General features: G+C 41.5%; 4 protein-coding genes, 4 long non-coding RNA genes and 4 pseudogenes across 49 annotated transcripts; 7 read left to right on the top strand and 5 right to left on the bottom strand.

Moving 5' to 3' along the window:
* The first annotated feature begins 30,792 nt into the window (after positions 1-30,792).
* LOC123608086 lies at positions 30,793-52,473 on the top strand. The gene is made up of 5 exons (XR_006717082.1): positions 30,793-30,911; positions 39,251-39,941; positions 41,966-42,088; positions 45,731-47,268; positions 51,981-52,473. It is a non-coding gene; the product is annotated as an uncharacterized LOC123608086 (long non-coding RNA).
* On the bottom strand, positions 37,868-46,602 carry RPP40 (ribonuclease P/MRP subunit p40). 2 transcript variants are annotated; one of them, XM_045497544.1, is made up of 8 exons: positions 46,480-46,602; positions 44,742-44,886; positions 43,360-43,428; positions 42,449-42,544; positions 41,647-41,772; positions 39,718-39,916; positions 39,445-39,579; positions 37,868-38,087 (listed from the first exon to the last, which is right to left on the bottom strand). In XM_045497544.1, the coding sequence occupies exons 1-8, from the start codon at positions 46,600-46,602 to the stop codon at positions 37,889-37,891; spliced, it is 1,092 nt and encodes a 363-aa protein (XP_045353500.1). In that variant the 3' UTR covers positions 37,868-37,888. The 2 variants fall into 2 exon arrangements, with proteins under 2 accessions (XP_045353500.1, XP_045353499.1); XM_045497543.1 differs by having other exon boundaries at positions 39,445-39,916.
* Positions 52,474-137,225: 84,752 nt separating the features above from the next.
* Positions 137,226-138,919, top strand: PPP1R3G (protein phosphatase 1 regulatory subunit 3G). Its single transcript, XM_045497542.1, has one exon. The coding sequence runs from the start codon at positions 137,278-137,280 to the stop codon at positions 138,307-138,309; it is 1,032 nt and encodes a 343-aa protein (XP_045353498.1). The 5' UTR covers positions 137,226-137,277; the 3' UTR covers positions 138,310-138,919.
* A 17,351-nt stretch (positions 138,920-156,270) lies between these two features.
* LYRM4 (LYR motif containing 4) lies at positions 156,271-328,974 on the bottom strand. Of its 6 annotated transcripts, none has more exons than XM_045497539.1 (5): positions 328,625-328,717; positions 284,670-284,826; positions 282,507-282,627; positions 260,665-260,708; positions 156,271-156,724 (listed from the first exon to the last, which is right to left on the bottom strand). In XM_045497539.1, the coding sequence occupies exons 2-5, from the start codon at positions 284,702-284,704 to the stop codon at positions 156,541-156,543; spliced, it is 384 nt and encodes a 127-aa protein (XP_045353495.1). In that variant the 5' UTR covers positions 284,705-284,826; positions 328,625-328,717; the 3' UTR covers positions 156,271-156,540. The 6 variants fall into 6 exon arrangements, 4 of the variants coding, with proteins under 4 accessions (XP_045353495.1, XP_045353494.1, XP_045353493.1 ...); XR_006717078.1 differs by lacking the exons at positions 260,665-260,708; positions 284,670-284,826 and adding exons at positions 209,252-209,383; positions 220,590-220,697 and having other exon boundaries at positions 156,677-156,724; positions 328,625-328,974; XM_045497538.1 differs by lacking the exons at positions 260,665-260,708; positions 284,670-284,826 and adding an exon at positions 220,590-220,697 and having other exon boundaries at positions 328,625-328,968.
* LOC123609350 lies at positions 266,178-274,358 on the top strand (annotated as a pseudogene).
* Positions 274,370-276,058, top strand: LOC123608080 (annotated as a pseudogene).
* Positions 328,975-329,082: 108 nt separating the features above from the next.
* FARS2 (phenylalanyl-tRNA synthetase 2, mitochondrial) lies at positions 329,083-952,662 on the top strand. Of its 36 annotated transcripts, none has more exons than XM_045497508.1 (12): positions 329,470-329,616; positions 383,950-384,037; positions 414,353-414,409; positions 424,223-424,257; positions 460,872-461,067; positions 468,552-469,186; positions 511,039-511,198; positions 534,868-534,999; positions 661,248-661,408; positions 716,347-716,498; positions 741,785-741,852; positions 871,419-871,712. In XM_045497508.1, exons 6-12 carry the CDS (start codon positions 468,575-468,577, stop codon positions 871,634-871,636), a joined length of 1,503 nt encoding a protein of 500 aa, XP_045353464.1. In that variant the 5' UTR covers positions 329,470-329,616; positions 383,950-384,037; positions 414,353-414,409; positions 424,223-424,257; positions 460,872-461,067; positions 468,552-468,574; the 3' UTR covers positions 871,637-871,712. The 36 variants fall into 36 exon arrangements, 35 of the variants coding, with proteins under 35 accessions (XP_045353470.1, XP_045353460.1, XP_045353478.1 ...); XM_045497509.1 differs by lacking the exon at positions 414,353-414,409 and adding an exon at positions 401,669-401,797; XM_045497514.1 differs by lacking the exons at positions 329,470-329,616; positions 460,872-461,067 and adding an exon at positions 329,083-329,325.
* LOC123608083 lies at positions 767,937-770,606 on the bottom strand. Its single transcript, XR_006717081.1, has 3 exons — positions 770,472-770,606; positions 770,146-770,276; positions 767,937-769,486 (listed from the first exon to the last, which is right to left on the bottom strand). It is a non-coding gene; the product is annotated as an uncharacterized LOC123608083 (long non-coding RNA).
* On the bottom strand, positions 918,324-920,451 carry LOC123608082. Its single transcript, XR_006717080.1, has 2 exons — positions 920,232-920,451; positions 918,324-918,983 (listed from the first exon to the last, which is right to left on the bottom strand). It is a non-coding gene; the product is annotated as an uncharacterized LOC123608082 (long non-coding RNA).
* A 16,212-nt stretch (positions 952,663-968,874) lies between the features above and the next one.
* On the top strand, positions 968,875-969,762 carry LOC123609707 (annotated as a pseudogene).
* A 26,609-nt stretch (positions 969,763-996,371) lies between these two features.
* LOC123609706 lies at positions 996,372-997,689 on the top strand. Its single transcript, XR_006717915.1, has 2 exons — positions 996,372-996,669; positions 997,181-997,689. It is a non-coding gene; the product is annotated as an uncharacterized LOC123609706 (long non-coding RNA).
* Positions 997,690-998,388: 699 nt separating this feature from the next.
* LOC123609871 lies at positions 998,389-1,004,031 on the bottom strand (annotated as a pseudogene).
* Positions 1,004,032-1,027,143: the final 23,112 nt, after the last annotated feature.

Raw genomic sequence — 1,027,143 nt, 5'->3', positions numbered from 1 at the left:
TGTTCAGCCTCTGGCAAGTGAAGGTGGAGAGCTGGACAGAGACAGGCATTCCCATGCATTTAGGCCCCTGACCAGGGCCATCCCCTTCTTGGGCTTGTTTTCCTCAGCCGTAGTAATGGTGAAACAGCACATAGCCTGCAGTATGCACCGGGCACTGTTGCAAACACTTCTGTGTATTAGGTCATGGGCTTTTTGAGGGAACTCCCAATTTCCAGAGAATATTTATTAACATAGTATATATTAATATATAATCACTATAAAATGAGAGCTCTCAAAAAAATCTTGTGGTAGGCTGACTTCGTTTCTGGCCACTCTGGCAAGAAGACCAAAGAAATCAAAAGAGGCCTGAACTTTGAGGATCTTTGAAGGAAATCATGCCCATGATGTAAGAAGAGGTGTGCCCGGAGAGCTGCTGGCTAGGCTGCTCCTACCACCCTTTGGCCTCATTGCTTGGTCAGGAAGTAAATGAGGGGTAACCCAAGTATCTGGGCAAAGCAGGAGCCCAGCGAGCCAGAGACCAGCCTCCATGACCAACTGTCTCCTTCAGCCACAGCAGAGAAGCTGTAACCCACTCCTACATTACTTAGTCGCTTACACTGATATGAACAAATGTTATTCTCGAAAGGGAGGAAAATGTGTATGTTGCAGAATTGGCACTTCCCAAATAAAAACACACATCTTAGGGATAGCCCAGGGATGTGGGGCTCTGTCAACTGAGTCTGTCCCTGCTCAAAGTTCAGTCTGCTTTCCCCAAATCCAACGAGACCATCTGGTGGCCTTTCTGCTACTGACCTTTCTATCCTTCCATAACCAACTTTCCCCAGTCCATGCCTTTCCTGCCCTAGAGTGCACTCTAGTGACCTGCAGAACATGCCAGGGGGAGTCCTGGCCTTCACAGGAAGAGACTCAGGGCAGGTGAAAGTCCAAGGAACCTTAGCCCTGGAGTAAATCCCAGAACTGGAGAGTGGGAGAGGATCTGTGATGTTGCATGCAACTGTTTCTACATGAGGAAACAGAACTAGAGAAGTCAAGGGACCTTCCCATCATCATACTGCCTGTAAGAGGCCTGGCATCCAGGAGTAGCTAGTGCTCTTCACAAAACCCCACTGCCATCTGTGCCTGCTTTCCCAGCACCTTGCCAATATCAGATTGAGGTGAACACTGGCCACAGGGAGTGTAGAGTGGTGGTTATCAAACTTCATTGCACATTAGAATGATCTAGAAAGCATTAAAAATTCTTAATGCTTTGGCCATACATGAAAATAAATCACAATCTCTGAGCTGGGATCCATGCATCTGGAGTATTTGACCCAGGTAGCTTGACTTGTCTGTGCCTGGGGGTGGCAATGAGTAGGAGAGTGGCCTGGAGAATTCAGTGCATCCTGACATCTCATGGGCCTAGGGCTCTGTGGGTGGAAGTGGGGCAGTGGGGCAGAGTGGGTGGTTTGAACAGCTTGGCAGCTTGGGATTTAGGGCTTTTTCAAGTGGAGGCTGGCCTTACCTAGAGAGTTTTGATGGTCTACAAACTATTTCTACATCTGGAGGAGCTGGACCACTCCATAAAACCCTCAATACTAGCATCTAGAAATAAATATCTCACTGCTTAGCAACAGAGGAAAGACTATATCCCAGGAAACTCCTCCCTGTTCTCTAGAGGACATTCCTGACAGTGTCTCTGAAGACACTCTGAAAATGGCATTGGATGTTAGAACATTGCTTTGAAAGTTACTTTTTTGGTGAGGTAGAAAACTTCAGTTAAAAGCCAACTTTAGGGGCGCCTGGGTGGCGCAGTCGGTTGAGCGTCCGACTTCAGCTCAGGTCAGGATCTCGCGGTCCGTGAGTTCGAGCCCCGCGTCGGGCTCTGGGCTGATGGCTCAGAGCCTGGAGCCTGTTTCCGATTCTGTGTCTCCCTCTCTCTCTGCCCCTCCCCCGTTCATGCTCTGTCTCTCTCTGTCCCAAAAATAAATAAATGTTGGGAAAAAAAAAAAAGCCAACTTTATGACCTTAGAACCATATTATGCCCTTCGATGACTAATAAGTTGTTTAAAGCAAGCATTTTTAAAAATAAAAGCTAAGGTCTAATGAGTTTTAACATTAATTCTTATTTTCATAATTTTAGATTGTATTCTAAAATGGGAGGATATAAATTTTTATCAACATCCATACAGACTATATATGTAATCACCCACGTGAAACACCCTGGATAAAACAGCAAGACATAATATTACAAGGAAATAGAACACTTGAACAACATTACAAACCATAGAGGTAATTAGACTCATTATGGGGATCATTTCATAGTGTATAAAAATATTGAACCACTATGATGTACACCTGAAAATAATAGGATATTGCATGTAAATTGTACTTCAACTTAAAAATGTAGACCTAATACACACACATCTGTAGAAACCTCCACCCAAGCAGAATACATATTCTTCTACAAGGGCACATGGAACATTTTCCAGAATAGACCATAAGTTAGGCAATAAAACAAGTCTCAATGAATTTAAAAGGATTCAAATCATGCAAAGTGTGTCCTTAACAGAAAGGAGATATCAGTAACAAAGAAATTTAGGAAATTGAAAAATATGTGGAAATTAAACCTCTTATAACCTTTACAAGAGAAATTAGAAAAGATCTGGAGATGGATGAAACTGAAAACACAATGTAACAAAACATAATAAATTATTCATAACAAGGGCACCTGGGTGGCTCAGTCAGTTCATGCGGTTCATGAGTTCAAGCCCCGTGTCAGGCTCTGTGCTGACAGCTCAGAGCCTGGAACCTGCTTTGGATTCTGTGTCTCCCTCTCTCTCTGCCCCTTCCCCACTCACGCCGCCTCTCTCTCTCTCTTTGTCTTTCTCAAAAATAAACATTAAGAAAATTAAAAAAATTATTCATAACAAAATACCTATATTTAAAAAATAGAAAAGTAAATAGATGCCAAGTCAATAACCTAAACTTCTACCTTAAGAAACTGGAAAAAGAAGAGCAAACTAAACACACAGCAAACAGAATGAAGGAAATAAAAATTATTAGGGCAGATATAAATAAAATGGAAAATATAAAAGCAATAGAAAAAAAATCAAGGAAAGGTCTTTGAAAAGGTTAATGAGACTGACCAAGAAAAAAAGAACACTTAAATTACTAAAACCAGGAGTGAAGAGGGGACAGTACGACCAACCCTATAGAAATAAAAAGAATTATAAGGGAATGTTACAAACAATTGTATGCCCACAAATTAGGTAAGCTACATGAGATCAACTAATTCCTAGAAAGATGAAAACTACTGAAACTGACTTCAGAAGATACAGAAAATCTGAATACACACCTATAACAAGTAAAGAGATTAATTTAGTAATCAAAAAGCTTCCCACCAAGAAAAGCACAGAAACAGATGGCTTCATTCATTGATTGTATCAAGTGTTTAAAAAGTAATCATTATCAATCTTTCACAAATGTTTGCAAAAAATAGAATAGGGAGGAATACTTTCTAACTTATTCTATGAGGTCAGTCTTAATACCAAAATCACACAAAGACATGACAAGATAACTATAGATCAATATCCCTTAATATAGATGCAAAAATTCTCAGCAAATAATCTGGCACAATATAAAAATTATATGCCATGACCAAGTGGGATTTGGTGCCAGCAAATAATCTGGCACAATATAAAAATTATATGCCATGACCAAGTGGGATTTATCCCAGAAATGCAAGGTTGGTTTGACATGTAAAAATCAATCAAAGTAATATATTGATAAAATAAAGGATAAAATTACATAAACATCTAAGTAAATGCAGGAAAGCATTTGAAAAATCCAACAACCATTACAATAAAAACAAGCTAGACAGAATGGAATTTCCTCTACTTGATAAAGGGCATCTATAAAAAAAACCCACAGTTAGCATCATATTTAATGATGCAATTGAAAGCTTTTACCCTAAAATCAGGAACAAGACAAAGATGTTTGCCTTTGCCACTTATATTCAACATTGTACTGAAAGTTCTAGCCAGAGCAATTAGATAAGAAAAAGAAATAAAAGACATCCAGATGGTAGAGAAATAAGTAAAACCATCCATTTGCAAATAACATGATCTCATATGTAGAAAATACTAAGGAATCCAAACACACACAAAAAAACCTATTAGAATATACACTCAGTAATGTTGCAGGATATGAGATAAATATACAAAAATCAGTTGTATTTCTATACAGCTGATAAATCTGAAAATAAAATTAAGAAAATAATTTCAGGGCACCTGGGTGGCTCAGTTGGTTAAGTGACTCTTGATTTCGGCTCAACTCATGATCTCACAGTTGTGAGATCAAGGCTGGTGTCAGGCTCCACACCCTACTTGAGATTCTCTTGAAAGAGAGAAAGAAGGAAGGAAGGAAGGAAGGAAGGAAAGAAAGAGAGAGAGAGAGAGAAAGAAAACAAAAGAATTTTATTTACAATAGAATAAAAAACAATAAAATACTTAGAAATAAAAATAAAAACTACAATGAAATACAACTTTACAACACTAGGATAGCTCTAAAGGAAAATGACAAATATTGGTGAAAATATGGAAAAATTGGAATCCTCCTACACTGCTAGTTGGAATGTAAATTGGTACAGCCACAATGCAGAACAGGTTGGCTGTCCCGAAAAAAGTTAAACTTAGAGTTACTATGTAGCTTTGCAATTAAATCTACTCCTAGTTATATACCCAAAAGAACTGAAAACAAGTTCTCAACTAAATAGTGTACACAAATGTTCATAGCATCATTCATAATAGTCAATCAGTGGAAACAACCCAAATGTTCATCAACTGATGAAAGAATAAACAAAATATGGTATATCCAAATAATGAACTGTTATTTGGCAATAAAAAGGAATGAAGTATAGGTACATACTACAATGTGATTGAGCCTTGAAAACATTATGCTAAGTGGAATAAAAAATCCAGAAACAAAAGGCTACATATTGTATGATTCCATTTATATGGAATGTCCAGAATAGAAAAATCCACAGAAACAGAAAGTAGATTAGTGGTTGCCAGGGAATGGAAGGGGGGAGGAGAGACGGAATGGGAAGTGACTGCTAACAAGTACAGGGTTTTCTTTGGGGTTGATGAAAATGTTCTGGAATTAGTGGTGATGTTTGCACAACTTCAGGAATCTACTAAAAACCATTGATTAGCATACTTTAAACTGGTTAATTTTAAGATATTTGAATTATATCTCAATTTTTTAAGAGTGTGTATCCTCTAAATTAACACACGGAGAAAATGGAAAAATACTTAATTGATCCAAAATAAGCAAGAGAGGAATGAAAAAGGATGAATAATAAACAGAGTTGACATGATGGATTTTGCTCAAAATATTAATAAAAAGATTAAATGAAAATGGACTAAATGTGTGAAAAGATCTATATACACACATATGCTGGTCACACACACAAAAAAAAACCAACACATCTAAAACTGCAAAGCTCAAAATAAAGATGTAGAAAATATATACTGTGCAAATACCAAACAAAACCCTGCCATAACAATATTATCAAAATACTATTAAAGCAAAAAGCATGTCAGAAAAAGTATTCATAATGACAGCAGACTGAGTTCTACTGAAAGATAAAACAATTCCAAATTTGTGTGCCCTACTTATCCTCAAAATATATAAAGCAAAAATTGACAGCTCTACGACAAAAAAAAAAAAATAGACAAGCACAAAACCATTATGGGAGATTTTGGCACTCCCCAGTAACTGATAGAATCTGACCCTCTTACACCTTCAATGGAGATGTGGGATTTAATAATCATGTACCTGATTTTGACTGATTCTATTTTGACAAGTTCCTGAGTGTGAATGTGGTAGGTGGCTTCTAAATTGGCTCCCAATGATCCCCAGTTCCCAGTATGCACACTCTTGTATAATCCCCTCCTCTTCTGTGTGGGATGGACCAAGTGCCTTGTTTTTAACAGAGTATGGCAAATGTGATGGGGGTGTCACTTCTGAAATATGGCTATGAAGGATTGTGACTTCCATCTTGCACACACTTGTTCTCTTTCTGCCTCAAATTGTTCACTCTGGGGAAGCCAACTGCCATGTTGTGAGGTGCTGTGAGGCCCATGAGCCAAGAAACTGAGGGGGATTCCCACCAGCCAGTGAGGATCTGAGGCACTTGGGCTAACAACCCAAGAGGAGCAAATCCTTCCAGTGCTCATATGACTGAGCTTGGAAGAAATCCTGCCCCAGTCCAGCCATGAGGTTGGCCCCATAACCTGGCCAACATGTTAACTGTAGCCAGAGACCTCTAGTCAGAGGCCCAAGCTAAGCCATACCTGGATTTATGTTCCAGAAACTACGAGATGATAAATTTTGGTATTTTAAGCCACTAAGTTTTGGAGTAATTTATTATGCAACAGAAGATAATTAGTATACTCAAGATGATCAGTCCCACAGCTTACTTTAGTATTTGATAAATATATAGATAACAAATATATATCTACATTTAAATATAGAGATAGATAGGATAGAGTGTTAGAAAAAAATTTCATTTTAACATCTTGTTTATTCTCTGCATTTAAATATCCCTTTATGAGGGATTGGGTGCGTACATGTTTTTATGCTCATCCAATGGAATTCTCTGCAACTCTGATACTGCTGCTGATGATGATGTAGTAGTAGTTGTAGTAGTAAATATTTATATGATGATAAATATTTACTAATCTCTTAGGGTAGTAATTATTAATTATATTAATAATCTCTAATTGTATTAGAATTATAACCTATTACATTTTTCAGACGAGAATACTGAGTTTTAGAAACGTTATATAATTTCCCTAAGGTCATCCCATAGTAAATGTTGGTCAGGTGTTTGACAACCAAACTTCACCCAAGAACAGGTTTCTCAGGGTGCCTGACTGGCTCAGTTGGTGAAACATGCTACTCTTGATCTCAGGGCTATGGGTTCAAGCCCCACATTGGGTGTAGAGTTTACTTAAAAACATAAAATCCTTGGGAGGGAGGGGAGGATGGGTGATGGGTATTGAGGAGGGCACCTGTTGGGATGAGCACTGGGTGTTGTATGGAAACCAATTTGACAATAAATTTCATATTTAAAAAAAAAAAGAGGACACTTCTGGGACAAGGATAAAAGATTGGAAGCAAGGAAACTACTAGTTCATTTATTAAACAAATATTTATTTAAAACCTAAAAAGAAAAAAAAAACATAAAATCTTGGGACACCTGGGTGGCTCAGTTAAGCATCTGACTTCGGCTCAGGTCATGATCTCACAGTCCGTGAGTTCAAGCCTCACGTCGGGCTCTGTGCTGATAGCTCAGAGCCTGGAGCCTGCTTCAGATTCTGTGTCTCCCTCTCTCTGATCCTCCCCTGTTCATGCTCTTTCTCTGTCTCAAAAATAAATAAATATTTAAAAAAAATTTTAAACATAAAATCTTTTTAAAAAATTAAAAAAAAAAAAAAACAGCTTTACCTCCCTCGTTGTCCCCCTGAGCTCTGTAGACACTTGAGTCCTGGTATACATAACCCAAGAAAGGGGAAGGGAGCCATGAGCACTTGGACTTGCTCATTCTCTCATTTCTCATGAGCAACTAAGAACCAAAACTTGATTTTATCTAGAAATAGAAGTGAATGTGACATTTATGGCCTCTTGAATTTTAGAAGCAATCTGTATACTTGTTACATGTATACCATTATAGATATCTTCGTTATCCAAACTTTTGCTATCAAGCTTAAGAGTCAAAGTCATATGATTTTTTTTTTTACATCTGAATTTTATGGTTCAGTTTTTTAAAGTAATATCTACCCCCAACATGGGGCTCCAACTCATGACCCTGAGATCAAGAGTTGCATACTCTACTGACTGAGCCACCCGGGCTCCCCAAATAAAGTCAGATAACTCTAAAAAGTTAGATAAACCCTTTGTTATATAAACTCTTGCTATTGACTGTCTTCAACTCAAGAACCAAATTCATTTGGAATATGTGCTATCTCTCCTGACTCAAGCTTCGTATTTGACTTTCATTATCCAAATCAGGAAGCGAGTAGATTTGGATGGTGAGAGACAGTTTCACATGCACAGAAAATACACAAAATTTTGGTTTGGCTCTCGCTGGTTATCTCTATTGCTAATTTACTTTTCAAATAAATTGGTGTAATGTTTTTATTTTTACAAGCATGTTTACATAACTCATTTTTATAAAATACACCAGTTTGTGAAAAGGCCCTTGTCTCTATCACGGGAACCATAACCCAGATTCCCCAAGGCAGCCTTCCCCAAATATTTGGAAACTGATGCCCTCAGAGAGAGGAGCAATAGCCCTGTCCCTCTGTTTCCACTTACAGATCTAGGCTCCAGTAAGTCTTTCCTTAGCGTCACCTCTAGTTAGCTGGGCTAGATGCCTCTGAGTTGAAGAGGCAACCACTCACATACACTTTGAACTTTTTAGATTTTACTCTGAAGCCAACAATTCACTCCTCAGGCCCTTGGTGACCCAGGCTCCATTGCTGGGTGTTTTGGGAGGGGCGTGGAGGGCCTCTCCAACATATTGCTTTGGGGCTCAGCGCTACTGGTTCTTTTTCCTTTAACTCTGGAGCTAGTGCTCAGATGGTTAGAACACTGTGCTAATGAGGCACTGGTCCTGCCGTGGGGACTCGTTTGCCAGCCTCTGATCCCTTGCCAAAGACCTTGGCTGGCTGCCTGGCAGCAACTGTTGATCACCAGAGAGACCAAGAGAGCAGCTGGAATGGACCGGGGCCACTTCAGGGCTCTTGGAGAAGGCTGTACACCCCTGCAGGTAGCAGGCCAACATGTCCATGACCCTCCAAAGCACCTCTTCCAAGGCCAGAGACACCATTTTAATAAAAGGAAAAACAATCTGTTGGTTTTTACACTTTGCTGTAAATTTTTGCTCATAGCAATCTGTTTGTTGTGACAGTTACCACTGGGATTTTTCTCCCCTCTATTACTAGAAAGCTTTATTATCTGGAGCTTTAAAGCCTCCTGCAGTGAAAAACTATTGCATCAACACACAGTTTGGAGAGAAGAGAATGACCTATAATTCTTGTTCTCTAAAGACGGGCGATCGTCACCACAGCACCAGCCCTCAGGCATGGGGACTCAGCTTGGCCTCATTCCCTGGCTGTTCTAATACCACCCCTCACCCCTGCCCCAATTTTCAATTTCCAGTTTTCCCAGGAAGGAGAGAAGGATATCCCATCAGCTATGAGGAGAAGGGGGACTCCCGTTGTAGGCCTGCAGATTCTGAAGTTCAAGTCACCAGCTCCAGTAACTGTGTGTTGTGTGATAGTTGTGGGGACAAGGTAGACATGGGATTAAGAGCTTTTCCCATTCTGTACTGCTGGCAAGTTCTCTCATCAGCTTGGACCTTCACGGAATCCTGGAATGTTCGAAGGGGTGGCCAGGACACTTAGAAGAATCATAGCTCCTGCCAAGCAAGCAAGTTTGGAGACAGAAATGTTCGTAGTTGAGTGATTAAAGTGTAACTTGAGGTGCGCATAGGTGGCTCAGTCAGTTAAGCATCTAACTCTTGATTTTGGCTCAGGTCATCAACTAATGATATTTTGAGAGATCAAACCCTGCATCGGGCTCTGCACTGACAGTGTGGAGCCTGCTTGGGATTCTGTCACTCCTTCACTCTCTGCCTCTCTTTCTCTCTCTCAAAAATAAATAAATAAATAAATAAATAAATAAATAAATAAATAAATAAACTTTAAAGTATAACTTGAAATACTTCATTGCAAACCATGTGTGTTGCATGTATGCAAATGTATGTGTGTTTGTGTTGGGAGGATGCTTTTCTAACAGCTTCATTGAGGGATAATTGAAATACAATAAACTTTACATATTAAAAGTGCCTAACTTGAGGGAGGGGCCAAGATGGCAGAACAGCATGGAAGTTTTTTTGCATCTCTCATCCACGATATACACCCATATCAACACTAAACCATCTTGCACACCTAGAAAACTGATTTGAGGATTAACACAACAATCTGCACAACCTGAACCACAGAACTCAGCAGGTATGTGTCACAGAAGTGAACTGGGGGAAAGAGAAGCCACGGAGGGCAGGGAGCTGTTTTTACTTGTGGAGAGAGGAAGGAGATGGGGGGAGAGTATGGGAAAAGCATCCTCCCCCCAAAAGCAGCTGAAGAGAAAGTGGAAAAGTGGAAACAGCCACAGGGACTGAACAAAAAAAGGAAGAAAGGAGAAGGGAGAAAGGAGAGGGTTTAAATTTCATTAATACTCTATAAACAGGGGGATACCTGCAGATAACTGTGCAGATACCTCCACAGCTTGATAACTGGTGGTGCTCTGGTGGGAAGGGTGAATCACTAGCAGAGAGTGAGGTCCAAGGGGTCCAAGGGCCATATGGGGAGATGCAGTTCCCCTGCTGGCAGGACATTTGGTAGAGGCTGTGCGGCCACTCCACAGGCAAAGGTCCCAGCAGACCCTGGAGAACAACCACATTCACTGGTGCTGGAACAAGGTCATTAAGTGTGAAGCCTCGTGCCAGATGAGTGTTGTGATTCTCCATAATTCCTGAAATGCTGCTACATGATCACGTGAACTTTTTGGGGGTGGGCTTGCACCCAGCTGCAGTCTCTGGGCATCAGCAGCACCATGGTCTCGTGAATGTTCCTGGGGTCCAGTGGGCACCTGGCCATCCTTTGGTGAAACTCTCACTCAGAGGGTCAGAACAGGTCAAAACTGTAGTCCCTCAGAAGTGAGGGGTTGGGAAACATGGCCACATCTGAAATAAAACTCAGGAGGGAGGTGCCACCTGGCAACCTGACTGCTTGGTCACGGACTATAAGAGTGGGGAGTCGACAGAAGCCAGAGACAAAGGGCGGGGTGCACGAATGCTGGTTGGGGAGAACAGAGTTCTGATAGTAGAGACAAAGGGCAGGGTGCACGAATGCTGGTTGGGGAGAACAGAGTTCTGATAGTAGAGACTGGGTAGCTGGGTGACACCATTTTCACCCCTCCTGTTCATGTGCATACACGCCTACAAGCGCCACAACAATCCACCCCAGTAAGCTAAGCAGTGTCATCTAGTGGAGAATGGAGCCTTTACACTAAGCCCCGCCCAACTGGGCCAACCTCGCTCTTCAGGAGCACCACAAGTCTTTCCAACTGCTTAGTTTATGGATTATAAAGTCCTTCATAGTTTGACTTCTAGGGGAAACTGATGTAATTTCAAATGCATTTCAGTCTGTTCGCTGTCCATGTATTCAAATTTTTTTCTTTTCTTATTCTCAAATACAGAAAGAGAAAAAATGTATTTTTATTTTCAATTTTTATTAAAAATAATTTTTAAAATTTTTTCTACTATATTTTTTACTTTTTTGTAAATTTTTCAAATTCTATCTTTACTTTCATCATTTCATTTTATTCTATTTCATTGTATTCATTTTTTTCAAATTTTCAAGCGTTTTTCCTTTTTTTCTTTTTTTTTTTCTTTTTTTTTTCTTTGATTACCTTTCCCTTTTTTCTCTATCAAGCTCCTGTCAATAACCAGACCAAAACACACCTAGGATCTAGCATCATTTACTTGATTTTTTGTGTTGTTTTTCATTTTTTAATTTTAATTTTTTAAATTTTATTGATTCCTTTTCTTCCTTTAAAATGATGAAACTAAGGAATTCACTCCAAAAGAAAGAGTAGGAAGAAATGACATCCAGGGACTTAACAGAGATACAAGCAATATGTCTGAACCAGAATTTAGAATCATCCCAGCTGGGATCAAGAATAGATTAGAATCCCTCTCTGTGGAGATAAAAGAAGTGAAAACTAGTCAGGATAAAATAAAAAATGCTAAAACTGAGCTGCAATCTCCAATGGATGCCACAGCAGCAAGGATGGATGAGGCAGAGCAACGAATCAGCGATATAGAGGACAAACTTCTGGAGGATAATAAAGCAGAAAAAAGGAGGGAGACTAAGGCAAAAGAACATGATTTAAGAATTAGAGAAATCACTGACTCATTAAAAAGGAACATCAGAATCATAGGGGTCTCATAAGATGAAGAGAGAGAAAAAGGGGTAAAAGGCTTATGTGAGGAAATCATAGCAGAAAACTTTCCTAACTGGGGAAAGACACAGACATCAAAATCCAGGAAGCACAGAAGACTCCCAACAGATTCAACAAAAACCAGCCATCAACAAGGCATATCATAGTCAAATTCACAAAATGCTCAGGCAAGGAGAGAATCGTGAAAGCAGCAAGGGGGTGGGGGGAAAGTCCTTAACCTACAAGGGAAGACAGATCAGGTTTGCCACAAATCTATCCACAGAAACTTGGCAGGCCAGAAAGGAGTGGCAGGATATATTCAATGTGCTGAATTGGAAAAATATGCAGCCAAGATTTTTTTATCCAGCAAGGCTGTCATTCAAAATAGAAGGGAAGATTAAAAATTTCCCAGACAAACAGAAATTAAAGGAGTTCATGACCATTAAACCATCCCTGCAAGAAATTTTAAGAGGGACTCTCTGAGGGGAGAAAAGACAAAACAAACAAACAACAACAAAGAAGACCAAAAGCAACAAAGACTAGAAAGGAGTGGAGAACACCACCAGAAACTCCAACTCTACCGGCAACATAATGGAAATAAATTCATATCTTTCAGTACTCACTCTAAACGTCAATGGACTAAATGCTCCAATCAAAAGACATAGGGTAACAGAATAGACAAGAAAACAAGATCCATCTATATGCTGTTTACAAGAGACCCACTTTAGACCTAAAGACACCTTCAGATTGAAAGTAAGGGGATGGAGAACCATCTAACATGCTAATGGTTGACAAAAGAAAGCCAGAGTAGCCGTCCTTAGATAATCTAGACTTGAAAATAAAGACTGTAACAAGAGATGAAGAAGGGCATTATATCATAATTAAAGGGCCTATACACCAAGAAGACCTAACAATTGTAAACATTTATGCTCCAAAGGTGGAACACCAAAAAATATAAATGAATTAATCATAAGCATAAAGAAACTCATTGATAATAATACCATAATCATAGGGTATTTCAACACCCCACTTACAACAATGGACAGATCATCTAAACAGAAAATCAACAAGGAAACAATGGCTTCGAAAGACACACTGACCAGATGGACTTAACAGATATAGTCAGAACATTTCATCCTAAAGCAGTGGAATACACATTCTTCTCCAGTGCACATGGAATGTTCTCCAGAATACATCACATACTGGGACACAAATCAGCCCTCAACAAGTACAAAAAGATCAAGATCATACCGTGCATATTTTCAGACCACAACACTATGAAACTTGAAATCAACCACAAGAAAAAATGTGGAAAGATAAAAAAATACTTGGAGACTAAAGTCCATCCTACTAAAGAATAAATGGGCTAACCAAAAAATTAAAGAGGAAATTAAAAAGTGCATGGAAGCCAATAAAAATGATAACACCATAACCTCAAACCTCTGGGACATAGCAAAAGCGGTCATAAGAGGGAAGTATATAGAAATCCAGGCCTTACTAAAGAAGGAAGAAATGTCTCAGATACACAACCTAACCTTACACCCTAAAGATCTGGGAAAAGAACAGAATAAAACCCCAAAACAGCAGAATATGGGAAATAATAAAGATTAGAGCAGAAATCAATGCTATCAAAAACAAAACAAAACAAAACAAAACAAAACAAAACAAAACAGAAAAACATTAGAACAGATCAATGAAACCAGAAGCTGGTTCTTTGAAAGAATTAACAAAATTGGCAAATCCTTAGCCAGTTTGATCAAAAAGAAAAAGGAAAGGACCCAAGTAAATAAAATCAAGAATGAAAGAGGAGAGATCACAATGAACACAGCAGAAATGCAAACAATAACAAGAGAATATTACAAGCAATTATATGCCAATAACATGGGCAATCTGGAAGAAATGGACAAATTCCTAGAAACATATAAACTACCAAAACTGAAACAGGAAGAAATAGAAAATTTGAACAGACCCATAACCAGTAAAGAAATTGAATTAATAATCAAAACCCTCCCAAAAAACAAGAGTCCAGGGCCAGATAACTTTCCAGGGGAATTCTACCAATCATTTAAAGAAGAGTTAACACCTAATCTTTCGAAGCTGTTCCAAAAAATAGAAATGGAAGGAAAACTTCCAAACTCTTCCTATGAAACCAGCATTACCTTGATTCCAAAACCAGACAAAGACCCCACTAAAAAGGAGAACTATAGACCAATTTCCCTGATGAATATGAATGCAAAAATCCTCAACAAGATATCAGTCAACTGGATCCAACCACGACCAAGTGGGATTTATACCTGGGATGCAGGGCTGGTTCAATATCCACAAAATAATCACTGTGATTCATCACATCAATAAAAGAAAGGACAAGAACCACGTGATCCTCTCAATAGATGCAGATAAATCATTTGATGAAATGTAGCATCCTTTCTTGATAAAAACCCTCAAGAAAGTAGAGATAGAAGGATCATACCTCAAGATCATAAAAGCCATATATGAAAGACCAAATGCTAATATCCTCAGTGGGGAAAAACTGAGAGCTTCCCCCCTAAGGTCAGGAACAAGACAGGGATGTCCACTCTCACCACTGTTATTCAGAATAGTATTGGAAGTCTTAGCCTCAGCAATCAGACAACACAAAGAAAAGGCATCCAAATTGGCCAGGAGGAGGTCAAATTTTCACTCTTCATAAATGACATGATACTCTATATGGAAAACCCAAAAGATTCCACCAAAAGGCTGCTAGAACTGTTTCATGAATTCAGCTAAGTCGCAGGATAAAAAATCAATGCCACAGATATCAGTTGCATTCCTATACACCAAAAATGAAGCAACAGAAAGAGAAATCAAGGAATCGATCCCATTTACAATTGCACAAAAAACCATAAAATACCCAGGGATAAATCTAACCAAAGAGGTGAAAAATCTATACACTGAAAACTATAGAAAGCTTATGAATGAAATTGAAGATGACATAGAAAAATGGAAAAATATTCCATGCTCCTGAATAGGAAGAACAAATATTGTTAAAATGTCAATACTACCCAAAGCAATCTACATATTCAATTCAATCCCTATCAAAGTAACACCAGCATTCTTCACAGAGCTAGAACAAATAATCCTAAAATTTGTATGGAACCAGAAAAGACCCCGAATAGCCAAAGCAATCTTGAAAAAGAAAACCAAAGCTGGAAGCATCACAATCCCGGACTTCAAGCTGTATTACAAAGCTGTAATCATCAAGACAGTATGGTACTGGCACAAAAACAGACACTCAGATCAATGGAATAAAATAGAGAACCCAGAAATGGGCCCACAAACGTATGGCCAACTACTCTTTGACAAAGTAGAAGAGAATATCCAATGGAATAAAAAACAGTCTCTTCAGCAAATGGTGTTGGGAAAACTGGACAGCGACATGCAGAAGAATAAACCTTCTTATACCACTTTCTTACACCATGCACAAAAATAAACTCACGGATGAAAGACCTAACCATAAGACAGGAAGCCATCAAAATGCTAGAGGAGAAGGCAGGCAAAAACCTCTTTGACCTCCCAGCAGCTTCTTACTCAACATGTCTCTGGAGGCAAAGGACACAAAAGCCAAAATGAACTATTGGGACCTCACTGAGATAAAGCCTTCTGCACAGCAAAGGAAACAATCAGAAAAACCAAAAGGCAACTGACAGAATGGGAGAAGATATTTGCAAATGATAAAGCTGATAAATTAGTATCCAAAATCTATAAAGAACCTACCAAACTCAACACCCAAAAACCAAATAATCCAGTGAAGAAATGGGCAGAGGCCATAAATCGACACTTTTTCAAAGAAGACATCCAGATGGCTAACAGATACATGAAAAATGCTCAACATCACTCATCATCAGGAAAATACAAATTAAAACCACAATGAGATACAACTTCACACCCATCAAAATGGCTAATATTAACAACTCAGGCAACAACCAATGTTGGCAAGGATGGGGAGAAAGGGGAACCCTTTTGCACTGCTGGTGTGAATGTAAACTGGTGCAGCCACTCTGGAAAACAGTATGGAGTTTCCTTAAAAAGTTAAAAATAGAACTACCCTACCCAGCAATTGCACTACTAGGTATTTATCCAAAGGATACAAAAATGCTGATTCAAAGGGCCCATGCATCCCAATGTTTATAGCAGCACTATCAACAATAAGAGCCAAAGTATGGAAAGAGCCTGTATGTCCATTGACTGATGAATGGATAAAGAAGATGTGGTGTATATATACAGTGGAGTATTACTCGGCAATCAAAAAGAATGAAATCTTGCCATTTGCAACAATGTGGATGGAGTGTATTATTCTAAGTGAAATTAGACAAAGACAAATATCATATGATTTCACTCATATGTGGAATTTGAGATACAAAACAGACGAACATAAGGGAAGGAAGCAAAAATAATATAAAAGACTCTTAAATACTCCATAAAACACTCTTAAATACAGATAACAAACTGAGGGTTGTTGGCAGGTGTTGGGTAGGGGTAAGGGCTAAAGGGGTGGGGGCATTAAGGAGGACACTTGTTGGGATGAGCACTGGGTGTTATATGTAAATGATGAATCACTAACTTCTAGTCCTGAAATTATTATTACACTATATGTTAACTAACTTGGATTTAAATTCAAAAATAAATAATAAAATAATAATAATAATAATAATAATAATAAATAATAAAAAATTTTAATAATAAAAAATAACAAAAAGTGAAATTATTATTACGCTATATGTTAACTAACTTGGATTTAAATTCAAAAATAAATACTAAAAAAATTTTTAAGAAAGCAAAAAAAAAGAAAAGAAAAGAAATGGATGGTGGTCATAGCTGTACAACACTGTCAATATACTGATACCATAGGATTGTATGCTTTAAAATGGTAAATTTTGGGGCGCCTGGGTGGCTCAGTTGGTTGGGCGTCCGACTTCAGCTCAGGTCATGATCTCGCAGTCCATGAGTTCAAGCCTTGCGTCAGGCTCTGTGCTGACAGCTCAGAGCCTGAAGCCTGCTTCAGATTCTGTCTCCCTCTCTCTCTGCCCCTCCCTTGCTCATGCTCTGCCTCTCTCTGTCTCAAAAATAAATAAAAACATTAAAAAAATTTTTTTAATGGTAAATTTCATGTTATGTATACATCACCATAAATAAAAGGCAGTATAATTGGTTGATTGATTAAAGAAATGAACAGATGCTTCACCAAAAGAAGGAAGGAAGAAGGACATCCAAATGTCCAAAAAGTATATGGGAACCTGGGTGGCTCAATCAATTGAGCATCCAGCTCTTGATTTTGGTTCAGGTCATGGGATCTAGCCCCACATAGTACTCCATGCTCAGCATGGAGCCTGCTTGAGACTCTCTCTCTCCCTCTGCCCCCTTCCCAACTCATGTGTGCACATTCCCTCTCTCTATAAATATAATAAAAATAAAAAATAAAAACAATAAAAACAAAAAGCGTATAAAAAATAACCTCATGAGCTCTCTGACAAACAGCCCACTGGTTAAGAAACCAGTATACACCTACCAGAGTGGTTAACATGGAAAAGACTGTTAATACCAAGTGTTGGGTAGAATATGAAGTAACTGAAGCATCTACTCATCCCCACTCATTCCACAGTGAGAATATAAAATAGCAGAACCACCTTGGGAAACTCTGGGAGTATCCACTAACGCTGAGTATACCCGTTATCCAGAAATTCCACTCCCAGGCATAGACTCCAAAGAAATGTACATATATTGCTGCCAGTGATGTGTGCTAGAATGTTCATAGCAGTAATATTCATAATAGCACCAAATGTGCATCAACAGGAGAATGGGTAAACATACCTTAATATATCTACAAAAGGAATTCTTATAGAAGTGAAAATGGATTAACAGGTGGATTGCTATTCATAGTTGATAAACCCCACCGACATAATGTTGAGCAAAAGAAGCTATATGCAAAATAATGTATACTACGTGATTCCATTCATCGGAAGTTCAAAAGCAGGGAAAACTAACCCATGGCATTAGAAGTCAGTATAGCAATTATCTTAGTGCTTGGAGAAGGGTTCTTTGGCAGGGAAGGTGATTCTGGTAATAATCTGTCTCTCTCTCTCTCTCTCTCTTTTTTTTTTTTAATGGTTTTTAAAAATATTTTTCAAATTTTATTTTATTTTAGAGAGAATGAGAGAGAGAGAGAGCACATGAGCAGGGAAGAGGGGCAGAGGGGGGTGAGAGAGAATCCTAAGCAGGCTCCATGCTCAGCACACAGCCCATCATGATCCCATGACCCTGGGATCATGACCTGAGCCAAAAATCAAGAGTTGGATGCTCAACCAACTAAGCCACCCAGGTGCCCCAGGTAATATTCTGTCTCTTGATCTAGGGGCTAGTGATACAGTTATGTTCATTTTGTAATAATTCACCAGGCTATATTCTTAGGATTGGTGGCTTTTTATGTATATTATATGTATATCATACATGTATACATACATATATAATATGTATATTGTACTTCCATTTTTTAATTTTATTTAAAAAATTGTTTTAATGTTTATTTATTTATTTATTTATTTATTTTTGAGAGACAGAGAGACAGACAGAGAGAGAGAACAAGCAGGGGAGGGGCAGAGAGAGGAGACACAGAATCCAAAGGAGGCTCCAGGCTCTGAGCTGTCAGCACAGAGCCCAACATGGGGTTCGAATTCATGAACTGCGAGATCATGATCTAAGATGAAGTGTGACGCTTAACTGACTGAGCCACCCAGGCGCCACTATACTTCCATTTTTTTAAGTTTATTTTAAAAAGCTCCTACTCATAAAGAAGCATTATATTTTCTTTAAACAAATTCTTCTAATTATCATTTGCACTTGGTCTTCATGCCCCATATAAAATAATAAAAAGCTGGAAAGCTTTTATTAGACCGGTTGCCATGTAATAACTATATTTATGCATAAATTCTTTGTGACAATAAAAAAAAAGAGCACTATGGATTCTGGAATTAATGGATAAAGGGGAAGGGTTAATCTCTAAATTAACAAACTGAACAATGGGTAAAATTGGAAAATGCCAAACAGAAAAGTGGACTGGCTGTATTTTCTTTGGAATCTTTACTTATACTTATGGAATGAAGGTCTTCATTCAGTTAAAGAGATTAGACGCTTGGTAGAGAAGATAGGAAAGATACTTTTTAGGGTGGGAGAGTTTCTTTCTTAGAGCCAGAACTGATCCCTATGGACCCACATACTGAGCACACCCTAAAGCCAGCCTCAGGTAGGGCAGGGGCTGAATTCAAGCCAGGCACCTCGAGGCATCTTGCCTTTGCTGGGCCAGATGACGTAGTAAGATGTTCTGTTCTTTTTTCCTCAGTTCCATGTAGCAACTACTCCTTATCAGAAGTTATGCTAAGCCTTAGGGATTCAAAAATAGATATGGCTCTTATTCTCAAGAGCAAGAAGCTATATAAGCAGATTGCAATTCAAGGTGATGATATGAATGTTATGAATGATACCATCCATAGATTATGACCCCGAACAAGTTGCTTAACCTCTCTGTTCCTCAGTTTCCTCATCTGTGAACTGGGGGATAAAGATAGTACCCACCTCACAGGGTTGTTGTAAGGATGAAGTGAGATCATGCAGGTAGAGCAGTTAGCCAGGTGCCCAACACACAGTAATTTGACTTTGCTCCATGACTGTGATGATGACGACTAGGCCGTGGTTATATTGATGATGAGGGAACCCAGGATGTGATGGAAGCATCAAGACCCAGACTAGAAATTCAGGGATGCCTTCCTAAAGCACGAAGAGTTTGAGAGGGGAAGGGAAGAGAGAATTGCAGATGGATGGAATGGCCTAGAAAGTCTCAGAGCCATGAGACGGTGTGGTGATTGCGGCAGCCTGTGGTGTTGAGGAGGGGCTGGAGTGAGGCGCACTCAGTGGAAGAGAAGGGTCTGGAACGGGGTCTGGGAGGGCCCAAACTAGTGAGATAGCATTTCATCCTGTGACAGGAAACCACAGGAAGGGATTTGAAAAATACCTTCCAAATAAAATAGCAGGACTTGGTGTGTGATTGGTTAGGTTTGAGGGAAAGAAGAGTTTCTGGTTTGCAAAAGGGGAATGGATGCCCCCAGGAATGGAGAACTTCGGGGAGAAACCAGTAAGGGGTGGGGGGAACGTGCATTCCATTTCTAACAGGTGGAGTTTGAGGTGCCCACGGAACATCTGTAGCAGGTGCCAGAGCGCCCATCTGGGGCTCAGGGACACTGGACAGGTGTGAGTGCGTGCGGCCAGTGCCAGGACAGCAGGACATCCCGGAGAGGTCCCAGGAATATGATGGGGGACGGTCACTCAGAGCAGCAGCACCTCAGGGTGAGCAGAGGAAGAGGAACCACCTGGGGGCTTTGGGAGGACACATGCACACTGGGGACCCACAGCAGGTGGAGTCCAGGGGAGGGCAGACAAGGTTAGGACCATAGAGAGCCTGGCATCCATCAGCTCCAGTGGCCATAACAAGTACCACAGCCTTGATACTTAAATAACAGGCACTGACTTCTCACAGTTTTGGAGGCTGGAAGTCTGAGATCAAGGTGATAGCAGCATTGGCGTCTCCTGCGGCCTCTCTCCTTGGTTTGCAGATGCCGCCTCTCTCTGTGTCCTCACGCGATCTTCCCTCTGTGTGTATCTGTATCCTGATCTCCTCTTCTTTTTTTAATTAAAAAAAAATTTTTTTTAATGTTTATTTATTTTTGAGACAGAGACAGAGCATGAATGGGGAAGGGTCAGAGAGAGGGAGACACAGAATCTGAAACAGGCTCCAGGCTCTGAGCTGTCAGCACAGCGCCCGACGCGGGGCTCAAACTCATGGACCGTGAAATCATGACCTGAGCCGAAGCCGGCCGCTTAACCGACTGAGACACCCAGGCGCCCCTTCTTTTTTTAATTTTTTTAACATTTATTTATTTTCAAGAGAGAGAGACAGACAGAACGCAAGCAAGGGAAGGGCAGAGAGAGAGAGGGAGACACAGAATCCGAAGGATGCTCCAGGCTCTGAACTGTCAGCACAGAGCCAGACACGGGGCTCAAACTCACAAACTGTGACCTCATGACCTGAGCCAAAGTTGGATGCTTAACCAACTGAGCTGCCCAGGCACCCCTTTTGTTGTTGTTTTTCTGTGTAGAAGCTTTTTAGTTGTAAAATTAAAAAAAAACTTTTTCATCAGCACACCTGGGTGGCTCAGTCGATTTAGTAGTGTCCAACTCTTGATCCCAGCTCAGGTTATGATAACTCTTTGTGACTTTGAGCCCCACCTTGGACTCTGTGGTGACATTCCAGCGCGGAGCCTACTTGGGATTCTGTCTCTCCTTCTCTCCACCCCGCCCTCACACGTGCATGTGTGTGTTCTCTCTCTCTCCCAAAATAAATTTTAAAAAACTTTAAAAAGTTTTTCATCAGTAAGAGAGTGAAAAAGTCACCAGGCGCCCCTGGTCTCCTCTTCTTATAAGGACACCAGCATCCTGGACCAGGGCCCACCCCTACCACTGCATTTTATCTTGACAACCTCTTCACCTCTGTGTCTCTGAACAGTGCTGATCTGAGGGACTCAGGGTTAGGACTCCAGCAGATGAACTTTGAGGGACACAGCTCAGCCCATAGCAGACTTATTGTGTTGGCGAGAGGGACATGGTAGATGAGCTCACAAGAGCCCTGGAAGGCAGGGGAAGTCAAGCCGCAGAGACTGGATGCAGTGAAGTGAGAGGCAGGGGATGGGGCAGCCTGGGGCTGGAGGGGCAGGAGTGGGAGGGGCCACCAGGGTGGACACTCAGGAGATACTTGAGCATGACAAAGGCTAAATAGAAGCATCCACAGTGGGTGGGAGGCACTGAAAGGTCAGGATCACAGTGTCCCTCAGTGGGTGTGGAGCGGTGGGAGCACTCCAGCTGTGGAACACCTCAGGCAGGGCTGGCCCACAGTGAGCACCCTGAGTCACAGCCCCCTGAGAGGAGGGCATGGGGCCCACTCAGACCTTCACACCCTGATTCGTCCTGACTCCGGCCCGCTCAGGAATGGTGACCTGCCCCAGAGGACCAAAAGAAAAGCTGGTCACCTGGGGAGAGCCCCAGGAGACTGTCCAGTGATTTAACAGGACAGAAATTTTTTGATTTTGTGAATGAGAAGATTATTTTCTCCTTAGACTCAAGATATTTTCTAAGTTAAAAAAATTTTCTTGTGCACTTATCCTGATGAGCACTGAGTAATGTATAGAATTGTTGAATCACTAGATTGTACACCTGACACCAATATAACACTGTATGTTAACTATGATGGAATTAAAATTAGAAACAAAAAAAATTTTTTTAATATATGAAATTTATTGTCAAATTGGTTTCCATACAACACCCAGTGCTCATCCCAAAAGATGCCCTTTTCGATACCCATCACCCACCCTTCCCTCCCTCCCACCCCCCATCAACCCTCAGTTTGTTCTCAGTTTTTAAGAGTCTCTTATGCTTTGGCTCTCTCCCACTCTAACCTCTTTTTCAAAATAAAATTTTTTAATTTTCTTCTTGGGGGCACCTGGGTGTCTGAGTCAGTTAAGCGTCAGACTCTTGGTTTTGGCTCAGGTCATGATCTTGCTGTTTGTGAGTTCAAGCCCCGAGCTGGGTTCTACGCCAACAGCGAGGAGACTACCTGGGGTTCTCTCACTCCTTTTCTCTCTGCCCCTCCCCCGGTTGCACTCATGCTCGCTCTCTCTCTCTCTCAAAATAATAATAATAACTTAAAAAAAGATTTAAAAATTTTTCTTTCCACTTACATGAGATTGCTGGAGTCATCAGAATCACAGAGACAGAAAGTAGAATGGGGGCTGCCAGGCACTGGGGGAGGGGAGAATGAGGAGTCAGTGTTCAATGGGTACAGGAGTTTCAGCTCAGGAAGATGGCAAAGTTCTAGAAATGGATGGTGGTGGTGTTGGCACAGCAGTGTGAATGCCCTTAATCCTACTCAACTGTATACTCAAAAATGGCTAAGATGGTAAGTTTTTTCTTTTAAGTCCAAGTTGTTAACATATAGTGTAATAATGATTTCAGGAATAGAATTTAGTGGTTCATCACTTACATGTAACACCCAATGCTTATCCCAACAAGTGCCCTCCTTAATGCCCATCAACCATTTTCCAAACCCCCGCCCCATCCACCCCCATCAACCCTCAGTGTGTTCTCTGCATTTAAGTCTTATGGTTTGCCTCCCTCCCTGTTTTTACAGATGGTATGTGTATTTTACCACAATTTAAATAAATAGGATTTTTAAAACATTTTCTATACAGTTTTTTTCCTCCTTGATGTGGATATTTAAATATTGGAGGCAAAATGTCTCTAATGCTCTTGATTAGCAAAAGGTTGTTTTTTCTTTTTTTTTTTTTTTTTAATTTTTTTTTCAACGTTTTTATTTATTTTTGGGACAGAGAGAGACAGAGCATGAACGGGGGAGGGGCAGAGAGAGAGGGAGACACAGAATCGGAAACAGGCTCCAGGCTCTGAGCCATCAGCCCAGAGCCCGACGCGGGGCTCGAACTCACGGACCGCGAGATCGTGACCTGGCTGAAGTCGGACGCTTAACCGACTGCGCCACCCAGGCGCCCCAAAGGTTGTTTTTTCTATAGCATCAGGCAGGAGACTTGCTGGGCACTGAGTCTACCAGGAACAAGTACCAGCCTTTCCAATACATGAAAGGAGAGTTAAAGAGTTTGTACATCAGCAAACCCTCCTTTTCACCAAGCAGTTCAAGGCAACCACCACTCATTGGGCACCAATTATGTGTTTGTATGATTTGCATCTTTTTGTGCTTTGCTTTTCCACGAATGGCATCTTGTGTATAGAACAGACAGCTGGGTGTCAGGGAGTGACACAACTTGGGTGCCACCCTGCCCTCTGAGGCACAGGCCCCTTCCCCTGAAGAAGCTGGAAAGGCTCTCCCTGTGGCTTACTGTGTCTGGGGTCTCTTTCCAGTCTGGGAAGCAGATCCGAGTTCCTCCCATGTCCCCGCTGCAGAGAGCCAAGTGCCTTGCACGTCTGAAGACAAAAAAAAAAAAAAAAAAACCCCAAAAAACAAAAAACCTGCTGTGGCTGGCCACTGGAATTCCAGAAAATTCTGAATGAAAACAGCAGTTGCAAAATGGAATGGGTTTACAAATTGCAGCTGATTATTCACTGGCTGTCTTGGGTTTTGGCAGGAGCACGGGAAAATCTGCTGCTCAAGGACCCGAAGGCAGCAGAGGAGCAGTGGGGAGGCGCCGGGGCGGGCGGCTGGCTCCCAGCCCATCCCCCACACAACCTCGGGCCCCATTTTGGCTGAGACTGAGGACAGTCAGGCCCCGAAGGCACAGCATGAAGCAGCGGCTGAGGGCAGCCCGGTGTCTGCTGGTTTTGAATCCACGTTATCCTGGGACTCGGGTAAGCTGTCCCATACTCTGAGCCGGAGGTCCTGGGGAGCTCAGGCTGTTTTACAGGCACACCAGAAACGTCTGCGTTATTTCTCAAACAGGTCAGCAGACGGCTGCGGGTGCCAGATCTTTGATGGAATGAATTTTGGATGCAAATCAAATATTTAAATTGATGTTTTCCCTCTCTGGCAGGACCATTCCAACTGGTCCCTTCGTCTTGTTTTTACATAAAATTCAGTCTTCATAAATATGCATTTTTCTTCTGGAAGATGCCTGAGGCAGGACAGTGGCTGCATTTGAAAGCCCAGAGGCTACTGGTTTCCCTAGAGAAGGGGAGCAGGTCCCCTCAGCTAATCCCCCTGCTTGGCTGAAAATGTTCTTGTCAGAAAACCGATTCTTTCGCCTGTTGGTTCCACGTGGTTATATATTGTTTAATCACAGAGGCCTTGGGTTTATCAAGCAGCCACTTGCTGTCTGCTATCTTTCAGGAAAGAAGAAGGAAGACAAATTCATTCACTTCTGTCTCTTTTTCAGTTTCCTGGGCTGCACGAAAGCAAACGGTGTTTATGAACATCCCAAAGTGATGTAAAATATCCATCTTGGTGAAAATATCATGCTTCCTTTTGAAAAACATCTTTCTGAAGAAAGAAAAAATGAAAAACAGCATTTTGTGAAAGGAATCTTTACCCATAAATCTACCTCAGATAATTCTAGATATTTCAAGTGGCTCCCCTTCCTGCCTCCACTACATTACGTATATAGAGAGAGAGACTCAAGAAATGTGAAGGTGCTTTCTCCAAAACTTGCTCTGGGAGCTAGGATCTGGGTCTGGACCCTGAGTCTCCACATTGGCCAGTTAAAGTGGACAACGAGGGGCGCCTGGGTGGCTCAGTCGGTTAAGCATCCGACTTCGACTCAGGTCACGATCTCGTGGTCCGTGAGTTCGAGCCCCGCGTCGGGCTCTGGGCTGATGGCTCAGAGCCTGGAGCCTGCTTCCGATTCTGTGTCTCCCTCTCTCTCTGCCCCTCCCCCGTTCATGCTCTGTCTCTCTCTGTCTCAAAAATAAATAAAAACTTAAAAAAAAAATTTAAAGTGGACAACGAGGGCACAGTGGCTGATGGAAGAGAGGCGTGGGTAACCTTGCTCCCAAGGAATCCAAGGAACCCCAGGGCCAGAACCTGTGGCAGCTCTTGGAAAGAGTGGGTGGGTATTTTCCTTCAGCGATGGGATCCAGGAGGGGGCGAGTGCCCCCCCACCACCACCCAGGATGCTCCTCTATTGCCCTGCTGGAGGGCTGGAGCCTTTCCCAAGTAGGACCCAGCCTGCCAGCCCCTCGAGGGACCCTAATCCAAGGCTCTGACCCCCAACACCTTCCTTTATCCTTCCATCTTCCCACCCATTTTGCAGTCTGGAAGAGTCGAAATTTCCTACTGCCTGCTTTGTTTTTCTTTGCTTCATTCATCCAATGTAGAAGAATACACAAGCCCGGGGTCCCCTTGATGCACGCTCTGCCATTGGAACATCAGTTGCTAAGTGTGCACACTTACTATCAGCTAAAGACCAAGCCCTGCTTATGTCCAGAGTGAAGGCTCTGTCTCAGCACAGCCCATCCACATTTCACACACTGAGTCAGGCTCCTCAGAGCACAGTGCACAAAGTGCACCCACCATCCCAGGAAAGAAAAATGATGGAAACCTGTGGCCATGAGAATAAAAGTTAAGAGAAGCTCAATGCACAGACTTGCTGATAAGGGATATAGAGCCACTGGGAGAATCAAGGGGGTACAATGCCCACAGGTGCTCAGCACCGCCTGTCACAAGGTTTATTGTTATTTTAATCTCCTTGTCCTTTAGGCACTGGTCAGAATTCAGTGCTTAGGCATCACACGTGGATCTGCACAAGGTACTGATGAAAAACTCCAAGAAGATGTGTCGCCTGGGTGAATTCTCAGGTCACCAGTTTCTCCCTTTGAAATCTGAGAAGGAGGGGAAACTGAAAACTAATTGTTCAATGGGTCTAGGGTTTCAGTTTTGCAAGAAGAAAAAGTTCTGGAGATCCATTGCACAACAATGGGAACGTAGTTAACTGCATGGTTCACCTAAAAGTGGTTAAGGTGGTATATTTTATGTTACAGGCAGACCTCGTTTTACTGCACTTCATGGGATTGTGCTTTGCAGATATTGTTCTTTTTTTTTCTTTTTTTTTTTTAATTGAAGGTTTGTCAAGCAAGTCTACTGGCACCATTTTTTCTCAACAGCATTTGCTCGCTTCTTGTCTCTGGGTCACATTTTGGTAATTCTCACAATAATTCAAACTTATCCGTGATTACTATATTTTTTATGGTACTCTGTGACCTGTGATCTTTGATATTACTACTGTGATTATTTGGGGTCGCCACAAATTGAGTCCACATAACAAGCAAATTTAATAAACGTTGGATGTGTTCTGTTCTGCCAACCAGGTGTTCTAGTCTCTCTCCCTCTCCTTGGGCTTCCCTATTCTCTGTGACACAGCAGTATTGAAATCAGGCCAATTAATCACCCTACAACAGCCCCTACATTTTCAAGTGAAAGGAAGAGTCACACGTCTCTCACTTTAAATCAAAAGATTGGGGTGCTTGGGTGGCTCAAGCAGTTGAGCCTTTGACTCTTTTTTTTTTTAATGTTTATTTTTGAGAGAGAGAGAGAGAGAGAGCCAGAGAGCAAGGGAGGGGCAGAGAAGGAGGGAGACACAGAATCCGAAGCAGGTTCCAGGCTCCAAGCTGTCAGCACAGAGCCCGATGCAGCGCTGGAACTCAGGAACTGAGATCATGACCTGAGCCAAAGTCAGACACTTAACGGACTGAGCCACCCAGGCGCCCCAAGCCTCTGACTCGATTTCAGCTTAGGTCATGATCTCACGGTTCCTGATCAGTATGGACACTGACAGCATGGAGCCTACTTGGGATTCTCTGTCTCAGACTCTGCCCCTCCCCTGACCTCGTGCGCGAGCACATTCTCTCAAAAATAAACTTATATGTATATATATGTGTGTGTGTGAGTGTGTGAGTGAGTGTGTGTGTGTGTGTGTGTGTGCTATAGATGAAGAAAGGTTAAGACCAGGCCCACTAGTTTAACACATCAGCACAATATGAAACAAAGCCTCCAGACTTTTCCTCCTGTGAGCTTCCTCTTCTACTTGATTGCAATTGCTTTTAAAAAATCTTCACCCCGGACACCTGGCTGGCTCAGTAGGTAGAGCATGTAACTCAATCTCAGGATCATGAGTTCAAGCCCTGTGTTGGACATGGAGCTTACTTTTAAAAAAAAAGAAAAAAAGAAAGAAAAAGAAACAGCACCCTTCCTTACAAACGTTTAAGTGTCCTGTGTTGCTTACTCCTCAGCTCCCCAGATTTGCATTCAGCACCAGAGGTGGATTGGAGAAGAGGAAGGAACATGGCTTTGGAGTCCAGCAGTGCCTCAAAACTAGATCTGCTGAGAATCGGGCATGTGACCCAGGCCAAGTTACTTCCACTTCTCATCTGTAAAGTAGAGATCATAAAATAATTGGGGTTTTGTGAATATCAAACAAGGTAATGACTGTGTTAACAAGCTAACTCTCCTTGAAAGCAGACAATATTGGGGCACCTGGGTGGCTCAGTCAGTTAAGCATCCAGCTTTAGCTCAGGTCACAATCTCACGGCTTGTGGGTTCAAGTCCCGCATCAGGCTCTGTGAGCCTGGAGCCTGCTTCAGATTCTGTCTCTCTCTCTCTCTCTCTCTCTCTGCCCCTCCCCTGTTTGCACTCCATCTCTTTCTCTCTCAAAAATAAAACATTAAAAAAGATTTTTTTTAAAAAAGAGAATATTAAACTAGTAAATGAACTTACAATTATTGATTCATTTAACAGCCTGAATACCACCATTACCACCATTCAAAATTTCAAAATTTATATGTAAATGGATATATATGTAATTTGAAACCCTAATGGGTGAACTTTGGTATTATTAGCCTGAGAGGAAGAGAATAATGCTTCTCAAGTAAATAAAATATTATCACCTAATGTCTGTTACCATTATTTTGGTGGCCCTCAGTGAACCACACCTTCTTAAATTCATGATCTTGTATAGTTTCCCACATTGACTCAGGGTTTGGCCATGAGCCTAACTTTGGCCAATGGGCCATTGGCAAGGATACTAAAAGTGGAACCTTGATAAGCACTTTCACAGGGGTTTGTCTTCTTAGAATGTTCCTTCTTAGAGCACAGTCACCATGCTGTGAGGAAACCCAAGCAGCCACACAGAAGGGCCCTTGTAGGAGACAACTGAGGCCTCTGGCCAACAGCCCCAGTTGATATCTAAGTCAGTAACCACATAACTGCCAGCCATGGGAGTAAGGCCATTTTGGACTGTCCAGCCAACCCACCATCAGGTAAAACAGAAGACCTTCTAGTCAACTGGCAGTGTCATGAGAAATAATAGATTGTTGTTATTTTAAGCCATTAAATTGTAAGGCTGATTTGTTACCTAACAATGGATAGCTGAAACAATTCCTTTTCATCTTCCCAATCTCATTTTTGTAATCACAGAGAAATAAGGAAATTTGTGAGAAGTAGCATGTCTTAATGTTTGAAACCTACAGCTATGCAATCAAGCTTAATTTGTACTCTTGGTTTCGCTGCTTACTTAGCCACGTTGCCTTGGGAAGATTACTTAATTTCTCTAACCTTATCTGCAAAATGGTGAGTAACACCTGCTTCAAGTGTCCTTAGTGGGCATTCACCGAAGGAATGTATATAAAATGCTTAGCTTGCCTGAAACACACAGTAAGTGGTCAGTAAATGTCAGCTATTATCATGAAATCAAATACACTGGCTTGTACTTTTATTATGAAAACTTTAGAATGAATCCAAAATGAAACAGGGGCAAAGTTTACCAGTTGAGAAACAGACAAGCATTGGAAGTTCAGAAGGCATTATCTGCCCACAACTTTCCCTCAGGAACAAAGATATTGAGACATGTTAGAGGCCTATGAGAAACATCATAAATTCTGTCTGCTTATAGACCCAAGAGACTGCCCTACATTCTCAAGCCCTCCAAATCTTATCTGGGTCTCTCACCCAGAAGAGTATCAGGCAGCCTGGCCGAAAAGCCAAGAGACTTACTAAGATTTACAGAATGCACTGCCTTGAAGCTGCCAATTGTTATCTGAAATAAGAACCAGATGTGAGTTCTTCATAAATGAAAGGGCTCCAACTTACCTCATTAGTTGAGGGAAACAACGGAAGTCTGCAGGAATATACTTTTTTGTGTGTGCCTGTTTTTCCCTCAGAAAGAGCTCACAGATGCTAATAGAATGATAGCCCCGATTTCCAGTCCCTGAATTTCTTTACATTTCCACCTTTCTCACTGAGGATTTCCCTGCTAATGGTGCTCAAGTGATTGTGATGGATTGCGGCAGCAACTTCCTACACTGACACCCCTAATATGGATGTTAAAAGAGAAAATAAAAAAATCAATCCTACCCCAAGCCCAATTGTCTTTTCCAGGAGTTTTTCCTGTCCTAAAACAAGGGTAGTCACTCTGTAGAAGCAATGTATGAACAGCTATCCCATGAAAGGGGCACCAGGCTGTATTTAAGAAAATGGTTTTTTTTATAAAGTAATGCATTCTCCTGATGTGGCTCCTACCAACCTCTAGCCAAAGAAAGCTGGTGTCCTTTTGAGCGATATCTTCCCAAACTGGCAAGTTAGGGCCCAGGGGGTGAAGGGGTAGGGCTAGAAGAGAGTAGCTCCAAGACCAGGGAGTTCCCAAGTGGATTTCCTCCCCAGGGGAAGAGTCCTAGCTGACCTGAAACTTCATCCCTTCCAGAATGTTGATTCAGCTCCTTCAGTGGTAATAGTCCACCATGTTAGCTTGAGTCAAGAGCTAATGAGGTCAAGGTAGAGACAACACTCCTCCTGAATAGCTTTTCTTCAAAAGGAGAAGGAAGGCACACCAACAATTTGACTAACACTACAACAGACTAAAGTAATTCATGAAGGAGTGTGATGGTTAATTTTGTGTCAACTTGACTAGACCATTGCAGTATCTAGATATTTGGCTATTTTTTCTGGGTGTGTCTGGGAGGAAGGTGTCTAAATGAGAGTAGTATTTGAATCAGTGGACTCTGTAAAGCAGATTGCCCTTCTCAATGTGGGTGGTCCTCATCCAATCCCTTGAGAGCCTGAATTGAACAACAAGGCTGAGAAAGGGAGAATTTGCACTCTCTCTGCCTGACTGCTGGGCGAGGACACCTGTCTTTTTCCCCTGGTCTGGGACTTACACCATTGTCTCTCCTAGTCCTCAGGCATTTGAGCTGGAGTGAACCATGTCTTCAGCTCTCCTAGGTTTCCAGCTTGCAGATAGCAGATATGGTGGGACTACTCAGCCTCCATAATTGTAAGTAAATTCATCATAATAAATATTTGTAATATATAACAATGTATTTATTTTATAAATATAAATATATATATTCCATTGGTTTCATGTCTCCAAAGAAGCCAGGGAGCTTTGTGGTCAAAATGGCACATGAGTTTAGAGGCAACATGCCAGAAGAAGGAGGAAAATCCCAACTTTGGGCAATAGGAAAACAAGGCAAATATTTCTTCAATTACAAGAGATGAAAATAATCATCTTCAACCTCTGGTCATTTCCTCAGAAATGGGTGGGTCACACTTGGCTTTCTGCCAAATAATTTAATTTTATTTATTAAGATGAATACAGCAGTAACTTTGCATCCAAAGGGTAACCTTTTCCCCTGATCTGGATTCCTAGGAATATGCTTGCAATAGTCCCTCTGGTCCCCAAGTCCCAGCAAATGACACTAAAAGAATTTGAATATGATCTTAGCTCCTTAAAAGGGATGCTTCTGGCATAGGTTTTTTGGTCGGTTGCTGTGTTACCATGTCCCTTCTCTAAATTTAAGAAAACTGCCTTGGTAATCTGTAGGTCTTTCTTTCCTCCTCTCTCTCTCTCTCTCTCTCTCTCTCTCTCTCTTCCTTTCTTACAGAAACCTCTTGACACTTGTTCCTTGGAGATCTACAAGTCTATTTTCCTATGCATATAAATTCATCAACTCAGTCTTTAGAAAATCCTTTTATATCAGATTCATTTTAATCTTATATGGAAAGTAGATGATAATGGTATCAACTGGCAGGCACAGTTTGAAAACACTAATCAACCCCAGATTATTCCAAAGAATTAACAGCAATAAATCTTATTTCCAACTTCAATTGACACTTCCTAAATTAACTTCCTTATTACAACACTTCCTCTCAGTTGGCATGCACTCTTACAGATAATAAGAGGGACATACTGAAACAAAAACACCTTCTGACTTCCTGCTTGGGCTGAGGTTTTACATCATGTGGGGGCAGAGAATGGAGCAGCTGGAAACTTTTGGTGATAATATTGTCAAGTTCTAAAGCAGCCCTGGAGGCTATTCTAAGTCCACTGCAGTAGTACAGAGATTTTAGAATCTGCTAGTCAATTTATATATATACACACCCAAAATAGCCTGCTGGGATTTGGATTGGGATTGGGATTATACTGAGTTATACTGAATCTGTATTTTGGAAATATGATATTTTAACAATACGGAATCTCCTAATCTACAGACAAGGTATATATTATTATTTATTTACGTCTTATTATAGCAATATTTTGTAGTTTTCAATGTACAGGTCTATCACATATTTTGTCACATTTATCCCTAAATACATTTTTAAGCTGTTGTAAATGTGGGTTTTTAATTTCAATTTCTAATTGTTTGTTGCTACATACACAAACATGATTTAAAAAAAATTTTTTTTAACATTTATTTTTGAGAGAAAGAGACAGAGCACAAGGGGGAGAGGGACAGAGAGAGAGGGAGACACAGAATTGGAAGCAGGCTCCAGGCTCTGAGCTGTCAGCACAGAGCCCGATGCGGGGCTCAAACTCACAAACTGTGAGATCACGACCTGAGCTGAAGTCAGATGCTCGACCGACTGAGCCACCCAGGCACCCCAAACATGATTTTTGTACACTTACAACCTTGATGAAGTCACTTATTAGTTCTAATGCATAGTTTGTGGACTCCATTGTGCATTCTCTACATGACTGAAAATCATGTCCTCTTTTATGTTTTCCAATCTGGATGCCCTTTGTTTCTTGCCCAGTTGTATAGTCTAGAAACTCCTGTATAATGTTGGATAGAGACATCCCAAATTTGTTCCTGATGTTAGGGGGAAATTATTCAGTCTTTCACAATCAAATATGATGTTAGCTCTACGGTTTCTGTAGATGCCCTTTATCAAATGGGTTAAGTGCCCTTTATTCCTAGTTTGCCTGAGTTTTTCTCAGAAATAGATGATGGTATTTTGTCAGGTGCTTTTTCTGTACTGATTGAGAGGATTGTGTGAACGCTGTATCAGCCCTGCATTCTTAGGATAAATCCTATGAACATTATATATTATCTTTTTATTATAGAAGATTCAATTCACTAAACTTTTCCTTAGAACTTTTGAATTTATGCTTATGTGGAATATCACTTTGTAGCTTTTCTTGTAGTATTTCTTGTAGCTTTGTCTGGCTAGGGTACCAGGATAATTTTGGTACTAGAGTTATGTTCGTCTCATAGAATGAGTTGGGAAGCATTCTGTCCTTGATTTTTTGGAAGTTTGTGCAGATTTAGTATTATTTCTTCCCTAAGTGTTTGGTAAAACCCATCACTAAAGCCACCTGGACCTGGATTTTTGTTACAGGAAGGTCTTAAAACTGTAATTTTAATTTCTTCTGTAGGGCTGTTCAGGTTATCTGCTCCTTTTTTGGTGAGGTCTGTGAATTTGTGTCTTTCAAGGGATTTGTTGGTTTCATCTAGGATTTTGAATTTATTGGCATAAAGGTGCTCCTAATATTCCTTTTAATATCTGTAGAATCTGTAGGGATGTTACTTCTCTCTTTCCTTATATTGGTAATTTCTCTTTCTTTTTCCCCTCACCAATCTGGCTGGATTTTTTATTGGTCTTTTTTTCCCAAAGAAGAAGCTTTTAGATTCACTGTTCTCTATTGTTCTTTTTGTTTTTTAATGTTTACTTATTTTTGAGAGAGACAGAGTGTAAGCGGGGAAGGGGCAGAGAGAGGGGGAGACACAGAATCTGAAGCAGGCTCCAGGCTCTGGGCTGTCAGCACAGACCCTGACTGGGGGGCCTGAACTCACAAACCACGAGATCATGACCTGAGCCAAGGTTGCTGGATGCCCAACCGATTGAGCCACCCAGGTACCCCATGATTGTTCTATTGTTTTTGTCTTTTATTTCATTGATTTCCACTTTGATCTTTATTATTCCTCTTCTGCTTACTTTGTATTGAATTTGCTCTTATTTTTTTGTTTCTTAAAGTGGAAATTCAGGTCACTGATTTGAGACCTAATACAGGTATATACTACTACAAGTTTCCCTATTAAGTACTGCTTTAGTGGCAACCTACAATTTTTTTCATTCACTTCAAGTTACTAATTTCCCTTTAGATTTCTTTGACTTGTGAGTTATTTAATTTCCAAATATTTGAGAATTTTCAAGGATCTCTTTTTGATTTTTTTCCTTTTAGTGATTTCTAACATAACTCCTCTATGACCAAATAACATAATTTGTTATGATGAATACTTCCAAATTTATGATTTTTTAATGGGCTACAATGTGGTCTATCTTCATAAATATTCTATGTGCACTTTTGTATTCTGCAGTGTTAGTGTGGAATGTTCTACAAATATCAACTAGGTCTAATAGGCTGATATTGTCATCCAAGTCTGCTATATTTTTATTCTGCCAACTTGTTCTATCAGTTTTAGAAAGGGGTAATAAAATCTTTGATAATTGTGTAATTATCCATTTTTCCTTAGTCTGATTAGCTTTTGTTTCATGTCTTGAAGCTTTGTTACTAGGTGCAAAAACATTTAGGATTGCTGTCAGTTACATTCATTAACTGACCCCATTATCATAATGAAATAATCCTTAATCCCTGTTAAAATTCTTTGTTCTACAGTCCATTTTGTTATTAATATACCCATTCTAGCTTTCTTTTGACTACTGTTAGCATGGTGTATCTTTTTCTACCCTCTTATTTTTAACCTATTTTTTATAAAGTACATTTCTTGAAGACATAATATAGGTTTTATTTTTGTGTTTGAGAGAGACAGAGGCAGTATGAGTGGGGGAAGGGCAGAGAAAGAGGGAGAGAGAGAAAATCCCAAGCAGGCATCACACTACCAGCGCAGAGTCTAATATGGGGCTTGAACTCACGAAAACTGTGACATCATGACCTGAGCCGAAACCAAGAGTCAGATGCTTAACCAACTGAGCTACCCAGATGCCCCTAATGTAGTTTTTAAAAATTCAATCTGACAATCTGACAATCTCTGCCTTTTAATTGGGGAATTTAGACTTTACATTTAATGTGAATATTGGTATGGTTAGGTTGGAGTCTATCACCTTGCTATTTATTCTTCATATATATAAGAATATATATATAAGAATAATATATATTCTTCATATTTATATATATATATATTTTTGAGACATATATATTTATATATATATATTTATATATATATATATATATGTTTTTTTTGAGACATATATATATATATATATATTTTTTTTTTTTTTTTTGAGACAGAGAGCACAAGCATGGGAGGGGAAGACAGGAGAGAAAGAATCCCAAGTAGGTTCCACAATGAGCATGGGACCCCAACATGGGGCACAAATCCACAAACCGTGAAATCATGACCTGAGCCAAAATCAAGTCAGGCACTTAACCAACTAAACCACCTGGGCACCCCCCTTGCTATTTATTTTCTATTTATCCCATTTGTTCTCTACTCTTTTACCTCTTTTCTTTTTTTTTTTTTTTTTTTTTGGATTAATCTATTATTTTTTTATTGCATTTCATCTGTTGTTAGTTTCACAGCTATAATCTTTTGGCTATTTTGGTGGTAGCTTTAGGGTTTATAGTATATATCTTTAACTTATCACAGCCTACATTTGAATTATAGTTCTCTCATTTTACATCTAATATAAGACCCTTATAAGTATGCTTATAGTATACTTCCCCCCCTTGTTTAGCCCTTCTTGTCATCATTTTGCTTTTACATATATTATAAAGTCCATGCTACTTTTCTATAATTGTTTATAATTACCTCTTAAAGAAGCTTTAAAAATAATAAATCATACATTTACTCATACTATTTCCTCTGCTCTTCATCCCTTTGTGACGATCTATATTTCCATCTGGGATTATTTTCCTTCTGTCTGAAGGACACCCTTTCATCTTTCTTGTAGTGAGTATCTGCTGGTGATACAGTCTTTTGCAAGTCCAAAATATCCTTATTTCTTCCTATTATTTTCTCAGTGGTACCTAGTTTGTTGTCATGTTAGTCAATCCACTTAACTTTTAATTATGGTGTTCCTCATTCCTAGATTTCCATTTGGTCCTTTTCCCATCTGCTCTCATGCTCTTTAATCTCTCTTATTTCTTTAAATATAAAACATACTCTTATATTATGTCTGGTTAAGTCTTTTCTTTTGTAAGACAAAGTGCATGCGCATGCACAAGTGGGGGACAGGCAGAGGGAGAGGGAGAGAATCTCAAGCAGGCTCCACGCTCAGCACAGAGCCCAATGCGGGGCTTGATCTCCCAATCTAGAGATCATGACCCGAGCTGAAATCAAGATTTGGATGCTTAACCGACTGAGCCACCCAGTCACCCCATGTCTGGTAAGTCTTAATAGCTTAAGTCTGTAGGCCTGCTTCTTTTGTCCATTGTTTCTGCTGGCTCTTGTCTCTCTTACATGTTTGTGATTTTTGGTTGTGAAATTGCATTCCTTGAAACTATTTCTGAGTTCCCCCAAAGACAATGGTTTGCTTCTGTCACCTGGAAGGCACTAAAAACCTGATTATCACTTTAAATTTCCAGCATGACACTTTTTTAGACTACCCAGGCTGTGCAAACAAATCAGTTTGGGGGCTGAATGTGGCTATATATTTACATATACATATATACATATATACATATATGTATACATATATATATATATATATACACACACACACATATATATACATATCCTCAGGGGAGATGGGTTTTCAGGATAAGCAATCTTCCTCGCTATCTGGGGGGTGGGGGGGAGTGAGGGAGGACAAGGGGAGATTGGAGAGGGAGGAAACAGACAGATTTGTTCACCCTTACACTAGTCTGTCTTTTTTGGGGTCTCAGCTTTGTGAGGTCTCCTATCAGTCCCCCTACCATGGGCAGGACCTAAGTTTTGTCAGTTGTGCTACTGCCCCTTCCCCACCTCAGGTGCTGAAAAACAAAGTTCAATTTGATATTTGGCAAATTTCATAAGGGTGAAAAGTGGCACCAGTATCCTAATTACCTCTTTATGTTTCTACCTCCATTTAAAATTTTTTGAGAATTCTTGGGGCGCCTGGGTGGCTGTTGGTTGAGCGTCTGACCTTGGCTCAGGTCATGATCTCACGGTTTATGAGTTCAAGCCCTGCATTGAGCCCTCCAGCTTAGAGCCTGGAGCCTGCTTTGGATTCTGTGTTTCCCTCTGTCTCTCTGCCCCTCCCCCACTCACACTCTCTCTCTCAAAAATAAACATTAAAAAAAAAAGAATATTTAAATTTTTTTGAGAATTCTTAAATTCTTTTGCAGCTCGCCAATCCATTTTTAAAAATCGTTCTTGATATGTATTCCAGAAGTTTTAGTTGTTTTCAGCTGGTCCTTATCAGCCACAGCTGGAAAAAAAAATTCTTTTGACTTGTGCTTTACAATATACAGTATCGAAGCATTCCTCCTTGATCCAGAGGCAAGAGTGGAACACACACTTAGGAACCAGCTAACCTGAGGTCAAGTCTCAGATCCACAGCCAGCGTGATCTTGCTCACTTGTTTATACTCTGTGCCACTATTTCCTCCTGGGGTTCATGTGAGAAATAAATGAGGTGATACACAATCAGCACTTACAACAGGGACTGGCCCTGAGAAGTATAATCTAAGGGCTTCTTTTTATTATTATGTGAAAAACCTGTAATCATACGCCTGAGTAATGGCACACATCTTACCCAATGGTCCAACAGTGCCTGTTCCCTGGCCATCCTAGTCTGCTCTACCATGTAGTGACCCACACCTCTGTGCTTATACTGACGCTGACCAGGGGTAGTCAACTATGAGCTCTGTACTGGATGTCAGGCCCAGCTGCACTCACAGGATGGGCCCTAAGTCAAGAGTAGAAATGCCATCATCATACAAGCCTGGGTGAACACACAGCCCTTTACCATTAAGAAATCTGAAACCAAACAGAAACATACACAAACGTGATTTAAAGTTTTGTAGTTTTTATGGTGGACAGTCATCGTTCGCCCCAACAGCCATCTGAAGCCAATAGTCTTGATTATTAAAAATCACGAAGTTGTATAAATGTTCTCCTCCTTTTCGAAAACCATGTTCATTTTCTCTCCACGAAACAGGACTGTCTGCAAAGCCTTGAACTGACAATGTAACCCAAGGAGCTAACTTTGGCTCATCAAAGTAGCGACTGAAAAAGAAAGAGAAATCTTAACAAACGGGAGGGCTAGGAACGTTCACATTTATATTTTTACTTATTCAGAATGAGTGGTATTTCTGATGTTCCAATGAAGCTCAGACCTTAGCTTCTATTGATAAAAAATTAAGAGATACAAATTACATTCAAATTACTATGTGGTGAACTCAATAAATGTTAACCAATACAGAATGCACAAAACCAACTTCAGCAGTTCCTACGCTTACTATGGAACAACATGTAAGATGCAAAGAAAAAAAAAACCCACAGAAGTGTATAAAAATAGTTTCCCTCCATTTAACAGTGTTGTTCACTCAACAGTCTGTGTTCACGGCAACACTGCAGAATAATTTACTGGATTTAAATAAAAATGTACTGGATTTAAATAAAATCCAAGCTTCTTTTTATTATTATTTTTTTTAATGTTTATTCATTTTTGAGAATGAGAGAGAGAGAGAGAGAGAGAGACAGAGCATGAGCAAGGGAGGGGGAGAGAGAGGGAGACACAGAATCCAAAGCAGGCTCCAGGCTCTGAGCTGTCAGCACAGAGCCTGACCCCGGCCCAAACTCATGAACCCCAAGATCATGACTTGAGCTGAAGTCAGCCACTCAACCGACTGAGCCACCCAGGTGCCCCTAAAATCCAACCTTCTTATTGAGGAAAATCAAACTACTAAACTAGTAAGTGAAAAGGGGTATTAGACTTAGAAAACCCTCAAGACTTAAATCTTAGACATTTGAAAAGTGAAGACTGCAAAGGCATTATGTTTACTTCATAGTCTTTTTAATACGGGAATGGAATTTCCTGACATTAGATACAATGTGGTGTTTTTTCTGGAGAGTACCTTTCCGGACCCCAATCACACACCCCATCCTGGTGTCCAGTCCCTGGCATGTGAACCCTGCCCTGGGCAGATGTTAAGAGCGGGAACAGATGTTAGACATGATTTGGTTTCAAAGATGGTCAACTTGCTTTCTCACCCCATTTCAAAAAAAAGCCTTTGCAGAACTCTAACATTTAAAACAGACCATAACGTGTTCCATAGAGTATCACCATTTTCCTAAGTGGTATTATAACTTTTGGGGCACGACGTGAAAAATGAACAGCTTGTTTTCAAGAAGCCTAATTAAACTCTGCTCTTTGTCTTTTTGTTAAGTACAAACAGAATTTTCCTCTCACCAAGGACAGTCACATCATTTAAGATGATAATGTTACCACACTGTGCACCCAAGTGAGGAAAAAAGAGAAGACGTGTGCACGAGAGCCCTGAGATCTGGAACAGTAGCCCTGCCCCAGACATGTCACGCTGGCATGAACAAGCAAGACCTAAAAGGCAAAAAAAGTTCTCACCACAGCTGTTCCAACAGGAGACGTATCTTCTCTGGAACTATGAACCCAGTGATTGTACACAAATAAGCTTTTGCCACCACCGTGCTCGGCTGAGGACAACAATAGGTTGATACGAAATTATTCGGCTCATTATTTCTGTAGCACACACACACACACACAAAAGAGAAAGAAAGAAACACCTCTGTTATCTCCCACCCGATCATTTTCAAAGTATAAACCCCCACGAAGAACGCGGCGCTGGCCACGCCCCAGCCCGGGCCCCCCCGGACGCACAGTTGGGCGTTACTGAAGACGGCGCCCAGCCAGTCCAGGAGCTCAGGGGCGCTGCAAGCCGCCCCCGGGGCTCCCCCCAGCTCGCCGCTCCGCAGCACCGGGCACTGCAGCTCGCTCGCCGTGCTCAGGGCTACTCGCGGCTGCCGCTCCTGAATTCCGTAACTGGAAAAGTACGACATCATCCTTGATTCTTCTGCACCTTAGAACACACCATAAAAGGCCATGTGAGTACTGGAAACAAGTTCGGCGAATCCCTGGAACCACCCCATTCCCTCCCGACAGTTCCGGGGAGCAGGCGGGATGAAGTAAAGCAGAAGGAGGGTGTGCAAAGCTGTATTCAAATTAAAATCATTTAAGTTGCTTTGGGCTCCTTGGTGCCAAAGTTCTGTAAACATTCGCTTTCTTTCACTTTTCCTGGAAACGCGTAACCCTTTCACGTCCAACCCATAGTAGTATCATAGGTGACCTAATCTGAGAATTTTGACTAAATAAAAAAGCACCACTCGTGTATAAATAAAATTAGTGAACTCTACAGAGAGGAGCTTATTTGCATAATCTCTCTAAAGGAAGCATAAGACGAACTGAACGATGACAGCATCTCATCTGAGCTTGTCTTTAAAAACCCAGTAAAATCAATGTATCTTCACGGATTTTCCAACAGCCTTGGGAGACAGCAGTAGTGGCCCCCTTAGTGCGGGGAGCAACAGGCAGGCTTTCTTACTGTCCAGGGCAATAGAAATAATCTGCTCTCCATCTCAACCCCACATACCCCCATCCCCCACCACCAGGAGCAAAGGTCAGCAGTATAAGACTGCTTACTGGCCAGTATAAGACTGGAGTTCCGGATTCCTCTTCTGTAATGCAGCCCACTCCATGCGCGGGTGTCACCTGGCCCACTGTGTATCACCCTGTAGGTACTGGGACTTGGTGCACTACTGTATATGCTCATAGTCCAGCCACTGACACTATGAATAATTAAACCCTTTGCCTCTGACCTGAGTCTCGTACCTTCTGCCAGCATCCATGAGACTGTGCAGGCTAACTTCTTAGCTTACAAGTGGGGAAAATCTCAGACCTTCCCCAGTTCCTGATAAGCCCTTAGAATAATATGGAGTCTTAGGAACACAGAACTCTCCAGAACCCAATATACAGAAGGTACTCAATGAACACTTCGAGCAACTGAAATGTCAGTCAGTGTCTCTGCCCTCTTGTATCTCTACTGTAAGTAGGAGAAGCACTGAAGCATTCCAGACCCATGCAAGCAACCTACAGCACCCAGTGACCAGAAACTTCCGAGGAAGAGCAGATGGATAGGCGTGATCTCCAAAATGGATCTATGTGTCTCCCTATTCTCCAAAACAGAGTACCACACCATCATAACTGATGATCTGACCCATGACAATCTTGTGATGGACCAAAGATACACTCTAAAAGGACCAAGGCACATGGCAGTTGTAAGCAAATCAACATTGTCTGGGGACCCCTGAACTAAATTTAACGTTCAATCAATTTCAAGTTATGACAAATTTAACCTGACCATGAATGGTCTGCCTGATTATTATCTTGCCATAATCAACAGTTTGTATTTAGAATGTGTGTTATTTAAAAATGTGCAGCCAAGGCTATCTGAGGTAAGCTGCAGGAAGGAAGAGGAGAAACAGATAAGAGTTAGCTGCTCTGAAGCCATGATCTCTGGATCCAAACATACCCCACGGTGATGGAGGCAGATGCCTGTGGGCCTAGATCATCTTGAAGTATAGCTCTTGGGGAGGGCAGAGGGCTGCAAGCAGCTTCCTGAATAATGTTTATGCATATATGTATACAATATCCTAGACCATAAGGATGAATCACCTGTTTGAATTCTCTATTACCCCCCTTTAATCAATAATTGGATTTCCAAGTCATTGTATTGTTACATATTTTTCATACCTGTGTGATGCCAAGCCAAGAGAAAATCAAATTTCAAGGGCTTCTTTTCTTTGAAGGACCAAGAAACTCTTTCATACTTCTTAGAATCCAGGTTAAGGGATAAATCCATCAAATCAATGGAAACAACTTAAAAAATGGAAAGAGGAATACATTGTTCATTCACATATACTACAGCCTACACTGTGGCAAAAGTGTTGTATTAAAAAGCATCAGAATTTTTGGAATTTTGTGAATAGTAAAAATTATTTTGTTCTTCTTGCACTCCTTTGGTTTACCAAATCAAAACTCTGCCTTGTTTTAAATTCATACTTTTTCCTAGGTCAAAGACCAAGAGCAGTGGTCCTTGGGAAGTCAATCCTAAATCTACCTATGGATGTGGCAGCCTCACCTATTCACGTTCAAGCCGGACACTATCAGTAGAACCATCTCTTTTCACTCACAGGTGAATCTCTACTAGTAATCCCCAAAATTTGGGAAAAGGAAATTCTTCATTAAGAACAAGTTGTAGACTCTTATGTTGGGTTCATTACTTTGAATTTTTGGCCCAAAACATATATTTAATGGACCATTCCAACTCTGTGATCTGTATAAGATTCAGCCTACAGCTGCAGAGAAATAGATACAACAGCAATCTTATTCTCTCCAAAGCTCAACCTAGAGCCCCTTGAGTCAGAAGTTTTAAAGACAAGAAAAAGCCATAGTTCTTCTGAACAAAAAGAACAGCAGCAATTCAAACATTTAAACTTCAATAGCTACAGGACGATTACTGACTTGTTGGAAACTGATGGAGCATAATACTTACTAAACTTCATGATTTTTCTGCCAGAATACTGAGATGGACGACCTTGAAGTCCAGTTTCTTCATAAGTATCTTTATCCAGTGATAAAATTAATTTCCCTAAAAATCAAATAATTCCCCCCAAAAAGATGCTAAAATATGACATGTTCTCTGACTGAACAGAGAACACAGCAAATTCAACAGTTAGATATGAGGGTAATAAACTACATACAAGGATCTTCCTTGTGATACAAAGATAGTATTTATACATACATCTTACTTGTGTAGAAGGATATTTTAATGTATTATACATACACTGATATTACTTATGATAGTGAAAACAGAAATATGTACGTTTTTATTAAAGAAATAATAGTTAAATCATGGTATATCTATTCACTGGAATACCTTCAAAATATGAAAAATAGTAAGTCAGAACTATATGCCCTGATATGGAAAGATGTCTATGATATATTGGGGAAAAAAGCAAACTGAGAAACAATGTAATACAATGCAATTTATGTTAAAAAAAAAAAAAAGAACAAACTTTATGTCTGTTTATAAATTTATAGAAAATGTCAAGAGAAGGGAGCCTGGGTGGCTCAGTCAGTTGGGAGTCCACCTTCAGCTCAGGTCATGATTTCATGGTTCATGAGCTTAAGCCCCATATCAGGCTCTCTGCTGTCAGTACAGAGCCCGCTTCAGATCCTCTCTTTTGCCCCTCCACTGTTCGCTCGCTCACTCGCTCTCTCTCTGTCTCTCAAAAATAAAATAAAACATTAAAAAAAATAAAATGTCAGGAAGAATAAACACCAATAATTCCTAATTGTTAACAATAATTCCTTCTAAGAAGGGGAATGAATCTGGAGTTTTGACTTTTTTTTTTTTTTAACAGTATTTCTTCTAAAATCAAAGAAAAGATTGAGTGTTGTTACCATTTGGCAGGAGGGCAACTGTATTATCTTCATCAATATTTGTATGGTATGTTAGTGCATAGCACGAACCTATAAGAGAAAGAGCCCAGACCAGAAATTAAGGAAAAAAAAAATCACACCTACAAAAATTTAGCAGATTATCTTTACACTGTAACAAATCTTCCAGGTGATTAAAGGTCAGTATCCACCACTGCTCCAGCTCACTCAATCAACCTCAAACGTGCCAAGGGTGAGCTGGAGGACACAGAGGCCACACTCTAGCTAGTTCATGCCCCCCCTCCCCCCAGGGCCTATTTGTGCCAGGTGACTGCCATCAAGCAGAAAATGGACTCAGGGTGGAGTGCGTACCCCCGGGGATGCTGGCAGAGGCACAAAGTAGAACACTAGGGAAATGTATACACTTGAGAGGAAGGATTCCAGGTAAAGTTTCAAAATGTGCCAGGAACTTGTGTGAGGTTAGGAAAGCCACGCAGCCTCTCTGAACCTCAGTTTCCTCACCTGTAAAATGGGGATCATAGCCCTAATTTGTAGAGCTGTTGCAAGAGTTCAGATAGGTAAAAGTACTTGTTGCAGCCAGTGTCCACATTATTAACAAATTAGTACCGAATTTCAGAGCAGATGAAAGGAATAAAGTTGATGGGGCCAGGGACAACATGTCCAGTTTCTCAAGCAGTGCCAGCAGCACCTGAAGGAGAGGAACTGCAAGGAACTGGATTCTTCATAGCTCCATGCAGAGGACAGACACAGGGCCGGCAACAAGATAAGGGGCTTACTCACAGTGATTCATGTAGTGAGGGTGCATTCCCTAAAGACACTGAAATACAGTTTCAAACAAGTGGCCCCTACAAAACAACTACAACAGAGAAATCAACCCAGCAGACACGAATGGAAATGGGGTGAGCAGAAGAGGGTCAGAGCCACAAAATCTAAGCAGAAGGCACTGAACCATAAACGGGCACACCGCCTGGTGAACAGCCGCTGTGGCTGCATCAGGAGATGAACCCTTTGAGACTGCGGAGTGGGGACTGAGTGGGAACATAGTGGTCTCTGCAGCCACACACCCAATAGCAGTGTATCTGAACACACAGGTCCCAAGACCTTCCTCTCCCTGAATCCTTGTTTTAAGATGAGAGATACCTTCATCTTACAACATCCCCATGCCACACTTGTGAACAAGTGTAATCAGAAACCACCACCTAAAGAGAGCGCCAGAAAGTGTAGGGTGAGAACACTGAGGGCAGGGGGGCGATGCACGCCCTTGACCCCACAGACCATCTCCAGAGGCCCTGTTTAAGACAAGGGAAGACCCCTAGTATTGTGATGTGATCTAACTATCCTTCCTCAGCTTGCCACGTTCATAGATATGATCAGGTTTTCCTCACCTTTCTTCACAAAGGTGTTGATGAATTCACGTGTAATTAACTCATGAAGAGGTAAGTTCTTCACAAAGTAATAGGGTCCGGTTTCCATGACCAGGTTTTTCAGTTCTTTTGATAGTATCCCACATTCAGGAATCAGAAATGAAACCTATTGGAATGTGTAATATAAATAAACCTTATTTTCATGTAGATTAACCCCCAGCTTTTTAGGGATGCTATAACATATGAAGGCTGCTAACTATTCCCCCACAGGTTTCTACAAAACTCTTAAATTAATTTACCAGTCTCAGGAAAAAAGAAATTTGACAATTCATGTTATTTCTGTATTCAAACATTATAGGAAAGCTCAATGAGAAAAAAAAATTAATAGAAAGCTCTTGCTTGCGTTTCATCTTTTGCAAATAAGCAATATCTTTTATATCCTGTCCACTACTCTAATTTTTAGGGCAATCTAGTACAATGGAATATCCCTAGATTTGTTTATCCTGGTACCAGCTGGAATCAAAGGGACTGTCCTTTAGGGCTTACAGAAATTAGGGACATCAATCATTAACAGGCTCCACGAAAGCATAAATGCTCCTGGTTATTTCCATTTTCGAGACAGAAGAATTCTACAGATCAGCCCAGGCGGGAAAAGGCACACACCCTGACTGCTGCTGGTGAGGAGCTGGAAAGCTTAGATGGAAATCTAAGGCAGAGATGTTAAGCCTAACCAGTTTCAAATGTGGCCCAAATGCTCCACACCTTGAAAAGTGCTCTCCCAAAGCTCAAACACCAGTCTATTCCTGAGGGACCAAGGTCACCATTTGTGTCTCTGAGAAACTGCCAGTCAGACCTGGGTGGAGATTAGGCTGATCAATTTCAAGTAAAAGCAAAAGGCTTAAACCGGTTTAAGTCGAGTTTTTGGAGGCCTCACCACTTAAATGGGTTGGTGAGAACGGACCATTAGACCCTTGACTGACATTTGGATTATTCTCCTCTTCTCTTGCCAGATGCCGGATAAACCAATAATTAACCTCACTGATGCCTCAACTTCCACATCTGCGGAAAGGCGCCCCATGCGGCTGACATTTTTACGAAACAAAAGCCAAAGTTACCCCCCCCCCCCCGAAGCTCTTAAATTGTGCTTGCAAACAGGGACACCACGACTCATTTCACTCTAAACCTGACAACCTCCTAGCGCGCTCCAGCTGGAGACCACAGAAGGTAACAGGCAAAGTGGAAACTTTTCTCAGAGATAAAACTAGTTCCTCTAAACAGTTTAGAAAAGCATGTGCTTCCTGGGTCTGGACTCAGCAAGATGCTCCCATGAGGTGGGTGAAAGAATCAAGAGGTGGGGAGGGGCGCGAGGCCCCAATTTGTAGCCAGTCCGCGGCTCCACGTGGCATACGTCACAGCCTCTCAACTCCAGAGGCCCGTGCCTGACTTTTGCCTCCGAACGGGGGCGGGGCCAAAGTAGCCAGCGACGCTTTGGAATCGGCCCGGAGCAAATCGCCCAGCCCCTCCTTGCGAGGACAGGACACTGCCCCTACTCCCGGCGCATCCTGGGAGTTGTAGTCCTGCAGCTCTGCAAGCTACCAGCTCGGAGTAGTATAGAGACTACAGCTCCCAAAGTGCCTAGCGCGGGGCCCCGCCCCTCTTGCGCTGAGGGCGGGCTCCTCACTGAACGCGACTTTCCCCACATCTCTCCAGCTCCCGGAGACTGGGTGCTTCCTGAGTGGCCCACGACGGCCAGACTCACCCTGTAATTATGGTAGTGCGTCTCCACAAGATGCCGGTGGCGCGACTTGTCATGGCCGAAGTTGGATTTCTCGCAGACCAGCAAGTGTCGGGGAACCTCTCGCAGCCTCCGCAGTGTGGCCATGCTTTCTCCGGCACAAGCCCTGAGCGAGGTCGGGAAGCCCAGTCCCTCTGCTTCGCTCCGCCCCTCCGCCTGGCCCCGCGGGCATGCGCATTGCAGCTGCGCAGTGCCCGTTGAAGCTGCTCGGGCTTGGTGACCGGTTAGGGTTGAGGGCGGGCCTGGGTTTCTTCGGAACCTTAGGTTCCTGAACCTTGGGTACCTGAAACCGCAAATTCATTGCCTACAGGGGAAATACCTGGTACCTGGAAACCTGGAACTTGCTTTTTCAAACCCACCTTTCTCGCCAAGACCTCCGTCCCTCCCTGCTGCTGTCTTGCCGTATATCCTCCCTCTGTTCCTTCACAAATGGTTTAGGAGTTTTGTGCAGGAAGATAATACACAATTTCTGTTTTCGGCCCTGCAATACGACTCCGTCGGAACCACTTTAAGATCCCTTTTTAAAAATCCCACCTGAACGGCTTTAAAAATTTTGTTACTATTGTTACAATGTGAGAATTCGTTTTTCCATAATTTTTCTGATCAAGTACTATACGTTTCTCAAGCTGGAGTATGCACAGCCCCAATTCTGTGCTGAGAGGATGCAAAACAGCAGACTATCTGTGGTACAACTGTCTGGAGCATCAATTTTACTGTAAGATTTGGAACAACCGAAGTTACGTAATTTACAAGGTAAGTATTTAAAAATTTTAAACAGACCGGGCCAGTAACGTGTGCCCAAAATGTCAGACTATCTCTGAGAAAACTAAGAAAAACATATTAACCATTATTTTAAACAGGAAAAATTATAAGGAATAGCAGGTTAATTGAAAAATTCTACCAATTTTCTGAATCACAACATGGCACCTAGCGGTGTTACAAATGTCATATTAGGATATAAAATGCTTAAAACATTACCTCTTAGTCACGTCACAATTAAGTAGCAGTGGCCTCTCTTAGACCACCATCAGACGTGTACACACACCTTTGCTGATAATACAAAATTTGCAAAGTGCTGTAATTTTATGGTCTACCAATTGTATTTGGAGCCAATGTGAAGGTTTTCTTGCAAGCCATTTAGTTTAAAATATGTTATTAAGTTTTGAAAATTCAATATAAATTATATCAGCTGAAGATTGATAAACAGCCACTATGCCATTCTGGTATTCATAACTCAGTGTTCTTCCAGGGAAATCGTACTTGCAGATATGTTTTATGGGGGTGTGCCTGTATTATGAAATAGAAGGCAAAAATCTCATTTATTTTAAATGTTTATTTATTTTTGAGAGCGAGAGAGCACAAGCAGGAGAGGGGCAGAGAGACGGAGACACAGAATCTGAAGCAGGCCCCAGGCTCTGAGCTGTCTGCACAGAGCCGGACGCGGGGCTCAAACCTGCAAACCGTGAGATCATGATCTGAGCCAAAGTCAAATGCTCAGACGACTGAGTCATCCAGGTGCTTCTAAAACTCTCATTTATTTTAAAGACTAAAGCTGTGGGGGTGCCTGGGTGGCTCAGTCGGTTAAGTGTCCAACTTCAGCTCGGGTCATGATCTCTCGGCCTGTGAGTTCAAGCCCTGCGTCTGGCTCTGTGCTGACAGCCTGGAGCCTGCTTCAGATTCTGTGTCTCCCTCTCTCTCTGCCCCTCCCCCACTCATGCACTGTCTGTCTCTCTCTGTCAAAAATAAAGAAACACTAAAAAAAAAAAAAAAGACCAAAGCTATAACTTCAAGTAAGTTTGGAACTGCAGAATCCTTTCAGCCTCCCTCCACAGTGTTCTGGAGTTCTGTCTGTAATGACTCATTCATTTCTCCCTGCCTGCTGGGTCATTTCTATCAGTATACAAATGTGCTTAATGTTGTGCATTAAGTGAAGGCACTTCCTTTGACCCTGAATTCCTCTGCATTCTCACCATTCTGTTTCTCTGCTCCATAAAAGCCACTTCTCTGCACATTCTCTCCTGAACCCAATATATTTTAGCTTTCCTCCATACTACTTCACTGACCTGGCTTTCATCAAGGTCTTTCCATTTGCCAAATTTAAAGTCAAGTTTCTGTTCTTATCTCAGTCTTTTAGCTGCACTCAACACAGATGATACAATTGAACACTTCTTCCTTGTATTAACTATATTTTCTAATCTTCTTTTTAAAAATTTCTCTGATGCTCTGGATCTGGGGCCTCACTGACTAGGGTGGGACTGCCCCTTCCAGGTTTAGATAACTCCTAAAGATAGCAAATAATTTGTGCAGGGAGCATGTCTTTCATTTGCTTACACCCTGTCACCTCTTCTGGAAACTGTTAGGCTCGCTCCAGGCTAATGTTCCCCTGCCCTAATAACCCCAGGGCCAGGTCCTAGATAACTGGGGACAGTCCTGATACTCCAGAGCCCACTGAAACTGTTCAGACTAGCCACTCCTAAGCCTACATAGTCTGTCTACCCTGCCTCAGTCATTCCTTCCCATAATAAAAGGTCTGACTGATGCTCTCCCCTCACTTCCCCTGCCTCCTGACCAACCTAGAAGCTTCCTGTTGTGGCTCCGGATTCTAGGGAGCTGTGAGTAAAAACTTGCTTTATGACAGTCATTTCTGTGCATGCTTGCCATCCCTGTCAGAACAAATCTCTGGGTACATTTGAAAACTCCCCTGTGGATTTTTGAGAACCTTTCTTCTGGACCCCCCGCTTACCTTACTCTACTTTCTCCTGCCCGTCCTCCTCCACTAGATCTCTAGTGATCCATACCTTCCCCGCTTCTCTTTCCTGCCCTCTCTTCTCAGAGTGATCCCTCGTGATCTCAGCTTTCAGAACCATCTATCTGTACCACCAGGCCTGGGTCCTCATCCCTCGGGTGGGGGTGAGGGACACCCAGGCATCATTCTTGACTCTTCTACACTTCTCACCCCATATCTGTGGCTTGTTGGCTCTGCCTGCAGCATGCATCCTGGTGGCGGCCTCTTCTCACTCACTCCCTCTGTTTCTACAACCAGTTTCAGCCACCTTCCCCTCTCTCAGTTGACTGCCAGACACAGGCTTCTAACCACCTCCCTGCTTCCTGTCTTCTCCTGCGGTCTCTTCTCCCCTCAGTATCCAAACCGATCTCAAAAATGTGAAAAATGTCATACAGACATACCTCATTTTATTGCATTTTACTTTACTATGCTCTGCAGATACTGTTTTTTTAAAAAAAATTTTAATGTCTATTCATTTTTTGAGAGAGAGAGACAGCATGAGTGGGAGAGGGGCAGAGAGAGAGGAAGACACAGAATCTGAAGCAGGCTCCAGGCTCCGACCTGTCAGCACAGAGCCTGACGTGGGGATTGAACCCACGAACTGTGAGATCATGACCTGAGCCACAGGTGGACGCTTAACCGAGCCACCCAGGGGCTTTGCATATACTGTGTTTTTAACAAACTGAAGGTTTGTAGCAACCCTGTGTTGAGCAAGTCTATTGGTGCCATTTTTACAAAGGCATCTGCTTGCTTTGTGTAACTGTCATATTTTGGTAATTCTTACACTACGAACTGTTTCATTATTATTTGTTACTGTGATCTGTGATCAGTAATTACAACTCTGAAAGCTCAGGTGATGGTTAGCATTTTTTTGGCAATAAACAATTTTTTAATCAAGGTATGTATATTTTTTTAAATGTTTATTTATTTTTGAGAGACCGCGCACAAGCAGGGGAGGGGCAGAGAGAGAAGGAGATACAGAATCAGAAGCAGGCTCCAGGCTCTAAGCTGTCAGCACAGAGCCTGACTCAGGGCTCGAACTCACAAGCTGTGAGATCATGACATAAGCTGAAGTTGGACGCTTAACCACCTGAGCCACCTAGGTGCCCCGGTATATACATTTTTTAAGACAAAATGCTATTGCACACTTAATAGATTACAGTATAGTGTAAGCATAACTTTTATATGCACTGGGGAACCAGGAAATTTATTTGACTCGCTTCACTGCATATTCACTTTATTGTGGTTGGCTGGAACCAAACTGCAGTTTATCTGAGGCAGGCCTGTATATGCTACCCACCCCCCACTTAAACCCTGCCTGGCTTTAACCTGGCTTTTCATTGTAGTAGTATAAAAGCTTAGATAACCTGGCCCCTGCCTACCTCTGCAGCCTCATCTGCTACCCTTGCTTGTTCATACTATTATTTGTCTGAATTTCTGGTATCTAGAGCTGAAAGCAATCTTTTTATTTTATTTTTTAATGTTTATTCATTTTTGAGAGAGAGCAAGTGAGCATGCGCCGAGGAGGGGCAGAGAGGGAGACAGAATCTGAAGCAGGCTCTAGGCTCTGAACTGTCAGCACAGTGCCCAATGCGGGGCTCAAACACATGGACCGTGAGATCATGACCTGAGACAAAGTCAGACACTTAACTGACTGAGCCAGCCAGGTGCCCCGAACTGAAAGCAATCTTAATTGACAAATGGGTATTAGATCACAGATTCGGGAGCATAGCAAAAGTCTGAGGATGAAGGGCCAGGAATGGCTTTAAAAAAAAAAAAAGAAAGAAGAAGAAGAAAGAACTAAGAAGCAAAACATAACTGATTTGTATGTGTATATCCAAAAGAATATAGTAGCAAATACGAATTTTTAAATGACCACACCAACAGACTTGCAAAAAAAATTACCTTTGATTGTATTCTAAAAACACAAAAATATACTTAGTAAATATAAAAGGATAACAGTTTTACACATCACATTTTGGGACTACGATACAATAAAATTACAAGTACAAAAATAATTTAAATATGCTCAACTCAGGGCGCTGGGGTGCCTCTGTCAGTTAAGTGTCCAATTTAATTTCTGCTCAGATCATGATCTCTCAGTTCATGAGACTGAGCTCGGGCTCTGCACTGACAGCACAGAGCCTGCTTGGGATTCTCTTTCTCTGTTTCTCTGCATCTCACCCATGCACACAAATGCACACGTTCTCTCTCTCTCTCTCTCAAAATGAATAAACATTTAAAAATAGATAAATATGCTCAACTCCGTGAAAACACTAAAATATTATTCTACATAAATTAATGCCTGCATCAGTGTGCGAATTCAAGGCACAAATACATTGCCTATAAATATACAGCTGACCCTTGAACAACACTGAAGTTAGGATGCACCCAAAAATCATAATAAATTACCACCTATTTTATATATGTATTATATACTATATTCTTAAAGGAAATGAGAAAAATTGTTAAAATGAAGGAAAATACATTTATAATACTGTAGTGTAAAAAATCCACATATAAGTAGACCTGCAAACTTCAAACCCGTGTTATTCAATTGTACATGCAAGTGTATTGTATTCATACTGGTAAAAGGAGAGAGCTTTCCATCTCTGAAGCTCCTGGGTATGTTCATCAGTAGGCAGCCAACCTAAAATCTGTTAACATCATCCCATTACAGGTGGGAGCAGCAGGGAAGGTGGTGCTGGGAACTGTAACTATTGAAGACACCAGTAATAAATCAGAGGACTCCATCCTGCCAAGCCTAAACTTGACCTCACAGTCTTTATCAGCACAGGGCTCCAGGCAGCTGCCACGAATGGACAGGTTTTGGGGTACAAGATCAAAACTACCCTATGATGGCAGGCAGCCTGGGAACTGGATCCAGCAGGTACAGTGGAAAAAATCAGCGGCCCCCAAGAATATATGATGCACTCCAAGTGAGGACTTGAATCCCTGGAGTTTTGGGAAGGGCTCAGAGCCAGACTGCTTCATGTCCTCTCCCTCTGACTGGTTGGGAATCGATGGAACATGCAAACATATTAACACTGGCAGCTGTGTGGACTGTGTCAACACATGGAAGTGCACAAATGGAGTATTTTAAAACAGAACACAATGTTATATGTCAATTGTATCTCAAATCTGGGGGAGAAAAGCAGAACCCAAAACAGTCACACCGTCTGACTAAAACTCTGTCACATATGTTCATTACAATTTTGGAAGAGGATTTTGAAATGGTTGACATTTTTTATAAAGCTCATTCTTTTGTTTAAAGTGAAAAACATATGTTTAGAAGTAAATTGGTACATAAAAAATTTAAATCTTAGCTATCCAGGGACTTCAGATATCTAGGATGAGGCATTTCTGTTTATCTTGGATTTTACTATAATGTGAAAACTATTAATCCACAATGCAGTTAATGAAATAGTATACATTAACAGAGAAAAGGGCAATCACCATAATTTTATATATAATTATCAATAACTGTATAATAATATATAACATTACATATTCAGTATTGAACACCTATAATGAATCAGGCACTAACTACCGCAAGCACTTTATATTAATTATCTCATAAGAATCCTTTCTGAGGTAGGTTTTAGTACCTTCAACTTAGAGGCTAATTAATAACGCATAGAATAGAATAAGAAACTTTAAAATGTGAAAGGCTCTCAGGGTGCCTGGGTGGCTCAATCAGTTTAAGCGGCTGACTTTGGCTCAGGTCATGGTCTCGCAGCTTGTGAGTTTGAGTCCTGCACTGGGAGTAATATTCAGTAATAATCATATCTTTTTTTGTTTTTAATGTTTATTTTTGAGAGGAGCAGAGGAGGGGCAGAGAGAGAGGATGACACAGAATCGGGCACAGGCTCCAGGCTCTGAACTGTCAGCACAGAGCCTGATGCGGGGCTCGAACCCACAGACTGAGATCATGACCACAGCCGAAGTCAGCCACTTAATCAACTGAGCCACCAGGCACCCCTATACCACATCTTAATGCATTCATCAGCTGATGGACATTTGGGCTCTTTCCATAATGTGGCTATTGTTGATAGTGTTGCTATAAACATTGGGGTGCATGTGCTCCTTCAAATCAACATTTTTGTGTACTTTGGATAAATACCTAGTAGTGCAATTGCTGGGTCATAGGGTAGTTCTATTTTTAATTTTTTGAGGAACCTCCAGACTATTGTCCAGAGTGGCTCCACCAGTTTGCTTTCCCACCAACAATGCAAAAGGCTTTCTCTTTCTCCATATCCTCACCAACATCTGTTGTTTCTTGAACTATAAATTTTAGCCATTCTGACAGGTGTGAGGTAGTAACTCATTGTGGTTTTGATTTATATTTCCCTGATGATGAGTGATGTTGAGCATCTTTTCATGTGTCTGTTTGTCATCTGGATGTCTTCTTTGGAAAACTGTCTATTCATGTCCTCTGCCCCATTTCTTCACTGGATTGTTTTGTGGGTGTTGAGTTTGGTAAGTTCTTTGTAGATGTTGGATCCTAACCCTTCATCCAGTATCATTTGCAAATATCTTCTCCCATTCTGTTGGTTGCCTTTTAGTTTTGTTGATTGTTTCCTTCGCTGTGCAGAAGCTTTTTATCTTGAGGTCCCAGTAGTTCATTTTTGCTTTTGTTTCCCTTGCCTCTGGAGACATGTCTAATAAGTTACTGTGGCTGAGGTCACAGAGGTTGCTACCTGTTTTGTAGGATTTTTATGGTTTCCTGTCTTACATTTAGATCTTTCATCATTTTAAATTTATTTTTGTGTATGGTGTAAGAAAGTGGTCCAGGTTCATTCTTCTGCTTGTTGCTGTTCAGTTTTCCAACACCATTTGCTGAAGAGACTTTTTTCCATTGGATATGCTTTCCTGCTTTGTCAAAGATTAGTTGGCCATACATATGTAGGTCCATTTCTGGGTTCTGTATTCCATTGATCTATGTGTTTGTTTTTGTGCTGGTACCATACTGTATTGATGATTACAGCTTTGTAATACAGCTTGAAGTCTGGAATTGTGATGCCACAAGGTTTGGTTTTCTTTTTCAACATTATTTAGGTTACTGAGGGTCTTTCCTGGTTCCATACAAATTATGGAATTCTTTGTTCTAGCTCTGTGAATAATGCTGCTGTTATTTTGAGAGGGATTGCATTGAATGTGTAGATTGCTTTGGTTGTATTGACATTTTAACAATATTTTTTCTTCCAATCCATGAGTAAGAAATTGTCTTCTTCAATTTCTTTCATAAGTGTTCTATAGTTTTCAGCAAACAGATCTTTTATCTCTTCAGTTAAGTTTATTCCTAGGTATCTTATGGTTTTCGGTGCAATTGTAAACAGGATCAATTCTCTTTCTCCTGCTTCATTATTAGTATATAGAAATGCAACAGATTTCTGTACCTTGATTTTATATCCTGTGACTTTGCTGAATTCATGTATCAGTTCTAGCAAATTTTGGTGAATCAGGTTTTCCACATAGAATATCATGTCATCTGCGAAGAGTGAAAGTTTGACTTCTTTTTTGCCAATTTGTTTTTTTTGTTTTTTTTTAAATGTTTTTATTTTTGAGAGAGAGAGAGAGAGAGAGAGAGAGAGAGAGAGAGAGAGCATGAGTGGGGGAGGGGCAGACACAGAGTCTGAAGCAGGCTCCAGGCTCTGAGCTGTCTGCACAGAGCCCAACACGGGGCTCGAACTCACGAGCTGTGAGATCATGACCTGAGCCGAAGTCAGATACTTAACTGACTGAGCCACCCAGGCACCCCTTTTCTTGCCAATTTGTATAACTTTTATTTCTTTTTGTTGTCTGATTGCTGAGGCTAGGACTTCCAGTCCTATGTTGAACAACAGTACAGTGGTGAGAGTGGATATCCCCTGTCATGTTCCTGACCTTAGGGGGAGGCTCTCGGCTTTTCTCCACTGAGGATGATATTAGCTGTGCATTTTTTGTATGTGGCCTTTATGATGTTGAGGTACGTTCCTTCTACCCCTATTTTTTTGAGGGTTTTTATCAAGAAAGTTTGCTATATTTGGTCAAATGCTTTTTTCTGCACCTATTGGGAGGATCATATGGTTCTTATCCTTTCTTTTATTAATGTGGTGTATCATGTTGATTGATTTACAAATATTGAACCCATCCTGATGCCCAGGAATAAATTCATGGTGAATAATTCTTTTAATACACTGTTGGATTTAATTTGCTAGGATCTTGTTGAGAATTTTTGCATCCAGTTTCATCAGGGATAGTGGTTTGTAGTTCTCCTTTTTAGTGGGGTACTTTGACTTTGGAATCAAGGTAATGCTGGCTTCATAAAATGAGTTTGGAAGCTTTCCTTCCAGTTATATTTTTTGGGAACAGTTTGAGAAGAATAGGTATTAACTCTTTAAATGTCTGGTAGAATTCCCCTGGAAAGCCATCTGGCCCAGTACTCTTATTTTTTGGGAGATTTTTGATTACTGACTCAATTTCTTTGCTGGTTATGGGCCTATTCAAATTTTCTATTTCTTTGAGTTTCAGTTTTGGTAGTTTGTATGTTTCTAGGAATTTGTCTGTTTCTTCCAGATTGCCCTGTTTGTTGGCATATAATTTTTCATGGTATTTTCTTAGAGTTGTTTGTATTTCTGTGGTGTTGGTTGTGATCTTTTCCCTTTTGTTTGTGTTTTATCTATTTGGGTCCTTTCTCTTTTCTTTTTGATAAATCTGGCTAAGTTTTTATCAATTTTGTTAATTCTTTCAAAGAGCTGGCTCTCTCATTGATCTGTTCTGGGTTTTTTTTGTTTGTTTCTATATCATTTATTTCTGCTCTAGTTTTTATTATTTCCCTTCTATTGCTGGCTTTACACCATATTTGCTGTTCCTTTCCTAGCTTCTTTAGGTGTAAGGTTAGATGGTGTATTGGGGATCTTTCTTGCTTCTTGAGATAGGCCTGTATTACAATATGCTTCACTCTTAGGAATGACTTTGCTGCATCAGAAGGGGTTTGGACTGGCATGTTTTCATTTTCATTGGCTTCCATGTATTTTTTTATTTCTTCTTTAATTTCCTGGTTAACTCATTCATTCTTTAGTAGGATGTTCTGTAATCTCCTTGTATTTGAAGGCTTTCCAAATGCTTTCTTGTGGTTGACTTCAAGTTTCATAGCATTGTGATCTGAAAATATGCATGGTATAATCTTTTTGTACCTGTTGAGGACTGATTTGTGGCCAGCTGTGTGATCTGTTCTGGGGAATGTTCCACGTGCATTCAAGAAGATGTGTATCCTGCTGTTTTAGGGTGAAATGTTCTGAATGTATCTGTTAAGTCCATCTGGCCCAGTGTCTCATTCAAAGCCATTGTTTCCTGTTGATTTTCTGCTTAGATAATTTGTCCATTGTTGTAAGTGGAGTATTAAAGTCCCCTACTATTATTATTATCAATGGGTTTCTTCATGTTTGTAATTAATTGATTTATGTCTTTGGGTGCTCTCAGGTTGGTGGCATAAATATTTACAATTGTTAGATTTTCTTGACAGATAGACCCCTTAATTATGATATAATGCCCTTCTTCATCTCTTGTTACAGTCTTTGTTTTAGAATCTAGTTTGTCTGGGATGCCTGGGTGATTCACTTGGTTAAGCACCTGACTTCAGCTCAGGTCATGATCTCACAGTTTGTGAGTTTGTGCCCTGCATCAGGCTCTCTGCACAGAGCCTGCTTCAGATCCTCTGTCCCCTCTCTTTGCCCCTCCCCCACTAACACACTCTCTCTTTTCCGCTCAAAAATAAATGTATTTTTTAAAAAATAAATTCCAGTTTGAGGGCGCCTGGGTGACTCAGTCAGTTGAGCGTTCCACTTCAGCTCAGGTCATGATCTCACAGTTCATGAGTTCAAGCACCGCGCCAGGCTCTGTGTGGACAGCTCAGAGCCTGGAGCCTGCTTTGGATTCTGTGTCTCCCTCTCTCTCTCTGCCCCTCCCCAGCTTGCACTCTGTCTCTCCCTCTCTCAAAAATAAATAAACATTAAAAAATTTTTTTTTAAATAAATTCTAGTTTGTCTGATATAAGCATGGCTATCCTGTCTTTCTTTTGACATCCATTAGCCTGATAGATGGTTCTCCATCCCCTCACTTTCAATCTGCAAGTGTCTTTAGGTCTAATGAATCTCATGTAGGCAGCACATAGATGGATCTTTTTTTATCCATTCTGATACCCTGTGTCTTTTGATTGGTGCATTTAGTCCATTTACATTCAGAGTGATTCTTGAAAGATAGGAATTTAGTGCCATTGTGTTACCTGTAGAGTTGGTGTTTCTGGTGATGTTCTTTGGTCCTTTGTAGTTTTTGTTGTTTTGGTCTCCTCTCCTCCTCCTTCTTCTCCTTCTTCTCCTCCTTCTCTTTCTCCTCATCCTCCTCCTCTCCACCCAGAGTCCCCCTTAAAATTTCTTGCAGGACTTGTTTAGTGGTTACTAACTCTTTTAGTTTTTGTCTGGGAAACTCTTTATCTCTCCTATTCTGAATGATAACCTTACTGGATAAAGTATTCTTGGCTGCATATTTTTCCCACTTAGCACGTTGAATATTTCCTGCCACTCCCTTCTGGCGTGTCAAGTTTCAGTGGACAGGTCTGCTGCTAACCTAATGTGTCTACCCTTGTAGGTTAAGAGCCTTTTGTCCCTCACTGCTTTCAGAATTCTCTCTTTATCTTTGTATTTTGCAAGTTTCACTATGATATGTTGTGGCGTTGGCCTGTTTTTCTTGATTTTTTTTTTTTAATTTTTTTTTTTTTTCAACGTTTATTTATTTTTGGGACAGAGAGAGACAGAGCATGAACGGGGGAGGGGCAGAGAGAGAGGGAGACACAGAATCGGAAACAGGCTCCAGGCTCTGAGCCATCAGCCCAGAGCCTGATGCGGGGCTCGGACTCACGGACCGCGAGATCGTGACCTGGCTGAAGTCGGACGCTTAACCGACTGCGCCACCCAGGCGCCCCATGTTTTTCTTGATTTTTGAGGGGACTTCTCTGTGCCTCTTGGACTTGAATGTCTGTTTCCTTCCCCAGATGGGAAAGCTCTCAGCTATAATTTGTTCAAATAATCCTTTTCCTGCTCTTCTTCTGGGACACCAATGAAACAGATATTGTTTCATTTTATGGAATCACTAAGTAGCCTAAGTCTCCCTTTGTGCTCTAATAGTTCCCTTTCCCTCTTCTTTTCAGCTTCATTATTTTCTATTATTTTATCTTCTTTGTCACCTATTCTCCCTTCTGCTTCTTCATCCTCATTGTGACTGTATCCAGTCAGTTTTACACCTCAGTTATAGCATTTTTTATTTCAGTCTGACTAGTTTTTAAGTCTTTGATCTGCAGCAAGGGTTTCTGTGGTGTCTTCTATGCTTTTTTTCGAGCCTAGCTAGTAGTTTTATGACTGTTCTAAGTTCTTGTTCAAATATAGTGCTTAGATCTGTTTTGAGCAAGTCCCTGGCTGTGATTTCTTCTTGACCTTTCTTTTGGGGAGAATTCCTCCATTCTGTCATTTTAGCTAAAGTTTCTGTCTTGTGTGTGTTCTAGAAACCTGTTAATGTTTCCTGCACCTGAGAGTAATGCTATATTAAAAAGGGGTCATACACAGTTGAGGGCCTGGCACTCCAGGAAGTATTTCTGGTGTATGTTGTGTGTACTCTGCTGTTGTGTTTTGGCTGCTCTTTCCCCCAGGTCAGTCCTCTGCAGAACTCCTCCTGCTTGCGGTGGGGAGTGTTTGGACCTTTCACTAAGTGTGTTTTGATTTGTTTGTTAGAATAAGCCAGGGGCGCCTGGGTAGCTCAGTTAATTGACTGTTGATCTTGGCTCAGGTCATGATCTCATGGTTTCCTGAGTTAGAGCTCCACATCAGGCTTTGTGCTGATGGTGCACAGAAACTGCTTGGGATTCTCTCTCTCCCTTTCTCTCTGTCCTCCCATGCGTGCGTGCTCTCTCTCTCTCTCTCTCTCTGTCTCTCTCTCTCCCTCTCAAACTTAAAAAAAAAAAAAGAATAAGCCTCATACCTGCTACACTCTCTCTCTTCAACCTTGGAGATCCTTCTGCCACTCTGCAGATTGATTTTCTGGGTGTTCCAAGTGACCTGGCCTTAATACACATGCGTTTGAGGGACAAGGAAAGCCCTGTTTCTCCACCATCCTAACTCCTCCCCAACAATATACTATTTAGAGATACAGATGTGGCAAAGCTATAATGAAAGTCAAAGGAATAATAATTTTTTTAAACTTCAGATGAATGATTCTCTAGGAGGGGAGGCAAAGCATTGTATTTGGGAAGAACCATGCAGATGGCTTCAAAGGTGGTGGTAAAATTTTATTAAGCAGGTGACACGTACAGAATGTTTATTTGTCTTTATGCTATATATTTTTTGTACATGTAAAATGGTTCATAATTTATAAACATTTTAAATCATTGAGATGCAATTCATGTACTGTACAATTCACTCATTTAAAGCGCATAATTTAGGGGCTCCTGGGTGACTCAGTCGGTTAAGTGTCAACTTCAGCTCAGGGCATGGTCTCACGGTTCATGAGTTCAAGCCCCACATTGGGCTCCATGCGGACAGCTCAGAGCCTGGAGCCTGCTTCAGATTCTGTGTCTCCCTGCCCTGTGTCTTTCTCTGCCCTCCATGCTTCACATTCTGTCTCTCTCTCAAAAATAAACATTAAAAAAAAATTTTTTTAAAGCTAAGTGTATAACGGTTTTTAGTCCATGCAGAGATAGGTACAACTAACACGAGTCAATTTTAGATCATTCTCATCACCTCAAAAGGAAACTCCCTTTAGTTGTCAGCCTCCTACATTCCCACCCACCTTCCCTGACCCTATGCATCCATTAATCTACTTTCTATCCCATATATTTGTCTTTTCTGGACAGTTCATATAAATGGAATCATGTAATATTTAGACTTCTGTGACTGGCTTCTTTCACTCAGCATAATGTTCTCAAGGTTCGTCCAAGTTGTAGCATGGGTCAGTACTTCATCCCTTTTTATGGCTGGCACAATAGGTAAAAATTGGTTTGTCTAAGGCCCGCCTGAGTGGCTCAGTTGGTTAAGCATCCAACTTCGGCTCAGGTCGTGATCTCACAGTTTGTGAGTTCGAGCCCCATGTCGGGCTCTGCTGACAGCTCGGAGACTGGAGCCTGCTTCGGATTCTGTCTCTCCCTCTCTCTCTCTCTGCCCCTCCCTCACTCACACTTTGTCTCTCTCTCTCTCTCTCTCTCTCTCTCTCTCTCTCTCTCTTTCTCTCAAGAATAAACAAGCATTAAAAAATTTGTTTTTAAAAATTGGCTTGTCTTTAATGCTGGTGCTTGGAGTAAAATAGCTTAATTAGAGGGAAATGAGAAAGATGAAGATTTCTCTGCAGATTCTAAAGGATCTTAAACTACTTCTAGGATCTCTAGAGGTGGATGGCACTGGTTCTCATTCCAGAACATGACTTCCTTTTTTCCAAATTTGTGGAATACAAAGCTGTGGGGCAAATGTTTGATTCCCAAGCAAATGTGAATGGGGAGAGTGCAGAAGAGTTATTTCATGAGGAAAAGCAGACAAGATCTGATGGAAGAGACGGGAGGGGTGAGGAGGGAGGCGGAGAGCTATCTGCAGTAGAAGGAACAGAGCTACAAGAATAAGAGGTGGAAGGACAGCTTGGACAGACTAAAGGGAAGGGAGATGGTGATGAGGTGAGGACATTGGATAAGAGAAATCCCTGAATTCTCCCATAGCTGGTGGCATCACCCTGGAGCTGGGGAGCAGGGCATGGCTGAGTCTTACGAAGGGGTGGGTATACAGGTGGCATCAGTGTGCTTCTGGACTTCCAAAGCACCACATGTGGAACGTATCTGTATTTGGCCTCTATGTGCATTGGAAGTATTCACTTATTCAATCAACAAGCTCTTAATTAAGCTCCTGCCAGGTGCCAAACACCATGCTAAGCCCCAGAGAGACTATCTGTCTGCCCCAGCCTGTGGGGGACTTGCCATCTCACGGGAACAATATTTGCTATTTCTTTTCCACCTTCGCACAGTTCCTAGAAGTGTATCTTCATAGAATGGGCAAATTGCAACTATTATTAGTAATTGAAGAAAGGAAGCTTTTTACATTCAGAGTTTTTACAAAAATGCAATATGTAAGATGTTCAACTATATATCTTTGGCTTTGAAGCATACAAACAAAATTTAAAAAGTGAAAAACTAATTGTATAGTATTAAAGGTTCACATTGATTTCAGTGGGAATTTTTCTTCTCATAAAGAGTATACTTAGGAACTTGAAAAGTTTACAAAAGGAGGAGCAGGAAAAAACACATAATAAGTGACACATGCTTTTATCATTTTCCTGCATTTCACATTGCTGTGATGATTATACATGGATTTATGGATCTGAAAGTTTTTCAATGACTCATCTGTTTACAATTAAAATGTGGATTTCATCTCCTTTATCCCTCTTTAATTCAGTCATATCCCCAAGCACCCATCAATGCACTGCTGTGTGGAAACTAGGCTTCTCTCCTTGAAGATACTGTTTATTGGAAAAGTAAAAGAAAAAAGTTGCCTTGCATCAGCTAACGTTGGCCATTATGCTTGCTTTCACTAAAGAGTGTTATTATTTAGTGTTTTTGTGAAGATTTGCTCTCTTCAAGCATCCCAGCCCTGTCTGGATTCAGTGCACAATCCCATTTCAATACCAGCAATGGCAGTGGGAACTGTCACAGTCGAATGCTCCGTATGGACTGAGTCCTGGGAACTTACTGGAATTGTTGAAAGTTAGGTCTCTTTTTCACATGTCTGAAACTTAGCTTCAGCTCCATTCATTATGTTCTTTTCCCCAGCTGTGGCCTGCAATTAGTATTTCTTTCTTCCTTTTTTTAAAATAAAGACTCTGACTCCGTTTTTGTAACGTTTATTTATTTTTGAGAGAGAGAGTGCCAGCGGGGGAGGGACAGAAACACACACACACACACACACACACACACACACACACACAGAATCTAAAGCAGGGTCCAGGCTCTGAGCTGTCAGCACAGAGCCCGACTCATGAACAGCAAGATCATGACCTGAGCCGAGGTCAGACGCTTAACTAACTGAGCCATCCAGGCACCTCACAATTAGTATTTCTGATAGTAGAAACTAAAAATGCTGGTAAGCCACAGAAACAAAAATCCTTTGGTTTGTGAGAGCTTCAAATTTCATTTCAGTCTCATTCCTTAATCACCCTAGAGGAAGAATATCTATGAAAAATGGAAATACCAGGCCCTAAGCCAATCCATGAAAAGCTGTCTAAGTAGTAAAGGTCTGGAGCCAAGGACAACCTCTTCACAGTGCTTCTGCAACCCCCATGCAAAACAACCCCAAGCACAATGTTGAAATGAATGCATTTTATTTTGAATATTAAATCTTAAATTTAAAGCCTTATTAAATCCTTCATTCACAAATGGAAATAGTAAAATGCCAAATTCTTTTAAAATTTTAGATTTCCTAACCTTCCTGGCCTCTGGTCCTTTGAGGAGGCAGCCTGGGTTTTGAAAAGGAGGCAGTCCTCTAAGGCAGCAATGTCTAGTAGAAATAGGACGTGAGCCACGTCTACAGTTTTAAGTTTTCTAATCACAGAGAAAATTAGAAAAAAAAAAAAAGGGTGAAATTGATGGTAATACTATTAATTTATTTAACCTAAATACATCTCAAATAGTATTTTAATGTGTAATCAATATAAAATTATTAATGAAATTTTTACCTTTTTTGGTACTAAATCTTTGAAGTTCACTCTATTTTACACTTTCAGTACATCATAACTTAAACTGGCCACATTCCAGGTGCTGAGTACTCACATGTGTTGAGAGGCAGGCACATTGAGTGCAACAGTGAGGGCTCTGACTCCCCTTGACCTCCAGGAAGTGAAGTGTCACACCCCTCCCTCTCCTCCACCACCAAAGGGGAGAAAAGCACCCTGAGAGGAAGCAGAGGGGCACAAGCAGGAAGTTTCCCCAAATGGAGCACTGCTTCCCAGCTGCTTCTCGGCAGGGGCCCATTCCTCCTTCTCAGATATCAGACAGCAATGAAAGGAAGATGGGGCCTCAGGAGGAGGGAACTCCATGTCTTCAGACCTGTCCACAGCCTTGACGTCCAGAGTTTAGATTTGGAGGGACTAGATTAAAGGCAAATTTGTTATTTTGCAATTTGGGCTTGAGTCCTATGGTCAGACTCTGGTCGCCTATTTCCTCTTGCAGTGTGGGGCACTATGTGAGCTTAAGCACCAATCACATACATACATGTCCACATGTATTTCTGTTTCACTCAGGAGATCCAACATTAAATAAGGGAAGAAGTTGGGACACCTGGGTGGCTCAGTCGGCTAAGCAATCGACTTTGGCTCAGGTCATGATCTCACAGCTTGTGGGTTCAAGGCCCCATCAGGCTCTGTGCCTCTGTGCCGACAGCTCAGAGCCTGGAGTCTGCTTCGGATTCTAGGTCTCCCTTTCTCTCTGCCCCTCCCCCACTCATGCTCTCTCGCTCTCTCTCAACTAAAAAATTTTTTTAAATGAGGGAAGAAGGAAATCAGCATCTATAGTATGCCTACTATTTGCTAAGTAACTTATAATTAATATATCATTGAATCTTGACATCCTGTGTGCAATTGGTGTATTATTAGCCATTGTATAAGAAACCATCCCAATACTTTAGCTCATGATTGAGTTGGTCAGCAGTTTAGCCTGGGCTCATCAGGACCAGTCTGGTCTCTGCTGGGCTCCTTCATGCACGTGTGGTTAGCAGCTGGTTGACCAGGGGACTCTACTTCTGGGGATGAGCTGGCTGTCAACTGGGCACCTTGGTTCTCTTCCTCATGGTACTTCATCCTCCAGCCAGCTAACATGGGCTTGGAGACAGCTCTATTCTGAAAGAAAAAGCAGAAGCATCTAAGACCTTTTGAGCCCATGCCCCAAACTGGCACACTGCTGTCATACCCACTGCTTTCTATTGACCAGAGTAAGTAAGACCATGTCTGATGCAAGGTTTGGAGGAAGAGTCTGCCTGTCAGTACAGGCAGCTATAAAATCACGTTGCAAAGGCTGTGGACCACAAGGAGGAATGAAAAGTCACTGCTGTTTTTACAATCAGTATCCTTACGCTTTTTCTTGCAAATGAGGTTTATGTAACTGTTCCAAGTCAAGAAATTTGTCCAAAGCCCCACAGCTACTAAGTGGCTGGGCTGGGACCCCATATCATCTCCTGACTGCAGAGCCCTCCTGCCTCCACTAGATCACACTGCATGCAGCTTCCCTATCACCCGAGGTTCTGGAAAGTGAGGCTTCTGCAATAGAAAGAGAATTCCTTTGAGATCTGCATCCATCTTGTACTCTTCATGTTGGGAATAGTCCAGAGAATACTGAGTGAATTGGAAAGATTTGGAATAATTTAGGGAAATGGCTGAGGGCTGAGTTTAGGAAATCAAGTCTTCAGCAGTAGAGTTTTAGTTTCTAATCATAGGAGAAATTTGAAAACATGTATAATGCACTCCACGTGTTTGCAAATTCTTTTCATCCCTTTTTGGTATCTGTAGGCTATTAATGATTTTCAACACAGACTAAATCAAACTGCTGTGCCCGAAGCAACCTCTTATTCTGAAAGCAAGTGACATAAAGATAGATCTGCTAAGAAGACATTTCCTCCTGTTACAGTTTAGACAAAGAGCTGAGTAATCTGAAGTAGTCCTTTGATTTTAACAGGGCAGAGCTGTTTTCTAAGACTCCAGAGCACACATGGAAATCACTTACAGCATATGCATCCCTGGCCCTGAATCTGTGGCCCTCACCCCGGCTGCACATTAAATCACCTGGGGGCTTTTGAAATTCACGGAACCCAAATCACAACAGATCAGTTAAATCTGAATCCCTGGAGTGGAACCTGGGCATCAGCGTTTTTTTAATTAGCTTTTCAGGTGATCATAGTGGGTGGCAAGGCTGAAACCAACATTGGTTGGGTGAACTAGCTGCAAATAGTTTACCAAGCAAAGTGTAAAAACATTCACTGCCAAGTGTAGCCTTTCAGTCTTACCTGCCATCACCTGCTCACTATCCTGTGCATGAACAGACCTCTGCTACTAGCTTTGTTCCTGTCAACACAGTTCCATGAGTATGTGTATACAAAATGCAAGGTGCTGTGCTAGGTGTCCTGGTGTCAGTACACATCTTTGGAAGGGAGGACTTTCCTGGAAAAAAATTGCATCACAAAAAATCAAAGCCATATGACCTACCAAATTGAAGCAAAAATAGAAAGACCCGGTGCACCTGGGTGGCTCAGTCGGTTGAATGTCCGACTTCGGCTCAGGTCATGATCTCACAGCTCGTGAGTTCCAGCCCTGCATCAGGCTCTGTGCTGACAGCTCAGAGCCTGGAGCCTGCTTCAGATTCTGTGTCTCCCTCTCTCTCTGCCCCTCCTCTGCTCATGCTCTATCTCCTTCTCTCTAAAAAAAAAAAAAAAAAATAGAAAGACCCGGGCAGTCACCCAAGGTTTAGGACATTCATACTTTGTAATATTAAAATCCATCTGATATGCCACAAGCAAACATGTTTACTTTAAAACAAAACCCAACCAAATGCTGCTGTTTATTCTGAGATATTGAGGATTTTTATGCAAATATGTATTTAAATTTTAATTGACATAAACATGCATACAGGAATATATGCAGAAACCATTCATGTAAAGCTCAGTGAATTATTACAGGTTGAATACACTTGTGTAACTGAGCGCTAGAACCAGCTTCTCTCAGGCCCCCTGACAATCCTTCTCTTCCTCCCTCCTTCACAAAGGTAACTGATGTCTTAAATGGCTAACACTGTAGATCACTCCAAAAAGTCTCTCATGCTGCCCTGTGGCAGTCAGCTCCTCCCCTCCCCTTATCCCTTGGCAACTACTGATCATTTTTCATCCCTATATTTTTTTCTTTTCTAGAATATCATGTAAGAGGAATCATGTAATATATAGCTTTTTGAGTCTGACTTCCCTCACTTAGAGAAAAACACTTAAGATACATCCTTGTCATTGTGTGAATCAGCTGTCTGTTCCTTTTGTTGCCAAGCAGTATCCTATTGTATGGATGTATCTGGGTTATTCATTCACTCACCTGGTGAAGGACACCTGGTTTATTTCCAGGTTTTGGAAATTATGGCTAAAGTGGCTATACATAATCACGCACAAGTTTTTAACATTAGTTTTCAATTCACTTCACTAAATACCTAGGAGTGGAATATCTGGATCATCTAATGTTTAACTTTAAAAAAACTGTTAAATTATTTTCTTTTTTTTTTTTATGTTTGGTAAACTTTTTATTTTATTTTATTTTATTTTATTTTTTTTTTTTTAATATATGAAATTTATTGTCAAATTGGTTTCCATACAACACCCAGTGCTCATCCCAAAAGGTGCCCTCCTCAATACCCATTACCCACCCTCTCCTCCCTCCCACCCCCCATCAACCCTCAGTTTGTTCTCAGTTTTTAACAGTCTCTTATGCTTTGGCTCTCTCCCACTCTAACCTCTTTTTTTTTTTTTTTCTTTTTTCCTCCCCCTCCCCCATGGGTTCCTGTGAAGTTTCTCAGGCTCCACATAAGAGTGAAACCATTTGGTATCTGTCTTTCTCTGTATGGCTTATTTCACTTAGCATCACACTCTCCAGTTCCATCCACGTTGCTACAAAAGGCCATATTTCATTTTTTCTCATTGCCACGTAGTATTCCATTGTGTATATAAACCACAATTTCTTTATCCATTCATCTGTTTATGGACATTTAGGCTCTTTCCATAATTTGGCTATTGTTGAGAGTGCTGCTATGAACATTGGGGTACAAGTGCCCCTATGCATCAGTACTCCTGTATCCCTTGGATAAATTCCTAGCAGTGCTATTGCTGGGTCATAGGGTAGGTCTATTTTTAATTTTCTGAGGAACCTCCACACTGCTTTCCAGAGCGGCTGCACCAATTTGCATTCCCACCAACAGTGCAAGAGGGTTCCCGTTTCTCCACATCCTCTCCAGCATCTATAGTCTCCTGATTTGTTCATTTTGGCCACTCTGACTGGCGTGAGGTGATACCTGAGTGTGGTTTTGATTTGTATTTCCCTGATAAGGAGCGACGCTGAACATCTTTTCATGTGCCTGTTGGCCATCTGGATGTCTTCTTTAGAGAAGTGTCTATTCATGTTTTCTGCCCATTTCTTCACTGGGTTATTTGTTTTTCGGGTGTGGAGTTTGGTGAGCTCTTTATAGATTTTGGATACTAACCCTTTGTCTGATATGTCATTTGCAAATATCTTTTCCCATTCCGTTGGTTGCCTTTTAGTTTTGTTGGTTGTTTCCTTTGCTGTGCAGAAGCTTTTTATCTTCATAAGGTCCCAGTAATTCACGTTTGCTTTTAATTCCCTTGCCTTTGGGGATGTGTCGAGTAAGAGATTGCTACGGCTGAGGTCAGAGAGGTCTTTTCCTGCTTTCTCCTCTAAGGTTTTGATGGTTTCCTGTCTCACATTCAGGTCCTTTATCCATTTTGAGTTTATTTTTGTGCATGGTGTCAGAAAGTGGTCTAGTTTCAACCTTCTGCATGTTGCTGTCCAGTTCTCCCAGCACCATTTGTTAAAGAGGCTGTCTTTTTTCCATTGGATGTTCTTTCCTGCTTTGTCGAAGATGAGTTGGCCATACGTTTGTGGGTCTAGTTCTGGGGTTTCTATTCTATTCCATTGGTCTATGTGTCTGTTTTTGTGCCAATACCATGCTGTCTTGATGATGACAGCTTTGTAGTAGAGGCTAAAGTCTGGGATTGTGATGCCTCCTGCTTTGGTCTTCTTCTTCAAAATTCCTTTGGCTATTCGGGGCCTTTTGTGGTTCCATATGAATTTTAGGATTGCTTGTTCTAGTTTCGAGAAGAATGCTGGTGCAATTTTGATTGGGATTGCATTGAATGTGTAGATAGCTTTGGGTAGTATTGACATTTTAACAATATTTATTTTTCCAATCCATGAGCAGGGAATGTCTTTCCATTTCTTTAAATCTTCTTCAATTTCCTTCATAAGCTTTCTATAGTTTTCAGCATACAGATCCTTTACATCTTTGGTTAGACTTATTCCTAGGTATTTTATGCTTCTTGGTGCAATTGTGAATGGGATCAGTTTCTTTATTTGTCTTTCTGTTGCTTCATTGTTAGTGTATAAGAATGCAACTGATTTCTGTACATTGATTTTGTATCCTGCAACTTTGCTGAATTCATGTATCAACTCTAGCAGACTTTTGGTGGAGTCTATCAGATTTTCCATGTATAATATCATGTCATCTGCAAAAAGCGAAAGCTTGACTTCATCTTTGCCAATTTTGATGCCTTTGATTTCCTTTTGTTGTCTGATTGCTGATGCTAGAACTTCCAGCACTATGTTAAACAACAGCGGTGAGAGTGGGCATCCCTGTCGTGTTCCTGATCTCAGGGAAAAAGCTCTCAGTTTTTCCCCGTTGAGGATGATGTTAGCTGTGGGCTTTTCATAAATGGCTTTGATGATCTTTAAGTATGTTCCTTCTATCCCGACTCTCTCAAGGGTTTTTATTAAGAAAGGGTGCTGGATTTTGTCAAAGGCCTTTTCTGCATCGACTGACAGGATCATATGGTTCTTCTCTTTTTTTTTGTTAATGTGATGTATCACGTTGATTGATTTGCGAATGTTGAACCAGCCCTGCATCCCAGGAATGAATCCCACTTGATCATGGTGGATAATTCTTTTTATATGCCGTTGAATTCGATTTGCTAGTATCTTATTGAGAATTTTTGCATCCATATTCATCAGGGATATTGGCCGGTAGTTCTCTTTTTTTACTGGGTCTTTGTCTGGTTTAGGAATCAAAGTAATACTGGCTTCATAGAATGAGTCTGGAAGTTTTCCTTCCCTTTCTATTTCTTGGAATAGCTTGAGAAGGATAGGTATTATCTCTGCTTTAAACGTCTGGTAGAACTCCCCTGGGAAGCCATCTGGTCCTGGACTCTTATTTGTTGGGAGATTTTTGATAACCGATTCAATTTCTTCGCTGGTTATGGGTCTGTTCAAGCTTTCTATTTCCTCCTGATTGAGTTTTGGAAGAGTGTGGGTGTTCAGGAATTTGTCCATTTCTTCCAGGTTGTCCAATTTGTTGGCATATAATTTTTCATAGTATTCCCTGATAATTGTTTGTATCTCTGAGGGATTGGTTGTAATCATTCCATTTTCATTCATGATTTTATCTATTTGGGTCATCTCCCTTTTCTTTTTGAGAAGCCTAGCTAGAGGTTTGTCAATTTTGTTTATTTTTTCAAAAAACCAACTCTTGGTTTCGTTGATCTGCTCTACAGTTTTTTTAGACTCTATATTGTTTATTTCTGCTCTGATCTTTATTATTTCTCTTCTTCTGCTGGGTTTAGGCTGCCTTTGCTGTTCTGCTTCCATTTCCTTTAGGTGTGCTGTTAGATTTTGTATTTGGGATTTTTCTTGTTTCTTGAGATAGGCCTGGATTGCAATGTATTTTCCTCTTAGGACTGCCTTCGCTGCGTCCCAAAGCGTTTGGATTGTTGTATTTTCATTTTCGTTTGTTTCCATATATTTTTTAATTTCTTCTCTAATTGCCTGGTTGACCCACTCATTCGTTAGTAGGGTGTTCTTTAACCTCCATGCTTTTGGAGGTTTTCCAGACTTTTTTCTGTGGTTGATTTCAAGCTTCATAGCATTGTGGTCTGAAAGTATGCATGGTATAATTTCAATTCTGGTAAACTTATGAAGGGCTGTTTTGTGACCCAATATATGATCTATCTTGGAGAATGTTCCATGTGCACTCGAGAAGAAAGTATATTCTGTGGCTTTGGGATGCAGAGTTCTAAATATATCTGTCAAGTCCATCTGATCCAATGTCTCATTCAGGGCCCTTGTTTCTTTATTGATCGTGTGTCTAGATGATCTATCCATTTCTGTAAGTGGGGTGTTAAAGTCCCCTGCAATTACCACATTCTTATCAATAAGGTTGCTTATGTTTATGAGTAGTTGTTTTATATATTTGGGGGCTCCGGTATTCGGCGCATAGACATTTATAATTGTTAGCTCTTCCTGATGGATAGACCCTGTAACTATTATATAATGTCCTTCTTCATCTCTTGTTACAGCCTTTAATTTAAAGTCTAGTTTGTCTGATATAAGTATGGCTACTCCAGCTTTCTTTTGGCTTCCAGTAGCATGATAAATAGTTCTCCATCCCCTCACTCTCAATCTAAAGGTGTCCTCAGGTCTAAAATGAGTCTCTTGTAGACAGCAAATAGATGGGTCTTGTTTTTTTATCCAGTCTGATACCCTATGTCTTTTGGTTGGCGCATTTAATCCATTTACATTCAGTGTTATTATAGAAAGATACGGGTTTAGAGTCATTGTGATGTCTGTATGTTTTATGCTTGTAGTGATGTCTCTGGTACTTTGTCTCACAGGGTCCCCCTTAAGATCTCTTGTAGGGCTGGTTTAGTGGTGACAAATTCCTTCAGTTTTTGTTTGTTTGGGAAGACCTTTATCTCTCCTTCTATTCTAAATGACAGACTTGCTGGATAAAGGATTCTCGGCTGCATATTCTTTCTGTCTAGCACACTGAAAATCTCGTGCCAATTCTTTCTGGCCTGCCAAGTTTCAAAAGAGAGATCAGTCACGAGTCTTATAGGTCTCCCTTTATATGTGAGGGCACGTTTACCCCTTGCTGCTTTCAGAATTTTCTCTTTATCCTTGTATTTTGCCAGTTTCACTATGATATGTCGTGCAGAAGATCGATTCAAGTTACGTCTGAAGGGAGTTCTCTGTGCCTCTTGGATTTCAATGCCTTTTTCTTTCCCCAGTTCAGGGAAGTTCTCAGCTATTATTTCTTCAAGTACCCCTTCAGCACCTTTCCCTCTCTCTTCCTCCTCTGGGATACCAATTATGCGTATATTATTTCTTTTTAGTGTATCACTTAGTTCTCTAATTTTCCCCTCATACTCCTGGATTTTTTTATCTCTCTTTTTCTCAGCTTCCTCTTTTTCCATAACTTTATCTTCTAGTTCACCTATTCTCTCCTCTGCCTCTTCGATCCGAGCCGTGGTGGTTTCCATTTTGTTTTGCATTTCATTTAAAGCGTTTTTCAGCTCCTCGTGACTGTTCCTTAGTCCCTTGATCTCTGTAGCAAGAGATTCTCTGCTGTCCTCTATACTGTTTTCAAGCCCGGCGATTAATTTTATGACTATTATTCTAAATTCACTTTCTGTTATATTATTTAAATCCTTTTTGATCAGCTCATTAGCTGTTGTTATTTCCTGGAGATTTTTCTGAGGGGAATTCTTCCGCTTGGTCATTTTGGATAGTCCCTGGTGTGGTGAGGACCTGCAGGGCACTTCCCCTGTGCTGTGGTGTATAACTGGAGTTGGTGGGCAGGGCTGCACTCCGACCTGATGTCTGCCCCCAGCCCACCGCTGGGGCCACAGTCAGACTGGTGTGTGCCTTCTCTTCCCCTCTCCTAGGGGCGGGATTCACTGTGGGGTGGCGTGGCCCGTCTGGGCTACTTGCACACTGCCAGGCTTGTGATGCTGGGGATCTGGCGTATTAGCTGGGGTGGGTAGGCAAGGTGCACAGGGGCAGGAGGGGCAGGGTTAGCTCGCTTCTCCTTAGGTGATCCACTTCAGGAGGGGCCCTGTGGCAGCGGGAGGTTGTCAGATCCGCTGCCGGCGGTTTGGCTCCGCAGAAGCACAGAGTTGGGTGTTTGCGCGGAGCGAGCAAGTTCCCTGGCAGGAACTGGTTCCCTTTGGGATTTTGGCTGGGGGATGGGCGGGGGGAGATGGCGCTGGCGAGCGCCTTTGTTCCCCACCAAGCTGAGCTCTGTCGTCCGGGGGCTCAGCAGCTCTCCCTCCCTTTGTCCTCCAGCCTTCCCGCTTTCCAAGCAGAGCCGTTAACTTATGACCTCCCAGACGCTAAGTCGCGCTTGCTGTCGGAACACAGTCCGTCAGGCCCCTCCGCTTTTGCAGGCCAGACTCCGGGGCTCTGCTTGGCCGGCGAGCCGCCCCTCCGCCCCGGCTCCCTCCCGCCAGTCCGTGGAGCGCGCACCGCCTCGCCGCCCTTCCTACCCTCTTCCGTGGGCCTCTCGTCTGCGCTTGGCTCCGGCGACTCCGTTCTGCTAATCCTCTGGCGGTTTTCTGGGTTATTTAGGCAGGTGTAGGTGGAATCTAAGTGATCAGCAGGACGCGCGGTGAGCCCAGCGTCCTCCTACGCCGCCATCTTCCCTCCGGTCTCTCCTGTTAAATTATTTTCTAAAGTCACCACCATTTTGCATTTCCAGTTCTAGTCATTCCAGATGCTCAAAAGCACTTGCTATTTGCAATTTATTTTTAGACATTTAAAATTTTTTTCTTAATGTTTATTTTTGAGAGAGAGAGAGAGAGAGAGAGAGAGAGAGAATGAATGGGGGAGGAGCAGAGAGAGAGACACACACAGAATCTGAAGCAGGCTCCAGAGCCTGACATGGGGCTTGAACCCACTAACTGTGAGATCATGACCTGAGCTGAAGTTGGACCCTTAACCGATGGAGCCACCCAGGTACCCCTAAACTTTCTAATAGGTATGTTGCATCTCATTGTGGCTTCTGCTTCATTTTGAAGGAGAGTTTTGCTGAGTGAATGTGGAATCCTTTGTTGACATTGACTTTTCCCCCTGCACTTTAAAGATATCATTTCATTGTCGATTTGTCTCTTATTCTTGATGATGTATCATTTGTCATTCATATTATTATCCCTTGTATGTAATGTGGTGTCCTTCCCTGCCTGCTTTCAAGATTTTCTTATCATCTTTGGATTTTTGCAGTTTGACTATGATGTGTTAGGTTTAGTTTGATTTGTATTTTTTTTTAACCTTCTTGGATCTAAAAATTTAGGTATTCTACCAAATTTTAGGCTTTTAATTTTTGACAAGCTCAAAAGTAAATTCCTTTTCCTTTTATCATCTTTCTACTTTTTATAATTTCCATTTTTCTGCTGAGTTTCCACATCATTTCATTAATTATGAGAACATTTTTCTTTACCCCCAGGAACATATTTATAGTAGCTGATTTTAATTTTTTTATTTTATTTTATTTTTTTTTTGAGAGAGAGAGAGAGTGAGCAGGGGAGAGGCAGAGAGAGAGGGAGACACAGAATCCAAAGCAGGGCCCAGGCTGTCAGCACAGAACCCAGCGCAGGGTTCAAACTTATAAAGATCATGACCTGAGCCAAAGTCAGATGGTTAACTGACTGAGCCCCATAGTACTGATTTTAAATCCTTGTCTGCTAACTGCAACATCTTGGATATCTGAGGGATAGTTTCCGCTGCCTGCTTTTTGTTTTGTATACAGAATACATTTTCCTGTTTCTTCACACATCTCATGATTTTTAAAAATTGCATACTAGACATTATCAGTGATAGTTATAGAAGACTCTGGATTCTGTTTTATTCCTTTGAAGAGTGTTAATTTCCTAGTACAGAGTTAACTTGGCTAGGCTCAAAACTCACTACAGTAGGCACAGCTGAAATCCTCTTTCAGGCTGGGCCCCTTAAAAGATGTTCTGCACATATGTAGTTTAAAGATCTATCCCCTATTTAGGGGAAACCTACATATATATTTTGGAATTTACCCCTTTGTGGCTCCCTCCCTTCCAGGATTTCTCCCCTAACTTTCCAGCAACTCTGCTAGCCCTAAAAATGTCATTTCTGACACCACAAGACTGTGGTTTTCTGCCTACATGGGTCATGCACAGATTGTGAAGTACATTGAGGCAAAAAGACTCAAGCTTGCAAATATCTCCTGTCACAATTCCCATCATTCAAGGGTAGATTCCCTTTCTCTTCTGCTTACTTTCTGGAAATATATACACACATATAGCTTATGTGTATTATATATAGGTACATATTTCTCTTTAACTATATGTGATATTTTATCCAGATTTTATTACTGTTATCTGTGAGAGTATTAGTTCACAGGCTACATAACCATTACTGGAAGCCAGAACCTCAGTTTTCCAATTGTTTTTTTTTTTAATATTTATTTATTTTTGAGAGACAGAGAGACAGAGTATGAGCAGAGGATGGGCAGAGAGAGAGGGAGACACAGAATCCAAAGCAGGCTCCAGGATCTGAGCTGTCCGCACAGAGCCCAATGCAGGGCTTGAACCCACAAACTGCGAGATCATGGCCTGAGCGGAAGTTAGATGCTTAACCAACTGAGCCACCCAGGTGCCCGTGTTTTTTTTTTTTTTTTTAATATATATAAATGGAATTATACAGTTTATATATTTTTGTGTCTGGTTTCTTTGCTGCAAATTATGATAGTGGTATTTATCCATGCATTGTATGCAGCCACAATCGTCCATTTTTAAATACATCATTTATTTTTAAATATTGTGGTGAAATATACACAACATAAAATTTACCACATTAAGCATTTAAGCGTACAGTTCAGTAGCATTACGTACATTCACGTTTTTATGCAACCATCACCTCCATCCATGCACAGATTTTTTTTTATCTTATAAAGCTAAAACTCGTACCCATTGAACAATCACTTCCCATTCCCACCTCCCTTCAGCCCTGGCAACCACAATTCTACTTTCTGTCTCTGTGAACTTGACTACTCTAGGAACCTCATATGAGTAGAATCATACAGTATTTGTTTTTTTTCTATTTATTGTAGCATGTGTCCAAATTTCCTCTCTTTTTAAGGCTGAATAATATTCCATTGTATGTATTACCACATTTTATCAATTCATCCATTGATGGACACTTGGGTTTATTCCACCTTTTGGATATTGGCAATAATGCTGCTATAACCATATGTGTACATATATATCAGTGTCCCTCATTTCAGTTCTATTGGGTTAATACCCAGAAGTGGAATTATTGGATCATATGATAATCCTATTTTTAATATTTTGAGGAATCACTGTACATTTTCTATCTATAGCCAGGTTTTGGTTTCACTGATTTTCTATTCTCTATTTTATTTATCTCTACTCCAGTCTTTATTTCCTTCCCTCTACTAGATTTAACATGTTCTTCTTTTTCTAATCTTTTAAATTGTAATGTTAGGGTATTGATTTGAGATCTCCCTTTGTAATATAAAAATTTATAGATATTAATTTCTCCCATAGCACTGGTTTTGCTGGGCCCATAAGTTTTGGTATATGGTGTTTTTTGTTTTCATGCATCTCTAAGTATTTTCTAATTTCCCTTATGATTTCTTCTTTGACCCATTGATTAAGAGTGTGTTAATTTCCACAAATTTGTGAATTTTCTAGTTTTTCTTCTGTATTAATTTCTAACTTTATTTTATTGTGGTCAGAGAAGATACTATATATGACAGTTATCTTTTAAAATATATTGAGATTTATCAGTGGCTTAACATTTGTGGCTCATCCTGGAGAATGTCCCACATGTACTTGAGAAGAATGTATATTCTGTTATTGTTGGGTAGAATGTTCCATATATGTCTGTTACACCTAGTTGGCTTATCACTTGTTTGGATCCCGTATTTTCTTACTTATCTTCTGTCTGGTTATTCTATCCATTATTGAGAGTGAGGTATTAAAGTCTTCAATTATCATTGTAGAACTCTATTTCTCCTTTCAATTCTATCAATTTTTGCTTCAAATATTTCATTAGTTTGTTGTTATGTACATAAATGTTTGTAATTGTTATGCTGTCTTGCTGTATTGAATCTTTTATTAGTATTTTCCCTACTGATACTCTATTTCAATTGCATTGATTTCTTCTCTAATTTTATTATTTCTTTTTTCCCGTTTACTTTGGATTTAGCTTGCTCTTCTTTTTCTAGTTTCCTAAAATGGAAGTTTACATTATTGATTTTAGATCTTCTTTTCTAATATTTACACATTCAATGATATGAATTTCCCTTAATACTTACACTTTTGATAAGTTGTATTTTCATTTTCATTTAGTTCAATTATTTTTAAATTTCCCTTGATGCTTCTTTGACCCATGTGTTATTTAGAAACATGCTATTTAATCTCCAAGTATTTCGGGATTTTTCCAGCTATCTTTCTGTTGTTTATTTCCACTTTAATTCCACTGTGGCCTGAGAGCATACTTTGTGTGATTTCTATTCTTTAAAATTTGTTAAGGTGTGTTTAATGGCACAGAATGTGGCATATGTTGTTGAATATTTTACATGAGCTTGAGAAGGATGTATAGTATAAGATCTGCTTTACCTTAAGTAGTCAATTAGAGCTAGTTGATTGATTATGCTGTTCCATAAGTCCTTACTGATTTGTCAATTACTGATTGTTGTTGACGTCTCTAACTACAATCGTGAATTCATCTATTTTTCCTTGCAGTTCTATCAGTTCCTACCTTGCATATTTTTATGCTTTATTATTAGGATTAAGGATTGTTATGTCTTCTTGCAGAACTCATCACTGTGCTATCACCTATGACCCGGCTTGAGAAACATGGCCTCTTACTTGGACACAAAACACTGAGCTAAATGGTGCTGCCAGTGTATAAGCAGCATAACATCTCCTGACCTTATGGAAATGAATATTCTGGGATATGAAACTGGAAAAAATCTATAGGGCAAGGTGGTGCTTAATCAAGTAGGTCCTAGAGATGTTCAAAGAAGGGAAAAACACAGAAGGAGGAAACTGAGATCTTAATGGATGGATAAGATTTAGTAGAGAAAATAATGGCACCTTAACCAAGGCAGGGCAGTGAACATAGTCAATTCAGAGATATTGGTGAATTCATTCAGTTTTACTTTACAAATTCATAATTTTGTACCACAACTCTGATGTTAGGAGAAATTGAACTCAGGTAAGTCATATGATTTATTTTAAAAACTGGTATGCTACGACAACTTAAAAATATTTCACAAGGCTTTCCACCCATATTACAATAGAATTACCTTCTATCAACTTGTTTGAGTTGGTTAGCCATACTTTTTTTTAATAGAAACAATGTACAGCAGAGTGTTTAGAAATCAGTCAGGCCACATAAGCAGATAAGGCCACAGTAACTAAAATACAGCACTCTAATATCCCTGACTTTATGCACCACATAGAAGAGGACCATTCAGAAATGTATGTTCTGACATCACAGCCCTGATGGCAGCACTAGAGACTTTCCCTCTTGCTAACTTCTCAGCCAGGGCACTTCCTCTGTTCAAAGCCAATGGTAGTGGATTTCACCATGGCTGCCCTCCCCAGCAAAAATTGGCTGCTAAAGGTTTATAAGGTAATATCTGTAGGGAAAGAAGAGCTCTTTAAGCATAAAACAGGCCATCTGCAGTAAGTAAACTTCCCCCTTGTTGTTAGATCCACAGAGCAATGTTCTAGGCCTCAAAGCTGCAGTGGAAAAGATGTTCACCAGGAGAATAGTTTAGAAGTCATTCTTACTATAAAAGGATTCCTAATTCAATATATACCATATCTTAAAAGGCAATGTGCGGCGGGTGGGGGGGGGGGGGTGGCTAGCACCAGGACACCATAAATATGCTGGCATCAGTTATACTTCAAAACTATAAATCTGAACACAGGTATGAAGGACCAGAAGGATCAGCTTAGGAAATTGAGGCAATGGTTGCCCATTGTCACATGGGAGCTCTTAGGACAGAGCACAGCCAGACCTGGATCTCCTGAGTCTCAAGTTGTTAATCTTTCCTGACATGACATTGCCAAAGAGCCTGAGTCAAGGCCCTTCATGTTAGAGAAGAAAGAAAAATGGGGGCCTCCTTCCTTCATATTACTGATGTTCAAAACAGCAATAGGACCGCTCTGCAAAATCACACCCTTCTTCTCTAACCATGTTCTCAAATAACTATGCTCACCATGGATTGGGGAGAAGGGTTGAGAGGGAGAGAGAATGAGCAATCTTCTGCTAAAATTAAAATATTTTCCTGTATCCTTCAACAAAAAGAAAGAAAGAAAATAAAGCTAAAATGTAAACTCTTCCCAATTTATTCTCCTATTATTTGGGGGGAGAAGGGTACTTATTAATGCTGGCCTATCTTGAACTCTAGTGTAAATGGATGTCTGACTTAATAAAAATAAATATAAAAGGTATAAATTTAGTTATTTAAGGATCTGTTAAGATCATGCAATATAATTTATGAAACACATATGTTTGGTCATATTTTTCAGATATATTTGGTTTTTTCCACAGTTCCTGAAAATGTTTCAGAGCCACAAATGGGTGTCTTGTTATTAAAGAAGGTGACTTTTTAACCCCACCCAAAGGCAGGGGCCTGGCTGCCAGGAGGACCAACCTTGTGATTAAAGGGTTGGAATTTTTAGTCCCACCTCTGGGGAGGAGAGAAGAGCTACAGATTGAATCAGCCAATGCCTAATGACTTAATCATGTCTATGCAATGACACCTCCATAAAAACCCAAGAGAACAGCTTTTGGGGCCTTTTTGTCTTTTAAAGAACTTCCCCACTTGGGAAACCAGAATGCTTCCATATGTCACCATTCTGGGCCCCAAACTCCACGAGGACAGAAGCTTCTTTGTTCAGGACCTTGCCCTATGGGTCTCTGCATCTGGCTATTGGCTTATATCCTTTATCATATCCCTTAATAAAATGGTAAATGTCAGTGTTTCCCTGAGTTTTGTGAGCCACTCTAGCAAATTAATTGAACCAGAGGAGGGGTCACAGGACCCTCCAATCTGTAGCGGTTGGTGAGAAGCACTGGGAACAGTCTGCGGCTCACGACTGGCATTTGAAGTTAGGGGTGGGAGGCAGTCTTGTACAACTGAATGAACCCTTAACCTATGGAATCTGATGCTATCTTCCGGTAGATAGTGTCAGAATTGCATTGAATTCTCAATGAATTGCTGGAGAATTATTTGGTGGTATGCATGGGGGACGCACCCACATATTGGAATTGGATCTGGGAACCCTAAAAGAAATCAGGATTTTAAGAGGACCTGCAAAGAGTAGCATGAATTTCAAGGATCTTTCATCTTCTTTCCTGCCTAATTTCCCAAAATGGCGTAAAACTGGGTGTGTAAAATTTCCCTAAATGCTATTAAAAATCGTCTATACAGGGGCGCCTGGGTGGCGCAGTCGGTTAAGCGTCCGACTTCAGCCAGGTCACGATCTCGCGGTCCGTGAGTTCGAGCCCCGCATCGGGCTCTGGGCTGATGGCTCAGAGCCTGGAGCCTGTTTCTGATTCTGTGTCTCCCTCTTTCTCTGCCCCTCCCCCGTTCATGCTCTGTCTCTCTCTGTCCCAAAAATAAATAAACGTTGAAAAAAAAAAATCGTCTATACAAACCAGGAGCCAGAATGTTATTTCAGTAAAGCCCAGAATAATGTCAAAGCCCATTGGAACCCACAAAGTGGGAATCAACACAGGCAAGGGGCGGTGCAGCTGTCCCCTGCCCATCCCCCCAATTTTCTATTCTCAAGTGAGCAGACTACAGGCTGACGCCAGAATGAAAAATAAGAAAGGAGAAAAGGAGGAAAAGGTCAACTCAGAGCTGAATGGCATGCAGGGATGCAGGCTGCACACTGCAAACCCCACGGGCAATCTTCACCATCCACAACGTGACCTTTTCTGTGTTCTTCTCTTCACCAACCAGCTTCACAAACTATGGAGATTTCATAACAAATAACGGAAAAACTGTGAAATAATAACTGGCACCATCAGCACAGTGCTGATTAAACAAAGATAGTAAAAAACTGTTAAGTTTTTTTCCTTCCTTGTTTTTCCAGGGTGGGGGTTAACTCAGCTGAGCACTAGAAAGCCATGATCTCCCTTGAGAGTGTTACAAATTTTTAAATGTTTATTATTTACTTTTGAGAGAGACAGAGTGAGAGCGGGGGAGGGGCAGAGAGAGACAGAGACCCAGAATCTGAAGCAGGCTCCAGGCTCTGACCTGTCAGCACAGAACCTGATGCGGGGCTCGAACTCAAGAACCGTGAGATCATGACCTGAGCCAAAGTCAGACGCTTGACCAACTGAGCCATCCAGGTGCCCCTCCCTCAGGAGTGTTAAATGTGCTATCACCCAGCATAAGGAACCAGGCCAAAGAGCAGGTGCATCTGTGAGGGCCCTGGGCTGATTTACCATTCTCACGATTCTGTTTTCACAATCTTGTTTTTTTTTTTTTTTTTTTTTAACGCTCATTTATTTTTGAGACAGGGAGAGACAGCATGAACAGGGGAGGGTCAGAGAGAGAGGGAGACACAGAATCAGAAACAGGCTCCAGGCTCTGAGCTGTCAGCACAGAGCCCGATGCGGGGCTCGAACTCACGGACCGCGAGATCGTGACCTGAGCCGAAGTCGGACGCCTAACCGACTGAGCCACCCAGGCACCCCACAATCTTGTATTTGAAAGCAGTGGTCAGCTGCACTAACTAGTTGAATCCATAAAAGATGGATAGGGTTGATGACATGTAAATTAACACAAAAGGTCTATCAATAGGTCACTGAAACCAAAATGCTGCCTCTTGGGAAAGAACAGTCCACACCCCAACTGCATGCTCCCCAACTCTGAGCATCCGATGGCACTTGCAGGTGGAGACGCAGTGATGCTCAGAGCAAACACTGTGCTGTGTGGCTCACTTGGGGTCTCCCATGTGGCTGATATGCTCTGGGCCCAACTTTCTAGAGAGAAAAGAGTGACAAGGCCATTGACTCCAGAACACAAAGCCTTAACAAAGGTGGCAGAAAAGGAGTAAGAAAAGGGAGGAGCCTGGCAATTTGCTCAGCAGCCCCAGGCCTGGCCAATCTCTAGTCCCTGTTGGTGCCAGTTAGGAGAGGGGGGAAACCTGACCTGTCCTTGATAAGGACCTCCAGGAGGATCTCAAAGCAGCCATTGGAGCCCTGGGGTCAGCAGCCATGCGGGCAAGGCTTCCTCTGAAGACTCACCAGGATGGTCCTGTGCCAAATGCTAACAATTGAGGGAAATGAAAAGTGTTCCTCCTGAGGACATGTCAGGGCCCCTGCTCTAGAATCTGTGATCATTCTGCCCAGAGCAAAAGAGATGCCCTTTCAGTGACCAGCACAGCAACGCGGGCTTCCACTGGGACCAAGCATGATTCCTGAGTCCAGTGACTTATACATCAGGCAGAACAGGGGGGCAGAGTAAGCTCTCCACTGATGGTCACATGAAATAAAAATTGCTGTGCTGAACAATCCTGGATGAAGGTAGCCTCCATGTCAAAACCCGTGTGCGCATCTTCTAAATTGCATCATGCATTGGCAGACACCCTTATAAAAACATAGTACCTGTGAACATGCCCACTGATAGCAGGTGAGAAAGCACATTTCCTGCTTTTCTACTCTCTGTCGATGAGTATTTTGGGTTTTTTTTTCATCGCTACCATTCTGATGCTTAAAAACTTATGCTTTTTTAAAAAAATTATTTATTATGAGAAAGAGAGAGTGAGGGAGAGGCAGAGAGAGAGGGAGAAAGAGAAAGTCCCAAGCAGGTTCCATGCTGTCAGCACGGAGCCCCACATGACCTGAGCCAAAATGAAGAGTTGGCCGCTCAACCAACTGAGCCACCCAGGTGCCCCCAAAATGTATGCTTTTATATTCATTTCTTATTAGTGATGTTTAAAATCTTTTCATATTTCTGGGGCGCCTGGGTGGCTCAGTCAGGTGAGTGAATGATTCTTGATTTTGGCTCTGGTCATCATCTCATGGTCAGGATATTGTGGTTATGAAATCAAGTCCCAGGTCGGGCCCCATGCTGAGTGTGGGCCTGACATACTGCATGTGCTCCCCCACTTGCTCTCTCTCTCTCTCTCTCTCAAATAAGTAAATAAATAAAATATTTTCATATTTTTATTAGATTTTTTTTCCTTTTTAAAAACTGCCTATTCTCAACACTTTACTACTAGGGCATGGATTGTTTTTTTACTACTTTGTCGGTCACATATACTGCACACATTGGAAGTATCTGGTCATTTGCTTTCATTTTGTTTAAAATTAAGTAATCATTTACAAAATTTTATCCCTAAGCATAAATCACGGCATCTTTCTAAACGAATAATTTTTTTATGGCTAGACTGAAAATACACACAAAATATTTCTGACACTTGTTTTTAGGAACCTGTTGCTTAAACTGTAGAAAGATACACCCTACAATAAACCACCAGAAATGCTTGTGGCCCCTGCTTTTCAGCGAGTGATCCTTTGTACTCGATGTTTGGAGGAGGCTGGACACAGATGAAATCGGCCCCTGCACAGGGAGGCAGGCAAAGCAGGTGGGATCATGCCAGTCCCTGATGCTGCTGGATGGCACAGGTGGCAGCACTCAGCTACCCATTGAGTGCACCTAGCATCAAGGAGGCAAAAATAACGCACCACTCTGGCAAGTTCCTTAGCTGCGATATTCAAGTTAGAAATAGATTGGGTTATGGAGCTGCTGGGTAGCTCAGTCGGTTGAGCCTCTGACTTCAGCTCAGGTCATGATCTCATGGTTTGTGAGTTTGAGCCCTGCATTGGGCTCTCTGCTGTCAGTACAGAACCTGCTTCAGATCCTCTGTCCTCCTTTCTCTCTGCCCCTCCCCTCCTGGTTCTCTCTCTCAAAATAAATCAATACACTTAAAAATGAAATAGGTTTGGGGCGCCTGGGTGGCTTGGTCGGTTGGGCGTCCAACTTCGGCTCAGGTCATGATCTCACAGTCCGTGGGTTCGAGCCCCGCGTCGGGCTCTGTGCTGACAGCTCAGAGCCTGGAGCCTGCTTCCGATTCTGTGTCTCCCTCTCTCTCTGCTCCTCCCCAGTTCATGCTCTGTCTCTCTCTGTCTCAAAAATAAATAAACGTTAAAAAAAAGAAAAAATTAAAAAAAAAAAAAAAAGAAATAGGTTTGCTTCAAGTGCCCTGGCACACAGTATGCCAGCAATTCCTCCCCCTTTTTATTGAGAGAAATAAACCATATTTTAAAACATCTATTAGGTGGGGCACCTGGGTGGCTCAGTCGGTTAAGTGGCCAACTTTGGCTCAGGTCATGATCTCGCAGTCCGTGAGTTCGAGCCCCGCGTCGGGTTCTGTGCTGACAGCTCGGAGCCTGAAGCCTGTTTCCGATTCTGTCTCCTTCTCTCTGATCCTCCCCCATTCATGCTCTGTCTCAAAAATAAATAAACATTAAAAAAAGACTTTTTTTTTAAAAATAAAAAAAATAAAATATCTATTCGAGCTGCCAGCTTACAAGGGGAAGAGATATGCAAAGGAACTGATATGCCATGTATCTAGGGAACAGACAAGCAACATAGAAACATTCCTTTTTTAACCTAAAATGACTAACCAAACTGAAATGGAATATTATGGAAGGTGAAAGCCATATGTAAACAATGCTCAGATTTCTCGGGATCTGCACCTGTGAGGTGCATGGGAGGTATAAGGAACCAGATGTTTGCAGGGGCTTGCTAACAAATACCTTCCTGCAGCAGAATGGCATGTCTCTCCACATGACAGTCTGAGGAGGCAGGGAAGTGACACAGGAAATCTTTCTGTGGTCCATTCTCGGGGGAAAGTCAGTCTGACTCCCTGTCAATGGCACGTGGCAATCTGAGCACCCGTCCTCCCAGAAGCAGGACTGACTGCATCTCAGGGGCCGCGAGCCAAGCCCAGAGAGACAGAGGAAAGGTAGATTCCATCATTCGTCACGCTGACTTGTTAGAGAAACAGCTAGGTTTCCTCTAGCACTGTTTGCACGCAGTGTATCATATACCTATGTTTGGGGTCCCTGAGCGTGCCCTCCTCATACACTGGTCAATGGAAATTCGCTCCACCAAAATGGCTCAACTGCTCTTTCACCAGTATGTTCACAAAATGTGCGAGTAGCAGCCCAAGAACTAAGAACGGGAAGGGATGATGTCTGTCTGAGAGGTGAGAGGGCCCGCGTGTTCATACAACAGTGGAGGGAGCTGTAACACACACCTTGGTAGAAAATCCTAGTCTCTTCCCCGCGGTTACCACTAAAAAGAGCAGTGACTGGCAGGTAAGGGAAGAGAAAGTAGAACAGATTATAAATTATTGGCATAGAGAGCAAATCCCAGAAGGAAGTTGCCTATTAGTTTCAAGCAGGTAAAATGTATATGCATCGTCCCCACTCTTTTCTGAATAATTTCACAACCCGGTACAATAGGAGCTGCTGTCGCTGCAGAACCAGAGTCAGCCATGCAAAGTCCTCGGTGAGGAGCTTCTTGCCTGCTCCTAAGGCCCAGCAGTAACGAGACCTTCCCCAGCCTGGTCATTCTGCTCTGTCCTATGGATGACTGGCAGGAAATCCCAGCAAGACTGTGGATGACTGCTGCTCTCCATCCTAGATGTTTATATTTCAATAGAGACTCATGATGAAAAGTCTGTAAGACTTAAGAGCCAAACTCAATTCTTGTGTAACTTGGGGTATACAGAAAGCAGTAGGAGGGAGGTCTTTTGAGCATCTCTTAAATCGTAACAGAAAAATAGTCCCATCCTTATGAGGCCGAACCTTGGCACCTCTATTGTACAAAACAGTGTAAGTCCAAGATGGCATGGAAGGTTGTAGAAACATTATCCTGTCCATCAGAACTCCATCACTTTAAGGGTGCCTGGCTGGCTCAGTCAGCAGAGTGATCTCCAGGTTGTGAGTTCAAGCCCCATGTTGGGCATAGAGATTACTTAATTAAAAAAAAAAAAAAAAAAAGATCTATGGCACTTAATTTTTTTTTTTAATTTTTTTTTTCAACGTTTATTTATTTTTGGGACAGAGAGAGACAGAGCATGAACGGGGGAGGGGCAGAGAGAGAGGGAGACACAGAATCGGAAACAGGCTCCAGGCTCTGAGCCATCAGCCCAGAGCCGGACGCGGGGCTCAAACTCACAGACCGTGAGATCGTGACCTGGCTGAAGTCGGACGCTTAACCCACTGCGCCACCCAGGCGCCCCCGATCTATGGCACTTTAAATGACACAGTGGGTGTTTAAAATAAATAATAGAACATAAAGAAAAAAAAACTTTCCTTAAAGGGAAAATGCTACAAATCAGAGGAAAAATTCTAGAATTTTCACACCATATAATAAATTAAATGCCCTATTCTATCCTTATAGGTATACCACGAGTACTTTCATAATACTTTTCATTTTCAGCTCAAAAACACACAAATGTTTTTAAAAACCAAAAACCAAGACTTCAGAAACACAGAACTATTGGGTTTTTTTAAGCTGATAGAAGTAATAACACACTGTTGACTTCCAAGGGGAAAGTTCTCAAACAAAACAATCGTGTTGGTGGGGATGGTAGAAGATGGGAGCTATCCCTGTGAATGATGGAACTAATCCAGGACAACTCAAATACTGATTAATAACAAAACAATTTAATCAAATGCCCAGGAATACTTACTTGGAAATCAAACTCCCACCATCATCCTTGGAAGCATTTCTGGAGCTTTCCCTCTGGACGCAAGTTTTTATCTTGCAAAACCCAAAGGAAAGCAAGACCCACAGCAGACCGTGGAAGGTGAGCCCTGCAGGGGCAGCACTGAGAAGGACTAGGCGCCCGGACCTCACACCTCCAGGGGCCACACTGGATGACAGTTTCCACAAGAACCATTCTTGCCCCACTCAGCAGGAGTCTTCAGTGACATTTAGCTAACTTCCCCCCTCACCATCAAAACCAAACCAAGGCAACCTAGAAAGAATATCAGTTAAGGCTTTAGTTTCTCACTTAAAGCATGTAAAGCATCTAATTGTAAATTCAAACAATGGAAAAACAAATCTACTCGCTTCCTGGCAACAACAAAAAATGGTACTCGTTAATGAGAACATGTTCCAACGCTTCACAAACTCACCAGCAGGGATAACCTCTGTTCACTGTGCCGTGTGTCCATCAGTGGTGAATGGATAGAGAAGATGTGGAATATATACACAATGGAGTATTTTTCAGCCATAAAAAACGAATGAAATCTTGCCATTTGCAATGACATGGATGGATCTAGAGTGTGATGCTATATGTCTTTCCCTGACTGGCCTCCTGGTGGCAGCACTGCACAGCGGACACCATCTGGTGGACTTGGCTACAAGCTGCTTTCTCTTTCATGAGGCTCTGAAGCAGTGGGCAACCATCTCTCCTTCACTAGCATATTCCATGGCCAGGTACTGTTTCCTGGGTCTCAATAACATCAAGTACCTTCAGGATATTGGATGGCTCCAGGCCTTCGTGCTTTGACCTTTGAGGAATAGTCTCTGGAGGCTGGAGGAGCTGATCTTGTTAAATGACCTTCATGACTACCTGTCCCAGCCAGGATGTGCCAGACCAACATCACCTCAGCAAAGCTGATCTGGCTGATGGTCTAAGGGAGCGGGTAATTGTCAATATGGGTTTCCTTGTCAGCAGAAAACAGCCCTGCAGCATGGTGACCTGCTAGCTGTATGAAGGATACCAACAACCTTAACTGACAACACTAACAATAGTAAGAAACAATACTAACAATGCTAACAAACTAAATTAAAAAAAATGGGGAAAATGTTAAAAATGAGAAAAAGGAAAAAAATTTTAAAAATTTTGTTTTAATGTTTAATCATTTTTAAGAGACAGACCACGAGCAGGGGAAGGAGCAGAGAGAGAAAGGGAGACACAGAATCTGAGGCAGGCTCCAGGGTCTGAGCTGTCAGCACAGAGCTCGATGAGGGACTCGAACTCACTGACCAAAAGATCATGACCTGAGCTGAAGTCAGAAGCTTAACCGACTGAGCCACCCAGGCACCCCAAAAGGAAAAATTTTTAAATGAGACAAAGAGTAATAAAAAGGTTGGAAAATTAAGGAATCAAAGAATAAAAATGCAAACTAAGAAAATGAGATAGTAAAAATGAAAGAATAAAGAAACTAAGACTAGAACAAAGAAAAATGAGGGAATTAAAAAGAAAGAAAAAACCAAAAACTTAAAAAAAAAAGAGTAAGAAAAAAGAGAGAAAAAGAGAGCAGGAAAAAATAAAAACAAAGAGGAAAAAAGCTGTGGTCAACATCCTTCAGGTCACTAAAAATCAGCTTCCTGGATAAAAGGACCAAGACCCCTAGGCTCAACTACGGACTTGTGCGGGCACGTGCAGTTGCCTAACAATGGTTCCCTATGAGGTCATAGCAAGAAATGTACCATTCACGACCAGGGATAATTCCTAGTGCTTTTCTCACTTGCTGGCCTCAAGAATACTTTACTCTTAAAAGACAAAGGTGGGGGGGCACCCCAAAGGGCTTCTTGTTTATGTGGTGGATAGCAATCAATATTTACCTTATTAAAAATTAAAACCTATAGGATGCTTCAGTGGCTTTTTCATTTCTACTTGGAAAAGCTGTAATAATCTTTGGCTTTTAAAAAAGCTCATGTTTACATTTAGTATATTCAATTCTTTTTTCTTTAGGCTCTGAGTGATTGTATCAAAATGATGCCATGACACTTAACTGGCAGGGTGATATTAGAATAATATGTTCTGTTGCAAAAGACACAAAAAGGTGCATTATCAACATCTATAAAGCAGAGGAGAAGATGGTTTTCATATTTTCAGTTCTTATTTTGTTTTTCCCAGAGTCTTTGGAGGAGACTACTCTCTTCCATGAGCTAGAAACCTCGCTATGTGCATTTTAGTAATCTGTAAGTGTAGAGGCTGTAGCAATGGGTTGAGAAAGTTACTCTCTTTCTTTAAGCCAAAAAGCCACAAAACTCCATGTCCATATTATTTAGCACAGGTGTGGGCATGGGTGCTGGGTGCCCAGGTATGGCACTGATGCCTCAGGGGAGGGAAGCGAGAAATCCTTGACTTATTCCTTCTCTAGCACTCCTTTCTTTATGTAGATCCAAGTTTCTGACCTGTATCATTTCCCTTTTCTCTAAAGAGCTTCCTTTTACATTTTTGTACCAGGCAGATCTACTGGCAACAAATTCCCTCAATTTTTGTTTGTCTGAGAAAGTCTGTTTCTCCTTTACTTTTGAAGGATAATTTTCCTGGATTCAGAATTCTAGGTTGGTGGGGTTTTCTTGCTAGCATGATTTGCAAGAAGTTTGATGGATCCTTGTCCCTCTATAGGTAAGGCATCTATTTCCTCTGGTTCTTTTCAAGATTTTCTCTTTGTCTTTGATTTTTCTGCACTTTGGTTGTTTTTTTTTATTTTTATTTTTGTTTTGTTTTGTTTAGAGAGAGAGAGAGGGTGCAAATGAGCAAGGGGCAGAGAGAGAGAGAGAATCCCAGGAGGGGCAGAGGGAGAGAAAGAGAGAGAGAAGTGGGGCTCACCCAAAGCAGAGCACGAATTCACCCTATGTGGGACTTGAACTCACTAGCCATGAGATCATGACCTGAGCCAAAGTCAGATGCTGAACGACTCAGCCACCCAGACGCCTTGATTTTTCTGCACTTTGAATATGATACATTTCAGTGTAGTTTTTTGGTATCTTCCCACATGGTGTTCTCTGAACTTCCTGGATCTGTGGTTTGGTGTTTATCATAAATTTTGAAAAATTCACAGCTCTTCTTACTTCAAATATTTTTTCTATGCCTTTCTCTGTCTCTTTCTTCTCTTTTTTGAGAAGAAAGGTGCATTATGCCTTTTTAAATTGTCCTGCAATTGTTGGATGTTCTATTCTGTTCTTTTTTCTTTTTTCTTTTTCTTTCTTTCTTTCTTTTTTCTTTTTTTTTTTTTTTTTTTAATTCTTGGTTGTCTTTGCTTTCTAGTCTGGGAAGTTTCTATTGATGTATATCCTCAAGTTCATTGGCTTTTTTCTTGGCATGTCCAGGCCACGGATGAGCCCATCAAAGGCATTCTTCATTTCCAGTAGAGTGTTTTTGATTCCAGCATTTCCTTTTGATTCTTTCTTAGTTTCCATCTCTCTGCTTACATTACCCATCTGTTCTTGCATGTTGTCCACTTTTTCTACTACAGCCCTTAGCATATGAACCATAGTTATTTTAAATTCTTGGTCTGATAATTCCAAAAATTCTGCCATATCTGAGTCTGGTTCTAATGCTTGCTCTTCAAGCTGTGTTTTTTCCTTTTAGCATGCTTTGAAATTTACTTGAAAGCTAGACACGATGTACTTGATAAGAAGATCTGAGGTAAATATGCCTTTTGTGTGAGGTTTTATGTTTATCTGGTCAGGGGTTAAGCTGTGTTTACTCTTTGCTGTAGCTGTAGGTGTGTTAGAGGCTGAAATTTCCCTGTGTACCTGGTCTTTCTCCTCTGTTGTCTCTGGGTTTTCTTAAGGACTTGTTCAATATGATCTGAGGCTTGTAGTTCTTTCAATGTAATCTGTTACAGAAACCTCGTATAGGAACCTTGCCACTATGGTGAGGAGGTGTGGAGGGAGGGGGAATGTTCTTAGACCTAGTCTATTAGACCTCTGTTCTTAATGAGCCTGTGCCCTAGGCTATGACCTTCACAAAGAGTTTGTCAGGCAACCACCACACTCCCCTGCCCTAAGTTAAGACAGGAGAGCTTTGGGGGGCTGGAGTTGGGTATTTGCCATGCCTCAGGTCTGTTAGATTCTGGTAAGTCCCAAGATGGTTAGGCTCTAGCAAAATCGTGTCCCTTGAGGGCAGGCTTTTGTTAAGAACAGAATGCTCTGGGCATATTTTAAAATGGCTACTTCTCTCCTCCCCTGTGGAAGACAGAAGGGAGTTTTTCCTCTGATTTTCACTCTGAAAACCCGGTAGTGTTCCCACCTCCTTGACGTAGGTTCACAAAAGACAGGACTCCTCTTAATTTCTAATTCCCAAGTTGGTCCACCTCTTGGTGGACCTCCAGCAATTTTTCAATTAAAGTTTTAAGTTTTTCTTTCCCAGTACTGGCTCCACTGGTAGGTTTTGTTCCTACTAAGCAAAGAGTTTCAATAGTTATCTGTCTCTCCAATTTGGAGATAGCAGTTTGCCCTGGACTTCACTTCTCTGATGAATCTAAGAAAAATTGCTGATTTTTCAATTTGTTCAGTTTTTATCCTGTTGTAAGGACCAGAGTGACAATTCAAGCTGCAAACCAGAAGTCTCTTTTGATTTCTTTTTCGTTTGTTTTTCCTATTGCAAAGAATGATGCTATACACATTCTTATACGTGTTATTTGATGCACATGTGCGTGCATTTCTGTTACCCCAGGAGTGAAATACCTGGGGTTCACGATGTGCTAATTTTTAGGTCTACTCTACAATGTACTCCCTCTGGCTATAAATGAGACTTACTGGTCCATATCCTTACCAACACTTGGTGTTGTTAGTCTTTCTAATTTTAGCTATTCTGGAGGATGTGTGTAAAATATCATTGTGATTTTACTTGAATTTATATAATTATTAAGGAAGTTGAAGACCATTTGGATGTCTTCTTTTGTAAATTATGTATTTAGGTCTTTAACCCAGTTTTATATTAAACTTTGTCTTTTACCGATTGATTTATAAGAGTTCATTTTCTATGTGCACATGAGCCCATTGTTAGTTACACATATCTACTCCCACTCTGTGAATCTTTCCTTCATTATCTTAATGATATCTTTTACTAAACAGAAATTCTGAATTTGAATTATTTGAATAATAAACAGAAATTCTGGTCATTTGATCTAGATTAGTGGGTCGATGTGGTATTTCATCGGAATCTCAAAATCCTAGGAGAGACAAATGGAGCTCTTGATTGTTTCTACAGAAATAGGGTTCTCAAACTCCCATGGGTCTATGGACATATTATTCATGAGCTAAGATTTCTCAAAAATATTTTTAAATGTCTTATTTTAGATGGTAATCTTAGGAAGTTGACATAAAAATATTCTGGATATTCTAGATGACCTTTATTTTCATAATCAAGTTGTGTAATTTCTATGGCCAAAACGATAATAAAGAAAGCCAGAGAGTGATATGTAAATTTCTTCCCCTATCAAGTGTCACAGATTCACCAAAACCTATAAGCCTCACTTCACATGGTTTACATGAAATAACTACTGGATGAGGGAGGGCTTTAAGTTGCCCAGTGTTTTATACATCAGTCTGGTGTAGAGTAACTCAGCAGACTAATAATAATTGATATTATTAGTTTTTTTTTTTTAATATGAGGATAGATTACAACAATAATAGTGAACATGCCTTCAGGGGAATCTATTCCAGTGTTACAAATTTACTAGTGTGATAAATATTTTCATCTCATTCATGACAAATGTGCTGTCCTGAGACTGACTCTAACAACCCGCCTACCCAAGCAGGCATGAAGCTGCCCAGACACTTCAATGTGCTTGTGAGTCAGTCAGTGTGTCCAAGGTTGAACTCTCCAGCAGACAACTGGATGTAAGAGTGGATTCCAGGTGAATCTGACTGCTGGTTCATTTCCAGAGGCAAGGGGTCAGACACATCTTTCTCCCAGTGAAACTGCCCTGTGGTTCAATATCCTGGGGTGCTTACTTTGCTGTTTATGTACTACAGAAATGGTCCAGGGGTCAAGGGCAGGGAGAGCCTTTGGTTGAAGAAGCAGAGTATACAAACTGTCAAATACAGAAGCACAGTTGGGTGCTTCTTTAGCTCAAACGTGTAAATCTGTGTCTCATTTTATTTTATTTTTTAAACTTTTTTAGTGTTGATTTTTGAGAGAGAGAGAGACAGAGCATGAGCGGGGGAGGGGCAGAGAGAGAGGGAGACACAGAATCTGAAGCAGGCTCCAGGCTCTGAGTGGTCAGTACAGAGCCCGATGCGGGGCTGGAACTCATGAACTGTGAGATCATGACCTGAGCCAAAGTCGGATGCTTAACCTACTAAGCCACACAGGTACCCCTCCATGTCCCATTAGAAATAAAGTGATATGAAAGCATGTGGAAAATGTTCAGGCACACACCAAGGTTTTACTTTTGGGCTCAGTATCCTTTGTCTTGGGGAATGATGAGGCCATCATCTGTTGGCCCTGACCCGGGGCTCGATGCTCTGGGTAACAGGGTGCCCCTGCAGGAATGTAGTAGGGCTTTATCAGTTCTAAGGGTGAGCAGTAGATGTCAAGTGATATTTGACATGCTTCCGAGAAGTCTGCTGCCGAGCCTCCACAGCCAGTAGTGTGCCCTCCTTGGTGCTGAGAAAAACAACAGGGAAGTGCCCCATTCACAAGCCTGAGCTTTGGGGGTTCTAATGGAACTGTTTTAAGGGAACTGCTTTGTGAGCAATGATGAATCTGCTTCAGAAAAAAGTAAATCAGCATTGGAAGTAGGACAGGGTCTTCCACACTGGCCTGGGGCTGATTAACTCAGATGGACACCAGAGGAGCCAGTAATAAGTCTTTTGTGATGGAAACTGGTGACTGCTCAGGGCCTTAGGGCCTGAGTCTCATCATACATCACTGGGTTTATGGAAGTTTATAACCAATCCAATAATTAACATGTCTACTGTTAATTATTTATTAAGGGTTGTTTCTATTAAGAGGAAATGAGAGGGGGGAAGGAGGAAAAGGAAGAAAGCCCAGTGGGCAACAAGCCCTCTGATGATTAACAATATCATTGTGGCATTATTCTGACTCACAGCTTGCTTCAGGTTGGAGTTTAATTGCCATTTCAAAGTTAAAATTGCTAATTTGGTTGCTTAAGTTCTTTCATAAATGCTTTAATTAGACAACTGTGGTGCAGGACTTCTGGACTTACTTTTGACCTTCCCTCCACCCTTTGCCCTACTCTTCATCATTCTAAAAAAATGGAAAACCAGTTTGGTTGAATATATACTATTTAAGTTCCATGAGAGCAGGGAATACGTCTGTCGTGTTCAATGCTGTATTCCCAGGGCTTAGTATGATGTCTGGCCCACAGTTGGTTCTCAATAAATATCAATTAACTAAATACTAGTTTCCATACTACCTGGCTTCATACTTCTATAACAATACTAATAGGGGCACCTGAGTGGCTCAGTCAGTTGAGCGTCCCCCTTCAACTCAGGTCGTGATCTCACAGTTCATGAGTTCAAGCCCCTTGTCGGGCTCTGCACTGACAGCTCAGAGCCTGGAGCCTGCTTCGGATTCTGTGTCTCCCTCTCTCTGCCCCTCCCCCGCTCACATTCTGTTTATCTCTCTCTCAAAAATAAACATTAAAAAAATTTGAAAATAAAATAAAACAATACTAATAGCTTCCAAGTAACAGCAACTTCTGTGGAGAACAAAGGCAAAAGAAATGTAGAAAAAAATTAAACTTCCTCACAACTTACAGTTCATTGATAAGTACTTGAAATGGGCAGAGTGACCTTCTTCCAGGAACTCAACTACCTCAAGGTTAATACTTTGCTAAGGGCAAAAGACAACCTAAGCTTGACATTAGTCTGACCTCCAGGATCCTGCAAGTCTTCCTTAACATATGAAAATCCCTTTGGAAACTTCCTTTATCTCTACCCCCCAGGATATATGTTAGCAATCATCCTCCAAGCATATAGCCCACTGCTATGAATCCCAAGAGTCTCATGGCTGAGGGTTTACTAGACAGTAGTAAATGGACTTATCCTAACAACAGCTAGTCCCTCAAGGTCCTGGAAACCTTGTTTCCAAAATTCTTTACGAATTTACACTATCCCTAATCCTGCTATCCCTAATCTGCTCCCAACATGAAAGTATATAATTGGCCACTCCTCACAACCCCAGTGCAGCTCTTTCTGCCCACTGGTCCTGTCCCCGTGCTTTGATAAAACCATCTTTTTTGCACAGAAGACATCTCAAGAATTCTTTATTAACTGTTCACACCCAGACCCCAACATTTCACATCAGTAAGTTTCATACCAGTTTCCCTTGCAGTGTTATTAATTTATTTTCTTTTAATGTTTATTTATTTTTCAGAGAGAGAGAGAGAGGGAGAGAGAGAGAGAGCATGAACAGGGAAGAGGCAGAGAGAGAGAGAGAGAGGGAGAGAGAGAAAATCCCAAGCAGACTCCATGCAGTCAGCGCACAGCTCAATGGGGAGCTCGATCTGAGCCCAAATCAAGAGTCAGATGCTTAACTGACTGAGCCACCTGGGCGCCCCTACATTTATTTTTAAGGCAATAACTCCTTTATTTAGACTAAGGAAACAAATGAAAAGAATCAATATGCTGTAGGCCCACTTACTCATGTTCAGTCATATCAGACATCCCTCATTTTCAGCCAGAAGTAATTCTGATAAAAGGTCCACTGGCAGTATGTTTAGACAATCCATAAATGAGATGTATGTTAACCAGCTTCACAGGCTTAACCCAAACATTTAGAGTAAGTCAAAAGAAATGAGCCATACAGGCAAGTCTTCTCAAAATTTGGGGAATGACATCCTTCAGAGACCTAGACCACAGTGGACTTCGAAAGGCCCCTCTTTAGAATGACCCACCTAACTTTCCAGGCTTCGGTGTCTGCCTCTGTTGATTCAGAGAGGAGTTCCTGAAAGAGAACTTCAGCCACCTGCATTCTGACATCAGTCTGTACTTTCTGATGAGGGAGCATAAGGCAGGTTGTAGGCAAAACACAAGCTAGCACACTGCCCCCGCCTCCCCCCCCCCCCCGCCGTGGGACATGTACAATATTCCTTGGATACTCCCAGTGACCCAAGAGCAGGAAAGTACAAACAAATGGTTAAACAGGTAAGAGTCTCCACCAGTTTACAAGAAAAAGACAACCCCATCAATAGTCTAAGGTCCAGGAACTTGCTACTATCTTAATGTTAATGCTTTGCTAGAAGGAAAAACAACATTAGCTCGACCACAGCTAGGCCTCCAGTAGTCTGTGAGCATATGAAAATCCCTTTAGGAACTCCCTCTTGACTTTATCTCTGCCAGCTCCATAAAATGGTCCCCCCCCCGCCACACTTATAGTGCAGCTCTTTCTGCCCACAGGTCCTGTCCCCGTGCTTTAATAAAATCACCTTTTTGCACCAAAGATGTCTTAAGAAGTCTTTCTTGGCCATCAGCTCTGAACCCCACCATCACCCCCAAACCTCATCACTTTCTAACTAAGTTCTTTCCAGCTTCTTTCTGAACTCAGATGGGAGACCCTGAGTCCCCTGTGGAAGCCAAAACTACCACCTCAAGCATCAAGGGCTGCTGGAGCCAGCAAGATCCCTGTGACTAACCCCATGGCCACAATGACTTGACCTTCACGGCCCACCTACACATACCCACCCACCTCTGTCCCACATCCTCCTGACTTAAACCTGGAAGGGTAGTCAGCACTTTGGAGACAGTCTTTGAGACACTAGTCCACGTCCTCCCGGTGTTGGCCTCATGAAAACAAAATCCTTTCTTGTTTTGCGACCCCTCGTCTCTCTGCCTGTGGATTTTGCCAGCAGTGAGTGGCCGAACCTGGTCTGTTTGGGACCCCCAGAGCCAGGAGCAGTCCTGGTTGTGTAAGTGGAGTGCAGTCCATACCCACAGGCCTTCTGAGAAAGCTGTGCTTCTCACCATCCTGGTTCAAGGAGGAAGTGCTGGCCCCAAGGGCAGATAATTTATGGGTGGCCTCTGATGAGGGAGTATAAGGCAAGCTGAGGGCAAAGTACAAGCTAGCACCATCCCACACACAAGGTGGGATGTGTGTAATATTCCTCAGGCAATCCTGGCTGCCCAAGAACAAAGGAAAGGACAGAAAACAGATGGTTAAACTGTTAAGAGTCTCCATCAGTTTACAAATATCTTAGTACAATTACAAAAACAGGGCAATCTTATCAATAGCCTAAAGTCCAGAATTCCTTACTGTCTTAAGGTTGATGTTTTGCTAGAGGGAAAAACAACCTTAGCTTGACAATTGCTAGGCTTCCAGTATCCTGTGAGTCTTTAGCATATGAAAGTCTCTTTGGAAACTTCCCTTTTGACTTTACCTCCCCCAAGTCCATGGTATATAACCAGTCTTTATTCATGACCCCAGTGCAGCTCTTTCCGCCCATGGGTCCTGTCCCAATGCTTTAAGAAAATCACCTTTTTGCACCAAAGATGTCTTCAAGAACTCTTTCTTGGCTGTCGGCTCCAAACCCCACCATCACCCCAAAACCTCATCAGCCTCCATCTTAGGAGGTAGACTGCAATGAGATCTCTGCCCAGCAGGAAGGAGAATAACTATCTTAAGCATTCAGATCCTTTTTAGGTGAGGATTTGAATTGAGACTCTTTAGAAACTGGCAGCACTTGCTAGTCAGGGTAGAAGCATAAGACAAGCAAGGAGAATAGCAGCAGAAGTAACGAGTCAGGACAAGCCATGACCAAGCATTGTCTGCAGTAGCCCAGGCTTCAGAACAGCAGCCCCTGCTCCAGAAGGAGCAAATGTCCAATATCCAAAAGACAGCTGCTGTGGACTCACACAGCTGCTGTCAGATGGCTGGAGCAGAGCTGCCCACAAATGACCTTCTTTCCAGGCCCCACAGCCCCATATGAAGGGCTGTCTATGGTCTTTCCCCTCCTGTCTCCTTAGTTAACCTGGAAGAGCCTTTTTTTTTTTTTTTTTTTTTTTTTTGAGAGAGACAGAGAGAGGGTGCAAGTGAGTGAGGGGCAGAAAGAGAGAGAGAGAGAGAGAGGGAGAAGCGGGGCTCACCCAGGGCTCGTGTTTTACCCAAAGCAGAGTATGAGCTCACCAACTGTGAGATCGTGACCTGAGCCAATATCAGATGCTTAATGACTGAGCCACCCAGGAGCACTGCAGGAGCCTAATTAACCCATGTATAAATGAGATCTCTCTGGTTCTAAAATTCTAGAATTCTACTGAGCATAGTAAAAACTCATTAATGCAGACCACTTTTTCCAAGTTTCTAATTACTCCACTTGGGCTAATCTTATTTGTTCAGCAAAATTTTTTAATTGTTTTTTTTTAAGTTTATTTATTTTTGAGAGAAAGAGAGAGAGCATGAGCATGAGCAGGGGAGGGGCAGAGAGAGAGAGGGAGAGAAAGAATCCCAACAGGCTCTGAACTATCAGCATGGAGCCCAATGTGGGGCTTGAACTCACAAACTGTGAGATCGTGACCCGAGCTGAAATCCAGAGTCCAAACAACCAACTGAGCCACCCAGGCCCCCTGGTCAGCAAAATATTCTTATATATAGCTCAAGTTAAAGAGAGGGTGGAGGAATTATTTAAAATATTTCAAAGAACAGGCTATTAGTTTAATATGTTAATTTAAAACTATTTTATTTATTTCAACTATATGGCCCAAGGAACTTCAATTAGGTAAAATGAATAAATATTGTTAACCTTTATGCTTTTTTTTTTTCAACGACTATTTACTGATCCTCTCTTTGGGCCAGGCTCTGTGCTAAGCATCAGAACACAGAAACATAAAATCAAATATGGTATAGTGCTGTATGTTAACTTTTAAAATAAAATAAAGGGTGCCTGGGTGGCTCACACTGGGTGTGGAGCCTGCTTAAGATTCTCTCTCTGCGTCTGTCCTTCCCCTGTTGAGTGGCATGGGGGCATGCTCTCTCCCTCTAAGCAACAACAACAACAGCAAAACCATTGCAAAATAAAATAAAAGTGCAATGTAAGAAATATATCAGAGTGTTGGTTTTTGCTACCCACAAAATATGTATCTATATGTATACACATATCAATAACATATACACACACACACACGTTGTGTGTGTATAGATGGAGGAAGGAAAGAAGGAAGGAAGGAAGGAAGGAAGGGAGGGAGGGAGGAAGGAAGGAAGGGAGAACCTTGCCCTCAAGCAGCTTAGAGACTATTGGGGAGATACATGTACGAAAGACTGCATTGCTGAGATAGAGGTATATGCACAGTATGTTAACAAGCTTAGAAGAGGAGTATCTCAGTCACCCTGGGCTGGGGTCCAGAAACACTTCCTGGGGAAACTGGAAAGAGGCTTAAGGATGAATCTCAATGACCAGCTGGAGAGAAAAAAGAGGGCACCCAGACAACTACAAATAGCGGAGCCCACACGACAGGAATAGTGGGAAGTGGTCAGTTCTCATTACTAACGGTAATCAGGTTCTGTGAACTTAGTGCAGATACCAAACTAGGGAATACAGAACACTGCTCCTAGGGAAATACAGGGTTAGGTTCCTGGGAGCCTTGGTCACAGTTCTGTCAATCGAAACCACATTTGTCTTATACAGGTTCATTTGCCAACGTCCCTGCAAAAGAAGCCTGCTTCATCAGCACTGAAAACCTGCCCTTCCACATAACACCTCTCCTGTATAATGCTTGCAGGTGCTTTTGAAATTCTTCCAGAGCCTCCTGATCTGCCTCACCCGCAAGTTTAACACTTTTCACACCATGTCACCTTTGAAACATGCAAGTGCCTAGATTAGGGGCGCCTGGGTGGCTCAGTTGCTTAAACGTCCAACTTCAGCTTAGGTCATGTCTCACAGTTCATGAGTTCAAGTCTCGCATCGGGCTCTGTGCTGACAGCTCAGAGCCTGGAGCCTGCTTCGGATTCTGTGTCTCCCTCTCTCTCTGTCTCTCCCCTGCTTGCACTCTGTCTCTGTCTCTCAAAAATGAATAAACATTAAAAAAAAACAAACATGCAAGAACCTAGAACCAGCCCTTTCTGAGAAAAGTTTAACCTTTCCCTGACCACAAATTTCTTTGGCTTTCCTCATAACACTGCTCATTATGCTTTTTTTTTTTTTAACCACCTCATGAATCCACAAGTTTCGCTACTTTTCCATCTTTTTCATAACTTCATCACCCACTATCAATGTTCCTTAGCACTTTCTGGAATGGCCTCATGTACACATTGGTGATTTCTTTTTTCTTTTTATGGAGGTACCGTACCATTGATTCAGTAACAATGAACTCATGGCTGATGGCCCTGTAGCTCATGCTGAATGGAGCTCATCTAACACTTTCCCCTGAAGGCACGTCACAGCCTTCTTGCACTTCAGAACCCCTGACATCACTTCAGCTTATGCTTGGGGGCCATTTTAAAGAGAAATCACTAACAAAAGGCACAAAAGTATGAAAAATGTGGCGCTAGACAGGCCATGGAAAGGACACTTATTTACAGTCTGAGCTGTAATGAAAAGCAGAGAGTGTCAGGTCAACCTCAGCTAGGAATGTGCACCCTGAATGAGTTGGGTTTTCCCCCTCCCTGCACATCTGCAAATAACTGCCAACGTGCCAGGAATATCGACTTTGGAATTACAGATACATCATAGAGAGCAAGCAAACTGGCAAATATGGAATCTGTAAATAATGAAGATGGACCGCAATGCGAGCAGAGTAGAGAGGCCTGCTGTAAGTGAAAAAGCTTGCTCGTGCGAATGCTGTGTGTTTCAAGCAAGAGAGTGACAAGATATCTGCTGTGAAAAAAAAAAACACTTTTTCTTTCTTTTTTTTTTTTTTTAATTTTTTTTTTCCAACGTTTATTTATTTTTGGGACAGAGAGACACAGAGCATGAACAGCGGAGGGGCAGAGAGAGAGGGAGACACAGAATCGGAAACAGGCTCCAGGCTCTGAGCCATCAGCCCAGAGCCTGACGCGGGGCTCGAACTCACGGACCGCGAGATCGTGACCTGGCTGAAGTCGGACGCTTAACCGACTGCGCCACCCAGGCGCCCCAAAAAACACTTTTTCTAAGTGTAATATGTGGTTTGAGGGTTAGACTGGAGACAGCGGGGGATGGCCATATCCAGGTGAGGGAGAGGGTGAATGAACTCAGCCATGGTAGAGGTTTGAGGAGCTGATCTGAGAGCCATCTGAGTCCAGGTGCCAGCACTGGGCTGGGCATGAGTGGTGAAGGAGGAACTGGGGACAACCCCCAGGCTCCTGGCTTGGGCTGATGAATGGTGTAGGGCCATGGGTGAGAGCTCCAGTCTCCGACTCAGAGATGCTTGAGTTTCCACCAACTCACTAGCTGTGTAGCCATCTTCACCTCTCCAGGCTTCAGTGTTTTCTTCTCCAGTGTGCAGAGTCTATATAATGGGAAAATAACACCTCAGAGTGATTTTGAGATTTAAATAAGTACTGGTGCTTTTACTTAAATAAAGAAAATAGGGAAAGCAGCAGCTTGTGGGGCTAGGGCAGGAGAGGAGTCCGTTGGACACGTAAGTTGGACGTGCCTGTGAACATCTATGTTCAGGACCTAGTGGCTGACTAATTTGTTCCCAGGAGGCCAGAGCAGGGGAGCTGGGGGGGAGACATAACAACTTGGAAGTTATGAGCAGGCAGGTGGTTGCAACAGCCACAAAAAGTGAGTTCCCCAAAGATGAAACCTGAGGAATTCCATAACAGAAGAAGAAGCTGGAAAGGAGATCAAGAAAGAGCAGGAGGAGGAGGAGGAAATGGGATGAGTGCGTGGAGAGCTCTCTCATCCCAGGGGAGTGTGGGATGATGGAGGGCAGAGAAGGAGAATTCCCAGCAGGAAGTGAGCGCAGTTACTGTTCTGAAAGCACAAACTGAAAGTCATAGAATTTTTGGCCCAGAAGGACCCAAGAGATCTTTTAATATAATCCTGTTATCTCTTCTGATAAGGAAATTGAGATTCAAAGATGTGAAGTGAGTTGCTTGAGGTCACACTATGATTTCATAGCAGGATCCCGGATGCCTAAGGAGTAATAATACACTTTTTCTACAAATATTCTAAAATTCAAAGCTGTTTCTATTCAGTCACACTGGCCTTTTTTCCAATGTGATAAATTAGTGACATTTTGTTGATGTATCAGAACAACTGTTAACTTTCCCGTGTACCAGGATGCTGTATAGTCAACCAAACTGTGCTGCTTATAGTGTTCATTGAATAAATGATGCTCTAATGAATTTAAAAAACTTAAGAATATACAGTCAATTCAGCAATATGCAAAAGAATGAAACTGGACCACTTTCTTTTTTTTTTTAATTTTTTTTTTCAACGTTTATTTATTTTTGGGACAGAGAGAGACAGAGCATGAACGGGGGAGGGGCAGAGAGAGAGGGAGACACAGAATCAGAAACAGGCTCCAGGCTCTGAGCCATCAGCCCAGAGCCTGACGCGGGGCTCGAACTCACGGACCGCGAGATCGTGGAAACTGGACCACTTTCTTACACTATACCCCAAAATAAACTCAAAATGCATAAAGACCTAAATTTGAGACCTGAAATCATAAAAATACTAGAAGAGAACACAGGAAGAGAACACAGAAGAAAATAACTTCTTTGACATCAGCCATAGTAACTTCTTTTCAGATATATCTCCTGAGACAAGGGAAACAAAAGCAAAAATAAACTTTGGCACCACATCAAAATAAAAAGCTTCTGCATAGCAAAGGAAACAATCAACAAAACTAAAAGGCAACCTACTTCATGAGAGACAATGATTGCGAATGACATATCTGATAAAGGGTTAGTATCCAGAATATATAAAGAACTGATATAAGTCAACAACCCAAAAAGAATAATCCAATTAAAAAATGGGCAGAAGACATACATAGACATTTTTCCAAAGACACATGAAACAATGCTCAATGTCACTTGTCAGGGAAATACAAATCCAAAGTACAATGAGATATCACCTCATACCTGTCAGAATGGCTAAAATCAATTACACAAGAAACAACAGGTGTTGGTGAGGATGTTGTTGGTGAGGATATGGAGAAAGGAGAACCCCCTTGCACTACTGGAGGGAATGCAAACTGGTGCAGCCACTGTGGAAAACAGTATAGAAGTTCCTCAAAAAATTAAAAATAGGACTATGCTACAATCCAGTAATTGTGCTACTAAGTATTTACCCAAAGAATACAAAAACACTACTTCAAAGGGATAAATGTACCCAATGTTTATAGCAGCATTATTTACAATAGCCAAATTATGGAAACAACCCAAGTGTCTATAGATTGATGAATGGATAAAGAAGATATGGTATCTATATATTATTGCATATATGTGTATATATATACAATGGGATATTACTCAGTTATAAAAAAAGAATGAAATCTTCCATTTGCAATGACATGGATGGAGCTAGAGAGTATTATGCTAAGTGAAATACGTCAATCAGATGATTTTCACTCATATATGGAATTTAAGTAACAAAACAAATGAGCAAAGGGGAAAAAGAGAGAGAGGAAAACCAAGAAACAGACTCTCAATTATAGAGAACAAATTAATGGTTACCAGAGGGAGGGAGGGGGATGGGTGAAATAGGTGATGGGGATTAAGGAGGGCACTTGTCATGATGAGCACCGGGTGATGTACCAAAGTACTGAATCACTATATTGCACACCTGAAACTAACATTAAACTGTGCATTAACTAGCTGCAATTTAAATAAAAGCTTTAAAAAAAAAGAATATACAGTCAACTAATATTCAACAAGGCAGTCAGGAATGCTCAATGGAGAAAAGACAATCTCTTTAATAAATGGTGCTAGGCTGTTGGGATGAGCACTGGGTGTTGTATGGAGACCAATTTGACAATAAATTTCATATTAAAAAATAAAATAATAAATAAATAAATGGTGCTAAGATAATTGGATGTTCAATTGTAAAAGAATAAAACTGGACCAGTATCTTAAACAACTGACAAAAATTAACTGGAAATGGGTTAAAGACTTAAATGTAAGACCTGAAACCATGAAACTCCTAGAAGAAAATATAGGACCAAACTCCTTGACATGGGTCTCGGTAATAATTTTTCGGATGTGGCACTTAAAGCATAAGCAACAAAATAAAAAATAAAGAAGTGAGATGCATTAAACAGAAAGGCTTCTGCACAGCAAAAGAATTCAACAAAGTGAAAAGACAACCTACAGAACGGGAAAAAATATTTGCAAACCATATATCTGATAAGGGGTTAATACCCAAAACATAAACAACTCATACAATTCAACAGCAAAAAATTAAACAAACAAATAAATAGTAAAGGACCTGAATAGATATTTCTCCAAAGATATACAAAAGGCCAATAGACCCTTGAAAAGATGCTCAACATCACGAATCATTAGAGAAATGCAAATTAAAACCACAATGAGGGGAGCTTGGCTGGCTCAGTCAGTGGCACATGAGACTGTTGATTTCAGGGTTGTGAGTTCGAGCCACATGTTGAGTGTAGAGATTACTTAAAAATAAAATCTCAAAAAAGACACCCACAATGAGATATCACTTCATGCCTGTTAAAATGGCTATCATCAAAAGATAAGAGATATCAAATGCCAGTGAGGATGTGGATAAAAGGGAACCCTATGCACAATTGGTGAGAGCGTAAATTGGTACAACCACTATGGAAAATAGGGGTGTTCCTCAACAAATTAAAAATAGAACTACCATATGATCCGGCAATTCTACTTCTGGGAATACGTCCAAAAGTAGTGAAAACACTAACTTGAAAAGATACTTGCATCCCCATTTTCACAGCAGCATTAATTACAATAGCTTAGACATGGAAATAATCTAAGTGTCCACTGATGGATGAATGGATAAAGCAATGGCTATGGTATATGTACATATATGCAATTAGACATGAAAAAAAAAACAACAAATCCTAAAGAAATCCTCACTGTCAGCACTGTCAGCACAGAGCCCAACGCGGGACTCAAACTCATAAACCGTGAAATCGTGACCTGAGCCAAAGTCAGATGCTTAACCGACTGAGCCACCTAGGCACCCCTGAATAAGTTTTTAAACACTCATCAAACAGTACATTTTAGTTTTAATATATATAAATTATACCTAAATAAAATTTGGTTTGAAAACAGAGAAAATAAAAAAGAAGTTTAAAGTAAAAAGTAATTATTTTCTAAGTTATTTTGTATACAAGGACCTACGGGATAAAAGTATTTAAATATTTGGATATTTGGATCAAATACATGATCCTTTTTATGGCTTTGAGGAAACAACTTGTTCCTTATTCTTTGTTTCCCTCATTATAAAACAGGAATGATATCATTTTGCAAGATGGCTCATAGTTTATTAATACATGTGAAATTTTTGAAAAAATATTAAATACTTGATAGATATTACCTGGTAAATATTATTTAACTACATATATAAATCATAGCATTTACAGCCAAGTTAGAATTATAAGTTATAGCCCATTTGAAAATATATACAAATATATGCATATATATACCAGTAGGAAAAGAAAGGTACAATTATTAATGAACAATGAGAGAAAATATCTCTCATGTAAGATTATTTTGATCAATATAATAAAAATATCTTGTGACTGATCTTTTTTCACTTAATTGTTTAATGTAATTTGGGCTCTGCCTAACTCATATGAAATCGAATACAGCTGGAAACTATAACAGTTTCTGGTCTTTTTTCCTGGTTAATGACGAGAAGCCAAACGATGACATTACCCTGAAGATAAGCCATTTTATTTATTCAACATTTGCCTCTGCTTTAGGAATCCAGGACTATACAATAATAAAGCTTTGCATTTCCAGATGGAATGTTGCTACAAATCAGAGTTTCTCAATATTAGCACTATTGAGATTTGGGGCAGCTGGATAATTCTTCATTGTGTGTATGTGTGTGTGGGGGGGGCTCTTCTGTGTATTATAGGATGTTTAGTAGTATCCCTGGCCTCTACCCACTAGATGCCAATAGCATTCCCACCCAAGTGTGTCACAACCAAAACTGTCTCTAGACATTGCCAAATGTCCGTGGGGGACAAAACTGCCCCACCACAAACCATTCCTACCATAGTCTTTCTGTACACAAGTGGGCCCCCTTTTACACACTGAAGACACAGGTCCACAGGTGGCAGTAGGTCTGTTGTGTGTTCTAAACTGGCATTTCCCTCTAGTTGGGCAGATATGGCAGTCTCCAGATGCATTGACACCCCCAGTTCCCACCCCCAGGCAGGAGAGGCATAATAGGGGCTGTCTGTATAGCACATTGGAGGAGTTGGGGTTACGGGCAAGTCTTGTCTGCTCATGGCACTGCCCAAGTCCTCCCAGGACTCATGACTCATCCTTACACTGCAGCTAGGGTATCCTTTTGTCTTTTTTTCTCAGTTCTCCAAAATACTTACCTAAAAAGTTTCCTTTATCACTAATTATATTACAAATGTGTTGACATTTTGTTCAAACAAAAATATCTTTGAGTTTTCTATTGTCATACATTAGAACTTGAAAACAAGGCTAGAGGAAAGAATGTGTAGAAACACATAAAAGAAGTGTTATATTAGGGGCGCCTGGGTGGCTCAGTCAGTTGGGCAACCAACTGTTGATTTTGGCTCAGGTCATGATCCCAGGGTCATGTGTTTAAGCCCTGTGTCAGGTTCTGCGCTGAGCACATAGTCTGCTTAAGATTTTTTTTCTCTCTCCCTTTCTCCCACTTGTACACACTCTCTCTCTAAAATAATTTTTTTTTAAAAAAAGATTTGTAAAAAAAAGAAAATGATATCTTAAAGCTGTGAGGGGTTTTAGAGCTGAGCTCCCAACAGTCAAACTGACATTTCAAGGTCTCAGCTGCCAGGTGGCTAACGGCTGCCATATTGGACAGCACAGCCACAGCACATTTCTGTCACCACCCAAGTTCTATCTGACAGCACTCTCTCAGATAATACCTAGGCCTTATTTTATAGATGAGTAAGTCCTAAAAGTTGTATAAAATAATCCAGCTAAGAAGGGTGCCTGGCTGGCTCAGTCAGAAGTGCTTGCAACCTTAATCTCCAGGTAATGAGTTAGAGCCCCAGGTTGGGTATAGATTACCAAAAATAAAAAATCAAATCAAATCAAATAAAGAATAAAGAATAATCCAGCTAAGAGAAATAAGAGCTTGCAGCAAAACCAAAACTGAGAACCCAACCAGTACTTCCACACCTGTGCTTTCTCCCACACACCACCTCCTGGTAGGTCCAAGCTTGGAATGCCACAGGGAGTTCTGGCCATTTTAGCTTTAAAACCGGTGTCAGAGGTGGAAAAACAAACTCCAAATAATTAAGATGATGGACCAACTCTACATAAAATTTTAATCCAGTCCAATAACCATGCGTTGTATGCCTGCCACTGCCAGGAACTTGTCTCCACACAGAAGTCTTGTCCTCGTCTGGATACAGACTGAAAACCTTCAATACCATGTAGTCAGAGCAAAGATAAAGGGGAGTCCAGAGTAAAGAAGGTGGGAACAGTGCTCAGCGTGCCTAAAACACACAGGAGGAAACAGAATGGAGGCCTGGGCAATTTCCGGGACAATCTGGGCTCAGTTTGCTCACCTGTTAGCAGCAGGGAAATCCCCATCTCAGAGCCGACTGTGTGTGGCCTCCGTCCTCTCCACCCCCGCAAGGAAGTCCAGCCTCAAGGCAGCACATCCGGGCTTTTCCAGCTCACACATCTCTTCCAGGCGACGACTCCCACTCTATCAGTGCCCATCCTCTGTACCTGCCCTGCTCTGTGGCAGGCCTGTCCGCAGGCAGAACGCTTCTGGGTGCCTGAGAGCCAGCCTCCTCTTTCTCTTTCTCTTTCTCTTTTACACACCCTCTCTCTCCCTTTCAATCTCTCTCTTTCTCTTTCTCTCTCTCACTTTCCCTTTCCCTTTCTTTCCCTTTCTATCTCTCTTTCTCTTTCTCTCTCTCCCTTTTCCTTTCTCTTTCCCTTGCCCTTTCTCTTTCTCTCTCCCTCCCTCTTTCTCTTTCTCTCTCATACCCCATGCCCAACCTCTCACCAAATTCTATTCCTTTTCTTGAAAAGTTCTAGAACCTGGGTCACCTAGGTGGCTCAGTCGGTTGAGCGTCTGACCCTTGATTTCTGCTCAGGTCAGGATCCCAGGGTCATGGGATGGAGCCCTGTGTCGGTGTCTGCACTGAGCATGGATCCTGCTTAAGAATCTCTCTCTCTCCCTCTGCTTTTCTCCCCTGCTTGTGCTTTCTCTCTATATAAGATACAATACAATACAATACAATACAACAAAACAAAATAAAATAAAACAAAATAAAATAAAATAAAACAAAACAAAATAAAATAAAACAAAATAAAATTCTAGAACATACTCCATCCCCATTACCACTTTTGTTCCAGTTCCCACCATTTCTTTTTAAAAATTTATTTTAACTTAATGTAATTTAAATTTAAATTTAATTATTTTTAAGTGTACAATTCACTAGTTTTTAGTTTATTCACAAAGTCGTGCAACCATCACCATTGTCTAATTCTGGAACATGTCACCTCCCCAGAAAGAAGTCCTGCACCCTCAGCAGTGACTCCCCATCCCCCTGCTGGCCTCTCTGGACACCCGCGACTCTACTTCCTGTCTCTATAGATTTGCCTGTAGCAGACACTTCATATAAATGGAATCACACATCACGTGTTCTTGTATGACTGGCTTCTTTAACTCAACATAATGTTTTCAAGTTCCATCCTTCCTGTAGCACCTGTCAGCATCAGTACCTTATTTCTTTTTGTGGCCAAATAATATCCCACTGTATAGATATCTCATGTTTTGTTTTCCCATTCATTGGTTGGTGGACTTCAGGGTTGTTTGCATTTTAAGGTGATTATGAATAGTACTGCAGTGACCGTTGCCATACATGTTTCTGTGTGGACACAGGTTTCAATCCTCTTAGGTAATCCCATCATCTGTCAATAACACTAGTGAAAAAACCTTGTGGTTTTCCCTGCCTCCAGGCTTATCTTCTCACCCCCCCTCTCCAAACCAACATTAGACTCTTTCAAACATATATCTTCTAAGTGTGTAAAATTAGATCATGCTGAGCCTGTATTTAAAATTTTTCAATAACTTTCCACTGTACTAAAGGAAAAAAAAAAGCAAAAACCCCAATGTGGCCTACCTCTTCAATCCCGTCTCCAGGGCAATGATGGGCCAGGGCAGTTGGCCACTCTGTTTTCCCCCAACTCACTTGTAGGTCAATTGGAGCTACAGGAAGGGACACCACAGCATAAGCTATTGTCATTGGTGGTAGTACTGTTTGCTTCTTTCTTGTCCTTTAGTCCTCTGCCCCATGGGGAGAAAAGGCTGTGGCACTGCAGAGTCCCTTTCCTCCCCTCAGGCCATTCCTGAAAATCTCAGTCTTTGAATCCCAGACTGCTAGCACTTAAGCTTCCAGTCTGGTGATTTGTGGACTGTTCTCTGGGAGTCCCAGGGGCTGCAGGGACAGGTGTGAGAGCGGGGGGAATGGAGGGCATGAGACCAAGTGGGCAGGCCTCCATAGGATGTGGTTTTGTTTGAATAAAATTTCAATCAGCTGAAAGTAAAAGGAGATTTGAGAACAAATTTATTTTTTTAATCCATTGTGATTGGTTGATATATCTCTTATACCTCACTTATAGGTTAACCCTTCATCTCTTTTTTTTCCCCCATGTATATTTTGGGCCATTTGCCTTGTGGAGATTCCCTTAGCCTCAATTTTGTATCTTACTTTATTTTAATTTTTTTAAGTTTTATTTATTTATTTTGAGAGAGAGAGGGAGAGAGAGACCATGAGCAGGGAAGGGGCAGACAGAGGGAGAGAGAGAATCTCAACCTGTCAGCATGGAGCCTGATGTGGGGCTCAAACTCATGAATGTGAGATCATGACCCGAGCCAAAATCAAGAGTCTGACGCTTAACTGACTTAGCCACCCAGGTGCCCCAGTTGTTTGTTTGTTTGTTTTAACATGTTTCTCCTTCCTGCTTGATTCCTGTAAATTCTTCATTAGATCTAGAGGTTTGACAAGATTCAGGTTTGGTTTTGTTTTTGTGGTGGGGCTGGGGGAGGGACAGAGCAACTTCACAGATGGTGGTGTTTCCTTCTACCAGGAAGATCTGAAGTCTGCTGGTCTTGTGATATTAGCAGCCATTAATGTTCACTGCTACCTCTGTGACACATTAGGATTTGCAAATTGAGGATGTTCTAGGTCTATTACTCCTTTTCCATGTATTAGCTGAAATACTTCTGTAACCCTCTTCATTTACAGGCAAGGAAACCGAGGCTGTAGCAAGCACAGCTCTTATTTCTGCAAGCCAGAGTTTCTCCCACCCTTGTGAGTGTCCTGCTTCCCCAAGATGCCTGGAGAGGCAGGCGGGTGGTCAGAGTACTTGTGGCACACTGAAGCAGGAAAGGGTTCAGTTAAAGAACAGAAGGATAAGGGGCGCCTGGCTGGCTCAGTCGGTTAAGTGTCTGATTCCTGACTTCAGCTCAGGTCATGATCTCACTGTTCATGAGTTTGAGCCCCACATCAGGCTCTGCACTGACAGTGCGGAGCCTGCTTGGGATTCTGTCTCCTTCTCTCTCCCCCTCCCCTACTTGCTCTCTCTGTCTCTCAATAAATAAAAATAAACTTAAAAAAAAAACCCAAAAGAATAAATGCTGGAGGAAAAACCAGAGATGGGCTTTAACTCAAAGGTAATAACAGAAGCAGGCTGCCAGTTGGGGCCTGAGGCAGAGGTACAGGAAGAGGAATCCTCTCATTAATGACTTACCAGCCAGCAAGCACAGACAGGAAGTGCCTCCAGAAGTGTCATCACAGATGAGAAGAGGTCTTATCATAAGACAGTTTGGGGGAGAGGTCCCAGAAACACACTTCAGGGAAGGAAGAGAAGGGTGACGGCAGGAAAGTAAGTGGAGGGGCTTTGCAAGGCAGGAGGCCATGCTGTCATCCTCCGTCTGTCCCTCTGGGCTCCTGACCCAGCCTGAGAGCAGTGGCTGTCGAGATCCAGCTGCAATTTTTCAAACCAATTAAGGACAAGCACTGAGGCCCCAGGAGGGCCTGCTGTCTGCCTCTCCTGAGTCAGCAGGCTCAAACCAGGACCTTAGGGGATGACATCTGAAGGCTCTAATTGATCCTCTCAGAGTTAAAAATAAAAAGTAGTAAGCAGCTAGTCTTTTGACTTTAAACTGCTGTGGGGTGGGGGTGGGGTCTCTTTTTCAACAGAGGTTTTCCATCAGAGATGCCAGAGAGTGGCTTCCCCACTGGCTTAGTACATAGGCTCCGCGCATTTTCTTTTTCATTTGCACTGTCTCCTTCAGGAGGCCTGCTGTCCTGAATTTATCAATTAGCCATCCCATTTGCCAGAAGTAAGTTCCATTTGGCATAACAATATTGCCATTCAAAACAAGCACGACTCTCTCAGCTGAGAAAAGTCACAAAGACTTTGTGTTCCGTCTTAAACCTGAAACAGTCACTCTTAAGACAACTGAGTGAAAAGAGAGCAGTGGAATATAACAGAGACAGTGGGCCAAACCATCCTTTTTGGTCATTTTACAATCCGTGGACCAAACGGGCTGTTAAGGTTTTACTTTTCCTTCAATTTGTCTGGCATTGTGTAGATGTTTCCTCAGAAAAAAAGGTCCTGTTCACCTCCAAGCTTGAGATCAGAATAGAAAGGTCTAGGCTTGCATAGTTGGGAGGGGAAATGAAATCAGAGCACTCGCCATCCTTAGGGGTGATACCCAGACTTCTCTTTTTCCCAAAACACAAAAGCCAAAAATGCTTTTTCTGATTTTCTATAAAATTTGACAGCAGCAAAATCATCTCAGACTACAGTTTATGAAAACACAGCTCAGTACAATATAATCCATATAAACATGGGATCCCAATATGGCCCAGTCCTGGCACAGTGTTCCCTTCCAAGAAATAACAGCCTGACATAAAAGTAGGGTTGAGAGGAGTCCAAATCTGTATTTCGTCTCTAGAGGGAACTTGAAAGAGGAAACAATTTTTAGACACAGCACAACATCTACAAAAGGTTCTATTTCTTCATCTTTCTATCCCCTCGTGCCCACACCTTCTGTCAGAGCTTCCCATGGACTCCGCCTCTGACGCCTAGCCCACCTGGCCCCTCCTCCTCCCCTTATCCTCCCTCTCTGCCCATCTCTTCATTGTATCCATCCACTGAGCCTTTCTGTGTTCTATCATTTTCTTATTTTCTTAGCACCTGGATTCTGTACAAAATAGACCCAAAGAACCAGGAACTGATCTAATAAGAGTGTGGGAGGTGGCAGGAGGAGAGAAGGAGGGAAGGTTGTATATATGCAATTTTGTGCTCTTCCTTTGTTGGGTCTTAGTGAGTCTCTGGCAGGAAGACAGTGTATCTCCCAGAAGGGCTTTGCCTCAGCGCTAATCCCATTGCTGTCTTTTCTCCTTCCAGTTGATCAGGATTCCTGCCCAGAACTTCTAAAGTTTATTATTTTTGAGAGAAAGAGACCGAACATGAGCAGAAGAGGGGCAGAGTGAGAGGGAGACACAGAATCCAAAGCAGGCTCCAGGCTCAGAGCTGTCAGTGCAGAACCCAATACGGGGCTTGAACCCACGAACCGTGAGATCATGACCTGGGCCAAAGTCGGATGCACAACCAACTGAGCCACTCAGGCACCCAGTGCCCAGGACTTCTGAAGACACTCTCTGGGCATTTCCAACATTTCTCTTTGCAGACCAGGGAGCAAAGATACTGGTTTAAGGGCTTAATCCCTCCCACCTCCAGGATCCCTGTGTCTAGCAAGATTAGGGAAAGTTGTGTTCATTTCCAGTGGCCTTTGGCCACTAAATGACCAATGCTGCCACACCTAGAGCACACAGGGAGACAGTTCCAACCCCTGAAAGTCTGAGAAGGCTGGAGGTGTCCCTGGATTGGTAACACCATCCTGGGGCCTAGCTCACACATTCCTTCCCATGGAAACCACAACAAAGACTCTTGCCCACAGCTCCCGCTCTCCATCTGCCTCCAGATCAACACTGGTGCTTCCCTTCATGGTGTGTCATGCCCCCTCCTCCTCGGAAGTGTGAGTAGTAAACCATCTTTTCAAAGGCCATTGTCTTCTAATCTGGTGGCTTTAATATACCTCAAATTTTCTATTAATACATTATTGTTTTAAACACCTAGGAAACGTCTTATCCCCACTACCATGTCAGGGGTCCAACTTCAAGAGGGTGAGGCTTACCTGCTTCATTTCAGGATTTCCACATGCACCCTGGTGCCTGGGTCTGACCTCTGTATGTTGGACTTGTTCCAGGACGATGGTCATGGCTCCTTCCCTTCCCTTTCCTTCCCTTCCCTTTCCTTTCCTTTCCTTTCCTTTCCTTTCCTTTCCTTTCCTTTCCTTTCCTTTCCTTTCCTTTCATCTTCCTCAGCCCTGATTAACTTTGACAAACGTGGGAACTTAGCCCATTTGGTTTGTGATGAAATCCAGGACTGATTCACAATTCTCAGTTCTCAATTCTGGACTGACCTGACCCAGTCACTTCTGATTTTCTAAGCCCAGCTCTCGTATCATCTGGTGGAGCCTGATTTAGCATCTGTCCAATCTGAATACAAACATGAAGCAGTCTTTCCTGTTTATTTTATCCAACTTCCTTTGCCATTCTAGAACATTTTCTTTATTTCTTGTAAAATCATATGCCCTGTGAGATTATATTAAAAGTCAACTATTAGCTGCTAATATCATAAAGGCATCTTTTAGATTGGTGGCCAACTCATGTTTGTGAGTATGCTCTGTATTTATTATTATTATTTTTTTGTATGCTCTGTATTTCTATCATCAGTGCATTTTCCTGGATCTCTTCTGGTTTTAGCACTGAAAAGTCCTTACACATCCTCAATTTCATGAACTTATATAATGCTAAGAGCTGACTTTCCCAAACCCAAAGCTTGGGTTTGCCTTAAAATTTTGATTCCCACTCTGGTGAAGTCTCCGCATATTCCCTGTTTTTCTGGTGGTTGTTCCAACCCGTAATGGTTTGTATCTGATCCACTTGTGTCTGGAGCACTATAAATCCAATAATATGGCAGTGAAGATGCATTCTTGGATTGGACTTGCAGTGATTATTTTAATCCAAGATATAGCTGAGCACTGTATCTTAGATCCAAAGTCTCATCTGGTAAGCCTCAAAAAATGTAACCCATATAAACCCAAAAGTTCACATGACCCATTGTTGGTAAAGGTGTCAAATTCAAAAGGCAATTCAAGTTTTACGTGTGTTCTGAACACTAACATATTGTTCGTTTTTTCCTTGTTATAATAGCATCAAGCGTCCCAAAGTGGAAAGAGTTATGGATAGCCTGGAGTCCTGCTGAGTGTTTCTGTGCCCTGGTGAGGGTAGTGAAGTTCTCTCCAACCTGAGGTCTCTGTTAGAGTCTGAAGATTCCTTAAAAATCAGTCAGCACTGCTCTCCTTCAATAGTTTTCTACAATGTATATGCTTAATAAATTCTGATTAATGAATGCCCTTGTTAAACTCAATCTCACTTAGTTTCAACATCAACTAACACATTTCATTTCCCATTAGAGTTATGAGCATCTGTGTCTTAGGATTTGTATAGAATATTGATGATAGACTGAAATTTTAGTGACAAATCTTGATGATTCTGTAGGAACTTTTCCATATGATGGCTCTCTTTTTCATGACAATCTAGGCTCAGCAGAATGGCAACATTACATTTAAAGACAGGCTCTATTTGACAATGTGTTTCCATGAGGGCATTCTGGGCTTTCCATCATGGACCCCTACTTCATCTTGTGATTTTTGTACTGCAGAGCCCCACATGGACAGTGATTCCAGGAGGAGGAAAGCAGCCCAAGGCGGAGGTTGGGTGGGTGTAGCTGAGTAGTGTGTGTCTCAAGGGATGAGAGCAGTAGTTAAAAGAAGGTAAGTAATGGCCTGAAAGGGATAATAAGAAGAGACAGAAAGCTGATAGTCCCTCTGAGCTCATGAAATTGGGGAACAAGTATGGAAGAATTAGCAGAACTTGCTCCAGAGGGCCGCAAGGGAAGAAATTCCCTCAGGGAGAGCAAGGAGATAGTGCTCCCTTTGGGGAGGCAGTTGTGCAGAGAGCTGAGGACAGTGGGAGTTTCAGTTGCAGAGTGAGGGAAATGTGAGAGGGCTCACTGAAAAGGAAGGTTGAAAGAAGAGCCAGCATTGAAAGGAAGAGCAGTGAGGCAATGAAGATCTCATGGGCATCACCACTGTGAGACAGGCCTGATGTTTGTCAGGATAACCAGACTTTCACCGCCATCTCTGGCCCCAGAGGACTCTTGTGTTCCTGAAGGGGGAGCCTGCATTCTCTCCTCTCCACAGACAACAAGGAGCTCCTGCTGAGCATCTGAGGATAGGCTCTTCTTTCAGGTCCAAAGGCATTGGCAAGTAGGGAGACTGACCTCAGAAAGCGCAATCCATAGGGGCCCAAGCTTCCCACCTAAGTTAGCTAATAATGTACACTATTTGCTGTGACTGAGATTGTCTTGTATCCTGCTACACCCACAGAACTATCCCCTGTCCAAAGAACACAGCAGCTGAGATCATCAGTTTTAGACTGTGTGGTGCCTCCCACCGAACAGCTGTAGAACCTTCAACAGGAAAGGTATTGGCCATTCTAACTCTCAGTTTCCTCATCTGTAACATGGGAATAATGACTCATTATAATAATACATGGCCTCTCGGATTGAGAACCTAATTTTGATCTCTTTTTCAAAAGAAAATTTTTGTCAGAAAAGTTTGGAATCTCTTTAAAAAAAAATTGGACGTCAGGAAGATGGTGAAGTAGGAAGCATCCTGAGACCCTCTCCCACGTACAGAACAATTGCAGTGGCAGAGCTATTTTAGAACCAGATAGTCTACTGAAGGCTTGCAACATCTAGAGGAAGGCTTAAAGGTAAGTTGTAGTTAATTTTGGTCAACTTCAACTCCTAGCACAGTAGCATCCCCCACCCACCAGGCCCCTGTCAGGCAGCCTGAAACAGCTTGCACAGCACTTACAAGAGCTACAGTGGGTGATAAGGACCCTGCCCTCTGAATAACAGGGATCTGTCTCTGATCACTGATTGATGTTTATGACTGCAGATGTGCAGACACAGAGATGGCGACATTGTTGTAGTCTTCATTGCCATTTTTACAAACCTCACCTCCTCCAGCCAAAGCAGTTTCAGGGGGATTTAAACAGCTGGCACCTGTTTAGGGAGACTTTTTCCCCTTCATGTTTTCCTTTTTTTTTTTTTTTTTTTTTCATTTTGGGAGCTAGACATTTAAGGACTGGGACATTCAAAAGCAACCATATACACATTTAACATTTTTTTTTGATGTTTATTTATTTTTAAGAGAGAGAGAAAGAATGCAAGCAGAGGAGGGGCAGAGACAGGAGATACAGAATCCCAAGTTGGCTCCAGGCTCTGAGCCATCTGCACAGAGCCTGACTCAGGGCTTGAACTCACAAACCATGAGATCATGACTTGAGTCAAAGTTGGGTGCTCAACCACTTAACCAACTAAACCACCCAGGTGCCCCAACCACATACACATTTAAAAATATGAATACATATACACTTACACATATGAATTTAAAAGTTACAGCACAGGGGCGCCTGGGTGGCTCAATCAGTTAAGCGTCCAACTTTGGCTCAGGTCACGATCTTGTGGTTCGTGGGTTCGAGTCCTGTGTCAGGCTCTGTGCTGACAGCTCAGAGTCTGGAGCCTGCTTCAGATTCTGTGTGTCTCCCTCTCTCTCTACCCCTTTCCCACTTGTACTCTGTCTCTGTCTCTCTCTCTCTCTCTCTCTCTCAAAAATAAATAAACATTTAAAAACAATAAAAAGAAAGTTACAGCACATACCCAGGGAAAGACGCAGGCTCAGAAAAGGCCTGAGAAGACCTTAGGTTTACATTTCAGGCTGATCTCCATAAAAACAAACCCAAAAACCAGCAAGGGGAGAATCTGAACTCCACAGTTAACACATGATAAGATTCAAATGTTCAGTTTTCAACAAAAAGAATCACAAGGCATATATATATATATATAAAGAAACAGGAAAGTATGACACATTCAAAGGAAAAAAAAATGAATAGACACCATTCCTGGGAAAGACCAGATGGCAAGTTTACTAGACAAAGACCTTAAAACAATTGTCTTGAAGCTGGTCAAAGAGCTAAAAGAAGATTTAGGCACAATCAGGAAAAATGATGTATGAACAAGGTATAAATATCAACAAAGAGATAGAAAATATAAAAATCAATCCACAAGCTGAAAACTACAATAACTGAAATGAAAAATGTGTGAAAGAGAATCAGAACAGCTTTGAGCAGGTGGAAGAAGCAATGAACTTGAAGACAGCATCATTGACATTCTCAAGCCTGAGGAATAAAAAGAAAAAGACTAAAGAAAAATGAACTGAGACTACAGGACATGTGGGATGCAGTCAAATGGACCATCATTCATGTTGTGGGAGTCCCAGAAGGAGGAGAGAGAGACAAGGGCAAAGTGATTATTTGAAGAAATAATGGTTGAAAACGTCCTTGATTTGATTAAAGACATGAAAATAAACATCCAAGAAACTCAATGAAACCCAAGTAGGATAAACTCAAAAAGACCCACACCAAGAGACGTTATAATCAAACTATCAAAAGACAAAGAATCCTGAGAGCTCGCTTCAGCAGCACATATACTGAAACAGGAACAATGTGGATGGTATTACCATGGCCCCTGTGTAAGGATGAGAGAATCTTGAAAGCAGCAGGGAGAAAGGAATCACCACCTACAAGGAATCAATAGTTGCAGAAAAAAAAGGTGATGGAGAACCCAGTTTCCCCATCATCCCACGAGATCGGTGATTGGACGGCTATGCACAAACCAAAACAGTTCTGGGAGACCTCTAAGGTCCATTTAGGAAGTTCAGCAACACAGTGTAACAAAAATAACTGAGAATAATTGGGAATTTTATTTGCTTGTATCATCCCATTCCCCAAGCTGGCACTGTGCATCAAGAAGGAACTTGCCAGCTAGAAGGACTTCCTCTCATCTGGGAAGAGAGCAGGGTGAGTGGCAAATTTTTCCAGCCTCTTGGGGCGTTGTGTAAGTGACTTGCTTCAGTGCCACCCCAACTAGACCGGCAAACCCGAAACTATAGAGCTGGCTAGGAACAAGGAGGAAGAGCAGTGGCTTGATTAGCAGACACACAGTGAGATCAAATGCAGTTTAGAGACCCAATCTGCAGACAAATTCCGCAAACTTCGCCATTGCAAAGCCAATGGTCAGCACAGCTGCCTCTGACCCCCTGTAGATTTTGCCAGCTTTTACCCCACAAGTAATCACATTTGTTCCCTGACACTAGCTGCTTAATTCCCTCCTCATTCCCTCCCCACTCTGCCCCTGCCAGAGACAGGAACCACAATGACAGCCATCCGAGGTCTCCATGGCTACAGCTGTGCAAGTGTAAGACACCAGTCACCCGAATCCCTCCTCATCTCTGCCAGAGCCCTGGGGCCATGCCTGCAACCAGCTTGGGCCTCTGCATGAGTACAAGACACTAGCCTAGAATCCTCTCTCTGCTAACAATTTCCTCTGCTAACTGTGCCCATACTGAGGGCTAGCCCTGCCAGATATGCATCTATATGATACCAAGCTGATGCCTATCACCTTCCCTTATGACAGTGTGCATGCTCTGGGGATGGGGATGGAGATGGGGGAAGAATGTGAAGCCACAGGTGAGCATATAAATAGAGACCGCCCCGTTGCTTGCAGGCCTTCCATCACTGGCCAACAACACTGTGCCTGCTCTTCAGCTGTGTACCTGGATGTCCCCTGCTTGATTCCTGCCACTGGCCTCCACTGCAGTGTGCCTGCTTGGGCGGGGGTGGGGGGGGCATATGCAGTTGAAGGACAGCATTCTGATAATCAGAGTCCCCACAGTTTCTGGTGGGCTCATAGCTGGCCCCAGCCCTTAGTATCTGCTCTGGCCCCCATCATTACGTGTGTGGTCTGTGATGCCCCTACCACTACATAGGCACGTGCAGCTGACCCCCACCGCTGAGTGTGTGCACACTTATGGTTCTGGCCACCACCACTGCCCGCTGAGGTCCCTGGTAGCTAGAAGTGCTGCTGAAGACACGAACAGCTCTTGCAGCCACTGTAGACTCCCTGAAGTTCTCACCCAAGACCATAGAGTTGTTAATGTTGGGAATCCCAGTGGCCTGAACCAAAGAGACATCATGCCCCCTCAGACCCAGTGCTGCCATGTACCCCCAAACTTGGCACCATACACCATTAGACCCAGGGTCATAGCACAATCCAGCATGCCCCCATCCACAGGTGAAAGCTTCCCTTACTGCAATCAGTCTATAAAGTCTAGAAGAAATGACTGCTTCAGACACCTACACAAAGCTACAGGGATCGTGAAAAATCAAGGAACATGTCTCCACCAAAGGAATATAGTAAACTTGCAGTAACTGTCACCAAAGAAGCAGAGATGTAGGAATTGCTGAACAAAAAATTCAAAATAATTGTTCTACAGGGGTTCAGACAACTACAAGAAAGCAGATAAATGATTTAACAATATCAGGAAAACAAAACAAGAACAAAATAAGAAGTTCAACAAAGAAACATTAAAAAGAACCAAATTTTGGTTGTCTGCCCAAACCACTTCCCCAACAACCTGTCCAAGCCCATTGTCTCCATGGGAACAGGATGCTCTAAGGGCACGGTTTTTAATTTACACCCTATACTCAACCATCGTTCTCCAAACCACAGCACCAGTGCTAGAGAGAGTGGCCTGGAGGAGCTTCCCTGTCACACACTGGTCCTACCCTCAAGCCTGGACTCCCTCTGTCCTTAATGCCTTTTTCTGCTTCTGGACTTTGCCTGGATGCTGTGCAGTTGGCTCAGCTTCAGGTATCCTTGGAGAGGACCTGTTTCCAGCCTATAGACAGCAAAGAGGACTCAGCTTTGCCTCCAGCAGTTATCTTTTCCCTTCCTTTCTTAGTTCCCTGTTATTTTTCCTGTTTTATCAATATCATATTTGGTCTTACAGCTCTGTATCACCACACTCTTTGAGTATATCAAGTTGCTTCAATGTCTGTTGTTTGCTTTCCATTTTTATCTTTCTACTTTAATTTCCTTTATTTTTAAGGTAAAAATTTCCCGCTTCCAACTTGTTTTCCTTGATTTTTTATTAACTGTCTTTAATTGGAAAAGTAATAAAAGCACATGATGAAAATGGATAAAAGAGTATATATATAATGAAAATCAAGCAAGACTTCTGGTCTGCTAATCCCTGTCTCCAGAGAAAACAGTGTTACCAGCATCTCATGTTTCCTTCCAGAAATGGTCTATGCATATAATAAACATACTCTCCCCCTCTATTGACCCAATAGAAGCTTGCTTTTCACAAAGCTCTGGACCTTTTGTTTTCTTTTTAACCTCATATCTTGGAGATTGTTTTATATCAGCATGCAAAGAATTACCCCAATATTTGTAAGGGCTGCACCAATAACACAGATTATAGATGTACATAATATATTAGTAATATAAAAATATATTAATATGTTTGAATCTGTCCCCTTTTTATAGAACACGTGGGTTGTTTCTGATCTTTTCTTGTTGCAAATAGTTCTTTGGTAAAATATGTACATACACATGAGAGTATAGGAAAAGTTCTAAAAGTACAGTTCTTAGGTCAAAACTATTTGCTTTGAAAATGTTGATAGAGTTTAAGAGTCTCTTATGGTTTGCCTCCTTCCCTCTCTGTACATTTTTTTTTTACCCCATCCCCTCCCCCATGGTCTTCTGCTAAGTTTCTCAGGATCCACATATGAGTGAAAACATATGGTATCTGTCTTTCTCTGCCTGACTTATTTCACTTAGCATAATACTCTCCAGTCCCATCCATGCTGCTACAAATGGCCAGATTTCATTCTTTCTCATTGCCAAGTAGTATTCCATTGTATATATAAACCACATCTTCTTTATCCACTTGTCAGTTGATGGACATTTAGAGACTCTTAAATACTGAGAACAGGGGTGCCTGGGTGGCCCAGTCGGTTAAGCATCCGACTTCGGCTCAGGTCATGATATCGCGGTTTGCGGGTTCGAGCCCCGCATCAGGCTCTGCACTAACAGCTCAGAGCCTGGAGCCTGTTTCGGATTCTGTGTCTCCTCCTCTCTCTGCCCCTCCCCTGCTCATGCTCTGTCTCTCTCTGTCTCTCAATAATAAATAAACGTTTAAAAAAATTAAAAAAAAAATACTAAGAACAAAGTTCTTAGAACAAAATACTAAGAAACAATACTAAGAACAAAGGGTTCATCCGAGTTGTAGCATGTGTCAGAACTTTCTATGGCCTAATAATATTCCACCGTGCGTATATACCACACTTTATTTGTCCATTTATTTATTACTGTATTATCACTTATTCACTTTATTAACCTGTTCATGGACACTTGGGTTTCACCAACGTGGCAGATGAGAATGAGGCCTAGGGTTCCTCTCCTGCTACAAATCCCTGGGTTAATCCTGGATAAAATACACTCATTTCCCTGTCAAATTATGTTTCATACTCATTAAGTTGATTGCTTTAAGTTGGAGGAAAAAAAAATAATTCTTTCTTTTTATTACATAACCAAGTTTGAGTGAATGGAATGTAAACTCTTGGTATCAGAAAAACAGAGATGGGGGGGGGGGCGCCTGGGTGGCGCAGTCGGTTAAGCGTCCGACTTCAGCCAGGTCACGATCTCGCGGTCTGTGAGTTCGAGCCCTGCGTCAGGCTCTGGGCTGATGGCTCAGAGCCTGGAGCCTGTTTCTGATTCTGTGTCTCCCTCTCTCTCTGCCCCTCCCCCGTTCATGCTCTGTCTCTCTCTGTCCCAAAAATAAATAAACGTTGAAAAAAAAATTAAAAAAAAAAAAAAAGAAAAAAGAAAAACAGAGATGGGGCATCTGGGTGGCTCAGTCAGTTAAGTACCTGACTCTTGATTTTGGCTCAGGTCATGATCTCATGGTTTGTGGGTTTGAGCCCTATATTGGGCTCTGTGCCGGCCGTGTGCAACCGGCTTGGGATTTTGTCTCCCTCGCTCTCTGCCCCTTCCCTGTTCACTCTTTCCCTCTCTCTCAAAATAAACATTTAAAAAAAAATTTTTTTAAAGTATAGAGAGAAAAGAACTCAAGCGGTAAGAAGTAGTTGATACAAGAGTTTGGGCTGGATCCCAGCATGAGGCACTGAGGGCTACAGCTAACACCCATGATCTGTGAGATGTGGTGCTCGGAGCATCAGCCAGAAGTGCTGAGAAAGTGTCCTCTCTCCTAAGCTTCACTGGCAGGGAAAGAAGAACGACAGGTCTGGGCCATATGTGGGGGTGAGGTGGACAGGGTCTGCACCCAATACCTGCATGGCACAAGAATTGAATCCTGAGAAATTAATACAAAATCAGGCCCGTGACCAGTGAAAGCCCAGAGGTGCTGGTGGAAGGAAACCTCATACTCTTCTGTATTACCACCGAGGGCTCACAGAACTCCCCCAGAAACCCAAGAAAATGAGTTTGCACACAAAGTACCGCAAACCTTTGGGAGACTTGAGTGTGAAGCAGAGCTGCGGCACCCAGAACCTCCATAACTGAGGACGTTGGAATTCTGGTAATTCTCTGGAAATGAAGGCCTTTTATACGTGCGTATGGCTCAACTTTTGTATAACTAACTCTAGCACTTTCATATAAAAGTAAGATTTTAGTACTGATATTTTGAGCACAAATTTTGTCTCCCTTCGCTTGGATTAAAATACAATTATTCTAATTTCTTGATAATACTTGGTTTTTCTCAATCTCATGACCTGTTTTTCTTCTCCCTTCACAATTTTATTTAATTTATGATCTCTTTTTTAGAAAGGGCTGAGGTAAGTAGGGCCAGAGGTATGGAGCTAACACAAAAAGAAGTTATTCTGTTTATTCTGAGCTGCCCCTGAGCTGCCTGTAGCTTATTCTCTTCCATTGAAAGTTCATCCACTTTAAGGATGGTTCTTCAAAAACAAAGCAAAACAGGGGTGCTGTTTTGGGTGGCTCAGTTGGATAAGCGTCCGACTTTGGCTCAGGTCATGATATCTTGGTCTCTGGGTTCAAGCCCCACGTCAGGCTCTGTGCTGACATCTCGGAGCCTGGAGCCTGCTTCAGATTCTGTGTCTCCCTCTCTTTCTGCCCCTTCCCTGCTCATGCTCTGTCTCTCTCTGTCTCAAAAATAAATAAAAACATTAAAAAAATAAACAAATGTTAAAAAAATTTTTTAAACAAAGCAAAACAAAACAAACAAATAAAACCTTCACTCACCACCTCCTTAGTCCCGGGTGACTCTCAGGACAAAACTTACCTCTCTGTGCAAATGAACATGAGTTCCCAGCTCTGTCAGTGGATTTCTGATGTTGTGTCCTTATGGAGACACTGCATAATTTAGAATCTGTGGTTCCTCATGAGTGTGTGACTACTGGATTGGGGGCACACCAAAGCCCTCCACAGCCAGGAGGGGAAGGGAAAGTGGAAGTCACACGGGAAGGGACCTGGTAGGACCCATGTGGCACCGATGTCCCTGTGGTCAAGGGCACCATGGAGGAGGGTGGTGTGGCCAGCCCACCACCAGGCCTCTGAAACTGTTTGCTTACAAACCAGCCCTCCAACAAACGCATTTCCATCTCTCTGCACCCCTTCTCGAGAGGCACAGGAAGAATCTCTGTGGGCATTTCCTCTTCTATACGAAGCTGTCCTGAGTAGCATTCTTGAAATGGAGTAAGGTGGGCAGCACGCTTAGACTTTTTTTTAGGATGGCACAATCTACAGAGACAGGGAGGTCCATTTCATCTATCAAAGCCTTGGTCCCGTGATGCAACAGTGCAGGGGGAGATGGCCAAGGCTGGGCTTTACCGGTCTGCTGCACTCCCAGGGAGAGCCAGGTGTTATTCTGGGGAGATTGGAGCCCCTTCTCTGCAACTACATTAACCAACTTTCCATTTCCAGGTCCCATGTCTTCCCTGATCCCCTTGTATCCATCATGGCACCTTCCACTCATTCTATCCTCCCTCCCCCTCCCCCTTACTTTGTTTTCCTCATAGTGAGTATCATCATTCACCATGTAAACATGATCTGAGCCCCCCTAGAATAAATTCTCCAACAGCCCCGGGAATTTGGGCTCGCTCATCTCTGTATCCCAGCACCAGCACCGTGCTATTTGTGCAGTAAATGAGCAAGAATACTCCTGAAAGTGTGCCATTACCTCCCACCAGATCTCATGTCAGGAACCACTGTGGACCGTGATGGGGGAGCCATCTCCAGAGACTAGATCAATCCTTTTAATGATTGCCCAGCCTCTCTTGGCAACACATTCCCTGGTATACTTCCAACAATAGGAAAGCTGTGCCCTCCCGCTGCCCCATTTTCCCCAGACCTTGAGCAATTCTCTTCATCTCTGTTCACACCAGCACGTTAGTAACCTGACCCAGGTACTGTTCTGCTTCCCAGGAATTGGCTGGCCACACATTGCCTCCAAGAAAAAGGACTGTGGCCTGCCTAGATGGAGCAGTGGTCCAATGGGAGCTGTCTAGTAGCTTGAAGCTCTGCAGAGAGACCTATAAGTCACATTCCTTCAGATCTGGTGGACTCTCCCTGGCCCAGAATCTCCTGGAACATTACAGGAGTCCATTCTCAATCTACTTTTTAGCTTTGGGGGGCAAGTTTTAACAATACATGCCTATAAGGGATCCAGGTTTTGGACTATTCTCCATAAAGTTTTTGAACTTTTATCTGCTGGCTGGAAAAAACAAAACAAACAAACAAACAAAAACAAAAAAAACAAACCATTGATAGAAACAAGAGTGACAGGTGAGTCAATCTTCCCACCTTGCTCACGGAAGTTGCTATTCCAGCTGGCTCTGATTGGTGTCTGGCAAACTGGATGTGAGATCTGTGTTGGTATACTTGTTTTTCTTCATCTTTTAAAATTTATAGTGTTTTTTAAATAATTAACGGACTTTATATTTTAGAGCAGTTGTAGGTTTACAGAAACATTGAGTGGAAAGTGGAATTAGTTCCCATATATCTGCAGCCCCTCACCCCACTGTTTCCCATATTATTACCATCTGGCACTAATGTAGCATGTTTGTTACAATTGACAAGCCAACATTAATACATTATTATTAACTAAGGGCCATAGTTGACATTAAGGTTCACTCTTGGTGTTGTCATTGTATGGGTTGGACAAATGCATAATGACCTGTAGCTGCTGCTATAGTATCATACAGAATAGTTTCACTGCCCTAAAAATCTGCTGTACACTGCCTTATTCATCCCTCCCCCAAACCCTCAAAACCACTGATCTTACTGTCTCTGTAGTTTTGCCACTTCCATAATGTCATATAGTTGGAATCATACAGTATGTAGCCTTTTCAGATTGGCTTATTTCACTCAGCATTTAAGTTTCCTTCATGCCCTTTTGTGGCTTTCAAATTACTGGATAATATTGCATTGTACAGATACACCACAGTTTCACATTCAGCTACTGAAGGACATCTTGATTGCTTTAAAGTTTTGGCTTTAAATTTATTTTTCTACTTATATAACTGAAACATACATATATTCATCTGAAGAAAAAATTAAAGCAACGCAGATAAACATTAATTTCTTTGTTACCACTCCACCTCCTCCAAGTTTAACATGTTGCCATGTGCATCTTTCTAGATGTTTCTTCTGCATTTATAGACACTTATGCACACAGACTACATTATCTATGCTGTGTAACAAAATTACTTCCAATTTAGTATCATAAAACAACAATAAACATTTATTGTTTTACAGATTTCATGCTAGGAGCTTGGGAATGGCTTAGTTGGGTTGTTCTCAGTTTCTCAGGAGGCTGCACTGAAGGTATGAGCCAAGGCTACAGTCATCTGAAGGCTTAGATCCACTTCCAAGGAGGCTTGCCCAGAAGACCAGCAAATTGATGTTGATTGTTCCACGGGGCTGCCTGAATGTTCTCACCACTTGGTGGCTGGCTTCCCTAAAGCAAGTGATTCAGGAGAGCAAGGGGAATCCTCAGTGTGTTTTATAACCTAGCAGGGAAGTCATGCATAGTCACTTCCACAATCTGCTGGGTACCACAGTTAAGGATGGGGAGGTGGGGTGGGATTAAATACCACGAGGCAAGAATCACTCAGGACTATTTTGGAGGCTGACGATCATATCGTGCAATTCATGGATTTGTTTTGTAACTCTTGTGGAAAACTTTATATTTGGCGAAAGGAAAAATTACAAATTGTAATCAATTAAGCTTTACCCATATAAAGTAAGCAGTATTAGAACAAATCCAATGCCAGTTTGGGGCAATTTGTGTTGAGGAATTTTAACCATCATAATAATGGAATAATAAAAGTATGAATGCCTAGTATGAAGATATAAAATTTGTGTGCACATTAGTTAATGCTTGGCTATGGGAATATGGTAGTAATAAATTGACTTCCATATATTTAAAATCCTCTTACAAGAACACCCTACATTGATCCAGTGTTGGATATGCTCTAAGTTTAATTTTTTCCCTTAAAAATAAAATCTGTTCCTCCCACTCTGATTTATTGTAGGCTTGGGCTCATACATTTAATCTTTGCTTATTTACAAAAATGTTTGTCTCCCAATGGTGTTGTCTATTTGCCCACTCATTTTGTGAGGTCCCAGTTGAGGCTCTAGTCTTGAATGGTAACAGCAAATGGCTTGGGGAAGGAGGGGAGAAAAGGCCAACACCCTGAAAGGTTCCTGTAGCAGCAGGCAGGGCGAGAAATTTCCAGGACAGGAGCCACAACTTGGTGACAAAAGGGTCAAACAGCTCCCAGCCAGCACCTCCCACATCCTCACCCCACACAGGGGCCAGAGCTGCTGTTTACTGTCCTGACTTTCACAGAGCAGTAACTATCGATCACAACCGAGTGCAAATTAAGAGTAGTACAACAGTGTGCTCATCTGGAAGAAAACCCACGTCAAAACACCTATTGGTGTCTCCCGATGGCAGAGGTACAAATGTTGTATGACCTCTGGCTTGGTTTTTCCACGCTGCAGCCCTGACCAGTCATCTACCTGGGATCCATTGCCGGTCTACACTGCAGGTCTGGAGAGTTTAAACCCTATGTGCATTATTTAATCCCATGGGAAAGCAGAACTTGGGACAGAAAGTGAGGGAGAATAGGCTAGGGAATAGTAAGTGACTCAACAAATACATAATATGAGTACCTATGTGTAAAGCTTTATATTTTCCAAAGCACCTATCATGATCAGATATGCTGTAAATTTTGTATATTGTCTCCACTCCCAGCCAGATGGTAGAATTTGTGACTGTTTTGTTGACTGTTTTGTCCCCAGACCTAGAAGAGTGTCTGGCACATAATCACATGCAATAAATGTGTGCTGAATTAATGAATGCACTGTGCTAATGATATAGGTCATGTTAGAAAATAATTGCTGAAAGCAATTCATATGGATTTTCTTCTTCTTTCCTTCTTTTTTTTTTAGATACTTGTTTATTTTTGAGAGAGAGACAGACAGAACATGAGCAGGGGAGGGGCAGAAAGAGAGGGAGACACGAATCTGAAGGAGGGTCCAGGCTCTGAGCTGTCAGCACAGAGCCACACCACCCAATGGGGGGCTCAAACTCCAGAACCACGGGATCATGACCTGAGTCGAAGTCAGAAGATTAACTGTCCAAGCCACCCAGGTTCCCTGGACTTCTTCTTTCTTTTTAAGTAGGCTTCATGCCCAGTGTGGAGCCCAACACTGGGCTTGAACTCAACACCCTTGAGATCAAGACCTGAGCTGAGATCAAGAGTCGGATGCTTAACTGACTGAGCCACCCAGGCGCCCTTGGATTCTCTTAAGTTAGGCACTAACATTATTCCATTTTACAGCTGAGGAAACAGCTCACGGAGATTACATAATTTGCTGACATGGTCTCCCAGGTCCTTATTCAGACCAAACCTCCTATTCCACACTCCAGGAAAATCACAAAGACCAATGAGACACAATCCCTGTTCTCCAAGCAGAGATGCACTCATTGAAGAAAAGATTTGGAAACAAGTCAGACCCAACTGGGATATAAATGTTAAGAAGCACGCCAGAGAAGCAGGCAATAAACTCTGGGTCTGAGGGAGGGGAAAGGGTCAGATTGAAAAAGATAAACACTAAGATACTAACAGGGTTATTGCTGGATGACATTATGTATATTTATACTTTCTGTTTCCTACTTTACCTATACTTTCTAAGTTTTCCCTAGTGAGTAAGTATTGCTTTTGTATTAAGGGAAAAAATACATTTATCTTAGGAAATGTTCCTTTAAAAATTAAAAAACACATGGGGGGCCTGGGTGGCGCAGTCGGTTAAGCGTCCGACTTCAGCCAGGTCACGATCTCGCGGTCCGTGAGTTCGAGCCCCGCGTCAGGCTCTGGGCGGATGGCTCAGAGCCTGGAGCCTGTTTCCGATTCTGTGTCTCCCTCTCTCTCTGACCCTCCCCCGTTCATGTTCTGTCTCTCTCTGTCCCAAAAATAAATAAACGTTGAAAAAAAAATTAAAAAAAAAAAAAAATTAAAAAACACATTTTCTAAGGCAAGTTTCCCCCTGTCACTTGCCTTCTCCTGTAGCATGCTCTATTAATGGTTTTTGGGATAACTTCTCAATGATACTCTGTGTATGCAGATATGTGACAATATATATATGGTTAAGGTTTAATTTAATATGGTTTTGAAGAAAATTTTAACATACATGTATTTATACATTATATACAAATATAAAAACATACTATGTAAGAATATATATTAAACATTTTTTTTCAAAACCATATTAAATTAAACCTTAACCCAAGGAGTCAAGAAGTACCACTAAGGAAGGAAATGTGTCTTGGGTTACTTTTCAACCACCTCCAATAAGCAGAGTCAGGACCCTGGTGAAGTAAAACAGGCACTGGTTTGGGGCACAAAATTTAAGGGGAGACCAAAAAAAAACCCTCAGCAATCAAGATAAATAATGTTTTAATTCAATATTTTAAGAATCAAAATTATGCAAGAAATTCCTGAAAAACAAAACATCAACATTTTAAATTAAAGAAAAAAACAGTTAAAAAAAAAAAGGTTGGAGGACAGATCCCAGTGATATGGGGCTGCAACTTACATAATTTCAGGGTGGTGGAGAGGGAAAACTTTGGAAACCCCCCATCAAGTGTCTTTGACACAGCAGCTGTAAAAAATGTGTTATAGGTTTGTGGCTACCAATGCAGGAAGCTAATAAATTCTATTCCACGTAATTACTATAAAAGAAAAACCCTCCTTTCCACATGAGCTTCTTCCTTCAAGACATCTCTCAACGTGGCATCTGGCTTTTTCAGAACATCAGTAAGAGAGAGAGCCAGAGAGTGTCAGCAGAAGACCTAACATGAAAGTGACATCCTGTCCCTATTCAGGAGGAAGAAGGCCCTAGGCTCTACCCACACTCAAGGAAAGGAGATTACACCAGACACTGGAGAGCATCAGAATATGACACCCCAAATATGCCACTTTGGCATGAGGATTATTTTGAACTGAAAAAAATTAAGAAACAGCAGACAAAGAAAAAAAGCTCTCTGCCCTCCCCCTATCTGGCCAGAAGCACAACATAAATTTCCATTTGTAAAGGTGTTTCCCTCTTCTTACCAGGAGATGACTCTAGATTCTTAACCGCTCAGACAGCACTGGAAGAATCTATGTAATAAACCTTATTAAAACAGCACTAATCTGCTATGTTTTCCCTATATATTTGTCTTCCCAGGTTAGCCACTTCTAAAAGGATTTATCCCTTTTCCCTTGTCTTGTCGCTTCTCTACAAGTTTATTGTTCTTTGTTATGATGATGTTTAAGCCCAAGTTCAAACCACTACCCCTCACCCTGAGTTCCTCATCACACGCACCCTTGTGAATGCGTGCTGCACATGTAAGTAAACTGTTTTCTTTTGTCCTGTCAATCTATCTTTTGTCAGCTTAATTTGCAGGAACTCAGGGGCGAACCCAGTAGTTTAGAAGAAAAGTTTTCTTCTCCTTATAGCCTGAACATCAGGAGGCAGGATCCCTGGGAGCTGTGTGGCTGCTGCTTGCCACAGCACCTGAAGGTGGTGCTGTGGATGCTGGCCCTGTACCTTCCCATCACACCACTGGCTGAGTGGACAGAGTGGGCCACAGTAACATCCTGGAAGCCATTCTGACACCAGACATCTAATAGTACCTTAAAGAGACATTGTGAACCGTCTAAACATACTCCATTAAACTGAAAGATGTGTCCCCAACTCATAAGTCCCTCATCTGGATCCCAAAATGCTACTGGATGCTCCAACACCACCTCACACAAGTGGTCTTAACTAATTGTGGTTAAAATGCATTACTCCTGAAATTATATGAAAGCATGACTGTGAATACATCAGAGGGGTCAAATAACACTTAAGCTTCAGTAGTTTCTCTGCAAATCTGCCTTGGGGCAAAAGTCACCATTATTGAGTGGGTTGATCCAAAACAAGGTCATAAAGGAAGTAAAATTTGGAAATTGCCTTAAAGACCAAGTCATTTCAAAAAGTGGAGATAGGGGTAGGATGTTCCAGGTAATGAGAAGAGCACAAGCACTTTTAAGGGAAGAAATTTTGGAAAAATTTTCTCTAGAGCAAATTATGGTTTTAAAATATGATGGGAATGATAGTGATGATGATGATGCTGGTGATGGTAATAATGATGGTCATGGTGATGGTGATGATAATGATGTTGAAGATGGTGACGGTAATAATGAGATGATGATAATGATGATAAGGGTGGTGGTGATGGTCATGGTGAAGGTGATGACAGTGATGATGATGGTGATGATGACAGTGATGATGTTGAAGATGGTAATAGTAATAATGATGGTGATAATGATGATACTGATGATAATGATGATAAGGGTGGTGGTGATGGTCATGGTGATGGTGATGACAGTGATGATGATGGTGATGATGGTGATGACAGTGATGATGATAGTGATGATGGTGAAGATGGTAATGGTAATAATGATGGTGATAATGATGATGATGATGATAATGATGATAAGGGTGGTGGTGATGGTCATGGTGATGGTGATGACAGTGATGATGATGGTAATGATGGTGAAGCTAGTGATAGTAATAATGATGGTGATAATGATGATGACGGTGATGATGATAGTGATGATGGTGAAGATGGTAATGGTAATGATGGTGATAATGATGATGATGATGGTGATGATGGTGATGATGGTGATATTGTTTTGCTGTGGAGTTCTTTGCTGAAACATCATGTTGGGGAATCCCAATATGTAAAATAGGTAAAAGAACAGTTTCTTAGCTAGATGTGGAGCAGAGGGCCTAGGGCTCTGCTGCCTCATCTTATATCAGCCCAGGGGACTCCTAGAAGATTTTTGCAGAAAACGACTTCTTAAGATGAATAGAGAGGAGAGGATGGAAAAGTGGTTGGAGGGGCATCTGGGTGGCTTAGTCACTTAAGTGTCCAACTTTGCCTCAGGTCATCATCTCCTGGTTCATGAGTTCTAGCCCTACATTGGACTCTGGGCTGACAGCTCAGAGCCTGGAGCCTGCTTCAGATTCTGTGTTTCCCTGTCTCTCTGCCCCTTCCCCACTTGCACTCTGTCTCTCTCTCTCAAAAACAATAAACATTTTAAAAAAAAAGTGGTTGGAGTCAGATTATTTCTGGGTAAGGAGTTTGGACCATAGTTGGGAGATGTAAATAGATGGTGTCAAAGCAGGGGTCAGGTAAGATTCCTTCACCAGGGCTGCACCAAAGGACTGGAGGAGGTCATGCTAGGTGAATAACAATAGTGATACGGAAAAAGAAAGGATGGCTCCACTATAACAAAAGGAAGAATGGGCAGAGGAATAAGACCAAGCAGCCAAATGTAGCCAGTGAGAGGGAAGAGTCAGGTGAATCCAATTCTTAAATGCTGAATGCTATGAATGCTTTTTTTAAATATTTTTAAGATTATGGCAAACATACGTTAACACAAAATTTATTGACAAGTGCTTTAAAGTTTTTAATGTTTAATACAATGAAAAGATACTTTCAAAAGACAAAGAATTCAAACAGTCCAAAAGGATCTACAATGAGAGTAAGTTTTCCTCACACCTCATAGCCCCAGTTCTTGAGCACCAGTCCCCAGAGGCAAACCCTGTGACAGAGTCTTCCCAGAAATATGCCACACATAAATAAACAGATATATGTTTTGTATTTATTGATTTTTTTCCACATAAAACTTCCGTCCTTTGTTTCTTTGTTGTGTGAATTTTTCCACTGAACAAACTAACCAGGTTTGTTCTTTTGGAGGAAATTGACAGGAAGGAGAAATTCAGAATAGTGAAGTTCAGAGTAACTTCTATGTGACTGGAGAGGAAGCAGATAGGGAGGAAGTAGCTAAGCTTTGAAGTCAGATCTGGAGCCACGTGCTGGTTCTGCCACAGCTGGTGGATATCCTTGGGCACATTCCTTGACCTCTTTGAGGCTCAATTTATTCATTCTTCCAAAATTATTATAATAATGCCTTCCTGGGGTGCCTGTCTGGCTCAGTCAGAAGAACATGCGACTCTTGATCTTGGGGTCATGAGTTCAAGCCCCATGATGAATGTGCAGATTACTTAAATAAATAAAAAAAATTTTTAAATGCCTTCCTGTTAGGAGACCCTGGGCTGCAACCAGGAGAAAGCTCAATTAAACTGGCTTAAATCAAAAGGCTGTCTTAAAAAAAAAAAAAAGTTTATTTATTCTGAGAGAGAGAGAGTGTGTGCATGCGAGCAGAGGAGGAGCAGGGGGAGGAGCAGGGGGAGGAGGAGAGAGAGAATCCTAAGCAGGCTCCTTGCTGTTAGTGCAGAGCCCCACATAGGGCTCGAACTCATGAACTGTGAGATCATGATCTGAGCCGAAACCAAGAATTGGGCACCCAACCAACTGAGCCACCCGGGTGCCCCAAAAGGTTGTATTTTTTTTTTTTTTTTTTTTTTTCACATGGTAAGAGGTCCAAAGACAGAGTGTCATGGTTCTCATTTGGAAACAAAAGGATGGATGTTTTTGGTTGTCTCATTCCTGGGGCTGCTAGAGGCATTTTGAGGGCAGGGCTCATGGATGTTAAAGATCTTAAACTGTTTGTTGGGGCGCCTGGGTGGCGCAGTCGGTTGGGCGTCCGACTTCAGCCAGGTCACGATCTCGCGGTCCGTGAGTTCGAGCCCCGCGTCGGGCTCTGGGCTGATGGCTCAGAGCCTGGAGCCTATTTCAGATTCTGTGTCTCCCTCTCTCTCTGCCCCTCCCCCGTTCATGCTCTGTCTCTCTCTGTCCCAAAAATAAATAAACGTTGGAAAAAAAAAAAAAAAAAAAAAAAAAAAAAAAAAAAAAAGATCTTAAACTGTTTGCTATAAATGGTCACAGCAAAGACTTGCCAGTTCAAAAAGCGAAAGAGACTTCCCATCGAGAAACATCAACTTAGCAGCTCAGTCACAAAATCACAAAATGGCTGTTCCATTTCCCATGCTCAGTAAGCACCTCACCTCAAGGTAGTTGCAACTGCTGTGAGTCCAGGGGATCAAACGAGAATGCATCATCTCTGGCTCTCTCTTGGGAAAAAGGAAATGCCCCTCAGATGCTTCCTCTCAGACTTCCCCCTCACATCTTACTGGCTGGGTCACTTGCTCATTCCTGAACCAGTCATGGGCAGGATGGGTGTTCCTCCGAGATCAGACAGATGCTATTCTGGAGGGGAGTACGGGAGAAGTGTGTGTAGGATACCTGCTAGAACAGAGGCAGAGGGGTGTGTGTGGGGCTGGCCAGCCACATGCCCACTACACTCGCTCATAGGCTGTCACAGACCCTATTAGGAGACCAAGTCTCTGTCATTTTATGAGACAGCAAGACATAGGGGTCCTTCCCTGCTCCCTTCAAAGAAAGATGTCAAATCCAGTAGTTTCCCTAACCTTTCAGTTCTGTCTCACACAGAGGAAAAGAAGCAGGGAGGCTCTGGACAAGAAGGTTGAGAGGACTAATGAAGGGCCTCCTCCCAGAAGCTGACAGAGACTCTGGGGAGCCAGGCAGAAGTAATAGATTGATATTAGTCCTGCACTCCCAGAGTTTCGCATGCTCATTAGAATTGTGTCACATATACCAAGAACTGAAGTGTTCACACATTTGTTTATGCTTCTTATCATGATTTGTATTTACAGTCATCCAAAGTCAAATGAGAAAAGTCACTAAATGTAAGTGAAATGACTTACACATTGCAGAAAATTGATATGAGGATAAAAAGTTAACATACTAAAACTTGAAGTGTTGATAGGAGGTTAACTTGATACTAGTGGGCTCTTTAACATGTAATGTTTAAATGACTCTGTTAATTTCAGAAAAAAAAATTGGTTGGGTATTAGGCCAATCAAGCTCTGGGAAACTTACAAATTACACTTAGAATATATTATGCAAATCATGTTAAAACCTGGATGATCAGAAACATGAGTAAAACTCATTGAAATAGAGAAGCCAAAGAAATTTAGAATAAAAATAGAGAACTCCATCCTTAAGGCTTTCTTATTAACTCCTCATTCCTCTGTTGTGGGAAGCAAGGCCCCTTCTGACTTGGTGACTTTTTTTTTTTTTTTTTTTTTTTAAGCCAAAAGCAACATGACTTACCTCCAGCAGGCTCCCAGAGAGGGCTGCAGCGGGGTTCAGACAGTAGGTTGTGTGAGTCCAAATCCTGGCCCAGCAAATTCTATCCTGGGTAACCAGAGCAATTCAGTGAATTGTTGTAGGCCTCCAGGTTGCCATACTTGTGGTAACATAACCATCCCATCAGGCTGTGTGAGGTTGTATGATGCTGTGAGCAGTATTTTAGCACACGATGATTCGCAAGCCCTGGCTATACTAGATATCAATCTGGCGCTCCCTTCTCTGGGTGGCTGACTGGCTTTGGTTAAGCAGATCATTTGAATCTCACTTGGCTTTATTTTTCCACTTTTGAAGCAAGTCAGTTGTACTCAGACCTCTTAGATTCTGCTAGAAGGCACACATAAGAAAGAAAAATGAACCAGGCAAGCAGGGTAATGCTTTTTTCAAGTTTATTGCAAGTTCATCCCATTGCCATATTTCAGTTGTGCTGAAAAATGCAGTCTAAGGCACTACAGAATTTGATCCTTTTAGATTAGAAGGCATTTTTCTAGGAAGTTTCCATGGTTGCATTTAAGCCCCTGAAAACTCACTGTGACTTTATCTTAATCAACTCAATCCCCTTCAAAAAGCTGAAGAAGAGTTAGGGGACACGTTTCTAAAATGTTTCTGCTCTTTTAAAATACTTTAAAAATTAAGTATTTTTGTAACACTTTAACATATTATATATGGTGTCTCTATCCTCTTAAATTCTGTGTTTGGGCCTAAGAATTAAACTGACAAAAGACAGATTTACAAGAGAGAAACATAAAAAGTTTATTTCTTGTTGGTAGTTTTATGTGTACGTGGAGGCTTTCATATTCAGTGTAAGAAATGAAGACCCAAAGAAACGGATAGGCCTGGGAGCTTATGTACCATTTTAACAATGATGGATAAGTCAGGGGACGTGGCAAGACGAAGGAAAAAAGGGTCTGGGCTAAAAGGGTAAAATGTGGGAAAGTGACCCAGAAGTACATGGGGAAACTAGTGGAAGCTAAGGTCTATTTTAGTAGGTTTGTTTGTCCAGATTCAAATTGGTGTCAACTCTGTCTTGATGATAAGAATGTTCTCCTTTTCCTGGTACAAGAAATCTATGCCGTGATTTTGGGTAGAAAGGAGAGCCCTTCCTGTATCTGCTGTTTCTCAATTGTCTTCACCTCAAAACAATCAATGTGTCTGCTGTAGTGTACATGTTTGTGTCCCCTCAAAGTTCCTATGTTGAAATCTAACCCCCAATGTGAAGGTTTTAGGAGATTGGGCTTTGGAGGGTAATTGGGTCATGAGGGTGGGGCCCTCATGGATGGGATTAGTGCTCTTATGCAAGAGACTCAAGAAAGACCCCTTGCCTCCTCCGCCATGTGAACCCCTTCCACCCACATTCCCCACATTTCCACCCACATGGGGCCCATACAACTATGGGCTGAAATGTTACCTGCAGGCCTATCTGTTCACTCCCACTCACCTTCCTCCCGGAGGCCTCCCTGGCTAGGTTGCATCCTTCTTAGCATCTGCTAGTGTGGCCAAGCCTGTATTTGCTTTTTGATTAATGTTGGTCTCCTCCAATATACTGAGAGCTCCCTGAGGCTGAGGTGTTCTAACACTTTCACTAAAAAGAAAAGAGAGTTGCTGGGCCTAGGGCCCTGCATAACCCTGAGACTGACGCCTCCTTGAGTCCTACTCCTTAGGCACCTCACCTCCTGAAGTCCCTTGTCCTGCAGTGGGCACATGGCCTTGATGAGGGCAGTAGCCCAAAGGGTCACCACAACCTCAAAATCTCTTTGAAATCCTATTTTAATCTTCCAAATAATTTTCAAATTTTGTGTTTAACTCCATAATATGTAAATATTTACCTAAATGTAAAAATAATGTCTTCTTCCCCAAATCTTGGAGTTGTTCAGGGAGACACACAGAGTATCACGTGCCTCTTGTAAGCTTCCAAGTTGACATGCAATCATGGAATTCTATATTGGGCACCCCAGGACCTACCACCCTAACAGGAGGATGGCAGAGACTCTTCCTCAGGAGCATCACACCCCCAGCCCTGGCTTCCTAGTGATGGGAGAACTCTTCCCTCTTCATTGCCCAGGGTTCAAATCCCACCACACCTAGCTGTGAGGCCTGGGCAATGAAAAATCCTTCTACACCTCTATGTCCCACTTGTAGAGTAGGGATGATGCTCTGAGAATAAGATCAGGCAAGGAGGATCAGTTCAAACCAACATTTGCTGATGGCTGGGTGCTCAGTCAATATTAGTGATTAATATGACCCTTACTCCCTACTCTCCATCTTATGCCTGCCGCCTCACCAAAATGCCTAAGGTGCTGGCCCCTTTAAATTCTGCCAGACCATAAGGTATTTTAGTTACCATGCCTCAGTTAAATGACCCGGGTAGGTTGGCTTTTCTTTTTTTTTTTTTTTTTTCTTTTCTTTTTTTCCCCTGAAATACTGTATCTATGTTTCTAGAATCCCTAGCTTTTTACACAAGTAACTCCACACGTCCACACAGGTTTATACGCAGGTCCCCAAAATGCGGTCCCTGGAGCCCAGCATCGGCATGACCTTGTTGGAAATACTTTCAGCGACACTGAATCAGAAACTCCAGGGTGGCGCAGGAATGTTTTCACAACCCCTCCAGGTGACGCCGACGCGCGCTGATGTTTGCGAGACACTGACTTTGATCAAGGTAAAGTTAGCCTTAAAAACAGACAAAACCAACAACAAAAACTCACTACCGAAGGTCTCCTCAGTGCCCAGGTTCCACGTTCCACCGGTGGAGCCGCAGGTCAGCCGCCTCGCAGCCCTAGCGCACGCCAAGGCCCCTCGGAGCCTCGGGGAGAGGCAGTGCGCGCGGCGACGGTCCCGCGGGGCCCCGGTCCTCGGGGCCCCGGAGCGCGGCGGGCGGGACAGGGGGAGGAGCGGGGACGTGCTCCCGGGCCCCGAGCTAATGGCCTCCCGGCAGCTCTCGGCGCAGAGCCGCGTCCCCGCCCCGGACTCGGCCCCAGTCCCCGGGCGCCGCCACTGCGGGAGCGCCGAGGCCAGCGCGCCGGTCCCGGGCCGGCGGGAGAGCTGGACTGGAGCCCGGGAGCCCCGAAGTTTGGGAAGGAAGGAAAAGAAAGCGAGGGAGGCGCTCGGCGCTCTCGGTCCGCTTGCCCGCAGGCAAGCTTCCCTAATTGCGCGCCTGCCCCCGGGGACTTCCCCGGCCGCCGCGACACCCGGGAGGAGACGGCTTTGCGACCCGCCAGAGGGCGGACCGGTCCAGACCTGGGGCAACTTGACGCGCCGGAGGAAGGCAGTTCGCGCCCGAGTCCACAAAAGCTGAGCGCCAGTTCACCCGAGGAGCTCCGGAGGCAGGACCGACGCGGGCCCCGCCGGGGTGGGCGGGAGGGAAAAGGGAGCCCCCAACTTCCAGAGAGCCGTCTCCACCTTCTGCCTCAGCCTTCGGGAAGCTCGCCCGCTAGCTCTGGCCCGCGCCGCCCAGGTTCCCGGTGTTCCCACGGCCTGCGCCTCCCCGCCCTGGGCCCTCCCCCGCCGCTGGCAGTTCAATCCCCAGAGCCGGCCCCACGCTGGCATCCTCCTCCCACTTCGCGCCGGGTCGCCGCCGCTAAAACCCGGGGCTACGCAGTGGGACTGTCTTCTCTTCTCCAGCCAGGGGCGGGCTCTGCGCGCCCTTGCAACGACCCAAGGTGTTAAGTCTCCAGGGAGAAGCGATACAGACAGTCCCGGGGCCAGACAGCGTCATGGAGCCCCAGGGGGCGCTAAGTTTGGAGAAACAGGGACCTGCGCTCTTTGGAGAGCCCCCGCCAGCCGAGGGGCTGCCCACTCCGGGGGGCGACGGCGGCGGCGCGTCGGAAGCCCCGAGCCCCGACGCTGACCCCTTGTCCTCGGAGGAAGAGGCCGCCTCCCAGGAGCCGGAGGAGCTGCTGGAGTGCCGCCGCCGTCTCCCGCGTTCCTTTTCCCTGCCCGCGGACCCGATCTTGCAGGCGGCCAAGCTGCTGCGCCAGCGCCAGCAGCTTGGCCTGGGGCTCGGCCCGGAGGGCGGCGAGCGGACCGAGGGCTTGCCGCACGGTCCCGGCAGCTGCTGCGCCAAGTGCAAGAAGAGAGTGCAGTTCGCGGACGCGCTGGGGCTAAGCCTGGCCAGCGTGAAGCACTTCAGCGAGGCGGAGGAGCCGCAGGTGCCGCCCGCCGTGCTCTCCCGCCTGCGCAGCTTCCCCATGCGCACCCAAGACCTGGAGCAGCTCCCCGGCCTGCTGGCCGCGGCGGCCGCGACCGCGGCCCTCTCTGCCCCGCCTCCCCGGCTTCGGCCTCTTTTCGAGCTTCCCGGGCCCAGCGCCGCCGCCGAGAGACTGCGGCGGCAGCGCGTGTGCTTGGAGCGCGTGCAGTGCTCGGCGCCCTCGGGAGCGGAGGTGACGGGCTCCGGCCGGGTGCTGGGCTGCCCCGGGCCGAGAACCGTGGCGGTGCGCTACACCTTCACCGAGTGGCGCTCCTTCCTAGACGTGCCGGCCGAGCTGCAGCCCGAGCCGCCGGCGGAGCCACCTGAGGCGCCGTCGGGGGGGCCCGGGGACGCCGAGGAGGAGCCAGGCGCCGAGCGCTTCCACTTCTCGCTGTGCCTGCCCCCCGGCCTGCAGCCCCAGGAGGGGGAAGACGCGGACGAAACGGGCGCCGCGGTCCACTTCGCCGTGTGCTACCGCTGTGCCCAGGGCGAGTACTGGGACAATAACTCGGGGGCCAACTACACGCTGCGCTATGTGCGCCCTTCCGACGCGCTCTGACCCCAAGGCCGGGCTCCAGGCCGGGCGCCGCCCCAGAGCAACCGGGTGACCTGCGGGGACGATTTGCTGAGCCCTGTACCTCGGGGAAGGAAAGGAGGGAGCCGTTCAACGGCAGACTTTCACCAGGAGAGATCCGGCGAGTGAGCCTTGTGAGCACCGAAACTCCTCGCCCGTTGTCTCCTCGCTTAGGCCTTCCTCCGCTGCTTCTGGGATTCTCGCTCTGCGTCAGAATGGGAAGAAATTCTCAAGACTCTGAGCCCTGGCTTTCTCCAAGAAAAAGTCTCCTGACCCTTGCGCCTAATTGTAAGACCTTGGGATTTGTTTAAAACTATAGACAAAGTGTTTTCGCCGTTGCTGCTTGTTGGAGATGCCTGAGTCTCAGGGAAAGGACAGGCATCCTGCCACATCATGCCAGGAGAATGCACTGGACCGTGGGCGTGAAGGGGAGCCTTCTCAGAGGGGCCTGTTTCTCTGAGAAAACCGGGTGGGGCCTGGGCTGGGCCGTCCTTTTCTCTTAACTGGGATCTGGGAGATGTTTGCACAGACTGGACATTACTTGGGCCTATGTGTACACATGTCCTTTAAAAAAGTAAAGGCAACTTGCACACTCTTTTACGCTGTACTTTATATTTCAGCTCCTGGGGAGTTTGGGAGGTCTTGACAGGTGATCTTCCTCAAATAGTTAACAGTATTTTCAAGTTTCTTTCCTCCAAACCTTGCTCTCTGATGTGGAAAGGCCCAGATTTCCTATTCTGGGCAAAAATGTTCTTTGAAATGTTTTGTAGGAGGGTTCTGTCCCCTGCCAAAATGAGGTGGTTGGTCAATTGATACATTAGAGTAATCCCGTAGACCTGTGTAAGCTGCAGTCACCAGCCCTCAACCCCCTTGTATAGGCGGACCACATAATAGCTGCTAGACTTCTCTGGGCCTTTAGCAGCCAGAGAAGCTGGACTTTCCAGCCAGTGGTTGGGTGATTGGAGGGTGTGTGTGTGTGTGTGTGTGCGTGTGTGTGTGTGTGTGTGTGTGTGGAATGGACAGGTGTCTTTCTGTCTTTAGTCAGAGCCACAATGGGTAGTGATGACCTGATAGGAGATGAAGCATGCCCAACAGGTACATGTTGTCAGAACCAGATGGGTGCTGTGCACACTGGCCTTTGTCACTCAGCTGCTGATGCTGTGGATGCCAAGATAAAGTGGCTATGTATGAGCAGGGCAGGTAAGTATCCTGGCTGAGGACCTGATTTTTAACCACACCTTGGTTACCCCTTGGTAATTTGTCTTTCTTTCGTTTTCATTATTTTCCAGCACATGGTGAGTACAGTCAATTCATTTTGTAATGGTAATCTTTAAGAAGGATGGTTTCTACCATTGCTGTATAGGAACCAGGGTAGGCATACCACAGCCCATGGGCCTAATTCAGCCTGAAGCCCGTTCTCGTAGGGCCTGAGAGCTGAGAATGCTTTTACATTTGTAAACAATTGGAAAAACTCAAAAGAAGAATACTGTTTTGTGACACATGAGCATTATATGAAATTTACATTCAGTTTCCATAAATGAGGTTTTACTGGAACACAGCCATGCACATTCATTTACATATAATCTGTGACTGCTTTCCTGCTAAGTAAAGTTGAGTAGATACAACAAAGGCTATATGGCAAAAGGTAAAATATTTACTAACTGGTCTTTTATCTGGCTCTAGAAAAGTAGTATTTTTTCACAGTAGATGCTGAGAGTTACACTTAATAAAGTAGCTAAACTTTCAGTAAGGTTTGCCACTTGAAATGAACCTCTTGTGGGTAGAGGTAAAACTGTTTACATTATTTTCAGTAATCTTGGTTACAATAAACACTAAGACACCAAATGTACAATTATTACTGTGCAAGGGGGGAGAATCTACTTGTCCTCTTTCATCTAAGAAATAATAATAAATCAGTACGACTGAAATATAACATCTATCTGAACTGACATCAAGCTACAGAAACTGCCAGATACTTCCATGCCTCAAAATGAGATGTCTTAAGCCATAGAAATATTTAGTTTAACCTCTGTTTTGGAGACATTCCTTTTGACTATAGCAGTGGTTGCCAAAGGTAATTGATCATGGGGAAAAGTTTCAAATAATTATTAGTGGAAAGCCATCCGAAGTTCATTATAATTTATGCTTGGAGTAAAGCAGACTAAAAAATAGTCATGTCTATGAAACAATGAATACTTAATTCACATACACTTATAAAAAGTTTTATAACCATAGAAATAAGCAGTTTTAACAATTGCATTTTTACAATTTTTTACAATTTTAACAATTGCATCATTTTTCTGTTACTAAATACAAAAATTATCAAGCTTTTTCATGCAACGCCCCATACTGAGTTCTGTATGCCACTTCTTTTTAAAAATGCATTATTACATAAGAACACTTAGATAAATATATTTTATATTTTTCTTTTGTGTTTATGAGTACATTTTAGTTGAAACATATTGCTAGTGTATATGGCCTATAGCACAGTTTGAAATGCCAATTCATATGATAATTATGCATTATTTTTGGGTTGTTTGGGATTATTTAAAATTAAACAAGGATGAAATTAGAAGCCCAATAACATGATCAAAATAGAGATCCCCTTGTCTGGTATTCTTCAAAAGGGTAACCCTTCAAATATGGAATAAAGTAAGAAATGGATTTTAAAGAGGTATGAAGAGCAAATTTTTTATTTAAAAAAATTATTGACTTTCAAAAGTATATTTTGGAATTCAAGCAATGAATCTTAAAAGTACTTATTTCATAATATAATGAAAGTTAAACCTGGCTTTCAGGTGAGGAAATCTAGCTTTGCTGTCTCACAAATCCTGGAGAATAGTTTTTCTAAGGTTCAGAATTTTATAAAAGATTTGGAACAGCCCAGTCTTTCTGCACATGGTTATGGCCCTTCATACATTAAGTATTAAGCAATCTTCTAAATGTCAATTTTATAAAGTGCCAACTTTTAATTATAGACTGATAACAAACATTTTGTAAAGAAACATAAGGAAGTTAAATAGGTTTTGTTTTTGAAGAGGTAGTTTCAAAAGAAGGGGCGATACTGGCCAGACCAAGGAAGTGTTTGAGAGTATATTTCCAGAGTGGAATGAAAACTCACATGTTCATCCCCCAAAGCAAAATTCCAACAATTCACTTGTGGGTTTTTTTTCAGGAATATTTACCTTGAGTAAGGGAGTGAGGGGGGAGGCTGTCATTCTAGTTGAAATGCTGAAATGTAATAGCTGAAGTATCTATTAGCTCTAATGATCAAAACTCAGTTCTGCTCAGCTCACTTAATGATGCTGAATTTTACCAGAGAGATTCCAGCATCTTCTTTATGGGCAAGTGGGTCCATGGATCACTGGTTCAGGAAATGTTGAATGAAGTGTGTGTCCTTATCTGAGGTCTCAGAAGCAGTGGCTGGAAAATGTAGCAGTCTGTATGGAACAGAGTTTCCCCTTACAATCCCCAGGTTTATGAAGCAGGGTGATCAGGACGTTCCAAGACTTCCCTCAGGGAGACAAGGATCCTGCTTCAGTGAAGTACTGGATTAGGATCCGGGAAACCCAGCAAGCTCTGGGGGACGCTGACATGCCTCTCTTCATAGGCAGCAGGGCCACAGCTCCAGCAGCCTTCCTATAGCACGTGGGGGTGGAGCAGTTGTCATCCACCAACCTTAGCTGCAGGGCCAGGGGAACTTTGTCCAGTTGGGTGCTCAGTGGGCTTTCCACCTGACCATGCCCTCACCTGCTGTGCCTTTCCTCCCTGACCCCGGCTGAGGGCTTCCCTGGTGATGCTGTGGTTCGTGAGTCTGCTCACTCGCAGCAAAGCTGAGCCTTCTGCTCATTTCATTTTTGGAGTTGTAGTGTTGGACTATACATTGTTTCGCGAGTTCCCCATCTTGCTGCTATCTAGCACAGCAGGTGCGCATATTTGAGTATGCCAAGTTTTTTCATTTCCTGACTCAGTCGTGTTTCTTAAGAGCGTGTGGCTTGGAGCCACTTGGAGTATTGTGATTTGTGTCGCATGTGCTTTGTCAGGACTGCAAAGAACAGCCTTCGAGAGGAAATGGGATGCTTTCCTTTTTTGTGGCATCATGGAACTGAATCAAATGTGTATTTTTGATTTAGGCAGTGGAGCACAGGTTTGTGGGTTAAAGACAGCACTATGACGTGTGGCAACTTAATAAGCAAATCCTGACAAACAGGGAGCTGTTTGCAGTCCAGCCTTTGCGCAGCCAATTCCCACAATGCCGGGGCAGGGATGGTCTTCCAGAGATCGGGGATGTGCTCGTGGTAGCCACACAAGGGCAAAGGGCTTGGACCAGGGTGGATCCTGACAGCCTGGGCTCAGCCTGGTGAACCCTGCTTTCCTTCTCCAGAGCAGTCCTGGCCCATCCTGCAGATCAGCAGGTGAGTGCCCGAGGAGGGGCTGACCCAGCTCTCTCTTCCCGACTCCGTAATAGACACATTCCACTAGGTGACCTGCTGTGTTTTCATGTTCCTCTCTGGACTCCCTGTAGCGGATCAGGGAGACTACTGGAAAGCAACCCTAAATGGTCCTTTAATCCTCCAATGGCTGGTTGTTGTTGTGTTAAATATTTTAACTTTAGACTCATTAGGATTTAAACTTTTTTGAATCTTTTGGGTAGGCTTTGTATTTGCGTTTTGTGGAGTCTAGTTCTTTGACCTTGGCCGCCTCTGAGGGGACAAATATTGGCAAGGAGAGAACAGAGTCACATTTCAGCTGAATATCAATTGTTGAGTTGGCGAAGATCAAGGGTTTACGTTTAAGATGCGCTGGTGAGATTTGCCAATGAGTCTAATAGAAGAGTAAAAAAATAGACTTGAGTTCAGAGCCAGTTCAACCGGGAAATGTACGTATCTATAAACATCTCTGGCAAAGCAAAGATATTTTAGACTAACTTACATTTAGACCAGTCTAATTTCTCCATGATTGTATTTACTCATCATCCCGTTCTTATAGTTGGCAGTGTTCAGGTCCTTTGAAACTTGTTTCCTGAGGTCATTTCCCAAGGAGAGTCAACAGCATCCTAATGCATCCTGAAATGGGAAATTCTGTCTGAAAATCTGAATTGAATGAAGATGGAAAACAGGTAGATTTTTGTGAACTAAGCCTGAAATATTTAATCTACAAGTTGAAAAATTCATGAGCACATCGTGCAGATGGCTTTTCTGCAAATAGCTATGCACGTGTTATGTTGAGGAAGCATCCACTCCAGCAGATGAGAAATTGATGGTCACGGGAAATGAATAGCCTTTAGTGGGGACACCTCGCAGTGCTCTCTAGAGGACGTATTGCTACAGCTCCTCCCTCGAAGTCTTCGGGTAAAACACCCTTGCTTTTAGGACGCTGTTCTGGGGTAGTGAAAGAGGTTACAATTTCTTGGAGAGGATAAGGGTTTTTTTTTTTTTTTTCTAATTTTACATTATTTAAAAAGAAAGGTGAGTTTGTGTTCAGAACTCCTTTAAATAGTCCATTTGCATACTCCTGTCTGGTTAAGGGGCCTCTGGTTAAGGAGCAATTGTGTTTTTATGTCCAAATTTCAGGCATGTTGCTTGTGATGTTATGTTTTGCAGTCAGAAAACCCCAAAGCCATTGTGTAACCCATTTCACAAATAAGTGCAGACACCAAGATTAGTGAGGTCTATTGTTTTAGGATCATAAATCTATACATTGAATTGAGTTTTGAAGGTCCCTGCGATATCTATAAAATGGATAATTGTGGAAATAAATGGGAAACAAGTGTTTAACAATGAAATACATAACATGTTCTTTTGCAAATAAAAGAAAGTAACTTAGTAACCCCTTCATTCCCCATTTCCCCAAATCTGAACTAGAGGTCGCTTCTGTCTTTAGATCCTGCATTATTTTGGACTTTGCTATTCACCATAAAGTCATTAAAAATGAGTGCTCTGAAAGGTTAGTTGTTCTGGCGGAGGAAACAACACCTTCAAATGGGTTGTAAAGGAAGCACCGGGTGGCTCATCCGGTTGAGCGTCCAGCTTCAGCTCAGGTCAAGATCTGGTGGTTAGTGAGTTCAGGCCCTGCATCAGGCTCGCAGCTGTCAGCATGGAGTCTTCTGTCCCCCTCTCACTGCCCCTCCCCCACTTGCAAGCGCACGGTATCTCGAAAATAAATAAACATTAAAAAAATGGGTTGTAAAGGCATTGAGTTCTGAAGCTAAGGGGTAAGGGCTGCCCCTGTGCTACCTACCTATCACTGTGTAAAGCCGTGAGAAGGTGGAAGGGGGATGAAACTCCTGTTTTGGGCCTCAGGCCTGGGCCGTGGCTTGTCTGGTCCCATCCCCCGCAGGCTCTAGCCTGAGCAGAAGTGTGCTGATGGCTGCTGAAGGTGGAAGGCGTAGCTTTTTGAGCCTTTGCTGTTGATTCTGCTACCTGCTACATCCAGTTGGTTCACTATCCAGATAAACATGTTATATAGCCAAGGTTTCCAGAATGATTCAGCAACACTCTCTGTAGGCATAAGCATAAGAAGCAATGGCAGGTTCTGACACCCAAGTCATTTTTCCAGAGTCTAAAATGCAACATAGCTTCACTAGGTGTGTGTCTGGAATCCCTGAGCTTTCTAGGAATACTACGTGTGGAGGGCTCTGACTTGCCCAAGGAAGTTGGTGAGGTTCCCAACCCTGTCTGAGAGTAGGGGGTGGTTTTCAGAGCTGGAGCAGAAATGACCATCAACTTTCATCAGCACAGTGTCTGCCCTCCTCAGCTGAAACAAGATGGGGCCAAATGCTCCTTTATCAGCCAGCCAGCAGCTGCAAGAATGGGTCACTATTTCAGACAGTAGATTTTTATGTGATCACATTAGAATGTTTTAACAGTTCTCTCTAATAATGTGAGAGAAAATAACCTTATCAATCTGTGTTTTACGATTTGCTTGAGAAATGTGCCCAGGAATGTTTGGGATGAGTAACAGATTTCTGTGAATGTGATTTTTGTTAGTGTTTATTTAAACAGAGAACTACTGTAATCAAAATGTGGCCTTCCTACTTCTCCTTGATTTTTTAAAGGATAATTATATTTTTGTGGTTTGAAAATGTCTTTTAAATCCCAAGGATTAAAAACAAAAACAAAAACTTTGTTTGTTGTGGTTATTTTTCTACATGTGTTATGTCTGAGAGATGCTGAACCCGAAGTTGTATTTTGAATAAAGAATATAAAGCAATTTGGAACTTTATCTTTTTATTTTTTAGAGAGAGACTCTCAAGCAGGCACTATGCTCAGTGTCAGGCCCAACGTGGGGCTCAATCTCATTACCCGAGCCAAAATCAAGAGCCTGACACTAAACCGGCTGAACCACGCAGGCATCCCAGCAATTTGGTACTTTAAAAGCTATTTCTGCATCCGGAAATATTTTTGGTGGTCACAACTGGGGAGGGAGGTGCAAATGGCCAGGGGTGCTGCAAACATCCTACAAAGCACAGGACAGCGTTCGGCCACAAGTAATTGTCTGGCCTAAGTCCTCAGTGAGGATTCATTGAAAAACCCTGATAATAAATAGTCTTGTACCAACATTGACTTCCTGGTTTTGACCAGGTACTATAGTTATGGATGATATTATCGTCAGGGAAAGGTGTGTGAAAGACACACAAGAATTCTCTCTGCTATTCCTGCAATTTCTTGCGAGTTTTAAACCATTTCCAAATAAAAATTCATAATAATAATAATAAAATTAAATTAAGAAAAAATCCCTTCCATTGAGAAATGTATAAAGTGTTGTCGGGTGCTGTGCTGGTGAAATACACTTAGCTGCCAGGATTAGAGGCGTGACGTGGGGAAGACACTTGGGCTCCAGGTGAGCCAGGCCTGCTGTTGACCCCAGCTCAGCCCTGGCTATCTGTGTGCTTTCAAACAGGACCCTTAACCTGAGTGTGAGTTTTCACACTTGCACAATGGGAGCAGTCATTCCCGCCTAATTAGATTGTTATGAGCACAAAGGGAAATTACTTATAAAGTACCAAGCAGACAGTTGGTTCTAAACATCTTTCTGTTTTCCTTCTGGTCTCTGCAAGGTGGTTTCTACTGATTTCGTTCTGAGAATAAATGTTGTCTATCTTCCTCTGAGTGTAGGAAGAATAAATGAAACTTCCAACTTGGGGGACAAATTATGGTGGCCGCCAATGTGCTAACCAAACTGTTCTTGTTACGTGGGCAGAAAACATGCCATTTGTTTCCTCTTGTTCACATAATGGTGGTATATTGTGTATACATGTTGTTATAACATAATATATACACGTACACACATTCATCTGACTTCTGTCTTCTGAATTCCTTGCAATAGCTTCTTCAAAGATTGTCCGCCCTATCTTAAGAAGCTACTTTTGAGGGGCTTCCTGTTTGTTGACTACTGTGTGATATTGTTGAAAACCCATTCTTTGGGACATGTTTTGATTTTGTGACTGCCTTCTTCTGATTCATCCCCTTTCCCTCCCGGCTGTACCTTGTCAGTTCCTACTGGGAGGGATTCTCCTTCTGTCTGCCACACAGTCCTCCAGGAATCCACTTTTAACTCTTTGTTCTCTTTTAAAGATGTTGCAGATTCCACAAGTGGAAGACTGTGTCTAATTCTTTTTTTCTTTTTTAAAGTGGATTCCACACCCAATGTGGGGCTTGAACTCACAACCCTGAGATTGCATGCTGTAGGGCGCCTGGGTGGCTTAGTTGGTTAAGCTTCTGACTTCAGCTCAGGTCACGATCTCATGGTTTGTGAATTTAAGCCCCACATCCAGGCTCTGTGCTGACAGTTTGGAGCCTGCTTGGGATTCTCGCTGTCTCCCCTGTTCTCTCTCTCAAAATAAATAAATAAATAAATAAATAAATAAATAAATAAATAAATAACTTTAAAAAAAATCTATAAAAAAGAGTCACATGCTCTGCCCACTGAGCCAGCCAGGTGCCCCGTGTCTAATTCTTTTTATACCCTCTGTTGTGGACCCTTCCCTCAGTCAGCTCATCAGAAATCTATTCATTCTTTCAGCACGGGTCAATGGAGCTCTTCCCAGGTAGGGGCACAGTCATGGCATTGGGATACGTGGGGATGAAGACATACAGGGGATGCAACTTTCAGGGAGCTTGGATTCAGGACACTTGGGCCATTATGTGGACTGGCACATCTGTGCACTCACACTCCCATCGACCTTTCTTTTACAAACCCCAGCCAGCTCCACACACATGAGAAAATGTTATTCTCAAAAAATCTGGCCCTCAGAATCCCCAGTGTTGGTAGTGTGAGAATCTCTGGTAGTGGGGTGGCTGGTAGACCTTGTGTCTCTGCCTCTGTTCCCCTTAGGCCAGCCTTCCTCATGGCAGAGCGTGGGGGGCTTTGGACGAAGGCTGTTGCCTCCCACAGCAGAGAGCTGCTTCTCAGCCCCTTTCCATTCCCCCTGTTCTCACACTCATATATGTCTAGACATCCCAGAAATGGGAGTGTCACATTGTAAACCTGTTTGGCAGCATCTGCTAGAGCTGAACACATACATACGTCCCCGGCTAGAAATTCCACAGAGGTACTAAAGTATATGCACATGGGCACCAAGAGCGTGCACAAGATTTTATAGCCACATTGCTGGTAGCAGTAACACCTAGAAACTATACATATTGAAGTCCTGGCCAGCACACAGAGATCTTCACGTCCTGTCTGAAGCAGGGTGAGCAGAACACATGAGAGAGTCACAGATGTACACAACCCATCCCACATCTCCCCGACACATGCATCCATCGAAAGCAGCTGTGGGCAGAAGTTGTCAGTGGTGTCCTAACTTGTCAGTTCTGTCTCTTCTTGCTGAAGATAATAGCTGATTTTGATTGGGTTAGATACCCATGGGATGGGATGCCACTTGCCAGGATTATTTCACTCAATCCTGACAACTATCAGTGGGGGGCTGAGGTGGGGAAACACCATTTCTCCACTCCTGGCCACTGAGAGGGTTTTCTCCCTCACCAGTGGGCTCTCGCCCTGCTCCTCCCTGCTGCCCACAGGGACTTGCTGGGTAGGCTGCAGCCATTGGTTCACATTTTGAGCTCCTGTCCCAGATTGAGGGTGAGTCTTCTCTCACACCAGGGGAGGCCACAACCTGGGTGGTGCCACAACTCAGTAGACTCACGCTTCCCTGGCGTGAAGAGTCTCCTTGGGAATATGGACTGATTTTGACTCACACACTTAGCGGTGTTGTTCACTGTAGCCTGCACCAACGATAAAGAAGTCATTCTGTTTCCACCAACCTTCATTTTTCGTATTTCGTAAGTGTACAAAACTTGGGCTGGGAAGAAGGGTGCCCACCAGGCCCCCTTAGTGACTCCAACATGACTCTGTGAGAGACATATTGCCCCCATTTTATAGCTAAAGAAACTGAGTCTCAGAGAGGTTGAGCAATGTGCCAGTGAGTAAGAGCCTGAGCTTGGATTTGAATCCAGGACAGTGTGGCCCAGATCCATTGCTCTTACCCATATATGGTTTCAATAAATACAGAGAAGAAAACATATCTGGAGTTCATCCATAGGAAAGAAAGGAGTTTTTTCTTGGGTTCCTTCTTTACTATGGTTGCAGTGTAAGACATCTAGACCTCTTAATATTGGGACAAGAGGTCAACGTCCCTCTTCTTCCTACTTCCTACTTCTTCTGGGGGAGTGTAATGGGGACTAGGTCTCCTTTTCATTGGGGACGTCATCTGTTGAAAAATGTAAACTTCGTGTAGCCCTCAACATGGCCCCATATGTCAGTAGAACACAGTGTTAGTCAAGGTTCCAAACTGCAGGTTACAGAAACTAACTCAAGCCAGCTTGAGCAAACAGGGGAGTTGGTTTGATGGATACGGGGCTACCATGTGGAATCCAAAGTCAGCCAGGCCTCTGAGGGGTCTGGAGCTACCAGACTCAGGAGGGACTCTCTCTGCTTCAGCTCTGCTCCTTCCTGTTCCATTCATCTTTCCTGCAGACTAGATATCCCATCTTCCGTCTGCATGACAGATGGAAGGTGTACCTCCCAAGCCTGTTCCTCATGAGCTCCAGCAAATAGCCCAGAAAGAAATAGAACTCTCACTCCTGGTGGGGTAAGATTATGATGCAAAATGGTTGTCAAGAGCTCCTGACTCCTGTTGGGGTCTCAGGAGATGGGAAGATAGCCTGAAGTGTCTCTACTGCGAATAAAACACCCAGCAATGTGAACTGTGGACAGACAGCAGTGCAGTGAGGTATATGTATAAGGACGTGTGTTTGCCTTCAGGGAGATGTATCGTTGCCCTGTATTTTATTTCAGTGAGAGGCAACCCTGCCTTACCAGTTTTTCAGGAGCAAGCATTCAAGTTATCTCTGCATCACTCCCGTTCTTTATTTTACACATCCAGTCTCTCACCAAATCTGTCATTTGCAAATACCTTCTGGATTCGTTCTTGCCTCTACATCCAATCCACACCACTGCCAACCCCAGCCCGGCTTTAGAAATGCTTGCATCTAAGTTACTGCAACAATTTCCTGGCTGTCTCCCCTCAGGGGCATCCTCTGTGTCACTGTCACTATGAAGTTAATCTGCTGTTTACCACCATTCTCCTGCTTAAGGGCCTCCTTTCCCAACAAATAAAACTCAGACTCCTTAGCCTAGAATTTACAGTTCAGGCAGAAATAATCTCTCCCTCTTTTTGTATCTTACCTCCCTCCTCGCTTGTAGCCCTACTTTACCTGGACCCTCTCAGGTAACTTATCATCTTAGACTTTGTAAAGCTATTTACCTGTCTTGAGTACAGTGCTAAATTTGCTGTCGTTAAGGATAGTAAAGGGAAGAATCCACATCTGGTTCATTTCTGCATCTCCTAATGTGTCTGATACAGTTTCTAAATGAATGATAAAGCACCTTACAGTTATTGCTTGCTTATTCTAGATCAAATACGGTAGGAGAATTTTATGTGCAGGATACATTTACAATCCTTACAGTAACCCTACCCTGTAAGGTAGGTAGGCAGTTAGACCCATTTCATAGACAGGGAATCAAGTTTAGAGAAGCTACTTACCTGGGATCTCACTGCCAGGAAGAGGCAGAGCTGGAAGAGGGAAGAATGAGGAGCTTTCTGGTTGGTCTACAGGTTGGGGTGACCTTGTGGGCCTGCCTTTATCATTCCTAAGCCCGTAAGGAACCAGGATTTGCTCCCTTATCCAGTGTGGACTCAGTGTGCCTGCCTTGTGCAGTGCTCCCGTGAGAATGCCCCACCTCTTCCCTGTCCTGACACTGCACTCCCACTCTGAGGCATATTCAAGCCCTGGGACCCTGGAGTTCCCTCTGGTCCATGCTGTTCTCTTGCTCTCATAGCCAGTCTCAGCATTCCGTCATTTTCTAGTTGTTCTACATGTGTTTAGTGGGGGTCCTCAAACAATTTTCAGGGGCAGGAACCCCTGGCTCATGTTGGCCCACAACCTGCCTCTACCCCAAAGTGCTCATTCTTGCTTGAGTACATTCAGAGCTTTGGTTTTTAACCACATGCCTGTTGGGAAAACATGCAAAGCAAAAGTTATTGCTGGGTAAGCAAGAGAAGGATGGCCTCTTTCTTTTTCAGCTGTGTCCAATTTTCCTTTAGCAATCTCAAAAGCCAGAAGCCAGGGAGAAAAGGTATGTATGTATGTATGTATGTATGTATGTATGTATGTATTAAAGTAGGCTCTGAGCCAGTTGGGCATCCTCAAGAAAGTTTTCATTTCAGAAAAAAGCTGGAAACCCACTTGTTTGGTCAGACACTGGACTGGAGGCCGGGTTGGATTCTGAGGGGCCAGGACTGCCTCCAGGACTTCTCCGCGCCTTTGCAGAGAGCCCAACTGGCTTCACTGCCCAGTTTAACCCCAAATTCACATTCTCATGGGCCACAGGCTGGGCTAAAAACTATGGCCCACCCAAATAGCACCAAACCTCCATCCACCTTGGAGGACTAGTCGAAGATATCCTGCTAATTATTTCAAAAGTGAACATTCAGAGGGTCTCTAGGATGGTTTATTTCCTTCCTTTAAATTTAACTGGAATTGCAAGCTTTTACAGCTAAAAGTGTTGTTAGGGGTCCTGGGATCTGACTATCCCACATTGCCCAGAAGGAGCCAAGGCCCAAGTTGAGGGGACTTAGGCAACATTGCAAAGTCAGTTAGCGGCCCAGTTGGAGGCACAGCCCTCCGTACGGGTGGCATCCTTGGCACTCAGACTGTCTGGCCCCCATGGCTGGTTTGTTTCCACCATCCTCATTCCTCCTATCACTCAGTTTTCCTGTCTTCCAATGCTTTTTTTTTTTTTTTTTTTTTTTTTTTTGTTGTTTATTTTTGTGAAAGAGAGAAAGTGCATACTGGGGAGAGGCAGAGAGAGAGAGAGGGGGACAGAGAATCCGAAGCAGGCTCTGTGCTGACAATAGAGAGCCTGATGAGGGGTTCGAACTGACGAACCATGAGATCATGACCTGAGCTGAAGTCAGATGCTTAACTGACTGAGCCATCCAGGTGCCCCTGTCTTCCAATTTTTTTTTTTTAAGAATGCTTTTATTTTTTTACAGTCTGAGTTACTGATATATCATTTCCCCCCTTTGAACAAGCTTCTATTTACAGAGTTCCACAAAGATGTGCTTTTATTAAAAAAATTTTTTTTAAATTGAAAAGCATTTTTAAAAGGGTCATCTGGGTGGCTCAGTTGGTTCAGCATCCAACTTCAGTTCAGGTAATGATCTTGCAGTTGGTGAGTTCAAGCCCCAAGTCAGGCTCTGTGTTGACACCTCATAGCCTGGACCCTACTTTGGATTGTGTGTGTGTGTGTGTGTGTGTGTGTGTGTGTGTGTGTGAGAGTGTGTGTGTCTGCCCCTCTCCTGCTCATGCTCTGTCTCTCTCTCTCTCTCAAAAATAAATAAACATTAACAACTTTTTTTTTAAATTTTAAAGTATTTTTAAATTAGAGAGACAGAATGCAAGCAAAGGAGAGGAGCAGTGAGAGAGAGAGAGAATCTTAAGCAGTCTCCATGCTCAGTGCAGAACCCAATGCAGGACTCAATCCCATGATTCTGGGATTATGACCTGAGCTGAAATCAAGAGTTGGATGCTCAACCCATCGAACCACCCAGGCACCCCAAGATGTGCTTTTAAACTGAAAATACATGCTAAAATTTGGCAAATTAGTAGTCCTAAATATGTTACATGTTTGAAGCATGAGTAGGAGAGTAAACATGGCAAATCTTAACAAGACACGTGGCATTAACGTTGTATTCCTTGATCCTAAATCCTATGTGTGCTGTGTATTTCACATAGATGTACCTAGGTTAAATATTCCTTTAAAAACAAAAACCAATTATATTGTTATTAAACTGTCTCTGTGTTCAAGACAGATGAAGTCACATGAAGTCACTTGGTAACTGATGGGAAGTTCTATCAGAATGTTTTAGTGATATTTAATTGACAGCCATTTCAGTGATACTCTCAGACAAAGTAAATAAAGTAACTTTGGGGATGATGAAAAAAAAGGGTTTAGTACCATTGAACATTCTAAGAACAGTTATCACTGGAGTAGGAAGCTGTCTTCCTGCTGGGCCTCCTGATCCCTAGAAACTTAACTTCTCTGGGAGAAGCAACCAGAATGTTTAATGATCGACATGGCCACAATGGTCAGCACAGGTGTGTTGAGTCTGAGACCAATCGGTTCAGAAAGACACCAACAAGTGCAATTCCAGCTTTACTGGTGTCAATGATTGTGTGGTCAAATGTCAAGACGGCTGAGTCATGTCAATGCATAGCAGGTTGCAGAACAAGAAGGACATGATTGAGGCCCTATGTAAGGCCAGGTTCAAGTTCCCTGGCTGCCAGAAGATCCACATTTCCAAGAAGTGGGGCTTTACTAAGTTTAATGTGGATGAATTTGAAGAAATGGTGGCTGAAAAGTGGCTCATCCCAGATAGGGATCATCAAACACATCCCTAATTATGGCCCCTTGGACAAATGGTGGGCTCTGCACTCATGAGAACCTTGGCACCGCCCATCCCTTTCCATGCCCACCAATAAATCCTACTTCCTGCTCAAAAACACAAATACAAATATCATCCTGCTGAAAAACTTCAGTAGCTTCTTAAAGCCTCAGGCCAAGGCTCCCACAGCCTTCAGCAGAGCGGTTCCTGCCTTTTGACTCATCTTTGCCTGTCAGCCATCCTGGGCTTCCTTTGGTTCCTTGCATAGCACTTTCCTGCCTTGATTCAGGGCTTTGCATATGCTGTTCCTCCCGCCTAGAGAGCTCCTCTCCACATCCTTTGTCCAGCCAACTCCTCATTTAATCTTAAATTTAAATCCCCCTGACCTCAGGGAGGGCTTTCCAGATACACCCCATCAGCTCTTAGAGTACCTCTATGTCACCCTTTGTAACATTCCTCAGACTGGTCCTTTCTCATTCAATTTGCCCCCTGGATTGCAAGCTCTGTGAGGTCAGGGGCCGTGTCTAGTTCACTGGTCTCCCCCTGGCACCTGCACCACCAGCTCGCAGGCAGTGCTGAATGAACGAAAAGATCAGCAAAAGGGGTGGGTGGGAAAGGTCTGCCAATGAGCCGGGATGATCGAGATCTTGTTTTTCACACCTGCAGATTTGGGGGTCGGACCAGGTAGGCTCTACCGCCAGCCAACTGTGACACTTTATCTTCTCTGTAGACTCACCCTAGCCTGTTCCCTTTGCTCCTGAATGCCGGATTGCACTACTGGTTGTATTTGGGGCTGGACATGGTGGGTGAGGCTATGTACGAAGGGAGTTAAAAAGGTAACTGCTGTTGGTGGCAGGGCAGAGTAGAAGGTGAAGTCAGCTACGTCAAATCCATGATCTCCTTTTAGTTTCACAGTCCAGAGAATAACAGCCATCAGAACAACATAGCCATGCACTTGGTCATACGAGGTTTCCTGGATATTAAAGCATGATAGCCAGACCAGCCAAGTGTTCTCTCTGAAGGTCTAGAAAATAGCCGTGTTTGGCCAATGGTTTCACCTCAGGAGAAGTTAACTCATAGTGGCAATTCCCATTTGCTAAATGCAGACACTGGAAAGTGATCTCCAGACCCCAGCCTGAATTCCTCCTTCAGAACAGCTGAGCACACTAGAGGTCCGTGAGGCTGAGTGTAATGTGGGACCCAGTCAAGCATGTGGAACGCTGAACTCTTTCAGAGATCACAACCATGGGCATGTCCCTTTAGTCAAAGCTCTAGAGTCAACCCTGGGTCCTCTGATTTGGGGACTGACTAGTGTAAGGCTCTGCCTGCCTTACCTGTACCTGAAGTACAGGTTCAAGACCCGTCTGTGGATTGTGTGTGACACAATTCTTTCAAGTCTTTCCATATATTCCTAATGCATAGTTAGTATTATCTGAGTTACAAAAATTAGCCCTATTTTTAAGGCTTGGCATGTTCAAAGGCATTCATGAGCTTTAATTAACACAAAAGGGACCTGCTGTTAAGGCCTGTAGAACAAAGTTAAGTTTGCTTGGTCCACTGTGTCTGTGACTAAAATCTGGGGGGAAGTCTCCTATGGAGCTGATACCCTACTGGTAACTTGACACTTCTAGAGGAGAGGTTCAACTCTAGACTTAGGATTCCAAGTAGCAGCTGCTTTAATTAATTAAGTATAAATCAGAGGTGACATCCATTAGCTACCCCCATTGTTGGGTGCAATTGATGCTGAATGACTATATTTTCTACTGATGCAGAGTGGAAAAACTGATCCACAGCTGCACATCCCAGGGCTGGGGGACTCTGCTCGAGGACAGTCAGCTGAAGGGGGAAAGGACATTACCCACATCACCTACATTCACCCTCGGCTCCATGCTGCAGCCCTAACACTGCTGGGCCGGTGACAGATCCCAGACCCACCAAGGTGCAGGTGTACAAGACTATCCATGGGAAAAAGCTTTCTGAAGTCACAAGATGTACTGTCCATCAGAACGAGCACACTGTGAATCTATTTTGAATCCACTGTTACCACAAAATCTGCAATCTGTGGGTGAGAAGGGCAGACATGATCTTTTCCCATGCAAGAGGATGTGGATCTAGACTGTTCCTGTTTGACTCACATGACTGTAAGAATTAAAGTGATGGGGCAGTGGGTCAGTGGCAGGGTCAGTGACACCGTCACAGCGATTCTGTGATCCATAAATATTTATGAGTCTATTCCAAACCGAAACACCTAAGTAATGAATTCACTTCGTGTTGTTTACAAAGGTGAAAAATCACTTGGATAGTATCTGGGTCCCCCATAAAATCCCTGGAAATCAAGAAAGTTACTTAATACCTTCCTTTTATGTTTGAACTGATGTGTTTCCAGGGATAAATGCACACAATTATCTCCATTACCTGCAACATACTCAAAAGGCAGAGTTTCCCCAAACTGGCTAAGAAATGTTAAAAACACTAGGGGATCTTTAAAAATGCAGATATAAATGATCGTGCCTCACCTCTCACTAAGAATCCGAGGGGAAGGGAGAGGCAGAGAAATTTTCTGGATGCTTCTGCAAGCCAGCTTTCAGGAGCGGTGCTGCGAGTGGCCCTTCCTCAGCCTCCCTGTGCGCTGGAGGAATCCAGATGTGCTAGATTGAAGATTCTGATTCGGAAGACTTGGGATGGGGCTGGAGATTCTGCATTTGAAACAAGTTCGCAGGTGGGGCTGATGGTGTCTTGTTTGCACGTGTGTGGCCACCTGTGGGCCACCTTTGCTGTTGCATCAGGCCCAGGTATAAACCGCAGGATGTGCCCTCCACCCCTTTGACCCTGTCCTACTCTCTGCTGCCCCCCCCCAAATCTTGGGTGCTGAGACTTCGACCTTCACTAAGGGAAGGCTCAGCTCAGGTTGGGACCCTCCCTCTGGGTCCCCAACGCCCTCTGCAGGACCCGCCTTGGCAGGAAGAAATGCATTCATCGTGAGGAGTGTATGATGGTGTCAGGTGACTTAGGCAGACAATTCTGTTTATTGTCAACCAAGAAACATAGTGTGGAGGTGCTCTATACAAGCGGGGATGAGATACAAAAAGGGGTGGGCAGAGGAGACACAATAATACACAGCAGTATTGGGAGCGAACTCCAGCTCTTCATTTGAACACTTGAACCAAGGAGACAGCCATCCTTTTTCACTAAAGGCTAAAGAAGAATGGAAACCAGACTCAGTTTATCAGCTTCTTACAGGGCGGGCAGAGCAAGAGGCTATTTTAAGCTGATGTAAGAAAGAGGCCACTTGTGGTCTGTTGGGAGCCCGCATCCCAAGCACAGAATGGATGCTGAAGGTGGGGTCCACAGCTGCCAGTGGTGGCTGGTCCTGGCTCCCTAGGTCCTGGGTTTCTCTTGATTTTCAATAATAAGCTTGTCAGTTGAATACAGTTGGCCAATGTGGACCTGAAGGCAAAGAAAGACTCCGTTAGCTGTGAAAAGTCAGAAAGAGCATTTCTAACCTTTTAAATGCCAACGTCTGCCACCAAAGGGCTGTTGCTTGTGGGACAAACTGTCCCACAAAGGGCTGTTGCATCGCGGGGCAAACTGTAGTCACTAGGTTGGCCTTCGCTAATTCCCTGCGCCCTCTGATTCCCACGTCCCTCACTGTGAGAACAAGTTAGAGATCCAGTCATTCGTTCTCACTTTAGAAATGGCACCAGCAGCCGTGGTCTCTGTTTCTCAGGCTGTCCTGAGCTGGCTGAGACCATCCACCAGGTTCCCTGGCTGGTAGCCAGAGGGAGAGCCACCCAGATGTGTGCACAGCAGCTCCTCACTGAACAGGACCCCCTTCCTTTAGAAGTGGTTCTTCCATAAGGAAAGGCTTTCAGCAGAACACAGAAATGTGTCTTGTCTTTGTTGGACTAGAATAGGCGTTGCGTTAAGAGCACTGCCAGCAATGTGGCCGCCTGTCCCAGACGGGGCTGAGGACCATGGTCTGTGTTCTTTCACCTCTTGTCTCTTGTCTTTCCTGCCCTTTCTAAGTGTCCTCTTAAAGTGAGTGTTTCTGTTAATGCCCAGGTGTTCCCACTGTCCCAGGTAGATGCTGCAGCCATAACTGGGGGCCACAGCAGATAACTAGTCCTTCCTTTGGAACAAAGGGTTTTCACGAGTTTTCTCCAAAAGCATTTCCTAAGTGATACTTTCTTAGAAAACGGAGAATTGGTGCAGAAGGGATTTTAGAGTGATTGGCCACTATCTATGGGTAATTTGGGGTCTTTACTCTCTGAGAAAATGAGGGAAACTCTCAATGGCTATAGCAGACACCTATAGCAGCCAGGGGTCACACAGAAGCTAGACCCTCATGTGGTTTTTTTCATCTTGCTTTAATATTCTATTTTATTTTATTTTTTTGAGTACAGTTGACACACAATCTTGCAGTTTCAAGTGTGCAACATAGTGGTTCAACTTCTCTATATCTTATGCTGTGACCACCACAAGTGTAGCTACCATCTGTTACCATCCAACATTATTACAACAACACTGATTATATTTCCTACGCTGTGCCTCTTATGCCCATGACTTATTCACTCTGTAATGGGAAGCCCGTATCTCACACTGTCCTTCACACATTCTTCCCATACCCTCCCCGACCAGCAACCATCTGTTTGTTCTCTGTATTTATAGGTCTAATTATGCTTTTTGTTGGTTTATTCATTTGTTTTGTTGTTGAGGCTCCACATAGGAGTGACATCAGTTGGTATTTGTCCTCCTCAGTCTGACTTATCCAACTCAGCATTATACCTTCTAGGTCCACCCATATTGTTGTGAATGGCAAGATGTCCTCCTTATTTATGGTTAAATACTGTATTGTCATTACTAAGGTACAGTGGTGGTTTCTCATCAATGACACCCCAACAGACCATCTGAATTTTCACATGCCATTGGTTATGTCTTGCAGAGAGATATCCTGATGGCCTTGGGAGCACCAGTAGCTCACAAGCATTGTGGTGCTAGAGGGAAGTGAAGGAAGATGTCAGAGCAGCCAAATTATTTAAAGAGAAAGCCAAAATATAAGAGTGGAGATTTCAGGGATGAGGATGATTGTGTAGATATTTTAACTGCAAATGAATTCCTTCAACTGAAAAAAGGGAAAGAGGGGGTGGTGGTGGTGGGGAATGAGTGCTCTGCACAGTTCCTAACAAAAGTCAGTGATGAGCTTTGCTCCTGTGTCTTCAGTCTCCCTTCCTCTTGTCCATATAAAGAACACATATAGCTTCTGATGCAAGAGGAAAGGGTGGGCCTGGGATTCTGTGGACCACACTCTGAATGACGCAGTCAATAAACCATCTTGAGGGGTGAGATTAGCTGGATCGGATTTCATGACGAATGGAGCACAGAGGCTGGTCTGGCCTCTCTTCTTGATGACCTGAGATAGCTGTGGGGTGAGTGGAAGCCATATTTACCCTACTCCAGATGGGAGGTAGAGAGGCATTCTCCACTTTGGCTGCTATATGGTTTTATTTTCATTTGCTAACCTCAACAGACAAATGGGCCACTATCAATGCTTTTTATTTTTATTTTTAAAGTTTATTTTTATTTATTTTGAGAGAGAGAGAACAAGCAGGGAAGGGCCTGAGAGAGAGAGGGAGATAGAATCCTAAGCAGGCTTCTTGCTCTCAGCACAGAGCCTGACGGAGGGCCTGAACTCACAAACCATGAGATCATGACTTGAGCAAGCAAGGACCTTGACCAAAGTCAAGATTTAGATGGTTAACCAAATGAGCCAGCCAGGTGCCCCTCAATGCTTTTCAGAAGAAAGGCTAATATACCAATTACTCAAAAAGGAAAAACAAAACAAAACAAAACAAAACATTTTTGGGGAATGTCTAATAAAAATAATTTTATGTAACTGCTCAAATGATTCAGTTACCTGGGAACTTGTTTTATATTTAATTGATCTTGGGAGGGTTTACCAGGAACCCCTCTTAGAGAAGTGTCTACAATACCATGTTCCATGAGTGCTTGGCTGAGTTTATCAGCGTTTTTTTCAGGGCTCTAGTGAAAGGCAGAAGTTATGATATGGCATAAGGAAGAATTCTTTCACAGAGCTGTCAGAAAATGGAATTGGCTGCCTTGGGAAGTGGTCAATTCTGTATAAGGAGGAGGTGAGGATGGAGAAGGATTTATATGCTGGACAGAGGTGGAACCAGATGGGTTTCTTCCACCTCTCAGCCTCTGTGACTGCCATGCTTGTCTGGGTCTCCAGGACCCATCTCAGAGCAGCTGGATGGCTCCTGAGGGGCCCAGTGTCCAGCTATGTGTTCTGGTAACCTGGAAGAAAAGGTGATCTTCTTGGTGGAGACTGAAGATCCAGGAGGACACTTATCATGCCATAGAATAAACACGTCTTCTCTCACACAACTCACTTTGTGGACACTGTGCTAACAGCCACCTTCTTGATGGATAGGCTATAACATCTGTTGTGTGGCCTTTCTCCTGTGTTCCTAACTAAGCCTCCAGGGACACAGTTAACATAGTATTGGTTCTCCTCGCCCCCCAATCTAAAGGATGGCACCTTTGGGGGACAGGTGTTCTCTTGAAAGAAATGCAGCTGTGGTATGGGGTGGCCTAGTTGTAATCAACTCCACATAAAAGGCTCCAAAGAAAACTGCAGAATGAAGAGTGAGGGGTGATCCAAAGAGCTCAGGTTTTAGGGAACTTGAATCAAAGCAAACCTTCAAATATGTCCCATGTGAAAGAAGTATGAATTAGATTTGAAAAACTCCATCCATGGGAATGCAAGCTGGTGCAGTCACTCTGGAAAGCAGTATGGAGATTCCTCAAAAAACTAAAAATAGAACTACCCTATGACCCAGCAATTGCACTACTAGGCATTTATCCATGGGATACAGGTGTGCTGTTTCGAAGGGGCACATGCACCCCCATGTTTACAGCAGCACTATCAACAATAGCCAAAGTATGGAAAGAGCCCAAATGTTCATCAATGGATGAATGGATAAAGAAGATGTGCTATATATATACAATGGAGTATTACTCAGCAATCAAAAAGAATGAAATCTTGCCATTTGCAACTACGTGGATGGAACTGGAGGGTATTATGCTAAGCGGAATTAGTCAGAGAAAGACAAAAATCATATGACTTCACTCCTATGAGGCCTTTAAGAGACAAAACAGATGAACATAAGGGAAGGGAAACAAAAATAATATAAAAACAGGGAGGGGGACAAAACAGAAGACTCATAAATATGGAGAACAAACTGAAGGTTACTGGAGGGGTTGTGGGGGGGGGGTGGGCTAAATGGGTAAGGAGCGCTAAGGAATCTACTCCTGAAATCACTGTTGCACTATATGCTAACTAATTTGGAAGTAAATTAAAAAACATAAAAAAATAAAAAAAAAAACTCCATCCAGATACAACACTTTCATGGCTTTTGCGGGGGGTGGAAGAAAGAAATCAGATCTTATCGTCAATGACGTTAAGAAACCATAACAATTAGTATCTTTTCATCTGTCCAGGCTCCCTTGGTCTGAGAGTCACAGTCGTCTGGTATCTGCCCACCTTCCTACGTACCACTGAGCCTCTCATGGACTGCCATGACACTTTGGGTTTTCCAAATCACTTTGGGTCTTTGCTCAGACTCCTCCACCAACAAAGGTTTGTTCCATGTCCACCATACAAAAGCCTACCCCCCACCCCCCCCACCCTTGCCACCCACACACACACACACACACACACACACACACACACACTTTGTGCAAATGGTTGAAGCTTTCCTGGGTCCCCTCTGCAGAGGGGACCTCACTCTCTCTCCTGGGAACATTCACTACATGTATCTGTATACCTGTATCAGTTCCTCTGCATGAACATCAATGACTGATGGGGAGAAAGGAGGGGTTCACGTTCTACTTGTTCTGACTTAGCTGCCTTCACAGCATAGTTTAGGACAGTGTGAAGCATGTAGGAAGTGCTCGGTAAGTACTCAGCAACTAAACATACCAATGTCTAGTATCCCTGGTTATAACCAAAGCTCTGCGTCCACCAGTTCTGAAACCCAGATCTGTAAGTAATTATTGCAGTGCTTTGGTGGCGAGCTACCCATGGAATTATGGAACTGATAAAGGCAAGTCAATAAAAATCGCAATAGGATCATTTTATTGTAACAAGAATGCTCTACTCACTGTTAAGCAAAATCAAATGATTTAAATTTGGCCCAGTAGAAACTTTAAAGCTATAATCCAGGGCTATAAGGGATTAACCCAGAGCAATTACAGAAGATGTAAGAGAAATATTCAGTTCACACAGGGAGGAAATATTAAAAAGTTATCTCAATGAGAGCTATAGAGGGGAGGCAATAAATGTTTGTGTAACAGTTCTGTTGTATTTATTTGGGCTACAAAATGTGTTAGCATACATGTGGGGCCAGCCCCCCATGGGATGGATGCTGTGGTGCTAATGACAGAGCATGTCGCTTCTGAGCTGCAGGTGAGAGGAACCGGTCAATGAAGTGAGGAAGTGCAGTTACCAGCTTCAATTTACAGCCCTTCCAGAAGCCCCGATGGGCTCAGCCAGCCACATATGACTATTACCATGCATAAATTGGTCATTAAAGCTGATCACACTTCTATTCTATAAACTTCAGGAGTTGGCATTAGAGTCCATTAGAAAAATACACAGATTACTCAACTGCAAGTAGATGGGATGGCTGGATGGCCTAGAAACACTTATGAGCTCTGAGACTCATTAGGCAAATAACCTGCTGGGGAGGAAGAAGGAGGATCCAAGAAAAGAAAATTGAGTACAGCGTTTCAGGTCTTCATTGCTTACTCATCTGAAGCAATGCACTGTCTCCCGTGCAACACATCTCAATCTGATTTAGACTCAGAGGAGCTGGGCTCAATCGCCAGGGGTGGGGGCGGTGGGGAGGCTGAAATGGGGCCTCTGCTACTTCCTGCCTGTTTCACACAGTTGTTATGAGAATCAAATGGGATACAAGACTTGAAGGAAATGTACCAGTTGTCCCAGATACTTCCTAGGGCCTCAATTATATTAACTGTCTTCATGTTGTTGAGAGAATTAAATAAGAACAGTACCAGGCATGTAGTAAGGGCTTGTAAATGTCACTTATGTGCATGGCCTGTCTGCTGTCGAGAGGAATACCACAGGGTGTCAGATTCTGACCTCAAAGATGTTTTCTCAGAGCCTCCTCACCCTCTGGGTGTAAAAGTCTATGACTCTGTAGTTGTTAAACCCACCCACACTGTGGAGAGGGTGTCAGTGATGTCTGACACCACCTCCTGCTTTTGAACTTGAGCTTCTTGGGCTGGACCTGAGGACTCATTGGTTTTCCTCATCTCTGCTCTGGGGCACAGCTTCCTGACCAGTAGGACCATGATGCTTCCAGCTGGTCAGGGCAGTCTGGAGTGAGAAGGAGGTGCCCTGGGCACTGAAAAGTTTTGGGAGAGATGGTGACACCTGGCTTTGCTGGAGAAGCCAAGGGGTGGGCTGTCCCTGCTCTCTTCCCTTTCTGAGGATGGTAAAACCACCCAGGCAGGGATGGTTCCCTGTACAGTGGGGGGTGGGGAACAGGGACAAATCTTACCTCTGGCATTGTAGTGACTACACTATTACTACTATTATTATCATCATTTTTAAAATTATTAGTTTTTTTAAATGTTTGTTTATTTTTGAGACAGAGAGAGTTCTACTGAGTGTTGAGTGGGGAAGGGTCAGAGAGAGAGGGAGACACAGAATCCGAAACAGGCTCTAGGCTGCAAGCTGTCAGCACAGAGCCCGACATGGGGCTTGAACTCACGAACCATGAGATCATGACCTGAGCTGAAGGTGGATGCCCAACCGACTGAGCCACCCAGGCGCCCCTACTACACTATTAGTATTAATGATGATAATGCTATTACTACTAAAAAATAAAAATGATAATGATGATGAGATGTAACAGTCATAATTTAATGAGCATTTACTGTGTGCCATGCACTGTTCTAAGCATTCAATTAATTAAATCAATTAGGAATTCTTCCTCTCACAACAACTTTATGAGGAAGATGCCATTATTATCATCAACTTACAGGCTTTTTATAGGCAAATGCCATCTTTGGTATTTAATTTCCACATTTGGAAGGAGTATAATTGCTTAGATGGGCACGTCCTTCCATTTCCCATATAAAAAGCCAGAATATGATGAGAAAAGACAGCAACAACAGTCACAACAACAAAAATAACACATCTAGACATAACCTTAAAAATAAATGTGTAAGGCTTTAAGAAAGAAAACTATAAAACTTACAAATAGAAAATGAGTTTGAATAAAATAAGATCTATACCATGTTCATGCAAAGACTGAATCATATAAAAATGTCAATCTTTTGCCAAATTAATTAATGTGTAACATGATAATGAAAATCCCAATGGGGTTTTTTGAGATACCTGAGGAAATGACTTTAGTGTTTACTTGAATGAATACATGTCAAGAATAAGAAAGAACATGAGGAAGATATTAAAGCATTTCTGAGAAACAACTGAAACTATTGGTACTAGCCCAAGGAGAGAGAAATGAACAGAATAAGAGTTAGAAGCAGGTCCTATCAAATGGAAGTAGTTACTAAATAAAATCATACTCATGGGGTTTTGGGGCTTAGCTTGAAGAGGATGTGGCAACTAAATATTTCTTTTAAGTCCCTTATTGATCTTCATGTAAATGGTGTGTACTCCTCCATAATGTATTTATGCTCATTTTATAAAAATGTTTTCCCAAGTTGTCAAATAATGCTGGCCCTCTGAGAAAATGCACTTAACTAACCTTGTGCCTTTGAGTGCCTCCTGACACACCCAGTTGAGAGGCATATTTTTAAGGTATTGCAATTTCCTAAGATAGTTGGAAGGTCCCCCCAAACCTCTGAGCCACCAATATAAATGAATCTTTGGTAGGAGAATTTCAGCTTCTGGTCTGTCAGACCATATGTTCTGCTGACTGTTGCCTGCTTGCCCTGTGGAAGGCGGACAGAACATTTGCACCCCTCCTCTGACCTTTGATGATGTCAGACAGCTTTCCATGCTGCCTAAAACTTGTTCAGCAAATCTCTCTAGTGAGCATGGAGAGTAGCTGCCACAGCTTTGCCACAGTCAAGGCAACTGTGATAACAACCATTTTTCAAATAGACCATTTTTATCATACTAGTTTCCTAATAACTTCTTAATGAAGCAAAGTGAAATAGGGATACATGAAATTATAATTTTTTCAGTTTTTTCTGTTTAGCAGTAAGAGGCATTATGAAATCCAAACTTACGAATATAGGTCACATGGTCTTCCTCTAAAAACAGCTCTTTATGCATATGCTTTTTCTTTCTAGAATTCAGCAGCCTAAGATGTTTTTCAAAATGGTTACGTGTAGTATCCTAATATTATTGCTTTTGAATTTGCTATCATTTTTATGAAATGGAAGAATGCCTGAAGAATTCAAACTAGATCTCTGTAAATTCAGTCCACAACTGCATGTACAACAGAGAAAGAAGATTAGTCCAAAAAATACACAGATGGATCTTCTTGTGTTCCCTCTCTCTCCACCCATGCTCCATCTCCATTCAACTCTGTGAGCCTTGAATTTTAGATACTGGTTATTCCTAATGTGGAGGGTGGTGGTGAGGAACTGACCTTTTATCTTCTCTAATATTCCCGGCAGAGTGGTGAACAAATTCATATCTCTTCTCTAAACGCCATGTCACAGTTAATGTGTTTCATCCTCGCTTCTGGGGACAAGAGACACCCCAGATGCAGGAGTGTGTCTGCTCATCAGCATGACCAGATGCCCGGCTTACGTGATTGTCCCAGCGTGATTATTAATAGAGCCTTCTTTCACTCTCAAGGGTCTCCATTTGTGATGATGAATTATATGGTCGTCCTATGTCTTATCTATTGTCAGAATTCTAGGCCATCCCATTGTTTTTCTGCATGTCTGATGTTCAGTTAAAAATTTTTTAAAAAGCCCACCAAGGGACAGCCTCTTTCTTTTGTATCCCAGGCCATCAGAATAAAAGAAATCAAACTATTGTAATGGGGCTCAGAAAACTCTGGTCTCAAAGAGCCTGAAGTCATGGGCAGCCAGCAGGGGTTCCCAACTCGACAAGCATGCTGTCCCCTCTGCAGGAGTGAGTCCTTTTTTTGAACAAATATACATGTAAGGCAGTGATTGCTAACAAGACTGGGCCTCAGATCTACAGGGCTAGCTTTCAAGGATATACATGGCTGGGTCCCACTCAAGGAGGTTCTCATTAGGGAGGTGGGGGAGGGGTCTGTGTATGGCACTGTTCTCTTGCTTCTGATTGGCACCCCTGAGTGAAGAAGAAGCACACATATAAGAGGATTTATTATTAATATTTTTAAATTATCAGTTTTTTTTCCCCCTAGTGGGTGAATACTTTTCCAAAAAACAAACAAAAAACCCTGATTGATATTTACCCACCAGGTGCTCTTTGGGCATAGCCTTTCTAGAAGGTACAGCCATGGACTACAAGACCAGGTTAGGGCAGGGAGGGGTCTTTGTACTTCAGTATCATTCTAGAATGCCACACTTTTTTTAAAAAATAATTTTTTAATGTTTATTTTTTTTTTTAAAAATTTTTTTTTTTCAACGTTTATTTATTTTTGGGACAGAGAGAGACAGAGCATGAACGGGGGAGGGGCAGAGAGAGAGGGAGACACAGAATCGGAAACAGGCTCCAGGCTCTGAGCCATCAGCCCAGAGTCCGACGCGGGGCTCGAACTCACGGACCGCGAGATCGTGACCTGGCTGAAGTCGGACGCTTAACCGACTGCGCCACCCAGGCGCCCCTAATGTTTATTTTTCAGAGAGAGAGAGAGAGAGAGAGAGAGAGAGAGAGAGAGAGAGAGACACAGCGCAAGTGGGGGAGGGGCAGAGAAATAGGGAGACACAGAATCAGAAGCAGGCTCCAGGCTCTGAGCTGTCAGCACAGAGCCCAATGTGGGGCTTGAACCCACCAACCGCAAGATTGTGACCTGAGCTGAAGTGGGACCCTCAACCTACTGAGTCATCCAGGTGCCCCTGTTTTTTTTTTTTTTAATTTTTAAAAAAATGTTTGTTTATTTTTGACAGAGAGAGAGAGAAAAAGCACATGCGAGCGGGTAAGGGGCAGAGAGAGGGAGACACAGAATCTGGAGCAGGCTCCAGGCTCTGGGCTGTCAGCAGCAAATCTGATGCAGGGACCGAACTCATGAACAGTGAGATCATGACCTGAGCTGAAGTTGAACACTTAACCGACTGAGCCACCCAGGCGCCCCTAGGATATCACACTGTTAATGAAGGCCAGGGAATCCTTCTACATCTGTTCTTTAGAGGTACTGGGTGTTTGAGGATGATTCCTACCTGCTAGTCTGGACCATTGCATGGGGTGAGCAGATGGTTACAAAACAAGAGACAGGCCTATCATATCCAGATATTCACCTGCACCTGCCCCTGCAGCAGAGCTGACCACGTGGGGACACTGGATACAAATGCTCTGCTAGCCGCTGAGGAGTGTTCCGGAGGCGGCGGTGAAGCATTGCACATCTGTGAGATGAAAGCACCCACATGGCAAGCACACCATGTTGCACGTCAGCACCCTGGCAGCCAGTCACCGAGCCCTTCTTGGAACTGGGCAGAACTCAGGACCCAAACATCACGTCAGAGTGAAACCTGGCACTTCCCTGGGATGGTGACAGAGCCCAGGCAAACTGCCAGAGGTGCTGGTCTTCCTGCGTTGAGCTCAGCTGCACCTCAGCCCCCTGAACTCAGTGCTTCAGGTCACCAAAACCATAGCAGCAAGGCCAGTATCCCAGCACCACTTTAAGTAGTGACAAGGTGATGCAAGTGACTAGGCTCACAATTCCCGGGACGGTGCTGGGACCAGCAAGTTCTTGACGGTGTGCTTATCACTTGTTTGAGGACTATCCTTGATGCTTTGTGGGGGTGATCAGGTGCTATTTTATCCCTTCGGGGACACCCTTTGTCAGGGGCAGCTTGATTCAATTCTGATTTTACATTTTCTTTAAGCAAATATAACTGAAAAGTTAAGGGTGGCCAAAAAAACAAAAAACAAAAAAAAAGAGAAAAACACAAATACAGAGTTAGATGATTACCCACCACTTCGGACAATTATTTCTAGAGACTTGTGGATTGACTGTATTTCACCTGGTTTGGCTCTGTCTCGCTCATCGGATGGCTGACGGCATCATACTTGGTCAGCGGTACAGAGCAGGGTCACTCACACAACTTGGTTTGATTTTACAAGTTCTTCACTTTGTGAGCTTCCAGGTTTGGGGGACAGCATTATTTGAGGCACCCGTCACTGTAAACAGATTCACGATTTCCAGGGCAATGAACACAGCAGATCCAAAGTCGAGGTCATAAAGAAAAAGGCACTCAATGCTGAAGTTTCCAGAGTATGAGCCAGAAGGTGCACTTGTTCTTTTTTTAAAATTCAGGCTTGTGAAATGTGTTGATTTACCGGCTTCTTCTTTTTAAAAAAATTTTTTTTTTTTTTAACGTTTATTTATTTTTGAGACAGAGAGAGACAGAGCATGAACAGGGGAGGGGCAGAGAGAGAGGGAGACACAGAATCTGAAACAGGCTCCAGGCTCTGAGCTGTCAGCACAGAGACCGACGCGGGGCTCGAACTCATGGACCGTGAGATCGTGACCTGAGCCGAAGTCGGACGCTTACCTGACCAAGCAACCCAGGCGCCCCTACCGGCTTCTTTTAAACACAGGGTAAGTCTGGGGCACCTGGGTGGCTCAGCTGGTTGAGTGTCCAACTTCAGCTCAGGTTGTGATCTCACGGTTGGTAAGTTCTAGCGCCCACATCGGACTTGCTGCTGTCAATGCAGAGCTGGCTTCAGATCTTCTGCCCTCTCTCTCTGCCCCTCCCCGACTTGTGCGTATGTGTGCTCTCTCTCTCAAAAATAAATAAAACTTAAAAACAAAACAAAAAAAAAACCAGGATAAGTTTGATGCCTTTTGGTGTTAAGAAGTCAGGAATGATCAAGTGTCCCCACTGAGACAATGTGCATTCCCTCCCCTGCTGTGCTCATATCTCTCACGGACCCAGGTTTGCCAGAACAGTTTCTCTTCAACAATGCCACCAGCAGCTTCTGATGGAATGCCATGGCAGTTACCTTACCTCCACCTCATCAACTGAAGCCCGGCTCACACAAGAAATGGTGGGAAACAACAGATACAAACATGAAGTCAAAGTCCACACTTTTTTCTACAACTTGCCTTTTTTCAAGCTTGGCATCATTCCATGTCAGGACACAGATCTACTTCTTTCTTTCAAACAGCTGCTTTGCATTCCTTTGCGTCCATCCCTGTGGGGACGTGCCACGTCAGATCCAGGGACATTAGAACACATGGTCAATAGCATCTTACTTTCCCAGGGTTTAGGGACCTTCTGGGAATGATATTAAACCTTAAGCAACACTGGGGTCAGACATATATTGATACATTTGCTTAGCTGGCTCTCTTCTGTCTTTTCCCCATCCAGAAGTCAGGTTGAAAAGTGCACCATAACGGACATGAGAGAAAAACACCAGCGTGAACTAAACACCTCCGAGGCAGTGTTGGGTCCAGATGCTCTAAGAAGCTGTGCTTGCCTGGCTTCTAACCCAGCACTCACTCGCTTCCCCATCCACCCCAGCTTCTCCTGAAGCCCAATAGCTGTGCTCCTGGAAGCCCCCTGAAAGCTGGTTGAGGAAAGCTGGGGGTGGGAGGAACTGGGACAAAGGGCATCAGCAGTGATGGGTAGTAAGGGATGGGCAGTCAGTGAATGGCACCTCTCTGCTTAATATGGCTCACGTCTACAGATCCTAATCCTGAACTCACAGTTACCAGCTTCCACAGGACCCCCAAATTGGTAGGGTTCAGGAGACACTTACATATACGTCAGGACTCTTGGGCGTTCTCAATAGTGTCTGGGGGAGGGGGACTGCTAGGAAACAGAGTCTCTGTTGGCCAGGGGACAGGGCAAAGCTGATAGCCAGTATATACCAGACTGGTTAAAATGTTGAATGACTTCTGCACTGTTGGTAAATGACTGCTCTCAGGGACTCTCCCTCCTCCATGATGTCTGGACCTCACACTTAGAGTCCTCCTTCCCTCCCTCCTCCTACCTCCAGGATGGAATGCTTGGACCTCACACTCAGGGTCCTTGTCTGGCTTGGTGCATTGCTGCCCTGCTCTGGCTTGGGCCAGCTTTCATTCTGACAGGTCAAGGCCTATGCCATACTGGCGGTTAAACACTGAATATCACCTATAGGGTAGGGACTTTGGAGAGTAATTTGGGCCATTACTGAAAAGGTATGCATAGTAAGCACAGGCCACTTCTGATCATAAGAATCACATTTTCTTGTTTCTTCTTAGCATTCTGCAAGGGAGGAGTGTATTTTCCTCCAGGAAGTTATTCTGGGTGAGGGAGAAAGGGAAGGCCAGAAGCTAGAGCCTGAAATGACATCATGAGACAGGAGGCTAGAGCTTCTCTTTTGGTGTCAGGCCAGTGTGGTGGCTCCTTGGTATTCCTCAGCACTCACAGGGTCAAGGAGAGGACAGGAGGGCTGTGTGTCTTACCAAGCCCAGCCCACCTCCCTGATCTTTGGGGCTCTAGAAGGACACAGGGGATTTGTCCTCTGCTTACACAGCCTCTGTGCTGTTCCTGAAGCCCAGTTACTGACTGTACCTTCCAATGAAAAACGCAGGAAGCCAAGAATTGACACCAGAAGGGCTCTACTGAGCCTCAAACAGAAGCACCAATGCCAACATGAGCACATCTTTTCTTTGATCCTGTGGCTGTGCCCACTACTGCTCTCTACCATGTGGCTGACAGTCTAGATTTCTGAGGCTTGCCACAGATGGATGTGCCCTGGTGGAGGAAACAACCAGTCCCTAGATAACCTGTTGAGGGAATCAGCATCAAGAAATCCACTGCAGTTTGTCTCCCCAACAGGGGGAAAGAATCAGGCCTCTGAATCACAAGCTGCAGACACCCTGCCAGCATTCAGTGGTGGCCAGGACACGTGACTGTCCTGCTCCAGAGCAGGGCAGCTGCAGTGGCCAGATTTCCTGGGTTTTGGGGAGCCGCAGCAAGGCCACCCTCTGCCTGCCCCATCTCTGTGCCCTCCTGGCTTCCCTGAGAAAGAGACAACCCAGAGGATCTCCCTGTAGCCTCCTTCTGCCTACCCTGAGCAAATGGCTGCAGTGGGAGGTTCTGCATGCAAATAGTGGTTTTTCCCTTTCACGATATGGACTTCCTTTAAATGTGCTCATTGTCCGGACTTCAAGCTGTATTACAAACCTGTAATCATCAAGACAGTATGGTACTGGCACAAGAACAGACACTCAGATCAATGGAACAGAATAGAGAACCCAGAAATGAACCCATAAACATATGGCCAACTAATCTTTGACAAAGCAGGAAAGAATATCTGAAGGAATAAAGACAGTCTCTTCAGGAAGTGGTGCCGGGAAAACTGGACAGTGACATGTGGAAAAATGAACTTGGACCACTTTCTTATACCATACGCAAAAATGAACTCAAAATGGATGAAAGACCTAAAGGTAAGACAGGAAGCCATCAAATCCTCGAGGAGAAAGCAGGCAAAAATCTCTTTGATCTTGCCCGCAGCAACTTCTTACTCAACATGCCTCTGGAGGAAAGGGAAACAAAAGCAAAAATGAACTACTGGGACCTCATCAAAATAAAAAGCTTCTGCATAGTGAAGGAAACAATCAGCAAAACTAAAAGGCAACTGATAGAATGGGAGAAGATATTTGCAAATGACATATCAGATAAAGGGTGAGTATCCAAAGTGTATAGAGAACTTATCAAACTCAACACCCAAAAAACAAATAATCCAGTGAAGAAATGGGCAAAAGACATGAATAGACACTTCTCCAAAGAAGACATCTGGATGGCCAACCGACACATGAAAAAATGCTCAACATCACTCATCATGAGGGAAATACAAATCAAAACCACAATGAGATACCACCTCACATCTGTCAGAATGGCTAACATTAACAACTCAGGCAACAACAGATGTTGGCGAGGACGCGGAGAAAGAGGATCACTTTTGCACTGCTGGTGGGAATGCAAACTGGTGCAGCCACTCTGGAAAACAGTATGGAGGTTCCTCAAAAAATTAAAAATAGAACTACCCTACGACCCAGCAATTGCACTACTAGGTATTTATCCAAGGGTTACAGGTGTACTGCTTCGAAGGGGTATATGCACCCCCATGTTTATAGCAGCACTATAAACAACAGCCAAAGTATGGAAAGAGCCCAAATGTTCATCAATGGATGAATGGATAAAGAAGATGTGGTATATATATACAATGGAGTATTACTTGGCAGTCAAATAACAAAATCTTTCCATTCACAACTACATGGATGGAACCAGAGGGGGGTATTATGCTTAGTGAAATTAGTCAGAGAAAGACAAATATCACATGACTTCACTCATATGAGGCCTTTAAGAGACAAAACAGATGAACATAAGGGAAGGGAAACAAAAATAATATAAAAACAGGAAGGGGGACAAAAACATAAGAGACTCAAATATGGAGAACAAACAGAGGGTTACTGGAGGGGTTGTGGGAGGAGGATGGGCTAAATGGGTAAGAGGCATTAAGGAATCTACTCCTGAAATCACTATTGCATTATATGCTAACTTAGATGTAAATTAAAAAAAAATAAATTAAATAAAACTTTAAAAAAATGTGCTCATTGTCAACTGCTAGGGGGAAAGTGCAGGGAAATTGATCTTCCTGCCCCAACTTTCTGCCAGAGCTAATTTGAAAAAGGGCCCGTGACCATTTTCTTTTGTGAGGGCAACTGTGACCCAGTCTTTTCTTCATTTTCACTTTGCTTCAATGAAATCGTACTACGCCGTTTCATGAAGACTGGGACAACCTCAGGGGTGCCTGGGTGGCTCAGGCCAGTTGAGCTGACTCAGGTCATGATCTCATGGTTTCATGAGCTCGAGCCCCTCATTGGACTCTGTCCTGATGGTGTGGAGCCTGCTTGGGATTCTCAATCACTCTCTCTCCCTCCCCCACTCACTCTGTCTCTCTCAAAATAAACTAAAACAAAAAAAAATATTGAAAAAAAAATGAGACAGCCTCAGACGCTGCATGTAATAATTATGGTGACAGCTAATATCTGTCTAGTACTTTACAGTTTGCAAGGTATCTGTACACTTCATTGGCTCGTCTGATCCTCATATATAAAGCAGATGTCATTGTCTCTGTTTTAAAGAGATCCAGGGTTGAAAGGGTAAATCTAATTTACTCAACATCACAGGGTTAATTCTTATTACTCTGAGTTTTCCCAAAGCTCTACATTCTAATCCTTTAAATCTCAGTGTATTCCGTGAGTACAGTGTTTTTTTAACAGTATTAAATTAAAAAAATCAACCATAATCCCACCACCCCAAAATCACCTTTATTTTTATTTCTGCATACCCCTTTTGTCATGTTTATATGTGAAAAACTAAAAGTCACTGTTTCCACACTGTTACGGGAGTATACTCTTTGGAGTTACTACTCCAGAATCCGGACAGCAGACACTTGCCCCTGTGTTTCTACATTGTCTTCACAACTGTGCTTTGTAAACAGTGCATTTCAGCACATCTTGTGTTAGCCTCACTTTCAGTAGCTCAGCTGAAAACATGATCAATTCTAGGATAAAGGTCTTTAACTTCCCCCTACCTCCTTTTTAAACTTTTTGGAGAAACGACTTTTTTCCTAGAAAATGTATTATTGCTTTTATGAGTCTTGGGTCTTTTGCCTCTTTTTTGTTCCTACTCTTTCCTCCCCCGACCTGCATCTGATTGGGCTAAAAATAAGACTTTAAGAAACGTTCAGAAACGTGTGTCCCTCATGGATGGGATCCCTGAGAGAATTCTCTCAGTTCAGGTAAATGGGGATGCACTTTAAATCACTACCATGACTCCTGAAGACAGTTATTTAGTGAAGAATACACTTTGCCTGGAGGTTGGGATCCCTGTGCCCCCGTGCTCCTCCCTGTCTGCCCCCTCCCCCCGTCCCTGTCCTAGCCCAGCTCCCCCCAACAAGACACGGCCTCCTGTGCTGGCAATGCTTCTCAAACTTGAGTGTGTGTGAGTTTACCAGAGGGCTCTTTGCCAGCCCCCAGAGATTATGAGTGAGCAGATCTGGGATGAGGCTCGGACCATGTTTGGAAAAGTGTTCTGTGGACTCAGGGCCTTCTGTTCTGTCGCAGCACCAGTTACGCTGCACTGCCTTTGTATTTTGTATAGTTTATGTGTTGTTTGTCTCTGACGCAGGGCTGTGTCTGTTTCATGTCCCCTGCACCCGGCACTGCTGTGTTACCTTCCTTCCCACCCCCCCAAGGGAGCTATGTTCTCATAAGAGCCTGGAAGCTAGACCTGATCACATGAGGCCTGTGGGATACCTTCCGTGTCCCTGCTGATATGGTTGGCAGAGACACGGAAGAAGTAAGGCTGGGACCCTTATCCCACCTCAGTCCACCCCATACAGCTGCTAAAATCATCTCTCTCTGATATGAAGGCTTGGCATGGAAACCTCTGTGGTTTCTTTACTCACTCCTGTTGAATCCTCACCCCCTGGCTCAGCTCTAGGACCTCTACCAACTCCTCTCCCTTCAGAGCAACTGAGAGTACCCAATCACTTGCTTTTGTTGCCTGAACATGGAACCTTGGGTCTCTGCATGTGGGGTCTGAGCCCACGAACCAGTCTGGGTGTCGGCATCCTCATTAGCCATACCCAGTGCTTAGCAATCTCTATTGAATGAATGAATCCCAGAAGGAGGCGCCTGTCCAAGGTCTCAGGCAAGCCCTGCAGAAGAGAAGAAACTAGTACTAAGTGTGGTCACCAGCAAAAGCCAAGTTTGGCAGAGGAAGCCTTCTTCCTTAGGCAGCCCCTCTTGGGAGCATGTGGTTTATGAATAAGATGTTTTAGTTATATTCATCTCGACTAGAGAAACTTCACCATCTGAGGTAGTCAGTTGTTATTTTAGAAAGAGTATAACTTGAAGGCTTTGGTGATGGTCCAGTGATAAATGCTGTGCTCTGGATTTTCATTTTACCCTTGAGTCCCAAACATAACCTGCTAGAAGTATCTTTTCCTTTGGATTGATTTCTGATTTGCGTTTTGGTTCAAGCACGGTGGATGATGCATTTCTGTCATCAAGATAAAAGGGATCCTGGGGCGCCTGGGTGGCTCAGTCAGTTAAGTGTCTGACTCCTGATTCCAGCTCAGGTCATGGTCTCAAGGTTCATGAGATCGAGCCCCACATCAGTCTCTGAGCTGACAGAGCAGAGCCTGCTTGGGATTCTCTCTCCCTATCTGCCCCTCCCCTGCTTGCATGCTTGTTCTTTCAAAATAAATAAACATGAAATAAAATAAAAGAGCTAACGTTAAGAAAAAAAAGATGGAGGGACCCTGACACTAGATTCAACCCTGATGACATGGCCCAGCCAGTGGGACAAGCCTCTCTTTTTGAGTAGTTTGCATGAAGACCTCACCTTTCTTCTTTCCTTTCCACCCAGTGTCTTAGAGTGATGTGTCCCTGTCATTTAGCTTAGGGAATCTGTTATAGAAAACTGGAGACTTTATCACAAATTTGACCTTTTCAGATTTCCTTTATTTTTTGATAGAAATACCCCACACTCCTGTAACGAACAATGAAAGAAAACTGAGGGCTGTGAGAACACAAGGAAGAAAGTGATAAAAGCTGACTATGTCCTTAGCCATTTGGTAGTGAACTCGATATAGCCGGGCCACTAGCACTAACTCATTATAATGTTCAGGGGAAATGGAGACAAATCCTCTGAGACCACGGGGAGATTAGCAGTGTAGCTTCTATAAATGCTCAGCTATTTGAAGAATGTAAACAGGCAGATATGGCCAAGGGAAATGTATAAAAAATTAAAGCACAGTGCAGAATGATTTTGTGCAGCAATTCCACTCCTGGGCATATGTGTAAGAAAAATGAGAACATATGTCTACACGAAAAGGTGTACAAGAATGTGTATAGCAGCAGTATTCACAATTGCAAAAAGATGGAGACAACCTATCAACCGATGAACAGATAAACAAAATGTCGTGTATCCAAACAATGGACCTGTGTAATGGGATATTATCTGCCCATAAAAAGGACTAAAGCATTGATACAAGCTGCAACATGGAGGACTCGTGAAAAGATGACACTAAACGAAAGTAGTCAGATACATAAAGCCACATATTCTATGATTCCATATATATGAAACGTCCAGAAGAGGGAAATCCATAGAGACAGAAAGTAGATTAGTGGTTGTCAAGGGCTGGGGGTGAGTGGGTGAACAGGAGAGAATGTAGAGTGACACCCTGTGGGTATGGGGTTTCTTTTTGGGGTGCTGAAATGTTCTAAATGGGATCATGGTGATGGATGCTTATGTAACTCTTAATATACAAAAACCACTGAATTGTATAGATGAATTCAAATAGGTGAATCACATGGTAAATGAATCTCAATAAATATGTTAAGAGATGTTGAAAAAGACATTAACGATTTTGTGTTTATAACCTCAATACTGTCTATACTTGGCCGTGTGGCTATTTAGCACTTGAACTATGGCTACTCCAAATTGAGATGTTCTGTAAGTATGAAACACACACTGTGTTTCAAAGACTTAATAAGGAAAAAAGAACACAAAATATCTTATTAATATTTTTTTATTACATGGTGAAAGGACAATATTCTAGACACACCAAGTTAAAGAAAAATATATTATTAGAATTAATTTTGCCAGGTTATTTTTAGTTTTGTTAACGTGGCTACTAGAAAATTTAAAATTATACATGTGGCTTAAATTTATAGCTTGTATTACATTTCTATAGAGTAGTGGTGGTCTATATCATCCTTTAAAAAAAGTTCTACTTGTTTGTTTTTTTTTTTTTCAACATTTATTTATTTTTGGGACAGAGAGAGACAGAGCATGAACGGGGGAGGGGCAGAGAGAGAGGGAGACACAGAATCAGAAACAGGCTCCAGGCTCTGAGCCATCAGCCCAGAGCCCAACGCGGGGCTCGAACTCACGGACCGCGAGATCGTGACCTGGCTGAAGTCGGACGCTTAACCGACTGCGCCACCCAGGCGCCCCTTACTTGTTTGTTTTTTTTTTTTTTTTTTTTTTTTAATTTTTTTTTTTTCAACGTTTATTTATTTTTGGGACAGAGAGAGACAGAGCATGAACGGGGGAGGGGCAGAGAGAGAGGGAGACACAGAATCGGAAACAGGCTCCAGGCTCTGAGCCATCAGCCCAGAGCCCGACGCGGGGCTCGAACTCGCGGACCGCGAGATCGTGACCTGGCTGAAGTCGGACGCTTAACCGACTGCGCCACCCAGGCGCCCCTACTTGTTTGTTTTTTAGTGGGCTTAAAAATCATGGTAAAATATATACTATGCTGTGTTAAAATGTATCACTTTAATCTTTTTTATTTTGAATTTTTTAAAATGATTTTTTAATGCTTATTTACTTATTATTGAGAGACAGAGAACACAAGATGGGGAGAGGTAGAGAGAGAGAGAGAGAGAGGGAGACACAGAATCCAAAGCAGGCTCCAGGCTCTGAGCTGTCAGCACAGAGCCCGACGTGGGGTTCAAACCCACAGACTGTGAGATCATGACCTGGACCAAAGTCAGACACTTAACTGACTGAGCCACCCAGGTGCCCCAAACCCTTTTCATTTTGAAATAAATATATATTCACAGGAAGTTGCAAAAAGAGGGGTGCCTGGGTGACTCAGCTGGTTAAATGTCGGACTGTTAATATCAGCTCAGGTCATGATCTCACAGTTTGTGAGATGGAGCCCCACGTGGAGCCCCACGTCTGACAGTGCAGAGCCTGTCTGGGATTGTCTCTCTCCACCCCCCTCCCCAAGATAAATACATAAACATTAAAAAGTGAATGTAGTACAGAGAGGTGCTGTGTACTCTTCATTCTATTTCTCCCAAAGGTAGCATTTTGCTGAACTTCAGCGTAAAACTAAAACCAGGAAACTGACTATGACACCTTCCATTTAAATTTTTTTGGTGTAAGACTAAATAACTTGGTGAGGTACACATGCAACAGGAAATGGTATCTTAAAGTTGCTGAGCATCTATAAAATACGCATTACTCCTATTGGAATAAAAAAAAAACAAGTGGAAATTTAAATTTAGGTTTCTTGCTGTCTGCACAGAAATATTTTATAGAACCTGTCGGTGTGAAGAGAGCCACAGTGATTACATTCATATTCTGGGAACGGGGTGCCGATTGCCATGCTTCCCCTGGTCCTGGTTGACAGTGGGGGTGGCCAACTGCACAGTCACTGAACTTGTTGCAAAATAAGGGCACCTTGTGGCCTTGTCGGTACAAGTTGCTTCTCAACCTCACCAATCACAAGGGGCTAAATTAAGCTGTTGGGCTTGATTGTGGTTGAGCACAGTTCCTTGGGGAAGGTCAAAGTTACCAAGCTGCCTGGCTGACTGACAGCAGATAAAAAGGAGTCACCCTTACCTTTTTCCCTTTTCAGGAAAAAAAATCATACCTGAAGATTTCAGAGGCCGCTTTTCACAAACTGACTGTCACAATAAATATATTTGGAGATTATGCCCCCTCCAATTTCTCCCAATTGTTTTGTGACTTCGTCTTATGGGCCCTCTGTTTTTTTGTTTTCCTCTCTCTATCCACACTTGATGTTCTTACATAGCTTTGGATGTAAAATACTATGTGGGGGGATGACCAAGTTCATCCATCTTGCTTCTTTTTACTTACATGTCTGAGGGAGGCCTCATCTCTCCTGTGTGACAAGGTTTATTTTATTTTTTAATTTTTTTAAAGATTTTAAAATTTTTAATTTTTTTTAACGTTTGATTTTAATTTTTTTTTAACGTTTATTTATTTTGGGGGGAGACAGAGAGAGAGAGAGGGAGAGAGACACTGACTGTGAGTGGGGGAGGGGCAGAGAGAGAAGGAGACACAGAATCTGAAGCAGGCTTCAGGCTCTGAGCTGTCAGCACAGAGCCTGATGTGGGGCTCGAACCCACAGACCGTGAGATCATGACCTGAACTGAAATCAAGAGTTGGACACTTAACCCACTGAGCCACCCAGGTGCCCCTCAAATAATATATTTTAACAAAACTTGACCACAAAATATTTACAAATATTACTGTTTTATAAACATTTATCAAGGACTTGGCCAAAGAAAAAATCTTTAAAAAAGCTTTCCATTTCTCAGGTGAAATTACTTTTCATTAGATTTTCAAATTAGCTGCCATAGAGTTGGTCACTGCTTTTTCTTATGGCATATCCTTAATATGTAATCATTAAAAGTGACAATATACAAGAATATACAAGACCTGGAAAATACATGTGAAAGGGAAAAAAAAAGATATAAATCATAATTGAAAGGCAATCATTGTATGTCTTGGCCTCATAATTTTATCCCTAACTTACACCTTTATTTCAAGTAATTATGGATCCCCAACTGATAGATCAGGATGTACCTAAATTGTAACCTGGTTTAACCCTAAGCAAGCTTCCATGATTGTATCCAACTCTTGTGACTTTCGGGACACTCCCACAGTAAAAACAGAAGGCATTTCTGCATCTTGTGCCCTAACCCTCCTGCCTCTCAGGGATTAAAGTTTGACCATCACTTGCTTTACCTACTTAGAAATACATATTTAGGAAAGTAACATTTACTGGGCAGATGCCAGGCTTAGACGCTTTACTTAGTTTCTCACTTAATTTTTACAAATACCCTATACGATACATAATGCCCACATAAATCTTATAGATGAGTACACAGAATCAGAGAAATTCATTAACGAGTCTACATTTTCACAACTGGTAAATGAATTCTAGAGAGCTGCCATATTCCATTCCAGGTCTTCTAACTCAAAATCTATGACCTTCTTTTCTTTTTTTTTTTTTTTTTTTTGGAATATTCACAACTAAGCTTTATTACTTTATTAGAGCTGAACGAGCAAATGAAAGGTCAAGGCATGGAAGGGAAGAAGTAGGGTTGGCTTCTGGGCTGACAAATCTTGAAAGGTTGCTGGTGAGGGGAATTTGGTCCCAAGCCAAATCTATGACCTTTTACAATACATGTCCTCGGAATGAGTGTCTTCTATTCTTTCCAATTAACATCTTAAATGGAAACCCCATGTTGTTCAAACAGAAGAGTCCTTTGGTCACAGGCCGGGCTACAAAAGGTTGAGAAAGATGGAGATTTCATTTCCCAGTTTAATTTGTAGTTTTCCTTCAGGGGCACATCTCAGCCACATCGTTTTCAGAAATGAGAGTTTAGGATGTTAACAGAGTAACGCTGAGCAAAGGAAATCACAAGCCATCCATCTCTTGGATCTCTTAAAGAACTTAGCTTTGTGAAGCTCCATGGGGAGCAACAAGCCATTTGCCTAGGGTTGTTGAGTTTATTCAGATTTTGCCAGAAAAGGAAGCTGGCTGAAGCAGAGGACAACTAGAACTCCCGGTCTACATTTAGCCTATTTGCAACTCTGCCAAAGCCGCAGAACAGGCAGCAGCTGTGGCCTGATACGAGCTCACGGGAAGCTGAGGAAATGGCATTTTCCTTTCCGAGGTAGGGAAGCAGGCACTGCTGAGATTCGATAGGACTGAGGGCAGCACGAGCCATCCCCGGATTAGAAGGGTGACAAGAGAAAGTTCACTTCCCTTCCCGATGCATCAGCGGGGGTTATTTGGCCTCTTGCCCCTCGGTTTTCTCAAGAAGTGGCCAGGACAGCACCCGTTTTGGCAGGGTGTGTGCTGGGAGACTGAAGGGCCACCTTATGGGCCATGCTGAGGTTTCACGGCAGTTACAAATGCAGGGCCTTTTTCCCTCTTATTAAAAAAACAAGGTCGTGGGGTGCCTGGGTGGCTCAATCAGTTAAGCATCTGACTCTTGATTTCAGCTCAGGTCATCATCTCATGGCTTGTGAGTTCGAGCCCCGTGTTGGACTCTGCACTGACAGTGTGGAGCCTGCTTGGGATTCTCCCTCTGCTCACCCCCTCCTCCAATCTGCCCCTCCCCTGCTCACGCTTTCTCTCAAAATAAATAAATAAACATTAAAAAACAAAAACAAGATTGAATCACTCTTTTGTATACCTGAAACTAATATAACATTGTATGTCAACTATGCTTCAATAATAAAAGTTAAAACGAAAACCAAAACCCAACTAGGTCAATGCAAGATGATCTTTTTCTTCTCTGGTTTTCCAAAATTTATTTTCTAAAAAAAGAGACAACATTTTGCGTGACTCTAGGCAGCAATTTCTGACAGCATCTGCTGACTACAGGAGCCGAAAAGACATAGCTATTCCCAAGAACAAGTGAGCAGACTGGCACAAACTTAAATATATCACACCTCCACTACCACCTACAAAGAAAGCTTGAAATCCAGCTCCTATCAATGATTCCAAACCTTGGCTGTGCACTGGCATCCCTTGGAGAGCGTCAGAATATTCTATTTTTTTTTTAAGTCGGTTTCCTGTCCAGTGTGCAGCCCAGTGCAAAGCCTGAACTCACGACCCTGAGATGAAGACCTGAGCTGAGATCAAGAGTCAGATGCTTTTGTTGGTGGGAATGCAAGCTGGTGCAGCCACTCTGGAAAACAGTATGGAGGTTCCTCAAAAAATTAAAAATAGAATTACCCTATGACCCAGCAATTGCACTACTAGGCATTTATCCACGGGATATAAGTGTGCTCTTTCAAAGGGACACATGCACCCCCATGTTTATAGCAGCACTATCAACAATAGCCAAAGTATGGCAAGAGCCCAAATGTCCATCGATGGATGAATGGATAAAGAAGACGTGGTATATATACACAATGGAGTATTACTCGGCAATCAAAAAGAATGAAATCTTGCCATTTGCAACTATGTGGATGGAACTGGAGGGTATTATGCTAAGCGGAATTAGTCAGAGAAAGACAAAAATCATATGACTTCACTCCTATGAGGCCTTTAAGAGACAGATGAACATAAGGGAAGGGAAACAAAAATAATATAAAAACAGGGAGGGGGACAAGACAGAAGAGACTCATAAATATGGAGAACAAACTGAGGGTTACTGGAGGGGTTGTGGGAGGGCGGATGGGCTAAATGGGTAAGGGGCACTAAGGAATCTACTCCTGAAATCATTGTTGCACTATATGCTAACTAATTTGGATGTAAATTTTAAAAAATTAAAAAAAAAAAAGAGTCCGATGCTTAACTGACTGAGCCATCCAGGCACCCCAAGCATTAGAATATTCTGATGTTTGGGTCACACTTAGAGTGATTATAATTTACTTGGCCTGGGGTGTGGCTTACATATCAGAATATAAAAAAATTGTGGTCAAATACATAACATAAAACTCACAATTTAAGCCACTCTGAAGCATACATTAATGACATATACAGTGTTGTACAACCATGACCACTATCTTGCCCCAGAACTTTTTCATTGCCCCATACCCATTAAGTAGCCACTCACCATTTCCCCTCCCTTCAGTCCCTGGCAACCGCTAACCTATTTGATGTCTCTATGGATTTCCCTATTCTGGATATTTCATATACATGGAACCATAAGGTATATGGCCCTTGTGTCAGACTTCTTTCATTTAACATGTTTTCAACGCTTATCCAGGTTGAAGCATGTATCAGTATTTCATTAATTTTCCATTAATGGAATGGATTCCATTGTATGGATATACCATATTTTGTCTATCCATTCTTCAGTTGAAGACAGCTGGGCTGTTTCCACCTTTTGGCTGTTATGAATAATGGTGCTTTGAACATTTGTGTAAAAGTTTTTGTTTGAACACCTGTTTCAATAATTTTGCTGGATCATATGGGAATTTTATGTTTAACTTATTTAGGAACTGCCAAACTATTTCCACACATGTCAGGATTTTTAAAAGCTCCGCAGGTGAGTCTAATATCTAGCCAAGGTGAAGAACCTAGTTGGTTAAGATCCAACTACCAATTTTTATATGAGATAAGTGACAAATCTAGACTTAAGAACCTGCTTCTTTGGCAAATGAATTACAAGGAAAACAAAGGTGAGGAAAACAAGGATATGGACAGAACCTATACATTAAAGGAAATTTAAGAGATATATCATCCGGGGGTGCCTGGGTGGCTCAGTTGGTTAAGCATCTGCCTTCAGCTTGGGTCATGTTCTTGCAGTTCGTGGGTTTGAGACCCGGATGGGGCTCTTTGCCAACAACATAGAGCCTGCTTCAGATCCTCTGTCCCCTCTCTCTCTGCCCCTCTTGTGCTCTCTCTCTGTTTCTCAAAAATAAATAAACTTAAAAAAAAAAAAAGATATATCATTCAGAGGTGGATATGGATCCTAATTCAAACGCACAAGGGTTAAAAGATTATATATATGAGACTGTTCACCATTTAGATACTGTATATTTGATGATATTTAGGAATTGTTAATTTGTTAGGTATGATAATAGTATTATGATTATGTTAAAAAATCTTTTTTGGATTTTTACTAAAATAGTTTCATATGAAATATAAATTTTCTCAAAATAATATGGGAGGGCCTGGGTGGGCATACAGATAAAATACCATTGGCCATGAGTATAAGATTATTAAAGGTGGGTGAACAGTACATGGAGCTCATTACACTATGTTGTATATTTTTTTATATGTTTATATTTTTCCATAATAAAAATTTGAAAACAAATTTGTATAACCATTATAACCAAAATATTAAAAATAGAAGTACCATATCATCCAGCAATCCCAACTGGGTCTATATCCAAAGGAAATAAAAATCATTATCCCAAAGAGAGATCTGTATGCCTATGTTCAATGCAGCATTATTTGACTAGGCAAGACATGGAAACAACCCAAGTGTCCATGAACAGGTAAAGGGATAAAGAACACACACACACACACACACACACACACACACACACACACACACGCAATGGAGCCATTAAAAGAAGAAAATTCTGCCATTTGCATTTGCAAAAACATGGATGAATCTGGATGACTTTATGCTAAGTGAAACAAACCAGACAAAGAAAGACAAATACTGCATGATCCCACTAAAAGAAGTCAAATTCATAGTAACAGAGAGAATGGTAGTAACCAAAGGCTGGAGGGGTGGAGAAAATGGGGGGTTGGGGGGGGGAAGATATTGCTCAAAGGGTACAAAATTTGAGTTATAAGATGTACACATTTTGGACACCTAATGTACAGTGTGGTGACAAATAGTTAATAATAAAATGTGCTAAAGAGAGTGATCTCAAGCATTCTCCCGACACACACACACACACACACACACACACACACACACACACAAGGGTAACTGTACGATGATGGATATTTTAATTCGTTTGACTGTGGTAATCATGTCCCAATTTATATGTATATCAAAAAATCATGGTATACACTTAATTGCATGCAATTTTAATTTGTCCATAAAAGCATAATAAAGCTCGGGGAGAGGGGCTAGTTAAGAAACAAACAGAAAGTCCCAACCATTGCAAACTAATATACAGGAAAGAATGTAACCAAATGTCTATTTGTTTTAAAAAAACCTCATCTTTACTTATTCTCCTCTCTAGGTAACTACAATGCTTGGGACTGTGAATAGACTGTTCAGTCACCACAGGTATGACTTTTAGGGTAATGGGATTAGCTCCCTAGGTGGGGTTTACTCTGGATGCCTTAGACCTGGTCTCCTTATAAGACAAGGCTTGTCTTTTAAATTTTCCAGTTGAGGTGGCCTAGTCTGTTAAGCATCTGACTTCAGCTCAGGTCATGATCTCTGTGCTGACAGCATGGAGCGTGCTTGGGATTCTCTCTCATTCTCTCTCCTTCCCTCCCTCAAAAACAAAAACAAAAACACCATTAAAATTTCCAGTTGAATCTACTCAAAAAAGCTCTCCTGTTCTAGAATTTGAAGCAAACCTGATACTGTACCGTTTTTCAATTGTGGCAAAATATACACAACATAAAATTTGCCGTTTTGACCAGTGTACACGTTAGTGGCATTAAGTATATTCACAATGTTGTACGAACACGGCCATCATCTATCTTAACTTTTTCATCTCCCCAAACTGAAATTCTGTACCCATTAAACACGAACTCTCCATTCCCCCTTACCCTGGCAACCACCGTTCTACTTTCTGTAAGGATTTCGCATAAATGGAATCATATGATATTTGTCCTTTTTTGCCTGGGTTACTTCACGGAGCATAATGTTCAAGGTTCATCCATGTTGTAGCCTCCGTCAGAATTTCTTTCCTTAATTTAATTTTTATTTAAATTCAAGTTAGTTAACATATGGTGTAATAATGGTTTCAGCAGAACCCAGTGATTCATCACGTCCATATAACACCCAGTGCTCATCCCAACAAATGCCCTCTTTAATTCCCATCACACATTTGGCCCATCCCCCCACCCACCTCCCCGCCAACAGCCCTCAGTTTGTTCTCTGTATTTAAGACTCTCATATGGTTTGCCTCCCTCTCTGGAATTTTCTTCCTTCCTAAGGTGGAAAAACATTCCACTGTATGCAAAGACCATTTCGTTTATCCGTTCATTTTTTAAAAATATATAATTTATTGTCAAGTTAGCTAACATATACAGTGTATAAAATGTACTCTTGGCTTTGGGAGTAGATTCCCGTGATTTATGACTTACATATAACACCCAGTGCTCATCCCCTCAATGCTCAACCCCATCAACTTTTAGTTTGTTCTCTGTATTTAAGAGTCTCTTATGGTTTGCCTCCCTCCTTCTCTGTTTGAAACTATTTTTTTTCCCTATCCCTTCCCCCACGGTCTTGTGTTAAGTTTCTCAAGTTCCACATATGAGTGAAAACATATATCTGTCTTTCTCTGACTTATTTCACTTAGCGTAATACCCGCCAGTTCCATCCACGTTGTTGTAAATGGCAAGATTTCATTCTTTCTCATTGCCAAGTAGTACTCCCCTGTATATAGAAACCAGATCTTCTTTATCCATTCATCACTTGATGGACATTTGAGCTCTTTCCATAATTTGGTTATTGTTAACAGTGCTGCTATAAACCTCGGGGTGCATGTGCCCCTATGAATCAGCACTACTGTATCCTTCAGATAAATTCCTAGTAGTGCTATTGCTGGGTTGTAGGGTAATTCTATTTTTAATTTTTAGAGGAACCTCAACAATGTTTTCCAGAGTGGCTGCACCAGTTTGCATTCCCATCAACAGGGTTAAGAGGGTTCCCATTTCTCCACATCCTTGAAAACATCTGTTGTCTCCTGAGTTGTTAATTTTAACCACTCTGACCGGTATGAGGTGGTATCTCAATGTGGGGTTTTGATTTGTATTTCCCTGATGATGAGTGATGTTGAGCATTTTTTCATGTGTCTATCAGCCGTCGTATCCACTCATTTGTTGATGGACATTTGGGTGTGTCCACTTTTTGGTGATTATGAATAATGCTGTGAACACTGCTGGACAAATAATCTGTTTGAATCCATGCTCTCAATTTTTTGGGCATATACCCAGAAGCGGAGTTGCAAGATCATTTGGTAATTCTATTCAATACTTTTAAAACCAAGTCATTGTTCTTCTAAATAATAACTTGTCCACAATTTCCTGCTGTCTATTAGAATGAACTGGGATGGGGCTGGAGAGGTGGGAAGGTAGGATAATCACTGTTGAAGGTCCTGGACTTTGTGCTAAAACAAACTTAAGTTTCCATCTTTGCTCTGCCAATCACTGGCTCTGAAACCTTGGTTATATTACTTAATCTTGGAGCCTCAGTTTCCTCACTTACAGAATAAGATAATACCAACCTTACGTCATTAGTAGTTATACTGTTTTAGCACAATGCTCAACACATAGCATTCAATGATCCCAGGTGTTGGCTATGCAAATGGCACCTACAACAAGGTGAGTCCCATAGGCTCTAGTCACAGCTCCTTCTGATGGCTTGCTAAAGTGTTCTGATGTAATGACACCTGTAGGAAGACTGGTCCCACTTTTTTTTCCTTCTTGTTGTATAGGTCTATGTACAGAAAGAACTGGTCTCTTCCTGGAACCTTTTCTTCTTAACAGTTTTATGGAGACATAATTCACATACTGTAGAAGATTTCAAAGTGTACCATTCAGTGGTTTTTAGTATATTGACAGTTGTATACCTATCAGCACGATCAATTTTCATTACCCACAGAAGAAACTATACCTGAGTTGTTACTCCTCAAACCTCCCATCTTCCCCAGCTTCTGGCAACTGCTTATCTCCTGTCTCTATCGATTTGCCTGTTCTGGCTATTTCATAAAAATGAAATCATGTAATATATGTCCTTTCATATATTGGTGTATATCAGTACTTCATTACTTTTTATGGCTGAATATATTCCATTGTATGGATATACCATGTTTTGTTTATCCATTCATCAGCTGATGAGCACTGGGTTGTTTCCATTTTTTGGCTATTGTGAAGAGTGCTGCTGTGAACATTCTGGGTATAACTTTTTTGAGTGGACATATGTTCTCATTTCTCTGGGGTACCTGCCTGCGGGCAGATTGCTGGATCATAGTGTTTCTTTATACGTACAATGTAGAACTGTTGCTTCCCGGATCTGTCAGGAGGGCACCAGACCAGCAGAAACCAAACTCCTGGGGATAGCTCCACTAAGTGACAGTTTTGAAAAGCTGTTCCAGTTTGTACTTTGTAATCTTGATGTGCTGATATATTTTCTTTGCGTAATATTCCATTGTATAGATACACCACATCTTCTCTATCGATGAATAGATTGCTTCCGTATCTTGGCTATTTTAAATAATGCTGCAATAAATATAAGGGTGCATATATTTTTTCTAATTAGTGTTTTTCCCCCCTTTGGGTAAATACCCAGTAGTGCAATTACCTGATCACATGGTAGTTCTATTTTTAATTCTTTTGAGGACCCTGTCTATTGTTTTCTATAGTGGCTGTACTAATTTGCATTCCCACCAACACTGCACGAGGGTTTTTTTCTCCACATCCTTCCCAATACCTGATATTTCTCGTCTCTTTGATACTAGCCATTCCCTCAAAACATAATTTTGAAGGAAGATACAGAACATTCCTCCTGCAGTTTTGCAAATTCTAACTTCTATTCTGCATCATCTTATATGAGAGGTTCTAATTCATATTAGCTGCATATTAGTCATGTCTTCTGTCCAATATCTGCCCTCTCTCAACCGTGTTACTCACACATTTGAGGTGGTGTTGCCTATGGTCAAAATCTATTGGGTATGGTAGTGGCTCCACAGGTTACAGAGAGGAAAAACAAGTTTGCTGTCTTCCAGGAGTTGAAAAAGGATTCTAAAAAAGATTAATAGTAGATAAGGGGTTCTGAGAAGGTATCACAAGAGTACATTTCATGAAGACAAAAGAAAAATGTCTGCTGAAGTTTTATTTATAGAAAAAACGATGTTAAATACTTTCCCTCAGAGAATTTTGAATCAGTAGCCAGTAAGAATGAATGTTCTTTTTAAAAAAAGTTTATTTATTTTTGATGTTTATTTATTTTTAAATGTTTAATTTTTTGTGTGCGTGCACACACAAGTGGGGGAGGGGCAGAGAGACGGGGACAGAGGATCCCAAGCATACTCTGTGCTGATGGCAGAGAGCTTGACGTGGGGCTCGAGCTCATGAACCGTGAGATCATAACCTGAGATGAAGTTGGGTGTTTAACCGATTGAGCCACCCAAGTGCCCTAAGAATAAGTGTTCTTATGAGTGTTTTCCAGACTATGTCACAAAAAAGCTTATATATATAGACGTTTGTATACTACACACATCCTAAACTCAAAACTCAGGAAAACAAGCAAGATGCAACAGAAAACAAACCTGGTGACAGATGTGATTTTGGACTGGGGTAAAATAAAAGGAAGTAAGAGAAAGGTAAGAACTAGAGTTAAGAGAAAGGAACAGTTTTTTGGGATTTTAAATAGAAGCAAATGTTAGAGGTATTTAAGAAAAGTTGAGTGCTAAAAAGGAGATTAATCCTTCAGACACAGAAATGTTGCTCTCCATAATCATGCTAATAATCTAAATAAAGTCTGAAAGAAAGTCTTTTGGCAGTCAAAGAAGGACTCCAAAGTGGTTGCTATGGATAAAGCCTGAGAGAGTTTAATCCCAAAAGAAGAATATTAATGTTCTTTGAGTACCTACTAAGTTCCAGGCACTTACGCAGGGTGTTTTATGGAACTGAATGTCATCCTTGTTATTAAATTCCTAGGAAACAGGCATTAGCATCTTTGTTGTAGGGACAGAAGACAGAGGCCTGGAAAGGGTGAGTAGCCTGTTCTATGAGACAAGAGTTGGGAACTAAAGAGCGGCAGTAAGCCAGGTGGCTACCTGATGACCATGGAGAAACAGGGTCAAATTTCAAACCATCGCATCCCTGTGGCTCTATAAACATGGCAAAGCCATTATAATGAGAACTTTGATCCACAATATACTCCGAAGTTAGGCAACAGATTATCAAGTTCAATTCATGACATAGGTCCCACTCTGTTTACAAAAAATATAAACAGGAGTAGGAGATTCAAGAGTGTTACGTAAAAGTAAATGTTTGGTTTTAAAACAGGAGTGGTTTGCTGGTTTTTGACACTTTTGATATAACTGTGTTTGATATTACGTAAGATATTTTTAAAACATAAAATGTAACTAAAACTTGCCAAAATTCTAAAAATGTTTGGAGGAAGGAGGATTTATTAAGGATATGATGAGAATACGCAAACGACATAGGGCTTTTGCATTCAAAAAGCTCAACAGGTAGGTTTAGACAACTATTATGGGCTGTAAGCATTTTACAATGCAAAAGTTCTCCTGTAAGATTTTACAGGTATTTGCAATTTGTGGCTGGGGACCTTCTCTATGAAGCGTGGAGCTGGGTCTGGAAAAGTTACTTTGGGCTTCAGCTTGATTTGTACTTGTGAACAGGTAAGGCCTAACAATTCCTCACTTATCATTTCTTGGGTTCTTTATCACTCAGTGAGAGCCTGTTAAAAATGTAACACATGTATTTAAAAATGGTTAAGGTGATAAACTTTATTATGTGTAGTAAGATACTACAATTAAAAAAACCCCAAACACCTGGGTTTGGCTCAGTCAAACCTGGGTGACTCAGTCAGTTGAGGGTCCAACTTTGGCTCAGGTCATGACCCCCACGATTCGTGAGTTTGAGCCCCACATCGGGCTCTCTGCTGTCAGCACAGAGCCCACTTTGGATCTTCTGTCTCCCCCTTTCTCTGCCCCCTCCCCACTTGTGCTCTCTCTCAAAAATAAATAAATCATAAAAAAACAAAAACAAAAACCCAAATTTAAACCAGAATATGGCCCCTTTCCTTTTTCCTACACTGTGAGGTACCAGTATGGTTTTCCGTATGCCACCTACCACCTCCTAAATAATTAATTTAGTAGATTAAAAAGCCTGTCAGCTTGTATTTAAAATACCTAGTTCTACATGTATCCAAACACTGTTGGTCCCCACAGACATCATACCAAGAACCTCCATGCGTGCTCATGACTGCCTCTGGTTAAAATGATTTTGGATTTTTCAGTTTTTTGATGTGGAGTTTTCATGTTTAAAAAATCTGTACCTTTATAAAAAGTAATTGAACATTTGTCACATTTGAGGAACTAAAAAAAAAGATGGCACTGTCACCCAGGGTCCACACAACATTTACATATTTTCAATTAACAGGACGATGTCACACAAACAGAAAGGTACAGTATACTGCCTGGGGTAGTAGGATGTTACCCTACTACCTCTTGGAATTGCCTCTAACCCTGCCCTTTGTGATAGTTAATTTTAGTGTTAATTTGAATGGGCCAAGGGATGTCCAGATTAAACACTATTTCTGGGTGTGTGTGATGTTTTTTCCAGATGAGATTAACACTTGAGTTGGTGGACTCAGCAATTAGATCGCCCTCCCAGGAATCAGGTTTGTCCTCCCAAGGAAGAATTCACACCTTTTCCCCGACTGAGCTGGGGATGGGATCTTATTTTGGCTTCTGCTGTTTTTAGGCCTTCAGACTCAAGACTGAATCACACCGCCAGCTTTCAGGGTCTCTTGCTTGCCGATTGAGGGACTTAGCTTCCTCTTCATAAATCTCCTTTTATATCCAGTTGGTTTGCTCCTCTGTAGAGCCCTAATATACCCTCTGACCTTGGGCACATCACTTGGCCTCTGTGTGCCTCAGTTTTCTCCACTGTAAAATGGAGAGTTTGACAATTTCCAAATCCAAATCACAAAGCCAGTCTGCGATTCTATTATTCCACACAAAGGAAAACATTGTAAATGGCTTAGGTAGGAACTTATAAACACTGGACTCTTACAGACTCAAGTGTCCATATAGTAAAGCAGAATTAGTGTGGATAAAGGAATCTTAGTTCAAAATAAACACTAAAATCACGCATCTGAAAGCTGACAAAGTCTGAATGATAATTTAACCATCCATTTGTTTTACAGAGCAGGAAACTAAGACCCAAAGAAGCCAGGCAATGGGTCCAAGGCTTCAATGCTCATGATCAGAGGTGGGAGAAATTTTAGAGATCATTTAACTCAGGATTCTCAAGGTGGGGAGGGGAATAAGGGCTTTTAAGGGAGGGGAGGGGGCTTTTCCAAACTTTTATCATCACCCTTTCACTCCGAATTACTTTTGTAGCAAACTTCACTACCATTGAAGCATGTCTATCAGCCTGCTAAAAAAGGGAAATAATTACTGATTCAGAGGTCAGTGTTTTTGTTCTCTAGAAGAGGATACTGAGATGCAGAGACACTAATACCAGGTCAAACTGCAAGTTGGAGAAAGAACGAGAACTAAAGCCAACCCAATGACCCACCCATTTATCCACTGCATAGGTATGTCTCATGTTACCTGAGGGCCCACAACATGCCACACGCTGCTGCTGTGCCCGTGTAAAGAATGGAGTTACAAGGAATGAGACAGATGTGGCTGAGGTATTTCCCAAATACGTGACCTGACAGTCACTGAGAGGGGTTCAAGTTCTCTCCCCTCTGATCTGGGCAGGTTGTCTGACTATCTTGACCAATACACCTTTGACAGTGAAAGTCACAGGGCATGGCTTCTGAGGCTAGATCATAAAGGCACCATATCCCCTGCCTGGCTCTCTCTTTTGGGACTCTTGCCTTGGAACCCAGCCACCATGTTGTGAGGAAGCCCAGTCTACATGGTGAGGCTGTGTGAGCACGTTCTGGTGACAACTCTTGCCAGGGCCCTGGCTGGCAGGCAGTGTCAACCACCAGACACGTAAGTGAGTAAGATGATTCCAGGCCCCTCCTTCTGAGTCTTCTGGCTAGGCCTGGTCACCGTGGAACATTCTCATGAAGACAGGCTCAGTCTGAATCCCTGATGCACCTAAGCTGGGAGTGATAATAAATGAACACTGTTGTCCTAAGGCACTCAATTTTGGAGGTGGTTTATTATGCAGAAACAGATAAGCAATATGTCAAGTTCTTGAGTTTATTGCCTTTGTTAGATTTCTACTACTCTCCCATCCCACATTCCCTTCCATAGTTTATAGCGAAAGTGAAAAGCCATCTGCTTTTGAATTCTCCCCCTAAACTTAAAACACGATTTTCCAACCGTTAACTTAGCCTTTGTATTAGGAGATAATGTTACCTGACAACATCTTTTTTGGGCTATACCCATGCCCAGATTTGAAGAGCTCAGTATCCTTTAGCAACTCTGCCTCTTAAGCGCAGTTTCTAGAACACCTTTGCCTAAAAAGAGCACTGTCATTTCCAGGCATGGCCCCTCAGCCTGCTTGTCTGCCACAGATGTCTCACAGAACGTCTGCATCACAGATGCATTGCAGGCATGGCATCCCATGGTTCAGTCAGCACTCTTGTACTCTTGCCCTTCCCTGAATCACCATGTGGCTGCACTTGGGATATTCTCCCTCCAGCCTTTCATGATGCTTCCAGAGCTGAGATGCCAGTGTACTGTTTCTGAGCTGGTAAGACCTCAACGATGCCACTTCTAGTTCAGAAGGGCTCGTGGCCGCAACTCAGCCATATAATGCTGATAACTCACTTTGCGAATGCTCAGGTGACATCTGTGAGTGCTCCAGGACCCACGGCTACATTGGAGATCTTGTTTGGATTAGAGTTGATGTTAGGTTGACACACCACTGTCATTTAGGATACGACGGCCATTTTGAACTGATGTCAAAAGTCACACAATCATTATTCAACTATGTCTTGCACAGGTGACCAAATTTACTTTCTGGCTCTGGTGTCTCATGGCAACTTCTGGGGTAAGGTTTCTTTTTTTTGGGGGGGGGGGGCGTTAAGGTTTCTGTACTGGGAATCTTGTGAACTCATGCTGATTTGTAGGCATGTTACATTGCTAACATTAATAATTCCTATTCCTTTGGTGTAATATACTGGTGACTGTGATAGAAAGACACTGAGAGGTAGACAGCTATGATAATAGGGCCCAATCTAAAGATAAATTGAGTACTGAGTTCTTGCCCTTGAGATGTAGGCTGGCAGGGGGCCTGAATTCAGGGGGCCTTCCCACAGATGCTAAGGTTTCTGTCCATCCTATTCTCTCTGCTGCCAGAGTTTGAAAGAATACTATGGTTCTCATTTGCAATCCTCAAAAGCATAAGGCATTTCAGTTTTGGTGGGGGAAAATTTTACCCTGGAAAAACCTGAGTGCCAAGGACTATTATAAAGAGGCTGAAGGGAACTGAAAATACCCAGAGGAAGATTTAACAGTGTAATAAAACATTCAGCCAGCAGGTGGCAATAGAGGACTTTGTAAGCGATTCTGGCAGCTGAGTTCGGACGTGCTGGAAGGTAGCTTTTAACAGCTATTGTACAAGTGATTTATGTATTTGGATTCTGCTCAATGTTATATATGCATTACTGAATAAAACATTCACAGTGTATTTCCATAAAGCAGCTGAGCTCCAGGTCCAAGCTTCTGAGTCCTAATTCCCAAGGCTCAAAGGAGCCCCTGACATCAAATTGCTTTCCTTCCAGAATAGCTGCTCCATAACCCAGAAAAAGAAATGCTTAGGGAGAGCCGAGAGAGAGAGAGATCTGATGTGACCACATTATCAGAATGGCTTACCAAGCAGGTGTTAGGAAAAGCAAATGTCTGTCAGATGGTTTCCTCAAGGCAAAGCTGTCCAGGGCTTCCCCGCACTCCCACTGCTGTTCCCTGGATTCCCTCCACCTTGCTCTGCCTTGCTCAGCACCACTGAGCCGACAGGGTAGAAGGGGAGTAGCCTTAGCATGGACAAAGTAAAGGAATGGCCTATTTGTCAGAAATATGTCAAATATATATAAAAAAGTGAAATTCTCATAGGGGGTTATTAAGTCACGGGGTTTTTCTTCCTGTCTTTTCCAGAGATCCCCAGCTACCCACAGCTATGGGAGTTGGGAAATGTCTTCAGTATCCCAAACAACACTGAGCTAGAACCATCTGGAAATGGAACATCCTCAGGTGTGGGCAGCTTGTTCTGAAGGCTGCTGGGCCATTCCTGGCCAAACCTCTGCAATCCCTTCCCACGTGGTTTTCCGGCCAGGGCTGTGCCACAGGACTTCTAATGCCTTTGAGGTCTGATGTGCTGTGACATTTTGATGCACCATCATAAGTGGGAATGAGCCACGGAACTGCCAGCATAAAGCCAACGTGTCATTTGCCTTGATGGCACAGGCCCCTGGGAAGGAAGTACTTCTCACTGGGAATGTGCCTGAGAGGCAGAAAGGCAGCCTCTATCACTGCACTTAGAGCTGGGACACGGTTCCACAGAAAGCACAGTGCGATAGGCCAGTCCCCGTGGTACATGCCAACCTACCATTTCTTTCTTTTTTTACCCCCTTAAAGTTTATTTTGAGAGCGAGAGACAGAATGAGCAGGGGAGGGGCAGAGGAGCAGGGAATAGAGAATCCAAAGCAGGCTCTGTGCCGACAGCAGAGAGCCTGATGCAGGGCTCGAACTCATGAACTGTGCAATCGTGACCTGAGCGGAAGTTGGATGCTTAACCGACTGAGCCACCCAGGCGCCGCCCCCCCTCCCCCGCCCCAAGTACACACCAACACGTGGGCATTCTGGCTTTCAGTCACTAATACATCATATTAAAGTCTGAAGCAAGCTCTTTCTGCTCCTTCTCATATTTGCCTCTTGTCTCTGTATTTGAACAAAGGAAAGCAAATGCGGTTATGATAAGCGGAGATAATATTCTCGTTTTCCAGGAGAGGAAAATGAGGTTTATAAAGATTAAGAAAATGTGCTCCATTTCACACAACTAATGTGGTGGGCAGCCAGGACTGAAACGAAGCCAGAACTGAAACCCAGAGCTCGTCTGACAATAAAGTCAACGCACCTCATTGCTGTGATGGTGAGGGCTGTGGGTGCGACGTTTCTTTGCCAGAGCTAAGGCCCTCCTGCCCACCGAGTTAAAAAAAAAAAAAAAATCCATCTAAAGGGAAAGCAATATGATTCTAGTCATCAGGAGGGAAAAAAATATCACAGGAGAGATGCTGCCAAGGAGGAGAAAAGAACATTTCATTTCTTCATTGCTCATGCATATTGATAGGAAACGGTATAAAACATCAGCAAGGCCACCAATATGTCTTTAATAAATACGACGGTGCCCTCATTTATACCCATGGCTCCATTATCAATGTTCTGAGAGTGCTGACTGTTAAATCTATGTTGCTAGACCAGACTATCTCCTGAGCCCCCAACCCAGTATATTCAATCTTGAAATTACCTCTCGAGTTCATCTATCCTTTTCCATTCCAACCTGCCACTCCCTTCCCTCAGCTCTAAATGATCTCTTGCTTAGAGATTAGTTCTACCTGGACACTCTGCCTCCATTATCCACACTCTACAATTAATTTTCTTCATTACTGCAATGCCTCCAGCACATTAATTTGATACTATCACTTCACCGCTTAAAGCACTCTAATACGCTCTCACTGTATATGGTGCTCACGCGCTGTACTCACCCCTCCTGCCTCTCATCACGCTGTACTCACCCCTGCCTGCCTCCTTACACTGGGAGGTGCTGGAACACTCATTCACTCATGTGCTGTTCCCGTCAGCCTGAATGAACCAATGTCTGTGAGGTAAATGAACTGTGCAAAGCACCAATGGGCCCCTTATTAACACCTTGTCCTTAAAGAGCTTAGACCTAATCAATTGGGAATGAAGGGCGGGACTGTGCATTCACCTTACTTTTCCTGTCATCTTCTTTTTTTTTTTTTTCCTGTCATCTTCTGAGGGAGACATCGTTGTTATTAGTGGGAAAACTGCGATGCAGATGTGAGACATGCTGATTTATCTAAGGTAATGGAGCTGGTAAAGGGAGAGCAGGGGTCAAACTGAAGTGCTTGTCCAGTTGCTACTACTGGGCAATACCTGGAGTACTTGTTAAATGCAGGTTTCCTGGGCCCCATGTGTTAAACCTACTGTGGCTGAGACCATTGGCTACCCATCCACAGCTGCCCCTTCTTTGCCTCCTTCCTTCCCAACAAGGCCCCAAACTGTCCAGCCCCCTGTGAGCCTTAGAGAAGGCTGGTCTCTCTCTAGCCCCAAGGTGTCCACCTTGATTGATCTAAGGCAGTCACTGTGGTCTCAATCTATCTGACCAATGAATGGCTGGAGCACAACCATATAACACACTTCTGGTCAATGTGACTAGAAGGGAGGATGGTTGAGGCCTTGTGGAAAAGGTGTCCCTGCTCTTAAGACAAGGAGACAGGGACTTTCTATTTTTTACTGTTGGACATTGTCAAGCTGGAGCCAGGTCTATGGGCCATTGAATTAACCGATCCAGGACTTGTTGTTATAATACGAAACAGTCCTATCATATTCTCGGGTCAGAGATTTGGGGAGAGAGAGAGAGAGAGAGAGAGAGAGAGAGAGAGAGAGAGAGAGAGACACTACTAGAGGGTCATTTTTGACTTTCACTGGAAAATGGAACAGCGTGTGAGAAGATTGCACAGAGACGGTGCAATAATCTTGCCAACATTTCTCCTTGCAGAGCAGGAGATGAACCCTTATAGCCTATAAGAAGCCATGACCAGGTACTGTGTAGGCTGGAGATTTCTACTTTTAATGATGTTCCTAGTTGGGTGACAGGTAAGCTTTGCTGTGATGCTTGTGTTTGAGCCAAACATTTTTTGTTTTAGCAATTTATGTTTAATTTATGTTCTATGTGAATTCCTTTTATTACCTTAACAGAACAAGGATATGTGGGATTTTCTTTTCTTTAACCAGGAAGCAAACATTTGTAGTCATAATCTACCTGATGTCCTCACATTTTAAGCTGGATCTGGGGATGGGTGTTAAACTGACTGGTTAGGCTACCAATGAACAATTCCTTCAGGTTTCACCAAAAATGTCAGTGACCATGGGGCGCCTGGGTGGCTTGGTTGATTGGGAGTCCTTGATTTTGGCTCAGGTCACGATCTCATCCTTAGTGGGTTTTAGCCCAGTGTCAGGCTCCATGCTGACAGCACGGAGCCTGCATGGAATTCTCTCTCTGCCCCTCCCCCATTCATACATGAGCTCTCTCTCAAAATAAATAAATAAACATTAAAAAAAAAAAAAGAGTGACCAGAAGTAGGTAAGTGTCCCTTTCCCTGAGAATTAAGGTTCATGATGAGATTATAATTTAAATTGTGGGTTATCAGTGTCTAGAAAATATACTGTCCCCGATTAAGTAAAAAAAGCCCTTGGGGGCACCTGGGTGGCTCAATTGGTTGGGTGTTTGACTTTGGCTCAGGTCATGATCTCATGGCTTGTGGGTTCAAGCCCCGCGTTGGGCTCTGTGCTGACAGCTCAGAGCCTGGAGCCTGCTTTGGATTCTCTGTCCCTCTCTCTCTATGCCCCTCCCTCGCTTGTGCTCTCTCTCTCTCTCTCTCTCTCTCTCTCTCTCTAAGAATAAAAACATTAAAAAAAAAGTCCTTGGATTTGCTTAACCAAATTTTATATATGCTCATATGACCAAAAATATTTGTTATATTAATATGCATAACAGTAAATAAATATATTTGGCTATCTGTTTTATAAATGGGTCCCTTTTAATCTTTGTTTGAAAAAAAATTTTTAAAAAGGGGTGCCTGGGTGGCTCAGCTGGTTAAGTGTCCGACTTCAGCTCAGGTCATGATCTCAATGTTTGTGAGTTTGGGCCCCTCATCAGATTTGCTGCTGATAGCTCAGAGCCTGGAGACTGCTTTGGATTCTGTGTCTCCCTCTCTCTCTGCCTCTCCCCTGCTCATGCTCTCTCTCTTTCTCAAAAATAAACATTAGAAAAAATTAAAAAAGGTTAATCTTCGTTCAAAGGAAGACAGTAAACACAGATACAAAATTTCACAATCCTAAAAAAAATTCTATGCAGAGAAATATGGATTATTGACCTTCCATCCCCACTGCTTGGATTGCTTGTGTTAGCAAGCCAAGTTAGGTAGGAGTGAACCGGGGGACAAATTATGTCCTGTTTTGCCTCTTGCTTCTCTTGGGGTGCTGCTGACGTGAGTTCTCCTGTAAGCTCTGAAGCTCCAGGTCTCATAAATGAGTGGCGCTGATAGGAGATGGCGGCTGAGGTGGTGGAGACACTCTCTCTTGTGGACAGAGCGGCTTGGAGTGGGGAAGCCAGGGCAAGGGGCTCTTCCTCCACTTCCTGGAATATGCCGTGCTCTGCAGCACTGAGGGTCTCTGCATGGTCTGTCCCCACCTGCAGGACGCCTGCCCTTCTCCACCCTCCCTTCACGCACCTCTGCTTATCGCCAGGGCCCAGACCAAGTGTCACTCGGTCTCAAGACATCCTTGACTGGTGTCCCTGGGCATCCTGTCATGTGCCCTCCTTGTCAGCACTTAGTTTGGCTTGTGATAGAGTCACCCGTGTGCTTGTCTGTTTAATGTCTGTTCTCTCAGACTGCCAGCTCCTGAGAGCAGGGGCCGTGTCTGCTCCTTCATGCCTTGCACTGCACTGAGGAGGTGTTTATTGAAAACAGGAGAAGTGAAGGCCTTGACAAGCCCGAGGCTCTTGGATACTTGCAGTATAAGCAGGGGAGGACTGCACAATGTGGGCTGGGACAGTCAGGCTCTGAATCTGAGTCTTGATCAGTGTGTCCATTTGAACTGTGCCTTCTAAATGTTCTCAAGTGCAAAACACAGATGAAAAAGTGTGAAAACCGATTAGTCTTGGAAAATGTTTTTTCAGTGAAAGAAAAATTTTCAGGTTAGTTAGTGGGTAATAACATTTACTTGGTGAAGAGATGAACACACACACACACACATACACTTTACAGCAATCAACTCTTCTAAAAGTTTTTTTTAAATTTATTTTTGAGAGAGAGAGAGAGAGCGAGAGAGAGAGAGAGAGAGAGAGAGCATGAGTGACAGAGGAAGGGCAGAGAAAGGGAGAGAGAGAGAATCCCAAACTGAATCCCAAGCTGTAAGGTCACGACCCGAGCTGAAATCGAGAGTTGGACGGTTAACCGACCAAGCTAGGTCGGTCATGATCTCAGACCTTAGAAGTAAACTCTTCTAAAACCATGCCAGAAACACTTACTGAAAATGACAGCCTCTGCTTTGGAATCATTTTCCATTTATATGAAAGATATATAAATGAAATAACTGCTCATTAAACCTATAAATATACATAGGGAGATTACTTTGTCATTTCTGACACACTTCTAACTGTAAAATTCAATAGAAGTTTTGGATTTCTTTCAGAACTCTAGTTTCATTTCTTATCTACAGCAGCTCCTTTAACAAAGTTTCATTTATGTGACGTGCTACTTGTTTGATATTACAAAACTGTACTTTAAGCTTAAAATTTCGTATTACTTACTATTACTATTTTTTAGGATTGTAGGATGATACTTATGTTTCAGATAAATGATTGGGAAAGTAAAATTTAGCCAATTTAGCATTGGACATACAGTCCTGAGTGATCATTAGTAATCCACTGAAACTTCATTACGGTGTGTGATATTTTCAGGTTTTTCAAAACTGTAAGTGGAACAGGTTCACTGCAGTGATATCGAATACTCTCACAGGTACGGATGAAATGAGGATAATGAGAGGATGAGGGCCTGAAGGAAGCATGCTATGTGGGAAAAGCCTGCCGGTGGAGAAGCAGTGCAACAGGAGGCTGTTCCTCTGAGAGGTCCTTCAATCCAAGTCTCTTTTAGGTTTTTTTTGGCATTAGCTCATTAATTCACCCACATCTCGAGGACAGAGGCATCAAGGATGGTGTCTGGCTCATTATCTTAGACTCTAGAGTGGGGGCTGGGATGGCAGTGGATGGTTTAATCAAGATTACATAGCATGTCACAGAGCCGGGATCCAAGCCTTCCTAGAAAGTCACAGCTCAAACCGCTGGTTGGTCCTTACTGCTTCTCTGGACAGTCTCCAAGTGTTCTTTGTGGATGGACAGGGTGGAAAGAGCCAGAAACTGCAAAGTAACCCTCAGCAGTCAGATTTACCTAATCCATCTGGCTATTAAATATCTCAGGATAACACGATATATCCTAAGGTTGGTGGGAAAAGCAGACTAAAAATCTTGGTATGTCTTATGGAAGAAAAAAAAATGTATCCCTGAAGTCTTTCATTGCTGTGGAGATCAGAACATCAGAGGGTTTGTTATATCTTAAATTTAGGTGAGTGGTCAGAGCTTCAAATAAGCCTTCCCTGCTGAGCCATGATTGAAATAGTAATACTATGAGAAAAATGGAAAATTTTGAGCCAGTGTCCCCCTAAAATAAAATATATTTGCAAATGTAACCATCAGATCTACAATTCCATTTACAATCATATGTGTGCGTGCATGCATGCACATGCATACACACGCACACATACACATGGTGTAGAAGCCATTCGAGGATAAGCCATCTTACTGGCTCATCACAGTATTAAGATAGTTACTATTGCAAGTAAAACATTCATCGCTTAAAAATACTGTAGGGTGAATGTAAAGAAGGGCAAAGGTTACATGTCAGACCTTCATGCACAGAAGCAGATGAGCACAGCAGTGTGTCTCTGGCCTCCCTGCATCCTTGCTGACTTTCAGACATTCACCCTTCTTTCAGGCTACAGTAATATGGGGCAGTGAGAGGCACATAATGTGCCACAGTCCATCTGTTCTATTGCGAGTAGGGAAAATTCTAGTACATCAGTTAAGAGCTCAATATGCAAGCTTTCTGGGAGGCAGGTGAATGTTAATGGTGGTGAACCAGCACCTGTCATGCAAAGTCACTCCAGCCCCGACCTTTACTTTCCAAGGATTTAGTGGCCAACTGATAAACAGGAATCAGCTGTCTCCGGTTTTCTTTTTTTGGAGTCTGACTTTCCCCCATCACAGCATCTCTTTTCCTTCTCTCTGTTTAACCAAGTCGGTGGACTTAATGGCCATCAGACCTGTGCCCCAACCCCGGCTTTTTCATTTACTAGTTGGTTTATTTACTTCCCCTTGTCTTAGCTCCTAGCTATGAAAAATGACCCCCGCCTCACAGGGACATGCACAGGGACTGAGGTATGCACAACGCTGAGCACAGTGCCTGGTACAAGCAGGCAGTTAATAATTGTTAGCCATTAGCACCGCTATTCTTTCTCTGTGGTCTCTCTTCAGCCACTGCAAATAGCACAGGAGGTACCAACTGTGCTTAGTCAACAGTAGAGTGCCAGCTTACTACTTCACCTTGACTCCCTTCCCCCTACAAAAGCGTGACGCCCACGTACTCTGGCTCTGACCACTCTCTGGAGTCCTAGAACTGCTGCTGAAGAAATCGTGTGCATCTCCAGTCTGCCCCTGCTCTTGGGTGTGGTTCCCTGATGACAGGACCTTCATGAGAAGGCCACAGAATGCTCCGCTGTCTCCATTCCCCATGTCTGACCTTTGATCTCGGTCTGGCAGCTCAGTCCTGCATCTTTGCACCCCAGCCAGTCCAGTGGACTCAGATCTCATCTCTCCACACACAAGTACTCATAAGACAGAGCCAGATATGACCTCTCACCCAAATCTGGCGTAGCACTGAGATGCCTTTGCAGTAACTGTAGGATCTGCCCCTGCAACCTGCCTCAGCCCTTCCCTGCTCCGTGACCACACTTTCACAAGTGTTGCTCACGTGGCAGAGAGTACATGCAGGCAGGGGTTCCTACCAGCCCACTGCTTTTTCCCTCCAGTGTCCTTGCTGAAATATATATACTCTCCAGCTAACATACGCCACTTCTACCATATTTAAGCCCTTGAGCAAATGCTCCTCTACCAGAAAGTGCTTATCATGCCCCGCCAAAACTATCTGAGTATCAATTCTCCTAGAATTTTAACTGGAGGCGACATGATGTAATAGAAAAAGTCTGAGTTTGGAATCAGAAAGGCTTGTTTCTGAGTTGTGGCTCAATATACTAGCTGTACAACTAGGGGCAGATTACTTATTCTCTGAATGTTTGCTCCCTCATCTATAACATGGGATAATAATACCTACCCCACAGGATTATCATGATAATTACATTAAATGTATATAAAATATCCAGTAGAGTCCCTAGGGCACACAGAGAGGCTCAAAAACTATAAGTTTATTTTTCCACATCTTTCTCAACTGATTATTTTTCATTTCACTTTCTGGGAGAACTTTCTGGACATACTTTGATCTCCCAGGCTGGATGGGAGGCTCCAGAAGGGCAGGTCTTGTGGGACTCATTGCTGCATTCCCCACAGCATCTAGCATAACCCCCTAGACAGAGAAGGTGACACACACATATTTATTTATTAAAAATTAAAAATTTAGTAAAAAAACTAAAGATTAATTTTAAACATTTATTTTGGAAGAGAGAGAGAGGGAGGGAGAAAGAGAGAGAGAGATAGACGCAAAAGGAGAGAGAGAGGGAGACACAGAATCCCAAGCGGGTTCCGCACTGTCAACACAGAGCCTGATGTGGGGATTGATCCCACAAACTGCGAGATCATGGCCTGAGCCGAGATCAAGAGTCGGCCGCTTAACCAACTGAGCCACCCAGGCGCCCTGATACACACATATGTAATGAATGAATTACAGTATGATTATAATATTCTTGCCAACATGAGTCACTGGAATCATGGAGTATGGGAATTGGAAATAAATCACTAACTCAATTTCATTTTATTGCCTCTGGGTAGCAGCATGCAAACACTGGCTGCCTCTCAGCTCTGTGCTTCCGCTCCACCATGCTGCTTCCCTGATCAGTGAGATGTTGCTGGCAGGTATGTGATGCCAAGAGCATTTCTTAGGAAAATGTTAGCACCCATATAACTTATGCCACTTGGGGAAACATCCATCGGAGATAAACAACTTGTAATCTGACAACACATCTGTAGTAAGTAGTTCAGTGCCTGGCATGACATAGTAGATTAGACAAGGAAGCAGAGCTGGCTGTTAGTAACCTTTCATCCTTCTGATCTAAAAAAAAAGTCTACTTCACTGTATCTTTTTTGGTAAAAACGTGCAATCAGAACGCATGGATGGTGGAGGTAAATGGGCAGGTGGAGGCAAGTCCAGCTACCTCCCTCTGGCTTATACCGTGATTCTGCCTGTCCTTCTGGCTGTCCACCTCCTGCAGGCATCCTTCCTCCTACAGTCCCACCCATCAAAAGGCCATTTCCTCACTGCCTGAGTTGACTACTAGCTAATCTCAACACCCAGTTAAAATGAACATGCTAATGGGAACTGTTCTCAGATAATGAGATATTAACTGTGTCCTTCTGAAGAAAGCCCTCCTCTTTGGGTCTGCTCTGTTAATGACTGGGTAGGGTTTTCAGGTTGGGCCAGAAGGCAAATGTAATTGTGCAGCTGGGCTGACGTTTTACCCCCTTGCCCTCTAATGGTGAACCTGCTGGTGGGTGGAGAATGCTATAAAGGGCTGACTACACAGTAAGAGTACTTACTATTTTATTTACCTACAGATCATATATGTAACAGCCAGTGGTACATCCTTGACACGATACTTAAGGCCGCTGGGCTTTCAGGCCCTTAAACGAGAAGAGTATTCACCTAACTCTGCTTCTCTGTGGTTCCATGATTGTCACAATATACTGTGTTTTTCAGGTTTGTTTCTCCTGAAGCTTTGATAATCTGAAACATGGCTAAGACTTCAGGTTATAACACAGTGGGTCGGTGCAGAAGTTGGACATTGGGGAAAAAAAGCAGATGAAGTGTTACTTTCGGCAGCTCACTTAACCCGAGCCTCAATTGCCTTCTCTGTGAAAGGGGTGGGGGATCATCACTAAGGCTTCTTGTATCTTTCTCATGATGAGTGAAAGTGACAGAAAACCATGTGAATTATAATCTGACACTTTTGGTAAACCTGTGGTTTTCAATAGGGATGCTCACCAAAATCATCTGTGTGATCTTAAAAAAAAATATGTTGAATGGTTAGCCAGAATTGGGAACCACTGTTACATGGCATTCAACAAACATAAAGAACTATGGATCTCTCTAGAATCATTCATGGACACTTGAATGAAATGACCACATATTCTGTGAATACTGAAAGATAACAAAAGAAAGATTCCAATAATTCTGAAAGAGAGAACTGCTTGTCCCTTAGACCATCCCACATAAAAATGCGAAATTGCAGGAATAAAGCCTGAGAACACCCTATATAGGGATGTACAGAATGCTCTGATTCTAAATTACTGGTTCTTCCCTAAATCCAGTAAAGAAAATGACCTGCTACATGTCATTGTAAATGCCGGGGCTACATTTTAGATATTCTAAATCTTCAAGCCAATAATTTTAATCAATATTAGTCTGCGAGTTTTAAATGACTTTCTACTCAACCTTCCCACCCCCGTCAAGTAATTATCAGAGATATTGATTTCATTCCATACATTCAATCTTACAAGTTCAAAAAATATTAGCCTATTAACATGAAAAATGTAATTCAGTGGAATTAAGCAGCAGAGGGAATTTCATATAATACCTGGAAATTGGGCCTAAGGAAGATTTTTAATACATCAGTGATACTACCCTTCCCAGTCTCCAGGCTCTGGAGTGGGTGGGTAAGGAGGTTACAAAGAGGATACTATAGTAGACGATGGTGTGTCGGACCTAAGTCCATGCTGCACATGGATGAAACATCAGAAAACAAAATCCCAACACCTCATTTTACAGATTAAAAAACAAAAATCAGATTTATAGGGAGCCTGGGTAGCTCAGTCAGTTAAGCATCTCACTCTTGATTTCAGCTCAGGTCACGATCTTATGGTTCCTGAGTTCAAGCCCTGCGTTGAGGCTCTGTGCTGAACATGGAGTCTGCTTGGGATTTCTCTCTCTCTCTCTCTCCCCCCGCCCCCCACCCGCCCCGAGCTTGCACTCTTTCGCTCTCTTTCTCTCAAAATAAATAAATAAACTTAAAAAAAATCAGATTCACAAATGTACAGTGACTTAATCCAAATTACATCCTAAGCATGTATCAGAATTCAGGTCCCTTTATCCCAGGTCTGGGACTTTTTCCAAACGATGTCACTCTAACAGGATGGCTGGTTGAATGGATGGATGTTAGGAAGACGAGTGATTTGGAAACACTGATTCTTTTCTGTACAGAATCACTGACTTTCCCACACTGCCTACCGTTAGACTGACTGCTAACAATACTGAAGACATAGGACAGGTTTTCAGACTCCATCTTTACTAGGCTAATCATTAATTTCTCAGCCGCCAATACCATATACAGAATGGAAAAATTATCGATGCTGGTAAATTCTATCAGTTTTCAATAAATGAGTCTCAACAGGTGTGTGTATGTGTGCCTGGCAGGGTGGGGTGGGGGGAAGCCGTGCATGCACACATCATTCAGTGATCGTACACTTTTGTGGCAAGACGTTGTGGAACGTATCAGAAAACTGGGATTGTAATAATGGTTCTGTGTGTAGTGTTAGGTCTGTTTTCTCAGCAGCAAAAGGTGGAGATTAGCCTCTCCTAGTTACTTGGAAGATTAAAGTGATAAAGGATGGGAGAGCATTTAGGAAAGTTTAAAGCATTAAACAAAGCAAAGCAAAGATCTCTGGTGGGGTACAGCCTGTATTCACACTATATATACACTCTCGTATGTTACACTTTGTGTGTGTTCCAAAGTATCATACATGTTCCCTGCAAAATAAGTAACAGTTGATGTATATGGCTAAGAAAAAAAGAGCAGAGAGAAAAGTCTTGAGATACCTGTGGAGGCAGGTGGGACAAACCAGACATTCTCATTTCACCTAGAGTTCTCCAGAGGTAACCACACAGATTTATAATCTTGGTCATCCAATAGTGAATTCTTCAATAGGACTCTATCATCTGTCTTCTAGAGTGTTTGCCAAAACAGGAGGCAAAGGTATGAAATGAATACTCCTGTATCGAATCCAAGACAACGAGGCCACATTGCTAGCTCTGAAGAGGAAGACCGTGTCCCAGAGACGCAGCCTAAATGCAAGATGAACCAAGCTGAGGCTCATGGAGCCTTCTCTGTCGAGTGGCAGAGGTGCACGGACCACAGGTACCTGGCCAGACCACAAGAACTCTGCCCATGGAGGGTGGGTGTGCTCCAAACGGAGGAAATTGAAGCAACTGCTTGAAACAGAGTCAGCCAGCCCACCAGCAGCAGAAAGAATAAGCAGCAGGGGTGGGGGTGGGGAAGCAAAGATGCAGCAGCAAAGCAGCAGGAAAGGAAAAGGTGAACTTTGGGAGCTGCCGTTCCATCTCGAAGGACCTGTCTATGGTGAGGTAAGACAGGTAAATGGCTGGCAATCTTTGCTAAGCTGCCCCATTTCTCCAGGTGTCATTAGAATAAAGCCCCATCTCAGATCTGTTCCAAGCCAACCCACACTTCTGAATCTATTATCTGTTTTGTGCAAACAGAAATAGCCTAACGCAAGGGGATATTCTGGGTCCCCTCAGGGAGAGGAATCTTGACTGCTGTAAGGCTCCCCAGAAGCAGCCTGGTAGCTGCCTGCAAATCTTCAAGGGTTTCAAATTACAATAAACGTCATGGTGAGGTCACAAGACCCTGACCTTCCACTCCAGCTGAGTTCTGAAGATGAAACACCCTCTCAGCATTTTGAACTTTGCCTTGTGAAGCAATGCCCCTAATTTGGCTATTGTTGATAGCGCTGCTATAAACACTGGGGTGCATGTGCCCCTTTGAATCAGCATTTTTGTGTCCTTTGGATAAACAGAGCGCCACTGATGGATTGTAGGGTAGTTCTACTTTTAGTTTCCTGAGGACCCTTCATACTGTTTTTTCCAGTGTGGCCGCACCAGTTTACATTCCCACCAGCAGTACAAAAGGGTTCCCCTTTCTCCACACCCTCACCAACATCTATTGTTTCCTGAGTTGTTAATTTTAGCCATTCTGACAGGTGTGAAGTAGAGCCCAAACGTCCATCAACTGATGAATGGATAACAAAGATACATACACAAGGGAATATTACTTGGTGATCAAAATAATGAAGTCTTGCCATTTGCAACAACGTGGATGGAACTAGAGTGCTAAGCAAAATTAGTCAGCCAGAGAAAGACTGCTATGTTTTCACTCACGGAATTTGAGAAATTTAACAGAAGACCATGGGGGAAGGGAAGGGGAAAAAATAGTTTCAAACAGACAGGGAGGCAACCATAAGAGAGTCTTAAATACAGAGAACAAACTGAGGGTTGTTGGCGGGGAGGTGGGTGGGGGGATGGGCCAAATGTGTGATGGGCATTAAAGAGGGCATTTGTTGGGATGAGCACTGGGTGTTATATGGACATGATGAATCACTGGGTTCTACTCCTGAAACCATTATTACACCATATGTTAACTAACTTGAATTTAAATAATAATAATAAAAAAGCAATGCTCAGTCAGTCTTTCTTCCAGAAATTTCCCCTTAAACTCAGATAAACAGTACAGGATGACAAGTTCAGAGTGTGTAACTAAGAAAACAGAGAAAAGTATTCTTCCATTCTCTTAAAATCATATTTGCTCATTTATTTTTTTAATGTTTATTTATTTTGAGAGAGAAAGAGACAGAGCACGAGCAGGAGAGGGGCAGAGAGAGGCAAACACAGAATCTGAAGCAGGCTCCATGCTCTGAGCTGTCAGCATAGTGCCTGATGCGGGGTTCGAATTCACGAACCGTGAGACTGTGACTGGAGCTGAAGTTGGACGCTTAACCAACTGAGCCACCTAGGCGCCCCCCCATCTTTGCTCATTTATAAACAGATACTGAGTGAAAGCACACGACATGGAAAAGTGTTTTACCCTAAATCACCAAGAATAATTTAGCATGACAAAAGTCAGCATTTCATGCCTATGCTTTATTTTATGACTGATAATTTCACTTAAAAACAAACATTTAAGTGAATAAAGGCTTAGGTGTCTGCTAAGGACTATGATGCAGCACTCTGATAATTAGTACCTTATTACCAGGCTCAGGCTGCAATTTCTCCAACACGTGAAGGTAGATATACAGCAACTGTTTCTCATGTGATTAGATATTCACATCCGCTTAACATTATAAAATGTTCCTGGTATGAGCTCTGCAAACAGGAAGCAACTAAATGGTGTCTAAAGTTAAAAAAAGAAAGGAATACTGAAATTTTATATTTACAACATTATGCTTTAACTAAAGAAGAAATCCTGCAGTTTGGTTTAAAATAGAAACAACACTGCAGAATTCCCAGGGTGGCATTTAGCAGTAAGATTTGGTTTTCATTTCACCTGGCTTCATAATGAAAACATGAAGGATGGCTCCCGATTTCTCCCAGATCAACATATTAATCCATTTAAAGAAATGCCACAGGAGGCTGGGCCTACTTTTCCTTAGAAGGCAGATTTAGTTTGTTCTTGCTTAAAATTGAATATATCTCTCAGTTCTAACAATGCCTGAGCCTGAGCGCTATAACGTGAGCTGGATTTCAATCAAGACCGTGGGCAGAGACTGTGGTGAGAGCACCCGGGACTTCCGTGCAGTCCACAGCCCCTACTGCCAGCCAAGGTGGCTGAGGAAAAGAGAATACAGGACTTTGAAAAAGAGTGTCAGCACTAAACTCCAAGGCAACGCCATCACAAAGTATACCCCACTCTGTTGACTTTGGGACAGACTCAGAAGGAAGGGGAAAAAAGAAAAAAGAAAAATGGTCCCCATTCCCCAACAGTTTTATATACATATGTGTATTGGGGCACGTGTGTGAATGTGAATGTGCCTATGTATATATATATGTATGCACACATATGCATGTTTTGTATGTATATATGTGCGTGCATGCACAGATGTATTTATATAGAATACATATACATTCACATTTATATAGAATAGGAGTAATTTATCAGTATTTCTAGCATAAGCAAATACGAGCAGATAAACCTTTGGCAGGTACTCTTGGCAATGAAGACTGACCCTGAACATAATGTCACAAGCCAGCTTTAATAATATTCTTTTCCAAAGCACCTGCCTCAGAGAGAGATAAATTTGTGCTATGGAGGGTTCTTTCCTCTGGTCTACAGCTCTTGAGGTTATGCCTGTGGAGCAGAAATCTAAATAATCACTGCCATTGCCTTTGCTGGGTTGGAAGAGGGTCAACTCTGGAAGAAACAAAGATTTCTAGAGGCATCATGCCCATCTGTTTGAGTGGGAATTTTTTAAAGGTCCATAATTATAGGGGAATGTGGGTGAGGAGAAGGCCTTGGTACACTCGTTGTGTAGGTGGGTTCAGAATGTTGACACTCAGCTGGGCCACACTGGGAAATGGGCAAATGCCACCTCATGGAGAGTCACAGGAGAGTTTTCAACAAGGAGGGTCAGGACCAGATCTATGTCTGGGCAAGAGCTGGGTTGGACAGGGCAAGGTTGACAGCAGGTGCCGTACTCACCCCGGGTGAAACGTCAAGGAGGAAGGCAGATCAGGGTGTAGTCTGGAGAGAAGTGTGGGCTGGAAACATATATTTAGGTGTCACTGCCACTCAGGTCATTTCTGAAGAGGATGAAGATGAGTAGGGCAGACTCTGGTAATGCGGGGAGACAAGGAGATGGGTGAACAAAGGAACCCACAAAGGGGACTAAATAATGGTAAAAGAGAAGCCAGGACAGTGGGGGTATTTCAAAAACCAGGAGAGACATAGGTCAACACATGGTTAAAAGTTAAGAGATTATGTAAGATAAAAGGATGAAAATTATTTTTTGTTTTTATTATATTTTATCCATTGTATTTACAATAAAGAGGTTGATGAGGGCAGCATTTGAACTAAAACACTTTCAATGGTTCTGCACTGCCTCCTAACCCACCGCAAAGTCTCTCTTAAAGCAAAGCTGTCCTCTCATCTATACCTGGCAATCATACCTTAGGTCTTAGTGTTCCCATCTTGACATTTTGTTCAAGAATTTTCCTTAAAATTCATACCTATCTTTATATCCACCTCAAATCACGCTCTGCTGTGAAGCTTTATGGGATCAGTTCAGTTCAAAAATTCTTGATGCTTCCTTTAACCTAGCAGCACTTATCTTAGCATTTGGAATTGGGCATATATTAAACTAGCCATGCTCATTCAGCATATACGCAAGGTCTTCAAATCTGCTTTTCCTGTTGCTCATCTATTCCCTACATCCTCATTTCCCCCATCTCTTTGGCTTTCTCCTTCTAAGCTATCATCTTTCCTTGGAATGTTTTCCTTCCTTCCTTCCTCCCATCCGTCCGTCCATCCATCATCCATCCATCCATCCATCCATCCATCCATCCATCCATCCATCTTGTTTATTTTGCCTACCGAAATCTATCTATCTATCTATCTATCTATCTATCTATCTATCTATCTAATCTTGGCCTGCCCAAATCTCCTTTCTTAGACTTTAGCCATGGTGAATCTTCTCAGTGAAAAAGGAGTTCTGCTGACCATCCATTCAGAAGTGATCTTTTGTTTCTCTGGAACCCTTTAACTTGGTGACTACTCTTTCTGCAACTTCCAGAACAGTAAATGATACTTTAATTTCAGGTGTGTCCATGTGTGTGTGTAATTTCCCCTCCCTCCTAACTGGATGCTGAATTCCTGGAGAAGTAGCAAATAAGGAATTTCAGCACCTGACAGACCTGGGTCTCACTCTTTTGGGACTGGTTAGTAGACTCCCTGAGTCTCCATTTCCTCAACTGAAAATTGGAGGCCAAAGTGCTGGCTTCTCAGGGGTGTGATTCTCAACCAAGTCGAGGTCTGAGTGGCATCCTTCTCAGTGTTTGAATTCAGTGGCTATCACTGACTAGTAGATATATTCCTTCCCTTCCTCTGCCTCCGAACTGACTGGGCCCTAAATTAACAGAGATGAAAATGCTTCCCAAACAAACGGAGCAAAGGATTTAGATCAGAAAAATGGAATTCTAGTAATAGTTGAATCCTGTATTTATAATAGAGAAAGTCACAGTCTAACTTCTCTGGACTTCATTAGACAAATGAAGAATATAATACTACCTACTGGTCCTGTCCAACCTACTGAAAAAGTTGAGCCTCTGCATGGGGTAATATATATGATGTATGCAAAACTAGAAGAAATTGTTAAATTACTGAGTAACCAAAATGTTCCAAATTAAGGTTAATGGTGTACAAATTTAGGTCCTTTATTAAATAACAATATTCTGATCTAGTGAATGAAAAACGTGTTAAGAATAAGAATCAGATTAAGGGTTGGAGATTAAAATTTATCTCCTGTTTGCTCTTTGGTTGGCAGAGGACATGGGTAAAGAATGGAAAAAACTTAAGATATGAAAAAACCTATTAGCTACATAGTAGACTAGTAGGTTTTATCTTTAAAAGTTTTCCTTTATTTGCCTTATTTAGACTTTTCTATTGCATGGTCTTCAAACTGTTGTATATAATCTATGTTCCCCCAACATATTACAACCTTAAATCGATTATTAGATGAGTATAAAATAACCTTTGCGGTCAGCATTTGGAATAACTTATGAAATCAATTAAAGCAGTACAAATACAAAATATTAAAATGTAGTACATCAATTATTTTTGGTTACTGAAGGGGAAAGTAAATAAGATATTAATCATGGAAGAAACCAGTTACAAAAGGCTGTATGAATTATGTAAAAATTTTAGTGATTTATTTTCATTACAGTATATCTATATTCACAATGGCATTTAAAAAGTAAAAATTTTAACAGCCACTACCACCATGTTTCTCTTTGGAAGGAACTGCCAGGACTCTGTGCTTTCACGGTATTGAAATACTTGAGTTACAATCATGAATTCTTAATCAGTGTGGTGGGGCTGAGAAGGAAGGAGGGAGGATGGCCGGATGTACTAGAAATCTAGATCCTTCTTGTTTGCAGTAGCCTTCTTTGCTGAACTAGCACTGTGTACACACTATCTGCAGTGAGGTGCTCCTGGGGTAACTAGGAAGGTAGGGGACCCTGTGTAGAACATGTGAGCATATTCCTGAAAAGACAGTTTTACCACTTTCTGTTAGTCATTCCCAGGACTCAGGTCCCTGGAGAAGTACTCTAAAAGGAACAAATATCCCTCCTCCCCAGTCAAACCAAAACACAAATGAGGTAGTCTAACAGGGTGGCTCTTTGGAGCAATCAACGTAGGATTTCAGTTTTAACTGCACCCTGACTTAAGCACCCGCAGGGGTCACAACCTTACCAGCACATCAGAATCACCCACAGAGCTTTTAAAACTCCAGGGTCCAGGGGCGCATGGGTGGCTCAGTTGGTTAAGCATCTGACTCTTGGTTTCAGCTCAGGTTATGGTCTTGAGGTTCATGAGTTCAAGCCTTCCATCGAGCTCTGCACTGATGTGTGTGTGGAGCCTACTTGGGATTCTCTTTCTTTCCCTCTCTATTTACCTCTCCCCTGCTTGTGCTCTCTCTCTCTCAAAATAAATAAACTTAAAAAATTAAAAAACAAAACAAAACAAAACCTCCCAGGTTCCAGATTGCACCCAGGATCCCAGGTATCAGCATGTTTTCAGAACCCTACAGATGATTCTAATTAATAAGTATGTATTAGAGCAGAATGTTTTAACTTGGTCAAGTTTACACCTATTTCATTTCCCTAAAAAAATATTAAATCTTCAGCTTTAAAAAATTTCCAAGCAGAGAACACCACAGGCTTCTGCACTTCATCTATTCCTGCCACTTATGTGTCCTTTCGTTATTTCCATAAAGATGACACTAGTGACCAGCAATAGTGAGCCTGATGTGGCTCTGGGTCAGGGATGAGATATCCATAGCTCAAAGACTGAACTGTGTGTGTGTGTGTGTGTGTGTGTGTGTGAGAGAGAGAGAGAGAGAGAGAGAGAGAGAGAGAGAGAGAAAGGGGTGGAGGGGAGGAGAGAGAGAAGGGAGGGGGAGAGGGAAAAGGAGAGAAGCAGGAGGCAGAGGAGATCTGTTTGCTCACATTTCACGGTAATGGAAAAGCTAATTTTTTTTTTAGGGTTATAAGTATGTGCGAAACCATCTGGTGTTTCCTGCTGTTGCATGCTTTAGATTCTGCATGTTTATATGTTCATGGCATCAAAACAACATGAACCTAAAACAGTAATATTGAAAGGACATCATGTTTTCATGTAATTATATATATTATTGATGTTTTCTAGGCATACTCTTTTAGAATGGCAGTAGTAAAGAGTAGCTGAATATGTACACGACATACATATTCTCTTATTAAAAGTAAGGAGAAAATGAAAAAACATGGCCATCTGGTTATCACCTTTTGTGAATGTTCAAAATTTTCACCCATTTTTATTTAAAAATTTTTTAATGTTTATTTTTGAGAGAGAGAGAGAGAGAGAGAGAGAGAGACAAAGTGTGAGTGGGGGAGGGGCAGAGAGAGCGGGGGAGACACAGAATCTGAAGCAGGTTCCAGGCTCTGAGCTGTCAGCACAGAGCCTAACGCAGGGCTTGAACTCACAAACTGTGAGATCATGACCTGAGCCGCAGCTGGCTGCTCAACCAACTGAGCCACCAAGGCGCCCCTAAATTAATTTTTTTAAGTTGGCTCCATGCCTAACATGGGGCTTGAACCAGGACCCTGAGGTCAAGAATCACATGCTCTAACCACCGAACTGACCAGGGGTCCCCTGACATCACAATTTTAACATGGCCCAATATATTAATTTTTTATGGTTCATACTTTTTGTGTCCTATTTAAGAAATCTTTGTCTACTCCCAGGTAGTAAGGTTGTTTTCTTTGGTCTCCCTTTAAAAGTACACATATATATTTATTTATTTTTCCCATTTAAATCTACAGTCCACTTTTTGCATGAAATGAGGAAGAGGTCAAGATTCTTTTATCTCCAAATAGTTATCCAAATAGCTGAACACCATTTATTGAAAAGGCTATCCCTTTCCCACTGCAATGCAGTGTCATCTCTGCCATAGATCAGATGACAGTATAGAAGTGGGCCCATTTCTGGACTGTAGTCTGTTCCATTGATCTGTTAGCCTTGCCCTGCACCAGTAACACTGTCTTAGTTACCAAAGCATTAGAAACCTTTCTATGCAATAGTACAAGTATTCTTGCTTTCTCCATTTTCTGTAAGAATTCTTTGGCTATCCTTGGTCCTTTGAATACCCATGTGAATTTTTAAATGAGCTTCTCAGTTTCTGCAAAAATAAAATTGCTAGTAATTTGACTGGGATTGTATTATGTCTATACATCAGCTTGAACAACACTGACAACTTTCTAATGGGTATTCCAATCTCTAAACATGAAATATCCCTCTATGTACAAATACATGAAAAGGGGCTCATCTTTGTGAGTTATTAGAAAAATTAAAATTAAAACCACCATATCCCCTAGAGTGGTTACAATGAAAAAGGACAGAAAATACAAAGTATTAGAAAGGATGTGGAACAACTAGAATATAAATTGCATGCATCCATGGGGATGCAATTTGGTGCATCTATTTTGGAAAACCGCTTGGCTGAATCTTCTAGAGCTGAATACATGCAAAGTCTATGACCAGGCAGTTCCAGTCCTAGAATGACCATCCACTAAAAGATAGGTACCAATATATATATGTAGGCATTATTCAGCCCTAAACTCGAAACTACCCAAATGCCCATCAGTAGTAAAAAAGGACAGATAAGTTTTGTGGTGTATTAACACAATGAAAAAATATACAGCCCTGAGGACAAACCATCCACACCAGCACAGAATAATATGGACGAATCTCAAATAATATTGGGCAAGAGTAGCCAGATTCCATTTGTGGAAAGTATAAAAACAGGAAAACCAATGTATGTGATAAATCAGGACAGTGGTTATCCTTGGTGGGGTCCTGGGACAAGGAACTACAAGGGGCTTGTGGAGTGCTGATAACGTTCACTTGATTGATTTGGGTCCTGAGTACATGATGTCTTCATTTTACAAAAATACGTTGAGCTGTGCTGTTACAATATTGCACTGTTTACATATTTTAACAAAATGTGTTTTTAAAGAAATTCATTTTTGAGTTTTTTATTTAAAAGCCAATTCACTTTCTATTTTTATTTTCCAGAGAGAGATTGTGAGTGGGGGGGGGGATGGGGGGAGGGAGAGAGAGAGAATCTCAAGCAGGCTCCATGCTGAGTGCAAAGCCTGACTCGGGGCTTGATCCCATGATCCTGGGATCATGACCTGTGCCAAAATCAAGTCAGAATGAGCCACCTAGGTGCCCCCCCCCCAAAACCCAATTCACTTTTAAACAATTTTCTCTCCCCATTTGCTCCACCCCCTTCCCAGGGCATTTTTATATGACTAGTAATCTAAAGGGAATTCTCCCTCCCCCCCCCCCCTTTTTTGGTGTGTGTGTGGGTAATTCTTAAAAACAAAACAAACAAGAAACTAGAACAAAAAAGGGGAAACTATGCTCTGCAGAAGCTTCCCCAGCTGGAACTTAGTTTAAGAGTTTGAATGTAGTGCTTTTGGGTATCCTATCATCCAGTCAAGCATGCTGAACTCGTTGTAAGCATCTAATTAGAAGTATTTTCTTTACTTTCTTTTAGATGAGAAAATGGAGAAATAAAAGGATAGAAGACACTGCTAGTTTCAGTGAATTTGTCTTACTTCCTCATTCAAATCATCACTTATTATTCCTGCCCGTGAGTGATTTAGTAGTAGTTTTAGTGTGGAGACAAGTGTATGTCTGTGTTTATTTTTCAGTGAGCAGACTCTTTAATGATCCCTTTAGCCATCTTTTTGTAGCTCTGCTATGCTAACATCCAATTGTCCTGATTTGTTTTTCTCCAGTTTTGTGTTGATACTACACGACTCAGTGACTATAATTACAGAATCCTAGAAATTCATTTTTAGATATGACACAACATAATTTTCCCAAAATTTGCAACAAATGCTAGCTTTTTTCCTTTTAGTCTATTTCTAGAAAACAGGTTACAGAGATTGAGACTTACATGTCCATAATCTGCTAAAAGGAAGTGTCGAATGAAACTGAGAATCATGGACAAAGCTGAGACTTACAAAATCAGTAAAGTGAAAGGCTAGGAGGGCAATCTTAGTTTTTTAAAAACATCATAAAATAAGTACAATTCAAGTTTTACTAAAAGCAACAAAAATGCATATAGTGGGGAAAAACATCTCATTCACTAGAATAGCAAGTGCTATGAAAGAGCCATTTGAGAATATTTTGTTCTGTGTTGGTATTTACTCCAGAGTTGGTAGTATGTACAAAAAAAAAAAAAAAAAAATAGAATTTTTAAGGGATACACTACAATAATCACCACCGTACAGACAGAGATTTGTGGTAGTGTTGAAAGCTGCCTGTGGAAAACCTTTTTTTAACCACATTAAATATTAAAAGGTTTCGCTTAAAAAGCTCAGAAGCTACCCAACATCATCGTGTAAACAGTGTTGACCTAAGGAAGTGAGAGTTGTTTTAAAAAGCCACACCATGTGATCTTCTGGCCCAGTTTTTATGCTGAATATACTGTGTGGAGGTGCTTCATTTTTTTTTTTTTCAAGGTGTTCTTGCTGCCTTCGTTGATTTTAGGGGGCGAGATAAGAAGTGGAGTAGAGAGTGATGTTTTACCTAAGCCACTTCCCACTTGTTAGTTTCAGCCTGTCAGAGAGTAGAGGGGAGTAAAACAAGTCCTTTGACCTCATAAGTAATCCACATCGGGATGAACAACCCATCACCACCACTGGATGAGACTTCAGCACAGGTGAAACAAAACACTGATCTGAGCTTCATATGCTTATTTTTGGACTTAGGAGAAAAGAAATAAGTGGCTTAGAATAAAGAGGAATAAAATACTAGTTTTTAAAAGCCTCCTTGGCTGAATGAATTATTGAAAACTGGGACCATCTGTACTTGAGTAAATACAAATTGAATTTATTTTGACAGTTTGAGAATTTTCCTTGGATTTAATTTGTTATATTCAATGGAGGCAAAAAACAAACAAACAAAAACAACAACAACAAAAACACCATCTCTAACCACCACCCTCCCCCCGCCCAAACATCCAAACCAAAGCAAACCGAGCACAAAAACCCTATAGTTGTCAACAGTTGGCTTTGCAGGGAGAAAGGGAAGGGTCATCCATTTACAGAGTGTGTCATACATGCAGGTTCCCCTCCATTCTTCCCTGCGCATGACTCATCACAGTGAAGTGTGAGGTATACGTGGAATCCACAGTTGAAAGCAGCCCAGTATGTAAGTATAAAACTGATTAAACCACAAAAATCATTTTACTGTGGCATCCTGTCTCCAAAAGCTGTATCATTAGAATTTGACTAGATACATGATCACTGGCATTTAAACCTTTGTGGTAATTAAAAACAAAAACAAAAACAAAAAAAAGGTTGTGGCAAAGCCACAGAAGTCAGTTTTTGAGGAGTGCAATTTCAGAAATCGTAGATCAAAACAAATTGTCCAAAGAATCCATAAATACATCCAGGTATGCCTCAATTTATTCAAAAGACATATCCCAATGATTTCACTTTCAAAAATATAAATCAAAGTGTGTTTTAAATAAACTAGATGCAATTAAACTTGATTTTAACTACCACATAGTGACTCTCTTCTGAATAAAGGCAAATAAGCCTTTGGTGTATGTGCAAATTACTTTTTTGCTACATTAGTTCCCCCAAGGCATGCCTACTTTTGTCACAACCTTTCAGTAGTCCCCCATTGTCTGAAAGATCAATTATAACTTTGCTCCCACTACCCAGCCCAACCCATGGCTGGACTTCAAGTTTTTTATTCAGTTGGTATAGACTCCTCTTCCTATTAGGTCACTCATTCTTAATAAGCAAGATCTTAAATCTGTCTCTGTTACTGTAAGAGTAATATATGCACACAAGGACATATAACAAAAAGGCTGCTGCCTTATGTCTTGTTGCTCTGGTCCCCTTCCCCAAAGATAATCACTGCTAACAGCTTCATATGTCAGAAAAAGTCTCGTTTCATGCCTACACAAACCAGAAACACAACCATTGACTCAAAGTTCACTTTTGCTCTGAGCTCCTTCACAAGTTCTCGCACATTCTGCTCCATGCTATCTCTTCCCCTATTAATTCCTATAACATTAATAAGTACGCTGTCATGTATTGACCCATTTCTATTTTTCAACTAGCTTTATCTCCTTTTGCCTCTTTAACAATATATCCTTATAGATCTTTAATGGCCTTTAGCATGGTGCTGGGCACACAATGTAAATTATAAAAACACCTGTCCGATGAATGATTTAAACATTCTGAATTGTCAGTACAACTCACTTTCCTTTTTCTGCTGTCATGGAAGAGGCTTTTCACACACAAACAATGCCGAGTCAGATATTTCTTAATGGCCTACTACTCTTTGCTGAGAGGAAGCGACTTTATGTGTGTTATTAGTAGCTGGGCTCTGATCCAGAAATCTGTTTCTGGAGAAATACAGTGTATTTTATTTTTAGCTATGAATGGGGTATACATTTTGTTTGCTTCTTTAAAATAGTAGGCTGCTCTGATAAAATATAGTTATGGGTAGAAAACATAATACAATTGTTTCTTTTAACATATTATTGGGAAGAAACAAAGAAAAAAACCCACTTTGTGTCAGAAAACAAGGAGGTGCTCAAAGATGAACTCGGCCATATTAAAGGGGCACAGGAACTGGTTAGAAAAAGTTCCCACTGGCAAATGTGGGACAATGCGAGCATCAAAGAAACAATGATGGTAATGGATTACACTCTGAACCAACAATAAATCTCTAGTGATAAAAAAAAATTGGGTGAGAAGGCTAAGAGAGGAAAAGAGCTCTTTTGGATAGAATGTAAACTATTTGGAAAATCACCTTTTGCAACCACTCCATGTAATAATTAATTCAGGCAAGGGTCACTGCCAATGAATGCTAAAACATGGATGAAAAGTTGCTGAAGAACAGGATTTTCACTAGGCCTCAAATATCACTTACTAATTATAGGGAGAAAAGGAGATATCGAGCAAATGATCAAACTGAGTATCCCCAATACTGGGGTGCCTCCTGATGTGACAAGATGAGAAGGTACATTACTCATGTAGTATTCTTGCCAGAAATGTTTTACCTGAATCTAAGGGTAATGGGCTAAGTCCAAATGGCAGGACATTATCCATGACAAGGCCTGGACTCTTCAAAACTGAAATCTCACAAAAGACACAAAAAAGGGCGAGGAGAGGGGTGGTCCAGATTTAAGGAGACAGAAGAAACATGGCGGCCAGTGGCTGGACCCTGTATTGGATCCTGGTGGGAGGCGGGAGAGGGAGGAGTATGTTGGGGGAGTGTGGAGAAATGTGTGTTGGATTGTATTTTATGCTAACGGATAATACTATTGCATCATTGACAACTGTCCTGGATGTGATGTTGGTATCGTGGCCATGTAGGAGAATGTGCTTGTTCTTAGAGGAGACACCTGCTGAAACATTTAGGAGTAAAGTGTCATGTGTGCAACTTACTTTCAAATGGTTCTGGAAAACATACAGAGGATGACCGTGATGGTGACAGAGAAAGAGGGAAGAGAGCAAGAAGATGGGCAAATAAGTAAGAGCAAGCAAACGTGGCAAAGGCTAACATCCGGTCAATAAGGGCAAAGGGTATATGGGTTATTACTGTATTATTGAAAAAAAATTTTTTTCTTGTATTTTTGAAAAATTTCAAAATAAATTGCTAGGAAAAAAACCCAGACTGATATATTTTTGGCTCTTTCTTGCTTGAACAACAAATCTCATCATTAGATGGCAGCAGTTAGATCTGACCAATTAGGGAATCAAAACAGAAATAAAACTAGTCAGTTTTTATTTTATTTTTAAAAAATATTTATTTATTTTGAGAGAGAGAGAGAGAACACGCAAGCGGGGGAGGGAAGTGAGAGGGAGAGAGAGAGAGAGAGAGAGAATACCAACCAGGCTCTGCACTGTTAGTAATGAGCCTGATATGGGGCTTGATCTCATGTATGGTGAGATCATGACCTGAGCTGAAATCAAGAGTTGGATGCTTCATTGACTGAGCCACCCAGGTGCCCCTAAACAGGACAGTTTTCATTGAGAACACAAGGAGTCAAATGACACCACAAAAGGCATGAGCAAAACTTGTCAGGGCACACGAGAGCATCTTTAAGCAGGCATCTGGGTGGCTCAGTCGGTTAAGTGTCTAGCTTATGAGATCAAGCCTCGCATCAGGCTCGTTGACAGTGAGGAGCCTGCTTGGGATTCTGTCTCCCTCTGTCTGCCCCTTCCCCATTCACACTTTTTCTCTCTCTCTCTCAAAAATAAACTTAAAAAAAAAAAACGAAACAGAGAATTACAGTGGCACTGTTAATGGCGTGGCCAACAGTAAGATAACCACTGGCGAAGGTGCCATGGGTATCAAGTGTGTGAATGCACAAATATGGACTCTGCAAATAATGAGAATCAACTGTATATGAAACATATTCCTATTTTCATTCCTGTATACCACACACATTCTTCCTGTAAGTTAAAACCTTTTTTCAACCCTGAAAGTGTTTCCTGTCTAGGGTTGTGATGTTGATTTATCTTGCCTTTTCCCAACTGTTTCTCTCAGTATTCTGTAAGCCCCATAGGAAAAAACCCACTTCTACTTTATCCTGTCACCTTGCACTCTTCATTTGTTATGTGTCTTCTACTAGGTTTGCAGGAAGAAGAGATGACCTGTGTGATGCTTCTGGATGGTATTATCATTTAAATAGGTAGACTGAGTGCTGGAGGAGGTAATCAAGAGGACGTGACTGCCAGTTTACCTGTGAGCTGGACCCTGGCAAGTAGAGGTTCCTCAATGCTGCCCCTGTCCTTGGAATGTGTGTTCTGCCCACCATTCCCACAGCAGGCGTTGATTTCAAGGACATAACCTTGAAAGAAGAAAGTGTTGTTAAGACCATCTAGATGGTATGTGACTGAACCCAGTTCAGGTCTCTATACAGACTTAAGATTTTGGTGGGCAGGTGCAAAGATCTACTTCTCTTGTGGCCACTCCAGATAAGCCTTGTAAGGAAGTTCCCTTGCTTGTTAAACCTGCCAACTACCAATCTGGGATGATCTGCCTCTTTTTTTGGTCTCTCCCTGCCCTCCATGTTATGGTGGCCAGTTTACTTCCAACACTGAGTAAAGTAGACCGCCTTCCATAATGTGGGTGGGCCTTACCCAATCAGTTGAAGGACTGCGAGGAATAAAAAAGCTGACCCTCTCCTAAGAAAAAGAATTCTTCCTGCCTGATGGTCTTAAAAGGAGTATCAGCTTTTATCCTGCCTTTGGACTCAAAATGACATAAAGGATCTTCCTATGTCTTAAGCCTACTGATCTTTGGACCAGAACTAAACGGTCAGCTCTTCTGGGTCTCTAGCAGACTCACCCTGGAGATCTTGAGACTTGCCAGCCTCCATAATTGTGAGCCAATTCCTCATAACAAATCTCTCTCCCTTTCTCCCTCACCCTCTCTATACACATATCTATCCTCTTGGTTCTGTTTCTGTGGGGATCCCTGATTAATACATTGGGCAAGGAAAGCTCAAGTTGAGTCTAAAATTCCACCCATGAGTAACTGGAAGAAGAGCAGTGTGATTAACAGACATTTGGATACAATAAGGCAGACATGTTGGGAAAGAAATGATGAGTCTGGCTTTGGTCATGCCAAATGGTACTGTGAGACAATCAACTGGGTAAATCCTACAAGCAGGAAAAATGCATGAACAGATGGGGTAAAGTGAAGCATGTGATCATCACATTCTGTATGTTTAGAATGGTCTCACCCAAATGGTTCAAACACATCTTTGGTAACCCTTTGCAATATGTAAGTCTAGAGTAGTAGGGGCAGTCTGTCTTTCTGCAGAAATGGTTTCATTCTTGGTTTCAACACTATTTTATAACAGTCCACTGTAAAACAGACTATACATGGAAGAGCATAAAATATTTATTAGACTAGAGCAGAAACAATAAATTAACTTCATTCTTAACTGGTGTGAAAGTGACAATAATTACAAATAAAAAAACTAAGAAGAACCTAGAAGTCAAAGACTGAACTGGAGTCCATGGATTAGGTTCGGGAGCAGATGAACCCTTGGCATTGTATATATACATACATCCATTTTTCTAGGGGAGCATTCACAACGGTTTCTAGTCAGATTCACAACGGTTCTGTGACCCAAGAAGCAATTAGATGTGAAACAGCTTTTCTTACTTTATTCCTTTAAATATGGCTATACAAATGACAAGATTTTATCTAATCTCACAGCATAGGAAGAGCACAGTAGAATAGTAAAAACAAACACACACCCTCTCTCCCAAATCGGGCATGTAGTAAATCTCCTTAAACTGGGTGTACTTTTTTTTTTTTAATGTTTATTTATCTTTGAGAGAGAGAGAGAGAGAGAGAGAGAGAGAGAGAGGGAGGGAGAGAGAGAGAGGGAGGGAGTGGGAGTGAGTGGGGTAGATGCAGAAAGAGGGAGACACAGAACCTGAAGCAGACTCCAGGCTGAGCTGTCAGCACAGAGCCCGATGCAGGGCTCGAACCCACAAACTGTGAGATTATGACCTGAGCCAAATCTATTTCCAGTAATCTACCCGAAATGAAGAGCTAGATAAGTGAACAAAGATATCTTACTCACAAGGATGTTCATCATGGCATTGTTTAAAGTCGCACACACCTTCAGCTCTAACAATAAAGGATTAGCAAAACAAATGAAGCAGTGCATTCAGTGGTGCCCTATGTGTCCATTTAAAAATGACGATGCTTGCGTGCTTTTACTGACTTGAAAGCTGTTAATTATAATTAGGAAGTCACAAAGTTATGAAGGATTAGAATTCCATTTATTGAAAAATACACATTCTTATGTATCTGCAGAAGTAACATTCTGGAAGGATATACACGAAAATAATAGTGTTTCATGAGTAGAACTATGAATAATTTTTCTCCCCTCAAATATTATTACAGTAACTATAGATTATTCATGTAATAAAAAATGCAATACTTCCCTTGAACCAACCTTCCCAGTGGCAACAAAACCACTGATCATTCATCAACGTCATATCTGTCTCCAGCTCCTCCCCTCTCTCCTTGTTGGGGAAAACAGGAGAACACTGCTTTTGAGAGCCCTCTACCCCTTCAAGTCCCACATTTACAAGAATAAATCACTGGTGCACAGCTGCATCTAGCACCTGGAGGGCTTACTCCAGTTCACGGCTGACACCTCTCACCTGAGGAAGATACACCAGTGTCACACAGAAATGAACAATGTGTGGGGTGGCGGGGGCCAACGAATGCACAAAGAGAGCCAAGACTTACTTTATAATCAGGAATAAATCTGCAAGTTTAGGCTTTCCACAGCCATAATACAGGGATCAATATCGGTTGTTATCATTTTGCTGATGTTTGTTAACCAACCATATAAACATTTTAACTGTTCAGGAAGGAGGGCAGGGAGAGGGGCAGGAGAGGGGAAAAAAAAAAACCCCCAAAAACACCCAACATTTTAAGAGTCCAAAGTGATGACAAAGCACCTCTTTCTGTGGTGGAAACTCTGCCAGAGCCAAATGCAGGGATTTTACACCACTGTCACTGGAGGTGATGAGATTTCTCCCCCTCGCTTTTCATCAAACCTGGCAGATTTATATAGGATGTTTAAATGGTTTATTGTTATTATTTTTAGGTTGACAGGATAAGGAAATGGCTACGAGATGGGGGAAACCTACTCAGAGGCAATCGGTTTGTAGAAGAGAACACTGTAAATCAGTGCTCCATTGGGATAAAATCCACAAACCTAACTGTGATGCCCACACGATGTGACGCCCACACAGTCGTGTGGGGACAGCAACAGAACCGCTGTCTCTGTTTGTAGCTCCAGGTCGTGTGCTTCAGGAAAAGCATCATGAGCGTAGCCAGCTGCCTTAAGAACTCTAGCCCATGTCCAAAAGGGGCTCCGGAGACACACAAACTATGTAATTACAGGCCTGCCTGGAAGCCAAAGGTTGGCAGCTGATCTAAAAGGTAGCAAGTGAAAACGTGCTACAAGCCCATGCATTCTACCACGCTGGGAAAGCATGCAGAAACACGAGCTGCCTCTGCGTGCAAGAGTTGCTCTCAGGAGCAGCAGTTTCAGAAAGCCCAGAAAGAGAAAGAGCTGGGGAAAGAGTATTTCTGAACAATCTGAGTGAGAGAAAGCCCAAGAACAATGACCACAGGTTCCTGAACACCTCCATCCCTCTGGCTTCCCAGCTAGATTCACACAATTGCCTTAATCCTGTTTTGCACCTTGAGATGTCCTAAGGAAAGCCGCTGTCCCTAAGCACTGACAACCTCCTGATTCTGGCATTCTGGACCTGCAGGGCGGAAAGTTCCACTCCACATGGAGGAGACCATGACAAGCCACTGCACCTGGCCTAAAGCACCTCCATCAGTTCACAGATATTATGCTGTCACACAGACATAAAACGTCCACTGAAATTAGGGCGCATGGTAGGCTCAGTCAGAAGAGCATGTAACTCTTTAAAAACAATTTTTTAAAATATTTATTTTTGAAAGAGAGAGAGAGAGAGAGAGAGAGTGCAAGTGGGGGAGGGGCAGAGAGAGAGGGAGACACAGAATCTGAAGCAGATTCCAGGCTCTGAGCTGTCAGCACAGAGGCTGATGCAGGGCTCGAACTCACGAACCATGAGATCATGACCTGAGCCAAAGTTGTATGCCTAATCTACTGAGCCATCCAGGTTCCCTACGAGCATGTAACTCTTGATCTCAGGGTTGTGAGTTCGAGCCCCACACCAGGTACAGAGATGAGTTAAAAAAAAGAAAAATAATAATAATTAAAAAAATAAATAAAGAAATAAATTTAAAAACATCCACGGAAATCATTCTCATGCTCACAAAGTCCAAACACTGATTTTCGTATTAATTCTACAAGAATATGTTAAAGAACCTGGGGGATTAAAATCACTCATTCATAATTTACAAACTGGTTATTTGTGGCTTTTTAAAAATGGGCTTTTGGTGATTTTCAGAAGTAATAACTTTACCCCTTCCCCATCTCCCGAGATTATACCAATGAAACAATATGGTATTATTTCAGGGACCTATGAGGCTAGCATGTGGTTGGCGTTCTACTTCTCAATGTAAGAAGATAAGAACAACTTCCTAAGTGATGTGGAACAGCTTCTTTACTGTCGATAAATCTATTCTCTAATTACATACAAAGACATGTTTGTCTTTGACCCTGATTACATTAAAAATACCAGAAGTATCATTGCTTTAATGTGCATTACAGAAACACGACTCCCTAAGTGAATCTGATCCATTAATAACATCTCTTTAGCTACTAATGATTTTTGCAGACATGGAATAGAACATTTTATGGCCGTTTTCAACCATCTGTCCTTCTTTCTCACTATGAATTTGCCAGAGATGTAGTGAAATTTCCTGTGCTTTGTGCCATTACACATTTGTTAATACCAACGTACCAATTAGACATAATAACCCTGCCACATGCTGTATGTAAGCTATGCCCTGGCACTGCTCTAGGGACTGGAATCTTCTGTTTGCAAGATTCCTTTAGGCTACTCCTTGAGCCAGGTGGGGGTCTAACCTACTGTGTAGCAGCACATATGGACCCAAGATGTGTACAGCTAATGAATCATGAGCTAATCTGTCATAGAATAAGAACATCCAGCTGCATTAAAGATGCCACACTTTAAAGAGTTGAATATGAGAGTTAAAATTGCAATCCTTTTCTCATTAATGAATGATAACCTATATTAACATATTTGAAATTCCACTAAATTATAATATTGAAGAGAGCACTTAATGAGTATGAGTGATTAGTAACTCATCATGTCATATTTTAAGGTTTTTTTTTTTTTGTTTACAGACCTACTATTTACTGAGTGCTTATTTTGGGCTGGACACCTCTGGTGGTGGTCCATTCTCCTGAGCATAGGTAGGGCTCACGTATGCAAAAGAGAAGTTCATTTTACAAAGAAGTAAGGTCTTAGGGAAAGGAACTGGCTTACAAATTACAGTATCCTGTTGGGAGAGTTGCGTTCACTAGCAAGTTGTCCTAGAGATAAGGTCCGATTCCTGCAGTACCTGGTGTTGGGGACCCAGGAGTCTGTGCATCGATTATGGAAGGTACAGACTGAAGAGCCTACCCCAAGGCCTTGGGGTAAAGGTCCTGGGGACCATTACTGTCACTTCTGGTCCTGAGCTCCAGAGTTCTGCGAGAAGAGAACTGTGGCCCAGTATGCAGACTGGAGAAAACCACCTTCTGTATAGTCAGACCTGATGCTTCCTGTAGTCCATGCTCTGGAAATATCCCCAGCTGCTGCTGCTGCTTTTTTTTTTTTTTTTTTTTTTTTGTCCTTCATGTTAGGGTAAAGGAGGAATAAAGAGTTTCCTACAAGCAGCTGCCTGTGTTTAGATCTAACAATGCATTTTACAAAGAGCAGTGAATGTTCTAGAGAATATGGAAAAATCATTAAAATTTTCACCTTCATAACGCGGCACCTGGGTGGTTCATTCGGTTAAGTATTGGACTTCAGCTCAGGTCATGATTGGGGCTCAGGAGTTCGAGCCCCGTGTCAGGCTCTGTGCTGACAGCTCAGAGCCTGGAATCTGCTTTAGATTCTGTGTCTCCTTCTCTCTCTGCCTCTCCCCCACTTACGCTCTGTGTGTCTCACTCTCTCTCAAAAATAAATAAACATTAAAATTTCATCTTCACCAAGAAAACAACAACTAATTTCACCCTTTCAGGGCATCAGCCATGTTCCTAAGGATAGCATCACTTCTCAAATCAATTATTATGGTTAAAACGAGGAATTTATCCATTATCCCAACTTGTGGTTTCATCCAGAGGTGATAATGAATAGAACCTGAGGCATGTATATTGCACAGGGACATTTTCACAAAGACTCAGTTATAAAAAGGAAAATACAGATCATTTGGTGTGCTTGTCCTGTTTGGTGTTGCTATATTTCTTCTCAGAGGAGGGGGTTATTTGTAAACTCAGTTAATGATTAGCACAAGGAGGGCAGGAAGAAAAATAAAGCTTTAGCTTTAGATTTCTTAAATCTCTTCCTGGCCTATTTTACTATACTTCTTTTTGTCTTTACATTTATAATTGGTAATTGTTAAGTCCAGAATATTAAACTGAGGTACATGTATAAATATATATTTTCCCTTTTAAACAGATTATCAACCTTGGAAAGTTTAAATTCTAACAAATATTGAGACGAGTTGAGGATATAAAATATAAGCCAGTCCTTCTTTGATTTTATACAGCTAGTCATTAAAGATCTGTTCCTTAGCTAATTGGGCTTAAAGACATCACACATAAAATTAATGCACTAAAATGTTGCCATTCCTATACTAATTACAGATGGGGGAAGAATGCCTTCCATTTAGTGAGACCCTAGATTCTTTTTTTTTTTTTTTTAATTTTTATTCATTTTTGAAAGGGAGAGAGACAGAGAGAGAGAGAGAGAGAGAGAGAGAGAGAGAGAGAGAGGCAGAGAGAGAAGGAGACACAGAATCTGAATCAGGCTCCAGGCTCTGAGCTGTCAGCACAGAGCCTGATGTGGGGCTAGAACTCATGAACTGCAAGATCATTGCCTGAGCTGAAGGTGGACGCTTAACTGACTGAGCCACCCAGGCATCGCAGACCCTAGATTCTTGAACAGAGACTCTACAAATAGTATTTAAAGTAAGCAGTATTGAGGGGCACCTGGGTGGCTCAGTTGGTTAAGTGTCCGACTTCAGTTCAGGTCATGATCTCACAGTCTGTGAATTCCAGCCCTGCGTCAGGCTCTGTGCTGACAGCTCAGAGCCTGGAGCCTGCTTCAGATTCTGTGTCTCCCTCTCTCTCTGACCTTCCCTCACTCACACTCTGTCTCTGTCTGTCTCTCTCTCTCAAGAATATATAAACATTAAAAAAAAAGTTTTAAGTAAGCAGTATTGAAATGAGGGGCATTCTAGACCCCAGTGCATAGATTTTTGTGAATAGATGTAAATGTGCAATCTTTAGTATTGCTTTGTATTAAGAGTTTTGGACCTTTCTAAGAGGGGTTCAGAACCTGTGTATAGAAACTAGACAAAACTTTATGTTGCTTCCATATCATGGCTATTGTAAATAATGCTGCAATAAACATAGGGGTGCATATATCTTTCCAAATTAGTGTTTTATTTTCCCTTTGGGTAAATAGCCAGCAGTGAAAGTACTGGATCTAGATTTGTCTCTGAAAATGAAGCTTTCATCTTTGAAATCAAGGATAATGTCAGCTGACTGATTACCTATTTCACAGTCTTTCAAGTTTTAGTGAATATGAACCTCAGATTTCTAAAAGTGAGAGAATATCATTTTATCTCCATCGGCATGGAGACAGAGATATTACTTCCAAAACTTCTTGTATGTTTTCCCAAGTTTCTCATCACACAATTACATATAAACATTGTTGTGTTTAGGAATATTCTTGTTTAATGCTCTAAATGACATATTTCATTTTGTTTAGGGCTGTTGGTTCTTTGTAATACCTCCAAAATCCTGTTTCAATGTCATAAATGTGTGTAAAACTTGAGAATGGAAGTATGAAGGAAAAATATGGAAGTGTGTGAATGCAGGGACATCACCAATAACTGAGGGAGGGCTACTGAAGTCTCCCACTTCTCTGTATTTAGGGGAGCTGTGCTCTTGACAGCTGTGACCATTGCTGAAATGTGAGTTTTGGCACAAAAACTTACAGAGGATTTTAGAAATTTCTCAACCTTATATTTTATTGCTAGTTAGTACAGCTTCTGAAGGCCTTCCTTAAATGTCATAGCTGATGTATTCTTAAGGATCTCAGAAACAAGTTTTCCTGGTAATGCAATGACAGTCAGGAATAATCACATCCTTGCTTGAAATGAAATCTCCTGACCAGAAAACCCTACCCCTGTTCACCAGGATGACTGCTTTTGAAGCACCAACTGCCTCTTTAAGAGCACAATTCAGTGATACACAAGCTCTCTGGTGCCAACACAATTATCATCCAAGTGAAGGATGCTTGTTTAATTTATCTCTAGAGCCAGACTCCCATGTTGTCTTGTTTTGACATGCTGTTTCTGTCCTACTGCTCTGGCTTGAGGGATATTTTACTGAAGCGTTTTCTTCAATCATTTTAGCTATCCTTATCAAATATATCCTTATAGTGCCAGGTTCTTTCAATGACTTACAAAAATATAACATCCAACGAGAGTCATAAGATGCTCCAACTTATCTTCTTTGAATAGTTTTAGGGGCCAAAGGGCAACACTATAGTGTTCTGTTTTCTATTATTCTAACAAATCAGGTCAAATGCATTGATTATTTATTATTATTTACTACAATTATTAGAAAATGAAGATAGTCTTCAAGAAACATACTAGATTCTGCACCTTCCTTGAGACTGTCATTTTGAGAGATGATAATGTATTCCAAGGATGGTGTCTTTATTCAAAACATTTCTGAAAGCCACTCCTCGCCTTGGGCTCCTGCTATACCCCCATATGCCACCAGTTTTCACTATGGATTTAATTGTTTGAGAATGTCTGTCTTCCCCTAAGACTGTCAGCAGCTGAGGAGTAAGGACTGAAATTGTCTATTCATCTTACATGCCTGTCCTCCCATAGAACACTTGGCAACATAGTAGGTATTCAATATTTATTGAATGAATAACTCAGACATTCTTTTGCATATTGTCTGTGTTGTCAAAGTTTCATCCTGTGAGGGTAGATTTACTTTTCTGAAAGAGTCAAAAGTGATTCAGAGTCAAGTATGAAGAAAGAGGCCATGCTACAACTCAATTTTCTTATGTGCACTGGAAACTAAAACGGATGGCAATTTTGAAAAGGAAGTTTATTGAAGTAAACAGGCAGGCCCTCAAGGCAAATAATTTAAAGAGTAACACTTGGATGGAGAAATTCCCATGTGATTCTTAAAAAATCTTTGTTCAGGTTTTTTTTTTTTTTTTTTTAAGTCTATTTATTTTGAGATAGAGTGTGTGAGGGGGAGGGACAGAGAGACAGAGGGAGAGAGACAATCTGAGACTCTCAAGCAGGCTTTGCGATGTCAGCACAGAGCCCGATGCGGAGCTCAAACTCAGGAACTGTGAGATCATGACTTGAGCCGAAATCAAGAGCTGGACACTTAACCGACTGAGATACCCAGGTGCCCCAGAATCATTGTTCAGGATTCTTAAGTATTAAAAAACAAAACAAACAAAGAAAAAAACCCCAAAGCTTCCGAAAGGGAACTCCTTATTTTCTATAGAAGTGTGTATGTGTAAATGAAACATACAAAATCATCTGTATCCGCTTTTCTTAAATGGACATGTAAGCATGGATAGACCTCATATTCTAGCAATCTGTGAGGGTGTAAAAGGGGCCCAAAATACATTTAGCCTTTCCATCTTGGCTTCCTGTTCCCATTTCCTTCCCATTTCTCTACATCTCAGCCTGAAGCAAGGCTCTGGTATAGGCAGAGCTGGAAAGAGATAACCTTGTGCTTTCTCTGGCTCCCATCTTTCTTGGCAGTGATTGTGTACTCGTGTAAATGATCTTTCCCCTAATGCCTTGGGTGGGCAGAACTTTGGAGAGATGCAAAAATGGGGACGGAGTTAAAAGACAACCCACTTCAACTCAGAAATAAGCAATGTCAACATAAGGTTGGGAGTGAGCTATGTATGTTGAGGGTGGGAGCATCGCTGTGAGTTGGCTAGAAACAGGCAGCCTTGGCCTGATAACATACCGTTAACTTTGATTCAGGGCTGAGGCTTACCCTCCTTCTACAACCATAGTTCTTTATTCAATTGCTACAAATGCCAACTTTTTTTTTCAATATATAAGCCTCCTTCTACAACCATAGTTCTTTATTCAATTGCTACAAATGCCAACTTTTTTTTTCAATATATGAAATATATTGTCAAATTGGTTTCCATACAACGCCCAGTGCTCATCCCAAAAGGTGCCCTCCTCAATACCTGTCACCCACCCTTCTCTCCCTCCCACCCCCCATCAACCCTCAGTTTGTTCTCAGTTTTTAAGAGTCTCTTATGCTTTGGCTCTCTCCCACTCTAACCTCCTTTTTTTTTTTTTTTTTTTTCCTTCCCCTCCCCCATGGGTTTCTGTTAAGTTTCTCAGGATCCACATAAGAATGAAAACATATAATATCTGTCTTTCTCTGTATGGCTTATTTCACTTAGCATAACACTCTCCAGTTCCATCCATGTTGCTACAAAGGGCCATATTTCATTCTTTCTCATTGCCACGTAGTACTCCATTGTGCATATAAACCACAATTTCTTTATCCATTCATCAGTTGATGGACATTTAGGCTCTTTCCATAATTTGGCTATTGTTGAGAGTGCTGCTATAAACATTGGGGTACAAGTGCCCCTATTACAAATGCCAACTTTTAATCCAAACGGATGTATTGCAAAGCTGATCTACCTAGAATTTCTTCTTAAAAAAAAACAAAAACAAAAACAAAAAACAACAATCCGACATATAACTTCTATATAGTAAAGCAGTTACATCATTATTGAATCAAACTGTCTTTGTTATGACTGCAAGTAATTCCTTTTTCTGGCAACTTCTAAAAGGGAAAAGTGAATGTATTCACTTTTAGCATTAATATTAATCACTTCAAGAATGATGAAAAAAAAAAAACTAAACAAATTTAAACCCCAGCATCATTTTAAAGACTGTCCAAAGAAGGTGAGAATCAGAAAAAAAAAATTGTGTTTTTTTTTAAACAAAGGATTATGTAGAAAAGAGATTTTATGTATTTCCTGTGAAATGACAGGCCAGAGGAATCAACACTGAGCACTGCAAAGCCGGCTGCATTCTATGTTTAGCAAACATGGTCCTGAAAGTGTGCTTCACAGCCCACTTGGTCACCTAGTCCGCCTCTGCCTCTTAACTGTCATGGTCACTGTTTTGGTCCACTCGGGCTGCTTTAACACAACACCATCCACTGGGTGGCTTCGGAAACAACAGGCATGTACTTCTCATGGTTCTGGAGGCTGGGAGTCTGAGATCAGGTGTGAGCATGGTCGGGTTCTAGTGAGGGCCCTTTACTGGGTTGCAGGCTGCTGATTTCTCCTTGTGTCTCATACTGCAGAGCAGAGAAAGGAAGCAAAGTCCATCAGGACTCTTATCAGGGCACTAATCCCATCCACAAGGGCTCCCTCCTTAAGACGTCATCAAATCCTAATAAACTCCCAAAGACCCTAGTTTCTAATGTCATCACATTGGGGGTATAGGGCTTCTACATATGATTTTGGGGGGTCACAATCATTTAGTCCCTGACAGACATAGAGAACCATTTTGCAACTATCATGAAGACGGTCAGTGATCCAGGCCCGTGTCTCACAGCACCAAAGTGGCTACAGGTCTTTGTATGCATGCTCAGCTAATTCTACTTAAACTGTCTGCTGGAGCCACCTTTTCACCATTTTACCTTTTAGGGCTCTGCCAGTCTAATGCTTCCTGAACACTTGTATTTCTCTGTCCTGCTTCACAGGCTCCTGCTGCTGATGCTTATGTAAACACCCCCAAAACACAGAGCCACCAGAACAGCCTCAGATGGGACATGTGTATATACACATGAAGCTTTGTCCTTTTGTCTACACTGGCTCTGTGCTCCTGAAAGCAGAACTGGCAGGTCATTCTTCCCTAACACACACGCACTTCCCAACACTTCCTCCAAACATTCCCCCAACAAGAGCTCAATTAAGAATTTATGAGATCAGGGCACCTGGGTGGCTCAGTTGGTTAAGTGTCTGATTTTGGCTCAGGTAGTGATTTCACGGTTCATGAGTTCAAGCCCCGCATCAGGCTGTCTGCTCCACAGAGCCCACTTCAGATCCTCTCTCCCCGTCTCTCTGTCCCTCCTGTGGTCATGTGCTGTCTCTCTCAAAAATAAGTAAACATTAAGAAAATATTTTTTTAAAAAATACATGAAACTGGAAAAAGAGACAAGATTGTCAGAGTGATTAAGAGGTGCAATTTCCAGTGAAGACTTCCTTTTCAAAGGTTTCCTCCAAATAGACAGAGTGAGGCAGCTGCCTCCCCCCCAATCCTGCTTTGCCTGTCTGGAGGGGCATCATACCTTGATCCCAGTGGGCAGGCTGAAAGGTGTGCTACCACCATTTTCATGTCTTACATTTACAGAATGTCATGGTTTTGAAAGATGACTTTCTTATACCTGTATTACCTTTTCTGACCCAGAGAGAAATAGGAGCAGAAATGAATAAAATGGGTGGATTGTTAAGAGTTTTCTCTGGTTATACTCCCCTGCTACAGAAGATTAAAATAAAGCGAGTTCTTTTTAAGGAAGAGGGTTTCCTGGCAGTTCAAATTTGCTGTTTCTAAGCTGAGTATAGCATGGATTTGCAGGTGCACACACACACTTGTGTGTACATGGCCACCTACACTTGTAAGATTAGAAAATGATTTATTTTCATCATTGAGAGCATGCTCTTACTGATTTCTTCTCACTGAGAAGTAAATGCACAATTGGAAAAAAAGGAGGAGTAAACACCCCTCAATAATTCCAAATCTGGAATTGGTATTTTTTTTGAGTTGTGGTACAACACATAAAACATTAAGATTTATCATTTAAACCATTTATTTATAAAAATGTATTCATATATTTTTATAAAATTGTGGTTAATTATACATAAAACTTATCATTTAAACCATTTTTAAGTATACAGTTCTATGGCATGAAACACATTCACACTGTCATGCACCATTACCACCATCTGTCTCTAGAATGTTTTCGACTTCCCAGACTGAAACTCTGAACCCAATAAACAGTAACTCTCCATTCCCCTGGCAACCATCATTCTCCTTTTTCGTGTCTATGAATTTAGATATACTAAATACCTCATATAAGTGGAATCATATGAAATGTGTCCTTTTGTGACTGCCTCATTTCACTTCGCATAACATTTTCAAGGTTCATCCATGTTGTGGCCATGTGCCTGTGCTTCATTCCTTTTTCAGGCTGAATAATATTCCATCGTACATGTAAACCACATTTTGTTTATCCATTTATCCATCAATGGACATTTGGGTTGTTTCTACCTCGTGGCTATTGCAAATCATGCTGCCATGAACACGGGTGTGCAAATATCTCTTTGAGACTCTGCTTTCAATTTTTTTGGGGATATACCCAGAAGTGGAATTGCTAGATCATATGGCAACTCTATGATTTTTTTTTTTTGAGAAACAGACATAATATTTTGTAACTATATGTTTTGTATGTTTCATACAAAACAGAGTTTTGTAATATCTTGCCCCATCATGCTTATAATACACTTTTGGCTGTGACTCTGCTTACCATTAATTCCTTACTGTGCTTAATCACAGGAGATGTGACTACGTCAGACAGAATCTTATTATGCCAGCCACACAATTTCCTTCACTTCTAGCCACACATCACAGTTTCTTAGAAACCAACAAGCTAAGTCTCATTACAAAACCGCAAATGGTGATTCCGCTATGTAAGTAGATTTGTTTACTGGGCTAACCTGAGAATGAAAGCATCTTGCAGGAGATGGTTACTGATGAAATCCGGAGAGCCTATAATCCTAGAGGCCCCTGTAGAGCCTCTGGATTATTCTGAAGTTTGTATCACCTGCTTACTCCACTTTCTCTGAGGCTACCGTGTAAGGTGGTGTGGGTGTACCTGCACTTGTTGCCGTCCTGACCCTCTTCCCAAACTTGTAGCTATTATCTGCTCATGTCCTTTCTCTGATAACTTCAGTACATAGCTCAGTTTTCCTATCCACTCAGTCCTCTGCCAGCATTTTTAGGTCTCTCAGCATCTACGCTAATGACCTTCCAAACACCCTGCCTTATGCCTACAATCCTCAAGTCCAATGATGTTCAGTGCCTTCCTAATGTCACCTACCCTTAGGTATGGACCTCACTGACATAAGCCAAGCCCCAGACCTTGATTCAATCTCCCATCCTTCTCCTTCTGCTCTTCTCACGTGGTCACCCTGAGCTTGCTCTTCCTCAGTATGGCCTCTAGTTGATTGGTCTCTTCCATTCTCATAGCTCACCTGCCCCTTCCAGCCCCACAGCTGTGCTCTTGGGCATGGTGACTGGTCACTGCAGTGACGCTAGCGTGGGTGCCCTTGCTTTGTCTGACTTCTACTGCTGCATTCTCCTTGCCAGTCTCAGCCTGGCAGATGGCACTAACCTCTCTCCCTATCTGCTCCCAAATGTTGCAAACAGGGCTGATTGATCTTGCTGCTAAAGTGCGCGTTTGACTTTATCTCTGTCATCTCGTTGCACAATTATCCTTGTAAGCATTGTTAATGCCCCCCCCCCCAGCTTTCTTTACATCTATTCTAACAACCCTTTTCACATTTCTTTGCAAGCAATGCATCTCAACCCCACAACCTAAATTTTATGCAGTTTTGCTCTCTAAATTTTTTCAAAGAATTGAGGCCATGTAAGATGAGTGAATTTTAGTGCCAAGAGAAACAAAAGTATAAAAGAAACTGTTGATGCATATATATATATATACATATACATATACATATGCATATATCACACACATACATGATATATATGTATATATCTACGTATATATATGTGTATATATGTGTATATATATGTATATATATCATCTATGTGTATATATAATGTTTATTTTTGAGAGAGAGAGAGAGAGCACGAGAGCGAGCATTCAAGGGAGGGGTAGAGAAAGAGGGAGACAGAAGATCTGAAGCAGGCTCTGCATTGAGAGTGCAGAGCCCAATACGGGGCTGGAACTCACGAAATGTGAGATCATGACCTAACCCAAAGTTAGACGCTTAACTGACTGAGCCAGACAGGTGCCCTGAAACTGTTGATATATTTAATTACGTATTTGAAGTCTTTTTAATAGTCCCAAACACAAACCAGCTTGAAAGATGAATGACAAAGTAGGAAAAAGAAAATGTAAGCTTCTTCATTTGACTCAGAATTGTCTTACATGTCTTTTTGTCAATTCTATTCTTCTCTTGTCTAATGGTATTTGAGACTTCTTTAGGAAAACCACTTTCCCTTGGTTGCTCTGGGACCTTTCTCCATTAATTTTTTCCTACTCTTTATTGTGCCTTTAATGATTTCTTTTGCATTAGCTCCTTTCTCTTAGTCAAACAATAAAATCTTTGCACCCTTAAAAAAAAAAATCACCTCCCCCTCACACAAATCCCAGATGGACCCATCTACCTATTCCCCTAATTCTCAAACAGTTCTCTGTTCTCTCCTGCTCTTCTCTACCAAGCTGCTCTTCCAAGGCTGGTGCCTCTGCCTCTGGGCCACCAGCTTTGCCCTGCTGATTCTGTTCTCTTCCATTAAGCTGCTCTCAGAAATACAAATGGCTTTCGAACTGCCTCTTCCAGACAGCCTCCTGATGAGCTCTCTATAAGTAATGGACACAGGCAAATATTATGCTTGGAAACTCTGTTCTGAAAGCTCTTCTCGGCCTCTTCTTTCTCTGTCTGCTCCCTCTAGGCAACACAGCTCAGTCTCAGGGGTTCGCATCCTATCAGATGACTTCCAAACTTAGGTCTCCTGCTTTAAGTGGCTTCCGAGTGCTAGGTCTGCATTTTTGCGGTTTGCTGGACATACCTAGAAGTTATAATGCCGGCATCTTTGACTCAGTATGACTTAAGGAGAACATTTCCTTCCTTCCCATGGGTCCACTGTTCTTGACTGCTAATAGTAGTCCCATTGAACAAAGAAACAAAGCATGTACAGACACACACAGTTGCACTGATCTAACAAATGGACTTTAGCAATAAAAAGGTAGCTCAGATTGGTGATCAGTGCCCTGACAGGAATCAGGTGGTATCTACTTCAGGTACTGAAACCTCAGGTATTCTTTTCCTTTTGTTATTAACATGGAGACAGGTATTAATTAACGTGACATTTCTGAAACCCTGGGATGTTGTGTAGAAATAACAAAAATTTGAATTAAACCAGTAGTGTTAATATTCTGGAATAGGTTTAGGAGTAAGTATAGTAACTGGTTTTGTAATGACTACTTTTGTGTTGTTATAGCTCATCTTTAAGATATTTGGAGTTTGAAAGCAGCAGCTAGATTAGATTAGTAACTGCTTTTTAAATTGGTTAAGAAAATAAAATTTAGCTTTTAATCAATGGATAAATGTTTAGCAAAGATCCACTTTAATGTTTCAATTATTGGATATGTAACATTAATAAATTGATCATCGAGAATAAACGTATCCATGGCCATAAGCTCCCTGGATATTAAATGGTAATCGATACTTTAGAGGTATATCATATGTGTCTCTTTTTGTCTTAAAATGTTTTAGAGCCAGGGTGCCTGGGTTGCTCAGTCAGTTTAAGTGTCTGACTTGGTTTGGGCTCAGGTCATGATCTCACAGTTTTGTGAGTTTGAGCCCCAAGTCAGGCTCTGTGCTGTCAGCGCAGAGTCTGCTTGGGATTTTCTCTCTCCCTGCCTCTCTCTCTGCCCCTCACCTGCTCATGCTGTCTCTTTCTCAAAATAAATACATAAAAACTTTAAAAAAATGATTTAGAGCCATGGCTTTATCTAGGACAGTCGAGGTGCTCAGAACTGCAAGCTTGGGCATGTGTATTTAAAAAAATTCTTTTTCTTTTTCTTTTTTTTCTCTCTTTTCTCTTCCTTCCTTCCTTCCTTCCTTCCTTCCTTCCTTCCTTCCTCCCTCCCTCCCTCCCTCCCTTCCTCCCTCCCTCCCTCTTTCTTTCTCCTTCCTTCCTTCCTTCCTTCCTTCCTTCGAGAAAAAGCACAAGCAGGGGAGTGGCAGAGGCAGAGCAAGAGAGAGAATCCCAAGCAAGCTCCATGCCCAGTATGGAGGCTGATATGGGGCTTGATCTCACAACTGTGAGATCATGACTGGAGCTTAAATCAAGAGTTGGGCACTTAACCAACTGAGCCACCCAGGCACACCAGGAATGTCTATTTTAAAGAGGTGGTTCCGAGATGCAATCACTATTTAGTTCTTCCTTTACCTAGCATAGTAGGTAGAGTACAGTCACCAGTTAAATTACTAGTCACTTAAATTACAAGTCAAATCACATTTTATTTGACATAGATGGACCTCTGATACTCTTTAGCTGAGATGCATTAATTTTCAAAGATGCCACAGCCTAAGAGTGGGGAACATATGTTATAGAGACTTTTTTTTTTTATTACAGAAAGATTTAGTTTGCCTGTGTATTTTATTTTTATAATCTAGTGTTTGCCACATGAAGTTGTAGAAATTACAATAAAAGCATAAATCTTTGATTTCTGGCACACACATACTATTTCGTTACTAAAGGCTGTTCTTCCTCTCTGCCTTCCCTCCTCTTATATAGTTTCCATGTGGAGAAACCTTACCCCACAGCCAATGTGCATTTATTTAGAAAGGCATTTGGGAACGGGGTTGCTCGCTGGCTAATCCGCAGCTTATGGGCCAATGGCTACAGGAAAGAGAGAATATAAAATATGCTGCTTTGTCATTTCTGCCCTTTCTTGTGATGTATAAATGAAAGGCCCCTTATGCTTTCTATCCCTGCACAGCATTCACCATCTGCTTTGGGGCAGTAGTTTTAAATACTGAAAGGTGGGATTTTGCAGCTTTGAGTGGCATGCATTGTTCCTGTTTACCTTCAGTGAAAATATGTTAGTGTCTGGCATATAAGAAACAAAATGAATAGTGGCCACTATTGTATTATTACGATGATTATTATAATCATTATTATATTTGGAACTATTATTTAGTGAAGTAAAGGTTTTCCATCCAAAAGGGATGAACATTCACCAGTACAGTAGTTCTGTGAGATCCTGGTTGTTAGAAAATGTCTGGAGAACGAGCCTACCACGGTGTCAAACTCTGCTAAGCGTATACAATCTCCTACGTACGTTTCACATCGGACCTCATTTCTCTTTATCCCACACCCTACTTTCCCCTCTTCAGATCCACTAAATCAAGTGTATGGTACAAAAGGGGTCATTTCTCATCATTTGACTACATGACTAGAAATAAACAAAATATGCAGGAAAAAGAATTTAACAATGAAATATGAATGCCTGGATCTTATTTAAAGCTCTGCTTGAATTGCTAAGAATAATAAAAATCAAGCCTTATATTCTCTCCTCGTGTATCAAAACCTTTTATGGAAGGGAGTAAGGAGGAAATCTAGTCCATTTTCTTCAGACTCGTCTTCACTAACGACAAATGATTTTTCATACACACATTATAGGGTCTGTCTATTAGAATAAACAAATTCCAAAACTCTAAAGCAAGATACAAATGGCAAGTGGTGTGTAATTTCACAATAAAGCGGTTCAAAATTATAACTGGGAGTCTCCCTTCCTTCCTCAAAAGAGCTGTCTCTTTAAATGAAAAAAAAAAAAAAAAAAAAAAAAAGAAAAAGTTGTACTTTTTTCCCCCTTTAGAAGGCAATAGATATTAAACAACCTAGTGTTCACACTTCTATTAAGGCTTGATTTTACTCTGAGGAGATGTTAAAACCCTACAAAAACAAAAAGGACTTGCTTATATTTTATAAAGATCGGCCATATTAACATTTTAATAAACTAATTTAAGCCATCTGGTGTTTAGAAAATAGGTCTGGTTCTCCAAAGAAAATAAACAAGATATAAATAACTCCTGAGTTCATGCTTTTTTAAAAAAAAAAAAAAAAAAAAAAAAAAGGAAAAGGAGACTCTTGATCATCTACCCTGCCAACATTCCCTTATTCCCCCACCAACCCTGTGGAGCACCTACTGTGGTTCAGGCACTATTCTAGGCTGTCATGTTAAAGAAACAGTCTGCTTTTAAGGCACTTCCAAAGGGCAATCCATAAACAGATGATCCGTGCAGATACCAGGAGAACAACAGGGAGCCGTGTGGAAGCACGAAAGAGCAATATGATCGTGCTGCACCTCCAAGTAAAACTTGCAGGGCCCTCCCTCCAGATAAAGCCCAGGCATGGGGGGCAAGGTCTGACGGGTCTCCAGCTCTTGTTTATCTCTGCAGCTTTCATAACCCTTGCCTTCCCCTGGCTTACTCCTACTTGCTGCTCGGAAGCCTCACCTCAAACTGCCCCCTTGCTCCCCACCTCCCACCCTGTGTGTTCTGTGGCCTCATTACAACAGATCCTACTCTAGTGCCTCCAGGGCTGAGTCTGTGTCATCACCACTGAACTCATAAAGCCCAGGTGAGTCTTGGCATGAAGGACTGATATTTGTTCAATCAATGAGTGGGTGAACAAATGAATGAGACAAGTTGTGTCTGTTGGTGACTAAAGGGTGACTGAATGCCGGTTCCATGCTCGGGGCCATGGGGACAGACGGCTGGCTGAGCCAGGGGGATAGCATGGTGGAGGGAAAGAGCACAGACACTGGAAATGGCTGTAACAGGGACTTTCTTACGAGAACATAGCTTATCTTTCTGAAAGAGTCTAAGCTTCTGGAGAAAGACTAATGATAATGGGATAGCTAATGGGAAGAGATGGGTTTTGGTTGAGATACAATATTGAAATACAATATTTGAAGTGAATACAAACACACACCTACTTTGTCAAAGATGAGTTGTATAAAGCCCCCAGTTCAGTATCTGACACAGAGCAGGCCCTCAGTACAGAAAAGCAAATCTTGTATAAGATACAATACAAAACAATACCATCGAGTCTCTGTCCATATGAAACCTAGCGTCCAGTAGGAGAGACAGACCCACTTGGAGGCTGAGAGACAGAAAGTGGCTCCTTAACATCACACGGCTGGTAAGTGGCGGGGCAGAGGCCTCCAGAAGGCTTGTCTGGTTGCAATGTCTGTGCTTGGGGGAGAGGGGATGACTGGAGAGGGACTTGAGAGTTGTCCTCAAGGGGGACAGATGTGTCATAGTGGTGGGCGTGATCACAGGGAAAGGGAGGGCCAGCAAAGGAGACTGGGACAGGCTTGGTGGTGTGGGAGGCGGGAGTGAGGACACCAGCCATTCAGAGGGGTCAGAACGGTCAGGCATGAATAGGATGTCTACTTGGACGAGGGTACACGCACTGCTTGTGGTCATTAGGAACCGGGTTACATGTACAGGAGCTGGCATATGGTTGGGATGACAGGGGTTGAGGTGTGAAAGCAAGGCCAGGAAGTGGTACTTGCTGAGCCCAAGTGGCCCTTTAGAAGCAAAAGGAAACAAGCTGGGCAGGGTCACTTGAAATGGGAGCAAAGAAGCCAAAGTGTATCTGTGCACCTGGGAAACGGAGATGTGCTTTAGGGAGGGAGCCGTGGAGCCAGTAGGGAGAGAGGAAAGGTTTTAGGAGAGTGGGCAGCTGAAGAGGATGAGCAGACTTTCAGAGGTGGAGGTGGTGGGAACTGAGAGGACCGCTGAGGTGGGTAAAATTAGGGTATTCTTCGTGAGGTAAACTGGAGGGAACAGAGGATTTTGTGGCCTGGTAAGTTTGATTAGAACAAAAATGTCTACTTAGTTGATAAATGGACAAGGGGATATGATTTTGGATGAAGTTAACTGTACCCCTACCTCCGTTCTTATACTAAAATAAATTCTATACTCATCAAAAATTGGACATAAAAAAGTACCCCTAAAAGCACCAGAAGGAAATGCAAGAGAATTCTGGAATCTTGGAATGGGAATTTGGCATGATGCTACATTTAAAGGCAATAAAGTAAAAAGTTAACTGCATAAAAATTAAAATCTCCTGTATACAAACATGTAGTAAGCAAGGCCAAACAATAAATGACAAATGGGGGAAATATATTTGTGATATGTATGACATGAAATAAAACAGTGAATAAATTAACACAGGAAAGAGACAGAGATAGTAGTATACATAAACTACCCTTAACTTGACCTGTAACTAAAGAGATACCACCTTTTAGAAATTGGATTGGTATAGACGAAGATGTTTGATATTCTGCAGTGTGTGAAGACAGGGTTTTGCTGGATGGTAGCAAGCTGGGCAATGTGGGAATGCTGGTCTCTGTTTTCAATGCCCACATCCTCGACTTAGCTCTTCCTCCTCTAGGCCTTTATTCAATATGAAGACAGGTACCAGAATGTCCACTGCCGTACTGCTCATGATGGCACAGAGCTGAGATCGGTGCAATGTCCATCAGTAACGGGCCAGTTAGTTAAATTACAACAGATCATACTGAGGAATACTATTCAGCCACTAAAAAGGTTGTATGTTCTGATATGGGAGAATATATTATATTTAGTGGGGGGAAAAAGAGACCGTGAAAGAGTATTTTTAGTGTACTGTCCTCTGGTTTAAACAGAAAAGAGTGCACACATATGCACACACACACTACCTTTAAATGCACAGGAAATTTCTGGAAAGCTACATAAGACCCCTTACTATGGGAAAGTGAGATTTACCTTTAGGAGAAAGATTGAGAGCAAATTTCTTCTTTTAAGGTTTTTTATATTGAAAATATAATATTTTGACTAAAAAATGATAAGTAAAGAGATGTAAATGTCTGAAAGATCAAGTTGCCCAACTTGCAAGTCACAGGGCATTATTGGTTGTGTTCTGTTCCCATTCATTCTGATATTTGGTAGTGATCACCACATTAAGTGGAGCTTGATCCACTTGATCCACATCCTCAGGAGCTAGGGCTCACAGCCTAAGTGTGAATCCTGGGTCCCTTACTTATTAGTGAGCCAACAGTGGGTACCTAAATAACTGCTTTAAACTTCAGTTTCCTCATCTCATAGTACTGGTTGAAGGACTAAATGAAGACAGTACATGTAAATCATTTAGCATACGAAGTGTCCGATAAATGTGATCTAGTATCATTATTAATAAAGCTCCTTCATCTTACAGTTTGCTATTACCTTATTACATATAATTCTTACTTGACTTATGCTTTGCAGATTCTAAAACATTATTATCCTATCTTAGTTTTCACAGCAGCCAAAGTTTTACTGAGTTTCAGAGAAATTAAGTGGTTAGCCTAAGATCACAATCTAGGATTTAAAAGCATCTCTTTTGACTTCAAGGGTTTTTTTCTCGCCTGATCTTAGCTGTCTGAAGACCAAAAAGCCCACAAGACCCTATATTTTGACATGCATTAATGTTGATTGTGAAATCCTAGGCATTAGTAACCATGGAGCTCTACATTACTTCATATGATACTTTGGACAGAGGAAACCAAAGTGCTGTTTAGAATGCCATTCTGTTGATGCTTATAACTTTCCTTAACAAGATTTAAGTACATCTCTACATGGTTAGTGGTGATAGCACAAGAAGTTAAAAAAAGCACAGAAAAGAAAAAAAAAAAACAAAAAAAACAAAGATGGCTAAATCACCTGTCCAAAAAAATCAATACATGCTTCATTTGCTCTATGAATCGGATCTCTGTTGTCTGAAATCTAGGCATTTTTGTTTGAGTACTACTGTGTTCAATAATTCTTTATATAACAGAAGTTGATCTGACCCAAAGAATTTTTTTCCTGAACTAGAAAAGTAGGCTGCTATTGGCATCTTCATTTAGTAGACAAGACAAAGAGAATTTATGCAATTTTCTCAAGGTCCTTCAGTGAGTTAAGGGCAGAAACATTTGAGTTCAGCTGCTTGCTTTCAAATTTGCCTCAAATACCACACACCAAGATCACACTCTTCCTTGCTTTAATTTTTTTCATAGGACTTTCCCAGAATCAGTTCTGAATTTATTTTGGAAGAATAAAGTATTACACTGAGCACACGAAGTAGACAGTACTTGAGTCTCAGTAAATTCTTTTTTTTTTTTTTTTTAAATTTTTTTCAACGTTTATTTATTTTTTTGGGGACAGAGAGAGACAGAGCATGAACGGGGGAGGGGCAGAGAGAGAGGGAGACACAGAATCGGAAACAGGATCCAGGCTCTGAGCCATCAGCCCAGAGCCCGACGCGGGGCTCGAACTCACGGACCGCGAGATCGTGACCTGGCTGAAGTCGGACGCTTAACCGACTGCGCCACCCAGGCGCCCCAGTAAATTCTTTAATAGACTCAAAATAATTGATTTCCTTGAGTTTTTTTTTTTTTTTAAACAGTTTGGCTCAAACTGAGAATGTACATTTTTTTTTTTTTTAATTTTTTTTTTTTTTTCCAACGTTTATTTATTTTTGGGACAGAGAGAGACAGAGCATGAACGGGGGAGGGGCAGAGAGAGAGGGAGACACAGAATCGGAAACAGGCTCCAGGCTCTGAGCCATCAGCCCAGAGCCCGACGCGGGGCTCGAACTCACGGACCACGAGATCGTGACCTGGCTGAAGTCAGATGCTTAACCGACTGCGCCACCCAGGCGCCCCAAGAATGTACATTTTTTAAGTAGCTGTGACTTCTAAGTGCTCTCCTTATGTATAAATGTATTTTAGCACAATGTTTAAGCACAATGCTTAGGAAAAATCCACTTAGAAGAAAGTTCATTTGGTATTCTATAGTAGCACCATCTCTGTTCTGAATTATACTAATAAGGAATCAATTAAATATGATGGCTCTAATAAGCTGTACATTGAAAATTAATTTAATGTTATTTATTTATTTGAAATCACCACCCCCCAAACACATACACACATGTATGCACAGTATATAATTAACCACTTCTGATGTGACTGAAAACTCAAATCCAGAAAACATCATTTAAATCTGTCATCTTCCTCTGACATCTTTGGAAACATTTTGGGTCAGACTCTTTCTGGGAACATAATGCAATTAGAAATCTCTGTGCCATATCTCAACTGCCCAAAAATGAGTACTTAGAGGGAAAGAAGCAGACAGCGTAAGTTAAAATTCCTGTGTTTTTAATGGTGATGTGGAAGGACAGCTATTGATGTAAGTGACCTCAAAATCCCAATCTTTTCCCCAGTAAAGGCTGCTGAGAATTCACTGGCGTGTCCCATCCTAACTGAAAGAAAGATGAAAACATACCCAGACTGCAATTCCCACTGTGGGATGTTCCTGGTTTAGAGTCCCAAAGGTCAAAATCGAGGGTCTTTTATCATGGTATATTCTAAGATTTTAAGTGGAAAAGATATATCAGAGCTGTGGACTGGTCAGTCTAGGTTCTCGAATTAGTCTTCCATAGTGTTAATACATTAAGTTACAACAACTGAATTGATGTAACTGATCAGGGAAATTCAAACCCAAGTGCCATTCCCCAAACTGGCATAACTAGAGTTACTAGTGTTTTAGCTACGGAGAACAAATGTGAGTTATTGATTATGAGAGGTTAAGTGTTCACCGTGTAAGGGGGATTACAAGAGAAGCTGCAGGAACTAATTACGAATATAAAATACCCCAACTTTACTCTTGAGAAGTGAGAATCTGAGATGTGATCATACATATTTTTTATCAGCAAATAATGGAAAAGCTCCTAACAGTCTCACAACTACTTATCAGAATTAAAGCCAGTGTCTAGAATCACGAAATGGTGTAATCAGAATAGGCCTGAGAGAGCTTCTTGGAGAATGTGGTCTTGGATAATTTCATACCTTAATTTTGCAAACTGGTTTCTGAACCTGAGCCCATAGCTTCAAGAAAACCAGATAGCTTATGCAATACTTTGTCTGTGTATGTATATGTGTACATATTTCTGGGGAAAGGGTAAAGAGCTTTTATCACATATAAGGCATTGTGTTTAAAACCAGCCTCGATACCAGACCGTTGGGAAGATGGTGGAGTAGGAGGGTCCTAAGCTCACCTCCTCCCAGGGATATAACTAGATAACACATCAGCGTAAATAACCCAGAAGATGACCTGAAGACTGGCAGAGAAAACTCCACAACTAAACGTAGAGAAGAGGTTGAAGAGGGTAGGTAGAGCACAGATGTGGTGGGGAGCTAAATGCACCTGCTGGGCTCTCTGTGGGAGAAAGGGACTCCAGGCGCAAAGAGGAGAGAGAAACAGACCCCCACACTGGGAAGGTGAATCCCTATAACATTTGGCTTTGAAAACCAGAAGGGCTGAATATCACAAGTTCTTACAACCAGTGGAAACTTAAAAACATTCAATTTTAAAAATCAGCTGGCTCAGCTCTGGGACAGCTGGGAAGGGAAATGAATCCCTGCCCTTAAAGAGACAGCACAACAAAAAGCCCACAGATATACTGTATAGAAGCAGCAGTTTGAAAACTGCCTGAGGCTTATAGAAGGGAGAGCTGTCCTGGAGGGAAAGAAATCCTTGGGGGACTCCTCTGGGAACAAAGGAACTAGCAGGTGCCATTTCCCTCCCCTGCTCCACAGCAAAAAACACAGGCACCTGCAGGAACCAGGTACCTAACCTGCTAACACTGCTTCTCCCCCCACCACTGTACTTTAGTGGATCTACTCCCTCCAGCCAGGCTTGTCTCAGTCCCTGCGCTGCAGGTCTGCTCCTCCAGTGGACCTGTGCGCAAACCTTGCACACACTGCTCACCCAGCCTACGCATGTTGCAGGTCCACTCCCTCCAATAGCTCTTGGCCAGAGCCCATCCAATGTGGTGCCACATACCTGGCAGTATGCATGCAGCCCCAACAGGGGTCAGCACCAGTCCAAAGACACTCCTGCCCCTGAGAGAGGGAATGAGAACTACACACACCTGTCAGACTGTGGCCCCAGGGGTGGGGTGTGGGCAGACACTATTCTGACTGCAGGCCTACCCATGAATGAAAGTTTCTCAGGGGACAACACAGGGAAAGCCCCCTGCAGTTCGGTGCTACAACATTTTGCACATACCTGGTCTGACTCAACTCAAGCCCAAGACAGCCCCAGACTGGCCCACTAATACCAATGGAACCAAACACGCCCACAACAGGTAAAGATAACCACTGAAGATGACTGGACTGAAGGAAAAAGCACAGCCAAAACAGGAGGGTGCACAAAACACACACATGAGGCACCCATAAAATGCCAAGTTCCAGTGAAGAGGCGACACTTCAGTGCAGGGCACCACAGGATCTCTTCTCCATCAGGTTACTACTATCAAGAGCAAGAGATGTAGCTGAATTTCCTAACACAGAAACAGAGACAGACAAAATAAGGGGACAGAAGAATATGTGCCAAATGAAAGAACAGAACAGAATCATGGTGAGAGACCTAAGCAAAACAGAGATAAGTCATATGCCTGGTAGGGAATTTAAAATGATGATCATAAAGACTCACTGGATTTGAGAAAAGAGTGGAGAACATTAGTGAGACCCTTAACAAAGAGATAAAAAAGAACCAATCAGAGATGAACGCAATAAATGAAATTAAAAATATACTAGATGGAATAAATAGTAGACTAGAGGAAGGAGAACGACTCAGTGACCTGGAGGACAAAGTAATGAAAAGTAATCAAGATGAGCAGGTGAGAGAAAAAAACTGTAAAAAATGAGAACAGATTTAGGGAACGCAGCGACATCATCAAGTATAATAATATACACATTATAGGGATCCCAGAAGGAGAAGAGAGAGACAAGGGGGCAGAAAATTTATTTGAATAAATAATAGCTGAAAACTTTTTGAATCTGGAGAAGGAATAGAAATCCATATCCAAGAGGCACAGGTATCTCCCAAGAAAATCAAGCCAAGCAGATTCACACCAAGACACATAGTAATTAAAATGGCAAAAAGTAGTAATAGAAAATTTTAAAAGTAGCAAGAGAAAATATAATAGTTATATATAAGGAAAACTCTATAATGCTATCAGCGGATTTTTCAGCAGAAACTTTGCAGGCCAGAAGGGAGTGGCATGATATATTGAAGGTGCTGAAAGGAAAACTTCTGCAGCCAAGAAAACTCTATCCTGCAAGTCTATCATTCAGAATAGAAGAAAAGTAAAAGAGTTTCCTGGACAAACAAAAGTTAAAGGAATTCATGACCACTAAGTCAGCCCTACAAGAAATGTTAAAGGAGATTCTTTGAGTGGAAAGAAAAGATCATTAAGTAAGAGTAAGAAAGTAGGAATCACAAAAGCAGTGAAAATAAATATAGCTATAAAAATCGGTCAATGGACTCACAAAATAAAAGGATGTAGAGTATGACACTATAAATCTAAAATGTGGAGGGGAGAGGAGTAAAGAATGAGTTCAAACTTAAGTGACCAACAACTAAACAGAGAGTGCTAGCTATATGTGAAAGATGTTATATGCAAACCTAATGGTAACCACAAATGGTCATAGGTATGCAAAATATAAAGAGAAAGGAATCCAGGTAGATCACTTAAAAAAAGCGAACTTATGGGGAGAGCAAGGGAAGAAAGGAACAGAGAAGATCCACAAAAACAAACACAAACCAATTAAAAAAATCCCAAGAAAACAAGAACCATCTGTATGCTGCCCACAAGAGACTCATTTCACACCTAAAGACATATGCAGACTAAAAAGGGGATGGAGAAACATCTATCATGCAAATTGATATGAAAGAAAGTTGAGGTAGCAATACTTATATCAGACAAATGGACTTTGAAACAAAGACTGTAACAAGAGACAAAGAAGAACACTATATGATAATAATGGGGACAATACAACAAGAAAATATAACAATTGCAAATATTTATGCAGCAACATGGGAATACCCAAATGTATAAAGCAGTTAATAACAACCATAAAGGAAGCAATCAATAGTAATGCAAGAATAGTAGGGTACTTAACACCCACTTACATCAAAAGGGACACATTATCTAAACAGAAAATCAACAAAAAAATAGTGGCTTTGAATGACACCCTGGACCAGATGAATTTAACAGATATATTCAGAACATTCCATCCTAGAACAGCAGAATACACATTCTTTTCAAGTGCATTTGGAACATTCTCCAGAATAGATCACATATTAGGCCACAAAACTAGTCTCAACAAATTCAAAAAGACTGAGGTCATACTATGTATCCTTTCTGACCACAATGCTATAAAAACTAGAAATCAATCACAAGAAAAAACCTGCAAAGACTGCAAATAAATGGAGATTAATGACACGTTACTAAAAAATGAATGGGCCAAAAAAGAAATCAAAGAGGAAATCAGAAAATACATGGAGACACGGGTGCCTGGGTGGCTCAATTGGTTAGGTGTCTTGACTCTTGATCTTAGCTCAAGTCTTGATCTCAGGGTCATGAGTTCAAGCCTGGTGCTGGACTCCATGCTGGGCATGAAGTGTACTTAGAAAAACAAAACAGAACATGGAGACAAATATCAATGAAAACACGATGGTCCAAAATCTTTGGGATGAAGCAAAAAATGTTCTAAGAGGGAAGTTATAGCAATACGGTTCTACCTCAAGAAGCAAGAAAAATCTCAAATAAAACAACCTAACCTTACACCTACATGAGCTATAAAAAGAATAAACAAAACCCCAAACCAGTAGAAAGAAGGAAATAATAAAGATTAGAGATAAATGAAATAGAAAACTGAAAAAACAATGGAACAGATCAATAAAACCAGGAGCTGGCTTTGAAAAGATCAACAAAATTGATAAATGTTTAGCCAGATTCACCAAAAAACAAAAATAAAAAGAAAACACACAAAAAAGAGAGGGGACTCAAAATCAGAAATGAAAGAGTAGAAATAACAACTGGCATCACAGAAATACAAAGGATTGTAAGAATATTATGAAAAATTATATGCCAATAATTTAGACAACCTAGAAGAAATGGATAATTTCCCAGAAGTGTATTACCTACCAAAACTGAAGCAGGAAGAAATAGAAAATTTGAACAGACTGATTATCAGCAGGAAGATTGAATCAGTAATAAAAAAAACTCCCAACAAACAAAAACCCAGGACCAGATAACTTTACAGGTGAATTCTACCAAACATTTTTATTTTTTACTAAAAAAATTTTTTTTAATGTTTTCATTTATTTTTAAGATAGAGAGAGACAGAGCATGAACATGGGAGGGGCAGAGAGAGAGGGAGACACAGAATCCGAAGCAGGCTCCAGGCTCTGAGCTGTCAGCACAGAGCCTGATGCAGGGCTCAAACTCACAGACTGTGAGATCATGATCTGAGCTGAAGTCGGACGCTTAACCGACTGAGCCATCCAGGTGCCCCGAATTCTACCAAACATTTAAAGAATAGTCCATACTTATTCTTCTCAAATTATTTCAAGAAATAGAAGAGGAAGGAAAACTTCCAAATTTATTCTGAGGCCAAAATTACCCCCATACCAAAGCCAGATAAAGACACTACAAAAAAAAGAGAACTACAGGCCAATATCTCTGATAAACATAGATATAAATATTCTCAACAAAATATTAGCAAACGGAATCAACAATACATTAAAAAAACCATTTACCACAATCAACTGGGGCTTACTCCTGGGATGCAAGGATGGCTCAGTATTTGCAAATCAATCAATGTGATATGTCCCATCAACAAGGAATAAAAACTGTATGATCATTTCAAGAGATGCAGAAAAAGCATTTGACAAAGTACAACATTCGTTCTTGATAAAAATGTTCAACAAAGTAGGTTTTAGAGGGAATATACTTCAACATATTAAAGGCCATATATGAAAAACTCATAGCTACTATCATATTCAATGTTGAAAACTGACAGCTTTTCCCTAGGGTTAAGAGCAAGACAAGAATGTCTACTCTTATCAATTTTATTCAATACAGTACTGGAAGTCCTAGGCACAGCAATCAGACAAGAAAAGGAATAAAAGGCATCCAAACTGGTAAGTAAGAAGTAAAACTTTCACTATTTGCCGATGACATGATACTATATATAGGAAACTCCCAATGACTCCAACAAAAACTGCTAGAACTGATAAAGGTTGCAGGACGCAAAATGAATATACAGAAATCCATTGCATTTATGTACCACTAATAATGAAGCAGCAGAAAGATAAATTAATCCCATTTATAATCACACCAAAGAAAATAAAATACATAGGAATAAACTTCACCAAGGAGGTGAAAGACCTATACTCTGAAAACTATAAACCACAGATGAAAGAAATTAAAGATGAAACAAATGGGAAGATATTCCATGCTCAAGGACTGGAAGAACAATATTGTTAAAATGTTCATACTACCTGGGGCGCCTGGGTGGCGCAGTCGGTTAAGCGTCCGACTTCAGCCAGGTCACGATCTCGCGGTCCGTGAGTTCGAGCCCCGCGTCGGGCTCTGGGCTGATGGCTCAGAGCCTGGAGCCTGTTTCCGATTCTGTGTCTCCCTCTCTCTCTGCCCCTCCCCCGTTCATGCTCTGTCTCTCTCTGTCCCAAAAATAAAATAAACGTTGAAAAAAAAAAAAAATGTTCATACTACCCAAAGCAATCTACAGATTTAATGCAATCCCTATCAAAATAGTAACAGCACTTTTCACAGAACTAGAACAGTTCTAAAATTTGTAATGAACCACAAAAGTCCCCGAATAGCCAAAGTAATCTGGAAAAAGAAAGGCAAAGCTGGAAGTATCACAATTCCAGATTTCAAATTATATTACAAAGCTGTTGTAATCAAAACAGTATTGTACTGGCACAAAAAGAGACATACAGATCAATGAAATGGAACAGAAAGCCCAGAAATAAACCCATGATTATATGATTAATTAATCTTGCAGGAATATGTAATGGGAAAAAGAGAGTCTCTTCAAAAAAAAGGTGCTGGGAAAACTGGCCAACTACAAGAAAAGTATGAAACTGGACCACTTTCTTATCCACACACAAAAATAAAGTGAAAATGGATTAAGGATCTAAATGTGAGACCTGAAACCATAAAAATCCTAGAAAAGAACACAGGCAGCAATTTCTCTGACATTGGCCATAGCAACATCTTTCTAGATATGTCTCCTGAGCGAAGGGAAACAAAAACAAAAATAAATTATTGGAGCTATTTCAAAACAAAAAGCTTCTGCACAGCAGAGGAAACAATCAATGAAACCAGAAGACAACTTACTGAATGGGAGAAGACATTTGCAAATGACCTATCTGGTAAAGGTTTAGTATCCAAAATATATAAATTCTTTATATGATTCAGCAACCAAGTAACAAATAATCCAATTAAAAATGGGCAGAAGACATGAACAGACATTTCTCCAAAGAAGACATACAGATGGCCAACAGATACATGAAAAGATGCTCAACATCACTCATTAGGGCAATGCAAATCAAAACTACAATGAGGTATTCACCTCACACCTGTCAGAATGGCTAAAATCAACAATGCAAAAAACAACAAATGAATGGTGAGGATGTTGAGAAAAGGAACCCTCATGCACTGCTGTTAGGAATATAAACTGGTGCAGCCCCTGTAGAAAACAGTATGGGGGGGTTCTTCAAAAAATTAAAAATAGAACTACCCTATGATCTAGTGAGTGCACTAGTGGGTATTTACCCAAAGAATACGAAAACACTACTTTGAAAGGATATATGCAGCATTATTTACAATAGTCAAATTATGCAAGCAGCTCAAGTGTCCATCGATAGATGAATGGATAAAGAAGATGTGGCATATTTATGCAATGGAATATTATTCAGCCATAAAAGAATGAAATCTTGCCATTTCCAACAACATGGATGGACCTAGAGTATAATGCCAAGTGAAATAAATTAGTCAGAAAAAGACAAGTACCATATGATTTCACTCATGTGGAATTTAAGGAACAAAACAAACAAAGGAAAAAAAAAGAAGACAAAAACTCCTAACTATAGAGAACAAACTGAAAGTTACCAGAGGGGATGTGGGTGGGGGGAGGGTGAAATAGGTAATGGGATTAAGAGCACACTTTTCATGATGAGCACTGAATACTGAATGGTACAACCAGCATTAGGGGCCTCCTGACATGATGCAAAGGGAGAATATCATGGTACTAAAGGAGTGTTCCTACCAAAGTGATTATTCTGAGTGTAATAATGGAGAAAGAATCTCACACATTCATATTAGGGAACATTCTAGACTATGTCAATATCATGAAATTTGCCAAAAAAAGAAAGAGGAACTCTTCTCTGTTAGCATGAATACAAAATGCAATGCTTGATCCTCAAATGGATTCCAGATTAGGACAAAAAAGTTAAAAAAAGGTATTATAGAACAATTGGAAAAATTTGAAAATGGGCTATATATTTGAAGTATGGATTGATGCTCAATTTTGAGGTGTGAAAACAGTACTGTGATAATGCAGAAGAATGCCCTTGTTCTAAGAAGATATATATTGAAGTATATACAGGTAGTATTATGCCTGCAACCTATTTTCAAACAGTTCAATGAAGAAAAAAAAAAAGAAAGGCAAATAGGAGATAAAGCAAATGTGGCAAAAAAAAATTGCCAACATTGGTGGAATTCAGTAAAGGGGACAATATTCATTCTTTTACATAAACTGTTTAAGTCCAAGTAAAATAGTAATTTTTTTTTTAAAGAAGAAAACTAATATAGAGAACAATATGCTACTTTTCATTCCAAAGAAACATGCCTGAGATGCTAGTTTAGTAGTCAGCCCATAACTATCCTGGGTTCCTACTATAGGCACTGGGGCAATGCGTATGGAGTAGAGCACACATTGGGAAGGGTCAATCATAAGCCTCTTCCAAGTTAAATCTGCAAACCTATATACATGTTATCCGTAAATATCACAGGCATTATAAAATGAAGATGAGGGACACCTGGGTGGCTCAGTTGGTTAAGCATCAGATTTCAACTCAGATCATGATCTCATGGTTCGTGAGTATGAGCCCTGTGTCAGGCTCTGTGCTGACAGCTCAGAGCCTGGACCCTGCTTCATGAAGATTCTGTGTCTCCCTCTCTCTCTGCCCCTCCCCAGCTTGTACTTGGTCTCTCTCTCCTTCACAAATAAATGAACATTAAAAAAAAAAATAAAATGAAGATGAGAATTTTAACTTACAACAAAATACTGATGCTCACCCCCCATTAATAAGCTAAGAAATAACTTCCAGTCAAAATGCAGAGCTAATGAAAGCCTGAGATTTATAAAAGGCAATGAATGAGTCTATAACCCACGTCTTCAGAGACACAGTCCATTTCCTTGCTGAGTAGTATACTCCCCATAGGACCTTGTGAATGACTTTTAGTGTGTGTCACTTCTGAATGAAGATGATGAGGGGTGGGGGGTGTGGTGGTGGGGGTTGGGTGGAGAGAACTGCTGTGACCAAGGAAGGAGGGATCCAAGAGCAGTGTCTGGCCCTGTCATACAATGACATCTCCACCAGGTGAGCAGGATTAGAAACGTACAGACTAAGCACACTTTGTCCTCACCTCCCTGAATGTATCCTAGATGTTCTGAAAAAATACTCCTCCTCACACTCTCCCAAATATGACATGTAGGGAGGATCTATTAGAAAAAAAGTTAAGGCAAACGTTAAAACAAAAGTTCTGAGGTCCTAACAATTATTATACTGTTGGGACAATTAGACCTCTGCGCTTCACAGTTTCCTCTTGTTAGAGAAAAGCACACTGCTTGTGAGGGGCTTATCCTGGCTTGAGTGGGAATGTGCTTCTGTGGAAAGGGCACTGCTCCTCTGTTCTGTGATCACATCAACTCTTCTCAATTGGTGTGGAGTTAAAAGACAACAAACCCACAACAAGCTATACTTACAATAAGCTATACTCATAATGTATCCAAAGTGTGTTTGGGCATAAAAGCTTAATCCCCATTTGTAGTTTGGTAGATATAATAATAAAAAGCATAGAGTCCTATAGGCAAAAATATAACATGCAAGATCCTTGACCAAGAAAATGAAAGGGCTGATATTATAGAAGAACCTGGAGTGACAGTACACCTTCTCCTGTTGAGCAATAAGCTCTATTTCAGCATCTCCATATACTACGTGTGATTATTTCCCCATAAAAATACATTTAAAGAATGTCTTGATAGCTTTATTAAAAGCAGTATTTGTGAAGACTATGAAGTTGTAGGTCATTAGCTGCTCCAACTGAAGAAACATGTGATGGAAGGGCAGGGCTCTTGGACTCTTTCTAAAGCAGGTAATTTTTACAGAGAGAGTAGAGAAAAATGGCCAGTAAGAGATAAGATAATGTTAGAGGACAGATTCTGTATGTAGCACCTCCGTTCTTCCCATTTTGGTCTTTGAAAAAGAGGCAGCAGGGAATCTTAGAGAAGAGAAACTGTGGAGGGGGAAATAGAGTTTCCCAGCTAGTCAGATGTGCTAAAAATGGCAAATTGAAGTTGTTCTCTAATTATCTAACAATCTAACTAACAAGAGACCTCTGTGTATGGCTGACACAGACAGAAGCAGACAAGGAAAGAAGACCAGAGACCTGACAACCTCCCTAGGCTGAAACTGGGAGTCAATTGGTAAAGGCCCTTAGAAAGTCAGATAATAGGATTATAGGTCCCTTAAAAGGAGCCTACTAATCAAAGTCTGCATATATGGTTTGGTTGACAAAAGTAAGGAAACTAGGAAAATGGACACACAGCATTGAGGTACCTGCAAATTATATCTAAACAAAAACAATAATTGAAATTAATGGCTTAGGTTTGATTTCAGGGGCTTTAACAGAAAAATCATCTAATAGTTTAAAAGTACGTTAGGCAGGGCATGAAAACCAACAGAATATGTCTATGTCTATGTGTATGTCTATGTGTATATAGTACATGTATATCCATAGCGGGGAGGGAGGGAGGTGGGGGAGGAGGGAGAGAGAAAAAGAGAGAGAGAGACAGAGACAGAGACAGAGAGATAGATGGGTTTATTTTAAGGAACTGGCTCACCTGATTGTGGAGGCTTAGCAAGTAGGGGGCAGTCCACCAGACTGGACACTCACACAGAAGAGTTGCAATTGGAGTCCAAAGGCCATCTGCTAGCAGAACTCCTTCTTGCTCAGTTAGGGTAGGGTGTGGGGAGGTATCAGCTTTTTGTTCTACTCAGACCTTTGAGTGACTGGATGAGGGCCACTCAAATCATAGACAGTAATCTGCTTTACTCAAAGTCCACCCACTTAAATGTTAATCTTATCCAAAAAATATCTTTACAGAAATGCCTAGAATAATGTTTGACCAAATATCTGGGCACCTTGGCCCAGCCAAATCAACCATCACAAAACCCTATCTTCAGGGCCTGAAAAGTAGTAGTTCTGTCACTTAGGGGTAATAAATCAGATCCAAAGGAATGCTTCTAAGGAAGGAAACAACAAACAAACAAACTAGTTACAAGGGCTAAGATAATAAATCTGAAGTTATGAAATAAAATAAAAACTGTCAGTAAAGTAGGAATAGAGGGGAACTTCCTCAACTTGATAAAGAATATCTACAAGAAATCCAGCGCTAACATCATACTTAACAGTGAAAAACTAGAAGCTTTCCCAGTGAGATCAGGAACAAGGCAAGGATGCCCCCCTCACCACTCTTTTCACCATCATACTGGAAGTCATAGTTAATGGTATAAGACAAGAAAAAGAAATAAAATACAAACAGATCAAGAAGTTGTGAAGTAAGCACTAGATGTGGTTTTCACTCATACCCTTGATCTTTACCAAAAACCAATGAACACAAAAAAATCCTAAGATATGAGATATCTGTAATTTAGTAGGATCACTGATTCTATGTAATAATGGAATAACTAACATTCATAAAGTAATCTTATATTCACAAAGTGTTTTCACATTTATCATCTCATTTGATGATAAACTTTGTATGGTAGATAGGGCTGGTAAGTTCATGATTAGTGGTGCCAGAGTTCAAATTCAAATCCCTTAACTCCAACTCTTGTGCTTTTTACACTATTCTATGTGAATTTCTAGAGTATGTTCTTCTCTCCCAACAAATAATTAGGTATTAAAATACGAACATGGGGTACCTAGGTGGTTTAGTTGGTTAAGTGTCAGACTCCTAATCTTGGCTCAGGTCATGATTTCATGGTTCGGGGGATTGAGCCCCGCATAGGGCTCTGTGCTGACAACAGGAAGTCTGTTTGGGATTTTTTCTCTCTCTCTCTCTCTGCCCCTCCCCTGTGTGCATGTGTTTTCTCTCAAAATAAGTAAAAAAAAAAAAGTTAAAAAAAATATGAGTGCAATTCTTTACTAATGTGAAGTTCTGACTTTTATCTTTTCTACCTTCCAAGCCTATACCTCATAAGTAAACCTACAGAATCCAGAAAATCATAGAATGCTCTAGAACTGTGCTGTCCAATATGGTAGCCACTTGCTACAAGCAGCAATTTAAATTTAAATTTAAATGAATTAAAAGTGAAACTTCAGTTAGTCACAATAGCCACATTTCAAGTGCTGAATCAATAGCCACGTGTGGGTAGTGGCTACTGTGTTAGGCAGAACAGACATACAACATTTTCATCAGCAGAGAAAGTTCACAAGAAGACTCAGGCTAAATCATTCAGTCATCCATTTCAGAGTAGAAAGTACCAAGATCTAGAAGTTATATAACCTATTCAAGATCACACAGCTCAGTAGTGGAAAATATAGGTCTCTGAACTCCAATTCACTGTTTTTCATGCTATACAATAATTTTACTAGATGAAAGCCAACAGATCTACATAAATCTTTATCAACCCATAGTTGGCAGAAAACTAGTTTCTATGTATTTAGAACATACTTCCCAACTTTCCTTTTCAAGCTTCTAAACTCTCTCTGTTCCCTTTCCCCTAAGAATCTTATCCATGAATGGAAGGAACACAGACAGAAATTCACTGTTTATTAATTCAACACATATTTAACTATCTACTTTGTGATGAAATTAGCCAGAGTTGTTTTCTGTTGACTACAACTACGGATCCCGATTGCTGATACACGGGGATGAGGAAGGAGAAAACACAGAGACTATCTCCCAAACTGACATTTGCCTTTAAATAACAGTCAACTTCAAGCTACCAATTTGGGGATTAGGAAATAAATGTTACCTCCTCTTGTACACTGAAAGCTCCTTGAAGACCTTTTCATTGCACATTCCTAATAAATCTTGTGGAAGGATACATATTTGATAGGGTTTTGCCTTTTGGGTAAGAGCAGAAGATGGCAGCAGTAAAAAATAGCCACAGTCCTTCTAGCAACACGGGAGACTGGACAGTTTCATCTTGACCCATGCTAACAGGTACTCCCCCGGTATACTGCTAATAATGAGCATCAGCTTTATAGTCCTTAATTTTAAAATTTCTCTTCCCTGGCAAAATGATGAGGTGCCAAGAGTTCTGGGTATAACCTCTAAAATGCTCTGTTCCCTCATCTGCAAAGTGGGTGTAAGACCTATCTCATGGATAGGTCCTATCCTAATCCTCAAAGGATTAAAAGCAATGAAACCATTAACTCCTATAAAAGCATCAAGTATTATCATGATTGTTTTTTTTTAAACTCTTCAGTAGAGGTGAAAGTATGTCTTAATTTTCCATTCACGTAGAAAGCTACTATCTTTATAGTTGAAAATTATCCGTAATGACCACATCAGAAATAAGGAAAATATATGTTTACCCATGCAACTTTAATGTGTGTTTACATTGTATTTATATTTACTTGGAAGTTATCTACATGTGCTCCTGTGCTATGAAATTATGCACATTATAAAATATATACAAGAATATACATTTAAAAATGATAAAAATTATGAGAAGTCCTATATTTTCTTCTTGTACCTCACAGGATTGTCCTGCATAATCCCCCCACCTCACCTTGACGATCCAGAGGATGACAGTTTTAAAGTAAAGCAATGTCTGAATTGATGTTTTAATCACTGGTTGCATTAAATTAACCTTACTTTGCAGAGAGATGTTAATAAAATCCAACAGTGGCAAGTGCCTCTCAAAATGACCTCAGGCAGCCTGTGCCTGGATATCTTTAGGGATAATAGTGAAAGGGCTGGTGTCACAATGCCAGAAATGGTTCATTCCAGTGCTGAATGGCTGCTTTATTGATTCACATAGTAATTCCCTTTCTCCCTAATACAGATTGTAAGCAGTAGGAGGACAGGGGCAGGGACTAAATCTGTCTTATCTATTGCTGTGTCCCAGTGTCTAGAACAGTGTCTAGTACATAAAGATTTGCAGAATTAATGTATAAATGGTGAGGGGTTTTTTAGAGAACTCTTCCTCCCATCTAGTTCTGGCTTTATAATGTAAAAACACTAACAGTGGCACATACCACACTTACTATGAGCCAAGCACCATCAAAAGCACTTTCCACGTATTAACTTACTGAGTCCTCATGACAACCTTAAAAAGTAAGTACTGTCAAAAGTCCTATCTTAGCTGAGGAAAGTGGGACACAAAGTGGTCAACTGACTTGTCCAAGGACAGGGGCTGGGTGAGTGGCTGAGCTGGGATTTGCTGGGGCCCATGTGACTCCTGGGTCCACATCTGTAACTGCCCCACAACATCGCCTCTCACCAGGTCAGAGGGCTGGCCCCACTTCTGCTGTCTGCGTGCACGGAAGACAGTGTCTCATCTCCTTGGGAAGGATCTTCAGGCACAGCAGGACAGAGCACCTGAGCTTTTCACTCATTTTTTTATGAGCCAAACATTCTAGTGTCTTCAATTGCCTAAGAGATGATGTGGATTCAGTTCTTTGACAACCTGTGGGTCTCCCTCTCCTTTGGGTTTTGTCAAGTTTGTCCCTGAAAGGTAAAAAGTCCACCTGTGGACCCTGAGAGCCCTGGGTTTGAGTCCTGGCCTTGCAAAGTCACTATTTGACTCTCAGCAAATAACCTTAGCTCACGAAGCCTCAGTTTCTGCTACTGAAAAATGAGTTGATAAAGAGTTTCTTCTTTGCATGAGTGCTAACTGTCCTTATGTTCAAATTCCTCTCCCAGGAAGAGGATTGGCACAGCACATCACTTGCAGGGGAGACGCATTAACATTCATTTGGACAATAATGCTGAACTTTATGGGAATGTATTGTACTGGCTTGGGAAACAGCTTTCTTCTCTTTTCACTGGAATGATTTGGCCCTTTAACTTAATTTTATATGGTGACACTGACTCAATTCTGTCTCCTGCTACACAGTTCTTCCTTTCTCATAGGAAAAAAATCCTCATAAAGACAATTTATAATACATCAAAATATTGACAGAAACTTTAAATCTTAATGTCTGAAGATATCTGTGGGCATGATTTATTGCAGAAGTTCTACCGTTATAACTTGGCAATTAGGAAATATTGATAAATGCAAACACATTATTGATGCCAATTAAAAAAAGCACAAGATTGATGAGCTTCCCAAAGTGCTTTGACACAGCAGTTAGAGAGTAATGCCCATCAATACATATCCAACCACTATAAATGCCAAGGGAAATTAGGCTGCAAGGAAATAAGGGGTGCTTTCACATTAAAGGTGGGATTTTTCAAACAGATGAGCATCTAGTCAACAGGAATACCTAACAGAACCTCAAGTAAAGTCCTACAGAAAAAAAACCACAATGTTTATTTGTGATTCATGATAAGGTAGGTAAGGAAAGTATTCAAAGAATGTGACACGTTGATTTAACTAAAGGGTGGGCCAAGTGCCTGAGTTGGTTAGACTAGATTATATAAATGGTTAGCATACACCAAGCCAGAAGCTAAAGAAAAAGGTAGCTTTTAGGGTAGTATCTCAGAACATACTCTAATATTCCAGGTACCCTATTTTAGAGGACCTGAAGAGAGTCTCAGATTTATTTTAAATGAATGACATAAACACTCATGGGCTCCATTCTCTGTGTATAGAGAAGAGGAAGGATTTGAGCCTGGGTTACCAAGACAATGGAAGTACTGGGAATTTGCAAAGGAAAATTAGTTTAAGGGGAAGGTAAGATAAGTCATTAAGTTTTGGTCATGACAGTTTCAAGTCCTGATAAAACACTCAAGTGCAAATATCTACTATACTGAAGCCACCAATTTGCATGAAAGAGAAGTTTCAAGGAATAAACTATTAGATACATAAAGAATAAGGATATAAAAAAGATTGACTGACTTAGCAGTACGGAGGTCTATGCTTCTGAGACAGCAACTGAATTTCTGTGAGGAAGATGGTAGAATTAAAAAAACATCAACCAACACCTACTGTGTGGAAGAACTCTGAGGGACTATGAAAGACAAAGCACATTACCCTGGTCCATCTGGGAAGTTCATTCTCTTCAAACCAAACTCAGGGAGGGCCACATGGGATGGTGAAAGACAGGATTCTCATCCAGAGCTTTAGATCATCTGAATCAACCCCTGGCTACCCAATGCACACTGCCAACCCATACCCAACTCTTATACAAACTGTAAAACCAATGGGGGCTTAAACTGGTTCTCACAGAGAAGCAGGGTTTAGATATACAGAAAGACTGGCCCAAGGTTCGTGTGGACAAAATAAATATATAAAAATTAAACACAATCTTAACCTTCCCTTGAATGTTCCACGAGCAACTGTGTTAATATTAGTTTTTCAACCTTAATCTGAGTGTTTTATGTACAAAAGGTATACACTTCTTACCCACTGGGATGGCTATAAGCAAAGGACAGATAATCACAAGTGTTTGCAAGAATGTGGCAAAATTAACCCTTATACACTGCTGATGGTAATGTGCAATGGAGCACTTACTTTGGAAAACAGGCTGGAATTCCTCAGAAAATTAAACACAGAGTTACCACATGACCCAGCAATTCCACTTCTAGGTATATACCCAAGAGAAATGAAAATGTATGTCTACACCAAACTTTGCACACAAGTGCTCATACAGCATCACTGATAATAGCAAAAAAGTGGAAATGGCCCAAATGTTCATCAATTGATGAATGGATAGATAAAATGTGGTACAATCATACAATGCTATTAAAAAGAATACATACTATGAATGGATGAAATGTGAAAACATGAAGCTAAATGAAAGAAGCCAGTCACAAAAAGAAATTCCATTTATGTAAATGTCTAGAATAGGTAAATCCATAGAGATATAAAGCAGATTAGTGGTTTCCAAGTGCTGGGGTTTCCAAGATATAAAGCAGATTAGTGGGTTGGGGAGAAATGGGGTCACTGATGATGTGTATGGCATTTCTTTAAGGGGTGATGATAACGTTCTGAAAATGATTGTGGTGATCGTCACACAACTCAATATACCAAAAACCACTGGATCGTATAGTTTAAATGGTTGAATTTTATGGTATGTGAATTACGTGTCAATAAAGGCATAGCTGAATATTCTAGCGAGCTAAGAAACATGCGATCTAATGAAATCAACATAGTACTGGGCTTCAGTAGAGAAGGACAGATTGAATTGCCAGATTTCATCAGAGAGTTCCATCAATGGGCTGAATCTTGATTGGTTCTGGAGTTGAGAAAAATCAGGACAGGAAATTTCCAGACAACTTCCTAAGAAAAATTCAGTGCGCTGAAGGGCCAACCCACCCCAATATAAGCCCTGATATCCAGTTCCTTTGAGTGCTAGAACATTTGGCCCAGTGCATTAGCATTTGTCACCGGGCTGGTTCCCAAAAGCTACTGCCCTGTTATGCTTCCACTGGTCTCCTTGCTGTCCCCATGGTGATCTATCTGAGAGTAGATGCTGAGGACAAGTAGCACAGCTGAGGGCTTGCAGACAGCTTCAAAACAGACCAAAGCAGGAAGCACACTCCTATCAATGATCTTGAAAGGCTGAACAAATTTTACAAGTATCTTTCTTGGCACATAGCTCTATTAATCTTCTTTTCTTCCCATATATTCCTCCTTGAAAGGAGAGAAGATGCATGATTTCCTGAGTAATTTCACCTGCACTTGGAACCTGACTTGGGAATGCACCTGCTGTGAAGGTCCAAGACTCTGCAGATATTCTTATTGCCAAGGTTTATGGGACAAGCAGAAATGCAGGATGGATGAGCTACAATTTACAAGAGTAGTAAACCCACCGTTGCACTAAAAATACCCCCCAAAGAACAATAAATAACTTCTCCCTGAGATGAGGGCTGTGTTCCTGAGAAGATGTCTGTGCCATTCTTTTGACATCAAGCCTTGGTATTCTACTTGGTTGTTAAGAATATTGTCTTGTGTGGTGCCTGGTGGCTCAGTCGGTTAAGTGTCAGACTTCGGCTTAGCTCAGGATCTCAGTTTGTGAATCTGAGCCCTGCATTGGACTGTCTGCTTTCAGCATGGAGCCCACTTCAGATCCTCTGTCTCCCCACTACTCTCTCTCTGCCCCTCCCCTTTTTCTCTTTCTCTCTCAAAAATAAGCATTCAAAGAAAAAAAAAAATATTGTCTGGCAATAGCAGCCCAAAGAACTTCATCAGGATGTGCACTCTTTCTTAATAGGAACACATGAGATTTTCAGTTGTAATAAGAGAGAGTTTCATTGTTTAATATATAAGAGAGCTTGAAGTCTGAATCTCCATGAAAGTACAAGAGAATAAAAATTATCCCTGGGCCAAAGGTTAATTTAGAGATATCCAGAGATCAGTAATACAAATATCAAAGACTCTGCCTTCTGGAGAACATGCACTCTGTGCAGGGTGACAGGTTGGAGGTAGCCGTTCAGGGTTATATAAACTGGTTCTCAACCTTTGTTGCATACTGAAATCACCTGGGGAGTTTTAACACTGCTGATGCCTGAGTCCCACCCCCAGAGTCTCTAATTCCGCTGGCTTGGAGGGGCCTGGTCACAGAGATTTGTAAAGGCACTCAGGTGGTTCCACAGTACAATCAAGGCTGCCCCATTAGCAGAAGGTGCAAAGTCCTGCCTTTGAAGATCCTACTAGAGGCCAGGCAGGCTTAGGTTCCCCTAGTAATACAGTTTAAAATATAAAGCGGAGTTGAACTAAATTCCATGTATACTACAACATATAAGCACAAAACGTGTTAAAATTAAAACTTTTCTTTTTCTTGGAGAAACGTATCATGGTTGTTTTGAGGTTATAGTTTTTCTCTTCAAACATTAAAAAGTGCTTAGATAGTAAAAAGCTTCACTTGTGTATGGTTTAAAGTATTTGAGGTGTGTGAGTAACATGTATATTTGATATAGAATGTGCTAGTCTTCATTTACTTTCCTTTTACTACCAGCAAACCTTGGTACTGTAAGCCTAAAAGGTTCCTCCTATGTGCACAAGTGCATGCACAGGCACATACCCTCCTCCCCTCCTTGACTGGCCAAAAAGTTTGATCCTTGGCCTTGATACCAAAGCCTCAAATGGCCATCAACCAGAGGCCGGGGTTGTGGAGCAGGAAGTTTGATTTGCTCATGCCACAAACTATCCCTTTTCTTTGAGTAAGTCATTTCACTGGCCAGACTTAATTCCCTTTTCAGCCTTCCGCTCAGCTCTGGGTCAGGCCTCTGGCTTACCCCTGAGATCATGTTTGCTACCTCCGGAGGGAACAATCTTTCAGATCCCGCCATCAGTAAATCTTGAAGAGCTCTGAGGGCTTGGGATTGCTGCACCTTATTCTCTCGCGAGAATCAGGACCTGAGGACAAGGGATTCAGGAGTCACAGTCCTGTGGGCACCTTTCCTGGAGACCCACTCCCTGATGTTGAGCACCCACTGGCTTTTAGTTGAAAGGGGTTTCCAAGGCTACAGAGTATATCTAAATCAAATTTTTATAGAATTCATTTATTAAAATACAATGAAAGATCCTACTGTCAGGCACATGGGATGGCGGTAAGAGACCTCAGCTCAAACCCTGCCTTCAACCACTACCGGCTAATGAATCTCCCTCTCTGTAACCCCTCTCCCTGTGCCTTGGTTTCCTCACCTGTAAAATAAGGACAGGCTGCAGAGTAGTTGTAAACAAAATGATCCGTGCCTGCAGCATGTAGCATGCAGTAGGAGATAATGAAATGTTAACCCCTGTAGTCTCCACAGTCAGCGAGTAACTATAACCAGAATTAGTTTTTATAAGTGTTCCATCAACCTCTAATTACACTTTCTTGGTACTCTGAATTTTCATAATGGATTTGTCTAAACAAAGAATCCTGGCAAGAACATGACTGCTTTTGACCTTCCTACATTTTTGGGCATGTCTGAATTCACATAAAAAGAGTTCTCCCAAAGGCTAAAGGTGCATAAGTCATAATGTATTTGTCTATAATATCTGTGTTCCAGAAAGCTCTGGAGAACTGACCAGAGAGGCAAGGGGAGCCCAGCTCACGATGTAGTACTTGGTTCTTATATTTGATTCCCCACCTAGCACAGACAGGCTGATTTCCTCACATATAAAATGGAAGGGATTACAAACCTTATGTCAGCCCAAGAGGCTACCAAAGGAAGATGTAGGAGTGTGCAGACCAACTCAGCACAGTCTTTTTCACTCAGATGTTTGGACAAGAATGAATTGCTGTGAAAGGCCTCTCCAAAGAAGCTTTGGTTCCCACCCCCACTCTCTTTATGTCTCCCCAATTCTCCCAAGAAAATATGAATAGACTGTCATAAGGCTGTATGTATGTCAGGACCACTATCTGCCTCAAAGAGAGCGCTATTATAATCGGTAATGGTTCTAATTACTGCTCCATGTTATGGATTAAAATTTTGTTAGCTCAGGTAAGCCTTTTTGCTTTGCTGATAAAGGTTATTCCATAAATAGAGTGAATGACACTGAGCCACTACTAAGATATTCAAGCATATATAATTCAGTCCTTTAGAATTAAAGCATATAACTCATTCAGCGATATTTTCTAAGCACTATCAGTGTGTAAGGCACTGTGGTTAAGTGTGGGGATAGATAGTCTCTGCTCTTAAGGAGACAAGGATAAAAACCCCTATTAAACCAATAAGACTCTCATGACTTGTGTACCTCTACGAAGGCATGTGTTCAAACATGTACGCATGAAGTCTGTCAATCAACTGTCATCAGAAGACAAGTTTCTCAAATACTGATCTCTGCCCCTACTTTGGTAATTCATTCCAGCAGACACTTAATACTGCTTATGGATAAATACAGATGGTCTGAGATGAATATTGCAGCAACGTAAGGAAAACTTCACCCACCTGTTAAGACATACCTTGTTGATCAGGCACTGTTTTATGTGTATGAGCGTGGATGAGAAGACCATTGTGAAGCCAAATCTTTCTATCTGTATTGTCTGCTCTGCTTGCCAGGCCCATTAAGGGCTCCTGGTTCTGTCTTCCCGTATTCTGAATTTGAGGATACCTTTATTTATTCAAATGAAGGCACCCCCATTTTTCACTTCTAAAAACCAACTGGCCCTTCCCTGCCACTTTTATTTTCCTATAGCCTTTCTTTCATTTCATTGCCCAGCAGTCTGCAATGTGATGGAAACATTTAAAATAAGAAAGTAAGATTATGTGGACTGAATTTCCCTTTTGCCCTCCCAGTTCCATTTGGTGGATATGCTTTTATCAGCATGTGATAAATATTTCATATAGAAACTGTCACTTGGAATTTAATCTTCGCAGTTTCACTGAAACCACTGAAAAGCATTTGGGAAAATCAGACCTACATTACAACAAGTACCATATGCCAAGAGCCTGCAGATTAGCAAAGCCTCAGGAGTCAGCATGGAGGAGACCAGAGAACAGAACTGCCTGGAAGAGGGGCCAGTGGCTGCTCCCTCGCTGCACATGTAGAGATCTGAAACCAAACTGTACCACATCTCCATCATTTCAGCACTTGAGATTTTAAAAGATGTATGGAAAAAAAAAAAAAAAATAACAAGCCGGAACGTGGATGCAGCTACATTCATTGAACATTGACCATGGGCCGGGCACCATGCTGCATGCTTCACACACACATTTCTTTGTCTTCTCGCATCCCAACAAGGAGGTAACCAGAGAAATGAGTGCCACAGGAAGTCATTTCCCTAAGTTCATAAAGCTAGGGAGCGACAACCAGGATCTGAAACCACTCCTGACTCCCTGGTCCCATGCCCTCATGTCTCTTTGTGGAGTAAGGAAATGTGAACACACAGTTTAACAGCCTTGTTTCGTACAGTTGGAATTCACCTTATCGGACCAGCTTTTGTTTTCAGCTTAGTCTTGCAGAGCTAATAAATGCGCTAATTTCCAGAAGGAGTTCCTGGCTTCCTTTCTGGTAAAGGAGGTGGCCATGTCCTCAGCCAGAGCAGGATCTTTGAGGGCCCGAGTGCTGGTTACTGAATGGGAACTTGAGCGGCCTTGCTGATTTTCAGAGGGTGTTGGCACGTGTCATCTCCCTTTGTATTCAGAAACGTGCTAACAATTATCAGAAGACTTCTAGTCAGAGGGGCCAAGGCTGCTTGGGCCAGGAGTAAGAGGCACAGCCTGGGCTAGCACTGGTCCTCCTGAGTTTCAGGCTAAAATCATCCTCTGTGTCTTCCTATCAAGCTATCTTGACACTATGAAGCATTAATGGAGTGCGTACTGTATCTATAAAGGCCCTGGGAGTATCACAGTGAACAAGAAAACAACCTCGTCTCTTGGGGCGCCTAGGTGGCTCAGTTGGTTGAGCGACCGATTTTGGCTCAGGTAATGATCTGTCGGTTCATGAGTTCAAGCCCCGTGTCAGGCCCTGTGCTGATAGCTCGGAGCCTGGAGCGTGCTTCGGATTCTGTGCCCCCCTCTGTCTCCACCCACCCCTACTTGTGCTCTGTCTCTGTCTTTCAAAAATGAAAAAACATAAAAAAAAAAAAAAAGAAAAAAAGAAAACAACCCCGTCTCCCTGGAAGGTCAGAGGCTAAGGGCAGACAAGACTCACTAACATGCCATTGCAATGCCATGTCAATGCTGTGGAGTCACACTTCAGTGCTCTGGTGGCTCAGAGGACAAGATTTGGGCAGGGAAGAAAGAAGGAGGAAGGGTATTCAAGGCCTTCCCGTGGGGAGCTGGTGAATGCAGAAAGGTGTTCACTGGGTGTGTGCTGTGTGCCTGTGCAGTGCTGGTTCAACAGCACCCCACCCCCGCAAGGATCCTGCAATTTGGCTTCAGAGAGACTGAGCTGCACAGGCAGGATATAAAGTAGGACTGTCCATGGGACAGGCTCTGGAGGCACAGAAACAGGTAGGAGCAAGCAGTTTTCCTAACAGATCCAGAAACTGCCCAGAATAGAGAAGAGTGGTCAGTGTCTGGTAGGGAAACATGCACTCAGTTTTAAAACACATTTCCAGTAAGGATACTTCAGTGTTATAAAAAACATGGATAGCTATGCAGACAACTGCACACCTTAAACAGCAGCTGAGAGCGGAAAAACAAAGCAAAACACTGAGCTTGGCAATGCTCAGAACCTAGTTCAAAGCAAGGGGAACATTCCCTTTTTCCTTTTCTCCGGGTGTCCCCTTTCCCATCCCACTCTGGCTTGGAGGACCGTTGGGTCCCAGTGAAGAAAACCTCATTAGTAAGTGAGTTACGTACAGTCTGTGAATGTACAGAACAGAGGGCTCTGTGCACAGTTCACAGGCCTCCTGACGTCACCATGACCCAGGTAACGTTCCTGCCATCACTGGGTATTAAAAGCTTTCACAAAGTACAGCCAAAGGGTTTTCTCGAATCGGCTCCACTGCTGAGGCTGACAACGAAGCACGAACATTACATAACCCAGCATTACGTAACCTAGCTACGCCCCCACACTCAACAAAACATGCTGTCTGTGAGCTCAGGGCAGTTCGGGTTTCTTTTTAAAGTCAATTCAGTAAACAGAGGAGGTCAGTGACATAACTCACCTTTGGTCAAAATCCAACATTCCCAGGGATGTTTCTGGGACCTACCAATCATTACCAATTAGTTTCAGGATCAGGGAATGTCCGGTGTGAGAGAGGCCTCAGAGGGTCATGGAGCACCTCCCTCCTCACTCACAGGGGGAGCTGCCTGCCCACTGACGGTGGGTGGGAGCAGACCCCAGGTCTGCTGGCTCCTGGGCCACCCAGCATTCAGTGACTGAGTTTTCACTGAGCTCCAGAGGCATGTCCAATTGCTCTGTGTAGGCAATTCTGGAATGTACTCACTTATTAGTGAGATGCAATAATCTGCTGAAAGAAACCCCAAGTCCAATCTCGACAAGGCAGTTAAACTTAGGATTCATAAACAAATTCTTATGCTGCTAGAGATCTTGGAAACCAATGTACCCAATTCCTTACTTTTTTACAGATGAGGCCTAAAGGGTCATGGACTTCCTGGTGATGCTACTGCTAATTTCTGAGACTGAGGAGAATCTTTGTGGCCTCTGGTTGGTGCTATTTTCACTGCATTAAGAAGACGAGATGGGTGGGGAGAAGTATTTCTTAGGCTGTATGAAGGGGAAATGTTCGAGGAAAAGAAAAAGACTTAAACTACTGATTTAACTGTGCACTACCATTACTGAATAAAACTAAGATTATTACAGTGCCACATCTTAGAGAATAGAGTCTTTTGATTATTTACCACGGACCAATTCATGATACGACAGCCTTCATTACCAGACTGGGGAAGAGAGAAAATTTCTGACGTGTTTGGCTTTGGTATTTTAAAAGCAAAGCAAGTACAAAATTAACATTAACTTCAGAATGGTATTCCTTTGCCTTTAGTAGAAAAATTGAATGATGGTAATATTTTAAGAGAAATTAAATAACATGACCAAGGCCAGAGGGCTAGTGAGTAAGTGTTAGGATTTCACTTTAGGTGTATGTTACTCAAAACCTCTTCTCTTGGCTACCATTCCTATTACATCTCTGCATAAAACAACAATAGTTTTTAACACTGAGAGATGTATAATGAGGAGGTATCTTTCCAACAGCACCAATGAATCTAGCCTTCATGTATATATACCAGTGAAACACATCAAATTTATAAAAATCCAACTGCAGATATCAAGTGCTCAGAAAGGAGTGCATTTTCTTATCCATACGCTGGGCGTGGGAGCACACTGGCTTCCTGCCACCAGAGAGGATGTGGTATAGAAACACAAACATAAATGGGGTGAATCCCTCGGATCCCCCCTTCCTAGAAGGTGTGAAACTGTTCCTTAGTCATCTTGGGACAAGATCTTCTGCATAAGCATGGCTGAAATTAACTGATTACTTGAAAGGACAACCCCAGCAGCGAAGCATCAAAAGGTTTCCAGTGAAGGGCACTCGAGTGTTACTGCTTGTCAGGAAAAGCACATTTGGAGCTGCAACCTTCAGATCTACGGGGAAATTCTGAGCAAACACTTCTTAAATAAGGTGGCTGAACTTTAACATTTTCAGACTGTGGTTTCTGTATTTTTCTTTCTTTTTTTTCTTTTGAAGGCAGAGAGAGAGAGAGAGAGAGAGAGAGAGAGAGGGAGATAGAGGTTTTTGAGAAATGATAAAGGAGATCAGCTCAGAGGGAAAAACTATTCATGAGTCTACAGAAGAGAGACTGTTACCTTCTAATACAAATTCTAAATGAGCAATAAGAAAAGGAAACCTACATCTCGCCTTGTTTTCCCATCTCCCATGTCTTATTTGCTTCTGTAAAGATCGGACCACTCACAGTTTGATCTCTCTTCTAAGAACTGGCCAAAAAAAGTGAGAAGACATGTGGGCCCACCATTCTCCTAATTGTGTGTTCTCGGGGAGTTATTCAAACACACTCAGTCTGAATTTCCTCATCTAACACATGAGGAAAACAGTATCTTTCTCACAAGGCCACCGTGAGAAACTGAAACATGTTCTAAGGGCTTAGTACGTAGTCTCAGTGCCTGAAGAGGACACAATGAACCACACTGACAACAAGCACACCTCATCACCACCACCACCACCACCACCACCACCCGCATCACCTTCATCAATATTCATAAATAAAATCATCTTTTTACACATATGGTAAATTAGGCACATAAACAGCTACCCCAAGGTCCCATAGTAAGCTCCTCTCAGAGCTTAGATTGACAACTTCCACTTCTTGCCTAGAACATCAATGTACTTTCTGCTTCAGAGTTGATGGTGTCTACTTCCACTTTAGATACTTTAGCAACAAAAATAGTTCTTTAGGGAATTCAAGAGTGAACAGCTCTCGTAGGCTCAACGGGAGAAGGATAATAAAGGTTCCCAAATGAAACCCGCGGAAAGCTTTCTATAAATAGCGTTACTGCTGCGTTCTTCAGGAGCTCTTCTGCACACGCAAATATGAAAAAGAAAAATTGCTGTATATGAAAAAATGCAGAGGTGGGATCGGCTTCTTCTAGAAAGAACATGGAATCTTGTTTTATGCATGTCAGCCTTGGAAGACTCAAGCAAATTTGCTGGGCAATCTCCATCAGAGAGGCATTTCTTCCACAGGAATGCTAACTGTGGGAATACTATCGTCCCAGACTCAAGGATGTACTGGAATTTCCAGAAAATGCAGAGAAATTGGTTTCAATCCTTGTATGAAGAAGTCTTTTTTTTTTTATAGCTGTAGACGAACTATATATTGAACAGGCTGAAAAAAAATGTCACATGTAGGCCAAGCTATAAAAGTAATCATCCCTTCTCATCTGACAGGGGGTTGGGGAATCTTTCATTCACATTGAAAGAATTCAGATATCCAAAAGATACAGGGTTCACTCAGGGGGCAATTGAGTCATTGTATATAAATTCATGTTGATTTCCTGAGGATTTTTATTGAAGTCCAAGATAGAGTACTTAAATCTCCTTTGCTTCTGACTGTTTTATTAGTTTTTAAATATGTAGATAGATCTTTTGATCTAATCTTAGTTGATCTATATAGACACAGGGGAAAGTATTGCTGGGGTACCCTATCAGAGTCCATATATTTCTGTTCTATTAAATGAACAAATAGGTATGATCTGGATTGAAGAGAAAAGGTTTGTTTCCCAAGAATCAAACTGAGAAAGAACTTCTACAAGGTTCTGATGGACTTCAAAATTCCATTCCCAACTCTGCCTCCAAAAAGCTCATAAAGTCAATTCATAATTACATGGCATAGAGTGGGTGCTTGATAAATATCTAGGGAAAGAAACTGTGGGCACGGAATTACAAAATATACAGTGTCATTTGATTTATCTCACAGATTGCTTTTCATGCAGCTGAGAAGCCACCCAGGGAGCAGGGAAAAGTCCAATCAAGAAGAAACTAGTATCAACATTAAGGTGGGGCTTGAGGAAAGCATTTTAATCCTTTTCTTGCCTATCAAGTTATCATATTATTGCTCTTGAATTGCTACTTAATTTTCTTTGAAAGAAAATGTTTTGTTCAGAGATATGCTCTAGTACTGGTGATGTATATTCTATCAGAAAGGAAGGCTAAGAGCAGAGGTGCTAGCGACATTAATAAAATAATTCAATTTTCTGACTTTCCTTGTGGCAGAGAGGTTAGACCAAGAGAAGTTTTTGAAATTTATGATGGTATAAATACATAGCTGGCTTACAACTTTGCTTATCTATAGCCTAAACTCTAGTGAGTTAAGATCTTAGCAAAGATTGGTCAAGGAATGCAAAGCATAGAGTAGTTTACTAAAAAAAAATATATCAGTAAGTTTCTGCAAATAAAGAAGGGGACAGATATTTATGTGAAATGTTAGACCATGGAATTTTAGAACTGGAAGTAGGCTTAGAAATCGGACTATAATCTTCCGATTTTACAGATAAGAAACTGAAGGCTCACAGTTAAATCCACTTGTTCAAGCTTCAGACGACTTAAGCCTCCTATGCTTAAATACCAATGTCTGAAGCATTTAATTTTATTTTTCCCAGTTAAGAAAAAAAAAAAAATGGATGACTAGCTATAATTCTTTTGTTGGGGGTCGGGGGGTGGGGAGATATTTTTTATTATTTATGGTGAAAAAAAGCACCATAAAATTAACAATCCTGAACTTTATTTATTTACTTATTTATTTAGTAGGCTTCATGCCTAGCACAGAGCCCAATGCAGGGCTTGAGCTCATGACCCTGAGATCAAGACCTGAGCTGAGATCAAGAGTTAGACGCTCAATAGACTGAGCCACTCAGATGCCCCGAGATATCACTTCTAAGTTAAGTTTTAACTACTACATGGGGCACTAAAAGGGATGTTGCAGTGACTGGTGGTGAAAGAAGACAGACATCGTTCATGAACTTCTCATTTCATGACATGCACACTAAAAATGTTATTGGTGGACATTTCTCTAGAACGGTCATGTAAAGACTAAACCATAAAATAGTAAACAAAAGTAAAAAAAAATTTGGTTTCAGAGACTCTCATCTATCACCACCCAAACGCCAATAAACTGGGCAAATTGCTTTTAGTGACTGACAAAGTAATTAGGTGCAAGCTAAGAAATGGTGAAAATGCTTCCTCTCACATAGAAATGCTGGCTACCAGTAAGATCAACCTCTTTCCTACTATTTCTAATGGCTGTATGGAGTCTGTTCTTAACTGCTTACCACTGAGATTTACTCTTTATGTTTTGAGGAGGGGGGCATGTGAGCGGGAGGAAGGGGCAGAGGGAGAGGGACAGAGAGAGGGAAAATCCTAAGCAGGCTCCATGCCCAGTGCAGAGCCCCATTCTGGGATCATGACCTGGTCTGAAATCAAGAGTTGGATGCTCAACCAAGCCACCCAGGCGCCCCTATAACTGCAGTTTCATACATTCATTACTTGAACCATTTTATTATAAAAAGCCCTAGCTTGGTGGGGCGCTGCTCCCCTGCTGGTCAGCTGCATCCCTGTTGCCAGCAGGGTCCAGCTTAGGATGGTGCTGGAGGTATCGTGGGTGCTGGTGGGAGGGGTGCTCTGGTGGCAGCACCCACAGTTGGCAGATTTTGAGTTCAGGAGAGGTGTACCATTTCACTTTCCTACCAGCAACGTATGCAGTGATCTAGTTTCTCTGCATCCTCACCTGCCTCTGGTGTTCTCACTGTTTTTCATTTTAGCCAATCTGAATACGGTTCTAGTTTTAGGGGATCTGAACTACACTTGTTATTAGGCTTTCCTGGACAGCATAAAGTGGACACAAGCATGGTCTCCTGATACTCGTTTCATTTACAGAAGAGTGGCTGTAGTCTTGTGGCTCAGACTAAAATCCAAAAATTATAGAGATGTGGATACCCACTGTCTCTTGAAGCACTTTCTGGTTTATCTGTAATCAAGCCATTGGTTTCAATATGGATGACAGCTCATCCTGTAGAACCTGACTTGACCATAGCTGGAATCCACTGGTTGCCTTCCACCTCTATGATACCACACCCACGATACCTCTCCTGTTGGTTCCGTGCTGCTTCAAAATACTAAGCTCATGTTTGAGATGCAGCCATCTCCCCTAATTCTTCCTGTCCATCCTGATGTGCATTTAAAAAAAACTGCCCTTTTATGATGTTCCTGATGTTCTCATCAAGCCCATGAGTTTAGCTCAAAGCAGTATTCAACGATTTCAAGAGAAGTTTTTATTTTGTTCTGACACAAGTTAGAGAGAAATGCATATTCAGGGATTTTTTTTTTTTTTTTTTTTTTTTTTTTTTGCCAGATAATAGGAGAGATTACAAAGTACAAGTTTAGCTGGGATTCTGCCTGGTAGAGAGAAGTTGCTTTCAAGAACAAAATCACCTCAATGGTCTATGTATAAAAGTGAATGGGAAGCCATTTCCTTTGCCTGGCTATGCATGACCACCTAAAAATAGGATTGAACACAAATACATCTTTAGTTGGGTTGTCTTCAGCTGTGCCAAATCAGATTTCCATTCTTGGGCATCAGAAATTGGAAAGAATTGGGGCACCTGGTTGGCTCAGTTAAGCAAGTGTCTGACTTCAGCTCAGGTCATGATCTCATGGTTTGTGAGTTCTGAGCCCCATGTCAGGCTCTGTGCTGACAGCTTGGGGCCTGGAACCTGCTTTGGATTCTGTGTCTCCCTCTCTCTCTGACCCTCCCTCAAGATAAATAAGTATTAAAAAAAAAGATATTGGAAAGAACTACTCCATGTCTGCATATCTTGTATTACAGCTCACATCGACCATGTCATTACAGAGACTAAAGATGAAAGATACTAGAAACCCTGATCATTTCAGAAAACTAATTAAAGAAAAACTTAACTGCAGCTCCTGATAGTGAAATTCCTTCAGGTATCCTTGAGGTGCCCTTTAAGGAAAATGAGGCCGACAATCCCATGCCACGCAGTGACTGGTACACATCTATAGTGTTTTGATGGTGCCCTTTATCTGCAAATGAATGAGAAGCCCGCTTGGATTTGTCCTGTGTGTGACAAAAAAGCTGCCCATGAAAGTCTAATTTTAGATGGGCTTTTTATGGGAATTCTCAATGACTGTTCTGATGTGGATGAGATCGGATTCCAAGAAGATGGTTCTTGGTGTCCAATGAGACAGAAGAAAAGAAGTGACGAAAGTATCCAGCAAGCATGTATAAAAATAAAAATTCCAAGTGTCTTCATAAGCCTTGTTCAGTGACTGTAGTCAGTGAGGTAAGCAGGAAGAAGGGGGATGTTACTGACCTAACACTAGAAAGCTTTCCCCAGGAAGAGGAAGCCCCTCTTGCCAACACAAAGGCATCCTGATGTCAGAAGCACAAAGCAGCCCCAGCGAAGGGGTTCTCATGTCCCAGCCATCTTTTGTACGGGTGCCTAGTGTGACATTGGTTGACGCTGCTGTTATTTCGCCTGCACTAACAGACTGCTCAGTGCTATTTCACCATGTGCCAATATAAAGCATGTCATCAGATCTGCCAGGTCTGGATTTTTCTCCTCATATTCCACTTGATCCCTAGTATTGTCCTCTTATCTTTTTGGAGAGTCTCACCTCACCTTTAACAGCAAGAGCACATCTGTCACCACCACCAGCCCCCATGAAAGCAATATTCATGTTAGTTCAACCAGCAGCTGACTGACACAGGGGTCATCACCAGCAGTGGAAGGAACATTCCTGACACCATCTCCTCACTGGACTAAAGGAAGACTCAGCCAATTCCAGGAGCCATTCATTGAAACTGCTCTTTCTTGGGTGGAAGGTTCTGTGGAATGTGGGAAGCTTTTTTTTTTTTTTTTGAAAACAATTAACTTTGATATTTACTGAAACGTCAAATGGATTCTTTTGCTTTTGGAGAGATGAACACAGATGAATGAAGGATTTTTTCTTATTCATGCTATACTCTAAGCATCAAATACATTCAGCCATAACTGCAACTTCTTGAGAAATGGATTTCAATTTCATAAGTTACTGGATGGATTCTATGAATCAGTTCAAAACTTTTTTGTTGTAAAAACAGCAATGAAGTTATATAAATATTCAGGTAAAGACTTTTTTCTAATGAAAAAAAGACATAATCAATGTTTCTAAACTGAAAGCAACTTTGTTTAACTGGATGTGAAGGAAAAATATATGTAAAAAAGTTGTTTGTCAAAAACCAAACCAACGCAAACCAAGCCCCTCCCGCAAAGCCGTCACTGGCTTAAGAATGACTAATGTGGTATAAAATTGTTATCACTGGGGCGTTTGGGTGGCTCAGTTGGATGAACATAGAACTTGATTTTAGCTCACGTCATGATCTTGGGGTCATGGGATTGAGCCCTGCACTGGGAGAGGGAGAGCTCCACACTCAGCACAGATTCTTTCTATTTTTCTCTTTCTCTCCCTCCGCCCCTCTCTCCTGCTTAAGCTCTCTCTAAAATGAAAAAAAAAAAAAAAAAAAAAAAAAAAAAAATCCTTCCTTCAGGAAAGTATTAGAAAAAAAATTGTTGTCACTGAAAAGCTGCTGGCAAGGCTGGTATGACTCCAGAACCTTGTTGTCACCCAGCACGTAAAATTACCTACCACAGCAACAAATACTTCATTGAAATGCTGAAGTTACACTTGAACCTCCTTTTGTGGGATGCGTTCCTTATCAGCGCATGTACAACTATCCCTGGTAGGGGAAGCAAACATTTGGATGTAAATTTAGTGCTAAATCTGCTAGCCTAGTTAAGGTGGTGGTTGGGAACCTCTCAATAGGGAATAGTTGTTCCTTTCCTAGATGTTGTGGTTTTACTTGGTTAACTGTGTAAGAAAAGAGTCAATCACAAACGCATGTGCACAAACACACACACACACATACACACCCCTTCTGTTATGTAGGTGTGTTGCTACCTGAGAACCTAGAGTCTGGTCTTCATGGTATGCATCATGGCATGAACTCTGATGAACAGTGAGAATGTCACGTAGCTGGAAACAAACCCAAACTCTGCACAGATATATTAGTCTTCACCAGGTTTCCAGAAAAAGTTGCTACACATTTAGGCTGTAGCTAAGAATTCCTAAAGTCACAACCTTAATTTGCATATCCAAGGAAATTTTGTCAATGTATACAAAGATTGGTCTGGCCTCCTTGCTGTAGTTATAGTTTCCCACCCTCAGCTGTTTCTTCCATGTCTCCTCTCACAGACATGTGGCTATTTAGCTGGGTATATAACAAAGGCGATAACTCTATTTCAGAATGTTTGGAAAATACTTTCACTATGACGACCACAAATCTCTATTAACTACACAGGGGAAGAGGGCCCCTGGGTGGTAGCAATGCTGCGGGTCTGGAGAGGGGTGACCTCAAGTAGCAAAGGTGTAGAGCATGGAAGCAGTGATACAAAATAAGGCTCTGGTTGTTCAAAATCCAAAGGGGCATGACAAACTATAATGAGTGGGAATGATTAACTGAGGGCTAATTCTAATCAGTGCCTTATCAAAAGGAATACCGTCAGAACAGCAAAATGGAAAAAAAGAACCAAGATGACCTTCTTGTTCTTATTTCTGATATGCAACATCTAAGGGGCCTTTTGTAACCTCTGAGGTAGAAAGTCCTTAGGTACTTCTTTGCTGTCCAGATTGTGTGAGACCTTTTTGCCCAACCCTACACATATATAGTCCATCTTTTGGGCATCCTTTTTGGCACCATCTGGCACATACACAGAAGGCCTCCCCAACTTTTTGATCCTGCTTGGGAAGCAGACAGGGAAGCTAGAGTTAGTGGGGGCTAGTCCAGAACCTGCTTTCAGCAGAGAGGAAATACTCATACAAGCTGCCAGGATCAATCTGTCTTTACAGGACCATTTTATATGGAAATAATGGGAATTTAAGAAAGGTAAAAGGATGCCTCTACTAGTTATGGGATATGAGATGATGCTTGTCTCTGGAAAGAGACTGGGGACTGATAGACTAGATTATAATTTTCAGGGGACAGTTGGTCCAAGAATGTCAAAGAAAGAACAAGTGTACATCAGGTTTCTATTCAGTGGGCCATAATTATGGAGAGGGAGCAAAAGGAGTCTGACTTGGTCATAATGGAGGAAAAACAATCTGCCATGCCACTTCTTGAAATGAGAGTAATCCTCAGGAGTGGTGTGCAGGACTAATGAGAAATACTGATGCCAACTAGCACACTCCAGGGTTGCCACAATGAGACGGGATCTCTGAGCGTTAAGGATACGAAAGAAGAAAGACCTCTGAGGAGATGCTAAGCTGGGTTGATGCCTTAAATATCTGGGGAACAAAACTGGGGAATGACTTAATCTTTATCCTTCAGTTTCTACTGACTTAGGAGTTCATGTCCTTCAACTTCTGAGTCTGCTCTAAGCTCTAAGGCATCCAGCCTGCACCTTGGTTCTCTATCCAAAAAAGCCAGAAGAAAATCTTTGCTCAGAGACTTCTTTAAAACTTCACAATCGTATCATGTGTACAGATGTATTGTTAGCATCACAGCTGACTGGAGGGAATGAAGAAGCATTGGCAGAAAGCAAGATTCACTGTAAAGACTGACTGGAAAGCAGGAAGAGGTAAACAGTGTCGAGAGAGGAGAGAAGTTGGATGGAGGGTTCCGCTTTGAGCACTGCCTTTAAGGATGTGTGTATGTAGCAGCTGGGAAGGTGGCCAGGGGCTTTCTTATCCATGGAAAAATGATGCTTAGATGGATATGCATCTTGGTGGATGGTCTTTGGGTCCAAGGATGCAAATGGAAGAGGGACCTGATAGAAGCATATTACAGCTCGTATCAGTTATGTCTCATTAGATTAGAGGTTAAGGGCCTCATTAGGTTTCCACCTTCCCTTTATGGTTCATTCTCTTTGAAGAAAGGTTCTGGGTAGCCAGCAAGACACCATGATTTTGGTGGCATAGACCCCTTGGCTGAGATGTGTGATCCCAGGGGCCAAACTCTTCACATATTCCTTTAGTCCACATAGGATTATTTTTTTATCTTATTTTTTTAAAGTTTATTTATTTTGAGAGAGTATACGAACAGGGGAAGGAGAGAGAGAGAGAGAGAGAGACAGAGAGAGAGAGAAAGAGAGAGAGAGACAGAGACAGACAGAGAGACAGAGAGAGAGAGGATCCCAAGCAGGCTCTGCACTGACAGTGCCGGGCTTGAGCCCATGAACCGTGAAACCATGACCTGAGTTGAAATCGAGAGTTGGATGCTTAACTGACTGAGCCACCCAGGCACCCTCCACAGAGGATTATTAAGAGTTTTTCTAGATACTCCCGATAACAATAGTACAATATCAAGTATATACTATGTGCCAGTATGTTCCCAAGGGCTTCACATATATTATTTGATGCTCACCATACCCATGAAGTTGAGCCTGTTCTCATCTGAATTTTACATTAGGCACCAAGAGGTTAAATATGTGGTTCAAGATCACATAGTTAGTAGCCTGAGTCAGGACTTGAACACAGGCAGGCTGGACCCAGAGCCTGTGTTCTTGCAATTAGGCATTGGTGACCATGACAGGGAAGATCCCTACCCTCACAGAAGAGGAGAAAACAGACAAGGCAATAAGGAATGTTATTTTCAGGACTGATAGATGCCATAAGGAAAACGAAAGCAGGATAAGGGACAGAATGACAGAAGGAAGGTTATTTCAGACAGTGTGGTCAGGACAGGCTTCTGTGAGAAGGTGAAATTGGAGTAAAAATCTGAGTGAAAAGGGGAATCGAGCAGTGGGAAGGTCTGGGGAGAGAGTATTCCAGGCAGAAGGGACAAAGCCTCTGCAACGGGAACAAGCCGGGGGTGTTTTGGGGACATCAAGATGGTATCTGAAATAGTGTGAGGGAGACGTAGGCAATGGAGGGCCTTTGAGGACTTCTTAAGCACTTCAGATTTTATTGCCATGGTGCTATGAAGCCTCTGGAGGGTTTTGAGCAGGGGTATAACCTGCTCTAATTTTCCTTTTAAAAAAAGATCACTCTGGCAGTGTGTGGAGAATAGATCATTCAGGCGAGGGAAATCAGGGAGGCAAGCTAGACGGCTATTATAGCAGCTGGTGTGAAGAAAATACAGACACTGCTTTATTTTGGGCCTTTAGGCCAAGGTCAACTCATATCAGCTTTCAGTGAAGTAGCTAGAGGAGTCAGTAAACATCTCATAAGCTAACCATGGTAAATTCCTGGATTCAGGAATACTCTTGACAAGACAGGGAAGTGAACAGAAACGTTGTTGACTTATAAATGGCTAATGAGTTCTCTAATGGAATAGGAATGCTTTCATTTGTCAGAACCATTCTGAGCATGAGCAGAGTCTTCAGGGATAACATAATTTTAGGCAGCACAAGTCCCCCAAGGTCAAGGAAGGTGCACTTGCCAGGCTGTTCTAGGGAGGGCGCCCTGGCCCCAGCACATGTCCCATGACTGCAGAGTTGGAGTCTGTTTTGAGCATGGATTTACTGGGGATGTGTGATGAGAGCTAGTCTAGTCTTTTTGTTCTTGAAAGGTGGTTTTAGCATTTCAAAACAGGAGAAGACACAGACAATTACATAACAGAAGAAATAGTGGCACAGAGTACTTACAGGCACCTTTTCTAAGCAGTTTCTACTCTGTGCAACTTTACACAGAAAGATGAAGCCAGCCTGTTTGGGAGACGCTTGCCAACTTCCACATAAGAAAGTGCCAAAGAATTGAATCTCTCTGAGTTTATGTGAAATAAGGACTCAGGCTGCTTGCTTTTCCAAGTTCCAGTGCTAAAGGATCCCATAAAATTCAGCCACTGATGTCTAGGAAATGCCATTGTCCTAGAGTTTTCAAAATGACAACTCTTTTACCTGCCACTATCAGAGTGCATGCAAATGTGCAGATCAGTTTCTTTTTCTGACTCCTATTATCTTTTCATGCCCTTCCTTAAAGATCATTTCCTAGGCTTGTCCAGATGTGCCCAACTCAAGAAGGGTTATCAGAATCTGAAAGGTTATTCTAGAAGGGACTGTCTCATCAGATTGCAAGACTTTCAAATGTGACATAAAAAGAAAACTACAGTGCATACTATAGCTTCTTCTTTTTTTTTCTTTTTTGAATTCTGTTTAGAGTCAAGCATGAAGAAGGGTTAGGGATGTGTATATGTATGTCATATATTGTGGTATGACATGCTGTCAGCCAAGCTGGTATCTCCTGATGATGCTAAACAAGTCCTTTCCAACAGAATAGAGGTTCCTCAAAAAATTAAAAACAGGACTACCCTATAACCCAGCAATTGCACTACTAGGTATTTATCCAAAGGATACAAAAATACTGATTTGTAGGGGCACATGCACCCCAGTGTTTATAGCAACACTATTGACAACAGCCACCATTATGGAAAGAGCCCAAATCTCCACTGACTGATGAATGGATAAAGAAAATGTGGTACACGTACACACACACACACACACACACACACACACACACACACACTGGAATACCATTTGGCAATGAAATAGAATGAAATCTTGCCATTTCCAACAATGTGGATAGAACTGGAGGGTATTATGCTATGCAAAATTAGTCAGAGAAAGACAAATATCATTTCACTCATATGTGGAATTTAAGAAACAAAACAGATGAACATGGGGGAGGGGAAGGAAAAGTAAGATAAAAAGAGAGGGGGAGACAAACCACCAGAGACTCTTAAATACAGAAAACAGAGGGTTGCTGGTGGGGTGCTGAGTGGGGGATGGGCTAAATGGGCAATGGGCATGAAGGAAGGCACTTGTTGGGATGAGCACTGGGTGTTACATGTTAGTGATGGATCACTAAATTCTACTTCTGAAATCATTATTACACTACATGTTAACTAACTTGGATTTAAATAAACAAAACAAAATAAAACAAAACAAGCCCTTTCCATAACACTATGCAGAACCTAGGGAAATGATAAGGGGTTTCCCTTCCATACTTTATAAACAAATTTACTGCAGGTAAGACAGATGAACAGAAGCAGAAATGGAGCTTATGGTGTGATTATTGTTAAATCAAAGAAAAATAGTGAAAAGGATGATTTTTTTAGAGAGTGAGAAAACCAACTGATAGCAGGCTGCTTGGCCTTTAGCTCTTTAATTAATTTTGCAGAAAGAGGGACAAATGACACTACCCAGGAGACCATGCTGCTACAGATGCCCCACTCCACCTCATGAGAAGGAGAAAAGCAAGCACAAATCAGTGTGATCCCTGGCACCTCTACACGATGAAGACAAAAACACCTTCCAGGGTCTGTTATGGGCTCACTAGCTAAGCAGCTGTGCTTTACACCATTTGCACCTGCAGATACACCTTCCATGTGGCAACGACTCACCAGGATGGTGTCTTCAAGAAAAGGGCAACATCACCTTGAATTAAGATTTTAAAATACAAGGAAAAGCAGAATATATTTATGTTCTTTGACATATGTCAACGCATAAATGTGTAAATATATCTTACAAAGAGACAAAATTTTTAAAACGTTTCCCATGTTTAAAGGATCAACCTTGAGTGAACTATGAGAACGCAGCTTCCCAGAAGGATGCGTCCCCTGGAAATTCTGGAAAGCTGATATTTTCCTTTAGGTTCTTCTTGAGTTCAGTAATGTGATAGGTCATTTTTCTGTGTCTATATGAGTAAAAAGAACAGAGTTTCATGGCCCTGTGGTATAAATCATAAACACCGAAAGCAGTGATGTCTAATTAGGAAGGAGATGTCAAAGCTTACAGCGCTTAATGAAAGACAGGACATCATTGAACCATCTTACCTGTCGACGAATTATCTCAAGGTCTCTTTTGGCTTTATTCACTAAGGTTTGAATTTCTACAGGATCCTTTACATTCTTATTTTCTCTGAAGGCATCTCTTATCCTCCTGACAGCGTAAGTTCTAAATGAATTCAGGGGGAAAAAAAAAGAAAAGGTGTCAGCGGTCTGAAGCTATGCTTTCAAATAAAATCAAAAGCTCTTCCTGATGAATTAACTGTCTGTATTCCCCTGTGGATAATCCACTTATATCTTTGCTCTTGGGACAGACCCATCTATTACTATTCTGGGATGACTAAGCAAACAGATTAGGGAAATAAATCTAGCGCAAACAAATCACATATAAATGGCAAACTGCTACGGAACTGCTCCTTAGATTACCGGGTCTTTAGTTATTCATGTCTGCATTCTCTCCGTTAACGTGGATAATTGAAACTTTAATGCACAGAGACAAACCAAGAATTAAAAGAGGTGAAATGATGCACTACACATTCATGCACCGAGACAGTTATGACCTATGCTTAACTTGGTTGGGTCAGCTTTCTAATCTTGTCCCCTGTTTTAGCTGTTTGTTCCTTTCATGGAACATAACATATAAGGATCCACACTGGGACCCTACCACAGTTGAGGGTGGAGAGGACACCAAAATGCTTTCCTCCATCTTTAAAGTGCATAGATATGCATATACACGCACACACAAACACCCTCTCCCCTTCAATATAAATTACATGCAGCACAGGACGGCAGTTCAAAAGCACGGCTTTCAAATCACACAAGCTTAACATAAGCCTGTGTTTCCTCATCTGTCAAATGGGCATAGTACCACCTATTTCTCAGGGCTGCTGGGAGGATTCAGCTTAAATAATTTATGTCTGGAATTTGGCACAGAGATGGGTACATAGGAAGACCCAAAAACTGAAAGCTCTTCTTTTTTTTAAAAGTTTATTTATTTATTTAGCACAGGGGGAGGGACAGAGAGAGAGGGAGAGAGAGAAAATCCCAAGTGGGCTCCCCAGTGTCACCATGGAGACTGATGTGGGGGATCGATCCTACGACCTTGGGATCATGACCTGAGCTGAAATGAAGAGTTGGATGGTTAACTGACTGAGCCACCCAGGCACCCCGAAAATTCTTCTTAATACCTTAATGCATTAGTCTTCTGCTCTCCTCACGTCACAAGCTCACTTTCATCCTGCATCCTCAGAGTCATACCAAGGTGTGTGTACAGAAGGCAGAATGGTCTGGATAATCAAGAGTCCTTAACCTGATGTACCCCACATGCAGATAGTAACGGCCTTAACCCATGTCTGTCTCATCTACAACAGCCTGAAGACAAGAGACTAAGGAGAAAGAGTCCAAGTCAGGCACATCAGATACCATTTTCTCTAGCCTTTTTTTTTTTTTTTTTTTTTTTTAATTTTTTTTTTTCAAAGTTTATTTATTTTTGGGACAGAGAGAGACAGAGCATGAATGGGGGAGGGGCAGAGAGAGAGGGAGACACAGAATCGGAAACAGGCTCCAGGCTCTGAGCCATCAGCCCAGAGCCTGACGCGGGGCTCGAACTCACGGACGGCGAGATCGTGACCTGGCTGAAGTCGGACGCTTAACCGACTGCGCCACCCAGGCGCCCCTTCTCTAGCCTTTTAATGGTATCAGATGGCTTTGCTTTTAATTTAAACACCAGCTGAAGAATCCATGTGAAACTATTAGTAACATCTGCACATAGAGGCAAAGAAATGAGAGAAGGGAAATATTTCTTAGTGCTTTGGGAGATGGATATAATTTACTGGGAAAACTTGTTTTAGAGAAGACTAATTTGGTTTTAGATCAACTTTTCTAAAATAAAAAGACATTTTAAATTAAGAATGCAAATATCGGGTTTTAAAAACAAAAGTAAAATGAAATCTTGTAATGTTAAGAATCGTAAAGGCAAGGGGCACCTGCATGGCTCAGTTGATTGAGCATCTGACTCTTGATTTTGGCTCAGGTCATGATCCTAGGATTGTGATATCAAGCCCTGCGTTGGGCTTTGAGCTGACAGTGCAGAGCCTGCTAGGTATTCTCTCTCTCCCTCTGTCTCTGCCCTTCCTCCCCTCAAAATAAATAAACTTAAAAAAAAAAAAAAAAGAATTGTAAAGGCAAAAAGCAGACAGTTTAGGAACTTACATTTTTAGGAGGTAAGCCACTGGGGAGACTTTCATCTGAGCCCTTTGCAGACCAGCTGGAATATTTGCAGAGACCCTCCTGGGTGCTCAGGATCCATCTTGGGGCAACAATGGAAATGGAATCCCTGAACTAGCAGACACTACGTAATGAAGGGCTTCTTCACTTGCAAAGGCACAGGAAAGGATTTTTACTAATAGACTATGTTAGATATTCTCCTCCTGTGTAGCTGCTAATCTAACAAAATTTTAGATAGTACGGAGGTAAGCTAAAAGCAATTTCTCGCGCATTGTCTTGCACAGCATGATGGTTATTAACACAACACAACATCACTGATCATCCTCACACCCATACACTCTTCAAAACAGTTTCCTTGTTGTGGTGATGGGACCCGAGTGGACACCACAATTTAATTCTAATATTCTGTTCTATATGTAGAACTGGTTTTAGAACAGGAATTTACCCCAGGGAGTCATCCATTGTTTTAATTCTTCACTCAGGATGCTTCATGGGCTTTTCGGAAAAAATGTAATGGGCAAGAGTAGTCATTACTAAATTCATTTTTCTAAAAGCTAGTGACTAGCCCAGAATAGCTAGCAAAAAAGGAGTATGGCCTGGAATGGAAAGTCTGAAGTTCTTCTTAAGTTTAAAGAAATCAGAAAATAACTTATGGCACTCTACAATTGTATCAATTGGGCTCATGATCTGGTCTTCTACATATTCTGCTGTGCATTCTTGTTGTCTCCCCAAATCCCCAGAGTCCACACTTAATGGAATAAAGTCCTAGAGTTTGAATTAAATGTGTCTAAAGCAATCAAAAGTTGTTCAAAATCTGAATGCACCTTTACCATATACATGGTTCCCTCTTCTTTCCTGTTCTTCCTCTTCCTCCACTGTCTTCCTCTGCCCTAACAGAAGACATTGCACAGGCTTGGAACCATGCAAGTAACATGACTATTACTTCATGAGCAATTTTTCAGTTTTATGAATTATTTCCAATGATCACAACTTTTTGAAGGTAATCACAAATCTGCCTGAATCTTCAAATTTCATAGGAGAGGGCTAACCAACCATCAATTATTTCATTTCTGTCCCTGCCTGGTTTTTATCCTTTGCATTTTTTTCTACCACTATTAAGGTAAACCATTTATCCTTGAACACGTTCTGGCTATTGGCCTCTCAATCACATCACTGAGCAAGAACATTTCAAAGAAAGATGTGCAGACGCTGCTGTGAAAATGGCAGCCAGCTGCTACACAATGCCTTGCCTTAGGATCATCCTAATGGGAGTCAGATGCTGTTTGAAATAAGGCATGAAAAATTAACACATAAAAGGCAACAGAACAGCAAGAGCTATCAACCATGAGAAGGCAGACCACATCCGCGGAAACAGTAAGGCTTTGCTGCTCATATAGTCACCACTCTACCTCTACCCTCCTGAAGCTTGGCAGAGTTCCTTAGGGCTTCTTTGTGAAGGAGATTTCCATTTGGCTTTCCTTTTCTACCCCAGCCTTTGCTCTTTGGTTTCCCAGCAGCCCTTCAAGCTCTCCATCGCAAGGATCAAACTCCTTTGTGAGGGTCTTCCATGCACTGTAATTTTCCAGTCACAAAATAAACAGCCGGCAGTAATGAAAGTTCTGTATGTAGTTCCCAAGGTTTCGGTTTACTTTCTCCCCTTCCAGAACTACTGTCAGCTAAATGCAGGCCATAATAATCATGGCACCTGGAGGCTCACACTGGTTGTAGCATCCAAAATGTGTGATTGGGAAATAAGCTGATAGAATATCCCTCATTTGCACCATCCTTCATAACCCACCCCCGCCAAGCCCCCCATGCTGGTTTCTCTGCTTATCCATCCTGTAAAAACATCAGCTGCTTTTTCCTTCTTTCCCCAACCCCAAGTCAAGTATCCCAGTAACAAAACAACTTGACCCTTCTTGTAGCCTCTCTGGGGCAAACTCCTTCAACTGCTTGGAGGGACATGTCCTCCATCAACTGGCCTTAACTCAAATGTGCCTTGCCCCCTGAAGATCTTCCTTTACAGCCATTAGGAGAAAGCTGCTTAAATTTTGCCATGCCTCCAGATTCCATGGGACTGAGAGGAAAGTGCCAGTGTGTTCTTGGATCCTATTGCTGCTTACGGGTCATTGGTTCACCCCTGACACAGTTTTGAGGCCAAGTTACCTAATGTTAACATTAGGTACCTACGTTAAGGTACCTAGTGTTAAGCTACCTAACAGAGGCATGTTGTATGCCTCCATGACACTGTTATCTGCTGACTTCTTGATATCAAGTCTCAACATTCATCAAGACTTAATATCTAAATGGCACTCAGTGTACACATAGGCCTCCAGTTTTAGGTGACTTACAAAATGATCATAATTTTTAACAAAAATAAAATCGTTTAAAGTCGATGATTTTTATAATGAGATAGATGACAGCGTTTGCAATCTTTTACTGAGTTATCTACATTTGCTTTACTGATGGAAAGTTCCACAGCTGGTTGGTTTCTTGTCTTGCTCTCTAGATCTACTAGTTATTTCTTCTGAGGCTCCTTTGTGAGCTCATCTTATTCGGCTGCCTCTTCTATGTTACATTCTCTAGGGCACGTATTGGACCTCTTTTCTTTTTCTTTTTTAAAATGCTATTTATTTATTTTTAAATGTTTATTTGAGAGAGACAGGGGCAGTGAGGGTGGGGGGAGAGGGGCAGAGGGAGAGGAGGGAGAAAAGGGAGAGAGACAGAATCCCAAGCAGGCTCCATGCTCAGCGCGGAGCCCGATGTGGGTCTCAATCTCATGACCCTGAGATCATGACCTGAGCCAAAATCAAGAGATGCTTAATCAAATGAGCCACACAGGTGGCCCTGGACCTCTTTTATTATGATAAAATCTCCTCCAATAATTGAATGTGTTGCCTAAGGTCTCATGATCACATTCATACCATTGGCTACCAGGTCTTTTGCTCACCCATGCCTCCTTTCTGAGTCCCAAATCCATATAAACCAATTGCCTTTGGATTTACCATCAAAAGATACCCACTATACCTACTACAGCTTTTTCCACTGAGCACTTTCAATACTGAAGTCACCTCCCTCTTTCTTTCCTGACCCCAGTGGCCAGTATTTCCTTTGTAGGCAGGTGCATCTTTATATAGCTAACTACCTCAGCCAGATATTTGGAGATTCATCCTAAATTCCCTCCTTTTCCTTAATTCCTTATATTCAAGCAAACACACCTTTTACATCTCTTCTGAATCACCTTCCACTTCTCCAAACCCTCAGACCTCATCTTAGTTCAGGCTCTTATCTCTCACACTAATGCAGTAGACTTGGGATAACTATAGCACATGTGTTGATCAATAAAATGGATACTACCACCAACAGAGAGAAAGCTCAAGGGTCATTTGAAGGTCATAAGTACTCAGGGTGGATAACAGGGTGAGGGACAGATCAAAAAGCTTGCTTCTTAGGAGTCCAAGTTCCTACTAGAATATAAGCCCCACACAATAGGGTGTTTTGTCTTTTTTTGTTTACCACTGGATCTAAAGTGCTTGGCTCAGAAATTGTACTCAATAAATATTTAGAGAATAAATAAACTTCTCAAAACATCATAGGCAACATTACAAAGATCTTGTGGGGTGCTAGGTGGCTCAGCTGGTAAAGCATCTGGCTTTTGATTTTGGCTCAGGTCATGATCACACAGTTCATGAGTTCGAGCCTCATCTCAGGTTCTTTGCTGACAGGGCATAGCCTGCTTGGGATTCTCTCTCTCTCTCTGCCCTTCTAACGGTCTTTGGGAAAAAGACCAGTAATCAATAAGGAAAACATAACAGAGAATAGGAAACTGAAAAGGAAACAGAATGAGAGGGTTTGCAGCATAAAGATGAGAGGCAGTGGTTACAAAATCTGCACTGAGAGTTCACTGAAGAAATTATGTACTGAACGCCTATTATGTAAGTGCTCTATGAGGTGCTGGGGCTACAGGGGAGATCAACATGGTTTTGGAGTCAGAGACTATATAGGAAATCTATTAGAATGAGATGAAAGAGGAACTGGAATTCTTGGAAAGTGAACACAGAGGGCTAAGGAGAGTTTTGGAGGGCAATGGAATAGTTCTTATCTTGATTGGAGTGCTGTTTTCATAAGACCATCCATTTGTCAAAACATTGAAATTGTACACTTAAAATAGATGCATTTTATTGTAGGTAAATTATTTCTCACTAGGTTGACTTTAAAGAAAATTGAAAAGATAAATAGTATAGGAGTTATATCACATGTGCCCAATTTTAAGAGAAACAAAAGCAAAAAGATACCACCAACAAAAGACTGCAATATTAGAGGATGATTATATACATGGGTGAAGTAGAAATTAACGCTGTATTATAGAAACCAGGGTGGAGGACAAATTGGAAAATCAAATCTAAAGTAGAAAAATTATGAAAAATGAGAAATACGTATGAAAAAATTAAGCTTTGGAACAGGGCAAAGGTATTAACCTATGAATAATAAGCGTGAACAAACTGAACTGGGTAGATAATTAAAGTTATAATGGAAGAAAATGTGCAAGGAGTGATTATGAAAAATTGAGGAGACTCATTGAGATTTAACAACCAGAGTACAATGCTAAGATGTTTACTTATAAAACCGTGAACTCCAAGGTCAGAGAAAAAATAGTTTAAGAAAGGATAAAGAGGGGCGTGGCAGGGCTCAGTTGGTTGAATGTCAGACTCTTGATTTCAGCTCAGGTCATGATCTCATGGTCATGGGATTGAGCCCTGTGTTGGGGTCTGCACTGGGTGTGGAGCCTACTTGGGCTCTCTCTTGCTCTCTCTCTCTCTCTCTCTCTCTCTCCCTCTCTCTGCCCCTCTGCTAGCTTGCTGGTGCATGCACATGGTCTCTCTCTCTCAAAAACAAAAGAAGGATAAAGAAAAAACTTTATAGTTTTTATAGTAGTTGTATAGTAGGAGAATGGAACATAGGTAAGTATATCCTCAGATTTCTGTTTTCAAAACCACAAAGAAAAAGGCTGTTTCCACAGTCATTTGTTGTTTTGAGGGCCCAAAGGGAGAACAAAATATTATCTGTGCTTGATGGCACCAAGTACCATGTACAGGGCACTATGCTAAGTACTAGATATACATGATCTCATGTAATCTTCACAAAGCACGGCTCAGAGAGATTCAGAACATTTAGGCCACGATGACATGTCCAGTAAGTGGCAGACTTGGGTTCTGAACCCAGTTGACTACAGTCTGTGATTTTCAACTCCAGGCCATGCCTCCTCCAGAGGTTGATAAACTCCACCCAAATTGTGATAAGCACTTGGTATAAGCCAAGGTGTTATTCATTGGAAAAGGCATTAAAAAAATTGTCTCTGGCATCACAAAGCTTAAAAAGATCATCTGATCTCTCAATGCTGCTTCAGGTGGTCCTACAAATAGTTCAAGTGCCAAGCATGTCTTATGAAAAGACAAGGAGCTGAGAACATTATGAGGAAAAGAGCTATTGATACAAGCAGAAAGAATATGTGAAATAATTGAGATTAGTTGTTTTCAAAAGGAGGACAGTGACCAATAAGAAGGGTTGTGGAGAGAGGAGGTGAAGTTACTATTAGAAAACTACTTTGGAGACCAAAGCTTCTTAGTTTTTGGGCAGCTGTAAACAAAACCTACTATATACTTCCCTGTTAAAAATCCCCTAATGGCATTTCATGATCTTCAGGATAAGGGTCAAACGCAGGGACAGTATAGCCCTGCTCATCTCTCACGTTCCATCAAGCACCATTTCCAGCATGGACCACCAATCCTAGCCTGGCATTTCTCTGTACAAGGAGTGTCCTCCTCCAGCCTGATTTCTTGGCTAACTCCTACTCGTCCTTAAAGAGCTAACCCAGTTAGAAACAAATATGACAAAAGATTAATATCCTTAGCACATAAATAGCACATATAAATTGAGTGGAAAGACATTAGGACCACAGTAAATAAATAAGAGGCCAGAAACAATAATTCACAAGAGAGCACAAAGAGTGACTAAATTTAGAGAGATAAATGGACAGAGATACATGAATGTTCCACCTCAGTCATAATCAGAAAAATGCAAATTTAAACAAGGTGGGATTTTCTGCTATCACATCAGCAGTTTTATTTTTTATAAATAAAAAACAAAGGGCCTTTGCATCCTGCTGGTAGGTGTAGGAACTGCACTTCCTCTGGGGGAAAATAGCATAATAATGTGTAAGAATGTTCATAATTGTTTATCCAGGAATTCTTTTGGCAATTCTGCAGAAATAACCTGAAACATGCACAAAGATGCATATTGAACGATGTTCATTATAGAACTATTTGTAAGCATTAAAAATAAAAACAACCCTAAACATTCAATAATGGAGAAAGGGGTACATACACTATGAAATTATGCAGCTTTTAAAACTTTTTAAAAATTTTTACTTGAGAGCAGGAGAGAGAGAGAGAGAGAGAGAGAGAGAGGGAGAATCTTTTTTTAATTTTTTTTTTTCAACGTTTATTTATTTTTTGGGACAGAGAGAGACAGAGCATGAACGGGGGAGGGGCAGAGAGAGAGGGAGACACAGAATCGGAAACAGGCTCCAGGCTCTGAGCCATCAGCCCAGAGCCTGACACGGGGCTCGAACTCACGGACCGCGAGATCGTGACCTGGCTGAAGTCGGACGCTTAACCGACTGCGCCACCCAGGTGCCCCGAGAGAGAGAGAATCTTAAGCAGGTTCCATGCTCAGCATGGAGCCTGACATGGGACTCGATCCCACAACCCTGGGATCATGACCTGAGCGGAAATCAAGAGCTGGATGCTCAACCAAATGGGCCACCCAGACACCTCAAAATTATGCAGCTTATAAAACAGCTCAGGTCATAACTCAGGTCACAACTCATGGTTCGTGTATTCAAACCCCATGTTGGGCTCCTCGCTGACAGTAGCAGAGCCTGCTTGGGATTCTCTGTCTCTGTCTCTCTTTCTCTCAGCCCCTCCCCTGCTCACTCTCTATCTCTCTCAAAATAAACATTAAAAAAAAACAACAACCTTGAAGTCACAGGTGCAAAAGTCATAGCTTTTAAAAAACATCAGAAAAAAGATCAGTTTCCCTCCCAGTTCTCTCTGGATGCAATTCACAGCTGTTTCTTACTAGCCTCCGAGAGATAGTAGATTCATGTTAAAACCTCTGTACTCAACATTCTGTGTAACTTAAAAACTTTAGTTAAAATGTATCAGGGAGCATTTCATATCAATATAAATGGAGTTGACTCAAGTCATAAACAGTTGTGTCCTATTCCACTGTATGGATGAATTAGGATTCACTTAGCCAGGTTGTTTGAAATCTTGCTATTACAAACAATGCTGTAATTAATCAATATCCTTGTTTACAGTAGCATCATGTATGTGTGTGTCTGTGGGATCAATTCCAAGAAATGGAATATGTAGGGTGAAGCATGTGAATTTACAGCTTTGATAAAATATTGTCCAAATTCTGCATACAGGTTCCAGCAGCAGTGTAGAAGTATGACTATTTCCCAACACCTTTGCCAAAACAATGTGTCATTGAAGTTTCTGATCTTTGCTAATCTAACTGGTGAAAACAGTATCTCATTTTATTACATTTTTTTGTTGAGATATAATTAACACATAACATTGTATTGGTTTCAGGTGAAAAACATAATTTGATATCTGTATACACAGTGAAACGATCACCACAGTAAGTCTAGTGAACATCTGTCACCATACAAAGTGAACTTAAGGACCTACTCTCTTGGCAACTTTCAACTGTGCTCTAGAATATTAGGGACTGTAGTCGGCATGCTGCACATGTTACATCCCCATGACTTCTTTATGACTGGAAGTTTGTGTCTCTTCACCCTCTTCATCCGTTTTGCCTACTTCCTATTTGGCAATCACCATTCTGTTCTCTGTATCTATGATTTTGGTTTTGTTTGTTCATATGTCATTTTAGATTCCACATGTAAGTGAAATCACACGATATTTGTATAATATTTCCTTTAGCACAATTTCCTCAAGATTGGTCCATGTTATTGCAAATGGTACATTTTTTAAAATTAAAAATTTTTTTAATGTTTATTTATTTTTGAGAGAGACAGAGCATGAGCAGGGGAGGGGCAGAGAGAGAGGGAGACACAGAATCTGAAGCAGGCTCCAGGCTCTGGGCTGTTAACACAGAGCCTGATGTGGGGATCAAACTCACAAACTGTGAGATCATGACCTGAGCCGAAGTGAGATGCTCAGCCGATGAGCCACCCAGGTGCCCCGCAAATGGTAAGATTTTATTCTTTTTTACAGCTAATATTCCAGTGTGTGTGTGTATGTGTGTACATAAGCACATCTTCTTTATCCATTCATCCACTGATGGACACTTAGGTTGTTTCCATACCCTGGTCATTATAATTCTACAGTGAACATAGGTGGGTACATATCTTTTTGAATTAGCGTCTTCATTTTTTCAGATATATTCTCAGAAGTAAATTTTCTGGATCATATAGCAGTTTTATTTTTAATTTTTTGAGGAACCTCCATACTGTTTTCCACAGTGGTTGCACCAATTCACATTTCCACCAACAGTGCATGATGGTCCCTCTTTCTCCACATCCTCACCAACACTTGTTATTGTTTTCTTTTTGATACTAGCCATTCTAACAGGTGTGAGGAGGTCTTTTATTGTGGTTTTGGTTTGCCATTTCCCTGATAATTAGTAACGCTGAGCATCTTTTCATGTGTCTGTTGGGCATCTATATGTCTTCTGTGGAAAATGTCTATTAAGATTCTCTACCTATTTTTGAGGAATGAAACTTTCACAAGTTTAAGGCACTTATATTTCTGTTTATATCCTTTACCTTTTCTTAACTGAATGGTTTTTCTTTTTGATTCATTGGTGACATCTATTGTAAGGAGTTGCAATGTTCTTCTTGGTTTCTCATTTGGCTTTAAGATGTTTGTGTGTTTTTGTCATAGAGATGTTTAATTCTCATGTAGTCAAATGTATCAAGTTTTATGTTATAGCTTCAGGGTTAATTATCATATATTCAAAAAGCCTTCTCTATTGCAAAATCACAAGAAAACACTGATCTATGTATTCTTTTTTTTTCTAATTTTTTTTTTAACGTTTATTCATTTTTGAGAGAGAGAGCATGAGCGGGGAAGGGACAGAGAGAGGGAGACACAGAATCTGAAACAGGCTCCAGGCTCTGAGGTGTCAGCACAGAGCCCGACGCGGGGCTTGAACCCACAGACTATGAGATCATGACCTGAGATGAAGTCGGATGCTCAACCGACTGAGCCACCCAGGCACCCCTGATCCATGTATTCTTGAGAACTTTTACGGATTAATTTTTTGTTTCACTCTTTCTGGAATTTATTTTGGTGGAAGGTGTTGAATATGAATCTTAACTTTACACCATTCACTAAGAGTACGTTTAAAAATTTTTTTCTGGGGCGCCTGGGTGGCGCAGTCGGTTAAGCTTCCGACTTCAGCCAGGTCACGATCTCGCGGTCCATGAGTTCGAGCCCCGTGTCGGGCTCTGGGCTGATGGCTCAGAGCCCGGAGCCTGTTTCCGATTCTGTGTCTCCCTCTCTCTCTGCCCCTCCCCCGTTCATGCTCTGTCTCTCTCTGTCCCAAAAATAAATAAACGTTGAAAAAAAAAATTAAAAAAAAAAATTTTTTTTTCTAAGTTTATTTATCTTGCGAGAGACAGCATGAGTTGGGGAGGAGCACAGAGAGAGGGAGAGAGGGAGAGAAGGAGAGAGGGAGAGAGGGAGAGAGGGAGAGAGGGAGAGAGGGAGAGAGGGAGGGAGAGAGAGAGAGAGAGAGAGAGAGAGAGAGAGAGAATCTCAAGCAGGCTCTGCGCTGTAAGCACACAGCACAATGAGGGGCTCAAACCCATAACACCGTGAGATCATGACCTAAGCCAAAACCGAGGGTCAGATGCTTAAGTGATGGAGCCACTCAGGTGCCCTGAGTACGTTTTTAAAAACAAGGATGTAACTGTATACTCAGAATGACCTAAATTCTGGAATATGTAGCCATAGAAAATTAGAAGAAAATATAATGGCATATTAACAATAATTGCTTTGGGTATTGGAGTTTATGCTTTCTAAATTATTACAATCAGAATTATTTCCTCATAAGTTCCTAGTGACAACATAAAATCAGTAATACACTACAATAAAGAAGAATCTGCATTAGAGAAGGCTCAATTTGTGGGAGAAGAGATTGGGTTTTGGATCTCTGGTGAGAAGGTCCAGGCTGGCAATGAACTTGAAAGTCCTTGATGAAGAAGAGTGAGGCACAACCATTGGGGGTAGATGTGATTGCTGAGAGGAAAGCAGTAGGATAGGAAGAGAAGACGGCCCTGGATAGAGCCCTGGAGACACAGTAAATATTTAAGGGCAGGCACAGGGTATCAGAGTAGAGGCAGGAAAGACAGACAGCAAGAAGACATACTTAACAAGTGGAGAGTAAAGAAGACTGTCACAGGTCCTACAAAGGGTAAGACAAAGGCTGAAAAGAGCCCCAATGAATTTACCAGTTAGGATGTTATTAGCAACTTTAGCAAGAACAACATCAGCATATACTTACTGGACAAAAATTAGTAAATGTATAGAGGAAAAAACCTAAATTCTTGGAAACACACTCATAAATAATAATTGAGCCTAGAAAAAATTCATGACATAATAAGAATATTTTAAAAATAATGACAAAGATTATGCATAGAATTTTTGGAATGTAGTTAAAACTGTTCTTAGATGAAAATTAATGGCTTACATAGCCCTATTAGTAATAAAGTAAAAGCAGAGTTTAATAAATTAACAATGTTTGTTAACATTTTAGAAAGGAAAAACAGTATCACATAAGAAAATAGAGGAGGAAACAAGGTATTTTTAAAACATGTCAAACAAATTAAAAATGAAAAAAAATCAGTGGGATTAGTTAAGACAACTGATTTTATTCTTTTATGTGATACCTTCTGGGGTATACATCAGAAAACAAAATTATGAGAAAAAAAAGAGTGAGGAGGATTGGAAGTTTGAGGAGAGGGGCTTAAAAGAATCCTTTCAGAAATTGAGAGCATTCACAGACTCCAGAAATTGCCAAACAATGTGAAGGGGCCAGCTGAGGTTGGAAATATCCAGAATGCTGGTACCAATTTGCCAAACATCTAGTCCAGGTCTAGTTATGGAAAAGACAGACGTTTGAGGAAATCCATACTTGCAGGTTTGACAGATGAGACTAACAGAAGGGCGAGACAGAGAGCACACAAGTGAAAAACTTTCCATGGATTAAAGGAGTTGGTGCCCAGAATTTCTTCCCCCATGGGATGAACTTCTGAAAATCCCCAGTTCTTAGAACTTAGGCTATCACCCCACTCAGCCCCCTTTGTGGGATTCATCCTAATCTAAATGTCCAATAATAAACAAAGAAATTATGGTAAACTAATGGACAATATCTATTAAAATAATAAACATGAAAATTCTGCACAAATGAGTAAAAATATATGTAAAAAATCACTTAAAAACATATTCATTTAACTGTAGATTTTAGGTAACTCTCCATAGAGAATTTTTTTTTGAAGTTTTACTTATTTATGTAATCTCCACTCCCCACGTGGGACTTACACTCACAACCCCAAGATCAAGAGCCCCATGCTCCTTTTGTTTTTTTAAATGTTTACTTATTTTTGAGAGAGAGAGAGAAAGAGAGCGCACGTGCGTGTGCACGTGCGGGGAAGGGGCAGAAAGAGAGGGAGACAGAGCATCCAGCTGGCTCTGTGCTGACAGCAGAGAGCCCCATGTGGGGCTTGAACTCATGAACCATGAGATCATGACCTGAGCCGAAAAGTCTGATGCTTAACCCGCTGAGCCACCCAGGTGCCCCACGAGCGCATGCTCTACTGACTGAGCTAGCCAGGTGCCTCTATGGAGAAATTTTTAAATAGTCTCTTTAAAAAAACACCTAATAAAATAACAGAAGGAAAGAAAGGCAGCACCATCCTGTAGCAGATGTTCTCCTTAGGCCCTAGAGAAAAACTTTAGAATCGTTCTGTCTAGGTTTCCTTTTTGGTGCTTAAAAACATTTAGTATCTTTAACCTATAATTCATCAAAATTGAACTTGTAATTATCACTTGGATCCTTCCTCACAGCCACTGACATTTTGTTGCAAACAAGATTTTTCAAAACGTAAACCAATTTATCAAAATAAAGGCCACCTATACAAGTGTGGTCCAGCTTTCTGCAGTAAGGCATGCAGATCAAGTAATGGGGAGGTCCTGGCTTCTCTTTTATTTCATTTTAGACACGGCTGTTTAGAAAGTGCAGTCCCCTGCAAGCTAAATCCAAGAGCTGGCAGCTGAGGCTCAGATCCATGGTCCATTCCTCACATACTCGTGGACTGAAAGATGAACAGGTCCTGCAACTACTCTTATTAGGAGAAAAACAAGATAATACTCAAGTATTCATTGTCCTCATATCCACAAATCCTCTTCTTATGGAACTGGCCATATTTCTTTTAAAAGTATCACTGTGACATAAAGGCTCCGTGTGCAAGGATAGGATTTTCTGGCTCTGTTTCTCCCTGCAACTACCAGAAATGAGCTTGACCTAATACCAAAAAAGCAAGTTCAAGTTTTCATTATGTAATAAGGGATAATAAAAGTCAGGCTCAGAATACAATTAAAAAAATTATTTTAAGTTATAGTGTGAACCAGCCAGTGTGAGACATGATTTCTTTTTTTTTTTCGCAGAGAATGTTTATTTTTTATTTTATTATTATTTTTTTTAATATATGAAATTTATTGTCAAATTGGTTTCCATACAACACCCAGTGCTCATCCCAAAAGATGCCCTCTTCAATACCCATCAATCCTCAGTTTGTTCTCAGTTTTTAAGAAGGACATGACCTTTAGATGACTTAAAATTTATGGAGAATAATTATCCACAATAGAATATTCAATTAATTAATTCTGGATTTTCCATTTTTGGTGGGGAGGAGGGTAAGCAGGAAAAATGGACAAGCCTTGGTCATTAAACTCAAATGTCTTCATTAAAATTTCCTATCAGTGCTGCTAAAAAAAAAAGCGCCAAATAAAATGTCTTTTGTTTTATTCTTTCCTCCTGCCATCAGTCACCAGCAACAATAAATGAGCAAAGAAGGAAAGACAAGAGGGAACACAGATAAGTCACATAGCTTGTGCTCAGTGTATTATTAAGGATAATTCACAGGCAAAAAACAGAATGATTCTCCCTCCCCCTTCCTACAATGTAGGAAATAGAATATTTGCTGAGTTATTCGGAAGAAAAATCGACATAAACATATATCAGGTATATAGTACCCATACCCATCCACAAGAAAACTAGAAACCAGGAGATAAACTAAAAAGGTGTCAGGGCCTGGAATCATGGCTGCAAAGTACAGTCAAAGTCCTCGTGAGCTTCCCCTGAGTATCTTGGCTTTGGAAAGGATAGGAAGGGACAAGCTGGGTCTCAGTTCCCTCAATCCCTGAATACCGGATTGAATCCGGGGCAAGGGAGCCCATTAGCTTAAGTTTACTTTGCTTACTTAGAGTTAAAGAGTTCTGAATGTTATATGTAAATTTATGCAAATGAAAACATTAATCATAGCCCTAGAATTACTGACAAAATCTAGTAGCCCTTTCTCCCTTTGGAGAGCTTTAATTTTGCTTTTCATAGAGAAGAGGCATCTCTAAAGTCTTGTCTAGTCTAAAATTCTATGAATTTAAAAATGCAATTAACCTCTATGTCTCCTGGGATGTCATAAGCAGCAGGAGGCATGGAATACGAGCACCGTAATAAAGCGATGGCTATTTTGGTCTAGGTACTGTATCGCTTTGAAATAAAGTTTGTTTGCTTGGCCATCTATAATACAAATAACTTGTTATTGTAGCTTTCTTCCAAGTAGGTCAAAATATCTCCATGCATTACATAATTTATTTCCATAACATCTCTGTGAATCATCTAGTAGGTGTTTGTGTTAGGATTTAATTTTATTTTAAAGAACTTGAAGACTGAAGAAAATCGAGTAAACATTTGCATTTCCAAATTTGGTAGCTGTTTTTATTATACTACTTGTTCGTATTAATACTAAGTAACATTAGAACGACACGGCATTTATCGGCCAAAACAACAATGAAAACTAAAATACATGGTAGGTCAAACCACAAATGTAGTCTCAGAATAAATTCTGATGATTCATATAAACCTAATTCTCCTCATTCTGCCGTAGGACTGGCGACAGGCATCTTTAGTTGTGGGCAGACTTCATCTCTTCCTTCAGGGCGTGCTGTGGCTAAAGGAACCTGGCCGCAGGCTGTCCCCGGAACCTTCCATGTCTTGGTCACTACCTATAGCTCCTGTCGAAGGTCAAGTCTTGGGCAATTCGCAAAGGTAGTGACACTTTCTGGACAGTAGTCCACGGTTAAGTACGTGGTTAAGAAGGCATGATATTCTAAGGACAGGCAACTAAATGCCAACACATGGACAGGAGCCAGGACACTTTACAGAAGCGTAAAGAAGTGCAGGAGAGGAATGTTCTACCTTGCTAATAAGGCCCTTCACTATATGTCACCGGGCATTTTCTTTTGAAATTTGATCTTCTTCTATCTGCTTAGGTCCAAGGTCCTAGCAACTGCTGCTGTGGAAGGATGACCACAACTGTGTAGATACCAGGCCTAACTGGTAAAATATGAAGGGCTTTTCTCCCCACCACTTATATATTTTAGCACTGAGAACTCAGGGACCAGAAATCTGCAACACACTTTGATTTTGAGTTGCATGAAACTTTTATTACTTGGCCTAAATCGAAGGCTGACTTTTCAATATACATAAATGCTCAGAGCATGAAGGTATTTGGCCTCAGTATTGTTTGCAATTCCACAATCTAATCAACAAACGGCACGTTCACAGTGGGTATCAAGCAATCACTTTAATGTAGGGCACACAAACTTAAATGAGTTCTGTGTTCTTTAACTATCTACTAAAATTTTTAAACTGTCCACCTTGCATTAAAAGCCACACAAGTGTGATAAACTATATTTACAGAGAACGAGCATCAGTGGATGAATAGAACAAGAGAGGTCTCATCCTCTGAGCCTCTGTTTAATACACTGAAGTTCAGTCAGCAAGCTTGCCTCACTGCAACTTTTTTTTTTTTTTTTGCAAAACATGTTCCCTAGAAATAAGGAGCTCTCATGTACATGATCAACCATAGCAGGCCCAGAAAATGGGTGATCTGACAGATTTGAGGAGGACCTTCCAATTGCCTAGGTGTGCTTTCAAGAGCCTACGGCAGGTGAAAATCAGATCTGACAGCATTTCCCAGCATGTGTTATGTGAAAAATACCAGTACCCCCTTGAAAAGAGTTACAATGAATATCTGCACATTAAAGCAGTACAGAAATCTGGAAACATAGGAAGACAGAGTCAGGCACCTGGATTCATTCACAATACCTCTTCCCACTCCCAATAATATCCAGGACATTTTGGGAAATGCTGATCTGCACAAAACTTCTACTGAGGCTGCTCCTTTAAGGTTCAAGAGCTGGAGACTGAATGGGCTGGTCCCAGACCCTGTGACAACAGTTACTCTGTGCAAGTCCTGCTCAGTCATTAAAGGCTACTTACAGAGCATCATGACCAACCTCAAACCCTTCTCTCACAGCAGCTAACTGGGCCAGCACACTGACTACACTCCAGGCACAGCCCTGTTACTTGTATCTCCTTTAACCACCTAGCCACACTGCCTAAGAAGGGCATCAGCTGACTTTGGGTATGTCAAGTCCATTAGTCGCAGCAGGGATCTTCAACAGAGACTCCCAACCCCTTCTCCCTAGAAGTCCCCTGCCACACACACCTCATGCCAGTCCACAGTTAGATCACAGTAATAAAAGGGGTCAGAACATTCTGCCCCCAAATATGCCACTTTGGCATTTGGTTATTTTGAGCGGCAGGCAATTGAGAAAGAACAGCAGATGCAGGAAGGGTTCTGTCCCTTTCTGCCTAAAAAGCAGGGCATACATTTCCCATGAGAAAGATGTCCTCCCAGTACCAGGAGAAAGAGAACATTCTTAACACTGGAGACAAGAGTCTACACCACGATGAGTCTGCACAAACCATACTAAAACCACCTTTATATTCCATCAGTTTCCCCCATGTATTTCCTAGCCATTTTCCTCCAATATACTACCCTTAAAAAACCCCAATCCTTTTCTTTGCCTGGTCACTTCTCCACAGTTTTATCACCCTTTGTAAAAAAGGCAGAGGAGCCCCAGGTCTAATTGCTTTTTGGGGGGGGCTTCATTTTTCTATGTAGCCCTCCACATGCCCTATAAAAATATCAATAGGAAATAAAATTTGTGTGCTTTGCCTCCTGTTAATGTTCTCACAGTTTAACTTGCATGTTCCAAGCACAGGATGTAAGAGTACTTGTGTTCTTCCTCTGCTACAGTGGTCTGGGGGATGGCTCAGGACCGTGAGCAGTTCTGGCTGGAGATGATGCTGATTCATCTGTGGATGTGGAGCCTGGTCTTGCCTGAGCATCTCTGATCAGGTTGCGATTCTACAGCTCTTTCCCCAGCTTGTCCCTTTACTTCTCCGCTATAACTAACAACGCTGCTTTGCTTAAAAAGAGGTGGTAAGGGGCGCCTGGGTGGCTCAGTCGGTTAAGCGGCCGACTTCGGCTCAGGTCATGATCTCGCGGTCCGTGAGTTCGAGCCCCGTGTCGGGCTCTGGGCTGACAGCTCAGAGCCTGGAGCCTGTTTCAGATTCTGTGTCTCCCTCTCTCTGACCCTCCCCATTCATGCTCTGTCTCTCTCTGTCTCAAAAATAAATAAAAGTTAAAAAAAATTAAAAAAAAAAAAAAAAAGAGGTGGTAAAAACTCTCACCGCTGTTGTTTAACATAGTGTTGGAAGTGCTAGCTAGTATCAGTAATCAGACAACAAAAGGAAATCAAAGGCATCAAAATTGGCAATGATGATGTCAAGCTTTCACTTTTTGCAGGTGACATGATATTATACATGCAAAACCTGATAGACTCCACCAAAAGTCTGCTAGAACTGATACATGAATTCAGTAAAGTCGCAGGATACAAAATCAACATACAGAAATCAGCTGCATTCTTATACACTAATAATGAAGCAACAGAAAGACAAATAAAGAAACTGATCCCATTCACAACTGCATCAAGAAGCATTAAATACCTAGGAATAAACCTAACCAAAGATATAAAAGATCTGTATGCTGAAAACTATAGAAAGCTTATGAAGGAAATTGAAGAAGACATAAAGAAATGGAAAAACATTCTGTGCTCATGGATTGGAAGAATAAATATTGTCAAAATGTCAATACTACCCAAAGCTATCTACACATTCAATGCAATCCCAATCAAAATTGCACCAGCATTCTTCTCGAAGCTAGAACAAGCAATCCTAAAATTTGTATGGAACCACAAAAGATCCCGAATAGCCAAAGTAATTTTGAAGAAGACCAAAGCAGGAGGCATCACAATCCCAGATTTTAGCCTCTACTACAAAGTTGTAATCATCAAGACAGCATGGTATTGGCACAAAAACAGACACATAGACCAATGGAAAAGAATAGAAACCCCAGAATTAGACCCACAAAAGTATGGCCAACTAATCTTTGACAAAGCAGGAAAGAATATCCAATGGAAAAAAGACAGTCTCTTTAACCAATGGTGCTGGGAGAATTGGACAGCAACATGCAGAAGAATGAAACCAGACCACTTTCTTACACCATTCACAAAAATAAACTCAAAATGGATAAAGGACCTGAATGTGAGACAGGAAACCATCAAAATCTTAGAGGAGAAAGCAGGAAAAAACCTCTCTGACCTCAGCCACAGCAATTACTTATGTGACACATCCCCAAAGGCAAGGGAATTAAAAGCAAAAATGAACTACTGGGACCTCATCAAGATGAAAAGCTTCTGCACTGCCAAGGAAACAATCAACAAAACTAAAAGGCAGCCAATGGAATGGGAAAAGATATTTGCAAATGACATATCGGACAAAGGGCTAGTATCCAAAATCTATAAAAAGCTCACCAAACTCCACACCCAAAAAACAAATAATCCAGTGAAGAAATGGGCAGAAAACATGAAGAGACACTTCTCTAAAGAAGACATCCAGATGGCCAACAGGCACATGAAAAGATGCTCAACGTCGCTCCTCATCAGGGAAATACAAATCAAAACCACACTCAGATACTACCTCACGCCAGTCAGAGTGGCTAAAATGAACAAATCAGGAGACTACAGATGCTGGCGAGGATGTGGAGAAACAGGAACCCTCTTGCACTGTTGGTGGGAATGTAAACTGGTACAGCCGCTCTGGAAAACAGTGCGGAGGTTACTTAAAAAATTAAAAATAGACCTACCGTATGACCCAGCAATAGCACTGCTAGGAATTTTCCCAAGGGATATAGGAGTGCTGATGCATAGGGGCACTTGTACCCCAATGTTTATAGCAGCACTTTCAACAATAGCCAAATTATGGAAAGAGCCTAAATGTCCATCAACTGACAAATGGATAAAGAAGTTGTGGTTTACATACACAATGGAATACTACGTGGCAATGAGAATGAAATCTGGCCTTTTGTAGCAACGTGGATGGAACTAGAGAGTGTTATGCTAAGTGAAATAAGACAGAGAGAGAAAGACAGATACCATATGTTTTCACTCTTATGTGGATCCTGAGAAACTTAACAGAAGACCATGGGGGAAGGGAAGGAAAAAAAAAAAGGTTAGAGAGGGAGGGAGCCAAAACATAAGAGACTCTTAAAAACTGAGAACTGAGGGTTGATGGGGGGTGAGAAGGAGGGGAGGGTGGGTGATGGGTATTGAGGAGGGCACCTGTGGGAATGAGCACTGGGTGTTGTATGGAAACCAATTTGACAATAAATTTAATATTAAAAAAAATAAAAACAAAAAAAAAAGAGGTGGTAAAAAAAATCGGGACTCCAATTTCAAGCCTTACTTCTTAAAACTGCCTATACTATATTATCTATCATGATGTTAAAAAAAAAAAAGAACAAAGTAAAAGCTCTCATGGTTATTTAAGATGACTAAATTTAGCACTGCCTTTATATGTGAAGTATCAATTTTTAGGGAATCTTCACCATCATTTAAAAATATTTATTTTGTTTGTAACCAATATCCCTGAGATACAGAGAACAGTACCTTGTGAGATGTATTTACTAGTCAAAAGGAATTTGTTTTGTTCACTCACACACTCATCCATTTAGGCAGCTGGTAGTGTCAGGTACTAAAGGTTCAAATGGAAATAGGCCAAGGCTTTACAAGGTTCACGGTATCAGGGACACACTGTAAATTACTATAATAAGAATACATGTATGCTCTGAGAAGAGAGAGGAAGGAGGGAGTAACTTGGTCTAGGGGTTTGGGACGTCTGTCTGAGGAGGCTGAAGGATGAACAGAATTTCATCAAAGTGGACCAGCCATACCACAAAGGGAGGCCAATGATAAATTTAGAATTCAAAATTCTGTACTTCTATATGACTGGGAAAAAGTATGGAAAAGGAAAGAGGAAAATATGGAAGAAGGAATAGAGAAGTTTTGGAGGGAGAAGAGAGGGAAAAAGACTACTTTTTTAAAGCACGAGTCTCTGAACAGGAGATGGAATTCTCTGGTAAGATTTAGCTGCTAGATTAAGGGAGAAGGAAAGTACTTTAGCAGTGAAGTTGTAGTTTTAGTATTACAAAGCTCGCAAATGAAATTTAGTTTCCACTAGTGAGTACATCCAACCCCCGTGCCCCACTGCTTCATGGCTGTTCCACTCCCAGGTTCCCTCTCGGCCTCTAACACTTTGTTTCTAGTCCATCTGGGTCCCCCCATTACACTGCCTTGTTCCCTCAGCTTTACGGAGAGTATGTCCACCCCACCAGGTTCTTCATCTTTTCAACACAGGGGCCCTGACCCTATTCATCTTTACTTCCCCACAGGCCACACTATGCTTTGCTTATGGTAGCCACTCTATAACTATTGTTGAATTGGACATTTTTATTTAATTAGAAAACAAAAAACAAAACTTGCCCAAAAACCTGTGACCCAATGGTAAATGTAAGATTTCTAAACCAATAGGAATAAGAATTCAATTGTATTTAGCCATAATTATATACAGAATAGACTAAACTAATATTATTTTATTTACTTTTGAGAGAGAGAGTGCAAGCGGGGGAGGTGCAGAGAGGGAGACATGACATAGAATCTGAAGCAGGCTCCAGGCTCTGAGGTGTCAGCACAGAGCCTGACGCGGGGCTTGAACCCACGAACTGTGAGATCATGACCTAAGCCAAAGTTAGACGCTTAACCAACTAAGCCACCCAGGCACCCCATATTTTTTTAACCTAACAAACAATTTTAGATATTATTTTTTATTTCACCTATTAACTACATGTTTATATCTTTTCCTCACTATTATTTAATAATTATTATTGCACATTATCAGTGCTAGATAGTTCTGGAAATAACTCGCATATATCTCCAATTACTGCACACTACACTTTTAACATTTCCTAAATAAAGTGTAATTTGAACACATCATCACAATTCTCTTCCTGCAACAACATCAAATATGTGTAGTTAAGTTACTTTAGAATACTTTAGACAGAGAAATAATCTGGTTGTGTTAATCTTCAGTGCATGGCTTAAGGCCTGTTCTTTTATTTGTGTGTCCAAGCTTTACTTGGTTACAAAGTAGTTTCATCAGAAAAAAAAAAAAAAATGTGTTTACTGATTGACTGCCACTGAAAAAATTTGAAAATGTAAAATGTTCTCACTTGTTTAGAGATTAAGAATAGGCAGATTAGTATATTTGGCTTACAGTAAGAAAAAAATATTATCACCATGGTCAATGCTAAACTCTACTCTTCTGAGGGAAACTCTAGGTCAACAAAACCACAACCACTCGAAAAGAATAACGTATGGTGTTCTTTTATCTGCCCCTTATCTGTGGTTTTGCTTTCTGCGTTTTCAGTCACATTTGGTCAACCACAGTCCTGAAGGTGATCCTCCTGATGTATCTTTAGAAGGTCAATAGTAGCTTAACACTACCTCATAAGCCTACGCCATTCACTTCACTTTATCTCCTCATGTAACAATTTATCATCTCACATCATCACAAGAGAAAGGGGGAGTACAGTATTTTGAGAGAGATACCACATTCACATACCTTTTGTTATGGCATATGGTCATAATTGTTCTATTTTATTATTAGTTGTTGTTGTTAATCTCTTGCTGTGCCTAATGTATAGGTAAAGCTTTATCAAAGGTATGTATGTATAGGAAAAAACTTAATATATATTGACTATAGGGTTCTGCACTGTCTGTGGCTTCAGGCATCCACTGGGGGGTACTGACATATGTTGCCCCACCACAGATAAGGGGGGGACTAAAATATCTCTCTCCCTGAGCATGAAGTCATACCTGAATGCAAATAGAGAGGTTTTTTTTTTTTTTTTTTACATTTATTTATTTGGAGAGAGAGAGACAGAGAGAGAGCGAGCGAGCAAGTGGGGAAGAAGCAGAGAGAGATGGGGAGAGAGAGAATCCCAAGCAGGTTCTGTGCTGTCAGTGCAGGGCTGGATGCGAGGCTCGATCCCACCAACTGTGAAATCATGACCTGAGCTGAGAGGAAATCAAGAGTCAAAACGCTTAACCGACTGAACCATCCAGGCGCCCCTAGATAGAGAGGTTTTAACACACATGGAGAGTGGTCTTAAGAGACAACGGCTTTGAGCTCAAATATTATTTAAAAAAAAACAGACTTAGATAAAATTTTCTGAAAACAATGTCTTAATTTTTGGTACATGTTAAGTGGCTTATAAAGCTCAAAATAACCGTACAGAATAAACCAATTTAGTTATATAGGGGTTCACTGTATCATGAATTTATTTGCATGTCTCATCTGAAAGTTACTTTGTTTAAAAAAGATGGTCCATCATAAGGTACAGAACTGGAATGGATCCAAAGTTCTTAGAAAAAGTCTTTGGTTTTGTCCATGGCTATTCCCTCAAGATAAAGGTAAAGCTTTCACTTTCTACTTAGTTTAGATTTTGGGTGGGAGTATAATTGTACTCACTGCTGTTCAAAACACATCAAGGCTCCGACTGAAATAAGTACTATTTATGTAGGATTGACTAAAAGGCAAGCCCTCTATTCCTCTGGATACTATCTGTGGGTTGTGCCAGGGACCTCAATCTTGGGTCTCTTGCAGATCTGCTGGTCTGGTGCTGTTAGTCCACATTATAAGATGCCAGAAGAGACTGCCCTTTGAAACTGGTTGTATTTCTGCTAAGGACGTTGCCCTTCAGGAGAGCAATCTCTTGAGATTTCGTGTCAGGAGAGTGTATTTCTAAGCAGCTGGCTGCTTATATATCTCAGAACACTGATTGATTCAAGTAACCATTCATGGTCTTCTCTTTGCATAGGTTGCTGGGAAGCTCAGAGCCAGACCTGAGGCTGTGCTCCTGGCTGCCAAATGTCCTGTCTTCTCAGCATGCATTTTGCTTGTTAATAACCTCATTGCAGGTCTCATTTTGGTTTTCCTGTTATTTTCCCCAATTTTCTCACTTAAGACACACATACAATCCTGATTCACTGGTAAAAAAAAATATTGGAATGAATTAAGACTAAAATTAAGTGCAGCTTGTTTTCAGTTTATTTGAGAAAAGATGAGGTTGCAAAATTTTTTATTTATCGAGAATTTGGAATAACAATGCTAAAAGATGGTAAAGTTGCCAGGCCAGCCCAAGGAAATTTCATTTAATCACAATACAGCAATATGTAGTAGTATCAAGAGAAGCTACTGTCATTTAAGACGAGTGCTGCAGGGTAACTATATACCCATGTGAAAAAAGAAATTTTTGTTATTAGAAAATTTGAGTGTAAAGACACATCATTCATTGATTAACCAAACTCATATTGGCACAAGGTACATAAGTTAAGTCAGCTAAGAAATTCATAAGCATTTAAATAAGAGAAAGTCCAAGAGCTTGTAAATAATCCATATTTTATTCAGTCAGGTTGACTTGTTCTTTTTTCCTTATATAAACAAATAACTAAAGGTAATTTAATTCAGTGAGAGTAGTGAAGTGAATACAGATCTTTGAAGAACAATAAAATGTTAATTTTATGATCCTATTTATTTTGCTAAAGCTTCTTCATGATAGGACACAAATGCAAATTTTTGACTGAGGGTCAGTTCTTAATTTTCCAGCAGCAGAAAACGAATCTATTTGAATACCTTAATTTTACAAGCAAATTAGACATATTTCATATAGATAAACATAATAATGTCTTGGACATAGTTATTCATAGTCCTAGACTATGGCTTATATTTACTGGGCTCTCATTCAGAATTTATTCATTGGAAGTCTACCTAGTCAAATTTTCTTGACAAATCTCGGCTCCTAAGGGAAGAATTCTGCTTCTACTAACTTGGTACTACTTTTAAATGCATGACTTCAGAGAGTGGCACAATCAGATTTGGATTTATAAAACTATTCTGGTGAGGGGCACCTCAGTGGCTCAGTCAGTTGAGTGTCTGACTTTTGATTTTGGCAAGTCATGATCTCATGGTTTGTGGGATTGAGCCCCATGTTGGGTTCTGTGATGACAGCACAGAATCTGCTTGGGATTCTCTTTCTCTCTCTGCCCCTCCTACGCTTGTGCTCTGTCTCTCTCTCTCTCTCAAAATAAATAAATAAACATTAGAAAAAACCACTCACACACACACTCTGGTGACAATATGAAGGATGCCTGGTAGCACTTAGACCTGGAGGTGCAGAGATCAGTAGAAGGCTTTCATAAAATTCACACAAAAAATGTTGAGGACTAACAAAGGAAATCACTGTGGAGGCACAAAATTTCTGCTAGTAAGAGAAATGTGCAATCCACTTGGCAAGAAGACTGACTATGGGTAAAATAAGGAGAAAAAGTGAGTGATTTCTAGCTTGAAAGCTGAACATCTAGACAATGAGAGGGAATGCAGGAGGGACACATTTGCTGGAAGGGCATGCAGAATTTTGTGTAGACACACTCAATTTGGTAGCATACCCAGAAGATGAAGGAAGGCCTTGGAAAGGATTTGCAGGCTAGGGGAAAGGATAAACCAAACGTGAATCATCAGGATTGAAGCCACAACTGATGAGCACATCTAGGGAGGGTGTGAGAAGGTCAAGATGTGATATAAGGGACCTCTCATACTGAAGGAAGAGAGGTAGAGGAGGACAAGTGTGACAACTGGGGAGGAGACCAGGAGACCGTGGTGATGGTGTCCTGTATGCTGGGGAGGGAGGAAAGTCAATGATCATGGTGAATGGGCCAAAGACAAAAAAGTAACAGGAAGAATTTGCCAAGCCAGGCTGCAATGGAATGAGGAAGAAAGCATGTGTAGACCATTTCTACCATGAGCAGGCTACCAGAGGATTATCTGTACCCCTAACAGCACAAACCACACTGGTCTTTGTTCTACAGGGTTGGCTACTGGCTCTTTTAAAGTAATAACGTCTTCCTGTAGAAGCTGGCTGTCTGTTCTAGAAGGTCCTTTGACATAGGCCCACAGCCACCATTTTGGTTGTCCCCAAAAAGCAACGGATGTAGACGCGGCATAAGACAAGAGCATGAGCAGGCAGAAACATGGAAGGGAAGGCGATGATGGCAGGGGGATGCTCACACTCTACAGCTTGGGTTCTGCACCAACCCTGCTCACACTCTACAGCTTGAGTTCTGCACCAATCAGGAGGGAAGCGGGGCCTGTGGTCCAGAACTGTTTCCTTCCGTTATGGTAAGTGGGGCCATGTGGCCTTGTGCCAAATGAGACTCACAGCACCATAGATCTTTCTTTCTTTAAAAAAAAAAAAAAAAAATTTTTTTTTAAAAAATTAAAAAAAAAATTATTTTGAGAGAGAGAGCAGGGGAGGGGCAGAAAGAGACAGAGAGAGAGACAGAGAGAGAAAATCTTATGTAGGCTCCGCACTGCCAACACAGAGCCTGAATGGGGCTCAAACCACAAACAGTGAGATCATGACCTGAGCCAAAACCAAGAGTTGGATGCTTAACCGACTGAGCCACCCAGGCAGCCCCACCACAGATCTTTCTTGGAAAGATCCCTTTAGGTAGTACATCCAGCTCTGCCAAAGCTAGCCTGTCCTGCATTCTACTGCTTAGGGCACAGTGACCTTGCCCACTCTTTCTGCTCATCTTGAGTATTGTTTCTTTCCAATAAAATCCTGCCTCCTATCTTCCTTCTCTTTTTTTTTCTCTCCCAACTACTTGGCAGAAATATTATTTCTCATTACTACTGTTCCTGCCCCTCCACTGATATTTTTAGAATATGGCACGGAACCAAGTGAATTTATTTTCAGTTTATAACACTGTACCTTTTGTGGTAATATTGCCTTAGGGTATACACACACATTATGAATTATTCACTTAAGAACCTAAAACAAATATCAGTTGGGGAGCAACATCTATTAAAACATCAACTGTGAAATGACAATTTTAAGCATCTGTTTTATCTTCTGTCTTAAAAGGAGCACACAAAGGTCACCAACCTGGGGCTGGAGGGAAGTTCCAAAGTCAAGATATTCTTGGGGGATTCTCACAGACAGGACTGTAAACCCTCAGGAGTAGTATTCAGTGTGGGTTTTAGCTTGTGAGCAAGGCCAACAGAAAAAAAGGATTGCTAAGAAAATGAAAATAATTATATAGGGAATTAAAATTACTGATCTGTGCTTTGAAGTCAAGGGGCAGAAAGATATCTGATATACAGATATACAGAAAGATATCTTCTGTGATGTTGGCAATGGTCCCCAGGAGGGGTTTTCATGAACACCTTACATGCATCTATTTGGCAGGACACCAGAATCCACTGTTGGCTGGCTTAGTTGGTTAAGTGTCTGACTTAGGCTCAGGTCATGATCTCATGGCTAGTGGGTTTGAGCCCCACGTTGGGCTCTGTGCTGACAGCTCAGAGCCTAGAGCCTGCTCTGGATTCTGTGTTTCCCTCTCTCTCTGACCCTACCCTGCTCACGCTTTGTCTCTCTCTCTCATTCAAAAATAAATATAACATTAAAAAAAAAAAAAGAAGCCCACTCAAAGATAAAGGTCTGCATCTTCCTGTGGAGACAGGTGGAGGTAGAGAAGGCTTCCTAACCTGAGTCCACATGGAACACGGGGAAAAGTGTTGGTGTTAAAGGACTCAGGTGTTACCTTCACTCCCTATCAGCTGTAACATTTTAGGTATACTACTTTCTGCTTTAAGCTGCAGCTTCCTCACCTGCAAACTGGGGGAAATTAAAAATCCGCTTCATGGAGTTTCCATGATGGTTAAATGAGATAATCCAAGGAAGAGACTAACATGCATCTGGCCCACAAGAAATGTTTAAGTAAAAAAAAGCTATTTTTATGATTGTAGTTGTAAAATAGAATAACAATGCCTATTTCACAGTGATTCTATGTTGAACAAGAAAATGCATATTAAAATATGTAATCTCAGGCATGTGATCAATCAATGTTAATTCACTTTGGAGCCCCCCTTTTTTTCTCTTTCCCCCTAAACACTAGGGGATCTGTGTGAATATGGAACAGATATCCCTGAGGCAGTAAACAGCCTCAGTGGCAAGGACTGATTTTATTAATATTATTTTAATCAGAATTTGAATAAAATCAATTCTCCCAATGCTACTGACCCCTGGAATGCAACTAAGCCTCAGCAGAGTGCAGACTTTGGTACAACAGACATGTGTGAGACTATTCTCTCCCTTGGATGTAGTTATCAAAGGGCTGGAAGTCTTCTGTTAAAACACCATCTAACCAGAATGAAAACTCTATGAATGCAGGATTCTGAGTTTTATTCTCTGCTGTATCTCCGGCTCCCAGCAGAACTCTTGGTGTATACTGGAAATTCAATAAATACTTGCTCACTGAATGAACATGGCTCGTAAGGATATGTCATATGCCAATGTCTTTGCCAAAAAGTTACTGTCCACAAGGATAAAGGAGGCATGGGAGGCCTGGAGGCAGCTACGGTCTTGGTGGTGGACACGTGACATACTCTAAAATAATGACACATAGCACTGGCCTGACTCAGGAATACTGAGCATCCTAACAGAGCCCTTCATCCATAGCAAGGTCATAAAAGAAGATTATTCAATGTAAGTAAGACAAACTCAAACACTCTTAACCATATTACCACCACCTTAATTTGAAAGTGCTTCACAGATTAGGAAGCCTCCACATGTAAATTCCCATTTAATAATTTGCTGGCCTGCTTGTGTTTTTTATAAGAATCTTCATTATAGGCAAAGCTGTGGAAGGGGAGGTTAAAAAACAAACAAACATGAATATAGCAAGATTTCCATTCTTCAAGGACTCAAAATATAGTAGGAACCAGCAAACCCTTCAAGGGCAAATTCTGTTAACTTCATCTGTCTGCTCCACCCACACTTGAATCAGGTTTTCTGCCTCCACCCCAAGCTTTCTTTCATTCACACTGCTCCATCACGAGTCAGAGACTCAGGACTCCAGAGATATTATGACCCTGGGTGCACAGAATGCTGGTGTTTAACCCTGCTGTCCCTAGCTCCCATTCTCTTGCACAGTGAAAGACTTAGAGAATAGAAATGAACGAGATTCTCTTTTCTCACGTTCCAGTATTCTGAACACATTTGTCTTCAGGTTGGCAAATAAAAATATAAAGGAATTGTAAAATGAAAACAGGCTGTGTTGAAAGGTAATAACTTTTTGCTCCATCCTTAAAGAAGAAAAAAAATGGAAGATACACTAAAAATAAACACTGGATTTCCTCTTACTCCCTAGGGTTAGAATGATGCCAGGGAAATAATCTTCTGTGATAATAATTATACGCCTGAAATATATGAAGTTTTCCAACTGACTGTGGATTAAAATTAATTATGGTGGAAATAATATTATCTCCAGTAGAAGACTATCTAGGTTAGAAGTAGAGGTTATGAAACTAGAAGTAGTTTTTTGCATTTGGTTATTTTTAATTAATTAAAACAAAGAGGCTTATTTTTCTCTTATTATCTTATACTGGTTCTTCTGACCTTTAAAAATTCTTCCCAGTGAAACAGATGAAGGCATCTTAAGAAAACACGTCCACAATCACTACCAGTGACAGATTATTTCTGACATGGTCTTTTCTTCCTCTCATACCAATTTTTGTTCATCACCTGAGATGTCTCAATATTTTGGATACTTTTTCCTTGTGTTTTTATGTTTTTAGAAAGAAAAGGAAGTGGCTTTTAAGAAAATATACGTCCAACACATCTTGCTTCCTGAATTGAGTCTACTTCTTAACTTTGCTACTGACATGAAATCACTATAATAGAGCCCCTTCCCCCCTCTCTGTTCGTCCTTTAGGGGACAGACCAAGTCTGAAGGTCCCAGGGCACGGAGAGATGCAAGAGCAGGAGTGTTGGGAAAGAAGAAAGAATCCTGTCTGACTTAGCTCATGAGTTCAGCCAGAAGGTAGAAAGAAATGGTACCAAACCCAAGATCCTCACCCTGTGGTGAGAAGCACTTCTGCCCTAGCTTGGGATAGAAGTTGGGACCTGCTCTCTGTATGTTCACCCAGCTTGAGGTTTTGAGAGGCCTCAGCAGTGGTGGCCACGTGGATGTGGATAGGCAGGCCGGCAGTGATAGCACACACACGCGAGCATTCAAAACCCAAACATAGACAGCGAGGCTGTGCTGCCAGCGGGCTGGGGTGGGGAGGCTGACAAGGCCGTCCTCTGGGCTGGGCTCCTGCTGCGGTTGTCACACCGCCTGGTGGTCTTCCCCAGGCTTGGTGAGGCGGCTTGGAAAACAACTGTCCTAGTACTGTGTGATTACTTATTAATAGCTGGCTTGCCTACACATACCTTACGGTGATCCCAAAGAAAACGAAATCAAGCTTCCTTCATTTGCAGGAAGACCTTTTTAAATATAATAGGTGAATTTCTGGGAAAAGAAAAAGGATATATACATAAATCTGGTTGGGGAAAACCAAGTCTTCTCTTAAAATTCTCTGAGATTTCTCTGTATTTAGATATGTCACGAAGTTAGGAAGGAAAAGAAAATTATGTGGCTGTCTGGGCCCTAAACATGGCCACCGTGTTAGTTAATCAAAATCTTTTCACTTACACTTGTTAGTAAGCAGTTACCCATAGACACAGCACTCACTCTCACATTTCTCTTGCTTTTATAGTATGTTACCACTGAGGAAGCAAAGTTGATTCAGAGTCCCTATGTCCTGGGATGACAGTTTAGTAAAAAAAGGGACAAGAGTGATAAGGGAATTAACATGGAAGGATTTTGCACAAGCTGTCTGGAAGACAAGGGAGGAGCCATCATAAATATGACCCACACATTTGCCACATACTGATGCACTGGTCCATGCACTGGTGCCACATACTGATGCACCATGCACTGGTGCCTGGCTTGGATGCTGCAGTAATAGTGGTGAGATGCACACAGTCCTTGATGTCCTACAGCCTGTGGTCAGACTGGTCGAGGAGACATTACTAAGGCAATCACAAAGTCCATGTAAAATTACACCTGGGGTAAGTGTCATGATGGAGAAATCACAGGGTTGTGAGAGCTTACAGGACTGGGGAGTGCCTTTGTTGGGGTCCAGGTGGGTGAGCAGGGAGGGGTGACCTAAAGGAACAGAGAAAGAAGACCTTTGTGACAGAGGAGGGGTATGGGTTTGAGGCAGCAGAGGATATAAGGAAGTCAATAAAAGGACAGTAGGAGGAGAGTACCCCCCAAATGGGGAGGTGATAATATATAAGGCTAAAAAGGCAGGGAAACCGATCCCGTGGCAAACGTAGGCCATGGTAAGGATTTTGGATTTTATCAAGAGCAATGCGAAACAACTAAAATTTTCTTAAAAAAAAAATTGTACAGTAAGGAAACAGAATGGGGTTGGGTGGTGCCCGAGAGCTTACCAAGAGTCAGCCAAATAGCTGAATTTTGAAGGATGATTAGGTATTTGCTGTATAAAGGGAGGAGGTGTGTTTCAAACCTAGGAATCAGTGTGTGACCTGCAAAGGCCCCAAGCCACTTGGCACCATTAGGAAAATGGGAGAAGTCTGATGTGGCTGAAGTGAAGAGAGACACAAAGAGGACGCAGAACACAAAGACGGGCATGTGAAGCTAGGAAGAAAGGCTTGTCAAACCTCTGGTGCGTTTTAAGCAGGGGGAGGTGGTTGGCTGGGTGGGAGCACACATATCATGGAGCCAAAGTTTTGGGTTCAAATATTGACTCTGTCTCTTACAGGGTCCTTCAGCTGGATAAACCATGGTACTCCTTCCTGGCAGAAATCATCTGCCTACCATGCTTAGCCTGGTGCCCAGCACCCGCTCAGTTTGCTACCTGCATTTAGGAAGCTCGCAGTGAAGAGAGCAGGGTGCAGAGGGGACTGACGGTAGAATATGGGCACAGCCATCCAGGTGAGGAGTAAGGATGGGCTGGGCTAAGCAAGTGGGGATGAAAGGGAGGAGATAGGCCTGAGTGGCGTGCAGGCAGAATGTGGAAGAACAGGGAGCATTCTTGGATGAACATCCAGTTTCCAGCTGAGCCTAAGCAGGTTTGGAGGTGGTGTGAGCTGCCTATGGCATCCAGTGCTTGGGGAAGGGGCTTGGGCGGGAAATAGACAGACCTGGGTGGCTAATGAAACCATGGATTATGATAAAATTATTGGAAAGGTACGAAGAGGGAAAAGAGGAAGGACCAAGCACAGGAACCTGGGAATGAACAGACCTTTAGGTATATCAGGGTCTCAAGGGAATTAAGTCCTTCACCGTGGGGAAGGAGAGGTGCCTAAACTGGGTGCGGAGAACGAAGGCCATAGTCAGGACTGGGGCCTACAGGGGGGCAGAGCCTGTAAGCAACACCCCTCCCAGGAGGCTGCCCAGCAGAGTCTGCCCAAATTTACCAAACACCTTCCGGGATTTCCTTCCTTTAGAGTTTCAAATTCGGGGATAAAGCATTAAGTTGCCACTAAACGCTGTGCTTATTATTTCATGTCTCCACAAGTTTAGAGGGCCACTATAACTAAAATCTGTTCATTCTGGGTTCGAGAAGGAAAGAAACAGAGCACTGAACTTGAATACATTGCGAGTGCTCGATACACATGTGTTAAATGAGTAAGAGACAACGGGATCAGGTTAGAGGATCAAAGGTTTGTTCTGGCTCCAGTCTGGCTACAAGGAACTACTTTCTCAATTAATTTAGCATTTTCCTTAGTAAAGGGCAATGGTGATTCTAGATAAGAGATGCCTCTGCCTACAGAAATGATTTGTGGTTAAAACAACATCACTGTTAGGGATCAGATGCTGGGGAGCGATAATCATATAGGGAAGATAATTTGTATTTATTCTCAGACTGTGGATATGCAAAAAGAAATGGTATGAGGGCATTAAATGAATAATTATGGTTTAAAACAATATACATTTTTAAAGATTTATTTATTTATTTATTTTGAGAGAGAGACAGACAGACAGACAGACAGATGTAGGAGGAACAGAGAGGGAGAGAGAATCCCAAGCAGGCTCTAAGCCATCAGTGCAGAGCCTGATGCAGGGCTAGAACTCACAAACCATGAGATCATGACCTGAGCTAAAATCAAGAGTTGGTTGCTTAATTGACTGAGCCACCCAGGAGCCTTGGTATAGAATATTTATAATTGTAATGAATTGATTACATAAATCACTTCAAACTAGGTGAAAGGGGGATGTCTAAATCCACCCAAAAATTACCCTAGAAACAAAAGAATATAGGGGTAATAGATGCATTAATGACATCTAATGAGGCATCTATTAAAAAAAATAAATAATTACTCTGAGAACAGATACAATGAACTAATAGAACATCGATGAACAATAACTGGCAAATTAAGTAAATTAATATATGAAAGACACATTAATTGGAGAAAGAAAAGTGAGATAAGTGTATATACAGTGTTGCACATTAAGTTAGCATGTAGGGCCAAAGAGGTGCTTTCAAAGCATGCCTGAAATGTCCAGAAACTCTCCTGAAGCTATACCACTGCACACAAAGGCACCTATAGAAAATGTCCTTGTACCAAGGAGGCAGTGCCTCTGAAATGTGAGGCTTCATCTGGAATGGTCTTTCTCCTTACGATTACATTCTGCTAACTGAAACTCAAGTCCTTCTCTCTAATCCAACATATTCAACCAATCACGAGGAACAGCTAATTCTATTTCTCAATACATCTCAAAACCAGTTTCTTCTTTCCATTAAGCACCATTGCTCAGTTTGGCCTTTAACATCATCTGACTAAACTAAACTAATGCCATTACCTCCTCACTGGCAACTGTATATTGTCTCCTTCATGTTTAGGGTGATCCAGCTAAAGGTGTACCTGGAGTCTGGTTGAAATACCTAAGGGCTTTCTGCTGTCTAGTAACATACCCCAGCAGGCTGGCATGCAGGGTTCTGTCATCTGTGGTCCCACCTCTATGATCTGTCTATTCTTACCCTCGCCTGCTGTCATCAGTGGCATCAGACTGCTGGCAGTTTCTCACACCTGGCACCAATTACACTCTTTTTGTTTTTTGTCTTTCCCACCCATGTCCCCTCTGCTTCTGCTTCCCCTTCACCAGCAAATCCCTACTGAATCCTCACAGCTCAGACCAACTACCATTGCTTTCTAAACCTCACTCCCCTTTCTGGACAGGCTATGTTGCACCATCTGTCTGCTTCCACGATGTGCTGCTCAGTTCTCTATCAGCACACTGCCACCACAGTGTTGTAAAATCCTCAGTGAGTGCATTACTGTATGCACTGAACCGTGAAGCTCCTCTCAGGTAAAGATCATGTTCTGTTTATCTCTGTACCGCCAGCAGGGGCAAAAGGTCTGGCACACGGCAGGTATCCAAAGAATGTTAGCTGAATGAAGGCTCAAACCATCATACCAAAACTATGTATTACCAAATGGGACTCCACAGTTTAACTGAAATGGTTACATGACTGTTGGCTACTACAAATCCCAAAGATTTGGCAGTTGGATAGTCAGTATAAAAGATCACTATGTAGTAGCTAATTAACTTGTATCTGCTGAAACACAGAAGTGATTTTTGGAGTACCTGCTGTATGCCAAACATTCTGCTAGAAAGTTTTGCAATGTCAGCATTCTCAATTTACAGACACTGTACTGGGGAGTAAATAACAATCACAGAGCTAGTAGCTAGTTGACTTCAAATGTGAATACAAGTTTGCTTTTTTTTTTTTTTTTAAAGTAATCTCCATATGCAACATGGGGCTCAAACTCATTCATGACCCCAAGAGCAAGTGTGGTATGCTCTACCAACTAAGCCAGCCAAGGTATCCCCGAAATAAGTTTCTTGATTCAAAGGCCAGGAATCTTTCTCTCTTATATATATATTTTTTAAGTTTTATTTCTTTATTTTGAGAGAGAGAGACAGCAGACAGAGTGAGTGGGGGAGGGTCAGAAAGAGAGGGAGAGAGAGAATCCTAAGCAGGCTCTACGCTGCCTAAGCAGAGTCCAATATGGGGCTTGAACTCATGAAACTTTGAGATCATGACTTGAGCTGAAGCCAAGAGTCAGAAGCTTAACCGATTGAGCCACCCAGGCGCGCTGCCCAGGAATCTAAGTCAAGACTGCCTTGCTCATGATTCTCATTCATAATAGTGAAAACAACATTTAAAGCAAATTAGTTCAGGAATGATAACATTAGGGAAAGAAATAAGGGGTAAAAGAAAATAAAGGAGAAGACCTAGCATCAAGTCATTGCAACTTTTGTTTCTCTTTTGTCATGAAAGACATTTCTATGAGCTATTTTTTTTTTTTTTTGTTTAAATCTCAAAGTATCTGAGTGAAAAAAAACTACTATACTTTCAAAGACAATTCCAATAAGTGGTGATGAAGCCACACAGATAATCAAGATATCACAGTGATATACATTAATTGTGACTTTGGAAATTCTAAATCTGATTCTCAAAATTGGAGGGGAGAGATCAACTGAAAGAACCCTATTGAAGGCATGCCTATTGCTAATATAAACAAAAGCCAGGAGGACCCATCTTAATTTAGCTGATTCTTGCTAAATCCAGATATTCAGTTTGATCCATGTAACTGATCTAGTTGTATTACTTAATTTGGTTTCTGAAGGATTTTCCTAAATTGGCTAGGAACCACTTAATTGAAAACATAAATGCTAAGACATATATAAAAGTCTATGATCTGATGAAATGGGATTCAGTGTCAGCAAAGGGGTCATAGAAGACAAGAAACAGGAGATGAAGTACCTTCACCCAAGGCAAAGTAGTCATAAGGTTACTGATGCAAGTCATTAAGAGGCAGGCAATTTTCTATGGTGCTCATTACAGCAGTTTTCAAACAAAATGTTTTTAAGTACACTTGCATTAAAAAAAAAGCATACCCTAGTACAACACAATAATTTAAAGATACTTTATGGAAGTCCTATTGACTTATAATTGTATTTTGTGTTCTAACTTTACTTTCTTACATATTCTCTACCTTTATTTTCTCTTTGCCCTGCTTTTCTCATTTATTATTTTTTAATTATAACAATTATTTCATTTTATTGTGTTTTATTATATGTATTCTTCCAAGTTTTAAAATGCTTTAGGGGCTAAGAGGAAGTATAAATAGAGTAAGTGCAATTTGGAAATTCTTATAAACTGCACTCAGTAAGTCAACAATGACACATAGATCTAATAAGTTTTTAACACTTCTCTCTACTGTTAAGGGTAAAAAATAATACATTATCTCCCTCCGCCATTCAGGCAGGTGAATATCTTAAATATTTTCTTCTCTGAGTTATCTATACAATTTTTACTTATTTTTCAAAATCATGATGACTCAACATGGCAGAACTTAGCAACCATGAAAGAAAAAAAAATTAAAAAAAAATGTTTTTTTAACATTTATTTACTTTTGAGACAGAGAGAGACAGAGCATGAACCGGGGAGGGGCAGAGAGAGAGGGAGACACAGAATCCAAAGCAGGATCCAGGCTCTGAGCTGGCAGCACAGAGCCCAACGCGGGGCTCGAACTTGTGGACCGCGAGATCATGACCTGAGCTGAAGTCGGATGCTTAACTGACTGAGCCACCCAGGCTCCCCGAAAAAAAATTTTTGTGGGGGATTTCAAGCGTATTCAACAATAATGAATAATCCTTCTTTGAAGAGTCTAAGAAGCTATTATTCTTTAGCACAAATGAACTGTCTCTAGTTGTTGAGTTGTTGTGGAGCTTTATAGAGAGAAGGGGTCAGGTAAGAACACTTCTAATAAAGTGCTACGAGCTGACTTAGGAGTTCAAATTTAAGACTGAATTTGGGAAGAACTTAGAAAATTTAATAGTTGTCTTTTTCTTTTTTATTGCTCTCCTCCTCTGTAACTTTCATAGCCTGTAATATAATTCACAGAGAGGTATGATTTGTTCAACATTTCTGAGCAAAACTGTCATCTAGCTGTTTATTACAGAATTCTGTGGTTATACATGGTTATACATGCATTTCAAGACACAAGAGGCAAAACTTTTTACGGAGGGATGGGGGGAATCCCAACAATCTTGCTAAAAATAGCAAAAAGCAAAATGCAACACTTAATGCTCGCCAACCTGAGGGCTGTCCCAGGTGGCATGAATGCATGGCTCTAAACTGAGTGAGGGAAGAAGAGGTGCAAAATAACAAGAATTCCTGGGTAATTTCCCACACATCAGAAACTTCTGGTTAAAGGCAGGTTTTACTTTTTTTTTTTTTTCAATATATGAAATTTATTGTCAAATTGGTTTCCATACAACACCCAGTGCTCATCCTAAAAGGTGCCCTCCTCAATACCCATCACCCACCCTCCCCTCCCTCCCACCCCCCATCAACCCTCAGTTTGTTCTCAGTTTTTAAGAGTCTCTTATGCTTTGGCTCTCTCCCACTCTAACCTCTTTTTTTTTTTTCCTTCCCCTCCCCATGGGTTTCTGTTAAGTTTCTCAGGATCCACATAAGAGTGAAAACATATGGTATCTGTCTTTCTCTGTATGGCTTATTTCACTTAGCATCACACTCTCCAGAAAGGCAGGTTTTACTTTGAGAACAAAGTAAAGAATGTTTCAGTGGGGAGGCTAAAGTTATCTTTATAAAAATGAAAAACATATTTAAGGATTTAAAGTTTCTACATGAGAACAGATGTACGAAGCTACAGCTGAAGTCAACGGTAGGGCCAGAGAACTGACACAATCACTGTAGCATTATTTTCACAATATCTGTATGATATAGGAGTCTGGCAAAACATCCATCTGTGTGACAAGTGTCTCATTCAAAGCCACTACGTTTAGCAAATCTCCAGTGTTTGGTCACTGTTTCAATTTGCATTTGTTTCTTCTGTTGAGTTTCTTGAGCTGTCCTATGTGTACATTTCTTAGGCCCAACCATACTATGATCTTATAACTGCAAGGCCATCTTATATAAGTTATATAGTTATAACTTATAACTAGCCCGAGGCTCTAGTGCAATAACATATATTCTATGAAAGGCCAGGAACTGTTAGAAACAAACTGATTTGTCCAAAGAATATTTGGCAGTAAGGTCTTTAGTAGAGCTTTCCTATCTTAGAAAGGTGTGTTAGAAAGAAAGGTGTTTTAGAAAGGTGCTTAGTGTTAACACTATTCACGTCAGTTAGTATTATTCACCTTACATTCTTGATCAATCAGTAGCACATGGGGCAGAAAAGGTTGTTAATGTGAAAAGATCTGCAACAATGAGTATAGAAACCTGTGAAGTAAACCTTCTACTTGGTTCCTGCTGTGTCCAGAAGCTCCAGGTTCCATGTCCTCAGCTTCTAGTTCAAAGAGAACAGATTACTAAATAGGAATCATTATTTAGTCCATTTGTTAAGACTGCAATCAGGCACTTCAATAATGTTGCCTTCAATTGTGTAGCAGGTAGTACTGGAGACCTGACATTTATCAACAGTTAGCAGTTTATCAGTCACGAAACTAAAGAGTCTATTTAGCTACTTCAGCTGTAAAAGAAACCATGAAAATAAATATCTTTGGATTGATGTTTCTAAAACTTCTGAAGGTCAAGTCAAGGATGCATGGGGTTGTAGGAATTTTCCATGGAAAAGCGTGGAGTCATAGAAATAGCAGTGCACTGGGGGCTGGGAAGCTTTTTAGCTCCTATTCTGTCAGTTACCAGCTGTGAGACCTTAGTCAAGCTGTTTATCCTTTCTGTCTTTACTTTTCTTTTAGACCCATTTTATCACTTGCTGGCTATTTTGCTGAGCACTTAAAGTCATCTATGATGGAACTCCAGTCTAATGCTTCAGCCAGTTATCTACCTCTGGTTCTGATGTGCCCTTGTGTTTTACTTCCCCAGTACCTCATCGTCTGTGCCTGGTGTGCTCCTCCACCCATGTCTACATGCCCCCAGCTATGGAAGACACCAAGTGTTGGCTGGCCCAGCAGTCATTCCCAACTCTTTTCTCTTGCTGCCTTCCACTGCAGAGCCTGGAATAGCTATATCCTCATTTTCCAGCCTCGTGCTCAGCAAGCGATAAAACTGTAACAGAGTCCTGGTCAGTGCTGTAACCAGAAGTTCACAAGAAAGGTTGCAGGCAAGTTTACCCTTTCCTTGTGAAAAGAAAACTTACTCTTTCCTGTTTGGGATATCCTTCTTTCTTCTTCTTGCCTTGCATAAAGATATGATATTTGGAACCTTGACAGCCATTTCCAAACATCAGGCATATGCATGAGAGGAAAATGAACACTCAGACATGTTATCATCTAGCGGCTAAATCAGTTCAAAGAGCTACATACCTCCAGATCTTCTCTATGTGAGAATAAACCCTTTACTTGAGTACTGTGTAAAGGTTTTCTATTACTTATAGTCAAAAGCATTCTTAATGATATCTATTTTTAAGGTGGTGTTTATGGGGTCAGCCTTTCCTCCTTTGTACTTTACTGATAAACTCCTGGTGATACTATGAAAATTAGTGAAGGGAAATCTTATTTAAAATGCAGGTGAGAAGTCCCGTAGGGGGACTGCTCACCCATGAACTTTTGGTCTAGTTCACTTTGCTACTCCAGCGGAAGGAAGGAAGGAAGGAAGGTTTTCTCCTTGCCCAGCAACAGCCCTGCCAAGGAGAAACTGCCACGACTCAGCCAATAAGAAGCCATCGCCACCCTCCAATAGTCTTTTGTTCCAAGCAGCCTCTACCAACCTCTTCCTTTTTCTCTGTAATGTTCCTCTCCTGAGTTCTCCAGACTGGCTGGCCTATAGTTTGTCACAGCTTGCAAGTCCTGAATCACAATTCCTCCGCTATTCCAAAAGGAACTCATTATGCTGGTAAAATAAAGGGGCTCTTTTGTTTTTTAAGGTCAACAGTACTTACCATTGTCGTACCATTAATGGGAGGCTAATTTTGATTTGCAGCTCCTACCACAGTGCTTAGTGTTACAGGAACTACATAATACTCAAAAATTTACCAAAAAAGAAGTTCTGACACTCAGTTTGGTAAGCACATGGGCATTATTTTTGCTTTGTCTCACATTTTAAAATATTTTTTTAACATTTAAAAAATTTTTGAGAGAGAGAGAGAGAGAGAGAAAAGCGTGAGTGGGGGAGGGGCAAAGAGAGGGAGATAGAGGATCCAAAGCAGGCTCCACTCTGTGAGCACAGAGCCCGGATGTGGGGCTTGAACTCACAAACCGTGAGATCACAACCTGAGCTGAAATCTAGGGTCGGACGTGTGAGCAACTGAGCCACCCAGGTGCCCCACATTTTACAATATTTTTAATGTGTAATAGCAAAATGGCTGATAAAAATTACCTCTGAATACAATTTCCTCTTGCTTTTCAACAAATATTCGTAAGTATATACTAGGCAGTTATTGTGTTAAGCACTAGAGATACAGACATAAGATAGGAACGGAATACAGGCATTCAAGGAACAAATGGTTGAGACAAGTACACCTACAACTACAATAGTATTTGATATGTATAACAATAAATCTGACAACACAGTGCTTCCTCAACATCCACTTACTTTCCAGTTTATCCAGACACTGGCAATCAGGCATGGCACGAATCATGTGAACTTCCCAACCTTCCCACATGGTCACTTCTGTCACCCTAACTGATGAGAAAGTGTTCCCCCTCAAGTCCCAGGACCAACCATGCTGTCAGATACTCTGCCTCTCACCTTTTGTGCGGCCCCACTCTCGAAGTTATCCAAACTCCCATATCACGTTAACCAGATTTCCTGCAGTGGCGGGTTGGTCTACACTCACTGTGGCTGTTTACTTCCTTCTGATTCACTTCTCAAGCCCCACAATCTGGGTTCTGCCTTAGCCACTGGCACTGCTCTGGTAAAGGTCCCTAGAGATCTCCATACTGCCCAAAACAGGGACCACATTTCCATCTTTATTTATTAGACCTTGCTAAAGCAAGTGACCCTGACCACAACCACTTTCCCCAAACATGTGACTATTTTGACTTCTGTGACACTACTCTCTCTACTTGTTCTCTTCTCCCTTTTAGACATTAGAGTACTTATTCAAGTGTGGCTCAGGGGCCACTGGGGGTCTCTGAGACCTTTCAGCAGCTTCATCAGGAAAAGTATTTTCACAATATCAAGAAGATATTTGCTTGTTTCTTCCTCACTCTCTTACGAGTGTATGGTGAAATTTCCCAGAGGCTAAATGACATGCGATACAGCAAGAGGCTGAAGGCAGAAACAAATAGAAGAATGTACTCTTCTTTTATTAAGACGAACGTTAAAGAGATTTGCAAAACTGTTGAATAATGTCACTCTTGCCACTAATTTTTAATTTGGAAGAAAAAGTTATTTTTCATAAAAATGTTATTTATGTTTGTGTGTAATGGGTTTATTATTTCGTTTAAAGATAGGTGTTTTAAAATGTTTTAGTTTTAATTTTTAATACGATTTTGATAACTATGCTGCACACAAAAAAGCTCTTGGGGTCCTCAGTTATATATAAGAATGTAAAAGGATCCTGAGACCATTAAATTTGAGGATCATATCCTTAGACTATGTCTTCTTGGTCTCCTTAAGTGGCTCTTCTTTGTCCTTAAGTGGCTCTTCATTGTCTAATTCCTTAAATTTTGATGTTCTCTAGAACAGCATCCTTAGCCCACTAATTTTCTCATCATATACCAAGATTTCTCAGTCTTAGCATGTTTGACATGTTGGAACAGATAATTTGTTTTTGAAGTTTATTTATTTATTTTTGAGAGAGACAGAATCCCAAGCAAGCTCCATGCTATCAGCCCAGAGCCTGATGTGGGGCTTGATCTCACAAACCCTGAGATCGTGACCTAGCTAAGATCAACTGGACACTCAACTGACTGAGTCGCCCAGGTGGCCCCAGGTAATTCTTTATTATGGGGGGTTTTCTTGTGTTTAGCAGCACCCCTGGCCTCTAGCTATTAGATGCTAGCAGCATCCTCCCACCCAAGCTGTGACAACAAAAATATATCCAGACATTGTCAAATAAAATTGCCCCCGGTTGAGAGCTACTGCCCTAAATACTCTTCCTGGAAATTTCACCTAATACCAAGATTTTAATTCCTCTTAAGATAATAATTCCACTTACTGGGTACTTACTCTGTGCCAGGCATAATTGTAAGCACTTGACATGTATTAACTCATTTAAACCTCTATCACTGTATGAGAAATAAATCATTATCTCTGTGTTATAGATTAAGAAACTGCAAAACAGAGACGTGAGATGACTTCCCCAGGGTCACACAGCAAATAAGTGATGATAGTAACTCTGGCCCTGTTTGCTCCCCTGAGCTGTAGATGCTTGTGCATAACTGCCTTTGCTGCACATCAGATGACATTTACTCAAGATGTCCTAAGATGTATTTAGGAGTCTTCTTGTCATAAGACCAGCTATTTCTGTAAGTCAGTTAATGGCAGAACTTTACACTTAATCTTTCTGTGCCTCCTCTTAACTAGTAGCCTGGTTGTGATTCTAGACTCTGCTTGGATTCTCTTCCTTCTTCCTGAATCCAACCATTCATAGCATTCTAACACTTTTATCCTATATTAAAATGCTTTTTTTTTTCTCTATCATCCACTATTCCTGCCTTCATTAAGACCCTAATCTCTCCTCAGCACCGCTGTAATGAACTTCCATTTGGTGTCCTTGTATCTAGCTCTCAAAATTATCTTCTACACTACTGCCAGTGATCTCCCTAAAACGTAAATCTGGCCATGTCTCTCTCTGGTTTAAAATGCTTTATTGATTGCCCGTTAGCTAAGAATAAAGTCCATGTCCAAGGCATGGTGCCTAGGTCCTTGAATACGTATGTGGCCCTTTCTACCCTTAGTCTCATCCTCTGTCACCTCATGAATCACACTTAACTCTTCAGAAATTAAACAGTCTTCTGCTGTTTGTTGTTATCTGAACATACTATGCTGCTTTGTGCCTTTGATCCAATATATTCTTGATTCTATCCCCTGTGCATGCCCATCACAGCACTTAACACAGTTTGCAAAAATGGTTTCTATAACTGTGTCCCACAAAGGTCTGTTAAAAAAGCCACTGATGGGCCTTGCTGAGCCCAAAGCTCTCATCTTTCTGTATCTAGGTTTTGGTATGGCAGAGGCAAAGTTTTTGGAAACACTGAAGTAAAATGACACTTAGGAAAAGGACCTGTTTAGATGGAGGTGGGGTTGTGGATGAGGGAAATTAGGAAAACCTCTGTCCTGAGAAGGTCATGATTGAGCTGAATCTCAAAAGAGGATGAACTCAAGACAAGACTGTTTAAAGAATGTTTAAAGACAATAGAAAGAACTTTACAAGGGGGAAGGGGATGTCTTTGAAATTCACAAGACATAGCCTTAATATACAAGAAGAACATTATTTTGTAAAAAGTACATTTGTTATCTTAGACATACTGGTAGGAATCTCAGGTTTTAGGCCCATGATTTCAAGAAAGTGTAAAATGATTACCAGATCCCTACAGTTAATATATTTACATGTATTTAATAAATTTGGTTCAAAAGCATTACTCAAAGTATAATTTGAACAACTACTTTCTAAATGTCTATTACTTTACAGTGGCTCATACAGAAACTCATTTCCAATTTTCTGCCTATGAGCTTTGAATGACTTTCCTGCAGTTTACTCCTGTTGACTTGGCATTTATTCACTGGATAAAACTTTGCCTCAAGTGTAGATTTCACCACCTGGCTCATAAATCATTTCCGAATGGATTTTTAGAAATGTTAAGAGTCCTTAGAGATTACCTAGTCCAACAGGCTAATTTTACAAACAAGAAAATTGAAATACTAAGGTTGAGCGACTTGTTGAAGGTTATATATTCTCTGAGGGCTCGTACTTGACTTTTCCACAATGTGCTTTCTCATCTACGCTATCCCTGCTGCTGTCTCTTCAGTGTGTGACCTGTGTGCCTATTCCTAATTCTTGCTTATGCTCAGTAAACTTAAATGACAAAATATCTTCTTCCAGAATGTAATGTAAATAACTGGTTACCATTTATTCACTTGCATATTTTGTGGGTTTCTTCAATAGACTTGGTGAAGTCTTGGTGCTAAGTACTAGGTTAATTTTTTGTTAAAAATTCTACCAGTATTCCTGATATTTATAAACCTTACCTTCCAAAGGCAAAGTCATTAAGTAAAACCATGGTCTCTCATGAAATGTTTCTTTCAGCCATTTAACTGGGTAAATTTGGTCTCACTGGTATGGTCCAGATGTTCTCAAATTTATAGGATAAATACCTTTACCATGCAGGTATCTAAAAATTAGCCACTGCTTGAGAGGTTTAGTGTTCCCATAACCTACATTGTACTGGGTCTACTTATAGGGCCTCACAGCTCATATACTCACTGGGAGGGTGGCGCCTATCTAACCAGATCTTTCCACGGGTAGGCTCTCTCCTAGGACACTTGGCCTGGCCAATCACCCAAAGTCAGATCTCGCCTAAATATGTCTCATACTCAGACAGGATCAGGTAGTTGGTAGGAAACACCAAATCTGATAGGACGCAGAGACAGAATCCATACAGTAACGATGGGTCAGAAGTTATAAGGAAGCAAAAAAGGAAGCAGAGGCTGGGAGGTAGACCAAAAAAATATATGACGAGTATAAGGAACTCAAGAGCATATATGAGGAAGGGGCAGGCACGGAGAAAGTCGTGCAACACATTGAGGGATGTAAGTTTAGACTCTCATCCTTCTGCTACTAAGATTTTTAAGGCTGTATCCCCATTTTATGAGGCCAAGGGAAACGTTTCAGCTCCTGGAAGATTGTGAGATTTTCGTTCCTTTACCGCTACTTGAATTTCCTTTACAAACCCTGCCCTCGCCCGACCCCCTCCGCAAAGCCAGTGCCCTAAGTAGAAGTGATTTGATTCTGATTCTTGCAACCAAGAAAGCTAGTTAAGACACGTAGGCTATTATTAAAAAAGTGGCTAGAGCGAGTCTTCAGCTTGCGGACATGTGCTACTGACTGCTTACTTCCACTATCAACTCTTCCAATCCTGAAGCTCTACACATGCGACAAACGGGTCCTAGCTTGAACCCTTGCAGTTTCCACGTCCACAGAAACACACTAGTAACCACACTCCCAGAGAACCACGGTATTCGATTTGGGGGAAAACTTCACAGTATTTGAACCTATTCTTTAATACAATAAAGGGTAAGCCCCCTGCTCTTCCCTGAAGGTTTCAGAGAGCTACGCTGGTCGACAGGGGCACGTTTTTCGGCGGCGGAGCCTTTGCATCCCCATTCCAAAGCCTCCGGCGCGGGACAGGAGCTCCCCGCACCCCGGACCTCCCGGCCCTCGCCGCCCACTGGGTCACCTGTAATTGTAGGCGCTGAAATGCTTGCTTTCTCTCAGCATCGCCCGGTACAGATCTAACACTTGTGCGCGGCTGGAGGCTGCCATTTTGAAAGAAAAAAAAAAAAAAAAAAAAAAAAGGGTCCTTTTTGAGGAGGTCCCGAGTTTACCTAACCCACAAAACTTCAGTCTGTGCAAAAGCTCGAGTGAAATGAAATAAAAGAAAATGCAGTGGGGCTCGGTCTCGCTGGCGGGCCGCACCTCGACCTAGGAGAACACCGGCCCGCACCTCGGGGCGCTGGGCGTCGCGCGCCGCTGGGGAGGCGGGCGCAGGCGGGCTTCGGGCAGCTTAAGGGGGAGGTGCCGACAGGGAGGCGTTGCGGTTCTCTGCCCGCGCCTGGGAGGAGGCGTGCAGCAGCTGAGGGGGAAGAAGGGGGACGGCCACAGGGGAAGGTCTGAGCCTGGGGAGGGACGCAGGGCAGAGGCTCTAGCATTGAGTGCGCATTGCCCGTCAAGGAGCGCCTTCGAGAACTGCCTAGGTCGTGGCGGGTACATTTAGTCTCATATTGCAGCTCCCAGTGCTATCTCTGCAAGGCCCAAGGCCTCGTTGCCACGGTTACCAGGAGCGCGGTGGGTCGACGCTCCGCCTCCGGCCGCAGATGACCCGCCCCTTGCGTTGGGGCCGCCCTCCGCGCTGCCTGAGAGGCCGAGCGGGCTTTCCAGGTTGCCTTTACTTTACGGCTCTCTGTCTGTGGACACCCTGTACAGGGAACTTTCTGAGCATAGGGATGGGTTGTAGGGGGCGCTGAGGCGACAGGTGAGGGACTCCCTGGTTCTTAGGCTCTGCTCAGGACGACCGGCTAAGGGCCTTGATAGCAAGGCCCCCTTTCTTGTCAAAATGGCAGCGCCCAGCATGCTGGGGAGGTAACTCTAAGGTGGGGAGGGGGTGCGGCGGGTAAGAGACCTCCCAGGAGAGTAAGCAGCGTACCGCACTTCAGATTTTGAAACACCCAGGTTTGTGTCTCCTGGGCGAGCGGTGGGTGAGTGTTTGCCTCGCTGCAGCGTGATGTGCGACATGGGCGGTCGGTGGTGGCGGGGAGAGTTATTGGCCGTGGAATTTCCCCCCTTTCCGGGTGTTCTTTGAGCTTTCGAGGTTTTGCTTTTGAGAGTCCCGGGGACTTTTGTCATGTAATGTGTACGAAAGGTGGGGTGGCGTGAGTGGTTAATTGGGAAAACTTAAAGGATTTAAGAACTCTCTTGGGATAATTTCAGACCCAAAACTAGAAGCTGAGCAAGTTTTCTCACGAAGTTCTTCATGGCTAAGTTTTCTCTCTTGGTCTTTCCCTGAAGACATCAGCACTTCAGAATCACTTTGCTACCGTGGTGGATAAATTTAGTTGTTCTGGTTCTTGAACGTAGGACCGGGCGTAGAGAAGCCTGAGCTAGTTCTAGTTAAAACTAGGTGTGTTTGTAAAGCACCTGTCTTATTTTGGGAGTGTTTCTGTCTATATAGACAACGTTAGAAGAGTCACAGTTTTCTTGCTCACATCACAGGTAGGAGTAAGTTTAGACGTAAAAAACAAGTTTCCCTCAACATCCATCTTAATTCAGCCACTGAGTTGTGGTTGTATTTCATCTCTTTAAGTTTATCTGGTTTTAAAATGACACTTGCTTTATATCAAAACCTCGTATTTTCAGAAACTGTAAGAGATGGAAACACTTTTCTGATCTCGATGCACTTTAGTGTACTTGCAGCCTGGTGTCCTTGCACCCAGATATTCTTGTTAATATTACTTGTTATAATGCAATGGCATTTTAAAAAAAGGCATGGAAGAGAACATACTTCTATTAAAATCTTTTTAAGTTTCCTGTTTGATTTTTTTTTAAAGGTGTCCCACATCTATGAGTATCAAAATAAGGTTTTTTACAGAGTAGTCAAGCTTCTGTCACTCTTCCAGGTTGATCAGGCCATTGGGCAAGTCTTGCCTCAGAATTACTGAAAGGATTTTAATATTTTGAGTTTATCCTTGGCATTACTGAAAGGATTCAAGACCAAGGTAATTGATTATTACAGAGTAAGATCTAGAGCCATTTTCTCATAATATGGTACACGAGTGCTAATGACATAAAATGGGGCACCTGGGAAAACTACAACGTTCCTGCAAGTTAAAAATTGAGAAAGCTATCAAGGTAAAAGAAAAAAAAAAAACCAGAAAAGTTATTTAGGCTTGTTTAAAAATATTGGGAATTGTAGTGTTGCCTGGCTGGTTCAATCAGTGGATCATGTGGCTCTTGATCTCGGGGTTGTGAGTTGGAGGAAGGCCAGTGTAAAGTGTAGAGATTACTTAAATGAATAAACTTTAAAAAATAGTTGGGATTGCATTATATTTTGCTTCCATCTATAAAATAAGGTTGGAATAATTATTACTGTATACAGTTGTTTATGTCTAATTATCAGGTGATTTAATCATTTATACAATTAATGTAGTCAAGGACTTTAACTTTGTCGTAATCAAAGAAAGCTTTCCAAATAAATATTTAAAGTTTAGTTTGGGTAGCTAGTCATCTGTTAGTACAAAGAATAGTTGAGGTTAGGTCGGTGATAGCTTCCCAGTAGATTCCAAGCCAAGTCCTCACAAAAATATTTTTATTGTATTTGAAATAATTTACCAGCATCTTGGATATTGTTGTCTTGAACAACTAATAAAAAAAAATTGCATTCCAAAGCTAAATCTCTATTTTTGTACATCTTTATTGCAGAGATGACTATTTTGAATAGTAGCTCTGTTTGAGGTTGAAAGGAATTAGGCCAGTACGTGAGGGTTACTTACTCGTATGTTCTTTAATCATTCTATTCTGGGCTGAGTATTCTCTTAGGTAATGACTATTAGCTAGTGGTACCCATCTACTACCACTTAAGCCTCAAAATGTAAAAATTTACAGTTCTTTAACTACCGATGTAAAATGATGTATGGGACATCTGGGTGGCTCAGTCTGTTAAGCGTCCGACTTCAGCTCAGGTCACAGTCTCAGGGTTTGTGAGTTTGAGCCCTGCTTCCGACTCTGTGCGGACAGCTCCGAGCCTGGAGCCTAGTTCGGATTCTGTTTCTCTCTTTTTGCCCTCTCCTGCTTATGATATGTCTCTCTTTCTCTCTCAAAAATAAATAAACATGAAAAAAAAAGTTTTAATGATGTATTACTTCATATTAAAATTAGGGTTGCTGGATTGCTAATGAACGCTTAATCCTTTTTGAAGAGAAATTTCTCTAAAATAGTAACGTAACAGCAATTTATTGTCTTAAGCTTAAATACTAAGTTATTAATTTATTTATGAGGGGGTGAGGGGGACAAAGGGTCTAAAGTGGGCTCTGCACTGACAACAGAGAGCGCGATGCAGGGCTTGAACTCACAAACTGTGAGATCATGACCTGAGCCGAAGGCAGGTGCTTAACAGACTGAGCCACCCAGGTTCCCCAGGCTTAAAATGATGTGCAAAGAAAATCTTATATAAATGAGTGACTTGTGATATTATGATTTAGAAATTATTCCACTCCAAACATGGATCTAAGTCTTTATTATATGTAATTTTTACTTTTTTTTTTTATTGATCCTTCCTTGTAATAGAATGTGAAGCTGGAAGAGACCTTGGATATCAACTCCTTTTTACAGATGAACAAACTGAAGGCCTTTTTGATTTCATTTATTGAACATTGATTGAATGCTTCCTAAGTGCCATACATTATCTAAGATGATGGAGTTACTGTGAACAGAGCCTTTTTGTCCTCCCAGAACTGGACAGGGAACTAGAGAAGCAAAGTATTAATTTGTTTTGTCAGGTGCTATGTTACCAAGTGTCTGGAGTGTACAGAAGAGGGCCATTCAACTAGGATTTTGACCTAAGGGGAGGCTTTCCATCATAGAAGGTGTTTCCCCAATTAGTTAGTAACCCAGATGAAGAATGTGGTAAGACGTTGTAGCGTATATTCAAAGAATTGAAGCATGAGGGAGCATGACCCATTCAGGGAACTCTGGGAGATGGATGGGAAGGACCATCTGTGAAACCAGACGTGATTAGTCCTGTGCCTGCTTTGTTTTAATGATGTTTCTTCTGTTTTAGGGATAAGTTATTTCTTATACATTGGCTAGTTCACATAAGTAGACTTTAACATCTGTTGAAATATAGGTTAGTTTTTTAGGTGTTGTTAGGTTTTTGTTTTAAACCATACTTTTGAATCCTATATTTTAGGAGTACTGAAATTCTGTTTACCTCTGTGTTTCACATCTAGTTGACCAGCCTGTTAGTTCAAGCCACAGTTCCTGTGGATATTTGAGGGCTATCAATCAAATACTGATCTAGGTTTCCAAGAGTTTATAGTTTAAGTACAATTTGTATGTAATTAAAGTATAAAGTGCTTGAGGAGAAGCATGGAATCTCAGCATGAGAGGTCACTTCCATGGGTAGTGAGTGCCTGGGCCACACCTCAGACTGACAAAGTCAGCATGGCCCAGGTTCCAGGAGGATTTTGTTTTTAATTTTTTTTGTTTTTTTATTCCCCAGGTGATTGGATGCAGCCTGGTAGAGAAGCATTAATCTGTGGGAATTAGGGGGCTTTTGTAGGAGGTAGTGTTCATTTGGGCTTGAGAGAATTTATGTTTGAATTTATGTTTGAGCTGGGTCTTGAAAGGAATCCCAGGATTTGGTGTGTGGCTGCGATGGTTACTGCAGGATAAAGCTTAACTCTTGGAAAGGGTAGAAGAGAGAGAGTGAGTGAGGTCTGGGGAAAGATGATCAAGGCCTACAGACTTGTGAGGGGGGAGTTGGAGGGTACTTGAGGGGGAGTGCAGGAGATGCAGCTGGGAAGCCTGGCACAGCAGCTTTCCTGGATGATGGACACCTGCTCCGTACTTGTATGATCTCAGTTGATTGGAGACCTGATGGGAAAGAAAGCTGTTAACTTCATTTAAGGACAGGGAAGCTGAGAGGTTGGGTTATTGAGTCGGAATGTTCCACAGCTAGGAAGCAGTGAGGGTAGGCATTGGCCAAGGACCTGATCTGTCTAGCCATGATGCTACACTGCTTCACAGACAGTCTTCAGTGGAAGCTTCAGGAGTTTGAAGTGTATTAATTTTTCTTGGATAACATGGGTAAATTTCAACCATATCTGAACTTTAATTTAGTTGGATTCCACTTATTTATAAAGCTAACTGGTTAGCTCCTAACAAATATTCAGAAAATCTCAAATATTGATTTTTTTATACTTAACCTTGTAAGAGAAAAAAAAATTTTTTTCCTATTAACGTGTCTTAGAAAAGACCTCAATCGAATGCCCTTTTTAGGTTGTCTGTTCATGTGTGCAACCGACATTACTTCTTGGGGGATTTCTGAGACTCTCCTTTCTGGAGAATCTTACCTAAGAAAATCTGTTCTCTAAGAAAGTTAGAAAGCAGCTAGATAGTCTAGCTTCATTGATTGGAGGCTAAAGGTTCCCTTACTTTTGGACAACAACAATAAAACTGACAATTGATTTTGTATAAAGTAGATCAAATGTTACTTCTAGAGCATATTTTTTTTTGAAACAAATTCTTTGCCTTCTGAAGGAAAGAAACCATCTTTTCCTACTACAAACTCTTACCAACATGGGAATTCAATGTGGTTTATGGTAATGTTTGTTTGTTTGTTTAAGAGAGAGAGCACATGGAATTGAGGAGAGGGGCAGAGGTGGAGGAGGGAGAGAGGGAGAGAGGGGGAGAGGGAGAGGGAGAGAGAGAGAGAGAGAGAGAGAGAGAGAGAGAGAGAATCCCAAGCAGGATCCATGCTCAGCACCAAGCCCAAAGTGGAGCTCAATCCAATGACCTGGGATTATGACCTGAGCTGAAATCAAGACTTGGACGTTGAATCGACTGAGCTACCCAGGCTCCCTTGACTTTTTTTTTTTTTTTTAATAGTAATACTCTGCTATAGATCACCTGCATTCTTTTTCATACTAGTTATGAGGGGTGAATTAGAGCAATTATATTTTCTTATTGTTTGTATATTTCAGAATGAATTGTTCATCAACTAGCTCTATGTGATGATAATGCCTAAAGTTTATATTCTTTTCCAAAAGCTTTGCCAGGCAGTTTGCAAACATCTCATTTCAGTAATTCTTATAAAGACAGGAGCACCTGGGTGGCCCAGCAAGTTAAGTGTCTGACTTTGGCTTAGGTCATGATCTTGCAGTCTGTGGGTTTGAGCCCTGTGTCAGGCTCTGTGCTGACAGCTCGGAGCCTGGAACCTACTTTGGATTCTGTGTCCTCTCTCTCTCTGCCCCTCCCTGACTTGTGCTTTGTTCCTCTCTCTCAAAAATAATCATAAAAAATTTTTAAAAGATTCTTATAAAGACAGATTTGAAGCCCTGATTGACTTCTTTGAGTGGGGAGTAATAACCACCATCTGTTTGTTCAGATCAGTGGTTGTGTACAGAAAACACTTAGGATTTGCAGCACTTAGGATTGACTCTGTTTAGGAAAAAAAAACACAGCAGCCTGCGTTTGCCTAGTCACTGACGAAATACTAGGTCAATGTCTCATACAGAAACGGAGTTCTGTGATATTAACTGATATCTTGGAAGGACGGTATATCTTTGTAAAGAAAAATCCTGCAGTTCTTCCCTACTGTGTGTTTCTTTCCTGTGCGTCTCCTTAGCTGTTCAAACAGAACACTTCATTTCTGGCCACCTGATGTGTGGGGATTTTTACCGACACCAAAGCAGTTCTCTGCGACACCAGCTGGATATCCTACAGTTCAACTCAATCCTGACACTGCTTGAAGATAGCATCAGATTCCACAGGGTAAAGCTCATTCCCCTAAGACTGCCCTCCCTACCCTCCTATTTCAGATGCCAATTGCAAGTAGTGGATCCCCAGGTTGCCCATGCCATCTGTCGGATTTGGCTGCAAATTGGAGGTTCCCGTGACTCTCTGCTCAGGTTTGAGTAATTTACTGGAGAGTCTCACAAACCTCAAGGAAACATTTACACTCACCAGTTTATTAAAGGCTGTGATGAAGAGCACAGATGAACAGCCAGATGAAGAGATACATTGGGTGAGGTCTGGGAGGGCCCTGAGTGCAGGAGCTCCTGTCCCTGTGGAGTTGGGGTGAACTGCCCCACCTGTGTGGATGTGTTCACCCACCTGGAATCTTTGCAAACCCCATACTATTGGGATTTTATGGAAGCTTCCTCATGTAGCCATGATCAATTAGCAGCATTTTCAACCCCTCTGTTCACTAGAGAAGTGGGATGGGCGGGGGGATGGGGCTGAAAATCCCAAGCATCTAATCCTGGCTTGGTCTTTCTGGTGACCAGTCCCTTCAGGAGCCTTACAGGAGCCCACCCAAGGTCACTTCCTTAGAAATAACAATGCTCTTAGTGCTCTTATCACTTAGGAATTTTCAAGGGTTTTGTGATCCCTGTGTTGATGGGGTCAAAGACCAAATATTAGAACAAGAGATGCTTCTAGGATTCTTATTGGTTAGAAAATTATAAGGGTTCTAGGAGCCAGGAACTGGGGGCAGAGACCAATATACAGATTTTCTATTTCACAATCTTTTTTTTTTTTTTAATGTAATTTATTGTCAAATTGGCTAACATACAGTGTATATAGTGTGTTCTTGGTTGTGAGAATAGATTCCTGTGACTCATGGCTTACATATAACATCCAGTTACCCTCCTCAGTGCTCATACCCACTTTCCCCACTCCCCCACCTCCCATCAACCCTCAGTTTGTTCTCTGTATTTAAGAGTCTCTTTAAAAAAATTTTTTTTAATGTTTTATTTTATTTTTGAGAGACAGAGACAGCATGAGTGGGAGAGGAACAGAGAGAGAGGGAGACACAGAATCTGAAGCAGGCTCCAGGCTCTCAGCTGTCAGCACAGAGCCCAACACGGGGCTTGAACCCACAAACTGTGAGATCATGACCTGAGCCGAAGTTGGACGCCTAACAGACTGAGCCACCCAGGCGCCCCTGTATTTAAGAGTCTCTTACGGTTTGCCTCCCTCCCTCTCTGTTTGTAACTATTTTTTCCCCTTCCCTCCCCCCATGGTCTTTTGTTAAGTTTCTCAAGATCCACAGATGAGTGAAAACATACGATATCTGTCTATCTCTGACTGACTTATTTCACTTAGCATAATACCTTCCAGTTCCATCCACATTGCTGCAAATAGCATGATTTCATTCTTTCTCATTGCCAAGTAGTATTCCATTGTATATATAAACCACATCTTCTTTATCCATTCATCACTTGATGGACATTTAGCTCTTTGCATCATTTGGCTATTGTTGAAAGTGCTGCTATAAACATTGGGATATATGTGCCTCTATGAATCAGAACTCCTGTATCCTTTGGATAAATTTCTAGCAGTGCTATTGCTGGGTCGTAGGGTAGTTCTATTTTTAATTTTTTTGAGGAACCTCCACACTGTTTTCCGGAGTGGCTGCACCAGTTTGCATTCCCACCAACAATGCAAGAGGGTTCCTATTTCTCCACGTCGGTGTTTCCTGAGTTGTTCATTTTAGCCACTCTGACTGGTGTGAGATTGTATCTCAGTGTGGTTTTGATTTGTATTTCCCTGATGATGAGTGACATTGAGCATCTTTTCATGTGTCTGTTGGCCATCTGGATGACTTCTTTGGAAAAGTGTGTATTCATGTCTTCTGCCCATTTCTTCACTGGATTATTTGTTTTTCGGGTATTGGGTTTGGTAAGTTCTTTGTAGATTTTGGATACTAACCCTTTATCTGATATGTCATTTGCAAATATCTTTTCCCATTCCTTCAGTTGCCTTTTAGTTTTGTTGATTGTTTCCTTTGCAGTGCAGAATTTATCTTGATGAGGTCCTAGTAGTTCATTTTTGCTTTTGTTTCCCTTGCCTTTGGAGATGTGTTGAGCAAGAAATTGCTGCGGCTGAGGTCAAAGAGGTTGTTGCCTGTTTTCTCCTCTAGGGTTTTGATGGTTTCCTGTCTCACATTTAGGTCTTTTATCCATTTTGAGTTTATTTTTGTGTATGGTGTAAGAAAGTGGTCTCGTTTCATTCTTCTGCATGTTGCTGTCCAGTTCTCCCAGCACCATTTGCTAAAGAGACTGTCTTTTTTCCATTGGATATTCTTTCCTGCTTTGTCAAAGATTAGTTGCCTATACATTTGTGGGTCCATTTCTGGGTTTTCTATTCCATTGGTCTGTGTGTCTTTTTTGTGCCAATACTATACTGTCTTGATGATTACAGCTTTGTAGTAGAGGCTAAAGTCTGGGATTGTGATGCCTCCTGCTTTGGTTTTCTTTTTCAATATAACTTTGGCTATTCAGGGTCTTTTGTGATTCCATACAAATTTTAGGATTGTTTGTTTTAGCTTTGAGAAGAATGCCGGTGCACTTTTGATTGGGATTGCATTGAATGTGTAGATTGCTTTGGGTAGTATTAACATTTTAACAATATTTGTTATTCTCATCCATAAGCATGGAATCTTTTTCCATTTCTTTGTGTCTTCCTCAATTTCCTTCATAAGTTTCCTATAGTTTTCAGCATACAGACATTTTACATCTTTGGTCAGGTTTATTCTTAGGTATTTTATGGTTCTTGGTGCAGTTGTAAATGCGATCGATTTCTTGATTTCACTTTCTGTTGCTTCATTATTGGTGTATAGAAATGCAACTGATTTCTGTACATTGATTATGTATCCTGTGACTTTGCTAAATTCTTGTATCAGTTCTAGCAGTCTTTTGGTGGAGTCTGTCAGGTTTTCTATGTAGAGTATCATATTGTCTGTGAAAAGTGTAAGTTTGACTTCTTCTTTGACAATTTTGATGCCTTTTATTTCATTTGTTGTCTGATTGCTGATGCTAGGACTTCCAACACTATGTTGAGCAACAGTGGTGAGAGTGGACATCCCTGTTGTATTCTTGGTCTCAGGGGGAAAGTTCTCAGTTTTTCCCCATTGAGGATGATAATAGTTGTGGGCTTTTCATATATGGCTTTTATGATGTTTAGGTATGTTCCTTCTATTCCGACGTTCTTGAGGGTTTTTATTAAGAAAGGATTCTGTATTTTGTCAAATGCTTTTTCTGCATTTATTGACAAGATCAAATGGTTCTTATCCTTTCTTTTATTAATGTGACGTATCACATTGCTTGATTTGCGAGTATTGAATCAGCCCTGTAGCCCAGGAATGAATCCCACTTGATCTTGATGAATAATTCTTTTTATATGCTGTTGAATTTAATTTGCTAGTATCTTGTTGAGAATGTTTTGCATTCGTGTTCATCAGGGATATTGGCCTGTAATTCTCCTTTTCTGTGGGGTCTCTATCTGGTTTGGGAATTAAGGTTATCCTGGCTTCATAGAATGAGTCCAGAAACTTTCCTTCCATTTCTATATTTTGGAACAGCTTGAGAAGGATAGGTATTAACTCTGCTCTAAATGTTTGGTAGAATTCCCCTGGGAATCAGTCTGGCCCAGGACTCTTATTTGTTGAGAGATTTTTGATAACTGATTCAGTTTCTTCACTAGTTATGGGTCTGTTCAAATTTTCTATTTCTTTGTCTTTGCATTTTGGTAGTGTGTGGGTGTCTAGGAATTTGTCTGTTTCTTCCAGGTTGTCCAGTTTGTTGTAATATAATTTTTCATAGTATTCTCCAATAATTTATTTCTGAGGGCTTGGTCGTGATAAGTCCAATTTAATTCATGATTTTATCTATTTGGGTCCTCTTTTTTCTTTTTGAGAAGTCTTGGGTAGGGATTTATCAGTTTTGTTTATTTTTTCAAAAACCAACTCTTAGTTGTTTTTTTTGGATTCTATATGTTTGTTTCTGCTCTAATCTTTATTATTTTTCTTCTTGTGCTGGCCTTGAAGTTTCTTTGCTGTTCTGCTTCTAGTTCCTTTAGATGTTCTGTTAGATTTTGTATTTTGGATTTTTCTTGTTTCTTGAGATAGGCCTGGATTGCAGTGTATTTTCTTCTTTGGACTGCCCTTTCTGCATCCAAAACTGTTTGGACTGTTGTGTTTTCATTTTTTGTTGTTGTTGTTTCTTTAAATATTTTTTAATTTCTTCTTTAATTGCCTGGTTTACCCATTCATTATTTAGTTGGATGTTCTTTAACTCCATGCATTTTGAGGTTTTTCCAAACTTTTCCTGTGGTTGATTTCAAGTTTCATAGCATTCTGATCTGAAAATGTGCATGGTATGATCTTAATTCTTTTACATTTATTGAGGGCTGTTTTGTGACCCAGTGTGTGATCTATCTTGGAGAATGTTCCATGTGCACTCGAGAAGAATGTGTACTCTGTTACTTTTGGATGGAAAGATCTGAATTTATCTGTCAAGGCCATCTGGTCCAGTGTATCATTCAGGGCCATTGTTTATTGATTTTCTGCCTAGATGATCTGTCCATTGTTATAGGTGGAATAATCAAGTCTCCTGCAATTAGCATATTTTTATCAATAAGATTGCTTATGTTTGTGATTCATTGTTTTAAATATTTGGGGCTCCCATATGCGGCACATAAACATTTATAATTATTAGCTCTTCTTGATGGATAGATCCTGTAATTATGATATAATTCCCTTCTCTTGTTACAGGCTTTAGTTTAAAATGTAGTTTGTCTGATATAAGTATGGCTACTCCAGCTTTCTTTTGACTTACAGTAGCATGATAGATGGTTCTTCATCCCCTCACTTTCAATCTGAAGGTGTCCTCTGGTCCAAAATGGGTCTCTTGTAGACAGCAAATAGATGGATCATCCATTCTGATACCCTGTGTCTTTTGACTGGATCATTTAGTCCATTTACATTCAGTGTTATTATTGAAAGATAGGGATTTAGTGTCATTGTGTTATCTGTAGTTTTCATGCTTGTAGTGATGTCTCTGGTCCTTTGTGGTCTTTGCAACATCCCACTCACAGAGTCCCCGATAGGATTTCTTGTAGGGCTGGTTTAGTGGTGATGAACTCCTTCAGTTTTTGTTTGTCTGGGATAACCTTTATCTTTCCTTCTATTCTGAATGACAAGCTTGCTAGATAAAGAATTTTTGGCTGCATATTTTTCCTATTCAGCACATTGAAATTTTCCTGCCACTCCTTTCTGGCCTGCCAAGTTTCAGTAAATTGGTCTCTTACTACCCTTATGTATCTACCCTTGTAGGTTAAGGCCCATTTATCCCTAGCTGCTTCCCGAATTCTCTCTTTATCTTTGTATTTTGCTAGTTTCAGTATGATTTGTTGTGCAGAAGTTCGATTCCTGTTACGTCTGAAAGGAGTTCTCTGTGCCTCCTGGATTTCAATGTCTGCTTCCTTCCCCACATTAGGGAAGTTCTCAGCTATGATTTGTTCAAGTACACTTTCAGCCCCTTTCTCTCTCTTTTCTTCTTCTGGAACTCCTATGATACAGATATTATTATGTTTCATTGAATCACTTAGTTCTCTGATTCTCCCCTTGTGGTCTAGAATTTACTCTCTTTTTCTCAGCTTCATCTTTTTCCACAATTTTATCTTCTATTTCACTTATTCTCCCCTCTGCCTCTTTAATCTTCTCTGTCACAGCCTCTAGTTTATTTTACACCTCATTTACAACATTTTTTTTTTTAATTTTTTAATTTTTTTTCAACATTTATTTATTTTTTGGGACAGAGAGAGACAGAGCATGAACAGGGGAGGGGCAGAGAGAGAGGGAGACACAGAATCGGAAACAGGCTCCAGGCTCTGAGCCATCAGCCCAGAGCCTGACGCAGGGCTCGAACTCACGGACCGTGAGATCGTGACCTGGCTGAAGTCGGATGCTTAACCGACTGCGCCACCCAGGCGCCCCAATTTACAACATTTTTTAATTCTTCAGGACTATTTTTTAGTTTCTTGATCTCTTCAGCAATAGATTCTTCTGTCTTGTATGCTTTTTTTCAAACCCAGCTATTAATCTTATGACTATTATTCTAAATTCTTGTTCAGTTATATTGTTTATATCTATTTTGATTAATTCTTTAGCTGTCATTTCTTCCTAGAATTTCTTTTAAGAAGAATTCTTCAATTTCATCATTTGGCTAGTTTTCTGTCCCATATGTGTTTTAAAAGCTTGTCATGTGCCCTGCACTTGCGAGCACTACTATATTAAAGAGGGGTCATACACTGTCCAGGGCCTGACCCTTCAGGAGGTGTTTTTTGGAGTGTTACTTGCTTTCTGTTATTGTGACTTTGGTTGCTTTATCTCCCTACTTGTAGTGATGTTTTGGACCCTTCACCAGGTGTGCTTTGAGTTCACTGAAGTAGCCCTGAAAAAAACAACAACCCTTGCACCCCCAAAAAACCCCCAAAGAACCCAAAAAACAAAAGAACACACACACACACAAAACAACAAATAACAAAAAACAGCAACAACAAAACCCAATGGGGCGGGGAGGTGTTGGTGGAAGAGGCCTTATGCCATACAGAGAAATGACAGGGGCAGGGAAAAAGAAAAGAAAAGAAAATTGACCAGGCAGGGAAACTATACTGCTTAATCCAGATAGAGAGAGAGGGGAAAATAAAGAAGGAGGTATAGAACAGGTATAAAGAGAATAGATTAAATATGTCTGCTTAAACAAACCAAGAACCAGAATAACCAGACTAGAGAAGGGAAGAAATAAGGAAAAAAGGAAGAAAAAAAAAAAAACATATGTAATAAGAATTGTCCCAGAATTACGTCTGTAAATACAAAACTATGGGTGCCTTCGAACTGGTGGCAGCACTGGTCTGGAGGAAGGGCTGTCTGGTTCCTCAGTGTCAATTCCGCTCCAGTAGATACGCAGTTACCAGGTGCCAGAAGGGCATGGTTTGGTGTAGGCGGTCCGCCTCCACTGTCTGGGCCCCTGTCTGTTCCCTGAAGCTACACCTTGATGGTGATGGGGAGAAAAATGTCAACACCCCAGTCTCTCCTCCCTGTATCGGGTGTCCCAAACCACTCTGTTCAGGCTGACCTCATAGTGCCACAGTTGCGAATGAGGCGGTTTGTCCCACTCTGCTGACTCCCACACCTCCCTGGCACTTGGCTGGGATTTAAACCCCGATGTCTTAATGGGCCTGCTCCATGTGCCCTGGTTCAGGGGAAGTGCCTCTCCACCACATCGATAAATGGCCCCTGGCTGGTGGGTGCAGGAAGGGACCTTTGTCCTTTGAATGGCTATATACCATCTTCCCACTGCACTCCAGGGAAGGGATTGCTTTCTCCCACTGTGGACTGTGCCTCTGAAGTAGTTACTGAGCTCGGGGCTGGCTCCCCTCCTCCCCAGGTGTGCAAACTGGGCAGCTGGCCCCAGTCTAGAGAAATATCTTAGAATCTTGGATACTTATTTTAGTCTGTTTGGGCTACTATAACAAAATACCATAAACTGGGGAGCTTATAAACAACAGAAATTTATTCCTAACAGTTCTGGAGGCAAGGAAGTTTAAGATCAAGGCACTGGCAGAATAAATGTCTGGTGAGAGCTTCCTGGTTCATAGATGGCTTCTGTTTTGCTGTGTTCTCGCATGGATGGGGCAAGGGATGTCTCTGGGGCCTCTGTTACAAAGGCATTGATCCCATTCCTTAGGAATCTTCATGACCTAATCACCCGCAAAGACCCTATCTCCTTATACCATCACCTGGGTTTTTAACTTAAGATTTTAATATGAATTTTGGGACGTATACATAGATCGACTGCAATACTATCGTGGAGAATGTTATTATCAGTGGAAGCTAAATAGAGAATTCATGACTTTTTGCTATTGTAGTGAATACTTTTATATGATTTAATATTTCATAGCTTTTTAATTTAAAAATTTATTTGCTGAATACAACTAAGGCAATTCACCTTGGCAAACCTGTGTCCTGTATATTGTGTAATGGTGAGCTTGAGTTAACTAATAATATTTAAGAGTAATAAAAGCCTGGCTGTGTGAAATGGATTGCAGTAATATTGGCAGACAGTGATACAGAGTTAGCTTTAGTTAATAAGAATTCATTCATTGGTAGAATTATCTTTATAATATATATATTCTGGAATGCAGGGGAAAGTGAAAATGGCTAAGTCATTAAATACAGGAAAGCTTATCAGGCATACTTTCCTCTCTCCTTCTTGACATTTTAAGGTATGGACAGTGTTATCTAGTTCAAGTCTTTGAGCACTTTGAAGTAAGTGCATGTGCCTGAGCAATTTATGTTAAGCTCTGTTAGAAATCTCATTCATGCCTTGGCTTCCGGGTGCAGTGAGAGCACCTCCAGCCTCCTGAGACCTGGCTGTAATGATAGTTATGGTGCTGCTTTTATTTGTAGACACCTGGTCTTCCAAGAATTGCCTATACCCCCTACTTTTTAAAGCCTCTGGGTAAACCATCCTGGATTAATACATTTCATCACAATAAGGTCAGTTTCACCACAGTGTCCAAGCTGAGTTGGAATGTCCCTCTGTTAAAGATTTTGTAGAGGAGATTCCATGGGTGCCAAGTTACACTGTTTTCTGAAAATCCTTTTCTATGGTCTTGAAAGCTATTTTACCATAAAATGTTCAGTATAGATTAATATGACAGTGATTTATGCTGATCTTCCTTCCCCTCCCTCCCCAAACTCCCTGCATCATTTTTAGAATAAAGTCTAAAAAAGTGTGTAAACTCTCTAACACAGCCAATATGACCCTGAAGTTCTTTGCAAATGCTGATCCAACAGCCTGGAATGGTTTTTCCGCCTTTCCTAATTTGTCCAGTATTAGTGTAAGGGATACTTAACTCAAAGATACCTTCTCAGAGTTTAAGCAGAGCTTCCTCTTTTAAGCCCTCTTAATGTTGTGAGTGTATTTTTTGCTGAGAGTGACTGCAGTTGCAAGTAACAAAACGCAGGTCAAATAAATTTGAACCAACATAATGGCCTTACTGTGTCATGTATCTTGAAAGTTCAGAAGTCAGATAAGCTTTAGGAGTGGTTTATTTGAGTGCTGTTGTTAAAGACCTGGCTTTGTCCTGTTTTCACACTGTCCTGTACAATGGCAGCTTTATCCTCAGGCTGGCATCCTCTCTTAGTTGTGGAAGGCCAACAACAATTCTGGGGTACTTGTTTCCAGAACATCAGAAGAGTGAGTTTGCAGACCAGGAGCGCCCAATAATCCTATCTGTTCAACTCTTGGGTGAGTTGTGTGCTCATCTGTCTTTGAACCAATCACTGTAGTTAGGGCATAGGATTACAATTAGTTTAGGTTTGAGTCACCTGCGTATATCCTAGAGGCAAGAATGGGTCCAGCTGTCCCCAAGATATATAGGCTCTGAAAGTTGGGAATGGGTAGGTAAGCATGTCGGGTACATACAATGACATTGAAGTAGTTACCAAGAGAACAGGGACTGATTTTTTTTGTAAAAGGCAACAAGTCATTACAGCAGTCTTGCTTGAGTTCTACATCTCTTTGTGTGATTATTTGATTAATCTTTTTCTCTGTTATCAGGCTGTGTATTCCATGAGGACAGAGACTATGTCTATTTTTTATTACAGTTGTTTGCTTAACACTTTGCATATACTAGATGATTAATAAAATGCTTAAATATGATTAGAGTGAATGATCATTACTTTGCATACCGTATGTATTCAGTGAATATTGGCTACTTGTTCTTTCGTTTTGTGTTTTGCTAGACTCTCTCTGAACCTGTTCTTTTCAACTGCATTTTTTCTCCCTCTTAGAAATGCTATTCTACAGGTTCTGCAAGTTTAGGATTAGGGATATGAATTTTTAAAGATTCATGGTCCTGTCAGTTAAATCACTTAGAACAGTGATTTCCAGTCCATGTGCTAGTCAACTGTGGAACCACAGAAAGAAAAGGCTTAGGAATCCCTATGCTTTTTATTTTTTTAATTAAAAAAAAAATTTTTTTTTTAAATTTTAGAGAGAGAGAGAGGGAGAGAGCACATGAGTGGAGGAGAGGGGCAGAGGGAGAGAGAATCCCTAGCAGGTTCCACGCTCAGTGCAGTTCATGACTGGGATCATGACCCGAGCCGAAATTAAGAGTTGGACATTCAACTGACTGAGTCACCTCGGTGCCCCATGAATCCCTTTATTTCTAACATGCTTGTCCACTCATTTTTCAAACATATGCACATAGTATAGTGACTGGAAAAATATGCAGTGATAAAAAGCTACTGTGATTATCAATGGTTTTAAATAATTTTGAATTATACAATGGGCATTAAAATGTTGCTAAGAGAGTAGATCTTGAAAGTTCTCATCAAAAGAAAAAAAAATCGTGATTATGGTGGTGGATTTTAACTAACTATACTTACTGTGGTCATCGGTTTGCAATATCGAATCATTATGTTGTATACCTGAAATTAATATAACAATATATGTCACTTATATCTCAATGAAAAAATAAAAGTACTTCTGTCCCAGGCTGTTGTTATAATGAAAGAAATTAATACATACAAAGCACTTAAAATAGTGCTGGATTTGTAGAAAGTACTGTAGGAAGGTTAGCTATTATTATTACTGATCTTTGGGTTGAGAGCCTGGTTTGATTATGTACTCTGAAGTATAGATTTTCCTTAGGAACTATAACCATCCTTTATCATTGGATAGCCATTCATTCATTAAACATCAATCTTTATATATATATATATATATATATATATATATATATATATATATATATTTCAGCCAATATATAAAATCATCCAATATATAAAGCCAATATATAAAATCATATTTACAAAATCATCCAATCTCCACAAGATGAAACATATATATATGTATATATGTGCATATATGTATATATATATATGTGTGTATGTGTGTATATATATATAAATACATATATATATATATATATATATATATATATATATATATATATATGTTTGATCTTGTGGAGATTGGATGATTTTTCCAAGTTAAAATTTATTTTAAGGCTGAAATAGGTTGGGAGCCCCTGGTTAGGCTGTAATAATGCCAGGATGTTTCTACTGTGCTAACCATTATGTTTCCGTCTCTTCCATGGCTGCAGAGCACATTCTGAAGCCCTGCACGTGACAGAAACATGTCCTCTTATCGCTCAGTGGACATTCGCTGTCCTAACTCAGGTCATCCTTGCCTTCCACCCCTCTTTGTAAATACAAGCAATCACTCAGTTCTACCTATTTTACCTCTAATTGGCTTCTAAGTTAGATTGTACTTCGCTTAGGATTCAATAAATATTTGCCAATTGAGGTCAGTAATTCAGTGGAGTTTTTTACTAGTGCTGTAGTTTCATGGTGTACTAATTAATGTCCTTGGTTTTCTTCTTTCCCCTCAAAGTTTTTTTTTTTTCCTTGCTGTAGGATTCTTGTATTTGAAGTTAAATTATATGAATTTTAAACTGGATGGCTCTATTCTGATAGCTCGAGTTTCCACCCTCACACTGCTGGTTCCTGGTTCACAGCTCATCAGCTCCCAAGGGCACGGAAGGGACTAATTACTCTTTGAGTGCTTATTGTTGGGCTGGCTGTTTTATGGGTTACCTTATCTAATACTCATCACAATCGCGTAGAACGAGGACACATAAATAGTTAAGTGGCCAGCTGGGATTCGTAGTTAAACACATTTTATTGACTGAACTGCCTCCATATTCTCCATTTTAAGCGTTTCTCTAACTCTGCTGTTCCCACCTTTCAGCTACCCTTTACTACCATGGAAGCACAATTCTTTCTCCCTAATTGGACTTCGAATCTACTCGGCTTTGCACTTTTTTACTGTTCCAGATCTATCTCATATACCTACTTTTCTCCTTACCTAGTCTAGATTTTTGTTGACTGCTTTTTAATATCTTCTAATTGGTCTGCTTCAGACTAGTATGAATTTCCCTACTCTGCTTTGTTGATGTGCTTTCGTTAGTGGATTTGACTTACTGCCTGTGGTTTAGGGATACTTCATATATAACAATATGTTGTACTAGCATGACCTATGGGATGTAGGTCAAACACATTTTTTCCAACTAATACTTCTTTAACATTGTGTTCAGTGAGCTAATCTTCCCCTGCCTCTGGATGAAAACTTACTTCTTCCCTTATCCATTCCTTATGCAAAGGACACTGTGATGGGAAAAGACGGTGCTGTGTATATATGGCTTTTTATTTTTATTTTCTAAAAGTTTATTTATTTAAATTCAAGTTAGTTAACCTACAGTGTGATAACTGTTTCAGGGGTAGAACTCAATGCTTCATCAGTTACATATAACACCCAGTGCTCATCCCAACAAGCCACCTCCTTAATGCCCATCACCCATTTAGCCTATGCCCCCTCCCTCACTTCCCCTCAAGCAACCCTCAATTTGTTCTCTGTATTTAAGAGTCTTTTATGGTTTGTGTCCCTCTCTGTTTTTATCTTATTTTTCTTTCCCTTCCCCTATGTTCATCTATTTTGTTTCTTAAATTCCACGTACGAAAATAAGTAAAAACATTAAATAAAATTTGCCATCAAGATCACTGGTGTGCTGGTCGATGTTTAATAAACAGTATTTATGGAGGCGCCTGGGTGACTCAGTCGGTTAAATATCTGACTCTTGATTTCGACTCAGGTCGCAATCTCATAGTTTGTGAGAATGAACCCTGCGTCGGCTCTGCATAGGCAGTGCAGAGCCTGCTGGAGATTCTCTCTTTCCCTCTCTCTCTGCCCTTCCCCTGCTCGTGCATGCACACACATGCTCTCTCTCTCAAAATACATAAATAAACTAAAAACAAAATGTTTGTGGAAGCAGTGCCTGATTGTGTTTGGCTGTAGTCAGTGTATTTACACCCAATTTCAGGCCATTGTCAAAAAGCCGCCAAATGCAGAATTGAGAAGAGATGTGCAGTCTCTGATGGTGTTAGCCGTCAACCCCTGGAAATTAACTCTTTGTGAAATCTTTTCTGCTCTTCTTCCATGTAGAGTTAGTCACTTCTTCCATTGCCCTCCATAAGCACATAGTCTGGAATTTTAGTTGGGATCCTATATATCTCTCACTCTGGTTTTCTGGCAGTCTGTGAGTTCCTTGAGGGGTGTGACCAATTTCTTAGTTATAATGCTAAATATACAGCAAGACTTGTAGTCAAATCAGTGTATCAGTGATCTTGGTTGTTATGTTTCAGATGGGAGCCTTAGAAGGATCTTTGTAGATCTGTTGTCTCTAATGAAAAAAAGTCATTGATGATTGTAATGTCATTTTCTTACATACCTCTATTTCATATACTTTTTATTTTGGTCATGATAATAATTGCACAAATTGATCTATTAGTTGCTAGATTTAACATGTATATAAATCAAATGGAAAACAGATTATTTTGCTGTTAATTGTAATTATTTTTAAATTTATTAAAAACATTTTTTTGTTTTTTGTTATTGTAAAGAGTGAGAGCGAGAGTGATGGAGAGGGGCAGAGGAAGAGAAAGAGAGAATCTTAATCAGGCTCCATGCTCAGCACGGAGCCTGATGTGGGGCTCGATCCCATGACCCTGGGATCATGACCTGAGCTGAAATGAAGAGCTGGAAGCTCAACCAACTGAGCCACCTAGGCGCCCCTCTAAATTGATGTTTATATATTATTTTCTTACACACTTCCTTTTCTCATACTTCTTGTTTTAGTCATGATAATAATTATACAAAACTGTCTAGAAGTTCCTGGATTTAATAGGTATATAAATCAAGTGGAAAGTTAGCTGAGTTTTTTTTTTTTTCCTGTCAGTCAGTTACAATTATTTGTAAATTGATTATACATCTCAGCTTTCCTATCATTTAGGTGTAAAATGTTTGATACAGATTTCCTGTATTAATATTCTAATTTAACACAATTTGTTTGTGCTTAGTAATCAATCATTGAGTCCCCTTTGAGACCTGGTCAGATGATGGTGACCCCAAGATTTTAAATTTTTTTTTTTTTCAACGTTTTTATTTATTTTTGGGACAGAGAGAGACAGAGCGAGACAGAGCATGAACGGGGGAGGGGCAGAGAGAGAGGGAGACACAGAATCGGAAACAGGCTCCAGGCTCTGAGCCATCAGCCCAGAGCCTGACGTGGGGCTCGAACTCACGGACCGCGAGATCGTGACCTGGCTGAAGTCGGACGCTCAACCGACTGCGCCACCCAGGCGCCCCGGTGACCCCAAGATTTTAAAGAATAAGAAATAAGCCTATGCTTTTATCATGCTTAGTTACTCTTTTTCCTCAATATATTTCCATTAGTTTTGAGGTTTAGACATTGGGAATGTTGCGTAGGATATGAAGTGAGTATTCAGAAATATTCTGTGTCTCTTCGTCTCTGTCTAGTTTCCCCATTCCCCAAAGGGAACCCACTGTCCAAAAGATACCTTTCTAGTGATTTTTGAATGGTTTGTGAATTTTTGCACTTTAGGTTTGAGAGTTGTTTGATTCATGAGGAGGCAATATTTCAGAGGCATAATTTATCAGAAATTTCATGACCAGAGATCAAAATATAGATAGGGCAAGGGAAATAAAACCTGATTTACTGAACATCCACTTTGTGCTCTGCCCTTTACCTCATTTGCACTTTAGTTTTTATGAGAATTCTGGCTCCGATGGCACTCTTCCCATCTAATTGATGAATAAATTAAAGCTAACAGAGTGTGTGATTTACTGCAATGTTGAAGCTGAAATTTGAACTCAAGGCCATAGGACTCTGGAGCCATACGGGTATGTTTGTTCTAGGGTTTGGGTTCCTTCTTTGCCCCTCAGCTAAGTATCCCGTTCTTCCCTGGGAGCCGTGCTGAGGTAGTTGAACTGCTCTTTCCTGTTTCAGATCCATCAGTTATGTCTTTGTTATGATTCAGCATCACTGGCAGTTTTGTTTAACAAGTAAGCTATGATCTTCTCCACAAGTTCGCCATGAGAGATCTTTGTCACTGGCTTCAAGAAAGTATGGAGTACAAAATATTGTACTACGGCTGTGAAACTTTGAGAAATGAGGTATTGAATGTGTCTTATGTGTGAAGAGATGAGCTACGGGATGCCTCTCTTTATTGCCAAAGGCTCATTTGGATTGCTCAGAGGTTGACACAGCTCTCATTTTTGAATACCCGCTGTACCACTTATTTTACATCAAATTCATGTTAGTCTAGGTAGAACCCTGATGAGATGCAATGGGTGCCAGTTTACATCTGGGAAAACAGGCTGAAAGAATCTTCTCAGTGGACAGGGGCTATACAGCTAGTGAATGGTGGAATGGGAATTTGAACCCTTGCCTGCCTATCTGTAAGCTCAAGCTCTTTCCTCTCACACGAGCCACCTCCCCCTCCTCCTTCTGTCTAGGAGAGAGGCCGGGATTGAGTAGTCTAAACAAGCTCAGAGGTCAGATCTGTCTTTATCTGAACTTGTTCCCCTTAGTTGTTCCAGATCACATTAGCTGACAGATGGATAACCTTTTGGTTTCATTAACCCACTGGTTCCCTGGCCTTCTGTTTCACATCTGAGAACCTTTAAAAACTACCAGTATTCTAGTTCCACTCACATCAAGTCAATTATAAATGCTGGGCATGGGGCCCAGTAATAATGTATTTAAAAAGTGTCAGGGGCTTCTAATGTGCCACCAGGGTGGAGGACCATGGTCATCAGGCCCAAGTCAGACAGCTGTCTGAAAGAGCAGATGGTACCCATCCATGTTCATTGCATCCACGCAGGTGTGCTATTGCCATTTCTTACTGGCATTGCTGTGGGGAAGCCCTGAGTTTAGTAGGATGATGCATATATACCCTCCTATCCCCGTGCTCCAGGACCAGGTCACATGACTGTGGGCTAGGTGTATTCAAAGTTTCCTTATGTAAGCCCCTTTTGCAAGAGGAAGAACCTGGTTTTAAGAGAAAATAAATTCTGTGCTTGAGTTTTTCCTCCCTTAAGCAGTTTTTAGAATTGATCCTGTCCATAATCTTGAAATACGTGACAGTTAACATTACACCAAGACTTCTTGCTACCCCCATTTAACCAGTCTTCTTGTGACATATGCGCCTCATTCTTTCAAAACCTAACAGCAAATCAATAAAGCAAAATCTAGTTTTGCATATACAAAGGCCTGAAGTTATATCATACCAGCCTGTTGTTGAACTCGTCTTAGCAAAACTTCCTGTAGAAGATGTGAAAGATGTGAAGATAATTTCAGAAGTCTTCTGAAAATGGCCAGCATTGCTTCTTACTTTTTGGAAAAATAGCATTTTTATTAAATATCATTTTGACTGTTCTCAGTAATTACTTAAAAATGAAATTTTCAGGGGTGCCTGGGTGGCTTAGTCAGTTAAGCCTCCAACTCTTGATTTCAGTTCAGGTCATGATTTAACAGTTCATGAGATCGAGCCCCACCTCTGGCTCCACACTGTCAACTTGGGATTCTTTCTCTCTCTCTCTCTGCCCCTCCCCTGCTTGCACACATACTCTCTCTCTCTCTCTCAAAAAAAATAAACATTAAAAAAAATTTTTTGTGTGAAGAAATATTTGTAACAAAAATTATTTCATGGGGAAATCTAGATAATTTTAAAATGGTTATCTAAAGGTGCCTATACCCTTCTCAGGACTACTGGCCAGGTGAAGTTCAGATGACACAAATCATCTTTTATAACCTAAAACAAACAAAAAAAGGAACTCTATGGGTAGAATGCTAGGTATTTCATGAAACCTAAGGCTGAGTTAAACAACCCTTGACAATTTGAGAACCAGTCTTATATCTGTTGGATTTAGCAGCTGTAGGGTTTGTGAACTGTCTATCTGGAGCAGTGGCTCTTGGTCCTGGCTGTACATTATAGTCACAGGAGCTTATGAAACGACGAATGTCATGGCTTCTCCCATAGCAGTCAAATACAAATCTCATGAGGGTGCCTTGACACATCTTTCTTAGTAGCTTTCCAGGTAATTCTAATGTTCAGTCAAGACTGAAAACCACTGGCCCCTAGTGCTGCCACTAGTATGTGTGACTGATGAAGGCACAGTCATTGTCCATCAATGATGTTGGAATTTTGCAAGACTGGCGTTCTGAAATGTTTGAGGGTAGACACTTTCTTATTCTGTTTCCTAGCACTTCTTCCAAGGGCACAGTAAATATTTGCAAATTAGTTTTATTTCTTTTAAAGTGTTCCATATTTCAAGCTATTCTCTAGGTCAAACTGATTTTTGTTTCCTCTAGAGAAACACAGCCCTATATGCACAAATATTAAAAATGAAGACACCCACTCCCCCTCCAAAAACAAAACAAAACAAAACAAAACAAAACAAAACCAAAAAACCTCACACACACACAGAAACAACAAAATCCAAAAAAAACCCAGGAGATTTTAGGAGATTTAAAGCAGGGACGTCATGAAGGCCTAATGTAGTGGGATTGACTGGCTGGTGGAACAGGAATTATTCCTTCCTCATCAGGAGATGACTGTGTCCATCTGTCCAGAAACTCTTCATGGCATTGGGAAGAACCTTGAAGGATCTCTTGGATCTATCTATTCCTGTCTCTGTAACAGGCAGCACAGGAACAAATACATGTTGTTGTAGTATTTTCAAATAAAATCTGTACTTCTCAAATGCAGGGCTCAGTATACTCCTGAGTCACCTTTAGAATACTGTGGAGGAATGAGAAATCATTTATCCTCTTGTGATGTGTAAGCCTAATACATACGGAAGCTACTCTGTAATTAACTTTACCTTTTTGTTATTCATTGATCAGATGGTGGCTGCAAAGCAGGATAAATGCACAGGTGGTGGATTTGGTTTAATGTTACTCAGAGCTTTTTGCATGTGTACAGGAGCTGGTTCACAGTGTTTTCTTTAGATTAATTGGTATCTGTCACATGCAGGTGTTTGATTTTTTTTTTCAACGTTTATTTATTTTTGGGACAGAGAGAGACAGAGCATGAACGGGGGAGGGGCAGAGAGAGAGGGAGACACAGAATCGGAAACAGGCTCCAGGCTCTGAGCCATCAGCCCAGAGCCTGACGCGGGGCTCGAACTCACGGACCGCGAGATCGTGACCTGGCTGAAGTCGGACGCTTAACCGACTGCGCCACCCAGGCGCCCCACAGGTGTTTGATTTTTTTTGAAAGACTTAAAACATTAAATAAAGTTGCACTTAGAATTGCACAGTGGTTTGCTTTTAAAACAAGTGGAATTGACCCATGAGGTTTTAGAATGACTGTACTTTTCAAGTACATTTTTCTTTCTTTCTTTTTTTAATGTTTATTTATTTTGGGAGAGAGAGAGAAAACATGCACAAGTGGGGGAGGGGAAGAGAGAGAATCCCAAGCAGGCCCCATGCTATCACACAGAGCCTGATGTGCCGCTCGATCCTATGAACCATGAGATCACGACCTGAGCTGAAAGCAGAGCCACCCAGGTGCCCCTCAGGTACATCTTTCTGGTGTTTTAAAATTTTTTTACTTATTTATTTTTGAAGTATAATTGGCATACAGTGTTATGCTAGTTTCAGATATACAACATAATAATATAACAATTCAATACATTACTCAGTTGCTCATCAGTTACATTTTTGAGGAGAAGGAAATATATACCCATTCCAAATGGGTGGTTATGGATATAGTAAAATCTTGGTTTGTGAGCATAATTCTTTCCAGAAGCATGCCTGTAATCCAAAACACTCATTTATCAAAGTGAATTTCCCCATAAGAGATAATGGAAATTCAGATGATTTATTCCACAACTCAAAAATATTCATATAAAAATGATTACAATACTGTAATATAATACAAAATAAAGAAAATACAAAATATAAAGAAATAAACAAATTAACTTGCGCTTACCTTTGAAAACCTTCGTGGCTGGTGTGAGGGAGACAAGAGAGAGGAGGGTTTTTGTGTAGGACAACTTTCACTGTCACTAACGGAATCACTGCTATCGGCTCAATGGAATCTCTTTCTATATGGGGTCCACTGTATACGCTCACACAGATGTTGACTGTAGTACAGTATTAATACATTCTTGTCATATACTGTATTTAGTGTAACCAGGAATAATGCAGCAGAGGAAAGGGTCTATATCTGCAGGCAGCCTGACCTAGAATGAAGCAAAGCATTCCTAAGCTTCTACAAACTTGTATGGAAAAGCAAAGGTCTGTCCATAGGTGCTTTGAAGTGACTAAATTCACTAACACATTAGTGCCAGTTGTGGGCATCTTCCAATGTTCTGAAAAATCGCTCATTTCTGCCAAACAATGTGGTCTGAGACTGAGCATCTGAGCACGGGAGATGATCACCCACAATACCGCAACGAGAGAGAGAGAGAGAGAGAGAGCGCCGCTGGCTCAGTTGTGATCATGTGATATTTGGCGTCACGTACTACTCGTATCACGAGCTCATTTATCGAGTTAAAATTTATTAGAAATGTTTGCTTGTCTTGTGGAACACTCACAGAACAAGTTACTCACAATCCAAGGTTTTAAAGTACTTTTTTTTTTAATAACAAAATTCCTTTATTTATCAGAAAGCTGCAAACTGGAAAGAAAATGTGATATAACTTTAACTGTTAAAGTTAAGGAATACTGATTTCCAAATGTCTTATACATTTGTACTTAAAGTTAGATTACTTCCCAAGTAATCTCTGTAGAGTATAAAAGTTGCTGGCCCTATATTGAAGCTAAAATTTGTTTTTAGGTGGTAGTATATTAGAAATACGATGATTAGAAGAGAATGTATTTAAAATATGAAAGATATGGATGGACTTTTTTTTATAGAATCTATGTATCGTAATTTATTCACAATATGGAAGAACACTGGTGTTTTTTCCTTGCTCAGCATTATTTCAGTATTTCTGTCAATAAAATCCCAGCCTCACATTTTAGTTTTTACCCCTAGACCCTCATTTTAAGGAATATCCTTGTGTTCACCCTATTTTGATTATGTCCATATAATAAATGAGGGAAGTTTTGAAGAGAGTAGGTTCTTGTGCGTTGGTATCTTATATCCTGCTTGTTTGGACTAGAACCCTAATCTTTTAAAGTATTTTCTTCTTAAAGTTACACTTCATTTGTAATTAATCTAAATTATAGTTTTAAATAAAGCAGACATCAATTGCTGACAGTTTTCAGCTCTTACAGTATGATCGTGACGGGGATGAGGTACTGAACAGAGCACTGACAGATCAGAGTTCAGCCGCGCTTTGCCCCAGCTTGTGTGATCTGTGTTCGGGTTACCTTTTTCTGTTTATCTCTCTTCAGTCCAAAATCGAACTGAAATAATCTGTTCTCTCCCTACCCCTAGGGGCATTGTGAAGATTAAGAACGTATTCTCATTACTCTGTGCTATAAACTGAAAGTTTGCGCCCCCTCTCCCCAATTCACATGTTGAAATCACATGAGGTGGAGCCTTTGGGAGGTGATTGGGTCATGAGGGTAGAGCCCTCTTGATTGGCATTAGTGTCTCATAAAAGGTTTCCCAGAGAGTTCTGGCCCTTCTATCATGTGTGGACAACACAGCGAAAAGGTGGCTGTTTGAACCAGGAAGTGGGTTCTCATGTGGTACCAAACCTGCCAGCACCTTGACCTTGGACTTCCTAGCCTCCAAAACTGTTGTTTGTAAGCCACCAGGTCTGTAGTATTTTGTTATAGCAGCTCGAACTAAGACATTCTGCTTTGGTTTTCTGTAAAAAAAAAAAAAAGAGGGTGTGGGGGGAGGGCCTTCATCTTACTGCCATGAGTGAACTAGATCTGGCAGTAGCACAGGCTTTAGTTTTTTTTTTTCTTGTTCTTTTTTTTGGATATACTCACATGGTATTGTAACATCTGAAGCTTATGCTGTCTTCAAAATATAGTAAAATGAAGTGTTTTTACTAGGTCTCTTACTAAAAATGATAATGGCATACTTTATTTGAAAGAACTTTAATTTTAATTACTGAAATGTGTTTCGGCAGAAATGTCGCTGTGCAATGAATATTATAACGTGTGGATTTAAAAGATATTCCTTAGCCTGATCTTCTAGAATTATGCAATTTCCCTGGGTTTTTCAGTTTAGTTAGCATTGGGTTTTTCTTCATTAAGGCTAAGAAATCAAAAGCTGATGTCGGAAGCAGAATTTCCATATTTGACTCTTAATTAATTTGGTATGAAAATGCAGGCTTCTTCTTCCCCCACCCCCAATACCAAGTACTTCAGTTCTTACCAGCAACATAGGTTGTATTTTTCCCCTCTCTGAAAGAAATGGGATAGGAAAAAAAAAATTGCCTCGATGGTTTGGCTTCCATTAAGTAGAGAGGAAGATAGATGGTGTCTTTCAGCCACCCTTAGGAGGTCTTGTGTGCACAGTGGACAACACACACAGGACAGTGGCTTCAGCGCTCGTTCACGAACTTCCTGCCTCCATTCTGCTCAGAGGTCTTGGGGGTGCTCCCTACAGCTGCTTTGTGTAGCTCCTTGAAGGGGACCTTGGGCATTATCAAACGCAGCCCAAGACCTGGTAGTAAAGAGCCATTTGGGGTGGAAAGGTGATGAAAAAGTTTGAAAAGACAGTAGGATGACAAGGTGTGTATAAATGGGGTGAATGAGTTGCTAGGCAGAGGTGTTCCAAGCACCCACACTTACAGAGGCCCTGGGGGTTTGCTGTTTGGAGTGCCCCTCAGTCCTGGCTTTGGAAAGCTGCCCCACATGGGAGCTGTCAGTGGACAGTGACAGTGCTGTGGGGCTCACTGCATGGCAGTCAACTGCGTCTCCCAGGAAGAGGACCATGCCCCCAGTTAGCTGTCAGACCAGCGGCCAGATGCTGCTGCTCCAAGTCTGTGTGGGTTGTTTGCCCTTGGCAGAGATCACGACAGCTACCCTCAAGTGGAAGCTGCTGCACTTGTGATGGCAGAGTCTTGCTTACCATGTAAGCAGTGGCTTGGGAGAACACAGCTAGTTAAAATTCACCATAATTCAGAAACCCCACTTAAGCCCATTTTTCCTCTGCTAAGAAGTAACAAAATTAATTGCTCTTTCTGTTCCTGCCCCCTCAGAAGTTGGTACTTCAAGAAATGAAATGACAAAAAAGCAGGTGATTTAGAGGGAGAAGGAGAGCTGCCTCGGATAATATATGGACTGTTGTCTAACTTCCCCATTGGAATAGATTTGGTGTCAGTGAAATGCTTTGCTTGGTGTTTGAGTTTAATGAGGCAGCTGCAAAATGCACTGAAATCAGTTTCTAGAGCATGCTAAGCCCTTCCTTCCTGAACACTTTGGTTCTTCAGTTCCCTCTGGAAACTGTTTCTTTTTGAATGGCTAATCTTTCTAATCTTGGCCTGAATATTACTTCCTCAGGCAGAACTTCCTTGACTGCTCTTTGTCTAAACGTGTGGTCTCTACTCATATTTTTTAGGTTTCTATGTATGCCCTACCTAAATTATTAGTTTTACTCATGGCCATGCGTGATAATCAGCACAGTGCCAGTCCTGTAGCAGGAGCTCAGCAGCAAACACATGTTGAGTGAACGAATGAAAGAAAATGCTGTGGTTGCTTCAGAAAAAGGCGCTTAGTATCCAGAGGAGATCTGTTCAGTAGACTTTCTGTGGTGATGGAAGTGTTTTCCATCTGTGCTGTGGAGTATGGCAGTCACCACCTGTATGTGGCTCTTGAGCACTTGAGATGTGGCTAGTGCAACCGAGCAACTACATTTTTTTAAAGTTTATTTATTTATATGTATAGAGAGAGAGAGGGGGAGGGTCAGAGAGAGAGAAGGGGAGAGAGAGAACACCAAGCAGGCTTCACGCTGTCACCACAGAGCCTGACGTGGAGCTTGATTTCCTGAATGTTGAGATCATGACCTGAGCTGAAATCCAGAGTCAGATGCTTAACCAACTGAGCCACCAGGCACCCCCTGAAGAACTACATTTTTCACTTTATTTACTTAATTTAAATTTAGGTAGCCACATGTGATTATTGGAGGGTGTATTAGCACAGTTCTAGACGTGCTTTTATCTGCCTTTGACATTAAGAAAATATATATATTAAAAAAGTTTTTTTCATGTTTATTTATTTTTGAGAGAGAGAGAGACAAAGCACGAGCAGGGGAGGGGCAGAGAGAGAGGGAGACACAGAATCTGAATTAGGCTCCAGGCTCTGAGTTGTCAGCACAGAGCCTGATGCAGGGCTTGAACTCACAAACCATGAGAGCATGACCTGAGCCGAAGTCACATGCTCAATCGACTGAGCACCCAGGTGCTCCTACATTTAAAAATATTAATATTGAATACTATCCCCATAACCATAGGTAATTGCTGAAGCTGAAAAGGCCTCCTAAAAGCAGTACCATGTGCACAGTTCATTTTACAAAACTTAGTGTGTTTTATGGTTTACTTGAGATGTAGAAGATCTTATGTCCTCAGTGACATTCTGTGATTTGGTATTAATATTACATTTTCTTCTGTTCTTTATTTCTTATTTTTTATTATTTTAATTGCACTGTATCAATTGACTGGAGCCTCCTGGGCTTTAGTTTGGGAGAGGACTCATCAAGGAATAAGGGTTGGGTTTCTTTGCATTCAAGCCTTCTGCAGCCTCCTTTGCCTGGCTGTCCACTGTCAGCAGCTATATGTAACAGTTGTCTTATGACTACATAGCATGGATCTGTCTTGGAGGTTAAAGTGAAGAGTAGGATTAAAAAGAGGAAGAATAAGAATTAGCAGAGTAAACTTAAGTAATAACATTAGTACTTTCCAAATGGAGGTAGGATTTAAAAAAAGAATTATCAGGATAAGCTTTATGATTAATATATTTGAAGCATCAAATTTAATCTGATTAAGCAGTAAGCTGCTATGTTTTGTTTATATTGTCTTTTTTATTGAAGTACAATGGACATACAATATTAGTTTCAGGTGTGTAGCATAGTGATTCAGCAGTATGTGCATTATGAATTGATCACCACAACAAATCTATCTACCGTCTGTCACCATACAAAGATTTTACCCATTATTAACAATATCCCCCATGCGGTACATTATATCCTCGTGCCTTATTTATTTCATAACTAGAAGTTTGTACCTTTTAATCCCCTTCCCTTACTTTGCCCATTCCCCCATCCACCTCCCCTGTGGCAACCACCACATTGTTCTCTTTTCTGAGTCTGTTTCTGTTTAGTTTTGTTCTTTTGTTTTCTAGATTCCATGTGTAAGTGGAATTGTGTGGTATTTGTCTTTCTTTGTCCTACTTATTTCACTTAGCATAATACCCTCTAGGTTCATCCGTGTTGTTGCAAATGGCAAGATTTCGTTCTTTTTTATGGCTAATATTCCATTATATATTTATTCTAAATCTTCTTTATCCATCTATCAATGGACCTTATCCATTCATCTATTGATGTACCCTTGTTTCTGTAACTTGGCTATTGTAAATAGTGCTGCAGTGAACATAGGGGTGGATATATCTTTTTGAATTAGTGTATTGTTTTTCTTTTTCTTTTCTCTTTTTTTTTGGTAAATACCCAGAAGTGGAATTCCTGGATTGTATTGTAGTTCTACTTTTAATTTTTTGGAGAACCTCCATACTGTTTTCCATAGTGACTGTATCATTTTGCTTTCCTACCAGCAGTGCATGAGAGGTATTTTTCTCTATACCTTCATCAACACTTGGTATTTCGTATCTTTTTGATAATTGCCATTCTGACAGGCATGAGGTGATATCTCGTAGTTTTGATGGCATTTCCCTGATGATTAGTGACATTGAACATCTTTTTATGTGTGTTGGCCATCTTGTATGTCTTCTTTGGAGAAATGTCTGTTCAGGCCCTCTGTCCATTTTTTAATTGGATTTGTTGTTGTTGTTGTTGTTGTTGTTACTGTGTTGTGTGTGTTGTTTAAACATTTTGGATATTAATCCCTCATCAGAATATCATTTGTAGTTACCTTCTATTCAGTAGGTTGCTTTTTCATTTTGTTGATGGTTTCTTTCACTATGTGAAGCTTTTTAGTGTGATGTAGTTCAGTAATTATTGTTTGTGTTGCCCTTGACTGAGGGGTCAGATCTAAAAAATATTGCTCATACAATATTTTTTGTTCAGTGAGTTCAGGAGCTTACTGCCTATCTTTTCTTCTAGGCATTTTATGGTTTATGGTCTTACATTTAAGTCTTTAACTAATTTTGAGTTTATTTTTGAGTATGGTATAAGAAAGTGGTCCAATATCATTTTTTTTGCATGCAGTTGTCCTGTTTTTCAATCACTATTTATTGATGAGATCCTCTTTTCCCTATTGTATGTTTCCACCTCCTTTGTCATAGATTGATTAGACCATAAAAGCATGGGTTTATTTCTGGATTCTGTTTTGTTCTATTGGTCCTTATATTTCCTTTTTTTGTGCCATACCATACTGTTTTGATTATTAGAGTTTTGTGGTATAGTTTAAAATCAAGGAGTGTGAAACCTTTAGCTTTGCTCTTTCTCAGGATTGCTTTGGTTTTGGCGGTCTTTTGTGGTTTCATGGAAATTTTAGGATTCTTTGTCCTAGTTCTGTGAAAAATGCTGTTGGTATTTTGATAGGGATTGTATTGAATCTGTAGATTGCTTTGGGTAGTATAGATATTTTAACAAAATTAATTCTTCTAATTCATGAGCATGACATATGTTTAAAGGTCATGTTTCATGAAAGATTTCTAAAAATTGTAGTTATGTGTATGTATATACATACATACAATAAAATTTATCATTTTAATGATTTTATGTATACAGTTAAGGGGCATTAGTACATTTTTATTGTTGTATAACCATCACGACTGTGCATTCTTTAGAACTTTTTCATCTCCCAAACACTATCCCCATTTAACAATAACTCCCCATTCTCCCTCTCTCTAGCCTCTGGTAACTATTATTCTACTTTCTGTCTATATAAATTTGATGATGAGTTTTTAAATTCTTGCTCAAAGTCATTGTCCAAACCAATATATAATACTGATACCTATGTGTCTATAGGGACACATTTTATTTTTTTAAGTATTTATTTATTTAGAGAGAGTGCAGGAGGGGAAGAAGAGAGAGAGGGGATCCCAAGGAGGCTCTATACTGTCAGCATGGAGCCTGATGTGGGGCTCAAAATCACAAACCGTGAGATCATGACCTGAGGTGAAACCAAGAGCCAGATTCCTAACAGACTGAGCCGCCCAGGCACTCTGGGATCACCCCTTTTAAAATGACCTTGACCGGGGTGCTTGGGTGGTATAGACAGTTAAGTGTCTAACTTCAGCTCAGGTCATGATCTCGGATTTGTGGGTTCGAGTGCTGCATCAGGCTCTGTGCTGACAGCTCGGAGCCTGGAGCCTGCTTCAGATTTGTGTCCCCCTCTCTCTCTGCTCCTCCCCCACCCACATTCTCTCTCTCTCTCTCTCTCTCTCTCTCAAAAATAAACATTAAAAAGTTAAAAAAATAAAATCATCATGACCTAACTAAATGCATTAATTGCCATATATTGGGATGTGGTAGGCACTTCTTGCTAAGGATCTGAATCCATCCAATTTAGCTACTGCTCCTAGCCATCACTAACCTTACTTGCTTGTCCTGGAAAGATCATTTTTTCTCATTTAAAAAACAATAACTCTAGAAAATTACTTTTAAGTGACAAGCAGTAAAATTAACTTCTTTGCATATGTGTTGTCATGTGCTTGGTACTCCAGACTTTTTATCAGTCTCCTTTGAGAAAGGCAAAAAGAAGCAGGGGACAGTTATTTAATGTTTGTAATAGCTACTAACTGAGTATGATACCATTGCGAACACTGGGCAACTGTGTAGAATAAGCACATCCAAACATAGGGATTCAAGATGGCTTTTTAGTCTTTTAATGAGCAATAGGAGTTTGGAGAATTTGAAGGGAAGTGTTGCCTTCACCAAGTGACTTGCTCTTTATTGCTGTGGGCACATCACCATATTCAGAAGACTAAGGAACAAAGCAGAAGATGCAGCTCCAAGGGAGAGGTTTACCACTGGCACAGGTGCTTAGAAAAAAATCAGCAGAATGGACATAAAGGACCACCTAAAAGGAACACACAGTTCTGTTGTCACATCCTGAATGTACTTTAGGAAACATTTCCTGAGACTGGTGGCCTTTGCAGTGGGTGCTGAAGGCCACAAACCATCTTAGCTTGCGCATGTAAGGAGGAGAGATGTGCATGAAATGGGGTGTTCCTGGTGGAGGAGATCACTAGAATTTAGGGAGGGATGGGAAAAAGCAGCAGTAGTTCTGGTCCTTGAGAGCAGTTTTGTTCAACTGGAGTGTAAGGTACAGTCCCTGGGAGGGAAAGGGCTTGGGCCTGTGGAGAGTACTGTGATAGGCCAACTGGAATCCAGGTCTTTTGAAGCTTAATAAAGTTGTGCTTTAGAAGGGTAGGTCCAGGCACAGTGCATAAAGTATATCAGAGAAGGTAATCATTTCAGGAGGGAGGTGGTTAAAGGCTGTTTAATTATTTTGGAGGAAGATAACAAGGGTCTCTAAATTATGTTAGTTCTGGCGGTGGTGGATAGGAGGGCCAAACTGGCAGAAATGTGAAGATAGAATTCACAGTCCTTACCGATGGACTTACTGTGGGGAATTAAGCTGAGTAGGAAGGTCGAGAGTAATCATAGAGTCCCTGGATTGTAATGTATTTCATATAAAATTCAAAAGTGTAAATGCATATATTATGAAAAGTAAGCCTCTCTCCTGTGTTTGTCCCTAAGCTCTTACTCCTATATACTTTCTTATATATGTGTGTATTTACATAAGCTATGTTTATATTCCTGTTAAAAATGTTAGCTACCCTGCACGTAATCAATGTCTTGCTTTTGTCATTCAACAACATATCTTGGAGATATCTTATGGCAATACAGGTAGAGCTGCCTTATTCCTAATTTACTTTGTCCCCAGTTAATACAATGTATTTCCTGTCTTTGGCTCTTACAAATTGTTTAGGGAATATCTTTGTTCATGCATTATTTTGCACACATGCCAACAAATATATCTGTAGATTTAAATTACCGCAAGTGGGATTGCTAAATGAAAGGATATGTGTGTTTTAAATGTTGATTATATTGCCAATTGTCTTCCACAGAGTTTTTATCAGCATGCTTGTTTCTTAGACCTTCATAATAGTATGCTATCAAACAATATAAAATTTCCCAATCTGTAGATTAAAAAATATCTAATTGTCATTTTAATTTACATTTCTTTCTGAGTGAGATTGAGCATCTTTTCATAACTTTCAGATGCATTTGTAATTCCTTTTTGGGGAACTTTCTGTCACTTCCTGATTCCCATTTCTCTATTCAGAAGTTGGGCTTTCATGGAATGCTTATAATGGTTTTTCAAAAATCATAATTCTGGAGTTTTGGTGTATTTATTGGCATGATATTAAGGCAATAGTTATCCCCTTTTTAAGAGTTTGTTTTAATGAAGATTGTCACATGCCATTTGAGTATCTGTGGGGCTGATTATATGATTTTTCTCCTGTGATCATAGGGTAAATTAGAGGACTAGATTTTCTATTTTGATTTATCCTTGAGTCCTGTGCATAACAGGCACCCACCACCCCTTTTGGAATAGTATTTTAGTGGTTTCTGGGTTCTGTTTGTTCATGTTTCATTTGGGGTTTTTGCATATATTCCGTACGTATCTTATTCATCAAGAAACAGCTTTGCTGAGATCACTGATAACCTCTTAGTGGTTAAATTACCTCTCACCTCATGTACAGTCTTGAATCATCTTCACTTTAGTGGTGGCATTTCATACCCTTACCAGTGTTTTCACCTTACCTTCTTAAAATGCTTTCCTTTCCTAGCTTCTGTGATAGTAGGAACTAAGGTCTCCACTCCCTGATGGATTCTCCTCATAGGAGAATCTGCCCAGAGCCTTCCTCTTTGACCTTCTTTCAAGCGTGACATCAGCACTAATGTGGACTGACCTCTCATATATCACTTAACATGCCCATCTGCACATTTTGCCATCACTACACGCACAGTGTGTCTAACAGAAACTCATTCTTCACCCTCACCCCAAATCAGCTTCTCCACTTGATACACTTTCTTCTGTTTATTGTAACATCTAACATTTTCATTTTTTAAAGTTTATTTATTTTGAGAGAGAGAGAGAGAGAGTGAGCGCACAAGCAGGGGAGGGGCAGAAAGAAAGGGAGGGGAGAGAAGAATCCCAGGCAGGCTCTGCACTGTCAGCACGGAGCCTGACACGGGCTCAAACTCGTGAACCACGAGATCATGACCTGAGCCGAAACCAAGAGTTGGACACTTAAATGACTGAGCCACACAAGCATCCCACAACTAACATTTTCATAATGATCCTGGCTCTGGCATATATTGAGCACTGCTGTATGCCAGGCCCTGAGACAGGGAAAGTGGGAACAGGGAGGGCAGGCTCTCATGTAGATTTCTTTTTCTAGAAACTTGGTATAATAGAGAAAAAGACATTGTTTGTAAACGTGAAGGGGTAAAGACGTTGAGGGAAACCTGGTTTGTTTGAAGTGAGGAAGCAGTCAAGGTGGGAAGCATCAGATGCAAGTATCAAAGAGGTTAATGGGAGCATTGCTTGGGAGGTAGCCGATGGAATCAGTAGCCAGAAGGAGAAGAGAAGGAAAGGAAGAGCCATAGAGACTCTGAGAGGAGATACGTTGGGTACAAGAACATGAGGTCTGTGTTAATGGAAAAGATGGCATTTTGTTCTTGAAGAGAATATTTTTAAGTTCTCTGAAAATTTTTCTTAATGTGTCTATCTGTATTAGCAAAATCCTGCTTTCAGCTACTTTTGATAGACTCTTGAACTCTGTAGAGGGCATGAAGGACCATCCAGGGCTAATCTTAGCATGTCGTAGATGCTCACAGTTATTCCTTGAATTTAAGGCTCCATCTGCAAGTACATTTTTGTTGTTGTTCAGGGAAGCCTGCTTTTTTTTGTTCTTTTAGCAGTTCGGTTATCTGGAGCTCTGGGGCAGGTAGGGAAGGAACTAATGTCTCTCCCAATGCCACTCATAGCATTTAGGCCGTGTTTGAATATCTTTCTTAGCAATGGTATCTGTGTGTGGGGAGCAGTAAGCCACCATGCACTCCCGTGAGCAGTCCCCCAGCCTCCTGATGGAGGCTGTCCTCCCCCAGAATTCCTGATGGGCTCAGAGTGCTGCCCCTTTTCCCTTCAGTTGTTTGCCCTGATTAAGAAAGTTCACATATGGGGAATATGGTTCTTACATTTTTCTCTCTTTTCTGTTCCTACTCTCATTCACCTGCTTAGACCACATCCATTCCTCCTCTTGCATGATAGCATTTCAAGTACTATGAAATTATGTATAAAGCATATATGCTCTGTGTGTGTATGTGTGTGTGTGTGTGCGCGCGCGCGCGCGCGTGGGAGAGAGAGAGAGTGCACGAGAGAGGGAATAGTTTCTACATGTTAAATAATTGCCAATTTAATTCTGGTACTGCTTGAGAATCTTCCAGAGAGTAATAGACCCCTTCTGGGTACTGTTACACCTGTGAGCCCTGATTAGGGAAAGCGGTGCTTGTGGGTCTGAGTCTGACTCTCTGGGTCCACCTGGTAAGCTCTGGCAAGGAGGTGTCTTTATGTAAAGAAACTAACAAATTCCGTCCCTGAAATTAGCCTGGCCTGGGCCTGGTGTAAGCTAACGGATGGGGACATTCAGTTTTCTGTTTCTCTGTGCATTTTCATCTCCTATATATACTTCTTCCAAAAGAATTTTCTAGAGTTGACCTATATTCTGGCAATGCCATTTTCTTCTTTGGCGGACCTTTATAGTATGCCACAAATTCTATTATCAGAAATAGCTCTGTTTATATGAACCTTCAGATGGAAACCTCTTCCAGAAGAAACACTGTTAGTACAGATGGCTAATTCTTCAAGACAAGGAGCTTACCCCAGCCTCATGTAGTTCCAGTCCCCTTTCTCGGTAGGTGTTTTATGATGACACTTTTGGAAATTGTGCAGGTATTCACTCTTCTGAGGGCAGGAGGCAGGGATGAGTAGCAATGTGTTCACAGAGCCCTCCATTTATTAGAATATGTGACCCAATTGTGGGTATCTGTTTGGTTCTCCTATAATATTTTCTTTCTATTCTTTTCTTGTTTTCTTTCTTCCTCCTGCACAGCCTTATTCTCAGAGCTCTCCTTGTATTTATCAGGGAGTGTCACCACATCCAACATGTTCTTTCTCCTTGCTTGTTGGCAATGTCATAGTTTTGACTGGGTGACAAAGATTTTCTCCTCTGAGTTTTGCTTTTCCATCTGTGCTGAGCCAGTGATTGTCATATCTTGTCCAACCATCTGTCCTGAGTTTTTGCTATCTTCTTTTGATGTTTCTAGTCAACAGTTTGGAGGAACATATTATGGTGCCTTATTATTGGCCTATTGAGGGCCAGCCTGACTTTGTCTATTGTGCTCTGAACTCTTCTCACCAATTACATGTGCTGATACTATAGAATTTGATGACAGCCATCCTAAGACACAGCCATGACCTGTGTTTTTTTTTTTTCCAATATATGAAATTTATTGTCAAATTGGTTTCCATACAACACCCAGTGCTCATCCCAAAAGATGCCCTCCTCAATACCCATCACCCACCCTCCCCTCCCTCCCACCCCCCATCAACCCTCAGTTTGTTCTCGGTTTTTAAGAGTCTCTTATGCTTTGGCTCTCTCCCACTCTAACCTCTTTTTTTTTTTTTTTCCTTCCCCTCCCCCATGGGTTTCTGTTAAGTTTCTCAGGATCCACATAAGAGTGAAAACATATGGTATCTGTCTTTCTCTGTATGGCTTATTTCACTTAGCATCACACTCTCCAGTTCCATCCACGTTGCTACAAAGGGCCATATTTTGTTCTTTCTCATTGCCATGTAGTACTCCATTGTGTATATAAACCACAATTTCTTTATCCATTCATCAGTTGATGGACATTTAGGCTTTTTCCACAATTTGGCTATTGTTGAGAGTGCTGCTATAAACATTGGGGTACAAGTGCCCCTATGCATCAGTACTCCTGTATCCCTTGGGTAAATTCCTAGCAGTGCTATTGCTGGGTCATAGGGTAGGTCTATTTTTAATTTTCTGAGGAACCTCCACACTGTTTTCCAGAGTGGCTGCACCAGTTTGCATTCCCACCAACAGTGCAAGAGGGTTCCCATTTCTCCACATCCTCTCCAGCATTTATAGTCTCCTGATTTGTTCATTTTGGCCACTCTGACTGGCGTGAGGTGGTACCTGAGTGTGGTTTTGATTTATATTTCCCTGATGAGGAGCGACGTTGAGCATCTTTTCATGTGCCTGTTGGCCATCTGGATGTCTTCTTTAGAGAAGTGTCTATTCATGTTTTCTGCCCATTTCTTCACTGGGTTATTTGTTTTTCGGGTGTGGAGTTTGGTGAGCTCTTTATAGATTTTGGATACTAGCCCTTTGTCTGATATGTCATTTGCAAATATCTTTTCCCATTCCGTTGGTTGCCTTTTAGTTTTGTTGGTTGTTTCCTTTGCTGTGCAGAAGCTTTTTATCTTCATAAGGTCCCAGTAATTCATTTTTGCTTTTAATTCCCTTGCCTTTGGGGATGTGTCGAGTAAGAGATTGCTACGGCTGAGGTCAGAGAGGTCTTTTCCTGCTTTCTCCTCTAGGGTTTTGATGGTTTCCTGTCTCACATTCAGGTCCTTTATCCATTTTGAGTTTATTTTTGTGAATGGTGTCAGAAAGTGGTCTAGTTTCAACCTTCTGCATGTTGCTGTCCAGTTCTCCCGGGACCATTTGTTAAAGAGACTGTCTTTTTTCCATTGGATGTTCTTTCCTGCTTTGTCAAAGATTAGTTGGCCATATGTTTGTGGGTCTAGTTCTGGGGTTTCTATTCTATTCCATTGGTCTATGTGTCTGTTTTTGTGCCAATACCATGCTGTCTTGATGATGACAGCTTTGTAGTAGAGGCTAAAGTCTGGGATTGTGATGCCTCCTGCTTTGGTCTTCTTCTTCAAAATTCCTTTGGCTATTCGGGGCCTTTTGTGGTTCCATATCAATTTTAGAATTGCTTGTTCTAGCTTCGAGAAGAATGCTGGTGCAATTTTGATTGGGATTGCATTGAATGTGTAGATAGCTTTGGGTAGTATTGACATTTTGACAATATTTATTCTTCCAATCCATGAGCAGGGAATGTCTTTCCATTTGTTTATATCTTCTTCAATTACCTTCATAAGCTTTCTATAGTTTTCAGCATACAGATCTTTTACATCTTTGGTTAGATTTATTCCTAGGTATTTTATGCTTCTTGGTGCAATTGTGAATGGGATCAGTTTCTTTATTTGTCTTTCTGTTGCTTCAGTGTTAGTGTATAAGAATGCAACTGATTTCTGTACATTGATTTTGTATCCTGCAACTTTGCTGAGTTCATGTATCAGTTCTAGCAGACTTTTGGTGGAGTCTATCGGATTTTCCATGTATAATATCATGTCATCTGCAAAAAGCGAAAGCTTGACTTCATCTTTGCCAATTTTGATGCCTTTGATTTCCTTTTGTTGTCTGATTGCTGATGCTAGAACTTCCAACACTATGTTAAACAACACCGGTGAGAGTGGGCATCCCTGTCGTGTTCCTGATCTCAGGGAAAAAGCTCTCAGTTTTTCCCCATTGAGGATGATGTTAGCTGTGGGCTTTTCATAAATGGCTTTTATGATGTTTAAGTATGTTCCTTCTATCCCAACTTTCTCAAGGGTTTTTATTAAGAAAGGGTGCTGGATTTTGTCAAAGGCCTTTTCTGCATCGATTGACAGGATCATATGGTTCTTATCTTCTCTTTTATTAATGTGATGTATCACGTTGATTGATTTGCGAATGTTGAACCAGCCCTGCATCCCAGGAATGAATCCCACTTGGTCATGGTGAATAATTCTTTTTATATGCTGTTGAATTCGATTTGCTAGTATCTTCTTGAGAATTTTTGCATCCATATTCATCAGGGATATTGGCTTGTAGTTCTCTTTTTTTACTGGGTCTCTGTCTGGTTTAGGAATCAAAGTAATACTGGCTTCATAGAATGAGTCTGGAAGTTTTCCTTCCCTTTCTATTTCTTGGAATAGGTTGAGAAGGATAGGTATTCTCTCTGCTTTAAATGTCTGGTAGAACTCCCCTGGGAAGCCATCTGGTCCTGGACTCTTATTTGTTGGGAGATTTTTGATAACCGATTCAATTTCTTCGCTGGTTATGGGTCTGTTCAAGCTTTCTATTTCCTCCTGATTGAGTTTTGGAAGAGTGTGGGTGTTTAGGAATTTGTCCATTTCTTCCAGGTTGTCCAATTCGTTGGCATATAATTTTTCATAGTATTCCCTCCTGTGGTTTTGAATATAAGTAGCCTGATTCTCCCATTTGTGCTGTTGGGGGGCACTGTTGACGGTGCTGGCCATATGTGGGTGTGGGGGTGGGGTGGACAAAAGTCCCTGCTCTCCTACAACTTACATTCTCCTCTATGAAGTTTTTAGAACATACTCTTAAAAGACAGAGGAAGAAAAATGGCAGTCTGTTGGATTTTAATACACAGATGAGAGAAAATAGCTACTGGTCAGTCTGTGCTACTGATTTTAAGCAACACAGTTATTGAGTCTGTTTACTCTTTTATCAAAATGGTGCTGATTTTAGGCAAGTTGTGAGACTAATATATACTTAGCAATTCTTTGAGCTACTTGTAGAAAGCGTTCAAATGAATTAAAGGTTACTGTTATTGTAGCTGTAAATAAACCTCCATATGATATGCATATTTGTTCTATTCCACAGTAGATAAAACTATTGAGTAAAGTTGTACAATTTTACTTATCTCTCTCTATATATGGCATCTATGTGGAATAATAGTTCTTGTTTCCCTCTCCATTATAATAAATAACTTTTACTAATGGATCTAGGCATTGCACTTACATTTATATATACAAGAGAGATTTTGACAGTGTATGTAATATATAGCCTAAAATAAATAACTGACAGTCACAAGAATATCATCATGTTTAAGTCCCATGAAGGTAGCAAAAGCATCCAAGCCATGTATTCTAAGTTGAAAGTTCTAAGATGTTTAACTCTCGATATTGTGGAGTAGATTTACCCCATTTGTGATGTGTCCTTCACAATTGACATGCGCTTAGATGTGAAGAATATTGATGGTTCATTTTAACAGCAATAACTGAGTTATTAAAAATGTAATAAAATTTGAATAAAATATTTTGATGACACATTTAACATATTACACAAACCAAATTCCAGATTTAAGTCAAAGGAGAAGGGATTATGTTTGATTTTAATCCTTAAAAGTTTATTCCCTAGTTTTTACCATTGCTGTACAGACTGGGAATGATAGACTGCTTGTGTAGTTACCAAATTAGGCACTAGTTTGAATTCTTACATTGGAGAAAATCCAGAGGAGCCAGAATGCTATTCTTTTGTGCTTGGGTCCTTTTTAAAAGCTAGTCAGAAAGTGTAAAGTTTTCAAGGTCATTATTAAATACAGTTGACCCTTGAATAACATAGATTTGAACTCTACAAGTCCACTTCTTCATGGATTTCGTACAGTAGTGTAATGTATTTTCTCTTTCTTACGATTGTCTTAACATTTGTGTCTCTAACTTGCTTTATTGTAAGAATACAGTATATGATAACATAGAACACACAAAATGTGTTAATCTACTATGTTATTGGTAAGGTTTCTGGTCAACGACAGACTATTAGTAAAGTTTTGGGGATATCAAAACTCTTACATGGATTTTCTACTTTGTGGAGGTGGGGGGGGGTGGTTGGTGCCACTACATCTCGTGTTGTTCAAGGGGTTAACTAATGGTGTTTTTAATTAATTAAAGTACTTACATATGTATGTATTTATTTATAGGTAACATTTTTTTTTTTAATTTACATCCAAGTTAGTTTGCATATAGTGGAATAATGATTTCAGGAATAGATTCTAGTGATTCATCCCCTATGTATAAAACCCAGTGCTCATCCTAACAGGTGTCTTCTTTAATGCCCATTGCCCATTCAGCCCATCCCCCCCCCCCACACAACCCCTCCAGCAATCTCAGTTTATTCTCTATATTTGTTCACTATATTATGTTTTGTCCCCCTCTCTGTTTTTATATTATTTTTGTTTCTCTTCCCTTATGTTCACCTATTTTGTATCTTAAATTCCAGATATGAGTGAAGTCATATGGTATTTGTCTTTCTCTGACTAATTTCTCTTAGCATAATACCCTCTATTTCCCTCCATGTTGTTGCAAATGGCAAGATTTCATTCTTTTTGAATGCAAAGTAATACTGCCTTGTATATATATACCACATCTTCTTTTTTTAATTTTTTTTTTTTCAACGTTTATTTATTTTTGGGACAGAGAGAGACAGAGCATGAACGGGGGAGGGGCAGAGAGAGAGGGAGACACAGAATCGGAAACAGGCTCCAGGCTCTGAGCCATCAGCCCAGAGCCCGACGCGGGGCTCGAACTCCCGGACCGCGAGATCGTGACCTGGCTGAAGTCGGACGCCTAACCGACTGCGCCACCCAGGCGCCCCTACCACATCTTCTTTATTCGTTCATCCATCAATGGACATTTGGGCTCTTTCCATACTTTGGCTACTGTCAGTAGTGCTGCTATAAACATTGGGGTGCATATGCCCCTTTGAAACAGCACACCTGTATCCTTGGATAAATACCTAATAGTGCAATTGCTGTGTCGTAGGGTAGTTCTATTTTTAACTTTTTGAGGAACATCCATACTGTTTTCCAGAGTGGCTACACCAGTTTGCATTCACACCAGCAGTGCAAAAGAGGTCCATCCTCTTTCTCTTCATCTGTTGTTGCCTGAGTTGTTAATTTTAGCCGTTCTGACAGGTGTGAGGTGGTATCTCATTGTGGTTTTGATTTTTATTTCCCTGATGATGAGTTCCGTTGAGCATTTTTTCATGTGTCTGTTAGCCATCTGGATGTGTTCTTTGGAGAAGTGTCTATTCATGTCTTTTGCCCATTTCTTCACTGGATTATTTATTTTTTGGGTGTTGAGTTTGATAACTTCTTTATAGATTTTGGATACTAACCCTTTATGTGATATGTCGTTTGCAGATACCTTCTCCCATTCCGTCGGTTGCCTTTCTGTTTTGCTGATTGTTTGCTTTGCTGTGCAGAAGCTTTTTATCTTGATGAGGTCCCATTAATTCATTTTTGCTTTTGTTTCCCTTGTCTCTGGAGCCGTGTTGAGTAAGAAGTTGCTGTGGCTGAGGTCAAAAGAGGTTTTGAGGTCCTCCTCTAGGATTTTGATGGCTTCCTCTCTTATATTCAGGTCTTTCATCCAATTTATTTTTGTGTATGGTGTAAGAAAGTGGTCCAGGTTCATTTTTCTGCAACTCACTGTCCAGTTTGACCAACACCATATGCTGAAGAGACTGTCTTTTTCCATCGGATATTCTTTTCTGCTTTGTCAAAGATTAGTTGGCCATACATTTGTGGGCCCATTTCTCGGTTCTCTATTCTGTTCCATTGATCTGAGTATCTGGTTTTGTGCCAGTACCATACTGTCTTGATCATGACAGCTTTGTAATACAGCTTGATGTCTGTGATTGTGATGCCTCCAGCTTTTTTTTTTTCCCCCAGGATTGCTTTGAGTATTCAGGGTCTTATCTGGTTCCAAATATGTATGGAAATTTGTATGGTTCCAAATTTGTATGGTTACAAATTTTAGGATTGTTCTAGTTGTGTGAAGAATGCTGGTGTTATTTTAATAGGGATTGCGTTGAATATGTAGATGATTTTGGGTAGTATCGACATTTTAACAATATTTGGTCTTTGAATCCAGGAGCATGGAATATTTTTCCATGATTTTGTGTCTTCTTCAATTTCTTTCATAAGTTTTCTATAGTTTTCATTGTATAGATTTTTCACCTGTTTGGTTAGATTTATTCCTAGACACTTTATGGGTTTTGGTGCAATTGTAAATGGGATCAATTCATTGACTTCTCTTTCTGTTGCTTCATTATTGGTGTATAGAAATGAATTGATTGTATATTCTGCTACTTCGCTGAATTCATGGGTCAGTTCTAGCAGTTTTTGGTGGAATCTTTTGGGTTTTCCATAGAGTATCATGTCATCTGCGAAGAGTGAAAGTTGACTTTGTCCTTGCCAATTTGGATGCCTTTTATTCCTTTGTGTTGTCTGATTGCTGAGGCTAAGACTTCCAGGACTATTCTGAATAACAGTGGTGAGAGTGGATATCCCTGTTGTGTTCCTGATCTTAGGGGGAAAGGTTTCAGTTTTTCCCCACTGAGGATGATATTAGCAGAGGGTCTTTCATGTATGGCTTTTATGATCTCAAGGTATCATCCTTCTATTCTTACTTTCTTGAGGGTTTTAATCAAGAAAGGATGCTGTATTTTGTCAAATGCTTTCTGTGCCCCTGTTGAGAGGATCATGTGGTTCTTGTCCTTTTTTTTCTTGATGTGATGTATCACATTGATTATTTTGTGGATATTGAACCAGGTATAGATCCCACTTGGTTGTGGTGAATAATTCTTTTAATGTTTTGTTGGATCTGATTGGCTAGTATCTTAAGAATTTTTGCATCCGTGTTCATCAGGGAAACTGGTCTGTTGTTCTCCTTTTTAGTGGGGTCTTTGGTTTTGGAATCAAGGTAATGCTGACTTCATAGAATGAGTTTAGAAGTTTGCCTCCCATTTATGTTTTTTGGAACAGCTTCAAGAGAATAGGTATTAATTCTTCTTTATATGTTTGGTAGAATTTCTCTGGAAAACCATCTGGTCCTGGACTCTTGTTTTTTGGGAGATTTTTGATTACTGATTTTATTTCTTTACTGTTTATGGGTCTGTTCAAATTTTCTATTTCTTCCTGTTTCAGTTTTGGTAGTCTATATGTTTATAGGAATTTGTCCATTTTTTCCAGATTGCCCAAGTTATTGGCAAATAATTGCTCATAATATTTTCTTATCATTGTTTGTATTTCTGCAGTGTTAGTTGTGAGCTTTCCTCTTTCATTCTTGATTTTATTTATTTGGGTCCTTTCGTTTTTCATTTTTATCAAACTGGTAGGGGTTTGTCAGTTTTGTTAATTCTTTCAAAGAAGCAGCTCCTGGTTTCATTGATTTATTCTACTCATGGTTTGTTGTTGTTTTTGTTTTGATTGCTTTGATTTCTGCTCTGATCTTTATTATTTCCCGTCTTCTGCTCATTTGGGGTTTTATTTGCTATTATTTTTCCAGCTCTTTTAAGGTGTAAGGTTAGGTTCTGTATCTGAAACCTTTCTTCCTTCCTTAGGAAAGGTGGATTGCTATATACTTCCCTCTTATGACCGCTCTTGCTGTGTCCTAGAGGTTTTGGGTTGTGGTGTTAATGATTTTCATTGGTTTCCATGTGTTTTTAAATTTTTTCTTTAACTTCTTAATTAACCCATTCATTCTTTAGTAGGATGTTCTTTAGTCTCCAAGTATGTGTTGTCTTTCCAAATTATTTCTTGTGGTTTATTTTGAGTTACATTGTGTTGAGGTCTGAAAATATGCATGATATGATCTTGATCTTTTTGTACTTGTTGAGGGCTGATTTGTGTCCCAGTGTATGATCTTTTCTGGAGAATGTTCCATGTGCGCTCAAGAAGAATGTGTATTCTGCTGCTTTAGGATGAAATGTTCTGAATCTATGTGTTAAGTCCATCCGGTCCAGTGAGTTATTCAAAGCCATTGTTTCCTTATTGATTTTCTGCTTAGATGATCTGTCCATTGTTGTAAGTGGGGTGTGAGGTCCCCTACTATTATGGTATTATTGTCAATGAGTTTCTTCATGTTTTTGATTAATTGATTTATATAGGTGTGTGCCCTCACATTGGGGGCATAAATGTTTACAATTGCTAGATCTTCTTGGTGTATAGTCCCCTTCATTATGATATAATGCCTTTCGTTATCTCTTGTTACTGTCTTTATTTTAAAATCTAGATTGTTTGATATAAGTATGGCTACCCCAGCTTTTTGTGGCCGCTAACATGATAGTTGCTTCTCCATCTCCTTACTTTCAATCTGAAGGTGTCTTTAGGTCTAAACTTGGTCTCTTGTAAACAGCATATAGATGGATCTTGTTTTTTAATCCCTCTATCGTGTCTTTTGATTGCAGTGTTTATTCTGTTGACATTTAGAGTGAGATCTGAAAGATATGAATTTATTGTCATTGTGTTGCCTGTACAGTTGGAGTTTTTGGTGGTGTTCTCTGGTCCTTTCTAGTCTTTGTTGCCTTTGGTCTTTTCTTTCTTTTTGTCTCCCCTCAGAGAGTCCCCCATAAAATTTCTTGCAGGGCTGGTTTAGTGGTCACAAACTCCTTTAATTTTTGTTTGGGAAACTCTTTATCTCTCTTTCTTATTACAAATGGTAGCCTTGCTGTATAAAGAATTCTTGGCTGCATAGTTTACTGATTCAGCACATTGAATATATTCTGCCACTCCTTTCTGGCTTGCCAAGTTTCTATGGATAAGTCTGCCATGAATCTGATCTGTCTTCCCTTGTAGGTTAGGGACTTTTTTTCCCTTGTTGCTTTCATGATTCTTTCCTTGCCTTTGTGAATTTGACTATGATATGCCTTGTTGATGGTCGGTTTTTGTTGAATCTAATGGGAGTTCTCTGTGCTTCCTGGATTTTGATGTCTGTGTCTTTCCTCAGGTTAGGAAAGTTTTCCACTATGATTTGCTCACATAAACCTCCTATGCCTTTATCTCTCTCCATCTTCTGGGACCCCTATTTTTTGGATGTTATTCCTTTTTAATGAATCACTGAGTTCTCTAATTCTTATATCGTGCTCTTTTGTCTTAGTTTCCCTCTTTTTTTCTGCTTCATTATTCTCCGTAAGTTTGTCCTCTATATCGCTGATTTGCTGCTCTGCTTCATCCATTGTTGCCACTGTGGCATCCATTGATATTGCATCTCAGTTGTAGCATTTTTAATTTTGTCCTGACTAGATTTTACTTCGTTTATCTCTGCAGATAGGGATTCTATGCTTTTTTCAACCATAGCTTGTATTATTATTATTATTGTGATTCTAAATTCTGGTTCACACATCTTGCTTGTATCTGTGTTGATTAAGTCCCTGGCTGTCATTTCTTCCTGTTCTTTCTTTTGGGGTGTGAATTCCTTCACTTTTGTCATTTTGAAGGAAGAAAAGGAATTAATAATAAAAAAATTAAAAATTAAAAACAACACAAAAATAAAATAAAGGATGTGATATCTTAGGTTTGTTTTGGTTTGGTTGTTGCAAGAAGGTTCGTAGAAGAGAGAAAAAGGGAAAGAAAACTTAAAAGTAAAAAAAGTAGGAAAACATTTGAAAATTTACAAAAATGAATACTATAAAATATAATAAAATTTAAATGATTAAAGTAAGAAAAAATTATTAAAAAATAAAAATATAGTAGAAAAAAATTTAAAGAAAAATGTTTTTTATAAAACGGAAAATAAAAATAGATTTTTCTCTTTCTGTATTCAAAATAAGAAATGAGAAGAAAAAGGAAAAAAATTGAATAGAAGGACCAGTAAACAGAATGAAATATGATTGAAATTACATCCAGTTTCCCCTAGAAGTCAAACTATGAACCACCTTATAGTGTGCAAACTAAACAGGCCTAGAGACTTGTGGTGTTTCTTTATATCATGGTTGGTGCATTTGGACGTGGCTTGGTGTAATGGCACCTTTCTCCCCTAGATGGCATTGTTTAGTTTACTGGTGTGGATTGTTGTGGTTTCTTTATGCGTCTACGCACATGTGTCGGAGAGGTGAAAATGGCGCCACCCATCTACCTAGTCTCTAGCATCAGAACTATATGTTCTCCCCGATTGGCAATCAAGCATCACTCTTTGTCTCTGGCTTGTGTCCACTCCCTGCTTCTGCACTGTCTGCAACTAAGTTGTCAGCCTTCCAAGTGGCACCTCCCTCCTGAGTTTTATCTCAGATGGGGCTGTGTTTCCAAACCCCTCACTTTTGAAGGCCCTGTGGCTTTGACCCACGCAAACCCACTTGACCCTCTTGCCGATCAGTGGTTGGGTGCTGGCTCATCCCTAGGAACATTCATATGACTGCAGTGTTGCAGATACCCAGTGATTGTGGCTGGTTGCCCGCCCCAGAAAAAGTTTGCCCTGTAGTGTAGCAGTAGTGTTTCAGGGATTATGGTAAATCACAATACATATCTGGCACGCAGCTTCACTGCCCCTCCCCCCCCATTGTCCTTGTTACAACGACAGCAAACGTGGCTGTTCTCTGGGGTCCACTGGGACCTCTCCCTGTGGGGAGGCCGCACAGCTTCTACCAATTGTTCTCTCAGCAGGGGAATCGCCTCTTTCCCTGGGCCCAAGGACCGCTTGGACCTTGCTCTCTGCTCCTGGGGTTTCACCCTTTCCAGCAGATCCATCAGATATCGAGCTGTGGAGTTTCAGACTCTGTGCCCCCCCCCCACCCCCCCCCGTTTATAGTGCCCTGATGGTATTTAAACCCTCTCCTTTCCTCTCCTTTCTCCTTTTCTTTTTTGGTACTTTATGGGTGTTTCCACTCTTTCTCTCCAGCTGCTTTTGGGGGGAGTGTTTTTCCTGTACTCTTCGTCCTGTCTCCGTACTCTCTCCGGAAGCAAAAACAGCTCCCTACTCTCTATGGCTTCTGTCTTCTCCATTTCTCCTCTCCACACCACGTACCTGCTGAGTTCTGTGGCTCAAGTTATGCAGATTGTTGTGTTAATCTTCACATCGATTTTCTAGGTGTGCAAGTTGGTTTGTTGTTGATCTAGCTGTATTTCAGGTAGGAGAGAAGCAGAAAACTACCATGCTGCTCCACCATATTGGACCCTCCCCTATAATGGTGTTTATAATGTATGATACTGTTTTGAAAAAAAATTAGAAATAGCTTGCTAAATGTTACATTTCTTAAAGATACAGGAAAATTGAATTTGGATATATCTATGTCATACTTAGAAATCTGGAACTGTTCAAATCTTTTAACACTGTTTTATCTACTTTTCACCAAATTATGGCAAATGACTTTGTGCAGGACAGACAGGGGCAGTAATAGTCCATAAGTTATGCTTTCTCGTATATAGGTTTCTGTAGTCAACTGGACTTTCTATACAAAGTTGGCACGTTCTGTGGACATAAGATGTGGTATGTCACTGATTGCTATTAAGTTATCACTGGGATTGCAAGTTCCATTGGAGAAAAGAGCATCAAAGTCATTTGGATGTCTTTTATTGACAACTGAAAACGCACATGCAGTGTATTTATTTGCAAACATTTAAAGTTTGAAATCAAGGTAGCCTAGATGAAATAAAACAGTTTTTCTTTTTTTTCTTTTCCCTTAAGTTTATTTTATTTTGAGGGAGACAGAGGACATAAGTGGGGGAGGGGCAGAGGGAGAGGGAGAGAGAGAATCCCAAGCAGGCTCCATGCTCTTAGTGCAGAGTCCAATGTGGAGCTCAAAGTCACGAACCAGAAGTTCATGATCTGACCCGAAATCTAGAGTCAGATACTTAATTGAGTGAGCCACCTAGGTGCTCTGAAATAGGAGTTTTTCAAGCAGAATGTTGCTCATGTTGAATGTAGTTCAGTCTTTTCTACTTGGATGACAAAAACTTTAGGCTGACATGTTTTGGTGACCTGTAATTGGTTAATGAGATCCAACTTAGTTGGTGATATCCCCTTTCATCCCCTGGGGGTCGATTAAAGAAATTCTGGGATGGAAGCACTGTGCTAGTCTTACATGGAACATTTCTTTCCACATGGCTCCTCAAGAGCATATGCAATATGGAAGAATCTGTATCCTTCTTGATTTTTACATTCCAGAAACAGGTGTAGAAATCTTCGTGGTGTGGTGTGTGTTCACCATTGGGAAAAGAGCTTGATAAGTATTTCCCTGCCAGGTGCCTAGTTATTTTCATAAGTTCATTCTTGTTGATATGATCTGATATAAGGAACTTGGTTTTATCTGGAATAAGAAACTGCTGCTTAACCTTGATTCTTTCTTTTATCTTTGGAATTTTAGTAGTATGTTGCTTTTGAACAAATTGACCATCTTCTAATCTTTGTTTCAAAAGCCAGTGCTGCATAAAGTGCTTCTCTGAAGGCAGTGTGCCGTAGGGCTGGGCGGGAGGTCAGTGATAGTGGTTAGTGGTGCTTCCAGCTCCCCAAACCATTCCATTTGGGGGGAAGAAACCCTTGGACTTTTATAGTTTGTAAGAAAATGAAGTACAAGGTCTCTCATAAAAAATGTCATTTCTTCTGTTGTTCTTAGTGTGCGATTTGCCTTTTATTGTTGGAATCAAATTTTGAAAAATTTATTTGGTGAAAAATAAGCCTAATGAATGAATATTCATTGATTAATTTTGCAAATATGCAGTAGCTGAACATACAGATTTAGTAAGATGCATTTCCTTCTTTCAAAGAGTGCTTAGTTTATTGGGAGAGATAAAGTCAACATCTCCAACAAAAACCAGTGATCTATAGGTACATGGTGCTGTGGCTGCAGAATGGAGGGTTACTTAACCTGGAAAAGTCGAGTCAGAGAATCTTTTCACCAGGAAGTTCTCAGAATGCGCAAGAGTTTATCAGGCAGAGAGTGGAAGGGCTTCCCTTGGGTGAGAGAGCTGTGTTTGCATGGATGAGTACTTCTGTCTGGCTGATGCTCTGGGAGAGGTAGTTGATGGCAACACATGGGGTAGGTCAGATATTCAGGAAATAAATTATGAAGATAAAAGATGTCAGATTGTTTGGAAAAGTTTTAGAAGAGTGACCTTATGAGATTTGTATTTTAGATCATTTTGACAGTAGCCTGGAGAGCTGGTCAGAGCCACATGTGTTGATTGGAGACAGAGAACTGCACTTGTGTATTTTGGTAATGAGAGATGATTTATGTGAGAAATGACAGGAAGACCTGGACTAGCAGTAGTGGAAGAGATTGAAGGGGAGACACAAATCCTAGAGATTGGAGTTTAGAAGCCCAGTGACTGCTTGCATATCAGGAATAAAGGACAAGGACTAAAGGATGCCTTCCATTTTTCTGGATTGAATAATCAGGTGGTGGTTGGTAGCATTCACCCATGTAGGAAGAGCATGAGCTTATATTAGATTTTGGATGTGTTGAGTTTAAGGTGCCTTGGCAACACCCAGGCGGAGAAGTCCTGCATGTGTAAACTGGAGCTCATGAGGGAGACCAGAGATGGAAATACGGAGATCTGACAGAACTTGACACATAATTGGTAACTGAAGTCAGTGGTATTCAAAAGGGACCAAGAATGGTATGTAGTAGATATAGAAGAGAACAGGGCTGAAGATGGGGTCATTGACTAATAGGGATGATTGGAGGATATGAGTCCTTGAAGGAGATTGAGTAGGAGTGTTCAAAGAGGTAGGAGGAAGGTCAGGAGAAAGCCAAAAAAACTGAGGGAAGGCATGCTTTGGAAGAGGATGTGACCAGTAATGTCAAATGCTACAGAGACCTCAAGTGAGATAAGCACTGAAAAGTAACTGGATTGAATAACTGGAAGGCCATTGGAGACACTACTGAAGATATTTCTATTGCAGTGGGACATAGAACCTATAGTTCATTGGATTGAGGAAATGAAGATAGTATGGACTTAATGTTTAAGCCTCAGTGCCTTCTTAAGAAATAGGGGGACAGACAATGCCAGAGGGGACTTGTAGCTGGATGGGTTTGTGTGGGTGCTTGTTGTTGTCATGGAAGAAACTTGAGCATTTTTGTATGTTGAAATTAATAAGCCATAATGCTTTGGCCTATGCAAGAAGAAAGATCCTTTTTCCATTGAAATAGGATACAAGCAAGAAAGATGGATGCCAATGAGGTGAAGATTGAGTGTGTGCTAGGAGAAGAGAAGGTGAGAACTGGAAAGATTATTACTTGGTCATTCTGTACCTCCCCATAAAGAAAGATAAGTTATTTAAAACCAAAAGAAAGCCATGTGGTTTTTATGATGAAGAAACTAGTTTCACTGCATAGAAACTTGGGTGATTTATAAGTCTTTAAACCCCAGTGGAGGAAAAGTTATTACTTAATAATATCATAGACATTCACTTTTATTTAAAGAATCCTGGTAGAAGACAAACTGGAAACTCCATGTGCTGTTTTTTTCTTCTACCAGAGGGTTTACTCAAATTATATTCCTGTCATTGGCATTTTGGAGCTTGAGGACAGTAGCACTGTTACAACATGAATTTTTAGAGCCAATTTTGACCACAGTGAAGTGACTTTAAAGGCTGAAGGTCAAGAGTATGATTGATTGGGTGATTACAGTTCCTTTTAAAACAAATTAGAGGTGGCAGGTTTGCCATGGGCGAAAAGTACTGCAAGGAAATGAATCTCATCAGCATTTAAAACTTCTTAGATCATCAAAAAAGAGTTTAACGTTTAAAATATAGACACACACACACACACACACACACACACACACACACACACACGGGAATGACTTGCATTAGTAAGTCTAGCCTGATTTTTCTGTTAAATAACATATAGGCACAAATTGGGTATGTTTTTTATTTTTAATTTAGGGACTGGTACCCTAAATGTTGAATGCATTTATCAGTTCAATTTATTTACCTTCTTTGTCTTTATATTTGGGGTCTTCTCAGTGATTGGATTTGTGGTTAGTCATTTGTGTTTGGAGTTCCTGGTTTAGAAGGAGGCAGGGGTACAAGAAGGAATAGGACTAGCGTTAGGAAACACTTCCTTCCCCAAAGAAGGGACAAAGCATGGAGAAGGATATGTGGGGGTGTCTCTCATCATGGAGCAAGATGAGATGGTGGTTTTGGAGAACGAGTATTTCTCAGGGAACCAATATGTGTTAGACACCAAGCTATGCACTTTCACGTATGCTACATTCTTACAATTATCTTGGCAAGGTAGATACTGAAATTATTTGTAGTTTCAAAGGAAAAAATAAAAGGAGGTGAGAAGATGCCAGAAAAGAACTTTTAAAAGTAACAAAAAGTAGTGATGATGATGATGATGATGATGACAGTGATTGTTACAGATGAATATTGCTTCAGTGTAGCCAATTGTGGTGCTTTTATTCTGATATTTTAGAGAGAGAATGTAGAGTCTTTGGCAGAGTGAAAAAGGTTAATATTGGTTATTAAGCTGGTTATATGAGGGCTAGTTGAACTCTCTACTTTTGTATACTTGGAAGTTTTCATACTGATAGTTTTTTTAAATGATCGAGCAAAGAAGTAAAATAGTCTTGGTTTTGATAGAAAGTGGGAGAACATTTATGAATAGCAGGGAGACTTTCCTTCTTTTTTCTATCAGACATAAGTGACAGCATTAGCCTTTGAACATTTTTTGAGGCAGAATTACTGACAATCCATTTAGGAAATGAAGACACTAAAATCAGGTTTTTGTTTGTTTGTTTGTTTTTGTTTTATTTAAATGTGGTCATCTTAGCTTTATGTGTGAAGACTGTGAAGTTAGGTGGTTTCTTCATCTTTATCTGATTGTGTGAAAGTTTTGTCCCAGGGAAGCAGCATTTCTATTACAAGGAAGGCCTGGACTGGAACTGTCTCATTGCAGAAGGTATACAGCTCCAAGGGGGGAGGGGATCAGAATGTAATCAGTGAGCATCTATTTCTGTAGTACACAGTAGTGGGGACTGGAAGGAGCAACAAAAGCAGGAAAATAAGATAGTAGCTAATATTTATGGAGGGTTTATTCTGTGCTGGGCACTCTCTATACGCTTTACTTATATTTAATCTTTACAATGTCTCTAGAAAGTAGGGACTATTTATTCTTTCTTATTTTCGTTTATTTTTTTATTGTGGCAAAATGTACAAGACATAAAAATGACTGTCTTAACTATTCTTCAGTGTACAGCTAAGTGGCATTAAGTACATTCACATTGTTGTGTAAACCATCACCCCATCCCTCTCAGAACTTTTTTGTCTTCCTCAGACTGAAACTCTGTACCCATTAAATACTAACTCCTAATTCCTACCTCTGGACCCTCCCCGCCCTGCCTCCCCTTCCCTCCTCTGCCAAGCCCCTGGCTACCACCATTCTGCTTTCTGTCTCTATCAATTTGACTATTCTAGGGACCTCACATAAGTGGAATCATACAATATGTGTCAATTTGTGACTGGCATATTTCAGCATAACATCCTCAGGGTTCATCCATGTTATAGCCTGTGTCAGTTTCCTTCTTTGTTAAGGCTGAGCTGTATTCCATTGTACGCATGTGCCACATTTTGTGCAATTATATGTCCATGTCCTCTTGGATTGCTTCTACCTTTTGGCCCATGTGAATATGCTGCTATGAACATGGGTGTAGAAATATGTTTGAAATCTTGCTTTCAGTTCTTTTGGGCATATAGCCAGAGGTAGAATTGCTGGCTCATATGATAATTCTATGTTTAATATTTTTAGGGACCGCCATACTACTTTCTACAGTGGCCTCACCAGTTTGCATTTCCGTCAGTGGTGTGCCAGGCTTCCTATTTTTTCCAGATCGCAGGTAGGTATTATTCTTATTTTAGTATTACAGAGGAGGAAGAGAAGTGCAAAGGTTGAATGGGCTCACACAGCTAACATGTGCAGATCTGAATTGAACCCTGTAGTCCAACTCAGAACCTTTGTTATCCAGGTAAGATGGGGCCCAGAGAGGCTTAGAGACATGATTAAGGGCACTATGCCTAATAGAGTATCCAAGTCTGGATTCAGACCCAGGCAGTTAAGCACTCTTAGATTTAGTGGTTGGTTTTTCTTTTTCTTTTTCCTTGTTTTGTTAAAAATGGTCTTTAAAAAAATTTCACATTTTGTAGAACGATACTAATTTTTGAATATCTCTAAATAGTTTTTTTCTGCCATTCTAAATTTATACTTTAAACTGTTATTTAAAATACTATCTTAAGAGATGTATGTGGTATGTTCTGTTTTCTTTTTATTCGGATTTCTTGGGCAATGTTTTGCCTTTAAATGTTTTGAATAAATATGAAATGATTTTGGTAGAATTTTTTATACATCTTCACTCTGCCTCCTCCTGCCAGAAAGTTTGCCTTCAAATAAAACCAAGCAAAATTATCTCAAGCCAGATTTAAATTGGGGGAAATGTCGAGGGTATGACAGTGAAATTTCCAGCTTTCTCACCAGAGGAGCTAGGAAGTGTACTTATTTTTTTAATCCCCCTGTGTGTTTTGCTAAGAGGTGTGCATTCTCCCTCAGAGAGTAGTCATCTAGGGGGGTGTTGTGGCATTCTGAAAATAGTGCCCTTCCTTGGTAATGCTGGCTCAGGGTGGCCTATCTCCAGAACCTCTCCTGCCACTGCCAGGGAGGCCTCCTGTGAAAACAACAGATCTAGGGGCCTCTTTGACCCTGTTCATCTAGGCAGGCCATCTGGGTGGGTGACTTCTGTGCTTCATTTTAAGACTGGGTGGCTGGGTGTGCATGGCCTTAAGTGCCCTCCCAGGTTTGGGGGTAATGGATTGTATAGTATAGCATTATACCGGGTGTTGGCTTTAGATAGAGACTCCTGGTCCCCTTGTATCAAGGGTTCACCATCGGCGAAGATGAACAGTCTGATCTGGAAGGTATCTTTAGAATAGTCACTAATTCAGTGGTTCCTAACCTTGGTTGTACACTGCACTCCACCTGGGGAGCTTGAAAAAATGATGATGCCTTAAAAAAAAAAAAAAAAAAAAGGAAAAAAAAGAAGAAAAAATGAGGCCTGAGGCCCACTTCAGAGATTCTGATCTAATTCGTCTGGTGGGTGCCCTGGCCATTGGGATTTGTAAAAACGCTCTACGGATAATTCTAATGTATGGTTAAAGTATAGGATTGTTGTTCTGATTTCTCTTGAGTACCTGTTTCTTTGGGCTCTAATTAAGATTTCTACCACCACAGAAGATACAGAAGGTCTTTTCTCTGGTTGTCCTTATTAGCAAGGTTTGCTGGAATATATTTCTTATAGATAAAGGGACTCTCTTCTGTTTTGTTTTTCTGTGGTTGAAATTTATTTTCATATCCTAATGGAGTATGTATGTCTTCATATTCACACAGTGTTGTGCTGTTTGCTGTGGAGGACAGATCTTATTCTGCAGAGGCTTGAGTTTAGGAATAGAGAGGAAAGACAGCAATCTGTTTTCCAAGATTTCAACGCAAGCTCCAGGTCGCTGAGTTCTAATGGCAGTTTCATTTTGTAAACTGAAGACTGTTGTGACATTGGAGCTGATGTTTCTGCACTTCTGGAAGTCTTCTCATTTAGACCCTTAGTACCTGTAGTGCCTGCCGGCCTGTGCATTTAGACACTCAGCCGTATCATTACTTTGGGAAATCTGGCTGTATCTGAGTAAACTGCACAGTCAGTCTGGTTTAGAGGAATGTTTTGTCTGAGCCTCTCCTGGGCCGTTTTGAGTTTATTTAAAAAGGCAGTGAAGGATCTGGCACCCTCTTCCCTGTGTTGTACTGTGGCTTTAAGATTATTTGGTTGAAACTTCATCAAAGTCCAGAGATGAGATTTGGGGTTTGGGGAACCAAGTATTCTCCTTGCTTTGATTTTGTTTTAAAAATGAGTATTTAGATGTAAAATTTTTCTAACTTCGTCATTGTTTGTATTCTGTGTGTTTATGAGAGCTCTGTCAGCGGTTGAAGCAGAAAGGATATATGACCTGTGGTGCTTTTCCTGCTGTGTATCAGAGACCTCACTTAAGGGTAGAAAATGTTTGTGTTACTCCAGTAGTGGAGGACAAGGACTTCCTGACCCACTCCGAAACCTTGCAGATACGGGCAGAGCAGAGAAATCTGTACAGGTATATGTGTATGCACTTAGGTATATATGTAGTATAAGCATACATGTTGTTATGTTTATTTGTATTCATACATAGCTGCTAATTCAGAGTGATGCAGGAAATTCTCGTAGGGACATCTGTTATTCATCCTCCTTGGTTTTTTCAAAGAGAGGCACATTTGGGTTTGATCTAGCATTCACATTTAGGTAATTTCATAATGGTTGTGGGGGCTGGAGTGGGGAGGTGGCTGTCTTCTCCCATTTGTGTGGATTTCTCCTCTTAAGTTCATTACCTTGGTGACAGGTTTGTGTGGAGGGGTGGAGTGAAGGCCTGATGGGTGAGGGGGACTCATTGCTCTGATCAAAGGCAAGGGCGTCTGTTCATTTCTGATGTCTTAGAAAATGAAGGCTGTGCTCCCCTGCAAGGACCTGAAGGGGACCTTGGATCAGTTGGAATTATTTTTTTCTGCTCTGTACTCTCATTTGATTCTCCATCACCTTCCCTCTAATTATTCCCTGGTTGTTGACCTCCAGGGGCTAATTAGTTACACATGTTACTAAGAAAAGGTCAAGGGTTGTAACAATGGGGAACTTAATTTTCTGTCACCTTAACTTAGTTTTTAACATGCCAGATGTTTGAAATGAAAAGGCAGCAAATTCTCTTTAACAACATGTGGAGAAGGATGTTCTTCCGGCCCCTTCTCCTAGTCCCAGTGCCCCCTCAGGGGCTTTAAAGCCAGGACCATTTCTAAGGGGAACAGTTCAGAAATGGTTCCCTTCCCTCAATGATAGTTTGTGGCATCTTCATATAGGAAGTGTAGAATCAAATTTTATATTACGGTAGGATGGGAGGGGCCACAAATATAACAGTAAAACCATGGTGTTTTTTTTTGTAAAACTAACAAACGTTCCAATCTTATTGAAAATGGGGATTATTAAACAAAAGTAAAGCTAGTGTCGGATGCTCACAGTGAGCCATTCACTTCCTCTATGTCAGTCAGTCTCTGTTAAAAAACCAAGATGAGTAAGACATGGTCCCTCCCCTCTAAGAACTTAGTGAGAAGCTCCTTGTGCCATTTATCTTCTTAGCTGTACACTCTTCCATCGTTACCAATCATGCCCATCTCCCTCCTTGTCCACTTATAAATGCCAAGATGACAGTTTTGTCACATCTTGGTGCCCTTTCTTTTTGGAATGCAGGGCGCTCTTTTCATTGTGGCACCTGCTACTCCAATGTGTGGTCCTAACATAGTGGTTTCAGGTACCTCTCCCCACCTAGATCTGTGTTATCACAAGAACCCGAGGTGACTTGGGCATACAAAATGGTTCTGCTTCAGTTGGGCTAAATGGGTCCCGAGAATCTGTGTTTCTAAGGAACGCTCACGTGATGCCAATGCTTGTCTGTGCACCACACTGGGGATAGCAAGCCTTTACCCTAGAAAGCCTACTTAATCTACGCCAGTGCCAGAGAGAAGCAAACATGTTTGACTTGTCTGCTAATATGGGATAGCATACATAGCTAACCAAATACCTCTACCTAAATACTCTCATGGGGAGTCAAAGTTAAAAAATGTACCTGTTTCCTAGGTGCTAGATAGAGCTCTCAGAATTTTGTTAATATACTTGATACAACAGTTTTATATCTGTTTTATAGATGGGAAAATTGAGGCGCAGAGGGATTAAGTAGCTTGACCAAAGTCACATTAACTAACAGGTGAAAGAACAGGGCTTTGAACGCAGGCAGTATGACCTCACCATCCCAGCTTTGAAAGGATTGCTGTGTGCTTCCTCTTTGTCTAAGGTGTTATATCTGTGGGAAAGTGGAGTCAGATCATGGCTCAGAAATGAGTGTCTCAGTTTGGATGGTAGGGTTCCAGAGGGCAAGCTGTTTCCAGGTGTGTGGTTGGTATAAGGTATAACCAATAGAGAGTGGGCCATGCTATTCACGTTTAATGGGCAGGAGTAGTGGAGGAAGGGAGACAGGCCAGATGCTAGTAGTTGAGGAACAAGAGGGCATGTGTAGCAAACTTTTATTTTAGCATTACGATGCATCTGATACTATGGTTTACATTCGTTATTTCTTTTGAAACTGATAATGATCTTATGGTATAGGTACAGATTTTAAAGATAAAGGAACTGAGGTTTGGACATATTAAGTAATTTTCCCAAGGTCTACAGAGAGGAAGGTAATGTAATTTTAAATTTGAAGTCAGTTGCTCTGTGGTCTTCCAGGGCAGGGCCTTAGAGTAGAAATTAAAATATAGAGGAGAGGTTAGAACTTGGTTGTTGACACTGCATTGTAAATGAGGTGCTTGGCCAACAGATAAGTGCAAGAACACAAGAGCTGCAAAGCAGAGAATCTACAAGACTCACTCAGTGTTGGCCCTTTAAAACTGGCCTGGATTCCCCCAAGACCAGCCAGGGCTGGTCCCCAGGCTGGACACAGGGCTGAAGCTGCATGTAGGGTTGAATGGCTCCAAGTTTAAATCCGTTTCCATCTGGTTAGGATTAAATACTCTTCCTGACTTCCTGCTTCCTTCATCCCTAAGTCAGCCCAGGAGAGGCCAGTCCTGCTCTTACTTTGACTCCTGTCCCTGGGACACACACCCTCTGCTGCCACACTCTGCTTCCCTACAAGTGACAGATGTTTCTGCTTTCTTCCCCCCATCTTTCTGATTATTACATTTCTTGCCACAGACATTCCTCATTGCTCCAAATGTGAAAATCTGAGCTTATTTCCTTTAAATGAATTATTGTACAGCCTCATATGACCCCATATAAATCTCTTTAACAGAGAACTAAGCTGACAGCATGTGTGGTGCGCTTGGGGAATTCTCTGCCTCAGGATGCTCATAATGGAGGGAGTTGAATGGGGTTAGCTGGTGGGCACTGCTCATTTTTTTGGTAATCGTTGACAATATGGGACACCTCCAGAAGGTTCTCCATGAAGCTGCTCTGTGCATATGAATTCCAGACCCTCATGCAGTGTGAAATGCCTCTGGTCCCCTTCCTCTCTGGGTAAGAGAGCAGGCTTTACTCTCTGATGTGGCCCCTTTCCTCTTTATTCTTAAGATTAAAAGCCTGCTTTCCATTTTTTTCAAAAGGATTCTCTCTCTCTCTATTTTGTAAATGTTTATTTTGAGAGATGACAGGGATAGAGAAAATCCCAAGCAGACTCCATGCTATCAGTGTAGAGCCCAATGTGAGGCTTGATCTCACGAATCATGAGATGATGACTGAGCTGAAATCGAGTCAGTCACTTAAGGGCACCTGAGGGGCGCGTAGGTGACTCCGTTGGTTAAGTGTCCGACTCTTGATTTTGGCTCAGGTCAAAATGATCTCTCTCTCCCTCTCTGTCCCTCCTCCGCCTGCCTGTCTGTCTCTCAAAATAAATAACATGGAAAAAAGAGTCTGTTGCTTAACTGACTGAGCCACCCAAGCACCCCTAAAAGAATACTATATGACAAAAAGATAAGAAATAAAAAGGGAAAAAACACCTCCATTTACCATCCTAAAACAGTGATTATCAGTTTTTAAACTTTTCTGCAATGATTTTTACATATTTGTGCCTGTTGTTTTCTGTCTGCATTCCCCTTTATTGCTACATAATCTACATCATTACCATTTTAATGGTTGCATAATATTCTGTTGTGGTACTGTACCATTAATTATTTAGCTCTGTTGTTGACAAGTACATTGCTCCCACCTTTTCACAATTATTAATAACACCATAAGGTATATCTTTGTGCGTGTAAGTATTTCCATATTTTGAATTAGATTCTTATGAGAGAGTCCCAGGTGTGGCATTACTAGGTCAAAGAGTATGAAGAATTTTATGGCTTCTAAAACATATTGCCAGATTGCTTTCCAGAGGAGTGGAACCAATTTACAATGCCATCACAAAGTCATTTGTTTCCCAGATGGCTAGCCAGGGTTAGGGATGTGGCCTCTCAGAGTAGGAGAGGAGAAGGGTGTGTGTGTGTGTGGGTGTGTGCGCGCGTATGCACGTGTGCACGCAAAACTCATGGATTCCTGTGTGTGTTGATTTAAGCCTCAATGACATTATGCATTATTCTTGTTAATAGGAATATATTAGGTGTCTAATGCCAGTGTAGTAATTGTCCAGTTCAGTGTTTAGTATTGCAGTGTGTTAGACAAGGAATAAAGCAACTTATGTGTATTTCCTGTTTCTCTGGAATTTTGAAAATTTTTAAAATTGGCAAAGGTTAGTTAACAACCTTTAGCCACTGTGATGAGGTTCTTAGTGGCCCTCTCCTTTCTGAGAATACCTAATGATTTGGAAGTGAAGGTGGAATTTGAAGGAGTCCTAGGACAGGTAGGGGTGGTATCTGGGCATATGCTCAGGAGCAGGCCTACCTGGGCAGCAAAACTTCCCTCACCTGATAACTACAGTCTATCAGTTCCCTCACCTGATAACTACAGTCTTTCATAATGGAATGCTTGTGTTGAGGATTTTGAGGTCTTATCTAGGCCTCAGCTGGAAAGGTACTTTGCTTCATTAGTAATTTGTTCTAGATCTGTGCCATTACAGTTTCCTCTAATTCTTTGTTTCCCATTGGACTGTAAACATTAAATGCCTTAAAGAGGGACTGTACTTTTTAAAATCGTTACTTTTTATACCTGTCCCCTGGATTGTCTAGCATATTATTTTGTATGTTATGTATGTAGTGGTGGCTTTGTGTCATCTGACTGACTGACTGACTGACTGACTGAATGAATGAATGGGGGAAATGAAGGCTGCATCCTCGTGGTCCCAGGAGTTCTACCAAAGCCTTGCAGTGACCTGACAGGACTGCACTGGTCCTGGGTTCTCATGTAAAACCTGCAGCAGATCTCCCAGGGGTAAAGGAGGAGGACGCTTTGGTGGAGAAATTACCTGACAAAGGTAATGCTGGAAAAGACCTCTCACTTGTGTGTTTTACTTCCCACATCATCTCACAGGATCTCCTTGTTCAACAGATGAAGAAACCCAGCCTGGTAAGGCCAAGTGTCTTCCTCAAGATCATACAGATAGTGGATGACGACTGGGAACTCAGACCTGGTCCTTTGGTTCCTGCTCTGGTGTCCCTTCCACTACATGGTGTTGACAGAACTTAGGTCACTTGTTTTGCTACTCCTATCCCCCCATACCCTCACCAGATCTATGTTTGGAGTTTACTCTGCCATATGCCCACATTTCCCCTCTCTTGTAGCTGCACAGATGTGTTAAAGAGATTGTGACCTTGATGCAATAGTCAGATAGGGTCCAGAGCCATAGAGGTCAAGGGATAGCGCGGGATTCAAATTCAGTTTCATACAAAATTACAGCTTTGCGTTATCTCTGGATTTGAATATAAACTTTTTATTTCAGAGGAAGAATGCTCAGTGTTAGTTGTGGTACATGATTTGAGTGTGTATTTGCTGCAATTGTGACCCTAATAAAACTCTGATTATGATTCATACGTGCGGAGTAGAGATTTAAGGTTGTCAAGGGAGCATTAACTTTGAGTTTCTTGATTTCTCTTGTGTGACTGAAATCTAAACCTCAGTGTTGCATCGTCTGTGTGGTGTTTTTTCTTCCTTCCTCTTTGTAACCTCTCATCCTGAATGTGACAAGCACATTTGTTTGCACAGTTGAAGTTCTAAAGCTAAAGGCTTTAATAGTGAGGGAAGTGCCCGTGGTGAATGCCAAATGGCACCACTGAGGAGACAAAGCAGGAGGGAGAATGAACAGTCTCCGGGTCCTTCTAACAGCCATGTGATGTCTGCCCTGGGATTTGAATGATTTGTGGATGACTACAGCCTGCTCAGTCTGCAATGGCTTGAGGCCTCTCGAAATTGATGTTAACCACATAAGCTGTCAGTAGTTATAGCTACTGGGTAATCGGGTTTGAAATTTATGAGTATTTACATTTCAGAGGGCTTTTACTGTGTTTCTATAACTTTGGGGTAGAAATGTTTGTCCTTGGTATGACTGAATAGCTTACTTTATGCATGGTGCCACTGTTTAAAACTGTCTCAGAGTGTAAACCACTTTTTTCCTGGGAGAGCACAAAGATAGTCTTGTTAATCCTATTTGTCGACTAGTGGACAGGATGGTTTCTAGCTCCATACTGCTTTCTGTGCAATAACCAGTAATATGGTTATACAGTAAAAGAAGCTAGAAGATTCTTAACACTGTGGATAAACATTTTGTTACAACTTGCTGAGGTAGGCACTTTTTTACTTTGGTCTCAAAGGGACTAATTTTTTTTTTGTTTGTTTGTGATAGGAACTATAAGCTTGTTCTCAAAAATTTAGAAAATGAGGAAAAACTGAAAGAAGAGAGAAAATTAACCCAAGTTCCTTCTAGTTGAATGCAAGCCACTTACAATGTTTCAAAATTGTCTGCCATTCCTTTCCTATATGTAATTTTTATGTGCTTGTAATCAGTCTATTTATGCAAGTGTTTTTTCTTTCTACTTAATGCATGTTTTTCCTTGTTATGTAATTTCCTTTACAGATACCTGAATTTTTCATCAGGAGGCAGTTACTAAAATATTTGCTTATTCTGGCAGTGTCTGGACCACAGGCTCAGCCCTTTTTCATCAGTGGGGTTTTGCACTGCCCCTCAGTCATGGAGACAGACCTGGGTGCAATGTCTGTTCAGTCAGTAGTGATGGGCTCCCTCTTTCTTCTGAGAGAAATTGATTGGCACAGCTCCAGTATTTTCCCAATTACAAATTATCCTCTAGTGAGCTTTTTATGCATGAAGCTTGGTATGTATTTAGGATTAGTTCTTTAGGGTGTTTTCTCAGAGTTGAATTGCTGGTCAAAAAAGATAAAACATTTTGATGTTACAGACACACACACACAAAACATATACACAGGGTTTTATGTTGTATAATATTGTATATATTGTTTTCCATAAGTTGATACTACGAATGCCAAACATTGGAAACTAACCACACACTGCACATTAATGTTGGTTATTATTGCTGTTTAAGCTTTGTTAACTTGATAAACAAAATAATAGCATTGAGTTTTTAATTTTTTGTTTGGTTGCCAGTGAGTTTGAACATTCTGGCATATATTTGTTAATTATTTGATTTCCTGTTTTATGAATTACCTCAGCTCAGCTTACAGTTGTGGGTGGTGGTTAGGAAAGGGTGGTGCGTGTGGGAATCTTAAAGGGCGGGTGGTTAGAACACAGAGCTGCCCTGCACACTTGGTTTTGGGAGGACAGGATCCCACATTGTGCTTTATCTTCTGCCTTACCTACACCCTACTCACATTGCTTCAAGATATGAGAATCTTTTAAGACTGAAGTAAAGGAAGGGGTGCCTGGCTGGCTCATTCAGTAGAGTGCGTGACTCTTGGTCTTAGGGTTGTGGGTTCAAGCCCCACACGGGGTATAGAAGTTACTTAAAAATAAATCTTTAAAAAAAAAAAGTCTAAAAGGGAGAGTGTGAGGTTTTTATTTTTATCAAAAAAATGGGGCATGGATGTGAGAATTTTTTAACTTTTTGAATGTAGCCTGCTATAAAATTATTCTTCTTCCATTAATTCTTTTCTCAGTTTATTGAGTATCTACTGGGCCAGGTATTCCTAGCTGAGGGAGCGTGCCATATAATGGCCTCAAGGCAGAAAGACAGTGGTATGTCCTGGGAAGGCAGACAGAGCCTGGCACCCAGATGATAACAAAACAGATAATGGGTGAGGTCACAGAAGCGGGAAGGAGCCCAGTGATGTGGAGATTTGTAGGTTCTGGTGAATGCTGAGGGTGAGCACTGAAGGATTTGAGCTGCACGGCTGTGGTTCTGTGTTACTCTCTAGAAGGATCACTGTAGAAATGGATTGGAGGTAGGCAAGAGAGGAAGCAGTGAGTCTCATTGGATGCCTACCAGTATAGTCTAGGCATGAGATACTGGTGGCTTACATGCCCCTGCTTCTTAAACCATCTGTGGCAAAAGATCATAATTTTTTATTTCTATTCTGTTGTTGATTTTTGTAAATTTTGAGAAACGTGAATTATTGGAAGAATGTGGCAGCCTAATTGTTCCAAAAGGATTTTTGTACCTACTTTTTTGTCCTTACCTACCATAGGTTGGCACTAGGCACCTGCAGACCCCCCTTTGTATAGCCCCCATTGTGACTACTGTTCTAACATGCAGTACTACATCAGGCACTTTGTATGCATGGGGCAGTGGTGCACTATTAACATTCTGTGCCAGTCAGTGTGCTGTGTACAGGATAAACAGACATGAAGTCAGCGGGGTCTCTGCCTTCTCTGATTCTGTAGTCTAGCTGAATTAGGGAAGAAGTAGATGAACCTGGGGTAGATGCATTAGGACTTACTGGTGGATTAGACATGGAAGATTTAAGGAGAAGTAGGAATCCAGGCTGACTGGCAGGAGCGAGGGTTATCGTTAAGACCTGGAGTGCGTGAGATTCATTTTAGCCTCAAGCTTTTCTGTTTAAAGAGATGACATACTAATTTCTTAACAGCAAAATGATTTACATCTGATGCAGATTTGAAATGATTTCCAGGGAAGAAATCTAGATGGCTGGGGGGTAGGGGTGGGAGGGAGCTTTACCTTTTAATTTATATCCCTTTGTATCTTTTTAATTTTGTAGTGTTTCTGTATATTACCTATCCAACAAAATATGTTTAAAACTAGGTTTTTTACAACAGCTGTGGATAAACTTGGAATAGGAAATGTGGAAGAGTTATATGATGAAAACTTTAAAATCAAAGGGCTATGATAGGAGGGTTGAAGAAATGGAAAAAGGAAGAGTTTAGAAAGGAAGGCTCAATATTGAAAGGGGTCAGTTCTCTAGAAATTTGTAAAATCGGTGCTTTCCTAATTCAAAAGAGTTTTGTTGTTTACGGAGGGAGTTGGCAAATGATACAGAATTCATCTGCAAAAATAAAAATGGGAGAAAAACCTGGGAAATTCTGGAAAATGAAGAAGGAGCAGCACCTGGACTTACTGTATGTTAAGATACGTTATGAAGCTATCATTACTTAAACGCTGGAACTGGGTAACTTCAACTTCTTGCTACAAAAGAAGCAATAGGCAGACAGATCAACAGAACAAAATAGTATCCAGAAGTAAACCTGAAATGGACCTGAAATTGGATTATGATAATGATGGTTTTCAAACCACTGTAGAAAATAGATTTTCCAATAATTTAAATGTTCAGGGAAACAAGATTAAACAAAATGCATTTTTTTCTCTTTCATTCTTTACACCAAGGTGAATTCCATATAGATCAAAGATTAAAGCATGAAAATGCAAAGAAGTAAAAATGTAAGAAAACATGGATGGACTTATTTATAATTTTGGAATGGTGAAGACCTTTCTCTAAGCCATATATTTGTAACACACGTGGCTAAGAAAGAGTTGCCAGTAACTATCTTAATTTTAAACAATTCTTAATTTTAAAAGAATTCATAATGAAAAATGAAATAATGAAAAACTATTAATCCAATAGTGTGTGTGTGTGTGTGTGTGTGTGTGTGTGTGTGTGAAAGAGAGAGAGAGAGAGAATTGGTAGTTTAAGAAAAAATATACAATATACAAAATATACAGATATGTCAATGAAGTATTATTTTTGACCAGTTAGGCAAAAAAAAAAAAAAAATAATAATAATAATAAAATTCTAAGCGCTCATGAGAATTTCAGCAAACAGAAACTCTCACCACAAAAACATAAGATCTACAGACAGTATCAAAGTAGATTGCATATGCTTTTTTCCCTAGGAATCCCACCTTTAAAAAATCACCTTCCTTCTGTACTTACACAGTGATGTGCTAAGTTATGTGGGCAAGGATGCTTATTCCAGCATCATTTGCTATAGCAAAAACCTGGGAGACCAGAGCATCTCAGTGTGGCACTGGTTAAATAAATCCTGGCACCCCCAAATGGTAGTATGATCTGTAGCTGTCCAAAGAGTGAGGAGTACGTATAATGTGCTGACAGAGGAAAAAATGCCAGTGCATGTTGTTCTTAAATGAAAAGCAAGATGTGGCCTATGACCCTGCTTATAGAAATACTTGAAGAGAATGTTTTATAGATAGATTAAATAAATCCCCCACTCTTTCCAAAATAGGAAACATTAACTGTTGTAAGAAAGGTGACAAAGTAACTGAGGTAGAGATTGAGGGGGGGTACTGTTGGAATTGTGTGTGTGTGTGTGTGTGTGTGTGCGCGCGTGCTTATAGTCTGTTCAATTATTTTTAACTCAACAGGGGTTATCTGAGTATGAGTTTATAGAGTTTTCTTTCTCTGTATTAGAACATTTATATACCTACACTCCTTAACAAATGTTATGTAGAAAAAATTCTGTAAAACTTTCTTTTAGATTGTGGTATGAGACTCAGATCAACTTAATTTGTTCATCCTGTCCTCTTTAGATATATGAAGTCCTGTTAAGATTGAGACCTTTTCAATTTTTGATCTTGGTGGTTTATCTAACTAAGAAGAGGGCCATCAGCCTCTTTTTAAGCTTAAACATGGTGGGAGGGGGTTGGTGAGAATCTGAAGGTTTTTATTTTTTAATTAAAAAAAAATTTTTTTAATGTTTTATTTTTGAGACAGAGAGAGACAGAGCATGAGCAGGGGAGGGGCAGAGAGAGAGAGGGAGACACAGAATCTGAGGCAGGCTCCAGGCTCTGAGCTGTCAGCACAGAGCCCGATGTGGGGCTTGAACCATGAACTGTGAGATCATGACCTGAGCTGAAGTTGGATGCTTAACTGACTGAGCCACCCAGGTGCCCCGAGAACCTGAAGGTTTGTAAGTGATGGAACTAGAGGCTCATGATTGGATCTCGCTGTCAGAATGAGAGACAAAAAGCCACTCACAGACTGCCTTCTTGCATAACTGTAATGCATTTCTGATCCATAGTGGTATAACATCTCCATTGTGGCCCCGTGTGAATTTACCCACTGTAGATTTCTTTGGGGGTAAAAGTTAGTTTAAATAATTTTCCATGCATCATAGGGTCTTCTGAATGTTAATGGGTTTTATGCAATAAACATATTCATCCACAAACCAAATTTAGGTACATAAAGCTCTTTGACTTCTAATGAGCTTTTTAGATGTGTGCAATGTCTGAAACTGGTAGATAATTTAGAAAAAAGCACATGATTTGGGACCATCTTCTGGAAGCAATTCAGATTATGAATGAAGCTGCAATCCTTGTGAATGTGCCTTTAATTCAAAAGTGATGCAGTTTCATTCATGGCATTCATTTATCCCCAGAAATTAAAGTATAAAAATTTCAATAAGAATTTCTTTTGGGTTTTGCTTGCTATTAATCCATAAGTCTCATAACTTACATTTGTATAGTATTTTCTTGTGTTCCAGAAGACTTTTTATTTTATTTTTTAACATTCTCACTTATTCTTCCTAACAGCCCTGGGAATAGTCTTTATTATTTGAGGACTTATTGTTTGACATTGGAGCGCAATATCACCAACCTGGAAAAGACGTTAACAATGGTACAGAGTATTATAGTAAGACAGGAGAAAGAACTGGGAATATCAAAACTTAAAGATTGGGTTCATTTCTGTAGCTGCTGGGAATGTCCTCTTTGAAGAGGGTTTTGAAAAGTAGGATAATTTCCAGGATGTGCTAGAAATTATGAGGCACTTTATTCCTGCCTCCTATTCCGGCTGTTCTTTCTTAAAGATCCATCTCTCAAAATTTCAAGACCCCAGTGGCAAGTATTGATTTATCGTTTTTAAGGGATCCAACCTGGACTTGAATAAACAATGGAGTGCCTAGTATGTGCCAGTGCTGGATGTGCTGGAGACAGCTGTTCAACGGCGAGGGGGCAGTCCCTTTCCTTAGGAGCTTCCATCTGATGCTTCCTTTTGGGGATGTGTGGTTACCAAGGAGGATTTGCCCCTGGCTTCCAGAGAACTTGGTGTTCAGTGGGGTTGCTGTCTGATCAATAGGAAGACCCAACACTGTGTATTCAGTGGTATAATAGGGGAAGCACAAGTTGCCAGAGAACCTATAGGCATGGCCTTTAACTGAGATTTGAGAAGAGAGGGAGAGAGACAGAGAGATACAGAGAGAGATTTTGCATGTGTGTGTGTGTGTGTGTGTGTGTGTGTGTGTGTGTGTGTGTACGTGTGTATATTTGGAAGGTGGTAGGAGTGCAGAGCAAGCTTACCAGCAAAATACAAACAACCAATACCCTAAAAACAAATCTCAATGTTATTTAAACAGATAATGGTTAACTAGAGAATCATCTGAATCCCACGTTTGGAGATTCTTGTCTGTGAGGGATATGCCAGACAAATCCCAGGCTAGAATATGCCACAAAATCCTTACCTAGGTCCCAGGTTGTGCACACCCAGAGAGACTGTTGTCAGCTAGTTCTGGTTATGCAGTCACTTATACTTTACTGCTAGTTTTATACTTTCCTTTTTCTTTCTTTCTTTCTTTCTTTCTTTCTTTCTTTCTTTCTTTCTTTCTTTCTTTCTTTCTTTCTTTCTTTCTTTCAGCAAAGTATAAAAATTTATTGGATAAAAGCCAAGTGGTTTAGGGCCATACTTTATCGTCTTAGCTGATTCCCAACTGCATTTACCACTTACACATCACAACTTTCACAGCACAGATCTGTATGTATAGCTGTTTAATATGTGCTTTCCTTGTCAGTGACTTGATTGGGTATTTCCAGAAGATAATTCATTCTTTCCTTTTGTAAATTTTAATTCCAGTATAGTTAAGATGCCAAATGTTATATTAGTTTTAGGTGTATATAGTGATTCAACAATTCTATACATTACTCAGTGCTCATCATGATAGTGTACTCTTAATCCCCTTCACCAATTCCCTCTCTCCTGTACCCCCACACCTGGTAACCATCAGTTTGTTCTCTGCAGATAAGAGTCTGTTTCTTGTTGTTTTCTTTTTTCCCTTGTTCATTTATTTTGTTTCTTTATTTTACATATGAGTGAAATCATATAGTATTTGTTTTTTTCTGACTGACTTATTTCACTTGGCAGTGTACTGTAGCTCCATCCATTGGATTCAGTGGTTGTTGGAGATGGTAAGATTTCATTCTTTTTTATGGCTGAATAATATTCCTGTGTGTGTGTGTGTACCATATACCACATCTTTATCCATTCATCTGTTGATGGATACTTGGGATGCACCTATAATTTGGCTATTGTAAATAATGCTGTAGTAAACATAGGGGTGCATGTATCCCTTTGAATTGTGTTTTTGTATGTTTCGGGTAAATATCCAGTAGTGCGATTCCCAGATCATATGGTATTTGTATTTTAAATTATTTGAGGAACCTCCGTACCATTTACCACAACGGCTGCACCAGTTTGCATTTTCACCAACAGTGCATGAGGGTTCCTTTTTCTCCACATCCTTGCCAATACTTGCTGTTTCTTGTGTTTTTTATTTATTTTAGCCATTCTGATGGGTGTGAGGTGATATCTCATGGTAGTTTTGCTTGCATTTTCCTGATGATGAGTGATATTGAGTGTCTTTTCATGGGTCTGTTGGCCATCTGTATATCATCTTTGGAGAAATGTCTGTTCGTGTTTTCTATCCTTTTTTAATTGGATTAATTTTTGGGTATTGAGTTTTATTAGTTCTTTGTATTTTTCAGGTACTGACCCTTTATTGGATATGTCATTTGCAAATATCTTCTCCTATTCAGTAGGTTGCCTTTTAGTTTTGTTGATTGTTTCCCCAGAAAGTAATTTCTGATAGAGAATTTTTTAAGGACTCTGCTAAAATGTACTGGGAGCTCTTTTAGGACATTGATTTGTACAAGTCTTAACTGAGGGAAGAGTGTTCACAGGGAATAGCCTCAGCAAAGCCTTGGATTATTGAAAAACAGAAAATGGGTCAGGTAGGCTAGTTTGTGGCTTGGAGTCAGAGAGTTGTAGGAGGTGAATCTCTAGAGGGAAGCATTGTTTCCCAAAGCTTTGTTGACTTTGGAGTCACTTGGAAATGAAAAAATACTGATACTTGGCTCCTGCCTGCAGGCATTGTGACTTAGTTGGGATGGGGTATGCCAAGATATTGGAAGTTGCAAAGCTTCCCAGATTTTCATGTGTAGCAAAATTTGGGAACATCCAAGCCAATTTATGGAGGTCTGTATAATTATGCTGAGGCATAAGGATTTTATCCACAGAGACATTTTTTGGTATGGAAGAGCCACTAAATGATTTTTCTAGTAGAATGACTTAAAAAAAATTTTTTTTAAATGTTTATTTACTTTTGAGAGAGAGAGTGTGAGTGGGGGAGGAGCAGAGAGAGAGGGAGACACAGAATCTGAAGCAGGTTCCGGCTCTGAGCTGTCAGCACAGAGCCCTACGTGGGGCTCGAACTCATGAGCCATGAGATGATCACCTGAGCTGAAGTTGGTCACTTAACCAACTGAGCTATCCAGGTGCATCACCAGTAGAGTGACTTGATCAGACCTGTAGTTTGGAAGATATTGCTGGTTGTTTGGGGGAAAATAGATTGAGAAAGCTGAGACTGGACTAAGGGAATGTAGTCAAGGGTCCCTTAGATAAATAAAGGTGGCCTGATGGAGGCAATGACAGTAGGGATGGAAAGAGGAAGATGGATCCCTGAGGTATTGAAGAGATGGATTCAGTAGAACTTGTGGTGGGCGGGATGGGGTGTGTGGGGCAGAGCGGAGTTATCACTTGATTGAGGCCGTGGGAGCAGGGAGAGCAGGGATGATGTGGGGGAAGGGGTAGGTCGTTTCTGTGTTTCGGCAGGGATCACCAGCACTGCTGGATTCTCCTTCCAAGGAATAGCTGAGGAAGTCTCTTGGGTCTCTACTAAGCACTGACCTTATGTGGTGAACTTCTTCTAGTCTGATTTCTCCTCAGTTAGAGCTTATATCTTGTCTGCTGTTTGAATGGATGTTTTTTCTCTAATGATTAATGATCTTGAATATCTTATATGCATTAAGCCATCGAGTAAGGGGATTCTCCCCATATTTGTGATCCATGGAAGGCCTGTTGGCCCTGTGGGTCAGTGGCATCTAAAAAGCTTATATTTCAGTTTGGGAAATATAAGTTTCATTACTCTTTCATATAATTGAATTGAGAATTTATATTACTTTTATCTGAAAAGATTCTTGAGAATTTTTGAGGCAACTTTTATATAGCAATCTGGATTTCTTTGAGAAAGAAATACAATCTGTGTAACAAAAGTTCAGTTGTGCTCTATTTCAGGAAAATCTAATATACAAAAATCTGAAATGATAAAGCTGGCAAATTGTGGGTGGAGATAATTGGTGGTTGATGATCTTGCTGATGGATTCTTGGTTTTGAAGAGGTTTAGGAATCTTTCATAACATAAGGTTTAAATTATTTGGATTTTAGGAGTAATCTTTTGGGATAAGTAACAGTCTGTCTGAATATTATATAAACAACTAATATTGCTATGAGAATCTTGGACAAACGTTAATAAGGGTTAAGACCTCCACATAATGATGGACAATGTCAGACAAGGTGAGTATTCCTTTATATGTATGTGTTATCTGACCTTTCCCCATTATCATAGCTTTGTGGATAGTTGTCTCATCTCTTTACATGTTTGCGACTCCTGCAGAACCCCATAGTAAAATCAAACACCGTGTGACATTTTGGTCTATTGATGTGAATGTGATTCTAAAGTCATAAATTACATGTAATGAATTTCACTGTAGATTTACTGAGGTAAATAAGTTTTGAAGCCAGAAGTTACAGTTAGAAGGGAAATTCATTTAATGGTAAGACGAAGGAGCTAAGATAAGTTATGAAAATATAATCTGGAAAAAAAAACATTCCACAGTTTGAGAAATAGTAAGAGTAAGTTCTTAAGTTTTTGCGGTGAAGTGATAGCTCTCCCCATCTTCCAAAGAAAGAATGATATACTAGCAACAAAACATGTATTTCCCAAAGCATCAAGATACACCATTGGCAGCATATTATTTTGAAAAGAATGTTTTGTTTCTAAAGAGTAAGATGATTTTTGGAGAAAGGGGGAATAGAGGGCACCCAAACACCTAACACACTTATGATGGGCTGGTTATACATGCATGTTCAGAGGTAAATGACCATGATAAACAACCATATAGGAACCTGCTTCATATGAAATGAAATCATTTGCCTCCTGCCGCCTTGCATGGCATCAACAAATGAGTTGTACATTAGAAATAAAGCGGCATATTCTGCTGGTGCTCACTCTGTCATCTGCAAGGGCTTCATTATGGAGAGGCATGCTGGTGGCTATCCAGATGCTTAACTGGCAGCCTTCACTGACTAATGGAGCCATATTTGTGTTGGCTGACATCTGGTTTTAGAAGTTATTTATAAAGAAAAGATCGTTGTAATCCAAACAGAGAGATTTTTAAATGTCAGATGTACTGTGCAAGATACATCTAGGTTGAGTGGCACTGTAGGAAGGATTAGCTGCTTTTCTAAACACTCATGTGTGCTGAGTGTTTTTTCTGTATGCAAGTAGTATTTCCATATAGCATGTTATAAACAAAATACTTGAAATAAACAGATTTTTGTAGTTTTGAGCATTGTAAATAGGACTATAATATCACCAAAATGACACATTACTAAACCAAACAGTTTCATGGGACAACATGTGAAGACCTTACAAGTCCACTGTCCTGTCCTCATAGTGAGAAAATAAGATCAACAAACTGAAAATCAACGATTCTTCTCAGATCCATGAGAGAATCGAGGTCACAGAGTAAATTGCTGGCCCAAGAAATGGAAAGAGGAGTGCATAGCAAGAATCACGGTTTACCAGAAGTAGAAGTCCAAGAGTAGAGCCCTCCCATGCCCAGCCCTTGCTCCCCTCCCCCCTGCCCTTCCCTCACCAGGACTGTTAGGAACAGTTAAACTGTAACAGGTGAATTTCTAGAGGCTTGTGGGTGAGAGTTAAAAACTACCAGGGCCTTGTATTGGGGAGAAGGGCTCTGCGCTTTCATGAATTTTACTTCCAGAAGCCCCACCAGAGTCTCAGAAAAGTCCTCTCCTGTTTCTGGCAGTAAGAGGGGAAAAGAAACCATTTTGAAATATATCCAGAGCATTCTGTTCTCCTTAACAAAAGCCTGCCGTAAAAGATGCTATTTTACTAAAGCCTAACAGACCTGGGTTTTACCTAACAGAACCTAACTGACTTGGGGAATGGGAAATACCCAATTCCAGCCCATTCTAGACTTTTGGTTTCACCTTAGGGGGAAGAAGAAAGCTGAGTAACACCTGTGAAAGTCACAGTCCAGGGGCACAGGCTCCCTAAAAGGCTGAGACCTAATTATAGCACTATGTACCTTACTACCATATCAGTCATGGTCCTGGATAATAACATGGGATTATCAACAGCAAGGCTCAAACCCTTGTAAGAGAAAGCCTAAGGCATCAGGAAAGACAAAAAAAGCGACACTAGAGGGATTTTTAGCCTCTTGCCACCTAAAACCAACAGTAAACGCAGCTTACCTCCTAGCCAGATATACATACAACCTCACACTAAAGGCCTTAGTTCCTTTTACACAATGCATCATGTCTGGCTTTCAACAAAAGATTACAAGGCACACTAAAAGGCAAAACACAGTTTGAAGAGACAAATGAAGCATCAGAAGAACCATAGTCAGATACAGAAGAGATTATTGAATGATCAGACTGAGCATTTAAAATATGTATAATTAATATGCTAAGGGTTCTAATGGAAAAAGTGGGCAAAATTCAAGAACAGATAGATATAAGCAGAGAGGTGGAAACTCTGGAAAGAATCAGAATTAATGCTAGAAATGAAACACTGTAAGAGAAATGAAGAATGCCTTTTGGGTCCCCAGTAGACTGGACTGGGGCCAAGGAAACAGTCAATGAGTTTGCAGATTCGTCAAGAGAAACTTGCCCAACTGAAAAGCAAAGGGAAAAAAAGAAAAAAAAAATTACCAGAACAGAATGCTTAAGAACTATAGGACAATTAAAAGCTATAAAATATGTGTATTGGGAATACCAAAAGAATAAAGAGGAAAAGAAGAAATATTTGAAGTAATAATGGCTGAGACATTTCCCCAAATTGATGACAGTCATCAAACCACAAATCTAGGAAGCACAGAGAACGCTATGCAGGCAAATTTCAAAAAAATCTGTGCTTAGACATAGCATATTAAAACTGCAGAAAAAGACAAAAGAGAAAATCTTGAGTAAATCCAGAAGAGATAAATACCTTACCTGTATAAGGCTCAAGGGTAAGAATTACACTAGATTTCTATTCAGAAACCACATAAGCAAATCAGAAAAAACAGTTAACCTTGAAGTCTGTACAGGCGTATCTTGTTTTACTGTCCTTTGCTTTACTGAATTTTGCACATTCTGTGTTTTTTGCAAATTGAAGGTTTGTGGCAATCCTGCATCAAACAAGTATGTTGGTGCCATTTTTCCAACAACAATTTCTCACTTCATGTTTCTGTGTCATATTTTGATAACCCTCACAATATTTTAAACTTTTCCATGATTATTATATTTGGTTTGGTGCTCTGTGACCAGTGATCTTTAATGTTCCTCTTGTAATTGTTTTGAGGTGCCACAAGTGTGCCAGGATAAGATGGTGAACTGAATTAATAAATATTGTCTGTATTCTGACTGCTCCACTGACCAGCTGTTTCCCCATTTCTTGGGCCTCCCTATTTCCTGAGACATAGGAATACTGAAATTAAGCCAGTTACCCTATCATGGCTTCTAACTGTTCAAGTGAAAGGAAGAGTTGTACATCTCTCACTTTAAATTGAAAGCTAGAAATGACGAAGCTTAGTGAGGAAATCATGTCAAATGCCGAGACAGGCCAGAAGGTAGGCCACTTGCACCAAAAAGCTAGCCAAGTTGTGAATGCAAAGGAAAAGTTCTTGAAGAAAATTAAAAGTGCTGCTCCAGGGATCACACAATGATGAGAAAGCAAAGTAGCTTGTTTACTGATATGTAGAAAGTTTCAGCGGCTTGGATAGAAGATCAAACCAGCTACAACATTCCCTTAGACCAAATGCTAATCCAGACCAAGGCCCTAACTCTCTTCAATTCTGTGAAGGGGAGAGAGATGTGGAAGCTGCTAAAGAAAAGTTTGAAGCTGGAAGGGGTTCACGAAGTTTAAGGGAAGAATCCATATTTGTAATATCAAAGTGCAAGGTAAAGCAGCAGGGCTAATGTAGAAACTGTAGCTGGTTATCTAGAAGATATAGCTAGCTAAGATAATTCATGAAGGTGGCTGCATTAAACAGCAGGTGTTCAACGTAGACCAAACAGCCTTCTATTGGAAGATGTCATCTAGGACTTTCATAGTAGGAGAGGAGAAGTCAGTGCCTGACCTCAAAGCTTTAAAGGACAGACTGACTCTCCTGTCAGGGTATAAAGCAGCTGGTGACTTCAAGTTGAAGTCAGTGCTCATTCGCCATTCCAAAATCCTAGGGCCCTTAAGAATTATGTTAAACTATTCTGCCTGTGCCCTGTAAACGGAACAAAAAAGCCTGGATGGTAGCACATCTGTTTACAACATGATTTAACTGAATATTTTAAGCCCACTGTTGAGACCTACTGCTCAGAAAAAAGAAAAACAAACAAACAAAAGATTCCCCTTAAAATATTCCTGCTTGTTGACAGTGCACCTGGTCAGCCAAGACATCAGTTGGAGATGTACAACATGATGTTGTTTTCATGCCTGCTGACACAGCATCCATTCTCCAGCCCATGGATCAAGGAGTAACTTCAACTTTCAAGTTTTATTATTTAACAAATACATATTATAAGGCTAGAACTGCCATAAAGAGTGATTCCTCTGATGGTTCTAAGCAAAGTCAATTGAAAACCTTCAGGAACAGATTCACCATTTTCCATGCCATTAAGAAAATTGGTGACTGATGGGAAGAGGTCAAGATACCAACATGAATAGGAGTTTGGAAGAAGTTGATTCTCATCCTCGTGGATGACTTTGAGGCGTTCAGGACTTTATTGGGGCAAGTGACTACAGTTGGGGTGGAAACAGCCAGAGAACTAGAATTAGAAGTGGAGCCTGAGGATGTGACTGCACTGCTGCCATCTTGTGATCAAAGTTGAACGGATGAGGAGCTGCTTGTTACAGATGAGCAAAGAAAGTGGGTTCCCGGTGACGATGCCGTGAAGGCTGTTGGAATGCAACAGAAGATTTAGAATATTACATAACTTAGTTGATAAATGCAGTGCCAGGGTTTGAAAGGATGGTCTCCAATTTGAAAGAAGTTCTATTGTGGGTAAAATGCTACCAAACAGCGTTACAAGCCACAGAGAAATTGTTCCTGAGAGGAGGACTCAGTAGGTGTGGCTGACTTCATTGTTGTATTATTTAAGAAATTGCCATAGGGGCGCTTCGGTGGCTCAGTAGGTTAAGTGTCAGACTTCGTTCTAGGTCATGATCTCGTGGTTAAGGGGTTCAAGCCCCATGTCGGGAACTGTGCTGACAGTTCAGAGCCTGGAGCCTGCTTCAGATTCTGTGTCTCCCTCTCTCTCTCTCTGCCCCTCCCCCGCTCATGCTCTCTCGCTCTGTCTCTGTCTCTCTCTCAAAAATTAAAAATAAAAAAAAGAATTGTCGTAGCCACCCCATCCTTCAGCAACAACCACCCTGATCAGTCAGCAGCCAGCAACATGGAGGCAAGATCCTCCACCAGTAAAGAGATTACAACTTGATGAAAGGTCAGATGATGGTCAACGCTTTTTAGTAATAAACGTGTTTTTTAAATAGTTATGCACATTGGTTTTCAGGCATGATGCTATTGCATACCTAATAGATGCCAGTAAATATAGCTTTTATATGCACTAGGAAAAATTAATTTGACTCATTTTATTACGATATTCACTTCATTGTGATGGTCTGGAACTGAACTCACAATATCTTTGAAACAATGCTATAATCTAGTAAAATTATCCTGCAGAAGTGACGGAGAAAAAGAGTTTCTCAAAAATTGAAGGAACTTTTCACTAGTAAATCTGTCTGGCAGGAAGTGTTAAAAAAAAGTTCTTCAGAGAGAAGGGGAATGATACAGGTCAGAAACTTGGATCTACATAAAGAAAGGAGGAGTGTCAGAGAAGGAATAAGTCCAGGGGCTTCTTGCTTCCCTCTCCTGAGGCACTGGTGCCATGCCTGGCACCCAGTATCCATGCCCACACCCATGCTGAATAATACAGACATGGAATTTTATGACTTGTTAGTTTTAAAAAGGGTGAATTTCTCAACTTGCAGCTTCAGTCTCTATGCTTAAAAATTACTGAAATGGACATAGCAGGATCTCTGGCTCATGGAAGAGTAGAACCTCCAAAGACTCTGGGCAAAAGTGCAAAGAACAAATAAATACCAAATAAATACCAAAAGTCTTGTTCCCTTCAGCTCTGTGTATGTTAATCATGCACCTTATTGTCTCTTATGTAACAGAAATTTTTGTTATATAGTATCACTCTGCCAGTGGTATCATTTTGAGGTGAATCTCTCAGACCTTAAAGGAAAAGGAATTGAATATACTAAGTGTAGACATACGAGCTCTTTAAAAGACAAATGTTATTGTAGCTTTCCAAACTAGAAATGAAAAGGCCACTGAAGCATCTTATATGTTTTAAATTTTCGTAAGTTACTATTGATGGCTATCAACCACATAAAAAAAAATCTCTTGGGGTAATCCCCCTCTCTTTCTTAAAAAAACTTTGTCTTGAGACAAATGTGAGAAAGCACTGTGGATTATTCCCGGTAGTGAATGGTGCATTTCTTGCTATGACCTCATAAGGAACCATTGTTAGGGAACTTCATGCACCTGTAGGAGTCCGTGGTTGGCCCTAAGGTTTTTGGTTCTTTTACCCAGGAAGCTGAGTTTTGGTGACCTGAGGGATGTTGACCACAGTTAGCTTTTTTCCTGTTTGGCTTTTTGTCTTTTTTTGTTTGTTCTTTTTACTTATTTTCTTTTAAATTATTTCCTTTTTTTAAAAAAAAATTATTTTACTTTCATTTGTCCTCATTCCTTTTTCTTTATTTTTCTTTTATTTTTCAAGTCTCTTATTTTTTTCTTTCTTATGTTTTTCTATGTTTTTCTTTTTTATTGATTTAAAATTTTTTAGTATTGTTGTTAGTATTATTAGTGTAGTTAGCAAGTTACCATGCTGCGGGGTTTTGCACCATCTGTACTGATGAAGACATTCGTATTGACAGCAGCTTCTTACGACTATTGGCCAGGCAGCTTCACCAAGGTCATGTTGACTCAGCATATTATGGGACAAAGGTGGCTGTGAATATCATTAATAGATTCCAGCAGAGATTTTCTAGCCTCCAGAGACTATTCCTTGAAGTCTGAAACATGAAGGTCTCGAATTATCCTAATAATGTGAAACTGTTTGACATGATCTTGATCCAGGACCATTCTACCTGGTCAGGGTGTCTACTAGTGGAGGAGAGATATTTGATTACTTGGTGGACCATGGCTACATGAGAAAGAGGCTTGTAGCACATTTTCTAGACAGTGTCCATGTACAGTGCTACCACCAGAAGAGTGTTGTCCACAGGGACTTAGAGCCAGAGAACTTGCTTTTTGTTGTTGACCTTAATGTCGAGGTTGTGGACTTTGGCTTTGGTAATGTGTTCACCATCGTGAATGCATAAGCTGAATACCTCTTGTGGCAGACCTCCTTATTCTCTGGAATTTTTTTGGAGTCATAATTATGATGCCCCCTAGGTGGATATTTGGAGCATTGGAATCATCCTTTTTTTATTATGGTCACCAGTTTCATACATTTTGAGGGATTGGAATTCAAAGACCGTGGGCTTAGGTATTGGATGGAGTATATGACTTTTCTTTCATCATGTCCATAGAGAGTGAAAGCCTGCTTAAGAAATTCCTGATCTACAACCACAGTGACAGAGATATTTTAGAGGAAATTATGAGGGATTCATGGATAGACATGGGCCCTGAAGAGGAACTGAGGCCTTCCATTGAGCCACTCCCTGAACCCAAGGATCCCTGGCAGCCTGAGTCGATGCTGTCCATGGGCTACAAGTGGGAAGAGATCCACGACTCAATGATAGGCCTGAGGCATGAAGAATTAAAGACCATCTGCTGGCTTTGGACTACTAAGACACCCCGGTTGGAGGGCACTCTGTCACTGTGAAGTCCCTGCCTACGGCTGATCCCAAGAACACTGTTGTCTTTCCCCATCCCATGTGGTGGAGACAAGTGTCTCTGTCAACCTAAGCAGCAGAGTGCTGTCATTCCCACCTTTACTTTGTTCTCTAAGACAGAAAATCAGTGGCATGAGGACCAGGAGCCTGTGTGGAAGGCCAGCAGAACAGCCAAGGTGACTGTAAGTCCCAACCTGGTCAGGAGATGAAGACTACCATTTGAACAAAACTCTCCCACATTGTCCCTGTCGTCTTCTCATTCCCCCTACAATGCCAGCAATGGTGGTGGAGCCCTAGGTGGCTCCAACTTTCTCCAGCTGTATGCATGTGGCCTGGCCACCTCAGGGGACTTTGTCCAGTGGGGGATGGAAGTGTGCCAAGTGCTGTGGGGTCTGTCTGTTGGGTTCGAGCTATCTGGCATTTTTAAGGCATTCAAAACCATTGTGGCAAAAATAACTGTGATGCTGCAATTTATGGGATTTCCAGGGGCCCCGTGTGGAGTGGAGAGGCCAGTCTCTCTACTCACACCTGGTGAAACTTCAGAGACTAGACTGTACCTGGAACCTTCCTCCTTTCTCCTTCTCCTCTCCCTCCATTCTTCTGTGTTTGTGGGGAGGGGAGATGGTTTTGTAAAATAAACACTTAAATATTAACGGGTAAGCATTTAATATCTTCCTGATTTGCTTTTGATGATGGACTATGGGAGGTGATTACTGATTTGAATGGATCTCATGTGTGTTTGTCTTAGTGTAGCATTGTCACTGCCTTGAGCGGATTGTATAATGGTATTAACACTAACAAGTGACAGTAGCATTTATTGTTTTCAAAGACTTTCTCTGCCTTTCTAATTCATTTTAGCTACAGATCCCCATTTAGCTAATTGGCAAGTGAATGCTGAGGGAGGGTAAGCAGCTTGATGATAACACGGAGCAGGTGAGGGCAGAGATCTTGTCCTGAGCTAGTGTTCTCTTCTAGGTGCTCTGTGGCTCCCATGGGCCAGATGTGGGGTCAGGAAACTCCCAGGTTTTGACATCCTTTTGAGTTTTGATATACTTATCTCTTAAATGAATAATTCAGTCATATGAGGGATGAGACAACCAGCCATTTTGTGTAGCACTTTTCAGAGCTTCTTGTGAATTAATTTGTCTGCAGTCCTTGAAGCAGGACATGGTCCTGAGTACAAATTCTTCCTTGAAAATGTGAAAGAAAAATGAAACTGTCCAGAGTGCTAGAAACACTAAGGGGTGTATAGAACCCTATTTATAGGAGGGATGGTGCCTTGTAGGCCCTTTGGCATGAAGTTGGCCACCTTGGTGTGACGGCTTTTGGAGGGGCCTCATCCAGATCTTCTTCTCTTCTCCTGCCTCACATTAAATCCTTACGAGCTAGAGAGCAAACGTGGACTGATGACTTCAGGCTGAATATCTGTTGTATATTTTAAGTTCACTTGTTGAGTTGGAAGAGCCTCTCTCCCTAGCCCAATCCTTTTCTATTAATGTACTAAGTAATGTATGCAAATACTTAATGTTTTGACTCCTGAGGGGATGTTAGAAGCCATAATAATATTATCAATAATATTTGTCAAACAAATGTATATATTGGGCAGCTACCATGTGCCCCAATAGTACAGGAGGTAGAGAGGTGAGCTCACATCTCCATGCCCAGGGTTCAGCCACAGTGGCAGACCGTCTGAGCTGCAGTGTGCTTCTGTCCTCTCAGACCATCCCCAGGCATTTAGGATGGGACCTGAGCTGCTTCTGGTCAGACTGCTTAGTGAGGCCACTGAAGAATTAAGGAAAGTCCCTGGATTGAAAATTTAGTGGTAGGTTTTTGGCGTGTCCTTTTCCTAAGGTGCAATCTTTTTTGGCATGGACCTTCTTGAATATGACTGGCATGGTGCCTGGCACATAACAGCATTCACCAAATAACGTTTTTCTCTTTTCTCTGCCATGTAGATACAAAAAAAAAAAAAGTCCAGGGTATTTCAGAAGAGAGCTAGAGCACTGTGTATAGCTGAGATGTATCAGGAATGTTTTCCGGATGAGGCTGATATGAGGCAAGAGTTAAAGCATAGGGTGATTCATTTATTCACCTGATGCTATAGTCTACCTAGCATGTTTCAAGTGTTGCTGTGAAATGAGAATATAACAGTCACAAATTACAAACACAGGTGTTTGCAATCTGGTGAGTCAGACAAATGTTCATTAAGTAATCATGTAAATAAACATAAATTTACATGGGAAGCAACCTAAATATCCCATGGGAAAATGATGAAATAATTGTAATTTGTTTTTTTGACTTAATATAACGTAGCCATTGATATTGTTTCAACAACTTGTAAAATGGTTGCAATAACTTACGTTGGGTATTTAAAAAGGGAGATATAAGATAGTCCCTACTTTTTTTTTAAATGTTTATTTTTGACAGAGAGAGAGAGAGAGAGCGAGAGAGAGAGGGAGACAGAGCATGAGTGGGGGAGGGGCAGAGAGAGAGGGAGACACAGAATCTGAAGCAGGCTCTAGGCTCTGAGCTGTCAGCACAGAGCCCGACGCAGGACTCGAACTCACAGACCGCGAGATCATGACCTGAGCCTAAGTCAGAGGCTCCACCGACTGAGCCACCCAGTCACCCCAGTATAGTCCCTACTTTGTAAAAACAATACATGTTTGCCTATGCATAGGAAAGCTGATTATACAACACATTGAACAGTAGGTATTCCTAGTGATACCATTGTGGAGCATAGAGCATGTTCTCATTAAAAAGGACCTTTGTTGCCAGAAAGTGAGCAGATTGGTTTTTCCATTGTTTGAATTCACAATTAGATGATTTGCATGCTTTAAATGAGGAACTAAAGCTTTAACTGGTATTCTTTCTTGGTTGTTTTGGTTTGGTTTTGACGGTGAGGGGGGAAGTAAGCTAAAATGTCACTGAGGACTCCTGCTGAGTGGGTTCTGGTGGAAACTGTCTTCTAGTGCTTTCCCTGGAGATGTGAGGTCCAGGAACGGAGTCTCTCTCAGTGCTACCCCTGCAGGACTCACCTTCCTTGGTCTGCTGTGGGTCTTGCTTTGCTTTGGGTTTTGTCTCTATTGGAAGATAAAAAAAATTTGTATCCAGAGGGCAAGTCCCAGAAATGCTTCCAGAGATGATGATGGGAGTTTGATTTCCTTTGTTATTAGTCAGTATTTGGGTTGTTTTGGGTTAGTTCCATTATTTTATAAGCGAAAGCTTCCATCTTCTCTAATCCCTATCAGAAATTATTTTGTTGGAAAGTTGGGGTGTTACTACTTTTATTGGCTTAAGACGACGATAATTCTGGGTTTCTAAATGGGTCTTTTGTTTTGCTTTGTTTTGTTTTTTAAAGCATCTGTGTGTTTTTTAGTTGAAAATTAAAAGTATGATAGAGGTACTGATGATATACTCACAGGATTAGATTATGGCATATAATTTAATTATCATAAGATGTGAAAATTCTAGAAAGTTTTCCTCTGATTTGTAATGTTTTCCTTGTAAAGAAAATTTTTCTTTATGTTCTATTACTTATTTCAAACATCTCCTGAGTCATTAAAGTGATGTAGTTCTGATGGATAGAATAGCATTTCTGCAACCTTCCGTGCCATCTTGGATTTGCCCTGCTCTGCACAATAGAGGTACCAAGGCTTGGCCTTATGAGGGTAGAGTTCTTTTTCTATAATGGTTTAAGAGATGGTCAAAAGACCTCCTGCTGCTTTCCTTATACGCAAAATTACATAAGTAGCAAGTTATACTTTTAAGTCTTACAGACTTTTCATCATGAGTCTCTGTTGAAATATGAACATCTAGGATGGAGAGCAGTGGTCATCCAGAGTCTTGCCGGGATTTCCTGTCAGTTACCCGGAGGACAGAGCGGAATGACCAGGCTGGGGAAGGTCTCGTTACTGCTGGGCCTTAGGGAGGAGCAAGCAAGAAGCTCCTCACCGAGGACTTTGCACGGCTGACTCTGGTTCTGCAGTGACGGCAGCTCCTATTGTACCGGGCTGTGAAATTATTCAGAAAAGAGTAGGGATAATGCATACATTTTACTTGCTTGAAACTAATAGGCGACTTCCTTCTGGGATTTGCTCTCTATGCCAATTAATTTATAATCTGTTCTACTTTCTCTTCCCTTACCTGCCAATCACTGCTCTTTTTAGTGGTAACCGCAGGGAAGAGACTAGGATTTTCTACCAAGGTGGGTGTTACAGCTCCTTCCACTGTTGTGTGTACACGCGGGCCCTCTCACCTCTCAGACATCATCCCTTCCCGTTCTTAGTTCTTGGGCTGCTACTCACACGTTTTGTGAACATACTGGTGAAGGAGCAGTTGAGCCATTTTGGTGGAGCGAATTTCCATTTACCAGCGTATGAGGAGGGCACGCTCAGGGACCCCAAACATAGGTATATGATACACTGCGTGCAAACAGTGCTAGAGGAAACCTAGCTGTTTCTCTAACAAGTCAGCGTGACGAATGATGGAATCTACCTTTCCTCTGTCTCTCTGGGCTTGGCTCGCGGCCCCCGAGGTGCAGCCCTGCTTCTGGGAGGACGGGCGCTAAGGTTGCTGCGTGCAGTTGACAGGGAATCAGACTGACTTTCCACCGAGAATGGACCACAGATTTCCTGTGTCACTTCCCTGCCTCCTCAGACTGTCATGTGGAGAGACATGCCATTCTGCTGCAGGAAGGCGTTTGTTAGCAAGCCCCTGCAAACATCTGGTTCCTTGTACCTCCCATGCATCCCGCAGGCGCAGATTGCGAGAAATCTGAGCATTGTTCAAAAATGGCTTTTACTTTTAAAATGTTTCTTTTAATTTTGTCAAGTCTTTTTATATTAAAAAGAGTGTTTCTCTGTTGCTTTTCTGTTCCCTAGATATATGGCATATCAGTTCCTCTGGCTATTTCATCCCCCTGTAAGCTGGCAGCTCTGGTGGGTATTTTAAAGTCTGTAGGTTTTTTTTTTTTTTTTTCCTTTTGACAAAGGGGAGAGGAATTGCTGGCATACTGCGTGCCAGAGCGCTGAAGCAAATCTATTTCCAGCTTGAATATAGCAGCTAAAGAAATTTCCAGAGTGGTGCATTATTTATTTTTCTTCCCTGATGCTAAGTCTCATAATGGGGATGCTGAGTGTGGTCCTCTTTGTCATTCAGCAGCAGTCAGGGATTGGAATGATTGCACCTGCTTTTTTCTGCCTCCCTGTGCGGGCACCTGTTTCAGCGGTGTCCAGCCTCCAAACTTCAGGAGCAAGGGATCTCTAAGTTGCTGAAGAATAGGAGCCACAAGCATTTCTGGTGGTTTATCAGATGCAGCATAATTTTCCAGCTCAAACAACAGGTTCTTAAAACCAAGTATCAGAAATATTTTGCATGTACTTGCAGTCTAGCCATGAAAAAATTTCCCACTTGTTTAGGAAGGCCGTATGATTTTTACTCAGTGATCAAATTTTTCAAATGTTTTTTTTAATCACCATAAAAAAGAATGATTTGTAAATGACTATGTCCAATGCATGCAATGTATGTGATGGACAAATTAGTTACAAAATCATTACTGTAGTATTAAAAATGGCAAGCATTGTCAGTTTAAAAACACAGTAGTTTAATAAAAATACGGGAACCTTTTAAACGCCACTAAAAATAAATGAGTGTAAAAGGATACATTTTGAAGCATTAATTGGAAAATTTGAAAATACCATTTCTAATACCTAATGTTAGGGAGGAAGTGTTGAGGTGCATTCACAGGTACAGTGTTTTTATTAGGCTGTGTGTCTATATGGTTTTACAACGTAGAATATGCATACACATTATTTGCTCTGAAAATTACCTATCTTACCCTTATATGACTGGAGCAACTCCAAAGGTGGTTGGTCAGGCTCCTTTAGTTCGGCATTATTTCAAGTGACCATCAGTGGAGCGTTTACTCTGCCGTGTAACTCCCTGTAATCAGGACTTAAGCTGAGCCTCAGGGCAAGCCCAAGTCACTGTAGGGATATTTATTCTAGACAGAGTGATCACAGATTCTAGGGCAGGGCCCTGACATGTTCTCAGGAGGAACACTTTTCATTTCCCTCAATTGTTAGCATTTGGCACAGGACCATCCTGGTGAGTCTTCAGAGGAAACCTTGCCCGCATGGCTGCTGACCCCAGGGCTCCAATGGCTGCTTTGAGATCCTCCTGGAGGTCCTTATCAAGGACAGGTCAGGTTTCTCTCCACTCCTAACTGGCACCAACAGGGACTAGAGATTGGCCAGGTCTGGGGCTGCTGAGAGCAGATTTCCGGGTTCCTCCCTTTTCACTCCTTTTCTACCACCTTTGTTAAGGCTTTGTGTTCTGGGGTCAATGGCCTTGTCACTCTTCTCTCTCTAGAAACTTGGGTAGAGAACATAGCCACATGGGAGACCCCAAGTGAGCCACGCGGCACAGTGTTTGCTCTGAGCATCACTGCATCTCCACCTGCAAGTGCCATCGGATGCTCAGAGTTGGGGAGCATGCAGTTGGGGTGTGGACTGTTCTTTCCCAAGAGGCAGTATTTTGTTATCAGTGACTTATTGATAGACCTTTTATGTTAATTTACATGTCAGCCTCATAACTATCTGTAGATACTCTTCTATGAATTTAACTAGTTAGTGCAGCTGGCTACTATGGTAGCCAGACCTGGTATTAAGGGCATTACACACAGGAAATACTGACAAGACTGAAAACAGAGTCATGAAAATGGTAAATCAGCCCAGGCCCCTCACAGATGCACCTGCTCCTTAGCCTGGTTCCTTATGCTGGGGTGATAGCGCATTTAACACTCCCGGGCGAGGGGCACCTGGACGGCTCAGTTGGTCAAGTGTCTGACTTTGGCTCAGGTCATGATCTCACGGTTCTGGAGTTTGAGCCCCGCATCAGGCTCTGTGCTGACAGCTCAGAGCCTGGAGCCTACTTCAGATTCTGGGTCTCTGTCTCTCTCTGCCCCTCCCCTGCTCTCACTCTGTCTCTCTCAAAAGTAAATAATAAACATTTAAAAATTTGTAACACTGTCAAGGGAGATTGTGGCTTTCTAGTGTTCAGCTGAGTTAACCCCCACCCTGGAAAAACAAGGAAGGAAAAAAAATTTTTTTTTACTTTCTTTCTTTTAATCAGCACTCTGCTAATGGTGCCAGTTATTATTTCACAGTTTTTCCATTATTTGATATGAAATCTCCATAGTTTGTGAAGCTGGTTGGTGAAGAGAAGAACACAGAAAAGGTCACGTTGTGGATGGTGAAGATCACCCGTAGGGTTTGCAGTGTGCAGCCTGCATCCCTGCATGCTGTTTAGCTCTGAGTTGACCTTTTCCTCCTTTTCTCCTTTCTTACTTTTCATTCTGGCATCAGCCTGCAGTCTGCTCACTTGAGAATAGAAAACTGGGAGGATGGGCAGGGGACAGCTACACCTGCACCGCCCCTTGCCTTGTGTTGATTCTCACTTTATGGGCATTGATACTATTCTGGGCTTTACTGAAACATACTGACTCCTGGTTTGTACATCTGATTTTTAGTAGCAGACTGGGAAATTTTATCCCCTTCAGAGATCAGGCAGGGTATAGAACGGATTTGTTCTTAAATGGTAAAAAGAGTCTTTCAGATTCATGCTGGTCTTTGCAAATCACCTAAAAATAGTGATCTTAGTATTGTTAGATCTTAAAATAACTAAACGTGTAACTTTTATTTTTGTTGCTGGTAAATGAGACTTCCATTTTTACTACATTTCAGGATAGGCCAGAATTAAATATCCCCTTCGCCTCAAGTTATAAGAAAATAAATTGGGAAGAGTCTACCTATCATTATGTAGGAAATTACTTTAATTATAGCAGGAGGCTGCTTAGTCTTTCTTACTTACATCCTTTACCGTCCATCCACTGTGAGCTTAGATATTTGAGAAATTGGTCTAGAGAATAATAGTGTGGTTTTGCAGTGGTCCTTTTGCTCTGTTAGTTTTGAGCATGAATGATGTGAAGGTAGGATGCCCCCCTCTTTATCATTAGGATCCCGTGTTAGCCTCTTCATTGGCAATACCATGTTATGAAACATTAACATCTTAAGATTCAGGAGACCCAGGTTCTGACTGAGCTGTGTTCTGAAGAACTCCCATAGGACTGTGGGGGAATGTCTGCCTCGATTTCCTAAGCCAGGCACTCTGGTCTGTCACACCTCTGTCTACAGGTGTTGATTCCTCTTACTTTGTCATTTTGAAGTGTAAATGATGGTAGAATATTTTAGGTGTCTTGGTGCCTTCTATTTTATTCCTTTTGGCTTTTAAGATACGACATGCATTTTGTTAGGAATTATCTTGTAATAAGAACAACTCAGTAAGTTCTTAGTTGTTGTAAAAACAGCTTCTGAGCCATTTCAGTTGTGAACACCTTACACTGCAGCTCCGAGGCCTAGAATGATGAGCCCAGTTCTGTGTTTTAAACAGCTCTTCTTTCCCCACTACTGTTTCTTTTGTAAACCTTACCAAGCCATCTCTTGTGGTGGAGGGCAGCCATGGTCAAATTCACCATTCCTGGCCTTGAACTGAGGGAGTGTCTTGTCAGAGAAGTTAGAGGGAGGGAACACCTCTGGTGCTACTTCCTTCAGGGCTGCAAGATCAGAGCACACCTTTGCAAAATGGTCCTGCTTTATGTGTGCGAAGATTTTGGGGTGATAGAATGCCATGTTTCAGCTACACCATAGCCTCATGGATTTTCACCCACTCTCGTAAACCCTGTTGCTTTAAAACATGTGGGGCTGCCATCCAACTTGTAATGAAGTTGATAGAATGTATTTTTTTTGTAAATTGAAGTCCACCACCTGGTGCAGTATTTTTAAAATTTGATAGCCTATTGATTTCCACAATCATTCATGTGTGTTACGTTATTCAGTTTCTCCACACATTAGAATGATGGTTCAAAATCAAGAATGTGAGTGAACAACAACAAAAAGCAAAAAGAATGTGAGTGAAATCTAGAATGAACTCACCGTTGTCTCTTGACTGTAATTTTTGTCCTTCCATGTTTGATGTGCCTGTGAGCTGACTTTACTCATAAAATTTTGATACCAAATGTGTCCTTTGCTTGTTCCTCCCCCACCCCCCATATTAAACACTTTTCCAGCTCTTCAGATACTGACTGTATCCTACAATTAAATTTGGTTCTGTACTAGCTACCCAGATTTAGCTCAGTCCCCACAGGGAGAGGACTCAATCCCACCAGACCCCCACCTCCCCCAACCCCTGTAGATGCTGGTCACCTTTCCAGGTTGCTACCCATGCTTCTCACCAACCAGCTTGAATCTTAGGTTCCCATTAACCCCCTCCTCAGATTCAATAATTTGCTAGATTGGCTCACAGAACCCAGGAAATCACCTTACTTACTATTACTGCCTTATTATAAAGGATACAACTGAGGAACAGCTAAATGGAAGAGAAGCATAGTAGAGTGGATGGCGACAGTAGAGTGTTGGGCAGCACATTTCAGAGCATGCCATCTTCCAACACCTAAGTGTATTCACTAACTTTGAATGTTTTCTGAACCCCACTGTTGGGGATTAAAAAATATTTTTTAATGTTTGTTTATTTTTCATATATATATATATATATGTGTGTGTGTGTGTGTGTGTGTGTGTGTGTGTGTGTATGTGTATGTGTAGAGAGAGAGAGACAGAGACAGAGAGACAGTACAAGTGGGGGAAGGGCAGGGAGACAGGGAGACACAGAATCTGAAGCAGGCTCCAGGCTCTGAGCTGTCAGCACAGACCCTGATGCAGGGCTTGAACCCATGATCCATGAAATCATGACCTGAGCCGAAGTCAGAAGCTTAACCAGTTGAGCCATCTAGGCACCCCTTTTTTAATTTTAATGTTTATTTATTTTTGAGAGTGTGAGAGAGGGATTTTTTTAATGGGTGTTTTATTATGTAAGTATAATTACAACAAATATAGGGATATTATGTATTAGGAAAAAAATCAGAAATGTGGCATCAAAGAAATTTCATGTTCATTAACAGACCATTTTGGATTATGCCTCCAGTCTCCCCTAGAGATATAGTCATTGCTTCTATTTTCTTGGGTAGATTTGGCTGTTTGCTACCAGTATTTATGCAAGTATTTATTTGAACATACCTTGTAACTTCTAGAAGACCTTGCAAATGTTTGCATTATTGTAGTAGACATTTGGTCAATATTTGTTGATTTATAATCTTATCCCAAATATTTTTTAGACTTACATCTTAAGAACTCTGAAGTTTCCAGGCTTTATACTTAGTCTTCAGATAAAAGATTTCATTATCTCTCTTACTTTGCTTGTCTGAATTCACCATGGTCTTTCTCACTTATGTTTATAGACTTATGAATTTTAGTTTTAAAATGCTTTGTATTTAGATACTCATAATGAGAGATTCAGCAGATCCCTGTTTCACATCTTCTAGGAGCTTTGAAATGTCACTGCTTCCCCCATGTCCAACCTGCTTGTTATACTTGTTATACCTCTTGGGATTCTATGGCCACACGGAAGGGCTCAAAAAATAGTGTTCTGGTGGCTGGGATTTCCTCTTATCTGACCCCAAAGCTTATTCATCTCTATTTCTCTTTGGAATGTTAGGACCAGTAATGGAATATTAAGGGTTAGATACAAGGAAGGAGATAGATATAAAGAGGATTAGGGATTAGTCGGTCTAGGATGCACAGTATGGTTGTTAATGGGTCATGGTAGGGTTGAGTCTAAAGGAACCGTGAGATCAAAATTTACAGAACTGGACCATGAAACCAGATGTGGGAAATATTCTAAAATGATCAAGGCAAATTTCACAGAATGCTGCTTCTTAGGGTCTAGTACCCATCTGTCTATAATCATTGGTCTTAAGGGAGGTATTACTCTGAATCCATAGTCTGACATTACCTGTGTAATTTATGACCTCAGAGAGGATTTGTGCGAGGAGTATGTATGATTTAGTGAAACTAATCTACAATTTTTCTAGCCCTTATGTACGAGCTACTCCGAAATGACTTTAAATACATTACTTCATTTAGTTTTCACAGAAACTCTATGAAATGGATTTCTTCATTCCCATTTTTTATAAAAGACACTAGAACCCTGGGAGGTCACATGATTTGCTCACATTCCAGGTTAGATTTGGAGAGTCCTGGAGCCAGGATTGAAACCCAGGACTGTGTCACTCTGGCGATTTGTGATGGATACTGATCACCTAGTATGTAGCAGGCCCTGGGCCAGGTACTGGAAATACAAAGACAAATTCAACTGTGCTCACTTCAAGGAAGACAACATATCATCTTCATCAGAATGCTAAGGAGATTCCAAAATGAGGAGATTCCAAAATGACTTAATTAAAAGCACTGCATAAATGCATGTCATTCTATTAGCTTGGCAATGGTTTCCTGCCAATATGAGTGCTGAGAATCAATAGGAAGAAGTATATGGTTATAAAAAAATGAGCAGAGCTATAGAAAGGCTAATTGAAAGCATGGAATGTTAAGAAACTCACAGATTTATTTATGTGAAGTTTGGAAGATGCTATTCTAGCAGTTTCTGGCTAGTTTTGATGATTGATGATATCCCTAAAGTAGCTGAGCTACTCAGATTAACTTAAGTGGCTTTATTTAAAACCCTGCTTTCTCAGAGATCCTTACTTTTAATGCACCCAGAGGTATATACCTGTGTTATGTAGGGTATAAGCTATTTTCGAATCAGAGGAAATGGAGAAAACAAGGTCAATATCACATGGTTTCAACACTGTTCGTCAGTATATTACCCATGATATTGTGCCAGTGCAGTTATGAGACTATGGGAAGGGCAAGTGGGGTGAATGCTCATGTGGGAAGATGATTAGACTTAGACAATGGATGAATTACATTAAAAACATATTGGTTCAGTATTAAGGACTATAAAAAAACAGATACTAGGAATTTGCTTTTATTTAGCAAAATGAATAATTCTTAGGTTTATAGATCAAATCAAGAATGTTATGCTAATACTGACTTTTTTATATGACCTTGGATTTATTCAGAATGCTTTCTTTTTGTATTGGTAATTTCTAAAATGTACCATTCTTCTTTTTGAATTATCTGGATATTCTTTATCACCATTACTTTTTTTTTACTGCTTTCATGGAATTATGTCAGTGAAATTAGAGGAAACTAAAAGATGTGCTTAGGAGCAGTCAGTATTTAAGTGGTTCTATATATTTTGGTTTTACTTGAAATAGGCAAGAAGATAAGAAAAAGAAACGCGTGTAAAGCTCACTCATTGTGTGTGAGACACCCAGCTAGATTCTATGTGTAGATTCTGTGTGTGTGTGTTTGTGTGTGTGTATGTTTAAATATCATCTATACCCATACAGATATATAGATCTCATTTCATAGCATTGATTACCATTTTTCAGATGAGGTTTTGTGATATTATAAATGACTTGCTAGTTAAGGTGGGTGTAGATTTGAACCCAGGACTTTTACTTTCAAAACCCCTGTTTTTGCTGGAGTTTGCTGCTGATTTGAAATGACTGAATTGTAGTTATCAGCAAGACTATAAAACACAGAGTGATGAAGTTATAGCATCAGGTTTGATTTACTTTTTTTATTTTTGATCAACATGATCATATTAAGATATTTTCAAGAGAGTCCTATAGTGAAATCTATAAAATGTGTAAGGAAAGTCCTGCCTCACTAGGTTTTGAACCTTGTTTAAAGGATATAATCACCTGGAACCTTTCTTAATTGCTGGTCTCCATTTATTGTTGAATTTTAGAAGTTGTTTTCGGCCAATGTTACTTGTATAACTGCTGTTTGGCTTTTGCTTGGCTTCCCGTGTCTGACTGGCCTGTTGGTATTTCGAGCAATCCCTAGCCAGATATTAGACCAGTAGCATACAACATTAAGTATTTGTTGTAACTTTGAACTCTGATTTGACTTTTCTTGTATGTATACCATCTGCTGCCTTTTCTCTATACGTTTTTGGCTGTCTGAACTTATTATGGAATAACCAGTCGGAGTCTCACCTCTTCCATGAATGCATTACCAGGCATTGTCTGCATTTGCTGTTCCTCGTCATGTACATCTGCAGGACCTGATGGCTCTTCTCCTGTTAATCATGTGTTCTTTTATAAGCGTATTTCTGTGTTTCACTGTGAATACTGTGATGTTCCAGCTTCATATATTTTAAACTCTTTGATTTCATGGATGGTGATTTTTTATTTTATTATTTATTTATTTATATTTATTTATTTTTTATATAATTTATTATCAAATTGGTTTCCATACAACACTCAGTGCTCATCCCTGCAGGTGCCCTCCTCAATGCTCATCACCCACTTTCCCCTCTCCACCCCCATCAACCCTCAGTTTGTTCTCTGTATTTAAGAGTCTCTTATGGTTTGCCTCCTTTCTTCTCTGTAACTTTTTTCTTTTCCCCCCTTCCATGGTCTTCTGTTAAGCCATGCTTATCCTGTGGTAATATGGAACCCTTGTCCTTTGCCATCTATCTGTATATTAGGATTAGGGTCTGATATTGCTCTTTTATGATTTTTATGATGATGTAATGATTTCTCTGAAGTCGATGGACCTAAATTTGGTTTCTAAGTCATGTGACCATTTGTTGCCATTTGACCTGTGAGGACAGTGGTTCCCTGGCATATGGGACTGTACTCTAGTAAGACGTATTTGTCCAAAATTGCTACTTCCAAATCAGTGTCCTCACTTCATGGGTTTTTGCTGCTTTAAGTGACTCATACGTTTATAAGTTCCATTTCCATTTCAATTCTGCCCCCATCTTATCCTTTGTTATAACCTAGGCCAGAAAGGGAAACAAGTACTCTCCTAGAAACTGTATAGAGGGCAAGTAGGAATGACAAATCAACAGATGCCAGAGAAAGATCCATAGTTAACCAGCAGGATAATCATGTGCAGGTGTTTTGTGTTGACATTTCTTCTTAAGAGTGTTGAAGCTTTCTGGTTTGCTAGACTCTATTTATAAATGTGTTTTTTTTTTTCTTTGTGTCTTACATACTGATGTTATTTTTTGACCAGTATTGAAATTTAGAATTAATTTAATTAAATGCACAGATATCATTCAGATAAAAGATTTCAAACTGTTTCTTCCGAGCAAATATTCTTAGGTAAAACTAAACATGTTATGAACAATTAGTGATTATAATGTAAATCCTTTTTAAAAATACTTTAGCAATGGAGAAAAAAATTACTTTACCAATGCTATTAGGTGAAATAAAATTACATCATGTGATTCATTGTGTAGAAATATCATGAATGAGTTTTTCACTATTACTTCTACAGGTTAAGTTTGGGAGAAATTGTATGTAATTAGAGAACGTAATATTTATCAAAGTAGAAAGTAAAACAAATTAACATTTGATATGCAAACAATAACCTTGTTTTTATTTAGTTGTACTGTCAAATAGTAAGCATTAGTGCTTATGTGTACAACAAGCCTAGTAGATAGTGGATATTTGTGCATTCAAGTCCATTCTTTTTATAGCCTTGGGGCAGGCATTTTACGTTTTACAGAGACAAGAGGGACGAGATTTTATTGTTCACACTATGCTGTACCTCAGAGGTGCTACCCCCCACTAGTGCAAACTTGGAGAAACACTGCACCTATTTCTTCTGCACAGAGCTCTGGTATGACTTAATATGAAAAGTTACAGAGGCTTGAATGTATTTGAACCATTAATTTTCAACTGTTTTTTCCGATTGTGTTTTATTTTTATTTTTCAGATACTGTCTCCTTTGGGATTAAAACAGACTAAAAGGTAAGGTTGCTTTTTGTAAGAAAGCTCAGAGTGGAGGAAAAAAATCTTAGTTCTAAATATATCATTCTAGAGTTTTAAAATAAGACAGTTTTTTCTCTGGAAGAACAAAGACATGGAAGGCTGATGGTTTTTTAAAAGTCTCAGAGACTTTACTTCATACCAGTGTAACTGAAAGCTGAGTCTTTTCAAGCTCTTCCTAGGATCAAAGATATTTCTTCACATATGTGGGAACTCATAACTCTATGGGCAAATAAGCTATTTTCAAAAGCCCAGATTTGTTTTTGAAATAAAATGTATGCTTTTGTTTTCCAGATCTATATTTAAAATAATGTAAACAACTATTTATATGGCATAGAATGTTGAAAAGACCATCAGCATTTCAAAGAGCTGACATTCTGTCCCAGAGCCCTAGTAAATAGTGGCTGGCTGTGTCATTCACTGCAGAGATTTTCCCCATTTTCTTTTTTAAACTTTCAAATTTTCTGATGGTTACAAACATCAGCAGTCTTAAATTTTCATATGGTCAAACTTATGTGTCTTCCATTCATTTATTTCATTTACTTCTTTTGTATAACAGTCATTCTTAACCCCAGATCAGTTAAAAAATTACCAATATTTCTTCTGTTTTTGTTTGTTTTCTTTTGTTTCTATGTTTAAAAACAAAGTCTGTCTTGGCATATGATGTGAAGATGAGTTCATTTTTCTCCCAAATAGTCCGTTTCTTAACACTATGTCTTATGGAATTTGTTTCTACATTGATTTGTGAGGATCTATATTAAATTTTAAAATTCCTCAGAATCTGTTTGCTATGTCAGGTCTTTTGCCATTTAAAAAAAAAATGTTTATTTATTTTGAGAGAGAGCATGAGCAGGGGAGGGGCAGAGAGAGAGAATCCCAAGCAGGCTCTGTGCTGCCAGCACAGAGCCCAGTGTGGGGCTCAATCCCATGAACCACAAGATCATGACCTGAGCCGAAATCAAGAGTCAGATGCTCAGCTGACTGAGCCACTCAGGTGCCCCTCTTGCGAGTTTTCATTGTTCCTTTTTTCTTACTTATTTTTCAAAAAATTGCTAGCTTCTGTCACTTGTTTAATTTTTCAAATGAACTTAGGTGGTGTTTCAAGACCTCTTTTTAAATTTTTTTTTTTTTAATGTTAATTCATTTTTGAGAGACAGAGAGAGACTGAGCATGAGCTGGGAAGGGGCAGAGAGAGGGAAACACGGAATCCGAAGCAGGCTTCAGGCTCTGAGCTGTCAGCACAGAGCCGGATGCGGGGCTCAAACCCACGAACTGTGTGAGATCATGACCTGAGCTGAAGTCGGACACCCAACCGACTAAGCTACCCGGGTGCCCCTCAAGTCCTCTTAACTTTCCCCTCACACCCCGGAGAAATTGCCGTTAGAAATTACATCAAAATAATTTGGATAGAGCTGGCATTTTTGTATTATTCAATCTTCCCATTCAACATATATCTCTTTCTATTTATTCTGATTTTCTTTCATGGCTTTTGGTAAATTTTTGTATTTTGCTTCATATAGGCCTTTTTTTTTTTTAATTTTTTTTTTTCAACGTTTATTTATTTTTGGGACAGAGAGAGACAGAGCATGAACGGGGGAGGGGCAGAGAGAGAGGGAGACACAGAATCGGAAACAGGCTCCAGGCTCTGAGCCATCAGCCCAGAGCCCGAAGCGGGGCTCGAACTCCCGGACCGCGAGATCGTGACCTGGCTGAAGTCGGACGCTTAACCGACTGCGCCACCCAGGCGCCCCTCATATAGGCCTTTTTATATGCAGTAGTTCCTCCCCTAGTTCTGGGGAATTTGGTCTAAGACCCCTAGCAGGCACCTGAAACCATAGAATGTATTGAACTCTATGTATCCTGTGTTTTTCCTATATATACATACCTATGATAAAGTTTACAAATTAGACACAGGGAGAGATTAACAATGATAATAAAATAGAACAATTATAACATTATGCTGTAATAAAAGTTATGTGAATGTGGTATCTCTCTCTCAGAATTTCTTACTGTCCTGTAGTTACTCTTCTTGTGATGATGTGAGGTGATAAAATGCTTGTGTGAAGAGATGAAGAAAGGTGAATGATGTATGCTTGTGATGTTGTGTTCGGCTACTACTGACCTTCTGAAAATATGTCAGAAGGAGGATCATCTCCTGGGCCATGGTTGACTGAGGGTAACCAGAACCGTGGAAAATGAAACTGTTTATAAGGCGGGGGGGGCTACTTAGTTATTATAAAATATTTTGTTTTCATTATAACTGTATTTCTTGTTGGTTATTGTTGGGATTGAAAAATACTATTGCTTTTTAGGAATTTTACATTTATTCCCTTGAGCATCCTGTTATTTGTTCTAATAGTTTGTCAATTCATTTGAGATTTCTAGAGAGACAGTTATGTGTGGCCAATAATACTTTGGTTTCTTCCTTCCGGAAGTTATGTTCCATTACCTTCTGGTTTATGTTCTCACATTGGCTAAAGTCCTAAAATGAAAAAAAAAATGATTGGTTGTAAAGTATTTACCCTGTTATAAATGATTTTATAACTTACCTAGAGACTGTAGGGTGCTTTCCACCAAGAAGAAAGGTTTTTGGAAAGTTGTCACATTTCCTTGGTAATTAATCAATGAAATCTGTTCATATTTTCAGAGGAACAGTTATAATTTTATTTTATTTCTTTATTTTTTTAAAGTTTATTTATTTATTCTGAGGGAGAGAAAGAGAGAGGTCTGGGGAGGGTTGGAGAGAGGCAGAGAGAGAGAGAGAATCCCAAGCATGCTCTGCCTTGTCAGTGTGAAGCCCTATGCTGGGCTCAAACTTACAAACCATGAGATCATGACCTGAGCTGAAACTAAGAGCCAGATGCATAACCAACTGGGCCATCCAAGCACTCCAAGAATTATAATTTTAGACAAAATTTATTTAAAAATTGCTTTGAAAATTTATTTAAAGCAGATATTTAAATAAATTATTGTATATTTTTATTCTTTTTATGTGTCTAGGTGGGAACTTGATGATATTGGGAAGGAAAAATTCAGAGTCTGAAAGTAATATGACCTCATTGGTTCCAAAGGAAAATCCAACTTTTATGGATAATTGTTTTCATAACTTTTATGGATAATTGTTTTCTATATTGATTGTATAGAAAAAATAAAAGTTTCAATGTTTTCATTAGAGACTCAGCAGAATTATCTTTCCTTTTTTTTTTTTTTTTTTGTAGTATGCAAACAACTTTTTTACTAATTAACTTATTTTCACGTTGTGCTGTTTTCTATCTCATGAATTGTCTCCATTCCCAGGAAGCTAAAGCTACTTGCTAGATTTGCTTTGGTGTGTTTACAGTCTACCTGGTGTACCTTTAAAATGTGTCTTTCTTTTCTCGTCAGCTGTCTTTTGCATAGCTTGTCACTTGTCCCAAGGTTCTGCATAGAATCCACACAGAACTGGTGGGTACTGTTCCCTGGATGTTTCTGCAGCAGTGACTTGCCTTTCCCAGTGTTCAAGATGTTGCATTCCATTACACAGGTCCTAATCCTGTCCAGATGGCAGGAATTCTCAGAAGTTTACATCTTTGAGTGGGCTTTTTCTTTTTTTTTTTTAATTTTTTTTTTTTCGATGTTTATTTATTTTTGGGACAGAGAGAGACAGAGCATGAACAGGGGAGGGGCAGAGAGAGAGGGAGACACAGAATCGGAAACAGGCTCCAGGCTCCGAGCCATCAGCCCAGAGCCCGACGCGGGGCTCGAACCCACGGACGGCGAGATCGTGACCTGGCTGAAGTCGGACGCCTAACCGACTGCGCCACCCAGGTGCCCCAAAGTGGGCTTTTTCTGATCATCTCTGCCAATAGTTACTGGAGTCCCAGGGCACTGTATGGTAATGTTTATGGTATTTAGCACTCTAGCCCGCTTTCTCTGCATTTGTCTATAGTTTGCCACAGTGCTTCATGGCTAGGTCACATTTCCCAGAAATCCCCAGTGCTTGGCACTGCCCCTGTTTGTTGAAGAATGAGTGGGAGCTGTCTATATTTTCATGCTCAGTGCTCTGGAACATGCTTCTTGTAAATTTCCTACATACTTCCCAGATTTGCTAGCCTTTTCTATATATTCTGTTTTTCTCAAAAATACTCTATTAATAATGATCATGATACCTGCTTGTTTACTGTTCTTTCCTGAATATATATATTTTCTCAAACATACTATTTTAACAATGTTCATGGCATGTAAGTTATAATACATAAATTCTTTCTTGGGCTTCATATGTTGCTATTATAAAAATGAATGGAAACTAAAGATTTTTTTTTAAGATTATTTATTTTGCAAGAGAGAGCATGAGCAGGGGAGAGTCAGAGAGAGAGAGAGAGAGAGAGAGAATCCCAAGCAGGCCCCGCAATGTCAGTGAAGAGCCTGATGTGGAGCTCAAACTCAGGAACTGTGACCCGAAATCAAGAGTCAGATGCTCAACCAACTGAGCCACCCAGGCACCTTTTTTTTTTTTTTCCACATTTAATCATTACAGTAACCAAATGCCTATGTTGAATCAGTTTTGCTATTTATTGATGAGACCTCACTCTGTGATAAACTATCTTGCCCTTGTAAAACTAGTCACCTATGAGATGTCTTTTCATATGACCTTGCTTCTATCAGATGCCCAGGAAAAAGGGCATCTGATAGATGTTTGATGTGGAACAGTGGCATATGTCCCAGGAGAATGACTGCATATCCTAGAAATATTCCAAACTCATTGATTATATTTTATTAGATCAAAGAGCAAATACTAAGGTCTGCTTTGGGTAAAAAGTTAATCCTACCAGCAATGTGGGTGGTTTTTTGTTTTTGTTTTTTGTATTATTTTATTTTATTTTATTCCTAAGTCTTCAGAATGCTTCACAGGAATTCTCCCTTTTCTCCTCTGATCCCCATAATTTTATTTTTAAGTAATCTCTATACCCAACATGGGACTTGAATTTACAATCCCCAATTCAAGAGTCACATGCTTCACTGACTGAGCCAACCAGACACCCCTAATCCTCATGATTCTTATGTTAATAAACGAATCCATTTAATTTTAAGCTATTTTCCTTGAAAGTCAAAGTCAGGAATTTGGTGTTTCACAAATCATGTTTCACGTACATTTCCTAATATTAGAAATTACTAGGGAAGCAATAGTACCATATCCTTAACAGAAAGATGATAGTGGGTCTTGGGAATGGCTACGTGAAACCTCCCTTGTCGGGGGTATTGGGGTCTTTCCTGGGAAGCTGCGTGTCATTTCAGGTCAAGGCTGTGCCATCTTCTGTCTTTCCTGTCTGGAGGCTGTCAATGGTGTGGATTAATTGTATGTCGGTAGAGGAGGAATTACCTGCATGGTGGCTGAGGAGAAAAAGAGGAGACAAAATGGAGACAGAAATGTTTTTTGGAGTGAATTTCCTGTGGGCATGTCATTCCAATTTTGTTTGCCTGCTCTCTGGCTGTACATACAGATTGCATGTCCTGTGATTGTATATCCTGGGAGAGAAGTTTTGAGGGAAGCTGTGAGAACTTTCCAGGGAGCTCGTGGGTGGAGTTTGGCTCTCTTCCAGCGTGGTGTTCCCACAACCCATGGGATTGCGATGGTATCCCTTTTTATTTTCCGATTCCTGCCTTGAGTGTCTTCTATACTGACATCCAGAAATTCATTTTTATTTTTTGGTGGACTTTATTTCTGTCTTCAAACATTTAACCTGTGTCCAGAATTGTATTTTAGGTACCCCAAAGTAAAAGAATTATTTGAACAAAGGCAAACTAAATATTTAGAAAATTCTAAAAATACATTAGGGAAGTTTTCCCCTGTTATTTAGCCATCACATCACATCTGGCAAAATTATCTGTGCTGATACTTCTTTTTTAATCAATTCTCATAGCATTTGTGATGCAGTTGTTTATTTAGAACATTAAGAATACAATAGGAAAGTAAAATGAAAAAGCCCTAATTCTTTTTTTTTTTTTTTTTTAATTTTTTTTTTCAACGTTTATTTATTTTGGGGACAGAGAGAGACAGAGCATGAACGGGGGAGGGGCAGAGAGAGAGGGAGACACAGAATCGGAAACAGGCTCCAGGCTCTGAGCCATCAGCCCAGAGCCCGACGCGGGGCTCGAACTCACGGACCGCGAGATCGTGACCTGGCTGAAGTCGGACGCTTAACCGACTGCGCCACCCAGGCGCCCCACTAATTCTTTTTTTTAATTTTCTTTTGGAATTTGATTTTTACCATCATATACTATTTGATTGAAATGATTGTGCCTCTTTTTTGCCGCCTTATTTTTTTAGGATATCAAATCCTGTGAATTGGTGATAAAGTAGCCTTTAGTCAGATTATTAGGAATTTCACTTGTATTAGGAAGCTTGATATGTGTGGCTTTTATTAATTCAAAGCATATAAATGAATGAGAAATGATTTGTTCAACAGTGTTTATTGAATATATACCTTCTTGGTACATAGTATTTAACACAAACTTAGTGGCTTAAATCAGCACCCATTTATTATCTCAGTTTCTGTAGGTAAGAAAGTCTAGCCACAGCTCAGGTGGGTTTTTTCTTCATGGTCTTTCCAGGCTGAAATCAATATGTTAGTTGAGTTGCATTCTCATCTGGAACTTGGGGTCTTCATCCACACTGATATGGTTTCTGGCAGAATTCACATTATGGTGACCCTTAGCTTCTAGAGGTCTCCCACAGTAAGTACCCTGCCACCAAGCTCCCTCCATAGATAATTCACATTATAGCTCTTTTTTATTTTTTTATTAAAAAAAATTTTTTTTAATGTTTTTATTTATTTTTGAGACAGAGTCAGAGCATGAGCAGGGGAGGGGCAGAGAGAGAGGGAGACACAGAATCCGAAGCAGGCTCCAGGCTGCGAGCTGTCAGCACAGAGCCTGATGCAGGGCTCGAACTCAAGGACTGTGAGAGCCTAAGTTGGACGCTTAACCGACTGAGCCACCCAGGCGCCCCTGTAGCTCTTTATTTTTTAAGGCCAGTAGGAAGATCTTTAATGCTTCCAGTCTCTGTGCCTCTGTGATACCTAAGCCCTTTTGGAAAGGAATCCCTTGATTGGGCTGGACCCACTTAGAATAGTCACCCCTGTGATAAACTCAAAGTCAACTCATTAGGAGTCATAACTGTGTCTGCAAAACCCTTTCACATTTGACATGTAAACACAACAGTGTCATGGAACTGATAGCCTTCATATATGCAAGTTCTTCTCATAGTCAAAGGGAGAGGATTATATAAGGATATGGGTGATTCGGGTCATCTTATGTTGGGCAGAGATTTTGGAGCTGAGGATACGGAAAAATTTTAAAGGATTACTCTTTCAACTGTGTGAAAAGTAGGCTGTAGAGGAGTAAGGATGGAAACCGGAAACAAGTGTCAAATTTCAAGTGAGAGTTCTTGGTGGCTTAGTTTGGGGTGGTAACAGTGGAGATAAGTAAGAAAGTTGGAATCAACATATGTTTTAAAGGTAGAGCTAACAAAATTTGTTTATGGATTCAATATGAAGCATGACAAACAGAAATCACAGGTGACTCCAGAGTTTCTGACTTGATCCGCTAGGAGGATGATGTGAAGAAGAGCAAATTAGAGGGGGGAGTGCAAAATCAGAAGCTTAGCGTTGGTTGTAATAGGTTGGAAATGGCTATTGGACATCCATGTAGAGATTCTGAGTAGGCAGTAGGTTAGTAGGTTTGGAGTTTAGGGGAGGAGGATTTAGCTAGAGAAGTTTCAGTTTACAGGTGACATTTAAAATTGTGAGATGGACCACGTCACCTAGGAAGTGAGTGTAGTGCAAGAGGCGTGACTTGAGGACTGAGCCCTGGGGCTCATCAGTGTTCCCAGTTGGGTGAGGAGCAGGAATAAGCACATGACCAGTAAGGAAGAGCTAGTGAGAGAAGAGAAGGCCAGGTGGTGAGCTGAACCCTAAGATGAGAATGTTTTAAGAAAAAGAAGGGAGCAAGTTTGTCAAATGCTGCTGATTGTTCAAGAAGGATGCACACCAAGCACCAGCTGTTGGGGTTACTAATGCGGGGGTCACTGATGGCCTGGACAGCAGCAATTATGGTGGTGGAATAAACGCCTCCTTGGGCTGAGTCTAGAGCATGGAGCAGAGGAATTAGAGGACATTGGTATATAACACTTTGGAGGTGTTTTGTGGTAAAAGAGTGGAGGTTAATGAGATAGTAGCTGGAGAGGAAGATAGGGTCAAGAGAAGGACTTTTTTTTTTTTTTTAATTTCAGAGAGAGAGCCAGAGTGCATGTGCATGAGTGGGAGAGGGACAGAGGGAGGGAGAGAGAGAAAATTAAGCAGGTTCCACATTCAGCATGGAGCCCAGTGGAGTGTGGAGCCTGATGGGGGACTTGATCCCATGACCCTGGGATCATGACCTGAGCTGAAACAGAGTCAGACATTCAACTGACTGAGCTCCCCAGGTGCCCCGAGAGGGACTTTTTAAATGATAGAAAATATAGAAATTTGAAGAACTATGTGAATAAAGGCCTAAATAGCTCATTAGAAGAAAATAGTAGAAAAGTCTACCTTCTAGGCACTGAAACTTTTTACTTTTACTTTCTACTGTTAGCCTTGTTATCACTCTCTATGATATTACTGTTTTTACTTTATTTATTTAACCAAATCATTACACATGAGTGGAAATCTAGATAGTCATTCTCTGGCTATCTTGCAATCCTGGTAATCCTGAGTGCCTTTTCCTGGAGGAACAATTGCATCTTCCTACTTCTTTGCCTTCTGTCTTGTAGCTAGGGGCAGGCTTGCTTGCTTGCTTATTTATTTATTTATTTATTTATTTATTTATTTATTTATTTATTTTTTAAGGTTTATTTATTTTGACAGAGAGAGAGAGTGCAAGTGGGAGAGGGGCAGAGAGAGAGAGACAGAGAGAGAGAGAATGAATGAATCCATCTCAGGCAGGCTCCACACTGTCAGTGCAGAGAGTCCAATGAGAGGCTCGAACTCACAAACCATGAGATCATGACCTGAGCCAAAGTTAGACACTTAACCAACTGAGCCACCCAGGTGCCCCACAGCTAGGAGCTTGTATGCAAGGCAGAGAGTTGGAGTGGTTTTTGTGGTTTTATTCATTTCCTTCTCTAGCCCCTGAATTTTTGCTTATGATCTAGTACTAATTTCCTTGGATGTACTTTATTTAAAAAAAGAACTGAAAGTAAATGTGAATTGCCTTTGACCACATTTTTTCATGGGTTAAGAATAGAGTGGAAGAACATCCACTTGGTAGGTTCTTTGTTTATCTCTATCCTGCAGATCTTGGAATTCTCTGCCAATAACCATGAACAATAAACAAGAGTTTGTGCATAGCCAGAGAAGATGTCACAAAGCCAGTGCAATCTAGTCATGGGAGAGAAGCCTAGCAAAAGAAATGTAAAAGACATACTCTTCAAGAGACTGGGTTCTAGTGTTTTCTCTGCCACTACGGGCTGCCATCCACTTTACTTCACAATGTACTCCTCAAAAAGTTTTTAAAACTTTCGTGTGTAGAAGTTGAACATGTAGTTTTATGTTCTCAGAGAAGTAAAAGATAAATGTGTGTTTTTATGCCAACTCTTATTACAATGTACATGTATTTCTAGAGCATTAAACGTGTAGTAAGCTGAAATATTGACAGTTTTACAAACTGCAATTTTGTAGCTCAGATTTTGCTTCTGTCAGTAATAGTACTGTCCATATCAGTGAAATACACTGTTAGTACTAATAGAGGTAAGGACTATATCACTGGTGGTTTTGTAAGGGGTAGAACAGAAACCCGTGATGTTGACTTTAATGCTATCTTGTCCTTTTATCTTTTAAAAAAAATTTTTTTTTAATGTTTGTTTATTTTTGAGAGGGAGAGACAGTACACGTGGGGGAGGGGCAGAGAGAATGGGAGATTCGGAATCAGAACAGACACAGACACAGAAAGACCAGGATTTCCCAACCTCTGCAGCATGACATTTTGGAACAGATAGTTCTTTGTTGTGGAAGCTGTCCTGTGCTCTGTGGGATGTTTAGTGGCATCCTTTGCTCTTACTCACTAGATGCCAGTAGCCCTTCCTCCTGTGCTGTGATAACCAAAAATTTGAGGGACAAGAGGGTCAAAATCCTCCCCCTGCCAGCCGCTCAGTTAAGAATCACTGACTTAGATATAATATATGCAGAAATTTTCTTTTATGTATCCCAGAGTTATAGACCTGTTCCTATACATAGTTTGGCCTCAGGATTGGCTTCTCTTTAAATTTATCTCTAATGAGGTATATTGTGAGCTAATTTTTTATTACTATTTCTTTCTCATAGAAAGAGACAAAATTATTATACCTAAATACTTCTGGTACACAGTTGTTGTGGCTTATTAATAAACTTTCTCTTCATTTTTTTTTTTTTTAATGTCTGTTTTTGAGAGAGAAAGAGAGAGACAGAGCATGAATGGGGCAGGTGCAGGGAGAGAGGGAGACAGAATCTGATACAGGCTCCAGGTTCTGAGCTGTCAGCACAAGGCCTGATGCGGGCCTTGAACTCATGAACTGTGAGATCATGATCTGAGCTGAAGTCAGACGCTGAACTGACTGAGCCACCCAGGCTCCCCAGTGTCCTTTTTTCTTTTTAATAAGGAACTGGTTACCCTGATTGTGTAGTAAGGTGTATACCTGGTAAACAGACATTTGAACTCCCCTGTTCTGTATTTGAGTTACTGGAATGTTCTTTTGATGCTAGTTTTCATTTAAGATTTTTGTCATCTTTTAAAAATTTTCTATCACTTGCTCTCATCGCTAGGACTCTATTTAGACATTGTGGTCTTGGTATTGGGGATGTCTATACTTTGCTCCCTGTTACCTTTGCATGCTGAATGGAACAACTTATGTCCTTTAACTGGTCAGTGGATGGCGAGCCGTCAATTTCATACCCTTAATTATGTCCATCTTTGTTTCACTTGTATTGTTAGTATCAGCACTTATATTTTTCCATTTCCACTCATTTTCAGAAAATAAGTAAATGTTACACGATCTTTAATTGCACAAGTAAACGTTGCTTGGCAAAGTGTAACTGCTGTAGTGGCATGTGTGTGTCTGTCAGCTAATACATGGCTCGAGAGACATGGTTTGAATATGTCCTCTTTCAACATTTGAAAGCGTCGGTTGCATGCACATCATGCTGTAAAGTTGTGGCATGCCTACAAATAACATTGCAACCTTCGTTAGGTTGAGTGTCTCCTGGGGCGTTTTCTCTTCTGCAAGATGACCAAGTTAGTCTTTATGATCTTTAAGATTGTTTCCAATGTGGTTAATGTGATTCTGCTTAAACTAATTCAGATCCTTACACAGAAACTGAGCATTCTTATTTAGATATAATTTGAACAACTTTATCTTCTTTTCTTCAGCCCTGTATGGAGAAGAAAGTAAGAATTACTGTGATTTATTTCTTACCTTTCTCTTAAATAATTGAAGGCCACTTACAAGCAGGATATAAACTTATGATATGGTATAAAAATAAAGAGGACCACGTAAGGAAATGGAGACAAAAGTGGAAAAGAAGAACCACAGAGAAGCTGGGTGTTAGGACCTACGATGCACAGGGCTGTTGGCAGGCTCCTGACAGGGAAGGGGTGAAATGGGCTACCCGGTATTATCGACCCTGCTGGGGGATATCTGAGAGCTGGGAAAGGACCTTTGTCTCTTCAGTCATCCAACCTACAGACTCTCCTTCCTGTCCTCTTAAGACTGTGGTATCAGTTTTACCCTTTCAGAGTTTCCAAATTTAAAGTGAGCTCTCCTGTCCCTTTAAAGGAGAGAAATTGTTTATTAGCTCTCAAACTAAAATGTCACAGTGGTCCGTGTGTATGATGATGGCTAAGAACGAGTGTTGCCCTGTTCTGAAGCACCCTCAGCCTTCTTTGCTGCCACCAAGGGCCAGCTCTGCCCTTCGTGCCTCCTTTTAGAGCTCTCACTGGTTGTTTCTGGGTACGTGGTCACCAAAATGGATCTTAGCCTAGATTTCGGCTCATCAAACTTCACAAAAGCCACTGCGTTGTTGTTTTCTTGTGCGAACTTGGAGGTGGGTGGCCTCCAGGTCCAGTTTATCTGTGTCTGGAATCATTATTCAGAAAGGCCACTGTGGCTGCTTCCTTTGGAGAGACTGGCTGTGGCTGTGGCCTTGTTCCCTGTGGGGAGCATTTGCTTCCAGTCCCATCCCTGCACAGGAGAGGGGACGTGGAGATGATGCAGTAAGCCTCACAGGAGACTCCCAGAGATTTGTAACAGATCCAGCTACCTTGAAGGGGGGCCCTGGGGTACATAGCAAATCTCCTTATTACATGCAGGGCAGCCGTGACCCTTCTCTTTATGTCTTGTGCAACCTGTGGTGTCCTCCTGATATACTCTGCCTCCCTCTTCTGCTCCACCGAAAGGCCACATATTGACAGTTGAGCTGGTGGTTTAGGGAGGAGGTAGCACATTAGAGGAGTGAGTGGTCACGGAGGCAGTGCATCTTCTGGAAACCCTTATCTGGGTTAGAGGATGTGTTGCACCAGATGCTAAATTCTGCTCATTGCCCTGGGTGCAGTGTGATGGGAGTGAGGGGTCTTGATGAGGATAACTAAAGTTTTTCCATCCTCCAACTTGATAGAAAAACTGGGCTTTACGGTTATACCTGGGTTTCTGATTCTTCCCAGTACCCTTTCTGTGTGTGTAACTGGATCCTCATTTTCCTTTTCTACAAAATAATATAAATCTTGGATTGTGATGGTGACTATGTGAGATAATGCATGTGAAGTGCCCAGTTAGTGACTCAAGAGAGAATCATAATGCCATTGTTATTATCCTTCTGCTCTCCTACCAGAACTTTGACAAGAGGGCTAGTAAAAAGATAAGTAGCTTTGAGAGATAGCCTTCTTTGATTCTGCTACAAAGGTGAAAAATCTTAAAGGCAAGCTGTTATTTTGATGTTTGAAAAATATCAGGAAGACCCAGGGCTGCATGGATTATAAAATTGGTAGCTTACCAGGGTATGTTTGACATGTGTTATCAGCTCACCCTCAGTTAAATTAAATTGAGGGGCCTCTTGACTATACTGAAAGATGAACTCCAGGCCTCCGTTAAATAGCAGTTTACCCACAAGCTTCTCAGACACATGTATAAAAGAGGTCCACACGCTCTTTGTGCAGAACAGGTAATAGAGATTTAGAGAGGAGAGTAATTTTAGCTTAATGTTTGAATTTTGTGTTTGAGAATAGCAGACAATTAAATGCTGTAAAGTGGCACAGAAAAGTGGCTTGAACTTTAAGAACGTTCTTTTTCCTCCATTCTCCCACTTCACTTGGAGATATTCACATTTATATTAATTATCTCCATAGCTTATATTAGGTTATACAATAGAATCTGAATTTCAAATAAATGTCAAAATCAGAAAATAAGCCTATAATCTTTCACAAGCTGCTCTGAAGAAAATGGACTTTCTGCTTTTGAAGCATTTTGTCTTATGAAGCACAGACCTTATTTTTCAAATACCTTGTCTCCAGAATAACTAGAAAATCTCATTAAAGACTCCTCAGGGGTGCTGGGGATCATGGCAGGATGTGGTGTTACAGAAGAGTGAGCAGGAAGGGGACTGGTGACACCTTATGAGCCTGGACCTGGTTCACCCCACACTATGGGGTGACCTGTCACCTGGAAGTTTCTTTCCTTATCGGACCCAGGTTTCTCATCTGGAAAGTCAAGATAGTAAACCAGTGATCTTCAGTGTTTTTTAAGTATTCCATTTCTATGAGGATATGTATGAGGCACCACTTTGCATATTTTACACAGCCATTCCTGGAAAAGACAGGTGTTTTGTCACTCATGGAGGCCCATGATACTTGTGTGGCGAAAGTTGTCATCAACTTCAGCAGTGATTTCCTGTGTGTGTGTGTGTGTGTGTGTGTGTGTGTGTGTGTGTGTTTCTTTGCATCACTGGAACCTTTCAAACTATTTGCATGAAATGCTGCTTTATAAAGTGTATACAAGTAGAGCTGCTCTAGTGTCTTTAGGGCCAGAGTCCTTCCTGTCTAATTTTCACCCCCTGAGCCATTTCCTTAGAGCCCTAGGGTTTGAAAAGTAGACATTACAGGGGGAGATCCATACTCTTGAGTGTACCATTGTGTGCTTGATCTAATCCCGAATTTACTTTTTCCCATTTTTTCATTTTATTACTGAAGTTTCAAGCATACAGTACATTTTCAAAGAAGTTTTACACTGAACCTCTGTAAAGCCATCCCTGGATTCTTTTAGTTCATACATTAGTATGCTCATTTTACCACACATCCATCTGTCTTTCCTTCTGTCCATCCACCAGTACAATCCATCTTTTTTTTTTAAATAAATTTCAAAGTAATTTGAAGACTTTCTCCAAATACATATGAAAATATAATTTTGTTTTTGAAGGCAAAATTTACATACAGTGAAATGCACAGATTGAGTTCTGACAAATGTATATAAGTGTGTAATTCAAACCCCCATCAAGATACAAAACATTACTTAAGTTATATATCCCAACAAGTCTCCTCATGTCCCTTTTGAACATTAATCTCCTCCCCCACCCTCCAAAGGAAGGCATTGTTTTAATTCTCTTTCCACTATAATTTAGTTTGATTTGTTATATTACCTAACATAAAGGGAATCATATAGTATGTACTCTTCTGTGACTGGTTTCTTTTTTATTCATCATAATGTTTTTGAGGTTCATCTGTGTTATTGTGCCTTTAGTAATCTGTGTGTATGTATGTAATGGCATTCCATTGTATGATACCGTTATTTGTTTATCCCTTCTTCTATTGAGGAACATCTGTGCTTTTTCTGTTTTGGGGCTGTTATGAATAAAGTTACCATGAATGTTCTTGTGCAGGTCTTTTTGTAGACATTTTCTCTTGGTTAAATATCTAGGATTAGAATTGTTGGATATAGGAAAGGTGTATGTTTACTTTTATAAACGTTGCTCTAAAGAGGTTATATCATTTTACACTGTCCCTAACTAGTATATGTGAGTTTTGATTGCTCCACATCTCCAACATTTCGTGTTGTCAGTCTTATAATTTTAGTTATTCTACTGCTATAACAATAATTGATAATAGTGGCAATAAATAATAGTAGTATATCACTGGTTTTATTTGCATTTTCTTGCTGACTATTGATGTCAGACACTTTTATATGTGCTTATCAGACCTTTGTATATCTTTTTGAAATGTGTTGAAACATTTGGTCATTTGTTTTTAACTGGGTTGTTTGTCTTTTTACTATTGAATTATAGGGATTCTTTATACATCATAGCTGCCATATTCATGCTTTGCAAATATTTTCTCCCAGTCCTTGGCTTCCCTATTCAGTTTCTTGAAGATGTCATTTGAAGAACAGAGAATTTTAATTTTCAATTCTATCAATACTTTCTTATCAATACTTTCTTTTGTGATTATTGCTTTCTACTTTCTAAGAAGCTTTTGTCTACTCCAGGTTATGCAAATATTTTCATATATTGACTTCTAAAAGCTTCACATTTAGGTCATTATGTTGTATGTTTAGGTTTTTGATGTATCTTGAGTTAATTTATGTATATGCTCTGCCTTTCAGCCACTCCTCAACATAATCTCTGGCTTCTGTACTCTGGTCATTTTTCTAATGTATATACACTCGTGGCTGTGTACTTGAGCATTCTACTCTTTCTTCTCTCTCTTCCACAAGTGTTTATTGAGTGTTTATAGCATGCTAGGTACTGGGTTTAGGATTGGGTATGCACTGTTGAATAAAACATAAATAATCCACTATTGAGCTGGTAGTCTAGTAATGATAAATACACATTAAGCAAATAAACACAAATGCATTTATATTTATGTCTGGTAAAGTCTTCTTTATCCTTTAAAATTCATCTTAATCGAGTATTTGAAAACTAGTCATTATAATCTACCATATCAGCAGACTAAAGAAAATCATGTGATCGTATCAGTTGATATAGAAAAAACATTTGAGAAAACCCAATACTCATTCAAGATAAAAACTCTCAGCAGACTAGGAATAGAGGGGAACTTCCTCAATTTGATAAAAATCTATAAAAATCCTCCAGTTAATATCATATTTAATACTAATACACTCAATGCTTTTTCTCTAAGTTTGGGGACAAAGCAAGGATGTCTTCTCTTAACGTCTATTCAACATTGTATTGGAAGTGTTAGCCACTGCAGTAAAGTAAGAACAAGAAGTCAAAGGCATTCAGATTGGAAAAGAAGAAATAAAACTATTCCTATTTACAGATGATCTGATTATCTGTACAGAATATCCCAAAGAATCTATCAAAACCAAACCCAACCCAAAGGACACAGAGTGCCCTCCTAACTAAAACTAATAAGTGAATTTTGCAAGGTCACAGGATGTAATATGAACAAATAGAATCCATTTTATTCTATACAATGAACATTTAGGAACCCAAATTACAGACACATAATTAATTATAGTCACTCTTCAGAAAATGAAATACTTAGGAATATATTTAATGAATTCCATCTTGGATCTATATGCTGAAGTTTATAAAATACTGATGAAAGAAGTCAAAGACCTAGATAAATGCAGAGAGATAACTGTGTTCAAGATCAGGAGACTCAACCTTGTGAGGATGTCAGTTCTCCCTAAATTGTTCAATGCAATTATTATGAAAACCCCAACAATGCTTTTTTGTTGTTGTTGTTTTGTTTTGTTTTCATTTAAAGATGGCCTTGATGAAGTGGTAATTATTATTATTTATACTAAATTTTAATCTTTGAACACTTGTCTTTTTAGAAACATATATAAAAGTTTTTATTTTAGAACAGTTTTAGATTTACAGAAAAATTGGTAAGATAAAGCAAAAAGTTGTCATGTATCCAATACCCAGTTTCCCCAGTTGTTAACATCTTGCATTGGTCTGGTACATTTGTCCAATTAACGAACCAATATTGATGCATTATTATTAACTAAAGTCCATACTTTATTCAGATTTTCTTATTTTTTTTACATGACATTCCATTTGTTTTCCAGAATCTCATCCAGGTTGCCACATTATATGTAGTCATCTTTGTCTTGAGCTGGACAGTTTGTTAGACTTTCCTTGATTTTGATGATCTTGACAGTTTCAAGGAGTATCTGTGGGATATTTTTAGATGGTCTTTCAGTTGGGATTTATGTGCTGTTTTTCTCATGATGAGACTAGGGTTATGTGTTTTGCGGGAAAACAACCACAATGGTAATGGCCATTTTCATCACATCATATCATGGGTTCATATGATCAGTGTAACTAATCACTGTCAACGTTGACCTTGATCACCTGGCTGAAGTGGTGTTTGTCAGGCTTCTCCTCTGTAAGGTGAAACACTCATCCCCTCTCTACTGTACTCTTCAGAACCAGCAAGATTTTTACACACTAGCTTCTTTTAAAATTTATGGGCAAAAGCACAAGTCCTAGAATACTTAAAAAATCTTCCTGAAAAAGAATGAAGTCAGTGGAATCACACTACTTATTATTAAAACATAATATAGCTAAGGTAAAGTAAAGCTTATGGTGTTGATAGAGGAATAGACCCAGAATAGAAAATCTAGAAAAAAGCAATTTAATGGAAGAAGGATAACTTAAAAAAAAAAAAAAAATGGTGCTGGAACAATTGGACATTCATTGGCAAAACAATACACCATGGCTTAACCCTCACACCTTATTAACTCAGAATGGGTCATGAATTTAATTTAAAATGTAAGACAATAAATAAATATTTTAGAAAAAAACCAGGAGAATCTTGGGGTCTAGGGCTTAAAAGCCCTAGACTTGACATGCCAAACCATGATTCATAAGAAAAAGATTGATGAACTGGATCTCATCAAAATTGGGCTCTCACTCTGGTAAAGATCCTGTTAAGAGGATGAAAAAACAAGTTACAAGACTAGAAGAAAATATTTGGAAACTACATATTTGATAAAGGACCAGCATACAACATATATAAAACTTTTAAAATTTAACAGTAAAAGAAGCAAAATATGCAATTAGAAAATGGACAAAAACCATGAATAGACATTTTACCAAAGAAGATCTACAGATGACAAATAAGCACACAAAAAGATGTTCCCCGTCATTACCCATTAGTGAAATATAAATTTAAACCACAATGAGCTATCACTACATACCTAGCAGAATGGCTAAAATAAAAAGTAGTGACAACCCCAAATGGTTGGCAAGGATGTGAAGAAACGGTATCACTCATACATTGTTGGGCAGGAAGTAAAAGATATAGCAACTCTGGAAAACGGGTTGGCAGTTTCTTATAAAACTGAACACACAACTCCCATGTGACCCAGCAGTTGCACTCTTGGGCATTTATCCCAGAGATATGAAAACGTATGTTCATATCAAAATCTGTACATGAATGTTCATAGTAGCTTTTTTTGGGGGGGGGGGGGTAATAGCCAAAACAGAAACAATCCAGACATCCTTCAAAGGGTGACTCATTAGACTCTAGTAAAGCAAACTGGTGTAAAGCAAAAAGTCTCTGTTTTTTTTTTTTTTTTCTTTCCTGCATATTTCCTCATCCTCTTTGCCTGTCTTGTTTGCCTTTACAGAGAATGCTTCTCTTCTGACACTTCTGGTCACTGAACATTCAGAGATTTTTCTCCACATCAGTAAGCAGTTCTCAGACATAAGCTAGGTGTCCCACTATTTAATTCAGTTCTAACAGTGTCTACCCAGAGATAATGTCAGGTGCCATAGCTTAAGGGCTCAGTCCCAAAACACACACCTACACACCTCAGATGCCCATCGCGAGTATCACCCGAGCTTCCGAGCAACTGCTCAGAAATTAGAGGTTCACTCAGCCCCCTCCTCAGTTTCCCCATTAATTTGCTGGAGTGGCTCACAGAATTCAGGAAAACCCTTAATTTATGTTTACCAGTCTCTTACAGGATATGGTAAAGGGTACAGATGAACAGCTAGATAGGAGATTACATAGGGTGAGCTCTGATGGGGGCTTCTGAGTGCAAGAACTTCCATCTCTGTGGAGTTGGAGTGCACCACCCCTCCTAATGTGGATGTGTTCAACCTGGAAGTTCTCCAAACCTTGTGCTATTAGGATTTTTGGAGGCTGCCTCATGTAAGCATGATGAATTATTAATTCCATTTCTAGCCCCTCTCCCCTCCTTGGGGGATGGGAGGTAAGACTGGATATTCCAAGCTTCTACTCAGGGCTTGGTCTTTCTGGTGACCAGCCTCCATCCAGGAGCCCACCTAGAGTTCCCTCATTAGAACAAAAGTTGCCTCCAGTGCTCTTACCGTGTAGGAATTCACAAGGGTTTGAAAAGCTTTGTGTCAGGGTTGGAGTCAAAGACCAAATACTAGAACAAGAGATGCTCCTACTGTTCTTATTGCTTAGGAATTTGTAACAGCTTTATCAGCTCTTTGCCAGAAGGCAGGGACAGAGACCCAATATATTTATTTCTATATATTTTCTGTGATCTCACACATGGGTACTAGTCAATAAAATGGAAGAAAGTCTTGATACAACAGCCTGGATGGCTCCAAGGAATTAAGCCGAATGAAAATACGCAACCCTAAGCGGGCCTGTATTATATGTGCCATTTATATAACATTCTTGTAATTCTAAAAGCATGGAAGTGGAGCACAGACTTACTGGTTACTGTGGGTGATGGACATGGTAGGGGAGAGAGGTGAGCCTGGCTGTGAAAGGGCAGCTCAGGGGCTCCTTTTGGTGTTGGAAATGTTCTGTGTTGAATGTTATCGGTGTCAGCATCCTGGTTTTGATTTTGGTACCATAGTTTTGCATATGTTATCATTGGGGGAAACTGGACCTTGGTTTCTCTCTGTGTTATTTATTCTAACTGTAGGTATGCAAATCAAGAATTAACTCAAGATTAAAAGTTTAATTTAAAAAATCATCATAAAAATAAATTCCTTTGGAGGGCTGGGTTGTCTTCCAGCCTTTTGTATCTTTGACAGTCCTTTATTCATTTGGTAAGTTCCTTCTTTTTGCCAATTCACTGGTTAGGTTCTGAAAATACAGAGTGAAGACAAGTGTGGTTGTAAATATTTGCAATCTAGAAGCATCTAAGTGAGGGGATACTATCCAGGGAGGGGATTGTAGCTTCAGGGAGCATCAGGACCATATTTATTTCACTCTGTTATACTGGATTTCAGACTGTGAGGTTGAAGAGAAGGCTATCATTTATTCATCTTTATATTCCAAGTACTTGCCTTTGTAGCTGGGATATTTTAGACACTAATGCAAATATGCTGGAAGCTTTATTTGACTACATGAATGCAATGGGGTTCAAGATATGCTCACCCCAAAATAAGGCACCTTGGCGTATTGAAGATCTTAAACTGACGAATTTGAAAAAAATGACAGAAGAAGGTCACTGCTTCTCCCCACTGTCTTCTTTGTAGACGGAAATAAATCTCCCATATGAAAGGCACCCTCTCTGTACAAGGAGGAAAGAATGCATTGTTATCACCAGAGATAGGAATTTGGGGCCAAGAAATCTGTCCAAACAAACCTTGTTAGGCTAATCCCTACTTTCTTAGTTACTTTATTATTTACTGCCCTCACCCTTCACAAATTGATTGTTTCTTTGTCTGTAAGCTATAAACGCTTCCTGTCTTTGGGCCCTCATTCTCTTGTGAAGGCTCCCACGTACATGTAAACATTTAATAAAATTTGCGTGTTTTTCTCCTGTTAGAGTAATAGGATTAGCTGTCTTTGTCAGTTTAATTTTCAACTCTGTCATAAACTATAAGAGGGTTGAGGAAAACTTTTCCTTTCCTTACAAGTGCTGTAGTTTTTATGAAGGAAAGGAAATAAGCTTTATGACCAAACAAAAGAACTCGATAGGGAGATGCGAAATTAATTTTTTTTAGATTGTGGGAACATACCTTTTCACAGTACGATGAACAGCAACTGGTTGGTGGACTTGAAGTTTAGCAAACCCATAAAAATCTATATCTCCAGAAAACACATTCCTGATATATTCCTCATAATAGCTCATGGAGGATTTTCAGGAGTACTTTGACAGAATATTGACAGAGATGAACTGATCCTCCACAAGAAACTACATTACAAAAGCTCAGTGCATAAAAGCAGGGTGGGGGAAATCAGAGGCAGTTAATTTCTTTCTATGTTCATATGGTAGTTTTTCTAGGTTAAGACCTACACACATATGTAAAAAATACGTTATCATGTATAATTTTTTAGCTGCTTTATCTGTTTTGTGATCCTTGACCAATGTCAAAAAATATTTTCAATTAATGTTTTCTCCCACATCATTTGAACTGTTAAAAGATAATCTGATGCATATTAAACATTTTAAGAGTTTGAGCAAATATTGATTTGAATTGGGCAGTGCCAAACCAAAAATGGATAGGAGCACTCCATGGACAGGAGTGTGGGGAGAGGCTTTTATAGAGAAACGGTGGAAGTGAAGTAAGGAAATTATTGATTGGCAATAGCTTAAAGTCTAGTTGGCTGTTTGTGATCAGTTGTCCTTAAGTTTTGATTTTGTAACCTTGAGATTTTTGCGGGTGTAGATTTTGAATTGCTTAGGTAGGCTGCCATAGCCTTAGAGCAACCTCTGTCTAATGACCTCTTTTTAAAATTAGTTTAACAGTGCCAGTACTTTATTTCACCAGCCCCTTAGAGTTGGACACTTAAGCTTTTTCCAAATGTGAATACTCAGTTTCTGGTTTTGTCCTATTCAGTCACTTAGAGGCGGTACACTTTTGCAATCACCATAAAAAGACAAGGACACTGTCTAACATACTAAATCTCTGGCAGTAAAAATTTGAAAACCACTTTCGTTTTTTCCTATTTCTAAGGTAGGTCATCTATTGGCATGATGTTTTTTTGACAGAAACTTTGATTTCTGGGAGGAAGCCTTAAAAAAAATGCCCCTCTTTCAAGAAGATTAGCATTGATGTTTCTTTAATTTTTAGTTTTAATTCCAATATAGTTAACATACACTGTTATAATAGTTTTAAATGTATGATATAGTGATTCAACAATTGTATACATTACTCAGTGCTCAGAAGTGTCTTCTTAATCCCCTTGACCTATTTCACCCATCTCCCCTGCCCACTTCCCTTCTGGTAACTATCAGTTTGTTCTGTATAGTTAACAGTCTGTTTCTTGGTTTGCCTCTCTCTCTCCTCTCTTTTTCCTTTGTTCCTTTGTTCCTTTGTATTGTTTCTTAAATTCCACATGTGAGTAAAATCATATGGTCTTTCTCTGACTGACTTATTTCACTCACCATTATACTGTAGTTCCATCCATATTCTTGCAGATGGCAAGTTTTCATTTTTTTATGGCTGATTAATATTCCATTATACACACACACACACACACACACACACACTCCACATCTTCTTTATCCATTCATCTATCGATGGACACTTGAGCTGCTTCCACAGATTGTCTATTATAAATAATGCTGCAATAAACATAGGGGTGCATGTATCCTTTTGATTTAGTGTTCTTGTATTCTTTGGGTAAATACCCTGTAATGCGATTACTAGACTGTAGGGTACTTTTATTTTTAACTTTTTGAGAAACTTCCATACTGTTTTCTACAGTGGTACACCACTGTGTTTTGCATTCCTAGCAAAAGTGCATGACGGTTCTTTTTTCTCTACATCCTTGGCAACACTTGTTTCTTGTGTTTTTGATTTTAGCCATTCCGACAAGTGTAAGGTGATGCCTCATTGCAGTTTTAATTTGCATTTCCCTGATGATGAGTGATGTTGAGCATCTTTTAACGTGTCTGTTGGCCATCTGTATGTCATTTTTGGAGAAATGTCTGTTCATGTCTTCTGCCCATTTTTGAATTGGATTGTTTGTTTTTTGGATGTTGAGTTGTATCAGTTCTTTGTATATTTTGGGTACTAACCCTTTATCATTTTTCATTTGCAATTATCTTCTCCCATTCAGTAGGCTGTCTTTTACTTTTGTTGATTGTTTCCTTTACTGTGCAGAGGCTTTTTATTTTGCTGTAGTCCCAATAGTTTATTTTTGCTTCTATTTTCCTTGCCTCAGGAGATATCTAGAAAGATATTGCTATGGCTCCTGTCAGAGAAATTACTGCGTGTGCTGTCTTCTAGGTTTTTTATATTTTCAGGTCTCACATTTAGGTCTTTCATCCATTTTGAGATTATTTTTGTGTCTAATATAAAGAAGTGGTCCATTTTCATTCTTCTGCATGTAGCTCTCCAGTTTTCCCAGCACCATTTGTTGAAGAGACTGTCTTTTTCTCATTGAATATTCTTGCCAGCTTTGTTGAAGATGAATTGACCACACAATCATGGATTTGTTTCTGGGTTTTCTATCCTGTTCTATTGATTTTTGTGTATATTTTTGTGCCAGTGCCATACTGTTTTGATTACTACAGCTTTGTAGTATAAGTTGAAATCTGGAATTGTGATACTTCCATCTCTGTTTTTCTTCTTCAAGATTGTTTTGGCTATTCTAAAATCTAAAATAATTTAAGTATGTAATGCCCATGCTGCTCAAGTGTTTGCTTACCACTCTGTGGGTGCTTGTGCTTTATTTGTGTGGAGGAAAATACTGGTGGGACCATGGAAAGAATACTAGGTGACAAGTAAAGGAGAATAGAAGGCCTGGTCTCTGCAGGGAAGGTGTCTTTGGGCCTCAGTTTTCACATCTGTTAAATGCCATACTGGGTCTATCTCATCTTTAAGTTCCCCCTGGCTTTAAAATTTTAAGTTTCTCTTCAATATAAATACTTGCTTAACTAGCCACATGAGAGAACCATCTTTTCTAATGTTGGAAAGGCTGTGGAAGAATGAAGCCCAAGGTAGAACTGGAAACCAGGCTTCTAGAACTCTTTGCAACTGTGTACTTTTTGAAGTGAATTCTTATAACAGTAGTCACAGACATATATTTTAGTCTAAGTGAAAAATATTTCCAAATCTTAATATGGTAACATCTCCATCATCTCTAGAGATTAATATTCTACCCATGTCATTCTTTGGGTGCACAGCCACGTGTGGGAATTAAAAGCCTTATAGGAATAAAAAACTTGACACTTCAATCTTCTTACACTAACACCAGGCACTTTATACTTTAGGACTGCACCCAGTCTTATGGATACATAGCATTTAATTCTAATTAGCTTAATTGTTTTGCTTCCCTGATAGTTTACAACAGAGTGAAAGCCTCAAACTCTGAGAGCATCGCAGAGCTATTAGTACTATTATAATTGTGGTAGAGGTTCTGCTGACCAACTGAAATTGAAAGAGGCAAAAAAGAACTAAACACTAAAAAAACTGCAGAAATAGCAATAGCTTTTCCTAAAGGGTGACCGTTGACATTGAGAAAAGTTTAAATTTTGTTTATAGCCTTTGTTAAATAGTATAGTAACATTTCAAAGTGTTTCTCTACCAGTGGTTCTCCAAGTTTTGCTGACATAGAATCATCCAGAAGCCTTGTTAAGTTACAGACTGCTGGCCCTGCTCCAGAGTCTCTATTTCTTGGGTCTGGGGTAGGGCCTGAGAATCTATTACTCACAGTTTCTTTTTTCTTTTTTCTTTTTCTTTTTCTTTTTTTAATGTTTATTTTTGAGAGAGAGGGAGGGAGGGAGGGAGAGAGCGTGTGGGAGAGGGGGATGGGTAGAGAGAGAGGGAGACACAGAATCTGAAGCAGGGTACAGGCTCTGAGCTGTCAGCACAGAGCCTGACGTGGGGCTTGAGCTCACGGACTGCAAGATCATGGCCTGAGCCAAAGTCGGCCGCTTAACCCACTGAGCCACCTGGGTGCCCCTCACAGTTTCTTTTTTGATGTTGATGTTGCTGTTCCTGGGACCATACTTTGAGAACCACTGTCTTATGCAAAAGCATTTTAAATATTGTTTAAATTAATAATACTTGGAAAAATTAAATTATGTGTAAAGCTCATACTTTACTATATAATTATTTCTAAAAATATCTTCATTTTGTATCATACCTCCTGTAGCCCCCTCCTTGTGTGGGAATTGAGAGCTTAAAAAATCATGGGATTTTTTTTTTCTTCCCTCTGTGCTGTTCTCTTAATGAGAGTGTGTTGTCATTTCCAAGCAGAGAAACTCCAAATATTTGTGATTTTCTGTTTTTGAATTTATTTGTTTCTACTTTCATTCTTCCTTATTCCTAATTTTATTTGGTTGTCTTTTTACTATTAGAACCCCAAACTTACTTTTATATTTTTTATATCATTAGTATGTTTCATGCTATTTTCTCTGAGCACAGGTCATAAAATTCTCTTTCTCTGTTTCTCTCTGTCTCTGTCTCTCTTTGTCTCTGTCTCTGTCTCTCTCTCACACACACTTGCGCGCGCACACACACACACACACAGAAAAATGCAAGATGTTCTAACACTTTGGTACAAAAGTAAGCCTCCCTGCCCCCCATCTCCCAGCCATCTAGGTTCACTTCCGTGGAGGCATCTGTTATTGTCAATATCTTGACATTCATGCAGTCCTTATTATTCCTGGATTATTCATGGATTCTGTATTTGTGAATTTGCTTAGTTGCTAACATTTGTTTGTAACCTCAAAATCAATACTTGTAGAGTTTTCATGGTCATCTGAGGATATGTAAAGAGCATCAAAACTTTGATTCACCCATGTTTCCACCTGAGGTCCAATAACACAATGCTCTACCTTCTTGTTTCAGCTCTTTCTATAAATGTGTGCACTTTTTGCCAGCTATTTAGTGCCATGTTTTTCACATTTTTGTGTTGTTGATGATTTTGCTGTTTATAATGGCCCCCAAGAGTAGTGCTCAAGTGCTGTCTTGTGCTCCCAAGCTCAAGAAGGCTGTGATATGCCTTATTGAGAAAATACCTGTGTTAGATAGCTTCATTCAGGCCCTGAGTTATAGCGCCGTTGGTTGTGAATTCGACTTTAGTGAATCTACAGTATATATTAAGTAGAGTATCTTTTAACAGAAACACACATAAAACAAGGTTATGTATTGATTAGTTGACAAAAATGTGAACAGAGGCTCACAGGAAACTAACTCTGTATTTCCCCTAGGAGCAGTGGTTCAGTATTCACTAATCTAGTGTTCTTAGAGATGTTATAGATCATAACTACCGTGAATAATGAGAATGGACTGTGTGTATATTATTTTCATCATTTTTGTTTCATATATACTTTGCAATTTCAATGAACTGATTTCATGCACTAGCTAATCCTTTAGAAGTTACATAGTGTACAGAGAAATGCAGAACTTTTTTACAGGGGATTTTATTTATTTATTTATTTTATTTTATTTTTGAGAGAGAGAGAGAGAGAGAGAGAGAGAGAGAGAGAGACTGCGAGTGGGGGAGGGGCAGAGAGACAGGCAGAATCTGAAGCACATTCCAGGCTCCGAGCTGTCAGCACAGAGCCCAATGCGAGGCTCGAACCCATGAACCTTGATATCATGACCTGAGCCAAAGTTGGCTGCTTAACTGACTGAGCCACCTAGGCACTGCTAGTTTTTATTTATTTTGAGAGAGAGAATGCACACATGTGCATGCACAAGCAGGGGAGGGGCAGAGAGAGAGGGAGAGAGAGAGAATCCCAAGCAGGCTCTGTGCTGTCAGTGCAGAGCCTGGCAAGGCTCGATCTCCTGAACTGTGAGATCATGACCTGAGCCAAAATAAGAGTCTGATGCTTAACTGACTGAGCCACCCAGTGCCCCTTTACAGGGGAATTTTAACAGAGAGCATAATATGATCTGGACTGATTGAGGCTGATGGAACCTTCATAAGTGGGCCTAAATTTCACTGTTCTGCCCTCCTGTCACTATATTCAGAATATGGTTTAGTGTGCACATAACAACCTTCTCTGAAGCAAGAATTAAAGAATGTTGTTTGATTTCCACATTTTCAAATGGCTTTCTAAATGACCTTCACTGCTGTACTTTGCTTGTCGTCACTTTATAATTACATGTGCTGTGGGGAGAGGGTGGTCCCGTGGAAATGTCACCGTGAGTTCATGAATAGTGTCTTTTCTCAGCAGAACAGTAATACAGAAAGATATAACATGGATATTCTTAGTGGAGTTCACTCCTTTTGGCTTGGGAAAACATTCCTTTTACGGACAAAAACATTGTCCCTGTCCTCCAGTAGCTTAAGCTCTAACAGATGGATTTGCAGCTGCCGGGTGAGCTCAGTGAGTGTCTTATGTGCACATGGGGAAGAGAGAAGAGAGGGCACAGCTGTGTTTGAGGAAAGTAGGAAGGATAAGACATAGTTTAACAGAGATAAAACATCTCTGCAATTACAAAACATTTCAAAGGGAAGGTGTGTTTTCATTTGAAAAGAAAACTGACAAGGAGCTTATCAGGACTGTCCATTGGAAAAAGTGAGGACAGCAGGTATTTATCAGGAGAGGGCTGATGATGGCAGTGGCAGGACAGACCAGGATCTGGCAAGAGTCAGAAGGCCTGGGCTTGATTCCAGATGCTCCATTCAGGGCTTTCAGTTCTCAGTTGACTTTGGACAAATCCGTTTATGTTTTATGTTGTGTTGTTGTGAGAACTGAATGAAAAAAATAATATAAAGAAGAAAGGAAACACTTTTGAGAGGAGGTGATTTTATTTTACCATTTGTTGGTAGACACATATTTCAGGCTGATAGCATCTACTTAATAATTGTGGAACTGAGGACTGGCCAAGCCTTTGTGTGCTGTGATTTATTCCTTCTACCACTACAGCCCAGACTCCAGGATTTTATATGCAGCAACTTTATTTGGAGAATCTTAGCTAAAATTAATTTATTTAGAATATTTAGGAGAAAATAATTTTTAACCTGGAGGCTATTTTTCTATGTAACAGTAATATTTCTAATTGCCTAAAATAGTTTTTAATAGGCAGTTTATTGAATTGATTTAAAACAAGTTTTAATTTTATTTGCCATAGCCATTCTGCTTGCTAAATTATTTCTGGGTGAAAACTATTCTTTTTCATTAGCTGAGTACTTTTTTAAAATTTTAAGCCTGTTATGTACATGCACTTTAGTAAGATTATTATACAGTTATCTTACATGTGGAATTTAGTGGATAATTATTCTGTCATTCTGCAAATGTGGATGGAGAACCACAGTATAGGCCTTTCATTAGAAACAAAATAAGTGAGGGGTGCCTGGGTGGCGCAGTCGGTTAAGCGTCCGACTTCAGCCAGGTCACGATCTCACGGTCCGTGAGTTCGAGCCCCGCGTCAGGCTCTGGGCTGATGGCTCGGAGCCTGGAGCCTGTTTCCGATTCTGTGTCTCCCTCTCTCTCTGCCCCTCCCCTGTTCATGCTCTGTCTCTCTCTGTCCCAAAAATAAATAAACGTTGGAAAAAAAAATTAAAAAAAAAAAAAAAAAAGAAACAAAATAAGTGATAACTAGTACTTGATTCACGTTAAGAGTAACTAGCAGTTTTGATATTTCATTCATACTAATGGATACTGGTGACATGATCTTAATTTTAACTGATGATACTTTTCTTAACTGAAAAATAGTGCAAGAGTGATTGGGAATCTCTCTGCAGTTCCAAATATGGCGATATCTTTGAGATATTTATTAACCAATCTTCAAATTCATTTTGCAGCATCTTTGGTCTGCAGTCATTCCCTTGTGCATTTGTTTAATTACAGATTTTAACCTTTTGACTTAGGGCAACAGAACTGATTTCTCTTGGAACCAAGTGCAGTATTTTTCCATTTGTTTTTATGTCCATCACTAGATAACTTTTCTCTGGAGTACCCTATTCTTGAACAATTAAGAAACTTCCCGTGTGACAGAACATTTTCAAAACTTTCATTCTTGAAAATATGGCATTTATTAGCAAAGAATGATATTGGTAGTCATTTCTCAACTGAATTTATAGTGATGAAAAGACACTTCTTCTGAATGGGAGCATTGTATATTCAGATAATGAGTATTTTAAAATTGCTTTTCCAGCTCCTTTCTTCCCCCTTAAGACTTCATTTTAATAAAAGGCATTGTCTACACAAAAGGTAACTCTTACCAAAGAAGACTGAACTGCCAGGGGATTTCTCAGGCTCTCTGATCCGTGTGCTCTGGCACCATTTCTCATCAGGCTTGCCCTCTATGAGCAGCTGCCAAGTTTTCTTGCATAATTGTCTTGACAAATGGTATACTCATTAATATTGCAACTGGACCTTTGCCAATCTGTGGAAGCCATGTGCCCCAGGCGTCAAGTCTGGTGCCAATTTCTTGCTGGTGGCTTTAAGCCATGCCTTAAATATGTTGTTGAAACCAATGATGGATAAATAAATAGTCACTTAAGGTAAGAAGTACTTTCATTTATCCATGCAAGAAGAGAGCATTTTTGAAAGGGAAGGGACTGCTGGTGTTTCCGAGCTGTAGACCCTCTTGTGTGCTGGCACTACAGCTTCCTGCCTTGCAGGCTTCCCTTTTGTCACTTACATGCTCCAGAATCAATCAGAAAAACATATCTCGGTGAATCCTTAGAGAAAAGAGTTTATTCACTTTATTCTCTTCAGTGCTGTTAAAGTGCCCCAGGTAGAAAAGCCAGGTTGTTGCTATTGGTGCCTACAGTAATTTCCAGGAATTAAGCACAGCGTGCAAAAGGATAATTGTGTCTAAATGGACAAAAGTCAAGGAAAGAATAAGGGATGCTCTCGGTACAACTGTGTGTTAAAAGGTTTCTCCTAGGCATTTCATGTTATTGTAAATCAATGATTTCAAAAACACAGTGTCCGTTTGAGCCTGTATTGGTTGTTTTCTAGTGGGAGAGATATACATGTCCACAGATAGTTACTACTAGATGCATTTGGCATTCAAAGTGTGAATATTTATATTTTAAACATCCAGGTTATTTATATTGATTTCAACTCAACCAGCAGGAGATAAATTTTTGTGGTGCCCTGTTATTTCCAGAATTTGCAAAAACCATATCTTCTGATCTTCTGCACAGCCAAGCTGGACTCTTGGTGATTTTATTCTTTGTGTATTGAACAGAACCACTCCCAGAATAACTTTCCTACTTATTCTCCAAGGTACAGCTATCTAGATAATGTGTGGTCTTGTCTCTGATGACTGACTTCATTGGCATATGGTCCTTTTCATGATAGTCTCAGTCTCAGGAGGAAAAACTCTGGCTATGGTGACCAGGACCTGGGTGTATGTAGTTTAATTTGTAAGACCTTTGTCCTATTTGACCAAGTTTCAACTGTGTGTTCTTGGCTTCTCTAACAATTTTGAAGGGGGGGGCATTCACATAACGTTTATTAGAGCATACTATTATAATTGTTCTATTTTATTGTTATTAATCTTCTACTGGGTCTCACAAATTAAATTTTATCACAGGTATGCATAGCAAAAAAGGATTTATAGGGTTCATTACTATCTTTAGTTTTAGGCATCCACTGGGGGGGGGTCTTGGGAGCATATTCCCCATGAATTAGGGGGGATGAGTATACATGCATTTTAGTTAGAAATTATTATTTACATAAGACAGCAGAGCTAACCAGAGAAGTATTTTCTGAACAGTTTATACTCCTTTGAATCAGCAGTACAAACTGACTAATGATAAGCTGGACTGGAAGAAAAAAGGAATTTTGTTGTTCCTAGATAATTGGTTTACACAGCCTTACTTTTCAATTTATTGTGAAAAGTAATGTTTTTGACGTCTACCTAACCCAACAATAGGACATCTTTAACGGACACATTTAATAGAGCCTGGTGACCAAAGAATTTTATGCCCCTGATAACTCTAAAAGTAAAAACTGGGGCGCCTGGGTGGCACAGTCGGTTAAGCGTCCGACTTCAGCCAGGTCACGATCTCGCGGTCCGTGAGTTCGAGCCCCGCGTCGGGCTCTGGGCTGATGGCTCAGAGCCTGGAGCCTGTTTCTGATTCTGTGTCTCCCTCTCTCTCTGCCCCTCCCCCGTTCATGCTCTGTCTCTCTCTGTCCCAAAAAAATAAATAAACGTTGAAAAAAAAAATAAAAGTAAAAACTGCCAGTTATTTTAGCAGCAAAAGATGGGTTTATTTGAGGATAAAAGAGAATTGCAATCCCAGGACAAATGAACTGAGGCAAAACCTCAGGCAAGTCTGGGGAACAAATGAGAGGCAAGCTTTTTCAAGGAGAAAATGAGTAAGTTGGGAAGGCAGTTATGAACTAAAAGTTCCTTGGAGTAAACTCAGAGTTCCAAGTATGGTGGCTTCTCATCGGCTGAGCTGTTACCTGGGGATGAGGAAAGCATCTCTTCCTTCAGCTTCCTTCCATGTGTAAGGTCAAGTCCCAGTAAGGTCAAGTCAGGCTTTTCTTGTTGGGTCTGCAGTTGATATTGATAAAGAGTGGAAGGGCATAGAGCTTCCCATCCTGAGACTTCCCGATTTTGTTTTAAGTGAGGTTTCCTGTTAGTAAACACGTTAAAAAAATAAAGGTAATCTGCATGCTTGCTGTAGTTAATAGATTCCTTGGGTTTTACAACTTTCAGTACAAGAATTCAACCTTAAAAATGCTATTGATGCAGTTGCTGGTGCTTGAAATGAGGTTGATCAATCAACACAACAAATGCTTGGTCCTGACTTGGGACTACAATGAGGTTTGAAATTAAACCTGCAAAGGAGACATTGAAGGAAACCATGGCACTAATGAAAAGATTATGTCACACTCTCTTCTTATGCCAGAAGTTGATCATCCAGACTATTAAATAAATTGAATAGATGCTAAATTTGATAATGTTGTGCCTCTTGTACATTCCTTGAATGATGAGGAAATTGCTGGAATTCAGGCCAGCATGAGGAGAGTAGTGCTGATGATGGTGACATTATGAATGCAGATGTGCTAATGAGATTTAAATTAAGAAATACATACTTGGTTTAGTCCATGTTCCTAGCATATAGCTCCGAAAACCCTTGTAATTTCTTTCTTTTTAAAAAAAAAATTTTATTTTTGAGAGTGTGCAAGTGCACGCAAGTTGGGGAGAGGCAGAGAGAAAGGGGTACAGAAGATCTGAAGCCTGAAGCAGGCTCTGTGCTGATAGCAGAGAGCCCAATGTGGGGCTTGAACCCACGAAATACAAGATCATGACCTGAGCTGAAGTCGGAAGCTCAACCAACTGAGCCTACCCAGGTGCCCCAGCCCTTGTAATTTCTAATTGTAATTGTAACCCATAGTCACATTTTTTGTTATAATATTTAGTTTTGTTCCCACTACCAGAAAAAGCTCCAGGGACATAAAGGTAAAATGGGTGTCTTTTGTTACTCATATAACAAACCCTTCCTAGCACAGCTGAGTTTATATTAATGAAGTGACTTTTGGCAAGCCCCTAGGTTACCTGAGGATGGGGGCTGATTGCCAAGAGAACCAACAAGACCTTTGAGGAGGGGCAGAGGGGCTGGAAATTGAGCCCAGCCACCATGACAACTGATTTAATTAGTCAGATCTATGTAATGAATCCTCCATAAAACCCCAGAAGGATGCAGTGAGAGAGCTTCAGGGTTGCTGGTCATGTGGATGGTGGTGTGCCCAGAGAGTATGGAAGCTCCATCCTCCTTCCCACAAACTTTGCCCTATGTGTCTCTTCTATCTGGATGTTCCTGAGTTATATCTTTTTATAATAAGCCAGTAATATAGTATGTAAACTATTCTCCTGAGTTCCACTCTAGTAAATTGATAAAACCTGAGGAGGGGGAACCTCTGACTTATAGCTGGTCATCATCTGGACTAGTGATTGGCATCTAAAGTGGGGCAAGGGGGCAGTCTTGTGGGACTGAGTTCTTAACCTGCGCTATCTAATGCTATCTCTAGGTAGATAATGTCAGAATTCAGTAAATTGTAGGGCACCCAACTGGTATCTGCAGAGAACTGGAGACGTGCTTGGTGGTGTTGAAAAACACACATCACAGCAGATGTAAAACCCCATAACTGCTGTAGTGAAAAATGTGTCATGAGTTAATTCTTGGCCCTTGAACAGTGAGTGTGCAGTAATAACAGTAAACAAGGGGGAACTGAATTGAGGAGAGCCTGCTAGGCCAGAAACCCATGATAAAGAGATAGACTGGAACAAGCCTTCTTAACTTCCATGTATCAGGGCTGGCCCATCATTAGATGGCCAGATTGAGGCTAATGATTACCATGATGGTAGTAATACTGCCATACTTTTCTGAGATCCTCTGGCAGTCCCATACAATGAGTTGCATATAAAGCATAGGTAGTAGCTTAGTTTGAACTAAGTTTTAGTGAGAATTTTCCTTTAGAAAGAAATATTTGTTTAACCAAAATACAATGTAACATTTTAGCTTTAACATGCATTAAAGACTTCATTAATGGGTATAATTGAGAATCATTTATTTGGTATAGGATCTGGCATTAATTTCCTAGAAAATCTGAATATCTTAGGGAAATAACATTGAGTGATTGGCATGGTGATTGTGACAGTTGATTTATAGCTAGGGAGAGGAAATTGGAAAGGCACAGAAGTTTATACATGCCAAGCATTCTACCTGCATTGTTCTAAAAAAAATAATTGCTTAGCGGGTCATTGAACACAATTAATTAAACTATCTATGGCCATGTTACATTTATACTGGTGGCATTTATTCTTGATGTAGTTATAAGTGGGTTTAGTATAGGCAATTAAGATGGCTAGAGCTCAACTCAACAGATATTTTAAAACAACTTCTTATAATCAAAATTCAATATTTCATAATAAAGAAGTTTAATTAAAAATTTAGTATCTGTTTAGAAAGTTTAGAAATATAAAAGTACAAAACAGAAAATAAGGACTGGGATTATAACTATTAAATCTTGCTTAGTTCCTAAATATAATATGTGTATATTTATAGGTATAGATATATATTTACATAGTTAAGATCATATCATACATACAACTTTATATCCTATTTATCACTTTATAAGTATATGGTTGTATCATTAAAACTCTTTGAAACCATTTTACTTTATGAGTGCATAATATTTTGTTGTATGGTTCTATAATTTACTTAATCACTCCCTTGTTGGGGGATGTTTATGTTGTTTCTAATATTTTTGTATTATAAATCATGCTATGATGAAACTTCTTTGTGTTTAACTTTTGTCTTCATTTACATTATTTCCTTGTGATAAATTCCTAGAAAGGTAATTACCCTGTCAAAGGGTATGAACAGTTTTAAATCTCTTGGTAGTACTGAATTCCCTTCTAGAAAGGTTGCACCAATAACACTCTCACTAATAATATAGCTGCCTTTTTAGAGACTTTTTTTTTTTTCTTTTTGGTATTCATACTACTCAGCAGGAGCATAAACGTACTCTTGCTTTGCCCTTTTATGAGTAAAAGTTAACGGAAGTTGGCCATTTCCCCACCATTATTTTAGTGGGGTAAAATGTATAAACTGTGTTGACTGAGCCACGCTTCATATTTCTTGGTAGAAACTGGAGGTTAATGGAATGTGCCTGATCTCTTTTTTTTCTTTTTTTTTGGTATGGTTATGACCATATGTGGGTCATGTTTGCTAAGTGTGCTTTGAAGAAATTACCAGTCAGGCAGACTTAATGCGCTGCCTGGTTTTATTTACATACAAGACCTAGAGAGAAATTGAAAGGACCGACTGTTTAAATCGTTACAAAATTCATTCATTCTAACAACAAACATTTGCTTGATGTTTTGCTAGTTCTAGTCACTTGTGCTAGACATATAGTGGTAAAGACAGTTTACGGCGTTCTCATGTGGCCTATTGAACAACCAAAAGCATCCAAGTATAATTTGTGACTATGTAACAAGATGCCTCAGATACCTTTTTATTTTTCTATATTTATTAAATTCAATTAATTTACTTTTTTAAATAAAAATTGTGTATATTTAAGGTATATAATATAATTTTTTGATACACATATATGAAATGGTTTCTACAATCCAACTAATTCACAATCATTTCCTCACATAGTTACCATTTTTCTATGTTCAGTGAGAGTATCTTAAATCTGTTCTCTGTGAATTTCCAGTATTCAATACAGTATTATAAACTATAGTTGATGTCATGCTGCATCTTTGTACCTTTTGACCAACATCTTTTCATTTCCCCCTCCACTCCACCCCTACCTTTCTACTCTTTATGCTTCTGTGTACTTGCTTTTTTAGATTCTACATTATAGGTGAGATCTTGACTTAAGTTGAAGTAGAAGGAACATTTACCTGGGAATTAGGCCACTACGTTCTCACCTCTGACTGACTCATTGGCTGCACATCCTTGGGGATATAGCTAATCTTTGACTTGGTATCTACAAAATATGACTGTTGGACTTCATGATCTCTGTGATCCTTTCTAGTTTTCTGATTTTTTAAATTCTTCCGAAGATTGAATAGCTCTCCCTATTTATAAGCTGAAATCCATATACTATTTCGGAAGCTAGTTTATATACTAAAAACACAATCTTGGAAATCAGTTTTGATCGTTTTGGTTATAGAGTCCTCATTTTTCTTATATGGGGGTCTAGATCTGCCCTAATATACCTACTAGTCACATGTGGCCAATTTCAATTAAAATTAAGTAAAATAAAATTAAAAATGAAATCCCTCAGTTGCACTGGCCACATCTCAAATACTCAATAACCAGATGTGGCTGGTGTCTACCATATTTGACAGTGTGGATATAGGACAGTCCTGTCATTGCAGAAAGTTCTGTTGGATGGCATGGACCGTTGGTTTTTGGTCAGAATGAGCTCTGTCTTGTAAGTAACAACACCATTTGTCAAAAAGGGCTGGAAAAAAGTGATCCAGTGTCTGTTTAAGGTGTACTGCTTATGGTATGCTAGGACTTCTTTTTTCCCTCATTTGGTTCCAGTGTCAATTTTTTAAGAAGCATTTTCTGTCCAAGTTGGAACATAGAACTAACTACATTGCTTTTGACACTTGCAGAAGATGAACTTTAGCCTCACTTCCCTTAAGGATTTTACAGTGTTAAAACTCTTAAATGTCACTATATAATTTTTCTTTAAAAATAATTGTTTGGGGGCACCTGGGTGGCTCAGTTGGTTGAGCACCTGAGTCTTGATTTTAGCTTGGGTCATGATCTCACAGTTTGTGAGTTCCAGCCCTGCACTGCACTGATAGCACAGAGCCTACTTGGGATTCTCTGTCTCCCCTTCTCTCCGCCCCTCCCCTTCTCTCTCTCTCTCTCTCTCTCTCAAAGTAAATAAATAAACATTAAAAAAAAATTGTTTTTACCGGAGCTTCAGTTTGGGATGATAAAAACAGTCCAGGAATAGATGGTGGTGATGTTGCACAACATTGTCAATGTACTAAATGCCACGGAACTGTACACCTAAATTTTATGTGTATTTTAAGTGCAGAGAAAACAATTTACTCTGATTACAAGGAAAATGAGTGTCAGGGTAGCATCAAAATAACGCTCAATATATTGTCTTTCTGCTTTAGGAGAAAGAGTAGAGGGTTTAATTCTGTTAAATGTGTCCCAGACTGGGTTTCCCAGGAAGCAAACTCTGAGGTGAAGTTTAGCATGCAGGACACTGATTAATTATGTGGTATTGCTCTTGGCAGCAACACCTATGGGGGACTGAGAAGAAGCTGGATTGGGTGGAGGGAGAAGTTGCGCTTCTGCACAGTCCCAACGAAAATCTCAGCCACCTGCATGGGGGCCTGTCAGCCAGCCTTTCCTGAAACAAACCACCCACCATAATGGATGCAGACTGCTCCTGGAAGGTTGTATGACCCTGGGCAAGGCAGTTTTCTTGAGGTGAGGCTATCTTTAAAAAAGGCTGAAACCTGAGGGGCATCTGGGTGGATGAGTCCTTCTCTCTTGAGGGCGGATTTGGGTAGTGCAGCACAGTTACTCATGGTAGTAATGACATCAAGTCAGAAGTTTGTTTTCTAATAATCCACAGTTTTGGACTATGTAAATAGAGGACCAGAAAGTAAGAGAAGAAGGACTCTTGTGGTGTTAGGTAATTTCTACAACTATCAATACCCAAGAATAAAGAAAAGGCAGGTTCCAGTCAGATTTTTCATTTATTTTCTGGTTTGAATTTATTATTTGTAATTATTTATTTTTTTCTTATAAACACAAAGTTATGTAGTAGCTATAAGTGAATGTCATTTTGAGTACCATAATATTTTTTTTTATGTCCTGTGATTTGTAATTAGTCAAAGTAGCTTAAAATACTGTATGTTTGCAGAACTTGGAATGACCAAAGAAGGAAGGAAAATATGATGGAATGAATTAGTCCATCCTGTACACTGGAAGAGATGACCCCTTATCTTCATTGTTCCCATCATCAACAAACAACAGCCGTGAGCACTTTTTATAGGGCTCTGAGGCACTCACTCTAAAGCCAGCAGAGTGATTTTGCCTTCTGATGTTTATGGGAAAATGTATCAAAAGAAAGTCAGTATGAACTTACCTGAATAGCCTTTTAAAAAGAGTTTTGGCCCATTGCAGACATCTCAGAATGTCCTTGTAAGTAATAAAGTAATAAATGTCCTTGTAAGTAAAATGTCACTGCATTTTTTAGTAGTAGTGACTACCTATAGCATATTTTTTTCAAGTCATGGTAGAGTGAGAAGTACACAGAGTTCCTTATGTAGTCAATGTATGACATTTTTATATTTATTTTATTGCACTAAAACTTTTACCACTGACTAAAGAAACTATTATTTATACCTTTGTTTTTGTTCCTCTTTTGTCTCCATCTTATTTTTCTTCTTCAGTGGCTTAGAGTATATTGGAAAGGTCATGGGATTTTAAAGTTAGAAGACAAGGATTCGAGGCCCCAATTTTCTACTTTTATCCATGGGAATTGAGTTATGTCACTTATGAACTGGTATTTCTTTTTCTGTGAATTGTGATGAATAATTATGTGTACTGCAGGAGGTCTTATTGGAATCAATAATAATAAAATGCATGTGAAACTATTTTATAAAATGTAAACATTCTTGTTATTAATGCGTATTTTTTCAAAAGCGATACTGCCTTCTTGATAAGGAGCTGTGCTGTATTCCTATAGGATATTCCTGTAGGATATTCTGACTTACAATGATTGGTTGATCGAAAAGTAGGCCTAACATTCAGTTAAGAAAGCTCTGGGGACCCAAGAGATTGGAGTGAAATGGGTTAAAATTAAGGGTGTGCCAGGAAGATAGGTTATCTGGTAGTAAGTAATATTCAGATCAATATCCACCAGCCTCCAGAAAACTTGGTTGGTGACTTTCTTGGATTTGTACAGAATGTATAATAAATATTTATTTATTTATGAAAAATCAGTAATCTTTGGGTCTGTCTAGAAAAATATTCTAGTGATTGCTCTCTGCTGTTAGGTTTTTCCTGGATGACAGGTCATGAATTAACAGGTATTTCTTTTTGGCCAACTCCTGACTTCCTAGTAACCACATCAATCATCCTTGTTTCTCTAGTATTTTCCTACACATTCTGGGCTTATACTTTCTCTAAATCAGTTTCCTTTTACTTTTTCAAATTTTTCATGTTTCTCCTAATTTTTATTTTCTACAAATAACTCTTAAATGGATTCCCCTTAATTTCATGCACAGTGCCCTCCTCTGACCCTGTTATCTAATATTTATAACTTTTCACTCTAAATTACAGCATTTGTCTTTGAAAAAAATCACATTTATTTGGTGAATTTGAGATCATACACAGTATTTTTATTTATAAATCTACAGCTTTCCTTGAGAGATTAGGACCATCTATTAAAAGTTCTTTCAGCTTCCCTTCCTTGAGCCTCAGAAGTTTTAAATATTTTCATTTATTCTCTCATTGGTATCCTCCTTCATTTTTACATCTTCTGTTCATTTCTTAACCCATTATTGTCACAGACTCTCGGTCTAAATTTCTGTCTTGTCTAGCAAGACAGTGGGACGCAGGATGAAAAGTGAGATATGGCTAATGTCCGGGAAAAGACAAGAGCCCTGAATAAGGGTCATCGCCCTGTTTTTATTAGGATCAGAAGGCTTACAAACATGGAGATGGATGTGCACAAAGAAACAATGAATCTGTGAATATTACCTTGTGGATGTGAGGGAAAGGGGGTCTTGAAGATATCTGGGGTTAGGGGTTTGGGTTAATACAAAGCAAAATCCTAATGCTGGGCAGTTGGGCGGAAGGTTGTTTACAGCAGACATGAGGCAACACTTCTGTTTATCTTAGCTAGCCTAGGGGATGAGTCAGATAAGGGAAATAATCTCAGAGTTAACAAAGCACCTTTCTTTTTGTTGATCATCTCCACTCTGGGCTGTTACACCTGCAGTGCAGTGGTCTGTAGCCCAATTTACCTATTTACCTAACTTGGTCCTTTCCTCCTGTGAAAGCAGCTTTTTGCTATAGTACTAAATTGGGGGTGCTTCCCCCAATTTAATCTGAATATCTAATCTTGTTTATTTCATATACCTATGTATTGGGCACCTTTGTACCCTTATTTCTGGGCCTTTGCCCCTCCCTTTCTATTCTGGGGACTCTGTACCTCCTCTCTATTCTGGGATGCCTTTGCACCTCCCTATTCTTGGTTGCCTTGTCTTGTTTGCCCAAACGCAGGTGTGAGCATCCTATGGCTTTGTATTTCTTTATGCCTTGCTAACCCATTGGTGTAAGCCTGGGGGATTCTTAAGCTTATCCCCCACCCATTATAATCTGATTTCTGTCCTCACTCAGCCATTGAAATATTGAAATTGCCCTGTTGATGATTATCTTGTCAAATAATTCTTTACTTTGCTCCTTGCCTAACCTCTTTGTTATGCTTTATCCTTTGACCAGTTTTCTTTCCATCCTTTTCTGTTTTTCTTCTTTTACTTCTTCCCTCCTTTTTTATCCAGTATCAGGGGTAGTGCTAGAGTCTGGGTATACAAAGATTTACATGAGAGAGAGAGAGAGTTAGTTAGTTCTACTCTCAAGAACCACATAGTCTAACAAGAAGACAAATAGTAATAATATAGCATGCTAAGGATTGCACATTCAGTAGTATTAAGGTTCGGAAAACACCTTGGTTTCCATCTAAAACTTCATTGTGCTTAGCTTCTGTGATACTGTACTCTTTGGTTCTCTTCTGGCTTATTCTTTATATACCCTTCCCTTGGAAATATGATAATCTCTAAGAGTTCAGTCTTTTGCTGATTTTTATTTTTGTTCTCACTTGCCCATGGATTCTCATATACCCTTATGATGTTACCTCTTACCTCTATACACATAACTTTCAAGGTCTACATTTCTAGCACTAATCTCTCACTTCATTTTCAAACCCATACTACAGACTGATTCCTAGAAATTACTAACATGACTGTCTTAACCCATTCTTAACTTCAACCTATCCAAAGCTATTTCCTTCTCCAACCACAAATACACATATGAAAATCACTTGAACAGACAAACAAAATTCATCCTGTGTTTCTTCAGTGAATAACTTTATTGTTTTCTCTGTTATCTGGTCTCTAGAAGTCTCTGGGTCATTTCCAACTCTTGATTCAACTCATCTCTTACATATTGGGCATTGGGTTAAGTATATTATGAACAAGATCTAGTTTAATTCTTTTACTATGAGGTTGGTATTGTTTTCTAAATTTTTATACATGAGAAACTTGAGAGTGAAAGATCAGGCGATGTGTCTGAGGATAATACGCAGTGCCTGACTGGCCAACTTAGGGTCGCACCCACGTGGGTGTCTCTGCAAAGTGTGGTCTTTTGCCCATTGTATTGTATTGACTCTTCTCATGGTTGGTCTCATGGTCTCTTCTCTACCAATGTTAGCACATTTAACATCCACATTTGTACTTTTGTTACTTTTTGTGGCTCTATAATCTGCATATATTTGTGACTAGGAAGAGATTCTTAATAGTGTGGAAGAACTTTTCAGTGAATTAAGCTAAAACAGGGCTCAGCAGACTTTTCTGTAAAGAACAAGATAGTAAGTATTTTAGGTCTTTGCCGCTAAAGACCTAGTCTCTGGCAGCTATTCAGCTCTGTCTTCAGAGTAGAGAAGCCACCACAGACAAACTATAAATGAATGGGCATTGCTGCAGTCCAAGAAAGCTATTTACAAAAACAGAACATGGGCAGGTTTGGTCCTATGGTTCTAGGTTAAATAGTATTTCACTTCCACTATCTAAACTAATGGGTTTTATTTGATGTATTAATTTATTCATTCCTGTATTCATTTGTGCACTTAAAATGCAATTATGTGTAATCATGTTCACATAAGAAAGAAGTTAAGAGAGGTAATTAAAGATGTGTAATTTGAATTTAACAGTCTGGGTCTATTGATTGAGAAGTACTTGAGTTGCTCAGAGTTCTGAACTTTGTTCTTGGGAAGATGTAAGAGTTTCTGCAAGTTGCATGATCTGTTTAAGCCTTAGTTTCTTTGTAAAGTGGTAGGAGTAGTACTTACCTCACAGTGTTGTTGAAAGCATGAGATAAAAGACCCGCCATATCAATAGAAGTCTGACTGCCATTGGTGGTATTTTCCCATGGCTCCTGTGTTTTCCACATGAACGTTTTTTTTTTTAATGTTTATTTGTTTTGACACACACATACACACCCACAGCCACAGCCACAGCCACAGCCACAGCCACAGCCACAGCCACACACGAGTGAGGGAGGATAGAGAGAGAGGAAGGGAGAGAATCCCAAGCAGGCTCCGTGTTCTTAGCACAGAGCTCCAGGCTGGGCTCTATCTCAAGAACCATGAGATCATGACCTGAGGCAAAATCAGGAGTCCAGTGCTTAACCAACTGAGTCACCAGGTGCCCCTTGAACTCTTATAGGAAATTTGACAGAGACAAAAGGAAAGGAATCTTGCTGGATGGAACTGGGAATGTTATCATAATCATTATTCTCTCCCTGTAAGAGATGATAATAGAAGAAAAAAACCCAAGTAATTGTTTTGGGTGAGGAGAATACACAGTGGGGAACATAATGCCAGGGCTGAGCAGATTATATAAAAAGCCTGGAAAAGAAGACAAGATAATTAAACTTTCCTAAGTAAGGTAGAGGTGGGGTGAGGAGAACAAAGAAGGGGCATGAGGATAGGGTACAGATGTGGGAACAGAACCTAGAAGTGCATGTGTGAAGGGCTGGGAATTGAGAAGGAAAAGACAGTCAGCAACCCTTGATTAACTGCACCAATAGCACCTTCCCCAGAAGAATTCTGAGCTTTGTGTAACAGCATATGCCTTTGGAGGGAAGAAATGCTTTCTTATGTCTTGCCAAGGGTGCTGAGCTAGGTAGCTAATAACCTAACAGCCTGAGTTTGTGCCAAGATGTATAAGGTGGCACATGCATATTTAAAATTCCTATCTCTTGCATTGACAAGCCCCTGAACACTGTAGATAGGAAGACAGATTCCCCCTGAAGCTCACCCAAAAACACTTTTAGAAACAACTGACAAAATAGTGCCGTATTCGAATAAATCCAGGGAGTTCCCGGGTATCTTGTGTCATGACAGTAGTCTCTGGCAAAGGTATAATGCACAGGCTTCTAACAAGCAATCACACACACCCATAATAACTTAACTTGTAGCTAGATATTTTCAATTGCACTTTTGAACCAGTTACACTCTGCTGCCTGGGTACATGCTCAGTATGCTTTTGATGGTCACGTGGGACAATAGAATTCCCTTCTAATGCAGCTTACTATGACGAAGGTATGTACTTTCTTAGTATGATTATAGGGCTATTAAAGTAAAATAACCACTTGGTTGTATGCTTTAAAGTAGCTCAATAGATGAAAACAATTCTAAAAGTTTGAAGGTGATTTCGGTGATTTAATTCATGGTAAATTTTTTTATGAACATAGGGAAATGACATCTAAAGATTTTCATTACTGAGATCCCTGAGTCAGTTTAACATTTGCTTCTATGACCATACATTAGTGGCCCAGACTCTTCCTCTGTTGTCTTAACTCTTCAGTGCCCTAAAGTTCAGTCAGCTATACCTGGGTCTTTGTCACCTTTTTGTTTGTTTGTTTGTTTGTTTGTTTTGGGAGAGAGAGCACGTGTGCACATGCACGTGTGCAAGCGGGGGAGGGGCAGAGAGAGAGAGGGAGAGAGAGAATCTCAGGCTCCATGCTCTCAGTGCACGATTCATGAACTGTGAGATCATGACTTGAGCCGACATCAAGAGTCAGCCACTTAGCCATCTCAGCCACCTCATCTTTGACGTTGAATGGCCTGTGCCAGGTGACTTCTGAAGTGACTTTCCACTGTGAAATTTGATGATGCTTGTCTTTAATTAATTAATTTGGTCTCTTCTTAGATTAAATTCTAGGCATTTTTTGTTTTTTAAAGATTTAGTCAGTACTTTGTTTTCTGACTGCTCTGTATCCCTAGCCATGTAAGTGTAGCCCTTCTCCTGGTTTATTGTGGGTGTATAGTAGAAACTTGCTCTTTTGCAAAACAAAAATACAATGGTAGGATGCTGCAGTGGTATGACACACATTTAAATGACACGACCAAATGTGAGTACAGAAAAGATTTACATTTATAAAAATAACTTCAGCTGTCCATTGGTATAGTCTATCACTTTGTATAATATTTCCTGAAGTTGTTTGTTTTTGTTTTTATAAAAGTGAAAACTAAAATAACCACCACCTGAAGTGGTGTATTTTATTTGAAACATCAAAAAAATTTTAATGTGATAACAATTTTGTAACATGACGTAACAACATTTTGTAATATATGGGATAATCCAGAAGTCATGTCTGTCACAGGTAAGCAGAACTTGGTAGTTAGGAGGATAAACAGAAATGTGCAGGATGGCTGTTTCAAATATCATCTGTTTGTTCTGCTGTATGTAATCATGTGTTTCCTTTAATTAATGAGACTTTGCTAGGGTCAGCCAAGCCTCCCTGTCTTTTAGATGATCCCTCTAAACTTTTTGGTTCTTGAATAGTCCAAATACAAGGAAATTGTCACATTTAAAGTTTTATTCAACATAAGGGATTCAGGACATGACATGATGTGATAAAGGAAGATTTCTTCAAACTCAAGGACAAGGGAAGGACAACTTGAGAGTAGGTGTCTAAAAGTGACGTCCAAGGTTCTTTTGACTTAGAGCGGTGACTATTAAGCCTCTGGCAGCAGATTTCCTTAATTTGATCTGTGTGGAGGAGGTCGTGGGGAGACAGATGTCAGGACAGTGAGGGGTTGGGAGGAGACACAAAGGACATGTTTACTTTTTACAGTGTGAAGCCTGACCTGTGCTTTGCACGTGTGCTTTTTCCAGACTCTGTGAAATAAGTTTCTACAATGATTTGTTCGACACTCAGGAGAGTTGGCCACGTGCATATCTACCTGGTGAGGAAGGCCAGCGGTGTCTCCAAAGGCCATCATCAACAGACTGTGGGCTCAAGACCTGATGCTTCAGAGTTTGCTGCCCGAGGAGCTTCGGGCAACGTGCTGGAGCTGCTGGGCAAATCCTACCCTCAGGACAACTACAGCAACCTCTCCCGGAAAGTTCTCTCCAGGGTTGGCAGGAATCTGCACAATCAGCAGTATCACCCTCTTTGGCTGATCAAGGAGAGGGTGAAGGAACACTTCTACCAGCAGTATGTGGGCCGCTTTGGGACTCCGCTGTTCTCAGTTTATGACGACCTTTCTCCAGTGGTCACCACCTGGCAGAACTTTGACAGCCTGCTCATCCCAGCCGACCACCCCAGCCGGAAGAAGGGAGACAACTATTACGTGAATGGGACTCACATGCTGCGAGCTCACACGTCCGCACACCAGTGGGACCTGCTGCATGCTGGGCTGGATGCCTTCCTGGTGGTGGGTGATGTCTACCGGCGCGACCAGATAGACTCCCAGCACTACCCAGTGTTCCACCAGCTGGAGGGCGTCCGACTCTTCTCGAAGCATGAGGTGAGTCTTGAGACATTTCTTATCCTTGACAGAAGGCCTGGATGTTCTTGTTGAAGTCCCTAAAGTTTATCTCAATGAAACCACGTGTCCTTGATCTCATTTTGCATTTGTGTATTATACATCCTTGATGATTTCATTTGTACAGGCCAAGCCTCAATATTTTTGATTGATTTGTTGTGTTGGTACCTACAGAAATTAGTGGGCTTTTGTTTTTGCCTGTCTGACCTTATTCTTTCAATATTGACCTGCTTTTTTCAGAATTTCTTCATATGAATGAATAGTCAGTGGTTCAAATCTATCCTCAATCCAAAAGGAGGAACATACAGTGCTGAAATCTGTGGTCAGATTATTCCAGTTCTCAGTTTGTAAGAGTTAATTATGTGTTCATGCTATTAGAGGTTAATGAATTTCTTATACAGTATAGGGGACTGGCAATTTATTGGCTGAGATTGGAAACTGTTCTTACCCCAAGCTCTTCCCTTACCCTTCCCTGCTTTACATTTGTAGGTGCTTTACATTTTTTTCTTTGTGAGGTGTCTTAGTTGTTACTGTTCCTGAAGTGTATGTGTGGATACTTAGCGCTTTTTGATTGGGAAATCTGATATTCTAGTTATTCTTTTTTTTTTCTTTTTTTTTTTTTTAATTTTTTTTTCAACGTTTATTTATTTTTGGGACAGAGAGAGACAGAGCATGAACGGCGGAGGGGCAGAGAGAGAAGGAGACACAGAATCGGAAACAGGCTCCAGGCTCTGAGCCATCAGCCCAGAGCCCGACGCGGGGCTCGAACTCCCAGACCGCGAGATCGTGACCTGGCTGAAGTCGGACGCTTAACCGACTGCGCCACCCAGGCGCCCCTCTAGTTATTCTTAAAAGCACCCAGCACCTTGCATTTGTTAGTTGATATCATAACATATTGATTTCCTAATTTTTTTTTTGGCAAGTTATGAAAATCACTAAAAGCTTGAGTCTGTTTCCTAAAAACCTGCATTAGCACTAGTCTTTCATTTATTTTTAAGTCTCTATTTTTTTTTAAGTTTATTTATTTTGAGAGAGAGAGAGAGAGTATGAGTAGGGGCGGGGCAGAGAGAGAATCCCAAGCAGGCTCTGTGCTGTCAGTGCGGAGCCCAATACAGGGCTTGAATTCACGAGCCAGGAGTTCCTGACCTGATCTGAAACCAAGAGTCGGACGCTTAACCAGTTGAGCCACCCAGGTGCCCCTCTCTGTTTTTTATGTAAGAAACAAATGGAATTAAATGAAGCACAGCAAGTATTTTACTTTTACTCCTTTAGCACTTCTTCCAAATGTGTTCATTGAAATAGGAGGGATGATTATCATCACAAAACTCCCTCCTGTGAACATAAGCTAAATGGGTTGTTAGACATGGAAAGGAATAGTATATGATCCCTAGGCTAATAAGTGACCATTGTTTTCTTGTATTAAATGAGTCATGTCATACAAGACAACTGTTTGCCTCAGGATGTGCTGTTTTCCTGTGAGTCTGTGATAATACAGCAGTAGGTTAGCTTTACACAAAAAGGCCACCCAAACTTGATTGCAGAGCTGCTTAAATGAGCACTCTTACTGGTCGGAATAGCTGTCTATTTTCTAAGTCAGACTTAGTAGTATTAATAAGGATATGGGTTTATTGGGCAATGAAAAGGAAGTGAACAAAGACAAGTGAAAGTCAAGGAAATAAGACCAAGTGGTAGAATGTCACCTACAGTTAATGTCCTGGAGGAGACGTATGCTAGTAATATGATGTCCAGGTCACAGCAGTGGGCAGGTGCTCAGCCCAGCTTACCTCATTAAAACACCGAGAAAGGAAAGCGCTCACTAATTTGTAAGCCTAAATGCCTTGAAAGTGGCAGGGAAAGCTTCGAGACTTACGCTAGCATTTTAATGGAGGAAAAATCCTTGGAAGGTGGAAAATAGGAAGAGGGGTAGGAAACTAATCTTCATCTTGTTTTCTTATTTGGGGTCCAGTCCAATTTAGTGGGTAGCAAACATGACTAATCTGGACTGATAATGTTACTGTATTTTCTGCTGTATAGTTTAAAAAATTATACACAATACCTACACATATAAAATTAATGATATAGTTTGATAAGAGTTCCTGTTTATTGTTTCGTTCACTCCTCTTGAAAACTTCATGAGATCAATTGTTTACATTTGAACCATGAGGAATCTGAAGTCCCCAAACGTTGCCCCAGGTTACCCACCCAGTTGGTGGTAGGGCTAAAACTTGAATTCAGGTATTTGTAGTTCATTGCCCATTCTTCTGTATTCTGTTGCTTTCCAGGGGGCTGCTTTGTAATTGGAACCTGTTTATGACCCAAGTAAAATGTTAGTTTCAAGAATGGTGTTGGGGAGAGAGAGGGTTTTTTTTGTTTTTGTTTTTGTTTTTTAATTCTTGGCCTCAACTAAAGTGTTGGTACTAAGTCTGACCTAATCTTAACCCTAAAAAAAAAGTTTTTTCCTTCTTTTAGTTTATTCCCCTAGGAATAGGACTTTTAAGTAACTTTAATCATGTTACTTATGTAATATGTAATTAACAATTATATTATTATCTTTTAATAATACAGAAGTCCGGTTTTTAACAATCTTTGTAATTATTATTTTAATCACTATAAGGTATATGTCAACAAGAAGAAAAGTAAATACAGAGGTATGGGTAAAAGAAATAATGATAAGCCTAGAAATGGCTGAATTATGACTCTCTCTCTCTGTCTATATATATATATATATATATATATATATATATATATATATATACACACACACACATATATACACATACATATATATTTTTTAACTATCAATTGTTAAGAAAACCCTTTTTATTTAGAAAAAAGGTTAAACATATCAGTACTCACAAATCTAAATGGGTTAAATTTACCAATTGAAGACATACATTATCAGGGGTGCCTGGGTGACTCAGTTAGTTAAGTGTCCGACTTTGGCTCAGGTCATGATCTTGCAGTTCAGGAGTTCGAGCCCCACACCGAGCTCTTTGCTTACAGCTTGGAGCCTTGGAGTCTGCTTTGGATTCTCTGTCTCTCTCTCTCGCTCTCTTTACCCCTTCCCCACTTGCTCTCTGTCTGTCTGTCTGTCTCTCTCAAAAATAAACAGAAAAAAAAAGACATACATTATCATAATGGATGTTTTTCAATTAGAGAGGTCCAAAACAAAACGATACTAGAGGCTGAAAATAAAGGGCAGGAAAAAGATATATCAAAAAAAAAATTACCAAAAGAAAGCTGGTACAGCAATATTAATATTAGACAAAATAGAATTTATGGGAACAATGATAAGTATGAATAAAGAATACATCAACCATGATGCTTTATGAATCAGAAATTTTAATGTGTCCAACATCATAGCCGTAATACATAAACCAAAACTGAAGAAATAAAAGTTAAATTTGATAAATTTATAACCATAGTAGAATTTAAATGACTTGAATCAAAAATCAATGGATTAAGAAGTCAAAATGAGTAAATATGCAGACAACCTGAAAACATGATTAACAGGCTTGATTTATGTTTATGTTTAAAATTTTGTAACTAAACTAAAATCCTGTAACTATACACACACACCAATTCTATCCCCAGAGTCAAAGGCATACAGTGTGGGCTACTTACAATAACTTGTCCATAGACTAGCGGACAGCTGAAGTCTAAACAATTGTCAAAGAATCAATAACATAGAACTATGCTTGACTGCAATGTAGTTTAGGTAGAAAGCAGGAAGAAAAGAAAATAAAAACTTTTCACATCCTGAGACGTTTAAAAATTCACAGCTATAGTATTCATGGGTTAAAGAGACATATTACAGTAAATTACAAATCACTTATCACTAACCAGCAATGAAAACACTCTCTTTAGACTGCTCAGATGTGGGGGAAAATAGTCACTTTATTTTGTAGAAACATAAAACAAAATGGGTTGGATATGGCTAAAAAGGTACTTGTAGTACATTTAATTTAAAATATACTTAGGAAAAAATTATTTTTTAAGTTTCTTTGAAAAAAATTGTTTTTTAATGTGGGGCGTCTGGGTGGCTCAGGCGGTTGGGTGTCCACCTTTGGCTCGGGTCATGATCTGAGTCTGTGAGTTCGAGCCCTGCGTCAGGCTCTGTGCTGACAGCTCGGAGCCTGGAGCCTGCTTTGGATTCTGTGTCTCCCTCTCTCTGACCCTCCCCTGCTCATGCTCTGTCTTTCTCTGTCTCAAAAATAAATAAACATTAAAAAAAATTAAAAACATTTTTTTAATGTTTATTTATTCTTGAGGGAGAGAGAGACAGAGCATGAGCAGGGGAGGGGCAGAATCTGAAGCAGGCTCCAGGCTCTGAGCTGTCAGCACAGAGCCTGATGCGGGGTTGAACTCACAAACCGTGTGATCGTGACCCAAGGCGAAGTTGGACGCTTAACCGACTGAGCCACCCAGGTGCCCCAGGAAAAATTTTATACCCTGAAAAATATCTATCAACTAAGTTCAGTTTAAGATGCCAAAGCAAACAGCATTGTTTTTAAAAAATGGAAGATAGGCGGGTTGAATAGTTTTTAATAGTCCCAAATCTTACAAAACAGCAACTGGAATAGCAAAGCCCATCTCCAACACAGCTGGGTGACAAGTTCTCCCTCAGATCTTCACAAATGCTGGGAACTCACAACTGACAGCTGGATGATCTGCATTGTGTCAGCAACTGAGGCCATGGAGGGAACCAGTGGTGGCTCAGGAGATCTGAGTCTCTCAGAGAACAAACTTTGGAGAACCAAATTTACTAGCAGGCCTTTGACATTTAGTACTAGTTAATAACATTGTTCACCAATGACCACCAACATCCCAAAAAGAAGGGTCAGGGCCAGCCTTTTGGGTCTCCTGATGGAAGAATACAATGCCAACTCTAAAGTCTTGCCAAAAAATTTGGACCTGAATCTGATCAAATCTCTAGATCCAGCTCCAAATTTATAGAAAGTACAGAGTACAGAGAAACATGTTAAACAACACCATGGAGAATTAATAAGCAAAATCCAGCCTGTGGGAAATGTGACAGCAATGCTACTCAAGATGTTACCTGCATAATGAATAAATAGAAGAATCAATAGGAAGACCTTAGAAATGTTTAAGGAGCAGTGTTTAGAAATGTTTTAGCCATCATATTCAATTTGTTGAATAGCATATAATAAATTGCTTCTGGTGTTCTTAGATGATCTTGGCGAGTTGCACGTGTTCAGAGTGTTTAGTAGTTGTGCACAGTGGGATCGGGTCTTAGTATAAGACCAACTGGAAATCTAAAACCATCCTTTCAACACAGATAGTTTGAGAAGTCTGCTCTACAGGATAAATGATTCAGTTTTGTCAAATAAATGGCAAGAACATTAAAGATGAGAAGAAAGATCAAGTAATCACAATGTGTAGATCCTATCAAGAGAAAACATCTTTAAGGGAAGAAATCATTTGAGACCACTGGGAATTTGAGTACTAACTGAATATTTAAATTTAATGAGTTCTTTTATTTTTATTTTTAAAGGTATGATCATTGTATTATATTTTTATAAAGTCATTTTCTTTTAGATATATATATTGAAATACTGTGGGTGAAATGATCAGATGTCTGTGGTTTTCTTCAGAATAATATGGGGATAGGCATTTGGGGATGAATGGAAGAGGATTGGTCATGAATTGTTAATTATCTAAGCTGGGTGTTGGATATGTGAGGATTCATTATCCTTTCTACTTTTGCACATATTTGAAATTTTTCTGATAAAAGTTTAAAGAAAAAGACTGAAGGAAAAACACTGGGGTCAGTCAGTCATTTAATTAGAAAAACATTTGGTGAACACAAACTGGGGTCCAGATCTTTAAGAAGGTTTCAGACAATCATGAGATGCTCCGTGATTTCATGTGGGAAACAATTATTATTATTTCTTTAATGTTTATTTATTTTTGAGAGGATGGGGGGCAGGAGAGACAGACAGATGGATAGACACACACAGGATCTGAAGCAGGCTCAGTGCTGACAGCAGAGTGACAGTGAGATCATGACCTGAGCCAAAGTTGAACACTTAACTGACTGAGCCACCCAGGTGCCCTGGGAGACATTTATTAAGATTAAAAACAAAGAGGAAGCAGGAGATATTATTATAAGAGAATACATTGCTTTCCATAGAAGACTGAAGCCAATTAAATCTAGGATCATTAGCCTCTCTTCCATCATCCTGAGATGACTGTACATGTTTTTACGAAGTCTGAAAGGCTTGTACATTGTTTCAGAGAATAGAAAGAGAGACCTATCAAGCTCATTTCATGTGGTTAGACATGTTAATATACAAACTAGATGAAAAAGAAAATTTTAGAATTTTCATCTTTATGAACATAGATGATTCTCTAATTTTTTATTTATTTTTTTATATGCTGAATTTTATTTATTTATTTATTTATTTATTTATTTATTTATTTATTTAAAATATGAAATTTATTGTCAAATTCGTTTCCATACAACACCCAGTGCTCATCCCAACAGGTGCCCTCCTCAATACCCATTACCCACCCCCGTCAACCCTCAGTTTCTTCTCAGTTTTTAAGAGTCTCTTATGTTTTGGCTCCCTCCCTCTCTAACGACGATTCTCTATTTAAAAAATTTTTTTAATATTTTTAATTTTTTTGAGAGGGAGAGAGAGCAGGTGAGCATGAGTGGGGGAAGGGCGGAGAGAGGGAGACACAGAATCCCAAGAAGGCTCCAGGCTCTGAGCCGGCAGCACAGAGCCTGACGTGGGGCTCAAACTCATGAACCATGAGATTATGACCTAAGCCGAAGTCGGACGCTCAACCAACTGAGCCACCCGGGTGCCCCAGATGATTCTCTATTTTAATGAATAGATACAGAATTTTTATGTGAAATATTTGCAGATTTAATTCACTGATGTATTGTGTTCTACCACATTATTATTATAAATTTATTCCATTCTATTAACTAAGGAGAAAAAGCATGTGATCGCCTCAAAAGAGGTAGAAAAATAATTTGATGGCATTTAATGTTTTATGACATTAAAGAAGCATTGGATGACATTAATGACTTATACAAACTTCTGGTTAGGAATAGAAGGGAACTTTCTTAACTGACATGATATTTGTCAAGCAGTCACAGCAAACATCATAATTAGTGGTGACTCATTATAAACATTTCTATCAAAATTAGCAATAATTTGGGATTATTGCCATTACTGGTGCTATTCATCATTGTGTAGAAGTTCTACTTTATGTAGTAAGCCAGAAAGAGAAATGGAAGGTATAAGCATTGGAAAACATGAGATAAAGCTGCTTCATTTGTAAATGATATGATTGTTTGCCTCAAAAATTGAATAGAATATTCAGGTCAGTTATTAGAACTAATGAGAGAGTTCAGTAGAGTTGAGGTATAAAGACTATAATATAGAGAAAATACATTTCTTATTCATAAGTAATAGCCAATTAGAAAATATAAAGGAATAAAGGTTTCATTCATCGTATCAACTAACACTTTGAAGTGCCCAGTTACAGTTGTTTCAGAAGATGGTCAAGATATTTATGGATAAAATTACCAGATATTATTAAAAGATGTAAAAGAAGAAGAGAAAAAGGAGAGAGATGTCATGATCACAGATTCGTAGTTAGGAAACAATATCATGACAATAGCAGTTCTTCCAAAATCAATCTATAAATTTGGCACAAATCTAATCAAAATATCCACTGGGTATTTTAGAGAAGTTGAAGGACTGATCTTCAGATTCATAGGAAGAGCAAGTTTATGAATAGCCAGAATAATTTTTATAACACAGGTATAAGGTGCATGCCTTACCAGCTGTCAAGACTTCTAATGCTCTAGTTATTAAGATGGTTTATTATTGGCACAAGTTTAGTCAAATAGAGAATTTTGAAATAGCTCTACTCATATTTGTGATTTTATTATCTTACTATAAAATGGAGATGATGTTAAATAAGTGGAAAGATGATGGATTCTACATGAATTGCTCGGAGACAATTATCTGTGTAGGGAAAAAGAATTGATCTTTATCTCACACCTAATTCAAAATGCAATTCTGGATGGATTGACAATTCATTTGTGAAGAGGTCTTTAAAACTTAAGACGATATGAGAGATTATTATTATTATCACTTTGAAGGTAGATTATAATATTGTAAACTGAGACTCTCTAAACAAGAAAAATCCTAAATAGAAAACATTGTTAAAGAGTCACTACATTAAGGTAAAATTTCTGTCTAATAAAAGCCTTCATAAATGAAGTTGAAAGACAAGTAACAGGCAGGGTGGAGGTATTTGCTGTGTGTATAGCTAAGAGATTAATGTTATCAAATAAAAAGGTCTTAGTTTGAAAAAAAGAATCCAGTAGGGAAGGTCTGACAATACCAAGTGTTGGCCAATACGTGGAGCCATGGCAATGCTCTGGGGGAGTATGAAATCAGAACACCTGAAATTTCATGCCCACGTATATACTTAGATATGTTCTAAGATTGAGTGCTTATATTAGCAGATAGATGAGAATGTTCATAGTGCTATTAGTATTAACCCAAACTTGGAACAACCCATGTTTCTACCAAGAGTAGAACAGATAAGTAAATTATGGTATATTTATACAGTGGTATGTGAGTGAAAATAAGTGAAATCTGGGAAATATCTGTGAAAATGAGTAAGTCACAAGGATATACATCAATATGACTGAATATAGAAAGTAGTATTAGGCAAGGAAAGAAAGTTAACAGAAACTTACATTGTATAATTGTATTTATGTAGGGTTTAAAAAATGGGAAAAATTAATATATAGGGGTTCGTGCATATGTGGAAAAATTAAAGAAAGCAAGGGAATAATGAAAAAATTTCGTTGTTACCTCTGTTAGGAGCGGCAAGGGGATTGTGGTCAGGTAGGGGCTTGAAAGGGGCTGCAAAGTTTTTGGTATTGTTTTCTGAAAATGGATATAGGTGGCGAGCACACGTGTATGTGCTTTTATTCTTTAATCATGATACACTATACACTATATGAATGATTTATTGTGTAAATTTTTAAAAATTATTCATCTCATCAGCATTAATAGTCTATCAGCTAGTAAACAAGTACTGGTTTTATCCGCAAATAACAAAATGCAAAGTACTAGAACCAAATATTGTTCCAAATCCATTAGATTGGCAAAAATTAATAACCCTGGCCAGTAGCAAGAATCTAGAGGAACCACAAATCTTGTACCTTTCTTTTGGGAGTGTATATAGTTGTCTCCACTTTGTAGAGTTATTTGCTAGTTTTTTTTTTTCTTTTTTAATTATATGCTCTAATGTGGCATTTTTTTCTTTAAGTATAAAGAAAGTATTGGCTATTTGTACACTGAATATTTTAGTTAACATAAATAGAGTACGTATGTCAACAAGGATGAGGTTTTAATACAGGGTTGAGAGAAACAAATAAGTTATGAGTGATACCAAACTGTGATGTCTTTTTTAATAGATATTTTAGAATATGCCCAATAATAAGTGTTCTCATTGTATACTTGCTTATGCTTTCTTTGTTTTCACTTGTTGTAGCTCTCTTTCCTTCTCTCTCCCCCCATCACACATACTGTGTTTTTTTGGTTAGATAAATACGTAGGTAGGTGTGAGAAAAATATATGGGAGTGATAAACATCAGAATCAAGACACTGATTACCTGGCAGGCGAAGGGAGTGTGAGTGGTGGCAAGCATCATTATTCTTTGCTAATAATGCCACAAATTATGATTTTTTTTGAGCATAGAAGGATTTTTGAGATTAAAAAGTTTGAGCATCACTGTTCAATTCCTTCAAAACTGAATTTTTACTAAACATGTGAGGCATTTATTTTGCAAAGAGTAGAAAATCTCATGTGTTTGACAGACCCACCAGAGGGAGCCCATACAAATCCTGTATCTATTTAATCTGATGTAAAAAAAAAAAATTAATAAGTACATACCTGGACCTGTTCAAAGAAGCTATATTTTCCTTTTGTCCCTGGAGATGTCTTGTCCTGTTCCACCAGCTGTGTCCTGTGTACGATTCCTGTGAATGCACTCAGTACAGGAATGCATCGAGGGGCTGTGGAAGAGGTAGGATGCTCTGCAATTTATTCTTCACTGCAGAGTCTTTGTTTCCTCAGAGTGTCTTCATTGTCTTCATTCCCCTTAAATGACTTCCTCTGGGTCAGTTTTATCCAGAGTCTTTCTCTTACATACACACCTATGCAAGCTGTACTTCTGTCTGACTTTAAGATTGTTCATGATGAGCCTTCCTTTCTTCCTATTTCTGTCTTTATTATTATTAAAAAAAGTCTAAATGCTGCTTCTTTTTAATTTTAAGAATGTGTGTATCTATCTTGTTTTTGTCTTCTTGGCTAGTAATTCTCAAACTTGAGTGTAGTAACAAGTCCTCATTCATTCACCTAGTTTTTGTTGATCTTCCAGGAAAATTATAAATATAAGAGCAATGTAGCAGGTTTTATAAATATATATTTGTTCACTTTAAAGGACTCTTCCTTGTCCTGAGATTATTTCCTTGCTACTTTCATAACTATCCAAATATTCCTTTATGAAGTGGTGGTGATAGAATTTTAAAAATATGCCTGTACTTGGCAAAATAAAGCATTGCCAACCTTATCTTCCTTCCTAGAATTTTTTGAAATTTTTACCGGCCTACAGAATACAAAGTAAAGTCTTATATTTCTAAGTAAACACAAGTATGGTGTGATAAATGGAGACATAGTTATATTATGGAGAAGTTGTAAATATTTTATAATTAATATCTAATTTATGAATATCTACATGGAAACAAAGGGAATGTTTTTATAGAAGAGATGAGTACTAAAGGTATGTAGGGAAGTAAATTTTGACTTAATTTGGACCACAACACATTACTTCATCAAGAGGTCGAAGTTCATATCCCATCCCATCTCAACTGCTTACTCTTTAAAAATAATCACTGTCATTCCCCATTTCTTCTTGCCGGAGTGTGGTTAAGGGGTTCCTTCCATGGCTTGTGCTCCTTCCTGTAATACTCAATCCTACTGGAGTGGATATCCTTCATTTAGAACAACCCTTTTGACATCCTTTGTGGCTCATCCATGTTAGAAAACCACTCTCATTTATCATCAGCAAATTTCATTTTTGCTCCCTTTGATAATCTCTCCCACCTTCCAGATGGTTCATTAGAACCCTCCTGTTCTTGGGCTTCTTTTTCTGAGCTTCCCCACTGTTACTCTTGTGGTGAGCCAAAGGTAGTCTCTTTATTCCTGCTTTCTACCCTGAATCACTTTTCTATCATTTAGTGAATGACAGGGTTTTATTCTCTACCATGTGGTTATTGGGTTTCCTTAATAGCCTCATGTGGAGGGGCTTTATTGAAGGCATTTTTGTTTGGCTTTGATAGATTATAGTCACCATGTTTCCCTAATCTCTTCTTTAAAATCTTTTAGGAAGGACTCCCTCTGCCAAAGACACAGTTAAATTGAAATGGCTTTTCTGATTTTAAATTCTATTTTTCGAGCCGAGTGTTTACTTAGGTATATCGCTTGACAGTGAAGCAAAAGACAACTGGTCACAGCCAGGAGTCCACAATATATTGGATTTGAGTAATAACCCATTATTGGAGGACAAAGTGGGGGTTGGAGAAGCATTTAAAGAGAGACCAGTCTCTGTTTTCTGTGGCACAGGCTTTTGCAGATAATTTGTTCTTGCTATGACAAAATAGAAACTACTAGTGTCTTAGCCTCCTGAGAACCTGTCACTGACCCTTAGTGTTATTGCCCATGACCCTCACTGAGCTTTCAGTACTTCCTGCCTTGAACTTTTAGTGTGTGTATGTCTGGTATCTCCAACTGGTTGATCACTTCCTTAACAGTGTCTCTAACTCAGGCTCCTGCACAGAGTAGCAGTTGGTAAATGTGGCACTTGCATGTCTCCCTTATTCTTGTCTGCCAGCTTCTACTCTGCAAAGGATGGCAACTAATATAATTCAGTGTATGGCAGCTCACCAGTCCACCCTTCTGGCCAGGCATTCTCAGAGCTGACTCTCATGCTCCAGCCTTCCAGAGGAGCAGGTCTGTCACTCAGGCCTGGATTGCAGGACAGAAACCACATAGTAATGGGCCAAGGAAAGGTTGATATAAAGAATTATTCACTATAACATAGAAAACTGGGGTAATGATGGACTGGCTAGTAAGATGTAAAGAGAACTAGCAGATAAATCAGCAGGTGATACCCCTAGGATTGACACTGAGTTCTTAAGGAAGAGCCCTCTCTCCCATGCCCCCAGCTGTGGTTCACTAATGGCACAGAGGTGGTAGTGGTTTCATGCCGGTGAAATTGCTGGATGTCCACCTTCTGGAATTTGCTGGAAATCTGCTTTTTGAGGTGCCAGGGAAAGCTATGTTGGAGGTGGTGTCTTGTAGGAAGCACTCTGCTATAAAATTGCCTAAAAAGGGTAGTGGAGGAAGCAGCTGACCACTGTGGTGAGCTGAGTGCTGGGTTTACACTGCAGGGCACGTGGGATCCAGCAGGAATCCCTTTGCAATGAATATCTTTTCAGAGACCTCTACTGACAGAGTTTAACATTGTGCCAGCTGGCAAAGGAAAAACATTTGAAGGGCCCAACTCAGTTTTCACAGAGCGGTCAATGGAGGATTGATTTGTGGGTGAGAGGCAATACATTGGTAACTGGCACAGCCAGCTTGCTCATTTTCCTGAGTATCTAGAAGTCTTTAGGGAGATAGGCTGTTATTCACCCAATAAATGGGTTGCTAGAGAAAGTCATATTTAGGGAGGCACAAACATTTGTCCGTGATTCTAATTTAAAATTTCTGAATGTAATTTAGGTTGTGGACAAGCTCTCTAGTTATTGCTTCTTAGTACATGGGATGTATAAAGGACAGAGGATGTTCTGAAGGGTAAACTTGTACTCCTGAACCAAGATAGCTTCCAGAGAAAAACAGATGAATATCCTCTACATCTCATCCCTTGAAGATCTCAGGAAAATCATTATCATTTACATTCTGCCTTTGTTATTGGAGGCCAAGAGGGCCTCGTTAGGTTTTTACTTAATCCACATAATTACAATAGGAGTATTTTTTGTACTAGCTGAAGTGATGCGTGAAAGTAGCAAAAATATTTTCACAGTGATATATGCTCTTTTGCAGTAGACTTTACACCTTGCTGGAGACCACATTTCTTTGTGTGGTGCACATTACGGAAACCTACTTGTATGGAAGGGATGGTGTAATTTCACATTTCGACTTGGTAGGTACAGGTGGGAAAGGTAAGGAGAGAGAGTTTTCTTTACCAGCCAGTCTCAGATCCAGCAACTAACCTGTGATAAACGTATCTTGTTGAATTGTTGGGTCAGATACCCGAGTCTTCTCTTAGATTTAAAAGATGATGCTCCTGCTGTTTGACTTGTGTCTGCTTTCTGAAGCTTTGTCCTTGAATCTTCTGTCTAATGTCATCCCCCAGACTCATCTGGGGGTAGGTCTCTGAAATTGTAAACTGGTTAATATGAATGAATTTGAAAGATTAAAACAGTTTTATTAAACCAGATGCATCATTTAAAGACAGTGTTATTTTTCACCAGTATGGAGACTTTAATGTTATATATATGATTGATAGCATTTCATCATAGCAATGATTTCTACTCTTTTTCTTTTACCATTTGGGAATCTGCTGAGAGATTTGGATACTAAACACACACACACACACACACACACACACACACACACACACAGGATTTTGTATATAGCTTAAGCAGTATGATATGTTCCTGGATTAGGTTGTGAAATTAGAAGTCACTGTCGAGGAGATAGTTCAGTCTCCAGGTCAGTAATTCCCAGCCCAAGTCTATAGTAAATTGGAAAAGCTGTTGTTCTTTATTCCCTTAGTAATTCTCTCTTCCCACTTCTGCTGTTTCTTTATAATACCTCTCTTGGATCACATTGAGATCCAAACTGGGACTATGTTTGGTGGTGGATTACATGAATAACAGCAGAAGTTAGGGTTAAGTTAGCTATAGGAAGACATAGAACCACTGCCTAATTTGGGAATGACCAGATGTCAGCTGTTGGGGTGATTGGAGGATCAAGACTGAAGTCAAGTTAAGAGTCAGAGGCTAAGAATAGGAGGGTGACTTAAATGTTTTTGGGGAAGCCAAGGGGACAATTTTTGCCTGAGTTCTTATGTCGTGGCCATTCTAGATCCAAGAAATGGAAATAGTTGTTCTAGGTTTAGAAGCTTGTAAGGTAGAGAGCTACCTTGAGATCAGACTCAGGTACAGAGTTGGGTGGCATGGGTCTTGTGGGGAGCAGATCTTAGTACAAATCCACTAAAGGTGACTCTTGGAGGCCTGGTATGTATTGGGGTTTAGATAATTCATTGTAGGTATCATTTAGGTTTATGACCTAGGCTCAAATCAAAACAGAGTAGGGTTTACATTAGACAAGTGGAAAGAATAACTTTCTTACTGTACAGAATTATCAGTGAAAGGCTGTTTTTAAGGGATTTTTGGGTCACCTTATCATTCCAGGTAATGTTTCTCCATATTTTAAGGAGATGGACTCTTAGAAGGTTAAAGACCCTCAGTTCATTTGTCCCAACTCTTTCACCTTTTCAGTGCAGAAACTTCTGATAGCAATGATGTGTCATTTCTTGGGGAATTTGGTGGTGGGACCATGTAGAATATGTATGTTTCTACTTTGGCAATCGTGGTGTAAATGATTCTTCTTTGAACGAAATTGTCAAGTTTAATTTGAAAATCTTTTTAGATGTTGATTCCATCATGCATCGATATATATGATACCATTTATCAAGTAACCCACAACAAACATGTCCATAGTGGTAGGACTAACCATGGTTTATTGTTAAAAAGCTCCTCCAGCATTCGAAATCTACATCTGCAGCCAACCTTGGATACTATTGAAGATTAACTGATAGTCTCCTTCTAATGAATTGTGGAGATTCCAACTTTTCCAATGTGGTCCAGGGCTATAGGAGTTTTTTGGTGTTGTCTTTTTGTGTTAGAATTCTCTGGAAACAGAACACTAGTGTGTGTGTGTGTGTGTGTGTGTGTGTGTGTGTGTGTGTGTGTGTGATTTATATAAAGCGATTTATTATAAGGAAGTGGCTTACATGATTATGGAGGCTGAGAAGTCAGACCACGGATAGCCAGTAGTATAGTTCCAGTCTGAGTCCAAAGGCTTGAGAAGCAGGAAAGCCAATGGTATAAGTTCCAGTCCAAATCCACAAGTCCAATGGCAAGAGAAGTCTGACATTCTACCTCAAAGACAGCCACGCACAGAGAAAATATTTATTGTTACTCAGCCTTTTATTTTATTCAGGCCTTCAACAGATTAGATAAGGCCCAATCACATTGGAGACTGTAATCTGCTTTACTCAGCCTACATATTCTGATATTAAACTCATCTATAAACACTCTCCTAGACATATCCAGAAATAATGTTTAACCAAATATCTGGCCATTCTGTGACCCAGTCAAGTGGACACATAAAATGTGAACCATCACACTCTTCTTGAGCAGCCAGAGTTTGTAGTGGAATGCCGAAAGTCCCTGGTCAATTGTAGTAAGTCCTTAATTTTGTTCTGTGGATGGCACATTTTAGTAACTCCTAGTAAACAACATAGTTAATTACTAGTAAGTAGCTTTTATTTGTGCATAGAAGTGTGAAAGTATGAAATTTTGTATTTTTCACCCTTTAGGATTGAATAAGGAACTTTTGGGTTGTTTGAGCCCATCTGTGGGTCTTGGCATCATAGATGGAAAATGTTTCTGGTAGCGGTGCTTGTTATTCTGCAAATAACACCTGCTTTTGAGCTGGTGTGAGGGGAGTCAAATCCTGGCTCTGCATCTTACTCTCTGGTGACCTTAAATAAATTACTTAACCACTTCAAGCCTCAGGTTCCTTAATTAAAAGAAGTACAACTCTTGAGTTGTGGTTAAAGAATTTAGCATGATTCCTGACAAGTGGGAGCTGCCCAGCAAATGTTTGCTCCCTCCCCATCCCCTTATATTATCTTAAAAATAGATGTCTGCCCTTCTTGTGTTAGTTAAGTGTAGATACAGCTGTGTATTATCAGTATATTATCCACATGAATTGGATACCTTTTGTGTCCTGCTTTTTAGATCTGATCTTTTTCTTTTCTTTATCTTCCTTCCTTCCTTTGTTCCTTCCTTCCTTCCTTCCTTCCTTCCTTCCTTCCTTCCTTCCTTCCTTCCTTCCTTCTTTCCAAGCCACTGCTGTCTTTTCTGTTGACTGATTAGTAATATGCCTCCTGTCATTTTTCTTAGAGTAGGTGATAGAATTTAGATGGGGCCTTGGTCCTGTTATATTTCACCCACTGACATTGTGAATGAGCTGGTCAACCACCTGAAGAAGAAAATGGAATCTCTTTCTGTTTTATCTGTCATTATAACCTAGGAATAGGGTGATAAGAGATCACCATTTTAAAGGTGACAGCAGAATGGATGAAGTTTTCTTCTCCTTTAAATGGGGGTTGTCATGAGAACCAGTTCTCACCAGGGTGGGGTGTTTTTTTTTTTATTATTATTGCCATCGTTACTTTTTGCCTCCACATATCCAGATATTTAATCTCTCATGTAGTTTGTGTATAGATTCACGTAACTTCCTTACTTTGATGGATTGAAGTTCCTGATGTTGTGTTTTTTTTTTTTTATTCTGTAGGCTAGAGCTTGGTAGAATATCAATCTACTTCCTTTACCCATTGGTACCCTTAGGAGAACCCCTGAGAGAGGAAAAGTGCTAAGAAATAAACTTGTCATGATATGCTAGAGTTAATAAAAGCAGGCAAACAAAACAAAACAAAAACTGACCAGATTTCCAGAATAGCCAGAAGCCTTTGACAATATCTCCAGGGAGAAGAAGGAGGCAGGAGTCACTGTTGATGCCCCACTGACAGTGCTGCAGAGCACAGCCTCTGTGTAAGCCAGGAAAACAACTGTGTGGCATCATGTGGGCGCCAACTTGCTCTTTTGAGGATTCCCTGTTCCTGGCTTCTTGAGAAGATGCATTTTGTCACTAAGCAAGGAAATGAATAGTCTCTATGATGCACTTAACTTGAGTTTTCTCTCATGGAGGCTTCACCTTGTGGAGATTTGGAAGGATTGTGTTGTCCAATGGGGGCCTATTAGAGTTTGCAAATGAAGGTCCAGTGTTGGGGGGGAGTCCCTGAGAAAGCACAGGAACCTGTCCATTTGAAAGTTGGAACTTCTTGTTTCATAGAGCACCCTTGACAGCCAGTATTTTGTTCAGCTGCCTGGCAGAAGTTTCTTTTCAACTACTAGTGATTTTTGTAGCATCTTTTGCCACAAACACTGACTGCTTCAAATCTCTTCCCATTACTCCACTGGCACAAAGTTCTATATAGCAAGAAGAGGAAATGAGACAAGCAGGAGGGAGAGAAAATAAAGTCTACTTTTGCAGTGCAGACCTTTAATGCATTCCCTCCCCTGTGCTAATCTCTGTAACTTGATTAATTGGCATGTGGTGCATTACAAAAAATCCAGGGAATGACAAAACTGATTCAATATCAATTAGCTAAAACAGGAATGGACTTCCCACAGAGACCCCAGGACGGAGTTGTGTTTAACTGGGCCCTTTCAACCACAAGTCTTCCCAAATGATGAGCAGTAGAAGATCTCACTTAGGGCCCAGTTGTTTAAAGAAATTAAAAACTGTGGAAATTAGCGGCTGAAATCCTCTTGGATGAGTCTGCTATCCCTTTAATATGTCTGTCTATTCATCTCACTAAGACATCCCAATCCTTCCTCCAAAGTGATTTGAATACTTAATATTTGCTGAAATGCTTTAGTTGGATTTGAATAACGTAATTGAATTTGCTTGCTGCATTCTGGGGGAATGAAGGCTTGGGAGTTCCTGTGGTAAGATATGTGGACGTGCTTCTTTTTAGAAGTGATTCTTACTTCTTTCTCTGTCTGTGCACCAAGAATTAATAAGCAGTGGGCCTGCCAAATGTATGAGGCTGTATTCATCGGAATTATAGGCTTTATCTGTCAGTCTCTAGGTGACTGACTTGTCCCTGGGGATCAGAGGCGATCTGCCTGGTGACAGGTTTTGGTTGAGCTGAGTTAGATATAGATTGCCTTTGTGTTTGGATGCTGTGTGTTCTTAGCAACACCTCAAAACAGGATTGTTGTAAAATAAGATCCTGACTAAGTGCACTTCCTTTTGTTTATAGCCAAGGAAGGAGATAGATAAGTAAACTGGAAGCTCAACCCAACACAGTTAGCTCAGTGAAAGAGACATGATGAAGGCACAGAAGAAGGAGATGTTTATACCTGGGGTAATAATAGAAGGCTTAGTAGAGAATCTTAAAGAGACATTTGAAGTTATCCTGGCAGGGAAGGGGTGTTCTGTTCAGGTTGTGGTAGTAGTATATTTGAAGGCAAGAGAAAACAAGAGAGTGATGAATCCCTAGAACATGTATTGTGGGGTGGCTGGAGCATGGGGAAGTCATAGGAGACGAAGTTAGTGAGAGAGGTATAAACTGCTTCGTGAAGGGCCTTCTATGTAACTTTTTGGAATTTGACCTTTAAAAATACTAAGAAAAAAAAGTATCAGGAAGTCTTTAATAATTCTTAAGTAGAAGAGTGAGGCAATCAGATTGGCATTTTAGAGAAAGAATTCTGCAAGAATAGCCCATGGGATGGAGCAGTGTAGGCAAGGTTGGACATGAGGAGACTGTTAGAAGATTATTTATAATCTGAAAACCAGTTAAGGCCAAGCCGAAGAAACAATAAGGATTACAGATATGGAAGAATGGACTTGAGAGATGTTAAGGAGGTAGAATTTACTGGATTTGGTGGCTATACATGGGGGAGTGAGGGAAAGGGGAAAGTATTTGAAAATAACTGTTGGTCAGTTTTCTTGGTCCCATTCCCAGAGTTGGAGATGACAGGAGGAGAAGTAGGTTTTGGGGTTGCGATCAGGGGAGCTAGTTGAGTTTGGGATGTGTCTGGGTGGAGGATTTGCAGATGGCAGTGTTCATGTTCATGCAGGTGCAGGTATGTGTCTGGGCCCTGGCACAATTGTCGAGGACAGAGGTGGATATTTATGATCTCTGAGCACAGTTGTGGCTAGGAGTTTAGCTGCAGTCATCTATGGGAGCAGAAGTGGAGTCACGAGTGTACAAAGCTGAAAACGAGGGCTAAATACAAATATTTAGTGTCAGGAAATGAAGGAAAAGGCAACTTAAGATCAAGAAAGAGTGACCAACTTACTTGGGAAGAGGAGAGTGGGTTGTAGTAGCATGAATGAGAGGGAGCTTTGTGTCTTTTGTAGGCTATTGGTTAAAGGGAAGAGTTGAATATTTTTACTGAGGACAAAGAGCCAGAAAAGGGAATAAAGGAGGAGGAGACATGGGATGATTTCTAAGTAAGAACTTTGGGGAGACAGAAAGTGGTGGGTTTAAAGTATATTCAAGTCACTGGGAGAAGTGTTGGTAGGGTCTAGAGCCCCATCAGAGGGAGTCTCCCTCCCTCCCTCCCTTCCTTTCTTCCTTCCTTTTTTTTTTTTTTTTTTTTTTTTTTTTTAATGTTTACTTATTTTTGAGACAGAGAGAGACAGAGCATGAACGGGGGAGGGGCAGAGAGAGAGGGAGACACAGAATCCGAAGCAGGCTCCAGGCTCTGAGCTGTCAGCACAGAGCCCCATGTGGGGCTCGAACCCACAGACTGTGAGATCATGACCTGAGCTGAAGTCGGACGCTTAACCGACTGAGCCACCCAGGCGCCCCTCTTTCTTCCTTTTTTAAACAAAGGTGGGCGCAAAGGACTGAAGGATGACTGCAAAGGCATACACATTTATAAGTGGAAGCGGGAAGCTAGAATTTGGGGAGTTTCCTGATGACTTTTATTTTTCACTATGAAGGAAAAGCCAATTTTTTAGTTTCCTGGCAAAATAGTGTAGCTGAGACAGACATCTTTAAGGAGTAACATACCTGGTTAGTCTCTGAAGTTGACTAGAGAGATCAGCTAATACTTTCTCCAGATTTGGTTGTTGACTCAGCACATGCCTTATAGAGGCAATTCTAAATTAATCAGGTAGTTAAGAAGGCATGCATTAGCATCTGTTCTGTTCAAGGCATTGTGATGGTGCCTTTATTCATTCATTCATTCATTCATTCATTCATCCATCCATCCATCCTTGAGGCCAGGTCTGTCACATGGACCACAGTTGGTTTTCCTGTTGCTTCTCAGCTGGTTACAAATCGTGGTCGCCTGTCTTCTCTCACATTAAGAGTTTGGTATGTTGCTCTTTGGGCTTTAGTTTCTCTTTATCATGCTGACCTCACTCAGAGGAGCATGTAGTCCCTATATTCAATTTTGTAGTCAGCTTTATTTTAGAATGTTCTAGATTTTACAGAAAAATTGCAGAGGCAGCACACAGTTCTGTGTACCCCACACCTAGTTTCCTTTTACATCTTATATTGGTATGGTGTATTTGTCACCATAATTGAACTAATTTTTATATATTATGACCTAAATTTATTTTTATTTATTTCCAATCCTTCTTGCTGTGGCCTTTTTAATTACCTTTGGCAGTGGGAGGAATACTTGTCTAGTGATAATTCAGAATCTTTGAGTTGAATAAGTAGTTTTGTGTCTTTGGGACTGCCTTATCTTAAACCCTACTTCTTATCTCTTTAAAAAGTCATACAATTGAGGGGAAAATGTTTATAAAGAAAAATAAATAGCAACTGGTGTCAATTTATGTCTCTTATTTATTTTTTAAGTTTATTTATTTTGAGAGAGAGAGAGAGGGAATGAATATGAGCACGAGCAGAGGGAGGGGCAGAGAGAGAGCAGAGACAAAATCCCGCAGGCTCCGCACTGTCAGTGTGAGCCCATTGTGGGGCTTGATCTCACGAATTGTGAGATCATGACCTGAGCTGACATCAAGAGTTGGACACATAACTAATTGAGCCACCCAGGTGCCCATAAGTGTCTCTAATTTAAAAAGTATTATTATCTAGTAAGTGCAATTTGCTAGACAAAAATCTTTTAAAAAATGGGTCCATGGGGGATAACGAAAAGAGTGGGTTTTTTGTTGAAGAGATTGTGCACCATCGCCATTGATAACAGTTCCATATCTTCTTTGCCTCTAGATGGCACTGGTTTTATACTGGCCTTTGTTTTTAAGCTATACAATTTGAAATAAAAAAGTTTCTCTGGTTAATGTTATGTCTATGTTCATTCTGTTTTCACCTCCTGCTCAGCAGAACACAGAACTAGGAACCTCTTTTAGTTCCTATAAAAGGCCAGTGATAACAAAGTCATTTTGAGCGATGAGGGATTTGCCGATAATTTCGTGAGTAAAAAGAATTTGTGTCATGTAATCTGCAGTGCAGTCATTCTGAAAAATTTCTGAATGAGCCTAACTCTTCTCCCCAAGTCCCTTTTTCTGTTGTCAGTGGGGAGTTGTTCTGAATTGTTCCTCTTTGTAGAACTTAGTTCTCTGGCACCCATTTCCCAGCTCTGGGACATTTCAAAATCTATCAAAAAGAAATCCTCTTGATCATGCAGAGCTACGTAACAACTATATTGTATTCCGTGAGCACCTTTGAGTTTTTACTTCCCACCTTTCTTATTGTCCCCCACAACCTACCCCTGTCCCCTGCCAGTGCTCCCAACTGCCAAAGAATTCTCTTGTTACTCAAAGACTATTGTTTTTAATTTTTTTCCCATCTAATAAAGCTGGTAATCTTTTGAATCACATCATTTCTAATAGAGTTATACAGCTAAATGAAACATTAAAAAAAAGTGTCAGCTTGCAGAAATCTTTTTTGACTGTAGGCAAAGGATCATTCTAAAACAGAGCACATCAGTAGACTAAAATGTCACTTGGACACTATTGTTGAGATTTGAAAGCTCCTCCCCCTCTTCTCTTCCTTGTCTTTCATCTCTTTCTCCTCTTTTTCTTTCCCCTTCTCCTTTCACTTCCTCCCTTTTCCTTTATTAAAATGCTAGTTTGCTTAACCTGAATTCATAGTTATCACCTCATTTCTTTCTTGTACTCAACATTTCTGCTTAAACTATTTTATTTGGCTGTATCACTCGGCAATATTTTCCCATTAATACGATCTCGGATTATAGCTTTACCACTCATGTTTCTTGTGCCTGCATTTGATATTGTGCAGAGCAAGCATGCTGTCCCACAAGGCGTTAGACTTCTGCTCTGTTACCTCAGACCAAGATTGGCTTTAGGAACCCAGACTTAACAGAGTTGGTGACATAGTCGTGGCCTGATTGGTGTGCCAGCTGGTTAAAATTTCATATGCTGTTGAAGTGACCTTACCATACTTGTTTTAATTTTATAATGCAGACATGCTTTGCAACTTGCAAACATTCTATCTGTTTCAAATGTATTTTTCTAAATGCCATCTGGACACCGCTAATACTGTTTCTTGTTCCAGTACTTCCTTAGCTTGTTTAGGTTTTTCAGAAAGCAAGCCTAATTTTGTCTTTCACCATGATCAGGCTAGGCTTCATACTTCAGGCAGGAAAGGTGGAATTAGCAGCATTAACATGAAGTTAAAATACAGTGAACACGTGCTGTTCATTGCACATGCATAACGTATCCTTGCTGGATGCCTCTGAGGGACCTTGCCTTTGCGAGACCCCGTCACCTCAGGGTCTGTTTGAACTAAGGTTTTATTTTGATTATTTCCTATGCTATTTCAACCTCCAGGGATTTATATGAGCAGCAGTGTCATAAATCTGTGTCTTTTCTGGAGGGTTTCTTCTGAACCACTTTTGGATTTGAGCACATTTCTTCTGCTTTCTCACCTTTATGAAGATTATTTATTTGCTCAACTCTGCATGAGGATCATTTATTTACTTCAGTTCCACATTTCTACCGCTCTTTTCCTTTGGTTCTGCTCCTTCCTTTAGTGCAGAAGGAAAGGGTTGAGGTAACCTGCATCAAGCACTGGTGTCGTAATAGGTGCCACAGGAATGTCAGCCTCTGGGAGCTCAATATTGCCTCTTGAAGTACACGTGGCCTCTGCCACATGCTGCCCTCCTGTCGATGAGACAGAACATTATGCAGCTCCCATTTTATTTCAGAGCAGTCTTCCTCCAATAACTGTCCACATTGATGCACTTACACATTATTAATACATTTGAAAGGCAAACCTTAATTATATTTTGAGAGATTTAGTGGACCTCGTACAATAACAGTGATTTAATTAAGGTAAACTGCCACTATTTCATATAAGGTGCCTAAAGCAGTATCGTTGTGTGAAAAATTGTGGCAGCTCATCTCTGTTCATGTTTTGTATTCAGTTCCTAGTCCTGTCCATCCGGCTCTGTAAATCCTTGCTACACCGAAGACAAAGAGATGATAATATACACGTTGTCGTGGAAATGGCCATAGGAAACTGGAGGATGAGTCCGTGAGTCATATTTTGGTTTGAATTCAGACTCCACCACTTACTGTGTAAGTGGTAAGTTGTTTAACTTTTCTAAGCCTCAGGTTTCTTATCTGAGATATAGGAAAATACTAAGGATTGTGAGGATTAAGTGGAGGCATAGAGTAAGTGAGATAAGCACTCAATAAGGAGCAAATACAGTAAATGATCCAGAACTGTTAGCCAGTGGTAGTGCAAGCAACAGCAGTGGCAAAATTTGTTACAGGGTCATGTGTCTTTCACAGGAACCCAGAGGCATGGTGTGTCTTTAGCATGACTATTAAAGGCAGACTGTATAGATTAAACCAGTGACCAATGGGTATCTTTAAATGGCTGAAGAGAAAAACTGCTTTAGCAACCACAGACCAGTCCTAAATAACTCTGTCCTGCTATCATCTAAGCCACTTTTACACTTGGCCACTCATGATTTTGCATAGATATGTATTATTCTTCTGATCATTTGCTTTTTTATTTGCTTTTTAAGTGTGTGTTTAAAAATCTGGGGCATTTTGAAAAATCCCTTTGACTTTCTAAATTTTAAATTTAATTGGCTTTTGTAATCCACTTTTAGTTTTACACCCGATTAGAATTAATTTCTCACATTCATTCTTTTCTCATTTGTGAACCACTTGCCCTGGCTTTTGTAAGCAATTTCAGTAGGGGTGGAATTTGTGTTATTGGTCATTGGGGTTTGTGCAAGGACACTTAAGAAAATGTCAGAGAAATAGAAGAAATCTTGGTTAGAAAAACAAATGACATAGCCTATTGTGTGCAGTTAATGGAAATCAAGTTTAATTTCATCAATGGTGGATGTCTCTCAGACATAAAGCTCAGAAGCAGCCACTTTAAAGGTCCCTGGAATCAGGGGTGAGCTGAGTATTTTAGTCCCAGTGTGATGGCTAATTGGCTCAGTAGTCTTAGCCTTTGTGGATCTTCCCCTCTCTGGATTTCATTTCCTTATTTGGAGTTGATATTGTTGATCTGTGAAGTCCCTTCCAGTTCCAGTATTATACTTGCTCTCGGAATAATAGCTGATTTGTTCACATGGTCTTATTCTTTGTGTTGTAGTGTGCACATGGCCTTACAAATTACTGCTTTTCTTCCTATGAGAGTTTTTCAATCTTGAGTCTTTAGTGTATATTACAAGTAATTTTTGGTTATTCCTCTATATTGCATATACTATTAGATGCTTATAATTTTTGAAAAATAGTCTTAAACTGACTGAATTCTCTTACTTAGCTCTGTCCTAAGCTCTACAATCTCTGAAATTATGGGTCTCATATGGGTGTGACATGTTTATTTAGTATACAATTAAATTAATACATAACTATTAAAATAATGTATTTACCTGTATACCTTCCTAAATCTTAATAGAATGTGTGCTGCTTTTGGGGAAACATTGGTGGTTTTGGGTTTATTACATCATCCATCCCCATCATACTCCTCCAGAAGTTTTGTTATGTTTTCTGCATCTGCACAGACGTGGCAGTGCTTCTGATTGATCTATAAAAACTAGATTGGCCACAATGAATAATTGAAGCATGTAGTGCACAAATGGACTCCCTGAGTTATGCTGAGAAAGGTTGGGCAAGACACGCACTCTGAGAGACTTATATTCCACCTGTGTAAAGTACTCATAGTAAGAGTGGGAGGGTTTGAGGGTAATGGTGGGGAGGTTCTATGACAGACGGAAAGAAATAATGTATCAAGAAAGTACTCTTTGAAAAATAATAATACACCTTACAAATATGAGATATGATTAGTATTTTCAGCAAGAACATAACAGTTGGAGAAGGGCATTCTCTTCCTTTGTGAGCACACATGCTAGGGCTATCATCTTGTGTAAGACTAGAGAACCATCATGGTGCTTGTCTTTCACCTGTTGTGTGTTTAGTGTGGGTTATGGAAGGAGCATGATTGATGAGACATCCTTAACCTTTGTGCTCTGGTATTTGTTTAGTTTTCATTTCTCTCAGTTTTGACCCATGAAAATCAGGAGAATCACCACATTGGACTAAATGTCTGATTTTAGGACCTGAATTCCTAAATGTTCAAGTATCTCTCATTTGTTTGAGTGGAAATTTGAGAGAGGATTCCATTTTTTTCCTGGTAACAATGACATTGGTGTCAAAAAGACTATTTAAGCCCCAGAATGAGTGGAACATAAAGCCAATTTAATCCATATATACCTATTTACATAATGTTACAACAAAATCATATGGATATTATTGTTCACACACGATTTTAGAACCTTAGTATCCAATTAGGAAATATCTAACTGGATGGCATTTGATGAGAAATATGCTGTTTTTCTGTACTTTTTGTAAGTGATATGGAGCAAGGGCCATTTGTTTTTACCTCCAAGTGTTACTTTGAAATACCCATATTGATCATACAAAAATCAGTTTAAAAAAAATTATGCACTCAGTGTCCTTAAGTAACAGCAGTATAAACGTATTCTTTCTTTTAGTGTTCAGTAACTTTTTACATGACACTCAGTTGGGCATTTGGAGTGGTACAGGAACAAGATTACATCTTCTGAAAAGGGTCATCTTCATCTGGTGCCCTGGTTTTTATGGCTGCCACCCAGAGAACACATCATTTGATACCTGGCTCTTGTGGCCAGGAGGACTTGTGTTCATGAAAGAAATAATTCTTAATTGGCTGTCTTCCTGTCTCCCAGTTGTCCCTTGAAAGTATATTTGCATACTTTGAAAGCTGCTGCCTTACAGTCTGGCTTCTAATCAGCATATATCTAGGTGCTGACTAGGATCCTCTCCTTTGAGACAGTGACAGGGCTTGCAACACCCTCACCTACTGGGAGTCACTAAGAACAAAGGACAATCACAGAGATTTTAGAAGCAAGCAAGAGCTGGGGCAGGGTTGAATGGTAAGATTCACTTCCTTCACAAGCTATTCCATGAGCAGTGGGAAAGGGGCATATTTTATCAAATGCACAGAAGCCAACATGGAGAGTTAAGGAAAATGATAAAACAGAGGAATATGTTCTAAATGAAAAAACAAGATGAAACCTTAGAAAAAGACCTTAATGAAACAGAGATAAATGATTTACTTGATAAAGAGTTTAAAATAATGACCATAAAGATGCTCACAAAGTTAGGAGAACAATGCATAAATAAAGTGAAAATTTTAACAAAGAGATAGAAAATATAAGAAAGTACTAAAAAGAAATAGCAGAGTTGAAGAATATAACTGCACACAAAAATTCAGTAAAGGGTTCAACAGCAGACTAGATGAAGCAGAAGAAAGGATTAGGGAACATGAACACAGGGCAATGGAATTCATCCAGTAGGAGGAGCAAAAAGGAAAAAAGAGTGAGAGTAAAGATAACTTGAAATACTTATGAGACACCATCAAGACGAATATTTGTATTATAGGGGTCCCAGAAGAAGACAGAGAGAAAAGGGCTTATTTGAAGAAGTAATGACTGAAGACTTCCCTAATCTGAGAAAAGAAATAGCCATCTAGATCTCAGAAGCGCAAGGAGTTCAAAATAAGATGAATACTAAGACACTTTATAATTAATTGCCAGAAGTTAAAAGTAAGGAGAGAATCTTCATTTTTTTAAATTTTTTTATTTTTTCAATATGTGAAGTTTATTGTCAAATTGGTTTCCATACAACAGCCAGTGCTCATCCCAAAAGGTGCCCTCCTCAATACCCATCACCCACCCTCCTCTCCCTCCCACCCCACCATCAACCCTCAGTTTGTTCTCAGTTTTTAAGAGTCTCTTATGCTTTGGCTCTTTTCCACTCTAACCTCTTTTTTTTTTTTTTTTTTTTTCCTTCCCCTCCCCCATGGGTTTCTGTTAAGTTTCTCAGGATCCACATAAGAGTGAAACCATATGGTATCTGTCTTTCTCTGTATGGCTTATTTCACTTAGCATCACACTCTCCAGTTCCATCCATGTTTCTACAAAGGGCCATATGTCATTCTTTCTCATTGCCACGTAGTACTCCATTGTGTATATAAACCACAATTTCTTTATCCATTTATCAGTTGATGGACATTTAGGCTCTTTCTATAATTTGGCTATTGTTGAGAGTGCTGCTATAAACATTGGGGTACAAGTGCCCCTATGCATCAGTACTCCTGTATCCCTTGGGTAAATTCCTAGCAGTGCTATTGCTGGGTCATAGGGTAGGTCTATTTTTAATTTTTTGAGGAACCTCCACACTGTTTTCCAGAGTGGCTGCACCAATCTGCATTCCCACCAACAGTACAAGAGGGTTACTGTTTCTCCACATCCAAGGAGAGAATCTTTATAAAATTTTTTTTTTCACCCAGGAAGTAGAAACTTTTTATTTTAAATCATTAACAATCTATAGCAAACCTTGTACAAACTACAGTTTGAGGACCACCACACTAGAGCAAATACAGGAAAAAAAATCAAAGTCTGTATGCAAACGTGGGCATTATCAAATAATCCGTCTTTCAGATAACTCAATTTCCAGAGGTAGAAGAGGAATGAACAAAAATGCTGACGTTCCTCCTTATTGCCATTTGCTGTATTCTATTTTAATATTAATATTCAATTATCAGAATACATATTATAGATCTGTTTGTTACAAGGAGTAATTTAAGTATTGGGTTTGTTTCCAATAATGGGGATCTAGTGTACATGCTGTTCTAAGACTGTTTAAAAATGAAATGTCTTTAACTGAGAGAGACCAGGCTCAGAGGGGAAGGGGCTTCCAAAAGATCATATAGTGGTCACGGAGAGCCCTTATCCTCCAACCTCCAGGCCGGCTGTCCTGCTAAAGCAGGTCTGTTCCATAACTGTGAATCACTAAGCTGACAGGTTATAAACTTTAATGGAATTGTTTGCTATACAATTGACTGGGAGCATCACTGGTCATAGTTATTACACATTTGTAAAAAAATTTTTTTAAATTTTAATTTAAGTATAATTATATTGTGTTATATTAGTTTTAAGTATACAATATAATGATTCAACAATTCTATGCATTACTCAGTGCTCATAAATGATAAGTATACTCCTATTCACCTATTTCACCTGTCCCCCCTACCCACCTGCCTTCTGGCATCCGTCAGTTGTTCTCTGTATTTAGGAGTCTATATTTTTGTTTGTCTTTGTTTCGTTTCTTTTTTTTTTAATGTTTATTTTTATTTTTGAAGGAGAGAGACAGAGTGTGAGTGGGGGCGGGGCAGAGAGAGAGAGGGAGACAGATCTGAAGCAGGCTCCAGGCTCTGAGCTGTCAGCAAAGAACCTGACACAGAGCTCGAACTCATGAACTGTGAGGTTATGACTTAAGCTGAAGTCTGACACTTACCTGACTGAGCCTCTGAGGCATCCCTGTTTGTTTTGTTTCTTAAGTTCCAGACATGAGTGTATCTTAAAAGCAACAACAGCAACAAAAAAAACCTTGTTATGTGCAAGAGAACTCCCACACACCCTCCCACCCCTTGAGACTATTAGCAAAAATTGCAAGAGTGGCATGATATATCCATAGTGCCAAAAGAAAAAGCTGCTCAACCAAGAATACTGTACTTAGCAAAGCTGTCCTTCAGAATTAAAGAAAAGGTAGAGTTTAACAGGCAAGAAACATCTGAAGGAGTTCATCTAGAGTGGTCTTAATTGTTAAAGGGATTTCCTTAAGCCGAAATAAAAGGGTGCTAATTAGTAACAGGAAAACATAAAGTATAAATCTCAAGGATAGAGTTAGTTATGTAGTTAAAGTCAGAATAACCTAATGTTTAGTGCTGGTGGGTTAATCACTTATAACTCTATTATGCAGGTTAAAAGACAAAAGTATTAGAAAATAACTATAACTATAATAATTTAATGGATGCATGAGATAAAAAGATGTAAATCGTGACATTAGAAATGTAAATGGAGGGTATAAAATGTAGAACTTTAGAGTGTGTTCAAACTTAAGATGTTATCAACTTAAAATAAATTGTTACAACCCAACTGTATTTTATATAAACCTCATGGTAACCACACAACAAAAACCTGTAGTAGATACACAAAAGAGAAAGAGAAAGGAACCTAAGTATACCACTTCAGAAAATCATCAAATCACAAAGGAAGAGAGCAAGAAAAAAAAGGAATGAAGAAATTACAAAACCACTAGAAAACAGCTAACAAAATGTTAATTAGTACATACCTATCAATAATTATGTTAAATGTAAATGGAAGTCTTCCAATCAAAAGACATAAAGTGGCTAAATGGATTTAAAAAACAACACTCAACTATATGTTACTTATAAGAGACTGATAAATAAACTCATTGCAGAGTAAAGGACACAAATAGACCAAAAGTGAAGGAATGGAAAAAGATATTGCATGCACATAGAAATCCAGTAAAAGCTGGGATATCATACTTATATAAGACAAAATAGACTTTAAGAAAAGACTAATAAGAGACAAAGAAGATCATTAAGTAATGGTAAAGGGGGTCGATCCAACAAGAGGATATTTAAAATTTATAAATGTTTATACACCCTACATAAAAGCACCTAAATATATGAGGCAAAGATTAACCCACCTAAAGGGAGAAATAGACAACTATACAGTAATAGTAGGGGACTTCAGTATCCTACTCTCATTAATAGATAGATCATGCAGACAGAAAAAAAATAAGGAAACATAGGACTTAAAACTCTATGTTAGACCAGATGTACTTACCAGACATTTATAGAACATTCCATCCAAATAGAAGCACAATACTCATTCTTCTTGAACACTGATGAACTTTCCCCAGGACAGGCCATGTCTATGTTAGGCCCCAGAAGAAATCTTAATAAAGTAATATGAAACATCTTTTCTGGTCACAATGGTATAAAACTAGAAATAAATAAAAGATGAAAGCTAGAAAATTCATAAATATTGGAGATTAAACAACATGCTACTTAACAGCCAGTAAGTCAAAGAAGAAATCAAAAGAGAAATTAAAAAATGTCACGAGACAAATTAAAATGGAAATACAATGTAGTAAAACTTATGGGATGCAGCAAAAGCAGTTCTAACAGGGAAGTTCATAGTGATAAACATCTAAAATTAAGGATGAAAAAATATTTCCTATCAACAGCCTAAGTTTACAACTCAAGGAACCAGAAAAAGAAAAATAAACGAAGCCCAAAGCTAGTAGAAGAAAGGAAGTAACAACGATAGAGTGGAAATAATCAAGATAGAGGCTGAAAAGACAAATAGAAAAAAAAAACAATGAAATTAAGAGTTGTATTTTTGGAAAGGTTAACAAAATAGATAAAACCTTAGCTAGAGTTAGCAAGAAAAAAAAAGCAAGAAGCCTCAATATAAATAAAATCAGAAATAAAAGATGAGACATTACAACTGATACTACAGAAATATAAATGATAAGACTACCATAAACAATTGCATGTGAACAAATTGGACAGCTTGGAAGTGGATAAATTCCTGGAAACATAATCTACCAACATTGAATTATGAAGAAATAGAAAATCTGAACTGACCAATAATGAATAAGGAGATAGAAACAGTAATCAAGAACTTCCTTATAAACAAAAGCACAGGACCAGATTGCTTCACTACTGAATTCCTCCAAACGTTTAAAGAAGAATTGATACCAATCCTTCTCAAACTTTTCCAAAAAACAGAAGAGGAGGGAGCACTTTTAAACTTATTTTACCCTGTTGCCCTGTTTGCAGACAAAGACAATATAATGAAGGAAATTACAGGCATTCTTTGGAGATATTTCAAGTTCAGTTCCAGGCCACCACAATAAAGTGAATATCTTGGTAAAATGAGTCTAATGAATTTTTTGGATTCCCAGTGCATATAAAATTTATGTTTACACTATACTGTAGTCTATTAAGTATGCAATAACATTATGTCTAAAAAACAATGTACATACCCTAATTAAAAATTCTTTATTGCTAAAAAATGCTAACCATTTTCTGAGCTTTTAATGAGTTGTAATCTTTTTGCTGATGGAGGGTCTTGTCTTAACGTTGATGGCTGCTGATTGATCAGGCTGGTGGTTGCTGAAGGTTGGAGTGGCTGTGGCATTTTCTTAAGACAACGATGAAGTTTGCAGCATCAGTTGACTCTTCCTTTCACAGTTGATTTCTCTGTGACATGCTATGCTGTTTGATAGCATTTTATCCACAGTAGAACAGCTTTCAGAATTGGAGTACATCTTCTCAAACCTGCTGCTTTACCAACTAAATTTATGTAATATAAATCCTGTTATCACTTCAGTAGTCATCACAGAATCGTCACCAGAGTAGATGCCATCTCCAGAAACTGCTTTCTTTGCTCATCCATAAGAAGCAACTCCACATCTGTTAAAGTTTTATCATAAGATGGCAGCAGTTCAGTCACATCCTCAGGTTCCACTTCTTTTTTTATTAATGTTTATTTTTGAGAGAGAGAGAGTGTGCGTGCATGCACGTGCAAATGGGGGAGGGGCAGAGAGAGAGGAGAGGGGGACAGAGGATCCAAAGTGGGCTCTGTGCTGACAGCAGTGAGCCTGATGTTGGGCTTGAACCTACAATTGGAAGATCATGGCCTGAGCCAAAGGTGGATGTTCAACTGACTGAGCCACCCAGGTGCCCCACCAATTCTAATTCTTATTCTCTTGCTATTTTCACCACACGTTACTTCCTGCAATGAAGTTTTGAATCTTTAATTTGTAAACAATGCAATTTCTGTGATGTGCAAGAAAGTGAACACAATAACATGAGGTATGACTATAGTAGAGGCCAATACCCCGATGATCATAGACACAAAAATTCCCAACTAGTATTAACACAGGTATTAGCAAACTGAATTCAACAGTACATTCAAAAGTTCATACCATGTCCAAGTGAAATTTATTGCAGGAATTCAGGGATGCTTCAGTGTCTGCAAATCAATGTGAGATACCATATCACTGTAATGAAGGATAAAAATCATATCCCAATGGATGCAGAAAAAGCATTTGACAGAGATCAATATCCATTTATGGTAAAAACTCAACAAAATGTGTACAGAGGGAATCCACCTCAACATAATAAAGGCCATATATGACAAGCCCACACCTAAAATCATACTCAGTGAGAAAAACTGAAAGGTTTTTTTTTTTCCCCCAAGACCAGGAACTAGACAAGTATGCCACTTCTTGTCACTTTTATTCAGCATAGTACTGGAAGTCCTATCCAAAGCAATAAGGCCCCAAAAAAAGAATCCACATTGGGAAGCAAGCAGTAAAACTATCTTTATTTGCAGATGACATAATATTATATGTAGTAAACCATAAAGAACCAACCAAAAAACTGCTAGAACTAATTCAGTGAAGTTGCCAGTTGAAAGATCAATATACAAAAGTCTGTTTTGTTTCTAAACACTAATAACGCACTATCAGAAAGAGAAATATTAATTTGGGTTTTGTAACCAAAATATATAAAGAACCAATAAGAGTCAATAAACAATTTCAATTAAAAATGGGAAGAGGAACTGAATAGAAAATTTCCCAAAGAAGATACACAAATGGCCAACAGACACATTAATCAACATGATTAATCATGATATGTTAATCAACATCACTTCTCATCAGGGAATTACAAACCAAAGCCACAATGAGATATCCCCTCATACCTGTTAGAATGGTTTTTATCAAAAAGACAAGAAGTAACAAGTGTTGGCGAGGATGTGGAAAAAAGTGATTCCTTGTGCACTCTTGGTGGGAATACAAATTTGTGCAGCCAGTATGGAAAACAGCGTGGAGGTTCCTCAAAAAAATTAGAAATAGAACTTCCACATGATCCAGCAATCCCACTTCCGGGTATTGTACCAAAGGAAAGGAAATCACTATCTTGAAATATATCTGCACCCCCATGTTCATTGCAGCATTATTTATAATAGCCAAGATACGGAATCAACCTAAGTGTCTATTGATGATGAATGCATAAAGAAAATGTGGTACACACACATACACACACACACACACACAAATATTTTTCAGTCACAAAAATGAAGGAAATTGTGCTATTTCTTACAACATGTATGGACCTTGAAGGTTTTCGATGCTTAGTGGAATGTCAGAAAAAGGCAAATATGTATGATCTCACTTATATGTGAAATCTAAAATCCCCTGAACTCATAGAGAAAAAGTTCTTGGTTGCCAGAGGCAGCGGGTTAGGAGGTAGGCAAAATGGGTGAAGGTGGTCAAAAGTTACAACTTCCAGTTATGAGATAACTAAGTCCTGGTGATGTAATATACAGCCTGGTGGCAGTAGACTATAATACTGTATTGTATATTTGAAACTTGCTAAGAGAGTAGATCTTAAAATTTCTCATCATTAAAACAAGAATTTGTAACTGTGTGTGATGATAAATGTTAACAAAAGTTATTTTGGTTATCATTTCACAGTGTATACATACCTGAAGTCATAATGTTGTCTACAAATCATATAATGTTCTGTGTCATTTTTATCTCATTAAGTAAATAAAAATAAAAAGGCTAATCTTCATCTTTTGGAGTGGACACAGAGCAGGGCTGTCACCCTGTGGGCCCTTTTTTCATGTATTTTGTTAGTTACGCCAGAGTTCCTCTGCAAGACCCAGCTCCAGTTTCCTTCTCCAGTTGAATAACTTGGCATTGTTAGCACAGTGTATTTTTTTAATGTATGATTGTGAGTAAATGTTTCTTTTTTATTATCCAGCTAGATCCTGTAATAGGATTTTTACTTTTAATGGATTATAAAAGGTATCTTTTGGAACCTGGGGCTTTTACGGTTCTGGTCAGTTATTTATTTGGGGGGGGGGGTAATAACACCTTATACCTGGATATGCATTTTGACTAAGAGCACCTCATTCTTTTTTTCTCTGTACCATTACTAATGAAATATTTTCTTCCATTTCATCTTACTAGTTCAGCTCTCCTCCTTTTTTCTGATTAATGTATCCTTGGAGTAGTTCTTATTCCTAGGAAAAAATGCTTTATTTTTATCCGTAGGAATACTTGACACTCCTTGCTGATTTTTTGTGTAATTATTTTGGGGACAGTAACTGTATTTACATAATATTATATATATGTACTATTATATACATATTATGTAATATTATATGCATTATATATATTATAAGTTATTTGTGCTCTTATAATACTATATGTGTAATATTATATATATTATACATATTATAAGTTATTTGTGCCCTTATTTGTGTATTAAATTAAAAGGCACATGGTGTCATTATGTATAATTTTTAATTTTGATCACTTGGTAAATATGGCATCTATTAGATTTCTGCACAATAAAGTAATTATCCTTCCCTTTGCAATTAATAAGTTTCTTGTGGGAGAATACTTTGAAGCTATATATAAATATCCTCTTTTTCAATATATTTATCCCCACTAACTTTAGAATTCATTGAGAATTATTGCCTGAAATGATTACTACTTTGGTGTTTGCCAAATGGTCATTTTTTTTTTAATCCATCATTTCTTCTAAAGTTATTGTTTAGAATTTTATTAGAAAGGCCAGCCTTTACCTTCTTTCATATGTATTTATTCACCTATTTATATCAGTATGATTTTGTGGATATTTATTTATTTTGTGGGTTATAGTTCCTTACTAGAATGATTTATTTGGCTTTTCCGTTGACCCCAATTTGACCACTGGGAGCCCCTTCAAATAGTCTCCTATTTCTTTTGACACGTTTTCATCCTTCCTTGGCTCCACATTGTATCTCAGGTTCATAGTGTGTTCTCTCTGCCTCAGCCCTGGAATCATTCATTTCTTTAAGGAGCCCTGCTTTTTCATTAAAAAATGGTGTTTAGAAACCCAGGCTTGAGTGCCATTTTTGCTAGTGGAAGGTCATTGTTTCTAGGTCCCCTCAATGGACAATACATACATGTAAGTGTATGTACATGTACTTTTTGTTTTGTTTTTTCCCTGAGAGAGACCTTGAGCAGGGGAGGGGTAGAGGGAAAGGGAGAGAGAGGGAGAATCCCCAGCAGGCTCTGTGCCTAGTGAGGTGCTTGATGAGGGGCACGGGGCTTGATTTCATGGCTGTGGGATTATGACCTGAACTGAAATCAAGAGTTGGACACTTAACTGAGCCACCCAGGTGCCCCTACATGTGCTTTTATTTAATTTTCTTTTTTTTTATCTCTATATGTGTAAAAAATATGAATTCATATTGATACCTCCAATTCCAGTCATTATCACATGAGTCTTTCTAGTCTTCCTCCTCATTTTTTTTTTTTTGACAGTTAGTTAATTGCCTGGTTCTCCTTACCCACAATGTATTTGCTTACTTGATCAGTTCTAGAATGAACATCAGATAGTTTCAGAAACGTTGGCACATACAATATTTGCTATAATAATTTTGTGTCTAACAAAATAGTTAAAATATAATTTTTCACATTTACTTTGGTTGGTTCTTTTCTACCCTCTTCAGTGTGGTAGTGTCCTTTAGTAAGAATAGAATTAGTGCTGTTATTATTTCAGTTTGAGTTCTCACCACATCTGGGTGGGTTTTAATTATTATGTTAAAGTTTTTGAGTAGACAAAATATTACCGTGATTCTAAATGTCGGAACTATACAAAAAAGTTTACTTAAGAAAGTCTTACTTCTGTCTCATCCCCTGACTCCTACTACCTCCTTCTCTTGACTCCATTTCCACTCACTGATTCTTCCCAGTCTGTAGTGTTACCGCCTCCTTTCCTTTATGAAATTCATCTCTTTAGTTTTCAATTCATCTTTTCGATGCTGTTTGCTCAATTTTATTTTATACAAATGAACAGATTTGTGTATATTTTTTTATTATTTTCCTTTTTTTTTACATGAAAAGCCACAAAATCGATTTTTTTTAAAGTAGCATATGATAAATGCTTTTTTGGTCCTTTGCTTTTTCACTTAACAGTGTATCTTGGTAATCATTGTGTATTAGTTCAGAGATTTTCATTCTTTGTTGTATCTACAAAGTACTCCATTGTATGGATAGACCATAGTTTATTTAACTTTTTTCTTATGTATGGACATTTCTTTGTTTCTAGTGCTCTGTAGTTACAAATAATGTTACAACAAAAACAATGAACATAAGTATTGGTTCCGGAGGTTTATCTTCAGGGTAAATAGAAGTAGAATGATTGGGTCAGGAGGTGAACACGAATGTAATTTTTGTTAGATATTGCCAAATTTGCCTTCAAATGGGTTCTTCCAGTTTCTGTTTCTATCAACAGTCTGTGTGAATACAAGTTTTCCCAAGCCTCACGAGAAGAATATGTTTTGCTTTTTCATTTCCACCGGTGTCATAGATTAGAAATAATATGTCAGTGTTTTAATTGGCATTTCTCTTTTGAATAGGTTTCATATGTTAAGGGTCATTTTCATTTCTTTTTTTTTTTTCTTTCTTTCTTTTTTTTTTTTTTTTTTTTTTTTTTTAGTGAATTGTATATTCCTATATTTTTTCCCATTTTTCTAGTGATGTTTTAGCCCTTTGTCAACTTCTAAAAAGTTTCTTATGTATTTGGATATTGTCCCTTTGTCCCATTTTTGCCTGAAAGATTTTTTTCCTTTTCTTTTCTTTCAATTTCCATGTAGAAGGGCCTGTGTGTTCTCTTCGTTTTTTGGTGATGACTTTTAGCTTATAGTATTATAGTGAGAATGGAGCTTATTATTTCTTATAATAATTCTTATTTCTTCTTTATGGAGAGTACTTATGTGTTGCCGAGTCTTTAAGAAGAAAATGTATTTTATATTGTCAGGGGAGATATGTATATATGGCTATCAATTTTCCTTTATTAGTTATGTTGTTTAGCTCTTCTATCTTCTTAAGTTGATTTTGTTTACTTGATTTTATCATAAGAATGGTATATTAAATTCTTATATTATTAGTGTTTCTAAGTGTCCTTTTCATCTACTATGGATTTTAGTTTTTTTCCCTTCCTTCCTCTCCTCCCCACCCCCCTCTCCCCCCCGCCGGCTGCTTAGAGTTTATTTTCCATGTGGTGCAGCGCACATGATTATAGTGTGTCAGGAAGGCTTGTGTGTGTCTTGGATAGTAAAGAGTGGGGTTCTCTCAACTTCCTTTTAAATGTTTTGCTGTTTTGATATGAAAGAACCCAATTGCTTCTGCTTGCTGCGTCCTGCCTGGTCTACAGGGAGGGTAATGGTGGGACTCTGATGAACCTAGCACCTCCTGAAGACTGGTGGTGACCACTCAAGATCGGGGTCTGGTGTGCCTTTGCCAGGCTGACCACTAGACTGCTTGCTCATAATAGCTTCCAGAGCCATGTCAAAGATGATCATGCTGCTGGAGGCCCGGGGAGACTCCAAAGATTCTAGGGACTCCCAACACGGTAGCCATGAACTGGAAAATGGACTTCTTCTATGGATTTTTTCTGAATAAGTGTGATTTCTGTCTTATTTGATTTGTAAACATTGGTTAGTACTGTGTATTCATAATGACTTGCAAACTTGATAATTAATATGTCTTTTCCATGTTTAGTGGGTTTTTTTTTTTTTTGGTTGAATTTTACCTTTTCTAATTTCGTAATTACTGTGCTTAATTTTTTGTTTCTGCCTGTTATACTCTACTTTGTTCCTTTATTTTTAACATTATTTAAGGTGTGTTTCTTGTAAACAGCATGTAGTTAGTTGGGTCCTACTTTGTGATCATATTTAATGTTTTTGTTCTTTTTTTCTTTTAAGAGGTGAATCAAATCCATTCACGTGTATTGATAATGCCTGATATGTTTGGTCTCAACTCCACAATTGTATTTTGTAGTTATGGTTATTTTATATTCAGCTTATTTCTTTGTCCACCAGATATATTTTGTTTTATTGTGTTTTTCCTTTTGAATTAATTTTTTGCCTTTTAGAAAGATTCATATTTTTGTTTTAATAGTAACTTTTATTTTTACATCTTTTTAAATGTTCTTATTTCACTGTTTTCTTATTTAACTTACTAGTTTGTTTTAAAGTGTTCTTTAACTATTACTTATCATGTATACAGTAACCAATGTGTATATGTTCCACTTGCCACTTCTACTCCCTCTCCTTCCATTTCTTGTTCTGTTATTTCTACTTTAGTGTCAAATCTACAATTTTATATATTAATGTGTTATTCATCATTAATGTGGTAGTTTTTCTTTTTTAGTTGAATATTTCCCAATTATGCTGTGCTTGAATAAAGTTTATTCTTTGCTGAATTCTTCAAAATACTCATTAATGTGAAATCCCCTGTGTTCTTGTATGTTTACAACTTTTTCTGTAGACCTGATGCTCAAAGGCCAGTGTTGCTGGATATAAAATTCTTGGTCCATACTTAAAAAAAATTTTTTTTTATTATTGAGTTGTCTGAAAATGTGGCTGTATTGTTGCCCTGTTTTGTATGTTGTTTTCAAGAGTCTGATTTGAGTCTAATTGCTTTGCCCTTCTAACTTATTTGGTCATTTTGCCTGGAGGCCTAAGAGATTTTTCCTCTTTATCTTTGAAGTCTGGTAGAGTTTTTCCCAGGATATGTCTTGTGTTTTGTCCTCCTAGGTGCATTTTCTCCGATGCTTATTTTATCTGGTGCCCATTAGTCCTGTTCCAGTGTTTTGTTTCTCTTTTAAGGACTTCCAATTATATATATGTTATTCCTTCTTTGCATGGCTTCTATTTCCACCACTTTCTGTCAGACTTTTCTTTCTTCACCTCATTGTTCTTATCTTGGTTGTCTTCCTGCTTTTATTTAATGCCCCTTATTAAATCCTCATTGAGGCTGTTACCTCCTGCATACTTTGCAATTTAGACTTCCATTCTGAGATAGTTTTCTTCTATTTCCTTCCTGAGTTCAGTCAACTCTCTTTTCATTTCTCCCTGCTTTTCATACAGTTTTGTTCTTAATTTTTGAGTTTCTGACTCAAGCAATTATTTGTACTCCAAATGCTTGGTTTAGTGTATTAAATTTGCTTTTCAAGTAGTATGTTACCTTCTTCTTTTTCTTCTGCTTCTGCTTCTTGACTTTTTTTTGGGAGGGGGGAAAGGATTAGATTTTCATCTATTGATCTGTTTTGAATGGTTTTCTGATTTTCTGGGGTAGGGGGTAGTAATAATTCTCTGTAGCTTTATTTCATTTTCTTCTGTTACTTTTTGTGGGTTTTGGTTGTTTAGAGGAAATTATAGTTGTCTGGTGCCCTCTTCTGTTAGTGTGGCGAAGTGTAGTCTTTAGTGGAATTTTTTGTTTTGGATTTTTTGTTTTTTGGTAAGGTGGGTTGGGAATAGTTTTATAAATCCTCTTAAGTTTTTAGATTTGCTTTATTTTATGGAGTCCTAAGTTTTCTCTTTTGCCTCTTTTACTCTTCCCCCCTCAGTTGTCAAAGGATGTCTTTCATTGTTTTCACCTTTTTCTCTTCCATTGTAACCATGCCTTTGGAAGAGTGTCACTTTGACCTGGGCTTGCTTTTCAGTCCTTTTCTTGTGGTCCCTAGTCACATCCCCTAGAATAGTCATAGCAGTTTCACACTTAAGGTCACTTCCTCTTTCTGGTGGCTATTTTAGATCAAACTTAGTACCTCACTACTTCCCCTGTTCTCTCTTTCCCTCAATTTTTCTCCCCCTTACCTTTTTAACTTACAATCATTTTGAAAGTTGGGCATTGTCTGTTTTGTGATGAAAGCATGGTGTTTAATAGTTTTATTCTTTTTGTTGTTCTAAGTTACTGTTAAAGTAAGTGTTGAAAGACATAGACTTTGGCAGCTGCACTGTCTTCAGCTCTCATAGGACTAATTTGAGTTATAGGATAGTAGAATCTTTTTCTGAGATTTTCATTTGATTTTGCTGGCACTTAGAGGAGTTACCAGTCTGTAATTGCCTTAGTCCATTTTCACAGCCTGAGGTTCTCTGTCTTGCCCAGGTAAATGTGAGCCTTGACTATAAGTTTGACAAGAACTGGTTTACTATTGTATTCATCCTTATCATGAGGGAAGTGCTTTAGGGCTGTTTATTTGCTAACCCAACTTGGTCAGATACTGTGGGCTTTTCACTTTAACCTTACTTGTCATGGTAAGCTGTCATGACCAATGTTCACCTTTTCAGTTGATACTTGGAGATGCAGATATTCTCAGTGTTTCTCTCTGGCTTATGCTGGGTTTTGTTTTCTGGTTTTGTGCTTTCTTGTAGAATTTTAAGTAATTCCTCTCTATTGTGTTACTTCTATACTTTTAAGAATTTTTGTATGTTTTAGTAGAAATAGGAGGTTTGGTTCTAATTATTCACCCCAATGTTACTAGAAACAGCAGTTGACTCAGTTTTTTAAATTAAAACATTAAAAAAATTATTTCATGGGACATTAGGTGGAAAGAATAATAGATTCATTTGCTCAGTTCTCCATCTTTAGTCCTCTCCTAGCAGGTGAAGATCTATTTTGTTAAAGATGGGGACACTTTATTTTGTGGTAAAGCAGCTTATGACTAATAATAGCTGTGATTAATAATGATGATTGTCTCGTATGGTTTGCCTCCCTTCTTCTCTGTAACTTTATTTTTTTCCTTGGGTCCTGAGAACAAACTGAGGGTTGATAGGGAGTGGGGGAGAGGGGAAAGTGGGTGATGGGCATTGAGGAGGGCTTTTGTTGGGATGAGCACTGGGTGTTGTATGGAAACCAATTTGTCAATAAATTATAATAAAAAATAATGAAGATTGTGATGATAATCACATTTTTTTTTTAGGCATCACAATGTGCCAGGTACTCTATGCTTTTCATGTATTATTTTAATTATCACAAAGTATCTTAATTTAGTATTATTATTTCTACTTCACAAATCATTACCCAAGATTTCTTTACCATAACACTTGCCTGTGTTTACCTGGATAGTAAATGGCAAAATTATGTCCTGGGTTTTGGTGATAACAAGGTTAAGCAAAGCCCGGCATACTTCCTGACTTCATGAACATTACAGAATTTAATTTTTGGATTATACTTTCTTACCTAGTCTCAGGTCACACTGTAAGGACACTGTAGGATGTAGGGATATAATTTTAGAGTCTGAAAACCTGATTCAGTGGTATTTGTATTAGCACTGAGGATAATGTCTGTTTTGAGGAAATGACTATAAATTAAGCCAAACTGAAATGAAGAGATGAGAAAAGATCATAACAGTGTTTTTTAATTCCCTAAAGACTCTCCCTAACATGTGGCATAGTGCTTTGTTCAGAGTTGGTACCAAATGAATGTTAATTCCAGTATGTTGATTGGCTAGAAGACTTAATGGGTTTTATTCTCATATTATGTTTTTTTCATGTAGACTGACCAGGATACTGTTTTTTATTTATTTATTTATTTATTTATTTATTTATTTATTTATTTATTTATTTTACTTTATTTATCTTATTCCTCTTGATTTGCAGTTATTTACTAGCATAAAGGATGGAGAAAGCCTGCAGCTCTTTGAACAGAGTTCTCGTTCTGCCTATAAACAGGAGACACATACCATGGAGGCCACAAAACTCGTTGAATTTGACCTTAAGCAAACGCTTACCAGGCTTGTGACACATCTTTTTGGAGATGGTAGGTACTCATCTGCCTTTGTCTTCTGGGAGCTTAAATATTTAACAATTACCATCTTTCTGAAATCATTAAGGCTAGTTGTGTTAGGGTGCCTGGCCAGCTTCGTCTGTAGAGCATGTGAGTCTTAATTTCAGGGTCATAAGTTTAAGATCCACGTTGGACATGAAGTCTGCTTTAAAAAAAAAAAAAAAGGCTAGTTGTGTTTAGATTTTTTGGTCTAAGTTGTGGCTTAGTGGTTCTGGTCCTCAGTGAAGTAGAACTTACAGATTTGCTGGTTCATTTCACTTGTGGAGCCAGAGGACATGAAAATGGAATTAGCTTGAGAAGGAAAAATGATTACAACCTTTGATAAGAATGAGAATGGATTAAGATCAGTGCAGAGAGAGTGTATAGGTTGATTAGTGTTATTCTTTTACCATACTATCATTAGGTCAGACTTGGATTGATGGGGCAAGATTCTCAACTATGTGAGTGGGCCCAGTGGAAAATTTTGTATGTTAACATACAGATTACTACTATCAATAGCAAACAGGTTAACAGTGAATTTCCTGGAGGAAGAACAGTCTTTTTAAGACCTGGATTCTCACTTCAGTCCTGGCTCTCTGTTATATCTCCAGGATAACCTTTTGTCTGTGATGCCCCCAATCCCTCTCACTATTTCTAATTTACTTGAGATATTATTTTGCTTATTTTTAGAAAGATGTAAAAAGAAGGTTAGGGGAATTTAAAAATTTTTGACCTGTATTTGAAAAGATGTTTAGAAGACAGAAGCCTAGCATGGTTAGGATTCTGTTTTATTCTCCTACTATTCTTTTTTTAAATTTATTTTTATTTTTTTATTTTTTAAAATTTACATCCAAATTAGTTAGCATGTAGTGAAACAATGATTTCAGGAGTACATTCCTTAATGCCCCTTACCCATTTAGCCCATCCCCCCCTCCCATAACCCTTCCAGCAACCCTCAGTTCTCCATATTTATGAGTCTCTTCTGTTTTGTCCCCCTCCCTGTTTTTTTTATATTATTTTTGTTTCCCTTCCCTTATGTTCATCTGTTTTGTCTCTTAAAGGCCTCATAGGAGTGAAGTCATATGATTTTTGTCTTTCTCTGGCTGACTAATTTCACTTAGCATAATACCCTCCAGGTTTATCCACGTAGTTGCAAATGGCAAGATTTCATTCTTTTTGATTGCCGAGTAATACTCCATTGTGTATATACCACATTTTCTTTATCCATCCATTCATCCATTGATGGACATTTGGACTCTTTCCATACTTTGGCTATTGTTGATAGTGCTGCTATAACCATGGGGGTGCATGTGTCCCTTCGAAACAGCACACCTGTATCCTGTGAATAAATGCCTAGTAGTGCAATTGCTGGGTCGTAGGGTTGTTCTATTTTTAGTTTTTTGAGGAACCTCCATACTTTTTTCCAGAGTGGCTGCACCAGCTTGTATTGCCACCAACAATGCAAAAGTGATCCTCTTTCTCCACATCCTCGCTAACGTCTGTTGTTGCCTGAGTTGTGAATGTTAGCCATTCTGACAGGTGTGAGGTGGTATCTCATTGTGGTTTTGATTTGTATTTCCCTCATGATGAGTGACGTTGAGTATTTTTTCATGTGTCGGTTGGCCATCCGGATGTCTTCCTTGGAGAAGTGTCTATTCATGTCTTTTGCCCATTTCTTCACTGGATTATTTGATTTTTGGGTGTTTAGTTTGATAAGTTCTTTATAGATTTTGGCTACTCACCGTTTATCTGATATGTTATTTGCAAATATCTTCTCCCATTCTGTCGGTTGCCTTTTAGTTTTGCTGATTGTTTCCTTTGCTGTGTGGAAGCTTTTTATTTTGATGAGGTCCCAGTAGTTCATTTTTGCTTTTGTTTCTCTTGCCTCCGGAAACGTGTTGAGTAAGAAGTTGCTGCGGGCAAGATCAAAGAGGTTTTTGCCTGATTTCTCCTCGAGGATTTTGATGGCTTCCTGTCTTACATTGAGGTCTTTCATCCATTTTGAGTTTATTTTTGTGTATGGTGTAAGAAAGTGGTCCAGGGTCATTCTTCTGCATGTCGCTGTCCAGTTTTCCCAGCACCACTTGCTGAAGAGACTGTCTTTATTCCATTGGATATTCTTTCCTGCTTTGTCAAAGATTAGTTGGCCATATGTTTGTGGGTCCATTTCTGGGTTCTCTATTCTGTTCCATTGATCTGAGTGTCTGTTCTTGTGCCAGTACCATACTGTCTTGATGATTATAGCTTTGTAGTATAGCTTGAAGTCTGGGATTGTGATGTCTTCTGCTTTGGTTTTCTTTTTCAAGATTGCTTTGGCTATTTGGGGTCTTTTCTGATTCCATACAAATTTTAGGATTATTTGTTCTAGCTCTGTGAAGGATGCTGGTATTACTTTGATAGGGATTGCACTGAATATGTAGATTGCTTTGGGTAGTATTGACATTTTAACAATATTTGTTCTTTCTATCCAGGAGCATGGAATCTTTTTCCATTTTTTTGTGTCTTCTTCAATTTCTTTCATAAGCTTTCTATAGTTTTCAGTGTATAGATTTTTCACCTCTTTGGTTAGGATTATTCCTAGGTGTTTTATGGTTTTTTGTGCAACTGTAAATGGGATCGATTCCTTGATTTCTCTTTCTGTTGCTTCATTCTTGGTGAATAAGAATGCAACGGATTTCTGTGCATTGATTTTATATCCTGCAACTTTGCTGAATTCATGAATCAGTTCTAGGAGTTTTTTGGTGGAATCTTTTGGGTTTTCCATATAGAGTATCATGTCATCTGTGAAGAGTGAAGGTTTGACCTCCTCCTGGCCAGTTTAGATGCCTTTTATTTCTTTGTGTTGTCTGATTGCAGAGGCTAAGACTTCCAATACTATGTTGAATAACAGTGGCGAGAGTGGACATCCCTGTCTTGTTCCTGACCTTAGGGGGCTCAGTTTTTTCCCACTGAGGATGATATTAGCATTATTCTCCTACTATTCCTACAAAATTTTAAGGGACAGCTTTATTGAGTTATAATTGATATAAAATAAACTATACATGTTTAAAGTATACAGGCTAAGTTGACATACAGTAAAGTAAACATATTTACACACTCTCATCAATTTTGACGTATGTATATACTCATGAAATCACCATCACAGTCGAGGTAATGAACATGTTCATCACTCCCAAATTTTCCTTCTGTACCTTGGTAATCTCTCCTTCTTGCCCTTCCTTACATTTCCTCACCCTAGGTAATCATTTTTCTACTTTCTGTCACTATTGATTAATTTATACCTTCTAGATTTTTATAAATGGAATGCTATGATGTGTACCCTGTTTTTTTCCCCCTCTTTTTGGCCTGGCTTGTTTCAGTTACCATAATTATTTTAAGATCATCCATGGTGGAGTGTATATTAATAGTTCATTTTTTTTAATGTAGCAGTATTCCATTCAATAGTTTATTTATTCATCTACCCATTGATTGAGATTTGTATCATTTCCAATGTTTTGCCATTATAGGTAAAGCTCTATGCACAAGCTTTGTATATTCATGTACAAGTCTTTGTAAGGATGTATGCTTTTATTTTGCTTTGGTAAAAGCAGTGGAATGGCTACACCATGTGGTAGTTGTCTTCTAACTTTCTAGGAAGCCACTAAACTATTCTCTGATGTGGTTGTACCATTTTATATTCCTTCCAATAGTGTATGAAACTTCCAGTTGCTCTGTGTCTTCAATGATAGTTGATGTGGTCAATCGTTTTAATTTTAGACATTATAATAAGAGTACAGTGGCATGTCAAGTAAGCATTCAGCATATATAAGGAGGTCCTCCAAATAAATAAGCAAAAGTCAACCTAAGGGAGAAATGGGTGAACATTTCGTGAAGGTGACAAATGGTGTAGCTAGAATGACAAATGAACACATGAAAAGACGTTCACCCTTATTAGTACCAAAGAAAAGCAAATGAAAGCCACCAGTTGTTTATTGTCATTTTTCATGTGTAAAACCTAAAAGTCTAACATTTGTAAGTGTTTGCAATGACATAGAAAAACAGATTGTAATACAAAGTGCACGCCTTATGTGGGAGTCTTAGTTACCATTCCCCCAGCTGGAACTTGAGTGCTCCCTTACGACTTTTAATTGACCTCTATGTTTTTGCACCTCCAGATTTCCCTACCTATGTGCGAGTTCAAATTATATTTATAGAGATTCTTGTTATAATTCATTAAGCCTCTGCTGCCCTATTTTAGCAAGGTTTGTTAGAATATCTCAACTGCTGGGTGCCTAGTTCATGTAATATTTAAGAAACCACTAAATAATCCTATATATTCTTCATATATATATGTATTTTTAAAAAGAGAACATCAACTTCATGCTAATGTCTTTTTCTAGGAGGTGAAAAATCATATAGGGAGGAGGTACAAACCAGGCTTCCAAGTGTGTTCATAATGTTTCATTAAAATTAAAAAGATACGAAGTTAAATATGACAAAATGTTTTGATTTCATAAAACTGAATGGTGGGTACATGGATATTTGCTATTTTCTATTTCTGTTGCTGGCTATGCAATATTTTGTATTTAAATGAAATAATGTAGTAGTGAAACAAGTTTCAGAGTGAGATTGTTGATAGGAAAATCCTATTATAGCCAGCTTCTCTTTATTTCCATGATAAAATAAAGGACTTGTGACATTTTTAGCAGTAATATTATCTCTTTAACACTGGAACACAGGAGAGATGGACTGTGTTGTTTAGGCCATTTTCAAGGCAAGTTAGGGTAGAAGGGATTGTAGTATTTGAGGGAGATCATAATCCTTCTCTAGTCACTTTACAAAAAGGTTCATGATCATCTGACTTTTCCCATTGTCAAACTATGGAAAGAATCGTTTTTAGAACCCTCTTTATTTGTGCCTTGTGACACATTTATCTCATCAAAGGATTTGCTGTTGGTGAGGTTCAGAAACTGCCTCCTGGTTAGATAACTGAGTGGTTCTAAACAGGCAGGTAGCCTCCTTTCTTAAATGCCAGTATTTGTGTTTCTCCTACTTTGTTATTTTTTATTCTTGTCTTCCCCCCTCACCTTGTTTAGGCCTCCCAGCCCCTTCACCCTTCAACTGGATAATTCTTATTTATCCTCTAGTGTCTACTCATGTGGCCTCCGACCAGGAAGCTTTCTGGTGCACAGGCTGAGTCCCGAAGCAGACGCTCTTCTGTGTGCTCATCTAAACTCTCTTTGGGGCTGGGTTTTTATTTTTCTGAGCAGGGTGGACTCTTGGATTTCCAGCACATTTCAGGCATCACAGTTCTAAATAAGTTAGACATGATCTCTGCTTCATGGAGCCATGAATCTTGACCCCTCTCACAGGGAAATGCAAAGTGTCATGAGAGCACATAGGAGAGGGACCTCCCCTGAGATTGAGCATGTGCTCCAGGAGAGCTTCCTGGTTGGAGGACATCAGGGCTGACTCTAGTCATTGAGAGTAAGCAGATAGCGGTTATGGCACTAAGGCATGAAAAATGCACAAGAAAGGAAGAAAAATGGTTAACCGAGAAATCTCATGTCCACTGAGAAATGGTAGTGTGCAGAAAAATTAAACTTAAGTTCTCTTTCATCCACTTTAAAATCTTAAACAGGTCATTTAGTGCTTTAGGCCCCAGTCTTCTAATTCTTTTTTTTTTTTTTTTTTTTTCAACGTTTATTTATTTTTTTGGGGACAGAGAGAGACAGAGCATGAACGGGGGAGGGGCAGAGAGAGAGGGAGACACAGAATCGGAAACAGGCTCCAGGCTCTGAGCCATCAGCCCAGAGCCTGACGCGGGGCTCGAACTCACGGACCGCGAGATCGTGACCTGGCTGAAGTCGGACGCTTAACCGACTGCGCCACCCAGGCGCCCCCCAGTCTTCTAATTCTTAAAAGCCAACATAATAATACTTGTTTCCCATGAGAATAAAATAAAATAACATATGTGAAAGGTGCCTTGTAAGAAGAAAATGTTAAATAAATGTGTAAATATGAAAAATAATGAAGGACTAGGAAAGGGAGAAAAATTAAAACAAGGCAGTAAAAACAGGGATTTTTATGAGGAAATATTATACAATCAAAGAACAGTAGTTATGGTTGATTTGTCTTTATTTTGTCTAATGAAATGAGATGTGATTTTATACCAGACTGACATAACAGTCGTATTGGGGTTGATGGAAGCCTTAATGTCCTCTCTGAACACCAGCAAATATTTTAAAAAGAAAAAAATGTTCTAGACCCTCTGTAGATTATAAAACCTTCCCAGGGACCTTGGAACTTTGCATCCAGTGCCGGATTTCCTTTATGTTTTTATTTTTAATATTTGTATTTGAATGCCACTCAAAATTGTGCTTTGAGGCAAAAGTTTCCAGGTAGCAATTTTCCTCATAAAAAACCACTTCTGAAGTGTATGACTTTTCTGAATATTAGAATAAGAATGTTAACTTTTGAAACAGCAGTGAAGTTGTTACTTCTCTATTTCAGGCAAACATTTTCTTTATTTTTAAAAACCTATTGGCCTTGACTTTTAGGTTTTAGATTTCATTACAGATCAGAGGTACTGTTTTATAAATCTTCAAATTTACTTTTTGTTTATAAGACTGAGTTCGCAGAATTGTGGAATGGCATTGAAGTAAAAAATCCACCTGCTTGGAGAATATATGTTGTTTAGTGCACTAAAGTCTATCTGATAAAAGCCTTTTATTTTTTCTTTCCTTCCAGCTATGAGATCATTTTTAACCCCATTCACCCAGTAGCCAAATACCCTGAAAATCCTTAAAGATGCATCTTACCTAGCCCCGGTGTATCTTTGCCATGCGTATTGCCAAGGGAGCCGTCTCTGGGAGTGAGCTTGTCCCCAGGTGTGTTGGTATGACTATAACATCTGCTAAGATTCTTCTCAGGGTAGATGTTAAGCAGGGTGGGAAGGTGAGCCAAATCCAGACCCATTTTATGAACTACAAAGGCGAGGGGGTATGTATAAGAGAAAACAGGTGCTGTGTGCTCTCCTGGTGTTCACACTGAATCTTAACTACTCCCTCAAGACTCTTGGCTGTTTCTTCTGCACTCTGAACAGAAGTGCCATGTTATTACACTGGGCATTTCACAGGGTCATTTAATTTTTTGGGGGGAGGTCTGCTAGTTTCTGAAAAATACCTTGGTAAACCATACAGGTACAAACAACCTGGGTGTCATTTAGATTACTAATAGTTTTAATTATGATAAGTGACAGTGATAGAGATAATAATTAACAGTGTCAAATGCTGCACAAGGGTCTTTTTGTTTTGACCCACATCTATGATTATAATCTCTGTTCTTTTTAGACAAGGGAACCTAGACACAGAGAAATGCAGTACCATGAAGTTCACATAGTTGGAAATGTTTTGAGCCTGGGTTTTAGCCTAATCAGCCTGACTTCCAAGCCCATGTTAGAGGTAGGCTCTTTTGAAAAGATAGTATTTCTGAGATTGTGAATATTTCTGAGCCTTACTCTGGCTCTTATTGCTAGCTCAGGGTAGAGCCCTATTTGCCACATCAGATCAGTTCCATTATAGACACCAAAGATCATTTAAAAACTTCAAATTCCATCTTTCTTTAATTAGTTAATGAGTAGTTACTACCTTGGCGCCCCTCAGAATTATTTAGTGACTTTTTATGTTTATGCTTATGGTCTAAGCTTGCGTTCCCCCTTTTTTGATGTTGTTATTAATATCATATTCCTTTGTTCTTGAAAAGCAAAATTAAAAATTAGAACATACTATTTCCTTGTGGCAATTTGTTGTTATTACAGCTACTTTAGTTCAGGTTTTTTTCCCCCTGCCTCTCCAAAGCAGTTTATTATTTTCTGTTAACATTTCAATTGTGCCAGCATCCTAAGGCTAAGAGAGGTTTCCAGTTTAGAATTAGAAAGGAATAAAATAACCCTTTAGATTATTTTCATGCTTGTGGCATTTGCTGTCATTTTAAACATTTCTAAATTGTTTCTCCAATATTTTGTATCCTATTTGGCCAATCATTTCTTTCAGAGCAGCTAAGGTGGGGGTTTAGGATAACTAACGTTTTAGTTTCACCCTCTGTTCCATAGGATTTACAGGCCTTCTTTGGTACAGTCTTGCTAAACATTGGATTTTCCCTTTAGAAACCATTGGACTGTAGCACAAGTTAGATTAACTAGTCTGAAGAAGAAACAGATTGTGTCCTTTGCTGTTGACTAGATATGTTGCCATGGGCAAGTAATTTCTCTTATCTTTTGTTTAAGATAAAAAAGACCTGTGATGGTCATTGAGATACATGTCTTAGGATCCCCTCCAAGGATCCTCCTGATGAGAGTGCAGATGGCCTCCAGCTGTCAGCTCCTTTGGGGACTGCCTCAGCTTATAGGCAGACTCGTTGCCCCAGGAGATGCCTTTCCCAGGGCTGCCCACATCCAAAGGCTGGTTGTGGCAGAAATAAAAAGGCCCAGCATTTTGACCCACTACCCCACTATCCCACTATAGGGCAGTCTTGATGGGCTAAGCACCAGAGCTATGTAAGGCTTTGTTGGGCCTGACTGCAGCTCATTGACTTCTGTTCCAACCTGTTGCCACCTTCTTCTTCCATAGGTATTGATATCCCCAAAATAACCTGCTTGTCAACCCAACGTACATGTTGTCCCATCCAACCAAAATATCCTAGGGCTCTGTATCGTGTATGTTGACTTAGTCAAGAGTGAAGTCACTTGTAATGGTAATGAGGATCCCATATCTTTCATATCTTTTCACATTTTTCTGTATCCATGAATCCCTGTTAATATAACTGAAGTGAAAGCGATTGAGAATAGTAATTAGGTTTATAGTGGTTAGTTCTACTTTGTTCCTAAAATTGAATCAAATTAAAAAATTAAAAAAAAATTAATGTTTATTTATTCTTGAGAGAGAGAGAGAGACAGAGCACGAGTGGGGGAGGGGCAGAGAGAGAGGGAGACACAGAATCCAAAGCGGGCTCTAGGCTCTGAGCTGTCAGCACAGAGCCCAATGTGGGGCTTGAAATCACAGGCTGTGAGATCATGACCTTTTTCACTGAGCATAATTATTTTGAGATACTTCCATGTTTCAGCATGTATTAATGCTTTATTCTTTTTTACTGCTGAATTGTGTTATATTGTACAGACAGCTCACAATATGTTTATCCATCTAGGTGGATGGACATTTGGGTTGTTTCTAGGTTTTGACTGTTACAAATAAAGCTGCTATAAATATTTGTGTTTAGCTCTTTGTTCTTCTTCTTTTTTAAATTTTTTTTTTTCAACGTTTATTTATTTTTGGGACAGAGAGAGACAGAGCATGAATGGGGGAGGGGCAGAGAGAGAGGGAGACACAGAATCGGAAACAGGCTCCAGGCTCTGAGCCATCAGCCCAGAGCCCGACGCGGGGCTCGAACTCACGGACCGCGAGATCGTGACCTGGCTGAAGTCGGACGCTTAACCGACTGCGCCACCCAGGCGCCCCTGTTCTTCTTCTTTTTTAAAATGTTTATTTATTTATTTTGAGTGGGAGAGGGGCAGAGAAAGAGAGGGAGAGAGAGAATCCCAAGCAGACTCCACGCTGTTAGCAAAGAGCCCAGTGCGGGGCTCGATCTCATGATGTGAGATCATGACCCATGCTGAAATTAATAGTTGGCTGTTTAACTGACTGAGCCACCCAGGTTTAGGTCTTTGTATGGGCATATATTTTTATTTCTCCTGTGTAAATATGTAGGAATGGAATGGCTGAATAGGAGGTGTACATTTAACTCTAGAAGAGCCTGCCAAACTGTTTTTCAAAGTGGTTGAACCATTTTTTATTTCTGTTAGTAGTATATGATAGAAGTTGCTCCCCATCTTTGGCAATACTAGGTATGGTCAGTCATTTTAATTTTAGCCATTCTAATAGGTATATAGTCATACCTGATTGTGATTTTAATTTGCATTTTCTTAATGACTACTGGTGCTGAGCATCATGTGTTTATTTGCTATCCATTTATGTATTCTTGGGTGAAGTTTCCAAACCTTTTCCCATTAAAATTTTTTAAATTGATTTTCAAAGCTTCTTTATGTATTCTGCAGACAAGTCTTTTATCAGATATGTGATTTGAAGATACCCGCCCCCCCCCAATTCTGTGCTTGTCTTTTCATTCTCTTAACAGTGACCCTCAAAGAGCAGAGGTTCTTAATTTTAATGAAATTTAATTATTTTTTTTCTTTTATGGAATATGTTTTTCATGTAGTTTCTGAGAAAACTAACCCAAGGTCATAAAGATTTTTCTACTCTGTTTTCTTCTAGAAGTTTTATACTTTTTGGTTTTGTTTTTAGGCTTATCATTATTTTGAAAAATTTTACATATGGTATGAGCTATGGATTATATATTTTTTGCATATGGATATCCAGCACCATTTGTTGAAGTAACCATGCCTTCCTACCTTTGTCTAAAATCAATTGACTGTATATGTTTGGATCTATTTCTGGTTTCTATATTCTGTTCCATTCATCTGTGATTGTCTATCTTGATTCAATGTTACACTTTTTTCATTATAGTAGCTTCATCACAAGCCTTGAATTTAACCTTCCAACTTTGTTCTTCTTGTTCAAAGTTGTTTTTTCTTTTTTAATGTTATTTATTTATTTTTGAGAGACAGACAGAGTGCAAGCAGAGGAGGGGCAGAGAGAGAGGGAGATGCAGAATCTGAAGCAGTCCCCAGGCTTTGAGCTGTCAGCACAGAGCCTGTTGCGGGGTTCGAACTCATGAACTGCAAGATCATGCCCTGAGCTGAAGTTGGACACTTAATGAATCACTCAGGCACCCCTCAAAGTTGTTTTAATGAGATTATTTGCATCAATGTGATTATCTGTGTGGTTGAGTTTAAATGATCATTTTGCTATTTGTTTTCTATTTGTCACATTTGTTCTTGGTTCTTTATTTTTTTCAGCTTTGCTTTCTTTGGATTAATTGTAGAGTTTTTACTATTTCATTTTATCTGTTTTGTTTGACTTAGTAGCTATAACTACTATTGTGTTATTCTAGCAATTACTTTATGGTTGATAATATATACCTTTAAGTTTGCATAGTCTATCTTCAAGTGATATTATACTACTCATGTATAGTATAAAACCCTTGCAACAGTAGACTTTCATTTCTCCCTTTCTGGACTTTGTGCTATTATTGTTGTTAATGTATTTTACTTATATTGGTGTTATCAACTGCTAAATACATTGTGGTTATTTTTGTTTAAACAGTTGATTAGCTTTTAAGGATATTTAAAGAAAAAAAGAAAAAAAAAGTCTTATATTAACCCAACTAGTTACAGTGTGCATTGCTCCTTCTCTAGTTTCTACCTGGTATCATTTTCCTTCAGCTTGAAGGACTGTCATTAATATATTTCATAGTCTTGATCTGCTAGCAGTGAATTCCTTCAGCTTTTGTCTGTCTGAAAAAGTGTCTACCTTGTCTTTGTTTTTGAGATATTGTCATTGAGTAAAGGATTCTAGATTGACAGTTTTTTTGTTTTAGTTCTTTAAAAATATTGTTTCTCTCTCTTATGTGTGTTTCTTGTAAGAGATCTGCTGTGATTTTTGCTTTTGCCTTTGTTCTTCTATATATAATGTGTCTTCTCTTTGTTTTTGAAATTTTTTCTTTGTCATTAGATTTAAGCAATGTGGTTATGATTTGCATAGCTGTAGTTTTCTTTAAATTTTTTTGTGTTTGAGTTGGTTGAGCTGGGATTGATGGGTTTATATTTTTCGTCCACTTTGAGAAATGTTGGTAAATTTTATTCTTCGTATTTTCTCTATCACTTTCTTCCTTTGTGGACTCCAATAACATCTATATTTGGCCACTTTAAACTTTTTCAGAATTCATTGGTGTTCTTTTCACTTTTCTTTCTATTTTGTTCCTTTTTTTCTCCTTCTGTGTTTCCTTTTGGATACTTTCCATTGCTTTATCTTCAAGTTCACCAATTATTTTTTTCTGCAATATCTAATCTGCTGTGAATTCCAGCCAGTGTTCCTTTCTTATTCACCCCATTCATTTGTTTCAGTGAGTGCCTTCTTTTGTATTTTCTTTGTCTCTACTTAACATTTTCAGGCTTTCCTGGAACTTATTGAATATATTGAATACTACTATCATACATACTTCAATATTTTTTTTCTGCTACTTCTATAGTCTGTGTCATTTGTTGATGAATTGCTATTTATTTTTTCCTACTGTTTTCTTTTTTGCATAATAATTTTCTAGAAAATGCCAGGCATTGTTAATTTTACCTTGTAATGCTTTCAGTATTTTTGTATTCCTCATAGTATTCCTGAAGTTTGTTCTGAGATTACTTACAAATACCTTAATCCTTTTTGTTCTTCCTATTAAATCTTGTTACACAGGGTCCAGGTTAGTTTTTTTCCCACAACCAACATAAGACCCTTCTTAGTACTGTAACTGATAACCCATTGATTATTGTTTTCCACTTGGCTGTTGGGAATTGGCAGTATTCTTGGTACTTGTGAGTTCCCAGCATTATTCCCTCTAATGTTTTTGTGTTATTTGTTCCCTGGCCTTGTGTATATTTAAGTACTGATAGTATTCAATTTAATACTAAAATTGTGGGGTTTTTTTCAGATCTTTAGAGTTCTGTATGCAGCCCTCTTCTCTCCACTCTGTTCAATGAATTCTACTTAACCCTGACTTGTACAGATTCCCACTCTGTGTCCTTAGCTTGGGAAGTCTTCTGGGCTCTTTCTGTGTTCTTCTCTCCAAGGACAGTATTAGTGCTCCCCTCTCACTGATCAGTGTCCTTGGTTACCTGATGTCCAATGTTTTATGTGGCATTGTTTTTTGCTTTTAGTTTTTCATGTGGAAAGGTAAAACTGATTTATCATTATTCCACCTTGTCCAGACATGGAGATCATTCTTTTTCATTTGACACTTTGGCTTCTCCTTTTAGATAAATATATTCTTTGACTTATGATGGGTTTACATCCTGATAAGATAGCGCATTGTTAGTTGAAAATATCCTAAGTAGAATATGCATTTAATTCACCTACCCTGCCAAACATCATAGCGTAGCCTCACCTACTTTAAATGTGTTCAGAACACTTACATTAGCCTACAGTTGGGCAAAATCAGCTAGCACAAAGCCTATCTGATAAAAAACGTCTTGAGTATCTCATGTAGTTTGTTGAATACTGTACTGAAGGTGAAACACTGAACGGTATACATGTACAGAATGGTTGGAAGTGTATGGGCTGTTACCCTTGTGATCACATGGCTGACTGGGAGCTGCGGCTTGTTGCTGCCACTGCCCAGTAGCACCAGAGCCTGGGAAAAGATCGAACTTCAAAATGCAAAGTACAGTGTCTAGTGAAAGCATGTCGTTTTCAGTCTGTCGTAAAGTCAAAAAATCATAAGTCAAGGGCTGTCTGTACTTTCTTCTCCATTTTTTCTTTTACACCTCACTGTCTTCATCTTTCTTTTTTTTTAATTTTTCTTATTCCTCACTCATCACTTAATCTGTTTTTCTTTGGCTTCTTTTCTGTTGCTGCTTACTGTTTGTGACAGGAATTCTTTGAAATCAGGACTGGTGTTTTGCTTCTCAAAGCAAAATTTGATAGGGAGATAGATAAAATCTTACAGTTGCATTGTTTAGATCTGGTTTACAAAAAGATTGCCTTATGATTTTTTTTAGAACAAATCTGTAAATTGTGCTTTATTGTATTCCTTGGGATATCTGAAACATACTTGCTTTAATTTTTTTTTAATGTTTATTTATTTTTGAGAGAGAGACAGAGAGAGCTTGAGCAGGAGAGGGGCAGAGAGAGAAGGAGACACAGAACCTGAAGCAGTCTCCAGGTTCTGAGCTGTCAGCACAGAGGCCAACACAGGGCTTGAACTAAAAATAGAACTACCCTACAACCCACCAATTGCACTACTAGGCATTTATCCACGGGATACAGGTGTGCTGTTTCGAAGGGACACTTGCACCCCCATGTTTATAGCAGCACTATCAACAATAGCCAAATGTCCATCGATGGATGAATGGATAAAGAAAATGTGGTGTGTGTGTGTGTGTGTGTGTGTGTGTGTGTGTGTGTGTATATATATATATATATATATATATATATATATAATGGAGTATTACTCAACAATCAAAAAGAATGAAATCTTGCCATTTGCAACTACATGGATGGAACTGGAGGGTATTATGCTAAGTGAAATTAGTCAGTCGGAGAAAGACAAAAATCATATGACTTCACTCCTATGAGGCCTTTAAGAGACAAAACCGATGAACATAAGGGAAGGGAAACAAAAATAATATAAAAACAGGGAGGGGGACAAAACAGAAGAGACTCATAAATATGGAGAACAAACAGAGGGTTACTGGAGGGGTTGTGGGAGGGGGGATGGGCTAATGGGTAAGGGGCACTAAGGAATGTACTCCTGAAAATCATTGTTTCACTGTATGCTAACTAATTTGGATGTAAATTTTAAAAATTAAAAAATAAAATAAAAATAAAAATAAGATTTTAGGTTGCTTTAGAAAATTAATTTCATCTGGAGTGAATTCTTGTTTGATGGTTGGTTTTGTTAGCCGGCTTACTTAGCATTAGATTTATTCATGTACTTTGGAATTTTGGTTTACAGGTTCATATTCAGTGGAGCATTTTTGTTTTCATTTTTTTTTCCTTTTCTCTCTTTTCCTCCCTCCTGTTCTTTCCTGCTTTGTTTGTTTCTCCCCTATGTGTCTTTGCAGTTGGTTCCACCTAGCTGTCTAGGCTTAAAATCCAGAACAGACTGATAGGGATCTGTTCGATTTACTGTCCAGCTCTGATTTAAGGGATATGGAAGCTCCAAGGCCTATGGCTAGGATCTCTCAGGCTACAGCTCTTTAGAGCTCTTGCCCCAGGCTGGATTCGGTGAGTTTTTGTCACCCTTCTTTTATGAGCTTGGAGCGTATTCCATTCTTGCCACTGACTTTAAGCTTTTAGCTTCCCTCAGATCCTGAACCAGTAGTACATCATCCTGCTGACGCGAAGTCTTGGCACCTCTTCCTGAGTATGGACCCTGAGCCCAGAAGCACTGTGCTTTTTCCTCTCTCACTGTGTTCCATTTCTGTTCTGTTTCTAGCCTATGGAGGTATTTCTCTTATCTTTGAATGTAGACTATACCTTTTTGGTTTTCTCTTTGTTGTCATACCTGTCATAATGTGTTAGAAAAACAAGGAGTCTCTGATGTCATCTTGGTCTTATAAAGCCACTTTGCGTGGAAAGCCAAGTTAGTGTAGTTTTTCGTTATCTGTTCCAGTGGAGGGCAGCATAGGGCTTTATTGTCTGGCACCTGGTTTTGAATTCTGATCGTGACATTTACTGTGTAAACTGAGATAAGATATGTAAGCTGTTGTAACCATAGTTCCTTCATCTATAAGATGTGGACAGTAGGAGTCATTGAGCAGTGTTTGTATCAGTGCAAAGATTAAAGAGGGCATGCAAAGTGTTTAGCACAGCGCCACATTAAATGAATAGCAAATGTTGATTACCTTAAGAATGCAACTTGGAAAATTTTTTTTTCATGTTTTTATAAGAAGATGAAAGGTATTTTATATTATGGTCGGAATTTCAATGACATTCAATTCAAAAATCACTCATTTGGTATTTAGGTTCTTTACATACTTTTTCTTACTGAATTGTTACCAGAACTCTGTGAGGTAAGTATTCTTATTTTAAACAAAATTGAGGCAGTGAGAGGGTAAGGAACTTGCTAAATGGTGGAACTGGGATTTGATCCTAGATCTATGATTGCTCTTTCCATACATTATGACTGGCCTACCTACTTCTTCTTTGATCAGATTTGTTGGGGTGGAGTGTTAGGCTTCTGTCTATAAGGTTTGTGTGCCATCCTGTGGGAATGGTTGGCAAGGAAGATTGAGGACCAGCCTGTTGCTGTGGCTCACCCCAGGTCAGGTTGTTGTTACACTGTCTCCTTTGCTCCCTACATAGCCCAAGAGCAGTCAGTTATCCTAGTGACTCTGACCTCATGGCCAGGTTTGGAATGAGGTGCCATTAATTTGTGCTGTACTCCATTTCTCACCCCATTGTGAGGTAGAGAGATGATAGTATCATTTTAAGATCCAAGCCCTAATCAAAAGGATTCCTGTGTATAGCAGTTTATGGCAAGAGCCTGAAACAACACTTACCACCCCAGTCTTTCCACCAGGCAGAAGACTGTGATAAAGAGAAGACTGTGATAATAGATATGTGATCAGTTACACTATCACCGTTGGTGGTAGAAAATGCTAGCCTTTTCTTTTTCCCCTATTACTTTGTATACGTCTTAGTAGAGGGCATCATTGTGGCTGAAATAGTGCTGATAGCTTCTGCTATGTGCTATGGAGGTTCCACACGAGAGTATTTTATTATCCTCTTTCCCTCTCCAAGAGGGAAAAGGTAGTCTTTAATGTTAACTTTGTAGTTGGAATGATTTTATTCCTCTTAGCTGTCTGCAGTCCTGGATTCAAGAGTATGTGGCTGTGTGGACATAATAGGATATATATAGCGTGCTAAAGAGTCACATTGATGGCATTGCCAGGTTTGTAAGGTCCTAGGTGGGGAATTAATGGTAAGTTGTGAATGACTTTGTTCTACTTGTGGGATGGATTTTGGAAATGGAATCAATTTCTTATTCCCACATGGGTGCTTCAAGCCTTACCTGTGCTTCCTCTTCCTCATTACTGCCAGCCATGTGGTTATTTGGTCCAGAGCATACTCTTTTCCTTTGCTAGGGTGAGACAGGATATGCAAACAGACAACAAGGGCAAGGAACTCAGTAGGAACCTGGGAATCTTGTCCATGGTGTCCAGCTTCTGCACTGGCTACATGAGAGCTGCTCAGGGGGGTCAACCTGGGTGGTCTTGTCTCAGTACACCCAGCAGATACCCTGAATGTTCTGGACAGGAGTTCAGAACATTCTGAACTCCTGGACAGGAGTTCCAGTTTGACTCTTGTACTAATTAGTTGTGTGGCCTTGGTGCCCTTGATGGTGACCTTGAGCTGATGGGAGTGCAAAATTGTTACAACTCTTGTAGAGGGCAATATTAAAACTATAAAACCATTTACTCTTTGTCCAACAGAGTAGGTTGGTGTAGCACTATTGTTCATAGCAGAATAATGGATATAGTTCAAGTATAGGGGTCTTCTTACATAAATGTAGCATAGCTACTTGCTGGAACACTGTGAAGGAGCAGGGAAAGGAATGAGGAGGTTGGTGCCTCCAGAACATATCATTAAGTGATAAAAGCATGGTGTAGAATAATGTGCAAGAATGCTGTCTTTTATATAAAAAAGGAAGGAAAATAGAGGTACATGTCCATATTTGCTTACATCTGGTGATGAAAAGGAAACCCTAGTAGTTCACCCATAAGGATTCAGGAGGAGGGGATAGGACAGGGACAAGGATGCACTGAGACTTTGATGACATATTTTTCCCCAGGTTTATTGACATATAATTGATATACAGTGTTGTATTAGTATAAGGTATACAACATAATGACTTGATGTGTGTATATATTGTGAAGTGATTACCACAATAAATTAGCTAACATCAGTCACCTCAGATAATTAGAAAACTTTTGTTCCTTGTGATGTTGCTGATGCTTTGTTACATAGTAAAATATATCCTCTTACAGTATATTGATTTTGAACCCTGTGAACATATTACCTATTAAAATGACTTTTTAAGAAAGCTATTAGAATAGAGCAATATTGAGAAACCTGGAAAAATGCCTGTATGCCACTTGCTGTATATTCAGTTTAAAGGGCTGTGGGTCTTCAATTAAATGGAAACAGAAAAAGATGGAATTGTCAGGTACCTTTGACATGGCATCCAGATAATTTCCCTAGTTAGATGGTAATCATCTAAGATGATCATAGTTTTTCTAAGAATTTATTTTTAGCCTTTCACCCTTTTTCTGCCTACCTCACTTTCCTTCCTGATGCCTGCTATATCCTGTGCAGAAAGTGTGAATAGCCACCCTGGTATCAGAGCACTGCATTCTCTTTCCCTGCTACCAGCCGAGGGAAAACCTGTTGAAAAATTAATGCCCAGTAGCAGTTATTAATTGCATATTTGTGTAGTCAATTTAAACAATTATCTGCTTCAGTGGAGGGTAGCCATGGTAGGATATATAAAATCACTGGTACATGCTCTAGTTTGGGCCATCAACCTTTTAAAATCTAGATTCTCACACCTCTGGGAGGTGGTTCTGATAGCAAAGTCTCATCTTTAAATATACAGGGTATGGATGAGAAACAGAGGAAGAATCCCTCAGTGAGCCAATAAGTCAGGGCAATTAAACATGTTGTAGGAGATCTGTGGTGAAGGTGGGTTGGGGGGTGAGGTGGAATGACACCTCTTTAATATTTACAACATGTCACCGTGGTTAGGCACTGCAACACTGCATAGGAGACAGGGCTTGGTGGGAGGAGACCCTCACACTGGCCCCCTTCATTGTATCCCTGATCGGTTTTCCAAGGGTCCAGCAGTCGCGAAGCTGGTACACAGAGCAGATGACATGCAGTGCTGCCTTTCCATGTCCCTGGTTCCCCGTGGGAGGTAGGGGCAGGTCATATCTCACCAGAGTTGGGAGAATTACATTTCTAGCTACATGCATTTGGGCTCACGTCACTATGCCAAAGGAATTTTCACTAATCATTTCTGCGGTCCCATTTGAGGGGATGCTTTTAGACTTTGGGCGGTCTTCATTCTTGAACAAAGCCGGCATCGTCATTTAGGAGAAAAGGCAGAGTGAGTGCCCAGATCTCCAAAAGGGATCTCTCTGTCTTTGAGAAAACCTGGGCTCCTACATATAAGTTCTTTACTCATGACCACTGTTGAAATAGATGTCGTTACACACAATGGGGAGAAGAGGCATCTGAGGCTCAGAGAGATTAATTAACCTGCCCACTGTTTCACAGAAATAGGTAGAAATCTGAGACTCAAATCATATTTTGTTTATTCTAAGGTATTCTTTCTTTTATTTGACTCTCAGCTAAAAAGTATGGTATGTAATTTTTGACAGTTGCTCTAGTCTCACAGAGTTCTAAGGCAATTTTTTTTTAAATTTTTTTTAATGTTTATTTATTTTTGAGACAGAGAGAGACAGAGCATGAACGGGGGAGGGGCAGAGAGAGAGGGAGACACAGAATCGGAAACAGGCTCCAGGCTCTGAGCCATCAGCCCAGAGCCCGACGCGGGGCTCGAACTCACGGATCGCGAGATCGTGACCTGAGCTGAAGTCGGACGCTTAACCGACTGCGCCACCCAGGCGCCCCATAAGGCAATTTTTAAAAAGCTCTGAGCTTCATTTATAAATATGGTTTAGTGAATTGTGGTCCAAACCAAGCAACCAACCAACTAAGCAAAAAAAAAAAAAAAAAAAAAAAAAAAAAAAGAAAAAAAAAACAAAGGTAAGAAAAATATTTGCAGTTATTTTCCATTAGATATATAATACATGTGTGCATAATTTCTTCTGTCATCCCAAGAAGAGATTGGTCTAATGCATAATTAATCCATATGATTTGGACATGTTTACAAAACGTTTTTCTCCATTAATATGTAACACAATATATATAGGTTTTCATGGATTTTTTTTTTTTCTGACTCCTGATACTTGGGCATGTGAAATAAGCCATACTCTGTAAGTTTTTAGCCAGTTATTCAGTACCACATCTTTTAATATAAGCTGTATTTCCAGATGCTTTTTCAACCCAATATTATAATCCTGACTATAATTTTTCTTTTTTAATGTTTATTTATTTTGAGAAGGATAGTGTGTGGGACAGGCAGAGAGAAAGAGAGGGAAAGGGAGAGAATCCCTAGTGCAGAGTCTGATGTGGGGCTCAAACTCATGAATTGCGAGATCATGACCTGAGCCAAAACCACAAGTTGGATGCTTGACCGACTGAGCCATGTAGGCACCCCAACCTTACTATAATTTTGAGGTTATGGGGAGAAAACAAGAAGGTGTATTTTTAAATGATTCCACTATGAGTGGTTGAAAAACAAAAACGTACTGTTAATGTGTCAATATAATTGGAATTTAAATTGTTAGAATATATAAAAGGGAGCGCCTGGGTGACTCAGTCAGTTAAGCTTCCGACTTTGGCTCGGGTTATGATCTCACAGTTTGTGAAATTTGAGCCCCACATTGGGCTTTGTGCTGCCAGCTCAGAGCCTGCTTTGGATCTTCTGTCTCCCTCTCTCTCTGCTCCCCCTTTAGAAATAAACGTTTAAAAATATATATGTATATAAAAGAATATGGTGTTTTGGCAAAAATTACACATTAACTAATAGAATTTACTTTCAAATAAGGACCATTTTTGTTTGAAGCAGAGATGCAGGTTTCTCAAAACTGGGGTTTCATAGATTTTGGCTTTTGCCTGTTGATGTGAAAGAAGTAGAATTTAAACTGAAGTCTTTAAAGTAATGGAACAAAGGGGGTAAATGGTTTATGGATTTGGCATTCTTTGCATGATCATACAGATTCAGAAAGGAAACTTTTAACAGGATCTGAGGAGTTGAAAAGGATTAAAAATGCTCTAGGTCCATTGGACATAACTTTTGCCAATCTATGTTTTATGTCTTAGTTTCTGTGATACTGTTATCAATGGATTCTGCTCCACAAATGATTAATATTAATCATCTTCATGTACTCTGAAGAACTTTGGCCAGCTTCCCTGCCTTTTCTGCTTTGCCGGGTATGGTTTTCAGAGTGGAGCGATTACTGTGGTTGCTCCTGACAGACACCTGTAGGATGACTGAGCAAGAAGAAACCCAGAGCCAGGGTGACTGAAGTCATCAACAAAAAAAGAGCAAGGGTTGATACAACCAACATGTGGACATTTTATCTTAAGAATTTATTCAACACTAAAAAAAATTCAATCCGTAGTTGTAATTTTTTTTACTTCTAGAAATGGCCAAAGCCCTTCAGTAACAGCAGGTTCCTAGACAAGGGGTGAGATCCTTACATCACTTTTCAGTTCAGTCTTTGTGCTCTTTTGACACCACTCATACCAACAGCTCAGAGGGTGTGTGTAGAGTCCTGTCTATGCAGGCTGAGCTTCCCATAGACATTATGCAGTAGGGATTTAGTCTGGGCTTCATAAAAATTGATAGTAGAATTACTTGAATCAACATTTGTGATTGTTTTCAGGGCTCAGTAATGTCTTATATATTCTTTCTCTCTGACTGGGGGGTGGGGAATGTGAGGTTTTATAGGTGTGAGCTATAAAGCTATATAAACTAAATTCTATGCATTTAGCTTGTCCAAAGGAATAAAGTAAGGACACACAAGAAAAATTAATTTGTGTAGACCTCACCTAACTTTGCTCCAGGTGATGTTTAAGTGTGTAATGGTAGAATCATGTTAACCCTGAGTACTCATCTTGCTTTTGGTAAAATGTAAACAAAATTTGTTTTTCTAAGTTGTTTTCACTAGGTGATTTGTGCTTATCTGTCAGGAGTTACAAAAAAAGAATGATAAAAATTGTTTCTCTGCTCGTCTGTCTGCACTCGGTTATATGTCCCAGTGCTTCACACGTCTCTGTTTGCCAGTGGGACTGCGTCTGCAGCTTTTCAGTAAAAGTGTGGTAGGGGATTGTTGGTTCCAAAGCTGGACAAACACACAGGTATACCGATACCTTCTTCTGAGAACATAGTGGCGAATAAACACCTGCTCTGCATGTAGGAGCTTCCATCCAGAGAAGTCTGAACTACTCAGGGGACCTGAGGACACTTCTCCAGTGGCCTGCAACAGGATCAGCTTTTTTTCCTGGTTAGAAAAACTGTTGGTGAAATCTATTCAGTGATAAGAAGGAAGGAACTGTTGATAGGTACAACATGGGTGAATCTTAAAATCATTCTTCTGAGTGCAAGAAGCCATATGAAAAAAAAAAAGTACATGATATATGATTCCATTGTTATAAAATTCTAGGAAAGGCAAACTATTTTGTAGGGACAGAAAGGAGATCTTCAGTTGCCTGGGGACATGTGGGGTGAAGACAAGAGGTAAGGGGCAACAGGCAGAGGGGTAGGATTACAAAAGGGCACTAGGAAACTTTTGGGGGTGATGCACATGTTCATTATATTGATCGTGGTGACAGTTTCATAGATGTAGACATTGGCAACATATGTCAAATAGTGCACTATATATATGTGCAGTCTAACACTTGTCTATTATACTATGTGTATAGCAAGAGTGAGGAATACTGTGTTACTGGTGTAACAGAAATCATTTGTCACTTGCCGTAGACATCAGGTAGATAGGAAAATAAAGGCAACTAAAACAAAACATAAAAGAAAAGCCTACTTTGCCCTTTGTTGTCTGGGACATAGGGAAGGTCCCCATGTTTCATAATTCTGTTCCCATCTGCTTTTTGATTCTTGAAATGTCTTTTATTGATGGGCAGGGAATTATATTTTAATTGTCAAGAGCGGGAGTTTTGGAGTTGGGAAGGCCTAGATTTGGCCTAGTCATCTGCTAGCTGTGTGCCTTTGGGCAGACACTTGACCTTTCCGATAGTTTGTTTTCCCTACATGTGAAGCGGGATGACAGAGGCATAGTAAGTCCTCAGTAAATGGAAGCAGTTTTTGTTATTGCTTTTATTCATTTCACATTCTGATTTCCACAAGGTTTAAAATACAGATAGTCTTGAGTGAGAAGAGACAGTGTTTTCAGTTCATAGGAGGTCATGTTACTGTGGAGAAATGGAATCAGAAACATTGCTTAGAGAAGAGAAAGATCATTACACGAAGGGAAGGGAGCCTAGGCAGGAGACCATAGATGATTTGCACGATGCCCACTTTTCTGTTTTCCTCATGGTGGCCATTTAGCTACCAGATGACCTTCTCATCTGGTTTTTCTGGTGTAGTGACTTCTGCTCTTTGCAGGGTTTGTTTTTAATTCTTTAGTCTTTTCTTTTGTTAATTAATAATGTCATTGTTTATGAGTGCCATGTTCATGATTGCTTATTGAAAAATTTATTCTGGCATTTAGCCTGTACTTGTTTGTTTAGATGTATGAATATTTGTACTCCTCTGTAGGAATAAATGTTTTGACTTTCTAAGATGTTTTGCTTAAATTTAGCTGAGAGATCTTATTTAACTTTTTATTAGTTCTTATAAACTTAATTAAAAAAATTAAAATATATATACTTATGGAAATAAAAGTTGATTAGTTTATCCAAAATTGGTCATACTGTTGATAAGTAAGTTTTCAGGATATATAGTAAAACGTTTTTTTCTTTACCTCTGAAAATATATCATTTTCACTTATAGAACTAGACGAATTACCTGCTTTCCCCTGATCTTGACCTAATTTTTTTCCCTCTGCCAGGTGTTTGCAGGGATTTGACAAGTGATTGATTTGGTTTTAGAGGGTCCTGGAACTGCACAAAGTGTTTTTCATATTGGAAAAGACATGCCCAGTTTTTCACAAGTTTTAAGATTTATTGCCTCCCCCTAACATGCTGCAAATGAGTTTGTTTCCTATTTATTTTACTCAGAATGTAGTAATTGTTGTCATTAGCTGAAGGGCAGCCTTGATCATAAGGAAGGATAGACTGCCTTTTAACACTATCTGTTTTTATTTGGCATCTTTGCAGGACTGGACATTAGGTGGGTAGACTGCTACTTCCCTTTTACTCATCCTTCCTTCGAGATGGAGATCAACTTCCACGGAGAATGGCTAGAAGTTCTTGGCTGTGGGGTGATGGAACAGCAACTAGTAAATTCAGGTAGAAAAGAATCCAACATTTTTTTGTAGGCTCTCTTGAAAAAGACTCTCTCTCCTTTCACTTCATTTGCATACTTATTTTCATATGCATTTATATGCCCCTGTAGGGGTAGACTCACAATCTCTGTCTCCTCCTGTTGCCCCCGTACTTGTCCCTTAACTCTCCATACTTAACTCTGGAAGAACTTCATTTCTCACATTTTGCACAGACTTTTTGTTTCCGGAGATCTTCCTTGTTAGCACTTAAGTATTGGATTTGTACTTCATAATTTCGTATTTGTTGATATGTTGCTTTGCAGTTGCCTCTAGGCATTTGATGCATACCACATGAGTCCAGTTTGCCTTCCAAACTGTTTAAGAACAAGGCCAATATATAATACTTTTTTGTTCTTATTTCATTTATAAGTAAGTTATATCTGTGGATACAGCTCTTCTCTGCAGGACCATTGCTTAATAAAAATGATTATTTCTAAACTTAATTTCAGAGCTGTTTTTTTTAAATCACTATATGAACGTAATTAAAAAATATTTTTTCAGAGTATAAATCCTCCATGAGAAGTCGGTGGGATTGGGCATTTGAGCAGGAACTCTGTGTAAGCAGTTAAGTGGAGGGGAACTGATGAAGATTGCACTCTGCCCCTCTCCCCTTCCCGTAGTAGGGCATTTACTCTGTGGCCTTGGAGGGCAGTGGCTCTGGTTCAGGTTTGGTCACAGGGCCTCGGGCAGCAGAATGGAGAAGAGCAGGCCCTCTTGGTGGCTAAGAAATGTAGAGAGACCACGGGTAAGGTCATGGGGTTAGAGAATAAGGATGGTGTGAGACAGAAGAGATGAGGTGGCAGTCAAGTGCAAGATTTGTGGTAATCCGGCTTGGGAGACTGGAGGCCTAGCCTTCCCTTCTTACTCCCAGGTAACCTTTGTCTGCAGGGGCCTGGACTCAGCTCACAGATTCCTCTCCTTTCTGCCAAGGAAGGCTTGGGGGAAAGCCCAGAACGGTGCCAAATGCTTCTTGGATAGTTTTCAATAATTTGAAGAGCTGACCTAGAGAAGGACAGAGAGGTCGCATGTTAAGGGCTGTGTGTAAAAGTTGTGAGGCTTGGGCCTGGGTGTCTGTCTGTCTTAGGTTTTCTGTCAGTTGATAGCTGTGTGTCTTCAGGCAAGTTGCTTAAACCCCTGTGAGTCTTAGTTTTCTCATAATTAAAATGGGCACAATGGTACCTTGCTCAAAGTTTCATTATGAGCATTCATCAAGATGATGTATGTAACATGCTTATTAGCACTGGGTCTGGCATGCTGACTAAAATTAATTGCTGATTTTGTTTTTAAATTGTTTTTCAAATGGTTAGAGCCATTTATCAACAGAGCCCCCTTAAAAAGGAAATATTTGAACAGAGGCTGTCCTGTACATCACAGAAATGATTTCTCATTAATTAGAATTAGATTACCTCTTTGATCTTAGTCACTTCAGTATCCATGATTCTAGTCTGAGTGATTTTAGAGGCAAAAAGACAATTAACCAATAGTAAGAGACACCGGAAAATCAGCCTGATACGTATATATCCATCTTAGTAGAAAACACAAAAAATTGGAAGCAAATATGTAAGATTTAATCTCTTCTTGAGTAGGAGCTAACTTCAAATACTTCTGGGACGTTTTTGTTTTTTTTCTTAGAAGATTTGAAGGAATCCCAGGCTTCATCCCAGAAACATGTGTTATCAAGGGCCAGGACTGAGAAAGCCAGTCAGGGGATGGTCAGCTTAACATGTCAGTTGTTGCTGGGAATAGTGCTTCCTTGTATCTTTTCCAGTGTCCTTGATGGGTTTTTATGAGGTTTATTCACACAGTAATTGGCCAAATACAGTTATCTGAAACAGGTTTCCAAGTCATTATTGCACATTAATGGGACTGCTGTTCCACAATTAGATCAGCCATGTCAAGTGTTCTTGAGGGAAGTGGCAAAGTGAAAGAAAAGAAAAAAACAAAACAAAACAGAACATATGAGATGCAGATATATTTGAGAGGTTCACAGTTGTGGTAAGATGTGGTTTTAGTTGGTGGAAAATTGTGCAGATAAATTTTAAATGAAATATCTTGCGAGGGAGACTACTGAAAAGAAAGAAGAGATGATTTTGTAAAAGAAATTCTGTGTAGGCTGTGCTATTTGAACTTTAAGTTATTGTGACAAAGTTCTGCTCTGTGTTCTCAGACTGGGATGTGTTTTGACATCTGTAGTTAAAATCTTTAAACTGTGTGCCTGGCAATCATCAACCGCAGGCTTTATTTGTAAGAACAGCTAATTTTCTGTCTGCTGAGCTCCGTGGTCTAGAGAAAGGCTGACTGTGCATGCTCCAGCCCTCTAGTTCCATTTTGCCGTTCCTTCCATCTTCTCTCCTACATTTCCTTCCCTCCCTTCCACTCCCCTGCCTTTTAAAATAGAACTTCCAAGAAACACTAACAAGTGGCTGTAGATCTCCTTCTTTAAGGGTCTCATAGCAGCACAGGTAAGTGCTAAAGTAACTGGACACCAAAGAAGCCGGAACTAGATGGTGAAATTAGCAGCCACACTTAAGCCCTTCCTGTGGGCCAGGATCTCACCTCATCTCACCAATGCTTCTGAGCCTTTCTTTCATTTAGCCTTGATAACAAGGCTCTCATGTAGATGCTGATATGATCCCATTGACAGAGCCTGAGGAAGGTACCATGCTGCACTATCCAGATAGTAAATTGCATGATTATGAAGTGGCTAGAAATCCATTGCAAATAAATTATTCTGTCTCACCTAGAATGAAGAACAGAAACCAAATGAAACAAACAACAGCAAACAGAGCTCTCTTTGGCTGGTGGTTATTTGTTACCCCTAAAGAAGGGCTAGGCCATCATGTATGTTGTCTCCTATGATAGAGTGCATTTAATTAAAAGCGGGGAATTAGATTCTTAATATGAACAGTTTGTGAAAACGCTATTACACATTTAAGTTGACTATGGCATATATGTGGATTTTTTTCCCCTGGAGTAAGATAAGGCTCTTCCACATAGCTTATAGAATTTTACTTTATTCTTTAATTTATAATGTTTTTGCCATTGCTTTCAAATTTCTTAGATTTACTAATCATGGTGTGGGTGATGACAGTTGTTATGATGATTTTATTGGTTTTTCCTTGAGGAGATGTTTTGAGGACAGTACTGAGTCATGTCCCCGAATACCACACCCTCACTTCCCATTGGGCTGACTCAGGTTGCTAATGTCTTTTCAAGTAATATATGGAGCACAAACATCTAAAATCATCACCAGGGTGACTGTAGGCTGTGATTGTACCAGAAAGGAATTTACCATTTATTTGAGCCCCTTGAAATTTAGAAGATTGTAATGGAAAAAGCTCTATGGTGGAATATAACATTTAAAAGATGAAATCTCTTTCTTTACCTCTTTGTCAAAATTTAAAAGTGTGATCTTTTGGGAAAACCTTGTAAATATATACATGAACAGTTTCCAGTTTGTTTTTTTTTTTAAGTTTATTTTTGACAGTGAGAGAGAGAGGGTGCGCATGAACGGGAGAGGGTGAGAGAGAGAGGGAGAGAGAGAATCCCAAGCAGGCTCTGCACTGTCAGCTCAGAGCCCAATGTAGGGCTGGAACTCATGAACAGTGAGATCATCTGAACTGATAACAAGAGTTGGATGCTTAACCGACTGAGCCACCCAGGCACCCAGTTTCCATTGTTAACAATCATTCTTTGTTCTTGTTCATTTGTCAGTTTCTCTTGAATTCCTTTTAAGGCTGTAGAAAAGTGAAATAAGCATTGTTCTTGCCTTTGGGAATAGCATAGCATACACAGACATACAAATGATTACAATACCATGTGATAAGTATTTGTAACAGAGGTATCGTGGGCAGAATGGGGAGGAAGAAGAGATTGAAGAAGATTGTGCCAAGACCTTGTCCTGATTACATTCAGGATGGAATGCTAGAAGTATGGGTATTTGAAATGTATGTCCCAGAATAAGTTAGGTTTCTGTTTGCAAGGAGTTGTGTACTTTATGAACTTTGGTTGGATGGCCAGGTAGGATACCCAGTGCTTCTTTTCCTATGTGAATAAATATCTATTTCCAGTCTATTACTGTCTTTAGTAGCCAGTCTCTGCAGCCTCTACACACACTTGTGACATTCAGTGTTATTAATCTCAGCTGGGGAACTTCTAGAGGCAACAATCAAGATATGTGCCTATACTGGGCATAGTATTATATACAGGCAGACCTACCATTAATCTACTTAGCATCTTTTGTGTGTAAGGCACTGTGCTAGCCAAAGAGGAGGACACGGACACCATAAGATGTGACCTCTCCCTGTAAAATTTACCATGTAGTAGGGAAGATGAGATTATATAATTAGAGCATGGTAACATAAGTGCCACTCATGACATGGAGCTTTGGGAGGTGTGAAGAGGGGGCTATGTTCATCAGTTAGATTAGTGGAAGCATCAGAGAGGAGGTGGTATTTGAATTGGTCCTGGGTTTAACCAGTGGTTAAGTGTGTGCCTGGTAACTGCCTGGAGAGCCTGGTAATCACCTGGAGAGCCTATGTAAAATGTTCATATCAGGGTATGTAGGTCTGGGATGAGGACTGAGATGTGCATTTAAAAATTTTTTTTAATGTTTATTTTTGAGAGAGAGAGAGAGAGAGAGAGAGACAGCACAAGCAAGGGAGGGCAGGGAGAGAAGGAGACACAGAATCTGAAGCAGGATCCAGGCTCTGAGCTATCAGCACAGAGCCTGACGCGGGGCTCAAACTCATGAACTGTGAGATCATGGCCTGAGCTGAAGTCGGACTCTCAATCGACTGAGCCACCCAGTCACCCCTGAGATGTGCATTTTAAATAAATAGCCTAGATAATTCTTATGAATGACCCACATTCAGACCATGCTTTGAAAATCCTACTTTTAGGTTGAATATTTTCCCCAGTTTTATTGGTGTATAATTGAAAGATGATGAACTATGGATATTGAAACTGTACAGTTTGATCTATTTTTGACATATGTGTATACCCATGAAACTATCACCACTGTCAAGATAATAAACATTTTCATCACCAGCCAAAGTTGCCTTGTGCCCTTTTGGTAATCTGTCCCTCCTGCCACCCTGTCACTAGGCAACCACTGATCTACCTCTGTCATTATGGATGAGTTTGGATTTTCTAGAGGTTTATATAAGTGGAATCATACAGTATATTCTTTATGTTTTGCTTCTCTCCCTCAGCATAATGATTTTGAAATTAATCCGTGTTGTGTATATTGATCAATGTTGTATATGTCATTCATTCCTTATTGTTTTAAGTATTGTTTCATTGTATAGACATACCCAATTAGATTATCCATGCACTTTTTGATGGACATTTAGTTTGTTCCCAGTTTTGGCTATTAGAAATAAAGCTGCTGTAGATATTTGTATAAAATCCTTTGTGTGCCTGTATGTTTCCATTTCCCTTGAGAAAAAACCTAGGCGTGGAATGTTCTGTAAATGTTAAATAGATCAATGTAATTGAATAGTGTTCAGCTCTTTTATGTTTACTGATTTTTTTTTTTTTTTTTTGGTCTTAGTATCCTATCAGTTTCCCAGAAAAGATTATTAAAATTTTCTACTATGATTATGGGCTTCTCTATCTGCTCTTTTATCCTATTAATTTTTCTTCATGTTTTTTTTAAAGCTATATTATTAGATATATATGCTTTTATAACTCTTATGTCTTCTTCATGAGTTGCCCCTTTTTTCATTATGAAATATCATCTTTATCTCTGGTACTTCTCTTTTTCTTGAAGTCTGTTTTATTTATATTAAAATAGCATTCTAGCCTTACCCCTGTTCTCAGTTACTTTTATGTTGTTATAGTTACATGTGTTGTGTCTACATACATTGAAAACCTCACCACTCAGTGTTAAACTTTTTTGCTTTACAAAGTCATATGCATTTTAAAGAACTTAAGAGACCATAGTTTTCTATTTACCTAGCTCTTACAATTCTCTTGCTCTTCTTTTATTCCCGAAGATGCTTGTTTCCCTCTGGTATTTTTTCCCTTTGGTATGGAAAACTTCCCTTACCATGTCTGTTGGTGATGAATTTCTTAGTGCTCCTTTATCTGAGAATGTCTTTATTTACCCCTTATCATGAAGAATATTTTTACTGAGAATAGAATTCTGAATTCATCTTTTTTCTTAACAATTTAAAGATGTTGTTCCATTGTCTTCTGCCTCTATAGTTTCTGTAAAGAACCACAGAATCATTTCAGTCATTATTGACCCAAAAGTAATATGTTGTCTTTCTTTAGCTACTTTCAAGATTGTTTTCTTTACCTTTGGTTTTCATCAGTGTGATTTTGATGCATCGAGGTGTGGTTTTCTTGGACTCTGTTTTGAGATTCACTGAGCTTGAGTCCATGAATTTATGTTTTTCACATATTTTGAGAATTTTCTGGTCATTATTTCTTCAGATAATTTTTTCTATCTCAGTCTCTTCCTCCTCCCCTTCTAGAGCTCAAATTGTACTCATGTTAGATCTTTCGATTTTATCTCAGAAGATCCCAATACTTTGCTCACTTTTGTCTATCTTTTGCTGTTTTTCATACTAATTTCTGTTCCATGTTCATGTTCCTGTATCACCTTCACAGAACTGCCTTGATCATCAAATATATTTTTTTATTTCAGATTTTTTTTTAGTTTTAAATTTTGTATGTGTTTTTTGAATTTATTTATTGGTTCCTATTTCTCTTCTGAGAATTCCTATATTTTCATTCCTATCAGTTGTGTTTTTCTTTACCTCATGGAACATAGTTACAGTAATTGCTTTAAAATATCTGTCTGATAGTTCCAACATCTGGGTCGCATCAAGAATGAATTCTGTTTAGAATTCATCATATTTTCTTGGTTCTTTGTCAAATAACTTTGTGTGTTGGAAGTTGTGAACGGTGAGTTGTGTGCACTCTGTCCTATTTTAAATTTGTGTTAACTGTTGATATTTTAGTAGATGGTCACTCGGTGAAGTTTAAACCTTGGTTCTGACTTCTTTCCCATGGGCAGTCATTCAGATCTCAGTATAAGTCTTAGTGATGCTGATCTCTGTCCTTCCCGCACATATGTACTTGAGGGGTTAGTCAGAAACTCGTGTGAATGGTTCACATCTCAGTTCAGTTTTCTCAGCTTTTGCTATGCTAGCTTGAGTCTGTGGTGTGCATGTGTAGTCATGGGTTAGGCTGATGCTTATGCAGGTAGAATTAGGGCATCTCCTCTGGGCTCTTCTCCACTCCAACTCACAGAGCCATTTCCCTGAATATAGAAGGAGAGATTTCTCTTGGAGTCTTAGCTGCCATTGATGCTGTGCAGCTCTGCAGCTGGAGCCCACCTTCAGGGCAAAAACATGGGAGAAGCAAACAAACATGAAATTCCTCCTATGGAGGTCGTTTCTCCAGGTTTTGACTTTCAATCAAAATTTGTCTATTTACTTTTCATAGTGCTCTTTTAGTGACTTTGTGTATGTATCCTTGTCTGGGGATTTAAATTGCAATCAGAGTGAGTAATAGAGGGCTCATACCCCCATAGTGAGACCAAACTCTAGGTTGGATTGTGAAGGCATCCCAGGTAAAAGGATAATTGCATGGACATATCTACGTGGTGCCAGAAAACTGTGGATATATTGGGTCTACCTGTGTATTTAATCTATCGACTTTATTATTTTTAAAAAAAATTTTTAATGTTTGTTTATTTTTGAGAGAGAGAGTGTGTGAACAGGGGAGGGGCAGAGAGAGAGGGAGACACAAAATCCGAAGCAGGTTCCAGGCTCCGAGCTGTCAGAACAGAGCCCTATGTGGGGCTTGAACCCACGAACCATGAGATCATGATCTGAGCTGAAGTCGGACGCTCAACTGACTGAGCTACCCAGGCACCCCTAATCTATTGACTTTATTAATTAAAATTAAACATAGTGCATTTTAAGGTAAAACACTGAGTTGAGACTAAGATCTGCAGACTCTGATTTCTTTCTTTCCTTCCCATGTCACTCCCCAATCTTTCTCTTCTTCCTTCCTTTCCTTTAGCCGTCTAACTTTCCTCCCTTCCCTTAAGTCAGTCTTGGCCCTGTTAGTGCCCTTTTAGAAAAGCAAACAAATATGTGTCAGCCCCATGTGTATGTGTGGCCTTGTAGTTCCTCCTAGTGACACATTTTCAAGCTGTCAGAGTAGAGATGTCTTTTCAAATATTTACTTAGCCTTTGTCCTTTTTCTCTTTTCAAAATGGGTAAGGTGGTGAGATTTTTTTTTCTGACATAAAAAAATCTGTAATCATTGGAAAAATTTTAAAAATAAAGTATAAAAAAGAAAATAAAAGCAATTCCGTTGTTACCTAGGTAAAACTTTTAAAACATGCATATATATAATTAGCCATATCCGTATGAAAAACTTGTATATATTTTAGAAAAATATAATCATCCTTTGATTATTTTTTTGTATTATGCTTTTTCACAACAAATCTGACATGAGTGTCTTTTCATGTTACCAAATATTTACCTACATCATCATTGTTAATGGTTGTGTAGACGTCGTGGGGGAGTCTTTTTGGCCATTTATGTATTGTTGACAGTAAACAGTCTTTATACAGACATTTGGGCTATTTCCATATTTTGGCTATTGTATATAATGCTGCTGTGAGCATGCATGTACATGTATTTGAGTCATTGTTTTCAGTTTATTTGGGTGCATAACTTAGGAGTGGAATTACTGCATCATATAGTAACTCTGTGTTTACTTTTGAGGAAGTACTAAATTATCTCCCACAAGGGCTAAACCATTTTACCTTCCCACCAGCAATATATGAGACTTCTATTTCTCCACTTCCTTGCCATTGCTTATTATTTTCTGTTTGCACGGTATTGTTTTGTTTTGTTTTGTTTTGTTTTGTTTTGTTTTGTTTTGTTTTGTTTTGTTTTGTTTTACAGCCATCATAGTAGGTACAAAGTAGTCCCTCTCTGTGGTTTTGATTTTTATTTCCCTAATGGCTTATAATGTTAAACATATTTTCATATACTGTTTGTATATCTTCTTTAAAAACATGTCTATTCAATTTCTTTGCTCATTTTAAAGAGTTTTTTTAATGCTTATTTATTTTTGAGAGACAGAGAGAGACACAATGAGCAGGGGAGGGGCAGACAGAGAGGGAGACACAGAATCCCAAACAGGCTCCAGGCTCTGAGCTGTCAACACAGAAGCCCTATGTGGAGCTCGAACTCAAGAACCGTGAGATCATGACCTGAGCTGAAGTTGGACGCTTAACTGGCTGAGCCACCCACGTGTTCCTTTGCTCATTTTAAAAATTGGATTGTCTTTTTGTTGCTGAGTTGTAAGAGGTCTTTATATATTCTGGATATTAGACCTTTATCAGATGTATGATTTGTAAATATTTTCTCCAAATCTGTAGGTTTTCTTTTTATATCTTGATAATGTATGTCCTTTGAAGCACAAAATTTTTAGATTTTAATGAAGTCTAATTTGTCTGTTCTTTTTCTCTTGCACCTGCTTTTGCTGTCATATCTAAGAATCTATGGTCAAACTTAAGGTCAACTAGATTTACCCCTGTGTTTTTATCTAAGAGTTTTGTGGTTTGGGCTCTTCTATTTAGGTCATTGATCCATTTTGTGTTAATTTTTGTACATGATATGAGGTAGAGGTCCAAATTTATTCTTTTGCATGCAGGCATCCAGTTGTTCCAGTACCATTTGTTGAAGAAACTATTCCTTTACCATTAAAAGCTCTTGGCACCTCTGTCAAAAATCAGTTGACCATAGATGTTTGGGTTTATTTCTGAACTCTTAGTTCTATTCCAGTGTTCTATGTTTCTGTCCTCACACAAGTACCACGTGTTTTGAGTAGTGTAGCTTTGCAGTAAGTTTTAGAATTGGTAAGTGTGAGTCTTCCAACTTAGTTCTTCTTCCATTCATTCTTTACTTTTTACTGTAAACCTACTGAAGTCTCTCTAACTTTTTAAGGGTTATTTTTTCTTAAAATTGTTTTCCTTGAGATACTTTATTCTTATACTTTGTCTGCTCATCTGTCTGTATCTCTCTGTATTCCAATGCTTTATTTTATCTATCAGTCCACTATCCACCACCTAGCTTAAGAGACAAAGGACATTATACAGCCGAACCTCCCTGCCCCCACTGTATATGTCCTTTTTGTTGGTATCTTCCCACTTTGCCTCCATCCTGTGAGAATCACTATTTTGAATTTTGTGTTGTTATCTTGATTTTCATTGTAGAGTTACTATGTGTATTATAAAACAGTTAACATTCATGGGCTTTTATATTTTTGCAAGTGGAATTATGCCATCCTTTTATGACTTTACTTTTCCATGTAGCATTGTGAAGTTCATCTGTGCTGTCATATGTAGAGTTTTAGTTCAGTCATTTTTCACTACTTACATTCTATTGGAAGAATATGCCATAGTTTATTCGTCTATTGGACATTTGACTATTTCTAGTTTTTTCGTTTTTCTTTTCCTATTACAAATGCTATTGCTGAACATTCTTGTACATCCTATGTGTATAGGTGTAAGCGTTTCTCTAAGGTATATTTTATTTAGGAGTGGATTTCCCAAAGTTAGTTTTTATGGACTTCTTTAGCTTTATTGGCCATCGCAAGTTTGTTTCCCAGAGTGGTTGGTCCAATTTACACTGCCTTGTGCATTTGTATGAAAGTTCTTGTTGCTCTGTATCCTCTTCTACACTTGACCTTGTTCAAATTATTTTGCTGATCTGGTGGGTTTAAAATAGTATCTTACTATCATTTCATTTCTACTCACCTGATTATATTAAGGTCAAACACATTTTTTATATGTTTATTTGAAATCTGTAGTTTTTCTTTTGTTCCTTTCCAGATGGGGCTCATTTATCTGTCTTTGTTTGTTTGTTTGTTTGTTTTTAGTGATTGGTAGGAATTCTTTATTTTGAATGCTAATCATTTGTCATTTTTATGTATTATAATAGTATTGTCTAGGTGGCTTTTTTTCCCCCAGTTGCTCTTTCATAAATGGGATATATGTATTTCTTACTTGAGTAACTTCAGATTTCTTTATATAATGCCATTCTCCAAAAAAAGTCACTTTATCAGGGAATGTGAGTGGGTGTAAGTTGACAGGTTCCATAAAGATAACCCTTCTGCTTGTCATGCTTGATTCTGGTGGTTTAAGTTTCTGATGTTATTGCCATATCATTCATATTTTCAGCATGGGGATTCTAAATATTTAATGATTTTCAAACATCTACCTTCTCTTTCCTAATGTTCTGTCAGATTTGGTCCCACCCCTATGACAGTTTCTCTAGCTGGGAAGGTATGCTGTAGGATGCACTTGTTTGACTAGGAAATGTAGCTTGGAGCTTGCTTGGGGATTCCAGTTACAGTATTCGTACAGAATTTGATTTGTTTCCTGGTATATTTTTTAGTTCTGTCTAGCTCTACTTAGGCTCCATGTCACTCCTTCATATTTCCATTATTCCAATGAAAATAACATTTTTGTAGGTTGATTTCAAGTTGTGGTATGAGTACCTTTCTGATTTTTTTTAAAATGTTTATTTATTCACTTCGAGATGGAGAGAGTAAGTAGGGGAGGGGTAGAGAGAGAGGGAGAAAGAGAATCCCAAGCAGGCTCCGCATTGTTAGCACAGCACCTGAAGCAGGTCTTGATCTCACAAACCATGACATCATGACCTGAACCAAGATCAAGAATCAGATACTTAACCAACTGAGGCACCCAAGTGCCCTATTTTCTGATGTTTTTGCAGCTGTGGTAGTATGTATTTCATACTGTCTGTGGCATACTTTCTATATGTAGGAAACTTCTGGGTAGCAGAGAATCTGCCCAGTATTGTATTTTTAGTGTTTAGGACTTATATATTTGGCAAATATAAAGCAATTGTCATTTAATTTCCCCAGTCCTTCTTCCATCGATATGGACTTAATTTTCCCTTTTCAACTATTTGTATTTTTTTCTGTTGTCTCCCCCATTCCTGAAACAGTAACCTCAGTAACACAATCCAACCATTATCTTTTAAAGTTGATGGAGTAGCTTATGAGTTTCCAGATAAGGGGTTTGGATTAGAAAGAAATGAAATTTGGCAAGTTTGGATTGTTGCAAAATGTTGTTTCTTTCATTAGACCCCATTGTTGTTCCCAGTTTGTATGCCCTCCCCGTATCCATGCACTTTGTCCCATGACCTTGAAGCACTTGCCACAGTGTGATGAGTGGATTTTTCTGCCCTGCTGATTTTTTGGCTTGGCCATGTGACTGTTTTGGCTAACAGGATATTAGCAGATGTGATATGAGGAGAAGCTTGAAATGTACTTGACAGTTAGTTTTGCTTCTTGCCCTTTTTTGCTTCTTCCTTCCTTTTAATGAGATGGACAGGTATAGCCTGCACGTTCTAGAACAGTAGGAAGCATGCGGAATGGATCCAAAACCAACCTGGAGCTGAAGCCCAGCCCAGTCTGGACTCCCTGAGCCCCAGTCAAGCCCTAGCCCCATAGACATGTGCTTGTGGTTTTACACCACTGAGATCGTATACTGCTTTGTCCATCTGCAGTAGCTGGTTATAAAATGTACATTGTGGTTGCCCTGTGTATTTTTTCTCAGTTTATGCAAGGCTCATAGGTACTTACGATTCTCTCTTCCAATATCATTTCATAGGATTGACTTACTTCTTTCAAGTTTTCCTTATCACTTCCTTTACTATCTTAGTAAGAAGGATGGTTGAAAAGCTTGACTTTTTCTACCCACCCCACTGCCCCTGAGAAGCCATTGAAATTGCTCCCTAGTATTTTAGTGTGTGCTGTGGTTGTTCCCTAAACCAGGCAGTGATTCAGGATGGGATTTATCTGGAAAGTTCTCCCCATGGGAGTTTTATGAAATGCTACTGACATGGAGGATCGTGTGTGTGTGTGTGTGTGTGTGCGTGTGCACCCATGTACACGTACGCATTCTCAGTATAACCTTTTTTAATGTTTATTTATTTTTCAGAGAGAGCATGGGTGGGGGAGGAGTAGAGAGAGGGGGGGCAGAGAGAGAATCCCCTAACATGGGGCTCGATCTCACGAATCATGAGATCATGACCTGAGCTGAAATCAAGAGTCAGACATTTAACCGACTGAGCCACCCAGGTGCCCCTCAGTATAACCTTTTCAATGTTTTAGTTTTAGGTTTCTGACTTCAGTCAGTCTCAGGAAGAAGTGAAGTTCATTTGTAATTTCATTTTTGGGCAAAAGGGAAATGCTAATAAAGTTAATACAAGTTAAAAAAAAAAAAAAAAGAATGTAAGCTTTGTGATAGTAGGGAATATTTTGGTTTTGACCACCATTGTATTCCCAGTTCCTAGAGCAATGGCTTGCACATAGTAGGCATTCAGTATACATATTATAACATTAACAATGGGTATTGAGTGGGTGGACCCCTTCTTCCTCTTCCTGATGTTAACTGTTCTTTCTCCATCCAGGCTTATTGGAACAATAAAGTGTGGAGGGAAACCACCTAGTTTCCCAGCCTGACCCCTGGTCTATTTATTCTCAGCTGCTAACACAGAAAGATGCGGTGGGAAGTGCAGGGCCTCAGAGGGAAGATCTGCCTATAGTCAGTCCTGGCCACTCCTTGCTGCAGACATTTTGGGTAGGTCATGAGTGTCTCATTTTCTTTATCTGTAAAATACAGGGCATAGATGATATAAACTCCAGATTTCTTTTTAGCTCTCAGATCTTATGATTTGGCCTCTTAAACAAGCTAGGGATTTTTAATATTAATAAAACCCACAGGGGATTGTGTTTTGTTTTATAGCACCACATGGAAAATTGCATAACAGCAGGACTTTGGTGTGTATGGTTGGTTAATCAGGTTTCTTCCCCACACCCCCTTAAAAAACTCTCAGAATTTAAAAAAAAAAAAAAAGAGTGTTCATATAATTGAATTTTATTTAAACTGTTTATGAAACTCTTGCTTCATGGGATTACTGCAGCTTTGCAGGCAGGTAGCAATGTGCTCCTCAATGGCTCAATTTTATTTTCTCCCTCGCAAAAAGGCAATTTAGAAGTTTAGGAATTATTTATGGTACTGTGGGGATAAACACAATCTGGTAAGTTATTTTTCTTTTATCTTCTTTTTTTTTTTTTTTTTTTAAGGTTTGTTTCTGTATTTTAGGTTGGAAACAGTGTCTTCATGAAAAGGTCCTCTTATGTCCATAGATAAAATGAAGTAATGTCACTCGGTAAAATTTATACCAGATTCTCAAAATTTTTTTTCATTGACATAATTCAGGATTTGGTCAAGTATAACATTTCTCAAAGTGTATGGCTTGGAGCACCTGGGTACTATTGGATGTTTCACACAAGAGAAGATTTGATATTCAACTAAGTGTGGAAATTAATGAGTTGACAAAGTCCTAAAACTCTCTTTAGCAGAGAGCATCTCTGAGTTAGGAAGACCTATCACTGTGCAAGGGATCGAGAGGGCAGTATTTTCAAACATAAGAAAAGATCTCTTTTGTGGAGCCTATTCCAGGAAGGACACATAGGAAAATGCTTTTCCCTTGTTTGCCTGGGCTTGACCGCGAACTAGGAGACTAGTAAAAACGTGTTTTAGGGAAGTAATGACAAAGTATAGTAAGATAGTCTTTTAAAATTTTATCTTAAAGAATGCCTTGAAATGAAGGAAAGCAGCTGATGTTGACATACATGATTTCGAACATTCATTTGGCATTTTAGACTCTCTGTGGAGCTCTGGAAATTGAGGGGTTTGGGGCTTTGAAGGCATTAGGAAGGAAAAGCTCTTGAAATCCATTATTTCATGCTTCCATTTATTAGAATCAGCCTTCCTTCCCTCTGTCCATTCCTTTAACAAGCATTTATTAAGTATCTGTGTGGCAGCCACCATGATAGGTGCTGCATATACAGATGTCATTTCCGCTGCCTTTGAGGGACTTAAAATCCAGTGGTAGGGATGGAGGCATCTACCATTTCCATGACGCTGTGGTAACAGTTGAAGGAAGACACCCTTCCTCAAGAGACTAGGCAAGGCTTCACCAAGGTTGTGTGGCTTGAAGTGAGCAATAAAGTTGACCAGGTTACATGATAGTAGTAGAATGAAGAGATCTTTCTAGGCAAAGAGAGTAGCTTTTGCAGAGATGTGTAGGGTAGGAGGCAGCACCATGTGTTCTGGAAAGACTGGTTAGTATGGGGTACTGGTCAGACCAAAGGCATAGGAATCAAGTAGAGGAGGCAGAAGACCTCCTTGGTTGTAGTCAGTTTGGAAGGGCTTGGAGGGGATATAAAAGAGCTTACATCTCATCCTTCTGGTAGTAACAAGAGATTGGGAGATTTTGAAGTAGGAGAAAGATTTGATCAGGTTTGTGTTTTAGAAAGTGGCATTACTGAGGAGAGTGAGTTGAAGAAATGCAGGTCCAAAGGAAAGATGAACAGTCTAGACTCTAAATGATGAGAGCACTAGCTGAAGCGGTGGCAGGAGAGAGAGAAGCACACCAGACTGGAGTGAATCTTAAGAGTTTTTGCCAGGCTTTGTGTGCCTGGGGGCCGCATTCTGGGCATGCTGAAGGGATCAAGTAGTCCTGGTTGCAGCGCTTCTAGGCATAAGTGATACTCAGAACGTTGGGCATGCTTTGCCACTATATGCCCTCCAGAGAATTATAAGTGAATTCCACGGCCCCTACCCTCTACCCTCTATACTATCAGTTTCCTGAGCCATAAGTAACTAGCATTACTTCTTTCTTATCACTGAGGCAGTTTTTAAGAGAGAGGAGGCAATCAGGGCCAGATCTCCTCTGAAATGAAAGAAGTAAGTTATAGAGAGCTCTTCTGAATTGGATAGGCTTTGAGCCCTACCAAACGTGGATTCACTCCTGGATGAAATGCATGTGGTGAGTTGGCTTTTATTATCTCATCTAGAAGATTATTATGACTCTCCTTGACAGGCTCTCTCTGTATCTAGTCTAAGTCCAAGTGTATTTGCCTCCTGGAGAGTAGCTGTATCAACCAGTAGTCTACACTGGTTGATTGGCACAGAGAATATGTCTCTACCCGAGGAGGCCTGAAAGAGTCTTTGAATAGCTCCCTTTCTTTGGGTATGGGACTTTGAAATGGACTTGCTTAATAAATCAGTTTTCTTTCCCTTGTCCATGGCTGGTTATTTCTCTGTTAGCCATTGATGGGGCTGCCTGTTGGGGCATTCTTTCTCAGTATCTTGGTGGTGCATGGAATAGTAGACATGGGGAGAAGATGTGGACAGGAAAGGACGATATCTTGTAGGACTTGCTTATTCTAGTACTTACTAGTTACTGCTGACTGGTTTCCTCAACCATCATAGGATAGGTATACTTGTGTCTGTAGAAAATATTGGGGGATTTAGGCCAGAAAGGTATACTTTCATTCACAAACACATTTATTACTTAACATCCCTGAATTCAAGTACCTCATCTATAAAATGAGACTGATAATAGGCACTTTTTTTGGTTTGGCTTGAAAAATAAATGAAATAATGCATATAATGTGCTTTGTGGAGTATTTGGTGCATCAAAAAGTGTTAGATCCTTTCTCTTCTTACCTTAACCCTTCCATCCTTTGGGGAGTAAAAGTTGGAACCTTCAGCTTTCATTAACTCTGAATCCCCTGAAAGTACAGGCCAACTTTTGCATCTGTTTGTGAAGGGATGTTTTAGGGCAAGGTGTATGGTGGGGAGAATAATTGTAGTTTTCATTAGATTCTCAAAGGGTTCTGTGGCTTTAAAGAGTTAAGAAACACTGATTACCCTTCTTTTACATATGAGGAGTTAGAATTGTTTAATGGGAAGATTTTAGGTATGTATGGTAGAGAATCAAATGCAGGTATGATTTGAGGGTCACTGAACAGTTTGTGACTAATAATGTTTTCTGCCTTAAGGACCTTATTCAGACAAGTACAATTTGTTACTTGAAGGTGTTTGTTACCCAGAAGGGCAAAACATTCATCAGATGAGGAAAGAGTAAGGAAGGCAGGTAGCATTTGACGGAAAGGTAGATGCCTGGTGAGAGATGAATAAGGCAGAGTTCCTGACCTCAAAGAGCTAATGGTCTAATAAAGGAAACAGTCCCACACAGAGCCTCAGAAACAAAGTTGTCATGCCAGGTAGCAAGTGGGTTCAGAGAGGGTTCAGGGAAGTTGTCCCAGAAGAGTTACTGTTGAAGAGGTGTTCTTTCACTTTGGTCTTAAAGAATGGATAGGACCTTGCCCCAAGAGCAAGAGAAAATGTAGGGCCTTCTAGGTAGAGGGGGCAGCATGTTCAAAGATACAGACTACTAAAAGATTTGGGATGTTTGAGGGCAGAGAATTTGTATATGATGGGAGCAGTATGTGTTGGGAGATGGATCTAGGGGGCCTGTAGTGTGATGGGTTTTTGGCAAAATTACATAGTTTGGGCTTAATACTATAGTATTACAGCCAGTAGGGATTTATTTGGAGGAAGGGGAAAGGGATAGCAGAGTAGAAGAAGGAGACCTGTCCATTTACTATGTAGGTTTTCTTTTCTAGGAAATACATTCATTTGGGGTTTATGTGGTGTGTGTGTTGGGGGGGAGGGGTGTGTGTGTGTGTGTGTGTGTGTGTGTGTGTGTGTGTACACTCTTCCTTCCACTGCTTTTGCTTCTGATTTTTCTTCATTTTGTAGTCATGTAGCTTTTAAATGCAACTCACATATATATTCTTTTTTTTCCTTCTTGAAAACAAATAGTGTACTGTATTATTTTACATCTTTTTTCACTTACAGTGTGCTTTAGAGATCTTTGTATGTTAGAAAGCATACTCATTTATATTCACAGCTGCCTGGTTTTCCATTGCGTGTATGAGCCATAATGTATTTAACTAGTGCTGAGTTGGTAGGCGTTTTGTATGGTTTCCAATCTTTTTCTATTAAAAACAGTCTTTCAGTGAATTACTCTGTACACATGTCACATTTCATAGCAAGTATCTCTATGAGATTCGTTCCCTGAAATGGAATTGCTAGGTCAAACAGTATATTCAGTATTAAAAAATTTATAATTTTGTGTATATATGTATATTTAATTTTAATTCCAGTATAATTAACATACAGTGTTCTGTTAGTTTCAGGTTTACAATATAGTGATTTCAACAATTCCATATGTCAGTTGGTGCTCATTGTGACAAGTGTACTCTTAATCCCCTTCACCTATTTTACCACCTGTCCCTCTCCCCCGCCCAGCATTTATAATTTTTATAGCCCTCATGCCTGTCAAGTACACTTGATAGATAACCACATCGAACTGCCTGTTTTTATTCCCACCTGTGATGTGTGAGAGTTCTTACTTCCTCACACCCCTAACAACATGTGTGTGATCGAGCATTGGGATTTTGCTAATCTGACAAATGAAAACTGTGGATCAAGGTCATTTTAATTTGTATTTCAGTGAGGGCTAAGCATCTTTTCATATATAAAAAGAGACATTTTTATTTTATTTTCTATGAACAGCCCTTAAATCTCTTGCTCATTTTTTTCCCATTAGAGATTTTTTGAAGTGGTGAAATAACGTGACCAGGTTTAGGTTGGGGTTTTTTGGTTTTTTTTTTTGTTTTTTTTTCGGATTTTTTTTTTTTTTTTTTTTTTTTTGGTGGGAGAATTTCAGAACAGTGAAAATTGGTGATAGGAAGAGTAGATAGAACCTGTTAATCCATGTGAGAAAATGATGGCCTGCATTTCAGCAGTGACAATTGAGAGAAGAAGAGAAGGTGGATTTCAAGGTATTTCTGGGGTAAAGCAGCCATATCTGGTATATGGATTGGAAGGGGGTGAGCAAGAGGGAGATGTTGAAGGTGATGCCAAGTTCAGCCTTAGTGACTCATAATGCCACTTCACAAGCTGAAGACAAAGAAGGATATGGAGATTGCACCCAAGCTTTGGACCTTCTAAGTCTAAAGTGCCTGTAAGACATCTAGGTAGAAATATCTCAGAGATACTTGGACATAAAAGATATGAACGTGTAAGTGAGCTTCATAAGAGATTTTGGAGTCATCAGTGTTGTTAAAAGTCATGAAATTAAGATAATGTAAGAAAATTATCATAGAGAAAGGCAAAAAAAGCCAAGGGAGATAACACTGCAAAAAAATAAACATTATCTGGGGTTTCTTTATCTTTTGAATTCAGTAGAATTCATTTGTCTACAGGCAAGTTCTCATTTGGTTCAGGTCTCCATTAATTTGTTCATCATGCATTCATTCATTCATTCATTCAATATTTACTGCATATCAACTAGGGATAGATATACAGCTAGAGATGGTCCTTATGGAACTTGCAGTCAGGTGGGGGACATGGACAGGTAAACATACTGTTGCAGTGGGGCATGATGCCTGTGCATTGTGCTACGAGAACAAAAGGAGGCAGCGTCCAGTGTGACTTAGGGGACGGTTTCAAAAAGGCCTTCCAGTGTGGGCTGTGAAGAACCAGGGAGTTAGGGGTGAAAGGCGGTAGAGAAGGGGAAGCATGTGAGGTCAGAAGTCAGCAAACTTGTTTTGTGATGCACCAGATGCCAAACATTTTAGGCTTGGCTGGCTGTCCCGTCTCTGTTGCAGTGATTCAGCTGTGCCATTATAGCATGAGAACAGCCACAGACATTGGTAAACAAACAAGTGTGGCTGTGTTCCAGTAGAATTTTACTTATGGGCACTGAAAATCTCATGTAGTTTCCATATGTATGTCATGAAACAGAATTCTTCCTTTGATATTTCTCAACCATTTAAAAACATAAAAGTCATTCTTATCTTGCAGGCCACACAAAAACAGAGGGAGTGGGGACCAGCTTTGGCCTGCAGGTTGTAGTATGCTGACTTCTGTTCTAGGCTAGAGCAGCTGCATATTCAGAGGTTGAGAGGCAAGAGAAAGAACACTGGGTTTTATTAAAAAAAAAAAAAAAAAAAGGGGGTGGGGGGCGGCAGGCATCCTGCTGGCTCAGTTGGTAGAACATCCAATAACTCTTGATATCAGGGTCCTGAGTTCAAGTCACATGTTGGGTGTGGAGCCTAGAAAGGAAGCAAGCAAGCAAGCAAGCAAGCAAGCAAGCATGAACACTAGGGCTTTTGTAGTAGCCTTTTTTTCTGCTGGCCTCTTGGGTCTTTTTCCTCTAATCTGTGCCACATGCTATTGCTAGATATATCGTAGACACCTCTTTCATAATTTCTCTGCTTTTCTGAAAAACTTGCAGTGATTTCCCATGAAGGTAATTAAGGTCCTCCCCCTCATTGTCTGCTTTGTTTGCATGAATGTCCCTTCAGGAAGAATTTGGGGAAGGTTTTGCTCCACTGACTGTATAATGTAGTATTTTAGGTATGATTGGAAGTGCTATAAACACCCCAGGGCTTTCTAGGTCACTGCTCATCCCTGTAGATGCATATAGAGCTTACTTTCATTCTGAGCTTTTTGCATATTTTCTGGAAAAGTTACTTTTGGATTAATTTACATATTAAAGTCCTATATTTTCATCTCATTTTTATCCTGCCACTTCAGGTATAGGGAAATAAATGAAAAAGTCTTCAAATGTTGACTTCTAAGACTTTATTACTACAGACAGCTTCATTATGTTGGTGGAAATCTAGTGTGCTTTGAGGGAATTAATCTAGCCTTACTTGCAATCTGTATATGTTTACATAGAATGAACAAACATTGCATTACGTTTCATGAAAATCCAATTATTCCTGTCTCCAGGAAACATGTTCTGCTTAGTATTTAATTCTCAAGTAAGTCCGTATTTTGGCTCTTGAACTGTCATAAGAATTTGGGATTTTGTGCTCACTGCTCACTTTGATAATTCATGGGGAAATGGCTAGTGGAGACTTTATTCCTGTAGCCCTGACCCTATATCTGGGGCTATGGGCAGCATCTGTCCCAGTGGTATGGGGCTAATATGAGCTACTATTCCTGCTAGATTTTTCTTAGAATTAAGAGAAGTAAAGCTAACAATAATGCTGTGCATGGCTAATATTTTATCTTGGAGTCTCTTTTGGATAGAATCTCTTTGTAATCTCTCTCTATGGTAGTTACTCAGCTTACCATCTTCTTCCACAAGACTGTAACCTCCCTGAAGGTAGAAATCATACTTAATTCATACTTGTTAGTGGTTGCCAGATTATAAAATATTGAGGAGATGGTAAATTAGGTTCTCAGCAGGCAGAGATGGGTGAAGTGGGCTGGAACATTCTGTGGCCCCAGAACAACGACTGGAAGCAGGCCAAGGGCCTCATTGCTCTGAGTCTTGGAGAAGTGAGGTGTAGTTGGGTCTGGCACAGGACTAGGAGTTGAGAATGGATCACAAAGGGAGATTGGGGACTTACTTGGAGCTGGGAATGGGGGACCACTGGAAGTTTCTAAATAGAAATTGTGTTTTGAGATCAGCATAGCAAGTCAGTCCTTTTTGACCTGGCCTTGGCCTGCCCCTGCAGCTTTCTCTTCCTCTTTCACCTGTAGGTACTCCATGCTCTGCACAGCTCTTGGATGTGCCGTGTGTACTCCTCATGGTTATTTCCCGACAGGACACTAGGCAGGCTGTACACTTATCATACTGTAGTGTCGTTTGTTTATGGCTCTGCCTCTGCTCTTTTCATGAGCTATTGAAGAGAGATCAGGTTTCTTTATTTCTTTGCCACCAATGCCTCACACACGCCTAACCTTTAGTAGGTACTCAGTAGATATTTATCAAATGCGTGAATGGGTGAATGGATTTTGGCACAAACCCTCCACTTCTGGACTGAAAGATAGATTGGACGGAGCAGAGATGGGAGGCCGTGAGAGTGGCTTGGAGCATCATACAGCCTGGGAAAGAAATGTTGAGAGCTTGAATTATATCTGTGGCAGTAGAAATTCAAGCGAGGAAATAGATTCTGGAGACCCGAGGAAGTAGACCTGACAGGCCCCAGTGATCAACAGAGACAATAGGAACTGTGAAGAGCCAGGGAACAGAAAAGTAAAGCTAGGCACCTGAAATAATACACCTGATCATGTCACTCCCTGGATATTTTGTTGGGGGACAAGGGAGTCATTCTGGGTAGGTCTGATTGGGAAATCAGTTTAACAGAGGATTAATTGCCTTGTTTAAAAATTATTTTCCGAAAGGATGCACAATAGAGTGAATCGTGGAACACTAAAGCATCCTTTGCTTAGTAATTTATTCAGATTTATTCAAAACATTTCTACAAAGGCTATGAGATAGTGACATCTATAGATAACAGATACAGCTGGAGAAGACAAAAATTGAGGGGCAAAAGGTAAAGGTAAAATAAGCATAGGAAAATACAAAGCTGAGTTAAGGTGGTAACAGCAAAGTGCACATTTATATCGGTTGCCATAAGGAGATGTAGATTTGGCTGTAGCTGCCAAATGGTAAAAAGGAAAGAGGGAAGCATAATTAATATTATCCACAGTGTCTACAAGATAAAAACATGCCTGTTTTTGCAGGGAAAGCACAATGTTCTTGACACAGAGAGCTGAGAGGAAACCCCCCCCCCCCCCATCTGGGAAGCACTGTGTCTTTAAAACAATTGAATTTTATAATGTTCTTTTTTTTTTTTTTACGTTCCTTAGTCTTTTCTTACTAGTGTGATAGGATTTGATTTGCTCTGTTTAATGTATAATGAAGTTAATTGTGGAAGATCTCTATAACCCAAATCTGCAGATTATTTCCAAATCCCATTTTCTGTCTTTTGCTAATTGCTCACTTGATGAGTCAGTGCTTGCCGCTCCCATGTGCCTGGCATGTTGCCAGGTGTCCTGGTTGGTACAAAAGTGTGTGGGAATTTCTTAAGGAGTTCACAGTCCCTGTGGGTACTCTGGCCATCAACACAGGCAAAGTGTGTTAAATGTAAGAGTTGGCTAGTAAGGTAACCATCCAGGACAGCCAGCAAAGCAGTGCCTGACCCACTGCTATCTGTGTGCTAAGACGTTAGATGATGTCTGTGAATGTAGATGTAGGCTGGAGGGGCCGAGGGAGCTTTGAGAAGGACGAATGATCTTTTTTTTTTTCTTTTGTAATGAAAGCCTCAGTATTTTTATTATTTAGTTTATACACTAAATTGAAAATGGAGTCATTAGTTTATTCTTTTAACAAATTTTGAATTTTAGTACAGTCTTTAGAAACATCATGTTCCCTAATTTTTGTTTTCTTTTTTATTTTCCACAGAAATGTGCCTATTATTTTTTATCAGTGCCACTGGGGGTTGCTAACCATGCCCTGCATTTCGTGGATCCACGAACATGTTTTTCTGCTGTCGCTCTTAAATGTGGAACTCACAGTCCTTATGTACTAATTTACATTATTTTTTTTAACGTGGTTTGTACTGTGCTGAAAACATAAACACTTGTTTTTCAAAGGATGATCTTTTAACCGTCAAGTCTCTGTCATTATAATCTCCTTATATAATCTTTGGATTCTCAAAGGGTGAAGTTCAAAACCCTTAATTGCGGTGCTCTTGGGCCCAGTGCCTGCTGTGGGTCTGGTCCTGACTGCCTCTCTAGCCACGCCAAGTCCCCTCTACCTGGCACCAGGCACTCCAGCCACCCAGGCCTTTTCAGATCTTCCTTCCTGCTTAGGCTGTGCACAGGCCCTTCCTTATGCTGGGACTGCCCTGGCCTGGCAGAGGACCCCATGGGACACTCTCTAGCACCTGCACACCCCTCGTGGTAAGTATTGCCATTGCAATGAACTGCTTGTGATTGTGTCTTTGTTAAATGTCTCTGATTCTAGCCGCCAACGCCCCCCCACCCTCTTCTCACCACTCCCACCTTGTCCCGCTTTGAGGACAAGGACCCTGTTGAATGTTCACAGCTGACTCCCAGCATCTTGCAGTGCCTGGCGCAGAGCTAGTGATCACAAATCCTGATTTTTGAACAATGATGTCATTGTGAGGTTCCCTTCTCTGGTCTTCATTCAAAACTGGCTTGGTTATCCCTCACCTATATTTGTTTCTGACCCTGCGGTTGGTTACCAAGCAGCTTTTTTATTTTAAATCTTTGCAGAAGGTTCCAAAAAGCTACTCCAAAGATGACACAAGCTGCTATTTGTTTTCTTTCAAAATAGATACACTTTTAGTGCCAGGGGATGATGTTTGAAGCTTGGGTATGCGTTGGTCTCTGGGGAGCCAGCGGGGAAGGGCCGATTGTGAGAGTGTTAGTCGAGTAATGTCTGATGTAGTTTACCAAGCAGTTTCAAAGCAGAGTAATGGAGGTAGCTTCAGAAATCCTAAGCAGCAGAGTTGTAAAAGCACGGAGAGAGTGTTGCTTTTATTTCACTGACCTGAAATCAGAATGTTTCTCCCATCCTGCTCACAATTGGTTTTTACTACCTTAATACTCTGTGTCATGGAGGTTCTGAACAGTTTTAGAATAAAACTCTTTGGAGATGTAGAAACTGCTGCCTTTCTAATTTCATCACTCTTAATTATAGGGCATTGAAAATGCAAAAACCAGGGAGTAATGTGGGACATTGGAAGGAGCCTTAGACTCACATCAGGAGACCTGGATGATAGTTGTTGTTTTGCACCTAAATGACTAACTCCCTGGCTGACTGTGAATGGAGGGGATCCTTTGACACCATCAAGCCTCTGTTTCCTCATCTGTAAAAAGAAAAGATTAAAGATGACATTGAAGATTGTTTATGGTCTCTGTTTATACTTACCTGCATGCCTTGAACTTTGTTCATTTAACAAATACTCATTGCACGCCTACACTGCCCACTATTCTTCTAGGTGCTTTAGACACAGCAGAGCACAAACCTTCTTGCCCTGCTGGAGCTCGTGTTCTAGGAGCATTTGCAGGGTTTAACACTGTTTAGCTAGTAGCAGTTTATTATGGTTCTGTCTGACGGAAGGGTGTGTTTGGAGGATCTGGTCAGGGAAGAGATGGCAAAGGCGGAACTTGCAAGGTCCGCTTCGTCCTACTTTGGCTGGTGGAAACCCACCCCTCCGCTCCCCCAGGCATTTCTCAGAGTGCTTGATGGAAGCGACAACAGGAAGGACAGAATGTTCCTAGTCCCTGTCCCTGCTTATCCCCATTTCCTGGCAAGAGTACTACTCCACAACAGCCAGGAAAGGGAGGCTGATGGTAGCCCACTGGCCTTGGGCAGAGGCTTACGTGCTATTTTGACTTAAATTCCAGTTGTGACACTGCAAAGCTCAGTGATCCTCTACTGTCTGCAAGACAAACCATAAATACCTGCTTTTCCAAGGAGGCTTCCAGCCACCCTCCTCACCTTCCCCTACACGTGCTCTTGGCAGCACAGAGGTGGGTGCCCTCCAGTCTCGAGGCTGCCATGCCGTTGTCTCGGGCTCACAGCACCATCTCTCTGTCTCTGCTGGCCAGCGTCACCTCTGCCGTCAGAAAGCATGCCATTGGTAGCTGCACTGTCAGAGCTTGCTTGACTCCTGTCACTGGATGCTGGATCACTAGGACCAGAGGCTACTTCTCCCTCCCAGACCCTCTGCTGCACCCCGAAGGGAAGGGCCAGCTGACTTGTATTGATCTTCTTTCCTTCTGTGCCTGATGCAAGGCCAGCACATACCAGAGCCACAGAAGTTGTTTGTTGAGCCATCTGTTGGCAGCTTCTCCTACGATATTTACCATAGTTTACCTTTTGGTATGGTTATTTAAGGATTTTTTTAAACCTGGTAGATCTGAGCTTCTTGACAGCAGGGCATGTGATTCTTTTATTTATTTATTTTTAATCCCCTGAAGTACTTGGTTCCTGGACTCACTGAATATTTAATGGCCTGAAATAAACAGAAATGAATATCTTAGTTGAATTTGAGAGGTAGAAATAAGCATATGGTTCTATTTCTTGTTTCTCTTGGGGTAAACTGAGTCAAGGAAAAATAAATAACTCATGAGTTGATGTCTTAGCCAAGGCTAAAAATTGGGATGGTATAGCTGAGAGATCAGAAATTAAGCAGTAAAAGAGCATTATAATTTTAAAAGCTTCCAAATCTCTCTCTTTAGAAGTGTTTCCTACTTTTCACACTCAGATGTGTTATACAAAATATGCTTTGTTTGCTGGAAAAGCCTCCAGATACCAAGTGGATTGGCTGTGGCATCAGCAAAGTCCCCGATCGAAGGTGGAGATGAGACATGGATTCCTCTGGCATGACTTCCTTGTGACTGTCATGGGTCCTCTGCCCATCGCTCTGCCGTGTGGGTTGTGATCAGCTCCAGGGTGCAGCTTGTGCGTCTGCTCCTGCTGCCAATGCCCCTGGCTGCCTTCCCCTTGGCTCTGATTGGCCCCACTCTGCCTTCTGCTCCTTAGGTCTGTCTACATTTAGTCCCTTGCTGTCATTTAGAATGAGAGCTGCCCATGGCTGGAAATGCAGTACTAGCTTGGCAAGAAAGGGGTTTGAGCAGGAACTAGCTGAATGGCATTTAAAGTACCCGAGGCCCTGTTGTGGCTAGGGATGTAAGAAGTCTGGACTGGCAAAGTTGGCCTTCTTGCCCAGAGCCATGAAACACTATTTTCTGTAAAGAGGAGCACTCTTCTCTGTAAAGAGGAGTACCTCTAGCTCTTTGGCCAGCCAGACCAAGGCCCTCCGTAGTCTAAAATGTCACGTGAATCTACCACTGGAAAGGCCTGGAGGTGACCTGGGTGTCCCTTCATCCTCCTACCCTCCCCACCTGCAAATAATGGCTAATAACAGTGAATTAATAGCATAAAATCATGATCTTGCTTTCCATGTACAGATTAGACCCATTACCCCTGGACAGTTGCATAACCTGCCCAGTATTCATGGATAATGCTGAGGCTGGCAATTCAAACCAGAAGCCTGCTAAGTGAGGACATTTTTATTGTTTCTTCTACCTAGTCAAAATGTCTGTTGTTTCTTATTCCTAAGAATGGCAGGGAGTAAAGGATTATTTATTTCCCTTGATATTTTTCATTTCAAGAATCAACATGGGCAGATTTATAGTGTTCACAAGCATGCTGGTAGCAATTTGATTGCAGGAAGAATGAAATTTCGCTTAGGCAAGTGCAAATTTATCTGTTGTGGGGTGAAGGGCCATGCCTATATAAATGGTACAATTCTACTCTGAAGATAAATTTTAACAGAGATGGTGGTAGTGGTTTTTATGCTTTTGTTCTCTCAGATGCATTAGATTAAAAATTAAAGAATGAAATGTATTAATTTGGCCACATGCAGTCTTTCAGCTGCATGTGTTTTGTAAAACTTTTGCATTGACTCACCACCCACCCATACGGTTTAGCAGAACTGGTGAAACCTGGTCCGGGTGGACAGCACTGAAGGAAACAGGAGTCCTTTGAGAATAGTAGTCAGTGGATCTGTTTTCATAGACCCACACTACTTCCAAGAAAAAAAAATGAATTAGTTTTATATATTCCTGGAAATCATGACTCTTGGATACTTCAGAAGAAAATTTGAATTTAGGCACTCTAATTAACCTTTAACTCAAAATGTTGGTATTTCAATAACTCTTTAAGATAGAGACAGTTGCTAGTGGTTCGCTCAAACTCATTTCGGAGACTTTATCTCTGAAAAGCAATCTATGATCTTTTATTTTATCCCCAGTATCCCGAGACATTGCTTTTGCATCTGATCTTCTATCGCTTTAGCCACAGTTTCACTTGAGCTTCTTTCCTCTTTTGTGCTCTTGGCTCACCATGACCCAGCACCTTTCCAGATGAGAGTGGGAAGCACACAAGTTGAGTGCCACCTATGCTGGCATGCTCAGAGCCACTGCTCACAGGGCCCAGAGCTGGAGGGACATCCCATCTGTCCCCAGAGGGCTTCGGCCTTGGGATGATGGGGGGGGGGGGGCCTTGACACTTCCTTTACTCTTTACTTTTTACACTTCCTTAAAGTGTATTGAGCCCATAGTTTAAAGAGTCAAATAGTTGTACACATTTTAGTACACAGCCCCCCACCCCCACGTGCATTTCCTCTACCTACCCCTGCATGCCAATTGCCTCTGCCCTAGAGGCAGTGTTTCAGCTCTCAGAGCCTCTTCTTGTTGATGTTTCTGTCTGTACGTAACATGCTCACACTGCTGCTGCTTGATTTCTTTTCAGTTTAAACCTTCTCTTTTAACTACTCAATATGAAATATGGGGATGTAGTCATTTCTTATCCACCCTAACACTAAAATAGGTGCTCTTTGCATCTCCTAAACTCGTCTGTGGTTAGAATATGATTTGGAATAGGTCAGTACTCTGTGTTAGGTTATTTTGATTACCTAAATTCTGTCCACAGGTGAAATAGTGAACTGTGATTATCTTAAAAAAAAACAAAAAAAACAAAAAAAAACCTTTGCCACCCATTTCTTCCCCCCACCCCTCACCCCAATCCCTTGCCTCAGGCAACTACCAATTGTCCTCTGTTCTCTGTATCTATGAGCTTATTTTTTGGAGTTTTGTGTTTTTGATTTCACATATAATAAGAGATTATATGGTGTTTGCCTTTTTCTGTCTGATTCATTTAGCATAATGCCCTCAAGGTCCATTCATTTTGTCACAAATGACAAGATTTCATTCTTTTTTACAGATGAATAATATTCCTGTGTGTGTGTGTGTTTGTGTGTGTGTGTATACACACATACCATAATTTCCTTATCCATCGATGGGCACTTAGGTTGTTTCCAATATCTGGACAGGTTGATTTCTTTTTCTTTTTTTTTTTTTAATTATTTTAATGTTTATTTATTTTTGCGAGGAGAGACAGAGTGCGAGCAGGGGACAGGCAGAGAAAGAGGGAATGAATCCAAAGCAGGCTCCAGGCAGGCTCTGAGCTGTCAGCATAGAGCCCGATGTGGGGCTGGAACCCACAAACTGTGTGATCATGACCTGAGCTGAAGTCGGCTGCTTAACCAACTAACCACCCAGGTGCCCCTGGATGGGTTGATTTCTAATGTTGGTATTCTGCAGTCACCTTGCTGTCTCTCTTTGCCATATTCTTGGAAATGCCCTTTACCTCTCTTTTGTATGGGATATACTGCCTCCTGTGTCTACCTGAGTATTATATTACTCAGGGGTTCAGCTGGAGGAGACAGAACCACACTAGCTAATTAAACAAAAAAAGAAAATAAATGCCTTCCAAATCATTGGAAGTATTAGAGGAGTGGGCTTGAGGCCGGGCTTCCAGGAATGCCCCAGAACCACACAGGTGCCCTCACTGCCAAAGGTACTGCATCTTCTGCCATTTTAGGATGAAGGGGGGAGTCAGGAGGCTACCCCTGGGACTGTGCACTTCGGGGGAATCTTCTGCTGTAGCTGCAGTCTAAAGATCAGAACCTGTCACAGCTACTGTCTCTTGATATCTGTGAAGCTGAAGATAGATACATATTGGAACACTTGTAGAAAAATCCACCAGTCCCACTGCCATGCTGGCCAGTACAGAGAGCCAAAGCTGCAGAAGGATCACCTCCATTTCCACAGCCCATCTAATTGACCGCATCTAATTGGAGGAACCTAATGACTCAACCCAACAGCAAGGAAGGCCAAGAAGTGTAGTGTTTAGCTTTCAGCCTCTGACATACAAAAAAAAGTACATGGAAGTAGATAGACTGCTGAATGCCATTCTATACTAAACACCACACCGGGGCCGTGTGTGTGTGTGTGTGTGTGTGTGTGTGTGTGTGTGTACACATATGTGCACACATGCATGTGTATGTTTGCTGTCTTGTTTTAATGGACCTTATCTTCCAGTGCCTTTCTGAGAAAGGATACATGGGAAGCAATTTCCCTGAGTCCTTGCATGTCTGAAAGTCATTTACTCTGTTTTTGCTCATTTGTAGTCATTTGTCAGGGTATAACATTTTTGTGTGAAAATCTTGTAGAATGATAAAGAATGTCTTACAGATTCCCTTGTTCTGTTTACAATTCTGAAGACATTTTAATTCCTGATCATTTATTTGTGACCATTTTTTTCTCCCTGGAGTTAAATTTTTTTGAGTTTTATTTATTTATTTGTTAATTTATTTTAGCATTGATTTTTGAGAGAGAACACGAGTGGCGGAAGGACAGGGAGAGAGGGGGATACAGAATCCGAAGCGGGCTCCAGGCTCTGGGTTGTCAGCACAGAGCCCAACGCAGGGCTCGAACTCACAAACCGTGAGATTATGACCTGAGCTGAAGTTGGACACTTAACTAACTGAGCCACCCAGGTGTCCTTTTTTTTAAGTTTTATTGAGGAATAATTTACATGATGTAAAATTTCCCACTGCAAGTATACAATTCAAGGATTTGTTTAGTAAATTTATAGAGTTTTGCATCCCTCACTACAATTTGCTTTTAGCACATTTCCATCATCCCAAAAAGTTTCCTCACGCCTCCTACCCCCCTAGCCCCAGGCAACCACTGTTCTACTTTCTGTTTCTATAGATTTGTTTTTTCTAGACATCTCATATAAATGGAATCATGTAGCCCTTTGCATGTGGCTTCTTTCGCTCAGCATGTTTTACAGTTCATCTTGTTGGGGCGTTTCAGTGGTTTGTTCCTTAGTGTTTTTGCTTAGTATTGTGTGCGTTTGGTTTCTCTGCTCACCAGTTGGTGGACATTTAGATTATTTTTGATTTGGGGTTGTTATGAATAAAGCTTCTGTGACCTTTCATGTACCAGTCTTTATGGGGATATATTATTTCATTTCTTTTCAGTAGATACTCTGGAGTAGAATTGCTGGGTTGTATGTGAGCTTACAATTTACTTTTGAAGAAACTGCTGAACTGGCTTCCAGAGCGACAGTGCCATTTTGTCTTTACCAGGAGTGTGTGAGGATTGTGGTTTTCCTGCATCCTCACCAACATTTTGTATTGTCTGTCTTCTTGATAATAGCTGTTTCAATGAGTATGTAAAGGGACCTCATTATAGTTTTAATTTATATTTTTCTCATGAATAATGATATTTAGCATCCTTTAACCGTGTGTATGAGCCATTTATATATCTTCTGTGGTGAAATGTTTGTTGCAATATTTTGCCCATTTTTAATTGGGTTGTTTGCCTTATTATTTAGTTGTTAAAGTTCTTTAAATAGTCTGGATATAAGATCTTTATCATGGGGCACCTGGGTGGCTCAGTCAGTTGAACATCTGACTTCGGCTCGGGTCATGATCTCGCAGTTGACGAGTTCGAGCCCTGCACTGGGCTCTGTGCTGACAGCTCAGAGCCTGGAGTCTGCTTCAGATTCTGTGTCTCCTTCTCTCTCTGCTCCTTCCCTGCTCATGCTGTCTCTATCTCAAAAATAAACATTAAAAAATTAAAAAAAATATTACAACTCCCATTAAAAAAGGGATCTTTATCATATATATGATTTGCATATATTTTTTCTTAGTCTGTGACTTTTTTTATTTTCTTAGTATCTTTTGAAGCAGGATAGTTTTTAATTTTAGTAAAATCCAGTCTATCATTTGTTTTCTCTTGTGGATCGTGCTTTTGTTGTGTAACCTAAAAGTTCTTTGACTACTCCAACTATGAAGATTTTCTCTTGTATTTTCTTCTAGAAGTTTATTGTTTATTTTTCATCTAGGTGTATGATCTAATTTCATATAAAGTTTATATATGATGTAAGGAAAGATTCTAAATTCATCTCTTTGAATCCATTACCTATTTGATTGTGATTATCCATTTATTCCAGAACTGTTTGTGGAGAAGACTATTCCTGCTTTACTGAATTGCCTTCATAATCGTGTTGAAAATCTGTATACAGAAACGTGCAGTCTTGACTATTGTGGCTATATAGCATGTTTGAAATTGGGTAGTATAAGTTCTCAAACTTCATTCCCTTTTTTTTTTTTTTACCATTATTTTTGCCATTCTAACTCCTAAATTTTAGAATCAGCTTGTCAATTGTACACAAAAAAAGCCTGGTGGGATTTTGATAGGAATTGCACTGAATCTGTAGATCATTTTGAAGAAAATTGCCATGTTAACAGTATTGTGTTAGCATGGAATATCTCTCCATTTATTTAGGTTAGAGATTGCCAAACTTTTTCTTAAAGGAGCAGATAGGAAGTAGATTCTTCCTGTGGGCCATTCAGACTCTGTCACATCTACTCAACTTTGCCATTATAATGTGGGAAATTAGCATGGACAGTGAGCTGTAGCTATGTTCCAATAACACTTTATTTACAAAAACAGGAGACTGGACTGTGGCCAATTGGTTGTGGACCTACGACTTGATCATGTTCAATTTCTCTCAGCAGTATTTTATAGTTTTCAGTGGACAATTTTGTACTTATTTTATGAAATTTATCTCTAAATATTTTTTTTCCTAAAGGTATTATGAATGGTCTTGCTTTCTTAATTTCTTTCTCAGATTATTTATTGCTAGTAAATAGAAATATGATTGATTTTTGCATATTTATCTTGTATTCTTTAACATTGCTAAACTTGTTTATTTGTTCTAAAAGGTTTTGTGGATTCCTGGGATTTTTAGGAACCTCTTTTTGTCCCCATGTTCTGAAATTTCATGTTATATATGTTGGGCTGGGTCCACTTATAGCCATTGTGTTGAACTGCCTTTCCTGTCATCTGTAAAAAAAAAAAATAACAGGAATTCCTTGCTTGAGTTTAGAGTGTTTATTTTGTTTCTTGTCTTTTTAAGGAAAAATAAAAGCACAGTTACATTATTATGTCTCTGCTGAAAATATCATAGGAAAATTTACAACAATAATAGACGTGATAAAACTTCAATAACACAGATTATCTGTAGATTCATTTCTTGTGCCTGTGGCATAAATACACAAATAGCATTTGCAAAGTATGGTTGCTTAGGTATGTGCTATTTATGAGCAGATTTGTTTTCTAAAAAAAAAAAAAAAAATCTGGATTAAAGCATATCACACATGCCATTTTTCTGTTGCTTCTGTACATGAAAACTGCTTTCCGGATTCTGTGTGGTAGAGTCCCCTGACAGCGTGCCTCAACCTTAGATTGCTTTCATTTTTCTTTTGGTTTACATTACCAATTTCCTTCTTCTACTCCCTGTAATAATATCAAATTGAAAAAGGCCTTTTTGAAGGAAAGGGATAGAGAAGGCTTTAATAAGGTTTAAATTCACACAGCCACATTACTATATTAAGGTAAAGGAGAAGGAGGTTTTATAAGGTGTTCTGCTGTGGAGAATTCATGCTGGGCACTGTGGAGGGGCCGAAGATGAGTTCTCTGACCTGAAGTATACACACCTGGTTGCTGTCCCCCATCTAATGTGAAAGAGTGTGATAGTAAATGCAGCTATGTGTGTCTCTTGGGGGCTGATGTGAGCTATTGTTCATTTTTCATTCATTAATTTATTAACCAGTTTACTAACTTATTTAGCAACACTTGTTGAGCATCTGCTACGTGCTATTTCCTAATGCAAGGAAAAGCTAGCTGTGTCACGAGGTCAGGGTTCCATTTGGGACAAGGTAGAAATAGTTTCTTACACTGCCACCCTACCAGGCTTGAGAAATGGGCTGTGACTCAGCAGAGCGGCAGGGTCAGCAGCAGCTGGTTCCACCATATGTGCCAGCCCCTTACTCCTGCAGATGCGTAGTCATGACCTTGACCGTGGCTCAGGTGGAGGTCTTCAAGTCCCATCAGGGCAGTCTGGGTGGAGTCATTGGGAATCCTGGACTGTCTTCCAGCTTATCCCTAAATCTCACTCATTAGGGGTATATTGTGGTGGAAAGAGCCTCCTTTGTCCAGCATTGCTGAATGTAACTGTTTTGATTTGTCACTTTGTCCCTTGTCCATTTAAAACCTCCCTGCTCTACTTTATTTAATTGTCATTGATGAGAACATTCCTTCATAGCGCTCAGCTTTTTCTCAACCTATTAAGTATCTGTTTTTCTCCTTTGATTCGCAAGCTCTAGTAATACTGGGATCATATGTGGTATTTTCAAGTAACTATGAAATGGCATCTCCTAGCTTTTCACAATGCTTGAAATTTTTCAAAATGCACAGCAACCCGAAGCCACAGAAAAGTACCTCTCTTGTAGATTCAAAACAAATAAAAAGGAAACAAACAACAACAACAAAAAAATACAACTTTGTTTCAGAGAGATTAGTGACCTAATCATGTGTTTACATAATTTAGCCTGAAAAACTAAAAATAGTAAAATGGCCATTTTTCTTTAAGGAAGGTGACAGATCTTTTCTAGAGTCCTTGAAGGTACAGCTAGTGGAATTCCCACAGACTTGAGTGTGAAGGCTTTAGGTTACACACAGAGGTCCCCCTTATCACAGTTTTGCTTTCTGCGGTTTCAGCTACCTGTGGTCACCCGGGGTCTGGAGGCAGATGGTCCTCCTTCTGACACATTGTCACTAGTAGCCTAACACTACATCCTTGTGCCTGTGTCACTCACCTCACTTCATCTTGTACACGTAAGCATTTTATCATCTCATATCATTACAAAAAGAAGGGTGAGTACAGTATAAGAAGATATTTTGAGAGAGACCATAAATTCACATAACTTTTATCACAGAAAATTGTTATAACTGTTCTATTTTATTATTATTGTTGTCACTCTCTTACTATACCTCATTTATAAATTAAAGTTTGTCATAGGCCTGTATGTATAGGACATACAAAGAAGTAGTATATATAGGGTAGGATGCTATCCACATTTTCAGTGATCCACTGGGGGTCTTGGAGTATATCTCTTGCAAATAAGGGGAGACTATTGTCTAAGCAGAGCTCTAGCCCATGGAGATTGGTAAAGACTGAACTCAGTTACTAGGGGGATATATAGCTTTTTAACTTGAGTAGATCTCCTCTTCCCAGGGACATTTTAAATATAGCCCTCCTGAAAGGAATAGATTTTTATAACATCCTCTGAAGAGACAATTCTAACCCCAAATCTATTTATGTAAAAGCAAAAAGAGGTGGGGGGGGGGATCAGGATTTAACTGCTTAGTTTTTTTTTTTTTGTAGTTGTGTTAGGATGGAAATTGAACATACGTTCTACATCTTCAGTGACTATCTCAGGCCTCTGTCTTTTGAAAAAGTAGAAGCAATGAGAAGCATTTCTGAGAGAATGGAATTAGAAAGGTGGTTGGTATGTGGGGTGTGTGTGTGTGTGTGTGTGTGTGTGATTTCTTTATTTTGTCATTTTATGTTTTATGTCATTCATTTAAAGTTAACTTAGGGGCGCCTGGGTGGCGCAGTCGGTTAAGCGTCCGACTTCAGCCAGGTCACGATCTCACGGTCCGTGAGTTCGAGCCCCGTGTCAGGCTCTGGGCTGATGGCTCAGAGCCTGGAGCCTGTTTCCGATTCTGTGTCTCCCTCTCTCTCTGCCCCTCCCCCGTTCATGCTCTGTCTCTCTCTGTCCCAAAAATAAATAAACGTTGAAAAAAAAAATTAAAGTTAACTTAGTTTGGGCAACCTTCCAGTCTTATCTGTGGGCTATAGTTTATTTTACAATTTTGCTCCTTGACTTCAAACCCAAAACAGACCGGCTCAGCACCTTGACTCTGTAGCAGAGTTATTGTACTGGCTTCAGACTACATCCTCAATTGATTTTCTGTTCTTGTGACTTTTTAAAGACCCCTGCTAAGTCTTTCCATTTATGTATTTCATCCCCATTAACTCTGCCCAGATGGACACACCTTGGATTCTCAATCTGCTGGTCCCTTTTGTAGACATTTCAATGTAAGTACTCCTAAGAAAACCAGTCCTTCAATCTTTCATATTTGTTGGAAAGTACTTGACAAGCCCTAGGAAACATTCCCCCCTTTTTTCCTCTTATATTGGAAGTTTTATAGTGTAAGCATCATTGATATTTTTAGTTTTTCAGTTTTAACTTAAGTTTTTCAGTTATAACTTCACAGCCATATTCTTTTTTAAAAAAATAGTATTTTTTAAAGGTTATTTATTTATTTGTGAGAGAGAACGAGAGAGAGCAAGCAGGGGAGGGGCAGAGAGAGAGGGAGAGAGAGAATCCCAAGCAGGCTCTATGACAGCATGGAACCTGACATGGGGCTTGAACTCAGAACTTTGAGATCATGTCCTGAGCCAAAATCAAGAGTCAGATGCTTAACTTACTGAGCCACCCAGGTGCACCAGAGAAGGCTCATTTCTTATGCACAACTCCTGTGTAGTTCATTCCTTTCAAAGATAATGGGTAATATGTTGCTCCCTAAATGCTTCTTCTCTGTTTTCCTCTATAACTTCACACATGCTATTCCTTCTGCCATTAGTCCCCTTTCCCTTTCCCACTTTCTCCCTTTAATTTTGGCTCATCCTTAAAAATCTAATGTCAGTCCCTCATTTAACTCATTTGCAAAGTCTTCACAGAGTCTGTGTCTGTCCCTTCATTTCCATTTCTGTCTCCACCCTGGCCAAGATGGGGCCTTTCTTTGTATTTCTCAAATGCCTTGTATATATCTCTCCAATGCCATCGCCATACTTCCGTGCTTTCTGAGTTTCTTTCTGTATCCCCCTAGATTTTGAGCTCCTTAAAGGCAAAAACTGTCTTATTAGTCAACTTTGTGCCTGCAGGCTTAACTCTGAAAACATAATCAAGTTTCAGATCAACCCAGATGATGTTGGCCTTCATAATGGCCCGATAACACGTACCCATCCAGTGAGAGCTCTTTCCCAGGCTGCTGGCAAAACAGCTCAGCTGTTAGTGCAACACTTCTCAAATCTGGGAGTCGGATACAAATGCAGGTCCCCTGAGCTTTTGACGCAGGCCGTGTGTAGGGTGTCCAGGGTTGCATTCTGAAGTACTGTCCCTGGTAATTCTGGTGCTGGGAATTGTTAGCCACCTTCTGAGAAGCACTGGGGTCAGAAATGGCTCCTCCCAGCTCTTGTCTGGATTCCCCGCTGCCCATGAGGACATGACACTTCAGCCATGTGCTGCAGTGGCTTCTCTCCTCATGGACGTGGCCTGAAACCTTCTTGGCAGGAATGGTCAGAGGCACATGTTTCTCAGTTCCTGCAAAAGATATGTCTCTAAAAAGTTGAATACAAATTAACATTTTATAAAAGGAAAACAGGATACTAGTACTGAATTCTTTTATAAGTTAGTCACTCCCTAATTCATTAGTTGTTAAGACATATGTTTCTAATAATTAGTTTGTTTAAATTAAATGGGATGTTTCTGTATGTGGCTCAAGTTTTTTGACTGTATAAATTTAATAATGATTCTTTTCCCAAGTGGTTACCTATTATTAACCGGCCCTTAAATGGATACTTTGAGATTTACGTAAATTTTATTGCTGTTGAAGAATTACTTTTGAAGCTTCAGAAGCCCTAATTTAGGGGCCATTCCATTTCTGAGAAGTTCTTTGTGATCACTGCTGAAGTAGTTTCTCATTATAATACCTGAGAGTCCTTGAAATCACCCCTACCTGCTTGTGAGCTAATAACACTTATCCATGAGGGCTTTTTAGATGCTGAAGTTACAGTAGATATGAGATGGTAATAGAATGTTCCTCAGTGATCTGTTTTCTCAATCTTCTTTGCTAGATCCACTTCCTTCACCAGTTCATCAAAACATAAGTTTCTAGTATTGATAGTCTTATTTTTTCGCCCCACATGCTACATGCTGTAGTTGAACAACCTAATTTTTTTCTGGTAGTTTCTCCTCTCCCCCCTGCAGATTCCTAGCAAATCACTTAACTACCTCATAACCACCTCATGGCCAAGTTTTCTCATTTTTTTAGGATGATGAGAGTGAGGTTTGCCATCTACTTTTAGTTTGCGGGCTGTGAATCTTCACATGGTGTTCGGGACTCTTCCAACGTGATAGAATACCAGAAGGAAAAAAGTAACTTCATTGTATCTAAGATAGTAGCTATCATTAAGTAAATGTTTAGTTTAATCTTTCTGCCTCCCTGCCTGCCAGTAGGCGCATGTCACCAGACTGCCATCAGTGAATCGTTTGATAAGCACGGTAGCTTTTGAGGCGCAAATGGTCATGGGCAGCTGTGTTTTCAAGATTGTGTCTGGTTTTTAGAGTCTACTTCTCAATGCAGAGTTAGCATCTGTAGTTGTAGCATCTTTCTCCAGACTCCTGTCCTTGGGTGGGTTTCATATCAGCTCCTCATTCAGAAGGCCATGTCTTAATTCTCTAGGTACCTCTAGCACCTGGCACAGGGAAGGTCCTAAAAATATGGGCATGGTAATCCTGAAGCATACACTGTGTTTTACCTTGGTTAATACTATGAATGTACTTGTAGGTACAGTTTATTTGAGAAGCTGTGGTTTTTCATGGTTTCATGGGTAAAGAGTAAGGCTGTAGAGGCAAACTGCTCTGTCCTCCTCTTGCTTTGTCCTGGCCATCTGGATAAACCTAGACCCCTGAGATAGCCTTTTTGTGCCCTAATTTCCTTATTTGGAAAGCTCGGCATGGTAATACTAATGTGTATCTTTTAGGATTCAAGATTAAAAGCAGATTATATGTAGAAAACACTTAGAGTAGTTTGGGCACATAATTCCCTTTTGGTACATGTTAGTTTGAAAATGATAATAGTAATGGTAGTAGTATTGTTATTATTAGTATACTTCTCCAGACTTCTCAGTTTCCTGATCAGTGAAATAAATGGGGTTGCACTACAAGATTATTTCTAAGATTCCTTATGCCTTTATCTTTTATAGTTCTGTGATTTTAGATCTGCATTTTGATGGTTGTAAGTGTTCATTACCTTAAGAAAGTTATCAGAAGGGAATAATAAGCCATGTTTCAAAACATTTGTTTTCTTAATATTATGATTTACTTCAGGCTTCCATTAAATAGAATATATACTGGTACAATGTTTTTTGCCCATTTTCTTTATTGAGAGACTGAGGCCAGTAGTAAAAACCTACAATCACCAAATATCAAGGCTGAAAGGGCCCTGAGAGAGCGTCACATCCATCCTCTGCAGGAAGTCTGTGATGTCCTCATCCCAACATTTCTGGTCACGTGTTATATGCATCAAATTAAAGTCTTTTAAGAGCTGTAACCCTCAGAAGTACTGATGCATAGGGGCACTTGTACCCCAATGTTTATAGCAGCACTCTCAACAATAGCCAAATTATGGAAAGAGCCTAAATGTCCATCAACTGATGAATGGATAAAGAAATTGTGGTTTATATACACAATGGAGTACTATGTGGCAATGAGAAAAAATGAAATATGGCCCTTTGTAGCAACATGGATGGAACTGGAGAGTGTGATGCTAAGTGAAATAAGCCATACAGAGAAAGACAGATACCATATGGTTTCACTCTTATGTGGATCCTAAGAAACTTAACAGAAACCCATGGGGGAAGGGAAGGAAAAAAAAAAAAAAAAGAGGTTAGAGTGGGAGAGAGCCAAAACATAAGAGACTGTTAAAAACTGAGAACAAACTGAGGGTTGATGGGGGGTGGGAGGGAGGGGAGGGTGGGTGATGGGTATTGAGGAGGGCACCTTTTGGGATGAGCACTGGGTGTTGTATGGAAACCAATTTGACAATAAACTTCATATATTGAAAAAAAAAACTAAAGAAAAAAAATAAAGATCCACTATAATAGGCAAAAAAAAAAAAAAAAAAAAAAAGCTGTAACCCTTAGTGTCAGTAACATCAAAGCCAGTGATTTCCTAAGAGGTATTTCTCATCTTGCAATGCATTGAATAATAGTATTCTTAAGCACTGAAAGATTGTACATCTGTTTTCAAAGTTAGATTAATATTTCAAAGCATGCCAGTTAGATGTCTCCCCCTCCCCCTGGCTGGTAATAGAAAAAAGAATTTTTTAGCTATATAATGAAAGAATTTGTGTGATGGTGAAGGAATCTTATATCTTGTTGTAATAAGTGACTTCCTTTTGTATTCTGACCAAGCTTGCTTATTTATTTATTTGTTATTTTTTAATTTTATTTATTTTTGAGAGAGAGAGAGAGAGAGAGCATGCACATGTGCGGGGGGGGAGGGTGGGCAGAGAGTGGGGAGGGGACAGATGACCTGAGGCAGGCTCAGTGCTGACAGCAGAGAGCCTGATGTGGGGCTCAAACTCACAAACCATGACCTGAGCCAAAGTGGGACGCTCAACCAACTGGCTGAGCCACCCAGGCGCCCCATCAAGCATTTTGTATTTAAAGAAAGAACTATTTAAGGATAATACATAATGTTATAGAAAGAAACTAATTTTCTAAAATCTAGTTTGACCAGAAAGCTTTATTTGTGTCAAAGGGGGCCATTTCGTTCATGAAGTGGAATGACGTTACTTTGAGGGCTAGAGTGTGATCTTTGCTCTTTTTCCCATGTCTGCAGAATAGATCATAATCTGTAAATCATTTCACTTCCTAACAATTAGCAAATTATTTGCGCTTCAGAGAAGCACTGTATGCCTGGGACGCTGCAGGCCGTTCCTGTTCTTACACAAATGGCTTGGAAAGTAATAGTGAGATAAGAAAGAAAAGATAACGCTATATTTGTCTTTCTAGGGTACCCTGTGGGAGCTTGTGGGGTCCATCCCTGGTTCAGAATGATGAAAGTTCAGGATTTCTGTATCTGGAATTTGTCTCTGTAGATACAAATATAGATGTGCCTTTGGCTTGGCATCCCTCTTCCCTCTTCCAGCTACTGTAGGACAGGAAAATTTTGAAATTATGTCTTCCTGACAGTCTCACTTTGCTGGACTCTGGTCATTTCAAGTCTCATGGGATTAATGTCCTTGAAAAGAGCCAGAGAGCCGTGTAAGCCCCTTACACAAATGACTTGACAGAACCCTGTCTTTAGCTCTTGCTCCTTCCACTCTTTTCCCGGTGGGGGGGGGGGCACTCAGTGGTGGCCCTGGGGTCAGCTGCCCACCCAGCAGCTGTTTTGCTTTCCCACCTGGGTCATCACCACATACTGTCCCATTGAGGCTCCTTCCTGTGCAGATCTGTGCTCTGTCAGAGTCCACTCTGTTGGTACCGACTTCCCCGCCCCACCACTCCTCCCTATCTCTCTGAGCCTCATGCACACTTCAGACTCTTCCTCTGCTCCGTGTCCCTCCTGGCATCAGCTGAAGAGACTCGGGTGGGGGTGATGAGTAGCTAATCCTGCCACTGGATACTTTCTTGTCTTTCTCCCTAGACAGCTGCTCAGGGCTGAGAAAACCCCTTGTCCTCGCTCAGCAACTCACTGTTAATTGCCGCTGTGGCAGCTCCCAGACCATCTGCTGGCTCTGAAATTTGGGCATGTAGCGTGTTCTGGACACTGGCCCTGATGTGCCTTACCAGAGCTGGGTTTCTGTCAGTGACACCGATTCAGTTCCAGAGTAAACTGATGATGTACCATTAAAAAATTAAAGGTGATAGAAAAACATGTGGTCTTTGCTTCTACAAAGATGAGGATTGGGTTTGGAGGTGGAAATATTTAAGATAAAAAGAGCTTTCATAATTTTAATTTTTCTTTAAGGACCTAAATTCCATAATCAACAGCTTTTTTGAGTTCAGTCTTCTCAGAATTTGATTCTACCCAGTGTTCTTCACTATGGCCTAAGGGTTAATTTGGGGGGTGGTTAGGATTCCTATGGCTTGGATTTGAATTCTGGTGTTGTGACTTGTTTGTGTGACCTTACACAAGGTACTTATTCACTGTATCTCGTTCTCCTCAACTCAAAAATGGGAATAATATTGGTGCTGACTTTGAGAAGTTCTAAAAATTAAAGAATGTTGCAGGGAGAGCACTTAGAACTGTTTCTGATGCAGAAAAACAATTCAGTGAATATTAGACTTTAACATATTATTAATTTTTATTACCAACACCTTTCCGGAAGGAGTTAACTTTGAATAAAGAAGCAGAATTTCTTCTGAATGTTGTCCAATTTCAGCTGTCAGCTGAACTTATATTTTTAGTTGTTTAAATGTTGTTTAAGGGTTATTTACACAATGGAGAAAAGGATAAAATTGTTTTCCTTTCTCATCTGTATAAATTTTAGGCTATTATGATAACTAATAAGTAAATCTAGGCTCAAGAATGGACTTGTTCTGTGCAGTGTTATGGAGTATGGGTCTGAGTTTGTTCAAATTAACCTCAGAAATGAAGTTGGGAACTAGTGCCATGAATGTTAAAAATTCCAAGAAAAATAAGGCTTTCTTTTTTACCTGACTTATCTAAAAACAGAACAATTAATTAAGATCCTATTGTTAGCCTGCTCTCCGCCCCCCCCCCCCCCCCCCCCCACCTTCTTGTCCTGGAAGAATGTGAGCAGAAAATAAGGTATCCCTTTGTTTATCCTTTTAATGTTTGCTAATGAAGCAAAGTTGGGCATGGTGAATTTTCCCAGACCTTTGTCACTCTGCTGTAAATAAGCTTAGATCCCTTTGAGTCATCTTGGTGTAACTCAGTTCCATTTATAGCAGCCAGCCTATTGTTTTCTCTATCTGTTTTCTCTTCTTCCTCCCTTGCACTTTTCTTCCTGCTCTTTCTTATCAGTAAATGCCTTCTAAGTCAAAGTGTAAGAATACTTGTTAACAATAAATGAACCCCAAAGACAGGACTTCAGATGCTAAGAGATTGACCTCGAAGCAGCAGTAGAGGGCGCTAGGCCCCTCATTTCATAATAATGGAGCTTGCACCAAACATCTTTCATCTGAGGAACTAAAAATGAATTGCACATATTAATTAAGTCTTGCCCAGACCTTGTTCAGTGATCCAGTGCTAAGTGCCTAAAATAAGTAGATCTTATTTTAATCTTGGGAAAACTGGGTATAAGAGGGAATTTCCTAAGATTCCGTAGGAAGAGTCAGAATTTCAGTAATAATGCAGGAATCTTTCTCTTGCTTTTCCCTACTGTGACAGTATCCCAAATGTTCCTTCATTTAGGAAGAGCCAAAGGGAAAATCCAGGAGTTTGAATTTTCTCTTGAGTATTTCCTTTAATGCGAGATATAGGAGATGCATGCATTAAATAAATCAGTTACCCACAACACTGTACCACCAGGGATTTCAATATTAATCCTTTTTGTAAGATAATTATTCTAGTGGCTCTTTGCTTTTACCCAACAAAGACCCTCAAAAAATGGAAAATGAAAAATAAATAGCATTCCTGGAATCTGTGCAGGCAGATCATATTCCGTGTGATCTTGTTCGCTCATATTGTGTGGTGATTAGAGCAGGACTTCAATCAGCTGGAGGATTCCCCAAGGCAAGGTCTCGTCCCACCAGCGTGCATGGCGTGCCCTGTCTGACACCAGGGCGACTTGAGAATTGAGCCCAGGGAAGCTGCAGTGTGGTGCAGCAGATGAGCACCAGTGGTTGCCATGGAGATCACTAATACTGCTGAAACTCAAAGAAAGGGCACTTGCCGCAGCTCAGGAGCCTGCCTGAAAATGAATGAGAAGCAAGCAGAATTTAGAACAGGCCCTCAGCTACTTGTCCCACATGGAGTTTTAATTTCCTTTTCTCTCCTCTACCTTTTCCTTTTTCAAAGAATAGATTGAAAGCAAGGCCATGTTATAAAGCATGCTCAGGCCCCTCTGACCTCATCACAGCCTGGCATAGCCTTGGAAAAGATGTATATTAATGATGGTGCATGACTAATAAGATTGGGGATGGGGGCTGGGGCCAGGCATGTGCCGGCCCTTCTGGAGCCTGTGTGCCGCTTGTCACTGGGGTTTAGTGGACACCTTGGGATTTGTCTGCAGCATATGCGCTGCTGTTAATGATTGAAAAATTACCACAACAATTAGTCACGGATCGCTAAAGGCAGGGCCCCCAAATGTGATGGACAATGTGATTAAATCCATGTATGTGACAATTAACTCTCCTGCAGGTTTATCCACCGAGGAGGGTGCCCCAGGGGTGAGAGCAAAGGGGAATGAGAAGGAGGAAAAAAGAGGTAACAAAAAGGAGCAGGAGAGAATAACGCTGCAGAATGGATCTGATACAGCTGGCACTATTGGTTTTAATCTGATCCTGAATTAATCACAGTTTGATTAATCCTGGTTTTATTGCACCTTTCTATTGCCCATTTATTTATATCTCCCTTAATTTATGGAGGCATGACTGATTAAATTCTGACCATTCCATGTTTTTTAAATTTTAAAATCAGGTCTCTCCATTTAATGTGATGTTCTAGGTGATCCAAGGTGCAATTATCTCGAAAAGCTAAGCAGGCACCAGACATAGCATGTCATGAATCCCCTTATGTATCACAGCTGAGTAACCCAGAATAAATATTTGTTTGCTCAATATTCTGCCTAAGCAAAAAAGAAGCCTTGTGATGTCAATCTGCTTGTTTATTTGGGTGGAAGAAAGAAGAAGACGCACGCACACACACACACACACACACACACGCACACACACACACAACTTTGTTAAATAAGAGGAGCACAAATGCAGTATATGTCACATAAAATTCTGTGTGCAAGAAAAAACAATGTTAGTATTTGGATGAACTGTCTGCAAATATATATTCATAGCATAAAAGGGTATTTGTGGTCCATGGATATGTTCGTCTGTGAGGCTATTTTAAACCAGTATGTAATAAAGTAATAATACAATATTCTTATTTTGAATACATGTTGCATGTTATTTTTGAAGTTATTCATATTTTTATACCAAACCTTGCATTTAAATAATGTCAAGGAGGTGTGACACAAACCAGCTTTAGCAGAGCCTCACGCTCTATAACTCATGAACCTTTTATGCATGTGTGAGTTAAGAATATGCCACTTTCCTTCATGAAAGGGCACGTAAAGCTTTAGAAAACACTGAGTTAGATATAAATACATGGTTTTTCTTTTTTCAGTTTTCCTTAGGTTTATTCCATTGTTCTTGTTTATTCTTTGTTTCTGTTGTTCTTGTTTAAAGTGAATTTGGTAAAAGGCTCAGTTTTTTAAATATGTACATTAAAGTGAATTATCTTTGTTACCTGCATTTTCACCTGATCTACATAGGCATATAAAGATAGAAGATCTTTAATGGGGCAGCAGTGTCTTTCCACATAGTAGTAAAAGCAGATAAGCAGTAAAGCAAACATCTTACTGCATTGGTGACACAGTACAGATCCTGCCCTGCTAGATAGCCCTAGAAACTCACATCCCTAATCACTAATACCACCACATTGTTAGAGTACCAACCAGGAAATCCAGTCCAATTGTGGATATTTTGGGAATTTCAGGCAACCCCCTGTTGCCAGATTTGTGCTCTGTAGGTCAGCCTCCCAGAACCCGGTCCTTGAGTTCTGCCAGGAATTGACATGAAGGTAGGAAAACACTTCATTCATGAAATAGCCTTCATACCTTCCAAACTAAGGTCACTGCATACTTCTTGAGCCAGCAGCTCATTTCTGTATTCTCTAATGGCACATGCCACTTTCTACCTGTGTTTATGTCCTCTGGAGCTTCAGTGATCAGGACCAGCCAGCACTGTTCGTTCATTTGTTTATTTATTTAGCAATTCGTATATTCGTTATTTACCAAACAAGTGACATTCCAGTCAACTCCAGGCATTCCAGGACTTGAAGTGGAGATGAAGGTAGAAGAGGGGGGCATTCACAAACACATTTATGCTGATAGTGTTATAAAGATAAGATATATTCTGAAAGAACCACATGCAAGGTAATTGGCAATTTCCCACAAGAGGAAGGCTAGAGGAAGAGACGTGATTGTTTTAAGATGGGAAAGGTGACTTTTCCCAGAGTGTTGGAAGGTTTTGCAGCATTTGACTTGGTCTTTGAAGAGGTTCCCAATGCACTCATAGCCAGTGGTCAAAGACTAGATTTTTTGGGTAGTTTTTTAAAAGTGTGGAGGTGGATGTGTAGGCTTGAAGAGAAGTATAATATAGGTATGTGCAAGAATGTGTGTGTAGCACTACTTAGGATATAATAAGGGAACAGAGTATTTGAGTGTATGATGTAGAAGCTGTTGCAGCCAGATCATAGAGGACTGTAAATGCTCAGCCAAGGAGTTTGTGCTTCATATTTTCTAGTCTGTGAATTGAGTCATAGTCAAAGAGGGTGGGTGACAGGACATTTCAGGAAGCATGTGCATTTCAGATTAGGTCATTCTCCCAACTACCTTCTAAAAGCTTCCTTTAGGTAGAATGGCACCTCCCATCTAAGGCCTTGAGACCTTGCGTGTCTAGCCCCTGCCCATCACTCTGGCTTCACCAGCCACTGTCTCATTCCCATAGTCTACTGTGGTCACACTGTTTTCTGTTTTCTGAACAGGCTGACCTTCCTTTTGTCTGAGTCTCTGCTCTTACTGAATTGTCATCAGAAACGCTCTTTCCCGCGGGCTTTTTATGACTACTTCTTTCTCATCATTCAGATTGCAGCCTGGAGAGTCCCTCTTTCACTGTGTGCCTATTTCCCAACCTGCAGTTCCCATCTGTACAGCCTAACACCAAATGGCTTGCCACAGTGGACACTGAAAAATTGCTTCCTTTTTATTTTCTCCTCTGATTTTGCTCACATAGCCATTTTGACCCTTGGGGGAAGGTGCTCCTATCCCTTCTCCAAGGGTAGATCCTGACTGGTCTAATCTTCTTCATTGTAATCCTCTTCTTATCAGTGATTGGTTTAGTCTTGGGCACATGACTCAGGGCTGGATGAATGAGCTACAAGGGGCTTCTGGGAAAACTGTTCTCTCTGCCAAGAAAGCTCACAGGAAGAGATGGTTTCCTCTTCATCCCCTTGAAGTTGAATAAACAATGGTGATATAGAGGTGTGCTGCCTCAGAATAAAACCAATAGCCAGAGGAAGACAGTGCCAGAACTATAAAGAGCCAGAATCCTGATGGAACATGCCCAGAACCCTCTCCACTCTAGACTTGTTTCCTGAGGTGTTATTCCTTTTTTAATAAGGTCCTCTGAGTTGGGTTTTCTGTTACCTGAGTCAGAGACATTCTAATTGATATGCTTTCTTTTATATCATCCAGCTTTATTTTCTTCATGGCATTTATCACTCAGAATTTTTATTTATTTACATGTTTGTTATCTGCCTTCCTTTTTTTTTTTAATGTTTATTTATTTTTGAAGGAGAGAGAGACAGAATGTGAGTGGGGATGGGGCAGAGAGAGAGGGAGACACAGAATCTGAAGCAGGCTCCAGGCTCTGAGATGTCAGCACAGAGACTGATGTGGGGCTCGAACTCACAAACCCTGAGATTATGACCTGAGCCGAAGTTGGACGCTCAACTGACTGAGCCACCCAAGCGCCCCTGTTATCTGTCGTCTTTACCAGAATTTAAACTCCATTTGGGCATGTACTTATCTGTCTTGTGACTATTGACTCCATAACTCCTAGAACAGAGTGAGGTGTGTTGATGGGTGATCAGTAAATATTTATTGGCTGAATGAATGGAATGAGGGAGGGAATGAATTAATGTGGCCTTGTATGAAATATCATGGAGAAGTGTTATACATGACTGGTGGAAACCTTTTGCTGTTGCTTTTGTAGAGAAGTTCTATACAAGAGGCAATGAAAGCCTACCCTTGATTGTGGTGGTGTAGTGGAGGCCAGGCCAGAGCAGAAGGATATGACAGACCTAAGAGGACTGGACAACTGACTGAGGGCTGGGATTTTATCCCAAGACTGATACTCAGGGTTATTGGGAAGAATAGGGGATGTAGGAGACAGAGCAGTTGCAGTGCAGGAGAACAGGTGAAATTTAGAAATATAGAATACTTAGTGCCAGTTAGGCATCAGCAGGAGGCTCTCTCTAGCTGGTAGTTCAAAATCAGGAATGGAGATAGACTTTTTTACAATCAGAAGAAAATATCCTCATCTTTCTTTCTAAAGATAATTAGGTTTGGCAATTGATTCTCTTTCCTAGTTAAAATGTATGACTGGAAAGCAGGGTCCATATCCAACTCAACTTTATATGTCCAAACTCCTTTGTGTGTGTACCTATCACAATACTCTGCACATAATCCTTTAATTGAGACAAAAACAAAAATAAAAACAAATGGAAGCCTTGATTGTGCTTGGTTCTAACAGGGCCAAGCAGAACTAGTCTTAAGATTAGCTTGGTGGTCTGAGATGTATAGGAACTGTTTTCTGAGCAGAGTATCAGCACATAAGCAGACCTCCTTCAGATACCGTCTATCCCATTGCTCTTATTTTCTTCTTAATACTCCCCCTTTCGTGAAAACCCTTTTATTTGTTTGTTTGACTCAGGAGAACAAGTCTCATTGCAGGACATATAGCAACAGTTATTAGGAATATGGGTTCTGGATTCAGATTGCTTGAGGTTGAATCCTGTCTTCACTAGCTGGGTGACCGTGGGCAAATTCGTTAACCTCTCTAAGCCTTAATAACTATACTATAAATTAATTTATGTGTGTGTATTATATATTCCATGTATATTGTATATATTTTGTATAAATTACACATATAATTTACATATTTATGCAATTTACATATATATTTATACCTACATGCAAAATTTAATACCTTGGAGTTTAAATGAATTAATTCATATGATTAGACAGTGCTTGGCCTACATAAAGTGCTATGTGAGTATTATCCTGGCACATGAAGGCACTCATGTGCTGTCTTAGAGGCCACAGCTAACATAATCAATGGGGAAAAACTGAAAGTTTTTCAACTTTTTTTTTTTTTTTTTTTTTTTAATTTTTATTTTTGGGACAGAGAGAGACAGAGCATGAACGGGGGAGGGGCAGAGAGAGAGGGAGACACAGAATCGGAAACAGGCTCCAGGCTCTGAGCCATCAGCCCAGAGCCTGACGCGGGGCTCGAACTCACGGAGCGCGAGATCGTGACCTGGCTGAAGTCGGACGCTTAACCGACTGCGCCACCCAGGCGCCCCTGAAAGTTTTTCTTCTAAGATAACAGTATAAGGCAAGGATGCCCACTCTTGCCACTTTTATTCAACCTAGGACTGATTGTTAGAGCAGTCCGACAAGGAAAATAAATAAAAGGCATCCAATCTTAAGGGAAGATATAAAATTATCTCTGTTTTGCAGGTGATGTGATCATATATTTAGAAAATCCTAAAAGGTGCCTTTACCTGCCAGGTTAACACTGACATAGCACTTAGGAATAATCTTAACCAAAGATGTGGAAGACTTATATACTGAAAGTTATAAGGAAGAAAAAAAGATGAATAAAAGTAAGGAAGACACAGATAAATGGAAATACATCTGTTGTTTATGGATTGAAATAATTAATATTGTTAAAATGCCCATACTATCCAAAGTGAACCACAGATTCAATGCAATCCCTGTCAAAATCCAATGGCATTCTTTACAGAAATAGGAAAAAAAAAAGTCCTGAAATTCAAATGAACCACAAAGACCCTAAATGGTTACAGCAGTTTTGAGTGAGAAGAAAAAAGCTGGAGGCATTACACTTCCTGATTTCAAACTTTATTATAAAGCTACAGTAATTAAAATAATATGATATTGGCATAAAAACAAACAAAGAAAGCTATAGTAATTAAAACAATATGGTATTGGCCTAAAAACAAACAAGCAAGACCAATGGAACAGAATAGAGGGTCCAGATAACACCATGTATCTGCAGTTGACTAATCTTTATCAAGGGTGTCAAGGACACAGTGTGGAAGGGATAGTCTCTTTAATAAATGGTGTTGGGGGGGCGCCTGGGTGGCGCAGTCGGTTAAGCGTCCGACTTCAGCCAGGTCACGATCTCGCGGTCCGTGAGTTCGAGCCCCGCGTTGGGCTCTGGGCTGATGGCTCAGAGCCTGGAGCCTGCTTCCGATTCTGTGTCTCCCTCTCTCTCTGTCCCTCCCCCATTCATGCTCTGTCTCTCTCTGTCCCAAAAAAATAAATAAACGTTGAAAAAAAAAATGGTGTTGGGAAAAGTGGATATCTATATGCAGAAGAATGAAATTGGACCTTTATCTCACACCATATACAATCAACCCAAAATGGATTAAAGAGTTAAACATAAGACCTGAAACTGTAAAACTATTAGAAGAAAACATAGGGGAAAAGCTCTTTGACATTGTTCTGGGAAATGATTTTTTTGAATATGAAAACAAAAGCACATGCAATGAAAGCAAAAATAGACAATTGGAGCTACATCAAAGTAAAAAGTTTCTGCACAGCAAAGGAAATGAAAGAATGAAAAGGCCACCTATGGAAAGGGAGGAAATACTTGCGAACCACATTTCTGATAAAGAATTAGTATCCAAAGTATGTAAGGAACACATACAACACAATAGCAAACAAAACAAAACAAAACAAAACAAAACAAAACAAAACAAAAAACAAAACAAAAAAAAATGGATTAAAAAGTGACCAAAGGACTTGAACAGACATTTCTCAAAAGAAGACACAATGGTCAACAAATGTGCAGAAGGGTACTCAACATTACTAGTCATCAGGGGAATGCAAATGAAAACCACAATGAGATCTCATCTCATTCTTATTAGAATGGGTATTATTAAAGAAAAAAAGAGAAGGTAAGTATTGGTGACAATGTAAGAAAAGGGAACCCTTGTGCATTGTTGATGGGAATGTAAATTGGTGTAGTCACTATGGAAAACAGTCTAGAGGTTCCCTAAAAAAATTAAAAACCAAACTACCATGGGATCCAGCATTTCCAATTCAGGGTGTATATCTGAAGGAAATTAAATCAGTATTCCCATGTTCATTGCAGCCTTATTCTCAGTAGCCAAAATTTGGAAACAACCTAGGTGTCCATGAATTGGTCAATGAATTGGTAAAATGTGATATGTGTAAGTACAATGGAATAGTATACAGGCTTTAAAAAGAAAGAAATCCTGACATTTGGGGCAACATGCTAAGTGCAATAAGCCAGACACAGAAAGACAAATACTGCCTCTTTTCACTTATATTTAGAATTTAAAATAGATTCATAGAAGCAGAGAATAGAACAATGGTTGCCAGAGAATGAAGGGAGAGGAAAATGGGGAGATGTTGGTCAAGGAGTACAAAGTTTTAATTATACAAGATGAATAATTTCAGGGGATCTAATATTTAGCATGGTAATATAGTTAACAGTACATATTGTATACTTGAAATTTTCTGGGAGAATAAATCTTATTAAGTGTTCTCACTACACACACACACACACACACACACACACACACACACACACACAGAAAATGGTAACTGTGAGATGATGGGTATGTTAATTAGCTGCACTGTGGTGATCATTTCACAATGTATGCATGTATCAAAATCCTATTATACACCTTGAATATATATAATTTTTGTTTGTCAATTTTACCACATTAAACATGGGAGAGAAAAATAAAAAAGAAAACATGAAAAAAAATGTGTGGAAATCTAATTGCAAGAACACAGATTATTGTGGTAGCAACAGAGGCTTCAGATAATTTCATTATCCTTTTCTGTGACCAGATACTATTTAACCTGTCTGTCCATTGGTAGCTTTTTCCTATTGTATTTAAAATTCTAGAATGTGAGAGATAGAAGTAATTTTCTAGCTGATGACATCTTTCTCTTGTATGCTGCGTTTACAGATTATTTTCTTACTTTCTGATCTCAGTCTTTATTGGGAAGAGGCGGGGGATATCATTCCCATTTTCTGAGGGAAGAAGCCTAGGGATAGCGTGGTAAATGTCCTAGTAATGAGTAGCCGAAGCATGAGTACAGCTTGAGCCTTCTGTTTCCTAGCCCCTGGCTGGGGCTGCTCATCTGTTAATCCGTCTGTGCTACCAATGCCAAGTAGAAAGAATAACCAGAGGCTGAGGCTGGATAAAAGTGTTCAGGCCTCCATATTTCTCTCAAGTTGACTGAGAGTCCCCCACCTGCAGATGGAAAACAACCACGTCACCACAAAAATGGTTGGTTTTTGGTGGCCAGTATATTCGTTCATTTGGGTAGCTTTCCCACCTTCCCCCAAAGTTGGTGCTGCTTTGGGCTGTCTCATGACCTGCTCTCAGCAACTGTGAATGGCCAGCTGATTGCAATTTGGCCATTTACTCTTGGTGGCCATGTGGCATTTCTTCCCAGAATTGTCCCCATTCTAAGTGGAGGAGAGGGTGCTCATTCCCATGGCTGGGTAAGATAAAGTCCCAATGCTTGTTCCAAGTATAAATATTTTTCAAAGCCTCCCGTCTTTTCTTGACAATAAAATATACACATTGTTGGCACCATCATATATTCTTATTTTAATATATAAAATCACTTAACATTATGTGTCATATAGTGAAATGGTGGTGGCTTTTAAAAATTCCAGTGTGCTTAACCTGTGATCCTACATTTCCTGGACGCACTTGGAGATGCCTCTTACCCATGTTAACTCTGGGCTTATGTTGGCTCCTGTATGCAGATATTTTCACTTGTGATTCCTTTGTTCAGGGGTCCCTATTGTAGTCCAACATGGGGTCAGTAGTTAGCATGTTGCCTACAAAATGTGTTAGGTTTGTCTGTTCTTTCTTGTTGGTATACCTGTATTCTACTCATTCTGTTGAAAATAGATCATCTTCTGTTCAAGTGGGTACCACCATCAGAGAGGCAACATGATGTGGAATATGTCTTAGGAGTCTGAACCAGGGATTGAGTTATTCTTTCCTCTGGTGCCACTGGGCAGTCTTTTCTCAAAAACCCAGGAACGGGAAGGTCTCCACATATTCGTCTAGATTTGTCTCCTAGCAGCATAAAACCACTTCTAATATGCAGTTGTTTATCTTTTAAATTTTATTCATTTTCTGATTCCTAATCTCTACTTTCGCATAATATATCTATAAAAGTTATAGCATCTTGGAACAAATGCTGTTACAGCTCAGACCTCTGCATAATAAAACAATTTCCAAAGCTCTGTGCAATGACCCAGTTTAGGTGGTATTGTATATATAATAAAATTCCAGAATAGTTTTAAAAACACATTCTGATTTGAACTAATAGTATTGACCACCTTACAACTTAATTTCAAAGGTTAACTAGCAATTAATTTCAAAGGTTAACTGGCAACTTGAAAGCAGTTAAGCCAAAACCTATACAGCCACACCTGAGCACCTGAGTTTACCAGTCTCAGACAGACATCAGCTAGGCATCTTGATGCACAACGTCCTAGTGCAGCTTTCCACTCCCAAGGAACAGGAGGAAGGAAGGACGATTGGCAGAATTGGGAACTGGCAGTCTATTCACTCAAATCTGTGTCTGTGGCTCCTATACTCCCCGCTGTAGTAAGCATCAGACACACAAGGTACATATGCGCATGCGTGCACTTGTACACATCCCATGTACACATGCCACACACACACACACACACACACACATACACACGTGCACACACACATACGATGTTGCCTTTTCTTATCCCTGGCAGGTTAGACCCAGTTCCCCAAAGTGAAAAAGGGACCAGGGTGCACAAGGGCAAGTGAAGGTTTGTGCAGGGTTGAAGAGGGCCGGTAGCTGGGAGACTTCTAGCACAGCTCCTTCTCTTTACAGATAAAGTGATTGAAATACTGGAGGACAAATGATATAACCAGGGGACAGAGTGTCTTCTGGCGGCTCTAGGTCTAAGTCTTCTGAGACCCAGTTCAGTGCCCCTTCCAGTATAGCAGCTCAGGCACATGGGAAAAAAAGACATTGCTAGGGGCTTGTATTTATTTGATGCTTTCACTGTTTGAGGGAGGTGTTTTTTTTTTTGTTTTATTTTTTTAGTTAATTTCAGGTTTTGCCTTTAACTTGTCTTTGTCCTGATGATGAAATCTCAGGTTTTTAACCCACCAGTATGCAAACCTCTGGTAAATGGAACACGTAAGCCATCAGATTAACATTCCCTGATGTGGAAGATGAAGTTCTGAGTAAAAAGAAAGTTATGCTGATTAACTACCTCCTTGGGGCTGGGGAGGTGCCTTGGCAGTTGTGACTAGGTTGACAGAGTGCCAACAATGCTTGTCTGAAACTCCTCTGTCCCCTCCCTCCCGTCTCCCTTTCCACTAGGCTCAGTACCTAAATTTATCTGAGAGCAGATAGAAACCATGTAGTATATTGTGGATCTGGATATTCATGAGGCATTTGAGAAAATATCCCCAGAGGCCCTGTGAGTAACATGGAGAAATGTGGGCTGGGCAGAAGAATAGTGCCTTTGTATTTATTTAGACAGACCTTTCCAGAGTGTGGATTATCAGTTTAATATTAAGCTGCAGGAATATTTATAGTGGAGCCGTGCAGAGCTCTGCCCTCCGACTTGTCTTGCTCATAATTTTTATCAATGACGGTGATGAAGACACGTTTATCAAATTGGCAGTTGACACAAGGCTGGGAGGGACAGCTAATATGATTAGTGACTTGATCTTGAGTCAAGCAAATCTTGATAATCTAAAATGATGCGCCAGAAATAAGAGGGTAAAAAAATAGTAAAGATAAATATAAAATCTTTAAATTAGGTTTAAAAAATTAATTACACAACTCCAGGGTGGGGAGAAGTGGAGGAGGTAATTTGTCACAAATTCAATATGAGTTTATGTATGCTAAGGCAGCTGAAAAATGTAGATGATATTATAGAAGCAGAGTGCAGTCCAAGGGAAGTATTGCCGTTGAGCAGACCACATCTGGTTATTGTACTGAATAATGCCCCCCTACCTGAGATACACTAGGATTCAAATATTACCAACTGATATGTCCATTTTCATATGTTAAGCGAAAATACTTAATTGCCAAATGAGATATATAACTTTTGGTAAACTATTTGAAACAGAGAAATGAATGTTTCAAAACCCATCTTGGGAAGTGTTAAAAATCTAGAGAAGGCCCTGCCCTTTGCTATCTCCTTCCTGGCTCTCTGCCATCCCACTCCCACCATAAAATTGAAACCTCCACCACCACGGTTACTTAAAGCAGAGGTACCATCTAGACATCTTCTTTATTCACTGAAATGTATATGTCCCCAACCCTACCCCGCCCGTGTTTAACTGTAAGGTGGATTTGAAGTGTTTTAGTGGTTCTCTCTGTAAAATCAGCTTCTGCAGGCTGTGTGGAGGACTTGAAAAATGAAAAACAACATCGCGTGCATGCACATGCTAGTCTGTTGGTTGAATCCATTTTGCAAAATTAAAAATGAAAGCACCCTTTAAAAAATGCCCCTTTGCAGTTGGCCTGCAGCACAGTGTTTACTGGCAGCAGGAAAAGGCAGTCAGTCCTTTCTACATGTCTTACACCTCCCTTTCAATTCACGGCTCTTCACCCTGGAAAGAGAAATATTCTGGCACAAGCATCTTTTTGTCATCTCTGTTTAGAACGGGTACCACCTGCCTCCAGAGCCCAGGGGAGCCCTCCGTGTGTTCCTGCCCAGGCGCACCACATGGTAACGTGGACACTGTGCCAGGCCTACTTGCTAATAGGCTAGGGAGAGGGGTAGAGCCCGCATGGGGGAGGGGAAGTGCTGGTGCATCACAAAGCAATGAGCCTCAGTCACCTGTTCATTAGCTGGTTCAGGCCCTTCGGAAGGGAGGAGAAAAGGCATGGGGCATATTGCAAGCTGTCAGTTGGACATGGAGTGCGAGCTGTAATTACTTCCACAGCTTCTTTTCCTTCTTCCTCTTCTTGGGTCCCCCCACGTTCATTATTCTTAAGTTTGGGGAATGAGGAAGGTGACTAGCCATTTGGCATCAGTAGCCCAGTATCTGTACCCATTCACTTGACTCTTCAAAAGAAAACAAAACTGTGACGTTGTTTCCTACCACCAGTTCCGCTGCCTGTCAAAATCAGTGGTGTCAAAAATCAAATTCTTGGCCGCTTGCTTTAACCATGCATAAGAACTTCCTTTTACATTCCTCACTTACTTCAGCATATGTAATCTTTTTTCCCTGGGAATGTGGGAACTTCTGCATTGATACATATTCTGACAGGGATGCTTAGGTTTTCATGTAGGGGTGCAGCCCTCAGTTACCGTTTCTTGCTCCTCTGTTTCAAGTGTAAGGAGTCCAGCTATACACAGATATCTCTGGAAGGCTGTCCTTGTAAGTTCCTTGTCAGCATGAATGAGTTCATCTAAGGGTGTCTTGAGCAGAGTGAGGGGTGGGCATCATGAAATGGACCGGGACGAAAACCAAGGAAACGCCAGTGGTCTTCCTTAGAATCTTCGATATTTATTTTTTATTGGTAAAATGCAAATAATAATATCTGTCTCTTAGGCTTGCCAAGTTAGACCTTTTTTGGAATCGGATGGGAAAGAAATAAATATCACATTTGAAAAATTCCAGGAAGAAAAAGCTTCTTTCTCCCACGTTTTTGTATTTCTGAAGTCAGTACTTTTCTTACCAATCAGTTCATCTTTCATTTATTTGGCAGTATTTTTTCTTTCCTGATGGCACATCAGATAATGCAGCATCTTCTAATCAGTGATGTCTCAGGTCTGATGAAATACAGTTTAACTGACCAGGGTTGTTGCTGGAGTAAACGAAGTAACATGAAGTACAAAGTTCTACAAATTCCTATTTGATTTTGTTGGGCCCGGGCCCTTTATCATTGATGGTGAGCATGAAGATGGATAGAGATTTGGAATCCTCTCTTCCTATTTGATGTCTGGGGATACCCATTTCCTCCTTTCCTGCCTTCCACTCACTGAGTGCACAGGTACTGAGTTCTGGTGTGCATGGCAGTATGCGAGGAGCACCATTCCTAAAGGTGATGGACAGACCGTTTTTTGCCATGGGGGAGTTCAGAGTCTAGTGGAGAGAGAGTGAGTGAGTGCACACTTTTGCAAGTGATGGTGGTGAGTGCAGCAGGGTGCTGGGGGAGCCCTGAGAAAAAGCATCCAGCTCAGTTGGGGGTTGGCAGAGCTGCAAGAGCTTCAAGGAGGAAACTACTCTGGCTGAGTCCCAAAGGATGAAGAAGAGTTTTGCAATGGAAGTTACTGGTTGATATTACAGTAAGGGAAATAATGCTTGTTCTCATTTTCAGAGAAGCCTGCCCTGGGCAGCTGCCTCACCACCTCTCAGCCCAGCCCTGGGTTCAGCCACAACTGCAGGGGAAAAAATCATGCAAGCTGGGACCCACCTATACTTCCAGGGCCCACCTTCTTTTTTTACTTTCTGCATCAAGTGCTGCAGGCACTCACTAGACCCCTGCCTGAGAGCCTCCTCAAAGTACAGTTCTCAGCTAAGGGTTTGGGAGCTGGTGGATAGGTAAATACCCTATGCTGATGATTTCTACAAGTCTTCCACATGGTGGCTTTGAGATCCTGCGCGTACCCTAGCACCCACATAGCACACGTGTGTTTAGCTTTTCTCCATTCATCAGTCACTCTAGCCTCACTCCAGCCTCCCGGGATCAACCCCCCGCCACCACACCCACCTGCAAGAAGTCCTTGCCTCAGGCTCTGCTTTTGGAGCAACCCAAATTGATTCCCCACTGAAATTATTTCCATAGTAATTACTTAAAGCTTGCATTGAGGAGTCAAGGAAGGCTAGTAGACAAAGGTAACAGAAAACTAATCAGATGGGAGGTAAGTACACACACACATTTCTAAGCCTTTACTGATTTACACAGTAATATACAGTGTCAGTAGTTCCACGCGCCCCATCAAGGCTAAAATACCCCAGATGAGAAAGGAGATTTGGAAGTTTAAATTGCCAAGCAAAACGTTCAGGCAAACACATTAATAAATAATGTAATTGTCCCATGGGCAAAGGGGAGTGTGTGGAGGGAAGCATACAAAAATAGTGAGTGATTTGAATTAGTGGTGCTGTGAAGGACTTCTGTTAGTAATTACTGGAAGTATTTTGGTAGTGGTTGTGTGGCATTGGTGTATTACAAATCAGAAGTTAGAACAAAAACGTGATCACTCATCATGTATGTGCATCTAATGATACTTGTGTGAATATTGGGGTTTGGATTGCAGCACAGTCTAGTATACCTTTTTGTGATGATGGAAATGTTCTGTATCATCTCCAGTATGGTAGCCTCTAACCACACGTAGCTGTTGAGCTCGAGTTGTACATAAATGCAACCAAGGAACTAGATTTTTAATGTTTAGTTTTAATTCACTTAAGTTGAAATAGCCCCATGGAGCTATTGGGTCTTACTGGACAGCGCTGTGTCAAGTCTAAGAAAAGAATCACAATAACCAAAGGCTCATATGTACCTACAGGAAAATCTGGGGACTGTCAGTGGGCCCAGGACAGAAAAAGCATAGTTTGCCACACACTGTAAATCCTAGAGGTATCTCAGGTCCCAGAAATCACAGGAGTGCCATGCGGGATGTCAGAGAGACCTGCCAGCTCTGTAGAAGGGTACAGTGAATTTCCAAAGTGTCTCAGTTATTGCCAAAAGAGTGGTGTCCTTCTAAATGCATGTGCTCACCTGACAGCCAGGTCAAAGAGGGCAAAGCTGCTTAGACTTTTGAGAGGGCCTGACTCTTAAGAGTTGTGCTCCTGTTGATTTTTAGCCTCCCCACTCCCTGCAAAACAGCCACTCTGTCCGTCAGAGACTGTTTCCGTTCTAGGAATGAGACACAGCCCTGGAGGAGCCCTGTCCCCACCTCTCCCTCTGCATTCACTTACCTGGTGGGAGAACAGAGGCTCTTTCTCCCACAGAGGGAGGAAACCTGTGGCCTTAGCTGTTCTGAATCAGTTGAAGATGTGGGATGCTCATTCTTGTACTGTTTTCTTCAGCGTCTACAGAAATCTTATTTCATAGGTAAGCCAGCGGGCTTGGAGAGACCACTTCTTCCATGCAGCGTTGAGCCCTAGTGTGTCTCAGTTTTCTCCTTTGTGAAATGGACATCCCTGCTCATGAGGTTGTTTTAAATAAAACATGAGATAATGAATGCAAAAGCAGTTTGTAAATGTGAAGTGTTATTTTAGTGGCTGACTGTACAGAAGAACTTAATTAGGGCATATCTTAGTCAGCATTTCTTTCCTTTTTCTTTTTTTTTTTTTTTTTTTTTTTGGCCTTTGCTCAGGCTTGAGTCTCTTCAATACTATAATGGAAAACACAAAAACGCTCACATGGCATGATGTTTAATACCATCCTCATACTGTTAAGATTTAAACTGGGAGACTGGGTTTGAAATCTCTTTTCCCACGGGCAATGATTTTGGTGGTGAAGAGGACAGCTGTAGGGCAAGGGGCCATGGACTTTTTTTCTATGAAATACAAGATAGTAAATATATTAGGCTTTGTGGGCCATATGCTATCTCCGCTGCTGCTGCTGCTTCTGTAACACCTTTTAAAGACATAAAACACATTCTTAGCTCATGGTCATGCTTGAACAGGCTGCTGGCCAGGTTTGGTCTACAGCCTACAGGTTGATGATCACAGCTCTAGAGCCTTTCTGTCTAGTCCAGTGTTTTAGCCACTAGCCACTCTTGTTCCCTAGTCACAGTAGCCATATTTCAAGTGCCTAGGAGCCACATGTAGCCAGTGGCTCTGAATTGGACAGCATACATCCAGAGCATGTCTCACACATAGTTCTACTGGGCAGCCCTACCCTAGAGTTAGGTAGAATCCTAACTCTGCCACTAACTAGCCTCATGTATTTAAACTAGTTATTTATTCTTTCTAAGATTCTGTTTGCACAACTGTAAAGTGGAAACTATAGCATTCCCTCTCTCAAGGATATGGTAGAGATTTAATGAATATAAAGTACTTAGCACGGGGCCTGGCCACACTCAGTAAATGTAAACTATTAATATTATAGAAGCAGATGCGTTTCTGTTAAACTGGTAATTTTAATAAAGCTTAACTTTTTAAAATGTTATATTTGGAAAAAGGAATTATCATCCTTTTTTATAGGACATTTGTAAAGTACAAGATTACATTGGTTTTGGTTTTAGTAGTTGCCCAGTGCAAAAGAATGCTTACCTAAGTCCTGAACCACGTTTCCACACAGGACATGTGCTGCCCATCTACCTATTTGTCTTATTATTTTATGTTATTTTATTTTATTTTATTTTATTTTATTTTATTTTATTTTATTTATTTTTAACTCAAGTATAGTTGACATGTAATATTAAGTTAGTTTCAAGTGTACAACATAATGATTTAACAATTATATATGAAACGCTCACTGTTGTAAGTGTATTACAGTATTATTGACCATATTTCCTAACAGGTGTCTTCTTGTCTGTTATTTCTGTGATTTGTTTTCAATTTAACCTTCGATTCAGGTTAGTACTCACCCTATAGTAATTTCGTGAAAAAAATCCATGATAAATATTTGTTCAGCTTAGTGGTGTGGTAGACACAAAGGTTAGCTCACAGGGGAGAATGCTCTGCAATCAGAATTTCAGAGTAAATTATTGTTTTACTTTTGCTTATGAAGGAGTTCTAGCCAACACTGTATTGATTCGTTTCTCAATGCCAGCATATTACTTGTTGCTGAGCAACAAGACTTCTTTTATATGTTGTAATGAGCCAAATGTGATGTCAGGAGGGCAGCTTGTGGGGTCATGGGCTTCTTAAAGTTGGCATTGCTTTCTTTCATTCCCCTGTGGGCAGCTGTCAGCCATATTTACATCAAGTGAATGTATGAACAAGCCACTAAGAGCTGACCTGTTTGCCTTTCCATGCAAAATGATCTACCTCTATCCTTGCTGAAGAGAGATCGTGATCTTTACATGCTAATATTATCAGCTGACAGTGGTAATATTATTAGTAATTCAAAATGAAGCTTTGATCAATTGAATTATATGATTTATATACTCAGTCATTTGTTTTCGTGTTCTGTATACTTCATACCATTAGAATCCCAGAGGGACCCATCACTGACAGAAATGAAGGTGATTGGATATTGGTTGCTCATGTTCAGGGGTATTGCTGATTATTACGAAGAAGTTACAAAGTGAGGTATATATAAAAAGATAATACTCAGCTGAAATGGCCATGCTTATACAGGGAAGGAATTTTTGGTTATTTGTTTTTCAATTTGCACATCAAGGCATTTGTGGCTCCCCCCTGGGATGTGCAGTCCTATTTGTGTGCCTGGGCCTCTGGGTCCGCTGCCTGGATGGATTCCTCTTCATCATGAGCAAGCTGCTGGCATGACTGAGAGCCCCAGTCCCCGCCTTGGGCCAATCCTCGCCTCAAGGGACAGGTTTTGCGTCCTGCCTTGTGAGCATAGCGTGGAGGGGTGCTGATGGTTGACAGGTGAGAGCCTCTGGTGCAAGCCGCTTGAGAAGTCAGGGACTGGCACTTAGGTAGGCTGCTGAAATTTTGGAAACAAGCTATCTAGACCAACAGCTCATGAAGCGAGTTAAACACAGTCACTGAGTGAGTCTAAATCCCAGAACGGAGTTCGACAACCGATCTCAAATACTCAACGGATAAAACAGAATCAGAGTAGTGACAATACCAGCCAGCATAATTGCGAACATAGACTGGACATTCAGCAGCTCTGCGCCAGGTACCCAGGTAGTCACATGCCCCAGTTATCTCCTTTAATATTCACAACAGCGCTGTATGCTTGACACTGTTGTTGCCATTCCCTTTCACTGCTGACCAAGTGGGGATTTACAGATGGTAAGTTGGCCAAAGTCACACGTGTTAATTGGTGGAGAGCTGCATTCAACCCTGGCTAGTCCTGCAGCAGATCCTGTGCTCTGTCTCCTTGCTCTGCCCTGTACTGACGGAGGCCAGTGCATGCACGCGGCTCTACCTCTGCGGGCCTTGTTTCCTCCCCTGGAGCGTGAGCAGTTTGACAAAACTGTTCTAAAGTCCCTGTGGGCATTGACAGTCCTGGGTGATTTTAGGAGGCTAGTGTTTTCTCCATTAGGCTCCTGGGGCATGTGATTGTTTTAAGTCTTGGAATGACCAGTCTTCCCTCAGCACCTTTACTCATTTACGTGAGTTGAGCTCCGTGACATTATGTGCCTTGTCTGTCTGGCACATGGTAAGGCTCTGTAAAAACTCTTATTATTCCACGTTGGTGGGGACATGGGAGCTGGCCACCAGGGGCAGTGCTGGATCCTGTAGAATATGCTTTCCTTGAGGCAGTATCCATCATGCCTGGGGATAATTTCTTCAGCACTTTCTTCTTCATTAGGAACTAGGTGTTAGAGTCAGCTGCGTCCTGGGACAAATGTGTTTTTTCCTATCCCTGGAGTCAATTGTTAGCTTTTGTGTTAGGCCCTGACTATTTCTTTAACTGTCTCTGAATCCTGTCTCCATCTTCACTCAACCTTGCCCAAAACAATGGTGGTTGAATCACTCAAGCTTCAAGAACAAAAGTGCAGCCATACATTTGTGATGATATTCACTTTACTCAGGCTGTCATTCTGTTTCTTCTGAAAAACATTTTCAGTGGTTCTGGAGTTATTAAGTACTCAGACTTCTATTGGTCTATCAGGGCTTAAAGAGTTAGTGCGGTTGATGTCTACTATTGCGCTGCCTAAATATTTCTACTGACCTTATGTGCTTATGTTTGGTTCTGTGGACAGAATTGTTTATTCTGTTAATGATATCACATTTGATATACACAAAGTCACCATTACAAAGTGTGCATTATGTCCACGCTTAGAGAGACAAACACTTTTACAGCACAGTGAAGTACAATGCAGAAGATAATATTTCAGATATTTGTTTGTGTGCCTTAGAATCCTTTGTTGAAAGATAGCAAGTTTAGTGGAGCATAAGAGTTTAGTTGTGGACTCGAATTTGAGGTGCCTGTTAGAGATCTCATATTTTTGCAGAGCTTCAGTCGTTATCTTTGGGAAAATCACCAACTGTGACTTCTCCCACAGTAGCTCTGGTCCTTCTTTAGCTGTTAAATACCTCACATTCTGCATATCTGAATCCAAATCCATCAATTCTTCCTTATCTCCTCAAACACAATACATGCACACCCATTAATTTTCCTGATTTTTAAAATCTCTTTTAATCTTTTCATTAAATTCATTCATTAAATATTTCTTGGGCTCTTATGTAGCAAGTACCTTTCTAGGCATTGGGTATACGGTGGTGAATAGAACAGGACAAAACTGTACCTTTCTGGAGCGTAGAGTCTGGTTGGAGTAGATCAACAACAAGGTGAGTGAGTGAAATACATTATCCTAGTGTCATAAGATCATGAATGATGTTAGTGAAAAATGAAGCTGGGAAGGAGGATAGGAGGTTCAGATTAGAGGGGTGGGTGAGGTTATTTCATTTTAAAATAGGACAATCAGCAGATGCCTCACCGGGAAGGTGGCATTTGACATTTTAATGGTATCATGATCCTCCCAGTTGCCCAATAGTTGAATGTCTCCTTTGATTCTCCTTTACCTCCAATCACTTGACAGATTCAATCAGTTCAGCCTATGCAATGTGGCTTCCATCTCTTTCCTCTATTCATGACACCATTACTTTTAGTTCTGGGCTTTTCCTTCCTCTCTTGCACAGTTGCATTACTTTCCAGATAAGCCTACCAGTCACTGGTCTCCTTTAAGTTTGATTTTCTGATTAGCCGTGTTGGCATATTAAGTGTTTTTACATTTTATGTATAGTAACATATCTTCGGAGTGAGAAGCATACAGTAATATCATGCACATAATAATATTCTTATTAAGGTATTTATGTAAAATAAAACCTCCATTTCATGCGTGCAGTTTGATGAATTTTGTAAATATATACAATTGTGTAGCCACCGCAGTCAAAATATAGAAAAGGCTCACCTTAAAAGGCTTCCTTGTGGTCCTTTGCAGTTGTTCTCTCTCCCCCACACCAGCTCTAAGCCATCACTGATATATTGTTTTCTGTCATTATAGTCTGCCTTGTCTAGAATTTCATATGGAAATGACTCAAAGTGCATAGACTTTTGTGTTTGCTTTTGTCACTTACAAAGTGTTTGAGATTCATCCAAGTTGAATATATTACTATTTTATTCTTTATAATTGTTGAGTAGTATTTCATAGAGTGGATATATCACAATTTGTTTATCCATTCATCAGCTGATGAACATTGGAATTGCTTTCAGTTTGCGAGTATCATATGTAATGATATTATGTGAACACCCAAGTACACATCTTTGTGTGGATACATGTGTTCATTTCTCTTGAGTGAATGAGATTGGAAATGAAAGAAGGGTCATTTGGTAACTATTTGTAAGATACTGTTATATTATTTTCCAAGGTGATTTACCATTTTGTATTCCTACCAACAATGTATAACTGTGGTAGCCACCTTGTAAGATGATCCACAGTGATCCCTGCTTTCTGAGATTCCTACCTGTACAGTGTCTCCTCCCACACTGTATCAGGATTAGTTTGGGTGATCAGTAGAATATAGCAGAAATGATGGTGTATTACTTCTGAGCTTAGGTTCTAAAATGCACTGCAACTGTCATCTTGACTGATTGCTTGCTGTCTTTTGAATCACTCACTTTGTGAGAAGCCAGTTGGTATGTTGCAAGCTGCCCTATGCAGAGACCCACATGATGAGGCCAACAGCCTGTTAGAAACTGATACCTCCTGGGGGCACCTGGGTGGCTCAGTCAGTTAAGCGTCTAACTCTTGATTTTTGGGCTCAGGTCATGATCTCTCTGTTTGTAAGATCAAGGCCCACGTTGGGCTCTGTGCTAACACCATGGAGCCTGCTTGGGATCCTCTCTCTCCCTCTCTCTCTGCCCCTCCCCCACTCACACATGCTCTCTCTCAAAGTAAACATTTTCAAAACATTAAAAAGAAAAGAGACTGATACCTCCTACTAATAGCTAGCTATATGAGTGAGCTTGGAAGCAGATATTCCAGCCAGTTCTATCTCTAGATGCCTTCAGCCTTGAGGACATCATGATCCCAACCTCATGGGAAACTCAGAGTCAGAACCACTCAGCTAAGCTGCTCTTGGATTCCTGACCATCAGAAATTGTGATAGAACTACTGTTTGTTGTTTTAGACTTATAAGTTTTTAATAATTTGTTACACAGCAATGGGTAACAAATACAATGAGAGTTCTAGTTTCTCTAATTCCTCAACAACCTTTGACATTGACAGTCTTTTTAACATTAATGATTCTAGTATATTTGTAGTGGTATCATTGTGTTTTTAATTTGCATTTCTCTGGTGACTAGTGATGTTAAATATCTATTCATGTTTTAAATTGCCATTCATATATCTTTTGTGCAGTGTCTGTTCTTATTCTTGCCCATTTTTTAAATTGGCTTGCCTTTTTTTTTTTTTTTTTTTTTTTAAATCTGCACTGAAAATCTGTTGTACCATCTCCATCGGAGATAAGAATCCTTTCTAGTCATGGCCTCTGGAATTGTTGCTGAGCAGAATCAAGTGGGCCTTGCAATAGCATTTCTCAGCAGCATTTTGACCATACTTAGCCTAAAGCTCTCAATCTCCTTGCCTTTTCCTGGAGTCACATCAGGTTAATAATCATGCACCATTGAAGCAAATTCTCTAGCTACCACTCAGAAGCTTTTCCATATCCTTGATCACTTCTTGTCTCTTGCCAATTATTGAGAGTTGCAGAAATACAGAGCATTTCCCAGGTTGCCTGATGCCTTCTCTGCCCTTAGAATTTTCTCTCCTAGCATCTGCTTCATTCCATAAATATGCGCAGCATTCATCATTTTCACACCTGATTCGCATGTTACAGTCATCCCTAATTTTTATTTCCACCATGAGCTCACCTTTTTCACTACTCCCCTAAACACTTGCTGCTGTTTGTACTTTTCAGATGTCATGAGACTAATCTTATTCTTCTGATACCTTAAAATTAAGTACAAGTAACAGGGAATGCTAGCAGAATGGTCTTCAGTCAGATTAGCAGCTTTTTATTAACATCTACCCCATGAAGCTACTGGAAAGATAATAAGATAGTGTATATCTTGACTTTCCTAACTTAAGAGATGAGTTAAAGCATAGACTCCCAAGAACGTAAAATGCATTCTGTAAGCATTAATATACTACTACTATTTACGGCTGGCCTTGTTTAAATGGACATTTCCTCATAGCTTTATGTCAAGCAAAGATTTTAAATTCTACCAGCAATAGAATCATACCAGCAAATATTTTTCAAATATCTGCAGTGTGTTAAGCATTGTACTACATCTGTAAATGCCAACTAGCACTTAGCATATTGTCTATGAATTTTAGTTTATTTGCTATTCAACCAGTAATTATTAAGCCCATGTTCTGGGCACAGTGTTAAAACAGTGCTAGGTAGTAGACATATGAAAATGAATAAGTCAACAATCTTATAGTCCAGGAGCCCTCAGATAAGCAGACATGGAGGCTGGCAGTCCCCATGAGGCAATGTTGAATGCAGCAGGAAATGCCTTTACAGAGCTCAGAGGCAGCTGTCTAGGAGTACGAGGTCAGTTGTGCCTGAGTTTGCCAGAAAGGCTTCCTGAGGAGTAACCTTGGGGCTTAATTTTGAAGGCCAGCAGGAGTTCACCAAATGGCAAGAGTCAGGAAAGGTTGTTCTAGACTATGCAGGCTAAGACAATACACAGAAGTGTCTTTAAGAACAATATCACAAAACATTTCCGTATGTTCTTATGTCCTTATTGTGGAAGACAGGGTGCTGTCTGCATCAAAAATTGACAAGGTTTTAGGGACAGGATTGTATCTGCTATCATTTTATTTTATTTTTGTGACTCATTTTTCTTTATCTCAGCATTGACCTAAGTTACTTATATTAACTTTTTTAGTGCATTTGCATCTTCCTCTCCTTTTTTGGTGATTATTAAATGCATTTGAGGCTAGGTAATTTGATTATTTCAGTGTGTTTGTTGTATAATTGGAGCCCAAATTAATGTCGCCTCAAAAGATACTTTCTTCTAACGTGATAAATCCTGTAATGCTAAGCCAATTTGTTTCTCCTTGCAACCTTTTGCTTATGTAATTTGCTTAGTGACTGTCACCAGGAAGCACTGCACTAGACTCAGCAAACCACACTCCTGTCCTGTCCCCACCAGTTTAAGTGTTTCAGCTTTATAAGTGTGCCTTTGTGGACTAAGTCTACTGTCTGCCTCTCTTCTCTCTCAGTGTGGTTTCCATGGTTTACAAAGCTACCTATCAATTCCTTTTTTTTTTTTTTTTTTTTTTGGCCTTTTTCTCTTGTGGACTTGTATTCTATATATTCCTCATTTAGAAATGAACCACATATTGCACTATTTTGCTGTCTGATTATTAAATTGTTGGATGGTTGCTTTTAATTCTCCTTTGCTTCATTTGTTTCTCATTTCTCTAGTAAGATTTTCATATTCTTGAAAGGAGGGAATCATCGTATCTTTTAGCATAGTGCCTGGGACAGAATAGCATCTAAGAACTTTTTAAAATGAAACAAGGGGCTGACAAGATAGTGATAGAATAAATGTCTTTTGTCATGTGACTCCATCACGACTGAATTACATTGACCTTTGAGGTGATGAGTAGGCAAGATCATGTTCTCCAGGGATCGTGTTGTGTCTCCAGCAGATTGCTACGCCAGGACTTGGGGGTCTGACTTCCGGCTGCACTGCTGGCAGGTTCTGCAGCATTGGACACGTCCCCTCATGTCTCTCAGTTTAGCTTTCTCAGCCATTAAATGCAGACAAGGGTATTACTTATTCCTAGTGGTGTTCTGAGGATTAAAAGAAATAATGCACAGAAATTGGCATGAGTGTCTCTCCCGTAACACTTAGAACATTATTTACAACATTTTTGTTGTAAAGCACTAGAGATGTAACTCTTGTGTAATTAAATAACTTTATAAGGCACAAAGTTATGCCAGTATTTTACTTGCTTTCATTTTGTCTGTGGCATCAGTGACATACCCTCTATATTATGGAAGTACTATTTCTGTTTGAAGATACAGTGAGCAGTGCCATCTGTGACCAGGACAGTGTTTGGAAGGCCTTTAGGCATGGGGGCAGTTGTTGGAACTCCTGTCAAAAGCTGATCTTGGTCCACGGTTGGGAGCACCTTAGTCCTCCCTTGTATTGCTTGTTTTCTATAGGTCTTGTTTTCAGTCCCACTCCCACACTCCCCTGTACCCCCTTTTTTTCTGTGGTATAAGTAGCTTTGTGGGGATAGTTTAAAGTTTGGGGTATATACTCAAAGTCTCAGTAGTTAGTGATTAGTATTTGAGTCAAAATTGGTTTTAAAAAGTAAAATTCTCAGGGCGCCTGGATGGGTCAGTCGGTTAAGCATCCAACTTTGGCTCAGGTCATGATCTCTCAGTCTATGAGTTCGAGCCCCGCGTCGGGCCCTGTGCTGACAGCTCGGAGCCTGGAGCCTGCTTCAGATTCTGTGTCTCCCTGTCTCTCTGCCCCACGCTCACTCACACTCTTGTCTCCCTCTCTCTCAAAATAATAAACATTAAAAATTAAAAAAAAAATAAAAAGTAAAATTCTAGATTTTAGAACTATAACATTTTTAAAAGAAGAAAGCTTACTGATCATACAGTCCAGCCATTCTGAATCCCACAGATGAGGCTCAGAAATTTCTAGAAGCATGCCTGAGCTTGCACAGTTATAGGACTAAAATCCTGTCTGTGTTTTCTGGCACTCTACACTCACCTTCTTTGCTTCTAAGCAAGCATCACACATTGCTACCCCTGCTCTATTTCGATGTCTTTGGCATGCTCTCATTCCCTTTGTGTCTTCCCATTAATAGTGTGACCAAACTAGTGTAGCTTGCACTGTAGAGATTTACTTCATATGTTTGGGGAAGGCGGTCCTCTAGCAGATGGGCACACCATTGAGTGGGTTCATGCCTGCTACTCCTCTCCTCTCTCTTCCCTCTACCTGTCCTTTTGATTTGGGGTGTTTCCTCTGTTGTATCTTTTGCATTTTACATCTCTTTACTTTTCAAGTTGCCTCCTTTGCCATACTGCCTGCCTGACTTCACATGTTTGATGACTGAAATTTCAAACATACTGTATACAAAGAGATTATATTCTTTTCCTTTTTCTCTCTCCCTCCCTCCTTTTCCCCTAGAGCTGGCAAGTTCAAGGTATCCAAATTGTCTACAATGTCAAAAGAAAACCAGGCAAAGAAAGAGCAATGGAAAATAACTCTATTAGATGCTTCCTTATAGTTCAGATTAATCTTTTTCTTCTTTTTGACCCTTTTAAACAAACGAACATGTTGGCCCATTTAAGAAGTAATTGCTCTTCTCTTGGAAACACACTTCCTAAAATGACTGGCTTTGTGAGGTTATGCTTCCTGGGTGACAAAGGTTGGCAGGAGTGAACTTTGTAGTTTTCCCTCCCATGGCCTTTGTTCTACCCTCTCAAATAATAAAAACTTTTTTTCCAACTATAGAAACTGTAGAGGTCAAATATGTGACTCAGGTTAAACCCAGTGAAAATTGTACCCACCTTAAATTAGAACGTACATTTTTAGCTTTTGATCCAAGGTAGTGTGCCAGCTGGAAGATGTAGATTTGTCATCATTTTCTGACTGTGTTTTATCTTCTCTTTTCTTTTCTGCATTGTCATAATTCTCTAACTTCGTTATTTTTCTCAGTTGTTCTCTCCCCTTGGTAAACCTTGGTGCTCCCTGTGGAACCAGAAGAAATTGTACATGGGGTTTTGATATTTTGCCAACTGTTTTCTATAATTAAAAGTGAATTGGAAATGTGAACACTGCCTCTGTTCTGCCATTGCTTCTGGGCTCTAGTCTAATAGAAACACAAGAAGGTGCAAAAAAAAAAAAAAAAAAAAAAGAATCTGGGGGTAGAAAGAGAAAATGGAAGCATGCTATTCAGGTTAAAGGGTTCCTAATGGAACATGAATCCTTAAGCTTTTGGGTTAGCTATTCTAAATTTGCTCTGTTATTTGGGTCAGAAGATCATCAGTTAAGTTTTATCCAAAATTAAACCAGTAATAGTGAGGTGGTGGTTTGTGCTGCTCAGGATTGGCTTGATCCACATGAATTACCTTCCCAGGTGAAGTCATCAAGAGCAGAAACTTACACAGAGCTGTTTGGAACTAGGAAAGATTTGTATTCAAATGTTCATGCTCTAAGCAAGAATAGTAAGTAGAACCTATTTCTTGTCTCAGCCCTAATGGACTGGTTTCCCAGAGTGCAGGCCTGAGGAGGGCTGTGAGGACTAGACTGGAGAGTCCATGGCAAGATTGCAGAGTTGCTAGGTCCTGTCTGAGCAACTCACCAGCCCTTCACTTTGATATCACTTTTCCCTAAACTCTGACACGACTGCATTGCACAGACTTTAAGCACTGCAAGGCCAAGGGGCAGGACTATCTTTTCACCATTACATCTTTATCACTTAGATCTGTGCCTGACCCATTGTAAAGACTCAATAGGTGTTTGATGAATGAATGAATGAAATGAGAACCTGTGAAACATTCCAGTTTTATTCTTTTGACTTTATTCAGCAAGTTCTAGAGTTAGATACTTGGCATACCTCTATATGGAAATGGGCTGGACATAAAATTGATTTAATACTAAAACCATGAGACACTTAGCCTACAGGAGGAGGAGCCAGGGATAGCACCAAGAGATGGCATAAATAGGTCTGTAAGCATCAGTCCCTTGCTCATTCTCCAGGAGCTTTATTCAAATCAGATTAACGGTTAGTGGATTTTTTAGATAAACAGTTCTCAAGTCTCTTCTAACTTTCACATTTATCTATAATTTCACCTTTTTAAAATTCAATTTAATTATTTTATTTTTTAAATATTTTTAAAGTTTTTATTTATTTTGAGAGAGAAGAGAAAGAGAGTGAGCCAGAGAGAGGATCCCAAGCAGGCTTTGCCTGTGCTGTCAACTCAGAGCCTAATGCAGGTCTCAAACTCATGAACTGTGAGATCATGACCTGAGCCGAAACCAAGAGTTGGATGCCCAACTGACTGAGCCATGCAGGTGTCCCTAGTTTTGCCTTGTTCATCTCCTGCCTACTCTTTTTTGTTTTAAAAGTATATTTATTTATTTCAAGAGAGTTAGTGCATGGGAGAGTCAGAGAGAGTGAGAGAGAGAAAGAATCCAAGCAGGCTCTGCACTATCAGCATGGAGCCTGATGTGGGGTTGGAACCTATGAACCCTGAGATCATGACCTGAGCCCAGATCAGGAGTTGGATGCTTAACTGACTGAGCCACCCAGGAGCCCCATCTCCTGCCTCCTCTCTTTTTTTAAAACATATTTATTTATTTTGAGAGAGAGAGAGAACAAGAACGAGCAGGGAAGGGGTAGAGAGAGGGAGACACAGAATTGGAAGCAGACTCCAGGCTGTGAGCTGTCAGCACAGAGCCCGATGTGGGGCTCGAACCCACAGACTGCGAGATTATGGCCGGAGCTGAAGTCGGAGGCTTAACTGACTGTGCCACTCAGTTGCCCTTCTCCTGCCTCCTTTTAAGTGGATGCTATAGAACAGCAAAATAGCCTCAAAATTACAGCAAAGGAGAAAAGAACGCTTTTTGTTTAGTGAAATGTCAACTGGAATCAGGTGAAAATACATGTAAAGAAGGAGTTTGTCCACTGGACTTTCTGGGACATGTTGAGAAGCTTCCAGAATAGTTAGCTCTTTCACTGACAGCATGTCCTTTGTTTCACTTAGCACAGTGATACAGAGCATGGAGTCTTCTGTGTTTCTCTCGATCACGTCTTTGCTTTAGGAACAAAGATGTTTTGAAATGGTGGCATTTTTTTTTGGCCTGATTTTCAGTTCTTTTCATTCGTGTCTGCACATGGGAGAAAACTCATTTCTTAAAATCAGCAGTACCCCTCACTTCCCAAATTACCATCCCCATGCTGACCGCCCTCCCCTACCAACTAATTCCTCTGCTGACTTTCTTCCCAATTACTCTGGCCACACCACATAAAACTATATATTTCTTTTCTTTCTTATCTTTTTTTTTTTTCTTTTTGGAGCAGGAGTTGTTCATTTCACTCTATTTACTATTCAGGTTTTGAATCTGTTGCATGATTTCCTGACTGCTCTGTAGCAGAGTATGTCGTTCAAGTGACAAGTGGGTCATTCATCACTTAGGTGTTTTTAGATGTTGACTTTGGTGTTGGTATTATAGTAGTCAAAGATTATTAAAAGTAAAACCTTATGAGATGTTTGGTATTCAGACTGTTTTGTCAGCAGAGGAAGAGTTTTGTGAATTAGTGTATTAGCCTCTATGTTGGTTTATAGATGCCCCCTTCTCTCTGTATCTTCCTGTGGCCTTCTGTCTGTGTCTACCTGTGTCCTGACATCTTCTTATAAGGACACCAGCCCTGTTGGATTGGGGCTCACCTCAATAACCTCACTTTACCTAATTATCTCTTTAAAGATCCTTTCTCCAAATACACTCACATTCTGAGGTATCAGGGGTTAGGACTTCCACATGCGAATGGGGAGGTTGTACAGTTTGGCCCTAAGCAGCGGTAGGTAAGCTCTAATCCCTTGCCTGAATGGTATGAATGGAAATCCAAAACTAAGGATAACTCCCTTACAGGATGGCACTGAGAGTAAATGAAATCTTGTGACAAAGATTTGGAAAACTCCAAATCCTTACTAGTATGGGTGGCAGTGTCATTATCATTGTATATAATGTATGACAGTAAATATAATGTGATTATTATAATATAAAATGATTGTTATTTGAAACGTTATTTGAATCCATGTGAGAAATTAAAGAATTTGGATTGATGTTACACTTCCCAGAGTTCCAGAGAAACTAGTGCAAGTAGAAGAGGAAATACGAATTTGGGGATAGGAGCAGTCAGTCTGCATCATTGCCACTCTGCTGAGTTTTGAGCAGTTATAGCGTGGATCTCTTTGCCAGGCTTCTTGAGAATGAAATTCATAATGTCAGATGAAGGACAAACTAAACAGTACCTGAAATGATTGACTGTCATGGATTAAATGTCAGAAAAAAAAATGAGTAAAAAGGAACATTGTGTTCCTTTCTTAATAATGGAAATCAAAATGTTCCACCAAACGTTATTTCACACCTTCCGTTAAAAGCCTGTGTTAACTATTACTGTAGTAAGTAAGGTATTAACATTGACAGTGAACACCAGTAGTGTCCTTCAAACTTCTTACAGTTTTCTAACTATATTTTTAAAAATATTTCCTCAGTGTTGTTCTGATCAAGAGCTGTAGATGTGGCTGATTTTATTACTCTTAGCTTCATTTTAAGTGGGATTTTAAAAACTGTCTGCTTTAAAAATGTAATCCCTTAATTTATTCTCCTTTACCCCCAGAGGTTAATCTCCCTTAATCTTTCATCATAATAGGATCTGGGGCATTGGAAGCCAATGAAGTGTTTCACATTATTGTTCATTGTGAATAAACAAATAATTTTCAGTCCTCTTCCCTCAAATTGCCATAATTTAGGGATCAGATAGCTAATTCTATAACTCTGGGGCCAATTTTGAGAGGGATAAAAACCTCTCCCAATCACATCTGCTTTAGCCGTCTCTACTGGGGACTTCTAGGGGTAGGGAGCTGCCCTGGGAGTGTGTAAGACACAAATATTTGTTGCTTAGGCATCTTGATGCTACTGGTCATTTCACTGAACGATCTAGGACAAATCCTAAAGGTTAAGAAATGATTAAAAAAATTTTTTTTCCATACTTCATGGTTCTAAATTGGAAATCTGACTTCCTCTGATAATAAGTCAGTTCTAGGTCATATGTTTAGAAGATATGTTTTCTGGAGTCGTAGAGATTGAAGGGTCTATTTTCTTCTTGTCCTTGTCACCAGGCTTTTGACTATTTCATTTTTCAAAGTCAGTGCTCAAGAGCACCAACAGGAGAAAAGAAATGCCAGGATGGAAGTCAGATCAGCCAAATTTAACTATTTGACACCAAGAAGTCTGGTTTTCGCATAAAGCCAAAGGTGTTGTGATCTTTGGACTTGTGCGTTTCATCTCTAGAATTTAGTGTTCCTTGAAGGAAGATCCTGTTCTTCCTGTGTCTCTAACAACAGAGTGACATACCCACACCAGGCACTCAGTAGATGTTGTCTGAGTTGATTGTTGAATTAGATGTTCTATCTGCATACTCTTTGTTTTTTTCACTTCCTGCAAAGAACAAAGTTGGATTTGTCTTGCCTACAAGTTGTCTAGCCGTCCACAAAGCAGCACTTGCTGTAGCTATCCCCAGCCCATCAGCCGTTTTTCAGGGTGAGTGCCTGTCAGTTAAAGTTCACATGGGGATAGTAGCATGAAGATGAGGTTAAGATTGCTGAGTTAAGAGTGCCTGGGTGGCTTAGTTGGTTAAGCTTCTGCCTTCAGCTCAGGTCATGATCTCACCATTTGGGCCCCAACGTTGGGTGAACTCAAGCTGCTTCAGGCCAATATGAGCCCCGCTTTGGGTGAACACAAGCCCTGCTTCTCTCTCTCTCTCTCTCTCTCTGCCCTTTGTGGGATCCTCTCTCTCTCTGTCTCTCTCTCTCTCTCCCTCATGGGATTCTCTCTCTCTCAGCCCCTTGCTCACTTGAGTGCTCTCGCTCGCTCTCTCAAAAAAAAAAAAAAAAAAAAAAAAGATTGCTGAGTTAAGCAGAGGAACATCTCAGTTACACTGGGAGAACCTGGAACGCAGAAGAACCAGGATGCTGGAAACCCACAAGTAGCAGTTGCATTTCCACGGAGGCAAGTGGTGCCTTTCTCTTATTGGAGGAGGCTTACGTGAGGCATGTGTTGATCATGGCTGCACCCCGCTTGGCACTGGCAGTTCTGTAACCTGGTTCTGGCCCAAGTGAAAGCCAAGGAATCTGAGAGGTTGGAGTAAATATGGTTTTTCAGAGTGAAGTGCTTTGGGAGTAAGTGGAGGTGCAACAGGCAGTGTGGGGAAGTTCCCTGGTGGTTTTCTTAGGGAGCGCTGGCTGGGTCTTCCCTTCAGGAGATGAAAACTGCACTGGAATCCTTCAGACTTAACTCGTGTGAACCGGAGCAATGTGGTGAAGAGGAATGACTGGTGAAGAATGGATTTAGAAGGCTTGATTTCTAATCTCAGATCTATTACTAATTGGGTCTGTGACCTTAGACCAAGTCATTTACTGTCTCTGGGCCTCAACATGCTCATCCACAATTAAATGCATTGATGGCTAATGACTGCTGTTCTCTGAAGCTCCTCCAGTGTGCTCAGTGTTTGCTGGGGCTTAAACTTTGGAGTCACTTTCTCCCACTTTGGTTCCCTTTGGCTTGATGACGTCATTGTGTGCAGAAATAGAAAACTGGTACAAAGCCATTTATCCAGTACTGTGCGCCAGAATATCTTTGATGAGATCATATGTTGCTCTTTTACTTTGAAAAACCAATTCTGACTCAAATAGCAGTCACTAACTACTTAAACACTGGGTGCAGTAATGGCCTATATTTCCTGTTCATTTCGTGTTGGTTTTCTGCTTCCTTCTCAGTGTCTTCTCTCTTTCCTCCACAGAAATGATTGTAAGGGGCATCTGGGATTTGGGCAGAAGCAAATGCCAGTTGGTCCAAGCTGAGGCAGCAATTCTAGGGGCAGCGTCCTTTGCAAATGTGTTGTTTTATGAAGATAGACCTTTCACACGATTCTTCGTGTCAGCCGTTTTGCCACTTAATGTCGTTGAAAAGCCTATTGAGTATCTGATCCAGTTCTCTGTTATTCAACTCTGCTGCCCTTTTCCTGCCTCCTCTCCTCCAGCTTGGAGAAATGTGTGTGGTACAGTGAGAAATTCTGGCCACTCGGGTACTGCATTTTCTTCAGTGTCTTGCGAAAGAGGCTGATGTGGAGGCTGGAAAGTATTCATAGAAACGCTGTTTTTCACAAGACTGCTAACAGCTGCCTGTGATTTCGTTGAAGCAGAATGCAGACTAAATAAGATTTGAGGAGGAAGATGGCACATTAAAAAGTATCTTTCCCGGACAACCCCTGGCAAATGAAGGCCAGCCAGGAGTAGAGCAGACACAGGTGCTGCAGGTAGAGGCTTTCCAAGGAGAGGTCTGTGCTGTTTCCTTCCAGTGTGTTCCCCCTGTAGCACAGCCAAGTGTGGGTTCATCTGGCATGAGGTGGTGGCTAAGGAAGATCCCGGGCTACTGTGGTGAAGAGCACAGCACGGACTCCAGAGTCAGACAGACCTGGATTTCGTTTTTGAGGGGTCGACGTGCTTTGGTTGTAAACTATAGAAACCAGTTCTGGCTAACTTTAATTTAAAAGGGAGGGGAAAGGCCACGGAGTCATTCACAGAACTGGTGAGGTCTCACACAGGGAACCCTCAAAAAGGGGAGGAACAAGGTAGCTGTAGTATCTAGGACAGCCTCTCCAAGGCAGTGCCAGTGGAATGACTTGAAATAAAACATTTTCTGTCATTCAGGAACCAGATCCTTAAGAGACAGATGATTGGTCCTGCCTTGCTTTTTTGGGAGGGTGCGTGGGTGGGTGGTTAGGGAGACATAGTGATTAACATAAACAAAGGTGGTTCACCCAAAGAAGATTGGGCCACCCTTTTCAAAAGAAGCAGCTAGGGTTGTTATGCACACTAAACCAACACGTGGGTATGATGTAAGTGACTCCTGCCGCTCAGTGCTTCACTGTCTGAATCTTGGGTAAAATCTCAGACTTGGGTAATGCCTCCACTACTTCAGCTCTGTACTAAGAAAACTGAAGGAAATAAGTCTGCTGAAGAAATGATACCTACTTTATAGATATACTTATTGGAACATTAAAAAAGGTAATACCTATGAAGCACTTAGCATATACCTTGTGGTTAGTAAGTAGGTAATTCGTTTTAGCTATGTTAATCGTGTTTTCTTTGCAGAGTCGTTAATTGATGGGGTGATCCAAGCACATCTCAGTTTGCTCAGGGCAGGCCCAGTTTGTGCCTTCATACCCCCCAAATTAGCATTGTCTCAGACTTCTAATGTTTAAAATAAACTATCATGGGGCACTGTGAGTTTTATTTTAAGTCGGTTGAGCGGCTGACTTCGGCTCAGGTTGTGATCTCGCAGTTCCTGAGTTCGAGCCCCACATTGGGCTTGTGGCTGTCAGCACAGAGCCTGGTTCAGATCCTCTGCCCCACCCCCCTCAAAAATAAATATTTAAAAAATAAAATAAACTGTCATCATTACTGGTTGCATTAAAATAAACCAGGATGGGCTTGATAGATCTTTGCTTTGTACTTCCAGCTCTGCCCTGCTGTCCCTCAGTAGTATGTGAGGAGCATGTGCAGTGAACAGGGTTCTCAGTGAAATCTGAATCTGACCAGCCGTAACCTCTCTTTTCCCAAGCCTTTCAGATGCAGCTTAAACAACACTGCCCTTTAAGGATATTGTGCACTATGCTCTCAAGCAAACAGTGCACTGAGACATGAGGGTCTGGGTTGGGGCAGTTAGTGCCTCCTACTCCAGCGTGGTGGTGGGAGAAGTGCTGGGTACTGCTACCCCTGCCAGCCATGTGGTATATCAGCCAGGTGTACCAGGGTCCATTCCACAGTTTCTAGGAGTCACTGGTGCTCAGTCAGCTTTCTCGGTGAGAATTGTAACAAATTACAGGTCGAAATATATGGGGGAAGGGCTTGTGAGCAGTTGGGCGGCAGAGCCTAGAGATAAGGAGAGTCTGCATGCTCTTGCTGCAAGGGTTTGTCATATTGTGTAGGGTATAAATCCGCAACTATTCCTTTGTTTCACTTTTTGGTAATGTTTTTTATCTTTCTGTAAACGCTTTTAGTAGCAATTATTCCTCATAAATACAAAGAACAAACTGGTAGTTGCCAGAGGAGAGAGCGGTGGGGGGAAGAGCAAAATAGATGAAGGGAATTAAGAGGTATAAACTTCCAGCTATAAAATGAATAAGTCATGAGGACAAAAAGTACAGCACCCCTGTACAAGTGCCAACACACCAAATAAGTGCCCTTTTAAAAGGGAAAATGAATTGCCAGATTTCCATTTTTCAAGAAAGTTGATACTGAATATGTAACCTGTCAATATTTACCATTCACATGAAGGCCATAAAAATATCAGTGATCATAAGAAAACACAAGGAAATCAATCTGTTGAAAAAGCATTAGCAACTAACCTAAAAATTCCAAAGGTGAGAATTTAACAGATGCAGCGCTTTTACATTATTATTTCATTTAGATCAGATAACCATTTCTCTAAGTTAATTTCACTCATTTTTGAGTTCAAGTTTCCTTGCACACACATTACAAGTATAGTTGTAGGGGCACCTGGCTGGCTCAGTTGGTTGAGCATCCGACTTCGGCTCAGGTCATGATCTCACAGTTCCTGTGTTCAAGCCCCACATCTGGTTTGCTGTTGTGAGCACGGAGCCCACTTTGTATCCTCTGTCCTCCTCTCTCTGCCCCTCCCCTGCTTGCACTCTCAAAAAATAAACATTTTTTAGAAAGTATAGTTGTAGCTGTTAATGTCTTGGCTCCCCTAGCAAAAGAACTTTGTAAACAATTAAGAGATCATGCCATAGTTTTTTTGTTATATTAGTTTCAGGTGTACCACATAGTGATTCAACAATTCTGTACATTATGCATAGCTTACCGCGGTAGATGTGGTTACCATCTGTCACCATGCAACGTTATTACAATATTATTGACTGTATTCCCTATGCTGTACTTTTCATCCTCATGACTTATTCATTTTATAGCTGGAAGTTTATACCTCTTAATTCCCTTCATCTATTTTGCCCTTCCCCCTACCCCTCTCTCCTCTGGCAACTACCAGTTTGTTCCTTGTATTTATGATTTTCTTCGTTTGTTTTCTTATTTATATTTCAGTTAGCACAATACCCTCTAGGTGCATCCATGTTGCAAATGGTGACATTTCATCCATTTTCTTTTTTTAATAACTGAGAGTAACATTCCGTTGTGTGTGTGTATGTGTGACATTTTCATTATCCATAAATCTATTAACGGATGCTTAGGTTGCTTCCATAATTTGGGTGTTGTAAATAATGCCGCAGTGAAAGCACAGGTGCGTGTATCTTTTCAACTTAGTGTTTTCATTTCCTTTGGATAAGTACTCAGTAGTAGAACTACTGGATTGCATGGTAATTCTGTTTTTAATTTTTTGAGGAACTTTTATACTGTTTCCCACAACAGCTACACCAATTTACATTCCTACCAACAGTGCATGAGAGTTCTTTTACTCCACATGCTCGCCAATGCTTATTTCTTATCTTTTTGATAACAGCCATTCTGCCAGGTGTGAGGCGATATCTGATTGTGGTTTTGATTTGCATTTTCCTAATGACTAGTGATGTTGATCATGCCAATTTTATATCAGTATCATCTCATCAGATATTTAAGTAGAAAATTAGTTAAATTGATTCCAATAAATTTTCCATTTTTTTAAATCCAATTCATGAGATCAAAGGAAAGTTTTTGGTAGTTTCAAAGAAACACATCTGACATTATTGTACTTGTGATTGCAAATCCAGTCCCAAAGTTCAACATTTATGAACAAATTATTTAGTTTTGCAATGATAACATATTAAAATTTCATAGAGTATGGTGTTTTAATAAAAACAATTTTCTAAATTTAGTAAAGTGGATCCAAAATATACTTGGAATTGATTGTGAGATATATATCACTGTAAATTTTTTTCAACAAAGTTGAAGTTAAATATGAAAAACACCTCAGTTTCCCAAGAACCGTCCTACTTGCTGTCTCTGCTACCTGTTGTCAGTTGAATTTTAGCAGTGGCTCAGCCTTTGAAAAACTAGTTTGTATCTCCCCTCATTATTGTACAGTGTTATTGAATGTATGAGTCCTTTACATTTTGGCTATATTTCTTTCCCCAAAACCCATTGGAAATCTTAAAGCATTCAGTTAATGAAACACCAAAAACATCAGCATTTGAAGCTTTTAGAGAATTGCAGTTATTAAAAACAAGGCCTGAAATCTAGAAGATACTGGACTATATCCTCACAAAAGGAAAGCAGGTACTGAAAAATTACATGATGAGGACCCAGTGGTACGTAAACTCTAATTTGAAATTCAGTAATTCTGATTTAGCATAACTGTACTGTGGAAAGTATTTTTTAAATGTAACTTCTGTATTTAATTGGATAAATTTTTATGCTGTAGCACAATGGAATGAAATTGAGATAACATAATATTGCATCATTTAAATTTGGCAAAACATTCAACAGAATCATAAATAGAGACGATTTATATGAAGAGCTTGCTCTTGTTAATGTAGAAGCAGAAAGGCATTTCCTTTGAAAGTATTGTGGCTGAAATATTTATGCACTCCAATAAAAAAAATAGAATCGAGAAATATTCTCCATTTGGTAGGACTTGCTCTGAGCATATCACACACCCTCAGGATGTTTTCAAAAATCAAACTTGGGTAGTCTTCACAGAAGAGTCCATTGAAGGTGTCAACAATCTCAACTTGCACAGGATGCAACTTCAAAGAAGATTTCCGGCAATTTCATGACACAAAATTAAAATACCAAGGTCATGTTGAAAACATGTGCTTTTAGAAAAATATCAGAGATAGAATTTAAAAGTGATTGTTGCGAAACTGATCAAGGTTTATAAATATATGCCAAGACCAATTATCATTTATACTGCTTTTAGAAATTCATAAAATTAATATAAAGAAGTTTTTTATTTTTCTTTAATATTCATGAACATATTTTTTTCTAGAAAAAAAAATTGTTTTTGGAAATAGTTTCTGAATAAAGTGATTCTGTAGATCCATTAATATAAGAAAACTAGTTTGGGGGCGCCTGGGTGGCGCAGTCGGTTAAGCGTCCGACTTCAGCCAGGTCACGATCTCGCGGTCCGTGAGTTCGAGCCCCGCATCAGGCTCTGGGCTGATGGCTCGGAGCCTGGAGCCTGTTTCCGATTCTGTGTCTCCCTCTCTCTCTGCCCCTCCCCCGTTCATGCTCTGTCTCTCTCTGTCCCAAAAATAAATAAACGTTGAAAAAAAAAAATTTAAAAAAAAAAAAAGAAAACTAGTTTGTCAGTAACTAAATCCTTCAAAAAATAATATAATTTTAATTATTTGCTACATCCATTTTTACTCCCAAAAATGTCTTATAATAAATTATGTGGGTCTTTCATTCACTAATGGCTTGGTGAATCTTTAGGATTGAAACATGGCAGAATTAAGAATATTCAGACCAGGTTGTAAAAGGCTTGCTATCCCAGAAACTCATTCCCTTGGGGTTTCCTTCACCCATCCAGTTTGGTACTCACAGTCTAGTTGTACTTTAGCTGTTCTGCCTTACCACACCCTCTTCCTTAATTGATTAGCTCCACTCCATTTAGATGGTTGGCGGGAGTGGGCCCCTGGCCCAGCCTGGAACATTCACAATTTTGGCCCAGGAACTGTAAATTTAAGACAACAAATAATACAGTCTCTTTTAAGTGCCTAAAGTTATAAGATGTGAAGCTGGGGAGCATTGGGCGACCATATATCCTATACTTTGGACTTGAGAATCAGCAGAAATTAAAAGAAGAAAGGAGATATAGCATGAGAGGCAAGATAATATTTAATTTCCCAGGTGGAGTTTTTCCTGATATTCCCCCTTAGGTTTCACCAGTCACCTGAACATTTTTATAATAAATTAACTTTTTGCTATTGTAAATTCAAGTTTAATTGCTGTCAATTGCAACCATAAGAGTCATTTCTTCCTCTCCTGAGTTTAAAGCAAATTAAGAGTAAGACATCTAAGCAGATGGAGGAAACAGAATGTCAACTCGATTTTTCCTAAGCTGACTGGATAACCTGGCTTTCCATGGCTTTCCAAAGGGCCCACTTCCTTCCCACCACTCCCACCCCTCCTCTCCAGCTCACCTGACAGAATGGTGAACCTGACATTAACTGGCACCAAGTCTCTCACCTGGCATAGGAAAAAAGCAAATTTCTACTGTTTGAGGTCTTTTAATAGATCAACTCCACCCCATTCAGAAAGATGGACCAATCAGGGAACTTACTTCTTCAACAGGGACTCAGTACAGGCAGAGTGAGAGATCAGAACAGTTGCTCTACTAGAAATTTCTCCACAGATGGAAACTCAAGGCCGACAGAAAGGAGGACAACCCACCACAAGTCTGAACTAACACCTGAATGTAAACTCTCAAGATGAAAGAACACCAGTGTTCAGGAGGTCAGCTAGAGAGTGTGGGCCTGGGGCATGGCTGGGGGCCAGACTATCCAGCCAGCCCTTAGTGTGCCTGCTGTCTTCACAGCCTGTTATTTTCTATTTACTACTCTGCGAGCACCCTCCCTGTGTTTTCTGTTGGTATCAGTGAATAAGCTTTTCTAGCTTGTCTCTAGCACCTCCCACCATTGCCTGAAGATTCCCAATGTGTATCAGTCTGCTGAAGACCAGCATTTACAAATGACAGGTTAGAATCATTAATACTTGTTGATAATATGACTGATGATGCTTTGGACCGGGGAAGGATCTGCTTTGGGGGAACAGAGCAGATTTAGCTAATAGATGTGACTATGGGTGAGAAAAGCCATCTGCTGCAGTGGTTGATCATTTAGGCATTTGTGAAAACAGCTAGATGTAAAATCACTGTGAAAGTTCATGAACAATAAGATAGGGGAAATCTGACGGTTTCTCTGGCAATCCAGAGTTTTCCACAGAGAGAGGCTAAAAGGCTAACTATATATTTAAAGACTGCCCCCCCCCTTTCCTGGATGTGTGTCTACTGCAAATTGCTTTGATTTTTCAACCCAGGATTGCTTTCTTTCAGTTTTGCACATTCGAGTGCATGCACACTGCTGTTTCAGGTTTCAGATCTTTCTAAAAACTGATTCACACAGACACCTAACCTCTCCAACCCCTTTCTACCACCTACCTTCTCTGTGAATACAGGGCTCACAACCTTTCAAAGAGAAAGGTTTCAGAATTTGGCAGCAAAAATTGATGGCACCTAGCAAATTAGCGGTGTGGTTGACAATAGTGGTTACTTACCCCTGCCCTGCCTGACCGGCTTTCCCATTGTTTAGTGTGGTCACGCTGGCTAACATTGACTTAGAAACTGGCACACAACTTAAATGTTTGTGTTTAAAACCCATTTGGGGTTTGAGGTATCATCTCCTACATTTGTTGTACCAATTCATAAAAAGGAAGCTCTTTTTTTTTTAAGGCTGACATTTAGCACCTTTTGACCTATAATGACTAAAAGTGAATTTGAATCATATTCTTTTTCATCTCTTCTTTCAGCTGTTAATTTTTAGTACTTTCATTGCTGTTTGATAAGGCAGTTAGAAGTGCAAGTTCCCAGGCAACAGTGAGTGATTGGTGTGCTGGGGTAGAAGACTGGGGGTCTGCAATAATTTTAAGAGAATAATGAAAATAGCTTTCAAGAGAGGCAGGAATTGTCATTTGAGATTATGTTGTACATTAAGATCAGTTTCTAGTGGCCCAGTTTGGCAGTCAGTGACCTCTGGGCTAGTGGGTCAGATAATGAGGGTGATGCTGGAGCCTCATGGGGCAATGGAGAGAAGACTAAAGAGAGAGCAGAGGAACAAAGAAAAAGCAGGAAGCAAGGGAGGAAAACTCCAGTCTCTCTTTCTTAAGGATTTTATAGCAAGGTTATATTATTTTGTTGAAAGTACAAGAGTTCCCAGAACAGTATATTTAGAAATATTCAGCCTGTTAAAGACCTGACCATTCAAATGAGTATCTGAGACTAGAGCATATGCTCTGTTGGAGGGGTTTCCTTTTCTTCCCAAATTTTGATATCTGGTAAGCATGTGATAAAGAGTTCTGGCTTTTCATATGCAGGTATGGAGAGCAAACAAGTCTTGAGATTTTAAAGGCAGCTATAGTGCTGTCTCACAGTTTTTAAGTTCCTCTACTTATTACCAAGCCCTGCAAGCTATATCCCATATCTCAACTGGTATTTATGCACTCTGAGAGGAGATAAAAGGCAAAAATGTGAAATAACCTTGAAAAGAGTTAAGTATGTGACATAAACTATAAGTGTAATGTGCCAAAGAGTAGGTGGTCTGCACATTGAGATCTGGTCCAGTTTTGGAAACCACATCCAAGAGAGGACCATCCACCAGATGAACTCCTCTCAGCAGAATCTCTATTGTAGTCTTTGTCTTGATAAATTAATGTTTTTTTCCACCATCAGAATCTGCAAGGTGAGCAGATAATTCAGCAGGAAGTGAACTGGGAGTGAGTGAATACTTGGCAGCATGAGTTAAACAAAAGAGCAGAATGTGGAGTGGCCAGCAGGGCATCAGCGGACCATCGGGAGGAGACCCACAGAAGGAAATAGGAGCAGTGCTGGGTCTGGGAGGCTGGGCAGAGGAAGCAACAGAAGCTTGTAGGGGAGGAACAGTAGGGGAGGAAACAGGAGTACAACAGTAGGGGAGGAAGGCTTGCAGTGTGCAAGCAGCAGGGAGGGCACCAGCCAAACAGGGCAGAGGTAAGACTTGGGGCCCTTAGGAAATTGGCTTTGGTGGCAGTTAAGAGCATGTAAGTCTTTGGGTGTGGGCTAAGAGGATTCATAGTGAAGATCAGCCTGGCAGCAATGTTGAGGATAGGTATAGGAGAGGGAAAATACCTCAAACCATGAAGTGGAGAGAGCCTGAACCATAGTGATCATTGGAAATGGGGGTATTATGAAATTGAGAAGCTTTTTGGAGGGAAGAAATGTCAGTGATATTCAGTGATATTAGGAGGTGATTATGTATAGTGAAAAAATCTAAAGTGGCAGACTTTTTCTGTAGAGGGCAAGAGAGTAAATATTTTCAGCTGTGTGGGCCAGTCTCCAGAAAATACAGACATGAATGGACATGGCTGAATTTGGCCCAAGGGCCACATATAGTTTACCAACCCTTTCATATAAAGGATGGGGGAAAATAGCCTTAGGAAACAGAAATGAACATTAGGTATATACACTGGTAATCTTGTGACCAAGATTTTGTTTTTCTGAACCAAAACTGTTATGAACACTTTCTTCCCAGATACTAAACATCCAACATTACCCACATCTATGCACTTCAGCCTTCCGTAGCCTGGAACTCCAAGATGACCCACTGCTTCAGCTACACTTTGTCTGGTAAATGGTTCCTCGCATACATTATGTAGCTGATGAAATGTCATAAAGAAATTCCAGTGAGCATATTGCCTAAGTGAGCTCATCGTAGTAGAATAGAACTGGCCCAGGTTTTTACACTTGAGCTCAGAGAATGAGGGTCAGTCTCTCAGGGCACAGGTCCCGGAAAGGTGGGTTCTTAAGGATAAGGCAAGGCGTCCTTGTAATGTCTAAGTGACTGGCTTTTCCAGGCAGTAGATGATGAGTGAGAAAAAGATGTCAAGAGTGTAATAAGTCAAGCTTGATGTGGAGCTGGAATGCAGCGGGGCAGAAGGTGGGTGGGCAGAGCATTAGGACTGTTCTTGGAATGTGGGTGGTTTCTTTATGTGGACACCTGCTGTAGTGCACTGTTTTTTAAAAAACAGGTTAGTGGGAAGAGCATTATCCACAATACAACATCTATATATACCAACACATAACATATGTATACTCCTTTATGTGTTTATATATACACATCATTTCGACTTTATTTTCTTTTTACTCAAAATACATTATGTCTCCCAATTTTGTTTTCTAATTTAATGTGGCGCTCTGTTTGGTGGTGTTAACTATAATTTTAGCTTTACATTTTGTGAGGCCTGCCAGTGTGGGGTTGGGGATTACAGAGATTGTTTTATAGATAGATGGCAGGGAAGAGCAGCAACCACAAGTTTTACTGGGGAGGAGAGGATAGGTTGTTTGGGGTTTTTTTTTCTCCCTTTTTTTAACAAAGATTTTGCCTCATTTCTTTTTTCTTTTTCTTTTTCTTTTCTTCCAATTCAGCAAATCTGTGATTATCTAAAAAGTGAAACATTACTGTTCTGTTCTCAGGGATGGCAGAGGTGCATGTGATCACTTAAGGGAGATTCCAGTTGGTCCCTGTGGGTTACCATCCCATCTTGCTTCCTTCCATTAAGCCCTCTGTAAACCCTCTCTGCTAAAGCAGTTTCTCCTTGTTCAGGCTTCAGAGAGCACTTTCTCTAAAGCTTTCTTTGACCACAGCAGAGCCTGTCTTTCTTCCTAGTCTTTAAGCTTCCCAAGGCCCCCAGAGCAATGTGTACAGGGCCTTGCACTTTGTAGGTATGCAGCATTTGTTGGAAGAATGAGAGGACCTGGAGGGGTTGGAGCACAGGACTTGTGTCTTACTAACCTTTGCAATCCCTGTGCTTAGTAGGGAGCCTCCTGCGTTAATCACTGTTTGCTGAATGAGTAGATAAATACATGGATGATGAAATAAAATTATGAGCTTGACCACATAGATAGTAGAACGGGTTCTGAGCCTTGTTCCCATGTCCTGCCACCATCCTCGTGTCCTCTTGGGGATTCACTGCCAGAGGAGCTGAGCTCACAAAAATAATGTCCAGATGAAAAATGAGCTACTGTTTATTAATGTCTAGGCAAATTTCCAGGAACCACCCCCCAAACCCACCCAGCATATGTGGAGGGCTTTTTTAATACTCATGTTTGTGGTTAGAATCTGATATGAGTTCCGTGCCCGCCCCTCATCAGGTCCAGTGTAGTTCTCTGCACCCTCCCCTGAGCTCAGAGAGGACAGAAGTTCCCTTCACTCTAAAGACACAATGAGCACGAGGCCTGGGATGAAAGTGTTTTTTACATGGCCACGCCAAACTAGCTGGACTTGCTGGCCAAAACTAGTATTTAATTTTTTAAAGTTTATTTATCTATTTTGAGAGGGGCAGAGTGAAGAAGAAGAAGAAGAAGAAGAGAGAATCTCAAGCAGGCTCTGTGCTGATGGAACTTACATACTGTGAGATCGTGACCTGAGCCACCCAGGAGCCCCCCAAAACCAGTAAACAAGAGGAAAGCTAGAGGGATGGAAGTTGTAACAAGAAAGAATAATGGAAGGTGGAATGAATAGTTTTTATAGAAGGGATTTAAGAAATCTTGAGACTTTCTTGCAGATGAAAATGAGGGGGCTATGTTTCCGATTCTGTGTCTCCCTCTCTCTCTGCCCCTCCCCCGTTCATGCTCTGTCTCTCTCTGTCCCAAAAAATAAATAAACGTTGAAAAAAAAAAATTAAAAAAAAAAAAAAAAAGAAAATGAGGGGGCTAAAAGCTATTGTGCTGGAGAGAAGTAACCTATAAATTATGCTTAAATAACTTTTCAAATCAATATAAATCACGAGGTAACATAAAATCATTTTGATTTCATTATGTTAACGTTAATACATTTTAATTTTCAGATGCATATGCCTGAAGGCCTCAAGGCTCTTAAATACAAAATAATCAAAAAGCTAATTAATCATAAATGGGCAACTTTCCCAAATAACTCTAAGAACAGTTACAATTAAGAAAAAAAAATCATACCCTATCTATGAAGGAGAATAAAAATGCACAGACAAGAAACGTAATTACAAGCCATAAAAACCAAAAAGAAAAGCAGAGAGTCTCATTTCCTAGGCTAGGTAAATTCTCCAAATGTATTTGGGGAAAAACTGAAGATAAGGGTTATTTCGGAGACATATGGCCCTACATGGGCCTTTTCTCTGTTTTCCTTATTAAACCCATTCTCTTGGGCCTCTTTAGGGTATTGAATCTTGACTCATATATCTACTGTATTAACTGTTTGTCTCCGCCTCGAGAGACCTAGAAGTCTGATAAGCATGTCTTTCATTCCTCCAGGTGCCTGCTGAGCACCCTAAGTAGGATACTGGTGGGTTTAGGGAGCCTGTAAAATGATACCAGCAAACTCTCTCCATGTGCGTTGGTTAATCAGAACATTTTGCATATATTGGTTCAACAGGTTTCAGATCATCTAAGTATACAGTTGAGCCCTCTTTTCTCTTTCACAAGGATATTTTAAGAGACTTTAATCAAGTGCTTTGCTATAATCCAAACGTGCCTCATCTGTGGCATTTTTTGGCTTATCCACACAGTGATGCAACCACAATAGACAATAAGGATGGGCTATGAGCACTGTTAGTTTTAAGAGTCAGGAGTCCAACTACAGCAGAAAAAGGGATTTCAGTTGCTTACATAAATAGGAGGTCCACAGGGTGGGCTGGCTTCTGATACAGCTGGATCCAGGTCACTCAGCTAATTAGAGGTAGAGCCAGTGTTAGAATTTACCTCAGGTCCTCTGACTCCCAGGGCAATTCTGTTTCCATTACATGGTGCTACCTTCATAGTACCTCAATCAATATCAGCTGAATTAAAAGAAAAATGAAACAAGAAGGGAATATGTCCTCCCTGGAGTCACTCTAATAGGTTATTCTGATTTTACCTCTCAAGACCTGCATAGTTCATGTTCTTGAAGGAAACTAGCAAAAGCTCTTGGGCTTCTTTATGAAGGAGAAAATCATTGCTCTCTACTTGCTTGTATTACACTCTGTGTCCTAGGTGAAGGTAGATCATTTGTCCATCAATCATTTGTCCTTACATTTATTCTGCAAGCATTATTTAGCATTTCCTAGGTTACAGGTGTTGTGCTAGGCATTTGGGATGCAGATGTGATGAAGGCATTGGCAACTGGAGACCAAGGACAATTCATGCAGATTCTTTTAATCAACATGTAAGTATTAAACATGTAGTAGGTGTCAGGGAACCATGTTAGATGTCACTGGTGGGCACAAAATAGTAGAACATAGGTGGGAAAGTACAAATAGATGGCAGCAGCACAGGGTACCTGAGAGAAGATATGGGAACCAAGGGAAATTGCCAGTGTCAAATCTCTTGGTTTCTAGAGAAACCCTAGACAGGTTTGCTCCAGTTGTAGGAGCTGGAGTTCTGGGAGCCCCAGTTATATGTGTGTACCTTGGGTTGGAGAGGATGGGGGTTGGGGGCTGTGGGAATAGATCCCAGGGGAGAGGACAGATAGTTGTGCTTGACAGCCATGGTTGGGATAGGAATAAGCTAGATTCAAGAGAGAATCCAGAGGTCAAACCCAGTAAGCCTTAGTGACTCATTTAAATGTGAGGAGGAGGCAGTGAACAGGGTCAATACAGATTTTGGGCATCTGGGTGAATGGTGAGATCATTAAGAGATTGGAACTCTGGGAAAAGGAGCAGAATTTTGTTCACGTTGTGTTCGTATTACCTGGAACAAGTGCCTGGCACATAGTAAGTAAGGGTTCAGTAAATATTTCTTGAATGAATACCTGAATATAACAAAAGTATAATACAAAGTTTTGTGGAAGCATTGGAACGGGAATTTGTCCTAATCCAGAAGGTCATTTAGAAGGTCCCCTGGCAGAAGTGATATTTAGCCTAAGGTTGAAGGATGGATGGCAGTTAGCCAGGGAAGAGGGAGGAGAACTTTGTAATACATGGTGTATGTGACCCTGAAATTCCATCTGGGGTTCACCTGTCTTTCTGTTCTGGGTGCTTCTTTAGTCCCCCCTCCATTCCTGGCTTTACCTGTTAGCCTCTTCTGTCTGTCTAGGCTGCTGGGAGGTCGGCCAGGGTGAGAAGAATAGTAATGATTGCGACAGTAACTACTGTGGAGCAGTTTTGTTGTCCCAGTCCAGAACAGCCTAGAATCTGAACACAGTGTTTAGGGCTTGTCACTGTCTAACTTATCACTTAAGCCCTGGTCAGGGTCCCTTCAGATGCCTAGGGTGGGGAGGCTTTATAAACCATTACAAATTCGAGAGTCAAGAACTCTTTTTATATTCTGAAACAAATACATTGATAGGTCAGATGTGATATTTTATCTCTTTATTTGGTTATCTATGTTCCTCCATGTTACACCGAGGTATGAGGATGCTTACAGGAAAACACACAATGCAGTTATCAAATAGAAAAAAATAAAAGTGAGGAATAGGGAAAAATATAAGATAAAGTGAATCTAGGAATGTCCCAGATGTGTTTTGATTTTAAGAAAAGTCTGTGTATTGCAAATTCACGAGTATTCAGCCAAATTCTTAAATGAAGCACAAGTAATCTGCCAACCATCTAGTTAAAACAAGTTGTGTGAATTATAATGAAATCCTTTCCAACCACGTACACATTTTTAATGTAAGGAAATGTACTTCAGACTAACATTAAAAAGACAAAAATCGTTTTTTTAACTGTTTTGAAGTATATAGTGGCACTTTTTATTGAAGTATAATTGAAATACAATATTATATTAGTTTTACATGTACAATACAGAAATTTGACATTTGTATACATTGCAAACTAACCACCATGGTAAATCTGGTCACTGTCTGTCACTGTACAAAATTAATGCAGTATTATGGACTATATTCCCCATGCTGTACTTTTCATCCCTATGACTTTTTTATAACTGGAAGTTTGTACTTCTGATTCCCTTCATACATTTCCACCCCCATCCTCCAACCTCTTCCACCTCTAGCAACCACCACTCTGTTCTCTGTATTTCAGCATTTGAGTTTTGTTTTGTTTTGTTTTTTACATTTGTTATAAGTGAAATCATGCACTATTGTTTTACTGTCTGACTTATTTCACTTAACATTATCACCATCTAGGTCTGTCTTCATTATTGGCAATGGCAGGATTTCATTCTTTTTTTTTTTTTTTAAGGATTTCTTATTTATGGCTGAATAGTATTGCATTGTATGTATGTGTAGATATATATCTATGTCTATGTCTATATCTATATCTATATCTACACACATACATACACACACACCACATCTTCTTTATCCATTCATCCATTGATGGACACTTATGTTGTTTCTGTATCTTGGCTGTTGTAAATAATGCTGTAATGAACACAGGAGCACATATATGTTTTTTTATTTTTAATTTTTAAAAAATGTTTATTTTTGAGAGATAGAGAGCATGTGAGAGCAGGGGAGAGGCAGAGAGAGAGGGGGACACAGAATCTGAAGCGGACCCTGCACTGACAGCAGAGAGAGCAATGTGGAACTCAAACTCACGAACACAAGTTCATGACCTGAGCTGAAGTCATATGCTTAACTGAATGAGCCAGCCACCCAGGCACCCCCACGTATATCTTTTTGGATTAGTGTTTTCATTTTCTTGGGGTAGATACCTAGAAGTGGAATTGCTGGGTCATGCAGTAGTTCTAGTTTTAATTCTTTTGAGAAAGCTCCATACTGTTTTCCATGGTGGTTGCACAAATTTGCATTCCCACCAGCAGTGTCCTAGAGTTCCCTTTTCTCCACATTCCAAGCAACACTTGATAGATCTTATCTGTTTGATAATAGCCATTATGACAAATAATCCTATTTGTATGGAACCACAAAAAGCCCTGATTAGTCTAAGTAATCTTGAGAAAGAACAAAGCCAGAGGTGTCAGGCTCCCTGATTTCATACTACCCCACAAAGCTGTAGTAATCAAACAGTTGGTATTGGCCCATAAACAGCCACATAGATCAATGGGACAGAATAGAGAGCTCAGAAATAAACGTGTACAAAAAGATCAATTAATTAATTGTTAATTTATTAATTTGACAACGGAGGAGAGCACATACAATGGGGAAAGGATAGTCTCTTCAATAAATGGTGCAGGGAAAGCTGGTCAGCCACATGCAAAAGAGTGAAACTAGACCACCATTCACAAAAACTAACTCAAAATGGATTAAAGACTTTGAATATGAGACCTGAAACCATAAAACTCCTAGAAGAAAACATAGGCAGTAAGCTCCTTGGCATCAGTCTCAGTGATATTTATTTGGAAAAAGACAAAAATATTGATCATCTCAGAGATATGGGTAGCCTCCCCTTGCATAGTTATTCTATAATAGTAATTGGGAATTACCTAGTTTAATTCATTATTTAGAAAGGCTTGGCAGCATTTAAAAGTGTAAGCATCTATGAAATCTGTTCTAAATGTCTAAAAGTTTTTCAGTATGAATTTAAAATTCAGACATTCAGAGAATTCACCCCACAATTGGCTGAAACACAAGGTAATCATGCTTTCAGTTTGCAAAATAACTATTGCTGTGAGCCACTCTGCCTGGCGAAGAGGATCTACGCTAAAATTGATGCCAGCGCCAACTCGAACTGTTTCCAAATGTTTCAATACAATCTTATAGTGACAGCCCTATATGTACAGTCAGGAGATGCATATTGTACATCATTAATCCTCCCTCAAATGGCATCTGTGGCTTTTAATTACAGATATATTGAATATATGTGTAGGGAGGGAAGTAATTGCAACTAGTAAAATTTAAAGAGGTATAGCTGACTGTAATAATAAAAAGTGTTTTTTTGTACTTGCAGAAGTAAGGTGATGTTAGTAATGCTACTCAAGGATGATGAATGGAGCCTACTTGAAGTTCCATGATAATTTTGTCAGTAGGAATTCCTCACGGAATGATATCTTACGTGAAAAGAAAACTATAGGTCCTAGACTCACAATGACCTTCACTGATACAGCTGCTTTGTGAGGATACTGCCAGTTTTGGAAAACTTACCAGTGCTAAAATCTTGTTCAGGATTTGATTTTTGTCTGTGTGTTTTCAATATTGATGATTTTATAAGTCTTTAACCAGACTTTACACCTGATACATCTGAAGTTTAATGTATAGTTTATTATGCCATTTTAAAAATGGGAAAAGTAGCAGAAAATATCTTAAAGTGGATTTGTATTTAGTAATTTAGGGTAGTTTTTTGTTTAATGTTTATTTGTTTTTGAAAGAGAGACAGACCTTGAGCAGGGGAGGGAGACAGAGAGGGAGACACAGAATCCAAAGCAGGCTCCAGGCTCTGAGCTATCAGCACAGAGCCCTATGCGGGGCTTGAATTCGTGAATCACGAGATCATGACCTGAGCCAAAGTTGGCGGTTAACTGACTGAGCCACCCAGGCGCCCTGGGTAATTTAGTGTAATATTAATTACATTGCTACAGTACTCAATTTCAAGATACACGTCCTTAGAAATGTAATTTAGTTTTCTGTCGGTTATTACTCAGGGTAATTAAACATGAGCTGCTGCCACCAAAATATAACCTCAAACTCTCACTAACCTAGCATGACTCAAGTTTGTTTCTTGCTCCTGTGGGAGCTGACCCCTGCACTTGGTAACTCGGCACAGCAGGCCTCTTAGAGCCGGCAGGTGCCATTGCAGCACTGGACCTAGGGACAGGGAAGAGGAATGTGGAGGAGACACACCAGCTCTTCAATGCCTCATCCCAGAGGTGACATGTGCCACTTACACTTGTTTTGATGGCTAGAATGTGTCTGTGGCCCCAAGGAACTGTAGAAGGACCAGAAAGAGGAGCATAAGGAATATTAGTTGAGCAGTGCACTATCTGCCATGCCGTCTAGAAAAGAATCGACACCAGTCATAACCACAAGACTTTCAATTATACAATTTTCTCCAATTTTAAGTGGATTTTAAGTACGACATGTATTTGCTTAATGTGCGTCGTTGACACAGCCTCATGTGCAGTTTGGTGTAATGGAAAATTCTAGGGACCTGGGCACATGGTTATGGCACTAGTTCCACATTAGCTACTTTCATAGTTTGTATTTGTCATTTAAACTCTTGCACCTATTTTCTCTTTCTTCCTGAAGTACCCGGATCATATCCAAGATGTTTTATAACTTCATATTTTAAATTTCTGTATTATACCCAAGTTACACCATAGTTACAATTTTTTATAAGTAGGCTCTGCATGGGAAGAGAACCTATACAAGGATTGTGTGTATTTGCAATATATCTTTACAATTTTTTATTAATTAAGGATATGTAGTTGACCCTTGGACAAGACGAATATGTATGGCACAGGTACACTTCCATGAGGATTTTCTTCAATAAGTACAGTACAGTACTGTAACAGTAGTTTCTCTTCCTTATGGTTTTGTTAATAATATTTTCTTTTCTCTAGCTTACTTTACTGTAAGAGTACAATATGCAATACACATAGTGTACAAAATATGTGTAAATAAGGCTGGTCAACTGTAGGCTATTAGTAGTTAAATTTGGGGAGAGTCAAAGTTGTCCACGTGGCCCTAACCTCTGCATTGTTCAAAGATTAACTGTAAAATGTTCACTCAGGAACCAGAACGTAAACTTATAACTCTGATTTTAGTGGTATACATACTACTATGAATCTTTTTAATTCAACAAAGATTTAATTGCTACTGTGTACAATCATTTTGTAAGGTACTTGGGATATAAATGAGTAGATCTGGTAGGATTTTGTCTCCCAGACAAAATCTAGCATTGGAGACACACATGTAGATAGATGAATTCAGTGTGCTTTTGGAAGTGCTGTGATGGTGGTGTGCACAAGAACTCATGAAATATGAGTCTGTACTTAGTTCAGTGTGGGAGGTAGGAAGGGCTGGCTGAGCTAAATCTCAAAAAATGAAATGAGAAAGTTTGGAAAAAGAACAACAAAGGCATGAAAAATCATGGTAAATAGGGAAATGAATCACGCATCTTGTCAGTGCTAGAACCATACTGTCCAATATGGTAGCCACTGACCACATGTGGCTACTGCGCATGCAAGATGTGGCTGGCTCAAATTCAGATTTGCTTTAACAGTAAAATATATACCAGGTTTCAAATACTTAGTTCATAAAAGGAATATAAACTATCTCATTAATACTTTTTAAAATATGACTACATGGTGAAATGAACACTTTAGATGTACTAGATTAAATAAAATATATTAATATAATTAATTTTACCTGTTTCTTTTTCCTTTTTTTTCATGTGGCTACTGGAAAATTTAATACTGCATATGTAGCTTGCTTTATATTTCTGTTGGTGGGGCTGTTCTGGGGCATAACTTGTAAAGGAAGATGTGGCAGTTGGTGATATAGAGGGTGGTGGGAATCAGGGAGGGAAGAGTCTTGGATGCTGTTCTCTAAACAGCTTAGTTTTTAACTATTTAAACTAGAAATTTTTAATCTTTAACGTTTTTTTATTTTTGAGATAGAGAGAGACAGAGCATGAACAGGGGAGGGGCAGAGAGAGAGGGAGACACAGAATCTGAAACAGGCTCCAGGCTCTGAGCTATCAGCACAGAGCCCGACGCGGGGCTCGAACTCACGGACCGTGAGATCATGACCTGAGCCGAAGTCGGATGCTTAACCCACCAAGCCACCCAGGCGCCCCTAGAAATTTTTAAATAGTAGACTCACAACGTCATGTTAGTTAGCTCTGGGCAATACTGATGATGGTGTGCCCGGCTCTAGAATGGAGACTGGGATACTGGCCAGAAGGTTGTTGCACTATCCAGGGGGACAAATATGAGGGTTGCATAAGAGCAGTAGCAATGACTATAGAAATTGGGAATTGGAGTTTAAGAACAAGGAGTTGAGGGTGACTCTTGGGATTCCGGTGTGGGTGACTGATGGGCAGTTGTGTCACAAACTAAGATTTTGAATCTGGGAGAAGTAGGCTATGCATCAGTGAGTTCAGTTTTGAAAATGTTGATGTGACTTGATTATGGCTCATTTACAAGGTGCTTGGGTAGATGAATCTAAACTCTGGAAGAAGGGCTGGGCTAGAGAAATAGATTTGAGAGTGATCAGGTGGTGGATAAAACAATGGTTCTCTATATAACTACCTAGAGAAAATGTAGACTGAGAAGTACGGGAGGCAGAAATGTTTGCCTGAGGAACACTGACATGTAAGCATGGGCCAGAGGAAAATATGGGAATAGATGAGACTCTAATTGATTCTATAATACGTGAAGATATATGCTCATAATTGATTTCTTAAAGGATCACCAATTTTTATTATAATAAACGTTAAAGTGTGGCATTTCTATTAATAGTAGAATCAAGGTTGGCATCAGGCAAGAAATATATATTTTGATGACTATTTGATAATTTTTACAGTCATATAATATCTAAAACTAATAACCCCTAATCAAATCAGTTGTAATTTTATTAATATTAGTAACAAAGCAAGTTCTTAATAAAATCTAAGAATTCTGAAACAAGTAAGAGCTTTGTAGTGGTTCCAGTATGAGCACTTGCAGTTTTTCTGCATGGTTAGAAGATGTTCAGATTCATGTGAACTGATGTAATACTTGCAGTATATTAGAAACCTTTTTGCACAAAATAAGAGTGATTACTTTAAGGTTAAATTTTGCCCACAAAATGTTGATATAATAACACTTGGCATAGCGCATAACATACAGAATTCTGTAGCAGATGAAAAGCATCATGGGGAAATGTGTCCAGAAGCTACGAATAGGTGGTGACCAGGCCATAGCCATGAAGAAGCAAGATGTTTGCTGGCACATTCACGTTGGGTGTGTGAGCTGACTTGTCTGTGCAGAACCTCAGAAAGCATCCATTGCAAGGGGCGGATGTGCAGCATTTCAAAAAGAAGGATGTCATGTGGCAGATTTGCTATGAGATTGGTGTTATGGACTGAATGTTTGTATTTCCCAAAATTCTTGTGCTGAAATCCTAATACCCCATGTGATGGTATTAGGAGGTGTAGCCCTTGAGAAGTGATTAGGCTCTACCCTAATCAATGGTATTAGGCCCTAAAAAAAGAGACCCCAGAGTACTTCCCTTTGCCCCTTCTAGGCGAGGGGCATTGAAGGAAAAGATAGTCCATGAAGCAGGAAGCAGGCCCTCACGAGATATTGAATTTGCCGATACTTGATCTTGGACTTCTCAGCTTCCAGAACTGTGAGAGATTAATTTTTGTTATTTGTGAACCACATAGAGAATGGTATTTTTGCTATAAAAGCCTGAACTAAGGCAGTTGGCTCTAGGAAGTGGCTTTGAATTTGGCAGATAGAGGATCTTGTCAATGTTTGTGAAAGTAATCTTAATGGAATGGTGCAGTAGAAACCAGAACTCAGTTCATCTTGATTGCCCCAAAAAGTAAGTGGGAGTTGAGGATGTGGAAACAGTGGGTGTAGACTATCCTTTCAAGAAGCTTGTCCAGAAGGGAAGGAGTCAAATAAAAGAAGAAGTAAAACAAGGTAGAAGCAGGTCAAGGAGGGTTTTGATGGGAGAATTTTAACCATGTTGATTGGTTGGAGAAAGGGGTCATGATTTTGAACACTACTTGCTGGGTGAGGCTTGGGTGTAGAACAAAAACAATGCTGTTAATTTCTCCATCAATCTTGCACCTCCATAAGGCCAAGGAAGGAGATATATCTAATGGAAGAGCCACTGTATTCCGAGTGTCCATTTCTTCCCCAGTATACTCTTAACAACAATATGACTCTGTGAGCCCAGTCCCCTATGTAATTTTTTTGCAAGAATAAAATAAGGGCCCCATTGTGTTATCAAACTTAGTTGTCTGGTGGGGCGCCTGGGTGGCTCAGTCAGTTAAACGCCTGACTTCAACTCAGGTCGTGATCTCACAGTCCATGAGTTTGAGCCCTGCGTGGGGCTCGGTGCTGACAGCTCAGAGCCTGGAGCCTGCTTTGGATTCTGTGTCTCCCTCTCTCTCTGCCCCTTCCCTGCTCATGCTCTGTCTCTCTCTGTCTCAAAAAGAAATAAAAACATTTAAAAAAAATTTTTTTTTTAATTTAGTTGTCTGGTTGTCGATACCATCACAGTGTTTTTTCCTCACACTCACAGATGTGGTCTTAATGTTGTTGAGCTGTGTTGAGAAAGGGGATGATTTATCTATTCATAGTTGTATTGTGTTGCTTTGAATAGGCAGATGAGACTAGAAGTGATAATTCAAGCGGAGAAGCTTAGCTCTAAGGTTAGGTGACTTCCTTAAAATTCAGTTTGCTTCTTGCCAAAGAGAGTAACTAAGATTGGGTTCTCCCTGCCACACAGTCCTGACCAATTAATTCCCCACAAGGCCATGCTATTAGCAGATTTCAGGGGAGGTGGACAGCGGTACTTCTTCTTGACCAAAAATAGAAACGTGCCAGAGGATCCTGTCGTACCTGAGGCTGAGGAAAACTGAAGATCACACGTTTTGTTCAAAGCTGAAGCATCATGTTGGATTGGTTGTTATTGTTTTAAAGAATGGTTGTATTCCTGGATTTGTGAGGCCTGAATGCAGGTCTTTAAGCACAAGTTGTGATTGCAGCTGGTGTCCATACTTCCTGTCTGGGTTCTGGCTCTTGCTGGGAGTAGCCACATCCAGTTCCAAGCTGCCCAGTTAGAAAAGTGCTTGTGTCTCTTGCTTTCTTAGACTAAACTTGCATAGTTATTTCTTTGTTCTCGACAGTGTGTGAAAGAAGTGGCCTCTTCTTCCCTGCCCTTGGAGGACACATTCTAAAAATTATTACCAAGGAAAAATTCAAGCATTCCACAAAGTATGGAGAATAATATAATAGACACTCTGTTCAAATTAACAGCTCATGAAATGAGACATTATAGATACAGCTGAAGCCCCTGTATCCTGCCTTGCCTCTGGCAGCAATGTAGGAGCATCCTGTTTGTGCACTCTTTTGCCAGCACCATTCATTGTCAGACTGAAATGTTTGCCAATTTGATGAGTGAAAAACGATGAAGCCGTATTTTTCAAATTATCCTTGGGGTTTCTATAAATTTAATAAATTTATTAAAATTGAAAATGAGAAAATATCGACAAAAATATATCAACATAGGTATGTTGATATGTATATGTCGACATATATTTGTTTGCCTTTCTCTCCTCTCCTTCTCTCTCTTTTTTTACTTTGAACATAAAAACTTCTAAAATGACTAGATCCTGAAGGTTTGAAGAAGATCCTAATGATTTCTTTTCAGCTTTTGTCTAAGGTTTGGGTTTGGGTGATAATGGGCAGTGGGAAATTTTTTGTGCATTGACATTTAGTAACATTCCGTATTCAGAGTAACAGTTAACATTTGACACTGAAGTTGAGAAGCAATGTTCAACATATGGTGTTGATCTTGTCCTACCAAAAATGTGTGGGGTAGTTTATAAAGCTGTTGGATTATGAACTTATGAAGGGAGAGGCAGGGTCTCTTCCACTCCCCATTCCATCCCTTGTACTGTGTGGCATGGGCAAGCACCTAGGCAGTACTCACTAAATAGTTGTTAGATGAATGCACACCAGAGTTTGCTTTGTTTTTTTTCTGTAATAGAAAGCCCCCTCCTGAACAAAATTTATAAAGCCAGAAAAGCCCTTCTGGATATTCTAACCAAGACCTGAGGCTCTAGCAAGGCAAGAAACTGAATTGAAAGTCTGACACAGGCCACTGGGCGATGGTCAGTCTTAATTATAAAGACTTTCAGAACTCATGATTGCACAACCACTCTAAGTAACCTGTTTTAGTGCTTCGTTGTATAGACATTCAAAAACTCTTTTTCTTATATTTTAGCCAAACTCTTGCTTACTGAACCTTTGCACGGTAGAGGAACATTATTTTCTTTATAACAGTATGTAAGTGGTTAACTCTCCAAATCTCCTTATATGAAATGTTTATACTGAGTTAGCAAAATTATTTTTATAGGACAAGGAAAAGTGGTGTTGATTCTAGGATTGGTACCAATTAGGTTATGCAACTCTTCAGTAAGTCCAGATTCCTCCAACATATGAGAATGTTAGGGCTGATTTATAGTCAGAATAGGCTAGGTCAGGCTGTACTAACAGAGAAATCCTCTGAAATCTCAGTATCTTAATCCATTGAAAATCCACAGTCCACTGACAATGAATCTGAGATTGACCAACGTGGAATCATCCATCCACAGGGACAGCATGGGAACATGTGACTGCCAAGGTCCCCGCAGCAGGGGAAGAGAGAGCTGGAGGGTCTCCCAGGGCCAGACTGAGAAGAAGCTCATGTCCTGTCTGCCTAGATTCTGTTAGGAAGAGCACAAGTCTGCATAACCCTCTGTTTGTCAGCAAGGAGGATAGGGACACATACTTGCCTTCATTTCCAGAAAGATGAGAATAAAGCAGGGTTTTGGTTTTCACGTAGCATTTTCTCCCACACAGATTATTCTTACTGGCCTAGATGTGAATTGACAGAGTTTGCTGATGAAAGGGACAATCTGTACCATTGTTCCAAGATAAACTCTGCCAATTTGGTCTGTCTGATTAACACATCATGTTACACAAATTTCATGCGCTTAGACCCGTGGAATTGTGTTTTTAGCTTTGCCAACCAATATCTTATTTTTATCCAGCTCTGTTCTCATGTCCTTTTAAGTTACCCTCCATCTGTTTTATCTCTTATATTCCATAGTCATGGCTAAAAAATGCATTGGGCTTGCTTGGAAAGAGTGAGCAATTTTGACTAAGTGGATGATTTGGCGGCAAGATTTAGGACTAAGAATGAAAAAAAATTGGTTACATTTAATCCATATTCTTATATTTTCTTTTTCAATTCCTCATCATTTTTACTCAGTTTAACATTTTATGCTATTCTAATTTGGGTCAAGAGTAAAATATTTAGATATTTCAACTATGTATTTGTTAACCTCGAGGCATAAGAAGGCAAGAGCAGGTATGAGACAGTGAGAAGCACAAAAAAGAGAGAATTTTTTTGAGGCACTTAGGATGAGGGGAGTGGAGAAGGCATGTTAAAGTAAAATCTTTTTATAACATTGCATTCAGTGAGCTGGACTCACTACAGATAAACTTCTAAAATAGTTTTATGTTTCACACCATGACCTTCATTCAACAAATTCTAACCGTTCTTCCTCATCCAGAGTGAAATTTCAAGCAGATCCCATAGATCCCATAGCTTTTTTTTTTTTTTTTTTTTTTTTTTTTTTTTTGTCATTTTCAAGTACAGTCCAGGCTAATAGCAAAGTTTCCATCTTCCATCTACTTAAAGCTTTTTCTCCTCCCTCAGGTCAGAACAGGGGCACAGGTGTAGAAGCACGAAGAGTGGTAATGGAGGAGCAGGGAGCAAGGGGAGAAGAGGATTGGGCAGGGAAGACAGAAGTGAGGCTTTTTTACAGTTAGATTTGGAATCTGGCATCAGTGACTTCTGGGTGTGACCACTATGGGGATGCTGATAACTTCTTCTCATGGGGGTGCATTTGTGGATTCCTTAGTGATTCCCACTAGTGATTTTTGACTGAAGAACCCCGTATGGGTCATGTCATATCTGACTGATGGCTGGATCCCACCCCAGGGTCTCTGTGTATTTATAGACTTCTTCTGCTGAGGTCAACTCATCCACTGTAGGCTACCCGTGGATGGGGTGCTTTTCAAGGTTGCTTATAGCCAGCTCCTTTCGGCTTGAGTGCCTCTCCAGGCTACAGAAAACTCAGAGTTCTCCCCCTGTTGTCTAGCACAGACTTGTTTTTCTGCTCCATGACTACAATCTTTTCCATTCAGTCTTCTGCCTTCAGAGCTTTTCAAGTGTGGGTGAGGGGCAGTCTCTGGGTCCCCCAAATCCAGGGAGATATTTGCCAGGTTCTCTACATGGTTCATTAAATCCCCCTACTTCCTTGACGGGGAATCACTCCCTGACTTCCCTGACGAAGAGAAAGGCAGCTATCCAATGGTAACTCTCCAAAAGAGGGCATTTCTCCAGTAACACAGTGAATTCTTAGCTTTTACTAATGTATCGCGGAGGTGGATGATGAGCAAGCTTATCTCACTGTCTTCAGAGTATATGGAGTATCTATCTTTCTTAGCCTTTGGAACCCCCACTGACAACAGGAAATATTCCATTTAACCTTCTATTTCATATGCATATCTAGTGAGACAGCCGTGATTCTCATGTTCGCATGAGAGGATATATTCCTATCTGATATGAACTGCTTGTGCACAGGGTTGGTGCAAGTCACAAGTTCAAAGTGGAACAAGTGCAATGCTCCCCTCTGTGTTGATGTCTCCACAGAACTATGTGATGATCATTACAGACTCTCAGAGAGCCCTTTCTTTGTTCAGGTGCTTATCTGAGCCCTTCACCTCAATAACCTGTTTAAGCCTCAAAGTGGCTCCATAATGTAGATACTCTTAATTGTCCTCATTTTACAGATGGGAAAGTTGACTCAGAGAGAGGTTAAAGAGCCTGCCTGAGGTTACTGCCTGCCTAGTAAATGATGCAGCCAGGACTAGTCTGGATCCACAGTCAGTGCTCTTAGCCTATCTGTTTGGATAGCAGTATGTGATTACGCTAACTGCAGGAGAAGATTGTGACTTACTTAAGGCCCAGTTTTCCTCTGAGGAAGAAAACAAGCCCATGTTAGTTGGCAGCAAGTTTCTTCCCCTGGCCTGACATCTCCATGCACTACCAAAGAGCGGGGCCTGCTTCTGAAGGGGTTGGGGAGAGCCTCTGAGCAGGGAATGGCCAATCAACCTTTGTGGCATACCGAAGGGCCAGCAGTCCTTCCTGTGGGCACACACTGTCACTGGGAATTTGTAGAAAAGGAACACCTGGCCTTCCTTACTGAGAGATTTATCTCTGCTCAGCTTCCATGTAATTCCCCACAAGTAGAACCCCCCACAAGGCAACCTCTTGCCTATTTGTACACAGATGCTGCCCTGACCCAGGAAATAGGTCTGTTCCATGTCTGTCCCTTCTTCTCTGTCAAGTTCTCAGGTTCTAGAAATGTCCAGAAAAAGAAAGGGGATGGGGCAAGAGCAGATTCCCCAAGGGAACTCAGATTTACATTGAGAAAAAGGGCATAGAAAATATCTTTATCCAGGGATCCAATCAATACTATTTATCACATTTAGAAGTAGTCGTTTGTTAATAATGCATCTTGGTATTGAAGGAACATTTGCATGTGACTGAGTAGGTTATTGGAGAAGGGAAGACAGGATAAAGAATGAGAGCAGAAAGAAGTTGCAGAATGGTGCACTGACATCCCTCTGCCGGGTGTGTTTCCAGGGTGCTGGGGAGGATTTCCCAAGCATGTTGACTTGTAGGAACTGTAGATGACCTTGTTCGGAAGGCTTTTACAAGACTACCATGGAAGGGGAGGTCAGGATTTGGTTTTTCACAAACGTGTAGAGCTGCACTTGCCTTTCTTTTTAATGATTTTCAGGGAATAATTGTAGATTCGTATGCAGTTGTAAAAACATTTTATCCCATTTCCATCAGTGGTAGCATTTTGCCAAAATATAGCACAGTATTACACCAGGTTATTGACACTGACACTCCTTTGATCTTATACAGATTTTTCCATTTTTCCCTTAAGTTATTTGTTTGTATGCATATTCAGTTCTATACAGTTTTATCGTGTATAGATTTGTGTATTCACCACAAAAATGAAGGTACAAAGTAGTTCTATCACCACAGGGATCCTTCATGTTGTCCTTTTACAACCATACCCACCCCCACCTCTATCTGCTGTCCCTAGTGTTCACTAATCTGTTATCCATTTCTAAAATTGTGTATTTAAAATGCTGTAGAAATGGAATCATACAACATATAACCTTTTGGAATTGACACTTCCAGAGTATAATTCCCTGTAGATTCATCCAGATTGTCACCTCTATCAGTAGTCCATTCCTTTGTATGACACGAATTAGCATTACATGGCATGTGGATGTCTCACCATTCATTTAACCATCCACCTGCTGAAGGACATCTGGTATACTCACTTTTTGACCTGTTGGGTCATAGATGGATTGGCCTTCCAGTGGTTGTTTTTACTTTATCTCATATTTCTTACCATGCACAGACCGAATACATCTGGATTGATGTGAAAAAAAAAAATTCATCTAGTGTATTTTTCATACTGTTACAGACTTATTATTATGACAGTTGAATTACCATTGTCCCTGACAAACCAGTAACACCATCAGCTGTGTATGCATTTCCTTATGGTGTGAATGAACAGTGCCTCTTTAGGACTGTATTAAGACTTGATCTATGTTTTTTCCGAGTTTGTAATAATTGGTTTCACACAACTGGGAGGGTCAGGCCGTAAAGAATTCCAGTGTGGACATTAGTTCCATGCCTCCAATCAATCCCTGATAACTTTGGCTTCAGAAGGGGTGTGCCCACCCTCTAGTCGCAAATACTCTGTTAGTTGGGAGAGTTACGTCATATAAAGAAAACTGTGGGAGGTGCAAGAGGGGAACAGAAAATGGAGAATTAAGGTTTAAAAATACAAAGGAAAAAATGGTTCAAAGAGCTTGCCAAGAAAGTTTTTGTTCATTTGTCCTTAAGATATTTGGGGAGAGATTGAATCAAGCTGCTTGACTTTTGCTCAGAAATGCTCTTGTGTATGATAATTAACTTGGCTTCAGCCAAGAGGTTATATATAACCTTGTGTATTTGGGCTAACATGAAAGGATGTCTTTTCTGTGAGTGTAGATAGTTGGTAGAGTACATGGTCTAAAACCGTAAAGACCACAAATAATGTAACTTAATAAATTTTAGACTATTGGAGCAAACCGAGAAAGAAAACAGAAGTCTTTATAAGATTACTCATATTGATTTGTTTTCTTTTTGGAAAGGTCAAAGAATATTTCCACAGCAGTGTAACAACCCAATTAATATCTATCCAATAACAGTCAATGATAAAATCATCCTGTTTTTCATGTATTGATGGGAGATTGACACTCCAGGCTGACAGATGCGGTGCAAAAGGTAGAAGTTAGAAGTAAGGGTTTCTCTGGGAATACATGTCAACTCTCAGTGGAGGTAAAGAGGTGCTTCTCAGTTGCCTTTCCTTTGGGAGTGGGATGTAGTTTGATTTTTTTTTTGTTTGTTTTAAATGTCATCTTTTAATTATATTTTGGATAATGATGAAGAGAGATGTAATTTGGTTATGAGAGTAAATCTTAAAAGGCTCAGTGGCTCCTTTATCTACTGCTTAAAACAACTCCCACTAGTAAAGAGTGTTTCATTAATCGTCGTTACTTGGGAATTACGGAATTAGAACAGCTGACATTTCTTTTATCATTCATATATTTAAGTGACAGTGGCATTACTTACTCTAAATTAAATTCCTTTCATGGTTAAAAAATTATAACAGTGTGACAAGAAATAGAGCACTACTAACTTTTATTTTGGAAAGCAATTTTTCTAATATAGATATGAAAGCACACTTTTTCAGACTACAAGGCAGACAAGTATTACTCCTTGGTTCTATAACAGAAAGAATAGGTAAGCACATATAACTTAAGACTTCAGGAATTTTAGCAATGGGTTAAAATGCTTAAAAGGTGCATCAGCAGGTTTTCATGTTCTCCACACTAAGAAGAAAGCATTCTTCTCTGATGCTTATGTAAATATTGTAGCTAAGCTGTGTTCCCTTTGAGTATCAAGGAGCTGGGCCAAGTTACTCGCAAGTTGGAGCTGACCCTTATAAGTCTGTGTTTCATGGAAATTGGAATCAGAGTGAGAAAGGGCCAATGGTGTCTGTTGGAAGGACTTTGTTGACCCTGCCATCTAAAGGTCTGTTCCCTAGGACCACAGTGTGGGGGATTTACAGACTCATTTTCCATTTCTGCTCCTTTCTTCCTCGAAGACTTCACAATTCTAGTTGGCTTTTTCACTTGTGGCCCAGTTTTGATAACTCTTGTTAATAAGGAAACTTAATGGTACTTTGAAGTAAGTAACAGCATATCCCACCTAACAACTCTGTATAGTGTTCAATGGTGTTCCCTCAAACACCTATTATGGACGTGACTAACCTTATAAAAATTGATGTATAATGAGTCCACATTTAGTTGAAAGTGATTTTTTAATTAATGACCATCTTGATGCACCTAAAATGTGATTCTGTTTTTAAAAAGTCTCATCTGCTGATTTTGAGAGTACATTGTTACCTACAGCTCTGTATGTAATTTAAGCAATTATAAATAAAACACAACAAAAAAAATTGAACAAAAGCAACTTCTATATCAAAAATAGAAAATGTTGAAGACTAGTAAACTGTTAGGAAGGCTAATGTTTGCTGAATGAAACTTTTGTTTGTGATTTACTGTGGAGCAGTACTTAATTCTCTTGAGTTCTAGAATCTTAGATTGAAACGGGAGGGAAAGGGGCAAAAGGTATGAATACTATATTTTAGCAGCTAGTCAAAGGGAGGTATAAGAGGTGGGATGTGAATCCTTGGTTCATTATATTTGAGTCAATATATTTCACTTTTAACTCTTAATAAGTGCTAAGTAAGGAATGACTATTCCCTTTACATTTTCAGATGGTTCTGAATTACCCTGTAGTGTTGTCAATTTGGCCAACTCAACTTCATTTCATGTTTCTGCCTCCATATGTTTGATTTTAGCTTTCCCCCTAATTGGAAGATCTTTATCTTCTTAAACTCTACTTGTCATTTAAGACCATACTCATCTAACCCTTCCAAAACATTCTTGTTCAGCTGACCTTAAAGTAGACCCCCTCTGCTTCCTCTGTGATTCCATAGAGGAGGAGAACCTAGCTTCTCCTACTCATTGGACCTATCATATATGTGTTCATAGGTTTTTCTGTCTCTGATTTGAGAGTACTCATCCCTCGAGAGCATAAACTGTGGAATGATACATGCCTGTGTTCACATTCTTGATCTAGCACTTACTTGTTGTTGATTGGCTGACCCAATGCCATTCCCAGCCCCATGCTTCCTTGGACACACCCCAGTTTAGAGTTTAAGAAACCAAACACTCATTTTCCTTGTACCCCTTACATGTAGTGGTGGCTAAGTGACACAGTTGTAGGCAATGCAATGTAAGGAGAAGTTTAAGGGCTTTTGGGGTTAGCTTTTGCTTCCCTATAAAGCAGCAAACCTGAGAGCAGTGACCATTAGAACTGTCTCTGCCTTTTTCTTCTTCTTCTTCTTTTTTTTTAAGATTTTATTTTTAAGTATCTCTACACCCAACGTGGGGCTCAAACTCACAACTCCAAGGTCAAGGGTAGCATGCTCCACCAACGGAGCCAGCCATGTGCCCCCTGTTTTCTTCTTGTATGAAATATGATGACTACAAATGGGCAAGCCATTTTGCAGTCATGATAGCAGTATAATAAGTATGAAAACCAAACCAAGGATGGTGGAGCAAAAAGAGCAAGCCTCCTTCAGGACATCCTTGAGCTCTGTACTGAACCTGGAAATACCTACCTCGAGAATCCTAATTAGAGAAATGAAAAGTTTAATTATTTAAGTCACTAAAAATAAATGGCCCAAATAATTCTGTGACTTGCAGCCAGAAGCTTTTCTGGATAGCTATGTAATCTGGCACAAATTAGTTAACTCTCTACACTTTGGTTTTCTCATCTATAAAATAGAGCTAATAATAGCAACATAACAGAGTTGATGTGAGGATTAAAAGAGATAATATTTTCTGAAACATGATAAGCAGATAATTTTCTTTTGGCTCCTTCCTTCATACAATACTGTTCATCAGAAAACATGTTTTTGTACAAATATAAGCCACAATAAATATCTGATGAGTGAATTAAATGACTATTAAAGCAGCTGAGCAGACTTTGCAAGACAGGCTACTATAGTGGCTTCCCACAGACTTGTTAATAGCTGAGTAGACAGTGGAGAAGGAATTCACCTAATAATTGGGGTATAGGTAGGAGAGGGAAGGTTTTGGAAAATAGTTCTGAACAACGCAACCAATCTCTCACTACAGTAGGGTAAAAAATGGCCACAAATTCTAACTTTCCTATTAGTTCTTTCTCTACTCCTGTGTAACTTGGCCATGTGATTTGCTTTGGCCTATAGTGATAGTAGCAAACATGATTCAAACAGAAGGTTGGAAAGTGCACATTGAGACTTGCCTTCCTACTGCAAGTAGGTCCCTGCAAGCCACCATGTACATGAGCCTGAGCTAGCTTGTTGCATGGTAAGAGAGAACCAAGGAGTCCTAGCTGACAGGCAGCCAACACCGGACATGTGAGTGCTAAACCCTGGAAAACAGAAAGGTTTCTTCCTGAGCTCAAAGTGCCAACCGATATTAAGCTAAATGAATAGTTTTCTTCAACCACTAAGTTTTTGTAGCAAAAAATAAGTGACATGTGGATGGTCTTAGGAACCCCTGATATGGGGTAGCTGGATGCCATATGTCCGAAGATGAATGCCTAGGAAAAGAGAGAAGGACACCATATCACTGTCGTAGTACTCCATCTGGGTTCCAGGGCCTTAATCTAATCATGAAGAAACATCAGAAAACATCAACTTGTGGGACATTCTATAAAATAATTGGTCAGGATTCTCTACAATGTCAGTGTCTTTCAGGACCAAGGAAGTTCAAGTAGCTGCTCCAGATTGAAGGAGACTAAAGAGACAGGGTACCTAATGCATTATGTAATCCTAGACTGGATCTTGTACTAAGGGAGAAAAGGCTACAAAGGACATTCCTGGGGAAACTGACAAAATTTAAATATGAACTACAGATTAGATAAGTGTTACATTGATGTGAAATTTCCTAAATTTGTTAACTCTGCTATGGATATATAAGATAATATCTTTGGTCTTAGGAAATATACATGGAAGTAGTAGGGATGAAGGAACACGATATAAGGAGCCTACTCTCAAATTGCTAAATAAATTATATATAATACATATGTTTATATAATTATCAATATGTAAATAAATATAAAAATAATAACTGATATAGCTACTGCCATACTTTTTTGACTGAGGAAAGTTTTAGCAAGTGTCTTTAAGTTTTTAGGGAGTGTGCTCACTTTTCCATAGATTGTACCTTTTGCTATGCTCGGATCAAGTGAGTATAACGTGAGCACCATGCAGCTTGTGAGAGCAAACCGAAATCATGGTCGCTAAGGGGTGATATCAAGGTGGTGTGTGTGCTCTTTTCTCCTTTAGCGTAGTTACCAATGGGAGTTCAGAGTTCCTGTACTCTGACTTTTGACTGAAGATCTGCAGTGACCAGTATGTACCTCTTACTTGTCAACACCATTAGTTTCTTGTGCCCTCTCACTGGAGCACTTGGACTGAGACATACTGGTCAGTTCCCTTCCATAAGAAGTTTATTACTAGGCACTGCTGTGTTAACATCCTTTGTGACTCAGGTATAATACTAACTCTGCATAAAGAGATGTGTATGTTATTGCGTATAGGCTTGACTACTGCACTTCCTACCTGTTGGACCTATTGAAGAAATAGCTGAAGAGAGTTATCTGGCTGTCTTCTCAGCGCCATTTTCCCTGCTTTGATAAAAGTTGAAGTCCTACTTCTCTATCAGTAGTTGTATGACAATATATCTTAGTCTTTCTACATTTGGGGGATGGATCTCTTAGGGCATCCTTTTGTTTCATTTGTCTGGAATTTTCATATGGTTCTTGTTCCACCATCAGTGGTCATTTAGTATGTTCATAACCTTACTAAGATCCCAATTTCCATGTTCATGCCATTGTGACTGGTACCCTGGTCTGCATGTCTCCCACTAATGCATGATGGCTAGGCTTTAGAGAAGGCAACCTGAGACCCAGATAAAAACTGAAATTTGTTGTTTGTCTTGAGTCCTGAGACAAGGCTTCAAAAAGACCAGATTTCATGCATTAAAATTACCATTGTCTTCCCAACAGGACCTGTCTTACAAATAGCTCTGTATGGTCCTCTCCCTGTTCTTTGGTATGTCAGGTTTTAAGTATCTGTTGGCAAGAAGCAGAAACCATAGATAACAGTAGTTTAAGTAATACAGACTTTTATAATTCATTTCAAAGATTAATAAATCCTAATGTATAGGTTGCAGGGCTGGTTTTGAAAGGTCCAGGCTCTTTACACTCACCCTCATTTCCCTCCTCAGCACACTGGCTTTCATCTGCCAGCTTGTTGCCCTCTGGTCACATGTTGGCTGCTGCAGCTTCAGGCATCATATTCTCATGTGGCAGTATTCAGTGCAGGAAGGGAGACAGGAAGAGTTTGAAGGACCTTTACCTTGCCCTTGAGCATCCTAGCAGATTTCCTGATCTATCTCATTAGCCATGTCTTCCCCTAGATGAGTCATTGGAAAACAGGGATCCTTCTCTCCCCTGGGGGTAGGTACATTGCCCCCCATACTCCAAAGAATACAGGATGGCTGCTGGGGGAGGGGGGCAACTAATACGATCCACCACACCCAGATTAAAGACACAAGGAGCAGAAGGATGCCGATTCCTGGGACACAAGCCCTCAAAGGAAGCTGGAAACATCCGTGAGGAAGATTCTCAGGGGACAAGACCATTGGGAATTGCTTCATGTACTATTGATTGGTACCTGAACCAGAAACTGTTTTCTCCTTCATTAAACTACAGAAAACTGAAATCTAGAACACAAGAAGGAAAGGCCATGGTCCAATCCTTCAACACCATGGATGTTGAAGGATTTGTTGTTTTAAGTTTATTCACATGCAGTCTAGCTCAGATTGTATTAAGGACCACTGTCTTTACAGCTCATAGAATCTGATCCCCAGTCTGCTCCACACCATCGAAAGGTTCTTTTAAAAGAGGTCTGCCTTTGGATTGTGTGAAGGACTTATTGACAGAATTGTGTGGGGCCAAGGATATATACAACTAGAGAAATTTTTCAGGCAGGAGATCGATCTTTGGGCACAGCTTGAAAAGTCAATCATCTAGTAGTAAGTCTCTGAAGAATTCAAGAGTTGTAGCTAGAAAGCAGGGGATCAAGGACTAACTCAGTGGTGAAAAGAGAAGAAATCAGAATTTATGTACCTGTACTGGATTTTCTAGACCTGCTTTTGGGTGTGCAGTATACGGGGCTTTCATTCTTGTGTGACTGCCAGGGTACCTAATGATCAAGGGAGGGGGAAGCTTTTGTCCAATACCACTGCTAAATACTAGCCCTGTCATCTCACTCAGGGTTTCTGTATATGTTAGTCAAATTCAGGATTAAAAGCATTATTTGGTGTGGTGGAAAAAACCCACATTTTACTTATTCAGAAAAATCTGATATATTTGAGCACTTACTTATACAAGTCATTTTACTAGCTTTCATGGAGTAACGATGAAGTCAATCAGGAAGCTGGCAGTTAGTTAGAAGGTAGAAGGCATACAGTAGAAGTGGAATTTTTAATGGTTTGAAATACTTTGAACATAGCTCCTCTACAATAACGTTTGAAAGTGAATCTAGGGAAGCATTCGTTGGATACATACTTGAAGTGAAAAAACAGATTTGAGTCCCATTGTCTGTGATTTTGCTTAAATGGTGTTTATTTTTTAAATATAGATGATAATACCAGTCCTGGCATTCCCCTTAGGATAATTGTGAGAGTCAAAATCAAGATAATATTGATGAAATGTTTTGTAATTGGTTAACTTCTATAAAATATGAATGTTAATTGCTGGGTTGTTTCAGTATTACTTGTGGCAATTATTGTGGGAAAGCGTCAATTCATTAAGTCAAAGGACACCTAGAAATTAGCCCCTATTGACAAGGAAGGAAAAATATACTTAATATAATTTAAAAAATGTTTTCCAGCAAAATAGTTTAAAGTTTTAATTTGATCCTTGGCTTTGCAACAAAACATTTTGAGAGGGAACCTCAGGGTACAGGGGCTCTTTACATTTTAGCAGTTCAGTCACCGAGGAACAAAATAAAATAGACAAAATACTGGCACAGAAGCAGTGCTGAAGTCCCAGACTTCAAGGAGCTAGTGCCCAGTGCCAGCTACCTTCTATAGAGTAAGCTCAGTGAATGGCCATGAAGGGTGGGATGAGTGATTAGAATATTCATTTTTTTCCTCTTATGTTTTTGTGTTCCAACTCTCTGCTTTCTGAGCTTTTTCAGAAATGGCATTTCTGATATCACCCCTGTTAAAATATCACCTCATAATATGATGGATAAAATCTCTCACAGATACATTAGAGAAAGTCACTGCTCATACTGAAGACTTCATTTTAAGTCTGAAATTCTTCATAATACTACCCATTTATATGAAACAAGTAATTAAAAAGTAGAAAAATTCTCAGCACTTCTCCTTCCATGCCATTCACTCACATTGCAAATACCCAAGCACTTGCTACATGCCCCACACTGTTCTAGCCACTTGAGATGTATTAGTGATGAAAGCCAGCAAAGATCCTGCCCTCGCAGATTACAGGCTAGCAGCAGTCTGACAGTAAACAATAAATAGAAAAAAATAGGAAAGGTTGTAGTATCTTAGAAGATGATATTCTCTGATGAAAACAGGGCAGAATAAGGGGTTTGGAAGTGTGGATTGGTGGAGAAGTATATAGTTTTAAAGTGGATGGTCAGGAAGGCCACCTTGAGAAGGTGACATTTGAACAGAGACCTGGATCAGGTGGAGGAAAAGACCATTCCCAGTGGACACAGTTGTCCAAGCAAAGGGTGCAAAGTCAAGTGTACCTGCATGTCTGAGGGGTAGAAGGTGACCAGATGGCCAGAGGAGAGAGCAGTTGGCAGTTACCTTTGTTATGCTGTTAAATATTAAACAAATTATTTTTATAGTACTTTGTATTTATTTTGATGAAAGCTTCTTTAGGGGCACTTAAGTGTCTGATTCTTGATTTAGGCTCAGGTCATGACCTCATGGTTCATGAAATTGAGCCCCATGTTGCTATGAGTGCAGTCTTCTTGGGATTCTCTCTCTCTCTCCCTCTCTCTTGCTGCCCCTTCCTCTCCCTCTCCTTCTCTCTCCTCAAAGTAAATAAATGAACAACAACAACAAAAAGAAAGCTTCTTTAGAGCTTAGTTAACTACCTCTAAACTGAGCCGCATCCTAGACTTTTAAGAGCTGAAAGGAACTTGAGATGCTGTATTACTGCTGTTCTTTCATTTTATGGGAGAAGCAGCCCAGATCTACTGAAATAATTGGCCGCATAATGGCTCAGTTGGTAAATCTCAGTGTTTTTGGAGATGGATGTGGTAATGAGAAAAAAAAAAAAAAAGAAAGTGAAGAACGCACAGAGATTTTTTTCAAAGTTTGTAAATGTTTAGCCCTTTTGAAATCTTACATTTATGTGGTAAAATGTACAATATAAAATTTGCCTTTTTAACTATTTTTAGCCATTTTTAGGTATACAATTCACTGACATTAATTAGATTCACAGTGTTGTTCAACCATTGGCACTATCGATTTCCAAAACATTTTCATCACCTCAAGCAGAAGCTTTGTATTCATTAAACAGTAACTCCCCATTCCCCCCTCTTTCTAGCCCCTTAGTAACCTCTAATCTTGCTGTCTCCATGAATTTACTTATTCTAGATATTTCGCATAGGTGAAATCAGATAGTATGTATCCTTTTGTCTGGCTTGTTTCACTTAGTGTATCTTTTCAATGTTCACTCATCCTATAGCATGTATAAGAACTTCATTTCCTTTTAGGGCTGAATAATATCCCATTTTATATATGTACCGCATTTTGTTTATTCATTCTCAGATACTGAGTTTTGTTGTTGTTGTTGTTTTGTTTTTTCCTTTTGTCATTTGTGAATAATGCTGGTGTGAACATTAGTGTACAGTTATCTTGAGTCCCTTTTTTCAATTTTTGGATATACATATATTCATCTATATATCCATATATGTCTATAACTATATTGTGTGTATGCATGTGCATGCATACCTGCATATAGCTAGCGATAGGTAGGTAGGTAGGTAGGTAGGCAGGTAGACTGAAAGAGAAAGGGAGGGAGAGAGAGAGATAGAGAAGAATGGCTAGGTCATATAGTAATTCTATGTTCAACATTTTGAAGAATGACCAAACTGTTGTCCACAGCAGCTGCATCGTGGTACATTCCAGCAGCAGTGTACAAGGGATCCAGTTCATTTACATCCCTGTTGATGCTTGTTTTATGAGTTTTTTGTTTGTTTGTATTGTAGCCAGCCTAGTAGATATGAAGTGGTATCTCACTGTGGTTTTGGTTTCTATTTCCCGAATGACTAATGATGTGGAACATATTTTCATGTGCCTGTGGGCTATTTGTATAACTTCTCTGGAGAAATATCTCTGTAAATCTTTTGCCCATTTTTTTCTTTTTTTCTTTTTAACGTTTATTTATTTTTGAGAGAGAGAGTGCACAAGCAGGGGAGGGGCAGAAAGAGAGGGAGAGAGTCCTAAGTAGGCTCTGTGCTGTTAGTTCAGAGCACAACGTGGGATTCTTTCCCACAAACTGTGGGACTTAATGAGCTGAAGTCAAGAGTCAGACACTTAACCGACTGAGCCATCCAGGTGTCCCTCTTTTGCGCATTTTTCAACTGGGTTTTGTATCTGTTGTTGAGTTGTAGGAGTTCCTTAGATATCCTGAATAATAGACCCTTAACAGATATATAATTTGCAAGTCCTTTCTCTAATTCAGTTGTCTTTCCATTCTCCCCTCTTTTTAATTTTAAATTTTTTTAAAAAATTAATTTTTTGAGCTGTTTTAGGTTCACAGCAAACTTGAGAGTAAGGTACAGAGATTTACCATATACCCTCTGCCCCCTCACATGCACAGCCTCCCCAATTATCAACTTGTGCCACCAGAGTGCTACATTTTTTACAGCTGATGAACCTACAATTACACATTATTATCACCCCAAATTCATTGTTTACTTTAGGGTTCACTCTTGGGGTTGTACATTCGTGGGTTTGGAAAAATGTATAATGACGTGTATCCATCATTATAGTGTCATATAAAGTATTTTCATTGCCCTAAAAGTTCTCTCTACTTCTTGCCTGCCCCCCCCACCACCAAATTCTCCCAAATTCCTTATCTTCTGTCATTGTCTGACAAAAGTCTAATTATATTATGTAACCTTCTTTATGTGACTCCATACTAGCGATGAAGGTACATGGGCTTCACTTGGTGCAGCTTAAATATTGTGTGTTTATGTACAGATCTGTGTCACAGTCAACAACTGCCCATTCTCAGACTTTTCTCAGGTTGGTGATACAACCTTTTCTGTGTGGCACAGTGATTTTTCTAAGGACTTTGGGGATGGAGGTTTGAGCGGTATCTCCACCCACCCCACCCCCAATGCCTTCCACAGATAGCACAGATGTCCTACGCCTTCAGAGGCATGGTGTTGAGCAATAGCAGCCAGTTTTAATCTTCCCTCAGTGCTCTTTGTTTCCCATCCTGATGGATGGCTAGCGTAGCCGCTGTCTTCTCTGACATGCTTCATGCTCGCAGGGGCTTTGCTTTGGAGGGGCCAGACCAGAGGCTGTGTGTGGAGCCTTGTGCACTGCCTGGTTCCTCTCTTACTAGTGCTTCTCTTTCTGCGGCTGTTGAGGCAGAGCCTGGAGGGCCATCTGCTGTAGAAGGGACAGTGTTTGGGATTAGGTGCTTTTAGGCTCTACTTGGTTTCTCCATGTTCACGCTGATGACTTCTTACTGCCCTCTTCTCAGTTGCCGTTCTACTCCTCCTCTTCTTTTCCTTTCCCTCCTTTTAACTTCCCCATCTCTGGGCTCCTGTCTCATGTTATTTTGCTTCTATATATAGGCTGACCTTCTTAGAATGATTTTCAGCACCGACAACAAAAACAAAATCTTTTCCTGTGTGGGTTGCTCCATTCAGCACAAAGTCGTGTTAATCAGAACACCTAATTCCTTCTCATCCTGAATATTCTGTTTAAGTGAGGATGTTTCCCTACAGTCAGCTTTCTGCTTTGGGGACTCTAGTTTACTGGAACTCTCTAGTGTTAGAATAGGGGAAAAAATATACTGCCTTAAAACCCTGTCAGCCCTTGAGCACCTGGCAACAAATTATAGCTGGGGAGTGCCAAAGACCTGAAAATTAGACCTGCCTTGGCTGACAGTATCTTTAAGTATCTAGTTATTTATGGCTCACTTCCTTCCATAAAGAATTTGAAGTACCATATAAAAGTATGTACAAGAGGAGAAAATAAATAGTTGAGATAATCAGGACAAAGAGGAAATAAGACTAAGAAGATAAAACTGGGCCAAGAGTCACACAGAGAAATGTACCCTGAACACTTGCACAGTTGTGGAGGTGACCTGCAAGGTTGGCTCTAAGCATCTGTGGGGCCAAAGTAAGGAGAGAATTACGGTCAATTATGTAACTCATGGTATCCTTAAAATGAAAAACAACCCAGTTGTTCAGGGGAAAGAAGTGTTTGCCATTTCCGTCTTCTTAGATCTAAGGTCGGTTCATTTAATGATGTCTCCTAGGGCAGACTATGTGGTACAGAGATCAGCATCCTGGACAGGTATGCCTGGTGCCTTACTAATGGCATGGCCAGCTAGCCCAATTCAGGGGACAATTCAAAAGAAGCTGTTCTAGGTGGGACCAAAACTAAGTGTTTCAAAGGTACAATTTGGTACAGCTCTGCAAAGAGATGCCACATCCTTTCTTGCAGCCCTCCACAGTGATGGTCACAAGTAGTCTTTTCAATAAGAATGACTACAAGACTCAAAGTGCAGCAGAAGGAAGCTGGAGGCCAGCTGCTCCCTGTTACTAATGACACTCTAGCCCTCGACCAAGGTGCTTGGGATTGCGGGTGCTTGATGTCATGGCTCCCTCACTGGCCTGTGCGTTGGGTCTTCTCAGTAGAGCCAGTCTCCTATGTTCAGGAGAGGTTCTGCACTTGTCCCCACTGACAGCCAGGTGGAACAGATGCCCCTAAGACCATCACACTGCAGATTTTTGTATATCATCATCTTCCTGAATTCACGTAGCAGTAAACTTTGAAATATTTTCCTTAGGTGTTTTTATGTAGACAGTCATGCCATCTCCAAATAAAGACAATCTGTTCATCTGTTTTTGCTCCCTCTACCCTTTCCCCACCCCCCACCATTTCCCCACTAGCTTAGAACTCAGGTTAGTAGAAACAAATAGAGAGAGTGGACATACCTGTCTTCAAGCTGACCCTGAGGGCAAAGCGACTGGTCTTTCATCACTGTGAATTATATTAGCTGTGGTTCTTGTATTGTGTCATTCATCAGATTAAAGCAATGCCCTGTGTTCTTCATTTCCTGAGAATTTTTATAATGAATGGATGTTGAATTTTTTTCAACTGCTTTTTCTGCATCTACTTTTGCATCTACAATTGCTTTTTCTAATTGTGTGTTGGGTTTTAATTTTTAATCTGCTTATATAATGAATTACATTGATTGATGTTCATATGTTGAGCTAACCTTACATTCCTGGGATAAATCCAGTCCTGACATAGTGTCCCTTGTATGCATTGCTGGATTTAATTTGTTAATATTTTGTAAAAAGTGGTTTGTTTGTTTTCTCATGATGCATATTGGTTTAAAGTTGTCTTTTTTTTGTAATGTCTTTGTCTGGTTTGGTATAAGGGCAATCCTGGTCTCATAAAATTTCCTTATTCTCTATTTCCTGGTAGTGTTTTATAGATTTAGTATTATTTCTTTCTTAACATTGTGATAGAATTCACTTAGTGAAGCCATCTGGCCCCAGAGTTTTCTTTGCAAGAAGGTTTTTCTTTTCTTTTCTTTTTTTAATGTTTTATTTATTTTTGAGAGAGAGAGCACGAGCTGAGGAGGGACACAGAGAGAGGGGGGCAGCAGATCCAAAGTGGTCTCTGCACTGACAGCAGCAAGCCCGATGCGGGGCTTGAACTCACGAACTGCAAGATCATGGCTTGAGCCAAAGTCAGACACTTAACCGACTAAGCCACCCAGGTGCCCGTGGGAAGGTTCTCAATTATATATTCAGTATTTTAATTGATATAGGTTATCTGTTCTTCTTAATGGGCTTTGGTAGTTTGGGGTTTTATTAGGGGGAATAATTTGTCCATTTTGTATGGATTGTTGAATAGTTGTTGAATTCACCTGCATAAAGTTATTTTATAATATTCTTTCATTATCCTTTTATTACCACTAGGATCTGTCTTTAGTGAGGTCCTATCTTTAATTACTGACATTGGTAATTTGTACTTTCTCTTTTTCATGTTTTTTCCTAATTTGGCTAGCAATTTATCCATTTTATTGATATTTCAAAAAAAAAAAAAACCGCTCAGCTTTTGGTACACATACATATACAAAGGAACATTATTCAGTCATAAAAAAGAATAAGACCTTGCCATTTGTGACAACATGGATGGGCCCAGAAGGTATTATGCTAAGTGAAATCAAACAGAGAAAGCTTTTTCTTTTATACAATGACTGAGTAATGTTCCATTGTGTATGTATACCACCTGTTCTGTGTCCATTCATCTATTGATGGATACTTCGGTTGTTTCCTTATCTTGGCTACTGTAAATAATGCTGCAATAAACACACAGATGCTATATATCTTTAATTTTTTGAGGACCCTCCTTACTATACTGTTTCCCACAGTGGCTTCACCAGTTTACATTCCCACCAACAGTGCACAAAGCTTCCTTTTTTTCACATCCTCGTCAAAACTTACTGTTTCTTTTTTGATTCTAGAGAATACCATATGATTTCACTTACATATGAAAACTAAAAAATCAAACAAACAAAAGGTTGAAACATACCCATAAATACAGAGAACAAGCTAACGGTTGCCAGAGAGGAAGGTGGTGGAAGGATGGGCAAAACAGGCAAGAGGAAGTGGGAGATACAGCCTTCCAGTTCTGGAATAAGTCACAGGGTTAAAGGTACAGCATAGGGAATATAGTCAATGGTATTATAATAGCATTGTATGGTGACATATGGTAGCTACCACAACATACAGAGTGGTGAGCATACCACAAAATATGGAGCTGTCGAATCGCTATGTTGTACATCTGAAACTAACCTAACATTGTGTGTCAACTGTCCTTCAATTTAAAAAAATTTATTTTAAACCAGTTTTTGGTGTTCATCAATTTTCTCTATTGTTTTTCTTTCCTTTTTTTTTTTTATTTTATCACTTGCACTGCTATATTTAGTTTTTCCTTTGTTTGGCTTAGTTTGTTCTTAATTTTATTTTCTTTTTCTACATTTGTAAGGTAGTAGTTCATTGATTTGACACCTTTCCCCTCTCACATAAGCATTTAATGCTATAGGCTTCTTTTGAATTACAGCTTTAGATTCATTCCATACATTATTTTGTGTTGCATCTTAATTTGTATTCATTTGAATGCATTTTCTAATTTTTCTTGTGATTTTTTTTTCTTTGACTTGGGTTATTTAAAAGTATGTTGTATAATTTCCCAGTATTTGGGAATGTCTTTAGATATTTGTATACTCTTGACTTCTGATTTATTTTCTCTTTGGACATAAGACATTCCTTAAGTTTAACTCCTTTTAAGTATTTTGAAATTTGTTTTGTGTCTCAGAAAATCATTTCTGTTGATGAATGACCCATCTTCCTTGAAAAGAATGTGAATTCTGTTGTATGGCGTGCATAATTTTATATTTGACAAAATTAACAACCTGTGATATGTTGGAAATTTTTTAGAAAGTTCTTCACTAAAGATCAGGGCTTTGTTTGTTTGTTTGTTTGTTTGTTTGTTTTGAGAGAGAGAGGGGATGCAAGTGAGCAAGGGGCAGAGAGAGAGGAAGAGGAGAGAATCCCAGGAGGGGCAGAAAGGGAGAGAGAGAGAAGTGGGGCTCGAGCTCACCCAAAGCAGGGCTCAACCTCACGAACCATGAGATCATAGCCTGAGCTGAAGTCCGATGCTTAACTGACTGAGCCACCCAGCACCCCTAGACCAGTGCTTCTTAATCTGTATGTATCTTATAGCTAAATATTTGTTTTCCCATTTGTCATTATGATTGCCTTGATACCAAGTGATAAACAGAGATGTTAGTATTTAACTTATTATGAAGCATTTTTCCAGCTGGACCTTGCATATCTAATCTTGAAGTTCCATGAATATTCAAGTTCAGCTAGAGTGAATGGGAATCTGTGGGACAATTTTAAGAGTTTTTTTTTTATGGTTTAGAAAGACACTGAAAAATAAAAATAAGAACACATATGGCTGTCTTGGAGATGAGTCATTCATTGTCCTATCCTTACACATATCTACTGTGACAATGTCCAGATTTATGTTTTAGAAAGAGACTTGGCAGCACTATCACAGATGGACCAAATAGGGAGACAGACGGTGACTACTTGGGAGTTTCTTGGAATAGTCCAGGTGGGAGATGTTTGTTGAAGGGACAAATCTATAGCTACAATTGGACTAGAATGAAGGGATGGTTTTGAGAGAAATTTTGAGATATAATTTAAAGGTCTCTATCTGAAATGAGGTAGTGTTTTAAGTTAGTTTACTCCCAGGTTTCTGCCTTGAGTAACTAGATGGATGATGACCCCATTCATCATGAGATAGAAAAATAAGATGAAAAGCAGTAGTTGGTTTGGAGAGGGGTATTGGATAGCTTTGGCTTAGGACTGTTTTGTTTATACGTTGGATGGGCAATGCGATGAATGATGTGGGGTGGCATGGGCTTTGGATAAGATGTGATATTAGGACATAATTAATATTCTGGTGTATATGATGTGCTATAGTATAGTGGATTCATCTTATTTTAAGCTTAATTCCTGATATATGTGAAACCCTATCTAGTTGCTATTCACATCATTCTTATATCTCAGACATATGAACTTACATCAGCAGTTCAGTTAACCTTAGATTACCCATATGGGAAATGTTTGCAATAGAAAGCACAACCCAGATGATTTAACAAGGGCAATGTCTGGTTATCTCTTGTTGAATAATAAACCACTCCAAACTTAATAGCCTAAGAAAGCCGCCATTTTATTATTCTGTGGTCACAAATTTGGACAGCATACAGTGGAGATAGTTTGTCTCTCATCCGCAATGGCTAGAGCCTTGGGAAGATTAAACAGCTGAGGTGATTTAGAGGGCTAGGGCTGACACCCTCTTGAGTCTTCTTTACTGACATACCTGCTGTCAGCACCAGGATGGCTTGAAAGCTAGATTCACCTGGGACTGTCCACTAGAGCACCTACACATGATCTTTCTGTGTTACTTCCTTCTCAGAGCATGGCAGCTAGGTTCCAAGAGAGAATGTTCTAGAGAAAGAATTGTGAGAGAGGGTGTGTGGAGAGTGAGCATTCCAAGAAAACCAAGTGTTAGTTGTGTGGCTATTTTGATGTGACCTTGGAAGTCACATAGTATCACTTCCCCCATACTCAATTGGTTGAAGCCATTACAACCCACTGAGATTGAAGAGGAAGGGTAGAAGAAATTTGTGGTTGTTTTTGAAATCTCTACAGATGATAACACTTATTTTCCAGCCTTGGAAATGTATTGCCTCTTACAGAATGAAAGAGACCAATTCTGGCTCTAAAAAGAGGACATAGAGATCCATTTTTACTACTCATGATTTTCCTGAAAGTTTGGTCCCAGTGCAACCAAAGAGGAATACTTTGTGCTTCTTATAACCTCTTAAAAATAAAGAGAAAACAAATTCCTGTATTTTATCTAGTAACAAAAATCTCTATCAGTCTTTATATAAAAAGGCATGTACTATAAAGACTCCCTACCTTTGTCCTCCATTTGCACAGTTCTTTCCTACCTACCCCCGAATTAAAAATAAATAAATAAAAACACTTAACATAACACTCTCCAGTTCCATCCACGTTGCTACAAATGGCCAGATTTCATTCTTTCTCATTGCCAAGTAGTATTCCATTGTGTATATAAACCACAGCTTCTTTATCCATTCATCAGTTGATGGACATTTAGGCTCTTTCCATAATTTGGCTATGTTAAAAGTGCTGCTATAAACATTGGGGTACAAGTGCCCCTATGCAACAGCACTCCTGTATCCCTCAGGTAAATTCCTACCAGTGGTATTGCTGGGTCATAGGGTAGATCTATTTTTAATTTTTTGAGGAACCTCCACACTGTTTTCCAGAATGGCTGCACCAGTTTGCATTCTCACCAACAGTGCAAGAGGGTTCCCGTTTCTCCACATCCTCGCCAGCATCTATAGTCTCCTGATTTGTTCGTTTTAGCCACTCTGACTGACGTGAGGTGGTATCTGAGTGTGGTTTTGATTTGTATTTCCCTGATGAGGAGTGACATTGAGCATCTTTTTGTGTGCCTGTTGGCCATCTGGATGTCTTCTTTAGAGGAGTGTCTCTTCATGTTTTCTGCCCATTTCTTCACTGGATTATTTGTTTCTCGGGTGTGGAGTTTGGTGAGCTCTTTATAGATTTTGGATACTAGCCCTTTGTCCGATATGTCATTTGCAAATATCTTTTCCCATTCCATTGGTTGCCTTTTAGTTTTGTTGATTGTTTCCTTTGCAGTGCAGAAGGTTTTTATCTTCATGAGATCCCAATAGTTCATTTTTGCTTTTAATTCCCTTGCCTTTGGAGATGTGTCAAGTAAGAAATTGCTGCGGCTGAGGTCAGACAGAGAAAGACAGATGCCATATGTTTTCACTCTTACGTGGATCCTGAGAAACTTACAGAAGACCATGGGGGAGGGGAAGGAAAAAAAAGTTAGAGAGGGAGAGAGGCAAAGCATATGAGACTCTTAAAAACAGAATAAACTGAGGGTTGAGGGGGGTGGGAGGGAGAGGAGGGTGGGTGATGGGCATTGAGGAGGGCACCTGTTGGGATGAGCACTGGGTGTTGTTTGGAAACCAATTTGACAATAAGTTTAATATTAAAAATAATAATAATAAAATAATAATAAAAAAATAAAAACAGCTGCTGCTTTGAGTTTTTGAAATTGGTTGGAGCCTTTTTATAATAATATTTCATTGTACAGACATAGCATAGTTTATTTAATCATTTCTCTAGTGATGAATATTTGGGTTGTTTACAGTCTTTTGCTTTTATAAACAGTATTCCAGCAAGTGGTCTTATACAGTCCTAATTTCCTGTAAGGAGGATACTTTCTAGTAGTTAAAGTAACAAGGTGGTACGTGCATCTGTAATTCTGATAGCTACTGGTATACTATGCTCCTTAGGTCAATAGCTTAAAGACTCAATTGTGAACCTACCAGCAATATAGAGAGTGCTTGTTTTCCCTTGGCTTTGCTCTCAAGTATGGAATCAGATGTATTTATTTTTGCCAATCTGGTATATAAAATATGATAACTTTGTGCATTTTCATCTTTTATTTTTCTTAAGTAAGCTTTCATTTGCTTAAGGGTAATTTTTCTTTCCTTTCTGTGAATGTCTTCATATTCTTGGTCCACTTAAAAAATTAGAGGGGGCTCCTGGGTGGCTCAGTCACTTGAACATCTGACTTTGGCTCAGGTCGTGATCTTGCGGTTCATGAGTTCAAGCCCTGCGTCAGGCTCTGTGCTGACAGGTTGGAGCCTGCTTTGGATTCTGTGTCTCTCTTCTCTCTCTCTGCCCTTCCCCTGCTCATACTCTGTCTCTCTCTCAAATATAAATTAATTTTTTTCAACTTTAAAAATTAGAATGTTGCTCATTTTCTTACCTACTTTTAGGGGCTCTATTCGTGTTTTTGCTTTAGAAAAAGTTTCAGGGATGGGGAACTAACTGAGGGTAACATGAAAGGAGCATAACATACTAAAAAAAATTACTAGATATTAAATAAAGTCAAATACCCTAAATAAGCAGTAGTTACTGTATAGTAGGAAATATCTGTTACTGCTTATTCAGTTACAGATATTAGGCTCTAGGTGGTTGGTTATATCTAAAAGAATGATAATAAAATTGAAAAGATTAAAGAAAAAGCCTCAGTCTCAAAGCAGCATTAACCTTGCTACCTATCTTTATTTTTTTTTTTTTTTACTTGAAACAACTAACTATTATAGGAAAATGTTTTGAAGTTTTAACGTTTACTTATTTTTGGGACAGAGAGAGACAGAGCATGAACGGGGGAGGGGCAGAGAGAGGGGGAGACACAGAATCGGAGACAGGCTCCAGGCTCTGAGCCATCAGCCCAGAGCCTGACGCGGGGCTCGAACTCACAGACCACGAGATCGTGACCTGGCTGAAGTCAGACGCCCAACCGACTGCGCCACCCAGGCGCCCCTGTTTTGAAGTTTTAAAACTATTACCCATTATAATTCTTGAACATCATGTTTTGTTTTTTGTTTTTTCACATTACAACCCTCACTTGGACTTATATTAAATAGTGGTATCACAGTACATATTCATGTTATCTTAAATATTTTTCATAATTTCTTATAGTCTGTCACTTAATAAATCTGTATTTTATAATTACAATTTTTAATGATTTCATTAAAATGTAGTATATTTTGTAAGCCATTCCCTAATTTGGGCCACTTAGGTTGTTTCCATGTTTTTGCTCTTACAAAGTAATACTGCTGAATATCTTCTTTCATTTATATTTTTCTTTTGTTGAATTATTTCTTTAGGATCAATTCCTGAGTAGAATCATAATAATAACGAGTATGAACATTCTTAAGGATCTTTACATGTATATATTGTTTCCAAATTGTAAGAATACCTAGTGTAACCCCCCAGTGAATGAGGACAGTGGAACCACACGATGCAGAATGTGCTGGAACCACATCAGCAGGACTGCCATTTTTTCTTTCCATTTAAAAAAATAAAAATTCTTGGGGTGCCTGAGTGGCTCAGTTGGTCGAACGTCTGACTCCTGATTTAGGCTCAGGTCATGATCTCACAGTTCATGAGTTCAAGCCCTGCATCAGACTCTGCACTGACAGTGTGATGCCTCCTTGGGACTCTCTCTCTCTCTCCCTCCTCTGCTCATGCTCACTCACTCTCTCTCTCTGTCTCTCAAAATAAATAAATAAAAACTTAAGGAAATAAAAATTCTTCTTTAAGTAGATTTTAAAAGTCTATCATGGTTATATTAAATTTCATGTCTTTAATTAGTCACCAACCTATTTTTCAAGTCTCATGAATCAGTATGAATTATTCTAAACTATTTTGCCTCACTCTTCAGTTGCTCTCTTAGGCACGTGACCACTGGGTCAGGGGTTGTGCATAATGTTCATGATCCCACTGTCTGTGAGGTTGAATACCCCACTTCCCTCTACCTCACCTGAGTGTTCATTTTTGTTCAGGAACAGGTGTACTCAGCGAACCACTGGCTTTTCTTTCTCATACATCTTCCCTTTCGCTACTGATCCATTTTCTCTCTTAGTATCTTTTTCTTTTGTGATCTCATTTTGATTATTTTAATTCATTCAGCTTTTAAACAAACCATTTGAAGAGGCTCATACTTCTGCCTGGCTTCTTTTACACATTTATCCTTGTTGTTTTATTTATAAATGATGGTGGTGGGAGCACCTAGCCAGAAATGGATCCTTTCTGCAATGTCCTATCTGCCTCAAACCTTCTGTGTTTCCATAATGCACTCCTAACGCTTCTATGCTACACTGCTACCCCTCTGCTATTTGAAGACGTTCCTTCAGTCTGGAATTTTCTTTTACCTTTCTCCACATTTTGGATGTGTATTGGTTTTGTGGGGTTTTTTGTTGTTATTGTTTGTTTGTCTTTTTATTTTTTGCCTGGTAACAAATTAATGTCATACTTAGTAGATTAAACCACACAAATTTATTATGTCAGTTTCCTTGCATCAGAAGTCCAGGCACAGGTTGACTGCGGCCTCTGCCCAGGGTCTTCACAGGTAGAAATCAAGGGGTCAGCACGGCTATGTGCTCTTCTGGAGTTCTGGTCCTCCTCTCAGCCCATTCACCCTGTTGGGAGAATTCATTTCCTTATGATTGTAGGAATTAGGGTCCCACTTATTGCTGACCACCAGGGCTTCCCCCAACTTTTAGAGGCCTCCCTCAGGTCCTAACCACGTGGCCCTCTCGCTGCGTGTCAGCTCACTTTTCCTGGGCCAGCAGGAGAGTCTCTCTGGTTTGCTTCAGAAGAACTTCAATATAAAGTAACTAATCACAGGGCTGAAATCCCATTCTGTTCCCAGGGCCACCGCACTCAAAGGGAGAGATTTACACAGGGCATGTATGACGGGAGTAAAATCTTGAGGCCATTGCAGCCTGCCCAGGATCCAGACACCCTTAGTGTCCAGTTGAAATTGTGTTCCTTTCATGAGCCCTTTCCGTAAGCTTTTCAAGTAGTATGACTTGCTCTCTTGCCTTCTTCATACAGCAGGTCTATGTCTTTGGTCTTAGTCTGCTTCAGGTAAGTGAAATAAACCCTTTGAGTTCATAGCATTGCTGTACTGTGAACAACACACTTTACCTTTGGAGTGAGTGGTACTAAATAAACGTTCCACCTTGGCTTGCTTGATCTCCATCCATTATTGAGGTAGCTCTTACTAAGGGTAAAAGTTGTTTTAACAAAACTGAGGGATTTTTCTGAATATTAACGGTCCATTATGGCACACTTCCAACATACCCACCCATTTAGTAAGCCACATAGGGACAGAGACCATCTTTTTTCGCTCTCTCTACACATAGTAGGCAAATTTGAATCAGGGCAAATAAAAATTACAGGAAAATTGTTTTTCAGAGGCAGGAAGCAGGGCTTAAAGTGCTTGGAATATAATAAAAAATGAAAGGCAACATTAGAGGCAGTGTGACTCCAGAGTGCCTCAGGGAGGGAAGTGAGGAATGTGGGGAGCACAAGAAATGTAAAACTTATGGATGGGCTTATGGATGTCTCTCCCCAGTGCCTTGCCTGCTAGTGGGCTCACAACCAGTGTTACTGGTTATTTACCCACAAGTAGGAAAGTAGGATGCACCTGTGAAGTCTTTATATATTTAAAAAAATGTTTTGTTTGTTTGTTTGTTTGTTTGTTTTAGAGATAGAGAGTTCATGAGCAGGGGAACGGGTCAGAGGGAGAGATCTTACGTAGGCTCCATGCTCAGCATGAAGCTTGATGCAGGACTTGACCCCACAACCACAGGACAATGACCTGAGCCGAAACCAAGAGTTGGACACTCAACCGACTGAACCACCCAGGCACGCTGTAGTCTTCATATTTTTTAAATCAGTTGTGTTTTGCTTTCCTAATTGTAGCTGGTGCTCAAGATCAGATCGGTTGGGCTTTTGGCCTGGGATTGGAAAGACTGGCCATGATCCTCTATGACATCCCTGATATCCGCCTCTTCTGGAGTGAGGATGAGCGTTTCCTGAAGCAGTTCCGCGTGTCAGATATCAACCAGAAGGTGAAATTTCAGGTAACATGACTTGTAAGAATCAATTATTAATTATAATAATGATTTTCAAGAATTGAAGGGGTCATGCACTTGAAAAGAAACTTGTTGAATTTAAAAATAATGTGAATTTGTGGGGCGCCTGGGTGGCCCAGTCGGTTGAGTGTCTGACTTTGGCTCAGGTCGTGATCTCACAGTTCGTGAGTTCAAGCCCCGCATCGGGCTCTGTGCTGACAGCTCAGAGCCTGGAGCCTGCTTCGGATTTTGTGTCTCCCTCTCTCTGCCCCTTCCCCGCTCATGCTCTGTCTCTCTCTGTCTCTCAAAAATGAATAAACGTTAAAAAAAAATAAAAAAAAAATAATGTGCATTTAAAAAGAAGTTTTAAATAGAGGTCCATAAACACAGGAATTCATAAACCATCGGAAGCTGTATACGGAAGAAAAAAAAGATTTACGAAGCTTTTAGTCTGAGCAAAGAACCAACTTTGGGCTTTGTTAATGACCATTTTATCATTATGAAATAGCCATCTTAAAGTTTAGTTTTTCTGATACTAGTATGGACACACTGGCTTTCTTGTGATTAGTGTTTGTCTTGTGTGTCTTTTTCATCCTTTTATTTTCACTCTATGTTCTTAAAAGTGTCTCTTGAACGTTGTGTAGAACTGGGCCTTTTTATTTCATTGGAGTGTTGAATACATCTTACATTTACTATAATTACATGGGATATTCTTGGGCTTAATTCTGTCATTTTTTATTTCTTCCCTCATTTCCCCCTTCTTTTCTTCATTTCTTTATTTGGAAACTGAGAGTTTGTGTTTTTTGGTTTGTTTGTTTTTACATTCCATTTTATTACTCCTGTTACTATTTAGTTTCACCATTTTGTGTTATTTTTAAGTGGCTGTTCTAGATTACGATATACATAATTAATGCATCACCCTTTACCATCAGTAGCTATTACACAACTTCATGAGACATTAAATATCCTTCAACAGTGTCATTTTTTTACTCCCCTGATTTTTATATTATTATTGTTATTTTATTTCTCCATGTATTATAATCCCACAGTAGTCGCTCTATTTGCTTCAAATAGCCAATTGTCTTTTTAAAGAAATTTAAAACGATGTTGTTTTATATCTCCCTTGATACTTACCCCACTGATCATTCCTTTCTGCCGATCTTGGTTTTTCTCTGTGATCATTTCCCTTCGGTCTGGAGAACTTCCTTAAATATTTTCCTGTAATGCAGCATGAATGTGCTCAGTTTGGTTGTTTGGAAATGCCTTTATTTCATTTTTACTTTTTAGGAATATTTTCTTTGATTATAGGTGTCTAGGTTGCCAGTTTGTATGCACACGTGCATGCGTGCGCGCGTGTGTGTGTTTGCATGTGTTTTCCTTTCAGCTCTTGAAACAGGTCATTTCATTGTCTTATCTTTTTACTGTGGTTTTCAGTGGTTTGCCCTGTATATGATTTTCTGTTTTACAGCTTAGAGTTTCACTGTGTTGGATTTAATGTCTTTTCAACCATCTTTGAAACCCTCATCTAATATCTTTTCCAACAATTATACTCTATTCTTTCTTTTCTGTTCAGGCTGCAACTACATGTGTGTCAGACCATTTGAAGTTATGCCTTAGTACTCTGATTCTCAGGGTGTGTTTTTTATTATTGTTTTTTTTTTTTTCACTCTGTGCTTTATTTTGGATAGTTTTTATTCCCTTATCTTTGGATTTACCAGCCTTTTCTATCTTGTCCACTTAACCATTAAGCCCCTCCAATGAATTCATATTGTACTTACCAGTTCTACAATTTCTATTTGCTTCTTTTTTAGAGTTTTTATTACTCTGGAGGATTCTTCGTCTTCTCACCCATTTTGTACATTTTACCTTAAATTCTTTAGCATCGTCATGTAGTAGTTATTTTTGTCTTGTTAATTCCAACCATTTTGTTACCTGTTGTTCTCCTTTTATTCTTTTTTTCTTCTTAGTTATGGGTCACACTTTTCCTGCTTTTTCATGTGTCTCACTTTTATATTGTATATAAAAGAACAAAGAAACCGAAATAGGTAGTATGTGTCCTCAGCAAGCCTTGTCCTTTCCCCTGTCAGGCAGCTAAGGTGTGTAGGCCAGATCTCTTCGTTCTAATCAGGAGTTGAACCGCATTTCACATCTGCCATCCCCTTGGTGGTGAGATCTGGCCTTGCAGCAGACTTTGGGATCTCTCTACTTTCCACCAGTTGCCAGCTTCTACCCACCAGTAGCTGCCAAGCAAAAGTATTATGAAGGAGGATTGGTTGGCAGTGAGGGCTAGCTAGCCATTCCCCCACTTTCCAGTCTGCCACACCCACCAATGCTTGGCTGAGAAGTTTGGCTCATTATTCCTTATTCCAGCAAGGTTTCTTTACCAAAAGCAGGCTAGTTCTGCCCACTCATGCACCCGTAGGGAAAGTATCCATCAATGTCTGTCCCCCAGACAATAGGACAGTAGAAGGCAGTCTGTTCGATTAGACTTGTGTCCAGATCTCCTCAATATCTTGTATGACAAATAAGATCTCTAAAGTTATTGTTTTCTCATCGCTATAGTGGGGCCGATGGTTTTCTGTGACCTTTTGCCTCCTAACCAGAACTGGAAAATCTCCTATAATTTATTTACATTTTGACTCCATCTTTAATGGCCTTTTTAAAAAATCCTATTTTTTTTTTAAGGAAGCTGTTTTTTTTTTTTTTTTTTTATTTTAGCACCAAGTCCTTCTAGGTTAATTTGGAATAAAGCTCCATCTGAATGATCAAAAGTAAAACCTGGCTAAGGGTGTAAGTTTTTCTCATTCATATTTTCATTTTTTCAGTCATTTATTTAATTGGCAAATATGGATGGAACACCAGCCAACACTGTACAGAGCAGTGTGCCCAACACTGGAGGGACACACACAGGTGACTAACACAGATGCTACCATAAGTGAGTGGTTTAGGTCCAATCTTAGGTGCACTTTAACTGTCATCTGTTAGGAGATACTAAGATATCCAGGAATAGACTATGGGTTTCTTGTATTACATGTCATTTTTTGTAATTTCTTTTGCTTTCAGATTTTAAAGTCAATGTATGCATACTTGCACTATTATATAACCTAAATGGCTGTCTTTGTGTAATAAACTTAAGAATTTCTGATGAGCAGCTAGGATTTGATCACTGAAAAATATAAAATACTTTGTAAATTATGGATCACAGAGAGCTGTTTCCTAATTATTCACTTATAATTAGTATTTATTGATTATATTCTGTGTTAGCTCCCTATTGCTGTCACAACGAATTACCACAAATCTAGCAGCTTAAAACAGTGTCCTTTCTTAGTTCCAGAGGTCAGAAATGCAGAACCAGTCTGAGATTGGGCTGAAACAAAGGTGTCAGTGGGGCTGGTTCCTTCTGGTGGCTCAAGGTGGGAGGGAATCTGTTTCCTTGCCTGTGAAAGTTTATAGGGCTATTCTTACTCTTGGATCATGGTTTCCTCCCACATTGCCTTTTCCCCTCTCCTTCCCTCTCTGGTCACATCGCCTCTGAAATTTTGTCTTCCTCTTACAAGAAAAGAAAAGGACCCTTGTGATTACATGGAGTCTACCAAGATCATTTAAGATAATCTCCACACCCCAAGATCCTTTCTTAATCACATCTGTAAAGTTCTTTTTTTTTTTTCGTGTTTGTTTATTTATTTTGAGAGAGAGAGAGAGAGAGAGACAGAGCACGCACAGGGGAAGGACAGACAGGGGGAGAAAGAGAATCCCAAACACGTTCTGCCCTGTCAGCGCAGAGCCCGATGTGGGGCTCAAACCCCCAAACTGTGAGATCATGACCTGAACCGACATCAAGAGTCAGATGTTTATTTATTTATTTACTTTTTCAATATATGAAATTTATTGTCAAATTGGTTTCCATACAGCACCCAGTGCTCATCCCAAAAGGTGCCCTCCTCAATACCCATCACCCACCCTCCCCTCCCTCCCACCCCCCATCAACCCTCAGTTTGTTCTCAGTTTTTAAGAGTCTCTTATGCTTGAGAGTCAGATGTTTAATTGACTGAGCCACCCAGGAGCCCCTGTAAAGTTCTTTTTTTTTTTAATTTTTTTTTCAACGTTTTATTTATTTTTGGGACAGAGAGAGAGAGACAGAGCATGAATGTAAAGTTCTTTTTGAATGTAAGGTAACATGTTCCCAGGTTCCAGGGATTGGGACATGGGCATCTTTGAGGAGCCATTATTCAACTTACCATGTATACCTTTATGTATCCCATTTTCATCATGGAAGGTATAATAGAGCAGATTTTGTGTTTAGATAAGTGTGATGCAGACAGTACCTGAGTTTTAGCAGTTTTTACCTATTGGTGTGGGACAGTCATGTTCATATATATGCAAGGAATGAGACTCATTTTGTCACTTAATATTTTTGGCCTGTCTTCAGAAGAATATTTAACATGATCATAATACTGTGCAAGACTCTTCTCCGAGGGGAAGGGAGGAATGTGGCGGGGAGAAGGTCTGCTGGCAGCTATTGAGTACGTGGCTTCTCTGACTGGGAAACCTGGGAGCCATTTGGGAATTGTATTGTGGAGGGCTGGAAGGCGACAGAAATTCCTTTTCTTTCATCTCCCTGGAGGCCATCCAAGATTATGTTTTAGGCTCTCAGCTTCTCTGGCATCTTCCTCTGCATACTCTTATAAATCCATCTATCCATCTCACCATGATGGCTCTCTTCTAGGGACTAACAATGGTCTGATTTGTATCACCCCAAGACCCCCTCTATGCCACTCTTTCCTGAATACCTTCACACCATTGTGTGTGTCTAGTAAGTAAGAAACGCAGGTTATAATGTGATTTTGATTTTTGGTTTCTATTTTACATGGTTTGAGTTACCTGCTTTGTCTGTTGCGGCTCTCTTTCCCCAACCTGGATCGGTGCTTGAAATAACGTGGATGAACAAGCTGGTGGTTTTATCATACAAGTGTCATCTCATTCTGCACAAGAGATCTCTGTCCCACACTCCAGCTCCCCTTGCTGGGCTGACTCTGGCATCTGGGCACTGGTTGTGTGTACACCTGCCAATGCCTCTAGGTGAAATTTGCCACTTCAGTGCACTGAGTGGAAAAGTCAGCAAGCCAAGTTTCAGCAATGTTGGTTGTTATGTTTTCACCCCATTAAGGAGTTTTATCGGCTCTCTTTTGTGGGCACAGGCTATACTTGTTTGCAATCCTGAATAGTACTTCATACACGTGTCATTGCAGCCAGAACAGGTGAGAATCATGGGCTGCGGTATGCAAGCCTATTGCACTACACCCTATGTACCCTATGTAAGAGCTAACAACAGTCACACTCCAAGCTTAACAGTCATTGAGGCCTTACTCTGTGTCCGTTATTCTAAAGACTTAACATGCCTTCGTTTAGTCCTCTTAATAACCTTCTGAGTTTAGGTACTGTTGTTCTTTCCACTTGACAGATGAGGAAACAGTAGCCAAGTGGTCACTGTGTGTTATGTGTTAGCACATGTTTATTCAGGGCTTCGAAGAGCCATTTCCCAAAGTTCTATCCTGAGTGTAAAATCCATAGGTTGATTCTTCACAGCTAAAGGATTTCAATTTTTCTAACAGATCCAAAGATTGGTGTATAGTTTATAGAAAAATAAAGCATTGAGTAAATCATCCAGGTTATTAACTTACTAGTAACAAGCTGCTTGTGTTAATGCTTCTCAAACTTCAATGTTCAGATGAATCACCCAAGGAACTTATTAAAGTGCAGATTCTGGTTTAGTATGGCTAACATGGAGCCTGAGAGTCTGCATTTCTAGCAAATTACCAGATGATGCCGATGCTGTTGATCCATGGACCACATTCTGCAGCTGCGTAATGATGGGCAAAGTCATCTTACTTGTCAGAGCCTCAGCTGCCTCATCAGTAAAATGAGATAATAAAGTGAGATAGTCTGACCAGGTGATTAAACTCACTTCCTCCTCTGATGCATTCTAAATTTCTGTTTAGTATAACTATTACAACAAATTATTATTCCTTTGCACAAAACTTGAAACTCTTCTTCTTGCCTTTGATTTTGTTACCATAAATTTCAGGTGCAGTACTGTAACACTTTTGTTTTTATGACCTGCCAGAGGTCTTCCTGCCTTCTTCTTTGCCTTCTTTTTTCTTCTCTTCCTTCCTTCCTACCTTCCCTTCCCTCCCCTTCCCTTCCTTTCTTTTTTCTCTTCCCTTCTGTCTTTCCTCCCTCCTTTCTTCCTTTCTATCTCCTCTCTCTCATTCATTCATTCATTCATTCATTGTATTTGTCAATGAGAGGAGACTGTATAAATAATCTCACACGGTTTAAATGTGTATTTAAACCATGCTCTAGTCAGAGATGTGTTTGTGTACTTTAAGTAATTTATGAAGAGAAGCTGTCAGTACTTAAATTAGAAAACATACAATCCAAGATGTGAAGGATGAGGCTGGATGTACACAAAATGTGGTGCAGGCATCAGCAGGACCTTGACTGTGAAGGTCATCTGTGAGGTCAATCATGGATGGACACCTGAGGGAAAGTGTGTCATAGTTTGTCCTTGCACTCCCTGTAGTACCAAGCATCAGCAGGGGATGCTGGGTTATATGAAGACTGGTAGTTTCTAAAGGCTAGGGTTGGCCATTTTCCCCTATTGATGTCTTCCAGCAATCATAGTTCAGTGGCCCACATGTTGTACATTAATTCGTTAAATAGCTTATAATACTTGCCATTTGTTGAGTGCTGTGTACAGGCCACTGGACTAAATATTTTGCTGATATTATAACTTTCATTAACACAATCTAATGGGGTGGGTACTATAAACTGATTTTATAGGTAATGAAACTGAGGCTTGGAACCACCAAGTAACTCAACCATAAGGACTCTAGTAGTAAGTGACTGAGCTAGGATTTTGTCTGCAGTGGACTCCAGCGAGCTCCTGATACTGAACTAGTGAACTCTGTTGTCCCTAGACCAAAACACTATTCTGGAATCAGTAAGATGAAATTGACAGTTTCTGACATCAAGTTGTTTATAGTCTGGAAGAAGAGACAGAATTATCAAAGATAATAATAAAATAATATAGAAGTACTATAATGGAACATGTAGAATTTTGCTGACACTGACCAATGCATGTGGAGGCTAAAATTTTCTTCTTCCTTTTTTTTTTTTTAATCCTTTTTTCCTAGTTTAATTCTTGAAATCCCTCCATGTCTCTCCAGAATTGTATTAGGACTTGAGCCTGTGATTATGTGCTAATCTCCATGGCTTGGACTAGCTCCTAGATCTAGTTCTGCTGTCATTATCATAAATGTTGTCTATAGAGACTTAATTCAGGAGGATGCAGACTTTCTTCATTCTGTCCCCAAATAAATCCAGCTGTGAGAATCCCATCAGCTTTGTTGTGCTGCGGTGATATTAATGGATCTCACAGTTTTTCACTATTTCCATGTGCATTTTTTCCCATCTCACATGTATACAGAAAACACATAACTATTGTTATTTTTCTAAAAAAGGGATATTTATCCCAGAAGAAACTGCAGGCATATCTCACTTCTTGTGCTGCATTTTATTGCAAATCACAGGTATGGAGTATTTTACAAAATAAAGGTTTGTGACAACCCTGTGTCGAACAAGTCTATTGACTCCATTTTTCCAGTAACATTTGCTCACTTTGTGTCTCTGTGTCACATATGGGTAATTCTTGCAGTATTTCAAACTTTTTCATTATCATTATATTCCTTAGGTGATCTGTGACCAATGATCTTTGATGTTACTGATGTAAATGTTTTGGGGCACCACCAACCACGCCCGTATAAGACAGTGAACTTTTTTTTTTTTTTAATTTTTTTTTTTCAACGTTTATTTATTTTTGGGACAGAGAGAGACAGAGCATGAACAGGGGAGGGTCAGAGAGAGAGGGAGACACAGAATCGGAAACAGGCTCCAGGCTCTGAGCCATCAGCCCAGAGCCTGACGCGGGGCTCGAACTCACGGACCGCGAGATCGTGACCCGTTTGAAGTCGGAGGCTTAACCGACTGCGCCACCCAGGCGCCCCAAAGACAGTGAACTTAAAAAAAAAGTGTGTGTTCTGACTGCTCCACCAACCAGCTGGTTCCCATCTCCCTTTCCTTGGGCCTCCCTATTTCCTGAGATACAACAATATTGGAATCAGACCAATTAATCACCCTATAGTGGTCTCTGTGTGTTCAAGTAAAAAGAAGAGTTACATGTCTCTCACTTTAAATCAAGCTACAAATGATGAAGCTTAGTGAGGAAGGCATGTCGAATGCTGAGACAGGCCAAAAGCTAGGCCTCTAGCCCCAAACAGTTAGCCAAGTTGTGAATGCAAAGAAAAGTTCTTGAAAGAAATTAAAAGTGCTACTCCAGTGAACACATGAATAAGAAACAAAAGCCACCTGATTGCTGATATGGAGAAAGTTTTAGTAATCCAGATGAAAGGTAACCAGCCACAACAGTCCCTGAAGCCAAAGCTGAATCCAGGGCATCCAGACTCTCTTCAATTCTGTGAAGGCTGAGCCAGGTGAGGCAGCTGCAGAAGAAAGATTTGAAGCTAGCAGAGGTTTAAGGAAAGAAGCCATCTCCATAAGATCAAAGTGCAAACTGTAAAGCAGCAAGTGCTAACATAGAGGCTGTAGCAAGCTATCCAGAGAATCTAGCTAAGATCATTAATGAAGGTGGATGCACTACACAACAGATTTTCAGTGTAGACCAAACAGCCTTCTGTTGGAGAAAGATGCCATCTAGGACTTGAATAGCTAGAGAGGAGAAGTCAGTGCCTGCCTTCAAAGCTTCAAAATACAAGCTGACTTTCTTGTTACAGGCTAATGCAGCTGGTGACTTGAAGTTGAAGCCGATGCTCATTTACTGTTCCAAAAACCCAGAGCCTGGATGATAGCACATCTGTTTACAACATGGTTTACTGAATATTTTAAGACCTCTCTTGAGACCTACTGTTCAGAAAGATCTTTTTCAAAATATTCCTGTTCATTGACAATGTACCTGGTCACCCAACAGCTGTGATGGAGATATATGATGAGATTAATGTTGTCTTCATGCCTCCTAACACAGCATCCATTCTGCAACTCATGGGTCAAGGGTTAATTTTGACTTTCAAGTCTTGTTATTTAAGAAATACATTTTGTGGGGCACTTGGGTTCCTCAGTTGGTTAAGCGTCCAACTTCAGCTCAGGTCATGATCTCACAGTTCGTGAGTTCAAGCCCTGCCATCAGGCTCTTGGCTGTCAGCACAGAACCTGCTTGAGATCCTCTGTCCCCCTCTCTCTCTGCTCCTCTCCAACTTGCTCTCTCTCTCTCAAAAATAAATTAAAAAAAAAAATACATTTAGTAAGGCTGTAGCTGCAACAGTGATTCCTCTGATGGATCTGAGCAAACTGTATTGAAAGTGTTCTGGAAAGGATTCACCATCCCAGATGCCATTAAGAGCATGCATGATTCATGGGAAAAGATCAAAGCATCAACATGAACAGAACATTGGGAGAAGCTGATTCCCACCCCCATAGATGACTTTGGAGGGGTTTAGTACTTCAGTGGAAGACGTAACTGTAGATGGGGTGGAAAGAGCCAGAGAACTGGAATTAGAAGTGGAGCCTGAAGATGTGCCTGAATTGTTGCAATCTTGTTTTCAAACTTGAACAGGTGAGGAGTTCCTTCTTATGGATGAACAAGGAAAATAGTTTCTTGAGATGGCATCTACTCCTGGTCAAGCTGCTGTGGGGACTGTTGAAATGACAACAAAGGATTCAGAATATTACATAAACTTAGTTGATAAAACAGTTGATAAAACAGGGTTTAATAAGATGGACTCCACAGAAAGAAGTTCTGTGGGTAAAATGCTATTAAATAGCATCACAAGCTACAGAGAAACTGTTTGTGAAAGGAAAAGTCAATCAATGTGGCCAACTTCATTGATGTCTTATTTTAAGAAATTGCCACAGCCACCCCACCTTCAGCAACCACCACTCTGTTCAATCAGCAGCCATCAACATGAAGGCAAGACCCTCCACCAGCAAAAAGGTTACAATTCATGGAAAGCTCAGATGATGGTTAGCAATAAAATATTTTTTAATTAGGCATATACATTGTTTTTTAAGACCTAATGCTATTGCACATTTAATAGGCTACAGTATAGCATAAACATAACTTTTGTATGTACTGGGAAACCAAAAAGTTCATTTGACTTGCTTTATTGTGATACTTGATTTATTATGGGCACCCTGAACTGAACCTGTAATATCTGGGAGCTATGCCTATAATAGAGGTAGATGAAGAAGTGGGGGACCTGACCATCTATAGAACCTTTTAAAAAAATTTTTTTTTCAACGTTTATTTATTTTTGGAACAGAGAGAGACAGAGCATGAACGGGGGAGGGGCAGAGAGAGAGGGAGACACAGAATCGGAAACAGGCTCCAGGCTCTGAGCCATCAGCCCAGAGCCCGACGCGGGGCTCGAACTCACGGACGGCGACATCGTGACCTGGCTGAAGTCGGACGCTTAACCGACTGCGCCACCCAGGCGCCCCTATAGAACTTTTTATATGTGCTCTGTAATCATCGTTGACTGCAAAATGAGGAGAGATTCAGTGAGCAAGGGAATGGACAAGTTTGTTTTGGAAATAAAGTGCTTATATGTAAAGCATTTATATCAGAGCCTATCACATAGTAAGTGTTTCATCCAGGTTAACTATTATTCATATTTTTACCACCACCAATATTATCACCACCACTACTGTAACTACTACGAAACACACTATTCTCAGTGCAGCTGCTGTAGTCCTCGTGATTCCTGACCCTTCCTGCCCATAGTTCCCATCTTTAGCTTGCTTTGGCAACATTAGTGTTATATAACCCTACTCGTGGGATGTGAGGATGTTTCATTGACCTGTAGTCTATGGAATCCTCTGGACTGTGGCCCCATGTTTGTATTGGAGCCTCTGTCATCAGAGGCCTGTGGATTTTTGACTGTTTTCTTGCTATTGTTAAGGCAGGGGTCTTGTGATGCACTTACATATTTCAAAAATTGCTACCACAGTTTTTTTTGTTTGTTTGAGGCACTTAAAAAAAAAAAAAGAATGAGCCCATCAGTGTCTTCTTCCACAGTTTTCTCATAGCATAGATTAGAAGGATGTGTGTTATGTGACTTTATATGTACACACATTCAATATCCATATTACATTTTCTTGGCTATTAACCTTGGAAATGTACAAGAACTTCCTATTTATAGACAGCACATTAGACTTTAAATCTTGCCAACATCCATAAAATCTGACAAATTATGTGAAATATATTTTGGGAATTAACTGACTAGAGGAGGTTTTGGTATTTCTGTCTCTGGAAACTGAAGGGTACATTAGTACTAAACAGAATCATCTAAACTGAATACTAATCGTTGATGGATCATAAAGTTAAAAGTTACAGTTTTACTAAATATTTCATTATATATATAAACATAAAAATATAAATTAAAAATTTCATTATATATATATATATAAATCATATATATATTTCAAACCATCACATTGTGTACCTTAATTATATATAATTTTGGTTTGTCAATTATACCTTCATAAAGCTGGGGAGAAAAATGTATAGTTTTAAGAGGAAATCATCAGAATAGAGACCAGAAACAAATATAGTTTTGAAGGAATTGTCATAGAAAGAAAGAACATGTCAATTAAACAAGGATGAGTCGGTCAATGGGTTTTTTTTTGTCTCAGGTCTGAATATAGGGAGTGATTGTTACAAGATTGAATTAGGGATGCTTCTGGCTTCAACCAAGAAAAACCCAACTCAGGGTAGTTAAAATAAGAACAACAGCAGGCATCCCTCAGTGATGCCAGGGCTCTAGAACCTTGAATGCTTTTTCCCCCTTAGACTTGAAGGATGGTGGCAGGAGCACGGAGCCTCCCCTCATACAACAAGGTCCAGAAGCAGAAAACAGAACACTTTTGTTTCCTTTTAAGTGTGAGGAAAAGTCTTCCAGAAGTCCTTAGCAGAGGCTTGTCACCTCATTTTCAAGGCAGTTGGAGTGGTCTGTGATGGCAACTTGTTGTTTTCTGATATTTATACTGAGCTCATGTCAATAAGGCTTATTTTTCTGCATTACTTCACTAACTGTGATACCAGATGTGTACAATTAGGCCCCATAGGCAATGCTGTCTCTTATTACCACAGGCATTTCTATGAATAAACAGTCACTTATGAAATGGGATGATAAGGCAGCTAGAAAAGCTATTCCAGCCTATAGCCTACCTTAAGCTGGCTAATGCTTAAAATCATCCCTTAGAGTTTGATCCCAAGTCAAATGTGAAATGTTCCTTTTGCCTAGAACGTGCTGTGCCTACTTTTCATAGAACAACTGGATGGGGCTCATGGGCATGTGTGGCTGTATTTCAGATTGAGCATAGAAAATCAGGGTCACCATGGCATATCCAACTATGTTAACTATCTTGGCCTAAGGGGAAAAGGGCTGAAATACTAACCTCAAAGCCACTCAACCTAGGAATGAGATCCTGAGAGTTATCAGAAACATAACAAGTGTTGATTAGAGCCAATTCAAATGGAAAACCCAAGATATATATTAATGTTCTGGGAACCAAATTAAATCCAAGTAGTTTACCTTATTGAATTCTTAGTCAAGGAAGGTAAGTGTGGTTGTTCTGTGTCTTTAATTTATTTCATCCTGCACAATAGGAAAAACAGGTCACTTTACTGATGCAATTAGAGGTGGGCTCTGCTCCTTTACTCAAAGGGTTAGAGGAACATTTGGGTTCATCTGAAATGTTAGGACTTACAGTCAGCCTGTGTTTAAATAGAGAATTGAGAATTACTTTGTGATCACATTACTGCACAGCTTTTCAAACTTTGTGCCTTTATGTTGGCATTTTGTTATGTGTAATCTTGTGATCTTGGAAATGAAGAATGGTTAAAGTAAGCAGTAATTTATATAGTAGATAGCTTAATTATTCTTTCTCTCACTTGGCTGAGGAATGAATCAAATGTTTTCTTTCAGTATGAGGGAAGAATTTATTTTCTAAAGGGCTTCCCTGTGAGAGTTATAAATTACAATTATAGGCCGTGATTCACTATGAAAGATACTGAATGATAAATACATGACCCCTGTAGAGCCCATTTGGCAGATTTTGAACTCCAGGTTAACTGCTTTTTGAGAACCAAGTAAGTGTATTATATTTATTCTTATTTATTTTTAAAAAGACAAAATATTCTAAACATACGTCTATTTCTTGATTTGATTTGCTAATAACATGACTGTGCACCCTCTTCCCAGCTAAGCTGCAGCCTTCCTCCCTCAAAAACGCTAAGGTTTTACCACAGATTCTTTTAGAGAATGAAAGCATCAGAAATGCAGTTGATAACACCTAGCCCTCCCCGATGACATTCTCCTTCCTGCTGTCCTCCCCAGAGGTGACCCCTGACTTCAGTTTGATATTTACCATTCTCACGTTACATGCATATATTCAAAAACAGTTTGTAGGAGTGTTTCAAAATGCATACTAAATAACCAAAATAGTTAAAAAGTAGAAATTCAGAGAGATTTTATGAGAAATTTGATGAGTGGATTCTAAAAGGTATATAGAAATACAGAGGACCAGGAATAGCCAGATAACCAAAGTGGAAGCCTTTGCTTAATCTGATGTCAAGTTCTTTTATTTTTTTATTTTTATTTTTTTTAATATGAAATTTATTGTCAAATTGGTTTCCATACAACACCCAGTGCTCATCCCAACAGGTGCTCTCCTCAGTACCCATCACCCACCCTTCCTTCCCTCCCACCCGCATCAACCCTCACTTTGTTGTAAGTTTTTAACAGTCTGTTATGTTTTGGCTCCCTTCCTCTCTAACCTTGTTTTTTCCTTCCCCTCCCCCTTGGTCTTCTGTTAAGTTTCTCAGGATCCACATAAGAGTGAAAACATATGGTATCTGTCTTTCTCTGTATGACTTATTTCACTTAGCATAACGCTCTCCAGTTCCGTCCACGTTGCTACAGAAGGCCATATTTCATTCTTTCTCATTGCCACTTAGTATTCCATTGTGTATATAAACCACAATTTCTTTATCCATTCATCAGTTGATGGACATTGATGTCAAGTTCTTTTAAAAGCTGCAGTAATTGAGAGGGTGGCACTCAGGCAGGGTGGACACAGAGGCCCCCAGAATGCAGTGATGAGCCCAGAAACACACGTGCCCTGTGGGACAGACAGACCAGAGAAGCCTTTTGTGCAAAGTGGAACAGGGAAAATTGAGTGTCCATATGGAAAAAATGGAACTTGACCCCAGGTTCCTAATTATCAAAAAGTGAATTCCAGGGGATTTGTAAATCTAAATGCAAAAAGCAGTTTGCTAGTTTGAAAACAGTTTGAAACAGTCATTTTACCAGGAGTGATTCTTTGTTTCTCACTGGAGTAGACTGAACTGGGGAGATTGAGCTAAATGAACTATGGTAATGTAAAACTAAAACCAAATCCAATGTATGATCTCAAAAGTTTTGAAATATATATTTATTTAAAGTGGTCTGCTTAGTTTTTTTGTAAACCCTTTTATCAAATAAAGGAGGTTTCCTTCCATTTCGAGTTTGCTAAGAGTTTTTATCATAAATGACTACAAATTTATCAATAAATGGGATGTATATATATTTCAAATGTTTAGAATTATGTAAATTTATATTTCACCCATATATTGAGAAGCAATCTCATAATATTTTGGCTTTATTCTGTTAATATAGTGACATATAGTGATTGTGTTTTTGCATGTTAAAGCCTTCTAGTCCTGAAATGAATATGGTTGGAATATGTGGTCTTTTTAACAGATTTCTGGATTTGATTTTCAAATATTTGTTAAGGATTCTAAATTTGTGTTGAGGGATGAAATAGATTTCAGTTTTCGTTCTTACCAGGTTTTGATGTTAAGATTATGCTATCCTCATAAAACTAATTTGGAAGTGTTTTGTTTTGTGTTTGTTTGTTTGTTTGTTTGTTTTCTATTCTCTGAGAGAATATTTTGAAGATTGACATTATTTCTTTCTTACGTGTCTGATCTTTCTTATGTGCCTGGAGTTTTCTTTGTGGGAAGTTTTTAACTGCAGATTAAATTTCGTAACAGTTCTTACGCTATTCAGATCTTGTTTTATTTTGTGTCAGTTTTGATACATTGTATTTTTTTCTAGAAATTTGTTTCATCGAAACTTCAAATGTATTGGCATAAAGTCCTTTGTAATATTTTCTGCGGGATCTCTCCTGATCGAATGGGGGCCACCAAATGTAGGGTGCCCTGATCCAGTGGAAGCCAGCAGTGTGGTTGGTGAAAGAATTCACCCTAAGCACAACAAAACAGATGGAAGTTTATTGAATACACCACAAGGAAGTGGTGGGCAAGACAAAAAGCAGAGACTGTCTGCCACTGGGTAGTGGCTGGGAGCTGTAGTTAAAGGGGGAAAGTGAGCAGGTGTGGGAAATGGAATTTTCCTTTTTTGGTACCTGTGGCCAGTGTAAGTAACCCACTAGTCACCTAGGGCTTATGGATATTTTGAGGTGGGTCACCTAACGGGACTGTTTATATTCAGCCAGGGGGCTGAAGTCAGTCACTGTGGCCTTTCTACCTTACGCAGGTTTCCATTGTTCAAGTTGGTTCCCAAAAGTGGCCTCTACGTTTTCTTATTATCTTGACTTAAAAAAAAAAACTACTTTTAATAATACTTAGGTCACAATGGGTGTGCACATCATTACCAAGTGAGATGAATTTGGTAAGCAAGCAGCGGGGTTGGCACTGGGGAATTGGCTCAGGACAGAATGCGAAGGCCAGCAAATCCACAGGTGAAGAAGCTTCTTCCTTCAGGCCAGAGGACTACATTAACAGAGGCAGGGCAGGGACAGAGGAGGGCCTGCTGGGGCATATGGACAGTTCTCCTGCTTCAGGCTCATGAACCTTTGCTTAGGGCAGTGACAGAAATGCTCATATCATGGAAGGTCAGCATAACATTATTACATACACACAAAGAAAAAAAAATTATGGCGGTTTTCAGCTTTTGGAGACTTCTGTAATATTTCTGTATGGTAAGCAGAAAATATTTTTTTTCTTGACCGAAGATTGAAAAGGAAAAGGAAATTAGAATCAAATATTCTAATAAATTCCATCTACATTTGAATTACTTGGGAGATCTCTGTAATGTGTTTATTTTGTTGGAAATGTGAGGAAGTGAGAAGAGAGGAGATCTAAAGTTGGCTTGCATTGTTTGTTTAAAGCTTCAGCAATCTGGAATATTATGGTATGCCCTCTGAATTTCGGTGGAATGATTAAAACCCTAGCATCTCCCTTTTTCCTTTTGTGGACTTTAGTTTGCTTCTTTAGTGATGTGTTACCATAACTTTTGCATCTTTTAAAGGTAATTCAGTTGCCCTCTTCCCAGACACTGAGGATTTCTAGTTTTAGGGTTTTTTTGTCCTTCTCACCCAATTTCCCAATTATTACCTTGTTAGCTGCACACATGCCACACAGAAAATTGTCCTGTGCCACTTAACCTTTTAAAGGAGAAAAGATAGAATGGAGAATACACTTTGTTAATTTTGGCTAATTCGGTGTCAGAGAAAGTGGTCTCGGTATGGAGCCTCAACGTGGTTGCTGAAGGGGAGAACCTGCTTGTTTAATAGATTCTAGAACTAGGATAAGAAAGGCTGTTGACAGGCTCCTGGAATCGGGGAGCACATCTGCACTGTCCCTGGCAGCTGGGCCTTTCCAGTTCCAATCCACAGAGATCAAGCCTCATGGATAAACTGTTCTTTGCACCAGTTTCTGCACATTTCTTTTTTTTTTTTTAATTTTTTTTAACGTTTATTTATTTTTGAGACAGAGAGAGACAGAGCATGAACAGGGGAGGGGCAGAGAGAGAGGGAGACACAGAATCTGAAACAGGCTCCAGGCTCTGAGCGGTCAGCACAGAGCCCGACACGGGGCTCGAACTCACAGACCGTGAGATCATGACCTGAGCCGAAGTCGGACGCTTAACCGACCAAGCCACCCAGGCACCCCTCTGCACATTTCTTTATGGAAGAGGCACCTTCATTGCTATGCCACTCTGAAATAATTCTCATTTATCATCTCATCCAGTGATTAGCTTTAGTTCATAATATAGAAGAAATAAATAGATTCACTGTCTGTTTGATTTTTCAGATTTCTCATGAAGATGTGCTAACTTTACACTTAAATGGTTATTCATTTATTATACTTACTTTCACATACTGTATCTATTAAAGGCAAGTATGCAGCCATTAGTATGTAAATTGAACTTGGACACTGAACAAATGAGGTAGAGCCTCCAACATTATTTATTGACTAATTAGTTTTATTGTAATCAGAGGAGAGCCTATAAGAGTGCGTAAAACTACCTGTGGTAGGCCTGCGTTAATATAAACATGTCGATTTCATTTTGGTCTGATTTAATTCATGCCTGCTTTGTGACATGTGGGTACAATACCTTTATTTCAAAATGGTTTAGGTGCTTACGTAACTATTAAATAATAATAGATAGTATATGGGAAAGACTGTTGAATCATATAGGAAAGCATGTAGGGAATCCTGCTCTCAAAGCCTCAGAAGTTAACAAGAGGGCACCTTGAGACCCTGATTTGAATTCCCTGCTCAGCACTTTCAGAGGTGGCTGAATCTGGAGCCCTCGGGTAATAACACCCTTCCCACTCCCCTTGCCATCATCTGACTGCCCTCCTGATCAACTGGTGGTTCCAACCCCCACCCGAGTTTTTCTCTCCGCCATCCTAGGAGCAATGCTTGCATGCCACAGTCACTTGGCCTTCTATGAATCACATAAAAAGCACTTCTGCCTCAGATTTACTTCACAGCCACACCCGGGTCATCCGGCTGCTGGGCTTTTCTGTGCACCTCCTCTCTTGCCTCGATCCTCTGTCCTTCTGCCCTCTGCCCCCTGAATTTCTACCAGCACCCCCCCTCTTTGGCCTTCTCTCTACCCTGCAGCTCTTGCCCAGTCTGCCATTCTGCCTGCATCCCCCAGGCCTCACTTCTTGCCCCTCCATGCCCAGATGGAGCCTGAGGTCAGTCAGCTGCCTCCACTGTTCTCTCACCGATACCCACCCCCCATTTCTGCCCACCCGTATAGGCAGACCCTTATTCTATGTTAAGCCCCAGATTCACCTGTTTCCTGCTTGAACATTGTTCCCATGTGGAATGTGCCTTACAAAACATTAGCAGAGCAGAACTGATTAACCCCTCTGCAAATGTCCAGTCTCTTACTGGGAGTCCTGGATCTGTGTCACAGCCTCTTTCACCCCTTGCCTTTAACAAATAACCTCATTTTATCACTGGAAAAAGTAAGGCCATCTTACACGGAATCCCTCATCTTCCCTCTTCTCTACTTCTGTTTTGTTTTCGTTTTTGTTTTTTGATAGTCCTCTATAGCTCCTAGATCTACCTAGTCAGAATCTTTCAGAACAGAATCTAGAAATCTGCTTTTTAACATGCTCCCAGTGATTCTCATGTGCCTAACCCTATGAGAACCTCTAGCCAACATTCCTGGGTTGTTTCCCATGGCTCTGGGTTCTTCCCCTTCCCAACCATCATCCATGTATCATGATGTTACTGTCTTGTTTTAACACTTTCACTGGTTCCCCATTGCTTAGAGATTGGATCTGAACTCTTTACATGATGTCCAATCTGTTCACAAATTGTCCCTTCCTATCCTATCTCCTGCCCCTGCCTCCCTCCTGCCCTCTTTTTGATGTCACATAGGACTTCTGTTTTCTGAAGTCAGTCATTCTTTAGTTCATTGATTCCACAACTCCTTGTTGAGTCTGTTTTGACCACGCTCTGCATTTAGCCACTGGGTTTATGACCAAGACAGTCCCTGCCCTCACTGAGATTACAGTCTACTTTATTCTATTGCTTCTCTTTGAAAGGCCCCTGCCCTCCCCCATTTCTCTTGAAGGAAACAATAGGTAGCTTTTATTGAGTGCTGACCTTGGGCTGTCTTTCAGTTTGTGTAATTTTATTAAATCACAGCCATCTGGCATAGATGCTGTTATCTTGATATCCCCATATTGCAGCGAAGGTGTTTGAAATTTAGAGAGTCTTAGAGCTGATAAAACTAGACTCTACATTTGGCACCCTGGCCTTCTGACTCTAGAGCTTGAACTTTCCCTTTATGCTTTACTGCTCCCCCTTTAGGCCATGATCGACATTACACCCACTCTGTTCTCCCTTCCCTACACCTTCCCTCCTCTCCTTTATTTTAGTTTTCCACTAAGCACTTTGTTTATTCAGTAACCATTCAACAAAATGTAAGTGTCTTCCCCATACTGGGCTTAATTATAGCATTTTTCACTTTTGCAATAGTTGTCCTGCCTTCTCCTTGCCTCTGGGCTTAGAAGACCCCTAAGTGCAGTGGGTCAAGTCATACTCCTTTTATCATCAGTACCCAGTGCAGGTTTTCTCTTGGACACTAGCACAATTTGCAGTCCAACAGCAGCATCCAGTAATGTTCCATGAGTGATACAGGGGAAGCGGAGCATTTCCAGTTAAAGTGTGCTTTCTGTAATCTGTGACTAAAAGTAGCTGCCAGCTAAAATAATAGACGGTAGAAGAAATGTTACATAGTAAAGGTGGACAAGCTTTTCCCTGCAGCGCCTCAAGGGCAGCATTTGTATGTCAGTGGTGCATCTACTGATTGCACGTGCTTATCAGCTACCTTATTAAAATCATAAGGACAATATCTTCCAAAAAATAGGTATAATGTGTGGAGCAATGATATTTCTAATAGAAGGCTGAGAACAACCTACACCTCCATCTAGAAGAGACTGGTTACATGACTTAGGGACTGTTTCTGAAGGAAATACTATGCTGCAACGAAAAAGAATAAGGTAGCTCTGTATAAAAATGAGAAACACCGGCACCTCGGTGGCTCAGTCGGTCGAGGGCTGGACTTCAGCTCAGGTCATGATATCACAGTCCATGAGTTCAAGCCCCACGTCAGGCTCTGTGCTGACAGCTCAGAGCCTGGAGCCTGCTTCCAATTCTGTGTCTCCCTCTCTCTCTGCCCCTCCCCAATTCGCACTCTGTCTCTCTCTCTCTCTCTCTCTCACTCTCTCTCTCTCAAAATAATTAATAAACATTAATTTTAAAAAAAAAAAAAAAGGAAAAGCAGTAGCTATAGCATGTTCCCATGTGGATTTTGAAAATAAAAATATATGCCATGTGAATATTCCCAAAAAAGCCCTAGAGGAATACAGAAACTTTTTTTTTCAGTTTTTGTTTGTTTGTTCATTTTGTCCTGTCTGTCTGGTTTTTTTTTTTTTTTTTTTTTTTTTTTTTTTTTTTTTTTTTTTTTAGAGAGGGAGCACAAGAGTGGGAGAGGGGCAGAGAATGGCTCTATCCCAGGACTGTGGGATCATGACCTGAGCTGAAATCAAGAATTGACCTGAGCTGAAACCAACTGTGCCACCCAGGCAGCCTGAATACATAAACTCTTAACAGTGATTGAATTTGGGGAGAGGAAGGGACTCGAGGTCTAGGTTGGGAGGGAGACTTCGTTTTTATTAAATGCCCTTTTATAACATTTGACTTACTTGCTATGTGCATGTGTTACATTTTTGGCAGTTTTATACCTGATGTGATTTTTTGGTGACTTTTAATTTTCATATGAATTCAAATTTAAAGAAGAGTTACAAGAATAGTATAAAAAACACTCTAAGACCCTGTACAGAGACCAACTGTATGTGTATGTATAGTTGATTCTCATTATTTGTGGTAGGCATGTTCTGTAAACTCACCTTGAACACCAAATAGCAAACTGCAGTTCTTGGAAGAATAGAGGATTAGATTCCTACCAGCCCCTGGTCACAACAGTGTCATCAATTTATCAGTGGGTGACCTTGCTTTACCTGCATTTCTGCTTTAGATACCTTATTTAATATATAGTTGTTTTATAAACATTGAACTCACGAGCCAGCGCTGTCCTCATGTCTCAACGAAGCTTAGCTAGTGCATGTATTTTTGCCATAAGACACATCACAGCCTTCTTGTACTTAGGTACTTAGTGCCTTTTAGCCTTGCACTCAGGGGCTATTTTAAACAGCAAAAATACCCACAAAAAAACACAAAAATAGCAAAAATGTGGCACTAAATAAACTTTCAAAGGGACACTTGTTTACAGCATGAGAGCTGGACCAGGACAGCAGTGTAGTTTTTGTTCAGCCCCAGCTGGGAACAGGCACATGAGCACCACTCTGCTCATATCTGCAAATGGCCATGAAAATGCTGCAGGTATTGCAAATACATGGTAGAGAGTAGGCACATTGGCAGAAGCAGAACCTGAATAATGAGCAAATATATATATGTATCTTTTATGAGATACATAATGAGGATTGAATAGATAGTGTTTAATGTGTATACAAGTGTGTATATGTACACACACATATATACTCCCTCTGGTTTGAGATCAAGTAGCCCATACATGCCCTTTCCTCCTAAATGTATTAACCTGTATTTTCTAAGAACAAGAACTTTTTCATACATGATCACAGTATAGTTAATATAAGTCAGGAAATTTCACATTGATTCAACCTCTAACCTACAACCCATATTCAGATTTTGTCAACCTTCCCAATAATGTTTTTTATGGCTGTTTTCTTCCTGGTCCAGGATCCAATACAATTAATAGTTGCATTTAGTTGTCAAATCTCTTTGGTCACCTTAAATCAGGAATAATTTCTCAGCCTTTATGTTTCTTGACCTTGACATTCTTTGAAAAGTAAAATAAGTTGCGTAGTAGAACAGGCTTCAGTTTGAATTGTCCAAAGTTTCCTCACAATTGGATTCAGGTTGTGTGTTTTTCACAGGAAGACCGCAACCAACATGTTTGGTCCTTCTCAGTGTGTGGTATCAGGAGAAGCACGATGTCCATTTGACCTCATGTTAGTGGTGATCTCTGATTGCTAGGTTAAGGTAATACCTGCCATGTTTCTCTAACCAGAAAGGTACTGTTTTTCCCTTTGTAAGTAGTAAGAAAGTTATTTATGGGGTGATACTCTGAATCTCTTGTGTCTCATCAGAATTTCACTCCTTCCTTCCTTCCTTCAGTTATGCATATAAAAAGGACTTGTTTATTTTATCCAGTGAGTTGCAATCCTTTGCTTAATTTTTTTTTGAACCTTTCATTTCTCAGATTTGGCACTTCAGTCTGCTTTCTGTGTCCTTTTGGTGTGTCCCTGTGATTCTTAGACAACTTTTGTATTACCTGGAGTGATTAGAAGTGTCCTATATCTTGATAGCTGGCTCTAAGGATGTACATTTACAACTTATACATTTCACTGTATGTATATTTTACCAAAGAAAGAGGCTTGAAAAAATGTTCAACTCTACTCAGTGGGGTCTTTTTTTAATCTATAACACTATGGGTGAGTAATTCTGAAACTCTCTTCTTTTCTAGCTTGAGCAAAGAGGTCAATAATACTCAGGATAATGAGAGTCAGGTTTCTCATTGTTGAAGAAAGGAAGAATAGATATGAGGAAAGGAAAGACAACAGTGAATCCTGGTTGCTAAATTCAAATTAGAGGTATTGGTATCAACTCATGGTTTTTTAGTTAGTTAATATAAGTTGTGTGTATGTGTGTGTGTGTGCATGTGTGTGTGTGTGTACATGCACACATTTCCCTTCTCTAGCTCTGCCTACTGTGAGGGCCTAGAAGCAGTGATATAGCAGTAGCAGTGAGCAGACCTGGTACTCAGATTTTACTTTCTAAATACCATTCTACCCTAAAAGGAAGCAGCGTTCTTTGTAGAAAAAAACTGAATCCATGGTCAGAGCAGGGAGAATATGAGATGACCCTGGAATATGTCTTTGAACTTGATGAGTTTTTATTATATATTTTTTTCTTCACAGTCATTTGTGAAAGACTGAATTACATTCACTTTTTCCATTAAACTGCTTCCTCAGTCTATAGGAAAGCAAAATTATGGAGCCTTTGTTAAGCGTAAATCCAGAAAGCAGAATCCACTAATTAATATCTTGCAGTAGCTTTGCAGGAAAAGATAATGTGCACTGTATCTTTCATGGAATCCTCTTGCAGCAATTAATCTTCGTTGCTGTTTCCTGAAATCTGATAACATCCATTCCATTTGTAGGCATCAATAGTGGTTAACTCCTCTGGTGACTGCCCGGCATCTTCTTCCTCAGCACATTTGGTGCTGGTGTCCAAGAGCAAGTATTCAGCCAGGACCCCAGTATGCCTCCTCTCCAGCATATCAACAGCACCCCGGGCAGTGGCCGGTTCTTACTGGGCAGGGTGCCCACCACCCTGGGGAGGCTACTCTGGACGGTGGTGAGACTGCGCTCAAACAAAAACCTGCCTTTCACTCCATGTGCACAGGGCTGTAAAGAAACCTGCGTGCACAGTGTGGGGAGAAGTGACTTCGTTACCTTTTCGATGTAAAAAAAGGTATTTAGAAGTGAGATACAAAGATAAAATGTAGCAAGACATGGCCTCTGGAGCCAGACTCCCGGATAAGTCCCAATTCTCCTACATACTAGTAGGTGTGTATACATACGTATATATATACATACATGTATACACAAAGATGTGCATACAAAGATTTTTCTGCGTTTGTTTCTCACCTATAAAATGGGAATAATATCAATTTCCACCTATAGGGTAATGTTGTTGTTGAGGATCAATCAGTTTAAATATATGTAAAATCCTTAGCACAATGCCTGACGTAGTGTTATGTAAATCTTAACTATTAGAACTGTAAAGGTCCATGTTAGCATATTAAATAATGTATCTTTTTAAATGTTTATTTATTTTTGAGACAGAGAGAGAGAGAGGAAACAGGGGAGGGGCGGAGAGAGAGGATCTGAAGCGAGCTCTGTGCTAGCAGCAGCAAGCCCAGTGCAGGGCTCAGAACTCATGAACCATGAGATCATGACCTGAGCTGAAGTCGGCCGCTCAACAGACTGAGCCACCCAGACGCCCATTACATCATGTGTTTAAATGAATTTATAAAGTGCTTGTGTACAAAAACCTTTTGTTTGGGCCCTGTTAAGAGTTACTTGAATCTACTTTAAGGTAAGAGCAAATGTATGAAAATAAAACTTTTTTTAATGTTTATTTATTTTTGAGAGAGAGACAGAGACAGAGTGCAAGCAGGGGAGGGGCAGAGAGAGAGGGAGACACAGAATCTGAAGCAGTTTTCAGGCTCCATGCTGTCAGCACAGAGCCTGACCCGGGGCTCAAACCCACAAACTGTGAGATCATGACCTGAGCCAAAGTCAGATGCTTAACCAACTGAGCCACCCAGGTGCCCTGAAAAAAAAATTTTTTTTGAGAGCTCTTACTTTTTACCAGAATGACTTTACCCCAAAAAAAAGGAATGCCTTTTCTCTGGATTCAGCAGAAGGCCCAAGTTGTTTTTCCCCCCGAAGCCATTGCTTTTATTTTGCCCATTCGGACATTCTTTACATCCTGTGTGGAGGGGGTGTGTGCACCCGATAGGCTGAGAACAGCACCATGTGTCTTGTTGAGTCACTGATGACTTCTCTGTGGTTATTTCTTTTCTGCAAACAGACAAGTAATCACCATGACAGCATTGTCACTCACTGATGATGAAAGTAAGACTTACATATACCTGCAAATCTACTTAGAAATAAAATAGCGTTTTTTAAAAATATTGCTCTCCCATTTGAGATCAAGTACTCATCCTTTCTCTATATATCTTTGGTTTTTGTTTTTGGTTTTTGTTTTTTTTCCTTGAGCCCTTGGTTTCATCTTCTTTTTCTTTGCCAGAACATAGGGCCCTTGGGAAGAAAGGGTGGAATTTCAGTTTAAGACGCTTTCATTTTCTGGATTGTGTTACCCCCATTTTTCTTCTGACAAAACTGAGGCTGCAAGGTGTTTCTATTCTGTTGTGGTCCAGGAAGACAACCACACAGAAACTAAGTAGCCCTGTCCTAGTAGCTTCATCTATCAAAAGCTTAGATACCCAAATGTCCGGTAGCATTGTCCACAGTGGAGCCCTGCACCATATACATAAGCTTTCTAAACCTCAGTTGCTTCTGTGAAATGGGCATAATATCAGCACCCCCCCCCCCACACACACACACACACCTTACATGAAAGGAGTAGTTGAGACCTTGCATGCGAAATCCCTTTGTGTGCTGGAGTGGTATTGGATAGTGCTATAAAGATGTAAATTATCTGTATGCTTCTGTTGACTGTAGACCATTTTGCATGATGTGCAAATTGAGAAAACTATTTTCCGGGAGAGGACTTCACCCTTGGGGTTCTAGGTAGTCCTCTTCACTTCCAGAAAGAGGACTGGTTTCTATCTCTGTTAAGATTCATAGGTATATTCAGTATCTGCCAATATGTGCACTTAATGGAGGACACAGGTTGCCAAAAACCACATTTGTTTAGTATAAAGGATAAGCAGAACCATTGGGAAAGTTGTCTGTTTACTGGTTCTGGAAAGTTCTCTCTCACTGTGCATAAAATTATTAAGTCAAGTCTTTGGAATCACAGCAGCACGGCAGAGTTTATAGGAAGCCACAAATGAACACGGGTTTTGTATTGAAGCTTCGCAGCCTAAAAGTGTGAAGGATGACAGAGGGGAGGATCCATTTTCACACTGGATTTGCAACATCAATTATTCACCAGGGATTTATTGAGAGGCTGGTATATGCCCAGCAATGGAGATGGCTTCTGCCTTAGAAAGCACCCAGTGTAGCAGGGGAGAGAAAACCAATGCACAGGAAGCAATTTCATGCACATGCGAATGCTCTCGTGACTAAGAATGCAAAAGGAAGTTAAAACAAATAAAAAACAAGGAGTAATGAGGGTAGACTGTAGTCAGCAGAAAAGTGGATCTCAGAAAGCTTTTATATGGGTTCTGTTTTGCTTTTTATTAGAAAAACAGAAGTCAGTCATCTGCCTGGTCTGCTAGCGCTGCTGCCGAAGCGGCAGCGTTTTGTTGCTGAACGGTGTCCCACAGGGCGCCATCTCTCAGCATGGCGCACAGGCAGTTGCCCAGACAGGTGTGTGCGAGAGGTTGGGCGTGCTTATTTGCTCTGAGCTCTGGCACCTTCCCGCAGCTGACAGCTGCTTTGTGAAAATTGCCGCTGCCGTTAATGCGTAATAGGGACAGAGAAGAAAGAAGGACGCAGTTAGAAGTCCCACTTGTGCCCGTGAGGGCATGGGGTGGTTTCTGCTGAAGTTGCTGGGTGCTTACTTCCTGAGGCACTTTACATGATTCCAGTAGGTACTTCCAGTTCAGATTGACCCCAGGAAGGCCACATCAGAACCAGAACCAGAGGCTGATATTATTACTACGAATAATGAATAACCTTTAGTAAGCATTAATGTGCCCACCATGACAATGCTAAGTACTTTTCGTATATTTTATATAATCTTTATGAAAGCACCTCAAAGTACTAAGAGTATCCCCACTTTATAGATGAGGAAACTCACATTTACAGAATGTTGAAACCTGTCCTAAGTAACACAACTATCAGATTGAACCCTATGAAATTGCTTTTAGGAGAGTCAAGACCCTCAATCATTAGCAATTTCACACGGCTCAGTATGATCCTTTGTGTCAGAGCCTCTGCTGCCAGGTAGCTCTAAGTATGTGCGTGTATAATGATGGAGAACTCCAGAGCTGGGCTAACTTTTAATCAGATTTCGGTCACTTGGGAAAAAATGACCTTTACCAAAGTCACAATAAAAAACATTTTTGCATTGTCTTTCAGCAAAGTTGGATGGTCCTTTGTGTGAAAAGTGTGAGTTATAGAATAATGAAGTTTATGATGTCATTGCTGACATAATAGCCTTCATTCAGCCTTGCAGATTCTGTGATATAGTATATCAGTTTCTTTTGAGTGGCTTGAATTTTTTCAAAGCAGAGTATCCAGTGAAGCTCACATACAGATTAAAAGACAGCCTAGCCAAGGCCTGATGGGGTTTAGGAAATAAATTGCTGCAGTGTCTGGTGTTTTACAGCCCTCACTCATTCATCATTAGCCCAGTGACACTCTTTACACAAACATCTTACCAATGAATGAATGTTCTCATACCCAGTACAAAATTTCCTGTGCTTAAAAAAAAGTCACTGTAAAAATGAAATGGTTCAGTGTGCCAAATTTATCACTGTTCTTCCTCAACAATTAAAATCTGTAAAAGGCATGAAATTAAAGAATATTTCTTTTTTTTTTTTTAATTTTTTTTTTCAACGTTTATTTATTTTTGGGACAGAGAGAGACAGAGCATGAACGGGGGAGGGGCAGAGAGAGAGGGAGACACAGAATCGGAAACAGGCTCCAGGCTCTGAGCCATCAGCCCAGAGCCCGACGCGGGGCTCGAACTCACGGACCGTGAGATCGTGACCTGGCTGAAGTCGGACGCTCAACCGACTGCGCCACCCAGGCGCCCCAATATTTCTAGCTCTGTTACATTTCCAGTTAGGTCTCAGACCTAAGGAAATTCAGTTCAGGCCACCAGTGTGTGTTAAACACCTGCCATGGATATAGCCACACGAGAAGGACTTGGCAGGACGTGCAGAAGAATCATATATGTTTAAGTATGTCCCCTTGGTGCCTCAGTTTCCCCGCTTGTAAAATGAATAAAGATAGTTCTATTTCCAAGGGATTTCATTTGAATGACAACTTAAACGCTTCCAGTGAAATGTGGATATCATTTAAATTGTTAATAAATCGTTCAGTAACAGAAACCAGCTGGCTCACTATCTCCTATATTTACAATTAGAGTTAGTTATTTGTTTAACAGATCCTTATATCATACTTCCAGGTGCCAGTCTAGGCCCCTCATGTTTACATATTTTAAACAGATACTGTTAATATCCCCATTTTACAGATGAGGAAACTGAGACCCCGAAAGGTCATAAAATAGGGCAATAGCCACATACTCTGACAGTAAGTAGTGGAGCCAGGTTTGAATGCGGGCAGTCTGGTTCATGCACTTAATGAGTACATGTGACCCTGCAGTTCGGTCTGATCTAGCACAGGCAAGTAGCCATTTCACCAGGGAAGCCTGTGTTGGATGGATTCTCTATTATGTCCCTAAATGTGGGGAATTTTGAGGAAATTACTGCTGCCTCAAGGTTAAATGCTTTTTTCTTCCAATTTGTGGTGAAATTCAAAAGCAGAAAAGTTGTATTTTTGCAGGAAACATCTCCATTTGTGTTTTGGAACAGCTGTCAGGTATAGACCTCCCCTCCTTCATGGCCTCCCTTCCCCCCACCTGGCTTGAGTGCTCAGGTGAGGGTGCTGGGACCCCCTGAAATTCTGCCTGCCTAGGTGGGAAGTTAGACGCGCGGAGTCAGGACCTCCTCTCCGGCTGTTTATGCCACCCCCTTATCAGAGTTCTACTTCCCCCCTTCCTCACACTTTCCTCAACCCATTCATCCAAGCTGTGGGACAGAAATAGCAGAATTCAACAGACTCTCAAAGAAAATGGGGCAGTTTTTGCAACACCATTGTCTCCTCCCCTCTCTTCCACTAGCCAAACACACCAGCCAACAAGCAGCCACCCATTTTCCAGCCATATCTTTAAGTGCTTATTACTCTCTGCATAGGAATTTTGGATATTTTAAAAGAGTCTTTAAAGGCCTTTTCATAGTAAACTTCTTCCTCCCTGGGGTGTGTGTGTGTGTGTGTGTAGTATTTTAAGTGTGTCCTTTGGAGAGAGACTGTCTTAGGTTCTGTCAGCGACACATTTCCTTGATGGTTATTTTATCAGCATGTTTTTTTCAAACCTTCCATAGAATGTATCTGCCCCCAAATAGCATTTAATGAAGAGGTCTTTGAAATAAATCTCTAAAAACAAAAGCTACTTTATTCATCATCTGCAAGGAGAGCAGCCAGCGAAGCTCATCTGTAAAATGCATAATTAGAAACCAGAGGAGTGTGTTTGTGCATGTGCCTGAGCGTGGGTAGATATCGATGGTGTTAATAAAATCCTGGTTTCCAGTTCCTTCTCCTCTGATCAGAATAAGAATTAGGTTACATGGAAACTAAATGACAAGAGGCAGCAGAGAGAAGAAAAATGCATTAATGCATTATTTTTTATTATTGTAATACCCTTCTTCCCATATTCTTTCTCATGGCAAAACATTGGTGCTAGAGATCTTTAGATTTGTGGGGAAAATAAATATTTACTTTTTTGTAAAATAAAAATAACCGTCCACATTGCTTTCTTACAGGCTATTGGTCTTTAGTTTTGACTTCTTCGTATATTAAAGTCCTAGTAGTCATAATGTGCCTCAACCGCATTATTTAGAAGCCTCATTATAATATATTCTCTGTAAACCACCACGGTTGAGGAATGGAGTTAATCAAAATGTGTGGCTAACTGGGAACTGTATGACTTAACTAGATGAGTAATGTCAAAATGACTGTTAAATAAGAAAACAAAATACATTTGGCATAAAAACCTAATTAATGTTTGAGTACACTGACATCGGGCAGTACTTTGTGATGTCCATCACAAAGTGGAAGAATAGGTTAACAAGCACTTACTTGATAGCTTTTTGACTATTGTCAATTCATTTAATCTCTTTGGGCTTCATTTTCTTCATCTTTAAAATGGGAATGCAATGAAGTGTCAAAATATCCTGTATGTGTAAGATTATTTTTTATTACCTTCCTGTTACAGATGTGTTAGAATGGGTTTTAATAGACATGCAGATTAATAGAACCAAAACAACAAGATATATTTCAATGGAGGAGATCTCAGGTTAGCAAGGAAAAGGTGAGTTTATAAGCTAAAGACTTCTATAAATGAAATATTGTTTTCAAAAATATAAGCTGTACAAAACATTTGACTGGTTCAGAAAATCTGTACTGTTCAACCCAGTTTTATCAGGTTTCATTCATGTGACTCCAGAACATATCCTGTCCACGACAGCATACTCCGTATTGTGTTTCTCACAAAAGAAGGTTTCACAAGTAAACTTGGGGACATGGCTTCCCTTACTTGGAGGTTCACAAAGCCTGTTAGTGTTTTAAAGGTTCTGAGAAGTCTTACAGGAAGAAACCCGAAGCTACCATTTCCCAAATTTATTTGACCATGGAACCCTTTTAAGAAACACATCTATTAGCATTCTTCTAATGCCCAGACTCCTTTACATTCCTGAGCTTTGGAGTCAGACTGCCCATGTTCAAACCTCAGTTATGTGACCTTGAGCTAATTACTTAACTCTCAAAGCCTGAATATTCTCATTTTTTAAAAAGGAGCAATATTATTTATCTCATAGGTTGTTAAATGAGAACATGTTTTTAATACACACTATTAAATGAGGTATTGCATGTGAATCATGAACTAACACATCTATAGACATGAAAAACTCTGCTTTTGGAGATGGTGGGGTGGGGGGCCGGCTGAAATGACTTTCTGGTCAGTTGTCATCCTCTCTGGTCTTTTATTCTCCCATTAAGACAACTGCCAGGTCTCTGCATGATTAAGTCTCCCCTTCCCGTGAAGTGTGGCCCTGAATTCTTCCCAGAGCAGTCTTCTCACCTCCTGTTCTTGATATCCAAACTGCAGGTCAGCAAGTCGCATGTGCACAGGGGCTCGGTGGGGATATAGGCAAGGTAAGGGACCCAGTGTAAAGAAGTGGTTGCGGACAATAGGGCAATGACAACCTCTTCTAAAGGGGGTCGCTGCTGTGGTCATACAGAGGTTCAAGCCTGGCATTGCCACATCTTCTCATTTTTAAGATAAGTGAGAAATCCAGATGATGTGAGATTTCCTGATTTTGTAATGTAGACAAAGTATTCAGATTAAAAATACAAACAGGGGTGCCTGGGTGGCTCAGTCAGTTAAGCGTCCAACTTCGGCCCAGATCATGATGTCACGGTTTGTGGGTTCGAGCCCCATGTCAGGCTCTGTGCTGACAGCTCAGTCTGGAGCCTGCTTCGGATTCTGTCTCCCTCTTTCTCTGTCCTTCCCCACTCATACCCCGTCTCTCAAAAATAAATAGAGGTTAAAAAAAAATACAAACAACATATATTTGGCCCTTGGTCCTTGATGCAACCTCTGCATCAAAAGCAAACTTGCGGGTGCTGCCTCCTTTCTCCCCTGACATCTTTCCCACCTTAAGCTTTGCCCTGACATCTGTTCTTCTCCTTACTAAGAAAAAATAACCTTTTTTTTTTTTTTTTTTTTTTTTTTTCAGTTAAACTAATGGGTCTCCTTGGTTCTGCCTACTGATTCTCTCCTCATCATAGGACCTGCTTTCCTCTGAATTCTCCCTGCCCGGTAATCATCATTCATTCATGATTACCCACTGGATGCCAGGCTCGGGAGACCCAGCTGCCTACACGGTGAGCCCTTCGGCAGCTTGGAAAGGCCCTCAGGTCAGAGCCATGTCCTAAGGTCATTCCCTCTTCTTGCTCTCTGCCTTTCTCCATATTCACACCTTTGGCATGGCTTATCAGCTCCTGACCATTCTCTAGGAGTTCTTACTCTCATCAGACTGAAACTTACTTGATAATTTCTCTTGACAGTTTGAGGTTAGTCTTCAAAGTGTTACTTCTTTACACTTACCTGGGGAACTGGCTCTCACCATCCTATCTCCCACTGGTGTGCTTCTCTACCTGCAGAGGTGCTGTATCATAACTTCTGTGCCTGTCACGGTGCCTGATACATATAGGAAGCGGGTGGTAACGAACCAAAGAACGGGAGCTAGCATGCCTGGTTCCCAGCTCTTCTGGTTGCTAACTATAGTTCGAGAGTTCTGTAGAGAGCAGAGTTAGATACTAGTTATGTAACTATAATCTTGGGCAGACTTCTTAGCCTCTCTGTGCCTCAGTCCTCTCATCTATAATGAGGAGATGGTGTGAGGATTCATGGAAAGCACTAGGGCAGTATCTGGCACACAGTCAGAGCTCCATAAATACTGACTCTTATTAATAGTGGGATTGCTGTTCATCTGGCAGGAGTGCGATACGTGCTGATCAGAGGAATGAACTCAGAAGACTAGTTTGGCTTTAGCAGGAGTCTTCTCTAGAACAGTGTAAGGATCATCTTTTATTTTGAAAACAGTGAAAATCCTGTAGCTTTGCTCAGCAGCGTCAACATTTTTCCAAGCCTGCTCAGTCACCTCTGCAGATGGGCTGGACTGCAGCAGTGCACTGCAGTGACTCCTGAGGTGTCAGATGAAGCACACTGGAACATGCCATCTCTGGGAACACGAGTAGTATCCTGTTAAGATTCCAGACACCAAGGCTAGATGCACATCATCAGCAAAATGTTCTATGAAAATAGATGCTGAATATATATCCTTTCAGTAAATCATTTCCAAGTAGATATTTTATTTTTCTCTATTTTATGGAGAAATATGTATCAAATAGTCTTTTGTATGTAGATGCAGAACACATTTTAAAAACTGAATGTCTCATACATATAAATGAGCTGGTATATCTTAGTGATTAGAAGCACAAACTTTGATGCCAAGCAGATAAGATTCAAGTCTGACTCCACTCTGAATAGCTATGTGACTTTGAGCAGGTCACTTAACTTCTGTTAAGTTATAGTTTCTCCATCTGTAAACTGGGAAGCCAGTAGTGCTTACCTCCTAAGGTTGTTTTTGAAGATTAAATGTCAAAATGTATGCAAGGTCCTCAGCTCAGTACCTAGCAAGTGCTGGCACATAGTAAGTGCTCAGCAAATGTTGGATAGTACATATATTTACGGTTGACAGAGCTATTGATTTGGGTCTCAGTGTGGGCAGATGGAATAGTGAAGAGTGGCTCATGTATGACCAGTATCCTTTTACAGAGTGAGAGAAGCAGTGAACGAGACTATGGCAGTGGTTCCCAGTACTCTGTCTGCATTGGAGCCCTCTGGGGAGCTCTTGGAAGAGACCCATGCCAGGCCAGCCCCCCAGAAGTGTGGATTCTGTTAGTTAGAGGCTCAGGCACCTGGGCCAGAGCATGTGCTCCACGGGTAAAGAGATCATGGCCAGTGTCCACCTGGGCATTCCTTGCCACAAATTGTACCTCGGTGTCATCTGGCACAGGGATGTGCATTGGTTGATAAGAAACAGGCTGGAGTACCAGTATTCATTCATCTCCAACCCCACCTCTGAGATGATATTCCCAGCATGTAATATGCTGGTAGGAATTTAGGTTGGAGAGGGAACTAACACACCACTCACATTCCTCTTTTCCTGCTAAACCCCACATATGTAGCACCTGTTCCATCAGATTATAGTAGTCTGTGGAAGTATAGCTTTGTAAATTGTACCAACCTGGTCAGCACTTCCGTTTTTTGAGGTGGGGGTGGGTAGATTTTGCTTCACTTTTTCATATAGCCTAGAATGTCTCTTATGAACATTTCTGGGCTTTCTCTTGCACTGAATTTTAAGCTCCTTTGAAGAGTATCTATGTCTTATTCATTTTAAATTTCTTAACAACTGCCTTGCATGTTGTAGGCATAGAATGAAATTCCTGGGGAATTGGATTAGCCATGAGAAATTAGTAACCAGTCATCAAGATCAGCTTCGAAAATGTATTCTGGGCTCATTAAATTATCCAAATCAGCCACATGTTAAAAAAATAAAGAGATCTAAGAGAACAAGTACAAATAGAACATTATAATTTCACAGTAAGGCCAGACTTCTGCTTATGGAAACTTTGGGAATGGATGAGGCATAACTGGTGTTAATGCCATTGAAACTTGGATAAAGAAAACTTCACTGTCTTATCTTTTCAAACCAAACTGTACATTAATTTCCTGGGATTTTGGGGAAATACCATACTTAAATGAAATTTAGATATCTAAAAGTCACAGAGAGACCTAAGGTCAAACAGCAATAGTGTTGCAGGACTTTTTTTTTTTTTTTTTTTACCTCAATACTCAGGGTTTGTTGTCTCACCACTTCAAAGAATGAAGAAGTGGGCACAAAATGAGCAGCAGGGAGGGTTTATTAGTATATAAGATCAGAAAGTAAGAATATAGGAGACCTGTCTTTACAGAGAGGGGACATTTGAAAGTGAATGCCCAAGGACTATAGGCAAAGGCCCTTGTTTTATAAGGTTCTGGTTGTCCACCCCCCCCTTCCCGCTTGCTCCTTCTCAGGATCTACCCTTATTGGCTTGATAGCTCTGTGTGCTGGGTTGTCCATTCCTGATTGGCTCGTTTCCATTGTATGAGGGGTAGTCTGTGGCCATACCGTTCCTGTGGGTCATAGGTTTTATGGTCTAATTATATTCAGTCAGGTCTTTTGTCAAATTCCTGGGCCAGAGGAGGTTTGCTATAGTCAGGCACTGTCAGCATTGTTCCAAAATGTGTGTTTTTCCCCACCCAGGGACCTCAGGTCCTAATCTTTCCCTCTCTGCCTACTGAGTCCTGTCTTTTCCTATCATAATAGGAAGGAGTTAAGCCCAGGGACTGAGTGACCCTAGACTAAGCAGTCAATTTCTTGGCATTAGAGAGTGGTTGAATATGACAAGAAATCGTACGTTATGTCTACAAGTCACATCAACTTCTCTGGGCAACTACTCTGTTAGAAACTAGGGGGGAGGATCACAAAAACATGAGACTTGCCTTCTGCTCTCGTGAAGCTTCCACTCTTCCTCTTGACAGGCAGGCCACTTGCCCACTAGCCTTGTCCACATGGGTGTCCTGATTGAGTTTCAGGTTCAACATACCAAATGTAGTTCATCTATTTCTCAGCCTTTGGAACTCAAAAGAACCTCAGATATTATCTCCTGGATGTTGCTGGTAAAATATCTTTGCTGAAGACATTTTTCTTGTACCCTAAAGATCCCTTGCTCTCTCCCACACATACCACTTTCCAGTCTTCAGGCTCAGATAGCCCCTCCCTTCAAGAACATCCCAGCTGACAGTGATGGCTCATTGGATTCCTATGTGTTGGTACCTCATTCCTGAAACTCGCTTCGCTGAGATTTAAGTTAAATATTTATAGTAACCCATACTGACCACGCCTATCAGCTTGCAAATTTCCTGGGAAAAAGAATACGTTCCCCATCTTAATGTCTGTTGTGTGCCTTTCATGTTTCTTACACATAATATTCATGAAATATTTGTTGAATGAATGAATGAAGAAAAAAAAGAAAGACTGACAAAAGGTGGGTTGATCAGTGCCCAAGTGTTTGCAGACAGTGTATTCTGTAGACATTTGTGTTCTTGTGTCCCTTTTCTAGCCTTTCTGAAATGTGCCATTTTGTTTTGATTGTCTTAAATCTTTAAGAGATCCAACCTCTACTCTTACTTGTAATATTTTTAAAATGGTTGAAAACAGTGGTGAGATCTAGCAGTGGAAAATTCACCAACCTGCCAGCCCTAAAATAGTCTCGGCCTCCACACAGACTCTCTTTATTGGATTTATCTAGTGTCTCTGCTTTAGGACCGAGAGGGCGTTTGTCAGTCACCTGAAGGGATCCCATATTTCAACCACCCACAATCAATAGCCAAAAAGAATGTCCCTGATGTTGACATATCCTGCTTTGTGTCTTGCCTCACTTCTGTCCACTCCCAGTCAGCACTCCCTGCTTTGCAGTGGGAGGAGCCCAGAAAGGAGACAAGGCAGGTACTGGACAGACAGCTTGAGGGACCCTGTGTGACACTGGCCCAGTGCCGCGCCCCAGCTCACAGCACTGCTCGTGTCCCAGCCTCTTCAGTGATCACAGGCTCTTCCCTGTTCTGCCTCAGCCCTCAGATCCTCTGTCCAGCCTTTTCCCTCCTCCCATCTCTGCTTTCTGCCTTATCTCCTTGTCACAATCAGAGAAAGGGTGAGCCAATCAAAGCCTTCCCGAGCACTGACAGGGTTCTGGTTCATTAGCAGCACACAGAACAAGTAAGGAGGGGGCAGACAGCATGGACAGAATCCCCCCTGACAGAGAGCAAGTAACAAGTGTATCAGCTCAAGGGAAGTTCAAGGTTTTACAGCTCATTCTTCTGCCGTTTCTCTTGGAAGGCTCACCACTTATAGCACCTCTAGGCAGGAGCCATGCCTCCTGCCCTCCCCGGCCTCTGCAAGCATCCTCCCAAACACAGGGCCTTGTGCCCAGCTACATAGTTATCACCACCTTTCAGGGGCAACACGACCCTCCAACTGAAATGAGGAGCCAGTATTCTTCCCTTACCCTCACCTTTTTCAGCTTTTCTCTCAAAAAAATAAGCAGATAAAGAAATTCAGAACCTTGAAAAACTCTGCCACGAGGAAATTACCTCCTATCTGGTGTGTCAAATTCAGGTTCTTCACACTTTCCATAGGAACAAAGACTGTCTCCCTATTACCTGTCAAGTGAGGGTAACACTAAAGCACAGTAAAGGCTTTGAATGAAACACCATTACTGGTGGCCCCTCAGGTACTAGGTGGCTGGACAAGCTGTGGCTAAACTCCTGGCTGATAACCCTGGAAAGGAGTCACTGCTACAAGCCAGACACACAGTGGCATGTCCCTCCAGCCTTGTTCCATCTGCCCGGAGTCATTAACCCCTCCGGGTGTTTGTTCCATGTCCTCTCCCCAGCCCCCCACCCCACCCCCACCTTGCCAGGTTCACTTCTCACACCACTGAGTTGTATTTGACAAAGGAAGGAGAAGAAACGTGAAGGATCATAGGTCTGGTGTCTTTTATCTTTGCAGGGATGGAGTGCTTCAATCTGGGGTGTGGTACCTGGAGAGGGTTTCTTTGTTGATTCTTAGAAAAGAAGGAGATACGGTTGGTACCTTTGACGTGTCCCTCAATGAACAGAGGATTGGTGCTCGAGGAAGCAGCTTTGTTCTGTGAGCAACTTTCAGTACCTTCTTTGGTTTTCATTTCTTTGTTTAGACTTACATTGCAAATTGGTTATTCCGGCTCTTATTTCTAAGTTTATTTGAATCTGACGTGATATTGGGGACCACAGGTTTCTTGGTAAATCTCTTTCTCCCTTTCTTCCTTGGTATTATCAGTCAGGGTTTAAGCAGTTGACAGAAACCACACCAGTTCATTTACTTTTTTTTATTATTATTACAAAGAATTTAATCTAAAGAAATGGACCTGTGAGGGAGGTAACTAAAAAGTCAGAAGGACAACACTGAGGTTTCACAGATGTAGCAATTGCAGGAAGCAGCTCCCCCCTCTAAGGCTGAGAGAACAAAAGAAGTTGGAAATAATAAGATGTACAAGCTTGATCCTTCAAAGCTGAGACCAGGGCCTCCGAAGAGGAGGAAGAGCAACTGTCTCTGAATCCAGAGGAGGGACTGGGACCCACAGCTGGGGAGGGTCCCATGAAGCTGGCTCTGCAGGCATTAGAAAAGCCGCTGCTGCCAGGGTCAAAGTGGCGCCACGGTGGTGCCCAAGCGGTGCTGCTGGGGCCCTGACAGCACGAAGCCAGCAGGGGGAACCACGCCCTCCTCCTGTCTCCCTCCTCCCTCCTGCAGCCTCCCTCCAGAGATGCGGTTTGCAGAGCCCAGCCCATCCTCTTGGGGCAGAGCAGGGAGGTGGGTCCAGAGCTGGAAGGCAGGAGCTGGGTACCCAGGAACGTATGCTGCTCCGTTAGCCTAAGAGGGTCTTCCTCCCTCATCACTCCGAGCCTTAATAAAATGCAAAAGTCTTGAGCATCCCATTCTTTTCTCCTCTCCACTCCACTCCACTCCACGTTTGACCCCTTAGCTCTCCGGAACAAAAGTCTGAAAAGGCCCTCCGTGTTTCTGTTTTCAGTTTATTAACCCTCTCTTCCCTCCACTAAAAGGGGTCTGTCCCTTGATCTTTGATGCACTTCCCTGAGGGGAAATGATGTCTCAGCTCCACCTCCCCAGCATTTGTCCTTTTCCTCTGTCAGCGTTTCTTGCACCGCCCTTCTCCCCCTTTTCCTGTTTCCCTACCCCAGGAACCACCTACCCTGGGACCACAGCCAGATCAAGGCTGGCAAACCAGTAATCATGGCAGCGAGCCTTGTGGCTTTTTAATTCAGTCCCACATGCGTTAGTTATTAACATTGCGTGCCAGGCACCACGTTAACATAAAGAGGGAGAAAACATGGTCCCTGCCCTTTGAGACACTTTTAATCACATAACCCATAGAGATATGTCAACTCTTCCCGGATTGCAGACGTTAGGAAGTGCCACAGCACAAAGAGGTAGAAACAGCAGGATCTGAAACATGGTTGGGCCATGTACAAGTGAAGGAGAGATGAGGCACTAAACACTTAGGTAGTTACTATGCGTTTTACGTATACCGATGCCTTTAATCCTCACAGCACCCTGAGGGGCCCCTGGCCGGGTCCTTGTCTTGCACATGGGGAATTGAGATTTAAAGGAACTGCCCAACCTTACAAAAACTAGTAAGTGGCGTAGCTGGGTTGTACCAACAGTGGTATAAAGTCCCACAGAGACTTAATTTGCAGGGGAAGTGAGGTAACGGTGCCTGGTATATGGTACTAAATGGCAGCCATTATTGTGTCATTAGTCTGATAATTTTTTTTAAAAAAAGCTTACAAAACACAAAGGAAGGGATAATTAATCATACCTTACCTTATATGGTGTTTTGTTATTTATAAGGGTTTTTAATATGTATTAGCCCATTTAATCTTCATAATAATTCGGCAAGGTAAGAATGTCATTCCTATTTTACCAAGGAGTCTGCTGAGGCTGAGGGGTGTGCCCTAGCTCAAAAAGGACAAGGTGAGTCCTAAGAGATGAAGGCAAGGGGCAGCATGACCTCTGTCCTCCATATGCCCGGTGGCCTTCAGGAGGAGGGCCCTTCCCTGGCTGTGCTGTGATTTCCTGGATGAATAGGAGACTTGGGAGCTACCTGCAGCTATGTTGAGACATCCCCCCTTGACTCTCTCAAGAACCCCCCCTCCACACACTCTGGACCCCATCTCCACTGCCTCAAGACCCCCCCCTCCACTCCCTCAGGACCCTCTCTCCCCTCCCTCAGGACCCCACCCTCTCCACTCCCTCAGGACCCCCCCCCCCTACTCCCTCAGGACCCCCCCTCTCCACTCCCTCAGGACCCCCCCTCTCTACTCCCTCAGGACCCTCTCTCCCCTCCCTCAGGATTCCCCCTCCACTCCCTCAGGACTCCCCCCTCTCCCCTCCCTCAGGACCCCCCCTCTACTCCCTCAGGACCCCCCCTCTCCACTCCCTCAGGACCCCCCCTCCACTCCCTCAGGACCCCCCTCTCCACTCCCTCAGGACCCCCCTGTCCACTCCCTCAGGACCCCCCTGTCCACTCCCTCAGGACCCTCTCTCTATTCCCTCAGGACCCTCTCTCCCGCCCTCAGGACCCTCTCTCTATTCCCTCAGGACCCTCTCTCCCCTCCCTCAGGACCCTCTCTCTATTCCCTCAGGACCCTCTCTCCCCTCCCTCAGGACCCCCCCCCACTCCCTCAGGACCCCTCTCTCCTCTCCCTCAGGATCCCCCCTCTCCACTCCCTCAGGACCCTCTCTCTACTCCCTCAAGACGCCCCTTCTCCACTCCCTCAGGACCCCCTCTCCACTCCCTCAGGACCCCCCCTCCACTCCCTCAGGACCCCCCCTCTCCACTCCCTCAGGACCCAGTCTCCACTCCCTCAGGACCCCTCTCCACTCCCTCAGGACCCTCTCTCTACTCCCTCAAGACGCCCCTTCTCCACTCCCTCAGGACCCCCTCTCCACTCCCTCAGGACCCCCCCTCCACTCCCTCAGGACCCCCCCTCTCCACTCCCTGAGGACCCTCTCTCCACTCCCTCAGGACCCCTCTCCACTCCCTCAGGATCCCCCCTCCACTTCCTCAGGACTCCCCCCTCTCCTCTCCCTCAGGACCCCCCCCTCCACTCAGGACCCCCCCTCCACTCCCTCAGGACCCCCCCTCTCCACTCCCTCAGGACCCTCTCTCCCCTCCCTCAGGATCCCCCTCTCCACTCCCTCAGGACCCAGTCTCCACTCCCTCAGGACCCCCCCTCCACTCCCTCAAGACCCCCCCTCTCCACTCCCTGAGGACCCTCTCTCCACTCCCTCAGGACCCCTCTCCACTCCCTCAGGATCCCCCCTCCACTTCCTCAGGACTCCCCCCTCTCCTCTCCCTCAGGACCCCCCCCTCCACTCAGGACCCCCCCTCCACTCCCTCAGGACCCCCCCTCTCCACTCCCTCAGGACCCTCTCTCCCCTCCCTCAGGATCCCCCTCTCCACTCCCTCAGGACCCAGTCTCCACTCCCTCAGGACCCCCCCCTCTCCACTCCCTCAGGACCCTCCCCCTCCACTCCCTCAGGACCCTCTCTCCAGTCCCTCAAGACCCCCCTCTCCACTCCCTCAGGACCCCCCCTCCACTCCCTCAGGACCCCCCTCTCCACTCCCTCAGGACCCCTCTCTCCTCTCCCTCAGGACCCCCCCTCCACTCAGGACCCCATCTCCACTCCCTCAGGACGCCCCCCCACTCCCTCAGGACCTCTCTCTCCTCTCCCTCAGGATCCCCCCTCTCCACTCCCTCAGGACCCTCTCTCCACTCCCTCAAGACCCCCCCTCTCCACTCCCTCAGGACCCCCTCTCCACTCCCTCAGGACCCCCCCTCTCCACTCCCTCAGGACCCAGTCTCCACTCCCTCAGGACCCCCCCTCCACTCCCTCAGGACTCCCCCTCTCTACTCCCTCAGGACCCCCCCTCTCCACTCCCTCAGGACCCTCTCTCCCCTCCCTCAGGATCCCCCCTCCACTCCCTCAGGACCCCCCTCTCCACTCCCTCAGGACCCCCCCTCTACTCCCTCAGGACCCCCCCTCTCCACTCCCTCAGGACCCCCCCTCCACTCCCTCAGGACCCAGTCTCCACTCCCTCAGGATCCCCCCCTCCCCTCCCTCAGGACCCTCCCCCTCCACTCCCTCAGGACTCCCCCCTCTCCACTCCCTCAGGACCCCCCTCCACTCCCTCAGGACCCCCCCTCTCCACTCCCTCAGGACCCCCCTCTCCACTCCCTCAAGACCCCCCTCTCCACTCCCTCAGGACCCCCCCTCCACTCCCTCAGGACCCCCCCCTCCACTCCCTCAGGACCCCCCCTCCACTCCCTCAGGACTCCCCCTCTCTACTCCCTCAGGACCCCCCCTCTCCACTCCCTCAGGACCCTCTCTCCCCTCCCTCAGGATCCCCCCTCCACTCCCTCAGGACCCCCCTCTCCACTCCCTCAGGACCCCCCCTCTCCACTCCCTCAGGACCCAGTCTCCACTCCCTCAGGACCCCCCCTCCACTCCCTCAGGACTCCCCCTCTCTACTCCCTCAAGACCCCCCCTCTCCACTCCCTCAGGACCCCCTCTCCACTCCCTCAGGACCCCCCCTCTCCACTCCCTCAGGACCCAGTCTCCACTCCCTCAGGACCCCCCCTCCACTCCCTCAGGACTCCCCCTCTCTACTCCCTCAGGACCCCCCCTCTCCACTCCCTCAGGACCCTCTCTCCCCTCCCTCAGGATCCCCCCTCCACTCCCTCAGGACCCCCCTCTCCACTCCCTCAGGACCCCCCCTCTCCACTCCCTCAGGACCCAGTCTCCACTCCCTCAGGACCCCCCCTCCACTCCCTCAGGACTCCCCCTCTCTACTCCCTCAAGACCCCCCCTCTCCACTCCCTCAGGACCCCCTCTCCACTCCCTCAGGACCCCCCCTCTCCACTCCCTCAGGACCCAGTCTCCACTCCCTCAGGACCCCCCCTCCACTCCCTCAGGACTCCCCCTCTCTACTCCCTCAGGACCCCCCCTCTCCACTCCCTCAGGACCCTCTCTCCCCTCCCTCAGGATCCCCCCTCCACTCCCTCAGGACCCCCCTCTCCACTCCCTCAGGACCCCCCCTCTCCACTCCCTCAGGACCCAGTCTCCACTCCCTCAGGATCCCCCCCTCCCCTCTCTCAGGACCCTCCCCCTCCACTCCCTCAGGACTCCCCCCTCTCCACTCCCTCAGGACCCCCCTCCACTCCCTCAGGACCCCCCCTCTCCACTCCCTCAGGACCCCCCTCTCCACTCCCTCAAGACCCCCCTCTCCACTCCCTCAGGACCCCCCCTCCACTCCCTCAGGACCCCCCCCTCCACTCCCTCAGGACCCCCCCTCCACTCCCTCAGGACTCCCCCCTCTCCACTCCCTCAGGACCCCCCTCCACTCCCTCAGGACCCCCCCTCTCCACTCCCTCAGGACCCCCCTCTCCACTCCCTCAGGACCCCCCTCTCCACTCCCTCAGGACCCCCCTCCACTCCCTCAGGACCCTCTCTCTATTCCCTCAGGACCCTCTCTCCCCTCCCTCAGGATCCCCCCTCCACTCCCTCAGGATCCCCCCCTCCACTCCCTCAGGACTCCCCCCTCTCCACTCCCTCAGGACCCCCCCTCCACTCCCTCAGGACCCTCTCTCCCCTGCCTCAGGACCCTCTCCCCTCCCTCAGGACCCCCCTCCACTCCCTCAGGACCCCCCCTCTCCACTCCCTCAGGACCCTCTCCCCTCCCTCAGGACCCCCCTCCACTCCCTCAGGACCCCCCTCTCCACTCCCTCAGGACTCCCCCCTCTCCACTCCCTTAGGACCCCCCCTCCACTCCCTCAGGACCCCCCCTCCACTCCCTCAGGACCCCCCCTCTCCACTCCCTCAGGACCCCCCCTCCACTCTCTCAGGACCGCCCCTCTCCACTCCCTCAGGACCCTCTCTCCACTCCCTCAGGACCCAGTCTCCACTCCCTCATTACCTGTGTGCACCCTTGAGTGCTACAGCCTCTGCTCTTCCATTTCCCCATCTGCACACCCTGGACCGCACTCTGTGCCTAACCCGCTGTGAGGGTGGGTACAGGAGAAAGAAAAACCTCATGTCCCATACAAGTAATCAGCAGATATGATTTTTTTGGAGAAAAGGAGTGACAGTTTTGCTTGCTTGTAGCCTCAGCAGCATGGCATAAGGTTTATTTGATAGAAGTCTGAAAAGCTTATTTTTCCAGCTCTAAAAGTTTGTTTAAAGTGGCAAGAAACCCAGGGTCACTTCGAGGAGTTGTGATTTGAGTGGAGATGACACAGAGCCATCCTAGAAGTCAGGACACAGATGTTTTTGGCAAATGCCGCTGTCACTTTTCTGGCCAGGGGTGTGGCTCGCATGATCAGTGGCATCGAAAATTTGGGTTGCACTTGGTCCATTTAGTTTACAATTTAGGAAGACCTAGCCCTCTGACGAGGAGGAAGGGCAGGTTTCCCTGTAGAACATGGTGAAACCCAGCATTTCTCGGATGCACTTGACAATGGCCCAGGTTCTTCAGGGTGCCTCCTGTGGCATCACATGGGACAGTTTTAATAGACAACAGTGTATGAGGTGCTAAGTTCTTTCTTTTTCAGATGAGGAAATCTGGGCCCAGAGAGCTTGGCAGCTTATTCACAGTCAGAGAAGAGCACAGTCTGAAACTACCACCTCTCTGCAGAGGGTGTCCTATTATGGCTGCATGTGCTCCAGAAAGTAGTCATTCGTCACCTTTGTCTCCCTGTCAAGTTTGGATTTTGATGTGACAAATGGCTCCAAACTTCTTCATATACACTCCATGTCTTAGTATTTTATTTTATTTTATTTTATTTTATTTTATTTTATTTTATTTAAAAATATTTTAATGTTTATTTGTCTTTTAGAGAGAGAGAGAGGGGCAGAGTGTGAGTGGGGGAAGGGCGGAGAGAGACACAGATTTTGAAGCAGGCTCCAGGCTCTGAGCTGTCAGCACAGAGCCTGACGTGGGGCTCGAACTCATGGACCGCAAGATCATGACCTAAGCCAAAGTCACACGCTCAACCAACTGAGCCACCCAGGAGCCCCTTTTTTTTATTTTTTACTTTCTATTTTTAATTACAATGCATGTTTATTTGTGAGACAGAGAGAAACAGAGTACCAGGAAGGGAGGGACAGAGAGAGAGGCAGAATTTGAAGCAGGCTCCAAGCTCTGAGCTGCCAGCACAGAGCCCAATGTGGGGCTCAAACTCATGAACTGTAAGATCATGACCTGAGCTGAAGTCAGAGGCTTAAAGGACTGAGCCACCCAGGTGCCCCCATGGTTTAGTTACTTTAATGAACTTAACTTTTCTTTAATGAATGGAAGATGCATTTTTCTCTGAGGAGTGGGGGAGGTAATGTAAGGGTCCCCATTCAGGCTTTTAGCCGGATTTACAAAGATGCCTGAGTCTCCTTCTGCACCACAAGGGAGTCTTCCCTCTGCTCCAGTGCACAAACCACATTTTGTGCACACCGCTTCTTATGGTTTTCTTCTCCTCTAGTCTGTGAGCTCCTCGGTGGCAGGGACAGTGTCTGAGCAGTCACATAGTAGGTGCCTGGTGAATTTCTCTCGTTCTCTGTCTCCAGTGATGCGTAAATTCTTCTGCTATCACCTGAGTGGAGGTCTCTCAATTGGAACCCCACATTCACATTCCCTTTACTTTCAACTAAGGTGTCACATCTTCCCTCTGTGAACTTTTTGTTGTAGGTTTTGTTAGACTGGTTTGGATTTGGTGCAGAAGAAAATAATGCCTCACGTCTGTCCCTAATGTGCAGAAGCCGAACTCATTGTTTTCTTTGTTGAAATAGAATCCAATAGTAACAGCTGGAATTTTATTTTTAAATATGGGAAAAAACGATTTCTTTTTAACATGGGAATGCATAATCTGTGGCCAGTGTTCCCCTCCATTATGCAATCTCTCCAGGTATGACTAAGCATTTATACCCTTTTAGCCCTTTAATTTCTTTAATATTTGATACTTGAAAAATGATATGTTTAAGTTGTGAAGTATACTAATACAGTGGATACCTGTGAAGCCACCACCCCACCGTGGTGAATATCACCAGTACCTTGTACCTCATGTTTTCCTCGCGTTTCATCTCCTGTGTCCCCTCACCTTGCCTGAAGCAGCTATGATGTTTTCTTCTAAAAATTTAGATGGCCACAACTTTTTATTCCCCTATCCATTGCTACGCTATGGCTGAGAGTTGGTATTAGATTATATTCTAGGAAAAACAAATCAGTAACTGTTTCTTAGAAGTAATTAGCCTAACCCGCCTCCCCCAGACCTTTCTTTTACCAAAAGGGATGAAGAACAAAATGTTAGACACAGGATGAGTATCTGCTTACTGGTGTTAATTCTTTGGCTTTATGGGAGTCAGGAAGAAGTATTAAAATATGTAGTATCAAGGGAGCTTGATGGCCTAAGACACCTAAAAGGATCTGGCCTAAAAGGACCAGCAGACAGTAGTGTGGGGGGAAGAATGTGGAGTGAGAAAGAAAGGCAGAAGGTCAGATCCAAGAGAGTCTGCTCTATAAAACACCTTTTTTGTCTGTGAGAGTCTGAAGTTTGATCTTTACTCCAGTTTTGAACAAGCCATTGAAATTCGATGTCTTAAGTTCTTGAGGTTAAATTTTGTTTTGCCTATTTTCCTCTGAACCCTGGAATAGTCAGAAGGCCAGCCCTGTATGAACTCAGGCAAGTTCAAGTTATGTTTTCTAGCTGGCCCTGGCTTTTACCTCCTGGCATGTGTAGTCCCTGACAGAATGGGAGCAACATTGCATAGACTGAGGCAAAAAATGAAAAAGAAACTGTGATCCCCTCACAGAGTTCCTGCTCTTAGCATGTACCATTTTGAGGTTAAATTTGGGATTGGAGATTAAGAAACCTAGTTTCCTATTTTGTATTTTTTCAGGAGAGGCAAGAGAATGAGATGGGATGAATTGGGGCCTCCATTCACTTCCTTGAGGCATAAGGGAAATAAATACTTGTCTCCCAGTGAACATGATTAACTGGGAAAAAGTATGATCATGAAGGCAAATGTGACCTCACTTCAACTATTGTGATTGTACAAGGCTGTAAAGATCCAGACCAGACAGTTAATGGGAGATGTAAACAATTGGGCAAAACTTTTACAAATGTTTTACCTCGGAGAGGAAAACACAGAATGCAGAAGTAATGCCGGCTTCAGAAAGGTTTAATGATCTAACCTGAAACGATGAGTATAAGAGATGAAATCTTTGCTAAGTTCGGAAGATGAAGTAAAGAGACTAAATACAAAATTGCAGCTCTCCATTTCCAGAACCCTTATTTTTTTGACCAAGAGGTTTGTTCATGTATTGCTTTTAAAACTGAGATTTGAGCCACCTAAGTGCACAGTTCACCCACTGAAATTGCGTGATCCTGTGGTCTTTAGTATATTCACAGAGATGTGCGACCCTCTGCACAATCGATTTGAGAACGTTTTCATCACCCCCAAAAGAGACTCTTGTATTTTTCACGTTAGTATTCTGTGCGCGGCACTCTGCCAGTGCTCTGAGGGGCGGTCTGGACCTCAGGCCCCCACTCTCTCTGCGATTCCTTCTTTAACTAGAAGCACACATGATACTTTATTTGAACAGAGATTTCTGAGGATTACTTTTTTCTTTTGTTTCTTACGTTAGAAACTATTGCAGGCAGGGCCCTGACACCCTGCTGCGGATCCCTAGGGTCCCACAGAGAATGTAGGGCCACCACTCTCCACTTCCGCCCTCTTCATTAACTGGAGTAGCAAACACATCTTTGTTTCTCACATGCATATGATTTGTTTTAAATAACTAAGAGGTCTAGAGCTTTGAAGTAAATTTGAGAGGATTCAAAAAGATTTGAAATTTTGTTTCTGCTCTTAAGGAGTTCAGTAAATAGTTGAGGGGGGACCATGCCATAGAAACTTGGAAAGTTCACTCATTAAGCAGGCTGCCAAAATGATTGTCCCACACTATTTCGTTATGGAAATTCTTGATTTCCTGTGAATCTTCAACCAGAACTGGAATTCTGTCAAAAAATTAAGCACAAATATGAGAAACTGGAAGTTTGAAAGAATGCTTCAAATGTGCTGGTTCTCCTGTGGTTTCTGGGCGAAGTAACAGAACAGAAGCTGCCTGAGCAGGAGCTGTGCTTACCCCTGACCAACACGCCATGCTCCCAGCACTGAGCGAAATTAAGTAAGGATAAAAACAGAACATTGGAACAAAGTGAGAGAATCTGTAAACACCAAGGCAGCATGGAATCGTGAGTTAGAACAACCTGAATTTGTGAAATACCGAACCTGCCAGCCCAATTTGATAAACAGCTTTTTTATTACAAAGTGAAGAGATGGAATTAAAAGTAAGGGAGCTCTGAAACATTGGGATATAAAGTGAGGTAATCGATAGTGCACACTGTTTTCATAGGTAAGACTGATTTTTAAGTTAATTTAGATAAGAACACAATCACACAGACTGTAAACAGTCTAGAGATACTTATAAATCAAGATAATTAATCTAAAAGTTCAATGAATCATTCGAAAAGGAAATGTCATGGAAGGCACCATAGGGATAAATGTTAGATTTGTTCTTATTTACATAATTATTAATTAGGCTGGAGAGACTACTTCTGGAAACAGTACTAGAAACTGAGCCATTTTCTGCGAGCCCTTGGTTTCAAATGGGAGGCCTTAAAGCATGAGTATTAAGAGCACCACCTGGCCCTGCATTTGATCTTGGCTCTGCCACTTCCCGGCTGTTTGACCTTGGGCAAATGAGCTAAGGTCTGCAAGCCACAGTTTCTTCATGGGCACGGTGGGAAGGAATCATGTTCATCTCATGGGATTGTGCTGCACAGTAATGAGCTGATGCATAGAAAGTGCTGGCACAGGGGCACCCGGGTGGGTCAGTTGTTTGAGTGTCGACTCTTGATTTCAGCTTAGGTCATGATCTCACAGTTCATGAGTTTGAGCCCCGCACCGGGTCTGTGCTGACAGTGCTGAGCCTGCTTGAGATCCTCTTTCTCCTTTTTTCTCTCTGCCTCTCCCCACTTGTGGTCTCTTTCTCTCAAAATAAATAAATAAATAAATACACATTAAAAAAAAAAAAAAAAAAAGAATGTGCGAGCACATTCTTTGGCACACAGCATCCCACGAATGGTAATCATTAATAATATAGTTTTAGTAATAAACCAAGGGCCATGTGTTTTGAACTAGAAAGAGGAGCAGTGCCTAAGAGAGCTGCAAAGTAGTCCTTTGCCAAAACTTGGCCTTGGTTAAAAGCTGACCAAAAGTCATCTTGACAGTTTTAGAACTCTGTGGAGAACTCGTCAAAGAAGTACCCTGCTAAAGGGACTATCAAAATAATTAGTAGACCAGAAAAGGAAAACAAAAACAAAAACATAACAGCTTTGCCTAAAGGAAAGAAGACAGAGATGGAGGTAATAATTGAGCAACGAGTACAGAAAATATGCATAGTGGAGAACGATGATCTGTTCTCCTGCCTTAGTATCCTTACACAAGAAAAGAACGTTTAAGAGGAAGATTTTGATGTCAAAACACAGAGAACTGGAATAAAAGTACTCGTTTGTGTTACCAACCGGAGGTTAAGATTATCTTCCTTGAGAATATTTATGAACAGGTACAGAGGGCCTAAAGTGCTTTGATTTTATCATGGAGTGATAAGAAGGGAGCCTTTGAGGGAAGGTGCATGAGGACATTTGTAGTTTAAATATGGAGGTGAGTCTGGAGCAAGGGGCCAGCTAGGATGGACTAGTATTGATAAACCCAGATCTCACTGTTCAGACCCCTGTTCACACCTCAATCACTTTGGCAAGCTTACAACCGGGTGTCGTGGACAACTGTCAGAATTGTATATTTGTTGAACTGTCCAAGTCAATGTTTTGGCTTGAAAATGACTAAGCATATGCTTTATGAACATTCCTTCGTGTCCTCTTCACTACAGATGGCTAAATAGGTGCTGTCTCCATGTTATAGGCAGAGAAACTGTGATGTAAGTTTTCTCAGGCCTGTGAACACACCAGGAAAGGCCAAGGCCTGCTGATTTGGCTGGTGAAGCTACAGGGAGCCACCTGGGGATTGGGACAGTTTGTTTCTGCCGCAGACTGCCAGCTCCCTGTGGTCCTCCTCCCACACACCATAAAAGGGTGACGCTGAAACATAAGGGTCTCTATTGGTTTCACAGTGCTGCCGTAACAGGGTGCTGCAAACCAGGCAGCTTCTCCTTCGTCACAGTCCTAGAGCCTAGACGTCTGAGATTCAGGTGCCCGCAGGGTTGGTTCCTCCTGAGGGCCGTGAAGAAGAATCTGTTCCAGCCTCCCCCTAGCTTCTGTGGTTTGCTGGCAGTCCTTGGCATTCCTTATCTTGTGGAAGCATCCTCCCTATCTCTGGATTCATCCTCACGTGGCAACTTTCCTGCATCTGTCTCTGTGCCCAAAATTCCCCTTTAGATTAGGACACCAGTCTTATTGGATTAGGACCCACCCTAATGACCTCATTTTAAACTTGATTATCTCTGTAAAGGCTCTTTCTCCCAAGAAGGTTACGTTCTGATGTATTGGGCTTTAGGACTCAAACATAATTCAGTCTGTTAACAGAGTGGATGATTATAACACAAGTTATACCCTGACTGTGAAGTACACAGTTCTAGATGGCAGCCAAGAGGTTTTATATCCTGGGATTCTTTTGAGAGGATGGCAAGGTAGGAAGCCTCATAGCTCTTCAGAACCCAGGAGGTGATGAGAAGCTCCTTCATGACAACCTCTTAGGGGAAAGCAGGGTGAGCAGGAGATAGCCTCCTAGCGGTCTTGTCCATGAGGATCACAAGGCAGCCTGCCAAATGCAGGTGGGGCTGTGGTTCAGGTCTTCCCCTGTGGGGCCTATGTAATATATGCCAGTCTGCCAGGGCACCACAGTGGAGCCATTTCCCTCTAGCATATAGCTGGCAGTAGGGCCCACACTCCAATCCAGATGTGCCTCACTCTAAGTGTATATTCCTTGATGCTTAGCGTCCCCCTAAATGCACTAAAGTTTTTGTCAGCTGGTTTTGCTGATGTCTCAGAGTCACAAGTCAGGTTCCCCCACAAAGCAGACTCTAAGATGAAGGTAAGCAAGCTGGAAGCTTATTATCAGGTTCTGTCAAGATCAACCCCTGTGGACGGGAAGGGACGGAAGCTGGACTGGACAGAGGGAGAAGGTGGGCTATGATGCATTTGCCACAAAGATCTCTGCCTACCCATAGGCAGCTCTGGAATGAGGGGGGCCCTTCAGAGTTGTCCTGAGTTGCAATAAGGAGTTTCTTAGTCCAGTCCATAAAAAGCAGACTTTTTTGTTTATATAAATCTGACTGCATTTCTAGTAGCTACCATAAGACAATGATGACTTCATGTATGGTTTTATTATCATAAAATATACATTCCTTAAATGTATATGAATGCAAACTGCATACTTATGTGTATATATCATATGGTAGTAAGAACAATTTTGGTATTTTTTAATTCCCTTCATACAGTAGTTTCAGTTGTCTGTATTTGAACTCATGACACGGTTTTGAGTATGGGTCCTTATCTGACCCTTTGAATGACTTTTACTGGGTTTGTGAATCCAGAAGTCCCATGTAGAAATCTGTGTTTGTGAAAATATGTTCTAGAACAAGGATTTGAACCTTCACATTGTCAGGGAGGTCTCTGTCCTCTCCCAGACAAAGTTAAGAACCGTTGTGTAAGGAGATACAGAGTCAAGTCAGTGTTGCTCTGTAGGCCTCTCTCTATCTGCTTCACACACACAGCAGTGAGAGATAAAAGTCTAAAAAGAGAACATGAAAAAGACAGAACCATGCCTTTGCCTTTCCCCCTACAAAAGATCTATATCTGTGGACAAGACCTACACGAAGTTGAGAGCGGGAATGAAGACACTGTGCATTCTGGGTTCATAAGCAGGGAAGGGAAACCAGAGGTTTGGCTCTGGCAGAATGTTGGAACTAAAAGAGCTCTGAATCATGCACTGGGCCAAAGTGTTCACTCAAGTACAAGTACAGGAACCACGAAACTCTTAGAAATAGGGCCAGGTGGTGGTTGTGCTCTGGAAAATCTAGAAAGGAGGCAATAATCACTGCTACAAATTGCTGCCACCATGACCTCCGGCTTAAGTGAAGCTTTGATCCTAGGGACAAAGCAGGACAGAGACATGGCCTCTTTTTTAAAATTTTATTTTAATTCCGGTACAGTTAAATACAATGTTACATTAGTTTTAGGGGTGCCTGGGTGGCTCAGTCAGTTAAGCATCCAACTTTGGCTCAGGTCATGATCTCACCATTCATGGATTCGAGCCCCGCATCAGGCTCTGTGCTGACAGCTCAGAGCCTAGAGCCTGCTTGGGATTCTGTGTCTCCCTCTCTCTCTGCCCCTTTCTTTGCCCCTTTTTGGCTCCTGCTCTCGCTCTGTCTTTCAAAAATAAATAAACATTAATTTTTTTTAATGTTACATCAGTTTCAGATGTACAACATAGGGATTCAACAATTGTATACATTACTCAGTGCTCATAAGTGTCCTCTTTTTTTTTTTTTTTTAGTTTATTTATTTTTAGAGAGAGAGAGAGTGAGCAGGGGAGGGGCAGAGAGAGAGGGAGAGAAAGAATCCCAAGCAGGCTCCATCTTAGGAACCATGAGATCATGACCTGAGCCAAAATCAAGAGTCTGATGCTCAACGGACTGAGCCACCTAGGTGCCCCATCTGAATCCATCAAGGTGTCCTCTTAATCCCCATCACCTTTTTCAACCATCCTCCAACCCACCTCCCCTCTGGTAACCGTGAGTTTGTTCTCTATAGTTAATAGTCTGGTTTTTTCTTATTGTCTCTTAAATTACACATATGAGTGAAATCATATGGTATTTACCTTTCTTTGACTTATTTCACTTAGCATTATATTCTCTAGATCCATTCATGCATTTACAAATGGCAAGATCTCATCATTTTACATGGCTGAATAATACTCCATTGTGTATATATACTGCATCATCTTTGTCCATTCATCAATCGATGGACCCTGTTTTGGCTATTGTGAATAATGCTGCAATAAACACAGGGGTGCACATATATTTTTGAATTAGTGTTTTCATAATCTTTGGGTAAATAGCTGGTAGTGGAATTATTGGATCATATGGTAATTCTATTTTTAATTTTTTGAGAAACCTCCATACTGTTTTCCACAGTGGCTGCACCAGTTTGCATTCCCACCAACAGTGCACGAGGGTTCCTTTTTCTCCACATCTTCACCACCACTTGTATCTTGTATTTTTATTTTAGCCATTCTCACAGGTATGAGGTGATATCTCATTGTGGTTTTGATTTTCATTTTCTCTGATGATGAGTGATGTTGAGTATCTTCATGTGTCTGTTAGCAATTTGTATGTCTTCTTTGGAGAAATGTCTGTTCATGTCTTCTGCCCATTTTTTAATTGGATTATTTGGTTTTGCAATATTGAGTTATATAAGTTCTTTATATATATTTAGATCTTTTGTCATCCTCCTGCCAGGGTACTTACTGCTTAGACTCTGGCTGGACTGCCTTCTCTGCATACTCCTCCCTGTTGATATAGCCTGCCCCAAACTCTCAGTGGACTCACCTGCAGCATGAATTTTCTGAATTGCAATTCCTCTGCTATTCCTGAATAAACTCAGTTTCTGGTCATTCAAGCTTGCCTCAGTCTACCTCTTTATTTAGGTTAACAGGTTTTTTCCAATTCTAAAATTATCTGGTTCTGTGATTGTGGATTATCAAGTCCTTACCAAATCACTTTGCCTGTCCACCTCTTCTGTGTCATCCCACATGATCACTATCTCTTCATGGCAGCATAGCCAGGGATAGAGGCAAGTCTCTATGCCTTACTGACCTTACGCACCCATTAGCTGGTCTGGCTACAGAAGAAAGAACATCTGATTGATTCACTGTAATGTAGCCATTGCTCACACTAGGTAGTGTTGTAATCTGCTGTTAATGAATACCTAGAATGTCACGGGGACTATGCAAGGTAATAGAGATTTGGAGGTATAAAAAGATACACACCCCACCCTCAAAAATTGTAATATACTGGGAAGACAGACATTAAGTAATTACACAATCACAATATGAAAGGTAGTATGAAAGAGAAGTATAGGCTGCCATGACAAAGGACTAATGGAGTCTGCGAGGGTTAGAATTGAATGTGGTAACACAGGATCAGAAATAGGGTAGGGAGGGCAGGAAACAGTATATGGAGGAAGTAACTTAGTGTGTTCAAGAAACTGAATAACCAGGCTGGTGTGAGAGCCTGGAGAACAACAGAAAGAACTAGAACTTTTCAAGAATTGGGGACTTTATCCTAAGAGCACTGGGAGCCCCTGGTTAGTTTTTAACACCACCTCTGACTCAGGATCAGAAAGCCTACATTCCAGTGACCATAGATCCATAATCTTATTTTCAAAACAAAATTTTATTTTCCCCCTCAAAAAAGCATAAGTCATCAGTAGGTATCCCACATCTGACATATACCAATTAATATAGTGAATGCTTCCTTTAGATAAACCATTACTTTAAACTTGTCATATATAATTTGTTAGCTTAAACTAGTTTGCAGTATAACAGTCTGGGCTTTTCGCCCTAATTTTTAAAAGTGTAATTTACTGTAAGATGTATTTTTTAATGTTTTGGGGGCCTATATCCTGGCTGACAGCATTATTATGTTACTATCATGTTTCTTGTTGTCACTGGGTTGCTGACACTAATGCTCAGTTGGACACCTCCCATTTCTGTCATCAGGGCTCAGTGGTATCTCAGCTCAGATCAGCTGAAGAGGACATTTTGTGCTAATTCCTGTCAATCCCAGCCTTTCATCTAATCTCCCTAAACTTTCGTGTTCCTAAAGTGGCAGGAGGATGTTGTCCAAAGGAAGAGCAACTTGTGTAACCACCAAACTCCTGTTGTGTTGTTACATTAACCCAGGGATGATTTATCACAGGATCCTGACTTTATTATAGGAGAGAAAACCAAGGATGTTTTTCAGGAGCCTTGCTATTTTGTCAAAAGCACCTTGATGGTAGCTGTATAACGTTCATTTGAAATGTGTGTTCTGAACTGATGCATTTGTCTGACAACTTTATTGATATTTCAAGTTGTATAATCATTTTTCGTTTGAGTATTTGATTCTTCAGAGGTCTTGCCATTTAAAAAGTTATACTTTTCCTGATCAGTGATTCACTAAAGGGTTTATAGTGATATCAGGCTTGCTGTAAACCAGTGTATAAACTTGCTCTTCTAACAGATTTATACGTTAGCACATATTCCCTTAGGACTTCATAGTTATATAACAAAACACTTTTTATCGTGGCAGTAACTTATAGACCCACGTATATATAAGTGGGACCCACACTTATTATATGTATATAAATATATATATATATATATATATATATATATGCCACATAAACAAATGCAGAGGATCATAAAAGCATCTAATTTTAAACACCTGTCCAGTATAATAATGAGCTCAAATAAACTGGAAAAAAATGAGCTCAAATAAACTGGAATAAAATGGGGGAAATGACTACATTTGTGTTTATTCTTGGAATCATAATTTGAAAAATAACTCCCCAAATGACTACTTATCATCCCAGTCTTTTATTTTAATAACTAGAAATACTAACAAATAATGACATTACTAATTGAAATATCAATTTTGACAAGGCTTTACTTATTTCTCTATTAAAATGATTTCCTGAAATATCATAGGAAATTAATGAATCACTTGTTAATTAAATGTGAACTTTTCTACTCTAGTATTCAAATGGGAAAAAAAAATCCTGAAATATGATATATTCAAATTGCTTTATACTAAATTGAACATTAATGGTTATATAAATATAATATATGATAATGTTACAAATGAATGTGATAAGAATCCATAACATTCATAATGGAATTTGCTAATTTTGAACATTGGCTTTATCTTTCTCTTCACTTTGTCCCTGAATATCTGAGTGCTGAAATCATGCTTTACCAGCATTTTCTAATTAGCCAAGTGTAACTTTCCATGAAAAATTTAAACATTCTCATCCAACTAACAAATCAATCTCTTTTCTTCTCTTGTTTTGTTAGCCTCTTAGCAAATATCCTGCTGTGATAAATGACATCTCATTCTGGTTACCCTCTGAGAATTATACAGAAAACGATTTCTATGACTTGGTACGAACAATTGGAGGAGACCTGGTGGAAAAAGTTGAACTGATAGACAAGTTTGAACATCCAAAGTAAGTAAAAAAAAAAAACAAAAAAACAAAAAGACAACTCTGATTTTATCCTTTGTTGTTTCTCTGTGAAAAATGGCTATGGAAACACATAATGAAATTTTGCTGGAACTTAATGCATATGATACAAAACGTCTCTAGAATTTATAGTGAATGTATCGTTTATCAGAAAAGATTTTTATACCAGTCCTTTCTGAAAATGTTTCTAAAATGTGTATTTAATCTTTTCTGCCTTCGTAAAGAAAAATATGTGAAACAGAATGTTTTAAGGATCTTGGAGTTTTTCAGTATTGCTTTTAGAAATTATTTCTTACTATATCACATCCCAGGAACAGAGGAGTTTGTGGGCAAAAAAGCTGTTTGGTTAGTCTTTCAGTGAATATTTATGAAGTGTTTGCCACATGCCAAAAGCTGTGTTGGGTCCTAGGATAAAGTTTACTAACTGTCTGAGGCCTGTTCACCCTGGGGTGTGTGTGTGTGTGTGTGTGTGTGTGTGTGTGTGTGTGTGTGTGTGTGTATGTGTGTGTGTGAGAGAGACAGAGAGAGAGATAGTCTTACGCTAATCAGATTTGACTCTGCTTTCGCTTTAGAAAAGTTTTCTTGAGTTATATCGTTAAGGATTTGCTGGGATCCATCATTCTATTCTGTTTCATTCTGTAGGGATTCCAGTTATACATGAGTAGGCTCTTCTTTGTCTGACTTCTCTACTTGTCAGCTTTCTGTCTAATGTTTTAACATGCTTTATTTCCACTTCATTTTGAATGCTTTTCTCATTGCTACCTTCTCCCTTACTGTTTTCTGCAGTCTCTTCTTGCCTGCTCACATTCCATTTCCGTCTTTGATTACTTTGTTTTCCCCACCTTTTCTGAGTTCTGTGAGCTCACATTTCTGTTCCTTCTGTTTTCTTGCCGTCTACTTTCTATTTCTACTTTGTAATTTTGCTTCACAGAGAAATTGCTTCATTTGGTTTTTAAAATTTATTGCAGGATATTTCGCCAGCAAGTTCTTATGATCCAATGGCAACATTTTTTTTCTGTGACTTCTTTGTTAGTGAGTTTTTCTGCCATCTTCATTATTTTTTCCCCGATTTTTAAATTGATGTATCTGTGGTGTGCACATGATTGCTTTTTTGTTACTTGTATTTGAACAGCACTGGATTTTCTGAGCCAGCTATTTGCATAAAGTTGAGGTGTGAGGTTGGGGGCTGACTTGGCAGAGAGGGGCTAGGGTGATCATCCAGGCTAGTTGTTTTCACAACACATAGTTTTCTTCCTCTACAGTACCAAGAAATCAACTCTTTCTTTAAATATGTCTCATTCATCTCATTGATTCTTTACGTAGTTCTGCCTCCCGTCCCAAATCCTCTCTTATTACAAACAAAAGATTCTCCTTTTGTTTACCTCAGTGATAAAGATTTTGAACTTCATGTCGTAGCCCTCAGCTCTGAGAAATGTGTCTTTGCTTGTGTTTTCTGAGAAATGCCACTGTGTGTGTGTTTCTTTTCTTCACATCCTCTCATTGGCTTCTACTTGATTTCAGCTGCTTTTGGCAGCCTTGAAATCTACTTTGGAGTTTGTAGATGATATCTGCCCTTTAGCTTTACAGAAAATAGAATGTATGGAGCAGCCTGGGGTTTTGACACAATGGAATACACATTCAGCCTGGGACTTTTATGTGAGAGAGAAATTTCCAGGAATTTACATGTTAATACTGAAATTCTGATTACTCACTTTTGAGAAGGAGGCAAAGTACGGGAATAAGACTGATTGCTAAGTAATAACTGATATGCCAGAAGCACATGACTTGTTAATTTTTTCCCCATTGTTGTTTGATATGTGGAAGTCCTTTGGAATCAAGGATTCAGAATATGTTCTTAAATTTTTACTTCTTAAGCTTTTGCTTCTTGCTATTGCCTTAGCTCTGTAGCTCTGCCTCTCATATCACCAGTGTCAAAGTTAGATGAGTTGCCCTTTGTGGTTAATATCATCAGATCTTAAAGGTTATAGAGCACTGTTATTGTCTGGATGTGGGAGTAAGTGTGGTTTGGGGTAGGGAGCAAATATTGGGTTTTCCTGACTTGTAGGTGATTTGCAGTAGTTAGGGTAAATGTAGAATGGGCATGTTAATTGGAGACATTACAGTGAGATTGAGGTAGCATCAGGGTCCTGTGGACCACAGACAGACCAGGCAGACAGATACTCCATTAAAAACAAAACAAAACAACAACAACAACAGAAAAACACATCACTGGGGTGCCTGGGTGACCCAGTTGGTTAAGTGTTCGACTTCGGCTCAGGTCATGATCTCATGGTTTGTGAGTTCGAGCCCCGCATCGGGCTCTGTGCTGATAGCTCAGAGCCTGAAGTCTGTTTCAGATTCTGTGTCTCCCTCTCTCTCTGTCCCTCCCCCACTCACATTGTCGTGCTCTCTCAAAAATAAGTTAAAAAACATTTTTATAAGTAAAATTAAATTTTAAAAATTCACTGGACTGTCTAGGAGTACTCTATTGATGCCAGTCTATACACACAACCACATACTACCTGGAAGAAGAATTTGTCCAGTTTCTTCTGAAGGAGACAGTACTTTTGACTGGAAATTTGGAAGAAACCTTCTAACCAAAAAATATGTCTTATTGGCATTGATCTTACCATCTTTTAAATAAATGTTAAACAAATATTTAAGGCCTATTATTCCGGAGCTCTGCCAAATGACTAGCCTGCCCAGAGTGTGCACCGATCTTAAAAAGGGACTTGGTGTGGCAGAGATTGCTAATTATCTCTCAATATCCAACCTCCCATTTAAAAAATAATGTCACCTTGGGCACCTGGGTGACTCAGTCCATTAAGCGTCCGACTTTGGCTCGGGTGATGATCTCATCCTTTGTGAGTTCAAGCCCCACGTTGGGCTCTGTGCTGACAGCTCAGAGCCTAGAGTCTGCTTCAGATTCTGTGTCTCCCTTTCTCTCTCTGTCCCTCTCCTGTTTTTGCATGTGATTTCTCCCTCTCTCAGAAATAATAAATGAATAAACTTTAAATATATATATATAAAAAATAATGTAACCTTGATTTTTTATCTAAGCAGCTTGCCAGCCAACTAAAAGTCTACACGTCTGAGCCTCCACTATAAGTTAAGTGTATCTATGTGGCCGAGTTTAGCCAATAATTTATAAGTAGAAGTGTTTAATGGTATTTCTACAAGTTTGACTGAAAAGTTGGGTTGAGGCTGTCCTTTTTTCTTCCTGCTACTTTGATGTGAATGTAATGGCTCGTACTTTGGCAGCCATTATGGCCCATGTTATGACCTTTGAAATGGAAGTTGTGTTGCATACAGCCTGGGTCTCCGATGCTAGAGTCCATTCAGCCCTGGACTTTTATGTGAGACAAGTATCTTGTTGAAGCCACTAGTTTTTGGATCTTTGTTACTGTCCACCAAAGGTAAACTTTGCTATTATAAGCCCTGAGGAAAAGGACATACTTACAGAAAAGGACATGTTATTTAGTAATAGCGGCTCACTGAGTAAATTCTCAGCAAGTATCTAAGGCAGGAGGGTAGCAACCTTTTTCCGTTAAGGGCCAGATAGTAAATATTTTTGACTTTTGAGGTGACATCTGCTCACCTCTGCTGTTACAAAAGCAGCTATAGACAAAATGAAATCAAACAAACATGGCTGTGTTCCAACAAAGCTTTAACTAGAAAAACAGGTGGTGGGCTAGATTTGACCCATAGTTTCCGGATCCCTGATATAGGGGAGGGAGCCACTCACATATTCTAAAATCCTCCTCTCATAGGTCTTTTTACCTGAGGGACCCTACACCCCTCCCGTTGTCCTCCCATTAAGAGTTCCTGACTTGGGGGGTGGCATGTGGAGGGTCACCTGACCTTGCACTCATCAATGCATATCTTGAACTCAAGACTTAACTTTATCTTCTAAACACATAAATTAAATATTGCTAGACAGTCCAAAGAGCTGTGACCCTTTCTTCTCCTAACATCAAAAACTGAGAAATGCTAGTAATGAGTGAATGACTCTTTGAAAGAAACAAGTAGTTGAACAAAATCATGTGTTATTTTTTCAACAAATTAGGTTTCATTTTGTGAACAAAAGCAGATCCTAAGATATTTCAGGGAGACATAAACTGCTGAATATGAACCTAATTTCATAATGTTAGACAAATGGGCAGATATTTTCTGGATTACAAATAACAGTTTGTGCCCTGAAGGATGTAGCTGTTCATATTAGAAGAAGATGACATTTTGTTCTAGTCTGCCATTCGGAACCTTCTCCCAGAGCATCTTTGCCACTTAATCTGTAGGCCCCTTAACGTGCAGTAGAGTTCTTATAGTTCCACATTTCATATAACAAAAAGTAGAGTAGTGATTACTTTGGAGAGGAGAACTACGGTCACCACATGCACTCCGATGCCTTTGCAATATTGTGCTATATGCATGCACTGAATAATGAGAAAACTTAGGAAAATATGTACGTCAACATACAAACTTGGATATCTGTTGCCTGACACATTTCTGAGTACACTGGTCATGGCCCATGCAACTGAAGGAATTATGGTGAACAGTGTTTATTTTCTCCTGTAACACAGTTGCTTAAAATATTTCTTAGCCCGGGATAGGAGAGAGAGCAAAGAAAGGCAGAAGGAAATTTATCCAGTGTCTTCAGCTACTAACACCTCATTTGGGAATGCCACCAATGATTTGTGAACTGTAAAAATGGACTGTAAAGTGGGCTCAAATAGGACAGATTTGGCTTAAGCTCAAGGCAGAGGTTTTTGGGAGTTAGAACTTGAGAATTTAAAAAGAGTTACTTGATTTTACTGCAAGGAGTGGGGCATGGTGGGGAAAGTGCCCAGGTGTCTGCAGCAGGCACTGCCCAGCAATGTCCCCAAACCAGAGCCTCCCAAAGACTTCCACCCTGTTCCTGAGGCTGCTGCTTACCCTGCACAGCCTGCTCACACAGTCATGGTCATGCTTTCCTGAATCCGTGAACCCATAGTCAGGGTCTAGTTGGGGCTGAGATGCTAAAAGGGAGCATACCTCGAGCTTTGGGCACCAAAGGTGAGTCCCAGCTCTCTTCAGCCCGACTTGATACAATAATGGTTCTGTCCTTTATGGCTGACCACTTGTAGTTTGAACTAATTTGGCATAGGTAGGGATACTGGAGCATTTTTCAGCACTTTTAACAGAATGCTCAAGAGGTAATTCACCAGGAGAGGCACCTTCTCAACGTGGCTAGCCCCACCTCTCAGTGGGTATGAGTCATGGGCATCACCTGCCCATAACTGGCCATGATGTGGCAGTGGGAGCACCTAAAGATGAGGCAGTTGGAGTGACTTCTCCTTCCTCCAATCTTTCCCTCCCTTCTTTCTTTTCCTGGTATGTTTGTTTTTGCTTTGTCAAACTGTATCCAATAAAAACATGAAAGTTTAAAAATAAAAAGGTAGAGATTCACTCACCATCTCAACACCCTAACACCAATTCTTAATATTGTTACGTTTTCCCTGTCTTGACTTTCTCTATACATGTGCATCAGGTGATGTTTGATCTTTGAATGATTTCTGTATTATCAGCCCCTTGGTCTAGAGTGGGGTTCTTCAGCCTCTGCACCACTGATATTTGGGGCCAGTAATTCTTTGTTTTGGGGGCTATTCAGTGCACTGTAATTTGTCAGCAATACCTGTGGCCTCTGCTACCATCCCCATTTATGATAAAAAATGCCTCCAGACATTGCCAAATGCCCCCTGTTGGGCAAAATCACCCCCAGTTGAGAACCACTGGGATATCATTTAGTAGAGAATTTCTTATGTCTTCTGAAAAATATTTCTTAAAATCATGCTTAGGTTTATGTTCTGGCGAGCAGGGAGAAGGAAGAGAAGGACCTCACAAGAGGGAGGTGTATCAGGTGGGGGGTTTCTTGTGTTTCCCAGAAACATACTTGGTGGAACATAGGAAAAGCTGGGCACACCAACTAGGCTTCAGAAAGAGCAGGAGCTCTTTCTGGGATGTGTGTACCAGTTTCTACTTCTCTATTGCATTTTATTTCCACACACTCACTCTGGCTCTCCACCCCCTGCCCTTCTACTTTCTGCCATGTAGCTCAGGCTCTGTCTGTACCTTGCAGAGTTCTGAATACCCTGCCCAGCCCCTGAGTCTAAATGACTGTCAGGTGTCAGCTCTCAGCACCAGTTGCTAGCACCTTGCCCAATTCTGACACTTTTGACAAAGGAATCTCCCTGGCCCCACTCAACTTTTCTGGCCAAGTCAGAGGTCACTGAGCAGCTGGTGGACAGGCTTCACTTGAGTCACATGCCTCCCCTTGTTCTAATTAGCCACATGAGTCAAATGGCCTCTGACGTTGTTTTACAAGTTAGTAGGTTCACTGTTTATATATATCTTTCTTTGTTTTCTTTTTAACCTGAACTCAGTAGCTTCTGACTCCAGCACTACCATTTTCAGACTTCCTTGAACTTCAGGCAGAGAGGCATGTTGTAAAAACATTAATTAATTGATTCTTGAGTTCCTGTGTCATAGGAGACATTAGGACCACAAGGATATTAAGGCAAGATCCTAATTTTTATGGAGCCAAATAACACAGGAAAAGTGAACAGCAATAAAAAGTAGAAGGTGATAGATATAAGGTGGGTTAAGTCTAGTAAATGGCATGCACGGTTACTTGCACGTAACTGATGCTCAGTAACCTCTCATGGACTTAAAACAAGGGGCACATGTCTAGGGTTATAGATTCAAAGGAAAGAAGCCATTGGGATGGGAAGATTTCCCAGGAGACAGGATAGCAAGTTCTGCACATCTGTCTCCCTTCTGATACCTTGTGAATGAGATATACACAATTCTGACTCTAATTACTGTCAGTAAATGCTTTTCAGGAGAAACCTTCAGTTCCTATAAAAAGAATTCTGGGTTGTTATTTTGTTGCTGGGACAAATTCATTCATGGTAGCCACTTTAAGACACAGGGGATGCATTTAAGGGTACACCTGATTCAGAACAGGAAACCTGTTTGGAACCAAGATGGGTCTAGAGGCCAGAGACCTTCTTCAGCTGGGTGCCTCTGGCTCTATCCCTCTGCTCGTTCCTCTTAGCCAGTGTCTGTGTCTTCCCCCAGCCCCCCGCCCCGCTACTTACACAAACACGGACATCTCCACCTGTTTCTGCATTGGTCAAAGTCTTTTCTGGCCAGTCCACTCCATTATCAAAGTGCAAACTGGAAGGAATTAATCCAACTGACTGGTCAAACTGCCAGTACCCCTTTTAGGGAGAGCTCTTTGTACCAGGCTGCCTTCTGAGGTTCCAGGAAATCTGTGGATGGACCACTCTTGGATCAAGACCTTATTGCTGATCTGGCCAGGGACCACTAATAAGACAACTCAGCCCTGCTTTCCAGAACAAAGAGCCAACTGTCTGAACATTTTCAACCAAAAGGGTTCACAGGATGTTTTTTCAGAACAGAACAAGCACCCGAGTACTGCCCTCCTTTCCCCGTCGCCCACTAGTCTACCCCACATATAGGGCTCTAGGTAACCGCTCCTAATCACTGGCTCATTCCTATCTTGTGTTCCTTATTTGCATTTAAACTTTTCTAGGCTATTGCACTTGATGGACACTCTGTAAGGCACGATGGCATCGTTGCTCACTTGTATCTTCCCACAATGCTTATATTAGTGGAAGGAGGCTGCCTTACTATGTGACACTTGATGGATAGCTCATTGATCCTTCTTCACTCCTTAGAGGAGCTTTTGTTAAATGACTGGAAGTATTTTATGACATAAAAAGTAGAGGCAAGAAAGAGCTCAGAATCCAGAGTCAGAAGCCATCAGCTGATTCTTGGCCCTGCACCTCCTAGATGTCTGAAATTGGGACTGTCTGAGCCCAGTTCCCTCATCTGCCAACCAAGGGCGCTAACATCATCTTTAATGGGTATAACTGCAAAAATTAGATGAGCCCGTATATGTAAAATTCTTTCAAAATGACACAGAGGTTTGTTTGGGTTTTTTTTAATGGCTAGCTATTACAGTAAATACTAGTAACTTTCACAATCAACCCGTCTTGTTTATTAAAATAAAGAATAACCTTAGCACAGCTAGGAGTCTTGGACTTGGCAGCCAAATGCATATAAATAGGAAGTTCTGGTACTAAAGGGAAGCAGAACAGACTTCATATAAAAGTATCATTCTGAAATGATACATGTTCTTCCTGCAACTTAAGGAGCAAATTTTTTTTTATTTTTTATTTTTTTAAATTTTTTTTTCAACGTTTATTTATTTTTTGGGACAGAGAGACAGAGCATGAACGGGGGAGGGGCAGAGAGAGAGGGAGACACAGAATCGGAAACAGGCTCCAGGCTCTGAGCCATCAGCCCAGAGCGTGATGCGGGGCTCGAACTCACGGACCGCGAGATCGTGACCTGGCTGAAGTCGGATGCTTAACCGACTGCGCCACCCAGGCGCCCCATTAAGGAGCAAATTTTTAATCACAAAGATGCTGACCGGCCAAGCTGTGTAGTCAATATGGCGGCTCTCTGGGTTGTGTGTTGAGAAAAGGCTATGGACAGTGACAGGTGGGATGACATCCCTGGTTTACAAATCACTCCCTGGTCTGGTTTCTTGTGACAGAGCCAAGTAAGTGCAGTTATCTAGACTTAAAGCTTGGCCAGCAATGAAAAGCCAGCTACAGCTAATCTTGAGAGAGCTTGTCAGAAGTTGTGTCCCCTTGAAGCTGACAGCATGCAGTCCCAGGGAGGTGGCTCGAGGTGGCCAGGCCTGCTTTAGAACCCTCCTGGCTTCTTTCCCTTTCTTCGCTTTTATTGCAATGCTGGTGGCGTGAGTGTAAGAACTTTTATTGTTGTGGTTCAGACAGCCCAGAAAGCAATTCTAAGAATACTATTTTTAGCTTGGATATTTGTTTTTTTTCCCTGCCTCCCATCCTTTCCCTCCTTCTCCCAAAGGCTTCTTTTTAAAGCAGCCCACGAGGGGTGCCTTTCCTCACCGTCACACAGCAGCCCTGTTTGCCACCAGCGCTAGACAAATTAAAACACAATTAGTTCAGTCCCCAAACACCTTGTTCTGCCTTGTGCCCCAGCACTTCACCATTTGCTGAAGGATTCTTTGGGATTACCTTCAGCACTGACCTGGCAGGGCCCCAGGAACAGCATCTCCGCACAGGGCAGAGAAGGAGCAGAGAGATTGCTTGATGACAGCCAGGCAAGGAGAGAGGCCAGGCACTTAATGAGCTGTATCTTCAGTGATATGCTGTGTTATAGCACACCTTTGTGAGAATTAGCCATGGAGCTGCTCTTCCCTCTTTAACTTTCAATTAGCGGTTTTCAAGGAATTCTTTGGATGTTATCCTCACTTGGCAACTTGTGCACCTTTTTGTAGCGTGGAGATTGAATGCTCTCTTTCCATGATGTGAGGCTCAAGTAACATCACTTGATGTTTCCCTGTCTCACCCCCAATGATATTGATCAGATTAAAGCAAGTTAAAATGCACACCAAGGACAACCTGTCACAGAATTGCTGGCAGAAATGTGACAGGGAAGGGCAGCCCCACCCCATCATTTGGGGCAATTATGAGCAATGCTCTAAATCATTTTGGATCTTTGAATCTGTTATCCCAGGTCACAAGGTCACTTCAACTAAGCTACCACCCAAATTTGATACCCAGAGCCAGCCCTGGGAGGCTGCCCCTCCCTCCCAGCCCTCCCCCCATCACTCCCCTCCCCACGGCACTGTCTGCACTGTGTCAGTTAGTTACCTTGTCCTTCACACCCCACAGAGGCTTGACCTTTAATGTGCTACAGCCCTTACAGTTAACGATGATGTCTTAGTAACCAAGACATTTATGAATCCACGTACAGCCTCAGAATCATATATAAGATAACCAAACAGTTATCCTGAGTACAGATTTCAGAGTTGAGTCTCGAAAGATGGGCCTATGATTTGTAAGAAGTCTCTGAGACCTCTTTGAATCATTCTAGAAAATTCGTATTTCTCAATAGCAGAGATGGACTTAGCAGACTTGTCAATCCCTCTGGCTCCAGCATCACACAGGCTGGGGCTACAAGGCACACAGTGTGTGGGCTGGGGTGGTGCCATTTGGTCACCTGAATGTCTCTTGGGCTAGTTATCTTCCTTAACTTGGTCATAACTGAGACGCAAGCAGTTGATGTTACAAAAGGTGGCAGCAGGCAGGCACCTCTCGGGATGAGAGGTCAGCTCCAGGGGAAGGGACCAGTCGTGCCCACAGATGGTCCAAATGGTACCCAAGAGCTAAGGCATCTTTCTTATTGGGGACCTTTGGTAGGGGGCCATGCAGTCAGCAAGCACAGTGGAAGCAGGTGACAGAGCAGACAAGCAGTCACAGGGCAGCCGGGCTTAGGGGCAGCCATCTGCCTGGACACTCCACTGGTTGGCTGAAGACCCAAGGCTCCTGATTGTCCCCTACTTAGACTTGGGATTGGCTTTGGAGTCCAGATGTGGGAGTGGGGGTGGGGGGGGTGGGGTGTGGCTAAGTTAGAAAATCCAGGAGACCAACAGGAGCTTCAGTTTTGTTTTTGTTGTTGTTGTTTTGTTTTGGTTTTTTGTTTTGTTTTTTGTTTGTTTTGTTTTGAATACCTATACCTTCACTGGTGGGGAAAGGAGGGTCTGCTTATTCATGTGTAGTTTGGAGCCAGAGAAAGTATTACTATGATGGGAATTTAATCATGTGTCTAGTGAGGACAGAGTAAGATAGAATGTTCCATGAGATTTACATGAAGAAGAGGACACCTTAAGGCAATGTGGTGTAAGTTAGGGAGTCCCGTCTCCATAGGGCCGCTTGGCAGTCAGAGCACTAGTCAGACACTTAAGAAATGAATTCAGGACCTTATATTCAGATATCCCCAGCATGTCACCACCACGTGCCCGCAGGGACCTCAGCCTCCTGCAGAGTTACCCTCAAGTATGTCTGGAGATCCCAAAAGGTGTCTCCCATTTGCTTACAAGCTTCCTGTGAACATGCTGGTGACTCTCCTGGGGCCCTCGGGTTTCCTCCTGCATATCACCGGCCCTGCTGCTGCTTCCCCTGGCTGGCACACCTGTAGCACTCTGGGGTCTTTATGGTGTCCTGTGCTATTTCAGGTTTGGGTGTCCCTGTGCTTTCTCCCTCTGGTGTCACACCTGTCCCCTGGGACTTCAGCAACTCTGCTTTGAGCCCATCTTCTTTCCTACCTTGCAGAGCTCTCCCCCCACCCCCCACCAGGCTTCCCGCATGCGCCCCGCCCCCCCCCAACCCATGCAAATGAAGGCTTGGGGATTCCAGTGCAGACCTGACTCCATCTCAGCTTAGACTAAAATCTTTTCCATGGAAGCACAGCTCAGAAATGAGGACAAATTCAACAAAATGCCAGTCACCTCATCTTTTGTCAACATAATTTTTTTTATGATGTCTTACTTAATATTTCTTAGAGGAGAAAGAATACCCCATGAAAGTTTTTAGATTCTCTATTTGGCGTATCTGGCTAACTTCAGAGGAAACCAGCAGTGAAAATTAAGCAGGTGAAGTATTTGTTCGAGAGAGGACTGCTGTGGTCTCAACATTTATACAGAATTTTACTGGAATAATCACTTATCTTATCCCAGCATTTATTAAATATGGTAATCTCTCCTAGATGATCGTCTGTCCAGCAACACACACGGTGTGCACTTTTTGGAATTCTGTAGTGATGGTGGAATAAGCATTTCTAACACATTCTTTTTGGCAGTTGCCACATTGCATTGTATTTATACAGTTCCCACTACTGCAATGCCAGTTACTGCCAGACACTGGGTCTGTAACTTTCTACTCTACTTGAGATATAAAACGTAGCAACTACTCAATAAACATTTTTTTTATGAATGAATGATAAAAAGGAAGAAAAGCCAACAACAACATACTTCTGTCATGTTTTCTGCAGATAAAACTGGCATCCCTTTCTATGTAGAGGAGACCCCATTTGGTAACATTTTGCACCTGGGTGACCAGAAGCCTTTACAACCCATATCCATTATGACGGTTTCTTACTGAGGAAAAACAGAGTGGAGAGGAGAATTGCTCCTTAGGAACAGAAATTGGGTCATAGCAAGTTAGATTCTGAGTAAACTGCTGGTTTAAAAATAATGTTTTTGAGACCAGTGTTCAAATAGAGAAAAGGAAAAAAAGTAAAAGGAAAAAAAAATGCCTTTTAAGAAGATTGGTTGTATCCTCTGTAAAATATATTTTAAAGCTCTGAGCATACAGGATCAGAAAAGTGTGGGGTGTTGGAAGTGTGCAAGTTATTCATGATTACCTAGGAAACCCTTTTCTGATTGGAAGAGGGGCAATTGCAAGGTGGAATAGAAATTCAGAGAGTCAAATCATGACATGCTTGTGTGTATGTTTGTTTGCCACAAGATGAGGAAAAAGGGAAATTTTTGAAGGAACATAACATGAAAGGAAGAAAAAAGCTGTCTGTACAGGGAAGGCAGAAAAACCTTAGCTGTCTTGAATGTGGACTTTCCAAGCCACCTGTGTACCTAAGGCATGCCATTTGGCATAATAGGAATAGTGGACTCCTGACATGGCTGCCAACATCCTTTTCTAGAAGCATCTTCTTCCCCAATATGCATGGTTAATAGGAGAGCATCTACACTGGTCCAGTGGGACTCTGCCCCTTGGCCTAAGTGATTGTTCCAGGGGTGAGCACCTGATAAAGCTGGGCCAGTAAGGCCTATTCTCCATAATGTTTGGATAGAAGACCAAAGAGAGCTTAAGTTGTGAGTGACATACCTAGGAACCATCTCTGGCCATGTGTCCCATGCGGGGAGAATGTGGTAAGCAGACAGGGAGAAGGAAGCAGCAGAACAGAGATGCAAGATGGAGAGAAGATGCTGGTATGGTTGAGTCCCAGGTTCCATTGTGTTCTGGGGCCCAGCCGCACCCTGCCCTTTCCACAGCTTGGTTGTCCAATCCTTGGTCAGATTCCCTAAGCAAGTGTGACTCCCTTGTTGTTTCATTTGGGTTTTCATTATTTGAGATCAAGTGATTTCTAAGACTCATAATCGCAGACTTTTGGCACTGGAAGAGGGCAGGAAATAAGAGGGTGACAGGCAGAAGTCATCAGCTTCCTTTCCGGAGAACTCTGGAGAACTGCAGAGATGAGGCTGCAGAGGGCCCTTGAGCTCCAAATGTTTCTATTCAGTATAATTCTGAATGGTCCTTTCCTCTTAGCTAGAATAGCTAAAAATTCATGTGTCTCAAGTTGTGACTCATTCATTCTAGTGAATATGTATTTGAACATTACCATGGGTGAGGCACCATGATATCTATGATATTTATGGTCAGGAGATATACAAATGACTTTTTAGGGGCACCTGGGTGGCTCAGTCAGTTAAGTGTCAGACTTCAGCTCAGGTGATGATCTCATGGTTTGTGGGTTCAAGCCCTACATTGGGTTCTGGGCTGACAGCTCAGAACCCGGAGCCTGCTTTCGATTCTGTGTCTCCCTCTCTCTCTCTGCCCCTCCCCCACTGTTTCTCTCAAAGCTAAACACTTAAAAAATTTTTTTAATGATTTTTTAAATGAGTCCTTGTCCTCAAGGAGCTCACACTCTGATAGGAGGTCAGTGCACATAGATATTTGCAATTTAATATGAGAAGTGTCAGGTGAGAGACGGCGCCACCACGGTTTCAAGGAAGAGCATCATGTCACTTTGCCTTAAATGCCCAAGAAATGTTTACAGATTATGTTTCAGCTGACAAATAAGAATTAGGTATGGAATGGGCCAAGAAATTCCAGGCAGAGTACACAGCAGGCACAGAGACAGGAACACAGAGATATGAACATAATCGAGTGTACCTAGCATACAGGAAGCTTGGCAGAGCCGGGAGGGCAGGGAGGAAGGGAAGGGAATAAAGCTGGAGAATTTGGGAGGGGCCAGACCTGAAAGGCCTGGTATTTCCTTATAAACATGTGGTCCTCTCTGGTAGAATATGCGGGTACTCATTGAGCTAATTCAGCTGTTTTCAAGTTTGTAAGTGATTATCTGTCTTGAGACTGTGCTGGCCATGGGGTAAGGTTGGAGGTAGGGTAAGGTATGGAAGCACATCTGAATGAGAGGAGATAATTGAGCTGAGACCATGGCTGAAGCCTTGTGGGAAAAGCTGACTGATGGAAAGGAAATTCAGTAAAAATCCACAGGAAATGTGGACCCATTTGGGAGAGACAACCTAGATGAAGGGACCAAATACCACTCCCCAGTCCTGAGTGTTATGACTACGAGGATGGGGGCTGACCTTGAGGCAGGGGTTAAGTAGAGGGAGCAGTGGTTTGGAGGAGGTGATTTTAATTACTTCTGGTCTTCTTCTGTTTTTTTTTTTTTTTTTTTTTTTTTTTCAAGTCTATTTGAGAAAGAGAGAGAGATTGCGTGCACACAAGGTGGGGAGGGGCAAAAAGAGATGGGAGAGAATCCTAAACAGGCTCTGCACTGTCAGCATGGAGCCTGATGCAGGGCTCAGAGTCAAGAACTGTGAGATCATGAACTGAGCTGAAATCAAGAGTAGGACACTTAACCGACTGAGCCACCCAAGCGCCCCACTTCTTGAGTTTTAGGTAGGCCACGTGGGAATGCTGACCTAAGAGCACATGAGCGAGAAGACAAGATTAGGATATACAGTTGGCAGCTCTAGATAGGAGGTGCCCAGGACATGTCTGGAACAGGAAAAGGGTAAGATGAGGAAAGAACAAACCCCAAGGAAGTCTTAAGGGACGGAAGAGAGAAAGACTGAGTGAAGGAATTAGGAAGTGCAATCCAGGAGGTCCACGTAGAGGAGCAGAGGCTGGGGGACAGAAGCCATGGAAGGTTCTGTCTTGCAGGAGCGAGATTATAGAATGCCGTCAGATAGATCTGCCAAGACCACATGGATTTGGCCAATAGGAGGCCTTCAGTAGGAAATTCAATGATAGAAAATACTTTGGTTAATCATATTTCTTCTCATTTCCCCCCTGTTGTGCCTTCATGAATATTTGTTCCACAAATGCTAGTAATTAGAGAATACTTGATTTAATGGGTAGATACAGAGGGTTGATGTGTTACGGAGCAAACCAAATGTCCTTACTCTAGCACTTAAACCTGCCTCTTCAGGGTTATGTGCTTGGTAATTTTCATTTACAATAATGTTGTAGGGAAGTTTCACTTTTCAGACACTTACCTGTTTTATTTTCCCTTCCTGCATAGCTCATTTAAGGGGTAGATAGAGCAGGTGAAGGATATCCATTAGCCCTTTCCGAGAAGCAGGGATTATACTGGAGTGATAGAGATTACTCCCCAGCACCAATTAAATTAATTAAATTCACTTGGGCCTGTATATAGCCACTGTATTTAACTTAAGAAAGGATATGGCATGCAAATGAAGACCTGAAAATATGAATGGAATTTGGAATTTGAACAATACTTTGATCAGCATTTCCTAAAATGGCACATGGAGAAGAAAAAACTCCTTAAGGTTGCATATGCTTCCCTTTACTTCTGTAAGACAGGGGAACCTAGGCACCTGCTGTGCAGCTCTGCCTCCTCCAGAAGATAAAGCCACCCCTTGGGAACAGAAGTGCAGTATAATACAAAGTACACACAGCTCCTGAAATTAGACTTGACCTCCACTCGCCTCTGGAGCCAAAAACAGCCTCCCCAAAATGAGAGAAAGAAAGCTAGGAAAAGGTGTGAGGAGCATATCGCAAGGAGAACCAAGAAGAGCTGGTTTTGATTATATTTAGAATGTTATATTTTTTTTTAACCTGGATAGAATCAATGAATACCTGCACATTGAACTTCTTTTCAGGATTTCTACTGCCGGGAAATCTATTTCAATATGAATCCTGAATAATATTATATCACGTCTGATACAGGAATATACCTGGCAATATTAAACAGATCAAATTCTTGAGAAGACTAGTCTGAATAGAAGCTATTCTTAGCATAGTTAAAGTAAAGGAGATCAGTATAGGTATTCAAGATGAAAAATCCTAATAGTTAATAGAAAACCAAAATTCAAGGTCCCGCCAACCTTCAGAGCAGAGTGGTTTCAAGTGCGTCTCAGAAAACATGTGTTTTAGAGATTTTAACCGGGGTGGGGAGCAACACATTTTCATGTCTTTTTCTGGGGTGCCCTTCCTCCCTGCCTTTAAATCATCTGATGTCTCCAGTAGTGCCTGCCCTGCCCCTTAGACAGCTTTGTTCGGCCAGTGGCTGGACCAGATGGAGATCGAAATTGGATCCCATAACATATGACCAGATTTATACATCGTAATGACACCATTTAATTATTTTAAATAATGCTTTTACTTAGGTTTCCTACTTATGGTACTACAAGGAGGATTTTTATTCTTCTAGCTCAGGCCGTAATATAAAAATGGCACCACAGTTATTGTATTCCTAATTACAAATTTGTTTAATTAAAATTACATTCAGTCATTCTGACACATACTTTCAAGCAACTGTGAAATAGAGCTATTATCATCTTTTGGTATGCTGCCTTGAGTGGCTAATAATTTTAGTTAGGTGGTAGTTTTAGGTCCTTATCATCAGTAAATATGAAAAATAAAGCTAGAATAAAACAGCAGTAATTTCAAAATTCATATTTGTTTATCAATTGGGCCTTTGCATTATGTTTTTAAAACCAGTTTCCCGGGGTGCCTGGGTGGTTCAGTGGGTTAAGCGTCCGACTTTGGCTCAAGTCATGATCTCACAGTGCGTGGGTTCGAGCCCCGCATTGGGCTCTGTGCTGACACCTCAGAGACTGGAGCCTGCTTCCGATTCTGTATCTCCCTCTCTCTCTGCCCCTCTCCTGCTCATATTCTGTCTCTCTCTCAACAATAAATGAACATTAAAAAAATAAAAAATAAACAGTTTCCCACCTGAGGCCTCCAATAAAAATCAAGAAATCATATGTGTTAAAATATCTGCTGGATGTATTCTGTGGAAAAATAGATCCAAACAATCCATAGCAGATGTGAGGAGGAGGAGATCTCTACTGCATTTTATCCCTGAATCTAAGTCTCCGATTCATGGATGTCTGACAAATCTGTTTTAAATTGGTGGCCATGTAGATGGTGTCCCCATGGAAAGGCTACTCTCAACTTATTTTTCTATTGTTGTTTTTAGTGAGGTGAAATTTACATGAGTGAGCAATTCAGTGACATTTAATACATTCACAGTATTGTGTAACCACCACATCTCTCTGCTTATTTAGATCCGAGACGTTTTCATTACCCCAAAGAAACCCCCCACCTTGCTTCCCTTTCCCCACTCCTTCCATCCCTCAGCCCCTAACTGCCACCAGTCTGCATTCTGTCTCGGTGGGTCTCCCTATTCTGAATATGTCATATGGAGTTATATAGTATGTGACCTTTTGTGTCTGGCTTCTTTCACTTAGCATGTTTTTGAGGTCCATCTACCTTATACCGTGTAGCAATACTTCATTCATTTTTATGGCTGAGTAATTTTCCATTGTACGTAGAAACATATATTTTATTTATCCATTCCTTTCCTGGTGGGTATTTAGGTTGTTTCCACATTTTGGCAACTGTAAATAATGCAGGTATGAACATGTATGCAAAAGCATTTGAGTCCCTGTTCTCAATTCTTTTGGGGATATACATAGGAATAGAGTTGCTGAGTCATTTGGTAATTCTGTTTAACTTTTTTTTTTTTTTTTTAATTTTTTTTTTTTTCAACGTTTATTTATTTTTGGGACAGAGAGAGACAGAGCATGAACGGGGGAGGGGCAGAGAGAGAGGGAGACACAGAATCGGAAACAGGCTCCAGGCTCTGAGCCATCAGCCCAGAGCCCGACGCGGGGCTCGAACTCACGGACCGCGAGATCGTGACCTGGCTGAAGTCGGACGCTTAACCAACTGCGCCACCCAGGCGCCCCTTTTCTGTTTAACTTTTTGAGGAACTGTCCAACTGTTTTCTATGGTAGCTAAATCATTTTACATTCCCACCAGCAATGTACATGGGTTTCAGTTTCTCTGCATACTCTCTGACACTTGTTCCTTCCTCCATCTCCCCCTCCCTTCCATCCATCCATCCATCATTTGGTTTCGATATATATTTCCTTAGCAACTAACTGATCTTTTCATAAAGTCCTGTGTTGAGCTGTAAGAGTTCTTTATATGTTCTGGGAACTTATTACACCAAACTTTTTATTGCCTCTTAACCTCTTGAAAGTTACAAATTATTTCCTTCTTTCCCCTTCCTTCTTTCCTTTCTTCCTCTCTCCCTCCTTTTTTTTATACCACATTTTTTATTATTATTTAAATTTTAGTTAACATACAGTGCAATATTGGTTTCAGAAGTAGAATTCAGTGATTCATCACTTACATGCAGCTCATCACAAGTACCCTCTTTACTACCCATCTAGCTCATCTCCTACCCACCTCCTTCCATCAACCATTTGTTTTCTATCGTTAAGAGTCTCTTGTTTCCCTCTCTTCTCTTCCCTGCTCTTCCCATATGTTCATCTGTTTTATTTCTTAAATTCCACATTTGAGTGAAATCATATGGTACTTGTCTTTCTCCAACTGACTTATTTCACTTAGCATGATACATTCTAGCTCCATCCATTCTTTTCTTTCTTATATATTAAAAATATTAGATTTGGGTATTAGATATAATGGATCCTTATTTTAAGAAAAGAAAGATAATTTAAATTCCCTATAATTCAACCACTCACAGATGAGCACTGTTTTCATTTTTATGTCCTTCTTCTAGTCTTTTTTTTTAATATATAGAATGAACATGCATACATATATTTTCAGAGAATTCTGCTTTCATCGTGTACTATTTAAATTTTTTAATGCTTTTTTGATGTGGAAAAGTTATGCTTATTTACATATAATTATCAGAGCACTTCGTTGTTTCAGTGACTGGTGGAATAAAATCTTTCTGTGTGCTTGTTAATCATTTGAATACTTCTCATAAGAGTTGGGGTTTTATAAACAATAAAACCTGTCAGATCAACTTGTATAAGCTATTTATATACCCAGAATCCTAGTGCACTTTCTCTCATGGTTGTTATGGTTTTTTTTCAGATTGTTATCTGCCTTTTATTCTGTGTGGTGTTTGGGACATAGCAATATTTTATCTTCTTTCGTATTGTCATATCTAATGTTTTTTTTTCACTGATTTCTTCAATTGTCTTAAAAAGTCCTTATCTAACACATAAAGGATTATATAAATATTTACTTACATTTTCTCTTTTTCTTTTATTTATTTATTTTTTTATTTTTGAGAGAGCACAAGCAGGGGAGGGGCAGACAGAGAGGGGGACAAAGAATCTGAAGTGGACTCTGTGCTGACAATAGTGAGCCTGATTTGGGGCTTGAACTCACGAACCCTTAGATCATGACCTGAGCTGAAGTGGGATGCACAACTGACTGAGCCACCCGGGCACCCCTACTCACATTTTCTCTTAAGTTGTTTATTTAAATTGTATTTCTGGATCCATCTAGAACTTACGATGGTATTGCGAGATGAGAGGGTCACACTTTTATTTTCCTAAATAGCTAACTGTCTTTCCTGATACCATATACAAGATCAATAATTTGCAATAATAGAATCTGTTACCAAAGACATGAAACCAATTACTTTGCTTAGTTTTGTTTTTTGTTTTTTTTTAAAGACACTTAAACACTGGCATATATATGAACTGGGTCATCTATGCCTTGGTTTACATGTATTCCTATTCTCACTAAATGAGTAGCCACACTGTCATGTCAGACCAGAGTAGCTATGTGGCCACCCCAAGTCTCTCTTCTGGAGGCTGCATTGTCGTCTAGGGACACTGGGAAGCAAAAGCCTTTGCATGTCCTTTGTCCCAGGCAAATGCTTATGTGTCAGATTGATCAGGTTCCTGAGATTGGGCTGGATTGTGGTTTCTGGGGTTCAGTTAACCTTCAGTAGCTACACAATGTAGTTGTTGCCATATTCTGTCTTATTTCATGTTATGTCCTGGAAGGAATAGAGCATGTCATTGCCCAGAGCGGGGAAGCCTTTGTGGGGTAGTGGCTGCAGCATGGGCTCTGGAGTTGCCTTCAGTTCAGCTCCTATCTTTGTCACTTGTTGGCCTGTGGGACTTTAAGCAGCTGGCTTTATCTTTCTAAGCCTCAGTTTCTTTATCTTTAAAATGGGCTTAACATTAGGACCTACTTTATAAGGCTATTTTGCAGTGCCTGGCACATAAGTATACAATAAATGTTAATACTGTTGTTGATGGTGATGTTAATATCCTAGCGGTGAATTTCTTCTGGGAGAAACTAACTTTAATTAAATGCAAGCATTAAACACACACCAAGAACAGCAAAGCATCTATGTTGGAAAGCTTTATATGTTGTATTTACTATAGTTAAGCTCATACTCAAATTAAGCATCCAGTTGCTTAACGATCATTTGTTGCAAACAATAAAGTTGCTTTCTCAAGGTCTTAATTATATTGGATTAAAAGACAGAAAAAGAAGGTTGAGTATATGACAAGAGAAGAAAAGTATGGTGGGGTTAAGATATGAGAAAGGGATTTTTTTAGCATCTTAAGAAAACATTAATTATAATTAATTATACTGGGGGGGTGGGGCGGGGTAAGTGCTATATATGCTGCTGGTAGAAAAGTGGGACAAAGGAGAGGAGAAGGACGCCCCATGCCAGGAAATGATGCCAGCACATCTGTTCACAGGGTGGTATCTGATGAGACTTCCACTCTGGACAGGCCCTATGTCTTTGTATCTCAGGGTTTTGATTCAGCCCTGATGTCTACACCACAGAGTCTGAATACCAGAGGGATCCTGCACAAGGCAGACGGCACTTTGTATTCTGATTTGGAATTCAGCAAGAAGTTCATTCAGTGATGTAAGTGAATACCAACTAGTTACTGTCAGTGTTCATGAAACAAGGGATAGCAATCATTTTTAGGAGCTATCACTATTTTGCCATCATCTAGTGGTATTTTTTTAATGTTTATTTTTGAGAGGGAAAGACAGAGTGAGTGGGGGAGGGGCAGAAAGAGGAGGACACAGAACTCGAAGCAGGCTCCAGCCCTCTGTCAGCACAGAGCCCAACATGGGGATTGAACTCACCAACCACGAGATCATGACTTGAGCCAAAGTTGGACTCTTAACCGACTAGGCCTCCCAGGCACCCCTCTATTGTTATTTTTATGTCTATTTCATGGTAAAATAATTTTCAAAGCACATCAACTATTAGACATCTAGTTTTAAATAGCATAGTTATATTGACTTACAAAAAGCAATTGCATTTCTTTTTGGGTTTTAAAGACATGTGATAGGTTTGTTTGGGTGTTTTGTGTTAATCAGCATTTGTGTTTAGAGATGTGTAATGAGCATTCCAAACTTCAAAATCATATATGCATTTATAACGCTGGATGTACCTAAGAAAATGGCCACACTTAAGTGGAAGACTAAAAGTATAAATCTCTATGAGGAAGTGTAGTTCTTGTATATGGATGTGGGTTTGAGCTTGACTATAGAACCCCGAGCTTTTGCAGCTAAGGCTTGAGAGCATAGTGGTTACCTTTTGGGGTATCTGCATAGCTACTAGTGATTTCCCCTCCTCTGTGAATACCTCCTCTCTCCCTCTCCAGAACAGTGGGCCCTGGCAGCCATGTTGTGCAGTGAGGCTTCCTCTCTACACCACCCTACCCCTAGTCCCAGTCTCAGATGATTGTACCCAGACAGATGCTTGACCCATGAGAATTTACAGCTGGGGGATGACAGGGATTAAGTCATTCTTCAACAGAGGTACCTTCCATGTTGTCTTTTTGCCTTAAGGAGCAGAGAGGCAAAGAATGGCAGTTTACAGAGAAGAAAACCAAGCAGATATACAGACAGAAGTAGAGACAGAAGGCCAAGATGAAATCCAGAGGGCAGTCAGGTCCCTTATTCCTATGCTTTCCTGGGGCTGGAAGGCCTTCCTCTCCCAGGCTGTTTGGCTCCTGAAACAAATTCCCCTTTCTTGTGGAGCCAGCAGGACGAAAAGTAGATTTCCTTAACTTGCCCCAGGCATCCAGCTAAGGTACCCTGGAAGTACAGTGGTATCCTGTTTCTGTCCCCTGAGAGGCTCTTTGTTAGCCTAAGTGCCTAAGTACGTTCGCTGGCAATTAGGAGCTTTGCTGCCTAAGTGTCTACCTCAATCCATCAGTTACACTTTCTGACCCACTGCATTGGCACAGCAGCTCCCATGTCAGGGAGTGGGCAGAGAGTGCCTCCCAAATCGAGAAAAGCCACTCAAGGCACCAGATGGCAAGGAGAATTTCGTAGAACATATTGATAAGAAGTGAAGCCTCTTTGCTAATCCTTCCCTAAACACTGTGAGTTGAAGGGAGCTTCAGGCAGGCGTACAGGGAGACAAATAAATGCACACAGCCATCCATCCCGGCATGAGGTCCACAAGACATTCCCAGGAGTGTGGCAAACTCATGAGAAGAGGAAGGAGAATAATCCAGAGCAGAACAAGGAACAACTGATTGCCAGGTCAGACTGAGCTGTTCCTGGTGAGGAGGACTAGGGCCTCAGAGTCCGCATCCTCGACACATCCCATACAATCAGCTGTGTCTGAATTAACTGTGAGAATAAAAGCAAACCTTTGTTGAGGGCTGTGTCCACTGGCTGCGGGCTCAGCACTAAGTCTTTATTCGCCGGACCTCATTACACCTTTACACCTCCCTTGGGAAAAGGTTGTGTGCTTCCTTTTAGATACCAGGCACCTTAGGTGAAGCATCTCACCCAAAGAGACATGGCCTCTAGTGGCGGAGCCAGGATTCAACCCCAGTGGTGTGAGCCCCGGACACGTTCCTACCAAATCACTCTACTGCTTCCAGCATGTGGCTTGAAATTGCTCGCCGGCCCCTTTGGTGTTGTGCTAGAGACCCAACATTAAGGCTTCCACATTCCTTTGCTGGGGCCACCATGATAAACACCACAGACTGGGTTGTTGAAACAAAGGAATTTATTGTCTCCCTGGCCTGGAGGCTAGAAGTTCGAGATCAAGGTGTCAGCAGGATTGACTCCTTCTGAGGCATCTCTCCTTGACTCAGATGCCGCATTCTCCCCACGTCCTCACATGGTCTTTCTTCTGTGTATGTCTGTGTCCTGATATCTTCCTGTAGGATTGGGGCCCACTACATGACCTCATTTTAGGTTAATTACCTCCGTAAAGACCCTGTCTCCAAGTGAGGTCATATTCTAAGGTACTGAGAGTAAAGACTTCAACGTATGAATTTGGGGGGACAAATTCAGCCCACAACAGCTCCTAAAGGAATTTTATGGATAGTTCTGGGTTTCTGTCCCCAGTCTGATATCTAAGGTGGGCAGTGAAAACAAGGAGCACCCTTTTAGAGCAGTCGCTCCTGGCTGGGGATGCTGTACCATATACAGGGAGATGCTACTGTCTGATCACTCTCCGATCCCATATTCTAGCACAGGACTGTAAAAAGATAACATGCTTTGCTTTTGCTTTTGCTTTGTATAATTGCTTTTGACAATGAAGTGAGCTAGTTTAGGCACTGAAGCTTGCTCTGGGGATGTGCAACCGGTAGGGAAGACACAAAATCCACCCAGTCTCAGAGTAGGCCTCCCTGAGAACTGACCTCTCTCAGGATTGGGTGCCTTGCTAGCTAGCACCCAGGAAGCTTGTCTCATGCCCCTGTTATGTGCTTCCCACAACAGGGCTTGACCATGATGGTGCCTGGGCACCCAATGGTGCCTATTTCACAGCTCCTAATGACTCTTTTTCTCTTGTGACACGTCCAGCTTCCCCACAAGGGAAGATCTGATTGGTCTGTAGAGTCACTGCCATGAGGGGGGCCTCTGCTGGATAGAGCTCAAGACACTCATCAATGCCTGCCCAACCCCAATCCCCAGTCCAGTCATCAGAGGCCTGCAGATGGGGTCATGTAACCTGAGCATGGATTGATGTAGGAGAAAGAGCTCTGCGTTCTACCAGCCTCTGTCCTGTTTTGGGACAGGTCACTTAGCTTCTCTGAGCCACTGGTTCATCATTCTGAAAAAACTGATATAATAACCCTACCTTAAAATCAGTATTATAAGTCTAAAATGAGATGAAGTTCTTAAAAATACATCCAAATGTTTTAAAGCAAAGTGATTGAATTTTTAATTTTAACATGTGTTTCTTCAGCCTTCTGTTTGACTGCTGATGTATTCCCAGTGCCTGTTACTGAACCTTTGTATCTCATGTCCTGTCAGGGGAGTTTTTTAACCAGAAGCCATATTGGTCTCAGTGATGATGTGAAATTTGCATATGAAATGTTCTAATGTTTGTACCCTGCACTTAAAGAACTTCTGAAGACTTGTGTTCATCAGGGAATCTTGTCGGACATATTCGGAATATTTGGGGGAATTTTCAGAAATGAGAAGTAGCTGCTTCTTGCTTAAGTATGGTTCACAGTTGAGCAAGCCATTTGCATAAATAGCCCATGGGGAGCCATGGTGTCTTGGAAGGGCCACATTTTGTGAACTGGGGAACCAGACCTATCTTCCTCTCTTCTTTAATCAGAGTTTGGCTCTTGCTCTGCAAACAGGTCAGTGAGATGAGAGCAGGTGCCAGTGATGGCTCTGGAGGTGTAGGGCCTTGTAAGGATCCATGATGTGCTTGTAGTATTCCACTGGCAAGTGAGGTCCCCTGCAGAACCAATCTGTCACTCACCAAGAGAGATGTGGCCAGTACCCATCACAGGGGTAGGTCCTGGACATCTGACTAGAACATGCAGTTCTTGGAAGGGTCACCTACTTTCCTCTCCTTGCTTCAGGGCTTCAGTGCCCAAGGGTCACATACTTTCCCTATGGTGAGTTGTCTCTTTAATCAACTCTCCACTCATCTGGTGGGTTTCTGAATAACTTGTTTTAATCACACTCCATTTTACTAATAATATGCTTCACTATTGGACAGAGGTTTTAAAGGTTGTGTCCTTAAATAACATTTAACTTTTTTGTCAGGGTGTGTCTTTGAGGTCTCTTTTTCCTGGAATCCCATGTGGGTACTTTTCTTAGGGTGTATGTGTCTGTGTGTATGTGTATGCTATTGTGCACCAGGTCTGTATAAGGTACTGTATTATGGAGTGATACAGTGGGAAGACTGAGGCTCAGAAGTCTAATTCACCCTCCTGATGTTACACAGCTATTCAGTAATCATGCAGGTCTTAAAAGCGACACAGTGGCTCTGACTTTTTGCTTTTTACGCAGAACAACCAAATTAAATCTGGGAGCTGGCCATCCCTCCTACTTGGAGCACCAGGATTTTACTTTTCCAGGTCAGTGTCCCAGACTCAAGTCCTGACTTGAGCAGTTTCATGCAGAGGTCTCTGGCAGCCCAGGCTTTAGGACAGAGCCCCCACTGCTCTGTTCCCAGTGCAGGCTGGAGACAGGCCAACCCCTCTTCCTGTTGGGGCAGTGCTGTGAGGGCAGTGGACAGCTATTTTGGAAGATGGTCCTTATTTTCAAAACGCTATTCATTTCCCTTGGACTTTTCCTACTCAAAGTGGTGTGTCATTGCAGGATCGCAGAGCCGAGAGGCATCCCGGTCCATTCTGTTCCACGGGTGTTTCGTACACTGACTGTCCATTATATTTTGTGTGTCAACGGTCCTAGGGACAGCATGCTCCCAGACTGCATTCCCTTGGTGCCAAGTGCAGGTAATGAAACTCAGGGTTAATTTTAGCCCAGGAAACTGTACAGAAGATGCTTGCTTATCCAGAATGCTTATCTGTGAGTTACTGCACATACCAAGTGTGGGTTACTGGATATCAAAGTTCAAATACTAAGGCCACCGGGCAACCTTAATAGTACAACTCAAGGACTTCTTTCCTTGGGAAACCTCTCATGATACCCCTGTCCTCCAGGGAAAGTTGTTCGTGTTGGTTTTCACTATGCCCATATGTACATCCATCAGAAAGCCACTAACATTTCATTGTACTTCATATTTTCATGTGTCTCCCACTAGACTGTGAACTCAAGGGTAGGAATTTTATCTTATTGATCTATTTTTCTCAGGGCTTGCCATAATCATGGGCAATTAGTAAATATTTACTAAATGAATAAAATCTTCTTAGCCATAGACTTACAGCAGTCCCCCCTTATCCACAGGAGGTACATTCCAGGGCCCCCAGAGGATGCCTGAAACTGCAGAGAGTGCCAAACCCTGTATATGCTATGTTTTTCCTCTACATAACATATCACACCTGTGATAAAGCTTAATTTATAAATGAGGTACAGAAAGAGATTAACAACAATAATATAATAGAACTATATAACAATGTACTGTAATAAAAGTTATGTGAATGTGGCCTCTCTCTCTCTCTCTCAAAACACCTTTACTATACTATATCATCCTTCTTATGATGTGAGATGACAAAATGCATACATGATGAGATGAAGTGAGGTGAGTGACATAGACATTAGGCTAACTACCGACCTGCTGATAATAGGTCAGAAGGAGGACTGGTTGCTTCCAACTGCAATAGACCATGGGTAGCTGGAACCCTGGAAAGGAAAGCTGCAGACAAGCGGGGGAAGTCTGCCATATGCTCATACTATACACATATGCACATATGTGTAATGTGTATATGTATATGGACTGTAACACACTTATACATATATATGTGTACACATATATATTATATAAGACCTATTTCAGATACCGGTAGCTTCTCATTTTCAGGGGGCAAGTTCATTGCTATGGAGAACTATAAATGTAGAACATTAAAGGCTTAACCATGAGCTATGCTGATCCAGGACAATCCATGTATAGTGCTCTTCTAAATATTCTGAATCCAAGATGTGTCTCTTTTCTTTTAAGTCACTTGACCATTGTTTAAGCTTTCTGATTATTTGGATTAAGGGCTAATGATGGTTTACTCCAAGCTAAAACCGTTACTTTGAAAATATAAACTCTTAATTTTAAAACCTTTTGGAATATCTCAACTTCTTCTTTCCCCTTTTAAAACTGTAATTGAGAGTTGACATTCTAGCGTATCCTGTCTTTGCCCTGCTTGTAGAATCTAACCCAGCACCTCAGGAAGAAGAATGGAAGAGGATTTTTTTAAATGTCAAAAAATAAAAATAGAACTTCCTCCTGTGCATCTCACTCTAGCTTCTGTGGCAGACCTCGGATGCCTGCTTTCTAGGATTAGATAAGAAAGTCATTTGCACAGCTGTAAACAACTTAAAAGAAGGGCAAATTTGAAATGCACTGTGTTCATGATTTGAGTCCAATGTGCCAGTAGGGCAGGCACAGAAGGATGGGGCCTCCAAGTGAACTCACTAGGCGCATCAGACCCTCCACAACCCAGTCTTTGCCTTCAGAGCTCCCTCTGCATCCTCATGACATTCCAGGGCCACATCCTCCATGAGCATGTTTCCTCTGGCCCCGGCTGGGCCTGACCCTGCAGTGCCCACCATCTTGACATAAACATGGCCCCATCCCAGAGAGGTGGGACTGAAGGAGTGACACTAAGAGCTTGAAACATGAGTCTCAGGAAGAAGCTTGATTAGCCGCTTTTTAAAGAAATGGTTGTTTTAGATTAAGGAAATAAATAGTTCCACTCTAAGAAAAACTATCTACACACACACACACACACACACACACACACACACACACACACAAATTTTCTTCCTGGAGGAGGAAGCAAATGTATGTGGGTGAAACAAGGAACTGAAATAATAATCCAGCTTTGATCAAAACTCCTTGTTATAGTGTTCTCTCTGAAAATGATTTCTAATCAATGAGCGCTACCACAGAGCACCAAGGAGTAATTACCTTACATGTGTTTCACTCTGAGCTGTGATTAGAAACAAGATGTGAGATCAGAGGGGCATAAAACGAATGTAAGAAGGAAAAAAATCTCAGATAGGAGCTGAAATGCGCAGGCTGTGGGATATTTAATAAGTTGGAGGCTTGTTCCAGGTAGTGATGTCGACATTCATTCATTTACTTGGTTAACATTTCCCTGCTGCACTGACGATAGCAGCAGGGTGTTCAGGTGACTTCTCACATTCTGCCCTTATATGCAACGACAGGGCAAGCATCTGGCTCCCATTGAAGTGTGAGCATTAGTTCACAGGTGTTCAGGTAGCAGAGAGGGATTTGGGCTCCTAACCCTGCACCTGCACATTTCCCAGTGGTTAGGAGCCAGTTTTCAGCATGGACTGCTTGGTTCATGCTCCAGCCTGAGCAGTAGTGGAACCTGGGCCTTATGAGCCCAAGATGAGAGGCAGGGGCCTGGGAAGGGGACTCATACACTTGGAATAGTTCTACCAGTGAAAGAAAAACTGGAGAGGCTAGGGGCAAGTGTGTGGTGGGATTATTGAGAAGGTAAAGACCTCTTGGTCTGTTGAGGAGAGAGGAGGTCTTTGGCCCAAAGTGTTTGCTGGGCATTTACTGGACCCATAAGAAAGACTTTCTTTTTATTTTTTTCTTTTTGAATTAGTGTTTTTCTTTTTTTTTTCTTTTATTCAAAACCAAGTTAGTTACCATATAGTGTAATGATGATTTCAGGAGTAGAATTTAGCGATTCATCACTTACATTTAACACCCAGTGCTCGTCCCAACAAGTGCCCTCCTTAATGCCCATCGCCTATTTAGCCCATCCTCCCCCAATACCCTGCCAGCAACCGTCAGTTTGTTCTCTGTATTAAGGAGTCTCTTATGGTTTGTCTCCCTCTCTCTTTTTATATTATTTTGCTGCCCTTCCCATATGTTCATCTGGTTTGTTTCTTAAATTCCACATAAGAGTGAAATCATATATTTGTCTTTCTCTAACTTATTTGGCTTAGCATAATGAACTCTAGTTCGATCCACATTGTTACAAATGGTAAGATTTCATTGTTTTTGATGGCTGAGTAATATTTCAGTGCGTATGTGTGTATACATACCACATCTTCTTTATCCATTTGTCAGTTGATGGACATTGGGCTCTTTCCATACTTTGGCTATTGTTGATAGTGCTGCTATACACATTGGGGTGCATGTGCCCCTTCAAATCAGCACTCCTGTATCCTTTGGATAAATACCTAGTAGTGCTATTGCTGAGTCATAGGGTAGTTCTGTTTTTAATTATTGTCCAGAGTGGCTGCACCAGTTTGCATTCCCACCAGCAATGCAAAAGGGTTCTTCTTTCTCTGTATCCTTGCCAACATCTGTTGTTGCCTGAGTTGTTAATTTTAGGCATTTTGACAGGTGTGAGGCGTCTCATTGTAGTTTTGATTTATATTTCCCTGATGATTAGTGATGTTGAGCATCTTTTCATGGATGAAATGATGAAATCCAGCCATCTGGATGTCTTCTTTGGAAAAGTGTCTATTCATGTATTTTGCCCATTCTTCACTGGATTTTTTTTTTTTTGAGTGTTGAGTTTGATAAGTTCCTTATAGATCTTGGATGACTCTGTATCTGATATGTCATTTGCAAATATCTCCTCCCATTATGCTATTTGCTTTTTAGTTTTGCTGATTGTTTCCTTCACTGTGCAGAAGCTTTTTATCCTGATGAGGTTCCAATAGTTTATTTTTGCTTTTGTTTCCCTTGCCTCCAGAGACATGTCAAGTAAGAAGTTGCTGTAGCCAAAGTCAAAGAGGTTGTTACCTGTTTTTTTTCTTGAGGATTTTGATGGTTCCCTGAGGAAGAGTTTCTGAACTCCTAAGACTATATGGTGAACATATAATGAAAACACCTGCACACCAAGAAGCAGAAATGTTCACTCTGATGACCATCCTGCAGTAGGGCAATGCTCAGGCACAGAATGTTACTTTCATTTGTCAGTAAGACAGAGGATCCCTCCACAACGTGATCACTATTCAGCCACAGCACAGACCTGCTCCTTCCTTTCCTTGAGAGGTGCCAGGTGTGTGCACTGATTCCTTTTAACCCTTGTCTCCAAAGAACTGAAAGAATATCAGCATTTCTACACACGTGATCTTGAATAGCCTCTCAGCATGTTTAGTGTATGATTTCCTTAAAAGCATTCTTACTAGGTGATACTCTTCCCAGAGAAAAGCTTGGAGGTCCAAGGTTTGATCTACCAGTTTTAAACTCATTATCAGTGGCTCACTTATCTTATGATGTTCCTAAGGTTTCAACCTGCATCCCTACTCCCAGTAGGTGATAATATAGTTTTTAAAATTCTTATCCTTTGCCAAAGGATGGAAAGAAGCTAGAATGAGTGACAGGTTTACTGTAGTGTCATTCCCTGAATATGTTTACAAATGGGAGTAGCTACAAATGCAGGATCATCGAGGGCTCACCTTAATGTAACTTAGAAAATGGACCAAATAAACTCCCACCCCATAGTTGACCCAGGTCTCGTGATTCTGAAGAAGTGACATTTAGCACAGTATAGGACCTTACCGAATTTCTTTGCATTAAAAACCTACCAGTTGACTTGGATAAGACATTCTTTACACCTTCAGGGATACTTAAACACTTCCTATGTTATTCTGGAAACCTTTCACCCAGCAGTAGATATTATCAACCTCTGAAACAGTGAATGACAGTCAGCCTGCCACTAGTGTAAAATCAGGGACCGGAACAGAGCACCTTTCCCTGATGCAGTCAGAATTAAGACAGCCAGAATGTGCCTTAAGTATCTAAGAAAAACTTGACCGAAGCGCAGGGCCACTGCGTCTGTTGTTATTTTAGATTTGTTCAATTAGAGTCCCAAGCAAAGTAAATTGAGCTGTGTGGCTGATTTGAATATTACCTTGGAAGAGAGTATAAAGAGATTAACAAACCCTAAGGGACTAGGAAGGAGAGTGCCAGGCTCCTCCTTCTGTCCCCACACTTGGGCCGCCTTTTGCAGATTTGTTTACAAAGGACCAGAATCAAAGCAGGAGAGCAGACGTGCCTTTTGTTCAGTGCCTCACAGTCCTTTCTCTGCTTCACCATCGTCAGAAATTTCCTCCGTGTGTGTGTGTGTGTGTGTGTGTGTGTGTGTGTGTGTCTGAGAGACAGAGAGTATGTGTGTGAACTACAGCAAAATCAAAGCTGGCATGTGTGGAAGCTTTCAAGTTGAGGAAGGAGGCCCATCCTGAGAACAGGGGACATTTGGTCCTGTTGAATTGTGCCTTTGTCTTGGCATTTGTGTTGTCTGGCACAGTCAGCTGCATTAAATTGACCTGGTGCCACAAAAAAATTGGCACATGAGAAATATTAAAATTAACTGCACAGGACTCACATTTCCTTAGGCTGTAGGGTAAGTTAACTATGCGTTTCAACACAGAGCTTCCTCCGTTCTACCGTCTTCGGTGCCATGTGGCAATTGGTTGTCTCCCACTTCATTCAAAGACTGAGGCATTCTTACACGCGTTTTACTCATGATTTAACAGAGGTACAGGAATAGGATGATGCCAGGGAGGCCATCCTGTTTTCAGGATGCAAGTGGTATTTTTAAATCAGGTCTTTTCATGCTTTGGCAGATTGAGATGGCAGTGAGTTTTCGAGTAGAGTAGGAAGCTGGACTGAGGACACAGAGGGAGCAGTAGGGGGAAACACTGAGGACAATGGAGAGGCCTTCTTGGGGATTACTTTTCACTCTTAATCATGACTTTTCAATGTCTTTCTTATTCCCTTGGGTCCTCACTGTTTTCAGGGTATGTCCAATGCTGCTTAACAAATAAAGTCTACACTATTAGATTAGGAAAGAATATATCTAGGCTGCAGGGGCTCTGCCACTAACCAGCTGTGTGACCTTGGACTTATCTCTGAGAACCCACTTCCCACCTGTGGGATGAGGGAGGGGCTGGGGTCATGCCATTCTGTCTGTCTATTCCAGAGCTCCCCATCCGTGGTCTGCATCTCATGGCCTTGGATTCCCATCTGTGGCTCCTCTTCTCCAAAGCAGAAGAATTGCCTAATGGGGTTTGGATGAGCAATCCATTTATTAAAACTGTTATGGTTCTCCTAGCTCCTTGTAAGTTTTTTTATCAGAGAATACCTGGGGAGGGGAGATGAAACCCATCACTCCTTTACTTTTTATTAGCACTGATGAGTTTCAGATTTAGGAGGAGAATGAAAACAGTGGCCCAGATGTATCTTTGGTTTAGTTTTGTTTGCTGTGTTCCTCCCCCACAGTTAGTAAGGGCATGACTGTTCTTTTACCACTTTATTCCATCCCGAGCAGGGAGTTTGACTTTGGGCTGGCCTCCCTTTTCCTGCCTCCTCTTTCCCTTCCTTCCTGGTAGGCACCAATGTCTTATTTATCTTTGTACCCTAAGCATAGTATTTGGCACATAACAGATGATCCAAATGTATTTGTCAACTGCCTTGGTTCAAAAAGCAGACCAAGAATATGAGAAGGAATACTTGGAATTAACACTGGAAATTAATGTGATCAACCATGTCCTAAAAATAAAATGAAATTAACATTATAAGCTAGGAAAGACAGAGCATGCACACATTTGCCAGCCTGGACTTGAATAAATGTTGGCAAGAGTTATTGAAAAAAGTTTTGGGATGGATCGATCACTTCTTATTTCTGTAGCATCTTGGAAAATTTGTAGCTTGCTCTATCAAACACTCTGCAATCACTGCTTTCTTCATTCAGAAAGTTAGAGAAGCTCATCCCTTATGCCTTGAGAACAACAGAGCAAAAACCAGGTTCAAAATAAAGCATGACCTCTTGGGTTAGGCTTATTCCTAAGATATCTTATGGCTTTTGGTGCAAATGTAAATGGGATTGATTCCTTGATCTCTCTTTCCGCTGCTTCATTTTTGGTGTATAGAAATGCAACCAATTTCTGTACGTTGATTTTATATCCTGCGACTTTGCTAAATTCACATATCGGTTCTAGCGGTTTTTTGGTAGTCTTTCGGGTTTTCCACATAGAGTATCGTGCTTCGTGTGGAATTTAAGAAATAAAACAGATGCACATAAGGGAAGGGAACCAAAAATAAGATAAAAACAGAGAGGGAGACAAACCATAAGATACTCTTAAATACAGGGAACAAACTAAGGGTTGCTGGGGGGAGGCACTAAATGGGTGATGGGCATTAAGGAGGGCACTTGTTGGGATGAGCACTGAGTGTTATATGTAAGTGATGAATCAGTAAATTCTGCTCCTGAAACTGCTACACTGTATGTTAAGTAACTTGAATTTAAATAAATAAATTAGAAAATAATAAAGCGTGGCATCTACTGTAGAAGAGTCACATGGTGAAATGACCAGAATTAAAAGGTAAAGTACCAACATGTGCTTTAACATCCACAGAATAATCAATGAGTGATACCACCACACCTCCAGTTTCTAGATTCTCCCCCATTTTGCAACCCCTGCCATTAGCTTGTAACCTTAGGATTAACAGCAGGAAATCTGGGGCCAGACTGCCTGGGTTCTAATGATAGCTCTGCTCTCACTTGCTGTTATTTTAATCTCTCTACCTCAGTTTCCTGATCTGTAAAATGGGGGTAATAATAATTCCAACTACATCCGGAGCGTTGTGAGAAATGAATGAATCAATGCATGTAAAGTGCCAGGCACGCTGCCTCCTGGTCTCAGTGACAACTGTTTCTCACTGAAAACAATTACTGTGTACCATTGTTTGGTTTATAAGTAGTCTGAGAGACATGGGATAATTTCAGAGAAATTCTCTTTGAAAATCTCATGTATGCTGAACCAGGGTGGATTCATTAAATTAAATGCCAAACCTGACATTTCTTAGCACCCAGCCAGCCTCTTTTGCCAACTCACTAAGTGTGTGTGCCTCATTCAGACTTCAGAAAAGGGACCGGCTTCCTGAGTGTCGCCCCCAGTCCCTGCTGTCTTTTGCTGGCAAGAATACGAGACATCCCCAAATCTCCGGGCCGTCTATACCCCAGCCTAAGTTTCTAGTCCAATGCCCCATCCAGCTATCCTGGGCCTGTCCCTCTCCCTGCCTGGGTGCTACACGACAGGGCTCTGTGTGCCTGCAGTGGGAGCCATTGCTTGCCTCCCTCTCCCTGTGCCTGGGGACCCACTCACACTAAGTTGGAGGGGGGGAGGGAGGGAAGAAACAAGGGTTTTTTGGAACCACGATCTCTGGTGAATGTCCTTCCTTGGATCCTATATAATGAGCTCCGGAACTCCTTTGCTTCCTTTGTGATTTCTTTTGTCATCTTTGCCTTCTCCTTCTTCTTTTTTTTTTTTTTTTTAACTGTTTGTCTGCCTTTACCCTTCAAAGAATTCAAATCCTAAAACTAGTTGTTGTTTTTTTTAAACCAACTCTCTTTATTTGAGGAATATCATTCGAGTCCACTAGCCTTCTTTATTTTCTTTATAGCTTTTTTTAATGCTGTAAAAATATTATTTATTAATATGTTTAATGTCTGCCAACAAACACACCCCCCCATAGGGACAAGAACCTTTTCTGTATTGCTTATGCTATATCCTCAGGTTCCAGACAATCCCTGGCACTTAATAGGTGCTCAGTTAGTTATTGAGTGCATTAATGTTACATAAAACAACATGGTCATCTATGTGTATATTGTCTGTGGGCTAATAGCCAAGGATTGGACTTAGGAGCTCCTCATTACTGTTTTGACAGTCTTATTACAAAATGTCTTAAAAAATCACTGAAGCACACCATGCTCCAGTTTGTCAGAGGGTTAATTTCTATAATTACAGTGGTCGGTAAATCTTCCTTGATGAGTCTTGTAGAATTATGGCTGATGTGAAAAGGTATATAGTTAGCATGTGTTTGTGCTGCGCATATATCTCTCATCCATGCTGTATGTATATTTTAAGGAACATTTCTTTGATGCTGCATTTTTTTCTATTTATGTCTTCACCATAAAAATATAAATAGATCGTTTATCTCCGGTATCCTTCACGTAGCTTGCATCATTTCACTTTTTTAAACTTTTACATAACCGAAGTTCTATCCCCAGAATACATTGTTTGGAAGATCTGAGTGGCTGGGAGCAACCCTGGAGACACTGGGGCCAGCTTCTAGTGACCCCCAAGGCTTATTGCAGGGCCAGGAGCTGTGGGCACTGGCTGCTGGGTAATCCGTTCCCAGTAACATCATGCGGAACACCTGCTGTGTTCGCCCTGCCTGGCACCAGACCACAAGCCATTTAAAGGTAGAGCTGATTTTTGTTCATTTTTGTATCCTCCACAAAGTATAATCCAACTCTTTGAACATAGTAGATATTTTAGTCTCCAGTGAATGTCTAACATAAACATTTTGTCTTTTCAGTTGAGATGTAACTGACATGTAACATTATGTCAGTTTCAAGTGTACAACATAATGATTTGACATTTGTATATGTTGTGAAATGATCACCACAATTAAGTCGAGCTAGCATTTGTCAGTATACAGTTACAAAGTTTTTTTGTGTGTATATACATAAACATTTCTTTTTTTTACATTTGTTTATTTATTTATTTTGAGAGAGAGAGAGAGAGAGAGAGACAGAGAGACAGAGAGCAAGCTAGGGAGGGGCAGAGAAAGAGAGGGAGAAATACTCAGCAGGCTCTACACTGTCAGTGCAGAGCCTGACATGGGGCTTTAACCCACAAACTGGGAGATCATGAGCTGAGCCAAAACCAGGAGTTGGACGCTTAGCCAACTGAGCCACCCACATGCCCCTGCATAAACATTTCTTGAATGTGGTGATAACAAGAAAAATAAAATATCACTTAGAATTTATTTACCATGGACCACTAGATATTATGCTTAATATACAATATCTCACTTAAACTGATCGCAGCTCGATGAAGTGACTGCTATGACCCTTGCCATTTTATAGCAGAGAAGATCAAGGCTTAGAGAACTTATGTAGCTTTCTCATAGTCCACATGAGTAGTACGTGACAAAGCTGGGATCCGAACCCAAGCCTGTGTGATTCTAGAGCTGTACTCTGATTCTCTAGCTGTGCAGAAAAGACTAATGCTGATGGGGACCCACAGGACAAGTTTGTCATATGGAGTCCAGGGTTCATCATGAGGAGATAACCATGACCATTGATGAGTGAGACCTAGAAGTACCCCTCTCTTTGACTTTTTGATAGAAAGACCTCAGACACTTTCTGAGAAGGCTTTGTTTTGTTTTGTTTTTTAATTTCCTGGGAGTCTTTTGATCACTGAAAAAGGTAACAGTTGGCATTCACAATACTGGGCAAGGACCTTTCTGTTGGAGGCATTCCCTTCCCTTCTAGAAACCCTTTCAAACTGAGGTCAGAGGGCTAAGCCAGGGCTTTGGGTAGAATTCATGGAGCAAAAGTGTAACCTTTGCAACAAGGTGTGGAATGGGGCCTTCTGGCGACATTAAGCTGAGAGACATCACCTGAATCTTCAAGGTCTAATGGTATTTATCTTGGTACTGATTTTAAAGTGGAACACACTCTAGTAGGTGACTCCTGTTGGAAGAGGAGTGTGCTCTCGTGGAAGGGGTGAGGTTTTAGGATCAGGCAGACCTGAGTTCAGGTTCTGATTTCATTTCTTACTGATTTTTATGAGCTTCGACAAATTACACACCTTCTCCTGGTACCTCCAATTGCCTTACCTAAGAAGTGTGGTTAACAGACTTCTGAATAAAAATGGCAGATTGAACACAAGCACTAACCTCAGTTACCTCTCAAGATACCATTACTGTAACAGTAAAGTTTTGCTTATTTATTGTGGCATAAATTAATTAAAGATTAAGTGAATAGGAGACATCAGCTACATAATTTTGGAAGCTGAGAAGCAGTTGGAGAAGTGGAAGCTATTTAAGTAGACCCTGAAAGCTGAAATCCAAGTTAGCAGTGGGGAAATCCAAGAAGCAACCGAACCTAAACTCCAGTATTCATTAGTAGTACTGGTCCCTCTGGAGTGAGGGGTCAGGGGTGGGCGGTAAAGACAGGGCTAAAACAGGAAGCAGAACTCCAGATTTTCTCCCCAGTTCTGTGTAATATGTACTGCTACAACCCAGTAACTGACAAGCTTTTATCTTGATAGAAGGCTAAAGATTTATCTCTGGAGAGGATAAAGCAGAGGATCTCTGGTTTGGTGGAGGAAGTAAAAGTTTACTAGCTGGATACTGAGACCTCCAACTTCTTCACCCACTCGTCTCCCTGAATCTTAGCCACTTGTGTTACCATCCCCACCCTTACCCCACTAGGGGATTGGAATAGCCATTCTGGGAATCTTACCAGCCTGTGAAAAAAGAGCCTAATATACTGACAGGGGTTCTCCAAGAAACAGAGCATACAAATTATTCTTCAGTGAAGTCCCTCTCCGGATACCTCAGTTACCTTACCTAAGAAGTACGCTTAATAGGCTTCTGATTAAAGATGGCGGATTGAAACAAGCATTAACTTCAGTTACCTGTCAAGATGCTATTACACTAACAGCACAGTTTTACAGTGACAGTAAAGCCCTAGTCTTGCACGAGACACATGCAAAACCACACAGGGCTCCCAGCAGCTCACCCTGAAATATGAACACATATCCAAGAAGTACCAGGCATTTGCAAAGTAGGACCAAAGCAAAAGTGAAAACAAGTGCAGCTTGAAGGATCCTTAGACTGTGGAGGAAGAAGAGAACATTAAAAAAAAAGAACTTGTTTTTAACATCCTCAGAGAAGTAAAAGATGCTAATGATTTTGGACCAACAACAAAGACTTGTTTAAAAGTGGAATATTCAGAGAACAAAAGGAGCTCTTAAACATTAGAAAATTGATAGAAATGCAGAAGTCAGTAGGAGAGTTGAAAACTGAAGTTGAGTTCCCCTAAGAAGAGAAAGAAAATTTTAGAGGAAACATAAGAAAACGTGCATTTCCACATTGAAAGGACAGACTAAGTACCCAGGGCAATGAACAAAATGGGAGTCACATCAAGACTCTCAGGGCCTGACAGAGTGATGGAGACAAAAGAGAAGATGCTCAAACCTGAGAGAGAGACAGAATATGAATCAGGAGTTAGAATGACATCATATGTCTTGGCAGTAGCTCTAGAAACCAGAAGAACAATGCCTTCAAAAGCTTAACAAAAATAATTTTCAACCCAGCATCTGATGCTTGGCCATACCATCCATCAAACCTCAAGGTAGAAGGGTACTTTCAGACTACCAGAGGACGTTCCACCAAAGTGAGAAGCCAAGACAAGACTCATGAGGAAGAAGACCCAACATCAGAGAAAGGCAAAGGGCATCCCCAGGATGCTGGAGAACGACCATCCCAAAGCCCTAGCTATGGTGCAGTCTTCCAGAGGGTGATCCATCCAATTGGAGCAGATCAGAAGGCTCCAGGGGAGGCTTTAGCAGGATATAATGATTGAATACTTAACAACAGCCATCATCACTTATACTTACTGCAAAGTCACTGTATATCGGATACAATTTAGTTGAATCTGAAGAGTAGCAGTTATTAGACAGATGATCATTATTATCTTCCTTGTACAAATGAGGCACTCAGTGCTTTAATAATTAGTCTAAAGTTACACAGCTAGTTAGTGGCAAAGTGAGATTTGAACCCAAGGCAGTGCACACTCATAACCACCGCACCATGCCTTCCACCCCCTGCACAACAGGAAAAGAGCATGGAAATGCACACATTTGTAGAAACAACACAGATGAAAATCAACATGGTTATTAAAGCCAGGGAGAACAAAAAGTTGCACAGAAAAAGAAAAGTAATCATAGTCTCTGCATTCACTGAATGGTGAGCTAACTAAAGTCTCAACGTGCTTTTATTGGGATGACGGTGGGACGTATGCACGTGCAGAATGGTGGTGTGGGAGGAATGGGGTGTGGGGGAGCTCAGTGCCTTTCTTCTGGTATGCAGAGCTAATATATAATGCTGAAAACGAAAAACAAACAAAACTCCAACAAGACATAGCAATAACAGTCTGTTATTTAAAGATCCAGAGAGAAATACCAAGCGCATCCCCTGGAAGAGGTGAACGCAGGTTGCTACTGGGAAGCTGACTATGGCAGGATTGGGCTGGGGGCTGCAGTCTTTGGGAATAAGCCCTTAGAATGATTCGGCTCTCCAAATATGTGCAAATATAACTTTTCTAAAATTTAGTTTTCATTTTTATCAAGGAATAATTGGCAGGACTGTTCAAGAATAAATTTGCTTTATCTTCTTACAAAGCCGATAAATATTAATTGTCCTCCCTCTTTCTTTCAAAGCACCAATTTCCCATCACATGTAGAAATCAAAAGACTGGCATGTGTTTGTGCTGCCTGACCACTTTCCATGGCACAGCTACCCTTCGGCCCTTTCATTTTTCAGTCACTAATGTTCAGCGAAGAAGAGAAAAGTAGGGAATTCTATTGACAGAATCTTTTGATCAGCGCTTGTTAGCATCTGCAGCCCCTGTTGGGTACCTGGCTCCAGGCACAGCAAATGGTGAGACCTAAGGTGTAGCTAATGTGGTTAGAGAACCCTCCAGCTTTGATGGGAAGGGGCTTCAAAAGTATCTCACGGTGTTCTGAGGAACAAGCATCCAGTGCATTTCCTGACCGGTGGTAACAGACAAGCCTCCCCCCAGACGGCCTGTAAGGAAATGATAGCATCAGAGATCCCAAAGCTTTCTGTTTAGGTACCTCAAAGTAGGGCAAGGGGCCAGTATCTTGAAAGACAGAGTTTGGGGTTTGTGTGTGTGAGGGAGACAGAGACAAAAACGTATATATTTATAAAGCATGCCATATGCTATTTGTTCAATGCAATCTGCATTTTATTTTTATCTCCTCTTACTTCAAAGATAGGGAAAGCCTATTAGTAAATCTAGTCCTATGTATATGCATATATATCTATATTAATATCAAGGTTTTTGTATTGAGAAATTGACTTAAAAATGCTTATCACTTCTGGCAAAACCTCAGATATTGATAAATCTGTATCTTCTTATTGGAGGATCACTTCTTATTTTACATTAGTTCTTTCTTTTATATGGTAATTATGAGCTTGGGGGAAAAAAAAGAGTGTATTGATTTACTACAATCTACTGTGATCCAAGTGACCCTATCTCTCCAGGAAAAGTGAAGAAAAGATGCTGTACTGATTCACATCTCTTGGCATTTACTGGGCACCTACTTCATGGAAGGCATTGGACTGGCTGCAGCAGATACAATGATGGATAAGGCAGGCTCAACCCTTAGCCGTTTTCAGTTTCTTTTGGAGAGGAAACTCGGAAGAACTTAGTGACAACAGCACAAGTCTGAGGAGAAGAACATATGAGAGCCCTCTTATGGGGGCTCAAAGGGGCACAGATCTCATTTCAGGGACCAGGAAGAGCTCCAGTGAGTTAAGTCTGAAGGATTTGCCATATTGTAACTCTAAAAAAAAAAAAACACATGCCAGCCTCTTTTCATTCATTCATTTGGTCATTCCACAAACGTGAGTGCCTGCCCTGTGTCAGGTGGCTCTCTGGGCACTGAGGATGTATCATGAACAAAACAAAGCCCCTTTCATTGAGCACATGGCCCAGCTGGAACGCCTTCCATCACAGCAGCTACTTGGGCAAAAATTTGCAAAGGATAGCTTGCATCTCCTCTGCTCTGACTCAAACTTGTGTTCGGTGACCATTCAGAAGTTTCCTGTCACATGTGACATTAGCCTTTAGCCGGGCTGGGCAGTTGTTGGTGGTCTCAGGTGTGCCTGACCTGGGTGCTGTATGTAAGTACAGTGTCAATGGTGCCCTAGGCTCTTTGGTAGCATCGATGACATCACTAACAGAATGAGCGATGCCCATCGATGGCCCTTTGGCCATGGAATCAGAGTCCATTTAGGGTCCTCAGGCTTTCTGGGAGAGGCAGGAGCAGGCTCACTGAAAAAGCAGAGCTGCCCCAGCCCAGCTGGGACACAGGAAGGGAAGGATCTCTGATGGGTCATCACAACCTTTCCTGAACCTCTGCCACGTCCAAGTGTTTCCTCTTGGTAGATCATAGGTCAGCCAGCCCTTTCTCAATCCTTCTCTGCAGTGTTAGCTGATAATTTCAGGAAGATTAAATCAGAATTTTAAAATGTTTTCCTGGAGTTGCTATTTAAAATATTTATCCTTCAAAGAAAGATGTTGTCAGACCGATACATCTTTGTGAATAATGGCTTGGACTGCATTAGTTGCCCCTGGGGTTGGGATAGTGCCTTTCCCCTTAGGAGTAACTGAAGGTTTGGTGAGGAAAATCATAAGACCAAAAGTCTTTTAAGACCTAAAGATCTGAAGCTCCTGAGGGTGGAACCCAGCCATTATAAAGATTGTGGAGAACAGATTTACATGTTCCCTACACTACTCAGTATGTTGGAAGCCTCCTTCTCCACGGTGCTTGAGTCCAGGCAGTGGGTCTACTTAAGCACCTGTCCTTCAAATTCCATGCTTTTCTCTCACTATGTCTTTCTAGCCAAATTTTTCTTCCTTAAGCCTAGTAAAGTTTGAGTTTCTGCTGTGTGATCTGAGAAAGCCCTGTTTCCTTACCATTTCTGTAATATTCCTTTCAAATGATTCTTCTCATTTTTTTTTTTTTGTGCCCAGAATCCCTCCTTTCACTCTGTAGTAGCTGTATTACTTTCTTATTACTGCACCAATTACCACAAACTCAGTGGCTTAAGACAATACAGATTTATTACTACCTTACAGCTATGCAGGTCAAGCAAGGTCTGAAATCAGAACTGGGCTGAAGTCAAGGCATCGCCAGGGGCTATTTCCTTCTGCTGGAGGCTCTAATAGAGAAAAGTCCCCTACCTTTCCTGGCTTTTAAAGGTAGCCTGCTTTCCTTGGTCTGTGGCCCCTTCCTCACATAACCCTGACTTCTACCTCTTGCATCTCATCTCCTCAAACTCTGACCCTCCTCCCTCCCTCCGTTAGGATTCTTGTGATCACCTTGAGCCCACCCAAATAATTGGCACCCCCCATCTCACAATCCTTAACTGAATCCCAATTGCAAAGTCCCCTCTCCCACGTTCTAGGGATGAGGATGCAGACATCTGTGGGGGACCATTCTTTTGCCCATCGTTGAATAGGAGGAGATAAGCTGAGTGAATGAGATGCTTGAGCAGTCTCTTCTGTCATTCTAATCCTTGCCCACCTGCCAGAGCAGTGAGTGACACTTTGAAACAAAGCCTAGGCCAATAGCATGTTTGTCCTTAAATTTGTTCTCTGGTACAGCCATTTTAAGCATCCATGTGTGTTTCCTAGTGAGAATGGAAAACTTGTGAATGGTTACCCATATTCTGTGCGTCTTGATCAACCAGCAAGTGTCACCTGACTGGCTTTGACAGATACTGTAATATTCTATCAATACACTACAGGCACCAAAATGTTACACATTTCACATCTTACTATGTAATACGTATAACCTATAATGCATGCACATTACACATTGTGGGTATATGTATATTTCATGCATTATATGTATAGGTGTGTATACATTTATTATGTATATAATAGTGTAGAAAAATGTATAATAATACGTAAAAGCCTTGAAATTTCCTTTCAGCTTTTATCCCCTAGCCCTCTTTTTATGGGTGTATATTTCCCCCCATAAGAGGAAGTGCCCTTTATTATTGTTCAGCTACCAGCTCTGCCTCAGCTTAGAAGCCTGACTCCTATACCTTTTTAGGGAGAAGACTTTATCTAAATGGGGGCCTCAGAGCTTAAATCTTTCTGGCCAAGCTCAGATTCAGGATCACTTGGTGCAGTGAAGGCGTCTCTTCCACTTTGCTGCACTGATCAGATTGTCCAATCAAGCTTAGCAGAGGAAATGACATGGAACACCAGATGTGGGAAATCACTTAAATATGTGCCCTCCTGTCAGATCACTGAAGTCCACTTAATTTGGGACACTCAGGTTTTTACCGTTAAGATGCGGGAAGGTGGCAACAGTAAAACTGGTTCTGGAGTCCTTTGCCCTTGTGCATGAGGTTCTGGCTTCAAAGGGGTTTTGGTTATTAGTGCTGCACTGGGATTTCTATGCATTTAGCTGCATGAAGCCTGAATTGCATTAACGGTTTTTAAAAGCAGAGAATATGGAAAGGGAACACAGCGTCATTTTCAAAAATTGATGTTCAAAATTGTAACTCTGTTTTCACTAGAAGTTTACATTATATTATGGCCAGTAGTTTATAAAGGCCTGGTATCGCATTGTCGTTAAGAGTGTGGGCTTTGAGGCAGGCTGCTTACTTGGGTTCAAATACTGGCTTCACCACTTACTCACCATGTTGCCTTAGGCAAGTTATTTAACTTCTCTGTGCCTCAATGTCCACATCCGTGAGATGGGGAATTATAAGAAATAGTGCTTTCCTCAGAGTTGCTTTGAGGATTATATAAATGAGCATATAAAGGCACTGAGGACTGTTTGGCACAAAGTAAGTACTCAATAAACATTGGTGGTTACCACTAAGTTATTATGGTTATTACTCTGCAGAGTTTGGAAACAACACATTTTTGAAAGATTTTCATCCCCAATTGTTAAGACCCAAGAAAAAACTGTAGATGCTTCAAGGAAGTGAATGTTGAGCTGTGCAGATATATCCTTCTGGGGTCTCAGGCTGTTGTTTAACCACATTTAACTATAAGTAATTATCTACTTGTATACTTGCTTCCTTAAGAAATACACATTGCACAGCACATTACTGAGACCAAGAAAAAACACGTAGATGCTTCAAGGAAGTGAATGTTGAGCTATGCAGATGTATCCTTCTGGGGTCTGAGACTGTTGTTTAACCACATTTAACTATAAGTAATTATCTACTTGTACACTTGCTTCCTTGAGAAATCCATGTTGCACAGCACATTATTGTCGTAGCCATGGTGGCATTTACATTGTATAAACTGGAGGGAAGTTGCCAAGAATTTTCCATTAATGAACTAATTTTTCCAGAAGGAGGTAGATACATTGTTAGCAAAATATATGACTGGCATGTTTGTCAGAAATCTTCAGGGAGATGAATTTTAGGAGAAACTAAGCATTTTCTCCTCCAAGGTAAAACCAAGTTATTAGATAATTTCAAATTCATGTCAAATTACTTAATCATCCTTTCCATAGATGCTGCTGGTAAAAATAGTTTATATAAGCTCATATCATATTTCAGACTGGGTCATTTTTTTATTTGAATTACTGTCTTCCTGAACTACCAGGTTCCCTGGCACCGACGTTCACCCCTGTTTTATAATTGTTCCCCATAACATTTTGCAATATCATAAGGGAGTTTTATGCAAATTGCCAATATTATACTAGTTGCTCCTTTATTGTGATCCTTGTTAGCAATACCTGTTAGGATGAACATTATGGAAGATTTCTTAAAGTCCCATTTGACTTATTGTAATTAACACAATTACTTCCTCCTTGGCTGTCCCCAGCTTTTCTCTCCTTGTTCAGATGTTTAATTATATATTCATCAAATGTTAGACCTGAGAGAAAGATCTTGGAGAGCATATTGTCCTACTGTATCACTTTACCATCAGGATTCTTACCCAGAGAGACAAGACTTCTAGACAACACTAACCTGCTTGTCAGTTCAAGAGCTACAACTAGATTTTGATTCATTTGGTAACTATATTAAAGGGATTGAGAAGAGAATCACATTTACCCCGCGCAAAGACAAAAAAAAAAAAAAAAAAAGCCTGCCATCTCTTAAGGAAATCACAGTTTAAAGAGGTGACAATCAGGTGAATAGATAATTACAGAATTGTCTTCTGATTTCCAGCCCGTTGCTCATTCCCCTACACTAGAGTGCCCTGTATCAGGGTGATATAATTATTTGGTATATACCGTTTTAGTCCATCTACACAATGGTAAACTAGGCAGCTTTGTTTTTTATGCCTACCTTTACATTTATCCAATTCCTTGTTTTTCTATCTGACCTTCACCAAAAAACACTCATGAGTGCCCAAGCTATGCCAGACACCAGTGTCGCTTCAATGCTACATAGCAGGGAAAGAAAATCACAGTCCTTGGCTTCAAGTAATTTATAGTCCAGTTGAAGGAGATAGGCATATAGAGAACATAGTACAAAGATGTGTTAAAAAGAACTGTAATATAAATGACAAGGTGCATTGAAGACGGTTTCAGTGTTGCTAAATCCTCCTAAGGCTTTCACAGATATTTCACGTGTTAGTTAATGGAATGAACTTTAAAATGTACCTTCTCAGGGGCATTTACATTTTAAAGGAGGTTGGAAATCTTGCTTTACTATCTTCCCTCCTCTCCCTCTTTCCCTTTCCTTTCTCTTAAGGGAGGCATGGTAAACATGGCCAGAATGTGTCATTTCTGAAAGAGGCCTTGCTGGTAGACCTCACTCTCGCTCCAGACTGGAGCAGCCACCTTCCTTTACCCCACTCTACAAAGAGAAGCCATTTACCAATCCTGCACTCTCTCTATCACAGTCTGGTTACCACCTTCATTCATTAGTCCATTCATTCATTTGTTTGTTCAACTGAATGTCCGCTGTGTGTAGTTACACTGTGTGTAGTTACAGTGGAAAGCAAAGACAGACACAGCTCTATTTGAAAAGAGCTTATAGTCTAGACTAGATGGAAAAACTAAATTTAATCAATATAAATGTGAAATGACAACTGGATTAAGTTATTAATGTGGTGTTTTAAGAATAGCTGAACACTGGAATCAAGGTTGAGTGCAAGGTGGGAGAGAGATGAACATTCAAAGCTGAGGAAGCACAAGCAAGGATCTGGCAGGAAAAACTTGATGCATGTGGACCCAGTAAGAAGGCCAATGTAGGTGAACAAAAGGGAGAATGTGGTGACCAGGCTGAAGAGGTAGGCAAGGCCTGACCATGCTGGGCCTTATAGGCCGGGTAAGGACATCTTATTTTATCAATAGCAATAGGAAGCCCCCAAAATGCTTAAGCAAAGCATGTTGCATGACTAGATTTGGTTTCCAAAAAGACGTATTTTGGCTGTTTTGTGGAGAATAGATTGGAAGGGGAAAGTGGGGCTACAGGGCCAAGAGATGGCTATTGCAATAGCTACACTGGAGATAATGGTAGCCAGGGCTGAGGTTATGGCCAAGGTGATGAGGGAAGTGAACAGATACTAACATTAATAAATACTAAAATTTCCAGAACTTGCTACTTATTTGACTATGAGGTGATGATGGATGACCCCAAGTGTCTGACTTGTGGAACTGGATGGACGGTGTTGCCATTTATTGATAAAAAGGACATAGGTAGTTGAGATTTAGGTTTGAACACATTGACCTTGAGGCTTACCTGAGATGCTGAGGTAAACATGTTGCACAGGCAATTCAAAATAGTCTGGGCTTACGGGAGATATGGGGACTAGAATATACATTTGTGGGTAATCTTCATTTAGGATATATTTGAAACTGAGGGTATGGAGAAGATCAACTAGAAGAACGGAATGAGAACCAAGGGATTTGGGGTGAGTCTTGAGGAACTCAGGCATTTAGTGACCAGGGCAAGGATAATAAACCAGCATGGAATAGGCAGAGCTGGGCAAGTGAGAGAGAGCCAGGGTGTGGGAGTTATAGAAGCCAAGGAATATGCATACTTCAAGACACTGAGTGTAGCCAACATATCACACAGCACATCACAAAAGTAATGACTTTGTTAATGACTAACAAAGAGCCATTGTTATTTAGGCTACATAAGAGTCATTGGCGACCTTATTGAGAAATGAGCATTTTGGGGAGGCAGAGGTGAGGTTTAAAGTGGATTGAGAAAAAAGTGGGAGGAAATAGAGACAGTGAGGAGAGACAACTCAAGGGAAGGAGAGAGACCAAGTGGTAATTGGAGGGGATGTGCGAGTCAAGGAAAGTTTTATAAAAAAAGTAGTAGACTTCTGTGTATTTACAAGTCAACAAAAAACACCAAGGATGAACCCGAATGTAAAGTATGGATGTAGGTGATGATTATGTGTCTGTGTACGTTCACCGAGTTGTAACAAATCCCCTTTGGCATGATATATTGATAATGAGGGAGGCTATGCATGTGTGTAGGAGGGGGGTATATGGGAAATGTCTGTGCCTACTTCCCATTTTTGCTGTGAACCCAAAATTCCTCTAAGAAATAAAGTCAATTAAAAAGTCAATAAAAGGATCCAGTAGAGAAGGAGAGATTGACTATATGAGTGAGGGAGAGAGGGCATACCCAGTGGTGCATTGTTCTTGAAAGAAGACAGGACATCATGATGCCCAAAGCTGAAGGAGGTGAATAGCATTGACCTCAGAATGGAGAGACAGATACTATAGGTTTCTCAATTCAGCGACTGGAAATTGATGGAGCCCCCACCTGAGTGGCTTCTCTCTGCTCTGTGAAGTACATGGGAGGGCTTTCTTGAGGATAAATGAGGGAGAGGTCAGGTCAGGGTGGTTTGAGGATAATGGAGAACATTTGAAATAGTGTGATGGAGTGGGGAAGCAGGCTGAGCAGAGAAGCCAGGCCTTTGTGTGGTGGGTGCTGTGAATGAGGATGAGGCTGTCCCCCTGTTGGTTTGACTTAGGCACAGATCCTTTCTGGGGGTCTCATACTGCCAAAGCACACCAGCCTCCTTCCTTCATTGGGAAACCTTTTATTGAACTAATCTCTCCAGAAGTTACTGTGTTCAACTGGACAAAAAGATATTTTACATTGAATGAAAAAAAAAAAAAAAAGGAAAAATGTTTTTATTGTTTTGCTTAGATTTTCTACTTGGGCTTATCTTTGACATGGATCCAGGCTACTGTAATTTTTTATTAACTTCTTACCATGAGTTATTCTGTCTCAACATGTTTTTAAATTCACAACATGTTTTTTTCACAGTATTCGTTCCTTCTCTCAGCTCTTTTATTACAGACTGTATTTTTCATTTGTTATATGTCCCCATCCTTACAATGCATTGCTTACAATATTATTACTGCTGTTCTGTATGCATATTATTGCTTTAGTTTTGCAGGGACTTCCCTGTGAATAGCAGAATGTAATTTATGAAATATGACAATCATTGTTGTAACACCTCTGTGCTATATGTTACACTTGCTCCAACAGCAATGTGGAAGTCGTTACCCATACTGCCAGCTTCCAAAGCTTCATGTAACCCCTTGTGTGCAGAAGGAGCCTCCCAGGATTCCTCTCAGGATGTAGTCAGAGAGAAAAGTATTGTCTACTGAGGCCATTCCCATTTCTGGCATTTGCCATTTCAACTAATTCAGGAACAAGTGTTACCTAGATTAGTTGAAATGTTTGTAAAGACCGCATAATACTACTTTCAGTAATTAACCAAAATTATAAGTATCTAAGAAAATGATGCTAACTAGCTATTTTTCAGGTTCTTTCATGAGAAGCTAGCAATGTATAATAGCACTGGTCAAAAGGGAAGGTGCCCGGGGAAGGCTGCCTGGGTTTGAATGCCGGGCCTGCCATTTGCCGGCCATGTGTGACCTTGGACAGGTTAGAACTTCTTTGTGCCCCTTTTTACTTCTGTATAAACTAGACCTAATACTACTTAATCTCATATGATTATTATAACCATTGAAAGAGTTAACTCACAGGGCACCTGGGTGGCCCAGTCAGTTAAGCATCCGACTTTGGCTCAGGTTGTGATCTCGCAGTTCATGAGTTTGAGGCCTGTGTTGGGCTCTGTGCTGACAGCTCAGAGCCTGGAGCCTGCTTCGGATTCTGTGTCTCCCTCTCTCTCTGCCCCTTCCCCACTCATGTTCTGTCTCTCTCTCTTTCTCAAAAATAAATAAACATTTTTTAAAAAAGAAAAAACGAGTTAATATAAAACTCTTAGAACAATAGCTGGCACATACTAAGCACTTAACAGAGTCTAGCTATTTTAGATACTAGAATGGGCTTCAGAAGTCTGTCTTCCTGCCTCCTTTTGTTGGAGGTTTCATTTAGGAGACACCTCGTCTTCATCACATGCAACTTTAAAAGTAGGTTATTGTATGTCCAGTTTTTCACAGTGTCTGAATTCGTATGATCTAATCAGATTTTATATTATATGAATGTTGATTTATCATTTTCCATATATGCAATAAGCAGTATTTATTCCCTTTGCATTAAAAACACTACCCTCACCCCACCCACCCAGGAGGAACAGCATGACTCTCAGAGACACAGAATACCTTCCTCCAGCTTGGTACACATAAATAACATTATTTTTTAGCTCTTTTAGACTATTTAGCCGTGGAATCAGATGATTGAACTTTCCAGAAAACATTCTTCCTAAATCTGTTTGGATGGAATCATTTGCTGTAAAGATCCAGTGTTATTCAGAGCCACTCTGTGCTCCCTTAATTGAAAAGCTCTGACAGTGACATTGAAGAGAGATTGCCTTTGGGGCCACCAGCAGACAGCTTTCCATAGCATCTTATATTGTTAATGATTCAGAGAATGTTTTCCGATGAGATCAGAAGCAATCCACTAATGAAAAAGTGGAAAGAACTTAAGAGCTTAAAAGAGAGGAGAGGAGGGACGTGAGAAAACCTAAAAAAAGACAAAAGTTGGTGAGGAAGAAGAGGTGGGGCCAGTTCCATGGCAAATTTGTCATTCGTCCCAGCCTAGCTACTCAGAATCTTTTTTTCCAGCAGGAAAAGGAAGGCGAGTGAAGAAGCCTTTGAAATGATGTGAGGGAAGTCAGAGACAGACAGGAGTGAATTTGGACCAGGTTCTGCCCTATATATCTTGAGACAAGATTTGGTCAGCACTATTGTTCGCTCCTGGGCCATTATCAGTGTGTCTACTAGAGGCTCCAAGGATGGACTGTCCACAAGCTGCCCAGTGCCATGTCCTGCAGGTGCTTAGGTGTCCCCATGGATAGATGACTCTGTTCACAGCCCACAGCTGCTATCTTCCTCCACCTTCTTCAGCCTTCCTCAGCACTGCTCCACTGTTGACAGAGCAACAGTGGAAGTGCAGGCTAACACAAATTAAGTGGCAGTCTTGGGATTTTAAAGAAAAAAGGTAACTTTTTCATTTTAGAAATGAAAAACGTAATGTCTGCTGTGTCAATTCACTGTATATCCCCTGAAATGGCTTCATCTCTATGCTAATTTTATGCTGAAGATAGAAACTCTCCTGCACTAGAAGAGGAGAGAAAGGGCCAGAAATCAAAGATATCTGAGTGGCTAAGAGCCAAGTAGACCCCTTCAACTCAAGCCCACTTAGAAAATGTCCTCTGAGCTGGCCTGGCCCTCAAGACAGCTGGCATTGCCATTAGGGCCATGTTAGGGAAGGGCATCACCTCCCACCCAGGAAATCAGCCCCCAAGTCCTGGGCATGGATTCATGACCAAGAGAGTCTACATATCTCTCCTTGGTCTTGCATCAGTGATTTCCCTGGTATATCCATATCCCAAAATTGACTTCCTTTGATTTCCTCTACTTCTATTTTAGATGAATAATTAATTCATAAAAAGTGTCATCTCAAAAGCACAAAGTAACCCATAACTCCATGACTGTAAATGTTTTCAATAATGGACATTGTATTGTGTTTAGATCTGGATTTATTTCTCTTGGTAGAACATGAGATATTGAGGACAGGAACCTCATCTCTGCACCTAGCACTAACATGAGACCTTCCTCAGAGTAGGCACTTATTATGTACTTGTCAAATTTTATAACTGTTGCTCTCCAGCAATTTCTCTGGGTCTGTCCCCTCATAGTTCAAAGGCAGTTGGACAAAGAAGAGATTGGAAGGGTCCTGTTTTCACTGCTTCTTCATCACACAGAAGCTTCTCTTTATCAGTTTGATCCAGTCCTCTTCACCTAGTTTTCTCTATTCCTCCATACCCAATGATGCTGGCTTTTTGTTTACTTTATGTTGTTTTAAAGAGACAATTTCATGATGAAAATGGAATATACTCTTTCAGGCGCAGGACTAAGACCAGTAGGAGAAAATTATAAGAGGTTGATCTCAGCTCACACAAAGAGCTTTCTAACAATGGGGTGTTCGTTAAGCAGAATCTGGGTGGTCACATAAGACTATTGTCCTGACAGAGCCTAAACTGAGGCTCAGCTGGCCAAGGTGCTGACTAGTGGCTTTCCTTGGGGACCCTCTAATATCCCTAAAGCCTGGAACCTCAGCTGGCTGATGGCAATGGAGGAGATGCAGCAGGTGGGTAGGAGGCCATGTTCCTTAGGCCCACTCTAGGGACAATGCTAGGGCTGGCGGTCTACTGTGTTTCTTGAGCCCATGGGGCACAGCTTTGAAGAATGCGCAGAGAATGCTGACTAGACAGGCATGCTGGGGCCATAATGCAGCTTGTCTTCAAAACAGAAAGAATTTCTTGGAGATTTAGTACTCACACACTCCTGAGGGATTTGAGATGAGAATGTCAAGGAGACACAGAGGCATGGGTGTGTGTATATGAGGTGGTTTATATCTGCTTGATAATAAGGCTGTATGCTTTATGTTTCTATTGTATTCATTTTCCCCTCATATGAGGATGTCTGAGCCAGAAACACATAGCCCAGGGCAGGCATTTCAGTGACCTAGAATAGAGAAAAGTACATTATAAACAGTTTTTGGAAACATAAGGGGCTGAAATGCGTTTAGCCATTTGGAAAGATAATGGAAATTGTGCTTCTTTCTTTTAACTATTTCCTTTGAAGTTTAACTACATAGTATTGCCTTTTTAATTCTTTCACAAAACAGACCCTGGCAGAATTCAAGTGGGTAAACCAAAAGCTAGCCACAAGCCAGCTACAGGGTGACATCGCAGCAGAAGGTGAGAGCCTCCTGCTTTCTCTTTACGGCAATTGCACTCTTCTGAATAGAACGAGTTGGTGATCTGGCAAGAGTATCATGAGGGAAAAGAGGTGGCTATAATTGTAGAGGCGTTGACATTGAAGAGACCTAAAAAGGGGAGGTGCATCTAGCCCCACGGTAGGATCCAGAAGTAGGAAAGGAGGGTTCCTAGCCATAGAAGATCTAGGGTACTGTGCTTGAAAAGACTGTGGTGTTTATTAAATCACTGAACTCTGTTAACCCCAAAATATTGAGTTCCTCCTATGTGTAATGCCCTGAAGTAGGAGTGGTGAACTATACAAAGAAAAATCCAACTCCCTCAACTAACTTAGAATATTTATTTCTTACCTAAAAGAAACAGAAGTAAGGGGCACCATTTTTTTTTTTTTTTTTTTTTGAGAGAGAGGGAGCAAAGCACATTAAAGCAAGCTCAGTAAACACTTGCTGATTAACAGCCACTGCAGGTCCCAGAATGTGCTTTGAATTGGAAGAGGTGCCAATCTAGATGCTCCATGAGTGACTCTTGATAACAAGAGGGCAGCCAGCCTCATTGTGCAAGAACCGTATTGAGTCTTCTCCTGTTCAGCACCGGGAGCTCCAGGAGGCTTGCCAGTTGAAAGGAGAGACAAAAATTTAATCAATATTTAGTGCATGATGAAGATTTGCCATGTACCGTGCATATGCAGTGCTAGACACTAGAGATACAAAAATAGACAAAATGATCAAAATGTGATTAAGATCATGACCAACAAAACCAAAATCTGGGGAGAAAAAAGAAGTATCATTTGATATTAAAGATAGCCCCTTAAAAAAAATCAATACCAGTCATAGAGCCAGTGGCTGAATTCATAGAATTATAGAATGTCAGACCCAGATGAGCCCTTAGCTCTGTTCAAAGCTCTTAGTTTGCAAATGGAGAAATGGAGACAGAGCAAAGAGAGGTGAAGACATCAACCACATTTAGTTAGTTTACATTTCTTTTTCTCTGAGTTTCTAGTAGGTAAACACACCTTGAGTGGGTTGATGAAGACAGATGCTCTCTCTTCTTAAACTGTGTTGGCTGCTGGTGACCACCTCTTAGAGCAGGAGAAGCACTTTCTGACATTGATGAGAAATTATGCCTGTGGTGTGTGTGCTTCCTGAGCTGCTGAGTTTTGTCTCCAACCCCCTGCTTTATTGTTTCCTGGCACACACTGCTTTCATGCCCGTCATCAGAGAGTTTCTCTCAGCTGTTCCTCAGCTCGACTCCTTCAGAAGTCTCTGTACGCTGACAATAAATAGTTGGTCTGAAAACAGATGAGAAGTTTTTAAATATGGCTTTTTCCCCCAAGGGATGATGTAGGGTTCAGTAGCTTCAGTTATGTTGAATTTTACTTATAAATGGGGGTGACTTGTATATAATGTGAGTTTTATTTGTCTTTTATACGCAGCCACATTAGCAAATATTTATGTTTGCTCTTGTACTGCTGGACAGCGACAGCTAATATAAATGATATTGCACCAGTTTAAGTGTGGGACTGACTTACCCAAATGTCTGTATGACAGTGAAATAGCCAGCCAATTGATCATTTTGGTCAGATCATCAGAGAAATCAGTGGGAAAAGAACCCCTAAAACCTAACTAAATGAATTGATTTTTAGGTGGTTTTTACAGCTTGATTCAGGCAAAACATTTCAAAAAGAATATTATAAATATATATATTTATATAAATATATTATAAAGAATATTATTTAGAAACACCTGAAGCAAAAAGGTGTGGCTTTGAAGACATATCCAAGCTGGAATCCTGGTTTTACCTTTTGGTTGCTGTATGCCTTGATCAAGTTACTTAACTTCTCTGGGTCTCCGTATGCTCACTTGTAAAAATGAGGATAGTAATACTTACTGGGTAGTGTTTTCAAGAGAGTTGTGTTTAAATAATAAATCTGGAGTACCTAGCGCATACCTGAAACAAACAAACAAATGTTAATTCCCATCCTGCTGTGGGAATCATTTTATACACCGTGTCCACATCGTTATTCGGGCCTTCACGGAGAGAAGCTTGAGCAGCTTGTACTCGGCGTTCATCATCAGGTCCTGTAAGAAACAGCCATATGCAATGTGTTACCGAATGTCCAACAGGAAGATTGCTGAGGATCTTATCCATTATTATCCTTCAGCACCCCCTCTATAAAACCTTCTGTGAGAAATGTCTTAAGAGTTAACTGCCAAGAAAAACCTGGCTTGCCTTAAGGTGCAGGTAAATTTAATCTTAAGAATTATGTTACTCACCACTTTCCCTTTCACTCTGGTGGGGAAGAGGCTCAGGGCTGGGGGTGAAGGTCATCCGGCTCCACACAGAAGCCTTCAGAGCTTGCTGTTTGCATTGCCCTCTTTCCTGATCTCTGCAGGCCTACTCTTCCTGAAATTTCCCCTCCCCACACTGTTCTGTCAGGAGAGAGGTGCCACTAGATGGATTTCAGCCACAAGTCTGGACTTGCTGAATCCTGCCCTATGAGCCTCTCCTGCCCCCTGTGGGCTCTTGAGAGAATCAGCTGAGAAGGCAGCCTAACAGAGGGGATGCTGGGCTAGCACCTTGTCAGCTTCAACAACACCCAGCACCCCAGTCCAGAGCTGGTGAAGGACAAGAGGGTCTGAGTTGGCCAAAGCACCCTTGTACCTCATTCTCAACCCACACCTGCACGTCTCTCTTTGTATTTGCTCATATGGCTCATGGCCTCTGGAGGGGAACAGGGAGGGAGTGGGCTGAAATGAGTCTGGCTTGAAAAGGCGTCAAGAACATACCACCCCTCATATTTATTCTTCATTTTCATTCATATCTAAACGTTTTTTTTATTACATATTTTCTCTTGTAAGCCTCTTTAAGGCAAGAAGTGAAAACATGAAGCTTCACAGATCACATATACCAATTAAATGTAGCATGTTAATGACATATGCACTTAAATATGGGTGATTCTGCCCTAAAGGCACATGTATACAAAGGGTGTGCAGTGGCCAGGGCCAGCCCCAGGCAGTTTGGCTATTCGTCAAGTCATAGTTAGGTTCTCCTTCTTGAATCCCATAAATCAATACCAAACAAATTAACTTTCATTGAACAGGCAGTATACCTCACTAATCATTGCAGATATCACACTGCAGGAAGTCATCTGTTTACAGGGCTGTGTCTCCTACTCAGCTCTTAGCTTCTAGAAAGCAGAGACCATGTCTTATTGTTCTTTACATTTATAGTACTCAGCCCACAACTGATGCATAATAAATGCACAAGGGATGAGTGAATAAGTGAGAATTTTTCAAATGGGGAGATTATTCAGAACAAATGAAGTATAGAATATCAGAATATTTTATGAGGAATGGCAGTTTAAGTTGTTATTACTTGTAGGTACTTTGAGAAACACAGACTGTTCCCCTAATCAAATGCTACTGAGTAAGATCCTGCTTTAATGGATAGATAAACATGATTTCTCATTAGCATGCATAGCACTGAAGCCCAATTTTATGTTGTTGTTGTTGTTTTTAAATAAACACACTTTATAAGTGTTTCCATGTACCTTTTCTCTCAAAAAGCTTATCATCTGACCTACAGTGTTCAATTTCTTAGCTGGCCCTGTTCTACTGACAATATAAAAGTTTCAACTGGGACTCTCCAAAATTATTACTAATTGTTAATGAAGATGAAGTTAGGTGGTTCTACCGGATTTATATTTGCCTGAAACATTTTTATTTTTGGTGTCCCTATTGCGTCCATCCGAGACTACACATTCAGCAGCCTATAGTCTATGCCTGACTATACAAAAGACTCGAATGTTCACACACTATAATAAATAGTGAGTGTCAGTGAACTTGTTATGGTAAATGCTTAGGTAATTACTTTCTGCCTTAGTTAGGGGACGTATGGTGGCATAAGCTAAAATTATTCCATCTCGAGACAAATCCTGAGGTGGCTGTTAGAGTTAAATATAATTCATTTGCAGCATGTTTATTATAGTTAAATTTAACTAATTTAGGGCCTGCTGCTGGCCAACAGCTGAGGAGGAGGAAGTTTCAGCGTCCATGAGTTCCTCAGAAAGAAAAAATGAGGCTCCACGACTGAGCTTTCAGAACATGACGTAGGAGCTACTCCCACTCTGTCTCCGCTCTTCCTGTCCCCAGAGTTGGACAGCTTTGTTGCTCAAAGTGGTTGGTTAATGAGCTGTTCAGGCATTGAATTGTGTGGTGTGGCAACAGGAAATCTCAGCATTAAACTGGGGTTCTGTGCAGTTCTCTGTTTCTATTCGGAACTTCCTGAAGTTCCAGAAAGAATCCTTATATCCAGCATCATTGTGATAACAGATTTCTCTGTAGATTATTAGCCCCCTCCTTTCATTAACCGCTTCCTCTCAGAGTCATAGGGCCAGTTTGGGTATTATTTCTCCCTAGGCCTTCCAACCTGAAAGAGTGTTTACTCTGGAAAAAAATAGAAAAGAAGGACTTCCTCAAAGAACCAAAAACATGTTTACAGAGGGTCATTTACCTTTTAAAAATGTTTCCATCAAAGGAACACTTTTTAGAGTAGAATTTGTGTCACGAGAGATCTCCGAAGCTAGATGGCTTACTCTACCAACAGCGGTGAGGGGACATGCACAGGAGAAACCACACGAGTGTGGAGAGGTGAACACCTATGAGCCTTCCACTTTTGTCCAAGAATTAAAGTTAAGACTCACTGTAGGTGGGCTGTTCCCTTGAAGATAGGGACGGTGCCAGGAGAGGAAACAAAATTCCAATCATCGTGAGGAATGAGGATTTGAGGAAAACACTGTCCTAGTTTTCAACAAAAATATCATGTATCTACTTTGGAAACATGTATGCTGTTCTGATCACTCAAGAGAAGGTGGCATTTGGAGAAACTCCAGAGAAGGATGAGTGGATGAACACAGGAGTCAGTAGGTGGCTATGTGAGAGTTAGGAAACAGCAGAGCCCCTTCAGTGGGAAGATAAGAGCACAAAGACAGCATCGAAGTATGTGGAGTCTCAGGCAGGTTCACTGGGGTCAGGACAGTCTCCTTCACCAGATCCAAAGTACAAAGCCAGCAGGGCAGACCACACTCACCCACACTCGCAGTCCCCAAGACTCCCCCCAGCACACCTGGCCCAGCCTCACTAACCGGTCATTCCAAATGTCACTACTAAGCGTACCAAGGCCAGGCTTTCTGACTCTCAGGCTGGCGTTCTTTCCACTGTGCACCACAGTTGCTTTCCTTGGACCCAGACTCTTCTGAAAACTTCCCTCTTCCATTTTGATCAGATCAATTTTGGTCATGAGAATGATTTGTGACTTCAATGGGCAAACTATGATATAAAAAGTAAACTGTATAAGTTACATAATTTTGGGGGCAGTTAACTTTTCCTAAAGATTTAGTTTAGGCTATTAAAATTCAGGAAAACATAATATAGCTTCTCTGTACTTCCCCTACCCCCCCCCCCCTCTTAAAAATAGCATCTGAAGTCTCAATGTAGCTGAGTCACTACTTGGTGTGATCCAGGGCTAGGTTGCAACTGGACCTGTCAGAATGAGGCCACAGTGATTCATGACAGAAACGAAGTTTGGTTGCCACTGACGACATGTGTTCCTTTCTGTTTTTGGAATTTGGCAACACCGTGTTTTGCCTTTGGAGTAGAAACACCTTTGCATGGTGATAGTAATGGGATGACACAAGCCACTGCCATGAATGCACCCTCTGTGCCCTCCCGCTGTGACGTACAGAATCCCTAGCCAGTTAGGGCAAAACATGGGTAATTAGCATAACTAAAGACCTATGGAGACTATAACTGGGCAGGAAGTTTATCACATCTACCACTGCAGCTCAATACTAAGTCTACCAGCCAAGTGTTCCAGCACCTTCTTTGTGCCCCAAACTGTGCTTCCCATTGAGAAGAGACAAAATAGACTGAATAGATGTGTCCCTACCCTAAAGGAACTTGAGGAAACATAAACCAGTGACAGCAGCAAGCTTGTACTTGTGGGAAGTACACAATATATGTGTGTGCTTCAAACCAGCTTTGTACATTGAGGGCGAAAGCCTCATCTTGTGCTCGTGCATGGTGCCTGGCATGAGGTCAGTCATGCTTGAGGAACTGAAGTGCACGGGTAGTACCTATAGAATCTGCTTGCCTCCCTCTGTGCTCAGGACTCAGCACACCATTTCTCCATGCCCATCTCAGGACACAGATTTGGGCCCGTCCACCCTTGTGCAATGTCCAGAGGAGGGAGAGGAGAGACATGTCAGTAAGGACACAGTTACAATGGCTTTATTTAAAAAAATTTTTTTTAACATTTATTCATTTTTTGAGAGTGAGAGAGACAGAGCATCAGCAGGGGAAGGGCAGAGAGAGAGGAGGAAGACACAGAATCAGAAGCAGGCTCCAGGCTCCAAGCTGTCAGCACAGAACCCAACGTGGGGCTCGAACTCACGGAGTGCGAGATCATGACCTGAGCTGAAGTCGGACGCTTAACTGACTGAGCCACCCAGGTGCCTCAACAATGGCTTTATTCTAAAAGTGGGACTTGGACAGTAAAGAATTCTGTGCTGTCCAACACTGGTGTAGAATTTAGCCAAATTTATGCTAACTGGACTTGTGCCAGCTCTTTTGAAGTGAGGGGCAGATATAAGAACCGTGGGTGCTTTCCAAGAAATCAAGCTACTGCTTCGCTGCAGTGCTGACGATGCTGGTTTCAGACAGTCAAATTTATGGAGAGTGTAGAGCAAAGCTTCCCAAATGGGGTGCCTTAGGACACAGATGTACACACAGGTGTGCTAACATCGTCATCTCCAGAGCTCTTTGGACACCTAGATATGCCTGCAGGATGGCATGGATTTATAGATGAATATAAATACAGACATAATATGTATAATGTGTGTATACATTGCAGAAGACTAGAAGACTATACAAGATGTCAACTGCTTGTGTCTGGATGGTAGGATTATAATATCCTTTAATTTTGCTTACATATTTATTTATCTTCATTTTTATATAATTTATATGAATTAACCATATAACTTTTTAAGTCAACCAAATGCTAACCAAAATGTTGAAGACTTGCCAAGTTTTTTGGCCCAGCCAAAGATTCATGTATATATTATATTCCAGCACTGACTTAGAAACTGTTTGTCCTCTTTTTTTTTTTTTTTTTTTTTGGCATTTTAAAAATGACTATTTTCAGTTAGTGCATACTCTTCAAAAAAAAAAAATAAATAAAAGAAAGAAATGGGAAAGCCGGTGTCACAAATCAGAGAAATTGTTGCATGTTGACAGATTCACACCACTTATATTCTTTGTATCTATTGGCCCAAACTGGTAACAGCCCAAACTTTCTCCATTTGTAAATATTCTCCTAAAGGCCACTTCCTTTTGTGTTTGATAACTGGATTAAGAGAAGACCCTGATGGTCAGATGTTAGTTCCAATTGGCCCAACTACAGGGGACACTGATGCTTGGCCCCTGGAGGATGTTCAAATACCCTGAAGCAATAGAGAGGCTGGGAAATCTTATTTCTATCCTCATCCTCCACTTACCGAGCAACTATAGACAAGGGGTACTGATTTGACTATTATATCTTATGGCACGTGAAATTTATGAAATGTTTAGTCATTCATACTTGTTTTGTTCAACAGTTCTGTGAATGTCCAATTTCTTTTTGCCTGGGCTCAGATTCTTAAGCAGGGGTTAGAAGCACGATATTTGCCTTTTTCTCACATTGGAATGCTTGTAACCTAAATAAGATCAATGTCGTTGTTCTTCTGGGAGAAGCACTATTTTAGCCCGTTTTCAACGTTATAAAGTATAAAATACTTCCATATTTGGAACTCTGACATTTTGTACTCAGGGAGATTTTTTAAAGATTGTCTGGTCCTGTTCCTTCATTATACAAATGAAAAAGTTAAGACCAACACAGTCAGAGGGAAATGCCCAAAGTCCCAAGAAGTGGGTAGTGGCAGGGCTAAGGCCAGAGCTTAGTTTTCTTTTTACTACTTCTATTCTGTACTTTTTACCTAATATTTCCCAATTATTATGGGTAACTAAAATATTTTCTAATCTGCATTTTTTTAGGGAGAAACGAAATAAAAAGCACAGTATCTGGCACAACATGGTCAATAAATATTTGGTGAAGAAGGTATGGATAAGCTTGCATATATTCACCTATTGAGTCAGTAAAAACTATAGCACGTTTGCAGACAAACACATAGATTGGTAGGTAGGTAGGTAGGTAGGTAGATGGGTGGATGACTAGATAGATGACATGTAGTGGATAATAAGTAACTGGTAATGGCACATGTGTTCTCAGCACAAGGATTTAGTCACCATGTGTCCCCAGTCTACATGGCTCTCTTCAAAAGAAGAGGTTCTGGAGAGGAATGACATGAGATTCTAGGAAAAAGAGAAAATATACTCCTTTTCATTGAAAACCTAGCAGAATTGCTGAAGTCATAAAGCCATATGCAACCTGTGTGCATGTGTCTTGTTATCTGTATAATATTGTCTACAGTAACTATTTAGTCACAAAATATGTCACCTGCCATTCCACTTGTACCACCTATAATGTTGAAGAGACCTATTAAATTAGGGTAAGTCATAGGGGGAGTGTAGTAAGAACATCACCTGGTAATTAAACAGTATATCTTGATTTTGGAGTTGTGCTTCCAAGTTTCGTTTATTTTACAAGAGTAACTTAGAAACATTAGAAAGAGTAACTTAGAAAATTAGAAAACATTACAAGAAGAGCTAATCTTCACCAAAACAGAGTGAACAGGTTAGAGATAAAGAACACAGTCACTTTTCGGCCTTGTGACTAAGATCAAGTATAGTATCTGTTCTTATCAGTTTACAGATAAAGAACACAAACCAGGACAAATACATAAATACCCTACAGAAGAACATTGTTTTCCTTGTGTTTTCCATTGGTTAACATATCCGGCAGGAAGTTAAATTTCATTTTCTTTTCTGTGTCACAGAACGTGTTTTCTTAATCACCTTCTCCACATATTGAACAACATCTTGATGATAATTGTGGCATATGCTACATTGAAACTATGGCAAAAATCATCCTTTTTCTCCCACCTAAGGGAAATTTCACTTTTTTTTATTGAATGAAGAAGGCATTTAAAGTATAAATTAAAATAAAGTCTATTCAATTTGGTTAGGCTCATATAAAACTAATAAAAGCAGTCCAAACAACCTGACTGAAGTTTGCTACAGAAAAGTTTAATTAACACACTCCATTTAAGTATGTAGGAAGATTTCCTAAATGATACGTAAAGATGCTAGCCTCACTAATCAAGGAAAGTCACTTGAATGGAACATTAGTTGAATGAGGGGTGTCTATACTCGTCTATTATTGATGAGTTCTTTATTTGATTCGTCTTTTTCTCTCCTTCATTCTCCTATTAGGCCCTCATTAATTCAACTGGACTTTGCATTTGTTAAATACAAATGTAATATCATACACATTAGGCCAGCTATATATCCAGAAATACGCATTTATATAATCTTCCATTTTTAAATCATGAGACTAACAGTATATTTTATTGCACATGAATCTGGTGTCCTAGTTTAGGATCTGCTTAAATTCTCAATAACATCCTCATAAAAGGATTCAGGGAGCACAGCTAGCCATAAGGACATTTATGGTGTCACATTAAGGTAGGATGTATGCCATGTGCCTTGTGATAATACATTAAATGATTCAAATAGGATTTTATACAAAGATCAAAGCAGTTTAGAAAATTGTAGATGGAGCCATATTTCTGCATGCAAAAGTCTCATTTTGTTTATATCTATTAAACTCTCCCAAACTTAATAGGACTTAGTCTGTGCTTTTATACTATATTAGTGAGAGAAAATCCTTATGGTCAACTTTCTGTGAATGTATGCTTCATCTTGCCTTGGTGGTAATGACTGCAAGATTCCCTCTCTCACCCTTGTATTGTCCCATGATATTTGCTGCTTCCTGAAGTCAATATAGACAGACTCGAGCCAACTTAAATGTTGTCTCAATATTTGCCTAGTACAAAGAAAATTCCATTTGAGAAATCCACAGAGCATAGTCATTCCTGGAACAACCAAGAGGTGGTTATTACTGTTGGAAAGAATTACTTTGCCCTGCTTTACTTTAACAGTGACCAAAATAGATCTTTAAAAATCTATCTCAAATTCAGAGGCATATGTATATTTAAAGTGCCCACACGTCGAGATTGTTGCTCATTAGTTTCATGAGCGGATATTCTTTTAGTTAAAAAAACATTTGAAATGCATAACCGAAGATGATTAATTTCATATAATTTATATTTGTGAATCAAAAGATACTCTTATCAAACCATGTATCTTTTTTTTTTTTTTATGAACATGGTGCAAACGCTGATAATCAAAGTCACCATAACTAAAAAGGACTGGTCCGTAAGACAGTCATAAAGTAGCTAACATTTGTGTTCAGCTTTCTTATATTTCCTTCTTCTAACTCCCTTTCAACAAGTTCTTTCTTCCCACCTTTGCCCCTTTACACCATAGTATCTGTTAAGAACTTGGCAATGGGCCAACATAGTAAAATTCCATTAGCCAGAATTCTCTAACAACAGAGCAGTTAGGTGATATATTCCAAAGACTTTCTAACAATTAGAGCCACAGCAAAAAGACACAGGCAGGTGCCTTTGATAATCAGTCCATGTGTATGTGAGGAAGTCCTGCAGGTGCTAGATGAATCCCTGTTAGGAATATTGCCTCGCAACACTGCTTTGGGAAATTAACCTGGCTTCAGTGAGTAGGACAGAGAAGAGTAGGCACCCACCCCTGGAAGAGGGACAAGCAAGGGACTGTCGCCAAAGCCCAGGGTCATTGTTCCTTCTCCCATGTGCTTGTGTATGATTGTGTATTCTTTTTTTTTTAATGTTTATTTATTTATTTGTTTTGAGAGAGAGATAGAGAGCAAGTTGGGGAGGGACAGAGAGCAGGAGACAGAGAATCCCAAGCAGGCTCTGCACTGTCAGCGCAGAGCCCAGTGTCGAGCTTGAACTCACAAACTGCGAGATCATGACCAGAGCCAAAAGCAAGAGTTGGATGCTTAACCGACTGAGCCATCAGGTGCCCTGAGTGTGTATATACATTTCTAACACTTCTGGTTTTGCTTTGCACTTGTTTGAAATGTCCACATACGTGTCTGTTTCATCCACTTGGTGGTGAAATTCCTGAAGGCAGGAATTCTATCTTGTGCCCAACACAAAAGAGGCACTTAGAAAATGGGTGTAGAATGAATGAGTGAATGAATCAGTCTGTCAAGCAAACAGTTCATTCAAGGGACACCAATGAGAATATGGGTTCAACTGATAATAATGAAAATTGCAAACAATGGATGGATGTGAAATACATAGAGGTAGAAGTAAGAAAAATAAGTGGTCGATGCCTCTAGGGCTTGGGCTGAACAAAAGGGAGAACAAGAGTGGCAATGGGTTAAATGGGGAACTCTACAAGAGAAATTTCATGAGGGAAGTTGACAATATCCTTTCAGACAAGTTGAATAAAAATTGACAAACTGGGTATCAAAACTCTTTTCCTCAAAGAAACAGTCCCTAAGTGTGCCTCTGACACCTGTCTTACATACCCAACTCAATTTCTTGGAGATCTAAGATAGATTACTTACCAACAGAAAGAAACTATTTTGTAGATATGGTAGATGTATATGGTTTAAAGAATACTTCCATCAATTCTTTAAAAAAATTTAATGTTTATTTTTGAGAGAGAGAGATACAGAGCATGAGCTGGGAAGGTGCAGAAAGAGAGAGTGAGACACAGAATCCAAAGTAGGCTCCAGGCTCTGAGCTGTCAGCACAGAGACCAAGGCAGGGCTCAAGCCCACATACCACAAGATCATAACCTGAGCCAAAGTCAGACAATCAACTGAGCCACCCAGGTGCCCCAAGAACACTTCCATCAATTCTTGAAGGTCACCATCCTTTGTAGACTTGGGGGCAGGTAAGGGATCTAGAAAAGCTGAGACTGATGCCTTGAGAAGGTTCTCACAACCCAATAGAAGCCCATCCTATAGTAAGGTAACTGCTGGCAGGGGTCAGCCACCTAGGACTTATGTCCCTTAAAGGTACTAAATCCACATCAGAGAAGACACTTATACTTACAATCTATGCTATAGATTGTGTGCCCTGAGCCACCACTGGAGATAGCCTCTTAATATCTAAATAAATAATGTTCGAGGGAGGAGATTCACCTCATTTCATACCCAGCCATCCTTTAGTAGCTCGAGGGCTTCTTGGGCACTGTTTCTGCTGTCTGATAGCCTCTGGAGCCCCAAACACGTCTCATTCCTACATCCTCTAGAAATGCCAAAGAAGGGTCTACCTTAGCTAGGTGATATGTAAACTAGGAGGAATGTATCCTGATATGTGCACATTAAAGTCTGTGAATTACAAAGAGGATATTTTAAATAATTCATTTTCAGTTTTCAGCCCCTCATTCCTCAAAGTTTTAGAGTGAGCCCTCTAAATTTCCCAAGGACTCCCCTGAAAGTTCTAGCAGAGGACAGGATGCAAAGGTATCTGCTGTGTGTTTTCTTGAATTTTGTCCATTGTCTCTCTGATATCCTAATGAATTAGCCTGCAATCTTGTCTTGACCCAAAAGTGGTGCCCCTTGGATCAGAAGGAATGTCTAAAACACATTGATCTGTGGTTGGAATAGTAAACTAAGCTCCAGGAACATCCTGCCAGAGGCCTGTCCTTAGGAAATTGTCTCGGATTTTCTTGCTGGTGAAGGATGATATGCTGCACCTGACCTTCTGTTGAAAGCCAGAAAACAAAGAGGAGAAAGCAAGCCTTTTACTTTCTAACATTTCCTTCAGGCTATACTTTCTTAGGGTTGATATCCTCTATATCTTTAGAGACCATATCTGCAAGACATTAAAACTAGGTCCTCAAAATGAGTGATCACCAGCCTCTGGTTATAACCAAATATGCCCTCGGGTCGCAAGCCTTCTCTTACCCTTTCCTTTAAAATCCAAACAAAAATATTCAGCTGTATGCAACCATCATGCCCTGTGGAGTTTCTGCAGATCTCATGGGGATAATCATGCCCTCCTCTAGCTCTTGTTTCTGGCCCTTTTCTCCAGCATCCCTACGGTCTTGGCAACACTCCTCGGGTTGTTGGCTTCATGACATTGATCACTGACCTCCTTTAAAGTCCTCAGGATACCCTAAGTGGTGCAGTGACTTATAAGAGATTGGAAATAATGGAGAGGAAACTAAAACTGAATTTCTGCATCACAGTTGTGACAGTCAATCAGTGATTTGTCACCACAGTGAATCACTTACTGGCCATCTCTTGTCTTGTTTCTGGAGTAACACCAGGAAGCAGCTGTCTCTTTAGAGGAAATTTATTATTTCCTGGCTTCTCCCTAGTGCCTGCTCTTCCCTAAACTCCCATCTCTTTGGCCTGACCCAAGGAAGCTCCCACAAATCGGTTTCTTTCATTACAACCCCCTATGTGGATATCCTTTTACTTAACTACTAGAGTGGTTTAGCTTCCTCTGTTTCACCTTCCCTGTTCTTGATGATAATAATAATAATAATATGAATAATAATAAGTTGATTAAAGTGTTTTCCCAAACTACAGGGTTCTTCTCCCTCTGTAGCAGAATTTTACCTTTAAACCCAATGTGGAAATAGCTGCATCCAGGTGTAAGTTAACAGCAATTGTATCTTTCTGCTACTTAATGAAATTTTGATTTCAACCAAGTCCAGTGGCTACCATTACAGTGTAGCTCAGATGCTGAGACTGAGTGAGGTCATGAGAAACAGCTTCATGGTCAGCACACTTGCGTGCTCTTGGACATGGCATAAATGTAGGCAAAGTTGTATTTCAGTCCACAACCTTGAGAAAAGGTGCCCTTCCAACAGGAAGACTCATAACCAGGCAAACAAGACTGTAATTCTAATGGTAAAAGTAGCCATGGGTTATGTAGTCATCCAAACCACTAGCAGGTCCAGTTATCCCCCACCATTGTTTATCCACAGTGTCACAGAGAGAAGGATTTAGGGTAGATATTTCTATCAACGATAGAGGTAAGACCTAATGAAAGAGGTAAATGAGAATTATGGTAAACCAGAGTTAAAAACCAAAGCAGTACTCCCTGTATTTCTCACATAGCTACTCTCTGGTTCACTTCCCTGTCCCGTCTTTCTGCCATCATCACCACAGACAGCTGGTGTGGAAGATGATTGATTGTTGTCTTTTTATTATACTTCTTCTAGAAAATTCAGCAGGTACTCATAGATCCACCTGAAACTAATGTAACATTGTATTAACTATACTTCAGTTTAAAAAGAACCAAAACCAAACAAAATAAAAATAAAAAAAAACTGCCCTAAGGAATTCATTTGAGAAGAATTCAAAGAGTTCTGCATTATTATTTATAAGAAAATTTGGGAACAACCTGTATGTTACCCACGGAGAAACAAATCGATTCTGCTTTCCTCATCTGAACACAAAGAACTATTTTGCACATATTCAACACTGTGTTACTTTAAATAATTGTTAGAGACATTGAACAAAAGGTTCACAATATAGTAGGTTTAAAGGTAAAGAGTAGGCTAGGTGTTGTTATTCTACTTTTATGTAGATTGATGTATCCATAAGGGAGAGCACGACAAGCACACATGTCACAGTGGCCAGTCCAGCTCACAGGACTACAGGGGATTTTTACTTTCTTCTTCATACTTTCCCATGTTCCCCAAATTCTTGCCAATGACTATTTCGCCTATACACCAAGAGGGGGAAATGTTTAAAGAGGAAAAAGAAGAAAACCACATAACTTTACAACCACTTATCGAGCATTTTAACAATAATCCTCAAGATATACAAGCCCTTTCTTCCCCCTCTGACTCTGACTGATTCATCCCCTAACAAACTGCTGACTGTTTTCTCAAGAGAGCAGAGGAATAAAATAGGCTCTGACTGGCGCCTGTATTAAAGTCTTTCCAGCTCCCTTACAGCTGCTGCCTCTTCCGTCCTCTTCCTCCTCTGGTGCCTTTTCCTGAGTCTGGCTACACTTGGCCAATGGTTGAAGTCATTCTTTCATAAATAATTTGTGCAGTGATTTGGAGCTTTCTGATGACAATCTACAGTTTGTTCCAATAAACTGATGCAATAGAGAGAATTTAGGCTGCTCTGTGACAGACATCATGCAGTTGGGTTGATTCTCTGCCCTGGTCAGAATGTGGGTTTGGTTCTGCTGAACTTCTGATCCTACCGCAATTTATGTGGTGTTTTTACTTTCAGTGAACTCAGTGGCCAAATGCCCCAAAGAGGCGAGGTGAGTTATATAGCACGGCACCTTGATGGAATATTACATAGTTGTTAAAAATTACAAAGACTGGGTTGCAACATCAAAAAAGTGTTAAAAAAATGTAAAATAGGAAACAAATCAATACCTATATGTGGTTACGACAATGTAAAAGTATATACTTGTATTTTGAAAGGGATAGAGGAAACATGAGGAAATGAAAATAATTAATTTGATGGCAGATGATAGAAATTTTTAAAATTCAGCAATGTATGTTTACTGGGCACCCACCATATGCCTGACACCATGCTAGCCGTGTCTATTTTTATTTTAATATTTACTTATTTTGAGACAGAGAGAGCAGGGGAGGGGCAGAGAGAGAGAGAGAGAATCCCAAGCAGACTAAGCACTGTCAGCGCAGAGCCCGATGTGTGGTTCGAACCCATGAACCGTGAGATCTTGACCTGAGCTGAAATCACGAGTCAGACACTCAACTGACTGAGCCACCCAGGTGCCCTGTCCTGTCTATTGTTAAAACTTAGTTCTATAATATTTAATAATATAATATGGTATAGTATAACATAATATAATATTAGTATAGTATAATGTAATATAATATATTAATGTAATGCAGTTTCTAAAGAAATGTAAGGTAGTGTGGTAGAATTCATCTTTGTAGATGTTACTGTGGGCACTATTGATTGCATAAAGGGTACCCTTAATATACCATTCTTTTCCACACTGGGTCCAGGAAAAGCTTATGCTGCTGGACTATAATATATCTGTTGAGTCCTCGGGGAGCCAAGGACTTTTGGCTTTTCTCCCATCTGCTGCATGTTATTCTTTCACACACACACTCAGCGGATGGGTGCCAGGTTCCGTTCAGGTGTGGGCAATACACAGGGACCAGGACAATAGGGCTCTGTCCTCAAGGGGCTTCTGGGCTATTGGGAAGGACAGGAAATAAGTTCATTGGCGGTGTGATTTCAAGTAGTGATATGTACGGTGAATGACAGTAGAGTACAGAGACAGTGAAGCAGAAAGCAGTAGCTTATTTTCAGGAGAGTCAGGGAGGATCCCCCTGAGAAAACAGGGAAGTGAAAGAGCAGCCAGGCAAAGTCTGGAGGAGGTGGAGGGAAAAGGTTAGGGAAAGGCCCTGAGACAGGAACTAGGTTGGTATGTTTGTGAGATGCAGTGAGTCAGAGAAGCTGGTGAGCCTGGAACTCTGTGAGCCACAACACGAAAACTTTTCTAAGTGTGACGGCAAGTTTTAAGGAGTGTTAGCATGGTTTCTACTTGGGTAGAGAATGGACTGTCAGGTGGAGGAGAAACAGAGGACAAGCTGCTAGTGGGTTAGCAGTCCAGGTGAAAGGTGAAGGAAGTTTGGCATGGGAAGCTGGCATAGGCATGGAGGGAAAGCCTGTTATGAAGGCAGAGCACATGGGACACGAGGAAGAGTCAGGACACAAGGATGTCTCCTAGGTTTAGGATTGAATCACCAGACGAATGGTGATGACGTGCTAGGAGGGAGGAACAGTAGGGTCTGTTATTTTTTTTTTTTCATGTTTATATATTTTTGACAGAGAGAGAGAGAGAGAGAGAGAGAGCGAGCGCACAAGCAGGGGAGGGGCAGAGAGAGAGGAAGACAGAATCCAAAGCAGGCTCCAGGCTCTGAGCTGTCAGCAGAGAGCCTGACATGGGGCTCGAACCCATAAACCATGAGATCATGCCCTGAGCTGAAGTCGGATGCTTAACCAACTGAGCCACCCAGGCACCCCAGTTTCTGTTATTTCCTAGTGAAAAGATTACTTAGATCTGATCTAGGTCAGTCTGGAAGCTGCTGCTAATTCCCAGAGTTCTATGGCTGTATCTTCAAGGGTAGGAAAAGGGTTTCATGGGCCAATGGAGAGACTTCCAGCTTAGGAGCCCAGAAACCTGAGTTTGGTCTGCCTCTGCTATAAAACAGAAGTTTCATCTAGGACACATCATTTCACTTCTCAGAATTACAGTTTTCTGTATATCTGCCTTTCAGAGTTTTGTAAACTAAAGTCCGATACAGATACATAATGGTGCCATTCTTGTTACCTACACACTTGTATATATTAGCATTCCTGTTTAGAATCATGACCCAGAGCATGCATGAACGCACAGGTCAACAGAGGATTGCCCCTGATTTGCTGACTCTTAAAAAAGCCCACTGATTCACCCCTGGCCTGTCGCCCAGCACCTGCTGCACCCCCATCACATGCAAACACTGTGCACTCGTCCTCAAAACAAATGACTTAGCAAGATCCGCTTCAAGAGTGAAACAAAAGCATATTCTGATGTATCCCTGAGTAAAAAATTAAATTTGCATTCTGTTCTCTGAGGACTCTTGCTAACTGAGGTAGTTGGTTGCTTTTCATTCTCACGACCCACCTGTGTTTGTTTCCAAGGGCCATTTCCAGGAGCCTTACCCTAGATTAAGCCAGCCATATAAATGAGAAGCCACAACAAGAAGCTGACTTCTCCCCTCCAAGCACTGCTTAATGGTCCTAATCAGCAAACTACTTTCTCCCTCTTAAGTAGCATCTTGAGAAGTCCCAGTACCTGTCACTTCAAGATGGCATCTTCTACAGTGAATGGAGAGGTGGAATAGGTTTTGAAAGGACAATTGAGGGAGCTAATCTAAACCATTAGATGTTTTTCTTGCTAACAGGAGCCTGATTCTATTACGTCTGTTAAAGGCTCTAATAATAAGACAGGTTTCTTGGGGCACCTGGGTGCTCAGTCAGTTAAGCGTCTGACTCTTGATTTTGGTTCAGGTCATGGTCTCATCATTCATGGGATTGAGCCCTTCACTGGGCTCCACACTGTGCAGAGCCTGCTTGGGATTCTCTCTCTCCCATCTCTCTCTCTCTCTGCCCCTCCCCCTCCCCTCTCAAGAAAATAAAAACTTTAAAACAAAAAAGACAGGTTTCTTTTACTCCTAGTATTCTGTTTAAACTTAGCTCTAAAGTCACTCGAATTGCACGCTCACCAGCTAGGGGGGAAATGTTAAGCAAATAAAAAAAAAGTAAGCAGAGCCAGAGAACAATTTCCTTTTATAATTTCTCTTCTTGAAGTGTTGAAACTCAGAATCCTTCACCTGAAACACTGTGGGGTTCACGGAGACTGATGACGGTGAGGAGCTCAATTCAAATGACATTAAGTGTGCGCAGAAGCATGGGGGACAGTCCTTGGAGGTCAGGAGCTGGCTAGCTCAGGAGGCACCTCACAGCCAGCTGAGGACCAAGGCAGAGCCATCCAGAATGTGGGCTGAAAGCAAAGGGGAAATGATCCTATTGTTTGGGGACAAAACCAATCAATAGTTTTTTTTCACTTCTGCCATTTCAAGGAAAGTTTTTTTTCCTCGTATATGTAATTGCTTTTGCATAAAAGATTCATTATTTGTGAGCCAGGTACAGAAGCTGAGTTCCCCCTCGGTTTCCTGTGAGCCTCTCCAGTTCTGTGCCCCAGACCGTAGTATTGAACTGATATGGATTTATACACCCAACAGCTGGCTTCAGAACTTTCTGTCCAACCTTTCCAAGCAGCCCAGATTGTAAAACTAGAGGTAAACAGGCAGGCCTGTTTGAGACATCCTGAAAGCCACTATTGTAACGGGGTAGCTTTAATCTGGAGGTAGCTGACCTTGATGTGTGAGTACTGCATGAAGAATGACATTTCCAGTAGCCTGACTCTCCCGTACAGAAAGCAGGGAGAATTTAGTTTGGGGGAGCGATTTAAGCTGGAGAGACTCTCTGGACTGGAAAGGGCATTTTAGATTCTGCCTGTCGTGAATAAAGCATCAGAGATTTCGGTTGTGGCACACATGAGGATGAGAGGAGCTCACGGACTGGCCTCTCTAGGTCATGCTTGGGATCACCATGAGGTCATTTTCAAAGGCTTCCCAGGTGAGGCTTATAGTGGGTCTCTTACATCCTGTAGAAGTCTCATTGCCTTGACAGTATTTTCCCATATTTTCAGGTGTGAAAACCTTCTTCAGTTTTCTTAAGAATAGAGAAGCATAGAGACTATATTTTTAAATGCTATTAATTAGATTTAAGAACTTTAGAATACACTTCCTATGGCACCACTCAGTACATATTAAGATCACTTTCTACGAGCTCAGGACTCCCCTGGAAAATGGTGAAAATGACACCTGAGCTGAATTTATAGCATCTGGAAGCCTGCCTAAGGAAGACTGGGAGGAACAGGGAGGTTATTCTGTTTGTCTTATGTCACCGAGCATAGCTCCTGGGCTGTCGTGGATGCTCAGAAGATGTCCACAGAAATTAGGCAAGTTTCATATTGTTGATGATAACAGGCTTTGTTTCCATGAACCTTTTATGCTGTTGAAAATTCTCAGCTTCATCTTTTAAAATAATAACCAGCCATTGGTATGCCCTTTGGCAAGCCATGTAAACTCTTTTGGCCTCAAGTTTTTTTCTTCTTTCCATTGAAAGCTTAGCTAAACACTCTTCACCACACCCCGAGCTGGGCACTGAAGTCGTTCAAAATCTACCTTGATAATTAGATTTTTTTAAACCTTAGATGGAAGTAAAATAGACATGCAGAAGCTAGCAGGCTTAAAAAAATATAATGCTTAATGGTTAGAAAGTTTAATCTGTTTACTGCTAACCAACAGTAGGCAGGGGAATGCTAAATTATATATAACATAATCCCCAAAATCTACTGTAATGGATGCTAATGTGAAAATGTATGTATACCAATATGTTGAGTTTATGCCATATGAACATGTGGGGTGGGATGTGTCTGTGGCTATTTTGCATTCTTGCCTTGTATGTTGGTCCAGTTGTTTAAACATGTCATAAACACCAAGTCAGTGGTACTGTCACCAGGTCTACCACATTGCTACCAACCATGCCAGGTTTCATGGGGATGAAGCTCTTTATTCTACCTTCCCCACTTTTTTGCCACCTGCAGTGAGGATCCTTATAAATTCAGGTTAATCAATTCTGTATTTCCTGTTTCCCATCCAGAGTTTATTTTATACCCTGGATCAGAGAATTCATATTTCATCTACTTTGCAAAATAAATATTAATAATAATAATGTTATTAATGTGCTCTTTGGACACGATACCATCCTATGAGTTTACTTTTACATATATCAGATCCAGTCTGGCATTCGTCTTTATGTTCTCAGGATAAATGGTTTTCGGCTTAAACAGCCACAGAAGCAGCTGTCAACTGTTGTCAGCTGGAACCGATGAAAGAGAAAAATGCAGCATCTGAAGAGCAACTTGCAAGATGGTCTAAATATTTTATTTTCATTTTGGAAGACCCTCTCCAGATTTACCCCTTCACCACTAATCTTAGAGCAGCCTGATGACTTATGGGGAATCCATCGTTTGGCTTTTACATGGAGAGTAACAGATGAATGACTGCTTCCCGACACAGGGCTGTTTAGCAGGATATTAATGGGCAGGGTGGCTAATCTGTTCACATTGTTCCTGCAGAAGTTTTGCAGTGCTTTGGGGAATCATTTATCCTCAGCAGTTGCAAGATAGCCTGTTTTCAAGTAAACCTAGGATAAAGATCTAGTTATTTATTGCTGTGTAACAAACTGCCCCAAAACTTTGTGCCACTGACTGTATTAAGTGCACAAATCCTTGTCTCTGTGCTGTAATCCTTTGAAGGTTCAAAGACTGGGAGTGGCTTGATGGCAGGGTAGAATCCTCGAGACTGGCAGCAGGCCTTGGCTAGGACTTGATGGGATTTGGGCTGGAGAACACCTGGCCCTCTCCAGATGGCCTGAGCTTCCTCACCATTGTCATCTCTGGACCTTTAAACTCCTTATATATGGTAGCTGTTTTTGTGACCTAACCTCAGAAGTCACATAGGCTCACTTCTGCTGGCCTCTGTTAGTGGAAACAGTCATAGAATCCATTTGTTTTCAAGAGGAGAGAACACAGCTTGCACCTCTCAAAGAAAGAACTATCAAGGTCACATTGGAGGAAGCACATGTAGCATGGACGATATCATTGCTGCCACCTTTGAGAAAATGATGGTGCTATATTCCGTGCACAGATTTCTGTAAAAAATGAATAATGGAGTTCTCTGGCTAAAATGTGTTTATAGAATGTGACTAATCCTGGAGTTTTTCAACGTTTATTTATTTTTGGGACAGAGAGAGACAGAGCATGAACGGGGGAGGGGCAGAGAGAGAGGGAGACACAGAATCGGAAACAGGCTCCAGGCTCTGAGCCATCAGCCCAGAGCCCGACGCGGGGCTCGAACTCACGGACCGCGAGATCGTGACCTGGCTGAAGTCGGACGCTTAACCGACTGCGCCACCCAGGCGCCCCTAATCCTGGAGTTTTTATTGCAGATGCTAAGATCAGTGTTGGTGGGCCTGGTACTAGAACAGTAGCTCTGAGTGCTCAGTTAACAATAGATACCCAACACATGTATTTCCTAGATACTTAAAATTGAGCCAAAAGAGCAACTGCCACTCTGAACAATTAGGTCATGACAACTAGGTTTGCTTCTTGCTTGAATAACCCTGATGTTACAGTGCTTACAGTGTGTAGGAAAAATAAATTCCTTCTAATTAAAATTGCTTGGGATTTGATATTCGTTTAAGTAAGAAGTTTATTAAATAATTGAGTTCTCTGAAGAAATATTTGGTCTTCTTGATCTATGTAGCTCTAATAAATAAAATCAGATAAGAGGCCGAGTGTGAATGTGCAGAATAGACTGTCAATTAGATGTACATACATGTCTCTCTTCCTATTGTAAAGAGGACTGTCAACCTGTGTGGTGCTTATGAATTCTCCTTTAATGAAAGAAGAGAATGGGAAATGCCATGTAAGTTTTTATACTTTTTAATTTCTTGTTTCAATTCTGTTCTTTGCTCTGGAGCAATTTCCTCCCTTCATTCTCATGAAAAGTAAGGTAAAGACGTCACTCTTACTCAAAAGCTGTGTAACTGTGTAGTCATCACTGGGGCTTCTGTGCCCCCGCAGTCGTCACTGGCATTTGTGTGCCCTGAGCCATTTTGGTGAGCATAGATCCCAAAAATAATCAAAAGCTTTTATTTATTTTTTTTTTAATTTTTTTTTCAACATTTATTTATTTTTGGGACAGAGAGAGACAGAGCATGAACGGGGGGGAGGGGCAGAGAGAGAGGGAGACACAGAATCGGAAACAGGCTCCAGGCTCTGAGCCATCAGCCCAGAGCCCGACGCGGGGCTCGAACTCACGGACCGCGAGATCGTGACCTGGCTGAAGTCGGACGCTTAACCGACTGCGCCACCCAGGCGCCCCAATCAAAAGCTTTTAGATCCCAGGGTGCTCTAAGAACCGTGCTAAGAATGTATCGTGCATTACCACAGCAACCCAGGAGCTGAGCTCCTGGTCGGTGTGCTGGGATTCCCAGGGAAATGTGAATTCACCACTGAACTAGCTAGCACTCACGCCCTGGAGCTAAGTGATGGCAATGTCTGAAATCTGGGGGAAGCAAGGCTACTATAATCCCTGTGTGCAGTGCACTGAGTCACAACTTACATTGTTTTATTTGGTCTTCACAATCATCCATGAAGGTAGTGGCGTTTCTAATTTTACAGATGAGGAAATTGAAATTCTTGGAGAATGAGTAATTTGCAGAAGGTTGCACTGTATGTTAGTAATAGAGCCAGCCTCTTCAGCTACTTTCAGTGGTTTATACAGGTTAAATTAGAATCATTCCTTCCTTTCTTAGAAAAATAAACCTACTAGAAAACTCAGAAGCCATAAAGGAAAAGAGCGATGAATTTATCCACATAAAAATGTAAAACTTCTCAACAAGTGGATCAAGAACATATAACAAGAGGATGGGTGGGGAGGGAGAATTGACACACCATGATAAAAGACCACTTTTCTTAATGTAAGAAAGAGCCCTTGTCAGTCAGTGAGAGTAAGAAATACAGACTGCTAGTAAACATAGGAAAGTGTGCTCAGCCTCACTCATGGTTGGAGAAATATACAAATTAATAATTATGACTAACACTTTTTCAGTAGTTAGATTGGTAAAGATCCTAAAAGTTGATAATACTCAGTGCTGTCAAATGTATTGAATAACAGGTTCTATCCATCTACATATTTGTGGAAGTACAGATAGGTATAATTCTTCTGGAAGGCAGTTTTCATGATAAGTACCAGTATTGAAAATACACTCACTCTTTAACCCAGAATTTACTCATCCCATAAATATCTTAATAGTGGTATTTAAAGATGTGTGGGCCAGTATGTTCATTGCACTGCTTGATATAATGCCCAAAACTGTTCCTCAATTGAAGACTGAGTAAATTTTAGAATGTTCATACTACAGAACACTAGTTGTTATTATAAACAATTACATCCAACAATAAGAAAAGATGAATAAGACATGTTGAAAGAGCATTGTATAGGAGATTTCATTTTCTGTTTTTTGTGCATAGATAATATCTAAAAAGACACAAAGGAGATTGTTAACAATCGTTACCTCCACAGCAGGGGACTAGAATTGGGGATATCTTTATCTCTTCAGTTCATACCACCTTCTGTATAATTCAGAATTTTTACTATTAGCGTATATTATTTTTATGATAAAACAATAATTTTTAAAAATCCAGTATGGAAGACATTCATTTATTAGGCCCTATTTGCAAGATGCAGCCCATATAAGTGGATCATCCTGGATTGACAGATAGAACTTACCCAACCATAGAGAACAGATATCAATGATTTAATAAACAAAAGGTAATAAAAATTTCAGCAAAACCAACTAGACTCTCTTGGGAACAAGTCTCTCCGGCTAGATGAGTTTTTCAGTTTAGCAGAAATAGGAAAAAATAATTTTGGGGAAAGCACAGCTTCTGAGATGTCATCCAATTTCATGTATTTTAATGCCTTTTCTCCTGTTTACCAAAGTAACACGTTCATTGTCAGAATTTGGAAAATACCAAGAAACTCAAAGAAAACAAATTAAAACCTCACTAGGGCTTTATTTTTAATGGGCTGTAAAGGTAGACACAGATGACTATGTGATTATGTCTAAGCAGAAAGAGATGTTTGGGTGAAATGACCAGTTACAATGAGTTTTGAAATTTCTTTTGAACTGCATTGTATGAGAGGTAAAGGAAAGACTGAGGGGTAGAGAATAGGAGGCTGTCTGAGAGTCTCAGAGAACTAAAAGCCTTCTTTGATTTCCAGCCAAGATAAGTTCACATCTGCCACTGAAGGGAATCCTAACCCAGCATGGCAGAAAACTATAGAGATGAAAAGACATCTAACTCCGTTGCACAAATGAGAAATTTGGGTCCAGTTTATTCAGTAAATTTAAAAATATTTATCAAGTACACAATGCAGTGCTCTTTCCACTTCGTGATAAGTGAGACAAGAATATTTTCTGAGGACTCTGCTCATCCATTTGAGAAATAAGTATGACTTTGAATAAACAAAGACAAAATGATGAGATACCACTAAAGTTGATGACTCGCCTTAGAAGTGGTTTCAGGTCATCCTTTTAATACTGTGCTCACACCCAACCTGTTTTACATTCATTTGCAGACTTCAAATATCTAATTTCAGGGTGAGGTTTAGCTGAGTGACATTAGAGCCCCCTGAACCTTCTCTGGTTTGGTGTGAAAAGTGAGAAGTCTGAAACGAATATCAAGCTACATCATCAACTTAAAAGCAGCAGTTATTTTTTTTTAATTAAAAAAAAAATCACCCAATATAATTTGAATCTTAACAATAGGTTTGTGTCATGCTCTTTAGTTAAAACTCTGGATGTAGAAAACTGGCTTTGAGAGAGTTGGATTAAAATAGAGAGCAGAGGTTAAAGCCAAATAATGATGCCTGGTTCTTGCTACCCATGATATGGAGGAACAAGGGGAAAAAGAAATAAACACTGTGGCCAAGAATACTTTAGAACTATCTTACTTACAAGAAGGAAAGCTTCGGGAGCTTAGGAAACCCTTCTGACATGAGGCCTTGTGAAGTTTCCCCACTGGGCCTGTGGGTTACATGAGTCATTAGTACTAGGATCTTTCAGAAACACCCCCCCATCCTTGGTCATTAAGGAGGGCACTTGTTGGGATGAGCACTGGGTGTTATAAGTAAGTGATGAATCACCGAGTTCTACTCCTGAACCAATACTACATGATATGTTAACTAACTTGAATTTAAAGAAATTAAAAAAATATACATCTATAACCTCTTCCAACAAAATGAATAATGGGAGAAAAATAAAAACAATGAATAAAAATCATATTTACTTTAAATCATTTTAAAAAGTTCATAAGGAAGAGAAAATACATTTATAGTACTGTATTGTACTTGTTAAAACATTTGTATGTAAATGGACTCATGTAGTTCAAACCTATGTTGTTCAAGAGTTAGCTGTAATTCAAAAATTAAATTGCTTAAAAATTATTTTTAGTGAGCTCAACTTTTAATTTTTGCTTGATATGAGAAAATAACTTTTAAATAACTGCTAGATATTCATTTGGATATTGTCAACATTTTTTTTTCTTTTCAGCACTTGATGTAATAGATTGAATAACTTTTATAGAATTCAATATCACAAACTGTTAAACAAACAAGCAAACAAAAGGAATATCTATCCCCCATTCTAAATAGAATTTGGACAGTTCATCAGCAGGCTCACCAGGCCACCAGGAACCTCAGATCACCCCTGCCTGGTTGCTGGGACTGACCCACACAGAGTGAAGCCACTTGATCAGAGTATCCATCAGTAGAGATTGGCCAGTCTAATGTTTTGGTAACTAATAACCTGAAGGTCTCTGCCACATAACCCGACAAAAGCATATTTCTTACACTGAGAGCTGGGATTTCCTCTCTTGGCCGCTACTGGGACAGCCAGGGAGGGAAGAGTGGGCATGATTGCCGGCTTGGCTCACCCCACCTGCTCAGATTGTTACAGGGCCCTCTCAACTGCAAGGAGCAGACAGGAGGAAGTCCCCCATGTGCCTCCAAAGAAAGGAGAAGTGATTGATAGGTGAACAAGGAGTCTTTTCCACAAGCAGAATTCAAAGGCACTGGCATTCACACCCCTGTTGTGCTTTTCAATTACTCAGACTGCCCGGAAGGACCATGTACCAAAGTAGACTGCAGTTTTATACGGTCTTTGAGATGCTACTAGGGCCTTGTACAAGTGTACCCCTTAGCAATAGCATTAATGGGTGGCGCTGAAGAAGGTAGGGTTACTTCCCCTAAGTGAGTCTGCTACCAGGCTTCCTTGAGACTCCCCTGTGTCCCTCTCTTGGTCTCTGTCAGTAGCTTCCTCACTGGTCTCCCATCCCATTCCCTCGCCTTGAAATCTACTGAACTAAAGCATGCTTGATTCATCTTTAGAAAGCTCAGCTTTGATTATATCACCCCCTCACAGAGGTATTTGGTGGTTTACCATTGTCTATGGTTTTGCTACTGAAACTAGTCCATGGGCCAGCGGCATTCCCTGGGGTCTTGTTAAAACACAGAGTCTCAGGCCCCACTCTAGACCTACTGAATCAGAATCCGCGTCTTAACAAGATCCAGGGATTCATGTGCACATTCAACTTTGAAAAGCACTTACCCGGGGCACCTGGGTCAGTTAAGCACCTGACACTTGACTTCAGCTCAGGTTATCATCTCACAGTTCATGGGTTTGAGCCCTGCATTGGGGTCCATGCTGACAGTGCAGACCCTGCTTGGGATTCTCTCTCTTCATTTCTTGCTGCCCCTCTCCCACTCGTGTGTGTGTGCATGCGCATGCTCTCTAAGTAAATGAATAAACATTTTAAAAAATAAATAAAAAATAAAAAGCACTTACCCATAACACTGGTTCTCAGACATTAGCACATTCGAACTACTTGGAGGCTTTTAAAAATTGCTAACACCCAGTTTGCAGGTCTGGAGTGAGGACTTGCACGAAGATTTTAAAAAGCTCCCAGGTGATTCTATCATGTAGCAGAATTTGAGAACCACTGCTATACAGGGACCCAAGTGACATTCACAGCCACCATTAGTGTGTTCCACAGAACCTTCCCAGTGCCATTTCACTGTATTTTGGACTGGACTCCGATCCTCCAATGCATTCTACACTTTTATAGAATGTGCAATTCCAGTCTGTTATCAGAATTCACCAGGCATTATCTGTGTCTTCCCTAATGACTGCAGAGGGCTTAGGACCACCACATGTAAATTTAAAATGCCATAACTACAAGTCATGGAAATCCAAATATGTTAATTTACTAAATTGTCCATTTTAAGTATTTTCCTGATGGATAGAATTTAAAACTCAATTTCCCCTGATGACAGCAAGAGGTTACCTTATTATGTTACCATGTAACATAATGGGTTTTATTCTCTGTTGAACATCAAAAATACGGTAGATAATGAGATGGATGTGTTTACTTTTAAGTAACTTTGAGGGTTATATACAGAGGGATCTTTTTTCAAAACATATAGCAATAGCTGTGATAATCTGCTTTTAATTATTCTCACTGCTTCAACTTACTGAACTTGTGATTGGTGACACATGTGTGAGAGACTCCTGGCTTTGGGGACAGAATCAAATAAAGACCCTCTTTGTTACCTTTCCTATTGAACTGAGGATATCAGACATACAGACATCTACAAGGGGTTTTTTCCTGCCAGGCCCGCAGTTCACATAACAGAGCCCCACTTTTGTGGGGAACATACTCCTGTCACCCCAGTGCTAACAGAACCCTGCTCATAGGTAGATCATGTTCCTTCCCGAATGGCCTCCAAACAGAGAAATACCTTTCTTTCTGCTTTTATATGAGCAAGGTGTTAATTTTCACCAAGACTTTTATGGGCACAGCAAGCAGTAGTTGCCTTTCCATGTGAACATTAAATAAGATTCAGGATCTGAAAAGCCTACCTCAGAGGCTCAGAGGATCTATGGGATTTGCTTGGCCGTGGCAGACAAATGGACTGCCCATCTGTGACAAGCTTGCAATCGCGGTGGGCCCTGGTGTCGGGAGGGACGGGATCCTCTAATTCATCGGGATTACCTGGGCTCTGCTCCTGGCAGCCTTTGGAGAGTTAGAGCCTCGCGTGTGCCTGTCTCTGGAAAGGCCATTGGTGACACATGGGGAATCCTGATATTAGCAGCGTCTGCCTCTGGCTGCCGGGCACATTGCCCTCAGCATGGGGCCCTGCACAGCCTGGAGGCGGGCGCTTGTCCATTACAGAAGCCTGCAGGTGAAACTGACGTTATTGGTGAATACGAATGGCTGCACTTGGGCCTTCATATTGACTTTTACCAGACGAGGGACACACACAACAACTTTGGACAGGTGCAGAATAGAGGACTCCAGTGACATTTCAGAAACTTCAGAATCCAGAGCAACATTGCTGATGTCAGGAACTGACAGTCACAGCGCTGGCAATACCTTTGCTTTGCTTTTTTCTCTGGCTTCATCCCTAAAAGAATAATAGAAATGGAGAAGAATTAGTCATTAAATGGAGTAAATTAAAAGCAGGGAGCCGTTAACTTTATGTCAACTTTAAGATAACATCGGTAAATAAAAGGGCTAATTGAAATTCTTGGTATATTCTAATAAGAACTTTTTATTAAGTTATTTTGTGCTTTAGCGGTTACTCGTGGCATGTGGTTGAGTGCAGCGCTCTTTGTTACTCATTTTTATTAACGCACAGTAAATATTAAAACAGATCTTGGGAGCAATAATGAGGTGAGAAATAGATGTGACTTGTCAAATATAAAATAAAGCAGTTCGTAATATGTGTGCTCTTATCCCATTTTCAGATTCATACTGGCTACTTCTTAACCTAGTGTAGCCTTTCTCTGACTTCTGTTTTATTATATTGTTGTTCTTGACATCTTGCCAAATTAGAATTTTGTGCTAACTTATAAAATGCACCCCGAAATCTGGGACTTTCGAAAGCTCATGGTACGTATCCCTCTTAAGTGTTTTCATTAAGAGTAAGCAGTGGTGCCTGGGGGTGCTCTGTTGGTTAAGCCTTCGACTTCAGCTCAGGTCATGATCTCACGGTTTGTGAGTTCAAGCCGTACGTCGGGCTCTGTGCTGACAGCTCAGAGCCTGGAGCTGCTTCAGATTCTGTGTCTCCCCTCTCTCTCTTCTCTCTCTGCCCCTCCCCCGCTTGTGCTCTGTCTCTCTCTCTCTCAAAAATAAATAAATAATATAAAAGAGTAAGCAAATCAACAACAAAAAACTTTTAACATTTTTCTCCCTGTTGGAAATTATGTTTAAAAAGCATAAAGCTCTTTAATTGTGATCTCAGAAATATTTTAAAGTGTTCTTTTAGCAAAATACGTGCTCAACCAGATTTCCAGTAATATTTTCTTTAATATTGAAAAAAGTGGCAAACTTTTTGAGGAGACAGTACCTGCAGAGATAATGACATCTATTTTGATCAACCTTAATTAATTGAAATGTTCTATGAAGTGTATGTTCTGACTAGTTCAATATTTTTTGTAATGAGAATTAATACAGAAAACCCTTTTAGTTTCTCTTCGTATTTATCTTTCTATGGTGACGTGTGTACCTTCTGCCTTAGTAAGTAGATAAAATTTAGCTTTAACCTTTCTTTGATAATTGAAATGTTTTTCTGATGGGCTATGATCACAGATATTTCTAGAACTTGTGGAAAGGCAATTCACTAATTTCATGAATTAATTTAAGTCAGCTTTTATTGTAAAATTTTAGAAGGCTAGGAATTTGGGGCTAAGGTTGGACTGTCCCTAAGCCATATTTAAGGACTTTTTATTTGTTTAAAAACAAATGGTCAGTCTGCCATCTTCTAAAAGTGAAATAAGACAGCAAAATAAAGCTTGTCTGAGGATTCTGGTTCCTTGGATTTTACTTAATGAAGACTTTTGATGACAAATGTTTTGGTTTTCCCTTTCCTTCAGTATACTGCCATGTCCCCAGAGACTGGGGACTGAGGTAATGAGAGGTGGGAGGCCTAAGCTGGATGGCTCCCATGGTGAGTCCTGCAAGGGACTGGTGGTTCAGGAAGGCCCAGCTGCACTCCTTTCTTGTGTACCTTCTGGTTGTCACTGTCCCCACAGTTGCCCCTTGGGAACACCAGAAAATTTTACAGAGCTGGACTTTGGCAGAACTTTCATACCTGTTGGTCTGGTTTAACGGATATTGGTTTTTCAAGATTTTTGACATCCTTCTTCTTCAAAACGAAATGAGGTCTTCTCAGGCTTGAAAACTTCCACAGGCAAAATTTAAAGGAAGGAAGGGAGAAGGGAAGGAAATTACATAGGGACATATTATTTTCCTTTAAATTCCCATTTAATAAGATTCAGACAATTGTTAAAAACAAATGTAGCTGTCAGGTCTTGTGGCTTGTGTGTCATGGTTCCAAAGAATGATGAACCTCCGGTAGGCCCCTGCAGTGGCAGGTTTTCATCCTGGGTTATGATTCTAAAGGCATAGATTTAACTCTAATCAAACAACATCAGTTCAGCTCAACACATTTTTGTTGTGTGCTTCCTGTCTGCTAGGTGCTAAAAGGTCCCCACTCTCTGGTGCTCAAGATCGAGTACACTGCTTTGTAAGATAAGTTTCGTGGATCCCTGGGGGTCTCTGGCAGGCATACTAGTGGGTCTGTTGGCAGTTGACAATTTTAGAGGAAATGTAAAATATAAGATAATTGAGATTTTTGCAGGTTCCCATTGTATTCTTACTAATGGGTCTATAGCAGGTATATGTTTTATCCCACAGCTCTGGATATGAGACATGACACCCTCCTTTATTTGTCAAAATATGATTTTATCAGTCTCCTACTCCTACCTCTACCCCACCCCACCACCACGCCTGCCTCTTCCACACACATACACCATATCACCTGAAGGCATTGCAAATTTGGGAAGGAGCACTCTGTAGCCACAGCACACGGGTCATGGCTGTGATGTGTTCTGTGTCCAAGCCTGGATCTCTTGAAGGCAGACAGGTCCTTCTCTGTTTCTGTGCAGAGCTGGGCATGAGGATCTTTCCCAGCACTCCAGAAACTTCAGCTTCTGCTGTTGAGTCCACACTGTATCCCTGAGCTCTCCCAGGGGTCCTGCCACCCCCTGGGAGGTGCTATGCTGACATGGACCACTGGCTTCCCTTTCTCTCAGGACCCTCCAAACCTGCTGCACTTTCATTGTCTGTGCCCCCTATTCTGCCTCAGACCCAGCCGCCTCCCTCCCCTCCACCCGTAGCCTTCCCTGGGAAATCCTGTGTCACCTCCCTTCAGTGAGAAACACGGTGCTGGGCTCTCCTTTCTATGACTGATAGGGATGATTAGAGGGTTTAGTTTTTCTTAATTTTAACACCGGTCAGATTTTTTTTTCTTAATACATCATAGTGATAAGGGGTATTAAATATTTAACATACACTCCAGGGACTGTCTTATTTACTTCTCAACTATCTACAAATGTATTTTTGTCTCATTTACAAGTTAATATTTACATATACTAAATTTGCCCTTTTCTTTAGTGGTTGGATCTTGGGTTCAGAATGACTCATTGAAGTCCAAAAAAAAAGGTGGGGGGGATAATATGAATCCTAGAAATCAAATCAACATGCAAATGGTAATAGTCCACAGGTTTATAATGTGAGCATGGATGGTCAGTCTGCAAGTCGGATGATTTCCCAAAAGCTGCCAAAAAAAGAAACATACAAATAGGAAGTATGATAATGAATATCTAAAATTTTGAACTTATTTGCACTGGGAGCCATTCAGCCCTAGCTTTGGTAATTATCATGGAATCCTGGTAAATAGTTTCCTTCTCTGTAAATGCAGATGATAATGGAACTTACCTCAGAGTTGTTGTAATGAATAAATGAGTTAATATATATGGAATGCTTATGTACACACTTATGTGCTGTCTGTTATTGTTATTGCCATTTTTATCAATGTTATTAACATAAGGCAGGCATAGTGATCTCTATAAACTTCTTGCGTTTTTCCGAACAAATGAAAATATTGATGCTATTGGCACACGAATGGTAAATGTTGTCATTAGAGATGAAGACGTGGGGGCACCTAGGGGGCTCAGTCAGTTGAGCTCTGACTTCGGCTGAGGTCATGATCTCGCAGTCTGTGAGTTCAAGCCCCGTGTCGAGCTCTGTGCTGACAGCTCAGCTCAGAGCCTGGAGCCTCCTTCGGATTCTGTGTCTCCCTCTCTCTCTGCCCCTCCCCTGCTTATTCTCTCTCTCTCTCTCTCTCTCTCTCTCCCTCCCTCCCTCCCTCTCTCTCCCTCCTTCCCTCTCTCTCTTTCCCTCTCAAAAATAAATAAACATTCAAACAATTTTTTTTAAAAATGAGGAAGAAATAACCAGAATTGTAGCAGTGTCATTCAAGAGTTGTAAAAGTTTGTGCAAGTTACGATCTGGTCAAATAAACCATATAGTAAACATAGCAGATGTGTCAAAGCTCTGCAATTTTCAAAACGTGAAATTATCACTTTTTTTTAAGTCTGCAATGTTAAGTATTCGAAGATCCATATATTCCAACTTCACATGCTCAGAGGAAAAGCAGAGCGAGCTGCTGACACAAAGTCCTCTGCTGAGTGACAGTGCAGGCACCACACGCTCTTGGTTGTGTATACTGTGAAGGGCAGTTCTGCTCCATGAGCGTGTCAGCTTCCTGCTGGGGCCACTGATGTTCCTCCCCACACAGGGGCGGGGTCCAGGGTGAGGAGGAGGATGGTGGGGATGGGGCAGGTGGATGAAATACTGGGTAGCTTTCTCTTGTATCTGTCCCCTCAAACTCAAGCCATGAAGTGACGTCCATTATTTAATGATTATTCCAGGCATGCTGTAGATTGGAAAGAGTACTTACTTTCATTACTGATCCACCACGACCTGACCAGAAGGAAGGGGCTTCTATCCAAGAAAGAAACTGCACCCAAATGCCAGGGCGACACGCTGGCAAGCCCTGGCAGAGCATTGACCACATGCTTCTTGTGTCCTGTGTGCACACAAGCCCCCCCGCCCCAAGAAAGAATGACAGTGGGAGAGAGACCGTGGGTACTGTACTTCCCTGCTCTATCCTGAGGCCAGTTTTTAAAGAAAAGGGTGCTTGCAAAGAATTTTTGTTCACTTATGTCAAAATTTTTATTGAGATATAATTTATATCCTGCAAAATGAACTAATCTTAATTGTTTACATCTTTGAGTTTTGGCAGTTGTATATACCATGTATCCACCATCGAAAATAAAACATAGGACATTTCCATCACCCTAGAAAGTTCCCTCCTGTCCCTTCCCACTACTCACCCCTCCCGTCCGAGACAGCCACTCTAACTTCAGTCACTGTAGGGGAGTTTTTTCTGCTTTTGCACTTCGTAGAAATGGAATTTGATTCATTAGCTTCATGAGTTTTGAAGTAAGAGTTCAGGTAGAAGGATTTCCTGGTGACAGGGAGCATGCTGGCAGAAAGCCTTTCTGTGATTTCAAACACTTAACAAAATCATGGAGACATATTCAGCATTTTGAATAGCCTGAAGCTGTCACTGAAATATTACACTTTTTAACTCTGAAGGTAGGATAATAGAATTCATTAAAAACAAAAACAAAATCAGAAAGGAACTGCAGTGCAAATGGCTTCTTATCTAAAGGTTTACATCTTTCCCTGTGTTTCTTTCTCTGTAGTCATGGGAAAAGGAAATCTGGAAGCACTGAAGGCCAGAGTTGCTAACTACATCCAAATGCTACTATAGGAAGTACTTTGTAGAAAGAAAAGCAATCAAAGGATAGATTAGGAATCGGCCCACTGTCTTCTTCCTCCTGAATCAGACACGTTTAACCTTCTAGTTCCTGACTGTTTTCTGCTCATGGATTTAAGATCTGACTGATCCGGGGATAGTTTCCAATGAGGAAATTCACAGTGACCTGTGGATTGATCCCCATGCCTGCCGCTAACAAAGCTTCCAAACACTTGCCCTTGGGCCAAGCCACAGTAATTGGTCTTCAGGATTTTTAGTCTGGTAGAAATAAAGAGTACTATTAACAATCAGGGTAATGGTTATAGTTAACATTTCTGAGACTCTGTGGCAGATAATTTCTCAGAGCATCACTTCCTATAATGCTCCCCATGTGTCAGCTTGCTGTCCCCAGCATACATCGAGGGAACGGAGGGGCTTAGTGAGCAGCATGGCAGAGCCATGGCATGCACTGTGGCAGGGACCCCAGGGTTTGTGGCTGTGAATTCCCGCTCGTGAACACAGACACCAGAGAGGGGGCTGTGGCACGGGTTCACCATCCCTGCACTAAGCAGGTACCTTGCTGAGAGGGTTCGTGCTGACAGCAGCCAAAAATAATATTTACTTTAAAAATAATTTCAGTTTTGTTAGCCAGCGTTTCTTCAACTTTTGAAAAAAATAACCAAATAATCCTGCCCATCTATGTGATAAATGCCCTTAAAGTGGCCCTTGGATGCCAGGAAACCTTGGTCCACCAGAGAAGTTAAGGGTTGATGTAGCTGGGCCTGGCAGGTAGGAAGAGCAGGAGTTGTTTCAGTCCTGTGAGAATGGAAGTGCCAAGGGTCTTAGTCTTTAAAAACTGGGGAATCTCCCTCCCTCTGCTACTCTCCTTGTGGCTTCCCTTGGTTTTTATGTAATCTCTCCCCATCTAGGCCAAAGGCATCACTTGGGATAAGAACAGGGAAGTATGTTTAGGGAACCCCTCTTTTTTTTTTTTTAGTTTGTTTGTTTGTTTGTTTGTTTGTTTTGAGAGAGACTGCGCAAGTGAGGGAGGGACAGAGAGACAGGGAGAGAGAATCCCAAGCAGGTTCTGCACTGTTGGTACAGAGCCCGACACAGGGCTCGAACTCATGAAACCGCAAGATCATGACCTGAGCCTAAACCAAGAGTCAGACGCTTAACCAACTGAGCCACCCGGGCGCCCCAGGAACCCCTCTTTCATAAGTTCCTCTGCTGCCTTCTGGGTGTGCTGGCCAGACTCACACAGCACCCCTGCTGCTTTGGCTGGCTCTCCAGTTTCTGATTCCTCTTCTGCCATCCCCTGATGTGAGGCTTCTCTCCCTCCTGCTTACCCACTCCTCCAGCATCAGTAGCGACCCTCTTCCGACAGCTCCTCACTCTGCTTCCACAGCAGGCTTGTCTGCAGAGCCTCAGCCCCACATCTCCAGCTGTCTGCACCGTGGGTTGAACATACGTAAATGGGGCTCACTTTGGCCTTCTGACCTCTTACCCTTCTAAATGGCTTCAGCCTTCTCTGCGTCACCTGGGCCTGGGACCTCATCCTCACCTACCCCCCCCCCCCCGCCCCCGCCTCCTCCCATCTGCCTTCCTTTCTCTGCTCACTTTCATCCCTGCCTTTTCCTCCTTCCACCTGGATTGTCAGCTCAGGGCACTCACGTTCTTGTTACCTTCTGTTACAGCTACTACTTCGGCAGCCTCCAACTTGCTTCCCTTTGCCTGTATCCTGACCTTCCTAATTCATCCTAAATATCGCTGTCCAACTAATCTTCCTAGAAGACAGACCTGGAAACCTCCCTGCTAAGAAATGCATGGTGGTTCTCCAGTGTCTCTACCAAAACCCAAGTGGCTTATTCTAATGCCTAGGGCCCTTTTGAGCCCACCTAGCTTAGTCAGCTTGTGTTGCTATAAGAAGAATACCATAGACTCAAGGCTGAAACAACAGACTTTTATTTCTCACGGTTCTAAAGTCCAAATCAGAATGCCAGTATGGTTGTGTTCTGGTGAGGGCTCTGTTCCTGGCTTCCTCACATGGCAGAGAGAGAGAGAGAGTCTCATCCCCTTATTTCCTTATAGGGGCACTAATCTCATCATGGCAGCTCCACCCTCATGACCTCATGTAACCCTAATCTAACCTCCCAAAGGCCCCATCTCCAGATACCGTCACATTGGGGTTGATATTACAACATATGATACAGACATTCAAAGCATAGCACCGTCATATTCTCAGTGTTATTTCCTTTTGTTTTCCCACTTATGTAGCCTCTGCTCCATCCCTGGGATTGTTCCTGCTTAAACACGGGCGAGCACCTCACCTGTTGCTCATGACTGTCATTCTGCATCAACCCCTCTCTGCCTGTTGAGCTCTTTCTTGCCTTTCACTAACCATCTTGAATGCTTATTTCCCAGTCTCTTGTGCTCTCTCCCTCCTCTGAATCTCAATCACACTTTGCAATTGATTCCTTGTTGATGATCATTATCTTAGCCTTCCCTATGCAACAGTGACAGGATTATCTTCCTCCCTCCATTAGATGGCAAGCTTTCCAAGGGCAGGGGCTGCGTCTGGGTCACTGTCACATCCCTTGCACATCCCTTAATTCAAGGGCAATAGCTCTTGAATTAAATGTGGCCAGTGCTGCCCCCATTAGTTCAGATACCCTCCCCCCATTCCACCATAGTGATGCTCACTTCCAAGAGCCTTGCAGGTCACTGGGCATGGCTGACAGCCTGTGCTGCTTACCTGCCATGAATGAGCCCTGAGAGTAGCCAGTAAGGCAGCTCTTTTAAACCCAGAGCTCTGTCAACTGTTGGGTTTCCAACAAGGAAGACCATATTTAACTTGCCTTTGAATGAGAGCTTTGGCTACTATGCTTTTGTAGTAAGGAAGCCATTTGCTAATACTGGCCACCTTTTACCTTCCCTGTGTGGTTCCTTATTGTTTACGACTGAGAACTGCATTCAGCATACTCCCGCCATCACTCTTCCACTATTCATTCTCTTACTACTTCTTCAGCCTTGAGATTTGCCAGATGTTGCTGGACGAGATGATCGGAAAAGCAGTTAGAGCTTTTGTGAGACTTTGAGGCATTGGGGGAAATGGCAGTCTTTCCATCCATTTACGAAGCTCCCATTGTTTCTATCACTGCAGTCAGGAAGCCTGTAATAAGGACTCAGCAGATACAGCCTTGCTTTCTCCAAAGTGCCTTGACAACCAAAATGTTCTGCTTTAACAAAGGCACAATCAGCCCAGGACCTTGTAAGTGCTTGTTCTTACTCACTTTTATTCCTTTTTGTGTCCCTTCCCGCTTTCTTTTATTAGGGACGTGCTTGATATCATCGCCCTGTTGCCATATTTGCTGAAAGAAACTAATGTGTCCTCGTGGTCTCCCGTGGACCCGTCTGCGGCTAGCAGCGTGGGCCGACCCCACGCAGTGCTGGCAACATAGGTTTCACTCCTAAAAGCAGCTTCTCATTAACAGTTGGGGAACAGCCATTATTCCAATAGTACATGGATTTGGAAAACAAATTCAGCATCTGAGAGTGAAGCAAAGTCAGAAGTTCACTCTAAAACAGCGCCAGGACCTCTGACAACACATTAAGAATCAGAAAACCTTGATGCCAGTACTGGTTTCACCTCCTCCACATGTATGACCTTACAGGAGGCTTAGCTGCTTATGGTCAGATTACAGACCATTGAGATCATCTCCTCCAGCCCAGGCGCACAGACGTGCTCAAAGTCACACAGAACATTCTGCAGGATAGTCAAGACTAGAACCTCGGTCTTTTTAGGTCTAATCCAGGCATTTCCTGCTCATGAAACCTTTCGAAACACAAATGTCTTCCTTAGGAGTAGATGGTGAGGAGCACCTCCCCCACTTCCCAAGGTAGAAAAGGGAAAATGAGAGCGCATGTGTAATCCACCATGAAGATCCTGAAGTACTGTACTTTTCCTGTACAGGAGCTCATTTCCCTGCTTTCGTGCACCCAGCCTCCCAGTGCACATCTCACACAGGCCCTGCCATGTCCCAGGCACTTTTTTAGGCTCAGGGGGCCCCAGAGATGAACAAGGCTCAGTCCCTGCCCTCAAGTGCCCCACATTCCAAAGCAGAAGGCAAACATTTTTTGGGTAATCGCGGTGCAGAGGATACCTGCTCTAATTAAGGGATGCATTAAGCACTGTGCAGCACAGAGAAGGAATGCATTGGTTATTAATTCCTTATTGTCAGGATATTGTCAGGATATATGCCTAACAAGGAAGGTGACATTTGAGTTAAACCCTAAAGAATGTGCAAGAATTCACCCCGTGGAGCACATGGGGACGATATTCTGGGTAGAATGAAAACTCACAAGCCTGGAAGTTTACGGTGTGTTTGCAGAGCAGTGAACAGTCTGGTGTGGTGGCAAAATGCCCGGGCAGAAAGGTTTTGTACATGGTCTTCTAACTAACAAGCAGTCATTGTGGAAAATACCACCCATGTTTTGTTAGAAACTTCCATTCCTTAGATTGGCCCAGGAATATGGAATTTCCTTATGGTTCAAGCCTAAATCTATATATCTATATTCAGATTGATTCTGTCCTTCTTTGGCTTTTTTTTTTTTTTTTTTGGCCTAATTTCACTCTATCTGTATTTGAGATCAGAGGAGCTCTGCTAGCCAGCCTCGGTCATTTCTCAGTAGATTCCTACATGGTCAGTTAGCTTCAGCTTGTCCATTGGTCTGCCAGGACACAGGAATTCACAGGCAGGACCCCAGGCAGTTATCCTGAAGGGAATAGGGTGAAACAAGGGGACACCATTTGAAGTACTTCAGTGTAATTTAGCAGAGATCATGGTGCGCCCACTGAATGCAAAAGTTCTGCAACAAACAGTTGCCGAAACTGAACTCTGGGTGCTGCTCCTTGGCAGCTTTTCTACTCTAGGTGCTACTTCCCCGCCCCTGGTTGAAGGAGGACAGAAAATGTGATCACATTAACTGGCGTAGAGAGGAGTCGGTGGTTCTGGGTTGCAAGTTACAGGTAGATCTACCATTTGGGGGAGGCCGATGTGCACCATGAAAAGAAAATTCCCTTTGCAGTATTTCTGATTGGCAGTGAATGACACACTTACATCTGAAACATATTCTTTCCTTTGGTGGAAGTCTCCTAAATTTTAAAAATTTGTTTGCAAGTCGTTAACACCTGTGTCACAGTTTTGGGGATAAGGCTGCTAAGGCCTGAAGGCAATGGAATTGAGACCCAGAAGAAAATGATGGTTTCCTATTTATGTTCCATAAGGATGTATACTGCAGGTGTGTGTGTGTGTGTGTGTGTGTGTGTGTGTGTGTGTGTACAAACGTGCAATGTGTCACTCCCTCTGATATAGTTGAGATGTAGGGAAGACTCCAAGTAGAGCCCCAGGGGGGCATTTTCAGCCATGATTTTCCACCGTCTTCCCTTGTTAGCTGAGTGAGTTTCTCAGCTATTGGTGAGTGCTCATATTAACCAGCACTTCTCAGCTTGCCTAGAATGAAGGGAAAATCGTATGAAATCAACTGTTCTCCTGTGGGCTATTAAAGCTGCTTTGACATGTGCACATCACTCAGGTGGGCTGTTTTCATTTAAAATCCTTGGTCATCGTTGGCTGACACAGGCCCTTGGCTCCTGAGGTGTGCCTGGTGAGGCAGCCCTCTCCCCAGCAGCTGTCTGATCATCCTGTAGCTGTGCAGGAAGGCATTTTGGCTTTCTCAGCTTCCCAACTTCATACTAGTTAGGTTTGACACCTCCAGCACCCTCATATGTGATGTTAGACAGGTTCACCCTGCTCATATGATGCCATGTGGCCCAAGCTGTGTTCCTCACTTGTCAAGGAGATGACTCACTGCACATCACTGTGATAACACTATTGAGTATCCCAGGAAAGTCAATCACAAATGGTTCTAAATGGGACCCTTTATATATAGTGAACTTCAGAACTTCGGCTCAGGCCAAGATAGGGTAACAGAGAGTGAATTTACCTTCCCAACTCAGAAGACTAAAAATCTAGACATGATATACAAAAACAGTGGTTTGCAGACATTGGACCCAAGGTAGTATGGGGTCCCTGAGGAAAACACCAGGGTAGGCCCTACAGTCCTCCCAGCTTGCTGCTGGAGGGGGGTCCGAGGCCACAACACAGGTAAGAGGACCCAGACAGAGCCCAGGAGTCTCTACTCTCAAGAGACAGAGTTAGGGAATCAGAGGCCAAGGCAGCTGGAATTCTCTAGGTAGAGTCCAAGAGGGAGCTGAGCTTCCCAGAGAGTGAGCTTTGGGGGTCTGCAGAGGCTTTCCCTTTGGTCCTCAGCAGGTACTGCTCAGCACTTGGTGTGAGGAAGCTACCAGCAACTGAGGAAAGAACCACAGGAAAGGAACAGACAGAACAATCTCTGAGGTCCTACAGGGCAGGGAATGGTTTGTGTTCCCACCAGCCAGAGTAGGAAAACCATGGCGATGGTAGTCAGAAGGGTAATCCCTCAGTGTTGGGGGAAAAGGATCCCTAGATTAAAGGCTGCCCTGGTCCTGACCAACAAAGCTTGAATGCAAGCTTACAGGCTCCTTGGAGAGATGACAGATTCTAGGACTGTGGCAGGAAATACATAAGATGCGCCTGAAGTATCCTGTAGTGCCAGAAAAAGAAGGAAGTGCTCAAAAAAAGCCATGGAATTCACTGTGCCAGTCACACGTCTAGAAAGTAGCAGAGCCATGGTTCAAACTAAGGGATACCTGCCTATGAAGGCCATAGTCTTCCCACTGCAGTGCCTGCCTCTCCCTCCAGCCCCCTGCCACCTGTCCCCTCCCTGCTCTGTACTCCTGAGCCAGTTGGCGAGGCTGGGGAGAGCTCCTTCACCAATGCTGCCAAATGGCTGCTCCTTCTGCCAAATGGCTGCTCCACACGCACGTGTCCGGCGTGCACTAAGGAAGCTGTGACTAGTCATGCTTGGTCCCAAAGCTCCCGCTGCAGACAACACATGCCTGTACCATTCCAATACCTCTCCCTAAAATGGAGCATGCAGGAGGCATAGCTCTAGAACTGTCACTGTCACCAATATGAAGTGTCCATTCCGATGAGCTTTCTGAAAGGAAGAGAAAGTCAAGGGACAGTGTATGACCTGCTTCCTAGCTTAGGCTGACCTCCAGTGCGTGACCACAGGACCTTTGGGGTCATGGCAGTGTGACACTATGGTGGCACTGCTGGGTTGGGACTTATTTGTTTGTTTGTTTCCACTTATTCTCTTTACCTTTCCCTGGGAATGGACAACATTGACAAGAAGGTGGCGAGTTGTGTACCTGTAGGCGAGGATGCACTGTGTTCCCATAGGTAGCGGTATTTTGGTCATAACACATCAACACATTTCTGTTTCAGTGACCCAGCCAGAAGAAGCCAAAGAGGTTATGCAAGTAAACTGGAAGAACACTACTCATTTTAGCAAACGTTAAAAATTTGTAAATTCTGGATATTATAACAATAACATCGAGTTTATTTTAGGTTCCTTCTTTGGTAGGACATACTTGCTCACCTTACAAATGGAATGGAGGTCTGGAAAGATGAACACTTTGGAAGATAAATTGAATTACCACATTGATTTTCTAAAGTACGTGACAATCTTACACATCCATAGCATATCAAATGCCTGTACCATTCAACATTTCTGATTGTCTTGCTGGACGTTGGTGGGCCCAGGGGGACAAGCAGTTTTCAAGTGACGAGAGTGCTGAGTATCACAGCTCTACGTCAGCTTTCACAGGAGCCTTTGCATGTTTGGACCGGCCACTGCAGATGTGGGAGAGGCACTTTGACCCCATGGCCCCAGGGGGAATCTGGCACGAGCATGGAGCACCTGCCCAGCCAAATGGCAGTCCGTAGCGCAGAGCAGAAGGGCATACATAACACGGTCTTGCTCTACCATGTTTTTCAAAGCCATGAAATTTAGTCCATATGTTTAAATCTCTCCTTGGCTGATTGCCTTGTGCAGTTGATATGTACAGTACAACAAAATAAAAATAAAAAATCTGCTTTGGAGCAAACTTGAATGAGAGGGAATGCCGGAGTTCTGTGTGGAGAGCGTGTGTGAGCATATAAATCCCCTTGTGTGTGTGCATGTGTGTGTGTGCGTGTGTGTGCGTGTGCGTGTGTGTACGCACGCACACACACTCAAGCTGTGCTTTCGGAGTGCCATTTATAAAATATTTATCATGGTTTTACTGATTTAGGTTCATGTAGAGCCTTTGTTATTGAAAAGGAGCCACAGCACTTTGCTAATTTAAGATGCTAAGTGGGGGTATAAGAGTGAGAACCACAGATGACTGCGTTTGAATCCAGAGGGAAAGCTGGCAGTCCCATTAACATTAGCAACAAAATGCGACCATCTCTGGGTTGAGCCAGTCTTATTCAAAGGCATCACCGAAGGAAAGGGGTCTAGAAGGATCATCTGTGGGCTTTATTCTTTTTTGTCCCAGCACTTGTGGCCTTTGGGGGCTCAGCCAGACTTTCTTCTGGCATGAAGCTGATTACTGCGGCTATAGTTGGTCTCCTTATATCTCACTGCTCCTCCCAAATCCCCATCTGTAGCCTGAAACCAAAAAGAAAACTCACTCACTCACTCACTCACTCACAGAATACAGAAACTTTGAAGGATAATACCTCATATTAAGGAGAATCCTAACAATTGAGAAACACAAAGCCAACAAAACATCAGGAAGTGTCAGGAAGCTTTTATTGAGCATCTACTACTTGTTCATAATTACTGTGACTTCTGAGGGAGATACTGAAGAAACGGATGCTCCTGAAGGAGCTGATATAAGAAAACAAAAACAGTTGAGAATAATAATACGTAACTGTTTACTGAGCATTTCATACATGCCAAACACTATTCCACATGCTTTAAATGTATCAACCTCAGGGTGCCTGGGTGGCCTAGTCAGTTAAGCGGTCAGGCTCTGGATTTTGGCTCAGGTCATTATCTCGCAGTTCCTGAGATTGAGCCTCGTGTCCGGCTCTGCGCTGATGGCATGGCACCTGCTTGGGATTCCCTCCCAGTCTCTCTGCCCCCACCCCGCCCTTGCTTGCCCTCTCAAAAATATATTTAAAAAAAACCTCAAAAAATAAATAAATAAAAACAAATGTATCAACCTAATTTAGCCCATATATACCTAGGTTCATGTAGAGTCTTTGTTATCCCCTATATTGTCCCCATTTTCCACCAGGAAGCTGAGATTCAAAGACATTAAATGCCTTGCCCAAGGTCACACAGCCAGTAACTGATAGAGCCAGGATTTGACCCAAAGGATCTATGGTGGAGCCTACACATGTAAAAAATTTACAACACATGATCTGTTATCATCTGTATCCTTACCTACTCCCTCCCCAACATGAATTCTTTTTTTTTTAAGTGTACAATTACATGGCTTTTAGTGTATTCTACAGAGTTGTGCATCTGTCAGTTTTAGAATATTTTTATAACCCCAAAAAGAAAGCCATCAACCCCCATCCCCCAGTATTGTAACCCTCCCCACCCCAGCCCTAAGCAACCACTGATCTGCTTCTTATTTCTGTAGATTTGCCTATTCTGGGCATTTCGTGTACATGGAATCATGTAACGTGTGGTCCCTAGTGACTGTTTTCTTTCACTTAGCATAAAGCTTTCAAGATTGATCCATGTTGTAGCATGTGTCAGTACTTTGTTTCTTCTTATTGCTGAATGATGATAATAATAGGGCGAATAAATGTGGAGCATCTTTTCACATACTTATTTCTCCACTTATTCTTTTGGAGCTAATCCCGTTTCATCCATAAACACCCATGTATGTACCTATAACAAAACAAGCAAAAAAGCGTTCTTCAAAAACCGTAACCACAATATTTTTATCACTCCCTTAAAAAATATTTAAATATCAAATATATAGTCAGTGTTCAAATTTTCCTGTTTTCCCTGTTTCATACTTTCTTCTTTCAGTGGTTTGTTGAATTCATATCTAAACGAGGCCCATGCTTGCATTTGGTTGATACATCTCTTAGGCCCCTTTTTGTCTATGGTTCCTTTCTTCCTCTTTTCTTGGTACTTTTTGTTGCTGAAGAAGTTAGGTGGTTTGCCCTATACAGTTTCCTACATTCTAAAACTTTGCCAGTTGCATCCCTGTGGTGTTATTTAACAGGTTCTTCTAGCCTCTGTATTTCCTGTAGTAGTTGAATCTAGAGACTTCATCAGATTTAAATTTGACTGTTTTGTGGGGAGGCAAGACTACTTCGTGGGTGGTGATCTGTGCTTCTGTATGTCTTTCTCTTTGTACTGAGCACTGGACTGTACTGAGCTCACTGTACTGAGCACTGTCAGCTTAGCGTATCTATGATAAAGTTCCCCCATTGGTTTTTTTTAACTAATGTTTTTGGCAACCATTGGTGAGCATGGCTTAGATCCATTATTCGTCAGGGGAGCTTACGTTCCTAATCACACATGTCAACCGCCTCCCAGGAAGGCAACAGTACGCTTTCTACTATACCCTATTTTCCTTATATTGCGGAAGTGTTGAAAGCAGGGAGGTATCAGTAATTAAGATGGCGTTTTACTTTCAATATTAGCTGTGTAAAAATTTATTCAGCTCTTCTGTGCTAGACTTCCTGAGGGCAAGAGCTAGTGCTGGGTTCTTAATGTCCACCTCCCCTAAGCCAGGATCATGGTAAGAGCTTACTAAGTAGATGTTGAGTGAGTGAGTGAATATCCCGTGCTCCTTGCTATGTACCCTCTTCAGAAGATTTCCTGTGATGGCCAAGGTTGGTCACATTTTTGCTGATAAGTGTTTAGTGGCTTCCTCGTTTTCAGATAATGCCACTGTTGAACAGTGAATCAGATGAAACAGGCTATAACTCTGTATAATGGGGGACATTTAGAATATCAAATTCAAGGATGACCATTCACAATTCAAGCTGAATTTTTTTTAACCAAACCTCTTTTACTTAACTGAACCAAAAAATATGTGGTCTTTTCCACCCTCATTTTGTGGCCCCAGGTGTCTCATAACTGAATAGTTAATGAAAGCTTGAGCCTGTTCCTCCTGAGCCTGTGAAATCTGTCAGCCCAAAGCAGTGTGACTCCTTTTTTGGATTGGAAAGTAAAATGTTTGTATTAAATTCTGGTTTATTAATTTCATGTTAGGTGTGTTGTAAAAACAGGGACGTTTTATTTAAAATTTTTTAATGTTTATTTATTTTTGAGAGAAAGACAGAGCATGAGCTGGGGAGGGGCAGAGAGAGAGAGGGAGACACAGAATCCACAGCAGGCTCCAGGCTCTGAGCTGTCAGCACAGAGCCCGATGGGGCTCGAACTCATGAACCATGGGATCATGACCTGAGCCAAAGTTGGATGTTTAACCAACTGAGCCATCCAGGCGCCCTGGGAAATTTTATTTAGAATCTTCTTGTTCATATTGAATCTTTGGTTCTCCTAAACCAGTGTATGTCCCCGGTCTTCCTATGGAAGCTTTCAGGAGTGTTTCCAACCCCACTTGGAACCTTACCACTTGCAAGTTGTGCAGAGCACATTGTTTACACAACATAGTCAGGATCTGAGATTCGTCTCCTGCCTCCCTGCACCCGTTTTACCTGCTGATTCAGTTATACTTGTCTGAAGAAGAACACTTAGATGCTAACATGAGATTTTGAAAGCAGAAGACCATTATTTGGAAAATCTGGGCATGGCAGTTGTGAGGGTACAATCAGTGCCCTTGTGTGTGGACATTCTCTTAGGCCTCAACACAAAGAACTTCATGTGGATTCTGGTAGAAGTTCTTGGTTTTGTGGCCAGCCAAATGCTGTGGTTGTCACTAGTTTGTCATTGATGTGACACTAAGAGGAAAGAGCATACACCCTTATAATATAATTCCAAGGGCAGGTTCTGCAACATCATTTGGCTTATCTATAAAGCTGTAGCACAGTGTATTTACTTTTACATGAGACAGCTTCCAAATGTGACTTCTTTTAGTGTGATGCAAGCCGTCTGTGAACTTTCTCTGTCATGCCACAGAAATTGCCACAGCCACAATGTCATCTGTCTCCCAGAAGATTGAGAGTCACTTTCAAAATAAGTCATGTGCTTTCCTATTAAAAAGTGATGTTTAGGGGCACCTGGGTGGCCCCAGTTGGTTGAGCATCTGACCCTTGATTCTGGCTCTGGTCATGATCCTAGGGCTGTGGGATTGAGCCTCGCATCAGGCTCTGTGCTGAGCATGGAGCCTACTTGGGATTCTCTCTCTCTCCTTCTGCCCCTCTCTCCCACTCTCTCTCTCTCCTTCTCTCTAAAATTAAAAAAAAAAAGTGATTTTTAAATGGCAGTTAGGCTCCTCTTGAGCATGCAGTGTGGTGAGATCACCTGCATGTTCAATGCGCAACAGCAAAAAAAAGAAAGAAAAAAACCAATATTACAGCAATACCAGTAGTTAAAATTAAAGCAATCATAGTAAACACACTTAGAATCAGTTTTAAATTTTGTATCTGACGTAAGCACTTAAGAAAAGGGAAAGGATAAAAAAAATAGTTGGAGACACATATGGTGATTCTGAGAGAAACTTCTGAGTTCTGCAGGGACTTACATGCTCCTGTCACTGGGTCCTCATATCGCTGGTCTTACTCTAATACTTTGAGCCACTGAGAAAGCTTTGTGGAACATTTTGAAAGAGCAGGGAGGACAGATACAAAGTAAAGAGAATATGTCTTTAGTATGTTCATTTAACAACATTTATCAAGTACCCAGCATATGCTAGCCACTAGAGTGGAGATTCACAAACTTTTGAGTCTGAAGATCCCCTTTACACTCTTAAAAATATTGAAGCGGGGGCGGGGGGTATATATCTATTGATGTTGACCATATTGAAATTTTAAAATATGATATTTAAAAATATTTTATTAACTCACATAGAGGTAATAAGGAAGCTACTGCCTGTTAACATAAATATATTTTTATGAAAAAAACAAAATTGTAATGAAAGAGTGGCATTGGTTTATATTTTTCAGATCTCGTTAATGTCTGGCTTAATAGAAAACAGCTGGTGTCTTATATCTGCTTCTACATTCAATTTGGTATTCTAAGTTGTTTTAATTGAAGTATCTGAAGAAAATCCGACCTTGCCATATGTTGCTGAAAAAGTGAGAGCGTCTTAATAGCCTTTTGAGAAAATTGTAGATATTCTTTTTTGGTATTACACCAAAACTCAGCAAGTAGTAGTTTCTTAAAAGTTAGCTGCACTTGAACTTGTTAGTTAAGTTAAAATCTATTAGTCTATCATACAATTTGAATGGATTTTTTACAAAGGCATGTTTTTGTGACATTTCGCATTAGTCAGTTGGAAGATATTGGTTGACTGAGTTATGCAGCTCTTTCAAATGTTGACACATTTCATTATCTAAGGTTAAAAAATCACATTTATTAATATCACCGCCATTCTTATCAGAAACGTCTTAAATATCAGGAAGCATTGGCCGATACAAGTTTTCCAAAATGCAGATTTTCACTTGAAAGCTTGATTTTTATCCTTGCCAAAAATTACTATCAGGCCACGTCATTCACTTTTGAGAAAATTTCTGCCATAATCTGTCAGTAGTTGATGGTGTTCCATGAAGAAAGTTGCTAGTTCGTCTCACAACTCAAATGATCCCAGAAGTGCTTTTCACGCCCATACCGCAGTATGTAACAGACAGGCATCCCATGTAGTCACACAGATTATCAAAAAGATATGTACTCCAAGGTCAAGATGTAACAAAGGCAATCATTTTTACTGCTCTTTCAAGGCATTCTTAAGTGAAATGGATTGTTGTTTTTCCCTGTAAGTATGAAATGGTAAAACATTCAATGGCCACTAGTCACATGTCGGTGCCACTGCCACCATGATCGACATTAGGGGCTCATGGATTTTATCCACCTTTGCTTTTTCACCAACATTACAAATATCAACACGGTGACAAGTGCAAACAAGGCTTTATTCTTATGAAATTGTTTTGACCTTATAAACCCCTAAAAGGGTCTTGGGGGCCCCCAAAGGGTCTACAGTAGATATCCAGGATGACCTATACAAGACTTTCTTCTTATAGAGGGGCAAGAGAGAGAATTTTGTTCAAAATGCATAGGATCCTATAACCAAACTAAAGCAGGGCTGTGCATCAGAGGGGCTATTTTAGGTTGGGTGGTCATGAAAGGCTCCTCAGAGAAGGTAACATTTCAGGTGAAACTTAAGAGCAGGTAGAACAGGACAGCTAGTCAGGCTCTGAAGCAAGAATGGCTGAAGAACAGAAAGAGGACCATGTCACTAAGCGTAGTGACTGAGGAGGACATGGTATGAGGGAAGGTCAACGAGAAAGTCCAGGTCCACACTGGATTGGGCCTTAGAAACCAAGGTAAGGAGCTGGCTTTTATTCTAAGTTTGATGAAGACTTGGAGGGGATTGAGCCAGAGTGAAAGGTGACAGCCACCTCGTACTGCCCCCAGGAAGTGTGTTTTCACCCATCTTCATACCTCCTTTCTTCTGCAGATGACTATAGCTGGCCTTGAAATTCCACTGCTGGCTATAAAGGTGTGAATGTGGGGCACCTGGGTGGCTCAGTCGGTTAAGCAACCAACCCTTGATTTCAGCTCAGGTCATGATCTCACAGTTTGTGAGATCAAGCCCCACTTCAGGCTCAGCCCTGCCCCCACTTGCACGTGTTCTCTCTCTCCCTCTCTCTCTCTCTCTCTCAAAATAAACTTAAAAAAATAAAGTTGTGACTGTAAGTGGAAAAATCCAAGCGATTACATATAGCATGATACTTTTTATACAATAAAAATAAGTTCTAAAAATATTATAGTTGTGATAAGGCTATATAAAAAGGAAACCAAGAGGACAGTAAACAGAAATTCAAAGTTGCGATGACCTCAGATAGGGGAGTCAGGGGGACCAGTTCAGGGAAGACCACATAGAGAGATATAGCTCCTTGTCAAAGTTCCAGTTCTGATGTTGAGTGGTGGTTTTGTGGGTGTTGATTATCTTACCTTATTAAGAACAGATGAGTGAGTGAAAGCAGGCAGGCCACGAATGGGCCAGTCATAAGAGTCCATCAGGAGGCACAGATAATGACTAACCCAAATGTGCGCATACGGGTTTAATATAAAAAGAGATAGTTGAGAAGAAACAAATCTAACACCTTTTTCATTTCTTCACAAACCAAAAGGCAACTTCCTAGCCCATTCTGACCATAGCTGTGTAAATATCAACTGTAGCATCTGGTTAAGAGCTTGGACCTTGGGGCAAAAGTGCTTGGATTCAAATCTTTGCCTTATGCCCTACGAACTGTGCAACCTGGACACAGTACTGATCCTTCCAGCCTCGGTGTTTTCATCTGTAAGGTGGGATAATAGCAGAATCCCTGACCTCGGGTTGTTGGGAAGATGTACTAGGATCATGTCCATAAAGTGCTTGTTACAAAGTTTCTTGGTCATGTGTGAGGGGCAGGTGAAAATTCTTGTTCCCATAAATACTCTCTGCTTCTTTCCATTTTTTCTTTCTGTAACTGGGGGAAACCAAGAATGAGGCAGGTTTGTTTGTTGTTGAATCTACTCTTAAGAATGTTTGAATTAAATTCTCTTGCCTGAGGATGATATTTTTATTTTATATGATTGTTCTTTGAACAAGCAGTAAAAAAACAAAATGAAACTGGAAGGTTCAATGCTTTCTTCCTGAAAAGAGGCTTCAGGGCTTTAGGCCAAAATGTGGCTTGCAGTGAATTTTAGAAGCAGCCACAGCAGGAGGTCTCAGTTGTGAGGGGCCCTGCTGGTGACAGGCACACTCCCCCAGGACAGTGGAAACCCCTAGCAGAGCCCTCACTGGGCTGCCCACTGGGTTACTCACCTGCGGCAGGAAGAGAGTGCACTAGGTCAGAAAGGAAGGGCTCCCCCTGGGTTCCACGGGAGCCCAAGCCAGGCAAGTGTTGTAAATTTCAGCACACTTTTCCCTGAACTGCCTGATTTAAGTTCTGTTTTACAGCGTTCTGGAATCTGCCAGACCTGAGACCCTTTAGCCGACCCTACCTCCCACTCTCAGCCAATAGCACCCACTGATCTATTTTCTAACCCTATGCATTTGCCTTTTCCAGAATGTCATAGCAATGGAATCATGCAGTATGTAACTTCTTGAATCTGGTTCCTTTCATTTAGCATAATGCCCTTGAGGTCTTTCCATGTTGCTGTATGTGAGTAGTTTTTTTCCTTTTTATTGCTGAGTAGTATTCCATTGTATTAATGAACCACAATTTGTTTCTTCATTTTCCAGGTGAGAGACATTTAGATTGTTTCCAGTTTAGGGCAAATGTAAATAAAACTGCTGTAAATAGTCACATGCAGGTGTTTGTGTGAACATAAGTTATCATTTCACTTTGGTAAATACCCAAGAGTGGGTGGGATTTCTGGGTCATATGGTAAGTGTATGTCTAACTTTGTAAGAAACTGCCCTGTTTCCTAAAGTGGCTGTACCATTTCTCATTCCCACCAGCAACATATGACACTTCTAGTTGCTTAGGGGGCGCCTGGGTGGCTCAGTCGGTTAAGCGTCCGACTTCGGCTCAGGTCATGATCTCATAGTTGTGAGTTCAAGCCCCGCATCGGGCTTTGTGCTGACAGCTCAGAGCCTGGAGCCTGCTTCACATTCTGTGTCTCCCTCTCTCTCTGCCCCTTCTCTGCTCATGCTGTGTCTCTCTCTGTCTCAAAAATAAATAAACATTAAAAAAAAATAAAAAATAAAATAATTTAAAGAATCCTCACCAGCACTCGGTATTGTCAGATTGTTTGTTTTTTAATAGATGTAGTGATAAATTATTGTTTTTAATTTGCATTTTGTTAATATCAAATGATGTTGAGTGTCATGTGCTCATTTGCCATTTGTATATCTTTGATGAATTGTCTCTTCATATCTTTTGTTCATTTTGTTACTTAAGTTGTTTTCTTCTTATTAAGATTCAGTTTATCAATATTTTCTTTTACGAATCATATGTTTGGCATTGTATCCAAGAAATCTTTACCTAATCCAGGACAACAAAGATTATCTTCTAGATGCTTTGTGGTTTTAGATTTACACTTAAGTTAATTTGAGTTAATTTTTGCAGAATGTGCAAGATGTGAATTGAGGTTCCTTTTTTACTTTTTTTTGCTTATGGATATCCAATAGTTTCAGCACTCTCCTTTCTCCTTGTTTTTCTCCTGTTTTGAAAAATCAGTTGACCACACATATAGGTCTATTTGGGTTTTCTATTCTGGTTATTTTTGTTTGTCCTTTATTTAATACAACCCTGGCTTGATTACTATTGCTTTATAGGACATCTCGAAATCAAGTAGTGCAGTCCTGTAATTTTGTTTTTTTACAAAACTGTTTGGGGTATTCCTTTGCTTTCCATATAAAATTTAAAATCAGCTTGTTGATTTCTACAAACACTTGTGCTCAGAATCGGATTAGAATTGTGTTGAATATATATAGTAGTCTGGGAAAAATTAACATCAAAATATTTTGTGTTTCAATCCATGATCGTGGTATATGTATCTCATCATTTATTTAGATCTTTGATTTACTTTGCCAGTGTTTATATTTTTAATCACACATATCTAGTACTTACTTTCTCATATTTGTGCTTACATTTTTCATGTGTTTTCATGCTACTGCAAATGGCATCATTTTTATTATTTTGGTTTTCAGTTGTTGATTGCTAGTTTATAGAAATATAGATTTTTTTTAAGATTGATTTTGTGTTTTGTGACCTTACTAAGTTCTAGTAGTTTTTTTAATAGATTATTTTGGGTTATCATTATAGCCAAATCATGACATCTGTAAGTAAGAGAATTTTATCTCTTCCTTTTCAATCCATGCCTTTTATTTTGTTTTTTTTTTTTTGCCTTATTTCACTCACTAGGATCTCTAATAAATTTATTATTGTTTATTACTAATTCTTCATGAGTTTATCATATTGGTCCTCTTAGAAAAAGCTATTCATTCATTCATCAAACATTTGTTGAATATCAAGTGGCAGGTTTTCTACAAGGTACTATGTGGGATATAAAAATAGCTTACCTCTAAAAAGCTTAGGTCCATGTAGGCAATGTAAGATATTTTCCCAAATAAGAATAACACTAGGTAAGAAGTGTGGGTTATGCCATACTCCCTTGGGATCAGGTTCTAAGTGGGTGGAGCCCTGGTGGGGTTGAGAGAGAAGTCAGCAGTTTTCCTATCCCTGCTCAGAGGTGTGCTCAGCTCCCTTCTTAGAGCAGAGATCACCCCTGATTGTTCCCAGTGTTACAGGTTAGCTTACATGCTAGCCCAGCAGATGGGGTAGGTTTAATAATAAATAAGGCCTGACCAGCCCTAAGGGAGGTAGAAATATGCACCTGTGTGTTATGATTCTGGCTGGAAGGACAATTTCTAACGAACTGTACCTAAGAGAAAAAGTACTCAGTCAACATACTTTTCTTCCTTCAAAAACTCAGAAACCCTAGAAGGAAGCAGCAGGAAGAATGCCCTCCAAAACCCACTTCTTCCAGACTTTGAAGGTCAGTCAGAAATATGGGATGGACTTGAACTCAAAGGGAAGGGAAAATGTGAGGTGGGGGCAGTGGGGTGGGATGCAGGGACTAATGAGGAGAGACAGTATCATGTACAACTGTGTGTTATGCCTCATAAGCCCTCTTCTCCTTCCCTGCATGGATTTCAGTGTCCAGGTTGAAAGGAGGTATCACAGTACATGGTTCCTAGAGCTCAGAGAAGGAAGAGCTGAGCAGTATGGGAAGAGAAAGCTCCTGGAGCAGAAAAACGGGTAAGATTGGGATATGTGGAAACAGGGGACATTCTAGGCCAACACAGGGAAGAGAGACTAAGGATTACTAGCTGAGAACAGTCATACTTTGGACCCCATGCTCATGCTTTGTACCTCACGTGTGGAATGGAGAAGTGTGAAGGGGAATTATGGGAAGAAAGCTAGAAAGGGACTTTGGAGGCAGGCTGTGTGGGGCCTTGAATGCCAGCCGAATGGGTTGGAACTGAATTTGATATTCAGTGGGAGATGAGAAAAGCATTTTAAGCAGGGAAGGAATTGAAATCTGAGTTTTGAGGCGGCTATTATGAAATGATTCCAAGCATGGACTCTCCAGCCTGGCTGCCTGGGTTCAAATCCTTGCCACCAGCTGTGGGAAGACCTACCTATTCCTCTTGGTGCCTCAGTTTCCACACCTGTAAAACAGGAAAAAATAGTAGATACTTATAAAGATTGAATGAGCTGATACATGTGAAGCTCTTGGAACAGCACGTGGCATGTGTCAAAGTGCTGTGAAAGTGTCATCTTGTATTATGCTTATCAGCATTGTCATTGTTGCTATTTTAGGAACTTTAATTGGAAGGAAGGTGGGTGAATCTGAGCAGTTAAGTGACTGCACAGTGGAGCACACCAGCCTTGGGAGGCTTGACTTTAAAAGTCTGGCTGTGCTACCCTTCCCCCCACCCCCACCAAGGCACCAGCTCCAGATTCTCTCCTCTTCTTCCACCCCTGCGGCTGAAACACAAATAGAAACCTTGCCCTTTTTTTCTCTTTCAAATCTTTTTTTTTTTTTTTCATCCTCACTTGGGTCAATCTGGAGCCCCTTCGCCAGAGTGTTTAATGGACGTGTGCACATTCAGGGCTGTACTTCCCACATGTAGATTTGGGGAGTGAATTTCAAGTGCCTCACTCTGGAGCCAGCAGGCCCCTGTGCAGGGGATGCAAATTTGATGTCTGGAACCCACCATCAAGATGATAATTATGAAGACTGCAGCAAATAGGAAAATATTTAGACAATAACGTTACATAAAACAAAACCTAAAATTGTGTGTGCATCCCGTAACTGTGTGAAAATAGGGATACATATTGGCAAGGACTGTAAAGAAATGCAGACATGTGACAACATTTGTGTTAAGATGAGAAGGGACATGAGCACATTAATTGCTTTTCTTTTAGCGTTTCTGTGATTGTTTTAAGAATATGCGAAAAGCAGTAAAAAGAAAGGAGGGAGCATGAGGCCCCCCCCCCCCGGTGCCTAAGAGACCCCCCTGCCCAGCAGGCATTGTTCTGGAAGAGCGTGGAGGCTGTGGAAGGGTAGAGGGCATCAGTAGTTAACGAGACTACAGTCCCCAGAGCCGGGGCTCCCTCTCCCCGCTCTCGCCCCAGAATTCACCCGTCTTCTCTACTTTTGGAAGTTCCTAGCCAGTGGCTCCCGCACTGGCTCTCAGCAGCAGTGGGCCCCTGTTCTGCACCCACATCACTCCCCAGGAATCAAGGCCCTTCCAGAGTGACATGGAATGAACATGTAACATCCTTGGGCCATCACAGTGATGATCTCAGCTAAACAAACATGATTCAGATTCCAGCTTTATCATTATTGTGTGCAAATGGTGTGACCTTAGCCTCTTTGAAACTTGCTTTTACCATCTGTAAAATGGGGTTTTCCCGTGGGCTGTTGCTAATAGGGAGAGCATGAATACAGTGCTTGGCACCCAGAGAATTACTCAGTAAATAGTAATGGCTGCTCTGTGGGGTGGGGGGTTGGGGTTGTTATTAATCATTATTAGTTGATGGGAGAGAACTATCATTCAATGACTAGCTCAAATGCCACTGCCTTCATGAGGTCAGACCCTGTTCCTCTGCCAAGAGCTTTCTGTCTCTCTACTGGTCTCCTGGAACATTCTGTTTATACCTGTTTCATAGCATCTGCTACTTTCTCTATGGTAGCGGTGTCATTTGTATTCATTATCACTTTTCAGAGGTCACGGCATGGTGCTGAGTGGCCAGAATGGAGGAAAGGCCAGGTCAGGGACTTCCTGTTTAAGATCAGAAATGCTACCCTGGTGGGCTTCAGGTAACTGTGAAGCAAGTGCATTCAGGGCACCGTCTGGTGTCCGTCTTTGTGATTCAGGATGCACTTGAGTCTAGGACACGCAGCGAAGGGGAGTCGTTTGAAATGGGGAGGACCTTTCCATGTCCCTCAATCCTTCATGGTCCCCAACTCCACTTACGTGGAGGTGACCCCATATCTGGGTGATCAGAACTTGGCTCTGAACCCACAACACTGCTCAGCCCTCCACAGCAGCTGTGACATTGCTATGCTTTTACCTGTCTCTTCTTATGTATCCTCCACCCTCTGAGACAGTGCTTCTTGGAACATTATTGTAGGCACGTGGTAAATATTTAAAGATGTCTGAGTTAATTAATCAAGTCAGACAAAGTGGGTCTGAAGGATTCACAGATTGAGGTACCACAAGGATCTCATTTTCAGGTATGTTTTCCTCCAGTGCACTGGGACAGCCTGGAAAAGTTCCTCGAGCTTCTGTCATATCTGCACACTGCCCTGTGTCCTCAGCACTTGGAGATGTAATGCAAGGGGTGCCCATAGAGAATGATTTCTAAATGAGCTTCCTGCCTTAAGGCAAAGGTCGATTCGCTGTGCAGTTAGAAGGGCCACCAGGTGAATGAAGCTGTTAGTGGGGAGGTAATGTGGATGAAAGGTCATGGGAGCTTGGCCTACTGTGGGCGCTTAATGGATGCTAAATAATTGAAAGAATAAAGAGAGATGGGTGAGTGTTGCATTGATGAACCCATGATGAACGAAGGGGGTCTTAGAACATTTGCAAATTGGTCATTAATGTTTCATCGACAGTGTCTGCATCCTTTGTTAATTTTGAATGGTAGCCGGAGTTTGCAATCACAGGGTTGCAGTTCCATGAGAAACTTAAATAGAGGAATTATGCCTGGCTTGCAATCATTTGGGTTTATTTCAAAGTAGTCTAATAGCTGGCAATGGCCTACTGTCCCTTACTAATGTGCTTAGAAGGGACTCGGGTGCTTTCACATTGTGACATTTGGAGGCGAATTATGGATTTTAGAGCATTACAGCTTTATTGGGTGTTTTTTCTTTCTTTTGTGTGTGTGTGTGTGTGTGTGTGCGCTTTGCCTATTTTTGAAGCGAGGTTTGCTAAAGCTGAAATGACTGTTTATTCATGATGGGGAGGGGACAAGGAAGTATAGGGAATAATAATTCTATTCATCTAGAAAGAATGCCTTCTTCAAAATGATTTTTGCTGTTGGCAAAACTGAGAACATACTCACATGATTCTCTCCCTGCAGTAAGTGACAGGAAAAACACATCGTGCGCTGTGGAGAGCTATAACTGGCAGTGAATTGGTCTAAATCATAAAGAAAGCCTCCGTTTGCACAGCTCACTGTACTTCAGGAGAACCTGGCTGGAGGAAGCAAATGGAGGCTTGTTTTAGAATACGAGAGCTATCAGGCCCAGTTGTGAGCCTCCTGTACTTGGGCTTTTCCAGGAAACAACCAGGTAGTTACCCAGTGTGAACTATACTTTTTGGTAAAATGCTCTCTGCTGCCCTGCCTTCCGTCAAGGGACCCTGCTGTGTTGAAGCTGTCCGCCCTGAAGCCACCTGAAACCTTGCCTGAGCTCTCCAGTCCTTCTCTCGTGGACTTTTGAAGGTCCCCCTTGTCTCCAGCACTGGGCAGCATGCTTTTGACCATGGCCCAGGCTGCAGTCTGTACCCAGGAAGCAGATGGTAGGTTCTGAGGACTCTCAGCACTGCAGTGCTCACTCATCCTGCAGATGGCTATTATTTCCATTTCTCACAACTTAACTGAAAGGGGCACTTAAGCAAAGCAAGCATTCAGTCCCAGGGAGAATCAATCTTGCTGCTGCAGGAAGGAGCCAAGGCCCATGCAGCCACTACATGGAGTTGATTTTGAGTGTATGTTGACTCAACTTCCTCTCAAGGTAACTAAAATGAGTAGCTTGTGCTAATGAGTGAGGTGGACGCAGAGTCCCGTCAAACCCTGGCAGGACTCATGAGGGCCTGTTGAGTGTCCTTGGCTGTCCCAAAGGTAGAGCCAAGGGCCAGGCACCCCGGCTGGCCAACACCAGCTTTGGGTTGAGCCAAAGCACCAGCCCAGCCACGGGAGTCTCAGAGCCTGCCCCTCGGCCTGACATGGACTGCAGAGGGAGCACAACACTGGGGAAACTGGGGCAGGAATATCAAAGAGATGGGGACAAGAAAGCAGGGGTAGGCACACAGTCTTAGAACAGAGAGGGTTGTTCAGAAAAGGCAACACACATCCACCTGCATGTGTTTTTGAAAGGTGAGGTATGTGCTCATTTTATTTTTCTCTTGGAAACATTTAGGATATATGGCAATGCTCTGCACTCCTCTGTACTGAGTTCTGTTTCCATCCTCGGCTCCTCTCTCTCTTTCCCCTCAAGGGGTGGGCCCTTGTTCTTTTAAGCACAAGCCATCCACGCTTTGGTTTTGTTTTCTGTTTGCTTATTTTTGAAGCACAGATTTCCAAGTATAAAATTACTCATCATATTCCTTCACTTACCCTCAGAAAACTTGCCTATTTCCCAAGGGATTGACCTAAATCACTTTTTTTTTAATTAGATATAATTTATTGTCAAGTTGGTTTCCATACAACACCCAGTGCTCATCCCAACAGGTACCCTCCTCAATGCCCATCACCCACTTTCCCCTCTCCCCACCTTCCCATCAACCCTTAGTTTGCTCTCAGTATTTAAGAGTCTCTTATGATTTGCCTCCCTCCCTCTCTGTAGCTGTTTTTTCCCCCTTCCTTTCCCCCAGGTCTTCTGTTAAGTTTCTCAAGATCCACATATGAGTGAAAACATATGGTATCTGTCTTTCTCTGACTGACTTATTTCACTTAGCATAATACCCGCCAATCCCATCCATGTTGCTGCAAATGGAATACTACTTGGCACTGAATCACTCTTAAGCAGGGTTTGTCAAGCTTGGCACTGTTGACATTTCAGATCAGATAAGTCTTTGCTGTGGGCGCTGTCCTGAGCTTTGCAGGATGTTTACAGCCTCCCTGGCCTCTACCTACCATATGCCATGAGCAACATGCCCCCCACACACGCCAGTTGTGACAACTGAAAATGTCCCCAAATCTTGCCAAATGTCCCCTGAGGAGCAAAACTTACCCTGTTAAGAACCACAGCTCTACAGGAATTATGCCAAGGCTGCCCTCCCATTTTAAACATATGCCAGTCCACTTGGTGGGATGGGTTGTTCTTAGTTACCAAACTCTGCTTATTATTTCTTCATTTATTCACCTCTTTACCCATTGACGCATCCATCTGTCTATCCAGCTCACCAGCCAACAATCCATCCATGGAACAATAGTGCCTTTGGAGCTAGACATTCTTGAATTTAAATTTTGGCTCTCCTACTTACTGACCTTAGACTGAACTTCCGTGAACCTCACTCTCTCCATCTGTATGTAGGAAAGGAGAAAGCAGTGCCCAACTCGTGAGACACAGAGCAGGACCGGGATTAGACTGGGCTTTGTGGAGATGATGATGGCTTGGAGTTGGGGAAAAACAGATGGTGGAGATTCTGAGTGGAAGGCAAAGGCCGAAAGCTGTTGAGGAGGGACTGAATTGGGATGTGTTTAATGAGCACTGAGAAGAGGAGGTGTGCATCTGAGATTGCAGGATTGATAAGATTTAGAAGTGGAGGCCAGAGAAAGTGAAGAGTCTAAGGTGATCCCAAGTCTTTGAGAGTATCTGGGTGCCTGGGAGAATGATGGGCCATGATCAGAGTGATGGCACCCAGGGAGATGCACAGGCATGGAAGGAGGGGGTGACTCAGTTTGGACTAGCTTGAGACTGAGCCCCATAGACATACAGTTAGCTGGAGGTGCTGAGCAGGTGTTGGGGAATGTGGGCTTGCAGGAGAGGTCAGCACCCAGGTTCTCTACATAGAGGTGGTCACTTGAACCATGTGCTTAGACAAAGTAAAGAGCAGAGAAGAGAAAAGTGCCAAGGATAGGTCCTTTGGGAGCACCCACATCAAGGTAAGGCAGGCCGTATATGGGAGCAGGTGAGGAGGTTGTAAGAGAGCACAAATCCAGAGCCCAAGAAGGAACAGTCAGAAGCTTACTAAGGTTTCCAGGAACACAGGGTCATGGGAGGCTGAGAGAAGTTTCAGAGGGGAAGATAGGGTTGACTCTGAAGTGCTCAAAAAGGTCTAGATGAGTGAAGATGGAGTTACAGGACTCTCTGGTGGACACTGAAGGTCACCAGAGACTTAAATACATAGTTATAGGAGAATGGTGTTAATGGAGCCCCCATACTTAGGAACTGAGTGTAGAGGCAAGAAGTATATTACATTTCAAGAACTTTTTCAGTGAAAACAAGCACTGTAAAAGAGTTTCCTTTAAAAAAAGTTTTTTTGAGAGAAATATGAGCCTTTTTCAGGGAGAAAGAGAGATTGAAGATAGATAAGACGATTAATGAGGAAACAGCAGGAGATCGAAGGCACTAAATGTTTGGGAGAAGATGCTTGGGAGGAGGATATAGATGCTTCTGTTTTTGAGAACCGGGGGGGAAGGGAGACTGGAAAAGAGACACATATGGGTCAGTCCTTAGGAAGATGATTTCAACCAACCCCAGGCCTAGATCAGTCTATAAAGAATGAGCATTTACAGGGTCAAAGGGATCTTTGTCCAACTAGAACTGTTTTCCTTGGATTTATTTACCCAAGATATGTCATAGGGCAGTAATTCATTATCATCGGTTAGTATGTCCGAGCACAAGGCCGGGAGAGAGAAATTAAGACTCCTTCTAAGAACTCCTGTACAACTGACAAAACTGTTCTTCACAAAGGATGGATTATACAATGAGCTAGTGATCTTTCAGAGGTCATGAGCTAAGTCTTCACTTAGTCACTCTTATTAAATCGTTCTTCTGTTAATAGTAAATTTGCCTCCCCAAATCATTGCTATTAAGTAACTTTATTATGTGCTTCTTATAGTCTAAGAGCTTCACATGGGTTAACTCAATTAGTCACTCAGCCCTAGAAGGTACATTAAAGATGAGGAAACTGAAGCACAGCAAGGTTAAGTAACTTGCTTCATGTCTCACAGCAACTAAGAGGAAGAGCTGGTAGACCGACCCAAGCAGTCTCTGCAAGCACGGACTCTGAGGCTACATGCTCATTGTGTGTGGAAAACACTGAGACCTAGACGCAACTGTGACTACCCTACCCCCCACCCCCGCCCCAGGTAGACCAATAACTCTTGGAAATTCAGCTGACCTGAGAAGGTGACAGACTTTGGGCATTTAAAAGAATTGGGGCATTGGGGTTTTTAAAAAGGTATGAAGAAGCTGGGAAATGAGACAGACCCCAGGGACCACCACTCAGAGGAAAACACCTCTCCTCCCACTTTCCTTTCCTCCTTCTCCTGCCCTCCTCCTTTCCCTTCTTTCTCTTTTTCTTTGTGGGTCCTCCCTCTCTCCATACAGCCCACAAAACTTTCCCCTTTCTCTGCTGGGAGTAGGACCCCAGATCCTCAATATCCCATGCCCCAGATCCTGCCCAGTGCTCTCCCCAGCACACTCACGCCATCAGTCCCTGCCCTCTGGAGTAGAAGCCATAGATCCTATGTGATGGAGCATTTTTCACAGGCAGGAGTGTGGTTTCTAGTGAGAAGTTTTACTTAGTCCTGCCCTTTGATGTTCTGCACATTCTTCTGTGGGTAGTGTCCTGTCCAAGGGGCAGAAGCTGGGCTGTGTTGTCTACTGGAGCTCAAAGTCCCTCTGCACCGAAATTCCATTCGAAGCCTATGCGGCCATCACGTTGGGGCACACTGTTTGATCTCTGTCTTCTCAGACATCCTTTCCCATTAAAAATTGAAGATCATAAAAATAGGGCCCCTTGGTCCCTCTCAGGTCCTCAACATTTGTTAGCCACAGCTGGGAACCTTTATCTGCTCGATGGCCTACAGTGATTTATCACATCATGTGTCGTCTGGACCGCACCAAGACCCTGCCTCGTGTCACCCACGTGAGGAGAACCTGCCTTCCCACAATCGCTGCCTCCTCTGCTGCTGTCCTCTTCAGGGGTCCTGCTGACCCCATGGCTGTGACAGGCTTGCAGAGCTGCCCCTCAACCCGCAAGGTTCCAAGTGTGTGTCACTGGCCCAGGCCCCTGCCTGCACTCTGCCCCTCTGGAACTGTGTGTACAATTTTGCATTGCTTCCTAATGTGCTTCTTTCCCCGTTGGATTTAAGAAGCCACTTAAATAACACAGCAAACATTATATAGCACCTGTCATGTACCAGCCACTGTGCTAGGTGTTGGGGACACAAAAGTCAATGAGCAGTCTTTAGAAGTGACAGACATGTCAACAAATGGTTCTGGTGACACCGGACACAAGTATAACAAGGGGTGCATGTGGGATGCTGTAGCGATGAAGCATGCAAGCCCCCCTTGGGGAGCAGGGATCACCTGGCGTTTAGCCCCCCGGGGTGCCGTGAGGCTGAGAGGTTAATGCTTGAAACCGCATTCAGGTGTCCCTGGTGCCTAGTGGGTACTCCACACATGTTAGCAACCATTATTCTTATCCATTCCCTTCCAGCCAAAGTTCAATATCAGGCCACACATAGGGTACTCAGAAGTAGTTTTTAATTACAATGAAACAAATGAAGAAGTGAGAGTTGGGCCCATCACTGGAGAGAAGATGGATGTTATTGGTGGTGCAATTGGGAGGGAAGAGTCTGGGAAGAAGACACCGGATCCCATGGGCACATCAGACTTTCCTCCCAGATCAGTCTCACTCCTCAGTCCTGGTCACTAGTCCCCTGAGGGCCCCTAGTGAATCTCCTCATTGCTTCTCTCCTTTTTTTCCTCCAGAAATAGGATCTTTTCATACACAGAACTTTAAAAACAAAAGTCAGGAATGCTTCAGAGCTCAGTCCTCCATTCACTCTTCTTTCAACTCAGATCACTTTTGCAATCATTTATCGACTTCTTCCCATGAGCCAAATACCATGTGAGCCCTCAAACAGAGAGGAAGGCAAACCATAAGAGACTCTTAAATACAGAGAACAACCTGAGGGTTGGTGGGGGTGGGGGGAATGGGTGATAGGGCAGCAAGGAGGCCACTTGTTGGGTGAGCACTGGGTGTCGTATGTAAGCGATGAATCAAACTGAGAGCACACTGTATATACTGTATGTTAGCTAACTTGACAATAAATTATATTTAGAGAAATAAAATAAATTACAGCCGTGGAAGAGATGGTCCTGCCCCTCCCTCACAGATCAAGGTCCAGAGGGACAGACAAGGAATGCCACAGGGTCTGGCTGCCCTGCCCCAGCTCAATCCCATACCACCTCTAACAATAAGGCAGGTAAAGTGAAGGGTCAGGCTCGCATTCCCTTTTCCCAGGATGAGGTTTTGTGTGATTTTAACTTATTTGCAGACAATTAACCTTAGGGTCAAAAAATCACACCCTCCTGCCTCTGTGGAGATTGAAAGCAGATTTTTGAAGAGAAGCAATTGCTGTATAGAATTAAAAGCTTCTTGATGAATAATGCTGTCGTTACGCAGGGAGGAAATTACAGTAGCGCTTTCTGCTATGTAATTAAAAAACCAAAAAAGCAAAGATGAATGAAATGCCCACAAGTGAAAATGGGATTTGGTTTTCAACAGAGGAAATTGAAGCTATGTGGGTCACATGCTTATCATTTCCCGATCTAAGTGAAGTGTGTCCTGAATCATTGCAAATTAGAGCAGGAAATCTCATGGCACATTTTCTTTAAACTTTTGTAATACCATGGTCTAAAAAAAAGGAGATTTTTACTCTAAAAAGATGGTTGTTGTTGTTTTTTCCATCCTAACCATTGACTCTCTTTCTAAAATATCAAAAACATTTCGTAGAGCCAGTTGGGTTTATAATCTGTTTTATTTCTCCTCCTTGCCACTGCCACACCCTGATTTTCATAGTCACACTGATTGTCCCATTTTTTAATCTAACCACCTTTGCCCAAGAATATATAAGAATAGTAACCCAGAGTGCCTGGGTGGCTCAGTTAAACATCTGACCTTGGCTCAAGTCACGATCTCATGGTTTGTGAGCTGGAGTCCTGCATCCAGTGAGTTTGAGCCCTGCTTCTCTCTCTCTCCCTCCCTTTCTCTGCCCCTCTGTCACTTGTACCCTCTCTCTCAAAAAGAAGAAAGAAAGAAAGAAAGAAGAAAAAGAAAAAGAAAAGAATAGTATCCCAGATGGGGATCCTGGGTGGCTCAGTCAGTTAAGCAGTCCGACTCTTGGTTTCGACTCAGGTCATGATCTCATGGTTCGTGAGTTCCAGCCCCACCACGGGCTCTGTACTGGTGGTGAGGAACCTGTTTAGGATTCTCTCTCCTCTCTCTCTGCCTGTCCCCAGCTCACTCACTTACTCTATGAATGAATGAATGAATGAATGAATGAATGAATGAATGAAAATATTAGTAGCCCAAAGCAGAACTTTTGTCAAAACCTTGGAGACTATACTTTACTCTTCGATGTGATTTTTTTCTCGGTGTTGCGTAATCAAGCCTGAGAGCCTGTAGCTGCTATACATTGATAGGCCCCCACAGCAGTGGGGACCACTGGTTCTGAAGTCAGAGAGACCCGGGTTCTGTTCCCAGCCTAGTTACTTGATATGTAACCTTGAAATAAGTAACCTTCTTGAGCTCTGTTTCCTACATTATGAAATAGGGATTGTAGTAGCCTCTTCATCAGAGTTGTAAGAATTAAATGAATTGATAGATATATGAATGTCTAGCACATAGTAAATCTACAAGAAATACCAGCTTTTATAATCATTGTTGCTGTTGTATAACCATGGGATTCAAAAGTGCTACATTGGTGTTATAGCTAAGGGGTTTGGAATTACCAACACTGAATGTAGACGGTAGCCACAAGTTCCATCGGCAGATTTGAACATGATGAGCAATGGAGAATGTAGTCTGACAGATTTTTCTGGGAATTCTGGAAAGCTGGGCTGGAGCAGGAGGCCTATCCTAGAGGCCTAAGACCTGTTTCACACCCCAAACTAGATTTCAGATTTGTTGTACTACTGGAGGACAAGAGAGTGGGGTCCTGAATGCATGTTCTCCTGAGAAAAGAAGATGTGGCCAGCTCTCCTCCCAAGCAGGAAAAAAGAGTTGGTCTTCTTTAGGACTCTAAGTACATGGAATTAGGGAGTAGGCCTTGGGCCTTTGATCTTATTTGCACTGTGAGATAGCACGAGGAGGGCATCAGGGAGAGCCATGTCCCTGAGGTGCCATTTTCACTCTGCAGTCTCGTCACTCAGACTGTGTCCTGGAGTCAGACCCATCAGATTGGAGTCTCTCTCCTTAGACGATGGTGCTGATGATGACCATGACAATAGGGAGCACTTCCACAGCACTTAATATGGCCAGACAATACTTCAAATGCTTTATATAAATTATTTCAATCTTCATAATAATCCTTTGATATATATATTGGTGTTATACTCACCTTATACATAGGAAGATTCACCAAAAAAATGAGGATAAGTAATCAGAGCCTAGAGAGTTCCTCCACAAAAGGATGGATGGATGGATGGATGGATGGACAGACGGACAGACAGATGGACAGTTGAATGGATAGGATACTGTGTCTTTCTATAGATAGATAATTCCTCTCTTCCTCTACTTCATGACTGTTGGCCTCTAAAATGACCATCACAATAAAGTATGCAGCCTTTCAGAAGATTAAGTCCAGACACATCTCCTGGCTATTTAGCAGGTTATATTAAAATGCAAAAAGGATTATTAGTTAATTAGTTTTGAAACAAAAGCTAGAAACATATATTCAGTTTAGCCTCAAGGGTTTTGTTTTTGTTTTTGTTTTTGTTTTTGTTTTACTATCTGTACCCCTGGCTATTCATTATAGAATTGTTCATTCTTCATGAAAGACTCAGAAAGGTTAAGTGACTTACCCGAGGTCACTGAGCTAATAAGTGGCAGAACTGTAATCTTCCTACTTCTCTGATTCTGTCTACTGCCATTCCCATGTCTTCCTTCCATTACCCTGTACTTTCTGTGGGTTGCTCACAAGATCACATTGGTGGGCTGAACCAAGGAAAATGTGGGGAGTTTAGTGATTAAAGGAATAGGGCTTCATAGTAAGAAAGCTCCTGGCCCAAATTGTGGTTCCATCACTTCGTGCCCTCAAATTACTTGTCCTCACTGGACCTCCATTTCTCCTTGGATTGTTGGGAGCATTAGATGAAATAATGGTGTAAAGTATCAGTGCATAAGTGGTAATTGTGGTTCTAATTGATAGGACATCATATACCCTTGGCTCTTTTCTCTCAGGAATTCTTTGCCTACTCATAGAGCCGTGCAAAGTCTAAAAGGCCATTGTAAGCCTCTGAATATTGTTACTTTAAGGATTGTAGTAAATAGGATATGTCCTAACCTCTAGATTCACTCTTTGGCAAGTTGTGTTCACCCCCTGCCTGTTGAACACACCCTGCAGGTCTGGCCCTGTGACACCGTGCTCTATAGTGTGTCATGTTAACTTCCCAAAATAGTGAGGAAGGTTGGGTGTCACAATGACCATTGATGTTCCCCCTTTTAGGAAGCTATTCTCAAGATGATTGCAAAGCTGGTTTGAACCATTCAGAAGAGGGAAGGTTAGTAGATTAGTTATCTATTGCTGCATAATGAATTATTCCCAAAACAGTGTGGCTGAACACAACAAATGTTTTATTCTCTTACAGTTTCTATGGCCAGGAATTAGAGAGTGAGTGTCTTGACTGGGTGATATTGGCTCCGGTTCTGTCATGAGATCGTAGTGAAAATGTTGAGGTGGGGGTTCGTACTGTATCATCTAAAGGCTTGACGGGGGCTAGAGGATCCCCTTCCAAGCTCACTCTCTTGGCTGTGCCAGGAGACCTTGGTTCCTCCCAAGCCGTTGGTCAGAAGTCATATGCTCCTTGGTATGTGGCCTTCTCCACAGGGCAGCATGGCAGCTGGCGTCCATGAGTGAGTGACTGGAGGGAACAGGAGCCATGATGTGTTTCATAGCCTACCCTTGGACGTAACACATCATCACTTCTGCCGTAGTGTGTGCCACACAGACCACCCCTGGTCCAGGTGGCAGGGAGACCACACAGAGTGTGAATGGCAGGAGGTGGGGATCACTGGGGGCCCCTCAGAGACTGGCTACCACAGGTAGTACATTCACATCTCTGAAGAACTGACATAATCACGCTCTTTACAACTCTTAAGCTCTAAAAAGACCAACACAATGGGGTAAGAAGCCTTTTAGAGGAAATTTTTAGTCCACATTTATTCCAGGACATGCCTGCTGATTATTTTGTGGATTATATTAAAATGCGAAAAGCCCAGTGATCATGATAGTTTTGAAACAAAAGCGAGAAACATATTTTCAGTTTAACCTCAAGGGACTTTTTTAACTATATGTACCCCTGGCTATTTATTATAGAAGTGGCCACAGAATTTTTCAATGCAGGCCGGCATGAATTCAACTCTTATAACTTTGAAACCATCATAATTGCTAGAACACTTCTTTTTCAACCCAGAGGGGAGAGTTACCCAAGAGTGGTGGTTAAATACATAGCAAACCAATTTACTGTTTCCACATCTGTAGTGTAGAATAACTTACAGACCCTCTGTCTCATCTCTTTTCTATCCCTACAATACCCATTGGTGCCTGAGACTGGACCCTCCCTCCCTCCACTCTAAGCCAGATGATTTGGGGGTAAAGACATTTATTTAAACTTACTCTACTTTCACTTTGCCCTGTGAACTAACATAAGGACATGAAATCACAGTTCATAGGTTCCATACGTGAGCCACACAGTCAGGCTCACAAGAAGGAATATCGCGCAGTTAGTTCTTATAAAGGTAAAGCTGAGCAACCAAGACCTCACATATGTACACTCAAAACCACTCACAGGGATCTTAAAAGGCAGTGGGGGAACCGAAGGCCCTTCAGAAATAAGATCCTATAAGAAAACAGGCTCATCCCTCCTTCTCTGCAGTAGTGTGAGCAGAAGATGGTATTCGTTGGCTGACCTAACCTCATCCATGACTGTCTTATCCCAGGCTTAGAGGTGGCTGTGCAACCCAATTCTGGCCAAAGAATAAGGAGAAGTTTCTGGATGAGGTTTCCTAAAAGGCTTTTTGCCTAGGACATCCCTTTGGCCTTTTACCAGGCAACTCTTCTCCTGTCTATCCGCAGAGCTGATGGGAGGCCTGGAGATGGGGCAGCCATCTCGTAGCCATTAGGGAATGCACGTAAAGACAGCAGCCTGCTTGCTAAGGATGGTGGGACAGAAAGAAGAAAGAGGCCAGATTCCCCCTGCCATCACTCACAGCTGCTTTGGTCTGCACGCCTCCAAGAAGTTTTTTAATGTGTTTAAGCCAGGTCAGCTCTTTTGGCTCCATTCAGCTAAACTCATCAGAACCGACACACAGTATGGCTCAGAGCTCTGAAGATAGAGAATATGTTGTTCTGTTGCAAACAGTCAAAGGAAACAGGATCCTAGAGGATACATGAATAGAACAGGAGCCTTAAATGTATGTCCCTGCAGTCTAATAAGAGGTCAGTGAATGAGAGATTCAGGAAATGTCTAAGAATGAATGACACAAATGGATTGCATCATTTTCACTTAGAGATAAAGTGGCAAGGTCAGCAGAGTTTTTCCTGTTTACCACATGCAAAGTTATCTACCTCATTATAAGGAGTGTTTTTATTGCCAGGAACATCTAACTTTTATAAAAGCTTAAAGTAATTTTTTATCATTATTTCTGCAAAATGTTTTTATTAAAGGAAACACCATATGGTAACAGCAAGAAGAGTTAGTTACAAGTCACGAAGCTAGTCACAGATTTCTTTCCAGCAGTTAAATTCGAAGTACTTATCACAAACCCTACATTTAGAAAAAAAAAAAAATTGCAAGTTGCAAGACTCCTAAAAGTATAAAACTTTCATCGAAGGGTTGTGCATTTATTTCATTGTGTTGTTGTTCTTGTTGTTTTTATTCTGTGGGATACAAGACCTAGGAGTCATGAGTTGCATTCAAAATATTTAACCACCAGTGCACACAGCCTGAGCATCGGCAGAATAGACATTCACCATGGTGAGAGGTTCAAAGTCACGGAGTGTCAGCCCTTGGGAAACCTCAGGGCGGGGGACATCAGGTGTGTGCGTGTGTGAGTGCGTGCGTGTGCGTGTGCATGTGTGTGTGTGTGTGAGAGAGAGAGAGAGAGAGAGAGAGAGAGAGGGATACTGAAACATATTGCATCATACAGATCCTCTTTGGTGATCGTTTACCATCTAGTCACCACTGAATTGGCAGAATGCTAACACACCAGGCAGTGAGTTGTAACATGTGGTTTCCTTCTCTGCAGTGGTTTGGTTTGGTTTTTAAAACACTGTGGTGCCTCGATTTTAGATACAGTGAAAGATGGCCTCCCCCCATTGCACCCCCCAAAAAAATTACAATGACAAAACAAGAATCCTGACCTCTAGCTTAGTAATTTCCAACTTTGAAAAAGTTAGGACACTGGCCTGTTGCTTGAATGCTAACTGTGTCATAACTCCTGCAAAGCAAAGCAGTGGGTTGCTCACGTGTGCACGCGCACAGGTGCACAGCTCTATCTTGTTATACCGTATGTGTGGATTTGTGTGACTGCCACTGGCATCTGATACAAAATGATCCTATTGTGAAAAGATCTCCCTCATGCTCCCTTCAAGTGTCTCCCCTCAAGTGTCTTCCCCCCCCCAACCCTTAGCCTCTAATCTGTTTTCCATCTTTATAATTTTGTCATTTTAAGAATATTATATAAATGGGGAGGCAGGGCTGCTTCAATATCTGCAAAACAATGTGATTCATCATATCAATAAAAGAAAGGACAAGAAACATATGATCCTCTCAATAGATGCAGAGAAAGCATTTGACAAAATACAGCATCCTTTCTTGATAAAAACCCTCAAGAAAGTAGGGATAGAAGGATCATACCTCGAGATCATAAAAGCCATATATGAAAGACCTACCACTAATATCCTCAACAGGGAAAAACCGAGAGCTTTCCCTTTAAGGTCAGGAACAAGACAGGGATGTCCATTCTCACCACTGTTATTCAACATAGTATTGGAAGTCTTAGCCTCTGCAATCAGACAACACAAAGAAATAAAAGGCATCCAAATCGGCCAGGAGGAGGTCAAACTTTCACTCTTCGCAGATGACATGATACTCTATATAGAAAACCCAAAAGATTCCACCAAAAAACTGCTAAAACTGATTCATGAATTCAGCAAAGTTGCAGGATATAAAATCAATGAACACAAATCAGTTGCATTCCTATTCACCAACAATGAAGCAACAGAAAGGGAAATCAAGGAATCAATCCCATTTACGATTGCACCAAAAACCATAAAATACGTAAGAATAGATCTAACCGAAGAGGTGAAAAATCTATACACTGGAAACTATAGAAAGATTATGAAAGAAATTGAAGAAGACACAAAAAAATAGAAAAAGATTCCATGCTCCTGGATAGGAAGAACAAATATTGTTAAAATGTCGATACTACGCAAAGCAATCTACATACTCAACGCAATCCCTATCAAAGTAACACCAACATTCTTCACAGAGCTAGAACAAATAATCCTAAAATTTGTATGGAACCAGAAAAGACCCCAAATAGCCAAAGCAATCTTGAAAAAGAAAACCAAAGCAGGAGGCATCACAATCCCGGACTTTAAGCTATACTACAAAGCTGTAATCATCAAGACAGTATGGTACTGGCACAAGAACAGACACTCAGATCAATGGAACAGAATAGAGAACCCAGAAATGGACCCATAAATGTGTACCCAACTAATATTTGACAAAGCAGGAAAGAATATCCATTGGAATAAAGACAGTCTCTCAGCAAGTGGTGCTGGGAAAACTGGACAGTGACATGCAGAAGAATGAACCTGGACCACTTTCTTACACCATAGACAAAAATAAACTCAAAATGGATGAAAGACCTAAACGTAAGACAGGAAACCATCAAAATCCTTGAGGAGAAATCAGGCAAAAACCTCTTTGATATTGGCCGCAGCAACTTCTTACTCAATACGTTGCCAGAGGCAAGGGAAACAAAAGCAAAAATGAACTGCTGGGACCTCATCAACATAAAAACCTTCTGCACAGTGAAGGAAATGATAAGCAAAACTAAAAGGCAACAGATGGAATGGGAGAAGATATTTGCAAATGACATATCAAAGGGCTAGTATCCAAAATCTATAAAGAACTTATCAAACTCAACATCCAAAAAACAAATAATCCAGTGAAGAAATGGGCAAAAGACATGAATAGACACTTCTCCAAAGAAGACATCCAGATGGCCAACAGTCACATGAAAAAATGCTCAACATCACTCATCATCAGGGAGATACAAATCAAAACCACAATGAGATACCACCTGACATCTGTCAGAATGGCTAACATTAGCAACTCAGGCAACAACAGATGTTGGTGAGGATGCAGAGAAAAAGGATCTTTTTTTGCACTGTTGGTGGGAATGCAAGCTGGTGCAGGCACTCTGGAAAATAGTATGGAGGTTCCTCAAAAAATTAAAAATACAACTATCCTATGACCCAGCAATTGCACTACTAGGTATTTATCCAAGGGATACAAGTGTGCTGTTTCGAAGGGACATATGCACCCCAATGTTTATAGCAGCACTATCAACAATAGCCAAAGTATGGAAAGAGCCCCAATGTCCATCAATGGATGAATGGATAAAGAAGATGTGGTGTGTGTGTGTGTGTGTGTGTGTGTGTGTGTGTGTATACGTATACATATATATATATATATATATATATATATATATATATATATATATAATGGAGTATTACTTGGCAATCAAAAAGAATGAAATCTTGCCATTTGCAACTATGTGGGTGGAACTGGAGGATATTATGCTAAGTGAAATTAGTCAGAGAAAGACAAATATCATATGACTTTACTCATATGAGGCCTTTAAGAGATAAAACAGGTGAACATAAGGGAAGGGAAACAAAAATAATATAAAAACAGGGAGGGAGACAAAACATATGAGAATCTTAAGTGTGGAGAACAAACAGAGGGTTACTGGAGGGATTGTGGGAGGGGGGATGGGCTAAATGGGTAAGAGGCATTAAGGAATCTACTTCTGAAATCATTGTTGCACTATATGCTAACTAATTTAGATGTAAATATAAAAAAATAAAATTAAAAGAATATTATATAAATGGAATCATAGAGTATGTGACTTTTTGAGATTTTTTTTTCAGTCTAATGCCCTTGAGATCCATACAAGTTGTTGCATGTGTCAAGAAAACAAGAATCCTAACTAACTCCTAACTCAGCCATTTCCAACTTTGGCCAAGTTGGTACCATGGCCTGTTGTTTGACCCATACTCCCTGAGAGGAGTGATTAAAACCAAAGCAGTTGGTTATTTTTTACACTTAGAGCAAAATAAAAATTGCTTAGGAGGAGGAACTGTGACCTTAGGCCCTCAGGGTCCCTGGGAGCCTCTGCGGAGGAGGTGGGCTGACTCCCTGAGAAACATCTACAACATGGACACGTGTTTCCCAGGCTAATATTGACCACTTCACTTCTCATGGCAAAATTCTGGAGTATTAGTGAAAAACAACTACCCTTCTAGGCCTCCATCTGTAATCCTTGTCCAGGAGGGCTCCCCGTGCTGCCACATGTATACGTGGCATTTTGGAGCAAAGGAAAGGAGGGGAGCTTGATCTCAATCCAGATCTCCCAGTCCTTGGGGCCTCTAGAGCGAGTCCTAGCCACTCCACTGGAAGCACCACTTGCAGTATTTTCGTCAGTCCTTTCAACAGCTCTACAGGATAGATACTGTTACTGACCCCATTTCACAGGTAAAGCAGTTGAGGCTTAGGAAATTTAACACCCTTCCACCCAAGACCATAGAGCAAAACGCGGGACTGGGATCAGGGTTTAGAGGACCCCAAACTTCTTGCTTTTAACCACCAAGTTGTTTCAGTCCAGAGCAGAAAGCAGGTCGAAGGGCCTATGTACACTGGCATGTTCTACCTTGTCCTGGGAGAGACCATATACCTCGTGGCGCCAGAAGCCTTGATGTCTGCCCTTCAAACCCTCTCCATCTGAGGTGTGACAAAATACGCACGTGCAAGTGTAAATGGCTCTTTAAATAGAAACTGAGAACTAAGGGGGGGCTTATGGTGTGGCAGCCTCGGGGATTTTCAAACACCAGGGACCTTTGGGGCCAGTTTAGTTTGTCCCAGTGAACTAAGTCAGGGATAGAGATTTCTTAAGTCTGTAGAAGCAGAAGCCTGCACCATTCTAGTCAAAAGTAAGTACCAGATGAGTTTGTTGGTACCTTTAGAAATCAGTGACTTTGGTACAAAGCAAAGCATTAAGAAAAAAATTTTTTTAAATCTCAGTTTCTTCTTTTTTCTCTGTCACTTGCTTTTTTGAGAAAGGCAAATCCTTGGGCTTGGTTTAAGCACCCGTATTAAGGATATTCACAGACCCCCACAGAGCCTCAAAGGACCCGCACTTCTGGATGCTGTTCCCCCGTATCTCAGCGCCCACCTGCTGTAAGAAAGGGCACATCACCATGCCTCACCTAGGCAGAGGCTTGCCTGTTATCCCTACTGAGCAAATAGACCCTCCATCTGGGAAATGAAAGGAGGGGAATGTCACGCTGGTCTCTGACCTTGGGGAGTAGCTCTCCAGAAGACCTGCATTAAGGTGTGTTGTGTGTCACTCACCAGCTCCATCTTTTGTAGGCAGCACCTCTGAGAAAATAAATGTCTCTGCCCTCTGCTCCCTGTTCTCCTCAGGAGCCTTGCTGAGGCAGAATATGCACAACAACCTGCTGAACTAATTGACTAGAGGTGCCTGGCTGGCTTAGTCCATTAGGCGTCCGACTTTGGCTCAGGTCATGATCTCGCAGTTTGTGAGTTCGAGCTCTGCGTCAGGCTCTGTGCTGACAGCTCGGAGGCTAGAGCCTGCTTTGGATTCTGTGTCTCCCTCTCTCTGCCTCTCCCCCGCTCATGCTCTGTCTCTCTCTGTCTCTCTCAAAAATAAATAAACATGAAAAAAAAATTTTTAAGTAAAGAAACAGACTAGCTTCCGGCCACCACATCCTTTGATCAGTCAGTCCTACAGCAGCACCCTGCCGGCTACTCAAGAAATGGCAGCCCTCCCCTGACACTGGCCTCTCAGTGTCTCCCAAGAGCATCTGCGTGTTCATTCCTCATTCTCGGGACACAAGTTCGCCTTAGAGGCGAAGGAGGACACAAGTTCGCCTTAGAGGTTAGAGGAGGAAGAATTTCACCAAACCCTAATAAGACCACATTCCCATTTTCAACTTTCCCCTTCCCAGCTGTCTCTGTACACGAGGCCCCCCACTGCAGGTGCCATGAGCTGACCACACGTGTGGACACCGTGGAGTGCCGCAGATTCGTGGCATGGCAGCCTTGGCTCTGACACTGTTTCCCCACCCTGATACATGTCTGCTGCTATTCCCCAGTTTCCTGTTGATTATTTCCAAAACTGTGGGTAGCATTAGCTTGCCAAGCAGGTGTGGGACATTTCTCCAGGGCTACAGGGGCATGCCAGCACTCCTGAACCATGGCTTAGTTGACACCCTCCAGCTGATGTCACCAGTGCCCACACTCACTCCGGCAGCTACACTTCACCTCCTGACCATCGGTTTCCAACCTCCCCAGCTGCACGCTGCCAGCCAGCCAGGCCCACCCAACGGCTTCTGGCCTGGCCCCACTGAGTGACTTCCCCTTAGTGACAGGTGCCTCCATGTTCCACAGGTTCCTGGGATATTTCCCAAGCATCTGGTTCTGAACTCAGTCTCAGCCTCCACGTTTTTATTCTGCCTGTGAGGAAAGTTTCAGTGTGGGTTTGGCCTGGGGAAAGACAGGCTTGACTCTTCAGTTCTAAGATTAACAAGTATCTCGAAGCCAGCTTTGTTTCTGGAGTTGACTCGCAATTCCAGGTTTGCTTGCTCCCAAATCTTCACTTGTTATTTGTTGGCAAGATGCTCACAGTGCAGGGGGGGCACATGGGGCATTTCCTGGTGCCTCATTCTTCCCAGATCCAATCTGGGGACAATTTTTCACCCTCCCACAACATTTCCTGTCATCATCATCCCATCTCTTAGTTTGATCCTTCTTTCTGCATCACTGCTCTCCCCAGATTTCTTATCCCTTTGATTCCAAACATAGTTTCCTCAAAAGAAACAAGTCAGTCAGTCCGATGGATAAGGGTGACGAGAAGGGTGATAATTCTCAAGAATTCTAGCAGGTTGTTTTTTTATTAAGCATATTTTATTTTTTCCTGTTATTTGTATAATCTTCTAAGTATTAACTTCAAGGAGAACTTTGCTGTGGAAAGCCTTTAGAAGAGTTGGAGACTTTTCCTTTGGTCTGTGCAAAATTTCCTCTTATTTTTTATCTTATTTTTTGGTCTGTGCAAAATTTCCTCTTATTTTTATTTTTCTTTCGTTGTTTTGTTTTGTGGCTTGTTTGGTTGGATAGTTGATTTTTCTTACCCTCACATGACCCTCACCCCCACCTCCCCTTCTTTACTTGCCTTGTGCTTCTTGAGTGTCTGCAAAGAAAAGGATACATTCGTGGGTATTAAAAATAAGGCAGAGGAATCTGGTAATAGTATTCTAAACAGGTAAACTTTTTATCCCATAAGGGTTTCTTTAAGAAGAACAAAAGAAGTCATCCATAATCTTTGAAAGAATTAGATATACATGGACAAAAACAGAAGTGCACAGCCCTGCTGAGAGAAATGATGCTTTTGCCTGATGGCCAGTGAGTTGCTCACAGGTGCTTAAGTGTTTGTGTGGGGATGGGACTGAGGGTATATGTAAGGATGATGGAGCAGGAGTAGGATATATATCCAGCAGGTCAATTACATTATCAGTATCCTGCCTTGTAAGTTCTGTCTAGTTATTTGAGCTTTAAGAATTCCCCTGGCTATAACCCAGCCCTCTTGAGAACTTTGAGAAAAGTCCTTTGGGATTCCAATATCTTACTAAGTGGCACCTTGCATCCCCTTTAGAAACTTTCACTTCTCCCATCTCTAAAATTCCCTTGATGGGGGTAACTTTCACCCTTCAAACTGATCTGTAACATTGGAAACCACAAAGCCTTCCTTTTGTCCACCCGGCAAGACTGAAATCCACAGCAACAGTCCCTGTTGTGGGGACTTTGACCACAAGCATCTGGGCAACAGATGAGGCCAAGATCATACATTACCTTTCTTATAGTGTCTGAGAGGCTACAGTGTTCGTATTGATTTACAGAAGCACTTAATCAATGCTCCTAGTTTTGTAGTCTCTTTGCAACTGTACAAAACAGCTTGAATATTAGAAGGCGAAAGCCATGATCCCTAATAACCTAATGAAAGTTTCATGGTAAGCATTTGATCAGTAACAAGCCTGGCTTAGAACAAAACCATGTTTCTAATGCTGTTGTTGAAGGCTCTCAAATGCACTGAAATTGTTTTCATGTGAGAGAGGCTTTGTAAGGGAGATCTTTGTGGGTATATACCATGCTCTAGAGGAGTTAGAAGAGAGGAGATAAGGGCTAGGAAAGCACATTCACAGAAGCATGCTGAGTTTAGATTTTTTGGGGGGTAGGGGCATAGAGAAAGAGACTGTGGGAGGTGGGGAAAGGGGCAGAGAGACCGAGAGAATCCTAAGCAGGCCCCATGCTTAGTGCAGAGCTTGACATGGGGCTTGATCCCACAACCCTGGGATCATGACCTGAGCCGAAATCATAGAACACTCTACCAACTGAGTGACCCAGGCACCCCAGAAGCAATGCTGAGTTTAAAGTTAGCTGTTTCACTCTCCTTTGAGAAAGTAAAAAACAAATGTATTATATACCAACAGGCATTTAATAAATGTCCTACCTACACAACTACCACAATAATAGTTTCCATTCACTGAGGGCTAATTACATGCTAGGAGCATCTTATGTATGTATAACACTCAATGTGCATTTCTCCTCAACATTTCTACCCTGACCACTGCCCGCCCCCAGCTCCAGGGCAGACCCCTAACTAATCTCTGGTAATGGTGCTCATTTCATTTCTTCCACCCAGTTCTAAGCCAATCAGTACATGGTATTTCCTCTGTGACGAGGATTGGCCTAGGAATGGGCCCTAACCCAACGGGGACCATTGATTTGTGAGGGGAAGATCTGAGACATCCAAGGGCTTCAAGGAGCCTCACACTTGAGAGAGAACCTCAGGGAGGATGTTTTCCTGTGTGGGTAACAAGGCTGGACCTTTTGGCAAAAGTCTGGGGATGGAGCTAGTTGGGGAAATGGCAGAGAAACCAAACCAAAGCCACTGCCATAGGACAGCCCTCTCACCTGCCCTACTCTTAACAAGACAAATTCGGTCCAACACACTTCTGCATTCCTTGCACCTGTTTGAATTGGGAACTCTGTTACCCCAGCCATCAGCATCCTGACTGAAACAGTATGTTAACAAATTACCCATTACAACAATTCTCTTGAGATAGATACTATGATGGTCTCTGTTCATGGATTAGGAAGCAGAGGCTGTGGGGGGCAGCTTCCCCAGGTCACACAGCTAGTAAGTAACAGAACTGCAGTGCAAACCTACTTCCATCTGATTCCTCAGCCTACGCTCACCTGCCCACCAGTTTCCACACATTTCCGTATCCTGACCAGCTTTTCATAAGGAAGGTGGGGGGGGGGGGCAGAAGGAAGCTTTAGAACCCAAGTGAATAAATGAAGTCCAGAGCACAGGGCAAATGCCTAGTGACCCCTGCAATGCACCTCAGAGCTCAGAGGCAGTCCCGTACTTTAAGCACGGAAAATACCATAAGCCTCCTCTTGGCAGGCAACACATTAAATTGCTTTACCTTTTTATTGCCAAATACAACACATAAGCAGAAAAGTGCGTTAAAACGTAAATATACGATGTAATGAACAATCATAAAGAAAATACCCCCCCGTCAAGGTCTGTTTGGATTTGGCAATTAGGTTTTGGTGGCAAAGGAAATAGTTAGATCATCTCAGTCATTCTCCCCAACCTAGTCACATCATTAACTTTATCTGTAGCATTTGACGCTCTTTAGGAAAAGAAATGGTGTTTATGCCATAGCCTCTAACGTTTATGCCAAAATTAACATCTACAAATATACCCACAAAATGGTTTAATGGCTCCTAGAAAAGAGCCATTAAAAAAAAATGAAAGCGAGTTTCTGAATAAGGATGAGAGAAGCAATGAAGTTATTATTAGCCCTGTTCTACTTTCTGGCTCTTTGTAGCGCCAAATTCTCAGGGAAAAGTGGCCTCTCAGGAGATTTCCTGGAAATCTGGAGTATGGAGTGGTTCCCAGGGCTCTTGAGAAGAGGGGACAACTGCCCCCCACGGCCTCAGCCTTGGCTCTTTTTGTCCTGTGGGTGAGGAACGAGCCTGTCGTTTGAGAGCGGGGCACACTCACACATTTCATGATGGACAATCTTCAGTAGACACACTTCATCGTGTGTGCCTGTGGTTTAATGATCCTTTTATTTCTCAGCAGATATCCCGCATAGATAAATACCAATTTCTGTTTGTGTGTATCCCTTGTAATTGATTCTTTATTAGCTCTTTTCAAAGACAATAGAATAAAAAGGTCTGTTTGAGGAAAGTACAAAATGTCCATGGCTGCAAACGAAAGAATAAATAAATAAATGGGCTGCAACAGCCACTTTTTATCCCAACGTAAGCCCTCTGTGACCCTGTATGGTTCAGAGTCAGAGGAGGGCACCAAGAAAAGCTGACCAGTGAAATGAACCCCAAAGGCCTGTGATGTGGAGACAAGCCCCCAACTGACATACCCTGTAATTATCAGATGGATTAATCAGGACATTCCTCTCCCATTCATATTTTCACCCTTATTTAGAGTCTTCAATTAAAAAGACAAAAAAATATATATATCTTCCAGCCCTGATAACTCCTTTCATTATTTTAATTACTAAAGTAATCTATTTGATACCATATATTCCCAGGCAGTCAGCAGATAATTATCTTTTTATACCGTGGAGACGAGCCCAAAGCTGGGCAAGCTTTCCTCTAGAAGCCAGAGCCTACCCTAGTGAACAAAGACAGTGGTCCTTAGATGGTGCATGGAAGAGGATGTACACTCACATACACACTCACACACAGTTAGTCTTCCATACCATTAGTCTGTTTTTGTGTTGACAGTGACAGATTCTTGTCTGCTTGCCATATATTCATTTATTTGCACTCTGAGCATAATCCAGATGGTGGCATTCTGGGCCCCTTGTCAGTGAGCTTCTGCCACTCAGAACCCCCCAGCCAAGTAAGATGGCAGAGGGCTCTTAGTTCTTTCAGACCCTAGTTCTTTGCAAACAGCACCTACTCAGGCCTGGGGCTTCCATGATTAGTGGCCCAGCCTCTGGGCAGCAGCCAGATCTGGCTGGTGAGACAGGGGCTTGGTCAGGAGGAAGCTGGAGTGTGGAGGGAGAAGGGATATGCTTTCTTAGGACAGGGTCAGATTTTATTCATCCTTGTCCCCTCAGTGCCTGAACCCATGCATATCTCTTGATACTAACCAGTGTCAATATCAGTTGATATGTATTAAGCCCCTGCTGTTTGCCAGGCTCAGAGACTGCAGCAATGAACAAAATTGAAGAGAAAGCAGTGTCCACGCACAGCTTATGTTCTGTGGGGACAGATAATAAAATAAATGAGTAACATACATAGTGTTTTATGGATTATGACAAGTGCTGTGGATAAAAAGCAGGGAAGTGAGATAGGTTCTGAGGCAGGTACAAACCTCAAGTTTGAGGAATAGAACAGCAAGCGTGATGGGCGTCGTAGGAGAAAATTGGAAGTAACACTGGGGGTCTGGTCACATGGGATCTTGTAGGCCATTGACAGGACATGGGCTTTAACTCTGAATGCAGTGAGAAGGTTCTAGAAGGTTTTGGGGGCACCTAGGTGGCTCAGTCAGTTAAGCGTCTGACTTTGGCTCAGGTCACGATTTTATAATTCGTGAGTTCGAGCCCCACATTGGGCTCTGCTTCGTATCCTCTGTCTCCCTCTCTCTCTGCCCTTCCCCCCACCAAAGATAAACATTAACCCCCCAACCAAAAAGATAAGAATTTTAAAAATTTTGAAAAAAAAAAAAAAGGTTTTGAGCAGAGGTGACATGATGTGACTTAATGTTTTAACAGCATTATTTTGGCTGCTCTAAGGAGGCAAGGGGAGAGACAGGGAGACCAGTTAGACTATTAGAGTAATTCAGACAGAGAGGGTGCTGATTTGGATGGTAGTTGGGAAGGTGGTGAGAAGCACTGAGTTCTTGGTGTGCTTTGAAGCCACAGCCTGCAGGGTTTGCTTATGGATTGTCATGGGGTATAAAATTAACATACTATAGTGTCTGCCACATTCTCTTGGTCGCACAGGTATGTGTGGAATATGGTATGACGTGAGAGGGAATTACATGGAAGCATGAATACAGGTGGCAGGGATCATTGGAGACTATGATACCACAGACTAGATACCACAATGTGGGAAGGGGAGTGGATGCTAGTGTTGGCTGCAATGAGGCTCAGAGGAGTTAAGTCACTTGCCAAAACCACACACATGATCTTGAGAGTCAGATGACAGAAGTGACTGGCAGTCACCTATCAGCCTTCACCTTGTTGTTAAGCAACCTTTTTCTTGTCACTGAAGTATATTGAGTTACCAGCCCATTTGCCTCTCTTTTTCAATTATTGAATTTAGAGATTGTTCTTAAAATCTTTAGCTAAACCTTCCATTTTCTCCAGTTCCAAGCTCATTCCCTTTACTATTCTGTGCTTTATCCTGGACTGTTTCTTAAGATCAAGAGTTTATCTGAAATGACTTTAACATTGTCATTGAAAATCTGGCCCCCAACCCAGTTCCGTTCCCACCTCAAGAAAACTCTCCCAATGTAGCCCCTCTCTCCTTTACCCCACCTCCCTTCTACCCACCCCTGCCTCTGTCTTCCCAGCATGGGTGCCAGAATCAGTGCCTCCCGGAACTTTGCTTTCTCCCCTCAAACCTTTCCCATTGGCATTCTGGAGCCTCTTTTCTCATAGCTGACCAAGGGAGAAAATGACACCTCCCATTTTGAACAAAAGGGAGAAATAAGTATGTCTCAGGGACTCGTTTCTAGTGAAAAGAACAGTATGTTTGGTACAAAGGGCACTGCCAGATAAATGCAGGAAACAAAGAGAAAATAATCTTGAGAGCTTCGGGAATCACAGCCCTCGTGGCTAATGTGCTGTAAGAACTTGACCCTTTTCCTTACCAAGAATGGTGAGGGGCAGGAGAAGGCCAGCACCAGGCATCATAGCCGCAGGCAAGAATCAGGGGTTAAGAGTAAAACTGAAAATAAAAAGAACCAGCCTTCATTATTAATGTATGCCAGCTAAGTGTACTACATACAACATATCATTTTGTCTTAATAATACGACTGAGGCTCAGAGAGGTTGAACAACTTGTTACAGGACACACCACTCGTCATTGACAAAGTCTGGAACAGTAATGAAAAATAAGTTGGTTCAACTACTGCCCACCATTACTGAATACTTATCATTCACCCATTCAGCAAATACAAATTCGGTGCTGCCTATAGGTGAACACTGGATCCTTGCTACTTTGCTTTTTGACTTGCATGCTATTAGCCTGAAACAGTAACAGATTGGGTTTGTTGACATTTTGAGGAGGACCAATAAATGGCATCCCTCTTCTTCATTGAATTGAGATATAACTAAGAAGTAGATACAGGAATCAGGTGAAGATCAAAATACAGTTTTAATATTGGTATATGGTTGGGCTCCCGAAATTACCATCCCTGAAATCCACTCCCTACTGCCGTGAATGGGCAGATATGCGGAGGTTGGGCTGGTGCCAAAGGAGGAGCCCTGCATGGACTGAGACCTTCAGGCCCTGCTCTCTTCCTTTCCTCCCCTTCAGGCTAATCCCTCTCCTGAGGGAAGGGCCCCAGGCCAGGGGGTTGCATGTGAGGTACTCCTAGAAGAACCAGTGAGAAGATTGTGTGACTTCACCTGCGGACCCATCCCCACACGTGGTGAGCACAACACAAGCTGGACCTCAGCCCCTCAACCCTCTTGATCAGACAAGACCATAGTGCACTGGGAAATGAGTAGCAAGAGAATGTGGAGGCATTTAGATTGACATTTGCAGTAAGCTTGGCTCTGGCAGAGAGGCAAGAAATAAAAGAGAATCAGAGGAGACATCTTGGAAAGAGTTTCTCTAAGATGGACTTAGGCTTCTCTAAATACTGGTGGGAGGGCAGGGGAAGGCCCAGAGAGAAGAGGGCTGCAGATACCGGAGGGAGAAAGTATCGTTGGTAGACAAGGCCCCCCAGAATTTGGAGACTGTGGAATGCACATCACCATGCTGGGGTCCAGGCTTCAGGAGGAGGGAAGACAGTAGACGAAAGTTGAAGGGGTTTCTTGTGACTTCTTATTTCTGCCTGGGAAAGAAGGCACGATCATTTAAAAGATCACTATTCAAGGGCACCTGGGTGGCTCAGGCAGTTAAGCGTCTGAATTCGGCTCAGGTCATGATCTCGTGGTCCATGAGTTTGAGCCCCGTGTCAGGCTCCGGGCTGAAAGCTCAGATTCGGATTCTGTATCTCCCTCTCTGCCCCTCCCTCTCTCTCTCCCCCTCCCTCTCTCAAAATAATAAATAAACATTTAAAAATTTTTAAATAAAAAAAATAAAAGATGACTATTCAAGGTCTCTTTCAACTTTCCAACTGATCGATCCCTAAGCATCTCTCTTGATGAACCCATTTTTATAGGATTTCAAAGTCTTCACCATGTTGGATATTGCTTTGCTAGGCACCCTATTAATTCAACCTAGAAATGTTTCCTTCCTTTTTCATGCTGAGGAAGCCTCATAAGCATAGTAAGTTAGGTGGATTCTGAGAGGCTAGGCTGGAATCCTAATACCTCTCCAGTGTTGCTTCTGGGTGTCGAACATGTATTCTGGGTACAAACTCACTGTCTTCTAAATGGTATTTGGGACATAACTCTCCATAAGGGATCCCACCCGCTCCCCTTTAGTGATTTTAACTATTTGGGGGAAATTATAGAAGTTGAGCCTCCTGGGTATGTCGGTGGAGGGAAGAAAGTCAGGAGTAGCCAGTGAAGTGACTTAGGCCAATAGACTTTCAGCCTCTAGTTTATCAGACAAATGGCATCTTGCAGCCCAGGGATCAGGTGCTGCTGTCCTGGACACTTGATGGTTGATGAATAATAAAAATGCAGCAGTTCCCAGCATGCAACTGACAACTTTTTCCTTTTGAGCAAAGCAAGCTAAAGAATGATCCATTATGTGAACTGCCTTCAGTTCTGTCTTCACCAGCATTCATTCCAGTGAGAAATCCTTTAAAAGGGAGTCAGTAAATCTAATTCCAATCATGGATCCTTCCGAAGCTTCTAAAGTGGAACATCTTCCCTCATGCCAGCTCCAAATTACAAAGCAGATGCGTAAATGCTTCTCCCTTGCCTGTTTCTGGCTTGAGGGGTGAGCCTGGTGGAAGCCTGTGATGGCATGCAGTGTCTCCCATCCTGGGCTGCACTCAGGAAGACAGTCACATCCAAGGACCCCCCACTCCTCGCACCCTTGTTCGATGGCCCCACTCAGGCACCTTAAACACGCCGTGCACAAAGTTACTGCCTGTTTGCAGTAAGCCATTAGTAGCACAAAAGAGAAATCTCTCTGAATCTCTTCCATTTAAAAATGATTTCTCCCACCCCGGGTTGTGCCACAGTGCCCTAACAAATGTTTCTTTTCCGTGGCATAATGGTAAATTTCTCCCACTTATCACCCTATCAATTCTGGAAGATTAAAAAGTCCTTCCACCAGCTCTGCCCAGTGGTGGTTTTGTGAAGGGCCAGGCACATTTCATCTCTTTTGTGATGTGCAAAGATCCCCAGAAAGGAAAGATCAGTGGTTTATATGAAATACTTGAGCTTCTTCTCACTACCCTCTTTCTCCAAGAAGATGTCATCACCAGTCCATCAGGGCCCTGACCTCTGTGTGATCCTCTCCCCTGTCCGCACCAGAAATCTGTGTTGAATTAGAGCTAAATCATGGGACATATTTAATTAAAAGACAAATGGCAAAATAAGGTTGTGGTGGAGGCTTTCTAATTGTGGCCTGTTAGATTTTAATTACTCGTAGTAAATTGTGAAAGCCAATCCCCTGCACGTCTTCTCGCACTCCTGTTCTTTTTAATCACAAAGAAAATGTTCTCAGCTGCTGACAGGATGGGCCTCATCAAATGTGCAGAGCAACTTGATCTTACCCAATGGTGACTCAGCAACTCGCCGAATCCAATTAGCAGTTTTGTAGCTACTTACTCAAAAGGACCGTAGTAAAGCTTCATACACCGCCAGCCGCTGGAACTCCCAGCCAAATGCTTGTTTGTAAGCAACAGTTTTCATGGCCAGGGAGAAGTAGGACAGATGCTGGGTGCCAAGGTGACTTAGAGACATGCTTCCTCCTGGGTCCCAGTTTTTCGTCCGTCCTGACCTGCTATGGATACATAAGCACTTAGAGACCCTGAGTGAAGAGGCCAGAGATCTCAGTGACCATCTAGTCCATGTGAAGGAAGTGAGGCCCAGAGATGTTAGCTGCTTGCTCAGGATTACCTGGGTGGTTAGGGGAAAGACTAACAGCATGGGAAACCAAACTTCCTCACACCCCACATGTTGCTGTTTCCCAGTGCCCCCCACTTCTCTCACCCAGAGCCGTGTCTTAGGAAAGGGGTAGTGGGGTGTCCTGGAGAGGGCCCCACAGACTCTGCCCCAACTAGCAGAGCAGGTGAGGTGGGCAAGTCACACAACCCCTCTGGCTCTCAGTGTCCTTATTGTTCCCATGGGAGTAATGCTATATAAGAGAGTTTTGAGAAGTATGCAAGATAGTATACTCATAGTATATTAGAAAAGTATATTATAGTATATTACAAAAGTACTTAGCACTTTTTAAATAAACGTGCCCAAAACAAAGTAGCAACTCAGCACCCAGAAGTCCCTTGGATCTTGATCTGGGGGCACTGAGACAGAGGGAGGGAGAGAGAGAAGGGCAGAGAGAGTACATGTGTTGCATGGAAACATTATGAATCAAAGTCACTTCTGCAAACACTGAAACAAGCAGGTGGCCAGAGGGGTTTCTGCTTTGGACATCAGTTTATTTCGTCAGTAACAAGGAGAAAGTGTGCCCCCTCTGGCATGTTTGCTTGAAGGCCCAGGATTCCCTCTGCAGCACTTCTCCTTGGACACGTGTCTGTTTTGTGAGTTGCTGTTTTGCTTATTGGAATAGAGACGAAGATGAATGAGGTCTTTTAATGAACTGTAAAAATAATTGGCTGTGGCACAGAGCTGTCAATAATCCAGGCCCTTCTTTTGCCGCACCCCCCCATGTTAACATGCATGCAGATTTCATGGCTTTGTCCTGTATGTTGAAAAGAGAGCAGCAGATCTGTCTTTTCTCTCTGCTCTATTTTGATTTTTCCTGTGGCCAGAGGCAACTGCAGAAAGTGGTTTTAAAAAACAAAACCAGGGCACCTGGGCAGCTCAGTTGGTTAAGCATCTGATTTCAGCTCAGGTCATGATCTCACCACCATTCGTGAGGTTGAGCCCTGTATCGGGCTCTGTGCTGACAGCTCAGACCCTGGAGCCCGCTTTGGATTCTGTGTCTCCCTCTCTCTCTGCCCCTCCCCCACTCACGCTCTGTCTCTTTCTCTCAAAAATAAATAAACATTAAAAAGAAATTTTTTTTATAAACAAAACCAACCAGGATGTATCTTCCAAATCAAGTACAGTCAACAACAGTGTTTCTGAGAAAGACTTGCCAGCCGCTTCCCTACAGTTTTAATTCAGCCAGCACCAGGGTGATGCTATCAGAGGACCTGCTTAGATGTCATGCAGTCAGAGGTGCTCAAAGGCCAGAAGTAGTGTGGTGGAGAGTGTATAGTACTTAGCACCTGGTGCCTGATAAATTTCTGTTGATATTAATACTCTTGTTCATTTTTCTTTTTTCTGAAAAATATGGGGACACATCACTTTTTTGTGAACCTAAATAAATGTATGTACTGTTCATTAAACTAATTAGCAATGGTCATGATGCTAATACTAATTATATACTGACTGCTATCTCTTACTATTTATTTTGTGCCAGGCACTGTGTTCGGATCTCCATGCACATATCTATAAAGTATGTTATTAGCCCCACTTTTACAGAGATTCAGCAACTTTCCAGAAAGAAATCACACCTAGCATGTGCTGAAAGCCGGTGTATGTGACCAGAGCGGGAGCCCTCAGTTCTGCCGTGTGGCTTCACAGTGCATTTCTGGAAGTAGTTGTCTTCTGTGGGAGGCCTAGGACTGAGGGTAATGCCCAGAGCAGGAGATCAGCTTTCCTGAGAGCTTACTCCAACTCGAAGCAATTCTGGGAATACCATCTAAGAGGGGGACTATCCCTGAAAACTGGGACATCGCAGACCTAGCTTTCACCTGGTTGTGATCTAAGCCATCATATTATTGTTGCTGGCTTCTCACATCCACTTTCTTTTTGAATTCAGTTTCCTTCCTAAAATATACTTTCCGTAGGTCTTTCATGAAGGTATTGAGTGGTAAACTTTCTCATCATGTTCCACTTTGTGTGAGAGTGTTTTTATTTTGCCATTATTCTAGAATAACAGCTTAGCTGAGTACAATTAATAGGAGTTGACATTTTGTTAGTATTATTCCATTACCTCCTGACCCCTTCGTAGCTATTGAGAAGTCGCCTATTTCTTTCACTGTTCTTTTATAAATTCTGTATTTTTCCTCTCTAGTTGTTTTCAAGGTCATCTCATTGTCTTAGGTGTTCTGCAGTTTCATTACAATGTGTCTGATGTAGACTTTCCTTTTATCCCATTCAGAATTTACTGTGCTTCCAGAGTGTGAAGATTTCATCAATTCTGGAAGTCTCTTGCTGTTATCTTTTCAGATATTGCCTCTCCTTCTTCTCTCTATATTCTTCTGGCACTCGTATTCTATCCTATGTTTCTTACCCTCTCTCCTGTCTTCCATTTCTGTACTTCTTTCTCTTTACTGCATTCTAAGCAGCTCCTCAGATCTGTCTTCCAGGTTACTAATTCTTCATTCAGCTGTGTCTAATCTGTTGTTTTAACCTTTCCACCCATTTTCAAATTATAACTGTGTTTTTATTTCTCTACATTTTTATGTAGGTCTATTTCAGACCTGCTGTTCTCTTTTCATAATGTTCTTTCATATGGTTCTTTTAAGTCTTTAAGTATTTGGAGCATTTTTAAATGTTGAATCCATTTTTAAGCATTTTAAACACTTTTTAGGTTGTTCTTATATCTGCAATTCTTGGGGGTACTGATCCTTCTGTGTTTTTTATCTAATGACTCAGGCATATAATGGGTTATTTCCTCATGTGTTCTGTAATTTTTGACTATGAGGTTATGTTCCTTGGAGCTTTTCCTGAAGTGATCCCATGTAGCTAACCTTCTCTCCAGAGCTGCTCTTCATGTTCTTCTGCCAGGCATCCTGGGGTTAGCACCATTTCAGGACCAATTTTACGTTGACTTCTCAGCTTGAGGATCTAAGGCACTGTATATTTTGGATCCAAAAGCCTCTTGTGACACAGACCTGGGATTTTGATTCTCAGGGTAGACTCCTTTGCATTGTTCTCAGAATCTAGGCAGAGACAAAATTGTTTTGCCCCTCTTTGTGCCAAGCGTATATTTTTTCTTAGTCTACTGTTTTATTAAGGATGCAGTCCTTTAGGGTACCAGCTTTGTGCAGGAATCCAGCTGCTTACCCAGTTCCAACTCCTTGCTTCATGTGGACCAAAGACTTCACCCCTATTCCCAGGTGGACATCAAAATATAAACTCTAGGTTACAGTAACTGATATTTCTCTCTACTCTAGACAGCTGAAGCATTAGGGAGATTTTCCCTTGCTTTCATGTTATCTATTTAGCTATTTTTTTAAGCCAATGTTCTTATATGTTATTCAACACATCTGGGAGTATATAGCAGTAGGATTTTTATTTTATTCTGTCATCATTCTGGAACCTTTCTCCTTCACTGCTTTCTTATTCTGAGCTAATTGTCATACATGGAAGAGACAGACATACTCTTTGGTCACCTGTCCCAGCAATCTGTCCAAAGCACACACTGTCCAACTCTGCACACTCAGTCCTTTGCCCAGAAAAAAAAAAAGAAATCAGCATGAAGTAAGGGAACCTAAAGATGTTGGGCCAACTAGTTGTTTCTTCAAGGCATGACAGTGTGTCACATTGCCCCATGAGCCCACAATTGAGGTGTCTTGATACTTTGCCCTTGAAATTAACCCATGGGCACTCATCAAATCTTGCCGAATTATTTATAATGGATAGAATTCAACTTAAGAAGACTGATTATGTTTCTCTTCAGTATAGCAGAAATATAAGCTTGATAACATTATTTTGAAGTAAGAAAATATTTGTTTTCACTGAATTTGAAAACAAACAACTGTAATTCAATAATATTTTGAAATGGCTTATTGACTTTGACTCTTACTTTATTAGCAACTTTTTTCCAAGTTTCTGACAATGCTTTACTCACATGACTTCGGTTTTTTCCTAACTGAGGAACTAGTCAGGAGCAAATAGCATTGCTTCTGTCTTATTGAGACCTGGAGAGGTCAATGGATTTATACAAGTAGCAAAGATATCTGGACCCCCCAAAAAGCTGTGTTGAACTGACCCCCCCTCCCTTGCCTGAAGCAAAATTGTTTTTTCATGGAAGTACATTTTAGGACTATTCCCTTAAGTTTCATCAAGGAAACAGCCTGATGAAACTCAGCTACTGCCTTGAAATAGTGATATGGTTGAGACATTGGCTACTAATATCAGACAGTATTCCCAGCCCAGGATTAAAAGCATAGCTTTGGAGGCCTTTGGACGCCCAAATTATAATCCTGCGTCTGTTACCTACTATTTGAGCGACCTGGGCAAGTCACTCTTAACCTCTCTGAGCTATAGTTTTCTTGTCTGCAAAATAGGGGAAATAATTCCCATTATGATAGGACTGGCTGAGAATTAAATGAGGTAATGCATGTAGACATACTTAGTGATCCATAAATCATAGTCATTATTAATTTGAAGTTCCCTGTGTGGAGCCCCACCTGAGAAATTTCTTTTAGAGTATTATGTTGGGGTAAATTTTGCTTTCTTAAAGAACTGTGGTCTTTTCTCCTCTCAGACAGTACAAACCATGGAATTGATAAGGCTTTCTTTTCATTTTGTTTGCACATTCTAAAAACAAGTGTATTTTCTCCACTAGTTTAACTCACAACCTGCAGATCTGGGTTCTGTGTTCTCTAGGTTTGACTGTGTCTTCATCAGTCTCATACTCTCCCTTATTCTGGCATGTTTGTTTTTATTTTTTTGTTTTTGTTTTATTTTTTTCCTCCACATTTTCTATTAATGATGAGAATAAAGTGAAACATTATGGTGCGTAGCACTGAGTACATAATAGATTATTCTTCCCTTTAAAATATTTTTTCTTTCTTGTTTCACCCTTTCTTTATACTTCCTCCACTTTCTCTGCTAAGTAATATTTACTAAGGAATATCTTTTTTCCTCTTTTGTGACAAAGTCCTAGTCCTGTTTCTGAAAGCATCCTGTAATTTTATTGGTTACTGTGATATCCCTGTTTAAAAGTCGCTAATGGTGACATTAACAGGCTGAATAGTGTGCCTAGGACAAAAAGATGAGCAGACCTGCTCAAGAAGGAAGCAAGTCCCCACATATTCTAGCTGTGACCCTCACTAAGTCCCTTCATCTCCCTGGGCCCGTTCCTGGCTCTGCAGAAGGAAGTACAGTGTCTGCCTGTCAGGATTGCCACATAGATCTCAACCAATAAGATTGTGTGGGTCCAAGGCTTTGGAAGCTGCATCACTTTATAATTAACTTTTCTTACTGTTGCTACTATGATTAGTAACAAAGTATCTTCAATTTTACAAAGACTATGTGATGGCAAAGCCCAGAGCTTTCTTTAATTTTATCAATATGTGGAATTTAAGTACTGTTTTCATATAGATGTTACAGGTTTCTGTCAGTGTGGTTTCCTCATGTTAGCTTTCCGGGGGAATAGATGGTCTGGGATAGTTGTGTCTTTCTCTAGATGGTAAAAATAGATCCATTAGGAACATCCATGACTGTGGTATGACTATAACGTAATACACCTAGCCAGTCTAGCAGCTTGACTAAAAGTAACACTAACCTGCCAAGTGGTCTGTGTTAAAGGCTATATGATGCTGTTTTGTTCTCCAAAGTTGTTTGGAACTCTTTTTTTTTTTTTTTTTTTTTTTAAGAATTTTTATAGGACAAGCCGTAGGCCATATCAGAAAATGTATCTTGTTTACTATATCACTGTGCTTTCTTTTAACAGGAAATATTCAATTAGATTACCGTTTCTCCCCAAGTTTAGCACTAAATATTGTTTGGCCATTTGCAGAGATGAAATTTCCCTTTTATTATGGTATATTTAAATAGTCACTTGTTTGCAAAGCACTTTAAAAACCTACTATTTGTAACACTGCAAGACAGCTGTAATCCCTTCTATAAAATAGGGAAACTGAGGCTCAGAGCTGTTAAAGGACCTGTTAAGTCACTTGTCTTAGTGATAAGCTTTCAGATAAGAATCCAGGTTTCTAACTTCTGCAGCCTATCTGCTCTCTGCTCTCTCCTGGATTTATACTCCATGGAAGCAAAGATTTCTCTTTATATAGAAGAATATGTTCCCCCAAATGAGCTTCAATTGTATTGTAAGCAAATTTCACTGTGATTTGTAAATTTTGAGATGAGTTCAGGCAAACCATTCATTGCCTCTCTGAGTTTTGCTTCTTATTGTAGAATCTGGGATGTTTTGTTTTTTAAGTTTATTTATTTATTTTTGAGTGAGAGGGAGTGGAGGAGGGGCAGTGAGAGAGGGGGAGAGAGAATCCCAGACAGGCTCTGAACTATCAGTGCAGAGCCCAATGCAGGGCTCAAACTCAAAACCCATGAGATTATGACCTGAGCTGAAGTCAGACACTTAACCAACTGAGCCACTCATGTGCCCCTGGGGTGGTTTTTAAATTGCCCTCCTTGGAGCTTTGGGGATTCTGATGAGCCTCTGGGGAAAGAGGCTGCTGTGGGCAGGAAGCAGAGGCCGCGTGCATGAGATCCTCAAGCCTACTTTAACTAAAGTAGCTTTGCTTTAAGCTGTACTCTATATACCATGTAATTATAGGGAACAAAATTGAAGGGCATCACATGGGAGAGAGATTGGGGTTCTGTTGCTTAAGAAAAAAGGCCTGAACAACTATGGGACTCTCAGATGATGGTGCTCATAGTAATGAACCTGGACTGAGCCCATGAAGGCTTCATCTGCATGACATGCAGGATTGTTTTCTCCATGTTATCATGAAAACTGAGACTTGGAGAAGGTCAGAAATCTGACTGAGATCACATAGCTCAGAGGAGGAGCAGTTAGGATCTGAACTCAGACCATAGGGCCTGTATACTTGTCAGCCCCTCTACCAGAAACTCCTCCGATCACCACCCCTCACCTTCATTCTCCTGGTTAGTTCCTACCCTCTGTAGGATCTCAGCTCACTAACACTTGCACAAGGAACCTTCTCTGACCCACCCATCTGAGTCAATTGCCCTTTTATGTAGCCTCACATACCTCTTCTTCAAACCCAGTAGCGTAGTTGCGATTTACATTTCTTCGTAATTCTTTGATTAATGCCTGTGTCTTATGCTAGACTGTGAGCTTCATGAGGTCAGGTTTGTTTTGTTTTGTTTTTTGTTCCATCATTTGGTCCTCAATACTTGGCAGAATACATGACATATATTGGATATTCACTTCATCTGTTGGATGGATAAATGAAATGGATGGATGGATGGTTGGATGGATGGATGGATGGATGGATGGATGGATGGATGGATGGATGGATAGGCAGATGCAGAGACAGACATACATTTAACCTTAGAGACAGTGATGTTAAACATTACATGAGCTGCCTCCAACTCTGACTATCAGTGATCCTAGGAGTCCCTCACTAGGGCTGTCATGGAGCAGAACTGAGGACCAATGAGGACAAACATAGGAAGCACTTGTCAGCTCATTGTAAAGGGGATCTTGCTCTCCGCCTGTGCTGGGGAAGCCTAGAATGGTCTGCCCCAGAAGTACACCAACATAAGGCTTTATAGAAAGAGCTCAATCATGGGCCAGAAAATCTTTAAGGCCTATATGTCTTGGATTCTATGATTCCATAAAATATGTTGCTTGTACAATGAATCCTTAATCAAGATATCACTGCTGTATTCTAGCCTAGCATACGATGAATAGTGGGAGCTTATCCTGCCAACCAAGTCTCTATTTTGTCATTCTCTCCCTCAATCTCCCACTCACTATTTGGCAAGAGATGGTGCTATTAATTAGACTGAGAGAGTCCCTCCTCAAAAACATTTGCAAAATAACCATAAGTCATTTGAAATGTATATAAATTTCTCTTTCCTAATACTTCCTTCATAATTATCTAGACACTGAGTCTTTCTTAAAGCAATCAGCACATTTGATCCATTACTTGCTAAAGAAATATAAGTTATACAACATAACACAGTTATGGGTAATTCTACTCATAATAATGGGATTGAGGATAGATCTATAGGATATTCCTTGGTTGGGTGGTTATTAATATCAGATCAGGGGGCACCTGGGTAACTCAGTCAGTTGTGTGTCCAACTCTTGATTTCAGCTCAGGCTGTGATCCCAGAGTCATGGGATTGAGCCCTGCATTGGACTCTGTACTGAGCATGGAGCCTACTTAAGATACTGTCTTTCTCTTTCTCCCGCTGCCCACCCTCCTGCCCCCCACCCCTCTCCCCTGCTCACACTATCTCTCCCTTAAAAAAATTTTTTTTACCAGATTGGTGACATAATATACCATAATATCTGAGTAATCCTCTGTTGTTTGTGGGGAGTGAGATCTGAAGTTCACTGAGGACCAGACTCTAGATGCAATAAAACTGTCCAGAGCAGTTATAAGATACTTTAGAGACAAGATCCTGGACTCTGTTGTTTGGTTGATTGCTTAATGATGGATTTTTGTTTGAGGCTTCATAAGACCCTCCTCTATAATCTCTACCCACCCTGCAGCCTCCTACCCTACTAGTTCTGTACTGTCTACACCCAGACCAGCCACTCTGAACTATTCACCTCTCCTCAACCTGTCCATTGCATGTTCATGATTCTGTCTGTGCCTTTGCAGAAATGACCCTTCCCTCTTACAGGGTCAATCACTTCCTGTACATGCTGTGACCAAAGCTGGCGTCCTGCTATGGTTGTATACAGCCCTCTCCCAGCAAGCAGATCGTGCATCCTCTGGATACCTCTTCACTGGACCATTTATACCTGTAACATACACTCACCAACTCAGCGTTGAAATGGAAGAGGAAAAAAGATATAAGGAATGCCCCTCAGCCAGTCCTTGTGTCATTTTGCCAGCTAGATGCACCCCTTGACCTTCACCTGCAAAACTCCTAATCATACTTTAAGATCTAAATCTAATCTCTTCTCCCCTGCTAATGTTTCTCAATACTAAGTTATTTACAATCTGTGTCGTTCATTTAACATTTAGTGTGAACTGCTTTGTCCTGTTGGTATCCTTTCTTATATAAATGTCTTAAGCCCCAAGTAGATGGTTATCTAGCCAGTCCTTCTTTATATTATTTTGGGATACTTCTTCCCCCTCACACCACCACTGAGCTGTGCACAGAACAGCCACTCTGTGAATATTTGTGTGTTGATCAAGCAACTCGTATCTTGTATCTTCCACAATGTCTGCCTCATCACAGGATAAATAATTGCTAATCAATTGATTGAGTTGGAAATGTAGCACTTCACCCACCACAAATCTTCTGTTTTGTAACGTGAGTCATCCACCAAAGTGTCAACACGTTTGGGAAGCTACCATGTAACAGTAGAAGAGTTAAAGTTAGCTCTGTTGACTCTGGCTTGGCAGACTAAGCCAGGGAGAAAAATAAAACCTCTTCCAAATTTTCCACGCAACCAAAAAGCACAGAGCTTTGGAAATCTGTGCAAAATGAACCATTACTCCAAGTTTGTTAGAAATGTATGAGGATAGCTTGGAAGATCATGGAATCATGGAAAAGAATTGTTCAAATATGGTTAAATTCTCTGTTATAGCATTACGAGCAGGGCATCGTAAAAATTCATTTGTATGAAATGCAGGGCAGCTTAGGAGACAGGTTAATGAAGTCAAAGTGAGCCATCTGGGGAGGACGGGAAGCAGTCACGTCATACCCTCCAACAGTCTGCCACATGGGTGTCAGTGATCTGGTCGGGTTTTCGTTGTTGTCTTTTGTTTGTTTGTTCTAAATATAAATGTGAGTTGCCAACCCCCATTCCTAGTTATAGTCAACTAGGTTATTTGGGCCAACTCTCCTCGTCAAATTTTTTTTATTTTAATAAAATATACATAACGTAAAATTTACCATGTTCACCACTTTTAAATGTATGGTTCTGTGGCATTAAGTACCTTCATACTGTTTTGCAGCCATCACGCCATCTGCCGCCAGGTCTTTTTCATCTTCCCAGACCGAAACTCTGTCCCCATTAAACACTAACTCCCCCTCCTCCCTTTCCCCAGCCCTTCGCAACCACCCTTCTACTCTCTGCCTCTGACTTCACTACTCTAGGAACTTCGTGTAAGTGGACTTACATGTTTGACCTTATGTGTCTGGCTTATTTCACCTGATAATGCCCCCAAGTTTCTTCTGTGTTGCAGTATGTATCATATCAGGGATCCATTTTTACAAATGAGAAGTAGAAACTCTGATAATTCATCTAAGGTCACTTTCTGTGTGGCCCAAAGTAGAGGCTATTTAATATTTAGGTACATAATTAATAGTACTAATTGTTAACTATAAGCCTGAACTATGCTAAACACCTAACATATATTATTTTCATGCAGTTTCTTCAAAAAACCCTATGAGTTCATTATCTGTGTCTTAAAATGAGAACCTAGATCAGAAATGAAGAACTGGCCCAAGGTTAAGGTCCTCTAGCTAGGCCCTCGTGGCACTGGCTAGTCTAGATCTTGTGCCCCTCCATAAGAGATTCTATTAGATGATTTCCCCAAAACAATTTTCATATGTATATACATGCATGTGGGGGGCAGGAACATGGGTCATGCTCCCCAGGAGGCGAGAGCATGAACACCATCCCTCCTGAGGAGCTTAGCATGAGACACTCATTGGGAAGTACCAGGAGAAGTTACAGGGATTGATGGAAATAAAACCCTGGGGGTGTTTGGAAACTTCCCTGAGGACTTGACAAGTGTTTGATGTGAAAAAGCATTTCTTGCCTGCAAAACGTGCATCTCTGAGGAGCTCTTAAGTTGCCACCACGCGAGATGACTGGGAACTGGGGAGGGGGGCGGGGGAGGCAGGTTTGAAAGCAGCTCTACTCAAGCTGCACCCAGCAAGTTCCTTTTTCCCTGGCTCTGACTCTCCCTCCATCAAGGCCTGGATTGGAGTTGTCTTTCCCAAGGCAGTAACTGTCAGAGGCACCATCTGGTTTGGTTTCTTGTGACTGACTCCCAGGAACAGAAATCCCTCTGGGAAGAAATCGTAACCACAGCAGTGGCAGTGACAGGCACTGCTGATGCTGGCTAGCTAGGAACTGGGGGGCGGGGGGGGGGAGGTACCTCACTTAGAACGGCCCACCAGGGAGCGTTGAGCCTACAACCTACCATTCTGAGAATAAGAAAAGCAGACCTCTTAGTTCTGGAAAGTGTGGGGGTAAGGGATGCAGGCTAGAAAAGCGTAGTTGATGGAGAGGGGCTATAAGTTGTCCAGAGTGTCTGTTGTAAGTCGAGGTCCACCTTCTACAAGAAGACTTTCTCAGTGGGCTCTACCAAGCCGTAATCCAACCTCATGAAGCCAACTCCCTTCCTTGTTGCTTTGATCATGAATATTACTAATGCATCTTGTGTTCATGCATTAGCCTGTCAAGAAATTGCCCGCCAGATCAGGGCCCCTTTCTCTTTCATTCCATGCAACTTGCAAATGCTGCTTGCTGGCTGGCTGGCTCCTTTCCTCTGCATGTGCATTTGCTTTAGAAACTCATCTGTCCTCTGAAGTAACTGTTGGACTATTAGAGCTGGAAGGGGCCTCGAGCCCATTCAGTCCAGCCATCTCACTGGGGAGGCCACGCAGATGTTGCTGGGACTTGGACTAGGACCCGGGTCTCCTGCCTCCCACGCCTATATTCTTTCTTTACATTAAACCAGTGATATCTCTTTCAGAGAAAACCCCAGAGCAGTTCATTAGGAAAGTGATATAGAATCACTGTATGCTGTCTTATAATCAGATTTTATTTTCTCCTCTTTTTTAGTGTATATACATATACTAAATATATACTATATATAGTATATTATATATATTTATGAAATATGTATGTATATATGAAATATTGTATATATGTATATATGAAATAGATTTCATATATACATATATACATGAAAGGTAAAGAAGAAACAATAATTTACTTAATTTCCAGATGACTTATTTAAATGGTGTCTAATGCTGAGTGATAATTCATCACTCTCCCTGACCTGTCCTCCTCACTGAACTTTCCCAGCCACAGCTAACCAATGTGCTCATGCTACCCTTGGCCACAGGTCAGATTCCAGGCCCACAAAAGGAGATTTCAAAGAAGGATGTAAGAAATACAGGTCGTCCTCCCCGTAGTGCCGTTCCTCTCCTGACGCGTCCCGGGATTAGGGGAAGGAGATGGGGCAGACTAGGGGTTGAGCTCTCAGGACAGCAGCCTCCATCCTAGCAGGCTCCAGACATGCCCCACTCAGCCGGCACAACCCCAGGAGTAGGGTGGTGGCCCTCACTTCACAAGGGGTTAAGTAAACTGCCCCAAGTCACACAGAAAGCAAAGGGCAGAGTAGGGACTACAACTCAGGTCTCTAGGTGCAAATTCTGGGCTCCTCTGCATTCCACCAGGCCCCTTTTCATTCTGTATTTTCAGGAGCAGCCTTGAACAGATACTCCCTTCCATTCTCCTTTTCCCATCATCCTGTTCCCTTGCCTGAGCCAACCCCCACCCCCACCCTGTGAAAGCATTCTGCACCCTCCTGATGGTGCGCGGGACATTGCCTTGTGGGGCTTCCCACTGACTTTCTGCATGATACATGCAGGAGACACATTAAAAGTGAACAGGGGAATCCCTGTTTTCTTTACTCAGAAAACGGAACCCACCCCATGGCAGCACCTGGGGCAGGAATTTAGAAAAAGACAGTGACCTGAGTAGAAGAGAGTATACATAACCTACACCCATATCCTCTGTGCTGTGTATAGGACAAGAGAGATACGCATTATACGTGTGACATCGCACATAACCCATGATACTGGAAACAGGGAAACATCAGGTAGTTGTGTATCCTCAGAAGTAATTGAAAGGATCCAGTGTGAGGCTGACCCGTGTGACAGACCAAATGGACATTATTGTGTTGAGTAGTCCCAGCACGCATAGGTGGCATCTGCAGTAACTGCTGGTGGTAAACGATCTACTCCAGGATGTGTCCAGTGGCCAAGAACATGAAGTAGCTGCTCTTGTCACAGATGGAAAAGCCAACCACTGTGGGTGTTGCAGGAGCTGAGCTTTGGCTGCATCCCATGGAAGGGTTTTATTTCACATTTGGAACCTGTCTAGTTGCCAGAGTAAACCAAGTGGTTGTGTAATAGAAGTAATCCAACCCTCGCTAGCACTCAGACCCCTTGTCCCTTCTTTCCAGCGATGCTTGGTTAGCCCCACGTTCTTTCAGAGTCTATTGCTGGCACCCTGTGAACTGGAGCACAGCCAGTCACCTAGCAGTACTTTTGATACTTGCTAATTTTATCACTTATTTGGTCAGGAAGAAAAGAAAGAGCTAGGGCAGGATTCCTCTTAAACATGTCTGATTTCGACACTCCTCTACTAATCCAGACTCGATCATGCGCAGCACCCAAACATCCCCTTCCGTAAGGGGATGTTTAGTTAGTGCTTCGGGAGAAGGAGGCCTGAAAATACAGGCTCCCTGCCCACAGGTGCATCCACCATGCAGCCCAGCGCTGCCACCTGCCCACAGGGGGCTGCCCCTCAGTTCCTGGGAGGGGGGCGGGCAGCCGGACACATAGGACAGCAGAGTTCGGTGCACCTTGGCAATCATACTGGAGCAGGGAACAGGACCCAAGGAGAAGTAAGTTTCAGAAAAAGTTCTGAGCCATGTTTCCAGCTTCATGAGCCAGGTTGGATCTCTGAGAATGAGGACTGAAGGGAGGCCAGGTAGGAAAACACAAAAGGTGGGAGGCTGGTTAGAGCAGTGAACCACAGCATCGTTCAGCTCCTCTGTGCACGGGCAAGCATGGGCCGTCCTGTGTCCTTTTTCTCACCAGAGGTAAGCCCCTGAGTAGGCAGGATGATCTGGATCCCTTTCACAGGCCCTGGAGAGCCCAGCCTCGTGTTACATGAGTAGTACCACATAGATGCTCACGGGGAAGCACCAGAGGAAAGAGTCGTTTGCTGAAGGAGGATGCGAGGTGGGAGTGCCGCATGGCTGATTTCAATGCAGCACCAGCCCCATCACGGAGACAAGGGGAACAGTCCTCCACTCGGGCTCCTCCCGGGTTGCTGCAGGACCTCTGCAGACTCTGGTCCCCAGATGTGAACCTGTTGGGTCGGGACTCCCCTCACTCGCTTACCTCTGTCCAGCTCAGTGCCTGGAACGCGCTGTCTGTTCAAGAACTGAATCAGTCTCTGAGTTAGACGAGTGATAAGCCCTTGAAGCTCAAACATTCTCAGGTTCTCAATCCAAAGTCTCTGTTAAAAATCCAAGCTCCAGGGGCGCCTGGGTGGCACAGTCGGTTAAGCGTCCGACTTCAGCCAGGTCACGATCTCGCGGTCCGTGAGTTGGAGCCCCGCGTCGGGCTCTGGGCTGATGGCTCAGAGCCTGGAGCCTGTTTCCGATTCTGTGTCTCCCTCTCTCTCTGCCCCTCCCCCGTTCATGCTCTGTCTCTCTCTGTCCCAAAAATAAATAAACGTTAAAAAAAAAAATTAAGGGGCGCCTGGGTGGCGCAGTCGGTTAAGCGTCCGACTTCAGCCAGGTCACGATCTCGCGGTCCGGGAGTTCGAGCCCCGCGTCAGGCTCTGGGCTGATGGCTCAGAGCCTGGAGCCTGTTTCCGATTCTGTGTCTCCCTCTCTCTCTGCCCCTCCCCCGTTCATGCTCTGTCTCTCTCTGTCCCAAAAATAAATAAACGTTGAAAAAAAAAATTAAAAAAAAAAAAAATTAAAAAAAAAAAAATCCAAGCTCCAACCAGTGACCAACTCGTTTCCGCCAATATCCTAATGCAGTGAAATTCCAGCGCCAAAAGAAATGTTTAGACTCTTCTTCAGACTTACTGTAAGGAAATTTGCCCTCACAAACTCCATAAAGGATATTCTCATTTCTTCTGCCTATGACTAGAAGCTATCAGGTACAGAAGAGAGAATTGTCAATGTAGTCTCTTCTCTCTTTCCGGGAAGGTTTCTTGTCTGAAGGCTGTGCCCACGTGAGTCTGGGGGGAAGGCTTTGGCAGCTTCACTCTGCCCAGCCGACTGTGTGTGGACAGGAGCTGCGACTGCACCCCTCCCCAACCCCCCTTTTATGCTCTCCCTGCAGGCCCTCTTGATTTCCCACCAGCTGTTTGGCTTTACAACATGCCTTTTAATGGCTCCATAAGCAGGAAAGGCCCTTTTTTTTAAATTTTTTTTTATTTTTATTGTTTTTAATTTTATTTTTTATTTTTTAAAATTTACATCAAAATTAGTTAGCATATAGTGAAACAATGATTTCAGGAGTAGATTCCTTAATGCCCCTTACCCATTTAGCCCACCCCCCCCCACAACCCCTCCAGTAACCCTCTGTTTGTTATCCATATTTAAGTCTCTTATGTTTTGTTCCCCTTCCTGTTTTTATATTATGTTTGCCTTCCTTCCCTTACATTCATCTGTTTTGTATCTTAAAGTCCTCATATGAGTGAAGTCATATGATATTTGTCTTTCTTTAATTTTGCTTAGCATAATACCCTCTAGTTCCATCCACAGAGTTGCAAATGACAAGATTTCAGTCTTTTTGACTGTCAAGTAATACTCCATTGTATATATGGGAAAGACCTCTTAAAAAGCATCCATGTTCCAAGGATTCCCACTCTATGTCACAGTTATGCCTCATGTCTGGCTTGTTAGTCAAAGAGCAGAGCTAGAAAGGAACATGGGCTTACTCCATCTCTTGAATAGAAGGATTAAAGGCAATTCCCTTCTCAGTAGCTTGCAAGCCTTGTCACTTAGGAAAAGTTAGGGTAGAAGGAAGAGGATGGAGAAGAGAAAAGAAGACAAGGAGAGGAGTGTGGCGGAGTGCTCAGGCATGGTAGCTAATATTGGGCTCTGAAACCAAACTGCCTAGTTTCCTTGTGTGTATTTGTAATGAGGTGAAAATTAACCATTTTGGGGGCGCCCAAGTGGCTCAGTTGGTTAAGCGTCCGACTTCGGCTCAGGTCATGATCTCATGGTTCGTGGGTTCGAGCCCCATGTCGGGCTCTGTGCTGACAGGTCAGAGCCTGGAGCCTGCTTCGGATTCTGTGTCTCCCTCTCTCTCTGCCCCTCCCCCACTCATGCTCTGCCTCTGTCTCTCAAAAATAAATAAACATTGAAAATTAACCATTTTTGAAGTGGGCGGGTCATTGGCAGTTAGGACATTCTCGATGTTAGGCAGCCACACTACCTACCTAGTTCCAAAGCATTTTCTTCACCCCAAAAGAAAACCTTGTGCCTAATGTTAACCTTCACACTGCCAGTTATCTTACCACCAAAAGATGCGCTTATTTGGAAATAACAAGAATTACAATCTGGAACAAGCCAGCTACAGCACAATCATAAGCAAATCCAACAAACACAAGCGAAGAATATTATTTTATAGAGAAGGAGGAAGTTGAGAGGGGTTGTTTTGGACAAAAGTTCATTGGAGAGAAGCAGGAGTTCAGGGTGATGGTGGTTTCTCACTGACTGTGTTGCAGGGGTGGTTGAGCTCCTGTAGGAGATGCAGTGTACATCCTTCCCTGTTGGGACCTGTAATTGACAATTGCTTCCTGTTGAGACTCTTCTGTTGAGGTCTGTAACTGACACTTCCGTTGGAGTCTGTAGTTGACAGTTCTTCTTGTAATTGACATTGAGTGGAAGGGCTCTCCCTTGTAGGCTCCCCTTCTAGCATCCCAGTCCCCTTTATTAATTTTCACACTATTAAGCGGTTTCTACCTGTACCTCCTTCCCCCACCCTCTGGCAACCGCCAGTCTGCTTTCTATCATACGGATTTCCCTATTCTGGATATATCATGTGAATGAAATCATGCAGTATGTGATCTGCCGTGTCTGGCTTCTTTCACTTAGCACGTTTTGGGGGTTTATCCACATTGCAGCATGTATCATTAATTCATTCCTCCAATGACTAAATAATATTCCATTGTACAGGTCCACCATATGGCTATACCATATTTTGTTTATCTATTAATCCATTGACGGCCATATCCACTGTTTGGCTATGAAAATTTTCGTACGGGTCTTTGTTTGAATACATGCTTTCAGTTCTTTTGGGTGTATATACCTAGGAGTAGAATGGCTGGCTCATATGGTAATTCCATGTTTAACTCCTTGAGGACCCACCAAGCTGTTTTCCACAGTGGCTGCACGATTGCATTCCCTCCAGATTGCCTGGTTTCAAATCCAGCCCTGCCACTTAGTAGCTGTGTGAACTTGGGCAAGTTATTTTGCTCTCTGTGTCTCAGTTTCCTTATTTTTATAACCAGGACAAGAGTGCTAGGAATTCAGTGGGGTTTTGATGCTTAGATGAGTTAATGCCTGCAAAGGGCTTATGGTGGTTCCTGGTACATAAGAAGCACTATATCAACGCTGCTCTCATTGAGTGACAGTGAGGGTCATGGCAGATAAAAGGTTCAGAAGCTTTTTGACCACAGAAAGGCCACATTGGGTGGTATAAAAGAATCAAAAGACCTCTAATTCAGATACTTGGAGTTGAGCACTGAGGGCATCCCTCCTCTTGAGAAATCCATCGTCTTAACCTGGTCAGTGACGAGCCATGAGACCCTTCAGGTCTGTGACCTTGTAGTTCTCGGGGACAACCCACTCCTCAAGGATGAGGAGACTCATGACCAATTGCCAGCTCCACTGCTTTCAGTCCTCCAACAAGCAAATGAGGACAGGATTATGTCCTACCAACTAAAATCTTCAAAAAGAAGTTTCTAGAAAACAAAAGTAAGTCTTCTTTCTCTCTCCCAGTGATGTTAGGAAAAGGCAAAGCTGGTTGATTTTCAGTTGAAGCTACTGAATTATCACCAAATATTCTGCCAAATTTTATTTCTCTCAAATTATAAAATTAATCCATATGTTTATGATTCATTTACACCTCACTCATCAAAATGTTTTATAAAAGCTGTTTGAATCCTGGGAATCCTTCTAGGGGCCTTCTGGGAAGCATATAGAGACAAGTTGATAAATTTTTCCCATTCATCTTTGGTTGGGCATCCCAGCATGCAGAGTGGCCATATTACGAACTCTTCAGCTAAGTAAAAGATGCCTGAGTGAACCAACGAAAGCACATACCAACAGTTGCCACAAGGATACTTTTGCCTCACACTCATATAGTTCTTCATAATTTGCAGGCCCTGCCCCTTTCTGACTAGGTCTTTGCAACAGATTGGAAAGGTTGATGGTGTAAGTGCTATGCTGTTAATCTCTTTCAACAGAGGAGAAACTGAGACCCAGGAAAGGTGTGTCGTGGCCCAGCTGCCACTGACTTGCAGGGGGCCTCTGTCTCCCTCACTGGCACAGGGAATTAGGAGGCTAGTGGAGATGTCCCCTGCAGTGGGCGTAACTTGACATGGCTGTGCCCCCACCCGCAGGAAACCATCACACCCTTGCACCATCACCAGGTCACTGACAACCTGGGCCCCCAGATCCTATCACCACACTTGTTCTAGTAAATGTTGGCATCATCTTCAAGCATCTATGATTCCTATGCCCTCCTTCTCACTCCTTAACTAATTTTCCCTCCTCTAGAATCTTCCATCTCTCAGAAACTCAGGATGTTGCAGCCTCCTTCCTTGATGATGTCAAATTGAAAAAAAGGCCTGTCTTCTGCACCTGGGGGAGGCAGTGTGGAGTCTTTCCAGTGGCCACAAGAGGCCCAGTGCCACTGGGCACAGTTGGGCTGTACTTTTGCAGTGGAACGCTTCTTAAGGACCCCAGCAGGGCAGGCCTTACCTTTCCAGCAGCAACGGAAGGCCTGTCCAAATATACCTGAAACACACAGGCACACCTGTGGAGAAGCATGTTCATAGAGCAGCCGCACCAGGAGCTGTGGCTTCACGTGTCTCTGTGAAGACTAAGTTCTGCAAAAGGCCCCACTACCTGGAACTCGGAAGCATGTCTGTATGGCACAATTGTCTCTATGCTTTCCATGGCCTGTTAGAGGTGCAAACAGAGTGATACCGCTCAGCCTTTTAGGCGGCTAGAGCCCCCAGAGCCAATCCCGGCCTTGTGACTGCAGTGTGCCTTCCAAATATGTTTTCTGTGATGTGAGAAAGGTGGAGGTTTGCTGGCCTTGGCTCCTGACCATCTCTGCTTAGCAGAGTCCCCTGAGGAACCGATAAAAAGCCCAGAAACCCAGAGCCCACATCCCACCTATCCAGGGCTTGACCCAGGAAATCAGACTTGTAAGAAACGTCCTGCCCAGGGAACTTGAATGCAGCTAGTCCAGTGGGAACCAGCATTCTTGATTATTCAAGTCAGTGGTCTCCCAACCACCACTTCTCAGGAAGCCTGTAAGAGGTGCAGGCTGTTAGTGATGGTGATGTCTCTGTCACACCATGCCAGTAGGCCCCGGATCCCATCCTATTCTCCTCTGGGGTTGATCTGGTCAGAGCCGGCAACACCGTTCCTACAGGCGGCAGGCACGTCTGTCCCTCACTTACCTGCCTTTCTCTTCCATTCTCCAGGACACACAAGACAAGCCACTGCTACCGCATCACCTACCGCCACATGGAGAGGACCTTGTCCCAGAGAGAGGTCAGGCGTGTCCACCAGGCTGTGCAGGAGGCCGCCGTGCAGCTGCTGGGAGTGGAGGGCAGATTTTGATGGCACTGCTTGGACCAGGCTGCAGCCTCTCGGGGCTCCAGGATTTGTGAGGGAGAAAAGGATATTGTTTGTAGGCTGAGACATCAGTCATGTTTTGATAAATGGGTCAGTTTTAGGACTTTCAGAAAATAAAAAATCACTCTTGAGAGACTGTTGACATAGCATCTGTCTTTTATTTGGGAAAAGAGGAAGGAAATGGAACGATAATATAAGAGTTCCCTCCCATTCCTTTAAGAAATGCTTTGCCCGTTGGCACTTAGTGTGGTTAATTGGTCCCTGGGTTCCATTAAAGTGTAAACACCAGGCATGATTTCTTGCCTGACAGGCTCTTCCACCCATGTAATAAGTGAAGCCACACAAAGGGATATCACAAACTCAAGATATCAGAAGATTGTTTGAATCAGCCTCCGTATTTACTTTCTTCTCTTCATTTTCTGCTTTGCAAAGGGCAGGCTTCAAACAGGGCACTAATGAAATGCCAGGACCCCCCTCAAAAGTGAAGGCAGTCACATGTCTGCATGGGGCAGCGTATTTCTTGCTTTTCATAAACCCGTGGCTCAGAGTCAGGCTCTGGCTTCACTCCCTTCTGGCCCACTGGCGAGAAAAGAAAGGAGCAAGAGGCTGGGAAGCACGCAGGGGCCAGGTCCTTGAATCCCTGCGAGTTTGATTGCCTAACAGGAGGCCTCTGCTTCCGGAGACGACCTTTAAGGAAGAATATGGGGCTTTGATGTTCCCTCCTTTCCATCCCAAGCACTTTGTAGTCTGCCTGCCTCGCTCCTGACCATTTTTAATAATCAGATTCCATCCCTGGCATGATGCTGGAGGCTGATGGACGACCACAAGGGCTGGAATAAATATTTGATGAGGGGTGGCCATTATCGGCTAGCAGCATGGGGGGGGTGGGCAGCTGCTCTCCAAAGGGGCCTTAATGTCATTTTACAGTGTTATTCATTTGTACTTTGCCTTTGGATTTTCAAGGGAATTAAGGGAGCAGTGCCCCCCAACTCCTGCACCCATGCATGGCATCAAACTGCTGTCCAGGGTCCTGAGGCCCCCTCGATGCAGTTACTAAAGTGGATAGATCTTGTGTGGAATGCACACCATGATTAGTAATATCTTCTTCAGGAGCATTTGCCAGCAGACCGTTTCTGACTAGCCTTAGGCTGTGTTTCAGAGAGCCATCTTCTCCCCCAAGACCAGTTAGACATTTATTAATATTCTGTAACAATCCAAGTTAGGTGGATAACACCCAGAAAATCACGGTGCCACCCCATGGCCCACAAATATTTGTCCAATACTGTGCTTGTGCCAAACCTTATACTCGGGCCTGGGGTAGGAGTGACATTCAGGAAGGTTCACAGAGGACTTTTCTGAATGTTTCCTCTCAATACTCTATAATGTATATCCATTATCTAACATTTTACTAATGAGGTACTAAGGCCTAAAGATGTCACAGGACTAGACCAGGAACAATACCCTCACACTCAGGCCTGCTGCCTCCAAATTAGCACCTTCTGCCTACACAGACATTGGTTGGTGCCTCCCTCCTGCTCCTTGGGTCTCTGTTCTGTTCTAAGAACTCCCGCTGCATGAGATTGTGCTGACCCCCTCTTTCTAATCTAGTGGGCTGACACTCACACTAAAGCAGACCCGCCCCATCCAGCTCTTGACTTTTTTCATGGTTCCCATAGGAAAATAAGTAATGAGAAAGGAAACAATGGGAAAGGTAATTTAATCCATAAGACGAACAGCACCTTGCAATTCAAAAACAGACAATTCTGTATAACGTAGAGCATGGTGACTAACACCAGCACCGTCACTGTGACCCTCCAGAATGCTCGGTTCCCTCCTTCATAAAATGGGAGTAATAATAACACCTACTACAGAGGTTGATTGTGAGGACCCAATGAGACCTCTCATGTGCTATACTTGGCATAGAACCTGGAACCTAACAAGCCAGCAGTAAATGATACCTGCTCTGATCATGATTCAGGTGGGAAACAGTAGAACCGTGGAATATTGCAACTAGAACAGCTCCTGGGAGCAGCCACATCTGCCCCTAACTGAGTGTCTACACATGAGGACCCTGGAGTCCGGAGGGGCAAGATGGCTTCCCTGAGGGCATAACTAGTTACTGTAGAGCTGTGCCCAGAACTGGGCTTTCTGGAGCCGTTTTCCACAACACCACACTGAGTCAGGCATCCTGAGCGTGACTTTACGTGAGAGGCAGGAAGGCTCAGGCTAGGGTTGCAGCCATGTCCTGGAGTTGAAGGCCAAGTATGCTTCAGGCCCATGCATCACTTATCCATGTCAACAGGCCTCTCAAGATGCCAGGCAGCCAGAGGTCAGCAGACACTGGCTACTCTGAAGGTCATGGTGATAAACTCTGTGACCAACTGCAGCTCAAGGGTGGAGCCATTTACCCCTTTGTCCCCTCCTTGCTTTTCCCTCTTCCGGATGAGTGACACCGTGCTGAACTGATTCCCCTGTGCTGTACCCTGTGACTTATCATTCCTGGAACCAGCCAGTCACCACAACACTGGCCCAGTGCTCCCAGCCATTGGCTGGTGGCCCAGTAGTCAAGAAAAGAAAAAGGAAACCCTTTGACACTGGATGTTCTTTTATTTTTTAAATTCATTTTCATGCATCAGTGGAAGCGAGTGAACTCAAAAAATTTACGGCAGCCTCCAAATGCCCACACGTGGACTCTACTTACTGAGACACCCCAGTGGGCACATTGTGTCCTCCATTCTCATGCTAGGAGTCCTTCAGTCTTCACAGTGACTACTGTCACTCAGCACTTACAGGCTACGAGCCAGGGCCATCTGCCTCCACCCATCTGTAGGCCACATAAGTATTTGCCTGGTAGTGGAAGCGTCACATGACAGTGACATTGATGCGGCTAATATCGTGGTGTTTCAGGCACAGTACTCCACCTTCATTCAGCTGTTTAGAGTGGGGACCGCTGTTCTACACAACTGATGGAGCCATGGAGTCATAGAAAGAGAGACCAAGTCCAGCCCTCATGGAGTTTATATGCCTCCTCTTATTCAAACCTCACAAGCCCCTAGAGCTGGTCCCATTATCTTCTCATTTCCAGGTGCGAGATTAAGGTGCACAGGGAAATGTTACGAAACCAGCAGCACTGGAGAAGGTCCTTCTGACCCCCCGGCCTGTACTCTTAACATTGCCTCCCACTCCTCCCTGTGCACCTGCCCAGGCACTGAGACAACAGTAGTCAGGGCTGGGAGTTCATTCTGGACCACAGAAGAGGTAATGGACCACATAGTGGTGGAGACATCACCTGCAGGAGCTTCAAGTTTCAGGATAGTGACAGAAGCTACAGACAAGCCACAGGACCTCTCAGTGAGATGCTAGGTCATCTGATGTAGGCTCTGGGGGCCAGCTTTGGGTTCTATGTCAAAACCACTAGAAGCTGCTTTTTATCTTCTGATGCTCAAAACCTTCAATAGATTTATACATGTAGCCATCGCTGCTTCTGGACAGAAAGTCAGATTCAAGGTCACTTTCAGAGTCGAAAAGGTCAGCTCCTGAGTGACAGGGGAGAACCAAAACTGAGCAATCTAGGACCCTGTAAGGGCAATCGGTGCTCTCAGGAAAGTGTCCCAGCACCGGGATAGGGAGGAAATGTGGTTATTCCTGACCTCAGCAATTACTCAAGGTCGTGTTGACTCTGAGATTTCTGGGTGGCTTCTGTACCCAGAAATGCCTTACTGCTTTGAAAGCAGTCAAGAGAAAACAAATTACTGGTACTTTTTTCCTCCCATCCCTGAGCCCTGTGGCCATTCTCAGGAGGGGAGCGGTGCAGGGATGTTCCACTGGGCACAGGGCCAAGCCTGAGGCTGAGACCCAGGTCTAAACCCAGCTCTGCTCCAGGTGGGTCATCTAGCATCCCTAAGGCTTAATTTCCTCCACGCCAAAACAAAGGTGGTAATCCTTGCCCTTCTTACTGCAGAGTACGAAATGAATGGCTCAGCAAGCACTAAGAAAGCTGTGCATAAAACTCTCAAGTATTTCATGTTAACCTCACAACAACTCTGAAAGTAATCACAGTATGTCTGCTTAGGGGTTGAACACATCAAGCCCAAGGCCAGGACCAGGCTTCTCTAGTCAGTGGGTAATAGAGCTAGAATTTAAGGCCATGTGTCCGTAAGACTAAAAAGCCTATGGCCTTCCACCATGCCACGTCTGCCACATGTCTGCCACGCACGGAAGAGGGATGAAAACACCATCACAGCACATTGCCCTCTGCAGCCGCAGCAATAAAACAAGGAACTCCCCCCTGTAGCCTTCTCTCTCAAAATGAAGGCTAGGGTGTGTGTGTGTGTGTGTGTGTGCACGCCTAATGTGGACACAAGCCTCACAGAGGGCTTGGTGTTCTCACCAAGAATCAAACAATGGAGGGGACGCCAGACCACACTGAGTTAACAGCAGAAATCAAGGAGGCCACTTGAGACTGGTTACACAATAAGGATCCATCCAGAAAGAGAATCAGTGTGCTACACCCTAAAGCAGCACTTCCCAGCCCATGTTCCCTGCCACACCCTCAGCTACTGGCCATTCCTCGGCAGGGTGAAGGTGCACCCGGGGCTGTGTACAGGTCATGGCTGGCCAGACAGACAGCAGCACCTCGTCTTTCCCAGTCAAGAAAGGATTTTGGAAGACAATGTGTGGACTTGCCATTTTACAGGGAAAACTTTAAAGTCTATTTTTAACATCTTTTCACCTATCAAGAGTGAATTATTTGGGGTGTCTGGGTGGGTGGCTCAATCTTCCAACTCTTGGTTTCGGCTCAGGTCATGATCTCAGGGTTTGTGAGTTTGAGCCCCACATTGGGCTCTGTGCTAACCGTGCAGAGCTTGCTTGGCATTCTCTCTGTCCCTTTCTCTCTGCCCCTCTCTCCCTCGCTCTCTCTGTCTCTCTCAAAACAAATAAACTTTAAAAAAGAGTGAATTATTTGAAGTCATCTATACTTTATTATTAATAAGAAATAACTAGGGTGCTGAAGCAACTCCATGGAAAAAAGAAAGTCTTTTCAACAAATGGTTCTGTAACTACTGGTTATCCGCATAAGAAAGAAAGAAAAGAATCTCGACCCTACTCCACACTTCACACAAAGAATAATTTGAGATGGAGCATAGAGCTAAATACAAAAGCCATAACTTGTAAGGCTTCAGGAAAAAAACATAAGGGACTATCTTTGTGACCTTGGATAAACAAAGATTTCTTAGAGAGGACACAGAAAAAACTAGTAAAGAAAAAAGTGATAAATTGGACTTTTTCAAGATTTAGAACTTCTATTCTTTGAAACACATCATTAAGAAAATGAATAGGCAAACCATAGATTGGGAGAAAATATTTGCAACCTGTATTTCACAAGGATTTATATCCAGAATGCACAAACAGTTCCTACGATTCAATGGTAATTTAAAAAAACAAAACAAAACAAAACACCCTTTGAACGGAATGAGTGAATATTTGAACAAACACTTCACAAAAAGATTTATAAATGGCCAATAAGATGAAAAGATGCTCAGCCCTATTAGCCATCAGGAAACACATTTATGAAGTGATCGAGCAGACGGAACTAATCTACAGTGGCAAACGCAGATAGATCAGAGGTTGCTTGGGCCTGGGAAGTGATTGACTGAAAGGGGCACATGGGGCATTTTTAGGTGATGGAAACGTTCTACATCTTGAGAGGAGGGCAGTTACGTGGACAAATGCATTTGTCAAAACTCATCAAACCATACACTTGAAGATCTGTGCCTTTCACTGCATGTAAATTATGTATGTACAGTAACAAAGAGAAAAATTACCAAGCTGCTCTCACAGCCAAATGAATGCTACAACTCCAAAGCAGAGAAAGCTGCTCAGCTGTGTGGAAGCAGGGATTCTGGAAGACATGGGTAGAGAAGTGTCCAAAAGGACGCTGGGGGTGCACCTTGTGGTGCAACCATCTCCAGGAGAGGGGCAGCACATGCTGGGGAGACCGGGTGAAGGTGGAGGAGCGAGGGTGCAAGACCACCCCGCACAGGACACAGGCGAGAATGATGGAGCCCTCAATGCTGTCCTTGGAGCTGGGGTACGTTGGACGACTGGCTGGCTGACTCAATGGCACAGAGAAGAGAAGGAGGGGCCCCAAGGGTTGCTGATAGAGCCTCTGGTTTAGCCATATAGCTTCTCCCCAAAGTCCTTCTGAGCTAGAGCAGCACGGTGACAGTAGCCATACTCCCCTGCTCCAGCTGGGGCATCAAGCTTACAACAAAGCACGTCCTGTGTCCATCTTCCACCCGGTGGGAAGCACCCAGGCATCACAGTGAAGCCCAGCAGCTGCCGATGGCTTCCGGGATCCACAGAGCAGCTCCCTCCCACCTAGGGGAGGTTCATACTGTGGCCGGATTGAGAAATCAGACTCCCGTGACATTCTGCCTCCTGCCCTCAAGCCACCAGGCCTGACTATAGTCAGCAGTACTCCCTCCCTGGGTCAGAAGCTGGGAGGACCTGAAGGCTTGACCAAAGGGTCAAGATGCATGCTTTAGATATCAGATGTGAGAGGGGGCCCTGCCACTGACTGGCTGGGTGAACTTGAGGAGTTCCTGAGCCTCCTGACTCAGTTTCCCCATTTTACAAATGGGGGCACTAATCATACTCATTGTGATGGAGGTTAGGTGAGCTAAGGCATGGGAAGCTTTTAGCACAATGAGCTGTTACAGGTGTAGCAGTATTTTTCTGAGGCCCATGTTGAGAAAATGTTCTGGAACTGGTTGTGGGGGATGGATGCTCAACCATATGAATGTATTAAAGTCCACGGAATTGTATGATTTGAAAGAGTGAATTTCAAGGTATGTGAATTATAATCCCAATAAAACTGATATTTTGGGGGTGGCTGGGTGGCTCAGTCAGTTAAGCGTCCCACTCTTGATTTCAGCTCAGGTCATGATCTCACAGTTTGTGAGTTCGAACCCTACATCAGGTTCTCTGCTATCAGCTCAGAGCCCCTTTTGGATCCTCTGTCTCCCTCTCTCTCTGACCCTCACCTGCTCCCCCCCCCCTCTCAAAAATAAATAAGCATTAAAAAAATAATAATAAATAAAACTTATTTTTAAAGCATTAAGAATATTGACATTTAATAGTAATAAAATGTTATAAATATATATTTATCATATGACCCAGCAATTCCATTCCTAAAGTATTTCCCAAGAGAGATTTTAAAAAAGGATCTTCCTGAATTAAGACTGATGTGGATGTGATGTGCCTTCTCTGAAACTGGCAGCCAAGTCTGTCTTCCACTCCTTCCCTGGGATCTGGCCGCACCGAGGATTCAGCCAGCAGCTCCCACACAAGACTTGGAGCATATTCGACCACACACTTACCAGGGATGCTGTTTTCTGGTGATTAAAATGGAGTGTTCTACTTTCTGCCTTCTAGCACATGGACCTGGCAGCCTTCCACCCCTCCCCAGGGCTGGAGGGGCTGGCACTTGACCTCCTCAGAATGGCTCAGTGGGACAGCTACTTACTGTGTGATGTGGTGTTCCTGAAGTGTGAGCGTCACCCAAGAGCTTGTTAGGAATGCAGAGTCCCAGGCCCCTCCCCAGAATGCAATCAGAGTCTGCATTTAATAAGATCCCTGATGATTGGCATGCACTAGATCTAAAGAAGCTTTTGGCCAGAGCAATGAGCACCTTCCAGAGCATAGAGGATTGAACTGCTCATCATTAAGGCTTAACCGGGCTGCAGAGAGAATGAGGAAGAAAATTCCACCCCTCAGATCCTTGTCCCCTGTTAGGAGCTGAACTGCATCTACCCAAAAAAGAGCTGTGGAAGTCCTAACCCCCACTTACTGCAGTGTGATCTTATTTGGAGACAGGGTCTTTGACAATGTAATTCGTTAAGATGAGATCATCCTGGAGTGAGCTCTGGTTCAGAAGGCCCAGTGTCCCTGAAGGAAGACGGCCACATGAGGACAGAGATGCACACAGAGGGAACGCCATGTGACATGTGATGATACAGGCAGAGATTGGAGTTATGTAGCTCCAAGCCAAGGATCACCAAAGATTGCCAATAAACCACCAGTCACCAGGAAGAGGCAAGAGAGGATTCCAGAGGCAACAGAGCCCTGCTGACACCCTGAATTTGGACTTCTGGTCTCTGGAACTGTGAGAGAGTGAACTTCTGGTGTTTAAGCTCCCCAGTCTGTGGCACGTACTTAGGGCAGCCCTAAGAAATTAATATAAGCCCCAAGCCAGAGGGACCAGCCCTCCTTCTCATTAGGACTCTGAAAAGAGGGTCACCTCACAGTTGCCCCTCCTCATGGAATCTGCCTGGGAGTGAGCTGGGAAGCTGGAGCTGTGGTGTGTTTAGGTGGAGAGAGGCCTTCAAGTCTCACTTTCCCAAGAGACACTGGGTTTCTCTGGCCTTGAAGGAGCATCTCATGGGCCCCTTCAGGGAAACAGAGAGGATAGCTGACTTGAGGGCCAGTATGTGGGCCTCAGGGACCAGAACACATGGGGGTGCTCCAGCCAGATAGCCCTGAAATGAGCCAGAGAAGGAGGGCCTGTTCACACAGAGAGTGCCAAGGCCGCGGGTGCTACCTGGCAGTGACCTTGGTGCCTGAGGCTGTCAGGGTGTGAGAGACAGAGGGGCCGTGGACTGCCTGTGACAAGAGGAAGAGCGAGTCTCAAATGCTTTTCACACACTAGGTGAGTCTTCTGGATCCTCCAGGAGTCCGCCCTGCACTGGGAAGGGGGTGACAAGAATCTGAGAATCTGCCTCCTGCTCCAGCCCCTGGTGGCAGGTAGTTGGGTGTGGCTCTAGGAGGGCGCTTTCACTGTGGCCCCAACCAGTGCCAGTGACCACTTACTCCCCCAGGTCTGCCTAAGCAGAGGGTGTTCTGACTGTTTCAGAGGCATTCAAGGCATCACAAGTAATATCTTTAATCCTAGTTCCATTTGCTCCTCCCTGCAAACCATTCCCTTCAGGCAGCTGGACAGAACTCTGTCCCCACTTTCCTCCACCCCTGCTTCTCTTCCTTCTTTTTCTTTGTCTCCTCCCTCCCTCCTCTCCTCTTCCTTCCTCCCCAATCCCCTTGCTGCCCTCTCCCCCCCTGCTCAGCCCTCCTAGAGAACGCAGCTCTGGCCTGGATTAACTCAGCTTTGGATGATGGGAATGCAGCCACAGCCCCGGCCAGATGGAAGGACACTGGCCTGCTCACCTGCTCACCCCCTTTGATGAGGAAAATAGCACCTGGCAAATTGCCACTCCCTGGTGAGGGCAGCCACTAATTCTCCTGTCACTGCCCATTAATCACCTCATGTCCAGGCTGGGCACAGGCAGCAGAGCCTCTTAATAGCACGGGGAGAAACAGCTCATTGAGCTTCTCGGACAAGCCCCCCCAGAACCCAGAGGAGGGGATGCTAAGCAGTGTTGGCCTTCCTGCATCACACCTCGGGGCTGGCTGGCTCTGATGTAGTTACGCTGTGCTATTCCAGTCAGGGCCCAGGCCCCAGGTTACCTGTGTTTGCTGGGCCAGCCCCCCCCACCCCCACCCCCAGAAGGCTCTGAATGGTGTTTGCCAGTGACTCCACTTGGGACGGAGTCTAATTCCTGGAGTTTAATGCTGTGTGGGGGCCTCAGGGCTTGAAAAATACTGTTTAATAGGGTCACTTAAAGCTCATTCTCAAGATAATGAAGATAACACAGACAGTTCACCAAGGTGGTTAGGAGCTTGGGCTTTGGAATCAGGCAGATGCAAGTTGAAATGTGGGATCCTTGAGCACAATGCCTCTTACTTAGCTTCACAGACCCACAGCTGTAGGATGAGATGTGAAATTGTCATAAGGATTAAATGACACATTGCATGGAAAAGCAGCTAGCATTGGAGCTGGTAAGCAGGCACAGAAAGAAAAAGAAGAAAAGAAAGAAAGAAAGAAGAAAGAAAGAAAGAAAGAAAGAAAGAAAGAGAAAGAAAGAAAAAGAAAGAAAGAAAGAAGAAAGAAAGAAAGAAAGAAGAAAGAAAGAAAGAAAGAAAGAAAGAAAGAAAGAAAGAAAAAAAAAAAAAAAAAAGAAAGGAAATCTGGGTGTAGTTTCAGAGAGGACCACAATCCCAACTGAAGGGATTGTGAGGTCTGGGAAGTTTCTGGGGGAGAAAATATGGCACTTGGAGGTATCCAGGAAAATCTAGATCCAAAGAACCCTTAGTGATCATTTGTCCAGTAGCCCCATTTTAGAGATGAATTGCTGAGACCCAGAGAAGTAAAATGACTTGCTGTATTATATGGATGATTTCAACTATCAGATATCAGAATACCCAATCTAGACTGGCTTACACAATTATCTCAGAGAACGAGAAGCCTGCAGGAGACAGCTGATTCAGTGCTCTGATGCTGTCACTGAGACCTCAGGCTCTTCTCATCTTTGTGCTCTACCAACTGCAGCATGTGGACCATGTCTTCCCCTCATGGTTGCAATATGGCTGCAAGTGCATCAACAAACATGTCTCCATACAACCTCCAAAAGTAAGAATGAAGATGGCAAAGCATCTTAGTTTCTCTTCACAAATTTATTTTTATCATAGAGAAAGTATTTCTTAGCCTTCCTTCAAACCTCATCAGCCAGGATTAGTTCACATGCCCACACTCCAGCATCTCAAGGCAAGTGGGAAAGGAAATATCTAGCATTTCCAGCCTCTGTTGTAGGAAAAAGGCTCTGCCAGAAAAAATAAGTGGAATGGGGAATATTATTTTATAGGAAGCCAACAGTGTCTCCCAGACTGGCCCAATGTCATGCAGCTACTTGGCAGTCAGAAACTACAGGGACTAGTTAAGCTGAAACTTGGAGTCCAAACTGAACAGAGTGTGTAGAGGCTAGTCCAGGCAGGATGAGGCTGTGGAGGGCAGCCTGGGTGTGCTAGATACCAAAGCCACTCAACTAACAACTCCACTTCCCACAGGGCTCACCCCTCATGACCTTTCTGCCAGGGTGTTTGTCAGTGAGGGTGGCCAATATCCCTTTGTGGATTAATCAGTCAAGGACATCAGTATTCATGACATGAAAGATGGCCCTCCAGAGCTGACGCTTTATGAAGTGTGTTTACTCACAGCCCATGCCTTTTCTTCTAGCGCTTTTAAGCTCTTTACAAATGTTCATTTATTTATGTCCATAACTCATGGTGAGGTAGATGGCAAATATTCTTTCCAGTGATGAGAGCATTCAGTATGGAGATAAAGTGGAAGAACTTGTTCAAAACCACAGAGAAACCAGTGTTCTGATTCACAGGGGCTTACCGTATTTGTTGTCAGGGACTGCATATCACCAGAAATCAAAATGCTAAACCCTTGGTCACTTTCTGAGGTTTAATGTCGAGATTGCAATTGTGGTTGATCCAAAGGCTTGGAGGTGGGAAGGAGCTGGGCCCAGGTGGGGGGCTTCATGTGGCTTTTGGTGGCAGGGCCCCAGGTTTTTTTAAAAATATATTTTATTGTCAAATTGGCTTCCATACAACACCCAATGCTCATCCCAACAAGTGCCCTCCTCAATGCCCATCACCCACTTTCCCCTCTTCCCCACCCCCCATCAACCCTCAGTTTGTTCTCTGTATTTAAGAGTCTCTTATGGTTTGCCTCCCTCCCTCTCTGTTTGTAACTTTTTCCCCCCTTCCCTGCCCCCATGGACTTCTGTTAAGTTTCTCAAGATCCACATATGAGTGAAAACATATGGTATCTGTCTTTCTCTGACCGACTTATTTCACTTAGCATAATACCCTCCAGTTCCATCCACGTTGCTGCAAATGGCCAGATTTCATTCTTTCTCATTGCCAAGTAGTATTCCATTGTGTATATAAACCACATCTTCTTTATCCATTCATCTGTTGATGGACATTTAGGCTCTCTCCATAATTTGGCTATTATTGAAAGTGCTGGTATAAACATTGGGGTACATGTGCCCCTATGCATCAGCACTCCTGTATCCCTTGGGTAGATTCCTAGCAGTGCGATTGCTGGGTCATAGGGTAGATATATTTTTAATTTTTTGAGGAACCTCCACACTGTTTTCCAGAGTGGCTGCACCAGTTTGCATTCCCACCAACAGTGCAAGAGGGTTCCCGTTTCTCCACATCCTCTCCAGCATCAATAGCCTCCTGATTTGTTCATTTTAGCCACTCTGACTGGCGTGAGGTGGTATCTGAGTGTGGTTTTGATTTGTATTTCCCTGATGAGGAGTGATGTTGAGCATCTTCTCATATGTCTGTTGGCCATCCGGATGTCTTCTTTAGAGAAGTGTCTATTCATGTTTTCTGCCCATTTCATCACTGGATTATTTGTTTCTCAGGTGTGGAGTTTGATGAGTTTTTTATAGCTTTTGGGTACTAGCCCTTTGTCTGTTATGTCATTTGCAAATATCTTCCCCCATTCCGTTGGTTGCCTTTTAGGTTTGTTGATTGTTTCCTTTGCAGTGCAGAAGCTTTTTATCTTGATGAGCTCCCAATAGTTCATTTTTGCTTTTAATTTCCTTGCCTTTGGAGGGCCGTGGTTTTAAGAAGGATGGTGAGAGATGCACTGGAGAGCTCTGGTGACATGACTGCAGGCTAAGAGCAAGAAAACACATCCATGACCTGGGAAGATGGCCAGGGAAGCAGGTGGGGCATGGCCACAAGGAGCCAGGCAGCGATCCCCGTGGAACACAGCAGAGGGGTGGAGAGGGTTGACATAGAAGGGAGATGGGAAAGAGAGATAAAGTCCTTGGGTTGAGAACAGTGGGGAGGATACTGCAGGGGAGGGGTCTGGAGAGAGACGGTGGTGTCCTTTGCCTGCAGGTTTTCTCTGCTGGATCTATTGTCTCTGACCACACTGAGATCCTGGGGGAAGCTGAGCTCCATGTCTGGCTTCTTTGGGAGGCCAGACCATGCTGTGGCACCTAGAAGAAATGAACTCTCTCACTCTTCATTGCCTCATTCCTTGTCAAGGTCAGAACCACGGTAGCACAGCAAGCCGCTCCTTACGGTAGAGAGTTGGAAACTGAAGTCTTCATAGATTCCGTCACTTCCATGAGGCCTGACTGTTGGTGGTACAACGGAGGCCAAACCCAGAGCTACAGGCCTAGCTTCAGACGTCTTCCTACCAGGCCAATGCTTTCACCATTTTTTTTTTACTACCAAGAAACTCATTTGTTACTTTTTTCCCCCCAGGACCCCATGTTTTAAGAGATTTTTATCTACCAAACAACTGCATTTATCAAGTAATAATTTATTCATTTTCCCATTTTTAAATTAATCAAAAATATACATAACTGCCAGCCAGAGTCTGCTGATCAGCAGGAGATAACCCTTATTACCACCCTAGGTTGATTTAATTCCTTCCAAAAGCAAAGAAACTTGACATTTTAGCCTGATAGCCTCATTGTGGGAATGTGGAGTTTTCCATTAAGCTTTGTGAAATATTCAGAACAGCTCCTAGACTCCTGCCACTAAATCATGGAGACCCTGGCCTCCAGGGACCCCCTAGTGGGAACCACTGCACCATATCATGCAGGAAGTAAGACACAAAGGGAATCTCATTGTCCCAGAGTCTTGCCACTACACTGTTACAGGGTTTGTGGCCTGGATCAAGCACCTACCAGCCAGGAGCCTGGACAGATGACTCAATCTCCCTGAGCCTCAGTTTTCCCATCAGTGAGATGGGAATGAGGCATTAGTCAGAGTTCTTAGTAACAAGCAGCAGAAAAAAAAAAAAAAAACATGTTCATATCAAGGAGGGGAAAAAGGGGGTATTAAAAAGATGCTGAGGGAAAAAGTGGGACTGCTCCCCTGTAAGTTAAAACCATATGACCCAGCAATTCCATTCCTGGGTATAAACCCCAAAGAACTGAACACAGGTGTTCAAACACTTCTACATGACTATTCACAACAGCTCTACTCACAACAGCCAAAAGTTAGAAACAATCTAAATGTCTATCAGTGGATGAATGAATAAACAAACATACAGCAGAATATTATTCAGCCATAAAAAGGAATGAAGTTCTGATAACATGCTACAACATGGGTGAACCCTGGAAACATTGTGTTTATTGACAGAAGCCAGACACGAAAAATCCCATAACGATTCCATTCATGTGAAGTATCCAATGGGCAGATCCATAGGGACAGAATTCAGATTAGCGGTTGCCAGGGGCTAGAGTGTGGACAGGTGAGGAGTGGAAAGAAATTGCTTAATGGGTATAGGGTTTCCATCAGAGGCGATAAAGAAATTTTAGAACTAAATGGTGGTAATGGTTGTATAACACCGAGAAAGTGCTTGATGCCACTACAATTGAAAATGGTTTTGGGTGCTTGGGTGGCTCAGTTGGTTAAGTGTCTGACTCTTGATTTTGGTTCAGGTCATGACCTCACGTTTGTGAGATCCTCGCTGGGCATGGGGTCTGCTTAAGATTCTCTCTCCCTCTGCTCTTACTCTGCTTATGAACTCTCTCTCTTTCTTTCTCTCTTTTTCTCAAAAAAAAAAATGGTTTTGATAGTAAACTTTATATTGTGTGTATTTTACCACAATAAAAAAAGAGTACATCAGAGGTGTGGCAGGGGTGGGGGGAGGTGCTGGGTGAAAGGCAAAGAGTGTGGGAGCCACCACCGCACAGACACTGCCCTTTTGCCCAGGGTCTCTGTCTCCTGCAGCCACTCTGGCCTCGGGTCCCTGAGACTCCAGGCTGGTGCATCTGACTGGGGGACTGGGTCACAGGCCCCATGACACTGCAAGGAAGACTGAGGTAGGTTCTGCCATCCTCACATTCTGTTGTGGGACCAGTCAGGCCACATAGACACAACAGGGGGAACTTATCCCAGACATGGGAAAGCAGTGAAAGGTGGTTCAGAAGGACAAGTGCACAGAGTTCTTGTCTACTTCAGACGCAACAGAGCATATAGAGCCTGGCGTGTGGGGAATGCGCCAGAAATGCTGGCCCTCCTTTCTTCCCTCCTGTGAGATACGGGCTAAAGCAACCTTTCCCTTCCCTCTTCATCCTTCTCTGAATACTCTCTCATACCCACCACCCACAAATTCATTATTCAGACACAATTGTTCTTCACCTTTCCTATCTAGAGGTTTCTACCCTTTGAACAATATGACAATAGCTGCTGGTCATTTATCTAGTGGACACTAATCCCTGCTGCTGGCTTTCTGTGATTAGCTTTGCAGTTGAACACAGGGGCCTGGCTACTTAAAAGCCAAATAACAGTGATCTGGTGCCTGGAAGTGGGGCCGGCTGAGGGCAACCAGATGCTGGGAGACAAAACCCTTGCCTGCTGTTTGGGCACAGTCCCAACCTTGCCGATTCCCCGCTCAAGTAGGGAAGAAACAACACATGTGATGGAAAGTCTTGCCTCAGATCTCTAATACAGACTTTTCAAGAGGGAAATGGAAGCAAAAGAGATGGATAGGATCAGAATTAGGTTTTTAAATGTTTTTCTATTGATATAATTTTAAACTTCCATAAAAGTTGCAAAAAATAGTACAAGGAACTCCTGTATACCTTTCCTCAGATTTACTACTTGTTCCCATGGATCCCATTGGCTTTATCATCCTCTCTCCCCCATACGGTTCCGTCTTGCTATAAATATCCAGCAGATATTTCTCAAGAACAGGGACCATCTTTTGTATAACCACAGCCTAATTGTACAAATCTGGAAATTCCACATGGATAAATATTATTGCCTAATCTTCTGTCCATATTCAAAATTCATCAATTGTGCCAATAAGGTCCATTGAAGCTATTTGGGGATTTTCAAAATGTTGGTTTCTAGATTAATTCCACTGTAGTTGGAAGAACATGCTCCCCAAGAGCTCAACTTTTGACATCTCCTAAGTCTTCTTTTTTAAAAACTTTAATTACAGTATAGTTAACATACAATGTATACTGAGTTTAGTGTATAATATATTGATTCAACAATTCTGTACATCATTCAGTGCTCATCATGGGAAATGTATTCTTTTTTTTTTTTTCCTTCTCCCCCACCCCGGGAAATGTACTCTTAATCCCCTTAACCTATTTCATCCAGTTTGTTTTCTACAGTTAAGAGTCTATTTTTTTGGTTTGTCTCTTTTTTTCTTTGTTAGTTGGTTTTATTTCTTAAATTCCACCTTTATGTGAAATCATACAGTATTTGTCTTTCTCTGATTGACTTAGCATTATACCCTCTATCCATGTCATTGCAAATGGCAAGATTTCATTCTTTTTATGGCTGAATAATATTCCATTGTGTATATATTTCTGTGTGTGTGTGTGTGTGTGTGTGTGTGTGTGTGTGTGTATCATATACCACACTTCTTCATCCATTCATCTATTGATAGACACTTGGGCTGTTTCCATAATTTGGCTGTGGTAAAAATAATGCTGCAATAAACATGGGGGTGCATATAACTTTTCAGATTAGTATTTTCACAGTCTTTGGGGGAGGTACCCAGTAGTGGAATTACCGGATGATACAGTAGTTCTATTTTCAATTTTTTGAGGAACCTCCATACTGTTTTCCACATTGGCTGCACCATCCTGTCTTCTCCTTTACGCCCGCCCTTCCCCGCCCCCACCTTATACTCCACGCCTCCTCCTCCCAGGTTCTCTGGATTCTTTTCCATGCAAGCTCAGTTCAGAGGACAGCCATGGACCTGGAAGCAGTTTATATGCAGATGTCAGGGTTCCCCTCACCGACTTCCTCCTGTCTGGCATTTCTCCCTTTGTTTTCTAGCAGCTCAGGCAGCCCTTCTCCCTGCTCTGAGGGAGTAGGCAATAAGACTGGGTTTTCTGCCTCAGCTCCAGCTATTCTGCCTGCCAATAGGGAAGTGTCCTGCTGAGAGCCAGACAAATGCCCATTCTACCCAGAGGCAGTGCCCTTCCAGTTTCTGCCTGTTTCTATCCACTCTCCAGCATGTTCACATAGTTGGGTTTTTTTTTTTTAAATCTTTCCAGAGTTTATACATCAGTACACACACACACACACACACACACACACACACAGTAATACATCTCGTTTATGCCATTCCATATGTATACTATCACTCTGAATGGGACAAACTTGACCCCAACATGATGACTTCCAATTTCAGTGGGGTTTCATCTGATTTACTTATTTACTTACCTGATGAAATGATTTTAATCTTTCCTTAACATTAGATGAAGAGCTCATTTTGGGACTTAATGTAAATAATGAAAGAATTCAGTGAGACAAAAGTAAACACATATGAAATAAACTGGATGCCGTATGCTTAAACTTACAAAGACATGGGCCAGTAATTCACTTACATCTAAGTGTGCAAAGGAGGAGACACTGCTGAAACATTTCAGCTTGTATTTCATAAAAACAGTTTTGAAATATTTGACATAGTTTAGTAATCTTCTAGAAGACAATCCACCTAGTTTGGATGGTATATTAGTTTTCACAGGTGGCTAGGACAGAGTACCATAGACTGGGTGGCTAAAATAAGAGTTCTGGAGGCTGGTTGGTTCCTTCTGAGGCCTCTCTCCCTGGCTTGTATATGGTCGTCTTCTCCCTGTGTCTTCACACAATCTTCCCTCAGTGTGGGTATGTGTCAGCATTCTGACCCCCTCTTCTTATGAAGACACCAGTCAGATTGGATTAGGGCCCATCCCAATGACCTCATTTTACCTTCATTACCTCTTTAGAGACCCTATCTCCACATACGGTCAGCTGAGGTATTAAAGGTTAGGATTCATATTAATTTGGGGGGGGGGATACAATTCAGTCCCTGACAGAAAGTCTCCTGAGCCTCCTACCTTTGGTGTATTGACTCATATTTTACTTCAGAAAGAGTGAGGAGTGGACTTGATCTTAAGAAGAGTGGGATCCAGGCCCTAGAGAGCCACATACACTCTTGCAATAAACCCATTCAGAGGCCCAGGAGACCCTAGAGTGGGCCCCTCAATCCTTGTGTCGGTGATACTTGTACCCCAAGGAAGAGAGAAATGGGACCAGCACCTGACAGAAGTGGAGGTTGGACTGGAGATCGCCTCAGTACATACCTCCCTGGACTGACTCGTTCTTAATCTGACTGACATCTACTTTACTCTTTTCTTTTCTAATTAAAAAATATTAGCAATTATAGACATGGTAACTAATCGAATGGCATAAAAAAAAACTTACAGTGGAAACACCCCATATTCCATTATTTTAATCACTCACTGACAAATATTTATAACTTGGCTGCCCTCCCTGTCTGCATCACACTTGCCTGGCAAAACCCCTCGCCTGCTCGTCGGCATCTCTCCACCTACTCTGTACATACGCCCAAACAACTTTCTGTTCCTGGAAGAAAAGGCCAACCAGTACAGACAAGCATCACTCGAAATTCATGACCATAGACCTCATGCACCCCTCAGCACTGCCAGATTCTACTACACATTGTCAGTCAGCATTCTTCCCTATCCTACATAGTCATTTCATACCTTGTCTCTCCTGAAGCCTCCAACACCCCCTTCCCCCTACATGCACTTGGGACCTAACCTCAATTCCCAATTAACTTGGACCATGGAAACAAGGAGGAGAGTATCTTCAAGCTCCCAGTGCCTTGTCTGCCCCCCATGCATGTCAGCACCCATACCCCTGCTAGTTGTGTAGACCAGTTGTGCACACAACTACCCAAGGACTTCGCCTATTCAAAGACCTCACCCAGCCCTTGTCCCCTCTGCCCTGTTATCTGTTGAATAAGCCTGATGTAACCACATTTGAAACTGTTTAACCTGAAAAGAGCAAGGCCATGCTTTGAAGCCATGAGAATTTCTTGAGGATATCTCTCCCCACTTCTGGTGGGGTATGCTAGGGAATCCCAGAGATGAGCAGGGGATCCCAGAGACCAGACATCCATAAAACAACCACTTTCAGCAAAATCTATTGCCTACCTGCAAAGCCTTTTAGTTACAAGCTGGGAAAAAAAAAGAATTTTTTATGCTTAATTTTATTCCTACTGACCTTTTTCAATGGAAATAAAATATAGAAATTCTTTGCAGTTGGACTGAAGATATATAAAATTCTTCAAATATCACTTTGGATGCATTTCTTTCTTTTTAAGAATCATTTTTTAAGTTTATTTATTTAAGAGAGAGAAGTAGGGATAGGGGCAGAGAGAGAGGGAGGAGAGAATCCTAAGCAGGATCCACACTGTCAGCACCGAGCCCGATGTGGGCCTCGAACTCACGAACTATGAGATCTTGATCTGAGCTGAAACCAAGAGTCAGATGCTCAACTGACTGAGCCATCCAGGTGCTCCACTTTGGATGCATTTCAAGTTCTCAGAACTCATGGTTTACAGTGGACTATGGAACAAGATAACCTGCCCACAGCCCACACAATGTCAATGTCATGTGACCCCCCCCCCTTCCCACTTTGTGACACAGAATATAAGGACATTCAGTCCTACTTTCAGGCTAACATAAAAGATATGTGTTTCTCTGCTACAAACCAGCCTGCATTTGGCTGTGGCAAGGTGGACATACAGGAGCTGTTTGGAGCAGACAAGACCCTGGGACCCATCAGGAAGACTAGGCTCTTGGTTTGTACATGAGTGTCATGTGGAATAGGTGACTAAAGGGGTTCTCTGAAAGTCAATTTCAACCCAAGGTTAAATTAGGTAATTTAACAAATTGTGGTTGAGAGTGAACACAAGCCAGGCATGGTCATAGGTATGTAAAGATGACAGCAAACAAGAATGACATGGCTCTACCCTCACAGCACTTACATTCTAGTGGGAAGGAAACACAAAGACAGATAAGCAGACACATAAATATATAACAATCAGATGAGGCCAAGAAAGGGGGCTTGGGCCAATCTCATAATGCTTTGTAGTCAGGTGAGGAGCCTGGCTTCCAATCTCAGAGAAATGAAAAGCTCTTCAAAGGTCTGAGCAGGAGAGAGCCATGATCTCATTTATCCTATAAGAAGTTTGCTTTTGCTGCCTTGTATAGAATGGATTTCAGGGGGCCAAACTAGAATTGGGAGACCAGCTAGAGGTTTCAGGTGTATAGGCTGGAGATCATAGTACCTGGGACTAGGGTAGGGAGAGAGGGAGAGAGAGAGGGAGAGAGAAGGGATTCAAGATGGATTGCTTGGATGCAAAGAACAGGGGGAGGGGTGGCATCAGGGATGGCCCCTGGGTTTCATGGCTCAAGCAGCTGGGTGGCTGGTAGAGAAAACCAGAAGTATACATGTTTGGGGAGTATGGGAGGTGTCCAAGAGAAACTGTACCTGACAGACTTAAACCAGCAGGGGAACTTTATTCAAGACTATTGCAATGGTGGAGAGGGGTAAAATTCAACTCCAATACAATAGGGTAACTGGTGATTTACATCTGATAGGCAGGGCAAGGGGGTCAGTTTGTGGAAAATTATTAAGAGGAACTTGATTAGGTGTCAAGGGTAGAATTCTTGCTGAATGGGTTGGAAGACTTCTTGCTATTCTGGGCTCACAAACCAAGGGCAACCAGCCAAGGCCAAGGAAGTTGAGAAGAAAGTTCAGAGGAGCCTAACTACAATTTGGTAAAGGAGGGGATCCTTGTCAGTGGGAAGGACTAAGTGTTCTGTTTGACCTGTGTCAAGTTTAAGATGTCCAAGAAGAGATGTCAGGTGTGTAGCCCAGTAGGTAAATCTAGAGGTCAGAGCAGAGGTCTAGGCTGGTTATGGAAATTCCATCACTATAAAGCCACAACCCTCACTGAGCTCTCAGACCTGTGATGTAGAGTCTGATAGGCCAATACCAGCTGGCACTTCTAAACCCTGCATGGGATAGTTAAGCACTGAACAGGTCATAGTGTCCCCATTCCAGAGGGAACAGGACCCAGTTATTCTCCTCCCTTGCACTCAGGGTCCTTATCACTTGAAGACAGGGGAAGGCTTAATGAGGACTTGCCCCTCATAAAGAAAAAAAGAAAGAAAATATTCATGCTCCCTAGTGTTGACTGAAAATATTTCTATTGTAATAACACTTAAATATGTATAACATAAAACTAAATAGAAATGCTTTATGCTTATAGAATAAATATGCTTATAGCATATTATATAGTGATCAACGCAGAGTAAACTGAGAAAGTGAAAACAGGGTCCTCTCTCTCTCCACCCACAATTGACCCCAGTTTGAGGAACACTAGGGAAATGAATTCTAACATCCCTTCTGTCTTAACATGCAATGGTTTTTGGAGCCTGCAGTTGAGGAAACAGGGGCCATCATTGATGTGACAATAGAGGTCCAAAGGTAGCATGAGAGACAGCATTAAATAAAATGAATAGATAAGAAAAATAAGCATTTTGCCTTAAAAAAAACATAAACAAAACAGGAATAAGGAGAATAACAGATTTATTGCTCAGGTGAAAAGAGATCTTCTTGCAAATTTGAAGAAGTTCAGCTTTTAATCTTTCTTGACTTCCTTGGCCCCATACCTAACAGGTTTAGTTTAAAAAAAAAAAAAAAACTGGTGAGAGGCCTTTTAAAACAACTATGATATTGGTTTATATTTGGAGAAGTTAAGAATGCTATTCATTTTATTAATTACAAAAGAGAGGGGAAATCATGCCTGAAGTCACCCATCTAAAACAACAACAAATACTCTTGTGCATTCTTTTCTAGTCCTTTGTCCTGTGCATATATATATATATATATGTAACCAACTAATGTATAATGTTGTAGTCTTTTCAAGTTTAGGATTGTGAGATGTATTTTATTCTGTTGCCACATAGTTATAATTTGTTGACTGCATAATTGCATATTTCTCATATATATACTACAAGGTATATAATCCCCCTCCTATTCTGTATATGTAAGTTGCTATCTGTCACTCTTATAAAAAATGCTGCAGTGAACATCTTCAGGCATACAGCCTTTTCCATCTTGTGGATTAGTTCATTTCACTAGATTCTGGGTCAAAGGGTACTATTTTACATCAAAAAAGTATTTCTGATGATCTAAACAGAGACTTGAGAATAACATAGGGGAAAAAAGGCAGATTTGCCACCGACACTAATGAGCGAAGTTGAAATCCTGAGGGAGAAGCAGGGGCTGTGTCGCCAGGCAGAGATGGTCCTCTGAACATGGGGGTGTTTGGTGCTCATCTTTCTAAACCTTGCTTGATGCCTCCAGGCAAAGAGGGCAAGAGCTGAGCAGCAAGATCAATTCAGACGCGCTCTGTTCCGATCTGCCAGGGGCAGGAGCTACAGACTGCACAGGCGCTAGTTACCAAGGCGACCTCCACATGTCCCCCCTTTTCCAGGTTAACAGTTCTGAATCTGTGCTGGATGGTTGGATAGAATTAGTTCAAAAAAAGAGAGAAAAAAGCCAGTGGCTTTAAAAGACAGTCTGTTAACCCGAAGAACCAGCGCCAAGCACAACGCAGAGAACCTTCTGGTCCGTTCCTTTTTCTGTATGACTTCATGGTTTGATCTTTCCTCTGAGGTGAATTTATTTCCATTTTTCTTTAATAAAATAGAACCACCAGAGTGTTCCATTGCATCTAAATACATTCACCCTGTGGAGTTTCAAATGTCCCTGCCACACGGACTCACAGGGGTCCCAACAGGAAACACACTGGAGGCATAATAGTATGATTATCATGGTCATGGAGAAACTGAAGCGTCTCAAACACACATGCCCGATCCCCCCCAAGACCCCACTGCTGCCCGACTCATTACTTGTGGGGATTCTCAGGGCCTGAGAATATGTTGCTCCCGGCTGTCCACAGAAAGCTCTAGAGCCTCTACCACCCTGCTCCTCACTGGATTTTCCACGTCCTCACTGGCTTTTCACAGCCTGAAAAGCCTCGCAGAGCCTGAGAGCTGGATCTCTAGGTGGCTCACTACTGGTCCTTGGGTGTGAGTTTGCAGGATGGGAATTCGGGGCTCTGCTGCTTTCCCCCAGGTGACTTGTCTGCATCTTGCAGCCACAAACCAGCCACAGCCTTAGTTATGGCTCTGGACTAATGACACACAGAATGACAGGATTCACCACTTAACAAGGTGTGGCAAATGTGACTTGTGGCCCACAGCCTGAGTGTGCAAAAATATATATCACGTCACATTTTCTATGATGCATTCCTAATTCTGAATCTCCACTCAGGCAGCTGAAAAGTGTAACTGGGCTTGTTCCCGGGGCCTCTCCCCTCCCCGGCTTCAGGGTTGAGCAGAATGCTGACTGGCCCAGGGGTGTCTGTCTGGCACCCGGGGGCCTGCACGCCCAGGCTGCTGTGGACAGGACCATGGACAGCATCTGGCTGCTGCTGGTCCTGTGCCATGCCAGGGGCAAAGAAACCCCGTGCGTCTCCCTATGGGCCTATCGGGCTGGATACCCACTGTGGCTCTTCCCTTTCTGGGGTTTATTCTCCTCTCTGAGATGCACGCCTGGCTTTGTCAATGGCAGATGTGCCAAGGGCATTTCTTTTAATCCTGCGTGGTTCTTTCTTCCTTTGCATTTCTTCAGGGTGCTCTGAATTCCCTTTCCCCAAGTAATTAGGGTTTCCTACAAAATAATAAAAATCAGAAGGGAGTTCCTCTGCACGCTCCCCCTACAGCATGAAGCACAATCGTTGCCAACTTGTTTAAAGGGGGGAGAGTAAAAGAGGCAGACCCTGGAAGCCCACTCCCTTCCCCCTCCCCCAGTTTCTCAAAATAGACTCCACTACATTAGCTCCCTTGCAAGTCCCTATGTCCTCAGAAAGAAGACGTACTTGTTGAAGTGTTCTGTCATCTCTCAGTGAGATGGGATGTGTCTCTTTTACAGGTTGAGTCCCCCAGCATTAACAACCTCTACCTGCCAAGCAGCACCTGGCCATGTAGGTGACACTTTCTCCAGCTGCCCTGGAGGTGGCGAGGTGAGCGTAGTAGACACCAGGTGGGATTTTGACTCTTGCGGCAAATGGCCTAGAGACTCAGTGAAGGGGCAGGAGGAGAGGCAGGTACCCTGGCAATGGACCCAGCTGGGAGAAGAGGGACCTCGATGTGGCAGCTGTCATTTTACTCTGTTCCCAAACTAGAGAATGAACATCAGCCAGGGGCCTGGAGCAGGGTGGAGTATGTCTCTGAGAAGGAGGCGTGCACCATGGGAGGTGTGGTTGGAACAGTCCCGAAGGAGTTGGTTATACTGCGCCCCCTTCCCCAAATTATACAAGGTTCTTGGAGGATTATCCTGACCCTGGGAACGGCCACCTGGCACCTGCAACCGCAGGCATCTGTGTTAAAATTTCAAACCAAATCCAGTGATCTATAAAAATAAAAATACATTGTAACCAAGTTGCGTTTCATCTAAGAATCCAAAAATGGTTTCACATTAAAAAATTTTCTTGGATAATGCACCACACTGAAATAGAAGAGAAGGCTTGTTCTACAATGTTCATAGCAGCATTCTTTGAATTCCAAAACAACCAAACCAAACCAAAAAACAAAAAAAAAAAAAACAAAAAAAACAAAAACGAGTCATTTACAATGATCGTCAGCAGAACAATGGATATATCAGTTGTGATATAATTATATAAGGAAGTACTAGGCAGTAGTGAAAATGCATGAGCTGGTGTTCTATATATTAACATGTCTGAATATAAAAAAATGTAATGTTGAGTTCAGAAAAGCAAGTGCATAAGAATACAGGTATGGAGATTCATTTACAATAAAGATTACATGAAAAAAACAATACCATGTGGCATGTAGAGATGCATGCATATGTAGTAACAGTGTAAAGAAAAGTGTGGTGATGGGGTGCCTGGGTGGCTCAGTTGGTTGAGTGTCTGACTTCGGCTCAGGTCATGATTTCATGGTTTGTGAATTCGAGCCCTGCATCAGGCTCTGTGCTGACAGCTCAGAGCCTGGAACCTGCTTCAGATTCTGTGTCTCCCTCTCTCTCTGCTCCTCCCCTGCTCACATGCTGTCTCTCTCTCTCAAAAATAAAGATTAAAAAAAAAAAGAAAAAAAAAAAGAAAAGTGTGGTGATTATAAGGTCTGACTTCATGGTAGTATTTTCCTGTTAAATATTTCACAATATTTTCAGAGTGCCTCAGTGGCTGAACAGATTTCGACTGAGGGCTTGATCTCATGGTTCATGGGATGGAGCTCTGCACTGGGCTCTGTGCTGGCAGTGCAGAGCCTGCTTGAGATTCTCACTCTCTCCCTTTCTCTCTGCCCCTCCCCTGCTTGAGTTCTTTCTTTCTCTCTCTTTCTCTCTCTCTCTCTCAAAATAAATAAACATTAAAAAATTTCACAATATTTTCACATAAATTTTGAATTAGCCATGTAATGAAAAGCAAAAAGGAAGCATTAAGGGGAGCTACTATCTGAATTAACTTTTGATCTTAGAAGAATCAGTAGGAGTCTTGGTAGAAAGGAGAATGCCATCAGAGAATTCATAGGGCTGAACATATACATTAGACTTCAGGGGGAAAGAAAAGCATATAAAAATATGTAAGAATTCTATATAAGGATATATAAAAATATGTTTAAAAGAAGGAATACATGAAGAATTACATTGAGAAGATCAAATTTAAACTCTGAATAGTCAAATCCAAGGGGAGTAAAACCCAGCCAGCCAGCCCATGCACAGTCCCTCCCAAGGCCACAGAAGACATCCCTGTTGACACTAAGGGGATCTGGGCTGAGCTCAGATTTTACAAGGCTCTTTCCAGAAGATGGAGGCAGGGTCATTGTCAAAAGAGGTTGAAAAAAAAAAAAAAGCAGAACCTATAGGGATATAGGGAAAGAAGCCCAGAGGAAGCTGACAATTGGGAAAAGCTGGAGCCCCAGAAGTCCCTGCAGAATAGAGAGACACAGTGAAGCCCCAGATGCCTGCTTACAGACGCTGAGGGGTCCGCTTACTTCTGGTGGGGCCTGAGGAGAAACTCTAGTAGGACAGGGAGCAGAGACTTTTGGGTGCCTGCCAGAGAGAATATGGGACCAGGGAGCAGCTTTCAGGGGATTCAGACATCAGGCCAGGTGACTGAGTCAGAGGCACATATCACAGACCACTGTCATCTCCATAACTGGGGACCAAGAGGCAGGCAAGCTGGTGGCTGGTAAGCATGATTGCATTTCAGAAAAGGGAGGGAAAAGGATTTCAGAACCTTAGAGCAATTTCCTGCAAAACCCATCCTCCCTCCCACCTTTTCTTTTTCTTCTTCTTTTTTAAAAATAGGGTTTATTTTTTAAGAACAGTTTTAGGTTCACAGCAAAGTTGAAAGGAAAGTACAGAGATTTCCTGTATACCCCCTCCCCCCCCATACATGCAGCCTTCCCCACCATCAACACCCCCACCAGAGTGGGACATTTGTTACAATCGATGAATCTACACTGACACGTGAAAACCACCCAAAGTCCATAGTTTCCCTTAGATTAGGGTTTATTCTTGGAATTGTACCTTCTGTGGGTTTCCACAAATTGCCATCATTGCAGTGTCCTACAGAGTATTTCCACTGCCCTAAAACTCCCTTTTGTTCCACCTGTTCATCCCCCTCTCCTCGAAACCCATGGCAACCACCCACCTTTTTACTCTCTCCATTGTTTTGCCTCTTCCAGGATGTCACAGAGTTGGAATCATCCAGTGTGTAGTCTTTCCAGATTGGCTTCTTTCACTTAGTGATACACATTTGGTTTCCTTTGTGTCTTTTTGTGGCTTGATAGCTCATTTCTTTTTAGCACTGAATAATATCCCATTGTCTGCATATACCAGAATTCATTTATCCATTCAGTTACTGAAGGAGGTCTTGACTGCTTCCAAGTTTTGTCACTTACAAATAAAGCTGCTATAAACATCTATGCGCAGAATTTGGTATGGACATCAGTTTTACACTCTCCTGGGTATATTAAGGATTCCTGTGCTCTCTTTTCCCTCCTTCCTCCCCCCCCCTCCTTTTATTAGTGCTTCCTGGATCTAGAAAACCATAGGGACTGACCGTGCCCCTCTGTGCTTTCCTCTCATTGCCTTGCATTGTTAGTTGGCTTCCATACAACACATCTTGACTCTCTCACTGCAGATCAGGTGTTACTTCTCCTCATATCCCAGTGTCTAGAATAGTACTAGTCATGAAATACTGTTTCAGAATACTTGTTAAATGAATGAATGAATAAATGAATGAATAAACAATTCTTCAGGGGAAAATGCTGCCCATGCTCCCTAAGGTTCATCATGATGAACCGCATGATCAGGACTGAGACCAGCCTTCCTTTGTGTTCTGAGCCCTGTGGAGGTGCCTGGGTGTGGGGAGCTGGAGGCTGTGACTTATATTAAGTGTTCTCCACCAAGGAGTGCAAGCCACATTGTAGGTCAGATCCGGTGGAAGAAGGCCTCCCAAGCCGTCAGAGTACATGGCCCAGGAGTGCAATTTCATCCCAAGAGGACGCCACAAACAGATCTCAGCCAAATGCATACCACTTGAGAAAGACAGCAAAGGTGGCAGTGTGGGGACAAGATTGGAGGAAACACTGAAGACCTGAGGCCACACAGGCAATGGCCAAAACTCAGGCAGGTGATGGGCTTGCCAAAGAAGGCTGGCACCGTGAACATGAGAGGTGGGGATGCACTCGAGACGTGCTTTAGGGGCGGGGCTGTGGGGCGTGGTGCTGAGCGACGTGGAGTCAGAGTGACAGGTGGGACATGGCCCTGGTTTGGGCAGCGTGCTGGGGTGGGGGTCGGGGGGCGGTATCGAGGTCAGTTCTGGACATTTTAGGCGCTGGTTTGGGCAGCGTGCCGGGGTGGGGGGCGGTATCGAGGTCAGTTCTGGACATTTTAGGCGCTGGTTTGGGCAGCGTGCCGGGGTGGGGGGCGGTATCGAGGTCAGTTCTGGACATTTTAGGCGCTGGTTTGGGCAGCCTGCTGGGGTGGGGGGCGGTATCGAGGTCAGTTCTGGACATTTTAAGCTCTATGGGTCTGTAGGACATTAACAGAGTGTAGTTAATTTTGTGTGGGGGGGTGTGCTTGACTGGGCCATGGGATATCCAGATCTTGGGTCTAACATCATTCTGGGTGTGTCTGAGGGTGTTTCTGCATAGGATTAACCTATGAATGATATAGTAGACTGAGTAAATAGATTACTCTTCTTAACGTGGGTGGGCTTCATCCAATCCACTGAAGACCTGGATAGAGCAAAAAGGCTGAATAAGAGGTCAGGTTCCTGCCTGACTGAGCTGGAGCATCAGTCTTCTCCTGTCCTCCAAGCAAAAATCCTACCACTGGCTCTCTCCTGTCTCCACCCTGCCAGCTACAGATCTTGGGACTTCTCCACGGCAATTATTGTGTAAGCCAACTCATTATAATCTCTCTCTCTCTCTCCCTCCCTATACACACACACACACACACACACAGAGAGAGAGAGAGAGAGAGAGAGAGAGAGAGAGAGAGAGATACAATAGAGAGATATTTTATATATATGTATATATAGGCAAGGTGGAGTGGTGGGCAGGCCAAAGAAGGATGGGCATTTGCAAAAGACAAGAGGCCAAGGAGGAGCCTGGTATGCTGGAAGAATTGGAGCCCAGGAAGATGGCCAAGGTGTGGTTGGGGAGGTGGTAGGGGTGGGACCAACCATGCAGTGTCTGCCATAGTACTGGCACTTAATGTCCCCCCTTAAATGGTAACAGAATTGATAAAAGGTGAAGGTGATGATGGGATGTCTCCATGGATGACCACAGAAGCATAATCGTTCTGGATTTCTATCTAGAAAGGGAGTTAGCCTGGATATAGTTTATATTTTTTAACATGTTAACATTATTATATCTTTTTGGATATCCAGCATTCAAAGCAGAACTCTGCCCTGATGGGTCCTCAGGAGCTTCAGTGCATTCACTCTCTTTCATTTTCTTTTCTTTTTTGCGAGAGACCGATTGAGACAGAGAGAGAGCACACATGTGCATGTGTATGAGGGGAGGGGCAGAGGGAGAGGGAGGGAGATAATCTTAAGCAGGCTCCACGCTGAGCACAGAGCCCAATGCAGGGCTCAATCTCACCACTATGAGATCATGACCTGAGCCAAAATCAAGAGTTGGAGCCACCCAGGCACCCCAACTGTCTTTCATTTTCTATATTCTGACGTTTTGACATCTTCAGGACGTGCTGACCCTGGAGGAACTGCCCCTCCCAGGGTTAGTTAACTCCTGGAGATAGCACTCTCCCCTTCAGAGGTCACCTTTCAAATACAAACAAACCAATCCAGGAACACCCCGACACCCTCCATGGGCTTTTTCACTGCCGGCCACTGTCCACCTGCCCTAATAACCCCAGAGCCAGGTACCAGACTACTAGGGAGAGCCCATATGTCCCAGAGCTGAATTATTTAAAATAGCCAATCTGAAGCCTGCCCACCTTGATTTGCCAGTTCCAGCCCAAGGAAACCACAATAAAGACTCTGGCCCATACTTTTCTCCCATTTGTTCTGCTTCCTGACCAATGCTGGTGCTTCCCATGTGGCCCTGCCTGGGGCGCAGAGGAAGGAGTTGCACCTATTTCTACTGCCCATGAGTCTGAGCTCACCCACATCCCCACCTAGAAACCTGGGTCTTCAACTGGGGCAGAGCTGGTGGGGTACCCTACCTTTACTACACAGACCCAAGTTCATCCTTTAGGTCATGTTCTCTCCCTGTCTTCAGACAGGCAGACAGACACATAGACTGATTAATAGAACAGATTTATTCATTCATTCACTGAATATAACAGATTTATTCATTCACTCACTCTGTCATTCATTCATTCATTCATTCATCCACACATCCATTCGATGTATTTATTCATCAATCATTATAATAAAAAGTCAAGGGGAAATGTATAGAGGCTTTGCCACTTTCACTACCTCAGGAAATTTCCTTAACTTTCTAGCTTATTCTACTCATCTGCTTAAAAACTATATTAATATCTGCAAGAAGATATATATAAAGTAACTGACACTTGGTAGATGCCCCATGAATGGTTCTTATTAATATTGGTATTTAGGTGCCAGACCCAGGAATACATAGATGGATTAACCCCACACTTTATTCTCAGGAAACTTATGTTCTGTTAAGTCTCATGTCTCTCTCTAGCAGAAATCGTGGGAAAAGGTGGGTCTTAGAGAGAGGAGTAATGGGATCTTCCTGGAGTCCAGCATCCCGGAGCTGCCTGTGGACTTACCATACAAAGCACCCAAGTCCTGAAAGCACTGGGCCAGGGTGAGTGGGGGGGTGAACCCAGACCCAGGGCTCAGCCCAATCCACTCAGACACCTGTTCCTCCCAGGCAGTACCCCCAGCTCTTCCCACACTGGGGAGACCTGGGCTAGCATCCTAGGGCTGGGGGAGAGCACTGAGTTTGGCCACTGGTCAAACAGCCATGGACCGGTGACTGGTGCCTGCAGAAGGCAGACCCTAATGCATGCCAGGGAGATGCTTGAACCATGTCTGAAAGCCCATGGAACTGAGATAGATGAGAATGCAGGCATCACTGCTTGCCGTGCTCTAAATGAGCAAATGTTTGGGAACGAGGGTGCCAGAACAAAACTGCCTGCACTGTTGTCCCAGCCCCTTTTCAGCTCAAGTCACACATGTGCTAAGAGGCTTTTGGCTCCAGGCGGCTGGTAGACATCGCTGACAGATTTGGGATCTGATAAGAGACTGTTGATTTCATTCGTGTGTGCGATGTCGGAGATGAATTTTAACAGTTAAAACGGGGAAAGGAAAAAAAAGAGACGGAGAGAGAGAGAGAGAGAAAGCCCAAGAGCGTTTGCCAGGATTGCAACACTGGCTGTTTCTTCCATTGGATTTCTTGAAACTGCTAACTCCCCAAGTCGGGGGACCCTATTTATAAGGGCATTAGTGTTGTGTGCCTTCTGGGGAGCCAAGAGGTGTTTGTAGAGCAGAGGCAAAGGGAGTTGTCTGTGGGGATGGCTGGTCCTCTGGCACTGTGAGCGCTCCTCTTCTGTGGGTCACTCTCTCCTCCTGCTCGTGCACTCAGTCTCCTGGGCAGACCAGGGACAGTCAAGGCCAGCACGACTCCCTTCTGAGGGTGGCAGCCTCAGACAATTCTTTAGGGCTTGCAACACCATGAGATCCTACCACAATGGTCTACTCCAGAATAAGAGTTTAAAAATTATTATTAATAATATTCCTTTGCAAAAAGAAACAAAGTTCCCTTTCTCAGGGAACTCCAATGAGAAATTAATTTTCTTTAATTTAACATCAAAGGATTAGTTGTTTTGGAAGCTACTAAAACAGGCATCATGCAACCCAAAAGAATGATTGCATCTGTGACGTGAGTGATGGACACAAATGGCCTGTATAACCAATTGCTCTGTGTCTGGACTTCTCTGTAAGCTGCATTTGGTTAAACACTAACCCCATTTTCCCCCAAAGGGCCAGTGGCCCATCAGGCAGATAACCATCACTTATACTCATAAAGAGCAATAAGATTTCAAAGGTTTTCACCCCACTTGATCCTTACAACATTCCAGGATGGTAGGCACCACAGACATTTGCACTGGCTTAGAGATGGCGAAATTAAAATCTAAGTAAATAAAAGCACAGGGTGGTAAATGGAAGGTCTCTTGACTCCAGGCCTGAAGCTCTTTCCCACTATATCCCAATGTTATCCCCGCGGTAAGAAACAGCCCAGGTTTCCTCCAAGAGTGAATGCCACTTCCACACATGCTGTGGCCTATATCCCAGTGCCCTGCTGGCGTCTCAAAGGACATTGGTGACAGCTGGACTGGGAAACATCCCAGAACTCCTTGCCCTGTGCCCTATGTAGGGGCCCTAGACTGAAGCATGCTGTGTATAGAATTCATACCCGCAAGGCACATCATCCTGGGCCTGTGAGGTGGGTCATTCCCTCTTGGGACACAGCCACTGGGCTGATAAGAGAGTGGCCACAGCGCCTCAGTGCCCACATGCCCGACCTCTCTTCCAGAGGTGGGCGCTGGTGCAGGTCTGGCCGTAATAGGCAGGACCTACCAAGCCTCCTGCACACTGGCAGAAGCTGGGTCAGCTGGAGACCACTGGCCATCCCTACCTCAAGCCCCTTTTGCAGAGCTGCCCCCTGAAACAGTCATGGAGGAGGGGATGGAGTCATGAAGGGCCCCCTGCTCAACCCTGGGCTCCTCACTCTTCCCTTTACCTACTCTCTCTTATCAAATCCTGTTCCCAGGAAGAGGTATAAAAAGCTGTGATGGGTGCCTAGCTATTCATATTTTGTACATAGAAATTTCCAGAAACTCCTGGGAGGAGAGGGTGAATTTCTGGGTGCAGAATTCGAGATAACACTGATGTGGGGGTGGCTAATTTAACTGAGGTATTCGCAATGTCTTCGAAACTTCTCAGAAGTCTATGCTGAGGGCTGATCGTGAGCCTGATCTTAAGGATTAGCTGGGGGAAATTGTACCTCAGCACTTCCCTCAAAAGACACGTCAGCCAAGGATGGACATTTCATTTCTGTCAATACATACCTGACTCAAATCTTTAAAACTTTATCACTCTTGGGACACCTGAGTGGCTCAGTCAGCTAAACACCTAACTCTTGGTTTCATCTCAGGTCCTGATCCCAGGGTCGTGGGATCGAGCCCTGTGTCCAGCTCCACACTGAGCATAGAGCCTGCTTGAGTTTCTCTCTCCCTCTCTCTCTGCCCCGCCCCTCATTCTCTCTCTAAAAATAAAAAAATTAAAAAAAATGTATCACTCTTCTGTTTTACTAATGAAAATTTCAGTATGGTGAATCACGTGTGTGAGAAGACTTGCCCATGTTAAATTAGGCAATTTTTAAGAAAGGTTTGATTTTTTAAGAGGCATTTTAGGTGTATAGCAAAGTTGAGTGATGAAGAGTACAGAGATTTCCTGTAAACCCCCTGGTCCACACATGCATAGCCTCCCCCATCATCAACATCTCCTCCAGAGTGAGACATTTGTTACAATGGATGAACCCACACTGACACATCATAAACACCCAAAGTGTATAGTTTACACTAGGGTTCACTCCTGGTGTTGTACATTCTGTGGGGTTGGACAAATGTATAATGATATGTTTCCATCATTATGGTATCACACAGTGTAGTTTCACTGCCCTAAAACTCCTCTGTGCTCTGCCTTTTCAGTCCTCTGTCCTCCAAGCCCTAATAACCATTGGTCTTTTTTATTGTCTCCATAGATTATGGACAGTGGTTTTGCTTTCTCTAGAGTGTCATAGAGTTGGAGTCATACAGCATGTAGCCTGTTAAGATCGCTTCTTTCACTTAGAAATATGCATTTAAGATTCCTCTGTGTCTTTTCATGACATGATAGCTTATTTCCTTTTAATGCTGGGTAATATTCCATTGTCTGGACGTACCAGAGTTTATTTACGCATTCACCTCCTGAAGATACTGAGGGTCATCTTGGTTGTTTCCAAATTTTGGCACTTATGAATAAAGTTGTTGCAAATATCCACATGCAGGTTTTTGCTTAGACATAAGCTTTCAACTCCTTTGGGTAAGTACCAAGGTGTGAGACTGGTGGAAGTTGTGCTATTGTTGTTTTGGGTAAGTGGCCCTCAACCCTGGTTGCCCATCATGATTATCTGGTTAGCATTTAAAAAACATTTTCTAAATTGTAGTATGAACACTAAACATGAGAACTACCATTAACAAATCTCTAAGTGTATAGTACAGCACTGTTGACTGTAGATAAGATGTTGTACAATCTCTAGAGCTTATTAATCTTGCTTAACTGAAGACTTTATGCCTGTTGATTAATAACTCCTCATTTCCCCCTCCCCAGCCTCTGGCAGCCACCCTTCCACTCTTTGTTTCTGTGAACTTAACTATTTTAGATACCTCATGTATGTAGAATCATGCAGTCTTTATCTTTCTGTGACCAGCCCATTCACTGAGCATAATGTTCTCAAGGTTCACCCATGTGGCAACATATTATAGGATTTCTTTCTTTCTTAAGGCTGAATGGTAGACCATTGTGAGTACAGACCATATTTTCTTTATCCACTCACCTATCAATGAACATTTAAGTTGTTTCCACATCTAGGCTACTGTGCATAATGCTGCTGTGAACATAGGAGTACTAATAATGCTGAGATCCTGATTTATCTTGAATTCTTTTGGATAAATACCCAGAAATGAGACTTCTAAATCATATGATAGCTTTATATTTATGTGTTGTTTGTTTGTTTATTTATATTTTTTAGGGAGAGAGAGAGAGAGCACAAGTGGGGGAGAAGGGCAAAAGGAGAGAGAGAGAATCTCAAATAGGTTCCATGCTCAGCACAGAGCCTGACGTGGGGCTTGGTCCCACCACCCCGCATTCGTGACCTGAGCTAAAATCAAGAGTTGGATGCTCAAATGACTAAGCCACCCAGGTGCCCCAATAGTTTTATTTTTAATGTTTGGAAAAACCCCTATACTGTTTCCCACAGTGGCCGCACCATTTTGCGTTCCCAACAGCATTGCACGAGGGTTCCCTTTTCTCCACATCCTCACCAACACTGTTGTCTTTTGTTTTTGATAATAGCCATCCTGACCGATATAAGGTAATAAAATCCCTACACCCACCCTCACCCAGGCCATTTAAATCAGACTTGGTGAGCGTGGGGCTTGAACAGAATTAAAACCATCAGGTCATCACAGTATGTAGCCGGGGTTGAGAGTCACTAATTCAGATGCTGACACCAGACTCCTGGGTTTGTGTGATTTTTCAGTCAGCCTCTCCACCTATGCACATGTGGGCTTTGAGCGCACAAGGGAAATGGTTTTAAAAAAACCCAGCTGTTTGTTATGTTTTGTGAAATATTTCTACTTTGGGTCTCCATTTGACCCCAAATCAGTTTCATTTTTTTTAATTATTTTTTTAAACGTTTATTTATTTTTGAGACAGAGAGAGACAGAGCATGAACGGGGGAGGGTCAGAAAGGGGGAGACACAGAATCCGAAACAGGTTCCAGGCTCCGAGCTGTCAACACAGAGCCCGACACGGGGCTCGAACTCACGGACTGCGAGATCGTGACCTGAGCCGAAGTCAGCTGCTCAACTGACTGAGCCACCCAGGCGCCCCAAATCAGTTTCATTTTTTATAAAATCTCTCATGTGAGGTTAAAAGCTGTCCCCTTTCACTTCCTTAGATTGACACCAGGTCCAGAAAGTCTCACTTTATCAAATTCCAGCATTCCTGGGGACGTTGGACTCTGCTAACCATTTCCAACTTCTGGGAACAACCATTCCTAGTGTGACAAACACACTTGCTCAGTTGGGCAGGGGATGTGGGCCAACTGCTTCCTCTTTGCAGCCACCTTATGCCTGGCCAGCTTCTTGTGGCTAACAGGGATGGGGGCACCGATCACTGTCTGCCTGGGGCAGTGTGGGACCATGAGATGTCCCAGGTGGAAGGGTCGTCAGAGGGTCTCCAGGCCAGTAATTTACACCATCATGTTTAAGCAGGAGAACTTCCTTCCAATACATACATATAGAACAGACAGAAGCTGAGGCACCCTCCTTGGATAGTGGGCTGGAAAGTCCACCCACCCATGAAGTGCCCCGTCCTCCACAACCTGAAGAGATTTATAATGTTCCAGAAGCCACACCCTGAGTCCTTATTTTCCACAGAAAAGTGAGGGTGGGGATGGGTGGGTAGCAAGCCAAGAGGAGAGGGGTGTTGCTGCTGTAGAAACCCCCCCATTTCATAGATTGGTGGGGCCAGACTTAGTTGGTGATGTGATGGGCATTCTTTAAGCATGTCATAGACACTGGGTGCTGTGCTAATTGCTCTTCAAGTAACACTCTGTATTCATGAACACTTTCTCCCCCTCCTCCACAGCCCACCTCTGCCTACCTTTGTTTCTCTTTCCAGTGTTTCCCTCCTTTCCCTCCTGCTTCCGTCACCCTGTCCCCCACTCCCTACCTGGCTCCCTGGGCTTGTTCTGAAGGACAGATGTCTTCCCCTATGATGGCAGAGCTAACCTACAAATATGTCAGATTTCCTCAATGTTAGGAGAAAACTTTTTCCTTGAAAGTCAGACCCTGACCCAGGCTTCCCTCTGCCTTAGTACAGCTTGGCTCCACGAAATCCAGACCTGAGTGAGAAGCTGGTCCACTTCTCCTAAGCAAACAAGTGTGGGGTTGGGGCTCCTCCCCTGAATGGGAGCAGAGGACAGAGGGAAAGTCTTCCTACCCTTTTCCATCTTTGTTCTTTTCTCCCCTGACTTCTCTCCCTTCTGTGGCACTGACTCCCCCAGGGCTTCCCTGGAGCTGGAAAGCAGAAACCTGTGGGGAATAAGGTGAAGCTGTCAGGGAAGGCTGTGGGATCAGCACCCAGCTTGGTGTGTGGCTCAGAGTAGATGCCCAGCAAATGTGCTGGCACAGAACACAATGGGATCTGGAAGGTGAGTACTTACACACTTCTCATAGTAGCAATAATGGACTGAAAGAATACTTCTGGTCCACGTTTCCTTTCTCCTTGCCCTTGAGCTTCCCTGAAGTGCATGTGGTGCTGAATCTTTGAAGCTGTAATGAAATGTTTGGCTTTGACCTGGGAAAATGTGATACAGGAGCTCTGTGGAAACTTCCCAGAAGTCATCAATGGAGAGTACTCCTGGGACCCAAGGTCAGCAAGGCCCGGGCACCAGTAGGAAGGGGAAGGTCACAAAAACAATGCATCACACATTCTGCCCAAGGGGAGCCATGGTGTCCCCAAACCTGAAAATGCTCCTGTGCTTCTTACTACTGCCTGCAAAAAAAGAGACTGGAGATGGCTCCCAAGAGGGCAGGTAGGTGGATCCTGATGAAGGAGATGTGATTGGGGAGACCAGACTCCAAAGGACAATTAAAGGTGTGTGTGTCTGAATATCACTCGGGTTCATTCATAGCAAAGGTGCCTGCCTCAAAAGCTCCAGAACAAGCTGAACTCCTGTAACTCAACAAAAATACAAACACTTATTGAGACACCTGCTGAAAAATGGGCAAAGAACTTGAAGAGACATTTCTCCAATGTCCAAAAAGGACATGAAATGAGGCTTGACATCCCTAATCATTAGGGTAATGTGAATTAAACCACAGTGAGACCATTTCACACCCATTATGATGGTGAGTAGTAAAACAAAAACAAAAACAACAGGAAATAACAAGTATTGTTAAGAATGTGGAAAAATTGGAACTTTGTGCATTGCTGGTGGGGATGTAAAATGGTGCAGCCACTGTGGAAAACAGTATGGCCATTTCTCAAAAAAAAACTAAGCATAGAATTACCATGCAGTCCAGCAATTCCACTTCTGGGTATGTATGCCAAGGTCAAAGCAGAGACTCAGACAGATATTAGTATCCTCTCATTCCTAGCAGCATTCCACACATTAGCCACAAGGTATAAGCAACGTACGCGTCCGTTGATGGGTGAATGGATGAAACAAAATGTCTATACATACAGTGGAATATTATTCAGCTTTAGAAAGGAAGGAAATTCTGGCACATGCTACAACATGGAGGAAGCTTGAACACATCAAGCCCAGTGAAATAACAGCCAAACCAGTCACAACAGGACAAATACAGACAAATACTATATGATTCCACATACGTGAGGTTCCTAGATCAGCCTACTTCTTAGAGACACACAGTGGAAGGGTGGGTGCCAGGGGGCAGAGGGAGGGAAGGGGGAGTTAGTATTTAAAGGGACAGAATTTCAGGTTTTCAAAATGAGAAAGCTCTGGAGATGGTGATGGTTGCAGGACATTGTGAATATACTTAATATCACAGGACCATACACTTAAAATGATTAAGATGGTACTTTTTATGTTATGTGTGCATTTTACCACAGTTAAAAAAAAAAAAGGCAGAGAAGGTGGTGAGCACTGTGGGCAGGGGAGTTAAATTTGTGTCCCAGAAACTGGAACAGATGAGGCTAGAAAGAGAACTTGCAGAAGAGGACTCCCACGAGCTGGCCTTGCAGAGGCTTGTCCCACTGAGACTAGGTGTGGAGAGGTCCAGGCTCTTTGAGGCTGGTATGAGCCCACCTCAAAGTGTGGCCCTGCAGAATCAGAGCAGGCCAGGATTCCAGAAAATGTCTCCAGGGGCAGGAGGTTGAGGGTACACCCTAGGTCCATGGTCTTGTTTTTTTTTTTTTTTTTTTAATTTTTTTTTCAACGTTTATTTATTTTTGGGACAGAGAGAGACAGAGCATGAACGGGGGGGGGGGCAGAGAGAGAGGGAGACACAGAATCGGAAACAGGCTCCAGGCTCTGAGCCATCAGCCCAGAGCCTGACGCAGGGCTTGAACTCACGGACCGCGAGATCGTGACCTGGTTGAAGTCGGATGCTTAACCGACTGCGCCACCCAGGCGCCCCATGGTCTTGTTTTTAATGTTTATTTATTTTTGAGACAGAGTGTGGGTGGGGGAGGTGCAGAGAGAGAGGGGGACAGAGGATCCAAAGCAGGCTCTGTGCTGACACCAGAGAGCCCAACGAGGGCTGTGAGATCACGACCTGAGCCGAAGTCAGATGCTCAACTGGTCTTATAAGTCAAAGCAGTTAGATAGGAATATTAGTTCCAGGGCATCAGGGGCTTCTGGAATGAGCACCGAGTCTTGGACCAGCTTCCCCCTCAGACTGAAAAGAAGGCTGGAAGTTCTGTCAGAGAGTCCTGAACTCATGGAGGCAGCTTGGGGAATTCAGGGGCAGGGAAGAGTGTCTCTATGGGTAGCCTCTGGCCCACTGTCTACACTGGCATGACTGATGGTTGTGGGAGACATGATTCTGGAACTCAGTAGCACCCATCAAGCCAGTATCTATGATGTAGGCAGGGTTTGGAGAAGGAGCTAAAAGCAGTAAAAGCAATGCAATCACAGAGGCTGACATTATCCCACATTCATGCTTTTAGCTGGCCTGACTCGCTTGGGCCCCACAGTAGAGACCACTGCAAAGGAGCATCTAGGTGTTCCTGACTATTGGCTGGACTGTGCTTAGTCCTGCTTGGCTCTCTGCTTCTGGTTCCTGGTTGCTGCAGAAGTCCCACCATTTCTAACCTTCTTGGCCTTGTCTTCTGTCTTCCCTGAACTCTTTCCTGGGACTCCCTGGCACAATTGGATCTCCCCAGTTTTGATCCCGTCTGGTTCTTCCTGTCCTTGGCGCCTCTTTCACCTGGCTCTGGCCCCTGGGAGTGCACATCTGCCTAGACCCTGTGCCTTGAGAGAGGAGCGTGGAGAAAAGTGGACCATGGGGGGCCAGGCAGTCTGGCCTGTCTGCAGTGAGCGGCTTCCCAGGCATCTGCCCCCACTTTCCCTGCAGTCTGGGGATGGCTTGGAAAGGGGATGCCACGGTGACCCAGAGTAGGCTGGGCACAGAGGCATCACAGAGGGCATACACCTTTTTATCAAAACTTGGGAGACTGTACAGTTGGGGCTGGTAGAGAGTGACGCTGGTGCTTATATTCTTATGGGAGGCAGAAGGGAAACAAGCCCAGAGCCCGGGGGAATTTCCCCAAGTCTCCCCCCAGGCCAGTGCTCAGTATCTGCTAGCAGCTGGGCTTCTGAGCCCCCAGCCCCCCTCTCCCAGTGTTGCTGCCTCACCTGGAGGAGCAGCAGACCCCATCCACCCACACTGCTCTGCCTCTTCCTACAGCAAGACTCAAAGAGCCCTGAATAAACGCTCACTAATTGAGCCTTAAAACGCTTTTAGGAAATACAAGAGGGAAGGTGTGTTTGGCTGAGTCCTGGGGGGAAGGTGAGCCTGAGACTAGTTTTCTACACTTCATGCACATGAATCCACCTTGCTGCTCCCCCTTGCTCAGGACTCCTCCCTCTTGCCCTTAGCTCCTTTTATAGCTCAATGTCCTTTCCCTCAAGTTCCAGTGAAGGGCCCTCGCCAGAGCCAGCCCTCGCCACAGAGTCCACACGTGCTTCCAGAAGCAGCTGGCAGCCAGGAGCCAGGCAGCCCTGGCAGCCAGGAGGAACAAGCCCTTTTTTTTTAAATAAAAGAAAAGGGGCACCTGGGTGGCTCAGTCGGTTAAGCGTCTGACTCTTGGTTTCTGCTCAGGTCATTTATCTCATGGTTTGTGAGTTCAAGCGCGAAGCCTGCTTGGGGTTCTTTCTCTCTCTCCCTCTCTCTCTGCCCCTCCCCTGCTTGCATTCTTTCTCTCTCAAAATAAATGAATAAAACATTTAAAAAAATAAAATAAAATAAAATAAAATAAAATAAAATAACGTGGATATGATTTCATCTAGATAAACACAGGAAATCTGAGAACAAACCAGCACCAGCAACCATCATGTGAGCACATCCCAGGGCAGCACAGGCTCACTTCCTCCCTCTCCGACCCTGCGGGTCAGGCCATGTCTCCACTGAACCATGAGGGACCTGAAGCTGAGCCAGCACCTTGCAAAACCAGGATGGAAAGCTCAGCGTCCTCCCAGGCCACCATCCAAGGGGACACAGAGAGGCAGCAGGGCCCTGAGCTGGACAGATGCCTCAGGTGGAGGCCAGCCCGACCTCTAGGAAAGGAAGATGAGGCACGGGGGATAGATGTCAGGATCTGAAAGCAAAGCCAGTGAAGCCGCCCTTTGAGGTTGGGGAATGAAGAAAGCTTCACACCAGGTAAATGGAGGCTGCAGCAGGAAGAGGGAGAAAAGCTCTGCTTCTCTGACAGGACAACAGGAGTTTGGCGAGGGGTGGATTAGGCCAAGTGTTATCCTCCATGATGAAACGCAGCAGCCGGTGGTAATGAAATATTTATGAATGGGGAGGCGATGCTGCATTCTGCAGTGCAGCACAGGGGAGAGCGAAGTTTCAAGAATACTGTAATAGCAAAACCCTCCATTAATTATCGGAAGCAAGCTGTAACATCAGTTCCTATGGCAACAGGGTCCCCAATGGATTTTGTCCTTTTTTTTTTTTTTTAAGCTGCTCCCATTTACTGTGGTACATTGCATTTGTTTCCCACCAGAGGCTTGTGCTTGTCCTTTGCAAATGAATTCGTCCTGTCCTCACAGTGGCTGCAGTAGAGACTGGCAGGCCAGGGCGCAGGGAAAGTGAAAGATTATGCAACTTTGTGCTAAGGATGGTGATAGGTGTTGTGAGTATCTTCACTTTGAAGGGGATGGAAGGGCAAAAGGCACTGAAGGTAACTAGTAAAGAGTGTGGGGTTATTAGGGAGGATGTATCCAGGTCACCCTGTCCTCCCCGCCACCACCCCCCCTCCTCAGCCACAGTGTTTGTGATCCAGGACTGCACCAGGGATGTGTCCTTGCAGCCCAGCTGAACTCTCCATCAACATGCCCACTGCAGCCGCAGTGGAATCTAATACCCGCTCATAAAGCTCGGATGTGAGTGCTCCAGGGTAGGATGTATGAGAGACAGGGCTGTGGTTCCCAGGGAAGCCAGAGCAGCTGCCCCCTCTGCCTGTGGCCAGTTCTCCCCATGTTCCACCTTTACCCACCACTTCCCTCCCCTGCCCAAATGCAAGTTTAATTTGGCAGCAGTGTGAAAGTGGTTCTTTCAGGGGGAGCCATATTGGGATGGACTGGCCCTGGACTGCTATCCCCTGGAACACCCTGTCCCAAGCCACAGGAGCTACCCCGGGGCATGGTCAGTGGCTTCACACATCCTGCTAATGATAGGGCCCCCAGGTCATTCAGGAGCCTCCTGAGAATGATGTGGGTCCTGCTAAATAAATGGCCTGGGGCAGCGGAGTGGGTGGGGGTCAAGTCTCTGCCTTGACTCGGAGAGAGTGTCGGTCTCATATCATGAAGCTGTTCCAGGTCAAAAATAAATTTCTACTTCTCCAGAATTCTTTTTCTGGTTTTACTCTGCTTTCTAAGTTGCCAAAGGGACGTGCAAGCTTTTGCGAACAAAACTGGGAAGATGCCAGAAGAAGGATTAAACCCAACTTATGAATGTGTGCGTTTCTGTTAATGGAGTTCTACCTGGAGTGACACTGGTGTGGCTTCCCCGTGGAGGCCCACCCAGCTTAGGGGAGGGGATGAGCTCAAGAGCAGAGGGGGTCCTTGGTCCTTGGACTTCTCTCCTGTGCCATCAGTCCCTCCTAACTTAGACCTCATCCTTGGGACTGATATCCAGGTACCCAGGCCACTTCAGTACCTCCCCAGTGCTAGGCCCCATGGTTGTCACCTTATCAACTCTGCACAACAGGGTTGTCTGCCTCATTTCAGCAGTGAGGAAACAGAGGCTCCAAGGAGGAAGGTCAATTCCTAAGCCACATGTCTCCTCAGAGGCAGAGATGGGCTCCAAACCCACTCCCTCCAAAGCCTGTGCTTCCAAAGGCCTCACTAAACAGCCTCCTGAAGCCCAAGCCCTGCCAGGGCCCCAACCGGCTCTCTACCAAGGTCTAAAAGCAGTGGCTCCCAGGCCAGAGGGGCCACACCATGGGGGACCTGTCATACGTGCAGGGAGAAAGCATCAGAAATTCTAATTAGGGTTTTGTATTATCCCCTTATAATATCAATATTGGTGTCTGCTTTGGGATGCCTTCACTAGCTCAGTGGCACATTAATAGAATTTGCAAATCAATAAACATTCCCATATTGGATGTATGCCCCAAATTATGTTACCAATATTGGAAGCGAACAAAAAGATGGTGTCTAATGTTGGAGATAATGACAAGGGCCCACCCCCCGGGTCTCTCAGGGGCCAGAGAGGATGGCTTGCCATAGGCCTCAGCTTTCACTTGCAGTTATGTCTGTCTGTTCCTCAGGATCCTTCTAGACACTGCTCAACACCAATCTTTTCAGTGGCGCTGTGCCTGGCTGTCTAGGAAAGATGACTTCCACCACAACCAGAGTGCAGGATACCCTTGCATCACCAGAGGCTGGATATATGGCTTCTGGCTGTTTCCCATACCTGCTAGCATTCCAGTCCTCCCGGGGTTTACTGGGGACATAGGGAGGAGGAGATGGGGAAGCATCCAGGAGTGGGGAGCACAGCATTTCGGTCCCCCTGGCCACCCACAAAAGCAGCAGCCCTTTCTGACCCATGCCATCACTCTGTTGGGAAGCCAGGGCCTCAAAAGCCTTCCCTAACTGATCTGTGGGATTTGGGGGGTGGGCAGGAGTACGTGGGACGAACAGAACTCATCTCCATCTCATCCTCAGGTGGGAATCAGGGTTGTCCACACATTCCCTAAAAAGCAGAAAGGAACCCTCTCCTTCCTTGTTAACAAGCTTTGGAGTCTAATTAAATGCTCCGGACCTCAGTTTCCTTGTCTGTAACATAAGAAAATAAACAATCAGACTTTCTTCACAGGGTAGTTATGAGAAGTCAAGGAAATTCCAACATCCCCCAAAGCTTCCCTGCAGATCAGCGACAACAGAAGCTTGAAATAATCACAGCGCTTGGCATAAAGTACTCATAAATGCTGGTTTTCTTCCACTCTCTGCCACTTGCTAGCTGTGTGTGACTTAACTCTGCAATGCCTCTCTTTCTTCATTTTGAAAATAAAAAACAATGCATGTCCTATTTCATGGCATAACTGAAGAACTCTGTGTGGTATGGATGTGGGAAGGTCCACAGACTTGGAAACAGCAGGTGCGCTCATTCAATTAAAGGAACAACCACCACTTAAGTGATTGTGTGATAATGACGGGAAAGGTAGATATCCAATGACTTTGGCTTCTTATGACTTACTGTCTGCATATACATGTGCAGTGATTCTGGAAAGCCCACTTAGCCTTTTGGAGTCTTTGTCTTCCCATCTACAAAATGGGGATAGTAATAATACATACCTCATGTGATTTTTAGGATGACTATGTGGGACAGTTAATATTTTTTTTTCAATTTTTTAATGTAAATTCTAGTTAGTTAACATACAGTGAAATATTGGTTTCAGGAGTGGAATTCAGTGTATGTAATTCACCACTTACATACACCTGGTGCTCAGCGTAACAAGTGACTTCCTTCGTACTTAACACCCAACTAGCCCATCCCCCGCCCACCTCCCTCCACCAACCCTCAGTTTGTTCTCTATTATTAAAGGACTTTTATGGTTTGTTTCCTTCTCTCCTCTTTTTGTCCCTCTTCCCATATGTTCATCTGTTTTGTTTCTTAAATTCCACATATGAGTGAAATCATATGGTGTTTGTCTTTCTCTGATTGATTGATTTCGTTTAGCATAATACATTCTAGCTCCATCCACTCATTGCAAATGACAAAATTTACACTCTTTTTGATGGCTGAGTAATATACCATTGTATATGTATTCCACATCTTCTTTATTCATTCATCAGTTGATGGACATTTGGGTTCTCTCCATAGTTTGGTTATTGTTGATAATGCTGCTATAAACATTGGGGTGCATCTGCCACTTTTTGTATCCTTTGTATTTTTGTATCCTTTGGGTAAATATCTAGTAGTGCAATTGCTGGGTCATAGGGTAGTTCTATTCTTAACTTTCTGAGGAACCCCCACACTGTTCAGAGTGGCTCCACCAGTTTGCATTTCCACCAACAGTGCAAAAGGGCTTCCCTTTCTCTGCGTCCAGTCAACACCTGTTGTTTCTTGTGTTGTTAATTTTAGCCATTCTGATAGGCATGAGGTGGCATCTCATCATGGTTTTGATTGGTATTTGGGACAGTTAATATGAATGCTTAGCACAGAGCTTGGTCTGCAGTCAGTGCTGAGAAAATGTGAGTTGTAGGCAGTAATAAACTACCATCATTATGATGCTGACATTTCTAGGCTTCTATTAAGATTCTCATTTAATCTTCACACTAGCCCTGCAGAATTGACACTCTTGTCCCCAATGCACGGGTGAAGAAATTGAGGCTTGTAGAGGCTGAGACTTGCCCAAGTTTACATGGTATATATCAATGGAACCAGGTCTTTCTGTTGCCCAAGCCTATGATCGCACTCCTACACCAAGTACCTTGCCCCACGCTTCCTGGGCCTGGACTGGCTGAGCTGCTGCTGCTTTGTCATCCTCCTCAAGCACCAGCAGCAGGAGGCTGTGGAAAGCATAAAACTGGGCTCTCCTGGGGCGCCTGGGTGGCGCAGTCGGTTAAGCGTCCGACTTCAGCCAGGTCACGATCTCGCGGTCCGGGAGTTCGAGCTCCGCGTCAGGCTCTGGGCTGATGGCTCAGAGCCTGGAGCCTGTTTCCGATTCTGTGTCTCCCTCTCTCTCTGCCCCTACCCCGTTCATGCTCTGCCTCTCTCTGTCCCAAAAATAAATAAACATTGAAAAAAAAATTAAAAAAAAAAAACTGGGCTCTCCAAATGGTGTGGCTCTCTGGCTGCCTTAGGGCACCTGGGATCCCTTAAATCACAGAACTCAATCGCTCTTTCTCTCCACTCTGCTGGTGAGTCTGGCAGGAGCAGACCAGACAGTAGGAAGAGAGGGAACCATCACTTATCCCAGACACATTACTTCACAAAAGTCAGTCCTCCAAACATCGGACCAGAATTCCATCCCAGGCACTCAAGTTTGGAAAACGATAGCCTTCTCAAGATTTTCTTCAATGTGCTTTGATTTTCTGCTCTGAAGGAAAGACCAGACCTTGGCTAGAGTGACCCCAGACAGACCAGAGCAGCCTCCAACAGCTGCGTGGCCTCCTGTGGCATCAGGGCAGCTCCTGAAATAGGATAACACCTTCCTATGTGTGTGTGGCTTCAGGAGCCGGGCTGGCTGACTTGAGCCACACTCTGGGTTCAGTGGCCCAGCCTTCCCACAGGGTCTTGACCCTCAAGACCCCTTCTCTTGCTGTCTCACCCCCCAGCCCTGGGATAGACTGTGCGTGAACAAGGAAATTACAGCATTCACGTCTCTAAGTGCACACGTATATGCAGGCTGATGCAAGAGCTCAGCTGCACCAAAGCCCAAGACGGGCAACTCAGAGCCATCAAATTACAGGGAAGAAGAGAATAACAGCCTTAAGAGAAGAGACCTTAAATCTATGTGACCTTATCATTTGATTCAGCCTCTCTGAGCCTCAGCTTCTCTCCCTAAGGTGGGAATAAGTAAGATGAGACTCATAATTGTATGCAGAGCTGGTGGCTCCTGGTCTGTCTCTCCTTTCACCCCACATTTATTGAGGTATAATTGATAAATAAAAATTGTATATATTCAAGGTATACTGTTTGAAGTTTTCTTTCTTTTTTTAAGTTTACTTTTTAAAGAGAGAACATAAGCAGGGGAGGGGCAGAAAGAGAGAGGAGAGACAGAACCCAAAGCAGGCTCCAGGCTCTGAGCTGCCAGTGCAGACCCTGATGTAGGGCTCGAACTCACGAGCTGTGAGATCATGACCTGAGCCGACTGAGCCACCCAGGCGCCCCCAGTTTGATGTTTTCATATACGCATACATTGTGAAAGGAGCACCTCAATCAAACTAATTAACCTACCTATCACCTTGATTAATTACCATTTTCTTTCTTCCTTTTTTTCTTTTGGTGGGAACACTTAAGATCTACCCTCTTAGCAAATTTCAAGTATAATACATATTCTTAACCAGAGTCACCATGTTGTACTTTATTTTTTTTAAATATTTATTTATTTATTTTGAGAGAGAGAGAGAGAGCTGGAGAGGAGAAGAGAGAGAGAATCCCAAGCAGGCTCCATGCTCAGTACAGAGACTGACATGGGGCTCGATCCCATGAACTATGAGATCATGACCCGAGCTGAAATCAAGAGTTGGATGCTTAACTGAATATGCCACCCAGGCACCCCACCGTGTTGTACTTTAAATCCCCAGAACTAGCTCCTCCTATATAACTGTAATTTTGTATTTGGCTATGACCAATATCTTCCCATGTGCCCCCATCCCCCAGCCCCTGGCAACTACCATTCTACTCTCCGCTCCCATGAGTTTGACTATTTTAGATTCCACATACATTAAAGTATCATGCAGTATTTCTCTTTCTGTGTCTGTCTTACTTCACTTAGTACAATGTCCTCCAGGTTCTTCTATGTTTTCGCAAAGGGTAGGATTTCCTTTTTTTCAAAGGTTGAGTTATGTACGTATAGACCACATTTTCTTTATCCACTCATCTCTTGAAGGGCACTTGGGTTGTTCCCATATGTTGGCTGTCATAAATAATGCTGCAATGAACAGGGAAGTGCAGATATCTCTTTGAGATCTTGATTTTGTTTCCCTTGATACATACCTAGAAGTGGGATTGATGAATCTCATGGTAGCTCTATTTTGAATTTTTTGAGGACCTGCCATACTGTTTTCCATGCTCCTCTCTTACTCAGGGAGGAGAGGCTGCAGGTGCCAGCAGCTGTGAAGCCATATGAAGTCTATGGGGTCAGTATCCTGCTCCAGAGAGCTCCTCACTACCGGGACTCGAAGCTCCCTCACTGGACATGAATTTCCTTGAGTCTTGCAGGCTAGATGGAGAGTGCTCCATGCAATCATGTATTCAGGCCCCAGAACCAAGAGAATCTGGGCTCAAATCCTCAGAACCCAGCAGTGTGACTTCAGGGGACATGACTGAGCTTCTCTGGGCCTCAGTTCTTCTGTAAACTGTCAATGAAATTGACAGCTGGAATTGAGCCTGCGGAAGTCTGTCACATATAGTCAATTCTTATTTTTAATAATAATCAGAATCTCTGTGAAAGAGGGGGCAAGTGTGTTTTGTGGGTCTCCCTTAGAGAGAGATTACATTAGATGGCATCTTAGAGTGGGGCCCTGCAGTAATGGAACCAGAGAGAAGAGCCTGTAGCTGGAAGACAAGTAAGGGGTTCGGGGTCAGGGGCACGGGGAGACTGGGAAAATGGGGGACAGGCCAAGACTCCCCTTTTCCAGCCTCTAGCTCTGCCTCAGTCAGGCCCCAGGGCCTTCAGATGGGGAGGAAGGGAGGCAGCCAGGACTTCTCTCCCGATTTTGCATTGAAAGACCACAATCAATTTTTCAAATCATCCACTACGTCTGTCAGGCTCAGCCCCACCTGGATCACAGCTTCCCCTGAGACAGGTCTTGAAAGACACGCCTCTTCAGACTTTTGTCTAGTGGAAGGCCAGGGAAGACCTGGAAATGCATTCTTTACATCAGCCAAGTCTCATTAGCAAGGAGAGATCTCAGAGGGCAGGCTGCCCCCTCTCCAGGCCCCTGTGTGCCTGCCAGTCCCCCTGCACCAAGAATGGAGTGTTCACAAAGCTGCTAACATGATTAGCCACCTGCTCTGTGCTCCTAAGAAGACACCCACCTTGGGGGGAAGCCCCTCCAGGATGATTTCTTTAGGGTAAGTCACCTGTCAGGCATTTGCTGTCTAGAGGTTGCTTATTAGCCAAATGGAATCATTTATGTACTCAGGATATAATTTTAGGACAGGACTGGGAAATGATCTGCTGGTTGTGAGCTGTTGGCAGAGGGGAAGGGGGGTTAGCGCATGGAGGTAGAAGGGGCCAGGGAGAGGAAGGGAAGAGAATCACCTGAGGTTTTGGCTGTGCAGCATTTAATGGGAAAATGAGATATTTCCCAAGCAATTGCTTTTAAGTGACTATTGAAATTAATGCCTTGTTCCAGTATCTCACATCTTTGTTAGAACATTTGCTTCTCAGAGGGAGCCAAAAAAAAAAAAAAAAAAAGAGATAAACCTAAAGACCTGGAATGAGCACAGCTGATCTGCTGAAACAGCTGAGGACAGTGGGCTGCAGGATGCTGGGTGGTCAAATGGGCTCTCAGGTCACACCCAGAGGCCTCATCGTGCCCACTGTTTGGGAGGGACTCCCCACCAGGGCCCAACTTTCCCTGCCATCCCCAAGCACTTACAGAGAGCTGAGGGACAGGGCAGCTCAGGACGCACAGACGGGCCTGAGCTGCTGTTGTGCTCAGACCTGCCAGATCCCTGGGCTTCCGAGCCTGGCAGCAGTGAGGTTCTAGGCCCAAATGTTGCTTCATGTTTCCCCATGCACAGTGCTGGCTCACGGGGATGTCAGAGGCCCCCTGTGGGGTCATAATAACAGCTTGGAATTTTGAGCTCTTCCTGACTGTGAGGCCCAACCTGGGGGGGGGGTGCTGTGGCGAGGGACAAGAGCTGGGGAGGGTCCTGGGGGGAGCACTGTGAGCCTGTTTGAAGGTTGTGACTGGATTCCTCTGAGACAAGGCACATGCTTTGCTTCACTTGAAGCCTGAAAATATTTGTGTTTCCTTCCTAAAAACTGGAGTTGGACCCCTAAGTAGCCCTAACATTGCGGAAGGCAGGGCCAACCACCCTCTCTTCATCCAGCCTTGAATATTATCCCAAGAGGAAAACCCTCTCAAGGGTTGCTGCCCACTTGCCTTCTCCCCTCTGAGGCCAGGACATGTGCTGTCCAGGAATAAGTTCTCTGGACTGGATTTAATAAGGATGAGCATCAAACACCTGTGAACGTGAACTCCATCCCCACCCAGACGCTGCTCCTTCAGGAGTTGTGTTCCCTGATGGCATCTACTCAACTGTCCTTGCAACCTGAGAGTGAAGTCAGCACAGCAGACACAGATGGCAGATGAGGGGAACTGGCTGTGCTTCTGGCCCCACTGGAGCCACGAAGGAAGGTCAGGCTTTGCCCCCTGCAGAAGTGACTTTTGGGCTCATTGTCACTGCAGATTGGTGGTAGCTCACTGGGCTGTGTGCCCCCCAGGATGAGCTGGGTCCCTGGTCTCACCTGCTCTGCTATGGCCCTCTCTGGGGCTTCTTCCTAACCCCAGGCCTACTGGGTGGAGTTGACAGACACATTTTAGCCTGAGCAGAGGAACAGCCACTGGACAACTGCAGCTACGTGGAAGATAGGAGCAAAGTGTGACCCTGGAATCCCACCAACTTGGGATAGGGTGCGAGGGGGCTGGGTCAGGCATTGCTCAGGAGGGCCTTCTTGTGCCCAGAAGGTCCTGGACTACAAGACCCCTGAGTTCCCTCTCCAGGATCTGTGAATGGGCAAAGTAAGGACAACCTAGATCGAACCTTGAATCAGGAGAAGGGACAGCATCTCCGGGCACAGAGATGGAGGTGGGAGTGAGGGGAGAATAAGCTTTGTGACCCCCAGGTATGCCACTCAACATCTCTGGGCCTTAACTTCTTCATCTATAAAATTAATCATGAGGGCAAACCCTGAGGAATGTCAGACACACAGATTTTATTCTGGGATTCTTGCATGCAGTCAGGACTGTGTGAGCAATGAGAACCCACTCTGCATTTTCCAAACCTCCCAAGGAGTGGCGGATAGCCCATCAGAAACAGAGACACCGAGGAGGTAACATTGGGAGGTGTCCACAGACCCTGAAACCTCTGCTTCTAGATGAGTCACTTCTTGGAGTTCCATTTATGCATCTATCATTTTGATGCTAGAATATGCCCTACCTGCTTCATAAATGATGAGGACATGTGAACATGTTACATTTATTGGGATAACACTGGGCTGAGCACTTCCCATGCATCATCTCACTCAGTCCTTCAAACAAACCATGTGGTTGACTTTATCAACCCCATAATACAGATGGGGACACTGAGGATTGGAGGGCAGGCTGTGAAGATGGGGCAAAGCTGGAGCTCAGGTCTGTGCTGTCTGAATTCAGAGCACAAACATTTTTTAAGACAAGAACATTTTTTAAAAAAGTAATAGCACCATCCTCATGGGAGGCATGGTTGCTCTTGCTTAAAGAGACCCAGAGATTCAGATGTGGAAACAGAGGCCCACGGAGGCATGGAGACTGGCCCGGACTTGGCACATCGATGTAGATTTGGGAAGTTATCCAAGGATAGGCAAACTGTGAAAATCACCAGCCACCACGGCCATCCTTCTGCATCGGCCCAATTCTCTAGCCAGTTACCTCATAGGCAGGTCCTTCGGAAAGTGGGACACAGGCCTGGAAAGTCTAGATGGGGTGGAGAGGGAGAGGGGGAAAACTGGCCCAAGGCAGGGAACAGGAAGTTGGGGATGGGAAGAGAGGAGAGAATTGCAGAGGCTGCCGGCTGGGGACATCCAGCCATTGTGCGACCCTCCTCTGATCATCTCTGAATATACTGGAGGTGACCAAGCTGACACCTGCCTTCACTGCCTCAGATGTCCTCCATGCCAACCCTCCTGGAGGGTGATGCATTTTCGGTTTCAACTGATGCAGTGAACAGAGCACAGGAATTACCTGACAGTCACTGGTCCGGGTGTCAATATTGCCAGGGGAAGCAGGCATTTGCTGCCCCTCCTGGGACATTCGGATGCTTGAGGGCAGCTGACACTGACTTGGTGCACACATGTGTTCCCCTCACTGTTCCCTGCTGTGGCCCAAACAATGCTCACCTTCTGCCTACTTTTCTGTGAGCCACCTGGGCCCTGGTGTGTGCTCTCCTTTAGCACTGTCATCCCTGGTGGGTCCCCTCACAAATCTTTCTGGCCTCCCCAAAGGAAAGTGATCATCTCTAGGCTCTCCTGAATCTGTAGCCCAAAACTGTGCAGGGCTTAGAGGAGTCCCTTAAGTAAAGAAAGAAAAACAGCCTAGAATGCTGTGGGGGAGGGGGAGGTGATCATCAAATCAGAAGGTCTGGATTCTTTTCATACAACTTCTACCTGCACGGCTGTGTGACCTTGGGCAAGTCAGTTAACTTCTCTGGGCTTGTTTTCTCACTGGTAAAAGGAGCACCCGATGGCCTCTAAAGTCCTGGCCACATTGCAACTCCATCACTCTTGCTGGGATCATGCAGCGATTTCTCTGCCAAGGGTGAGGGAGGCATAAAGTGCAGAAAATGGTCATTGGAGGTTGGCCAAAGATTGGAGTTTGGGGACCCTGAGCACAGAGATAATGGGTGTGCATGCTCTCCATCAAGATGTGCTGGTTTAGACCCTGCCCTTGAGGCTGCCTTTACTGATTTCCATGGCAGCACCAGAGCACTGAGGAGTGGTCAATTTGCTATCCCTGAGTCTGCGCCGAGCAAGCCTGGGGAAAATTCCACTGAGGAAAAAAAGGCTGCTGGGCTGAGCTCAAGACCAGAGGCTCATTTCCCTGAGCTGAGTTGTAATCGCCATGCCGGGTAGCGCTGTGCCTTCCCCAGCAGATTACAGAGCGGCTTTCTGTCTGCAGTGGTAAGCCAGTGTGATCAATACAGATGGAGAGTTCCACACAGCCGGGCTGGGAGGTGAAGCGTGCAGTCAGGCTGCCTGGGGAAAATTTGGGCACCCGGCCATTGTCTATAAATGGGCAGCTCTGACAGCATCTGCAGGGCCCGTGCACCCGGAGCAGACTCACCCAGGTACTGATCAGGCAGGAGCAGCTTCCATGTCTGCCACAGAGAAGCCAGCAAAATTCTGGGGTCTTCCTTCCTCTCTTGCAGAGAAAGAATAGGCAGGCTCAGAGTGGGGTGACCCTGTCTTGGGCCCCATTGGGACCTGCGAAGAACCAGAGCCTCTAGTAGGGGAGTTCTGATTGATTGTCTCCAGGCCCTGGGGCGGAATGAAGGGACATCAAAACTCCCAGCCGTTCAGGGATGGCCAGCCAGCCCAGGTTGTTACTTGCAGAAAGAAGGTGGCTGCTTTTGGAAACTAAAATTGCAGAGTGAGGCTTCTCTAGAAAACACCAGGCAGTATGGTGTGGTCATGGAGCCAACTGAATCCTGTGACCAGCTTGTCACTTCTGAAGGATGTTGCCTTTTGAGTGATGCTTCCCAGTTTTCTCCTCCATAAAATGGGCTTGGATTTGAGAATGTGAAGGTAAACTGAGGTAATTACAGGTACATAATAAATTCTTGCTTCATAAAAGAAAGGCATCCTATCTCAGAGCTTGTTCTGTGACAGAGTTAGAGAAGTAAGGAATCCTCTCCAGCCTGAAAGTATGTCCTCTGAAGAATCCTCAGGGCAGCTGGGCATTGAGGAAGAGATGGGGTGGGGAGACAAAAGAGAATGAAAAATGGTCTCTGTCCTCTAGGCCTCAATTGGAGTGCAGGAACATAGGGTATTTAGAGAATACCAAAAACACATGATCCAATGCCATGCATGTAGAAGTTAGTCCCTAAATCCTAACTCAGTTCCCTAGCCTTCCAGAATTAGTAAGCTAGTAAAGACACTAGGGAGGGAAAATACTTAATCCAATTGAACATTGGTGGTATGTTTCATTCTGGATAGCAAATATAATTCTAGAAAGTTTTATTGTGGCATGAAAAAATTATAAATTTCATCATACTTAAAAAACCTTTTTTTAATTGAAGTTTAATACACACACTGGAAAGTGCACATGTCACAACCTGGACACATCTATGTAACCAGGATCCAGATCAAGAAATAAAACATTATAAAAACTCTAGAGGGCCCTCCCCATGCTTCCCTCCAATCTCTTACCCCCTTAGGATAATCACTATTCTGATTTCCAAGAACATAGCTTAATTTTACCAGGTTTTACTTTATTTAAAGTGATACACTCTTGTGTCTATCTTTTGCTTAACATTGTGTTCATCAATTTCATCCACATTGTTGCATGTAGTGTCTATCTGTTTTCATCACTGAAGAATATTCTGTTGTGTGACTATATCATAGTTTATTTGTATCTATTCTACCATTGATTAACATTTGCATAATTACCAGACATATTCTACAACAAATGATGCTGATCAGCACATTCTACTACCTGTGTGTTGGTGGACATATATGTGTATTTCCTTTGGGTACATACCTGAGAGTGGAATCTGTGAGTCAGGGCTTATGTGTATATTCAGTTTTATAAATATTGTCAAACATGTTGTACCAATTTCACTAGCAGTGTATATGAATCTAGTTCCTCCACACCCTTGCTAACACTTATTATTTTCTATGTTTTTCATTTACCGGAATGTTTGGCCATTCTGGTGGGTGTTTATTGGTATTAATTTGATTTTAATTTGCATTTGCCTGATTAATGCAATTGAGCATAGTTTTCTATGTTAACAGTCATTTGGATAAACTTTGAAAGGAAAGGCTTGTTCAAGCATTTTGTTCATTTTTTTATTTGGTTAACTTATTCTTATTGATTTGTAGGAGTCTAAGGACAAGTCCTTTGAAGATGGGAAAATCCTTTTGTGGTGTGAATAGTGTTTGAATCTACATTTAGAAATACAAATATTGGACTTTCTTAAAAGTAAGTCACACAAGGGGACAGCTGCCTGGCTCAGTCAGTAGAGCATGTGACTCTTTTTTTTTCTGTTTATTTATTTATCTATCTATTTTTGAGAGAAAAGAAAGTGTGAGCAGGGGAGGGGCAGAGAGAGGGAAACAGAGAATCCCAGGCAGGCTCCACACTGAGCCCAATGTGAGGCTCAAATTCATGAACCATGAGACTGCGACCTGAGCCGAAGTCGAACACTTAACTGACTGAGCCACCCAGCTGTCCCAAGCATGTGACTCTTGATCTTGTGGTAGTGAATTCAAGCCCCACGTTGGATATAGAGATTACTTAAAAATAAAATCTTAAAAAAGAAAAGAAAAAGAAAAAGTAAGACTACTTACAAATTTCAACAAGGAGGTAAATCTGAGCATGGGGAAATTCAGTCTCAAACTTTCCCAGCTACAAAGCACCTCTTGAAAAATAAGAAGACTGTTGCCTTTTTTTCCAGCCAATTTCATACTTGTTGACCAAGTGGGGATGGCAGGTCATTCCACAGGGGGAGGGGAATGAGGACAGTGAATGAAGTGGCTGTTGGAGACAATGGGGAAGGACAAATGGGGCACCAAGGAGGACCTGTAGTCCTGCAATTGGACTTGCTATGTAATTGGGCACATTGCCAGGCTCAGCAAGGACTTGTGGGATGAAACTCCATCTGACAGGGGCTTGTTGAGAAATGGAAAATGAGTCATGGAGGCCTTATGAGTTAGATGGACAGGTATCTGGAGAATCAGTGTCAGTTCAGCTAAGAAAAATGCTTGTGCTTCATTTGGGGACAATCCCAAAAGCCAAAACATAGAACAAATGCACCTCAGGCAGCTCCTACCCTCCAGATTAGTGCAGATTGTCACTGGGTATCTTTAAGACTCTGTTACTGTATTCCCAGGTGTGTGAAGCACATGGGCCCACACTTGTCCTAAGCCCACATTTCAGAGACCAGCCAGCTGTGTTCCACCAGACACTCTGACATAGACAGCACATTCTTCAGGCCTTCAATACTACTATTAAAGGACTTTGCCTTTTAATTTTCATTTTGCACAGTGCTATACATACTTGTCCTTTCTTAAATTAAAATGAGACCCAGGAAAAATTTTCCTGGCTTTCATTCATTCAATAAACTTATACTGAGCACCTATTGTATGCCAACCATCTTGCTAGAAGATAAAGAAATAACACAAAGTCTTGCCCTCAAGAACCTCACAATGTTGTGGAGGAAATAAAATATTAAATGATTAACGTCAAATAACGTAGTAGTTGTGAGACAGAGGTTTGCAAAGTGTTAATGGGACAGGGGGCTTAGCCAGTGGTTGAGGAAGGGAACAAGCAGGGGTGAGAAATCTCAGAAAAGGCTTCCTGAAAGAGTTAAAACCTTCAAGTCTATTTCTTCCTGAATTCTGCAAAGGTGATATGTTAGAGAGAAGTTAGGAATTCACAAAACCCCACCATGCATCAGAGCAGAAGGAAAAGATTTCCAATTTTCTAACCTGTTTAAATACCCCATACTGTTATACCTAAGGTCCTCATGACTTATTTTAATGAACATATTTTTTTCCCATTTTGAACATGAACTCAATGAAAGTTAATTAAAATGATGTAAAATGTGACCTTATGTGAATTAATTAATGTTAGAAAAATGAGCTTCTTTTCCTTCCTATTACTCACCTATGGAAACCCAAGAAAACAGTCACCATCTTTTACAAAGAATTGCCAGGACTCGTGGTGTTCAACATCTTTCTCCTGCTTGCAGCAATGAGAATGGGCAGCTGGGAAATTGGGTGGAAACTTGAGGATTTGTTGTGCAGTAATTCAGGGGATGCTCCCTCTGAAGGGCAGTGGGGCTAAGATGAGCGGAGTCATGAGTAAGTGAAATGTGGAAGGATTTATTCTAAGTCAGAGCACAGGGCATGGGTGGAAGCTAAGATCCTATCAAGAAAGCCAACTGAGCCACTAAGCATTGTGGGAGCCACTAAGCTCTTCTTGTGCTCTCCCTCCTAGAGCATATGGCAACATTATCAGTTGAATCCATTGGGATGCTTTCGGTTGCAAGTAATAGAAACCCTAATTCATCATGATGTGAACAATTAAGCAGTTTATTATCTCACATAATAAGTCCAGAGGGGCAGAAATTCCAGTTTTGGTTAATTCACAAGTTCACCAATGTCTTAAAGACTCAGGTTATTTCTGTCTTACTACTCTGCCATCCTAAATCTTTGGCTTATCCTCATAGACTATTCTCCTAATGGACCCATGATGACTGTTTTGGTTTCAGGAACAACATACACACCCAAGCCCCAAGACAGAAAAGCAAACATTTTTATCTTTTTTTTTTTTTTTAAAGGAGGGCCTTCCCAGAAACCTCATCAGCAGACTTTCTGCTTAGGTCCATTGACCAGAACTACATCCCATGCCCATGCCTAAGCCAATAATCTGACAGGGAAATCACTCCATCATACATATTTAGCTTAGGCCATGAACTCTCACTCCTGGCTAGAGGAATGGCTTAGACTTCCCCAAAGGATATGGTAACTTGGAAAATCAGATTTATTAAGAAGGAAATAGGTAAGTGGCAGAACAGAAAGCAAGCAAGATGTCTACATGATACAAGAGGTTCTCTGCTTCTGCTTGGAGTTGAGGGGCACAGCCTTGAGAATTTAAGGTTGGACACTTAAATCACCTCATTTCTTCTCTTCAGTAGCAAGTAGTCATTAGAATCACACAAGACAAATGAGCATACTGTAGTGAAGAAACAACTTCATTACAGTGAGGATATTAAGGGAAGACCATATGTGAGCAGGTGGGGAAGCCCTTAGCAAAATTGCAGGGTGCCTAAAGCTTGGCTTCTGATGTGGAGAGCCTTTATTTTCTGTGTCCTACCTCCCCATTCCATATCCCACCCAAGAGACCCCAGGTTTCTATATTCTCCTCTCTGTCCCATCAAAGCTGACATGTGGGAGAGCATCAAACATAGTCACACTAGGCTTTACATGACAGTGAACACAGGCTGGGATTAAAGATAAACTTTGAGTTCCACCTCTGCCATTGCTAGCCTTTTAACCATTTTGATCCTCAATTTCCTCACCTACAAAAGGAAAATCATGATACTACATGACAGGTTGTTGTTTCTGTGGTTATTGCCGTTAAATGTAACAGAGCAAGCTAACAGCTCACAGCTTGAAGATCTTCATGGCTTAGCAAAAGTTTATTTCCCACTAACACAGGGTCCAATGTGGATAATTGTGGTCAGGTGGCTCTCCTGTGACCCAGGGACTCAAGAATGCTGCCCTTCCATTTTGTGGAATCACTATCTCCAGCATGTGGACTTTAAGGTTTCTAAAGGAAATTCACGCCTGCTTTTACTGCCTTGACCTGGAAGCAATGACATTATTGAGAATGGATCCAAGGGTACTAGACCCAATCTACCTAGACCCAAGGGTGCTTGAATAGAAAGATTTGCTATATTCCAGGAAGAGAAAATAGGTGTGGTGAGCATAGTCTCAGCCACATTATTGTTGTATTTGTTGCTATTATCATGATGAATACAGTGCATTGAAAAGCCAGTCATTTTCCAGATGCAACTATGGCCCCTAACATTCACTGATGCTCGCTGCGTCATCCCAGGAATGTCATATCTGAACAGTGAGGAAACTTAAGCCTGGTTTGAAATGTTGAGGGAACAGACATCTGTTACTGATGGGAGCCATGGAGTCTGGGGACTTCTGTCTTCTCCACAATAGGCAGCATGGTCTTGGACACAGTGGTGCTGACTCCATAACCTTGGAACTTCTTCCTGGCAATTGTGGTGTCCATTCCACTCTGTATCCTCAGGTTCCCTTCCTATTTCCATGCCCCTCAGTTCCCAGTTTGCTTTTTCTCCCAATATCTAGACTCCATTCTTTGTCAGAGGGCTACTTCTGGAAGGTGCTTTGCCTGAGCACATGGAGACTGGGAATTGCCAGCCAATGTCCATCCCTCTGACAAGTGAGTAGAGGGGCTAATGGTCCACAGACCTCCTGTGTGGGATGAGGCAGTCACCTTTCAAGCATGGGGCTTTGTTGGCTTTGCATTTTGCTTGGCTTCCTTCTCCCTATCCTGCTTCCTTATTCCCCTCCATGGACCACTGCCCAGTAAACCACTTTATTTCAGAATTTCAAAAATCCCAGGCCCCATTGAACCAAATAGCAGAGAGCATATTTGGATACATTATCATTTGCCTCCTGCCTCAGTTTTTACATTCACAATCCCAAATATCACATAAGCAGACTTTAGTAGAATATAGAATCCCTGAATGATGTAGGGACTCAAAGATGTTCTATATTGCAGTTCATCAGCCCACGTTTAGGGCTTCCAAGTGTTGTGACAGATGAGTCTCAGCCCACTGCCAGCCAGGTCATGTGAAAACAGAATTTGAATCAGCAGAGAGGGTCTCTATCAATTGACTTAGACTTGCTTTTCTCAATAAGGTATTATATTGTGAACTTGTAGACTCTGGATCTCAGGGTATGAACTTCCCAAGATTCGTGCTTAGCGTTATACAATTTGCCATAAGTGAGATGATTTCAGCTCCATATTGACCATTTTTAAAGCCACTCCTTTCTCTTTTTACCCCAATGAATGATGTTCTTGGCTTTGATTAGGCCTTCCCTTGCTTCTGAACTTATGATTTCCCCACAATTTGGAGATATGTTTAGTAATGACCTCAGACCAGGTAAGTACAAGGAACAGTAAGATATACACAAGGCCACACCTCAAGCCACTTGAGGGGCTTCTGTGACTTCAATCACTGTGCTGATCTTTGTAATGTGCCACCCTTCAATAAGGACGTGCTATTCCGGCAATGGGGACTGCTACCCAAATCGAATGACTGAAGAATGAAAGTACATAACAGTCTGGTCATTCCATCCCCCATGGGGTTGACCAAGGCTGTCATCGGGTTTGGTTCTACTTCTTTCTCTGCTTGATCCTTCTTCCCCCCGCCCCCCACTCCTTCATTGTTGACCCCTTAATCAACATTCTGCAAGAAAAACTCCATCTCAGGGCCTGCTTTCAAGGGCACCCAATCTGCAATGGTCACATTTCTCTCCCCTCACAGCCATGACCCTCCCTGAGGCACCAGGGATGACAAACATAATGGCCACATTCAGTGATGGACTCAGCTCTCGCCTCTTCTTTTCAAGCCCTCTAGGTCAAGAGCAAGGAGAAGAGAAAACCTCAAAAGGTGCAGTTTGGGGATTGTACAAGGGGTTGTACAACTCATTTTGATGCACACAGAGGGTAAAGGGGCTTCCCTGGTCTATGCAGGGAGCAGTTCTGTGTTTGTTCTAGAAATCATCCCTGAGTGCCCTCTCTCCTTCATCCTCACATTCAAACCCTTAGCAAGTTAGAAAGTCTTGCAGAATCCTCATTAAAATATATTTTGAATACATCTACTCTTCTCTTTCTGCTCTGCCCCCATCCTAGCCAAAGCCACTGTCATCCCTTACTGGATTCTATCTGTCTTGCCTCCTTGTATTCATTCTCCACACTACAGTCAGAATAATTTTTGCATAATTATATTTTTCATTTCTAAGATCTCTCATTAGTTCTCTTCATAATTGCCAGGCTCTTGAGTCATACCCATCTTTTCTCTTGATATATGTGATATATACATCTTCCCTTATCTCTCTGAAGATATTAAATACATGGATCTAAAACTTTCTGTTCTGATACGCTAGTAACTCAGTTTCCCCAGTTGTAAGCTCTTTGTTTTGTTGAATTTGTTGATGCTTTTTTTATGGGGCTGGTCACCTTCAAATGCTTAATGTGTATCGATTGTGTGAAAATCTCTGTATTTGTACATTTTAACCTATGACTTGATGTTTGGCAGGCCACTGGGGGCACAGTTGGGAGCTGTTGGCTTGGCTTGCGCTGTGGAGAAAGTCAGCACCTCCCACCAGGCAGGGGCATCTCACTGTCCCATCTGCATGTGGGAGTTGCTCATTATTTCTGGGTGTTGTCAGTCACTGAAGGCTCTGCCTGGCCCTGTCCTCAGCTTTCACACTGACCAGGTCCTCGTTAGAGGCAGGAGCATCCCTTCCCAGGAAATCCATCCTGACAAATCAACCTAAACACATCCCCGCTTTCTTTCCCTTCATTGCATTGATCGTAAGTGTCCATAAAATATTTGTTTATGTGTGGTCTCACTCACTAAACCAGACGCTCTGAAGGCAGGGAGAAGGCCTATTTGGACCATCATTGTGTAGCAAGTTCTCAACACTGCACCCGATAGACATTTATTTCAAGGAATAATTATTGAATACTTGTTGTTTACACTTTCATGTTAGATTGCATTTACAGACAGGACTCTTAGGTAAACATGGTTTGGAAACAACTGCAAGAAAGGGTACCATATCAAATGAGGAGCAAAGGCTGATCCTTCTCTTTCTATTTAGATTCTGCAGGGTGGAGGAATGAGTGAGAGTTCCGCTGTATGGGCCCTGCACAGGCCTTGTGTCCAGGGGAAACTGTGGCTCTACCACTGTCCTGGGTTGACTCTGGAGCCTGATTTCACCTTCCCAAGAGCCAGGAGCTCATTTTCCCTCTGAACTCACAGCCTGCTGCCAGCAGAGAGAGGCTGAGCCTGCAGGAGCTGCTGCAGGACCATTATGGGAACTGGAGGAGACTATTACATGAGCTGCAGTGTCCTGGGGGGCTCAGCAGGTAGAAAGCAGAGAGATGGTGTGGGGGGGGGCGGGGAGGGCTGTGTGCTGCACCGTTCTGAGTCAGCCCAGGGTGCTAGCAGCCTCACCCCACCCTCATGAGGATCACCGTGCCACCCGCATCTGTCTACCCGTTCCTGTTTATAGTGGTAACACCTGCAGTTGGTAAGGGACCTTCCAGAAAGGAAGATGTTATTACACTTGAGAAGGAGGGGGCTTTAAGGATGATAGCTACTCTCCCCACTTCCTTTTATAGAAAAGTGAACTAGCCCAGATCAGAGATGCCTGGCCCAAGGTCACACAGGCAGGAAGAAGGCGAGCTGGAGCCAGAATGCAAAGCTCCTAATCCCCGGGGCACCAGCACCACATCAAGCTGCCATCTTTTTCCTCCCGCTCTTCAACTTTTACCTTGTCTCTGCTCCATCTTGTCCTCAGCCTCTTCTTACCACTTTAGCCCCGAGCCTCAGTGCACCAGCAACTCCCATGCCTCTGCCCCACCGCCATACAACGTGCTTAACCCCGCTTGGGATGAAGAGGCTTGCTCGCCTCTGACCACGTGGCTATCACCTGACAGAAGTTCCCTCTCTGGTATCAGACACAATCTGGGAGATGCAGTAGGAAAACCAGGCATGGGCTTGGCCAGAGCACACACCAGCCCAGGCTCATTGACTCTCTGCACAGGCACTAGGCCTGCTTTTAACTTGGAGTACACTGGTGAGCTTAGCCCTTGTCCCATAAGTCTGGTTCTCAGGCCTGGTTTCCTGGGATGCGAACACTTTGGAGGACCCTAAACTGCGTAGAGGTTTCATTTGACCACCTCAAGCACTGACTTCTGTCTTTAGCCTCCTATATCCCCTTTCTCCCTGGTGCCCCGTCCCACTGTCCCCTCCAAAATAGAGCGATCACTCCCTTCCTCAGAGCCATGACCATATGTGGTATGACTTCCAGTCTTGCACCCAGCACACGGTATTGCAGTGACTTGCTTAGTTCTCTGCCTTGGGTCCTCCCAGGGAGCACCCTGAGTGCAGAATCCATCTCTAGCACTCAAGGATGCTGGTGTTGAGAAGGGCCTGTCATTGCTGGCCGCCTGGCATCCACAGGTGGGTGCAAAGGGGGACATAGGAGGGAGAGTAAGGCTCTCCCAGCACCAGACTTCTCACCTCCACCTCCCACCCCAACTTGGGGCCACGAGTGACCCTGGGCTGGTGCTCATGACTATTAAGCCACAAGGCTCCAACTAAGCAGAGCCTGGCAAGGGCAGACCCCAAGGTGGATGTGGAGGCCAGATAACCCAGCCCAGGGAGGGGCCCTGGGAGGATGACTTCCTGAAGAGCTGGGATTTCCGGAGTGACTTGCTAGCGGAGCATCTTCTAGAGCGTGTCCAGTGGAATATGGTCTGTGAGTAAAAGACTCTGAGATCAACCAGGTTTCGGAAATGCTACTCACTTACAGGCTTATCCCTGTTGAAGCTTCACGGAGCCCTTTGGTGTGTTAAAAGCCCTGAGCGACCATACAGTAAGAAACATGAATTGTAAAACTGTGAAAACAAAAATAAATATCAGAGGGGAGAAATCTCTCCTATGCCTGGGTGGGAGAGCCCAGCCTCCCCAAGGCCTTTGAGGGGCTTGGGGGCTTGTCACAGTTTCTGTCCTCACAGACGACACAGCACTTGAGGGGCGTGTTCTTCCACCCATCTGGGCTCAGCGCTGCTCCTCTGTATCTTGTTTATGCCTAGTTGCGACTTCTGGGGAGGGGGGGGGTGTAGGGGGGGAATGAAAAAATAGTTTGAGCCCAGAAAGAGAGCTGGCCAATGAAATGCCGAGCTGGAGCATTACAACATCAGCGAGGCCGCCCATTGGCTGGCTTGCCCTGAGGAGATGGAAGCAATCCCACGGCCCCTCCCTCACTCCCCGGCCTCCCCCGACCCCTGGTCTCTGTGAAGACTGAATCAGTGCTGGAAGGGTCGCCATGCCCTTGGCCGTGGGTCCCATTAGCCGTCAGCCTGTCCATCCTCGGCTGGCAGCTGCTGCCTGCCAGCCTGTTGCAGAGGCCTTCCAGCACTGGCCTCACACTCTGCAGATCCTGGGCTGAGCAGCCCGCACCCCCCCCCCCCCCCCCCCCCCCGCCCCAGTGTCATGCTGCTCACAGTAGTGTTTATGCGCACCCTGGGACAAGCTTGCGGGGATGTTCTCCTGCTTGAGAGAATTAACCCTTCCTTCAAAAGTAGCCTAGGTCCCCTTTCCATCATAGAGCCCTCTCTGCCTGTCCCTGTCCACGTTAATCTCTTAATTTCTAAATAATTCATTCCTGTTGGCACCCACTTAAGCTGGTACTTGTAGCAAATGTATTGTGGTGCACTGCCATATCCACCCCTCCTTTCTATGATTATATAAAACCTTCTGATTTTAGCTGGGCACACATATTCTGGAATAAAGACTACATTCCCAGTTTCCTTGCAACTAGATGTGACCAAATTCTGGCTAACGAGATGTTCATGTTCAATTTACAGAATGTATCTCTGAAAGGAAGAGGTGTTCTCTTTTATGTCTCTTCCTCTCTCCTGCTGGCTGGAATAGAGACGTGATATCTGGAGCTCAAGCAGCCAGGTAGGACCATGAGATAGCACACTAAGTATCAAGATGGAAGTAGCCTGGGCCCCTGGTGATTTTGGAAACACCATACCAACCCTTGACTGCCTACCTCTGTATTTACATTTTTATGTGTTTTCAGGTATCTTTTGGGGTATGTGGTTAGGGCTGGTCAGGGTTCTTTAGAGAAATAGAACCAAAAAGATATGTGTACATATATCAAGAGAGATTTGTTTAAAATTTTTTTTTAATGTTTATTTATTTTTGAGAGAGACAGACAGACAGAGAACAAGCCAGGGAGGGCTAGACAGAGGGGGAGACACAGAATCCTAAGCAGTCTCCAAGCTCTGAATTGTCAGCACAAAGCCTGATGCAGGGCTCAAACTCACTGACTGTGAGATCATGACCTGTGCCGAAGTTGGGTGCTTAACCAACTGAGTCACCCAGGTGCCCCAAGACAGATTTGCTTTAAGGAATTGTCCCACACAATTATTGGAGCTGGAAAGTCTGAAATCCCAGAGCTGGGGAAGAATTGATATGATTGGCTCTAAGCCAAAGGCAGCCTGGAGGCAGAATGCTCTTTTCCTCAGGGGACCTCAGTCTTTTCTCTCAAGGCCTTCAACTGATTGGATGAGGCCAACCCATGTTATGGACCGTTACCTGCTTTACTTAAAGACCATTGATTTAAATTTTAATCACATCTAAAAAATACCTTCACAGCAACATCTAAACTGGTGTTTGACCCCCAAACTGGATACTATCGCTGTTATGGGCTGAATGATGTCCCTTCCAAATCCATATGTTGAAGTCCTAACCTCCTGTACCTTGGAATATGACTGTATTTGATGATAGGACCCTTGATGAGGTGTTGAAGTTAAACTGAGCCTGTTAGGGTGGGCTTTTATCCAGTATGACTGATGTCCTTATGAAAAGAGGAGATTAGGACACACAGAGAGAAAAAAGCAGGGGTACATGAGGACACAGTGAGAAGGTGGCTGTCTGTTAGCCAAGGAGAGAGGCTTCGGGAGAAGCCAATCCTGCTGGCACCTTGATCTTGGACTTCCAGCCTCCACAACCACAAGGAAATACTTTTCTGCTGTTTAAGCCACCCAGCCTGTGGTATCTTACATGGCAGCCCAAGCCAACTAGTATGTCTGACCAAGGTGACACATAAAATGAACCCTCTCAGTGGCACTTATTTAACCTAGATGGGAGGCACTTTGGAGGCAAGCCCAATTTGTCCATCTATGGAGATCATGCAAGTTTTCAGAGTCTGCTAAGAGGCTTGGACTCTAGAGTGTGCAATGCTGGTGAGTGATGGAAGCTGATAAGTAGGGGAGTGCCATGATCAAATTAGGATTTTAGAAGAATGTCTCTGGAACCACTGATGGGCACAGGAGGGTAAGACTACAACTGGGGAGGCTGGTCTAGAAGCTCGAGTATGAGAATGGAAGAAAGATGCCACAGGTCAGTGACAGTGTGAAGGAGAGACTCTGGCAGGACGCAGCCTGCTGGATCGGTGAGGGAGGGCTGACGCATATCCCAAGTGTCTAGTTTGAGAGGCTGGGTGGACGACAATGATACCTCCAACCCAAGTAGAGAAGGCAGGCCATGTTCCCGTTGGTGGCAGTGGGCATGGGGGTGGGTGTAAGCAGCAACCAATCATTCATTTGACTGCAGGTATGATGAGTTGTATATGCCCATGGTGCATCTGCATGGAGTGTCAGGAAGAAGTTTCATATGCTAGAGTCTGGAACTCAAGAAGTCTGGTTGGAAATCCAGATTCTTGTCATTTCTACCCAGTAATCAAATTTCTGGGAGCAATTTCTAGGACTCTTCCCACTGTGCTTATATATCCTAATCCCAAATGTCCCAAACATGCATGGCGACTTGGTTTTTGTTCTTTTGGTTTTCACTGTACTCACCGTAAGGTAAATTCCAGAAAGGAAGCAGGCACTGACCCCGTGCTTTCATAGGAAAGCCCAATTTCATAGCAGATATAACTCACATTTTATTGGCCTGCGGGTCTTTCACTCCCTTTTTCTTTTAAATTCAGAATCTTTGACTCTCTCCTCTGAATATCTGAGACTACCTTAAATGTTCAGAGGGATCTCCCCTTGGGCTGCATGGAGATATGGCTGCTCCTGTAAAAGCAGATTCCTCTAGAAAAAGCTTTATTTTCTCCATCTGGAAGTTTTTCCCAGAAGCCAAAACCCATTCCTGATGAAGGCCTCCTAGTCTCCTGGCCTGAGCAAGCAGGTAGGGAGAGAGCAAAGTGGGGTCAGGAGTGGCCTGGACCTTTAGAATCTGCATTTGAATCTTTCCTGCTAACTGTGACCCTGGGCAGGTCTCCGTTAATCTCTCATTACTGAGTACCTGCTCAGTGCCAGGTCCCTGAGCTTTCAGGTAATATCTGAGCCTCTGCTTCCTCATTTAACAACAACAAAAAGGTAAATATACTGGCTAGGCAGGGTTATTGTGATGCACAAAATGAAATAATGAATGTGGAAGGGTCTCTCACAGTGCTTGCCTCAGAGTAGAAACTCCATAAATATTAAGGCATTCTGCATCTGGAAACCTCACCTCTAATTACTCTCTTTCCTTTCCCAATTAAGCAAAACAGCAGCAGCAACGGCAGGCGCAAAATGCACTCTATGGTCTTTCTTTCTAACCATTTCCTGCTGGAGAAATGTTTGCATCCTCGGTTAGTTACAAATTCCATATTTCCGGAGCTTCAGTTGGAGCCCTGTGCTGCCTGATAGCTTGAACCTGTCCTTGTGTGTCCTGCTCTGAGGGGCTTTGCTCCTGGCCCTGTGGGGAATTCACGTGATCATGCACATGCAGAAGGGTCTCACCCCCCAATCTATTGGGCATGATGGCCAGCTAGCAAGAAGTAGGGTTGTGTTAACTCTTTGCTGCCCGGTGGGGACCTCTAGCACCCAAAGATCTATGAAACTGTGACCTCCCCTACAGGTGAGAGGGCTCCTTTTTGGGGAGGGCTCTGTTCTTTCTGGCTTCCCAGGGGAAATGCAGAAATCTCAGGGAACCGCTGTGGAGTCCTTTTGCCTTGCTCTCTGGAAAACCAGTATGTCTGAGGTCAAACCCTGTCCCTATTCCATGTTGTGCCAGGCGATGGAGCAAACTTCCTTGGGAACATCTGCCTGCAAATGACTCTCCTGAGGTCAGGTACCAGGCATCTGATGAGGACACTACAATTTGGATATATATATTTTTAAGTTTATTTATTTTGAGAGAGACAGAGATAGGGTGAGTGGGGGAGGGGCAGAGAGAGAGAGGGAGAGAGAGAGAATCCCTAGCAGGCTCCACACTGTCAGTAGAGAGCCCAATGTGGGGCTTGAACTCATGAAACCACGAGATCATGACTTGAGCTGAAACCAAGACTTGGATGCTTAACCAACTGAGTCACCCAGGCACCCCTACAGTTTGGATATTTCTTTTTACAAACACTGATGACATCTAATAAGCATGTCTGCTTAGGGAACCTTCATGAACTAGTGTATGGTCAAACATTCTCCTCCATGTTGGTAGACCTACATGGGCTGGTTCCCTCTCTGCCAGTAGAGTCCTGAGCTGTTTTCCCACACAATCCTCCAGAAGACAGGGGTCATGATGATGGTGCTAACGATGACTGTAATCTCCACAGTAGCTCCCATGTGCTGTCCTATCGGGCTTGTAAGGTTTGGCAGATCTCCAGTGCCTCTCCCTCTTTATACTTAATATGGGCCAGAGACGAGCTGGGTGCCTTGCATGCATTGGTAATCCTTCTCTGAACAATCCCGGATGTGGGCACCATTACCATCCTGCCTTAGAAAGGAGGAACCTGGAGCTCAAAGAGGTGAAGAGCTTGCCGAAGGCCATACAGGCAAAAGTAGCACAGCCAGCCCTTGTACCTGGGCTTCTCTGTGAAAAGCTGGCGCTTGTAACCCACACGCCGCACTGTGTCTCATGTGGGCGGTGGGATCATCCCTGTTGGTGGCCCTCTGCCACAACCAGCTGGACCCCACTGCCTGTTCATCCTCTGTACCCAGCCAGCCGCTCTTCCTGCCAGGGCTCCTGTGGGCAGGGCTGGGAGGAAGGGGAAGCCAGTTCCCGGCTCTGTGGGGCCTGGAGGACAGAGCTAGGAGGCGGGCTATTGATTGACTGAAATTGGATTTGTTGACACAAACTGCCAGCATTTCACAGTGAGGGAAGGCTTGCCCACCGGCCTCATAACAAGCAGAGATTTCCCTGAGGGCCACCAGAGCCTCTGGTGTGGTTCTTTGTGAGAAGAAAGCAATTAGGAGAATGGGTGAGGTTATTAGGTCTTATTGCTTCCCCCAGCTCCTACCTACCCTGCGTGCAGCTTGGCTCAGGATTTCGGGCTCCCTGGTCTACGTGCTGTGTGCTCTGCTTCCACTGCATAAAGTCAGTCGAGGGACAAACACAGCTCATTGTGTGAGAACTCCAAAGCATATGGAGAATGCACTCACGTATTTGGGTCACCAAAAGAAACCAGCAGGTGGAACCAGCTTTAGGCAGACTTGAAAAATAACATCGTTGGATTATAAACACAAATCCATGAATGCACAATGCACACACATCTCTACCTTTCTTTCTCCATCCCTTTTCACGTTTTGTCACATTAAAAATGTTCAGGGGCGTCTGGGTGGCTCGGTCGGTTGGGCTTCCGACTTTGGCTCAGGTCGTGACCTTGCAACCCATGAGTTTGAGCCCCACGTCAGACTGCGCTGACAGCTGAGAGGCTGGAGCCTTCTTCGGATCCTGTGTTTCCCTCTCTCTCTGCCCTTCTCCCACTCGTACTCTGTCTCTCTCTCTCAAAAATAAATAAACATTAAAAAAAACTTTTAAAAATGTTCAGACTGCTATAGTTTACGAGACATCGTCAGGTAAGATGGTTAGCTACACACGTCTGCAGATGGGCTGGGAAAGAAAAGGACAGGAAGATGTATGTGCCTGGGCAACTCTGCACTATTTATTGGGATCTGGAATATGAGCAGAAAAATGGTGAGGAGGTAATAGGATATCAGGAAACCGTCACCTTAAAGTTGTACAAATGTTATAGTTACCAGAGCACTTCTACTTACATTGCTTGATTTTTTGTTGTTGTTGCAGTAAGGTATATGTAATATAAAATGTACCATCTTAACCATTTTAAGTGGAAGGTTCTGTGGCATAAGTACCTTCACGTTGTTCTGCGACCATCACCGCCATCCATCCCCGGAAGTTTTCCATCTTCCCAGACTGAAAGTCTGTCCGCATTAAACACTAACTCCTGCTCGACCCTTTAGCCCCTGGCAACCATCTTTCTCCTTTATGTCTCTATAAGCCTGACTGTTCAGGAACCTCATATATGCAATCATAAAATATTCATCTTTGGTGACTGGCTCATTTCACTTGGCATAGTAGCCTTAAGGTTCACACACTTTGTAGCATGTTCCAGAATTTCTTTCCTTGTTAAGACTGTGTCTCTGGTGGGTGGTGGGACCATCCCTGTTGGTGGCCCCAATATTCCATTGTATGAGTATACCACAGTTTGTTTATCCATTCATCTGTTGATGGTGCCTTGGGTTGCTTTACCTTTTGGCTGTAGTGAATAGTGCAGCTGTGAACGTGGGTGTTGAAGTCCCTGCTTTCCCTTTGGGCATATACCCAGAAGTGGAATTGCTGGATGATACGGTAATTCTCTGTTTAATTTTTTGAAGAACCATCATACTGTTTTCCCCAACAGCGACACCATCTTACATTCCCACTGGCAATGCACAGGTGTCCCAATTTTTCCACATCCTCGCCAACACTTGTAATTTTCTGTTTTTCTTTTTATAATAGCCATCCCAATGGACATGAAGTAGTACCTCATTTTCCTAATGAGTGATGTTGAGTATCTCTTCATGTGCTTTTTTTGTCATTTGTATGTCTTATTTGGAGAAATGTCTATTGAAGACCTCTGCCCATTTTTTTTTCATTGAGTAGTTTGTTTTTGTTGATGTGTTGCTTTGTTTTGATTTTTAACAGTGGCTATGGCTAGAGTTTGGATGAACCCCATTTTACAGAAAGGGAAATGAGAATCACAGATGTCCAGAAAATCACTCAGGGTTTCCCAGCCAGAGGCTAGAATGGAAACAAGGCCCCTTGGCTCCCAGTTCCGGGCCTTTCTGCTCTGCCACGCTGCCTCTCTCAGGGGGTGAGACGTGGTCCATGCCTTTCTGGACTTTACATTTCACTTATGGAAGAGTACACGATGGCACAAAAGCTATGTAAACATGAAGGTTACAGATGATAAGTATTTTGGGCATTTAGGAAAGGAGGCAGAGGACTGGGTCATTTGGGGAAGACCCAAGTGGCAAGGCGAGGCCATAATTGAACATTAAAGAATAGTATGGTAGGCAGAATAATGCTCCCCAGAGATATTTGCACTCTGATACCTGGAGCTGCCATGACAAAAGGTTTTGTGGCAAGAGGGGATTAGGTTGCAGCTGGAATAAACGTTGCTAATGAGCTGAGTTGAGACGGGGAGATTATCCTGGATTATCCAGGTGGGCCAAGGAAATCTCAAGGGAGGAAGCAGAGATGTGACAACAGACTCAGAGAGGCCGACTGACCCAATTTGAGAAAGACTCCACCAGCCATTGCTGGCTGGCTTTCAAGATGGAGGAGGGGGCTGTGAGCTAAGGACTGGGGGCAGCATCAAGAAGCTAGAAAGGTCAGGGCAACAATTCTTCCCTAGAGTCCCCAGAAGAAACAGAACCCTGCTAACACCTTGATTTTGGCCCACTGTGACAAGTTTCGGCCTTCTGCACTCCAGAAGGCACATATATTAAGTGTGTGTGTTTTAAGCCATCACATTTGAGTTTGTGGCAATTTGTTACAACAGCAGTAGGAAACTAATAGAAATAGCCAGAACTTGGTTAACCTGAGAATCTAGATGCAAGGTATGAAGAGGGGATGAGCACAGGTGGGAGAGAAGTCTCCACAGAGCAAAGTGTTTGCCTTGGGAAGAGATCGTGGCTGACATGCATAGAGTGCTTTCCTTGTTCTGGCCTGGTTCATGCATGCATGCATGGATTTTCAGGAATCCTGTGAGGTTGGTGTATTATTATCCCCATAAACAGGGGATAATAAGCACTGCGGTGTTACCTGATGAGGCAGTCAGAGGTAGAACACAGATGAGTGTGGCTACAGTGCTAATGTGGAGGACCCTGAAGTCATGGTCCCTCTCTAGCTGATGAGGGGCAGTGCTGGGCTCTGTGGGCTCACATGGAGGGTGGCCAGCTGTCCTCTGAGCCTGGACATCTCTGTGGAAGTCAGAAGGTAGCCTTGTGGAGTACAGCCCCTGGCATCTTTGATCTGCTTGTTGCCTAGTGGATAGTAAATCAAAGTGAAAGAATCATCACTGCTGTCCCCAAATTCCAAAACTGGGCTGGTTTTGTGTCTGGCTTAGCCCACTGGTAACAATAACTGTGACCTCTGGGTCCAAAGCCTTTGCCCTGACCATGGCCCTCCATTGCTTCCTCCATTGCTTCCTCCATTGCTCCCTCCATAGCATGGGGGGGAAATGAAGGGCACTCCAGTTGTGAAGGGCCAAGCCCCTGGAAGTGTCAGCACAATAAACTGATCTGCTCTCCCATGTTTGTCAAAGATCAGCCTGGCAGCAAGATACGGGGAGAACTGATGGGGGATTGTACATGAGTGTTCATACGGCATTATTCATAATAGCCAAAAGGTGGAAAGAATCCAAATGCTTATCAGCTGATGAATGGATATGTCCATACAATGGAATATTATTCAGCCCTAAAAAGGAAGGGATACATGCTATATGAAGAACCATGGAAATATCATGCTAAGTGAAAGAAGCTAGTCACAGAAGACCGCATATTATATAACCCCATTCATAGGAAGTGTTCAAAATAGGGAGATCTATAGAGACCTATTAGCGACCTAGGGCTGTGGAGGAGGGGAAACGGGGGTGGTAACTAAAGGGTGTGGGGTTTCTTTTACAGGTTGTGAAAAGTTTCTAAAATGAGCTGTGGTGATATTTGCACGTTATCTGTAAATATAGCAAAATCCATTGAATCATACTCTTTAAAAAGGAAGTTGTATGGTATGTGGATCATAAGCTGGCAAAGCTGACATTCTTTAAACAACTTTTTAAATGTTTATTTATTATTTTTGAGAGATAGAGACAGAAAGAGTGCAAGTGGGGGGGGGGCAGAAAGAGAGGGAGACACAGAATCCAAAACAGGCTTCAGACTCTGAGCTGTCAGCACAGAGCCTCATGTGGGGCTTGAACCCATACTGTGAGATCATGACCTGAGCCAAAGTTGGACGCTTAATTGACTGAACCACCTAGACACTCCCGTAAAGCTGACATTCTTTAACAAAAAAGAATCCGTAGAGGAGGAACTCAAAGCCAGCTGACCACTCTGGGCCACACTTAGATGGAACATCCAGGGACAAGAAGTTTGGAACTGTCAGCCAAGGCCAAGAGCTCGGGCAGCAGGCTGGCACCAAGCTGTCACAGAAGTAGCAGACAAATGGGCAGGCAGTGGGTCCTTAGAGCCAGCCATCATGGTAGGCACCAGTTCAGACCAAACAGGCCTCTGCCATCAATTTCTTCAGTCAAAAAACATGAGATCGGGGTGCCTGGGATCCAGTTGGTTGAGCATCTGACTCTTGATTTTGGCTCAAGTCATGATCTCAGGGTTGTAGCACTGAGTCCCAAGTTGGGCTCTGTGCTGAGCATGAAGCCTGCTTAAGACTTTCTCTCTCTCTCTCTTCCTCTCTCATCCTCTCTCTCTCCCTCTCCCCTGCTTGCTCTCTCTCTCTCTCAAATAAAATTTTTTTATAAAAGCATAAAATCAGATGTCAGTGTTCCCAACCTAAGTTACACTCAAGACCTTTAGAAATCCCTGAGGGGACTCCACCCTAGAGCTCAGGATTAAGGGCAAAGGCAGGGAGAGGGGAGGAGAGAACCAGAGACCCAGACACTCTGGCTAAGAAAGAAGGGGAAGAGGCCTTCAGCAGGTGCCCGCAGGTGGGGCCACCAGATCAGGCAGATTCTAAAGCCTCCCTAGCTTGAATGTTGCTGCTACTGGTGGCAGGCACAGGCACAACACCCGGGCTGCTCCCTTAGAGCCTTTCTCCAGTAGCTTCTGGAACTGGTGACAAGGTTCCAGGAAAAGGAAATAACTACCAGCCACACCTGCAGGTGCCAACAGGTAGGAAGTGCCTGCCATACAAGAGGTGAGGGGGACTGGGGCTGGTGTGGGAGGGAGAAGAACCAAGACAAGGGATGCAATTTACTTTATGGTATTTATGCAATCCACAAACACTGACTCAGTGCCAGGCATTGTTGCAGGCCCTGAGAAGAGAGAGGTGGACAAGGAGCACAAGCCCTCTGAGCCCTGGAGCTTATTATATTTTAGAGCTGTGCTGCTCTTGGAGCCACTGAGCCCTTGAAACAGGCGAGTCTCGACGAGAAGTGCTGGGAGAACATGTGCACCCGAACTCAAAACAGAGAACAAAAAGTGGAAAGGATTCCATTAATCTTTTTTTTTTTTTTTTTTTTTTTTTTGCATTGGCTACACGTTGAAATGATAATACACTGGATGTTTTGAGCAAAATAAAATATATGATTACAATTAATGTCACTTGCTTCTTTTCTCGCTTTTAACGTGTGGCTACCATAAGATGTGAAATTACATACAGTGCTCGTGTTGTATTTCTTTCCTTTCTTTTAAAGTTTATTTCTTTATTTTTGAGAGAGAGAGTGAGCATGAATGGGGAGGGGCAGAGAGAGAAAGGGAGACAGAGAATCTGAAGCAGGCTGCAGGCACAGAGCATGATGTGGAGCTTGAACCACAAACTGTGAGATCATCATCTGAGCCAGAGTCAGGTGATGAACTGACTCAGCCAACCAGGCACCCCTCATGTTGTATTTCTATTGAATGGCACTGTTCCAGGGAGAGATGGGGACAGTCAGCAAATAAGCAAATAAATAGATACTGCCATATCAGGTAAGGATAAACACCGTGAAGAAGAAAGTGAGCTTAGGGGTTGGAAGAGCAAAGGGAAGGTGCTATATCCGCCACGGTGGCATCTGGGAGATGCTGTCTGAGCTTCTGCTCAGAAGGCAGGGATGAGGACAGAGGAGCATCAGGACAGTATGACTGGAGTTAGGTGAGCTTGGAGAGGGGTATCCCAACCAGCAGCCCAGATCCCTGGTTTGTTGTGGTGTACGTGAACTCACAGGACTTTGTGACTGACATGGGGCCCAAGAAATGAGTGAGAGAGTGGGAACAGATTCGCCAGGATGTGCTGAGCCTGGGAGACTAGGTGGATGTTAGGGGCAGTGGGTGTGCCCAGTTTGGGATGGAGAGGGGGCCCGTGATAAGTTTAGGATTCACATCTGCCTGCTGAGTCTGATGGGCTGCTGTAAAATTCAAACAGAGATGTGTGGTTCACATTTGGAGATAAGCAAGGTAGCGGGGGTGGGGGCTGGGTGCCTGGGTGGCTCAGTCAGTTAAATGTCCAAGTCTTGACCTTGGCTCAGGCTATGATCTCATGGGTTTGTGAGTTCGATCCCTCATTGGACTCTGCACACTGTCAGTGCAGAGCCTACTTGGGATTCTCTCTCTCCCTCTTTCTCTCTGCTCCTTCCCTTGCTTGTGTTCTCTCTCTCAAAATAAACACATAAACTTAAATAATTTTTAAAAAGAAGCATGCACATTGAGAGGACATCTGGGAGGTCACTGAGGGCCTGAAGGTACTGAGTGGAATGATCACTGGTCAGTTCTGGTTTGAGTCCTGGCTCTGCCGGTCCCTATGATCCTGTGCTTCTTCCCCAGTGTGTTGGGTCATAGACAGCCACAGAGGCTTTCTCTGTCTCCTTTTCCCTCTCCCCAAATGCGCACTGGCCCTGGGACCAGCCTGACCAGCGCGGTAAAGAGGAACTGCTCTGCCAGCTTCTAGCCTAGACCTGAGAGGAGGGGCGACATCTGCCTCACCTCTTGGAGCCCTGAGCTCTGCCTAACAGGTTCACCCATCCCAAGGCCACCATGATGTGAAGAAGCCCACCCTTGGAGGCTGGATAGAGAGACCAAGAGGGACACCTGAACAGCCTTCAGCCATTCAAGACACTCCAGCTGAGGCCCCAGGCATCACGGAGAAGAGATAAGCTCTCCTTGCTCTGCCCTGTCCAAATTTCTGACCCACAGACAGGTGAGCTAGAAGAATAATACATGGCTATTTTAAGCTGCTACTAAGTTTTGTAGTGGTTTGCTATTTAGCCATAGATAAACAGAGCAATTTATTTGGTTGTTGGGAGGATTATTATGAAACTCTAAGCATCATTTCTGGCACTAGATAGGTACTAAGCCAATATTCCTTTTCTTTCCCGTAAAGTCAAACTCTGTCTTGTCTTAGTTCAGCCTTGTGGAATGACACGGAATAAGCTGAAATCCTATTTCATTTCATATGTATTCCCTTAAATGTATGGCAATGGATCACATGTAGTCATAGGCTACATCTCCTGTGCTAGATTGCACATCTAGTTACCCTGGTTTCCAGTCACATTATCCTGGTCACTTTGCCTAGAGTTTGTTTTACTGTAAAATTCCCATTTGCATATGTTGCCCCCGAAGGACCGTGCAGGTGCGGTAAGTACAGCACTGGGCATGGTGAACACATCCCGTCTCTCTATCTGGACACATCACCCCTAACCGGGCTGGCTAATTGGAGCCACTCTACAGGTTTTTGGATTCTGATTCTGTTATTCAGCATATTTACTATCACTCCTACTTTCATGATAACATACATTTGGTTGATTACACTACCCCTCTTTTGTCCAAATCATTTATAAAAATGTTGGACAAGACTGGGATGAGGGTAGAGCCAAGAGAGATCTCACGATATGCTGACATTTGTTCATTAATCTGCTCTGCTGGGTATGTTAGTTCAACCAGTTATGTGTGAATCACCCAATGCTCTGTCATCTAGCCCACATTTTCCCCCATCTGTCTATGGGAATAGTCCATCTAGCTCTTTTGCATATATTATCTACTTGTGTTCTGTATGATAGATGGTGTTGCTTGCCTAATGGTGGGCAGGGGCCACCTCTTTCTCTTGTTGACCCCTATGCTGATACGTGCTCAGTGAGATCTTAGATGACTGGATCTTTCAGCCATACTGCTCAATCAATATGCCTGTTTTCTCATCAATCCATATGCCTGTTCTGACCCCATAACATATATTTGTTCATACTTATTTAATATGTAGGCTGTATAAAAAACTCAATTTGATTTAAATTCTTTTTTTAAGCAAATCAACAACATTTAACCCGGGCTAAATCCTTAAGAGAGGGATTATAGAGAATCATATAAGGCAGGGAAGACAAGGTTTGCTTTGTGCCCCTTTATGAGAGTTGCTCTGTAAAGACAGGAGATAAGATATGGTTCCAAAAAGTAAAGATGCTTGCTGAAGATAGGCTGGAGCCCAGGAGAGGCTGGCCATGCTGAGAAGCAAGACACAATCAGACCAGGTGGACCTGGAGAGTTCACAGGAACTTGGTGAGTAGCAAACTTTTGTTAATGTGCTGCTTAGCCACTGATAGCAGAGACAGGAAAGCAGATTCAACAAGGCCAAATTAAGAAGAGACCATTTTTGTGGTGATACACCTTTGTTTATTTTGCTCTATTTTTTAAAACTTTGGGTTTTTTAATGTTTATTTATTTTGAGAGAGAGAAAGAGATAGCATGTGATCATGAGCAAGGGTAGGGGCAGAAAGAGAGGGACACAGAGAATCCCAAGCAGGTTCTGCACTGTCAGCACAGAGCCCGACGTGGGGCTTGAACTCATGAACCATGAGATCATGACCTGAATTTTGCTCTATTTTTAAAAATGTTTATTTATTTTTGAGAGAGAGAGAAAGCATGAGGGAGTGGGGGAGGGTAGCGGTGGGACAGAAGATCTGAAGAAGGCTCCATGCTGACAGCAGAGAGCCTGATGCAGGGCTCAAACCCACAAAGTGCAAGATCATGACCTGAGCTGAAGTCGGACACTTAACTGACTGAGCCACCCAGGTTTCTCTACCAATTTTGTTTTTTATACTGCATTATTTATACCTTTTTTCTTGTCTTATCACACAGTGAAGAACCTTTAGTAAAATGTTCACTGGAGCTGAAAATAGCAAGCCTCCTTATCTAATTTGATTTTAAAGAGAATATTTTTAATATTTCACCATTTAGCATGATGTAGGCTATGTATTTTTATAGTGTTTTCAAAATCATTTTAGGAAATTTTCTATTTCCAGTTTGCTAAGAGTATTTTTAAAAATCATGAGCAATTAATTCAATTTCTAACTTAGAGCTGTTTTAAAAGGTTTAGAATTTTTTTGGATTATTTCCCTTTTCTTTTCTCCTTAAAGCCTGGAATATTGTTTTCAAAATTAGCTGCCAAGATAATATTCATACTCACTCATTCACCATTAAAACTTCATTAAATGCCTACAAACTGTGAGGTACAGAGAGAACACAAAAGTCTACTAAGATAAAAAATATATTGGCAATTAATAGAAATTTTCCACCAGCACTTCCTGATTCCTTCAGAGTATGGCATCACTCTTCAGACCCAAGGAGCCAGGGAAGAAGGAGCCAGCCAAAGAAATGACATTCTAAAATGACCATGAGATAATAGAAGGGAGAAAGGTTTACTGCCCCATGGAGAGGTCTCTGGCAAACACCAAAAAAATAATGAACCCTGGGAACAAAGTAGAACTTATTCGTAAAGTCATGGGCAGTTGGAGCTAGAACCAAATGGTACCCTTGGTACCATTGAACTTGGTACCATTGAACTGACCCCAGAGTCATTTGCTTGAACCAAATGGTACCCTTTAGGACAACTCTCCAGTCACTGTTTGGATACCTCCAGTCAAGGGTGGAAAGTTCTACAGGACACCCTGACCATTGTTTGCCTGCTAGAATTGTTAAAATACCTTCTCTTACATTGAAAGGAAATTTTCTTCCTGCTGTTCTTTTCCAATGATCTCATTATGTCCTGTGCATTCACCGGAAGATTTCTCCTGCCTCTTTGTATGGTGGCTCTCCACATCATAGAAAGCATGTACAGTGTTTCCTCGAGACTTCTGTAGTCAGGACTCAACATCTCCAGTTACTTCAACAACTCCTTATGGGAATTTTTTCCTAACTGCTCCCCATTCTCTCTCTGAATGCACTGCATTTGTCACCATCTCCCCCCAAACTTAGTACCAGAGTCACATGAAATTCTACACAAGTGAGCCAATCAGTTGGGTTAGTGTCAAGGGAAGCTGACATCTTCCTGTTCTCCTCAGTTCTACCTATTCTACCTACTTTTCCCATACCCATTCTCTGAATCAATCCTTACTTTTCCCTTTCAGAACCTGGGCACCTTGGAGAGACACATAAGTGTCATTATGCATAAAAAGGACCCAGAAGAACATCCATCCATTTTTCTAGAGGGAGAATGTGCTGGAATAGGTAACTACCCCAATGCTCAGGAGAACAGTTCTTTATGGTGCTAAGATATTAAGGAATTTCTCCCCATAGTCCCAGGCAAGCAGTGTAGCACATAACAGAGTAACTCTTTACAATAAATAAAATAATGAATTTCTGTGAAATGCAAATGTGAAAGATGTATGTCAAAATATGTTACCAGCATGGCTGTGGAGTCTTGGCTGAGTCTCCCACTTACCCAGTCCTTTTTCTTCTTCAATTCACTCAGTTTCCTCTCCAACTGAAAAACAGATGTGGCGGTAATAATCACTTGCAAATGGACCTCCCAGGGAGAGATACACATGTTGGACCTTTGTACACTGTGACTTGCTATGCAAATGCATGGCATCATTGTCACAGTGCATGTGGTTTTGGCGGATAGCAAGAGATCATTGTCAAAATAACAAAATCCAACTCAGGTATCTACCACCTTTGCGTTCTTATATTGCTCCAAATGATTCTGTCCAGTATTTTTAGAGAGAGAATGCTCTAGAGGCCATTATGACTCTCAGAACAATCTGCTGAATGTTGTCTTAGTTCTCACTGGTTTTCATCAAGTATGGTTACCTTATGGCCTGCCTGGAACATACATCTAATTTCTTATTTGGAAATTAACATCATTTTTATCAATTATTCCATTAGCTGCTCATCCCCCAACTTGTGACCTTTCTCTCATGGATGAGAACACGTTGATACTATAGGTAACAGACATTTCCCCCAAACCCAGGCTCTTCCCTGAGGTCCCAGCTCCTGCATTGATCTCTGGTCCCCGCTGCCTCCTACTATGGGGCTCTCTGCATCAGCACACATTAGCTTCTGACTCCACAAGAAGAAGAAATGGTACATATGCAGCCAGTGAAGACAATAATTTCTAATGTGGATCCATCCAAAAGGGCTCTAAAAGGAACATCTTAGCCTTTAGAGGGTCATAAATAATGAAGATAATTTTCTCATGTTTTATGCAAGTATAATTTTTTGGTTGTAAACAGTGAGATGATATATATGTATATTTCCTATCCCAAACTGTACACAATTAGCATTTGGAAGATTGTAATTATAGCTTGGTTGGGCTTTTTGTAGGTGCTAAAATTGATTTCTTGGCTGAATTATTTTGCAACAGACTTATACCACTAATTGTACACCTAAACGAAATTGAGTGTGAACAAATCGAATAACTTTAATTTTACCTTGGATAATAATTTATTGATGCAAATAAAACTCCTTAATTAAATCTGGCATAGCCAGGCCTGTAGAGGCCCACATAAAGGTATTCTGTCACCCAGCTTTAGTGATTATTTTAATTTTAGAATAATGCTCTGCTATTCTTAGAGAGAATTGGGCATCCATTAAGGACTATGGCAGTAGTGCGTTGTTTGAATTCAGTATCTCCTTGAATCCCAGATGGATTTAGGGTAGCTCTTTTTGGAAGGAGTGTTACTCATTTTAACATTATAATTAAAGACATCCAAAATTGAAACTTTCATTACTATTTCTGAAAATAGCCTCCTCATTCAGAAGCTTCCAAAGTCTCTCAAAGCAGGAGGAGATGAGTGAAATGTGGAGACACACTTTCATCCAGATCAATACAGGTTAGATACTTGATCAAAGAGAAACCATTTATATAATTATATTGTTTCCTCAGGCTGCCATAACAAGCACCACAAACCAGGTGTCTTTGAAATAAGAGAACTGTATTATCTCACAGTTCTTGATGCCAAAAGTCCAAATTCAAGGTGTCAGTGAGTCCATGCTCTTCCTGAAAACTTTAGGCGAATCCTTGCTTGCTTCCTCTAGCTTCTGGTGCTTTGTTGGCAACCTTTGGCCTTCTGTGGGGTGCGACTGAATAATTTCAGTCTCTGCCTTTGTCGCCACGTGGAGTTCTGCTGTGTGAGTCTCCACATGGCTGTCTTATAGGGACACCAGCCCTGGTGTGGGACCAGGGCCCACTCTACTCCACCGTGACCTCATCTTACTTAATTACATCGGCAATGACCCTATTGTCAAGTAAAGACACATTCTAATGTATTGGAGGTTAAGACTTCAACCTATTTGGGTAGGTGGGGGTATAGTTCAACTCATTACAATAAGAAATAATTATGGTAGCACAGTTCCAGATGTCTACTCAAGAAGGCAAGCACAAATGCAATGAATAACTCACTGCAAACAAGAATGGCTTTGTACATTCTCAGCACCCTTTAATTCCAATTAAACATGGGCTCCATCCAATGTAAAAACTATTAACTATCATGAGGTATGTAAAAGGATATCATTAAATGATGGCAACCTCTTACTGTTTCCATAGATTAGGACAAGAAGGATGAGGATTTAACTATAGTGGGAAAGTGTTAAGGCAGAACATTTGTGTCAAAATGGCACAGCACTGCAATTCCCTAGAAGATAATTCTGCACCGGTCTTCTTCTCTGGGATGTTTTGGCAAAGCAGAATGTTCCTATTTGCTAGAGATGGATTGAGAGGAGAAATTTCTAGAAGAAAGGGGATGGGTTGGCCCAAGTTTTCTCCTCCTTCTCCTTCTCCTTCTCCTTCTCCTTCTCCTTCTCCTTCTCCTTCTCTTCCTCCTCCTCCTCCCCCTTCTCCCCTTCCCCCCCACCCTCCTCCTCCTCCTCCCTCTCCCCCTTCCCCTCCTCTTTCTTCTTCTTCTTCTTCTTCTTCTTCTTCTTCTTCTTCTTCTTCCTCCCACTTTGGAAACATCTACTAGAACCAAAACATGTGCATAACCTACTATCAAGCAATCCGAATTCTAGACAAATTGTCATGTGTGCACAATGAGACATAATAGCAAAAATCTGAAAACCACTAAAGTGTCTGTCAGGAGGAAAACAGGTAAATAAGTTAAAGGAATACTATGAAATGGTTTATATAAGTAAGTGTATGATTCCACCTGTATAAACTTTGAAGATACAATATTGAATGAAAACAGCAGGCAAGAGAATGGTATGATGGTATGTGTTGTTTGGGTCCTGCCTGTGCATGTTTAAAACACACATGGTGTATTTTGTTTATAGATACATGTGTGTGGTGTGGTGTAGAATTATAAAAACCTAGATCCTCACCAGATTCACCACTGGGGTTGCCTGTTGGGAATAATCATGGGCAATAGGACCCCATGCAAATGTGACAAAATGTTAACATTTTTCATTTTGAGTGATAGACACATGAATATCTGTTATCTTTTTGTACTTCTCTAGAAATACAAGCAGAAGAGAGACATGTTTCCTGCTGGACAAGGCTTGTATTTAGCCACGCTCATAGCCTGGACCCACTGAGGCAAGAATGGCAGGAACCTGGAACATCAAAGGCCCTGCAGCTATTGCCTGGCCTTGAGTGGCTAACTCTCAGTTTCCTCAGCTGTAAAGCAGTGACCAAGGTAGTTCTGGATGTTGGGGAAACTCTGCCCTTCCAGTCCTGCCTCATTTCTCTGGCTCATTGCTGCAGCTTTCTTGCCTTTGCTTACCTTTTCCTCTTGCTTGGAACTCCCTTTCCATTTTTTGGCTGAAAGCCTGGGCATATTCATATTTAAAAATATTTTAAAAATAGACTTATACCGTTTTCACCCATTTACTCCTAACCCTTTCCTTCCACCTTTGGTAAACACCAATCTGTTGTCTGCTTCTATGAGCCTTTTTCTTCCTTTTTTAAACTCCACATATAAGAGAGATCATACGATTTGTCTTTCTCTGTCAAACTTATTTCACTTAGCATAATGCCTTCAGAGTTCATCCATGTTGTCACAAATGGCAAGATTTCACTGTTGTTTTTTTTTTTTTTTGATGACTAACTGATGTTCCACTCTCTCCATATACCATAATTTCTTTGTCCATCCGTCCATTAATAGGTCGTTTCCATATCTTAGCTATTGTAAATAATGCTGCAATGAATATGGGGGTGCAGATATCTTTTTGACTTAGTATTTTTGTTTTCTTTGGATAAATATCCAGGGGGTACCTGGATGGCTCAGTTGCTTAAGTATCTGACTCTTGATCTCAGCTTAGGTCTTGATATCAGGGTCGTGCTTAGACTCCATGCTGGCTGTGAAACAAACAAACAAACAAACAAACACCCTCCCTAATTATCTGGATAAATATCCAGAAGTGACATTCCTGGATCATATGGTAGTTCTCTTTTAACTGTTTTTCAATGGGTGTTGGTGGTTTCTTCTGATGTAAAGAAGGTTTTAATATGATGTAGTCTCACAAAATGAAAAGAAAACCTACCAAATGGGGAAAAAGTTTTGCAAAGCATATCTGATAAGACATTAATATACAAAATATATAAAGAACTCATACAAACTAATAACAAAAAACCCCCAAACAATCTGATTTAAAAAAGTGCAGATGATCACAATATACATTTTCCCAAAGAAGAGAAACAGGCAACCAACAGTTACATGAAAAGATAGTCTACATCATTAATTATCAGTGAAATGCAAACCAGAACCACAATGAGATGTCACTTTGCACCTGTTAGAATGGCTACTATCAAAAAGACAAGAGATAACAGGTGTTGTTAAGGATGTGGAGAAAGGGAACCCTGTGCACTGTTGGGGGAAATATACATTGGTGCAGCCACTGTGGAAAACAGTATGGAGATTCCTCAAGAAATTAAAAATCAAACTACCATAAGATTCAGCAATTCCACTGCTTAATATTTATGCAAAGAAAATTAAAATACTAACTTGAATATTTATCTGGAGCCCCATGTTCATTGCAGCATTATTTACAATAGTCAAGACATGAAAACAACTTAAGTGTCCACTGATGGATAAGAGGATAAAGAAATTGTGTTAGATATACACAATGGAATATTATTCAGCCAAGGAAATCTTGCCATTTGCAACAATACAGACAGACCTTGAGGGCACCATGCTGAGATAAGTCAGTCAGAGGAAGACAAATACCATGTGATCTCACTCAGATGTGGCATCTATGGGAAAAAAAAGAAACACCACTTACCAAGCTCATAGACACAGAGAACAGAATGGTAGCTGCCAGAGGTTAGGATTGGGAGGGCATGGCGAAATGGGTGAAAGGGGGTCAAAAGTCATAGACTTCCAGTTATAAATCAGACAAGTCCTGAGGATTATAATGTACAGCAAGGGGACTATAGTTCGTAATTCTGTATTGCATACATATAAGTTGTTCACTTAGTAGGTCTTGAAAGTTCTCATCTCAAGTAAAAACCATTTTGTAACTATCTTTCGTGATGGATGTTAACCAGACTAATTGTGATCATTTTACAATATATACAAGTATCAAATCATTATGGTGTATGCCTGAAACTAATATCATGTTACATGTCAATTATACCTCAATTTAAAAGAGAGAGAACCTGGGCCAGATCTTAGATTTTTGTCTCTAAGCCACTAGTGTTTACAAGCTGTAATGAAATGTACACATATATATCTGTAAATCTATGCGTTCTCAATGGATCTGTTTCCAAATTCCACATTAAACAGTCTTATTCAGTCTAGCATAATTATATGGGCTTTGACACTAGACAAAATTGTTTGCATCCTCTGTCTGCTGTTAACCATTTCCACGTCCCTGAACAAACTGCTGAACCTGTTTATGTCTATGTTTTCTTGTCTGTCAAATGAAAATAATAATAATTATCATGTAGGATTAAATGACATAACGTGTTAATCAGTGGATCCCTTCATGCATTCTGAAACTACGTATTGAGTCCCTACGGTGTTCTAGGTGCTTTCCTAGGCACTGGGGGATAATTCATTCATTCTTCACTAAATATTTATTGAGTACCCACACTGTACTAGTAATTGGGAACCACACAGTATGAAACAGTCATGGAGATTGCATTGTAGGGGAGGGAGACAGACATTGAGCAAGATTCAATAAATAATATTTAGTAAGTTAGGTTGTGACAGGTGCTTTGGGAAAGTCCCAGAGGAGGGAAGAGGGTAGAGAGCTGTGTGAGGGCAGGGGGCAGGAGGGATATTGCAACCTTCCCACGATGGGGTTCTTGACATTGGTGTCTGCCGTCAAGGAGCACACAGCCGAGTGCTCTTCTTCAGTACACAGCGGGCACAACTTGACACTCCATGGGTTGCATCTGTTGTGGTTGTTGATGATGCTTTTGTATTGAAGGAAAAACATCTGAACTCAATGCCATGTGAGCCTGGGTCACACATGTATGGTCACTGATCACTGACTCAGTTTACCAGCTGGCTCCTCATTGATTCATGACCCCTTTTGGAGTTTCCCTGGGTGAAATCTGAAACTGGCCACCATACTCAGAGGGCAGGGAGAGACTGAAGAAAGACTCAGGCCACTCTATGTTGGTAGGTGGCTGTTTTATTGAGCAAAGGGAATTTACATACAAGGTTTGTTTTGCTCAGCAGCAAGATGAATGGATCCCCACACCTGCCCACCACATCTTAAAGCCTTAACTGGTTTCAGTCACACATGTCATGCAGGTGCTCTCAACACCACATCATTATCTCAAGGCTTTGTCCTTGGAGCATCTTCTGGGAGGAGGAGGAGCAAGAAGAACCCATATTTCAAGGACAGGGAAAGGGTTGAGGACCCTCCCATTGACTGGGTCCAGCTTATAGGTCTGCTGGTGGTCACCTCTTCTCCATGACTTCCCCCAACCGTCTCAGACACACACACCTACACAGACTCACCTCCTCCAGATCTTCCAGTCTTGCACCAGCATTTTCTTTCCACAGTGAAGGCAGTGGAAAAGACTGAATATTTTCAGAATGGCAGAGAATTGCTTTCATGCCTGCTTCCAAACCTGCACAATTTGAGAACTTGGGTCAATCCAGACCCAGAGTGTATAAAATGCTCATTTTATGACTGTCATAGGAGTACAGACTTTCTAGAAAAGGAAAGAAATCCATTATCTCCCCTAATGGATGTTATAGGTAGCTTCTACTAAATATTGAATAAAACAAACTTAGAACAATCCTCTGTGCTGAGTTTATGATGCAGTCTATGGCTCCCATAAGGGAATAAATGATAATGGAGAGAGAAATATTTACCCAAACCAAAAGTGGGAGTCATTTACTTAGTCATTAACTGTGATACTGGCACAATGTTCAAATTATTGTGCTAAAATAATTCATTTCTTAAACACATAAATATCATCAAGCACATAATTTAAAACTTTCCATCTTAACTGTTCATTTAAAAGAAGAAAAAGATTAGTTAAATAATCCTAACTCAAATAGAGGTTCCTTTCAGGGAGATGGAAAACTTTCCATGGACAAAGTGACTGTGTGGACAAGTGCCAGAAGTAATAGGCCCTCATGTGAAGAGGCTATTTAAGCATTGCTACAGGGCTTTCTCTGGGAAAGATGTCACTGACTAACAAGCCCTTTACTTAATCTGGGCTCTCCTCCTTTGTTCCCTGTGCCTACCCTCATCCTCCCCTTCTCTTTCTCTGGGACTGGGGTCAGCTTCCACAACCTCCAGGAAGAAGTCCCTGTATGCTCCAGCACACTGCTTCATCTTCTTTCCACCCATCTGTAAGGCTGATGGTCTGAGCTGCACCATGTTTTCCCCCATTTTCCCACACATGCATGTCTTGCTGTCCTCAGAAAGCAAGAGACAGAGCCTCCACAGCAAGGCGGTCACACTTCCAATAGGTGTCCCCAGTCATTCTTGATATCATTATGGGCATCTTTTTGTGTTGAATAATTTGGTATGAATCAAAAACCCACACATTACTGTACTGTATTTTGCCACAAACTTTCCCAAGAATCTGTCTACTCACATCACAAGGCACAGAGAGTCCCGCCCTTCTACCTGAGATTACTTCTAGGAAAGAATACAAGGATTTCTAAATATTTGCTGTTGTCTCTCTTTGAAACTACATAATGTCTTAAGTAGCTATAATTAACATCAGGAAAACAGAGGAAACCCTGACGTTATCTGGAAGAGGGTCCCGTATTGACTGACCCAGTTTTAGGAAGATGGAGAGGAGGGTCAGGTTAAAATGACTTATTCTATTTTTCGTGGTTAAAAAACAATGTGTTTTCATGCTGGGAAAGTAGACATTAAAAACAGGCAAAAGAAGAAAATAAAAACTACCAGCAATCCTGCTCCTAAGGTAACCACTTCTCACAGTTCAGTTGATATCCTTCAAGTCTTTTTGTATTCCCATATATCTGTATTTTCTTTTCCAATAATAGAGTAATTTTTTTTTAAATTTTTTTTTTCAACGTTTATTTATTTTTGGGACAGAGAGAGACAGAGCATGAACAGGGGAGGGGCAGAGAGAGAGGGAGACACAGAATCGGAAACAGGCTCCAGGCTCTGAGCCATCAGCCCAGAGCACGACGCGGGGCTTGAACTCACGGACCGCAAGATCGTGACCTGGCTGAAGTCGGACGCTTAACCGACTGCGCCACCCAGGCACCCCCCCAATAATAGAGTAATTTTTAACAACATTGTTTTATAACCTGGTTCAATTAGAAATATATTCAGAGTATTTTCTGTTATTGGATTTCCTTCTGCATAGGATTCAGAATGACGGTTCTTCTTGGCTTCTGCCTTTTGGCCATACCCTGTGTCCAAATATGGTAGCAAATTCTGTTGGCTCTGCCTTCACAACAGATCTAGAATTTTGCTATGGCGTTACCCCTGGTGCAAGGCACCCTTGGAATATTGCAACATCTTCCTAATAGACCCTCCCCTTTTGACTTGTTCCCTTATGCTTGTCTTAAACACAGCAGCCAGAGTGATTACTTAAAAACCTGAGTCGGATCACGTTGCTCCTCTGCCCAAGCCCTCTATAGGCTCCTCCTTCCACGGACTAAAATTCAAAGTTCTTACTGTGATCAGTAAGGCCCTATACCATATGCCTCACCTTATTTACTTCTTTCCCTCCTGCTCACTCCACTTCAGCCACAGTGACTTCCTTGCTGTTTCTTGAATATGCTCCAGCCTTAGGGCCATGCATTTTCTGTTCTTCCTTTCTAGAATACTCTAGAACATTCTCTACCCCCATATCTGCACAACTTGTTCCCTTGCCTCTTCCAACTTTACTTAGATATCATCTTCTCAATGAGACCTTCCCCAAGTAGCCTATTTAATATTTTGTAACTCCTACCCAAACCCTTTCTCCATACACTCTCCATCTTCCTGCCCTGTTGGATTTTTCTCCACAGTCAACATCACTCTCCAACATACCAAGTATTGTACTTTTGTGAAAAATGTGTTACATTTGTTGCCTTTACCCACCCTCCCCAACCCAGCATGCAGGCTCCACAAGGCCAGACTTTCTGTCTATGTCTTTCATACATTTCTCTCCTATGGAACCATGCCTGGTACAGAATGAAGAAAAAGCATGTCACCTGTGGGTAGATCATGGTATGTTTAAGCAGTCTCTATTGTTGGGCATCTCGTTGTAGCAATTTCCTCTCCTCTGATAGATAATGCAGAGATCCATAAAACTAAGTGCTTTTGCTCATACACTATTTCTTTAGGACAAATCCTCAGAATTAGGTATACATTTTTTGTTTTACAGCTTTCAATACGTGGTGCCAATTTACTTTCCAAAACGTCTACATCAAAGAGCTCTCATACCAGCAGCGGTCCAAGTCAGTGACCATTTGTCCACACCCACGTCAACTCTGGGTGGTACCAGGAATCTCCATGTGTGTGTCTTCCCAATCCAATCAACAGCTTCTCAGGAAATACAATGAGGGGTTTAAGTACTTTGAGACTGGGGTGAATGGAACTCATTGGACCAAAATTTTCCAAAGGCTAGGACTCTAGAGAGTAAGTGAGGTGGTAAAAGAGGAGGAGCATTGGCAGGGAGAGGGACTGTCTTGGGCTGACCACGTGAGGATGTAGCAGTGCCACCTGACCCTGCTATTGTCAGGCAACACTGAGACCATGATGTCATGCAGATGCTTGTCTGCATAATTTTTCTTCTTTTTTTAATGTTTATTTATTTATTTGAGAGAGGGAGAGAGAGAGAGAGAACAAGTGGGGGAGGGCCATAGGAGAGAGAGACACAGAATTCAAAGCAGGTTCCAGGCTCTCAGCTGTCAGCACAGAGCTCCACGCAGGGCTCAAACGCCCGGACTGCAAGATCATGACCTGAGCCAAAGTTGGATGCTTAACTGACTGAACCATCGAGGCGACCTGCACGGTTTTTCTTTTTTAACAGATTCTTGTAGAACACCTATTCTGTACAAAGCTCTGTGCCTGCCCCGTGCTGTTTGGACACCAAATGCATGCTGGTCCCTGCCCCAGAGAGAGCAGCAACCCAGCCGGGGAAAGAAGACACACTTAAATAACTCCAGAGTTATTCATCTGGCACTGCTCATCCCACACCTGACTGGTACATTTGTTACAATGAATGAACCCACACTGACACATCATTATCACCCAGAGTCCATAGTTTACATTAGGGTTGACTCTTGGTGTGATCCCTACAGCCTTGGCAAATATAAGTGACATGCGTTCACTGTCATAATGATGAAGTTTTGGGGTGATGGGGATTCATGGGGTCTGGAGCCAACAGCCAAGAAAGAATTCTTGAAGATGTCTTTGGTGCAAAAAGGCGATTTTATTAAAGCATGGGGACAGGACCCATGGGCAGGAAGAACTGCATTGTAAGTGTGTGGGGGAGGGTGTTATGGAGTCAGAGAGGGGAGAGGGAGTTTCCAAAGAGACTTTCACATGCTAAAGACTTACTGGAGGCCTAGCTATTGTCAAACTAAGGTTGTTTTTCCCCCTAAAAAAGCATTACCATTAAGACAGTTCCTGGACTTCAGGCTATGATGGGATTGTCCTTTCTGGTAAACTGGTGGAGACTCTTATCAGTTTAACCATTTGTTTTTTTGTCCTTCCCTGTTTTTGGGTAGCCTGGAGTGTCCAAGGAATATCAGACTTGTTGGGGTTGGTGGGAGTGGGGAGGGGTACTGTTAGCCTGCACTTTGCCCTCAGCTTGCCCCATGCTCCCTCATCAATAGTATCATGCAGAAAGATTTCACTGCCTCCCAGATGTGCTGCATCTATTCATCCCTCTTTTCCTCTTAACCTTTCCCAACCTCTGATCTTATTGTCCCCAAAATTTTGCCTGGAAAAGATGTCATAGAGTTGGAATCATACAGTATGTAGACTTTTCAGATTGGCTTCTTTCACTTAGTAATGTGCATTGAAGTTTCCTCCATGTGTTTTCATGACTTGGTAGCTCATACTGCTGAATAATATTATGCTGTCTGGATGTAACAAAATTTATCTATCCATTCACCTACTTAAGGACATCTTGGTTGCCTCCAAGTTTTGGCAGTTATGAATAATGTTGTTATAAACATTCTTGTGCAGGTTTTTGTGTGAACATAAATTTTCAACTCCTTTGAGTAAATATCAAGGAGCTCAATTGCTGGATTGTATGGTAAGAGGATGTTTAGTCTTGTGAGAAACCGCCCAACCGGCTTTCAAAGTGGCTCACCATTTTGCATTCTCACTAGCAATGAGTGAGAGTTCCTTTTACTTTCAGCCAGTTTTCAAAACTGTCACATTTCACAAAGAACATGAAGCTTGAGAAGGACCTTGAGCTATGGGTAAATGAGATTCATGAATGGACAAAAGAGAAGAGATTGTGGTCTGGAATCATGTTCTGGGAAGCTATGCAGCCCAGAAAAGACTTAGGCATGAAGAGGAATGATAAACAGATAATCCACTGACTACTCCCAAGGGGACATATCACTTTCCCTTGAAACTTGGATGCTACTGCTTAGACCTCTCTGTCCTCAGCAAACTTCCCAGGCAAAGCTACTGGGGGTGTCTCCTTTGGGACAGGTGTAGTAAGGAATTTGGTTTCACCCAGAGAGATCTCACTTTTATCCCTGGCTCCTGGAAGGTAACCATTAAACCCTTGGAACTCCCTGAGTGATAGGACAGTCTTTGCTATCCAAGTGAGCCCCTTGGACCACGGATAGCTTATGTTAATGGGTGGCTCAAGATGGGCCCCTCAGGCTATGTGATAACAGTCCAAATTCCTTAGAGAGGGAGATGGAATTGAGTTCAGACCAATGAGCAATCAATCAGTTGTGCCTATGTAATGAAGCCCCAATAACATCTCTGGACACCAAAGCATGGGTGGGTTTCCCTGGTTGGCAATACTCCTTGTGTATCCTCACACACTGATGCTGAGAGTGTGTCACCTCCTGAGGACAATGGAAGTCTTGTGTTTGGAAACCCCTGGACTCTGTCCTCTGTGTGTCTTCCTTTGGTTGGTTCTAATCTTTTCCCTCTAATAAACTGTAGCCATGAGTATAACAGCCTTCAGTGAGTTCTGTGAGCCCTTTCAGTGAACTGTTGAAACTGGAGGTAGTTTTGGAAAGTCCCTGAATTTACAGATGATGTCAGAATCAAGGGTAGCCTTGGGAACTGTTCCTTCAGACTCTACAGCTTGACTGGCTCCAGGTAAGGCCCCCCTCTGCCTCTGTGCCTCCTCTAGACAACAAACAACTTTGAATTGTTCTCTATTTCTATTGTTCCACTGGAATCCCAAGAAATGGCCACATGCTGTTGTTGTTTATTGCAGATTTCAGAAATGGGTCTTAGAGGAAATAACAAAGTTCTTATCTTTAGTAGTATCCCTAACAGTCCATATATCATCATAATGTGGAATATACATGCCATATATATATATATATATATATATAGAGAGAGAGAGAGAGAGAGAGGGAGAGAGAGAGAGAGAGAGAGAGAGAGAGAGAGAGAGAGAGAGAGAATCTGGCAATGTGTGACCTGCATTCTGTGTGGTGTGGAAATGACACTTCCTAAAATAGGAAGGGCCTCCTTCCCTTGTGTTTTCCACATGGCAAGGTCATTCTGTGCATGAATGCAGGTGGAGTCTTTATAAAATAAAGCCCAACTCTCCTGTTTGTGCTTCCTCTGGCCTTTCAGACTAAACAAATCCTTTACATTGGCAAAGGGCCGGACAAGCATTTAGTATTAATTAATTCTTGGAAGTCTCTGGGGAGAAGGTAAGTATTCTTCGGAACTGACAAAACGGACTTTTCATTAAGCAGGTAAAGCATTTCCCTGAGGCTTGAGCTTTTCCACCTCAGGAGTCCCCCTTGCACGGGGCTGGCCCAGGGGCATCCTGCCACCCCAGTGCCTGGGGGCCCTATGGACGAGGGTACCAATGTGCCGTGTGTGTGTGTGTGTGTGTGTGTCTTAACTTTTACTTTCACTGACAGTCTCACACCAGGCTTTTCAATTCTGGTGTTTTTCCCACTTAGAACATGAATCTGACCAGTTATATTTGGATGTTCAAAAGGAGAACCTACTGGTATCTGTTGCTGACATAGTGTAAAATTTGCTTGGGTTAAATGTCTGTCCTTGGCGACTTTCTACTGTGTTCCAGGTAAGTCTTTTATCATTTTTGAAATGTACATGATGACTTTTGCCTGCTGGAAGCTGTGTTTGCTTTCTTCTCTTTTGCCCTTCTCACCTCATCCCCTGCAGACCCATATTCCTCAATCTAGAAATAGGCTGGAGGCACTGAGGGGTTGGGGAGAATCCTGTGTCAGAATTTGCACTGTCCATTGAGTGTGTAAATAGAGCAGTGATCCTGCTATCCCTTCCATGTGTTGTGTGTTTATCACACTTAGATCCAATCACAGAGTTTGCAGCTAAAGGGACTGTAGATGCCACACTACCCACTACTCACTTATCACAGTGACTTTGCATCCACTTTTTGTTGAGGCACATCTGTCTCATCCACTATAAGACAGAGGCTTCCTGTTATTCCCAAATAGGGCTCTGCACATTCTAATGCTCAATGTGGTGCATAGTTCTCTGATTTACCAATATTCAGTTCTCTGCTAATTTTGGATTACAATTTTCCACACTTTTGAATTTAGGGATGGCAAAGTGATGAGCTCCAGACAGACATGAGAAGAGAAGTGAGGTGTGTCCTTCTGGGCTAAGACATTTAGTTGCCAGAGTTTACCTTATTGCCCGCCCCTCTCTTGTGGGGAATAGTGAAGCCTCACATAGAGGTGCAGGTGTCCTAAAATGGTGTATAGTAATTTTTTGGAGAAAAACCTCCTTGCCACCAGCATCCATCTTGGACAAGTAGCGCGAGGGGGAAATAACCTTTCAGTGTGTGTAGCCTCTGAGATTTTGGTGGTTTTATTAGTATAACCTAACCTAGTTTATGGGTTGGCAAACTACTGCTTATGGGCCAAATCTGGCCCCCCCACCTGTGTTTATAAATAAGTTTTATTAGAACATAGCTACACCCATTCATAAACATTCATTATGGGTATACATACAGCTGCTTTCATGATGCAGTAACAGTGATGAATAGGTGTAACACAGACAGCATGGCCTGGAAAGCAGAAAATATTTACTATTTGGCCCTGTAAAGACAAGGCTAGCTGATACCTGCCTATCCTGATTGAAATATTCCGTAAAAGCTTTTAAATAATCCAATCAACACTATAAAAGGTGGAAGCCCAAAATTGTTTCTAAAATCATGTCAAATTATTTTGCATGATAATCAGAGCAACTTAATTGGCAAGTATGTATCGAGTACCGTTATGTGTCAGGTTTGGGGAGAATGCTTTCTCCTTGGGGCCCTCTATGTTCAGGGGTGGGGGAATGTGCTCCCCTTCTTTGTAAATTTGGGAAATAAGGACTGACGCTGGGAAGGAGGCTGTGACAAGAGAAAAAAAAAAAACTCAAGGACTCGGCGTGGACCAAGGGATTTCTCACCACTATCTCCACTAAAATTCATTCATTGATTCATTCATTACATATGTTATAAGCTGATGCCATTGCTTGAGTCCAGAACAGAATAGATGACACTAAGAAATCTTGAGGCAATTACAATACATCACGGTTAAGTGTTAGGATGGGAGGGGCACAAGTTGCCCAGGGAAGGTTCTTCCTTATTCCTATCCCTATTCCTACCCTTGACCCAGCCAAAGTGGTAACTGCTGAAACTCCCTGAAACTGAAGCCGGGCAAAGGCTAAGAATTGGTGACCCACTAACTACAGTACTTGGGAATTTCCTTCCCTCTGGAGAAACCCTGGAGCAATCTCTTCACAACCAGATCGGATGGATGGCAGATCACGTAGCAATTTCTAGATCCTTACTTTAGCCAGAACCCCGCCACTAAGGCTTGTAACACAAAAGAGCTTTCCCCATGCATATCTGCCTCTAGCTCTTTTCATCTGATGGAGAGAAGCATCCTATTGATCATGACAGCACAAAGAACTGTGATTTTCTTTTTTTCAGGGGGTGGGGCTCTTCAGTTGGGAGGGAAGGGCTGGCTAAGCTGGGTGGCAGGTAATTGAGCAGTAGAGACACACAAGCTGAAATGATAATAAATGTGGATGCTGCAGACTGAGGTTTTATGTGAAGTTTGCCTTTCCCACATTTGTACCTCCAACAAATTGATTCGGTACCCAATTCCAGTCATCATCTTATTTCAAATTTGGTTACCTAGGAAACAGAGGGCACACTGCTGGGACAGTCTGCCTGTGTCCTGTGCCGACTGAAGCTATTAAAGCCCATCAACTTGGCCTCCGAGAAGCACTGAACATGGACAATTTCTACTTCCAGCCAGGTTCTTATTTATTTATTTTACTGCCCTGGCAGCAAAATGAGTTATTGAACCATTCAGTCTATCGATTGGGATAGCTTTTCCCCTTGAGTCCTCAGATGCCCGAAGCCCTTGGGACCTGGTGGCAGCCCAGGAGACTTTTGTTGATGGTCAGTCCTCACAGGGGAAGCCAGGCAAACATTCACCTTCAATTTCATGGAGACAGGGGTCTGGGCTGCAATGAGGCATGGCACCACCATATCAAGGTTCTTACTATCTTTGAACATACGGACAAACACACATGCACACAAAACTTTGCATGTAATTTAATGGAGGAACTAGACTCCCAGGCTAAATATTTTTATCTAAATTTATTCTTCTGGGGATGAGTTTTCTTAGTTTTGAAAAAAGTAAATAAGCTTTTGATATGTCCAAGATCCAACAATCCTAGGGACTATCTGACCCCCAAGGGAAATTGTATTTCATTGTGCATCCTGGGAGATCTCTCAGTCCATTTATATTTGTTCTAAATATAGCGAACATGATGGAAATCATGCTTCTGTTTTTGTACAACCTGAGGACAAAGAATGGTTTTATACATTTTTAAGTGTAAAATGTAAAAAAAGACTACATTTACATTTTGGGGGTGGGAACAGTTGTTCAAGGAGTTGAGGGTATTGATTGCTTCTTGGTCTGAAAAGCCTAAAATATTTACTACCTAGACCTTTATAGAAAAAGTTTGCCAGCTCCCAGCACCACTTGACTTTTTCCCCTGTGATAGCTCTTTCCTTACTGTCTGAGGACCCAATGTGGATGCTGTGCCAACTTCCAAGTATGTCACTCCCAATTAGACATTCAGGGACCAGGGAAATGACCATTGGGACAGAGTTTATGGACCCAGTGGGCCCATTGTGAGCTGGGCCTAGGCCAGGGCTCCATTTGTTACCCAGACCCCTTACGTTCCTCAGTTAAGGTAGGCAGGCATGACATTGCTTTATGGCTTTACGATGTCAACAATGTCCTCAGAATATTTCGGTATTTCCTTTCTCCAGTGTATAGTAATCCAAGTAAATGACTTTATGTTCCATTAGGGAAGACATGAGAAATCATTACCATGTATACTTTCCATGATTGCAAGGCCTACCTGCCTGTCTTCTCCCTCCCTCCCTCCCTCCCTTCCTCCTTCCCTTCCCTTCCTTTTTTCTGAGGATGGAGACTCTCCTTCAGTCTGTAGGTTCTGGATCAGGTTTGGGAACTGAGCGAAACTGGGGCACTGCCCAGCTCATCCATTCTTGATTTCTTGGATTGCACAGATAGAATGCCATCCTTACTGGCTGCCCATCTATTTTACCTCTAGGGGCCCTGAGGTTTTTAAATTTTTAAATTTTTTAAAATAAAGTTTATTTATTTTTGAGAGAGGGAGAGAGAGAGAGAGAGAGAGAGCAAGCGAGCATGCAAGCAGGGGAGGGGCAGAGAGAGAGGGAGACAGAGAATCTCAAGCAGGCTCTGCACCGCCAGCACAGAGCCTGATGTGGGGCTTGAACTCATGAACTGAGAGATCATGACCTGAGCCAAAATCAAGAGTTGGACGCTTAACCAGCTGAGCCACCCAGGCGCCCCTAAGGGCCCTGAGTTCTAGTGACTATTTGTTTCCTCCCTGGGGGTCAAGCTCTGTGGCTGCCCCTCTGACCTGGACACTATGATAATTGCCTTCACCTGGCTCCTGGTGGTGACATGCTATCACGTGGTCTTTCTTGTTCCAGAGTCTTTTCACCCCACTATCCTGTTGTTGGCAAGCTCAATTCTATAGCAGCATCTCCTACAGAGCCATCACTGAGTCCCTGAGGGAAGCTGGAGCCTGTCTCACATGCGTCTTCCTTAGTGCCCTGGGAACAAGGGCATCCCCTGGACATCCCCTGGACCCTCCTTCGGAGCATATTCCTCTGCTGTGTTTTCCAACCTGATACAGTATATCCACTTGAGTGTGCACATTTCTCTGAACAGTCTCCACCATATGCCACCAAAATGCTGGCAATTCTACCTTACTTCGTGCAGCGGTTACTTTTCCATTACAAGCATGTCCGCACTGTCTCCTGGGGCTGTCCCCTGGGTGCTCCATCTGGAATCCTGGGGGAGTGCTTCCAAACCTATAGCACTTCCACAATCATACCTTGTGTTCTGCCCCCCTTGCTCCGACACACAGTCTGGCCCTCACACACGTGCCTAGGCTGCTGCTTCAGCTGGCTGGGTCCTGCTGCTCCTCTGAGATATTGTTCCTTTCCTCCTTCCCAGACCCAGAATGACCCTAGCTGGGCTGTGTTGTGCCTTAGCCCTATTAGCTCTAGTGTAGGCTTATGCCAGAAGTGGAGGTGGGTGGGACCCCAAGAGGAGCATGTGTTTTATGGAGGAGAGGCCTGTGCACCTACCTATAGCCAGGCTTCAAACATGGGGCTGGGTTAAGGGAGCTCTCTGCAAGCTCCAGGGCACCAGCAGACTTGGGCCTTTCAACCCCCGTGTTCTCACCTTGGTTATTGGGATCCCATTTTTTTTTTCCAGGGCCTGGCCCTGGAAAACAGGTGTGACGTGTTTGAAAGAGTGGTCTCTCTCAAACTCTGCTGCCCTGTAGATTCAATTCCTTGCCTTGTCTTCAGTCTCCCAGCACAGAGACAAGAGCCTCCCTCTATGCTTCCAAGAAGGCCCTCTGGCTTTCCAGCCTAGATTTCATTGCTGATTAGTTGCTCCCAGCTTTTCTTTCTCTTTTTCCAGAAGTCTAGCAAATTCAGCAGTAGCTACACAATTCTGTTGTTCTTATAGCAATGATTTCCCTCATATTTCACAAATGCCTGATGCCTCCCCTACCACAGATATGCTGTCCCATTTCACCCCTGGTGAAAGTTCTAGCAATTGTCCTTCTGTTTTATGCCGTGGGCTCTGGACTCCACCTCCACCAGTGATAGAGAGTTTTCATCCTCAGCTGGGTAGCAGATGATCTTGTTCCAATATCTCATTATAGTGTCTGCTTTCTTGAACCACTCCTGATACCTACCAACTGTCACAGACTGGGTTCACTGGGAAGCTGACTCTGAGATAAAGCTTATTGTGCAGGATGTTTATTAGGGAGAAACCACATTCATGGAAGGGAGAGGACGGAAGCAGGACTGGGCAGAGGGAGGTGTCAAGCTGTGATACAGTGCTAAGATCTTTGGTGACTCCTTGCAGACTATGAAGCAGAATGACCCTTTAGAGTTGCCCCAAATGGAGTCTTTTGTGACCCTCCATCATTGGGTGTGAGCTGCCACGAAAGAGTGACTCACCTTGGGAAAGTGGCTTTTTCCAGCATTAGCACTTTGGCCTTTGCACACTGTCTTGTGTTAACACTTCTGGTAGCTGGGGGAAGAAATGTTGTTTCTGAAGGGGATCTGAGCAGGACATCACAGTGTCCACTCCATGTATGTCAGATTATCTGGCCCCCTATCCCAGTTTCTCTGCTGAACAACTGTGGCCTTGGGTAGATCTCTTAATCTCCATAACCTTCAAGTTTCCTTAAGTTAAAAAAAAAAAAGGTGAAAACCAACATATGCCCATTTTAGAAAAGCAAGCAAAACACACTCAAGTAAAAAAGTAGTCACTTGTAGGTCCACCACTCAGAAATAGACATTTCCACCCTGCAATGTGTTTCCCGCCTTTTTGCTCCATATTTTTAACAGAGTTGTAACTGCACAATGTTCAATTTTGTATTCTTGTTTTCATTTAACATTATATATGAGTGTTATCACAAACTCTTTGTAAACATTAATTGCTAAATTATTGTTTCCAGTTGTAAGCATAATAACTATTCATAATAACAATTTTTAGAAAAAGCACACACATCTCTCCCTTTAGAAATAACAGTAATTAGAAAGAAATAAGAGTGCAGCATGAACATGGGGGAGTAAAGGAAGGCAAGAAAGTACATGACCGTGAAGTAAATGCTTAGTCTCAGATATCAGAGGCTTCAACAGAAAGATAAAAACCTAAAGAGAAAGAAAAGAAAGGTTCCAGTGCACTCAAGGAAAGAGAAGTTGCCCAACACCATCCTGCATATTCTTTTAATATGACATAGCTGGGCCCATCTTATGACATTCTGGTTGATACCAACTTTATCAACTTGTCTATTAAAGGCAAACTTGACTTAGTACAGTCAAAGATGGACTACCTGTATGCCAAATGTATAACTGACTGTTAAATGGCTGAAGTTGAGAATTTGGGTCAAGAGTATCCAGTGGCTCTAAGGATTCCCGAGAACCCTAGGTTTGAATGATTACCATGCACAAAGGAACCCATGAGGATAACTACTTAATATAGAGAGTAACTCAGCACAACCGTTACATTGTGGCCACAGTTGATTGGTGGGGGGAGCTTAAAGGAAGGATATGGAAGATCCCTGGAGTTCCCATTATGTACATTTCTTTTTTATTTTTTTAAAGTTTTTAAAATTTATTTGGAGATAGTGTGTGCACGAGTGGGGGAGGGACAGAAAGAGAGCAGAGAGAGAGTCCCAAGCAGGCTCTGCACTGCCAGCATGGAGCCCCATGGGGGGATCAAACTCCTGAACTATGAGATCATGACCTGAGCTGAAGTCAGACGCTTAACCCACTGAGCCATCCAGGTGCCCCGCATCACGTACATTTCTAACCATAGGTACAACACTGAGTGGATGCCAGATGATTATGGAGCCCCTCAGTTCCAATTCTTTTTTTTTTAATTTTTTTTTAGTGTTTATTTATTTTTGAGAGAGAGAGTGTGTGTGAGCAGTGGAGGGGCAGAGAGAGAGGGAGACACAGAATCTGAAGCAGGCTCCAGGCTCAGAGCTGTCAGCACAGAGCCCATTGTGGGGCTCAAACTCATGAACTGTAAGATCACGATCTAAGCCGAAGTTGGACACTTAACCAACTCAGCCACCCAGACGTCCCCCTCGCCGCCCCCCCAAGCTCAGTTCCAATTCTTAAGAGTTCCTCTGCCTTCCTTTACCAACTTTTTCTGTCCCCAGTTCATATAGCACTATGCTATAGAATGAATTATTCTATTTACCCATGTGCTCTCTTATAAGCTGAGTATGATTAAATATACTCACTTTTTGTTGTTTTTAAATCGATATCTTGTGGTGTGTTTTTTTTTTTTTGTTTTAGAGAGACAGAGAGTGCAGGAGCAGGGGAGGTGCAGAGGGAGGAAAAGAGAATCTCAAGCAGGCTCCATGCACAGCACTGAGCCTGATGTGGGGCTCTATCCTACAACCCTGGGATCATGACCTGAACTGAAATCAAGAGTCAACCAAAGGAGCCACCCAGGCACCCTGAAATTGATATTTTGTATCATTTTGAATTTAGTTGCATCTTTTTATACATCAGATGATTGCTCACATAAAAATAAAAAAGAATCATAATTAAGTTTTTGTTACATAACTCCTTTGTTTTTGTGTTTGTGTGTTTATAAATAATATTGGGGAATTTTTTCTATATTTTCCTATTTGGAGGATGTCTAACACCAATATCCAGTTCTTCAGACACCAATCGGGTGTCCTACAATTCAACACAATTCTGACCCCCTCTGTCTCCAGGGTCAGCATCAGACTCCACAGGAGTTCAGCCCACAGGACCACCCCCAGCCCAGAGGCCAAATGGCCACCCATACTTCTAACCAAATGTCCATAAAACACGCGTTCTCACAACCCCCTCTCCAGGTTGGATAATTTGCTAGAATGGGTCACAGAACACAGGAAGATACTTTACTTAAACCAGTTTATTCCAAAGGATACAAATGAACAGCCAGATGAGGAGGTGCATAGGACAATGTTTGAAGGATGCTGAGTTCAGGAGCTTCTGTCCCAGTAAAGATGGGGTGTACCACCGTCCCAGCACATGGATGAGTTTTCCAATTCAGAAGCTCATCACATCTCATTGTTCATGAGTTTTTATAGAGATCAGTTTGCAGCCCCACCCCCCCTTCCAATAAACTCAGGTGTAACCAAAGGGGCTCCTAATGAATAACAAAAGACAGTCCTATCATTGGGGAAATTCCAAGGGATTTTAGAAGCTCTGTGCCAGGAACTGGGAACAAAGACCAAATATATTTCTTATTACACCATACTTTTAAATCTGTTTTTCTGTTCATCCAGAACATCCCTACTACTTATTGTATATTTGTCTCCACCATCTTTTCAATACCTGCATCGTATTCTACTGCACCTATATAAAGCATAACTTAACAAATCTCCTTTTTGAATATTTTTTCTAATATAAATAATCTCCTGAAGAAGATTTTTACATGTAGATCTTTGTGTTCATCTTTAGTCATTCCCTTGGTATAAAAGTCTTGGGAGTAAAATGATCAGGCAAAGTCTATGAACATTAAGTTATTTGAGATATATTGCCAAATTACCTTCTCGACAAGCTGGATTCATTGACTCCCTGTTAGAAGTGCATGCAGACACTCTGTGGGCAATTGTAATGCACTCATCAGGTTGGTCCTAGAGATGCAGACTGTGGTGCCTGCCCATGCCTGGAGTCCCTTATTAGGGAGACTGCTCACCCATAGTCTGTTTTGGAGATACAACCTGCATAACTGTGTTTCTATAATGTAATAACCCACCCTCCCTGGCGACTGCTTACCCACAGCAGGCAGTCCACAGGCTTATCAGCAGCCTACCGGAAGGCCTGGGGCTTAGAGGCTCATGCCTAATAGGGTGATGGCTATTTGCTCAACTAGTCAACTTCTCTCTTTTAGAAGTGCTAGATGGAAACAGAGATTCTGTCATTTACCAATGACAGCTAAAGTATAAATGAAAGATGCAATAGTGTCATCATGGGCCAAGGCAAGTTAAAATCATAAAAGGAATAAAAAAAACATGAATAACATAAATAAACAGGAACTAGGACACATAGCAGAAGATGTGAGCTGGGGAGAAGAGATTCCAGATGACAGACGAGGAAGTTGCTCTTGTTGAGGAACTTGGGAATGGAACAGAGGAGGGGAGAGTAGCAAGAACTCATAAGTGACACAACCATACAGTGAAGATCCTTGACCTCATCCTCTTAAAGCCCCAGAAACTTGGAACCAATTCCTGTTCTCCTGGGGCCTGGCCAAATCCCAGCTCCTGGTATGTGCTTATCATATCATACCTGTTGTCCCAAGGACATTTTTGGATAGCTCCTCTGTCACTACTGGCTTGAGCTTATCTTAGAGCCCAGAGAGCCTAAGATAGCATGAATGATTCATAGACATCATTATTTTCTTACCTATAACTCGCTTAGGGTTCCTCAGTTGCCTGCTTTTTGTCATTGTTATTGACCATTATAAATGAGGCTATGGTAAACATTTTTGTGCATGGAACTGAGTGCATGCACGTGTGTGTGTGTGTGTGTGTGTGTGTGTGTAGCATCCTTCCCTTCATCAAGTTTACCACATCAAGAAATTCTTCATCAAAGGGCAAAAACACTGATTTTCTTTTATCAATAAAACAAGAGTTATTGTGAGGCATTGGGAAAATTGGATGTGTCCATCTCTAAAACCTCTCAAATTTCTTACAGATCTGTTCTCTTCAGTTCCCTTCCAGAAGCTTGCAGGTCTCAAGTATTCTCATTCAATCTCCTACTGAGCCAAGAAAAAAAAGGAACCCCATCTCAGACACAACATTGTTCTGGACCATGTTGCACGATGATTTCCCTATCTCAGTCCACAAGTGTATTCTCCTATCATAAAATAGCTTCTCAACTTTACCAGTTAAATAACTTCCCTGGTTGGAATGGAACAGAATTGGGCAGAAGACTTTACTATATTTACATGTATATGCATCTGTAGATCTTCATATACTCCTATACCTATGTCTATGTCTGTGAATGTGTATGTAGTTAAAGAAGTGGATATTTCACATTTGTAAAAAGGGAGAGAGAGGGGTGACTGAGTGTCTCAGTTGGTTAAGCATTGGATTCTTGATTTCAGCTCAGGTCATGATATCATGATTTGTAGGATCAAGCTCTGCATCAGGCTCCCTGCTGACAGTGAAGAGCTTGAATGGAATTCTCTCTCCTACTGTCTCTCTGCTCCTCCTCTGCTTGCTCTCAAAAGAAAGAAAGAAAGAAAGAAAGAAAGAAAGAAAGAAAGAAATAGAAATAATGGATTTTAGAGTAAAAATGATAAAATTGGCAAAATTAAAAAATAAATAAATTGAAAAGGGAGAGAGAAAGAGAGAGAGAGAGAGAGAGAATAAATATTTATTTATTTTCAGAGAGAGAGAGAGTGAGCAGAGGAGGGGCAGAGAGAGAGGAGAGAGTTCCGAGCAGGCTCTGCAATGTTAGCACAGAGCCTGATATAGGGCTTGAACTCACAAATTGTGAGATTGTGACCTGAGCTGAAACCAAGAATTGGACGCTCAACTGACAGAGCCAGTCAAGAGCCCCAAGAGAGAGAGAGAATAAAGAAGGAAGGAAGCAAAGAAACAAGGAAGGAAGGAAGAATACAGAGATGCCCGGGTCTGTTGGTTCTTGGCATCTCAATGACCATCCTGAGCCCCTCTAAATTACAATGATTAATTTCGACAAGTTTTCTATTTCTGAAGGGATCGAGGGAGCCTAATTTATGGCATGACAGTGAACAAACTGCTCCTAGAGAGTCTGTTTGCATGATGCTCCCTATTTGCATATAATATGTTCCTGTTGTTCTCTGAGAGTGTAACAACTCTTTTCTTACATTGTTCCTTTCCTAGAGATTGAAAAATCATAAGGTCTCCAACTACATTTGCTTTTTATATGTAATCTTTTCATAATAGTCTCCAATATTGTTCTTTTCCTTCATAATTGAACAAAGAATCAATCAGATTAAGTATAATTGGTTTCTGACTGAAGATTAGGATTCAGTACTTTTGTATCTTGCAATGATTTGTATCTTTACTTTAAATCTGTTAAATTTAGGAAGCCAGCAATTATGATTTTTCCATAGTCCGCCAGGTTTAGAAAAGAAGAAGGTCCAAATACAATAAAACTGCCCCGCAAAGTTCACCACTACCTAAAGATGCCAACACGTCAGAAGTTGAACAGGTAGGTGGTACCACAGGACACATCATCTCAGAGTGTTTGTTCACCAGCTGACATGCAGAAATTAAAAAACTCTGAGTCCTACAGGCTATTTAGGGTGTTGATGTCTGTGTGGATTGTATGAAATTAGATTGCATACCAGTTAGGGACAGAGAGCAACGGCCTCTTAATAACTGATACTTGTATTCAGCATGTTTTGGGCTAGACTTTTTTAGGTCTTAAAAAAAATCTAAGAAAGCCAGGAAATTGATATATTTATTTATATATAATATATATACCTTTGCTTTTCAAAAAATACCAAAAAACAAAAACCCTTCTTACCTGTTGGGATGAGCACTGGGTGTTGTATGGAAACAAATTTGACAATAAATTATATTTAATTTTTAAAAACTCTTCTTTGTAAAAAAGTAAATGCCTCTTGGGGTGTGTGGTGGCTTAGTCAGTTAAGTGTCCAACTCTTGGTTTCAGCTCAGGTTATGATCTCGCAGTTTGTGGGATCTAGTCCTACGTTGGGCTCTTCACTGACAACATGGAGCCTGCTTGGGATTCTCTCTCTCCCTCCCCTTCCCCTGCTCATGCTCTCTCTCTTTCAAAATAAATAAAAAACCTTAAAATATATATTTAAAAAAGTAAATTCCTCTCAGAGTGCTCTATGTTAAAAAACATACAAGCGCAAAGTACAAATTAAATGTTCTTTCCCACCTGCCACCCTCTGTAAGTCTTTTCAAGGCCACCAGTTCATAAATCCTTTGTTGTGCAGGTCTGTCCCTCATTCACAGCATCTACTCTGGGACATTTGCACAGTTTCTTCTTGCCTCTTCTGTTTAAGCCTTGTTATAATTTCTCCAAAAAGAGGTGTTAATGGTTTGCACCCTTGATGCCAACCTAGAAGAACTGCCTGCCTTACTTCCTCTGTACAGAGCCTTCCTCTGTCTCCCAAGCAGAGGTCCCCACCATATCATACCATTTCTCTGCCAAATGGTCCTTGTGACTTCTGGAAAACAAAGACACAAACATCTCTGTTGATGCCATTAGCTCCTATCTCAGTCACTTCCTCCTGGTGTGGGGCCCCTCAAAGATGATGCATTCATTTTTATAAAGCATCAGACATTTTCCCTTGAGGCATTTTTGAGAACCACTAAGGAAAAGAGTTTCTGCTGTGAATACTGCAGTCTGGACCTCCCCGAGCTGCTCATTCTCACCAGGCAGGAGGCAGGCGTGGCAGCAGAGAGTAGGTCAAATAGTTTGCTCATCAGCTGATCAACAGTAGCAAAAGTGGGTCCACAATAGAGCTTTATGTCTTAGCCTGGTGACTTGCATGGGTTTATTTTGTCACTGTGGTCTCTGCATTTTATTATAAGCCTTACTTATTATAATTCTCCACTGCGTGGAGAATCTTGAGATGTTTTTTGTATTATGTGATGCAGAAAGGACTCGCTTCTCTCTGTTTAATGGAGGCAAAGAGGAGTGAATTGCTCTTGGTGGCTGACAATGATAATAGCAAAAGAAGGATTTAGTTTGTGAATAAAGATGGACAAGATTATGTAAGACAGAGTTGTCTGAAATGTATTGGTTGTCTGATCCCTAGTTGCTTACAAACACGATCACACTGGCATCCTTGGCATGAAATGGTGTGGCGTAGTGTGTGGATCGGATCAGTCAGCAACCAGCCCCTTCCTCCTGTGTTTCTCTGCTCTACACAGCCATAAGGCTGAAACTACATTGCATATTCCTTGCAGCTAGGGTTTGGGAGGTGAATTGAGTCCTCCCACTTAGATGCTGTTTAGTTCTCTATTGCTAAGTAACAGATTAGTCCAAAACCTAGCTGCTTAATACAGTGAACATTTATTCTCTTTCCTAGTTCTGAGGGTCAGGAGTCTGGGAGCAGCTTAACTGGGTGGTTCTGGATCTGGGTCTCTTATAAAGCCTAGAAGTCTACTGGGACTGTTGTCTCAGAAGGTGGAGGGGCTGCTTCCTTGCTCACTCACATGGTTGTTGGTAAGAGGCCTCAGTGTCTCACCCTATGGGCTTTGCTACAAGACTGCAAGAATGTCGTAAAGACAAGGCAACTCTGGTTTCCCCCAGAGTAAGGGATCTGAGAAAGGAAGAGAACAAGGGATAGAAGTCATATGATAGACATCAGAGCGTCATCTACAACCCAGTCTTGGAAGTGATGCACCATCACTCCTGCTGGGTTCTATTAACCACACAAACCACTGCTGGTACAATGGTGGAGGGACTCCACCAGGAGGTGAACCCCAGGAGGCAGGGATCATTGGGGGTCATCCTGGAGGCAGGCTACCATAGACGCAGGCTAAGAGGCAGGAATGAGGTGGGAGCCATTTTCTTGCTTCCATGGCTGCTTTTGCTCACAAGCAGGGTAATAGGGAGGAATTTGGGGCAGCATGTCCAGCTTAATCTTCATGGATGTTGAAAGGCATTCTGGTGGCTGTCGTGGCCCAAATCAGCCATGTCCAGTCCCCAGGTTCCTGGTGGTGGCAGCATAGCCTCTTGGTCTTTGCATCTCAGCTCAGTAGCTGTGTGCTCTTGAACCCAGTTCCCAAGGCCGTCACTTGGGGACACGCTGGCAGCCATTCCTCCAGCCCTTCCAATGTATTACACTCCCTAAAATATAGCTGCAGTAAATTCCTAGTCCTGGAACTGGACCATAACTGACACAGACAAGGATCACTCCTCCAGGTAATAATGACAAACGTGATTGTGCCAGGGCATGTTCCACGCATGTTACATTCACTCATCAAATTTTACAGGTAACAAGAAGTAGAGCTGGATTTCAGGACCCAAACTCTTAACCTTGTGTCACACTGGGGCCACTCACAGGACCACATTTCATACAGTCTTCTCTTATTAGATTGGCAGTGGCTAAAAGGATATGGGTGTCTGCTCACAAAGGCTGACAAGGTCTTGGGTTTCTTCATAGAATCTTTTCTTTTATTATTATTTTTATGAGACATCCGGAAGGTAATAATTCACTGTCAAGAATCTCAAGCTCCAGGCAAAATATAGCATGAGGCTAATAGCCAAGACCAGTGAGTAGAGGCCAACAAAACCATCCTGTCTAATTTCTCCTATGGACACTTAAATAAGACCCCCAATGTTAGGGAGAACATCTTTAATACTTATTGAAAAAATTTACCCCAAACCTGATTTTGTTCAGGCATTGCACTGTAAAAAGACTGACTCCTACTCTACACAAAACATTACTATCTATCTATACAGTGATGACAATGAAGTCATGAAGAAACTGACTTGCTCATATAGCTTTCATTAGGAGAATTGCAAGACCTCTACTGAATCCTAGCTGGCACACGGCATTATGTCATTCTTGAGATAAAGGGTTCTACCTGTGTATTTATTCAACAAGTGTTTCTTGAGCAGATACTCTGCTCTGTACACAAGATATTTAAGTAGAGGGTAAAAACAGTGATGAGCGAGGTCTTTGATGCTACCAGGTCATGAGCTCTTTGTATAGTAGCAGAGGTATAAACAGTCAAACCACCTGCTTCGTGCAGTTATCAGCTGTTGGATCAGGTCCCAGGGTCAAGGATCATTTCTCATGAATAGTTCTGAATGGAATGCAGAGTGTGTTCCAGGAAACGTCAATGGGGAAGAATCCCTAAGATGTTTTTACACAAGCAAAGTTAGCCGGTGTTTAAGGCAAGGAAGAGAATTAATATGGTAGCTGTGATAATCAAATTAACCACTTGTTGAATGCTTCCTGCATGCCAGAAATAAATGCTTTGAAGATATTCTCAAATGTAATCCTCATAACCACCTCACAAAATAGGTTCTGCTAGTGGCCTCATCCTACAAATAGAAAAACAAAGACTGAGAGTGTCAATCATTTGCTTAATGTTATACAGCTGGTTGGTCAAGAAGACAGAATTGAATTCAGGTGGGTCAGGCTCCTCAGGCTATGCTCTTGATCTCCAAATCCTGACTGGTTGGTCCAGACCATCCAAGTAAATTTTTTAACACCAATTGACATCATCTCTGTGCTTATCCTGACATCACTGATAAAGTCATTTGCTGTTATCCCTACCCCGGCCTCTGCTTTGAGGAGGTTGGGAAAAACCAACATTTATTTCAGTGCCTCAGAATAAACATAGTAAAGGATATAGTGATAATTTTTCCTTAATTATTTGGCTTTCCCCATAATAATGTAGTTAATTAAGCTGGCTTCTGCACAGCTGCTCAGCTGAGGTTGATAATGGAAACATAAATTGATCTTTCTGGTCTTAGGCTTTCTAAATCAAGTTCATTCATGCCTATCAACAAGGTGCTGTTTTTACCTGTATAGGTGAATTACACTCTATTCATTGAGCAGTTCAGGGATTCTCAAACTATCATGTGCACCTAAATCTTCAAAGCAGATTCCTGGGCCTCATGTCAGATCCACTGAATTGACATCTTTGGGAGAGTGGCCCAGCTATTTGTATTTTAACCAGCATAGGCTGAGTCCCACGTGACCCAGTGAGGTAGAACCCTGAGACAGAGAGGCTTTCACTGGCATATGGTTGGAATGCCTAATCAAGCTGACATCATGTTGGAGCACAGTTCTGGGTTCAAATTCTGTTTGTACCACTCAAATGCTTTATTAGGGGAGCAAGAGGTATAATGACTGGGGATGAGGTCAGAGAGGCCTCTTAGGACCAGATGATGTGCATCTTTGAGGCCTCAGTAAGGACTGAGGAATTTTCTGGGGATGACAAGAAAAGCCACTGAAGGTTTCAGCAGGGATCTGTGATATGACTCATGTTTAAAGATTCCTCTGGATGCTCTGTGGACCATAGACAGTAGAAATTAAGAGTAGAAGCAGGGAGTCTATGGCCAAACTACCCTGAATGCTCTCAAACTCATCTGATCTCAGAAGCTAAACAGGGTCAGGCCCGATTAGTACTTGGATGGGAGTAGTAGCAGGGAGACCAGTTGGGAGGTCGTTCAGTACTCCCAGTGAAAGAAAACAGTATCTTGGACTGTGGTCTTAGTGTCAGAGGTCTTGTGAAGTTGTTGGATTTGGGATCTATCCCAAAAGGACACCTGACATGATTAATTTGATGATATAAGATACAAGATAAAGAAAGATCATGTGATTCTTTTCATGGCACTTATATTGTTCTAAAATAAGAACCTTTATCAGATTGCTTTTGCTGCTGTGACAACTTATCACAAAACAAGTGGGTTAAAACAATCTACTAATAAATGGTTTAAGGTTCTGGAAGACAGGGGTTCAAAATAAGTCACACTGGGAAAAAGTTAAGGTATAGACTGATTCTTCTGGAAGCCCCAGGGGAGTCTTTTCCAGCTTTTGGAAGCCACTTACATTCTTTGGCTCATAGTTATTTCCTCAATCTTTCAAAGCTCATAACTCAAATTCCTGCTTCCAACATCACATGTCCTATTCTGTTTCTCTGCTTCCATTGTCACACCATCTTCTGTGAGTGTGATCCTCCTTTCCTCCTCTTTTAAAGACCCTAATGACTACATTGGGTCTATCTAAATAACCCAGCAAAATCTCATCCTCTCAAGATCCTTAATTTAATCACATCTGCAAAGTTCTTTTGCCATATAAGGTAAAATATTCACAGATTATAGAGATTAGGATGTAGACATTTTGGGGGAGTCAATATGCAATCTACCAGGGGCCCCAAAAACCTAATGGAAGATAGGTAAGTCACTTAATTTCCACCTGCGATGCTTTGAAGTCAGTTGAGCAGGGTAACAGAATAGAAAGTGAATGGTAGCGTACAGGTAGCCAACAGACACATGAAAATATGCTCAACATCACTAATGCAAACCAAAACTACAATGAGATATTACCTCACACCCATTGGAATAACTAAAATTAAAAAAGACAAGAAATAACAAGTTTTGGTGAGGATGTGGAGAAAAAAGAATCCTCATGCACTGTTGGTAGGAACGTAAGGTGGTGCAGCCACTGGGGAAAACAGTATTACATTCCTCAAAAAATTAAAAACAGAAATACCATATGATCTAATAATTCTACTGTTGGGTATTTACCTCCCCCCCTCCAAAAATAACTCCAAAAACACTAATTCAAAAATATATATGCCCCACTATATTTACTGAAGCATTATTTACAATAGCCAAGATATGGAAGCATCCCAACAGTCCATTGATAGACAAATAGACAGGAAAGATGTGGCATGTATATTCAATGGAATAGTATGTAGCCATGAAAAAGGATGAGATCATGCCATTTGCAACAACATGGATGGACCCAGAGGGTATTGTGCAAAGTGAAATAAGTCATACTGAAAAAGACAAATACCACATGATTTCACTCCTATGTAGAATCTAAAAAAACAAATAACAAATAAATGAGCAAACAAATAAAAAGCAGAATCAGACCTATAAATACAGAGAACAAACTGGTGGTTGTCAGATGGGAGAGAGGGGGAGGGATGGGCAAAATGGGTGAATGACAGTAGGAGATACAGGCTTCCCATTATGGAATGAATAAGTCATGGGAATCAAAGGCACAGCATAGGGAATATAGTAAATAATACTGTAATACCATCGTACGGTGACAGATGGTAGCTACACTTGTGGTGAGCACAGCATAACACATAAACTTGTTGTTTATATAAACTATGTTGTACATCTGAAACTAATGTAACATTGCATGTCAACTATACTCAAATAAAAAGCAACAAATAAAACCCAGGAAAGTGAATGGTAGAGAAGGTAGTTGGGGAGAAACCAGGGGCTTGCTACACTTAATAGGGTGAGGCAATCTCTCTGAGACTGTGGTATTCAAACAGTGATCCCATTAAGAAGAAGGAGAGAGCCATGAAAGTATCTGAGGGAAGAGCATTCAGTGGAAGGACCAGCAAGTATAAAAGGATCCTAAGATGGAAACACACCTGATGTTTTTGAGGAACCCAAAGGCTGGTGTGATTTAGAGAACAGCAAGTAGGCAGGGATAGTAGCTGCAGTTGGAGAAATTTGCAGGAGCCAGATCAGAGATGGTGAAGAGACTGGATTTTAAGGAGAATGCTGGGAGAAAAGCAGTGCGTGGGTTGTGGTAGGCAGTCAATAGAAAGTGATTTCTTTTTGTTTTGTAGTGTATTCTTTTTGTTTTTAAGAATAATGGGAAGCCATGAGAGAGGAATAATGGGAAGCCGACAGAATGTGGTTCACAGAGCCCTCTGGGCTGATGGGACAGATTTGAGAAGAAAAATAGGCTCTTATATCACTTGGGGTTCAGCCAGGAAACAGAGACCACACCCATTATTTGAACAGAAAGAGGTTAACAGACTTAACAACAACAACAGCAACAGCAACAACAGCAACAATGACAACAACAACAAAAGCCTTTTGTATTTACCCACATTTTCCTTTTTGGCACTCTACTTTCTTTTGTGTAGATTCAAGTTTCCATCTTGAATCATGTTTCTTCGCCCCGAGAAACTTCTTTTTCTTGCCATGAAACAGCAAAACTTCCTTTACTATTTTTTGTAGTAAGATCCACTGGTGACAGTGTCTCATTGTTCGTCTGAACAATGTTCACTCTGTCTTCATTTTTGAAAAATATTTTCACAAGGAATAGAATTCCAGTTTGGCAGATTTTTCTCTTAGAACTTTAAACATGCCATTGCATTGTCTTCTGATTTGCATGGGATCTGACAAAAAGTCTATTTTAATCCCTATCTGTGTTACTCTCTCTATAAAACTTGTCTTCTTTCCTTTGGCTGCTTTTAAAATTGCCTCTTTTTCATTGTTTTTCAGAAATTTGATTCTGATCTGTTTTGATGTGGGTTTCTTTATGTTTTCCTATTTATTGTGCTTTTTGGGCCTGGGGGTTCGTAGTTTTCATCAAATTTGCAAAAAAAAAAAAAAAATCAGCTGTTATTCCTTCAGGTATATGTTCTGGCCCCTCCTCTATCTCCTCACCTTCTGGACTCCAGTTATATGTGTTTTATATCACTTGATGTTATCTTATTGGTCACAGAGGTTTTGTTCACTTTTTTTCAGTTTCTTTCTCTTTTCTTCCCTCAGGGTCAGATTTTATTATGTTTTGACACTTCTCCCACCCTTATTAGGCTTTTTTTTCACATTTTTCCACATACAGATACTTCCCCTAATAAAATCCTTGCACGCTTCATCTTGTTTTGATGCCAGCTTCTTAGACAACATGATTTCTATTGCCTAATTTTTCTCCTGTATGCTGTCTTCCTTTAAAGGGTGCTACAGTTTGTTTTAGCACTTAAGCAGTGAAGTTACTTTCAGGTCAGCGTGGTTATGTCAAGGCTTGGTTTCAAATTTTATTAAGGTATATCCAGAGTAGCTTTTACTCTAGGGATAATTAAACCCCATTATTAAAGTGTGACCCCTCTGGGTTCTCCATGGAATGGCCCAAGTGTTCATCTACCTCACTCCACTTAGGCTACTTGGAACTCAAATATCTCAAGTATCTCCTAGCCCTAATTTCTGTTTCTTTTGTAGCTCTCTGATAGTTGTTCTTTGCCTGGCTTCATGGAGTTTACCCCTATTCATGCCCAGAGTAGTCATAGCCAAAGACTAAACAGAACTGTAGTGAAGATCTGTGACTTCTTTCTCTGTGTAACTCCCTTCTCCCTGGTAGTCTGCTCTGCAAAATCCCATTGCTTCAGGATCTCCAAACGTCTTTCTCTGTCTCCTCAATTCAGGGAGAACAATAGACTCTGCTTGGATTCCTCTTCTCTGAACCACGGAGTGGAGATTACCTCTAAGTGTGAAGATGGGATAATGATAGAGAACCCCTGTTTCTTTCTCTTCTCTAAGGGACCATAGTCCTGGGGCTGCTTGTTGCCTAATAAGCAACTTCCAAACAAGGTACTTCTTCATGCAGTGGAAGTCAAAAAAGAGAGAATTTCATATATAAAATTTACTAGTTGTGGGGCACCTGGGTGGCTCAGTTAGTTGAGTGTACGACTTTGGCTCAGGTCATGATCTCATAACTTGTGAGTTTGAGCCCCGTGTCAGTCTCTGTGCTGACATCTCAGAGCCTGGAGCCTGCTTCAGATTCTGTGTCTCCCTCACTCTCTGCCCCTCCCCCATTCGTGCTCTGTCTCTCTCTCTCTCAAAAATAAATAAACATTAAAAAAATTTTAAAAAGATTAAAATTAACTAGTTGTTATATAGGTAACTGAAAAGATGCAACACAAAGTCTAAAGTAGTATGGGGGAAGCAATTCCAGGAAGTAGCTCCCAAAACGTAGGGTCAATGGAACAAAGGGAAGATATTAAGAATATTAAAACTTAGAAACTTAGAGTAGTAACCTCAGGGAGCTAAAACTTAGACATCTGAGGAGGTGCTGCGTATTTGGTGTTGGTGTTGGTGTCTGAACTCAGAGTAGTGCCCTGTGGCATGCAACCCAGACATCTGTCAAGAGGGTGCTGACTGGTTGGTGGGTGCTGCTGTCTTAACTGGGATTTAAATAAAGTTGTTTCTGCAAATATTTTTTTTAAATCCTACAAAATAAATTTAATTGCTGGTAATGGGAAGGAATTGCTGCTACTGGAGTTAAGATGCCACCCTGGCGTGATGCCCACAGAATGACATATAATCAGGAACAAACTGGGAGAGGCAAGTCCTTCTCCCTCCCTCCCCCTGGGTCTTCAGTCTCCCCCTCACATTTCCTATTGGCAGAACACATTGTAGAGCAGCTGCCATGGAGTATGTGGTTTCCAGAGCTCCAGCCCAACTTCTGAACAGAGTAGAGAAGGGTGAGTTTAGGAATAACAGACAGTAGCTTAATAACTAGCACTACAACATTCTGGTTTTTGGTCTGAGGAACCAGGGGAAATGTGTGGCTGGTAGCTGAGTTAAGGAAGACTGGAGAAACAGCAAATTCCCGCCTTACCCCCAAGTCTACTGAATCAGAATCACCAGGAAAAATACCTGGGAATGTCTATTTTTACAAACATGAGAGGTGATTCTGATCAGGCAAATTTAAAGTAGCTGTAATCTAGATCAGATTGCTCGCTTAAAGATAAGGAAATGAGAATAACATTGAGAATCCCCAAATGAAATCTTATGTTTAAGTTAATTGATTTTCCTTTTCTCCTTCTGTTTGTTTTGTTTCAGGTAGGCTCCACATGCAACGTGGGGCTTGAACTCACAACCCTGAGGTCAAGAGTCACATGTTCTACTGACTGAGCCAGCCAGGTGCCCCTAGTTAATTGATTTTCGGCAAATGTGCCAAGACAATTCAGTGGGGGAAAGAATAGTTTTGTTTTTTTTTTTCAGCAAATGGTACAAGGACAACTGGATATCCACACTCTGTACAAAAATTAACTTGAAATAGATCATAGACCAAAATGTGAGAGATAAAACTCTGGGAAGAAAATTCAGGAGTAAATCTTCATGATTGGGGCTTAGGCAATGATACCTTAGATGTGACACCAAAAGCACAAGCAATAAAAAAATAAGTAAATTGGTCTTCATCAAAATTAAAAACTTTTTCCATCATTGGATGAGTGGGTACACAAAATGTGATATATACAAATGGGGTATTATTCGGCCTTAAAAAGGAAGGAAATTCTGACACATGTTATAGCATGCATGAACCTTAAAGACATTATGGTAAATGAAATAAGCCAGTTACAAAAGGACAGATACTATATGATTCCACTCATATGAGATCCCTAGAGTAGTTAAATTCATAAAGGCAGAAAGTATAATGGTGGTTGTCAGGGCCTGAGGGGAAGGGGAGAATGAGAAGTTAATGCTTAAGAGGCATGTAATTTCAGTTTTGGAAGGTGGAAAAAACTTCTGGAGGTCGATGGTAGTGATGGTTGCACAACATTGTGAAGGTGCTTAATGTCACTGATAAATTTTAGGTCACGCATATTTTACCATAAAAATAAATAAATAAAAAGAAACAAGTTGAAACTTTGGTGCTTCAAACAATACCACAAGAAAGTTAAAAGACAAATTCTAGAATGGGAGAAAAATATTTGCAAATCATATATTTGACAAAGGACTTACACCTAGGGTACACATAGAACAATTGCAGATCAGTAAAGATAAATAACCCTATTTATTTATTTATTTATTTATTTATTTATTTATTTATTTTTATTTATTTTGAGAGCAAGATAGAGAGCAAAAGGGGGAGGGGCAAAGAGACAGGGAGACAGATCCCAAGCAGGCTCCATGCTGTCAGCATAGAGCCCCGTGTGGGGCTCAAACTCATGAACCATGACCTGATCCGAAATCAAGAGTTGGACGCTTAACAGACTGAGCCACCCAGGCTCCTGGATAAATAACCCAATTTAAAGAGGGACAAAGGATTTGAATAGACATTTCCCCAAAGAAGATATACAAATGGCCAATAGCACATGAAAAAAAGCCAAACATCATTGGTTGTTCAGGACATGGCATCAAAACCACAATGGAGGGGTGCCTAGGGGACTCAGTTGGTTAAGAGTCCAACTTCAGCTCAGGTCATGATCTCACAGTTCATGGGTTTGAGCCCCGCATCGGGCTCTGTGCTGATACCTTGGAACCTGGAGCCTGCTTCAGATTCTGTGTCTTCCTTTCTTTCTGCCTTCCCCCACTAGCGCTTTCTCTGTCTCTGTCTCTCAAAAATAATAAATAAATGTTTAAAAAGTTATTTAAAGAATGTCAGCTTTACCAGCTTATAATCCACATACCATACAACTTCCTCTTTAAAGAATATGATTCAATGGATTTTGCTATATTTACAGATAACATGCAAATATCACCACAGCTCATTTTAGAAACTTTTCACAACCTGTAAATTAAACCCCACGCCCTTTAGTTATCATCCCCATTTCCTCTCCCCCACAGTCCTAAGTCACTAATAGGTCTCTATAGATCTCCTTATTTTGAACACTTCCTATGAATGGGATTATATAATGTGTGGTCTTCTGTGACTAGCATCTTTCACTTAGCATGATGTTTCCAGGGTTCCTCATATAGCATGTATCCTTTCCTTTTTGGGGCTGTCTCTCTGCCCCTCCCCTGCTTGTGCTCTCTTTCTGTCTCTCGGAAATAATAAATAAACGTTAAAAAATTTTTTAAAAATACCATGGAATACCACTTCACACCACAGAAGCAAAAAGACGTACAACAACAAGTGTTGGATAATGAACATTGGTGAGGATGTAGAGAATCTGGAACCCTCATACAGGCTGCTAGGAATGTAAAATGGTGTGACCACTTTAGAGAACAATTTAGAAGTTCCTCAAAGCGTTAAACATTGAGCAATCACATCACCCAGCAATTCTGCTGCTAGGAATTTCATTCCAAGGAAACAAAAACACATGTCCACAACAAAAACTTATAAACAAATGTATACAAAATGCATAACAGCATCATACATAATAGCTACAAAATGGAAATAACCTAAATGTCCATCAGCTGATGAAAGGATAAGATGTGGTCTACCCATACAGCGCAATACTATTCAGGCTTTAAAATGAGGTATTGGGATGCCTGGGTGACTCAGTCTGTGAAGTGTGTGACTCTTGGTCTCAGGATTGTGGGTTTAAGCCCCATGTTAGGTGCAGAGATTACTTGAAAAATATCTTGGGGTGCCTGGGTGGCTCAGTAGGTTGAATATCCAACTCTTGATTTCAGCCCAGGTCATGATCTCATGGCTCATGGGATTGAGCCCTGCATGGGGCTCCATGTTGAGCATGGTGCCTACTTGAGATTCTCTCCCTCTCTCGCTGACCCTCCCCTGCTCATGCTGTCTCTCTCTCTCAAAATAAATAAATAAACATTTAAAAAATATATATATATAAAATGAAGTATTGAGAATTTGCCGGCTGGTTCAATTGGTGGAGCATGTGACTCTTGATCTCAGGGTTGTGGGCTTGAGCCCCACGTTAGGTGTAGAGATTACTTAAAAATAAAAAAAAATCTTTAAAAAATAAAGTATTGATAAATACCATAATATGGATGAGACTTACAAACATCGTGCTGAGTGAAAGAGGCAATCACAAAAAACCACTTCGTTCAGGTATAGAAATGTTCACAGAAGTAATCCTATAGAGGCAGAGAGCACGTTAGTGGTTGCCTGTGGCTGGAGGTGGGGGAGGGGGAGTGAGTGTTAATAAAGTCAACATTTTGTTTTTGGAGTGATGAAGATGTTCTAAACTTCAACTCTGGGATGTTTGCACAACTCTAAATACACTAAAAGTCATTGAGTCATACACTTTAAATAGGATAATATTATTGTATGCAAATAATATCTCAACAAAGCTGTTAGAATAAAATGGAAGCTCCATGAGGGCTGAGGTGTTGGTCTGTCTGAGGTACCTCAGTGCTCAGACTGATACGAGGCAGAGGGTAGTGCACTGTGTGCATAATGACTGTCGTCTAGAATGGAGACTGCATCACATTTTAAAAATGTTATTTTTCCTAAAACACCATTCGTAAGTTCATAAAAAGTAATAAGGTATTAATAAATATTTGTTTACTGAGAAAAAGAAAAAGAAAATGGGTTTAGAGAAACTCAAAGACCATTTAGCCTGAAATCAGGGAAGTTGGTGGGTGCCCCAGTCAACTTAGCCCAGTTTCTTATTTCTAGTCCATTGAAAGCTAATTTATACTATAAATAAATACATAGTGTGTGTGTGTGTGTGTGTGTGTGTGTGTGTGTAGTGTGGTGATCACATCCTTGATTTCTGCCATCTCACTGATAGACTTTATGTATGGGCTTGGCCCCCCTTTTACCTGGGAATCTTGGCTAATTCCCTTAACTTCTGTGCCTCAGTTTTCCCATCAGCAAAAAATGAGAAAAATTGGCATTTTCCAATATAATTGTAAGGATTTGATATGATATAAAAATGTTCCTTAGCCTTGGCACATAGTAATGCTCAATAAGTAAGTAATAAGCAATAGTCATTATTATAATGCAGTTAAGTGACCAAAAGAAACTATAATTTGCCCCTGCATACTATACAAGATACAGGAATAGGGATTTTTTCCATATACACTCCAAGGCAATTTTAATTGCCATTTTTTACAGGAAAGGAGTCTAAGAGATGCTAAATGAAACTCATATGAGGTCACATGACTATTATCTGCTCTTTGGTGTGATAATCAACTAGCAGAGCCTTTTCATCTTAACAGCATTTATGCTCTTGACCACTAATATCACCTTCCCTCCCAGTACTTTCTGTATCATGTTCAAACCAACGTAATGGTTTCAAGTGCTTTGAAGTTACATATTAAGAAATAGTGCAGTTCCTCCTGTGTAACAATTGGATTAGTCTGTATAGCTGCCACTTAAGACACTTTGGATTTAACAAAGTAAATGAACATGTCAACCAAGACTTCCTTCAAAATCTGATTTTTTTTTAATCCCATTTTGGGACTGACTCCTCAATCTGATTCTGGAATGTCATTATAGTGTGAGGCAGAATGATTCTTGCTTACAACTAAGGTTGTATGCTCCCATGTGAGTGGGATGTCTTGCATTTTATTGTTTCTCTCTTCTAATATAGTACAGATTTCCACCTTCCATGGCTGCTTAAATTGCCACCAAAAGATTCTTAAGCCAAGCTGATTTTCAACGTTTTAAAAATCTTTTTTTTAATTTTGTATTAATAAAATGACTAAATCTGAATAATTATTACTATCACTCTTCAAAGTATGATATAGCTCTGTTTCTCCCCGTACCACTTACAAGTATAAATCAAATTATATCCGTGTTATTGTATAATTATTTCTTTAAATTGCATATTCCTTTATCCTATCAGGTATCACTAACTCAATGGTTTTCTTGAGAATCAGAAGAGAGCTAAATAAAATAAATAAGTAATAATAAGAATATATAAATACATAAAGAAATAAAATTAAAATACTGTGTTTATTGAACTCTGGATTTTAGTTTTAATTATTTGAATTGTCACGTTTCAAATGTGAAAAGTGCAGAGATATAAAATGCTCTCAGGATATAGTACACAGCGACTAAAATTAAGGTAATTAGGCTTCTCAAGCCTTGTTATGCCTACAATAATCAGATAATAAAGCACAAGCTTTCTTTGGCTTTGATTTTATATTACCAATTTTCCTTTCTACCAAGAATTCAGACACAATCCCAAGTAAAGCTTATGATTAAAGTGTCTGGCAGCCATGCTGTGCATCTAAAAAGAACACTCATTTTTCCAATCCCTATGAATGATACAATTATTCACAAACCAGATACAGGTATAAAAATGACACAGAACCTCATAGTTCTCAGAAATGTTTGGCATCTAGTAAGCATGCTACCTGTGTTAGCTGTGATCATCACTATCACCACCACCATCATCTTCATCATTGTCAGCATCCTGTTTCCAAAATCTTGATGCCCTAAACGGGCATTGCAGCCTAGATTGAAAAATCAAGCCACCCTCAGTCAGTTAAATATGCGACTCTTGATTTTGGCTCAGGTCATGATTTCACTATTATGAGATCAAGCCCCGCATTGGGCTCCTCACTGGGTGTGGAGCCTATTTAAGAGTCTCTCTCTCTCTCTCTCTCTCTCTCTCTGCCCCTCCCTTGCTTGTGCTCTCTCTCTCTCTCAAAAAGAAAAAAAAGAGCAAAGGCACCATGTTGAAAGTAATTTTATTAATGTCTTACGTCTCTGTTAACTGAGAAAAGAAAATGTCTCTCAGTAAGAATTAAAGTGTATTCACAGTGAAATAGGGTGACCTAGGAACTTAAATGTTTCTCTCTTTTATAAACGAAGTGTTTGGATTGATAGGAATGGAAATGCTATATACAGAGGAGTCAGACTTTTGCAAATCCTTTGGAAATTTCCCTGGTATTATCCTTATAGACAGGGAAGAAAGTGTAGATAAGCTGATAAAATTCACCTGGAGAGTTTTTCTCCAGTGTCATGCTTTAGGGTTTCGTCCTATTCCATTTTTTCCCCCTTCAAGCTCTGGGTGAAGAAAGCTTTAATAAACATGGTTACAAAAGATACAGAAAAAATGGAGTCAAGAAGAACAGTTAATATGTTGGATGAGAGAAAGCAGATATGAAAGATCTTAACACTTGGAATATTGGCATGAAATTACCAAAATAACATTTAAGGAAAATAAATGCACATTGCATTCAGGTCCTAGAACAAAAATGCACAAGCATACCAAAACACAAAACGCTTTACGGCTTTGAATTGGGGTACACCAGCTTAACTACAGATCTGGATCAAAAATAGGTATAAATCATTCTGGAAAACAGTTCAGAAGTTTCTTTGAATATTAAACATACAACTATCATAAAACTCAACAATTGCGCTCTTGGGCATTTATCCTAGAAAAATGTAGACTTACGTTCACACAGGAACCTCTAGTGTTTACAGCAGTTTTCTTATTAATAGCCAAAACTGGAAGCACCCCAGGTGTCCTTAAATAAATGAATGGCTAAACCAACTTTGGTACATCCATGGAATGTAGTATGTCATGGAATACTACTCAGCAATGGAAATAAACAACTGTTGATGCACACAGCAACCTGGATGAATCTCCAGAGAATTATGGTGAGTAAAAATTCTAATCCCAAAGGCTACCTACTCTACAATTCCACTTACTATTTTTTTTAATTAAAAAAATTTTTTTAATTTATTTCTGTGAGAGAGAAAGAGAGTGCATGAGTGGGGGAGAAGCAGAAAGAGAGGGAGACAGGGAGTCTGAAGCAGGCTCCAGGCTGTCAGTACAGAGCCCAACATGGGACTTGAACTCACCAACTGTGAGATCATGACCTGAGCCAAAGTTGGAGGCTTAACTGACTGAGCCACCCAGGTGCCCCTCCACTTATTCTTAAAATAACAAAATTGTAGAAATGGGAAACAGATTAGTGGTTACCAGGGATTAAGAGAGAGGAGGGGAAGGAAGAAACAGATGTGACTATAAAAGGGGAAATGAGGGTTCCTTATAGTGATGGAAATGTTCTATATCTTGACTGCATATATGTGTCAATCAATACCCTGGTTATATTACATTACAGTATTGTAAGATGTTGCTCCTAGAGGAAACTAGGTAAAGGTTGCACGGTTCTCTGTATTATTTCTTACAACTATATGGAAATCTATAATTATCTTAAAACTTAAAAATTGAATTACAATAACACACACACACACACACACACACACACACACACCAGAGTTCTTGCTTAGCTGACTTGCTGACAGTCCTGAATCATACAGACTTGAGGTACTTAATTGGACCAATCAAGAGAAGAGTGGTTGTCTTGTTTTCTTTAATGGTCAGACCACACCTGAACATCATGTTTAGCTCCGAGAATCACATTTTCCAACAGGCATTGAGAAATGAAGTGAATCTAGAAGAGGCTTACTAGTAAACAAAAGATATGAAAATTCTCTCCAGTGAGAAAGCTGTGCTGACTTCTCAGAGCCTGGAACCTGCTTCGGATTCTGTGTCTCCCTCTCTCTCTTCCCCTCCCCTGTTCCCACGCCGTCTCTCTCTCTCTCTCTCTGAAATAAATAAACGTTTAAAAATTTTTTAAAAATTTAAATGAAACTGTCATCTTTCATTCTCTTAATATTTTAGGAGAATTTCAGATTCTGGTTATGACTCTTGGTGAGGAATTCCATCAACTAGACCCTGTTGCTGAACTATCAGTAGATTTAGAGACTCAGAATTTCTGTGTAGATGCGGTGTCACTCAAAGTTGTTTGGATAAATTGAGAATCAGAACAATGGAAAGTGGATTGTTGAGGAGGATTTGGTGGGGGGTATGGGGTTTCACTCAATCCTTGACAAAATCAGAGGGGCTTTCCTCGACTCTTAACAAAGAAAACCACCTTTTCCAATCTGAAAGATTTGGCCTTGATGGAGGAGCGCTGTCACATGCATGGTTGTTCAGTTCTCTTTTAGATTCTGTGCAGACCACCTTGTTTGGCTAACACTGTCTTCAGATACATTAACTGAATTGATTAGGCTACAGCCTTCCTCTTCATCAGTTCCACTGCACACTAAAGCTATCCCTTGGTCCTCCAGTTAGGTATAAGTGCTTCCCAGGCCTCATCAATACATATTTTATAATCATAGTCTAGGTTGTATCTCCTCCAGACGGGTGGCTCTCCTCCATTACATGTCAGTGTTCACTAGTTTCACTGCAAACCTGGGAGTTCTCCAGTCTAATCCCCTATCTAATGACGTCAGCAGCCTCGGAGTCAATTGCTACAAAATCACTTTTGCTCGTGGGTGGAGCAGGAGAATATTTAGAGTGAGTAAAAATGAGCTTTCTAAAAATAGATATTGCTGAATTTTTAAAAATCTGGGCATTTAATGAGCCTACTGTTTATTATCTGCTCTTCTCATTTTCAGAGAACAGACTTTTCTTAAACACAGGGCTCCTAAAGTCCTGTTAGGTAACAATATTCTTCTTAGACAAAGTCTGGCACACTCTGTGTAACTCAGGCAGGAAGAACATGGCTGCCTTCCTCCTTATCACCCAGATACGGGAGCTTCTGGGAGTCCTGGGAAAGTTCTGTTTCCATTCTGTAGCTAATTAGCATTGAATTGGGCTGAGTTTGCCTGGCTGGCTCAGTCAGTTGAGCGTCAAAATCTTGATTTTGGCTCAGGTCATGATCTCAGGGTTTCATGAGTTGAGCCCTACATTGGGCTCCGAGCTGACCATGTGGAGCCTGCTTGGGATTCTCTGCCTCCCTCTCTCTCTGCCCTTCCCCTACTTGCACTGTCTCTGTCTCTTTCAAATTAAATAAATAAATAAACTTCAAAAAATTGGGCTGAGTTCATCACAGGTAGCCTGATGGTCTGCCTGGATGGCCCCAGTTTTTGTCTGTTGTCCTAGAATAATTATTATTCATGCTCCCTTTCACTCTCTGAAGTGTCCACTTTAGGTGATAAATTATATGATCACCCTAATTCTAATTGTGTGGTTTCTTAACTCTAAGAGGGTCCATGTTTCCAGATGAGAGAATGAAGACAGTTAATTGTGAGGAATAATATGCTAGGGAAAGAGGACCTATTAAGCCTTATCTTTGGGTGGCTTGGGCTTGATTTTCCAAAACTCATCAAAGAAGAAATCTAAGTTGTTAGAAACCATTTTGAGGGTAAATTACCTTCAACAAAAGGAAGGAAGGTACTATATTCCTAAGCAGTGCTTTGAGGGGGGAGGGACAAAGAGAGAGGGAGAGAAAATCTCAAGCAGGCTCCACGCCCAGCATGGAACCCACCGCAGAGCTTTATCTCACAACCATAAGATCACCACCATGAGATCATGATCTGAGCCAAAACCAAGAGTTGGACACTTAATTGACTGAGTCATCCAGGTGTCCCCTAAGTAGGACTTCTTATGAGCTGTATAAGCTAAGTCTGTCTATCTAGCCTCTTCCCATCTATCTATATGTGAGTTAAACTAGCCCAAAGCCATCCCCTTCCACATAAGACACAGTGACGTAGGTGACTCCAGGCAAACTGCAAAGTAGAAGGCTCAGGCTTCCTCTTTGGCTGCCCTTTCCATCCTACATGGCATTCTTTTCTCCCACTGACCCATGAAGGAAAGAAAGACACAGTGTCCACTCAGAATCTCCTCCTGCTGGGAAGCCTCCTTTGCGCAGGGTGAAGTGCTCCCCCCTGACCGGCAGCCCCTTCGTGTTCTCTCCCAGAGCACAGACCCCCAGTGTCACATGGCCTCTCCTTGTCTGGCCCCCAAAGTAGACTATGCCACATGAGGGCAAAGACTGCTTCCTTTTCTATAAAATGAAGATGAGTGGGTGTTGCACGGACCTTAAAGTATTAACTGACAATCACATATGTAAAGAATTAGGCAGTTAGTTCCCTTCCTACTTGAAACAGTTTTCTCCATTTTCATCTGTCAATCAGCCACATAGTTTCAGTGGCTGGAATTGTCCCCACACCAAAATGCCAGGGCCCATAACTCTTGTTGGTAGTCTGGGGTTCCTGCAGGACCTGTCTTGGATCTTCAGATCATTTTTTATTATTCCCTCTACTCTGCTTCTATTTTAAAAATAAAAGTTTATAAATACAACCTACATACAAAAAATTTTTTTAAATAAAGGTGAATTTATATAGTTTAGGAAAGACTTTTTTTTCCCCTTGGTATTTCACTTGGCAAAAGAAGCACTTTTCTATGGACTTTTACAGGCAGTCAAACTTAGCCATTATTTTCCCTGACAGTCTGGCCACTTATGAATGGTTAGACATTCAGCAGAAGATTCAGACTGAGGAGACTCACAACTCCCTTGCAGCATAAAACGCTGCTCTCTATCCCACTGAATTTCATTCAACAGGCATTTATGAAATCTCACTATGTGCAAAGGGCTGTGCTAACACCCACCCCTTTGAAACTTGCCCATTGAGAGCTACATGTTTAGGTTGTAGGTGGTATTGTCCCCTGCCACCATGAAGACCTTGACACTATCTCTGTTGGCTGTTAAAATCCCCCCAAATTTAAAGCTGCCTGCAAAATGGGTCAGCCTAAAATCACTTGGCACTTGAAGAATCTTGTTTACCAGATTTTATGTTTATTATAGTGGATCTATAGCATACAACTCAGATTTCCCCTTCAGGACAATGGCAGACAGATCTCAAGATGGCCTCAACGATTCTTACCCCCTGATGTTCATGCCTTATGTAATCTCTCCTCCTCTCCCCAGCTCTCCTGGATGGGACCTGTAGTGTGCTTCTAGTCCATAGAATATAGCAGTAGTAAAGGGATTGTGAGATATAATTAAGGTCCCAAGTCAGTTGATTCTGAGTCAATCAAAAGAGTGAGCCTGAGTTAATCAGTCGAATGCACTTGAAATAGACACTGACAGTGTCTGCAAGTGAAAGACTCTTCCTGAAGGCTTCATGAAGTAATTGGTTATGTTAGAAAAGCCCATGTGGCAAAGAATATGGATAACTTCTAGGGTGTGAAAGTGGCCGGCAGGCAATAGCCAGCAAAAAGCCAGGCCTGCAGTCATACAGCCGCAAGGAAATGAGTTCTGCCAATAATTTGAATAATATTGGAAATGGATTCTTCCTCAGTGGAGCTTCAGATGAAAATACAACCCAATCAACACGTTGACTACAGCCTGTAAGACCCTGACCAGAGGACCCAGTTAAGCCATGTCCAGACTCCTACTCCATGGAAATGATGAGGTAATAAATATGTGCTATTTTAAAACTCTAAGTGGTGATTTGTTTCTGTGCAACAGATAACTAACACAAAGACTGAGGCTCTCATTCTCCCATTTCCTGTGGTGTGGGTGCTGCGTCCCTCCCTGGAAGTACCCTCAACCAAAGGTAGCCACCTCCCCCATGGCTGCTTTCCTTTCTCCTCATGGGCAGTCAGTTCCAAAGACTGGTCAGTGATTGGCCAAAGGGGCAGGAAGGCAGGGAAATGTGAGGGCATAGCCTGCTTGCTTCAAGCTGGGACAGCTCTGAAGGACCATGTCAGAACTCATCATGGGACTGACTGAAGCCTCTGTTGTGACTGCAAGGCATTCAACCCCCATCCCTCTCTCTCTAACCCTGCTTTCTTTTTTTTTAATTTTTAAAAAATATTTATATATTTTTGAGAGAGAGAGAGAGAGAGAGCACAGGCAGAGGAGAGGCAGAGAGTGGAGACACAGAATCTGAAACAGTCTCCAGCCTCCGAACTATCAGCACAGAGCCCGACGTAGGGCTCAAAATCACAAACCGTGAGATCATGGCCTGAGCCAAAGTCAGATGCTTAACCAACTGAGACACCTAGGTGCCACTGTCACCCTGCTTTCTTTATCCCCTTGGGATTGACACTAAGGTCAACCCTCAAGTTGACCCTGAGACCATTCCACAAAATACTCCCTACATGCCAATCTCTACCTCATATCTGTTTCCAGAGAACCCAACCTAAAATAGTTATAACATTTTTTAAAATTTTAATTAATTGATTTATTGATTGATCAAGTAAGTGTGTGGGGCTTGAATTCATTCACGACTCAGAGATCAAGAGTCACATGCTCTACCGACTGAGCCAGCCAGTTATAACTGCAGTTATAATCGTTTTTTTAAATACATCACTATTGTCATGTGATCTCCCCCAAAGTCTGAGAGCTAAAGGAAAAGGCAATTGAGAAAGGAACAGGTGCTGGTAAACTTGTTTAAATTTGCTTTTGTTTTATAAGCACAGATTCCCTTATTACTTTTCAATATCTTTCTTTTTTAAGATTATTGATTCTTTTAAAAATTTTATTAGGAAGGCAATGGGGTGGTCTTTAAAAATTATCGAAATGCATTCTTTTTATTTTATAGAATGGGCTATGGAGGCTCGGTGTGTGTGTGTGTGTGTGTGTGTGTGTGTGTGTGTGTATGTGTGTGGCCTGTCCAGCTCATTCACTCAATCAACAGATATTTATCAGGACTGGAGCTGGACTCCTTGTAGGTTGTGCAGAATGTACATACAGATGCATGGAGAGTCACACTGAAGCCATGCAGCTTCCGGTTGTGACATCACTAGTGCTGGAGCTCAGTGAGATTCTCTGGCCCAATGGTCACATGCTCCCTCTCCCCCTGGTGTGGTCTTACCTGTATGAGGAACTCAACCTACTTAGCTCCTTTTATTTCTCTTGGACTGGGAAACCACAAAAATCTGGTGGTGGATCCACCACCAAATCATGACTTAAATTCTGGTATGTGATTGCATAGATTGAAAGGGCCACATTCTATTTTTGATTCATTATTCTAAATAAGGTGGTTTACTTTGATTTAACAATAATGGTCAGCAACACCTCCACATTTCTTACCATGTGCCTGGCACTGTTTAAACAGTTAAAAAATATGAATTCAGTTAATCCTTCCAGCAAACCCAGGTGGTAGCTAACATTCACATTATTAACAGATAAATGCCCAGAAGTGTGTTTGAGTTGTCTATAGCTTTCATTTCAGAAAAACGGCCTGGGTTTATGAACTAATGCTTGGAAAGACCAGTGAAACTTTTTCATGTTTTCATGAAACCCTGGGTTTGCTAATAATTCTTTCTCCCTTTGGAAAATAATCTCTTTTAGGTCTGGGTATTATATAAAATGCATGCCTACTCTTAACCATTCTGGCACCAATTACTAAAGTTTAAAATAGTCCAGACTCATCACCTCTTTTCCCTCTCCCTTCCCCGCCCGCCTTCTGATATTCCTCTGTTCCTAGACATGTCCCTTGCAAATGGGAGAGAGGATGAGCAGAAACTCACATCTGTCAGACACAGTTACCTGTTACCATCTCTGCTAAAGACCAGGTGGTTGAAGAGCTGGAAATTAATGGGATGCCCTGTCAAGGGCATTTTCCACCCAAGCCCTGTCCTTCCTGCCATGGAGATCTGCCTGTTTCTTCCAAGATCTAGTGTCTTCAAACCTCCCGACAATAGGAGAGCATCCGTATGTTATAATTTTATTTCGAGTTGTGAGCTTTCCCTTTATCACCAAAAAGTTCCTGGAAAAACACCAAATTAGTTCCACTTTACTGAATAACAGAATGTGTTTGCCATCCACTGTATATTTTTAACCAATAGTTGTTTCTGGCCACCTTCTATTGGTGTTGTATTGCCCTGTGTTGAATACTGAAAGAGCATATGTCTTAGTCTCTGCCGGTGGTGAATGTTTGGAGAGAAAAAATAAGCTCAAATGGACAAAATGAGAAAAATAAATGCTTTTGTTGTATCTTTTTTTGCTAAGTTGGAAAATGCATCTGTACCCCTTCTCCTCTGTTTTGTTTAGAACCTCAGTATATTAGTCTCCTATTGCTGCTATAACGAAGTACCACAAACTCAGCGGCTTATTTTATTGTGCTTTGTTTTCCAGTGCTTCACAGATACAGCATTTTATTTTTTTACAAACTGAAGGTTTGTGGCAACCCTCCATCAAGTAGGCCTATCAGTGCCATTTTTCCAACAGCATTTGCTCAATTTCTATCTCTTTGTCACATTTTGGTAATTCTCACAAAATTTCAAACTTTTTCATATTATTATATTTGTTATGGTGATCTGTGATCAGCAGTTAGGACTCACTGAAAGCTCAAATGATGGTTGGCAATTTGTTAGCAATGAAGTATTTTTAAATTCAGGTATATATATTTCTTTTTGGACAATGCTATTGCACACTTAATGTACTACAGTATAGGGTAAACATAACTTTTATATACACTGGGAAGCCGAAAAATTAATTTTACTTGCTTTATTGCAATATTTGCTTTTTTGCAGTGGTGTGGAACTGAACCAATATCTCGAAGGTATGCCTGTACTGTCTCATAGTTCTGGAGATCAGAGTTCCAAAATGGGTCCCAGTGCACTAAAATCCATTCCTTCTGAAGACTCTAGGAGGGAATCTATTTTCTTTCCTTTACTGACTTATAGAAGCTGCTCACATTCCACAGTCCCCTCTGTCTTCAAAGCCAGCAATGGCAGTCAATTCTTTCCCACCCTGCATCACTAGGACAATAACTTTTATGCTTCCTTCTTCTACAATTAAAGGACCCTTGTTATTACATTGGGCCGCCTGAATAATACAGGATAATCTCCTATATTTTACGGTCAGCTGATTAACATCCTTAATTCCATCAACAACCTGCATTCTTCCTTATCATGGAACATAACAAATTCACAGGTTCTAGAGATTAAGACATAGACATTTTTGGGGGAGAGGAGCAATATTTTATCATACCCAGCATTGTATATTCTTCAAAGAATGCCATGTAGGTCAATGGATATTTCTATTAAAAAAATAAAACATGAGAAATAAAATGAAAAGTTTATCATATCTCAATGTTTTTTTAATGCAAGAACACAATGATCTATTTTATGGTTTGGGTTGGAGGTTGTCATGGACACTGTCATTTGTGATTATTATTCCCCCCCCAGATAAGTTAGAAATGTTGTCAAAGTGCATAAAGCAAATGCTGCTGGTTCTGTGTACTGTCAAAATGAGCATTAAATGCACTTACTTGCTAAATGATGTCATGTAGATAATGTGTGTTTGGAGAAGAATGAGTGTCTCTTCCTTTCCATTCTTCCTGGTAATTCAGTTACTTGAGATGGGCAGAGGACCTAAAATTCATCCATTTATTCCAAGTCATCAATGCATTCAGCATATATTTTAAAAACATGTGGCAAATGGCAGTCAGAGCAGTATATGCTGGGGAAATTATCAACAAAACCAAATGTGTTCTTTGTGCTCTTGAAAAGTTTAACCTAGTGAGGGTCCATGTGGGAAGTCTTATAAACCTTACACTGAGCCAGACCTTGAAGCATTAGCGGGATTTAGAGAGACAGGGAGAAGAAGGAAGAAGAAGTTTTCAAGACTGGAGGAAAGCTGAGTCAAGCCACTGTGGCAGGAACTCACCAGATACAGGTCTCTGTACTTTCATCTTTTCTGATTTCCAACTGCTTTGATGGTTCCCATGATACTACCTTCAGGCCCACAACTCAAAATCAAGGTAAGAGCAGTGAGGAAAATCCATTTTCAGGATTCAGAGAAGAGAATCAGAAATCCCACTTTGGGGAAAAGACAACAATTGTGTTACAGTGAACAAAGGCAAAACCTCTTGGTGCCAAGTTTGGGAAATGCTGAATGTCAAAGGCCAGCTCATGACATTTCATCAGAAAAGGACACATGAGGCACACATTCCGAAGAGCTGGTACAGAGTGTTGGACAGATCAAGAGTTAAAAACAGGCTCAGAACAGAAAACAAGGCATGCTTTCCCCCCTAAAATGTTAGCTGGATTTTTGGAACAAATCTTCATAATTTTATTTGAATAGCACATCAGGCCTTGAACTCCAATGCTTCATTTTGAATGATTAATTACCAAGTTGCTACATTGGTTTGAGGTCTTTTTATTGAGTTTCCATTAATAATTGTTTCACAAAATGCTTTGTCCCTGAACAAATGCATTAAGAACTAAAAAGCAAAGGACAAAAACACAACCCTGATTTTTGCAAAGCCGTTAAAGACTTCAGGAGGTAAGGAAGAAGGAGGCGTACTGCAAAGATCCATAATCCTGGGCTGTGCAGCTGTATCCGTTAATGGTGACTGCTGTAACAGACGATCCTCAAAATCTCAGTGATTTGGTATAATAAAAGTTTATTGCTTGTTTTTGTCATAGTTTGGTGTGGTCAGTGAGCTCTGCTCCACATAGCCATTCAGGGAGCCAATTTTCTTCTGTGCTGAGGCACAGCCATCTTTAATATGTGGCTTTGAGGAAACCCTCACATCCACTCACCAGTCGACAAAGGCGAATGCAGAGAAAGATTGAGAAGGCACATCACCTCTTCACTGCCTGCCAGGGCACATCCCTTCTGCTCACTTTCCATTGGCAAGAGTATGTCACATGGCTCCCTCCAACTCTAAGGTGTCTGGGAAATGTGGTATAATTGTGAACCCAGGAAGAAAAAAACCAGCTTAGTAACCATTTAGTGCTGTACTCTGTACTCTCATCAGATTTTCAAGTTATTTGGCAAAAAGGAAGTCCAGTTGACACTGCTTGGCTGTCGTTCTAGTGGGTCACCAGCTTCTCCTGTTCATCTACTTTCTTGGTGTTCACATCTGGATTTGTTGGAGAGACAGGGGTGAGGAAGGGAAAGGAGAGGAATCACCTGAAGTGTGTCTTCCCCAGGCAGACATAGGATACTTTTCAGGTGATTCCTGCTTCTGTTTTATTCTGTACCCTCACGCTCACCTAAGAAGTTTCCCATCCAAAAGAGCCTCTATTGAACATGGACACAAGAATCTCTATAGTTTCAGCCTCCTTAATTATGTGGTGCTGAAGTACCACAAACAAATGTGCATTTCTGATACTGACAGCAACCTTGCCCACCATGATTGTACAGAACTAAGCTTCCTTGTCACAGATGCTATCTTTGAGAATCAAGATGAAACTGCCAGTAATGATTATCTGTATGTCCAAGAAACAGGGTGAAACAACCACTACCTTGCTACTTCCCTCTTCCCTGCACATGTGGCCAAAGCAGCTACTTGCCCTTCTGTGGAAACAGCCTCATGGATCACAACCACTATCTGCTCTCACACTTTGCCATGTTGTCTGGGCTAGAGAGACCAGGGTTGGTCCCCTTAGGTTAAATTTTTTTTTTTTGCCTTATAAATATTGATTTTATAGAAAGGACCAATTCAAAACTGGTCAGATGACACATACCAGAAGCTTCCAGAACCACAAGGATAAAAAACCAAAACCAAAACCAAAAACCAAAAACAAAACAAAACAAAAAAAAACCCTGAATGAAAATACCCCAGAGCAAATTGCCTGAAAAATCAAGGTCTCAGGTGTCCAAAGGATTCTAAAGAAACTCATGTGGCTGGGGCTGGAGAGACCCCAATGCCTGAACAAATACCCAGAATGGAAGGAAAAACAATCCAGAAATTCAAACCCACAGTCCCTGCCCACCGGCCCCCACACTGTCAAGAGCTAGGCAAAGGGCTTCACAGCTTTTTTTGGGGGGGGGGGTGGGGTGGGGTGTAGAGAAGCAATGGAAATAGTTTAAATAATGGGAGATAGGGAATTTTTATATTTCAGCTTTATTTTCTCTTCTTTAGGGTAAGTGAAGAGACTGGTAGCTTTAGGTTAAGGAGAAAACAGGGATTTTTCTTTTTTTATTGTTTTAATGGGGAAAAGGTCTAGAAATGGTAGGTTGCCGTGAAAAGTGCCACATCTGATCTGTGATCTGATGGCCCCCAATTCCTAAAGAGGAGGTAAGCCCTGGTGTGGCAAGTCAGGAGAGATACTGACTTTGCATGCTATAGCCTCTTGGGAGAACACAGCTCCAGAGGTAAAGAACTGGCTGGCATGGGTTGTGTGTGTGTGTGGGGGGGGGGTGGGGGGTGGGGGGGTGCAGCAGAAGGGGGGCAGAATGGGGGAACCTTTAAGTAGTACCAAAATTAGCTCCAGTCTGCTCCCTGCTGGTGGGTCCCTGGGGTGTAGAGTGGCAAGGAGGGTGTTGGGGCTGAATGGAGAAGAAATTGAAATGCTGATAAAAACCACCCTACTTGGGTCCACAGGCCCTGTGTCTGAAGACGAGAAAACCAATAGGGGTTGGTCGATCAGAGTGCCTTCTCAATCATCCCCCTGAGCCCCATCTCAGTTCTGGAAGGGGATCAATACCGCCTGGAGGGTGACCCCGTCTTGGCCCTGGGCTCCCAGGGGCAGGGGGTGGAGGGGTGGACACAGTGGGCTCCCCCCCCCCAACACCTTCCCCGGCTTCACCTCCCTTCCTCCTGGCCCGTTGGGCCCGTTGCAGGGCAGCACCCAGTTGTCCTGCAGACCCAGGCGGCAGCCAGGCGTCTCGCGGTCCGCTCGGCGGCAGCACATCCAGTAGGAACGTCCGTAAGGCAGGTCGTGGTGGTAGGGCTTCGGGTGCTAGCTGCACAGCAACAGGTCACCCTTCTCGTATCTCTTGCGGCACTGCTTCCAAGGGTCATAGCGATACAGGGGGTCGCGGCTCCAGCGCGAGTCTGTGGCCCCCACACCGAACACCTCAATGATGCCCTTGAGGTGGTGGCAGGTGCACTTGAGGGCCGCCAGGGCCCGCGTGGGCAGGAAGCTGAAGACCTTCACCAGCACCTGCTCGGGCAGCAGCAGCATGTACTGCGGCGGCTCCAGCAGCCGCTGGATCTTGAAGCGGATCTCCAGGAAGTCGTGTGACACCTGCCAATACAGGCGGCACAGGGAGGTGTCCGCTGTCCCCTCAGCGTCGTCCAGCGGTGGCGGGGGAGTCGGCTGGGGGCGGCTCGGGGGGCCCGTCCCGACGCCGGGACTGGAGGAAGATGAGCTGGAGGAAGAAGAGTCGGGTGGGGGCGGCTCCTCGGGGCTGACCGTCAGGCACACCGTCTCCTCTTTCACATTCTTGGTGCCATCCTTGCCAAAGAAGATGCACTCGTCCACACCCGTCACTACCACGTCCACGTGGAAGCCTGACGCGCCGCAGTCCTGGGCAGGGGCTGGAGGGGGCGCTGGGGGAATGTCCTCAGGCCTGGCAGGGACCGTGGTCTCCCCCTCGCTGGCTTCATCCGCCCGAGCCAAGAAGGAACTCCACATTGCTGGGCAGGACATCCCGAGAGGGGCTGATGAGCTGGTACAGGTCACTGGTGATCTTGTCCTTGGCTCGGGCCCCGGGGCCTGGGCTGCCAGGGTAGGCACAACCGGCCAGTCGCTGCTCCCGTTGGGCAAACTGTCATCGGGAGCCTGAGGCTCTCGGCCGTTGGAGATAGGAAAGGCGATGCGCATCTCCCCTGGGCCGGGCCCAGGCTGCTCCTCTTTGCGGAGGCCTTTGGCTGGAGGGCTGTCCTGCTGGGCCTCAAAGTGGGCCACTGCCTCAGCTATGTGGCTGCAGTCCCCGCCACCAGACCTCCGTTTGGACCCCAGACGTTTGGCAGGCCCACCCTGCTCAACCGACACAGAGACCATAGGCGCTGGGGTGCCTGGGCATGGGTAGTTCTGTAGGGCCAGGGCGGCCCGCTGTTCCACCAGGGCCACCATCTCGGCCACAGAGAGCAGGTCTACATCCTCACCAGCTGAGTCTGGGCCCCTTCAGTGGCAGGGGGCCCTCTAGGCTCCCTGGGTCCGGTGGAGCCTTAGTAGGCTGAAGACAGCACCTCCTCCGCTTGGCCTTGGAGCTGTCACTGCCCCAGTGCCCCTTGACCTTCATGGAGCTGGCCCGGCTGTCCCCACCACACTGGTGGGCCACAAGAAAGGCCACCTTCTCCTTTGTATTCCCGGGCTTGATATTGTACCACGGGTCCAGCAGGACTCGCCCCTCATCGCCAGCAGTTGCTGCGGAGAGGAGTGGGGCAGGCTGGGAGGCAGGGGCGTCAGTGGCCAAGGTGGGTGGGGTGTTCTCTGGGTGGGCAGGCCTGTGGTCTGGCTCAGCCCCGCTGGCCGGCTCTGGGCAGGCTGATGGCTTGAGGGCTGCGGCAGGTGGGAGTGGTTGGTTCTGGGAGTAGGTGCCAAAGGGCCAGGGGCACCAGAGCTGGAAGGGCAGGAGGCCGCTGCGGTCCATCCTGGTAGCAGACAAGCTGGGGTTCACCACATTTCAGGACCTGCTGGATGGTCAGGGGAGGCTCCACAGGCCACCATGTCTCCGCACTGCAGCTCTTCTTGGCTACCTGGGTTTCCCCCACTCCCCCTTAGGTTAATTTTAGGAACATTAATTATTTGTTAATTTCTTTAAAATTTTTTAAGTGTTTATTTATTTTTGAGAGAGAGAGAAAGAGAATGAGGGGGGATGGGCAGAGAGAGAGGGCGACATAGAATCTGAAGCAGGCTCCAGGCTCTGAGCTGTCACCACAGAGCCTGCTGCGGGGCTTGAATCCACAAACTGGGGGATCATCACCTGAGCTGGAGTGGGACAGTCAACAGACTGAGCCACCCAGGTGCCCCTATTTGTTAATTTCTTGAGTATTTGGCACAGAGCAGCGCCTCCTCCAGGTAAAAGAGATGGTTACAGCTCATTGGTGCTCTCATACATGCCTTCTTCCTTCCTCAGACTCTACCCAGAGACACCTTAATGAGAATTACGAAGACCCTGGCTATTCTGAAGGGAATCTGGGCCACATTAGATTGTAGTTTCCTACTGTGCTGAAAGGAGCTAACAAGTGAAGCAGAGAAATAAATAGGTTTGTCACCGCTAACTCTTTCAAATGGTGTTCCCATTAAAATAGACCCCATGAAGGAGACTTCTCACTGGTAATTGCCACCAATATATCCATCACAGTACAGATATTTCTACTAAACTCTAACCCACCAATATCACTAAAAAAAGAAAAAAGAACAAAATTATTCATGGAGGTCATTCATCAGGGTTATGTTTAGACTTCTGTTGTCAACTATTACCACTTCTTTTTCACACTGGAATCTTCCCCTTTACTATGGTAGTTTTGCCTCAGAGTTGATGTGCTTGCATTTCACAAACACACATGAGCTTCCTACAAAAGACTGCCCCTCAAAAAATATTTTTCGAGAAGATAGATGTAAGTTGGAGATTTGGCTCTATATACACAGTATATTACCCGTGTGACTTAACTCAAATTATTTAACCTCTCTGAGCCTTTAAGTTGCTGATAGTGATACCCATTTGCACCATTTTGCTCGTATTAGACAAGCATACTGACAGTACGGAGTTGGTGCTTCTTCTCCTTTGCTTCTTCCCTTTGCCCTCTCTCTCCTTTCTCTCTTCTCAGAAGCACTCAACAACTTCATCGACAGGACTCTGATGAGCTTGCTGGAGAGTTGGGCTTAAGTTGGGCAAGTTGGGTGCACTTGAGGGCCGCCAGGAGAGGTTATGATGAATAGGTGTATATTTTATGTGAAGGCAAATTAAGTCGAGCTTGTTCAAAGTAAAATACTTTATAAAGGAGTCAAATGTTGAAGACAGAGGCAATATGGAAGAAGCCATACTCTGCAGGAAGGTATGCAGATGCCCAAGTTCTAAAGAACCCTAGAGGCGACATCCCAGACAGTGCTCATCTCTTGGCTACTGTGATACACTGTCCTGGTTTCTCTTCTTCCTCCTTGGGCTCCTTTGACAGCTTACCCTCCATCACCCAAGTCCAAAGTTTGAAGTTCCTCAAGACTCAGCTCTTGGCCGTTTCCAAGTCTCACTTTGCACCCTCTCCCTAATCACATGCATGCACATCACTGCAGCTGCCAGGCATGTTCTGATGATTTTCAAATTCACCTCTCCTGCCTAAATGCCCAGCCTATGAGCTCTAGACCCATATATCCTACTGTCTATGGACTGTCTCTCATTGGCTGTCTTGGAGCTTCTGCAGATGCAACTTGGCCAAAATCAATTAGTTATTTCCATCCCCAGACTTGGCCCGGATGCAGTGTTTGTTGACTCACAAGAGGTATCTGGGAGTCATCTTGGATTTCTCCCTCCCTCCCCTTCACCACCTCCTATCCAGTCAATCAGGATCCAGCCACAAATTCCAATTACAAAGCCACCATGCTCTCTCATGGGGCTACTGCTAAGGCTTATGCTTGACATTTCACATACAGTCTCCAGACTTCAGATGGAAATATCTTGTACGGATTCTCTCTAATGCATCTGCCTTTCACCTTTCTGTGCCCACTTCTTGCCCCAAACATTTCAAAGGCTTCCTATTGCTCTTAGGATGAAATTCCATGTCCCTGGCATGGCTTGCAAGGACTTGCACAGGTAAGGACAAGCCCTACCTATCACTTAACTTTATTCCTTGTCATATCCTCCCTACTCTGTGGGTCAGTCACATGCACCACACTTTTCTCATCTCCAAGCCTTTACATGTGGTCTCCCTCCCTTCAGAATACTCTCTTGTCCATCCCTTTTTTGCATAGCTAGTTCTTGCTCATCCATAAGATCTCATCTTAGAAACTACCATGTTTCATTGGTTTGAAAGCACATATTCCTTCACATTTTAATGTCTCCAAAATTGGGGTGCATTGGCTATGCGTGGAATCGAGTGGCTATGTCATGAGAGGGAGGAAATGGTGGATTGGACATGCTTAGCAACATTTCCCAAGCAGGACTCAAAATATGTCAGCTCTACATTGTTGCAAATTTGACTTAAAAGCACAGAAACAATAGCTGTTAGTTCTTTTATAGATTCTTTTAAGAAATATCACATCACAGGGGGTGCCTGGGTGGCTCAGTAAGTTAAGCATCCGACTTCAGCTCAGGTCATGATCTTGCGGTCTGTGAGTTCGAGCCCCACGTCGGGCTCTGTGCTGACGGCTCCGAGACTGGAGCCTGCTTCAGATTCTGTGCCTCCCTCTCTCTCTGCCCCTTCCCCACTCATGTTCTCTCTCTCTCTCTCTCTCTCTCTCTCTCTCTCTCTCTCGTCTCTCTCTCTCAAATAAACATTTAAAAAACTTTAAAAGAAGAAATATCGCATCACCAGTGCTCTTAATGGCATAGAGGATGAGAATGTGTGGAAACCAGGAGACATCAACTCTGAGTTGAAGGTGATTAGGAAGAAATGGACTCAGTATAAAGACATTTTAAGAATTCATTAAGGACCTATTTTGCTTACATTTCCTCTCTTAGCTATGCACAAAATGATAGGTAACAAAGTTTTATGTCAAATTAAAAATAAAATAAATATTATAAGTTATAAGAAAGTCTTCTGTTATATTTAATTGGAAACATCTTTTTCTTTCTTAGTGTACACAGAATAATTGTGTGTGTTACAACTGGTGACACTTTCGATTCAATGAAATACTGTAGCTCTGAAGAGCTGCCTTCACTGACAACCCCAAAAGTAGGTCATCCTTTTATATGCTCTCTCATATTCTGGTACCTCCTTATACCACTAATAATGACTTCTGTAAATAGTAAATTGTCTAATTAGTCATTTAAGGCCTGCAGGAGTATAAGCTCAATATGGGAAAGAACTGCCTCCCTCATGTTAACTGCTTTTCCCCGGAAGCTAGCAGGTAAAGGTTGCTCAAGGGGTATGTTCTTTGAATGAATGAGTCTGATTATGACTCCTCTGGCTTCCTTTAGGTGGCCTAGAAATAGACAGTTGTCCTAAAATGCTCTATGACATGGCCTAGCCCACAGAGCCTGGATATAGCCCTGAGTGGGAGAAGAACAGGGCCATGCCATGTGAGGCCTTCAACCCCAGTGAGAGGCACTGATAAGTCCTGTGGGAGCAAATGCCTCAGCAGCAGCAGAGCCTGACACACCCCATCCTCATGTCCCCTGGGGCACATTCACATTTTATCTGGAAATGACACAATTCTTGCCCCTGGGAACTAGGCCTTGAGAGTGGCAGGAGATAGTGTGAAAATAGGGCACACGCACTCCATAACGGGCCTCTTCCCTTCGAACGGTCTTTCCCAAAAGAAATGCTCACAAAGGACTGACAGACAGGGTTTCTGTGGGTTCTGAAAAGGCAGGGAAAGATGCGGATAGGACTCCCGCATGATGGCCGGTGGACAAATGCCCTGCAGTGTGCCCCTCGGCAGCTCTGTGCAGGCTCCCAGGCAGGACCTGCGGACGCTTCCAGCCTCATGTCAGCTCAGAGACACACCTGGGAAGGAAGGTTTCCAGGGAGCCCACAGCTCTGGCCTCTGGGAGTCTTTCCTTCGAGATACCCCCAAGCAAAGGAAGCAGTGAGTCTGACTCCTTTCCATTTCTGCATGTGAGAAGAGAAGTGACTTTGAGGTGTGCCCTGTCAGCCCTTTGTCAGAAATGTGAGTCCATGGAAGGACACATGCAGAATGCCATGCAATACTTGGTATCCCAGATTGCAGGGAAGGAACCCTATCCCTGAGATTCAAATGAGTAGGCTCCAGTCCCACTCCACACTGCTGTAGAGGGAGCCTTGTGTCCTCCCAAGCCCTCCTGGGCAGAGGAGAAGGTGGGGTAGAGGTGGGGCTCCCATTTTCCTTGCCACCTTGCCCATCGTACCTGCTCCCCTGAATCCGTTCCGATTATGGATTGCCACTGCCCTCCACCTGTGACAGCCCCTACTACATTGCACTATGAGGACCCAGGGAGCCAGAGGATCTCAGCTCCTTTCTTGATTTCCCACAAAATGCCCCACTCACATAAAGCCTTTCCTGAATGTGGGAGCTGAAGGGAAGGTACTCCGAACACACTAAACAGCTGAGAAGTGAGTATTGGGCACATGTTGTTCTAGACCTCAGCCATTTCTGCAAACTCAGTTTCTCCCAGCTTCTTTTTGAGAAAAACTTGGCTCTCTCTGGCCTGCACCCCTGAGCTGGGTTCCAGGCATCCCCTTTACAAACCCAGTGGGTCAAACCCTTTCTTGCTCCCCTCCCCCCGACCCCAGTCTCTGCAAGGAGGGGTACAGGATCACTGACATTCACTACCCTCTGGTACACTCTTCCCTCACCTTCAAAGGTAAATTCAACCTCAGTCAGTTTGGGTTTTAAATAATTCCCCCCTTCCTGGCTGTTTACAGGTATGCAGATCATAACTGTTGGAGCTGGGAAGGACCTGGGTTTTTCTGTAGGACCTCCCCATTGCATAGATGACAAAACAGAGGCTCAGGTTTGTTGAGGTGACTTGGCCACCATTACAGCGGACTAGGTGACTCAGCCAGGATTAGATACAGGGTGACGTCTGGTGTTTTTTTTTTTTTTTTTTTTTTTTTTTTTTTTTTTTTTTTTTTTTTTTTTTTTTTTTCAGATTTCACTGTTAGAAAGCAGAGTCTCAACCCACATGCTTGCCTGGAGCAGGTAGGCCATGAGGATGACTGAAGGGAGCCAGGCATGAGCAGGGTCGCTGTGTGCATGGGGGCTGAGTCAGAGAGCATACTCTCTACAAGGGCTTAGCCTTCACTTAGTACAGTGGCTTTTTGTCCTGCCGGAATGCCTACCTGCAACATCTTGCCTGGGACTATTTTTTTCCACAAAAAAGCCTAAAAGTCTGTATTTTAAAAATTACACAATATATTTTTTCAATGAATAGTGGTTCTATTTTTTCAAGTTTATTTATTTTGAGAGAGAGGGAGAGGGGGGAGGGAGAGAGGAAGAGACAGAGATAGAATCCCAAGTAGCTTCCATGCTATCAACGCAGAGCCCAACATGGGGCTCTAACTCACAAAACATGAGATCATGACCTGAGTCAAATCCAAGAGTTGGATGCTTAACTGACTGAGCTACCAAAGTACCCCTACACAATAATCTTGATAGCTCAAATGTAAAACAAACACTGTGCAGGCCAGCTAAAGCACATGTGTAGGCCAAGTTTAGTTCGGGGATAACCAGTGTGCAACTTTTGCTATAAAGAAATATTGCTGCAAAAAGACCCCCGAAATTCCCTCCCCTGACTGCTTCTCTGCTTTTCTCCTTGAGGTCTCCCACTGCTTCTTGCTCCCTCCCTCACCTTCCCATGGGAAAGGGTATCCCATGGCTTTGGCCTAAAAGTCTTGATGGTCTTGACCGGCTTTGGCTCCCCACCTCCGACCCCCACCAATTCTCATTCATTGCCAGTGAGTTTGAAAATGAGTCATTAAATCATGTTCCTAAATTCATTGGGGACCACACTAGAGCCAACCACATGTCAGTCAGCCAAATGCCTTGGCACATAAGTACAGTCTCAAATGCAATTACACACAAATGATGCTTACCTTGCCTAGACATTACCTGGGTGGTAATCAGAAGTACACACAATTTATAGCTAAGGAATATCTTTCTTTGGATTAGGAAGGCCATGAGTGTGTCTGACATGCTTTGCTGAAATTCTAGGAGAGCAGTTCCCAGAAATTAGCCGGCTCCTCACGGAATTTCTTTATGAGGTAGATTTCAGGAACATAGCCCACATCTCCCATCAGATGACAGTGCCCAGAGTAGGCCCTTGTGTGAACCAAGGCTCACATCTGCTGATGCTTACAGCCACAAGGCAGGCAAGTTGCATGGGTTCAGTGGGATGGGAGAGGCTGTGGAAGACTGAAGACCAGATGGCTACCAGGAACAGCCATTCGTAGAGCCAGCTGACAACAGACTGCAGGACCTGAGTAGCCATAGCTTCTGATTTTTCAGGAGAAGTTGGAAATCTGGAGTTTCATTTTTTTTAAGTTTATTTATTTATTTTGAGAGAGAGAGAGTAACAGAGCACACAAACAGGGGAGAGGCAGAGAGAGAGGAGAGAGAGACAGAGACAGAGAGAGACAGACAGAGAGAGAGAGAGAATCCCAAGCAGGCTCAATACTGTCAGAGCAGAGCCTGATACAGGGCTCAAACTCACAAACTGTGAGATCATGACCTGAGCCTAAACCAAGAGTCAGACGCTTAACCAACTAAGCCACCCAGGAGCCCCAGTTAGAAATCTGGAGTTTTGTGTGAATGCTTCAGGTAACTAATGTTTGACAACTTATTTATTTATTTATTTATTTTAAAAAATTTTAAAAATATTTTATTTATTTTTGAGAGAGAGAGAGAGAGAGAGAGAGACAGAGACAGAGCACAAGTGGGGGAGGGGCAGAGAGAAAGGGAGACACAGAATCCAAAGCAGGCTCCAGGCTCTGAGCTGTCAGCACACAGAACTAATTTAAATAAAAACAAAACACCTTTCCCACCACTGAAGAATTCTTTGAAGGTTTGATTCAGCTGTCAGCTGCTGGACAGCAACATCTAAGCTGAAAGGTGGGGTCAGGAAACACTCAGAAGAAGCCACATAACAGGATATTGTTCCTGTTTGTATGGAGTTGCTCATCTAAGATTTTAGATTCACACATGGCCACAGAAGGATCACGGATTGATGCCTGAGTTTCTTAAACCTCATTCTAAACAGAGATACCACATGCCACCTGCATCCTTCCGTAGGGTATGCCAAACTTGATTGGACATGGCCATGGAGAAGGAAACTATCCCTGGACCTCATCGCACTTTGTCCAACATACACCCTAGAGAATGTTAGCAGCACACAAATCACTCCTCCCTCCCCTCTATCTCCTCACCCTGTACTTACGGACAGATTCTCTTCAAGGTTGAAGCCATTCCCTGTAGTAGGCAGACATGGCAGGCAGTAGAACTACCCTCTGCCTACACGTGATCATTCTACCTGAAAGCAGAGGCGCTTTGTATTTTGCAATCTGTGCTGTGTTTTGTGTCCTAGTGAGGTTATCATGCTGTTGGCCACATGAAGACAAAGCTGGTTTTTTGTCCAGGAAACCAGACAAGAAGACAAACCTCTGCTTTTCTATAAACACAATGTGGTTTAATTCAACAGTATTTATCAAACACCTTCTATGTGTCAGGGACTGTTGGACATAGAATTGTCTTTCAGATTGCTCCTGAGTGAGGGAGTTAGTGATGGCCTTCATAAGAGAAGGACAGAGGGAAAACTGAGTAGGTCCTAAATGGAAGGTGAGGAAGCAATAGTTTGTAGGCCAGATTACCAGTTTCTTATGACTACCTATGTTTCTTTCATTTTGTTAAGCCAAAGCCTTTAGTAAAATTCCAGCTTGATCTCAGTCATACTGTTGGGTGTTATTGGGGAATATCATGTTTCCTAATTTGGGTGAGGGCTTTATTTACAGGGGGAGCAAGGTCCTTCCCAAAGCCATGATGGTGGTGGTTGTAATAATATGGAGAGATCCAAGGGAAGGAAATTTTAGGAAACTAATACCAAGTCTCTGGAATCCAACTTTCCACTTAGTGGATAGATTTTTGCTCTAGTTAATGGCCTTAGAGGATGTAAGGTTTATTTTTTATTAAATCAGTTGGAAATTTCCAATGCAGAGATGAATCACTCTTATAGGAAATATCAAAGAACCATTCTTCTTTTCAGCATATGTGTTTTCATTCCCCAAAGTGAATTTCTCATTTTTTCCTTCCAAGTCAGCTACCCCTCTCATGTTCCTATCTCAGTTTTGACCTCAACATCTGGTTAATTACTCAGGCTAAACCTCAGAGTTGTGGTCAACATCTTCCTCCCTCTCCTTTACCCCTGTCCCTAACTCCTTAATACTGAATTCAAATGTTTATGGTTTTGTTGAGATGTATTTCCAGAACTGATGTTCCATGAAGCACTGAAGATATTGGAAGCATTATGAGAACAGCATACTTTGGTCAGCATATTGGGGAAACACTACATATCATACCCTCACCCCTCCCAAGAGATGGTCTGAGTGCATTCCCATATTAAAGTCTCTGAGAATGTCTGCAATTTAGAAACCTGTTTAACTTCATCTGACACAGAATTTTCCACATTTTTCAACCACAGAACATTTGTTAGAACTCCTGTTAGCGTTCTACATAACAATGGTTCATTACTAACTTGGAAAATTCTGTTATGGATACATCCTTGGAATGTTCCTCCCAGAAGTTCCCATTGCTTACTTCCTCTGTGATTTTCCTTTTGTCTTTTTTTTTTTTTTTTTTTTTTAATTTTTTTTTTTCAACGTTTATTTATTTTTGGGACAGAGAGAGACAGAGCATGAACGGGGGAGGGGCAGAGAGAGAGGGAGACACAGAATCGGAAACAGGCTCCAGGCTCTGAGCCATCAGCCCAGAGCCCGACGCGGGGCTCGAACTCACGGACCGCGAGATCGTGACCTGGCTGAAGTCGGACGCTTAACCGACTGCGCCACCCAGGCGCCCCTGTCTTTCTTTTTTAAAAAATGTTTATTTATTTTTGACAGACAGACGCAGAGTGAAAACGAGGGCGGGGAAGGAAAGAGAGGGCGAAACATGGAATCTGCAGCAGACTCGAGGCTCTGAGCTGTCAGCACAGAGCCTGACATGGGGCTTGAACCCACAAAACATGAGATCATGACCTGAGCCAAGGTCAGATGCTTAACCTACTGAGCCACCGAGGCACCCCAGATTTTCCTCTTAAGAAGATCTTTGCATCAGCCTTTTACTTATTATCCCCGCTATCAGTCTCCACCACTTATAGCTTATTATTTTTTCTGCACTCAGAGTTATAGCCTCCCAAACTACTGTTGTGATCAAGTTTCTCTCCTACTCAAAAATTATACATGGCTCCCGTACTGCCAGCAAAGTAAAGTCCTAGCTGCTTAGCATGTGTCTGCTTCCCTTTTGAGGTGTCTGGTCAATACAGACTGAAAATTGGCCATATCTGCCAGGTGCTAAAAAGTGGGTTAGGTAATAAATTAGCTAAGGCCATTGGAGCCAGAGATAGTCCAATAGAATAGACAAGGAGAAGCACCAAGGCTATCTTTGAGGTCCAACATGAAACATGTCGGAACTCATGACCAAGATTTTTCCAATATGAATGACAGCCCCCATTTCAGAAACCCATGAAGCTCAGAAACCACCCACACATCCAGGAATATCACATTCAAGCTATTGGAAACAAAATCATAAAGGGGAAATCTTGAGATCAGACAAAGAATAAAAGACACAGTACCAAAAGAGAAACAAAAGTAAGTATTCCAGCACATTTCTCGATAGAAACCAAGAAGCCAGAGGCAATGGGATTACACCATAATTCTATATCTTGTGAAAATACCTTTCAAAGATGCAGGAAAAATAAAGACCTCCTCGACCAAACCAAAACTTAGAGACAGCATTGTCAGAAGACCGTCACTACAAGAAATGTTAAAAGAAGTCTTATGGCATAAAAAATGTGATGCCTGACAGAGATTTGGATCTATAGAAACAAAGTGCTGCAAACGGAATAAGTTAAGGTAAAATAAATCCATTTGTCCATTGTTTTTAAACATAACTGCCTAAAGTGTTGGGGAGAAAGCAGAGAAAGAGCATATGGCTCTTAACTCTCCAATAAGGCAGGAGAGGAAGTGGCAGGGCAGTGGGGGATCTTCAGTCATGAGCACGTCATGAGGATCAGGTGGCTGGTTTATAGCCAGAGGGCCCTGTCTCTGAACACAGCTCTCCATTTTTCTACTCCAGCCCTTCTTTCCTACCTTGTTTCTCACTAATCCCCTCCTTTTACATCCCAGGAACTCAAACACAAGGATACCTTGCTGAAGTCTACATGACTTTCCCATATTCAGCCTTACATGTTACATTATTCCCTCCACTTCTATATCTACCTATTCTCTTCAGCTTTTAACATTCAATGAAAATGACATCTTGTCAAGCAGCTTTCTGTAGTCCTCTGAATTAGGGTGGATTTCACCTACCCCTGTGACCCATGACAATTTTATTATAATATCTATATTAATGGGACTTATATTGTACTCAGCTATTGATATGATTTTCTCAAGCTCATTTTAAGTTCATGAACACAGCCACCATTATGTAGTCATTCTCGAATCCCCCTTTGTCCCATCCATTCCCTGTCCAACCTATGTCTAATGCAGAATGATGGATGGATTCTGACAGATACAGGCTCAGCAAGTTTGTTGAATAAAATTAAGACAAAGGATCTTTGGGTTCTTTGATGCCCATGTTCTTTGAAATAAGGTAAAGAATGAAGCCAACATGAATGCAGACACAAGGGCTTTTGGATTTGACTTAAGCAGGGTCTGTTTTCCAAGATCCTTTCAGGACTGTTAAACAATCACAGCCATTCTATCAAAGGGACAAGAGAACGATCTAGGAACCAAGGTGAACTCCTGTAAAGAGGCCCAAGCCTGTTCCACAAGGTGAGGGATAGAGAAAGGCCATGATAGGCCATTCCTTCCAGCTCCCCAGATCTGGACTTATAGCAATGGTGGACGTGGTGCTCCACATGTACCCCTGCTCTGGACTGTATGAGCTCAGACACCTGGCAAGACCAAGCTTCACTGGGGGGCTCAGATTCAGCAAATATTCATTCCACAACTGATGAACAGGGAAAGCTAAAGCAACAGTTAGCAGAAGAGGAGGACCTCAGGGAGGACCAGAGTCAGGGCCGGGAGGTCTTGAGGACAGAGAACTGGCTCAGCCCTCAAGAATGAATCTGACTCAGTATTGGCAGAAAGCTGAAGTATTCCAGGAGAGTGAGCAAAGCTTACATGTCAGTGGGCCTGGTTTGTGGAACAATAAGAATACCAGGATGACAGAAACAGCTGTTCTGTGGTGGAAGGGTCAGAAAAACTAGCACCATCGGTCAATGCCCCTGGGAGTGGATGCATGAGTGCTTGATGCGAATCAGGAAGCAAGAGATACCCTTGTAAAGAGGTCTGAACCTTACCCACATAGAGAGGGATAGCAAAAGGCTAGACCATTCTTTCCAACTCCCAAGCTCCCAGGCTGGTAACCATGGTGGACATGGGGCTCCTCAGTGACTCTTCCCCTCATGTGAACTTAGTCACTTGGCAAGACTAAAACCTTGGTCACTGAATGAGCTTCACCCTGTGGCTTGAACACCGGCTGACAGCTGGAAAAATTATAAGCATACATACCCTTATTAACAGGGCCCAGCAACACCAGTATCCTCCAAAGGGCAGGTCTTACTTCATGCAGGCTACTATAACAAAGTATCACAGACTGGGTGAATACAAACAACAGAAATCTATTTCTCAAGGTTTTGGAGGTTGAAAGTCCAAGATCAGGGTTCCAACAGGGTCGGGTTCACGTGAGGGCCCCTTTTGGGGTTGCAGACTTCTCTTTGTATCCTCACATGGAAGAAGGGGTTAGGGATCTCTGCAGGGGTCTCTTTCAAAAGGCAGTCATTGGGGCGCCTGGGTGGCGCAGTCGGTTAAGCGTCCGACTTCAGCCAGGTCACGATCTCGCGGTCCGTGAGTTCGAGCCCCGCGTCGGGCTCTGGGCTGATGGCTCAGAGCCTGGAGCCTGTTTCCGATTCTGTGTCTCCCTCTCTCTCTGCCCCTCCCCCGTTCATGCTCTGTCTCTCTCTGTCCCAAAAAAAAAATAAATAAACGTTGAAAAAAAAAAAAAGGCAGTCATTTCATTCATGAGAGCTCCAGTCTTATGACTTAAACACTTCCCAAAATGCTCTACCTCCTAATACCATTACCTTCAGGGGTTAGGATTTCAACATGTGCTTTTTGTGAAGATAAAAACATTCTTACCATAGCAGGGCTGCCCATCATTGCTGTAGAATCTTCAGCAACTTGATACTGAAAGAAATACACATTTACTTGGAGAAAAGAATCACATATTGTTGTCTCCCCTGAATTATTCTAGATAGGCTTTTAAAGTAAGCAGAGTCTGCATGCTTTCATCTGTATCACTCCCCCTTTCTCACAAGAATATGACTCAAATGATCCCTGTTTTATTTATTTATTTATTTATTTATTTATTTATTTATTTAAAATTTTTTTTTAACGTTTTTATTTATTTTTGAGACAGAGAGAGACAGAGCATGAACGGGGGAGGGTCAGAGAGGGAGGGAGACACAGAATCTGAAACAGGCTCCAGGCTCTGAGCTGTCAGCACAGAGCCCGACGCGGGGTTCCAACTCACGGACCGTGAGATCATGACCTGAGCCGAAGTCGGCTGCTTAACCGACTGAGCCACCCAGGCGCCCCTAACTGATCCCTGTTTTAAAGATGACTTTTAGTGCGATTATGGGAGGATATGCCAATTAACCCCTTTCCTTGCTCTTTTGGCAAGATGCTCGGTTACTATTGTTCAAATTCAGTTAAGCTGTGGAATCTTTGAACCGAAGTTTGGACCCTGAAGGGGCAGAGCCGCCATAGGAGCTGATCTGTCCTCATCCTGAACCTTGGAATTGCAAAGATCCAGTGGGTCAACTTTTACACAGCGCTTGGGATCCAAAGTGTCTATCTGAGCTATAAATGTGCCAGGAGAAACATTTGGTTGTTCATAACTAGTGTGGTGGCTCAAAGTACAGCCCATTTCTACCTTGATACTTTATTAAAAAGTTGGAAAATCTCTATCAGGGTGAGAAAGACAACTTTTACTTGTTCAGCGGGTGGTTTTTAAGAGCCTTAGAGATTCATTCCTAACACAGGTCTGTTCAAAAGTGTCAAAGGCACTTACCGTTCACCCACACATGCAGGGAAGGTAGGAGACAGAATATAGAAGAAATTCGAGCCTCCAGGGTGGAAGGAGGAAATTTTCTCTTTTGGCAGTAAGGAGCCTTCACACTCTGCTGGGGGTGATGTCAAGAGAGAGCGGCGGTAACCCATCTCTCCACACCCACTCACTGGGGACAGGTGAGATACAGCCCTCGATATTTCAAACACTCAGTCTCTCAACAAAAACCTTTCTTAATTCAAAGCACTTAACAGTGCTTTATATGGGACCATTATGGTTACTAATTGTTTGCCATCCCAAACCAAAAAATATAAAACAGTTAAATAACTAGGCATTTATGCAGAAGGCTACCTGTCTCCATCCATGCTATTTTGACTCATAGGACAGACAAGATGTTCAGGTCATGTCAATGACACTGATGTCTGGGCATTTGTATTTCCCAGCTGATGAGGAGGGATCGTGGACACTGGTCCCATTTTTGTCACTGTCACACTGCTGGCATTTCTTTTGGGAAGCATCCTCAAGCTCTATATCTCTGGGCCAGCTGAGGCGACCGCCAAAGACAGCCCCTCTGGCCTAACCAGCATCTTACCAATCTTGGTTTTGTTGTAGTTCTGTTCCCAATAAACTCAACTCTTGACTCTAGACTCCTGACCTTGATCCTTTCTCTGCCCTGTTGACATTGGTATGTGAACTTTGGCTTTTCCTCCTGCATGCTTTTGCTTAGTGAGAGCTTCAACACTCAGCGTACCTTGGTGCTGCTTTAACACTGACCCTAAAGAAAACAACCCTTGACCTTATCTTCTGGGCCTTAGCCCTCCTGAATGGAGATATGTGTATATACTGGGGTAACAGAGGTATCCCTCACTTTCTCCCTTCTCTGTCTTTGACAGCCTCCCTCCTTTTAACTCACTGCTAGACTGATCATAAAATCCACAATGAGTCTGCAAATACTAAGAATGGCCAAACAGGGGCACCTGGGTGCCTCAGTTGGTTAAGCATCTGACTTCACCTTAGGTCATGATCTCGCGGTCCATGAGTTTGAACCCCCCATCGGGCTCTGTGCTGACAGCTCAGAGCCTGGAGCCTGCTTCTGATTCTGTGTCTCCCTTTCTGTCTGCCCCTCCCCCACTCACAATCTGTCTCTCTCTCTCAAAGATAAATAAACATTAAAAATAATAATAATTAAAAAAAAAAAAGAATGGTCAAATAGGTGATCCTACCTGGACTTTGGCAATGAATGCCTCCCAGATCCTAATGGAAGGCATTGTTCGTTATTTCCCTTATACTGGTGTTGCATCCCACCAAAAGGAGAAGAAAACGTGGACTTTGTTAAGTTTTCTGTACTAATTTACCTTCACATCGAGAAGAAATTTCATCCCAAAGGGTAATTTATTCAAAAAGCTGCAAATGTCTGGGAAGAGGGACTTCTAATGAAAGTGCCTTTTTAACCATAACTATATGGTGTCCTGACATTTATAATGAAACCCAGAGCCAGAAATAGATTCTTCAGGAGCATGGGATGTGTCTAAACAGCTAGATTAAGTCTATTCTGCTTAAACAGTGCCTCTGCCTGGGAGGAATCTGGGAGTTTCCATGTCCGTGTGGCTCAGTGGGCTTCTGGAATTGCCTTTGGTTTGCTCCCGGGGGTCCCGTGAGTTGCGTAGCAATGGGCAAGCTGAGGCCACATACACGTTATTTTATAAGCAACACACACACACACACACACACACAAACAAAAAACAAAACAAAAACAAAAAACAAAAAAACACACCTGCCTCCATTTCTAAGCAAGATGGAATGCTAACCTTTCACTATATGTTTTGTTCTCCCTTAAAATTATATTGATTTAGTTTTTCACTTAATGATTAAGAAAGAATTTAGTTAGCAGCTGAGAGTGCTGTGCTTCCGTTTATCATCGTTCTTGAATCCACCTTGAAATCCTTGGGTAGAGAGTTGGAACATTTTGGAAAATTAATTAAAAGAAGACTTAAAAGTTGTTCTAGCTTGAAGAAACCACAAAGTGTCACCAAGGGGGATCGTAGGCCCTTCCTTATTCAGTAGGGAACTCTTTAGACATTTTCAGAGGGGAAAAAAACTTGTGAAGTAGGTGTGAAAAAATCATTATATAATTTTGCTTAAAAATTGTGGCTTTCCAAATGTCTTCTAAAGAAAACATGACACTTTGAAATCATTTGATGTAAATTGGAGGCACTAGGGCAGAGGATAATCTTCAGAGATTTGGGTGTTCTATGCAAAATAATTCAAAACACACTGAGATTTAGAGACCACAAAGCAAGGTGGGGTAAGACAGTTGGATGATGGCCAGGGAGATATTTTTTTCTGGTGGAAAAGCATCCGCCACAGGCTTTTATGCTGATGCAGGAGAGCAACCTTCTCACCTAGGAAGGATATATGGGATGAGTTGCAGAAAAGATGGAGGAGAACGACAAATCAATTTCACTTCTTTTGGAAAAGAAGGAGGCTGCGCACAGAGAAAAATCACATGGATTAGAGAGAGGCCATCATTCATGCAAAGATGGTACAAGGATGGAAAGTGGGGGGACAACCCCCCTCCAGGAGCCAAGCTAGCAGCAGAAACAGAGGCAGAGGGCCCCACCTGCAGGGTGAGAGCCCAGCCTGCAGGGGGCAGCGGCTGCCTAGCCCCAGCCAGTCCTCACACCCTACAATGGCAGGACTCCATTAGCCAGATCTTCTAATATTTTGAGAAAAACCAGAAAAGCTAAGATTTTGATTTGAAATCTCACCTATTTTAAAAGGTTGGCAACAGGCTTAAAACCTTTATAAAACATTGTTCCAAGGGCTTCTGTGAGATTTGACACTTTGCAGTGACATATAAGAAACTTTCATTAAGGCAATGGAAGAAGGGAACAGTATTAGTAACACAGAAGACACAGGAAATTGAAAATTGCGAGTCACTGGCTAGGGTTTTTATGAGAAAACATCTCAAAAGCCTCAGTATTGGAGCCACGCACTGACAAGAATGCACATACCTCAGAAGGTTTCTGAACTCAAGTCTGGAAGTTAAAACCAGAGTTATATTAAATAGTGATTAATAACGGTTGAATCTGAATATGAAATCACTTCTACACAGAAAAAGGTTAAAATATTTATGCTGTTACTTGAATCAGAAGCTATATCCTGGCATAAATTCATGAATGGCTGAATTATGTGTTTTCTGTTTGGTCTTTCTGTGATCTGCTTGCTTAATCATTGGGTCCACATGACCACAGATCAGGTACCACTGCTAACCTGGCAGCAACTCAATAGAATATGGAACTAACCTCTAGAGAGGAATAACAAGTCCTCTTAGGGAAAGACTTGCAACCTCTAACTTATAAAATGATGGGAATTTTTAGTGGGATTGGAATTTCTCTCCATGCCCTACTGAGTCTAGATATTATTTCACTGCAGAGTAACCTTGCTTGAGGTAGTAAGTTTATTCCCCTTACCTAGCTTTACAGCCTATAATAATGTGTCATGTAGAATTAAATAAAATAAAACACTTCTATTATATCCATATGGTGAATTATATTGTTGTCTAGTGATAGTCATTCCTGCCCCACTTTTACCTTTATTCACCAAGCATACTATCCTGACCTTTGGCTTTAGCCTTGGCCTTGGGATTTGCTTAAGTCAATATCAATACAGTGTTAGGAGACATGATGTAACCAAAGGCTTGAAAACACCTGCATGACTGGGCTTGCTCTCTTGGTTCTTCCATATTTATGAGATGTGCTTTCTCTAGGGTAACTACTGCCTCTTCAGCCCAGAATGAACACATGGAGTAGAGCCACTGCAGCCAGACTCAGATCAATAGTTCAAGCCCAAATACGCCCACTGTAGTCCAGCCTAGGTGAACTGCCCCAGCCAACGCACAGTCTCAGAACAAATGAATATTCTTCTAAGAAATTGAGTTTGGGGATGGTTTTGTTATTCAGCATTATTCTAGCACTAGCTGAGACAATTCTTGTACTGAATTAGGCTTTTTGCTTTTTAGTTGACCCTGACAATTGGTTTGCCTAGCTGGGGTGTCAGCATTCCACTCAGGATGTGAGCAGTAGACATTTTAGGGCCTGGGAGGACTGGACAGTATCCAGAGGGTCTAAGTTAAGAAATGGGTCTATTTTCAGGAAGTATACTAAAGTTCCACCTGCCACCATCAATTCAAGATTGGGTAAAGTAGAACCTGGGTATCATCATCTTCTTCTTTTTTTTTTTTTATTAATGTTTGTTTATGTATTTTGAGAGACAGAGGGAAAGAGAGATTTCCAAGCAGGAAATTTCCAAGTCCTGATGCAGGACTTGATCCCAGGAACTGTGAGATCATTACCTGGGCTGAGATCAAGAGTCTGACATTCAACCAACCGAGTCACACAGGTTGCCCTCATCTTCTTCACTCTATATTCCATCTACCCTACTATCCACCATCCAATCATTCCCTACATACTCTGTTTATTCTGCTTCTTACATATATCTCAAATTTTTATGATGCTCTTAATTCTCATTGCCAACAATCCCAGACCAGTTCATTATCATCTCTTGCTTAGATTAGCACAACAGCTTCAACTTTGCCTCCTTCCAATCCCTGTTCCATCTTGCTTCCCCCCTCCCCACCAGTTTTAAAACACTTCCACAACTTCCTCCCCTTTTTTTTAGGATAACACTAGCTTCCTGATTATGGCTTCCAGGGCCCTTTATGATCTGGTTCCTTCTTACCTTGCTAACATCTCTCCCTACATGCTCCCACACATACCTCAGCCCTCACATCCTGGCCTCTGAACCTTAGCCCTTTGGAGTTTCTTTCTACCCCTTAAAGGTGCTACAATCTCTCTGGGCCTTCATGCATCTGCTCTCATGACCCTCTCTTCTCTCTTTCTGTCATTGCAATTCTCACACTCACAATGGGTTTGTGAAATAGTCTGAACTCAGAAAAGTGAATACACAAATGGATTTCCACTCCCTGTACTTCCCCATTTAAGCTATACCAAATTTCTCCTCTATGCTCCATATTGAAAAATTGGGCATATTCCGTAACTAGTTAGCAAAATTCTGTTATCAAAAGCATTATCCAGTTTAAAACTCCAATCTCAAATATAATTCCAGTTTTCTTCCCTTGGGCAACAGTGGAGTTTCAGCATAAAGACCTTGGAGTATGGGAAATCCTGTGGTCTGACTTTGGAATGCAGGGGGTGAGGGAGGTTGACCCCAGTGCCTTTCCTACCCTCTCCTCTGGGTCTCTGGGTTTTCCCAGAAGAAAGGGACATAAGGCAAGGGACAAGTGTCCCTTACTTAAGTGACATTACATCCAATGCACTCAGTATAGCAGACATCTAAATGCTAATTATTTTGGAAGTCCATGGTGTGAATTTATTGGAAGCTCCTTTAGGGGAAATACCCACCACATAGTTACTGGATGAGGTCCACGTTTAGACCCCTTTTCTAAGCCCCTCAATTCACACCTCCCCCAGAAGTATACCCCATTGTTTCTAGGGTAGATGATGGGGTCTTTGCAGCAGTGGGCTGCTCTCCTGGATGGACACCTACAATTTTAAACAAATATTTAAGCCAGTCTACTGAAGTTGTGCATAAATGAAAAAACTAGACAGTATTTTTTTTTAATTGAGGGATAAATTCTGCTGGGAAAAAAAAGGTTTGCTGGTGTATCTTGTTTCTTGTCTAAACTGGCTTGTAATAGCAATAATCAAGTGATTAGTAAGATATTTACCCTGATAATGTTTAAAAAAAGGAGCAATTTTAGAATAAATTGGTTATTTCTTCTCTGCCCACAGATTTAAGCTTTCCTGATTTCAGTTAAGAGGGATGAATATTTTTGTATTGTTTACTCTGTTTGCAAACATTCTATAAAAGGCCTGGAGTAGGGGGTTCCTAGTACTGGCAGTCTTTGTAATCTCCAAAGCTCTGTGAGTTTAGGAAAGTGTGTCCAAACAGCCCAACGATGAGTAACCACTTAAGTAATGAGATCCCAAGCTGGGAAAATCATGTCTGGTTCTCCTGGCTCTTCATCTTTCAGAAGATACAGCAACTTTCTGGTGTTTGGTGCCACACACAACTGGAATGACAGCACTGAAAATTTCCAGACCATGAGGCCAGGTCCCTCACTTGCAGGTTGAAGGTCAGGTTTATGTAAGCTTCCAAGGAAGAGTGTATCTGCATTTATCTGTCAACCAACCCACCTTCTCTTTTTTTCATCCTGCCAGAGACACCCACCTCCTAGTTGCCTACCTTCTGAGATAGGCCCCTGTGCAAGCTGATAGCACATCAGATGTCTTCCAGACCTCAGATATTTTGTCTTTATCCTTTGGTCTCTTTGAGACCCTAGAGTCAGACCTCTCAGCTTCAAACCCTAGTTCTGTGGCTTACTACTTGAGTAATCTTGTTGAGCCTCAGTTTCCTCATCTGTAAAAGGAAAACAATGATAGTACCTATCTCTTAGTGTTGTTATAAGGATTAAGGGAATTCACACATGAAAAGTCCTCGGATCAGTGTCTGTCTCATAGAAAGCGTCACACATACGTTAGCTGTTATTACTCTTGGTGCTTCCCTGGACTTAGTCACTTTCCATGCTTGGCCCTGGTCTGTTTTCTCCTGGCTCCTGACTACCAGTCTAGGCCTGACACCTGAGTGTCAGATAATACTTCTACTGGATGAACCACACTGGAGGCCAGAAGGCACAGTTACCCACTGGTGTGTCCATTCCCAGATGAAACTGAGACTTGCCCAAAGTTGCACTGCAGTTACTGGCAGAGCTGAGGTTGGCTGATACTGATTTCTGTTGAACACTAAGGAGAGCTGCCTCAGTTGGGTTGACAGTGTCCAAAGTGATCATGGCATCTGCTTCCCTTTCATTTTTAGAAAATTAACTAATTAAATTTTTTAAATATATCTTGCCTTTAAAATTAAACCATGTATAGCTGGCTGGTGTCAAAATTTGTACAATCTCTAAATTAGAGATTTAGCAATATTTATTAAAAGCAATTAATATTTATTTAATAGCAATTTAGCAATATTTATTAAAAGTCAAATGCATGAACTCTTTGACCCAGCAATTCCCAGTTGTGGGAATTTATCCTACATATATATGTAGAAATGTAAGAAATGATCAGCGTACAGAGTTATTCATTATTAGAGCATTGTTTTTGATGACAACAGATTGGGAACAACCTCAATGTCCCACAAGGGGAAAGAATTTAAATAAGTTATAGTACATTTATACAATTGAATTGCAGACACTAAGGAGAATGAGACATCTCTTTTTGTAATGATATAGACTGAGCTTCAAGATGTATTGTTAAATCAAACAAATATATAATGTATATTTGCTTACATGTCATAACATACCTCTGCCAGAGACCAAGTAATGGTAAGTCATCTATGGGAAGAACAGGGCTATAGGGTCAGAAGGAAAGTTTTTATAGCATGCTTTTTTACTTTTCAATGTTGGAACTTAATGTAAAATGTGTTCCTTAATCACAAATAAATAAAAACACTTTTTAATGTTTATTTATTTTTGAGAGAGAGAGAGAGAGAGAGAGAGAGAGAGAGAGAGCACAAATGGGGGAGGGGCAGAGAGAAAGAGAGGGAGCCATAGAATCTGAAGCAGGGTCCAGGCTCCGAGCCTTCAGCACAAAGCTTGAAGCAGGTCTCAAACTCACGAGCCGCGAGATCATGACCGGAGCTAAGATTGGATGCTTAACTGACTGAGCCACCCAGGCACCCCAACCAATAAATAAATACATTTTTAATAGAACCATTTGAGAGCCTAAGACCACACCAAGTGATCTATGTGGTGGTGAATAAAGATCAGAGAAGTCTGCTCATGACTCCTGCACCTGGTTTGTTGCTCAGCTAAAACATCCAGCAGCCTGGAAATGTTTGGCTACTGTACAATTTCACTTGTTTGTAATCTTAGTCAAATATTGTTCAATTATTCACACAACAGACCACTGGTTAGACAGAAAGCATTTGAAACTAATGAAGAAATTCAACAAATTAATGAGGAGCATGAAGATGATATTCTGAAAATTTGCCTCTAGAGAATCTATATTAGGTGTGAAGTTTGTATTCATCTGATCAAAATTCTTCACAGCATATCAAGATATCTCTAAGATGCTGAAATACCAATATTAAACAGAAGACATCTAAACAATGAGCTTATCTAATATGACTATTCTTTTATTGAGGTTTGGGTCTGGGCTTCATCATACTGTAAAGAGGAATGGATCCAAGAATTATATTCTACAAGAATGTGTAGAAGCATTATTTGTGAAATAAATATATCTCTGCTACTGATCACCCAAGAGAAGCACTGGGTTCCCCAGGAGAGAAGTATATCTGTTGCAAATTAACTTTGGCAATAAGGTGCATCTGTTCCACTGATTTTTAATTTGGGGCTCATAAATGAAATCACTGCTTTTCTAGGTTTCCAGTTCAGTTCATCCTAATATACAGATGTCAGTTCTGACTGGTGGTCGCGAGGTCATCTCATTTGACCTGTTTCTGCTACTTAGGAGAATGTCTGCCTTTCTCTGTCAGTGAATCTTAGATGTCCAAATGGAATTCTGTCTATGTCATACAGCATATCTTTTAAGTCATGTTATCCCAAGCATATCCTCTACACCTGGCAAAAATCTATCCAGTTGTTTTTATATAATGACGAACCAAAAACCACCCTCCTCATTTATATAGATGTCGACTATCTATCCTGGAATGTGATATTTGTGGTGAAGAGCTTAGAACTAGTAATCTATAATCCTTTCCCTTTTCTTATCATTCAGAAATAAAGCTATAAAATTACATAAATAAACCTATTTTGTCTATTATTATCATTATTATTATTTTAGAGAGAGAGAGAGCACAAGTGGGGGAGAGGGGCAGAGAGAGAGAGAGAGAGAGAGAAAATATTAAGCAGACTCAATGCTCAGCATGGAGCCCAACACAGGCTTGAATCCCACGACCCTGGGATCATGACCAGAGTGCAAATCAAGAGTCAGATGCTTAACCTACTAAGTCACACAGGCACCCCCTATTTTGTCTGTTTTAACGCTATAACCCATGGCTAAATTTCAATGTATGTTAATATACATGCAGTTCAAACAACAAAAAACACAGATGATTTTGTAGTTCATTTGTTAAAAAATAATTGTATAGTTCATTTAAAGAATGAAGCACAGAATATCATTTATTAAATGAGGAAAAACAATATTTTGAAGGTTGTAGTTAAAATCATGTGATTTATTCTTAGTTATTAAGAGAAATATTTTTTAGCTTAAAATCACTTCTACTTTTTTCTTATCCGTGGGGAAAAAAGATAAAATGATGTCTTAAAGGAAGTGTTCTTGGGGTTAAATATTTCTCTGAAAAGAATTTATAAATCAGAAATAAAAGTGTGCAGGGGAAAATGTTTCCTTCCCAAAGTGAGAGAAGAAGATGTACCCAGATTGTATGTGTCCAGACACATCCATGCAGAGTGAATGCCCTCCTCCTCTACCCCTTCTCTCCATTTTCTTCCTTGCCTTGCCCACAGCTAAAAGACACAAACTGCCCACAGCCAACAAGACACAAACTGTTCCCCAAAGTAGCTCTTTACAATTTGGTGATCTTTTAAGTTGTCATTGATCCTTCTTGATTAAATAGCATTATTACTAAGCATGCACTCTATGTCAAAACACTGAATACTTCAGCAATAACATGAATGACAATTGTCACTGCCATCACCCTCAAAATCCTTCTCTCTGTTAAG

The sequence above is a fragment of the Leopardus geoffroyi genome, chromosome B2, assembly GCF_018350155.1.
Source record: "Leopardus geoffroyi isolate Oge1 chromosome B2, O.geoffroyi_Oge1_pat1.0, whole genome shotgun sequence".
Classification (NCBI taxonomy): Eukaryota; Metazoa; Chordata; class Mammalia; order Carnivora; family Felidae; genus Leopardus; species Leopardus geoffroyi.
This window is presented reverse-complemented; position numbering and strand designations above follow the sequence as displayed.

Excerpts from the sequence above, each read along its gene's own strand:
- RPP40 (XM_045497543.1), bottom strand. The coding sequence starts at position 46,602 with ATGGCCACACTGCGGAGGCTGCGAGAGGTTCCCCGACACTTGCTGGTC. Across the intron at positions 44,887-46,479 it reads CGCACTACCATAATTACAGG|GTTTCATTTCTGATTCCTGA; the intron begins GTGAGTCTGGCC and ends ACATTCCAATAG. Across the intron at positions 43,429-44,741 it reads CAACACCTTTGTGAAGAAAG|GTTCGTGCTATGCACTAACA; the intron begins GTGAGGAAAACC and ends TTTCTCTTATAG.
- PPP1R3G (XM_045497542.1), top strand. The coding sequence starts at position 137,278 with ATGGAGCCCCAGGGGGCGCTAAGTTTGGAGAAACAGGGACCTGCGCTC.
- LYRM4 (XM_045497537.1), bottom strand. The coding sequence starts at position 328,710 with ATGGCAGCCTCCAGCCGCGCACAAGTGTTAGATCTGTACCGGGCGATG. Across the intron at positions 260,709-282,506 it reads TTGAGATAATTCGTCGACAG|AAATTCAGTTGCTGTCTCAG; the intron begins GTAAGATGGTTC and ends TCTTCCTCACAG. Across the intron at positions 156,725-260,664 it reads ATAGACCTCCGTACTGCTAA|GTCCACATTGGCCAACTGTA; the intron begins GTCAGTCAATCT and ends CTTTGCCTTCAG.
- FARS2 (XM_045497504.1), top strand. The coding sequence starts at position 468,575 with ATGATTTGTTCGACACTCAGGAGAGTTGGCCACGTGCATATCTACCTG. Across the intron at positions 535,000-661,247 it reads ACAGCAACTAGTAAATTCAG|CTGGTGCTCAAGATCAGATC; the intron begins GTAGAAAAGAAT and ends TCCTAATTGTAG. Across the intron at positions 661,409-716,346 it reads ACCAGAAGGTGAAATTTCAG|CCTCTTAGCAAATATCCTGC; the intron begins GTAACATGACTT and ends TTGTTTTGTTAG.